This window comes from Aquarana catesbeiana, linkage group LG08 (assembly GCF_042186555.1).
Source record: "Aquarana catesbeiana isolate 2022-GZ linkage group LG08, ASM4218655v1, whole genome shotgun sequence".
NCBI lineage: Eukaryota > Metazoa > Chordata > Amphibia > Anura > Ranidae > Aquarana > Aquarana catesbeiana.
In genome coordinates this window covers 242,546,190-243,699,622 of record NC_133331.1, presented here as the reverse complement: position 1 = coordinate 243,699,622, position 1,153,433 = coordinate 242,546,190, and the positions used below count along the sequence as shown (strand labels likewise).

The window sequence follows — 1,153,433 nt, the reverse complement described above, 5'->3', positions numbered from 1 at the left end:
ATTGAGTGATAAGCAATACAACATTACATCTATATTGTAAGAAGCCCCTATTAGTGAACTTCCATCTTGAATCAGTTCTCCTAGTGCAATGCATGTTTCCTTCTACCTATTGGCCACCACTTCCTGACTTGACAGTACTTCTGATTCTAACTCCATGAATGATACTCTGAATAACATTCAGGAGGTGACTTTCGGAATACTCCAGGGTATTAGTTCCTCTAGGGCCCATCTCTGTCCTCCTGAACCCGCACACTAACCCCTTTAAAGTCTTTCAGAAGTGCTGTTTCCCCCTGGGTTACACTCACTTGTGTTTCTGAGTGATGATCCATGTCACACATAGAAAATCCTCGCCCAATCCTTGGATGTCAGTATTGGCAACGGTTTAGAAGAAAATACATCAGTTTCTCCTCCATCCACATGACTTACTTTTCCTCTCCTCACACAGGGGAGAGCATCAGCGCTGTATCAGTGGCTGTATCCTTACTCCTGGATCTCTTCTCTACTCATCCAGAACCACACCAGAACACAGGTCCCTCTCCCCCAAAGGGGAGAGCACACACGGAAACCTCCTGGATCTTACATCCTCCACCAGACTCTTCTCCACTTCCCATGCAGAACCCCCAGGAAACATGTGACCAAGCCTTAAATAGAAGTCCCGCCCCTGTCCCAAATTAATGATCGGTCCAGAGGCGTCTTCCAGAAGCTACCTGTAACTCACACTTGTATTCCTCTTATCTTCTAGGCCAAACCCCAGAAAACAAAGGAAACTGTCCAAGCAGAGTGCAGGGGGTCACACCCTCCTCTACTCTAATAAACCTCCCCAGAAATCAAACCCCACCAGATTACACTGCAGAATGAGATTCTGGCAATTTTAGCCTATCATAACACCTATCTCTCTATTGTAGCCCTCAACCAAATGGGTGGGCGCTACATCGATCTCCACGGGGGGGTTGATTTTATCCTTATGAATTTTTGGGACATATTACATAATAGGTACCCTGCACACCGATGGTATCAGATACTTTTGTTCCTTTTTATTTAATAGCCTTCTTTTTACACCATATGTAACCAATTTCTCTTGATCTTTCTTATATTTTTTTGTAGGATTAGTTCTTAGGAGTGTTTGTACTGCTCTTTTGATAAAATAACACCCCCCCCCCCCTTATCCACTGGGTGGTTTACAATATCCTTACTAGCTTCCAGTGATTCAATACCTTTTTTAATATCCTGTGATTCATATACTTTAACCGGTAACCTTTCTAGTTCTGCCAAAACCAATTTTTTAAACCTATCGACATACTTATTGTCAGTAATTTTGAGGTTAAACGTCTTCTTTAAAAGAGTGTGATTTCCTCATTCCTGAGTTTGTATATTTATCTCAATAGGGTTCTGGGTATAGTATTTTTTTAATATTTAATTTACTTATGAACTTTTGTATTCCCACATAGGTGTCAAATTTGTTTAATCCTTTTTTGGGTGCATATTTAATACCTCTATCTAAAGTAATTATCTCCCCTTTGCTGAGGGTAGTTCCAATTAAATTATATATCCCCTCCCCTAGTTTCCCCTTTTTTTATTGTAGCCTTCTGCCTGCTCTGCATCTCCTCTTGTTGTGTATTCTCTTTCCTGGGTGGGCTGTTCCCACTTCCCGTCTAAAAAAAGATGTATGCTATGTTTGATACTCTTCCTCTCTTAGTGGTGTGTAGGAAATTGATACACATCATACAGTTGCTTTATGAACCTAGGTCTTCGGAGAGCAATGTACTCAGATTTTTTTAGCCCACTTATAACACATTAATAGAGGGTAGTAAGTAATATACTTATTATTACTGTCAGGCGAGTACTTACCAAAGCCGAGATGGCGAGAGCGGTTCGCACTTGCGACTAAGCACATCCCGCTCCCTGGAGGTGGTACAGGGAATGGGTGGCACGAAGAGACACGGGCCACAAGCAGGTAGTAGAGTTCCTGAGAAAAAGCTGCAGAGCTGAACCAAGGTTTACAGGAATTCCAGAACTGGCTGAGGATCTGATACAGGAGGTACAAGATAAGTCCGTTAAGCAGGCCGAGGGTCAAACACTGGAGAAGGCAGGCAATCCGGGTCACAGGCAGAGGGTCAAGCACTGGAGAAGGCAAGGCAAAGTCCGTTAAGCAGGCCGAGGGTCAAACACTGGAGAAGACAAGGCAAAGTCCATTAAGCAGGCAGAGGGTCAAACACTGGAGAAGGCAAGGCAAAGTCCGTTAAGCAAGCCGAGGGTCAAACACTGGAGAAGGCAAGGCAAAGTCCGTTAAGCAGGTCAGATCCAGGAGAATAGCAGAGTAGTCAGGAACAGTCCGGGACACAACGGGCAATCAAGTATGGAAAACAGGAAGCAGGTACTAACAGGAAGCTGAAGACAAACCAGCAACCCGTTTGGACGCCAGAGCCATTTTAAATAGCCCTGCCAGAGTGTCACGTCAGGCGTGCACTATTGCGCACACCATTCCATTGGGCCGCGCTCGCGTGCACTGGAGCGCCATTCAGCCGCACATGCGCACAGGAATACATTGGATGCGGCTGGAAAAAACCCTTCTCTGACAGTGCCCCCCCGAGAGGGCGGACTCCGGATGCCCAGACTGGACATCAATTCTGGATGTTCCCGATGGAAGGCTTGAATCAAGCGTGGGGCATGCAGATTCCTAGCAGGCTCCCAGGAGTTATCCTCAGGAGGATATCCTTTCCATTGAATCAGAGAATCAGATATCATAGTTGTCTGCCCTTCTTCCTGCAACTCAGAATAGACTCCACCTCAAATTCGTTTTCCCAGTCCACTTTAGCTGGCGGGGGAGGAAATTATTTTCTTCTAGGGAAAGGGACAGACACAACGGTCTTCAGTAGGGATGCATGAAATACTGGGTGTGTTTTGTAAGAGTTGGGTAATGCCAGCTCTAATGCCACAGGGTTGATCATTCTGTTAATTTTTAAAGGCCCAATGAACCTTGGCCCAAGTTTCCGTGAGGGCAGAGATAATCTAAGATTTGCGGTTGACAACAAGACTTCCTCGCCAACTTTGAGGACTGGGTTCTCCTTCCTTCCTTGGTCATAATGTTTCTTGTAACTGTCCTGAGCTTTCTGTAAAGAATCCTGAATTTTCTGAAAGTTACATTGACTGGAGGCTATCCGGTCTTGTACAGCAGGGACAGATATCTCAGGGATGATATTAGGGAGGAAAGGAGGATGGAACCCAAAGTTTGCCTAGAAGGGTGTTTGATTAGTGGCCGAGTGGATGGAGTTGTATGCAAACTCAGCATATGGCAGGAGAGTCGCCCAATCATCCTGAGAACCAGAATAAAAACAACGGAGGTACTTCTCCAGAGTTTGATTCATCCTCTCCGTCTGGCCGTTGCTCTGGGGATGGTACGCAGAGGAGAGGCAAATCTTTATTTCCAAGGTCTTTCCAAAACTTGGAGGTAAATTGCACACCTCTATCCGAGACGATGCTCTTAGGTACACCATGAAGTCTAATTATTTCCTTAAGGAAGATATTGGCCGTTTCTGAAGCAGAGGGGGTGCCCACCATAGGCAGGAAATGCACCATCTTAGAGAGGCTAAACCCCCCCGAGGCAGGTAGGTCCACAATGAAGTCCATGGAAACTTCTGCCGATGGCCGTTCTGGGATGGGTAAGCGTTTGAGTAAACACCAGGATTTGGTTTTTAGATCCTTATTGCGCTGGCAAAGCAGGCAAGAAGAGACATAGTCCTTACAATCCCATCTTCTACCCGGCCACCAGAAAGAACGGGAGATCAGTTCAGCAGTCTTTTTGGTTCCAAAGTGGCCTGCCAGTTTGTGGTAATGAAAGGTTTTGAGAGCCAGAGGCCTTGCTTCCCGTGGGGCGAAGATTTTCTCCCGAGCCCAGAGCAGGTCATCTTGTTTTTCCAAGGAATGTGTTTCCGGATCGGAGCAGTGACTGGACGAAGATTTGATGGAAGTTATTAGATCGGATTGGGTGATCACAAGAAAGTTTTGCGGAGAAAGGATAGTCCTAGGTTCAACCGTTTGAGCGGTTATGGAGAACATCCGAGAGAGCGCATCTGCTTTTCACCAGTGTGTGCCGTGTTGCATGAAGAGAGATCAATCACTATTGTCACGTTTATCTGGCACCGAGTGGATCACATGCTTATATAATTTTCTGGACTTTGTATAGAACATTTTAAGTGAAACACTGCTTTTTGCACGTTTAGTGGTGGACTGTATATCACTTGATTTGTTATGTTATAAGAGCACCATTCACGTTGCATTTATACACCTGGTTATGTGTTGAGTTATACCAGGTGCACACCAGTCCAGTCAGTGACTGGGATATTTTTAGAGCTGATTCTTATTATTATTATTATTTTTATTTTATTATATTTTTATTTATTTTTTTGTATTAGGGTGTAATTATCACTTTCATGAGCACCAGTCACGTTTTATTTTTATTTGTGTATACATTTGTTTAGTATATATCTGGTTATCCTTTTCAGCCATAATTTTTTATGAAATAGTCTTATGATCATGCTTTATGATATATACACAGTGTTAGTCACTCTCGGATAGAGGTTTAAATTATCACGGCATTGCAGAGTCACATATAAGCATTTATGCTATGTTTTATTGCAATATATCTGCACTCTAGAGACACCCACCATCACTGTGTTACCACATCTAAGTTATCCGTTTTTGTACATATATAGAAAAGGATTAGCGCAACACCACACTTTTATTGATCTTACTTTAGCCAGGGGCAGGCTGTACCCTACCCGGTGTAGGCTGCTTTTCCTTATTTTAGAAACATCGCTATTCTTTATTTCCTATCTCCCTTCCCCAATTTTACGATAGCGCAGGAATACCCCCCATCTGTTTTACATATCTGCTTTTCCGTTCTTTGAGCCTGGTCTATAGGATACATGGAAGTTGAATCTAGAGAAAAATCGAGCCCAGTGGGCCTGTCTGGGCTTCAACCATTTAGCTGTCCTGAGGTACTCTAGATTCTTATGATCGGTGAAGATCATAACAGGATGAGATGCACTTTCCAGTAAATACCTCCACTCCTCCAGGGTGAACTTGATGGCCAACAGCTCCCTGTCACCTACATCATAATTTAATTCTGGCGGACTCAGTTTCCAGGATGCGAAGGCTACAGGATGTAGGATGGCCTTGGGCTCATGTCTTTGGGAGAGGATGGCCCCTATAGTGGTTTCCGAAGCATCTACTTCTAGTACGAATGGTAGAGCCGGATCTGGGTGCCGTAAGATTGGTGCGGATGTAAACAAGGTTTTTAGTTTGGTGAAAGCTTCCTGGGCCTCCTGTGACCATTGGAAACAGTTGTGTTGGCGTGTTAGTTGGGTGATGGGTGCCACAATGGATGAAAAGCCGACAATAAATCTCCTATAAAATTTAGCGAACCCTATGAACCATTGTACCCCCTTTTTGTCTGACGGAGCTGGCCAGTCTTGGATTGCCTTCACCTTTTGTGGGTCCATCGCGACCCCGTTGGTGGAGATGATGAATCCCAGGAACTGCACAAGAGTCTTTTCAAACTCACATTTTTCAGCTTCGAGGTACAATTTATGACTTCTGAGTATTTTGAGAACTTTTTTGACATGAACTTGGTGCAGTCCAATGGTAGCGGAAAAATGAGGATATCATCCAGGTAAATGATTAGGAATTCGGCAAGGTATTCTCAAAAAATGTCATTGACCAGATGTTGGAAGGTGGCTGGGGCGTTACAGAGCCCAAACGGCATCACCAGGTATTAATAATGTCTAAACCTAGATCTGAAAGCGGTCTTCCACACATCTCCAGCCCGAATCCTGATGTGGTTGTAGGCACCTCGAAGATCCAGTTTAGAGAAGATTCGGAACCATTGAAATAGCTCTGGAATAAGTGGTAACGGATATCAGTTTTTGATAGTTAGTTATTTAACTGCCTGTAGTCAACACACGGCCTTAGGGACCCGTTCTTTTTTTCTACAAAAAAAAGATACCAGCTGGTGAGGAGGAAGGGCGGATGAAGCCCTTTTCTAGGTTTTCGTCGATGTAGTTCTTGAGAGCTTTTAGCTCAGTTTCTGACAACGGGAAGATGCGGCCAAAAGGGACTTCAGAGCCAGATAGAAGGTCAATGGGGCAATCATAAGGCTGGTGAGATGGTAAGCGATCAGCCTTTTGTTTGTCAAACACATCTCGGAACTCGAGGTATATTGAGGGAACATGTTGCAGGTTGTCAGGCACAGGTGTGACAGCTGAGCAAGTGCTAGGAGCCGGGATAAAGCAGTGCTGGGAGTAATATTGAGAGGAGAAAGAAACTTCTTTAGTATTCCAATTTATTTGGGGTTCATTCTACTGGAGCCAGGGCAGACCGAAGATAATAAGAAAAATGGGTGAGTAGATGAGATCAAAGCGCAGGAACTCCTGATGGCCTGAGTACGTGGTAGTAAGGATGGGTTTGGTTTCCAGGGTAATGAGTCCAGAACGAGGGAGAGACCCATCCGCCAAATGTACCTGGAGACCTTGAACTTTGGTTTGAAGAAGAATGTGTAGTCTTTGAGCCAGCGAGACATCTAAGAAACAGCTACAAGCTCCGGAGTCAATTATAGCTGGCAGGCGTGTTTCCTTTTCCTCTAACTATAGGGAGATAAAAAGAGTAACATAAGTCTTGGGAATACCAGTGGCCTGATAATTCACAGCAATTTGCGGATAAGACTTACTAGGCCTCACTGGGCAGTTGCAAAGGAAATGACCGGTACCCCCACAGTATAGGCACAGGTTGGATTGGCGTCCACGTTGTCTTTCTTTGGGAGTAAGAGGAGCACGGACCAGTCCGAGTTGCATAGGCTCGACTTCAGGAGCCGAAGTGGCGGCAGAAGCTGGGGAAGGCGGATGGGAAGGAATTGGCTTAGGGAGCGTCCAGCCAGGTCGCGGCCCCTGGAAGCGTTCCGAGCGCCGCTCACGCATACGCCTATCCAATTTAGTGGCTGATTGAATCAACTCCTCTAGAGAGGCCGGGGTTTCTATCCTGGCTAATTTGTCCTTAAGGACCTCGGACAAACCTTGACGGCACTGGTATTTCAAGGCAGGCTCGTTCCAGCCAGTATCAGCCCACTTACGGAATTCCACTGTATAGTCCTCTATTGGCCTTCTCCCTTGAGAGAGATTATGCAAAATTGCTTCAGCTGTGGCCGTGGGCTGCGGGTCATCATATAGTTGCGCCATGCTCTCAAAGAATGAATCGATTGAGTTTAACACAGGGCTCCTCTGTTCCATCAGACTGTGGGCCCAGGCTTGTGGCTCTTCAGCTAGAAGGGAGATAACAAACCCCACCTTTACCACTTCAGAAGAGAAAGTCCTGGGCTGAAGAGCTAGGTAAAGGGAGCAGACATTCTTAAAGGCTCTGTATTTCTTGCGATTACCTGAAAATCGCCACGGTGTGGGGACCCTGAGCTCAGGGAGCGCCATTACTACGGTCAGATTTGCAGAAGTCTGAGAGGAGGAGGCCCCACTGGTAGGTGCGGGAGCTGCCGCTGCGGGTAAGGGTGGTCCGGAGAGTTGCTGAAGGCAGCTATCAATTTGGGTATAGCCTTCTTGCAGTTTTTGGACTGCATCGGTGAGTGATGAGACCTGCTGGCACAGGATCTCGAGAGGGGAACGCACTCTGTTGGCCTCTGACATTTGGCTGGTTTGTACTGTCAGGCGAGTACTTACCGAGGCCGAGATGCCGAGAGCGGTTCGCCCTTGTGACTAAGCGCACCCCCTGGAGGTGGTACAGGGAATGGGTGGCACGAAGAGGCACAGGCCACCAGCAGGTAGTAAAGTTCCTGAGAAAAGGCTGCAGAGCTGAACCAAGGTTTACAGGAATTTCGGAACTGGCTGAGGATCTGATACAGGAGGTACAAGGTAAGTCTGTTAAGCAGGCCGAGGGTCAAACACTGGAGAAGGCAGGCAATCCGGGGCACAGGCGGAGGGTCAAGCACTGCAGAAGGCAAGGCAAAGTCTGTTAAGCAGGCCAAGGGTCAAACACTGGAGAAGGCAAGGCAAAGTCCATTAAGCAGGCCGGGGGTCAGATCCAGGAGAATAGTGAGTAGTCAGGAACAGTCCGGGTCACAACGGGCAATCAAGTATGGAAAACAGGAAGCAAGTACAAACAGGAAGCTGAAGACAAACCAGCAACCCGTTTGGACGCCAGAGCCATTTTAAATAGCCCCGCCAGAGCGTCACGTCAGGCGTGTGTTATTGCGCACACGTGCACCGTTCCATCGGGCCGCGCGTGCGCTGGAACGCCATTCTGCCACGCATGCGCACAGGAATACGTTGGATGCGGCTGGAAAGAACCCTTCTCTGACAAATACTTTATATCAACTATTGAGCACTATAGTATTAGTGACTTTTAGGGATGCACCGATACTCGTGAAAATTCACTGATACCAGAAACCGATACCGGAAGTGACATCAGCTTGGGCAGAGCTCGGGAACCGGATAAAGTAGCGACCTCTCCACACGGTGGTGAGTGCTGTTTCCCTCATGACAGACTTGTGTTTTGTTGCTGTTGCTGCTGCTGCTGCTCCTGCTACATGTCCCCTCATGGCGGCTGGTGAGTGCTCTTCTCTATTTCTAACTGTTGCTTGCTTTCTTCTTATGTGTCCCGCAGCCGGTGATTGCTGTACAGTACTACTAGCTTACATCATCATTTGCCTAACATGGCGGATGGCCTGTGTTATACTTAAGTTAGTTTTGTCCCACATTGTCTCTCTCTCTCTTGCCTGACATGGTGGCCGGCCTGTGTTATACTTAACCACTTCAATACAGGGTACTTATACACCTTTCTGCCCAGACCAATTTTCAGCTTTCAATGCTGTCGCAGTTTGAATGACAATTGCACGGTCATACAACACTGTACCCAAACTAAATTTTTATCATTTTGTTCCCACAAATAGAGCTTTCTTTTGGTGGTATTTGATCACCTCTGCGGTTTTTATTTTTTGCAAAACAAATTAAAAAAAGACCGAAAATTTTGAAAAAAAATAAAAGTTTTGCTTTTTTTTGTTTAAAAATTTTGTAAATAAGTAAGTTTTCTCTTTCACTGATGGGCACTGATAAGGCGGCAGCGATGAGGTGGCACCAATGAGCGGGCACTGACATGCGGCACTGATGGGCACTGGTAGGCGGCACTGATGGGTGGCACTGATATGCAGCACTGATGGGCATTGATAGGCGGCACTGATGGGCACTCATGGGTGGCACTGGTGGGCACTGATGGGCACTTATGGGCGACACTGATGGGCACTGATAGGCTGCAAAGATGGGTTCTTATGGGTGGCACTGACTGGCACTGATAGGCGGCACTGATGGGCACTGATACACGGCACTGGTAGGCATCCCTGGTGGTACTGGCAGTGGTAGGCATTGGAGTGGGCACTGAATGGCAGCTGCCTGGGCATTGATTGGTGGCTGCCTTTGTACTGATTAGTTTTTCTCTGGGGGTCTAGGGGGCATACCTGGTGGTCCAGTGTGGCTGGTTTCCCTGGTGGTCCTGGGCGGCTTCCCTGGTGGTCCTGGGCGGCTTCCCTGGTGGTCCTGGGTAGGACTTGAGGGGGGGCTGTGCGGATATACAATCAGCATAGACCCCCCTTGTCAGGAGAGCAGCCGATCGGCTCTCCTCTACTCGCGTCTATCAGACGCGAGTGAGGAAAAGCCGATCACTGGCTCTTCCTATTTACATCGTGATCAGTCGTGATTGGACAAGGCTGATCACGTGGTAAAGAGTCTCCGTCAGAGACGCTTTACCTAGATCGGTGTTGTGGGGTGTCAGACTGACACCCCGCAACAACGATCACCACGATGCGCGTCATATGACGCCCAGTCAGGTTATTGAAACCACTTTGCTGCCGTCATTCTGCTATATGGCGGGTGGCAAGTGGTTAAGTTAGTTTTGTGTCCCACATTGTCTCTCTCTCACTTGCCTAACATGGCGGATGTCCTATGTTATACTTAAGTTAGTTTTGTGTCCCACATTGTCTCTCTCTTGCCAAACATGGCGGCCGGCCTGTGTTACATTTAGTTTGTCCCACATTGTCTCTCTCTCTCTTACCTAACATAATGTCCACTGTCCAGCATGGCGGCCGGCCTGTGTTTGTGTTACATAACTAAGTGTCCCACATTGTCTCTGTTGCCTAACATGTCCATCATGGCGGCAAATGACTGCTGCTGTTACATAAATCATCATTGTCTGTTGCCTAACATTTTTCTGCATGTGCCTTTCTGAGACCATCCTCTGCTTTTTGTATTGTAGAGATACGGACCGTTGTACCCGGCAGATGGATGTCATCATCCCCGCTAGTTTACTTGGCCATACCAAGATGCTGGATGCAGCAGGAACAAACAAGAACCGGTGAGAGCAGCTTCATTATTCTAAAAAATAGTAGGTGTCATCATGTGTCAAAAAATCATAAAACAAAACATTTGGGCTCAAAATTTTTTCTCCATTTTCCTCATTTTTTTCCCCCTTAAGGTGGAGAGACTTACTTATTTCTGGCTTTAAGTGCAATGCAAACAGATGCCACTGCCAACAGCAAAATGTCAGCTGTCTGGAAGTTTTTTAAAATTGATGAAACCAACAAACGCATTGCAGACTGCAAACTCTGTTCTGACAAAATATCCAGAGGATGTTCAAAAGTTAGTTCTTATAATACCAGTAATCTCATAAAACATCTCAAAATGAAACACAAGACTGAGCATGGCGAATTTACAGCTGTCACTAGCTCTTGCACTCAGCAGATGACACTGCAGCAAACCCTTGCCAGACGTGAAACATTTTCCATGAATAACCCAAGGGCTAAAAAAAAATTCTGAAGTAGTTACCCAATTCATCGTTCTTGATGATCAGCCACTATCAATAGTTGACAATGTGGGTTTTCGGCGCCTTATGAATCTTTTGGAGCCAAAGTACGAAATCCCAGCCGCCGTCATGTCACAGATGTCATGTTGCCACAATTACACAACACAGTGAAAAAACACATTACCAACATGCTACAGGAGGACATAAAGGCTATCAGTTTCACCACAGATATTTGGAGCAGTAGTGTGAGTCCCGTGTCTGTAACTAGCTTAACTGCACAGTGGATTGATGCCAATTTCACTCTGCACCGAGTCATGCTGCACGCAAAGAAATTTCAAGGCTCTCACACAGGCCAAGCTATAAGAAGCATACTAGAAGAAATGCTTGACACTTGGGTGATTCCCAAAAGTTCTGTCCATGTGGTAGTCCGTGATAATGGCAGAAATATGATAAAAGGTGTACAAGATGCTGGTCTTCAGAGTCTTTCATGTGTGGCACATACACTGCAGCTGGCTGATTCAGAGGGGCTTTTATCACAGCGCAACATTACGGAGGCTGTGGGAGTTGGGCGCAAAATAGTTGGGCATTTTAAACATTCAAACCTGGCATTTTCTCAGCTGCAAGATATTCAGATCCAGCTTGGTCAACCCATTAAAAGACTTCAACAAGATGTTCAGACTCGCTGGAACAGCACTTTTTACATGCTGCAGTCTCTGATAGAGCAAAAACGGGCCATTGGAGTATATGTGTCAGAACATGAGCTGCCTGCAATGATCACTGCAAATCAGTGGAATCTCATGGAGAAGATGATCAACATCTTGTCTCCCTTTGAAGAGTTGACTCGGCATGTGAGTTGTTCAGATTCTTTTGCCTCGGATGTAATTCCTGCAGTGATAAATCAATAAATAATAAAGTGGTCAGTTGCGCTTATATTAACCTCATATATTCATTAAAATAGTGAAAGGTGAAAATAAAACTTATAAAAACACCTCCAAAAAATCTTTAATCTACAAATTCTTTCAAAATTGATAAAAAAAAATAAATAACTGTATAAATAAATAAATCTAATCCCACCAATATGCATATAATTAACTCATAACTATCTCATAAAATACATTAGTGATAAACCTTACTCAAATGTGCATGTGCTTTTCAACATATCTACTATTCATATTGAATGCAAAATATATATCTGATTAAATATATAGCCGTGCTATTTGAAATTTCCAAGAATAAATACATATAAATGTGCCAAAAAAATGTGTGCAAGAAATCTTCCTTTTTTCTAAAAAAATCCTTGCTGTGAAATGTGGACACTACATCCGTATTATGTAATCAGACTCCTCAGTGTCAGATATAATGTGATAATATTAAAACAAATTATATAACTTAGTGAAAACAAATGTGTTACTTTCCTTCTTTTCTCCTGACTTTTTCAAGGTGGCACGTGGCAGTGACGTAACATGTAGGAGGAACCTGTGTAGTCCCCAGCATTTGCAGTGTGTGAGATAGCAGCAGCGGTGAATGAAGCGTCTTACCGCTGTGCTCCGGTTCTGCAGCTGATCAATAAAAAGCGATCCCATCTAGGAGGTTATGTGAATGGAACAACTCTATCTGATGGATAGTATCCAATTAGTGGTTAATCTCTGCGCAATGGATATTTAATTTCTCTTTTTACATGTCCGGAATCTAAGTGGAGGAGCAGTTTAAGAAGAAGTGAAAGAAGGAAAGTAACACATTTGTTTTCACTAAGTTATATAATTTGTTTCAATATTATCACATTATATCTGACACTGTGGAGTCTGATTACATAATACGGATGTAGTGTCCACATATCACAGGAAGGATTTTTTAGAAAAAAGGAAGATTTCTTGCACACATTTTTTTGGCACATTTATATTTATTTATTCTTGGAAATTTCAAATAGCACAGCTATATATTTAATCAGATATATATTTTGCATTCAATATGAATAGTAGATATGTTGAAAAGCACATGCACATTTGAGTAAGGTTTATCACTAATGTATTTTATGAGATAATTATGAGTTAATTATATGCATATTGGTGGGATTAGATTGATTTATTTATTTATACAGTTATTTATTTATTTTTATCAATTTTAAAAGAATTTGTAGATTAAAGATTTTTTGGAGGTGTTTTTATAAGTTTTATTTTCACCTTTCACTATTTTAATGAATATATGAGGTTAATATAAGCGCAACTGACCACTTTATTATTTATTGATTTATCACCTATTTAGTTGCAGCTATATTATTTGGTCATCTCATATTAACCATTCGGTTTCCATATTAGTAATTTAGTAGTAACTTTTAACCACGTCAGCGCTTGAGCCTTTTTATATAATTCCTGCAGTGACTGTGCTACAGCGATTATTATCTAAAGAAGTGGATGAGGACCACGGTGTTAAAACGATGAAGAACACGTTGCTTGTGGCTTTGCAGAAACAGTTCTCTGACATGGAGCAAAATCCACTTTACTGCATTGCTACCTTACTCGATCCAAGGTAATAAATTATTGCTGGCTGCTATTTTGCATTGTTTTTATTTGAATATTGATGATATGATTTTGTTTTTTTGTTTTTTGGATGAAGGTGATATTTTACAGTGTTATTATCACTTGCTTGCATTAAAAAAAAAAAAATTGTAATGCAAGTGATAACACTGTAAATCTCACCTTCATTAAAAACACAAAACAAAATCGATAATGACAAACACACTTACCTGCTCTGCCTCCGTGTAATGGTTTTGCACAGAGCAGGCCAGACAACTGTTTTTGCCGTGTCCCCCGCCGTCACCTTTCCTTCTAGCAGTGCCCCCACAGCAAGCTTCCACAGGTGTTGCTTTGCTTGCATGATGTTGTCTAATGTCTTGTATTTTTCTTCTTCTAGGTATAAAGATCGGTTCTTCTAAAATGCAGATGCTGGCAGGCAGGCCAAAAAGATGTTCGTGCTGGATGTGCAACAAATATCTTCTGTACAGGTACTACAGGCACAGGCAGCTACACCTGAGGTGCTTGAGAAACCAGCTACCAAAAGGCCTTGCACCGAGCAACAGCCAGTGTTTTTCAAGAAATTGCTTATTCATCTACATTTGAGAACAGTGCTCCCACAGCTGCTACCATACAACTAGAAGCATATCTTGGAGAGGTCACTGTGCCTCGTTCGGACAAACCTCTTGAGTATCGGGCAGTCAATAAACTGCGATTTCCCACTCTAGCCCAAATGGCACAGAAATATCTTTCAACTACTTGCAGTAATGTGGAAAGTGAGAGATTGTTCAGTGCAGCGTCACACATTCTGACTGACACCAGAAACCGACTTCTAACTGAACATGCAGAGATTCTTCTGTTTCTTAAAAAAAAACTTGCCACTTGCGTTTGAATTGGAAAAGTAATCTACCGCCTGTTACTGTCAAACTGTAAGGCATCATGCACAGTTTCATGCTGCAGCTCAAAGCAACTGCTCCACCTGGCATTTGAGCGTTTTTTTTAGCGTTTCCTCTGCCTGTTAACTCCCCTCCATGTTGGCCTTTGAAAAAAAATAAAATATGCCTTTTTAACTCCATGCCACAACATTTTTCCTTAAGTGAAAAAGTGAATCACCTATGGTGTGCACATTGCACACTATAGGTGATTCAACGTGCAATGCATGGGGGACACATAGCCTAATATGGAGCGGCATAGAGTTAACACTACAGGCAAATGAAAGGCTCTAAAACAGGGAGCTCAAACGCCTGTAGGAGCAGCTACTTTGAGCTTTATTGTGCATGTGGCCTTACTGCTGCTAAGTCCTTGGCCTTGCCATCCTTTAATGACCATAATTTTGGTCTGTGAAAAAATTTTTTTCACGAGTTTCATAAGAAGTTGAACTAGAAGCTAGCACTTTTTTTTATTATTTAAAAAACGTTTACAAAATAATGTTAGTTTTGAGGTACAGTTCAGTTGCTCCTCCTCAAGCCTAACATTATTTAACTGTATTGCACTTGGGTTGCTTGATGTGATGACATGAACATGTGATGTTTGTTTTATACGTGGCATCATCAACAATGATGATATTTCATGTTCTGTGTGACATTTGAGCTTTTCATTTTCAAGGCATAATGCCTGTACAATGCAGCTAAAAGCATCTGCTCCTTAAAGAGTTTAAGTTTTTTCCTGCCTGTTAACGCCTCCCCTCCAAGTCAGCCCATTGCACACTAGTTTCAGGAGTTTAGTGGCAGGAAAGTTTACAGGCAGAAAAAAAATCCAAAGAGTTCCATTTACAATTTCTTTGGATTTTTTTTCTGCCTCTGCCTGTAAGCTGCCCTGCCACTAAAATTCTGAAACCACATAGTGTTCCTTGGCCAATGGCCATGAATGAACACATAGGCTAACATGGAGGGGAAGAGGTAACGAGTAGAGAAAAAAAAAGCTCAAAAGAGCTAAAACACCTGGAGAAGCAGCTGCTTTGAGCTGTGCATGAGGCCTTACTGCAGCCTACATGCCAATCTAACACACATCCTTGCCATCCTGGAATGTTCTGTCTGTGAAATGTGTTTCTCTTACACATGTGTAATTTGAACTGGAAACAAACACATGGTGGGTTTTTTTGGTTTTTGAAATTTTATAAATAATGTCTTGTGTTGTGAGTTGACTGAGGTACTGTACTGTTCTTGCTTCTCCTCATGCCTAAACATTGTGAACTTGCAATGTACATGTCATTGATAACATTGACATTATTTTTTATATTACATGTTCTGTGCAATTTGCGCTTTAACAGCTTTGTGACCAGCAAATAAACATGTTTTCTTTCATAATCTTTTGACTGCGTTTCAATTCCTCATATTATGGTGAAAATGTGTAATTTTTCATTATTTAAAAAAAAAATGGTCACATGACCAAAATCAGGTATCGGTAATTGGTATCGGCGAGTACATGATGTCAAGTATCGGTACTCTTACTCGGTGTCAAAAAAGTGGCATCGGTGCATCCCTAGTGTTTATTTCCCGGAATACCATGGGGCTAATGAATATTGGAGTCCAAAAAGATGGTGGTGGTCAGGAGAATATATAATATATATCTATATCTACATATATATATATATAGATAGATCTATATATATACAGATCTATATATAGATATATATATAGATATATATATATATCTATATATATATAGATATATATATATATATATCTATATATAGATATAGATATATATATATAATGTCAGCCAATCTGTCCAATAGGAATCCCCCTGAGGAAGCTACATGTCACTGTGGCACAATGCGTAGGGGAGTGGCAGCAGGACAGCATGGCTGTACCCTGTACCCTGTAGGAGAATCTGTGCTGGTGGCTTGTGAGGTGTCACAGATACAATAAATAAGCAAGGATTTTAAGCGATTAGTGGGGTGCGCTTCAAGCACCTGAAAAATGTGAGTAAGATACGCGTGTAGATTTTAAATAAATTTTACCTGGTTGTACTATATTTGCACTATTGGCGATCCCTTTTTTTCATATATGTACATGGTGAGACTGTCATGAAGTGAGGAGACACAGCGGGGGCATTAAGGAGGAAGTGTGGTCTAGAGAGGTAAAACACATCCTATGCTGTGATGTAGTAAGACAATACATGATGGGATTTTAGGTTTCCTGAATGGTCACGTAATGCATGAATTCAAGAGCTTAGATGCATTTTTTTTTATTTGAAAAGAGAGATGCAGATTGAAGGCTGCTGTGGACTTAGGAAAGTAAGAGATAAGCACATTGAGATGGTTGGACAGAAAAGATTTTGGTGATTGTGGGTCCTCTTCTGCGCCTTAATTCCAAGAATAACCTCAGCCCCTCTGCCACACCTGGTTGAATAAAAGTCACTGCGAGCACATGTGCAAACAAATATACTGTAAATACCATTAACCTGGCTTTGGATTACTACCAAAAAATAGGCATGTGACCAATTTGTGGTAGAAGAACTCAATATATTGGTACGGGTTAGAAAAAATAGCGGGTTGAACATAAATGAGCACACACCAGGTAGATTTGGACACAGACTTCTAGACAGAGTAAGAGCAAGAATTTGCAAATTCAGCAATAAACAGTTTAAATACTTGTTAACTGTAATGTAGATAGCAATACTACAACTGGATTAGAGTGCACTCTAAGGGAATGATTGGGGTATGGTGCAGTGTCTCCTGAGAGGTACTTCCTAAACTAAGCAAAGGTCCCTGGGCAGCACATTAAAGGGGCAGTCTTAGTCCTGACTCTTCACCCGGCTAATGTTGGGGCCCAATAACCATTGGCATGCTTGAAAGCAGTCAACAACGCCTTCAGCCAGGAGTAGGGCTATGAAGCAGTAGGTATTTTCTAAGAGTTTAGTCTCTAGTGGTACCAACAAGTAATGGACACAAGGCCCTCTCACCCGACCCAATGACACGGAAGCAATGGTCCCTCCAATTAGATACCTGGTCACTCTGGGTTGCTCAGGGAGACTCCAAATGGCAGCACAGCATAGTCTGTATCCTAGCAGTGCCTCCGTCCCTCCACACTCAGCTCACAGCTCTGTTCTTTCTGGGTCCCCCACACATATTGGCTTTTCATTAGCTCAGTCTCTTTTTTGGGATGATCCCCATGACACAAATCTCTCACCAGCGTTTCCTGCGCTGCACAGTAATTATGAAACATAAATTTTACCTGAAAAGGTAATCTTTAAGGCACATATACGTGTGATCGGCCTCTGAGAGGCTTATGCCTAGTATGAGAAAATTGGATGAAAAATACTGCTTTCAAAGCGATCGTATGATAATCTGATTGCCAGTGCACAGCTTTCAAGAGCCGACGACGACATTTCATGTGAGATTATCTGAAGAGAAAAAAAAAAAAAAAACATTTTTCTCGTATGATACCAGAACAAGAGATTTTCATTTATTCAGTAAAGTATTTGTCTAAAAAAATGTGTAAGACCAAGATCAGGCATGCTCACAAAGTTGTATAAGCCCGCCGGCCCACCAAAAGTAAAAACCTACCATACTCCGACACACATCTGGTCCCATCACTTCATTCCCACCCAAATGACAAGTCCAGCAGATGATAGCTGGTATGCATAAATAGGCACAGTTTCCTGGGTGACTTAATTGACCATATATGAACATAATTAACCATATTGGGTCAAAGATTGTTACTGGGATCCTGTCCCACAGGTGACCATAACATTGACAGCGGGAGGCTGTCATGTGTTAGGCAGAGAAGCTATGAGTAAGCACTCGCTGTGAGTGCGAAACGCGTCAGCTGATCCCTGTACACTTTCGCTGTGGTGTTTTTGTATACCTCCATTATCCAACTTTTTTTACTAATAAAGGCACTTATCAGACCGGTGTGCGACTTCCAGATACCTTCGCTTTTCTCAGGCTGTCATGTGTAATTGTGTCAGTAATACAGATGGCCTTGGGATTCCTAGCCATGTAGGTAAATGCGGCTGGTGACGTCACTGGTTGCTAGGGACTAAGCAGTGCCTGCGCTTACAGGCATTCCTAACAGCCATTTATAAAGGGAAGCTGTCATGTGTAGTACTGGAAGTACACGACATTCGGCTCCTACTAAATGGATAATTGTTCTGGTGTTCGTCTGAATGCCAGAACACCTGAACAGCCAAGGTTTAGTCTAAACTTGTGTTTAGACCGAACCTTAAGCCCATCCCTAAACATAGCCTGAGAAATGGTTGCTTGAAGAGCTAATGTCCATATTCTGGGGACTGGACTCTGAGACACTGATGCACATACATTAATGCTAATAAGTGGAGTTGTGCTTCATATGACATCTGTGAAGTTTCTGGATAGCCTTATGCTGACAATTAATATCTGTTAAGATAAAAAATGTTTTAAGATAAAAATAAGTTGTGATTCATGGAACTGCTGCCATGTGCTTATACAAGTTAAAAATTACTCCACAAAAGAGTTTGGGACATTACTCACTAAGATTACTGTGTTAACATTGTGTATCAGCATTAAATATAATGGGTAAACAAATAGGAACAAAAGCTGGAAAAACTATCCTAGGAAAATAAATTAACAAACGGCAATAGGCATCAGCAGATGTTTAACTCAAGGTCAGAGCAATCAATGTCAAAGTAGAGGCAATCTAACTTTTTGCCACAAAAACACTATTACTTTTTGTGGTGTGTGATTGTGATAAGCAGATTCCTGAAAATCCACACTGATATTGCTTCTATTTAATTTGTTCTACATCAAATCTGAGTATTATATAGCTGTAATCTTTTTTACAGCTACAGCATTTTTTAAACAAATGTTCACTTATACAAGTTACATAACTGAAGCACAAAATGACAGTATAAGGCCTCTTTCACACGGGACAGATCCATGATGATCCGCCCCGTGAACATCCGCTTGCTCAGTGGGGATCGCTCCGCCGATCCCCGCTGAGCAGGCAGATGACAGGTCTGTCTCTGCACACTGTGCAGCGCCGGACCTGTCAGAGCGCCGCTCTCCCCTATGGGGGATCGGATGACGACGGACCGTAGAGTCCGTCGTCACCCGATCCGAAAACGGATGGAATAGTAGGTTTTTCCTCCGTTACACTTTTTCGGAGCGGGTCGGATGTCAGCGGACATGTCAACGCTGACATCCGACTCTCAATAGAGGTCTATGGAGGGTCCGTTCAGGTCCGCCTAAAAAACGGACAGGTGGACCTGAACGGATCGTGAAAGAGGCCTAAAAGGTCTTCTAAAGCGTCTAGGTTTTTTTTAAAAAAGTTATTACGAGGACTATTGTAAATGAGTAAATAGACATACTACAAATCAAAAATTGGTATGCACAGCGCTGTATATGAAAACAATTATCGTCTGCATGCCAGAACACCTGAATATACAATAAAAACTAAATAAATAACAATAAAATTGTGTATGAAAGTCCCTGTCAATAATCTACAACAAAGTGCAAAAACAGTTCTTGCGACATAAACTGTGTATATATTATAAAAAAACATAAAAATAAAATTTGTGCACAAACGTCCATGTAATAAACCACAACATAGGCATGTGCACAGTGTGTGCAAGGTTTGCTTGGGCACACCCCAATCACCCCATGCGCATTAGCATCATCACTCTGTGTGCCAGCGGGAAGATAGGAAAGAACTCCCTCTTAAAAGCTCTGCCATAAGAAGTGCTTATGCACTTTCACTGTGCCGACAGGGAGATCAATGTATTGCGGCCATATATATGTAGACAGTGACACACACACAAAAGAATCTTGTAAAAAAGCCCCCCCCCCCTAGTGTTTATACTGCTTTGTCCTATACCTATGCTGATGACACACAAATCTATCTCTCCACCCCTCAACTCACTCCATCAGTCTCCTCACGCATCACTAACTTACTAACCGACATATCTGTATGGATGTCACCCCACTTCCTCAAACTCAACTTGTCCAAAACCGAGCTTATAATATTACCTCCCCCACGTGCCTCTTCCCCTGACTTCTCTGTGAAGAGCAATGGCAAAACCATCCACCCGTCCCCACATGTCAGAGTGCTAGGTGTTATCCTAGATTCTGAACTCTCCTTTCAGCCCCACATCCAATCAATTTCCAAAGCTTGCCGCCTCAACCTCCGCAACATCTCTAAACTACGTCCCTTTCTAACCAGTGAAACCACAAAGCTCCTGATTCACTCACTGGTTATCTCTCGCCTTGACTACTGCAACTCACTCCTTATTGGCTTACCTTTAAATAGACTATCCCCCCTTCAGTCCATCATGAATGCGGCTGCCAGACTCATCCACCTTACAAACCGCTCAGTGTCTGCTACCTCTCTCTGCCAATCCCTCCATTGGCTACCACTCGCCCAACGAATTAAATTCAAAATACTAACAATAAGTTACAAAGCCATCCACAACTGTGCCCCCAGCTACATCACTAACCTAGTCTCAAAATACCAACCTAAACGCCATCTCCGTTCCTCCCAAGATCTCCTGCTCTCTAGCTCCCTCATCACCTCCTCCCATATCCGCCTCCAGGACTTCTCCCGAGCCTCGCCCATCCTCTGGAATTCCCTACCCCAATCTGTCAGACTGTCTCCAAATGTATCCACTTTTAGGCGATCCCTGAAAACTTTCCTCTTCAGAGAAGCCTATCCTGCCTCCATCTAACAACTGCACTATTTTCTCCATTAGCTCATCCCCCACAGCTATTACCCTTTTGTATAACTTGACCCTCCCTCCTAGATTGTAAGCTCTAACGAGCAGGGCCCTCTGACTCCTCCTGTATTGAATTGTATTGTACTTGTACTGTCTGCCCTAATGTTGTAAAGCGCTGCGTAAACTGTTGGCGCTATATAAATCCTGTATAATAATAATAATATTATTGAAACCTAAGGCTAGAATACTCCTTTAAATATATTATTGCTTCTGTACTATGTAGAGAGAGAGAGGAAGTCTTGTTTTAGTCTTATCTTAACCACAAGCTAGAGTCTGGGACAGAGTGATGTGATAGCCTGTTTACAGTTATAAAAACTGTCTGTATATTGTCAGGCAAGATATGCTATGAATAAATGTATATACATGGGGGGTGTTTAGCCTGGTCTGGATTGGTAATGACTAGGGATGAGCCGAACACCCCCCCGGTTCGGTTCGAGGCAGAACATGCGAACAGACCAAAAATTTGTGCGAACACGTGAACCCCGTTAAAGTCTATGGGATTCGAATGTGAAAAGTCAAAAGTGCTAATTTTAAAGGCAAGTTATTGTCATAAAAAGTGTTTGGGGACCCGTTCGTAGTGGTGGCACAACACTGTAAAGCCTCACAGATAATTTTAAGCGCAGGAACAGGCCCTGCTGTGAAATATTAGATCAAAAATTGTAATTACATGCCCCTGTTAAACAGGGGCAGAAAAATTGGGCCTTAGGCGGTGGTGGTACAACACTGTAAAGCCTCACAGATACTTTTGTTGAGCACAGAAACAGGCCCTGCTGTGAAATATTAGATCAAAAATTGCAATTACGCGCCCCTGTTAAACAGGGGCAGAGAAATTGGGCCTTAGGTCACTGGTGGTGTCCTGAACTGAAAATATTCTTAGAAGCTATCATCATGAAAATTGAGGAGGAATAGGATAGTCACTCAGCATAATAGGATAGTCACTCAGCATATGCAGTCTTCAAGGGATCCCACATCCATAGAAAAATCATCAGGTGCTTGGTAGCTGGTGATCCAAGACTGATTAATTTTTATGAATGTGAGCCGATCAACAGATTCTGTGGACAGGCGCACTCTGTGATTGGTTACAAAGCCTCCAGCAGCACTGAATGTGCATTCAGAAAGAACGCTGGATGCAGGACAGGCCAGTAGCTCAATTGTATATTGAGCAAGCTCTGGCTAGTGGTCCATCCTCATGACCCAGTAACCCAGTGGATGTTCTGGTGGAAAGGTCTCCAAGTTTGATCTTGCCCCTAGATATTCCTGCACCATGTAATTCAGACGCTGGCGATGGTTGCTGGAACCGTTCAGACCTGGGCGCTGAGGACTGAAGAATTGCCTGAAGGCATTGGTCAGCCGGCCACCTTCTCCACCGCTCTTTCTGTTACTGAACGAAGCCTCAGCAACACGTTGTCCAGCACCAGGAAATTGTAACCTCCCAGGCTCTGGAAAGGCATTGCACAAACCTTTCTGCAAGGCCTCCCGAAGATGTTTTATCTGCTCCCTCTTGCGAAGGCTGGATAAGTTCTGCAACCTTGCCCTTGTAACGTGGATCAAGAAGGGTTGCCAGCCAGTAGTGATCCCTCTCCTTGATACCACGAATCCTAGGGTCCTTTTGCAGGCTTTGCAGGATCAGGGAGGCCATGCAGCGTAGGTTTGCAGAGGCATTCAATCTTGAGTCCGCTTGGTCACTAAGGATCACATGATCCTCAACCACCTCCTTCCAGCCAAGTACAACTCCATGGCTTTCTGGGGACTGCAAACGATCCCTTGAAGACTGCTGCTGATGCTGAGTGTTATCCTCCAACCATTCTGACACAATCCTCTTCCTCCTCTTCTTCTTCCTGTGTGATCGGTGGGCCTGCAGGAATACTAGTATCTGGATAAAGGGGGCCTTGAGAGGTAAGGAAGTCCTCCTCTTCCTCCCGCTGTTCTGCCTCAAGTGCCCTGTCCATTATTCCACAAAGCGTGTGCTCCAACAGGAAGACAAGAGGGACAGTATCACTGATACATGCACTGTCACTGCTCACCATCCTTGTGACCTCCTCAAATGGTGACAGGACAGTGCATGCATCCTTGATCAGTAGCCACCGGTGTGGTGAAAAAAAGCCAAGCTCCCCTGACCCTGTGTCCTGGTGGCATACTCACACAGGTCCTCATTGATGGCCCTCTGCTGCATGTGCAGCCGCTGCAGCATTGCCAACATTGAGGTCCACCTGGTGGGCATGTCACAAATGAGGCGGTTCTTGGGCAGGTTGCATTCTCTTTGAATGTCAGCCAGCCGAGCACTGGCATTATATGACCGGCGGAAATGACCACAGACTTTCCTGGCCTGCCTCAGGAGATCCTCTAAGCCCAGGTACCTACTCAAGAACCGCTGCACCACCAATTCCCACTCAACATGGGTACCATCATCGGAGCCTTCAAAACGCTGCGCATCCTCCTGCAGCATGTACCCGACACTGTGGTCGAATAGTTCGGGGGACTCCTCCGTGCATGATGGTGGGGCTAGGGAAGGAGTGACTGTTGACATGGAGCCAATGGAATAGGCTTTGGCAGCTGCATTGGCAGGCAAACTACTCTGAGCCTGGGTGACAGAGGATGAGGATGGCTTTGTTATCCATTCCACCAACTCTTCTGCATGTTGTGGCTCAATAACACAGCCAGCTGCAGGAAAAAAGGACAAGCGTGCCCCACGGCCATGTGCTGAGAATGCACCGTGTCCACGACCAGCACTGTCGACTGTAGACACAGTGCCTGCTTGCCCTCTTTTAGTGGCCTGTGAGCGTCTGCCTCTCCTTGGTGGCCTTCTGGACATGCTGAAAATTTTGTTTAGCAAAAAAAACTACACTGTATTGTGTACTGTGTACACAAGCAGGAAAGTAGTAGCAACTGCACTAGGGGTGCACGGTACTGTGTACACCAACAGAAGTTTAACCGCTTCAACCCCGGACCATTTGGCTGGCCAAAGACCAGAGCACTTTTTGCGATTCGGCACTGCGTCGCTTAGACTGACAATTGCGCGGTCGTGTGACGTGGCCCCCAAACAAAATCAAATTTTTTCCCCACAAATAGAGCTTTCTTTTGGTAGTATTTGATCACCTCTGCGTTTTTTATTTTTTGCACTATAAACAAAAAAAGAGCAACAATTTTGAAAAAAATGCAATGGTTTTTAATTTCTGCTATAATAAAGATCCCCAAAAAATATATAACATTTTTTTTTTCCCTCAGTTTAGGCCGATTCGTATTCTTGTACATATTTTTGGTAAAAAAAAAATCACAATAAGTGTATATTGATTTGTTTGCGCAAAAGTTATAGCGTCTACAAAATAGGGGATAGTTTTATGGCATTTTTATTAATATTTTTTTTTTTTTACTAGTAATGGCGGCAATCAGCGATTTTTATCGTGACTGCGACACGATAAAGAGGTTCTCGAGCCAGAGGTATACGAGAAGCCGCTCCCTGCATTCTGGGCTCAACCACCAGGTACATGACAACCACCATGAAAGTAGCAGCAACTGCACTAGGGTTGCACGGTACTGTGTACACCAACAGAAGTGTAATAACTATCGGTGCACTGTATGTATTGTGTACACCACCAGGAAAGTAGTAGCAACTGCACTAGGGGTGCACGGTACTGTGTACACCAACAGAAGTTTAATAACAACTACGGGTATACTGTATTGACCACCAGAAAAGTATGAGCAACTGCACTATGGGTGCACAGCACTGTATACTGTGTACACTGCTGAAGTATATTAGAAACAGTACACCAGGAACGGCCTGCAGTCAGATATAGCTAAACTGTATACAGTGTATTATATATATATATATATATATATATATATATATATATATATATATATAAAATACACTGCAGCTAACTGAATCGCCTGCCTGCCTCAGGTATATTAGAAACAGTACACCAGGAACGGCCTGCAGTGAGATATAGCTAAACTGGATACAGTGTATATATTTATAAATATATATACCAGACTGAGTGTATATATATTAAATACACTGCAGCTAACTGAATCACCTGCCTGCCTGAAGTATATTAGAAACAGTACACCAGGAACGGACTGCAGCCAGATCTAGCTAAACTAGATACAGTGGATATATATATATATATATATATATATATATATATATATATATATATATATATATGAGACTGACTGTATATATATATAAATTCAATACACTGCAGCTAACTGAATAATCTGCCTACCTGCTCAATCTAAATAAAAACTCTCTCTCTGTCCACACCGGCAACGACACACTGCACAAGACCGACGTGCAGGCGGCCTTATATAATATGGGGCGTGGACTTAGTCCCCCTGAGCCATGATTGGCAAAAGGCACCCTGCCTTGCATGCAGGTCATGGTGCATGCTCTGGCCAATCATCGTACAGCAATGCACTGCGCTCCCGCAGTGCATTATGAGCCGTTACACGCCGCTCGAATTTGTCACGAGCGTCCCATAATGTTCAGTTTTCGACGAACGGGAGAACAGCCAATGTTCGCGTCAAACTCATGTTCAACCCAAACAGAAATCTCATCCCTAGTAATGACCCATGGTGGGCTATATTTTGATTGTATACTATAAAATGCTGTACCCGGAACAATAAATTGAGCAGTGTATGAATTCTGATTTCTGTTGGGTCATTATATATATATTGCTCCCTGTGCAGGTCTGGGTGTGGCAGAATGCAGAAATGCCGGCACATAAGGTAATGTAATTAGACAGTATTAAAGGCGATAGCTAGTAATAGAGTCAGGAGGACAGAGGGTCACACACACACACACGTGTTTTTGAGCTTTAAGGTGCACACCCAAATGCAATAGGCTGTGCACACCTATGGAACCACAATGAAGTGCAGAAACATTAAACTGTAAATCCAATGATCAGTTCTTTAACAACTCCAAGTGGAACCGTTGAAAACAATCTTCTTATCTGTGCGGACCAGGGAACACCTCCTCTCACCCACACCACCACCTCAACGGTGTATGTGAATCTGCTCACCTTTGTAATGACCTCCAAATTACAAGGTCTAATCAGGCACAAATAGTAAGTCTGATGGAATACTGGTAAAAATTCACAAGAGATCTCACTGCCGCTCCCAAAACAGCAACATTTTCCTGCTGTGTTGCATCCGATAAACTTCCATGAGAAACTGTCTTTTTTAATTAATGTTCTGTGGCCCTTTTTACCACCTCAATACCAGACACCTTCTTCTTGCATAGGTAATTTTTAAGCTTTCAGCACTGTCACGCTTTTAATCACAATTACTCAGTCATGCAACACTGTACCCAAATTAAATTTGTATCTTTTTTATACAGATAAGGCTTTCTTTTAGTGGTATTTAATCACCACTGTTTTTTCTTTATTCTATTTTTTTTTTTTTTTTTGCATTTTTTGCTATATAAACAAAGATTTTGAAAAGAAAACACATATTTTCTTAGTTTCCATTTATAACATTTTGCAAATAAATAATCTTTCTTGATAAATTTAGGGCCAAAATGTATTCTGCTACACATACTGAAGGTGTACACAACCTATTGCATTACGCACACACACATATACGGTGTATATATACAGTATATATTGTTCTGTGTGACTCCCTGGATGAGCACTGTTTAAAAAGGCACAGCAGACAGCAGGATCTCAGTGAAACACAAAAGTGTGGTTTATTTGTAAAGTCTGTGTCCACAAAGTACAGGCATCAAAACAGCAAAATAAAACAAAACGGAAAATACATCCTTACCATGCTAGGCAGTTAACTACAAACATTGGATCCTTGCTAACTGTCCTAGAGCAAACTATTGCTGCCCAGGCACCTGAATGCCACACAGAATAAATATAGTCTAGACATGTGCGATTAGTTTCGTACAAATCGAAAATTCGTATGAATTTCCGTAAATTCGTATGTTCGGGAGGATCCGAAATACGAATTGCTATGCTTCCGAATTTCATACGTTTACGAATTTTGGATCCAAATTCCGTTACAACGGAAACGAGAATGTTCGTTAATTACGATTATTCGTTATGATGAAGTTAAAAATCCCAGGAAGTCAGCACAGGGATGGTGGGAGCCCCTCATAATAAATTCATCATAACAAACATTTGTAATTGTTACGAAAAGTTAACGAACCTAAAAGTTAAAAACCCAGGAAGTCAGCACAGCACAGGGATGGTAGGAGCCCCTTATAATGATAAATTATCACCCTGATGTAAGGAGGGGCTCTTATTCAAATCATGTCATTCTAAAGGTGTCTGTAATGTTGGAATGCATCTTTTTCTCTAAATAAAGATTTGTAAAAAAAAGTCATTTATACTTACAGTGGAATGTTTTTACGTATTTTTTTTTGTGCAATTGCGTATAGTTTATATACTGTTTTTGTGCGTGTTTAAAAAATTTAAGTGGGCCTGTGTGGATGAAGTCCAGGGCCAAATTTTCCAGCCCTGCCTCTAGCAGCCAGTCAATGAGCGGTAATGATACACTGTAATCTCGGGCAACCACCAGCAATCTCTACCTGATCTGATTCAGTAAACTGCTACCGTATTTTTTGTGTGTCTCAGAACAGGTGGAGAACGAAATTGCATGGAAGGGGGGGCCCCAAGTCAGGCCAGGTTCACACTTGAACCGGCTGCGGATCACACAGGAGAGCTGTGCGTCCCTGTTCCCCGTTTCAGGGATGAATCAGGGCCGAATCTATGCCTGAATTGGGCCCTGAAACTGAGCCAAAGACGCACAATGTTTCTGTGCAGTGCGCTCCGCAGCCGCAATGGAGATATGTGAACTGGTTCCATAGGGAGCCAGTCACATTCTCCTGCTATGCGAATTGGATGCGGGGAGCGATGTGAACCCGGCCTAAATGTTTGCCCAGGGTCCAATCAATATTAAAGACGGCCCTGGGTGCAAGTAGTTTAGTTTATTTTTTTTTCTTATTATTTTCAATTATTTTTTTGTCTCACGGAAACTGAAGAGTGTCTCACTTACATGGCTCTGAACACGATTGAGTGCACATTCCCACTGCTACCAATGACGCAAGCCATACTCTATCATGGCTCGGTGGGCCATAATTTTGTATGGTTATGCTATGGTTCCCATGTAAGCAGATCTGCTTACTTAGAAGTTTAGATGCGGTCACCATGGAGTGGCCAGTCCCTTGGTGAGGGATAAACAAATATCCTTAAAAGAGAAAACAGATCTGCCATGTCCACGAGAAGGTTTCCGCAGCCAATGGTCTTCCACCAACGTCTGTATGTGCGAATACGCTCACATGAGCATATTACAGCAAAACTGACAATGGGGGACATCTGACAACATACATTAATAAAAATTTCCACAACACTCACTCAGGGAGATTTACTAAATCTGGTGCACACAGGGTCTGGTGCCACTGTGCATAGTAACCAATCAGCTTTTAAGTTCTGTTTGCTCAGTTAGGCTTTGACAATAAAACCTAGAATCTGATTCGGTACTATGTACAGTTGCACCAGATTCGGTGTGCACCGATTTTAGCAACTCTCCCCCACTGTGACAAGTGTGGCTTTAATTGTATGGGTATGGTCTGGAGAAATGCTCTTGAGTCCCATCCTCGGAAGTACATGCCCCTGTCCTTCTCAGTGATTTCCATAGACGTTTTCCCCTCAAGCCTGGTGGTCCTCCGAGGGGGAGGGGTCATTGAGGAGGGGGTAATGTCAGCGCTGGGCCCAGCCCTTCCTTCTCTGAGCTGGCCGCTCAGCTGTCGGCTGATTGTCAGCTCCCATCTCCCCACAGTGACTCACCTGTTGATGATCCTGCTCGTCGGTCCAGCCATCCCATCCAGATGATCTCTGCCTTCACCTTGGTCACATCTCTAGAGATGCTCTCCTGTGTTCCTGTTAAAGACTTGCTTGGATGGCATTCCTTCTGGCTCCAGATCCTGCTTGCTGTTCTACTACGCTCATCTCTGGCCCCTGACGTTTTTGGCTTGTCTGACTATCCGTTCCTGAACTCTGGCTTTTGACTACGTTTACTCTGTTTACCTTTTTTATTATTATTAAACAAGTGTGATTTAACTGTACCTCTGTCTCAGTCTGATTCGTGGTTTCTGACAGGTGGGCGACCTAAGGGCCTGGATACTGAAGCTACAGAGATATTACCGAGGGGCTGTCATCTGAAGATCTAGTCTGATATCACAAGAGAAAGGTGTCACATGGATGTTATTATTATACAAGATTTATATAGCACCAGACTGTGTGGACTGCACAGAGAGAACCAAAACGCATGTAAGTGAATATAAAGTTTATTAAGATGAGTGATATATAAGTACACAACACCTCCAATACCAAACAGTGACAATTAACCCAACAGTGACATTCAAATAACAAATAATATATACAAAAAATGGGGGTGTGACCTGTCCACAGAATTCTAAAGAAATGCACCAACATGCCTCCATCCCAATTAGGTAGCAAATAGAGATAGAGAAGAAAAGCAGGACTTTGCGTGAGGCAAGTTGGTGGAAGTGTCAACTGGATAGTATATGCTGAAGTGAGGTATCTGGGGTAGGTCCTATACATAGTTATGTCCACAAAAAGTAAACAGGTAGTAATAGTATAAAGGTTTAATTACATAGGTTCTGGCACCAAATACAGTCATTAATAAAAACATCCTAAGCAACATTTCGGCATATTATAGACAATATATTGAAAGGCATAACACAGACACTGGTTGTATAGTTACAGGAAAAAATACATTGTATACTAAATGGGTATATGCATCAATAGTTATTAACTCAACGCGTTTCTTGGCTTATAACCAATCATCAGGAGTCCGATGCAATGTCAGCTGCATTAAAACAATGGAACATGTATTAATATATGAATTGATATATAGGAGAAAGATGCAAAAGAATTCAAATTTGCATTCCTACTCACGAACAGTGTCTTGATCTGTGATAACCTGAATCCTATAGCGCAGCATTGGTCTGGGTCTCCAAAGTCTCCCCCGGGGTTGAGGCAGAAAGCTCGCCCCAGGAAACCATCGGCAACAGCCACCAAAGTGACCAAGGTAGCCATAGGGGCCACCAGGCAGGGACAAACAACCAGGCCAACATGCCCTGAGATGGCTGTAAAGAAAATAGAATGGGTGTGTGAACATGGGACCAAACGTGAAATATAATGGGTGACACCATAGTGGGAAACCAAAAAGTGAATGGATATACGTGTGACCGGAGCCAGAAAGGACAAGGAAGAGAAATTGAAATATGTAGTAAGAGTGAAGGAGAGAGAGTGTGTGCAGCTAGGAGGCCAGTAGACCATAGTAAAAGTGTACAACAAGTTACCTGTGTGGTGAAAGAGCCGGGCCAGGCCAATTGCCCCACATCCGTAGCGAGACCTACATGCACCCGGCCGAGGTCACCGTTATATGCCGCGGGCCGGGGGCGTGCACCCGCCAACGTCATGTGCGGGCGTGATTACGCAACGGGGAGGGACAGACAGCCTAAACACAATTGCGGCCGCCTCCCATCCCCGCAGAGCAAAGGCCCAGGGGTGGTGTACCATTAGACTCCTGCAAAGCGGTGGCGCACGGCGCCGCATGCGGGGCGTGGAAACATGACGCCGATACGCCAAGGTCAAGGCCCGCCCTCGTCACGTGACGAGACGGGTGACAGGTCGAGAACTGGGCGCATCGCAACCCCGGGAAATAGACCCGATCGACCCCAGTACCAACTGCGCTTAGGGAGTAGTGGAATAAGGGTGTATGAGCCACTTATATGAGAGAATATCGGTAAAAGAATAAAAAATAAAGAATAAAGGAGGCAAAACGAAGGAAGAGAAAGGAAAAGAAAACCAATGAAGTAGAGAAGGAAAAGCAGGGGAAAACATAAGTTACTATAAATAGGATCAATATTCAGCAAGGACAGTAACAGAATACACACTAACTCAGGTTATCACAGATCAAGACACTGTTCGTGAGTAGGAATGCAAATTTGAATTCTTTTGCATCTTTCTCCTATATATCTGTTCATATATTAATACATGTTCCATTGTTTTAATGCAGCTGACATTGCATCGGACTCCTGATGATTGGTTATAAGCCAAGAAACGCGTTGAGTTAATAACTATTGATGCATATACCCATTTAGTATACAATGTATTTTTTCCTGTAACTATACAACCAGTGTCTGTGTTATGCCTTTCAATATATTGTCTATAATATGCCGAAATGTTGCTTAGGATGTTTTTATTAATGACTGTATTTGGTGCCAGAACCTATGTAATTAAACCTTTATACTATTACTACCTGTTTACTTTTTGTGGACATAACTATGTATAGGACCTACCCCAGATACCTCACTTCAGCATATACTATCCAGTTGACACTTCCACCAACTTGCCTCACGCAAAGTCCTGCTTTTCTTCTCTATCTCTATTTGCTACCTAATTGGGATGGAGGCATGTTGGTGCATTTCTTTACAATTCTGTGGACAGGTCACACCCCCATTTTTTGACACATCAACATTAGGGTGGCAAACACCCGTTCTTGGTGACCTGATCCACCTACGAAACCTGCACATATTCTTTGTAACTAACTTTTTATTTATTTTCATGCAACCCAACCACACCCTATTTTATCTCCTATTTTTTATCTCTCATCTCAACATTATTTGTTTGTTCTTTTTTTAATTTATACTAGATAGAGACCTATGGTCCCCCCCTTGTCCATTGGTTATTTCCAGTGCAAGAGTCGCGTATCTATTTTTGCATATATATCCCTTTATATAATATCCATTCTAGTGAAAAAATTCGGAATTATTTTTTCATTTCTTAACCCTTTTCACACTTCTTTCCCCTTGTTGTCTCCCTTTAGTCAGATAAATACTGATTCAATTCAGGGCTAAAGCTTTTTGTTTTTGTTTTCCCTTTAGTCAGAAAAATACTGATTTAATTCAGGGCTAAAGTTTATGTTTTTGTTCCCTTTAGTCAGGTAAATACTGATTCAATTCAGGGCTAAAGTTTTTTGTTTTTGGTTCTGTTTCTCTTTAGTCATACTTACACTGATTCAATCCAGGGCTAAAGTTTTTACATTTCACACTCTTTTGCATAGTGATTAATTCAGTGCAAAAGTTAGTGTGTATTCTGTTACTGTCCTTGCTGAATATTGATCCTATTTATAGTAACTTATGTTTTCCCCTGCTTTTCCTTCTCTACTTCATTGGTTTTCTTTTCCTTTCTCTTCCTTCGTTTTGCCTCCTTTATTCTTTATTTTTTATTCTTTTACCGATATTCTCTCATATAAGTGGCTCATACACCCTTATTCCACTACTCCCTAAGCGCAGTTGGTACTGGGGTCGATCGGGTCTATTTCCCGGGGTTGCGATGCACCCAGTTCTCGACCTGTCACCCGTCTCGTCACGTGACGAGGGCGGGCCTTGACCTTGGCGCATCGGCGTCATGTTTCCACGCCCCGCATGCGGCGCCGTGCGCCGCCGCTTTGCGGGAGTCTAATGGTACACCACCCCTGGGCCTTTGCTCTGCGGGGATGGGAGGCGGCCGCAATTGTGTTTAGGCTGTCTGTCCCTCCCCGTTGCGTAATCACGCCCGCACATGACGTTGGTGGGTGTACGCCCCCGGCTCGCGGCATATAACGGTGACCTCGGCCGGGTGCATGTAGGTCTCGCTACGGATGTGGGGCAATTGGCCTGGCCCGGCTCTTTCACCACACAGGTAACGTGTTGTACACTTTTACTATGGTCTACTGGCCTCCTAGCTGCACACACTCTCTCTCCTTCACTCTTACTACATATTTCAATTTCTCTTCCTTGTCCTTTCTGGCTCCGGTCACACGTATATCCATTCACTTTTTGGTTTCCCACTATGGTGTCACCCATTATATTTCACGTTTGGTCCCATGTTCACACACCCATTCTATTTTCTTTACAGCCATCTCAGGGCATGTTGGCCTGGTTGTTTGTCCCTGCCTGGTGGCCCCTATGGCTACCTTGGTCACTTTGGTGGCTGTTGCCGATGGTTTCCTGGGGCGAGCTTTCTGCCTCAACCCCGGGGGAGACTTTGGAGACCCAGACCAATGCTGCGTTATAGGATTCAGGTTATCACAGATCAAGACACTGTTCGTGAGTAGGAATGCAAATTTGAATTCTTTTGCATCTTTCTCCTATATATCTGTTCATATATTAATACATGTTCCATTGTTTTAATGCAGCTGACATTGCATCGGACTCCTGATGATTGGTTATAAGCCAAGAAACGCGTTGAGTTAATAACTATTGATGCATATACCCATTTAGTATACAATGTATTTTTTCCTGTAACTATACAACCAGTGTCTGTGTTATGCCTTTCAATATATTGTCTATAATATGCCGAAATGTTGCTTAGGATGTTTTTATTAATGACTGTATTTGGTGCCAGAACCTATGTAATTAAACCTTTATACTATTACTACCTGTTTACTTTTTGTGGACATAACTATGTATAGGACCTACCCCAGATACCTCACTTCAGCATATACTATCCAGTTGACACTTCCACCAACTTGCCTCACGCAAAGTCCTGCTTTTCTTCTCTATCTCTATTTGCTAAATAATATATACAGTAGCTGGGGAATACCGTAATCAAGAATGCAAGCCAGGCCAGGGTCATGTATTCCCAAAGGGAGTGACGATTTTTCTCCCCCCCTCAATTGTGGCCAAGCTGAATCCCTAGTGTGGCTATTAGAAGATGATCCGGCTTTTTTTTACTGAACACTATTCCTCTTGTTCCCAGCAGGTGTTGTCTGATTGCATTTGTTCAGTACAATCCCTGGTTAGACAGGCTGTATGTAAACCAACTTTTGTTCAACCTGTGCTACAGACATGGTCAGATCTTTTGCATTTAGCCAAGCCACAACAATCCAGCCCTGCCATTATACACCTGCTTCCCCAAGAGTCTATCTCCCCGTTGCCCATGGCAACCTCAGCTACAGCCCAATATACGCTGCTTCCCACCAAGTACCAATACCCAGTCTCTACTAACTGCACCTATCCTGCCTTCAATCCACCTGCCTCGTCCCTTCCACCTGTAACAATCCCACAAAAACCTCCTCCAGCCACTTGTCTCTTGTTTCCTGTTTTGCCAAAGGTTCCATGTTCCTGTGTTCCGGTATTCCTATGTTCTAGTTACAGCGTTCCAGGACTCCAGCTTCTGACCCTGGCTCTGCTTATCTTTATTCTGTCTTCTGGAATCCCTGACTACGGCTTTACCTCGACTATCCTTTGGCAAATTCCTGTCAAGCCCCCGTGCACTGATTCACAGCCCAAGTAGCTTATTTCCCAGTTACCATGGGCTGTGTGTATTTGCAAGGGTGAGCATACATCTCTGCATCATGGACTCCAACCTAGGTAAGCCCTTACAGCCAACAGTTTGAGCAGCGCTTTACAACATGAGGGGAGACAGTACAGTTACAATACAATTTAATAAAGGAGTAATCAGAGAGCCCTGCTTGTTAGAGCTTACAATCTAGGAGGGAACGAGCTTTAGCTGGACTTCTCCTTTAAGTTCCACCTTTGCTACTGCTCCTCGTCTCACTGTTTTGGCTGCTCCTGCTTTACCCTGTTTGTCGTACTGCTGCCTGACTCTGTAGCCATTTACTCTTGGTCTTGCCCTTGCCCGGTATTCAGTATCCTGCTGCCTTGTTCCCATTCCAGTTTTGTTATCCCCTTCCCATCTGCTCCCTGCTCTCCCCTGCCTTTTGTGTTTCTCATTTGTACATACAGTATATAGCCAAGTGTGGTTAGGATTGCAGGTTAGGCATTTTGTTATTTAGTTTTGCTTTTCATGCATTCTCATGTATTTTGTTTGCTGTGTGTGATTATCTTTCATTCACTGTAAATAAATCTCACTTTGAAGATATACATACATGGTCCCAGTTTTCTTGGTGTAGCTACATATATCTGGTCTCCCAGCTGCTGACTCCTGGCACCAACTTTCCCTGGACATTTTGGGCTGCTTTCACCCCTCTTGTGCTAGAGAGTCAGCTGTATGTTTAATGGTGTCCTGAAGAGCTTAGCCTATGTAATTCCTTGTGAAGGGACTCTGCTCTGGTTCTTAAAGAAAGCAGCTTTTGTGCTTTAACCGTTGCTTCTACAGAAAAGCTCAGTTTATGTACAGTAGTTCTTTGTGAAGAGACCCTGCTCTTGTTGCTCCAAAGCAGGGGTAGGCAACCTTCGAGAGATGGAGATCTACTTGAACACTGATTAGAGTGGAGTGAAGTAGGAAGTATTGAAGACACACAAAAAGTAAAGGCACTAAAATTTCAAATACTTGTCACAATAGTCACAATATTTTTGGAAATTGAGAATTATTCAATTATTGAGAGTTAAGATATAGGATTAGGTGAATGGTAGGCACAAAAATAATGAGGAGGGTAACCACAGGAATATTTAAGCGTATGAAGATATGTTCATTGAATGTGCGGGGGGGTAAAAGACGTTTGTAAGAAACAAGCAATTTTCTCTATGGCCAGAACAAGGGATGTCAGGATACTCTGTCTCCAGGAGACCCACCTAGATAAGGGTACAGTTAACACTCTAAGGAATAGGAACTATCAAGGGCAGTATCACTCAACCCACACCTCGTATTCGAGGGGGGTGAGCGTGCTGATAAATACTGGATTGGTTTTCTCCTGCAGACAGTGTAAAATGGACAGGTATGGTCGGTATATTTTTCTCTACTGTAATATTGAGGGGCGGGACTGTATCCTTGCAAGTGTGTATATTCCTCTACCATTCAAAACAGAGATACTCAGCGAATTGATAAGTTTTATAGTGGATAAACCTGGGGCGCCGGTTATAGTGACGGGGGACTTTAATATGGCCATGGACAACTGTCTAGATAGATTCCCGACAAGGTTGGCTCCTGGAGGGTTATCTAAGGGTCCGCTCCTCCAATTTTGTGAGGAAGTAGGATGGATGGATATCTGGAGGAAGTGGCATCCGGGTGAGAGGCAGTATTCGTGCCACTCGAGGATGCATGCTACTTTATCCAGGATTGACTTAGTGCTCTGTAATGAAGAAGCCCTGAGGATAGTGGAAGGGATAGATTATGAGCCAAGGGGGCTCTCAGACCATTCTCCAGTAGTCTTTTCAGTAAGGACGGGGCTGTGTATTGGAGAAAGGGAATGGAAATTGAACCCCTTCTGGCATGAGGTAATTGAGGATGATGGGGGGATTGTATGTAGCCTGAAAGAATTCATAAATTTGAATCAAGGATCCGCCCCGCTAGGTGTAACTTGGGATGCCCTGAAGGCGTTCCTTAGGGGGGTTTTTATACAGAAAATCTCCCATGTTAAAAAGAAAGCACAGGTTAAGGAACATAGAATAAGGGAAAAGGTGAGGGTTGTAGAGGATAGATACTTGGAAGAACCAACTATAGTTAGATATGAGGCTTGGGTTGAGGGTCAGGAGGAATACAGGAAATTAGTCCTGGAAATAGAGGAGAAGAGTAAAATGTTCCAGAAACAGAATTTCTTTGGTGAAGGGGAATCAGTGGGTAGAACCTTGGCATTGATAGCCAGGGCAAATGGCCCCTCATCCACTATACCAGCAATATGGGATAGAGACGGGAGTACTATAAGAACAACCCTCGGGCATAGTGGAGGTGTTTAAAGACTACTATGAAGGTCTATATAGGGCCCCACAGTTAGACGTAGAAGGGGAAATGTGGGAGTTCTTTGAGAAATTGAAAATAGACCCGTTATCTAGTGAGGAGAGAGATGCCCTGGAAACCCCGTTGACACTAGAGGAGCTGCAAAGTGTGGTAAAGGAAATGGCGAATCAAAAAGCGCCAGGACCGGACGGCTTGCCCGTAGAAATTTATAAGAAATATGGGGATGCTTTGCTCCCAAAATTGTTGGAAGTCTTGAACGGAGCCGTGGTGGAAGGTAGACTGCCCATGTCTATGACAGAAGCCACTATTATAATTTTGTTAAAAGAGGGGAAGAACCTGTTAGATGTAACCTCCTATAGACCAAATTCACTTCTATGTACAGATGTTAAGATTCTGGCAAAAGCCCTAGCAAATAGGTTAAAAAAAAATAATCCCTAAAGTAATACACTCAGACCAAACCGGTTTTATACCGGATAGATCGGTAATCATGAATATCAGGCGAATGTATGGTAATGTACAAGTACCTACAGAGAAAGAAGGTAATAGAGCTATCTAATCACTAGATGCGGTCAAGGCATTTGATAGCCTTGAGTGGCATTATCTCTGGAAAGTACTGGCAGAGTTTAAATTTGGCCCTAATTTTGTGAACTGGCTGAGTCTTCTATATGACAAACCAAGAGCCAGAGTTAGGGTCAATGGGGAGTGCTCCGAGTGGTTCCAGTTGGGGAGGGGGATGAGACAGGGGTGCCCATTGTCGCCCCTGCTCTTCGTTCTTGCACTGGAACCTTTGGCTGCCGCTCTAAGAATGTCGCAAGAATTCCAGGGTTTTAAAAGAAAGGGCATAGAGGAGAAAGTCGCAATGTATGCGGATGATATCCTGTTGTTCTTGGAAGATACACAAGCCTCCTTGTTAGCAGCCATGAAACTGATTAAAGAATTTGGGCGCATCTCGGGTTTGAGAATTAATTGGGAAAAATCAGCTCTTTTACCGATAGACCCCCTAGTAAATCCTCTAACAAGACAGATGAGCTCTTTAAAAATTGTAAACCAAATGAGGTACTTGGGGGTAAACATAACTAGAGACCCAGGGCAGTATATAACAGGCAATGTAGTACCATTAATGGTAAAGTTAAAACAGAAATGCCGGGTGTGGGGTGGTCTTCCTCTCTCGGTCGCCGGTGTAATCTTATTAAAATGATATGGATGCCGCAAATCCTTTTTGTATTACATAATTCTCCCATCTGGATTCCAAGGCATTGGTTTAGAAAACTGGATAGTTTATTTAGGGAATTAATTTGGAAAAATGGGGTGGCAAGGACTGGCCTGAAGGCACTACGGCGGCCGAGAGAGGCGGGAGGCTTGGCGCTACCGGACCCCTGGAACTTTTTTTTGGCAGCCCAAATACAGTTTATGAGAGGCTGCAACCTGTCTGGAGAAAATGTAGGAAGAAATAGTATATGGATGAATAACACCAGTCATGATACAGAGGTGGAAGCAGTGGAGGCCAAATTGTTTGAACATAGCTGCCCCACAACTCAGCTAATGATTAGATGCTGGAAGACGGTAAAGGCTGTATTGGGTTACAAAGGGTTCTCAAAGTTTTCCCCGATATGGAACAACAAAAATTTCAAAGAGCTTAGCGTGATGGGGAAAATAGAAGAATGGGATAGGAGGGGTATCCACTGTTTGATGCAACTGTACAGGGCAGGGAGGTTGAAATCGTTTCAAGAGATAAGAGAGGAGTTTGCAGTGCCCAATAGATTGTTTTTTGGCTACCTGCAAGTGAGGCACGCCCTGGAGGTGCAATTTAGAGGCAAGGAGTTAGAGTGGAGTGAAATGCCCTTGTTAAGGAAATTGGTAAACACTAAGGGATTTAAAGGGCTGATCTCAGAAATGTACAGGAGTATAATCAAGGCGGGGCAGGAAGGGGAGGTGAAGTCCAGGAGAAGAATTAAATGGGAGGAAGAGGTCGGTACAATAACGGAGGAACAATGGAAGTTCATTTTAGCATTAGGGCCAAGGGTATCCCTATCACCGTCACAGGGGGTCTCTCATCTGTATTTGATTTATAGACTTTATTACACACCAGAAAAATTATTTAGGTTTGGGAAGAAGCAGGATGCGAAATGTCAGCGCTGTGGTGATGGGAGAAGAGACCTGATACATATGATCTGGCGATGTCCCAAGCTCTATAGGTATTGGGAAAAAGTAGTGGAGGAAATCAATGCAGTATTTGGGTCCTCACTGGAAATGGAGGCTCGAACCTGCCTTTTGAGTTTATTTGACAAAAATGATATGCTGAAAGATACCCAGACCGCAATTATAAGATGCCTGTTCCAGGGAAGGAAAATCATAACACGGAAGTGGCAGGCGAAAGATCCCCCAACAGTAGGAGAATGGAGAAAAGAGGTTAAGGACATGATCATAAAGAAGGAATTCTGGTACAGAAGGAGAGGTAGCTTAAAGAAATATAAGAGTATATGGAAGCTATGGATGGAGCATGAATGGGTTGGATAGGAATAAGAGCATTAGACAGAATGGGTGGTGTGTGCATGGGATGAGAGGAGGGTGGTGGGGAATGGGGTGATGGGGGGAGGGAGGTTCGAGGGGAAGTTGGAGGGAAAGGTGTTTGTGGAATCACTGAAGATTGTACATGTGGTGTTTATAGTATCTGCTTGGTAGGAGGAAATTTTTATTCTAAAATTATATGATTAAAATTAATAAAGTTAAATACCAGCCACAATGATGTGAAAAAAAGAGATGGAATAAATTTTGATTTCCAAAGTTGATACAACGTCTCTTAGAACAAATTTCGCTGAAGTGGTAAAAAAAAAAAAAAAAAAAAAAAAAAGAACACTGATTAAGTCAATCACCAGGCCCCCAAAAGAAAAAAAAAAAAACACAGTAAGACTGACCTTTTTTTACTCAGTATTACAAGAGAGTGCAGGGTTTAGGAGTGTGTTATGCAGAGAATGCGGGGTTCACCAGTGCATTATGCTCAGAATGCAGAGATCAGGAGTGCGTTACGCTCACAATGCAGGGTTCAGGAGTGCGTTGCTGTCAGAATGCAGAGTTCAGGAGTGTGTTGCAGTCAGAATGCAGGGTTCAGGAGTGCGTTGCGGTCAGAATACAGGGTTCAGGAGTGCGTTGCGGTCATAATGAAGGGTTCAGGAGTGCATTGCGGTCAGAATTCAGGGATCAGGAGTGCGTTGCGGTCAGAATGCAGGGACCAGGAGTGCATTGCGGTCAGAATGCAGGGATCAGGAGTGCAATGCAGTCAGAATGCAAGGATTAGGAGTGCATTGCGGTCAGAATGCAGGGATGGGGGTGGTGATTTGAAGGGTGGTAGAGGACACTGCTATGGAGGTGACCCTGCCCATAACAGTGTCCTCTGCCCCCTTCACATCACCCCCCCCACACACACACACACAGTGGTGTCTTCTGCCCCCCCTCCCCTCCCATAGCACAGTGTCCTTTCTTCAACAGCGGAGACCGCGAGGCAGCACAGTTCTGGACAGAGGGGCGGGAGCTGGCAGAGTGAATTTTCGTATTAGAATGCTGGTGATTGGTTGTTTAGGACCACCTTAAACAACCAAGAGCAGTTTTGTCTCCTCTCCCCCTCTGGTGCCAAAATTAGCATCTTTCAGGGGGGAGGGGGGGGGAGGGGGGGGAGGGTACCTGTCTTTGACAGGTATCCTGTTCCCACTTTCGGGAGTCTGTGCCGTGGCCCATGACCGTGGGGCTCCCTCCTCCTGTCGCCGGGCCAGTAGCAGAGAGGAGAAGGGCCTCGCGCATGTACAGTAGGGTTCCCGGTGTGAAGCCATAAGGCTACACTGCCGGGTTCCCTTACCCGCAATGGTGCTGGCAGCATCTGACAGCTGATGGAAACATCAGCTGTGGTGCCGACATCGCTGGACTCCAGGACAGGTAAGTGTCCTTTTAAAAGCCAGCAGCTGCAGTATGTGTGTATATATATATATATATATATATATATATATATACATATACATATACACACACACACTAACTGCTAAAACCAACAGCCAGTACTCCATACTCCTACTACTTGACCTCTCTGCAGCCTTTGATACTGTTGACCACCCGCTCCTTCTCAATAAACTACATTCATTTGGCCTCCGAGATTCTGCTCTATCCTGGTTCTCTGCCTATTTATCACAGCGCTCCTTCAATGTCACAACTCTGTCTCCTCCTCTCCATTGCCCCTTTCTGTGGTGGTCCCCCAAGGCTCTGTTCTTGGACCCCTTCTCTTCTCCTCCCTTGATCACTTGATAACCGCCCACGGCTTCCAGTACCACTTATACGCTGATGACACCCAAATCTATCTGTCTACTCCTCACCTCACTCCTTCAGTCGCCTCTCGCATTACTAACTTACTAACTGACATATCAGCATGGATGTCGCACCACTTCCTTAAACTAAATCTCTCTAAAACTGAGCTATTAATATTCCCCCCCGCCCGTGCCCCCCTCCACAACTTTTCCATCAAAATCAACAATGCAACCATCAGTCCCTCCCCTGACGCCAGGGTACTAGGTGTAATCCTAGACTCTGACTTGTCATTTCAGCCTCAAATCCAATCGTTGTCAAAAGTTTGTAGAATTCACCTCCGTAACATCTCTAAAATTCGCCCCTTTTTAACAAATGAAACCACCAAGCTCCTCATTCAATCCCTTGTTATCTCTCGCCTTGACTATTGCAACTCCCTTCTCATTGGCCTGCCTCTCCATAGGCTATCCCCTCTCCAGTCTATCATGAATGGTGCTGCCAGACTTATCCACCTTACCAACCGCTCAGTGTCTGCCAACCCTCTCCTCCAATCCCTACACTGGCTCCCAATCACCCAGCGAATTAAATTCAAAATACTAACCACAACATACAAAGCCATTCACAACTCTACTCCGAGCTACATCACCAATCTTATCTCCAAATATCACCCAAATTGTCCTCTCCGCTCTTCTCAAGACCTCTTACTCTCAAGCCCTCTCATCTCCTCCTCTCATGCTCGTCTCCAGGATTTCTCCAGAGCCTCTCCCATCCTCTGGAACTCGCTACCTCCACCTGTCCGGCTATCCCCTACTCTTGCTACCTTCAGGCAATCCCTGAAAACTCATCTCTTCAGGAAAGCCTATAACGTCTCTAACTAATCTTTTACCACTTCCATCAGCTCATTCCCCACAGTTACAACCTTTTGTACCACCTGCCCCACCCTATTAGATTGTAAGCTCTTCTGAGCAGTGCCCTCTTAATCCTCTTGTATCTTATTGTATTATAACTGTATTGTCCCCCTTTTATATTGTAAAGCGCTGCGTAAACTGTTGGCGCTATATAAATCCTGTATAATAATAACAATAATATATATCTATATATATAGATAGATATCTATCTATCTATATATATTACACTATACACAGCATGATACAATAGCAATTCAGCTCCCTACAGTACTCGATTAGTTGTTCCCATGTATCGGGGAGGCTGACCGGGGTGGCTCCTGGTTTTAACTCAATAAGGATTGGTGTAATGTGCCTGGCTAGCCCTGACGGGTTGTTCTCTGCCCGTACTCCCTGGATATGTTGTAGTCCTGCAGGGGGCAGGGGTGAGTCCTCTGTCAGAGTAAACATTCTCTATTCCTCCTCCTTTGGCATGTTGAGGACCATAATGGGGGTCTCAGAGGGATGGGGCAGTTGTAGGAAAGCCTGTCAGATTGGAAGTATATATGTGCTCTGAATTTAGCAAGTAAGTCTCTGCCCAGCAAGGGAATAGGACAGTCTGGTATGTAACAGGAACTGATGCTGGACTTGATGTCCACACAGGTTAGTCTTTTTGTCAGAAAAGGTCTCTTAACTTTATTTCCTTTGGCTCTGACAATGGCGATTTGTTTCTCAGAGAGGGGGGCTATTTGTCAGGTCATCACTGAATATTGAGCTCCCGTGTCCACCATAAGTTCAGTCTTATGGCCCCCTTTTGTAGCGGTGACCAAGGGCTCCTGGGAACCTAGTGGGATGGAGCACTCGGTTTCAATACTGGTCCTCATTTGGGTACACAGAACCTGCCATCCCACAAAGTCTACATCTTCCTGTCTTTCCCTCTCATAGCATCCATTCTGGACCTGCCCTCCCCATGATTACTTCCTCACAGGGTTTGGTCCCTCTCTCCAAGGTCTTATATGGGGCAATCCTGCATCCAGTGTCCCTCTTTGCAATATGTGCATTGATTCTTCCCCAATTCCTTTTTCCCCTCTTGGGCCCCTGTCTGAGCGTTCTCAGTTTCTCTGAACTTTTTCTGTTAGGGCTTCTGTCAGTAAATCAATTTTTTTCATTCTCTGATCCTCTTCCCGTTTTGTCTCTAAATCCCGGTTAACAAACACTTTTGTGGCTATTTCGAACAACTGTGAGATGTTCATTCCCCCAAACCCCTCTTGTTTCTGTAATTTTCTTTTAATGTCTCTTGCAGACTGACAGACAAAGGCTGCCTCTGGATCAAAGAGGGTATACAATCTGAAAGCATCACATAGGGGTTGTTTTATTAAAGGCAAGTTCATTTTGAAGTGCAGTCACTGTAGATCTTAGTGGAAGATCTGAAATGAGGGGAAGCTCTGCTGATTTTATCATCCAATCATGTGCAAGCTAAAATTATGTTTTTTTATTTTCCTTGCATGTCCCCCTCAGCTCTACAGCGACTGCCCTTCCACTTACTTGTAGTGCAAAGTGGATTTGCCTTAAGTAAATGTAGCGCCATCCCCGCAGGAGCCGCTGGTATATTTTTTTTTTCTTGGGTCCCTTCTGCCCTGCACCTGTGATGACTCACCCCTTTCCTTGACCCAAGGACACTGACACACCTCAAAGGTTTAAATGGGCTTTATTTAATGGCAAAGCCTTAGAACAAAATGGGTTAAATAATGTAAAAAATTGCAATATTGCAATGTAGGCACCTTGTTAAGTGACACTATTCACAGGGTGTCACTGTTCATTCACCACATCTGCCCAGGAAGCAACTGGTGCACAAACGTGCACTAGGCAGGTGCTAGTGAGCGATACTGGCTTGTAATTGCAGAATAATGACAATCCAACACAGTACAGCAATACAAATGGCATTTTTCAAAGGCAATACAGCCTACCTACTACCTAATGCAAAGTTGTCTTGCCTAACCACTGGCCAGTGGGACTATGTAGAGAGTCTGCCGGCGATGGGGCCCTTACGTGGGAGTACTCACTAAAGTAAACAAGATGGTGGCTGGAAGTCTTTCACCACTGATGACTGATTCTAGTCCTGAGGGGTTCCTCTGTGGCTGGTGAAAGGGTCCTTCCTCTTGAGCCAGCTCTCTGCAGCTTTAGCAAGTAGCTGGAACACGTGGTCACTGGGAGCAACTGGAACACATTGGAATAGAAGCACACTCTCTCCTCCCTCACTGCATTAAGTAGTGTTCAGCATAGAAGAAAAGCCTACAGCCTGGTCCCTGCACAAAGTTTGGCATGTGATTCAGGTGCAGCACACTTTTCCTGGCAGAACAGATCCTCTGGCAACAGCATGTGGTCAGCAGGTCACAACAGTCCTGAGAATTCTTGCAGCCCTGTACCACAAACTTCCAGGCTAACACTTTCTGGGCACACACCGCAGTTCAGCTCCCAGACTCTGTAATAGCAGTCACAGAAAGTATTCAATTCTGTTTCTCTCCTCACAGAACACTTCTCGGGGATGTATTGTACTGGCCAGGCACTTCTTTTCCCCAAGTGGTTCCCAGGCTCTCTAAAATGGGTCCCAGAGCCCTCTCCTCAGATCCCACATGGATTTCCTGCTTCTCTCAGTAGTGAGAGGCTGAAAAATGTCCCCCAGCCAATTGGGAACCAGCCTGGCTTAGGCAGCTATTTAGGAGTCCTCCTTCTTCAGTTGCTAGGGAAAGAGTCCTCTTCAGCTGTAGCAACAGCCAGTCAGGGCACAGTCCAGTCCCCTCTCTCCCTGTAGCTGTCCATCACAAAAGAGAAGAAAAAAAAATGTCCTTTCTGTGTTTATTTTGTCAGCACTGCTGGTAATTTTTTTAAAGAGCCCAGCGCTACATAAATAACCCCCATAGTCTCTCATAAAGCTATCCTGGGCTTTCATTGGGCTGCTGAAGGACTTTGGTCTTCTTAATAAGGTTTGTGGGTCTCTTGCCGGCTGATTTCATCCCCTCTATAATGGCTGTCCAGTAAAGGTGAAGTTTATCCATATCTCCCTGTATATTTGGGTCCCAAAGAGGGTCTGCTTTTGGGTAATGATCTCCCTCCCAGCCAGGGAGATCGAACTGGTGTTTTCCTAGCTCTTTCTTATACTTCAGCACTGCTTGGTTAATTCTGTGTCTTTCCTCAGTATTAAAAAAGGTTAATAAAAGTTGCTGACAATCAGACCAGGTGCCGTTATGAGTCTGAATTATCAAACAGAGTAAATCTGTCATGGCTTGGGGCTTCTCAGTGTAAGCAGGATTGTGGGTCTTCCAGTTCAGTAGGTTTGTTGTGATAATGGGGGCAGACTAGAGTCCGGTATCCCCCACAGCCTGTTCCCTTAGGAGCATTTGCATAGGTAAGTTGAAGGACGGGGCAAGAGTCCGGCCATTAGCATTGGAATTATTCGGAGTGGAAGTGGACACTTGACCTGTGCGCCCATTGGCTGCTACTGAGTTCCCTTCTTCCCTTCTACTTATACTGAGAGTGTCATGACTAGGAGTATTTATAGGAGTATCTTTGCTGAGATTAGGCATTGACAAACTCTGTGTATCTGACTGGGGAGGGGGGGTAATGGCTTGCTTCCCTCAAACCTCAGTCCTCTGCCTTTACCTGTCTGAGACCCGTCCCTCCACATATGGGGGGCTGGTCTGCCTCTTCGGGTTGAGAACATATGCGTTTGGTATTTTTAGTTGCTGGAATACTTCTGGTCATAACCAGAAATCTACACTGCTATGTATGGGATTTGATCATGTTTTTGTGAGTCTGACCTAACGTGTTCATATAACCGGTCAATGGTCTCTAAGTCAAATGTTCCCTGCGGGGGCCACCGCCTTCCATAACGGGGACAATCTTTCTCACACAATGTTTCCAGTCTTTTAGGACTGAGTTTCAGGTTACAGTCCTTGCAGAATCCCTTCCTAAAATTAGTGATCAAACACTCTAAGGGGATCAAGACTACTGACTGGTTCCGCCCATATGTGTCACCTACGGACACCAAGACAGACACAGAGGGTAGGGTAAGGTTTTGAGAATCCAGTAAGGGGTCTGGACCCTTTTCACAAATAGGGTTAATTCACAAATAGGGTTAATGCACTACAAGGAATGCAATAAGAAATGTAAAATCACAATCAGGGCGGCTAAAAAAAGATTTTAAAAAAAGATTACGAGAGACACATAGCAGAAGAAAGTAAAAATAACCCCAAACTTTTTAGATATATTAACAGTAAAAAGACAAAATCAAAGCACATTGCACACTTAAAAGATGAGGATGGGAGGATGGTTACAGATGACACAAAAAGGGCAACTGTGAGGGGCGTGGCCTGGACATGGCTGGATAGAGACATGCAGTATCTGAGCTCCCGGCCGTCTCACCCTTATTCCAGCGAATTCAGTCTACACTTCAAACTATGCAATCCTCCAGAAAGAAAGCGGGGAAGAAGAGCAGTAGACCGACTAAATCCACTCCAGAGCAGCCTACATCAAACAAACTTAGAAGGCGATTCCAGCTCTCCCTTCTCGGCTCCCCGGAACTCAAGATGGCGACGCCACGTGGAGAGCACTCAGGGAGACAAGCAGTGCGCGGTTCCCCATCACTGCACGGAGATACACAGCTAACAGACACCTATGATGGCTTCCCCCCGGATCTCCGCTCCGGCCTCAGTGAGCTTTCACAACCCCCTTCCCAAGCTCCCGGAGGAGACGCGGAGCTGCGTTCTATCTTACTGGCATTACCTACTAAGGCAGACATTACGGCCCTCATAGCTACGGTGGAGGCCACACACCGCAAGGAGATGAAGGCAGTGAGTGTGGATGTCAGTGCATTAGCCACCAGAATAGAGGCAGGGGAGAGCTCCCTAGCAGCATTGGAACGCCGAATGTCGGTGGTAGAGGAAAACCAGGACGCGCAAGCAGAGGCACTACAAGAACAGTTGCTGCACTTGGAGGAGATGGAGGACCGAAGTCGCAGGAACAATCTGCGCCTCCGGGGACTCCCAGAAGCCACGGGGCCTGAAGATCTGGCAGATACAGCAGTAGCCATCTTCCGCAGCCTACCAGGTATAGATCTGCCAGACCGCATCGTAATTGACAGGATACATCGTGCACTGGGCCCTAAACCAACTGATCCTCTGAGACCCAGGGATGTTATTTGCAGAGTTCACCATTATGTGCATAAAGAACAAATCCTGCGCAAGGCCTGGGAAGCAGAGGACCCGGAACTAGATGGCGTCACAGTTAAGATCCTTCCAGACCTTTCTCGTGCAACCCTGCAGAGGCGTGCGATTCTGAAGCCACTTCTTGACCTGGCTAGGCGAAAAGGAGCTACATACCGCTGGGGATACCCCCTATCTGCCACATTTAGAAAAGACCAAGGGACCTTCACCTTACGCAAACCAGACGCCCTGCCAGCCCTGTTAATTTTTCTTGATGCAGACCCTATAGATGTTCCTGACTGGCTGGGTCCTCTCCCGCAAGCACCAGGATGACCGTCCATGCCGAGAGTGGGAAGCAATTTACCACCGAGACAGCAACGGAACCACTGTCAACCCAGAGCACCTTCCCAAGAAGACGCACGTGAGTCCTGAGGCATATGTATTCCTGCAACACTTTCATGTTCAGAGAAGTGACGATCTGGTTATTTTATTTCTCACTGTTTGAGTTGGATCGTTATTTTCCTACACCGGTGGTCACTAGCCTACCTCGGCCACACAGAAGTCTGAAATTTAACTGAGTCTTGATGAGAGAGAGATCTCTCAGACCGTCGCTACCGGTGGACCAAACTCTCACCTCTACCCCTACAGGTGCTATACTTAAGCAACCCACATAACGTGACGGAAGTTCTCTCCTTAAGGGGGGTTGAGGGACTATGCAGAAGCCACAACAACCTGGAATTGCTGCTATGGACTGCGGAATTCTTGAGATGGTAGGCCCGGACATAAGCATTTAGCCCAACAGGAATTGTTCCCAAAAATCTGCAGAGGTGCCAGCTAATGCCCTGAAAGCTCACATAGGTTGCCAGATTATAGGGACAGCGGTTGCAGCGGAAAGGTTGTATGAAAGCAGCGCTTATGGACATTTACCCTTAAAAGATAGAGTAATGATATGGCCTGCAGAGCCTATTCCTGGTGGCTCCATGGGGGAACATGTCAGCTTCTGACTGGTGGAGAGATGAGATGTTTACCCTGCAGCCATAACACTGTGCCTTGAGAAGTGAGATTTCTCCTAGAGACAGGGTGTATGTTAGCACAAAGAAAGATTTCAATGACTTCTGTAGCTATCTATACCTAGCCTTAACTTGCAAGATATGTTGAGCCTTGGCAGCTAGAAATGGGTCGGTATACTTGACACGTTGCGATGTAGTGGTGAGGCTACCCCATTTTTTGTTTGAAACATTGAAAAGAGGTGACTACAATGTTTGTCCGTTTCGTATTATGGAGTTATTATGTTAATATGTTTATAGAGATGCATAGTATTTCTTATAGTTATATCTGTCAGACATGCTGGGGTGAGGGGGTGGGCGGGAAGCTCTCCTTTTGAGCCTTGTCCTACCTCTCTCCTGATTAGGTCAGCATATCCCCCTGGGAGGTAGATTTTATGCCTTCCAGGTGTTATATGCAAAAATACAATCCCCAAAATACAAGGGGAACATAACAGGCAAGACACTGGGCCTTGTCTGTATCTTATACCTTTCTGCTTGCTCTTTGTCTACTTTTCCTACTTTCACTTCCCTCTCTATATTCACCTTTCCCCTCTTCCTCCTTCCCTTTGATCTATACCTACCCCCCCCACCTCTCCCCCATCCTAATATAACATGGCGGCCAGCAAAATTAAAGTGATGTCTCTAAATGCAAAAGGACTTAACATACCAGAGAAGAGACGTATGTTAATAGATGACTTAAAGCGGAATCGTACAGATATAGCCTTTATCCAGGAGACACACTTTAAGACTAATAGATTACCTTACTTACAAAACAGATACTTCCCAGTAATCTATCACTCCATGAATCCGGACTCCAAGTTCAAAGGAGTTTCCATTTTAATTTCAAGTAAGATCCCCTGGCAGCATCAGAGTTCTATAATAGACCCGACAGGAAGATACGTTTTCCTAAAAACAAAAAAGAAAAAAGATTTCCCCAGGGTGGGGTTTTTTGGCAGCACAGGAACGAAAAAAATAGAACAAATTTATTGTATACAAAAATAGTATAACATAAAAGTTAAAACAATGAGCTCCAGTGGGAAGTACCTTAAAATTGAATTGGCTAGACATACATTGGCAGACATATATTCATAACAAGGCTTATTATCATGAACATTGAACCTGACGCGTTTCAACCCATATACTCAGGGTCTTCTTCAGAGGATTAGTCTGCTGGAAAATATACACAGATAGAATTGATGTTCATATATGGATTCCATTAAAACAACAATTACACTCACCATGTAATACAACTACAGTATACAGTATAATTACCCAATAATGTATGTTCAGCAGGAGAGGAGAAAAACCTCCCACATGGAAATCCCTTAAAAAACTGTCTTCCCCTCTTCCCCAGTGGAGAAACCCAGGCACCTCTATCATTATTAGTATTAGTCAACACTCAGTCTGTGCCATGGGATGAGAAATAGATTACCTAAGGACCAAAATGTCTAGACAGTCTAGCTATATGGGGCAATATGGTGCAGTCACATGCGCTACCTAACACTCCTTGAGGTAATGCCTTGTACTCACAGCTATGCTTTTTCCTTTCCTTTTCCTTCATTCGGTGTCTTCACGGGTCAAACCCTTCCCCCCTTTTTGTTTTTTGTTCACTTGGTTTCCTCACACATTTTGGTCCTTAGGTAATCTATTTCTCATCCCACTTACACATGCTGCACGGTTTGTTTCACCATTCACTCCTCATCTCTCTCCACTCCTTCTCACTTTCCCACTTTCCACTCCCCCTGCACTACCCCATTACCTTCACATATGGCACAGACTGAGTGTTGACTAATACCTGATATCTTTTTATGAATGATTTAGACCATTTAGAATTTGTTATACAAACATGGCTTCGAATTTTTGGTTTGGTTTGAGTTATACGCATTATATGTATGAGAAATATTGGAGACTCCAGTCTCCTAGTGGCCTTTTTGTCCATATAACAAACTGGATTATGTTATACAAATTATTATGCACGTTTATTTAGTTCGTCTTTTGATTTTCATCGCAGGTGTGGTTTGTCTTTAGGCCGGTCGCCTGACCTGGTGGGCGGTGCTAGAGAGTGTGACCTCTTGTAAGTTACGTTGCTGCTTTCACTGCCCTGGTCCGGGCTGCGGTGGTGATAGAGGTGCCTGGGTTTCTCCACTGGGGAAGAGGGGAAGACAGTTTTTTAAGGGATTTCCATGTGGGAGGTTTTTCTCCTCTCCTGCTGAACATACATTATTGGGTCATTATACTGTATATTGTAGTTGTGTATTACATGGTGAGTGTAATTGTTGTTTTAATGGAATCCATATATGAACATCAATTCTATCTGTGTATATTTTCCAGCAAACTAATCCTCTGAAGAAGACCCTGAGTATATGGGTTGAAACGCGTCAGGTTCAATGTTCATGATAATAAGCCTTGTTATGAATATATGTCTGCCAATGTATGTCTAGCCAATTCAATTTTAAGGTACTTCCTACTGGAGCTCATTGTTTTAACTTTTATGTTATACTATTTTTGTATACAATAAATTTGTTCTATTTTTCATACATTGATTTTACTCGTTACTGTGCTGCCAAAAAACCCCACCCTGGGGAAATCTTTTTTCTTTTTTGTTTCTAGTTTTTAAGGGGTGAGCAGCAATTCCTTCTCCTTCTCTCCAGTGTCCCCTCTTTACGTTTTCCTAAAAAGCACAATCGGCACTGTAAAAGTAACGCTAGCAACCATATATGCCCCTAATGAACAACAAGCTATGTTCTTGCGAGAGACTCAAGAGAAGCTAAATAATTTTAGAGAAGGACAACTCATTATAGGGGGAGATTTCAATACTCCATTAATTCCCTCAGTGGACACATCGACGGGTAAAACGTCGATCCCACCGAACCAACTCAAACGAATAACTAAAACGCTACACAAATCACAGTTAATAGATGTCTGGCGCTTACAAAAGAGACTTCACATTTTACTCACACATACACCAGCTATTTACCAGAATTGATTACTTCCTGATTCCCCATACACAGCTACACACTGTGGAGCAGACCTCAATTGGAAATAGGACATGGTCAGACCATGCACCTATATTCCTGAGCTACCGCTTGTCGGACACTTCCTCTCCCAGACATCGATTTTGGCGGCTTAATGTAAGCCTTTTGCAAAACCCTGAAGTTTTGACAGACGTGACTAGATCACTAAGCCTATATTTCCAAGAGAATGACCAACCAGACTGTGACCCGGGGATACTATGGGAGGCCCACAAGGTAGTTCTTAGGGGGATCCTCATTTCTCATGGTGTCCGTATCAAAAAAGAGAGAAATAAAATGCTGTCACAGCTTTTACAGGAACTTGCCACTTTAGAAGCCAGACACAAACACGCCCCTACTCAGTCATCTGAAATTAAGCTGTCAACTCTTCGACGACAGATCACTGACCTTTTACACTATAGGGCAAAAGCGGCCCTACAGTTTTGTCGCAAACAGACATATGAGTCAGGGGATAAATGTGGGAAACTATTAGCCAGTATGGTTAGAAGTCACAAATCGGCGACCTATATCCCACACATCACCACGACAGGAGGCAAAAAAGTAACCTTACCCGATGTAACTGATGTATTTAAACAGTTTTATTCTAAGTTACACAACTTGCCACAGGTAACTCCCCCCAATACCCAGATGGAGGAATACATTGTGTCCTCCCAAATGTTATCCCTCACTCAGGAGATTAGAGAAAATCTAGACTCACCCATAACCCTGACAGAAATTCAGAGTGCCATAGGGACAATGAAACCAGGTAAAGCCCCGGGCCCTGACGGCTATACACAATACTATAAAACCCTTTTACCAATATTGGGACCCCGTATGGTCACACTGTTTAACAAGATAGGAGCAGGTGCAGTTTTTGCTAGAGAAACATTGGGTGCCCATATTTCGGTGATTCATAAGGATGGGAAAGACCCAGCGGCATGTGGTAGTTACAGACCCATATCGCTGTTAAATCTTGACCTTAAAGGGGTTGTAAAGGTAAAAATTTTTTCACCTTAATGCATTCTATGCATTAAGGTGAAAAAACTTTTGACAGTACCGCCGCCCCCAGGCCCCCCGTTTTACTTACCTGACGCCTCGAATCTTCGCTGCTCGTCCTCGTCATCTTCATTGCAACTCAGCCTGGTCGCTGATTGGCTGCAGTGGATGGATTGAAAGCAGCGCAGCCATTGGCTCGCGCTGCTGTCAATCACATCCGATGACGCGGCGCGCCGGGGGGCGGGGCCGAGTGATACAGCGAGCGGCTATAGCCGCCGGCTGTATCACGGGAGCGCGCCCACAAGCACTCACCACCGTGCGAGGGAGCTCGCATTAAGGTGGTAAATGCTTGCGGGGAGGAGCTGAAACAGCCGCCGAGGGACCCCAGAAGACCAGGTTCGGGGCCACTCTGTGCAGAACGAGCTGCACAGTGAAGGTAAGTATAACATGTTTATTATTTTTAAAACAAAAAAAAAATTAACTTTACAACCCCTTTAAGATATTCACTAAAATCCTGGCTGTTCGGCTGGCGCAGCACCTCCAGCAACTTATCCACCTGGACCAAGTTGGATTTATTCCTTCTAGAGAGGCCAGGGATAGCACTACAAAGGTGCTAAATCTGCTGCATATCACTAGGTCCAAGAAAACCCTATGTGTCTTTCTTAATACTGACGCTGAAAAGGCATTCGACCGATTGAGTTGGCCATTCATGAACGCGGTACTCAGACACATAGGTCTGGGGGAGGTGATGCTTAGCCGAATAGCCGGTATATACTCCACACCCACAGCGCAAGTAAAGGCGAACGGAGTCCTGTCAGACCCCTTCCCAATTACAAATGGGACGAGACAGGGCTGCCCCCTGTCCCCTCTCCTATTTGCTCTTTCTCTTGAGCCATTTCTTTCCAAAATTAGATTAAACCCTGACATACACGGAATATCAATGGGCCCCATGCAACATAAGATATCAGCCTATGCAGACAACCTGCTTTTTTCACTGACCAACCCAGTAGTGTCCTTACCCAATCTTCTAAAGGAATTTGGAATATATGGGAAGCTGTCAAACCTAAAAATTAATTTCTCAAAGTCAGAGGCGATGTGTATATCCATACCAGCCAACAATCTTGCAAATTTGCAATCAAGCTTCTGGTTCAGGTGGACCTACTCCACCTTGACTTACTTAGGCACGAGGATACCACCAGATCCGGCACTACTATATGACAGCAATTTTCCTCCCCTACTAATTAAGACCAAACTACTATTGTATGATTGGAATACGGGACTACACTCCTGGTTTGGGAGGTGTAAATCAATCAAAATGTGTATATTACCCAAATTCTTGTACCTTTTCCAAGCCCTGCCAATCAAGATACCCCCCACATACTTTAAATGAGTGCAAACTCTTTTTACTTGTTTTGTTTGGGCACATAAAAAACCCTGCATCCCCAGATCGCAGCTATCCACGCCAAAACACTACGGGGGGGTAGCACTTTCAGACATCCGGAAATATTATCAAACAATCCATTTAGGCAGAGTAGTAGACTGGCACCGACATAAGGAATCTAAACTATGGGCAACAAATAGAACAAGATCAAACAAACATACCTTTACAGACTGCAGTGTGGTGCTATGACTCCCTTCCGTTGGAATTGAAAGCCCATCCCTTCATAGGCAACACTATAAAGCAATGCCTTCATGCTACATTACAGACTAGTACATAATAGTACCATATAACAGAACTTGTATGTCAAATCTTCAAGCTATATTATGTATTATTATGATGCAACGTCGGGAGGCTGCGACCCCCCCCCCCTTCTGTTTTGTATTCTTCGGGCTCAGCCCTTTTCTTTTGAAAAATAATAAAATATATATTTGAAAAAAAAAAAGGCAACTGTACTAAGCTAGTTTTTACGCAGGAAAAAGGGTTTTCCGACAGCGACTGCTAGCGAACACACGACATACCCACGTGGCTAACAGTGGTCGGAGTCAATGAAAGACTTAATAAACTTAACACAAATAAAACACCAGGACCAGATGGCTTACACCCGCGAGTCCTCAGAGAACTCAGTCAAGATAAAGCCAGGCCATTGTTCCTAATCTTTGTGGACAGCATACTGACAGGATTGGTACAAGCTGATTGGAGAAAAGCCAACGTGGTACCAACATTCAAAAAAAGGGCAGAGACAAATTCCTGGGGATTATAGGCCAGTCAGACAAACATTAATAGTGGGTTAATTATTGGAGGGGATGATTAGGGATTATATCCAAAGTTTTACTCAGAAGAAGAATATCATTAGTGATAATCAGTAGGGATGAGCTTCGTGTTCGAGTCGAACCCATATTCGACTCGAACATTGGCTGTTCGATCCTTTGCTGAATTGCGAACGATATGGGCCCTTCGCACCAAATTCGTGTGGCGCGTCACGGCCCATAATTCACTGCAGCATCGCAGTGCATTGCTGGCTGATGATTGGCCAAGCATGCACTATGACCCGCATGCTTGGCCAATCACAGCGCCGTCTGTAGAGAGAGCTGTAATTGGCCAAAGCCAGGGTGGCTTTGGCCAATTATGGCCCGGGGATTCAGAACACGCCGCACACTATATAAGGCCGCCTGCACGGCGGCCCTGTGTAGTGTGTTCCGGCTTGACAGAGAGAGAGACAGTGTCATTTGATTTAAGTTAGACAGATTAGGCAGGACAGTCAGTCAGTTAGCTGCACTTACAGTGTATTGTGTATATATATATATATATACACTGTATTCAGTTTAGCTAGATGCATTCCTGTTATCTTCCTACTGACAGGCAGGCTTGTGTTGTTACAGTATTTACAGCTACCTGAAGAAAATTGCTGATGTTCTTTTGATCCTATTAGTACCACAGTCAGGCAGCTAGACTATTTACAGTTAGTGTAGTGCGTCCTCTGAACAGTGTTCAGCTAAAGCTACAAGTTAGTGTAGTGCATCCTCCTCACAGTGTTCAGCTAAAGCTACAAGTTAGTGTAGTGTGTCCTCCTCACAGTGTTCAGCTAAAGCTACAAGTTAGTGTAGTGTGTCCTCCTCACAGTGTTCAGCTAAAGCTACAAGTTAGTTTAGTGTGAGCTCAGCACAGTGTTCAGCTAAAGCTACAAGTTAGTGTAGTGCGTCCTCCTCACAGTGTTCAGCTAAAGCTACAAGTTAGTGTAGTTCTGAACAGTGTTCAGCTAAAGCTACAAGTTAGTTTAGTGTGACCTCTGCACAGTGTTCAGCTAAAGCTACAAGTTAGTGTAGTGCGTCCCCCTCACAGTGTTCAGCTAAAGCTACAAGTTAGTGTAGTGCATCCTCTGAACAGTGTTCAGCTAAAGCTACAAGTTAGTGTAGTTCTGAACAGTGTTCAGCTAAAGCTACAAGTTAGTTTAGTGTGACCTCTGCACAGTGTTCAGCTAAAGCTACAAGTTAGTGTAGTGCATCCCCCTCACAGTGTTCAGCTAAAGCTACAAGTTAGTGTAGTGCGTCCTCTGAACAGTGTTCAGCTAAAGCTACAAATTAGTTTAGTGTGACCTCTGCACAGTGTTCAGCTAAAGCTACAAGTTAGTGTAGTGCGTCCCCCTCACAGTGTTCAGTTAAAGCTACAAGTTAGTGTAGTGCGTCCTCTGAACAGTGTTCAGCTAAAGCTACCTGTAGAAGGTTGGTGGTGTTTTCCTGATCCTATCACTACCGCAGGCAGCTAAATTATTTACACGTTAGTGTAGTGCAACCTCTGCACAGTGTTCAGCTAAAGCTACCTGTAGAAGGTTGGTGGTGTTCTCATACTACAGGCAGGCAGTTGATTTTGCTAGCTGCAGTATCAGTATATATATATATATATATATATATATATATATATATATATATATATATATATATATATATATATATATATATATATATATATATATATATATATATCCCAGCTTAGTGCAGCTACAGGCCAATAGTATGTCTGGAAGGCCAACATAGAGAGGCAGACAGTCACAAGCCAATAAAAGAAGACAAGCAGGCTCCGTGTCTAGAGGCAACAGTGCTGGTCGTGGAGACGGTGCATCCTCATCAGCACATGGCCGTGGGACACGCTTGGCCTTTTTTTCGTTAGCTGGCCGTGTTGAGCCGCAACACTCGAGTGGATGCCCAAGCCGTCCTCATCCTCCTCATTCTCTCTCACCCATGCTCAGGGTACTTTGTCTGGCAAAGCAGCTGCCAACGCAGCCTCTTCCCTTGGCTCAATGGCATCAGTGACTCCTTCCCTAGCCACACCATGTCCTCCTGAGGAGTCCCTCGAACTGTTTGACCACAGTGTTGGGTACATGCTCCAGGAGGATGCCCATCGTTTAGAAGGCTCTGATGATGATACTGAGCTAGATGAAGGCAGTAACGTGAGCAAGGACAGAGGGGGTGCCCAAGAAGGACAGCAATCTGGCAGTAATGCTCCCCCTGCTGCAGCATACTGCCAGGTTTGCTTCAGTGATGAGGAGGGAGGGGATGGTAAGGTCACTGACTCAACGTGGGTGCCTGATAGGAGAGAGGAGGAGGAGGAGGAGGAGGCACATCACCAACGAGGCAGGATGCCCTCCAAGGGCCAGCCTAAGGGCAGCACACTGACTGCATCACACCGCAAAGCTCCGCATGTGCAGGGCGCTGCTGTCTCTGCGCATTATTCTAAAAGTTCTTTGGTGTGGGCCTTTTTTGAGACGAGTGCATCAGATCGCACCGCTGCTATTTGCAACATATGTCTCGAGCGTATCTCACGTGGCCAAAACATCTCCCACTTGGGCACCACATGCTTGACCAGAAATATGTTGACCTGCCATGCAGTTCGTTGGCAAGCATATCTAAAAGACCCACATCAAAGAACAAAGAGGACCTCTCCTTGCTCCTCATCAGCTGAGATCTCCAACCCCACTATACCTTCAGTCCTCTCTGAGACCTGCACTGAGAGGAATGAAGGTGTAGGATTAGGTGTGTCACAGCCAAGTACTTGTGGGCAATCTGCTTTCGGTACACCGACATCAGATTGTACCAGGCAAATTTCCCTGCCCCAGCTGCTGCACCACCGAAAGAAGTTTGCTCCCAGCCATCCACATGCCCAGCGGTTGAATGCTAGCTTGGCAAAATTGCTAGCACTTCAACTGATACCTTTTCAGTTGGTAGACTCTGCCCCCTTCCGTGAGTTTGTGGAATGTGCAGTTCCTCAGTGGCAGGTACCCAAACGCCACTTTTTCTCACAGAAGGCGATTCCGGCTCTCTACCGGCATGTGGAAGGCAATGTCTTGGCCTTGCTGGACCGGGCGGTCAGCGGTAAAGTGCATGGACAGAGACATTACCTAAGTTTCATGGCGCATTGGGTCACTCTGCTGGCAGCAGGGAAGGGTGCAGGACAAGGTGCAGTAGTGTTGGAGGTTGTTCTGCCACCACGCCTCCAAAATGCCACTACTAATGATTGTGACACACCTCTCTCCTCCACCCCCTCCTCTTCTTCTTCCTCCATGGCCTCTTCCTGTGCTTTGTCCTCGGAACCAGCGGTGCTCCGTAGGCGTTCAAGGGGCTACGCAAGTACACAGGCCAAAAGATGCCATGTGGTGCTTGAGCTGGTGTGCTTGGGGGACAGGAGCCACACCGGGGCAGAGGTTCTGTCTGCTCTGCAGGGGCAGGTTCAGAGGTGGTTGACGCCATGCCAACTTAAGGCGGGAATGGTGGTTTGTGACAATGGCACCAACCTCCTCTCCGCCCTCCGACAGGGACAACTGACCCATGTGCCCTGTTTGGCTCACGTCTGTAACTTGGTGGTGCAGCGGTTCTTGGGCAGGTACCCTGGCTTACAGGATGTCCTGAGTCAGGCCAGGAAAGTCTGTGTGCATTTCCGCCGGTCATATAATGCCAGTGCTCGGCTGGCAGACCTCCAAAAGAAGTTTAACCTGCCCAAGAACCGCCTAATCTGTGACATGCCCACCAGATGGAACTCAACGTTGGCCAAGCTGCAGCAGCTGCACACGCAGCAGAGGGCCATCAATGAGTACCTGTGCGACTATGGCACCAGGACAGGGTCAGGGGAGCTTGTTTTTTTTTCCCACGCCAGTGGGCCATGATCAGGGATGCATGCACTGTCCTGTCACCATTTGAGGAGGCCACAAGGATGGTGAGCAGTGACAGTGCATGCATCAGTGACACTGTCCCCCTTGTCCACCTTTTGGAGTACACGCTGCGTGGAATAATGGACAGGGCACTTGAGGCAGAACAGAGGCAGGAAAAGGAGGACTTCCTTAGCTCTCAAGGCCCCCTTTATCCAGACAGTGTTCCTGCGTGCCCGCCGATCGCACAGGAAGAGGACAAAGAGGAGGAGGAGAAGGGGGAGGAGGAGGAGGATTGTGTCAGTATGGAGCTGGAGCCTGGCACTCAGCATCAGCAGCAGTCTTTAAGGGATCAGTCCCAAGAAACACATGGACTTGTACGTGGCTGGGAGGAGGTGGCTGCCGTCCTTAGTGACCCAGAGGACTCCGGACCGAATGCCTCAGCAAACCTACGCTGCATGGCCTCCCTGATCCTGCAAAGCCTGCGTAAAGATCCTCGTATTTGTGGTATCAAGGAGAAGGACCAATACTGGCTGGCAACCCTCCTTGATCCACGTTACAAGGGTAAGGTTGCGGACCTTATCTTGCCGTCGCAGAGGGAGCAGAGGATGAAACATCTTCGGGAGGCCTTGCAGAAAGGTCTGTGCAACGCATTCCCAGAGACTGGGAGGTTACAAACTCCTGTTTCTGGACAACGTGTTGCTGAGGCTTCGGTCAAAGAAGGAGCGGTGGAGAAGGTGGCCGTCTGACCGATGCGTTCAGACAATTTTTTAGTCCGCAGCCCCAAGGTATGATCGGTTCCAGCAACCATAGCCAGCGTCTGTTTTACATGGTGCAGGAATACCTAGGGGCAAGATCTGACTTGGACACCTTTCCCACCGAAAATCCTCTGGGTTACTGGGTCTTGAGGATGGATCACTGGCCAGAGCTTGCACAGTATGCAATTGAGCTACTGCCTGTCCTGCATCCAGCGTTCTTTCGGAACGCACATTCAGTGCTGCTGGAGGCTTTGTAACCAATCACAGGGTGCGTCTGTCCACCGACTCGGTCGATCGACTGACCTTCATAAAAATGAATCAGTCTTGGATCACCACCAGCTACCAAGCACCTGATGCTCATGTAACCGAATAATTTTTTTTGAAATGTCAGATCCCTTCAAAGACTGCCTATGCTGATGCTGAGTGACTATCCTGTTATGCTGAGAAATTATCCTCTTCCTCCTCAATGATCATGCTGATAGCTTGAAAGAACATTTTTGGTTCTGGGTGCCACCATCAGTGCCTAAGGCCCAATTTTTAAGCCCCTGTTTAACCAGTTCCCGACCGCGGCGATCGGAGGTGAGGGGGAGGCCATCCATTCGTGGCTACCCCCTTGCGATCACTCCCGGCCAATGAAATCTTTCCTCTGCCTCTGTAATGTAAACAGCGGCAGAGGAAGTGATGTCATCTCTCCTCGAGCCGGTCTTTTCGTTCCGGCGCCGAGGAGAGAAGGCATCAAGTAAGTGCACCAAACACTACACTTTCAGTAGAACACACTAGGCACACTTTTCACCCCCCAATCACCCCCCTTTACCTCCTGTCACAGTGACACCAATAGCAGTTTTTTTTTTGCATTGGTGTCAGTTATAAGTGGTAGGGCAGTTAGTATTAGCCCCCTTTAGGTCTAGGATACCCCCCTAACCCCCTCTAATAAAGGTTAACCCCTTGATCACCCCCCGTCGCCAGTGTCACTAAGCGATAGTTTTTCTTATCGCTGTATTAGTGACACAGGTGACGGTAGTTAGGGAGGTAAGTATATAGGTTCGCTGTCAGTGTTTTATAGTGACAGGGACCCCATATACTACCTAATAAAGGTTTTAACCCCCTGATTGCCCCTAGTTACCCTTTCACCAGTGATCACCGTAAAACTGTTACAGATGACTCTGGTTAGTTTGTTTATTATAGTTTCAGGGCACCCGCCGTTTATTACCTTATAAAGGTTTAACCCCCTAATCGCCCGGCAGTGATATAAGTTAAGTTTTAGGGTCAGATAAGGTCTGCATCGCCCCAGGCAGCATCAGGTTAGCGCCAGTACCGCTAACACCCACGCACGCAGCATACACCTCCCTTAGTGCTATAGTATCTGAACGGATCAATATCTGATCCGATCAGATCTATACTAGCATCCCCAGCAGTTTAGGGTTCCCATAAACACAGTGTTAGCAGGATCAGCCCAGATATCTGCTAGCACCTGCGTTTTGCCCCTCGGCCCAGCCCTGCCCAGCCCACCCAAGTGCAGTATCGATCGATTACTGTCACTTACAAAACACTAAACACACATAACTGCAGCATTCGCAGAGTCAGGCCTGATCCCTGTGATCGCTAACAGTTTTTGTTGGTAGCGTTTTGATACAGTCGCTAACAGTCAGGAGCTTTTTTGAATGTGAGTCTCACTAGTGTACCCCTAAATTTAGAGCCCAAAATGACATATCGAAGGTACACTAGTGAAGAGGCCTACACGTTTCTGAGCATGACAGATAGTGAAGAGGAAGTCACTCACCTGTCAGATTCAGGCTCAGAATACGATCCTGTAGAGGACAGCGGCTCCATGACAGATAGCTCTGACGACGGAGTTGTGGTCCCTGCCAAGGTCAGGCATACCAGACCCCGAACTTCTTCTGTCCTTGATGTGCAAGAACCGCAGGTCCCTCGTATGGAGCAGAGCAGTACTAGCGCCGCTATTCCTTCTGGTGAACTGGCAAGCACAAGCGGCCTAGTACACCCTGGTCGTACATCCAGCACTGCAGTAACACTTGGTGACGTGGCGAGTCCCATAAGTGCAGTTCAAGCTGGCGAGGTGGCAAGCACAAGTAGTGTCCCGCTGCCAAAAAAAAGACGAACACAGGCCCGTCATGCCCATAGTGCCCTTCCTGCTGCATTCGCCAATCCGAATTGGGAACCCACCACTTCTGCAGCACCCGTACTCCCCCCATTCACTGGCCAACCCGGCATTCATGTGGAAACAGTTGATTTTACGCCACTGGATTTTTATTCGCTGTTTTTCACCGAAGATCTCTATAGATCTATTGTGGACCAAAGCAATTTATACGCTGGTTAACACATTGCCACTATTCCCCAGTCCTCCCTTGCCAGAGATTGGAGACCAATTACGGTCTCCGAATTTAAGCTCTTTCTGGGCCTTTCCCTCAACATGGGCATAACTTAAAAGAGTGAGTTTCGGTCATATTGGTCCACTGACTCAATTCACCACATACCCTTGTTCTCTGCCTCCATGACCAGGGCATGATACGAGCAGATTTTGTGGTTCATGCACTTCAACAACTATGAACTCTGTTGTCCTCGTGGAGACCCTGAATACGATTGGCTCTACAAAATTCGGCCCCTCGTAAACCACTTCAACCAACGTTTTGCAGACTTGTTTACTCCCCATCAAGTTGTCTGCGTTGATGAGTCCCTGATTAAGTTTTCTGACCGCTTGTCATTCAAACAGTACCTTCCCATCAAGCGTGCCAGATACGGGGTCAAGATGTATAAGCTCTGTGACAGGGCCACAGGCTATACATGTAGTTTTATGGTTTACGAGGGCAAAGATAGTCACGTAGAGCCGACAAGCTGCCCTGACTACATAGGAAGCGCTGGCAAGATTGTGTGGGACTTGGTGTCACCCTTATTCGGAAAGGGGTACCACTTGTACGTGGACAATTATTACATGAGCGTGCCACTTTTTAGTCACCTTTTTGATCAACAGATTGGAGCATGTGGCACCGTGCGACCTAATCGCTGGGGCTTTCCCCAGCGGCTTATAGATTCCCATCTTAGGCTGGGGGAGAGAGCCTGCTTCAAGTGTAATAACTTGCTCGCTATGAAGTGGAGGGATAATAAGAATGTTTTAGTTCTTACCTCCTTTCATGCAGACACGACGGTCCAAATTACTACGGCGACTGGTGTTGTGGAGAAACCCCTCTATGTCCATGAATAGAACCAAAATATGGGAGGGGTGGACCTCAACGACCAGTTGTTGGCGCCGTACCTAGTTGCCCGTAAGGCCAGACGCTGGTACAAAAAAGTATCTGTTTATTTATTTCAATTGGCTTTGCTGAACGCTCATGTGCTATACAGAGCTTCAGGACAGACTGGATACTTCCTTAAATTCCAGGAAGAGATCGTCAGAGCCCTTCTGTATCCAGACGGTGCTCCACCTCACCTTCCCCAACCAAATGCAGTAAGCCGGCTGCATGAGAGGCATTTTCCTTATGTCCTCCCGAGTACCCCTATCCAACGAGCTCCCCAAAGAAGATGTCGTGTCTGCAGCAAGCGCGGATATAGGCGTGACACCCAATATTATTGTCCCTCCTGTCCTGACAATCCTGGTCTATGCATTGGTGAATGTTTTGACCGCTACCATTCACTAGTTGAGTATTAGCATAGGGTACAGCACTGCACAGACTAGGCACACTAACACAGGGTCTGCCAAGATGCCATCGCATTTTGAGAGACCCGAACCTGGTACCAGTTACAAAAGTTATAGTTGCAAAAAAAGTTGTTTTTATACTTTACTGTTTACTGTGTTTTATTGGTAACCATTTTTTTGTTTTCAGGTACACCATTCAGCTGCAGAGCGGATTTATTTATCTTGACAGCAACAGCGTTTGCTCCCACGATACATAAAGCCGTGACTCCAGCGCTGTCGGAGGTGATTTCACCACCACAGTTACATACTTCAGCATATATGCCGAAGCATGGGGGCAGCAGTGGGTGGAGGAGCGATTTGCTCCTACCTTTTGCGGGAGGATGCCCCCATGCTTCGGCATATATATACGGTGCATGTATGCCCATCATTAGAAGTGGGTGGATGAAGGGAGGTATTCTAACGGTGGGCATACCCACCGATCAATCTCTTTTTTTCGTTCAGCCCACAGGCTGCATGAAAAAAAGTTTACAATATATGCCCAAGGACCAGCAACGTACTGGTATGTTGCTGGACTTTGAGTGGTTATACTAGAATGATACCTGCAGATTTAGGTATCATCTTGGTATCATTCTTTTCAGCCAGCGGTCGGCTTTTATGTAAAAGCAATCCTAGCGGCTAATTAGCCTCTAGACTGCTTTTACAAGCAGTGGGAGGGAATGTATCATTTAGTGACAACTTTGTTCAAAAAAAAAAAAAAAGTCTCTTTCACGCAACTTGTGTCACAATATAAAATATTCCATGGACTCGACATGCCTCTCAGCAAATAGCTTGGGGTGTCTACTTTCCAAAATGGGGTCATTTGGGGGGTTTGTGCTATCTTGGCATTTTATGGCCTTCGAAACTGTGATAGGTAAGTGAGGAGTGAATCAAAAATTTACGCCCTTAGAAATCCTGAAGGCGGTGATTGGTTTTCGGGGCCCCGTATGCAGCTAGGCTCCCAAAAAGTCCCACACATGTGGCATCCCCGTACTCAGGAGAGGCAGCAGAATGTATTTTGGGGTGTAATTCCACATATGCCTACGGCATGTTTGAGCAATATATCATTTAGTGACAACTTTGTGCAAAAAAAAAAAAAATTTCCCTTTCCCGCAAATTGTGTCAAAATATATAATATTCCATGGACTCAACATGCCTCTCAGCAAATAGCTTGGGGTGTCTACTTTCCAAAATGGGGTCATTTGGGGGGGTTTGTGCCATCTGGGCATTTTATGGCCTTCAAAACGGTGATAGGTAGTGAGGAGTGAAATCAGAACTTTACGCACTTAGAAATCCTGAAGGTGGTGCTTGGTTTTCGGGGCCCCATACGCGGCTAGGCTCCCAAAAAATCCCACACATGTGGTATCCTCGTACTCAAAAGAATCAGCAGAATGTATTTTGGGGTGCAATTCCACATATGCCAATGGCCTGTGTGAGCAATATATCATTTCGTGACAACTTTGTGCAAAAAAAAAAAAATTTGTCACTTTCCCGCAACTTGTGTCAAAATATAAAATATTCCATGGACTCAACATGCCTCTCAGCAAATAGCTTGGGGTGTCTACTTTCCAAAATGGGGTCATTTGGGGGGATTTTGTGCCATCTTGTCATTTTATGGCCTTCAAAACTGTAATAGGTAGTGAGGAGTGAAATAAAAAATTTACGCCCTTAGAAATCCTGAAGGCGGTGCTTGGTTTTCGGGGAGCCCGTACGCAGCTAGGCTCCCAAAAAGTCCCACACATGTGGTATCCCCATACTCAGGAGAAGCAGCTATTGGTATTTTGGGGTGCAATTCCACATATGCCCATGGCCTGTGTGAGCAATATCTCATTTAGTAACAACTTTTTTTTTTTTTTTGTCATTATTCAAACACTTGGGAGAAAAAAAATTAATATTCAATGGGCTCAACATGCCTCTCAGCGATTTCCTTGGGGTGTCTACTTTCCAAAATGGGGTCATTTGGGGGGGTTTGTACTGCCCTGCCATTTTAGCACCTCAAGAAATGACATAGGCAGTCAAACTAAAAGCTGTGTAAATTCCAGAAAATGTACCCTAGTACACTATAACTTTTGTGCAAACCAATAAATATACCTTTATTGTAAGACAAGAAAATTGTGTAGCGCTAAAAGTTCAATATGAAAACAATGTAGTCCAATCGATGATGAAACATATCCAAGAAAAACTTAAAAGAAAGTCCTCCATGTATATAAGACTCATGAGAGTAAATAGTCTATATAAATTCAGTGACTACGTGTGAGGAACAAATCAAATGCGTGACATCTGGAGTGAACACAGAAGAAACACACCACCACCAACAATAGAGAGGCTTACCAGATCATGTAGACCCAAGAGGACATACGCCCAACTGGGTCAAATCAGGCTTGGGTGGTGGGTGATGGTAGATGTTCCAGAGTGGTGGTGAGGATGGGGAACTAAGATTAAGCCAAGTATTAGTAGGTCCCTCGAGATGATGTTGGGAAGCGGATAGCAATATTATGTAGCAGGAAGGAAAAAGGCCACATAGTGTAATTCCATAAAACAAGTACAAAATTTATTAAATAAGAGATACACTCACATGAAAATCTTTAAAAATCAGCGCTGTGAAAGTATGGCAGCAGTGGGCTCCTAACCGACGCGTTTCGTCCTCTTAGACATCGTCTGGGGGGTCCCCCCACTGCAGCCAGCAAGATATATATAGGTAGAGTGATCATAATGATGGGAGGCCACTCCGCATTGTGTGCAATTGCTACTTCCGGTTTTCGGGCAAGATGGCCGTTCGGCGTGTGGTCCACGCCTCACCATGAAGCCAAATGCCGATACCGGAAGTAAAACCAATGGGATTAATGGGATACCGAATAAAGCAACACAAAATGTCCCATTTCAAGTTGTATCTGATTCTTGTTGTATATAAACAGATATGTATGTGGCTCTAAGGAATGTAGTAACCATAGATGGAAATGCGCCTTAACAAGACCATCAATGATGCACACGCGCACTGTAGTAAACACTGATGTGCCTGCGGCGTAATCAGACCACCGGTAATGTGCGCGCGCACCGTGCGCATGCGCACCAGCTGGATAAACATGACTGGGATATCCACTTATTCAGACGACGGTCCGCCCTCTGTGTTGGGATGGCCCCGCCTGAGAGTACGCACTACGTGCATGGAGAGTGACCCTTCGCATATGCAAAGCAACGTAGTGACATGTGTTTGTGTGATGGTCCCAAGCGGACAAAGTAATGGGGCCAGCGTGGTGTATGGTTATGTTGTGATAAACATACGAAAATAAAAATAAAAAGCAAAGTGTTATGTGTGTGTATCAACATTTAATGTGGCAGAAAATGCATGTATAGTGTATGAAAAATAGTTAATATTGTCCCTGCCGGTGGGGGGACAGTATAAGTATAAACACATAGATGTATGTGAATGTGATGGTATCCAAGGGGCAGTATGTGTCCCTGTATATAAGTGTCTAGTGACGACGGGGGGCGTGGCCGAAATGGACGCGTGATCTCCTCGCTCCTCACGGACCTGCTTTGAAACAGTGTTTTCTGGGGACATAGCTCCAATCTGATGGGCAGAAACAGATCAGGCAAAACACCAAGGCAAGGGGGTACCTCTGGACGCTCTGACTCACAGGGTCCCCAGATCCAGTCCTACTTTCCTCCGCGCCTGGACTCTGCCATGCAGGAGGAAGAAAACATCTCGCCGCAGCGCGCCACAAAGCCGCCATCTCCTTCGCACCCAGCAGCTTGGGGAGCAACTCAGGCAGCTGCAGGAACATCCACTGCCATGACTCCCGGAGGGATGATGACCCGTAGCCGGCCTGCTACCAGAGCCTCAGCCCCATCGACACTGGGAGGCCTTCCCTCCTCCCCGCATGGAGACATCCCGCCGCCATCTTGCGGCCTACACGGAGGGCGACAAGCAACCTCATGGGTAAGTCCCTCTCTGACTCCCCGGCTTACAGGCCACCCCATCTGTGACCAGGACTCTGTATCCCTGAGGGGAACCCCTCCAGCCTTTCAACATTGGGGATTACCTCCTACACCCCATCAGGGCCGCTCGCAATCCCTGCCGCAGCGGAGGTCGGCCTCACCAACCACCTTAACCCCATCCTCAGCCCCAAGCTCCCCAAAACCACAGAGGCCTCTCCAACCCCACAAGGACAGCAACATGGGCCTCAATGGAGGCCCCCCGCCCCCATCTTTTGCTCCCCAACTAAGCCTGGCTCCGCCATTGCAAATGGAGGACCAGAAAGAGTGGTTTGAACCCTGGGCCCCCTCCTCACAACCTCAAATTCCTCACCAAGCTTTGCCTAAGGTACCCTCCATTCTTACAGCAGATTAATTAATCTCGTGGAGGGAACAACGTCATTCATTGCCCACGAAAACAGACTTTAAAATGCTGGTTTCTGAGGTTAAAGAAGCATGCCGCAGTGAAATTAAAACCCTGCAGGCGGATTTTCGACAGCTGGCCACCCAGGTGGAAGACCTAGATGAAGACTTGCAAGCAACTAAGCTCACAGTACATAGAATTCAATCACATCAAACAGACGACCGATATATGCTCCGTGACATGCAATGCCATTTGGAAGATCTAGACAACCGTAATCGTCGCAATAACATCAGGGTCCGAGGGCTCCCGGAATCTTCCGGTCCAGAGGACCTTCAATCGATCCTCCAAACGATCTTTAATAACTTGCTGGGAGTCCCCATATCCACCCACATTGAAATGGACAGAGCCCACAGAGCCTTGCGGCCCAAAGACCAAGCATCTAAACCTAGAGACATAATTTGCAGAGTGCACTCATTTGCGCTGAAAGAGGATATCATGCGCAAGGCCCGGGCGATCAAACCTATCCTGGTGGATGGTACTCCCATCCAACTCTTTCCAGATCCTTCATGGATCACCTTGCAGAAGTGCCGGCTTCTTCAACCACTCCTCCACTCTCTCCAAGATAGCAACATCACCTACCGATGGGGGTTTCCATTCAGCCTCACAGCTACGCATGCTGGGAAAACAGCAACGCTTCGAGTCCCTGAGGACCTCCGTTTCTTTTGTGAAACTCTAACTCTCTCTCTATACCCGACCTCCCAGGCTGGGACATTATCCCTCCCCCTCCTCCCCCTCCATCCACCGGATGGCAGAAGGTACCTGCGAAGCGAAGAAGACCCCCCCCGGACAATCCTCGGATGAGTCCCAAGCATCGGCCGACTTGATCACCACCTCTGGTCCACACTGACTTGCCCGTTTTTTCTCCTTTTTTTTGGATCCTCCCTGAATAGGCGAACCCCTTATTTTTGTAGTGATGTAGTAGCTATACACAGGTTGTCAGTTAGATTTTGCTTGTATCTTAGCTGCAATCACCGGGTTTACGCCTTTGGATGGCCATGACCCCCCAATGGGATTTAACTATTGTCCCTCCTGGACATTGAGTCCTCCAGAGTCTTGCCCACCAGATTGAGGTTTCGACCTCTCTGTGGTCAGGTCTCGACCTGGATGACCCTTAATAATGGGCTGGCCGCCTGCCTGGTTTTGTCCACTAGTTCAGACAGTTTATTTCTTAATAACAGCTAGTACTGTCCCCTAGCTACTGGTTATACTATTTATAGATATGTTTCTTAGCAGGTTCCGGATCATGGGTACTGATTGGACTTCAGTTCCGACACTATCCCCCTAGTTCACTCAGTGATATAACAGTCCCCCCTGGTTGATACTTACCCCCCTCGCTCTGGATAGACGATGGGGGTAACAAGGGACTTTAGATTTGCAAGAAGATTGCTACCTGAAGTACGCTTATTTTATTTTGTATATATGTTTCTTAATTTTTCCCTCTTTTCTTCCCTCTATGCCTCGTCTCTCCTGGGCCCCCGAGCCGCTACCTGGGCGGAGGAACTTGTCTGTGGACTCGACACACAATACCCTGGAACTACATGCCAGATAAGTACACTTCAACTAGACACAAGCTCATTTACTGTTTATTGTCAATACCCCAAATAGTAAAATGATACAGATATACTCACATAATGTAAATGGCCTCAACTCCAACTTTAAACGTCAACTAGCGCTACAAAGCTTTAGAGACTCTGGAGCAGAGGTCATTTTTATACAGGAAACACACTTCAATAAATTGGGTACCCTGGCATTCGCGTCGCGTTTATACCCTATGGGTTATTTGGCCTCCAATACTAAAAAGAGAGCAGGGGTGGCCATTCTAATTAAAAAAGGATCTCCATTCACTCCCACCTCCTCCTACTCGGAGGTGGGAGTGAATTCTGGGCGTTTTCTGATCCTTAGTGGCAAGTGGCAACAATCGGACGTAACTTTCTGCAACATTTATGCACCAAATGTTAATCAGATGTCCTTTGTTACTAAGGTATATAACCGCCTCTTCCGCAACAAGCATTCTTTCCTGGTTATTGGGGGAGACTTCAATCTTCCATTCTCCCCCACCTTAGATAGAACATCTCTCATCAAAAAAACTCCCCCCGCACGCCTTTCTAAACAATCCACACAATTTTGCCAGGTCACCTGAAAATTTGCTCTATTCGACGCATGGCGTGTCGAACATCCGACAGACCGACAATACTCCCACTACTCACACCCGTTTCACACACATGCTCGTCTAGATTACTTTTTTGTCAACGCTCCCTCCCTAAGGGCCCTTACTGCAGTAAACATCCTACCTATCTCATGGTCTGACCATGCTCCAATTGTTATGACACTAAAGCTGCATCCCTCCAAAGTCAAACAGTGCCATTGGCGGCTGAACGACTTTCTCCTGAAAGATCTCACATATAGGTTGGACATGGAAAAGACTTTAAAATTATACTTTGTAGAAAACAACACTTCAGAGATATCGGTGGGAACCCTTTGGGAGGCACATAAAGCAGTCATAAGGGGACAGAGTATTGCATTCTCCACGGCTTGGAAGAAAAATGCCAAGTTGCTGAGACAGCAGACAACACAACGGTTACAGGAACTAGAATCTAGGCTCCTATCTTCGTCCTCTATCTGTTTATTGAGAGAAATTATCCGGCTTAGAGCTGTACTAAAAAGTAGACATGGGTAAGGTGGAGAAAGCTTTATTGCGATTGTGCCAACTCTATTATGATAAAGGCAACAAGGCCCACACCCTATTGGCACGTAAACTTCGAGAACATACACATACATCAGCCCCTCAAGCTATCAGAGACACTAATGGCACCTTACAATTCCATCTATCTATTACTCAGATTTGTATAATAACCCATCCATACCACACTTACCTATCCAGAGGACGTTTAAGGACCGGGTACAGTCCTACCTTGCCTCCAGGGGGGTACCCACCCTATCAGTAGAAGCCTTAGATTCCCTCAACTCTCCTATCACTGACAAAGAGATTTTGAGCACTCTGAAACACCTCCCAAATAATAAGGCCCCAGGCCCGGATGGCCTCCCATATGAATATTACAAATTATTCCTACCTACCCTGCTTCCACATATGGTTTGTTTATTTACCGGATTTATGGGCAAGGAAGAAATCCCTAGAGACATGCAGACATCTCATCTTACACTTATACCCAAACCAGACAAGGACCACATGCTGTGCAGCAACTATAGGCCTATAGCTTTATTAAACTCAGACCTGAAAATATTCACGAAAATCCTGTCCCTTCGATTAAATGAGATTCTTCCCGCTCTGATCCATAAAGATCAGGTCGGTTTTGTTCCGGGGCGTCAAGCAGGGGACAATACTAGGAGAGCCATCAACTTAATAGATATCATTAATAGACAAAAAAATGAAGCTTTATTGCTTAGTTTAGATGCTGAGAAAGCCTTTGATAGGCTCAGCTGGCCATTCATGTTCTCCACCCTTGAACACCTGGGCTTTCGGGGGCCGTTCCTCAAGGCGAGGCACTTAAATGCAACTCCAACTGCCTCCATTAAAACGCCCTTTGCGGCCACAACCACCTTCCCTATTTCAAACGGCACGAGGCAAGGTTGCCCGCTCTCCCCACTGCTTTTTGCCTTGTGCATCGAACCCTTGGCGGCTCAGATCCGACAGGATCCTAATGTTAAGGGTGTGCAGGTTAGAGGTCGGGAATTTAAAATTTCACTATTTGAGGATGATGTCCTTCTGACCTTGACACAACCACACACCACTCTCCCTAACCTCCATAAACTTTTGCAGGACTATGGTTCCCTCTCGGGCTACAAGATTAACCAGACTAAGTCGGAGGCCCTCCAGTGAAGGTCCAGCACCTCTCGGCAAACTTTTCTTATGCGTGGAAATCCCACTCCATTAAATGTCTAGGGGTACATCTTACTCCGCGGTATGAATCTTTATATAACGCAAACTTCGGACCTCTGTTTGCATCCATTTGATCCCTTCTGGCCAAATGGAGACACTTCCCGTCTTGGTTTGGTCGCATAGCATCCATCAAAATGAACATATTACCTAAACTTATGTATTAATTTATGACCCTTCCGGGGGTGCATGCGCGGCGCGATGCGGGTAGGACGTGAGTAACCACAGCTCCGTCTGACCCGGCTAGAGCGGGCTGAGTAACCAGAGCCAGACATACAATACGCCGCCGAAAATACTCCATACCCCTCGGGGAACCCTCCGTGCATGCCGGTAAGAAGAATCGGGCATTCTTGCCGCTCACAACATCATTTAACCCACTATCTTCTGAACTCTGCAGGCAAACAGGCCGGGAAGATGTCCCAAGATGGCGCCGGAGTCAGCACACACGCGGCTGCAATGAAACAACTCTGCAATCCATCCATCCACTCTCTCAACAATGGGAACTGTGAGTACTCATCCCCATTATCTAAAGCTGATTTGGATGCCAGCCTTACCACAATCTTTGATAAGCTGGTTAACAAGATAGAGAGTGAGGTACATAAAGCTACTACGGCCCTATCTCAAGAAATAGCCAATATAGGAAATCGCACAGACATCTTAGAAACTAAACACGATGAACTTTCACTTGCTCATAACGATTTAAGAAAGGACTATGAATCTTTAGCAGATAGCTTCGCCTTTATGCAAGCACAGGTGGAAGATTTGGATAACAGAAACAGACGCCATAACATCAGACTGCGTGGTGTCCCTGAAACAGTTACTGATCTGATGCAAACGGTCTCCAAGATTTTCCACAATCTTCTTCCTGACAAACCAATGTCAGCATTCACATGCGACCGTATACACAGAGCCTTGCGCCCCAAACCCACACCTGACAAACCTCCCAGAGACATCATCATGTGCATGAAGGATTTTCTTACCAAAGAAGAAATCATGCGTGCTTCCAGAACCACCCCAAACATTGCTTTTGAGGGCAACAGGCTACAAATCTACCCTGACATCTCCCCTGCCACTCTGGATAGAAGACGCAGAATGAAGGAAATCACAAACATCTTACAAACAGCTCGCATAAGATATAGATGGGGATTTCCATTCAAGCTTACAATCCCACATAATGGCACTACATACACCGTGTATAATGTAATTGAAGGCAAAGAACTGCTAGTGAAACTGGGACTACTTGATCCAGAACCACCTAACAGATTTCCAACTACTCCAAGACCCTCCCCAATATGGTCGACTCCATCTTCCAGACGCAACACTGCTGAACAGAGAAGATGGCGGCAACCTTTCCAGAACCAAACCACCTGACCACTTTGATTAAATGTTTTTTCTATTCACACAAGGCCCCACTTGTTTATCTGTCCTCTCAGGACTAAATTTTTAGTTCGTTTTTCTAATCCCTGTTTGGATGAATCTTTCTGAGCACAGCCCTAATCATCAGTTTGTTAACATCTGAACTTCCCCCTCATCTGGTACCTGGACTTTATCAAGATCCTTATAAAACAAATGGAGGAACAAACTTACCACAATTTTATCTCAAACCCTTTCCTTTCCCTATTCCTTCCCTTCCCTCCATACCTCTCCTCCATCCCTCCCTTCCCTTCATTTTCCCTATTTCCCCCCCCCCCCCTTTTTTTTTTTTTTTTTTTTTTTTTTTTTTTATTATTATTATAGCTAAAAGGTATATATGTGGCTAAAGTGAGTTTTTAGCTGGGCTTTGGATGGTAATTTTGGGCTGGGCATACTTGGGGTCTGTTAAAAATGAGATACAATCTCCTTATTTGTTAACCCCCAAGGAAACAGGGAATTTACCTCTACTGTTACATTTACCCCTCTGGTTGGTATTTAACTGTTTTTGTTTCAGTGTTTTCAAATAGCCCGCTAAGTCCGTCGTCGCTGGATTGTCTCCCCACCTGCTCATGCGGTTAATTGCCACATCCTTAATTTGGAGGGTGGTGCACTTGATGGCATTCGCAGGATCAGGACGCGTTTGTCCTCCTGATTCAAGTGGAAAATGTTGTGACAAGATATTTCTTGTCCCTTTGGTTTTGTTATTTTTTATTACAATATTTACCAATTTCACCTTTATGGTCGATACTTTTTATAGATTTAAAAATGGAAGTTACAGTACTACTATTCATTCTCATCTAATAATCCAATGTTATAATTTTTTTTGTCTCAAATACTCATGCTCTAAATTTGATACTCATTTGACCATGGTTTCTCTACTGATACGGTATAAGATGACATTACCTTTCCGAGTGCTAAACTTTAACCTCCCTCCATACGTTTATATGCTTTTCATTTACATTTCAATAAGTGTATCTGGGAAGGTATTATTTTATAAGCATACCTCTCTACAAATCACCAATGGTACTTAAAGTGATATCTCATAATGTTCATGGCTTCAATACACCTCACAAAAGGAAAAAGGCCTTCCAACACTACAAAAGAATTGGTGCAGATATTATCCTACTACAGGAAACCCATTTCTCTTCCTCTAGACATCCAAACTATTTTGACAAAACATATAGCCAATTTTTTTATACTACATACCATAATAAAACCCGAGGAGTTGCTATCTTTATACGTAACACTATCATTTTTGACTCACAACATATTTATAAAGACCCAGATAGCCGCTATATCATTATAAAAGGTCAGATAAATAACAAAGAAATTACTATTGCATCAATTTACGCACCAAATGACTTACATTCTTCTTTTTTCCAGAGCTTTTTTGAATCACTAGAAAAGCTTAGCTCTCCCCATCTGATAGTCGGAGGTGACTTTAATCTAACAGCACATCCAGCACTAGACAGAAGCAAGATTTCCCCTTCCACCAAAGCTTTCCCTAAATCTTTAAACAGATCCCTTAATAAATTTCAATTAATTGACTCCTGGAGAGCACATAACATAGGTGCAAAAGTTTACACACATTACTCACATCCCCATGATGTCTACGCTAGACTAGATTACATTTACTGCACACCTATTCTATTAGCTAACTCCTCTAAAGCTTCAATACACCCATGCCCATGGTCAGATCATGATATTACATTTTTCGAAACTTCACACGTAGGCCTCAAACCATCACCATATAATTGGAGACTAAATGATACTATCCTAACAGATGCTTCACTGACACAGACCATTACAACACATATTGAGAATTATTTTACTGACAATGTCAATGAGGATACTCCTCCCACTATGATTTGGGCAGCTCATAAAGCTGTCCTAAGAGGCCACTTAATCAGTCTTGCTGCAAACAGAAATAAACAAAGACTCACAGATATCAAATGCCTTACTAAAGAACTTAACGATCTATACCATAAATTGCAATTAACTCCTTCATCAGAAATTACCAAACTTATTCAAGACAAGCGTAAAGCGTTGGATGTTATTCTTTCAGCTAACACAGAGAAATCATTAAGATTTTCCAAGGCTAAATTTTTATTACATAGTAACTCTCCATCATCTATGTTTGCCAAAAAACTTAATCACGAACACAAACCCCCACATACATACAAACTTAGAGACCACAAAGGAAATATGATCACACACCCTCAAGAAGTACTTAAAATATTCTCCACATTTTATAAAGACCTCCTCTCAAGCCCTCAGCCTCCTATAGACCAGTCATCCAGATCGTGGTTGGACGACATCAGACTACCCTCTCTTACCCCACAGCAAATGGAATCCTTGAACGCCCCCTGTACAGAACTGGAATTGACCCGTATTATAAAATCCCTCAAAACCTCCACAGCCCCAGGCCCTGATGGTTTTTCTTCTTCATATTATAAAAAATTTGCCCCCCTCCTAACCCCTCACCTGACTAACCTTTTTTTTTTTTTTTAAATTTTTTATTTAGTGGTATGCGACATACAATGAAATGATAACTTCACAGAAAATGTTGTTCAAACAAAATAGCTTACATATGAGCACAAGATAGTGGTATCTGAACAAAATATAAGTAAACTCCATATATTATAACAAGGATAGCTCTATACATAAAAAGATACCCAGATACCCAGGAAGTATAAGACTAGGGCTTCTCTTCGATAGGGCAGTTAATCACTAATAACCCTCTGGGGATTAGCCCTAGATCCATGGCGAATTTGGGCATCCTCACCTAGGGGAAGGGTACTGTGGTGTGACCAGCTGGGGTCGAAACATACCAATTTTTAATTTAAAGGAGAAAAAAAAATTAATAAAGGAGAAAAGAGAAAAGAGACGGGGGAAAGAAACTGAGTAAAGGAAAAGAGGGGGGGAAGGAGGTGATGTGATGATAAAGTGAAGAGGGTAGAGGTAGAAGTCCACCTAGAGAGCAAGGACCACCCCAAGCTCTCCAGGCCATCTGAAGGCCATGGTTTGGAACAAGAGCCCCTGGCATACGCCTTGGCCCAACTATGTCGTGCGGAGGTATTCCTCTGAGAAGCGGAACTGGGTCCAATAAAACCACCTGGTCTTATGTTCCTCGGATTTATCCCGGACCGTTGCAGTCAGGTCTTCCATTCGCTCGATGTCATTAACCCTCGCGAGCCAATGGGCCACCGTGGGGGCAGATTGTTGCTTCCAGAGACTTGGGATGCAAGCTCTAGCAGCGTTGAGTAGGTGTTTAAGGAGAGATTTGTGGTATCGCTTACTTGACATGGGGGTGAGGTTGAGGAGCACAGCAGCGGGGTCATTGGTTAAGGAAATGTCTGTGAGTTTGTGGATGAGTCGGAGGACAGGTTGCCAGAAAGTTTGTAGTTTTGGGCAATCCCAAAAAATGTGGAGAATAGTACCAGCTTGTTGTTCGCAACGCCAGCAACGGTCAGATTGATTGGGAAATATTTTGGCCAAAACGGCCGGAGTGCGATACCAGCGTGTGATCAATTTATAGGAGATTTCCTGATATTTGCTGCAAAGTGACGATTTATGAGCGAAGAAGAGTATGCGTTCCTTCTGTGGGGTGGTGAATGTTATTTGTAGGTCTTTTTCCCACTTGGTTAAGAAGGGAGGGTCTGTGGTAGCTTGTATGTCCATCAGTGTTCTGTAAGACCTAGAGAGGGAACCTCGGATTGGGCCATCACTCAGGCATATTTCTTCGAAGGAATGGAGTTGTCTAGAAAAAAGCGTGTATTTGGTTAGACAGCTGAGGAAGTGGGAGAGCTGCCCTGCTCTCCAACTATCCAATGAGATAGGTGCCTGTCCTGCTATTAATGCCCCTGTGGGGATCCAGCCCGTGGGTCCTAGGAGATGAGATGCGCGTAAAAGTTTTTTCGGGGCTTGTCTGGTAAAGACCGGGTCTGACAGGCCCGGGGGAAATCTAGGGTGACCCAAGATTGGAGTCATGGGAGAGGGAAAATTAGGCAGGGAGGAAAGACGAAAAAATCGTTCCATCTCGGTGAGAGAGGGGCCAATCAACGGGTGAGCGGTCAGGTGGAGATCCAACCGCTCACCCGCCCAAGGCAGGCCAGCCAAAGGAACCTGTGCCATCTCCTGTTCCAGCGTGACCCATAGTTTCCATTCCCCGTGTCGGCACCAGTCAATCACCCGAGTCATGTGCGTCGCTGTGTAATAGAGAGCAGGGTCTGGGAATCCAATGCCTCCCCTCAGCTTCGGCCTTCGCAGTACCGTCCTACCTATTCGAGGGTGTCCGCCTCGCCATATGAACTTAATAAACCTCGAACGGACCTCGTGAAAGAAAGTTTGCGGTAATTTGACAGGTAAGGCTTGTAACAAATAAAGAAGCCGTGGCATTGCGTTCATCTTCAGTACGTTGCATCGGCCGAACCAAGACAAAGCGAGTGGATCCCATCTCCTAAGATCTGTAGTGAGTGTTGATAGGAAGGGTTGAAAATTCAGGGCAAAAATGTCCTTTGTATTTGCAGGTATTCTGGTCCCTAAGTATTGAATGGAGCGGGTGGCCCATTTAAACGGGAAGAAGGGACGAATGCCTGCCAGCGTACGGTCTGGTACCGAAATATTCAGAGCTTCTGACTTTTGGAGGTTAACTTTGAAGTTGGAGAGATTGCCATAGCGTTTCAATTCTTGTAACAATGAAGGCAGGGATGTCACAGGTTTGGTGATGTAAAATAAAAGATCGTCCGCATACGCTGCTACTTTGTGTTGATAGTGGTCAGAATGGACACCACTGATATTTGGATTGTCTTTTACATGGCGAAGAAATGGCTCTAGGGAAAGGACAAATAGTAGAGGGGAAAGGGGGCACCCCTGCCTGGTGCCATTGGAAATCGCAAAGATGTCTGAGTTCACCCCGTTCACCCTTACCGTGGCTGTGGGTTTGGAATAGAGGGCAGAGATCCAGTCTAGGATAGACTTCGGCATTCCAAAAGAACAAAGTGTTTCCCGGAGAAATACCCAGTCCACCCTATCGAAAGCCTTTTCGGCATCGGTGGATAGGAGTAAAAGAGGGGTGTTGGATCGCCTTGCCTTCTCTATGACGTTTAATGTCCGGATGGTGTTATCCCTTGCTTCTCGCGTCTGAATGAAGCCTACCTGGTCAAGCGCAACCAAACGTTGCATTAGACTGTTGAGCCTCGAGGCTATGATTTTCGTGAGGAGTTTGATGTCGCAGTTTAGCAGGGAAATGGGCCTGTAGCTGGAGCACAGCAGTGGGTCCTTCCCGGACTTAGGAAGAACCGAAATAGAAGCTTGCAGCATGTCGGGGGGGACAGTATGTCCATCGAGTATGGCATTGAAGGCTGTGATGAAATGGGGGGCCAGCTGTGTCTGAAATGCTCTGTAGTACAGGAGCGTAAAGCCATCAGGACCGGGGGCTTTCCCCGGCTGTGTATCCTTCAAGGCATTAGCAAGCTCATCTATGTGTAGAGGTTGGGATAGTAGTTCCCGTTCGGCTTCCGTAAGAGAAGGGAGTTTGGCTTCTTGAAGGTATTCCCGAATGTTTGAGAGGGAGGGGGCCGAAGATCCAATGGCCTGTACTGCATCTAAATTATAAAGCTTTGAATAGAAATCTCGAAAGGCGGCTGCTTGGTCCGTGGAATCATGAATCTTGGACCCTGATGGGGTCAAGAGAGCAGGGATGTATGATTGTGTGCGTTTAGCTCTTAATGCATTGGCCAACAAGCGGCCACATTTATCTCCATACTCATAAAAGGAGCGGCGAGCTTTGAGCAGGATATGTTTGGCCTTGTAAAGGGAATGCTCCCTGATTGCCTCTCTAGTCCGGAGTAACTCTACTTCCGATGTGTGGTCAGGGCGAGCTTTATGTTGTTTCTCCAAAACGTTAAGTTTTGTCAAAAGGTCTGTCAGAGTTTTGGCATGGCGTTGCTTGGCTGCATGGCCAATTTTTATGAAGATCCCCCTAATGTAGCATTTATGTGCTGACCACACTGAGAGAGGGTTAGACACGGAGCCATTGTTGTTTTCAAAATAGGAACGAAGTTCTCTGCTGATCTCCGCCACTGTTTCAGGGTCTTTGAGAAGTGATTCATTCAGACGCCAAGATGGTGTCTTTGAGTGTGAGCATGGGAGAGTGAGGTCCAGGAAAACCGGAGCATGGTCAGATAATGTTATCTGGCCTATCTCTGCTTTGGAGGCTAAGGAAATTGTGGAGTGTTGTATTAGGAAAAAATCAATCCTGGAATAGGATTTGTGGGTTGGAGAGTAGAAGGAGAAATCTCGTTCTTGAGGATGGAAAATTCTCCATATATCAACCAATTGATGGTCATGCAGCAGGTCTTTCAGAGCTCGTCTTGCACCTTGAGTTAGAGATGTTGATTGGGCAGATGAGTCCTTAGATGGATCTAAGGTGAAGTTAAAGTCTCCCCCCAAGACAAGCGTTCCCTTACGGAAAGACTCCAACTTTGTCAGGAAAGTTTGCAAGACCTGGGCTTGATTTGTGTTAGGTAAGTAGAAATTTGCCAGAGTAACTGTGTGAGAGTCGATTTTGCCCTTCAATAGCAAGAACCTGCCCTCTTGATCCTGGATTTCATCCAGGAACTGCCAGTGTAGAGATTTGGATAGTAAAATACTTGTCCCCTTGGATTTAGAGGAAGTAGAAGTACTATGGTAGCCCACCGGAAAGTGCTTGTTAGTAAGTCTCGGGACCTTATCTGCCCGAAAATGAGTCTCTTGGAGAAAGGCTACGTGCGCTCTATGTCTCCAGAGTTCAGACAGACAACTGGTCCGCTTCTCAGGAGCGTTCAATCCGTTAACGTTCCAAGAAAGGAATTTGAGAGCCATAATGATAGAGTGTCTGCTCCCTAGGTGGTGAGAGAGTATAGAAAAGGAAAGAGGAGAAGAGGGGGGGGGGAGTTGAGGGAAGTGAGAGAAACTAAAGTATAGAGAAGAAGAGGAAAGATACGGAAAAAAAAAGAAAAAAAAAAAAAAAAAAAGGGTATGGGGTCTATCAAGAGGTGTAACTCCGTACAGGAGAGCTACTGCCACCAGGGCAGAGTATTCCTACTGTGGGAGGAGGTAGGGCACGGTCAAGCGCGGAGTCCCAGCCATTGGAACCCCCGCAGCAGTGTTCACATATTAATGAAATAACACTACCAACATGAAAGGTAAAACTATCATTGTAGATCTAACATTGGAGAACCGAACATATAAGCATATACAATCAGCAAAATTAATACTGAAAAGTTAACAATTAAAGGTTATCTAACGCCCTTAAATCAGGCCCAGTGTGCCATGTAGCGCACGGAAAGAGCAAGAAGATTAACAGTACTCCAGCTCTAGAGACACTTCCTAGTCTCCCCTGCGTTTGGCACCGGGTTTACCACTTTTGTGTCTCACCAGGGGGCCATCCCTACCTTCCTAGGCTCGCCTGGAAAGAAGCCCGACCCGCTCTCTACGGCAATTCAGACAGTGTCTCCCGTTATAGGGCCCTTTGTGAGCGGTCCAATGCTAATGGGCACTGGAGCCGCCGAGGAGACCAGTGAGGCGTCAAAAAGGTATATGGTAAATGCACCCCATAAAAACTGTGGTTATTCCTGTCTCTGACCTAACAGCTCGGGTGCGTGGAGGCGATGTGGGAACACGGATCCGACACCTACCCCCACACGCCCATAGGAAGAAACAGACAAAAAGCAATCTAACAGTATAAAACAGTAGGGGATTAGCTCATGTAAACTAACTGTTGAATCCAATACTTTCCCCATCACCCGTAGCATTGGACAAGTCCTCTAGCTTCCTCTCTCTTCGTACGATGGGTCCATCTGCTGTATTCCAGGTTGGGGAATAAAAAAAAAAAAAAGGGGGGGGGTTCTTTTCCTTTTTCTCCACCCCCCTCCCAGGAGACCCCCTCTCCGTGACTCTGGGACAACGCAGTGTACACTGTTTGTGCAAGAAATCCCATGGAGTGTTCATTTGGGAAAGTCAGGTATGTCTCAGGACGGTTCAAGGCAATAAGGGGGACTGGTGAGCTCCTATAAAACCGACTGTGAGGCGGTTGGGCCCTCCTTCGGTAATAGGAAAAAACCCCAAAACAATGAGGAAGAAAAACAAAAACAAAAACAACCAAAAAAAAAAAAAAAAAAAAAAAAAAGGGGGGGGGGTAGGGGAGCCCCTCCAACCCCCAAGGATGGAAAAAAAAAAAAAATTTTTGCTTGGATACAGCGAGCGGTGAACACACCCCTGACAAGAGGGGACTGCCGATTACTTATTTCTTCGGATTCAAGAGGCTGGATCTTGGGATGCCTGTAAGGGGCCTCTCTGTGATCGACGGTAGGCCCGGACCCTTTGTTGTCTTCCGTCTGTGGGCCGACGTTGTGGGTTCGACTGCACATTTACCAGGAGCCAGTTGGGGACAGTAACTGGGTTCATCCCAGCGAAAGTGAACAGGAGTGGAAGCTCTGAGGGGTGACGCAGGGCAAAGGTGTCCGTACCCTTACGGACAATAAGGTGGAACGGGTGGCCCCATTTGTATGTGAGACCCTTCTCACCGATGCCGTCTAGAAGTGGTTTGAGTGCTCTCCTCATCATCAGAGTTCTCCTGGAAATATCTGGGAGCAGGTGGATGGCCGCGCCATCAAATTCCAGAACACCCACCTGCCATGCCTGTCTCAGGATTTCTTCCTTGAGGCTAAAGGAGTGCAGGCAGCAGAGGACATCCCTGGGTCTGTCCGGTAAGTTCGGATTAGGGCCGAGAGTTCTGTGAACGCGGTCTATGGTAATAGCTGTGTCTCGCGGGCGATCTAAGTAACGGTTAAAGATGGCGGTCACCGACTCGCGGAGCTCAGATTGTGTAATGGACTCCGGAATTCCCCTTAGGCGTATATTCTGTCTGCGACTGCGATTCTCTAAATCGTCTAGGAGTAGTTGTAACTGGAGAAATTGGTCATTAATTTCAGAGTGTGAAGACTGCACAGCCTGTATATTCTGGGACATTGCTCCCTGTTCCTGCTCCACTGCTGTAATGCGTGTATCTAGCACTGCAACTTCCTGTTTAACAGACTGTATCTCTCCCCTCATGGCCATCTCCATTCTAGAGGCTAGTGATTCAAAATCATCTCTGGTGGGGAGCTGCTGTAACAGTGTCCATAATTTGTGGGTAGGATCAGCAATGAATACAGGTTCTAACTGCTGGGATGATGTAGCTGGTGTACTCACTGTGTCCTGTAGCTGTAAGATGTTTGCTGTGTTGGAGCCAGAAGTAGCGTGGCAGGGAGAGGTGTATGGAGAGGTCTGTATGGAGCTGGGCAGCTCCTCTTCCACCCCAGGTGATACTGCCAGCGATCTTGGCAGGCAGGGAGATAGGTCACTGATGGGGGAGTATGGCGGCATCGTGAAATCTTCTCCCTGCCGCTGCGAGCCTCCACAGGTGGTCGTCTCTCCCCGGGTATCCCCCGTCACATGACTGGTCGGCGCCATCTTGGATACCGCCGGGGTAGAGGCGGACAGTTTGAGCTGTTTTAAATAGCGATCCATGCCGCTGGTGGTGTGCTGTTAGCGGCGGTTCGGTCTCCAATCCGTCTGTAGTGCTTGTGGATGCTGGTAATGTGTGGTATCGTGTCGTTGGTATGCTGCACGGGTGCCGCCGGCCGGGAGCTCACAGTACAAGCGTCCTCACGCCGCCATGCCGAAGCCACGCCCCCTGACTAACCTTTTTAATCACATTCTTAATGGTGGACAATTCCCCAACGAGATGCTTCTAGCTAATCTTTCCCTAATCCCTAAACCGCTTAAGGATCACTCTCTCCCTCAAAATTTTCGCCCTATATCAGTTTTAAACAATGACCTCAAAATTTTTGGAAGATTGCTTGCAGATAGACTGGCAAAAGTTATCACGAATCTAATTCACATTGACCAAACCGGTTTTATCCCTGGAAGACAAATTGTTGATAATGTCAGATTGGTCACTAATATTATCCAAGACGCAAATCTTTTCTCGCGGAAGCTTTGCCTCTTAAGTCTTGATATTCACAAGGCATTTGACAGCGTTAGCTGGTCTTACCTTAACTTTTTACTACCCAAATTTGGAATATCAGATAAATTCTTGCAGGGATTTAACACCCTTTATCACAATCCCCAAACTAGAATTAAAATCCCAGGTCACAATTCAGAATTTTTCCCCCTTAGTAGAGGGACTAGACAGGGTTGCCCCCTTTCCCCACTCTTGTTTGCCCTTGCTATTGAACCATTAGCCCATAAAATAAGAATTAACTATGATATAAAAGGATATACTAAGGGGGAAAACGAATTTAAACTCAGCTTATACGCTGATGATGCTCTTGTATTCCTTACGGACCCTATTACCTCTATCCCATCCCTCCTTAAAGAACTGAAACTTTTTCACAAAATCTCTGGCCTCAAAATAAATATGAACAAATGTTCTGCCATGCCAATTAACCTTTCTCAAAACACACAAAATGTATTATCGAGTAATTTAACTTTCATTTGGTGCCCTAATTCATTTAAGTACCTTGGAGTTTCTATAACCCCAACACACAACCAGTTATATAAGTCTAATTACATCCCCCTTTTTTCCAATATTAACACTATCCTTAACTCTTGGTCTTCATTTCATATCTCGTTCCTAGGTAGAATATGTGCCATCAAAATGACAATCCTACCCAAACTTTTATATTTTTTTCGTACCCTACCAATTAATATTCCAAAATCCAAATTATTCTCTATTCAGAGAAATATTAACAAATTCATATGGGCAGGAAAAAAGCCCAGATGCAGCTATGCACTAATGCATAGACCCCAATCTGCAGGAGGTTTAGGTCTTCCCAACATATGGCTATATTACCTTGCTGCTAGACTAACACAGCTCTCTCAATGGTTCACCCCTATACATGACACCCCATGGAAAAAATTTGAAATTACCTCCATTAAACCACTTTACTTACAAGGAATACTATGGTCTAATACCACGTCATACAATAAACTCTCCAAAGTAAATATTATAGTGGCCCACTTTCTCCAACTTTGGAATAAACACAAAGACACCTTCAAACTTTCCTCTAACACTCACCCTTAGCATCCTTTTTAGGTGACCCCAGATTTCCTCATGCATACAATAACGAAAGACCCTTCTTAAACTGGATTAATAAAAATCTTACTACACTTAGATCCCTACAACTAAAATGGAACTTTACCCCATTCCCTTCTCTACAATCTATACATGGCCTCCCTTCCTCAGAATTTCACCGGTATCAACTAATTAGAGAATTCTATGCTGAATGTTATGCACTCTCTACAAACCCTTCCAACACAGTATTCGAACAGATCTGTATCTCCTTCACTAGAGATAGAGGTTTGATATCAAAACTTTATAATTTCCTAAACAGTGTTGGAGTCCCCGAAAAATCCTCACAGATGATTAAATGGGAGTCGGATTTGGGCATCACATTCAGCACTGAGGATTGGATATCCATGTCAGATAATCTACGAAAGAGTAACAAATCTATATCATTCAGAGAAACCCCAATTAAAGTATTTTCAAGATGGTACTTAACCCCAGTGAAATTAAATTCGTACTACCCTTCAATATCTCCAAACTGTTTCAGAGGTTGCTCGGTTCCTGGTACATTCATACACATATTCTGGTCATGCCCCCACCTGGACATAATATGGCTTAAGGCCTTTGAAATTATTGAATCTTCATCTAAACAAAAAATCAAACCTTCACCACAAATATGTTTATTATTTGCTAATATCCCGAATGTCCCACTTCCATGTACCAGATTAATTCATTCTCTATGCAGCTCCATACTTTGGATGATTGCTTACAACTGGAAATCCAACAACCTTCCATGGCAACAAGTTATTTCCAGAATGGAATCAATCAAAATTGTAGAGTGGATATTCCATACCCTTAACGATACTATACATATATATAAAAATAAATGGTCTTATTGGATTACGGATTAATACCTAATTGTCTCTCCCCATTTCTATTTGTATACAACCATTGAACCTGCAATTTGTGAATATATCGATTTCATAATTACATGTTTCTGCCTAGAGATTATGGTCTAGTAATGTATTTCATTCTCCTAATTTAATGATAATGCTGTAACATTGTGACATACTCTGTTAACAATCCTATATTTTGTTTTGTTCTTCTGTGAAACTTCCAAATAAAACTTTTGTAAACAAAAAAAAAAAAATAATTTATGACCCTTCCAGTACCCATTCCACTACCTCATCTCACAAAACTACAAAATGACCTTTTAAATTTTACATGGAACTACAAACAGCACCGAATCTCTAGGTCGGTGATGTTTGCTTCCAGAGGGGAGGGGGGGATTGGCCTTTCCACACCTTCAACGCTATTACTATGCTGCACAACTGAGAGCTGTAGCTTCTTGGGTTACCTTGCCGGCCTATAACCGCTGGACCCAGCTGGAGAAGATATGGCTAGCGCCTATCCACCCGAATAATTTATTATGGAATGCCAACGCCAATGTTCCCTCCTCGGACTTACTGCACACAATGCATCTTTTACGCAATATCTGGAGGCGGCTAAACCAGAGCACACCTTTACAATCTGAGGCCTCTTTAGTCACAGCCTTCCTTTATAACCCTAAATTACCTGACAGCTTAACCTCTCAGATGGTCTCTCCATGGCTGCAAAAACAACTCTTCCATTATGGGCACTTGGTAGACCCAGTGTCTCGAACACTACTATCCTTTGAAAAACTCAGAACTAAATATGATCTCCCTCTCAGTGCCTTCTTTGGCTACCTCCAGATACGGCATTATGCACTTACCATCTCTTCTGCCCTCCAATTCTCTAAACCATCCCCTTTTGAGTGCCTAGTCTTGTCGGGTCCCACACAGAAGGGACTGACCTCAGACATATATAAAATCATAAACTCTTATGACATGATCACTAGATGGAAACACAAGTACATGCGCAGGTGGGAAGAACAACTTGGGGAGGAACTAACACTTGAACAATGGGCCATTATATGGCGCTGGGCAGCTAAGGGCTCTATATGCACCCTTTACAAAGAAAACTCTTATAAGGTACTTTTTCAATGGTACCTTACCCCTTCACGCCTACAGACCATATATCCGTCGGCCTCGGATCGTTGCTGGAGGTGCCGCCGGGAACGGGGCACATCATACCACATATACTGGAGCTGTCCCTTTCTCCAACCCTACTGGCGAGCGGTTCGTGACCTCCTCCAGCGACTGTTTGAGATAGATATCCCTCTCTCCCCTAAATTTTTCATATTAGGCCTCCCTCCTGTCATACTCCCTAAACTAGCCAAAAAGCTAGCAATGCAAATACTTACAGCAGCCAGATGCTTAATTTCCCTACACTGGAAAAGCCGGAGTCCTCCATCACTTTCCGATTTGTACACTAGAATTAAGGACGTAGAGGTCATGGAATCAATGACGGCCAGACTTATAGATAAGACAGATAGACACACAGCTACATGGGAACCATGGCACAGAAAGCTGGAACCCCCCCCATAATTTCATAATTCCATAGGTCTATGGGACCACCCTCGCCTTGGAAAATGACACGTGCTTGGGGCCCCGGAGAGATGAACTTTAAAAGGTATGGACCTCTCTCTTTCGCTATCTATCTCTTTTATTCCTCTATTTCTTTCTCTTTCTCTCCTCCTGTTTATATATTTTTTTTTCTTTGAAAGGATTAGACCAAGTAATTTCCAAAAGTCATTTCAGTTTTATTGGGTCTATTTTCCCTCTCTTTCAAGAGAACTTTCATATGAACATTATGCTCTTATTATTTTCTTTTTTCGTTATTTTATTGTCATAAAATGGCTGTTGTTGTAATGCATGTAATGCCACTTTTATACATTGTAATAGATCTTTTTTGGAAGCTCAATAAAAAATTGTCAATTTAAAAAAAAAAAAAAAAAAAAGTGTCTAGTGACAGTGCAAAACAATGAAAGGGCTGCCCATATACAAATGCATTGTTGTGAAATAGTTGAATAAGTGCATACGTGTGAAGTGGGCTCCCCTCACAATATACAGGTGAATTTCATACATATAATCTCCAATAGACACATGTGTAAAACTGGAGAGCAAAGTATATACACATGGGTAAACTGTTGTGTGAAGACAAATGGGATAGTATATAAAATAAAATTATTATTAAAAAATGCTTGTTAAAAAATTTCTTAAAAATAGGAGAGAGAGAGTATAATGAAAACAATGGTGGAGCTGGGCATCAAGCCCTACTGATGAAGGCATTGACGTCCAGCTCCACGTTAATACCCAGAGGGAAGTACGTTCGGAGCTCATGGATCCAGAAGGTCTCCAAATGTGACACCCCTCTGGTCCTGGCACCACCCCTCCAAGGGGGAATGTATTTGTCGATTACCACAAACTGTGTTCCCTCAATTACCCGATTGTGATTTAGCTTGTAGTGTCTTGGGACAGTATGTTTGGTATTCTTAATGAGGGCAATATGCTCTGCTACTCTAACCGCAAACGCGCGGATGGTGCGACCTACATACTGTTTCCCACAATGGCATGTGATCAAGTATAAAATATAGCTAGTGGTGCAGGTGCAAAACTGCTTGATGGGGTACTGTTTTTGAGTGACCGAAGATGTAAAGGACACAGTTTTCCGTCCTATCCCAGAATTGTGCTGGCACACTGTGCACTTTCTGCATGAATAGAAGCCTTCCATCTCGTGGAAGAAAGCCTGGCGTATAGGAAGATTAATAATGTTTGGGGCACCTCTAAAGATGACTTTAGCTCGATCTGGCAAAACTGAATTCAAAACACGGTCGCTTTTCAGGATACCCCAATGTTTGGAGAGGATGGCTCTAATCTGTTTGTGTTGGATAGAAAAAGAGGTAAGCATGGACCATTTAAAGATATCACCTTGTTCTTTCCTAGGTCTTTCCTCTAATAGTAACTCCCTGTTAATCGCAAGGGCATGCTGGAACTCACGATCGACAAGGCTAGGATCATAGTCCTTATCTGTAAACTTATTTCTTAGAAATTCAGACTGTGCTTTAAAGGTGTCAATGTCAGAACAATTTCTACGTAGCCTGAGGAATTGGCTACGTGGCACTGAGTCAAGCCAGGATCGATGATGGCAGCTATCTGGTGGTATGAAGCTGTTACGATCCGTGGCTTTAAAGTGCGTCTGAAATTGGAATTAACCATTACATATTCCAATTTCTAGATCCAAGAAATTGATCTTGTCTCTACTGGCTGTATAGGATAGGGAAATGCCTCTGTCATTATCGTTCAAATGTTTGAAAAATGAGTCAAGGGATTCAGCACTGCCCCTCCATAGGAGGAGGATGTCGTCTATGTACCGCGACCACATCGTAAGGGAAGAATCCCTGTTGGCATAGATGACATCCTCCTCCCACTTCGCCATAAATAAATTGGCGAGGCTGAGGGCGAATTTAGCGCCCATAGCCACGCCACGTAGCTGTAAGTAGTATTGTTGGTTGAACCAAAAATAGCTTCGCTTGGTAGCAAATTCCAACAACTCCATAATAAAGGAGCGCTGGAAGGAGGCAATGCTTGGTTCCTTTTCCAAAAAATACTGAACAGCATCTAGACCCTTGTCTTGGGGAATACACATGTAAAGAGATGCGACATCTGCTGTCGCAATAATATGATCCTCATGAAGCTCAAAACTCTCCAATAGACGGATGGTGGCACCTGTGTCCTTCAAATAAGATGGCATCCGTCTTACTAGAGGTTGGAGGTAAAAATCGATATACCGGCCTATACGTGAGGTGACAGAGTTTATCCCACTCACGATAGGCCGGCCGGGAGATTGTACTGGATTCTTATGGACCTTGGGCAAATAGTAAATAGTTGGAACCCTAGGTGCCAAAAAATCTCTCTCCTTTCTATTTAAAATCCCCTGGTCATAACCTCTTTTTACAATATCGGACAGCTCTCTCTTGTATACAGAAGTAGGGCTATTGGGTATAATTTTATACGTGTCAGGTTCATTAAGAATTCTGTGCATCTCTAGTTCATAGTCCTTCTTATCTAAGATAACAATCCCACCACCCTTGTCAGCCGGGCGAATAACCAGGTCTTTTTGGGAACATAAGGACTTGAGGCCTATGTTGGACAAAGGGTGGTGGCGTATATGTTTATCTGGAAGCTCTGCTAAGTCCTTAAGGACAAGGTCCTTAAAAATACTGATAGCAGGTGCTACCGGGTCGGGTGGTTTGAATAGTGAAGGATTTCTTAGACCTGACTAAACAGTTCCAGATAAAGCAGCGCCTCCTCCCCCTCTATAAGGGTTAGAAATGAGATAGCGCTTAATTTTCGTATGTACTTGTGAATATTGATAAAAGTGCCAAATCTATCCAATTTTTTCGGAGGAGCGAACCTAAGGCCTTTATCTAGGACAGAAAGTTCCTCAGTGACTTGGCACTTAGATTGAAAACTCCTTGGCCTCTCTCGTTCTCCTTTTTCCTCCATTGTGTTCTCCTCCCTCCCCTTGTGCCTCTCTTAGGTCTGGACCCCTTTTGCGTGGTCTTTGGTCCTCGTGAAAAACCTGGCCACTGTATTGATTAGCATTGGGTTGGTGACAGTATGACCGTTCATGCCAAAATCCAGTGTCATGTCTATAGTCATCTCTGTATTCATTATCATATACCTTTATTGACATTTTTTTTACCAAAGACATGTGGCTGAATACATTTTGGCCTAAATGTATGACTAAAATTGAGTTTATTGGATTTTTTTATAACAAAAAGTAGAAAATATCCTTTTTTTTCAAAATGTTCGGTCTTTTTCCGTTTATAGCGCAAAAAATAAAAACCGCAGAGGTGAACAAATACCATCAAAAGAAAGCTCTATTTGTGGGAAGAAAAGGACACAAATTTTGTTTGGGTACAGCATTGCATGACCACGCAATTAGCAGTTAAAGCGACGCCAAATTGTAAAAAGTGCTCTAGTCAGGAAGGGGGTAAATCCTTCTGGGGCTGAAGTGGTTAACAGGGGCATGTAATTACAATTTTTGATGCAATTCTTTGCAGCAGGGCTAGTTCCTGCGCTCCAACTAGAGTATCTGTGAGGGGTTGCAGTGTTGTGGCACCAGCACCAGTGACTAAGGGCCAATTTTTCAGCCCCTGTTTAACAGGGACGTGTAATTAGAATTCTTGATCTAATATTTCACAGCAGGGCCCGTTTCTGCGCCCACCAAGATTAATTGTGAGGACTTACAGTGTTGTGGCACCAGCACCACCACCACCAAAGGCACAATTTTTCTGGCCCTGTTCAACAGGGGCATGTAATTACAATTCTTGATCGAATATTTCACAGCAGGGCCCGTTTCTGCGCCCACCAAGATTAACTGTGAGGATTTACAGTGTTGTGGCACCAGCACCACCACCAAAGGCCCAATTTTTCAGCCCCTGTTCAACAGGGGCATGTAATTACAATTCTTGATTGAATATTTCACAGCAGGGCCCGTTTCTGCGCCCACCAAGATTAACTGTGGGGACTTAGTGTTGTGGCACCAGCAGCACCACCACCACCAAAGGCCCAATGCCCCTGTTCAACAAAGGCATGTAATTACAATTCTTGATCTAATATTTCACAGCAGGGTCCCGTGAGGGCTTACAGTGTTGAGGCCACAACAGCACCTAAGGCCCAAATTTCTGCTGAGTATATAGGGCAGGCCCCTACTTTCAAACATCCAACTTACAAACGACTCCTACTTGCAAGCGGAAGGAGACAACAGGAAGTGAGGTGAAATCTACCCCATAGGAAGGGAAATTCTCTCCTGTAAGAGTTAATATGGGAAAAACTTTTCTCCTTTCCACTGATGCTTTATCACCAATCCTTGTTTCACTAAAACCCCCAAATTTTCAAAAAACATTTGTCATTGGGACAAAAAGTAAAGTGAAATCTCCTGAAGAGGAGCACAGACAGCAAAACAAATGTCACAGGGGTGATAACCCTTCCCTATGTTTTCCAAAAAGCTTAAAAGCAGATTTTTTGGCAGGAGCTACACTTTAAAAATGTACCTGTTCAAAATTACAAACAGATTCAACTTAACAACAAACCTAAAGTCCCTGTCTTGTTTGCACCGCCTGTATACTGCTGTTCAGAGTATATAGGGCCTGGGGGCCCCATGCCTTTCCTTTTTCTAACTTGGGTGCGGGGTTCCCCTTAATATCCATACAGGACCCAAAGGGCCTGGTAATGGACTGGAGGGTACCCATGCCGTTTGTCTCACTGATTTTCATCCATATTGCCAGGACCCGACATTATATTAAAGCCGTAAGCAGTTTTAAATGACTTTTTTTCCTTTAAAAATGTCATTTTGTGCAGGGACTGTTCTAAGCACGGGAAACACGCGCCCCTTTACAGGCATACTATAGACCCCCCCCAGGTACGATATTTAAAGGAATATTTCACTTTTTTTTTTTTTTTACTTTAAGCATCATTAAAATCACTGCTCCTGAAAAAACGGCCATATTTAAAAGTTTTTTTGCATTGATACATGTCCCCTGGGGCAGGACCCGGGTCCCCAAACCCTTTTTAAGACAATACCATGAAAATTAGCCTTTAAAATTAGCACTTTTGATTTTGAACTTTCAAGTCCCATAGACATCAATGGGGTTCTAATGGTTGTGCGATTTTTTGGTCCGTTCGCAGGTTCTGGTGCAAACCGAACCGGGGGTGTTCGGCTCATCCCTAGTAATCAGCATGGATTTATGGGAGGACGTTCCTGCCAGACCAATCTGCTAACATTCTACGAGGAAGTAAGCAGAAATCTAGATAGAGGGAGGCCTGTGGATATGGTGTATCTGGACTTTGCAAAAAGCATTTCATACAATCCCCCATAAACGTTTAAATTTACAAGCTGAGGCTTGGACCATAGGGTTTGTGTTCGGGTAAAAAAAATTGGTTACAGGGACGGGTCCAAAGGGTAGTGATAAATAACATGTACTGTCTGGAGTGGCGAGTGGGGTAACCCAAGGTTCTGTCTTGGGACCAATTCTATTCAACATATTTATAAATGATATAGAGTATGAGATAACAAGTTTAGTCTTAGTCTTTGTGGATGACACAAAGATAAGCAGAGTAATAAACTCGCATTAGTACTGTTCGCAATCGTTATTTCGGTATAATTATCGATATTCAATAACTCATATTGGTGAGAAAAGTTCCAAGAAAGTCTGTTCAGTTCTTGTGTAAAAACTCAAAAATTGATTTAATAATAAAATAGCAAAATATCAAAAGAACAATATCAAAATGTAGAATTTAAAAATATCAATAATGTAGTTATAGTCTTGAAATTATTGTATATATAATCAAATGTGTGTCTTTGTATGTGTGTAGCTATGGCAGGTTCCTTGAGTGTGAAGCAAGTGTGACCAAAATGCTTTTGTTCCTAGCTTTTACTCCTAAAGTCTGACCCCTCCTCCCTAAAACGGCTGGTTTAAGGTTCTCATTTGTGTTGCAGTTCTACAGAAAACCGCGGGCTTTAACCCCGTCACATAATGGTGGGAATTGCTCAGTTTCTTTTTTATAATTCATTCTTAATTAAAAATTTTCTTTTCCTTTATAAAACAATTAAAATGTACATGGCATATCCACATGGAAAAAATAATCAATATCATAACCTGTATATCAATAACAGAAAGTGGCTCCTTCCACACCCTTCCCCCATATATAAAAAAAAACCCCAGTGAAAGTGCTATATAAGTAATTTAAATTCTTCAAGTGTGTGTCTCTTTTATTATATATTTAACTTAAGGGGGAGGAAAGAAAAGAAACCAATCCATAAGTGCTATACAAATAAATTTAAAATCTTCAAATGTTCGTGTTCTGTGTATATTGTTGATATATTACGTGAGTTATAAAGTGCTATATAAATAAATTAATTAACTCTTCAAATATTGTGCCCTGTGATATTATTTACTTAGTACATTTCTTTTTCCCTTCTCCCCTTCCTCCTCTTTCCCTTCCCCCTTTCCTTCCCCCTTCCTTCCCTCTTCCCTCCTCCTAATATGTGAAAATTTATATTCCTCTAGTGAATGTGCTCTTGTATATTAAAAAAAAAAAAGAAAAAGAAAAAAAAAGGAAAATAAAAGGAAGGAATAAACTCATTTGTAAGAGTGCTATAAAAATAAATCATTTATAATCTCCAAGTGTTTGTGCCCTTTGTATATAAAAAAAAAAAAAAGGGGGGGGGGGCTGTGAGGATGATGAGGATAAGGTAGGGGGTGGCAAATCTGTGGATAAAGCCCCCTCCACAATACGTATATGCCACATAATCACAAATTTAATTTAACACTCTTTATTCTTAAAAACAACAAAGAGAAAAAAAAAAACAAAGAAAAAAAACAAAAAAAAAAAAAGAAGCTGTGGTGGATCGTTCCTTATTTATCTACCCATTGTCAGATTCTACTTTAAACTTTTTCAGATTACCAGCAATAGCTTCTAGTTAATTTAATCTCTATCTAATTCTTGGTCAAGACTTTCCCACTTTGCCCATGTTTTATCAAATTTGTCTTGTTTATTTCTAGTCCTATAGACCCACTTTTCTGCCTCCTTTATCTCATCTACTTCCATTTTCCACTCTCTCAATGTAGGGCATGTAGTCTGTTTCCAGTGCCTAGGTATTAACCTCTTTGCTGCATTTAATAAATGTGGTATTACACTGTTCTTGTAAGAATTTATGGATCCCATGTTCCCGTGGAATAAGAAATGTACTGGTGTTAGTTCTATATCCCTACTTGTCATTTTTTTGATCCAAGGTGTTATTTCTTCCCAAAATACCTTGATTTTAGGGCATGTCCACCAAATATGAAGAAATGTACCCCTTTCTTTACATCCCCCCCAGCAGCGATTATATACAGTTGGATAGATCTGTGCCAATCGTACCGGGGTTCTGTCATGGTTATGCAATAGAGTTTTCTCTGTCAGCTTACCTGTCTCCATGTGTTCATCTCTAAAGACCAGCTGCCTCTCACCTGACTGGTTTTATAACCTCTCATCTAAGCATGACCCCACCCCAGGCCCTATCAGGGAACCCTATATTAACTTGTGCACCACAAGCCAGCAGTGCTGATCAACCATTGTGTGTTAGCCTCCGTGTGTACTTGCTGTGTTTCCTACGTCGGATTCCTGTTCTCCACTCTCCCTGTCTGCTTGTAACCCTGACCTTTGGAGTGTTATGTTTATCCTTGTCTGCTAGTCGCCCTGACCTTTGGCTTACTCCTTACTTCCCTGTTGTTCCAGCCTGCTGCCTCCTTCCTCTTCTCCTGTAGTCTATGGTGAGCGTGAGCTGTGAGACCCTGGGGGCCGCGACCTGGAGCCAGACTGCAGCGCAGTCCATCCTCACCACTAGAGGCTCTGGTGAACACCCGCTGGCTCTTAGACTCCACGCCCTGGGGAATCTATGCTCTAGCTCCCACTGGGATCCATGTTAGTTATCCTGTAGACCTGCTTCCTGAACATTTCAGGGTTCAATCCGCAGCAGTCAGTCCTAGGGTCCACTACCTTAGCGGTGCACTTCAGACTCCTACAGAGTGCATCTGTCACCTGGTCCCAGGTGACCTGACAGGTTCTGTACCATCTAGACAAGAATTTATATGACATTTCCTGGATAGATGAGCTTACAGATGAGAAATGTGTTACTTCTATTAATTTTTTTTGTTTGTGATGGGGTAAATGTACAATTTAGTTCATTTTCCCATTATTTAACAAAATATAGTGTTGTATTTTCTTGTTCACTGAGCATTAGTTTATACATTTGAGATATGAAAACCCAATCATTTACTATCTTCATACACATCTTCTCGAATATGGTTAAATCATTTTGGGACCTTAATTGATGTTCTATTTTTTAAAGAAGTTTTGCATTTGGTTGTATCTCCATCCTGCCATCCTCATGTCTCCCTGTGATGATACTAGTTTAGCTTGGGGCATCAAAGTACCCAAAGGAGCATATCTTAGACACATTGTGTTTCCTCCTGATTCCCACGGACCTAATGCTCTCTTTTCTTCTCCCGGGGGGAACCATGGATATCCTCCCAATGGGGCTAGAGGGGATATTCTAGGAGCATATTTGCCTGTTTTATTAAATCTGTCCCACACTGCCAGTGTGTTTCAGGTTAATGGGGATGTCCACTTGGAAAGTCCCCTATGCTTGGCTGATATCCATGGTGCTCCCGCCAAATCTCTTTCTGCCATGTTTTTCTCCATCAACACCCATGCTTTATTTTCGGAGTTGTGACACCAATTTAAAATGTGTACTAAAGACATTGCTTTATAATAAATTTCAATGTCTGGCATCCCAACTCCTCCTTCCTCTTTACTTCTACGAAGAATATTATATGCTATTCTAGTATTCCCATCTTTCCATATGAAAGACAGAAATGCTCTGCGTACCTTTTTGAAAAATATTTTAGGGAGTGGTATGGGTACTGTATACAATACATATAATAATCTGGGTACTATATTCATTTTAAGGGTGTTGATCCTTCCAAACATTGTTAAAGTATGTCCTTTCCAGCTATCTATTCTTTGCAGATCATCTATTCTTTTAGCAAGTACGGGGCTGTAATTTTGTTCATATAATAGTTTCACATCTGCAGATATCTGCACCCCCAAATAGGACAAGGACCTCTTATTCCATATAAACGGGTACTTATTTTGCAAAGATTTTGTTAGTGATGGCGGCACATAACTGGGTAATAACACCGATTTCTCTAGATTTATTTTAAAGTTTGATAATTCCCCATATCTTATCACTTCCTGCATCACTTCTTTAATGGATTCTTGGGGTTTTGATAAAAAAAAATAACAAATCATCAGCATATGCTGACACTTTATATTCTCTAGATCCGATTTCTACTCCCAGTATTCCTATATTTTCCCTTATTTTGCATAAGAAAGGTTGTAACACCAGGACAAACAACATTGGGGACAATGGGCAACCTTGCCTTGTGCCGTTTCGTATACCAAAACCGCTTGATATGGTTCCGTTAACTTTTACCCTTGCCCTTGGTCCTGCGTATAATGCTGATAACCACCCCATCATCCGTTCCCCCAGACCTATTCCCCTTAATACTTCCATCATGAATATCCAATTCATTCTATCAAAGGCCTTTTCGGCATCCATTGATAGCACAACCTTTGGTGTCTTATTAGGTCCATTCTGCATCCAATGGAGAACATCAAGAGCCCGTATAGTGTTGTCTTTAGTTTCTCTTCCCATCATAAACCCCGTTTGATCAGAATGTACCAAATGTGTTATTTTATCTTGCAATCTAGTTGCTAATATTTTTGCGAGTAGTTTAGTGTCTGAGTTTACAAGGGAAATAGGTCTGTAGTTTGCGCAATATTGTGGATCCTTTCTAGATTTTGGTATTACTGTCACAAAGGCCAGCAGTGCTTCTGGGGGTAGCAATTTCCTTGCTGTAATTTAATTGAAGTAGTTGCATATTGGTATGGTCAAAATATTAATACATTTTTTTAAATGCGCATTTGTTAGGCCATCTGGCCCCGGGCTTTTCCCCATTGGCAAGTTTTCTATCGCTTTTTTTATTTCCTCTACCGCAGTGGTCATCAACCCTGTCCTCAGGGCCCACTAACAGGCCAGGTTTGCAAGATAACTGAAATACATCAAAGGTGATATCATTTGCTGCTCAGTGATTGCAGTATTCTAGTCTGCATCTCCCCAAGGTAATACCTAAAACCTTGCCTGTTAGTGGGCCCTGAGGACAGGGTTGATGACCACTGCTCCACCATAATCTGCTCCTCCAGTCTTTCCACCGCTTCCAAAGGAAGAGGTGGTAATTTAGATTCTTTAATATAGTCTCTTATTTCCCCTACTTGATCTCCTTCTTCTGATCCCAACGAAGTTGGATGTATATTATATAGACCCCTGTAGAAATGTTCAAATTCCTTAGCTATAGATTTAGTGTCTATTATCTGTTTATTGTTTGCTCGGATACTATGAACATGGGAAATTTCTTGTTGTTTTTTTAGTTGTCTGGCTAATAATTTGCCACATTTATTTCCATGCTCATAGAATCTGTGTGCAAAGAATCTATATTTGTCTTTGGTATTTTGTCCAGATATGTAGAGAGTTTTGTTCTAAGCGTTTCCAGCTGTTTTGATTCCTCAGGGTCAAGACTGTTTTTATGTTTAATCTCTAGCTCGTGTATGTTTCCTAATAAATCCTCCAACTCCTTCCTTTTCTTCTTTTTAACTCGTGAACCATGAGCTATCAACTCGCCCCTAATAACAGCTTTGTGTGCCTCCCATATTGTTTGTTCTGAAACTTCTCCTGATGTATTTTCTTCAAAATAACTTGTCATTTTATTTTGTATATCTTCCGCTATCTGTTTGTCATCTAGCAATGACTCATTTAATCGCCATGTCTGCTTCCGTTGACCCACAGACACCAGAAGAAATTCCATTACGACTGGAGCGTGATCGGAAATCGTTATTGACTCTATTATCACGGCTCTCACTTGTTCCAAATAATACTGGTCGACCATAAAAAGGTCCAACCTAGAGTATAATTTATGGGTTTTTGAATAATAACTATAATCTTTCGCCCCCTCATTAACCACTTGCTTACTGGGCACTTAAATCCCCCTCCTGCCCAGACCAATTTTCAGCGCTGACACACTTTGAATGACAATTGCGCGGTCATACAAAACTGTACCCAAATTAAATTTTTATCATTTTTTTTCCCACAAATAGAGCTTTCTTTTGGTGGTATTTAATCACAGCTGGGATTTTTATTTTTTGCTAAACAAAAAAAAATGGAAAATTTTGAAAAAAAAAAAATCATGTTTCATAGTTTGTTATGAAATTTTGCAAACAGGTAATTTTCCTCCTTTGTTGATATGCGCTGATGAGGCGGCACTGATAGGCTGCACTGATGGGCACAGTTATGGCGGCACTGATAGGAACAGATAAGGCGGCACTGATGGGGACAGATAAGGAGGTACTGATGGGCACAGATAAGGTGGCACTGATGGCCGGCACTGATGGGCACTGATAGGTACCATTGATGGGGGGCACTGATGGGTGGCACTGATGGGCACTGATAGGTGGCACTGATGTGCAGCACTGTTGTTGTGGCACTGATTGTGGGTGCTGATGGGTGGCACTGTGGGCACTGATAGGTAGCACTGTGGGCACTGATGGGTGGCGCTGGTGGGCACTGGTAGGCAGCACTGCTGCCTAATTGCTAGGTGTCACTGGCAGGGGGCACAGATGATCGCCGTGATCCGGACTGATGTCCCTCTCACGGCCGCCGGTGATCGGCTTTTTTTTCCTCCTCACGCTGTCAGCGCGAGGAGAAAAAATAGCCGATTACCGGCTCTGTTTACAATTACATGATCAGCTGTCATTGGCTGCCAGCTGATCATGTGGTAAGGGGTCGGGACCGACCCCTTACTCCGATCTGTGATCAGGCGAGTCTCATAGACTCGCTGATCACTAATGGGATATAAATTAAAAGGGGTGTGGCGCTCCCTACGGGGTTTAGGGATAGTGTAAGGGAGGGGGACGGGGTTGTCTGATGGGTTGTATTGTATCCAAAAGTGATATCCCCCAATCATAAACCTAGTAAGGTGCCTGATACTAACAAAAATTATATATACACAACAAAAATAATTAAACGAGAGTGATCTTCAGTGATTGTGTGCAAATACAAAAATACCTTTATATGTAAGGGATGTGTGCTGAGACCCCTAAGTCTGTGATAGGTCTGCACCATACATCACCACAAGAGAAATGAGTATAATCCAAACCATAAACGTAAAAATTCAAACATAGAAAACGTAATATGTGCTCTACCTATCCGGTACAAATATTACTAACCATATATTGTACTCTGCCTAAAAATAGTGCCAAATATTTTTACATTAGTGATCAGAGTCCAGTGAACAGGTGATTGCACCTCACCCTAATTAGTGCAAATATAAACAATTAGTAATAGTCCTTAAAGTGGTAAACTCTTCAAACACAGTGTTTCAAGGAATTTTCTTAGCGAGAGAAAACCGTGACAAAAGTGCTCTCAGGTGGTTTCTGTGTCTTTTGTGCTCCCCCTTTTGGGTCCCCACTCACCGAATCCAACAACCCCAAAAGGGGCAAACAGCATAGGGTATCTCGATCACGGTCAGCTCTCCACCACGATCATGTAGGGCATTCAGGTGGTTTCCGTACTGTTGGTTTAAGATATTCCCAATGGCTCCCCGGATCCACCAACCCCAAAAAAGGGGTAAGCTACATGGGGTATCACAGTCACGATATCCTCTCCACCACAATCCTACAAAGCATCCAGGGTAATTTCCGTAATGTTGAATTGAAGTATTCACAATGGCTCCCTCATGGAGAAAAAGAATAGAAGGCTCCCATGGTGTAGTAGGTAAAAGAAAGATTTTTTATTCAAAAAAACTCTATACACACTCATTAGGAGTTAACATTAAAAAACTAAAAACCTAAGCAAATTAGGCTATAATAATAAACTAAGAAGAATACAGCAGTCTGCTATCGCTGGGTACAGGTACGTGCCTGAAAAAAACACACCCTGTAAGGGAATGACAGCGTACCGCTGGTTGGAGCTGTTTGCACTCCACCTGCGTTCCAAGCAGAGTCCGTACCCGGAAGTGACGTAGCGTGCGTGGCGCCGTTGTACGCGTTTCGTCATCGACGTCTTCAGCGCCGGTGCCAGCACGCCACGCGCTACGTCCATTTGTAGGGAGCCGCCGGTCTATTTACACCCCTTAACGCTGAGATGTCCAATGTACAACCGCCTACGATCTAGAGGTTTAATTATCTGGAAATTACCATAAGGTAAAGCGCCAACCTAACAGAAAAGGTACAGGAACGCATAATAAAATGGAGCCAGAGTGGGAGTACAGAAGGGGTTTTGGGAGGAAGGTCTAATGCGGCCCTATTTATATTTTATAATTTATGTTACAACGGATGCATCTAACATATGGGATAATACCAATACGGTGGTAGCATGGTTTTTAGACGCAAGTCAGGTATATAATATAAGCCCTATGGTGTTTCTAAGGAAGATTGGTATAGAATCACCCCTGCTGACACTTTAGGTAAGGTGGGAGGGTTCGTCCCGCCTCTTCATGAGGTGACTGGACATCTCAGCGTTAAGGGGTGTGAATAGACCGGCGGCTCCTTACAAATGGACGTAGTGCGTGGCGTGCTGGCACCGTCGCTGAAGACGTCGATGACGAAACGCGTACGACGGCGCCACGCACGCTACGTCACTTCCGGGTACGGACTCTGCTTGGAACGCAGGTGGAGTGCAAACAGCTCCAACCAGCGGTACGCTGTCATTCCCTTACAGGGTGTGTTTTTTTCAGGCACGTACCTGTACCCAGCGATAGCAGACTACTGTATTCTTCTTAGTTTATTATTATAGCCTAATTTGCTTAGGTTTTTAGTTTTTTAATGTTAACTCCTAATGAGTGTGTATGGAGTTTTTTTGAATAAAAAATCTTTCTTTTACCTACTACACCATGGGAGCCTTCTATTCTTTTTCTCCATGAGGGAGCCATTGTGAATACTTCAATTCAACATTACGGAAATTACCCTGGATGCTTTGTAGGATTGTGGTGGAGAGGATATCATGACTGTGATACCCCATGTAGCTTACCCCTTTTTTGGGGTTGGTGGATCCGGGGAGCCATTGGGAATATCTTAAACCAACAGTACGGAAACCACCTGAATGCCCTACATGATCGTGGTGGAGAGCTGACCGTGATCGAGATACCCTATGCTGTTTGCCCCTTTTGGGGTTGTTGGATTCGGTGAGTGGGGACCCAAAAGGGGGAGCACAAAAGTCACAGAAACCACCTGAGAGCACTTTTGTCACGGTTTTCTCTCGCTAAGAAAATTCCTTGAAACACTGTGTTTGAAGAGTTTACCACTTTAAGGACTATTACTAATTGTTTATATTTGCACTAATTAGGGTGAGGTGCAATCACCTGTTCACTGGACTCTGATCACTAATGTGAAAATATTTGGCACTATTTTTAGGCAGAGTACAATATATGGTTAGTAATATTTGTACCGGATAGGTAGAGCACATATTACGTTTTCTATGTTTGAATTTTTACGTTTATGGTTTGGATTATACTCATTTCTCTTGTGGTGATGTATGGTGCAGACCTATCACAGACTTAGGGGTCTCAGCACACATCCCTTACATATAAAGGTATTTTTGTATTTGCACACAATCACTGAAGATCGCTCTCGTTTAATTATTTTTGTTGTGTATATATAATTTTTGTTAGTATCAGGCACCTTACTAGGTTTATGATTGGGGGATATCACTTTTGGATACAATACAACCCATCATACAACCCCGTCCCCCTCCCTTACACCATCCCTAAACCCCGTAGGGAGCGCCACACCCCTTTTAATTTATATCCCATTACTCTGTGGAGGATCCTCAGGGAAACTCCTTTAGGGGGGCTGCATACCTATATGTTTTGTCCTAAGCGCAGCTTCCATACTTAATTACTCTCGCTGATCACCAAGCACGCCGCACGCGCCCTGCAGGGGGCGCGCAGGCCGTGCGTGCACAGGACGACGTCAATAGACGCCTTCCCGGCAATGTAGGTCCGTGCTGTTGCCGTCATTTGGCAATAGCGCGGATATGAGGAGGTTAAAGGCCTGCCAACTTACTATCAAATGAAAGCATCGTAGCTGTTTTTTAATTTGTTTAAGCGCTTTAAATGAGAGGGCTGTTTACCCTGATGAAGTGTCTAATTTAGGATCTAGGATAATATTAAAATCCCCCCCCCCAATATTACACAACCGTTAAAGAAGGGTTTGGGATTGTCCATCCCGTGGGACTTTAAATGAAACCATGACCGGATGAGGTCATGCGTTTCCATCCCTTTACTAGTCTAAGAACAAAGCAACAAAAGTGGGACTTTAAATGAAAAGCGTGAAATGTCCAAAAAACAAAACCGATGGACTACTAGGGAAATTTTTATTGAATTCATGAAAGTAAAACATGCATATAAAATTAAATATCAATCACAAATAGAGAGAAATATCAGCAATAATAGCAGCAAATATACATGATTCAATGAATAAAACAATTCTCCATGGTACATCAGTAGGATATTGATACACAACCATATAATAAGAAATATTGTCTGCAAAATAAGCCTCCAAAAAACTCAAAAAATTAGGAATGGTATGACGCTGGTGAAAAACGCGACAATGATAGCTCTACGCGTTTCGTGGCTTCTTGTGCCACTCGTCAGGAGCAAGCGCGTATCTTGATCTAAAATGAAGGATATAAAAATGAAATAGTAATTATAAACATGAAACGGAGGTGGGGTAATAAAAAACCCCACACAGAGTACATGCTTACATATTGTGGTACGTGAAATGGTGGCGGAGGCCATACATCGCTCGGCAAGCGGAGACACCACCCCCCCATTTCACGTACCACAATATGTAAGCATGTACTCTGTGTGGGGTTTTTTATTACCCCACCTCCGTTTCATGTTTATAATTACTATTTCATTTTTATATCCTTCATTTTAGATCAAGATATGCGCTTGCTCCTGACGAGTGGCACAAGAAGCCACGAAACGCATAGAGCTATCATTGTCGCGTTTTTCACCAGCGTCATACCATTCCTAATTTTTTGAGTTTTTTAGAGGCTTATTTTGCAGACAATATTTCTTATTATATGGTTGTGTATCAATATCCTACTGATGTACCATGGAGAATTGTTTTATTCATTGAATCATGTATATTTGCTGCTATTATTGCTGATATTTCTCTCTATTTGTGATTGATATTTAATTTTATATGCATGTTTTACTTTCATGAATTCAATAAAAATTTCCCTAGTAGTCCATCGGTTTTGTTTTTTGGACATTTCACGCTTTTCATTTAAAGTCCCACTTTTGTTGCTTTTTTCTTACAATATTACACAACCTTCCTTAAACTTATCCAGTTTTCTTAACGTTTTCAATAAAAAATGTACAGTGCCATTATTTGGAGCGTAAATAGATGCAAATGTATAACAAAATCCATAAATTGTTCCTTTAATAAACAGAAACCTCCCCTCTAGGTCTGTTTGTACTGCTATAGTAATCAAGGGACATGTTTTCATAAAAGCTATAGATACTCCTCTTGCCCTTGCTATTGGGGATAGTGTATGAAACCACCGATTATATTGAGATAGCGGTAATTTAGGGATCGATCCTGGCGTGAAGTGCGTCTCCTGCATGTAGATTATATCCACAGCCTGGTGACGCACTTCCTGCCACAAGCGGCCCCTTTTCTGAGGTGAGCTCAGTCCTCTTACATTATATGTCATGATCTTCAATGAGTTATCCATCAGCTGTTTTCTCAAGAAATGCCCAAGATCTATACATTTTAAACTTATTGCTGTCTATTATATTTTTTCTGTTAGGGAATCTGTATCAAAATCTAAAAACCTAAATCTACCACAACAAAACCCCCTACTAGTTAGGGTGTGCCATCTACCAGGAGGGTAAGCCCATATGGGCGCTCCTTGCCCACCCCTTACCCTCCCACCCATCTGCTTAATGCAGATTATCCAATCCTTCATCAGGATCTACTTACTTGTAATGGGGGAGCCTTTTCCTCATTTATACCCCAGACCATTCCTTCTAATTTTTTCTTTTATAGCCGCTTCCTCTATTTTAACACACCTTTTCCATCTTTAATCCTGAGGGGGAGAGGGAGGAAAGGGAGAAACACAAAAAAAAAAGGGGGGGGGATTCCCTTCCCCTTCCTCATTGACTTATAATATTTCTATTTATTTTCTCGATTTGAGTCCTCTATCGGTTTTTCTTGGTACTTGAGACCAGGGTTCAGGGCATTGTATTATGTTGTTCACATTATTTCTTCTCCAGTCAGCAAAGTCAATCAGGGGGAGGTCCAGTGTCTCCACAAACTTTTTTAGGTCATCCTTTGTACGGAGTACCGCCGTTTTCCCATTACGTGTTGCTGTTATACAAGAGGGGAATCCCCATCTATATCTAATTTCTGCCTGACGCATTGCTTCCAATAATGGACGCACCATTTTGCGTTGCATTAAAGTTCTGCGTGATATGTCAGGGAATAAAGAAATTTGCGCCTTTTCAAATCTAATCAAGGGTATGTCTCGTACAGTCTTCATTATAATCTCCTTCACAGAGTATTTATGGATTTTGCATATCACGTCCCTTGGCCTTTCTTTATTCTGCCTCATAAGAGGGTTAGCATGGTGAATCCTGTCTATTTCTACTGGTTCCTTCATACTCGGCCACATAATTTGTAAAAAAAGTTTTTGTACTGTTGCTAGGAGATCTTTGTTATTATATTTCTCCCTAAGATCTTCCACTGCCTGTTTACATGATTTCTCTACCATGGATATCAGTTCTTGTATATCTATTTTCGTGGGTAATGCTTTTATCAGCTCTCTGGTATCTCTGAAGTCTTGGTCATTACCACCCCTTGCTGTCTCCATCTCTGTATCCTCTGTGTGGAGTATATGCTCCTTAATAGCGCTTTCTATTAGCTCAACAGGGGGCAGGGGTGTTGTCTCTTCTAATCTTTGCTCTATTACTGAGAGTCTTACCCTTATTCCTGCAAGCTCCTGGTCATCTCTCCTTAGTTCTATCAATGGATTGGTGGCTTTTATTAAGTCTTTTGAGTTTTCCTTTGGGATTACTTTCATGGTAACTCCCTGTTTATCCACTAAGTGTGTTACTCTGTCCTTAAGGGGTATTAGTGTCTCCAGCCCCTGCTCTATTGGGATGTCCCCCGGCTCTGGAAGACCCTCTTTGCCTTTTTTAAGTCCATTCCCCCAAGAAATTTCATCCATACCTTTGGGTTTCTGCAGGGTACCTTTCTGCTCCATTTCACCACTGTGTGTCCGCTACAGCTACAACCACTCCACTCCATCCCTCCTCCCGACATCTGCCTGCCTCTCCCGTTTGTGAGCGGGCTCCGGTTCTGTGAGCTGTGACCATGCACGGTATGGGGTATAGGTGAGCCGCGGCCGGCTTTCACCTGAAGTCCTCTGATTTCTGAGCTCCCGTATCTGCTCATGCAGTGCTGTTCTCCTCTCTCTGCGGCGTCATGTATGCCCTCAATCCACCAGTCACGATCCTGCTTCCTCCTCCGGCTGACTGAAGGGCTGCACGCCTGCGAGCGGTCATATCCACCTCCACTGCAATAGCTCTCCTCTCTGTCTTCCTCCTTCCAACACTGTGTGTTGCTGACGGCTGGAGCAATCAACCTCCAATCAGGTACATCAGCTGCAGCTCTCTCTCTCTGTGGTCTGGGTGTGTGAGGGAGCTCTCACCTCACACGTCTACTCCTCCCATCGTCCCCGAGTGGGACTTGCACAGTTTCGATGCATTGGCATTCCTGTGGAGTGGGCAAGAACAATATATATATATATATATATATATAAGTCAATCATGCTAAAGACCCAATCCATTCATTAATTTGTTATTTGTTAATTGATATGTAGTGCACTACTCCCTTGGGAGCTACTGATTTGTTCATTTGCCTTTTGCCATCCCGCTTCCCTCCGACCTTCCAATACAATTCCCATTTCACAACAGACAAGATGCTGAATTTTTATGTTTCTGTGTCACCCTCTGTACTGATCCCAGCCAGGTCAGGGGACTTCAACAATGGCCGCACCAGGCCCAGGCACGAATCCCAACAGTGGGTCGGTGACACTCCGCACACAGCAGACATAACTTCTCCACCCCAGCGATCACTCCCATTGCCAATCCTCCGGTTACCTCCAATCGGATGCCGGTATCCACCAACACCTGGTCCTGCAATTCAGTGGGTTGCTGCATGGCTGATGTACTCTGAATACGGTCAGCCATCTTCTTCCGCCTCATGGTTTTGGGCGTTGTACGCTGGAAGTTTTGACTTCTCCTCTGGGGCGTAACTCCACCCCCCTCTTTTCGCCGGTTCAGCGTGCGAGGAGCTGTAACTCTACATTTTCTTTGTGCACCCCAGCAACAGCTGGTGGCAGGCACTAAGGAATTGCAGGCCAGTTAGCAACAGTCACTAAACACATACACAGTTAAAAATGTCCCTCTTGTGATGTCCCAACTGTAAGCGATCAATTTCTCCATAGTCCCCGGCCACGCCACCCCCTGAGTCCATGTTTCGAAGGGCAACAGCGAGCCCCATCCACATTCTTACTGTAGTAGTAGGACAAAGTTTTGCAGACAGTGAGTGGTCGTTAGCGTTGTACCCACGCTAGACACCTGTAATAGAAAGGCACAATGCCGCTGTGATTGCCACGTATGACAACACATGTTACAGTCACTGAATGCTGGACTTTCTCTTTATTAGATCCGGAAGATGGTTACTATGGGTTGCGGCTAGCGGGAGGTAGTGAAGGCAAAATCTCGGTGGGACCTCCATGTAGCGCACTACTCCCTTGGAAGCTGCTGATTTGTTCATTTGCCTTTTGCCATCCCGCTTCCCTCCGACCTACCCATGCAATTCCCATTTCACAACAGACAAGATTCTGAATTTTTATGTTGCTTTATTTGAAACTGATTGGTAGGACTGGTCGATGAAGAATATGAGATGTACTGATAAATCCCATTCTTAATGCTTGTGAGATATTAATCCATAGCCGTAGCTTTGTAGATTAAACTCCCTCTGTTAACTGTCCTTTCCTGTGTTCTGAAGTACACTTCCTATATGGGCAGCTAAGCGTCTAATATTAGATATTAGATTAAAGAAAACTTCTAACAAGGATATAGAAATTTTGCAGAACGATCTGAACATAATAAAAGAGTGGGCAGACAAATGGCAAATGAGGTTTAATGTGGAGAAAAGTAAAGTAATGCATTAATGAAAAATATTCAGTAGGTGAACAGCTGGGAGAATCAAGGATGGAGAAGGATCTAGGGATGCTAATAGATGACAGATTGAACGACAACATGCAGTGCCAAGCTGCAGCTACCAAAGCAGGCAGAATATTAACAATATTAACATGCATAAAAAAGGAGATACACTCCAGGGACAAAACTAAAATTCTGCCACTTTATGAAGCTCTGGTCAGACTTCATCTGGGAGTTTTCTGTTCAGTTCTGGTCACCCGTTCTAGTCACCCGTCCTCCAAAGGGATGTGCTGGAGCTAGAGCGAGTCCAAACAAGGGCAACAAAACTAATAAGCGGACTGGAGAACCTCAATTATGAGTAATGGCTTTAAACACTGAATTTATTAAAGACGCTTGAGAGGGGGCATGACAGCAATTTACAAATATCTCAATGACGTTCCCAGCATAGGAAATAAACTATTCAGCCCTAGGCAGTGTAAAAGGACACTGGGCCACACAATGAGACTGGAGGAGAAGCAGTTTAACTTCGTAGGGGGTTCAAGGATGTGGAACTCTCCCCCACAATTAGTGGTAGATGCAGGGAGTATGGATATCTTTAAAAGACTCTTAGATATACATCTTAAAAGACACAACATACAGGGATATGGGAAATCATTATAGACACTGATACACATGCACCTACACAGGTTGAACTGGATGGACTATTGTCTTTTTTCAGCCTTACCAATTATGTAAGTATGGAATAGACAACGCTTCCCCCTATCAGTGACTCAGACGCGGTCTCCCATGTGAGAAATTCGCTTACACGGGGTCCACACACACTTCGTTCTTAAACAACGTCTCATACAGACACAATTACACCAGACTCTCCCACCCAAAAATTACTGACTGACTGAGCTCTGTCCGAGATGCGCAATCATCCAATTGGATTTTCCTCTAGGAGGTGATTGAGCTCCTCTTCTCTCGAATATGTCGAGAGGCCCTGTCTGATCGATATCCCAAATCAAAAAGTAGCAATATCATCTGTTCCTGGGAGCTCCAATTGTTTGGTTATTGGGACCAGTTTTTTTGAGACGCCCACAGGGCAGTCCTGGAGCAGACAATCGATATGTAGTGTGGTCTGCCAGACAATTGGTCTGTAGGGCGCCCGAGGCAGCGTGGCAACCCAAGAGGCTGTCTCCAGCACAAGTCCCCATGGGTCTGGTGAAATGCCACCTGTCGCAGCAGTCACACCTGATTTCCCGGCCAAATGCACCAGAGTAATGTGGCAGCAAACTGCTCAATTTTTGTAATATCAGGGATAACTCTGGACAAAAGACTTCTTCAGGAAAACAAACCTTTTATTTTGCTAGCGAAAAAGGACCCCTATGGGCATTTACAACATATATATATACCAGCTTTTGCATCACAATTACATATTTCCTCTAAGGAGGAGACTCCTGGTTCATTTAACCAATCATAAATATATACATATTTAGAACTCTTTACGTATTTGTATATAGGCAGGGTGCCTTTGACCAATTATGGCTCAGGGGGTTAAGTCCACGCCCCACACTATATAAGGCCGCCTGCACGTCGGCTTTGTGTAGTGTGTTGCTGGCAGAGAGAGTCATTTCATTTAGTTTGAGCAGGCAGTTTATTCAGTTAGCTAGATCTCACTGCAGACCGTTCCTGCTGTACTGTTTCTAATCTACTTCAGGCAGGCAGTTGATTCAGTTAGCTGGAGTGTATTTTGTATATATATATATATATATATACACATCCTGCTCTCTAGCTTCCTTGTTACCTCCTCCCATGCTCGCCTTCAGGACTTCTCCAGAGCCTCTCCCATCCTCTGGAATTCCCTGCCCCAGTATGTCCGATCAGCTCCTACCCTGTCCACCTTTAGGAGATCCCTGAAAACTCATTTATTCAGGGAAGCCTATCCCACACCCACATAACTGTCCCTAAGCCACCCCCATCAAATCATTCTTTGCAGCTATTACCTTTTGTACCACCACCCCCTCCCTTTAGAATGTAAGCTCTATGAGCAGGGCCCTCCTGTACCTTTTGTATTGAACTGTGCTGTAATTGTGTTGTCCCCCTTATACATTGTAAAGCGCTGCGTAAACTGTTGGCGCTATATAAATCTCGTATAATAATAATAATATAATATATATATATATATATATATATATATACACACACACACTGTATCCAGTTGAGCTAGATCTCACTGCAGACCGTTCCTGGTATACTGTTTATAATCTACTTCAGGCAGGCAGTTGATTCAGTTAGCTGCAGTGTATTTAGTATATATATATATATATATATATATATATATATATATATATATATATATATATACACACATTCCGGCTTTGTGTATATATATTATATATATATATATATATATATATATATATATATATATATATATACATATATATATACACATACACACACACTGTATGCTGTGTAGCTAGATCTCACTGCAGGCCATTCCTTGTGTACGTATTCAAATACACTTTCAGGCAGGCAGGCCAGGCAGGTTATTCAGTGATCTGCAGTGCATAAAATATATATACTGCCTCCTACATATATACCCACTGCATTCTAGTCTAGCCAAGCCTATATCTGACTGCAGGCCATTGCTAGTGTACGTTTTCAAATACACTTTCAGGCAGGCAAGTGATTCAGTGATCTGCAGTGCATTAAATATATATACAGTCTCCAACATATATATATATATATATATATATATATATATATATATATCCACTGCATTCTAGTCTAGCAAATCCTATATCTGACTGCAGGTAGTTCCTGGTGTACGTTTTCAAATACACAGGCAGGCAGGCAGGTGATTCAGTGATCTGCAGTGCATAAAATATATATACAGTCTCCTACATATATATCCACTGCATTCTAGTCTAGCCAAGCCTATACCTGACTATTAGGGATGAGCTTCGTGTTCGAGTCGAACGCATGTTGAACGAGTCGAACGCCGAATTACGAACGTTATGGGCCGTTCACGCCAAATTCGAGTGGCGCGTCACGCCCCATAATTCACTGCAGCATCGCAGTGCATTGCTGGCTGATGATTGGCCAAGCATGCACTATGACCCGCATGCTTGGCCAATCACAGCGCTGTGTGTACAGAGAGCCATAATTGGCCCAAGCCAAAGAGGCTTGGGCCAATTATGGCTCAAGAGGTTTAGTACACACCCCACACTATATAAGGCCGCCTGCACGTCGGCCCTGTGTAGTGTGTTGCGGTGGAGACAGAAGAGAGATAGACAGAGAGACAGTGTCATTTGATTTAAGTTAGAGTAGGCAGGTCGAGTCAGTTAGCTGCACTTACAGTGTATTGTGTATATATATGCATCCCAGGTGTTGTATATATACACTGTATTAAGTTTAGCTAGATCCGTTCCTGTTATTCTCTTCCTAATATACTGACAGGCAGGCAGGTGTTTTTACAGTATTTCCAGTTGCACCTACAGTATAGCTACCTGAAGCCAGGTGTTTGTGTAGGCTCTTGACGTATTTCCAGTTACTGCACTGTGTACCCTGCACAGTTGCACCTACAGTATAGCTACCTGAAACCAGGTGCTTATGTAGGCTCTTGACGTATTTCCAGTTACTGTACTGTGTACCCTGCACAGTTGCACCTACAGTATAGCTACCTGAAACCAGGTGCTTGTGTAGGCTCTTGACGTATTTCCAGTTACTGTACTGTGTGCCCTGCACAGTTGCACCTACAGTATAGCTACCTGAAGCCAGGTGCTTGTGTAGGCTCTTGATGTATTTCCAGTTACTGTACTGTGTGCCTTGCACAGTTGCACCTACAGTATAGCTACCTGAAGCCAGGTGCTTGTGTAAGCTCTTGACGTATTTCCAGTTACTGTACTGAGTACCGTGCACAGTTGCACCTACAGTATAGCTACCTGAAGCCAGGTGCTTCTGTAGGCGCTTTACATATTTCCAGTTACTGTACTGTGTACCCTGCACAGTTGCACCTACCTGAAGATAAGTGCAGGTGTCCTCATACTAATAATACTACAGGCAGGCAGTTGATTCTGCTAGCTGCAGTATAATCGGTAAATATATACATACCAGTTTTGTGCAGCTACATCTAACTGCAGGCCAATAGTATGTCTGCAAGGCCAACAAGGAGAGGCAGACAGTCAAAAGCCAAGAAAAGAGGGCAAGCAGGCTCTGTCTCTAGAGGCAACAGTGCTGGTCGTGGACACGGTGCATCCTCATCAGCATGTGGCCATGGGACACGCTTGGCCTTTTTTTCAGCAGCTGCCCTTGTTGAGGCGCAACATGCTGAAGACATGGTCGAGTGGATGACCAAGCCATCCTCATCTTCCTCATCCTCTCTCACCCAGGCTCAGGGTACTTTGTCTGGCAAAGCAGCTGCCAACGCGGCCTCTTCCCTTGGCTCAATGCCATCAGTGACTCCTTCCCTAGCCCCACCATGTCCTCCTGAGGAGTCCCCGAAACTGTTTGACCACAGTGTTGGGTACATGCTCCAGGAGGATGCCCAGTGTTTTGAAGGCTCCGATGATGGTACTCAGCTAGAGGAAGGCAGTAACTTGAGCCCAGACAGAGGGGGTGCCCAAGAAGGACAGCAATTTGGCAGTCATGTTCCCCCTGCTGCAGCATACTGCCAGGTTTGCTCCAGTGATGAGGAGGGAGGGGATGATGAGGTCACTGACTCCACGTGGGTGCCTGATAGGAGTGAGGAGGAGGAGGCACATCACCAATGAGGCAGTATGCCCTCCAGGGGCCAGCCTAAGGGCAGCACACTGGCTGCATCACACCGCAGAGCTCTGCATGTGCAGGGCGCTATTGTCTCTGCGCGTTATTCCAAAAGTTCTTTGGTGTGGGCCTTTTTTGAGACGAGTGCATCAGATCGCACCACTGCTATTTGCAACATATGTCTCGAACGTATCTCGCATGGCCAAAACATCTCCCACTTGGGCACCATATGCTTGATAAGACATATGTTGACCTGCCATGCAGTTTGTTGGCAATTGTACCTAAAAGACTCACACCAAAGAACAAAGAGGACCTCTCCTTGCTCCTCATCAGCTGGGATCTCCAACCCCACTATACCTTCAGTCCTCTCTGAGATCTGCACTGAGAGGAATGAAGGTATAGAATTAGGTGTGTCACAGCCAAGTATTTGGGGGCAATCTGTACACCAAGGTCAGATTGTACCAGGCAAATTTCCCTGCCCCAGCTGCTGCACCGCAGAAAGAAGTTCGCTCCCAGCCATCCACATGCCCAGCGGTTGAGTGCTACCTTGGCAAAATTGCTAACACTTCAACTGCTACCTTTTCAGTTGGTAGGCTCTGCCCCCTTCCGTAAGTTTGTGGCATGTGCGGTTCTTCAGTGGCAGGTTCCCAAACACCACTTTTTCTCACAGAAGGCGATTCCGGCTTTCTACCGGCATGTGGAAGGCAATGTCTTGGCCTCGCTGGACAGGGCGGTCAGCGGTAAGGTGCATATTACCGCTGACTCATGGTCCAGCAGGCATGGACAGGGATGTTACCTAAGTTTCACGGTGCATTGGGTGACTCTGCTGGCAGCTGGGAAGGATGCAGGACAAGGTGCAGTAGTGTTTGAGGTTGTTCTGCCACCACGCCTCCAAAATGCCACTACTGGTGATTCTGAAACACCTCTCTCCTCCACCCCCTCCTCTTCTTCTTCCTCCATGGCCTCTTCCTGTGCTTTGTCCTCGGAACCAGCGGTGCTCCGTAGGCGTTCAAGGGGCTACGCAACTACGTAGGCCAAAAGATGCCATGCAGTGCTTGAGCTGGTGTGCTTGGGGGAGAGGAGCCACACTGGGGCAGAGATTCTGTCAGCTCTGCAGGGTCAGGTTCAGAGGTGGTTGACGCCTCGCCAACTTAAGCCAGGAATGGTGATTTGCAACAATGGCACCGACCCTCTCTCCGCCCTCCGACAGGGACAACTGACCCATGTTCCCTGTTTGGCTCACGTCCTTAACTTAGTGGTGCAGCGGTTCTTGGGCAGGTACCGGGGCTTACAGGATGTCCTGAGGCAGGCCAGGAAAGCCTGTGTGCATTTCCGCCGGTCATATAATGCCAGTGCTCAGCTGGCTGACCTCCAAAAGGAATTTAACTTGCCCAAGAACCGCCTAATCTGTGACCTGCCCACCAGGTGGAACTCAAAAGTTGGCCATGCTGCAGCGGCTGCACACACAGCAGAGGGCCATCAATGAGTACCTGTGCGACTATGGCACCAGGACAGGGTCAGGGGAGCTTGTTTTTTTCTTCCCACGCCAGTGGGCCATGATCAGGGATGCATGCACAGTCCTGTCACCATTTCAGGTGGCCACAAGGATGGTGAGGAGTGACAGTGCATGCATCAGTGACACTGTCCCCCTTGTCCACCTGTTGGAGCACACGCTGCGTGGAATAATGGACAGGGCACTTGAGGCAGAACAGAGGCAGGAAGAGGAGGAGTTCCTTAGCTCTCAAGGCCCCCTTTATCCAGACAGAGTTCCTGCATGCCCGCCGATCACACAGGAAGAGGAGGAGGAGGATTGTGTCAGCATGGAGGAGGATTGTGTCAGCATGGAGGTGGAGCCTGGCACTCAGCATCAGCAGCAGTCTTTAAGGGATCATTTACAGTCCCAAGAAACCCATGGACTTGTACGTGGTTGGGAGGAGGTGGCTGTGGATCATGTCGTCCTTAGTGACCCAGAGGACTCCAGACCAAATGCCTCAGCAAACCTACGTTGCATGGCCTCCCTGATCCTGCAAAGCCTGCGGAAGGATCCTCATATTCGTGGTATCAAGGAAAGGGATCAATACTGGCTGGCAACACTCCTTGATCCACATTACAAGAGTAAGGTTGCAGACCTTATCTTGCCATGAAACATCTTCGGGAGGCCTTGCAGAAAGATCTGTGCAACGCATTCCCAGAGACTGGGAGGTTACAAACTCCTGGACAACGTGCTGCCGAGGCTTCGGTCAGTCAAAGAAGGAGCGGTGGAGAAGGTGGCCGTCTGACCGATGCATTCAGACAATTTTTTAGTCCGCAACCCCAAGGTCTGATCGGTTCCAGCAACCATCGCCAGCGTCTGTTTTACATGGTGCAGGAATACCTAGGGGCAAGATCTGACTTGGACACCTTTCCCACCCAAAAATCCTCTGGGTTACTGGGTCTTGAGGATGAATCACTGGCCAGAGCTTGCACAGTATGCAATTGAGCTACTGGCCTGTCCTGCATCCAGCAAAAAAAATTGGGCCTTAGGCACTGGTGCTGGTGCCACAACACTGCAACCCCTCACAGATACTCTAGTTGGAGCTCAGGAATAGGGATGAGCCGAACACCCCCCGGTTCGGTTCGCACCAGAACCCGCGAACGGACCGAAAGTTCGCACGAACGTTAGAACCCCATTGACGTCTATGGGACTCGAACGTTCGAAATCAAAAGTGCTCATTTTAAAGGCTAATTTGCATGGTATTGTCCTAAAAAGGGTTTGGGGACCCGGGTCCTACCCCAGGGGACATGTATCAATGCAAAAAAAACTTTTAAAAACGGCCGTTTTTTCGGGAGCAGTGATTTTAATGATGCTTAAAGTAAAAAAAAAAAAGTGAAATATTCCTTTAAATATCGTACCTGGGGGGTGTCTATAGTATGCCTGTAAAGTGACGCGTGTTTCCCATGTTTAGAACAGTCCCTGCACCAAATGTCATTTTTAAAGGAAAAAATCTCATTTAAAACTGCTTGCGGGTTTAATGTCATGTCGGGTCATGGCAATATGGATGAAAATCAGTGAGACAAACGGCATGGGTACCCCCCAGTCCATTACCAGTCCCTTTGGGTCTTGTATGGATATTAAGGGGAACCCCGCACCCAAATTAAAATAAGGAAAGGTGTGGGGCCACCAGGCCCTATATACTCTGAACAGCAGTATACAGGCGGTGCAAACAAGACAGGGACTGTAGGTTTGTTGTTAAGTAGAATCTGTTTGTAATTTTGAACATTTTTAACGTGTTTAGCTCCAGCCAAAAAATCTTTTCTAAGCTTTTTGGAAAACATAGGGAAGGGTTATCACCCCTGTGACATTTGTTTTGCTGTCTTTCCTCCTCTTCAGAAGATTTCACCTCACTTTTTTGTCCCAATGAAAAATGTTTTTTGAAAATTTGGGTTTTTTTGTGGAACAAGGATTGGAAAGCATCAGTGGAAAGGAGAACTTGTTTTCCCATATTAACTCTTACAGGAGAGAATTTCCCTTCCTAGGGGTAGATTTCATCTCACTTCCTGTTGTCTCCTTCCGTTTGCAAGTAGGAGTCGTTTGTAAGTTAGATGTTTGAAAGTAGGGTCCTGCCCTATATACTCAGCAGAAATTTGGGCCTTAGGTGTTGCTGTGGCCACAACACTGTAAGCCCTCACAGGGCCCTGCTGTGAAATATTAGATCAAGAATTGTAATTACATGCCCCTGTTGAACAGCAGCTGAAAAATTAGGCCTTAGGCACTGGTGCTGGTGCCACAACACTGCAACCCCTCACAGACACTCTAGTTGGAACGCAGGAACGAGCCCTGCTGCAAATTATTGCTTCAAAAATTGTAATTACACGCCCCTGTTAGACAGGGGCAGAAAAATTGGGCCTTAGGCACTGGTGCTGGTGCCACAACACTGCAACCCCTCACAGACACTCTAGTTGGAACGCAGGAACGAGCCCTGCTGCAAATGATTGCTTCAAAAATTGTAATTACACGCCCCTGTTAGACAGGGGCAGAAAAATTGGGCCTTAGGCACTGGTGCTGGTGCCACAACACTGCAACCCCTCACAGACACTCTAGTTGGAACGCAGGAACGAGCCCTACTGCAAAGTATTGCATCAAAAATTGTAATTACACGCCCCTGTTAGACAGGGGCAGAAAAATTGGGCCTTAGGCACTGGTGCTGGTGCCACAACACTGCAACCCCTCACAGACACTCTAGTTGGAACGCAGGAACGAGCCCTGCTGCAAAGTATTGCATCAAAAATTGTAATTACACGCCCCTGTTAGACAGGGGCAGAAAAATTGGGCCCTAGGCACTGGTGCTGGTGCCACAACACTGCAACCCCTCACAGACACTCTAGTTGGAATGCAGGAACGAGCCCTGCTGCAAAGTATTACATCAAAAATTGTAATTACACGCCCCTGTTAAACAGGGGCTGAAAAATTGTGCCTTAGGCACTGGTGGTGGCGCCCAGAACCAAAAATGTTCTTACAAGCTATCAGCGTGATGATTGAGGAGGAAGAGGATAATTACTCAGGGATAGTCACTCAGCATCAGCATAGGCAGTCTTTGAAGGGATCTGAGATTTCAAAAAAAATTATTCGGTTACATCAGCATCAGGTGCTTGGTAGCTGGTGGTGATCCAAGACTCATTCATTTTTATGAAGGTCAGCCGATCGACCGAGTCGGTGGACAGACGCACCCTGTGATCGGTTACCACGCCTCCAGCAGCACTGAATGTGCGTTCCGAAAGAACGCTGGATGCAGGACAGGCCAGTAGCTCAATTGCATACTGTGCAAGCTCTGGCCAGTGATCCATCCTCAAGACCCAGTAACCCAGAGGATTTTCGGTGGGAAAGGTGTCCAAGTCTGATCTTGCCCCTAGGTATTCCTGCACCATGTAAAACAGACGCTGGCGATGGTTGCTGGAACCGATCATACCTTGGGGCTGCGGACCAAAAAATTGTCTGAACGCATCGGTCAGACGGCCACCTTCTCCACCGCTCCTTCTTTGACTGACCGAAGCCTCAGCAACACGTTGTCCAGAAACAGGAGTTTGTAACCTCCCAGTCTCTGGGAACGCGTTGCACAGACCTTTCTGCAAGGCCTCCCGAAGATGTTTCATCCTCTGCTCCCTCTGCGATGGCAAGATAAGGTCCGCAACCTTACCCTTGTAACGTGGATCAAGGAGGGTTGCCAGCCAGTATTGGTCCTTCTCCTTGATACCACGAATACGAGGATCCTTACGCAGGCTTTGCAGGATCAGGGAGGCCATGCAGCGTAGGTTTGCTGAGGCATTCGGTCCGGAGTCCTCTGGGTCACTAAGAACGACATGGTCCGCAGCCACCTCCTCCCAGCCACGTACAAGTCCATGTGTTTCTTGGGACTGATCCCTTAAAGACTGCTGCTGATGCTGAGTGCCAGGCTCCACCTCCATACTGACACAATCTTCCTCCTCCTCCTCTTCCTCCTCGTCCTCTTCCTGTGTGATCGGCGGGCACGCAGGAACACTGTCTGGATAAAGGGGGCCTTGAGAGCTAAGGAAGTCCTCCTCTTCCTGCCTCTGTTCTGCCTCAAGTGCCCTGTCCATTATTCCACGCAGCGTGTGCTCCAACAGGTGGACAAGGGGGACAGTGTCACTGATGCATGCACTGTCACTGCTCACCATCCTCGTGGCCTCCTCGAATGGTGACAGGACAGTGCATGCATCCCTGATCATGGCCCACTGGCGTGGGGAAAAAAAACCAAGCTCCCCTGACCCTGTCCTGGTGCCATAGTCGCACAGGTACTCATTGATGGCCCTCTGCTGCGTGTGCAGCCGCTGCAGCATGGCCAACGTTGAGTTCCACCTGGTGGGCATGTCACAGATTAGGCGGTTCTTGGGCAGGTTAAACTCCTTTTGGAGGTCCGTCAGCCGAGCACTGGCATTATATGACCGGCGGAAATGCACACAGACTTTCCTGGCCTGCCTCAGGACATCCTGTAAGCCCGGGTACCTGCCCAAGAACCGCTGCACCACCAAGTTAAGGACGTGAGCCAAACAGGGCACATGGGTCATTTGTCCCTGTCGGAGGGCAGAGAGGAGGTTGGTGCCATTGTCGCAAACCACCATTCCTGCCTTAAGTTGGCGTGGCGTCAACCACCTCTGAACCTGCCCCTGCAGAGCTGACAGAACCTCTGCCCCAGTGTGGCTCCTGTCCCCCAAGCACACCAGCTCAAGCACCGCATGGCATCTTTTGGCCTGCGTACTTGCGTAGCCCCTTGAACGCCTACGGAGCACCGCTGGTTCCGAGGAAGAGGCCATGGAGGAAGAAGAAGAGGAGGGGGTGGAGGAGAGAGGTGTGTCACAATCAGCATTTTGGAGGCGTGGTGGCGGAACAACCTCCAACACTACTGCACCTTGTCCTGCATCCTTCCCAGCTGCCAGCAGAGTCACCCAATGCGCCGTGAAACTTAGGTAACGTCCCTGTCCATGCCTGCTGGACCATGAGTCAGCGGTAATATGCACCTTACCGCTGACCGCCCTGTCCAGCGAGGCATGGACATTGCCTTCCACATGCCGGTAGAGAGCCGGAATCGCCTTCCGTGAGAAAAAGTGGCGTTTGGGTACCTGCCACTGAGGAACCGCACATTCCACAAACTCACGGAAGGGGGCAGAGTCTACCAACTGAAAAGGCAGCAGTTGAAGTGCTAGCAATTTTGCCAAGCTAGCATTCAACCGCTGGGCATGTGGATGGCTGGGAGCAAACTTCTTTCGGCGGTGCAGCAGCTGGGGCAGGGAAATTTGCCTGGTACAATCTGACGTCGGTGTACCAAAAGCAGATTGCCCACAAGTACTTGGCTGTGACACACCTAATTCTACACCTTCATTCCTCTCACTGTAGGTCTCAGAGAGGACTGAAGGTCTAGTGGGGTTGGAAATCTCAGCTGATGAGGAGCAAGGAGAGATCCTCTTTGTTCTTTGGTGTGGGTCTTTTAGATACGCTTGCCAACGAACTGCATGGCAGGTCAACATATGTCTGGTCAAGCATGTGGTACCCAAGCGGGAGATATTTTGGCCACGCGAGATACGCTTGAGACATATGTTGCAAATAGCAGCGGTGCGATCTGATGCACTCGTCTCAAAAAAGGCCCACACCAAAGAACTTTTTGAATAACGCGCAGAGACTGCAGCGCCCTGCACATGTGGAGCTTTGGGGTGTGATGCAGTCAATGTGCTGCCCTTAGGCTGGCCCCTGGAGGGCATCCTGCCTCGTTGGTGATGTGCTGCCGCCTCCTCCTCCTCCTCCTCCTCCTCCTCCTCCTCCTCCTCCTCCTCCTCTCTCCTATCAGGCACCCACGTTGAGTCAGTGACCTCATCATCCCCTCCCTCCTCATCACTGGAGCAAACCTGGCAGTATGCTGCAGCAGGGGGAGCATGACTGCCAGATTGCTGTCCTTCTTGGGCACCCCCTCTGTCCGCGCTCATGTTACTGCCTTCATCGAGCTCAGTATCGTCATCAGAGCCTTCCAAACGCTGGGCATCCTCCTGGAGCATGTACCCAACACTGTGGTCAAACAGTTCGAGGGAATCCTCATGAGGACATGGTGGAGCTAGGGAAGGAGTCACTGATGACATTGAGCTGAGGGAAGAGGCCGCTGCTTTGCCAGACAAAGCACCCTGGGCATGGGTGAGAGAGGATGAGGAGGATGAGGACGGCTTGGTCATCCACTCGACCAAGTCTTCCGCATGTTGCGGCTCAACATGGCCAGCTGCCGAAAAAAAGGCCAAGCGTGTCCCATGGCCACGTGCTGATGAGGATGCACCGTCTCCACGACCAGCACTAGACACAGAGCCTGCTTGCCCTCTCTTATTGGCTTGTGACTGTCTGCCTCTCCTTCTTGGCCTTCCAGACATACTAATGGCCTGTAGCTGCACTAAGCTGGGATAGAACACCTGTAATTTTCTTCAAGTAGCTTTATATACTGTAACCAGACAAGCCTGCCTGTCAGTAGGAAGATAACAGGAACGGATCTAGCTGAACACTGTGAGCAGGACGCACTGTACTAAATGTAAATAGTCTAGCTGCCTGACCGTGGTACTAATAGGATCAAATAGAACACCTGTAATTTTCTTCAGGTAGCTTTATATACTGTAACCAGACAAGCCTGCCTGTCAGTAGGAAGATAACAGGAACGGATCTAGCTGTACACTGTGAGCAGGACGCACTGTACTAAATGTAAATAGTCTAGCTGCCTGACCGTGGTACTAATAGGATCAAATAGAACACCTGTAATTTTCTTCAGGTAGCTTTATATACTGTAACCAGACAAGCCTGCCTGTCAGTAGGAAGATAACAGGAACGGATCTAGCTGTACACTGTGAGCAGGACGCACTGTACTAAATGTAAATAGTCTAGCTGCCTGACCGTGGTACTAATAGGATCAAATAGAACACCTGTAATTTTCTTCAGGTAGCTTTATATACTGTAACCAGACAAGCCTGCCTGTCAGTAGGAAGATAACAGGAACGGATCTAGCTGAACACTGTGAGCAGGACACACTGTACTAAATGTAAATAGTCTAGCTGCCTGACCGTGGTACTAATAGGATCAAATAGAACACCTGTAATTTTCTTCAGGTAGCTTTATATACTGTAACCAGACAAGCCTGCCTGTCAGTAGGAAGATAACAGGAACGGATCTAGCTGAACACTGTGAGCAGGACACACTGTACTAAATGTAAATAGTCTAGCTGCCTGACCGTGGTACTAATAGGATCAAATAGAACACCTGTAATTTTCTTCAGGTAGCTTTATATACTGTAACCAGACAAGCCTGCCGGTCAGTAGGAATTTAACAGGAACGGATCTAGCTGAACACTGTGAGCAGGACGCACTGCATTAAATGTAAATAGTCTAGATAGAAGATAACAGGAACGGATCTAGCTAAACTGAATACAGTGTATATATATATATGCAACACCTGGGATGCATATATATACACAATACACTGTAAGTGCAGCTAACTGACTGACTGTTCTGCCTAATCTATCTAACTCAAATCAAATGACACTGTCTCTCTCTCTCTCTATCTCTCAGCACACCGGAACACACACTACACAGGGCCGCCGTGCAGGCGGCCTTATATAGTGTGGGGTGTGTACTAAATGCCCTGAGCCGTAATTGGCCAAAGCCACCCTGGCTTTGGCCAATTACAGCTCTCTCTACTGACAGCGCTGTGATTGGCCAAGCATGCGGGTCATAGTGCATGCTTGGCCAATCATCAGCCAGCAATGCACTGCGATGCCGCAGTGAATTATGGGCCGTGACGCGCCACACGAATTTAGCGCGAACGGCCCATAACGTTCGCAATTCGGCGAACGATCGAACAGCCGATGTTCGAGTCGAACATGGGTTCGACTCGAACACGAAGCTCATCCCTACTCAGGAATGAGCCCTGCTGCAAAATGTTGCATCAAAAATTGTAATTACATGCCCCTGTTAAACAGGGGCTGAAAAAATGGGCCTTAGCCACTGGTGACGGTGCCCAGAAACAAAAAAATTCTTACAAGCTATCAGCATGATCATTGAGGAGGAAGCGGATAGTCACTCGGCATAACAGGATAGTCACTCAGCATCAGCATAGGCAGTCTTGAAGGGATCTGACATTTCAAAAAAATTTATTCGGTTACCTCAGCATCAAGTGCTTGGTATCTGGTGGTGATCCAAGACTATGAAGGTCAGTCGATCGACCGAGTCCAGATTCAGTGATCTGCAGTGCATAAAATATATATACTGTCTCCTACATATATATCCACTGCATTCTAGTCTAGCCAAGCCTATACCTGACTACAGGCCATTCCTGGTGTACGCTTTCAATGACACTTTCAGCTAGGCAGGTGATTCAGTCATCTGCAGTGCATAAAGATATATATATACAGTCTCCTATATATATATCCACTGCATTCTAGTCTAGCCAAGCCTATACCTGACTGCAGGCCATTCATGGTGTAATTTTTCTAGTAAACTTCAGGTGGTGTTTTGTTAATCCAATTGTACAGCATGTCTGGAAGGCCACCAAGGAAAGACAGACGCTCACAGACCACTAAAATAGGGCAAGCAGGCTCTGTGTCTACAGCCAACAGTGCTGCTCGTGGACACGGTGCATCCTCAGCACGTGGCCATGGGGCACGTTTGTCCTTTATTTCGGCAGCTGGCCGTGTTGAGTCACAACATGCAGAAGAGTTGGTAGAGTGGATAACAAAGCCGTCCTCATCCTCTGTCACCCAGGCTAAGCCAAGTTTGGCTGCCAATGCAAGCTTCCAAAGAGTCCTATTCCATCGGCTCAATGGCATCAGTCACTCCTTCCCTAGTCCCACCATCATGTCCCGAGGAGTCCCCTGAACTGTTCGACCACAGTGTCGGGTACATGCTGCAGCAGGATGCGCAGCGTTTTGAAGGCTCTGATGATGATACCCAGGTTGAGGATGAAGGCAGTAATGTGAGCCCAGAGAGAGGGGGTGCCCAAGGAGGACAAGAAACTGGCAGTCATGTTCCCCCAGCTGCAGCATGCTGTCAGATTTGCTCCAGTGTCGAGGAAGGAGGGGATGATGAGGTCACTGACTCCACATGGGTGCCTGATAGAAGAGAGGAGGAGGAGGAGTCACATCTCTAACAAGGCAGGATGCCCTCCAGGGGCCAGCTTAAGGACAGCCAACCGACTGCATCACACTACAGAGCTCCGCATGTGCAGGGCGCTGCTGACTCCGTGCATTTTTTCAAAAGTTCTTTGGTGTGGGCCTTTTTTGAGACCTGTGCAGCAGATCCATTACTGTTTGCAACATATGTCTGAAGCGTATCAAGCGTGGCCAAAACAGCAGCCGCTTGGGCACCACATGCTTGACGAGACATATGTCGAGCTCCCATGCAGTCCATTGGCAACAGTACTTAAAAGACCCATACCAAAGAACAAGGCGGACCTCTCCTTGCTCCTCATCAGCTGGGATCTCCAACCGCACTATACCTTCAGTCCTCTCACAGACCTGCACTGAAAGGAATGAAGGTGTAGAATTAGGTGTCCAAAGCACTTGGGGGCAATCTGCTAGTGGTACACATAAATCCGAATGCAGAAGGTAAATTTCCCTACCCCAGTTGCTAAACCGGCGAAAGAAATTCGGTCCCAGCCATCCACATGCTCAGCGGCTGAATGCTAGTTTGGCTAAATTGCTAGCACTCCAACTGCTGCCTTTTCAGCTGGTAGACTCTGCCCCCTTTCGAGAATTTGTGGAATGTGCAGTACCTCAGTGGCAGGTTCCTAAACACCATTTTTTTTCTCGGAAGGCCATTCCGGCTCTCTACTGGCATGTGGAAGGCAATGTCTTGGCCTCGCTGGACAGGGCGGTCAGCGGTAAGGTGCATATTACCGCTGACTCATGGTCAAGCAGGCATGGACAGGGACGTTACCTTTCTGTCATGGCTCACTGGGTAACCCTGCTGGCAGCTGGGAAGGATGCAGAACAGGGTGCAGTAATGTTGGAGCTTGTTCCACCACCACGCCTCCAAAATGCTGATAGTGGTGATTCTGCCACACCTCTCTCCTCCACCCCCTCTTCTTCTTCTTCTATGGCCTCTTCCTGTGCAAATTTATCCTCGGAACCAGCGGTGCTCTGTAGGCGTTCTAACGGCTACGCAAGCACTCAGGCAAAAAGATGCCATGCGATGCTTGAGTTGGTCTGCTTAGGGGACAGGAGCTACACTGGGGCAGAGATTCTGGCAGCTCTGCAGGGGCAGGCTCAGAGGTGGTTGACGCCACGCCAGCTTCAGCCGGGAATGGTGGTTTGCGACAATGGCACCAACCTCCTCTCAGCCCTCCGACAGGGACACTTCACCCATGTTCCCTGTTTGGCTTATTTTGTTGGTGCAGCAGTTCTTGTGCAGGTACCCGGGCTTACAGGATCTCCTGAGGCAGGCCAGGAAAGTCTGTGGGCATTTCTGCTGGTCATATAATGCCAGTGCTCGGCTCGCTGACCTTCAAAAGGAATGCAACCTGCCCAAGAACCGCCTCATCTGTGACATGCCCACCAGATGGAACTCAACATTGGCAATGCTGCAGCGGCTGCACATGCAGCAGAGGGACATCAATGAGCGAGTATTGTGCGAGTATGGCACCAGGACAGGGTCAGGGGCAGAGGACTAATAATGGGGCGATTCCTTCCACTGACACCAACAATGGGATACTATGCCTCCCACTGACAAATGATGGGTCACTATTCCTCCCACTGACACCAATGATGGGTCACGATTTCTCCCACTTACATTAATTATACTATTCCTTCGACTGACACCAATGATGAGTCATGATTACTCCTACTTACACTAATGATACACAATTTCTCCCACTTACAGTAATTATACTATTCGTTCCACTGACACCAATGATGTCACGATTACTCCTACTTACACTAATGATTCACAATTTCTCCCACTTACATTAATTATACTATTCCTTCCACTGACACCAATGATGAGTCCGTTCCACTGACACCAATTATGGGTCACTACTCTTTCCACTGACACTAATAATGTGGATGATTCCTCCCACTGACCTCAATGATAGGTCACAATTCTTTCCACTTACACCATTAATGGGGTACTATTCCTCACACTGACACAAATGATGGGTCACTATTCCTTTCACTGACACCAATGATGGGTAACTTTTCCTTCCACTGACACTAATGATGGGTCACTAGTCTTTGCACTGACACTAATAATGAGGACTATTCCTTCCACTGACACCAACAATAGGGTACTATTCCTCCCACTGTCACGAATGATGGGTCACTATTCTTTCCACTGACACAAATACTGTGTACTACTTCTCCCATTATTTGGATGGACACTAATGATGAGGCACGCTTCCTTCCAGAAACCAACAATGGGGTTGTCAGGAAAGGTCCCCTCGGCTGGTAATATCGACCATTTGGTGTGCAGTACTGAGGTCCACCAGCAGGTTTCTCCTGGCAGTTTGGAGCTGTCAGGAGAGCTTTTTTCCTGCTGGTATTTTGTCATCTTTGGGCCGCAGTACTGACGTCCACCAGCGGAGGGATCCTGGCAGTATGGAGCAGGTATTACCCTCTGCAGACAGGCATCACCTGACTTTAATTAGCAGCTGTAGTATAAATACCTGGCAAGTGCACACACACATCTTGCCTTGGTATTGTCCTTGAGCTCTGACCTGCAGCCTGCATCCTGTTACCCTGATCCTGAAAACCTGATTCCTGTACCTGAAACCTGATTCCTGGAACCTATTTATCCTGTTCCCAGTCTGTTTCCTTAACCCTGGACCCTGAGCCTTTTATCTGACCCGTCCCTCCTGTGATCCATCCATCCTCTCTTTGTCCTGTTTGTTTCACTTCCCCAGCTGCTGACCTCCCGTTGACGACCCTGGCCTGGCTCTGTTTATGATCTTGGTATTTCCCTTACTTGTATATATTTGTTCTATAATTATTATTAGTTCTGTTTGGTATTGGTTGTTGTGCACTGAGTGATATTGGAGGTGGTTGTGTTATATTTATTCACTTATCCTTAATAAATCATTTATCTTTTCACTTATACACGTCTGGGTTTCTTCTGTTGCAGTCCACACAGTTCTGGTCTTATCTGGTACATGACAGGGGTACTATTCCTCATAATGACAACAAAAACAGGATACTCTTCCTCCCAGTCAGCAACAATAGGGTACTATTCCTTCCACTGACACCAATGATGGGTCACTATTCCTCCCAATGACCAAATGATGGGTTCACGATTACTCCCACTTACACAAATGATTCACAATTTCTCCCACTTACATTATAGTATTCCTTCCACTGACACCAATGATGAGTCACTATTTTTTCCATTGACACTGTCACGGAACGTCCCACACTCCGCTAGAGTGCTTCCGTCAGTATACCACTTCCTCCCAGTATGGACTCAGATATCAGATATTCCAACCGTTCATAAGCTCAAAACAAGGCGACACTTGTTTAGATGCTAACATGGACTATTTTATTTAGAATAAAAATTACAAGACTTTATATGACATTGGAACCTCCTCTAACAATACAACTGTAACCTAATTAACATGAGCTAGTTTACTAAATCATTTACCCAGACTAGGTGACTACGTCTCCTAGCTCATTAGCATAAACATAAACACAGGGTTAATTAGAACAAACAACAATGTGTGGAATACCCTTAGAACCTGTGGTAAGCCAGACTAAACTCATTTACATTAAACACATTATAGCAGAGAACAAGACAGGTAGTTGGAGTTGATGACACCAGCATCTCCTCACAGTATGTGTCTCAACAGTATGAATCAGTCTTATCAGCAGGGGGCTGCTTGAGGAATCCCCCCTCCCTCTACAGGGACACACATCCCAAATGATCATAGCAAAGAGTCCACAACAGAATCAAACAACATACAATATATACATATATACACGACTGAGTCCGATTAGTACAATTCAGACTGGATTTCTAATTCACCTCACAAAGAGTATTGTTCCCTTGAAAATCCAGGGCCCATAATCAAAAGGCTTGCATTCAGTCCTCTCCAACAGCCTCTGTCCCTGCTAGGTCTGTCACATTTCTCCCCTTTCGGCAGGAGACTAACACAGGAGGAGACCTCGTTGACTCCGAAATTAGTCCATAGTTCCAGTCCTCTACTGCCTGTACCCACACAGTACCCCAAACAAATTGTTCCAGAGTATTACTCACCCAGCCAACCTCTGCCTCTCTCAGAGAACATATCCGCCGCTGGGGAGAGGCCCAGACTGGCCCTTCTCCCTGGAGTCCTTTCTGCCGCTGGAGAGAAGACAGGGGGACTGGGCTCACACCATCCTGCTGTTGGGGATCTGGGCCGACTGCCCAGCATCCCTGGGGTATACAGGTGGGGACTGAAGCCCCATCCACCGACACCAGATCACGCTGCAGTTGTGAGGTGATGACTGCATTCTCTCCTTGGATCCTGATCTGCAGCTCACGATAGACTAGCACCTCCTCACCTTGGGCCTCCACAATTGCTGCAGGTGTGGGGCAGAGGTCTTGGACCCTCTGTCCGGTTGCCAGCACTTCTGCTGGGGGTTTGCTAGGTGGTTCCTCCTCTACAGAAACGTCTATCAAATCCTCAGTCTCTGGAATTGCTAAAAGTGTGAGGTCTTGGACCCTCTGTTCAGATACCAGATCTTCAGCTGGAGAAGTTTGTTGTAACTCCATAGATGCTGCTGGCAGAAAATCACATGTCCCTGTCAGTGTTGTGGGAGAAAGGCCGACTACCTCTTCTCTCAAGAAGGCCAAAGCCACTGTTGGTGCTGAGCAGAGCACAGTGAACTTTGGCCCTGATAGCAGCTCTTCTGCTGGAGGCTCATCAGGTTGTTCTTCCTCAGCAGAAAAGTCTATCATATCCCATGTCTCTGCAACTGATGTCTGGGGATACAGGTTCACCATCTCCTGTCCATGGAACCCAGAAGATGCTGTCATTGCTGGGCAGAGGTTAGCAGAGCTCTGCCCTGTTGTCAGGACTTCAGGTTCGGGGATGGCAATCTCCGGATTTTCCACTGCCGATTCTCTGGCATGCTGCTGAACATGTTCTAGCAGTTTCCTGTATGCCCTTTCCAGATGCTGTTCCTTCCTTAGCAAATGGACCAGATCAGGTTTGAGCTCCGAGACCCCTGCAAGACCGAGCATAGCCTCTCTATAGTCTCGCAGGTCCTCAAGGGCAGGTTCCCCTTCATCGCCAAACACAAAATGATCTGTAAGGCTCTCCCACAGCAATCCAGGGCCTCCTAAGTCATATCCCTCCGGAGAGCATTCTGTTGTCTCCCCTAAATATCCCTCCTCTGCGTGCCATTGCAGAGCCCAATAAATATTGTCCAGCTCTATCTCCTGCTGGACCAGCCTGTCCAACTCAGTCACCCATTGCTCCTGGAGCCGCTGTCCCAGGAATGCCATCCGCAATGCCCGTTGGTCACTGGCCCGTTGCTCTTGGGTTGGAAAGCACTTGCCCTGTTTCATACCAGCGAGCTGGAGGGCTCCAATCCAGAGCTCCACCCGAATCTGCTGCCTGAGCTCCAGGTATTCATCCTCAGACACAGTCCTGGTGTATGTTGAAAGGATGATCCGCAGCAGCCCCGGGAACTCTGATGCCAGGTCCATATCTCTGCTGGGGTGACTGAAGTCTGCTATGCTGATCTTGGATCCAGTTGGAGGTTTGGATGTCCCAGACTGCAGGAAGCGTCCCGCTGCTTGCCACCAATGTCACGGAACGTCCCACACTCCGCTTGAGTGCTTCCGTCAGTATACCACTTCCTCCCAGTATGGACTCAGATATTCCAACCGCTCATAAGCACAAAACAAGGCGACTCTTGTTTGGATGCTAACATGGACTATTTTATTTAGAATCAAAATTACAAGACTTTATATGCCGTTGGAACCTCCTCTAACAATACAACTGTAACCTAATTAACATGAGCTAGTTTACTAAATCATTTACCCAGACTAGGTGACAACGTCTCCTAGCTCATTATCATAAACATAAACACAGGGTTCAATAGAACAAATAACAATGTGTGGAATACCCTTAGAACCTGTGGTAAAGCCAGACTAAACTCATTTACATTAAACACATTATAGCAGAGAACAAGACAGGTGGTTGGAGTTGATGACACCAGCATCTCCTAACAGTATGTGTCCCAACAGTATGAATTAGTCTTATCAGCAGGGGGCTGCTTGAGGAACCCCCCTCCCTTTACAGGGACACACATCCCAAATGATCACAGCAAAGAGTCCACAACAGAATCAAACAACATACAATATATACATATATACACAACTGAGTCAGATTAGTACAGTTCAGACTGGATTTCTAATTCACCTCACAAAGAGTATTGTTCCCTTGAAAATCCAGGGCCCATAATCAAAGGCAAGAGACTTGCATTCAGTCCTCTCCAACAGCCTCTGTCCCGGCTAGGTCTGTCACAGACACCATTAATGGGGTACTATTCCTCACACTGATACAGATAATGGGTCACTTTTCTTTCCACTGACACCAATGATGGGTCACTATTCCTCCCACTGCCACCATTGTTGGGTCACTATTCTTTCCACTGACACTAATAATGGGGACAATTCTTTACACTGACACCAACAATAGGGTACTATTCCACAGACTTTAACGAATGATGTGATATTATTCCTCCCACTTACATTAATGGGGCATTGCTATTCCTTTCACTGACACCAATGATGGGTCACTATTACTTCCACTGACACCAATGATGGGTCACAATTACTCCCACTGAAACCAATAATGGGTCATTATTCTTTCAACTGACACCAATAATGGGGACTATTCCTTCCACTGACACCAATGATGGGTCACTAGTCTTTCCACTGACACAAATATTGTGTACTATTCCTCCCATTATTTGGACTGACACTAATGGCAGGGCACTCTTCCTTTCAGACACCAACAATGGCACCATACTGACACCAAAAACCGGATACTCTTCCTTCCACAGACACCAAGGGGTACTATTCCTCCCACTGACACCAATGATTGCTCACTATTCATTCCACTGATACCAATGATGGGTCACTATTCCACTGACACCAAAGAATGAGTACTCTTCCTCCCAGACAACAAAAATGGGGTACAATTCCTCAAACTGACACCAAGGACGGGATACTCCTCATCCCACAGACACCAACAATAGGGTACTATTCCTTCCACTGACACCAATGATGAGTCACAATTCTTTCCACTGACACCATTAATGGGGTACTATTCCTCACACTGACACAAATGATGGGTCACTATTCCTTTCACTGACACCAATGATGGGTAACTTTTCCTTCCACTGACACTAATGATGGGTCACTTTTCCTCATACTGACACCAAAAACAGGATACTTTTCCTCTTACAGTCAGCAACAATGGGGTACTATTCCTTCCACTGACACCAATGATGGGTCACTATTCCTTCCACTGACACAATTATGGGTCACTATCTCTCTCATTATTACCAGTGATGGGTCCCTATTTTTTCAATTGACATCAATTATGGTGACTATTCCATCCAATTGCACCAACAAGGGGGTACTTTTACGCACATTGACACAAATGTTGTCACTATTCCTTTCACTAACAATAATGGGTCACTATTTCTTCCACTTACACCAATGATGGGTCACTATTCCTCCCACTGACGCCATTGATGGGTCACTATTCTTTCCACTGATATTAATAATGGGGACTATTCCTTCCACTGACACCATTAGGGTACTATACCTCCCACTGTCACGATTGATGGGTCATTACTCCTCCCACTTACATTAATGATAATATTCCTTCCACTGAGACCAATAATGGATCAGAATTCCTCCCACAGAGCATTGATAGGTCACTATTCTCTCCACTGACACTTATAATGGGGACTATTCCTTTTTTTTATTAAAGTAATTTTTATTTGTATAAAAAGACAAAGAACAAATATACATTTATACATCCCACATTTACTCTTTGCACCCACCCCACCAACATTTAACAAAAACCCCCCAAAATTTACATAATACACTTCAGTTCACCCTTCACCTTTATATCAAAGTTGGCATAGTATATCCATTTATCACATTTCAGACAAACACAAAAAACAAATCTTTGTATCCGGAGGAGAGGGGACCATTTTATCCTTAATTCTGTAACATTTCTTTCCCTTATCCTCTCATCCAACTTTCCCATATTTTCGTAAACATTTTGGCATTCCCCCTTTTGATATAGACAAGTCTTAACATTCTTATTGTCTTAATAACCTCTCCCTCCCATTCTACCCGGGTCGGTGGGCTCACCAGTTTCCGTTTCAGTTTTCAGCTATCAGTTTCCGTGCAAGAAAAAGACATCTAATTATGGCTATTTGTTTCCCCCCTATGTTCCTATTTTTCTCCATACAGCTCAATAAACATATTTTAGGGTCCAGTTCGATAGATACTCCAGATATCATGTTTATTTTATCCACAACCTCCCTCCAGTATCTATTCAATTTGGGGTGCCTATAGCACCTTCACATCATGTGAACTAGATCTCCCTTTGGGTCCTATATCTTGGACATTTAGAATCTATCTTCCACCCATAAATAGTTTCTGAGGTGTTTTATATGCATTTATATGTAGTAACATCAGGTAAGACACTGATTGTGATGGTGACAGAGTGCTTAAGGGGCCCATCTCCAAGATATGTTTTCATTGTTCATTAGATATATCCCCCAGGTTTTACTCCCAACCCCTCCTACAAGGGAGCTCCTCATTACCCTTTATCACTCTGTCACAAATACCGTCGTATATGAATTAAATCAAACCTCTTCATACATCAGCATCAATTATTTTCCAAAGGAAATTTGCCTCACTCCATTCTGGTGGTTTCTCTTTAAATTGACACTTTGTTTCTAGAAAAACATATAGAACTGGATGGGACTTTAGTTGTGCCTCTAGGAAGTATGAATAAATAGAAAACGGTTTATGAAAGAGTACATCATTTTATTTGGTTTAAAAACAATTGAAAATACATTACAGTACAGTTGAATGGAATTCAGGGTGTGCAAATCCCCAATTTAAACAGAGTTGTGGCCTACGCACTTCGCGGACAGAGACATTTCGTCAGGGCTTTGAGAATGGCACAATGTGATAACATGTAGATTCTACAAATATAACATCAATTATTATTGCATAAATTTATATAGTTACAACAGTGAGGGATAAAATATATGAAGAAAAAAATGATGCATAGATTTTTTTTACGCAGATATGTATTGATTAGGAATTATTAACAATGTTTACTAAACAAATCTGGGTGTTTATAAAATATTAAACAGGCAAACATAGCTGCATTTTCAGTCCGCTAGGGGTATGTGCGGCGATGCTAGTCACATGTGAAGCTAAACAGTAATCAACTCTATGCTGTTAAATAATTAAACAGGTGATACTATGGTATGAATTTATATAGAAAAACAGGGGCAGAGGTATATATATATATATATATATATATATATATATATATATATATATATATATATATATATATATATATAGTATTCTTTAGAACATTCTTTGGAATTTAACACTTGTAATTGAATGCACTCCCCTTGTTGTATTCAATATTTGCCCACCTGGATAGGTTTCTCTCACTAACCTAGCAGCCAGTACGCAGCACGAACAAAAGTCTCTGCCAGACTTGTTTGGGGTAAAACCCGTATGATCCTCTGCCACAGGATGTATTGGTTTGCGATGAATGTCAGACACAGTACTTGAACCTTTAAGCCAACCCGGCAGTACTATGCAGTAAGATTACTTCAGGATACGTCCTCCAACCGAGTCACCAGGCCCCTCTCCAGACCAGCACTCTGCATGATCCTTCCATGACGGGTCCTCCCCTGGGATCCCCTCAGTTATCCAGCTTCTTCTCTCAGGATAGACAGCTCAGGACCATTCCTCTGCTGCTGTGGTAGGCCCTCTATGCGAAACCTAAACAAATCCATGAACCTTCTAAAAAAGAAAATCAAGCAATAGAGGACTTGGTCTCCCTGTTGGAAGATCAGGAACAAAAAGACCTTATTGATAGCACTGACATTGAATCATTGTTGGCCACGCACACTACCCCCACCACAGGGGGAATTCAAGGAAAATCTGCACTAAAGAAAAAATCCAACAAATTCCCATCCCTAAACTCTAATTCAAATTTAAAAGCATTCATAGCAATGACATCTAGGGAGATAAAACATTTAAAAACCAAGGATCAATCACTAGACAACTTATCCGAGATAGAAAGAAAGGCACTGACATCACTGAGCAACCAACACCAGCTTACAATCAAGCCCTCCAATAAGGGGGCAACATTGTGATCATGAATAACTCTCATTATGTACAAATGTGCAATAAGATACTATCGAATAGAGAATGGTATCAACCTATCTCTAGACTAACAATTGAAAAGTTTGACAACAAATTTTTCACATTGTTGGATCAGGCGTACTTAGACAGTACTATTACTCAACAAACGTGGGAATTCATTCGCACAAGCCATTCTAAAATTCTGACTTTTTATAGCCTCCCGAAGATCCACAAGGACCTTAACAACCCCCCTGAGAGACCAATTGTCTCCGGCAGGGGGAGTATCACAGAAAACCTCAGCAAATATATAGATGAACAACTATGTCCATTAGTTACTAGCTTGCCTTCTTACATTAGGGACACCTCTCAGCTGTTAAAAAATCTAGAAAATGTATGGATCCCACCCGATTCGATCCTTGTCACAGTGGATGTAGAGGCACTATACTGCTCCATTCCACACCAGAAGGGAGTTGAAACGATTGGACGTTTTATCTCTCAATCAGATAAAGATGAAAAACCTCTACATATGTTTATTTTGCGAACGCTACATTTCATTCTGTTGCATAATGCATTTGCATTTAATGGCTCCCATTTCCTCCAGATACAGGGGGTGGCGATGGGGACGTGCTGTGCCCCTTCTTACGCCAACCTGTATCTGGGGGAATGGGAGAATATTTTCCTATCTCCAGAGGCCCCATACACGGATCAAATATTAGTATGGTATAGATTTATAGACGACATTTTCTTTATATGGAATGGGTCACTTAACGATCTCCATGATTGTATTTCGATCATGGGAAAAAATGATTTCAATCTGAAATTCACCATGACATGTGACCCCCAAAGAATCACATTCCTTGATGTCACCATCTACAAGGGTCCAGACGGGCAATTAGCTAGTACATTATACCGTAAGGAAACAGCCGGAAATACTATCTTGCGCGCAACTAGTTTCCACCCGGCACCTGATTAAATCCATCTCCTACACATCCGACGAAATTGTTCCGACGACAATATGTTCCTCATGGAAGCTAAGAAACTCCAGGAGATTGCTCCAACGTGGATATTCTCCCACGTGTCTAAAGAAAGCCTTTAGAAGAGCGAGAGAAAAAAACAGACAAAATCTTCTTTTGGATAACCCTAAAAAAAAAGCACCTAACACGCCCCAAGACGCACCGATTAGGATCATTACTACCTTCAATAAACGACATAAAGCTTTGAAAAAAATCTTGCGTAAACATTGGCACATTCTTCGTATTGATCCCACATGTAGTGAATCCTACCACAGAAATGAAAGAAGTGGGTACAAAAACAACAGCTATATGCTGATATCTCCCGTAAAAAAGCAGAACAGAAACGCTTTTTCCTTCAACAACCTCATTTTGAGAATGGGCAAAACACAGGCCAACTCCTAGCAGCAATAGTAAAAGTTCAGAAACCAATGATACAAGTAGTAGAACTACAAATTTCTCCAACTGAAACTGCAAAAACTACCTTGGAGATTTCATCAGTGTTTTTTGACTTTTATAAAACTTGTATAGTAGTAAAGTATCCTATCATGAGGCTGAACTGCAACTTTTTCTTAATTCTATTATGTTAACAGAATTATCAGTGGTTGATAGGGAGATGTTGGATCAGCCCTTTAAAGTGGTTGTATACTCCTTTTGCAAATTTTTACCTACAGGTAAGCCTATAATAGTGCTTACCTGTAGGTAAAATAAATATCTCCTAAACCTGTACGGTTTAGAAGATATACACCTTGTATGCAGCTGCTGAGGTCTGTGGCGCATGCATTCTGAAGGTCCGGTGGATGCTGCCGGACCTTGCCAGAACGGAGGACTGCCGCGCGCATGCGCGGGGGTCACACCATCGTGGCTCCGGCCACTCACAGCTCCGGAGCCGCGAACCCGGAAGAAACGCAGATGGGAAAATGTCAGCCCCCTCGGCGGTGACTGGGATGCAATGGCGACGCTTCGTTCTAAGGAAAGTATTTCATAATCAGCTAGTATGCGGTGCATATTAGCTTATTATGCCTTTGCCTTACAGGTTTTTTTTTTTTATTTATTTTTTCTGTGGGTATACAACTGCTTTAACATTAGAGGAATCCTAATTTGCCTCTGCTAGTCTGCCTAATAATAAAGCTCTAGATGGGCTACCAGGGGAAGTGCTGATTACTCCTGTAATCGGGAGCGGTGATCAGTGTCGTGTCACACATAGCCCACCCCCACAGTTAGAACAAATCCCTAGGACACACTTAACCCCTGCAGCGCCCCCTTCTGGTTAACCCCTTCACTGCCAATCACATTTACACAGTAATCAGTGCATTTTTAATCGCACTAATTGCTGTATAAATGTGAATGGTCCCAAAATAGCGCCAAAAGTGTCCGATGTGTCCGCCATAATGACGCAGTCACAATAAAAATCGCTGATCACCGCCATTACTAGTAAAAATTAAATTTTTAATAAAAATGCCATAAAACTATCCCCTATTTTGTAGACGCTATAACTTTTGCGCAAACCAATCAATAAATGCTTATTGCGATTTTTTTACCAAAAATATGTAAGAATACGTATCGGCCTAAACTGAGGAAACAAAATGTTTTTTTATATATTTTTGGGGGATATTTATTATAGCAAAAATAAAAAATATTGCTTTTTTTTCAAAATTGTTGTTTTTTTGTATAAAGCGCAAAAAATAAAAAACGCAGAAGTGATCAAATACCACCAAAAGACAGCTCTATTTGTGGGGAAAAAAGGGCGTCAATTTTGTTTGGGAGCCACGTTGCATGACTGCGCAATTGTCAGTTAAAGCGACGCAGTGCCGAATCGCAAAAAGTGCTCTGGTCTTTGGTCCGAGGCTGAAGTGGTTAATACAGCATTGGAATGGCCAGTCAAATGGTCAGGGGCTGAAGTGGTTAATACAGCATTGGAATGTGGTCATCTCCCACCCTCTATGAATGAAGCAATTAGTTTTGTCAAAACCAGATATAACTCCTAATAATCCTGAATCATATTGCCCAATATCACTACTTACGTCGGATGTGAAGCTATTGGCAAAAGTGTTAGCTATTAGATTGGCGAAAGTAATATCTAAGTGCATATAGATCAATCTGGTTTTATTCCAAATAGATATATTGCAGTGAATATAAGGCACCTATTTCCTAACTTGCAGGTCCCTTCTGAAGACCTGGGTAATAGAACTATATTATCGCTTGATGCGGCAAAAGCTTTTGATAGTATAGAATGTGATTATTTATGGCACTTTCTGGAAAAATTTGGTTTTGGATCCGAATTTATAAGCTGGATACAACTCCTTTATGCTGCCATGGTGGCACAGGTATAGGTAAATGGACACATATTGGAGACTTTTTCACTGCATCGAGGAACAAGACAAGGATGTTCATTATCACCTTTGCTTTTTGAATTGGCCCTGGAACTGTTGGCTGCTTCTATTCGTCAATCATTGATTATTATTGGGTTTCATAGACCCTTAGGAGAGGATAAGATTGCTTTATTTGCTGATGATACACTTATTTTTGGGCGACACTTCATCTTCTTTAAGGGCAGTGATTTCTTTAATTAATATATATGGCTCCTTCTCAGGATTTACAATTAATTGGGATAAATCAGTTCTTCTACCTGTGGACCTCCTGGTGACCAATCTGTCAAACTCTGCTTCTCAATAGTTGTAGTTTCTACATTTAAATATTTGGGCGTACAAGTTACATCACAAGTAAATACATATGTGGAGAGAAATTTTATCCCACTATTTAGGCGGTTTAAGCAAGTGGGCAAAATCTGGAATAAATTGCCTTTTAACGATAATAGGTAGAGCTAGTTTGATAAAGATGATACAGATGGCACAATTACTAGATTTGTTACATAAATGTCCTGTATGACTTCCCCAGAATTGTTTTTAAACAAATAGATATTCTGTTTAGAGAACTTATTTGGAGACATAAATACCCCCCGGATTAGATTGGAAATTCTGCAGTTGCCCAAAGATGGAGGCTTGGCTGTTCCGAATGCCAGATTGTATCCCAACCCAACTTTTAGCAATTATATGGATGGAATATTATAGATTATGAGGATCCCATACAGCAAATTATATTCTCTCAATTGCAGATAGATCCACCGGTGCAGTTAATAGTAGCTTATCATTTTCATAGCAAACGTAGTTATCCTACATTTAATTTAATGCATAAGATTTGGGCTACTATTCAAGATACCCAATACAAGGGATATACTCAGTATATGCCCATATGGAATAATCTGCAATTGCCTGAGGTTGCGAGGCTTGAAATTTTTGATTCATGGAAGAAGGCTGGCATTTTGCTTCTTTGTCAACTTTTTGACAATGAGGTTCTGCAACCATTTGATAAACTGGTAGAGAGAGATCATTTGCCTAATAATTTTTTTTTCAATACTTACAACTATGGCATGCTTTACAGTGTCAAGCAAAGCACTTTTTTATTAAAATATAATCCTTAATCAATTTTAACCTTGGCAGTAACTGTAAACCGCTCTAAAAGGGGACTTATAGGGAATATATATTCTTCTTTAAAAATGACAGCTAGAACAAATCCATAAGAGGGTAGTTTTAAATGGTGGTGTAGAGATCTATAAACACTTAGTGATGAGGAGTGGGAACAAGCTTTGAAGAATTTATTTGAGGTCTCCTTATCCTCCTCACAGTGCCTAACTCAGCTATTTATCATTCATAGAGCCCATTATACTCCTTTAAAACTGTACTCTTGGGGTAAAGCAGTTACAACAAAATGCCCAAGGTGCACTACTGATATACGGGTACACTTATACATATGCTGTGGCGATGCCCCAAACTACTTCACTACTGGGAATGTGTATTTGGTACTTTAAATTCCTTAAGCTCTACATAAGTGCAATTGTGATCCAAAAATAGCACTGCTTGGGATTATACCAGAAGACACCATCCAGTTGGAATGCATGTGATGTGATGAGAACTATGTATATGGCTCATAAACTTATATTACATAAATGGATATCAAAATACCCGTCAACGATAGATCATTGGATTAAAGCGATTAATCTTTATCTAAGACGAGAGGAACTGACATATAAACATAGGAGGTGCCCTAAAAAATTATGTGAAAATGTGGCATTGGTGGCTAGTTTCCAACTTGTTTGAACAGTCAACTGATTAAATTAAGGAGACCGAGGAAAACCAGTAATGATATAGAAGGGGGATAATTATATATGCTCCATTAAGGAGTAATAATGTGATGGAGGGTCTTGAGTAAAGACTGAAGTGTAGACTGGTGAGCGCAAATATGGAATTTTTTTTTTCTTCTTGGGAGGTACACCCGGATGGGGCAATTTGTGGGAAATGTTGTGTATTTTTGATCTTTTGTTGTACAGTGAAAAATGTCATAAACATTACTTTATTGAAAAAAAAGAGAGTGTGTGTATAATTAGGCATGATCTTGAGCAGGGCTGCTGTTAGAAATCATAGAGCCATGGTTGCAATGGTATGCTTTGCAGCAATGCCAGAAATTATAGCCTTGCTACTGCTGCCTCCTGACACCTGTTTTTTTTACATTTTTAAATCCCTGAATGGCAATTTTACATTGCGAGATCGCATTGCAACTATGAGCTAAGTATTTGGCTTCAAGCTGCAGAGCGGCCCCATTGAACTCAAGAGAATTTTGACAAATGGTGCTGACTATCAAACTCTGCAGCCTGCGAAAACAAATGCCGCAGCTGTGAAGTAAAACATCACAGTTATCACACAGTCTGTCTGACTATATGACAGCCATCTTCTGAAGGGGCATGACGAAAAAAATAGGCTTTTTACTTTTTTTTTCTGTACAGCTTACCTGTACAATCGTTTTCTTTGAAGTACATCACAGGACACAGAGCCATAGTAGTTACTATGTGGGTTACAGGCCACCTTCAGGTGATGGACGCTGGCACACCCTAAGACAGGAGGTCCACTCCCTATATAATGCCTCCCACTACTGGGAGTATCTCAGTTTTTGTAGCGAAGCAATACACGTGTATACCAGAAAGAAGGGAGGGACCTCTGTGTCCCGTGATGTACTTCAAAGAAAAGGATTTTACAGGTAAGCTGTTATAAAAAAATACTTTTTTCTTATCGTACATCACGGGACACAGAGCCATAGTAGTTACTGTGGGATCTCCCATAGCAATGCCAACTGAAGGGAGGGAGAAACAACAAAAGTAGGGCACCAAGAGACTAGAGGACTTATACTGCTGCCTGCTAGGGATGAAACGAACACCCCCCAGTTCGGTTTGCACCAGAACCTGCGAACGGACCAAAAGTTTGCGCAAACTTTAGAACCCCATTAAAGTCTACGGGACTCGAACGTTCAAAATCAAAAGTGCTAATTTTAAGGGCTAATATGCAAGTTATTGTCCTAAAAAGGGTTTAAGAACCCGGGTCCTGCCCCAGGGGACATGTATCAATGCAAAAAAAAAGCTTTAAAAACGGCCGTTTTTTCGGGAGCAGTGATTTTAATGATGCTTAAAGTGAACACCTGGGGTGTCTATAGTATGTCTGTACAGTGGCGTGTGTTTCCCATGCTTAGAACAGTTCCTGCACAAAATGACATTTGTAAAGGAATAAAAGTCATTTAAAACTGCTTGCGGCTTTAATGTAATGTCGGGTCCCGGCAATATGGATGAAAATCAGTGAGACAAACGGCATGGGTACCACCCCCAGTCCATTACCAGGCCCTTTGGGTCTTGTATGGATATTAAGGGGAACCCTGCACCCAAATTAAAAAAAGGAAAGGCGTGGGGCCCCCAGGCCCTATATACTCTGAACAGCAGTATACAGGTGGTGCAAACAAGACAGGGACTGTAGGTTTGTTGTTAAGTAGAATCTGTTTGTAACTTTGAACTGGTACATTTTTAAAATGTAACTCCAGCCAAAAAAATCTATTTTTAAGCTTTTAAGGAAAAATTAGGGAAGGGTTATCACCCCTGTAACATTTGTTTTGCTGTCTGTGCACCTCTTCAGAAGATTTCACCTCACTTTCTGTCCCAATGACAAATGTTTTTTGAAAATGTGGGGTTTTTAGTGAAACAAGGATTGGTGATAAAGCATCAGTGAAGAGGAGACATGTTTTTTCCAATATTAACTTTTACAGGAGAGAATTTCCCTTCCTAGGGGTAGATTTCATCTCACTTCCTGTTGTCTCCTTCCATTTGCAAGTAGGAGTCGTTTGCAAGTTGGATGTTTGAAAGTAGGGGCCTGCCCTATATACTCTGCAGAAATTGGGGCTTTAGGTGTTGGTGTTGCCAGAACACTGTAAGCCCTCACAGTTACTCTTGGTGGGTGCAGGAACGGGCCCTGCTGTGACACATTAGATCAAGAATTGTAATTACATGCCATTGTTGAACAGTGGAAGAAAAATTGGGCCTTTGGTGGTGGTGCTGGTGCCACAACACTAAGTTCTCACAGTTATTCTTGGTGGGCGCTAGAACGGGCCCTGCTGTGAAATATTATATCAAGAATTGTAATTACATGCACCTGTTGAACAGGGGCAGAAAAATTGGGCCTTAGGCACTGGTGCCACAACACTGCAACCCCAGATGCTATAGTTGGAGCGCAGGAATGAGCCCTGCTGCAAAGTATTACATCAAAAATTGTAATAACGCGCCCCTGGTAAACAGGTGCTGAAAATTTGGGCCTTAGGCGGTGGTGGCACAACACTGTAAAGCCTCACAGATACTTTTGTTGAGCACAGGAACAGGCCCTGCTGTGAAATATTAGATCAAAAATTGTAATTACGCGCCCCAGTTAAACAGGGGCAGAAAAATTGGGCCCTAGGCAGTGGTGGTGGTGCCACAACACTGCAACCCCTCACAGATACTCTAGTTGGAGCGCAGGAATAAGCCCTCCTGCAAAGTATAGCAGCAAAAATTGTAATTACACACCCCTGTTAAACAGGGGCAGAAAAATTGGGCCCTGGCCACTGGTGGTGGTGCCCAAAACCGAAAATGTTCTTACAAGCTATCAGCATGAAAATTGAGGAGGAAGAGGATTGTCACTCAGCATAACAGGATAGTCACTCAGCATCAGCATAGGCAGTCTTAAAGGGATCTCACATTAAAAAAAAAATCAATCGGTTACATCAGCATCAGTTGCTTGGTAGCTGGTGATCCAAGACTGATTCATTTTTATGAAGGTCAGCCGATCGACCGATTCGGTGGACAGGCGCCCCCCGTGATCGGTTACGAAGCCTCCAGCAGCACTGAATGTACGTTCCGAAAGAACGCTGGATGCAGGACAGGCCCGTAGCTCATTGCATACTGTGCAAGCTCTGGCCAGTGATCCATCCTCAAGACCCAGTAACCCAGAGGATTTTTGGTGGGAAAGGTGTCCAAGTCTGAACTTGCCCCTAGGTAATCCTGCAATGAAATAAATGGCTTAATATTGTATAAAAAGCTTTCAATAATGATGATTTCTCGTGAGACGAATTTTGGAATTATGTCTGCTTGAGTCAGCTTAAATCAAACTGTGTGTTTTATTGTACACGCATAAAACTTGGAAAATACTTACAAAAATAGTACATTCATATTCAGAATTAGTGTTGTTTCATATATGCAAAAAATGTTCAAATATAGTTCATTTGTTTCAAAGATCTGAAAAGAGTTCTTAAAGTCATTAGAACATGTGCTTCCCCTTTTTCATGGCCTATTAAAGATGGCTGTTTAACTTCTTGTGTCCTGGAAGAAATGCTGTATGCATAGCAGAGCTGTGTCTTGAATAGGTGTATGTAGCTTGAAGCAGAAGGTAGCAAGAGACAGAAGGCTGTTTTTCTTCTGAATATATGAACTCAGTCTTTCAAATTTGCGCCCAAACACAAATCCCTCCCATACACTCCCCTTTCTCCTCCTTCCTAAGAGTGGGGGCTAACAGAGAGCAACATCTGGTTTACTTTAATAAATCTTCTAAACATGAAACAAGATATATGTGAGAGAGAGACGTTCAGACTATACATCAGACCACTTAAAACATAAACGCATATATCAAACAGAGTATCGGTTACATAGGAAGATTTTCAATCCATACATATATTATTTACAAAATCCATCAAATTCTGACAGGGTCTTGACCTGCAGTCTCAGTCAATGAGTCGCCATCTGAATATCATTAGCTCAAAGTCTTATCATTCACACAATTAGAGAGAATGCATATTCTTTTTAATAAAGCCAATTAAAATTTAGATATTAAGAATATAACATTCCCCACTGCAATATGAATGACAATCATATTTTATCCATACATAGCATTCATGTCTCATTCATTCTGACTTTGATACAATAACTCCAAATGTATTTCCACCACCAACCGAGTTTGCAATACCAAAACCCATCTTTATCTTAAGCTTATTTTGCAATAAATCATCTCCTTTCTTGATTTCATTTCTAATTTGATAATATAATTTTTTCATTCTAAACATCACACATAACTGGAATATAATGAATAACATAATAATAATAAAAAGAATAACTATAGGATGTGATAAAATATTTCCTGCTGCTGAGGGTATTGAAGTTTTTTCCCCAAATTGATACACTATTACTGAATTTTTTCCACCAATTACTTCCTGAAAATTCTGACCATTGATGAGATATCTCTTGCAAATTACCTTGTTCATGTTTAACCACTTTAAGACCAGCCTCGTTTTGGATTTTAGGTGTTTACATGTTTAAAACAGGTTTTTCTGCTAGAAAATTACTTAGAACCCCCAAACATTATATATGTTTTTTCTTCTAACACCCTAGAGAATACAATGGCGGTCATTGCAATACTTTTTTTTGCACCGTATTTGCGCAGCGGTCTTATAAGCGCACTTTTTTTGGAAAAAATTCACTTTTTTGAATAAAAAAATAAAACAGTAAAGTTATCCCAATTTTTTTTTATATTGTGAAATATAATGTTACGCCGAGTAAATTGATACCCAACATGTCATGCTTGAAAATTGCGCCCGCTCGTGGAATGGCGTCAAACTTTTACCCTCAAAAATCTCCATAGGCGACATTTAAAAAATTCTACAGGTTGCATATTTTGCGCTACAGAGGAGGTCTAGGGCTAGAATAATTGCTCTCGCTCTACCGGTCGTGGTGATACCTCACATGTGTGGTTTGACCACCGTTTTCATATGCGGGCGCTACTCGCGTATGCGTTCGCTTTTGCGCGCGAGCTCGTCAGGACAGGGGGGTTTTAAAAATTTTTTTTTTAATTTTTATTATTTATTTTATAATATTTTATTTATTTTTACACTTTAAAAAAAAAAAATTGTGTCACTTTTATTTCTATTACAAGGGATGTAAACATCCCTTGTAATAGAAAAAAGCATGGCAGGACCACTTAAATATGAGATCTGGGGTCAAAAAGACCTCAGATCTCATATTTACACTAAAATGCAATAAAAAAAAAAAAAAAAAAGTCATTTAGAAAAATGACATTTGAAAAAATATGCCTTTAAGAGGCGTGGACGGAAGTGACGTTTTGACTTCGCTTCCGCCCAGCAGTGTCATGGAGACGAGTGAGCGCCATCTTGGCCTCACTTGTCTCTATACACACCACGGCAGAGGACGCGATCGCCTCCGCCGCTACCGACGGCTCCGGTAAGCGGCGGAGGGCACCGGATCGCGGCGGGAGGGGGGGGCCCTCTCCCGCCACCGATAAAAGTGATCTCGCGGCGAATCCGCCGCAGGGACCACTTTTATCTAAAAGCCGGCCGCCGCACGAAAACGGGGATACCGGGGTTATGGCAGCTAGCTGCTGCCATAACAACGATATCCCCGTTCAAACTTAGGACGTACATAGTCGTGCGGTGGTCGGGAAGTGGTTAAACAATATTTCTGCATTCTGAAGTTCCTTAGCCAAAGCTATCAATAAACCTTTATCCTTATAAATTACATTTGCCCATGCTTCCCAAGGAAATTCATCTATCTGAGATATATTATATTGTGTGGGAAGAGCACTTATATTTTTCATAAGCATATTTGTTAAATTTGTTCTAAACCCATTAATACTTATTGCTACAATATCTCCTTCTATACAATACAAGCCTTGATTTAGGTTTTCTGTATTTGTACAAGAAGAGAAAAAAGTTTTAACCCTTTCTGTATCTGACATGATCTGGAAGCAAACCTTCTTTTTATCTACACGAGTAATTCATTCAGAAATTGTTTCAACTTTTTCTATTCTTGCTGAACATAATGTATGATTATGATAACAAGAATGAAAAATACTTTTATCTTGATTGGGTAAACAGATAACTTTAGACTGAAATTGTAAACATGATGACAGATCTAATTGTTCTAATTCAGAATTTTCATTGTTAAATGCAAAATCTGTATACTGTAATTTATAATTCAATAATTGTGTATTGCTGACGGGTAATCCCAAGACAGTGATTGGAACCAAAATTTGTTCTTGTCCTGCTATTGGAATCATAGAAAAACTATAACAAACATCCTGTTTACATCCTATCCATTTATTTACCCATAAATCTGTATGATTTATAGCATATACATATTCTCTGGGTAAATTCTGTAAAATGCCAAGAGGGGTTATTCCACTCTGAAATGCTTGTGCAATTATTTTAAAATTAGTGGAATATTCAGTCTGGATCTCTAAACATGCTCTGGCAATATGAGAATGTTGTTCACTTAACATTAAATCAAGAGTAATATTTTGAAGATGTAAAATAGATGAACCCATTATATTAGCTGTTTTAATAACCATATTTTCTAAAATTTCATTTAAATTTCTCTGTATTTTAATCCCGTTACTACCCACTAAACCAGCTGTCTCACGATCAGACTTTAAAGTATTAATATCCATACTATTAGTTATACTCCCAATTGTGCCAATCCCTCCTAAAATACCTTCAACAATACCACGCTTATTTCTGTTATGATTTTTACTATTAATTCCAAACTATCTCTCAATACCCAATTCCATATTAACCAAATGTCCTTGACATTGTGGAAACCTTGTAGAAATTTTCCATTCTGAAACATTAAAGTTCCACAATATAATGACAAACTTTCCCTCTCTCAAAAGAGTTCTGGATTGGAAATGGTTAATCTGAAATGGATTTGCTGAGACACTTTTCTTACCAACACATGGAGTTTTCCTAGGAGACATTACAACAACACTTGCCTTCGCACATTTCACCGGATAATTTCCTATTGATATGCAACATTCATATATACCAGTATCATTAAAAGATACTCTCATTTGTTGATAAACAAATGTATTATTGATCCAATTCACACTACCATAAATTCCTTTATGAATTATCATAGTAGAACTGTGAAGAAAACTTCCCAAAAATTCATCGTTCCTTTTCCAAGTTACCAATTAATCTTGAGGTACATATATTTTTGTTTTACATATCAAATGCAAACTATCATTATCTTCAAAAATGTTGATTGTGGGAAAATATAAATTTCCGGAATAATCATGTTGACCACAGAAATACTAATTTTAACCCTTATTTGTGTTAATTGTCTTGTTACTTTAAAATCCCATGTTCTTACAACATCCCCTTTTTCATCTCCAATTATATGTAAATTTTCTGGATCTAATATTTTTACGAAACTTTGAAAAAGGTAATAAAGGCAGGAGGCGGAGCCTAGCAGAGCAGACATGCATTGTTAGAGCTTCACACCGCTGAGGAGAGAAGAGAAGGACAAAGCGGAGCCTGCAGGCTCAAAAGGTATCCATTTGAACCTTTTTGCCCCAGGGAACAAACTGTGAAAGTTTGGGCAGGAAATATGGTACTGGGAGGAAGCCGTGGCAGAAATAAAAATCACCTCACAAAGAGCTCACAGGCACTCACTGCAGCTGAAGCAGCTCCAGTCACCTCACAAGATACAGCATCAGGGTGCTCTCACAGACAGAAAATGTCACAGCAAGACTCTCCATTTGAGTCAGATACAGAACAAATCCTCTCACAAACTTCTCCACAAGCCTCCTCAGTATCCCCAGTAATATTATTACAATTTGAAAAGATGCTTCATAAGGCTTTAAAGCAAACCTCAGACCAAATAACAAAAAGCCTAACCAAAGAAATAAGAGAGCTGGGAAACCGCACCGCAGCCTTAGAAATAAAAATGGATGAAATTGAAATTACAACCCAAGAAAATATAACAGAATTGGAACAATTAAAAAAAGAGAATTTAATACTTCAAACTAAGCTCGAAGATTACGAAAATAGAGCCAGACGTTCAAACTTACGCATAAGGGGAATACCTGAAACTGTGACAGACCTGCAATCTACTATTACTGCTCTATTACAAGAACTAAAGCCAGATATCCCTATTGAACGTTTAGAACTGGACAGAGTACACAGAGCCCTCACAGCCAAAAAGAAAGATGGACCCCCACGTGATATAATCACAAAATTTCATTATTACAGAACGAAAGAACAAATACTAATTGCTGCAAGAGAAAAAAAGGAACTTCATTTTCAAGGACACAATTATCAAATTTTTGCTGACCTATCCCAACTTACTATTACTAAAAGACGATCCATGAAACCCCAACTAATGGAACTGCAACGCCACAACATTATGTATCAATGGGGCTTCCCCTTTTCAGTCAGATTTAACTACCAAGGTACAATTTACAGAAGCAGATCAGCAGATGAACTACAACAAACCCTTTTAAAATTAAATCTGACAGAACCCACAAGCAGCAACTCTCCCACACGCAGAAGAATGGCATCATCTTCACCTTCAGGCAGCACCCAGAAAATTTCAGAACAAAATGGGAATCATCATTCTCACAAAAGAGGCCGTTATGCCACATCATCCATGGACCAAGAAGATTCAATGGACTGACATCCTAATTCCTGATATCTCTTCATTTATTATACTAAGAGATCGTTCTCTATAAAAAAACTATATTTATAACTGAATGTAACTGCATTCTGATAGTCACACACTGTGTGGGATCATGTTACATTCCAGTTATATTTCTTATTACTTCTGATTCATATAGCCTTAGAATATATAAGTGAAATAAGGAAATTCTTGTTCAGTTATATATTATCAGGTAATAACAATAGATTTATTACTTTTTAAGACAGATATGTTCAATAATCCAGAAGTAATGGAAGCTTTTTCTTTCTTTTCTTAAAACAAATATATTATTACCTAACTAGTTCCTAGAATTATGTTTTTGTTTATTCTAATCTGAAGCAATACAACCTCAATTTTATGAGTTAACATATCTAAACAGTTACATATGAATAAAATATGTAATTGTTTACTCTAAAAGGGTTAAAATCCCAAAATAATTCAAACTATCTTCATCAATACCAAAGTTATTAACAGTACCTTTCTAACTGAATTATCTAGCCTAGGGCAAGACTAACCATATACAACCACCCTGGAATAAATAATTTCAACAAAAACTATATTCTGCACTCCAATTAATGAAAGATCATTTTGATGTCTTTTGACATAGCACTTCTCTCCTGTAAGCGGAAGATCCGTGTACCCCCATTAGCCCTCCTCATTCTCCCAACCATATTATGTGGGAGTGTGACGAAGGCACTTATTCCCCTGAGAGAGATATTTATTCTCTTTCACGGGTAAATTGTGATTACTTGCAAAAAATAATTTATACAATGTATCATCTAATCTCATATGTTTTTTGTTTACTCTTTACTCCAGAATTCACTGGTTTCTTTTCTATCTATTCATCTCTTCAGTCCACACAGGTTGATCTGTGCAGTCAGCTCTGCATAACAAAAAGTAAGTCAAAACTATTTGATCTATTGCCATGGCACCACTGAATATACTTTCCCTGAATGTTCAGGGAATAAATGTCCCACAAAAAAGGACCAAAGCCTTCCGTACTTTCCATAACAAGAAGGCTCACATAGTATGCCTCCAAGAAACACACTTCACCAAAGATTCTACTCCAAAATATATTTCTCCTTTTTATCAACAAATTTACACGGCTTCTGCCTGTACCAAGCAAAGGGGAACTCTAATTGCATTTCACCGATCCACACCATTCACCTTATCATCAGAAATTAAAGACCCAGAAGGTAGATACCTGATACTCATGGGTTATATAATGGATACAGCAATCACAGTGATTTCCTACTACGCTCCTAACAAACAACCTACACCATTCCTCTCACATATATTACAAGTGATTAATACACACAAAATAGGAACAGTGATAATGTGTAGGGATTCGAACCAGGTCCTCCTCCCATTTCTAGATAAATCACCTTTTACACCATCCAAAATAACCTCTAGATTACCTTTTTCTCAACTTCTTTCCAAATACAATCTGGTAGATTCATGGAGAGAAAGTAACCCAATGAAAAAGAAATTCACTTATTTCTCGCACCCTCATCAAACCTTCACCAGAATAGATCATATTTTTCTAACAATAGGAATGATACCAGAAATTATTGCATCAGATATAATTCCGATTCCGTGGTCTGACCATAATGCAGTATACACTACTATAGCCTCAGCCATACCAAAAGCGCATGACCCAACGTGGTACTTACCGGACATAATGCTCAAACACCCACTACATCAGATGGCCATTGAACAAGCTTTAAAGGAATACATATCAATTAATAATACAACAGACATCTCCCCAATAACACTGTGGGAAGCTCATAAGCCTGTCTTGCGTGGTACAATACAAAGACAAATGGCACTATTTAAACGGGAACGCAAAAATCTAGCAAAAAAACTAGAACTCAATTTTAATGCAGCCTACATATCATTTCAAGATAATCCATCTCAGAGTACAAAATCTCATCTGGAAAAATCTAGATTGGAATACGATCTATTTCTCACTGAGTCAGTTGATAAATCCCTCAAACGCTCCAAACACAATTTCTACATGAATACAAACAAACCAGGTACATATTTGGCTCGGGCATTAAATTCAACTAACAAATCTTTCAAACCAATACGTTTGAAATTATCAAAAAATGTTTACACTTGTAATCCAGTTAAAATAGTCCATAAATTTCACTCACATCTCGCAACTTTATACAAGACAAACAATGAATTTAATCCTACAGAGGCTGAATCCTTCTTCTCAAAAATAACCTTACCTGAGTTATCTCAGAATCAAAAAAGCAGTTTGGATGAGCCTATAACTATAGATGAAGTTGCTAACGCCATAAAAGACCTAAAACTTAACAAAAGACCAGGCCCAGACGGCTACTCGGCTTTATACTATAAAACATTCTCAGAAATACTCTCTCCCATTCTCACTGAAACTTTTAACAAACTTCTAGATGGACATTCTTTTCGGCAAGAAACACTAATGGCAATTGTTTGTATGATCCCAAAACCCCTTTCTGATGATACTTCCTGTGTGAATTATCGGCCTATCTCTCTGTTAAACCTCGATATTAAATTATTAGCAAAAATAATAGCAAAACGCCTCAATAGCATTATAGGAAAATTAATACATAGAGATCAAGTAGGCTTCATGCCAAATAGACAGGCAGGCGATAATATACGCAGGGCAGTGTTATTGGCACATATTGCTAAAAAACGGAAAATCCCTTTATGTTTTCTATCTCTCGATATTAAGAGGGCATTTGACACAGTATCCTGGCAATATATGCAATATTCATTACAAAAATGGGGTTTTGGACCCCACTTTTTAACATGGATCAAAGCATTATATAATAAACCCAAAGCCTATATAAAATATGCTGGATACAAATCTGAAGCCTTTAATATCGAAAAAGGTACCCGACAGGGTTGCCCATTATCTCCCTTATTATTTGCGCTTATACTCGAACCCATGGCCCAATACATCAGAACAAACCAAACTATAACTGGCATTGAAGTAGGAGGTATTACACACAAATTATGTATATTTGCAGACGATATATTACTTTTTCTATCATCACCACAGGTCTCTGGTCCTAACTTAATACCAGCTCTTGATGGGTTTGCAGCCCTATCCGGCCTTATGATTAATCCTAAGAAATGCCTAGTGCTTAATATTTCACTCACAAACATGGAATTGATCCCGGCTAGGGCTGCACTCCCATTCACATGGGCAGAAAAATCAATCCCATATCTTGGAATTCATTTAACAGCATCTCATTCTGACTTATTCTCAACCAATTATCCTCCTGTATTAAGACAGATCACAAATCTAATAAAACAATGGTCGCAACTTCCTTTATCCTGGATAGGGAAGATTAATGCAATCAAAATGACTATTCTACCCAAATTGCTTTATCTATTCAGAGTCCTCCCTATTCCAATTCCTTCCTATTTTTTGAGAATAGTACAAAAAAGAGCAACTTCGTTTATATGGGGCTCTTCTAAACCACGTATACCTATACACACACTACATCTTCCCAAAAATAAAGGAGGCCTGGGATACCCTAATTTTACTAACTACTACAGAGCAGCACATTTGGCCAGTCTGTCCAAATACCATGCAAAACAGGAAATCCCATTATGGGTATTTATAGAGGCTTCAGAAAATGACCCTCTATTAATATCAAATTTATTATGGCTTGATCCTAAAGACCGCTTTAAAATTCATAATCCCATAACTAAACACTTCTTATCTCTCTGGGATAAACTAAAAACCAAATATCAGTTACAATCTCCACACAATCCTCTCCTTTCTTTTATCAGAAATCCGGCCTTTTATCCGGCATGGATCTACCCAAATTCTTTTAAAGCTTGGACAACATCAGGCATTCAGACACTAAATGACTTCATAGCATCTAAATCATTCCTTTCATTCCCATCGCTTAGAGAAAAATATGATCTACCAAACTCTGAGATATTTAGATATCTCCAAATCAAAAATTTCTATACACCATTCCTAAAGGGGGATACACCATTATCCCAATTATCCATTTTTGAATCAATCTGTACAAAAGATCCATTTGCTAAAGGTACAATTTCATCACTTTATAATCAATTATATGGAGTAGCAAATCTTAATAGACCCTCTTACGTTCAGAGGTGGGAGGAGGACCTGGGACGAACTTTAGAAGACACGGACTGGTCTAACATATGGCTCACATCTAAGTCATCTTCACCCAACATCTTAGCACTGGAGACAAATTATAAAGTCCTAACTCGCTGGTACCTTGTACCCGCTAGAGTGGCAAAATATTCACCTAATACCTCAGCTCTTTGTTTTCGAGGATGCCCAGAAATAGGCACATATTTACACATATGGTGGACGTGCCCAGTAATCCAAACCTTCTGGAAGGAAGTCTTCGTGATTGCATCTAAAATATTTAAAAAAATAATACAACCAGATCCATATTTAACTTTACTTAATCTAAAACCGGAATGGTTAACACTCTCTCAATTCAAACTTATGATCCAACTAATAACGGCTGCAAAACAAACAGTGGCCAAAGCATGGAAATCTCCTACATTGGTACTAGCAGAAACAATTCACAGAATGAATAATACAATGTCCCATGCTAAGATGGTAGCCATCGATCAAAATCAAATTCCAAAATTTGAAAAACTTTGGCATCCTTGGATAAAACAACAGTTCCTGTCAAACTTCAATGACTCTGTCCTGTTGCCATGGTAACAGATTAAATGACTTACAGAGACACCCATTCTAAGGCTTCAAAGAGAACTAAAAAGAATAATAAACTGACGAGCGGGACAACCTTGTGGACCATACCTCTACCTTTCAACCCTTTTTCTTCTTTCTCTTTCCTTTTCTCCACCTTACGATTAAAGCTCATTATCAGAGTTTATTTGACCTATATACACTCTACTTGTAAACAATATGTATAGTAGGTATAAATCATTTAAATAACTACAAAAGTAACTAAGGAAATGATATATATCTTTAATTTAGGTTTACGTGAACCCAATGTTTAATATTTGAAATTTCATGATATTTACCTATATAAACCCTACTGTAAAACAATGAGCTTACTTTATAGATCCTTGTAAACTTACTTTATGTATCTTTATAACATTGTATACTCAATAAACTTCTTTTGACAAGGAAAAAGGTAATAAAATTGATCTAAGGAATAAAATACTTTCCCAGATCTTGACATAGTATTAGTAACATCTCCAGACCAAATTGTTGAATTGTTACCTTTTACAAATACTGACCAAAAACTCCTTCCCAATATATTACATTCAAAAGTTCTGGTTCTGTTGTTTAACCTAGAAGACCCCTGCATTTTACAAAATTTGTTTTGGATTCTATTTTAACGTTGACCTCAATATTATTGCTATGAATGAAATACAATTGCAGACAGCAATCATATCCCTGACCTACACAAACATATCCATACAAATCTTCAGCTTTATCAATATCAACGTATCTAAAATCATGATTCTTGTCAAATGCATTAATATCAATAACTCTCTCATTTTTGTCCTCTATATTGATATCAGTATCTAGATCTCTTTTGTCTCTGAATAATGTAATGACTTTGTAGTGTAATTCTTCAATCCTGTTAACCTCTGCATAGCTGGAACAGTTTGTGATATATTTTACCACAGATAAAATTGTCACTAGGGAAAAGATGAATCCTGTGATGATAAATCGGCTCTCTTTAACACTTTCTTTTGTTGAACTGACATGTTTCTTCTTTTTTGGAATCCATGATTCCTCCAGGTTAATGAAATATAATTCATTCCTAGGAAAAATAAAAGCAGCATCATTTATCTTAGAATATTACATTTGTTATACCCACATTTTTATTTATCCATGCTTTTTCACTAAATTGAGAAATCCTTGAACTAATACCATTGTCCCTTGAACATCCAAGATGTCAAATGGACCTTCCCAATTATTTTGCCATGGTCCACTTCTCCTGAAACTTTAATTCTGCCTGTGACATGTATCTCACCATCTCTGGGTGTGACCTTACACATGGCAACTCTTTGATCACCATATTTCTTTCTGTATAAACTTGTGCTAACAGCATCTATTTTTTTATTTAAATAAATCTTTCCGTTCTTAATTATCAAACTTGGTAAACCGTTTATCTTGAATAAAAGATAATTTTGGTTTTAATAATAAAATAACAAAATGTTACAAGAATCAGATATGTGTGTGTGGATGTAACAGCAGTTCTCATATTGTGTATGTGTCTTGTGTAAACTGGAGTGAATGTCTATTGCAGCATCTGCTGGAATGCATGTCTGCCAAAAAACTCTGTTACAGGCATTCTACTCCTAAAAAAACAAACCCCCTCCTTTCTTATTCAGAAAGGTTCTTTTCTGTCTTGTAGTCCCACAGATGCAGACTCTCAATGAGTATTCCCCCCCTCCTTTTTAAAAAGGTGGGTGTCACTTCACTCTCAAATTCCTAAGGTTGGGGCTATGAGCTATGTGAGTAATCATTTAACTTATACAATCTACAAGTTTCTTTAAACTTCTAAAACAAATACTACATATCAGTATATATATACAAATTGTCTCTTTCTAATCTCCTAAACAAGGAATATTGTAAAATAAAGAAATTATGATCTTTTAACTCAAACTTAAAAATGTGTGGAAGGACCATTTTTTCATACAAGTAACTGCATGTAACACAATTCTGTTCAAATTGTCCTGTATCATCTATAACCAATACACTCTTATGCAAAAGGAGCACAAAATACCAAAAAGAAATATCATTTCCTGAATGACATTCAATACATTTTAAATAACATCCTAGTATCCCTTCTCAAATCACAAGCATTGCAGTACAATACACTTCAGAGGGACACTAACAATCCTTGCTGTGTACTGCCAAAAATAGTTCATTGTGAAACAAGTGACAAAGTAAATTCTTCCTGTCAATAATTCAAAAGGAAAAATACTTTGTAACTGGAAAAAATTTACCTGCAAACTGTGAATGATATGATACATGAAATCTCTGTCCTATTCCCAAGCTTTTACACATTACCTGCATGATTTTACCTATAAAATGAAATCCTCTGTCACTACTGAGGTTTGCTAGTATACCCCAAACTAGAAAAACATGATTAATCAATATCCTATCAGTAATTAAAATATCTTTGTACACAGATTAGACAAGATTTAATTACTCTGTCTACTGTCTTTTCCAATTTTCTGTTTAAGAATTTCAAGCAATATTTGCTTACCAAAGTGATCTAAACTGTCATAGTTAAATTTAGTGAATTCCACCTGTAGGTGTTGTGGTACATTAAAATATAGAAAATCCGTCTAAGTCATGATATTAGATCCAGTTTTCATAAACAAAATATAGATCTTATATCACCCGATGAGGATTCAAAAGATTGATTCACCTTTTAATCCTCTGAAAACGAAGGAAAATCTTATATTTTTTTTTTTCACAACATAATTTTGACCATATTCAGGTTAAAATCACTAATTCTCCATACAAATCTGCCTTCTTTGCTAATTGAGTACAAAGCTGTTAATTACCCCCTTTTCAGGTGAACTAAACCTCTCAATGTTCCATCTGAACAAAACCAAAAAATTAAAATCATAATAATCATAACTGGGAAAAATTAATAAAAAATTCATAATCCAAAGGATTATCCTTGAAAATACAAAAAATATATCAAATAAAAACCAAATCTCTGAACCTCCAATCATAACCTTATTATCCATAGCAAAGAAACAATAACCAGAAAATCCTTACCATCCATGCAGTTCATTTAAGGACTGCTAACATTGTTTTTCACAGTGTTATATGATACATAATGATACCTTTCCTGTCTTAATGGACTATTTGCAGTTTGCAATCTTTGCATTTGGGTCTTAAAAGGGAAATTAGTTTGATTATTATGGCCTCTATACCTCAAATTACTACACCAGCGCACAGAATACACTTCATAGCGCCTTGGCATCGTTATCATCGTAATTTCTTCTTAGATTTAGCTAATGAAAATCTATTCTTCTCAATTTCTTTATTTGCCTGTAGGCATTGATTATACATTGATTGCCATAACTTAGTGTCTGAAATATAACTGGCTAAACCTTCAAAATTCTAAATTACTTTCTTCAGCTATAACATTTATAAATTCCATATTTTGGTACTCACCGAATATAAAACTTTTCCGTTATCCGCTGGACTCTAATTAAACCGTCTGTCAAGACTTCAGAATTTCCAAAATCATCTGGTCTTCACGATCAAACTAGCGATTCTAGGTTCTTTCAATAATTGCGAAGTTAATTCTGTTCGTCACGTTTCCCCTCTGATCAACGGAAGAAGAACGTGGCAAAAACTTCTGACCATTGAAACTGGCTGCGTTCGCCAATGAAATAAATGGCTTAATATTGTATAAAAAGCTTTCAATAATGATGATTTCTCGTGAGACGAATTTTGGAATTATGTCTGCTTGAGTCAGCTTAAATCAAACTGTGTGTTTTATTGTGCACACATAAAACTTGGAAAATACTTACAAAAATAGTACATTCATATTCAGAATTAGTGTTGTTTCATATATGCAAAAAATGTTCAAATATAGTTCATTTGTTTCAAAGATCTGAAAAGAGTTCTTAAAGTCATTAGAACATGTGCTTCCCCTTTTTCATGGCCTATTAAAGATGGCCGTTTAACTTCTTGTGTCCTGGAAGAAATGCTGTATGCATAGCAGAGCTGTGTCTTGAATAGGTGTATGTAGCTTGAAGCAGAAGGTAGCAAGAGACAGAAGGCTGTTTTTCTTCTGAATATATGAACTCAGTCTTTCAAATTTGCGCCCAAACACAAATCCCTCCCATACACTCCCCTTTCTCCTCCTTCCTAAGAGTGGGGGCTAACAGAGAGCAACATCTGGTTTACTTTAATAAATCTTCTAAACATGAAACAAGATATATGTGAGAGAGAGACGTTCAGACTATACATCAGACCACTTAAAACATAAACGCATATATCAAACAGAGTATCGGTTACATAGGAAGATTTTCAACCCATACATATATTATTTACAAAATCCATCAAATTCTGACAGGGTCTTGACCTGCAGTCTCAGTCAATGAGTCGCCATCTGAATATCATTAGCTCAAAGTCTCATCATTCACACAATTATAGAGAATGCATATTCTTTTTAATAAAGCCAATTAAAATTTAGATATTAAGAATATAACATGCACCATGTGAATCAGACGCTGGCGATGGTTGCTGGAACCGATCAGACCTTGGGGCTGCGGACTAAAAAATTGTCTGAACGCATCGGTAAGAAGGCCACCATCTCCACTGCTCCTTCTGTGACTGACCAAAGCCTCAGCAGCATGTTGCCCAGGAGGACCAGGAAATTGAAACCTCCCAGGCTCTGGAAAAGCATTGCACAAACCTTTCTGCAAGGCCTCCTGAAGATGTTTCATCCCCTGCTCCCTCTGCGATGGCAAGATAAGGTCCTTAACCTTACCCTTGTAATGTGGATCAAGGAGGGTTGCCAGCCAGTAATCATCCCTCCCCTTGATACCACAAATACGAGGATCCTTCTGCATGCTTTGCAGGATCAGGGAAGTCATGCAGCGTAGGTTTGCTGAGGCATTCGGTCCAGAGTCCTCTGGGTCACTAAGGACGACATGATCCACCTCCTCCCAGCCACGTACAAGTCCATGTTTTTCTTCAGACTGTAAATGATCCCTTGAAGACTGCTGCTGATGCTGAGTGCCAGGCTCCACCTCCATGCTAACACAATCCTCCTCCTCTTCCTGTGTGATCGGCGGGCACGCAGGAACACTGTCTGGATAAAGGGGGCCTTGAGAGGTAAGGAAGTCCTCCTCTTAGTCCCTCTGTTCTGCCTCAAGTGCCCTATCCATTATTCCACGTAGCGAGTGCTCCAACAGGTGGACAAGAGGGACAGTGTCACTGATGCATGCACTGTCACTGCTCACCATCCTCGTGGCCTCCTCAAATGGTGACAGGACAGTGAATGCATCCCTGATCAAAGCCCACTGGCGTGGGGAAAAAAAAGCAAGGTCCCCTGACCCTGTCCTGGTGCCATAGTCGCATAGGTACTCATTGATGGCCCTCTGCTGCGTGTGCAGCCGCTGCAGCATGGCCAACATTGAGTTCCACCTGGTGGGCATGTCACAGATTAGGCGGTTCTTGGGCAGGTTAAATTCCTTTTGGAGGTCAGCCAGCCGAGCACTGGCATTATATGACCTGCGGAAATGCACACAGACTTTCCTGGCCTGCTTCAGGTACCTGACCAAGAACCGCTGCACCACCAAGTTAAGGACGTGAGCCAAACAGGGAACATGGGTCAGTTGTCCCTGTCGGAGGGCAGAGAGGAGGTTGGTGCCATTGTCGCAAACCACCATACCTGGCTTAAGCTGGTGTGGCATCAACCACCTCTGAACCTGCCCCTGCAGAGCTGACAAAATCTCTGCCTCAGTGTGGCTCCTGTCCCCCAAGCACACCAGCTCAAGCACCGCATGGCATCTTTTTGCCTGCATGCTTGCGTAGCCCCTTGAACGCCTACTGAGCACCACTGGTACCGAGGACAAATCAGCACAGGAAGAGGCCATGGAGGAAGAAGAAGAGGAGGGGGTGGAGGAGATAGATGTGGCAGAATCACCACTAGTAGAATTTTGGAGGCGTGGTGGTGGAACAACCTCCAACACTACTGCACCCTGTCCTGCATCCTTCCCAGCTGCCAGAAGAGTCACCCAGTGTGTGGTGAAAGATAGGTAACGTCCCTGTCCATGCCTGCTGGACCATGAGTCAGCGGTAATATGCACCTTACCGCTGACCGCCCTGTCAAGCGAAGCCAAGACATTGCCTTCCACATGCCGGTAGAGAGCCGGAATCGCCTTCCATGAGAAAAAGTGGCGTTTGGGAACCTGCCACTGAGGAACCGCACATTCCACAAACTCACGGAAGGGGCAGAGTCTACCAATGGAAAAGGCAGCAGTTGAAGTGCTAGCAATTTAGCTAAGCTAGCATTCAACCGCTGGGCATGTGGATGGCTGGGAGCGAACTTCTTTCTGCGGTGCAGCAGCTGGGGCAAGGAAATTTGCCTGGTACAATCTGATGTACCGATAGCAGATTGCCTGCAAGTACTTGGCTGTGACACACCTAATTCTACACCTTCATTCTTCTCAGTGCAGGTTTCAGAGAGGACTGAAGGTATTAGTGGGGTTGGAGATCCCAGCTGATGAGGAGCAAGGAGAGGTCCGCTTTATTCTTTGGTGTGGGTCTTTTAGGTACGCTTGCCAACGAACTGCATGGCAGGTCGACATATGTCTGGTCAAGCATGTGGTGCCCAAGCGGGTGATGTTTTGGCCACGCGAGATACGCTTAAAACATATGTTGCAAATAGCAGCGGTGGGATCTGATGCACTCGTCTCAAAAAAAGCCCACAAAGAACTTTTGGAATAACGCGCAGAGACAGCAGCGCCCTGCACATGCGGAGCTCTGCGGTGTGATGCAGTCAGTGTGCTGCCCTTAAGCTGGCCCCTGGAGGGCATCCTGCCTCATTGGAGATGTTCCTCCTCCTCCTCCCCTCTACGTGGAGTCAGTGACCTCATAATCCCCTCCCTCCTCATCACTGGAGCAAACCTGGCAGTATGCAGCAGCTGGGGGAACATGACTGCCAGATTGCTGTCCTTCTTGGGCACCCCCTCTCTCTGGGCTCACGTTACTGCCTTCCTCTAGCTGGGTACCATCATCTGAGCCTTCAAAACACTGGGCATCCTCCTGGAACATGTACCCAACACTGTGGTCAAACAGTTCAGGGGACTCCTCAGGAGGACATGGTGGGGCTAGGGAAGGAGTGACTGATGCCATTGAGCCGAGGGAAGAGGCCGCGTTGGCAGCAGCTTTGCCAGACAAAGTACCCTGAGCGTGGGTGAGAGAGGATGAGGAGAATGAGGATGGCTTGGTCATCCACTATACCAAGTCTTCCGCATGTTGCGGCTCAACGCAGCCATCTGACAAAAAAAAGGACAAGAGTGTCCCACGGCCACGTGCTGATGAGGAAGCACCGTCTCCATGACCAGCACTATTGCCTCTAGACACAGAGCCTGCTTGCCCTCTTTTATTGGTTTGTGACTGTCTGCCTCTCCTTTTTGGCCTTCCAGACATACGAATGGCCTGCAGTGAGATGTAGCTGCACAAAGCTGGGATGTATATATATATATATATATATATATATATATATATATATATATATATATATATATATATATATATATATATACATATATATACACACACACACACATATATATATATATATATATATATATACACATATACATACACTGATACTGCAGCTAGCAGAACCAACTGCCTGCCTGTAGTATTATTAGTATGAGAACACCAGCAATTGTCTTCAGGTAGCTTTAGGTGCACACTGTGCAGAGGACACAGTACACTAACTGTAAATACTGCAGCTGCCTGCCTGTGGTATTAATAGGATCAGAACAACAGCAATTGTCTTCAGGTAACTTTAGGTGCACACTGTGCAGAGGACACAGTACACCAACTGTAAATACTGTAAAAACACCTGAACACAGGAACGAATCTAGCTAAACTGAATACAGTATATATACACACACAACACCTAGGATATATATATATATATATATATATATATATATATATATATATATATATACGCAGTCGGCCTTATATAGTGTGGGGTGTGTACTAAACCCCCTGAGCCATAATTGGCCAAAGCCACCCTGGCTTTGGCCAATTACGGCTCTCTGTACAGACGGCACTGTGATTGGCCAAGCATGTGGGTTATAGTGCATGCTTGGCCAATCATCAGCCAGCAATGCACTGCTATGCCGCAGTGAATTATGGGCCGTGGCACGCCACTCGAATTTGGCCCGAACAGCCCATAACGTTCGCAATTCGACGAACGGTCGAACAGGCGATGTTCGAGTCAAACATGGGTTCGACTCGAACTCGAAGCTCATCCCTACTGCCTGCAGTACACTGTGCCCAAAGGCGATATCCTCATGACCTTTTTCCTCTACTTGATAGAATCTGGTATATGTATGGACTGAAGACCAAGTTGCAGCCTTGCAGACTTGAGCCACGGAGGCTTGGTGATGCACTGCCCAAGAAGTACTAACAGCCCTGGTGGAGTGCGCTTTAATATGAAAAGGTTTAGTTTTCCTCTTTAACCACTGGGCACTTAAACCCCCTTCCTAACCAGACCAATTTTCAGCTTTCGGTGCTCTCACACTTTGAATGACAATTACTCAGTCATGCAACACTGTACCTATTTGAAAAGTTTGTCCTTTTTTTCACACAAATAGAGCTTTCTTTTGGTGTTATTTAATCACCGCTGGGTTTTTTATTTTTTGCGATATAAATCAAAAAAGACTGAAAATTCAGTAAAAAAAAAAAAAAAATTCTTTGTTTCTGTTAAAATTTATTGCAGAGTATTGGCGAGTATTGCATAGTATTGCAGAGTTTTGCCATAGTATTGTCATAGTATTGCAGAGTATTACCATAGTATTGCAGAGTATAACAGAGTATTGCCATAGTATTACCATAGTATTGCAGAGTATAACAGAGTATTGCCATAGTATTGCAGAGTATTGCCATAGTATGGGCACTGAGCAGCGTTGTGGGGTGGATCTGTCATGCTCACAGTGCTGCAAACTATCTCTCCCTCTCTCCTCTCACACTGTACCGATCGGTACAGAGAGGGGAGGGAGAAGCCGGTTTGTTTGCAAGTGATGCTCCGTCATTTGACGGAGCAATCACGTGGTAAACGGCCGCTATCAGAGGTAATTTACCATGATCCGTGATGCGCTGGGTCTCCCGGACCCGGCGGTCATGGATGTTCCTGGGTGCGCCCCCCAGGGGGCGTACGGGAGCACGATTCTGTGAGGACGTCCATGGATGCCCACCCAGAATAAGCCGACCGCGCTGTAGCCGTCTTTCGGTTATGGCCCGGTCGGCATGTGGTTAAACCATAAGCTTGAACAATCACTTGACGAATCCATTTAGAAATAGTAGATTTCAATGCTGCCTGTCCTCTCTTAGGACCTTCCAGCAACACAAACAAAACATCCATTTTACGAATCTGAGCAGTCGCCTTCAAGTAGACCTTGTCTGCTCTCACCACATCAAGAAAATGTAGTGACCTTTCTTCTGCAGAACAGGGTTCTGGGAAAAATGAAGGTAGAACAATATCCTGGTTTAAGTGAAAACCTGACACTACCTTCAGTAGGAAATTAGGATGAGGACGTAATAAAACTTTAACATTGTGAATAATCAAATATGGCTCTTTACAAGAAAGAGCAGCCAACTCTGATACCCTTCTTGCAGAAGATATGGCAAGCAGAAAAACTAACTTCCTTGTCAAAAGGACCAAGGGAATATGTCGTATTGGCTCAAAAGGCTGTTTCTGGAATAACGACAGGACTAAATTCAAGTCCCAAGGGTTCAGGGGTGACCTAACCGGAGGATTAAGCCTCGTTACCCCCTGAATAAAGTTACAAACCAGAGAGTGCAAAGCAAGTGGTCATTGAAATAATACCGATAAGGCCAAAACCTGGCCTTTGATAGTACTCAAGGCCAGTTTCATTTCTAATCCCATCTGTAGAAAGTCAAGGATCCTACCTATGACATATTTCCTGGGGTGCCAACCCCTGGATTCACACCAGGAGACATATGCCTTCCAGACTCTATAATATATGACTCTGGAGGCCGGCTTCCTTGCATTAACCAAAGTAGACACTACTGAACCTGACAGCCCATGCTTCTTTAGAATGTGGGTCTCAATAGCCAAACCGTTAAAGTTAGCGTTTGTAAGGTAGGATGGAATACCGGACCTTGCAAGAGAAGTTCTGGCCGTGGCGGCAGGGTCCATGGGACTCCTATTGCCATCTTTATGATCTCTGCATACCAAGATCTCCTGGGCCATAAGAATCACCGCCTTCCCTTCCTGCTTGATTCTGCAAAGAAGTCGTGGAAGCAACAGAACAGGAGGGAATGCTCAGTGAATCAGTGAAAACTGATCCCACGGGAAAACCAAGGCATCTGTTCTGCATGCCAGCGGATCCTTTGTCCTTAACACAAAGTTGTCGATCTTTTTGGTGAACCTGGACGCAAACAGATCCACGTCCAGAATTCCCCATCTTTGACATATTGACAGAAAGATGTCTGGGTGAAGAGACCATTCTCCCGGGAACAACTGCTGGCGACTCAAGTAGTCTGCCTGCCATTTCTCTATTTCTGGAATGAAGACTGCCGATAGGCAAGGTATGTTGTTTTCTGCCCAAGTTAGGATATGATTCACCTCTCTCTGGGCCGCACGACTTCTCATGCCCCATTGGTGATTGATATAGGCCACTGCTGTGGCATTGTCGGATTGGATCCTGACAGGACAATTCCGTAATTTGAGCGTCCAGGCCTTCAGGGCCAGGTGTGCTGCCCGAATCTCTAGAATATTGATGGGCAAGGTCATTTCTGATTTGAACCATTTTCCTTGGACAGACGCTTCTTCTAGGACTTCTCCCCAGCCCAGAAGGCTGGCATCTGTTGTTACCACCTTCCATGTAACTACTAGAAAGCATTTTCCTTTTTGGAAATTCTTGGTTATCAACCACCAACTGAGGCTTTGATGCACTTTTGGGGATAAACGCATTGCAAGTCTAGAGCTTGGACCTTCTTGTTCCAAGTTGATAGGACACTGTTTTGCAGTAGTCTTGAATGAAATTGAGCATAAGGAATGGCCTCGAATGAAGCCACTATCTTTCCCAACAATCTCATGCAAAGTCGAATAGAAGGATTCTTCTTTGCTTTGACCACCTGAATCAGTTCCCCTATGGAACTGATCTTTGCCTGGGGCAAAAACACCCTCTTCTGAGCTGTATCTATGATCAGACCCAAGTATTCCAGTCTCCTTGATGGTTTTAAGGAAGATTTCTCTAGGTTGGGAATCCAACCTAGGTATTCCAGGTGACTGTGGTGACCAAACTCTGGTCTAAGCGGGCTACCGACTAATCTATCCAGAGTAGATCGTCTAAGTAAGCTAGAATGGTTATACCCTGAGCCCTTAATCTGGCTAAAGGGGGAGCCAAGACCTTTGTAAACACTCGAGGTGCAGTAGCTAGACTGAAAGGCAGAGCTACAAACTGAAAATGAAGATTTTCTCTCTCGAAGCATAGATATTTCTGGTGAGCGGGAAAAATAAGTACATGGAGGTAAGCATCCTTGATGTCGATTGATGCTAGCAGTTCTCCACCAGAATGGAGACCACCGATCGGATTGACTCCATGCGAAAAGAGCAGATATTCACAAACCGGTTTAGATCTTTGAGATCTAAAATGGGTCTGACATCCCCATTTGGTTTTGGCACTGTGAAAAGGTTTGAATAAAACCCTAACCCCTGCTCTTCCATGGGGACCACCGATATCACTTTTTGAGACAAGAGATGGTCCAAAGCTAGAAAGAGAGACTTCTTTTTTTCTGGATCTCTGGGAATGTTTGTTCTGAGAAAACGAGGAGACGAGAGCTCTCGGAACTCTGGTTTGTATCCTAGAGATATTGAGAAAGTCACCCATTTGTCTCAACACTCTTCCTGCCAGACTGTTAGGTACCTGGTAGTAGAGCCCGACTTGTAGGAGGAGACCTCTCATACAACGCTGGTTCAGGAGCCACTGGAGTGGGGACAGTGGTCTTGTGAGCACAGTGGGTAGGAGTGCCTGTTGAAGTAGGAGCTACTGGTGCTGGTAGCAGAGTAGAGACTGGACTGCAGGTGTAGGCGATCCACGGCAGACAGCAGACTGGAGGGCTGATGGATGCAGGTGCAGCGGACACTGGAACAGAAGCTGGACGTGCAGCAGCACACGGAGCAAGCAGGAGGCACAAGCAGGGTCAGACAGTCCGGGTCGGCGGGTAAACAAGGCAGTTGAACACAGCAGGCAAAAGCAGGGTCGGATGACAAGCAGAGGTCGGCAACGGATCACAGGCAGGGGTAGTAGCAGAGTCAGGCAAGCCAGGTCGGATTGGAGAGAGCAGGGTAGTCAAACAGAGCCGGGTCGGTATAGTAGAACAATCAATCAGGTGCAGGTAACAGATCACAGAAGCTGAAGATGAAACAGCAGCGCGCCAGTACAGCTGAGAGTCCTTTATGCGCTCAGTGGTGCCAAACGTTAACTCAGGGACACGCTGATGTGCACCAGTAGATGGGAATTGTTGCACAGCTCGCGCAGGGGCACGCAGGCGCTTGCGCGCACGCATATTCCCGCGTCTGGTGCTGCAGGTCCCTGACATTGCCCCCCCAAAGAGCAGCCTCTGGATGCCTAAATACCCTCTTTTTTCATGATGTGCAGAAAAATAAGTGCAAATTAATCGTCTGGCATGAACGTTGCTGTCAGGTTCCCAAGAATTGTTCTCTGGGTCGTACCTTCTCCACTTAATTAGAAACTGGATTTGCCCTTGTCTCCTTCTGCAGTCAAGAATAGCCTCTACCTCAAACTCCTCACTTCCATCCACCAAGATAGGTTCAGGAGCTCTGGTTCCTCTATCAGGGAAAGGGTCAGGTATGGCAGGTTTTAGCAGTGACACATGGAACACTGGGTGGATTCTGAGAGAATCAGGCAGAGCTAGTTCGTAACAAACTTCGTTGATTTTTCTCTTTACCGGAAAAGGTCCCATAAACTTAGGTGCAAGCTTCTTAGAAGGACAGGCCAACTTAATATTAGTGGAAAGCCATACCTGGTCGCCAAGCTGCAAGTTCAGTTCCCCTCTTCTTCTCAGATCAAAGGCTCTTTTGCTGTCCGCCTGGGCTTTGGACACCGCCTCCTGCAACATCCGGTTGTTGTGGCTGAAGAACTCCACTGTACTCTACACTGCCGGAACTGGAGACTCTGGAAAAAAGTCAGGTATAAAGGTTAAATGAAAGCCGTAGTTGGCAAAAAAGGGGTACTGTCCAGTGGCTGAATGGCTAGCATTATTGTATACGAATTCTGCTAAGGGCAGCAGGGGCACCCAATCATCTTGTGGGAAGGATGTGAAACACCTGATATATTGCTCGAGAGTTTGGTTGGTCCTCTCTGTCTGCCCATTGGTTTGGGGGTGATAGGCCGAGGACAGGGCCAACTCAATCTTTAAGATCTCACACAGGGCTCTCCAAAAATGTGAAGTGAACTGTACTCCCCTATCTGATACTATGTTTGCAGGGATCCCATGTAGTCTGACAATCTCTCTGATAAATATGCGGGCAGTTTCAACAGCAGATGGAGTTCCTCTCAACTGCAGGAAATGGCCCATCTTAGATAAGCGGTCTACCACTACAAAAATAGCTGAACACCCCTCAGAACATTGAAGCTCCACTATAAAATCCATGGAAATCATTTTCCAGGGTCTATCAGGCACAGGCAGAGGTTTTAACAGTCCCCAGGCTCGGTTTCTTGACGTCTTATTCTGGATACAAACAGGGCAAGAACTGATGTATTTCTCACAAAAGTCTTTCAAGTTAGGCCACCAGAATGTGCGTCGCACGAGTTCAAGGGTCTTGAGGACCCCAAAGTGACCTGCCAGCGGGTGGTCATGAAGTAGGGTTAAAACTTTAACTCGAATGTCCTTAGGAACGAAAATTTGGCTTCCCTTCCAAAACAAGCCATCTTTGAATGTTAAAGTGACCTCTGGAGGTTTTGACAAATCCGAGGATGCCTCCTTGATCTGGGAAAGGAGATCTGACTGCAGAAGTAGGAAGTTGCTTGCGGGTAGGATGGTATCAGGAACGGATAAGTCTTTTAGGTTGTCGTACATGTGTGACAACGCGTCCGGTTTAATATTCTTTGACCCTGGCTGGTAAGTTAGGTGGAAACAGAAACGTGAGAAGAACAGGGCCCAGCGTGCTTGACGAGGCTTCAGCCGTTTAGCAGATCTTAAGTACTCTAAGTTTTTGTGGTCGGTATATATTAATACCAGATGAACAGCGCCCTCTAACAGGTACCTCCATTCCCCCAAGGCGGTTTTGATAGCGAGTAGATCCCAGTCATCAACGTCATAGTTCTTTTCTGCGGGCGAAAGTTTCCGGGAGAAGAACCCCATAGGATGCATTAGATTTTTACTACCTTGACGTTGTGAGAGGACTGCTCCCACAGCAATTTCGGAAGCGTCTACTTCCAAAATGAAAGGTAACAATGGATCAGGATGGCTGAGGATTGGAGCAGAGGTAAAACGTCTTTTAAGATTCTCGAAAGCATCTTGGGCTATCTGATTCCAGCAAAAACAGGTATTCTGTTTGGTCAATTGCATGATGGGTGCAATTATGGCAGAGAATCCCCTGATAAACTTTCTATAAAAGCTCGCAAAGCCAATAAAACGCTGTATGCCTTTCTTGTCTAAGAGTACTGGCCAGTCCAGAATGGCAGATACTTTTTAGGGATCCATTTTGATGCCAGTTGGAGAGATTACTAACCCCAGAAATTGGATGCTCTGTTGCTCGAACTTGCATTTCTCTGCCTTTGCATACAGTCCATGCAAACGAAGATGACCCAAGACACTGCAGACGTGCTCTCGGTGCTGATCGAGTGATCCAGAGAATATTAAGATGTCGTCCATGTAGACAATCACAAAAACATCTAGAAAGTCTCTAAACACATCGTTAATGAGATGTTGGAAGATGGCAGGGGCATTGCAGAGCCCGAAAGGCATGACCAAGTATTCATAATGCCCGAATCGGGTCTGGAAAGCCGTCTTCCATTCATGCCCAGCCCGAATGCAGATCAGGTTGTAGGCCCCTCTCAGATCAAGTTTGGGGAATATGACAGCAGATCTCAACTTCTGGAACAGTTCGGGTATCAGGGGTAAGGGATAACGGTTTTTGACCGTAATCTTATTCAGTTCCCGATAGTCTATACATGGGCGGAGGATAACAAAAAATATTCCGGCACCTGCTGGGGAGGTTGAAGGGCGGATGAACCAAGTTTTCATCAATATAAATCTTTAGTGCCTCTTGCTCTTTCTCTGATAGGGGGAAGATACGCCCAAATGGGATTTCAGCCCAAGTAAGCAATTTAATCGGATAATCGTAAGGGCAATGAGGCGGAAGGGAGTCTGCCCCCTTCTTGCTGAAGACATTGACAAACTCATGGTAATGCTTGGGTATGGACTGGAGTAGATTCTGATCGATGTCTAGACATAAGAGAGTAGCTGAAGAATTGGGAGGTTCAGTCAGACAGTGTTCTTGGCAGTAAGAAGACGAAAACTTTACTTCTCCAGTAACCCAGTTAATGTGCGGGTTGTGGGCTTGGAGCCAGGGAATGCCCGGGATAATTGGAAACAGTGGGGAAGAGATGGCATCAAGGGTCAGCAACTCCTTATGCTGGGAGGAAACAGTAACAGGCAAAGGAAGAGTCTCTTGGGTTACTTGTCCAGATTTGATGCGGGAGCCATCGGCCAAGAAAACAGAGTCCATGAGTTTTTTCTCGTAAGGGTATATCATGCTGGCTGGCAAAGGTAGAATTGACAAAACAGCTTCATGTACCGAAGTCAATGATAGCGTTGACTGGAATCGTCTTTCCCCGAAGCTGTAATGACAGAGGAAGAGCAAGGTGGGTTGAGTTGGCAGACAAGGCAGAGAGACTGGTAGAAACAGGAGATGGACACTTACTTATCTTGATCGGATAGTTATGGACGTAGTGTTCCATGCCACCGCAGTAGAGGCACAGGTTCAATTGACGACGACGTGCCCGTTCTTCTGGAGACAAGGCAGGGCGCATCAGCCCTACATGCATGGGCTCGGAAGCATCAGGCACCGAGTTGACTAGGTTCACACTGAGTGGAGTTAGGTAGCGAGAGGCAGGAACTGGAGCCCTTGCAGTCGTCCACACCGGGCGGGTTTGCTGAGCGGAACGTTCAGATTGGCGTTCTCGAAGGCGACGATCGATTTGGATCACCAAAGAGATTAGGGCCTTGAGAGAGTCTGGTATGCCAACCCGAGCAAGTTCATCCTTCGGCCCTTCAGACAGACCCATGCGGAATTGGTGACGTAGGGCCGCGTTGTTCCATTGGGTGTCTGCGCTCCAGCGCCTAAAGTCAGTGACATAATCCTTTGCCAGTCTGCGGCCTTGCTGGAGTGAAAACAGGGCAGACTCGGCTGTAGCAGTCCGCTGAGGATCCTCATAAAGCTGGGCCATAGCTTCAAAAAAGGAATGTAGGGAGTGGAGTCAGGACTGAGTCCCCCCTCAAGTAGTCGATGGGCCCAGGTCTGAGGTTCTCCTTCTAGAGAGAATGTCCAGGGCTGAAAAGCGAAATAAAGCTGGCAGGCATTACGAAAGGCCCGAAATTTGGTTTGATCTCCGGAGAACCTTTCTGGGATGGGGACCCTTGGCTCCGGTGGAAGCATCACAACAGAAGGAGAGGAAATAGTTTGTGCAGGAGCGGCGGCCGAGGAGGAAGCCATGGTACTGGGGCCAGCAAGATTGTGAACTTGTCCTTCAAGCCTGGTATAGTTATCCTGCAGGGATTTCACGGCTTGTGTGAGGGCCGCAAGATGCGTGCAGATCTCCTTCATCGGAGAGGTCTCTCCTGCAGACTCAGTCATGGCTGTTTCATACTGTTAGGTACCTGGTAGTAAAGCCTGACTTGTAGGAGGAACGCTGGTTCAGGAGCCACTGGAGTGGGGACAGTGGTCTCGTGAGCACAGTGGGTAGGAGTGCCTCTTGAAGTAGGAGCTACTGGTGCTGGTAGCAGAGTAGAGATCCCTCCAGGGATGGCTGGACTGCAGGTGTAGGCGGTCCACGGCAGACAGCAGACTGGAGGGCTGATGGATGCAGGTGCAGCGGACACTGGAACAGAAGCTGGACGTGCAGCAGCACACAGAGCAAGCAGGAGGCACAAGCAGGGTCAGACAGTCCGGGTCGGCAGGTAAACAAGGCAGTTGAACACAGCAGGCAAAAGCAGGGTTGGATGGCAAGCAGAGGTCAGCAACGGATCACAGGCAGGGGTAGTAGCAGAGTCAGGCAAGCCGGGTTGGATTGGAGAGAGCAGGGTAGTCAAACAGAGCCAAGTCGGTAGAGTAGAACAATCAATCAGGTGCAGGTAACAGATTACAGAAGCTGAAGACGAAACAGCAGCGCGCCAGTGCAGCTGAGAGTCCTTTATGCGCTTAGTGGCGCCAAACAACGTTAACGCGCGCACGCCTGAGGGACACGCTAATGTGCACCAGTAGATGGGAATTGATGCACAGCTCACGCAGGGGCGCGCATGCATATGCCCGCGTCTGGTGCTGGTTCCTGACACAGACCCTTGAGAACTGCAGAAGTCTTCCCCCCACTCGAGCGAGCGGGGGCATCCCTTCATAAGGAGGTTTTAGTATTTTGTTTTGTGGGTTTCCTTCCCCAGGGCCTCTTTTGTCCCTGGGGTTTACCTCTTGAACTTGACGGTGGAGGCCATTGAGACTGCCTGGAGGCTGATGCTCCTAGCACTGGAGAAGAAGCTTGTTTAAAAGAAAAATGCTTAATCCTCTTCTTAACTGGCAAAAGCAAACTTTTCCCATTAGAAATTCTTTGGATGTATTTATCCAGATCGTCCCCAAACAGCCGTTCACTGCAAAATGGAAAACTAGCCAGGAGCTTTTTGCATGGTGCTTCAGCTGACCAATTTTTCAACCATAGAACTCTACGCACATGCACCAGCCCGAGCATAAGTCGCGAGGCCTGGAGAATAGAATATCTCATAGCGTTTATTGTAAAACATAATGCCCCTGGTATCCCCGCCAAATCTTGGGCCTGCTGATCAGGAATAATCTTGAGCACCTGTTTAAACTGCTCTCTTGGGGGCGTGACCGGAAGCAAACCTGGACGGAAGCTTTGACTGAGAGCTCTCCTCCAACAAGCAGCTAACAGGCCGAAATTCAGGGGTCAAACTCACCCGTCCCTGGGCAGATCATGCACCACTCGATCCTCCTCAGCCCGAGGATCATCCCAGCCACTGTCGGACCCATCCACGTCCTTCAGGGACTACTTTAAACTGCCCGACATGTCGCCGGGCAGGAGTAGCAAAATGGCGCCGGACGCCGCATTCTGCAACGGGCCCCCACACTGCCGTCCCCGCAGAGCCGCTGGCCACCACAGGATCAATTTGCCTCTCCACGGGTGCCCCCAGGACCCGCTGGGCTCCAACAGGCGGTGAGTAACCAGCAGCACTTACCCCACATCCCGCCCGTGCCACATGGCGAGAAGGCAGAGACCCAGCCTCCATCGCAGCACACACAGTGTATGGAGGCCTTTTCCAGACTACTGAGAGCAGCGTCAGACCCCGGCATCCACGACACGGGCTCTATCTCTCCCACCCCCTCAGACGTGATGCCCCAGAAACAACCAGAAGCAGTGGGCCTCATCTCACCACCTGGCAGGCCCCAGCCTCACCTAAGGCCCAAAGACCCTCACGCTCCAGGGAACACAGCTTATCTGGGGGGCATGTAGCAACCCCCCCTCCTATGCCCAGGTGGCACTAGCCCGTGCACAGCCTCCAAGGAACGACCCACTGGTGCCCACACCATTAACCCCTCAAGCTACCTCGTGGTCTGAACCCCGGGACCCTCCACCATCACGGCCTCCTCCCCAGGCTCAAGGCACCCCTGCAGTGGGATACTACCCACAGCCCCCATCCTCCCACCCATCTCCAGGCCAGGATGGAGGTGTTCACCCCCCTTGGCAGTCCTACCTGCAAGCAATCCCAACCAAAGAGGATTTCAAGCAGCTCATAGCTGACGTGAAGGCCACCTGCCGCACCAAGATCCAGGCCCTCCATGCTGGCCTCAAACACCTAGCTGATAGGGTGGACATGGCAGAGAAGCAAATACAGGAGACCAAGCTGGCAGTACACCAAACCCAAATACAGGGCTCAGACCATCGCCTCATGCTACGAGACATGCAACGCCATGTAGAAGACCTGGACAACAGGGGGTGCAGGAATAATACCCGCGTTACGAGGCCTGCCCAAAACGGAAGACACTGAAGACCTGCAGTCCACATTACAGATGCTGTTTAATGACATGCTGGGAGAAACTCCGGACAAACATATTGAGATGGACAGAGCCCAACGTGCCCTTCGACCTAAAGGTCCCGCTTCTAAGCCACGGGATTTCATCTGCTGAGTACATTCCTACCCGTTGAAAGAGGACATTCCATCCGAAATTTGGTCTTTGACAACTCCCCGGTGCAGATCTATCCAGATCTCTCATGGATCACACTCCAAAAACGCAGACTGTTACAACCCCTCCTGCGCATCCTACAGGAAAAAAATATTGTCTACAGATTGGGATACCCCTTCAGCTTAACCGCCAGATACCAGGGCAAATCTGCTGCCTTACACTACCCGGAAGATCTGGATTCCTTTTGTGACACCCTGGGAATCCCCGTCCCCCAACTACCTGAGTGGGACCGCCCCCCCCTCCACCGCCGGTGGTCTGGAAGAAGGTCCCTTCTACCAAACACCCCAGGGGACCGGGTTCTTCCTGTAAATCACCCAAACACAAAAATGGCTGATCCCTTTAGGTGGCACCTATCCAGCGCCCAGTTGCACTTTACGCCCCTGTCTGTTTGCCCGGATTGGCTACACCACGTTCTAACCCATGCCCATGAGTGACTATACGCTCCATTGAGATGACATCCCCCCGAATGCCTATGCCTTATTTTTGTTTTGCATCACGGACAGACCGGCTTCTAAGTTACCGACCCCTCCCCCGTGGTTTACCATCTGATAGTTCCTTCCTGGACTTTGGTCTACCCGTTTCTCCCCGACCTGAGCTTTCCTGATTCTCTAGTCGGGGAGCCCAATAGGAACTATATAGGCCCCTAGGTGTTCCTGAGCCTAACTGATGATGCTTGTTATAACTACTTATGTTTATACTCTAACTCTTTTTCTAGATCTCTCCCTTCCCTCTCTCCGCAGATTGGCTCCCAACGAAGGCCTTCTTAGCTGCCGGTTCTCCTCCTGTTGATGCCACGCTCCCAGACCCATCGCCAACTGACTCAGATAAGTATTTCTGTAGTTCACCCCACATTTAACAATGGCTAAGATAATGTCACTTAACGTCCATGGCCTCAAATCTAACAAGAAAAGACATTTGGTGCTCCGAGAGTTCAGGCAGTCAAGGGCAGACATCATTATCATTAGGAAACGCATTTTAACAGGGGAGACTCATTCACATTCGCTTGCAGACAATTCTCCCAAGTCTATCAAGCCTTTAACCCGCGTAAAAGAGCATGTGTCGCCATACTCTTTAAAAAAGGAACCCCCTTTACCTGCACTAACACCTATCTAGATCCACACGGCCATTTTATCATTCTCCAAGATCTCTGGCAGACTCAGGACATCACCCTATGTGACCTTTATGCCCCGAATACACGCCAACACCGCTTTCTGGCTAGGGTCCTCGCTCACCTGTTCCGGATACCCCACGACTTCCTAGTGATAGGGGGGGTCTTCAATATAACCCACTCCACAACATGTGACCGCCTTGTGGTGAACCCCCAGGCATTACAGACCCGAGCCCTCAGAGACTCCAAGTTGTTTCGCCAGCTCACTAGAAGACATGCTCTTTTTGATGCCTGGCGGGCTCTCCACCCGAATGATTGCCAATATACCTTCTACTCTGCCCCCCCACCATACTCACTCGTGCATAGACCACCTCTTTGTAAACAACAACACTCTGCGCATAACCGAGTTTGCACAAATACTTCCCATCTCTTGGTCCAACCATGCCCCTATCACATTATCCTTAAACCTAGGCACTCCCCTCCGCAGACCTTACAACTGGAGGTTGAACAACTTCCTCTTGCAACATGTCCCCTCCAAAACAGAACTAGAATCCACCCTGCAACATTATTTCATAGAAAATGACACCCCGGACATCTCCCTCTCTACACTGTGGTCTGCCCATAAGGCAGTCCTCAGAGGCTGCTGTCTTGTCCTCTCTTCAGCCATGAAGAAAGATGCTAGGGCCGCCAGACTACTAGCTGAAAAACAACTTGCCCTTGAAGCTCAGCTCCAAAATTCACCGTCCATTTACCTCCTTAAACGAATTGTTCGTGTACGAATAACACTTAGGGACCTTGCGATGGGCCAGGTGGAAAAAGCACTGATACGACTGAAACAGCTATATTATGACAAAGGGCAACAAAGCACAATCACTCCTGGCCAGGAAACTGGCAGACCAAGCACATACCTCTACACCACATTAAATCAAGAACAGAAGGGGTGACCTACTGACCCACCCTCAGGACATAGCGAACACCTTCACTGACTTCTACACAGACCTATACAACAAAGCGGAGATACCACATAACCCCCCATCACCCGACTTAACTGACCGTATGACCCAGTATCTTGAGTGGGCCGGACTGCCCAGACTCCGAGACACTGACTTACAGGAACTAAATGCCCCCATTTCTGTGGAAGAACTGGCAGCGACCATAAAAATTCTCCCAGCCCACAAATCTCCCGGTCCGGACGGGTTTGTGTACGAGTACTATAAGGCCTTCCTTCCCCTCCTGAGTCCACATATGACCAAACTGTTCAATGCCTTCCTCCAACAAACCCCCATCCCGAGTGATATGCAAGGCTCTTTCTTATCCCTGATCGCAAAACCAGATAAAGCCTCTTACGCCAGCTATAGGCCCATAGCCCTACTTAATTCGGACTTAAAAATATTCACAAAAATTCTTACGATCTGACTAAACGCAATCCTCCCAGCCTTGATACATAAGGACCAGGTGGGCTTCGTCCCCCTGCGTCAAGCTGGAGACAACACTAGAAAAGTCTTAGACCTAATTGATGTAGCCAATGATAATTCAGAATCTTTGATCCTGAGTTTAGACGCGGAAAATGCATTTGACCGCCTAAGCTGGCCTTTCATGATAGCCACATGGGATTTGAGGGACCCTTCTTTCGGGATATTCGGGGGATCTCAGTCAGGGCAAAGGAATTTAAAATATCTCTTTTCGCAGACAACATCATCCTCACTCTGACCCAACCTAGGATTTCCCTACCCAACCTCCATGCCGAACTAGACTGTTATGGGGCGCTATCGGGTTATGAAACAAACGTGTCAAAGTCCATGGCCCTTCCAATTAATGTCCCGGATGATGAGGTTAACCACCTGCAGTCAACCTTTCCCTACAAATGGGAAAGAACTTCCCTTAAATACCTAGGGTTTTCTATTACTCCGTCTTTCAGCACCCTGTATCAAGCCAATTTCCCTCCTCTATATCGGTCAACTAGGGAGCTCATCCAAAAATGGAAGACCCATCATATCTCTCTTTTGGGGCGGATCACGTCCGTCAAAATGGTTATCCTCCTGAAGCTCCTCTACCTATTTCAGACATTGCCCATCCCAATCCTCTATGCCCATCTATGCAGCCTTCAGAGGGACATGCTATGATATGTTTGGAACTATAAAAAACAGGATACCTAGCTACATCATGAATGTGTCACATTCGGATGGGGGCCTGGCATTTCCCAATTTCGTTAAGTACTATCAAGCGGCCCAACTACGTGCGATAGTCTCATGGTTCCCCCAGAGGTCCTACAATAAATGGTCAGAGATAGAAAAAATTTGGTTAGCTCCTGTACATCCAAATAGTCTCCTCTGGAACACGAATGGAATGTGAAGGTGGACACCGGTCGATTATTAGGATCGATGTCTCAGCTCCGCCAGCTTTGGTGTAAATTATCCCGTCAATGCGAGCTTAAGTCTGAATGTTCACTGATGAACTCCTTTGTTTGTAATCCCAAAATACCGGCTAGTCTAACCCACCAGATGTCCTGGCCTTGGGCCTTACGGAATTTATTCCATTTTGGCCATCTGGTGGACCCTAGATCTTGTAGGCTGCTGACATTCTCAGAGCTCCAAACCAAACATGACTTGCCACGACAGATGTTCTATAGTTACTTGCAGATCAGACACTTTGCCCAAACCATTGCCCCATGCCTGCAATTCTCCCCACCCTCTCCATTTGAACAGATCATACTAGAGTAGAGGGGCGAACTCGTAGGGGACTGATCTCAGACATATATCAGATCCTAAATGCATACCTAATACCAGTACGTGGTAAACATGCATACATGTTACGCTGGGAGAGAGAGTTGGGAGAGGAACTCCCAGTGGAGGCATGGCAGGCAGTCTGGAGGCAGGTAGCCAAAATTTCCCTATGCACCCATTTTGGAGCTTGACCCAACAATTATTAACCCACCTCTTTGAGGTACCAATAACGCAGACGCCTAAATTTTTCTTGTTCGGCCTCTCCCAACCAAAAATAGCTAAACCATGCAAGAAATTGCTTAGACAGCAGCCTGGTGCCTAATTGCTCTTAAGTGGAAAAAAATTCACCCCCATCCCAAGAAGCCCTGTACTCCAGGGTCAAAGATGTGGAACTCATGGAGAAAATGGCGGCCAGAATACAGGATAGGTTGGACGAATGCAATGCAGTCTGGGAGAGGTGGCATCTCCGGGAGGGCTTGCGGTGAGCCAATACAGGAGCCGAAGCAGTAACCCACTGCCCTCTCATTTTATTTTCTCTATCTTGCCCTCTCTTTTCCCCCTTTTCCTTGATTTGCAGACTATCTCTGCACGGTTATATGTGATATCAGCTTTAAAAGATACTGGCTATTATGTTGTGCTCTACTGGCATCATTGCTAAAGGAGTTGAATTACATTCTGGATTGCTTATGCAAACGGTTTACCCCCCCCCAACTCTACTGCGTAGAGAAAGTGCATTGCTTTGTTCCTGCATTTGCTTTTATTTGACTCCCTTACATCTGTGTATTGTTAACCTTATTGAAACATCCAATAAAAACCATTAATTGAAAAAATAAACTGGTCTCTTAAGGACTGACATACACCGATTGCTGCCAGCTGTTGTGGAAATTTTATGAAGATGTATTTTAATATGTATAGGTAGTGGAAAGCTTCCTGTTGTTGGAGAGAGGTGTTTGCGGAGTGAGGATATGTCTGCCGGTGAAAGGGCCCCTGTGTGATGCACAGACGATCGTCTGGGGGGGTGTGTCCGTTCTGCAAACACATTATCTGTTTAGTGGATGTGCACTTGTGTAACCCCTGTATGCCTGATCAACATATTTGAGGTGCCATGACATACACCTACAGATAAGCTCCCATCAGCAGAAATTGTAGTCATTGTTCATTGGTTGTTGTATAAATTCATTTATCCAGTGTTGACATTTACATCCTGTGTTGTTACATCCTTATTTGGTCATTTCCTGTGTTGACATTCACATCCCGTGTTACATTCTTATTTGGTCATTTCCTGTGAGGTCACATCCTGTGTAGGAGGCGATTGGCTGTTGGAGGCAAACCCTCCAGTTTGTGACTTCCTGTTTGTGTGTAAATAAAAGAAGCAGTAAACTGCTCGGCGACAGTCATGCTGATGGAGCAGAGAACATAAGCTATGGTGATGTCTGTTTACTTGGGGATATACAGCAAATAGAATGATGATAGGTAAGGTGCATTATATCATTAGACAAAATCTGTGCTTATTAACACAGGAGATATGGTGTGCGCTCAGTGTACAGCCTAATTTCCCTGACATCGCGGTGAGCCAATGGTAGGAGTGAACAGGGCCTCCTTAGCGAAGGGGGCAAGGGATCCACGTTCTGATGCGTTAGGGAGGCTCTGCTTTGCAAAACAACACATTTTTCATCTTTTTGAAATAATGGTACTCAGGATTTTGATAGTATGTCTGTTGTGTGTGTGAGTGACTGATGCTGTGTAACAAGTTTGATATGCATATGAGAAATGTATGAATTGTGTATGGTGTTTAACTGACTATATTGAAGTTGTGTAAGTAACTGAATGAGAAATGGAGACTATGTGTTGTGTGTGATTGAATTTGTTTGCAAAATGGCTGCTGCCATGCGGCCATCAATGGGGAAGGGACAGGCATGGTTGTTACAACAGAAAATGTTTTGTGTTGAAAGGGCTACGCCCTGTGGGAAGGAAACTCTAATGTTCTGAGCAAACATGCAAGCAACATTGTCCTGGTCCTATGTGTGTGTGGTGACCTTTGAGGGTGAGACAAGAGTGTATGTTTTAAGTTGTGCTATTTTGTGTTTCTTTAACATTTTTGAATGTGTTGTTTGGTTGGCCAAGGGTCCTAGTAGTTAGCCTAAAGTGTGTGTCTATGGTTTAGTGCACATTCTCAAATGTGCAGTCAGTCTTTGTGGAGAAAGATTTTGGTTTTCTAGTGAAGAAATCCTGGTTTTGGCGGGATTACATTTCAGTGGAACTGTTCCCAAAATGTTTGTAAGTGTTCATGTGGTTTCTCGAAAGTGTAGTTTTGTGGGGAGAAGTTTGTGTAGCTAGTGAAGAAATCTTGTTTAAATTTCATGAGTTAATGGCACCATTTTGTTGTGGCCTGGCTTTCATTGGCCATTTTCTATTCCTTTGTGTGTAGCCATGCGGTCTGAGCTACCTAATTTCTAGGCAGCATTTTCCTTTTAAGTGAAAATCTCTACTTTGCACTGAATTTACTAGCTTTAGACTGAGTTTTTGTACTTTTAGCGGTGTGTGTTATTTATATTTTTAAATGTTTAGAAGTTTCTCAGAGGGCAATTCATTGTTTTGAGGCTTGTATTGTATAGCCTGCAGAGGAGGAGGGGGGCTTTGGTTGACCTCTTTGAGCCATCTTTGTACAGGAGTATCAGTTCTGGCTTTTGTTGCGCTGTTGTGTGGTATTTCGGTCTCAAAACTTGTGGTTTGATTTCCCAGGGGATATGTGAGTCAAGGGGGATACCCTCCCATTTGCAGTATGGGGGTTTATTCCACCCTCTCCTGGACAAAAGTTTTTTTAAATAGTTGATGATGTTAGCCATAGATTTTTTTAAGGTCTTGATAGACATAATGCTAGGCTTCCCCTCCCCCTCCCTTTTCCTGTACATTAATATGTAAATAAACCAGTTTGATGGGTTCTTAGAGCTGAGCATTTGATGTATCCACAGGAAGTTGGTGGGAGGAGCTTGGGGTCCTACGACACAAACAAATGAGATTTGTGCTTGGAAGGACAATGGAAAACACTTTGGCTTTTTAAAGAGTGTTTTAAATTTAATTCCAGTTGTTTTTTTAATTTTATACTGTAATACTATTTTGGGTAGAGCGCAAACAGGAGGCATCCAAGTTATTGTTGTAATATCTCGGTACAGAGAGACACCACATTGTTTCTGTAGAGAAAGCAGGCGTAAGTGTTCTGTGCGGTTTAGTCTGGCGATGCAGTGTACGGTCGTACATCACAATGCGCTTGTGTATGCATACACGGTGAGGGGTAGAGACATAATTCGGGGGGGGGGGGGGGGTGATCTATGGTTGTTGACAAAGCATTTGGCATAGTTAATAGTTGGTTGTTAAAAGAGTGGTACTCTGTAGTTCTGTGCCAAAAGTGTTGGGACAACAAGCCATAGAGTTGACGTCTCGGTTAGGGTTTCTAGTTGGGGTACTGGACCAGATATAGTGGTTGTAGTCTAGTGTAGTAAAAGAAGGCACCGGGTGGTGCTCTCCTAAATGTGTGCAATGGTTTCCCTGGACGCAGGGGTAAGATGATAAGCCGATTCGAATCACCATGCGCAATGGCAGTCCGTGCAAGGGAAGGAATGCGAGGCTTTCCACAGTCAGACGGTTGCACAGTACATGAAGTCTAGTTTTGGGGAAAAGGCCATTAAACCCTTTAAAGATTTGCAGATATAGTCAGAGGGTACATTAAGGTGTATTCCTTTGGAAGGTACTTTTGATGTCTGGAGGTACAGGACCCCAGAATAAAAATACCTTGGAAATAGTTCAGCTATGGCTTCAGAAATCTGTAATGATGAGTGAGTTGATGGATATGTAGTACACGTTTGTGTGAATAAAAATTTTCAGGCCTGTTTTTGAACTTTGTGTAGCTGGTCCATGCAAAGATTTCAAGCTGCTCTCGTGTTTCTCCCATTGTATTTTTTTCTATCGCTAAAAGAGTGAAGGCAGCACTCCAACTGGTTGTTTTGTTTTTTCATTTTTGTTTTGGAAACCATGAAATATCTCCCCCACATTTGTATCTAAATGTTTGTCTCGTGTTTTAGTCTTCTCATCGTTTGTATGTGGCAACAAGAATATGTTTGAACCTACCGCGAAAGCCCTCTTACGTGTCCTGGGTGTTGTATTTTAGTAGGAACGTGAAAGGGTTACAGAGGGTTTAGTTATTATCGGTTTTGAGGAATGTCAGTAACAATTTACCAATGTACACGAATGTTGTATTGTTTACCATTCTTTGCAGGTTAAATATGAAGGAAAGAGTAATAACTTTTGTTTATAAGTATCTTTTCAGGTCCAAGGAGTTTCTGAAAGTGTATGTACATAGAAAGCAGGTGTATAAGAAGGTAAAAGTATCATAGGCTATTTCACGTTTTTTTTTCGGGACTATTCTAAACCCTGTGTGTCTTCCTCCAGTTTGTAATGTGGAAAAAAAGGGGGGATGATAATGGTGAGAATCACAATTTTCAAACCAATAATACTAACTACTCTAATTCAAGCCAAGTTTGTGACAGGTGACTGGGTCATTGTAAAGAAGCTTGAGGGACGAGACAACTGGATCCATGCCAGCCACTGCAAGAAGCTGCTCAACTACACTGAAGGATGAGGAGTACCTTTGTTTATTTATATTTTTTAGTGTATTTTCCATGTAGCTAAGAAAGCTAACAGGACACATGGTTGGGTCTACTCTGAGTCTCCACTGAGCTCTAGTGCCCCAGCGATGACGGCGGCACATGCTATATGTGATGTTCATATTGGTATGAGGAGTTTTGACAAACTAGTAAAATCCAAACAGACACTTGTCAATAGAATTTAACAATACATTTCTAGAGGGTAAAATTAATTATAATTTTAACAATAGCTCTGGTTCTTGCCAGCTTTGGTATCAGGATAACTAGGTAGCCCACAAGTGTGCTTCAACTTTAGTTTGGTATTAATGCGTATCTACAGCTTATAAGGTAATTCCCCCTAATGCAAGAGGTTCATGTGTGCTGGTGAAACTCGTCCGAGCATCTTATGTCGTGGCCGATCGTGAGGATCTGATGGCGCGAGAGAAGTTAAGAATGGCAGGGACAGCTAGAAGGGAATTGCTTGTACACGGTGAGGGCTTGAGCTTATGAAACAACTCAACAATTTCTCATCCATTGAGGATGGGATGTTTTCATGTACCGTATATACTCGAGTATAAGTCGAGATTTTCAGCCTTTTTTTAGGCTGAAAGTGCCCCCTCGACTTATACTCGAGTCACCGCCGTCTGCCTACTTGTTCCAGCTTTCAAAAGCCGCGCCTCCTCCTCGTCTGTGATAGGCTGAACACTCCATTTCCCAGCAGTCAGTGTACTGCCTATCACGGACATTCTCTCATCCTCGTCCGTGATATGAGAATGAGAGAATGTCCATGATAGGCTGACCACTGACTGCTGGGAAATGGAGTGTTCTGCCTATCACAGACGAGGAGGAGGCGTGGCTTTTGAACAGTGGAATGGCCGCCGAATGGTATTATCACACGCTGATCGGAGGATGGAGATCGCCACAGGGAGGATGGAGATCACCACACGGAGGCTGCACAGGGACACAGGACACATGCACATGACACATATACAGGACACATGGACATGTACAGGACACATGTACAGGACACAGGGCACATGTACAGGACACATGCACAGGGACACAAGGACATGCACATACACAGGACACATGCACAGGGACACAAGCACAGGATACAGGTAGGCTGCACAGGACACAGTGAGGCATGCAGCTGCAGATGGGCATTGTTGACCCTCTTTTTCCACTTACAGTAGCTGCTGCATTTCTCACCCTCGTTTTATACACGGGTCAATACGTTTTTTCCAGTTTTTTGTGGTAAATTAGGGGCCTCGACTTATATTCGGGTCGACCTGTACTCGAGTATATACGGTAACCATTGAAGCTACAAGGAAGTTCCCACAGTCCAAGGGGGGTTTCTGGGAATTCATAAGTAAAGATTGTTATACCTGGATCTGGGATACTAGTGATGGGCCGAACACCCGCCTGTTCAGTTCGCATCCAGAAAATGCAAACAGGCAAAGAATTCATGCGAACAGCGTTAAAGTCTATAGGACACGAACATGAAAAACCAAAAGTGCTAATTTTAAAGGTTAATATGCAAGTTATTGTCATAAAAAGTGTTTGGGGACCCGGGTCCTGCCCCAGGCGACATGTATTAATGCAATAAAAAGTTTTAAAAACGGACGTTTTTTCGGGAGCAGTGATTTTAATAATGCTTAAAGTGAAACAATAAAAGTGAAATATTCCTTTAAATTTCATACCTGGGAGGTATCTATAGTATGCCTTTAAAGTAGCACGTTTCCCCGTGTTTATAACAGTCCAAGAACAAAATTACATTTCTAAAGGAAAAAAAAGTAATTTAAAAGTGCTAGCGCTAGTGCTGGTTATTAATGAATTGTCGGTCCCGACAATACACGTAAAAGTCATTGAAAAATAAAAAAAATAAAATGCGTGGGGGTCCCTCAAAATTCCATTACCAGGCCCTTCAGGTCTGGTATGGGTATTAATGGGAAAAAAAAATGGTGTGGTGTTCCCCCTAAAAATCCATGTCTGGTATGGATTTTAAGGGGAACTCCGCGCCAAAATTTGAAAAAAATGGCGTGGGGTTCCCCCAAAAATCCACACCACACCCTTATCCAAGCATGCAGGCTGCAGGAAAAGAGGGGGGACGAGAGAGCGGCTCCCCCCCTCTTGAACCGCACCAGGCCACATACCCTCAACATGGGGAGGATGTCCCCATGTTGATGGGGACAAGGGCCTTATCCTCACAACTCTTGCCCGGTGGTTGTGGGGGTCTGTGGGCGGGGGGCTTATCAGAATCTGGAAGCCCCATTTAACAAAGGGGACACCCAGATCCAGCCCCCCCCCATGTGAATTGGTAAGGGGTACATTCTACCCCTACTATTTCACAAAAAGAAAGTGTCAAAATGTTAAAAAACCATAGGAGATGGCTTGGGACAAGTCCTTTATTAAAAATTAAAAAAATTAAAATTAAAAAAGATTCCAGCGATGTAATCCAATAAATCCATGCTCCTACTCCAGCGACGTAATCCAATTCTTGATCTCCAGCAATGGATGATCTCCAGCAACTCCAGCGAGGAACACACACACGGGATCCTGCACAACCGGAGGCACCCAGCCAATGATGCGGCGCCAGCTTGACAGCTCTTATGTAGCTGAGGGCGGGGCCACCTGTCACGTGACCCAATCCCCCTCTGACAAGGGGAAACGCTGGGGTTTCCCAGTGACGTGTACGGATGACCGCAACCCCCTCTGATGGAAGGCAGGATTCCCATTGCATCAGAGGGGGGTGGGGTCACCAAGCCATCTCCTGTGGTTTTTTAAACGTTTTTTTTTGTGAAATGGTAGGGGTACAATGTACCCCTTACCAATTCACATGGGGGGCGCGGGATCTGGGTGTCCCCTTTGTTAAAGGGGGCTTCCAGATTCCCATAAGCCCCCCGCCCGCAGACCCCCACAACCACCGGGCAAGGGTTGTGGGGATGAGGCCCATCCATGTTGAGGGCATGTGGCCTGGTATGGTTCAGGAGGGGGGGGCGCTCTCTCTCCCCCCCTCTTTTCCTGCTTCCTGCCAGGTTGCGTGCTCGGATAAGGGTCTGGTGTGGATTTTTGGGAGAACTCCATGCCATTTTTTTTTTTAAATTTTGGCACGGTTTCCCCAAGTTCCCCTTAAAATTCATACCAGACCTGAAAGGTCTTATATATATATTTTTGGGGGGAACCCCACGCCATTTTTAAAACAATTTTGGCCCAGAGTTCCCCTTAATATCCATACCAGACCTGAAGGGCCTGGTAATGGAATTTTGAGGAACCCCCAAGCATTTTTTTTTTATTTTTCAATGACTTTCAATAACTTTTATGTGTATTGTCGGGACCGACAATTCATTAATAGCCGGCACTAGCGCTAGCACTTTTAAATTACTTTTTTTTTCTTTTTTCCTTTAGAAATGTCATTTTGCTCTCGGACTGTTATGAACACGGGAAACATGTGCTACTTTACAGGCATACTATAGACACCCCCCAGGTATGAAATTGAAAGGAATATTTCACTTTTATTGTTTCCTTTAAGCATTATTAAAAATCACTGCTCCCAAAAAAAACTGCCATTTTTAAAACTTTTTTTTGCATTGATACATGTCCCTTGGGGCAGGACCCGGGTCCCCAAACACTTTTTATGACAATAACTTGTGTATTAACCTTTAAAATTAGCACTTTAGATTTGTCCCATAGACTTTTAAAGGGCTTTTCTAATTTGCCACAAACACCCCAAATTGTTCGCTGTTCGGCGAACGGGAGAACAGCCAATGTTCAAGTCGAACTCCTGTTCGACTCGAACAGATAACCAATCCCTACTAGTGACAAAGTTCAGGCCCATATGGATAAGGTTTAGATCCCTGCAAGGCAAAGCCAGAGCTATAGCTAGTGAAGTACTACAAAACTAGTGAGGCCTCGATTACAAGATAGCACATAGCTGGTATGAGTACCATCATCCCGAAATAATATAATCAAAGGGAAATAAGGGGGTGGAGACGTGATGGCAGTTGCTACTACTGTCTCTTCCCGTCTATGCCTCCCCAAAAAAGGAAAATGGGACTATTACGGTACTAAGTAAAATTGTACAGTTATAGACATAAGAACCAATTAAAACTTATATAGATTCCAATTTTAATAGTAGAAAATGGACAATTACAGACAAGGTATCTACATACAATCATAAAAACAAAAGTGGATATACCACACTGACTACAGCAAGTGGATCCCGTAGATTGTTAAGCAGGGGATGTATATAAAGCTTTAATCTCGACCAGTTTCGCGGTTGGCACCGCTTCTTCAGGAAAATTATGGGGATTATGGACAGACTCTAGTTAGGTAGAGATTGGATTAAGAAGAGTTGTAATTGTTGAAATGTTGATAATGTGATGAATGGTGAAGGGAAGTGCACAATTCCCATGAAAATGAGGTAAACCCAGGACGGTGACAAGGGAAAAGGGAGGAAAATCAGGGGGAACAGGTAAAAGGAAAGGGGGGAAAGGAAAGAGTAGTGGAGCCAGGAGTAAGAATGGAAGAGAGGGAGGGAGGGGAAGAGGGAGGGGAAGAGGGAGGGAAGGGGAGGGGAAGGGAAGGAGGGGCACAAAATATAGGGAGGGGTGGGGGGGGAAGGGGGAGGAAGAGAACAGGGGAAAGAAGGGAAAAAGATAAGGAAGGAAAAGAAGGGGGGGGAGAGGGGAGAAAGGGAAGGGAGGGAAGAGGCTGGGGGAAGCAGGGGCAGAGGGAAAAAGGGGAGGAAGAGAGGGGGGAAGGGGGGAGAAAGGAAGAGAGGGGTGAAGGGGGGGGAAGGAGGGGTGAAGGGGGGGGAAGGAGAGGAGGAGGGGGAGGGGGGAAGGGGGAAGGAAGGAGAGCCAGGGGAAGGTACAGAAGGGAAGGAAGAAGGGGAGGGACAGGGGAGGAAGGGAAAATGGGAGGGGGTGGGGAAGGGGGAAAAGGAAAACCACTAAGGATACCAGCCACAGGAGTGCTGAGGGCAGTGAATAGTTGAATTAATTATATTAATGCACATTACCAACAAAAGGGGCTAACACTCACCAACTATTGATGGGCCAATGTAATACGCATGAGCTGTGCCATATTTATTTATTTTTTAAATTTATTTCAGGTACTTATATAGCGCCGTCAATTTACGCAGCGCTTTACATATACATTGTACATTCACATCAGTTCCTACCCTCAAGGAGCTTACAATCTAAGGTCCCTAACTCACATTCATACATACTAGGAACAATTTAGAAAGGATCTAATTAACCTACCAGCATGTCTTTGGAGTGTGGGAGGAAACCGGAGTACCCGGAGGAAACCCACGCAGGCACAGGGAGAACATGCAAACTCCAAGCAGGTAGTGTCGTGGTTGGGATTCGAACCAGTGACCCTTCTTACTGCTAGGCGAGAGTGCTACCACTACACCACTGTGCCGTCCAATATATAGGTAACGTAAATGAAAGATATGAAGTAAACTATATAAGGTAATAAAACCTCAGGTTTCTGGGTTAGAAAGCTGGTGGACACAGCGCACTATGGCCAATTCAGCTAGAGGTAAAAAATATAGACATCTTGATTAACAAGTATGGCCAGTGTAAAAGGATCAAAACCAATAAGGTCAGGGGTAAGGAAAAAGTGCTGCAAGGCACTGCAGAATATAGAGAGGAAGATATTGAGGTGTAAATAGAAGAGAAGTGCAATGACCAAAGAACCAAAAAAAAAAAAACAAGAAAAGGAAGGTAAAGTGAAGGCGCCCTGTGGAGGCTGCAATGGCGCACAGTGTGTAGGAAGGTACAAGGGTGAGAGCCATTAAGGACAAGCCTCTGCGCCTAGTATAGGCACAGAGCAGTGCTGACACAGGGGACAGTGGAACAGGCGCGGAACAACACTGACACAGGGACAAGTATAAGGGCAATACAGCAGCAGAGAGAAGGTAATGAAGGACTGACCTTATGGTAAACGATCCATGCAACAGCTCATCGTGCGGTGTCCGTCAGTCTCCTCACATAGCGGACCTCGTATGGCCGCTATATGGGCTCCCCAACCCAGAAGTCAGGGCACGCCAACGTGGGCGGCCTCTGACGTCACCGGGTCTGTTTGCCCGCACTGCGAAGGTGCACGATCTCGTGCTACTGCGCAAGCGTGCGCCAGTGTCAAAGGTAATAGTATTCCTGGACACATAGTCACAAGCAGACCTGTGGGGCTGCCAGGGCAAACACATGTCTGCCGCAGGGAGAGGAGAATGGGCCCCCGCAAAGTACCAACACCGCCTGAGAGGAGAGGGGGAGGTTGTCCTCATACAGCAATACATAACCAAATTCAATAAAAGGAAGTTACAAATAAGCGATACACCTGTTGAATACAATATATGATGATCTAAAGTTGTCACCTAAGGACAGATAACCGTCCCAACATCATTAGTAAGTCAGTCATAGATTAGCAAACATGAAATGATGGATTGATCCTAAATTAAGAATTTTATAGGAAGAACACACGGGGGGGGTATAGTTGGAGAGGGACTCAAGATTATCACAAAAAGGGCTTATAGGATACTGTCTCATTAAGGCCCGGGGGAAGGGTGGCATTGAGCCGCTCAATCCAAAAGGACTCCCTCTGAAGGATTGAGCGGTCCCAATCGCCGCCCCTGGGGTTGGGCTGGACTACCTCGAGGACCAGAATGTGGACAACCGAACTGTCGAATTTATGGTACAGGCCAATGTGTCTGCCAATCGTGGTTAATTTCCCGTTCTCCGAATAATAAAGATGGTCGCCAATTCTTTGTCTGAATTCTCGGATCGTTTTTCCCACATAAAATGCTTTGCATGTGCAAATCATCAAATAGATCACCCCTTTGGTACCGCAATTAGCAAAAGTACGCGGGACCAGGGGCTCCCCATTAGGTAGGGTAAAGTGCCTGCCCTGATAGACCCAAGGGCAACGGGGACAATCCCTGCATCTGAACATACCATTCGGTCCAGTCCTGAGGGGTTTAGTGAAGGTGTAATGACTGGAAGTCAGTTTGTCCCGCAGGGACCGAGCCCTGCAGAACACTAATTCCGGGGTGGATCGTACATATTTGGCTAGCGTATGGTGCTCAGCCAGAAAGTGACAGTTTTTGATTAGAATGTTGCGGAGCATATTATGGTGTGCCGAGTACGTTGTAATAAATCTCACGGTATCATTAGGAGTGGAGGGCTCCTTACGATTGAAAAGTAGGGAAATCCGAGAACGTGACGCTGCTTTATTATATGCTTTTCGAAGATTCGTAGAGGAATATCCACGTAGGAGTAAACGTTCACGTAGCGCCTTGGCCTGGAGTCTAAAGTCGTTATCCAGTGTGCAGTTTCTGTGTAAACGCAGATACTGGGCATATGGTATACTCCATACTAAGGAGTTAGGGTGAGCACTGGTGGCAAACAGAAGCGTGTTGCCGGCAGTGGGCTTCCGGTAGAGATCCGTACCCAGGGTCCCATCTAGTTGTTTGGTAATATTCAAATCTAAAAAGGAGATCTGGTCTGTATCAATCTTAAACGTAAATTTAAGATTTAGATCGTTGGTGTCCAACTCACAGAGAAACTAACAGTTTATCCCTCGGACTGGTCCATACCAATAGTAGATCATCAATAAGACGATGCCACAAGAGAATATCATCAAGAAATTCGGAGAATTTATCATTAGAATGGATGTGCCTCTCCCAGCCACCTAGATATAGGTTTGCGTAGGCTGGGGCGCAGGACGTCCCCATTGCAACTCCCTGTATTTGCAAAAACAGTTGGTTGTTAAAGGTAAAATAGTTTTTAGTTAATATAAAATGTAACAATGCAAGTACGAAATGATTTAAGGGCCATGTTGTGGTGTCCTGTTCGAACAAGAAGGAACCAGCCGTCCGTACGCCCTGCTCGTGGGGGATACTAGAGTAAAGTGCCTCAATATCTAAAGCCACGAGCAGGGCGTCAGGAGGGATCTGGATTCCCTCAAGGCGTTGCAGTAAGTCGGTGGTGTCTCTAATATAGAACGGGAGGCTACGGACATGAGGCATCAAAAATACGTCAACGAATTTACTGGCATTATCCATTAAAGAGCCTATCCCCGAGACTATAGGTCTTCCTGGAGGGGTTTTTACATTTTTGTGGGTCTTGGGTAAGGAATAAAAGGTGGGGACACAGGGAAATTTGGGGACCAGGAACTCCAAGGTATCTTTGTCAATGAGGCCTGTAATATAGGCCTCAGTGCAAAGAGCCTGGAGTTCCTGTGCAAAAGACGATACATGGGATTGGGTGATAGGTACGTACCAATTCTTATTATTGAAGATGGCAAGGCACATTGATTGATATTGGTAGTGTGTCATAAGGACGATATTCCCGCCCTTGTCCGATTGTTTTATAACGACATCTGAGCATCTCTGCAAAGATTGAAGAGCTCGAGTTTGGCTGGGATTAAGATTAGAGGGAAAGTCAGACCATTGTTGCTTTTTAAGGTCACTGATGGTGGCTCGAAGAAAGGCCCAAATCTCAGGGCAAGTATTAAGGTCAGGAAACCTACGGGATTGTAATCGAAAGGACTTAGAGTATGAGACTTGATTGGGAACAACAGTCCGACTGGAAACGCTAGGTAAAGGGGTGTGATGAGGGGGCGTCCCCGTAGGAGACCCACTTAGAGGGATATCACCCAGGGATCCGCTGTCCTGGGACAGATCGGAATCCCCCGTATCACCCTCATCAAACAAGAGCATGAGGTCACGGAGCGCCCGAAACTCCTCCATAGTGAAGTTTCTGGTACGCTCCGTGAGCTCACGCTCCAGACTGAGGTTGACACGATCCGTGTCATAGATATATCTAAATGTAAGATTGCGTGCAAACAGATATAAGTCCTTAATAGTCTGTGACCCTAAGCACATCGAGGGGACAAAACCTAGCCCTAATTGCAGTAATGAGATTTCCTCGTCATTGAGTGTATAGGGAGTGAGATTTATGACATTGAGGTTGGTGTCACGTGGGGAGGATTCTGCTGGGGTTGTGAAGGTTTCAGGACATAAGTGTCTAGGTTGCTCTGTTGCTTCTTCAGATCTAAAAAAATGGCATCCTCATTAATTTTAGTATATTTGTTTGTCATCAAAGCTGAATTTAGAACTTTTGGAATAGTGCCATGTAGTGTAGAGTGGCCGACTGCCCCTTCTAAGGGGGTAGTGGTATCATTAGGGATTTGTGTTGGGGGTGCACGTGAGGATCTAGGGCCTTTAGGGCCTTTTTTATCCTTTTTGGGATTCGTTGGTGGAGTGTTGCCTCCAAAACGAAGTCTCTTGCGTGAGGAATTGGATGCGGGTAAGGCATTAGGCCGAATAGTGCTCAGAGAGGATAAGGTTGAAGATAGAGAAGAATCCGATTCGATATCCGTAGTGTAATTTCTATTGCTGTTGGTCCGAGGGGGGCCTCGTCTACCCTGGCTCCTTCCGGGCCATCGGTAGGCAAGGCCCTCTACAAAGGCTGACTTATCCTTCCCAAATTTGATTTGTTTCTTAACAATAATGTCTTTATTCACACTTTCCAGACGCTCTTTAACCACTTGACGACCGCCTCACGCCGATGTACGTCGGCAAGGTGGCACGGACAGGCAAAATCACGTACAGGGTACGTGATTTGCCTTCCGCGGGTGGGGGGTCCGATCGGTCCCCCCCCCGGTGCCCGAGGCGGTCGCCATTTCTTCCCGGGCGATGAAAGGTCAGGGGGAGGCCATCCATTGTTGGCCACCCCCTCCCGATCGCTCCCGGCGAATGAAAATGCTTCCTTTCCCTCTGTAATGTAAACAGAGGGAAAGGAAGTGATGTCATCTCTCCTCGAGCGGTCTTTTCATCGCCGCGCCGAGGAGAGAAGACATCCAAGTAAGTCTGCACAACACTACACATTCAGTAGAACACGCCAGGCACACTTGTCACCCCCCATCACCCCCCTGATCACCCCCTGTACCCCCTGTCACTCTGACACCAATAGCATTTTTTTTTTTTTTTGCATTGGTGTCAGTTTGTGTCAGTTAAAAGTTTTAGGGCAGTTAGGTTAGCCCCCTTTAGGTCTAGGGTACCCCCCTTAGGTCCAGGGTACCCCCCTAACCCCCCCTAATAAAAGTTAACCCCTTGATTACCCCCCGTCACCAGTGTCGCTAAGCGATCGTTTTTCTGATCGCTGTATTAGTGACACAGGTGACGCTAGTTAGGGAGGTAAGTATATAGGTTCGCTGTCAGTGTTTTATAGCGACAGGGACCCCCATATACTACCTGCTAAAGGTTTTAACCCCCTGATTGCCCCCTAGTTAACCCTTTCACCAGCGATCACCGTATAAGTGTTACGGGTGACGCTGGTTAGCTAGTTTGTTTTTTGTAGTTTATTACAGTTTATTACAGTTTATTATAGTTTTAGGGCACCCGCCGTTTATTACCCTATAAAGGTTTAACCCCCTAATTGCCCGGCGGTGATAGAAGTTAAGTTTTTAGGATCAGATAAGGTCTGCGTCGCCCCAGGCAGCGTCAGGTTAGCGCCAGTACAGCTAAAACCCACGCACGCAGCATACACCTCCCTTAGTGCTATAGTATCTGAACGGATCGATATCTGATCCGATCAGATCTATACTCCCCAGCAGTTTAGGGTTCCCTGAAACGCAGTGTTAGCGGGATCAGCCCAGATACCTGATAGCACCTGCGTTTTGCTCCTCGGCCCAGCCCTGCCCAGCCCACCCAAGTGCAGTATCGATCGATTACTGACACTTACAAAACACTAAGCACACATAACTGCAGCGGTCGCAGAGTCAGGCCTGATCCCTGCGATCGCTAACAGTTTTTTGGTAGCGTTTTGATACAGTCGCCAACAGTCAGGAGCTTTTTTGCCTGTGAGTCTCACTAGTGTACCCCTAAATTTAGAGGCCAAAATGGCAAATCCAAGGTACACTAGTGAAGAGGCCTACAGGATTCTGAGCATGACAGATAGTGAAGAGGAAGTCACTCATCTGTCAAGTTCAGGCTCAGAATACGAACCTGTAGAGGACAGCGGCTCCATGACAGATAGCTCTGACGACAGAGTTGTGGTCCCTGCTAGGGTCAGGCGTACCAGACCCCGAACTTATGCTGTCCTTGAAGTGCAAGAACCGCAGGGCTCTCGTATGGAGCAGAGCAGTACTAGCGCCGCTATTCCTTCTGGTGAACTGGCAAGCACCAGCGGCCTAGTACACCCTGGTCGTACATCCAGCACTGCAGTATCACGTGGTGACGTGGCGAGTCCCATAAGTGCAGTTCAAGCTGGCGAGGTGGCAAGCAGTAGTAGTGTCCCGCTGCCACCAAGAAGACAAAGACAGGCCCGTCGTGCCCATAGTGCCCTTCCTGCTGCATTGGCCAATCCGAATTGGGAACCTTCCACTTCTGCAGCACCCGTACTTCCCCCTTTCACTGGCCAACCCGGAATTCAGATGGAAACAGTTGACTTTATGCCACTGGATTTTTATTCACTGTTTTTCACCGAAGATCTCTATAGATCTATTGTGGACCAAAGCAATTTGTACGCTGGTCAACACATCGCCGCTAATCCCCAGTCCTCCCTTGCCAGAGATTGGAGACCAATTACGGTCTCCGAATTTAAGACCTTTCTGGGCCTTTCCCTCCTCATGGGATTGAATAAAAAGAGTAAGTTGCGGTCATATTGGTCCACTGACCCAATTTACCATTCACCCTTGTTCTCTGCTTCCATGACCAGGGCACGATACGAGCAGATTTTGCGGTTCATGCACTTCAACGACAATGAACTCTGTCGTCCTCGTGGAGACCCTGCATACGATCGGCTCTACAAAATTCGGCCCCTCGTAAACCACTTCAACCAACGTTTTGCAGACTTGTTTACCCCCCATCAAGTTGCCTGCGTTGATGAGTCCCTGATTAAGTTTTCTGGCCGCTTGTCATTCAAACAGTACCTTCCCAGCAAGCGTGCCAGATACGGGGTCAAGATGTATAAGCTCTGTGACAGGGCCACAGGCTATACATGTAGATTTATGGTTTACGAGGGAAGAGATAGTCACGTAGAGCCGACAAACTGCCCTGACTACATAGGAAGCGCTGGCAAGATAGTGTGGGACTTGGTGTCACCCTTATTCGGAAAGGGGTACCACTTGTACGTGGACAATTATTATACGAGCGTGCCACTTTTTAGTCACTTGTTTGATCAGCAGATTGGAGCATGTGGCACCGTGCGACCTAATCGCCGGGGCTTTCCCCAGCGGCTTGTAGATTCCCGTCTTAGGCTGGGGGAGAGAGCCTGCTTGAAGTATAATAATTTGCTCGCTATGAAGTGGAGGGATAAGAAGAATGTTTTTGTTCTCACCTCCCTTCATGCAGACACGACGACCCAAATTTCTACGGCGACTGGTGTTGTGGAGAAACCCCTCTGTGTCCACGAATACAACCTTAATATGGGAGGGGTGGACCTCAACGACCAGTTGTTGGCGCCGTACTTAGTTGCCCGTAAGGCCAGACGCTGGTACAAAAAAGTGTCTGTATACTTATTTCAATTGGCTTTGCTGAATGCTCATGTGCTATACAGAGCTTCAGGACAGACTGGATCCTTCCTTAAATTCCAGGAAGAGATCGTCAGAGCCCTTCTGTTTCCAGACGGTGCTCTACCTCACCTTCCCCAACCAAATGCAGTAAGCCGGCTGCATGAGCGGCATTTTATTTATGCCATCCCGAGTACCCCTACCCAACGAGCCCCCCAAAAAAGATGTCGTGTCTGCAGCAAGCGCGGATTTAGGCGTGACACCCGGACTTATTGTCCCTCCTGTCCTGGCAATCCTGGTCTTTGCATGGGTGAATGCTTTGAACGCTACCATACATTAGTTGAGTATTAGCGTAGGGTTCAGCACTGCACAGACTAGGCACACTAACACAGGGTCTCCCAAGATGCCATTGCATTTTGAGAGACCCAAACCTGGAACAAAAGTTACAAAAGTTAAAAGTTACTAAAAAAAAGTGTAAAAAAATAAAATAAAAAAAAAATTTAAAAAAATAAAAACACAAAAAAAAATATAAAATAAAAAAACCAAAAATAGTTGTTGTTTTATTGTTCTCTCTCTCTCTATTCTCTCTCTATTGTTCTTCTCTTTTTTACTCTATTCTATTCTGCAATGTTTTATTGTTATTATGTTTTACCATGTTTCCTTTTCAGATTTTTCATACTTTACCGTTTACTGTGTTTTGTTGGTAACCATTTTATTGTTTTCAGGTACGCCATTCAGTTGCAGCGCGGATTTATTTATCTTGACAGCAACAGCGTTTGCTCCCACGATATATAAAGCCGTGACTCCAACGCTGTTGGAGGTGATTTCACCACCACAGTTACATACTTCAGCATATATGCCGAAGCGTGGGGGCAGAAGTGGGTGGAGGAGCGATTTGCTCCTGCCTTTTGCGGGAGGATGCCCCCATGCTTCGGCATATATATATTTTAGGCACAGGTTGCGTTAAATGTTTTATTTTTTACTATTTTTTTTTTGTATTTGCTTTGCAGGTATGGTAAGTCTTACTGTTATACTGTAATGTTGCTTTGTTTTATTGTTAACCATCATTTGCTTAGCAGGTACGCCATTCAGTTGCAGCGCGGATTTATTTATCTTGACAGCAACAGCGTTTGCTCCCACGATATATAAAGCCGTGACTCCAACGCTGTCGGAGGTGATTTCACCACCACAGTTACATACTTCAGCATATATGCCGAAGCGTGGGGGCAGAAGTGGGTGGAGGAGCGATTTGCTCCTGCCTTTTGCGGGAGGATGCCCCCATGCTTCGGCATATATAAATGGTGCATGTATGCCCATCATTAGAAGTGGGTGGATGAAGGGAGGTATTCTAATGGTGGGCATACCCACCGATCAATATCTTTTTTTCGTTCAGCCCACAGGCTGCATGAAAAAAAAGTTTACAATATATGCCTAACAAGGACCAGCAACGTACTGGTATGTTGCTGGACTTTGAGTGGTTATACCAGAATGATGCCTGCAGGTTTAGGTATCATCTTGGTATCATTCTTTTCAGCCAGCGGTCGGCTTTCATGTAAAAGCAATCCTAGCGGCTAATTAGCCTCTAGACTGCTTTTGCAAGCAGTGGGAGGGAATGCCCCCCCTCCCCCACTGTCTTCCATGTTTTTCTCTGGCTTTCCTGTCCCAACAGGGAACCTGAAAATGCAGCCGGTGATTCAGCCAGCTGACCATAGAGCTGATCAGAGACCAGAATGGCTCCAAACATCTCTATGGCCTAAGAAACCGGAAGCTACGAGCATTTCATGACTTAGATTTCGCCGAATGTAAACAGCGCCATTGGGAAATTGGGAAAGCATTTTATCACACCGATCTTGGTGTGGTCAGATGCTTTGAGGGCAGAGGAGAGATCTAGGGTCTAATAGAGCCCAATTTTTTAAAAAAAGAGTACCTGTCACTACCTATTGCTATCATAGGGGATATTTACATTCCCTGAGATAACAATAAAATTAATTAAAAAAAAATAAAAATGAAAGGAACAGTTTAAAAATAAGATAAAAAAGCAAAAAAATAATAAAGAAAAAAAAAAAAAAAAAAGGCAAAGGCGAACGCAAGCGTCGGTCTGGCGTCAAATGTAAACAGCAATTGCACCATGCATGTGAGGTATCACCGCGAAGGACAGAACGAGGGCAGTAATTTTAGCAGTAGACCTCCTCTGTAAATCTAAAGTGGTAACCTGTAAAGGCTTTTAAAGGCTTTTAAAAATGTATTCATTTTGTCGCCGCTGCGCGTTTGTGCGCAATTTTAAAGCATGTCATGTTTGGTATCCATGTACTCGGCCTAAGATCATCTTTTTTATTTCATCAAACATTTGGGCAATATAGTGTGTTTTAGTGCATTAAAATTTTAAAAAGTGTGTTTTTTCCCCAAAAAATGCGTTTGAAAAATCGCTGCGCAAATACTGTGTGAAAAAAAAATATGAAACACCCACCATTTTAATCTGTAGGGCATTTGCTTTAAAAAAAATATATAATGTTTGGGGGTTCAAAGTAATTTTCTTGCAAAAAAAAATTATTTTTTTCATGTAATCAAAAAGTGTCAGAAAGGGCTTTGTCTTCAAGTGGTTAGAAGAGTGGGTGATGTGTGACATAAGCTTCTAAATGTTGTGCATAAAATGCCAGGACAGTTCAAAACCCCCCCAAATGACCCCATTTTGGAAAGTAGACACCCCAAGCTATTTGCTGAGAGGCATGTCGAGTCCATGGAATATTTTATATTGTGACACAAGTTGCGGGAAAGAGACAAATCTTTTTTTTTTTTTTTTTTTTTTTTTGCACAAAGATGTCACTAAATGATATATTGCTCAAACATGCCATGGGAATATGTGAAATTATACCCCAAAATACATTCTGTTGCTTCTCCTGAGTATGGGGATACCACATGTGTGGGACTTTTTGGGAGCCTAGCCGCGCACGGGACCCCGAAAACCAAGCCCCGCCTTCAGGCTTTCTAAGGGCGTAAATTTTTGATTTCACTCTTCACTGCCTAGCACAGTTTCGGAGGCCATGGAATGCCCAGATGGCACAACCCCCCCCCAAATGACCCCATTTTGGAAAATAGACACCCCAAGCTATTTGCTGAGAGGTATAGTGAGTATTTTGCAGACCTCACTTTTTGTCACAAACTTTCGAAAATTGAAAAAAGAAAAAAAAAATACATTTTTCTTGTCTTTCTTCATTTTCAAAAACAAATGAGAGCTGCAAAATACTCACCATGCCTCTCAGCAAATAGCTTGGGGTGTCTACTTTCCAAAATGGGGTCATTTGGGGGGGGTTTTTGCCATCTTGGCATTTTATGGCCTTCAAAACTGTGATAGGTAGTGAGGAGTGGAATCACAACTTAACGCCCTTAGAAATCCTGAAGCCGGTGCTTGGTTTTCGGGGCCCCGTATGCGGCTAGGCTCCCAAAAAGTCCCACACATGTGGTATCCCCATACTCAGGAGAAGCAGCAGAATATATTTTGGGGTGTAATTCCACATATGCCCATGGCATGTTTGAGCAATATATCATTTAGTGACAACTTTGTGCAAAAAAAAAAAAAAAAAATTGTCACTTTCCCGCAACTTGTGTCAAAATATAAAATATTCCATGGACTCAACATGCCTCTCAGCAAATAGTTTGGGGTGTCTACTTTCCAAAATGGGGTCATTTGGGGGGGGGTTGTGCCATCTTGGCATTTTATGGCCTTCAAAACTGTGATAGGTAGTGAGGAGTCAAATCACAACATTATGCCCTTAGAAATCCTGAAGGCGGTGCTTGGTTTTCGGGGCCCCGTATGCGGCTAGGCTCCCAAAAAGTCCCACACATGTGGTATCCTCATACTCAGGAGAAGCAGCTAAATGTATTTTGGGGTGCAATTCCACATATGCCCATGGCCTGTGTGAGAAATATATCATTTAGTGACAACTTTGTGCAAAAAAAAAAAAATTGTCACTTTCCCGCAACTTGTGTCAAAAAAGAAAGTATTCCATGGACTCAACATGCCTCTCAGCAAATAGCTTGGAGTGTCTACTTTCCAAAATGGGGTCATTTGGGGGGGGTTTTGTGCCATCTGGGCATTTTATGGCCTTCAAAACTGTGATAGGTAGTGAGGAATGAAATCAAAAATTTATGCCCTTAGAAATCCTGAAGGCGGTGATTGGTTTTCGGGGCCCCGTACGTGGCTAGGCTCCCAAAAAGTCCCACACATGTGGTATCCCCATACTCAGGAGAAGCAGCTGAATGTATTTTGGGGTGCAATTCCACATAGGCCCATGGCCTGTGTGAGCAATATATCATTTAGTGACAACTTTTTGTAAATATTTTTTTTTTTTGTCATTATTCAATCACTTGGGACAAAAAAAATAAATATTCAATGGGTTCTACATGCCTCTCAGCAATTTCCTTGGGGTGTCTACTTTCCAAAATGGGGTCATTTGGGGGGGTTTTGTACTGCCCTGCCATTTTAGCACCTCATGAAATGACATAGGCAGTCAAACTAAAAGCTGTGTAAATTCCAGAAAATGTACCCTAGTTTGTAGACGCTATAACTTTTGCGCAAACCAATAAATATACGCTTATTAACTTTTTTTTTACCAAAGACATGTGGCCGAATAAATTTTGGCCTAAATGTATGACTAAAATTGAGTTTATTGGATTTTTTTTATAACAAAAAGTAGAAAATATCATTTTTTTTCAAAATTTTCGGTCTTTTTCCGTTTATAGCGCAAAAAATAAAAACGGCAGAGGTGATCAAATACCATCAAAAGAAAGCTCTATTTGTGGGAAGAAAAGGACGCAAATTTCGTTTGGGTACAGCATTGCATGACCGCGCAATTAGCAGTTAAAGCGACGCAGTGCCAAATTGGAAAAAGACCTCTGGTCCTTAGGCAGCATAATGGTCCGGGGCTCAAGTGGTTAAGCTCTTTCCATTTAGTTTTAAACACCGTATTGTCAGTCAAATGAGAGTACTCAGAATTGAGCCGTTCGATGTCGTTATCAAGGAGAGTCATATCGTGAGTATACTGAGTAATGAGGAGTCTTATTAAGTCAAGGCTGCACTTCGTTAAGATATCCTCCCATGTTTTCTTAAAGTCCACTGAAGGATCTTTTGAGGTGGGGAATATCTGGCCTCTCAAACCGAGGGGACAGATATTCTCACTAACATACATTTTGAAGTATTCAATATGCCAATGTAAGTGTGACTTGCGTTTAAGGAGTTTAAACATTCTAACGAAGAATGTTTGGATGTCATCTTCAATTTTATGTTCATTCAAACATGCAGTTTTGAGGTTTGACATAAAACCTACCCAATCGGTGCCTAGGACGTCCATGTTTGTAATTTTTCTATGACGTGAAGACCCAAAGTATGTTACGGTGACACAGGATACATAAACCACAGAACAAGTAAAAAAATAACACGAAAAAGGATATAAAAGGCACAATAAGGGGGTATCAATTGGTGTTGCTGTCCACCAAGAGATACCTAACAAAAAAATGGGTGTATTATCCACCCTATGTATACTACAAAACTAGTGAGGCCTCGATTACAAGATAGCACATAGCTGGTATGAGTACCATCATCCCGAAATAATATAATCAAAGGGAAATAAGGGGGTGGAGACGTGATGGCAGTTGCTGCTACTGCCTCTTCCCGTCTATGCCCCCCAAAAAAGGAAAATGGGACTATTACGGTACTAAGTAAAATTGTACAGTTATAGACATAAGAACCAATTAAAACTTATATAGATTCCAATTTTAACAGTAGAAAATAGACAATTACAGACAAGGTATCTACATACAATCATAAAAACAAAAGGGGATATACCACACTGACTACAGCAAGTGGATCCCGTAAATTGTTAAGCAGGGGATGTATATAAAGCTTTAATCTCGACCGGTTTCGCTGTTGGCACCGCTTCTTCAGGAGAAACACATCTATAACATAATATAAGGTAGCTTTAACATATACATGTATGTACATTGGACACTTGCAGCAAAAATACTTTCAAAGATAAAAAAAAAACACTATACATATAGAGTAGAAATGAGGACAAGCTCACCCGCTCAGGCGGATTCCGTGGACATGCAGGACCCAACACAAATCACCCCGCGGCGGACAAGGGGGATTATGGACAGACTCTAGTTAGGCAGAGATTGGATTAAGAAGAATTGTAATTGTTGAAATGTTGATAATGTGATGAATGGTGAAGGGAAGTGCAATTCCCATGAAAATGAGGTAAACCCAGGAAGGTGACAAGGGAAAAGGGAGGAAAATCAGGGGGAACAGGTAAAAGGAAAGGGGGAAAGGAAAGAGTAGTGGAGCCAGGAGTAAGAATGGAAGAGAGGGAGGGAGGGGAAGAGGGAGGGAAGGGGTGGGAAGAGGGAGGGAAGGGGTGGAAAGGGGAGGGGAAAAAATATAGGGAATCCTTTTAAGGGTTTAAGAAACTTTGGGGATTTTTTTATTTTCCATTGGATTGTGGTTGAAGGAAGTAGGAATATATACTCATGTCCTTTTGCTTCTATTCCTTCTATATGTTGTGATGAGGTGCTCCTGTTGCCTGATTGGGCACGTGACCAGAGCCCGAGCAGATGACCACATCTTCCTCGATGAGACGCCCCGAAGCCCAACCCATGTACAAGACACAGAGGATCCCAGACCGACCGGCGATTACTACAGTTCACCATGTCATCTCTCCTGAAGAACAGAGTTTACATGTCAAGCCGTGTTTTCCTTTTTATGGACTGTAAGAAGAAGATCAAGATTCATCGAGGGACACATGGGAGCATATGACAAAGAGGAGGAGCTGTTGTGGAAATTTTATGAAGATGTATTTTAATATGTATTCTCACAGTGTCTCCTAGTGTTAGTTCTCCCACAACCCGCTCTAAAGAGCAGACTGGGGCAGACTGACGCTGGTTGGGATCCGTTAGGTAGTGGAAAGCTTCCTGTTGTTGGAGAGAGGTGTTTGCGGAGTGAGGATAAGTCTGCCGACGAAAGGGCCCGTGTGATGCACGGATGATCGTCTGGGGGGATGTGTCCGCTCTGCAAACACATTATAGGTTTAGCAGATGTGCACTCGTGTCACCCCTGTATGCCTGATCAACATATTTGAGGTGCCATGATATACACCTGCAGATAAGCTCCCATCAGCAGGAATTGTAGTCATTGTTCATTGGTTGTTGTATAAATTAACTTATCCTGTGTTGACATTTACATCCTGTGTTGTTACATCCTTATTTGGTCATTTCCTATGAGGTCACATCCTGTGTAGGAGGTGATTGGCTGTTGGAGGCAATCCCTCCAGTTTGTGACTTCCTGTTTGTGTGTAAAAAAAAAAAAAAAAAGCAGTAAACTGCTCGGTGGCAGTCATGCTGATGGAGCTGAGAACGTAAGCTATGGTGGTGTCTGTTTACTTGGGGATATACAGGAAATAGAATGATAGGTAAGATGCATTATATCATTAGACGAAATGTGTGCTTCTTAGCACAGGAGATATGGTGTGCGCTCAGCGTACAGCCTAATTTCCTTGACACAGCGCAGGCTGAACCACTGAACCTGCCAGAGAAATATTGTTTTTAAAATAGGAATTCCAACTTCTTATCTGTTGGATCCTTCAGCATTTGGGCATTGTCTACCAGACAAGACAAATTTTTATTCACAGAGGATATAGCAGCATCAATTGCTGGCATTCCCCATTTTTTATTACATTTTTCCTCCATAGGATAAAGTGTTGAAAAATTTTTTGGAGGAAAAAACTGTTTATCTCGGTGATCCCACTTAGAATACACAAGCTTTTTTAGCAATGAATGGATAGGAAAAGCATGAATAGCCTGGGGAGGCTTTAGTGACCCAAAACAAGAAGTGGGTTCATCAACTAAATCAGCTAATGGCAGCATGAATATGGAGCGGACCAATTCAGTAAGGGATTGTACCATCAATCTTTCAGATTGTGAACCTGATCCTTCCGTATTTGACTCCAGAAGAGGTGTCATCAGCCTCTTCCTGGTCCCCTGAGAGAAATTCATCATCTCTCGCCCCCGTTCCTCAGTTTGAGGGGAAATGGAATGGGACCTATCCCACTCTGGGATGTGATTAAAGCATCAAACTTTTGCTCCAAGCCTAAAATGCTTGAGGAAAAAACCTCTTCAGTAATACAGACAGGGGCTGCAGTGTTGAAATGCAACTGCAACACCTGACGTCCCTGATGGCTCACTCTGACCAGCCACTTCAGAATTCTCAGGGGAGGATGCTATTTTTTTTAGATCGTTCTAGGCTTTTTGTGGCTGTAGAAGTCCTTCTAGAGCCCTTTTTTGAGGTGTTTTTACCCCCCTTCCGACCATAGCCCGATGCACAAAGTAAGGTACTACCAGAAGGATTGCATCCACTGCTTGAGCCATAGTCCAGCCACTGCCGCTGCTATTAATGCTCAGCATGATGCAAATAGTAAATGTGTCAATAGGAAATGCCTGTGTCACCAAACCCCTTTCATGCCCCTCTTTACTCTTGTGTCCCTCTGACAGCTTGCAGCAGCACAAATGGAGCTTTAAAACCATATTCCCGTGCCGGACGCCCACGCCATGCTAAGCCCCGCCCCCTCCGTCGCATGTGCCCCCCTCCACTTTCTTTTTAAAAATAGTTTTCCTGCGCGAGCGCTGGCCTCCGATCCGACGGGATCGGCTTGTGAGGGAGGGATGGCGAGGAGGAGACCTGGAAGAGTAGGGGCGGCGAAAGAAAAAACAGCATTGCTGATCATTTTTCTTTTTTTTTTTTTAGCTCTCTCCTAACGCTCAGCCTCGTGAAGAGGGGGAGAGTACAGCCCAGGTGGGGAGTGTCTGGTGAAGCAAAACCCCCCCCAAACCTACCAGAGGTCTGCCTGCTAGCTGGAGAAAAGAAGCCTGCTGCTCCTGACACAGCGTAATCTCTTGAGGAAAGCATGAGAAGGTACGTGCTCCATACAGCCCCCAGTGGTGACACTCAGGCATGACAACATTTACTTTTTAAAGGAGACATTTCATAAGAAAATTTAAAAATGTCTTAGAAGAACTCCACTTACCTTTCCCGCCGCAGGGTTTTCTGTGGTAAAACCAACAGACTCAATCTTCACCCTTCACAGTGGGTTCCGTTAACAAACCTTCAGGAACCGGGGACCCCACACTCCTGGACCTGTAATAGCACCCCGCCAGTACAACTTTATGGCTTTAAAATACTAAAGTACTGGATCCAGGGGTCCAGCTCTCTAAAAAGAGAAGTGTTACAAGCAAAACCTCATTTCTTCGGATACGAGGCCCGGATACCATTCAATTTAGCATAAAAGACACCTTGAATGGATCCGGCTGCATAGCTAGCCCCAGCAAGGATTGCTCCAGTGGAGCTCAGCACAGCACATCTTTACTCCTGACCAACACCTTAGACACTGGCGAAAAAACCGAGGTACTCCCAGTAGTGAGAGGGGTTATATAGAGAGTGGACTGTCTTAGGGTGTGCCAGTGTCCATCACCTGAAGGTGGCCTATAACTCACATAGTAACTACTATGGCTAACTACTGTGTCCCGTGATGTACGATAAGAAAGTTCTGCCGACCATCTCCCGATCATCGCTCTCAGCCAATGGCTGAGAGCACTGACTGAAGTGTTCTGGTGGGAGGGCTGCCCCCCTGTTTGAACACAATAGAACAGCGGGAGACATCACTGTACTAACATTGGATAGTTAGTACAGTGACTCCGACCTGAGGTTCATTTTGTTTTCATTCAGTCCGCTGAGTTGAAAAACTAGCAGTGTATACTAGGCATTAGGCCGCATTCACATTTGATGTTTACTGGATAAGTGACAAAGTGCACAGGTAACAGGGCATTTTGCAGTGCATTTTGGATTCTGTTTCAATTGTTAATGGCACCCCAAATGCAATTAGCAGACCTTTTTTTTTGTCATGTGGCAAAGCTGCATGCCTTAAAAGGTTTTAGAGCCTCTATGATGTGTTTGTCACACATATGGCAGCCCATTCAAGCAAATAGGTTACCCTATGTGCAAAAAACAAGCAAAGAAAAAAAATGTGAACAGGAACGTGTGTTCTCACTATGCAAAGTATAAAGGGGGCCTTAGGGGAGGTATATAGAAATGGCTGGGCAGAGGTGTCTGTCAGCTGGAGAGAGAGATGTGTCCATTGGCTCCTTGCTCCAGCACTGCAGTGGCAGCTACCTTCAGTTCTAGGTTGGCACCATATTCACCACTTTTGGAGAAAATCCTGAAGTTTCTGTCCCTTCACTTCATTGTGACACTGAAAACCCATGCAAGGGTTCTGTTTGAATCTTTGAATTCTACTATTTTATAAAAATGAGCATAACGCCCTGAAATGTAATTCACTGGCTGGACTAAAGTTCATGAAACGGGTTATAAATATGTAAAACGCTAATGTTGCTTCATCTGGCAAGTGCTCAAATGACTTATTCCTCATTATTGAAATGGAGACTTGGCCAAAGCTGCAATTCAGTTGCATATTTAACTACCAAGATTCACGCATACGTGGCCAGCATCTCGAGCAACATACAGCGTAAAAAAAAATCATCCTAGTCTTCTACTACGGTCTGTAAATAAGGAAACATTCTCTATGGCACAAAGGCTCAAAAGCAGAGCCTCCTGTGGAAAGAATTATCTGAAGTTCCTTTGGATCAAGTGTTAAGTGAGACTTTTGAACTTCAACCTCAAAATGGTTATTCATGCGTTGCCACTCATGGAGAAGTGACTTGATGCATTTAAGGATTCTTTCAGGCATCAAGATACTAATGTTCATCCCAGTTTTCACCTGATGTTTTTGCACTTGTGTAGATATACTTTTTACATGTTCTCTCTTCTTTCTTTCTTTTTGGGTCCAAGGAAAAGTGATTCTGTAACAACTTATATATTGAAATCTTATTTCAGGAGGTGAGTACTCTTTCTCACTTACTTTTATTTAGTTTTTAATGTGTTGTATTGAACTTATTCGGGTGGTTATTGTTCAGCAGTATGCTTAACATACTTATGCAACTACAATTTGTTTTCTATGTGATTTTGGTCTCTCCCTCTGTCCTCCCCTCTTTCAGTGCTGGTTAGTTTAGTCCTAGCTAGACCCTACCCATTTCTTTTTGGAAGGTAGCCACTTTTAGATAGGCTGAGGAAGAAGTGACATGCTTTGAAATGTGTTCCTATCTCCCAGAGGTGTCAGGCATCCTCTCCATCCCATCTTGATGCAGCAGCCTGTGTTTTTTCCCCCCTGCTCATTGCTGAAAAAACAGCCACATCTCTGCTCTGTGTACAAAGCCCTGTTGTTAGTAAACACAGGGCTCCGATTTGTGATTCACTAAGCCGATCAGCAGGTCCCAGCCAAAAATCATTGGTGGGGACCTGCTGACCGGCTTGTGCCATACTACTATAAAAGTACAGACGTGGCGGTGAGCACGCGCATCCCCTGCCCGAAAATGCCAGATCACGTACATGATACTGCGCAGAGCAGCCACCCCATCACCGTATATGTGCATGAGGTGGTCTGCAAGTAGTTACAGCAAGTCAACTTGCTCCAGAATATAAAAACATGCACATTTTGTGCTACTTAGCATATTTGACAAGTTATTGAATTACTTTGTATATTCAAGTTGAATTGACCTATTTTTTTGATGCTGAGCTCAAAAAAGCTCATCATGCACTGAACTCATCATGTACTACCATGTATCAAAAGAAAGAGAGACATTTTAAGGAACTCAAACATATGGTAGAGAACAGTGTTTATTAAAATACATTGTTAACAACTGAGTGTGAATATTGAAATTGAAAATAAATATTAAGTCGGAGCACATGTCCTTTGAGGGAAAAGTCAACAAAGCATTATCTGACATAATAGATATGTGTATCAAAAGTTGAATTCACACTAAGAATAAAAGTAGAAAGGGTAACACCATTAATAGAATCAAAAGATGAAATGAAGAAATAACTGTCAAATATTGCACAGTTCACTTGTTCACAATTTAAAAGAATTGCAGAATCCACTGAAGTTTTAGCCATCTGTCAGAAATCCATGGAATGTTTGCCTTATTTTTTCTCTAGGTAATATATTTGCTGCACAAGAACACTGTACCTTTTGTGTTTTTCATACAATTATTATAAACTTCAGCATTCCACATATTCTTGTACAGCACTCTTCATACTATATGATTTAGTAAAATGATCATACCATGGCCCATTAAGTTAATGAGACCTTAACAAAGTTTCTATAGGTTTAAGTCCCCAGAAATAGATGACAGCATATAATCACATATCCAGTGGCCAGTTTCTCAAATCTTTTCTCCCTTTCAGCAGTGCAGTAGGGAAAGCCTCTTAGGCATTCAATAATACTGGATGGCATGTGTACTCCATGTGCTAGTTTGTTATGTCACTACAGGACATTACCTATGTATAAATGCTAAGAAGCTGTAGTGAAGTTAGGAGAAACTGGTCATTAGTGAGGTGAGTATATGCTGCCTTTTAATGCTGGATTTAAACTTTAGGTGACCTGACAGGGTCTTCTTTTAGTAAGAGGACATCAAATACTCAGGACCTGGTCCAGAAGGTGAGTAGTAAGGGTGCACATGAAACAGATTTAATCTTCTCAACTAATCGTATGCAAAGCATTATTAGATGCAAAAATGGCTACGTAAGATCTGTTTTGATCTTACTCAACTCATCCTCAATAAATATTTGCCTAAATAAAACTTGTGTGCTATGACAATTAATATGTTCAAAAAACATATTACACAAAATCATATGGACTGGATTCTTACATGCTAAAAAAAAACACAATGAAAAATTGAGTGAACATTAATATTAACAACTATAGATTTTAGATAGCTATTGATCTTGCAGAACGATCTCAATACATGGTCTGATTGCACAAAGAAGCAATTGCCTCTTTAATACAAGCATTTCCCCGTTAAAGCGTAACTCCAAACATTCCCCTCTGGGTGATCTATGTACATTGCAAGGATTTTTAACAAACTTTGTGGCAGATTCCTACCTTTTGTTATTTTGAAGAAATCACTGTTTGTTCTTCAGTGCCCATGTGCTGAGTGAGTCTAATAGTAATGGTTTTATAATTATCAACCAGCTGCTGCAGCTGTACAGCTCTGAAGAAAGCTGCAGGGTCTGCATCCCTTTAGACGTGATACTCTACTGTTATGGTACATTTAGGCATGCCTCGTCTGATATTCTCTGAAGAAGATTAACTACAATCAAAACACTGCTGTTTCCACGCTCATAATTCAACATGTTTCGCCATGGGGCTTCTTCAGGAAAAGGTGTGGTGTCACAGCTACTGAATGAAAAAACAAACATATCAAAAGCATGATTTCGATGCATGTATATAAATAGCAAGCATTTTTTAAAATATTTTTTCAAATTCTTTATTTGCAAGGAAAAAGAAAGTATCCATCAATATACAATACAACGAAAGCACCAGGGTGCTACTGCACATCAATATAGATACAGTCCAAGGTTGTATAATCAAGTGTAGAGCAGCTTGGAAGCAAGTCAGTAAAACATCACTGACACGAATATGATCTTCACACTTCAAAGAAGTCAGGTGATAATCATGTACATTCTACTTGTGTTGTGTAGCACGAGCGTACACCTCACATTTTTGAACAGAAAACAACTAGATGATAGAGACATAGGGTCACCCAAGAGGGTGCCGAAACAAGAAATAAAAAGGGGGAGGGGAAGGGGGAGAGAGAGAAAGATAGAAGGGGGGAAGAGAGAAGGGGAAGAGAGAGGGGGAAGAGAGAGGGGGAAGAGAGGGGGGGAGGGAGGGGAAGCCCAGGTGATGGGACTTGTAGATGTCACAGTGCGAATAACAGGAGGATCTCTCCAGGAGGGACTTCCCTTCGTTCGAATATACAAACATGTTCCAATATGCCCATGTTTTTGTATATCGCTCTTTTATTTTGGGTGGTAAGTACCAAATCTTCCAGGGTATTGACACTCTTGACCCTATTAAGCCACATGGCAATGGAGGAAGGATTGGGGCCCTTCCAACACAGCGTAACACAGGCTTTGGCAGCATTAGTCAAGTGACGGAGAATCGACTTTTTGTATGTCCGAATTGGCATCTGTGAGCAGTGGAGCAGGAAGAAGGCCGGATCCCTTGGGATAGGAAAGTCCGTGAATTGTTGGGAAATCCTCTGTACCTCAGACCAGTAATGGTGAAGCTTCGAACAGGACCAGAAGACGTGAAAGAAAGTTCCCTTCTCGTCTCCACATCTCCAGCAATGCTCCAAAGCCTCTGGAAAGTATTTACTCAAGACTGACGGGGTAAGAAACGAAAGTGTAAATATTTTATAGTTGGATTCCTGCGTACGCGTGCAGATAGATGATATCAGGCAAAGGTGGGTGAAATTTTGATGCTGGGTAGCCATGAAGGTCCTATCTAGGTCCCGTTCCCATTTACTAAGGCTCGGCATGATAAAGTCATCTGGATGGGATATAAGCAAGGCATACATCTTAGACAGGGTATGAGGGAGGGGGTCTTTGTCTTCACAGTAAGATTCAGAGTCCGCTGACTCCGAAAATGAGTCGGGGGACCCAGGGTTCGGAAAAATGCTGAAGTTGAAGCACCTGCCAGAAAGATAATCTAAACTGACCATTCGGTTGCATCAGTAGGGAGATCGTGGGCCAGGTGTTAGCCGTTAAAAAATGGGATACTTGAAAGCAGTCGTTCTCCTGGAGATTTTCGGAAAGGACCCTGTTCTGCACCCAGAGGGAATCCGGGGTTTTCCAATACAAGAAACAGTGGAGAATGGATAGAGGAAAGCTCCGGTTTCATACATGTCATATGACCGACTCGGAGAGTAGGTCCTATAGTGGGATGCAACGTAAGGGAAACAGGTAAAGAAGTAAAGCACCAAGGCGCTCTGTGCAGAGGAACGGGGTTAAACTGCTGTGCTATATGCGTTAACAACTTGAGATCTTTATGTCTGCACCAGTCTATCACCCTGCAAGGATGGGCTGCCTGGTAATATTTACGCACATCCGGTACAGCTATTCCCCCATAGATTTTAGGCAGCGTCAGAAGGCGCCTACTGATCCTAGGCAGTTTGTGTGCCTTGGTAAAGAGGGTATTGATTTGACGGAATAAGGCCGCGGGGATGGAGATAGGCAAAGTCTGAAAGAGGTAAAAAAACTTTGGCAAGATGCTCATTTTAATGATGTTACAACGGCCAAACCAGTTATGCAGACCCCGATCCCATTTGTCTAAGAGGGAACGGACTTCACTGAGCAGGGGTGGAAATTATATCCTAAATGTATCCTCTAGATTCGGAGGGATAATGGTGCCCAAGTATTGCAAAGCCAACGACGACTATTTAAAGTTGAAGTTGAGCTGTAGAGTGTGACCCAAAGGAGAGGGCAGTGCGACTCACATCGCCTCGGATTTGGAGTAGTTGATTTTCATATTTGAGAATGCTCCGTAACGGTCAAATTCTTTCAGGAGATTCAGCAAAGAAATATGCGGATTGGTCAAGGAAAAAAGAGTAGGTCATCCGCATAAGCGGAGACTTTATGGGTGAGATTGCCCACTTGAACACCAGAGACATCTGGGTTTAACCTAATCCTGTTCAGGAATGGTTCCAACGAAAGGGTGAATAGTAGGGGTGAGAGAGGGCATCCCTGGCGGGTACCGTTAGCTATAGGAAATGGCTCTGAACACCCCATTTGCCTTGACCGCAGCCCACGTAGATGAGTATATGCTAGTTATCCAAAGAAGCATCTGTTCACCAAACCCCATGCGTCCCAGGACCGCAAGCATAAAGGCCCAGTTCAACCTATCAAAGGCCTTCTCTGCATTGGTACTAAGGAATACGCAAGGAGAACCCGTTTGATTGGTGAAGTGGACCAAGTTAAGTACTTTAATCGTGTTGTCTCTGGCTTCGCCGGAGGGGATGAAGCCCACCTGATCCAGGTGGACTAGTTGGGGTAATAAAGATTGGATTTTGGTAAAGAATTTCAGGTCCACATTGAGCAATGAAATCGGCCGGTAGCTGCCACACACAGAAGGATCTTTCCCTTCTTTTGGGCTAACTGAGATGTGTGCTAAGAGTGATGCCGGTGGGAACGAGGTAGGCCATTAAACGCTGTTACCATATGTGGACCTAACTGGGGCAGAAGGGTCTTGTAGTACTGTATGGTAAACCCTGGGCCTGGTGCTTTTCCCTGTTTGGCTGACTTTAGCGCTCCACTCAGCTCCTCAACAGTGATTGGGACTTCAAGCTCTCCCCTAATCGGGCATGGGAGGCACGGCAGGCGTGCCGAAGAGAGGTACTGTTCTATGGGAGAGGAGGGAGAAGAGGGTGGGAGGTTGTATAGGGAGGAATAGAATTCCCCAAATGCATGGGCAATATCTTTGGGTGGGGAAATTCTGCGTCCATCTGTACCTTTAATGTACGGGATATAGGAAGCCTGACGTTGGTCTCTGAGGGCCCGTGCAAGCCACTTGCCGCACGACTCATATACTATCTTCTTGCAAGGTTGGAGTGCTTGATTTAGCTTTGTACTGAAGGAGGTCGGAGACCTGCCGACGAAGGTGAGCAAGTTCGGTCCCTAAAGAAGGGATTGCCGTCCTTTTATGCTGCAGCTCAAGGACCTGGATGTCGGCCAACAGTTTTGTCAATTGCGCTTCTCTCGCCTTTATAACACGGGAGCCGTGTTTGATCAGAATACCCCGTATGACCGCCTTATGACCGCCGTGGGAGCGTGCCCGCAGGTCCTGTGGACTCGATGCCACATCAGTACGAGAGCGTTTCAAATCACTAAGAAGTATCCTCCGCTTCTCCGGGACGTTAAGTCCCTTAGCATTTAGGGAGGGTTGGGGTTAAGAAGATGAGAGGAGGAAGGTAGAGGAAGAGATGGAACAGGAAGAAGTAGCCGGGGTTCTAAAAAGAGGAACTACAGATGACACTCACTACAGAACAATTAGGTTCGTGTAAGTGTCGGCCTATGTGGGGAAGTGGGTGGAAACAGCTAGAAGATAGAGCCCGTTCCAGGGCCCTTTAGCAGTGGTATAGGCACATAGATTTATATAGCAGCCAGAGATATCCTACAAACAAAACTAAAGCTTAAAGTGGAAGGAAAACTTTCACATTGTGTTAGAAAATAACCCATAAGGACAACCACAGATGATTTTCACTGGGGAGAGGGTTAACATTTCCCTGCCCACTAGACAAGATGTTGTGTCGTTGTGTCATGGTGTGCGGCGAGACCTGGCGTTAAATGCATCTGCCACCTCATTCAAGGGAAAAAGGTGTAACGGTTCCTAGAAGCCACCTCAACTTCCAGTAAAGTAGTCCAAGGAAGTGCGACCATTAATTGCCCCAAAAGGGGGGTTGCGGCATGAGCACAGTCACCACACACCAGGACTGTACCCCATCCCCTCCCAGGAGGAGGCCCACCCCCTGTGTAAGGGCTCATTGCCCCCTAGCCCCCCTCACACACCATAATCTCCCAGCCTGGCTGGTGGTATACTGCTCTATGGAGAGTTTTCAAGCTGTAGCGGGGGGAGAGCCAAGAAAGAACTACACACATTGCTCTATATGAGAGGGGCACCTCCACCCCCCAGGGCTACGGTAAACCTCAGGAGTGTGTGTGTGTGGGAGGTGTCTCCTTGATACCCATGCATTTGATATCCATGCAATTGTATAGTAAAAAACCCATGCTAACCATTTAGGATAGGGGAGCTACAATATGCAATCTCGTGAGTTACCCGCAACCTAAAACTCAACAGCAGACAGTGGGTTATCTCTCCTTGTGTACACAGTTTAGATATAAAGCATGAGTCATATCTAGTATAAGAAAAACACATACAGGCTGTGACAGACCTAGCCGGGACAGAGGCTGTTGGAGAGGACTGAATGCAAGCCTGTTGCCTTTTGATTATGGGCCCTAGCATTTGGGGGAATTGTGCTCTCTGTGAGCTGTATGCCTGGGGACCCTGGGGTTGGTGTTACTTTGGATTCAGCTCCATGTCCCCCCAAAACACACAGACTCTGGGAACCCTTTATATGCCATATTAGAATGATAAGACTGATTCATTCTGTTGGGACACATCCTGTGAGGAGATGCTGGTGTCATCCACTCCAACTACCTGTGTTTATGTTAATTGAATGAGCTGATCACATTGTCCTCTATACAATGTAGGAGACGGGACGACTCCTATTGGAGCTGCTGCTATTGTGAGAAGGTGTCCTGTGATAATTAATTCAGTCTGGGCAAAAGGTCATGTCTCAATCACCTAGGCTGTATAAAGGATTAGTTAATTAGCTCATGTTAATTAGGTTACAGTTGTATTGTTAGAGGAGGTTCCAACGGCATATAAAGTCTTGTAATTTTGATTCTAAATAAAGTGAGTTCATGGTAGCAACAAGCAAGTGTCGCCTTGTTTTGTGCTCAGAGAGGTTGGAATATCTGATATCTGTATACAGACTGGGAGGAAGTGGTATATGACGGAAGCACTCAAGCGGAGTGTGGGACGTTCCGTGACACAGGCAACATAAAATAGTGCGGGTTCGAAAAGCACTCTGTAAATGTCAATGCATTGTTTGCAAACACGTGAACTCACAGAAGCGGGGGTGGGGGGTGGGGTGGGGTCGGGGATGGATAAATGGCATTCCAGGTGTGAGAAAAATCGAGGAGCAAGCACATTTACACAAATGCTTCCCCCCAATCCCGACAAGGGTTCCCTAGAGAATTGGTCCCTACCCCAAATGGATGAGGAAATAAGGCAAAAATTGTAGAGGAGTCTGTTCAAGTGGCCCTGCACACCCAACCAAACAAGATCTGATCGTTCACATATACCAGATCTCCCGCAGGGAGGGGTATATCATCATAGCATGTATAGTAGGTACAAGAATAAAGCCTGTGGTTCAAAAAAACACAGTATACTCATCTAGGCATCTGCCTTTGTATTCAATAAACAAACACTATCACTTTCAATCATTGCTTACTTTCATAAAGCCTGTGCAATAGGGTGCAGGGAGCCTAATTGTTCTCTAGATGGCGTCAAATGTCCTGATAAACAGCAGCCAGCACTAAAAACTAATAAGAGGTGATTATAAATATAGACTAGACAGAAATATCTATGCTCATATATTTATTCAATGTTGGAAACATGAAGGTACCTGAGTATTGAGAACTTATCCGCTCAACACTTCAAGGATCTATTACTTCAAAGAAAGGGGGTGGCCCAATGGTAAGAGGCCCACCTGGACCTGTTAAGCCCCATACACACCGTCAGATTTTCCGACGATAAATGTTCAATGACAGCTTGTTGTCGGAAATTCTGACCGTGTGTAGGCTCCATCAGACATTTTCCATTGGAATTTCCATCACACAAAATTTGAGATCTGGATATCAAATTTTCCGACAACAACATCAGTTGTCGTAAATTCCGATCGTGTGCACACAATTCCGACGCAGTTTGAGCCAACATCCGTCTGCAAAAAATCCATGGATTTTGTTGTTCGGAATGTCCGCGGCATAAGACAGATCAGGTCTCTATTAGTAATGCTATGGCCGCTAGCAATAGCTCAGTTAAGATCCTAGTGGTCTATAAGGATGAGTTGAACACCCCCCGGTTCAGTTCGCGGCAGAACACGCGAACAGACCAAAAATTTGTGCGAACACGCCAACCCCGTTAAAGTCTATGGGACTCGAATGTGAAAAATCAAAAGTGCGAATTTTAAAGGCTAATATGCAAGTTATTGTCATAAAAAGTGTTTGGGGACCCGGGTCCTCCCCAAGGGGACATGTATCAATGTAAAAAAAAAGTTTTGAAAACTGGAGCAGTGATTTTAATAATGCTTAAAGTGAAACAATAAAAGTGCAATACACCTTTAAATATCGTGCCTGGGGAGTGTCTATAGTATGCCTGTAAAGTGGTGCATTTTTCCCATGTTTAGAACAGTCCCTGCACAAAATGGAATTTCTAAAGGAAAAAAAGTAATTTAAAACTGCTTGTGGCTGTAATGTAATGTTGCCCCCCCCAGCCCATTGTCAGGCCCTTTGGGTCTGGTATGGATATTAAGGTGAACCCCGCACCCAAATTTAAAAAAAAAGGCCCTATATACTCAAATAAATGTTACAAACAAGATAGGGACTGTAGGTTTGTTTTTAAGTTGAATCTGTTTGTAATTTGGAACAGGTACATTTTGTAAGTGTAGCTCCAGCCAAATAATCTATTTTTAAGCTTTTTGGATAACATAGGGAAGGGTTGTCATCACCCCTGTAACATTTGTTTTGCTGTCTGTGCCCCTGTTCAGAAGATTTCACCTCACTTTTTGTCCCAATGACAAATGGATTTTGAAAATTTTGGGTCATTAGGGAAACAAGGATTGGTGATAAAGCATCAGTGGGGAGACACCTTTTTCCCATATTAACTCTTACAGGAAAGAATTTCCATTTCTAGGGGTAGATTTTCTCTCACTTCCTGTTGTCTCCCTCCGTTTGTAAGTAGGAGTCGTTTGTAAGTCGGATGTTTGAAAATAGGGGACTGCCTGTATATACTATACGGCCTGCCCTATACACTCTGCGGAAAATTGGGCCTTAGATGTTGGTGTTGCCACAACACTGTAAGCCTTTACAGTCACTCTTGGTGGGCGCTGGAACGGGCCCTGCTGTGAAATATTATTTCAAGAATTGTAATGACATGTCCCTGTTAAACAGGGGCAGAAAAATTGGGCCTTAGGCAGTGGTGTTGGTGCCACAACACTGCAACCCCTCACAGATACTCTTGTTGAGTGCAGGAACCAGCCCTGCTGTTAAATATTTGATCAAAAATTGTAATTACGCGCCCCTGTTAAACAGGGGCAGAAAAACTGGCCCTTAGGTAGTGGTGGTGGTGCCATGAATCGAAAATATTCTTAGAAGCTATCATCATGAAAATTGAGGAGGAATAGGATAGTCACTCAGCATGTGCAGTCTTCAAGGGATCCCACATCCATAGAAAAATCATTTGGTTATATCAGCATCAGGTGCTTGGTAGCTGGTGATCCAAGACTGATTCATTTTTATGAATGATCGCCGATCTGTGGACAGGCGATCGGTTACAAAGCCTCTAGCAGCACTGAATGTGCGTTCAGAAAGAACGCTGGACAGGCCAGTAGCTCGAGTGCATATTGAGCAAGCTCTGGCCAGTGGTCCATCCTCAAGACCCAGTAAATGTTCTGGTGGAAAAGGTCTCAAAGTCTGATCTTGCCCCTAGATATTCCTGCACCATGTTCAGACACTGGCGATGGTTGCTGGAACCGATCAGACCTGGGAGCTGAGGACTGAAGAATTGCCTGAAGGCATCGGTCAGCCATCCACCTTCTCCACCGCTCTTTCTGTGACTGAACAAAGCCTCAGCAACACGTTGTCCAGCACCAGGAAATTGCAACCTCCCAGGCTCTGGAAACGCATAGCACGAACCTTTCTGCAAGGCCTCCCGTAGATGTTCACCCTCTGCTCCCTCTGCAAAGGCTGGATAAGTTCTGCAACCTTACCCTTGTAACGTGGATCAAGAAGGGTTGCTAGCCAGTAATGATCCCTCTCCTTGATGCCATGAATCCTAGGGTCCATTCTCCTTTGCAGGATCAGGGAGGCCATGAAGTGTAGGTTTGCAGAGGCATTAGATACTGAGTCCTCTGGGTCACTAAGGATCACATGATCCTCAACCACCTCCTCCCAGCCACGTATAACTCCATGGGTTTCTGGGGACTGCAAACGATCGCTTGAAGACTGCTGCTGATGATGAGTGTTATCCTCCACCTCCATGCTGACACAATCCTCCTCTTCCTGTGTGATCGGCGGGCCTACAGGAATACTAGTATCTGGATAAAGGGGGCCTTAAGAGGTAAGGAAGTCCTCCTCGTCCTCCCGCTGTTCTGCCTCAAGTGCCCTGTCCATTATTCCACAAAGCGTGTGCTCCAACAGGAAGACAAGAGGGACAGTATCACTGATGCATGCACTGTCACTGCTCACCATCCTCGTGGCCTCCTCAAATGGTGACAGGACAGTGCATGCATCCTTGATCAGTAGCCACTGGCGTGGCGGAAAAAAGCTAAGCTCTCCTGACCCTGTCCTAGTGCAATACTCACACAGGTACTCATTGATGGCCCTCTTCTGCGTGTACAGCTGCTGCAGCATTGTCAATGTTGAGTTCCACCTGGTGGGCATGTCACAAATGAGGCGGTTATTGGGCAGGTTGCACTCTCTTTGAATGTCAGCCAGCCGAGCACTGGCATTATATGACCGGCGGAAATGACCACAGACTTTCCTGGCCTGCCTCAGGAGATCCTGTAAGCCCGGGTACCTGCTCAAGAACCGCTGCACCACCAAATTCAGGACGTGAGCCAAACAGGGAACATGGGTCAAGTGTCCCTGTCGGAGGGTGGAGAGGAGGTTGGTGCCACTGTCGCATACAACCATTCCTGGCTAAAGCTGGCATGGCGTCAACCACCTCTGAGCCTGCCCCTGCAGAGCTGACAGAATCTCTGCCCTAGCGTGGCTCCTGTCCCCTAAGCAGACCAACTCAAGCACCGCATGGCATCTTTTTGCCTGAGTGCTTGCGTAGCCCCCTGAAACTCTACAGAGCACCGCTGGTTCAGAGGAAAAATCCCCAGAGGAAGAAGCCATAGAGGAAGAAGAGGAAGGGGTGGAGGTGTGGCATAATCACCACTAGCATTTTGGAGGCGTGGTGGCGGAACAAGCTCCAACAATACTGAACTCTGTCCTGCATCCTTCCCAGCTGCCAGCAGAGTTACCCAGTGCGCCGTGAAAGAACATCCCTGTCCATGCCTGCTGGACCATGAGTCAGCAGTAATATGCACCTTACTGCTGACCGCCCTGTCCAACGAGGCCAAGACATTGCCTTCCACATGCTGGTAGAGAGCCGGAACGGCCTTCTGTGAAAAGAAATGATGTTTGGGAACCTGCCACTGAGGTACCGCACATTCCACAAATTCATGAAAGGGGGCAGAGTCTACCAGCCGAAAAGGCAGCAGTTGCAGTGCTATCAATTTGGCCAAGCTAGCATTCAGACGCTGAGCATGTGGATGGATGGGACCGAATTTCTTTCGATGGTTTAGCACAGGGATCCTCAAACTACGGCCCTCCAGCTGTTGCGGAACTACACATCCCATGAGGCATTGTAAAACTTTGACATTCACAGACATTACTAAGCATGATGGGAATTGTAGTTCCTGAACAACTGGAGGGCCGTAGTTTGAAGACCCCTGGTTTAGCAACTCGGGTAGGGAAATTTGCCTGCTAAAATCCGATGTTGGTGTACCACTAGCAGATTGGCCGCAAGTACCTGGGACACCTATTTCTATACCTTCATTCCTCTCAGTGCAGGTTTCTGAGAGGACTGGAGGTATAGTGGGGTTGGAGATTCCAGCTGATGAGGAGCAAGGAGAGATCCCCTTGTTCTTTGATGTGGGTCTTTTAAGTGCTGTTGCCAACGGACTGCATGGGAGGTCATCATATGTCTGGTCTAGCATGTGGTTGCTGTTTTGACCATGCTTGATACGCTTCAGACATATGTTGCAAACAGCAATGGTGCGATCTGCTGCACACATGTTAAAAAAGGCCCACACCAAGGAACTTTTCAAAATATGCGGGTAGTCAGCTCTTAGCTCTGCGGTGTGATGCAATAGGGTGGCTGCCCTTAAGCTGTCCCCTGGAGGGCATCCTACCTCGTTGGAGATGTGCCTCCTCCTTCTCCTCTCAGGCACCCAAGTTGAGTCAGTGACCTCATCATTCCGTCCCTCCCTCGTCACTGGAGCAAACTTGGCAGTATGCTGCAGCTGGGGAAAATGACTGCCAGTTTCTTGACCTTCTTGGGCACCCCCTCTCTCTAGGCTGACGTTACTCCCTTCCTCAACCTGGGTATCCTCATTAGAGCCTTCAAATCGCTGCACATCCTCCTGCAGCATGTACCCGACATTGTAGTTGAATAGTTCGGGGGACTCCTCCGTGCATGATGGTGGGGCTAGGGAAGGAGTGACTGTTGACATGGAGCCGATGGAATAGGCCGCTTTGGCAGCTGCATTGGCAGGCAAACTACTCTGAGCCTGGGTGACAGAGGATGAGGAGAGCTTTGTTATCCATTCCACCAATTTTTCTGCATGTTGTGGCTCAATAACACGGCCAGCTGCAGGAAAAAAGGACAAACGTGCCCCACAGGGACGTGCTGAGGATGCACCGTGTCCACGACCAGCACTGTCGACTGTAGACAGAGCCTGCTTGCCCTCTTTTAGTGGCCTGTGAGCATCTGCCTCTCCTTGGTGGCCTTCTGGACATGCTGTAAATTTTGTTTAGCAAAAAAACACTACACTGTATTGCTTACACCACCAGGAAAGTAGCAGCAACTGCACTAGGGGTGCACGGTACTGTGTACAAAAACGGAAGTTTAATAACTATGGGTGCACTGTATGTATTGTGTACACCACCAGGAAAGTAGTAGCAACTGCACTAGGGGTGCACGGCACTGTGTACACCAACAGAAGTGTAACAACTATGGGTGCACTGTATGTATTGTGTACATCACCAGGAAAGTAGTAACAACTGCACTAGGGGTGCACAGTACTGTGTACACCAACAGAAGTTTAATAACAACTATGGGTGTACTGTATTGAACACCAGAAAAGTATGAGCAACTGCACTATGGGTGCACAGCACTGTATACTGTGTACACCACCTGAAGTATATTAGAAACAGTACACCAGGAACGGCCTGCAGTGAGATATAGCTAAACTGTATGCAGTGGATATATATGAGACTATCTGTATATATATATATTAAATACACTGCAGCTAACTGAATCACCTGCCTAGCAGAATTAGAAAGAGTACACCAGGAACGGCCTGCAGTGAGATATAGCTAAACTGTATGCAGTGGATATATATATATATATATATATATATATATATATATATATATATATACATACACACACAAGACTGACTGTATATTTATATTAAATACACTGCAGCTAACTGAATCACCTGCCTGAAGTATATTAGAAACAGTACACCAGGTACGGACTGCAGTCAGATCTAGCTAAACTGGATACAGTGGATATATATATATACACACACGAGACTGACTGTGTGTGTATGTATATATATATATATATATATATATATATATATATATATATATATATATATATATATATATATATATTAAATACACTGCAGCCAACTGAATCCCCTGCCTGCCTGAAGTATATTAGAAACAGTACACCAGGAACGGACTGCAGTCAGATCTAGCTAAACTGGATACAGCTCCTGCACTGCATTATGGGCTGTTACGCGCCACTCAAATTTGGCGCGAACGGCCCATAATGTTTGATTTTCGATGAACAGCCAATGTTCGAGTCAAACTCATGTTCGACCTGAACAGAAAGCTCATCTCTAGTGGTCAATAACAAACCTGCTCGCCTGTGTGTGGTGGAATCAGGCTCTAAGGGACTCCAACAAAATGGCTGTCGCCACATGGGTCCTTATATACCCCCCCATCGCATCCAACGTGTGACGTATTTCTCTGAAGTCTATATTTATAATCATCTCTTATTGGTTTTCAGTGCTGGCTCTTGTTTATCATAGCATTTGATGCCATCTAGAGAACAATTAGGCTCCCTGCACCCTATTGCACAGGCTTTATGAAAGTAAGCAATGATTGAAAGTGACAGTGTTTGTTTATTGAATACAAAGGCAGATGCCTAGTTGAGTATACTGTGTTTTATTGAACCACAGGCTTTATTCTTGTACCTAGTATACACTCTTATGATGATATACCCCTCCCTGCGGGAGATTCGGTATATATGGACGATCAGATCTTGGTCGGTTGGGGGTGCAGGGCCACTTGAACAGACTCCTCCTCTACATTTTTTGCAATATATTGGCCTTATTTCCTCATCCATTAGGAACCAATTCTCTGGGGAACTCGTCAGGATTTGTGTATTTTTCTATTTAGCTAAAAATGTAAATGTTCTTGCTATTTATACACATGCATCTAAATCATGCTTTTGTACAGCTTTTGATATACGTTTGTTTATTCATTCAGTAGCTATGACACCACGCCTTTTCCTGAAGAAGCCCCACAGCGAAACATGTTGAATTATGAGCGTGGAAACAGCAGTGTAACTCAAAAGTAGTGTCCTTTATTTCTAATGGACGCTGATGTTCTGTATGAAGTGCTTTTATCTTTTTCTGTTATTTAATACTCTCTTTTAATTGACTGTGCTATATGGATTTGTACAAAACGCACCTACAAAGTCGCACATCTCCCACTAAGTGTTCTTTGTAACTGTATTTAAAGGAATGTTGGTGCCATATGTTGAATATTAGCTAAACCTAGACTTGAAAACATACTTTACCATAACCTATAAATTACTTTCAACATAACGATCATGGATTCGAAAGGCGCATTCCATACGATACTCACAGATCAATTGCAACTGAAGTAATTTTGCTTGGAAAAGGGGTGCAAAGTGAGCATTTCCATAGGAATAGGCACACACTGCACCCCCACAGATTATTCAGGCTTTTAAATCACTGCACTGTGATGAGAGGAAAGGTATATGCAGAGGCTAAGCTCAGCAATGCCGCAATAGCGGGGTGAAGATCACATTGCTCGTGCGCTGTTCTGGGACTGCTCTCAATAAACAGTTTGCCCAGAAGCTGGACAGAGCGGATTGCTCACAATAGTAGCTTTTTAGCCAGGCTTTGGGGAAGCAGCACTTAGCCTACAGGTTTTGTGCTTAAAGTAAGCTCCCATTTTTTAAACTGCATTGTGTTTTTTAAACCACTGGAGCCCATTGACTGCAAAGTAAGCTCCATTTAATTGGAAAGGTGAGAACAATTTAAAACCCATCTAAAACTGCAATCCATGTAAGAATACCCTGTGTACTGGGTAACAATGCTGCGTTTCACTGCAAAATGAAAAGCATTGTCAGCCTTTTAATGAAAGTGGAAAATAGATGAACACGTGATAAAACTATGTTACGGGGGACTGCAAAAAGTAAAAGCGGTGTAAATGCTAATGTCAGACTGCATTATATATATGTCATTTTTTATTTTCCTATAGTTTGAATTAACTACTTGCTGACCGCCCTATAGCATATTAACTGCTACAGGGCGGCAGCTGTGCACTGGATATGTGATGCCACACCTCCAGGTAGGGGGAACGAATGCACGCCATGCTGTGATTATACACTGCGGAAGCAAATTGCCAGGTACCAGGTACTCGATGTCCACCGCACCCGCTGATCTGTCTATGTAAACAAGGCAGATTGCCATTCTAAAAGAGGGGAAGGGATGGAGTTTGTGTCATGGCAAAGCAGGGAATAAATTCCATCTCTTCACCTAGTAAAAGCACCTTACACAGTTCACATAAACACTGGTTAGGCACACAGTTAACCCTTTGATTGCTCTGATGTTAACCCCTTCCCAGCCAGTGTCATTAGTACAGTGACAGTGCATATTTTTAGCACTGATCACTGTCACTTGTTCCCAAAAAGTGTCTGTAAAGGCCCGTACACATGATAAGAAAATCGGAAGTAAAATTTCGTCCGATGAATGATCTGCCGATTTTCGGATCGTTAGTATGGTGCTTTCGACAGCCGATTCAGTTTTTTTGTCCAACAAAAGCTGGATGTGCAGAATATAAAATTTTTGTCGGATATGAACACAATGTCCAATTTTCATATAATTAGTACGGTTTTCATATGAAAAAAATCGTAAGAGCAAGACTACGCAAGCTCAGAAACGAAGGAATACATACAACACTATTCAACATATTATGTCACTTATGAAGTTGTATTCTGTTGTAGGATAATTTTCGTATGTTGAGTAACCTCTTCACTTTCGACATGAGACTAGCATGCAACAAAAAACGGACGAATGGTCGTCTGAAAATCTGATCGTACAAGGCTTTAGTTTCAGAATGTCCACCGCAATATCGCAGTCCCGCTTATAAGTCGCTGATCGCCGCCATTACTAGTAATAAAAATATCCCATAGTTTGTAGATGCTATAATTTTTGCACAAACCAATTAATATACGCTTCTTGGGCTTTTTTTGACAAAAAAAATTAGCAGAATACATATTGGCCTAAACTGATTAGAGAAATTTTATTTTTTTATTGGATATGTTTTATAGCAGAAAGTAAAAAAAATATATATTTAAATTGTTGGCCTTATATTTGTTTATAGCGCAAAAAATATAAAACACAGGAGGTGATCAAATACCACCAAAAGAAAGTTCTATTCGTCGGAAAAAAGGACATACATTTCATTTGGGTACAGTGTCGGACGACCATACAATTGTCAGTTAAAATAACGCAGTACACACAGTTCACAATAAAATGGCGCGGTCATGAAGGGGGAGTAAATCTTCCGGAGGTCAAGTGGTTAAAGCTACATATAATTTTGGATCTACAATTTTTTTTTCCACACATGGTTCTTACAGAAAAGAATCTCTACCATTTTATTTAAAGTCTCTTGCACATGGAAATAATAATTTGCTGATGTTTCTTGCTGGCAAGAAAGATCCTGAGTGAAAAATGCAAGGTGTGTTTTAAAAAGATCTCACTTATACAGGCCTAAATGTACATAAGCTATACACACAAAAATTTTCTTCATCTTTTTCTAGCTCATAAGTACTTGTGTCTACATGCGATTACACATAAAAGTACTGCACTCAAGTGCAAAATTTTCTATTTTTTATGGCTCTTAATGCATTAAAGATCTAAAGCTGTATGCGTTGTGGTACAGAGAATACACCTTTGTCCAGATCCTTAAGAAAAACCCCTAGATATGCTGTTTTTTTTCTTTGCCCACGTGCAAGAAGCCTTTAATTTTTTAATACTCAGGTGAATTGCCAGGCTTTGCAAACATTTACTTTCAAGAGTATCCCTAGGCAAAGCACGTGTTTATAGTTTTGGATACACTTGGAAAGACCCTCTGTCAAGTTTTTATTACTGTCCACTCCATTTTTTGTTCCGGTGATCACTGGGACAGAAAGCGAGGGTAAATATAACATTTTGGAATTGTCACCATAAGAAGTGAGGGAGCGCCTTCTGGTGTTCTGGTGGCACCCGTCAAAGAGGCAAACGTTACTCACTTTGGTAGATATTCTGTAAATTTCTATTGTATCTCTGGTACAGAAAGTGAAGGGATACTTCCCCAATGGGGACACAGAAAGCAAAAAAATAAAAATAAAAATAAAAAATGTTTTAAACCCTTCCATACTCTATCCAAAGCAAAAACACAACTACACATCGTCAAGACTTTGTTGAGAGTTTCAAATATGTATTGGTTGACCATGGTGGACTTCCAATGTGACTATGTAACATACACTTTAGCGCAAAACTCTTTGTTCTAGATAGAGTGGGATGGGTAGAACATCTGCCAGGTTTTATTTGCTCTCTGTGTGTCCCTTGGGGGAATTTCCTTTACTTCCAGAGGGGTCATTGAGACATGAATTGAGCAAAATCCCTTTAATGCCCTGTACACACGGTCGGACATTGATTGGACATTCAGACAACAAAATCCTAGGATTTTTTCCGACGGATGTTGGCTCAAACTTGTCTTGCATACACACGGTCACACAAAGTTGTCGGAAAATCTGATCATTCTGAACGCGGTGACGTAAAACACGTATGTCGGGACTATAAACGGGGCAGTAGCCAATAGCTTTCATCTCTTTATTTATTCTGAGCATGCGTGGCACTTTGTGCGTCGGATTTGTGTACACACGATAGGAAATTCCGACAACGGATTTTGTTGTCGGAAAATTTTATAGCCTTCTCTCAAACTTTGTGTGTCGGAAAATCCAATGGAAAATGTGTAATGGAGCCTACACACCGTCGGAATTTCCGACAACAAGGTCCTATCACACATTTTCCATCTGAAAATCCGACCGTGTGTACGGGGCATTAGGGGAAGTTTAAAAAATAAATAAATATATATATATATTTTTTTTTTTAAAGTAATGTCAAGTTGTTCATGGATTTATACATACACCTAACAAGTGAATCCAGCAACAAGTAGGTAATAGAAAGATATACAATAGGTCTAATCCAATTATAAAAATTCAGTATACAAACTTCACATACAAATCTTAAAAGGAGCATACCAAAGATATAGAAAATAAAAACAAACTGTCTATGGCAAATCAGGCTGAAGAAATGAAGATCCCAAACAGACATTTTGGGTAGAAGATATCCCTTTCTCGAACATGCAGATACCCAAAACCTCAGGGTATCTGCATGCTTGGATTAGACATACTGTAGATATTTTAGACATATATAGTAGCGCCTACTTATTTAGTATTACCTACTTTAACTTTTTTAGACAATTTGCAGGATGCAATCTCTAGCTTTATAAAGAAAAAAGCCTGAAAAAGAAAATACAGCTGCAATATATTTAATTTTTGTATTTTAATTTAAGGTATCCTTTAACACACAATCAAAACTTTAAAATACATTTAATGTAACAAAGAATGGCTTGAAGCTTAAAGTGATTGTAAAATCTCGTTTTTTTCCTTTAAAAATTACAAACATGTTATACTTACCTGCTCTGTGCAAAACCACTGCACAGAGCAGGTAAGCCCAGATCCTCTTCTCGGGTCCCTCTTCAGCTCTCCTGGCCCCTCCCTCCTGCTGAGTGCCCCCACAGCAAGCAGCTTGCTATAGGGGCACCTGAGCCAAGTCACAGCTCCCTGTGTCCATTCAGACACAGAGCCTGGCTAAGCCCCACCCCCTCTCTCTCCTGGTTGGCTAACTGACTTTGATTGACAGCAGCGGGAGCCAATCGCGCCTCTTCTGTGTCTCAGCCATTAAGGAGGAGCATCCTGGAGGGCTGAGGAACTCGTGGACATTGCTGGAGAGAGATGGGTCTCAGGTAAGTGTTAGGGGGTGCTGGAGGGGGGCTGCTGCACACAGAATGTTTTTTATCTTAAAGCATATGTATTAAGATAAAAAACCTTCTGACTTTACAACCCCTTTAAGACTATAATTATTTTGCTGTCCTACTTTTTATCTTTTTTTTTGCCATCTACAAATATTGTAGTATGATTTTTTTGCTTAAAGTGCATTCTAGGCATGAAGGTAAAAAACCTTCTGTGTGCAGCTTGCTCCCCAGACTCCCGCTAATACCTTCAGCGATGTGCATGTAAGCTGCTGCTCTCCCAGCTCTCTACCTCCTCACTGGCTGAGACACAGCAGTGGGAGTCATTGGCTCCATCCTGCTGCTACAGTGTGTAGGCCTAATTAATAAATCTAAGAGGAACCTTAATGTAAGAAGGAACTTTGATGTTAGGGGGGGGGGGGGCTCTGATGGGGACCTTAATGTAAGGAGGGACTTTGATGGGGACCCCAATGTAAAAGAAGACTCTAATAGGACCCTAATGTAAGGGGGGATCCTGTTGTAAGGGGGGAATCTGATCTAATGGGGGCTTTTTTTTTCACTGATCTACTTTCTTATGATTATTGTAGTGGTACAATTGTGGCAGTATGATTTCTTTAAGTAAAATCACAGACAAACTAAACAACATCAAAAAGGTCTTATGAAATTATATTTGTTCTATTAGATCAGAGGTTTCCAAACTGTAGAAACTAAGAAGCAATCTGATTGGGGCCCTGATGTAAGGCCTGGTTCACTCTCTTGCAGGTTTGTGGCCCGAGTTTGCATGGGCATAGAAGCCGCATTAATTTGAATCGGCTGCTGTGGCTGTGTGTCCAGCAAAAAAAAGGTGCTTGCACATCTTAAAAAATGTGGCCACAAAAATACCATGCCTTTTTGCTGCGGTTCCCACATCTGCAAACACACTGTAGGTTGAGATGCGTGGGGGTGCCATTAAGAATGAATGTCAGCCCTGCGTGTCTCTACAGAGCATCTGTTCCGCCAGCCAATGACATTTTGGCTGCGGGAACAGATGCGATTCCTGCACCCACAACCACCTGCCACAGTGTGAACCATGCATAATGCAAGGGATGTAAGGGAGTACTCTTATGGGAACCCCGATGTAGGTGGAGACTCTGATGGGAAACCTGAGGCAAGTTGTCAGAGGGAGTTCTGATGGGAAACCTGAGGCAAGTTGTCAGAGGGAGTTCTGATGGGGAGGCTGATGTAAAGGGGAACGTTTTACCTTTTTTGCTCATCTACAAATGTTTTACTATTTTTTTTGTTTGTTTAAGGTGATTGTAGATGTAATATTGTAGCAACACAATTTCTTCAAATAAAATCACCAACAATGAAAGAAGGCAGAGCTAAAGGAAGAGGGCATAGCCCTTGAAAAGCATAAGGTGCGCCCCTATGAATGGACACGGTTCCAGTGGCGTACTGGGATTTGTGTACTTTTGTGAGTACATTGATATTGTTGTTTTTATCTAATAAAGAGTATGTACGGTATTACACTGGGCCGGTGCAACTTCTTCTGTTTGCATTTGGGTGTTGGTTTTCCCTGAATTGAAGTGGGCAGCAAGGCCGATGTGGTGTGTGATTTGGAGGACCTCAGTGGTGGCTAATCTGTCTTCATAGACTACATTAAAAATGAGCCTGCTCTGAGTGTACATTGTCAGACTTTCTTGAGGGCCTTTCCTATTTGAAGCGCTGGCAAGAGTTTGTTTTTTCTGTATAAAACCACCAAACTTAACACTAAAACAAAGTGTTATATTAGATAAAATTTTGTAGCGTCCTGAAGTATGGAGATTCCTAATCTATCTGGCAGCTGAGTGCACAGTCTACACTCGCCCCCCCACCCAACAACTGATGTGCACAGTCCTTGCCTCCCTCCCAAAATCACCCCAATTTCCCCCCCAATGAAGTAACGAGCACCAGCATAGATTTCTCCTACTTACTATGCACTATAATCCGAATTACAGAGCTAAGGGGGACCTGATGTAAGGGCAGACTTGGATATACAGAGGGCTCTGATGGGGATACCGATGTAAGTGAGGATGCTGAAGGAGGAAAAGCGGGCTGTGGAGCGGAGCAGACATGGACCTGTCATCCACCTGCTCAGCAGGGATCAGCAGACAGATTTCCCACTGAGCGGATGGCTGAAAGGAGCCTTATTTATTCATTTAAATATAATTCAAACCTTTGTAAAATATATGATGTGACCCTTGTACTAAAAAGTTCGGAGATCCCTGTATTGATCATGTGTATATTTCACTCTTCCTCATTCTTGCAAGAATAGAAAATGCAAATCTTCAGCATATGAGAGTTCATAAAAATGCGAGTCTGAGTGTTTTAAAATACGTAACTTTTCAAGTTATGAATACTATAACTATGGTTTGTTTCAGGACCCTCAAAGTTATTTGCTGAATAACACTAGGACATCTCATATCATAACAATGAAATGTAAAATACATATGCTACTACCAGAGTCTAAAGAAGGTGGATTATCTCAGGGCATTAATATTTCTTAACCCTAAGTTTTTTTCTTACTACCATACTTTACGTTGTTGAAATTAGGTCAATATTCTAACATTTGTGCCTGGCTATATTATTTCCTATACCCTGTGTAACCTCTCTCCTCCTTTCTCCGTGATGAGTTGTTTCACTTCTGATTCTTTCCATATAGCTCAGGATTTCTTGAGGTTCCCTCATACCCATGTCTTTGCATACCCACATGATATCTTCCTCACTGGCTACCAAAATGGAGCGCACAGAGGGATCATTAGGTCCTCTTTCTATTTTTCTATCTCCTTGTGGGATTATCGATCTTAAAGAAGGCAATCCTGGCTTTTTAGCTTCCAAGCAGGCTCTAGAGTGGCTTGCAGGTGTAGAGAATGAGCCAACATGAGAGTTATGACCACTAGTAGTCTCAGGTCCTTCTGAATGTCTCACTGGGTGGAATGTACTGGTGAGGCTTTGTGGTCCTGTCTCTCTTCCTTCCCACTGTTCTCTTTCTTCCTCTTCTTCACTTCCTGCTCCCTGGGATCTTGGTCCATTATCTTCAGGCCCTTCCAGCCATACCCAGTTTGGTGCTTCAGGATTCCCAGGACCCTCTGGTGCTGATTTTTTTCTGTGTCTCCTTATAAAAGTGAGACAACTAATAAAAAATAGGAGGGTTAGCAAAGAGAAAAGGGCAAGAAGCCCATAGAGTCCTTCTTCTAAGCCAGGTATTCCCCAACGGGTTGTGACAATATCATCAACCCCAGAAAGAGATTTTTCATCTTCAGCGACTGTGTTATCACTTCTTAGTATTATGTCACTTGTGCCAGGAATAACATTGTTAACAGCTAAGATTGTATCACTATCCTTAGAAGTCAGATCACTGTCACTCTGTAATATGTCATTTCCAGGATATTCACCACCATGTGTTACATTTCTTGGGAATATAATCCGGACGTAGCCAGCGCTGAGCAGTCCTGAAGAGTCTCTTCTGCATCGCTCTGGCAAGTAAAGAGAAGTACGCAGCAGTGGTCCTTCACCTGGACTCTCAAAAATTAATACAGGCAAGGACCAAGAGTGTGCAGACACCACTGGTTGATGAACTGATAAAATATGGTCATCTGATGATACAACCGATAATGATAATTCCAGAGGATCATAGAGGGTTAATGGTGCAGCTGACAGGTCACTGAACATCAACCATACAGACATAACAGATTCCTGTGTGAAAAAAAAAACAGAATTACATATAAAGAATAAAATTACAAAGACTAGCTACTGAAAAAAATCTCTGGCAACGTGTTCAGTGAAAATATGTACAGCTTTATCTGAAAATAATTTGAGAAAATACAAGAGAAAAATACAAATATACTTGAAATTACTTTAGATATGAGTAAAGTGTACAACTATATCTAACACGCAAACACAATGTCAAAAAACAGTAATCAATGGTAGCAGTCAAGGAAAAAAGTTAAATTTTATCATGATTTTCTGGTAACAATAAGGATACAAACGTAGTTAAAGTAGAAGTATTGAACTAAAGGCAAAACTTTTTTTTTTTTTGGATAGAGTAAGGGGGTTATAAAACTGGACGGATTTTTTTTTAATCATCTTTTTCCCATGGGGAGATATGCCTTCACTTCCTGGCCCACAGATAAAAACAGGAAGTGAGGGGAAATCCATGCAAATTAAGGAAATCCCTTGGTCCCCAGAACTAGTGTTCACATTGGAAGACCTCTCCTCTATTAGTTTTCTGGGGATAACTCCAAATTTTTATCAGGACCTGGCTCACCTGCTGGTGGCACCGTGGTTCCCAGAGCTGATGGGCGCAGTTCCAGTGATCACCAGCAGTGGAGGTCACATGCGGCCGCTTGTGTAAGAGATTCTGTGCCCAGCATTGCCTGAGCGCATCCAATTTCCGCTACTTGTGTCTGATAGACAAGCATCTTTTACATTGTTTTTATGTGAGTAGATCTGATTTTTAATAAATGTGTAGTAGTACCTACTGTATATAGTATTACATTATGTGGTACCTTGTTTTTTATGAGATACTGGCTGTTGTTCATCTGAAGCTGACAGAGGGCACACTGAGAGAAGCTGGCAGCCAGGATGCTGCAGTTTGCTTGTGAGATAATGTATGCCTGAATGCCTTGCTTGAAAAGGATTATTATTTTTGCAAATTTTTTATATTTAAAGTGTAATGGAAATTTGTAAGTTCTGTATATAATTGTATTGTATTTTGTATGTATTGCACTCTGCCCTCACTGTGCACACGGCACTAATAATGTTTTCAGTAAATGTTTACATTCTTTTGAGTCCTGATTAGAATTAGCCTGCCTATGTAACGCCCCTTGTTACGATAAACCTACAATTGTAATATTAATGTGATACCTACGTAATCATGTGCATAAAAACCTTCAATTGCGTCATAATAAAGCAGAACAGTAATTTGGAAAGATGCTGAGCGTATCTTTTGTGTCTGTTCCCTACTGCAGTAGTTATTATTAATTTGGAACCACTAATCAATATGAGGATAGGAGTTGCCTATCATCAATTCAACCGAGTCAGCATGGCGAGCTTTGCCTTAGGAGGGGATTCCAGGTGACCCTGAGTATCCGAAACGAGGAGCTTGAGACGATCCGGGAATTTCTGATAATCAGCCGGCTGAGGTAAGCCTTTTGCTTACATTTGAGTTATCAGACTTCCTTGATCGGTAAGGCATTTTCGGGACAAAGGGTACCTATTTTACTCCCCTTAATCGAACTGTATTGATTGGTGGTTATATGTTATGTTGTCCCTGTCTATTGTCCATCGGAGTGTTATAAATAAGAAAGGGAAGAATAGTACTGTTCACAGGTATATGTACTACATCTGCTAGATAAAGTAGTTTAGAGGCAAGAGGGTATAGGCACAAGTAGAGAAGAGAGAAGACTGGCCAGTCATTATGGGCATTGAATTAAGTAAGGGAATGAAGGGTAAGAGACCCTCAAAAATGCCCAGCGCAAGAGGAGCGCTATATATGAACCAAAGGTGCGGTTCCGCCTATACTGAGCCCCTAGATTAATGGTTAGAGTGGACAGGGATCCACAATGGGTAACTGGGTTACCAAAGTCCACAGGGACTAAGAATCGTGCAGAGTAAATAGCTAAAGAAACAGTTATCTATGTGAGCAGGATGGATCAAGGGTGACATTAGAACTAGACAGAAAGGGACATTTTCATGTTAAGTTGTGGGATGAATTTGGGATCAGGCACTACAACTATTAGAGTCAGAAACAGAGAAATGAGAGGTAAAACAGAATACTTTATATGTTGTCAGAGAAGGAAGATGGGATCAGCACTGTGGCTCCCCATCTGATCATAGAATCATAGAAGCTAGATATAAAAGTTATTTAAACAAAATAAGGAAAGCAGAATTTAGGCAGGGAAATATTAAAGAGTTAAAAGAAAGTGAGAGAATGATATGCATGTGTTGTGTACAAATGGGAAAAATGTAAGCGATTTTAGAGAGATATTGGTGTATGTGTGTGCGAATGCTGGGACCTTTAGTTCTATTGCTTGTGTGTGTCATGTACGCAGATGTGACCCCCTCCTTTGTGCTCTCATGAAAGAAATGTGGCTGGGATGAGAGGTTAGTGATAAGCTGGAAGGACATCATGCCAATTCCAGTTTTTTAGACAAAACATTTATAACAAAATGTGCCGGGTTAACGAATCTAATGGTAAACAATGTGATCACAATTATTTTGAATCTGTTTTCCAAACATGGTAAAATGAAGGTTACATTTAACCGTGTATTACACAAATTGAATATCCTTTGATAGTGGAAACAGTGCATTTAAAAAAGGGAAATTAAGTAAAATTAAGTAGTAATGAGTATTAATTTCTAATATGAGTTTAACAATTTTATTAATAATATAGATATATTGAAACTGGTTTAGACAACCTTTGGTTGGAAATGAAATCCAGGTTATTGGGGAAATTTGTAATGAATGAGATTAGTTTAGATTAAGATAACAATTTTGTAATTTTACATTTATACAATAAGCCCTTATTGAGAGAAAAAAAAAGATTAAGATGAGGTTGTTATTTTGAATAAAGCTGCCATAATATTTAACAAAGCCAAGATGGATGGAATACATAAGAAGTTTTTCTACAAAAATGATATTGTAAGGTTTTTGATGAAAACTTGATGTGCGGTCCATGATGTAAGAGTAATATTAAATAAAATTTAAATATAACAGACCCATCACATCAAGTCCACACACCCTGTTAGGATAGATGCCGCCTGCAGCCAGTTGTTTTATATTTTTTGATGCTTTCTGGTCCATCATACAGATTGTTGGTCCTTTTGTTTTTATTTATTTTTATTTTTGAAATCCAAAGCAGAATGTGTGGATTGTGAAATGATGTGCCCATTTTTCTTGTAAGTGAAGTGGTATAAGCAGAAGAATAGTTTGGATTTATGGGCATCTCTCCATGACCGCAGGGTATTGTTATCATTTATTATAATATTGCCAGGAAGAAGTTGTCTTTTGAAACAAGAAACTGGAGTTCTTACACAAACAGTGTGATAGAAAACAAGACATTGTAATATATTTATGCAAGCTGGACCCAGTAATGAAGGGTTCACCCCGATATATCAGAGCTGTAGCTTTTATGCAAAGGTGCTATTAGACAAAGTTAGATATTGTTTTGGTCAATGGTCCGACATTCTGTGCAGCAAATTTACAGCTAACTAAATGTTTGTCTAATGAAAGGTTTAAAATATGAGTTTGTTTATGTACAAATCTAACAATGAAAAATGCGTACATTTATTCAAAAGAAAGGAAAAGACGCATGTGTTAAATTGATGACATAGGAATCAGCTGCTGTGAGCCCAGTGCAGGACACACTCCCTGAAGACCCAGATATTACATTTTTTGTAGATTTGAGTATGCAGTTTATCACCCAGAAGGATACTCTGTATTCAAAGTCATTGGATCCTTTTTCCCCAGCTCAAGAAGCAGAGCTCCATGTTTTAGCAAAGCCTGTGAGCTATAAAAAGAGTGTATATTTATATAGATAGTCGAGATATAGAGAGCTTTTGGTTCCATTTGAAGGGCCAGAAGTTTGTTTTTACTTCGGCAGGTAAACCAATAAAGCATGCCAAGTTAATTTGACTGGCTGTTTTCAGCCTTCCAGCTTCTTGCTGAGGTAGCCATATTAACTTTCACACATGGAAGCAGACCAGGTGACTAAGGATGCTGCATTTACAGCCCCGGACACTTGATGGGTCTGTGCAACTCACAGATTCCACCCTAGTTCTGGCCCAGTATAGCTGGGATTAATAATTCAACTTTAAGGACCCCAGAACGAGAAGAACAAGTGGTCCACAGGGGGCAACTTCTTATGAAACAGGACTTTGGAAAAGGTGATCATTTATGTCTGCCAGCCACTCTTTTCCCTTCAGCTTGACACATGGACCGTGTCATCAGTCACAAGTAGTTATGGCTGCCTTAGTAAATGAGCGTGGGATAGAGCCAGGGTTCTCCACAGTTGTTTTTATAACACACCACTTCTTGTTTTACCTGTTACCAAAGGTGTTACCAAAAGCTGAACATCCCTCCCAGAGATTACAAAAAAGATATATCCAGATGCCCAAGTCAGGATCTTACGAGTATGCATTTTGTCTGTATGGACATGTTTTTTGGATGTCCAGTGGCAAATGCTACTGCAAAGGCCACAGTAAAAAGTGTTATCAGAAGTAGTTTGTAAATATAGAGTGCAGAAAGTACAGAGAGTAACAAAAGAAATCATTTTTTATAGGAGAGTCCTTACTAGAAGTTTTGAGGTTTTATTTTTACACCCCTTACTGTCTACAATGTAGCGGACAAAGTAGAGTAAGAAACTAGAAAACTTTTGCCTGAATGTTTTCTTATATTTTATGAAGCCCCTAAGGGGGATGTTGGACTCTCTCCCTATGGGATTTTGTTTGGGAGTGTGTTACTCACTTGCTTATATTTTGTCTCAGCAGCTGAAGTCCTCCATTCGGATCTCACGGAGAATGCTGATGATCTTTTAAGGTTTTTTACAAACTCATTTATGTGTTTTCTCCCTAATTCCAGATCCTAAAAGTTTGGAAGGATCTAAAACTAAAGCCAGGTGACTTTTGGATTGTTAAGAGACATTTATATATAAGGAAATGTTTGGAGACTCAATACAGCATCTATTTCATGTACAGTTTTTGCAAAACTTGAAGGAAAAGTCACCTGGATCCACACCAGACACTGCAAAAATGACTAAATTAAAGAAATCTCTGTGTTTGATTTGTTTCCCTCTTGTGATCACAGTCTAGGGTACTTTTTGATTAAATTACTTTAATTGTAAGGGATATATATATATTTGAAAAGTAGTTTAGCCATGTTGAAGTCATATCTTGTCTTTTGTACGTCTTCCATTTTATGTAGAATTGTCTGTGTTTACATATGCTGATAAGTCAGCATGCCAACAATTAAGCTAGAAGGCCATTCTGGCCACAGGAGTGTACAGCCAGTACTCTGTAAATATGTCTTATCAATCATTTGTTTTTCACAATGAAAAGTCATTTGGTAATGAAAAAGTTGCTCAGCTATTATTTTCTCCACAATGGAGTTTTTTTTTTTTTTTGCCTCTTTGGCCAGGACTACCTCCACCTAAGCATGTGGAGGTTCCAGGTTAAAGGTGATAGCAGGTATGGTTAGTGATCAAAATATTGATCAAAAGAGGGGAGACTGTAATGGAAATTTGTAAGTTCTGTATATAATTGTATTGTATTTTGTATGTATTGCACTCTGCCCTCACTGTGCACACGGCACTAATAATGTTTTCAGTAAATGTTTACATTCTTTTGAGTCCTGATTAGAATTAGCCTGCCTATGTAACGCCCCTTGTTACGATAAACCTACAATTGTAATATTAATGTGATACCTACGTAATCATGTGCATAAAAACCTTCAATTGCGTCATAATAAAGCAGAACAGTAATTTGGAAAGATGCTGAGCGTATCTTTTGTGTCTGTTCCCTACTGCAGTAGTTATTATTAATTTGGAACCACTAATCAATATGAGGATAGGAGTTGCCTATCATCAATTCAACCGAGTCAAAAGAAAAGAAGGCAGTTTCCAGGTGAACATACATAACAGATAGATTGCTCGAAGGAACCATTAGTAACTGATTATCAAAACAATGGACTCGTACTAAAATAAACAAGGAATGGACCAATTCGGTCCTTTAAGTATACAGAAATGTTTAATTTAAACAACAGAAAAGTTACCCTGTCCCAACAAAGTGAATTGAGGGGGGAGACCCCAATGAGCAATGACCTGGCACATCATGAAGAGGCTCCAGTCAGGGATCCTAAAGTGGAGCGACCCCTGGAGGAACCCCTCATGTATCAGAAAACTGCAAAATTTTACATATATATTTTATAGGCAAAGACAGGAAACACAAGAAAAGTAACCTTGGAAAAAAAAAAGCAGGTATGAGGAAGGGGAAAAAAAAAAGGGGGGGGGGGGCGAGGAGCTAGTCAGGGAACGTGATATGTGGACTATAAGTCTCTTGTTTCTGCCAAGCTATCAAGACCAGATCTTCCATCCGGTTCAGCTCCTCTACCTTCCTGAGCCACAGCCCAACTGACAGGGGTTGCGTCTGTTTCCAGGTGAGGGGGTGCAGGATTTGGCAGTGATCAGAAGGTGACGAAGTATAGATTTCTTGTAAATTTTGGCAGGGATTTTGGAAACGTGCAACAAGAAGGCGGCCGTATCCTCGGGGGTTCTTATAGTCGATTAATTTTTGGGTAATCTTCCGGACCTCTTTCCAGAAACTCTCCAGTTTAGAGCAGGACCAGAAAATGTGTAGTAACGTCCCACACTCCTCCTGACATCAATAGCATCCGTCAGAGGTGTTTGGGAAATATCTGTGGACAAGGGATGGGGTACGGTACCACTGAGAAAGAATCTTGAAGTTTGTTTCCTGCACGTTCGTGCAGATTTAGGATTTTAAGGCAAAGTGTGTTATGTTGGTTTGTTGCGCTTTCGAGAATGTCCTACCCAAGTTCAACTCCCAATTTACCAACAAGGGCAGTTGGAAGTCCTGAGGGGGTGATACCAGTAGTAAATACAGTGTCGAAAGGGTATGTGGAAGTGGACCTCGCTCATTACAGTATTCTTCAAATGTAGACAGACGATGATTAAAGTTATTGGGGCAGGTAAGGTTTGTAAGAAGTGGCATATTTGCGCTGTTCTCCAGAAGTCTAGGTGATAGGGGCCAGCAATGTCTGTCAAAGCCTGCAGCGTAGGCCAAGTACCCTATGTCACAAAATGAGAGACTTGATACTGCCCCAAATCTAACAGCGTACTGAAGGCTCCCTTTCGCAGGCCCAGAGTGAAACGCAGGTTACCCAGAATTGGAAACAATTGGGACTCTACAGAAGACAACTTTCCATTAGAAAAAAGCCAGAAACACAAGCGTTTCGTAGGCCCAATAAGTGTATGTGTCTTAAGATAGGGCAAGAGATCATTGAAGCACACAGGTACCTATGCAGTAACACATAACTCTGGGCCTGTTCCAAGTTCAGGCAGAGTTTAAGATAGCCATGACGACACCAATCAAGCAAGCCTAGCGCAGTCGGTAACACAGGGCAGTCACAGTGGTGCTCTGAGATTTGCAAGCTTGTACAGTATGAATTGGCCCCAATAGCACTGAGCTCATGTGGTTACACAGGACACTGCTGTGGAAACACCAGAATCACACACAGATGACACTGAGCAGGGCCACTTTGAGTAAAATTCTGCAGGCAATACATAAAGGCACGGCCTCTGTTGACAACGTTAACTACCTTAATACTGGGCACTTTCACCCCTTCCTTCCTAGAGCAATTTTCAGCTTTTTGTGCTCTCGCACTTTGAATGACAATTACTCAGTCATGCTACACTGTACCCAAATTACATTTTTATAATTTTGTTGACACAAATAGAGCTTTCTTTTGGGGGTATTTATTCACCACCAGGTTTTTTATTTTCTGCGATATAAGCGAAAAAAAGCGAAAATTTAAAAAAAAATATATATTTTCTCCTTTCTGTTTTAACCACTTGAGCCCCGGACCATTATGCTGCCTAAGGACCAGAGGTCTTTTTCCAATTTGGCACTGCGTCGCTTTAACTGCTAATTGCGCGGTCATGCAATGCTGTACCCAAACGAAATTTGCGTCCTTTTCTTCCCACAAATAGAGCTTTCTTTTGATGGTATTTGATCACCTCTGCCGTTTTTATTTTTTGCGCTATAAACGGAAAAAGACCGAAAATTTTGAAAAAAAATGATATTTTCTACTTTTTGTTATAAAAAAAATCCAATAAACTAAATTTTAGTCATACATTTAGGCCAAAATGTATTCGGCCACATGTCTTTGGTAAAAAAAATGTCAATAAGCGTATATTTATTGGTTTACGCAAAAGTTATAGCGTCTACAAACTAGGGTACATTTTCTGTAATTTACACAGCTTTTAGTTTATGACTGCCTATGTCATTTCTTGAGGTGCTAAAATGGCAGGGCAGTACAAAACCCCCCCAAGTGACCCCATTTTGGAAAGTAGACACCCCAAGGAAATTGCTGAGAGGCATGTTGAACCCATTAAATATTTATTTTTTTTGTCCCAAGTGATTGAATAATGACAAAAAAAAAAAAAATATTTACAAAAAGTTGTCACTAAATGATATATTGCTCACACAGGCCATGGGCCTATGTGGAATTGCACCCCAAAATACATTCAGCTGCTTCTCCTGAGTATGGGGATACCACATGTGTGGGACTTTTTGGGAGCCTAGCCGCGTACGGGGCCCCGAAAACCAATCACCACCTTCAGGATTTCTAAGGGTGTAAATTTTTGATTTTACTCCTCACTACCTATCACAGTTTCGGAGGCCATGGAATGCCCAGGTGGCACAAAACCCCCCAAAATGACCCCATTTTGGAAAGTAGACACCCCAAGCTATTTGCTGAGAGGCATATTGAGTCCATGGAATATTTTATATTTTGACACAAGTTGTGGGAAAGTGACACTTTTTTTTTTTTGCATAAAGTTGTCACTAAATGATATATTGCTCACACAGGCCATGGGCATATGTGGAATTGCACCCCAAAATACATTTAGCTGCTTCTCCTGAGTATGGGGATACCACATGTGTGGGACTTTTTGGGAGCCTAGCCGCGTACGGGACCCCGAAAACCAATCACCGCCTTCAGGATTTCTAAGGGTGAAAATTTTTGATTTCACTCTTCACTGCCTATCACAGTTTCGGAGGCCATGGAATGCCCAGGTGGCACAAAACCCCCCCAAATGACCCCATTTTGGAAAGTAGACACCCCAAGCTATTTGCTGAGAGGCATGGTGAGTATTTTGCAGCTCTCATTTGTTTTTGAAAATGAAGAAAGACAAGAAAAAACATTTTTTTTTTTCTTTTTTCAATTTTCAAAACTTTGTGACAAAAAGTGAGGTCTGCAAAATACTCACTATACCTCTCAGCAAATAGCTTGGGGTGTCTACTTTCCAAAATGGGGTCATTTGGGGGGGGTTTGTGCCACCTGGGCTTTCCATGGCCTCCGAAACTGTGATAGGCAGTGAAGAGTGAAATCAAAAATTCACGCCCTTAGAAAGCCTGAAGGCGGTGCTTGGTTTTCGGGGTCCCGTACGTGGCTAGGCTCCCAAAAAGTCTCACACATGTGGTATCCCCGTACTCAGGAGAAGCAGCAGAATGTATTTTGGGGTGTAATTTCACATATTCCCATGGCATGTTTGAGCAATATAACATTTAGTGACAACTTTGTGCAAAAAAAAAAAAAAAAAATGTGTCTCTTTCCCGCAACTTGTGTCGCAATATAAAATATTCCATGGACTCGACATGCCTCTCAGCAAATAGCTTGGGGTGTCTACTTTCCAAAATGGGGTCATTTGGGGGGGTTTTGAACTGTCCTGGCATTTTATGCACAACATTTAGAAGCTTATGTCACACATCACCCACTCTTCTAACCACTTGAAGACAAAGCCCTTTCTGACACTTATTGTTTACATGAAAATGTTATTTTTTTTTTTTGCAAAAAAATTACTTTGAACCCCCAAACATTATATATTTTTTTAAAGCAAATGCCCTACAGATTAAAATGGTGGGTGTTTCATTTTTTTTTTTCACACAGTATTTGCGCAGCGATTTTTCAAACGCATTTTTTGGGGAAAAAACACACTTTTTTAAATTTTAATGCACTAAAACACACTATATTGCCCAAATGTTTGATGAAATAAAAAAGATGATCTTAGGCCGAGTACATGGATACCAAACATGACATGCTTTAAAATTGCGCACAAACGTGCAGTGGCAACAAAATAAATACATTTTTAAAAGCCTTTAAAAGCCTTTACAGGTTACCACTTTAGATCTACAGAGGAGGTCTACTGCAAAAATTACTGCCCTCGATCTGACCTTCGCAGTGATACCTCACATGCATGGTGCAATTGCTGTTTACGTTTGACGACAGACCGCCGATTGCGTTCGCCTTAGCGCGAGAGCAGGGGGCGACAGGGGTGCTTTTTTTTTTTTTTTTTTTCTTTATTATTTTTCTGCTTTTTTTATCTTATTTTTAAACTGTTCCTTTCATATTTTTTTTTTTAATCATTTTTATTGTTATCTCGGGGAATGTAAATATCCCCTATGATAGCAATAGGTAGTGACAGGTACTCTTTTTTGAAAAAATTGGGGTCTATTAGACCCTAGATCTCTCCTCTGCCCTCAAAGCATCTGACCACACCAAGATCGGTGTGATAAAATGCTTCCCCAATTTCCCAATGGCGCTATTTACATCCGGCGAAATCTAAGTCATAAAATGCTCGTAGCTTCCGGTTTCTTAGGCCATAGAGATGTTTGGAGCCACTCTGGTCTCTGATCAGCTCTATGGTCAGCTGGCTGAATCACCGGCTGCATTCTCAGGTTCCCTGTTGAGACAGGAGAGCCAGAGAAAAACACGGAAGACGGTGGGGGGGGGGCATTCCCTCCCACGGCTTGTAAAAGCAGTCTAGAGGCTAATTAGCCGCTAGGATTGCTTTTACATGAAAGCCGACCGCTGGCTGAAAAGAATGATACCAAGATGATACCTAAACCTGCAGGCATCATTCTGGTATAACCACTCAAAGTCGTGAATGGCGTACCTGAAGACAAAAAAATGGTTAACAATAAAGCACAGTAAACGGTAAAGTATAAAAAATTGCATACCTGAAAAAGCAAACATGATAAAACATAATAACAATAAAACATTGCAGAATAGAATACAGTAAAAAAGAGCAGAACAATAGAGAGAGAATAGAGAGAGAGAGAACAATAAAACGACAACTATTTTTTTTTATTTTATATATATATATTTTTTTTTGACACTTTTTTTGTAACTAACTTTTGTAACTGTAACCGGTTCCAGGTACGGGTCTCTCAAAATGCGATGGCATCTTGGGAGACCCTGTGAAAGTGTGTCCTAGTCTGTGCAATGCTGTACCCTACGCTAATACTCAACTAGTGAATGGTAGCGTTCAAAACATTCACCAATGCAAAGACCAGGATTGTCAGGACAGGAGGGACAATAATAGCGGGTGTCACGCCTATATCCGCGCTTCCTGCAGACACAACATCTTTTTTGGGGGGGTTCGTTGGGTAGGGGTACTCGGGAGGACATAAAGAAAATGCCTCTCATGCAGCCGACTGCATTTGATTGGGGATGTGAATGGGGGAAGTACGGGCGCTGCAGAAGTGGTGGGTTCCCAATTAGGATTGGCGAATGCAGCAGGAAGGGCACTATGGGCACGACGGGCCTGTGTTTGTCTTCTTGGTGGCAGCGGGACACTACTTGTGCTTGCCACCTCACCAGCTTGAACTGCACTTATGGGACTGGCCACGTCACCAAGTGTTGCTGCAGTGCTGGTTTGACTACGACCGGGGTGTACTAGGCCGCTGGTGCTTGCCAGTTCACCAAAACGCTACCAAAAAAACTGTTAGCGATCGCAGGGGTCAGGCCTGACTCTGCGAACGCTGCAGTTATGCGTTTAGTGTTTTGTAAGTGTCAGTGATCGATCGATACTGCACTTGGGTGGGCTGGGCTGGGCCGGGCGGAGGGGCAAAACACAGGTGCTAGCAGGTATCTGGGCTGATCCCGCTAACACTGCGTTTTTGGGAACCCTAAACTGCTGGGGACGCTAATATAGATCTGATCGGATCAGATATTGATCCGATCAGATACTATACCACTAAGGGAGGTGTACGGTGCGTGCGTGGGTGTTAGCGCTACTGGCGCTAACCTGACGCTGCCTGGTGCTTGCTTGCCAGTTCACCAAAATGCTACCAAAAAAACTGTTAGCGATCGCAGGGATCAGGCCTGACTCTGCGAACGCTGCAGTTATGCGTTTAGTGTTTTGTAAGTGACAGCGATCGATCGATACTGCACTTGGGTGGGCCGGGCGGAGGGGCAAAACGCAGGTGCTAGCGGGTATCTGGGCTGATCCCGCTAACACTGCGTTTTTGGGAACCCTAAACTGCTGGGGACGCTAGTATAGATCTGATCGGATCAGATATTGATCCGATCAGATACTATACCACTAAGGGAGGCGTATGCTGCGTGCGTGGGTGTTAGCGGTACTGGCGCTAATCTGACGCTGCCTGGGGCGACGCATATCACCGCCGGGCGATCAGGGGGCTAAACCTTTATTCGGTAATAAACGGCGGGTGCCCTGACACTATAAAAAATAAACGAACTAACCAGCGTCAACCGTAACGTTTATACGGTGATCAGTGGTGAAAGGGTTAACTAGGGGGCAATCAAGGGGTTAAAACATTTATTAGATAGTATATGGGGGTCCCTGACACTATAAAACGCTGACGGTGAACCTAAATATTTACGTCCCTAACTAGCGTCACCAGTGACACTAATACAGCGATCAGAAAAATGATCGCTTAGCAACACTGGTGACAGGGGGTGATCAAGGGGTTAAAACTTTATTAGGGGGGGTTAGGGGGGTACCCTAGACCTAAAGGGGGGTAATACTAACTGTCCCAACACTGTAACTGTCACAAACTGACACTATGCAGTAATCAGAAAAAAAAAAAAAAAAAAAACCTGCTGGTGTCAGTTTGTGACAGGGGGGGGGGGTGATTGGGGGGGGGATCGGGGGGTGATCGGGGGGGGATCGGGGTGTTTTGTATGCCTGGCATGTTCTACTGTGTGTGTAGTGTGTTGTGCACTTACATTGATGTCTTCTCCCCTCGGCGCTGGAACGGAATACCGAGCTGAGGGGAGATGACATCATTTCCTTTGCTGCTGTTTAGCATACAGCAGCAAAGGAATGTTCCCATTGGCCGGCGGCGATCGCGAGGGGGGGCCACGAACGGATGGCCTCCCCCTCATCTCGGATCGCCGGGGAACAGAACAGGACCGCCTCGGGCGGCGGGGGGGGTCCGATCGGACCCCCCACCCGCGGAAGGCAAATCACGTACATGTACGTGATTTTGCCTGCCCGTGCCGCTTTGCCGACGTAAATCGGCGTTAGGCGGTCCTTAAGTGGTTAAAAGAAATCCAATAACATCGAATTTCCACATAAATTTAGGCCAGCATGTATTCTGCTACATGCCTTTGGTAAAAAAAATAATCCTGATAAGTGTGTGATAATTGGTTTGTGTGAAAGTTATAGTGTCTACAAGCTATGCATCACTGAAAATTGATCAATCCTGATGTACTGACTGCCTATCTCATTTCTTGAGGCCCTGAAATGTCAGGACAGTACAAATACCCCCCAAATGACCCCTTTTTGTAAAGATGACAGTCCTAGGTATTTAGAAAGAGACTTAGAGAGTTTTTTGAAGTTGCAATTTTTTGCCCACAATTGCTTGGAAAATGAAGAATTTTCTTTTTCCTCCACAAAATTGTCATATTAACAAGTTATTTCTCACACATGGCATAGATAAACTTGCAATTACACCCAAAAATATATTTGCTACTCCTCCTGGGTATACCACATGTGTGAGACTTTTCCACAGCCTGGCCACATAGAGAGGCCCATTATGCAGGGAGCACCCTGTCAGGTGTTCTAGGAGCATAAATTACACATTTAGTTTCCTGAGTACCTATCATATTTTTTAAGGCTCTGAAGCATCAGGACAGTGGAATTACCCAAAAAATTACACCATTTTGGAAAGAAAACACCTTGATGTATTTTCTGAGGCATAATGAGTCTTTTGAACATTTCATTTTTTCCCACAAGTTTTTGGAAAATGTGAAAAGAAAATTAAAACTTATTTTTTACATAAAATTGTCAATTTACTGTAAAAGATATTTCTAACACATAGCATGTACATAGCAAAAATTAAGCCCCAAAATACATTCTGAGTACGGCAATACCACATGTGTGAGACTTTTCCACAGCCTGGCCACATACAAAGGCCCAACATTCAAGTAGCACCATTAAGCATTCTAAAGGTATAAATTACACATTTCATTTCCTGAGGACCTATCACATTTTTGAAGGCTCCTGAGCCTGTTAGGATTCTGTCCTCCTTAGTTTCCATTTCAGAGCCAATGCTTTCTACTGGCTCATACTCGCTATCCGAGTCTGATGGAGAGAGTTCCCCGCCTCTCTCATCCGACATACTCTAGAGTACATGGAAAGCCTTCTCACTGCTAAATAATTTTTTAGCCATGTTGACAGATTACTGGGACAGATGTGACAGATGTGTCAGATGTGTGACAGATGTTGATCACTGGGGCAGATGATCACGGACAGATTTGTGCAGATGTGCACTGGGACAGATGTGGCAGATAATGGACAGGTGTGTGCAGATGTGCACTGGGACAGATATGGCAGATGATCACAGACAGATGTGGCAGGTTATCATGGACAAATGTGTGCAGATGTGCACTAGGACCGATGTGGCAGATGATCATGTACAAATGTGTTCAGATGTTTACTGGGACAGATGTGGCAGATGATCACGGACAGATGTGGCAGATGATCACGGACAGATGTGGCAGATGTTCACTGGTGTAGATGTGTGCAGATGATCACGGACAGTTGTGTGCATATGATCACAGACTGATGTGCGCAGATGATCACATACTGATGTAGGCAGATGATCACGGATAGATGTGTGGCAGATGATCACTGGGACAAATGATTTTACTGGGACAGATGTGTGACGGGTGTTTTTTTTCTGTGTGGGGACACTGTTTTGGAGACACTAGCTGGGTGATCAGTGTGTAAAAAGCTGTAAAAAACAGCTCAAAAACACTGATGTCCAGCTCGCAGCACAGATCCGCTCTGTGTGAGAAGGAGAGCCGATCGACTGGCAACGGCTGTTTACATTACACATTGGACACAGCCATCATGTGATCAGGAGGGCCAATCACAGAGCCCTCCTGCCGATTCGAGATGCAGCGTGGCCGGGGGACATGAGCGCATCTGGGCTGCACGGGCACACTTCTTCTGAGGGACATTCAGGGACGAGATGCCCACCCGGCCGTTTATATGCAGTGACTGCATGGGAGGAGGTTACAGAACATTTTGGCGGTTTGAGGGAGGAGGCTTCCCTGTTGGGCATATCACCACTGCAGAAAGTCGCATTAGAGACACAGAGGATCAACTCCCATCTTTAACTACTTCAGTATCGGATACATTCACCCCTTTCTGCCCAGGCCAATTTTCAGATTTCAAACCTGTCATACTTTGAATGATGATTACTTGGGCATGCAACATAATTTGTTTTGAGACTGAGAGGGCGCAAGGTATTGGTGGTATTTAATCACCACTGGGCTTTCTATTTTTTTGCAAAGTAAATACATTTTGGAAAAAAAGTTTTTCTTAGTTTCTGTTAAAGAATTTTGCAAATAAGTACATTTTCTGCATGAGTTTAGGCCAACATTTATACTGCTACATTTCTTTAACACTTTAAAAAATAACCCAAATCAGTGTATGATGTGCGTGTATGAAAGGTATTAAGCCTATAAGCTATGGTACATATAATTGAAAATTGATCAATCCTGATGTACTCACTGCGTATCTCATTTCTTGAGGCCAGGACAATACAAATACCCCCAAATGACCCCTTTTTGGAAAGTAGACTCCTCAAGGTATTTAGTAAGGGACATGGTGAACTTTTTAAAGTGGATGTAAACCCAATGTCATCTTTTCTAAACTACTGCCATAGGGGTTATCTATAAGGAAATACATGCCTCCTGCATGTATCTTTACCTGTCAAATGTCTCCCCTCTGTCTGTTACGAGACCCGAAAAACTGCATATTCTGTGGGTGGGTCTGTTGTCTGGAGCGGTGGAGTTGTGATGTCAGTAGACTCCCCGCCCACCTCTACACTCCTCCTGTCAATATGCATTTTCTCCTGTGTATTTTTTACACTGAACTTCTGCTATGATCTCTAACATCCTGTGAAAAGACAGGAAAGTAACCACATGACTTCAGCATGACAAATCATGCTGAGATGTGGAATAGCCAATCCTTGCAGAGCTGCTGAAGAAAGGAGTGGGGGTGGGAATTAAAAAATAATGCATGTCTTAGGCTAGTGCACGAGATATGTAAATCACCTGTCACTCACAGCAAGCGGGAGGATTTGACAACGTTTTTCTCTGTTTGTCAAGTTTTATCTCACTGAACAATAAAAGAGGCTTGCTCAGAGCTGGATTAACTCTTTGTGGCAAGACTGGGCTCAAATAATAGGAAATCTTATACTCTACATTATGACATAAAAAAAAAAACATTTTCGGGTTTACATCCACTTTAAGGTTGTACATTTTTTTCCTCACAGTTCTTTGGAAAATGAAAAAATAAATAGAGGGGTCCAAAATCAAAGAAGCAGCTTTGGGCTTTCAAGGAGCATAAATTACACATGTAATTTCCTGACTACCTTTCACATTTTTGAAAGCCACAGAGCATCAGGACAATGACAAAATGACCATATTTTGGAAAGCAAATACCCCAACATATATTCTTTGAGGCATAATGAGTCTTTTGAATGTGTCATTTTTGCCACAAGTTTTTGAAAATTATATAAAGAAAATGAAAACTTTTTTTACACAAACTTGTCAACTTATAAGATATTTCTAACACACAGCATGGACATACCAAGAATACATTTTGCTACTCCTCCCAAGTATGGCGATACCACATGTGTAAGACCTTTTCAACGTCTGGACCCAACATACATTTTGTGTAACACAAAAATTAACCAACATTGTATAGAAAAAAATGTACTGTAATGGTTGACTCTAAGAGTGGTCAGTGAATATAGCATAGTGTAGCTTCACCTATAACAGTACCTGTTCCTAAAAGCCAATCAGGCCTAACCTACTGGCACGTAGCTGCACCCATAGCACAATGCCTTCCTGACAGCTCCATGTAAGCACCGCTGGGTATAAGCTTCACCCCCCTATGCTTCCAGGACCTAACTCATAACTTTTAGCCCACTTGCAGCCTTGCCGTTCTTTTTCCTCCCGTGCTCCTCTAACTAGCCGGTCTTAAGGGCTTGCTGTCCATCCATGCGTGTGGATTTTAGCTGGACGTGGTCCCTGGTGTACCGGCTAAATGACCCATAATCCAAGGAGCCTCACTGCTGGTCCTCAGGGACAGCTTTTATCATGGCTTACTGCCTTGTCTGGGGTCTGCTGAGTCCATGTGAAGTGGGCAGCATTGTCAGCAGAGTCTCCGCTAAGCAAGTGTGTCCCCGTTTTTAACTGGTAGGTGGAGGTTGGGTGAGCTAAATTTAAAAATGTTTTGTATCCAAATGTATGCTGCATTGCTGGGTATTGTTATGCCTTGCTCCCTGCAGCCACTGTGCATACCCCTGAGCTCCTCCACAGAGATTACTCTGCTATACAGCTTCACAAAGTAATATTTTGTCTGTTTACACATGGCATTAACCCATTGGTGGCTTATGTTTGCTTTACTATTTTGCCATTATGCCAACCCCCTCAAAAGACCAGCATTCCCAGAGAAGGTAGAGGAGTCGCCCGTGGATGACTACTGTAGCCAGCTATTGCCAGACATCCTTTTATATTGCTCTCCAGTTTTTAAAAAAACAGTGAGAAGCATGCTTTATCATGTCTACATTTCCCTTTCTGGGTTTGTTTGTGTACATTGCAGAGTATTATTGTAATTCTGTTGCAAATGCCTATCTTTTGTTGCTGTTCTGAACAAAACTTTTTCATTATGTCTTGATTCCTGGCAGGGCAAAGTTTAGTTCATTAACCCCCTGGTGAATCAGGGCTGCAGATGGAAGCTTCATCCTCCCCCTAGCAGGAGTTAACCTTTTAGGGTGTGTTACTAAGCAAACTATGTTTTACTGCTTAGAATTATTTTTGCGAGCTGCTTTGTTAAGCAGCAGGCAAAACCCTGTAAGGGGTTACATATTCTGGCAATGAGCAGTCTCAGAGCTTTCCCAACCGAAAAAACAACCCTCTTCCGGCTCTTCAAAAGAGAGGATACAGATGAACATGACTGTTGGAATCTTGCCTTGTTCAAGCAACCAGAGATGAGGATGATGACACCTAACAGGTTGTCACATTCATTAAACAAGTGGCCAATATACTTAAAAGGAGTTATTTCCACTTACCTTGTGAAGGGGTTATATGTTCTGGCAATGAGCAGTCGTATAGCCTTTCCAGACAAACCAGCCCTCTTCAGACTCTATAAAGAGGGTTCAAGCAGCCAGGGATAGAGATGATAACACCCAACAGGATGTCACATTCAATAAGCATGTTGTCAGTGTGCTATAAAGGAGTGGTTTCAAATCACCCTGTGAAAGGGTTATCTATTCTATCAGTGAGCAGTCTCCTAGCCTTCCAGGCAAACAATCTTCAGACTTTTCCAAAAAGAAGATACAGATGAACATGGCAGTATAAGCCCTGCTGGTTCAAGCAGCCAGGGATAAAGATGTCGACACCTACAGTAACAGGTTGTCGCATTAATTAAACACACGGTCAATACATTCTAAAGGAGCTGCTTCCACTCGCTCTGTGAAGGGGTCATACAGTATATTCTGGCAATGAGCAGTCTCTTAACCTTCTCAGGCAAATCAACCCTTGTCAGATTCTTCCCAAGAACATGTGGATGAACATGACTGTATGATTCCTACTTTGTTCAAGCAGTGATTAAGATGGTGGTGACTAAGTTGTCACAATTAATTAATTAGGCATGTGGTCAAGAAAGGAATTCTAAAAGGAATTGCTGAATTCACCCTTTGCAAGGGCCAACTATTCTGGCAATGTCCAGTCTTCCTTTCAGGGCCATTAAAAATGGTCTCAGAACCTTCCCAAGCCAATCAATCCTTTTCAGTCTCTTCTGAACAGGAATATGAGGACAACCTTTTTCCAGATTTTTTTATTCCTCCTTTTGTAAGGTTGGGGAAATGTCTTTAAATAGAAGCAAAGCTGTGGAAGTATTTCAAATGCTTCCAGAGGACGGCTTGACAATTCCCCTTTGGTGACTGAACCAAGTGCTCGTTCTACAAGATTGGAGCATATTGTCACAGCAGGAAGTCAAAGTTATGCCCTAACAGGTCCAGGGTTGGGAATCACCCATTTGGTCAGTGTGTCTCTTGTGGGATTGGTCAGATACATGACCTTACCATCAGAAGGTGCTTCGGCCTTCAAGGACGCACTCAATCACTGCATTGTTCTTGCTCTTAGTAGGTGAAGCCTACATTATTAGCAGTCAGTTTGGCTTCCTGCCTCAAGATGAACGTCTGTAGAATTAAAGGAGACTGAAGTTCAAGAGTCAGTTTCCACACTCACTCCAGAGGTTAGCTTCTGCATTTCTGGCTGGCAGTCAAGGAAAAACTGGTAAGCCAGCACATAATCCAAGAAGTCAAAGAAGAGCTCCATGTCAGGATGCTTTCTGGTAGTTTGGGGATTGTGCCACCCACACCTGTCCTATGGGCACTTTGGGGCTCCTCTTTGGACATAGGTACAACATTGGTGATGGACATGTGGTCCCTTAAAGCAAGCATTTCGCGCCATATTCAGAGATATTTAATCCCTCATGTCTCAGATTTAGCTGCAGAAATAGCTGTGCTCCAGCAGGTCAGGTAGGGTCAGTTGAACTCTCGTCCTCTTTCAAGTCGAGTTTCTGGACCAGTGGCCTAAACTTGTGGTTGGAGAAGCGAAATTTTCTGCAATATCATTCCCTTCCGACGACCTAGTGGCTGGTGGTGCAATCGGACACCAGCAAAGTAGTTGGGGAGCCCTACAAGAGCAATGGGCTCAGAGCCAATGGCCTTTTTCAAGGGTCCAAGATGGTGTCCAACATCCTGAAGTTGAATTTGAGAGCAACATTTCAGGCTCTTCTATCCTTCAGTCACCTCATCCGGGGTGGACCTGTCCTGGTGAGATTAGACAACATGACTGTGGCCTACAAGGGGGCACTCACAGTCAATCCCTCTTGAAGGAGGTGTCTCCAATTCTAAAGCTGGGTCCAAGTCAATCTTCTGCAGCCTATGTGCCTGGCCGGAAGAATCTTCAGACAAACTATTTGTCCAGGACATTTTTGGACGACAAAGAATGGTCCAGACTGTTGCAAGTCTTTTGAGAACTAACAGAGCTGGGTAATTTCTTCCAGAGGTAGACCTGTTCACATCCCCAATCAACACCAAGTTGCTTAAGTTCAATTCCAGTGTCCAGATTCCACAGACAATCAGGATGGAGGTGCTGATCGCAGAGTGAATCTCCAAGACAGCTTATGCCTTGTTGCTGCTCCCTCTGATTCTCAGCTTCTTGCTGAGGCTGTGGCGGGGGAAGGTGACAATTCTGGTGATGATTACATCTGGTGATGATTATTGATGATGGTGCCTCTTCTCATAATGAGCGTCAAGGATTGACTCCCTCTGCTGGTAAGATCAAATCTTCTCCAAAGGCCCATTCATCCAGCACCCGACAGGCTCAAGCTGATGGCTTGGGTCTTGAGAGGCAGAGATTAATAGATCTTGAATGCTCTGTAAAGGTTGTGAATGCGCTTACAAAAGTAAGAAAGAACGGCTCAAACAGTGCCTATAGTAGAATATGGGAAATATATAAAACCGTGCTAGCAGCCTATATCAAGCAATATACATCCTAATACACAGTGCCTAATGTATCAATGTTAAATGTCTAAAAGTGCTCAGGTGCTTCAGTGAAAAGTACAGCAAAGTGGAATCAGTGAAGCAGCTCCCCTTTGGTGTCCCCACTCACCAAAATTATTGGATCCTCAGCTTCCCAGTGTGGGATGAAAAAGGCATTGATCAAATGATCTGGGGATATGCTGGATGGTTCCTCAGTAAAATCTTGCAGGGAGACGTTTTAAGACAGGAAGGATATACCACACTCCATAGATGGGGAAACAGAGAGAGAACTCATAGTAAAATAACGTTTGGCTTCAATTATCAAGCGCATTCAATGCACAACTTACAGGATTTTGGGCAAAAACAGGCATCAGTAAAAAAATCATCCGAGCTCACAGCTGCATGGCGTGCGTTCCACGGAGATGGAAATTTGGGTCAATGGTTGACACAAACTGGAAGTACGTCGACGCGTTTCGCCACTCCTTCAGGGCGCCAAAGACATCACTTCCGGTTCCATTACAATCTATTTATATCCTAGGGAAGATAGAACCTCCCTCTATGCAGTAAAAAATGACCAATTACGATCTGTGTACGGAAGACAGACACTCACTTCCTCTTTTTACATCATTTCCTGTTGCCAAGTATAAAACTTTAATAACAAACACTTGAAAAGAACAATTTATCTGATTAGTTATATGACAACAATGAAAGCAACTAATGCGATAGACATCTGCAAAAGATTTCCAATATATAACAATAGACATTATTTGAAAAAGAAAGAAAATGAAAAAAAAAAAAATATAAAAATTTAAATAAAATTAAAAATAAATAAGATAAAAAATAAAATAAAAAAATAAATAGAAATATTTTTATTTTATTTCTTATTTTAATTTTATTTATTAATATATTTTTTTTTATTTTTATATTTTTTTTCGTTTTTTATTTTCTTTTTTTTCTTCTTTCTTTTTCAAATAATGTTTATTCATTGTTCTTTATATATTGGAAATCTTTTGCATATGTCTATCGCATTAGTTGCTTTCATTGTTGTCATATAGCTAAACAGATAAATTGTTCTTTTAAAGTGTTTGTCATTAAAGTTTTATACTTGGCAACAGAAAATGATGTAAAAGGAGGAAGTGAGTGCCTGTCTTCCATTAACAGATCGTAATTGGTCACTTTTTACTGCATAGAGGGAGGTTCTGTCTTCCATACACAGATCGTAATTGGTCATTTTTTACTGCATAGAGGGAGGTTCTATCTTCCCTAGGTTATACATAGCTTGTAATGGAACTGGAAGTGATGTCCTTGATGACGCCCTGGAGGAGGGGCGAAACGCATCAACGTACTTGCGGTTCGTGTTAACCATTGATGCAAATTTCCATCTCCGTGGAACACACGCCATTCAGCTGCGAACTCGGATGAATTTTTTTACCGATGCCTGTTTTTGCCCAAAATCCTGTAAGTTGTGCATTGAATGCACTTGATAATTGATGCCAAATGTTATTTCACTATGAGTTCTCTCTCTGTTTCCCCATCTATGGAGTGTGGTATATCCTTCCTGTCCTAAAACGTCTTCCTGCAAGATTTTACTAAGGAACCATCCAGCATATCCCCAGATCATTTGATCAATGCCTTTTTGATCCCAGACTGTGAAGCTGAGGATCCAATAATTTTGGTGAGTCAGGACACCAAAGGGGGAGCCACTTCACTGATTCAAAAGTTTTGGAGCATCGTTGCACTTTTCACTGAAGCACCTGAGCACTTTTAGATTTTATGTTTTTGTTTTCTCTTAACATTGATACATTAGGCACTGTGTATTAGGAGGTATACTGCCTGATATAGGCTGCTAGCGCTGTTTTATATATTTCCCATTGTTTAAGGTTGTACCACCTTTGTGCAGCAGCTGTGGTGGTCCTATTAATTTTCATTAATTTTTGTTTATTCATATCTCACTATTTGAGTTAACTCTCCAGCGCTAGTTTTTGAATTAGCTGTGGTGTTTTCCCTCGATATGGAGAAAGCATTCGACTCTGTTGATTGGAAATATATAGCGGCAGTATTGGATAGGATGGGATTCAGGCCCAGGTTCTTAACATGGATCAATTTAATGTATAGTAGACCGGTGGTGGCGCCTCGTATTGGAAAGGCAACGTCTGAATTTTTCTCAGTGGGTAGAGGCACGAGGCAGGGATGCCCCGTCTCCATCCTTATTTGCTTTAATGATTGAGCCCCTGGCAATAGCTGTACGTAAATTCCCAGAGGTCCACGCCCTAGAGGACGAAGGTATCTGTGAATGCACTGCTTTATATGCAGATGACATGTTACTTTTTTTACAGGACCCTGGTCCATTATTGCGAGCGGTTTTTGCCATACTTTTGACGTTTGTGAGATTTTCGGGTCTCAAAGTCAACTGGATAAAATCCAGTGCAATGGCAATTGATGCTGGAGCTCAGTCGTCCACAGACTCTTCGATCCCTATAGTATGGGTCAACAAATTTACTTACCTGGGTGTACAGATATCTTCTAAAGTGGGGGATTATATGTCGCTTAATACCCCTGATTCCGCTGGTGAAGCAAAGACTGGAGGCTTGACAAAATCTGCCCCTATCTTTGATTGGGAGGGCGAATCTTCTAAAAATGAAAATCCTACCTTTATTCTTATACTTCCTCCATATTATGTGTTCCATGGACTTATTTCCAACATATAGCCTGTTTAGCACATTTTTTTGGCCTGGGTAGCACCCTAGAATTAGTATCTATACTCTACAAGAACCTTCTGGATCCGCTCCGCTTCCCCAACGATTTGGGGGCGATCCAGTTCAATGCAGAGGGTTTCTCAACCAGGTTGAGGTATACTTTGAGATGCTGCCCCAGGCATTTCCCACGGACAGAAGAAAAGTAGGTTTCGTGATATCTTTGCTTTCTGAGAGAGCCTTGGCTTGGGCAAACCCTCTATGGGAGATGCAAAAACCCATGGTTCTGAGTTACCCAGAATTTATGGCTTCCTTCAAAAGGGTATTTGACGTTCCCGCACGCTCCACTTCTCTGCTGCCAAGAGCCTCATGTCCATCGAACAGAGTATGAGAACTGTTGCCGATTACACCATTGAATTCCGTACTCTGGCAGCAGGGGTTGCTTGGAACAATGAGGCCCTCGTGGCTGCCTTCTCTCATGGTCTCGCGGATAACATCAATGATGAGATAGCAGCCTGAGATATACCCACTGAGCTGGAGAGGTTGATCACATTTGCCATCCTCATTGACTCCAGACTCAGAGAAAGACCCTGTTTTAAGGAGCACTGCCGCAAGCCTCCTGTACATTTGTCTCCGAGCTTTGCAGTCCCACCCTTGCCTCCCTCACCTCCCATGCCTCCTGGTACCTAGTCGGTCTGTGAAGATGAACCCATGCACTTGGGCTTTACGCGTCTCTCTGCTGATGAGAGAGCGATTGTGCTTTTATTGTGGCCAGGCTGGTCACTTTTTGAAGTCTTGTCCTACCCGTCCAGGGAACGCCCGAAACTTGAGATCCTGTCACGGACAGACCTTAGGTGGCGATGTTTCACCTTCAGTTTCCCAGAAAGATAAGCCCCTGGTTTCGGTTACCCTGTCTTGGGCTGAGTCATCTGTCGAGATACAGGCTCTAATCGACTCTGGGGCTGCAGGCCTGTTCATTGATGCTGCCTTTGTATCGAAGCACTCGATTCCGCTGCAGCTGCGTGACACTCCACTTGCCATTGAGGCTCTTGATGGGAGACCTCTACAGCCTGCCCATGTGACTCATGAGACTGTTCCATTGTCCATGGTCGTAGGGGCCTTTCACCATGAGATGATCCAATTCCAAGTTATTTCCTCACCTAAGTTTCCGCTGGTTATTGGTTATCCTTGGTTAAAGAGGCACAACCCTTCTTTTGATTGGCTCCATGCTGAGGTTCTGTCCTGGTCGCCACAGTGCAGTGAGAGATGCTTCCAGAAGGTAGCCAAGGTCCTGTGCACGTCTTTACTTTCCTCCCTGCCGGAGGAGTACTGCGATTTTAGCGATGTCTTTGACAAAGGTCAAGCCGGTACTTTGCCTCCACACCGGTCATATGATTGCATAATTGACCTTCAACCTGGTGCCATACCCCCTCGTGGCCGGGTTTACCCTTTGTCAGTCTTGGAGGATAAGGCCATGGAGGAGTATGTTGCAGACGCACTTTCTCGTGGTTTCATCCGCAAATCCTCGTCTCCTGCTGGTGCTGGATTCTTTTTTGTGAAGAAGAAGAGTGGTGAACTGAGACCTTGTAGCCATTATAGGGGTCTCAATCGTTTCACAATTAAGAATGCCCCTCCCATTCCGTTGATTACAGAGTTATTTGACCGCCTCAAGGGAGCAACGGTTTTCACAAAGCTTGATTTGAGAGGGGCATACAATCTCGTCAGGATTAAGGAGGGCGACGAGTGGAAAACTGCGTTTAATACCAGACCAGGTCATTATTAGTATCTTGTAATGCCTTTTGGCCTTTGTAACACTCCGGCAGTTTTCCAGGAGTTCATTAACGATGTCCTCCGAGATTTGTTGCGGTTATGTGTGGTGGTTTATCTCAACGATATCCTCATATTTTCCAAGTCCCTGGAGAGCCACCACACAGATGTCTGTCATGTGCTTCAGAGACTCGTCTCTGGTCAAGCCCCTGACTGATATAACCAGGAAAGACGGCAACCCACAGAGTTGGTCTTTGTTTCTGCTCCTGCGTTGGCACACCCTGATCCTACGTTGCCTTTTATCCTAGAAGTTGATGCTTCCGAGACTGGAGTTGGCGCCCTTCTGTCTCAACGTCCTAACTCTGAGTGCGCTATGCATCCGTGTGGCTACTTTTCCAAGAAATTGTCACAGGCAGAGTGCAATTACAAGATTGGTGACAGAGAGCTGTTGGCGTTCATTTTAGCGCTGAAAGAATGGAGACATCTCCTTGAAGGTACCACTGTGACGGTTCTCATTCTTACTGACCATAAGAATCTCACATTCTTGTCTGAGGCTAAGCGCCTCTCTCCCAGAAGGGCGCGGTGGGCTCTTTTCTTGTCGCGTTTTAATTACACTGTCTCATTCTTACCCGATACTAAAAATGTAAGGGCTGGCGCCTTGTCACGACAATTTTCCTCCACTTCCAAGATGGAGTCGGTTTTGGTTCCTGTGAATCCTCCTGATCATATTCTAGGTACGGTTCACACCAGTCTTACTTCTCCTTTGGGTGACAAAATTCTTGCTGCTCAGGTCGATGCTCCTCCTAAAAAACCTTGTGACCACTGCTTTGTTCCAGAGAGTCTTCGTACTGTACGGTATTCAGCTTGCTTTCTCCTCTGCGTATCAGTGGGCGGCATAGTGGAGTAGTGGGTAGCACTCTCACCTAGCAGTAAAAAGGGTTGCTGGTTCAAATCCCAACCACGACACTACCTGCCTGGAGTTTGCATGTTCTCCCTGTGTCTGCGTGGGTTTCCTCCAGGTAGTGTGACGTAAAAGTGTGGCTCTTCCTTACGCGTTTCGTCACTGGACAGTTTCAAAGGTCCCCTTTGAAAACGTCCAGTGACAAAATGCGTAAGGCTGGGACGACATTTGGGAGGTACCTTTTAGGGCGCTGGAGTTAGTCAGGGATCGCCTTATCCAATTTAAGTTAATACACAGAATTTATTACACCCCAGCCAGGCTTGCCTCAATGGATCCACGTCAGCAGAATGTTGGAGATGTACAGCCTCACCTGCTGACTTTGACCATATTTTTTGGCACTGTGGGGCAAACAAAGATTTTTGGATGGGGGTCACAAACACTTTAAGGGAACTTTTGTTGGTGCGGATTCCCCTCACCAAGCCGGTGTGTCTTCTGGGGTTGGTGGAGGATTTGGTACAGAAGAGGGCACAGAGAACATCGTTGTCTATTACTTTATTTTATGCACGGAAATCAGTTGTATTGTATTGGAAAAAACCTGATGCACCGTCACTTGCATTTTGGAAGGGTATGGTCAATAAATCAATACCTTTCGATAAAGCAACCTATGCGGCTCAGGGATGTCAGAAGAAGTCTGACGGTGTGGCATGGGTGGCTGGCAGATTCATCCACTGTTGGTTAAGGTTCTCTATGGAACATTCAACTACATAACCAAAGGAGTAGCTGGGTGATAAGTAGGTCTGGTTGACAATTATTTTCCTGTTGATATCGAAGGTTAGAGGGAATGTGTTTAATCCTTCTATATGGGAATAGGTGGATTGCACAAGGGAGGGAGAGGTGGGGTGGTTGGGAAGGGGGTTGTTTTGTTAGTAGTTTATGTATAGTGTATGGTCGTTGAGCCTGGGTATGCCCAATAGGCTTTATGTTGTACGCTTATTAGGGGTGAACTCATGTTCGACTCGAACATCGGCTGTTCGCCAGTTCACCGAACTGCGAACAATTTGGGGTGTTCACTGCAAATTCGAATGCTGCGGAACACCCTTTAAAAGTCTATGGGAGAAATCAAAAGTGCTAATTTTAAAAGCTTATATGCATGGTATTGTCATAAAAAGTGTTTGGGGACCTGGGTCCTGCCCCAGGGGACATGGATCAATGCAAAAAAAGTTTTAAAAAACGGCCATTTTTTCAGGAGCAGTGATTTTAATAATGCTTAAAGTGAAACAATAAAAGTGTAATATCCCTTTAAATTTCGTACCTGGGGGTGTCTAATGTATGCTTGTAAAGGGGCGCATGTTTCCCGTGTTTAGAACAGTCTGACAGCAAAATGACATTTCAAAGGAAAAAAAGTAATTTAAAACTACTTGCGGCTATTAATGAATTGCCAGTCCGACAATACACATAAAAGTTCATTGATAAAAACGGCATGGGAATTGCCCACAGGGGAACCCCGAACCAAAAAAAAAAAATGACGTGGGGGTCCCCCTAAATTCCATACCAGGCCCTTCAGGTCTGGTATGGATATTAAGGGGAACCCCGGCCAAAATGAAAAAAAAAATGGCGTGGGGTCGCCCCAAAAATCCATACCAGACCCTTATCCGAGCAAGCAACCTGGCAGGCCGCAGGAAAAGAGGGGGGGACGAGAGAGCGCCCCCCCCCTCCTGAACCGTACCAGGCCACATGCCCTCAACATTGGGAGGGTGCTTTGGGGTGGCCCCCCAAAACACCTTGTCCCCATGTTGATGGGGACAAGGGCCTCATCAAAAGTACCCCTACCATTTCACAAAAAAAACTATCAAAAATGACAAGAGACAGTTTTTGACAATTCCTTTATTTAAATGCTTCTTCTTGCTTCTATCTTCTTCCTCCATCTTCTTCTTCTTCTGGTTCTTCCTCCGGTGTTCTTGTCCGGCATCTCCTCCATGGCGTCTTCTTATCTTCTTCTCCTTGGGCCGCTCCGCACCCATGATGGCATGGAGGGAGGCTCCCGCTGTGTGATGCTTCTCTCCATCTTTTTCTTCATCTTTTCCTCTTCATCTTCTTCTCTTCATCTTCTTGTCTTCATCTTCTTTTCGGGCCGCTCCGCATCCATGATGGCATGGAGGGAGGCTCCCGCTGTGTGACGCTTCTCCTCTTCTAATGGTTCTTAAATAACAGGGGGGCGGGGCCACCCACTGACCCCGCCCCCCTCTGATGCACGGGAACTTAATGGGGACTTCCGTGTGGAATTCCCCGTGATGTCAGAGGGGGGCGGGGTCACCCGTTACGTAACCCCATTAATATTTTAAATAAAGCATTTAAATAAAGGAATTGTCAAAAACTGTCTCTTGTCATTTTTAACATTTTTGACAGTTTTTTGTGAAATGGTAGGGGTACTTTTGTACCCCCTTACCATTTCACACAGGGGGGAGGGCCGGGATCTGGGGGTCCCCTTGTTAAAGGGGGCTTCCAGATTCCGATAAGCCCCCCACCCGCAGACCCCCACAACCACCGGGCAAGGGTTGTGGGGATGAGGCCCTTGTCCCATCAACATGTGGACAAGGTGTTTTGGGGGGCTACCCCAAAGCACCCTCCCAATGTTGAGGGCATATGGCCTGGTACGGTTCAGGAGGGGGGCGCTCTCTCGTCCCCGCCTCTTTTCCTGTGGCCTGCCAGGTTGCGTGCTCGGATAAGGGTCTGGTATGGATTTTTGGGGGGACCCCACGCCGTTTTTTTTTCAATTTTGGCGCGGGGTTCCCCTTAAAATCCATACCAGACCTGAAGGGTCTGGTATAGATTTTAAGGGGGGACCCTACGACATTTTTTTTTTATTTTGGCCGGGGTTCCCCTTAATATCCATACCAGACCTGAAGGGCCTGGTATGGAATTTAGGGGGACCCCCCACATCATTTTTTAAAAAAAATTTTGGTTCGGGGTTCCCCTGTGGGGAATTCCCATGCTGTTTTTATCAATGAACTTTTATGTGTATTTTCGGACCGGCAATTCATTAATAGCCGCGAGTAGTTTTAATTACTTTTTTCCTTTGAAATGTAATTTTGCTGTCAGACTGTTCTTAACACGGGAAACATGCGCCCCTTTACAGGCATACTATAGACACCCCCCAGGTACGAAATTTAAAGGGATATTACACTTTTATTGTTTCACTTTAAGCATTATTAAAATCACTGCTCCCGAAAAAACGGCCGTTTTTAAAACTTTTTTTTGCATTGAGCCATGTCCCCTGGGGCAGGACCCAGGTCCCCAAACACTTTTTATGACAATAACTTGCATATAATCCTTTAAAATTAGCAGTTTTGATTATTCATGTTCGTGTCCCATAGACTTTAACGGTGTTCGCGTGTTTGAACAAATTTTTTGCCTGTTCGCAGGTTCTGGTGCGAACCGAACAGGGGGTGTTCGGCTCATCCCTAACGCTTATACTAATAATAAAATTATACTGTTTTCAAGCTGCAATTTGGTTGAAACCTCCCCAAGGGATGGTTGTTCCTGAAGTGGGATCTCCCATTGGTGTTGGACATTTTTGCATCAGATGCCTTCAAAGTGGCCGCCCCGTGGTACCTCTTGCTGAAAACTGCTTTCCTGGGGGCAATTACATCGACCAGAAGAGCGTCAGTATTAGGGGCCTCGGGGTTTAAAGAACCCTTTCTCACGTTCCTCCCGGACAGGGTGGTACTCCTGTCGATGCTCGAGATCATGCCAAAGTGGCCTTCAGAGTCCATATCAGAGGTTGTCCTTCCTACGTCCCTTTTGGGGAGTACCCAAGGAAATAGCCCATCGGACATGGGCCAGGCTCCCACTTGTCATTCCATTTGGAGCGCATAATGATTTCACGGTGGCCACAAGATTATTGCCTCTTAGTTGGTGAAGCTCAACTCCTTGGCCTACAAGTTCAAAGGGTTGGCTGTGCCAGGGGGATCACTGCACTCTCCACTAGAGGGGTTGGCAAAAAGGGTGGAGAGGAAGGCGCACCTTAACATTATAAGACCACAATTTATTGCACAAGAAATGCACTTACAAGATAAAGGAGATAACACGCATGTCTGTTGTCAAAAACATCATCCTCAAGGGGTGCCTGCTACCCAGTTTTTCATCCAGGGTCCAAAGGTGCTGTGAGAGGCTGGGCTGGGATGCAGGAGGCGTCCAGGAAATCCGAGCTGCCTGGCGTGGACCGCACTGGAGGAAATGAGGTCACCGGAAGGGCGGGCTGTGATCATAGAGAGGAAGGAAGAGTCCTAATCCCTAATAAATAAAACTGCATCTTATAATATGGTGTGAAATATATAGTATAATATATAGTATACTGTGAATTTTATAGTATAGTGAGAATTTCAATCTCCTCATTTAACCACCCAGGGTTGAGAGTATTTAGGAAATATAACCAAAAAGTTTCTTGCTTGCATAAACATTTAAAACGTTCTGCTGCGGGTAAACTGCTGGGAATTGCCTCAAATCACCCACACTTTGAGGCCAACTGTAGACTGTTGATGTTTTCCAAGAAATGTTTGGGAACACATTTTTATTTTTGATATTTTTAAATAAAAAAATATATAAATTATTATTTATTTAAAAATATTTATCAAAAAATAAAAATATAAACATAACTACAGGGAAAAATTAGATTATAAAAATGACTGGAGCGAACGGGTCGGATAGACCTCAGCACTGACATGTGCACATTGAGCAACAAGTATACAAATATAACAATACTACTGAGAGTATACAATAAAACCATGGCAAAGATAAAAACAGGAGAGGTTACAATATAAATGTGTGAAACGTGTGTATAGGGAATGGACAACAGGAGAGGGGGAGGTTGGGGGAGACCAGAAGAAAGGGGGGGAGAAAAAAGGGGAAGGGAGGGGAGGGAGGGAAGGGAACAGATGGGGACACATAGGGAAATAGTAAACACCTATAATCCTGGACTACAATGTACAGTATAAGAAAATAGAAAGAATTATCAAGCGACATTGGCATATACTTCTGGCAGACAAAAGACTACAAGATACTCTATCCACTAACCCTAGATTCATATATAAGAGAGCACCGACCCTTCGGGACAGAGTTGTGAAAAACATATTAGATCCACCTAAGAAAAACTTTACTTTCTTTACTGGAAAAAGCTTCTATCCTTGCAAGAGATGCTTTGCATGTTTGAGAACCAGGCGTCCAAATGAAAAGATATTTAATTTTACATCCACTAGCACGGGAGATACATATGACATCAAAGAGTTCATCTGTTGCAACCAGAAGGGGCTGTATATGCCCTGGAGTGTAGTTGCGGCTTGCAATACATCGGTCGCACCAAGAGACCCCTAAAGGTGCGCATTAAGGAGCATGTCCAAAACATTATCAGCGGATACGACAAACATAGTGTATCCAAACACTTTCCTTTATGCAACAATAAGGACCCCTTCCATCTGAAATTCTGGGGAATAGAACCATATATCAAACACTGGTGGGGGGTCATAAGGTGAGGACCCTCTGCCAGCTAGAATCAAAATGGATATTCATACTAGACACTTTCTCGCCCAGAGGCCTGAATATTAAATTTGACCTCAATTGCTTCCTCAGTGATTTTTAGTATTTGTACTCCATAGTTTTCACTCCTTTGTTTACTTACTATTTCTCTATGTGTCCCCATCTGTTCCCTTCCCTTCCCTCCTCCCCTCCCTTCCCATTTTTTCTCTCCCCCCCTCCTGTTGTCCATTCCCTATACACACACGTTTCACATATTTATATTGTAACCTCTCTTGTTTTTATCTTTGCCATGGTTTTATTGTATACTCTCAGTAGTATTGTTATATTTGTATACTGGTTGCTCAATGTGCACACGTCAGTGCTGAGGTCTATCTGACCCATTTGCTCCAGTCATTTTTATAATCTCATTTTTCCCTATAGGTATGTTTATTTTTATTTTTTGATTTTAAAATAAATAATAACGATATATATATATATATATATAGATATATATATATATATATATATATATATATATCTATATATATCTATATATATATATATATATATTTTACTTGGTATAGATATATGCCATTTTAATCATGTTTCTATAGTATTACCATTTATTCTAGCCTGCTGTGTCAGCTCTATGTTCAACCTATTTTTTCCTTTTGCTCTGCTGACATCATTTTCATCATCCCGTTGTCACGGCCGCGCTCTTAAGATTGTTTACACACTCCATGACTACGGTCTGCCAGCAGCAGTTTTCCTTTGACTGACGGCCGTGCTATATAGTAAGAGACAACCAGGAAAATGGCCGCGCTCATGGTCTCTCGCAAAATGGCCGCCATCTATCATTATACTGAGCTACAGGAAAATGGCCGCTCATTGTAACTAATGTTAGAAACTATTTAAAGACATCTATTGTGCCTTCCCTTTATATCCCGATGAAGTCACGTGACGCCACGCGTAGGGACGGGAGAGGCACTCTATACTGGCTTAGGCAAACAAGCTCGCCGCTTGTAGAGATAAGTGGATTGTTTTTACTTGCTATGTAAGTACCTTCACTGCTATCTAATAAATACCAACTACTGTTAAAAAAAAATACTACACTATCCGGTTCCCCTTTTTTACTTCTCCTCCTGCACCTGCTGAGAGACAGACAACCACAAGGAACCTTATCTGGTCCAGGAACATAAGAGAGAGTCAGCCATTACCAGTATTTATGCGGTTACCTCATTGCCTCAAGGTAAGAGGCCACTTCTCACCAGTGTGTGTTTTGTGCACAAAGAGGAGATATCCATTTTTCCCAGCACCTTATGTCACCACTTGCACATTGGAATACTCTTTCACAGAAAGGAGATATATTCCCCATTTAACTTTACTCACAGTTTTTTTGCATTGTATACACTATTGATTTGTTTGGACTATTTAGTTTTATTTTTTGCAGTTGACGCAAATTTGCGTATGATGCACATTGTTTGTATTTTGCACAAGTTTTCTTGCACTTTTGCACAGGAAGATTGTTGTTGCTGAATTTGCACATTTTTGCTTATTTTGCACAATTTATTCAGTTTCCGGATATACCATACATATGTATACTTAGCTTACTGTTATTATTAATTTACCTTTGCACTTTGATACTATCACCCAATATTATGTTTTATCACATTGCACGGACTATAGAAATTTTATTATAGTAGTCCTTTATTTTTATATTTTGGATTTTTATGTGTATTGACACCATTTATTTATTTTTATTTATTCCACTGACCTTTGTACTACTACCTTTAGCAGCATACTGTGGTCTATCACATTGTACCCTACTGTTCTATAGAAGTCCTATCACAGTAGTCCTATATTTCTGCATTCTAGTGTACTGATACCATTCATTTTACTTTACCTCTTTGTGTACTGCTACCTTTAGCAGCACATTTTTTCTACTCGTCTTTGGAACAGCTCAGCACCAACCCCTATCCTTATTTTATCACCGTATGGGCTTGGCTTGAACCACATTCAGTGCTTGCAGCAGTTTCACCTCTAACTGCTTCTATCCCACATGGTAGCGCAGGAATAATCATACAGTTTAATGTGTAACATAGCTTGTAGACTCCAACTTTAACACAAACCAATTATCACACACTTATCAGAATTTTTTTTACCAAAGACATGTAGCAGAATACATTTTGGCCTAAATTTTCAATGAAATTTGATTTTATTGTTTTTTTTTTTTTAACAGAAAGTAGAAAATGTATATTTTTCCATGCTCTACCCATTAACGTCCCCAAATCCAGATTAGAAGCTCTTCAAAGAGACATTAACAGATTTGGTCAAATAAAAGACCAAGATGCAGTTACTCTCTCATGTTCAGACCACAAAATAAAGGTGGACTTGGCCTCCCAAACATTTGGCAATACTTCTTAGCAACCAAACTCACACAAATGGCCCAATGGTTTGCCCCTACACCATATATTCCATGGCTAAACTTCGAGTCAACTTCAATCTCTCCACACTTCTTACAAGGTTTATTGTGGTCCGATTAAACTCTCACCATAAAATACTCAAATTAAATAATATAGTTGCCCACTTTCTTCAAATATGGCTTAAAATTGATAAAACCTTCAAACTATCATCAGATACCCCACCTCTAGCATCCTTTCTAGGTGACTCTAGACTTTTACAAAACCACAACAACAATTTATTCCCTCAGTGGCGAAACAATAATCTGACTACTCTAAGATCACTGCATCCATACAAGACATTCCCCTTCCTTCCCTGCAATCTAAATACAACCTTCCCTCCTCTGAACTAATAAACTACCTCCAGATCAAAAACTTCTATACTGAACATTACTCGTTAATCATCCAATCCAAAACTACACTATTTGAACACATCTGTATAAATTCCTCAAGAGATAAAGGCTTGATTTCCCTACTTTATAAATATCTCAACAACATCACGATACCTGAAAAATCTAGCCCAATGCTACACTGGGAAGCTGACCTAGACAGTCGTATCCCCACAGAAACTTGGAATACCATGACAGATAATCTTCGCAAATGTAACATCTTTTAGAGAATCGCCTATGAAACTATTCACCAGACTGTATCCGACACCCTAGAAAATCCACTCCTTTTACCCGGCTGAACCCGGCACATATCTTCATATTTTTTGGAGCTGTGGGCACTTGGAACCGGTGTGGAGGGCTGCCGCTAGTAAAATAGAATTGCAAAAAAAAATCAACCTCTCACCACAAATATGCATACCATATGCGACAATTCCAGATATACCACCTTCCTGTGTTAGACTGATTCACTCCTTATGCAGTTCTATCCAATGGATGATAGCTCTAAACTGGAAATCCAAAAACTTACCTTGGCCTCAGGTTCTATCCAGGATGGAAATGCTTAAATTATCTGAAAGAATCCACCATATTCTTCATGACAGTATGCACATCTTCAACAAAAAGGGATTCACTGGGTTTGATAACTAAATCCTACACTATTGCGTTTTGCTTTCCCTATACTACTCAGATGTTTTTACCAATATTCTCGACTCATTTCCATAGAACTACTTTTCACTTTTACCAATATTACAATTTATAAGGTTATGTTGTACTCTCTCAAAATTGGCTATATACCTGAAGTGTATTCAATGGATACTATATACTGTTTTTTTTTAATGTACATTACTGTGTATTCAAAAGATATTGTCCTCATGACTCTGTAAACATTTTTTTTGAATCTTCCAAATAAAACTTTTGTAAATAAAAAAAAAGAAAATGTATATATTTTTTTAAATACTCACTCTTTTTTCGCTTATATAAAAAAACAAAAAACAAAAAAAAACCCAGTGGAGAATAAATACCACCAAAAGAAAGCACTATTTGTGTGAACAAAATGACAAAAAATTTATTTAGGTATAGTGTAGCATGACTAATTGTCATTCTAAATGCGAGAGCACTGAAAGCTGAAAATTGGTCTGGGAAGGAAGGGGGTGAAAGTGCCCAGTGTTAAGGTGGTTAAACATAATCCAATGGTGTTGCTTTAGAAACCAATCAGCTTCTAGGTCTCTTTTTTTTGTCAAAGTTTAATTGAACAAGCTGAAGTTAGAAGCTTTTGCACTCTCCGGTTTTAGTAAATCAACCCCACTGTGTAGTTTTTTCAACCTTTTTATCTTTTACTAACCTTTTCTACATACAACTATTTTAGTGAAATGAAAACCATAGGTATAGTTTTTTTTTTCATAAAAAAATAAAAAAAAAGCCCACAGGCAAAATTAGTAATTTAAACTCCCAAGCTTACCTGTTTAGGAATCACTGCCACCTCTTGAGACTGACACAAAACTGTAAAAACTCCAGGATGTCTGGTGGAAGACGGGATCACACTGAGATTTATGCCCCAAACCAAGCGTGAATGCAGTTCCAGAATGGAGACTGTTTCCGAAGAGACAAAGATTGTTTGCTCTCCTAGGATGGAGTGCGAGAGTGGAGATCGTACCTAAAAATAAATGTCATATAAACAATCAGATATAAAAATAATATCTTAGTAAAAAATGCTGCATACATTTCTCTGTGTGATGGTTAGAGAGAGATCCGCTTGTCCTCTCCTGCAACATAAACCACATGGACCTACCACAATCCATTCCCAAGATTGGAAGACGTGAAGATTCTCCTCATAAAAGGTTCCTTTTTTTGAAAAAAGTTACCCATCTATGGCCAGCTTTAAGGATGGGACTGGGGAGTAACGTTTACCATAATTACCAGATTGCTCAGAGAATGTGAGTTGGAGTAGGAGGCAGAGCTAAAGCAGAGGAGATTCACTCACCTGATGTGTTCTGTATGAGGACTCTGGAAGTGTGTGCTTGGGGAGCACGCCTAATGTAGGTCAGCTAAAGTTTACTTGGCAGAGGGAATAAAGGAGATGCTTCCAGCAAGTGTGTTTACAGTAAGGTTGCACCGATACCGATACAAGTACCGATATCGGTGCCAATACTGAGCATTTGCATGAGTACTTGTACTTGATACATGCTTGATCCAATACATGGGCAGCCGCTTCTCATCCTCTCCCTCCCGTGGCTGTCAGGGAGATCGTGCTTGTAACCCCACCGACTGTCCCCCTCAGAGTATCCCTCTGTGCTCCCTGGGACGCTGTGTCCTGCTCCAGGTCTCCCTCTGTGCTCTCCATGTCCCTTGTGTCCTCCCCTGGTCCTCCTCCGGGTCCCGATCCGTGTCGTCCCCAGGGTCACGCTCTGTGTCCTCCTCCAGGTACCGATCGGTGTCCTCCTGCGGGTCCCCCTGTATCCTCCCCGGCTCCTCCTCCGGTCCCCCCTGTCCCAGATCTGTCAGGATGGAGAGCGGACAAAGAAGCCAGTAAATCTGTCATTTACCGGCTCCTTCCTTTTCTGAATGGACAGAGTCAGTGATCACTCCATTCATCTCCAGTGCAGCTGAGGCTGCTGAGAAAGAGACTGGGGAATCGGTGTACTCAGTCCCTTTCCCTATCTCAAAGAGGAGATATCAGTGGTCTGTTTAGACCCCTTATATCTCAACAAGGCCCCCCCCAACAGGGCCGATAAAAAAAAAAATATATAAAAAAAAAAACAATTGTACTATTTAAAAGTTAAATTGTAAAAAAAAAAATACTGACACCATCCCCCCCCCCCCAAAAAAAAAGCATTGTAAAAAAAACTGTAAAAAAAAAAAATGGTAAAAAATAAAATTGTAAAAGAAATAAAATAAAAATAAAAAACTACTGACAGTCCACTACTCATCAGTGCCACCGTCACATGACATTAAAAAAAAGTATTGGTAATCGGTATTGGCGAGTACTTGAAAAAAAGTATCAATACTTGTACTCGGTTTTAAAAAAGTGGTATAGGTGCAATATATAAAAAATATGGGGTTGTGACAAAGAGATGTCACCAGAAAGGTGAAGAAGAGGAGGGTCAACCACGGTTTAATTTTAGCAAAAATAACAAGGCTTTATTGATGTAACATAATTAATCAAACAAAAGGCTCAACAAGAGTGGCCTAGTGGCCATATCCAGTGAACCACACTCCTACAATGTACCAGTTAAATAAATAAAAAAATTCCACTGTAGAAAATTGACAATATTGTCGTTAAGACGCTAGGCTCAGAGAACCCCCGCAGACTCCATTTCCAGGATGCCAGTTCCAGGGTGGTGGTGCTAGAATTAGGGAAAGTCCTACATGTAATCACTGTCTCCTCCAATATCCGTCCCAATTATTATTGATATCTAGTGTCCATTAGGGCGATTTCTTATGTATATCAATAAGGTTTTATATTTGTTGGATATAGACATGTATAACAGTTAATTCAATTTTCTTACTTCCACATAACATATTGTAAATGATGGGATATACAGTGGGGAACTAGTGTTCTATTATATACAGCTTCAACATCTGTTTCTGACTTTCTGTTTTGAAGCCCATTTCAACTCTCTTGCGGAAGCAAGAAAATGGAATCAATCGGCAACCGGAATAATGTTTGTTGACTGTGAGAGTAAACAGTGGGAACGGAAAGTATTCAGACCCCCTTAAATTTTTTACTCTGTTATATTGCAGCCATTTGCTAAAATCATTTTAAGTTAATTTTTTCCTCATTAATGTACACACAGCACCCCATATTGACAGAAAAACACAGAATTGTTGACATTTTCCAGATTTATTAAAAAAGAAAAACTGAAATATCACATGGTTCTAAGTATTCAGACCCTTTGCTGTGACACTCATATATTTAACTCAGGACAGGTGCTGTGCATTTCTTCTGATCATCCTTGAGATGGTTCTACACCTTCATTTGAGTCCAGCTGTGTTTGATTATACTGATTGGACTTGATTAGGAAAGCTACACACCTGTCTATATAAGACCTTACAGCTCACAGTGCATGTCAGAGCAAATGAGAATCATGAGGTCAAAGGAAGAGCTCAGAGATAGAATTGTGGCAAGGCCCCCAAGCACACAGCTAAAATAACGAAGGAGTGGCTTCACAACAACTCCGTGACTGTTCTTGAATGGCCCAGCCAGAGCCCTGACTTAAACCCAATTGAGCATCTCTGGAGAGACCTAAAAATGGCTGTCCACCAACGTTTACCATCCAACCTGACCGAACTGAAGAGGACCTGCAAGGAGGAATGGCAGAGGATCCCCAAATCCAGGTGTGAAAAACTTGTTGCATCTTTCCCAAAAAGACTCATGGCTGCATTAGATCAAAAGGGTGCTTCTACTAAATACTGAGCAAAGGGTCTGAATACTTAGGGCCCTGTGATATTTCAGTTTTCCTTTTTTTAATAAATCTGCAAAAATGTCAACAATTCTGTGTTTTTCTGTCAATATGGGGTGCTGTGTGTACATTAATGAGGAAAAAAAAAATAACTTAAATTATTATAGCAAATGGCTGCAATATAACAAAGAGTGAAAAATTTAAGGGGGTCTGAATACTTTCCGTTGCCACTGTTTACTCTCACAGTCAACAAACATTATTCTGGTTGCTGATTGATTCCATTTTCTTGCTTCCGCAAGAGAGTTGAAATGGGCTTCAAAACAGACAGTCAGAAACAGGTGTTGAAGCTGTATATAACAGAACAGTAAGTAGTGCAAAGACTCTCAATGAAAAAGGCAAAATTCATCTACACAGCTGTGTTTAACAATGCAGTAAGCTGGAGGAAGCACTTGAGAGATTAGGCAAACTACACAGTTAATAGCATGTCCTAGAGTTATCGCAGTAAAAGCAGATAGATTTCACCCTATACGGGCGCTTACCCCTCCTTGTATCATTCAGTACTGGTAGCGAAATTACTTCACAGGAGAGTTTCTCTAACCATGAGTTATGGAGATAACTGTGGTGCCGCTTTATAAAGAAATGGGGGAACTAATGTGCAAAACCAAACTGTATAGAATAGGATATATAAGGATGGGAGAAGCTACCAACATATAAAAGTGTTCCCACACAGATAAAATATACGAATAAGTGAAGTATGTGGCGCTAACTAAAGTGCAGAAATGAGTCAATATGTATATAGATACAAAATAGAACCACTCACACACCTGACAAGTAGGCGTGTAGAACAGAATAGGCAAGTGCAAGTGAAAATTAAAATAACAAATCTTCTCTACTCTTCTCTAAATCACTGGTAAAGTGCACCAATTCCACAGATTCCAAACAGCAATCTAAAATAACATCCAGTGTGTATATAAGGTGCATCAAGTGAAAAAATATATGACAATCCTAGTCTAAAGATATAATGACATAAAAAAAAAAAACGTGAAACATAAAAAATTTCTGAATAAATCCACTGTTCTCCTGGAGTGAAAAAGGTGAAATTCAAAAAACAGTATAATCAAAGTCCAACATGTGATTAACACTAATATGAATAAGTTCACATATATAAGTTCATGAATTAAATCCATGTGTAAAAAAAATTGTGCAAAAACAACTTTCGATCAATGTCAAATTCCTCCAATCATATATAATATGCGTGGTGCGCCACACGATTCCCCCAGCCTCTCACCTCAGATGGAGACCCCTACGTGTCGAGTCAAGCCTTCAGTACAGAAAACAGCAGATCCCAGCACAACGATCGATTTCCAAAGATTGTCCAAACAATAGTGGATTTTTGGGGGTGACTCCAGGCTTAACCGATGCAGTGAGGACATGAAATAAAAGAGGGTGGCTCTATCGTGTAGTATTTCCCAAAAGTATTTTATTAAAACAAAGAGTAACTTACAGTTTAAAATCAGATAATTCAACAAATAGCTGAGTATTTCCGGTCTCGACCGGAAGTGACGACACCTGGCTCTTCCCTGACGCGTATCGTCACTGAACACGTGACTTTATCAAAGGGTAATCATCATGCTGGAATTGTGGGGAAAAAACTGCGCTACAATAAAGTTGCAAAGTGAAAAAAGGACTGTAAAGCTGCCAACACTCAAACATACAAGGTTCAGAGTAAATATAAAGGTGACAGTTGTAGTTTTACCACACCCAGGGTACACGCTTACACAGTTTTTATTTAGTGCCACACGGTCACCTTTATAATCATCATGCTGTATGTCATATTATATATTTACATATTCAAGTCATGATTGTATGTTTTCCATAATTGTCTCTCTAATGGGCTCCATTGAATACATCTGACCATGTCCGAATACCTGCCTTCATGTATAATTATTATTTTTGCATACAATATAGAGCCATTAGTTGGTCTCCATATAAGTTTTCAAAACTCCCCGTGTGCTTCTATCAGCTAAGGGTAATCAGATTATTAGTAATAAACAACATTGCTGCTATACAATTTCCCCATCTTTCTCATGCGGGGCTTGGCCCTTCCCCGCCCAGCGCACGGGAGCCCGTCGTTCCCCCCTTTTGGGGGGGTGGCGGGCGTCTGTTACATGTGGCATGCCTGATCACCCCCTGGTCACCCTCGGGTTGTCTGTGTTTTTGCGACTATTTTGCGCCGGTGGGCTTGATCTGCATGACACTTCCCCACGGCCTTTAGCGATGGGTTGGCGCCATGCAGGCCTTGCCCTGGGGGTCCCCCTGTATGTTCCCCTATGGTCCCTTCCACATGCTTTGAGGTTTATTTTTTATTTTTGATGTTAGCTGATTCTTGGTCGTTCAGTGGTTGCCGTGGGAATAACTGAGGGCACGCCCCTACTTTGTCTAATTTGCTGCGACACTGTACTCGCCTGACTTCTGGGCGTCGTGAATTGTTTATTCGCCCCACTCTGAGTCATGGTGAGATGATGTCATCTCGTTATACGCGATGACACCGCATATGGCTGTTAACATACTATGCTGACACCAACTGTATAAGATCACTGCGCATGCACCGGCGGCCTTTAAAGCCCGCGGATGGCGCATTGTTCAGTGAAAACTTTGCCTCTCAGGACCAACAACGTCCCAGCCACCTGTGTCCACATACCTGCTCTAAGTAAACAGTTTGTTTTTCTCTTTTTCTTATTGAGTTTTGGCTTTTGCCCTAAATGATATTCTGAGAAGGTGGAGATGCCTTGCTTCCCTCCCCTCCCTTCCTTCATTTATAAGAATTCCAACTGACGATATAAACATTAGAGTTATCTGCCTTTAGAATCAATATCCCTTTAAGGCATGTAAATAGGGGATCTGTAATATACTCACAATGAAGCCCCATACTGTCAAAATAATCACAACATTAACATCATTTGTGTATATTTATATATATTTTTCATATATTAATTTTAATTATAACAGGATATTTTACTATCCCTCAGGGCTTTTCTGTGGCTGCGCCATGGTGGTTATCCCGTGGGGACCTTTGTGAGGGCTGTTCTGAGCCCAGATGGGGTTCATCGTTTTTTCGATGGACAAACAACGGCAAACTTATTTTTCTATGCAAACCTTGTTTTAAAATATTTCTCTACAATTCAATGTCAGTATGTATGTTGGAGATGCTCATGTACTACAATGTTGATGCCGCCTTGAAAGATGTTTTGTTAAAACTATTGTTGCTTTCTTTCAGAATGTATTTATACCTTCTCTTATAACGCCTCTGAGGAAGGGATATTTTTCCTGAAACATGTCAGGTTAATGGAGGAAATTTACGTTCATTGGAATTTGTAACAATGTATCATGTGCAAACATCTCCTTGTTGTTTCATATAAAATGTATTGTACAAACTGCTGCCATGTTTGTCATTACACATGCGCTTTAACCATTTTTCTAAATAAATGATATTTTATGAGATATGATTTTCTTGTTGTTCGCTCATAAAGTCCTATTGTACCGGGGGTTACTTGTGTCCCTTCTTAGGGTCCTTATACAATAATTATTTGGGACGTTGGCAACACTCCATTGAGAATAGAACAATTCTCTTTGTGGTTCACCACTTATACTGGATGTTGCTTGTTGGTAACCATCAGCTATTTATATGAAATAATGTCCAATTCCTGCTTGCCTGCATGATTACTACTACATCCTGCCATCTTGGGGAGACACTCAAAACTACAGTTTAGGTAAAGTAAGACAGGAAAGTTACCAGTAAGAGGAGAACATTAGAGATACCCCATACAATGGATTGCCACAGCTAGTAGAAAGTCCACTATTCTAAACTCTGGCAGTCATTAGCTACTTGCATGGTTAGAAAACTATTAAGTTCAATTGGGTTCCCAGTGGGGGAATTGGGCATGCCGGGTAGTGTGAGGGCGATCCAAAGACCTTGTTATGAGGTCCTTAAGTCATGGAAGGGGGAAAGTTTATCCAAAGGTTATTCTTCAGAAGTTATTTATTTTTTATTTTCTGTTTTTATTATTTATTTGAGAAAATGATTCAATAGGAATATTGTTTATTAGTCACAAGAGGACCCACAGAAGTATTGTATTTAGAATCACCATAATTATATGTCTATTGTCCAGTGACACAGTTACCGTGAACGCACAGGGGTGACTATAACCTTTCTAGGGCTCAAGGAAGATTTTCAGGCTCAATTCATTGTTCAAGCCAGCCGGAGAGTATTGAGCTTGAAGATCCAGGATTTTTCTTTACGGAGGAGAACAGTGTCGAAGTCTCCTCTCCGGTCGCTCAGATCAAGGGAGTAAAAGCCTTCACTTTTAGCCCTTGTGTTTTCCCCTGATGGTACTGCAAGAAGTGCAAAGCCACCGGGGTATCTTACCTGAGTCTTATACTTTTCAGATGTTCATTGAATTGAACCCTGAGCTGTCGTTTAGTCTTACCTATGTACAGTTTTTTGCAGGGACATTCCAAGACACAGAGGACCCTGGTTGTAGCACAATTAATGAATGACTTGATTTCATACTCATGTTTTGCTCCAGAGTCCCTAAATACCTTGGAATGATCTACGTACTTACAGGTACCACAGTGGCCACACGGAAACATGCCCTTGATTTTGGGCATGTCTGTGAGCCAATTTCTGCTTTGTGGGTGTTCAAATTCGGATTGGACGAGTATATCGTCCAGGTTCCTAGCCCGCTTTGGGTCTATCACCGACAATCTTCCTCAGGCAATCAGAACGGGTCAGAATATGCCAATGACTTGAGAGTATAGAGTTGACTCAATGCCAGTGTGTACCATAAAGGGGTAATTATTCTCACCGGTGCATCAGTTTCTACTTGAATTTTTTCCCGGGGCTGAAGCAGGTCAATTCTCGACCTCTTTCCTGCAATTTTTTTAGCCCTTCTAAGTACACGGTGGGAGTATCCCCTTTCTCTGAACCTCCGGTATAATTGTTTAGATTCGCATCTATAGTCATCCTCGGTGGAACAGTTCCTCCGAATCCTGAGGAACTGTCCCACCGGGATTAACCCTATCAGGGATCTAAGAAGGTGGCTATCCCCCTGAAGTAGTGTGTTGGCCGCTGTTACTTTTCTAAAGGTTTTGGTGGTTAGGCATCCATTTGAGAGCCTAATGGACAGGTCAAGGAACGATATCTCACGTGGATCGGCCACAAACGTCAAGCGTATATTGCGGGTATTGTTGGCTAGCTCGTCCATAAAGACTTTCAGTTCCGATCTAGAACCTGCCTTTTGATGACGAAATTAAAGCCACATTTGATATACAATCAGCTGGACCTGAGCCCCCGGCGCAAGACGATATCAGACCACTATTTAAAGAGCATAAAAAATTGATTATTAAATCATTGAATCAGAAGTGGAACATTCTCTCACTCGAGTCATATCAATAGGGGGATAATCCCCCTGTGCTCTCAGAGAACGAGTTGAGCCTGTGGCTCACTTACAGACTGAAAAGTTTTTGGAAAAGTGGAAAAAACAATGCATAGACCATGGAATTAAGGTCAAGAAACTTATAGTTGAGGAGGAGAAAGAGCAATTAGGTACTTTACAGCAACAGATTCTAGAAAGTAGTGCCAAACTAGAGCCCCTGAAAGAGAGTGTGGACTTTAACAAATTTAATGAGATCCTTAAAAAGGAAATAGACAACATGCAAAAAAATCTAAAAACTACTAAACAAATTAAATTCGAGAAATCTTGATGACTGGGCCAGAGGCAAGATCTTCAACCTAACCACCGGGAGTGGTAGGAGTCGCTCTCATCACCAAAGACATTCTGCACGCTCAGGAAGCGAGTCAGATGGGCAGAACTCAGGCAGTGAAGATGAAACACATCACACAGTGACTTTTTTAGAAAAAGATCTCCTGGAAGTGGAGGGTACCCCTCCACCCAATAGTATATTAAAGGAAGTCAAACCAGGAACAGGAAGAGGAAGGAATCAAGGAAAGGGAAAGAAGTACAAGGGGAGAACCAGAGATCAGAACGTACGACCACGAGGAGTCAACGACTTCCCCGCTAGTGGTCTCTGCGTCAGCACGCATAATGACTAGGGATCTAAAAGTCATTTATCTCTCTAGTTTTAAATTGAAACAAGACACATAGACCTATTGAGTATAGGCTTATCCTTCTCTCCCTCTATAGGCATGGATCACTTTGAGGTCTATAAGTATCTGTGCCTATTTTTGAGGAGGGTCTACTTCAAACTACTGTATGCTGACAAACCAGCTCCAGTTAATATAAAGACTAGTGGTACAAACTATGATGATACTGAGGCCCTAGATCAGCTGATGTCATTGCTGGAGGAGGGCGCACCCTCCTCTGATGATGAGGAGACAAGTGAAACAATAAACTGGAGGAGAAATGCGGGTCTGAAAATCCGGTCAACTAGTATGCCACAGTTTAGAAAAAACAAGTGGCTGGGTGTCTTCTTGGACATTGTACAGGAGGACCTCGAAACAACTGACTGAAAAAATCTTACTGGGGACAATTTGTCAAGTGATGAGCGAAAGGCCCTTAGAGAGTTACAGAATGCTGACGAAATTGTTATCAAGCAGAGTGATAAAGGGAGCAATGTAGTCCTTCTTTCAGCTGATATGTATGAAAGAAAGGTACGCCACCTTCTTTCAGATGAACATACCTATGCCAAACTTGACTACAACCCCTTCAACTCTCTCGTTGACCTCATTAATGATAAATTACGATGGGCATTTGAAGCAGACCTTGTTACTAAAAAAGAAAGGGACTACCTAATGGTCACTGATTTTAATCTACCAACATTTTATATAATCCCCAAAATCCATAAAAATAGGGATAGTCCCCCGGGAAGGCCAATCGTGTCAGCTATAAGAGGCCCCCTCGAAAGGGTGGGCAAGTACATAGACTCTCTTATTAAAGATCTAGTACAAACACTTCCCTCCTATGTACACAATACGGGCGATGTACTCAACAAGATAGCCGACGTGACCTTCCCGGAGGACTCCCTTCTTGTGGGTATAGATGTGGAGAGTCTATATACGTCTATCCCACACGAATGGGGTATTTCTGCTGTTTACCATTTCCTTGAACAGCAATTCCCACAAATGGATTCCCAAAATGAGTTCATTATTGAGCTTCTGGAATTGGCGCTTAAACACAATTTTTTCCAACTCTCAGGGTGTAACTTCCAACAGTTGTGAGGAACGTCCATGGGAGCGCCATGGGCACCCGCCTATGCCTGCCTTCACCTGGGTTGGTGGGAGGAGGAGGTTGTTTATGCCTCGATGTACATTGGCCACGCTAGGCCCTGGCTAAGGTACATCGACGATGTACTGATGGTTTGGGCAGGTTCTAGATCGGAACTGACAGTCTTTATGGACGAGCTAGCCAACAATACCCGCAATATACGTCTGACCTTTGAGGCCAATCCACATGAGATATTGTTCCTTGACCTGTCCATTAGGCTCTCAAATGGATGCCTAACCACCAAAACCTTTAGAAAAGTAACAGCGGCCAACACACTACTTGAGGCGGATAGCCACCACCCTAGATCCCTGATAAAGGGAATAGCGGTGGGAAAAATCCTCAAGGTTCGGAGGAACTGTTACATCGAGGATGACTATAGATGCAAATCTAAACAATTATACCGGAGGTTCAGAGAAAGGGGATGCTCCCACCGTGTACTTAGAAGGGCTAAAAAAATTGCAGGAAAGAGGTCCAGAATTGACCTGCTTCAGCCCCAGGAAAAAATTCAAGTACAAACTGATGCACCGGTGAGAATAATTACTCCTTATGGTACACACTGGCATCAAGTCAACTCTATACTCTCAAGTCATTGGCATATTCTGACCCATTCTGACTGCCTGAGGAAGATTGTCGGTGATAGACCCTTGATGGTAGCAAAGTGGGCTAGGAACATGGACGATATACTCGTCCAATCCGAATTTAAACACCCACAAAGCAGAAATTGGCTCACAGACATGCCCAAAATCAAGGGCATGTTTCCGTGTGGCCACTGTGGTACCTGTAAGTACGTAGATCATACCAAGGTATTTAGGGACTCTGGAGCAAAACATGAAAAAAATTAATCAAGTCATTAATTGTGCTACAACCAGGGTCTTCTATGCCTTGGAATGGCCCTGCAAAAAACTGTACATAGGTAAGACTAAACGACAGCTCAGGGTTAGATTCAATGAACATCTTAGAGGTATAAGACTCAGGGCAGATACCCTGGTGGCTTTGCACTTCTTGCAGTACCATCAGGGGAAAACACAAGGGCTAAAAGTGAAGGGCCTTTACTCCCTTGATCTGAGCGACCTGAGAGGAGACTTCGACACTGTTCTCCTCCGTAAAGAAAAATCCTGCAGCTTCAAGCTCAATACTCTCCAGACGGCTGGCTTGAACAATGAATTGAGCCTGAAAATCTTCCTTGAGCCCTAGAAAGGTTATAGTCACCCCTGTGCGTTCATGGTAACTGTGTCACTGGACAATAGACATATAATTATGGTGATTCTAAATACAATACTTCTGTAGGTCCTCTTGTGACTAGTAAACAATACTCCTATTGAATAATTTTCTCAAGTAAATAATAAAAACAGAAAATAAAAAATAAATGACTTCAGAAGAATAACCTTTGGATAAACTGTCCCCCTTCCACGACTTAAGGACCTCATAACAAGGTCTTTGGACCATAGGTCTCACCCTCACATCACCCGGTATGTCCAATTCCCCCACTGGGAACCCAATTGAACTTAATAGTTTTCTAACCATGCAAGTAACTAATGACTGCCAAAGTTTAGAACTTTCTACTAGCTGTGGCAATCCATTGTATGGGGTATCTCTTTATGTTCTCCTCTTACTGGTAACTTACCTGTCTTTCTTTAACTAAACTGTAGTTTTGAATGTCTCCACAAGATGGCAGGATGTAGTAGTAATCATGCAGGCAAGCAGTGATTGGACATTATCCCATATAAATAGATGATGGTTACCAACAAAGTCCAGATGAAGTGCACGGCTAAGTGCACGAAACGCCTCGACATAGCTGACGCCAGCTCACCCCCTGAACTCCTCTTTGGCTCCTAGTCCAGGAATGTAAGATGTCCCCTTACTGTTGAACACTCTGGGACTTAGCGGAGATTTACTTCCGCATTCTCTATTGGGCCAACTCGGCCACCGTAGCTCTGCATTCCAGCCGCTGTTCTGGAAGCCGTTTGGAAACTTCCTCGCAATCACCCGTGAGGCCTCACAGCCACTACAGCAACATACTGCAGACGCCGAGAAGCGGTGGATTAGAGGAAATTTATCTCACTCCTGGGCCAGACAGCCATTTCTACTAAATACCAAACGGACGAATAAAAGCAAAAAGGCACCACAATATGTATATAGATACTAAATAGAACCGCTCACACACCTGACAAGTAAGCGTGTAGAACAGAATAGGCAAGTACAAGTGAAAATAAAAATAACAAATCTTCTCTACATCACTGGTAAAGTGCACCAATGCCACAGATTCCGAACAGCAATCTAAAATAACACCCAGTGTATATATTAGGTGCATCAAGTGAAAAAATATATGACAATCCTAGTCTAATGATATAATGACATAAAAAAACGTGAAACATAAAAATTTCTGAATAAATCCACTGTTCTCCTGGAGTGTAAAAGGTGAAATTCAAAAAACAAAGTCCAACAAGTGATAAACACTAATATGAATAAGTTCCCATATATAAGTTCATGAATTAAATCTGTGTGCAAAAAAAAAAAAATGTGCAAAAACAACTTTCGATCGATGTCAAATTCCTCCAATCACATATATAATATCCGTGGTGTGCCACACGATTCCCCCAGCCTCCCACCTCAGATGGAGACCCCGCATTCTCTATTGGGCCAACTCGCCCACCGTAGCTCTGCGTTCCAGCCGCTGTTCCGGAAGCCGTTTAGAAACTTCCTCGCAATCACCTGAGAGGCCTCACGGCCACTACAGCGCCATACTGCAGACGCCGAGAAGCGGTGGATTAGAGGAAATTTATCTCACTCCCGGGCCAGACAGCCACTTCTACTAAATACCAAATGGACGAATAAAAGCAAAGCGGCACCAGTGTTATCTCCCGTAACTCACGGTTAGAGAAACTCTCCAATGAAGTAATTTCGCGACCAGTACTGAATGATAAAAGGAGGGGTAAGCGCCCGTATAGGGTGAACTCTATCTGCTCTTACTGCGATAACTCATGGACGTGCTATTAACTGTGTAGTTTGCCTAATCTCTCAAGTGCTTCCTCCAGCTTACTGCATTGTTAAACACAGCTGTGTAGATGAATTTTGCCTTTTTCATTGAGTGTCTTTGCAATACTTACTGTTCTATTATATACAGCTTCAACAACTGTTTCTGACTGTCTGTTTTAGTTCAATCTGATTTTATTGAAAAAGAAAGCATACAAGAAAAAGTACTTCACATATACATCATTAGTAGTAGTAGTGTTGATAACAATAGATCCAGTGTATTCGCAGTATACATATTGTAGTACGTTATGTGTGCAGATCACAAGGAAAAAACATCGTTTTAATTAGCATAATGAGATATAACAAGGATAACCAAAGAGCCCTCACCATATACGGGAGGGGATTACAAGTAAACTTCGTGTGTTTTTACAATCAACTTATTCCAGGAACCTGTTATGTTGTATAGGATTAGCTTGTGCGGGTCGTATTCTGCATCTGGATTTTAAGGAATACATTGATATGAAAAGGAGAAGGATTAGGGGGAAAGTAGAAAAGCAGAAAGGTTAGGAACAGGAGTCGCTCCAGTATGGTCATGGGGCGGTACCGTCCAGGTTGCCCTCTGCCCAGGGGATGAAGTCCGATGAGTATCGGAACATGGACCACGAAGTCCACGTAAGAGAGAACTGGTTGTCTTTATTAGATTCCTCTGCTAACAGGCGTTCAAGGTCCCTGATGCGGTCCACCTCAATAGCCCACTCCCCCAGGGAAGGTACAGTTCTTGACTTCCAATATCTTGGGATCACCATTCTAGCAGCAGCCAAGAAATGGCGTAATACATCTTTTTTAATGGATTTGAGCGTGCCCGGGAGCATGGACAAGAGAGCTATCTCGGGTGAAGGAGAGAGAGCCGTTGCCATCAGCCTGCAGTATAGTAGGAAGATCTGTTGCCAGAATTTTTGTATGGGCGGGCATTCCCACCAAATGTGGAGCATGGTGCCCCTGGAGTTTAAACATCGCCAACAAGTATCTGGGTTTGTCAAGTTGAAGTGATGTATTGTCGAAGGGCATCTATACCACCTCGTCACCAGTTTAAACCCCTTTTCTTGAGTTTTAGTGGCTAGGGAGAGCTTGTGTGTTAGAATAAAGCATTTTTGCCAGTCAATGGGGGAGATGGAGTGTTGGAGATCTTTTTCCCAAGCCTTCGTGTAGGGTGGGAGATCAGGGTGAAGAGCATTCAACAAAAGGGAATAAAGCTGTGATACCACGTGTGTTGGAGGATCGTTTTGGAGGAGCATATCCTCGAATCCTGTGGGTTCAGCTAGAATATCTTGTATTGAATGGAAGGTTTGGATATAGGAAGTCAGTTGTTGTTTCTGAAGCCATTGCATAGGGTATCTAGAAAGCGATTCGGGGGGAGTATCTGGCATTAGAGTGGGGTCTGTATGGAGAACCTGAGAAAGCCTCCTATGGTCTTCTTTCCGCCAAGGTCCAAAGCTTGTCACATGCATAGCCGGTGGGAAGGCTGGAGTCCCAAATAGGGGGGTCATAGGTCCCGAAGGATTGGATATGTTACCTCCAGAGTTTAGGTGATCCCAAATTTGGATCGTTTGGCGGGTGAGGTCACAGAGGGGGAGTGAACCCCTACGAATTGCGGGTGTGGTCCATGGAAGAGCTGAGAGATCAATGGAGTTCATATGGCTTTCCAAGTGAACCCAGAGCTTAGTCGTATGGTTATGGAACCAGTCCAATATGCGAGTAAATATTGCTGCCTTATGATACAATGAAGCGTCCGGGGCTCCAGCTCCCCCTCTCGCTTTCGGAAGAGATAACGTTTTGTATCTAATTCTAGGACGGGCTGAATTCCAAATAAATTTAGAGAACAGCTGGTGCAATTTCCGAAAATAGGAGTTAGGTATGTATATAGGGATTGTCTGAAATAGGTACAAAAACCGGGGAAGGACATCCATTTTCAAGGTGTTCACCCTACCAAGCCAGGAGAGTCGTTTAAATGTGTAGTTAGACAGATCGGCCTGAGTTCTGAGAAGTAAGGGGGTAAAATTCTTGGAAAAGAGTTGGGATACATCCTCCGGTATCTGAATACCGAGGTATCTGATGGAGGTGGATCCTGTTTTAAAGGAAAAGGCAGTAGAAAGCCTGCGTAGGTCCGACTTTGGCAGAGAAATATTGAGAATTTCCGATTTATTATAGTTTACCTTAAAGTTACTGACTTCCCCGAATCTCTGGAACTCCTGCATCACCGAGGTTAAAGACAAGTGTGGACGTGTCACAAATAGAAGAAGGTCATCTGCAAACAGAGCAAGTTTAGTTTGAGTGGGTCCGACTGTTATTCCGTGCACAGAGGGATTGTTTCGCAAAGCAATGGCTAAATGTTCCATGGTAAGAACATACAGGAGGGGAGATAGGGGGCATCCCTGTCGTGTCCCGTTAGAGATAGAGAATGCCGACGACAAAGAACCATTCAGTCTTATCCTAGCGGATGGAGAAGAGTATAGGGACATTATCCTTGAGATCATGTGGGCTCCCAGTCCTATTTGTTGTAGAGATAACCGAAGGAATTGCCAATCTACTCGGTCGAATGCCTTCTCTGCATCGACTGTTAAGAGGCATAAAGGAATATCATGGGTTCAGGCATAGTTGGATAAAAGAAGGGTTTTCAGGGTGTTATCCCTTGCTTCTCGGCCACTCACAAATCCTACTTGATCCAAGTGGATCAAACTGGGCATCAATGGTTGTAACCTGTTGGCTAATATTTTAGCGAAAATCTTCAAATCCACCCCGATCAAGGATATTGGCCTATAATTTGTACATAAAGTCGGGTCCTTCTCTGGTTTTGGAATAAGGGAAATATGAGCCTCAAGTGTTTGTGGGGGAAACACTGAGCCCTCTGATACAGAATTGAATACTTTAGTGAGGAAGGGAATAAGGAGGGGAGCAAATAATTTATAAAACTTTGGGGTAAAGCCGTCCGGCCCTGGGCTCTTGCCAGTTGGTGTACTTGCAATGGCTTTCGCAACTTCATCTGTTGTTATAGGTGTTTCAAGTTCGGTAATGATGTCCTCATCCAAAGTGGGGAGCGCAGTTTCCCTGATATAAGAGGACTTGTGCTCCTCTGTAGTAGGGGGGGAGCCTGACGATTGGGCCACAGGTATGTTGTATAGGGATTGATAAAAATCCCTGAATGTCTGCGCAATCTTAGAAGGTGAGGAGATTAATTCTCCATGCGGTCCTTGAAAATGGGGGATGAAGGTAGAGGATTTTTTTGGGTGCAGGGAGCGGGCCAGTGACCTGCCACACTTGTCTTGGAATTTATACTGATGGAAAGCAAGTTTGTCCGCAAATGTACGTGCAGATGTCTCATATAGTCCTCTGAGATGTAATCGGGCTTTGGAAACCTCAGTAAGCGTTTCGGTTGTTGGGGAACGCTTATGGTCAGTTTCCAGGTTTCGGAGCTTCTGGATTGCATCCACTATAGCGGCTGAGCGTTCCCTTTTCAGATGAGATCCTAATTGAATGAAGGTTCCACGTAATACTGCTTTCAGTGCCTCCCATTGGATGGGGAGCGACGTGGTATCTTGTGCGTGGTCCCCAAAAAGTTAGAGATTGTTTCCGAGATACGTGTAATACAGTCCGAGTTAGCTAGCAATGAGTCATTCAAGCGCCATGTCCACTCCTTGATAGGTGAGGAGGGGAGCGAGAATGTCAAGTATATAGGGGAGTGGTCTGACCAGATCATAGAATCTATTTCACACTCAGGAGACCAGTCTAGGCAACTGTGGTCACTCAATATATAGTCTATGCGACTATAGGTCTGGTGTACCTGAGAAAAATGTGTGTAGTTACGAGTCTTGGGGTATAATACCCTCCAAACGTCTACAAGGCGTAAGTCATATAGTACGTGTTTCAGGGCCCTCAATTTGGGGAATGAGATACGTGACCTTGAAGTGGAGGAATCTAATGTTGGCTCCAGGGGAGTATTAAAATCTCCACCGAGGATGAGTTTGCCCTCCATGAATTCAGATAAGATCTTCAGATACCGCAGAGCCGATGGAACTTGGTTAACATTTGGCAAATATATATTAGCTATCGTAAATTTAACTCCCCACAGCAAAAATTTCACAAAGACGTACCTTCCCTGAGGGTCGGAGAGATGATCGAGCAATTCAACGGGGAGGCTTTTGTGAAAAGCTACAGATACTCCCTTAGTTTTCTGGGATGGATTAGTACTATGGATCCATCTGTTAAAATATCTGTTAGAGCAAGGGGTGGAGGCTGATTGAAAGTGCGTCTCTTGCAAGAGGAGTACATTAACTTGGCATTTATGCATTTGATATAGTATTTGTCCCCGTTTAGAGGCAAAATTGAGTCCATTTACATTGTATGAACATAATTTTAGTCGAGGGTGAGACAACACTGTATAGACCATGGTGGAGCGAAGAAATAGAAAAGAATTTGAAAGTCTAGAAAAAGAGGGGGAGGCGGTTGGGGAAGATACGGAAAAGAGAAGGTAGTTGCAAAAGGGGAAGAGGAATGGAGAATGGCTAGAGGACACCTGGGAAAGGTGTCTCAAAAGAAAATCTAATGTGTTCGCAACAGCAAAACACTCCGTGAAATATCACGTGCTAGGCACAAATCGTGCCAAACCTATTTGGGGAAGGAGGTCGGATTAGAGAGGTCTGAGTTGTGATCCCGACAACATAGCAGGCATATATAACGTATATGTGTCACACCCGTCTATCATAGTATATTGAATACTTAAAATTTTAGGATATAGAAGAACATGGCATATATCTAATCAGTGTTTGAAAAAACATTTTAAACACCCATAATCAGTCAGCTATCATCACAAGCAAAAGTATGTATAACAAACATTTAAATGATGTAACATTGAGGAATTCAACTAGTTCTATGGTGTAGGATAAGTTAGGCCCTGGACTGAGAGGAGACTAAGAAGCCCATAACAGGTAATAAGGTATCTTCTGGAAGACTCCCAGTCAGTCAGCGGGTTCCCAGGCCCAAAGAACTAGAAAGGCACATTGGTTACAGGTATCACCCCAGAGACTTAGAGGTGGGCTCCACTCGGGCCAGGCCGCATCCCGAATAAAAGAATCATAGGGTTCTGGAAAATTGGATAACAGAGCAAGGTCTCTTAAGGAAACGATGCTCATAGCATTCAATTTGGTCGTGGTATGGTCCATGTGTGGATAAGTGTACATTTAAAGCTAGGGACGTCTGGTGTCGAGTGGAGCTCCCACGCAGCCATAAAAAGCAGTAACATTACCACCGTCTAATCTACACCCTTCTTTAAATGTAACTGTAACTGTCCCATTAAGGGCAACAGAGCACCCCCCCACCTCCTGAGCTTAGTAGACTTCTATACTATCCCTGTAAATGGAGTGGTATAGTTAGTATGAGTTCATAGGAGGGTACAGAGAAAACACAGTATCATTGCAAACCTGGACCAGTCCCTTAATGAAACTGTGGAGTGAAAGGTGTAGATCCATTGTAAAACATTGAGCAGGTAGAACAAGTAACAGTGTTGACTCACGTGGGGAGCCAAATCAGTCTTCCGGGGATGTTGGACGTCTTGCTCTAGGACCAAAAGAAGCAGATCTAGATCTTGAGCGTCTGCGACGTTGTGGGAGAGGGCCCTGTAGTTGTTGACGATCTTCTGGAGGGTCTAGCCAGTTCGGGATGCTGATAGGGTCTTGTGCAAGGAAGGTGAAGAAGGCAGGAAGTTGTTCAGGGTCCGACAGAACAAACTTACAGTTGTCGTCTCGGGTTACCTTGATACTGAATGGATGGCCCCAGGTGTAGGAAGCCCCTGCTTGACGTATCAAATCCAAAAGTGGGCGGACCACCCGTCTCATGTATAAGGTGTTGCGGGAGAGGTCCGGATAGAGGTGTACTGTAGATCCATCGAATTCTACAGGACCTAAGCGCCAGGTCTTACGCATAATCTCTTCCTTGAGGGTATAGTAATGGACCCGGCATAGGACATCGTGGGGGCGGTCGCTGCGGTCTCCCCCCATGCCTCCCACTCTATGCACTCTGTCCAGTTCAATAGGGGATGTAACTTCCCTGCCCAGGACCTGGTTGAGGATAGAAACGACAGTGGGTTTTAGATCAGTACCTGAGGTTGCTTCCGGCACTCCCTGTATCCTAATGTTGTTCCTGCGGCTCCTGTTTTCGCTGTCCTCTATGCGGAGTTGGTGTTGCCGCAAGCGGGATAAATGTGAGGTGGTTGCAGATTCGAGGGCCACAATACGAGCCGTATGGTCATCTTGGGTAGTAGCCAGAACGGATACAGCATTCTCTGTTGCTGAAACCCGATGCTGGAGGGCTTGTAGTTCTACATGGAGGGAGGCTTCCATCTTGGACGCCCAGGATTCAAAGTCCGCCCTAAAGGCAGAAAGAAGGGCTGTAGTCGCAGAGCCGGCTGATCCGCCCGAGGCCGGAGGAAATAGCTCCGCGGGGCCATCTTCGGAGGGGATGTCAAGGGGCATAGCGGCCATTGAAGGGGCCGAGGGCTCACCCATAGCATCCTTGTACTTTGAGGAGTCCATGTGAGCCAGAGAAGGAGGTTTAGATTTGCCTGGGGTGCGACTGGCCGCCAGCTTGTCCTTTCCCGTGCGGGAGTCGAGCGATGATGTACGTAGTAGGTAGCGCTGGATTGTACCTTGCTGCAGCTCAGCGGAGTCAGAGGAGTGAGAGCTTGAGGATGACATAGAGATTCCGGGTGTAGGTAATTTGCAACACAGCCTGATAATGTCGGGAGAGCACAGAGCTCAGTGGCCCATTTCTTCAGCCATCCATCGTCAGCCAGGAAACATGGTATCTACTATGGGGGATAGGACGGTCGCTACCTGCGACTCTGGAGCCAGGACTGCGTTCCCTGCTAGTTTTTGCACCACAGTATGAGATGGAAACGTGTTGCAGAACTATGGCGAGGTAGCAAACTGTCAGCCAAGGAGTATTTATTCTGAGAAAAGGGTTACAAGTGGCAGCTGGGTCCTCTGGGCAGTTCTTGTGACAGTGTAGATACACAGTGATCCAGGAGCAAAGGGGTTAAGGAACAAGTGCATACACTGCAGCAGGGTGAAGCAAAATGGCCGCTCCACGTGGCCCCAGGGTTAGTGTTATAATCCACCCCACGAGTGGGGGTAAATATTAGTTTAGTCCCTTTCTGAGGTCACAGTCTGCTATATCAGGGCACCCTGGTGTTTAGATTGGCCCTGGATTGAGCACAGGAGAGATGGGGAAGCTACTGAGGTGTAGTAAGATGGCCGCCACTTACTGTGTGTGATGGTAGTCCTACAGGCTGGCATGCAGGAGTGGCACAGGGGAGAATGCAGGCTTCGGTCAGTAGGCTGGGCTGCTCTGGTGTCTGTGTGGAGGTAGATCCAGGTGCGGAGTAGCCAGGAAGGCCTGGATGTGTAGGCCGGGTGCACCAATATGGCCGCCGCCGCGGCCTGTAGTTAAAACGGCCGGAACACGGGACCGCCGTGTCAGCGGTCCCAGGCTAAGCCGTCCTGGTGTTCGTGTAGGGGGAGAGCTAGGTGGTGTGCGGCCAGGAAGATCCGGATGCGGCCTGTGCGGGCCGGGTGTACCAATATGGCCGCCGCTCCCCTTGTGAAGGCCGAAGCCGCGGCCTGTAGTAGATTCAGCCGGCTCTCGGGAGCGGCGTGTCAGCGGTCGTAGGTGACACCTCAGTGTGCAGGGAGACCCCCGGTTTAGTGAACGTGGCGAGGCGGTCCTGCTAGGGGGAAAAGGATGGAGTTATTCCCCAAAATGGCAGGAGCTCTCACTGGGCACGTCTGTTCAGGTCTCCAGCCGGCCACGCACCCCTCTGGCTGTCTGTTTTAAAGCCCAAACTCTCTTGCGGAAGCAAGAAAATGGAATCAATCGGCAACCTGAATAATGTTTGCTGGCTGTGAGAGTATATATCTAACATCGTTTACAATATGCTCAGCCCTTCCTTCTCTGAGCTGGCTGCTCAGCTGTTGGCTAATTGCCAGCTCCTATCTCTCTCCACAGTTACCCAGCTGTTGCTGATTCTACTCATTAGTCCTGCCTACTTAAAGTTGTCCAGCTCACTTGATCTCTGCCTCCATCTTTGTCATCATCACAGAGACTTTCTCCTGCGTTCCCAATGAAGACTTGCTCGGCTGACGTTCCTTCTGGCTCCTGATCCTGCTTGCTGTACTACTACGTTTATCTCTGGCTCTCTGACATTTGCTTGGCTGACTACCCGATCCAGTTACTGAACTCTGGCTTGTTTTGACTACGCTTACTCTGTTTACCTTATTATTATTATTAAACAAGTGTGATTTAACTTTACTTCTGTCTCAGTCTGATTCATGGTTCCTGATAGTAGGCGAAGGCCAGGAATTCAGAAGATACAGTCAATCCACTTGTTGGTAATATTTTTTCCAGATTGGATGAGCAAGATCACCGCATGGATCAGTTTGCCATAGCGTTACAAACGCTCCTGAGTTGCAGGGCTCACCTGGAAACTCCCACTGTGGCTGCTCCGGTACAACCTGAGTTGCAGGCCGTCCCTGCTGCTGCGCCAGTCTCTGTGCAGGCATCCGCCTCAAGTATTACCTCTATAAGAGGTATTTCTGGTGCTGCTCCACTTCACCAGCGATTTGGGGGCGATCCAGTTCAATGCAGAGGGTTTCTCAACCAGGTTGAGATTTACGTTGAGATGCTGCCCCAGGCGTTTCCAACAGACAGAAGCAAAATAGGTTTCCTGATATCTTTGCTTTCTGAGAGGGCCTTGGCCCGGGCAAACCCTCTATGGGAGACGCAAAAACCTGTTGTCATGAGTTACCCTGACTTTGTGGCCTCCTTTAAAATGGTATTTGACGCTTCTGCACGCTCCGCTTCTGGTGCCAAGTGCCTCATGTCTATCAGAGTACGAGAACTGCTGCCGACTACGCCATTGAATTCCGTACTCTGGCGGCAGAGGTTGCTTGGAACAATGAGGCCCTAGTGGCTGCTTTTTCTCATGGGAGCTCGGATTCCATCAAGGATGAGATAACAGCCCAAGATATACCCACTGAGCTGGAGAGGTTGATCACGTTTGCCATCCTCATTGGCTCCAGACTCAGAGAAAGACTCTTAAGGAGCGCTTGCGGAAGCCTCCTGTACGTTTTCCTCCGAGCTTTGCAGTCCCACCCGTACCTCCCTCACCCTCCATGCCTCCTGGTACCGAGTCGGTACGTGAAGATGAACCCATGCTCTTGGGCTTCATGTGTCTCTCTGCGGATGAGAGAGCCTTTAGGAGGAGGGAGAGATTGTGCCTTGATTGTGGCCAGGCAGGTCACTTTTTGAAGTCTTGTCCTACCCGTCCAGGGAACACCCGAACCTTGAGGTCCTGTCATGGACAGACCTTAGGTGGCGTGGTTTCGTCCCCAGTTATCCAGAAGGATAAGCCTCTGGTTTCGGCCACCCTTTCTTGGTCTGAGTCGTCCATCGAGATACAGGCTCTGGGGCTGCAGGCCTGTTCATTGACGCTGCCTTTGAATCACAGCACACGATTCCGCTGCAGCTGTGTGACACTCCACTTGCCATTGAGGCTCTTGACGGGAGACCTCTACAGCCTGCCCATGTGACTCATGAGATGGTTCCATTGACCATGGCCGTAGGGGCTCTTCACCATGAGATAATCCAATTCCAAGTTATTTCCTCACCTAGGTTTCCGCTGGTTATTGGTTATCCTTGGTTACAGAGGCACAACCCCTCTTTTGATTGGCTCCGTGCTGAGGTTCTCTCCTGGTCACCACAATGCAGTGAGAAATGCTTCCAGAAGGTAGCAAAGGTCCTGTGCATCTCTTCACTTTCCTCCCTGCCGGAGGAGTACCGCGATTTTAGCGATGTCTTTGACAAAGGTCAAGCTGGTAGTTTGCCTCCACACCGGCCTTATGATTGTGCAATTAACCTTCAACCTGGTGCCATACCCCCTCGTGACCGGGTTTACTCTTTGTCGGTCTTGGAGAATAAGACCATGGAGGAGTATGTTGCAGACGCACTTTCTTGAGGTTTCATCTGCAAATCGTCGTCCCCTACTGGTGCTGGTTTCTTTTGTGAAGATGAGTGGTGAACTGAGACCTTGTATTGATTATAGGGGTCTCAATCGTTTTACGATTAAGAATGCCTACCCGATTCCCTTGATTTCAGAGTTATTTGACCTCCTCAAGGGAGCAACGGTTTTCACAAAGCTTGATTTGAGTGGGGCATACAATCTCATGCGGATTAAGGAGGGCGACGAGGGGAAAACTGCTTTTAATACCAGTACAGGCCATTATGAGTAACTCGTAATGCCTTTTGGCCTTTGTAACGCCCCGGCAGTTTTCCAGGAATTTATTAACTATGTCCTCCGAGATTTGGTGCAGTTATGTGTGGTGGTTTATCTCGATGATATCCTCATGTTTTCCAAGTCCCTGGAGAGCCACCACACAGATGTCTGTCGTGTGCTTCAGAAATGAAGAGAAAACCATCTCGATTGTAAACTGGAGAAGTGCGAGTTCCATCGTGAACAGGTTAAATTCTTGGGCTATGTCATTTCCACTGCTGGTTTTTTGATGGACCCAGAGAAACTTTTGGCAGTCCTACAGTGGCCCCCGACCCGTGGGTTTACGTCCTCTGCAGTATTTCCTGGGCTTTGCCAACTATTATCGGAAGTTTATTCATAACTTCTCATCTCTGGTCAAGCCCCTGACTGATATGACCAGAAAGGACGGTAACCCACAGAGTTGGTCTCCGGAGTCCATTAAGGCCTTTGAGAGTCTCAAGGCTGCCTTTGTTTCTGCTCCTGTGTTGGCACATCCTGATCCTACGTTGCCTTTTATCCTAGAAGTTGATGCTTCTGAGACTGAAGTTGGTGCCCTTCTGTCAAAACGTCCTAACTCAGAGCGCTATGCATCCGTGTGGCTACTTTTCCAAGAAATTGTTACCTGCAGAGTGCAATTAGGAGATTGGTGACAGAGAGCTGTTGGCGTCATTTTAGCCCTGACAGAATGGAGACATCTCCTTGAAGGTACCACTGTGCCGGTTCTCATTCTTACTGACCATAAGAACCTCACATTCTTGTCTGAGGCTAAGCGCCTCTCTCCCAGAAGGGCGCGATGGGCTCTTTTCTTGTTGAGTTTTAATTATATGGTCTCATTCTTACTCGGTACTAACAATGTAAGGGCTGACGCCTTGTCACAACAATTTTCCTCCACTTCCAAGTTGGAGTCAGTTCTGGTTCCTGTGATTTCTCCTGATCGTATCCTGGCTACGGTTCGCACCAGTCTTACTTCTCCTTTGGGTGACAAAATTCTTGCTGCTCAGGTCCATGCTCCTCCTGAGAAACCTTGTGACCGCTGCTTTTTCTCCGTACTGCCTTGCTCAAGACTTACCATTCTCCCAAGGCAGCTGGCCACCCTGGGAAGAATCAACTTGTTTGGGCCATTTCCCAACAATTCTGGTGGCCTAGTCTACGTGCTGATATAACTGCCTTCGTAGCGGCCTGTTCCGTGTGTGCTCAGAGTAAGACTCCACGACACCTTCTAGTGGGCCTCCTACAACCCATACCCAATGAAGAGAGGCCCTGGACCCACCTGTCTATGGATTTCATTGTGGAGTTACCCAACTCCCAATGCAACACTGTTATCCTTATGGTGGTTGACCAGTTCTCAAAGATGTGTCATTGTATTCCACTTAAGAAGCTGCCCACTTCTAAGGAACTGGCTTCCATTTTTGCTCGGGAGATCTTTCGCTTACATGGACTACCCAAGGTGATTGTCTCGGACAGAGGTAGTCAGTTTGTCTCCCGGTTCTGGCGAGCCTTTTGTGCACAGTTGGGAATTCAGTTTGCTTTCTCCTCTGCGTATCACCCGCAGTTTAATGGGGCCGCAGAACGAGCCAATCAGTCCTTGGAGCAATTCTTACGCTGCTATATTTCTGACCATAACAACTGGTCAGACCTATTACCATGGGCGGAGTTTGCTCACAAAAGTGCCTTGAATTCTGCTTCCCAATTGTCCCCGTTTATGGCAAATTATGGCTTCCAGCCTTCCATGTTGTCTGACTCGTTTGTTCCGCAGAGTATTCCTGCGTTAGAGGAGCATCTCCGTGGTCTTTGTTCCACTTGGGCACAAGTTCAGGAGGCTTTGCAACATGCTAACGATAGGTACAGACTCCATGCTGATCGCAGATGCCTGCCTGCACCTTCCTACCAGGTTGGGGACAGAGTCTGGCTGTCGTCCCGCAACCTCAGACTTCGTGTTCTTTCTTTGAAGTTCGCACCTTGTTTTATTGGGCCTTTCCATATCCTTCGCAGGATTAACCCAGTGGCTTACGCCTTGGACCTTCCTCCTAGTATGCGCATCTCAAATGTGTTTCATGTCTCCTTATTGAAACCTTTGGTCTGGAATCGCTTTACCACCTCGGTGCCACGTCCTCACCCTATACAGGTAGAGAACCATGAGGAGTATGAAGTACAATCCATTGTTGACTCCCATAGGTTCCATGGGCGCATACAGTACCTGGTGCATTGGAAGGGGTACGGTCCGGAGGAACGCTTTTGTGTCTCATCCTCAGACGTACATGCCTCTGTCCGCCTCCATGATTTCCATAGATGTTTTCCCCTCAAGCCCGGTGGTCCTCTGAGGGGGAGGGGTCGTTGAGGAGGGGGTACTGTCAGGGCTGGGCTTAGCCCTTCTTTCTCTGAGCTGGCCACTCAGCTATCGGCTAATTGCCAGCTCTCATCTCTCTCCACAATTACCCAGCTGTTGTTGATTCTGCTCATCAGTCCTGCCTAGTTAAAGTCGTCCAGCTCACTTGATCTCTGCCTTTGCCAACATCACAGAGACTTTCTCCTGCGTTTCTGTTGAAGACTTGCTCGGCTGACATTCCTTCTGGCTCCTGATCCTTGCTGTACTACTACGTTTATCTCTGGCTCTCTGACATTTGCTTGGCTGACTACCCAATCTGGTTACTGAACTCTGGCTTGTTTTGACTACGCTTACTCTGTTTACCTTATTATTATTAAACAAGTGTGATTTAACTTTACTTCTGTCTCGGTCTGATTCATGGTTCCTGATAGTTATGTGGAAGTAAGAAAATGGAATGAAGTAAGAATGTGAGGTTCTTATGGTCAGTCAAAATGAGGACCAGCACGGTGGTACCTTTCGAGGAGATGCTTCCATTCTTTAAGAGCTATAATGATAGCTAACAATCATAGCTCTTTCCCCAATCTCATAATTGCACTCTGCAGGAGAAAATTTCTTAGAAAAGTAGCCACAAGGATGCATAGCGCTCTCAGAGGTGGGCCATTGAGACAGAAGGGCGTCTACTCCAGTCTCAGATGCATCAACCTCAAGAATGAAGGGTAACGTAGGATCGGGATATGCTAACACAGAAGCTGAAACAAAGGCAGCCTTGAGAGACTCAAAGGCTTTAATGGATTCCAGAGACCAATTCTTTCACACAATAGAAGTGCTTTGTCAAAACCACAGCTGTGGTTTTGACAAATCACTTTTATACAGGAAGTCCCCGAGTTACGAACACAATAGGGACTGTAGGTTTGTTCGTAAGTCGAAGTTGTACGTAAGTTGCAACATTGCATTTGTACGTGTAACTTCTGGTCTGAACACTGGATTCGTAAGTGTAACGTCCGCCTGTGCATGGATGTGGGATGTTCCGGGCGCTTGTTATGTTATCTGGGGCTCTTCTGGCCATGCAGTACTGCAGTATGGGATGTGTCCGGAGGTATCCAGGACCAGCGTGGAGCACAAGCGGCTGGCATTTGAGGCCGTTCGTAAGTAGTAATGGTTCGTAACTCGGGTGTTCGTAACTCGGAGACTGCCGGTAGTGTGAAACGCGTCAACCTACCTGCATTTCCCCTGTCTGTACCCATCCAGTGCTTTTATTATTTATGCTTCAATAAAGACTTTATACTTTACTTTCTGTGTGCTGCCGATCCGAAGATTCTATGTTCCATATGGGGATATCGTTGAGTTAAACCACCACACATTGCTGCAACATATCTCGAAGAACATCGTTGATGAATTCCTGAATAACTGCAGGAGTGTTGCAAAGACCAAATGGCATTATGAGGTATTCGTAATGTCCTGTCCTGGTATTAGAAGAAAGCCTTGCAGGACTTAAATGTCATTTTTGCATGTGTCCGCTGTAATATTTTGTTCTGTTTGTATGGTCTTATGGCTGCACCATCTTTAATGCATCGTTTAGGGTGTGCCCCCCAAATCTTTGTATGTCTTTGTCTGTCCTGGTATTAAAACGCAGTTTAAACGTCACCCTCCTTGATTCCCAATAGTTTGTATGCCCCTCTCAGATCAAGCTTTGTGAAAACCATTGCTCCCTTGAGGCGGTCAAATAATTCCGTAATCAACTGAATCGGATAAGCATTCTTAATCTTGAAGCGATGGTGACCCCTATAATAGTTACATAGTTAGTCAGGTTGAAAAAAAGACACATGTCCATCCAGTTCAACCATAAAAATATAAATAAATAAAATAAGAAATATCGTACAATCCAATATACCCAATTCTATACCCACAGTTGATCCAGAGGAAGGCAAAAAACCCCAGCAGAGCATGCTCCAATTTGCTACAGTAGGGGAAAAAATTTCTTCCTGATCCCCCAAGAAGCAATCGGATTTTCCCTGGATCAGCTTTACCTATAAATGTTAGTACCCAGTTATATTATGTACATTTAGTAAAGTATCCAGGCCTTTCTTAAAGCAATCTACTGAGCTAGCCAGAACCACCTCTGGAGGGAGTCTATTCCACATTTTCACAGCTCTGTGAAGAAACCTTTTCGTATTTGGACATGAAATCTCTACCTCTAGACATAAAGAGTGTCCCAGTGTCCTCTGTGTTGACCGTAAAGTGAATAACTCAACACCAAGTTCACTATATGGACCCCTTATATATTTGAACATTTTGATCATATCCCCCCTTATTCTCCTCTTCTCAAGAGTGAATAAATTCAGTTCCTCTAATCTTTCCTCATAGCTGAGTTCCTCCATGCCTCTCATCAGTTTGGTTGCCCTTCTCTGCACTTTCTCCAGTTCCCCGATATCCTTTTTGAGAACTGGTGCCCAAAACTGAACTGCATATTCCAGATGAGGTCTTACTAATGATTTGAACAGGGGCAAAATTATATCTTTCTCTCTAGAGTCCATACCTCTCTTAATACAAGAAAGGACTTTGCTCGCTTTGGAAACCGCAGATTGGCATTGCATGCTATTATTGAGCTTATGATCTACTAAAACCCCCAGATCCTTCTCCACTACGGATTCCCCCAGTTGTACTCCCCCTAGCATGTATGATGCATGCATATTCATTCTTAGCCCCCAAGTGCAGAACTTTACATTTATCAACATTAAACCTCATCTGCCACATAGTCGCCCAATTAGACAGTGCATTGAGGTCGGCTTGTAAATTGGAGACATCCTGTAAGGACGTTATTCCACTGCATAGCTTGGTGTCATCTGCAAAGACAGAAATGTTACTTTTGATCCCAGACCCAATATCATTTATAAAGATATTAAAAAGTAAGGGTCCCAACACTGAACCTTACGGTACACCACTGATAACCTTAGATCATTCAGAGTAAGAATCATTAATCACTAGACATGTGCATTCGTTTTCGTTCGAATGCATTTTCGTCCGAATTTCAGGTATTTTCGTTATCGTTTTAACAAACGATAACCAAGGTGCAGGATCCGAAAAACGAAAGATCCGAAATAAACAAATGCTTTATTTTCGTTGCTACAACAGTTCGATATAGATAGGAGATTCGACATGATGATGACAATAACAATCTGTGTCCATCAAACCTGTGGTCGAATGTGCCTAACCTTAACTCTATTAGTCCAAGATTATTCTACATAGAGAGAAAAGATTCGACGTAGGGGAGAAAAGATTCGACGTAGGGGAGAAAAGATTCGACGTAGGGGAGAAAAGATTCGACGTAGGGGAGAAAAGATTCGACGTAGGGGAGAAAAGATTCGACGTAGGGGAGAAAAGATAAATAAAAATAATGATGATGATGAATGTTATTGGCTGATTGTAACCAAAGAGGAGGAGCAGTAAAATAGCTAGAACTAAGTACACACGTACTTTGGCTTATGGTGTCGAAAGTTCTTAGAAGATTCGACGGGCAGGTAAACTATAAGGTGTTGTACAGTTTAGCTGCTCCGTCGAATCTTCTTTGAACATTCGACAGACACCATAAGCCTTCAATGACAGATTCGACCTTAATTTGGATTTTCGGACGAATGCAATTTTTAACGAAAAACGAAATAAATAAAAATGAATTTCGGGAGTAACTAAATAAATGTATTTTTCAGACGAAAACGAAATGTGCACATGTCTATTAATCACTATTCTCTCAATTCTGTCTTTTAGCCAGTTTTCTATCCATTTACAAACTGGTATTTCCAAGCCTATTTACCTTGATATTTACCTTACACATGAGCCGTGTGTGCGGAACTGAATCAAACGCTTTGATAATCTATACAAGGTCTCAGTTCACTACTCTTCTTCATAAAGAAGAAGCCAGCACCAGCAGGAGACGAGGCTTTGTGGATGAACCCCCGAGAAAGTGCGTTGGCAACATACTCCTCCATGGCTTTATCCTCCGAGACAGACAAAGGGTAAACCCAGCCACGAGGGGGTATGGCACAGGTTGAAGGTCAATTGTGCAATCATATGACTGGTGTGGAGGCAAACTACTTGGAATTGGATTATCTCATGAGCCTCTATGGCCATGGTCAACAGAGCAGTCTCATGAGTCACATGGGCAGGCTGTAGAGGTCTCCCATCAATAGCCTCAATGGCAAGTGGAGTGGCACGAAGCTGCCGCAGAATCGAGTGCTTAGTCACAAAGGCACTATCTATGAACAGGCCTGCAGACCCAGAGTTGATTAGAGCCTGTGTATCAATGGACGACTCAGACCAAGAGAGGGTAACCAGAACTAAAGGTTTAACTGGGGACATAACAATGCCACCTAAGGTCTGTCCCCTACAGGACCTCAGGTCGGGATGGGTAGGACAAGACTTCAAAAGGTGACCTGCCTGGCCACAGTAAAGGCACAATCTCCCCCTCCTCCTAAAGGCCCTCTCATCCACAGAAAGACGTGTGAAGCCCAACTGCATGGGTTCTAGTTCACTGGCGGACTCGGTACCAGGAGGCATGGGAGGTGAGGGAGGCAATGGTGGGACTGCAAAGCTCGGAGCCAAATGTACAGGAGGCTTCCGCAAGCAGGACTTAAAGGAAGGTCTCTCTTGGAGTCTGGGGTCAATGCGAATGGCAAACTTGATCAACTTCTCCAGATCCGTATGTACGTCTCGGGTTGCCATCTCATTTTTGATACTAGAGAGACCATGAGAAAAAGCAGCCAAGAGGGCCTCATTGTTCCAAGTGACCTCTGCTGCCAGGGTACGGAATTCAACGGCGTAATTGGTAACAGTTCTCGTACTCGGTCTGGTGGAGATGAGGCTCTTGACAGCAGAAGTGGAGCATGCAGTCAAATACCCTTTTAAAGGAAGCCACAAACTCAGGGTAACTCAGGACAATGGGTTTTTGCATCTCCAATAGAGGGTTTGCCCAGGCCCAGGCTCTATCAGAAAGCAAAGAAATAATAAAGCCTACTATGCTTCTGTCCGTGGGGGGCCTGGGGCAGCATCTCAAAGTATATCCCAACGTGGTTGAGAAACCCTCTGCACTGAACTGAATTGCCTCTTAATCACTGGGGAAGTGGAGCGGAACAGACATACCTTACATTTCGGATAATGGATTGAACAGTGCTCCAGGAGATGTTCAAAGCTTGAGATACTTTTTTTAAAACCTGACCCTGCTTTAAACCTCCTACACAACTTTATCCCTGACCTGTCTGGTGTGTTCCTTGGCTTTCATGATGCTGTTTGTTCACTAAGGTTTTCTAACAAACCACTGATGGTGTCACAGAACTGCTGTATTTATTCTGAGATTAAATTACACAGAGGGGGACTATTTATTTATTAGGGGACTTCTGGAGGCAATTGGTTCCACTAGATTTTAGTTAGGGGTATTGGAGTAAAGGGGGCTGAATACAAATACACGCCACACTTTTCAGATATTTATTTGTAAAAAAGGTTGAAAACCATTTATCATTTTCCTTCCTCTTCACAATTATGTGCGACTTTGTGTTGGTCTATCACATAAAATCACAATAAAATACTTTTACATTTTTGGTTCTAACATGACAAAATGTGGAAAATGTAAAGGGGTATGAATATTTTTTCAAGGCAGTGTAAATTCTGTATAATAATAACTTTAATCATGAAAAATTGATTTCAAATTAAGTTTGCGGGCAAATAGTTGTAAATCCTTAATCACAAAGTAGTCCAAGTCACTTGATAGACAGAAATTCAAACCCAATTTAAGAACAGATAACTCTGCTTCGGAAAATTGGGTTGAAGTTAGATTAATTATGTCAAAAGTAGATTGTGGATCAGGTTTAGGTTGTGATAAATCAGCATTTAATTGTGTACTATCCATATTTGTGTTATAGTCATGTTGATCTTGTATAGCTACATAGGATGAACCACATAATTATTCAGGTTCCCTAAAAAAAAAAAATCAATTTTGTGCTGAGATTTAGTGTTGCCAATGCGTTTTTTGGGGAGTGGTGTGTGTGGTATGCCTGTGTTTGAAATGTTCTGCTGTAGTGAAGAAACACAAAATATATCCACTTCATCTTATTACAGAGTTCATCACAAATGCAACACGGACTTGCAAAACATAATGAATCCCAGACAACTTCCAGATCAGGTGGTGGTAAATCATGAGGTGAACATAATAATTCCCTGGACACACAGTTACCACCCTCACAAGCGCAAGTTTCCTCCTTCCTCAGATGCTGGGGAACGATTTTTTACTTAGGATGACACTGGTAATGGTTCTGAGATAAATTGTGTTCCTTCACTACAGCAGAACATTTCAAACACAGGCATACCACACACCCCACTCCCCAAAGAACGCATTGGCAACACTAAATCTCAACATAAAATGGCCCCTTTAGGGAATCTGGATGCTTATGTGGTTCGCCCCATGTAGCTATACAAGATCAACAGGACAATAATAATAATAATAATAATATGGATAGTGCACAATTGAATGCTGATTTATCACAACCTAAACCTGATCCACAATTTACTTTTGACATAATTAATCTAACTCCAACCCAGCTTTCTGAAGCAGAGATATTAATTTGGGTTTGAATTTCTGTCCATCAAGTAACTTGGATTACTTTGACGTGATTAAGGATTTACAACTATTAGCCCACAAAGTTCATTTTAAATCAATTGTCCATGATCAAAGTTGCAAAGAGATGGCCAATGGAGATCTATCATCCAACTGGTGTGCTTATTCAAGAGCAGCGTTTCAAGCCCTTAAAACCCTCACATTATTGGAAGGGGAAGTATAAGATGAGCCACAAGATCTATTCCAGGATATGAATAACATAGATAATGGTGTTCCCCCCATTCAAATGGTGGTTAGCCCCCAGGAATACAAAAAGAAATCCTGTAAATGTCCAAGCACTACTAACCCTAGGGTTAAACTGCTTGTTAACCTGGTTACGAAGAAAAAATAAAGGATAGCCCCCCAGATCAGGAAAATGAAATTTACACTGATCCAGCAACATGATTTATATGCCCTGAAAACATGTGAAGGGATTATTAAATCCTCTGATAAGGGGGGAACATCGTCTCCATGTCAGATACCCAATATACCCAGATGGGTTACAGAATTCTTAAAAATTGGTACAAAAAGATATCAATATTAGATGTCTCAGCCTTTCAGAATGAATTTTAAACAATTATTGATCTAGCGTCGGTTAAACAATTGATTTCTAGAAAGCCATGTGATTACTTAAAAGTAACAGATGCTGTAACCCCAACATTTTATGCACGTCCAAAGACTCACAAATGTATCAATGATCCACCTGGGAGACCGATCAAATCAGGCATTGGATCACTCACTTATCAAGCCAGCAAAATTATAGATGACTACCTATGAGCACACGTGGACTTGTTGCCGTTATATTTGAAAGGCGCCATTCACCTATTGATGATTCTTCATAATCTTTATGTAACCAATGAGACAATTTTGGCTTCAATAGATGTGGAGGCTCTTTATTTGAGCATTCCGCGCAAAATATTACTGACCATTATTTCCTCATTCCTGCATGAGATTAGCATGAGTTGTGAGGAATGTAATACCTTCATATTGGATATCATCCAATTTGTTTTTAACATACAATGTGTTCCTTATCAATGGCTCCCACTACCTCCAGGTACAGGTTGTGGCGATGGGGACTATGTGTGCCCCATCGTAGGCAAACCTGTACCAGGGGGGTTGGAGCGATATTTATTTGCCTATAACAATATGATAGAATAACTAAACCATATTACATTATGGCGAAGGTATATAGCCAACATACTGATATTGTGGATTGGTATGAGTGAACTGCTAGTTAAGTTTGTAGATTTGTTGAACGCAAATGATTTCAATTTAATTTTCACCCTTTCCATTCCTAGATCGGCTGATTAAAAAAGCTATTGAAGGTTGCAATAAAACAGATTTAGGAAGCCCACTAAGGGCAATTCCTTATTACATTTACATGCACTTATACCCAACATCTAATTAAAAGCATGCCAATGAGACAATATATGCATATCGAAGCTGACTTTGACAAGCTATTGTTTTACAAGACTGCTATTTAGAGAGAGGATACAGTAAGATATCATTTATAAAGGCATATAAAAGAGCAAAGAGCAGTCTGAGGAACTTACTCTTATTTCAGGGGGAATATCCAAGTAATCTACACAAAATCTGCCCCATTATGAAATATAACAATTAAGCAGATCAGACAAATCTTCGCTAAACACTGGCATATACGCACTAATGATCTTGTGACCCGCAGTTTTGTTGAAGATGCACCACATCTGACTTTTATGAAAAAATTATCTATTAGCACTACCATTATTTCAAGTCATTTTTCTCCACATGGGAGACAGGATCCATGTGGATCTGTTCCGAAAGGAACCTTCAGATGTGGAACCTTCAGAGTTTGGAAGTAAAATTCCACCTGGAATTTTACTTCCAAACTCTGAAACTCGAAGACCTAGACACTTCGTCAACTACAACAGGAATATGAATAGTCTATCTATTAACTCGTGGGTGCAGATCATACTATGTTGGGAAAAAAATCAAATGAAAATTTCGGAAGCACATCAAGGATCATGTGACAGATATTACTACAGGTATTTTGGAAAGTCTATTGCAAGATATTTTGCGGCAAAACATAAATGAGTGAATGAATGAATTTGATGATATTATTTTACAAATGGAGTCAGATAAATTTATGGGCTAAAAGCAACAGAGCCTCCGGGCTTAAATGATTCAATCAGTTTTGCTCTCTTTTTGAGTTCAGATTAGATTGGTCTCTTAGATAGGATATCTATTCACATTATTCTGCATTTATATCAATATATACAATGAATGGGACATTTATGACAGTCCCTTTGGACATATGCACCAATGAATTTGTTGTGATTTTTTTTTCTTTACTTTAGATTGTAAGCGCCCAGTGGACAACTCTAATTGAAGGTCTATAGATGTTCTGAAACTACATTTTTCAGGATGCTCAACTACACTGCAGAGTGCATGAGCATCATGGGAAATGTAGTTCCAAAACATCTGGGGTACCAAGGTTCGCCATCACTGGTCTATAGAGTATATTATGTATATGTTGTTTCTTTTTCCAGTGCTGTTCTATGAAATATGTATCAAATATTTTTTTTTATTTCCCCTCCATTTATCTCCACCGCTTGCAGTGACCCTCGTAGACAGTGGAGTAATTCATAGCATTGCCATGGAGTGCCTATTTACTATATTGGTGGAATGCCCTATTGTGACGTGTTCTGCTGGTGGGCCAGGTTGTTTGTTCTGTATGATTGCTCATTGAGGCTTGTGTGGTATGTCTGTGCTTTTGTGGTCTGGTTGTAGTGGTTTGTCTTGTTTAGTTGATGGGGGTGTGGGTGAGTCCTTTTGTTGATTCTGTGTTTGGTTTGTTTGTTTTTGTTAGGTGGGCGGATGTGCTGGTTGGCTCTGTTGTCCCCGACCCTGGTCCACTGCAGCATTCTGCCATCAACTTCCGCAATGTGAACAGAATCCCGGTAGTGGCATCATGTGCGATTTGATGCCACTTCCGGGTATGCACAGATTGGTTCCTGGCACCATTTGTGGCCAGTGGATGGAGGAAAGAGGCCCGCCTCATGCCGGGGGCATTTTTTTCGAGAACACCTTTTGTATTACCATTACTAAATGTATTGAATCCAAAATGTCAAATGGATACCCATGTGCTGATAAAAAAATAATCAAGCTCTGAGTGCTCGGAGGAAAGGGGAATGATCCCCCAAAAGTATCAGCTTTCCAACCATTTGGTCCTAGGACGAGTTTCATTGTGTCCAGCTGGAGTGTATCAGTATTGCTTGTTTTTTTTTTTTTTTTTACCAGAATGTGAGTATCCGTTTGTCCTTTTGGATTCAATACATTTTTTATGGCAATGTACAGTGCCTTGAAAAAGTATTCATACCCCTTGAAATTTTCCATATTTTGTCATGTTACAACCAAAAATGTAGATGTATTTTATTGGGATTTTATGTGATGGACCAACACAAAGTGGCACATAATTGTGAAGTGGAAGAAAAATGATAAACAGTTTTTAAATTTCTTTACACATAAATATCTGAAAAGTGTGGTGTGCATTTGTATTCAGCCCTCTTTACTCTGATACCCCTAACTAAAATCTAGTACAACCAATTGCATTCAGAAGTCACCTAATTAGTAAACAGAGTCCAATTGTGTGTAATTTAATCTCAGTATAAATACAGCTGTTCTGCGAAATCCTCAGAGGTTTGTTAGAGAATCTTAGTGAACAAACAGCATCATGACAGCCAAGGAACACACCAGGCAGGTCAAGGATAAGGTTGAGAAGTTTAAAGCAGGGTTAGAAATTTAGGAGAATGAAAAAATGGACTTTGTAGGCACACGCTTAGAATAAATAAAAATAATTGACTTTTTTTTAATTGGATAAAGTTAAAAACATGGTTTACAAACACATTTTTTTTAAAAACATAATGTTATTCAGCAACCCCTAAGACAACACCTCCAAAAATTATTATATATTGATCCAAAATTATGCAATTGGAAAAAGGGTAATCAGTAGTAGCATCCAATGGAGATAAAGTGCGTGGAGTAGTTGAGTCACAGTATGGGGTCATACAGAGAATTTGCTCTACATGTTACACACACACTCGCGCTTCTCCAGGAGCTTAGATATAACAAAAAAGTTTTCAAAGGTAGCGCAACATAAAAAATTGCACAAGGATGTCGGTCAAACAAATTGTTCCAGACAATCAAAAAAGTATCAGGTAGTTAATGCAGGTGAATATTCAACACCATATAGTCCAAGAAGCATAATAGAGAGCACACACACTATGGCAGAGGGTAATCTATCACAGTGATGTAATAGGATAGATGTCACCGTATTTAGAGTCAGTGAGTATCAATGTCCAGTAATCAAAGGAGAGGTTTGGAGGCTCAAAGGGCCAATATCTCCTATGGACAGATAGAAGAATGAAGCCGTGTGTGCTCTCCTGGATTAGGTGTAGCCTAAAACTCAAAAAACAACATGAGCTTCTTAGGGGCAGATTATAGGCGTTTTTCTGCTTTTTATATCGGTGACCTTTTGACCTGTACAAAAGCACGACAAAAACGCGGTTAAAACCACTGTAAAAATCTCAGCGAAATCGCAGTAAATTGTGTGACCTTAAAACGCTCAGGTGTGAATGCAGCCTAAAGGACTCATTGCACCGTCTTAAACTCTGTGCGTCTGAGGATAAAACTACTATAACAAACTTCCTTTTGGATCACCAGACCGATGGTACCCCCGCATGACATGTTGGGTATCTATTCACTCGGTGTAACATCAAGTGTATTTTTTTTTTAATTGCGTTTTTGAAAGACCACTGCGCAAATGCAGATTAACAAAATATTGCAATGATTGCCATTTTATTCTCTAGGGTCTCTGCTAAAAAAAATATATAATGTTTGGGAGTTCCAAGTAATTTTCTAGCAAAAAATACTAATTTAAACTTATAAACATTTTTTCCAGAAAAGGCCTGGTCAGCAAGTGGCTGTAACACACGCTGAAACAGACAAGTCTAACTTATTGCACAAGATACTGGCTTTCTATAGTCAACCTTCCACAAGAATCTGTTCCAATGGTCCTCTCTCGGATCCTATTTGGATTAATAATGGCACCATACAAGGGTGCCCTCTCTCCCCCCTGCTATATGTACTTGCCATGGAACACCTGGGCATAGCCATTCAACAAGACCTGGACATCCAGGGCATTTCAATTGGACAAAAATTAATATAAGCTTTCACTTTATGTGGATGAACTCCTGTTATATGTCACCAATCCCCACATTTCTATCCCTTCCATAATCAGAACATTCCAGGAATTTGGGATTGTCAGCAACTTCAAGGTATCTCCCTACCTCACACCACTGTAAGCCGCCTTCAAGCTAATTTTACCTTCCGGTGGTAAAGAATGGCCTTTAAATATCTGGGTGTCCATATCGCGTCGACATTACCCTCTCTGGCTGATCTTAAATATATTATTATTATACAGGATTTATATAGCGCCAACAGTTTACGCAGTGTTTTACAATACAAAAGTGAGACAATACAGTTATAATACAATAAACTACAAGAGGATTAAGAGGGCCTTGCTCAGGTGGGGCAGGTGGTACAAAAGGTTGTAACTGTGGGTAATGAGCTGATGGAAGTGGTAAAAGATTAGTTGGAGACGTGATAGGCTTCCCTGAAGAGGTGAGTTTTCAGGGATCGCTTGAAGGTAGCAAGAGTAGAGGATAGCCTGACAGGTTGAGGTAGCGAGTTCCAGAGGATGGCAGAGGCTCTGGAGAAATCCTGGAGATGAGCATGGGAGGAGGAGACGAGAGAGCTTGAGAGTAGGAGGTCTTGAGAAGAGTGGAGAGGATGGTTTGGGTGATATTTGGACACAAGATTGGTGATGTAGCTCGGGGCAGCGTTGTGAATGGCTTTGTATGTTGTGGCGAATTTAATTCGCTGGGTGATTGACAAGTCACAGTCTACGATTACACCTAGTACCCTGGCGTGAGGGATACTATACCGCCTTACTACATACCATTTGCACATGCCTCAAAACCTATGATAAACCACACATTTTCCGGTTTGGCTGTATGAATGCAGTGAAAATGGAGGTCTTGCCAAAACTTTTATATACCTTTCAGGCCATCCCTGTCCCCCCCTGGCTTTTTTCAGGCCATCAACATGGTTATATGCACTTTCGAATGGAGCAATAAGAAGCCCAGATTTTGGCAATCTATCCTTTCTTTACCCAAGGTCGGGGTGGGGTTGCCCTCCCTCAAGTTGCCCTACACTAATGTGTGTTCCGCCTTCGCATAGTAGACTGGTATCATATCAGATCCACATTGAAGCGGACTTAATCTCTTCAGACCTTATTCTCTCGAGTTGCCATAACCCCCTAATAGCCTAGCTCAAGTACACGCAATTACAACATTGCCTTAAGCAGTTCTCCTCCTCTGACCTACTGACGAGGGATCCCACGGAGTTCGAGTCATTACTGTCTCGGTCCACCAGACCTGATCGCCCACTCTCTCAGATATATCAAATTATATTATAGGAATATAATCCGAAATCCACCTCCATTTCTTTCCAAGTGGGAGCGGGAATCGAATATACCGGTGGATGAAATGGAATGGGTCAAAGTAATAGCATTGTCATACAAACTGTCGGTTTCCTCTCATGCTCAAGAATGCAACTACCGGATTCTCACCCACTGGTATTGTTGCCCTATGACTCTTCATAAAATTGATCCCATTTCTAATGTGTGCTGGCATTGTTTGCAGGCCCTTGGCACCATGCTCCATATTTGGGGTACCTGCCCACGCATTGTCCCCTTCTGGGACAAAATACTGCAATTAATGTATATGATACTCTGGTGGGGGACAAATACCCTAATCACCTCAAATTACAGTAATCTCTGTGCTGTCAGGCTCCTACAAAATCAAGAAAAGTTTTATCAGACACTTTTTTAAGGCGGCTTGGTCTGTTACTGCCAGAAGCTGGCGCCAGCCCGAGCTGCCTGGGTTTGTGACGTAAAAACTATTGAATGTATGGAAAGAATGCTTGCTTGTGAGCAGGATAAATCTCAGGCCCACAGCCTTAGCAGGACTATTTGAAACCACTATTTTTTGTTGCTCTTCCAACTTTGCTCCTAGTTATTTCTGAGAACCCTGCTATTATCCACCTGGTTCATATGCACTAACTTCCCTAGTGTGACTATTTCTCGCATTATGGAATGTTGTTCCTTCTTTTTTTCAACATGTATCCTACCTATGCTGTTGTCAGTTGCCTAGATGTGCACTATTTGTGTGTGTTGGTATAAATCTGTTAACTTTACAGTTAGAGAGAGAGAGAGCTGTGCATGATGTCATAAGCCTAGGCTAATGACCAGACAAGAAAGAGGAAGTGTGCTGTATAAGATATTTTACTATCCAAAGTTAAAACAACAAAGGCAGAATATTAAATAGATGGAAAGTTGAAAAAAATGACTGAAGGTCCGCTTTAACATATATCAGTATACACCCAGTCTTCCTCATCCTTTGTAATGCAACAGAATGTTTAAATAAGTGTGTTTCAAAAACTCTCCAGCTCACATGTGGTTAAACCTATCAATTTTCCAAGGGGTTAATCCAGCACACTCATTTCCCATCCGAGACCACATATGAAAAACCAAAAGTGACAGAGAGCAAAATCCTTTTGTTTATTACTTCAAAGAAAGTTCAGCACACTTACATTGTAATGTGTCTACCCAACACATTATGCCCCGTACACACGAGCGTATTTTCCGACGGAAAACGCGTGATAGGACCTTGTTGTCGGAAATTCCAACCGTGTGTGGGCTCCATCACACATTTTCCATTGGAATTTCCGACACACAAAGTTTTAGAGCTTGCTATAAAATTTTCCGACAACAAAATCCGTTGTCAGAAATTCCGATCGTGTGTACACAAATCCAACGGACAAAGTGCCACGCATGCTCAGAATAAATTAAGAGACGAAAGCTATTGGCTACCGCCCCATTTATAGTCCCGACGTACGTGTTTTACGTCACCGCGTTCAGAACGATCGGATTTTCCGACAACTTTGTGTGATCGTGTGTATGCAAGACAAGTTTGAGCCAACATCAGTCAGAAAAAATCCATGGATTTTGTTGTCGGAATGTCTGATCAATGTCCAACCGTACAGGGCATAAGGATTACACACATATACAGTGATGTGATAAAGTATTTGCCCCTTCCTGATATTACACAAAGATAACCCAAGTAAATCCAAGATGCAGTTTTTAAATTATTTCATTTATTAAGGGAAAAAAGCTGTTCAAACCTGCCTGGCCCTGTGTGAAAAAGTAATTGTCCCCTCCCATGCTGAATCATTAATGAACTGTGATTAACCACAATTTTTTGGAGTTAAAATTTCACTTGCCACATCCTGGCCTGATTACTGCCAGACCTGTTGAATCAAGAACTCACATAAATAGAAGCTGTCTGACAAAGTGAAGCACGCTAACAGATCACAAAAAGCCACACATCATGCCACAATCTAAAAAAATTCAAGAACAGATTAGAAACAAAGTAATGTACATGTATCGGTCTAGGAAGGGTTTCAAAGCCATTTCTAAGGCTTTGGAACTCCAGTGAAGCACGGGGAGAGCCATCATCCACAAATGGAGATAACTTGGAACAGTGGTGAACCTTTCCAGGAGTGGGCGGCCTATAAAAATTACTCCAAGAGCATGACGACTCATCCAGGTCATCATAAAAGAACCCAGAACATCTAAGATGAGAGTTCATGATTCAACAATAAGAAAGAGACTTTGCAAAAATGGTATCCATGGAGAGATCCAAGGCCAAAGCCACTGATGAAAAAAAAGAACACAAAGGCTCATCTCACATTTACCAAAAAAAATCTTGATTATCCCCAAGACGTTTAGGCAAATATTCTGTGGACTGATGAGATAAAAATTGTACTTTTTGGATGGTGTGTGTCCCGTTACATCATCATACATCAGTCAGATATGGTGGTGGTAGCTTGATGGTCTGGGGCTGCTTTGCAGCTTCAGGACCTGGACGACTTACCATAATTGATGGAACCATGAATTCTGAGCTCTACCAGAAAATCCTAAAGGAGAATGTCCAGCCATCAGTTCGAGACCTCAAGCTCAAGTTCAGTTGGGTTATGCAGCAGGACAATGATCCAAAACACAACAGCAAGTCCACCTCCACATGGTTCAAACAAAGCAAAATGTAGGTTTTGGAGTAGCCTAGTCAAAGCCTGGACTTAAATCCAATTGAGCTGCTGCATCATGACCTAACACAGGCCGTTCATGCTGGAAAACCCTCCAATGTGGCTGAATTAAAACAATTCTGCAAAGAAGAGTGGGCCAAAATTGCTCAACAGCAATGTAAAAGACTCATTGTCAGTTATCGCAAACGCTTGACTGCAGTTGTTGCTGCCAAGGGTGGCACAATCAGTTATTAGGTTTAGGGGGCAATTACTTTTTCACATAAAGCCAGGCAGGTTTGGACAGCTTTTTTGCCTTAATAAATAAAACCATCATTTAAAAACTGCATTTTGTATTTACTCGGGTTATCATTGTGTAATAATAAAATTTGTTTGATGATCTGAGTCATTTAAGCGTGACAAATATGCAAAAAGAAAAAAAATTAGAAAGGGGGCAAATACTTTTTCACAGCATTGTAACTTGGAAGCACTGTTGGCTCCAGCTGCAAAACCAGGCTGGACACAGGCTATGTGGGATGATGTCAGCCCAGGAGAGCCCCGCTCTACGTCTTTTGATGTGATGTGAGGTCGTCTTCAGGAGTGGATCAAGCCCCTTATCGGGTTATCTTTTTTCACTGGACACTTTTTGGAACTTTTTATTTATATCCTGTGTAGGTGAAGACAAAGCTGCTCCACAGTTTCTTGAAAAGATATCACATCGTTATGTAAGAAAGTATGTCACATTTCTATTGGCGCTGCTGAAGGGGCAGTCAGGGAGCTCATGCTAAACATGGACGCCGGCACCAGGAAGTGACTTTTTTGTGGCCCACTACTTTAGGGTGCCCCTTCAGCAGCGCCAATAGAAATGTGACGTACTTTCTTACATAACGATGTGATATCTTTTCAAGAAACTGTGGAGCAGCTTTGTCTTCACCTACACAGGAGCTTTTTTACAATTGATATTGTGCCATTCAGTCCTCATGAGCTCTCAATACAAATACTCTTCGGGGGGTTGATACCGTAATCATCCTTTTTGCTTGTGATGATTTTCATCCATGAGAATATACATCCCTCCCTACGGGTGATCAGGCATCCATCTGGACTACACAGGGGGGAGTCACTTCTGGGGGCACCCCTCCTCCCCTCTTCTCTCAGTTGACGCCTCGTATCCTGCGACTTCCCCAGAACTCTATTACAGAGGTTGCTTTTATCGTGAATATTGTTGTTGAATAATTGAAAAGCCTCGTCCATTTTCCTGATGAAGCCTTCTGGGCGAAACATGTTGAAATTATGTGGACGTGGTTATGCTTTGAACTCTTGGTGACCACAGTTTTTTTCATTGTCAATATTAGGTTGAGGATGTATACCTTTGACTGTGAATGTAAAACTGTTCTCACATTTTATCGTATATATTTTTTTGTAAAACTGCTTTAATAAATATTTGAGATATTTTTAGTAGATAATGTCTTTTCCTATATCAGGGGTACCTTTAAAATCCCATTTTCTACATATTTTTTGGTTTACTACTTCAGGGATGATGGTACATATATAAAAAAACGTTTATAAACACTGATCTCTACCCATATAGTCTATTGATTTCATGTTGTTTGTTTCATTTTTGAGTCTTCCATAAGGAATCATCACCTTGAAGGTCATTTTCTTTAAGCACTGCACCTTTCTTATATACATGGTCTTTATTGTTGTTCATCAATTTTGTGCTGGCTGCTTAAGAGGCATTCATTTATCTATCTGTTGTTCAACCAACAGGCCGAATTACAGAAAAAGGGGATCATGGGGCCCAGGTATTTGGATAGACAGTAGGAAGTGAACGATACCATATATAAAGCATATGTCATGTAAGGTCTATAGGGGACAGAGGGCCTTTACGTAATGTAGGAGGAATCCATGGAAGGGCACAAAGGTTGATTGGATTCATATGACTTTCTAATTGAACCCAGAGTTTATAGGAGGAGTGGTGAAACCAATCTAGTATTCTGGTAAAAAAAAGCTGCTTTATGGTAGAGAGAGGCATCCGGTAACCCTCACCCTGCCTCAAGCTTTCGGCAGAGTCAATACTTTATAGCGAAGTCTAGGGCGAGCTGCATTCCAAATACATTTTGAAAATGGGTGAAGTATCCTGAAGAAGGATGAGGGGAGATGGATGGGAATTGTTTGGAACAGACAGAAAAAGTGTGGATTATCATCTATTTTGAGAACATTGACTGTCAAGCCACGAAAGGCTTTTTAACATGTATGAGTTATAGGTCCATCTGCGCAGTTCCAAAGCCAGCTGGGCTCGGGGAGGGAGGGGAGGGGGGTGTTGGTGGCGGCGCGCGGTGATGTCATGACATTGCTTGCCACTTTTTATAAATTGGAACAGGGCTGGAGAGGACTGGTGGTGGAGGACTCAAGATGACAAACTCAGAGAAGTGGTAGTGATGACTCAAAGCAGAGAAGAAGTGAAACACCTGGGGCACCATCTGACTGAGCCTGCCCTGCACCTGAGCGAGCAAGCATTCTTCTTGTTGGGGGGGCATTGATGTAAGGGGGGAGAGAATACATTTAGGTAAGGGGGGGCACACATAAAGGTTCCCCCTTATATCAGTAACCCCCCCCTTACCTTAGTGTATTCATTTTGCGGAAGGTGGTCTGTGGTCACCAGAGCCCCTCCCCCAACATCAGAGTTCCCAGCATTCCCTCTAAAATCAGTGTCCTCAAGAGTTCCCCTTTACATCAGAGTCTGCAAGATTTCCCCTCACAGTGCAAGGGGGAACTCTGCTGACCCGGATGTAAGTGGGAACTCTAATGTAAAGAGGAACACTGCAGACTCTGATGTAAAGAGGAACTCTGGAGACACCAATTTAGGGGGGGAATGCTGGGATACACCTTATATCAGAGTTCCCCTTTATACCAGAGTTCGCATCATTCGCCTTTACATCATGGTCTGCCGCATTCCCCTTTACATTAAAGTTCCCCATACCATCAGGCACACATGCACTGTAAGGGGAAATCCTGCAGTCTCTGATGTAAGGGGGAACTCTGTGGACTCTTGTGTGAGGAAGTAGGGGTTCTGGTGATCAGAGACCCCCTTACATTAGAGTTCCCCTTTACACTGTAAGGGCGAACTCTGTGGACTCTGATCTAAGAAAGAACTTTGTTGACTGTGATGGAAAGGGAACTCTGGAGTCTGATGTAAGGGGGAACGCTTTGGACTGTGATGTAAAGGGGAGCTCTATGGGCTCTTGTGTGGGGGGGCTTTGGTGACCAGAGATCCCCTTACATCAGAGTTTCCCATTACACCAGAGTCTGCAGCATTTTCCCTTACTTTAGAGTCCTCCTTTACATCAGAGCCAACAGTATTTCTTTTTACATCAGGGTCTGAAGAGGGTCCCTTGCCATTGTAAAGGGGAACCCTGCAGACTCTGATGTAAGGGGGAACTCTGTGCTGGTTTATATTAACTAGACTTTCACGTAAAAGGAGAAATATGTTTTTTTTTTTTGCCTTTTGTTCTACTTTAAGCACATTGGTAATCACACTAGCAACGTGTTTGTAGCTTAAATATTGATATTTGCACTGAAAACTAATTTTGGCAACATTTTTGAACTGTCAGTTAAAATGTTATCAGTAATTTTTTGTGCTGAGCCAGAGGAAAAGTCAGTAATTTTTTTGTATCGTGTCAGTAAATTTCACTTCAGGAAGTTGGCAACCCTGCTTGTCGGGACACTACTATATGCCATGTTTCACATATTCCTGGTGCTTTCTGTTCCATGTTTTGGGCACTACAGAATTTACTACCCGATTTCTTTTCCATATGTTCAATGTTCATCTTAATTACAGCACCCTCAGTTTTGCTGAGAGACCCACACCTTCATATATCTTGAGGCACCATCTCTGATGTACTGTATTTCTGTTTGATGATTTTCTTTATATGTCTTCTTTACATAGCCCCATAAGTTTTATACCAAGGCTTGTTTGGGATTCTAAGTTCACCCCAGGCTGGAGGGGTGAATGGGGGGGGACTTTTTTTTTTTTTTTTTATGTTTATTGTTGGTACTGGTCAACATTTCTTATCTTTGCACATCTGTTTGGCCTTATGATGTTTTTTGGTCACTGGTTTATGTATTTTCTCTGTATACCCACATATCTGAGATTAAGCTCTATTTCCAATTTAACCCTAATGATGCCGACCATCAAATGTTTCTTGTGGAATATTAAGGGTTTAAATTCCAATTCAAACGTATTATACTCTACATTTGCTAGACAGGTGAGCATACTACTCAATCTCAGGCTGGTTCCGGAGAGTTAATTTGTTGTTTTTCATGGCTTGATTGAAGATACAAAAATTATGTTAATTGGATTATATATATACACCTCCAATTGCTACAACTCAGGTGTTGCCTTGGTTAATACAAATAGCGGAATACACGACCAAAGCCTCCTATGGCTTCAATGTGGTTCACAATCCTAATAGATTTAATGTTGCCCCATGTCTGGAGCTGGAAATATCCCTATATTCAGGAGTACTCATGTCACTCTTCTAGCCACAGAACCATATCTTGGATTGATTTAGTTCATACACCACAATACGCCAGTCCTACTATTCTATACCAAGTTTGCAACATATCTTTGCTACCTAGGGATATTTTCCACCATGCACCTGGTTTACTACATTTGACTTTGACAGAGGTCCCTATTAATAAATTGTGGAAATTATTACCTCTTAATGGACCCCACTCATATAAATGAATGCTTTGCCAAATACTACCATACCTTATATTTCTCCAGGGCCTAATAAAACAGATGGGACTTACTCCAATACTTGGGATACCACAGAGTTTCCAACTCTTAACTGCCCAACGACAGGCTCCACATAACCCCATAACCTTCAGAAAGTTCCAACTTACCATAGCAGCACTCCAATCAAGTAAGACCCCAGGACCTGATGGTCTAACAATAGAGTTCTATTTAACCTAAATGGAAGAATTGGCACTTCACTAAATTCTAAATAAGTACTGGCGCAAAGGCTGACTGCAGTTTTCTCTATGTTGATACACGCAGATCAGATGGGCTTTATGCCTGGCAAAGAGACTGATACCAATCTCTGATGGATTTTTACGAATATCTCAGTGCTCAATTCAAGTGGGAGTCCTAGCGTGGTTGCGTCCCTTGATGGGGAAAAAGCTTTCCATTCTATAGAATGGGCTTACCTTTGGGAGGTTCTTCATAAATTTTGGTTTTGACCTGGCTGCAGAAAATATATTCAGAACCTAAGGCCTTGGTGCCCACCAAAAATATATTATCCTCATCATTTTTATTGGGTAGGGGCACTAGGCAGGGCTGCCTTCTTTCACTTGGGTTTTTGATCTTGCCCTGGAACCTCTGGCCATCCTAATCAGGGATGTGGCTTCCGTTCAGGGTCTCTTGGTTGGGCCTTGGGATGAAAAGAACTCCAGGTATGCAGACGATCTCTGCTTTATTTACTGGTCCCTCTCTAAAGTCCATGCTGAAGATAATTGATTCCTTCAGCTCATTCTCAGATATCAGAATAAATTGGGATAATTTCCTCTTATTTCCACCTAACTCCTCATCCTCCTCTCCTACTATCCCTGTTTCCCTGTGACAGATCTCTAAATTAAAATATATTGATCAACTGTGTGGGGAATTTTTTTTTTTTTTTACTTTCAAAATTATTTGGTTTAAAGAGAATACAGAATATAGTACGGTTAGTAATAAAATAGTTAGGATAAAACAAAACACAATACAAATCACAATTTATGCTCTCATAGTCGATGTCACGGTACTACTTACAGTGAGCCCACAGGCGAGCAGGTGACACAGGATCCCCCAGGGCGTGGAGTCTAAGGGCCAGCCGGTATTCTGCCAGGGACCCCCGCATGAGGGTTTGGGCTTAGCTGCATGCTGATACCAGGTCACGACCTCTGGGTTCACCCTGCTCGCTAGAGAAGTACCAGAAAACACTGTCAGACAAGGATGGATGATGCAAAGGAGAGCCGGATAGTTGGTACACAAGAGATCAGTTCACAAGGGGTCAGGTTAAGGCAGGTTACACAAAGGGAGCTCAGAAACAAATGTTGCTCAAGCAACCAGAACTGGTTTGAGAGGGATTTAAATAGAGAAGCACATGAGGGGCTGGACAGAAAGTAGCATGAAGGAATCATATATTAAGCAACAGGTGAAGTTGGCGACACCCATAGCTGCAGAGTGCAGCAGAGCTGAACACAAGCTAGTGGTACAACAGGTGCCAGCCGGCCTACAGCAGTAAAGGTGAAACCCAGATCAGCTCCGCAGCTGATCTGTGACAGTACCCCCCCCTCTCACGAGGTCCCCCTACACAACTGGGGGCTGGCATGGAGGGAAATTTCCGATGGAATCTGGTCACCAAACGTGGAGCTGAGACATCGGTGGCAGGAACCCAAGACCTCTCCTCCGGACCATAGCCCTTCCAATCAGATAGAGTAGCCTCCCTCAGGAGTACTTGGAGTCCAATATTTCTTTAATTTCATACTGATCCGTGGTATCAGCCACAGGGTGAGAAGAAGGGCGAGAGAAGCGATTGAGGACCAGTGGCCTGAGCAGGGAGACATGGAAGGCGTTGGGTATCCTGAGATGAGAGGGCAGACTGAGCTTGAAAGCGACGGGATTGATCTGACGGAGAATAGGAAATGGACCAATGAAGAAAGGGGCAAATTTCATTGAGGGCACCCGGAGTCGGATGTGCTTGGTAGAGAGCCAAACTATCACCAGGCAGGAACTTAGGACCAGGACGGCAATGACGATCTGCTGCCATTTTATGCCTGGAAGCAGCTAGACGAAGATTCTCAGAGACTTCTTTCCAGATGGAGTTGAAGGACCTTTGAGTTTCAGCTGCTGCTGATACAGGAGGAGAAATGGGAACAGGAAAAGGGAACAGATGGATGCTGCCCGTAAACAGCGAAGAAGGGAGATTTTCCAGAACTGGCATTGGAGTGACGGTTTAAGGCAAACTCTGCCCAGGGCAAAAGGTCCACCCAGTCATCCTGGTGGGCTGAGATGAAGGCACGGAGAAAACATTCTACATTTTGATTGACACGTTCCGTTTGCCCATTGGACTGGGGATGAAAGGCAGATAAATCCAATTTAATCCCAAAGGAGCTGGCCAAGGCTCTCCAAAACCGAGCAGTAAATTGAACTCCTCTGTCAGAGATGATATGTGAAGGCATCCCATGAAGACGAAAGATCTCCTTAATGAAAGTTGTGGCAAGACTGGGAGCAGAAGGTAGGCCTGGGAGAGGAATCAAGTGACACATTTTGGAGAACCGATCCACCACTACCCAGATGACTGTAAAACCTGTTGAGGGGGGCAGATCTGAGATAAATTCCATGGTAATACAACGCCAAGGTATATTGGGAACTGGTAAGGGCAAAAGAAACCCAGCAGGGGTGGACGTGAAAGATTTGGATAGTACACAAACCGTACAAGCTCGAACATATTCCTTGACATCCTTACGAAAAGAAGGCCACCAGTAACGACACTGAAGACGGTCACAAGTACGAGGTATGCCAGGATGTCCGGAGAACTTGGAGTCATGTGCAAGGAGTTTGGGACGAAGTTCGGGAACTACAAAAGTTTTACCTGGAGGCTGCTGCGTAGACCGGAGCTGAGTGATGTGAAGGGATGATGGGACCAGGCTCTAGGTGATTCTCAGAATCGTGACATCAAACGACCTGGACAAGGCATCGGCTCGAAGGTTTTTGGCACCTGGACGAAAAGTTGAATTTAAAGCGGGCGAAAAAGAGGGCTCAGCGAGCTTGACGTGGGTTCAAACATTTCGCGGATTGTAGATACTGCCGATTTTTATGATCAGTATAGATGGTAATACAATGGGGAGAACCCTCTAGACGATGTCGCCATTCTTGAAGAGCTAGTTTAATAGCGAGTAGCTCACGGTCTCCAATGGTGTAGTTCTTCTCCGCATCAGAAAACTTCTTGGAAAAGAATTCGCAAGGCTGAGACTTGCCCTTCTGAACTTGAAGTAGGACAGCACTGACTCCTACTGAAGAGGCATGAACCTCCAAAGAAAAGGGTTTTGTAATGTCCAGACGTAGGAGAATTGGGGCAGAGAGGAAGGCTGCCTTAAGTTTGAGGAAAGCATCAATGGCTTCAGGGGACCAGAGCTGGGCATTGGCACCCTTGCGGGTGAGAGATGTAATAGGGGCCACCAAGGTGGAGTAGTTACGAATGAATTGGCGATGGTAATTGTTGAAGCCCAAAAAGCTTTGGGTGGCTTTAAGACCAGAGGGCTGGGGCCACTCAGAGATGGCCCGAAGTTTGGCTGGGTCCACGAGGAGGCCCTGTGACGAGATTATGTAGCCCAGAAATGGAACTTGTGTTTGTTCAAATAGACATTTCTCCAATTTTGCATATAGACAATTGTCCCATAGACACTGTAGCACAGCTTTCACATGAAGACGATGGGTAAGTAAGTGTGGTGAGAAAATAACAATATCATCCAGGTATACAACACAGACATACAGAAGGTTGTGGAAGATCTCATTAACCAAATTTTGGAAGACCGCTGGGGCATTGCATAAGCCAAAGGGCATCACAAGATATTCATAATGTCCGTCCCTGGTGTTAAAGGCGGTCATCCATTCGTCTCCTTCCCGGATTCTTATTAAATTGTAGGCCCCTCTAAGATCCAGTTTGGTAAAAACATGAGAACCTCGCAGTCTGTCAAAGAGTTCTGAAATTAAAGGAAGAGGGTATTGGTTCTTCACAGTGATGGCATTAAGGCCCCTGTAGTCGATGCATGGACGGAGTGAACCATCTTTTTTCGCTACAAAGAAGAACCCGGCTCCAGCAGGTGAGTTAGATTTCCTGATGAAATCCTTTTGCAGGTTTTCCCGAATGTATTCAGACATGGCTTGTGTCTCGGGGATAGATAGAGGGTAGACTCGGCCTCGGGAAGGAGAGGTCCCAGGTAACAGATCAATGGAGAAGTCATAGTCTCTGTGAGGAGGAAGACGATCAGCGGACTTTTTGCAGAAAACATCTTGGAAAGACTGATATTGGGAAGGCAACATGGGAGTTGTGGAGGTCTCAGCCAGAGGAATGGAAGGAGAAGGTAGCATCTTGGAAATACAATGCGTAAGACAATAGGAGGAGTTTTAAACCGGATGGGGCTCAAAGGGAAGAAGGAGCCATCTACTGCGGTCATGGAAAGGGGTATAGTATAGCCAAGACAACAAAGGCAATGCCCAACTCGGAAGCTAAAGGTTGTTCAATGAAATTCCCGGCAGCACCAGAGTCCACTTATGCAGAGAGTTGATAGGCATTTTGAGCCCAGTGGATAGCCACGGGAAGGGTGAAATGAGGGAAGCGGACAAAATTAAAGGATCGGTCTAGATCACCTCCCTCTGAGTGACCTAGACCCTGGAGTTTCCCGGATGGACTGGACAGGTGTTCAAAAGATGTCTTTTATCGCCACAATAAAGACACAAGCTCAATCCCATGCATCGGGCACGTTCCTCGGGAGTGAGGCGAGTTCGCTCAAGCTGCATAGGTTCTTCCAAGGTGGGAGAGGTGTAAGATGGAGAGGGTTCCACAGGTCTTTGGACTACCTGTGCTGGACGGCCAGCAGGGAGATGACTGGATCTGGATTTCTCCAGGGACCGCTCCTGGAAGCGAATGTCTATTTGAATGCTCAATGCAATTAAATCATCCAATGTGATTGAATGGTGCGTCCAGCGAGTTCATCCTTGACACGCTCAGATAGGCCTTGACAGAAGGTAGCAGTAAGGGCCTCATTGTTCCATTTGAGTTCAGCGGCCAGCGTACGGAATTGACCTGCGTATTGATTACTGTCATACCTTGCTGATGAAGACGAAGGAGGGCCCCAGCAGCTGAAGACACTCTGCCGGGCTTGTTAAAAGTTTTCCGGAATGCATCCAAAAAGAGCTGGAGGTCGGAGGTGATAGAATCATGTGATTCCCAGAGTGGGGAAGCCCAAGCTAGCGCATCACTGGAGAGGAGAGAGATGATATATGCGACTTTGGTGCGATCAGTTGGAAAATGGTGGCTGGAAAGTTCAAAGTGGATAGAACACTGATTAATGAAGCCCCAACAAGCCTAATGCTGCAAACACACGAGCGGACTTTACGGCAGACTTTGTCCTGCGGACTTTGACGGACTTTCCAAATGAACAGACTTGCCTACACATGATCAACCAAAGTCCGACGGATTCGTACATGATGACATACGACTGGACTAAAACAAGGAAGTTCATAGCCAGTAGCCAATAGCTGCTCTAGCATCGGTTTTTGTCCGTCGGACTAGCATACAGACGAGCAGACTTTTCGACCGGACTCGAGTCCGTCGAAAAGATTTGAAACATGTTTCATTTCTAGGTCCGTCGAACTTTTGGGGAAAAAAAGTCCGCTGGAGCCCACACACGATTGAATTGTCCGACGGACTCCGGTCCACCGAACCAAGTATGCCGTAAAGTCCGGTCGTGTGTACGCGGCATTAGGATCGCCAGAAAAACGAGGTGGCGGCGGCAGATGCAGGCAGGAATTGCCAGGTGTAGCAGGTAACACGGGAGCAGCTGAAGCAGAAGCAGGAACAGGACGAGCTGAAGTTGCAGCGAGTTGCAGACGATCCAGACAGGAGGCAAGATGCTAAAGAAACAGCAATTAAGATTATAGTAAACTAAAGCGCTAATGGAATATATAGGTGATATCGTGATTTGTATTATAGTGTTACAAAAATATAAAATTTATAGTGATGTAACAATATAAAATTCTATTAAAATCTGTTATAGGTGACGTGATATTCCAATTCCAATAATTCCAATATTCAAGTGATAAAATTAGATATTAAGATGATGAAAAAAATTATTAATATTCAAAAATTGATGGTGTGTATTAATATTGCACTTCTCCCTCAAACAAATTAATTTACATAATTTGTATAAAGCTGCACTTCTACCATAGTGTTCTGATACCACTCAAAGAAATTAAAATATGTAAAGTGAGGTGGTGCGCTAAATACGCTAACAAAATTCAGTGATGAAAATAAATCCGTAATTAATAATAAATAATTGAATAATACATGTATACACAGATAGTGGTAATTAATTCAAATAGCTTATATTACTACTAAAAACTAAACCAATCTACGGTTGATGTTATCTCATAAAACATTCATATAGTAGTCCCCAATGAGTATAAATATCAAGTCCATAAATTATCTTTTAAAATAAAAACAGCTGGTGTTCACTGGAAGATTGGTTTTCTCCCTTAATGGATAGAGTTCAGCCTACATTCCAATTACACCTTAAAATGACTCACTGAGTTTTTGGTGATCCGCTGGTATTTTGGCTCCAATAATTCAATTTCGTTCATGCAAATATAAAGAAAACTTTCATTGCGCAGTGAACTCTTCAATTAGAGCATCATGGCAACACAAACAAGGTGCACTCACTGTATAAGTATCACATTAGAGCGCATAGAGCAGTCAGCCGCCCACCGCGATCTCCTCCTCGCTCTGATCTGCGATTATGAATCAAAGCACTACAAAGCACTACGGATGACGTCACTTGGCTCCTCCCAACACGTTGCGTCACATGTCATGTGACTTTATCAACCCTTGAATTTTGTTAGCGTATTTAGCGCACCATCTCACTTTACATATTTGAAGAACCAGCAATATTTGCTCTTGATTTGCTTGCTGGGAGTTAAGTCTCTGAACTAGATGTTGCATTTGATCCTCGGTCAGTGGCCGATTCTCAGAGGTGCTCATGGCTTGAGCAAACTGTCACGGTACTACTTACAGTGAGCCCACAGGCGAGCAGGTGACACGGGATCCCCCAGGGCGTGGAGTCTAAGGGCCAGCCGGTATTCTGCCAGGGACCCCCTCACGGGGGTTTGGGCTTAGCTGCGTGCTGAACCCAGGTCAGGACCTCCGTGTTCACCCTGCTCACTATGGAAGTACCAGAAGACACTGTCAGACAAGGGTGGATGAAGCAAAGGAGAGCCGAATAGCGAGCCAAGATCAGGGCGGGCTGCAGACAGCGTAATTAGAACAAGCCGAGTCATACACAAGAGATCAGTTCACGAGAGGTCAGGTTAGGGCAGGTTACACGAAGGGACCTCAAAAACAAATTTTGCTCAAGCAACCAGAACTGGTCTGAGAGGGATTTAAATAGAGAAGCACATGAGGGGCTGGACAGGAAGTAGCAGGAAGGAATCATATATTAAGCAACAGTTGAAGTCGGCGACACCCATAGCTGCAGAGTGCAGCAGAGCTAAACACAGGCTATTGGAAAAAGAGGTGCCAGCTGGCCTACAGCAGTAAAGGTGAGACACAGATCAGCTCCGCAGCTGATCTGTGACAGTCGATACCACGCCTAATGTACATACATTATTTGTATTATGGTTGTAATAACTATAGTAGACAATTGATAGAAACCAGCATTTATAGTCATGTTTCTCGATTGGCGAGATATTTGATTGATACTGCCCTATTTACCCCAATGGGATCAAACTGTAAATAAGGCCAATAGAAGTAGAGAACATGTATCGACTTATTCCTAGGAAGTGAATAACCTGTGTATAGGGAGAAGTTAGTTTATAGTAACATTTTTAGAGAAGGGGAAAGTGAGGATAACGTCAGCACTTAAGAGTGTAGATACGTTTCTTTCAGTTGATTAGAAGCTTTTGGATGGATGATCCAATTATACTAATATTTCTTAAATTTATTTGTGTTATAATTTTTTTCCTGGCTAGCATTAATTCGTAATGACCTTGTATATTCAGTCTTGAAATAACATCAGTGAGATTGGGAGCTTCTATAGATTTCCACAATTTGGTTATTGTAAGTCTTGCAGCTATCAGGATGTTAGCAACTATTATTTTGTATTGTGGTGGAAAGAAGTCTAGGTTAATATTTAGTAGAGCCATTGCTGGATTGAGTTTGAGTAGGTTACTCCTTAGGGAGGTGATAAATGACGATACAGAATTCCAAAAGCTAGATAGGTTTTTACAACTCCATAACATATGATACAAGGAGTCGGTTTGATTGTTGCAGCACCAGCATATTGGGGTTGAGGAAGGGAACATTTTTGATAATTTGTAGGGAGTAAGGTACCATATGTTCATTATCTTTTGGGCATTATCCCAATGTTCATTACAAGATGAGGCTTTATTACTAATGGACATGGCTTTATATCAGGTTTCTTCTAAGACTGATGGGGACATGTCTTTTTCCCAATTTAGCATGTTGGGATTTTTCTCAAACTTATGCCGCGTACACACAAGACTTTCTGACTAGGTCTGACGGACTTTCTGAACCAACAGACTTGGCCACACACGATAGGACTAAGTCCTTTCATAAGTCCGTTCGGTTTGAACGTAATGACGTAAACGGGACTAAAAAAGGAAGTTCAACAGATTGAAAATTGATTGATAAATCGCTCAACTGACATAAATTAACTAAAAAAGGAAGTTCAATAGCCAGTAGCCAATAGCTTCCCTTTCGTCGTATGTGGTCCGTCGGACCAGCACACAGACAGTTTTCCCAATTTTAGTCCTTCGGACAGATTTGAAACGTGTTCTATTTCTAGGTCCATCTGATTTTTTTTCCCGAAAAGCTATCGGACTAGCCCACACACATCGGATTGTCTGCCGGACTAATCCCGTCGGACCTAGTCCACCGGAAAGTCCGCTCGTGTGTACGCTGCATTAGGGTATGAAGACAATGTTTTATAAAAGAAAGCAATACCTTTAGTTTTTATTTTTTTTCTTATTCGTAAGGAATTTCCAGACTTGGGTAGGGACTCTCCAACCTTCAGTAGGTTTAAATTATTTCAAATGTTTCCATTTATGAAGCTTATTGTGTAATAATTCTTTATCTTTTGGGGTCATAAAAATTATAACCTTGGTCAGTCCATTTTTTCGTAGATATTCAAGCTTTACAGTAGTCTAGGGCTTTCAGTGGAATAGGAATAATCTGCGATTCTTCTGAAAGGTGGAAATTAGAAGAAATTGTTTCCATGCTAACAATGTAGCTTTAATAGTTAAAAGCTTAGGCAAAATTACTTTAGGGAACTTCGTGTAGGCTATCAATAAGGGCAACATACCATTTCCTTTGGTATATTATTTTTCTATGGAAAGCCATAGTTTATCATCTGAAGGTGAGACCCAGTTTTTCACTTGATCTAAAAGTGTGGCGAAACAGTACTTTGGGATGTCAGGTAGGTTCATACCTCCTTTATATTTAGTGGAGGTTAACATTGAGAACGCTATCCTGGGTTTTTTACTGTTCCATATAAGATTTCTTAATTTAGCATTTATTTGTTTAAAAAAACTCAATGGCATTGGGATAGGTAAGGAACGGAATTTCATCTCCCATGTCAGAGGTTTTTTCAGTACCTCCAGTTAAGACATGCCATCCAGTCTCAAACTCATGCACATACATTCCAATATAACATGTCCACTATTTTGTCTATACTTCAGAGTGGTAATACTAATGCTACCCATACACCTATCGAAAAATTGCTCGAATGAGTTTTTGAAAAACGAACACATGGTCGTGAGAGCAAACGATTTTGCCATCATGTAATGACTGAAAATTGATTGATAAGTCACTCAACTGACATAAATTAATACATTTTTCGTTCGTTTTGTCACATAAGCCCAGTGCAAACTGTTCGGGCGAGAAACACATTAACCTTTCAATTTATCGCCCGTTCGGCCGAAGCTTTCCAAACTTCTTCGATTTTTCGACTCAAAAATGTCACAACCGATTTTTGATCTGTGCCCATTACCTAGACGATAAACGAACGAACTGTCCAAATTGCAGATTTTCGAACGATTTTTCCTCTAGTGTATGGCCACCCTAAGAAAGGCCTTATTTCCCAATTTTATTCCACTTTCATGCTAAGTTTCAAGCATTGGTGGTTGTTCCAGCTAAAGAACAGTGGTCCAAAGATTTGGGTCCTGTAACAGATAACCAGTAGGAAATGGTGTCGTTTGCACTCTCACAGGTTAGCTTATCCTCCACCCACAAACTCACAGTTATGTTTTCTGCATACCATACTGTTTTCCTGGCATCGTACGTAACAGTGGACCTGCCACCTTGATTCACATGATGTGGAGATGCCCAAAACTTCAAAGATACTGGAAAGAGGTTCTGACTACTGCAAGATCTGAAAATTTCTGTTGAAATGTATTCACTTACTGATCTGTGTAAAAATGTCCTGTTTATGTATAAAACAAAACTGCCTGTGTCACATCTGATGAATTTTGATTGATAAAGATGGTTGTTACAAGGAATAGCACAGGGGTGTAGAGTGTTCCCTATATATTACAATTACACTGTATATTGTAATCCTCTTCCTCCTGCATCATTAAAAGCGGAACTTAACTGTGTCAGCACAACAAACTGAAAATGCCATTTAATTAATTTTTAATATTCAAAGCAAACCCACCCATCCATACATTTCTCCATGATTTATTTTGTGGAGAAATAACTTTGAAAAACACCCCCGTTTAGCTTTGATTTAATTAATTCTGGATAGATTATTGTCCTAAAAGAGGGAGACTGGCTGGTGTGTCCTATATTGGATTGTACGTAGGTACAGTGTATTCATTATGATCAGCCAGTTATTATATTGCTTATGGCTGTATGAAATATATGCAAGATTTAGAAGGCAAGGCACTGATTGAGTGTTTAGTATATTTATATTGGACTTTCTCTTAAGAAGTTATTTGGATAATTCATTTTTAGAAGGCTTATGACTCATTTTTAGCAGGCTTGACATTTAATTGTAACTTAGAGATTGAAGTGTACGATTCTTGGTATTGTAAAAGAAAGGTCTAAAAAACGAATAAAAATTATCGGAAAAACAAAAATTGTTGAAATATGCATTGACCCATCCTACTATATCACAGACAACCTTGACCCTCTGTTAATCATTTCCCATCCAGGCCAATTCTGACACTTCTCTCCTACATGTAAAATTCATCATTTTTTGCTAGAAAATTACATAGAACCCCCAAACATTATATATTTTTTTTAGACCCTAGAGAATACAATGGCGGTTGTTGCAACTTTTTATCTCACACGGTACTTGCGCAACAATTTTTCAAAAACATTTTTTTAGGGAAAAAAAAACGTTTCATGCATAAAAAAAAAAAACAAAAAACAAAAAAAAACATTAAAATTAGCCCAATTTTTTTGCATAATGTGAAAGATGAAGTTATGCCGAGTTAATAGATACCTAACATGTCACCCTTCAAAATTGCACACACTCGTGGAATGGCGCCAAACTTCGGTACTTAAAAATCCCCGCTTTAAAATTTTTTACTGGTTATATGTTTTGAGTTACAGAGAAGGTCTAGGGCTAGAATTATTTCTCTCGCTCTAACATTCGCGGCAATACCTCACATGTGTGGTTTGAACACCGTTTTCATATGTGGGCGGAACTTGCGTATGTGTTCGCTTCTGCCTGCATGTAGCTGCAGGCATCATTCAGATATACCCGCTCAAAGTCAAGGACGTCCTGGGATGTACCTTGGGCGGGAAGTGGTTAAAGTCATCTTACTCGAAAGAGTAATGAGCCTAATGCATGGCTGTCCCTTTCTCTTAGTCCAGTGGGTTGTGTAAATCTTCTCAAAATAGCTTTCCTACCCACATTTTTGTATCTTTTTTGGCAAACGCCTAAACCCCTACCTAAATTATTTGAGAAGATAGACTGGATTATTTTATTTGGTAAGGGAAAACTCCTAGACTAGCCAAATCTACTTTGCAATTGCCTCTTACTAGAGTAAGTTTTGCCCTTCCAAATTTCCCAACATATTACTGGGCGGCTGTCCAGTACAATGGTAGTTTGTTCGGCCACAAGATCGGTCACCTTGGAAGCTGCACTCTTAGGATCCTACTCGGAATTCAGCAACTAATCTTTTAGCGATCCTCGATCTAACCTGGCCATTGCCGTTCCTATGCGTACAACTCTTACAGTTTGGAGACAAATAAGAGCACAATTTCATGTTGTGGACACTTTCTCTCCACACACTTCTTTGGGGGAACCCCAATCTACCATATCTTCACAGAATCCCATACCCCCAACTGTGGGCTAGATATGAAATGAAAAACCTGCATCAGGTTAAGCCCTAAGGTACTCTTCTGAACTATGATATCCTTAAAGCCTCCTATGCTTTACATAACGTAATGTTTTTCCACTTTTTGCAACTGAGACATGTAGTTACTGATCAGTTCCCAGCACAAATCCTCTTAGCTTTTGACCCAATAGAAGACCTGATATCTAATGAGGAAAAGCCCAAACCTGCTTTGTACTCCAATTTGCATACCATAGACAGTCTAAAACAACACACTTTCAAGAATGGCAGAGCGACATCCCCATTGTCAGAGGAAGAGGACTAGGATGAGGACGAATGTCTACAATATCTGACCAACATGATATTGGCTAAGGACAGATTCATACAACTCAATATGTTGCACCGTGCCTATTAAACCCTTCACAGGCTCTCCAGGATTACCCATCGCGGGCAGCTACCTGCTATCAATGTGGAGTTGGCACATTTCTGGATGTGGTTTGGGACTGCCTCCAGCTTCAGAACTTACACTATTACACTCTGATGTTTTTCACTGGGCATTATGGACAATATTAAAACCTCCTGCAACAAAAAGCTCTTCATTTTGTATACTGCCTATTATATAAGGCGGGAAATCCTTTTACATTGGAGATCTTATACCCCGCCTATTTACTGTAGCTGGAAGACATCACTCAATGGGACTTTACTTCTATACAAACTTACCTATGTTAGTTGAAGCTGTCATAAAAAATTTGGAAAAATCTGGACAAACTGGATTGATGCTCAAGGGTTATGTCAAAGCACAGCCCGCAGAAGAATTGGAAAAATCTGCTAATGCCCAGCAGAATCGTAGATTCGCACATAGAAATTCGCCATTGGCACATAGAAATTTGCCAATGCTAATATACATGTGCAAATGGGCAAGAACGGCCGGAAAGATTTATGTGCCAAGGCGCATGCAATGCATGACAGATTCTGGGGCCCAGTGGCCTATTTTAACCAAGCAGCATCAGCCACTAGTTGCTGGATGATCTTCAGCACCCCCGTGAGTTCCTGTTCTTGATACTATTGGATTTCCTGTTATCGACCCGGCTTGCCTTTGACCGGTCTTGTCTCCATGCAGTTGTAGCTGCAGTTGCTACAACCACTTCACCTGTCCAAAAATGCTCAGCCCCTGCTTGTACTGTGGTAGTTCCACCTCCTGAACCAAGGGTACCCACTCCATAACGTTTCTCGTGTGACCGAGATTCCGCATAAGCGGAAACAGACACTGGTTACAGCATAAAAAACATCCCAGTGTAAAACAATAAAAAAGAGAAAAAAATTTAAATAAATAAAAACACCCCCACAACAAATACAAAAGGGTAATAACCCAGCCCTGATACAGTCTTGCCTAGACAGAAATGCCCACTACATTACCCTCCAGCCGGAGGTGTGATTTATAGTGGTTCCGTGCAGTGACTCTCCTTTCTATCGTACAGGAGAATGTCTGCTCATGTGGTCCTTCCCTCCCCGACTCCCCCATTCCCCCACCAGGAGGAATAGTAACCTCTAAGTATATGAAAAGTTCATCTATTGAGAAGAGCTTTACATTGGTCTCCAGCTATCCCACACTCTTCTAGCACTCCAGTGGATGCATTCTTTGAGGCTACCCACAGCGCAGGGCCACTGCTGAAGCTACTCTCTATACCTTGCAACAAGGAAGGCGCCCTGTATAAGACTACACAGTGGACTTTTGTAAAAGGCCTGCAGATACAGGGTGGAATGATGCCGCTCTCAAATATCAGTACCGGCTTGGCCTGTCCGAAGCTCTCAAGGACGAGTTGGCATGAGTGGAGACCACTGCCACACTAGAGGGGCCCATTCAGCTAGCCATCTAACTTGACAGACGCCTGTGGGAATGACAGTCGGAACATGCACAATCCTTCCGGCCTTCATGGATGCTGCCGAAGATCCCATCTGCTCCTGCACCTATGCCTGCCACTTCAGTTGCTCCTGAAGGAAAGCCTATGCAAATTGGTGTCGTCTGTTCTGGTCTGACCTCTGATGAAAGACTTTGCCGTCGGCAAGCCAACCTCTGTCTACTGTGGAGGAGCTGGACATTTCCTTTGCAACTATCCTGCGAGACCCAGTAAGTCTTTTTCCCGCGGCCCAATATACCTCCACGTCACCTTGTTCTCCATGTCTCATTACAGGTGGCAAAAGGGGAAGTCCGACTTCCAGCAATAGTTGATTCCAGGGCATGCAGTTGCTTTATGGACATTACCCCCTTGCAAAAGACTTACAGATTCCCCTGCAAGATAATAAACAAACTTGAAGTTCATTTGGCCGATGGCACCACTCCACGATCTGGGTATGTTACACAAGAGACTTTACCCATACTTACCCTAACTGACTCAGGCCATCAAGAATTCCTTTGTTTTGTACACCCATGTTTCCTGTGATTCTAGAAATACCGTGGCTGCGGGCACACAACCCACAGATAGACTGGAACCAAGGGATGATCACCTTTAAATCAACCTACTGCCTTCAGGATTGCTTTGTGCCTAAATCCATGTCACCTACCAGTTGCCTTGTTGTCCAGCCTGTTTCCACCTCCACAGAAAATTTATACTCAGCGCTGCCTCTCTAAACCATAAATGTACATATACTCGCATCAAATATGTGTCATATGACAACATGTATAACAAAGTGCCAATATAGTGCAAAAAAGTGCATTCAATAAAGTTTGAAAAAGTGCAAAATAAGGTGCAATCAATAAAGTTCATCAAGTGTGAGGTACAGGGCTGGTGACACGTTGATGTAATCTTGGTGACTTCCTGTGCTCCCTTCCTGGATCCCCACTCCCCAGATAAAGATGATAAATACGCCTGTGTGTATCAGGATAGTGTCTCCTGTCCAGCAGATATGTAGATTGGTTGTGCCTCATCTTCTCTGCCACCTTGGAGCTGCACAGAACCCACGTTAAAAAGGTACTACCCACACTGAGGGAACATGGACTCTATGCGAAAGCTCTATGAGAAGTGTGAATTTGAAAAAACGTCCATACAATTCTTGGGCCTAATCATTTCCACTAACAGGGTGGCCATGGATCCCCAGAAGGTATCTGCCACCCTGGAGTGGCCAGCCCCCACCAATAAGAAGGGCATCCAAAGGTTTGTGGGGTTTGATAACTGATTAAAGACTTTTCTAGCATTATTGCCCAGCATTATTACTCAGCAGACTCGCCAACACACCAGTTTCCAGTGATCCCAGGAAGCCCAAGCGGCTTTTGATAAACTAAAGGTTTTATTCACCTCAGCTCCTGTTCTGCAGCACCCAGATCCAGCTCTGCCCTATGTCCTGGAGGTCGATGCATCAGAAGTCGCCACAGGGGCTGTCCTGTCCCAGCGTCAAGGTCCTAAAGCATTACTGCATCCAGTAGCTCTTTTTAAAACTAAGCCAGCCGGAAAGAAATTTATGATGTGGGAGATCGGGAACTGCTAGCCATAAAAGTCTCTCTAGAAGAATAGAGACCTCTACTAGAAGGTGCAGCTCATCCCATCATGATATTCACAGATAATAAAAACCAGGAGTATCTTAGATCTGCCAAACGTCTAAGGCCACGGCAAGCCAGGTGAGCTTTGTTCTTTTCGAGATTCAACTTTTATCTCACTTATTGCCCAGGGTCGAAGAATGGTAAGGCAGATGCTCTTTCACGCATGTTTCCAGAGACTGTCACCCCCAGCACCATCTTGCCCCCCCTCAGAATGTTCTTCTGATTCAGCCTGATCTAAGGTCAACCCTCAGACAGGCCTCTACTCAATGCTCAGAGTCCAAAATCTCTACACTCAGAAAACAGGAAGGACTCCTGAGGCATGAAGACAAGATTTTTATGCCAGAGGGAGCCAAACTCCAGGTCTTCAAGACTTTCCATGATCACCAGCTTGCCGGTCATTTTGGGGTCCATAAGACATCTGAGCTGATTCAACGATCCTAATGGTGGCCTAACCTGAGGCAAGACTGCAAGGACTAGGTGGGTTTCTATACAACCTATACCCGAAATAAAGGAAGTCGCACGCAAGCGTGGGGTCTGTTAAGACCATTGCCAGTCCCGATCACCCTTGGAAGATGCTATCCTTGGACTTTATAGTGGATTTACCCTCTCCCGAAGGTTTCTCCACTATACTAGTAGTGGTTGATCACTTGTGGAAGATGGCCCCCTGGTGGGTACTCCCTCGGCAATGGATACAGCACACGTCTTCATCAAGAAGATTGTAAGATTACATGGCCTGCCAAACAGCATTGTCTCTGCGGGAGGAGTGCAATTCACCTCCAGGTTCTGGAGGGTTCTCTGCAAAGCCTTGAATATCAAAATCTGCATGTCATCCGCAGAGTAATGGCCAAATGGCCAGAGAGAATAAATCAAACGTTGGAGCAATATCTTTCATTATCTATCATTGCTTTTCTACATTCTCAAATAAAATAAAAAGTGTAGCGCTATAAACCCAAAAATTAAGTAATGAATGTGTCGAAACCTAATATAGTGTATAAACATATAGGTCAAAACAAAAATCAATAGGTGCATATGAACAATATGTAAAAATCTATCACCTAAAATAGACATAAGTATAAACTGCACCATAAAGTAACACTGTGTTGTGTATCAAAACAATACAAAGTAAAAAAACTAATTAATAAATCTTAATTATCAAATATAAACATTAATAGAGTATAATTGGAAGACCGTGAAGGTCCAACCAATCTAACACCATGAGATTTTGTGAATAAAAGTGTCCTGAAATATAAAAAGTCCACAGTGTTGGTTTTGTAGAGAAAACATGAAGAAAAAACCACCACCAAAAGTCTATGGAGGTTAAACGCTAAAAATGGTGGATCTGTAGCTCCCCAGGTTCACAAGTAGAAAGAATCAACTGGCAGGTAGGTGAACTATGGAAGAACCACATGTGGACAGAGGATCTAAAATGGTGCAGGGGCCATCACCGGAGACATCAAGAGGCTTACCGGAACTTTATGACTTGAAAAGACATACGTCATACAAGTCAAAAAGGCTTATTGACCAACCGGTCTGGACGATACGTCTCTTCAGATGCCGTCAGCATACAGCAGAAGGGGGGCGTGATAATAAAACTTCCAAATCCATAGGCATTCCGATATAAGCCAAACGGGTATTCATATGTCATGCAAGAATTAAAAAAACTCACACAGCGTGATAACATTTAAACAATAGTTTATTAAAAAATGTAAAATAGACTCACATGTTAGAAGATCAAAATCAGCTCAAATATCAAATAGCAGTAATCGTGAGGGGTCCACCCAACACGTTTCAGCTAAGGAGCCGTCATCTGGGGTGTGGAACCCCTCACTTCACCGCTTTATAAATAAATGATGACCCCCATTGGGAGTGCCATAGTACCGGAAGTGCAATGAAGTGATATCACTTCCGGTTCTGGGGGATCATAAATTGATATTTTAACTCCCACATACATGGCGTCAAAAAGATCAATATTAATCACAAATAAAGCTAAAAAACTTACAAAAATCCTAGAAAAATAATAAATAAAAAATACATAATTAGATGCAGAGTGGCTTCGTTCACTACCCGGAAGTGCTCCGAAAGCAAATCAAGCCTCGTTCTGGGCATAGTGCTGCGGCGTCACATCATCCATGGACATTGCGGCACCGCTGCGCACCACCCACAGGACCAAGCCTCGCTCCATAAGCAGCGCCACGACGTCATCCCCCGCACAAGCAGTGCGGCGTCGATGCGCTCCACTCAGTAAGCCGAGAATCGCTTTCCTACATTCTCGCTGAGAGTGGCATTGTTACATAAGTGATAGCATGGTGTGAGGATGGCCGGTCCTTCGTCGGGAGTTAGCGAGGAGGGCAGGGATCTGACACCCGCGTTTGTCACATATTGGCTGGCAGTGTAGTGGAATAGTTTTGCATTAAGAGCATTCAGTGCATTGTTAGGAACTAGCTCTGCACTGAAGGATTGTAACCTTTGTGGAAACAGTCCTTAGAGACAAGCTGGTGCATTTTTTGTTTTTTTTTCTTAAAGAGAGACATACAGCAACAGCTCCTTCCTACACCTTCTTCCTATCTCTGCTTTCTGTTCTGCTTGCAATATGTCTGGGTTATCAGGATATAAAAAGATCAGAAAAAATGAACTGACTGCTGAGTGCGCAGGAAGAGGAACTGACGTCAGTGGCAAAATTCGTGAAGACTTGATAGTTGCCCTACAGGAGTTTTATATCCGGGCAGACCAGAATTCGGGGGAAACTGGACCAGAAAGGGTTTCCGCTACTCCAGAGCCCAGAGGCAGAGGCAGCCTCACCAGATGAGCAGGCAAAGACTTACACTGGAATACCATGAATTACCTCCAAGCCACCGCATGAGCAGGCCAGCACCAGATTGCCTGAAACCAGCATAGACTCTCCTCAAATGCAGGAAATGCTACAACGCATTAGGGAGACAGATCCTCTGGTGTCCATGCAGTTTCTCGAGCACCAGGCTGCGACCGAGAGGCTGCAGAACGCCAGGCTGAGAGACAGGCGGCGCAGAGGGAGGCTGATCGTCGGCACAAACTGTTGATGACTAGGCCCCAGCTGCAGCGACAGGCTCAGAACCTCGGATCCCTAGAGCACAGGAATGCCTCTCTGCCATTGACCCCGGCAGCTAAAATTTCCATTGTGGAAAAGGACAGTGACATTGATATGTATTTACTGTCGTTTGAAAAAACTTGCCGTCAGTACCATCTGCCCCCAGCACAATGGGCCCGGTACCTGACACCAGGGCTACGAGGCAAGGCCCTGGATGCTTATGTCGAACTGTCAGCAGAGCAGGACAACGATTATGAGGCCCTAAAGCCTGTGATCATCCAAAAGTTTCAGCTAACCCTGGAAGTGTACCGGAAGCATTTTAGGTTCTTGCAAAAGGGGCCTGGGGACTCATACATGGATGTGGCAAGTTGTTTACGCACCACATTCCGGCAGTGGACTAAAGGCTTGAAAGCCAATTCTTTTGAGGCCCTGGAAGATCTTATGATTGAAGTTCAACTTTTGCACATCTGTTCTACAGACATTAGACAGTTTGTGCTGGAGCGAAAGCCAACCTCTGTCAAAGCAGCCGCAGAACTGGCAGATACCTATATCCACTCTCGGGTATCTGACCATTGCAAGAATCCTCCGAATGGCTGAAAAGGAGGGAAATCACACATGGCAACCCCTCCTCTGCCTGCCAACCAAGTTCCTCCATGGCTGGAACCTGCAGTTCCTGGTGCCAAGGCATTCCTGACTGATAACCGCAGATGCTACAACTGTGGGAAAGCCGGACATCTCAGGACGCAGTGCCCTGAGCAGAAGACGAGGGCATTACCTGACCATCTGGCCAGCAACCCTTCTGCTGTGCTGTTCGTCAGTGGGAAACCTCCAGGAACCAATGCCAACTTGCAGCCAGTCATCGTAGCCAACCGGACTGTAAGAGGCTTTCGTGACAGCGGAGCTAAAGTCACTTTGGTCAGGCCAGAGATGATAGAAGAAACAGACATCATCCCAGAGAAGTTTCTTACCCTCACTGGAGTTGGGGGGACCCGTGTACCCTGTGCCTACGTTTTCATCGATTGGGGTGCCGGAAGTGGAATGAGAGAGGTTGGCATCTCGGAGGAGATCCCCACTGCTGTGTTGTTGGATGCCGATTTAGGTACCCTCGTTTCTTACTATGCCCCTGCTAAGAGCACCAAGGATGCTCCCACAGAACTCTCTGGAACTACCAAGGTACTGTTTACAGATGTTGGGCTAATATCTGGGTAACCTATGGATGGACAGGGAGGGGGAGGGTGGAGTGGAAGTGCAAGGTCCTCCTCCTTCAGAGACAGGAGAGGAGAACCCCTTGCTTGTGAAGGTAACTGATGTATGTTCCAATGATGCTGCACTGGTAAATGTTAAATGTGATGATGATGATAATGCATTACCAATATTGATGGTCACTCGCAGTGCTACTAAGGCAGCCGAGGTGCAGGCCCGGGTCGCAGAACAGCAGGAGGAGATCTCTGGGCCCTCTCCCTGTTCTGACCCAGTGGACCTCTGTTGAGCCCCAGCAGCTGTCCTTGTTTGCCACAGGACTGCTGGCTGGGACTTGTTGTTCCGCCTTTGAAACAGCACTGCAGACAGACCAAACACTAGCACAGCTCAGGAGTCTAGCTGATCGCCCCCCTGCAGAGAATGACAAAGGGTCTACTCGGACAAATGGAAATGGTACAGAAAAGGTTTTGCCTGCAGAGGGGAATGAGGCTGACATAGGTAGCAGGCAGCTGGTTGTACTCAGTCAATTTAGGGGACAGCTGCTAAAAGTGGCTTATGAGATTCCCCTAGCAGGGCACTTGGGGGATCACTAAGACCCGGGGGCGGTTGATACACAACTTTTAATCGCCTGCGACATAGCTGACTACCGTCGGTCCTGTGTTACCTTCCAGCAAGTCGGCAAGGTAGGGGATGTACACAGGGCTCCTACCTTTGCCTGTGATTGATGAACCTTTTAAGAGGGTGGCAGTGGATATCTTTGGGCCTCTGGCCATCCCTAGCAGTTCAGGCAAACGTTTTATCCTGACAGTTGTAGACTATGCCACAAGTTATACAGAGGCGAAGGCTCTCTCCTCCCTCCGGGCAGACAAGGTCGCTGATGCTCTGCTGGAAATCTTCACAAGAGTGGGATTCCCGGCCGAGCTCATTAGCGATCAAGGCCCTCAGTTTGTGTCCGACTTGATGCAAGCTCTCTGTCTGAAAATAGAGATGATGCATATCATGGCCAGTCCTTATCATTCACAAACGGCTTGTGCAGGCGTTTCAATGGCACCTTGAAACAAATGTTGTGCACCTTTGTGAACTCCCAGGGCAAGGACTGGGAACGATATCTGCCTCATCTGCTGTTTGCTTGCAGAGAGGTGCCTCAGGAAGAGAAGACGGCAGAAGGCCATTCATGTGAACATGATCAAAGCCCATCATGAGCGCGCGGCCTGTCATGCCGGTCTGCAGCAGGCCGGAGCCTGAGGAGGCTGATCCACTTCTAGACCTGCTAGCTGACACCAGGGAGGTAGACTCAGAACTCCTGTTAAACTCCAATCTTACCACCACCCAGGTACCTGGGCTGAAGAGAATGCTAGCAGTACATGGTAGCAGGTTTATGGGAAAACCTGGAAGGACGCACCTCGCTGTCCACCAGGTGGACACCGGGGCACATCCTTCCATTAAAAAGTCGGCCTATCGCGTCTCCCTGGAGTTGCTGGCCGACATGAAAAGGGAGGTGGAGGAAATGCTGCAGCTGGGGGTGATTCAAAAGTCCCCCAGTGCCTGGGCGTTCCCAGTAGTCCTGGTCCCCAAAAAGGACCAGACGACCAGGTTCTGTGTGGACTACCGGAAGCTGAATGCCATCACCACTGCAGATACCTACCCCATGCCCCAGATTGATGAGTTGTTAGATAGGCTGGCAGCTGCCCACTATATCACAATCAAGGATCTGAGCAGGGGGTACTGGCAAATTCCTCTGGCCCCTGAGGCTCAGGAAAAGTCGGCCTCCATCACCCTGTTCGGCTTGTTCGAATTTACCGTCATGCTGTTTGGGATGAAGAATGCCCCAGCTACCTTCCAGAGAGTCATGAATGACTTACTGGAGGGGCTGGAAAACTTTGCAGTAGCCTACCTGGATGACATTGCCGTGTTCAGCCCTACCTGAGGAGAACACCTGGTGCACCTGTCACAGGCCCTGGACCAACTGACATATGCTAATCTGACTGTCAAAACCAGCAAGTGTCAGATCGGCATGACTGAGGTGCAGTACTTGGAACACCAGGTAGGAGGAGGCACCCTGAAAAACGAGACAGGGAAGGTTGAGGCCATCCTGGCCTGGCCGACCCCCCAAACCAAAAAGCAGGTTATGTCTTTCTTGGGGACGGCTGGCTATTATTGGAAGTTTGTATGTAACTATAGTAGCCTGGCAAAACCTCAGACTGACCTAACCAAAAAGAAACTGCCCAAGGTGGTGTCTTGGACACCAGAATGTGAGCAGGCATTTCAGGCCTTGAAGGAGGTACTGGCCAGCGCCCCTGTGCTACAGGCTCCAGACTTTACCCGCTGTTTCCTAGTGCAGACGGATGCCTCTGCCTATGGATTGGGTGCAGTCCTGAGCCAGGTGGATGATGCCGGAGAGGAACATCCCATCCTCTACCTGAGCCGGAAGCTGCTTTCCCGGGAAGTAGCATATGCTGCAATCGAAAAGGAGTGTCTTGCGATCATGTGGGCTCTCCAGAAGTTACAAACGCACCTTTATGGATGGCACTTCACTGTGATCACGGGTCACAATCCCTTGAGCTGGCTAAATTGTGTTGCTGGGGAGAATGGCAAACTACTTCGGTGGAGCTTAATTCTGCAGCAATACGATTTCGCTATCCAGCATAAGAAAGGCAGCACCTATGGCAATGCTGATGGGCTGTCATGAAAAGCCGAGCCTGCAGGAGAGTTGCGTCAGAAGGGAAATTGCAGTTCCCTCCCATGCAACCACCTAAGGGAGAGGTGTAATGGCATGTACTGGACACACGAAAATCTGTAGCTAGCAGCCATGTTTGAGGACCTTACATCAGCCATGACAGCATGGCTAACAGTTACACATTGCAGTAGAAATCTGAACCCCCTTTCCTCCCCCCTTATTTCCAGGAATTCATAGGCTTATACTTCAAAAGAGCTGTTATCTCAACATAGAGAAAGTAGAACCAGGCTAGGTCTGTAAAAACAGCCAATGTCGGCCTGGCAGGATGTCCAGGCCTGTCGTAAAACTGTCATCCTCTCAATTCAGAGAACCAACAGATACTGGTCGTAAATACCTTAATGCACATAGATTAAACAGATGAGGATAGTTCTGAAATTTCAGCATGTTTCATAACTTCCAAATTAATAATAGCACAGCCATAATATGGACAGATAATTCCTCAGATAATTTGAAACTTTCAAGTCCAGACACCCCTATGTCAGATCATATGGGAAACCACTGGTACCCCTTATTCCTCCAAGGTAAACTAGACATTGGAGATCTGGCATGTGTGTATTTGTTTTGAAGCAAATGTCAAGCTGATCAATAATCTGCGTTTGTCACGGGGGGTTCACCCAATAAGTTGTTAAATAGGGTCTCCAAGGTCGACTGTCGGTCTTCAGAGCCATCTGGTTCTGGTAGGCCCTGCACACGGATGTTATTCCTGCGGAGACGATGGCCAGCTCCTTGTAGTTGGGTGCAATGAACTGCCAGTTTAGTTTCCTAAATCTCTTCCGCCATCTCCACCCTGTCTGCAAAGTGCTTAAAGCAGAGTTCCACGCAAAAGTGGAACTTCCACTTTAAGCACTCCTCACTCCCTTACATGCCACATTTGGCATGTAATTTTTTTTTTTTGGGGGAGGAGTGGGTACCTGGTTTTCACAGGTACCTCCTGTCCCACTTCCTCCTTCCGTTGCTTGGCCGCCTAGGCGACTCCTCCTCTCCCCCTAGGCAGTCCCTCCCTCTCTGCTATCCTCTGGGACAGGTTGCAGGTCCCAGAAGATTGTCTGGCCACTAGGAGAGCGCAGCGCGGCTCGCGCCCGGTTGTGAAGCCGCAATCTGTCACAGCTTGGCGGCCACAGGTGTACAGACGGAGAGAAGGTGAAGAGGAGCGAGACTTCGGGCGCCCGCATCGCTGTATCGTGGGATAGGTGAGTGGCTGTTAATTAAAAATCAGCAGCTACACTTTTTGTAGCTGCTGACTTTTAATAAACTGAAAAAAGACTGGAACTCCACTTTAAGATCCGTTTGGAGGGCTTGAATTTCAGTACGGCATGTAGATTTGACATCTTCTATTAACTGCTTAAATTCCTCCTTAGTAGGAATAACTTGGAGATAAGAATGCCAGGAAGGAGGTACTTGGTGAAGGGGGCAGTTGCCGCCATCTGTAAAAGCAGGTGGGGGGAAGAAGGTAGCAATTGTGGCACTGACATAACAGCACGCTGAGCTTGGTGGACAGGCAGCAGAGGAGGGTCCCACGGTTCATACCAGGCCGGAGTATGTGGGGGAGAGGGAGCAGGTGGGCTAAATCCCCCTCCTTGGAGAGGAGAGTCATTAGTGTAGTTGTGAGACACAGGGGGCTCTGCAGCACCCCTGGAGGAGCTGGGTACCGGGACCGAGGCAGCCTCTGAGACTTGGGAGAAGCGGGCACTGAGGTGGAAGCGAGGTGAGATGCGTCACTCCGCATATGCTTGGCCGCTGGCATGTGCTGGGGTGGGGTTGCAGTGGGCCAGGAAGAATGGGGGAGTCTATGGAGTGGCCTGAGGATGGGGGGGACCCAGGGCTTTCCCCATGCAGACAGAGTTTTGATGCTGTCCGCAGCAGACGAGGGAAGTTGTCGGAGCATCGTGTGTAGGACAGGGGGACCAGGCTGGGTGAAGTGGCCTGTGCTCCACACAGTGCAGCAGTGAGGGAGGACTCACCGCTCCCGCTGTTCGTGGAAGTCTGTCATTCAGGGCCAGCAGGTCTGCGGGGACCCGATCCACCTCCAAAGCCGAGGCGGAGAGATGTGGGAACGAGAGGTAGAGGCATCTGCCCATCTTGTCTGCTCCACCCGGCAGCATGAAAGTCCCCAAAAGTGCGATTTGGCAGCAGGCTCAGGGAGAGCTGAGCTCCTAAGCATCCACGCAGGTCGGCTTCTGGTCACGCCCCCTCGTTTTTTTTTTTTTCTTAATGAACAGAATGCATATTGATAAAAAAAAAAAAAACTTCTGCTTTTCAAAACACTTTTTTTTTATTTAAGATTTTTATTGTCATATGCACAGAAAGTACAGTTTACAGACATCGGCAACATATAACCAAAAGTACATATATCGATACAGAACAACTATTCCATTCAGATATTATCAAATATCAGCACATGTACATACAGCCTTTAGATTTTCTTTATGTAGAAACAAACCAGAAAAAACAAATGAAGAAAACAAAAACCCCAAACCTTTCAGAGTGAACCGCTACCTCCCACGTTATACCATACACTTTGCGGTATGCTCTAATGTACCATAATGCTACACCCGTAGCAATATATACAATGAACTAGCAACAAAAATATTAGACACATATTATCCTCTCTCTTCTACCAAGAGCAATATTCTACCGTGTCCAGGGACTCCACCCATCTAGTCCATATTCTAGTACATTTTTAGCTTCATATGTCATCCTGAATAAGTTGACATTGGAATTAACCAAAGTTTTCTACGCTGATAGTGTAATGCCGCGTACACACGGTCGGACTTTTCGGCTATAAAAGTCAGACAGCCCGTCCGACAGACTTTCGACGGACTTGCGGCGGACTTTCCAACGAACGGACTTAAAGTGGAGGGCCACCCTAAAAAAAAAAAAAAAAAAAAATCCTAAAAAAAATTTAAAAAAAACATTTGAAAAAAAAAAAAAAAATAAAATTTAAACTTACCTAAACCCTTGTTGCTAGGCAGTCTTCCTAATCTACCTCTTCCTATTCCGCGGTGTGTTCTTCTCCTTGGTGAGCGGCCCCGTTGTCTTCTGGGAACTCCCAGAACACCACGGGGACATGCGCAGTAGGAAACTGGCAGTGAAGCCGCAAGGCTCCACTGCCTGTTTCCCTTACCTAGGATGGCGGTTCCGGGACCCGAGAGCCGAGGGACGGGTCAGCCTCGGGCAGCCGACATCGTGAGCACCCAGGATAGGTAAGTACTTATTTAAAGTCAGCAGCTACAGTGTTTGTAGATGCTGACTTTTAAATTTTTTTTTTCAGGCCGGAATCCCGCTTTAACTACATACGATCACACAAAAGTCCGATGGATTCGTACGTGATGACGTACACCGGACTAAAATAAGGAAGTTGATAGCCAGTAGTCAATAGCTGCCCTAGCGTCGGTTTTTGTCCGTCGGACTAGCATACAGACGAGCGGATTTCTGGGTCTGGCGGAGATACGACGTAAAGATTTGAAGCAAGTTCCAAATCTAAAGTCCGTCAGATTTGCGACTGGAAAAGTCCGCTAAAGGTCTGGTGGAGCCCACACACGATCGGATTGTCCGCCAGATTTGGTCCGTCGGACCAGTCCGGTCGAAAAGTCCGACCGTGTGTATGCGGCATAAGATTTTCTGTCCATATCCAATTTAACACAATCAGCTTACGTACATAAAAGAATAGCAATCTCAGGAAGTTTTTTTACACTTTTATCCATGAGCTCATCCACATTTATCCCTAAAAGTCCTATCATATGCTGCCATTGTGCTCTTGCTGGGTGTCCAGTGTGTTCCTGTTCCTTTAAGGGGGATTGGGCTGCCTCCAGGCCCACCTGCCCCTCATCTATCCATTTGATGCATGTGCTTCCATTGTGGAGATGCTTATAAATTCAGTAGCATTAGGACCGCAAGCATACACAGGGTGCCATGAAGAGGCCTTGCAGCTTATGCATGCATTTGCAAATGCGAGCTAATTAAACCCCTGTTTAACGCAGACTGTTGGACAGGTTAGTTTGGTCAGTTGGCAGACTGGTTTGCGAGTTGAGCTATGGAATGTCCTGTTTTTGTCTTTCATGTGATTGCCCTTCCATGTGCTCCTTGCTGTGAGGGCCAGTTATAGGTGAGGGCAGGGGTCATTTGTTATTTGCATATATTTGAAAGATCAAAAGGTATCCGCTATAAACTGAGTGACTTGAGACCAAAGCGGACAAACTTTGTTGCACTTCCACACCATATGGAGCCCTCGGCCTCTAAACACTTATGACGCATAGGGGTTTCTAGTTTCCCCATTTTGAACAAAAGCAAAGGTGTATAATACATCTAGTGCAGATATCGTAACTGGATCATTTTGTTCTTAGCAGAAATAACTGTGTCTACTTAAGAAGTACCTCCTCCCACAATTTGTCTGTCAAATTCAGTATAATTATGCACCATCTTTCCCTAGTCCTATGACTCTGTCTGCCCACTACCCAAGTTGGGGTGGAATAATAACTAGATATCAGTTTATTATGTTCAGGTCGTAACAAGATCTTTTCCAAGCTAGTATTGGTAAGTCACTGAATCTGTCCCAAACTGACATTGTGCAGCATGTTGCAGCTGGGCATATTGAAAATGCCAAGAATTAGGTATTCCCCGCTCATCCTGAAGTTGTTCAAAGGATTTAAATTTATCTGCCACATATAGCTGGTGAAGATATTTAATCCCATACTGTGCCTACCTATGGTCATCTTCTAGTTTAAAAAATTCACCTAAACGTGGGTTATACCAGAGTGGAGCATTGGGAGAGAGGTTTAAAGATGTTTCCAATATTTGTTTAAAACACATCCCCAGAAATCTGTTTGCCTTTAGAACCACTTTGAATGAAATATGAATGGTACAACACCACTGTGTGCTAAACCATTAAAACTGTGTAATGCCCAGATAAAATGGCTGTGCAAGGACTAAAGCAGTATATAGGCATAGAGAATAAGCACTAAAAGCACAGCAATTCACACTTAAAGGACAATTCGAAATTAAGGGAATATCCAGTGAAAAAAACCCACCACAGGTGTGTCCCGCCACAAATATTACGTGCTGAAATGGCTACACAAAAATGTGAACAGCAAGTAAGCACCACACAAATCACCAGGTCCCCACAATGTGCACCACTACTAGTATAATGCGTTCACCAAATTGGATGGCTGCACAATAATGTGGACAGCAAGTAAGCATCAGCGATCCACACTTTTTAGAGATAGTCCCCTTTAAAGTGTTACTAAACCCACAAGAGTAAAATCAGTCTGTATATGCAGTAAAACATGCTTGTTATACTCACTGTGGAACCTGTTAATCCTCTGCATTGTGTAAAAAGGCTATTTGATCCCATCTTCTCTGATCCTTCCCTTCTTCCACAGTCCCCAAACATTTTTCTGATAGAACAGAGCCCTGGAGGCAAGCTGCACATGCTCACTTTGGTGTGTATTGCTAGAGATTGTTTTTTTTTCTTGGGAAAGTGCATGTGATTTGCACAGGGCAAATTTGCATGGTCCATACAGAGGGTCAGAGGTGTTGCAGCCACATAAGACAGTCAGAGTAGAATGAAAACTCCTCCTACAAGCTTTAACCAGACACTGATATTCACAAGACTGTTATATACTGCTGATGAAAAAAGTATTTAACAGTGTATATTTACTAAAACTATTGCATTTCCATGTTCTGTGTACTGTTAGAGACCAGATATAGTGAATGCAGGTCCTGGGGTTAGTATTATTATTTATTATTATACGAGATTTATATAGCGCCAACAGTTTACGCAGCGCTTTACAATGTATAAGGGGGACAACACAATGACAGTACAGTTCAATACAAAAGGTACAGGAGGGCCCTGCTCGTAGAGCTTACATTCTAAAGGGAGGGGGTGGTGGTACAAAAGGTAATAGCTGCAAAGAATGATTTGATGGGGGTGGCTCAGGGACAGTTATGTGGGTGTGGGATAGGCTTCCCTGAATAAATGAGTTTTCAGGGATCTCCTAAAGGTGGACAGGGTAGGGGCTGATCAGACATACTGGGGCAGGGAATTCCAGAGGATGGGAGAGGCTCCGGAGAAGTCCTGAAGGCGAGCATGGGAGGAGGTAACAAGGGAGCTAGAGAGCAGGAGGTCCTGGGAGGAGCGGAGGGGGTGATTTGGGCGATATCTGCAGATGAGGTTGGTGATGTAGATGGGGGCGATGTTGTGAATGGCCTTGTATGGTATGGTTAGTATTTTGAATTTTACATGGTGGGGTAGGGGAAGCCAGTGAAGGGATTGGCAGAGGGGAGCAGCAGTCACGGATCGATTAGTGAGTTGTATTAGTCTAGCAGCAGCACTAATAATAGACTGAAGGGGGATGTGTTTCTGGCTGAGAAACACCATAAAGGAATTCTGGACCTGAAGACTTACCACCATATCCGTCATCCAAGCTTTAAATGACCCACCAGACTGAAAAGCTGGGGGTCATTCTGATCTGGTGAGTGGGGATACATGAGGGGGTGTTGCACACCTGAATTTTTCTGAAGCACCTTACATTTCCTTCACTTTGGATTGGAGCACCTTTAGTCACTTTATTTGGACTTTATTTTCACTTATTGTATTTGGACTTTTTTTCCTTTTCGGTCAACAGATTTTCACTTACTGTGTTTGTGAGCGCTATATTTATAGTTATATGTTTTTCAAGTGATTAGCACTTTGTGTATAGCAGCTGCATTTTGAATTATTATTTTTTGTTGTTTGATACACCATTAGCGCGAGCGTATATATTTTAACAATACAGAACTGCTGGCTTACTGAAAAGTATGTCCATGTACAGTATAGTATGCACTCAATACTTGGTCGGGGCTCCTTTTGAATGATATACTGCATCAATGTGGCATGGCATGGAGGCGATCAGCTTGTGGAACTGCTGAGGTGTTATGCAAGCCCAGGTTGCTTTGATTGCGGCTTTCAGCTTATCTGCATTATGTCTGGTGTCTCTCATCTTCCTCTTGACAATACCCCACAGATTTTCTATGGGGTTTAAGTCAGGAGAGTTTGCTGGCCAATCAAGCACAGTGATACCATGATCATTAAACCAGGTATTGATACTTTTGGTATTGTGGGCAGGTGCCAAGTTGCTGGAAAATGAAATCCGCATCTTCATAAAGCTGGTCAGCAGAGAGAAGCATGAAGTGCTCTAGAATTTCCTGGTAGAGGGCTGCTCTGACTTTGGACTTGATAAAAACAGTGGACCAACGCCAGCAGGTGACATGGCCCCCAAATCATCACTGACTGTGGAAACTTCACACTGGACCTGATGCAACTTGGATTCTGTGCCTCTCCACTCTTCCTCTAGACCAGTGGTTCTCAACCTGGGGGTCGGGACCCCCTCGGGGGTTGAATGATGATTTGCCAGGGGTCACCGAATCCTGGGTTGTTCCTGAAGCCCGCACTGCTCTCCCAGCCTTTTTGCGGCCACCCAGCTGGGCTGTTCTTGGAGCCCGCAGCCGCCCACTCAGCCTCTTCGCAGCCGCCCATTCAGTTCACGGCATACCTGTGATTATAGTTGCCATTAAAAGTCCCCACTACAGTTCTCAGATCAGCAGATGACCTTAAACAAGAGCACCTAAGTTGGCTAATCAGAACTCCCCCAGCATTGCCACTCAACCCATCTCCCCGCCAGCACTGCCACTCATCCCGTTCCCCCCACCAAGGAGTAAGAGAAGGAATAAAAATATAGAATACATAGAAGGGAGAGGAAAGAGAGGGAGGAATAAAGAAAAAAGGGAGAGAAAGAATAAGAGAACAAAGAAGACGGCTAGAGAGAGGGATGGGGAAAAAAAACAAGAAATTAGGATAGAGAGGGATAAAAGGGAAAGAAAGGAGAACAGAGAGAAAGAGTGGTACATCCTAAAATGTACCATAAGGGATTTTAATACTGTACGAGTGGAAGGGACTCAGGGAGCGCTAAATATCTGTGGGTTGGGGGCGCAAATGACTTGTCTTGCCTTGGGTGCTGACAACCCACGCTACGAAAATAATTTTACTGTCAGGGGTCCCCACAACTTGGGAAATTTTATCAAGGGGTCACGGCACTAGAGAGGCTGAGAACCACTGCTCTAGACTCTGGGATCTTGATTTCCAAATGAAATGCAAAATTTACTTTCATCCAAAAAGAGGACTTTGGACCACTGAGCAACAGTCCAGTCTTTTTTCTCCTTAGCCCAGGTAAGACTCTTCGGACGTTGTCTCTGGTTCCGGAATTTCTTGACACAAGTGATGCAACAGTTGTAGCCCATGTCCTGGATATGTGTGTGTGGTGGCTTCTGAAGCACTGACACCAGCCGCAGTCCACTCCTTGTGACTCTCTCCCAAATTCTTGAATGACCTTATCTTCACAATCCTCTCAAGACTGCGGTTATCCCTGTTGCTTGTGCACCTTTTTCTAACACACTTTTTCCTTCCACTCAACTTTCCATGAATATGCTTGGATACAACACTCTGAACAGCCAGCTTCTTTAGCAATTACCTTTTGTGACTTGCCCTCCATGTGGAGGGTGCCAATGACTATCTTTTAGACAACTGTCAAGTCAGCAGTCTTTCCCATGACTGTGTAACTTACTGAACCAGACAGAGACCATTTAAAAGCTCAGAAAACCTTTACAGGCGCTTTGAGTTAATTAACTGAGTGTGACATCATCAATCTACAATATTTAACTTTTTCACAATATTGTATTTTTCTGAGGTACTGAATTTTGGGTTTTCACTAGCTGTAAGCCATAATTATCAAAATAAAAAGAAATAAATGCTTGAAATATAAAACTCTGTGTGTAATGAATCTATATAATATACGAGTTTCACTTTTTGAATTGAATTACTGAAATAAATTAACTTTTTGATGATATTCTAATTTTTTGAGATGTACCTGTATATAGTGTAGTATTTATTAGGAATGTGGATAAAAACAGGTTAAAAACAACAGTACACAAAACTTAGCTCTAAGGCCATCGCAGATAACACCATGCGGCGGCAATAACATCAGCATTCTTTCTTTCTCCACTTCATCTCAGTAGCACGGATGTCCTGCTGCCTCTTTGCAGCCACTTCCTGTCTACATGCATGCATTCTAATAATGTCTGCATGTCATTTCCCAAGATAGGTTTCCTGATTGTGAAAGTGACAGAACATTTTTATGTAATGTGTGCTGAAACAACTGCTTTTATCTCCAGTAGAAGACATGGTGACAGGGTGATCATGAACAAGCAATATTTAGAGATGGAGACACGGACCTTCATGACAGCACCAACAGATATTTTAATGAAAGATGCAGAATTATGACCAAAGTGGATGTTGAATATGACTTGAAATTAGATTAACATGCTAAAGTGTATATGGGAGTTTAGTTACTGGATTTACACAATTTAAATTAACACATTCAAATGTATATACATATACATATATATATAAAATAATAATCATGACCATGTTTTTGAGAACAAACTATAATTTCAATATAATTTTGTTCTACTTCATTAGGTGGATGTATATTTCACTTGTACTGCCAATATGAGATTAAGGAAGAAATAATATTCAACATGTATCACAAACTTCAAGCAAACATGATTTTTACAACTCATTTTATTACCTCAACAGATGTAACCCCAGGCTGCTGGCCAATAAGAACACTCCCTTCCTCCTCTAGACGTGCTATACGTAAATCTCTGACGACAGCTTGGCTTCTTATTAAAGGAGACACATCCAAAAGCCAATCGCTACCCATGAAGTAGATCAGCTGATGACTACCATCCAGGGAATGAGCCACAAAGTGGGCAAGAAAGCGTACTTGAGCTCTTTGATACTGAGCCCGACAGCTCTGGCTATTGCGATCTGAAGCAATTTTGCGTTCTCCATCATTTTCATCCTGAGAGTAGCCAAAAGACCTAGGAAGATTAAAAAGATACTAAGTACAAGATATATAATATTTGACTAAATTATTAATGCAGTGGTGATTATTCTAATCATAATACTTGGAGAGTTCAAGCTTCATCTCTCAAATCAAAGCAGTAGAATCTTGGATCACAATGCATTATTTTGCTGGAACAATTCCAGGTAAGATCATTTTATAGCAAATGGGAACAAAGGGACATTGCACGCCTCCAGCTCCCCCCTCCGCTTACCAGGGCTTAATCGTAGAGGTGAGAGGAGTGGAGCAAGACTTTCCTTATTTATGCATCATCGGTAGGTGTTCGCCCGTTTGGCGTTCGTGGGAAATTCGAGCGCCTCGCAATGCCCTATAATGCACTGCGAGATCGCAGTGCATCAACGTCTGATGATTGGCAAAGCATGCACCTTTATATGCGCATATTCATGTGTCGGCTCGGAACGAGGCTTGACACGCTCCCTGTCTATATTTTAGAGGTGACGCAGTGCGCCGCCAGTGCCCCTGGACGACGTAAGTTATTACGAAACGCGTAGGACAGAGCGACGCGCTGACGTCACCTCGCACTCCACTCGTGTATCCAGTTGGAACGGGCTGTCTGTTTGTGCTCCGGCCAGCACAGCAGACGTTCGGATTTTTTACATCTATTTTCTTGTAAGTGCATTTTCTTTCTTATTAATAAAGAATTGTTGGTTTTACACTATTGGAGCATTTTTTCCTCCTATGTACCACGACATTTCCCTGTTGATTCGAGCCGCTGCAAAGTGACTTCCCACCATCTGGTGTCTGTTTGCTGGTCCGTGGAGCTGATGTTCAGTATCACATATGCTTTCCTTGATCCCCTGTGATGGGGGGATCATGGTTTTCCGGTAAGGGCGCATTCTTGTTGACTTTTGGTGGTGGATTTCACATATTATTTGAAGACAAGAATCGATTCATCATCATTTTTTCACATTTTGATGGACTTTAATTTATTACTCACTGGTGCACACTATATTATTTGGTTTACTGATCATTGATCATCCGCTATTGTTTTGCCTATTGATCACTGATTCTTTGTTACTACATATTTTCATATTTGCATGGTATATCAATTTTGTTGCATGTTATTTATCGGTTTTGGTTTATATGTACACATGTAACACTCATCACGTAGGTTTATATACATATATGTTATATTCACTATATACTTATTTTCAAGGGTAGCGCGATTTTTTATTTTTTCTAATTTGTGTGTTATATTGATGCTGTACAAATTAATTGCTGCTCCCCAAGTGATGGTTAGATGTTTATCATCTTACCACCACCTTCTTGACTTAGTCTTTAGTTCCTTTAGCGTGGTTTTTATACAATTTTTCCATACTTTTGATCCATCACACTAACTGCGGCTTGGAACATTCACTCATTCCAATTTTCACGATGGATATATTTGAATTTCGGGCTAGGAGGGTTGTTGACACTGAGGGTGTGTTTGACTCTAACCCCATGGCCCCCGACTCCGATGTGAGTGGCCTCTTCATGAGATTAAAGAACCTCATGATATCAGAGGTCCATACTCAATGGGACATTGCTTTCTTGGAGACCTACATCAAATCAGCTATGGTCCCAAGAAGCTTACGGTGGGAGGTTACCCCCCAGAAAGGGGAACCTAATTTGGATGGCTGGTTATAAGTACTTTAATGACGCTGGGGTGGACTTCTTGCGCTTCCTTGTGCAAAGGAAGGGTGAGAAGCTCACACGGCTAGATGAGGAGATTAAACTCAAAGGAGAAACTAGTACCGTTTAACAATAAGGAAGAATATAGGGAAGGTTCTAAATCCTTGTTGAAAACTCTTGAGAAAGAAGAAAGGGATCAAAAGTTCAAAAAGAAACAAAAAGTACATTAAGGACACAGAGGACTATAAATGTGGCTATGTGTTCACTTGGCAAAAAAAGATGGTCATTGGGAATGAAGGTACTGACTCTATGGATACCTCGTCCCAGGGTGCATCATCTGGTAGAGTGGGCACTGTTCCCACACCCACTCAGCAGAGGAGGGTGTCTTACCACTCACCGAGGAGGGACACCCCGTATAATAGAAACTCCAAAAACCATTAACACAAATCCTCTAATAAAGGTTCTGTTCAGACTCCCAATAGGAAGTCAGGACAGGTAAAGTGGGCTCGGGCCCCGGAGCGTGTCCCACCTCAACGTTGGGATGACAACCCAATGAGACAGGGCCCCTATTCCCCCTTTTGCGGTTACGAACAATCAGGTCCTCCCCCATATGGTGGGGATGGGAGGAATCAGGGCTTTGACATCTCTATGCAGAACTGGTTCTTTCCTCTTTCTGATATGGAGGCGCCTGATAACTTCGGTTCCACCGCAAGAGGTTATGGATTTAACACCCCAAGGAGAGATATGGGTCCCCACGGACAGGGTGATTTTAGACCAAGATATGACCAACCAGGTCCTGATTATCATCGTGAACCATATAGGAATCAGCCAAGCACTAATCAGTACCCTAGACTCCCTGGGAACCAGCACAATCAGGGCTGGGGTTTTCCCAGGAACAATCAAGGCCGCAAAAGGCCCATAGAACAAAAAGAGGGACTAGAGGGGGGAGTTGCCTCCGGTCAACAAAAGAGAAAGAGAACATAGGGGCAGGGATCTTTAATTTAAGTAAGCAAATATTAACAGTCCCTGAGAAGAAATTGCCCCATAAAGGTCTGAAGTTTGCTCCGCCTAGGAGCCTGAGCAAATTCCAGACCTACATGGACATTCACAAGTACGTACGCAAACTAAATATCAAACGTTACTTGGTGTCCAACCCCGTTAGGAGTGACCTTGGTGTTGAATCTAGGTTTCAACACTCTGGCCTTTCAAACGCCTCTCTATTCAATCCCCCTGGTGTTATGGCACCCTCTATTCGGGTGTTCAGGGATGTAGTCCTACGTGATCTGGATGACATCAAAGTGAGAAAATGCAAGATGCAGAAGGACTTGGAGGTGGGTTTGGATTCATTATGCCAAAATAAATCATTGGTCATTCGTCCAGCTGACAAGGGGGTAGGGATTGTGGTTCTAGATCGCTGTGACCACCTCAAAGAAATGCATCGGATCCTAGGGGATAGTGAGACTTATACCCCTCTTAACAGAGATCCTGTATCTAAGTATAAAAGGGAATTAGAGGGCATTGTTGAGAGAGGTTTTCACAGTGGTATCCTCACCAAAAAAAGAGAAATTATTCCTTATATCTAGTGCCTCCCGTACCCCAGTCATCTACTACCTCCTTAAGATTAATAAAAATCAGTCTTGCCCCCCGGGGCGCCCCATAGTGAGTGGCATTGACTCAATTATGTCCCGGGTGGGCAAGCACATCGATTATTATTTACAGCCCTTGGTGAAGAAAATACTGTCTTACATCAGGGATTCCAAACAGGTTATTAATATACTGTCAGGGATTATTCCCAAGGATGGATTATGGTTAGTAACGGCGGATGTGACCTCGCTCTATACCATCATCCCTCATCAATTGGGTCTGGAGGCTGTCAAACAGTATCTTGAGAGGGACTCGAATCTTGTTTCAACACAGATCGATTTCATCATGGAGCTTCTGAGCTTTGCTGCCACGCATAACTATTTTGTGTTCGAACAACTGTTTTTTTAGACAAGATAGGGGTGTGGCTATGGGGGCTAAGTATGCCCCTAGCTTGGCCAATCTATTTATGGCCAAGTGGGAGGACGTCATCGCAGCCCAAGACAGACCGGAGGTTGTCTTATGGGCAAAATATATCGATGACGTCCTCCTCCTTTGGGATGGCACCAAGTCTGATTTGTTAGAATTCATGACACTCCTTAACGGTAATGATAGGGGCATCAGATTTAATTTTGAAGCAAGCCTAGAGGAGATCAATTTTCTGGATTTGACGATTTCTGTTAAAGAGGGAACTTAATTACATCGACTTTTTTTAAGCTGACGGATCGAAATTCTTACATATCCTCAGACAGTTGCCATCATGATCCTTGGCTTAGAGCTGTCCCTTTTGGACAATTCATGAGGTTTTTGATAAGCAGGCGGCTGTTTTGTCAAATAGATTTGTGGAAAAGGGTTATGACCCACAAGCACTGTCCCAGACCCTAGATAGGGTGAGACAGATGGACAGGCCATCACTTTTGGTGGATAAACCACAACAGCCGATGGAGAATAAAGTGTCCTTACCCTTCATTACCACATATTCAGTGCAAGCACATACAATCAAGAGATTAATTCAGAAACATTGGCACCTTCTTGCTAATGATCAAGTCTTGAGGGGCTTATTACCAGACAAGCCTCAGAGAGTCTTCAAGGGGGTTTCTTCTCTTGGTAACAGAATTGCCCCTAGCATTCAGGATCCCCCAAGAAAGCGCAGACATTTTTTTCAAAATCTTACCGGGTATTACCGATGTAGGAAATGTCAAGTCTGTTCCCTCAACAGTTGTAGAGACAGAAAGATTAGTGGATTTGTTTCTACTAGTACCTCACGGTCTTTTCAAGTTAAACCCTTCATCACTTGTTCTTCTGAGGGAGTCGTGTACCTCATCCAATGCCCTTGCGGGCTACAATACGTGGGGAGGACCAAAAGGGCTCTTCAGGTTAGATTAAATGAACATATTGGCAACATCAGAAGGGGGTTCAAAAACCACTCAGTCTCTAGACATTACGATGAGGTACACCACAGGGACCCCTCCAATACACATATATGGGGATAGATAAATATATACCCCACTGGAGGGGCAGCTCATTGGTTAGGGAAATTTCCAAATTAGAAATGTCCTGTGTGCATCGTCTAAAAACTTTTGTGCCCTTTGGCTTGAACGTAGACGTTGATGTCAACGCATTCAACAACTCTTGAAATGTTGACTTGAGCCATTACTTATATACATTTATTAATTTTGTCATTTGATTTACATAAATTGAACTGTTTTTATTGATGGTTATGTTTATTGTGAATATGCCTATTGTGTATATGTTTGGCAATCAGTCATCGTTTCAAGCCCTCATATGTAACAACCTACCTGAGGTGGCCCTATCTAAATACTGGTGACCATTTTGGACGATGCGGTTCGACTGATGTGTCCATTTTTTAGATTCGTTGTTCATTTTTTAGCCACTTTATTTGGATATTTTTTGGCCATATTGGCTGATCATATTGTTATGGTCTATTCAAGTGTTTTGGGCGGACTAATTATCCAATCTGCCTATCAGACACCGTTTGATTTACTGGGTGCAGCATGACACCCCTGCACCATTTGATAACCTTTGGTGCATGGGTGTATGTTGTATATTTATCATGTTCACATCCCCCTTTTTTATATACATATTTTTTTATTTTTTACTTATTTTTTCTGTTGATTTTTAGAATATATATATATATATATATATATATATATATATATATATATATATATATATATATATATATATATATATATATATATATTCTTTGTTTTTCATTTATGGTTTCTGCAGTGATTAATATTATGGTGATGTAGATCACCGCCATTTATTCATAATATCTGGGGCGATCTCATCCATACACAGTCTTTTTAGCTTTATTGACTTAATATTCAAGTTGACCACTAGAGGTTGTCTGAGCCAACTTTGGTTGTGACACTTCTAGACACACTGGAGCTGGTTCCGGTGGGTGGGGGGACGATCTGCTAATGCACCTGTCCCATTTTAACATTTTTAAACATTTTTTAGTATGTTTTGTATTGACCCTGCATACCCGGGTTGGGTTTAACCACTTGGTATATGCATGCGTTCCGGTCGATGCTTCTAGCTGCACCTGAACGTTTAAGTTTCCATTCATGTGGGAAGTACTGTTATTGCGCTGTTATGCATGCGCATATTCCTGTGTTGGCTTGGAACGAGGCTTAACATACTCCCTGTCTGTATTTTAGAGGTGATGCAGTGCGCCGCCCGTGCCCCTGGACGTAAATTATGAAACGCGTAAGGCAGAGCGACGCGCTGACGTCACCTTGCACTCCACTTGTGTATCCAGTTGGAACGGGCTGTCTGTTTGTGCTCCGGCCGGCACAGCAGACGTTCAGATTTTTTACATCTATTTTCTTGTAAGTGCATTTCCTTTCTCATTAATAAACAATTGTTGGTTTTACACTATTGGAGCATTTTTTCCTCCTATGTACCACGACATTTCCCTGTTGATTCGAGCCGCTGCAAAGTGACTTCCCACCATTTGGTGTCTGTTTGCTGGTCCATGGAGCTGATGTATCAATGATCCTTTGTTACTACATATTTTCATATTTGCATGGTATATCAATTTTGTTGCATGTTATTTATCAGTTTTGGTTTATATGTACACATGTAACACTCATCATGTAGGTTTATATACATATATGTTATATTCACTATATACTTATTTTCAAGGGTAGTGTGATTTTTTTTATTTTTTCTACATATATATATATATATACACGGTCTAATATATATATTATATATACACATACACACACATACATATACACTCTGCATTCACTGTAACTATATATACAGTGCATTCGTAGTGTATAATATACAATACAATTCAGGCGGTGTGTATATATATATATATATACACATACACACACAGTCTAGTACTGTATATAATATATATATATATATATATATATATATATATATATATATATATATATATACACACACACACATATACATACACTCTGTATTCAGTGTAGACTATATATACAGTGCACTCGGTGGCGTACAGTATATAATACACTTCAGGCGGTGCATTCATATACATATATATGAATATATACATATGTAAGCACAGCCAGGGGTTTGCACAGGCAGGGACTGCATTGGCAACTATAATCTTGGATAAAGTATTCTTATTGGATTAAGTATTACACTTCGGCTCAGCACTTCAGCGAATGCACAAAGCGAAAATCCAACAGACTACTGCAGAACATAAATAGACTACAGGTGACCTGATTCTCCATCGAATGCTTTCATCTCTCATCCAGGCTTCCTCTCAATATCACCACTCTGTATCATGCACTCCCTACTTTTCCTTCTCTCAGTTGTATCCTCTCTCCTTAAATTCTATTTCCATCACCCATCATCTCCACCCCAAAGCTTATATATAGCACCCTCACTCCTGTCTTCACCTTATCACTGCACGTATCAGCTTCTGTTAATTCTGAACCCATATACCAATAAAACCTGCAGGACACTGGGACACGTTCCCCCACATAAGTCACACCCCCATATCACCTCTCTCACCCTTCTGCTTCTCTTTACTTCTGGAGATATTTCCCCAAAGCCTGGACCGCCATCATTTACCTTCGGCCAACATACCCAGCACACCCCATCCTCTGATAGAAGCCGCAATCTACACAATCTCATTTCTATTTCTGCCTAGAATCAGCCTCCCCTTCTCCTGTGTTCTTTGGAATGCCCGCTCTATTTGTAACAAACTCACCACCGACCATGACCTATTTATCACAAACTCCCTGAACCTACTTGCAATTACTGAGACCTGGATTCAAGAATCTGACTTTCCTTCTACTGCTGCTGTCTCCTATGGTGGCCTCCTGTGGACTCACTCTCACAGGCCTAGTGGACGGCAAGCAGGTGGTGTTGGAATCCTCCTATCCTCTCAAAGCACTTTTCAGGTTCTTCATCCACCCCCCCCTTTCTGTCCCTCGCTTCATTTGAAGCTTACTGTATTCGTCTATTTTCTCCAGCTTCATGGAGAATTGCTCTGATCTATCAGCCCTCTGGACCGGTATCAAGTTTCCTTGATGACTTCTCTGCCTGGCCACCCTACTTTCTCTCTTCTGAAATTTCAACAATCTGTCTAGGTGACTTTAACATCCCTGTTAATCTTAACCCCTCTGCTACTTCTAAGCTGCTGAGCCTGCTTCTTTTGACATAAAACAACGGACACGCTTCAACTCTGTTGGCAACTGCCTCGACCTCATATTCTCCTACTTATGCACTGCGCACAACCTCTCCAATATTCCTTTTCCTCTCTCTGATCACCACCTTATTAGTTTCACTCTCTCCTCATCTTCCTCCTCCTTGACTTCCAACTACCAAACTATTACCCATAGAAACCTTTGCCATCTTAACCCTTCTCTTCTTTTTTTCTGCTACAGACAAAATCTCATCCTTGTCCTGCCCCAACTTGGCCACTTCTGTCTACAACAGTTCACAGTCGTCCACCCTGGATACCTTCGCCCCCCTCACTACACACAGAATAAGGCCCCGACCGCTACAACCCTGGCAGACAGACAATACCAGAAGCCTCAAAAAACGTAGCCGCGCTCTTGAGCATCTGTGGCGTAAGACTAAATCACAACAAGATTTCAGCCAATATAAATCTGCCCTCCAAAAATACCATTCCTGCCTCCACACTGCAAAACAGACCTACTTTATCACTCTCATTAACACCCTCTCACGCAGTCTCCGTCAACACTTTTCTACCATTACCACGCTACTTCGTCCACCACCCACTAACTTACTCACTGCCCAGGAGATTGCTAATCACTTCAAAAATAAAATTGAGACAATTCGTCTTGAGATCTCCATTCTACAGATATCTCCCTCACTTTACACTCCTTGTCCTCCTGCACAATCAATAATTCCCTCTTTTAACCTAGCTACTATAAAGGAAGTCACTAAACTTTTTTCTAACGCCCACCTAACCTCCTGCCCCCTGGACCCTGTTCCTTCTCAAATACTACGGTCACCATCTGGCTCTATCCTATACTCTAACTCATATCTTCAACCTCTACTGCCATCTTCCCCAACCCTTTAAAAATGCTCTAGTCGCTCCCATACCAAAAAGGCCTCACTAGACCCCATCAATCTTAAAAACCTAGGACCCATCTCTTTAGAGATCTCTTCAGCCGATTAAAAAAGCGGGCAAAAGCTATTAGTACTGATCCAACCCACCCAGGTTACAGTGTGTTTGTCCCACTGCCATCAGGGAAAACATATAGAACACTTAAAATGCACACTAATCGCTTAAAGCATAGTTTTTTCCCTAGAGCCGTATTGTCCATAATCCCATCAGGTACAGTGTTTTAGGAATTTTATGTAGAATTTTAACATTCTTTTATTTATTTTTATATAACATTTTATATCTTGATATATTTAAATAGAAATGTGGGCATGTGCTGGGAGTATGTATGTGTGGTTTTCTTGAGAAATGTTTTATTGCTGCTGTAAAAAGTATCTGAAAAAATTTTGTTGTATGTATACAATGACAATAAAGTATATCTATCTATCTTTACTCCCTTTTGCCTCCAAACTCCTTGAACGTTTAGTCTACAACCGACTGAGCGACCATCTCATTGAAAATAACCTTCTTGATCCCCTTGAGTCTGGATTTCGCCCACAGCACTCCACAGAAACTGCCCTTCTAAAACTCACAAACGACTTACTAACAGCCAAAATCAACGGTCATTATTCTGCACTCTTACTCTTGGACCTTTCCGCTGCCTTTGATACAGTTGACCACCCCCTCCTCCTCAAAAAACTAAATTTGCTTGGTCTCCATGGCTGCTCTCTGTTTTGGTCCGAATCTTACCCATCTCATCGCACCTTCAGTGTCACTTATTCTCGATCTACACGTCCTCCCTGGGTCAGCTGATAGCCTCCCATGGCTTCCACTACCATTTATATGCTGATGACACCCAAATCTATCTCTCTGCCCCTGAGCTCACCCCATCAGTCTCCTCATGCATCAATGATATATTAACAGACACATCAGCCTGGATGTCAAAACAACTCCTCAAACTGAATCTATCTAAAACCGAGCTCTTAATATTTCCTCTCCCATGTTCCCCTTCCCTGACTTCTCTGTCAAGATCAATGGCACATCTATCAGTCCGTCCCCACATTCCAGGGTGCTAGGGGTAACCTTAGACTCTGAACTATCTTTTCAGGCCCACATCCAATCCCTGTCCAAATCATGCCGCCTTTGCCTCCGCAACATTTCCAGAATATGCCCCTTTTTAACTAATGACACCACCAAGCTTATAATTCACTCCCTGGTTATCTCTCGCCTCGACTACTGCAACTCCCTCTTCATTTGATTACCTTTACATAGACTATCCCCCTTCAGTCCATAATGAATGCCTCTGCAAGACTTATCCACCTTACCAACTATTCAGTGTCCTCCACCCCTCTCTGCCAATCCTTCCACTGGCTTCCACTCACCCAACGAATAAAATTCAAAGTATTAACAATAATTTACAAAGCCATTCATAACTCTGCCCCCAGCTACATCACTAACCTAGTCCCAAAATACCAACCAAGCCGCTCTCTTCGTCCTCCCAAGACCTCCTGCTCTCTAGCTCCCTTGTCACCTCCTCCCATACTCACCTCCAGGATTTCTTCAGAGCTTCTCCCATCCTTTGGAACTTCCTACCCCAATCTGTCCGACTGTCCCCCAATCTATCCATCTTTAGAAGATCCCTGAAAACCCTTCTCTTTAAAGAAGCCTATCCTGCTTCTAATACACTGTTTTACTTTCTCCATCAGCTCATCCCCCACAGCTATTACCTTTTGTATTAAATGACCCTCCCTTTTTAAACTGTAAGCTCTAATGAGCAGGGCCCACCGATTCCTCTTGTGCCAAATTGTAATGTAACTAACGTCTGCCTTTATTTTGTTAAGTGCTGCGCAAATTGTTGGCGCTATATAAATACTGTATAATAATAATATATACAGTCTTGTGTGTATATATATATATATATATATATATATATATATATATATATACACACACACACTCTGCATTCAGCGTAGACTATATATACAGTGCATTTGGCATGTACAGTATATAATACACTTCAGGCGGTGTACACAGTATACAATACAGTGCAGCGCAGTGTACAGTTTCTAATACAGTGCAGGCAGTGTACACAGTATATAATACAGTGTGTACAGTTTCTAATACACTTCAGGCGGTGTACACAGTATATAATACAGTGTATACAGTTTCTAATACACTTCAGGTGGTGTACACAGTATATAATACAGTGCAGCCGGTGTACAGTTTCTAATACCACCATCAGGCGGTGCACACAGTATATACAGTGCAGGCGTTGTACAGTTTCTAATACAGTGTAGGCGGTGTACACAATATATAATACAGTGTGTACAGTCTCTAATACACTTCAGGTGGTGTACACAGTATATAATACAGTGCAGCCGGCGTTGTTTCTAATACCAGCATCAGGCAGTGTACACAGTATATAATACAGTGTGAACAGTTTCTCCTATTAACTTTATTTTTATTATTCTTCAAGTATCAAAAAGAGAAAATACAGCGGTATAAAATAACGTATAACAATTCAAAGACAAAACTGTTATTATTTTATCTACCCTATCCCTCCCAACCTATCTCCCCCCCCACACACCACGCAATTATTAATTATGCATATATTTCTATTAGTCACCAGGCCAAAAAAGTAAGGGGAAAACCATTTCCCTGGGATGGAGAAATATGAAAGAGGAGAATACCTAAGCCCACATAGGGGCAGGAAGCAAGAGCAAGGGAGTGGCAAGGAGCGAGAGAGAGAGTCTCCACCATCCCCTTATAGGGAGTACCCCATCTCATCCACCCAAGGCCTCCACATTTTTTCAAACTTATTATAATTACCCTGCCTAATACATCTAGTTCTCTCATTACAAACCATTGAATTAATGGTCTCAACCCAACTCTCCACTGTCAGAGGGGGTCTGAGCCTGCCATTGCTAATAATTTCCTTGCCTGAAACAGGCATCTCAGCACTACTTCAATGGCGCCAGTCGGAACTTTTTCTTCCAAGCTTCCTAATATGCAAGTCTTGACCTCCGGTTCTAGTGTGGTTCCAAAAAATTGTATTTGTCCTAGCTACTATCTCCGCCCAGCATCTAAATAGCCTTACATCTGGGGCACTCATCATTCTGTCTCCTTCCAAATTTAAATATTTTTTTGGGGGTATAATAAACTCTATGAATTAGGAACAAATGGGATACCTTCTGCGAAGGAGAGATCGAGACCAAGTCTCCACGTTCTAAGATCCTATCCCATTGTTCCATAGTCATTGCCCCCACATCTCTCTCCCACCCTGCTTTACTCCTAGATGGCCCTGCTACACTTATTATTCTAACCCCCAAACCAACATACAACTTAGAAATTAATCCTTTAGTTGCAGCTGGTTTAATTATTTTTAGAAGCATGGAGATCTGAGTCCATTCAATGGTTTGTGACCTAAACTGTGCTTGAATAGCCTGCCTAATCTGCAGATATTTATAAAATGCCTTATTTGATATATTACATTTCCGTCTTAAGTCCTCGAATGTCTTCATGAGGTTACCCTCATATAACTGAACCAATCGGTTAATACCCTTCCTCTCCCATTCCCTGGGCCTCTCTATAACCCTTACTTCTGCCAAATTTTTATTGTCCCACAAGGGGGTATATCCTGTTACTCCATTATATGCCATTAGTGCCTTTGTTACCTGCCATACTTTACTAATTTTATCGTTGGGCATCTATGAACAAATGAGTCCACCTCTACCAGTACACTATGTGGAGCCCCCATTATCATCATTTTATTACAAGGGTTCCCCCCTCCCAGGTCTCCACAACCCATTAAATGTTGTAACTGGGATGCCAGGACATATGATCTCGGAAGCGGTACCGCCATACCTCCATCTTTAATCGGTAATTGCATGGTTCGCAATCCAATCCTCGATTGGCCCTTCCTCCAGATAAGTTCCCTAAAAAGGGATTCTATTCTCTTGAACCACTTCTGACCTATCCAAGTGGGAGAGTTATGGAACAAGTATAGAACCTGCGGTAGCCATATCATCTTTATTAAATTACAACACCCGGCCACAGATATAGGTGTTCACCGCTCCAGAATGATTGCCTCTCCTGAGGTCAGCTGTCTCCACAGTTAAACAGGGTGCTGGCTCTGTTTGCAACAGAGATAATGGAGAAAAATGAAAGGCTGGATAGCCGCACTCCAAATACTCACCTTTATTGAAAAGTAAAATTAAGGCATCAAAGGTGGGTACAGACTAACTGCACTGCTGCTGACATGTTTCACACCAGGCACGGTGCTTAGTCATAGCTAATCATATGACTAAGCACATGCCTGGTGTGAAACATGCTGGCCACAGATAGAAGGAGTCGGATCCAAATATCTCTCCTTTGCTTTAATTTAAGTAATAGTGGGACTAAGTTATCATTAATGTACTGGTTTATATCGCTTGTGATCAAGACCCCAAGAAATTTAAATTTGGTAACTACCTCCAGGTGGGGAGCTCCAGGCAATATCTGGTTATCGAGTGGGTCAATCGGCAACAAAGCCAATTTCTCCCAGTTGACAACCAGACCTGAGAATCGCCCAAATTCATCAACCATTTGTATCACTGTGTTTAACTGGGTATTAACATCTCCTAGAAAAAACAGATCGTCTGCATACAGTGCTATCTTGTCCTCCTCCATTTGCCGCCGGAATCCATGTATATCTAGCCGTGATCTAGTCATAACTGCTAGTGGTTCCATTGCAAGAGCGAACAATAGAGGGGACAAAGGACAGCCCTGACTCGTCCCTCTCTCCAGCTGAAATAATTCTGAGTATTCATTGTTAATTTGTAAGTGTGAACAGTTTCTAATACACTTCAGGCGATGTACACGGTATACAATACAGTGCAGCCAGTGTACGGATTCTAATACAGTGCAGGCAGTGTACACAGTATTAAATACAGTGTGTACAGTTTCTAATACACTTTAGGCAGTGTTCACAGTATATAACGCAGTGCAGCTGGTGTACAGTTTCTAATACAGTGCAGGCGGTGTACACAGTATATAATACAGTGTGTACAGTTTCTAATACACTTTAGGCAGTGTACACAGTATATAATACAGTGCAGCCAGCGTACACTTTCTAATACCACCATCAGGCAGCTAGTGTACAGCTTCTAATACAGTGCAGTCGTGTACAGTATATAATACAGTGTAGTGTGGTGTTATAAAAAAAAAAAAAAAAACATCATGTCCGGAAGGCCACCAAGGAAAGGCAGACGCTCACAGGCCACTAAAAGAGGACAAACAGCCTTTGTGTCAGTGGTGGTCCTGGACATGGTGCATCCTCTGCAGGCGGGTCAGGCATGTCCTTTTTTTCTGCTGCTGAGCGTGTTATTGAGCCATAATGGGCAGAAGAGTTGGTGATAATGAAGCTGTCCTCAGCCTCCTCATACTCTGTCACCCAGGCTCATAGTATTTTGCCTTCCAACACAGCTGCCAAAGTGGCCTATTCCACCGGCTCCTTGTCCACAGTTACTCCTTCCATAGCCCCACCATCATGACCAGAATTATTCGACCATAGTGTTGGTTACATGCTGCTGGAGGATGTGCAGCAAATTGAAGGCTTCGATGTTGGTTCCCAGGTTGAGGAAGGGAGTAGAGTGAGCCTAGAGAGAGGGTGCCACAGAAGGATAAGGAACTGGCAGCCATGTTCCTCCCAGCTGCAGCATACTGCCAAATTTGCTCCAGTAATGAGGAGGGAGGGGATGATGATGTCACTGACTGTACTTGGGTGCCCGAGAGAAGAAAGGAGGAAAGTGAGAAGGCACGAATCCAACGAGGCAAGATGTCCTCCAGGGGTCGACTTAAGGGCAGCCACCCCATAGCACGGAGCTCTGCAGGTGCAGGCCGCTGCTGACTCCCCGCTGACTTTCAAAAGTTCCTTGGTGTGGCCTTTTTTCGTCATGTGTGCAGTAGATTGCACCGTTGCTGTTTGCAATCTATGTCTGAAGTGGATAAAGCATGGCCAGAACAGCAGCCGCTTGGGCACCACATGCTTGACAAGACAGATGACGACCTGCCAGGCAGTTCATTGGCAACAGCACCTGAAAGACCCACATCACAGAAAAAAGGCGGACTTCTCCTTGCTCCTCATCTGGGATCTCAAATCCTACTATACCTCCAGTCCTCTCAAAAACCTGCACTGAGAGGAATGAAGGCATAGCAATAGGTGCCACAAGTACTTGCAGCCAATCTGCTAGCAGTACACCACCAGTTGATTTCAGCAGGCAAATTTTGCTACCCCAGTTGCTGAATCGTAGAAAAAAAATTCTGCCCCAGCCATCCACATACTCAGCGTCTAAATGTTAGCTTGGCCAAATTGCTAGCACTGCAACTGCTGGTAGACTCTGCCCCCTTTCGTGAATTTCTGGAATGTGCTGTACCACAGTGGCAGGCTCTCTACATTCATGTGGAAAGCAATGTTTTGGCCTTGTTGGACAGGGCAGTCAGCAGCAAGGTTCATATTACCACTGACTCATGGTCCAGCAGGCATGAGCAGGGATGTTCCCTTTCCTTCACGGCACACTGGGTAATTCTGCTGGCAGCTGGGAAGGATGCAGGACAGAGTTCAGTGTTGGAGCTGGTGGCGATTCTGCCACAACACATCTGTATTCTCCCCTCCCTCCCTCCTCTTCTTCCTCTATGGCATCTTCTGCAGAATTGACCTCTGAACCAGCAGTGCACCATAAGCGCTCAAGGGGCTACGCAAGCAGTCAGGTTAAAAAATGTCATGCGGTGCTTCAGTTGGTCCTCCTAGGGGACAGGAGCCACACGGGGGCAGAGATTCTGTCAGCTCTGCAGGAGCAGGCTAAGAGGTGGTTGACGCCACAACAGCTTGAGCCAGGAATGGTTGTATGCGACAATGGCACCAACCTTTGCTTCGCCCTCCGACAGGGACACTTGACCCATGTTACATGCTTGGCACATGTCCTAAATTTGGTGGTGCAGCATTTCTTGACCAGATACCCAGGCTTACAAGATCTCCCGAGGCAGGCCAGAAAAATCTGTGGTCATTTCCGGTGGTCATACAATGCCAGTGTTCGGCTGGCTGACATTCAAAGGGAATTTAACCTGCCCACCAACTGCCTTATTTGTGACATGCCCACCAGGTGGAACTCAACATTGGCAATGCTGCAGCGGCTGCACACAGCAGAGGGCCATCAATGAGTACCTGTGAGAGTATGGAACCAGGACAGGGTTAGGGGAGCCTGGCTTCTTTTCGCCACAGATACTGATCAAGGATGCATGCACTGTCCTGCCACCATTTGAGAGGGCCACAAAAATGGTGAGCAGCGACAATGCATGCATCAGTGACACTGTTCCTCTAGTCTTCCTGCTGGAGCACATGCTTCATGGAATCATGGACAGGGCACTTGAGGCAGACCAGCAGGAGGAAGAGGTGGACTCCCTTTCTTCTCAAGGCCCCCTTTATGCAGATAGCATTCCAGTGGGGCTGCAAAACACACAGGAAGAAGAGGAAGATTGTGTTAGCATGGATGTAGAGGATAACACGCAACAGTCTTCAAGGGATGGTTTTCAGTCCCCAGAAACCCAAGGAGTTGTACATGGCTAGGAGGAGGTAGTTCCTGATAATGTCATCCTTAGTGACCCAGAGGACTCAGAATCGAATGCCTCTGCAAACTTACGCTGCATGGTCTCTGATTCTGCAAAGCCTGCAAAAGGCCCCTAGGATTCGTGGTATCAAGGAGAGGGATCATTACTGGCTGGCAACCCTTCTTGATCCACGTTACAAGGGTAAAGTTGCAGAACTCATCCTGCCTTTGCAGAGGGAGCAGAGGATGAAACATCTTCAGGAGGCCTTGAAGAAAAGTTTGTGTAAAGTCTTTCCAGACCCTGGAAGGTTACCATTTCCTGGTGCTGGACAACGTGTTTCTGAGGCTTGGTTCGGTCAGAGGGAGAGCGGTGGAGAAGGTGGCTAGCTGACCGATGCCTTTAAACAATTTTTCAGTCCTCAGTGCCAAGGTCTGATAGGTTCAAGCAACCATCGCCAGCGCTTGCATTATATCATGCAGGGGCAACAAGCAACCATCGCCAGCGTCTGCATTATATGGTGTCTAGGGGCGACAGCAGATTTGGAGATCTTTCCAACAGAGCATCCACTGGGTTACTGGGTCTTGAGGATGGAGCACTGGCCAGAACTTGCTCAATATGTAATCAAGCTACTGGCCTGCCCTGCATTCAGTGCTGCTGGAGGGTTTGTAATGGATCAAAGAGTGCGTCTGTCCACAGAATCTGCTGATAGGCTCACATTTATAAAATTGAATCAGTCCTTGATCAGCAGCTATCAAGCACCCGATGCTATGTAACTGATTGAATTTGCTATGGATCTGGGTTCCCTTGAGGACTGCCTATCATACGCCTGAATCTTGATGATGCTAGCTTCCAACAATATTTTTGGTTTAAGGCACCACCAACACCCAAGGCCCAATTTTTCTGCCCCTGTTTAACCACTTGCCTACAGGGCACTTTCACCCCCTTCCTGCCCAGACCAATTTTCAGCTTTCAGCGCTCTTACACTTTGAATGACAATTACTCAGTCATGCAACACTGTACCCAAATGAAATTTGCGTCCTTTTTTTCACACAAATAGAGCTTTCTTTTCGTGGTATTTACTCACTAGTGGGTTTTTTATTTTTTGTGCTATAAATAAAAAAAGACTGAAAATGTTGTGAAAAAATGCCTTTTTCTTGGTTTGTCATAAAATTATAATATTTCTTCATAAATTTTGGCCAAAATGTATTCGACTATATTTCTTTGGTAAAAATAACCCTAATTAGTGTCTATTATTTGGTTTTTGTGAAAGTTATAGAGTCTACAAGCTATGGTGCAAATCATTGAAAATTAAATCACACCTGATGTACTGAAGACCTCATCTCATTTCTTGAGACACGAACAAGCCAGGAAAGTACAAATACCCACAAAATGACCCCATTTTGGAAAGCAGACACCCCAACATATAATCTATGAGGCATAATGAGTCTTTTGAATGGTTCATTTTTTTCCAGAAGTTTTTTGAAAATGTGGAAAAAAAAATGAAAACGCATTTTTTTCCACAAAGTTGTCCACTTTTAAGATCTTTTCAACACATAGCATGTACATAGCAAAAATGACACCCCAAAATACATTCTGCTACTCCTCCTGAGTATGGCAATGCCACGTGTCAGACTTTTACACAGCCTGACCACATACAGAGGCCCACCATTGAAGTAGCACCTTCAGGCCTCCTACAAGCATAAATTACACATCTAATTTCCTGACAACCTATTATTTTTGAAGGCCCTTATATTTTTAACACATAGCATTTACATACCAAATATTACACTCCAAAATAAATTCTATTGAGGAAAGGGTAAAAAAAAAAAAAAAAGTATTACCTGTTTTTAGTAGTGTCCCCAGAGGAGAGAATTGGTGCAGGCAGCAGGCAGGGATGTGCTTAGCAACAATAGTAATTATCCAGGCAGCAGGAAGGAATATTGTCTATAGTCAGCACAAGGATATCGTCAGCACAGCCAAAGCATTTGTCCATAGAAATTGTCCAGGCAGAGACAGCCCTACCTCTCCAGCCCTTCATAAACATACTGCCTCTTGCTACAGCTAATTATTTCCATAGTCCAGGTAGCAGGCAGAGGTGTGGTCAGTTTATGCTGCAGGCAGGGGGATGGCGGCAGTAAGTCAGCAGCAGGCTGAGGGCCGCAATCAGGTAAGACCTGTGCACAGGGGTAGAGGCTTCGACCCACCCAAATCTCTATGAAGCTTCCGGACTCCAAAACCTAATTCAGAAATTACGAAACCCGGAGACAACAAAAAAAAATTTGTTTTCTCCATCTGGAAAAACATTTCTGGAGCCCCTCACGCGAGACCCCTGTGTCCTACAGTAGCAGGGCAACAGATCAGTCCAAGCGGTAGGCAAAAGCATAGTCTATAAAACAGGCCAGGGTCAGATGAAGTGCAAGCAGTCCAAGTTGTAGGCAGAAGCGTAGTTGGTAAAACAGGCCATGGCCAGTTCACATGTAAGCAGTCCACACAGTAGGCAGAAGCGTAGTTGGTAAAACAGGCCGGGGTCAGTTCACATGTAAGCAGTCCAAACGTTTGGCAGAGGCATAGTCAAGAAACAGGCCAGGGTCAGTTCATGTAGAAGGCAGTGGCATGGTTATTTGAGGAAGCATGGGAAATGGTCAGCACAGATGATGAAAATGAGGAAATGGTTAAGAATATGGGCTAATATTTTAGGGATGTGTGATATAGTCTGAAGCATTCACCAATGCAAAGGCCGGGTTCGGAGGGACACTGGGGACAATGGTAGCTGGTATCTCTTTGAAATCCTTTATTGCTGCATACTCCACATCTTTTTTGGCGTCTTCGGCCTGCTTCAGATGGTGGAATATGGTCCGGGAAGTGACGTTCATGAAGTCGGCTAATAGCATCAGAGCGAAGGTTTTCTGGGGGGGGGTCTTTGATGGTAGATGAGGGACGTGACAACTTCTTCTAAGATTTTCAGGAAGTGGGCAGGGCTTTCGGTGGATTTGGTGTAAATTATGTAGGCATTATAAATTGCCAAATTAATTAAACAGAGTGCTACTTTCTTGTACCAGAAACGGGACCTCCTTATTGCTAAATAGGGCTGAAGCATTTGGTCCTTGAAATCCACCCCCCCATGTACAAATTGTAATCTTGTACACATTTTGGCTTTACAATGGGACCTCGTCTTCTCTGAACTTCAACTGTAGTGTCGTCATGGATGATGGACATCATGTACACATTCCTGGTATCCTTCCACTTCGTTGCATCTCAAAGTTGCTCTTTCTCCCCTTCGCAATTTCTTATTTACTATGGCTTGTGGGAATCCCTTCCTATTCTTTCTGGAGGTTTCACAGGCCAGGGATTGTGCGAGGTATAGGTGTTTGAAAAGGGGCAGGCTTGCGTAGAAGTTATCCAGGTATATGTGGTAACCTTTCTTCAGCAGTGGGTATGCCAGGTCCCATATAATTTTACCAGTTGTGCCCATGTAGGCCGGGCACTCAGGGGGCTGGATCTGGGAATCTCTTCCTTTGTATATGCGGAACGCATACAGATATCCCGTGACTCTCTCGCAAAGCTTATAAAATTTCACTCCGTATTTGGCCATTTTGCTAGGAATGTATTGTTTTATTCCTAGCCGGCCTGAAAAGGGTACCAGGGACTCATCTACACATATATGCTTATCGGGAACATAGAGTTCTGCAAATCGTTGGGAAAAGAAATTAATGAGTGGGCGAATTTTATATAATTTATCCTAATTTGGATGATTGCGGGGAGGGGGCACTGGGTGTTGTCACTGAAATGAAGAAAGCATATTATCATCTTGTATCGGGACCTGGACATTACAGAAGAATAAATGGGCATGTAGTGAATGGGGTGGGTGGACCAATAGGCATGTCCTTCATTTTTTTTTGTAAGCCCCATGTTTATGGCGAGTCAAATCCTTTCACTCAAATGGACGGGCGTATGAAGAATGGGGGTTGTTGGCAATATGCTGCTGGGCATATAAATTGGTCTGGTCCACGATGAGGTGCAGCAAAGTGTTGGGCAAAAGTAAATGAAAACAATCAATTTCAGAAAAATGTTGGGTATTGGCCTGCACACCTGGCTGTGCGGTGAAAGGGGGAATTCTTGCTGATTCTGAGTCGGAAGGCAGCCATGGTGGATTGGCAAGACCATCTGGGAAATATGTAGCGGCCCTGGCTCTTGGGGGACGTGGCACAGCAGTGCTGGTAGTTGGGGTTCCTGTGCTGGCGTGATGCTGCGGAAGTGCTGGTACTGGGCATTTCTTGTGGCCTTTCGCTGGCAGCAGCTTTGGTATTGGGCCTTTGGTTTTGGGGTCTATCGCTGGCAGCAGTTCTGGTACTGGACCTGGGAATTTGATCCTGGGGTATATTGCTGGCGGCTGCCTGGTTTCCAGAGCGCCGTGCTCTTTTAGGAGCGATCCATTCTTCCTCTGATTAGTTTGCCGATCCACTACTATCGATCAGTACAAATGATGAATTTGATTCACAATCGGTAACTGAGGGGTTACAGTGTTCTGGCACCACCAACACCTAAGGCCCAATTTTTCTGCAGAGTATATAGTGCAGTCTGTATAGCATATATACTGCAGTTCAGAGTATATAGTGAAGTCCGTATTATATATATACTGCAGTTCAGAGTATATAGTGCAGTCAGTATAGTATATATAAAACAGTGCAGGGCATATAGTGCAGTTTACAGTATATAATATAGTGTGCTGAAGTGGTTAAGGGGAAATTAGGACAGAATTAAAGAAAAAAAAAAAAAAAGGCATAGGTTCCCCCCAGTCCATACCAGGTCCTTTGGGTCTGGCATAGATTTTAAGGGGAACTCCACGGCAAAATGTAAAAAAAATTGGCATGGGGTCCCCCCCAAAATCCATACCAGACCCTTATCCAAGCAGGCAGCCTGGCAGGCCAGGTTGGGGGGGGAATGAGCGAGGAATGGTTCCCCCCTATAGAACCATACCAGGCCGCTTGCCCTCAACCTGGGGAGGGTGCTTTGGGGTCAAGGGCCTCGTCCCCACAACCCTGGCCCGGTGGTTGGTTTAACAAAGGGGCCCTCAAATCCCACCCTCACCTATATCAATGGGTATAGGGTACATTGTACCCCTACCCATTCACCAAAAAAAGTCTCAAAAAGTAAAAAGGGTCTGGTATGGATTTTGGGGGGAACCCAACCCAATTTTTTTTTATTTGCTGTGGCGTTCCCCTTAATATCTATACCAGACCCTGTTAGGACTGAGTTCACCGGCTGGTGGCACTGTGGTTCTCTGGGCAGAAAGCTGCAGTTCCAGTGTCCACCAGCAGGTGTTTCCCAGAAGCCAGCAGGTTTTGATCAGCCACACCTGGCTCCAGCTGCCAGGTGGATATTTAGGGCTGCTCCTCCCTTCCCCCAGTGCGTCACTATCCTGTCGATTGCCCCCTTGCTATCAGATCCTTGTGCCTCCTCTATCCCGAGCCATCCTGTACCTCTACCTTGCTCCTGCTCTTGTACCCATTCGTGTTTCCCTTCCCTGCATCCCTGTTACCTTTATTGTAGATATTGCATATAGATAGAAGTTAGGTTCATTTGTTTTTTTGTCTTTTGGGGTTTGTTTTTGCTGTGTATGTTTATTGGTGTGTGTTTCACTGTAAATATCACTTTAATGACATATACTTTGTTTGGTCTCAGTTCCCTTGTGTAGCTACGTGTCTGGTCTCCTTAGCCGCTGATCCCTGACATAATAGTGATGCCCACTACGACAAGATCCGCTACACTTAGGGACTGAGAGTCAGTTGCTTGAGTTTTTTGCCTTTGTCAGAATGCTGAGAGTGAAAGTTATTTGCTGTCTGCAACTTGCAGTAGAGGAATAATAATTTTTCTCATTCGCTTTGGCAGAATCTCACTGAGGAGGAGCTGTTGGGAAGCATTCTGACTGCGCATGCATTAGCTGTTGAGGGCAGATTTTCCCTTAGTGAAGTACAACCTTTGATTCAGGTCTGTTCTGAGCTGTTTTTTCAGTTTACCTCTCATGGCCATGATGTTTTCACTCCCCCATTTACTTTGTACCAGGCTGGATTTTTGGGATGGTTGCTGAAACTTTGTGCAGGTTCTTTTTTCCAGCAGTATTGAGCCTATTTACAACAGGTGGTGTTGGATTGTATTGCTTCTGCGCACTGTTTAATTGAGCAATGTGAGCAAGGAAGAGACAAACTGACTTTAGTTCACCCTCTGCTACAAGCTTGGTCAGTGATCATATCCCCAGTACTAGATGAGGCACATAAAATCAGATCTGCTGCTAAAGATCAAGAATCTGTTACTGAGCATTTCTTACCTCCTGAAGATCAGTACCCTGCCATCAGTAACCACAATTCCTCTGTATGTAATCCATTGGAAGCTCACCCTGCAGTACCGTTGCTCATAGCAACATCTCAGGCCTTTTCCTGTACTTCTGCTACTCTTCCCTATATTTCTCCCAGTACTGTTAATACCTTTCCATCAGCAGTACACTCTGGTCAGCACAAATCAATTATGTGCAGGACTCCAGTATCCAAGCTCAAAAAGAAACAAAAAACTTTTCTCCTGCTCTTACAACTTTGTCTATGTATTTGGATTTTCCAAGTCCTGGAGGGAATGCTGGGTTACCCAGAATGGGGAACAAAGGAGTCTTTAGTGGAGAGAGTGGCAGAGATGCTGGATATTTAAGGCTGCTCCTCCCTTCCCCCAGCGCGTCACTATTCTGTCGATTGCCCCCTTGCTACCAGATCCTTGTGCCTCCTGTATCCTGAACATTGTTGACATTTTTGCAGATTTATTAAAAAAGAAAAACTGAAATATCACATGGTCCTAAGTTTTCAGACCCTTTGCCGTGACACTCATATTTAACTCAGGTGCTGTCCATTTCTTCTGATCATCCTTGAGATGGTTCTACACCTTCATTTGAGTCCAGCTGTGTTTGATTATACTGATTGGACTTGATTAGGAAAGCCAAACACCTGTCTATATAAGACCTTACAGCTCACAGTGCATGTCAGAGCAAATGAGAATCATGAGGTCAAAAGGAACTGCCAGAAGAGCTTAGAGACAGAATTGTGGCAAGGCACAGATCTGGCCAAGGTTACAAAAAAAAAATCTGCTGCCCTTAAGGTTCTCTCCTCAGTGCAAGACACATGAAAGCCTGCATGGAGTTTTCTAAAAAACACCTGAAGGACTCCAAGATGGTGAGAAATAAGATTCTCTGGTCTGATGAGACCAAGATAGAACTTTTTGGCCTTAATTCTAAGCTATATGTGTGGAGAAAATCAGGCACTGCTCATCACCTGTCCAATACAGTCCCAACAGTGAAGCATGGTGGTGGCAAGTAGGGGTGCTGTAGGGGTGTTTTTCAGCTGCAGGGACAGGACGACTGGTTGCAATCGAGGAAAAGATGAATGCGGCCAAGTACAGGGATATCCTGGACGAAAACCTTCTCCAGACTGCTCAGGACCTCAGACTGAGCCAAAGGTTTACCTTCCAACAAGACAATGACCCTAAGCACACAGCTAAAATAACGAAGGAGTGGCTTCACAACAACTCCGTGACTGTTCTTGAATGGCCCAGCCAGAGCCCTGACTTAAACCCAATTGAGCATTTCTGGAGAGACCTAAAAATGGCTGTCCACCAACGTTTACCATCCAACCTGACAGAACTGGAGAGGATCTGCAAGGAGGAATGGCAGAGGATCCCCAAATCCAGGTGTGAAAAACTTGTTGCATCTTTCCCAAAAAGACTCATGACTGTATTAGAGCAAAAGGGTGCTTCTACTAAATACTGAGCAAAGGGTCTGAATACCATACCATACCATAAGATATTTCAGTTTTTCTTTTTTAATACATCTGCAAAAATGTCAACAATTCTGTGTTTTTCTGCCAATATGGGGTGCTGTGTGTGCATTAATGAGGAAAAAAATGAACTTAAATGATTTTAGCAAAATGGCTGCAATATAACAGTGAAAAATTTAAGGGGGTCTGAATACTTTCCATCCCCACTGTAGATAGAAGTTAGGTTCATTTGTTATTTTGTCTTTTGGGGTTTGTTTTTGCTGTGTATGTTTATTGGTGTGTGCTTTGAAAAAATCCTCTCAAACACAGGTTATTTAATAAAGGAGCGTTAGGGGAATATACGTGGGCTGTAGCAGATGGAATAATTTTGAAAGTTTAAATATTCGCAGTGTCATAGATACTGTAGAATATCTGTACTGACCCTGCCCATCATGGATTGACGATGGATCAGATTTTGTAGGGATTCATAGGAAGAATAGCAGCTTCCAGGACTGTGGCGGAATTATCAGCTTTAGGGTAGAACCACCAATGTTGGCATGGGTCACTTGAGAGGCAAAGTTTGAAGGTTAAGGGCTGCGAGACCTCCTTCCAAAATAGAGAATTGCAGTGTATCTTTAGCAATCTTAACTGCTCTACCTCCTCAAATAAAAGACGTAATGATAGAGTCAATCTCTTAAAATTGGCGTTTAGGCATATATACCGGGGAATTACTAAATATGTAAAAGGAAGCATGGCAGGAAAATCATTTTTAATATATTTACCCTGGCTAGTAGCGTTAAGGGGTGATTAGAAAGGAGAGATGAGGGCGCTCTGGTGAGGTTGGGTATCCAGTCCTTAGTAGCAGTGGAGAGATGCCACTGAAGGCAGCACTTTGTAGAGAAGAAGCAGCACTGGACGGTCATAAAGGAAAGAGAAAGGCGCCTCCAAGTGCAGTGGTTAAAAGATTTATTACAGGCACAATGGGATTAAAAACACCTACAAGATCTGACGAAGGAGCTGTGCATGCTCGGAAACGCGTTACTGCCCACCACCTTCAACTGATGTTGTCATGAATCTGCAATAAAGTTTTATGCCCTGTGTCTGCTTACCTCTGGTCTGTGTATCAGCTGTAGCCTCCCTGACGGTATACCCGAGTGTGGCTCGGGGTTAAATTTCAGTCCCAATAGCGGTAACCCCGAGCCACACTCGGGATTACATTGCAGGATCCTGGTGCGGCGTTACTTATCTTGTCCCCAGGATCCTGCGATGTCCCCCGCTGTGTCTGCCTGCTCTGTCTCCTCCGAAGCCTCTCCGTGCCAGGCTCCGTTCCCTGCGAGCGTCGCAACGCACGGGGGCGGAGCCTGGCGGCAAATTCAAAAAAATTTACAAACCATAACACATACAGTACTGTAATCTTACAGATTACAGTACTGTATGAAATTATTTACATCCCTTTTGTCCCCAGTGCTTTGGCCCATGCCCTGCATGCAGTTTTATGTTATATATACTGTTTTTTCTGCCTGGAAACTGGAGATTGTCCATAGCAACCAAAAAGTGTCCCTTTATGTCAAAAGTGGCTTTAGACCAGCTAGAAAACAGCGATAGTAAATTAGAACACTTGCAGAATTGAGCGATAGTGAATCGTGGGGAAATGTATTTTATTATTATTATTTTTTTTTATTATTTATATTTATGTATTATATTATAATTTATGTTTTTGTGTTTCAAACTTCATCATGCCCGGGATATCTACTAGACTCTTGTTTGGACAGATTTAAGTGTATTATTGTTAAGAATTACAGGCCTACAATATATAACGCCAAATTTCCATGCAAAATAATTGTACCGCTTTCAGCACCTAAAATCCGAAATAATCATACTGCCAGGGAGGTTAAGGACTGCACTCTCACACCTGCATGTTTAAGTAATCTTCTCTCAGTGTGGCTCCACCCTTGCCTCTAACAGGAAACACTATTTAACAACGTGCACTCCAAGCCTGCCTTGCCCAAGCAATAGTGTGTTTAGGCTCCCCTGTGTGTTTCCTGCCATGTGCTTTACGTTTGTTTCCGTGTACAGACTTTGGCTTGTTTCCAGTCCATCCCTATCTGCTTGTTACCCCGACCCTGGCTTGTCCTTCTGACTATTCCTTGTTGCCCTGCACTGCTGCTTCCTCTCCATCCACCAGAGCCTGCCGTGAGTATGAGCTGGGAGACCGTGGGGGCCGAGACCAGGAGTCAGCTGCAGCGAAGGCCATCCTCAATCAGAAACCCTGGTGAAAACCTGCTGGCTCTTAGATTCAGTGCCCTGGGGAATCTTATGCTCTAGCTCCCTGTTCGATCCGTGTCAGTGCTCAGGTGGAGCCCCTTTCCTGAACCACCCAGAGCTCCATCCGCAGCACTCAGCCGAAGGATCCACAAGCTCAGCGGTGCGCTTCTGACCCCAGCGGTGTGTATCTGTCACCTGCACTCAGATGTCGCATCGGCCGCGTGCGTTCCAGCTTGGTTCCAGAATCCGGGCCGCCTCATCGCATCTTCACCTCCTCGCCAATCTATGTCACCAGGGACTCTGACAGCTGCAGGATGGCTCTCTCAGCCCCCCAGACGAGGATTACAGCGATACGCATGAGGACAAATTATTATATGCCTATGACCTCTTACGATCTTGTAAGTGTTTTAATCCCATTGTGCCTGTAATAAATCTTTTAACCACTGCACTTGGATGCGCCTTTCTCTTTTCTTTAAGGGGAGATTAGAACAAATCTTTAGGGTGCTTTTAAATTTACTAATGAGAGGGTCTAGGTTATTCTTGATATATAAGGAAATAGGTTGCTGCACTACAATGCCCAAATAGCAGAAACTATAGACAATTTTCAGTGGACATGAGGGTGGATGGCGAAGTATTGCATTCTGATCTAACAAAAAAAGGAGAAATTTCTCCAAATTTACTTGAAAAGCACAATAATGGCCAAAGCCTTCAATAATATGCAACAGTGTAGAGAGAGAGGATTGGGAATCAGCTAAAAAAATGTGCATGTCGTCCGCATAAAGGGACACCTTTTCCTCAAGACCGTTAACCACCAGACCAGTAATAACCAAACTAGACCATATCAATTTCAGCTAAGGGTTCTATTGCCAATGCAAACAGCAATGGTGATAGAGGGCATCTTTGTCTAGTGCCTCTTATTATAGGGAAGGATTCAGAAATACAATTATTCACCCTCAGTCTAGCCCTTGGTTAACAATAGAGCAATCAAATCCACCTAAGCAATCGCCAAAGCCAAACTTCGACAGTATCTTTTGTAGGTATGGCCATTCGACTGAATCAAAGTGCCAAGACAGCTCTAAAGCCCATGATATCATGTTGGGCCTGCACAATAGTATAAAGCCTACATAAATTGATGGCGGTTGATCGGCCTAAGATGAATCCGGTTTGGTCTGATTTTATAATAGTAGGAATTACTTCATTCAACCTACGGGCAAGAACTTTAGCCAGAATTTTGACATCTGAATTAATTTAAAAATAGGGCAGTACGACTCACACTATAGATGGTGATTTATGAGGTTTCGGAATAAGTACAATTTGCGCTTCCAACATAGAGGGTGGCAACTGCCCATCTTCAAGAGCAAGATGTAAATGAGAGATCGGAATTTCTTTATATTGTAAGTACCACTCTATAGGAAAGCCATCCAAACCTGGCGTTTTATTGTGAGTGAAGGGCCTTTCCTATTTCTTCAGTCATTAAAGAAGCATCTAAGAGCGAAATCTGCCTTGTGGATAACTTAGAAAGATGGATATCATAAGTAATCATCCAATTCTACAATTGTATAATGATATCTAGTAGTGTATAACGTAGAGTAAAAAAAACAAAGGCTTCTAATATTTTGTTAGTTTGTTCCACTATGATGCCAGTAGAGGTTTTAATTCTAAGGATAGTGTAAGACTGAAAAACAGGTCTTGAGAAATATGCGAGAACAGGGCTATTTGTATCCCCAACTCAAAAATCTATTGATTTTGGGATAATCATTTTTTCTTTTTTTTTCAATATCTTTTATTGAATTTTCTTTATTTCATATACAAAGTTAATAACATACAAAAAAAACTAAAACTAGTTATCAGTAACCTCTCGTTCACCTGTGTCCCCAATTCCTCCTCCCATTTACCGATGTATGGCGGCTTCCCCATCCCACCCCTTTGCATCAAAGTTTTATATAATATAGATATCCCCCTCCTTTTTGCTGTGGCCGTGCAGAGTTTCTCCATCAGAAGCAAATTATCTTCTGACCGCACTGATTGAGGATGGGATTCAAAGAAATGTTTCAGATGGAAATACCGCCATTCATCTATTATCAAGTCGTTTTTTTTGTTTTAACTCTTGAAAAGTGCAAAACCTACTCTTCACCATAATATCCTTTAATTGTGCATTCTGCTTTTTAATCCAGTTTCCAAACAAAACTGCTTTTCCCCAGTGGAAAATACTCAGTGTCCTTAAGTGCAATACATGGGGAATTATATCTCCATTTTTCTTTTTTGTGTATCATATCCCAAATCTCTAGTACTTTCAGTGTCATCTCAGGTGTTTTCTCTCCTATATTCCTTAAATGTGCGGGAACCCCAATTATTTTCCCCAACGCTGTCTTACTAATTGTATTTTCCAATTCCACCCATCTTTTACCTCTGTTATTTTTTGCCCAGTCTATAGGAGAACCGCTTTATGACAGTTCTTTAAATCTGGTACCCCCAGGCCCCCATCTTCTGTCTCTAGTTAATACTTGTTGGCTTATTCGCGGCTTTTTCCCTTTAGAGATGAACCTGAGGAGTATCGTGTTCAATATTTTAAAGTACCCTTGTGGGAGGGGGATCGGCAGCATCTGGTATTGGTACATAATCTTCGGTAGGAGGCTCATTTTAAATATATTAATTCTCCCCAACCATGACACATGTCTTGATGCTATTTTACTCAAGTCACATTTAATTTCATTCAGCAAAGGCAGGAAGTTTGATTGATAAAGCATGTCCAGGGATGTCGTAATCTTGACCCTTAAATATTTTAATTCTTTTTCTCTCCAGATAAATGGAATCTGAAATGTATTTTAAAATTTGATATTTCTCCGTAGTGTTTTAATCTTATCAAATTGAGAAGTTAATCTGGGTAGGGTTACAAAGAACAAAATATCGTCGGCATATGCGGCCAACTTAAGTTCCTCTTCCCCTGACCTAATCTTCCTAATGTTTACATCCGGTCTTATTTTTGCCAACAGCGGTTCAAGTGACAGTACAAACAGTAGGGGGGGCAGGGGACATCCCTGTCTAGTACCATTGTACATTTCAAAGGGTCCTGAGACAGAGCCGTTTAGTTTCACCCTTGCTGTGGGATACTTGTAAAGCGCCCTGATCCACTGCATGTATCTGGTACCCATTCCCATTTCCACCAGGGTATCTTACATGAACCCCCAGTCTACCCTGTCAAATGCTTTTTCAGCGTCAATTGACAGGAGTAGACCGGGTGTCCCAGATTCCTTTATTTTATGTACCACCAGAACTGTTCTAATGCTGTTGTCCCGGCATTCTCTTCCAGGGACAAACCCTGCCTGATCAGTGTGTACCAACTCATTCATTATCGGTTTTAGCCTGCCTGCCATTACCTTTGCAAACAACTTCATGTCGACGTTCAACAATGAGGTAGGCCTATAACTAGAACAGAGTGAGACGTCTTTTCTCTCTTTTGGTATTATAGTTATAGCCGCCTCTAATGCCTACTTTCTTATTGCCCACTTCGTTCCTATCCCATTTATATATAAACACAGTTTAGGAAACAAAATCTCCTTAAACTTTCTGTAATACAGCGTCGTCAGGCCACCCGGGCCTGGGCTCTTACCTAAGGGAGTCTCTTTTAATATTCTCATAACCTCTTCCTCTGTTACAAGTTCTTTCAGCCCTCTCATTTGATCTTCTGAGTCTAAGTCCTCTAAAAAATCCGGTGTATTAATCTTCCTTTTTTTTTCTGCTCAGGTGTTTCATCTTTATTAATGGCATATCATTTTGCATAATATTCCTGAAATGTTCTAGCTATGTCTGATGTGTTGTGAACCATTGTTCCTGTACTATCTTGTATTTTTTCTATGTAATTTAATGCTATTTTCTTTAACATTCTGGCCAGGGACTTCCCAATTTTATTTCCCCAAAGATAACTTTCCTTTTTAATCTTATTATAGGCCAACCGTGTATCCTGCTCGACTAAATCTTTCAGTTCCTCCCTTTTACAAATAAGTGTCGCCATGATCTCTGCATTTCCTGTTTTTTTATGTTGCAGTTCTAACTCAGAGATGTCTTTTATCAAAGTATTCCTTATCCTTATACCAGCCTTTTTTCTTTCTGCTCCTAATTACATCAGTATACCTCGGACATAGGCCTTATGGGCTTCCCACAGTGTGGCTTGTTATTTCTTCCGTGTCATTAATTTTAAAGTAGCACTCTAATTCCTGCCTCATCCTTTTTTCCACCTCTTTATCCTGTAGTAACTCTTCATTTAATCTCCAGGCAGGTGGTCTATTTAGATTCTCCTCTATCTTAATTCCCATCATTGCAGGGGCATGATCAGAAAACGTAGCGATTTCAACATTTGTATTGATAACTGTCTCGAGCAATCTGTGATCAACCAAAAAAATCTATTCTTGAGTACGTCGCGTGTACAGAGGAGTGGAATGTGTAGTCTCGACGTTTCGCATTTTGCGTTCATCAATTGTCTATCAACTGATTCTGATAAAGTCTTTTTTAAAACCTTCCTCTGTACATTCCCAGTCCTCTGTACACTTGACGTACTGTCGAAATCATACAAACATTAAAAGCTCTGCCCAAGATAGTTTATCCTTTCCTAAAGTCCATACATTTTTTTATCACATTTATTGTATATTTTAATCGGATTATTATTTGGGCAATAGATATTTGCCAGGAAGTACTCCACCCTTCAAGAATAGATATCGCCCTTCTGGGTCTGTAATTCTCTCTTCCAAGGTGAACCTTACCCCTCTGGCAAATGCTATAGCTATTTCTTTAGCTCTTTTTGTTGGGGAATCCCCATAGTACCAGACTGGATAATCTCTTGATTATTTTCAGGTTAGAATCCTGTGATATATGTGTCTCCTGTAATAGAACTACGTCTGCTTTGTAGAATTTGATCTCTCTTATTATATTGTTTCTTTTTATAGGAGTATTTAAACCACGTACATTGTATGTCATAGTGTTAAGGATAGTCATCTCTGCGCACCGTGCTCCAAGACATCTCTACTCATCTCCCTCCATCACATCTCTCCCTTCCATCTCCAGGAGCACTGTGAGCAGAGACCGCCCCTCCCCTTCTCCCCATCTTGATCCTTTCCAGAGCAGTACCCCTGTGACCCCCCTCCTCTTTTCCCAGCTCCCTTCTACCCTCCCCCCCATCTCTGCTTGAGGGGTAATTGGCCTCCCCGTGGCCCATGGATCCGAGGCCCTCCATCTCCTTGTGGCCCTTCGGTTCCCCCCCCAGAGGTTGAACTCTGCTTGTGGTCCCGTGTCAGACCTGCTACCCCCCCTAAATAGGGGTGACCATTACCCCTCCCCGAACACTTTACTCAGTCTCTTATCTTACACTCTTCCCCCTCCCCCCCAGTCCATTCCCGGGCCCCCCAGTTCTTTGTTTCTCAGTTTTTCTTCTTCGGTGCAGCCAGTTTCTTTTTTGTAATCGGCTGCCATCTCTGTTCCTCCATAGGCAGGGTATTGTTTTGTGCTTCCCACCAGCCTGGGATTTCGACTAGTGGTATGTCCAGCCTGTTACAGAAGAAGGCCATATCTTCTGGATACCTGAGAGTTGCTGACTGGCCTTCTTTTCTCCCAGTTAGGCAGGCTGGAAAGCCCCAGGAATACTGTATATTATTTAGCTTCAAATGCTCCAGTAAGGGTTTAAGTATTCTTCTTCTGGCCAGGGTCTTAGCTGCTAGATCTGGAAATCTCTGCAGAGTGGACTTTTCATATTTGATCAACTGTTTATTTGTTAAATTCACCCAGATCTGCTCTTTATCCTGAAAATAATGAAATCTTGCTATTATGTCTCTTGGTATTTCTGCTGCCAGTGCGGCTGGCTTTCTTACTCTGTGGACCCTTTCAAGGAAAAGATTATTTTTTTCAGTTTCTGTTAGGCCTAACATGTGCCCAAATATATTATCCATTTTTGCTTGTAAATCTTCCCCTTGTATATCTGGGACTCCCCTTATTCTAAGGTTTTTCCTTCGGTTACGGTTTTCCTGGTCTTCCAGCCGGTACAGTGTGCATCTATGGTCTTTTTGTAATCCTGCCATTTGATCTTTTAACTCATTTATTGCCACTGCTTGTAAGTCCAATTGCTCCCTCTACCCTTCTTAGAATGTGGTTTAGGTCACCGCCATTTCTCCTTTAGTTGGCAGTTTTTTTTTTGTCTAGGTTCAATTACCAAATTTTCCTCTGTGGCGGCACATATGATTGTTGATATATCTGTTGTGTCTGATTCCTTGGGTTGCTTTCTCTGACCATTTTTTTGTGCTCCCTCTGGAAGCTTACTCTTGGCCCCTGTCTGTTTCCCCGGGCTCTCTGTCCCACCATCCTGTGTCATTTTTTTTATGGAGCCTGGGCTCACACTCACTTTGGGGGGGGTTCGCACTTGCCCCCTTATGGGTTTCCCCCTCATCCTGTTTTCTTTAATTAAACACAGGTCCGGTGTAGTAATTCTCAGAGATATCAGTTATTCCCCTTTTACCATCAGTACTACCGGGCATAAAGAGGCCCAGTGGCGTCAGGGGTGAGTGGCTAGTTTGATTAGTGTGTGTGACCCTGTCTGCAATCCGGTTTCCCCACTGGTTAATGCAGTTGTTCTCAAATTCAGTTCAGAGGTTCATTAGTGTATTATAAACACGCAAGACTGCCTTCCTTTTCTCCACTCGTATTTCCTGATTTACAGGCACTGTGTGTTAATCTTGCATTCAGTTGTAAGATGTCACATTCTGAAAATCTTTCCTGTTAGTGGGGAGGGTCTCACCATCCCTTCTCTTTAACCAAACAGCCTCTCAGTTTAGTCTTTAAATCCACCTTTCATCCGTATTGATTCATCCTTGTTGCATCAGTTTTCTATTACACGTAGTTCTACAGAACACCTCCGGGTATACAGTCTGGCCAACAAAAGAACCAAGGTTCCAGCTCTAAAAAGTGTACCAGCAATGTTCAGCAGGGATATCTCCCTATATCACAGTGATCTAGTCAGTCCAACACTAATATAAAGGAAAAGCAAGCCACTCACCCCCCTGTTGGTTGCACTCTTCCAGTAGCAGCTTCTGTTGCTGTACCTATTGTGTTTGTTCCAGCCCTGGGTTCGGAAGCTCCAGGAAAGCGGAGAGGGGGGAAGGGAGGACCACCAGAAGCATCTCCTGTCTTTCAGTCCGGTGGGCAGACTTTGTCTCAGCAGCACGTCTCCTCTCTCTTACCCAGCCGAGACCAGCGCTGTTTGTGGTCACTCTCCCTCCTGCGGCTTGTGCCACACGAGGAACAGGTGAGCTCCTGGAGTACTGCCTTTTTCTATACATATCCCGGGGGGCACTGCGGGCTCTCACAGACACTCCGGCAGGTGCTTCTGTATTCTTTCTCCGGTACACATGCCAGGAAAGCAGGAGATGGGGGGGGGGGGGGGGGCGGGGGATGAAGAGGAAATCCCTTCCTCACTCACATCGGGAAAAGTTTGCGGGCTTCTTGGGTCATCAGCAGCAGTGTCTGTCAGGTTCCCACATCAGGCTCGCCCCGGGATAATAATTTTTTCTGAGTGTTCCAACAATACTAACTCCAATTCCCTGGATTTATGTCACCATGTAGAATAATTATCAGGAGTAGGGGAAACAACTCTGCGAGTCTCCTAGGCACGGAGCTCTTGTTCTGCATCCACTAGTTTAGACTGAGCCATCTTAAGGGCCGTCCCAATAGCCGCAGCAAATGTGCAGTGCATGGCATCTTTAAAGGCATCCCAGACCACAGGTATGGAGACATTGTGTCTGTTAGTGACGCAGTAGGAGTTAATTTCAACAAGCCCCTTCTCTGTTACCGCTGAATCAGCGAGCCAAAAAGGACTCAGCCTCCAGACCCTAAAGGAACTAGACATACCCAGAGCAAGGTCCACCAATAAGAGAATGCTCAGATATTGCTCTAGGAAGATATCCGATTGCAGTCACCATACCAAGTATTGAGAAAGTAAACATACAGTATCTCACAAAAGTGAGTACACCCCTCATATTTTTGTAAATACTTTATTATATCTTTTCATGTGACAACACTGAAGAAATGACACTTTGCTACAATATAAAAGTAGTGAGCGTACAGCTTCTATAACAATGTAAATTTGCTTTCCCCTCAAAATAACTCAACACGCAGCCATTAATGTATAAACCGCTGGCAACAAAAGTGAGTACACTCCTAAGTGAAAATATCCAAATTGGGCCCAATTAGCCATTTTTCCTCCCCCAGTGTCATGTGACACGTTAGTGTTACAAGGTCTCGGGTGTGAATGGGGAGCAGGTGTGTTAAATTTGGTGTCATCGCTCTCACTCTCTCATACTCGTCACTGGAAACGCTGATCCACCAAGCTGTCAGACATCTGAATACAGAAGGATAACCAAAGCACAAGAGAAGCGAGCACTCCGTAAAGCCAGAGCTGCAAATACTGAAACAGTGGTGCCCACACATGTCTGCCCTGTATGTGGAAGAACATTTCGTGCCTGTATTGGTCTTAACAGCCACCTGTGGACACACTGTGGACAGCCAACAACCTGCTAGATGTCAAGGTCCTTTTTGAAAACGACGGACGAACATCATTGTCGATGTTGGAGCCCCTGTTTAAACAAACGCTATATGACTTACCTGTAGTGGGGTGGTCTTATTTAGTCAGTGAGTTTTCTGGTGTGGCGGTGTCTTTTTTAAGAATTCATTGATTGCACAGTACAACAGCACTTTATGGCACAGTGGAGAATAATTTGATTGCATGAGACTTTTTTTGTGCACGGACATTTTTGTTTTATTTAATTTTAAGTGGTGTTCATATCCACTTATACTGTATATGCACAATATTTAAGGTTATTTTTTTCTTCTTTTTTGACTGTTACTATAGACAATTAGCTTCAAACAGATAAGCACTGTATAGCCACCTATTGACCAAGCCTTTTCTGGCACTTTTTGTTTATATAATATAATATAATATTATATATACACACACACACACATATATATACAGTGTCTTGAAAAAGTATTCACTTTGAAGCAGAGCATTGGTCTATCACATAAAATCCCAATAAAATACATTTAAGTTTTTTGGTTGTAACATGAAGTTTCAAGGGGTATAAATACTTTAAGACACTGTATTTTAATCATACGAATATCATCAACAATGATGAATAAAACAGAATATAGTGAAGCCCGTACAGTATATAAAAAGTGTATTTAAGATACACTTACATCAAGGTACAGGTAAACGAACATCAGAGCTTTAAAAACGTCCGCGGCTCTCAGCGTGCTTGTGTCTTTGCCCACCTGACATGTTTCATCCTATTGGACATCATCAGAGGTGTGGCCTTAGGACACAAGCACACTTTTTTTGTCTGATTTACGAATGACGTGAAACCGGAAGTTAATCATCCACGATGGCGCGTCAACCGGAAATAGGATGTTGGAATGCTTCACGTGAATCCACCACCGGGAAACCAAGATAATCTCTTGTCGGGGGGCATGTCCGGATGTAGACCATACAAGACGTGTTGCTGAGGAGCTCCGCTGATCCTGACTCAATCCGTTGCCATCCTACACAAGAACAAGCTTGGTGAGCCTCCAAACTCTCCCTAACTGTCCCTGGGCATCCCCTGCACTGACCCCAGCAGAAATTCCGGAGCCCGGCCGGCCGATCACGTTTCCGCCGGGCCGCGGCCGGCCCCACACAACAAAGTCCCGCCGCCATTTTGAGGCCTACAGAGTCTCCGGCATCCCCGGGCTCGAGTGCTGCAATCCGCGGAACGAGCGGTGGCAAATCCTCACCCACCTGTGGCGGCTTTCCTGAGGGGTGACTGGGCTGTGTGGATGTCCGAGGGGCCGCATGAGAACATATAGAGGCCGATTCCAGGCACCCGCGGCCATCTTGCGGCCTACCGAGCTGGGCGCATCCCCCACGCTTCGTGCCATGCCCCAGCAATATCATACTGCCTTCCCTGGGTCCACATCCTTATAGAAGCCGTGTCCTACCAGAGGCCCTGACCCTGTGCAGGCAGTTCAACATCACTGCACCCTCCATCCTGCTCCCTGGGACCCAGTGCATGCCAGCTGGCACCCCCAAGGCACTCCTTCATAACAGGGTACACTGCGGATGGGCCCTCCCAAGACCCGCTGCTCACAATCCGGCAAAAAGGCGTCCCATACCTTTCCGTCAGTGGCCACCTTGTCCAGGCGGCAGCCAGCTGCTGTGATGGCAGTGAGCACGCAAACGGTTGCAGAAACGGGGGCTATGGAGGCCCCCACGGGAGCAGAGATCTCTGCAGCTCCAGGTGAAGGCGCTCCAGGAGCGACACTGAGAACCGCCTCAGACGAAATAACATTTGCATACTTGGTTTACCCGAGAGAGCCGAGGGCCCCAGATCAGCTGAATTCACTGAACAGTTATTATCCACCTTGTTTAATCTCGGAAATAAGCCGCCCACATTTGTAGTGGAAAGAGCCCACAGGGTCCTGCCACTCTCTCCAAGACCTGGGGCCCCAGACCTTTTTCCCCCAGATTTCTCTCAAGAGGTGCAGCGGCACTGCAAGTCTTTCACGGATGTGAGACACAGACTTTGGGGAAAAAGGAATACGTTTTGGCCTTCTATATCCCAGCAGGCTGAGGATCACGGATGGGGATAACACCCGCTTCTTTGACACTCTCAAGGCTGCTGCGGCGTGGTTGGATACCCGCTAGTGTCATACTACCAACTGGTACGATGATGGACATACAGCAAGCTGGGATCAGTTAAGTATCTTGTCCTCCTACAATGACCTACCCTTGCCCCACGATGACTTCCAGCGTCACCCACTATTTGTTTCTATGCCTTTCTGCACTACTGCACCTCACCATTGTCCTAACCCTCTATTTGATACCAATTGCTGATTGGACTAATGCCCGCTCCTCCTGCCTGAGGAGCTCCAGCAACTACCACATGGACCTTTGTCTTTGAACCCTGAACTGTGATCCGTCCCAATTTTCCATTTCCACCCTGACCCCCCCCACTCAGGTCCTGGTGAGGACTTCTGTTAGTTACGAGCCCATACTCTGCAATTGCCAAGACCTGTAATAGAAACTTCCCCCCCTTTTGTGTCCTTTTCTTTTTCAAATTTTGGACACAATACTACAGTTTGAGTTTACAAAACTGTTTGTGACCCAAGTTCTAGGGTCCATCTACTGAATGTAGGATATTTGTTCTTTTTTGGGTAAAAAACATTTCCATTCCCTTCCTCAGTTTTGAGAAGCTGATGGGAACTAGTAGAATAAGCACCCTGTGCTTGGGCTGGTTTTTGTTTGAATTTTTGTTATGCGGGGAGTGTCAGTTCTGGTACACAAGAACTTCCCATGTGTAATTGAAGAGATATGCACGGACCCCAAGGGTAGGTTCGTTCTCGTAACGTTTACCCTGTGGTCACAAAAATGTATTGTGGTAAATATGTATGTCCCTCCACCTGGAGAGGATCACCTCCTTTGTCCTGGGAAGATTTTGATCATGGGTTTTTTTTAACGCCACCATGTCGCCCGAGTTTGACAGACCTACTCCCACTATAAATCACTGTACAGAGCTTTCCACCTGGGCCCAGGCAATAGGCCTAGATGAAATTTGGAGATGGAAGCACCCTACTACCCAATCCTACTCCTGCTTCTCAGCTTCCCATAAGACTGCCTCGTGGATAGACTTGGCATTCGCGAACCCGCTCCTGCTGGCAGATGTGCTAGATGCAAAGTACTTACCTAGTGGGTTGTCAGATCATAGCCCCCTGGTTGTGACATTCTGCACCCCTGCCCCCCCGTAGCGCGACTCTGTGGAGGCTGGGTGCAGAGTGGATCTCCCATCCCGAGCTTGCACATGAAATGCCAACGATGCTGAGTGAGTTCTGGGAGCGGAATACTGGGTCCTCCTCCCCAGATATCGCTTGGGACGCCTTCAGGGCCTACACTAGGGGGCAATATATTTCCTCCATCTCAGCTATCAGAAAGAAACAGTCAGTACAGACTCAGTCCCTACAGCAGACGGTAATAGATCATACTAACACATACAATTCAGACCCTAACCCAAGCCACTTTGATCTTCTGGCAGCCGCCCAGAGGGAACTGAACCTGCATCTGGCAGAAATCACTAAGCTAGATACATATAAAAATAAGCAACGATTCTTTGAGCAAGGTGACAGAATTGGCAGACTTCTAGCCATGATGGCCCAACATGACCAACCACTCACACTAATTTCTACAATAATCACCCCGGAGGGTGAGACGGTAACAAATCCCTCAGGCATACTAAAAGAATTTAACAACTTTTATTAAACTCTCTATGCCTCCGGTCTGCCCTCCGACTTTCGGCCCGAGGAGCTACGAGACCTGTTGGATCCTCTGGCTCTTGGCTGGCTATCGGACGCAGAACGAGAGGCATTGGTGCAACCATTCACAGCCTTGGAGATACTAGACGCAATCCAATCATTCCCCTCCAGAAGGGCACCAGGCCCAGACGGGCTACCAATTGATTTCTATAAAACGCATGGGGGAGATGCTGTCACTGCAGCTGGCATCAATCTATGCAAAATGCCTTTCGGAGGGCAAATTACCAGAATCTTTGTATCACGCTCATCTGACCTTATATATAAACCTCAGAAAGATCCTACTTCCTGCGCATCATACAGACCTATTGCATTATTAAATAATGATTTCAAAATTCTAACAAAACTCCTTGCTCTTAGGTTATACCCCATGTTACCTTCTGTAATAGACCCTGATCAAACAGGTTTCATGCCCAGTAGAGCCACGTAGGTCAACCTTCGTAGACTCTTTACAAATATCAATGCCCAACACATCAATCTTAAACTGTTGCCTAATTAGATATTGAAAAGGCATTTGACACCGCTGAGTGGCCCTTCTTATGGGAGACATTGCGTAGGATGGGGTTCCCCTTGCTTTTCATTAAATGGCTTCAGGTGATATACAAGTGCCTTACCTCCTCGGTGCGACTGGGAGGGGTCAACTTCGGGCTGTCCAGGGTGACAAGGCAGACCTACCCTCTTTCCCCGGCATTATTTGCCCTTGCCATAGAACCAGTGGCTGGGGCATTGCGCACTACCCCACATATCAAGGGTCTACGCATTGGTCTGCTGGAGGAGAGGGTGGCGGTATTGGACTGAGGTGCTAGATATGATTACTCTGGTTGCCTCAGTTACAATACCGATGATGATGGAAGTGTGCCTCTTGGGCCTGAGAGAAACAATAGTGCGAAAAGAACCTATGGTACCTTCCTTGGCTCAATGGAAACGTCTCATAAATGAGAGCCTTCCACTATACAAAGACACATATAAACAGACGATGCCCCCTGAAACATGATAAAATTTGGTGCACATGGCTTGCTGAACCTACTACGGCTTAAGGGCCAAGAGAAAAGGAGAACGAATAAGGTGTACATATAAGCATTTTCATACGAGCATATTCTTATGTTCCTAAATATATGAACAGAGGACGGTATGCCTGAATAGGCAATAGCTGACTTCCGAAAATAAAAGGAGACATCAGTAATCCTAGCTATCTAGCAGCACTCCGAGTAAACATACTTCGAGCCATAAATGATCTGACATATTAACCAATCCGATAACTGTTAAGCACTTAATGGTTGGTGTTTATGTGTAATATTTGTTTATCTTTGTTTGTTCGAAAATACAATAAAAAAGATTTAAAAAAAAAAAAAGACAATCTCTTGTCAGTGACTAAAACTAGCCCAGGAAATGAAAACGGTCACCCATACATTCCTTTATCAATATACTAGAAGCATGAGGGATGCAACACGACTTTGCTAGAGGCTCCCCATTGCTACTGTTCAGAGTTTCAAAGTCCATGAACACAAATAGTAAACAATGTAAAAAACATCCCCCTGGTATTAGGACACAGCCCCCCAGTGCACATATTATAACTGCAACATCATGATATTAACCAAATACATGAAAAAATTAAAAACAAAGACATGTTTAAATCTAAAAATTAAACTAAAAAAAATATATATTATTAAAGATGGTAAATATAAACAACATTAATCAACCATTGCTAATGAAACTATTTAGGTCCCAATTTAACCCAAAGGGAATGTAACATTTTAGGTCATAGATCCAGCGAGTTTCCATATGTGAAATCTCTCTCCTAACAACACTACCTCGCAGTGCGGTGTAAATCTATCAATAGCAATAAAAGTTGTACCTGCTGGATTTTCGTTGTGACATACAAGGTAGTGTTGAGAGACAATATGTTTGGGGAACCCCTTTTTAATATTTGCCACATATTCCTTAATTCTAACGTTCATGGTTCTTATTGTGTGGCTTCACAGGGGTGGAACCCCTCTGAAGATAACTTGTGGGAGGTCTGAAAGAACTGGACCCAACATCCTATCATTTTTCAATACAGCCCAATGTTTAGACATTATCTTTATTGATGAGAGTACGTAGTAACCTGTGAAATCTCCCTGGAATTAGTGTGTCAACAAATCTAATCTTTAGAGCGGAAGCTTGTTCTAGAAGTTCATCTTTAACAGTACAATTCCACTTTAAGCGAATGAACTGGCTTTTAGGAACTGATTATAACCACTTTGGGTGATGACAACTCCCCTGTCCAGTAAAACCATTCCTGTCAGTGCTTTTAAAGTAAGTCGAAGCAATGAGATGTCTGATCTCGAAATTCAAATCAAGAAAATGGATTTTAGTTTGACTAACTTTATATTGCAAAGAGATGCTCAAACCATTATTATTGAGCTGCTCCATAAAATTAGCAACGTCATGTCACCATCCCACAGGAGGAGGTCATCGTCTTTATACCTCCCCCAGAAGACTAACTCAGGTCCCCTGTTGGAATAGATGACATCCTTCTCCCATTTAGCCATAAACAGGTTTGCCACACTCGGGGCAAATTTTGCACCCATGATGGGCCCTCTATTCTGAAGATAGAAGGACCCTAAACCAAAAATAAATTATGAGACATGGCAAACCTGAGTAGACTCAACACAAAATCTCTCTGAGAGGAAAGCAAACTGACATTTTTATTTTTTAGCAGAGACCCTAGAGAACACAATGGTGATTGTTGCAATTTTTTACATCACACTCTGTATTTAAAAGATGATGTTATGCCAAGTAAATAGATATCCAACATGTCATGCTTTAAAACTGTGCATGCATGTAGAATGGCAACAAACTATGATACTTAAAAATCTCCATAGGCGACTCCTTAAAATTTTTTGCAGGTTACCTGTTTAGAGTAACAGAGGAGGTCTTGCCCTAGAATTATTGCTCTAACGTTCGCGTTGATACCTCACATGTGTGGTGCGAACACCGTTTACATATGAGTGCGTGACTTACGTATATGCGTTCGCTTCCCTGGAAGTGACGTCATTACATTGCTCCGGTCCTCCAAGATCTGGTCTCTGTTCACCTCTATGGCCAGCCATGGGAACTGCCAGATCGTTTCCCAGGCGTGCCGGTAAAAGCGGTAAGCCTGAGAAACACCAACAAGAAAGCCAATCGCCGGCTGAAAAAAAACATAACATAGTTATGACTGACAGCTTCAGCCATAACCCTCCTAATCCACTTGCAAGCCGCAATGCATATTTATGTATTGTGGCCGGCAAGTGGCTGGTTGGTTGGTGAGGTTGCATAAAGACAGCAGTCCATCCAGTTCAACCTGTGTAGGTGTGTGTGTGTGTGTGTGTAGAAAAATCATTTCCCATACCCCCTTAGTATTAGTACTTAGTACCCTCTAAGTGGATATTTAAATATATATAACTTCACCTAATGATTTGACCAGTAACCCACTATCAGTCCTAGAATGACAAAGCTCACCCACCTTTCTGTATCAGAATAACAGGAGCAAGGTAGGATGACAAAAAACCCTCCTTCTACTCTTCTTTATAACATGGGCATCTTGATGGGACGCAATGTGCGGGGATGGGGACAATTGTGGGTGCTCACTCAGGTTGAACTGGATGGACTGATGTCTTTATTCAACCTTACTAACTATGTAAAATAGATTGGAGTGGTTCTGTAGTTCTTAAAGATAGCTGGGAGCAATGTAATGAATAACAGTCACCACAGGCAGAGAGCACAAGTATCAGCTCTCATGATTTCTGGCAAGCTCCAAGGGTATCTAACTAAGATACTTAGCTAACAAATGTAACAAAAATGTTTAATAGACCAAAGGGAAACAAATAAGAGTATTTCATTGTTAGGGTTTACATAAACTTTATTAAATAAGTTTGGGGCATATGATGGGTTCCCTAACGGAATATACACTTTAAAATTGTAATTCTTACCCTGAACTTGGCAAACGTTGTAAGTTTGTGTCTGAGACCTCGACTCTCAATGGAAGCAGAGGTACCCAAAGAGAAAGAGAAAGAGAGGAACGTAGACGTTCTAACCAAAACTCCACCTTCACATCCACAGCCCCCTGAGTTTCCTTACCACCAACAAACAGAAAATCACAGCCATCTGACACCTGGAAAGAAAACATGGTTACAGAGAGAAACATCAGTCTAGTGCAAATTGACACACATCAATTTTAGAAAACATTATGATACAGACCTGAACAATCTGTGCACTCGGAGTTTCACAACCTGCCTGTTTGGTAACATCAACCACATGTCCACCAGCTTCCAAAGCCAGCACTTTCACCGGGATTTTCTGAGAAATGCCAGTTAGGAGGGCTGTGTTTAAAATCTCATTTGACTGCAGAAGAGAGAAAAAAAAACATAGAAATAGTGCAAGAACTAAAGGGTATTTCAGATATAATAGAGAAACAGCGAGCTGAATCATGTATTGCTTTCTTTTTTGACTCGTGTGCTGTGTCGGCCCATTCATAAGGGGCGCACGGGCGCCGCCCCACCATCCATGCGTCCGGTTCCTTGATCTACATGCAGGGCGCCAGGTGCAAGGATTCCAAGCAGGGTTTTTTTCTTTTTGAAGCACATGATTAGAGCCTGACGCTCTAATAGGCTTAAAAAAGGGTGGACTCGGAGCGCAGAGCACTGGGCCCGAAGCCCACCCAGGTTAGTGACAATAGCGAATGAACATTCGCTATTGTAACACTGATTTCCCTTCTGGTCCTGAGACCCGTTACCCGATTGGCCAAAAGGAGAGCGGATTGGCCGCCAGGAGGAGGGAGGAGACGCAGGGGAAGTGAGGAAGCAGCTGACCCCCGGAGAGCTGCCTGCAAGATGGGGTAAGTGCGGGGCTCAGACTACTGACTAACAGACCGGGGGGGGATCCGTGACCCAGTCGGCCAAGCTGGGGGGTGGATTGTTTTCCGCCCCCCCCTAAAAAAAAACACCAGCCGCCACTGCTCTTGTGGGAAGTAGCAGTGAGATTTCCTTGCCAGAGTTCCCTTTCAGCTGCTGTAATTGGATTTCCTAAGATATATAAAGTAACGGTCGATTCGGCCTGCAACAAATTTGCACAATTTACCACCAGCGTTAAGGGAATTTCATTCCCGCTGGGAGAAGGCAGTGATTATTGCCAGCGGCTATAACAGCCGCTAGCGCTAATCATAAGAGAGTCTGGCAGGCTGGTTGTACCCAAGTTGATTGATCAACTTGGTACATTCAGCCTGCCGGTTCGAATCTCCGCCGGTTTCTGCTGAACAGGCCGAGATTTGAACTGTGTTTTTTGGTTTTAATCTGCTCAATTAAGCATTCTGCTGAAGAGGCCAAGATTTAAATTGTGTATGGCCGGCCTAAGTGTCCATATACATAAATAATCAATTTTAGGTTTTAATCTGCTCAATAAAGCATTATATAAACCCCAAAATGTTATATATTGCAACTTACCAGTCTTTAGGTCTTGTGGCTGCATTTGTTTCCTTTGCTCCATGCACACTATAGGCTAAAAAAAGCCAGAAAAACGATGGATGAGAAACTCTCATAATAGCGTTTTTGTGCCAGCTTTTAGCAGCAGTTAGGAGCTTTCATTTTTTTTTTTTTCTGCTGATAAATCGCTCCCAAAAATTAAAAAAACATTTTTTCTGCTCCTTAAAATTATATTAAAGTTTTTTTTGTTGTTTAAAAATAACAAATGTTATACTTACCTGCTACGCGCAGTGGTTTTACACAGAGCAGCCCAGATCCTAAACTTCTCAGGTCCCTCGCTGACGCTCCTGATCCCTCCCTCCTGCCCCCAGAACAAGCAGCTTGCTATGGGGGCACCCAAACCAAGCCACTGCTCTGTGGGTCTATTCAGACACTGAGCCATGGCTCGGCCCTGCCCCCCTCCTCATTTGCTCACTGACTTTCACTGACAGCAGCAGGAGCCAATGGCGTCCACTGTTGTGTCTCAGTCAATCTAGAGGGAAAGTCCTGGACAGCCGAGGCTCTCATGCAACATCGCTGGATCGAGATGGGGCTCAGGTAAGTATTAGGGGGCTGCTGCACACTGAAGGTTTTTTCATCTTAATGCACAGAATGCATTAAGATAAAAAAACCTTCTGCCTTTAGAACCACTTGAAGCTGAAGCTTCAAAAACGCTTCTAAACTAAAATAGTGTGCATAGACACATATGATAACGCTATTTGCTTTGAAAAGCTCAAAAGCTGCTGCTAGGAGCATTTTTTTTAAGCTAGTGTGTATGGAGTTTAAGTTTTAAGAATGGCTGTGTAAAATAGACCACAGAGAGATAGCTTGGAAAGCTGATAAGATTTTAGCTCAGTGTACAAGAATACCGGATTTCTATCAGGATTAACAGGTAATTTATGCACCTGCAGTACTCCTGTTAATTATCCCAAAAAAGAAAATGAATGCAGCCACCACATCTAAGGACTAATTAACTGCAGTATTTGACTAGTAATATGCAGTATATGAAATTTTTGGTTTTTGGATTTAGATACACATTACCATTTTACAGATACTGGGAAAACCAACAAATCCTCATTCAAAATTGTACCTTCACCAGTGGGATAATTGCTCTAAGATCACGATCAGATACCAAAACTTCAGCACTGCCCCGAAAACCTGCTGAAGTTGCACTTGCCACAGGTCCATCCAGCTGAAACATGATTCTTCGTGAAACAGCAGAACCTACAGAAACATTACCAACAAGAAAATCCAAGAGAGCAACAACTGGATGAGTCCTATAGAAAAAGGGGGAGAATAAAAACAAAAAAAAAATTACAACTCTGACAATTGAAAATCAATACACACTTTTAGAGAACTTTAAAGTAAAACTGAAGGCAAAACCTTTTTTCCATTTTGGATAGATTAAGGAGGGTTTTAACCCCCAACTGTGTTTTCATTTTCTGTTTGTATCCCATTGGGGAGATTTCCCTTCACTTCCTGTCCCGCAGCCAAAACAGGAACTGAGAGAAAATCCCTCAAAAGTGAGGGAATCCCTGGTTGCCTCCAGAACTAATGTCCCCAATGAAAGAGTTCCCACTCTAATTCCTGCTCTGGTGACAGCTCAAAATTTGGAATTTTCTTTCACTTTCAATTTCAGTAATAACTCTAAACAGGACAAACAGAGAGTGTGCATCTCCCTAATGGGATGCAAACAATAAAAACCTGACAGGGGTTCTAATCCACCTACACTCTAAACAAAAAAAAATTTTGTTTTTAGTTATAGTAAGAATTTCTAAAGAATTGTAAATTAAAAGAAAAATCTCCGGGGGGCGTGGCCTGGCAAGGAATGGAGTAGGGCGTGCTTGCTCTGTACTTCATCCAATACTCCTTTTCCTCGCTTATTCTGCACTATTACCTCCCGCTCGCGCCCTGTACCAAACCCAGCGGGACCCCTGGAAGACCCTACACATCGACAACAGAGACTTCATTACCCTCCGACCATACAGAGGCCGCACACGAGGGTATAGCACACAGGAAAGACCGCGGCTTCGGCCTAGCTATGGAAGTCTGCAGCCATTTTGCTCCACCCGGCCTGATATTCAGCACTGCCTCCAGGCCCTTTTGCCTCATGGCCCTATACCTGCCGAGACACTCTAATTAGCCAAATACAGTGAGGGGGACCACCGTGGATATAAGGTATGACTCCGCCAAAAACACCGAAGGCCACCCTGGCTAAGTTAAACCAATATTGCCACCAGGAAAAGGAAAGTCCTGGAGAAGATAGCGGCGCCACGTGCAGCGAGCAGGATGCTCCGGGCAGCGACACAGCAAAAGTGCTCGAGGCAATCACATTCTGCCGGACATCTTTAACAGCCCAAATAGAGGAGGTCAAGGAAGATATTTCGCTTATCCGACAGGACTTTCAAAAACTCAGTGAGTGGGTTGCCACAGCTGAGACCCGCATAGGAGTGGTGGAAGACGCCATCACGCCACTCTAGATCAACTCGGATAGTATGCAGCTGCAAATCAACCAGATCCTGAGCAAGCAAGATGACATGGAGAATAGGCTCAGGAGGTGCAACCTCCGATTCATCGGACTCCCCGAGGGAGCTGAGGGAAAAGATCCCACCACCTTCCTGGAGCAACTTCTTGTTGACACCTATGGCCGCGAGGCCTTCTCCAACACCCTGGCAGTGGAGAGGGCTCACTGTATACCTGCCAAACCCCCTCCCCATGGAGCTCCCCCTCGCACGTTCATAGCGAAATTCTTGAACTACAAAGACAGAGATGCAGCGCTGCGCATGGCTAGGGAAAAAGGTAACATCCACATTGGAAACTCCAGGATCGTCATTGATAAGAAATATGTAAAGAATTACAAGTGATATCAACATTTGCCTTGTTCCTTATATGCTTTTTTCTAGCTAAAATGGCGCTGACTTATTGTTTATGCAATCTGCTTAGTTCCGACCAACACCTACAACAATATTTAAAGAAGTAGCAAAAGTTTACCATATTAGGGCATATTGTGAAAGGACACACTGTTTTTTTTGACAATAAAGCTGACGATGCACCATGAGTCACCAGTGTGCCTTAGCCAATGGCAGCTTGCCAAATACTGCTATAAAATGTAATTTGTAAAAGGGTTCCTGTGTGACTCTGCTGAAACTCCTTGCTGTGTACAGAGCTCACCCTATGTATCGGTACATTTGTAATAAATCTGTCTTCTAATCAACATGACCGGAGTTGACTGAAAGAGAATGGAATTTTACTGACATCATGGTCCTTTCGAGCCGGAAGTAAGGATTAGGTGGTGGATCGAATGGTTCCGTCCAAAATATCGGTGAGTATCAGACTACCTCTCGCCGAGACCTAGGTCCTCCCACTCAAGTTAAGTGGTAAAAAGAGGCTGGTCGGTTCCAGGATCCACACCTGACTTCTACTCCTGGACTTCTGATCCAGTCCTCCGAGTCTGTGAAAGGTAAGACAGATCTTTTCTCTTCTTTTCTCTTCTACTCGAGGTGATTTGGGTTTTTATTGAGTATGCCGGCACTGTAAGTTGATTATAAAAGATCTAGGTGACACAGGGGCCGAAGACAGAGGCACTTCGGGACGTTGCCTATGGGAAATAGACGTAGCCCGCTGTCTGAGACAGATTAAAAAAATTGAAGGTACCGAAAGATGATAGATAATTGTTGTGAATAGTGGCTACAAGTAATCTGGATAGATTACAGAGAGTCACAGTGGCCATTTCAGGTTTTTTTTCTAACTGAGTGGTGGTTGGGACAAACAGGAAGTGAATGTATGAGCAGGAATCAATCTAACTTGATCAGAAACACTTCCCCCATAGATAGAAAAATAAAAATAAATAAAATAAAACTGGACTCACTCACTCCCCCCCCCCCTCACGGACACCTAAGTGCACTTCCTCTTTTGTGTGAGTGTGTAAAAAAAAAAAAAAAATTCTGATCAGAACGTTGAGAATACTATTTGTTTTGACCAACTGTACTTTGTAGTAAATAAGGTAAAGGTATAAGTTGTTTTATATGTATATGTATATGTATATGTGTGTGTGTGTGTGTGTGTGTGTGTGTGTGTGTATATGTGTATATATATATATGTTTATTTCCTGTTTGGAGAGTTTGGACTTTGCTTTTTTATATAGATTTTGGCAAAGTTCGAGAGTAGAATTACCAGTCTTGTATTCTAAACTCAAGGAAAAAAAAACAGAGACATGGGGAATAGTTTCCCCATTAGAAGGAGATAAGAAATGTATGCATAGCAAATAACCAAAATCTGTTAAATATTGTGCTAAGTGGGAAAGGAAGTTGGGATTCAATGGTAAACTAACTGTGAAAGGGTGTCAGGAGTTGGTGGATAAGCTTAAATTGTTAGGACCCAAAGATAAAAAAAAAAAAAAAAGAAGTATGGATTAGAAATGGCGGAATACTGGTTTGAGCACGCTAGAATTAGAGTAGAAGGAAGGAGAACAAAAGAGAAATGCCAAGCCCAACTGCCCCTAGTGGACAAAGAGGCAGACAAAACGGTCAGCCCCTAACTATGACTGTTTTTAGACCATGGACTGAGAGTGACGTGCAGAAGGCTACCGAGCATATTTAACATCCTAAGTTTGGGGCCCCAGAAATCATTGAAAATATGGAAGGTCTGAGGAACAGTTATAGGCTAAACGGGGTCAAAGTGGAAAGGGCCTTAAGGAAGGTTCTAGAATCAGATTGGGCATCAGTAAAGGGAAATTGGGACCCCTGTGTAGCCACAGTGCCCCCTCAACAAAGAGGGGAACCACTGGCCCTTGATAGCATAGATTTGACAGACAGATTGACTGCCTTCTATCAGAGATGCAATCTCCGATGGGTATAACGAACTGACTGGCAAAAGATTAATATGACTGTAAAGGAAGACAAGGAAAGTGTCAGTGATTATCTAAATAAACTACGAGAAGTTTTTAAAGTGTTCTCTGGGCTCCCCAAAGCTGAGGATGTGAATAGTGCATATCAACAACAGCTAAAGATAGCTTTTGTTAATGGATTAAAACAGGATCATAAGGATTACATTGTTAAAAACATGGTTACTTACCGAACTGCATACGTTTTAGATGTTTTGCAATATGTTAAGCATTCTGAGAAGTATTTGAAAGCGATGGAAAAAAAAAATGTGAAAGTAAAGTTTTTCGTGCAAGGTGATGAAGGAGATACCCCCTTAAGAAGGAAGCAGAGGAGGGTATAGCCCCTGCAATACCCTTCTTTTTCCTGTTAAGAAGGCTCTGCCTTCCACAGGCTGGAGAATGGTACAGGATTTACAAGCTGTTAACCAGGCAGTTATACCAAGGGCATAAGGTAACTAAAACTAAAGTCCAGTTGTGGCAACAGCAGGTCAAATACTTAGGGTATAATATCTCAAAAGAAGGTCGACACCTGGATGAGGAGAGAATTTGAGCCCTCCACCAGGTGCCGAAGCCAGAAACAAAGAAACAAATTATGTCTTTTTTGGGCATGACAAATTTTTGTAGAGCTTGGATTTCTGGGTATTCAATACTGACCGCGCCCCGTTGGTCCATACATTTGAGCCCAGCACGACACCTTTACTGTATGACAATACTTTTGACACAACCTCACTTAACAATACAAAACCCATCCACACTAATACCACTTCCTACTGATGGTCATAAACATGACTGTACTGCTGCCATCGCTTTAAAAGGTACTGCCAAGAAGTGATTGGAAAGATGTACCGTTATCTAACCCTGACATGACACTTTTTGTTGATGGCTCCAGTACGAAAAATCCAGATGGCACAAGTGACACATGACAGAACAGGAAATCAGAGATATAGATCATACAGTCCTTACTGATATACAGCAGAATGTATCCCTTGGGGAGAAACAATATCAGAAAACAAAAGGTTGCACAATAATAGATAACATCTACACATCACCTGAAGGAAAGCTGGTATTGCAAAAAATCCTTATTTAGGTATGTAGCAGTATTGACACATGGAGTAACTCATGGATGACTGAGATGTTAAATAAGGTATGTACAGCCTATGGCTTCACAAACTACTAAAAAACTTTTTGTTCTCAATGCATTAGACACAATGCTCAGGGAGGCATAAGACCACGGAAAGGGAAGTTCCCTACACCGCAATATCCATTCCAACACATTTGCATGGATTTTATTGAATTAGACAAATGTGAAAAGGAAGAAATATTGTTTGGAAATCATTGATGCATTGACCACATGGGTAGAGATATTCCCCACAGGAAGTGCCGACGCCTTAACAGTATCCAAAGCCTTACTAAAAGATATCATTTCACAATTTGGGATACCAGAGAAGATTTATAGCGATAATGGTCCACATTTTGTAAATCAGACTATAAAACACCTAACAGAAGTGACGGGTATAGAAGTAAAGAATCACTGTGCATATCACCCTCAGTCAGCAGGGCTCGTAGAAAGACATAATGGGATATTAAAGAGCAAGCTAAAAAAGGCTATGGAAGAGACAGGGAAAAATTGGATGTACTGTCTCCCACTAGCTATTTTAAGCATGCACATCATCCTCACTAAAGAGGGGCTGAGTCCATTTGAAATGATGTATGGTAGACCTTATAAAATACCTTTATTACCAAATGAAACCCACACAGAGGAAGGGGAGAGAACCTTAGCAGAATACATGTCAAGGTTATTAAAACAGAAACAAATTAACCAAGAGTGTTCCATTCCAGAAGGAGAGCCCATAGGAGAAGACAAAGTACAAATCGGGTGCTCATCAAGGTGATCAGAAAGAAGCATTGGCACTCCCCTAAGTGGGACGGGCCATATCAAGTACTCCTTACTACTCCCACTGCAGTAAGAATTGCTGAAAGGAGTATCTGGATTTACCAATCCCACTGTAAAAAGGTAAATATAGGCAGAGTAGGGACAGAGAGACTGAAGGAGGGGGAAGACCAAATACAAAGGGAGGCAGATAAAAGGTCTGCTTGTCTCAACCTTGGTGAAGAAAAGGCCCTATCTAGGCCCCCCTCACTTCAGATAGGATGGTAGGGATTTTGTTCCTCGTGGGAGTATTGGTGACTCTAGGAGAGGCCTCTATACGGGGAGGTAGGAGACACGGGAGGATAGTGGAACCAATCAATTGGGAAGAGACAGGAAGAGCATTGAACCTCACCTTTGTTGAAGGAACCACCAGTACTATACAGGTGGATTTCTGCCAGATGACAGATTGTGGAGATAAGGTAGAAGCAAGTAAGCTGACCTGGGCAGATAAATACGCGTGCTACCTGGCTGGAACTACCGGGTGTACTATTTGGGATTCGGTCATGTGGACAACTGCAGCCCAGGATTGGGGATATGAGATCCCAGCAGCAGGAGATTTAAAGAATAGATTAACCATAACTAAAGCGGCCCACTCTCCCTGTACAGAACCAAAGAGTTGCAATATATTATTGATTTCCCTGAAGGACCCCAAACTAGAAGATCAGAGGTTATACCGTATAGGAGCTTGGATATCAGGAACTGACCCTTTGGGAAAATTCTTTCTTGAAGTCAAACCAAAGAATGAGACAAACAAGAAGAAAGAATTAGATAATGAGGACCAATTTAAAGTAGAGGTATTAGGATCCACAGTGAGATTCACCAATCTCACAGTGGAAGAAGCTATAACATTAGAAACAGGATACCAGGATAAGAATGAATGGCTTGAATGGTTAATATATACTGCTAACACCCTTAAAAAGAGAACTGCTTGGTCTGTGCAGGGGCCAGACCCCAGCTGGCTACAGTGCCTTTTCCCTTAAATAACAATATAGATCCAGATGGTTTAGGGTGTATGCTAAAGCTATATCAAAAAACATACAAACCTGACACCAACACTCGCTGTCACACGTCAAGTTTGTTGTTTCCCCAGGTTCAGAGACCTCAGATACCCCCTGCTGTCACGGCATACCCTGACAACTTTACTTGTTTTGCACTTCCGGGGAATGAGAGTGGCAAAGATTTGGGGTCTTTACCAGATGACTACTGCATGGAGAGGATTAACAAAATTGTAAAGGGAGAGGTTGACAACTGGGTTGAGCACGACACCCAGAGGGCGGACGTCTGGTGGTTATGCGGAGACAAGAGGCTCAGAGCGAGCATCCCAGCCAATTCCCGAGGGGATTGTGCCCTGGAACAGCTGGCAAAGCTTCTGCGCTTACTGTCAGGGTCCCCTTGGAAGACGGGTCACCGAAGGAGCAGAAGGGACACCTCTTTTGACCCCCAGATCTACATAGATGAGATTGGGGTTCCGCGTGGAGTGCCGAGCGAGTTTAAGGCTAGGAACCAAGTGGCAGCTGGACTTGAGTCTCTTCACTGGTGGGTGACAGTAAACAAAAAATGTTGACTGGATTAACTATATATACTATAACCAACAAAGGTTTGTAAACTACACCAGGGATGCAGTTAAGGGATTGACAGAGCCCTCTCTGACGGCATGGCAGAATAGGATGGCATTAGATATGGTCCTAGCAGAAAGAGGAGGGGTCTTTAAAATGTTTGGTGGTATGTGTTGCACCTTTTATTTCTAACATTACAGCTCCTGGAGGAACCGTGACTAGAGCCCTCAAAGGATTGACAGCTTTATCGAATGAATTAGCGGAAAACTCAGGTACTGATGATCCATTCACAAATTGGCTTGAAGGTTGGTTTGGGAAATGGACTGGACTTGCCAAGGTCAAGGACTTGCTAAGGTCTGAAAACCCAGTTGTGGAACGGACCTGCACTGAAGTAATAAATTGAGGAAGCAAATCTAGATATCAGAATGAGGGAATGATAAGAAATATGTAAAGAATTACAAGTGATATCAACATTTGCCTTGTTCCTTATATGCTTTTTTCTAGCTAAAATGGCGCTGACTTATTGTTTACGCAATCTGCTTAGTTCCGACCAACACCTACAACAATATTTAAAGAACTGGCAAAAATTTACCATATTAGGGCATATTGTGAAAGGACAAACTGTTTTTTTTGACAATAAAGCTGACGATGCACCATGAGTCACCAGTGTGCCTTAGCCAAATGGCAGCTTGCCAAATACTGCTATAAAATGTCATTTGTAAAAAGGTTCCTGTGTGACTCTGCTGAAACTCCTTGCTGTGTACAGAGCTCACCCCTATGTATCGGTACATTTGTAATAAATCTGTCTTCTAATCAACATGACCGGAGTTGACTGATCAGTGAGAATGAAATTTTACTGAGTCATCTTCCCTGACTTCTCTGTCGAGGTTCAGCGCCACCGCCAGGGCGAAGAGGAGGCTCCGGATAAACATCTAAAAAATTCTATGCTGTTTCCGGCTTGTCTCCGGGTCGAGAGAGATGGCCGAGTCCTCTTCTTTGAGAATCCTGAGAAAGTTCTTACCTGGTTGGAGCGCCCAGAGCCATCCAGAAGGGCAGCGGAGTGACCTGGCCAAACATGTTCATCGGCACTAGTGATCGTTGGTCGCCATTACCCACATATTGCACACTGGCATGAGAGTCTGCAAATGCACCGAATCCTGGTATGTTACTTTCTTGTTCCCCCTTGGTTGCCCCCGGCACATACCCTTTTGCTCTTGGGATCTCCTGAGACCCCCCTTTGCCTTCCCATGCCTTAATTCCACCTAACTACAACTTGCAAAGAGGGTCTCCTAAATACAGGGCCTTCTATGGACTGGTCAGTCCCTAGACATGCACTGGAGACTATAATCACAGAGCACAATCAGTCCTACATCCCATATGCATAACACAGTACATTTTTGCCCCCCCAGCAACCCGGAGCAGACATCCCTCTATCGTGTGACTGCATCGCTTTGGTTCCCATTGACCCCACGCTGCACTTTTGGTTCACAGTATAAGAAGAGCCTATTGCTCTTGGTTCGTGGGCCTCATGTCACCTGCACCGTTCATGCAGACCGATCACCGCAGTCTATTCACATAGCAGCAGGACACACTGCATTTACCTGCTCCCGGTTGTCATTTTGGTTTTGGGTACATACCCACATCAGTTGGGGAAGATGCAGGGTGGGGAGGGGGGAGGGGAAGGTTAGTTTGTACCTGATGGAATGCAATACAACGGAATGCAAGTTAATAATGATAATGTATAGATGGCAAACCTTTTATTTACATAATATGCATGTTTTCACACTAGACCAGGAATGTGGACCATATGCCCAATTGATTGAGGGACGGGCCAATTCTGTTACACGATATGTCTCAATCTCTGACCTATGGCCTCGATAAAACTGCTTACTTGGGATATACGTGGGTTTGGGGACAGGGTAAAGAGATCTGCAGTTTTCTCATTCCTCAAAAAACAACGTGCCGACATTATGGTGTTGGTGGAGACACATGTGGAGGGTCGGCTTCAGATGGCACTCCGCCGGCCATGGATCGGGTGAACCTATCATTCATCCCACTCCTCCCATGCACGCGGAGTCTCAATCTTGATTGCCAAGATGGTATATTTTGAGCTATGTAATGTTCAGTCTGACCCACAGGGACGATATGCTTTTCCTTTCTGTTAAATTATATGGTAAACCTTTCCTTTTGATGGCATTCTATGTACCTCCCCCATTTAGTTCCGCTAAAGTTACAGTGGGCTTGCTGTACATGACTCATCATCCTTTAACTCAGGCGGTGTGGCTGGGGGAATTTTAACATTACGCTGAAGCCGGCATTGGACAAACTGTTACCCTTGCCATTACCTCCACAGCTCCAACTCACACTAGATTCTCCCGACTTATCACCTCCTTTAATCTCATTGACACTTGGCGTCTTAAGTTCCCTCTCAACCGAACTTACTCATGTTTCTCGGCCACTCATAACACCATGTCCCACATAGACTTTATACTAATTTCCAATTCTCTTGCCCCAAGGTTGCTGAGAGCTGAGTTTTCCCCTAGACTACTTTCAGACCATAGCCCATACTGGATTAGCCTTTCCGTCCCAACAAACCACCCGCCTCATATGTGGCGCCTGAATCCCTTCTGGCTCACTCTGCTGTCGGAGGATGACAAGCTTGGTGACAGTTGGAGAACCTTTTTTTTTAGAGAATGACGGATCTGCATCCCCAGACATAGTGTGGGAAACCTTTAAATTACACGCACGCCTGACTCTGACCTCCTGCATCAACAGGCTGTAGGCTAATTCAGCAGCTGACTGGATGGGGCAATGCGAGATTTGTCCTCCTCTGAACAGGGCTACATAACAGACTCCTCCCCTGCTGCAGCTGCCCAACTCAAGTTACAAGAGAAAAAAAAAGAGAAAAAAAAAAAAAAAAAGAGAAAAAAGAGAGAAAAGAAAAAAAAACTCAAGTTACAAAGCAGAGTGGTCGACCAGCTACAGCACGAGACGGCCATGAGAAAGCTTTTCTTTAGCAGAAAAAAAATATTTGAGTATGGGGAGAGAGCAGGTAAACTGTTGGCCTACCTAGCACATAGCGAAGATAGACCCCCTACTGTCATTTCACTTACTGGCCCCAATGGGGAAAAGATTACAGAATCCCGAGCAGTCACCAAATTTAGAGACACATCCCAGGTCTTCACCACTGAGGCCCAACTAGAGGATCTACTAGCGGGAATCACCTTCCCACAGTTAAATGACACCCAAATGGCTATGCTAGACGCACCTCTTACACTAGATGAAGTAACCACGGCAATCATGAGCTTCGCCAGATCTAAGGCCCCAGGTTCAGATGGGTTACACATAGAATTCTACACCCAATACAGTGCGATACTTACTCCCAAATTACTGTCCCTCTATAACCATCTATTCGATAGCTTCACCCTACCCCCATCGATGAGCGAGGCGGTTATTATACTCATTCCTAACCCGGGCAAAGACCCGGGCCTCCCAGAATCTTACAGACCCATATCACTCCTCTAGGTAGATATAAAGATTTTGGCCAAAGTACTTGCCCTTCACCTTAACCAAGTGATATTAACCCTAATCAATGCAAACTAAGCTGGATTCATGCCGGGACGCAACACCTCCTTCAATCTCAGAAAATTGTATATTAACCTGCAAGCAACACATAATAATGTGGGGTTTCGGGTAGTGGTGGCTTTGGACACCGCCAAAGCCTTTGACTTGGTGGAGTGGAGATACCTTTGGGGATGCCTACGTAGCTTTGGGTTCGGACCTAATTTTATTAAGTTGGTTCAATTATTATATTTGGCACCCAAGGGTAAGGTAGTGACCAACGGGACATCCTCCCAGACATTTGACTTGTCCAGGGACACTAGGCAGGGCTGCCCACTGTCTCCGCTCCTTTACACCCTGGCAGCGGAGCCTCTTGTCATCTTCATCAGAGAAGACCCTGAGATCCAGGGTCTCTGCCTTGGATCCCTGACTGAAAAAATAAGTCTATACGCAGATGACACATTACTATATCTGGCCGACTCCACTACATCTCTCCAGAAGGCATTACATACGATCGAGTACTTTGGTCAGTTCTCCGGCCTCTAAATTAATTGGGAAAAATCCCAAATATTGCCAATGGACAGCTTCCCCTCTCCCAAGCTACAGGAGCAACTACCACTCCAGCGAGTAAACAATCAAATATCTTGGAGTACTGGTGAATAGGACACCGGCGGACTATATATCCCTCAACATAGAGCCCCTTTTCAATCTCATCAAGTCCAAAACTCAGGTGTGGGCGAGACTGCCGCTCGGTGTCTGGGGTCGCATTAATATTATTAAAATATTACTACCCAAAATATTGTACATGCTTTGGCACACACCCGTATACTTACCCTTAAAACTTTTTAAATCAATGGAGGCCATACTTAGGACATTCATTTGGGGTAGCAACAGACACAAACTGGCCTGTAGAGTCCTTAAGAACCCTACTGACCTGAATCTCTATTACCTCGCATCCCAACTATCTCAGCTATATCACATAGACAAAACCGACAGACTCAGATTCCTCACGCTCCTTTGTCCACGGTGGGCGCCCCCAACCACAGATCCACTTACTGCAATCGCAGTGGGCTATGGTGGGAAAACTCTAAAAGAGACCGTGGGTCTCTCCTTTACCAATATAGGCGCATATGGAATATTGCCACTAAAATGCTGACAACCTCCAAATACAATGACTATACCCCTCTATGGCACAATAAATTACTCTCAGAGTTCCTCTCAATTCCTGACACAGATATGGAGCGAACATGGGATATATTACTTACACCACATAATTTCCAAAGGCACGCTTAAATAACTTCGAGGGCCTCCAAAATGAGTTCATGCTGCCTGAATCCCTGCTCTTTAGATTCTTCCAAGTGCGCCACACAGCTCAAACTCAGTTCCCCCAACCTTTGCCACAGTCTGCCCCCAATGTCATTATGGCAGTAGTCAAGGGAGATGATCCACGAAGGCTGATCTCAGATTTTTATGTTATGCTCCTAACCCCAACATCAACCATGCTAGCTTACAGCCTTAAACCAAGATGGGAAAGAGAGGTGGGCCCATTAGAGGATGAGGAGTGGAGTGAGGCACTGGATTCATGCAAGACTGTATCCCTCAAACTTTTGGACAGCTTGACCCAGGTTGTACTGTATATATTGCACCAAGCATACCTTATCCCCCTAAGAGTTGGCCGCTTTAGGCAACAGTCTTCTACCTTGTGTACAATGTGTAACCAGGCGACGGGCACATTCTTCCATTTAATTTGAACATGTCCGGTCCTTCAGAGTCTATGTAGATTTCCTCCATGATGACATGGGATCCCCTCTGACCCTCAACCCCAAACAATGCCTCCTGGGAATAGTCCCCGACCCCGAGATAGACAAATTCACTAAAACATTCCTGCATGAAACACTTTTCTGCCAGTAAAATTATAGCCAGACAGTGGATGAGACCCATTCCCCCCAGGTTCAATGACAGGAAAATAGATATAAATAGCACACTTCCCTACAAGAAATTCATATACATCAACAGAGGTTGTCCAGACAAGTACAACAAAATTTGGGATAGGTGGCTTGCGTCCGTGGACACATGCACTGGGGGTTCGTAAAGCCACAACCCTTCCCAACAAGGAATCTTATGAATAGTATAGACAGAAGGTTTTCCACCCAATTGATAGTCGCTGAGTTCATTGTTTAATCTGTATGAATTCCTGCCATGTTGTGTTTACATGTTCATAAGCCATATATCTTTGTTATATGCATTTCCCCAGTATTGCCTTATAACCTGCAGAAATATGTTCAAACTGTAAATTGTTTCAATAAAAACCTTTTTTCAAAAAAAAAAAAAAAAGAAAAATCTTTAAATTCTTATAGAGCTAACACTGCACATTTTAGGTTTAAGATTTCCACCTCTACTTTATTCCAATCAAACCTTCAATGGTTATAACATTAATAAAAAGCCACAGTGTACCACTTGCAGGTCCAGGAATTACAAAGAGGCCTTCCTGTCCCTCACCTCTTCAAGATTTCCAGAATTGTAAAATCCATGGCATAGTATTTACAAGTAAAACAACCACTGACGTTTTAAAAGGTGTAAGGTAAAAAATGTGAAGCTGTTCTTGCTTATTAATGGAGGGCCTCTGGTATTGTACAAGAATGAGTGTTTGCTTAATTACAGAGCTTTAATAACAATAAGTCCTCATGCACACGGACGTTTTTACAGCTGCTTTTTTGAGCTTTTTTTGCAGCTTAAAAAGGCCTGTCTATGTTAGTCTATGGCTTCATGCCCACCTAGGCGTTTTTGAGCTGCAAGTGGCATAGGCGTTTTTAAGCTGTAAAAAAAACCCAGGACCAGTGGGTTCTGAGAGACGTTTTTCAGCTGGAAAAACGCTGAAAAACGTCATTCACCAACGTTTTTTAGCGTTTTTGATCCATTGAAAAAAAAAAAAACGCTCTAAAACGCTAACGCGGAAAAACGCTCAAAAACGCTCAAAAACGCTAAAAAAACGCTATTGCAAAAAGTTAAAAAAAATCACTGCAAAGATACTGGCGTTTTCATAACGTTTTTTTAAACAGCCTGTGTGCATGAGGGGAGAATCATCTGTTATACTTTCTAGGGCACTAACTAGTAAAAAAAAAAAAAAACCTACTAAACAGAAAACCTAACAAATGTGGAATTTACAACTACACTATTCTACCAATAACTGGCAGCTGTGAGTGAAAGGAAACATTCTGGAGTTGGTTTACTGACAGCAAATAGGCTGCTCACTTTACAAGTGAATTTTTCCTTAGCTTGGTCGATTAGATAAAGCTCTGCTGGAAAAATATTGATTTTTTTTCCTTGAATATGACTGGGTATTTTTTCCAAGGTGGATTTTCACCACATTCACTAAACTAAGGGAACATTTCCATGCAAAGTGAATATCTTATTTGCCTTTAGTAAATCAACCCAGCTTCTGACCTGTCAGCTGCATTGTTTATGGCATACTGGAGTAGCTGTGATTAATGATTATACAGCCATGTCAAAAATAAGGACCCCCCCCCAATGAAAATTGACTTTTTCAACACATTTGAACAGGCAAACCTGTCGGTGCTCAGACCATACGCTACACACCATCAAATTGGTATGCATGGCTGTCATTCCAGAAGGAAGCCTCTTGTAAAGATGATGCACAAGCCCGCAGTTTGCTGAAGACAAGCAGACTAAGGGCACGGATTACTGGAACCATGTCCTGTGGTCTAAGGAGACCAAGATAAATCTATTTGGTTCAGATGGTGTCAAGCCTGTGTGGCAGCAACCAGGTGAGGAGTATTAAAGACAAGTGTGTCTTTCCTACAGTTAAGCCTGGTGTCGGGAGTGTCATGGTTTGGGGCTGCATGAGTGTTGCCGGCACTGGGGAGCTACAGTTCATTGAGGGAACCATGAATGCCAACATGTACTGTGACATACTGAAGCAGAGCATGATCCCCTCCCTTCGGAGACCCTTCGGGGCCGCAGGGAAGTATTTCAACATGATAACGACCCCAAACACACCTCTATGACGACCACTGCCTTGCTAAAGAAGCTGAGGGTAAAGGTGATGGACTGACCAAGCATATCTCCAGACCCAAACCCTATTGAGCATCTGTGGGGCATCCTCAAACGGAAGGTGGATGAGCGCAAAGTCTCTAACATCCACCAGTTCCCTGATGTCATCATGGAGGAGTGGAAGAGGACTCCAGTGGCAACCTGTGAAGCTCTAGTGAGCTCCATGCCCAAGAGGGTTAAGGCAGTGTTGGAAAATAATTGTGGCCACACAAAATATTGACGCTTTTGGCCCAATTTGGACATTTTCACTTAGGGGTGTTCTTACTTTTGTTGCCAGCGGTTTAATCATTAATGGCTGTATGTTGAGTTATTTTGAGGGGCATTAACACTGTTATACAAGCTGTACGCTTACTACTTTGCTACAATGTAAAGTGTCATTTCTTCAGTGTTGTCACATGAAAAGATATAACATTTACAAAAATGGAAGGGGTTTACTCACTTTTGTGAGATACTGTATATGTTTTGCAGGCTATTCTTTATGTATTGCCTTCATTATTTACTATTTGAGTATGGTTAAAATAGTTTAATGGAAAATTGCCCAGGCCTGGAGGAAGCCTACTGTTCCTTTTCAGGGTGTTAAGAGATCGTATGATGGCTCTAATGCTCAACGAACAGATGTCTAGCATTCTCAAGGACTCTCATGCTAAATTTTTAAATGATTTGGGAACGTTGGCTTCAATACGCTTTCTCCTTACTTCCTCCAGCTAGTATTGGACACCTGTGACTCACCCGTCTGACCAGGGCAGCCATCAAAAATGTTAGGGTCCCTTACACAGCTTTAGGCCTGGGACCACCAACATTCTCTAGGGCCCGCCCACTGGCCATCCCACCGAATCCACCCACTGGCCATCCCACTGAGTCCGTCAGTGTACCCAATTTTATCTTAACACAACTTAATATAGGAAAATGAAAAGTGTATTCCAAGTGATTAGTGCTTAAAAGATTTAACAGTAAGAAATATATTTTGGCCAAAGAGCAGCAAAAAGACAGTCCAGTATATTTAGCAAAGAGACATTCCCATATATTAAGCATAGAGACAGTTCAATCCAGAAATGAGACAGCCCAATCCAGCAAAAAGAAATCCCCATATATTCAAAGAGACAGCCCAATCCAGCAAAGAGACATCCCTATCCAACAGAGACAGTCAAAAACAGCCCAATCCAACAAAGACCGTCACAGCCCAAGCCCACATCCAGAAACATTGTCAATTTACCATTGTGATGTCTAACAACTTGTCTCCAGACCGGTTCACGGTGAGCACTGAGCAGACCTGCAGGCGACACACAGCACAGCTCTTCCACACGGCTGAGCTGCGACTGGTGTGGTGCTCAAACCAGCATCAGGTCTGCAGGGAGATAGCAATGAAGAAGAAGGCAATGAAGCTGTCCCATACAGTATGTACAGGAGAGGAGTGTGTAGGATAGATATGAGTGGGGGGGGGTATGTACAGGAGAGGAGTGTGGAGGGTTTGAAAGCAAGCAGAGGGTAAGTATATATATATATATATATATATATATATATATATATATATATATATATATATATATATATATATATATATATATATATATATATATATATATATATGTTAAAATATTTGTGGAAATACACTTTTCATTGTACAAAATTTTGATAACACAGGGTTAAAGGGAATGGTCATAAATTACATTCACATTATCTAAACATACAGAGTGATTGGGGGATGCTTATACAGTGATGTGTGCAGGGCTGCTGATAAGCCAGTACAACTGGCCCTGTTGTACCAGGCCTAGCCAGCAAGGGGGCCCGGGCAATCTGACAGCAGAATAAAAAAAAAAAAATTCTCCAACCAGCACCCAGTCTGCCCCTCCTTTGCTCCGACTTATTTGCAGGCTTTTTTTTTTTTTAACTTTCTGGGTCCCTCTGTAGATGTTCTTGTGGGTATGTGGGAGGAACTATTTATTGTGATCCGGGTGGAAGGTCACCTCCGCAGCCGACCGCATGTCAGTGCTGGCTTAAGTCCTGGCCAGCCTGGCGGAGTGATTTATCTCTCTCCACTCATTCATGGGGAATCTCCCGCGGTGTTATGGAGCTGGGGTCTGAACTGTTCGGCAGCCGTCCACTCACTGTAACAAAGCCCCGCCTCCTAAACCATGATAGACAGAACACCGATCCAATAGCAGGAAATTGGATCAGTGTTCTGTCTAGCACGGGCTTTGTTACAGTGAGTGGATGGCCGCCAAACAGTTTAGACCCCAGCTCCATAACACAGCGGGAGCTACCCACTCTGTGTAATTAGGGTGCTGACGAAGCTGCAGTTGCGCACAGCGAGGCTGCAGTTGGGCACAGTGAGGCTGCATTGATGGCACAGTGAGGCTGCATTAATGGGCACAGTGAGGCTGCATTAATGGGCACAGTGAGGCTGCACTGATGGGCACAGTGAGGTTGCATTAATGGGCACAGTGAGGTTGCATTAATGGGCACAGTGAGGTTGCATTAATGGGCACAGTGAGGTTGCATTAATGGGCACAGTGAGGTTGCATTAATGGGCACAGTGAGGTTGCATTAATGGGCACAGTGAGGCTGCAGATGGGCACAGTGAGGCTACATTGATGGCACTGGTAAGACTGCAGACGGGCATAGTGAGGCTGCAGATGGCACAGCAAGGCTGCATTGATGGCACAGTGAGGCTGCATTGATGGCACTGACGAGGCTGCAGATGGGCACAGTGAGGCTGCATTGATGTGCACTGATGAGGCTGAAACGTGCATTGATGAGGCTGAAATGAGCACAGTAAGGCTGCAAATGGGCACAGTGAGGCTGCGTTGATGGCACTGACGAGGCTGCAGATGGGCACAGTGAGGCTGCAGATGGGCACAGTGAGGCTGCATTGATGTGCCCTGATGAAGCTGAAATGGGCACAGTGAGGCTGCATTGATGGGCACAGTGAGGCTGCATTGATCTCTTGTATCATGTCTGCAGTCTCTGACCATCTCTTGTATCATGTCTGCAGTCTCTGACCATCTCCTCTACAGTGTCTGCAGTCTCTGACCATCTCCTGTACAGTGTCTGCAGTCTCTGACCATCTCCTGTACAGTGTCTGCAGTCTCTGACCATCTCTTGTATCATGTCTGCAGTCTCTGACCATCTCTTGTATCATGTCTGCAGTCTCTGACCAATTCTTGTATCATCACAGTATTTCTTTTGGATAATCAAACTTATAACTGGCTGGAGAAAGATGGATTTCACTTGAAGGCAAACTTGCACTTTGTTTCAAGGCGGGGTCTGGGGAGGGGTCAGGGTGGGGCTGAAGGAGGCCCCGTCAGGTAGGCTGTATGGGGCCCTGTGATTTCTATCAGTGGCCCTGGATGTGTGCTAGATTGGGAGACGTGTATCAGCTATGGGGAGACTGCAGACTTAGTCGCCCCCCCACGCACACACACACACTTCCCTGCTCTGACTCTACTTGTCAGTATCTCATGTCCTGCAAACAAATCCATTCTGTAGCCTGACATGAAAGGCTACCTGCTCATCTGCACAACTTTTCCTCAGATGCAGCTCAGCTCCCTCTCTGCAGTGTCAGCATTGGCTAAGCTCCGGCTTCTCTCAGCAGGGCACTGGAGATCAGGGTGGGGGGGAAGGGGGAGGATCAGAGTGCTGGAGGGCATAGAGCGAGTGCGCAGGATATCGCTGGGAGAGACTGAAAGGATATTCAGATTTTCTAAATACATACACCGCACGGCATCACTCTCTGGGATTTCGTCTGTCCAGGTTTGACATTGACATCCTTGCGGATTTTTCTGAACGTTACTTATCAGCTGTCTAGGTTTCTTGTTTATAACCAATGCCACTGTTTTCTTTTGTTTGTTTGACAGTATATGAAGCCTTATTCTGAGTTATGTTGCCATTTCAAGCCACTGGGTGGGCAGATTGGATGCTTCTTTGTTATTCTTTTAAAAATTGAATAAACATATTTGTACCAGAAAATAGTTTAATGGACTATAAATTGATTAAATCTGCAGACTTGCCCACACATGCAGAGTGGCTAAGGTATATGGGAGACATTTAGATTGGAGCGAAGGTTATGCTTGTAAAGTCAGAAAGTTTTTTTATCCTAATGCATTCTATGCATTAAAAGGGGTTGTAAACCCTCGTGTTTTTTCACCTTAATGCATCCTATGCAAAATATGTGTAGCAATAACTCTCGGTGGAGCTGCTGGTTTAAGCGGGCCTGTCCTCTATGCTCTTCACCCTTCTTAAATTGTTCAATCCCCTTGACACAAATGTAGTGCAGTGTTGTAATTATATGAATATCAACTTTAACCCACAATATGCACTTACAGTTATAGTTACCTCTACCTGGGTGCTGGTAGCTCCACCTGTAGGAGAAATGACAACACTGCACACAAACTTCAATGATGACCAAAATTAACTCCTTTCTTTAACCACTTGACGACCGCCTCACGCCGATTTACGTCGGCAAGGTGGCACGGACAGGCAAAATCACGTATATATACGTGATTTGCCTTCCGCGGGTGGGGGGTCCGATCGGACCCCCCCCCCGGTGCCCGAGGCGGTCGTCTTTGGTCCCACGGCGATCGGAGATGAGGGGGAGGCCATCCGTTCGTGGCCCCCCCCTCGCGATCGCCGCCAGCCAATCAGATAACTTCCTTTGCTGCTGTATGCTAAACAGCAGCAAAGGAAATGATGTCATCTCTCCTCGGCTCGGTATTCCGTTGCAGCGCCGAGGAGAGAAGACATCACTGTGAGTGCACTAACACTACACACACAGTAGAACATGCCAGGCACACAAAACACCCCGATCCCCCCCCCCCGATCGCCCCCCCCCTCCCTGTCACAAACTGACACCAGCAGTTTTTTTTTTTTTTTTTTTTATCTGATTACTGCATTGGTGTCAGTTTGTGACAGTTACAGTGTTGTGACAGTGAATATTACCCCCCTTTAGGTCTAGGATACCCCCCTAACCCCCCCTAATAAAGTTTTAACCCCTTGATCACCCCCTGTCACCAGTGTCGCTAAGCGATCATTTTTCTGATCGCTGTATTAGTGTCGCTGGTGACGCTAGTTAGGGACGTAAATATTTAGGTTCGCCGTCAGCGTTTTATAGCGACAGGGACCCCCATATACTATCTAATAAATGTTTTAACCCCTTGATGGCCCCCTAGTTAACCCTTTCACCACTGATCACCGTATAAGTGTTACGGGTGACGCTGGTTAGTTTGTTTATTTTTTTTAGTGTGAGGGCACCCGCCGTTTATTACCGAATAAAGGTTTAGCCCCCTGATCGCCCGGCGGTGATATGCGTCGCCCCAGGCAGCGACAGATTAGCGCCAGTACCGCTAACACCCACGCACGCAGCATACACCTCCCTTAGTGGTATAATATCTGATCCGATCAGATCTATACTAGCGTCCCCAGCAGTTTAGGGTTCCCAAAAACACAGTGTTAGCGGGATCAGCCCAGATACCTGCTAGTACCTGTGTTTTGCCCCTCCGCCCGGCCCAGCTCAGCCCACCCAAGTGCAGTATCGATCGATCACTGTCACTTACAAAACACTAAACGCATAACTGCAGGGTTCGCAGAGTCAGGCCTGATCCCTGCGATCGCTAACAGTTTTTTTGGTAGTATTTTGGTGAACTGGCAAGCACCAGCCCCAAGCAGCGTCAGATTAGCGCCAGTACCGCTAACACCCACGCATGCAGCATACGCCTCCCTTAGTGGTATAGTATCTGAACGGATCAATATCTGATCCGATCAGATCTATACTAGCGTCCCCAGCAGTTTAGGGTTCCCAAAAACGCAGTGTTAGCGGGATCAGCCCAGATACCTGCTAGCACCTGCGTTTTGCCCCTCCGCCCGGCCCAGCCCAGCCCAGCCCACCCAAGTGCAGTATCGATCGATCACTGACACTTACAAAACACTAAATGCATAACTGTAGCGTTCGCAGAGTCAGGCCTGATCCCTGCGATCGCTAACAGTTTTTTTGGTAGTATTTTGGTGAACTGGCAAGCACCAGCCCCAAGCAGCGTCAGATTAGCGCCAGTACCGCTAACACCCACGCATGCAGCATACGCCTCCCTTAGTGGTATAGTATCTGAACGGATCAATATCTGATCCGATCAGATCTATACTAGCGTCCCCAGCAGTTTAGGGTTCCCAAAAACGCAGTGTTAGCGGGATCAGCCCAGATACCTGCTAGCACCTGCATTTTGCCCCTCCGCCCGGCCCAGCCCACCCAAGTGCAGTATCGATCGATCACTGTCACTTACAAAACACTAAACTAAACTGCAGCGTTCGCAGAGTCTGGCCTGATCCCTGCGATCGCTAACAGTTTCTTTGGTAGCTTTTTATTGAACTGGCAAGCGCCAGCGGCCTAGTACACCCCGGTCGTAGTCAAACCAGCACTGCAGTAACACTTGGTGACGTGGCGAGTCCCATAAGTGCAGTTCAAGCTGGTGAGGTGGCAAGCACAAGTAGTGTCCCGCTGCCACCAAAAAGACAAACACAGGCCCGTCGTGCCCATAGTGCCCTTCCTGCTGCATTCGCCAATCCTAATTGGGAACCCACCACTTCTGCAGCACCCGTACTTCCCCCATTCACATCCCCAACCAAATGCAGTCGGCTGCATGAGAGGCATTTTCTTTATGTCCTCCCGAGTACCCCTACCCAACGCCCCCCAAAAAAGATGTTGTGTCTGCAGCAAGCGCGGATATAGGCGTGACACCCGCTATTATTGTCCCTCCTGTCCTGACAATCCTGGTCTTTGCATTGGTGAATGTTTTGAACGCTACCATTCACTAGTTGAGTATTAGCGTAGGGTACAGCATTGCACAGACTAGGCACACTTTCACAGGGTCTCCCAAGATGCCATCGCATTTTGAGAGACCCGAACCTGGAACCGGTTACCGTTATAAAAGTTAGTTACAAAAAAAGTGTAAAAAAAAAAAAAATATATATAAAATAAAAAAAATTGTTGTCGTTTTATTGTTCGCTCTCTCTCTATTCTCTCTCTCTTGTTCTGCTCTTTTTTACTGTATTCTATTCTGCAATGTTTTATCGTTATTATGTTTTATCATGTTTGTTTTTCAGTTATGTAATTATTTATACTTTACCGTTTACTGTGCTTTATTGTTAACCATTTTTTTGTCTTCAGGTACGCCATTCACGACTTTGAATGGTTATACCAGAATGATGCCTGCAGGTTTAGGTATCATCTTGGTATCATTCTTTTCAGCCAGCGGTCGGCTTTCATGTAAAAGCAATCCTAGTGGCTAATTAGCCTCTAGACTGCTTTTACAAGCCGTGGGAGGGAATGCCCCCCCCCCACCGTCTTCCGTGTTTTTCTCTGGCTCTCCTGTCTCAACAGGGAACCTGAGAATGCAGCCGGTGATTCAGCCAGCTGACCATAGAGCTGATCAGAGACCAGAGTGGCTCCAAACATCTCTATGGCCTAAGAAAGCGGAAGCTACGAGCATTTTATGACTTAGATTTCGCCAGATGTAAATAGCGCCATTGGGAAATTGGGGAAGCATTTTATCACACCGATCTTGGTGTCATCAGATGCTTTGAGGGCAGAGGAGAGATCTAGGGTCTAATAGACCCCAATTTTTTCAAAAAAGAGTACCTGTCACTACCTATTGCTATCATAGGGGATATTTACATTCCCCGAGATAATAAAAATGATTTAAAAAAAAAAAAAAAATGAAAGGAACAGTTTAAAAATAAGATAAAAAAGCAAAAAAATAATAAAGAAAAAAAAAAAAAAAAAAAAAGCACCCCTGTCGCCCCCTGCTCTCGCGCTAAGGCGAACGCAAGCGGCGGTCTGTCGTCAAACATAAACAGCAATTGCACCGTGCATGTGAGGTATCGCCGCGAAGGTCAGATTGAGGGCAGTAATTTTTGCAGTAGACCTCCTCTGTAAATCTAAAGTGGTAACCTGTAAAGGCTTTTAAAGGCTTTTAAAAATGTATTTATTTTGTTGCCACTGCACGTTTGTGCGCAATTTTAAAGCATGTCATGTTTGGTATCCACGTACTCGGCCTAAGATCATCTTTTTTATTTCATCAAACATTTGGGCAATATAGTGTGTTTTAGTGCATTAAAATTTAAAAAAATGTGTTTTTTCCCCAAAAAATGCGTTTGAAAAATCGCTGCGCAAATACTGTGTGAAAAAAAAAAATGAAACACCCACCATTTAAATCTGTAGGGCATTTGCTTTAAAAAAATATATAATATTTGGGGGTTCAAAGTAATTTTTTTGGAAAAAAAAATATCTTTTTCATGTAAACAAAAAGTGTCAGAAAGGGCTTTGTCTTCAAGTGGTTAGAAGAGTGAGTGATGTGTGACATAAGCTTCTAAATGTTGTGCATAAAATGCCAGGACAGTTCAAAACCCCCCCAAATGACCCCATTTTGGAAAGTAGACACCCCAAGCTATTTGCTGAGCGGCATGTCGAGTCCATGGAATATTTTATATTGCGACACAAGTTGCGGGAAAGAGACAAATTTTTTTTTTTTTTTTGCACAAAGTTGTCACTAAATGATATATTGCTCAAACATGCCATGGGAATATGTGAAATTACACCCCAAAATACATTCTGCTGCTTCTCCTGAGTACGGGGATACCACATGTGTGAGACTTTTTGGGAGCCTAGCCGCGTACGGGACCCTGAAAACCAAGCACCGCCTTCAGGCTTTCTAAGGGCGTGAATTTTTGATTTCACTCTTCACTGCCTATCACAGTTTCGGAGGCCATGGAAAGCCCAGGTGGCACAAAACCCCCCCAAATGACCCCATTTTGGAAAGTAGACACCCCAAGCTATTTGCTGAGAGGCATGTCGAGTCCATGGAATATTTTATATTGCGACACAAGTTGCGGGAAAGAGAGAAATTTTTTTTTTTTTTTTTTTGCACAAAGTTGTCACTAAATGATATATTGCTCAAACATGCCATGGGAATATGTGAAATTACACCCCAAAATACATTCTGCTGCTTCTCCTGAGTACGGGGATACCACATGTGTGAGACTTTTTGGGAGCCTAGCCGCGTACGGGACCCTGAAAACCAAGCACCGCCTTCAGGCTTTCTAAGGGCGTGAATTTTTGATTTCACTCTTCACTGCCTATCACAGTTTCGGAGGCCATGGAAAGCCCAGGTGGCACAAAACCCCCCCAAATGACCCCATTTTGGAAAGTAGACACCCCAAGCTATTTGCTGAGAGGTATAGTGAGTATTTTGCAGACCTCACTTTTTGTCACAAAGTTTTGAAAATTGAAAAAAGAAAAAAAAAAAGTTTTTTCTTGTCTTTCTTCATTTTCAAAAACAAATGAGAGCTGCAAAATACTCACCATGCCTCTCAGCAAATAGCTTGGGGTGTCTACTTTCCAAAATGGGGTCATTTGGGGGGGTTTTGTGCCACCTGGGCATTCCATGGCCTCCGAAACTGTGATAGGCAGTGAAGAGTGAAATCAAAAATTTTCACCCTTAGAAATCCTGAAGGCGGTGCTTGGTTTTCGGGGCCCCGTACGCGGCTAGGCTCCCAAAAAGTCCCACACATGTGGTATCCCCATACTCAGGAGAAGCAGCTAAATGTATTTTGGGGTGCAATTCCACATATGCCCATGGCCTGTGTGAGCAATATATCATTTAGTGACAACTTTGTGCAAAAAAAAAAAAAAAGTGTCACTTTCCCGCAACTTGTGTCAAAATATAAAATATTCCATGGACTCAATATGCCTCTCAGCAAATAGCTTGGGGTGTCTACTTTCCAAAATGGGGTCATTTGGGGGGGTTTTGTGCCACCTGGGCATTCCATGGCCTCCGAAACTGTGATAGGCAGTGAAGAGTGAAATCAAAAATTTACACCCTTAGAAATCCTGAAGGCGGTGCTTGGTTTTCGGGGCCCCGTACACGGCTAAGCTCCCAAAAAGTCCCACACATGTGGTATCCCCATACTCAGGAGAAGCAGCTTAATGTATTTTGGGGTGCAATTCCACATAGGCCCATGGCCTGTGTGAGCAATATATCATTTAGTGAAAACTTTTTGTAAATATTTTTTTTTTTTTGTCATTATTCAATCACTTGGGACAAAAAAAATAAATATTCAATGGGTTCAACATGCCTCTCAGCAATTTCCTTGGGGTGTCTACTTTCCAAAATGGGGTCATTTGGGGGGGTTTTGTACTGCCCTGCCATTTTAGTACCTCAAGAAATGACATAGGCAGTCATAAACTAAAAGCTGTGCAAATTACAGAAAATGTACCCTAGTTTGTAGACGCTATAACTTTTGTGCAAACCAATAAATATATGCTTATTGACATTTTTTTTACCAAAGACATGTGGCCGAATACATTTTGGCCTAAATGTATGACTAAAATTTAGTTTATTGGATTTTTTTATAACAAAAAGTAGAAAATATCATTTTTTTTCAAAATTTTCGGTCTTTTTCCGTTTATAGCGCAAAAAATAAAAACTGCAGAGGTGATCAAATGCCATCAAAAGAAAGCTCTATTTGTGGGAAGAAAAGGACGCAAATTTCGTTTGGGTACAGCATTGCATGACCGCGCAATTAGCAGTTAAAGCGACGCAGTGCCAAATTGGAAAAAGACCTCTGGTCCTTAGGCAGCATAATGGTCCGGGGCTCAAGTGGTTAAGTAATATATTTATATAAAGAGTTATTTCAATGAATATACTATCAAACCAACGTAGTGTGATAGTATAAGAAATGATTATGACAATCAATAACAATCACAGAAATGTATATGTATATATTGGTATGAATCTATACCCGGGAGCTCCCCCTGCTCTAGACCTTAAAGTCACTATACTAAAATGCAGGGCCCTGCAAATGAAAAAAGAAAAGGTAGTCCAGACGTCTTCAGTCTTCGCTAGCTTTTATAATTGTAATCCGCAAAGGGGTTCCTCCTGGGTGTTGCGCAGTGTAATATAACACACTAAAACTGTTTTTTGTAATCCAGCAGTTTGACTAAGTGTTCTTATATGAAGAAAACCAGACATCTAGCATCCGTTCTTGAATACTGGAGTTTATTCAAGTTCAGTTTATAAAGTTCTCCAACTTCACTTGTTCCGTGGGACTATCAGTCCCAGCAACACTCCGTAACAGTTCTAACTGTGTATGCAATAGTTAAACAAACTTCTGGGTGTTAACCCTCTCACCACACGAGATCCGGGCAGATGGATGTCTCCTTTTCAGCAGTTCTCAGTCCGTATCGAGACACCGAGTCACACTGTTCCGTCCACAAGCGACCAGGAGTCCTCCGCTATCTCCCCACGGGTCTCCGGAACGATCACTTTGGCTACTCCAGCACGCTGTGATGTGATGGCAAGATCCTTGCAGCTGCTTCGCTCCTTTTCAAAGTAGGCCGCAACCCTGTAGGACACACACACCCACAGGGTTCTGCTGGCAGGCCACGCGTCCCAGGAACAAGAGACCTGAAATGGCTGCTGCTTACCCTTTTATATCCCCCCACAATGCAGTTCAGTTCTGACTTTGTCCAGGAGCATTGTGGGTGGGTCAGAGCTACAGTTCCAAAGTAAACAATGAATCACTTCCGTGTCACTAAATCCTGAGACATAAACTTATTGTACTTTATCAATTGTCCACAAGATGGCACTAACACGACTATTGTACTGAATAATACACATAGAGCTAGAAACAACAGTTGTCAGCGCCTACATATGTAAGGTAAACTTACACAGGTCTCCCTCCTCGCCCCCCCCCCCGGTCCTGCTGACCTGTACCACCGCAATCCCCGGTTCTAAGCCCTGGTATATCCGCTCCAGGAGCCCGGGGCTTAGAAATCCTCTCTCCAGTCTCGTGTCTGCTCCATAGCTGACAGGACGGGCTATGCGGCTGCTGATTGGTCGGCGCCGCCCATGTGATGGTGCTGAGCAATTAGAATGCTCTAAAATGTCCCCCTGATGAGGGACGTTTTGGACATTCACCTCAGAGGATTTCTAAGCCCTGGGCTCCTGACGCGGATATACCAGGGCTCAGAAATGGCAATTGAGGCGGTACAGGTCAGCGGGACCGGGGGGGTGGGGTGGGGGGGCAAGGAGAGGCACCTGTGTAAATTCACCTTACAGAGTTTTTTGGAAAGGTGAATTTACCCTTTAAGCCCATTGTGATTCTTTGGAGCACCGAGAGGTTCTTTTGTATAATGTGAATGTATCATTGTACTGGCTTTACTATCCATGGCACCCAAGATATAAATGTGTTATTGAGATGCTGCATTGTTGGAAGTTCTGTGAATTGCATGTATATATAAACCTATCCTTGTATATTGGTTACTCTGGAATTGTGTACGCTCTTTCATAAAAGTTCCTGACTTCGAAAAAAATCTCCAATTTTTGCACATGGAAACAAAAAGTTTTGTTAGTCTTTACAATAATAATAAGGTTGACTGAAAGCTAAGTAAAAAAGACTAGAGAAACTTAACGTGAACGTATCACCACGTTCAAATAACTTACACCAACGATTCCGTAGGGAACTTAGCTCAGTTACAGCCAACCCAATTTCTAATTTTTAAAGACACCTTACTGACTGATTGGTGTAGATCCTAACATCAATAGTGTGCAAGGTATTTGAGGGAATTGTAAGGGACTCTATACAGAAATTTTTCTGCAATGAAGATATCAATGGTGAGAACCAGCATGGATTAATGAAAACCTATTTTTGCCAGTCCAACTTCTTATCGTTCTATGAAGAAGAATGTGGGAAATTGGATGGGGGAATGCCAGTGGATGCTGTTTATCTAGATTTTGCTAAAGTATGATATACTGTACCTCATAAAACATTTAAAGTGTATGTATCCCCACATTTCATATTCCTGATATGTGTATTTTGTACCCCGAAGTGGTGTTAAAAAAAGTATCCTGTTCTCTTTGCATTTCTTCCTTTGTATGAAATACCTGGTGATCCTGTCAGTCCCCCTGCTTTTCTATTTCAAACTGACCACGCTAGGTATAGAAGAACATCGATACCAGCATGGTCAGTTATCTAACTGTGGTGGGAGCACATCCAGCCTGCCTGCCACCCCCAGCCCAGCTCTTCACTGGGAAGATCAGTGTATTGCTCTTTCTCTGCCTCCTGCTGACACGCCCCCTTGCAGTCCCTTATGTAGCTGAGAACAGAGGTCAAGTGGTTACTTATAAAAAAAAAAAAAAGAAGTATTAATGTTTTGCTTTGCATTTCTATTTTAACCGCTTAAGGACCACCCCACGTACATATACTTCAGCAGGACGGCCCTTTAGCGCAAAATCACGTTCCTGTATGCGATTTATTTCTTCCGAGTCTGGAACACGCGCACGCACCACCGGCGGCAGACAGATGTCCGCCAGGACCCGCTGATCGTTTCCGAGGCAAACAGAACAACCTTGTATGTAAACAAGGCAGATCGCCGTTCTGTGACAGGGGAAGGCAGAGATCTTGTATTTCTGCTAAGCAGGAACACGGATCTCTGTCTTCTTACAGTACAAGCATCCCCCAACACAGTTAGAAAGCACCCCCTAGTGACACATTTAACCCTTCCATTTTCATTGTTCTACCGTACTTTGTCGAGAAGTTACAAGGCATCATGATCATCAGGACACCTCCCTCTCTTGTAGGCAAATATACTTCTGTGTATAATTCTTTATTGTGAAATATCTTGAAAACGTTAGACAACCAGCACCTTTATCACCATTTTTTATTTCATCTATGTATAAGTGAGTGTAAAACTTAAAAAAATTATTTTAAAATCTCTTCCGTAGTGGTGGCCTTATTACTGCTAATTTCAGAGATAGTTGTAGGGGGTCTTTCACTGTACATTCAAGATGAGGCCAATGAGGCCAAACCAGTGTTTTGTAAAGGGGTAGAATTACATTGGTCTACAAATTTTGGGAAATTATCGACCTCCGAGATAAAATGTGCTAATTCTTACATATATTGAGTCAGGCCTCCTGGTTTTGTTCTTGTTTTGTCTTTTTATTAAAATTAAGAGATTAAAAAAAAAAAAAAAACTGACTGCAGCAATGGGAAACGGTTTACTTTATTTCTGTTTGTAAATCTTGTATGTGAATGGCCCACGTTTGGAACCATGTGATACTTTTTTGTGACAGGTTCTCTTTAGTTACATCCGTGATGTCTCACCAGACCTCCATTAAAGCTAATGGAACAATGGGATCACAGATCACCAGAAACATGGCAGGGTTTGTGTGTGTGAGGGGAATGTTCCTGGGGTGTGTGGATGCAATCAAGTGGCTGTACTCGTCCGAATTAAACACATTCAGCAACAGTCTGGGGTTTGTGTATAACCCCCCCTCCCCCACTGCAAAAGGGTTAAAAGATTTGAGTATTTTCAGCGTTGCCCTAAAAGACACTTGAAAAGACCTTATCTCTGCTGTACTTTGTTATTTTTGTTTTTTGCATCGGTACACATCCCACATGCCAGTATACAGCTTTTTTTTTTTTTTTTTTTTTTTTTAACAGTCGTTTACCTATTAACCCCAAAAATGGCCAAATTTTAACAAGATTTGCTCCCCATAAACTTCAGTGGAATTGGCCACTAAGTTCGGGTTGGCTGAATTTTAAATGAGATTCGCCAGACACTTGACATAATTAAAAGGGACTCCATCTTGCAAAGGGAGGCCTGGGCTGTTAAGTAGACTTTGGCTTCCTTTACTATATCCAAACAATGTAAGGCAATTTCTTTGTCATGTTTTTAGGAAAGAGAGGGAAGGGAGGACAATGTTCTCAATCAGGTAGACAGAGAAAACCATATTATGTAAAAAAAAAAAAAAAAAAAAAGAAAGGTTTTGGTCTCAAAACCATCATGTCCTTGTGTAAACCCAAAAAAAGTCTCTTTACAAGACAAAGCTGCTAACTCTAAGATGTGTAACAGACATGATGGCAAACCAAGAAGGCAACCTTAAAGGTGAGGTCTTCCAACGGAATGTCTATAATCATTTCAAAGGGGCATCTCTGAACAGCAGAGACCATCAGGTTGAGATACGAGGGTAACACAGGCGGTCAAATAGGGGTAATGATATAAGAAACTTCCTGTAAAAACAATTCTGATAAGGGATTGAAGGGAAAGATGTTTCTGGAAGAAGATAGATAGGGCAGAAATCTGCCCCTTGAGGTTACTTAGTGCCAGATGCTGGTCAAGACCTGACTGATGAAAGGCCAAAATAAGAGTGATAACGTATTCCTTAGGGATAAGCCTTCTGTCTTTACACTAAGCAAATCCAGCTTTTCATGTGCAATGGTATAACTTGCAGAAGTTAGGTTTCTTTGCTCTAAGTAGCGTGGAAATAACCAAATCAAAGACACTCCTATCCTTTAGGACTTGGGGTTCAACAGCCATATTACATATAGTAGGTGAGGTTGAAAAAAGAGTCCATCAAGTCCAACCTATGTGTGTGATTATGTGTCAGTATTACATTACATATCCCTGTATGTTGCGGTCATTCAGGTGATTATCTAATAGTTTCTTGAAGCTATCAATGCTCCCCGCTGAGACCACAGCCTGTGGAAGGGAATTCCACATCCTTACCGCTTTTACAGTAAAGAACCCTCTACGTAGTTTAAGGTTAAACCTCTTTTCTTCTAATTGTAATGAGTGGCCACGAGTCTTATTAAACTTTCTTCTGCGAAAAAGTTTTATCCCTATTGTGGGGTCACCAGTACAGTATTTGTAAATTGAAATCATATCCCCTCTCAAGCGTCTCTTCTCCAGAGAGAATAAGTTCAGTGCTTGGAACCTTTCCTCATAACTAAGATCCTCCAGACCCTTTATTAGCTTTGTTGCCCTTCTTTGTACTCGCTCCATTTCCAGTACGTCCCTCCTGAGGACTGGTGCCCAGAACTGGATAGCATACTCCAGGTGCGGCCGGACCAGAGTCTTGTAGAGCGGGAGAATTATCGTTTTATCTCTGGAGTTGATCCCCCTTTTAATGCATGCCAATATTCTGTTTGCTTTATTAGCAGCAGCTTGGCATTGCATGCCATTGCTGAGCCTATCATCTACTAGGACCCCCAGGTCCTTTTCCATCCTAGATTCCCCCAGAGGTTCTCCCCCCAGTGTATAGATTGCATTCATATTTTTGCCACCCAAATGCATTTTACATTTTTCTACATTGAACCTCATTTGCCATGTAGTCGCCCACCCCATTAATTTGTTCAGGTCTTTTTGCAAGATTTCCATATCCTGCGGAGAAGTTATTGCCCTGCTTAGCTTAGTATCGTCTGCAAATACAGAGATTGAACTGTTTATCCCATCCTCCAGGTCGTTTATGAACAAATTAAATAGGATTGGTCCCAGCACAGAACCCTGGGGAACCCCACTACCCACCCCTGACCATTCTGAGTACTCCCCATTTATCACCACCCTCTGAACACGCCCTTGTAGCCAGGTTTCAATCCATGTACTCACCCTATGGTCCATGCCAACGCACCTTATTTTGTACAGTAAACGTTTATGGGGAACTGTGTCAAATGCTTTTGCAAAATCCAGATACACCACGTCTACGGGCCTTCCTTTATCTAGATGGCAACTCACCTCCTCATAGAAGGTTAATAGATTGGTTTGGCAAGAACGATTCTTCATGAATCCATGCTGATTACTGCTAATGATATCATTCTTATTACTAAAATCTTGTATATAGTCCCTTATCATCCCCTCCAAGAGTTTACATACTATCGATGTTAGGCTAACTGGTCTGTAATTCCCAGGGATGTTTTTTGGGCCCTTTTTAAATATTGGTGCTACATTGGCTTTTCTCCAATCAGCTGGTACCATTCCAGTCAATAGACTGTCTGTAAAAATTAGGAACAACGGTCTGGCAATCACCTGACTGAGTTCCCTAAGTACCCTCGGATGCAAGCCATCTGGTCCCGGTGATTTATTAATGTTAAGTTTCTCAAGTCTAATTTTAATTCCGTCCTCTGTTAACCATGTAGGTGCTTCCTGTGTTGTGTCATGAGGATAAACACTGCAGTTTTGGTTACTGAAGCCCCCCGATTCACTCGTGAAGACTGAGGAGAAGAATAAATTCAATACCTTTGCCATCTCCCCATCCTTTGTAACCAGATGTCCTTCCTCATTCTTTATGGGGCCAATATGGTCTGTCCTCCCTTTTTTACTGTTTACATACTTAAAGAATTTCTTGGGATTTTTTTTTTGCTCTCCTCCGCTATGTGTCTTTTCATGTTCTATCTTAGCCGTCCTAATTGCACCCTTACATTTCTTATTGCATTCTTTATAAATTCTGAATGCTGAGGATGATCCCTCAACCTTGTATTTTTTGAAGGCCTTCTCCTTTGCTTTTATATGCATTTTTACATTGGAGTTAAGCCATCCAGGATGTTTGTTCGCTCTTTTAAATTTATTACCCAATGGGATACATTGGCTAATGCCCTTATTTAATATGCTCTTAAAGCAAACCCATCTCTCCTCCGTATTCTTTGTTCCTAATATTTTATCCCAATTTATGCCTTTTAGCAAGGTTTGTAGTTTAGGGAAGTTGGCTCTTTTGAAATTCAGTGTCTTTGTGTTCCCTTATGTTGATAAAGCCAGCGACTGTAACAGGAGGCCATGAACCAGTAAGTCTGGTCCGTTTGGATGAGGCCAGGTCTCATGCATCAGAACTTCATCAGTATGTTTGTGTACTACATTCTTCTGGGCAAATCTGGTGTGAAGAGAATCACCGGAATCCTTTCCTCCTCTTGGAGGAGGAAAGGGAGAATATTCATCGCTGGGAAGGCATAAACCAGTTGAAACTGAGTTCAATAAATCACAAGAGCTTGTAGCAGAGCTTTGTAGAAGAGGTTTGTAGAAGAGCCATAAGCAGGGTAATTACGTTTTATGAACACTCTGAGTCCAAAGGAGAGCCTGCATAGTAGTGGCCCCTGTTGGTTTTGGGAATTTGGTTTGGGAAACTGTTCTTATGGTAACTGGTACAAGCACTCCTTGTGCCTGAAGTTGGTGCAAGGAGGTCATCAAATCTGCATTTCATTGGTCTAAAGCTGGCAGACTGAAAAGTAAAAAGCGAGGAGGAGGCGGGATAGAATTACAGATTGGTCCTGGAGGTCTGGGACCTCTTAGATCCAAACTGACACAAAGGCCAACAGACATTCCCTGTTTCAGAGGAGTAGCGTCACCCCTTCATTTTTGGCTTCTGAAACCCAAAGGTTCTAGAATGCTAGAGATTTACAAAACAATTCAGGCATAGTGGCTAAGAAATCTGCTTTTCTCAGACAGGCCAATGATGAGTGTCACAGTCAGATGAAGGAAGCAGTGTCAATATAGGACAAAGGGACTACTATCCCCATGAATGGTGTTCTGTGATTCCTGTAGGCCATCTGCAGGACATATGCTATTTGGCCCTTTAGTCCCAGCATTATTACTGAGGGGATACCCAGTGAGGTATTCACAGTTAAAGAGTGTAGAATGGATGGGGATTTGCATGTCAGGAGAAGGCAAGAGTCACTAAAAACCAGAAGTTCCTTTGGCTGTGTCTCTGTCGAAGACAGCGGTAAGAATGCAGCAATGCACTGTGTGCATTCCTGGCAGAACATGTGAGTGGGAACACTTGAGAGGTGTGGCAAAGCTACTTTCTGAGACTAAGTAGAAGGGAAAACTGGCAATTTTAAAAATGCTTGCTGAGAAGCATTAGAGGCAAAATGGCAGGGGGTCCCATCATAAAGTGAAAAACACTAATCCTCCCGCCCACTAAACCACATAATGTGCTATGCCCTGCAGATAGTTTTCTTTAAAGCCAGGAATCGGATTCCATCTACAGGGAAACCCTGTTTTACTTTATCTGCAATGCTAGGCCCATGCTTCATCCATGAAGGGTTCTTTAGTGTCAGAGAACCGCAAAAATAGACCATGGCCCTGCACTCTATATGTAGCACCCTGCATCTATCTTCACACGTTCATGCTAAGGCAAGCAACCAAAGCAGAATCCAGTGACTGAAGCACTACACACAGTGGAGTTTGGGTATGGTCTCTATGGTACACACTGGGGTAACTGATCCAGAAATTGCTAGGTAGCATAAGGCAAAAAACAGATGTTGATAAAAGATTCAGGTTAAAAAAAAGTCAATGGTCTCAAAAAGAAAAAAAAATCTTTGGAGGAAAACAGGTCCATCAGCCAAGGACATTAGCTTTTTTGCTCACGAAGTAGGCGGTGTTATATGGATACACCATAGGCACAGCCCTAACACTTTAAGGGAGTGGGACATAACCCATGGTCTATGAATACCCTCCTGTACCGTACAATTAGGATAGATGTTTTATGCTTTTAATAGTGTGGATTACAATTTGCTGTAATAATTTTGCTGTGTGCACGGCTTTGTGCTAATATAGTACAAAGGCACAGTGGGAAAGTCTCTATCACAGTCATCATTATTACATTACAAGCTGCACTCCTCTACTTTTCTATTACATATGCTCATGATGTAGCCATGATTTATGGTGACATAGTCTTTCCCACTGCCGCGATACAACTCATTTGCTGCATCCCAAGCAAATAGAAGATGAAAAGACATAGAAAGTACAAAAATGTAATTACTGATGTAGAACAGCCTAACAAAACAATGTCTTGTAATTTGTCAGCAGGCATTTTAAATATAATATTGCTAATAAACTCAAATGACAAAAAAATCATAACTATTACAATTATACTTGGTAATCTGTTATAAACCAGCAAAGATATCAACCCCTTTACGCTCAGCCTGATGTCCCTTTACCTGCCTGATCACCCACCCTGCTGGCTCCTGATCACTACTGGAGACCAGGATCGATCTTTGACAGCTGGATCACTATACTAGGAGCCTACAGGCTGTCCATTAATGCATATGAGCATCTTGTGGGTGAAGTTCATCCTTTATGCTTCCGCAAATATGCATTACGTAGTCAGCAAGACTAGAGGACCAAACAAAAAAGAATGCTTTCTGGTTGATTTGGCTGAATTAAAATGTATTCTATTTTCTCACCTGCGCTCTGAAGATCCTCTATGAGTAAAGTGTCCTATAATGGTGTGATGTTTCGCTCCTTTCTGTGTCTCTGTTTTTATTGCCCAAGTATTTGGAGCAGCAGACCGAGCAAAGAGAAGCTCCAATCCAGTACGGCACCGTACCCTGTAATATTTTAAAAATAATTTTGTAAATTCAAACCTAACTGATGCTACCCAACAGGAACCATTCCAATATTGCACTTTAAAAAAACCTTGCCAAACAGAAATCACTATGTCTATTTGTCTAGAGGACCATATGTAGTGTTTGTAAGCCAGAATGTCAAAATTTATAAGGATAACATATGCTTGCCTGGGAGTTTGTTACTTAAAATTCATTACAGTCATAAGAAGTTTGAAAAAAACTGGACACGTATATGACTGAACCCCTTTTCATTTCTCAAGGTCTTTAACAGAGGAGAAAAAAAAAAAAAGAATCACTTTTAAGAAACTACAGATCTATGCATAACATCCTTCATTTTGTAACTTTTATTGCAGAGTATTAACCTACTGGTCTTCCTGATATCTCATCTATTCGGTCTAAATTAGCACATCATGTTTCTTTGTTATGACAACAAATTGGCTGCGTTCACCCTTTATTGACAAAATTATAAGAAATGGAGCAAAAGTAAAACTGATGCCTGAATTAAAGCAGAGTTCCACTCAAAAGTGGAAGTTCCCCTTTAAGGACTCCTCACCCCCTTATATGCCACATTTGGCAAGTCATTTTTTTGGGGGGGAGTGGGTACCTAGTTTTGACAGGTACCCAGCTCCCACTTTTGCTCAGGCCGCCTAGGTGACTCGAGTGGAAGTTCTCTCCCCCTTCCTCCCTGGAATCTTCTGGGACACCTCACAGGTCCCAGAAGATTGCCTGGCCATTAAGGAGGCTCAGCGCGCACCTAGCTGTGAAGCCGCAAGCTGTCACAGTGGGGTGCCCACACTTGTGATGCCAGTGCCAGGGAGAGGCAAGGGAGAGAACTGAGGGTTTGGGTGGCTGCATCGCTGGATCATGGGACAGGTGAGTGTGTGTTTATTATAAGTCAGCAATTACACTTTTTGGAGCTGCTGACTTTTAATAAACACAAAAATGACTGGAACTCTGCTTTAACCAATAAGGTTTTGAATTACTTATTTTAAAATGAAACTAGCAATCTGAATGCTGCTAAAAACTTATTTTATACAACTTTTAATAAAGCAAATCCAACTCCTCACCTAAGGCTAAAGATAGGTTGTGTCCAGTTTTGCCGGAGGCTTATTGATGCCGTAAATACCTCTCCAGGTAACAAAGTCTGGTCAGGTAAAGTAATTGTCATAAAGTCCCCAACGCTAACCCTCTGAACTTTTGGTGTGTTCACACCCACAAGATGAACCATCCCAGCAATCTCTGATCTTTCTTCATAATATTTGCATTCTTCAGATGCAGAATAATTCAGGGTCACATTTACAGGGAGGGACGGAAGAGAAAACCAGGAAGAAGAAAAGTGAAGCTCCACAATACACACATCAAGTGAAGTCTGTAAAGAACAGAAAAAAGAACATTGAAATGAAAGGATATTGGCATTGTTTTATTGATAAGTACAGTAAGTTATGGTTAGTACATTTCAAACAAGAAAATAAAAAAATGTAAAGCAAAATGTATTATATCATATAATTTAATGCTGATTATAGGGTTCATGGATCTTCACCTCAATCATCTTAACCTCAACTGATCTGAAAAAGAGGCACTGATTTAAGAAACAGCCTCATCTCCCCCCCCCCCCCCTTTAACAATATTATATTCTTTATGCAAAAGGGAAATACAGTAATACAGTGCATCCGGAAAGTATTCACAGGGCTTCACTTATTTCACATTTTGTTATGTTACAGCCTTATTCCAAAATCATTTAAATACATTATTTTCCCTTAAAATTCTACAAACAATACCCCATAATGACAACGTGAAAGAAGTTTGTTTGAAACCTTTGCAAATTTAGTAAAAATAAACATGTACAGTGGGGATGGAGAGTATTCAGACCCCTTAAATTTTTCACACTATATTGCAGCCATTTGCTAAAATCATTTAAGTTCATTTTTTTTCCTCATTAATGTACACACAGCACCCCATATTGACAGAAAACACAGAATTGTTGACATTTTTGCCTATTTATTAAAAAAGAAAAACTTAAATATCACATGGTCCTAAGTATTTGCTGTGACAAATGTCCTTTGCTGTGACACTCATATATTTAACTCAGGTGCTGTCCATTTCTTCTGATCATCCTTGAGATGGTTCTACACCTTCATTTGAGTCCAGCTGTGTTTGATTATACTGATTGAACTTGATTAGTAAGGCCACGCACCTGTCTATATAAGACCTTACAGCTCACAGTGCATGTCAGAGCAAAAGAGAATCAAGAGGTCAAAGGAACTGCCTGAAGAGCTCAGAGACAGAATTGTGGCAAGGCACAGATCTTGCCAAGGTTACAAAAAATTTCTGCTGCACTTAATGTTCCTAAGAGCACAGTGGCTTCCATAATCCTTAAATGGAAGACGTTTGGAACGACCAGAACCCATCCTAGAGCGGGTCGTCCAGCCAAACTGAGCTATCGGGGGGGAAGAGCCTTGGTGAGAGAGGTAAAGAAGAACCCAAAGATCACTGTGGCTGAGCTCCAGAGATGCAGTCGGGAGATGAGAGAAGTTGTAGAAAGTCAACCATCACTGCAGCCCTCCACCAGTCGGGGCTTTATGGCAGAGTGCCCCGACGGAAGCCTTCCCTCAGTGCAAGACACATGAAAAGTCGACGTATAATTATGAAAAAGTTAATGCGCCATCTTAAAAAAAACTAAGAACAAAGCAGCTACATACGAATGTGACAAAAATTCATAAATAGAAGTGTGTAGAAATGTAGCGCTAGTGAAAAAACAGTGTAAATATATAAAAAACATATAAAGAACATATGAATGGGAGATACAATCAAAAGGTGAAGAAGTCCCAATAAACAATAAAATAAGTGATGAATCACGAATGGGTCAGTCCCAAAAGGTGGTGCGTAAACCACAAGTGAAAAAATGTTCATGTAGGGGCCAAAGGCACAGCTGACTGAAATGTTCTTGATACAAGAAGTCAGGAACACGAGGTGTAATCTCGACAGCAAATATCACAGAAGAAAATGAATGCGTACTCTTACCAGAACCGGTGGACCTGGATGTCAGCGACACCAGATCAAACAGGCATAGATAACGGAAATCTTGGTGCAGCAGGAACAGTTCGAAGTATCCTGAAGTATTCAGCAAAGGGACTGGAACAGATACCGATGTCCTCGGGGGTCAGTCATTCCCCCAAAACGATTACGACAACAATGCAGAATAAGGATTCATGCCAATGGTAGAAGCGGGAATGTGTGTGTGAGCTTGGTCGGAACAGCATTCACGATTTCTTAGGCGCCAGTCTCACTACACATGGGTTCCTTTGTTAACTGTAGAAGCATGGTTTTCACGTTCAAAGGGTGGGAAATTGTGCACACTGGTCTGCATGGGCACACCCAGACACTCCCCTAGTCGTTCTTTTTGAATATACACATGCATTTTCATTGATTGAGTTTTGTAAAACACCTACTGTTTAAAGGAATGCCTGAAAAGTGCGCTTATGGGGGGCGGAGCTAGCCGGAGACCAAGATGGCCGCGGAATAGCAGAGCTCCGACCACATCGGGCAAACAGCGGCACATACCGGACCACCAGGGCCCCAATCAGGCACACAAAATGGGCGTTCTAGATCGCCTAAACCAGGGGATCAAGGTACCGTCATGCCGAGATTGAAGGCAGAGGGGTTCCATCCCCAGAAGCTGACCGAATTCTTCCCGCTGAAGCCTAGGCAAAATGGCGCCGGCGTGATATCCACGCCAGCCTCCAGACCTTCACAGAGCTTCTCTCAGAAAGGGAAATTACAAAAAAGATGCAGCCCACCAAAAGGATCGCAATCATCTCCAGCTACACCATCTTCTGCAAGCCCAGAGAAATCACGAGTAAAAATGGATGCTGCGGATGAAGATCATGAGGTGAGCTCTGCCCATGAATCATGGGATGACACTAGGTAGCTGCCAGACTCCATAGAGCACTTCCCCACCAACAACCAGCCGGTCATAGACACTGTGCTCAAGGAAATGCTGGTGTCCCTGAGGAGTTCTTTACACTCTGATATGGTATCTTGTATGCACACAGTTAGCAGAGACTTGCAGGTAGTTTCAGGCAGAGTGACACACGTGGAGAATAAAATGGGGGAGTTTGCCACTACTATCAATGCATTAGTAGATGCAAACGAAAGCAATGAGGATGACAGACAGCATTAAAGCCAAAATGGCGAACATGGAGGACAGGGCCAGGAGGAACAATGTTAAAATAAGAGGAATTCCAGAATCTGTACTGCAGCAAGACCTGCATAACTATGTTTCCCAGCTCTTTACTACAGTGTTACCAGAACTTTCAGCACTCGATTTTACTGTGGATAGAATTCACTGCCTCCCTAAGCCCACACATCTCCCTGTTAGTGTCCCCCGTGATGTCATTATGCGACTCCATTTTTACCACACAAAAGAAAAATTTATGTCAGTTTCCCGCCATAGAGAGCAGATACCATCACCATACAACGACTTGCAGTTTTATGCTGACTTATCCCAGTACACCCTCCAGAAACGCAGGAACTTAAATACCATTACCAAGGCACTTAGAAACCATAAGCTAAGCTACAAATGGGTATTTCCTATTAAACTAATTGTCACTAAGGACGGCAAAGAGCACATAATGGATTCAGTGGCCAAAGGCATGGCACTATTGAAAACATGGGGCATCATACCTGAACCGACTACACCATCACGTTACAACGGCAACAACACCACCCAAGAATCAAATTGGCATACTGTCAATCATAAGAACGCATGTTCTCATAAATAACCTGGGCCCAGGTTACAGACAAAAGCACTAACACCCGCTGAGGAGGAGTCTTCTCCGACTTGAACTGTTCTCCTTTTATTGGTCTTGAAGACCACCTTTCTCCCCACTAAATATATTGAGTGGCTATGCGCCACACCCATCTTCTTCCTACCACTGTTAGGCTGACAGCCTCTGCTTTTTTCACATTCTGTTCAGAGGTTTACTTTTTTTTACTTTTAACAGTCAAGAGTGGCCATCATTTTACTGTACCGACCAGAATCGTACTTGAGAAATCAACATGGCCACCAAGAAGATCCCAGGCTCCATTCTTCTATCGGACAAGGAACGTGACCCTGCTAACAGTAAGCGGTATCTGCAAGACATCAACCACACATCACTTATACAATTCCCAAAATGGCTATTCATTTTTTAACAATTAATGCTAAAGGACTCAATCACCCAGTGAAGAGAAGATCCCTCTGGAAGGAGGCTCTCCAACACAAAAGTGACATACTATGTGTCCAAGAAACACACTTTTGTGCCCCATCACCACCTAAATGCACCCACCCCAAGTTTCCATTCATTTTTAATGCCAACGCGGAAACTAAACGGAAAGGAGTGATGATAGCAATAAGAGACACAGTAGCTTTCAAAACCCATGAGACTATCTGTGATCCACAAGGGAGATTTATAATTTTGATTTGTGACATCAACTCCATCACCTACACGATCGTCAACGTATATGCACCTAATACCAGGCAAATAAAATTCTTCCACAAGACAATGCAGAAAATACGTAAGATACAAAAAGGACTATTGGTGATATGCGGGGACTTAAATGTTACCCCAAATCCGACAATAGACTCGACAGCCAAGCCAATACGTTCTCCACCATCTCTGAAGGCTGCACTACAGTCCTATGAGCTATATGATGCATGGAGATGCATTAATGCTAACAAACGGGACTACTCATTTTTTTCCAATATCCATAAATCCTATAGCAGAATTGATCTGTTTTTGGTGGACAAAAGGGCACTATTCAAATGTAAAACAGCTAAAATTAATAATATTACCTGATTGGACCATGCCTCGGTGAAATTGGTGGTGGGCGACCCTTCCACGCACAGACCTGCTTTTGTGTGGAGGGCTAACCCTAGATTATTTCAGGATGATTCTACCAGATATCACATAGCGAAACAAATTATAGAATTGAAACATCAAAAACTGCCCCAAAGCCTATCTAATAACCACTGGGCACTAGGAGAGCCTTTTACTGAGGACATTGGAGCAGATTAGCCGGCGGACTACTTTGTTTTCAGGCCGCGGCCGGCCTTCTACAATCTACAGCCATCCGGCCTCCACAGACATCAAAAGCTGCCCCAAAGCCTATCTAATAACCACTGGGCACTAGGAGAGCCTTTTACTGAGGACATTGGAGCAGATTAGCCGGCGGACTACTTTGTTTTCAGGCCGCGGCCGGCCTTCTACAATCTACAGCCATCCGGCCTCCACAGACATCAAAAGCTGCCCCAAAGCCTACCTGGTAGCCACTGGGCACTGGAGGAGTCCTTCCCTGAGAATATTTAAGTAGATTGGCTGACGGATTGCTTGTTTTCGGGCCGCGGCCGGCCTCACTCCACAGACGCCGGCCGCCATCTTGCGGCCTACGAGACACACAGAATCCCCGGTCTCGGGTGCCGCGGAGGGCGATCGGGGGCCCTGGGGCCGGGAGGGCTGTATCCGGAGCGGAGGGGACACCAGACAAGGCAGAGAAAGCAGGCACTGGATGCTTGCGGCAGGCCCGAGGCCTGTGAGGCCCCCAGCATCACCGCATCTTGGCGCCACGACCGGAGGTAAGGGGGTCATATAATTCACCCTCACTTAAAGTGGCCCCCCCTGGGCATATCTGACAAGTTTATAGCCAGCTCAGACCCATCGCTGACCCCGGTAACACTAGAGACTTCCAGTGACGGCCGCCATCTTACCATCTTGCGGCCTAGCTTACAAGACGGGCCCGCACTATCAGAAACTGTGCCCTGGCTGGACGGTGCTCTCCCCCTTGAACCCATACGGTGTCCCAGCCTTGCGCCCATGTTAATAGGGTGACACCGCTGCTCCCGCAGGCCTGGTCGCCCTCCCCGGTCCCCCTCATCTCCGTGGAAGATAGGTTTTGATGGAGAGAGACTAACTATGGATGGCTGAAGACCCGCACCCCTGAGTCCCGTGCTATCCCGACAGCTACAGGCTATTTACATAGCATAGCACACCCACATAATACATGGCGGCAGCTAGCTCACACTCCACGGAGCTTACCGACCCCCAACAAGGCACCATACAGAGGTATCTACTTAGAACTACGCCGATTGATCCCCGAACTCCCAAAGACAAGATGGCACCCGGCCGCAACCCGGGGAAGACCAAGCCTCCCGCCTCAGCAGCAGCTCACACGGCAGAGGACAATAATGAGAGACTTCAGAATTCTACGGGAGAGCCCTCAGCCTCCTCCACAAGGTCAGTCTCATCGTCCGACACAGGCACCGGGGAATCCCAGTCTGCTACGCATTCCCTATCAGGAGAACCCATTAGATCGGAAGCTGCTGCCCTCCTCTCTGCCTTCAGAATGGATTTCGAATCCTGGGCAAGCAAAATGGAAGATTCCCTCCACGTGGAGCTGAACGCCCTGAGGCAACAAGTCACAGCTAACGAGGAAGCAGTATCGGTCTTAACCACGGCTCAGGATGACCACGAGGCACGTATAACAGCCCTTGAATCCTCATCCGCGACACATCTTAGGCGCATACGTCACCAGCAACTCCGCATAGAAGACAGCGAAAATCGCAGTCGCAGAAATAACATTAGACTGCAAGGCATACCGGAGGCAACATCTGGAGCAGAATTGAAACCCACTGTCATAACTATCCTCAATAAAGCACTGGGAAGAGAGGCAACATCACCAATTGAACTGGATCGTGTTCACAGAGTAGGAGGACCAGGGGGGGCCCGAGATGGTCGCCCCCGCGATGTTCTATGTCGGGTCCACTATTACGCTTTAAAAGAAGAGATCATGCGAAAGGCATGGAACTTGGGTCCTGTTGACTTCTTTGGTGCCCCTATTCACCTATACCCTGACTTATCTCGCAATACGCTGTATATGCGTAGAGTGGTGCGCCCTCTACTTGACCTTATACGGCAAGCTGGAGCTACCTATACATGGGGTCACCCCTTCAGCATCAAGGTGACACGGGGCGGCAACAGGTTTACGCTCTCTGATCCAGACCAACTGCCCGACTTTTTCCTCTTTATCGAACAAGATCCAGTGGAAGTTTTGAACTGGTTAGACCCTCCAGAGGATAGATCAGGCCAGGTGGGACTTGGTCCACTTCCACAGCGCCGCAGACGTCCTAGGTCCAGATCAGTTTCCTCTGGCCCAGGGATAAGAAGACCTACTTCCCCAGAAGATTAACTCAACAGTTAATTAGAGACTGATGGCTTGTTTTGTCTCCACTGGTTCTTTCCCTGCTCTTTGCCAATTTACAATTTGGCTGGGGTTCGGGTGAGAACATAGATTGGAGTCAATCTTATGCCTCTCATTATGAAGAGCGTCAGGTAATGCGAATGTCTACCAATGCTATGTTTTTGTGTTTTTCTTTTTTCCTTTTTATCTGACGTTTTTCTAAAGATGTTTTGCATTGTCTCAGATTGATTCCTCTCACCTTCCCATGATGATATATGCAGTGGGGGAGGTGTAGCGGGAGTGGGGGGATACCTTCCTCGGAGGGGGGTTTGGTACCCGGTTTTACTCGGTCTCTGCTACAGAGAATATAGGGTTTAAAGGACGTTACACATGGAGCAGAGGATTGCCCCCATGGAGGGATCCCCCACTCTCCCTGCCCTCCATATACCCACCCAATTGTCTTGGCGCAATAACTTTCTTTATATACATGAGACAATGCAATAGTTTTATATATACCTCAGGGTTACTTATTTAAATCCAATGCACACACTTGGTTGATTGTTATCATTTGTTGTGGTTAAGCTGCCTTATGCCCCACACTCGTTTTAAATATCAAGTGTGCCACACATACTACTTGCATGCCTGATATGCTGTCGGGAACACGGCTCAGACCCATTCATCTCGACTTTTCCCCCACAATAGGACAGGCACGGTTTGTGCCTAAAACGTGAATTTTCACGCAGTGTTCTGCGTTCGCGGACACATTAGTTTTCCAGACACATCTTTTTAGGTGTCTTTTCATTTATATCGTATTTCTTCCATTATCCTCACGCTGCTTTCATTTTTCTTCCTCCCCTCCCTCTCTTCCCCTCCTTTGTCTGTTTATCTTTTTCTTCATCTCTTCTTTCTTTTTCTTTCCTGCTCCCTATACCTTTCCTCCATATCTTAATACTTTCTCCCTTTTACAGCTTTTGGCACTCCAGCATGGCTCACACGGTGACTTTGCGCCCACACCTGAAACTTTGTTCGTATAATGTAAACGGACTTAACATAGCGTCGAAACGTGGGCAAATTCTATATCAGATGCACAAAAGACAGGTCAGCATACTCTTGCTGCAGGAGACCCACTTCCATTCTGACTCCACTCCTTCCTGCTCCAATAGATATTTCAATAGATGGATACACAGTACCAACCCGACACAAAAATCTAAAGGAGTATCTATTGCGTTTCATAAAACACTCCCTATTGAGCTGCTTGATCAGGTGACGGACCCCCAAGGCAGGTATGTCTTTGTAAAAATTTTATTATGGGGGACTAAATTTACAATTGCCAACGTATACTTGCCTAACACACACCAAGTCCCATCAGCCTTGCAATACCTAAAGATTTTGGCGGGTTTCACGGAGGGCAAGCTCATACTCGGAGGGGACTTCAATACTCCCCTGGATCCACTTTTGGATTCATCGACATCCCGTTCGTCTATATCCTTTCCAAAAATACGGGCCCTAAAACGTACCATCTACAATATGCATCTCATAGACGTATGGCGAATACTGTACCCGGACTCACGAAACTACACACACTTCTCCAACATCCACCAATCATACAGTCGTATAGATTATTTTTTAGTCGAGCACGGCTGCTTAGATTGGTCCCCCAATTGTGAAATAGACCCTATGGTTTGGTCCGACCACTCACCCATATTCCTGACGCTTACAATCCCCTCTACACCAATAAAAGAATGGACATGGAGGTTAAATGACTCTCTCTTGACTGAACCAGGGTTTGAAACACAGATAGCAGAGACGATATCAAACTTTTTCACAGATCACACATCTGATGACACCTCACCACCCATGAAATGGGAAGCATTGAAGGCGGTATTACGGGGTAGGTTTATTCAGATGGGTGCTCGCATGAAAAAAGAACGTTCAACTGCGATAGTTACGGCAGTACATAAGCTAAGGACACTAGAAACTACTCATAAACGCTCCCCGACGGTTGAACTGCTTACGGAGGTTTCTTCTGCTCGCACCCAGCTTAGAGAGTTATATGAGGCATCAGCCCGCACGTTTGCGAACAAACTAGCTTTTCATCAATATAAATTTAGAGATAAATGTGGTAGATCCCTGGCTCGCACCCTCCACACCAAACAACCTAACTCCTTTATACCTCATATACGGGACAGCTCTGGGAAAACTGTCTCATCACCTTCCGAGATGGGACAGGTGTTCCGGGACTTTTATCAATCCCTATATAATATACCTGCAGCGAGCTCCACTGATCCTCCCCTCACTATAGCGGAAACACAAGCCTTATACATCGAGCAAACTGCATTACCCACTCTAGATGGCGAGACGATAGAGGACCTTGAGGCCCCGATTTCGGAAGACGAGGTTGCCCGCGCCATTACTTCTACCCCATCTGGTAAAAGCCCGGGTCCTGATGGCTTTACTCCGAAATTCTATAAACAATTTGCTACCCTTCTTACTCCCTTCTTGACAAAAGTATTTAACTCCATCTCTGAACGATCAGTGTTCCCACCACAAACCTTAGAGGCACATATTACCCTCATCCCCAAACCAGACAAAGACCTGAATGTTTGCGCTAATTACCGACCTATTTCGCTAATAGGAGTAGATCTAAAGGTGTACGCAAAAATTTTAGCTAATAGGTTGCAACCATTGTTACCCCGTTTAATACACCTAGATCAGGTTGGCTTTGTGAGTGGAAGGGAGGCGCGTGACAACACCCTAAAAACACTCCTCATTGCTGATTATGCTCGGGCCCACAATATCCCATTGTGCCTTCTCACAGTCGATGCGGAAAAAGCCTTCGACCGTGTCGACTGGCAATTTCTCCGCTTATCATTACAACAACTAGGTCTAGGCCAAAACATGATCTCCAGAATAATGTCCCTCTACACATCTCCTTCCGCTAGGATTAGACTAAACGGCTCCCTATCCCCTAAGTTTACTATACACAACGGAACGCGGCAGGGGTGCCCCTTGTCCCCCATTCTTTATGTAATTGTCATGGAACACCTAGCCATTGCCCTTAGAAACAATCCGGCCATACATGGCGTTAGAGTAGGCCCACTACACACTAAAATTGCCCTATTTGCTGATGATCTACTCATATTTGTAACCCAACCACAAATTTCTCTACCCTCCATTATGCAGGAGTTTCAGAGGTATGGAGAGGTTAGTAATTTTAAAGTTAATCTAAATAAGTCAGAAATCCTCAACATTTCACTCCCAACAGCGGTTCTACAACAGCTTACGACTTCCTTCCCTTTTAAGACAAGCTCCACATCTATCCGCTATCTAGGAATCCATATTCCAACAGTCTCATCCCAACTATTCTCCAGCAACTTCACCCCTTTACTTACCAGAACTCAAGCGGATCTGACCACATATGCCTCTAAACAGCTCTCCTGGCTGGGTAGGGTGAATGTCTTGAAGATGGATGTTCTCCCTCGATTCTTATACCTTTTCCAGACCATTCCTATCTATATCCCCACCTCGTTCTTCAAAAGGCTCCGTCAGATCTTCTCTAAATTTATATGGCAGGGACGTCGCCCCAGGATAAAACATGACACAATGATTCTCCCGAAAGTCAGGGGGGGTGCGGGGGTCCCAGATGCCTCTATATACCATAAGGCAGCGGTACTCGTGCGTATAGTGGATTGGTTCCACCACTCTTCCTCCAAACTTTGGGTTCAACTAGAGAAATATCTTAATGAGGCTGATCTTTGCGCCCTGCCATGGACCCCTATGGCTGGGCGTGGGGACGGCTTATTCTGCACTGCTCTTACTCGCCAAACTCTCCAGATTTGGGACCGCATGATCTCAGCGAGTAAATTGTCTAAAATCCAGGGCCCAATGACCCCTCTCTTCGGGACTCCGGCTTTCCCCCCAGCAGCGAACAAGTTAAGATTTGGACCCTGGAGTAGGGATAGCCATAGACGTTTAGCACAGGTCTTACGCGCTGACCCATCCTTGAGAACGGACATACCCTCTCGGACGGAATTAGGGACCTCAACAATGTGGTTACAAAGGGGTCAAATAACGTCATACATACGCACTTTCTCATCCATCTCAGAGATACTGGCCGACCCATCAGACTTTGACGAACTGCTTTTACAACCAGACCCACCAATACATGTAGTATCACTGTTGTATTCCCTACTACTGAACGAATATGCCCCTGACCTTCCAACATATACACAGAAATGGGAAGCGGAGCTGCAACACTCCATCTCCCCCACTGATTGGCAAAAAAGCTTTATCCTAACGCATAGGATTTCCCTGGCAACCAAGAACCAAGAAAAAGGGTTTAAATTATTAACGAGGTGGTACAGATGCCCAGTAGATATTAAAAAGTTTAACCCCTCTTTGACAGACGTGTGTTGGAGATGCCTGTCCTCTAGCGGGACAATGCTTCACATCTGGTGGGCTTGCCCTCCAATCTGGAAACTATGGCAAAAGGTCTTTGATCTTTACAGCAGGCTGATGGCGACATCAATCAAACCCACACCAGAGATAGCCCTATTATCTATACTCCCAGGCCCCCTCAAGTCGATTAAAAAAGATGTACTGCGCCACTTTCTGGCAGCAGTTAGGACAGTGATCCCCCGACATTGGAAAACGACAGATGTGCCTTCCTTGGGAGAATGGGTGGTTGAAGTGGACCAGATAAGAGATCTGGAGCGCCTGTTGGCGGAGGAAGTGGGAAAGGAGGAGCAGTTTACCGCCACCTGGACCTCATGGTCCATGTTTCGCTATTCTGATGAGTTTTCCCTTTGGGTCAGAGATACCCCACCCTTACCCGCCGATTAGCCATGCTGGAGTGCCTGGTGCCTCAGGTACCATCCCACACTTCTACTCACGTTCTTATTTCTGACTTTTTCTGTCTCCTCTTTGTTAAGTACTGAACCGACCACTCACATATATAGTTAAAGATCATATCTTTGGACTAGCTAAATGACTTGATTATCTATAATAGGTGAATAAAAGACTTCTACAGCAGTCTAATTCGTTGAGAGGGAACCCTCAGATAACACCAACCCGCGAAACTACAAGGTTCATTATATGTTGGCCCCCACCCGTATATTATTCCTCTCTTAGAATAAAGATTTCAATATACAATATGATATACCAGTAGTTCACCGAAAGCTGTATGTTAAAATGATCACTCCTGTTTATACATGGGTAAAGTACACCTCACTATTCTATGTATACTATATGTGTTGCCAAACTGTAAAGAATGGTATTTTTCTGTTATATTCTTTGTGTTCTTACTTTTGAAAATAAACTAAGATTGAAAACAAATTATAGAATTACTGTATTTATCGGCGTATAACGCACACAGGTGTATAACACGCACATTAATTTTAAAAGGGAAGTTTCAGGAAAAAAAAAACATTTAAATAAGGAACTTTGAAGCAAAATAAGGGTCAGTGCCCATCTGCAGTCTCACCATTGCCATCAATACAGGCTTTTCAATGCCCATCTGCAGCCTCATCAATGCCCATCTGCAGCCTCAAGTCCCATCAATGCAACCTCATCAGTCCACATCAATGCAGCAGCCTCGCCATTGCCATCAATGCAGCAGCCTCACCATTGCCATCAGTGCAGCCTGATCGATGCCCATCTGCAGCCTAGAGGGGACAGGGAGGGGGGCGGCCCAGGAGAGGGGACTTCCTTTTACAGAGGCCGCCAAGTAAACATGAAATTCTCCTGTATGTAATCTGACAGCGCTCGTCCCGCCCCCCTCCCTGTCCCCTCCGAAGCATCTAAAATTGAAGTATTGGCGTAAAACACGCACGTGCTATTTGCACCCAATTTTTAGGGTGAAAAAGTGAGTGTTATACGTCAATAAATACAGTATTTGAGTACAATCAAGACTCAGTCTCTTGCCCTTTTGCCGTATGGAATGCACATAAGGCGTTCACAAGGGGAATCTTGCTCCAACAAGGGGCTAGAGACAAGAGGAGGAGGCAGCAGCACGTTGAATCACAGGTCTCCCAAATAGATCAAATTGAGAAACAAAACATGATACATACCTTCCATAAACTAACTGAAACATTAAAACACCTTCGCAATGATCTGAGACTCCTGTTTATGGATGACTTCGAAAAGGCCACCAGGAGACTCAAATTATCCTACTACACCAGCGGCAACAGAGCAGAGAAACTACTGGCCAATAAACTTAAAGGCCATAGATACAGAACCCCTTTATAAAACACCCCACTACACACATCAAACAATACCACCCACAACATATAGCGGATGCCTTCAGCCAATATTACAGCTCACTCTACAACATTAAAAACGACACCAGAGTTTATTAAAAAATTTCTTTAAAAAAGTTCTCTCCCCAAGATCACTCAGGAGCATCTCACAGACCTAAACTCTCCCATTACAAATGAAGAAGTGAGGAAAGTTATACTATCTCTACCAACAAACAAATCCCCCGGACCTGATGGGTTCACGGGAGAATATTATAAGACATTCCAGGACACCTTAATACCACATTTGGTAAGGATGTTTAGCTCTGCTGTTGCCTCTTCCTCATTCCTTCCAGAGATGTTACAGGCTTTAATAGTAGCTTTACCGAAACCAGGAAAGGAACCTGACTCCCCACAAAACTTCAGGCCTATATCTTTGCTGAACAAGGACATCAAGATATATACAAAACTACTAGCAATGTGGTTAGTGAATATATTGCCTTCTCTTGATATAGATCAGTCTGGGTTTACCAAGGGAAGACAGACTGCAGACGCTACCAGGCGTCTGATAAATGTTATCCATGTGGATGGGGAACGTCGAACACCTTGTCTGCTCCTCGCTTTGGATGTGGAGAAGGCGTTCAATAGGATACATTGGAAATTTCTTGCATTGATATTGAACAAATTTGGTTTTGTTGGCCCTATATATAGTGCCATAATGGCTCTTTATTCTTCTTCATCGGCACGAGTTTACATCTCTGGTGCTGTGTCTACTCCATTTACAATCACTAATGGAACCAGACAGGTTCCCTCTGTACATGAAGCATTACTTTTCTTTAACAAAGTATCATACTATAAGATCAACGAAACGAAATCCTACATACTAAATCTAGTAGTCTCAGACAAGGATAGCCAGGAATTGAAACAAAAATTCCCCTACATCTGTAAAAAAGATGGTATCAAATATCTAGGTATAACTCTAACTCCCAGAACAGAAGACCTTATCTCGGCAAACTACACACCCTTCCTAAATTCAATGGGGGCTAGATTAAAAGCAATAGCCCACAATGAACTGTCATGGCTTGGTAGACTGGCAGCCTTTAAGATGCAGATACTCAGCTGCTATAGCTTTTCAGAACATTGCCAATTCAACTTCCCAACTCATACTTCAATTCCTTACAACCTATCATAAACAAATTCCTATGGCAGGGGAAAAGAGCGAGATGCGCCTTTAGTAGATTTATCAAACATAGAAAAGTGGGGGGAATAGGACATGTGCATCTGCAGGATTACTATTTCGCAACCATCCTTGCACAGCTTCAACACTGGATGAGAGAAGACACCAATACATTATGGAAGGACATTGAATGTACACAAATCCCCAAAGGGAATCTTAAAAGATTTCCTACTAACTGCCCACCAAAACAAATCACTAAACACAAAACTTACCCCTCCTACACTAGCATCAGTGAGAGCATGGACGCACCTTTGCAGTTATCAAAAATGGAGTGGCATAGTGACACCACTGAAATTCCCCATATCAGCATTCACACACATAATCCCAGACCTCAACCTATCCGGTTGGAATGAAAAGGGAATATATTACCTAGATGAAATCATGGATGGCCCGTCAGTAAAGCCATTCTCCAATCTACAACAAGACTATCAACTACCTCATACTGAGCATTACAAATACACACAATTAGTCCACCTAATAACAAAGAACCCTCACCTAACCACAACACTACCCGAAAAACTGAAGCAATTCTATCAAACAAATTCAGACAAACACAAAGGTATATCACTAATATACTCGAGACTCCAAGAAAAAAATATATGTATAAAAACCCAATCCATGCTAGCATGGGAACAGGAGTTAGGGAAAGAGTATACGCCACAAAATTGGGAAAAATCACTTTGCCTTATACACACATCCACAAAAAGCACCAATTTAGGGGAAATGCAACAAAAGATATCATTAAGATGGTACCCTACCCTACATCGTATAGCAAAAATATTTCCAGGTGCCTCTTCAAGTTGCTGGAGAGAATGTGGAAATACGGGCACACTAATCCATATACTCTGGTTTTGTCCCAAACTGAGAGCATTGTGGTCCCAAGTAGAGGGGTTAATGATGGATATCACAGGCACAAAACAATCATCATCTCCAGGGATGGCATTATTGTCCTTAAAATTACATTCTATTCCCTCACCATACAGAGTGGTGATCTCCCACATTTTGCTGACTGCCAGATTATCTATCCTAAGAGGTTGGAAGGGAATAAATGCCCCTACATTGTCGGAAATAATACAAATCACACAAACTAATGGATCGTATGAAGTACTACATGCATCAGCTACAGGGTATTATGAAAGGGTGAAAAAACAGTGAGATCCATGGAAAGATTGGTACGATCGGAGAGTTTAAACTTGAAATATATGCGGAAGGTACATTATTCTAGATCACAAACGAAATGGATAGATATCACCTTGACTGTCTTATGTTTTTGGTTATGTTGATATTATTTCTCTAGTTATGTTGTCCGGTTCATACTAGCAGTTCCGTATCATAAACTATTGATAGCTACATAGTGAGTAGTTTGATGAAAACAACTAGTGGAATGTCCACGGCGACAAAATAGAGTGATCACAAGTGGGTACTCATTGAACCTTGTGCAACAACACGAGGATAATACGCTACCTCTTACTTAATGCTTTGACTATTGATACTAGTGTGAGACCATAATGCAATACGAGTTTGCATGGAGTGTAGGAAAACGAGGAACGTTAATGTTAATAATGATGACGTTGCTTACAATGTACTGTATATTTTGTTGATTTCCTGTTTCTGTCAACTAAATTCAATAAAAATTATTGATACTAAAAGTGCAATTAGCGCAAGCGACGTTAATTGTGCAATAGCGTATATTAATTTCCACAACAGCATGGAGAGCCAGGATTTTCAGAGCCAACAGATCTTCCTTCCCAGCAGACTGATAGGAGGGAGCGGATCCAGGGTCCAGGGCAACAAAACAGCTGGCCATTAGTAAGACCAATTTTATTTCAGTTTTTGAAATCTTTTGTTGTGCTGAGGCCAGGAGTTTGTTTTCTCTGTCCGCTGTATCAGGTAAATTCTGCTTTGCAAAAGAATCATTTTGTTTTTTCTCTTTTGGCATAATGACAGGATTTCAATTGTATGTTATAGTTTTGTCATTGTAGGTAGGTCTATTGATTAGGAAGGCAACCTATACTGAAGTCCTCTATAGGTCCTAACCAATACAACCTAAAGTGGTTGATATAGGTAATTGTATGCTTTGAGTGTTTGGTATAAGGAACTGTATGCTTTGAGTGTGTAATTGGTGTCAAGGTTGTATGGAGTCATTTTGTGTTTTATGTTGGAAATATTGGTTAGGGAAATAACCTATATTTTAGTCCTCTATAGGCGCTAATCAATATAGCCTAAAGTGTTTAGACTGTATACGTTTAAGTGTTCATTTGGTGTCTCAATTGTGTAGTCTTTTTTTGTGGGGAGAAATTTCGGTTTTCTAGTGAAGAAGTCTTGGTTTGTGCTGGTTTTGCAGGATTGTGGACTGAATTTCAGGTGATTACAACCACCATTTTGTGGTGGACTGAATTTCAGTTGTTAACTACTTGCCGCCCGCCCTATTACATAATGACGGCAGCAAAGTGGTTTGATAATCCTGATCATATAACATGATCAGGATTATCCGCTATTGCGCGCCCCCGGGGGCGCGCGCACCACGGCGATCGGGGATGACACTTGTCCCTCGGACACAGCGCATCCCCGATCAGGGTAAACAGCCAATGAAATGGCTGTTTACCCATGTGATCGGCTGTGTCCAATCACAGCCGGTCACCTGTCATAACAAATCAGGCACGCGCGCAATGCGTGCCACCGGGGGCCCGCAGCGCGCCGATCGGAGAAGGCGAGTGTCCTTCGGACACAGCGCATCTCCGATCAGGGTAAACAGCCAATGAAATGGCTGTTTACCCATGTGATCGGCTGTGTCCAATCACAGCCGGTCACAAGTATAAACACGGTGGCGGTTTCCAGGGATCTCTCCTTCTCTCTCCTCACACACCGATCGTGTGAGGAGAGAGAAGGAGAGATCTGATCAGTGAGTAAAACATCTATTTTTACTGTCTACTGTCTGCACAACACGAACCCCCCCCCATCAATAAAGAGAACCTGTCACAGCCCATCAGGATCTGTCACAGCCCGTCAGGATCTGTCACAGCCCGTCAGGATCTGTCACAGCCCGTCAGGATCTGTCACAGCCCGTCAGGATCTGTCACAGCCCGTCAGGATCTGTCACAGCCCGTCATCGCCACCGCCATCAGCACCACCACCGCCATCAGCACCGCCATTGGCACCATCTGGATCTGACAGCCCATCTGTCACACAGGCCGCCATCAGTACCATTAACGGTACCGCTATTAGTACCGCCATCGGTAACATCTGAATCTGACAGCCCATCTGTCATAGCCCATCTGTCACACAGGCCCGCCATCACTACCGTCGCACAATCCCGCCATAAGTACCACCAAAAGTACCACCATCATGTCCCAAAGATTTTATACACCTGAGGAGGCATATAACATACTTACCATGTCGGATGATGAGAGCAGCGGGGAGCTCTCATTATCCGATTCTGGTTCGGAATACGAGCCAGTGGAGGGTAGCGGATCGGAGTCTGAGTCAGCGGAGGAAACCGCCCCTACTAAAAGAGTAAGGAGATCAGGACCGAGATCAGAAAACCTGCCTACCACCAGCAGCGCCGGACCCCAGGAAGAGGAGCCCAGTACAAGTACTGGAATTGCACATCCAGCCCAAAGAATCCGGGCCCAGTCCTATCTTCCCGATGCCCTGGCAAACCCCTTATGGTTGCCTGCCAACTCAGGATCCGCTACAATCCCTCCTTTCACTGCACAGCCAGGTGTGCAGATGAACACTTCGAATTTTTCATATTTGGACTATTTCCATTTGTTTTTCCCAGAAGATTTGTTGCAGTACATGGTGGACCAAACAAATCTCTATGCAGAGCAATTTATTGCTGCCAACCCCAGTTCGTCCTACGCCCGTATGTTCCATTGGCGGCGTCTCACACTAGACGAATTCAAATTGTTCTTGGGCCTTACTTTTAATATGGGGCTTACAAAGAAAAACGAACTGCATGCCTACTGGTCCACCCACCCCATCCACAACATGCCCCTATATTCTTCTGTTATGTCCAGGACACGGTACGATATGATAATGCGTTTCCTACATGTCAATGATAATTCGCAGTGCCCTCCCCAAGATCATCCCAACCACGACAAATTATATAAGCTTCGCCCACTAATAAATTCTTTTACCAAATGATTTTCTGAAGTCTTTATCCCTGACCAAAATATTTGTGTAGACGAATCCCTTATCCACTTTACTGGCCGGCTGAATATCAAACAGTATATCCCAAGTAAGAGAGCCAGGTACGGAGTGAAATTGAACAAATTATGTGACCGAGCCACTGGTTACGTGTACTCATTTCGCATTTATGAGGGAAAAGACTCCCAGCTCCAGCCCTGTGAGTGCCCCACATACATAGGAACCAGTGGTAAAATTGTGTGGGACCTTGCATACCCCCTGTTCAAAAAAGGTTACCACGTATATGTAGATAATTACTACAGCAGCTTGCCCCTTTTCCGTCACCTGTATTGTGAAAAAACCCTGGCCTGCGGTACCTTCCGAAAAAATAGGAAGGGCTTCCCACAGAATTTACTAGCAAAACGGCTACAAAAGGGGGAAGCCGCATTCATGAGGAATGAGAAGGTGTTGGCCATGAAGTGGCGGGACAAGAAGGATGTTCACATGATGACTACCATTCATGACACCTTGGTGGAGGTTCAGAGAAGACATGGCCCCGTAGTAAAGCCTGAATGTGTCCATGACTGCAATCTGTATATGGGGGGGTGGATTTAAATGACCAGATGCTGCAACCATATTTGTCAACCCGCAAGTCCAGATATTGGTATAAAAAAGTTGCATTTCATCTGTTTCATATGGCCATGTTCAATTCATTTGTCTGCTATCAAAAATCACCCGAAAACCAACCCATCACCTACCTCAAATACTTTGAAAACATTGTCACTGCCCTTATTTATCAGCAAGGACCCGCCCCAGGAAGCATTCGCTCTGAGAGTGTAAGTCGACTTCATGAGCAACATTTTCCCTATAACATTCCCCCCACAGAATCCGGAAGAAGACGCCAAAAGAGATGTCGTGTATGCTCAAGTGGAGGAGCTAGAAGAGATACAAGTTTTTATTGTCCCCAATGTCCCTCCCAACCTGGCCTGTGTACCGGTGATTGCTTCAAAAATTTTCACACATCCATCAGATATTAGTTCCCCTTATTAGTAACAGACTGCCATTTCCCCATTTCAATTACCTGTGTGCATCATTTGCCTGCCACCATGTTTCTACCTTCCATGTTAACTGACCCTGGCCTGTTTACCGACAAGGTCTTTGCCTGCCGTTTTAACCACGTTTCTGACTTCCACGTGCACCGACCTCAGCCTGTTTACAGGCGATGCCCTTGCCTGCCGTTTTAACCACGTTTCTGACTTCCACGTGCACCAACCTCGGCCTGTTAAATCGGTCATGTTTTTGCCTGCTACTTGGACTGATCTTTTGCCCTTCTACTTCAGTACAAAGGGGTCTCACATATGTGAGGGGCTTCAGAATAGCGTTCTGAGTAGAGAAAATCAGTTTTTGGTTTTCTGTGTTCCCAGAACAGGGTCTGGTTGCCCGGAGACTTCAAAGAAATTTGGGTGGGAGAAGCCTCTACCCCTGTCCCCCTGGCCCTAAGCTTGATGGTCCTTCCTGCTGCCTGGACCAATACTTTGGCTTTGGTGACCATATCGCTGCCTGTAATGACCCAGGACTTTATGGACTGTTTATTTCTGCTGCCTGGACCAATACTTTGGCTGTGTTGACCATATCTCGGCCTGCTGCCTCTACAGACTATAGACAGTATTTTTGCCTGGACATCTCTGCCTGCTACCTGGACCAATGCTTTGGCTGTGCTGACAGTATCTCTGCCTGAACTAACTATGGACAGTATTGCTGCCTGGACGATTGCTTTTGCTGTCGCTGACCACATCCCTGCCTGCTGCCTGGACCGATGCTCTCCTCTGTGGACCACTAAACTACTAAAACCACAGGTAATCTTTTGTTATTTGGTATGTACATGTTATGTATTAGAAATATGAAGGGCCTTTAAAAATATGATCGGTAGTCATGAAATTATATGTGTAATTTATGCTCCTAGAACGACTGGAGGTGCTATTTGGATGTTGGGCCTCTGTATGTGGCCAGGCTGTGTAAAAGTGTCACACATGTGGTATCGTTAAACTCAGGAGGAGTAGCAGAACGTATTTTGTGTTGTCATTTTTGCTTTGTACATACTATGTGTTAAAAATATCTTATAAATTGACAACTTTGTGAAAAAAAAATGCGTTTTCATTTTTTTCCCACGTTTTCCGAAAACTTCTGGAAAAAAATGAACCGTTCAAAAGACTCATTATGCCTCATAGATTATACGTTGGGGTGTTTGCTTTCCAAAATGGGGTCATTTTGTGGGCGTTTCCATTGTCCTGGTGCTCCAGGGCCTTCAAAAGGGAGATAGGTCGTCATGAAATTATATGTGTAATTTTGCTCCTAGAATACCTAGGTGTGCTACTTGGATGTTAGGCCTCTGTATGTGGCCAGGCTGTGTAAAAGTCTCACACATGTGGTATTGCCATACTCAGGAGGAGTAGCAGAATGTATTTTGTGGTGTCATTTTGCTCTGTACATGCTATGTGTTGGAAATATCTTATAAATGGACAACTTTGTGTAAAAAAAATGCGTTTTCATTTTTTTCCCACGTTTTCCGAAAACTTCTGGAAAAAAATGAACCGTTCAAAAGACTCATTATACCTCATAGATTATACGTTGGGGTGTTTGCTTTCCAAAATGGGGTCATTTTGTGGGCGTTTCCATTGTCCATTGTTATATGTGTAATTTTGCTCCTAGAATGCCCAGAGGTGCTACTTGGATGTTAGGCCTCTGTATGTGGCCAGACTGTGTAAAAGTCTCACACATGTGGTATCGCCATACTCAGGAGGAGTAGCAGAATGTATTTTTGGGTGTAGTTGCAAGTATATGCATGCTGTGTTCAAGAAATAACCTGTCAATACAATAAGTTTGTGTAAAAAAAAAAAAGTCTTCACTTTCCCAAGAATTGTGGGAAAAAATTACAATTTCAAAAAACTCACCATGCCTCTTACTAAATACCTTGGAATGTCTACTTTCCAAAAAGGGGTCATTTGGGGGGTATTTGTACTTTCCTTGATTGTTAGTGTCTCAAGAAATGAGATAGGCCTTTAGTACATCAGGTGTGATCAGATGTGATCTATTTTCAGTGGTTTGCACCCTAACTTGTAGACTCTATAACTTTCACACAGACTAAATAATATCCACTAATTTGGGTTATTTTTACCAAAGATATGTAGCCTTATAAATTTTGGCCTAAATTTATGAAGAAAAATGACTTATTTGCAAAATTCTACAATAGAAGCTAAAAAAAGTGTTTTTTTTTTTTTTTTCGATCTTTTTTCGCTTATATCGCAAAAAAGAAAAAAAGCAAAGCAAAAATTTAGTAATTGTCATTCAAAGTGTGAGAGTACTGAAAGCTGAAAATTGGTCTGGGCGGGAAGGTGTTTAAGTGCCCTGTATTGAAGTGGTTAATACCACCATTTTGTTTCTGCTGAATTTTGGTTTCGGGTGGAATTATTCTTTTGGGCTGAACTTTAGCATTTTGTGAAATTAATTAATCTTTTTGCAGGAATTTCAGTTTTTGGTTTTAGTTGCGTTGTTTTTGTGCAATATTTCAGTCAAGTGAAAATAGTCTTTGTACTGAATTCTGTTTCCAGTAGAATCATTTTGGAGTTTTTTTACGTTTAATTTCAGTTGTTTTGCAGAGTTTTATACTGTAATTCAGTTTTGGGTAGAGACAGTCAACTTTCTGTGAGTAGGCGGTAGGAGGCATCCCCATTGTTGCTGTAACATCTAGGTACAGATAGAAAGAAGCCATGTTTTTCATTTTGAATAGTGGAGAATTCCATTGTGCTTTAGTTCCCTGGCAAACACGTTTATAGGGCTTTCGAAGCACGGGTGTACAGCATATAAACGTAAGGAGTAGATTCTAGCATAGCGGGAGGCCGTGGAAAATAGTCGGACAGCTAAAAATAGGCACTAGGCAGTACTGCTCTGAAAGTTAGTGCAAGGGTGCCGTGGACACAGGGACACGTCATAAGCAATTTGAATCATCATGAGTAATGTGCCGTCCATGCATGGGAGAAAAAAAAAATGAGGCTCCCCACTAGTCAGACAGCTGCACAACACATGAGGTCTGGGTTTGGGGTTCCAGACATGAGACTGCTTAAAGACTGGCATATATGGTCAGAGGGTACAGCAAGGTGTATTCCTTTAGAAGGTACTTTTGATACCTGGAGGTGGGAGAAACTCATCACTGAGTTTAGAACCAGACTCCAGGCTACAAAGACTTTAGACATAGCTCAGTTGTGGCTTCAGAAATCTATAATGGTGAGTGGGTTGGATGTGTAGTACATGTTTGTCTGGTAAAAATTCTTCCGCATGAATTAGGATTTAGCTACTGCTCAGGTGGAAAATAAATTCCAAATTCTTTTGTAGTAAAATTCTAGCCCACCGGAAAGAACGTTGCTGGGTAAAGCCTATTTTTGTCTTTGCTAAAAGTTGCCATTGACATGATAATGTCAAGGGAGGGGATTGCTAGCAGCCCCATCTATAGGTGCAAAGAAAAGAAACAGAGAAGAGGAAACCTGTTTTTCAACATTGTGTGGGTGGTTAAGGTATTTTTTTTTCTATTGATAAAAGAGTGAAAGCAGCATTCTGTCTGTTTTTGTCTCTATTTTGTTTGTTTTTTGTTTTTTTGTAGCATGACAACTGTGGAATATCTCCCTTGCATTTGTATCAATGTTTGTCTCATGTCTTATTCTTCTCATTGTATGTAGTAATATGTTAGAGCCATTGTATTTTTGTAGGAACACAAAACTAATGCCACGTACACACGGTCGGATTTTCCGATGGGAAACGTTCGATGGGAGCTTTTTGTCTGAAATTCCGACCGTGTGTAGGCACCATCGGACATTTTCCGTCAGAATTTCCAACAAACAAAATTTGAGATCTGGATCTTGAATTTTCCGACAACATAATCCGTTCTCGTAAATTCCGATTGTGTGTACACAATTCCGACGCACAAAGTTCCACTCATGCTCAGAATCAAGAAGAAGAGCAACACTGGCTATTGAACTTCATTTTACTCAGCTCGTCGTACGTGTTGTACGTCACCGCGTTCTTGGCGTTCAGAATTTCCGACAAGGTTTGTGTGACCGTGTGTATGCAAGACAAGTTTGAGCCAACATCCGTCGGAAAAAAAACATGGATTTTGTTGTCGGAAAGTGCGATTGAGTGTACGTGGCATAGGAGTTAGAGAGTTTCATTGTTGTCAGTTTTGAGGAATGTACAAGTTGCAATATTCCTATTATGGTCAAAGTGGAAATTTAACTTGTAAGTAGATAAAAGTATTAATAAGAATTTAACTGTGGAGGTCTGGTCAGTGAATCAGATAAAGATTATTGTATAATTGAATTGGTATTTTTAAAATCAGTCGCATTGAGCATACTGTCTTTAGACTATTTTGGAAGTTTGGAAGTTGATTTTGCTATAGATTGCTTTTTTGGTGTTAAACTGAATTGGGTGTAGCAGTTATTGGCAAAACACTGCCAGTGTTTACTATTTCTATTGTCTGCCAGGAGGTTCCCTTTCCACTATTGTTTGTTGTGTATTTACTGTCCATACCATATCTCCATTTCTATTGTTCAGCATGTCTGCTCTATCTTTTGTTATTGAATCCTTGAATTGAAAAGATGGAGGGACTAACCTGTCCAAACAGTAATATTAAAACAGGGGATGAAATACCAGATATACAGTTGTGCTCATAAGTTTACTTACCCTGGCAGAATTTATCATTTCTTAGCCATTTTTCAGAGAATATGAATAACACAAAAACATTTTTTACTCATGTTAGTGTTGTGTTAGTGGCTGAAGCCATTTATTATCAATCAACTGTGTTTACTCTTTTTAAATCATAATCACAACAGAAACTACCCAAATGACCCTGATCAAAAGTTTACATACACTGGTGATTTTGGCCTGATAACATGCACACAAGTTGACACAAAGGGGTTTGAATGGCTATTAAAGGTAACCATCCTTGGGGGCGTGTGTCCAACTTCCGGTATGTGAGGAGACTTTTCTCAGAGCTCCAGATTGCGCTGTAATCCTTCAACTATCCTGTTAAGCCCCAGGCGAACCATGGTGAAATACGGCCGTGTGTTGAGGTAACAACTACGAAGAAACTTGCTCGCTTCGCCCATGAGGCGAGCCAAGATGTCGCTCAGTCGGCTGCAGTGCAACGCAGCTCTCTAGCTTTGGATGGCCATCTGTGGACCGAGGGGGACATGGACTGGTTAGAACCAACTAACCCTCTAGCGAATCCCCTGCCCTCTCCCTCGCCAGAGCCAGGGGAGGGTTGGCTCCAGTGCACAGGTAAGAGAACCAAAACTCACGCAGATAACGGACACAATTAAGAGCTGTCATGCATCGCTATCCACACAGATCGACACCATAAGGGTAGACTTTGCCATACTGAAAGATGATGTGCACAAGATGAGACACAGGGTCACCAATGCCGAACAGCGTATTAGCACCGTGGAGGATGATCTCAACCCACTGATGGTGCAGGTGCAGGACATGGCGATGGACCAGGAGGCCAAGCTGGGGGATATCGAGGATCGGCTCCGAAGGAATAACCTCCACTTCCTGGGATTCCCAGAGGGATCAGAGGGCAAAGGCTCTGAGGAATTCCTGATATCCTGGCTAAAGCAGACCTTTGGAAATGAATGCTTTTCCCACCTGTTTGTCATAGAATGGGCCCATAGAGTCCCCCTGAGGGCCCCCCCACTGGAAAGATACCCTGAGGAATTCCTGATATCCTGGCTAAAGCAGACCTTTGGAAATGAATGCTTTTCCCACCTGTTTGTCATAGAATGGGCCCATAGAGTCCCCCTACTGGAAAGATACCCCAGATTCATGCTGGCCGGCTTCCTGTACTTCAGGGATAAAGAAACAATACTGCACAAGGCCCTCACCATGCCTGAATTGATGTACAATAACTGAATTACCAATCTTTCCAGATTTTTCTGCAGCTACACAGAAGCAATGTGCAGCCTTTCAAAGTGTGAAGCAGCGCCTGAGAGAACGCAGTTTGCAGCTATGCTTTATCCTGCCTGGCTGAGAGTGGTGCACAAAGGTAAAACACAATTTTTCACTTCTCCTAAAAGAGGCAAACCGCTGGTTAAAATCATGGGGACCAGCATAACCTGACCATACAGCTTCTTTGAGTAAGCATGCCCACATGCAGCTTGGAGGGGACCCACCAGGCTGATAGATCCATGATGAAGACCACTGTGCATATTTTATTTCCAGTTTAAATGATCCTTGCAAGTCCAAGTGCTGCCGGGCTAACATGGATTTTTCTGCAATTAACGCGGTCCACTTCTTGCTCTGCTGACTACCACATACTCACCCTTGACCTTCCTGTTTGGCTGGACTGGGAGGAATACCCCCCTATAGGGTGACTTTATTTACTGATACAATGTTTGGGGTGAAAGCCTGTGGGATGTTTGGGGCTATGGGCAGGGTGGGGGGGGGGGATGGGACTCGGGATCCTCTGTTCTGGATCACTGTTCCTTAATTTCTTTTTTATGGTTTTCTTATCACAAAGGTTTGTGCACCTTATACTGCTGCCAACAGTTACCTTACTGAATATGGGTGTGTTTCCCACTGCTGCCCCCAGATGGGGGAAAGGAGTTGTCCAGCAAGGATGAGATAGCAGCCCGAGATATACCCACTGAGCTGGAGAGGTTGATCACGTTTGCCATCCTCATTGACTCCAGACTCAGAGAAAGACTCTCTTTTAAGGAGCGCTTACAGAAGCCTCCTGTACGTTTGCCTCCGAGTTTTGCAGTCCCACCCGTGCCTCCCTCACCTCCCATGCCTCCTGGTACCGAGTCGGTCAGTGAGGATGAACCCATGCACTTGGGCTTCACGCGTCTCTCTGTGGATGAGAGAGCCTTTAGGAGGAGGGAGAAATTGTGCCTTGATTGTGGCCAGGCAGGTCACTTTTTGAAGTCTTGTCCTACCCGTCCAGGGAACGCCCAAACCTTGAGGTCCTGTCATGGACAGACCTTAGGTGGCGTTGTTTCGTCCCCAGTTATCCAGAAGGATAAGCCCCTGGTTTCGGTCACCCTTTCTTGGCCTGAGTCGTCCATCGAGATACAGGCTCTAATCGACTCTGGGGCTGCAGGCCTGTTCATCAATGCTGCCTTTGTTTCGCAGCACTCGATTCCGATGCTGCTGCGTGACACTCTACTTGCCATTGAGGTTCTTGACAGGAGACTTCCACAGCCTGCCCATGTGACTCATGAGACTATTCCGCTGTCCATGGCCGTAGGGGCTCTTCACCATGAGATAATCCAATTCCAAGTTATTTCCTCACCTAGGTTTCCACTGGTTATTGGTTATCCTTGGTTACAGAGGCACAACCCCTCTTTTGATTGGCTCCGTGCTGAGGTTCTCTCCTGGTCACCACAATACAGTGAGACCTGTGCACCTCTTCACTCTCCTCCCTGCTGGAGGAGTACCGCGATTTTAGTGATGTCTTTGACAAAGGTCAAGCCGGTAGTTTGCCTCCACACCGGCCTTACTATTGCGCAGTTGACCTTCAACCTGGAGCCATACCCCCTCGTGGCCCGGTTTACCCCTTGGCGGTCTTGGAGGATAAGGCCATGGAGGAGTATGTTGCAGACGCACTTTCTCGAGGTTTCATGCGCAAATCCTCGTCTCCTGCTGGTGCTGGTTTCTTCTTTGTGAAGAAGAGCGGAGAACTGAGACCTTGTATTGATTATAGGGGTCTCAATCGCTTCACGATTAAGAATGCCTACCCGATCCTGTTGATTACAGAGTTATTTGACCACCTCAAGGGAGCAACGGTTTTCACGAAGCTTGATTTGAGAGGGGCATACAATCTCATGCAGATTAAGGAGGGCGACGAGTGGAAAACTGCGTTTAATACCAGAACAGGCCATTATGAGTAACTCGTAATGCCTTTTGGCCTTTGTAACGCCCAAGCAATTTCCAGGAATTTATTAACAATGTCCTCCGAGATTTGTTGCAGTTATGTGTGGTGGTTTATCTCGATGATATCCTCATATTTTCCAAGTCCCTCGAGAGCCACCACACAGATGTCCATCATGTGCTTCAGAAACTTATGCCCTGTACATACTATCGGACATTGATCGGACATTCCGACAACAAAATCCATGGATTTTTTCTGACAGATGTTGGCTCAAACTTGTTTTGCATACACACGGTCGGAAAATCCGATCGTTCTGAATGTGGTGACGTAAAACACGTACGTCGGGACTATAAATGGGGCAGTAGCCAATAGCTTTCGTCTCTTAATTTTTTCTGAGCATGCGTGGCACTTTGTGTGTCGGAATTGTCCACACGCGGTCGGAATTTACTCGCACAGACTTTGTTGTCGGAAAATTTTATAGCCTGCTCTCAAACTTTGTGTGTCGGAAATTCCAATGAAAAAAGTCCGATGGAGCCCACACACGGTCGGAATTTCCAACAACAAGCTCCGATCACACATATTCCGTCTGAAAGTCCGACCGTGTGTACAGGGCATAAGAGAAAACCATTTCTATTATAAACTGGAGAAGTGCGAGTTCTATTGTGAACAGGTTAAATTCCTGGGCTATGTAATTTCCACTGCTGGTTTTTCGCTGGACCCAGAGAAACTTTCGGCAGTCCAACAGTGGCCCCAACCCGTGGGTTTACGTCCTCTGCAGCGTTTCCTGGGCTTTGCCAACTATTATCGGAAGTTTATTCGTAACTTCTCGTCTCTGGTCAAGCCCCTGACTGATATGACCAGAAAGGACGGTAACCCACAGAGTTGGTCTCCGGAGTCCATTAAGGCCTTTGAGAGTCTCAAGGCTGCCTTTGTTTCTGCTCCTGTGTTGGCACATCCTGATCCTACGTTGCCTTTTATCCTAGAAGTTAATGCTTCTGAGACTGGAGTTGGCGTCCTTCTGTCGCAATGTCCTAACTCTGAGAGCACTATGCACCCGTGTGGCTACTTTTCCAAGAAATTGTCACCTGCAGATTGCAAATACGAGATTGGTGACAGAGAGCTGTTGGCGATCATTTTAGCCCTGAAAGAATGGAGACATCTCCTTGAAGGTACCACTGTGCCGGTTCTCATTCTTGCTGATGTAACTGCCTTCGTAGCTGCCTGTTCCGTGTGTGTTCAGAGTAAGACTCCACAACACCTTCCAGTGGGCCTCCTATAACCCATACCCAATAGAGAGAGGCCCTGGACCCACCTGTCTATGGATTGCATTGTGGAGTTACCCAACTCCCAAGGCAACAATAACACTAAGATGTGTTATTGTATTCCACCTAAGAAGTTGCCCACTTCCAACTGGCTTCCATTTTTGCTCAGGAGATCTTTTGCTTACATGGGCTACCCAAGGTGATTGTCTTGGATAGGGGTAGTCAGTTTGTCTCCCGGTTCTGGCGAGCCTTTTGTGCACAGTTGGGAATTCAGCTTGCTTTCTCCTCTGCGTATCACCCGCAGTCTAATGGGGCCGCAGAACAAGCCAATCAGTTCTTGGAGCAATTCTTACATTGCTATATTTCTGACCATCATAACAACTGGTCAGACCTATTACCGTGGGCAGAGTTTGCTCACAACAGTGCCTTGAATTCTGCTTCCCGATTGTCCCCATTTATGGCTAATTATGGTTTCCAACTTTTCATGTTCCTGACTCGTTTCTTCCACAGAGTATTCCTGCGTTAGAGGAGCATCTCTGTGGTCTTCGTTCCACTTGGGCACAAGTTCAAGAGGCTTTGCAACATGCCAACGATAGGTACAGACTCCATGCTGACCACAGACGCCAGCCTACACCTTCCTACCAGGTTGGGGACAGAGTCTGGCTGTCGTCTCGCAACCTCCGACTTCGTGTTCCTTCTTTGAAGTTCGCACCTTGTTTTATTGGGCCTTTCTATATCCTTTGCAGGATTAACTCAGTGGCTTACGCCTTGGACCTTCCTCCTAGTATGCGCATCTCAAATGTGTTTCATGTCTCCTTATTGAAACCTTTGGTCTGCAATCGCTTTACCACCTCGGTGCCATGTTCTCACCCTATACAATTTGAGAACCATGATGAGTATGAAGTACAATCCATTGTTGACTCCCTTAGGTTCCGTGGGCGCATACAGTACCTGGTGCATTGGAAGGGGTACGGTCCGGAGGAACACTCTTGGGTCTCATCCTTGGACGTACATGCCCCTGTCCTCCTCCATGATTTCCATAGACGTTTCCCCTCAAGCCCGGTGGTCCTCCGAGGGGGAGGGGTCGTTGAGGAGGGGGTACTGTCAGGGCTAGGCTCAGCCCTTCCTTCTCTGAGCTGGCCGCTCAGCTGTCGGCTAATTGCCAGCTCCCATCTCTCTCCACAGTTACCCAGCTGTTGTCGATTCTGCTTGTCAGTCCTGCCTACTTAGAGTCGTCCAGCTCACTTGATCTCTGCCTTTGTAATCACAGAGACTTTCTCCTGCGTTCCTGTTGAAGACTTGCTCGGCTGATGTTCCTTCTGGCTCCTGATCCTGCTTGCTGTACTACTACGTTTATTTCTGGCTTTCTGACATTTGATTGGCTGACTACCCGATCCGGTTACTGAACTCTGGCTTGTTTTGACTACGCTTACTCTGTTTACCTTTTTATTATCAAACAAGCGTGATTTAACTATACTTCTGTCTCGGTCTGATTCATAGTTCCTGATACACGTGCACTCAACTTCTTTGGTCGAGCATGGCGAGGCCTGTTCTGAGTGGAACCTGTCCTGTTAAACCGCTGTATGGTCTTGTCACCATGCTGCAGCTCAGTTTCAGGGTCTTGGAAATCTTCTTATAGCCTAGGCTATCTTTATATAGAACAACAATTCTTTTTTTTAGATCCTCAGAGAGTTCTTTGCCATGAGGTGCCATATTGAACTTCCAGTGAACAGTATAAGAGTGATAACACCAAATTTAACACTCCTGCTCCCCATTCACATCTGAGACCTTGTAACGCTAATGAGTCACATGACACCGGGGATGGAAAATAGCCAATTGGGCCCAATTTGGACATTTTCACTTAGGGGTGTACTCACTTTTGTTGCCAGCGGTTTAGACATTAATGGCTGTGTTTTGAGTTATTTTGAGGGGACAGCAAATTTACACTGTTATACAAGCTGTACACTCACTACTTTACATTGAAGCAAAGTGTCATTTCTTCAGTGTTGTCACATGAAAAGATATAATAAAATATTTACTAAAATGTGAGGGGTGTATTCACTTTTGTGAGATACTGTATATTGTAGATACATAGATGTGATAGCGCTTATCCTAGTGCAAATATATTCCAAGGCTTTTCAGGAGGGGAGACTGACAACTTCAATGTACTCTGCTACAGTGGTACTTATACCGAAACCCAACAAACACCCTTTTGACTGGGCCAATATCACTTCTTAACCACTTGCTACCCAGGCCAATTCTGACACTTCAATTTACTCAGAACCCCCAAACATATATTTTTTTTTTAGCAGAGACCCTAGGGAATAAAATGGTGGTCATTGCAACTTTTTATCTTGCATGGTATTTGCGCAGTAATTTTTCCAAACACTTTTTTATGGAAAAAGTTTCATGTATAAAAAAAAAAAAACAAAAAACAGTAAAGTTAGCCCAACTGTATTGCATAATTTGAAAGATTTGAAATATGGTGTTACACTGAGTAAATAGATACCTAACATGCCATGCTTTGAAATTGCGCACACTTGTGGAATGGCGCCAAACTTCAGTACTTAAAAATCCCCATAGGCGATGCTTTAACATTTTTTACAGGTTACCTTTTTAGACTTACAGAGGTGGTCTAGAATTATTGCTCTCGCTCTAACATTCGCAGCAATACCTCACATGTGTGGTTTGAACATCAGTTACATATGTGGGCGAAACCTACAAGGAATGTAAACATCTCTTGTAATAGGAACAGTGCGTGACAGGTCCTCTTTACAGCAAGATCTGGGGTCAATAAGTCCCCAGATCTGTAGGCTGGGAAGCCTGAAAAAAAAATGATCCTGGCTTCCCAGCCAAGACGGTGGCATTTTTTCCAAAAAAAAAATCTCCCGTGAACACAAAAGCATAAGATTCAGGGGGCGTGGCTTAACAAGCGGAGGAGATGGTCGCATGATTGCAGAGCTCCGGAGCGGGCAGCAAATCTCCCCACACAGCGATCCTATTTTAAAGAGAATGGGCAGACTAACAAGAGGGGGAACACATTACAATCACCCTCGAGCGTCGGGATCTGCTAGGAGCAAGCAGATTCCCGACATTTTCAAGACACAGAACAGGAGAAGCATGGCGGGAGCCAAGATGGCACGGGCTCAGATGCAGGAGGAAAACGACGACTTTGACAACGCATCCCTGGCTGCTTCAGAGGATCTGGTAAGAGACCCCTCACCTCCAGAACTCCCATTAACATATGCAGCAATGATGGACATAGCAGCAGACATTAAAAAATTGTTTTCTGCTGCCATTACTGACTTAAAGGCTGACATCCTCATGCTCACTGAGCAAATGGCGGCAGGGGAGAGAGCAGGAAGGCACAGGGAGAAAGCAATTAAAAGACTTGAAGAAGTCTCCTCCACACACTCCCAACGACTCATTGCATCAAATAGGCACCTGGAAGATTTGGATAATAGAGGCAGAAGGAGCAACATAAGAATAAGGGGCATTCCAGAAACAGTAACTGCAAACCAAATAAAACCTGCGCTCTGCTGTCTTTAACAGCCTGTTCGAGAGACCATTGGAGTCTCCCATAGACTTTGACAGAGCACACAGGGCACTGAGACCTAGAGCCCCTGATCCAGCACCACCCCGAGTCATTATTTGTTGCCTCACAAGCTTTACCTTGAAAGAAGACATCCTACAAAAAGCAAGGCAAAATGAACAGGTCCTTTTTAATGATGTCACCATACAACTTTTCCAGGACCTCTCTCCCATAACACTCAAAAATAGGAGAGCAGTCAGGCCTCTCCTGGATGTGATGAGGGAAAAAGGGATACCATATAGATGGAAATTCCCCTTTGCTGTTCAGGCAACATTTAAATGGGAAGCAACATCTGCCACGCACCCCTGATGACCTACCCCTCTTCTGCAATAACATCCACATAAACCTGATAGACCTACCAGAATGGTATCAGGAATTCCGAATACCCCCCGCCAGTGACTCCCAATTCATCTCCACCCAGACCTTCTCCTTGCAAATCTCCATTTTTAAAAGGAGGTAAAAAGCAAAAGTACTATTAAACTTCAATCTTGCTACTCCTCCACAAAAAACACCTAAAACTAAGGATATCCGCTAATCCCCCCTGCAACAAAGCTGACACAGGATTACGTCATGCTACTCACTTTCACAAAACCCATTCTGCAATTTGAAAATATAATTTGCTGATAAAGTTAAGCATTCAGAACTTTCTGATTAAAAAGCATTATATTTCCATAATGCAGGTTCTTATAGAGTCACTAGATGGCAGCATTGGACTGTGAACCTATGTTGTAATAATAAATTCTGTTAACTCTGCATCACCTACTGAGCTTGCACTATTTGCAGAGCTACTCCTCAAACACTTTAAAGACACAATATGCAACGTGATCTGAGAAACTCACACCTTTCTACAGAGTTAAAGTTTTCTCAGTTATGACTACGGGATAATTTACATACTCCAATGAAAAGTGTATAAAAGGTTTTGTTCTATTTAACTAATTTTTCTTTTCTTTTTTGATTGTACCAAGTTATTCCTACACTCAATACTTCAAGGACAGAAAACACAGCTCTCGAGAACACATATACTCTGCGACCTCCAGAACTCACCTCTAAGAACTGTAATGGTTCGGTTCGCACCAGAACCTGCAAACGGACCGAAAGTTCGCACAAACTTTAGAACCCCATTAAAGTCTATGGGACTTGAACATTTGAAATCAAAAGTGCTAATTTTAAAGGCTAATATGCAAGTTATTGTCCTAAAAAGGGTTTTGGGGACCCGGTCCTGCCACAGGGGACATGTATCAATGCAAAAAAAAGTTTTAAAAACTGACGTTTTTTCGGGAGCAGTGATTTTAATGATGCTTAAAGTGAAAAAAAAAAGTTAAATATTCCTTTAAATATCGTACCTGGTGGGTGTCTATAGTATGTCTGTAAAGTGGTGCGTGTCGTACCTGGGGGGTATCTATAGTATGTCTGTAAAGTGGTGCGTGTTTCCCGTGCTTAGAACAGTCCCTGCAAAAATGACATTTATAAAGGAATAAAAGTCATTTAAAACTGCTTACGGCTTTAATGTAATGTCGGGTCCCGGCAATATGGATGAAAATGAGTGAGACAAACAGCATGGGTAGCCCCCAGGCCCTATATACTCTGAACAGCAGTATACAAGCAGTGCAAACAAGACAGGGACTGTAGGTTTGTTAAGTAGAATCTGTTTGTAATTTTGAACTGGTACATTTTTAACCATCTCAATACAGTGCAACAGAAGGGGAGGGGAGTCACAAGGGGAGGAGACCGGTCGGTGTTGCTCTATAGTATACTGAGAACACACATTGGTCTCCTCTCCTCTCTGACAGGACGTGGATCTGTGTGTTTACATACACAGATCCACAGTCCTGCCGTGTTACCGGGCAATCACGGGTGCCTGGCGGACATCGCGGCCACCCGGCACGTGCATCGGGTGCCCAGTGAAACGGCGGGAGCGCGCGATTGCCGGCGGCGGCGCACGCACGCCCCCTGGTGGGCAGGGAAGGTGAGGGCGTCATATGACGCCCTCCCAGAACGAGAGCCGCGTCGCCTTGCCGTCATATGACAGCTGGCAGGCGGCAAGTGGTTAAAGTGTAGCTCCAGCCAAAAAATCTATTTTTAAGCTTTTTGGAAAACATAGGGAAGGGTTATCACCCCTGTAACATTTGTTTTGCTGTCTGTGCAACTCTTCAGAAGATTTCACCTCATTTTCTGTCCCAATAACAAATGTTTTCTGAAAATTTGGGGTTTTTAGTGAAACAAGGATTGGTGATAAAGCATCAGTGGAGAGGAGACACATTTTTCCCATATTAACTCTTACAGGAGAGAATTTCCCTTCCTAGGGGGTAGATTTCATCTCACTTTCTGTTGTCTCCTTCCGTTTGCAAGTAGGAGTCGTTTGTAAGTTGGATGTTTGAAAGTAGGGGCCTGCCCTATATACTCTGCAGAAATTGGGGCCTTAGGTATTGATGTTGCCACAACACTGTAAGCCCGCACAGTTATGCCCTGTACACACGGTCGGACATTGATCAGACATTCCGACAACAAAATCCATGGATTTTTTCCGACGGATGTTGGCTCAAACTTGTCTTGCATACACACGGTCACACAAAGTTGTCGGAAAATGCGATCGTTCTGAACGCGGTAAGGTAAAACACGTACGTCAGGACTATAAACGGGGCAGTAGCCAATAGCTTTCGTCTCTTAATTTATTCTGAGCATGCGTGGCACTTTGTGTGTCGGATTTGTGTACACACGATCGGAATTTCCGACAACGTATTTTGTTGTCGAAAAATTTTATAGCAAGCTCTCAAACTTTGTGTGTCGGAAATTCCGATGGAAGATGTGTGATGGAGCCCACACACGGTCGGAATTTCCGACAACAAGGTCCTATCACACATTTTCCGTCGGAAAATACGACCGTGTGTACAGAGCATTACTCTTGGTGGAACGGGCCCTGCTGTGAAATATTAGATCAAGAATTGTAATTACATGCAATTGTTGAACAGTGGTAGAAAAATTGGGCCTTTGGTGGTGGTGCTGGTGCCACAACACTGTAAGTCCTCACAGTTACTCTTGGTGGGCGCTGGAACGGGCCCTGCTGTGCTATAGTTGGAGCGCAGGAATGAGCCCTGCTGCAAAGTATTGCATCAAAAACTGTAATTACATGCCCCTGTTAAACAGGGGCTGAAAAATTGGGCCTTGGGCACTGGTGCTGGTGCCACAACACTGCAACCCCTCACAGATACTCTAGTTGGAGCGCAGGAATGAGCCCAGCTGCAAAGTATTGCAACAAAAATTGTAATTACATGCCCCTGTTAAACAGGGGCTGAAAAATTGGGCCTTAGCCACTGCTGCCACAACACTGCAACCCCTCAAAGATGCTATAGTTGGAGCGCAGGAATGAGCCCAGCTGCAAAGTATTGCATCAAAAATTGTAATTACTCGCCCCTGTTGAACAGGGGCAGAAAAATTGGGACTTGGCCACTGGTGGCGGTGCCCAGAACCAAAAATGTTCTTACAAGCTATCAGCATAAAAATTGAGGAAGAGGATTGTCACTCAGCATAACAGGATAGTCAATCAGCATCAGCATAGGCAGTCTTGAAGGGATCTCACATTAAAAAAAATAAATCAATTGGTTACATCAGCATCAGGTGCTTGGTAGCTGGTGATCCAAGACTGATTCATTTTTATGAAGGTAAGCCAATCGGCTGATTTGGTGGAAAGGCGCACCCTGTGATCGGTTACAAAGCCTCCAGCAGCACTGAATGTGTGTTCCGAAAGAACACTGGATGCAGGATAGGTCAGTAGCTCAATTGCATATTGTGCAAGCTCTGGCCAGTGATCCATCCTCAAGACCCAGTAACCCAGAGGATTTTCGGTGGGAAAGGTGTCCAAGTCTGATCTTGCCCCTAGGTAATCTTGCACCATGCGAATCAGACGCTGGCAATGGTTGCTGGGACCGATCAGACCTTGGGGCTGCAGACTAAAAAATTGTCTGAACGCATCGGTCAGACGGCCACCTTCTCCCCGGCTCCTTCTGTGACTGACCGAAGCCTCAGCAACACGTTGTCCAGGAGGACCAGGAAATTGTAACCTCCCAGGCTCAGGAAACGCTTTGCACAAACCTTTCTGCAAGGCCTCCCGAAGATGTTTCATCCTCTGCTCCCTCAAGCAAGATCCCGGTCTGCAACCTTACCCTTGTAACGTAGATCAAGGAGGGTTGCCAGCCAGTAATCATCCCTCCCCTTGATACCACGAATACGAGGATCCTTCCGCAGGCTTTGCAGGATCAGGGAGGCCATGCAGCGTAGGTTTGCTGAGGCATTCGGTCCAGAGTCCTCTGGGTCACTAAGGACATGATCCGCAGCCACCTCCTCCCAGCCACTTACAAGTCCATGGGTTTCTTTGGACTGTAAATGATCTCTTGAAGACTGCTGCTGATGCTGAGTGCTGGGCTCCACCTCCATGCTGACACAATCCTCCTCCTCCTCATCCTCTTCCTGTGTGATCGGTGGGCACGCAGGAACACTGTCTGGATAAAGGGGGCCTTGAGAGGTAAGGAAGTCCTCCTCTTCCTCCCTCTGTTCTGCCTTAAGTGCCCTGTCCATTATTCCACGCAGCGTGTGCTCCAACAGGTGGACAGGAGAGACAGTGTCAATGATGTATGCACTGTCACTGCTTACCATCCTCGTGGCCACTCAAATGGTGACAGGAGAGTGTATGCATTCCTGATCATAGCCCACTGGCGTGGGAAAAAAAAAAAAAAAACAAGCTCTCCTGACCCGGGGCCATAGTGCATAGGTACTCATTGATGGCACACTGCTGCGTGTGCAGCCGCTGCAGCATGGCCAACGTTGAGTTCCACCTGGTGGGCATGTCACAGATTAGGCGATTCTTGGGCAGGTTAAATTCCTTTTGGAGGTCAGCCAGCCGAGCACTGGCATTATATGACCTGCGGAAATGCATGCAGACTTTCTTGGCCTGCCTCAGGACATCCTGTAAACCCAGGTACCTGCCAAAGAACCGCTGCACCACCAAGTTAAGGACGTGAGCCAAACAGGGCACATGGGTCAGTTGTCCCTGTCGGAGGGCAGAGAGGAGGTCGTTGCCATTGTCGCAAACCACTATACCTGCCTCAAGCTGGCGTGGCGACAACCACCTCTGAACCTGACCCTGCAGAGCTAACAAAATCTCTGCCCCAGTGTGGCTCCTGTCCCCCAAGCACACCAGCTCAAGCACCGCATGGCATGTTTTTGCCTCCGTGCTTGCGTAGCCCCTTGAACGCCTACGAAGCACCGCTGGTTCCGAGGACAAATCAGCACAGGAAGAGGCCATGGAAGAAGAGGAGGGGGTGGAGGAGAGAGGTGTGGCAGAATCTACACTAGTAGAATTTTGGAGGCGTGGTGGCGGAACAACCTCCAACACTACTGCACCCTGTCCTGCATCCTTCCCAGCTGCCAGAAAAGTCACCCAGTGCATGGTAAAAGATAGGTAACGTCCCTGTCCATGCCTGCTGGACCACGAGTCAGCGGTAATATGCACCTTACCGCTGACCGCCCTGTCCAGCGAGGCCAAGACATTGCCTTCCACATAAACCCAACACAATCTGCGCTATCCCCACTCCACTACAGCGATATTATACTCAATGAATGTGAACAAGCAAGTATAGACAAAAAATAGACAAAAAGTGCTGCAACCAAAATGAACACGAATATCTAGTTCTGTGCCATATATAATAGATTCAGGTGCGCTACTAGTGTCCCAATGGTTAAAGTTGATCTTTAACCCAAAACTTCTTGATATTTATGTATTACTTTAGTAACAATCACACAAAAATAAACATAAGAGAAGTCCCAAAAAAGTATCAAAAATTGTCAAAACAACGTATCAAAAACAAATATATTTCAAAATAATAAGTGTTTCTATAAAGATAGTCCTTCTTTTGACTAATGAGATTGCTGATCCTTTAGTGTTTGAACATGCTGACAAGGCGGTATAAGGACATGCTGACAAAGCGGTAACATAAGGGGGGCGCTTACCAGATAAGTTGGACCCCTATTATGGGGGTCTTTAGAGCCTCACAGGTGCCAGGTCTTATAGGCAGGAACAGCTGCTTTCCCTTACAGCTTCGGATCCTCCTTGGCTTCTTATCGAGCACCGGAATGATCTCAACTTGATACTTTTTTGGGACTTCACTTATGTTTATTTATTTTTGTGTGATTGTTATTAAAGTAATACTAAAGTAATACATAAATATCAAGAAGTGTAGGGTTGAAGATCAGCTTTATCCATTGGGACACTAGTAGCGCACCTGAATCTATTATATATTGCCTTCCACATGCCAGTAGAGAGCCAGAATCGCCGTCCATGAGAAAAAGTGGCGTTTGGGAACCTGCCACTGAGGAACAGCACATTTCACAAACTCACAGAAGGGGGCAGAGTCTACCAACTGAAAGGGCAGCAGTTGAAGTGCTAGCAATTTAGCCAAGCTAGCATTCAACCACTGGGCATGTGGATGGCTGGGAGCGAACTTCTCGGCGGTGCAGCAGCTGGGGCAGGGAAATTTGCCTGGTACAATCTGACGTTGGTGTACCGATAGCAGATTGCCCGCAAGTACTTGGCTGTGATCCCCTCCCTCCTCATCACTGGAGCAAACCTGGCAGTATGCTGTAGGAACATGTCTGCCAGATTGCTGTCCTTCTTGGGCACCCCCTCTCTCTGGGCTCACGTTACTGCCTTCCTCTAGCTAGGTACCATCATCGGAGCCTTAAAAACGTTGGGCATCCTCCTGGAGCATGTACCCATCACTGTGGTCAAACAGTTTGGGGGACTCATCAGGAGGACATGGTGGGGCTAGGGAAGGAGTGACTGATGCCATTGAGCCGAGGGAAGAGGCCGCGTTGGCAGCTGCTTTGCCAAAGTACCCTGAGCCTGGGTGAGAGAGGATGAGGAGGATGAGGACGGCTTGGTCATCCACTCTACCAAGTCTTCCGCATGTTGCGGCTCAACACGGCCAGCTGCCGAAAAAAAGGACAAGCGTGTCCCACGGCCACGTGCTGATGAGGATGCACCGTCTCCACGACCAGCACTGTTGCCTCTAGACACAGAGCCTGCTTGCCCTCTTTTATTGGCTTGTGACTGTCTGCCTATCCTTGTTGGCCTTCCAGACATACTAATAGCCTGCAGTGCGATGTAGCTGCACAAAGCTGGGATCTATATATATATATATATATATATATACACTGATACTGCAGCTAGCAGAATCAACTGCCTGCCTGTAGTATTATTAGTATGCGAACACCACCAATTTTCTTCAGGTAGCTTTAGGTGCACACTGCGCAGAGGACACAGTAAACTGTAAATACTGTAGCTGCCTGCCTGTGGTACTAATAGGATCAGAAGAACACCAGCAATTTTCTTCAGGTAGCTCGCACACTGTGCAAAGGACACAGTACACTAACTGTAAATACTGTAAAAACACCTGCCTGCCAGTAGGAAGAGAATAACAGGAACGGATCTAGCTAAACTGAATACAGTATATATATATATATATATATACACACACACACACACACACACATTATATATACATATACATACACACAATACACTGTAAGTGCAGCTAACTGACTCGCCTGCCTACTCTAACTTAAATCAAATGACACTGTCTCTCTATCTCTCTCCGCCGCAACACACTACACAAGGCCGCCACACAGGCGGCCTTATATAGTGTGGGGTGTGTACTAAAACCCCTGAGCCATAATTGGCCAGAGCCTCCCTGGCTTTGGCCAATTACGGCTCTCTGTACAGACGGCGCTGTGATTGGCCAAGCATGCGGGTCATAGTGCATGCTTGGCCAATCATCAGCCAGCAATGCACTGCGATTCCGCAGTGAATTATGGGCCGTGATGCACCACTTGAATTTGTCTCGAACGGCCCATAACGTTCGCAATTCGACGAACGGTCGAACAGGACGATGTTCGACTCGAACTCGAAGCTCATCCCTACTAGAGATCTACCAGAACAATAAAATAACTTTAAGAATGAGGCTTAGTCATATATAGCTACATAGAGGCTTTAATACAACTAAGTCATTCCTCAACCATTCTTATATAATGTGATATTGGTTTATCTTCGTTAACCCTTTAGTTGTATAAAGACATTTTACTACAATGTGGGACAAATACATGCCATCTGTGCATTTGTCAAAGGGGAAGGAACCATAAAAAGATATAATAATCCAGCTCTGACCATAAAAATTTAGATTCCTACTATTAACTAAACCCTAAGGCAATAAAACTATTACACATAGACGAACGGAACAATGGAATTTGGTGTTCCTTCTCCTTTGAAAAGGAAAACTCCGACACAGATATTACATTATATCCCTGTAAGGTATATTTACTAAAGTTATATAGTTATACGTTTAACGTTTTACTGAATTATTAATACTATCAATGTCTTTTAAGGCAAATAATTTAGTTCAGTTATAAAGTTATAAGATAACAACAAATATGCTGACTTAACTCATTATAGATATTAAGGAAAACCTTGACTTAACCTGACCAATAATACACATCCTAAAAACTCTGGAAGTCAAACTTTATGAAAAACAAATTAATCCATGCTTATCCGGTGAAGTCAATGTTCCCACTGCTCTATATAAATAAACATTCGCTTCTCACAAAGAAACTTTTTAAGTTAGACAGCATTCATGGAGATTATGCCCCCCGATATATGAATCACACCATCAATTTCTAGATTTACCCTAGACAACTGATTGTTGATTTGATTAAAATATCTTCCCTGTTCTCACCTTTCCATTCACCCCTAACAAAATATAATCAGATATTATCTTAAACCATCTATACTAATTTTCTAACAATTTACGCGACTCTGGGTGTCTATTCGATACCTACGGCGTGACCCAATCCTCCTCTCATCCTCAGACCACATTTCTACATCCCGCTCCCCCCCCTTTTTTTTTTCACTTCTTCCCTCTTTCTCTTGAGAGCTCTTCTTTCTCCCATGTTTTCTAACCCCCAATCTAATTAGCATGGCATACTCAGGCCTTGGAAAATTACCCACTATTATTTCGCACAATACAAATGGCTTAAACACACCAGAAAAGAGGAGTAAAACATTATATGAATCAAAAAGAAAAACAACAAACTGTATACCTACAGGAGACACACTTTAAAGGCTCCCAAATACTAAACTAATATTTCACTGAAGCATAAATTGGAATCATATATACCAAATAGTGCAAATTCATGTGTTTAAACATTTAAAGCATCATGTGATTTAAATGTGATTAAATCAAACAAAATGTCCATATAGTCAAACGTGGATGCTGGGAAATAATATAAAAGTGTCCTCTTGATATCTTCCACCACACTACAAGTGTTCGGTGCTCCCACTCCCTTAAGAAACGCACTCACCGACTCCACATGCCCGCACTTGCGTGCAAGGCTAAATCGCTTTTATACCACACAGATAGGGTATGATCATCAGCCCGATCTCCAACAATGTGTATGGGAACCACTCCACATGTAAAATAATAAAGTGCTCCAACAGTGTAAAACAGTAAAACCGCTTTATTAACACACTACCACTCTCCAAGTGTTCACTCACATTTTACAAACTTTAAAACAGCAAAAATCGGTGCAACTTCAAACCACAGCAACACAGCAGTTGGATCACACAATACAGTGATGCGGTCACGGCGGACCCGAGGTGTGCAGGTGTCAGCCTTTCAGTTCTCACCCCCTCCTTGGTGCCTCGTGAACAGATCGGATCGCGGATATCTCGTACGGCTAACAGCGTCCTACGTCACAGCCACAGCCCCAACATGTTTCGTCAAACATTGACTTATTCATGGGATTGGCTGCATGGGATGACACTCCTCTCTTTTATACCCTCCTATCAAATAAACCAGAGAGAACCTTGTACCACACCTGCGCACACCCCGTGTCCCCGAGGCCGCAACAAATCCATTATTCAAGGCAAAGACACAGAAACAAAGTGATCCCATTACAGGAAAAACTTTTCACATATGGTTGCATGCTGATCATGTCACACAGGGGACCCCAGTCTCCGCACTTCCCACAGCGTGCATCTTAATGTTCCCTCCCCTATTGACATTCAATCCAGTCAATGCAAATAATGTGTTCAAAGCACTGTTCCCTTGGGACATTTGCCACCTCCTGAATTATTTCCAACAGATTATCATTATTATAGCCCTTCTGTACAAATTTTTTTCTAAGAATATCAGCCTGCATATGGAAATCCTCTATTTGCGTGCAGTTCCGGACTCACAATATTTGTCCCTTAGGGATATTTCTTATCCATGCAGGATGATGGCCACTCCTGATGGACAAGTAGCTATTGCGATCCGTTGGTTTTTAGTAAACTTTTGTCCTCAAGGTATTTAAATATTTTTCTATTGTAACATCCAAAAAATTGACCGTTTTCTCATTAATCACATATTCCAATCTAATATTGTTAGAATTGTTAATCAATTCTCCCAAAAATTCCACCACAGATTCCTCCGACCCCTCCCAAATGAACAGGAGGTTGTCTATGAACCTGCGATAGAATTTAAGCTGGGGTCTCATTTTACTGAAAACCTGTCTGTCCTCCCACTCCGCCATAAACAGGTTGGCAAGGCTGGGAGCATATTTAGCTCCCATTGCCATGCCAACCTGCTGAGAAAAAAATTGATCATTGAACCAAAAATAATTATGGGACATGCAGAACTCCAAAACATGACCCAAAAAATGTTTCTGTATATGTGGGATGTCCTCACGTTTACTTAGCGCCCAATTAAGGGCCAGGGAGGCATCCTCATGCTGGATGATGGTGTATAGGGAGGGCACATCAGCCGTTACTAAATATGATGTAGCCAATGCGTTTAATTTCACCCCATCTAGCAGTTGTAATAAATCCGCAGTATCTTTCAGATAAGCCTTAGTCATCTTGACACTAGGCTGGAGGAATTTATCCAAGTACTCCCCCAGCCTAGCTGTCACAGATCCAATGCCATTAACGATAGGGCAAGGAGGTGGACATTGTATGTTTTTGTGTATTTTTGGCCAGGTATAGATAACTGGAATTCGGCATGCACTCGGGATAAGATATCTCCTCTCTTTGAGTCTCAGGGAGTCCATTTTATAGCCCCATTCCACTAAATTAATCAGCTGAGTTTTGTAGATTTCTGTAGGGTCAGATGCCAATCTTTTATAAGTGGACCTATCGCTAACCAACTCAATCATTTGTTTAAGGTAAAAAGATTTATCCATTACTACTACCCCCCCCCTTATCAGCGGGTCATATAATCAAATCTTTCTTCTCTTCCAGAGATTTTATACCTTCCCTAATATACTCAGGGTTAACTCTGTTTTGGGGGGTCAAATTCTCAATATCATTTATCACCAGGCTTTTAAAGGCCTCCATGAAATGATTACTTGGATTTTGAGGATTGAAAATAGACTTATTTTTCAAGCCAGTGTCCACTCTCCTAGATGGAGAAGTGGCTCTCATTGACGACACCACTGGATGGCTTAAAAAATATTTTTATGCCTTCCTGCCCTGCATCCCCTTCTCTTTGAAAGGGAATGGCTTCTTTGTTGTACAAGTGGGGGGGCATATTTCTTCCTCCACCTCTCTGAATGTTTCCAGGTGGGTTCCTCCCCGGTGTCCCTCCCCTCCCCCGTTGACCTAAAAAAGGAGAATTATACGGGTACTGAACACAATAATCCTCATCTTCTAATGGTGCATATCTGTTATACAGAGGAACCTCATTCCCTCTCTCAGGGTAATGATTGGATGGGGCGTACTGTTGCCACTGCCTATATCCTGGAGGGTTATAGCCTTGTGGCACATTTCCCTATGGGTCCGGGGTGACTGATAATTTCTATTATTGATGTAACCAACTGGTGGATATCCACCCCTACCCCGTGTTGATGGTCTAGGGGCATAGCGATGGTCTTCCACATACTGGTTTACTCCACTATTTGGGTTAACCTCACCTCACCGTTTTGGCCCCAGCCATCCTTTCCTTTTATTATCTGATTTTTTATATTCAGGTTTGGGATTACTAGTGGCCTGCTCCATATTTTCTTTATCTGTGGGGTCACCATTAGATGCTTCAACGGTGGCCTGCCACACAAATACTGTTGGTCCTAAAGTCATTAGAGTCTCTGTTAAATTTTTAAACTTTTTTCTTCTGTGTTTCCCCGTCAATTTTCTCTCATTTTTTCTATATATTGGTATTAAATTCCTTCATCTGGTTAGTTTCCTTAATTGGCTCCAACTTATCCTGTACATTTTTAATTTTCTCATTAAGCATACTTAATTTAATCTGTTTTCTTTTTAAAACAAGTCCCTGTAGTTCTCTACCCACTTTATTAAAGAATTCCAGCCACTCATCCATATATTTCTTATCATTAAGACCATCCTGTGGGGGAATCTCCCACCTCATATGGTTCAATGATCAATTTTGGCTCAATGATCAATTTTGGTTCAATGATCAATTTTTTTCTCAGCAGGTTGGCGTGGCAATGGGAGCTAAATATGCTCCCAGCCTCGCCAACCTGTTTATGGGGGAGTGGGAGGACAGACAGATTTTCAGTAAAATGAGACCCCAGCTTAAATTCTACCGCAGGTTCATAGACGACCTCCTGTTCATTTAGGAGGGGTCGGAGGAATCTGTGGTGGAATTTTTGGGAGAATTGAATAACAATCCTAACAATATTAGATTGGAATATGTGATTAACGAGAAAACGTCAATTTTTGGATGTTACAATAGAAAAATATTTAAATACATTGAGGACAAAAGTTTACTTCAAACCAACGGATCGCAATAGCTACTTGTCCATCAAGAGTGGCCATCATCCTGCATGGATAAGAAGTATCCCTAAGGGACAAATATTGCGAGTCCGATGGAACTGCACGCAAATAGAGGATTTCCATATGTAGGCTGATATTCTTAGAAAAAAATTTGTACAGAAGGGCTATAATAATGATAATCTGTTGGAAATAATTCAGGAGGTGGCAAATGTCCCAACGGAAAAGTGCTTTAAGAAAAAAAGAAACCCAGGTGGACAGTAACCAGCACCAGCTGAGGTTCATTTTAGGCTTTCACTGTCAATTCAGGGAGATTGAAAGTATGTATAAAAAACACTGGCACATTTTATGTAAAGATAGACATCTGGTGGACATCTTACCTAAACAACCGAAATTTATCTACAGGAGAGCTCCGAATTTCGGGAACCGAGTAGTGAAAAAAATTCTGGATCCTCCAGGACAGGATGTTATGAGGATACATATGAAGGGGTTCTTTTGTTGCAGAAGATGCATATGTTGTAGAACTGTAAAAGTTAGTAATAGGGGGGTGACTAGTGTTACAAATAGAGACGGAGAAACCTTTGAGATTAAGGAGTTCAGTACATGTAACTCCACTCATGTGGTAGATCTGATGTGGTGCCCCTGCGATTTACTTTACGTGGTGAGAACTTAGAGGCCCCTTAGAGTCCGTATTTCGGAACATCTAACTAATATTAAGAATGGTTATAAGTTTCACAGTGTGTCACTGCACTTTAGCGACAGACACCAACAGGATCCCTCATTGCTGCAATTTTGTGGTATCGATGTAGTACACCCGTCTTGGCGTGGCTCTAATAGGGTGAGGGACTTATCCCAAAGAGAGACTCGCTGGATATTCCTTTTAAAATGTTTGGCCCCGAGAGGGCTAAACATTGAACTTGATTTAAACTGCTTCATTAGTGACCTTTAATGCGATTTGCATTGGTGGTTGTTGCTTAAGCAGTTTGTAGTCTGGTGCACTTGTCAGGGCTCTAACTATTAATAGAAAATAAAAAATACACTCAACAATATCAGTATTATCTGAAGTTTTGTATATGTGTAAGTACTCATATTCAAGACATACTGGACCTCCGGTGGTATATGATTTGTGTTTATTACAGAGACTATGAGTATTATTTCTGGCATGAGGGATGAATGACTTTATCCTGCATGCTTGGAATCGATATTCTTTGGGAATTAAGGTCTGAATAGACTATATATTATCTACTGATATAATTAGTTCTAAAGAGTAGGGGAGAGACCATTTGTATTGCGACTAATACCTATGGTTTGGTTGCCTCTTGTTGATAGGTCTCATAATAAGATTGGGCCGGTGTATGTAATTTTTTCAAAAAAATGCAGGTATCTGGATGTAGATTACTTTATATATGTGGTATCATTCCAACCATTCATATTTGAACTTCATCATTTTTATATATTATTTTTATGTATATTTTATATTTTGGTATGTAATACTTTAAATACAGTATTGTAATGATTTAATATATTTTAATATATTTTAGATGCAAAGGTACTCAAATTAGAGATGTAATGCACAGTGAACACATTATTTGCATTGACTGGATTGAATGTCAATAGGAGAGGGAACATTAAGATGCACGCTGTGGGAAGTGCGGAGACTGGGATCCCCTGTGTGACATGACCAGCATGCAAGCATATGTGAAAAGTTTTTCCTGTAATGGGATCACTTTGTTTCTGTGTCTTTGCCTTGAATAATGGATTTGTTGCGGCCAGGTGGACACGAGGTGTGCGCAGGAGCGGTACAAGGTTCTCTCTGGTTTATTTGATAGGAGGGTATAAAAGAGATGAGTGTCATCCCATGCAGCCAATCCCATGAATAAGTCAATGCATGACTAAACATGTCGGGGGTGTGGCTGTGACGTAGGACGCTGTCAACCGTACAAGATAGCGGTGAGCTGATCTGTTAACGAGGCACCGAGGAGGGGATGAGAACTGAAAGGCTGATGCCTGCACACCTCGGGTCCGCCGTGACCGCATCACTGTATTGTGTGATCCAACTGCTGTGTTGCTGTGGTTTGAAGTTGCACCGATTTTTGCTGTTTTAAAGTTTGTAAAATGTGAGTGAACACTTAGAGAGTGGTAGTGTTTTAATAAAGCGGTTTTACTGTTTTACACTATTGGAGCACTTTATTATTTTACATGTGGAGTGGTTCCCATACACATTGTTGGAGATCAGGCTGATGATCATACCCTATCTGTGTGGTATAAAACCGATTTAGCCTTGCACGCAAGTGCGGGCATGTGGAGTCGGTGAGTGCGTTTCTTAAGGGAGTGGGAGCACCGAACACTTGTGGTGTGGTGGAAGATATCAAGAGGACACTTTTATATTATTTCCCAGCATCCACGTTTGACTATATGGACATTTTGTTTGATTTAATCACATTTAAATCACATGATGCTTTAAATGTTTAAACACATGAATTTGCACTATTTGGTATATATGATTCCAATTTATGCACTTTGTTAATAGCAGTGCCACTAGTGTTCTTCTTTTTGTCTTTTGTGCTGAACTATCTAGACATTCAGAAGGGTCATATTCAATATTTTTGATATTCTTTACTGTATAGTGGCAGCTTTATTGATTTAGTGATTTATTTATTAACTTATTCACTTAAACTATTCACTTTTATATTTGTGGCGCGGTGGTGGTAATTGTAGTAAGGGGCGGTTGGTTACTATAATACTATATAGCTATTTCACTGAAGCGTTTCACGCTATGAACCCACATGCCAAAACAAATCAATCCTCCTAAGCAAACACGCAATGTTTTCTACAGAACATCAATTTATTGATCTAGAAGGTAGATACGTCTTCTTGAAGGGAACCATGGACGGTAGACCTATCACACTACCTATCACTTTCTGTCAACTAATTGAAGAGTTGAAGAGCTTTGCCGAGGGATGCATTCTTTTGGGAGGAGATTTTAACATACCTCTGAACCCAAATCAAGATGCTTCCTCAGGCGAATCCTGTATTACATACAGAATTCTGACAAAAATAAAAACCCTACTAAAATCAATGACCCTTATTGACACTTGGAGAACATTACACCCCACGAGAAAAGACAACACCTTTTACTCTACCCCACACAAACACTACACAAGAATTGACTACCTCTTCATTACACAAAGAGATCTTGGAGACCTCGAAAACGCTGAAATGTGTTCCATAACTATTTCGGATAACGCACCAATTTCAGTCACCCTAAAAACAAATAGAAATCACCCACAAAAATTCTGTTGAAGATTAAATGCTTCACTGCTTGTTGACCCAAATATTCAATCCCAGACTTAGAAAACGCTCACTAACTACTTTCAAACAAACAATACTCCAGACACCTCACCTCTGACAATATGGGAAGCCCATAAAAGTGTTATTAGGGGCAAATTAATCAAATGGGGCTCACGTAAAAAAAAGGAAAGGGAGAAAACCATCAATGACCTTTTACTTAAAATTACTAACCTAGAACTTATCCATAAACAATCACAAGCCCAAAAGAAGGATCAGGAACTCACACAAACCAGGAAAACCCTACAAAATCTACTTGACTATAAGGCAAAGAGATCACTATTCCTCAGAAGGTCGATTTATTACGAGCACGGGGACAAAGAAGGTAAACTCCATGCAAAAGCTTTAAAAAGTTAAAATAGCAAATAATATCCACAGAGTTCGTAATAAAGACAGCATTATGATTCATGAATCAACCAAAATAGTACTACTCTTCCATAATTTTTACACCACACTTTACAACATCCAACCCCAAAACAAACCGACAAACTTCAGTGGTGACAGAAAATAGATCATTTCAGAATACCTAACTAATTGTAACATGCCTACGCTACCCCAAATTGATGTAGCATCACTGGAAACACCCATAACCCTAGTAGAAGTTTCAAACGCCATCAAAGAACTAAAAACAGGGAAAAGTCCTGGCCCTGATGGCTTCACCTCACAATATTATAAATTGTTTGAAAATATATTAACCCAACCACTGAAGCCCTAAATGCTATATCCAAAGAACAGAAGGCATGTAAAGAATTTCTTCTAGCATACATTACAGTGATCCCGAAACCAAATAAAGACCCTGCTGATTGCACAAATTATAGGCCAATTTCCTCATTAAACTAAGATCTGAAACTCCTTGCAAATATTCTAGCTGGGCGTGGCTTGGCCGGGACCCGAGATGGCCGCTTGAGTTCTTAGCTACGGCATGAGGGCTTACTCTGCTCCTAATAGGGAAAAGCTGCCTTATCCTGCCACGGGAAAGCCGAACAGGAGTACCTCAGCCCCGAGGGCGATGAAAAAGACAGGGACACAGCTCAGTAGAAACATCCCTGAGCTGTTCCGCAGCCAAAAAGCGGGACACCGCGAGGCCTTACAGGATGCACAGGCCTCATCCCCAGACTCACGTTGAAGCGACGCCGACATACAAGCAGACAGCGGCGGTGATCCAGGACGTTCCACTGAGCCATCCTGACCACAAAGGATCTCCAAAGGGTGGCCCTGGGCATCAAACACACCCTAACCTCAGCCATTTCAGATCTGAAGGAAGACATCCACAGCATGGCACACCGCATCCCGGACATAGAGCAGGCCTCCCACACACATGCAGAGGCAATCAGGCAACTGCAAATGCCTATGATTCCCAACTCCCACAAATCTTATCTTCACCGCCATGTGGAAGATCTTGACAACAGGGGTCTCAGGCATAATGTAAGAGCGCGGGGGGTACCTGAAAGCATTGAATCACCTGCCCTGCCACTAGCAATCTGCTCAATTTTTAATGACCTACTAGAGCGTCCGGCGGATTCCCCCATTGCGATGGAGAGGTTACACAGAGCCCTGAGGGCCCCACCCCCCCGGGACTCTGAACCCCCAAGAGATGTAGTTCGCTGCATAGTAAACTTCCCCCTCAAAGAGGAAATACTCCGCAAAGCTAGGCTGAGAGGCCGTGTTTTATTTAATGGATCTGACATTAAATTATTTCAAGACCTCTCGCAGATCACATTGTAAAACAGGTGCACGTTACGCCCTCTGCTGGAGGCTCTAAGTACGAGAAACATCCAATACAGATGGAAATTCCCCTTCTGTCTCTCGGCATCCACCAGGGGTCGCACTGCACTTCTCCGAACACCTGAAGACCTCCCATCCTTCTGTGAGCAACTTGACATACCTCAAACTGATCTACCTGAATGGTATACATTCTACTTTCCGACAGAACCGTGGAAACCAGTCTCACACAATCCCTCACCAAAGGCCCAAAGACAGCGATCTAGACGCCGCAGATTCGACCCAACATCGCCCTTCACGCAGAGATCTACCCCTTCACAGTCCGGGAGCAGCCATGACTCCCAAAGGGATCATCAGGATCTCTGAACTTTTAGACCTTACTATACATCGGGCTACCTGTAAGTGTTTGACCTGCCTACTTCTTCAACTGACTTCACGTCCTTTTTTTTTCTTGGTTTGTTTTTTCTCTTTTTTCTTTACCCATATAACTTTCTCAAAGTGCCTGTACCAACCAGAATCCCCAACCACCTACTCTTCGCTGACGATAACGGACCAGATAATTGGATAGAGACAGTCGCATTGCAGAAATTTTCTCACAGGTAAAAGTATGCACCACGTTTGGCCCAAAGACTACGAAGTTTACTGATGGCCGCTGTGACCCTTATATACAAGGTACTTCAAATTTACTTGATACCGAGAGTAAATGCATAACCTCCAACCACCGGGCACCAACTCAAGAAAAGGACTCTCAACCCCCCACCCCCCCCCCCCACACACACACACACACACACACACACACACACACACACACACACACACACACACACACACACACACACACACACACACCTCCCCTTTTTTTTTTTTGCATTTAAAATTTTATTTTTATCATTACTTTGAGGGGGGGGGGGGGTCTTGGCCCTAGCCGTTCGGAGGACAGATGCATCCATCCAATTAACTGATTCCCATTTAGTAGCATTATATAATGCAAAACCATTTATGATCAAAATATGATCAAACACCTACTTCCATAAGATGTGGCTAATTATCGCACTGTATCTGAATAAGGTGTAGCACGGTTCATCTGGACAGGGAGGGAGGGGGTTATCACTTGATATACAGAATTGTCCCCTACAGGTCTCACAATCTGATGTCCGAGACAGGCGAATAGTTCACCTCATTTTACCAGCCCTATTGTGGCTTTAACCTATACAACCTACCTGGCCGTTAGTACTGGCAGGCCCCGACTATCTGCCCACCCCCACACACAAGCACTAGACTCTGATAGCTCATATTAACCCCCATACTCAGACCCAAACCTCAAACCCTAATTCTCAACCGTGCTTCTTTACCTTGGGTTCTAATGGCCAAACAAAGTCTAATGCCGCGTACACACGGTCGTACTTTTCGTCTACAAAAGTCCGACAGCCTGTCCGACAGACTTTCGACAGACTTTTGTTGGACTTGCGGCAGACTTTCTTACGAACGGACTTGCCTACATACGATCACACAAAAGTCCGACGGATTCGTACGTGATGACGTACACCGGACTAAAATAAGGAAGTTGATAGCCAGTAGCCAATAGCTGCCCTAGCGTGGGTTTTTGTCCGTCGGACTAGCACACAGACGAGCGGATTTCTGGGTCCGGCGTAGTTACGACGTAAAGATTTGAAGCATGTTTCAAATCTAAAGTCCGTCAGATTTGAGGCTGGAAAAGTCCGCTGAAAGTCCGGGGAAGCCCACACACGATAGGATTGTCAGCCAGCTTTAGTCCGTCGGACTTTTGTAGACGAAAAGTCTGACCGTGTGTACGCGGCATAAGGCTCCGCATTGGGAAATCCAATCTACGTTATAGAGATTAATACTCAAGGGAAAAAGGCGCCTCTGGGTGTAGTATAAAACCATTTATTAAAAAACCAAAGTGCAAACAACTCACATTTGGATGATTATAAAAAAGCATCTAGTTGATAAGAAGGATGATCCATCTTAGGGCAGTTCGTCAGGTAGTCGCAATCCTCTCAGCTGCTGTGCCAGCGTGTGGCTCGTAATAGACCGCTGAAGCCGGCTGCGGTGGTGTGGATTGAAAATGAGGCCAGGAACGCAGATGGATGACAGGCGCGGGATTGTGACGACACTGGTGAGCGACGCGTTTCCTGAGCGTACGGGCTACGATATTCCGGTAGCCGCGCTCCTTCATCAAGCTATGGATGGATCGTGGTGCTTGACTTAAAAGGGCCAGGGGAGGGGCCAAAGTAAGCACATTTGAAGGGATGCGATTTGGTATACAAACATTCAGGGGATATTTTATATTTATACCAAATCGCATCCCGTCAAATGTGCTTACTTTGGCCCCTCCCCTGGCCCTTTTAAGTCAAGCACCACGATCCATCCATAGCTTGACGTATACATAACCCCAAAAAAAAGTTTGCAACATATGATGGCGACCCCCCTCAGACACCTCCGTGTTAAAGGAGATATCCCAGGGGACCTCTTTACAAGTCATCAATTATCAAATGGCACTACACAGCTCTGTAAAGTTATGCAGATGTTTAGATGTACAAGGTCTTTCACCTCTTTCTTCTTATGTTTTTAAGCTTATTGCTACACGTTTTTTCTTCTGTTTAGCCCGATGTACTACTGGCTGGAAGCTCCCTTAAAACTAAGTTGTTCTTTCCTTCTACTCCCTACAAAACTACCCTATACCCAAAAATATTCCTAAGGCTACTCAGGCATCTATGTCTTTCTCTCAGGTCCCAGATCTTATCAGATAATCCCTCCTGTCATCCCTCGTGCTAGGCCTCTTGATTCCCTGTCACTCCCTCCTTTCTCTCATTTCTTCCTCCCCTCTCTTGCCCCCCCAACTCTCCCCCTCCTACCCACTACCAGTGTCTTTACCTGGGGCCACTCTCCGACTTGACCACCCAATCAACCTGATCGGACTACCTACAACCACCGCTGTGAAAGTCTTACGGTGACCCACGAACTCCCAAAAAATCTTCATACAGCAATACCCCACATAGTACATCATGCCAGCAGAACTACAGATCAAGAAACAAAATTACCCCAAAGTGCGTTTCACTTAATGTAAAGAGTCTAAACGTCCCGGAAAAAAGATCACAGGTCTTATCGGTATTAACCAAACACAAAGAACATTTTATATTCCTCCAAGAAACGTACTTCCGCTCAGATATGATACCTAAACTGTCTAATCACATATACAGAATGGCACTCAACGCCACAAACCCCAGCGCCAAAACTAAGGGAGTATCGATTCTCATATCCAAACATGCTGACTTTCAATTAACAGACTCCCTGGTGGGGCGTGGCCTGGAGCGGCATGCAGTAGGACGCAACTAGACAGAGCTCCGCCGGCCATTGATCCGTTTCTCACATCCTGGGACCGACAAACGACTTTCTTTAGCCCTGAACATACCGCCGCTGTACCGGCAACTTACAGGAGCCATGTCACCTACCAAAAAGGCATCTGCTGCGGCCGCAAAACTTGAGCAATACCGCCGGCCAGGCACGGACCCCTCCAGCCAAGATGGCGCCGCCGCGCCGGACGAAGAACCTCCTGCTGGGACTGACACAGCGAGGGTGCTGGAGGCGATCTCATCATGCCAGGAAGCCGTAACAGTATGCCAGACATCCCTCACAGCGCGGATAGAAGAGGTTAAGGTGGACATTTCACTGGTAAGACAAGATTTTCAAAAACTAAAAGGCAGGGTCACTGAGGCAGAGAACAGGCTGAGCAATATGGAGGACTCCCTCCCCCCCCTGCAAAATACAACATCTGAGCTGCAGCATCAAGTGAATCAATTGATTCAGAAACAAGATGACATCGAGAATCGCCTCAGGCGATGCAACCTCAGATTTGTGGGTCTCCCTGAGGGGTCAGAGGGGAGAGACCCCCCCACGTTTCTTGAAAATCTGCTCTGCGATACATACGGCAGAGATTCCTTTTCCCCTACATTTGTAGTAGAGCGGGCACACCGCATGTCGGGCAGACTACCACCACCTGGAGCCCCCCCACGCACCTTTATTGCGAAGTTCCTGAACTACAGGGATAGGGATGCCATACTTCGCCTCAGCAGATTGAAAGGGAACATCCCTTTGGGAAACAAAATGATAGCGATTTATCCAGACTTTTCTGCAGAGGTGCAGCGGAAAAGGCGCACATTTATGGAGGTCAAAAGGCGCCTCCGCATCAAAAACATCAAATACGCCATGCTTTTCCCGGCCCGCCTCCGGGTAGAGGGAGAGGACAGAGCACACTTTTTTGAGGACCCGGAAGCCGCCATCGCCTGGATGGAACAGAGGGAAAACCACGGATAGGTCTCAGCCTCACTTTTGCTCACCTATATGCCCCTGTGGTCCCTGGGGATCTTCCACTCTCCTGCACTCAGTCCCTCTCTACGGATTGAATTTAAGTTTGAACCTTCACGCAAAAAATCATGGGATGGATTGCCCGTCCCTACACTCCCTTCTTATTCCCCCTCCTATTCTCCGGGGACGGATAACCTCTTTTCACCTCTACAGGGACTGGATATACCCTTACACATCATGGACTACGACCGGACTTTAACCAACACCGCAGCAATATATCCCTTCAAGAGCACCCAGATGACAACAAACAATGAGATCTTATACCACATACCACCTAGAGCAACTGTTCAATGGGCGTTTTGCAGCCCCACGCCACCAAGACATACCTCAGCTACTTACCCATACTCACCCTAACAGGGTCCACATAGGCAACCGACGGAGCTTGACAACGTCTACAAAGTACTCACCAAGAATGGCGAGTAAAGTCCTAAAATGCGCAACGACACGCAGCGTATTTTCGCCCCACGCAATACAGTTTACCACCTGAAATGGAGCAAACCATCTCCGGCAACGCTACGCATGCGACTTGGGACTTCCAAGACTATTGGTAACCCTAGTATAGCAACTGCCATTCACACATGTTCATGTTCTAACCTTTTTTCCACAGGTGGGACAATGTTTATGCCCAGTTGGCAGTTCGGGATTGAAGCTCGCACCAGGTTTGGAAGGTGCAGAGCGGGGAGGGGGGAAGGGGTTTTCAGATTTCCGAATGTTCTACTATTCTACCCAAAGTCTAAACCATTTGATTGCTATCACAATAACCTCATGGTGTTCTTGTTACCGGTCACATTTTTCGGTGTATGTGCTAGGCAATTTGGGGGATGGGGGGGGGATCTGAGTCCTGGGGCTCAATACTACATGCACACATCCAAATGACTAACTTAAAATTTATTACATGGAATATCCGTGGGCTCAGGGAGCCCATTAAAAGGTCGGCGGTGTTTTCAATACTAAAAAAACAGAGAGCTGATGTGGTGGCTCTGGTAGAAACACACGCTGAAGGCCTCGCACATAGAGTGCTTAAGAGACCGTGGATTGGATGGGCGTACCATTCAACACACACTACACTATCTAGGGGAGTCTCAATTTTAATCGCTAAAAGCACTCATTTTGAGCTCCAGGACTCAGTGGTCGACTCATTGGGCAGGTATGTTTTACTGAAAGCTAAGATACACGGGGATACGCTTCTCCTTATGGCGTTCTATGTACCACCGCCGTTCAGCGCGGGTGTCATCGCTGCTGGGTTCGACTTCATGGCTTTGCATCCTGGCACCCCTGCTGTGTGGCTCGGTGACTTCAATAACGTTCTAGATCCAGCCATGGACAGACTCAACACGTCGACTACAGAACCAATGGCGTCACACCCCACAAGATTTGCCAGACTCCTATCTGATTTTAACCTAGTGGATACGTGGAGGACCAGGAACCCTGCAGACAAGCGATTTTCCTGCTTCTCCACGTCCCACCGAGCCATGTCCCGAATAGACCTAATATTGGTATCTAAAGTGCTCCTCCCTAGACTGTTGGACGCGGGCTTCTCTCCTAGGTCCCTATCGGATCACTGCCCTTACTGGGCCATGCTTTCCGTCCCCCACAACCGTCCTCCGACGTCGTGGAGGTTAAACCCCTTCTGGCTGACACTGTTGCCGGAGGAGGATGACCTCTCGACGGAGTGGGGAAACTACTTTCACATCAACGAGGGGTCCGCCTCGGTTCAGGTAGTGTGGGAGGCATTCAAGAAACACGCACGTATGATACTAACCAACAGAATTAACAACCTTAAAAGAGTGTCAGAATCGGCTATAATTAAGGCGGAGGAGAGCCTCCGGGATGCTGAAAAGACATTTCTCGAGGCCCCCACTGCAGATAGAGCTGACAACCTCAAACTTTGTTCAAGGGTGTTGACCCAGCTACACTACGAAAAGTCCAAAAGAAAACTTTTTTTCCATAGGCAAAGGTCATTCGAGCATGGGGAACGGGCGGGAAAACTCCTTGCATATTTGATACATAGCGAGGATAGACCCCCTGTGGTAATCTCACTGCGTTCATCCAGTGGAGCTATAGAAACAGAACCACATAGAGTTACAGATATCTTTAAAAAATTCTTCCACAAACTCTACACAACAACAGCCTCACCCGACACCACCCCAATAGAAACATTCCTAGGAGAGCTGACAATCCCCCAGCTCTCTGCGGAACAAGTTGAGGAACTAGAAGCCCCACTGACAATAGACGAGGTATCGGGAGCCCTGGCGGAATTCCCGGCCTCGAAGTCCCCGGGCTCGGACGGCCTACCAGTGGAGTTCTACTCCACATACTCGGAAGTACTGATCCCCAGACTGCTACAGCTATATGAGGCCATATTCAAGGACTCTAGACTACCAGCATCCATGAGAGAGGCCACCATAGTATTAATCCCCAAACCTGGGAAGGACCCACTTATTCCCGAGTCCTACCGCCCCATATCACTACTTCAAGTAGACATAAAAATCCTTGCAAAAATTCTAGCCATCCGCCTTAATAAAGTAATCCTTTCCTTAATTCATAGTGATCAAGCGGGGTTTATGCCGGGCAGAAATACATCCTTCAATCTTAGAAGACTGTTCATAAACCTACAAGCCACACATGACAATATAGGGTCCAGAATAATCGTCGCCTTGGATACAGCCAAGGCGTTCGATTCAGTGGAATGGGAATACCTGTGGAGGTGCCTGGGCAGATTCGGATTTGGCCCTAATTTTATAAAATGGGTACAACTCTTGTACCAATCTCCATCAGCAAGGGTATTAGCGAACGGACTACCATCTGACCAATTCCTGTTATCTAGGGGCACGAGGCAGGGGTGCCCTCTGTCGCCTCTACTGTATGCACTGGCGGCAGAGCCCTTGGCCGAGGCCATCCGGGCACACCCCGAAATTAAAGGACTTAGCAGGGGAGATGTGACCGAAAAAATCAGCACCTACGCAGACGACACCCTGCTATACCTGGATGACTCTGAGAGTTCCTTACCCCTAGCACTGGACCTTATAGAACGATTCGGCAGGTTCTCTGGCCTCCGGATCAACTGGGACAAATCCCAGATATTACCTCTTGACAGCTTCCCGCAACCCAGGGACAGGGCCGAACTACCCCTGCAGAGAGTAGACACTATAAAATACTTGGGTATAAAAACCACAAAAGACCCAGCAGACTACGAGACACTCAACATAACCCCACTGTTTGCAATGCTTAAGCACAAAACACAGGTGTGGGCCCGCCTTCCACTGGGAGTAATGGGACGAATTAATTTGACCAAAATGGTCCTCCTACCTAAAATTCTCTACATGATCTGGCACTCGCCAATATACCTGGTGCTTAGGCATTTCAAGCTGATGGAAGCCATCATAAAGCCATTCGTATGGGGCAATAAAAGACATAAAATAGCATGGCAGAAACTTAAAAACCCCACGGACCTGGCGGGAATGGCTGTGCCGGACCTTAATATTTATTACATCGCAGCGCAGCTATCCCAGCTATTCCATGTGGATAAGACAGACAGGAAAAGATTCCTACACTTAGTGTGCCCAGGGTGGTCCCAGGTGTCACAGGACCCACTAACTGTGATAGCGGGGAAAGCCACAGGGGCAGACAGGAACACCAACCGTAAAACACTACCTTATCACTATACCAAAATATGGAATCTGTCCATGCATAGACTCCAACTACCAACGATTAACGAGTTCACTCCTCTGTGGCACAATTCGAACCTCCCTGAGTTTGATGTGCTACCAGACAGTGAACTATGGAGCTCCAGAGGGATCATTTATCTAATACATATTGTACACCACGACAGGCTAAAAACGTTTGATAGGCTAAAAACAGAATACATGCTCCCAAACCAAATGCTTTTCAGGTACATGCAATTGCGTCATGCTTTTTACGCGCAGTTCCCTTCGGGGGAATGTCATATGGTAGGCAACCCATTAATGGAAGCAGTGAAATGCCCTGACCCAAAAAAACTAATCTCCCAGTTCTACTCAATGCTAACGATACCACAGGCTACTTCATCAGCCTACGCCCTGAAAACAAGGTGGGAAGGAGAGGTAGGCACACTGGCAGACGACGAATGGAGTGATGCTCTAGACGCATGCAAACTAGTGTCCCCCAGACTGTCAGACCGCTTGACCCAACTTTTCATGATCCACAGAGCATACCTCACGCCATTAAGATTGTCCAAATACAGGGAGGGTCAATCCACAATGTGCATAATTTGTAACCAAGCTACCGGAACCTTTTTTCATTTATTGTGGCAGTGCCCCCAAATCCAGGCATACTGGGTACAAGTGGTGAGATTCCTCCACGACACAATGGGCTCCCCCGTAACACTGCAGCCCAAACTCTGCCTATTGGGTATTTTATCAGATCCCGAAATAAATAAATTCCAAAAGGTCTTTGTGCACGAAACACTCTTTTCAGCTCGAAAAGTCATCGCTAGGGCCTGGATGAGACCTAATCCTCCGGAGTTCCCACAATGGCTAGCTGAGGTCAACAATACACTACCCTATAAAAAACTGATCTACATACACAGAGGTTGCCCCCTAAAATATGAGCAAATATGGGACAAGTGGACACAGTCACCTGACACCTGTACTTAAAAACAAATTAGGTGACAAGGTAGCCCGGGGGCTGAGCCCCCCCCCCCCCCCCGGCCACGTATGCTAAGATACTACAACACGATCAAGCCAAATTAGCACAATAAGACAGAATGGCTTTACAAGCACACCATGGGTAAGAAGGTAACCAAAAGGAAAAAAGAGCCGAGACATGGGTTAAAGTATTGAATAAAACTCTACTTATATGTTTTGGAAAAAATACTGTTACTCTTTATGGTTCTCACAGGGTACACCATACTCCTTTTATTTCCTGTCTTTATTTTTTGTTAATCCTCAATAAATCTGCATTTAATGTAATAAGCTTTGACAGAACATACCTGATTCAACTACATTGTTAGAACTATCACAACTTTGTTCCGTGCAAGGCCCAACAAACTGGCATAATACTCTTGCTAATGTATAACCTGCAGATTTTACAATGTATTTGTGCACAATGTACCTCTGTAATTCTTTATTTTTTTATGACAAATAAAACTTTTCTGATTAAAAAAAAAAAAACAGACTCCCTGGTGGATCCAGAGGGCAGATATATCTATATCAAAGGCATCTATGCAGGCAAGCCTATTACGCTAGCTAATATATACTGCCCTAATACTCATCAGGTTTCCTTCTTTAGGAAGATAAGTGACGTCCTATCCTCATTTCAAGAGGGTATGGTCCTATTGGGAGGAGACTTCAATGTCCCACTAAACCCAAATATGGACACATCCTCAGGCACGACTACACTACCGTATCGAGCACTCCGCCAGATCAAACTACAACTACAACACTTAAACACTACATGACACATGGCGTACCATGTTCCCAAACGACAATGATTTCACTTATTATTCACCACCCCATCAGAAATACTTGAGAATAGATTATTTTCTCCTCACTCAGACAGATCTCTCTCTTCTTACACAAGCCTCAATAGAGCTGATGCATCTCTCAGACCATCACCCCATCACAGTGACCCTGACCCTCCCGGAAACCACACATTTCACCAAAACGTGGCGACTGAATCCCTCCCTTCTAAAGGCCAAAAAGTACTACAACACGTCCGCTCCCGGCTCCAACTGTTCTTCACGGAGAACCCTGCCCAGGAAATCACACCTATCATGGTATGGGAAGTTCACAAATGTGTCATGGGGGGGGGGGGGGGGACTCCTTTCCCTGGCCACAAAAGCTGAAAAGATCTGGCAAGAACGGATCACAACTTTAATTACAAAAATCAAGAAATTGGAAACCTCCCACAAACAATCATCCTCACAAGCCACATTACAAGACCTTATACTAACCCGCATCATGTTATTAGACGATTTGGGGAATCAGACGAGACGACGCTATGTACTCAGACAAAAGGTGTTCTATGAACACGGAAACAAAAGTGGCAGGTTATTAGCTCGCACAGTACAAGCATCCAAGTCCTCATCCACAATTCATCAAATAAGGGATAAACATGTAACACTTTTTTCAAAAAATTAGGAAATAGCCCAACAATTTGAACATTTCTATACCAATCTCTACAACCTTCCCCAGGACCATCCAGAACCCAATCATTCAGACTCTCGGGCCATTCAATTACAGACTTTTATAGCTCAATATTGCCCCGAACCTATCTCCTCCCAACAGGCGGATGACCTAGAGGCCCCGCTCACGACAGAGGAATTGCATACAGCAATAACCCAAATGAAAGTGGGAAAAAGTCCTGGCCCGGACGGCTTCCCACTTCAATTTTACAAATCTTTTCTAGATGTTCTGACACCTAAGATGGTAATGACATTCAACACTTTTGCCCACCCCCAAACTTCTACCGGTAGACTATTAGAAGTTCACATAGCCGTCATACCAAAGGACGGGAAGGACCCCACACAGGTCTCCAACTACAGACCTATTTCATTGCTAAATGTGGACATCAAATTATATGCAAAAATGTTAGCCAATAAACTGCTACCCCTCATGACTAGTCTCGTAACTCCCGACCAGGTGAGTTTCATACAGGGAAGGGAGGCGAGAGAACACCATACGCGCGCTAAACCTACATCACTAGCTTACATCATCTGTGACCCGGCTTTCTCCTCTCCCTAGACGCGGAAAAGGCGTTCGATAGAGTGGCATGGGATTATATGCAGGCGGTTCTGAAAGGAATCGGCCTTAATACACGAATGCAAGCATACATTGGTACCCTGTATTCCACCCCCTCAACGAAGGTTAGAGTGAATAGCCACCTATCGACCGCCTTTACCATTAGCAATGGGACACGACAGGGATGCCCCCTGTCCCCTTTAATTTGTGTTCTAACACTAGAACCCCTCCTGAACAAATTGAGAATGAACCCGGATATTAAGGGTATCACCATAGCAGACAGACTATAAAGTCGCAGCTTTTGCAGACGACATTCTTCTTTCATTACAGTCACCCCGAATTTCCCTACCTAATCTACTGAAAGATATCAAACAATTTGGAGTCCTTTCAAACTTTAAAGTGAATTACTCCAAGTCACATGCCCTGAACGTGTCACTCCTCAACAGGAAGTCTGTCACTGTCAGGAATCCTTTCCATTTTCATGGAAAAATGACTTAATTCCTTACCTAGGAATACACATAACCAGGAGACTGTCAGACTTGTACCAACACAATTTTGTCCCAACACTCACTAAGATTCAATCAGATCTGAAAGATTGGGCTAGCCTTAACGTATCTTGGTTTGGCCGATCAGCTTTGATTAAAATGATCATCCTTCCCCGACTACTTTACCTTATGCAGACAATCCCAATCCACCTCTCCCCTTCTTTTTTTGCATTATTCAAAAAAGCCTGTACAGCCTTCATCTGGAGGGAGGGAGCCCCTCGCATCACATACAAACACCTTACATGTGCAAAGGAGAAGGGGGGGTTGGATTACCCGATATTTACAAATACTATCTTGCTTGTCATCTGACTAGAATTGTAGATTGGAAGGTTCACAAAAAGGAGAAACCGTGGGTAGCCCTAGAGAACGCCTGCACACATACCCCAACCCATATATTTCCCTGGGTGCTTCCAACTCTCATACCTCAGACCTTGAAAACACATCCCCTCATTTACCCTTCGCTAACAGCTGTCAAAAAAGTAATGAAATCTTTCAAGATTTCCTCATATTCAGGCCCGTTGACTTCTCTGCGAGGAAACCCTGAATTCCCCCCTGGAGACGCCAACGTATTTTTACAGAGGGAATGGCCCGACGAGCAAATGCTGGCTCACCAATTCTTTCATAGGGGCCACATACGCTCCTATGAGAACCTGGTAACCGCTTTCGCCACCCACACTTTCATTTTTACTCACATCGGCAATTGAGACATTTTCTCATGAAACAAACATCGTCCACCACATGGAGCAGAACACTCACAACTTTTGAATCCTTGTGCTTGCATACAACCCCACAGAGACACTTGATAGCCCTTATTTATGCCCTACTCCAGAAGGAGACCCCCCTCCCCAAAGTAGACGCATCACGCCTATCCTGGGAAAAAAATTTAAAACGAAACCTCACTGACGATCAATGGGAAGACATTTATGAACGCACGCACAAAGGCTCACTTAACGTGGCTATCCAGGAAAACTCCTACAAAATTGCAACCAAATGGTATAGAACTCCTGCACGTCTGCATAAATTTCCCCCTTCAATACCTAACACTTGCTGGAGATGTGGGGAAGCGGAGGGCTCCATGCTCCACATTTGGTGGCAGTGTGCACCTCTCCAACAATCCTGGAGAGACGTACATGCCCTAACGAACCACATCACCTCTTACACACTAGACTATAGTCCTACACAGTTTCTCCTACACCACACATCCATTCCCAAAAAGGATTATCATAAATCACTAGCCATGCACATGGTCAATGCAGCTAGATAATGTATCCCAATTTCCACAGTAGTACCATCCATTCGGGAATGGCAGTTTAGGATCTCAAGAATTGAAGAGATGGAGGAATTGATCTATATTTCCCAAGAACGCATACAAAAATTTGCAACTACCTGGGCATGTTGGGTACATTTTAAGTCTACTTAGGAATATAGCTCACACTTTCCATCAGTTGCCGCGGATACTTAGACTCTTCTAAAAGGAGAAGTTCGATACCTGATTCGGGTGGGGGCTTGGGTCGGAGGGTGGCCCTTATACCCTACTCCCTTTACCTACCCAATTGCCCCTCATGTTACCCCCTTTCCCCCCCCCTCTTTCTTCATAACCCAAAACTACACAGCTGAGAGAGTGTTGGCCAACACCAGTATTGCCACTGTCAGACCTGGTGATAATGGTCTCTGTGAACTCATCCCCTTTAAGTAAGTCGGTTGGCCTGGGCCTCTCCTAAATACTAGATAGATAAGAGTTATAAAGCTATTAAAGTTGTGATTGTAAGTGGCTGCTACCAGGCTCTTAGGGCATAACCCTTGAGCCATTAATAATAAGTACTTTTTTGAAGCTTTACTGTATTGTAATTATTACCCCTAATTGTGATGTTGAATTTACTGGCTTGTAAACACAACTTACTTTTCCTCAATAAAAACTTTTGTGTAAAAAAAAAAAAAATTCTAGCCAACAGAATTAGACCTCCTCGATAGACTTATCGGACCTGAACAAGTAGGGTTTATGCCAGGACATGAAGCAAAAGACAAAACGACTAAAACACTTAACCTAATGCATAGGATCCGACAGAGCAATATCGAAGGCCTCCTGCTGTCAACTGACGCAGAGAAGGCCTTCGATGGGGTTTCTTGAGATTATATGTTTTCCACCTGCGAAAAACATCAGGTTTGGCAACAACATGATGACATGGGTGAAATCCCTATATATCAACCCAAGCGCAAAAATAAAAATCAACGATACTTACTCAGAATCTATGGAAATTCATAACGGAACAAAACAGGGATGCCCCTTACCACCTTTGCTATTTATCCTATCTATTGAACCATTAATCAGAACTATTAACCAACAACTATCGATCCACGTATTTAGCATAGACAAAAGAGACTACAAATTAGCAGCTTACGCTGATGACCTCCTTTTTTTTTATTACCCAACCACACATCTCTATCCCAAACCTAAATAAAACTTTCCAAGAATTCAAATACCTATCCAATTTTAAAATTAACCATAAAAAAAAAAAATCAGAAGCAATGGGTCTAACACTTTCAAATAAAACAGAACAACTTACACTTAAGAATTGTCCTTACAAATGGGAAAACGCTTCACTGAAATACCTCGGCATCTATCTTAACCCCAAAATAGAATCCCTTTATGACCACAATTTTCAACCATTATTTAAAAAACTTGAAAACGACTTAAAAAACTGGAACTCAAAGCAGTTCTCGTGGTTTGGCAGGGCTGCCATCTAAAAAATGGCAGTACCGCAAAGACTACTTTACCTATTCCACACCCTACCTATAGAACTACCAGAAACCTCCTTCAAAAAGTTAGCGTCAATCCAAAAATATTTTTTATGGGCCAACAAACATCCCCGAATACAACTCATTTTGCTACAACGCCCCAAGACAAAAGGAGGAATGGGACTTCCCCGATTTTAGAAAATACTACTACGCGACACATCTATCCAGAATAGTTGACTGGCACTGCAATGACCAAAACAAGGACTGGGTGAACTTAGAAAAATCATGGTCAAAATGCGCTGTACAATATTTACCATGGACTGACCTTAAACAATACCCTTTCAATGTTAAAAAAGACATCCCCTAATTTCACAACTTTGAAGGTATTCCACAAGATAGCACTTAAACATAAAATATCCTCCACACCCAGCCCCTTATCATCACTGGCAAACAACCCAGAATTCCCACCGGGCTTGACAATAACATACTTTCACAAGCCAAAACCACCAAACCTCTTCTAGTCTATCACTGCCTACAACATAAACTAAAATCCTATACAGACTTACAACATGAACTAGAACCAAAACCTCTCAACTTCTGTATCCACTTACAAATCCACAACTTCATACTAAACAATAAAAAAAAACTGTATAGTTAGACCACTCATTAATTTCGAACACATATGCTTCAACCAAACTCCAATAAAAAAACAAAACACTTCACTTGCATATAACTGGCTGTCGCAGCCGATGTCCGATTTTCCAGAGAAATATAAAAAAATTTGGGAAGGTGAACTAAACATGCAGTTTTCAGACCAACAATGGGAAAAAGCCAGTGTGTTTACCCACAAATGCTCACTAAGCACACGTCTACAAGAAATATACAAAATACGCACTCAGTGGTATATCACACTGACAAAACTGAAAAAATGGTCTCATGGGGAATTGGACGTTTGCTGGAGATGTAACATAGAAAGAGGTTCCGTTCTCCACTTATGGTGGAACTGCGCCCCACTTCAAACCTTTTGGACTCAAGTTAAGAAGTGGATAGTCCACATCACAGGCACTCAAATAGAACTCAATGCAGCTTCATGCCTACTTCATATTAATGATCTTTCCTACAAAAAATACAAAGACTCCATAACAAGACACTTAATGCGGCCAAAGCATTAATCCCAATCAACTGGAAAACTAAAAACTAGGAATGGCTAATAAAAATTAAGTTAATATACGAAATGGAAGAAACCATAGCAATAAAAAGAAAAAACACAACTCAATTCCACCTTAGATGGAAACCCTGGTTCATTTTCACCCTTTCAGAGACCTTTAACCTGTTCCCGACCGCGCACGCCAATGTACGTCGGCAGAATGGCACGGCTGGGCAAATGGACTTAGAGGTACGTCCATTTGAATTCCCCGCCGTGCCATTCTGTGCGCGCGCCGGCCTGGGAGCTCCGTGAGTCGGGTCGCGGGTCGCGCGGACTCGATCGCCGCGGGGATACCCGTGATCGCCTCACGGAGAGGCCGAACGGGGAGATGCTGATGTAAACAGCATCTCCCCGTTCTGCTTAGTGACAAGTGTCACTGATCACTGCTCCCTGTCATGCATGCTGGCCTCGCATATACCACATAACTCTAATGCCGGTCCAGCATCTCATATGTGGCTATTTTGCCCCTCGGATGCTCAGCAGACAGGTTGATTATGGCAAAATGCACCAGGGATTGATTGTAATGTTTGGGATTGCTTGCTGTCCCCTGGGTACCCGACTGCATAAACTGAACCTACTCCATGCACCATGGCCTCACTAAAAATAATTACCTGGAATGTCCGGGGCCTGGGTGAGAGGGTCAAGCGCCTCGCAGTCCTCTCCCATCTTAAATCTCTACGGGCGGACATTCCCATACTTGGGACCCATCTGGCAGGTCAGAAGCAGATGAGCCTCAAGAAGCCCTGGGATGGCTGTACCAAGCCCCTTATACCACTAACTCTCGCGGGGTAGCAATCCTTATTGCTAAAACTTTACGTTTCCAACTCCACACACTGCAGAAAAATATGGAAAAAGAGAGCGTTTTAGATCAAAAAGATAAATTGCCAAGTAAAAGTACCATCATCCCAAATGTCTAGTACATTGCGGGCGAGCAGACCCGGTGACGTCGGGGACCGCCTCCCGTGCCGTCCCTGACTTCCGGGTTGGGGCGCTCTTATAGCGGCCGGTCATGGCCGCTACTTGAGCTTACAGCCCCTGGACGCTGGCGAACTGAGGACCACTGCTGTGGGTAAGCGCTGTCGCCTCCCCTTTTCCCCTGCCCTCAGGCAGATTTCCTTTCCTGTTTGCACTCTCTGTTGAATCGTTTATCCCTGCATACCTTACTTATAGCATGTTCCCTGTATACTTATCCATGCTTATACTCCAGTACCCACTTTATTACCTTGTCAATCTATTTGACTTCTCAGTCTGCAACTTGAACCCTAGCTGGTTGGTTTTTTATGACTGGTGAGTCAATACCTATATGACGCCGGTAATATGGTAATTTTACTATCATGCTTGTTACAGCTGCCATTGCAACCTCTCTCAGCGCATACCAATATCCCCAGCCTACCTGGGGGGGGACCTTTACTACTAACCCAACAGCAGCTGGTGGCCTCATTTCGTCTACCATACGATTTCTTGCATTTGGTCCTCATTCTAGTCCATGCGTTTATAACATACAAGTATTTTAGGGGTGAGTGCAGTTCCATACTTTTGCGTGCCATCTCTCTCAATTCCTTTTCTCCTGCACACTCAATTAGCAGAGATTTCCCTCCACTGACCTCACTGTTCCCCTCTCTTTTCCCCCCCAAATTTCCTTCCAACCCCCCCCTTCCCTTTTTCCCCCCCTCCCCCCCCCTTTTTCCTCCCCTCCCCCCCCTCCTCCTTTCCCCCCCTTTTACCCTCCCCACCTTTTCCTCCCCTCCTCCCCCTCTCCCACCCCCCCTCCCCCCCCCTTCCCCTCCTTCCCCTCACTATCTTCCCACTCTCACACCCCTCTTGGTTTCTCCTTTTTCTTGCACACTGTTTCATTTTAGAGGCATACCACTGGCACCCCCTCATCTTACCCCTCTTTTTGATTGATTCCCCAGTCTATTGACCTACTTTACCTTATCATCTAAATTTTATTTATTCAGGGGCTGTTTAGTTATCCCCTGTGTTCGCCGCAGGGGGAACCACTTGGGGCCGCGTGTACCCACAGGTAACTATAGAACGGGTGAGCTCATCCTTTTTCTATCCATATTGTATATAACTGTGTAACGTATTGTTTAATGTTTTTGCTGCATTGATAAAAAAAATTTTTTTGTGTAACCTTTGTGTGTTGTACTTACCACAATTATTGTATGTTGTATCACAGATATTGCTCTCCTGAGGAAGCGGTAAAACCGCGAAACCGGTCGAGAATTCAAGCTCTATTTGTGCCTACTATCATTATGAGTTGTAATCCAATTGGTTGTATTTACTGCTTCCGTTTCTAAATTACAACTGTATGTGACATTGTTACAATCTTTTAACCATGTTTTCTATTAAAATGGAATTTTTATATTATATTATTGCTTTTTTTCTCTATCCCTTTTTATTATAATTTCGATCACACCTGGTACCGTAATAGTCCCCCTTCCCCCCCCCCTCTTTAGGGGTTGTTGCTCTTTTGCATGGGGTATTGAGATACTGGCCGACAGAGGCAGCTAACTGCGACCTCTCTCTACCTCATGCTTCTTGCTTTTGTTCCACACACTGCAGTCGGATCCCCAGGGAAAGTCCCTGTTTTTACATGCTTCTATTGGGAGTCTGGAGGTGCTCCTCCTTGCATTTTATGTCCCCCCGCCATTTACCTTTGCTATGTTACAGGCCGGGGTTGCTTTCATGGCACAACACCTATCTGTTCCGGCTATCTGGGCTGGGGATTTTAATATGGTCGTTGCGCCAAACCTAGACCAGCTGAGCTCGGTCACCCCATCGGTTTCTGTACCCAGCACTACAAGATTTGGGAAATTCCTAACGGAATTTGCCCTTACAGATACATGGAGACACAAAATTCCACAACAAATACGTTTTTCTTGCTTTACCCCCTCACGCACAGCCATGTCCCGGCTAGATTATATCTTCCTCACTCCCTCCCTTCTCCCCCATCTCACAGACGTGGGCTTCGCACTAGGGTATTATCGGACCACTCCCCATACTGGATCAAATTGCGTTTGCCAAACCCACCCACAGTTCACATCTGGAGACTAAACCCGTTTTGGCTCAAAGTCCTGACGGACTTGGATTCCGTCCAACTTGAGCTAGATCATTTTTTTCACACCAATGAAAGCTCTGCTTCATTCAGATCTGTCTGGGAGGCATTTAAACTGCACGCCCGCAAGACCCTGTCCACGCGCATCAACAGATACAAGGCAACATCTAAACTCCTGCTTGGACAAGCGGAGGAGCGTCTGGATACCCTAGAACAGGCCTTTCAAACTGACCCAACAGCCACTAATGCCTCTCTCCTGCGCAGGCAAGTTAGACTCACAGACCAACTACACCTCCAGAAGGCCAAGCAGGGCATCTTCTTTAGCAAACAACGCATATACGAACTTGGCGAACGGGCTGGCAAGCTCCTAGCCTTTATGGCGCACCAGGACCACAAACCCCCTGTGGTGGTGTCTCTTTGGTCAGTGTCGGGGGCCATGGTGACAGATCCAGACCAGGTGGCGGAGGAGTTCAGGGCCTTCTACTCGGACCTGTACTCTTCTGCCACACGTTACACCCACGACGAGCTCTCAGCATTCCTACGAGATATCGCGTTTCCAAAACTCACCCCTCCACAGGTTGCTCAGCTCGAGGCACCCATCACCATTGATTGCATAGCGGAAGCTTTGGCGCACCTCCCTGCCTCTAAGGCACCCGGTTCGGATGGTCTCCCCCTTGAATTCTACAGTCAATTCAGTGAAACTCTACTCCCCAAACTATGTAAGCTATACACGCACATATTCGACTCGAACACACTCCGACATCCATGGGCGAGGCCCTCATCGTTCTTATACCCAAACCAGGAAAGGATCCACATCTCCCCGAATCGTACAGACCTATATCCCTGCTCCAACTAGACGTTAAAATACTGGCCAAAATCCTAGCCCTCCGCTTAAACAAAGTTATCCTTAGCCTCATACATCCCGATCAGACCGGATTTATACCCAACAAAAACACTGCTTTTAACCTTAGACGGCTCCATATGAACCTCCAATCCCAACACACAGAAATTGGCTCCAGAGTAGTAGTCAGCCTAGACGCCAAGGCGTTTGACTCTGTGGAATGGAGTTATCTCTGGGAGTGCTTACACAGTTTCGGTCCAAAGTTTATAAAATGGCTCCAACTTCTGTATCAAGCCCCTACAGCCCGTATACATGTCAACAGTAGAACCTCCCGCCCATTCCAGCTCTCCCGTGGTACACGCCAGGGCTGTCCCATATCACCCTTACTATACGCCCTGGCAGTAGAACCCTTGGCCATAGCTCTTAGAAATCACCCTGGCATTAGGGGCCTCCGCTGCGGCCAGCTGACAGAAGTCATCAGCCTGTACGCAGACTATATGCTCCTCTACCTTGCTGATGGCGGTCCCTCCCTTCAAACAGCCCTTCAGACCATCACAGCCTTTGGAGTATTCTCTGGGCTCCAAATCAATTGGACCAAATCTCACATCCTCCCACTAGATCTAGGCACCCCAAGTGCTGATCAGGACGCACTCCCACTAGTTAGAACTAACAACATCAAATACCTTGGTGTGCTCGTCTCCAGATCCCTTCGAGATTACATTTCCCTCAACGTTGAACCCTTATTCCAGGTACTCAAGTCTAAAACGCAAACATGGTCCCGTCTCCCCCTGGGTGTCATGGGTCGTATAAATCTAGTAAAAAGGATTCTTCTTCCTAAACTCTTCTCTTTCTGGCAGGCCCCACTATACCTCCCCCCACGTATATTCAAATCCATGGAATCCATTATCAACACATTCATCTGGGGATCCTCCCGTCATAAACTGCCATGGCGAGTCCTAAAATGCCCGACCGAGTTGGGAGGAGCTGCACTCCCCGACCTCTTCCTTTACTATATAGCATCTCAGTTATCCCACTTCTTTCATTTTAACCACTCTGATAGAGAGAGATACTCCACATTAGTCTGTTCTCAAACTCTAGACCCACTGTTCCACCCCTTTCAAATATTATTTTGCGGCCCACACAATTCACTCCGAAACGATGACGCAAAACAAATGTTATTCCACCACTGTAGTATCTGGCAGCTCGCTATGCGCATTGGAGAGGCTCCCTCCCCCCACTCCCACACACCTCTCTGGCACAACCCACACATGCCCGAATTAAATTCTGTCCCTGACCACGGACTATGGGTGGATAAGGGAATCATATACCTGTCACAGGTGGTGTCGGGTGGGTTGGTTAAATCCTTTCAGGCCCTCAAGGATAGTTTCGCCTTACCTAACCATATGTTATTCCGTTATTTTCAACTCAAACACACACTCTGTACGCAGTTCAGGGGCTCAGCTTGGAATCTTGAGATCCCGCTCCTAGTGGACATTGTTCTGGGTAAAGACTCTCAAAAACTGATATCCCTTCTATATTCATACCTCATGACACCCACAGCAGAGTCCACAGCTCATCAGTTGAAGTCCCGGTGGGAATCAGACTTGGGTGCACTGTCAGACGAAGATTGGAAGGAAGCCCTTGCCAACTGTAAAATAGTGTCCCCCAAACTATCCGATCGTCTCACCAATCTCTACATCCTCCATAGATCCTACCTGACACCTTATCGCATCTCTAAGTACAGACCAGGCCATAATCCCAATTGCCCCAGTTGTAACCACCCAAATGCATCATTTTACCATCTAATATGGGCTTGCCCGTCGGTACAGGGGTTCTGGATCCAGGTGGTCCAGTTCCTACATGACCGCATGGGTTCTCCATTGTCTCTCTGCCCCCGGCAGTGCGTGCTGGGACTCCCTCACTCCCTGAAGGCAAAAAGTGTTTGAATACCCTCTTGCAGGAAACTCTATTCCTTGCTAGACTGCAGATTGCCAGGACGTGGATGAGGGGACCCCCACCTCAATTACAACAGTGGATCAGGGCCATCAACATCACCCTCCCCTATAAAAAACTGCTTTATATCCATAGGGGATGCCCTGATAAATATCATAAAATCTGGGACAGATGGGTATAGGACGCTTCTACTTGTGATGTGGAGATTTAATTGTATTCACAGTAGTTAACCACATAAGCCCTATTTACAGATATCTTCTTTTCCTCGTAAAAGCCCTTTGCTCCTACAAGTCTTTTCTCACCCTGTTTCGTAGAGTACCTTAATGTATATGATATGCTCACATAAAATGTCAATTGGATTGATTCGATACTGTGGTGCCTGTTGCACCGTTTACCCGAATGTCTATATACTTTTTTGTTTTATGCTCAATAAACTTTGTTTTTGATTAAAAAAAAAAAGTTGATCCAGGGAAAAATCGATTGCTTCTTGGGGGACCAGGAAGGAACGTTTTCTCCTGCTGTAACTGATTGGATCATGCTTTGCCGGGACTTTTTTGCCTCTGGATCAACTGTGGGTGTAGGACTGTGTATATGGGATTGTATGATTTTTTTTTTATTGGTTGAACTAGATGGACTTGTGTCTTTTTTCAGCCTATGTAACTAACCGATCTTTGACTGCTACTCCTCTCTGCCAATCCCTTCACTGGCTTCCCCTACACCACCATATAAAATACGAAATACTAACCACAACATACAAGGCCATCCAAAACATCGCCCCCAGCTACATCACCAACCTCATCTGCAATATATCGCCCAAATCATTCTCTCCACTCCTCCCAAGACCTCCTGCTCTCTAGCTTCCTTGTCACCTCCTCCCATGCTCGACTCCAGGACTTCTCCAGAGCCTCTCACAATCTTCTGGAACTCCTTGCCTCAGTATGGCCAGTCAGCCCCTACCCTGTCCGCCTTTAGGTGATCCCTGGAAACTCACTTATTTAGGGAAGCCTACCCCACCTCAGAACTATACTCAAGTCACCTCCATCAGATCATCCCCTGCAGCCATTACCTTCCTTTTGTACCACCCCCCCTCCCTTTAGATTGTAAGCTCCATTAGCAGGACCCTCTTATTCCTTCTGTATTGAACTGTATTGTAATTGTACTGTCCCCCCTCTACATTGTAAAGTAAAAAGTAAAATACTGCGTAAACTGTTGGCGCTATATAAATCCTGTATAATAGTAATGATTGATAGGAGCACCTGAACTCCTGCACTGTTTTGGTTGTGTGTGTTATGGGTTTAGCTTGTACTTATAAGTTCATGAACATGACTTAAAGCATTTGTTGCCCCAACACATATTCCTGATATGTGCCTGCTGTACTATGTACTTGTATGAGAAAGCATCCTGTTCCCCTTTTTTGTTTTTATTGTGTGAAATCTCTGGTGTTCCTGCCAGTCCCTCTGCTTTCTTATTAAAAACTGACCACACTAAGCAGAAGAGCTTGTTTTCTCTAGCTATGCTGGGAATAGAAGTGACTGACAGCGCTCAGAGGCTGGACTGAGAACAAATGACTGATGACTGCAATAACCCACAAATACTTTTAAATAGGCTTTCTGGCAGTTTATTCAAATAGATGAAAAGAAAGTTATAAACGGTACAAGACTCGTAAATTGTGAGGTTGCAACGTTACCACGCTTGCTGTGAGTCTGGTTCGAGCACGGATGGATTATTGTGCCAGACTGAGTAAATCCAGGGAAGGACGTCGACCATTGTAGCCGCAAGCTGAACTGACTCCAGGGTGTTCCGTGCCGGACCCACCAGCGTGAATAGGTTATGTCACTGGAGCTGGACCACAATGCTGAAAGGGAAAAGCGCCATGGAGGGCGTGGAGGGAAGCGTCGATGGATTTTACGCAAGACAGGAGTGTGAGGAAGGAAGCAGCCGGCGTGGAACGAATGTGTCCCTGTTGCCGTGACTACCGGTTTCGTGCGCATGCACTTGATCAAATCAAGGTGATTTGATCAAACGCATGCACGCAAAATCGGTAGTCACGGCAACGGGGACGCATTCGTTCCATGCCGGCTGCTTCCTTCCTTGGACACTCCTGTCTGGCTTAAGATCCAGCAACACCTCCCTCCACACGGCGCTTTTCCCTTTGGGCATTGTGGTCCAGTTCCAGTGACGTCACCTATTCACGTCGGCGGGTCAGGCATGGAACACCCTGGAGTCAGTTCAGCTTGCGGCTACAATGGTGTGCGTCCTTCCCTGGATTTACTCAGTCTGGCACAGTAATCCATCCATGCCTGAGCCAGCCTCACAGAAAGGGTGATAACATTGCAACCTCACAATTTACGAGTCATGTACTGTTTTTAACTATCTTTTAATCTATTTGAATAAACTGACAGCAAGCCTATTTGAAAGTATTTGTGGGTTATTGCAGCCATCAGTCATTTGTTCTCAGTCCAACCTCTGAGCGCTGTCAGTCACTTCCATTGCCAGTTTTTCAGCATTTTGATCCCATGCTACTGGACAGCAGCACGGTTCAGCTGTGGCTATACCACACCATTGGGTGTTGTTCACTCATCAGCACCTGGAACTTTTTTTTTATCATTGAAGCTATGCTGGGAACCTGCTCTCCTGCAACAATCAGACTTGTTCTGATGCCCCCACTGCACAGTCATTCACTGGGAAGCTCAGTGTGGTGTTGCTTCTCCTCCCCCAGCTCTTATGCAGCTGAGAACAGAGGGAATGTGATCAGTTATAAAAAAAAGGGGGGGGGGTATTTATAATTTTTTTATATCTATACAAAAATGTTTTGCCTTTCATTTCTATTTTAAACTAAATGGATTGTTTTACAATGTGGTAGTTTACAATCAGTTTAACCACTTACCGACCAGCCGCCGCAATTGTACTGCGGCAAAATGGCACGGCTGGGCAAAACGATGTTATGTAACGTCGCTTCGCCCTGTGGCCACTAGGGGCCCACGGTGCTGATGCGAGTGCGCGGCGATCACGATAACCGCTGGGCTCCCGTGATCGCTTGGAGAACCGGGTTCTGTGTGTGTAAACACACAGTTTGCAGTTCTCTGAGGGGAGAAGTGACAGATCTTCTGTTCATACAGAGTATAAACAGCGATCTATCTCTTCCCCTACACAGTCCACTCCTCCCTTCAGTTAGAACACACACTAGGGAACACATTAACTCCTTGATCGCCCCCCTAGTGTTAACCCTTTCCCTGCCAGTGACATTTTTACAGTAATCAATGCATTTTTATAGCACTGATCGCTGTAAAAATGTCAATGGTCCCAAAAAAGTCAAAATTGTCCGATCTGTCCGCCATAATGTCGCAGTCCCGATAAAAATCACAGATCGCCGCCATTGCTAGTAAAAAAAAAAAAATTAATAATAAAACAGCCATAAAAGTATCCCCTATTTTGTAGACGCTATAACTTTTGCAAAAACCAATCACTATTTGCTTATTGCGATTTTTTACCAAAAACATGTAGAAACATATCCAAGTCCAAGGTCCAAGGTCGCATGACCACGCAATTGTCAGTTAAAGAGACGCAGTGCCCCTCTGCCGCTGTCAATGTCAACGAAACACTTTCTGATTTTTTCATGATAATGAATGGAACACGCCCAGGCTGTCCCTTGTTGGCTTAAGTTTTATACTTTCCTTAGAGCCTTCTCTCTGTATACAGGGGGACCCCAAAATTATGGGCTACCAGAAGTCTTTCAGTGTACATAAGGTGGCCGCTTTCACGGACGATCTGATCTTTTTGACTGACCCGCTGGTGTCTCTGCCAAAGTTACTTTAATCATTGCATACGTATAGCACCCTATCCTATCTTCAAGGTAATAAAGTAGGTTGAGATATAACTCAGAATGTGGCACCACATCCAAATATCAATAGCAAAGAAAAATTGCAATGATACTGGACTTCAAATTTGTAGCCACTCGTAGACCCAAATGAAAAAGAGAATATAATAGAATTAAAGTCAAAAATTTATTATGACAATATTAAAAAAAACACTTAAAATCATGGAATAGATTCAAAATAGGCAAGTACATATTGTATACATATGGTATTATCCCATGTGGGTTGATCCTATGTATGTACAAGATGACCTGTAGGTATGCCCATAGATATGGTGAACTTGTGACTTGAATTATAACTGGTCTTCCATATCAGGGCCCCACAGAATTTGGAAATAACCAACGGATCACTACGCGTTACTCTTATAGCTTCCTACTGGTACTAAAAAATATAATATAAATTAAGATATGCACATACATGTGTAGATCTCAAAAAACAATTTGTACATCAATATCAAAAACAGAGAAAAATATGTATAAATATTACTCGTGGAACAAAAAAGAAAGTCACAATCAGGACAGTGTTTATGCTGGTAATGTATTTTTGAATAAGTGGACCTTCCTGACGTGCAGGCTTATTATAGCGTGGCCCACCTCACTAGGCTGGTTGACTGGTATTGTCATGCCGAGCACTTGGTGGTCAAGGAACTGGAAGACTCAGGCAGTACGGCGAGGAACTGGCCAAGGATTGCCTCACCGCTGCCGAAGGTTCTCAGTGATCATCCTACTTTGGGAAGCACTTTGCTGGTGTCCAGGGATGCCTTCCATTGCTCCTCAATTTTCCCGCTGCCCTCCTACCCATTTTGTCTAATCCGGAACCCCCAGTTTCTTTGCCTGGTGTCTGGCAGCCGCCTTCATCTCTGGGACTTCGGTCGGATGGCAAACTCTCCTCCACTGCACTTGCCTTCATCTTAGACTTTTGGAGTGGTCTCCAGCTTCAGCATTTTCTCTATCCAGGTAGTTCTCTAAACTGATTCACCACAGCCTACCATCTATGCTGCCCTGACTCAACCGGTCACAGACTTTACCCCTACCTTCCTCTTGCTGTGGGAATCCGATCTTGTTGTGCAGTTTACCAACTCACAAAAGGAGAAAGTCCCTCACTTTGCTCAGAAATCCTCTATAGCCACTAAGGTGCAAGAGACCAGTTATAAAAACCTGACGAGGTGGTAACCATGTTACACATTTTCTGTGAGTGGCCGAAACAAACCATTTTAGTAAGAGGTGGCTAGTACTATCAAATATCTGACTAATGTCGATCTAGCAGATAAACCTGCAGCATGCTTGCTGCACCTCATGCAATGGCCCATTAAAAAAATACAAGATCTCTCTTACCATTCAGCTACTAAATGTGGCCAAGGCGTGCATTTCCCCCGTGTTGGAGGTCTGTTCACCCGCCCTCAAAGTCTTCTTGGTTCTGTAAAACCAATGAACTCAGGGACATGGAAGACCTTACGGCTACCCTCTATAACAGAGAGGAGTCCTTTTGTGACACTTGGAGACCATAGTAATATTTTTTCACAGATGCCTTTTTACAGGAGGTCTCACAACCCGGCTGCAAGGACTTGTTACGAGGCTCTGGGTAAGAGAATTGCTAAGTAGCGCTTAAGGGCCCTTTCGCACTGATGCACATTTGATGCCTTCTTATTGACTTACAAAAAAATTGACTGAAAAATTGCACCAAAGATGCAGCATGCAGGACATCAAAGCGCATCACACCTGCAGTGTGAAGAGTTTCAAAGGATTTTCATGCATTTATCTTCTGCTTTTTAACCCCCAAAACACATAAAAAATTTATCAAAAATGTATCAATGTGAAAGGACCCAGAGAGGAAATCTCAGACTTTCTGTGTGTGAGAGAAGGGTTAGAATTAACTGACAATATACAACCTGCTGGCATCCAGGAAGCTTATCTACAACACCTTTGACCTGCATTAAGGTTAGTCTAACATATCTGGGTAGTAGTATAGTGCTCTGTAATGCTAGCTGCAATGTCATACAGGGTGGCCACCCGAAACCACAGATGACTGCTTTTGGCAAGTGCTGGAAGCCAGAAACGAGCACTCGCTAGCAAATCAGCTGTCTTCCTTGCTAGCTGTGGTGTTGGGTATGCAACAAGGAGGAATGCCCTGTTTGAAATCACAGCTAGCGTTATAGGGCACCCTGGAATATGTGACAAAGTAATTCATACACTTTGTCCCTTAGGGAACTAAATACTGTTAAAAATATATAGGTAGCTTGCAATACTTTAAATAGTAAAAATACAAAAATACAGCGCTCACAAACATAAACCCATCATAAGTGAAAAAAACACAAGTGAAAAAAATCAAAACATAAAAGTCCATAAAAAACTAAAAGAAATGCTTCACATTTGGTGTACAAACAGTGCAGAGAAAATGTTTCAGAAATTTTCAGGCATACCAGGACACCCCCACCTTTAAGTCTGGGGGTCAAAACAGACTTTGAATGATATCCAAGGGACGTCAGGCAGATTCAGTGATGGGACTTGATGACAAATACTTCTTCAAAAAGGAAAGAAATGGACTAATAGTTTAGTAAGCTTAGAACAGGTTTTATTGCACAAAAAAAATGCATACTTACAGACATAAGTTAAGGTGTTTTTTCACTTATGACTGGTTTGTGTTTGTGAGCACTGTATTTTTGTATTTTTATTGTGATCAAGTGTTTAGTACTTTGTGTATAGCAGCTTCATTCACTTTTTTATTACCCTATTTGTTCACCATCAGCTCGAGTATTAGAGGTCGACAGATATATTAGCCGATATTTGGCTTTTTTTTACTTAATCGGCATCGGCCGATTGTGCTGATAAAAAAAAACGATTATAACTTCAGCGGGACTTGCAAATGACTTCTGTAATAGAAGTCAATGCAAGTTTCCTGAAGTTATCTGTGGAGAGGATCCTCTCCTCCCTAGGCAGCCTGCCAAGTCTGATAAGAAGATACATTGTATCTCTTCAGGTTCTTTTATCAATAGACTGAACTCTGTGTGTAGGAGTTCTCAGTTTAACCATTTAAAGACTAAATCTTTTCTGACACTTGTTGCTTACAAGTAAAAATCCTGTATTTTCTGCTAGAAAATCACTTAGAACCCCCAAACATTATATATATATATTTTTTAGCAGAGACCCTAGGGAATAAAATAGCGGTTGTTGCAATATTTTATGTCACACGGTATTTGCGCAGCGGTCTTTCAAACGCAATTTTTGAAAAAAAAATACACTAATGAAATTTTTTTAAAAATAAGCAGTAAAGTTAGCCCATTTTTTTTCGTCCAAAAGTTTTGATTACCTGTTTTTGTGTATTTAATATTTAAGATATAGTTATTTTTTTTAAATCTAAATTATACATACAAGTGAACTGATTGGAGATTTGTTTTGTTTAATAAATGTTTAAAATGTAAAAAAAATTTCTGTATCACTTATTACTTAAGGTTGCTGTCACACTGGAGCGGGCAGGCGTTGACGGTAATAACCCAGTTAGCGGCCGAGGAAGGGGTTAAATGCGCCCATGAAGCGCTGCTGCCGAAACGCTTTGCAGGCGCTTCGGCAGCGGTGCGCATTCATTTCAATGGGCAGGAGTGGTGGAGGAGAGGTATACACCGCTCCAAAGATGCTGCTTGCAGGACTTTTTTTTAACACCCTGCCATCGCATCACCTCAGTGTGAAAACACTCTGGATTTCACACTGAGACTGCAGGGGAGACGTTTTACAGGCACTTTACAGGCGCTATTTTTAGCCCAAAAGCGCCTGAAAAACGCCCCAGTGTGAAAGGGGTCTAACTGTTAGATTTTATGAGATGAAGGGAAAAAAAAAAAAATCGGCCTAATATATCAGCCCAAAAAAATCGGCATCATATATCGGCCACCGCGATTTCTAAATATCGGCATCGGCCAGAGAAAAACCCATATCAGTCGACCTCTATCGAGTATATATATTGATTATATATTTTTTCACAATACTTTAAATAGACTTGATAATCTATATTTATACAAAAAGAAAGGGATTTCCAAGAAACTGCTAATACCATAGGTACTAAGGTGCATACATTCATAAGCAAATAGATGAGAAAAATCATAAAATACATAGGTTTTAAAAAAGGTTTTTATTATAAACAATTTAAAAAAAAATATTTCAAAATTAGGTCAAAAGTCAGATAACATTGCAACACTCATATATAACCAGCCTTTCCCCCTACTATGTTTAATTTTTCATAATATACAAGCGTTTATCTGGATCTAAATACAGACACCACTTGATCATTTTTGATTTAGCAATATGATAGACAGCAGATGAAAGCTGTAGCTGAATGGTTTACAGAAACTCTACTTCGTCAAGCAGAAGGCATTAGATGTAGGTATCTAAAATATACGATTATAATGAACATAAAATATTTTTATAAAGAAAAAATCATGATTAGCATTGTCCATCATATACAGCATGTCCAATCTGTATCAGCAAAGCCATACATTCTGGGATGTGGTGTCAGAACTAATATAGGAGGGAAAATATTTTTAATATGGTATGATTTATAAATTGATATACTATAGTTACATATGTCGATACCATTGACCCTGCCTTGGGTCAATCCATTCCTAATTTTTCACCTGTCACATCACCCAACGGCAAGATCATGCAGGCAAAACAAAAGCACTCACAAATGCCAACTCGCTGACTAATGTGTTTCTATCTCTATAGCATCTGATGGTTTGCATTACCCCAATATTATGCGAACTGATATAATACATACATACACAATAAAGTAAGATGATTACCCACCTCAATTCTACAAAATCCTTGAACTCTGAGGTCTCCATGATGTACTGCTTGCACACTTACACATTGGTTCTGGGATACTCTTGAGTGCAAGTCAGCCCCTGTCCGATGAAACAAAACATGTGTAACAGGGTCAGAAGGGGTTACTTCTCCCTTAATTACCTCTCCGCGAATACCTTTACCTTGGGCTCCTATTACATCCCATGGTACATGCTGAAATAAAAATGCAAAATATATTTTTCAGTGTATACCTATATTCCCAAATCAATAGTTAATTTAAAAAAAAAAAAAATATTCAATGGGTAAATTTATTGAGGTTTCACAGAATACAGTAAACAACATTATCTATTCTCCAGAAAGTTTATTAACACATAACAGATATAAACATTTGTTTAATCACATATATAAAACTTTTCAATATACATCACTTCAATTATTCTCTACGTCTATGAATATACTAATGTAGGTACAGATATCATATAATTGCAGATATCTCATCTTAAGCATAACATTCCGAACTTTGGTATAGAATACCTACTATAGGGGCCCAACCCCAATGTCCAGTTCAGTGTTCACCGAACTTGTACAGAATCACTCTGTATAACCTTCAAAAGTAATAAATTTATCTTCCAAATACCTTAACATGTTATCTATAGATATTTAAATTTCAATGTCACCAGAGACCGAAGTGATCCAGCCGGACCATAACTTCTTAAATATTTTTGGGCAGAAGGAATAATAGGGTTTTTCCATTTGAGTGCTAGAGCCTTCTTAGCATAAAAGACCAATATAATTAATAGGGTCTTTGTATTACTAGACATTTCCTCCTCTTCAAAGTCTCTAAGGAGGCACCTTGCTGGGGAGTAAATGTTTGGGATGGCCAACCTTTCCTACAAGAACACAAGGATTGCCTTCCAGAATTGTGCTACAAGCGGACACTGCCATGTCATGTGAAAGTAGTTCACCATCTTCTTTGTGACATTGATTACATTCTGGGGAGTCTGCTCTGCCCATCTATTATAAATGAGCTGGGGTATAGTAAATTCTATGTAAAAGGTTAAATTGTGTTACTTTGTCCCTAGCAGAGATAACCGAGAGCAATAGAGCCCCAACCACCTCCATCCACGTTCCATCAGTCAAGGTTGGAATGTCAGAGGCCCATTGTCTCCCTATTTTTTCCATCCTCTTGGATGTGGAGGATAAGAGATGAGAGTAGTATCTAGATATCAGTTTAGTATGGTCATTCTCAAACATAAGTTTCTCTAATTTTCAGGGGAGAAGTGACACCTGGGTCAACCCAAACTGCTCTCCTATTGCAAGCCTCAATTGCAGGTAGCCATAAAAGAACTTGGTGTGAACCTTATACTCTAACTGAAGGTCCAAAAATGTTTTAAAGATCCCCCCCCCCCAGAAAACAGTTGATGTACATACTTAATACCATATTTAGCCCATCTTGTGCCATCAGGTATCTTGTTTAACTGGGGATTAAGCCAAAGAGGGGCACTGGGCGATGTATTCAAAGATGAGCCCCCTATTCTCTTATTACATAGGTGAAAGATTTTATGCGAAATTTTAAGAATGTCTGCTCCATCTTCGGGATATGGCCCATTTCTATATAGTACATTTATCAATGCCACATAGGAATGAACCAAGGCAGCTTGAGCATCTACCAAGGCAATATCTAGGTCCGGAAAAAAACACCAGTAGATATGTGTCAGTTGGGCCACTAAGTAATAGCATTGCAGATTTGGCAAGGCTAGGCCTCCTTCCCCAATGGGTAAGTGTAAGGTTTCCATAGAGACTCGAAGCGGTTTTAAACCCCACAAGGACAAGGTAATAGTCCCATTCATTTTGGTAAACAGTTTTTTGGGGATAAAAATGGGGCGTTCCACAGTATATAAAAAAATCTGGGTAAATATATCATTTTAATTATAATTATTCGGCCTAATAAGTTGAGAGGCAACTTGGACCAAGTCTGCAAATTAGTTTTTAGACGCTGCATTAGAGGGGTAAGATTATTGGGGATAAATAACATTTTTACTGGTGGATAAAAAATAATTGGAACATGATTAAAAATGTACAGTATAACGATAAAAATAAATCTACAATAAATTTTGGTCAAGGTGTATTGTTAGTACATGATTCTTAGGGATAAATACAGCAGTCCAGGAAAGTCTTGGATAACTTGCTTTAGTCTATTTTACTTTTCTCAGGGAAAAATCTCAGTCAAATACAAAACACAAAGCCAACAGATTTATTTTTATCATAGATACTTACCCACTTCAATACACTTTTATCCCCATCCTGCCCAGATTACATTTTCAGCTTTCAGTGCTTTCACACTTTGAATGACAAGTAGTCATGCTACACTGTACCCAAACAAAATTTTTATCATTTTTTCACACAATTAGAGATTTCTTTTGGTGGTATTTAATCACCACTGTTTTTTTTTATTTTTGTGATACAAGGGAAAAAAAGAGTGAAAATTTAAAAAGAATAAACTCTTAGTTTCTATTAGCAGCTGTTTACACATCTGGACACTGGAGCACTAGTGTGGGACAAAAGAACACCCTTTTTATTATGGGGTCCCACACAGGTGCTCCAGTGTATACTATAGGGGTGTCTCCATCTGTGAAGCTTGTACAAAACAGGTAAGTATTCAAGCTTGACAAAGTATATAATTATTTCTTCATCTTGCAACTCTGCCAAAACAGACAATTGTACCCCACTTCCAAGCAAATGTTTCATATTCCTATTTCTGACATCAAATATTTGTGTGCCAAGTATACCTATTTTTTTTACATAGGGGAGAAAAGACTCGGAGGACACCACTCATCCGAGGAGACAACAGACCCCCCATCTCATGAGGAAGTGGAAATCCCCCAAAGCCAACAAGAGGAGGAGGAAGGAGACATGGTGGAAATTGTCACAACAGGTGAGTGTCTGCGACCACAGGCTCAGGTAAGAGATGGATGCCGGCATATTTATAATACATGGTGTGTTTTTGTTTCTATATTTTTAGGTGATCGTGATGTTGTAGATGAAGGTCATTTCACCAGTGAAAGTGCCCAGATCCTGATCGGGGAGATCATGAGGTGTAATAGGGACATGGAAAACATCAAGCAAAACATCAACGATGTTCAAAACAAAATGAAGAACATCATTGATGTTTTAGGGAGAGTTTAAAACCCCTCCAAATCCCTTACTTTGTTGTGCTTTTTTTTACGGAAAAAAATTTTCACATTTTTTTGACATATTCGCGAAAAGCCAAATTTTGAAGATGCACACAGTGTGTCAACATGTGCTATCTGCCATCACGGGAGATCAATGTATGCGTTTTGGGGGTGCAACCCCTTCCTCAATAATAAAGTAGCTGAGAGGAAGGGGTTGCACCCCCAAAACATGTCCCTTGATCCCCCATGATGGCAGCTAGCACATGTTGACATTCGGCAATTTGTATGCATCTTCAAATTTTGACTTTTCCAGGGGTGACTTCACCCCATCTGAACGCAATATCAAACACAGTTTGTAAATACTCATGTCTGATACTGCCTTCAATTTATAACAAAGTTGAACTTTGTAAGTTCCAGATTTGTGTATTTCTTGTTGGTTTTAAACATGCCTGTTTTAACTTAAATGGACATTTCTACTTTTATTAATGTGACCCAAAAAAATGTTATACAACAAACATGTTGGTTTGTTTTAAAAACCTTTTATAAATGCACATGTGATTGTGCTTGTATTAAAAAGATTGATAATCAAGAATGTGTGGATTCTTCTTTCAATGCTCCGAAACTTTTGATGTGGTAAAATTGGTGTTTTCTGTGACAATGGGGGTTATTTCCTAAGGGAAAATGCACTTTGCACTACAAGTGCCGTTTCAGTGCAGTCTCAAGTGCACTTGTAGTGCAAAGTGTCTTTGCCTTTAGTAAATAACACCCAACAGTGCTTTCTAATGTTACACAATCACGCTATTTTTAGGACTCCCTAAATTTATGTCAGGGTCAGCTAAAAGAAACAAAAGCAGTAAATGTCAGCAAATATTTTAGTAGTTAAAATTTGTTTTTTATTTAAAAAATGTCTCACACATTGTCTGGCATATTGATGGCCCCCCTACCCGCAAAGTATTCCATGTATCTTAGACGGACCTCGCGGGCACTCGAGGGGGCAAGCCAGGACGGCCAGCTTCAAGTGCCGTCAGAGTTGGTTCATTTACATTAATTCCGGATTCAGGCCCAACTGAGCCAGCATAGTTCACAGAATTTCTCCTTAAAAAGTTGTGAAGAACACAGCAAGCCAGGATGATATGATTGAGTTTATACTCCGCCATGTGTATGCGTGTAAGAAATAGGCAGAACCGGCTGGCCATTTTTGCAAACGTGTTCTCCACCACTCTTCTGGCTCTGGCCAGCCGGTAATTAAAAACCCTCTGGTCCTCATAGGGAATGAGGACCAGAGCGCAAACGCTTCATTCGCAATGAACAGCAAAAGGGGGGGTCCTAGCATTAAAGTACCTGATATACAGGGTGACTCTGCAGGTACTAAAAAATCACTTGTGCCAACGTCCCCAATACTGAGTTAAGGATATCAAAAGACTAAAAAACTTTTGGGACTTTAAAGGCACAACTGTAGTAGACTACACAAGGTATATAAAAAAGTTTTTGAATTTTATTGATAAGATACAAAAAACAAAGAGAATGGACAGGACATAATTAAAAACACATCAAGTCTAGACATACAACGCATATCATGACACCATTGAGGATCCTATCCTGCAGTTTTGTGTGTATTCCTATGTATTCGTATACAATTAAGTCATAATCCAAGTAAAGGAAAAAGGTAAACTTCCCCTAAAGAGTTGAAACTGGGGGAGCACTGCAGGTTTGGTATTCCCAGAATGGTGTATTCTCCAATTGCTCTACATGTTTCACGTTGACAAGGAACGCTTCTTCAGGAGCTAGAGATTCTATTAAAATTATAAAGTATAAAAAGCAAGCTGCGACTCGTATGGCATGCGGTGTGGTGTGGTGTGTAATGATCTCCTCCACTGCTGACAGCTCCGTCCTACCCCTACCCCTCCACTGTCAGCAGTGGAGGAGATCATTACACACCACACGCCATACGAGTCGCAGCTTGCTTTTTATACCTGTATAGTTTGGTGTACTGCAGCACCTACTCAATGTGAGTACCCTCCTGGAGGATTCTCTTTTATTTAAATAAATGTCCTTGCTATATCACACCATGGAGTTCTCTTTTTCTCTTCTATGAATGTGGATTTTGGCTTTGCCTGTGAGGATTGTATTTACATCATTTTATCCTGAGTGAGCCCAGGAGTGGCCCCATTGCGTGTTTGACACTGTTTAAGTACTGTGTCACACGATCAGAGGTGAGCGCAAGCACATGTGGGGTGTCACGGGAGAGCACATCTTGCTTGTTGTGATTTGGACACCGTTCAGGAGAAGCATGATGAACACTTATTTCATGGACACTGTTTATTCACACTTTTTTTCAGTTTGAATCTGCTGATTGTGTTGTACACTTGAATGTCACAGGATAGCACTTGGCATTTATGTTTTATCCATGCACGGTGCACTTTCAACAGTTTATATTATTATTGCACATTTTTTATATGCACTTTGAGGTTTATTATACAGAATTGCACATTTTATATATATTTACACATGTATGGTTTAACTAGCATATTTATTGTGATTCAATTTAAATATTTCTGCACGTCATTTCTTTTAGTCCATAAATATAATATTTTGTTCTCATTACATATATTTTTTAGTGCAGGCACAATTGTTTTTATGTATAGTGTGTATGGGTTTGCCAAAGTCAGCAGATAGAGGATTGGTATCAGCTGAGTTAGCAGTTGGGGGGAGAGAGGGTTCCAAATGGTTTTGGGACTCAAAAAAAAAAGCCTCTGGCACTCTGCCTGAATTTCAAGCACAAATCACAATTTTCAACATTTTAGGGGGTATTTGGGGTAAAGCACTACTATGGAGCTGACAAAATACATTGTTAAGTGACTACACGAGGTGAATGTAGGGCCAGGAGAGCATGCTGGGGAGGTAAGTGAAGGCAAATATGTATGAAGGCCAAAAAAAAATTACATAAAAATCCAGCATGCATGAGGACAAAGGGGACATTCACAGCAAATTACAATCATGGTAATTAGGGAATGAGGGAAGAAATACAATATATTATCAAACATTAAATACAATAAAATGTGATGTTAAAGGATAAAAATCTTCCGTAAATATAATCCTTCTGCAGGACCTGGATGATGGCAATACAGGTCTCTGGGATAATGATCCCCAGAGCCTGGGGGGAGATGCCTGTTGAGAACTTGCAGTCCTGCAGGCTTCTCCCCGTCACCAAGTACCGCAGGGTGGCGACTAGCCTCTGCTCCGGAGTGATGGAATGCCTCATGCAGGTATCCTGCCTGCTGATATAGGGGGTGAGCAAAGCCAACAAATGGTGAAATACGGGGTCCGTCATCCGGAGAAAGTTCCAGAAATCGTCAGGATTATTCTCACGGATCAAAGGCATGTGACAGAACTGGTCACGCTGGAGCAACCCATTCTTGGTCCATGAACTCCTCCCCACCCTGTTCATGGACTGGGCTTGTGTCAAGGTAAGGACCCCAACACGCAGCCCCCGCACAGCACGAACTCTACGATGAGTACATATACGCAACATGGCTATAAAACGGTCGGCTGCTCAGAACGAAGTAACAGAACGCACTGAAGAACAGCAAGGCCTGTGAAGAGCGACCTGAAAATCAGTAACGAACGAACAAGAACACAATGACAGAGTCAAGGGTAACTCGCTGCACGCACTGAAGACGAGATACAAACCCACAAGCACAAACTGAACAGCAGAAAGACAATCTGAAAACCACGAGTCTGAAAAAGCGTGACTCGTCTCTCACCAATCTTTTACTAACACGAGATTAGCAAAAGGAGCCCAAAGGGTGCCGCGCTTAGTACTGAACTGCCCTTTTATAGTCTTGTCGTATGTGGTGTACGTGACCGCGTTCTTGGCGATCGGAAATTCCAACAACTTTGTGCGACCGTGTGTAGACAAAACAAGTTTGAGCCAACATCCGTCGGAAAAAATCCATGGATTTTGTTGTCGGAATGTCCGATCAATGTCCGATCGTGTGTACAGGGCATAAAGGTGTTTCTATATTGATGGCAAACTGTGTTGATTTTACCTGTAGACAGATACAAACAGATACTAGAGGTCGCTATATTTTTCTGTATTTTACAATGTATAGAAAGCCATACATATTATTCCAAATAGATCTACAGCAATAAATATTAGACGTCTATTTCTTAACTCTCAGATTTCGTCTGATAATTTAGGTAATAGAGATATATTGTTTCTTGATGCGGCAAAGGCTTTTGATAGCATGGAAATTTCTATGGTGTAAATGAATAACTCCTGCGCTGTCTAAAATTAAACCTAGGGGACACTGCTGCAAACACCTGATAAACTGATCCTACACAGAAAAAAAAGGGGTAAATAGGTAAATGATGATGTCGCGCTGCGCTGTGTAAAAACAAACAAACAAAAAGTGCAATGATACCAATGAACGTGTACTATACAAACATATGTGGGTCAAACATATAAACTCAAAAAAGTAGCATGACAAAGTCCATATAAAAAGTGACAAATCAAAAAATGTGATCCAGCAAATAAGTCCGTGCTAATATACAAAGTGAATCCCACCACCAATGTTGGCAAATGAAGTGCTGAAAAGATCTTCGGTGATGACACCTGTGTATTTTCAAGCCTCTCACCATATACTGCTGTAAGGTATACAACATGGGTAAATCACAGGTGTAGTATTCAATTATTCCCTCCATGTTTGGTAGCTTTAATCCTTCTTAGATGGTCTCAGTAAGCGAGTTTTAGGCATATAAAAGAAAACAAAGCTCATAGCATGATTCCATAAAAAGAAAAGGGAGGTGGATATGGCAGACCAAAATGTTTCCACTCACTTAAAATAAGAGCATAGACGACAATCCACGAACGCCGAGCTCATAACCTTCAATGCAATCCTGGTACTGCCTCTTATCCAGAACCCTTGTATGTATATCTCAATATAAGGGGTTTAGAAATGGGAAAGAGGTGCCCATAGCGTGATCCACAATTTATTGTGTAAAAGCAGAGTAAAACAAACTCACGTTTAAGTAAACAGTGCAGCAAACCATGAGTGCCAAGCTTGTATCCTTTCGGCAGATGTGGATAGTACCTATTGCTCCAATCCCACAATAGGTACTATCCACTATGTACAATTTGTTGTATACTTGATTAAAGCAGAGTTCCACTCGTTTTTCTTTTTATTAAAAGTCAGCAGCTACAAAAGGTGTAGCTGCTGACTTTTAATAAACACACTCACCTGTCCCATGGTCCAGTGATGCGGCCACCCAAAGCTTCGGTTCTCTCCCCCGTCCCTCCCTAGATCACCTGGCTGTGACAGCATGCGGCTTCACAGCCGGGTGCGCACTGCACATGTGCGAGTTGTGCTGCACGTCCTGAATGGCTGAGCAATCTTCTAGGACATGTGACCTGTCCCAGAAGATGAGAGGGTCTCCTAGGCAACATGAGCGTAAGTGGGAGCTGGGTACCTGTCAACTAGATACCAACCCCCCAAAAAAAAAAAAAAAAAAAAAGGACATGCCAAATGTGACATGTCAGGGGGTTAGGAGTCCTTAAAGCAGAAGTTCCACTTTTGTGTGGAACTCCGCTTTAAGGTTCTTGTAAATTACAATATATTGGTGCATGATTGAAATCCTGGCTCAGACAGTGATTTAACCACTTCCATACAGGGCATTTTCACCCCCTTCCTGCCCAGGCCAATTTTCAGCGCTGTAAAATTTTGAATGACAATTGCGTGGTCATGCAACACTGTACCCATATGAAATTTTTATCATTTTTTCCCCCCAAATAGCGCTTTCTTTTGGTGGTATTTGATCACCTCTGCGGTTTTTATTTTTTGCGCTATAAACAAAAAAAGCGACAATTTTGAAAAAAAAGCAATATTTTTTACTTTTTGCTATGATAAATATACCCCAAAAATATATAAAAAAATTTTGTTTGCCTCAGTTTAGGCTGATATGTATTCTTCTACATATTTAAAAAAAAAAAATTGCAATAAGCGTATATTGATTGGTTTGAGCAAAAGTTATAGCGTCTACAAAATAGGGGGTAGTTTTATGGCATTTTTATTATTAATTTTTTTTTACTAGTAATGGCGGCGATCTGCGATTTTTATCAAGACTGTGACATTATGGTGGACACATCGGACAATTTTGACACATTTTTGGGACCATTGGCATTTTTACAGCGATCAGTGCTATAAAAATGCATGGATTACTGTAAAATATCACTGGCATAGAAGGGGTTAACACTAGGGGGCGATCAAGGGGTTAATGTGTTCCCTAGTGTGTGTTCTAACTGAAGGGGGAGGGGACTGTGTAGGGGAAGAGATAGATCGCTGTTCATACTCTGTATGAACAGGCGATCTGTCACTTCTCCCCTCAGAGAACGGGAAACTGTGTTTACACACACAGATCCTGGTTCTCCGTGTGCCCCGAGCAATTGCGGGACCGCCGGGCACTCGCATCGGCTCCGTGGGCGAGCAGGGGGTGAGCGTGCATGCCTAGTGGCCACAGGCGAAGCGACGTTACATAACGTTGTTTCGCTCAGCCGTGCCATTCTGCCACAGAACAACTGCAGCGGCTGGTCGGCAAGAGGTTAAACGTGAAAAGGATTTACGCCATTACCTTAAGGAATACACAGTAGGAATTATTAACTCCAAGGAGGGTAAATTTCTCAGAGACAAATCAGCTCATGAAAATGGGTATCAAAAGTGGGGGTTTCCGGCGCTCCGCAACATGTGATGTCTAAGGTAAATAGTACAATGGTAGCTATAATAGCACATTAAAATAAGGCAGGTAAATTCTAGAATGAGGAGGCAGCCATCCTCAGAGGGTGTCCATTACCTCTGTTGATAATCAATGTTGAAAAAAGGAGGGGTGTGGAGGTGCCAACTGTGGTAGCTTGTTTATCCAAAAATAAAAGTTAGTGTAACAATTACACTTACTGGTTCGCAGGGTGGATGTGTTTCTTTGAGATGGAAAGTGTCCTGGGATGTGCTGTTATCTTGTTTCCGGCTCGGATTTCATTCCTGCAGGCGTCTGGGTGTGGAGTCTGTACACAGGCTGAACCGCTACATCCAGTGCATGGAAAGCTCCACACTGACCACTCTGGAGCGCGGAAGAGGAAATGACGTCACTGATGCACAGCAAATGTCCAGGCTGGTGTTGGGGATAAAGCAGGGATAGTACAGGCTACGCGCTCGGGGCTCGCAGCTACTTCTACTGGCAAAAAGGCCAGAAGAAGGAGCTATGAGCCCCGAGTGCGTAGCCTGTACTATCCCTACATTATCCCCAACACCAGCCTGGACGTTAGCCATGCATCAGTGACGTAATTTCCTCTTCCGTGCTCCAGAGTGGTGAGCGTGGAGCTTTCCATGCACTGGATGCAGCGGTTCATCCTGTGTACAGACTCCACACCCAGACGCCTGAAGGAATGAAATCCGAGCCGGAAACAAGATAACAGCCCATCCCAGGACACTTTCCATCTCAAAGAAACACCTCCACCCTGCGAACCAGTAAGTGTAATTGTTACACTAATTTATTTTTGCATAAACAAGCTACCACAGTTGGCGCCTCCACACCCCTCCTTTTTTCATGAAAATGGGTATGCCTATAGGTGGAATCAAACTGCTTATAGCAAACCCATGACTAGACCACCTACCCTTTACATCACCCAAAATGGATAGTGAACCACCAAATGCTTCATCTGCTTCTTTTGTATCTTCTAGCCAATCGACTACTTATCAGGATCTTTCCCATGACAGATTACCAAAGAAACAGAAGGGAGAACTGCATACGACATTCACTGAATCACTCCGACAAACCTTCAGGCCTATCACTACTCGACGACCACCCCCGTTTGTTCTAAACCTCTTATCACACAATCATCCACTCCTTCTGCACACTCTTCCAAAGTCTTATCTACTACGCCAGTTTTGGCCATTAACTCGGCATTGAGCACTGTCACATCAGCTGCATCTTCCTCTTCTAGCACTGTTCACACCACTACCAGAAGGGTAAGTGAACCTTATTTGTCTTCCATGTTTCCAATTAGTACACTATTTATTGACCCCAAAATAGCTCCCGTTTTTTACGGTCCTACGCTGACTCTTAGAACTGAGGGACAATACGGGAATACCCAGCTAGAGATAATCAACCTGTCGTCAACCCCCTTGTCAACTGAGATTGATGTATTGAGGCTGGGTCTCACCTTTCACCCCTCCTCCGATACTGATAAATCTTCAATTATTAAAGATGTACATCTATTTGCCAGGAGATTAATGTGCAGAGTTATTTTTGACAGTCCCAATGAAGCAAGCTCTACTTGCTTCAATACATCAGATTATTCTGTGGCAGAATCTCAAGCCATTATTGAATTGATGGATCTGTGGGAGGAGGTTAACACTGAAGGTGACGTGCCTTTCTGTTCACCATCTGAAAGTGACGTCATTCCCGGTGTCACCTTCCCCCCACGATCTCTTTCAAACCTAAATCACAATCTTTTCCGGTTTTAACTCAGAATCCCAATATTTGGGCCTTTGTTCAGCAAATCACCAATGAAATCAATAAGATGGACTTTGACATCAAACATGTAAATAACTTAACTAATAAAGCATAGACAACCACTCAAATCTCTTTAAATTTCTTCATCTGGTAATTAAACCGGCCGACAAGGGTGGTAATGTGTTTGTAATGGACATTGAGAAATATGAAAGGATGTGCCATGATATCATTGACAATAGGGAATAGTACTGTCCCATATCAAAAAATGTGGTTGAAAAATTTTACTCGGGAATATTATTCCTTAATCCTTAAAGCCTATCAAAATGGCCTTGTAGATAAAAATACAAAGAATTATTTAAAGACTAAAGAACCTAAAACCCCTACCTTTTATGCCCTGCCCAAAGTACATAAATCACTACAAAACCCTCCTGGCCACTCCATTGTGTCAGGCTGTCAGAGTCTCACAGAAAACGCTAGTTCTCTTGTAGATAAATATCTATACCCTCACGTCACTTCATTATCTTCTTATATTAAAGATACTATTGATCTTCTTTGTACTCTTGAGGGGATGCAGATCCCCAAAAACTCCTGGCTAGTGGCCGTTGCTATTGAAAACCTTTACAACACTATTCCACACAACAGAGGCATTGATGTAATCTGGAACCAACTCAAAGAAAGGGGACCTATGGCAGACTCCTATAACCAGTTTGTCCTAGACCTCCTCAAGTTCATCCTTACTCATAACATATTTATGTTCGACCACTCCCACTTCCTCCAGGTGCAGGGGGTTGCCATGGGCACATGTTATGCCCCTTCCTATGCCAACCTGTACCTGGGGGGGTGGGAGAGGGAACTCTTTGCATGGGATGACATGTCTAGCGTTTTGCAGCATGTCATCTCGTGGGTATATAGATGATATTCTACTCTTTTGGTCTGGGACTAAGGATGAACTTTTGCAGTACATGGACAAACTGGCTATCAATACTTTTAATCTCAAATTTACAAATGAACTATGACCAACACAAAATTTGTTTCTTGGATCTAGAGATCCACATTGATAATGATGGTCTCCTTTATTCATCACTATACCACAAACCATCTGCGGGAAATACGGTCTTGTACACTACAAGTGCACATCCCTAAACCCTATTAAAAAGTATCCCCTGCAGTCAATACATTAGATTAAGAAGGAATTGCACCCTGGAAGGGGACTTCCAAAAGGCTGCCAAAGATTTGTGTACAAGACTCAGAAATAGTTTGGAAAAAAGAAGCAAGCCCCAAGGATATTGCGGATACACTGAAAAGTAAATAAGGGTATACCCATAAATAAAAATTATGTATATTTTATTGATACAAAATTAGTAATAGACAATACAAAAATATCCTGTACAAAAATCACCTAAAAACAATGTACTGCCTTTATTATTGGTACTATGCGTTTTAGATGACCATTTATAGGCTCGTCCCTCATCAAAGGCCTGTTTGTTCCTCATGTATTTGAATTTTTTTTTTTTTTGGAGAGAATGGATTTGTTAAACAGTTCTATATGGGTTTTCAATTTTTCATTCAGCTCCTGGAATGAGGGATGAGCCTGTAATGGTTTGATTTTAGAATAAATTCTATCAATGTTACAATTGATGTCAGACGTTTCTGATACTCATCAATTAAGAGTTTCATCATTTCAGTGGAGCATTTGTTCAAAATATTTTCCCATGCTAGTTTGAATATGGGGTCCAGGTTGTCAAAGGTTGGAAACATTTGCACTCTTAAACCTAAAGGGTTTAGACCATCTCCAATATATTCCTCAAAGCTTTTGATGTGCCAATGAAGAAGTGATTTCTTCTCTAGCCATTTGGTAAGGCCAGAGAACAAGAAACTTGGTTCCGAGACACGTGATTCGTTTTGATCAAAGTCTTGTTGTAATTTAATTGTAAAATCATTCCATGATAAACTATATAGTTCTGCCATGATGAAATAAGAAAAAGAAAAAGGGAACCTCTCCTTTAAGCACAAGGGATTAAAGGTGCCAACACAGCCAGGATGTTCTACCACTGGTGGTTACAACCACTATGGAACGGGGCCTATAGCGGGTATCTACTACCCAAATATATATATAATGTAAGAAAGGGAGGGAGAAAGTGGAGACCAACCAGGGATGTATGGGGAACCAAACACCCTGTATCACATCCTGAACAAAAATGTCTGGAAAAAAGAAGCAAGCCCCAAGGATATTGCGGATACAGGGAAAAGTAAATGAGGATATAACCATAAATAAAAAGTATGTATATTTTATTGATACAAAATTAGTAATAGACAATACAAAAATAACCTAAAAACAATGTACAATAGAAACTGCAGAAAATGAAACAGCCGCTGAGCTGGAAATGCACCACAGGTCAAAAACATGAAGTTCGACTAGTGGGACATGTATACCAAAAAACCCAACATGTTTCGGAGAGCGATTTTTAAATTATGTATATTTCCTTCTTCAGGGGTGAAAAAACAGACACGCTGCTTCATTTCTATTAAGAGAAAAAAAACATATATGATAGATAATGTGTGTATTAATGTATGTTGATAACAAACAAGTTGGTTTATGGCAACAAAATGGTACATGTAAGATAAATAAAAGGTAGTCTATACTTACATAACAGTATTTGTATTTTTACTTTACACACCAGCAGATAGAGTGTCGGGACTTGGATATTACTTGACCGTATTTTCAAAGTATGTCCATGTTCGGGAAAAAACACTCATATGGTTGAAAATGAAAGCTGAGAAATCCAAACTAAGTTGGTGTAACTGGGATTGGTGGATGCACCCGGGCGGTCCAACAATGCTCACGGGGATATCCCTAATGGGTGGAGACGAACACCTAATAAAAAAGATAGTGGATGGCAATAAGACTACATGTACTGAAGATATGGGGTTGAGTGAGCCAAAAAGACATCACTGCCCCAGAGTAAAAATATACTAGTAGCGGTGCAGGGAATAGAGAACAATAAGTATGGTGTTCAATACCTGCGGTAAGCATGTCGGTCAGTGTGCACAAGGATCCCCAGTGTCTCCTGGCTGTGTAGCAATAACTGCTCACACAGTCAGGCATATATACGCCCAGGGATCGAAAGCGGGCCAATCGGGGCCATGGTATTTAGGTAGTAGGAGGGGGGAGAAAGAGAGACAGACACAGGTGCTGGGGATCATCAACCGACGTCTCCCCATATCACCTGTGCAGCTGAATCCAGACCCACGTTCGTCTCCAATGGGAATCCTCCGGCCGATGCGGCGCGGTGACGCCAGACGTCGACACGGCCGCCGGCACGGAAGTGGGCGGGTGCACTGGAGAGAAGGAAGTCCAGTGCGCAACTGCAGAAAACAACTGGCTCCACAGGTGTACTCGCCAAAACACCCCCATGGGCGTAAATCGCATTCCATTAGGTAAGTAAATGTTTCTTCTGTGGTCCATGTATTTGCAAAACGTACATGAGTCACAGGGAAATGTTCCCATTGTTTTACACAGATCTCCCCTCTCCAACCTCTGAAATTCACTTTTAACTAGTAGATCATTTAAAGATGTAGCACGTCTATATGTAATGGTTGGAGCCGGGGGAACATAAGGTCCCACCATGGGGTCTGATGTCAGAAGGTGCCAGTATTTCCTGCAGATCTGTATGAGTGGATCACTAGAATAAGTAGTAATGATTGGGCTATGAGTCTCCGAGGGTTTCTTCTTAGTGACCAACAAGTCGTGTCTATTTTTGTCTTCTGCATGCTTAAAGGCCTTTTTAAGGCATTTATGGCTGTATCCTCTTTCCAAAAGGTGTCCCTTGAGGTTATTAGCCTCACGCTTAAAATCTGAATGGTTGGAGCAGTTGCGCTTGATTCGTAAGTATTGTCCATATGGAATGGATTTAACCAAGGGTCTGGGATGGAAACTGGAGGAATGAAGAATAGTGTTACCTGGAGTAGTTTTCCTGTACAGTTTGCAAGATAACATATTCGTATCACTTTTAAATATTTCAACATCAAAAAATGTGATTTTGGATGGATCAGAGATCATAGAAAACTTTAGATTGAAATCATTTGTATTTAATGTTGTTAGACATTCGTCCAATATCTTGGACGATCCATCCCATACAATGAAGATGTCATCTATGTACCTGTGCCACATAATGATGTGGCACAGGTACATAGAGAGATCCTCATCGCTGAAAATGCAACGCTCCCATTCCCCCAGGTACAGATTGGCGTAGCCAGGGGCACAACAGGTGCCCCTGGCTACCCCCTGTACCTGGAGGAACAATCAATCGTCGAATGAAAAGACATTGTGTCTCAAAATGTAATCTAGAGAGAGAAGTACAAAGTCATTAAAAGAACTTTCGTGATGACTGGTTTGGGAAAGAATTTTTTGTATGCATGCAAGTCCTTTTGAATGGGGTATAGAGCTATAAAGTGCTTCTACGTCAATACTGGCAAGAATGCACCCTCCCGGGACCTGCACACCCTCAATAATCTGTAGTAAGTGAATAGTGTCACCATGGCACGCTTTCGATCCCTTGGCGTATATATGCCTGACTGTGTGAGCAGTTATTGCTACACAGCCAGGAAACGCCGGGGATCTTTGTGGACACTGACTGACATGCTTACCGCAGGTATTGAACACCATACTTATTGTTATTTATTCCCTGCACCGCTACTAGTATATTTTTACTCTGGGGCAGTGATGTCTTTTTGGCTCACTCAACCCCATATTTTCAGTACATGTAGTCTTATTGCCATCCACTATCTTTTTATTAGGTGTTCGGCCCCACCCATTAGGCATATCCCCGTGAGCATTGTTGGACCGCCCGGGTGCATCCACCAATCCCAGTTACACCGACTTAGTTCGGATTTCTCAGCTTTTATTTTCCACCATATGAGAGTGTTTTTTCCCCAAACATGGATATACTTTGAAAATACGGTCAAGTAATATCCAAGTCCTGATGCTCTGTCTGCTGGTGTGTAAAGTAAAAATACAAATACTGTTATGCAAGTATAGACTACCTTTATTTATCTTACATGTACCATTGTGTTGCCATAAACCAACTGGTTTGTTATCAACATACATTAATAACACACATTATCTATCATATATGTTTTTTCTCTTAATAAAAATGAAGCAGCGTGTCTGTTTTTTCACAACCTGAAGAAGGAAATATACATAATTTAAAAATTGCTCTCCGAAACATGTTGGGTTTTTTGGTATACATGTCCCACTAGTTGAACTTCATGTTTTTGACCTGTGGTGCATTTCCAGCTCAGCGGCTGTTTCATTTTCTGCAGTTTCTATTGTACATTGTTTTTAGGTGATTTTTGTATTGTCTATTACTAATTTTGTATCAATAAAATATACATACTTTTTATTTATGGGTATACCCTCATTTACTTTTCCCTGTATCCGCAATATCCTTGGGGCTTGCTTCTTTTTTCCAGACATTTTTGTTCAGGATGTGATACAGGGTGTTGGCTTCCCCATACATCCCTGGTTGGTCTCCACTTTCTCCCTCCCTTTCTTACATTATATATATATTTTGGTAGTAGATACCCGCTATAAGCCCCGTTCCATAGTGGTTGTAACCACCAGTGGTAGAACATCCTGGCTGTGTTGGCACCTTTAATCCCTTATGCTTAAAGAAGAGGTTCCCTTTTTCTATATTTTTCTTATTTCATCATGGCAGAACTATATAGTTTATCATGGAATGATTTTACAATTAAATTACAACAAGACTTTGATCAAAATGAATCACGTGTCTCGGAACCAAGTTTCTTGTTCTCTGGCCTTACCAAATGGCTAGAGAAGAAGTCACTTCTTCATTGGCACATCAAAAGATTTGAGGAATATATTGGAGATGGTCTAAACCCTTTAGGTTTAAGAGTGCAAATTTTTCCAACCTTTGACAACCTGGACCCCATATTCAAAATAGCATGGGAAAATATTTTGAACAAATGCTCCACTGAAATGATGAAACTCTTAATTGATGAGTATCAGAAACGTCTGATTGACATCGATTGTAACATTGATAGAATTTATTCTAAAATCAAACCACTCATCCCTCATTCCAGGAGCTGAATGAAAAATTGAAAACCCATATAGAACCGTTTAACAAATCCATTCTCTCCAAAAAAGAACTCAAATACATGAGGGACAAACAGGCCTTTGATGAGGGAAGAGCCTATAAATGGTCATCTAAAACGCATAGTACCAATAATAAAGGCAGTCCAGTAAACTCAAGCCAACACACAATACCCCTTATACAGACATATCAGATAGTTCATCTATCTCTTCCATGACTTCTTCACGGTATTTCAAAAACCGTCGCACTAGACAACCCAAAAGGGGACGCGATAATGATAATTCTTCCATCACAGGCACTAATAAACGCCCACCCAAACATCACTCTGACACACCTTCCTCAGGGGCTACAAATGACCCAATGCCACAAGATCCAATGGATACTGGCGTGGGCTCAGGACTGGCAACCAACTTAGATGCACTTGTCCCTATCACTCACAAGATCCCAACAATGTTTGTCCCTAAAAATCAGGGAAACTCCCCCACCCCAATACCACGAATGCCACTTTAGCATCCCATCACTCTATTAATTTAAATATTGTCAATCTCTCCTCTCACATCCTCACACCAGATGAAGTTTTAGTCCTCTCTAAAGGCCTCACTTTTGTTCCAACTAATAAAACTGACAAATTCTAAGTGATCAAAGATCTCCACCTATACACACACAAACTTCTTTTAAAAAGAAGGTTTGGAAGCCCTCCATGTTTGGATTGGTCTTTTTGAATCTAAAGTGAGAGACGGGCTTTGGAGAACCTCAATTCCTTATTGGAGGAGAGCGAACCCAAAGATCTTATTGACGCAATTGATCTAGAACTTCTCCTGAAGGGAGCAAATACCTCTGGTAGTGCTGCTCCCAAAAAATCCTCTCTTAAAAAAACATCCTCAATATATCCTGCACCCAGTTCCAACCAGGGTGTATCTACTTTTTTAAAAATGACCTGCCAAGAAATTAGAAACCTTAAATCCAAATCTTTTATAGCAGAGAATCTAACCCTTAATGAAAAGGTTGCCTTAGGAATTTATCTGGTCTTCATGAAATCACCATCAAGGCATCAGATAAAGGAGGAAACATAGTCCTAATGGACAATGACCAATATAGCCGTATGTGCATGAAAATTTTGACCAACCGTGATTGGTACCGTCCAGTTGGATCTGATGTCGTTCAGGCATTCAATAATAAATGTTATGCTTTAGTAGATGAGGCATTTCAAAACAAAGTCATTTCCAAACAAAATGTATTCGTACTCCCCATCCCAGGCTTGCTACTTTTTACGTTCTCACTAAGATCCACAAACACACTAGTGATCTCCAGGGAGACCAATAATTTCTGGCAATGGTTCGATCACCAAAAACCTATCACGCCTAGTGGACGAACACATTATACCTTTCGTCCTCTCCATACCCTCATATGTACGTGACACTATTCACTTACTACAGATTATTGAGGGTGTGCAGGTCCCTGGAGGGTGCATTCTTGCCAGTATTGACGTAGAAGCACTTTATAGCTCTATACCCCATTCAAAAGGGCTTGCATGCATACAAAAAATTCTTTCACAAACCAGTCATCACGAAAGTTCTTTTAATGACTTTGTACTTCTCTCTCTCTAGATTACATTTTTAGACACAATGTCTTTTCATTCGACGATCGATTGTTCCTCCAGGTACACGGCGTAGCCATGGGCACCTGTTGTGCCCCTGGCTACGCCAATCTGTACCTGGGGGAATGGGAGCGTTGCATTTTCAGCAATGAGGATCTCTATGTACCTGTGCCACATCATTATGTGGCACAGGTACATAGATGACATCTTCATTGTATGGGATGGATCGTCCAAGCTATTGGATGAATGTCTAACAGCATTATCTAAAGTTTACTATGATCTCTGATCCATCCAAAATAACATTTTTGGATGTTGAAATATTTAAAAGTGATACGAATGTGTTATCTTGCAAACTGTACAAAAAAACTACTGCAGGTAACACTATTCTTCACTCCTCCAGTTTCCATCCCAGACCCTTGGTTGAATCCATTCCATATGGACAATACTTACGAATCAAGCGCAACTGCTCCAACCATTCAGATTTTAAACGTGAGGCTAATAACCTCAAGCGATGCCTTTTGGAAAGAGGATACAGCCATAAATGCCTCAAAAAGGCCTTTAAGCATGCAGAAAACAAAAATAGACACGACTTGTTGGTCACTAAAAAGAAACCCTCGGAGACTCATAGCTGAATCATTACTACTTATTCTAGTGATCACACATCCATCATACAGATCTGCAGGAACTGCTGGCACCTTCTGACATCAGACCCCATGGTGGGACCTTATGTGCCCCCGGCTCCAACCATTACATAAACAGGTGCTACATCTTTAAATAATCTACTAGTTAAAAGTGAATTTCAGAGGTTGGGGAGGGGAGATCCGTGTAAAACAATGGGAACATTTCCCTGTGGCTCATGTACGTATTGCAAATACATGGACCACAGAAGAAACATTTACTTACCTAATGGAATGCGATGTACGCCCCAAACATTTCTCTAATTGTCAGACAAATGCAGTTGTCTAATTATATGCAGCTGCAATTGTTTCTATGTGGGTAAGACCGTACAGAAACTCTGGCAAAGACTTTATCGCCACATCAAAGCTATGCAGACGAGTGACCCAGATGTACCTTTAGGCAGACATGTCCGACTTGCTCACAATGGCACTTGCCCCAGGATTTGAGTTTTAGTTCTGGACAGAATACACCCTAGCTCTCGGGGGGGAGACCTTGACGAACTCCTCCTACAACGAGAGCTCAGGTGGATATTCAACCTTAATGCCACGGTGCCCCCTGGCCTCAATGAGGCTTTTAATCTTAAACCCTTTTTACCTGGTTTCATATCAGGCCTCTACGATAAAGATCAATAAATTCAGGCAATCCAGTAACAACAATTTTCTTTCTCTGTTATCACATTTCTCTGCATTTTCTACCTCTTTCCTTCCCCTTGTCCCCTTCCCCCCTCCAAATTTATTAGCACAATGTGATGTTATGTGTACATGTAATACTTGTTAATTGCTTTATTCATACTGTATATGCTTGCAGGTTTATTATTTGATAATGTCCAGTAATGTATTGGAAACCTGCATTTGCTGTATGATAATTATTGTTTTCTCCCCAAATAGATAACTGGAATTTAATTTCAGTCGTCTAGAAAATAGCCGATGGACTGGATCGCTTACAACCGTATTTAAATATTTTTCAATTTTTCCGGGGTTTTGTTGGTGCCCTTAATGGTCCACTGAGGCTACCCGCCACGGGGTGCCCCATGGTGGTGCGCTTTCTGTACCGCCTTGGGGCAGTTTCACCCCTTTCCATGGAGGTGTCTTGGGCGAGTACACCTGTGGAAACAGTTGTTTTCTGCAGTTGCGCACTGGACTTCCTTCTGTCCAGTGCACCCGCCCACTTCCGTGTCGGAGGCCGTGTCGACGTCTGGCATCACCGCGCAATGCGCAGTGACGCCGGATCGGCCAGAGGATTCCCATTGGAGACGAACGTGGGTCTGGATTCAGCAGCACAGGTGATATGGGGAGACGTCGGTTGATGATCCCCAGCACCTGTGTCTGTCCGTCTCTCTTTCTCCCCCCTCCTACTACCTAAATACCATGGCCCCGATTGGCCCGCTTTCGATCCCTGGGCGTATATATGCCTGACTGTGTGAGCAGTTATTGCTACACAGCCAGGAAACGCCAGGGATCTTTGTGGACACTGACCGACATGCTTACTGCAGGTATTGAACACTATTCCCTGCACCGCTACTAGCATATTTTTACTCTGGGGCAGTGATGTCTTTTTGGCTCACTCAACCCCATATTTTCAGTACATGTAGTCTTATTGCCATCCACTATCTTTTTATTAGGTGTTCGTCCCCACCCATTAGGGATATCCCCGTGAGCATTCTTGGACCGCCCAGGTGCATCCACCAATCCCAGTTACACCGACTTAGTTCGGATTTCTCAGCTTTCATTTTCAACCATATGAGAGTGTTTTTTCCCAAACATGGACATACTTGGATATTACTTGACCGTATTTTCAAAGTCCCAACGCTCTGTCTGCTGGTGTATAAAGTAAAAATAAATACTGTTATGTAAGTATAGACTACCTTTATTTATCTTACATGTACCATTTTGTTGCCATAAACCAACTGGTTTGTTATCAACATACATTAATACACACATTATCTATCATATATGTTTTTTCTCTTAATAGAAATGAAGCAGCGTCTATTTTTTCACCCCGAAGAAGGAAATATACATAATTTAAAAATCGCTCTCCGAAACATGTTGGTTTTTTTGGTATACATGTCCCACTAGTCGAACTTCATGCTTTTGACCTGTGGTGCATTTCCAGCTCAGCGGCTGTTTCATTTCCTGCAGTTTCTATTGTACATTGTTTTTAGGTGATTTTTGTACAGGATATTTTTGTATTGTCTATTACTAATTTTGTATCAATAAAATATACATACTTTTTATTTATGGTTATACCCTCATTTACTTTTCCCTGTATCTGCAATATCCTTGGGGCTTGCTTCTTTTTTCCAGACATTTTTGTTCAGGATGTGATACAGGGTGTTGGGTTCCCCATACATCCCTGGTTGGTCTCCACTTTCTCCCTCCCTTTCTTACAAGACTCAGAAATAGGGGATACAGTCATACTATTTTGAAAAAAGCTTACAACAAAGCCCACAAACAAGAAAACAGAAAGGATTTAATCTATTCCACTAAATCTCAGAAACAGGATCAGTCAGTCAGGATAGTGACTCAGTATTCTAAACAGCATACTCAATTACATGGTGTATTAACAAAATATTGACCGCTCTTAATGGCTGATGTAACTATTTAAAAATTCATTAAATCATATCCCAAGATTACCTACCGACAGGCACCCTCACTTAGGGACCGTTTGGTTAAGAGCCACCATGATACTAAAGTTCATAACCTCCTAACTCAAACCGGTATGTTTGCATGCGGTAAATGCGATATATGCTATTTCATCCTCAATGGCAAAAATACCATTTTACCTAATGGTTCCTTTCATGTTATGAAACATAGAATTACCTGCCACACCATTGTAGTGGTGTATTTAGCCAAGTGTCTGTGTGGATGCTTTTATGTGGGCAAAACCAAGCGCCCATTTTTTAATTTCAATAATTTTTATTGGTATGAGAATAATAAGGAAGTTACATACACCTTTTATCATGTAGACAATGTATACATATATTAATATGCCATAAGTACAATATACATATGTTACAATCAGCTGAATTCGTACATTTGGTGCGTAACTTAACGAGACTAGTGCTAGGACATGTTGTCCCGTTACTGGGTATGTTTACCTTATTTAAATAACATGAAAATAATATAGAAACTGTGAGCTAAAGAAACTAAGCTCTAAAATAAATAATCAATAATCAAATAAAGAAATAAGGAGATTGAGAAATAAAGAGTATGCAGCAGTTTAACATCCTGTATAATCTAAATTGTGTATAATCAGGGTACTGATTTCCTGCTTTTATATTCATGTGTGTACCATTCAAACCACTTGTGCCACTTTACGTATAATTTGTGGTAATTACCTTGGGCTGCAGCGAACATCAGCTCGTAGGTAGCATGTGTGTTGGTCACTTCAACTATTTCTTTAAGTGAAGGAGGTGATGCGTCTTTCCATTTTCTTAATATTGTCAATCTCGTACTCAGTAAAATGTGAGTAACTATGGTTCTAGTATTAATTGGTATATTTTCTATCCCTATTGACAAAACTGCTAAAGCTGCGTCTGGAGTTACTAATGAGCCTGTGAGTTCTGATATTAGGTTGAATACTTTTTTCCAAACTACATGTAGAACCCGACATTCCCATAGTATGTGATGTAATGTACCTCTGCATCCACAAGCTCTCCAGCATAGAGGAGAAGCCTGTTTCACAAATTTGGATATCCGTTGTGGAGTTAGGTACCATCTGAGTGTTATTTTATGTGTTGTCTCCCATAATTTAACGCATTTAGCTGCGATAAAGGTATTGGAGTGCTTTTTGCCATTGCTCATCTGTAAATGATATACCCAGATCTCGTTCCCACGCCACTATGTTATTAGTCTTTTTGAACTCTTGTTTGTTGTTAAGTATGTTGTAAAAAAGTGAGATACCTTTTATGTTGGTATTAGGGTTCGTGAGATATAGATACACCCTCCACGGAACCTTTATAGATGTTACTGGAGCTCTATGGAGATAATGCTTTATTTGAAGGTATCTATAGTGGTCAGTGTCATCTATGCCATATTGCACTTGAAGAGTCTCAAATGATTTGATTGAGGAGCCATCTCTGAGGTCTTCTAGTGTTAAAATACCTTTGGCTATCCAGTGTGATATATATAAGTGTGGAATGTTTAGTGGAAGGCTAGATGTGGCGATCGGTATGGACTCAGTCATCTGACTAGAAAAGTCTGATGTTGAAAAGGACCTCCATGTTGTTAGTGTAGCTACCATTGTGGGAGACATATGTGAGTGTAAGTATGGTCGGGCATAGCAGGTCAATAGGGTGTCAGCTAGGTTGGCTCTCGGTATTTGTGCTTCTTCCAGTTCTACCCATCTGTGGGTCTGGTCTGGATTTAACCAGAATTTTGCTTGTGATAAGATTGTTGCCGTATGGTAATCTTTTAATATAACATGACCTATTCCTCCCGCATCCCTGGTATTAGTTAATTTCTTAAAAGCACATCTGGCCCTTTTGCCTTGCCAAAGATACCATTTATCATAGTTTGGGCTTTAGAGAAAAATGTGTTGGGAACAGGGACTGGCAGTGTCCTGAATAGGTAGAGTAGCTGTGGCAGGATGATCATCTTAAACGCTGTCAGTCTACCTGTCCACGAAAGTTCCATTTTGTCTATATCTAGAAGTTTTTTGTTCAATGATCCCAGGAATGTAGTGTAGTTGGCTGCAACTAAGTTACTTGTCAGTGCTGTAAGTGTTATCCCTAGATATTTTATCCCTTCGTTTTCCCATGTGTAGGGAAATTTTTCACTCATTATCTTTTGAAGGGATGCGTCAATGCCTATTCCCATGATATAGGATTTGCTCTCATTCACTTTATAGTAAGAAATCTTATGAAACATGTCTAGCGCCTTATGTACCGAAGCCAGGGAAGATTCCACATTAGTTAGAATCATGATTATGTCGTCAGCAAATAGGCTGATCTTGTGTATTGAATTATTTATACGGAAACCGGTAATATTGGGGTTTGTTCGAATGTATATAGCCAAGGGCTCCATTAGCAGGTTGAAGATTAGAGGGGATAGGGGGCACCCCTGTCTAGTTCCGTTCGTGATATTGAATGGTTTGGACAGTGTTCCAGATGTGAGCACTTGAGCAGAAGGTTTAGAATATAATGCTAATATTGCAGAGTATAGTACCAGAAAAACCAAACCTACTCAACACCTGTGCGAGGTATTGCCAGTGAATGCGGTCAAAGGCCTTCTCTGCGTCCAGAGCTAGGAGCAGAGAAGGCCTTTTATGTTCTCTCGCCAAGTGTATAATATTTGTCAGTCTTCGGGTGGCATCGGATGTCTGACGTCCCTTGGTAAATCCTGTTTGATCAGGATGAATGAGAAGTGGGAGGAGATCTAATAATCGGGATGCTATAATTTTAGCGTAAACTTTCAGATCTATGTTAAGTAGTGAGATTGGTCTGAAGTTTGGGGGTGTATTGGGCTCCTTCCCTGGCTTAGGCAGTGTTACTATTATTGCGTTTACCATTTCTGGAGGAAAAGAGGCAGAGGCAGCAGCAGCATCAAAAGTGCGTTGTAGATATGGGCTTAATATGTGTTTAAAGGCTTTATAATAGTCCCCTGAAAATCCATCAGGGCCTGGGGATTTGTTACTCGGTAGGGAGTCAATAGCAGCATGTATTTCTTCTATGCTAAATGTTTGGTTTAGAGTTTGAAGTTGTTTTTGTGACAATGAAGGAATGTCTAGTTGTTGTAAAAATGCATTAATTGCATCAGTAGTGGGTTGAGGAGTGTTCATGTCATCTTTCAGATTGTACAGGTTGCTGTAATATTGACAGAAGGTGTCTGCTATGTCCTGTGGATGGTAAAGTTTGTGTTTGGAAATGGGATGTAGAATGTATGGAATTTTTGTTTTGTATCTAATACCCTTAATCCTATAAGCTAAGATTTTACCTGCTTTTGTTACCTGTGGCGTAGTATGTCATTTTAAGCTTTTTTGAGGACTTTTCAAAATTTTCTAGTAATAACAATCTCAAGTCATATCTTAATTGTGTAAGTTGATGTGAAGTTGAGTGGGAGGTATTTTGTTTGTTGCTGGATTCCAGCAGGGAAATTTTGTCTGTCAACTCTTTTATATGCCGCTGCCTCTGCCTTTTAACCCTCGCCCCCAGTTGTATAAAGACACCTCTTACATATGCCTTATGGGCATTCCATAAGGTAAAATGGTTTTGCACAGAGGGTGCGTTAATGCTAAAGTACTCTTTCAGCTGATCCTCTATGGTTTTCCTGAGGTCCGGTTGTTGCATTAGGTAGGAGTTTGATCTCCACAAGTAGGATTAGAGATATGGTAATGGACGCATGGTCTGACCAAGTAATGGTATTGATATCTGTGATACTACATGGGCTAGTGTACTTTGATCCACCAGAAAAAGGTCGATTCGGGAATAGGAGTTGTGAGGGGAAGAGAAGAAGGTATAGTCCCTCTCTCCTGCATGCATGCACCTCCATACGTCAAATAATTCCTGTTTATGTAGGGTGTTCATGAGGGATGGGTTTGAGCGCCTTGCTCCGGAAGATGAGTCCAGATGTGGGTCTGGGGTTGCGTTAAAGTCTCCACATATGATCAGTTTCCCTCTCTGGTGGGTCTTCACTTTTTGTAGCATTTTGTTAAGGAATCGTAGTTGAGGTTTGTTTGGGGCATAGACGTTAGCGATGGTATAAGTGATTGAATTGATGTCGCATATTAATAGAAGATACCTTCCTTTTGGGTCTTTAACTTCTTTGTGAAACGTGAAAGCCACAGAGTCTCTTATTGCTGTAAGGACCCCCTTAGTTTTGTTATGGGAGTTAGCGGTAAAAATGAAACGGAAGCTCCTGTGGGTACAAGAGGGTGCTGCTGTGGCAGAGAAGTGTGTTTCCTGCACACAAACTACATCGGATTTGTGGGTGATTGCCTCTGACCACATGGATTTCCGTTTGGCTGGGTGATTCAAGCCTTTGGAATTAATAGAAAGAATTTTTATACCCATGGTTGTAGGGAAAGTATGCTAGAGCGTTTGATGATGAAGGGACATTTTTGAGGTCTTGCTGCCCTCATGTGGTGTTTTCTGGAATTGCAGAGAAAAGCTTCTTTCAGTGAAATAAGACAGAAGAAGTACTCACGTATGCTGCTGAGGTTGTTTTCAGTTTGGAGTGACAGGAAGATTGTGTTATTCCGGCTGCGTCTTTGTGTATCCAGCTGCTGCAACTTCAAAAAAGTTGAAAAGAAAACATAAAAAATAAAGTGAACTGTTAACGTTGCAGAATCAACTTTGGTATAAAAGATTAACTTCTGCATGGGTCAAACTTGGTTTAACAGGTAATAAACTGGTATACAGCAGTTTGCTGTTTAAGGTTAGGTGGGGAAGAAAGTTCAGGCTTATGAGCTCCTGGTCAGTGCACTGAAACTTGAAAAAAGCAAAAAAAAAGAAAAATACCATCTGGGTTTAATTATGCGATCTAGCATTTTTTGTGGTGACCGTTTTCCACACTGGATCCACAGGTTTTGGGGTCCTATCGCTTGCTGGTTCTTGAGCAGGTAAGATATTCCACTCTTCCAAAAGAGAAAGGCTTTTCTCTAGGGAGTTCACCACGTGGGTGCGTTCCTCTCTTGTAACAGTCAATTTGGTAGGATATCCCCATCTGTAGTTGATATTGTGGTTTCTCAATACTTTAGTGATGGTGTTCAAATTTTTTCTTTTTTGTAGGGTGTACTGAGAAAGGTCTGCATAAAACTGCAGGTGCTGGTATTGAGCAGGAATGTGTTCCTTCTTGCGCATGATCAGCATTAGTTGTTCCTTAGATTGATAAAAATGTAATCGCAGAATTACATCTCTGGGGATATGCTCTGATAAGTAAGAGGGTTTTGGAAGGCGGTGAATTCTGTCAATCGTAATCTCCAGGTCGGAGAGATCAGGAAGGAGAGATTTAAATAAAGAGGAGACATAGGTACGCAGTTCAGCTTGCTGTACAGTTTCAGGAATCCCTCTTATCTTTAAATTATTTCTCCTGTTTCTGTCTTCGATATCTGCGATTTTCTCCTTCATCCATTCAGTATCTCCCTCTCTTTCCTCATGTGAATCCACCAGATCGTTGATAGTGGTAGCATATTCCCCCATTTTTTGCTCTATGTGCTCAACCCTGGTCTCAACAGCCTGCTGATTGTTGTTAAACTTATGCATGCATTTCATTAAGTCAGATTGCAGTGAGCTTCTTAGGGATAATAGCATGTCTTTTAAGACAGTATCGATCACGGGCTGGTGTGAGGTAGAAAAAGTTTCTATGGAGTCAGGTAATTCACGTGTGTCATCCCCTGAATCACTTGCGGGACTAGCTGTGTCAGTGAATCCCCCGCCATCCATCCTGGGTTTTGCCTTAGCTGGGCTGCCTGAGGGTGGAGAGGGAGAGTATTGCTGTGGGCTCTTATGGGTGCTTGTATTGTGATTGTGCCTGCTCGCCATAGGGAGCATGGTAGTGGATTTGTTTACTGGGGTGGATGATGACCCAGCGCCATCTTGCCTACCGTCATGTTGTTTCATTTCATAGAAGTCCGTCAGGCGCTGAGGCTTCCTCTGGTCTTTTCGTTTTCTGGACATGGCACCAGACTCTTCTCTGAGGTATTCTGCTACTGCGGGTGTGGAAAACGGGACCCGATGGGATGATTTGTGCCACTATTTCTCAGCTCAGTACCGGAGCTCCGGAATTATGCTGCCATTCAGTACGCTCGCAAGCCACGCCCCCCCAAGCACCCATTTTTTAAATGCATAAAAGACCACATCACTCCCATTTTTAAGCGTCTTGTGACTACTGCGATCAGAAACATGTTGTTTCTCAACATAATTTTGATCCCAAAATGGTAACATTTACCGCTCTCGAACACGTACCTTCACATGTAAGGGGCAGAAGCATTGACTGTATGTTACTACAATTGGAAACTCAGTGGATCCACAATTTAAACGCCACAAGATATCTTGGGTTGAATGGATATATTAGTTTCAAATCCTCTCTATAATATTTGGAAACATTTTCTTTTTTTATACTATATATATTTCACTCTTCGGTTGTGTTGTCCTTGAATTAAACCTCGTTTTTTTCCCCATTTCTTCTTCTTTCCCCTCCCCAGGGGTTAAAACCGCTGAGGCCATTTGTCATCTAGGCCCAATCAAGTGATGTTAATTTATTACATCTATTCTATATAGTACCTGCCCTTTGAATACATAAAACATTCTTCTACTAGCTTTGTGCATTTCTAGTCCTCTTAGTGAATACTAGTTAATATTAGGTATTTTTTCATGTGATGTATTTGAATTCATTGTTTAGGTTATATTATGTTGCCTAGATTGGCGGGACCATTGCCCACCAGTTAGTACATCGGTTCGGGCACTTGTTAACCGTCATTAGATCGTTCCCCCACCTCTCCCCTCCTCTCCTCCTGCCTGGGTGACCTTTGATGCTCTCCTTGGGCTATCCTTAGTGGTATATATAGGGGGGTCTGTGTTTTTGTGTGGTTGCATGGACGCCCAGGGCTTCTGTCCTTTTGGGATGGACGCCCGCTCCAAGCCACTGTACACTTTGCCTATATGATCACCTGGCCAAGCCTTTTCCTTGCCTTTCCGTTTGGCTGTGCCCCCTTTTTGCAGATTGGTCTACACAGCAGTTGGCTTCGCACCGCCATCCACCGGTGTTTCCATCTTGCGTCATGTGATGCATTTGTGTCATGTGACAGCATTGCCGCTCAGCATCCTGGTCCAACAACATGGCCTACATCGGCACATGAGTAATGGCTGATATACGTCCACATTCGGTCGGTGATGTCAGACACCAACCGAGTTGGGGGGGCTTAAGAGGCCGGCCAGTCCACTCGCACTCTAGCTGGACAATAGGGATGACCGTTCTGTGCTTCCACTTACTGCAGGGTAAAAATGTATGCTCTGTCCCCACATGTTGAATTGCCTAATTCATGCATGTGTTTTTTGGCTCGTCCATAATCTTTCCTCTTACCTTCCTCCCTATGTCATTCCCCTTCCCTTATCCCTTCTTCCTAGTTTATCAAATTTTTTTATGGATTGCTAGATTGCAGCTTAGCCCTTAGTCTTCTATTTTTTCATTTTTACATTGATTAATCCCATGCTGGAAGCATTCTTGTCATATATAGGACTATTGGCGCCCCTGTACCCATACTTTTTGATAAGCAGAGTTTGTGTAATTTGAGGCTATGGTAGCCCTCCACAATGGACTAATCTATGTCCATTTTTGTGTGTCTTCAACTAAGTTGTTAGTTCACAACTCTCTTCTCTTGTAGCCTGGTCCTTATATGCCCCCTGTAACCGTGCAAGGGCCCCCCTGCCACAATATTTGGACTAGCCCGGGTGTGTGAGCCCTCTTGGGCTCCCTTTGGCGAGTTGGATGGAGGTCAGGAGTTGGGGATTTCGAGACCATGATGCACGATTTAAAACTAAAATATGTATTTAATTGTTTGTTTTTGTTTCAATTGTTGATTGATACCCGTTTTTGTATTTATCATTGCCAGAGCCTTTGTTTGTATTGGCGACTATGGAATCCCCTGAGAAAGCCAATGTTGACGAAACATGTAGGGACGCAATACACACCAATAACCATTTAATGTGAATGGGATACCATGGCCAGTATCTGTAAAAAAAAACAAAAAAACTCTGCTTTCTTTATGTACCCTATTTTGTTACCATGTATAATACTTTTGTAATAATTAAATTATCTTTAATCAAAATCTTTATTGTAACCTTCTATACATGGCACCGTTATAATCCCTAAACAAACAATCCCTTTTCCCTTATCTTTTTAGTATTGCACTATACTTGTTTGCCACTCACAGCACACTAGACTCTGCACCTTGCTGTGTCTGAATATGCACTGCCTAGCTGCTAGGTTTAACTTTTTGCCGTCTAGTGAAATCTGTGTGCTGTTTGTACAACTATGTACGGTATCTTTTTTGTGTTGCTCAATACCAATTTTTTCATGTTGAAAATGAGATAATATACCTTAAAGTGGATGTAAACCCTCATATATATATATACCCAGTGAAGTGAACAGCCTCATATGATACACAGATGAAACAAATATTCCTACATAAGTTTTACATGTATATCTGCTGTCTTCAACTTTATATACTGTTTGGAAAGTTCAGCTCGTGTTAGATTTTCCCTTCCTGTTCAGCACTGAGTGTGAAGTCTGGGCACACAGCCAAGACAGCTGATTGGAGAAAAGGCACACACCCACTCTCCACATAGGCAGAGACTTTAATGCCGCGTACACACAGGTCGGACTTTTCGTCTACAAAAGTCCAACGGACGCCGACGGACCAAAGCCGGCTGACAATCCGATCGTGTGTGGGCTTCCCCGGACTTTCAGCGGACTTTTCCAGCCGCAAATCTGACGGACTTTAGATTTGAAACATGCTTCAAATCTTTACGTCGTAACTATGCCGGACCCAGAAATCCGCTCATCTGTATGCTAGTCCGACGGACAAAAACCCACGCTAGGGAAGCTATTGGCTACTGGCTATCAACTTCCTTATTTTAGTCCGGTGTACGTCATCACGTACGAATCCGTCGGCCTTTTGCGTGATCGTATGTAGGCAAGTCCGTTCGTTAGAAAGTCTGCCGCAAGTCTGCCAAAAGTCCGTCGAATGTCTGTCGGACTTTTGTAGCCGAAAAGTCCGACCGTGTGTACGCGGCATAAGAGCTGTTCTGTTATTAGTTTAGCTATCTGCTAATCTATTTATAGCAACTTCCCCCTCACAAATTTCAGCCTGGATTTATCTCCTGTGACGGAGAACTTGCCATAAGTTATCATGCTGATAACAAAAGAATGGAGCAGGAGAAAGGAGAAAGGACTTAGTGCTTTGAAGAAAGATAAGAAAACACTGCAGATATATTTGCCCAGCTCAAATTTCATGAAATCGGGTTTACATCCACTTTAATTGAACTATAACTTTCTGGTGTGCTGACTCATTCATTATATATACTATTCTGAGGCTTTGTGACCCCGATATTATAGTTCTCACTCCCTTATTTTTGGTTACTCTGTCGCTTGTGCTTTGTTATGTACTGTAGATATGGGTGTGCATGTCCTACTAAGAGAAAACCGTACACCATAAAGTGTCAGAACACCAAACACTCAAAAGTACTTTGAACAAAGAATAGATTGCACTATCCCTTTAAGAATATAACATTATGTAAATAAATATTTTTATACATATAACACTCTGTATAACAAAACATAGATCATAAACTCAATAAATAAAGATTTAACATGACTTTACACAGGGCTTTTTTCTCAGAGAATAGATGCAGGAACTCCCCCCTTGTCTCCACCCATTACCCTCCTCTGAGCACCGTCGCTTGGTTCCTCCCTCCTAGTACTGCCCAATGTATCATTTTGTGGTGCCAAATAATTTGTATGGAATTTGGTCCTGTCTAGTAACACGAAGGGCAGTAAAATAGATCCCCTGGAGCCAGCAACAATAGATTCCTCACACAATAGACTCCCCCAGCAGCAATGGACCCCACCCCAGCAACAATAAATCCCCTGCAGCAACAATAGTCCACACCTCAGCAACAATTGCTCCCCCGCACAGCAACAATGGACCGCACACAACAAAATACCAATCCGAGAAACAAAAGATCAACCCCCGCAACATTAGACCCTTAGATTCCCACCAGAGACAATAGATCCCCCAGCAGCCAGGATCAATAGACCCTCCAGCACATCCCACACCCCTTGCCATTACATATATTCAGTGCTGGAGGTGCCAGAACTGCATTCCCCCACATTCCCGCTGAAAAAAAGCACTGACTTTACATGAATAAATAGTGCACAGAAACCATAATGTACAACTGGTCCATTATCGTGAAAAAAACAACATGGAAAACTCCTTCCAAATATATTATGTCATCTTCAGTGCTCCACCAACTTAAAAGAGACGTGTGGGATTTTTTTCCCATAATCATACTTACCTAGGTAGATGCAGCATCGGTACGATGTTGCAACTGTCCCCCGCCGCTTCTGCACTGAGAACTGAGCCATCGAACATCAGCTATATCTTGGTTCTCTCGGCTCCCCGAGCAGAGAGCTGCTGCCTGTCAATCAGCAGCAGTGCTGAGCCAGTGGAGGAGTGGGAAGCGGCCATCTCAGCGGCTGAGATGGCTATCAGTCCAGGCACCTGGCGGATCCAGACTCCCAGAGTTGGGATGACGCGGTGCTTGGACTGATATTGGTGACGTCAGCAGAGAGCGGACTTCAGACCACTCTTTGCTGAAAATGAATTGCACTCCTGTGACCCATAGGAGAAATCCAGTCAAACGAGCTCAGGCTGGACTTCTCTTTTAATAACACATCACCTCCCTACGAATGGTATGACACCAAAAACAATGGGGTTCAATAGCACTTGTATATAAGCCAATGCCACAAACATCGAAATGATCATTCAGGCAACCCTTAAATCTTTCACTATAGTTCCAGTCACAGTAATAGCAGCCACAGCCAGCCTAGGAATCCAGGTTTCCTAAAGTTTGTGATCACCAGCACTCTCCACCAATCAAAGCAACATAAGCCCTGTGACAGACCCAGCCAGGGTGGCCTCTTGCCTACTGACTATGGGTCCTGGCTTTTAAGGCAACACTACTCTTTGAGAGGTGTGTGTCTGGGGGACCCTTAGAGAGGTCTTGCTTTGGACTCAAGTCCATCTCTCACCAAAACCCACATACTCTGGGAAATGGAGGTTCCATATACATATTTGGGGCCTCTATGCCTCAAACCAGCAATGACTGTAGATGTTAATATAATCAGCTCAAACCACTGGGGTGGCCTGCCATAATGTGTTTATTGTAAGTAGGTCTCTCCCATAGTGTGCCTCCTAAGTGTCTTCCTCCCATTGTTAATTGGATCCCCTATTGTTTCTGTCTGTCTGTATTCTCATCTATGCGTTTATACTTGTATTAATGTTTATTGTATAGTACTTTGTATTCAGGGTTGTAGGGACTGAATGGTCTGGTCACCTAGGCTGGTTTAGGTGCCTAGTTAATAGCTCATGCTAATTATATTCCTATATGCAGTTTCCTTTGCTCACGATTGAATTATTTGTTGAAAAGTTTGAATGTACCTGTGTCTCGTGTTACTGGATGTACAGTTTACCCCGCCCTGTGTCATTATGCAAAGAAGGGGGGATTGTCCCAGAGTGTACATCTCTTTGTGCCTGTGTTTCAATAAACAGTTTTATGTTTTTCATCACCTTACACTGTGTCCCGACTAGTTACTGGGTGGGCTGCGGGATCTTGTATCGTTCTGTTACCGTGCACGGCAATCTTATACCAGCACATACTCCTCTTGAGTACCGGGGTCCGTCTTAAGCCCCAAATAAAATAAAGAGGAACTGAGGACTATAGTACATTACCCTTTTTAAAACATCCACAATAATGCAAGCTCTTCATTGTCTATGAAAGTAGTATTTTCTAATAAAGTGGATTTTTAAAAAGGTTAATGCACTACAATCCTCAGTTTCATTTAGCCCCTCAGTGGTTAACGTGGGAACAACATTAAGTCGCCGTGCTGGTGGCAAGAGGAGGAAAATGTCACTGTGCCTGGACAGCATTATGCTGGGCTTATATGAAAGACAAAAGAGGACTTGATGGCTGCACTCCTGTGCAAATAACTTTATTTTAGGTTACAAATACAGCACACGGTGAACTACAAGAATCAGCTGTCGCACACCAATCGGGTTCTTAGTCATAGCTCAAAAAACATTAGCACACAGTCAGGTATATATACAAAATAGAATATTTAAAAGATGGTCATCGATTAAACAATTTAACATCAAATAGCAGCGGCATGTTGATTGGATAAAGGTTCCATTGAATAAAACACCTGATTATATGTGCCCATTTCGATGTACTCATAGGAAATAATTCATTCATGAAAAATATATCACTGTAAATATAAAATACCTGACATAAAAAATATATATTATAATACATATTACTCCATTAAAACATTTATTATGTCAACATCTAAAAGTATGTTATTTTATCCCCCCCGAAAAAAAGGAGAACGTTAAACAACTGTTTCTACTCTAAAGCCCCGTACACACGATCAGATTTTCAGCCAGCAAAAGACCGATGAGAGCTTTTGGTCGGAAAATGCGACCGTGTGTATGCTCAATCGGACTTTTGCTGGCCGAATTTCCGCCAACAAAAGTTTGAGAGCATGTTCTCAATTTTTCTGACGGAAAAAGTTTCTATCGGAAACTCCGTTCGTGTGTATGCAATTCCGACATGCAAAAAAACACGCATGCTCAGAATCATGTACGAGACGGAGCCGCTCGGTCTGGTAAAACGACCGTGGGTAATAGAGATGGCACATTCGTCACACAGATAATTTTTAAATCTTTCAATGCAGCGCATTCTCTTTTTTCTTCTTTATAATGCTAGAAGGATGAAGTTGTTTTGCTGCTCATATTCACGCAGCGTTCTCACAAACTTATTTCTTTATTTTTTCTCGTGATCTCATGAATAATATTTTTGTTTTATAAAGCCAGATCTCCAAAATAATGTTTATATATTTTTTATAGTATTTTTTAAATCAAGAGCTCTTGTTTTTTTTTTTTTTTTTTTGTTAATTTTAGAGTGATCTCCATATTTTTTTTTGTATGTCACGTTTCTACAACACCATTATTATCTTGTATTTGTAAACCTCAAGGAGGTTGCTTGTTGTCCCTTGTTAATTAGACATTGTATTTTTGAAATGTACCTGCCTACTCATAAACAAACTGTCCTATTTGAAGAAAAACACATAGGCAACTATTTTCATAACAAAAAATCTAATTTATTCTGGCTCATAACAAAATAAAGAGGGAAGGCAACGCTGGAGAAACAGCTGGAATTTGCGAAGCCTTTGGCCCCCAGGGCAGACATCAATTCTGTAGATAAAAAAATTGGTAGCTTGAGACGTCCATATAGAAGGGAGCAAAATCTGGTCCAGGACTCCCAAAGATCAGGAACAGCAGCAGATGACATATATGTCCCCAGGCTGTGGTACTACGACAGGCTGCGTGTTCTGTCAGACAGACTGAACCCAGGTGTAACGAGCCCCTGCTTGCTCGATTCCACTCTCCCGACACTCCTCTGCGGCTATAGAATCAGATCGCAAATCACAACATCTGATGGCTCGGTCATCCAAAGCTCCGGGATTCGAACTACAGCTATGTGCGGATCTAATCCATTTGTGATAGCTCAGAAAAAACACCAGGCAAGCTGTATGTAAGTTCAAACAGGAATCTCACTTTTATTGGATGCACACAACACAATTTTACACACAGCAGTTTAAACACCCCGCCCCCAACAACCACTTTCCTATTGGCCAATTGTAAAGTACACTTTAGTCTTCAATTAAGGTCCCCTTGGCCATGCAAATGGAAGGGATTGGTCCGATAGCTTGAATAGGAGGACTGATATGTGTAATAACACAGAGAAGCCCCAGGGGGTAATTAAAGTACATAAACAGTCAAACACAGAACAATGTTTCCTTCCAGACCGTGGAGCCGTCTGGAGGGGGTTAGCCTTAAAACAGGGCAGCAGATCCCCCCCACTGTGTAATAGAATCAAAGGAGAAATACTTCAGTATTCCAAGCTTCATGACAATACTCCCCCCTGGAAAACAGTCCAACAGCCACAGTGGGACCACGAATGGGTCAACTCGAGGATGTTGGAAAAGTAGTCTTAAGGTTCCAACAGTATGAATCTGTCACACTGTAATATGGCAAATACAATTTCCCAGAATCTGTGTCTCTTGGGGGGATATGGACCTGAATCCAAAGTAACACCACCTCAAGGGTCCTCAGGCATACAGCTCACAAAGAGCACTGTTCCCCCAAATGCCAGGGCCCACGATTGGTCGGCAAGAGGCTAGCATTCAGTCCCCTCCAAAAGCCTCTGTCCTGGCTCAGTCTGTCACATTTCTCCCTTGTCGGCAGATGACTAACACAAGAGGAGACCCCAGACGGATTTTACTCCGAAGTTAGACCATAGTTCCAGTCCCCTAATGCCTGTACCCACACAGTACCCCAAACAAATTGTTCCGTACAGAGCATTACTTACCCAGCCAACCTCTGCCTCTCAGAGAACATGCCCGCCACTGGGGACAGGCCTGGACTGGCCCTTCTCCCTGGAGTCCTTTCAGCCGCTGGAGAAAAGACAGGGTGACTGGGCTCACTCCGTCATGCTGTTGGGGATCTGGGCCGACTGCCCAGCATCCCTGGAGTATGGCTGCAAAGCATGGCTGACATCCTCCTGTCTCAGTGTCGCACCATTTTCTGGGGTTGTGTCAGTGGAGACCAAAGTCCCATCCAATACCACAGGAACTCCCTCTTGTTAGTTGAGGGCAGAGGCCAACAGCACTCTGCCCGGTTGCCAGCCCTTCTGCTGGGGACTCCACATCCTCCGCTCTGGCTAACCGTTGGGGCAGGAGGCTGGCTTCCTCCACTCCCAAACTGTGTAACTGCCATTGGGGAGGTGAGCCGGCGGCTTCCTTTTCCATTCCCTCATCTGGATGTTGGGACGATATGTCTGTGGTACTGTCTCCCAGGAGCACGGATCTTTGCTGGGGATTAAAGACCGCTTCCTTCACCCTGGCCAACTGTTAGGGAGGGACGACGAACACCTCCTCTCCCTTCTCCCCCTGTATCCTGAACTGCTGCTGGGAAGTGACCACCTCCTTCTCACCCTGAGCCTCCAGAACTGCCACAGATGTGGGGCAGAGGTCTTGGAACCTCTGTCCAATGACCGGCGCTTCAGCTGGGGAAGTTCCTTGTGACTCCACAGATACTGCTGTTGGTGCTGGGCAGAGCACAGTGAAGTTTGGCCCTAATAACAGCTCTTCTGCTGAAGGCTCACCAGGTTGTTTTTCCTCAGCAGAAAAGTCTATCAAATCCCCTGTCTCTGCAACTGGTGTCTGGGGATAAAAGGTTCACCATCTCCTGTCCGTGGAACCCAGAAGATGCTATCAGTGCTGGGCAGAGGTTAGCAGAGCTCTGCCCTGTTGTCAGCACTTCAGCTTTTGGGATAGCGATCTCCAGATTTTCCACTGCCGATTCTCTGGCATTCTGCTGGACAGGCACATTCCTCCATCCAAGATCATCCAATGCAGAAACAGGTTCATCAAGGTCAGTCAGCACGTGCTCCATCCGCCAAAAGACCTCTGCGTCCATAGCTGCGGGGGCAGGTTGGCAAAGCACACTGTTACTCTGCCAGATTGTCGACTCTTCAGCCAGGATTTCAGAGTTGTCAACTGGTATTTCCTGATAGTCCCAGGCAAAGGGAGCCCCACCCTGCGCTGAGCAGAGTCTAGCAGCTGTCTGTAGGCGATCTCCAGCTCCCATTCCTGAATGGCCAGAAACTCCAAATCTTCCTGTGCCCAGTGACCTTCCGAAACATTCAGTCTTCGCTCTCTGTGCTCCATTATTTCCTCCAAACGCCACTCCCGATCACTCCCAAAGTCAGGGTCCCTGGACAGCCTCCAATACATTTCCAGGCCATCGTAGTCAAAGCTTTCCGTGGGGCTGTCATCCGCTGTCCACGGCACACTTGGGCTACATACCACTGGAGGGCTCTGTAACTCTTGTCCAACCGCATTTCTGTCCGGATCAACCTGCTTAACTCAGCTGTCCACTCCTGGTTTGGTTGTTCCCCCAATAACAGCATTCGCACTTCATACTGCGAGCAATACCTTACATGGATGGAGGGGAGAACTTTTGCCTGGTTTCACTGCTCACGGGCTAGCGCTTCCTTCCAGAGTTCGCAGTGGATAGAATCAAACCATCCCAGCAGGACCTGCTCTGATACTGATCCTCTATGCTGTATCTGCATCTCTCGCAACCTCCTTCTGAATTCCTCTTCCATGGTGGCTGGTATCTGTACCTTGGATCAAGGTGATGGTTTGGATGTGTTCACAGCAAGGAAGCACGATCCCACCGGTCCCTCTCGGCTCTCAAGTAAGATTTTCAGTGTGGCTCTCCTGCAGGCTGGTTTGGAGTGTCCCAGTAACCGGAGAGCAAATCCCACGGCTGCCAACCAATGTAACAAGCCCCTGCTTGCTCGATTCCACTCTCCCGACACTCCTTTGCGGCTATAGAATCAGATCGCAGATCGCAACATCTGATGGTTCGGTCATCCAATGCTCCGGGATTCCAACTACAGCTATGTGCCGATCGAATCCAGTTGTGATAGCTCAGAACAAACACCAGGCAGGCTGTATGTAAGTTCAAACAGGAATCTCACTTTTATTGGATGCACACAACACAATTTTATACACAGCAGTTTAAACACCCTGCCCCAGCAACCACTTTCCTATTGGCCAATTGTAAAGTACACTTTAGTCTTCATCTAAGGTCCTCTTGGCCATGCAAATGAGGACTTGAAGGGATTGGTCCGATAACTTGAATAGGAGGACTGATATGTGTAATGACACAGAGAAGCCCCAGGGGGTAATTAAAGTACATAAACAGTCAAACACAGAACAATGCCTTCCTTCCAGACCATGGAGCTGCCTGGAGGAGGTTAGCCTTAAAACAGGGCAGCAGATCCCCCCCACTGTGTAATAGAATCAAAGGAGAAATACTTCAGTATTACAAGCTTCATGACACCAGGCAATCACTTTCTTCTCTTCGCTGCAACCTTCCCTCCACGCTATAGCTCTGGAGGTGGACTTGTGGCAGGAGGAGGAGGATGGGCGAGCGTACATAAGTGGACATCATTCGTCATTTGGCCACTCAACCCCTTGTGGATGGTCTCAAAAATTAATTAAATTTTTCACATTTGAGGTGTGGGCCCTCCTCCAATTGCTGCAAATTTGAGGTTATATACATGTCAGAAAGCCTCTAGAGCGTCGAGGGGGCTTTCAGGGTGTCATTAGCCTCCTTAATGAGGCTCAGTGCTGCCTCCTCCACGTTCCTCCCCTTTCTAGGCCTTTTGTGTGGAAGGTTAGAGGGGAGGGACCTGGGATTGGGTGAGGCTGGGCCCGGCCACCTCTTAGCTGACACCCCCCCCCCCCCCCTGCCTCCTCCTGTGTGCCACATTCCAGAGCCTCGTCCTGGCTGAGGTCTTCCTGTGTATAAAAAAGAGACATAGTTTTAGTTTTTGGTTCATCAGTCAATCACACACAATTTTCAGGTCATGACTGTTGCAAATTGAATGTTAATAAATAGAAAACACTATCATTCTGAGCCCAGCATTTTTTATTCTTGTCCCAATCATTTTTGGCCCCTACTGTCTATTGATATGTAAAACACTTTCTGTTAAATCATTCATTTGTTAGCAATAATAACATCTAGTTAATCATTTAACCATAAAAAATATTTTTAGTAAAACTATGCCTGGCTCCATCTGGGCTCCTCAATTTCTTCCAGGATGCAAGGCCCAGGTTGGTCCTCGGAAGCCTCAGCTGGGGTGGATGGAAGGGTTGAGGGAAAGCTGGATGGAAGGGGGACCGGAAGAGTGGAAAGTGATTCCCTGGCTTCCATCTGGTCATCCAGAAACTGCATCATGTAGTACCACAGACTGGGTACATATACGTCATCTGCTGCTGCTCCTGACTTCAGGAACTTTTGGACCTTCTTCCTATATGTGCTTCTCAAGCTACCAATTTATTTTCAACAAACGTGATGTCTGCGTTGGGGACCTGTGTTTTCACAAATTCCAGCAGTTTCTCCAGTGACGCCTTCCTTGCTGGTTCGTTTCTATATAAGGGGTTTTTCACCTCCCATAAATTTCTCACATCTCTGTATCGATCTATGAATTGTCCCATAAAATCAGGATCTTTAAATTTTTCATTTTTTCTGAAAGACCAAACACAAGACAAAAACAATAAATATCAGGCTAAACTCTCCTAATCTTATCCCAATATAGGCCTCAATCTAGAATCAGTATAGGCCACTCATGTCCCAAGTTAAAATGTTTTACCTTCGTTATTATGTTTGTCGCTTCCATTCCTCCTACCTCCGCACACAGAATGTAGGTACGACACACACGTGTTAGCTTTATAGACACTGCACATGTGTGAAACTCCACCCGCGTCGCCTGCCCCTGATGTTCTATTTCCCGCCCCATCTCTTTCGATGCATTTGGAGACGACATGGCAGAGACACAGCAGGTGCTTAATAGCAGTAACGAGGAGGAAAGCCCGGAGCCAGAAATGTCCTGATACAGGAGGAGAAGATTTAAGGTCTCAAATATGTCCTTTGTAGAGATGGTGGACATATTGAATGGGCCGACTATGATGGTGATTTTGGACCTTACCCAAACCCAAATATGAGAAAGGCCAAGATCATGACTAAAGTTGTGAAGAGTCTGCGCCAGCATTTTGGGGTACGACGATCCAAGGAGCAATTGAGGAAACGCTGGTCGGACCTCAAATTAAGGGAGCAGGATCAGTACAGAAGGATCAGGAAAGTTCTTTGAAAAAGTTAGTTGTTGTGTGTTCCTATTCTTATTATTACTTGCATGATGCTCCATGTGTTTTTCTTTACTGTTGGACATTTTAAAATGGCTAATTTCATGTTCGTGGGCACAGTAATCGGTCGTAGTAAACATTGTTCGTTTGCCAACTATATACAATGTTTTTGCCAGATACAGGGTTAACTACATTTGGTCTTGATAATTTGTATTAAAAGAAGTTTAGGACATTGTTGTCTAGATGTGTTTGAAACTAAAAGGAATTGCAATCTTTCTTCAGTGTAATGTAAGGAGAGGACACTCAGCAGCTGTTTACACATTTGGACTCAGGAGCACTAGTGTGGGACACAAGAAAATTTTTAGGGTGTCCCAAACAGGTACTCCAGTGAATACTTAGGGTGTCTCCATGTGTGAAACTTGTCCAAAAAAATTAAGTATTGCAGCTTTGGTAAGGGAATAAATCATGTCTTCAGCTTGGAACTCTGCTCTAACACACAATTGTACCCCACTTCCAAGCAATGTTTCATAATCCTATTTCTGGCCTCAAATATCTGTGTGCTAAGTATACCTTTTGTTTCATTCTCATAGGGGAGCAAAGACTCTGGAAATATGAGGACACCAGGGACCCACCTCCTGAAGAAGGGGAACAAAGGTCACAACCTGAGGATGTGGAGGAAGGAGAGGTGGTTGAAATTGACACAATAGGCGAGTGTCTGACACCCCAGATTCAGGTAATAGATGTATGCCTGCATATTTATAATACATGGTGCATATTTTTATTTTTTAGGTGATGTTCAGGTTGTGGAAGAAGAATCATATTATTTCACCAGTGACAGTACCCAAAGGCTAATCCAGGACATCATGTATTGTAGTCGTGATTTAGACTGTATAAAGCAAAAAACATTGAGATTGAACAAAAACTGAAGAACATGATTGATGTGCTAGGAAGAATCTAAATACCCCAAAAATGCCATCATTTGTTTTTTGTTTTTTTTTAAGCACAAATTTTTGTCAAATTTTAAAAGCCAAATTTGGAAGATGCACACAGTGTGTCAACATGTGCCATCTGCCATCAGGGGATATCAATGTACGCATTTTGTGGCTGCATTCCCTTCCTTGAAACTCAAGTAGGTGAGAGGAAGGGGTTGCATCCCCAAAACACGTCCATTTATCCCCCATGATGGGAGATAGCACATGTTGACATTTGGTATGGGATCAGGAGGGAAATCCCCAGTTTGACTCCCAATTTGTGTGTATCTTCCAAATTTGGCTTTTACAGGGGTGACATCACTCCATCTGATGAAGGCAATATCAACACATTTTTGACACTATAATGTCTGATATTGCGTTCAGTGTTTCAATGTTGAACTTTGTAAGTTCCCAGAGTTGTGTATGTTATGTTTTAAAACATGCCTGTTTATGTACGCTCAAAAATCTAAAAAAATAAAAACAATTGGTGTTTTTACCAAAAATAAGTTTTACAACGCACATGTACATGTGCACAGAATAAAAGATTTTATACTCAACAATGTGTGGCTTCTTCTTTCAATGATCAACACCAGTTTGTGTATTAAGTTGGTGTTTACAGTGACAATGGGTGTTCTTTAATAATGCAAAAACCACTTGCCACTACAAGTGCACTAGGAGAATCTAGGAGACAGCAAAAATAAACCCAACCAGTAAATGAAAATCAAGATTTTATCTGATAAAGAAAATTTATTCCAAATTTGGTGGCAAAGCAATGGCCCCCTACCCGTAAAATATTGGACATAATTTTCTCTCACTTCACGGGCACTTTGGGGGGGCAAGCCAGGACGGCCAGCTTCCAGGGCCGTTATTGGAACTTCTGAAAGTCCGGCCTCAGGTCCAACAGAGGCAACATAACTAGCATTATCTTTTTTAAGAAAATTGTGCAGGATGCAGCAACTCAAAATTATATGGTTCAGTTTGTATTCCGCCATATTTATGGCTGTTTGAAACAGGTGGAACCGGCTAGCCAGGATGCCAAATGCATTCTCCACGACTCTTCTGGCTCCGGCCAGCCGGTAGTTAAAAACCTTCTCCAGGGTGAGGGTCCTCTGGGGGAATGGCCTCATCATGTGGTCACCCAGACCGAAGGCCTCATCTGCGACGAACACAAATGGCAGTCCTTCCACGTTCTCCTTCGGAGGTGGCAATCCCAAGCCACCACTCTCGAGACATCGGTAGAACTCGTAGAACTCGGTCTGGGCAAATACTCCACCATCCGACATCCAGCCATTCCTCCCCCACGTCCACATATAAAAACTCATATGTCGCCGACACCACTGCCATCAACCCAATATTATTAAACCCATTGTAATTATAATAGTATGACCCCGAATTGGGTGGTGGGACGATGTGGACGTGCTTCCCATCAATTGCCCCTCCACAGTTGGGAAAGTCCCAATGGGTGGCAAAGTGGGAGGCCACAGTCTGCCATTCCTGTGGTGTTGAAGGAAACTGTGGAGTCAAAGAAGAAAAAAAATTAGTAATTTTGCACATAACATTGCAAGCAGATTAGACCCAAACATTCTTGGCCAACATCAGTATAACATTTATTTAAAGGAGTATTTAAAGGCAAAAGTATAAGGTTCACTTATCAGATTCCTCATCCCCTCTGATGTCCCATTGTAAAAATTTTAGGGGGGGGGTAAGTTTTGGACAGGTAACCCTCTCCACTTCATTGAGAGCTGAATGCATACATAATGTGTGTTGCTTTGGCCAGCCCCTCCTTACTTACACTATTGGCAGCCCACTGGACAGGTAAGAAGTGTCATATTCCAAAAATAAAAATACACACTGTATAAATTGAAGCACATTTTTACATTCTGCATTTACCTATCAAGACAATAATGAGAAAAAAAAACTTTAAACAGTACCATTTTAAAGTATTCAGGCAGGCCCTTGCACTACATGCTTTGGTGAATTCATCCATAAATTTGAACACAAAAGAGGTAGTTATAGTGTCAATGGGTTTGGCAAAGTCAGCAGATAGAGGATTGGTATGGGTTGATTTAGCGGTTGGGGGGAGGGAGGGTTACAAATGATTTTGGGCCCCCAAAAAAAGCCTCTGGCACTCTACGTGAATTTAAGGGCACAAATAACATTTGTACACATTTTAGGGGGTGTTTAGGGTAAAGCAGTACTAAGGAGCTGACAAAATACATTGTTAAGTAACTAGGCTAGGTGTGTATGGGCCCCGGATAGCATGCTGGGGAGGTTAGTGAAGGCAAATATGCACGAAGGACAAAAAGGAGCATTAAAAGCTTCCAGAATGCATGAGAACAAAGGGGACATTCACAGCATATTACAATCATGGTGATTATGGAATGATGAAAGAAATACAATACATTAGCAAACATTAAATACATATAATGTGATGTTAAAGGAGAAATCTTACCTTAATATAGTCCTTCTGCAGGACCTGAATGATGGCAGAACAGGTCTCTGGGATAATGATCCTGGGGGGGAGATGCGGGTCCAGAACTTGAGGTCCTGCAGACTTCTCCCCGTCACCAAGTACCGCAACGTGGTGACTAGCATCTGTTCAGGAGTGATGGTTTGCCTCATGCAGGTATCCTGCCTGCTGATATAAGGGGTCAGCAAAGCCAAAACAGATGGTGAAAAATGGGGTTCGTCATCCTAAGAAAGTTCCTGAAATCATCGGGGTTATTCTCACGGATCTCCCGCAGCAAAGGCATGTGAGAGAATTGGTCACGCTGGAGCAACCAATTCTTGGTCCATGAACTCCTTCCCACCCTGTTCATGGACTGGGCTTGAGTCAAAGCAAGAAGCCCAACACCAAGCCCCCGCATAGCACGAACTCTACGACAAGCACGTACCCGCAACATGGCTTCAAAACGGTCGGCTGGTCAGAACGAACTAACAGAACGCACAGGAGAACAGTAAGGCCTGTGAAGAGCGAGCTGAAAATCAGTAACGAGCGCACAAGAACACACTGAAAAACTGATCCGAACTGTCTACACGCACTGAAAAGCAGATACAAACCCACAAGCACAAACTGAATAGCAGTAAAACGATCTGAAAAAGCACGAGTCTGAAAAGCGTGAATCGTCTCTCACCAAACTTCTACTAACATGAGATAAACACGAGATTAGCAGAAGGAGACCAAAGGGTGGCGCACTTCGTATTGAACTGCCCTTTTATAGTCCCATCGTACATCACTGCGTTTTTGACGGTCAGAATTTGGTGTGACCGTGTGTATGCAAGACAAGTCTGAGCGGAATTCCGTCAGAAAAACCATCATAGCTTTTTCTAACGAGAAGTCCGATCGCGTGTACGGGGCATAAGTGTAATTACAGTGGGGCAAAAAAGTATTTAGTCAGCCACCAATTGTGCAAGTTCTCCCACTTAAAAAGATGAGAGAGGCCTGTAATTGTCATCATAGGTATACCTCAATTATGAGCGACAAAATGTGGAAACAAATCCAGACTAGGGCTGGGAAAAAAATCGATTTAAATCTTGAATCGAGTTGAGAGGTCAAATCGATTCAAAATTTAAGCAAATCGATTTTTTTAGATTTTTTTTTTCTCACCGCGCCGCTGCGGGCATGAGTTTTTAGGCGAGGCCGCGGACTCGCCTAAAAGCTCATGCCCGCAGCGCCTCGGGACCAACGCGGTTTCCAAAAAAAAAATTCAATTCGAATCGTGAATCGAGTTTTTTTTTAAGAGAATCGAAGATTTTTTTTTTTAAGAAAATCTCCCAGCCCTAATCCAGACAATCACATTGTCTGATTTTTGAAAGAATTTATTTGAAAATTATGGTGGAAATAAGTATTTGGTCACCTACAAACAAGCAAGATTTCTGGCTCTCACAGACCTGTATCTTCTTCTTTAAGAGGCTCCTCTGTCCTCCACTCATTACCTGTATTAATGGCACCTGTTTGAACTTGTTATCAGTATAAAAGACACCTGTCCACAACCTAAAACAGTCACACTCCAAACTCCACTATGGTGAAGACCAAAGAGCTGTCGAAGGACACCAAAAACAAAATTGTAGACTAGCACCAGGCTGGGAAGACTGAATCTCCAATATGTATATAATGGTGTTCCGCGCTTAGGACGGGCTTATAACCGAACTGCAGCCCCCCTAAAAGAGAAAGCACCAATGGTGCAATCCAATAATAGTGTAGTCTAAAGAAATAGGGGATTGGCGCTGTTCACTGATAGAGAATGATAATGAATAAATCAATAAACTATACAAACTGCTAACAAAAGGAAAACATAACCCCTCAATGTTGGGTGGATAAAACGTGTAACACAATGTAAATAATTGTTAAAAAATGGATATATGTGCTAAGAATGGTCAAAGGATGTGCAGAATACCTAAGTTGCAAAAGTTGTTATCACAAAATAAAATTGGTAAATAAAACACCAAGCATTAACAAAGGTGAATGATCAATCAGGTGTATATAAAAAAAAAAAAAAAATGTATGTGTGCAATGAAAGATATGAGTGGATATACCTAAAAAAGAGGGCAAAACACCGTGTTGCCCACTGGAAATAAATATGTGTACTGGTAAAGCTGAATCGTGTTGGAAAATTTATATGTGAAAAAATGTAAGAATATATATAAAAAATGTGGAAATATGTATAATAATCGGCATGTGATGTGCAGACAATCTAAGTGCACAAAAAACAAAAAGGTGAAAAAACCAAAAAGAAAATGAGAGTCCAAGCAACCAGATCAATTATTAAAAAATATATAAAAAGTTATTATATCCGTGAATAAAAAACAGTTCTTATGCAGCCAGCTGATATATCTTCAAAGGTTGTGGATAGGTCTGTCCCAATGAGTATATGTTGTCCCGTGTGGAGTCCCCTCTAGTGCCCCCACTCACCAGAGTGCCCAACCCCTGCAGGGGTAATGAGCATGTAGATGATCCGATGATCCAAGCGGTTGGTGTCCCCTTCACCACCTAATTTCCACCTGTGTCACCCGATCACTTTCAAAAGGCATCCATCCGGAACAATTACCATGTGCTGTGTGCTGGTAAGCTTCAATCTTTCTCTTCCTTATGGAATGGGGAATAGGGATCTTCATACACCCATGCCACACCTAATGTCACAATGTGTTCAGAGTAAATCCCATGGTGGTTCCTCGTTTTTAGTTGTGTATATAACTGTATATCCGGCGTACATGTGACTGCTCGGTCCGGCCCGCCCCTCTCCTCTCTGTCCCTCCTATCTCCAATAGGCAAGCAGCTTGGTGTGAAGAAATCAACTGTGGGAGCAATAATTAGAAAATGGAAGACATACAAGACCACTGATAATTTCCCTCGATCTGGGGCTCCACGCAAGATCTCACCTCGTGGGGTCAAAATGATCACAAGAACGGTAAGCAAAAATCCCAGAACCACACGGGGGGAACTTATGAATGACCTGCAGAGAGCTGGGACCAACATAACAAAGGCTACCATCAGTAACACACTACGCCACCAGGGACTCAGATCCTTCAGTGCCAGACGTGTCCCCCTGCTTAAGCCAGTACATATCAGGGCCCGTCTGAGGTTTGCTATAGAGAATTTGGATGATCCAGAAGAGGATTGGGAGAATGTCATATGGTCAGATGAAACCAGTTTGGTAGAAACACAACTCGTCGTGTTTGGAGGAGAGAGAATGCTGAGTTGCAACCAAAGAACACCATACCTACTGTAAAGCATGGGGGTGGCAACATCATGCTTTGGGGCTGTTTCTCTGCAAAGGGAACAGGACGACTGATCGGTGTACATGAAAGAATGAATGGGGCCATGTATCGTGAGATTTTGAGTGCAAACCTCCTCCCATCAGCAAGGGCATTGAAGATGAAACGTGGCTGGGTCTTTCAGCATGACATTGATCCCAAACACACGGCCCGGGCAACGAAGGAGTGGCTTCGCAAGAAGCATGTCAAGGTCCTGGAGTGGCCTAGCCAGTCTCCAGATCTCAACCCCATAGAAAACCTTTGGAGGGAGTTGAAAGTCCGTGTTGCCCAGTGACAGCCCCAAAACATCACTGCTCTAGAGGAGATCTGCATAGAGGAATGGGCCAACATACCAGCAACAGTGTGCGACAACCTTGTGAAGACTTACAGAAAACGTTTGACCTCTGTTATTGCCAACAAAGGATATATAACAAAGTATTGAGATGAACTTTTGATATTGATAAAATACTTATTTTCCACCATAATTTGCAAATAAATTCTTTCAAAAATCAGACAATGTGATTGTCTGGATTTGTTACCACATTTTGTCTCTCATAATTGAGGTATACCTATGATGACAATTACAGGCCTCTCTCATCTTTTTAAGAGGGAGAACTTGCACAATTGGTGGCTGACTAAATACTTTTTTGCCCCACTATATATATGTGGGGATTCTTTCCTTTTATCTTCCAGTGAGAGGAAAGAGGACATCAAACCGTGAGTTGCACAACACTACACTAACACCAGTACACATAGGTACACCTGCCACTCCCCGAACACCCCCCCCCAGTTAACCCCTTTACTCCCTGTCACTGTGTCACCACACAAAATTGCAGTTTTCTGATTTTTCACTGATCACTGCATTGGTGTCATTTGTGACTGAAATAAGTGTTAGGGCAGTTAGCAGTAGCCCCAGTTAGGTCTAGGTTACCCCCTAATAAAGGTTTAACCCCTTGATCGCCCCCCCAGTTAAACCTTTCACCCCCTGACGCCAGTGTCACTAATCCAATCGCCGTATTTGGGTTACTGGTGACGCTAGTTAGCCAGTTAGTTTCACCGTAAGGTTTTTATAGCGTCAGGTACCCCCATATATTACCTAATAAAAGGTTTTAACCCCCTAAGTTAACCCTTTCACCCCGTTGCCGTACTAATCGTCAGGTACCCCCATATATTACATAATTTTAGCCTAGTTTTAACCCCCTTATTTTCCCTCTAGTTAAACCATTCACCCCCTGTCACCAGTGATCGCCGTATTAGTTTTACGGGTGACGCTTGTTAGTTTGTTTTTTTATAGCATCAGGGCACCCGTTGTATATTACCCAATAAAGGTTTAACCCCCTGTCAGGGAACCGTCGGCGCCAGACCTGGGCGTTTGCATGCGCCGGCGCGTCCCTGTACGAGCATTACAGCAAAGTCCTGCTGTTTCCAGGCATCAGCGCGGCGCTTGGGCACGCGCGAACGCACGGGTGCGCGTTCGTGTTAGCGCTGTTTTGGCCCCAAAGAGCGCTTAAAGGTTCCCCTGTGCCACTGGCACATTGCTGCTTCGTCTCAGCTCTGTGATTCCTGTAACCTGCACCTGATTGTTTGTTCCTGATTTGACCTGGCTTGTCTGACCATCTGTCCCGCTCGTACCCGACCCGGCGTGCCTGACTATTCTACTGCTCCAGCCTGATACCATTGCCGACTGCTGCTCGTCTACCGACTCTGCCTCTGCCTGCCGTTATTGCCTGTCTCACCTACCTGCTGACCCGGACTGTCTGACCTTGCTTGTGCCTGCTGTTTGTCATTGCTGTTGCACCATCAGCTTCAGCTCCAGTGATCTCTGCATCTCCAGTGTTCCAGCCTGCTGCCTCCAGTCTCCATCTGATCTGCAGTCCAGCCATCCCTGAGGGATCTCTACCCTTCTTCAGCATCAGAGACTCTACTCCAACAGGCACTCATACCCCTCTGCGCTCAGGAGACCACTGTTCCCATTCCAGTGGCTCCTGAACCAGCGTATGAGAGGTCTTCTCCTACAAGTCAGGCTCTACTACCAGGTACCTAACAGTACGAAGCAGCCATGACTGAGCCTGCAGGAGACACCTCTCCAATGAAAGAAATATGTACGCACCTGGCGGCCCTCACTCAAGCAGTGCAATCTCTTCAGGATAACTACAACAGACTGGTTCAGTCTGAATCTTGCAGGGTCTAACCCTATGGCCTCCTCTTCAGCTCCAGCTCCAACACAGACTGTTCCTGCCCCTTCAGTTGTGATGCTTCCGCCTGAACCGAGGGTTCCTATTCCTGAAAGATTCTCCAGGGACCGGGCTAAGTGTCGGGCCTTTCGCAATGCCTGCCAGCTCTTTTTTGCCCTTCAGCCCCGAATTTTCTCTCTGGAAGTCACCAAGGTGGGATTTGTAATTTACCTCCTGCAAGGAGAACCTCAGACCTGGGCCCACCATTTACTTGAAGGGGACTCTGCTCTGACCCAATCTTTATCATCTTTCTTTGAGGCCATGGCGCAACTATATGAGGACCCCCAACTAACTGCCACAGCCGAATCAGCTCTGTTCGCGCTCCAACAAGGCTGCAGACCCGCTGAGGACTATGTTACTGACTTCAGGCGTTGGAACGCGGACACACAGTGGAATGATGCGGCCCTGCGCCACCAGTTCCGCATGGGTCTATCCGAAGGACTAAAAGATGAGCTTGCTCGAGTGGGTGTCCCAAATACTCTTGAGGCCTTGATCTCCTTAACCATCCAGATCGATCGCCGCCTCCGAGAACGTCGATCTGATCGCTCTGCTCAACAGATCCGTCCAACCTGGATGACAGCACGAGCTCCGGTTCCTGCAGCACGCTACTTACCCTCACGCAGTGTGAATCCTGCTCATGTCACGCCTGACACCTCTGAACCGATGCAGCTAGGACTGATGCGACCTGCTCTGTCTTCCGAAGAACGTGCCCGACGTCGGCAACTCAGTCTGTGTCTCTATTGTGGAGGAACCGGGCACTATGTTCAGAATTGTCCAGTTAAAATAAGTAAGTGTCCATCTCCTGTGCATACCAGTCTCTCTGCCTTGTCTGCGAATTCTACCCACCTTGCCATTCCTCTCTCATTACAGCTCCAAGAAGAGATAATCCCAGTCAACGCCATTATTGACTCCGGAGCATGCAGTTGCTTTATTGATTTAACTTTTGCCAACCAACACAACATCCCTTTACGGACTAAAGCCCATGGACTCTGTATTTCTTGCTGATGGCTCCAGCATCAGGTCCGGACAAGTAACGCAAGAGACTCTGCCTTTACCTGCTACTACTCTTTCCCAACATAAGGAACTGCTGATCCTTGATGCCATCACCTCTCCTATGTTTCCCATCATCCTGGGCATTCCCTGGCTGCAGGCCCACAACCCACACATCCTTTGGGCGTCCAGAGAAGTAAGATTCCTGTCATCCTACTGTCAAGAGCATTGTTTGGTGAAAGATCCGGACTCTTCAGCCACTCTGCTTTGTCTGGACACCGGCCAGAAAAATTACCAGGTCATACCTAATCATTATCATGAATACATCGATGTTTTCAGTAAAAAGGGGGCAGACTCTCTTCCACCTCATCGTCCCTATGACTGCCCCATCGAGCTGCTACCAGGATCCGAAATTCCTTTCGGACGCATTTTTCCTTTATCTGAAAAGGAACAAGAAGTACTAAAGACATATATAGATGAAAACCTGGCCAAGGGATTCATTCGCCACTCCACCTTGTCACTAAGAAGGACAAGTCCCTCCGGCCATGTATAGACTATCGAGAACTGAACAAGATCACGGTCAAGAATCGGTATCCCCTACCTTTGATACCTGAACTATTTCAGAAATTAAGGACTGCCGTTATTTTTACGAAACTTGATCTAAGAGGGGCCTATAATCTGATCCGCATCCGGGCCCGGCACGAGTGGAAAACAGCCTTTCCGGACCCGATTTGGGCATTATGAATATCTTGTTATGCCCTTCGGACTCTGCAACGTCCCTGCGACCTTCCAACACCTGATTAATGATGTTCTCAGAGACTTCCTAGATGTGTTCGTGATCGCCTATCTGGACGATATCTTGATCTTTTCAGAATCTCTGGACCTACATCAAGAACATGTTCGCCGGGTGCTGGGTCGTCTCTGCTTACACAGACTTTATGCAAAAGCAGAGAAATGCGAGTTTGAACAGAGCCTTCAATTCCTGGGGTTGATAATCTCTTCAACTGGCATCAAAATGGACCCGCAGAAGGTTTCCGCTGTTCTGGACTGGCCGGTACCCCTGGACAAGAAGGGAGTTCAACGGTTTATCGGGTTCGCAAACTTTTACAGGAATTTTTATCAAGGGGTTCTCAGCCATAATTGCACCCATCACGCAGTTAACCAAACAGAATACCCGTTTTTCCTGGAATCAACTAGCCCAAGATGCCTTCGAGAAACTCAAGAGGCTATTCACCTCAGCACCTATCCTCAGCCATCCTGAACCATCTTTACCATTCATTTTAGAAGTAGACACTTCTGAGATAGCGGTTGGTGCGATACTGTCACAACGCAGAGGCAGTAAAGACGTAATGCATCCTGTGGGGTTCTTCTCCCGAAAACTTTCTCCTGCGGAGAAAAACTATGATGTTGGTGATCGGGAGCTTCTCGCTATTAAGACAGCACTAGAGGAGTGGAGGTACCTGTTGGAGGGGGCTATGCATCCAGTACTAATCTACACGGACCATAAAAATCTGGAGTACTTGCGATCTGCTAAATGACTAAAGCCTCGACAAGCCCGCTGGGCCCTGTTCTTCTCACGTTTTTCCTTCCACATTACTTATCGGCCAGGCTCAAGAAATATTAAACCAGATGCGTTGTCACGAATGCATGACAACCCAAAGGACTTATCTACTCCTGACACCATCTTACCTGCAATTTCCTGCTCAAAAAGACCTTCTCTCCCAGATTAAGGAAGCATCCTCTGAATCGGCCAGACCTACAGGAATTACTTTGACTAACAGAGATGGTTTGTTCTGGAAAGGAAGCCAAATTTTTGTCCCTGAGGAGGTTCGGGTCAAGGTCTTGACACTTCTTCACGATCACCCACTGGCAGGTCACTTTGGGGTTCGCAAAACCCTGGAATTGGTGCAGCGTACATTCTGGTGGCCCAATCTGAAAGACTTTTGCGAAAGATATGTCAGCTCCTGCCCTATCTGCAACCAGAATAAGACATCCAGGAATCGAGCTTGGGGTTTGTTAAAACCTTTACCTGTACCCGATAGACCCTGGAAGATGATTTCTATGGACTTTATTGTAGAGCTTCCATGTTCTGAGGGGTGTTCTGCCATCTTTGTGGTAGTGGACCGTTTAACCAAGATGGCTCATTTTCTTCCATTAAAAGGAACTCCATCAGCTATTGAAACGGCCCATATATTCATCAAGGAAATCATTAGACTTCATGGAGTCCCTGTGAACATAATCTCTGATAGAGGGGTACAAATCACCTCACGCTTTTGGAGAGCCCTGTGTGAAACTTTAAAAAATCAAACTGGCCTTGTCCTCGGCCTATCACCCCCAGACTAATGGACAGACGGAGAGGACCAATCAGACCCTTGAGCAGTTCATCAGATGCTTTACATCCTTCTCACAGGATGATTGGGTATCCCTGCTGCCTTTGGCAGAATTTGCCTACAACAATGCTAAACATTCTGCCACCGGTCAATCCCCCTTTTTCGCCAATTATAGCTTCCATCTAACCTTTTTACCCGATTTCCTTCCAGAGTCTGCAGTTCCGGCAGTACAGAGCACAGTGGATTTCCTCAGTCAAAACAACCAGATGTTGCAGGAGGCTGTGTCCAAGGCTCAGGCAGACGGCAAGAGAATCTTCGACCGAAAAAGAAGAGGGGAGTTGAAGTTACAGCTTGGTGACCAGGTATGGCTTTCTACAAATAATTTCAAATTAGCATGTCCTTCTAAGAAGTTGGCACCTAGGTTTATGGGACCCTTTCCGGTTAAGAGGAAAATCAATAAAGTTTCTTACGAATTGACCTTACCTGACTCTCTCAGAATTCATCCGGTGTTCCATGTGTCCTTACTTAAACCTGCTGTACCTGGTCCCTTCCCTGGTAGAGGAACTAGACCTCTTGAACCTGTTTTGATTGATGGTAACGAGGAATTTGAGGTTGAGGCTATCCTCGATTGCAGAAGAAGACAGGGGCAAACCCAGTTCCTAATTAAGTGGAAAGGCTACGGCCCAGAAAGCAACTCTTGGGAACCAGATAGTAATGTGCATGCTAGGCGTTTAGTCCGCGCCTATTTTTCTACCCATCCTGAGAAGAGAAAGCTTGTGGGCATCCGGAGGCTGCCCCTTGGGGGGGGGGGCAATGTCAGGGAACCGCCGGCGCCAGACCTGGGCGTTTGCATGCGCCTATGCGCCGGCGCGCCCCTGTATGAGCATTACAGCAAAGTCCTGCTGTTTCCAGGCATCAGCGCGGCGCTCGGGCGCGCGTTCATGTTAGTGCCGTTTTGGTGCCAAAGAGCGCTTAAAGGTTCCCCTGTACCACTGGCACATTGCTGCTTCGTCTCAGCTCTGCGATTCCTGTAACCTGCACCTGATTGTTTGTTCCTGATTTGACCCTGCTTGTCTGACCATCCGTCCCGCTCCTACCCGACCCGGCCTGCCTGACTATTCTACTGCTCCAGCCTGATACCGTTGCCGACTGCTGCTCGTCTACCGACTCTGCCTCTGCCTGCCGTTATTGCCTGTCTCACCTACCTGCTGACCCGGACTGTCTGACCTTGCTTGTGCCTGCTGTTTGTCATTGCTGTTGCACCATCAGCTTCAGCTCCAGTGATCTCTGCATCTCCAGTGTTCCAGCCTGCTGCCTCCAGTCTCCATCTGATCTGCAGTCCAGCCATCCCTGAGGGATCTCTACCCTTCTTCAGCATCAGAGACTCTACTCCAACAGGCACTCCTACCCCTCTGCGCTCAGGAGACCACTGTTGCCATTCCAGTGGCTCCTGAACCAGCGTTGTATGAGAGGTCTTCTCCTACAAGTCAGGCTCTACTACCAGGTACCTAACACCCCCTGATTGCCCAGCGGGTGATATCAGTTAGGTTTTAGCGTCAGTTAGGGTCTGCGTCGCCCAAGGCAGCGTCAGATTAGTGCCAGTAGTGCTAACACCCACGCACGCACCATACACCTCCCTTAGTAGTATAGTGTCTGAACAGATCGATATCTGATCTGATCAGATCTATACTAGCATCCTCAGCAATTTAGGGCTCCCAAAAACACAGTGTTAGCGGGATCAGCCCAGATATCTGCTAGCACCTGCGTTTAGCCCCTCCGCCCAGCCCACCCAAGTGCAGTATCAATAGATCACTGTCACATACAAAAACACAACACACATAACTGCAGTGTTCTCAGAGTCTCTGCGAACGCCAACAGCTTTTTTGGCAACGTTTGAATCAGTCGCTGACAGTCAGGAGCTCTTTTTCCTGCGAGTCTCACTACTGTACCAGTAAATTTAGAGACCAAAATGTCAAATTGAAGGTACAGTAGTGAAGAGGCCTACAGCATGACAGATAGGAAGTCATTCATCTGGCAGATTCAGGCTCAGAACATGATCCTGTAGACAGCAGCGCATCCTGGCAGATACCTCTGACGATGTAGTTGTGGTCCCTGCCAAGGTCAGGCGTACCCGACCCCTTTCTTCTACTGTAATATGAGAAATAAACGTATATGTGTCACCGGCGCAAAAAACTGTGTACCAAACAATAATATTTCCCTTAAGATTTGAGTTGCTGCATTCAAAAAAGACCATTTGGTGAAAAAAATTATTAGTATGTGTGTTGAGTGCGCTACTCTATTTGCAATACACCACTCCGTTTAGCATTGTGTATCCCCAAACATTTCTAAACACATAACATATACCTTAATATAAAATAATTTTTCCATAGACATCAGTATATAGAACAACGTGCCACAAAATTCACAATGCTCCAGCATACGGAAAAAACCCCACATTCATGTGTATATGAATTTAAACCTGTGAGTTTCACAAAAAAAAATATATAAAAAAATAAAAACATTGACAAATATCACAAAGGTGTTCAACTCCTTATCGGAATGCTCGGCGTTTCCTACACAAACATTAGAAGCCCACATTGCCATTCTCCCAAAACCAGATAAGGACCCAACTTTGTGCGCTAATTATAGGCCCATATCGTTAATTGGAGTAGACCTAAAAATATACACCAAAATAGATTGCAGCTGCTGCTCCCCCGCCTCATACACCTGGATCAGGTGGGTTTTGTAAGTGGTCGAGAAGCAAGGGACAACACTTTGAAAACTCTGCTTCTTACTGACTATGCTCGCACCCATGATGTCCCTCTATGCCTCTTAACGGCCGATGCAGAAAAAGCATTTGACCGGGTCGACTGCCAATTCTTCCAGATGTCTCTAACGCAGATAGGTCTGGGCCCCAAAATGTTATCCCGAATTATGGCCCTATACTCTTCTCCTTCAGCTAGAATTCGGGTGAATGGCTCATTGTCCCCTACATTCTCCATCCACAATGGGACACGACAAGGCTGTCCCTTATCTCCCCTTCTCTATGTCCTTGTTATAGAACACCTGGCATATGTCTTACACAATAACCCCAACATCTCAGGAGTGTCGGTAGGACCCACTCAATCTAAACTGGCTCTCTTTGCAGATGACCTGTTAATGTATGTAACCCAACCCCATATATCCTTACCACATATCATGCAGGAATTTACAAGGTTTGGGAAGCTGAGCAACTTCAAAGTAAATCACACTAAGTCAGAAAATCTTGAACATCTCACTGTCCCAGGAGGCCCTACGCCAAGTCTCCACTAAGTTTCCCTTTAAAACAGGTTCCACTTCCATCCGATACCTCGGAATCCAAACACCCTCAGATGGGTCCAAATTGTTCTCACTGAACTTCGCTCCCCTTCTGCTTAGAACCAAGACAGATCTCTCAAACTACATGAAGAAATGTCTATCATGGCCAGGCAGAGTGAATGCTCTAAAAATGGACATCATCCCTCGGTTTCTCTATCTGTTCCAGACAATTCCTATTTCCATACCCTCTTGGTTCTTTAAGAAACTCCGCCAAATGTTTTCCTCCTTTATATGGGGGGGGCTCGTCCTCGGATACGTTATGAGACTCTATCACTCCCCAAGAATCGTGGTGGAGCTGGTGCCCCAGATGACTCTTTATACTATAGAGCAGCAGTACTCACGCGTATACTTAACTGGTTCCACCATTCCTCCACCAAGTTATGGGTACAAATAGAGAACCATCTCAATCCAATAGATCTCAGCGTTTTGCCGTGGACGCCTGTTGAATTCCTGAAGGGCGGAATACCCCTTGGCGACCTCACCTGACAAACTATACAATTATGGACCCGCATAAATTCCTCCAAGACCCTATCTCCACTAAAAGGACCCATGACACCACTGTTCGGGACTCCGGCTTTTCCATCAGCCATACAAGGGGCGAGTTTTGGACCTTGGTGTAAAGAGGAATACAGACGACTTGCCCAAGTTCTACGCTCAGACTCCTCTCTGACTACAGACGTTCCCTCCAATACCTATCCTCATACTTCAACGCATTGGCTGCAGAGGCAACAAGTGTTATCCTACATTCATAACTTCCCATCTGTGCCTGATATACTTTCTAACTTAACAGATTTAGAGAACATGCTGCTTCAGTCCGACCCCCCTACGCATGTGGTCTCTCAACTATACTCCCTCCTACACATGGTTTCTAATCCTGACCTCCCCCATACACACAGGCCTGGCAGGAAGACTTGGGTCACTCCATTTCACCTGTTGACTGGCAAAAGTGCTTCATTCTGACTCACAAAATATCCTTAGCCTCCAAAGCTCAAGAAAAAGGGTTCAAGTTATTGACCCGATGGTACAGATGCCCCTCGACTTTGCACTGGATAAGCCCAGCGCTCCCGGATACCTGCTGGCGTTGCTTGTCATCCAAGGGAACATTACTCCACATTTGGTGGGAATGCCCCCCTGTACGGAGGTGCTGGCAAAAGATCCTCGACCTGTACTGCAGACTGATGGCGACATCAATCACACCCTCTCCTGAGGTAACCCTGCTATCTATGATCCCTGGACCTTTAAATCGGTCAAAAGACATTTCTGGCAGCAGCTAGAACGGTTCTGCCCAGACACTGGAAGTCGACAAACATGCCTTCCCTGGGGGAGTGGGCAATTGAAGTGGACCGAATCAATAGCTTAGAACGCATGTTGTCGCAGGAAATGGGTAAAGAGGAGCAATTCTCCAAGACCTGGACCTTATGGTCTATGTTTCAATATTCCTCAGAATTCATTCCTTGGGCTGCAGAGGAATCCACCAATGCTACTGTGTAGCCTAAGTGGAATGTCTCCCTCTTACTATCTACCTACTATATTGCCTTGACCCCTCTGTCCTCATCTTCATCCCCCTCTTCACTTTATATATTACAGTGCTACACGACCTCCCAAAACATAATCTTTAGTTCTCACCAGATGGAAATTGTGGCACACTAAGAGTTTCATCCTAAGAAAAACCGCGATTAGCACATCAACAAAAGCCCATATTTGTAACAAGTGGGCGCCACTCATTGAGTGGATAGTGGTGCTCACTGACCCTTAAGAAGTCAGGATTGAAGATATAGTTACACAGGCTTATATATCAAACTAGAATAATTCAAACGCACAAACTCCATAATATATGAAACGTTTTGAAAGAGATACTAAATTGATGTTTTTCTCGTTATATGTGTTACTGAATGATATGTTTGTGTACTGTACACTTTTCCTTTCTTAATAAAATAAGATTGAATTAAAAGCAATTCTAGCGGCTAATTAGCCTCTAGACTGCTTTTACAAGCAGTGGGAGGGAACGCCCCACCCCCACCCCACCGTCTTCCATGGTTTTCTCAGGCTCTCCTGTCCCAACAGGGAACCCGGGAATGCAGCCGGTGGTTCTGCCAGCTGACCATAGAGCTGATCAGAGATCAGAATGGCTTCAATCATCTCTATGGCCTAAGAAACCGGAAGCTACGAGCATTTCATGACTTAGGTTTTGCCGGATATAAACAGCGCCATTGGGAAATTGGCAAAGCATTTTATCACACCGATCTTGGTGTGGTCAGATGCTTTGAGGGCAGAGGAGAGATCTAGGGTCTAATAAACCCCATTTTTTTCAAAACTACCTATTGCTATCATAGGGGATATTTACATTCCCTGAGATAACAATAAAAATTATAAAAAAAAATAAAAAAAAATTAAGCAACAGTTTAAAAATAACAAAAAAGCAAAATAAATAATTAAAAAAAAAAAAACACACCCCTCGTGCTCAAGCGCAATGGCGAACACAAGCGTCAGTCTGGTGTCATATGCAAACAACAATGGCACTATGCATGTGAGGTATTTGGACAATATAGTGTGTTTTAGTGCATTAAAATTTTTTTAAAAAGTGTTTTTTTCCAAAAAAAATTGCGTTTGAAAAATCACTGCGCAAACACTGTGTGGGAAAAAAAATTGCAACACCCACCATTTTAATCTGTAGGGCCTTTGCTTTAAAAAAAATGTTTGGGGGTTCAAAGTAATTTTCTTTCAAAAATATAATATTTTTTTCATGTAAACAAAGTGTCAGAAAGGGCTTTGTCTTCAAGTGGTTAGAAGAGTGAGTGATGTGTGACATAAGCTTCTAAATGTTGTGCATAAAGTGCCAAGACAGTTCAACACCCCCCCCCCCCCCCATGACCCCTTTTTGGAAAGTAGACACCCCAAGCTATTTGCTGAGAGGCATGTTGAGTCCATGGAATATTTTATATTTTGCCATAAGTTTCAGGAAAATTACAAAGTTGTCACTAAATGATATATTGTTCAAACATGGCATGGTTATATGTGAAATTACATCCCATTATATGTGAAATTACATCCCATCCAATTACATCCCATTCTGTTGCTTCTCCTGAGTACGGGGATCCCTCATGTGTGAGACTTTTTGTGAGCCTAGCCGCGTACAGGACCGCGAAAACCAAGATTTCACTCCTCACTACCAATCACAGATTCGAAGAAAATAATTAAAAACATTTTTAAATTAAAAAGAATTAAATATAAAATGCCAAGATAGCACAACCCCCCCCCCCCCCAAATGACCCCATTTTGGAAAGTAGATATCTCAAGATATTTGATGAGAGGTATGTTGAGTCCATTGAATATTTTCTATTTTGCCACAAGTTGCGGGAAAATTTAAATTTTTTTTTGCACAAAGTTGTCACTAAATGATCTATTGCTCAAACATGCCATGGTCATATGTGAAATTACACCCCAAAATACATTCTGCTGCTTCTCCTGAGTAAGGGGATACCACATTTGTGGGACTTTTTGGGAGCCTAGCCGTGCACAGGACCCCAAAAATCAATCACCGCCTTCAGGCTTTCTAAGGGCGTAAAATGGTGATTTCACTTCCTCACTACCTATCACAGTTTCGGAGTCCCTGAAATGTCAAGATAGCACAAACCCTCCCAAATGACCCCATTTTGTAAAGTAGACACCCCAAGGTATTTGCTAAGAGGCATGGTGAGTATTTTGCAGATCAGCTTGGAGTGTCTTCTTTCCAAAATGGGGTCAATTGGGGGGGGGGGGGTGGGTTTGTGCTATCTTGTCATTTTAGGACCTTCGAAACTGTGATAGGTAGTGAAGAGTGAAATCAAAAATTTACGCCCTTAGAAATCCTGAAGGCAGTGCTTGGTTTTCGGGGTCCTGTACGCGGCTAGGCTCTTAAAAAGTCTCACACATGAGGTATCCCCATACTCAGGAGAAGCAGCAGAATGTATTTTGGGGTGTAATTCCACATATATCCATGGCATGTGTGAGCAATATATCATTTAGTGACAACTTTGTGTAATTTTTATTTTTTTAATCACTTGTGACAAAAAAAAAAAATATTCAATGGGCTCAACATGCTTCTCAGCAATTTCCTTGGAGTGTCTACTTTCCAACATGGAGTTATTTGGGGCAGGGGGGAGGGGTTGTACTGCACTGCCATTTTAGCACCTCAAGAAATGAGAGAAGTAGTCAAAAACTAAAATCTGCGTAAATTCCAGAAAAGGTATCCTAGTTTGTAGACGCTATAACTTTTGCGCAACCAATAAATATAAGCTTATTGACATTTTTTTACCAAAGACATGTGACTGAATACATTTTGGCCTAAATGTATGACTAAAATTGAGTTTATTAATTTTTTTTTTAACAAAAAGTAGAAAATTTTTTTTTCAAAACCTTCGGTCTTTTTCCGTTTATAGCGCAACAAATAAAAATCGGAGAGGCAATCAAATACCATCAAAAGAAAGCTCTATTTGTGGGGGAAAAAAAGGACGCAAATTTTGTTTGGGTACAGCATTGCATGACCGTGCAATTACCTGTTAAAGCAGCGCAGTGCCAAATTGTAAAAAGTGCTCCGGTCATTGAGCAGCCAAATCTTACGGGGCTGAAGTGGTTAAGGCCAAAAGGTTTTCTAGTATTGAATTTAAAAATCCAATAAACTTTTTGTTTTCACAATATTCTGAATCTGTCCCCACCTCTTTTGGGTATCATCGCTTTCTCCACGCCTTGTATATATAAACTTGTAACATCTTTGTCATGGTATTCATTCCAATGTCTGGTCAAATTTGTTCCGCGATTCTTTTGTATATCATAAAGATGATCGTGTAACCGATCCCTTAATCTATGAGTGGTACGGCCTACATATTGGAGCGAACACACATAAGTAATAATGTACATCAAAAATTTGGTATCTCAGTTGATAAACGATTTACTTTTAAAATCTTTATTTGTGGCTGTGGAGTGGATAAAATCACCTTTCTTGATGTGCTGAAAGCATGAACATGCATTATTCCCACTTTGGAAAGAACCCTTATACTGTAACCAATGTGGGGGATGACACTGACTGCTGTATAAACTAGAGGATAATGTTTGACCCAAATGTTGGAGCTCTACGTAAAACTGTTTTTATACCATTGGACAAGATTTTAGCATAAATAGGGTCATTAAAATGTATAGATAAATACTTTTTAATGGTGGATTCAGTTTTACCAAACTGTACACTAAATGGTGTTGAAAAAGTTGGAATTTGATTAAAGCGTTTGTTAACCCAAAAAAAAGGATCCTGCTCCTTTAAAGCATGTTATTCGACACAGTGCTTGTCCTGTGTCATTTGGCCCCTTGTAACACCTGAAATACCTGGCTGATCCTGACAGTTTCTGCCCTCCCCTATGTAACTGGCCACGGTGTATTATGGCTGCTGAGACCAGACACCGTGGTCAGTAAACTTTCCTCCGTCATCTGCAGCCCTGCTATCCGTCTCCTCTGTGTTCCTGTGTCCTCCTCCCCCCGCCCCTCTCTGCTTGTGACAGTGCTGCCCCCCCCACTCCTGCTTCTTGAATAACACTAACCTGTATACACAATCAGCACCGCCTCCTATTGCAGTGTCCCCCTCTGTGTATGATTTATAAATATAAATGCTGCAAATAACTAATTTCACAGCCGAGATGAGTGCTTTGAGGGTTCTGCTGTAACTTCAGTGTTCTCCGGTGCCATAGAATCAATCTCCGTCATGAAGACAGGGAATTATCAATGCATGGTGTCAAGCACTAATCGTTTTAGGAAGCAGGTTGTTGGGTGAGTATCAGGCCAAGCAATGCTTTAGCAAAAGTCTTTGATATGAGAGAATATGCACCGCTCAAGGGCTGCACCCTCACCCTGCTGCTCCAACCTCTATCCCATGTAGTGAGTGCGGTCCCTGCTGCAAGCAGATATGAAAGACAAAAAAAGAGGACGTGATGGCCGCACCCCTGTGCAAATAACTTTATTCCAGGTTACAAATACACCACACTGTGAACTACACGAATAAGCTAACGCGTTTCACACCAATCGGGTGCTTAGTCATAGCTCAAAAAACATTAGCACACAGTCAGGTATATATACAAAATAGAATATTCAAAAGATGGTCATCAATTAAACAAATAAACATCAATCAAATAGCAGCTGCATGTTGATTGGATAAAGGTTCCATTAAATAAAACACCATTGATTAGCAATTTGAGACTCGGTCATTAGTCAGACTTTTATATAAGGACTGTTGGTCCATATGTAAGGAATCTATGAAAGATAAAAGGAAAAAATCCCCCACATATATAATTACCCTTAGAATAGAAACAGTTGTTTAATGTTGTATTCACATCTTTTCACTCTCCTTTTTTCAAAGGGATGAAATAACATACTTTTAGATGCTGACATAATAAATGTTTTAATAGAGTAATGTGTATTATATATTATGTGTATATATGATGATGTTTTATGTCAGGTATTTTAAAGGTACAATAATATATTTTTCTTGAATTGTTTATTTCATTTGAGTACATCGAAATGGGCAGATATAATCAGGTGATTTATTCAATGGAACCTTTATCCAATCAACATGCAGCTGCTATTTGATTGATGTTTAATTGATGACCATCTTTTGAATATTCTATTTTGTATATATTTCTGACTGTGTGCTATGACTAAGCACCCGATTGGTATGAAACGCGTAGGCTTATTCTTGTAGTTCACCATGTGCTGTATTTGCAACCTGGAATAAAGTTATTTGCACAGGAGTGAGGCCAAGTCCTCTTGTCTTTCAAATCTGCTTGCAGCAAGGACCGCACCCACTACACAGGATAGAGGGTGGTGCAGCAGGGTGAGGGTGAAGCCCTTGAGAGGTGCATATTCTCTCAAATCACTGACTTTTGCTAAAGCATTGCACGGCCTGACCCTCGCCCAACAACCAGCTTCCTAAAACGATCAGTGCTTGGCACCATAGCTCGATAATTCCCTGTCTTCATGATGGAAATTTATTCTACAGCACCAGAGAACACTGAAGTGAGTTACAGCAGAACCCTTAAAGCACCATCTGACAATCCGTTAAGGCTAAATCAGCTGAACTGTACTACAAACAATTCAGATTTGTCAGAACTGTCAGAACTATTGAGTTTAAAAAGAATTTCTAAGGCCTATACATATTTTATATACGGTTGCATGGTTATCTTGGAAGCCATCTTGTTCTGTTTGCTAAAAGGTGAATGCAAGTTCATTGCTTTTGGACAAAGTCTCTTACAAGAAGATTTTAAGAGCCTAATCGCACATTCTTTCAGGTTGTAAATCGTGAGGGTACCAGACAACCAAACAAGATAAGGACTGGCCATAGGGCCAGTGTGTGTTATAATGAGACTGATGACTCATGATTCAACTGATTTTTTATTTTCTTTTTACAAAACAAAAGGGGGGGCTTATTTAAAAGTTGCCTTATGAACAAGTATTATTAATTGCAAGTAATTATATTGGCAATTTCTATTGTATTATTATTACTACATTGTGTGTGGCAATTATATGCTTACTAAATTGAACATTACATAGTTTTAAGTACTTTTACAATATTCAACATATATTCATTATACATTGTTTGATTTTACCCATTGAAATAGATTAGTATATATTATTAATATGAGGGTTACATGTTAAAAGTACTAGGAATGTCCAGAATTTCTACATATGAATTAACATTGTATTTTTAAGTTCCAATTACCTCATTCTCAAAAGGTATTTGGAGGAAAAAGTAATTGCTGTTAGACTTTCTTAAAGCAATAGATTTAATGGAGAGACGAGAAGTCTGACAGATACGCCATAAAATAGATTATCCTATTATATTTATGGTTTTGTCAGAGGTTATTTGAAGTTATATCGTGATACTTTTAAGGAAAGTTCCAAAATTATTTTTAATACAATACTGCCCCCCTTTAGTTAGTTGTGCCATGGTTACATAATAAATAATACGTCACTTGTCGGCATTAATTACATCGAAAACACATCCACGCCTACTTTCTTTGGCGCAATAAGAGTTGTAGAAAGATTAATAGCAGGGATAACGGAAAAATCAAGGAATGAAAGTGTGTCCAATGGGACAAACTGTTGACATCTCTCAGACAAAAGATTTTGAGATTTCTGGTAAAGTATAAATTTCTATTTGCAGGAAATGGATTAAAATTACATATAGCTGAACCAATTAGTCTTTGTAGTATAAGATTTGGAATTGTAATAATTCTAACTGCAGATCGAATTGTTCCTTTTTTAAATCAAAGAGAGGAATACACACAACGGTATCGTCTCATTGAAGCCAACTTCAGTTTCTAGTAAATGGTTTAGTTATGATGTATGCTTACAATAAAAATTTGTTGGAAATTATCTATACCTTAATTATAAGTTTTGGTTAAATCACCAATTCTGTGCATAGTATAACAAGTTTGTCTAGTGCTTTAAAAGTAATTTGAGCTCACAAAATCTGTTGGCAGAGAGAGGTCACATGTTGAAATCAGCACCTTGTTGTTTTCACATTCTGCTGAGCCACTGATAAGCCATTAATCGCTTTTAAAGAAATACTCATTTTTGCTATCTTAGTATTTTTGAAACAACATCCTGTGGTTATTTTCTCATCATCTGTATCATCCATATTATTGAAATGTTGATCCATATTCTTTGTTTAAAACCAGTTATATTTTGATATTATTCTGCACTGATTTTTAGTAAATAAACATAATTTTTTGCACACTTTTGTATTGCTTTTGTCTACAGGTTAGCACGAATAAATGAATTTGAGTAATTTTGTTGATTTGTGGAATTAAGTGGGAATCTCCTTAATTATAGATCCTTTATAGATCCTTGCTTATTTTCATAAATATAAAACTGATTAATATTTCAGTATAAACATTCTGACATATTTGGAGACCCCAGCGAGATTCGCCTAAGTTTGAAACAAAGGATATAATTGTGCAAATTATATATATTTTGTTGACATTTTTTTTTATTGGTTATAGCCATTGTTGGTTGCAATATTGAAAATGTCTGATACTAAAAAGTATTCTTAATGAATCCGATCATGTGGGTGCAGAAACGAAGACTGGTATGCGTAATAAGGATACAAGAGAATTGCTAAAATTTCAGGTGATGTCTTATGTTAAAGAGGATATCATTGAGTGGGTAGCTGAAATGCAGAGCAGGATTACAGAATATGTAAATTATATCTGGTCTGATGAATCACATGTTGCTGATTATCTTCATCATATTACCAATGCTAAAACAAAGATAAAGATCTGCTGGTATTTAAATCTTGCCCAGAATTGCCCAGAATATGTAATTTGTGAATTGGCAGATTAAACAAAGCAAAACATGAAACCAGGCAAGAGGCTGATATTGTTAAAAAGTTACAGAAGGAATTTTGAGAGATTGAAGTTCAATTTTTAAGGGTTTCTGATGAGAGGAAACAAATTGTCTGCTCAAATGTTGGAGTATCGTGATAAAGATAACCAGAATTTAGAAATAATCCATTCTCTTAAGAGACGGGATCAAATCTCCAAAGAATTGTCAGACTGTTAAAGTTTAAAAAAGATTCTAGATGGAGATTGTGAAAGGCTGTGCACTGCTAATTTAAAACTTCAGCAGGAGTTAGATGACAAAAATCTGGCATATCGGCAGTCTATGCAGGAAAAATGTGGTAGCAGTGAAAAAGTTAAACCTTCTGTTTGGCAGGGAGCAAACTTCACTAAAACTTAGCAGCTTACCCACAGACTTTTGGTCTGTTGAACCTACCAGTGTAAAACAAACCATCAAAGTAAAGGTTTCAGAGATTGAAAGTGATTTTAGTGTCTTCTCAGAGGAAGAGGAACATTTGTTGACTAAGGAATGTTCCCTTCCTGAATTTAAGCCAATCTCACCTCATAAGCACTCCAAAAGTATGCCCCATAGGAGTGAGAGGAAAGCCCATCAGCCTGTATCCAATACCACAAAAGTGATAACGTTTTTAAAAGAAACTATGGGTCTATTTAATAAGAAACGATCGCCTTCTATAATTAATCATACAGAAACTTATGAGGAGGCGATGATGATCCAAAACCTAAAACATAAACAGAAAATTGATTTTATTTCATGGGTATTTGAGCCAAGGCACAGGTACTTCTTTCATTCCCTAGGAGACATGGGCATAGATACCTGGTCTGAAGTTCTCTCATCAATAAAAACAGAATTTGGTCCCTATCGGTCAGCTACTGTTGCAAGAAGGGCCATTTTTACTTTGAAATGTAGGCTGAATCAAAGTCCATGGGAATATTTGTCAGTTCTCAAGAATGCCTATAGCTTTGCTGAGAAAGAATCCGATTTTGAGAGCCATGAATTCATCCAACTGTTTTATATTGCTTTGCCAAATAAAATAAAAATTATTCTGGCCCAGGATTACCATCTCAGAAAAACTCTAGATTGGCTACTAACCCTTTATGCTGCTCTACAGAATAGTGAGGAGTCTCAGGGTAGATTTAAAAAGCCAGCTCAAGAAACAGCTGAGACTCACATTAAAAGGATCAGTGACAGTTTGAGGCTCCAAAGAGGAGCTATGCTGAAGTTGTTAAATTAACCCATGTCTGTATGCCTATAAAGAATTTAACCCTTCCAATGCCAGATGGCAAAAAAAGGGGGGGTGACTTGCTTGTGATCTTATCTTACAGCTGACATAATCCTCAGCTGTGCAAAGGCTGACAGACACTCTCAGGAATGTTGCCTGTGAAGAACAGGAAGGGGGCCGTCGCTGAGTGAGATACACCAAAAGCAAAAAAACTGTTTCAATTGTAGCGCTGGTAGATTTGCGATCTACCATCTGATAGGTAAATTTAGTAACTTGTTCGTTAGGAAGGTTAGATTTGCCTCTGTTCCAGCTTGGCTGACGTTGCATGTGTTTCCATACTGAGCCATGGGTGTCGCTGTTACCGATGGCTAGTGTTGGAAGGGCAACGTGTCTAAGCGTATGGATGCTCTTCTGTCCCGGAGACAACTCGGTGGAGGTGGTCCTCCGAGTTGCATTCTGGGGGAGGGTATTTATGGGACAGACGCCATATTTTGGGGTTCGTTTTACAGCCACCTGCTGGCCCTCCTGGCCGACAGGTATGCATTAGAGAGCTATCTCGTGGTCCTCCGTTCCGGAGGCCCACGTTGCTGCGGCGCAGGGGTGGGTCCAGAAGCTTGTCTGGGGCCTACCACAGTGGCCGAGGAATGGTCCTGAGCTGTCTATCCAGAGGGAAGAAGCTGGACAACCGAGGAGATCCCAGGGGAGGACCCATCATGGAAGGATCATGCAACGTGCTGGTCTGGAGAGGGGCCTGGTGACTCGGTTGGAGGACGTATCCTAAAGTGATTATACAGCATAGTGTTGCCGGGTTGGCTTAAAGGTTCAAGCACTGTGACTGACATTCACCACCAAAAAAAAATACATCCTGTGGCAGAGGATCGTACGGGTTCATCCCAAATAAGTCTGTGGCAGAGACTTTTGTTCGTGCTACGTACTGGCTGCTAGGCTAGTGAGAGAGGCCTATTCAGGCGTGCAAGGGGTGTGTTCCACCAAGGGAGTGCATTCTACTGAAATATCCAACCCCAGGGACATTTGTCGGGAGTCTTACTGAAGGGGTATTTGAGTTTTCCTCTGCAGTTCTCCTTCTGCCTCTTTCCTGCTACTTCCTTCATGGATGGTTTAATAAAGCATTGAAAACGTACTCAAGTGTTGGTGCGTGTGTCGTCCAGAGGTAAACTCAACGGAACCCTAGACCCGGTGCCGGTGAAACAGAGGGAAGGAGAGTGAAGGTAACTAGCCCGCTTAAACCAGCAGCTCCACCGAGAGTTATTGCTACACAATTGTCATCCAAAATATCTATGTTCCTTACAGGAGAGAGATCACAGGTATTTCATGGAAGTGGAACTGCATAATAATTTACCACAAATAATGGACACAGGTAGCCATGTAACTATTTTATCTCAGAAATATTTTCAACAAATCCAGGATTTATCTTCTGAAAAGTACAAGCTGAAAAGTTTTACAGCTAACCTTGTAAGTGTCTCGGGCACCGCCCTGAAGGTCATAGGAAACTTCAACTTGGGGAATAAAGTAATTTGCCATTCCACACTTATAGTTGACTTGCCCTATGATCGCTTAATTATTGGCATCAATCTCCTTAAGAGATTAAACCTTATTGTTGATTTTATCAATAAGGTTATCTGGTCTCAAGTGAAAATGCCCATTAACTATGAGCATTCCCAATCCTATCAAAGTTGGCGTAACTGCCACGTGATTGAGGAAAGGCCGGACTCTATTGAGATCCATCTCAGGAATAGCCAAGTTCCAGATGTCTCCTTCTTACAGGCAACACCGACCTCCAACATAGGTGGATAGGAGGATAACACCATATGTGTGTCCCCTGAAAGAGTTAGAGATGTTTGCTTGGAAGGTGATGTCATCACTGAAAGGTTATGTTAATGCCTCCATCTTGCTTTCTGTTAGCCATCTTAAATAGTATGTACAGTTTGAGTATCTCTTTAGCTTTCCTGAGAAGTCTGTAGTCAGCATGAATTCCTGTAAATGAATAGTTTCTCACACTGTTTTCTCTTTCCCATGTTTTTTATCTTAACCCCCCCCCCCCATTACCTTGTATCCAACAGCCTGGGAACAGAATGACAAAGGCCATTTGTCTTATTGTAACTGCCTTAATATCTACTGCGCATATCTATGAAACTTCTGTGTGATTTTTTTTCTATAAGACATACCCCCTGATAACAATACAACCAGTTTTTAGAGAGTAACGCTGTGTGAGTGTCTTTTCTTCATTCTCTAAAAGCTGATTCCAGATATCTGAAATTACATGGTTCATCGGATCTGAGGTCTAAGAGGTTAAAAGGGGACCCCCCTAGACACAGCATTAACCCTATCAGCACTGGGGGCTCAGTCCAGGAGATTGGAATCTACCCTTGTAGGAGGATGGAAGGCTGCTTTTAACGGATACGGTAAGTTAATCTTATTCTTATTGAGTGAAATTGACTTGCCGGGGTCCAGGTGTGCAGTTTCCATCCACAGGGATTGCTGGTGGGCTATAGAACCTCTCATAAGTACAGATAAAAGTTGGCCGGTCATAAAAATAGTGTTTTGGGGACACTTGAAAAGGTTTTACTGACCTTTGAAAAGGTTTTGATGATCTTAAGTTAAAGAGTACTCTAGAGTTTTTTTCTGTTTGGTACAGAACAAGAGACTGACGATCGATGTATTGTGTAAACTTTGTATGATTGTACAACTGCTTTAAAAGTATCACGCTGGATGCATTGCGCTGAGTGTATGTGTGGGCTGCTATTTTGCTTCCAGAACCAGAAGGCATACTTGGTGAGTACTGTGCCCGGAGGTTACAGACACAATTTGGGTAAAGGACCATATTTTAGGACAGATAAACCGTACATAGAAGTTTTAAGAATTAATGTACATTGTAAAGTTAATTTCATAGAAGGATTAAGCTTGTCTGAAGCAAAGCAGCCAGAGTCCACGAGCAAGGTTGTGCATTTATTGTATGTCCAAGAACTCTTGAACTAGTCCCAAATCTATTTTCATTACTCTAATAAAAAAAAAAAAAAAAGAAAAAATATTAAGTTGAGGTATTGTCTGACTTACACCGCTAGGTGGCATTCAAGCACTGAGAATTGTTCTGTTTTCCTATGACAATGGGAAAAGCTCAAACTAAGTTACAACTACCAAATGTGGGTGGAAATTGTAAAGACTTTGTTGCTAGAATATGTGGGATGGATCAATACCTAGTTAACCCCTGGGTGGATCATATGGCAGGATGGACAGAAAGTCTAGGCAGTTGTAGTCCCTTTTCCCAGATATGGCGCAAATGACCCCTTTCATATGGATATGATTAAAAGCCTCTGCCTAAATGACAAAGACGCATATCCATATTATGGTCCCGATTCCCAATGGGACAAGGACTATATGCGAAAGGGAGGGGAAACTGGTTGACATACACTCCCTATTAGTATGATAGAACAAATAAGAATACTAAACCTCCCAAAATACAGGATAAAGATCCAGCTTCGGAGAAGAAACATGAGTTAGAGAAATCTCTAAACCACGGAAGCTTTGCCGTCACCCTGCCCCCGCCCTATAATACTACTACAATTTCCACTGCCCCGAAAGGTTTATACCCAAGTCTGAGAGCTGAGGACTTAGACTTGCTAGCAGGTTACCATGTTACACAAACCAACAACCCTAATCCTCCAAACCCTAACCCAAATCCTGTCCCCCAAAGACCACAGGCACCACCTCCACAACAACCACAGCAACAGGCAGACAGAACAGCTGTAGTTTCATCCACAGTAAGAGATACAGAGGAAGAATCGGATGTTGAGGAAGGTAAGGATAATGAAGCGACGGGAGGGTCCCTTATTACTAGTGTTACTGACAGACTTGGTATAACTAACATAATAAGCCCATCAGGAAAACAAAGCGAAACTAGAGCTCAAAAGGATACAACGGAAACAGCAAGAAGCGGCCGCTGCAACTCAGCAGCTACCCTTCATAACCGTAGATAACAGTCTATTAAAGAAAGTTATAGAGATTGAAGACATAAATCGCATAGTTAAAAACTGTCCTAAACTCACTGTCTCTGCATCCGCCACTCTCGCCTACCTAAAAAGAGCTTGTAAAGGCAGAAACTACACACAGGAAGATATAAGGTTAATTATTGAGGGTGTTGTAGGGACAGGTACAGGTTGGGACTGGACCAAGGTCGGAACTATATCTATGTGGCAGCAGATGGAAAGAGCATTTCACATTCTGCCTTAGTCACAGCATTACTAGATGCAATTCAGTTGCCTTCAAAACTAGCTATCATGCACTGTAAGGCACATACAGGCCACATGACTGATATAGCCAAAGGGAATGCATTAGCTGATAGAATCGCCAAAGAAGCTGCATCTACACAAAAGGCAAACATTCAATTGCCCATGCTAACACCTCAGCCATGTTCCCTGAAAGATACACATTGGCTCACGGAACTGCAGGCTTTTGCCACCCCTGATGATATTGCGCAATGGAACTGTGATGGGATAGTGCAAAAGGATCCTAAAACAGGATGAATCTGCCAAGAGGGGAGACCGTGTATTCCTGTTGCTAGCGCCCCTCTGTTCATTGCACAATACCATGGACTGGGCCACAAGGGTTGGCAGGCCACATGTGAACTCCTAGATGCAGATTTTTTCATTGTAGGACTACCTAATCTAGTCAAAGCTTTTGTAAGGAGATGTGTCACTTGCATAAGGAACAATCCAACAAACCCAAAGAAATCAAAACATGAACATCTTGAGTACCCAACAACACAGTTTACCCATTTACAGATAGACTTTACACATATGCCCAAAGAAGGAAAGAAACAACAATACCTTTTGGTCATAGTGGGCATGATGTCACGATGGCCAGAAATCTTTGTCACCAACAATGAAAACGCACAGACTGTGGTAAAGATCCTCACACAGGAAATTATTCCTAGATGGGGATGTCCATTACAAATAAATTCAGACAATGGCCCAGCCTTCACAGCTAAAATCTGCCAAGATCTTGTAAAAGTACTAAAAATAGACTGGAAATTTCACCTCCCTTACCATCCACAGAGTTCAGGGATTGTAGAAAGAACGAATAGAACAATTAAAGACAGGATAAGGAAAGCTATGGGTGGGAATTTTGGCAAATGGAGAAAAGTTCTTCCAGCTTTATTAGCTGAAATCAGAATGACCCCTCACAGTGTGACGGGTTATTCCCCCTTTGAGGTGCTCATGGGTAGGCCATTCCCCACACCGTGGGCTAGTCATCTTTTGATGGTGGAGGAAGGTGATTTGGAACAGATACAGGAGGAAATACGTAAAAAAACTGATTGAAACTCTTGATATTGTTGAAAGAAGAGTCGCTCGCACCTTTCCTCCTTCACAGGTACCAACCCACCCGTTCCAGGTCGGTGATCAAGTTGTGGTCCAGAAGCTTCAGAAGGGTCGAAAGCCACAAGAGGTCCCATTCGGACCATTGACAAAGGGGTAGCCATCACCAGGGCCACCATCCTTACAGAGGAAAGTCCTACCTGGATCCATGCCAGCAGGATAAAGAAGGTTGATCTAAACCCAGGAATTGAAGAAAGGCTGAAAAGAGGTGAAGCAGGTGTTTTAAGCCCTCAAAAGACAAGCATAGAAATAAAGAACAGTGTTGTCACTCATTTCACCACAGACTTCTGGGAAGGCCTTTTGCCTTCTGGTGATGCTTCTACTTCTGATCTTTGTCCCAGCGTGGATAATAATTAACTGTATCTATCATCCTGATGACTTAGGAGCCTTGAAACTCATATCTGGTAAAAGCGAAGTACACACCAACCATACTGACTTTCACCCCAGAGATCACAGTAAAAGAGATGTCTCTAATGAATTGATCAAAGAAATGTTTTTTTCTGGAAAAATGTTACTGTTAAAATTTAAATATGCTTATGCTAGAAAGTCAGGATATGAAAAATGCTGGATTTGTAGTAAGTTACACCCAGAAACTGCTAAGATCCCACTTTTATCTGTCACTCTAAACCTCAAGTCATTATTGAAAAATACTCTAGTCTTAAGTATTAAGAATGTCTCAGAAGGTTACCGCAATCAGAGTATTATGTTTTACACTTTAGGAATGACACATGAACCCGAGTGGTGTGTTCAGTTAGGCAATACATCCAAAGGAATAGGTATGTGTTCCAAGTCAGTATTTAACATTTCGAAGGGTATTCCTAATAATTTTACACATACAGGTCAGATGTGTAGTTACAAAAATCAATCCCTTAACAGCACCATTAGTGAACTTACTACATATAAGGATACAACCTCTGGGATACTTGTGGGTAAACTTGTTAGTGCTGCACTTGAGGATGGAGCTGAGCCCCAGCGTAGTTTTTTTTCAGTTTTTCATTGGGAAACATACATATGTTGTGGTAAAATTTGTTACCCATGGATCCCCGCAGGAGTGAAAGGATGGTGTTATTTAGCACAGTTAGTACCAGTCATGTCAGTCCTAGGCCAGAATCAGGAACATCACATACAAGTTACTTCAAGTCCAGTACATAGGTTAACTTATAAATACAAGAGAGAAAACCCACTTATGTTTTCTGCCTCAGATAAGATATGGACATGGCTTCCATCCTGGATAGGATGGGGCATAACCATGATGGACAAATTTAATATCTACACTAGTCTAATAAATGAGGTTATGGAAAAAAACTCCCAAGATATAGAACTACTCAATGACAAGCTCAAAGCAATTAGAAGACAACTAGAGTTACACGAATTAGCTATTGAAAGCATGAGTGCAGCTCTAACAGGTTTATGTGAAATGACCCAGGATTATGAATGTTGTACATGGATTCATAATACCAGCTTGGAAGTCCCAGACTGCTATGACGTTATTAATCAACACCGAACACAGGTAAATAAATTAATGAAACAAGCAAGGAACTTAGGTAATTATGGATGGAACTTTTCTAGTTTGGGTTTAGGTGGAATGTTTTCATGGTTAAAGAACATAGTAATTATGATTATCGTAGTACTATTGTTAAGATTGATAGGCTACCTGGTTTTCAAGCTTATTTTACTCTGTATTAGCAAATGCACTACACCAGACTAACCTTCTCACACATATACACAATATCTGCAGCTTTATGTAAACAAATACACAAAACGTAGAATGAACCGTAGATTTCATGAGGATGCAGATCTGTAGAAAGTCATATTTTAAGAGGGGGTTGAAAGGTTATGTTAATGCCTCCGTCTTGCTTTCTCTGTCAGCCATCTTAAATAGTATGTACAGTTTGAGTATCTCTTTAGCTTTCCTGAGAAGTCTGTAATCAGCATTAATTCCTGTAAATGAATTGTTTCTCACACTGTTTTCTCTTTCCCATGTTTTTATCTTAACCCCCCCCCCCATTACCTTGTATCCAACAACCTGGGAACAGAATGACAAAGGCCATTTGTCTTATTGTAACTGCCTTAATATCTACTGTGCATGTTTTTAACTATGAAACCTCTGTGTGATTTTTTCTATAAGACATACCCCCTGATAATACAATACAACCAGTTTTTAGAGAGTAACGCCGTGTGAGTGTCTTTTCTTCATTCTCTAAAAGCTGATTCCAGATATCTGAAATTACATGGTACATCGGATCTGAGGTCTGAGAGGTTAAAAGGGGACCCCCCCTAGACACAGCATTAACCCTATCAATCACCATTCACCTTCATCCAGAAAATACTGACTCTACTGGGTTCAGTAATCATACACAATTCCTAGCAGGGATTGAAAAGGTGAATGATGATGTGTTCTTTACCCTACAGATTAATGGCCTGGGAGAAACTAAAAAGGCTAAACTGGATTTACGCTAGGAAAATGGTTACATTAGTAGGGATCTACTAGAACAATTGGCCAATCCTAAAGTAATTAGGTATCTAAACCCTCAGGATAACTGGGTCCATGATCTGGATGATGACTCCGACAGTCATAATGTAATTGCTAAATGCATGTTATAAAAAACAATGTTTGTCACGCTAGGCACTTCACAGTTTGAGCAGGGACACTAATAAAGAACAATATGTATATATATATATATATATATATATATATATATATATATATATATATATATATATATATATATATATATATATTATATATATATACACACACACACACAAACAATTGTTTAAAAAGTTAATAACATTAAAAAAGATATATGGCATGGGTGGGGTGTGGAGGGGGGAAAGCTAGTGAACAGTCCATGTATCCTGGAGAGCAGAAGCAACTCTTTTAGTAAAGACATAAAAACAAGAGAGCAGAGCCAATCTAAGTGTAGAGGTTAACAAAGCAGGGTTTAATCATAAGATATTACACTCATTAGACAGTGGTAGTATGAAGGCACATCTGTAGCAGGGGCCAAGGGTGTCTCAGGAGTCCAGAGTGACCTCACAGACAACGCGGTTTCATCGTATTTGGCGGCGCCTGTGGCTTCCGGTGTCTCGGGCTGGATGTGGAGAGCGCAGGAGGAATCATCAGTGGGACGTCGCTGATGTCAGATGGTCGGCTACAGGATGATGCACACGGTCAGAGCATGTGTGCTCCTTCCTCTGGCAATGCCGTCGGCTATCTTTAGTGTGGCTAAATAGGGCTGGCAGATAGAGCGGGCCAAAGACATCATTAGGCCTCTTTCACACTGGGGCGGTTTGCAGGCGTTATTGCGCTAAAAATACCGCCTGCAAAACGCCCCAAAACAGCCTCCGCTGTTTGTTCAGTGTGAAAGCCCGAGGGCTTTCACACTGAAGCAGTGCGCTGGCAGGAGAAGAAAAAATTTCCTGTCAGCCGCATCTTTGGAGCGGTGAAGGAGCGGTGTATTCACCGCTCCTAAACCGCTCCTGCCCATTGAAATCAATGGGACAGCACGTCTATACCGCGGCTATACGAGTGGTTTTAACCCTTTTTCGGCCGCCAACGGGGGGGTTAAAACCGCACCGCTAGCGGCCGAATACCGCGGTAAAACAGCGCTGTTTTACCGCCGACGCCCCCCAACTGCCCCAGTGTAAAAGGGGCCTTAGGCCCTCCCACCAGCCATAGACAGCCACAGCAAAGAGGTCGAGGGACAGGATGGATCAGGAGAATGTCTTGAGGTACTAGCTGGCCAAGGAAAACATGTTCTGAGCATACACATCTTTCAAAGAACATCTTTTAAAGAAACAGCTTTAAAAAAAGGGCAGACTTCAATGAAAGCTCACTCTTTGACATGTATGGAAAACTAATAAAAACAATGAGATGGCATATGATCAATTAGCAAATTAATTAGATCAGGTAATTAAAAACAATGGGAATGAAAAGATGGAAATTAAAAAGGGGGAATTAAAAAATGGATTTAGGAAATATATATATTATATATATATATATATACATACATATATACACACACACACACACACAGTATCTCACAAAAGTGAGTACACCCCTCACATTTTTGTAAATATTTTATTATATCTTTTCATGTGACGATACTGAAGAAATTACACTTTTCTACAATGTAAAGTAGTGAGTGTACAGCTTGTATAACAGTGTAAATTTGCTGTCCCCTCAAAATAACTCAACACATAGTCATTAATGTCTAAACCGCTGGCAACAAAAGTGAGTAGACCCCTAAGTGAAAATGTCCAAATTGGGCCCAATTAGCCATTTTCCCTCCCCGGTGTAATGTGACTAGTTAGTGTTACAAGGTCTCAGATGTGAATAGGGAGCAGGTGTGTTAAATTTGGTGTTATCGCTCTCACTCTCTCATACTGGTCACTGGAAGTTCAACATTGCACAACATTGCACCTCATGGCAAAAGGACTCTCTGAGGATCTGAAAAAAAGAATTGTTGCTCTACATAAAGATGGCCTAGGCTATAAGAAGATTACCAAGACCCTGAAACTGAGCTGCAGCACAGTGGCCAAGACCATACAGCAGTTTAACAGGACAGGTTCTACTCAGAACAGGCCTCGCCATGGTCGACCGAAGAAGTTGACTGCACATGCTCAGCGTCATATCCAGAGGTTGTCTTTGGGAAATAGATGTACAAGTGCTGCCAGCATTGCTGCATAGGTTGAAGGGATGGGGGGGTCAGCCTGTCAGTGCTCAGACCATATGCCATACACTGCATCAAATTGGTCTGCATGGCTGTTATCCCAGAAGGAAGCCTTTAAAGATGATGCACAAAAAAGCCCACAAACAGTTTGCTGAAGACAAGCAGACTAAGGACATGGATTACTGGAGCATGTCCTGTGGTCTGATGAGACCAAGATAAACTAGGTGAGGAATACAAAAACAAATGTGTCTTGCCTAAAGTCAAGCATGGTGGTGGGAGTGTCATGGTCTGGGGCTGCATGAGTGCTTCCGGCACTGGGGAGCTACAGTTCATTGAGGTAACCATGAATGCCAACATGTACTGTGACATAATAAAGCAGAGCATGATCCTGTCCCGTCGGGGACTAGGCTGCAGGGCAGTATCCCAACATAATAAGGACCCCAAACACACCTCCAAGACGAACACTGCCTTGCTAAGAAGCTGAGGGTAAAGATGACGGACAGGCCAAGCATGTCTCCAGACCTAAACCCTATTGAGCATCTGTGGGGCATCCTCAAACGGAAGGTCTCCACAAGGTCTCTAACATCCACCAGTTTCGTGATGTCGTCATGGAGAAGTGGAAGACGACTCCAGTGGCAACCTATGAAAGTCTGGTGAATTCCATGCCCAAGAGGGTTAAGGCAGTGGTGGAAAATAATGGTGGCCACACAAAATATTGACAGTTTGGGCCCAATTTGGACATTTTCACTTAGGGGTGTACTCACTTTTGTTGCCAGTTGTTTAGACATTAATGGTTGTGTGTTGAGTAATTTTGAGAGGACAACAAATTGACACGGTTATACAAGCTGTACACTCACTACTTTATATTGTAGCAAAGTGTCATTTCTGCAGTCTTGTCATGTAAAAAAGATATAATAAAATATTGACAAAAATGTGGGAGGGGTTTATGGTTGTGAGATACTGTATGTATATATGTATATATATATATATATATATATATATATATATATATATATATATATATATATATATATACACACACACACACATACACACACACACAGTATCTCACACAAGTGATATCTATCTATAATCTACACACAGAGGCATGTATATACACGTGCACACAAATGCAGACATTGTGGACAGTTTATGGGATAATTATGAAAAACACAATAACTATACTATATAGGTGGTACTTACTTTTAGATGATTCTATGTGTGAGGTATATTATTTTCTTTAATACTATAAAAGGTGCTGTGGAGGAATATGGTAAAAAAACAATTATTAATACGACTTATTAAAATGATCCAGAGACGGAAGAAAATACAAACACGCGCATACACATGCACGTACACGATCATATACTCCATTTTTTCATACAAAGATTTATATGTAAACAATGTAGTAAGAAAAATATGAATGAATTGCATCAAGTTATGGATTTACACATACTCAAAAAACAACAAACGCCTGTGTGTTTTCCACAATTATATGGGAATAGGAACATTCATGGTTATGGATGGAATGTGAGGCACAGTTGTGTGTAAATAGACACGTTTTATTGTAGGATATAGTTTTTAAAACAAGAAAATTCTTGATTGAGTGGAACATGGTTTATAGGAGAGAGTTGATCTAGGCCTTCGATTAAACCTCCCAGGGCAAGAGCATCTAAAGTGTAGATCCAGAACATCTCTGTCACAGAGGCACTTGAAACGTTCTGCTACAGAGAGAGTCCTGGATATCTCTTCTACAACCCAAACCCAGAGTCCAACAGTGGAACTCTGGTGGAAGGCTTTAAAATGTTTGGGAATGGTCAGATCACTGTCATCCTCAATGAACCTTCTGTGTTTTCCTGAACCTTTTGTGTAAGGTACGGATGGTGCGGCCTACAAAAAGTAGGCTACGAGGACAGGTTCTACAGTACACTACAAATGCAGATGAACAGTTGTAAAATTTGTTTAGGAAATAAGTTTTCCATAGCTGTGCCCTGAGTTTGTAGGTAGAACTTGTAATCAAAGAGAAAATAATTGTGTCAGACAGAAATGTGTTGCATCTAGGATGAAATTGACCTGTTTTGAATTAATGAGATGATTTTGTGTTAAGAAGTGTTGAACTGCCCTGAGGCCGACAGCATGGATAGAGGTATATAACGAATTTACATCGAATCTGGTAAGTGGGTTCCCAGGCGTATGCTTTTAAAGTGTCTATGAGATGGGTTCCATCTCGTTTGTAGGTGGGCAGGTTTTGTGCTAGGGGCTGCAGGAAATGATCAATGTAAATAGAAAAAGGAACTGGTGACACTCTCCATTGCGGCTACAATGGGGCGACCAGGGGGGTTAAGTCTATGAATTTTGGGAAAGTGATAGACGTATGGGGTGTTATAATATTCTCTAGATAGGAAGGATGCCTCTGCTTTGTTGATATCATCATTGAGGGCTTGTTTGGCCAAGGTTTGGGCTTCTTTACTGAACCCCTTTTCCCAAAACATTGTCTTCCTGGGACGTTTCTTATATGATATAATTATCGTCTGGGGCGGACCCAATCTATAACAGAATTTGTCACTCATTGCAATTCCAACGACCTAAGGTTCTCTTTCACCGCTGTCTGCAGCCTGGATAGTCTGGCCTTCCTCGACTTAGAACTTTGTCATGCTGCCAATACAATCTATACAAAAACTACACTAAACCTTCAGCAGGAAATTCATACCTTCACTTTGATAGTTGCCATCACCCAAGATGGATCTCAAATTATTCCCAAAAATCAGTTCAACTGTCTGAAACGCAACTGTACACGTAATGTAGACTATACTATACAAGGCAACCTCCTCAAAACCAAATCTGAGGACAAAGGATATCCGTCATCCCTAGTAGACAAGGCCTTTGATATTTTTCAAGATGACACATCTACCACCAATCCAGGAGACTCTTCTCATTCAAAAACTGTGCCCACCCAAATTGAAACCACCAGGTTCATCACACAATTTCATGCCCAACATAAGATGGTAAGCATTTTCAAGAAGCATTGGAGTATACTATTGGAAGATCCCCTACTTAAGCCATCCCTCTCCAGTGCACCAAAAATCACATACAGAAAAGTCAAAAAAAGAGCCATATCGCACCCAGTAAACTCAAAACTGCCAAAATAAAACCTGTACCATCTCTCACCTTTTTGTCCATCAAAGGCATGTACCAATGCAAAAAATGACAATGTTTGACCTGTAGCTTTGTGACACACCACCAAAAGTCCTTCACCACAAAAGGGAAAACTTATTTCCTAAACAAGTTTTACAACTGTTCATCTGAATTTGTAGTGTACACTGTAACCTGTCCTTGTGGCCTACTTTATGTAGGCTGCACCATCCGGACCTTACACAAAAAGTTCGGAGAACACAGAAGGTCCATTGAGGATGACAGTGATCTGACCATTCCCAAACATTTTAAAGCCTTCCACCAGAGTTCCACTGTTTGACTCCGGGTTTGGGTTGTAGAAAAGATATCCAGGACTCTCTCTGTACCAGAACATTTCAAGTGCCTCTGCGAAAGTGAGATGTTCTGGATCTACACCTTAGATGCCCTTGCGCCAAGAGGTTTAAATGAAGGCCTAGAGATCAACTCTCTCCTATAATCATGTTCCACCCAATCAAGAATTTTCTTGTTTTTAAAAACTATAGCCTAAAATAAAAAGTTTCTATTTACACACAACTGTGCAAAACACGCATATGCCTCACATTCTGTCCATAACCATGAATGTGCCTATTCCCATATAATTGTGGAAAACACACAGGCTTTTGTTGTGTTTTTTTGAGTATGTGTAAATCCATAACTTGATACAATTCTTTCATATTTTTCTTACTACATTGTTTTCATATAATTCTTTGTATGAGAAAATGGAGTATACAATTGCGTACGTGCATGCATGCATGTGTGTGTGTATTTTTTCCATCTCTGGATCATTTTAATAATTTTGTGAGCTTTTCATTGAAGTCTGCCGTTTTTTTGAAAGATGTTCTTTGAAAGATGTTGTTTGAAAGATGTGTATGCTCAGAATATGTTTTCCTTGGCCAGCTAGTACCCTGAGACATTCTCCCTGATCCATCCTGTCCCTCGACGACCTCTTTGCTGTGGCTGTCTATGGCTGGTGGGAGGGCCTAGTGATGTAATTGGCCCACCCTATCTGCCAGCCCTATTTAGCCACACTAAAGATGGCCAACGGCATTGTCTGGGGAAGGAGCACGCATGCTCCGAACACGTGCATCATCCTGTAGCTGACCGTCTGACATCAGTGACATCCTGCTGACAACTTCCTCCTGTGCTCTCCACATCCAGCCAACACCGGAAGGCACAGGCACCGCCGAGTTTGATGAAACCGCGCTGTCTGTGAGGTCGTCCTGGACTCCTGAGACACCCTTGGTCCCTGCTACAGATGTGCCTTAATATTACTGCTGTCTAATGAGTGCAATATCTTATGATTAAACCATGCTTTGTTAATCTCTACACTTAGATTGGCGCTGCTCTCTTGTTTTTATGTAAATGCATGTCATCCATTTCTATTTTGGGTAAAACAGCCAGTCATTTATTCCTGATCATTAATGAGCCACTGTTTCATATTTACATTGGCAACGATATATTACATCACTTTCCTATACAGGTGGACCTGGTAAATTCCACATTGTGGTCTAGATTAAAAGGGAATCCATGTAGTTTCATAAATGAACATGAAGCCCTCAAATCATCCCAGATACTGCAATATGCAGAAAATATATTAGTACCACATAATGTTATCATCCCTCCAGGTACTAATAATTTTCTGTTACCTACCCAGGTACCAAAACAAATAAAAATTAAAGAATCCTGATGCATTAACATGCCTTTCAGACATGATGCAAAAACTAGGAATTTCAGTAAATCATACAACTATTGTAAATATCCATCTATTCAAAACTCAAATAATCGTTAATAATGGAACCCCAAATGAGGTCTCTTTGTCAAAAGACACCATAATTGATCTGGCCTTAGATTCAGATTACTACACTTTTGGGTTTCATAATGCAATTATTGGATTAATACCTGAACAATATCTCACCGAAGAGCAAATGGTTGAACAAAAATGTTATTCTTCTCCTAAAGGATTTTTCATTATTAATTCAGTATATCCTTTCAATCCTGAAGAAGGTACCTGCAAGGTAGAGGAATCCTCCCTTACTTTTGATCATACACTTAATGAACAGGGAGCAGAGGAATATAGTGAGTATAACGAGAAGGCTAGCAAGTCAAATCATGACCTCACTGACAGGCTTGAAGAAGCCGATGAAATAGGGCAACCTGAAATTTTTACAGGATTTCTGGAAATGGTCCAGGAGCAAATATTCTTAGCCGATGTATGTTCCAATGACATAAGGCACCAACAATTAAAAGAAGTTCTCATGGAGTTCAAGGATAGCTTTGTTAAAGGTTCCTGTGATTGTGGTCTAACAGACATACACATTGCCAGGATTCAGACTGATCCAGAGGCACCTCTTGTTTATATCAAGCAGTATTGTCTTCCCCTAGCCTGTTACAATTCGCTAGCGGAAATTATAAGGAATCTCAAGGAAAGAAACGTTATAACATCAGTGCACAGTTCTTATAATAATCCTATAATTGGTATCCTTAAACCGAATGGTCAATGGCATTTATGTGCTGATCTCAGCTCAATAAACGGGTATATATGTCTGGCTGGCCCATGCCCTATATTGACCGATGCTTGTTACAAATGCAAGGCGCCAAGATCTTTACCACGCTGGATTGTGCTCAAGGATACTGGACCATTAAAAGGTAAGTCCTGAAGACCAATCTAAACTGGCATTTACATTTGTTAAGGAACAGTACACCTGGAACAGAATCCTGTTTGGTTATATAAATTCAGGTCATGAATTTGCCGTGTTTTTACATAAGGCTATGCCTGGTGCAACTGAAAGAGGAAATTTAACATGTGTGGATGATATTTTGTTGAAAAGCACCTCGTTTGAAAAACATATCCAAGAGATTAGGCATGTGCTTAATCAGTTGAGAGGCAGGTGTTAAAATCTCATTACAGAAAGCCCAATGGTGTCGTACCAAAGTTAACTTCCTGGGACATGAGGTTACTTGCGAAGGCCTAAATCCCCAGAAAAAAAGAAGGTGGAGGCTGTGATGAAGTCAAAAACACCTACCAATATGAGTGAACTGAGATAATTTTTGGGTATGATGAATTATTCATGTAAGTTTATTGATAATTATGCGGAAATCAGTAAACCACTGTTGACATTACTAAAGAAGAATGTACCATGGATGTGGGCAAAGGATCAGGAACAAGCCATGATTAAGCTTAAAAGAAAACTCACCCAAGACCCATGTTTGACATATCCAGACATATCCAGAGGGGGGGTAAACCCTTTTATCTTATTTACAAACCTCAGTATCAGTGCAGTACTGTGCCAAAAACAAGACAATTTGATCTGACAAAATTGATATGACAAAGTCATCGCATATGCAAGTAAGTCCCTGTCACCTGTAGAGGTAAAGTTTAGTGACTGTGAGAAAGCGTTATTAGCCACAGTCTGGGCCCTTCAAAACTTTAGAAGTTACATTCAGGGTGAGAAAATGATAATTGAAACGGCACTTTATTGCCCTACAATAAAGTGACCAACTAAGGGATGGTAATTTGTCAAACAGCAGAATAACTGCTTGGACATTATCTTTACAAGGATGGCCATTGGAAGTCTGGTATAAACAAAATAAAGAGAGTCCAGTAGCTCAAGGACTTGCCGAACTTCATTATTGTGCGGCTCCTTCTCATAAAGAAGAGCCATTAGATGATTTCTTAGAGGAACAAATCTCTCCCCTACAAAGCATACGATGAGGATTAATGTCCTTTACTCCCATGTGTATACTTTGATGGTTGTGCTTATCACACCATCATAGGGAATGAGAGAAAACTAGCGGCAGGTATTGGAATCACTTTGACAAGTGAATTCCCAGATGTATCAGTAGGATACAGCATTGGTGCTAAAAGTAGCCAAGTAGCAGAATTAACAGCTGTATACAAAACTGTTCAAATTGCTCTAGAGCATAATATTACCGTTTTTGTTATAGTCACAGATTCCAATTATGTACGTAACAGTTTTAGTCGAGTATCTGCCTAATTGGAAAAGAAACAACATGCTACAATCTAATAACAAACCTGTTAAGAATGCCAAATGATTAAGCACCATAGATTAGCAAGAAGTAATGGGTTAACCATTTACTGGAAGACTACTAAAGGTCATTCTAAAACCCAGAACATGGACAAGGAAGGTAATAATTTAGCTGATAAACTTGCTAAACAAGGTGCCATAAACTGAGAAAATGTAGACATAGATCATTTATTAGGAACGATACACATTGAACCTGTCACTAGACACTGAGCTAAGGTACAGACTATAAATAATGTGGCACAATGGAGTCAAGAATCTACAAGTGAGGATCTAATTAAAAGCCAAAAGGAAGATCCTATACTTGGGATCTTATATAAACATATTGAAGATCCTAGTAACAATCCCAATTCGAAGGATGATTATGCCCAAAAAGAATGAAAAACAAAAAAATTTCTCTGGATGGGACTTTAGAGGGACAGTGAACAACTAAACAATCACAAGGAAGTACAAAAAATATATATAATTTTAATAGTTCAAGGTTAAAAGATACAATACATAAAAACTGGTTTCAGGTACAGGTTTATGCAACTGAATGACAACAGTAGACAACCACCATTGGTCTGTTGAAAAAATGATATAAGCAACAGAGATACCCAACGCATTTCAAGTTTGCGGTATTGGTTCTCTTCTTCAGGGGTAGGAGGTTTACAACATGACGTTAATACATCTAAAATTAGCAAAAAATAAATAAAGTGTGAGGGTTTATATTCATAACAACAAACAGTTGAACAAGAAAAATATTTTTTCCTTTTACTCTTACACATATATACCAACCATTTACATTGCATAGACATTTTTCAGTATCTTGCATCCAATTTAAAATATTGGAGACAAACTGCGATCCCAGGTCCACCCAGATTCCAATTCAGACAGGTGCGGCTGCATCCAAGGTGCATCAGGGCCCAGATACGGTAACCTGCAGAGGGCATCCCATGGGATCCTCTCTGTTGGTCCTTAAAGTGTGTAAGGCAGGTAAATCACTGAGGGGAGAGAGGAAATGGAGAGAGACAGCTAATTCTATGCGATTCAATCTGTGCGATTAAATCAAATAGTTGTATAGTTAGAAAAAGATCCCCCTCACCATTTATGTCAGTTATGGATCATATGAATACATGAGTATTTCATTAACATGAATATGAACACATTATAAGAGAAGATGGAAATTACCTTTAACAGATTATCATATGGACTGAAAAAGGGAATCTGAGAGTCACTCCAAAAACTAGAAGCCACAAATAGACAGAATTATCCCCGGATATATGCTCAGGAGACAAGGAGCCTAATAAAAAGGTAAATACAGGATAGATAAGTAAGGTGCATGGTGAACCGTCAGATCACCTTGTAGTGGACAAAACCTTAAGGTTCATCTCAAAGAGTCATAATCTATACATAGGGTTGAAAGATTTACCTGAATCAGGGGCTAGTATGTGAAGTGGTCCCAGGTGCTGCACACACGCTGCAAAAGAGTGTCTGTGTGTCAGCACCATGCTTTAAATGTGTGGTTAAGGTTAAGAGCAACCAATCGTCTTAGGGATTTGTACAAGGAGGAGAAGCCAAGGAGACACCCCCCTGTACGATGGAGTGTGAACGGCACCTCCGCCCAGACCATCAGGGAATTGATGGGGAGGGAGACAGGTGTCCTAGCGTGTAATGATAATAAGGAAAATGGTAATTCTGCCACCTCTGTTGTATCGCACATCATATCATAACCTGAACCTTTGTCAGCATCTTTAACGCGCTTTTGCACAGAAGAATCTCAATAAAGCAGCAATAAAAGTAATAAAACTTATTATGATCTCAAAACCACCAAGAGGGAGTATGAAACAGGTGATGATGTGTATCTGTACAATTTTGCTCGCGACCAAGTAAAACAAAAGAAGTTTCTTCCATCTTGGAAAGGTCCGCACAATATTATTCACAAGATCTCACCTGTGGTTTACAAATCAAGAATTGTCAAAAATAATGGTTTTGTGGAAAAACGGGTTCATGTCAATCAATTGCGTGCTTGTCATCCTAGGTCTCAACTGAGAATACTGGAAGGTAATGTAGAAGAGACTTATCTATCTCAAGAGAATGTGAGTACAACGATTTGACATTGTGATAATTATCTCTCAACTTACAGATCTCCAAATCTTGAGCTTCTACGCATGATTATTGGTCCTGCCAATCATTGCAGAATACCATAATCATTGAATAATTTTAGCTATCTGAAGGATAATGAACCAGTCGCTATATCATATATAAAGCATAGCTAGTTAAATGTAAATATTAATTGATAAGAATATGTATTTATACCATCTGTTTTCTTAAATAGAAAAGATTTGACAATCCAAACCAGATCGTTGATTGGTAAAGACGATGATGACTACCAAAGACACAGTGATAGTGTGGATAGTGTTAATCCTTGGTGCCGAATTCCGGACTGAACCTGTCATCAAACCGGGTCCTTCATCAGGAATCATGTTGCAGGACACTCCAGGATTCTTCTTAACGGAAAGAAAGATTTTGTCTCAACGATCTTTGTGAGTTTGGATCCAAGGCTATCATGACATATCAGGCATTGAGAGGAATTATAACTTATCCCATTTTCAGCTTGCGGAGATACAAAAATGGTATATTACACATGTAAACAAAGCTCAAGTTAGAATGCGAGATATTTTAGAACATGCAAAGAAACCATTTATTATCCAACCCATGTCTAAACATGAGCGACTGAAGAGACTCCTCAGTTTGATTGACAGCATTGTCTTCACTACGCTTCACCACTTCAGCAGTCAATTCTATTTCCATAAAGACTTTAATTCATCAATGAAAATCCTAAATAGACAATATTTATCAATGTGGATGAAAATAGAGAAACAGCCGTTAATAAAAAAAAAAAAATAATTAAAAAAATGGCCACATCTTTTAGCGAATATGATATTTCGTTTGATCCGTTTCTCAGATATCTCTAAGGTTGCTCACCTGAATACCATGGGAAACAAGGGGGGGGGGGGGATGTCAGAACTATTATTATTTATTTTATTTATTTCAGTTACTTATATAGCGCCGTCAATTTACGCAGCGTTTTACATATACATTGTATATTCACATCAGTCCCTACCCTCAAGGAGCTTACAATCTAAAGTCCCTAACTCACATTCATACATACTAGGAACAATTTAGACAGGATCCAATTAACCTACCAGCATGTCTTTGGAGTGTGGGAGTAAACCGGAGTACCCGGAGGAAACCCACGCAGGCACAGGGAGAACATGCAAACTCCAGGCAGGTAGTATCGTGGCTGGGATTCGAACCAGCGACCCTTCTTACTGCTTAGGTTTAAGTGCTACCCACTACACCACTGTGCCGCCCAACTATTGAGGTTAAAAGAATTTCTAAGGCCTATACATATTTTATATATGGTTGCATGGGCATCTTGGAAGCCATCTTGTTCTGTTTGTTAAAAGGTGAATCCAAGTTCATTGCTTTTGGACAAAGTCTCTTACAAGAAGTCACTTGCCGCCCGCCATATAGCAACCAGTGAAAGAAAAGTTTTTGTGTTATCATTCATATTCTCTGAAAAATGGCGAAGAAATCAGAAAATTCTGCCAGGGTATGTAAACTTATGAGCACAACTGTATGCGTTTTGCTTGCATCTATCTAGCAAGGTTACTTTGCAGTATAAGCAAGGAAACCGAGACCTCTGCAGTGTATAAATGTGCTTTTACTATACACAAATGCTGTACATACAAACTATTACTGTATTAGGAATACAAAACAAGACTGACAGATATATCAAGCAAGATGCCTAGCAAATAAGCAGAAACTATGGTCTGCAACAGTAGAAATATGCTTAAAAGTTACTTAACTCAGGTTACTGTGTGTTTGTGATCTCCGTTCACGAGGACTCAGATTTCTTAAAGCGGAGTTTCACCTGTTTTTTTAGTTTAAGTCAGCAGCTACAAAAGGTATAGTAAATAAATTAAACAAAAGTAAAGTAAATATAATAAAAAGACACTCACCTGTCCCACGATCAAGCGATGTGGCCGCCCAGAGAGCCAGGAAGTCCCACTCTAAACCAGGTACCCACTCTCTCGTCACCCCCCACACCCCAAAAAAAATGACATGCCAAATGAGGAGGTGAGTTGCCATCTAGATAAAGGAAGGCCCGTAGGCGTGGTGTATCTTGATTTTGCAAAAGCATTTGACACAGTTCCGCAGAAACGTTTACTGTACAAAATAAGGTCCATTGGCATGGACCATAGGGTGAGTACATGAATTGAAAACTGGCTACAAGGGCGTGTTCAGAGGGTGGTGATAAATGGGGAGTACTCGGAATGGTCAGGGGTGGGTAGTGGGGTCCCCCAGGGTTCTGTGCTGGGACCAATCCGGTTTAATTTGTTCATAAACGACCTGGAGGAAGGGGTAAACAAGCAGCAATAACCTCTCCGCAGGATGTGGAAACCTTGCAAAAAGATCTGAACAAATTAATGGAGTGGGCAACTACATGGCGAATTAGGTTCAATGTAGAAAAATGTTAAATAATGCATTTGGGTGGCAAAAATATGAATGCAATCTATACACTGGGGGGAAAACCTCTGGGGGAATCTAGGATGGAAAAGGACCTGGGGGGTCCTAGTTCATGATAGGCTCAGCAATGGCACGCAATGCCAAGCTGCTGCTAACAAAGCAAACAGAATATTGGCATGCATTAAAAAGGGGAATCATTCCAGAGATAAAACGATAATTCTCCCGCTCTACAAGACTCCGGTCCAGCCGCACCTAGAGTATGCTGTCCAGTTCTGGGCACCAGTCCTCAGTAGGATGTACTGGAAATGGAGTGAGTACAAAGAAGGGAAACAAAGCTAATAAAGGGTCTGGCGGATATTAGTTACGGGGAAAGGTTGCAAGCACTGAACTTATTCTCTCTGGAGAAGAGACGCTTGAGAGGGGATATGATTTCAATTTACAAATACCGTACTGGTGACCCCACAATAGGGATAAAATTTTTTTGCAGAAGGGAGTTTAACAAGACTTGTGGCCACTCATTAAAATTAGAAGAAAAGTGGTTTAATCTTAAACTATGTAGAGGGCTCTTTACTGTAAGAGCGGCAAGGATGTGTAATTCCCTTCCACAGGTGGTGGTCTCAACGGGGGGCATCAATAGTTTCAAGAAACTATTAGATAAGCACCTGAACGACCACAACATACAGGGATATACAAGGTAATACTGACATCTAATCACACACATAGGTTGGACTTGATGGACTTGTGTCTTTTTGGCCTCATCTACTATGTAACTATGTCGAGGGCGAGGAGTGCTTAAAGCAGAAGTTTCACTTTTTTTTTTTTGAAGATCAGGTATCTTCTTGGCTGGTACAGATTTTTCCTCTTCTGGTCTTAAGGCATGATGAGAGTCTCTCATTATCAGTCTCTGCTGCTGCTTTTATTGTCAACGGTTATAAACACGTTTATCTTAACAACTGTTCCAACTGTTAACAGTTCCCATTGTTTGAGGGAAGCCTGTGTACTTGTTACCAAGGCATTAGTTTGAGAATCATCCTCAAACAGACTCAAACCCAACCTGATTTCTGTTTCTGTGAAAACTAGTCTGATGGAGAAAATCATTAATTTAACCACTTGCCAACCGCCCACAGCCGAATGACGGCTGCAGGGCGGCTGGATAACTCTGGGAGGACGTCATATGACGTGATCCCGGAGAACCGGGCGCGCACACAGGAACATCCGTGTTCGCCGGGTCCAGGGGACCAGGCGCAACACGGATCGCGGTAAAGGGCCAATGACAGCGGCCCTTTACCATGTGATCGCTCCGTCCAATGACGGAGCGATCACAAATATAAACAAAAAGGCAAAGCAGGGTCATCAGGAGGTTACAGCTCTCCTCTCCTCACACCGATGCAGCGTGAGAGGAGAGGAGAGCTTTTACAGTGACAAACAGTGAGTTTTCTACCTTTATCAGTGCCCAACAGTGCCACAGCAGTGCCCAACAGTGCCACAACAGTGCCCAACAGTGCCACAACAGTGCCATCTGTGCCCAACAGTGTCATCTGTGCCACAACTGTGCCACCTGTGCCACCTCTGTGCCACACCAGTGATTTTACAGTGCACACCAGTGCCACACCTGTACCACACCAGTGCCACCTGTGCCCATCAGTGCCACCTGTGCCCATCAGCGCCACTGCAGTGCCACATTAGTGCCGCCTGAGCCCACCAGTGCCGCCTGAGCCCACCAGTGCCGCCTGAGCCCACCAGTGCCACCTGAGCCCACCAGTGCCACCTCTGTGCCACACCAGTGCAACCAGAGCCACACCAGTGCAACCACAGTGCACACCAGTGCCACACCAGTGCCACCTGTGCCCATCAGTGCCACCTGTGCCCATCAGTGCCAACTGTGCCCATCAGTGCCAACTGTGCCCATCAGTGCCAACTGTGCTCATCTGCGCCACTGCAGTGCCACATCAGTGCCGCCTGTGCCCACCAGTGCCGCCTGTGCCCACCAGTGCCGCCTGTGCCCACCAGTGCCACACCAGTGCCACCAGAGCCACACCAGTGCCACCAGAGCCACACCAGTGCAACCAGAGCCACACCAGTCCCACTACAGTGCAACCAGAGCCACACCAGTCCCACATCAGTGCCGCCTGTGCCCACCAGTGCCGCCTGTGCCCACCAGTGCCGCCTGTGGCCACCAGTGCCGCCTCTGTGCCACCAGAGCCACACCAGTGCAACCAGAGCCACACCAGTCCCACTACAGTGCAACCAGAGCCACACCAGTCCCACTACAGTGCCACATCAGTGCCACCTGTGCCCATCAGTGCTCATCTGCGCCACATCAACCTCACCAGCCACCAGTATGGCAAAAAAATTATTTGCGGCCGAGGAGGCCTACCAGCGTCTCAGCATGACCGATGAGAGCAGCGGGGAGCTCTGAGTCTCTGTCCGATTCGGATTCAGCCTATGAACCTGTGACAAGCAGCGAGTCTGATACAGATTTGGAAGAGGAACGTGTGCCCGTGAAAAGAAGGCGTTCTGGCGTGGAGCAGCAGCCTACTACCACCGCAGTGCCGTCCACCTCAAGAGCTGTGCCGTCCACCTCAAGAGCTGTGCCGTCCACCTCCAGCGCAGTGCCGTCCACCTCCAGCGCAGTGCCGTCCACCTCCAGCGCAGTGCCACCGCAACAAAGGCCAGGTACCAGAAGGGTGTCCTCTCAGCCACAAATGGATAGAGGCCATGCCACCCTTCCCTATGCCCTTCAAAACCCCCTGTGGCTTCCCCCTCATTCCGGAGCAGCAAATATCCCCCCTTTTACCGCCCAGCCAGGTGTCCAGGTGAACACCGATGATTTTGTGATGCTTGATTTTTTTTAATTTGATTTTCACCAACGACTTACTATCGTCCATTGTGGCCCAGTGCAACCTCTATGCACAGCAGTACATAGAAAGCAACCCTGGCTCTAGTTATGCCCGTCCTTTTGAGTGGAGAGAGCTTACCATAGCGGAATTTAAAATTTTCTTAGGCCTAACTTTTACAATGGGACTCACAAAAAAAACGAAATGTACTCATATTGGTCAACTAAACCCGTCCACCACATGCCACTCTTCTCTTCGATAATGCCAAGATCAAGATACCTTATGATTTTGCGCTTCCTCCACTACAACGACAACACCCAATGCCCTCCCCGAAATGACCCATCATTTGACAAATTATTCAAACTTCGGCCACTCCTAAATTATTTCGCTGAAAAATTTCCCCAATTATATACCCCTGAACAGAATATTTCCGTGGATGAGTCCCTTGTGAAATTCTCCGGCAGGCTCGGCATCAAACAATTTATCCCTAGCAAAAGGGCCCGATATGGGGTAAAAATGTACAAACTTTGCGACCGAGCCACGGGGTACATTTACTCCTTCCGGGTGTACGAAGGGAAGGACACCCAACTGAATCCCCCTGAATGTCCAGAATATATTGGAGCCAGCGGCAAAGTTGTCTGGGAGCTTGTTTATCCACTGCTTGGAAAGGGGTACCACCTTTATGTGGATAACTTTTATACAAGTTTGCCCCTCTTCCCTAATCTTCACCGGAGAGACACCCCAGCATGTGGTACCGTAAGAACGAATAGAAAAGGCTTCCCGCAAAAACTGGTCAATGAAAGGCTACGCCGAGGGGAGACGGCGTCTTTGCGGAACCAGGAGCTATTAGCTGTCAAGTGGAGGGACAGACGAAATGTCCACATGCTGACGACAATTCATAATGACACCTACGTGGAAGTCCCAAGAAGAAACGGCCCAGTACAGAAACCTGCTTGTATTTATGATTACAATTTATTGATGGGGGGAGTGGACTTCAACGATCAGATGATTGAACCCTACCTTCCCACAAGAAAATCCCGTCACTGGTATAAAAAAGTGTCCATTTATTTTTTCAGTTTGGCCATATATAACACTTATGTTATTTACCAAAAATCGACAGAGAACCCCGTATCCTATCTGCACTACCAGGAACAAGTAATCTCCGCCCTTTTGTACCCTGAAAGCCCACCAGAAATTATTCGCTCTGATTATGTGAGCAGGCTCCACGAACGCCACTTTCCTGACAAAATCCCCCCCAGTGAAACAGGCCAGAGACGTCAGAAGAGATGCCGGGTGTGCTCCAGAGGAGGAATTAGAAGAGACACCTCATTTTATTGTCCCGATTGTCCTTCCCAACCAGGCCTCTGTATAAGTGAATGTTTCCGCCGTTACCATACTTCTCTACATTATTAGGGAAGTATGGTAAACGTAATTCTCATTTCCTGTCATTTTCCTCCACACCCCTTATGCCACTGCACTGAACCTGACTTACCTCTGCCTTCTCCGGAATCGACCCTGGCCTGTTATACGACCAAGCTTCTGCCTAACGATAAACATACCTCTGCCTTCTCCGGAACTGACCCTGGCCTGTTATACGACCAAGCTTCTGCCTAACGACAAACTTACCTCTGCCTTCTCCGGAACTGACCCTGGCCTGTTATACGACCAAGCTTATGCCTAACGCTAAACTGTACCTACCTCTCCCTGCTCTGGAACTGACCCTGGACTGTTTGACCACGTTTTTGCCTGCCTCTTGGACTGATCATTTACCCTGCTATGCTAGTGGGAACACAGGGGTCTCACATATGTGAGGGGCTCCAGAAATGTTTTTCTGGATGAAGAAAACTAATTTTTTAGTTTTCTCATTCCCAGATTTAGGGTCTGGAGACTCGGAGGCTTCAAAGAGATTTGGGTGGGAGAAGCCTCTACCCCTGTCCCCATTCTTTCCTGGCCTGCTACTTGGACCATGTTCCTGCTTACTACCAGGACCAATATTTTGGCACTGCTGGCAATGTCTCTACTTGCACTGACCCTGGACTGTACAAGGACATTATCCCTGCCTGTACTATGGACAATATTCCTGCCTGCTGCCTGGACAATTCCATTCACTGTCGCTGACCACGTCCCTGCCTGCTGCCTGGATCAGGGCTCTCCTCCTGTGGACAACTGCACTACTAAAACCACAGGTAATCTTTTGTTTACCCTTTGCTCAGCAGAATGTATTTTAGGGTGTAATTCTTGGTATGTTCATGCTATGTGTTAGAAATATGAAGAGCCTTCAAAAATGTGATAGATTGTAAGGAAATTAGATGTGTAATTTATGCACCTAGAACGCCTGAATGTGCTACTTCAATGTTGGGCCTCTGTATGTGGCCAGGCTGTGTAAAAGTCTCACACATGTGGTATCGCCATACTCAGGAGGAGTAGCAGAATATATTTTGGGGTGTCATTTTTGCTATGTACATGCTATGTGTTGGAAATATCTTAGAAATGGACAACTTTGTGTAAAAAAAAATGCGTTTTCATTTTTTTTCCACATTTTCCAAAAACTTCTGGAAAAAAATGAACCGTTCAAAAGACTCATTATGCCTCATAGATTATACGTTGGAGTGTTTGCTTTCCAAAATGGGGTCACTTTGTGGGCGGTTCCATTGTCCTGGTGCTCCAGGGCCTTCAAAAGTGTAATAGGTGGTTGAGAGATTAGATGTGTAATTTATGCTCCTAGAACGCCTGAATGTGCTACTTCAATGTTGCGCCTCTGTATGTAGCCAGGCTGTGTAAAAGTCTCACACATGTGGTATCGCTATACTCAGGAGGAGTAGCAGAATATATTTTGGGGTGTCATTTTTGCTATGTACATGCTATGTGTTGGAAATATCTTAGAAATGGACAACTTTGTGTAAAAAAAATGCGTTTTCATTTTTTTTCCACATTTTCCAAAAACTTCTGGAAAAAAATGAACCATTCAAAAGACTCATTATGCCTCATAGATTATACGTTGGGGTGTTTGCTTTCTAAAATGGGGTCACTTTGTGGGCGTTTCCATTGTCCTGGTGCTCCAGGGCCTTCAAAAGTGTAATAGGTGGTTGAGAGATTAGATGTGTAATTTATGCTCCTAGAACGCCTGAATGTGCTACTTCAATGTTGCGCCTCTGTATGTAGCCAGGCTGTGTAAAAGTCTCACACATGTGGTATCGCCATACTCAGGAGGAGTAGCAGAATATATTTTGGGGTGTCATTTGTGTAATGTACATGCCATGTGCGAGAAATAACCTGTTATAATGACAAATTGGTGTGAAAAAAAATAAAAAAAATCTTAATTTTGCAAAGAATTGTGGGAAAAAATAACAACTTCAAAAAACTCACCATGCCTCTTACTAAATACCTTAGAATGTCTACTTTCCAAAAAGGGGTCATTTGGGGGGTATTTGTACTTGCCTGGCTTGTTAGGGTCTCAAGAAATGAGATAGGCCTCAGTACATCAGGTGTGATCAGATGTGATCAATTTTCAGTGATTGGCACCATAGCTTGTAGACTCTATAACTTTCACACAGACTAAATAATATCCACTAATTTAGGTTATTTTTACCAAAGATATGTAGCAGTATAAATTTTGGCCCAAATTTATGAAGAAAAATTACTTATTTGCAAAATGTTATAATAAAAATGAAGAAAAATTCATTTTTTTACAAAATTTTCGGTACTTTTTCATTTATAGCACAAAAAATAAAAAACCCAGAGGTGATCAAATACCACCAAAAGAAAGCTCTATTTGTGTGAAAAAAAGGACGAAAATTTCATATGGGTACAGTGTTGCATGACTGAGTAATTGTCATTCAAAATGTGAAAGCACCGAAAGCTGAAAATTGGTCTGGTTAGGAAGGGGGTTTAAGTGCCCAGTGGTCAAGTGGTTAATATATTATTTATATATATACTATTTAATTTATATATATATATATATATATATATATATATATATATATATATATATATATATATATATATACACATACATACATACACACACACATATATATACATACATATACAGTGGGGACGGAAAGTATTCAGACCCCCTTAAATTTTTCACTCTTTGTAATATTGCAGCCATTTGCTAAAATCATTTAAGTTCATTTTTTTCATCATTAATGTACACACAGCACCCCATATTGACAGAAAAACACAGAATTGTTGACATTTTTGCAGATTTATTAAAAAAGAAAAACTGAAATATCACATGGTCCTAAGTATTCAGACCCTTTGCTGTGACACTCATATTTAACTCAGGTGCTGTCCATTTCTTCTGATCATCATTGAGATGGTTCTACACCTTCATTTGAGTCCAGCTGTGTTTGATTATACTGATTGGACTTGATTAGGAAAGCCAAACACCTGTCTATATAAGACCTTACAGCTCACAGTGCATGTCAGAGCAAATGAGAATCATGAGGTCAAAAGGAACTGCCTGAAGAGCTCAGAGACAGAATTGTGGCAAGGCACAGATCTGGCCAAAGTTACAAAAAATGTTCTGCTGCACTTAAGGTTCCTAAGAACACAGTGACCTCCATAATCCTTAAATGGAAAACATTTGGGATGACCAGAACCCTTCCTAGAGCTGGCCTTCCGGCCAAACTGAGCTATCGGGGGAGAAGAGCCTTGGTGAGAGAGGTAAAGAAGAACCCAAAGATCACTGTGGCTGAGCTCCAGAGATGCAGTCGGGAGATGGGAGAAAGTTGTAGAAAGTCAACCATCACTGCAGCCCCCCATCAGTCGGGGCTTTATGGCAGAGTGGCCCGACAGAAGCCTCTCCTCAGTGCAAGACACATAAAAGCCCGCATGGAGTTTGCTAAAAAAATACCTGAAGGACTCCAAGATGGTGAGAAATAAGATTCTTTGGTCTGATGAGACCAAGATAGAACTTTTTGGCCTTAATCCTGAACGGTATGTGTGGAGAAAAGCAGGCACTGCTCATCACCTGTCCAATACAGTCCCAACAGTGAAGCATGGTGGTGGCAGCATCATACTGTGGGAGTCTTTTGCAGCTGCAGGGACAGGACGACTGGTTGCAATCAAGGGAAAGATGAATGTACAAGTACAGGGATATACTGGACGAAAACCTTCTCCAGTGTGCTCAGGACCTCAGACTGGGCCGAAGGTTTACCTTCCAACAAGACAATAACCCTAAGCACACAGCTAAAATAACGAAGGAGTGGCTTCACAACAACTCTGTGACTGTTCTTGAATGGCCCAGCCAGAGCCCTGACTTAAACCCAATTGAGCATCTCTGGAGAGACCAAAAAATGGCTGTCCACCGTTTACCATCCAACCTGAACTGGAGAGGATCTGCAAGGAGGAATGGCAGAGGATCCACAAATCCAGGTGTGAAAAACTTGTTGCGTCTTTCCCAAAAAGACTCATGGCTGTATTAGATCAAAAGGGTGCTTCCACTAAATACTGAGCAAAGGTTCTGAATACTTAGGACCATGTAATATTTCAGTTTCTTTTTTAATAAATCTGCAAAAATGTCAACAATTCTGTGTTTTTCTGTCAATATGGGGTGCTGTGTGTACATTGAGGACAAAAAATGACATTAAATGATTTTAGCAAATGGCTGCAATATAACAAAGAATGAAAAATTTAAGGGGGTCTGAATACTTTCCATCCCCACTGTGTATATATATATATATATATATATATATATATATATATCAAACGCAACACAATATACAGTAAAGCATGCCGGTTATACTCACTGTGGAACCTAAGGGATTAATCCTTTGCATTGTGTAAAAAGGCTGTTTGATCCTGTCTTCTCTGTTCCTCCCCTTCTTCCACAGTTCCCAATCTATCTCCTGATAGAACAGAGGCTAGGGGACAAGCTGCACATGCTCAGTTTGGTGTGTATTGCTAGTTATTTTATTTTCTTGGGAGAGTGCATGCGATCAGCATAGGTTCAATTAGCACTGTCCAGACAGAGGGTCAGGGGTCCTGCAACCTGATAGGCATCTTCTCTGAGTCTCCACCAAGGTGTCATTGTGGATGGTGGAGAGGATGTGAACATCTTTCTTGTCCCTCCACTTCATGGCCAACACTTTCTCATGCCTCATAAATGAGGATTCCCGTTTTGTAGCCTTTCTGTTAATACATTTTGTGGTACGCCCTTCCTGTTTTTTCTGAAGGTACCGCGGGCCAGGGTTTTTTCACTTTACAGGTGACGAAAAAGGGGCAAGCTGGTGTAATAATTGTCCACATATAAATGATATCCTTTTTTGAACGGGGGGTATGCCAGCTCCCAGACAATTTTCCCACTGGTTACATATATGTGGGGCACTCAGGGAGCTGGAGGTGTACACATATCCAGTGGCTCTATCACAAGCCTTATTCATTTTCAGCCCGTACCTTGCCCTCTTAATGGGAATATACTGTTATATATACTGTAAGTGCAGCTGGCCAGTAAAGTGGATAAGGGATTTATCCACACAAGAATTTTGGTCTGGGACATACACTTCAGCAAATCGCTTGGAAAAATCATTTATTAGAGGGTGTATCTTATACAATTTAACAGAAAGGTTTTTATTTATCTCCAAAAGGAGAGGTAGTTTGTACAAATATACATTACACATGATATAAAATAGAATTCAGCATATAGTCAGGCACTTATTTCAGTGTCGTAGAAAATAGGCGATACAGCACAGAACCCTTTGTAATGGTTTGCGGAAAAGAACAGAAAATTCCATACATTTTGAAGATTTATCTATTCACGTAGTAGTTCAGTTGATTTCTAATGTCAGGAATAAATTATCATTGTCCCTGGGAGGGAAAGGGGAGAGAAAAAGGAGGGGAGGGCAGATAGGCGAAAGAAGAGGGGGGGGGGGGACCAGGGACATTATAATAGAGGGGGATGAACATGTATGGCTTCATCTCCTCCTATATCCATTAACTAATGCAGACGTTCTATAAAGTTCTCCAGGTCTCAGCTCTTAACCCATTTTCCTCATATTTTTTAAAAATTTTTGGGGCACTTACGACTCATATACGTGAGGATGCAGAGTGGGAGGGTGGAATCAATCATGGCTCTCCATTGTGAAACTATGGGAGGCTCAGACTGCTTCCATTTAGTTAGGATAGCCTTTCTGGCATAAAATGCGGCGTAAAATATACAACAGTCGTTTGTGTGTGTTCAGTGTTACATTACCACAGATACCCAAAACAAGGACAAGAGGATCTATACCAATAGTTGAGCCTCCGACAGAATTGATCATGTTAACCACTTCCGACCAGAACTGCGGCAGGACCATACCACATGTAAGAATGTACCCAGTTCAGTAGTACACTTAAGGCACCTATCAGTTTGAGCTGGGTATAATCTCGAGAGTCTCTGGGGAGTGTTGTGGAAATTTTATTAAGATGTATTTAATATGTATTGTCACAGTGTCTCCCAGTGTTAGTTCTCCTGCAGCCCGCTCTAAAGAGCGGACTGGGGCAGACTAACGCCAGTTGAGACCTGTTTTGGTAGTGAAAAGCTTCCTGTAAGATGTAGAGAATTATTTGCAGATTGTGGATATGTCCGCCAGCGAAGGGCCTCTGTGCAATAATCATGGGGGGGCGGGGGGGGGGGGATGTGTTCACTCTGCAAATACATTATCGGTTATGGGGGATGTGTGCTTGTGTGTCTTGTGTGTCTGATCAACACGTAGAGAGGCTATGGTGTGTTCCTGCAGATAATCTCCCATCCTCAGGAATGGTAGTATAAGCCAGGTATGCGTTATTCTCTGAATAATGCAGAATAAGGATTCACACCAATGGTAAAAAAACAAGAGTCTTTGTGTGTGTTGTTGTCGGGGACAGTGTACATGATTTCAAGGCCAGCCATGTGACTTTCTTTGCCTAGCTGAAGTTGATAGCTTACAGAGACAGGGGGCGGGAAATCATACACACTGCCCCTTCCCAGACGCACCCATGGACTCCCCTAGTCATTGTTCATTGGTTGTATAACTCCTCCTATTTGAAGGATTGCCTGTGCTTGATTGGCTGATTGTGACTCCACCAAGCTCTGTTAAGTAGTCTAAATAAACAGAACACATAGTCTCCAGAAACAAGTCGAGCTGTGAAGTTAAGGATGCAAGGATGGTGGTCATGTCTGTTTACGTGGGAAGTTATGGGAAACAGGGGTTTACTAAGATGCATTATATCCAGAATCTGAAACGGCGCTCTATTAGCGCAGAAGACATGGATTACACACAGCGTATAGTGGAATTTCCACAACATGGATGGTGGGCCAGGATATTATGGAGCGACAGAACCTCCTACACACTGGATGAGGAAGGAGGGAGAGCGGATCCCAGTCCAGGACATCAAACCGTTTGAAATACATTGTTGTCCTGAGAAAAAGGGGTTCGTTTTCTCTCTCTTTGATGTGTTAGGTAGGTTCTGCTTTGCACATTTTTCATCTTTTGGTATAATAATTTTAATTGTATGTTTGTCAGTAATGATAGGTCTATTGTTTGGGATACTTACCTCCTCTATAGAACCCATTTAATACAACCTAAAATGTTTGTGCAAGTAACTATGTTATAAGTTTATAGTAAACTATAAGTTTGTGATGTATATGAGAAATAGAAATGTATGCATTGTGAAAAGGTTTGGTTTGAAAATGGCTGCCGCATATTCAAGTGGCCATGTGGCTAAGGTGGGGGAAAGGGCGGCCATTCATTGTTGGGACATGTTTTACAGGATTCTAGGCAATAGCATCAGGGAGTTCTTTTGTTTTGAGATGAAAAGATCAAGCATGCAAGCAGCATTGTCTTGGTCCTGTGTATCTGTTGACCTTCCAACTTTCAGAGTGAAGTATTGTCTGTATTTATTTGGGAACAGGAGTGTATGTTTATGCCATGTTATATTGTTTATGTAACTTTGGGATTTTTGAATGTGTTGTTTGGTTGGATAGCCTGTGTTTTAGTCCTCCTGTGTGTCCTAGTTGATGTAGCCTAAAGTGTTTGTCTACAGTTCAGTGTTCATTTGGTGTCTCAATTGTGTAGTCAGTTTTTGTGGGGAGAAAATTTGGTTTTCTAGTGAAGAAATCTCGGTTTGTGCTGGTTTTGGTGGGATCAGCGACTGTATTTGATGTGTTAATGCCACCATTTTGTCGTGGTCCCTCTTTTGTCAGCCATTTTTCTGTAGTCTGGATTTCATCTACCATTTTGTTGTGGTCTGATTTTCGTTTGTTGCAACTGCCATTTAGTTTATGCTGAGTTTTGGTTCTGGTAGAATTGCTCTGCTTTTGGGCCAGGTTTCAGCGTTTAGTGAGGTTGAGTCATCTTTTTGCAGGAGTTTCAGTGGTCTGACTTCCCCGGGGATATGGGAGTCGAGGGGGATTCCCTCCCATTTGCAATATGGGGGTTTACCCCACTTTTTTCTGGACAAAAGTTTTTTTTAGACATGTTGAAGTTTCCTATATGATGTTATAAAGTCCAGAGGGGGTAGCCATATCTATTTTTTGTGTAATAGACATAAAATGAGGTTCAGGGAAGCCAGGCTCCCCTGCCCCTTCTCCTTTCCTGTCTATTGATATGTAAATAAACCAGTTAGATGGGTTTTTAGATCAACAGAGAACAGGACGTTCTTTGCAGGATGTGTTGTATCAACAGAAAGTTGGTGGGAGGGGCTTGGGGTCTTTTGAATCAAGCATGTGGACAAAGGGGCTTGTGTTTGGAAGGACGATGGAAATCACTTTGGTTTTTAAATTTAATTCCAGTTGTTTTGCCAAATGTTATACTGTGATACAGTTTTGGGTAGAGAGTAAACGGGAGGCATCCACGTTATTGTTGTAACATCTAGGTACAGATAGAAGCCATAATATTGTTACGAATAGTGGAGGATTTCATGGTGCTTTGTAGTTTGTCTGACAAACACATTTATAGGGCTGCCGATAATCGTAGAGTTGTAGAGCATGTAAATTGTGAGGAGTAGATTCTTACATACCGGGAGTCCGTGTAAGATAATTGGAAATGTCAGGTGGCAGTACTGTAAAAGTAGGCACTAGGCAGTACTGCTCCGAAAGTTAGTGCGAGGGTGCCCTGGACGCAGGTACATGTCATAAGCGATTCAAATCGTCATGGGTAATGTTGGTCGTCCATGCATTGGAGGAAAAAAAATGAGGCTCCACACCAGTCAGACAGCTGCATAGTACAGGAGGTCTGGGTTTGGGGCTCCGGACATGAGACCCCTTAAAGATTGGCATATATGGTCAGAGGGTACAGTAAGGTGTATTCCTTTGGAAGGTACTTTTGATATCTGGAGGTACGAGACCCCAGAATAAAAATACATTGGAAGTAGCTTGGCTGTGGCTTCAGAAATCTGTAACGATGAGTGGGTTGATGGATGTGTAGTACACATTTGTGTGGTTAAAATTCTCATGCCTGTTTTTCAACTTTGTGTGACTGGCCCATGCAAGGTTTTCGAGCTGCTCTCGTATTTTTTTCTATTGCTAAAAGAGTGAAGGCAGCATTCCGTCTGGTTGTTTTTTTATTTTTGTTTTGGAAACTATAAAATATCTCCCTCACATTTGTATCTAAATATTTTTCTCATGTTTTATTTAGTCTTCTTATTGTTTGTATGTAGTAACATGAATATGTTAGCCCCCACCACGGTGGCCCTCCTACGCGTCGTGGCTGTTGTATTTTTGTAGGAACGTGAAACTAAGTTGGAGGGTTTTGTTGTTGTTTTTGAGGTTTTGAGGAATGTCAATGACAATTTACCAATGTACACAAATGTTGTATTGTTTGCCATTCTTAGCAGGTTAAAGATGAAGGATAGAGTAATAACTTGTTTATAACCATTTTTTTTCCAGGTCCAGTGACTTTCTGAAAGTGTATGTACATAGAAAGCAGGTGTACGTAGAACGCTGTATACATGCATAAATGCACACGCCTAAAAGAAGGTAAAAGTACAATAGGCTGTTTCATTGGTCTTTTTTTCTGCACCATTCTAAACCCTAAATTCTGAATCTCTTGCTTCAGTTTGTAATGAGGAAGAAAATTGGGGGATAATGGTGAGAATGACAGTTTTCAAACTAATAATATTAACCGATCTAATTTTAACCAAGTTTGTCATCTAGAAGGATGACATGTTCCACGACTGTTTTTCTTTGATGGAATTTGAATTAGCAACCAGAGGTCTGGCGAAGGAGGCCCCCATCCCAGATGCTAAGAATTTTTTTGTCAATGGTTCCAGGTATTACAACCCAGATGGTAAGCCACACACAGGTTATGCAGTGACCACAGTCATTGAGTTCCCACGTCTGGGTTATCGCCATATGGAGGTTTGTTTGGAGGTCAACCAAAAAGAGGGTTGTACTTTCTTCAGCAGCTGTCACCTACATTCTCAGCTGATGGGGTAGGTGCAGTCACAAACATAAACAAGTAACATGAAAGGTTTACCACAGGGTTCATGAGTCGTCCCTCCTGGACCCGGACACAATAACCGGTTTACATTCTTTCCAACCAGGTGACTGGATCCACACCAGCCACTGCAAGAAGCTGCTACACCAAAGGATGATGAGTATCTTTGTTTATTTACATTTTTAGCTTATTGTATTCTCCAACTAGCTAAGAAAGCGAACAGGACCAATTGCTGGGTCTACTCTGAATCACCACCGAGCTTTAGTACCCCAGTGATGACAGCGGTACATGCTATATATGATGTTTCTATTGGTATGAGGAGTTTTGACAAACTAGTAAAAACTCCAGACACTTGTCAATAGAACTTAACAATACATTTCTAGGAGGGTAAAATTAGTTATAGTTTTAACAATAGTTCTGGTTCTTGCCAGTTTTGGTATCGGGACATCTAGGTAGCCCACAAGTGTGCTTCAACTTTAGTTTGGTACTGAGTCTACAGCTCATTAGGTAACTCCCCCTAATGCAAGAGGTTCATGCATCCTGGTGAAACTCGTCCCAGCATCTTATGTCGCAGCTGATAGTGAGGATCTGATGGCATGAGAGAAGGCAAGAATGGCAGGAACAGCTAGGAGGGAATTATTCACCAACCCCGACCAGGTCTGGGCATGGTTTCCTGCTTGTACAGGGTGGGGGCTTGAGCTTATGAAACGATTGAACAATTTCTCATCCATTGTGGATGGGTTGTTCAATAAAACTGTTGAAGCCACAAGGAAGATCCCACAGGAACAACAGCAGATGAAAACCCTTCTATTAAAAGATGGCCCATGGATATATATCCCATATGGATGAGGTTAAATCCCTGCAAGGCAAAGCCAGAGCTATAGTTAGTGAAGGTTGGAATCCTTTTAAGAGTCTGGGAATCTTTGAGGATTTTTTTTTTCAGCGGATCATGGTTGAAGGAAGTAGGGGTAAATACACTCATGTTTTTGTTTCTATTCCTTCTATATGCTGTGATGAGGTGCTACAGTTGTCTGATTGGACGAGTGAACAGAGCCCGAGCAGATGACCACATCCTCCTCGCTGAGATGAGATGCCCCAAAGCCCAGCCCACGTACAAGACACAGAGGATCCCAGACCGACGGCCTTCATGTCCTCCTCTAAGTCATCCCTCCTGAAGATTAGCGTCTACATGTCAAGCCGTGTTTTCCTTTTTATGGACTCATATGGACTGTAAAGACTGATTCATTTCCAGGTGTAAGAAGATGATCAAGATTCATCGAGGGACACATGGGAGCATATGACAAAAGAGGAGGGACTGTTGTGGAACTATTAAGATGTATTTAATATGTATTGTCACAGTGTCTCCCAGTGTTAGTTCTCTGGCCGCCCGCTCTAAAGGGCGGACTGGGGCAGACTGACGGCAGTTGAGCCCCGTTTTGGTAGTGAAAAGTTTCCTGTAAGATGTAGAGAAGTATTTGCAGAGTGTGGATATGTCCGCCAGTGAAGGGCCCCTGTGCAATGCAGATGATCGTCTGCAAATACAATATTGGTTATGGGGGGGGATGTCCGCTCGTGTCTCTCGTGTGTCTGATCAACATGTAGGGAGGCTATGGCGTGTTCCTGCAGATAATCTGCCATCCTCAGGAATGGTAGTATAATCTGGGTATGCGTTGTTCTCTGAACAATGCAGAATAAGGATTCACGCCAACGGTAAAAAAAAACTAGAGTCTTTGTGTGCGTTGTGGTCAGGGACAGTGGTCATGATTTTAGGGCCAGCCATGTGGCTTTCTTTGTCTAGCTGAAGATGATGGCTTACAGAGACAGGGGCGGGAAATCATACACAGTGCCCCTGCCCAGATGCGCCCATGGACTCCTCATTGTATGTTGGTTGGGATTTGTATAACTCCTCCTGTTTGAAGGATTGCCTAAATGTGAAACCATCAAGCTCTATTGTTAAGTACTCTAAATAAACAGAACACAGGGTCGCCAGAAACCAGTCGAGCTGTGGAGCCAAGGATGTAAGGATGGTGGTCATGTCTGTTTATGTGAGAAGTTACGGGAAACAGGGATTTACTAAGATGCATTATTCCAAGAAGATGAAAGGACGCTCCATTAGCGCAGGAGACATGGATTACGACTAGCATATAGTGGAATTTCCACGACAGGAGTATAATATGCTCTGTGGAGGAATCTGAGTTGGATATATCTGTCCCTGGCTGAGATCATTAATGGAATATATTGTTGGATCCCCTCCTCCCAGTCATCATCAACCAGGGCAGGTAGGTCCTGTTTCCACTTCTGGAACAGTTTAGTCCCCCTGCTGGAATCCTCACAAGATATCCAAAGATATAATGAAGAGAGGATTCGATTTGCACTATTGGAGATCACTAAGCGCTCCACCAAATGTGACTGTAAGGTTACCCCTACAGGGAATTGTGCCTGTACCGCATGACGTAGTTGCAGGTAACTGAAAAACATCATCAAGGGGAGCTGGAAGGTGTCGCTTAAACTGTCAAAGGGAAGCAGTCTACCCTCAGGCATATTCTGTTGTATTATTTTGATTTCAAATCAAGCCCAGAGAGCAGGATCTGGGACAGATTATAGATGTCATAGCTTAGGGTTACCCCAGAGTGGCATGTACGGAGCGATTGTATTGGCCTCCAGCAGACATTTGTTCCCACACTTGTCGTGCGCACTGCAATAGTTATTTCTGGGTGTGCTCTTGGACCTCTAAACACCAGGTTTGTTCACACTTGCCCTGGATGTTCTGGTTCCACTGCCGTGCTGGAGAATACCATCATCCCATTGTGGATACAAGCGTGTTTGACCTTCTGTTTTATCAGGGGTCCACCTTTTCTGGTAAGAGCATTTGTTTGTCGATGGAGGGCTTGTCACCTAGAATCACCAGTGGATTGGATTTTCCATTTTCTCACGAGGGGTCTCATCTTCCGTTCTGGAAATTGTAATTATTTTACATTCATGGATGGACTTTCTTTTATTCATATTGCGCTGCACTAACTCCTTTATTTTGTATACCCATTGAAGGAGATGCGATTAGCCTGTAGTGTTCAGCTTGCATTTTTCGTTTCGTTTAATCAACTGTTTGTGCTGATTGTTTTTTATAAAATTTACCAGGTTACTCAATGCAGAGTAAGTCCCCAGGAAGGCAACCTCTAAATTTACAGAAAAACAAAAGGAGAGGAGCGCCTCTAAGTAAAAGGTTTATTTCAAATTAACAAGATAAAACGTAGCCACTTACATTTGGAAACACAACGGTGCTCTAGGCAGGTGGATGTGTATCAGAAGAAAGTGGTGTGGGGGGAGCCGGTTCCCAGGAATGTCCCAAATCCGTGCTGCAATACGGCGGGGAGCCGGGATGGAACACAGCCAGTCCTGCAGAGGAGAGGAGCAGCCAACCCATGGAAGCAGCCTGTGACATCAATGACTGGAGAACACAACACGTTTCAGAGCGTGCGCAAGGTCCGTGAGGCGCATGCGCGCTCCTTTCTCAAGTGTAAAGATAGGGGAAAGGTGAAACACTATTTATAAGCGCCATCTGCTGGCTGGGAAAGCACATAGCTGGCTAAACGATCAACAATGGATGTTGTGTGCCTTAGGCAATGCAGTATGTTTTGGGAAATATGCGGTCTGTATATGTGTGAAGGGATATGTATGTATTATATACAAAGTGTATTTTATATAGAAGAGATATTGGGGTCTATATATACTCTGCAATAGGTACATAACATGCTTAAAAGGGCGACCATATATAAAAACAATAGCACCACCTTAGAGCAGCTATAATGAAAAACATATAATAGTGCAAATCCATGTGGAAAATACAAATAAAAATGATATATATGCATATATAATAAAAAATAAAATTACCGTATTTATCGGCGTATAACACGCACTTTTTTCCCCTTAAAATCAGGGGAAAATCGCGGGTGCGTGTTATACGCCGATCCCCTGCGATCCTGACCTGTCAGAATTAAAAAATCGCTGACCGCGATTTGAAAATGGCGCCGCCGGCGCCGAAATACACAGTGCCGGTCCTCGGCTCTTCTCGGCGGCTTTCGGTTTCACTCGAGCGCCGCCCGAACCTAGCCGAGTATACTCGGCTAGTTTCGGATAGCTCCGCTCACCGCGCCGCCCGAACCTAGCCGAGTATACTCGGCTAGTTTCGGATAGCTCCGCTCACCGTCCGAGTGGAACCGAAAGTAAACGAGAGCCGCCGAGAAGAGCCGAGGACCGGCTCTGTGTATTTCGGCGCCGGCGGCGCCATTTTCAAATCGCGGTCGGCGATTTTGAAGCTCACAGGCTTCAGCAAGGCTGGACTGGGGCAAGGCTGGACTGGACACTGGGGAAGGCTGCACTGACATGGCTGCACTGACATGGCTGCACTGACAAGGCTGCACTAGCAAGGCTGCACTAGCAAGGCTGCACTAGCAAGGCTGCACTGACATGGCTGCACTAGCAAGGCTGCACTGGCATGGCTGCACTGGCATGGCTGCACTGGCAAGGCTGCACTGACATGGCTGCACTGGCAAGGCTGCACTGGCAAGGCTGGACTGGCAAGGCTGCACTGGCAAGGCTGCACTGACAAGGCTGCACTGGGCAAGGCTGGACTGGGGCAAGGCTGCACTGAGAAGGCTGCAATGATGGGCATTTAAATGTAAGTTTTTTTCCCTTCAACTTCCCTCCTAAAAGTTTTTTTTCCTTAAAATTCCCTCCTAAATTGAGGTGCGTGTTATACGCCGGTGCGTGTTATACGCCGATAAATACGGTATATATAATAAAAGAAGAAAACTCTAAATTATTCTCCAATTTAGAAAAGAGAGAAGTGACGACTAGCACTGAAGGGGCTACCATGTCTAGCCACTTGACGACCGCCTCACGCCAATTTACGTCGGCAAGGTGGCACGGACAGGCAAAATCACATACATATACGTGATTTGCCTTCCGCGGGTGGGGGGTCCGATCGGACCCCCCCCCGGTGCCCGAGGCAGTCGTCTTTTGTCCAGCGGCGATCAGAGGTGAGGGGGAGGCCATCCGTTCGTGGCCCCCCCCTCGCGATCGCCGCCGGCCAATCACATCATTCCTTTGCTGCTGTATGCTAAACAGCAGCAAAGGAAATGATGTCATCTCTCCTCGGCTCGGTAATTTCCGTTCCGGCCCAAGGATAGAAGACAGGTATGTGAGTGCACAACACTACACACACACAGTAGAACATGCCAGGCACACTAAACACCCCGATCCCCCCCCCGATCGCCCCCCGATCCCCCCTGTCACAAACTGACACCAGCAGTTTTTTTTTGTTTTTTTTCTGATTACTGCATTGGTGTCAGTTTGTGACAGTTACAGTGTTGGGACAGTTAGTATTACCCCCCTGTAGGTCTAGGATACCCCCCTAACCCCCCCTAATAAAGTTTTAACCCCTTGATCACCCCCTGTCACCAGTGTCGCTAAGCGATCATTTTTCTGATCGCTGTATTAGTGTCGCTGGTGACGCTAGTTAGGGACCTAAATATTTAGGTTCGCCGTCAGCGTTTTATAGCGACAGGGACCCCCATATACTACCTAATAAATGTTTTAACCCCTTGATGGCCCCCTAGTTAACCCTTTCACCACTGATCACCGTATAACTGTTACGGGTGACGCTGGTTAGTTTGTTTATTTTTTATAGTGTCAGGGCACCCGCCGTTTATTACCGAATAAAGGTTTAGCCCCCCGATCGCCCGGCGGTGATATGCGTCGCCCCAGGCAGCGTCAGATTAGCGCCAGTACCGCTAACACCCATGCACGCAGCATACACCTCCCTTAATGGTATAGTATCTGTACGGATCAATATCTGATCCGATCAGATCTATACTAGCGTCCCCAGCAGTTTAGGGTTCCCAAAAACGAAGTGTTAGCGGGATCAGCCCAGATACCTGCTAGCACCTGCGTTTGGCCCCTCCGCCCGGCCCAGCCCAAGTGCAGTATCTATCGATCACTGTCACTTACAAAACACTAAACGCATAACTGCAGCGTTCGCAGAGTCAGGCCTGAGCCCTGCGATCGCTAACAGTTTTTTTGGTAGCATTTTGGTGAACTGGCAAGCACCAGCCCCAGGCAGCGTCAGGTTAGCGCCAGTAGCGCTAACACCCAGGCACGCACCGTACAGCTCCCTTAGTGGTATAGTATCTGATCGGATCAATATCTGATCCGATCAGATCTATACTGGCGTCCCCAGCAGTTTAGGGTTCCCAAAAATGCAGTGTTAGCGGGATCAGCCCAGATACCTGCTAGCACCTGCGTTTTGCCCCTCCGCCCGGCCCAGCCCAGCCCAGCCCAGCCCAGCCCACCCAAGTGCAGTATCGATCGATCACTGACACTTACAAAACACTAAACGCATAACTGCAGCGTTCGCAGAGTCAGGCCTGATCCCTGCGATCGCTAACAGTTTTTTTGGTAGTATTTTGGTGAACTGGCAAGCACCAGCCCCAAGCAGCGTCAGATTAGCGCCAGTACCGCTAACACCCACGCACGCACCGTACACCTCCCTTAGTGCTATAGTATCTGAACGGATCAATATCTGATCCGATCAGATCTATACTGGCGTCCCCAGCAGTTTAGGGTTCCCAAAAACGCAGTGTTAGCGGGATCAGCCCAGATACCTGCTAGCACCTGCATTTTGCCCCTCCGCCCGGCCCAGCCCACCCAAGTGCAGTATCGATCGATCACTGTCACTTACAAAACACTTAACGCATAACTGCAGCATTAGCAGAGTCAAGCCTGATCCCTGCGATCGCTAAGTTTTTTTTGGTAGCTTTTTATTGAACTGGCAAGCGCCAGCGGCCTAGTACACCCCGGTCGTAGTCAAACCAGCACTGCAGTAACACTTGGTGACGTGGCAAGTCCCATAAGTGCAGTTCAGGCTGGTGAGGTGGCAAGCACAAGTAGTGTCCCGCTGCCACCAAGAAGACAAACACAGGCCCGTCGTGCCCATAGTGCCCTTCCTGCTGCATTCACCAATCCTAATTGGGAACCCACCGCTTCTGCAGCGCCCGTACTTCCCCCATTCACATCCCCAACCAAATGCAGTCGGCTGCATGAGAGGCATTTTCTTTATGTCCTCCCGAGTACCCCTACCCAACGAACCCCCAAAAAAGATGTCGTGTCTGCAGCAAGCGCGAATATAGGCGTGACACCCTCTATTATTGTCCCTCCTGTCCTGACAATCCTGGTCTTTGCATTGGTGAATGTTTTGAACGCTACCATTCATTGGTTGAGTATTAGCGTAGGGTACAGCATTGCACAGACTAGGCACACTTTCACAGGGTCTCCCAAGATGCCATCGCATTTTGAGAGACCCGAACCTGGAACCGGTTACAGTTATAAAAGTTAGTTACAAAAAAAGTGTAAAAAAAAAAATATATAAAATAAAAAAAAATAGTTGTCGTGTTATTGTTCTCTCTCTCTCTATTCTCTCTCTCTTGTTCTGCTCTTTTTTACTGTATTCTATTCTGCAATGTTTTATTGTTATTATGTTTTATCATGTTTGCTTTTCAGGTATGCAATTTTTTATACTTTACCGTTTACTGTGCTTTATTGTTAACCATTTTTTTGTCTTCAGGTACGCCATTCACGACTTTGAATGGTTATACCAGAATGAGGCCTGCAGGTTTAGGTATCATCTTGGTATCATTCTTTTCAGCCAGCGGTCGGCTTTCATGTAAAAGCAATCCTAGTGGCTAATTAGCCTCTAGACTGCTTTTACAAGCCGTGGGAGGGAAAGCCCCCCCCCCCACCGTCTTCCGTGTTTTTCTCTGGCTCTCCTGTCTCAACAGGGAACCTGAGAATGCAGCCGGTGATTCAGCCAGCTGACCATAGAGCTGATCAGAGACCAGAGTGGCTCCAAACATCTCTATGGCCTAAGAAACCGGAAGCTACGAGCATTTTATGACTTAGATTTCGCCGGATGTAAATAGCGCCATTGGGAAATTGGGGAAGCATTTTATCACACCGATCTTGGTGTCATCAGATGCTTTGAGGGCAGAGGAGAGATCTAGGGTCTAATAGACCCCAATTTTTTCAAAAAAGAGTACCTGTCACTACCTATTGCTATCATAGGGGATATTTACATTCCCCGAGATAACAATAAAAATGATTAAAAAAAAAAAAAAAAAAATGAAAGGAACAGTTTAAAAATAAGATAAAAAAGAAAAAGAAAAAAAAAAAAGCACCCCTGTCGCCCCCTGCCTTTGCGCTAAGGCGAACGCAAGTGGCGGTCTGTCGTCAAACGTAAACAGCAATTGCACCATGCATGTGAGGTATCGCCGCGAAGGTCAGATCGAGGGCAGTAATTTTTGCAGTAGACCTCCTCTGTAAATCTAAAGTGGTAACCTGTAAAGGCTTTTAAAGGCTTTTAAAAATGTATTTATTTTGTTGCCACTGCACGTTTGTGCGCAATTTTAAAGCATGTCATGTTTGGTATCCATGTACTCGGCCTAAGATCATCTTTTTTATTTCATCAAACATTTGGGCAATATAGTGTGTTTTAGTGCATTAAAATTTAAAAAAGTGTGTTTTTTCCCCAAAAAATGCGTTTGAAAAATCGCTGCGCAAATACTGTGTAAAAAAAAAAATGAAACACCCACCATTTTAATCTGTAGGGCATTTGCTTTAAAAAAATATATAATGTTTGGGGGTTCAAAGTAATTTTTTTGCAAAAAAAAAATAACTTTTTCATGTAAACAATGAGTGTCAGAAAGGGCTTTGTCTTCAAGTGGTTAGAAGAGTTGGTGATGTGTGACATAAGCTTCTAAATGTTGTGCATAAAATGCCAGGACAGTTCAAAACCCCCCCAAATGACCCCATTTTGGAAAGTAGACACCCCAAGCTATTTGCTGAGAGGCATGTCGAGTCCATGGAATATTTTATATTGCGACACAAGTTGCGGGAAAGGGACAAATTTTTTTTTTTTTTTTTGCACAAAGTTGTCACTAAATGATATATTGCTCAAACATGCCATGGGAATATGTGAAATTACACCCCAAAATATATTCTGCTGCTTCTCCTGAGTACGGGGATACCACATGTGTGAGACTTTTTGGGAGCCTAGCCGCGTACGGGACCCTGAAAACCAAGCACCGCCTTCAGGCTTTCTAAGGGCGTGAATTTTTGATTTCACTCTTCACTGCCTATCACAGTTTCGGAGGCCATGGAAAGCCCAGGTGGCACAAAACCCCCCCAAATGACCCCATTTTGGAAAGTAGACACCCCAAGCTATTTGCTGAGAGGTATAGTGAGTATTTTGCAGACCTCACTTTTTGTCACAAAGTTTTGAAAATTGAAAAAAGAAAAAAAAAAAGTTTTTTCTTGTCTTTCTTCATTTTCAAAAACAAATGAGAGCTGCAAAATACTCACCATGCCTCTCAGCAAATAGCTTGGGGTGTCTACTTTCCAAAATGGGGTCATTTGGGGGGGTTTTGTGCCACCTGGGCATTCCATGGCCTCCGAAACTGTGATAGGCAGCGAAGAGTGAAATCAAAAATTTACACCCTTAGAAATCCTGAAGGCGGTGCTTGGTTTTCGGGGCCCCGTACGCGGCTAAGCTCCCAAAAAGTCCCACACATGTGGTATCCCCATACTCAGGAGAAGCAGCTGAATGTATTTTGGGGTGCAATTCCACATAGGCCCATGGCCTGTGTGAGCAATATATCATTTAGTGACAACTTTTTGTAAATATTTTTTTTTTTTTTTGTCATTATTCAATCACTTGGGACAAAAAAAAATAAATATTCAATGGGTTCAACATGCCTCTCAGCAATTTCCTTGGGGTGTCTACTTTCCAAAATGGGGTCATTTGGGGGGGTTTTGTACTGCCCTGCCATTTTAGCACCTCAAGAAATGACATAGGCAGTCAAACTAAAAGCTGTGTAAATTCCAGAAAATGTACCCTAGTTTGTAGACGCTATAACTTTTGCGCAAACCAATAAATATATGCTTATTGACATTTTTTTTACCAAAGACATGTGGCCGAATACATTTTGGCCTAAATGTATGACTAAAATTTAGTTTATTGGATTTTTTTATAACAAAAAGTAGAAAATATCATTTTTTTTCAAAATTTTCGGTCTTTTTCCGTTTATAGCGCAAAAAATAAAAACTGCAGAGGTGATCAAATACCATCAAAAGAAAGCTCTATTTGTGGGAAGAAAAGGACGCAAATTTCGTTTGGGTACAGCATTGCATGACCGCGCAATTAGCAGTTAAAGCGACGCAGTGCCAAATTGGAAAAAGACCTCTGGTCCTTAGGCAGCATAATGGTCCGGGGCTCAAGTGGCTAGACAAAGAATATTAATAAAAATGAAATTTAAAAAAAATAAATAAAAAAAAAATAAAAATAAAATCATGAAGTGATGTACTACAAAGAGGGGAAAATGGATAGCATAAAATTGGGATAAAATGAAATAGGTGCATTTGCGTCTAAACACACTAAACCAAGATGACTATGAGTGATGTGCAAGATGTGCTAAGTAGCATGGACACATACACACATTACACCCATCCAAGATGGCTAGTAAAAGATGTATATAATACGCAGGATGTACTATGTGTGCATGCATCTATTGTCACACGCACACATACATGCTGCCATAAATACATAAAATGGGATAATAATAATTACCGTATTTATCAGCGTATAACACGCACCCCAAGTTTAGGAGGGAATTATAAGGAAAAAAATGTTTTAAGGAAAAAAAACTTACATTTAAATGCCTATCAATGCAGCCTTGCACAGCGTCCATCTGCATGCTTGTCCAGTGTCATTTGCAGCCTTGCAGTCATTTGCAGCCTTGCAGTCAGCAGCCTTGGTGTCATTTGCAGCCTTGCAGTCAGCAGCCTTGGTGTCATTTGCAGCCTTATCAATGTCCATTTGCAGCCTTGCAGCTTTGCCAGTGCCGATCTGAAGCTTTTCTGTGTCCTTTTGCAGCATTGCCCAGGCTGCAATTAAACTGCAGTGACATGTCAGTGTCACTGCAGTTTGAAAATGGCGCCGCCGGCGCCGAAATACACAGAGCCGGTCCTCGGCTCTTCTCGGCGGCTCTCGTTCACTTTCGGCCACTTTCGGCTCCACTCGTAGTCCCGCACGGGATGGGCGTGACTGTGAGCGGAGCTAGCCGAACCTAGCCGAGTACACTCGGCTAGGTTTGGGCGGCGCTCGAGTGAAGCCGAAAGTGGCCGAGAAGAGCCGAGGACCGGCTCTGTGTACTTCGGCACCGGCAGCGCCATTTTCAAATCGCGGTCGTCGATCGCTCCGCTCAGTCAGCGGGGGATCGCAGGGGATCGGCGTATAACACGCACCCGCGTTTTTCCCCTGATTTTAAGGGGAAAAAAGTGCGTGTTAAACGTCGATAAATACGGTACTAAATAACCAATATAATAGGTAACCAGATGTAAACCCAGCGAAGTAATCAAAAAGAGAATTAAAAAGTTATTACATTTAACCACTTACCAACCGGCCCATAGCCGAATGACGGCTGCAGGGCGGTTGGATAACTCTGAGAGGACGTACTATGACGTCCTCCCAGAATTCCTCTCTCGCGCGCCCCCTGGGGCGCGCACCCCGAACACATCCGTGACCGCCGGGTCCAGAGGACCCGGCGCATCACGGATCCCGGTAAATGGCCGCTGATTGCGGCCGTTTACTATGTGATCGCGCCGTCAAATGACGGCGCGATCACATGTAAACAGACCGGCGTCATTTGAGGACGCCGGTTCCTCTCCTCCCCTCCTGTGTACCGATCGGTACACAGTGAGCGGGGAGGGGGATGGATGGATGTCTGCAGCGCTGTGGGCTGTATGTGTAGTGCCCACAGCACTGCACAGAGACATCCAGCCATCCATCCATCCATGCTCAGCCATCCCTCACTACTATGCAATGCTGTGCAATACTCTGCAATACCCCCGCAATACTCTGCAATGCTGTGCAATACTCTGCAATGCTGTGCAATACTCTGCAATGCTGTGCAATACTCTGCAATGCCCCCGCCATACTCTGCAATGCCCCCGCCATACTCTGCAATGCCCCCGCCATACTCTGCAATGCCCCCGCCATACTCTGCAATGCCCCCGCCATACTCTGCAATGCCCCCGCCATACTCTGCAATGCCCCCGCCATACTCTGCAATGCATGCCCCCGCCACACTCTGCAATGCATGCCCCCGCCACACTCTGCAATGCATGCCCCCGCCACACTCTGCAATGCCCCCGCCACACTCTGCAATGCCCCCGCCACACTCTGCAATGCCCCCGCCACACTCTGCAATGCCCCCGCCACACTCTGCAATGCCCCCGCCACACTCTGCAATGCCCCCGCCACACTCTGCAATGCCCCCGCCACACTCTGCAATGCCCCCGCCACACTCTGCAATGCCCCCGCCACACTCTGCAATGCCCCCGCCATACTCCGCAATGCCCCCGCCATACTCCGCAATACCCCGCCATACTCCGCAATACCCCGCCATACTCCGCAACACCCCGCCATACTCCGCAACACCCCGCCATACTCCGCAATACCCCGCCATACCCTGCTCAGCTGTACTCGGCCTCTGTATGTGGCCAGGCTGTGGAAGTCTCACACATGTGGTATCGCCGTACTCAGGAGGAGCAGGAGAATCTATTTTGGGGTGTCATTTTTGATATGTACATGTTATGTGGTAGAAATATTGTATAAATGGACAACTTTGTGTTAAAAAAAAAAAAGCGTTTTAACCACTTCCCGCCCGCCGGCCGTCATACAACGTCCTTGACTTTGTGCGGAGATATCTGAATGATGGTTGCAGCTACAGGCATCATTCAGATATCAGCTTTTTCAGCCGGCGATTCCCTACACCATGAGAATGATCATAGCAGCTGTTCCACTGCTTGATCATTCTTACGGGAGGCGAGAGGGGATGTCCCCCCCTCCTGCGCTTCTACCGACTCACCGCTACGATCGAAGCCAGGATAGTTTTTTTTTTTTTTTATTTCAGGCTTCCCAGCCTAGAGGTGAGATGTGGGGTCTTATTGACCCCATATCTCACTGTAAAGAGGACCTGTCATGCCATATTCCTATTACAAGGATGTTTATATTCCTTGTAATAGGAATAAAAGTGGTCAAAATTTTTTTTTTTTTGGAAAAAAGCATCAAACTAAAATAAATAAAGTAAAATGAACAATAAAAAAAAAAAAAAAAATTTTTAAAGCGCCCCTGTCCCTGTGTGCTCGCATGCAGAAGCGAACGCATACGTAAGTCCCGCCCACATATGAAAACGGTGTTCAAACCACACATGTGAGGTATCGCTGCGATCGGTAGAGTGAGAGCAATAATTTTGGCCCTAGACCTCCTCTGTAACTCAAAACATGTAACCAGTAAAAAATTTTAAAGCGTCGCCCATGGGGATTTTTGAGTAGCAAAGTTTAGCGCCATTCCACAAGCGCGTGCAATTTTGAAAGGTGACATGTTGGGTATCTATTTACTCGGCGTAACTTCATCTTTCACATTATGCAAAAACATTAGGCTAACTTTACTGTTTTGGTTTTTGTAAAGCACAAAACAGTTTTTTTTCCAAAAAAAACTCGTTAAAAAAATTGCTGCGCAAATACCGTGAGAGATAAAAAGTTGCAATGACCGCCATTGTATTCTCTAGGGTCTTTGCTAAAAAAACATATATAATGTTTTGGGGTTCTATGTAATTTTCTAGCTAATAAATGATGATTTTTACATGTAGGAGAGAAATGTCAAAATTGGCCTGGGTGCTCCAGAACGCCTGAAGGTGCTCCCCTGCATGTTGGGCCTCTGTATGTAGCCACGCTGTGTAAAAGTCTCACACATGTGGTATCGCCGTACTCGGGAGTAATAGCAGAATGTGTTTTGGGGTGTAATTTGTGGTATGCATATGCGGTGTGTGAGAAATACCCTGCTAATATGACAATTTTGTGGGGAAAAAAAAAAGTAAAAAAAAAACCTTGATTTTGCAAAGAATTGTGGGAAAAAATTACAACTTCAAAAAACTCACCATGCATCTTTCTAAATACCTTGGAATGTCTTCTTTCCAAAAAGGGGTCATTTGGGGGGTATTTGTACTTTTCTGGAATGTTAGGGTCTCAAGAAATTAGATAGGCCGTCAGTACTTCAGGTGTGATCAATTTTCAGATATTTGCACCATAGCTTTTGGACTCTATAACTTTCACAAAAAGACCAAATAATATCCACCGATTTGGGTTAATTTTACCAAAGATATGTAGCGGTATAAATTTTGGCCAAAATATATGAAGAAAAATTACTAATTTGCAAAATATTATAACAGAAATGAAGAAAAATGTATTTTTTTTTACAGATTTTTCGGTCTTTTTTCTTTTACGGTGCAAAAAATAAAGAACCCAGCGGTGATTAAATACCACCAAAAGAACGCTCCATTTGTGTGAAAAAAAGGACAAAAATGTCATATAGATACAGTGTTGCATGACTGAGTAATTGTCATTCAAAATGTGAGAGCACCAAAAGCTGAAAATTGGTCTGGTTAGGAAGGGGGTTTAAGTGCCCAGTTGTCAAGTGGTTAAAGAATAGTGTTGACCTCAAGTTCCTTGTTAAGTCCATTGGGGGCAAGGGTGTCCAGAGTGTAGATCCAGAATGTTTCGCGTTCACATAATCGCGAAAAACGCTCTGCTTCTGATAAGCCCTTAGGTATAGATTCAATGACCCACAGACGAAGGCCTACTGTGGACCGAGCATGATGCTTTAAAAAGTGGCGTGGCACGCTATGTTTGTCACAACCTAATTTCACCAAACGGCAATGCTTACCAAACCGTTGTCTTAATGGGCAGATGGTCCGGCCAACATATAACAGCTTACAAGGGCATGTGAGGCAATACACCACATGGAGCAATTATGGAATTTGTCAAAAAGGAAGAGCCTACCCTTATGGGTGAAGCTCCACAACGGCTTGTCCCCCCCCCCCCCTTTTTGTTTTATTAATCTCCTCCACTATGATGGAATTGATAAATGAGATAGAATTTCACAAATTTGAGGTACTAGATACCCTATATACTAGCTTACCCTCTGATTTGTTTTGTACTACATGTACACTTACACGATCCGATCGTTACACCCTTTGTGGGAAATTTAAAAAATTAGAGAGACTCATTCATTCCGCCAACACTCAGTGGTGGGATGAATTTTTCTTAAAGAAATATTTACAGGAGAAAATTTCTCCTAGAGGTTTGAGGGTACTCAAGACTTGCTCATTTCTAGATACCTCCCACAATGCTCAATGGGAAGGTATAGCGGAATTTTGCACCGCTAAGTGGCTAGAAGTCATTGCCAGTCAAAGACATATCAAATATAATGAGTTAGTTCACCAAATACAAATGCTTTCATCTGAAATTATCGCTCACCAACACAAAATTCCATCTACCTGGCTAGATACTCTTAAAAAGAATACAAAAACTAAAAAGAGAACAACCTCATTGAAACTAAAATTAAAAAATTCCATAGGGATTTGGACGATTATTCCCGGGGAAAGGTTTTCTCCTGGAAAAACCACAATCCCTTACCAGCCCTTATGTCTGTGTTGCCTTTTTCTAGGGTGCTCAATCATATACCCAAAAAGACGCACACTACTCAACACAAGGGTCCGGTCTCAGTAGTTGCCAACAATATTGATTGTGTATCCTCTTCCAAGAAATCTAACAGTGATACTATTCCACATAGGGCCCTTCCATTACCCCAAAGAATATTGCCCACACAGACCTAGGAGTAGGTATAGACCTCCAGGCCCTCCCCCAAAAAATGATGCACCTACTAACAATGTAAACTACCAGTTCTGCTGAGTCCAATAATATCCAACCGACAGCTAGTGGTCATACTAATATATCCTCCACTATATCATGTACTAACTCCATACCTCCAAAATCTCCTAATCCTGTTTCATCTTGTTCCAATACTTCATTTACCACCTGTAACTTATCTGGTTCTAGAGCCCTTTCACTTATTACCTCAGATATTGTACTTTCCATTAGTGATAATAGTGGCAATAACAATCCACCTTCCTCCTCTCTTGATCTCTTGCTTGGCGATTTCCAAAGTGGTGAAATACCCCATTCACTCCACTTCTCTTTCATTTTCTCCTTTTTTAGACAGGGGCATCCACCCAAAACATCAACAAAAAAGAAAACACACCGACGAGGATGTAGGGGAGGACGCAATAAACAAACAACAGTGCCAAACTACAGAAACCATAAACTGTTCAATCTATCATCTCATGAATTGACCAAGGAAGACCATCTCCCTGCTAAGTAGAGGCCTAACTTTTTCTCCTACTATACAACCCAATTCTTTTCAGCTCTTTAAGGACCTCAATAAGTTCATTAGAAACCTCAGTTTAAAAAAGTTCATATACAATCCAATAAAATTCCTGAGCCTCCAACTTTACCCCCCCCCCCCCCCCCAGCTCCAACAGAGATCAATTTAGAAGAGTCTGCTGACAGTTCCTTCAGTGTTTATGATGACGAAATTAATGCTGAAGATCTTGCCAATATTGATCCAAATCATGAACTATTTACACAGCACTTTCAAACATCTCCCCCAGTAGCACATACATCACTAAAACCTAAATCCTCCTTCTATCCCACCAAGTCTAAGGGGTCCTACTTGGAGGCCTTTTATAGAGTAGTGTTTGCGGATTTCCAAAAACTCTGCCAAAAACCAGTTAACAAAAAATATGGTCAGCATAATCTCACTTCCGGAGAAATAATCTCCTTAAAACAATTTTTAGATAACCCAGATCTTTTAATTAAGCAAGCCGACAAGGGTGGAGGAATTGTCATCCAAGATAAATCCACTTATGTAGCTGAGGCTATGAGGTTACTCTCTGATACTAAAACCTACAAAAAATTGCCCTGTGACCCCCTGTCTTCCTTTCGCATTGAAGCAGAGACCCTTATTACCCACGCTATCACAGATTGTGTTATTGATAAAAAAAGAGGCTGCCTTTATACGTAAAGAATTCTATAGTACGCCCTATTTTTATCATTTGCCTAAATTGCATAAAGACGCACAAAATCTGCCTGGTAGACCTATTGTGGCCTCTATGAACAGCATTAGTAGTGGATTTCCTTATATGTAGACTCTTTTTTGCAACCTTTGGCTCAGGCCCTACAGTCATATATATGTGACTCCACACATCTGATGGAACTCTTATCTCCCTACACTTGGACTGACAGTTACTCCTGGCTATCCCTTGATGTAAATTCTTTATATACGTCTATTCCACACAATGTAGGGCTACTGGCTGTGCAAAACTTTTTACTATCAGATCCTATACTCAATACCAGACAGGCTGCTTTTATCTTGGACGCCACGTCCTTTTGCCTTACCCATAACTATTTTCATTTTGAAGGCCAGTTCTACCTACAGACCCATGGTACTGCTATGGGAGCCAACTTTGCCCCATCCTTCGCCAATTTGACCATGGGTCTTTGGGGGAATCAATACATTTGGAATAATAACCCTTTTGCCCAACATATAGTTTTTTTCAGTCGTTATATCGATGACATTGTCATCATCTAGGACGGTTCTCCCACCCAGGTTGATGACTGTCGACCAGCTTTCACCACCCGCTGTGGAAAAACAATATACCGAAAGTACAGTTCTGCAAACTCAGGCAAAATTGTACTAGAGATTGTGCTTACGTTGCTCAGAGTTCACATCTCAAAGACAAGTTCACTGAAAAAGGCTACCCACCGCAATTGATAGAAAAGGCCTATAACTACCATCTTCCGGGTAAGAAATCTAAGGCCATCAAACCTCCGGAAGAGTCCATGGTACGTTTTGTTACAGGGTTCCATAGTCAATACAAAAAAATGGAACACATACTCTGCAAACATTGGAATATTCTAAAGCAGGACCCCCACTTGAACACCACTTTGTGCCAAAGACCTAAGGTCACTTATAGAAGGGCTCCTACACTAAAAAACAAAATAGCACCCAGTAAGCTAAAATGGAAAAAAGATGATCCCCTCTGTCTCATTCCTTTAATAGGAATGTACAGATGTAACAAGCCGTTGTGTATGACTTGTGGATTTGTCAATCATGGACAAAAGAGCTTCACCCATAAGGGTAGGCTCTTCCTTTTTGACAAATTCCACAATTGCTCCAGTGACTATGTGGTGTATTGCCTCACATGCCCTTGTAAGCTGTTATATGTTGGCCGGACCATCTGCCCATTAAGACAACGGTTTGGTAAGCATCGCATCATTGGTGGAATTAGGTTGTGACAAACATAGCGTGCCACGCCACTTTTTAAAGCATCATGCTCGGTCTACAGTAGGCCTTCGTGTGTGGGTCATTGAATCTATACCTAAGGGCTTATCAGAAGCAGAGCGTTTTTCGCGATTATGTGAACGCGAAACATTCTGGATATACTCTGGACACCCTTGCCCTCAATGGACTTAACGAGGAACTTGAGGTCAACACTATTCTTTTAATGTAATAATTTTTTAATTCTCTTTTTGATTACTTCACTGGGTTTACATCTGGTTACCTATTATATTGGTTATTTAGTAATTATTATTATCCCATTTTATGTATTTATGGCAGCATGTATGTGTGCGTGTGACAATAGATGCATGCACACGTAGTACATCCTGCGTATTAAATACGTCTTTACTAGCCACTTTGGATGGGTGTAATGTGTGTATGTGTGCATGCTACTTAGCACATCTTGCACACCACTCAGTCATCTTGGTTTGGTGTGTTTAGATGCACATGCACCTATTTCATTTGATCCCAATTTTATAGTATCCATTTTGCCCTCTTTCTAGTACATCACTTCATGATTTTATTTTTATATTTTTATTTTTATTTTTGTTAAATTTCATTTTTATTAATATTCTTTGTCTAGACATGGTAGCCCCTTCAGTGCTAGTCGTCACTTCTCTCTTTTCTAAATTGGAGAATAATTTTGAGTTTTCTTTTATTATATATAATTTTATTTTTTATTATATATACATATATAATTTTTATTTGTATTTTCCACATGGATTTGCACTATTATATGTTTTTCATTATAGCTGCTCTAAGGTGGTGCTATTGTTTTTATATATGGTCACCCTTTTAAGCATGTTATGTACCCATTACAGAGTATATATAGACCCCAATATCTCTTCTATATAAGAGGTCCTCATGGACCTTGCGCACGCTCTGAAACGCGCTGTGTTCTCCACAGTCATTGACGTCACAGGCTGCTTCCACGGGTTGGCTGCTCCTCTCCTCTGCAGGACTGCCTGTGTTCCGTCCTGGCTCCCTGCCGTACTGCAGCACGGATTTGGGACATTCTTGGGAACCGGCTCCCCCCACACCACTTTTTTCTGATACACCTCCTGCCTAGAGCACCGTTGTATTTCCAAATGTAAGTGGCTACTTTTTATCTTGTTAATTGAAATAAACCTTTTACTTAGAGGCGCTCCTCTCCTTTTGTTTTTCTTTGATGGTTTCGAGCTGACTTCACTCCATAGAAGAGCTGCCCTTCGTGAATAGCCCTATACCGTGCTGAATAAGAAATCCCTTCATCCGGTATCTTTCAACCATTTTTTCTTCAATGGACTTTCCTGAACTATGGACTTTTTTTTATGTTTGAAAGTATTTACATCTAGTACTATTTCTTTATGTGTTTTATGGATTACCCGGCTTAATTTACCATTACTATACCATATATGATTTTTATTTATTTTACCGTATTTTGCTTCATAGTTCTGAGCGCCAATATCTTTTTATTCATTTCTAAATTTACAGAGGGATTGATATGGGTTTGGTTGAACCACCATCGCACTGTCACCATAACTGCTGCCCAGTAGTATTGCTTAAAACAGAGAAGTGCCAGTTCACCAAGGGAAAGAGGAAGTTGTAAGGTTGCCTTAGCAACCCTAAGGGCGGACCCTGCCCCGATAAAAGTGTTCACCATTTGGTCCAATTTCTGAAGGAAGGAGTTAGGAATGGGAAATGGAGTATTGCGAAATGCATAAAGGAACTTTGGGAGAAACGTCATTTTAAGCAGGTTAATCCTTCCAACCGGTGAAAGGGGTGGGGACTTCCAAATCTGGCAACTGGATGTGAGTTGTTGGAGGACTGGGTATACATTATCTGTTGGGTACAAGCAATGTTCCTGCTTACTTCAATTCCCAAATACCTAAACTTAGTAACGCAGGTCAAAGGTATATGAGCTGCTAAAGGGGGAATCGATTGGGACAATGGGAAAAGTATGGCTTTGGTCCAGTTGATCTGGATACCTGAGAAAGATCCATAATGATTTATAAGCCTAGAGTTGCTTCTAGAGAGGTAGATGCATCTAGGAGATAAAGAAGGGCGTCATCTGCATATAGGGAGAGTTTCTCAGTCAGTGGTTCCACTGTTATCCCTTTAATTATAGCCGGATGACCTAATTAGGATAGCCAAGGGTTCCATGGCCAGGGCAAATAGCCCTGGGGACAAGGGGCAGCCCTGCCTGGTGCCTCTACATAGGGAGATATTCGGTGAAAGGATACCATTAGTCCTAACTCTAGCTGAGGGTTTTTTTATATAATAATTGTATCCAGGAAATAAACTTGGGCCGAAAGTTGAATCTCTCAAGCACTCGCCAAAGAACTCCCACTCCAAGTCGAAAGCCTTCTCGGCATATAGAGAGGATACAACACCCTGGGACTCCGCACTAGTCACCTGTGATATATTTGTATATAGACGGCGTAGATTTATATCGGTGCCCTTGCCCGGCATAAGGCCCGTTTGATCGCCATGTATTAGGGAGAGGATAACCAAGTTAAGCCAGTTCGCTAGGATTTTGGTAACCATTTTGGCATCAACATTAAGGAGCAATAAGACGCATATAGCTCAGGGCCTTTATTAGGTTTAGAGACCACCACAATCACCGCCTCTGAGAGGGTGGAAGGCAGCCCTCCCCCAACAGTATCAGCAATAGGGCATGAAATTGAGGAATGACAAGCTCACTATTAGTCTTATAGAATTCCGCCGGTATTCCATCAGGTCTCGGCAGACTGGAGTGAGGCAACTGCAGTTTGTACCTCTTTAAGGGTTATAGGGGCACCCAGCCTAGTGTGCGCGGTGGTCAGGTAGTGTTGGAAACTATCTGGTCCAAAAATACCTTCAGACCAATGCAAGACCCATGTCCTTTCTAACCTTGCTAATAACCATTTGGTATTGACCCCAAGTGTACGCCTTATAAGCATCGGTGGGGTAGCTGTACCTATATTGTGTTCCCAGTACACCTCCAGCTCTCCCGCAATCTCAGGGGCCACACGTTCATCTGTAATCCAAAAGCCAGACAGTCTCCATAGGCTAGACCCAGCTGGTGAATCTGTTTTAAACCTCACCAATAGCGGAGTGTGATCTGAAATACCACGCGGTAGAATTCCCACCTCTTGAGTATGGGAGAGCAGAGAGTCACTGACGTAGAATAGGTCAATCCTAGATAAGGAAGCATAAGTTACAGAGTGTCAAGTAAACTGCTTTTCGTTTGGGTATCTCCACTGCCACACATCAAGACCATATACCTCTGTCCAATGAGATAGGGGAGAGTCAAAAGCTTAGTCCGAGTTAAATCTGTCTAGGCCAGGGTTCTGAGTCATATTCAGTCCCCAGCTAGTAAAACACCAGCCGTGGGGTAGAGAGCTAACAATGGTGTTAATTTATGAAGAATATTAAGGGTGGCCGGGGGAGGCATTTATAGCCCCACGATCAGCAGCTCAAGTCTATCACATAGTGCATGGAGGGCCACATATCTCCCTTCTAGATCAAGATGTAGATTCAGGAGAGTACACTGAAGGGACTTGTGGCTCAGGATACGGACACCCCTGGAAAAAAGGAGAAAAGGTAAAGGAACCCACCCAGGGTTTCTTAAAAATCAGTATCCTGCTCCCCAACAGATGCGTCTCCTGCAATATACATATATGGGGAACATTTTTTTTTTTTTTTAGGTAATTTAACACCAGCAATCTTTTAATCTTTGAGTTCAGGCCACAAACATTTCTAAGATATAAATGGTAAGGGGAGCCATCACTGCTGTTTAATAGAGACCTGGGGATTCCAGAGCAGCACCAGCAATACATAGACATATAACATTATTTCAGCAGACATTTCAATAATAAGTTGTGTGTTAGCATAGTTAAAAGAGTTCCTGCGCCACCTAGTGGAAGGAGATCAGAACCACACATTTTAAAACCAAATAAAAAGGAAAAAAAAGAAAAATAACTAACTTGAAGTGAAATAGCTTACATCGGTAATACCCCCATCCCCCCACCCGGCACCACCCCCCGAACTTCGGCGTGCCTTCCTCCCCAAAAAAAACATGGCAACTGCCATTGAGGATTGTGAACAGTGGAGCACCAAAGTGTCAGTTCTTACACAGAGAGTCCAGCTGTAAGGAAAATAAGGATTAACGGTCCCTGCAGATCTATAATTCTCCCGGATTGCTCCAGGGGCACAAAACTTAAACTGGTTACAAACTTTGTCAGAATTAGATCCCCACTCTACCAACTGTATACACAGGAGCGAGGATAGCTCTCTAGGATGTTAATGGGCCCAGACAGGTGGGAGACTGCTGTTCACATGCACAGGTAGAGTCAGGCCTAAACCACCTACTGTGCCGAGCAGGGCAGATGGGGGACTGACAGGAAACTCTGCTAACTTTGTAGAGGAGGGAAAAGCAGAAAGGAGCTCATGTAAGAGCAGCTTACGATCAGAATCACCCTCTAGGTAGGTTCTCCAACCATTGCGACGCATCTTTAGGGGAGGTGAAGAAACGAACTGACTCACCATCTTGCATCGGCAGCCGAGCTGGGAGCAGCATACTATACTTGATCTTTTTGTTGCGCAGGTTGAGCTTCACGTGGTCAAATGAGCGTTGGAGCTTCCGGGTGAAGAACATGAGTTTCGCTCCCTCTTGGCGCAGCCCATCAACCTTCCTTGCTTTCTCAGGACCAGGTCACTGTCCCCTGAAATTCAGGAGCCGGAGGATAAATGTACGTGGAGGAGTTCTCGGGCAGTAGGCATCCTATGTGCACTCTCCACAAAAAAAAAGCCAGAGAAATGTGCACATGGTAGGAGGGCGCGCAACAGGTGTTCTGTAAAGGCCGTTGGGTCAGAGCCTTAAATACCCTCAGGTAGCCCCACAATGCGAAGATTATTCTGCCGGTTGCGGTTCTCCGCATCTTCCGCCCTTGCCTCCAGGGTCTTCATTTTGGTCTGAAGAAAAGAAAGGAGTAGATATGGCGCTGTTCTAAACCTGATAAGGTTCAGGTGTGTTCTACTCCCCAAAAGGGGAGGAAGGGGTTATAGGTGGGGAGAGAAAATGTGAATTAATTAGTGCCTGTTAGATGAGTATCTACAACCCAAAAGAATGTCAGATGCACTGTGCCTATGTGCTCATTATAGAAATGAAATAAAATTGGAAAATAAACATAAAAATAAAAACATGAAAATAAAAATACAAAATAAAATAGGTGGAAACTCTTATGTGAAATGTGTGTCAGGCTGTATGCCTGACTAAATAGAAAGTGCAGTGTGAAATATACCAACTTGTTTATGTAGTAAATAGATAAATACAACAAATCATTATTAATTAAAATGACCATAAATGCGATATGTTCATACAATTAAATAAATATACAAAGTGCTGGTGTGCATAAACAAGTGAACACGTGACTAATAATACAATAAAAGTGCTGTTGTGCCAGTGAAGGAATCCGTTTTGGCTCTGGTGGGCTTTTCAATGAATAAACACTCAGTGCGTTCCTTATTCGTGCTCCTATAGTGATTGCACTCACCAGATCCTCCACCCCCTCTTGGGGTCTCACACATCCACAGTTATGCCACTGTGTAGCAGTATAGGATAACTCCGTCTTTAGCCCGGGTTCACAACTATGCGAATTAGATGCGGCTTACAACGCATCCAATTCGCAGGACATTTTAAACTAAATTCATTTGAATGAGGCTGGTTCACATATGTGCGATGCATTTGCACTGCGCATTGCACAAAAAACGTGTGCGTTTTCTGGTCATTGCGGTGCGAATTACAAGCCCATTATCTTCTATGGGCACGCATCTGATTCGCAGCTGTGTTGCGGTGTGAACAGAAATGATCTCCCCTCCTCCTACACCTCCCCCTCTTCCAGTTCCTCCCCTGTCTGTTTTGGTGTGGTGACCGGAGCAAGCATGGCAAAAAGGGGTAGAAAAGTTTCAAAGGCGAAGGAATCCGTGGATTGTGAGGAGCTGATCAGACTTGTGAGGGATAAACCGATGATTTATGACACCCGGCATCCTAAATATAAGAACAACGTTGTTAAAAAAACATGCATGGCTGGAAATTGCCAGAATCATCTTGCCAGAGTGGAGCATGTGCTCATCCCAAGTATAGGCTGCCAAATGTAAGTTTTTTATTCCCTTTCACTACCTGTAGATGCTGTCCTATTGTTTAGTTATGTTGGCCATTTTTATTCTAACATTATAAAAAACAACAGCGTGTGTTTGCCCACAAATCCATACCAGGCCACATGCCCTCAACACTGTGCACATAACGGCGTCAGACAGCGACGGAGGGGTCCCTAAATTAATTAATAAGCTAAGATTCGCTTTGGCTAGCAAAAGAATATACAATGCAAATGTGAACAACATTATTTTTATTTAAATAAACAAAAAGTATGAAAAAAAGCATTATTTGTTACAGCACACTTTTCACTTTGTCAAGGCCCTGATAATATAATGCAAACCAATACACACTTTTTCTGATTAGATAGAATTCATCTGCCAAGGCACCTCCCCAGGTGGCGACATAAAGAAGTTTTGGAATTCACCACGAATATGTGTACCACTAGTGGTGCCCCTAGTAACATTCCACTGTGCCGCCTCCATGTTATGGCTCAGGGAATCCTCAAATAGATATCCGTCACGTTCACGCACATAGTTGTGCAGTGCACAGGCTGCTTTAACAGCACTGATAGCAATACTGAGATTTATTGATGTATGCATGAATCTCCACTTATTGCATAGTATCCCAAATGCACATTCAACTACTCGTCGTGCCCTAGTGAGCCCTAGTGAACACTCTTTTTTCTGCTGTCAAAGAGTGACTATAAAAAGGCCTGAGCATGTGCTCTGCAAGTGTAAACGCTTCATCTCCTACAAATGCATGTGGGAGGGAAGGATCTGTTGTTCTGGGCAGGGGAGAATGACTGGGCAAGTCTAGTGTATTCTCACGCAGCATGCGGCCAAATGAGGAATGTGAAAATACACTAGAATCCGAGCTGCTGCCATAAGAATCCACATCAATATAAAGAAATTTATAATTTGCGTCTGCCACTGCCATTAATACCAACGAAAAATATTTCTTATAATTAAAATATTGGCTACCACTAGCTGGAGGCTTGAGGGTGCGGATGTGCTTCCCATCAATGGCTCCCAGACAGTTGGGGAAGTTGCAATGCTGCCAGAATAGCTCCACTACTTGCAACCATTCGTGTTTGTTTGGCTTCTTCATAACCAAATCCTTCAGTTCTTCCCATATGACTAGGCAGGTTTGATTAACAATGCCACTAATAGTTGATTTCCCAACCTTAAATTCAAAGTGCAAACTTCCAAACGAATTTCCTGTTGCTAGGTACCTAAAAGCAGACATAAATAAAATTAATTTTATTTATTTGTTTTTTAGTGCATTACTTACAGACAAGGTGGCGCAGCATGCGTGATGCTTACCGCAAATATATACGCCATCTCACAGAAGCAAGGAGTGGCTCGGGGGCAGTGCCTAGGGTACCCTATATGTTTGCCAAAGACTTAGATTTTCTGCAACCCATTGTGGAGATTAGGGAGTAAGTTTTCATCTATATCATCTATGTATCTGCAAACCTCTTAACTTTGATTATGCCTAGTTAAGTTACACTCTTTTTTTTCTTAACAGGACAGAAGCTAGTTGGGAGGAACAAGATGTGATGGATGACCAACAGGAGGCACAACCGGAGGCCCAAGCCCAGATTAGTTTGGAAGAAGGCACAGAGGATTTGTCACAAATCCAAAGCTCCTTGAATCTGTGGGAAACCAACCCAGATGAGCAATCTGCAGTGGCAGAGGCTATCCCTGGGCCCTCCTCTGCTCCTGCACACATTGTTCTGCCAGCCAAAGTGCCACAAAGGGCGACCACCTCTATCATAACCTGACGTAAGTGAGTGCCTACTTGAAATGTTGAAAAACATGTCTGAAAAGGTGGATGCATTTTTATGTCCAGATACTATACTGGCGCTTAGTTTTGTCCCTCTAAGAAAGTCAAACCTGAGCACTACTTTGAAATGCGAAGCACTATCGAACAAGTGCTGCACTCCTTCTCAGAGCCACGTGAGGAAGCTTCATTTCAAGTGCCATATGTTCCACCACCAAGACCTCCCCTGAACTACCCCAGATACGTCCACTACCCAGAACAACACAAACCTTACCCCTATAATCCCCCATCCTATCCTTCTAGCTTTGAAAAGGCAACCTCCATATATGAAGTTAGACACAGTAACATTCCCTATCCCATCCCATCCCCAATTCCTTCAATCAGGCCCCCCCCCCCAAATCCTGGTATGTATGTGACAAGTCAACATGGCGAGGCTAGGCCAGATCCCAGCACTGCCCGTGATGACCAGGCTTCCGCCAGTCACTACTCCACTGAGGCCCCTTTTAAAAAAACATATCACAATCTGTGATTTCTGAGGTCTGTCCAAGGTTGAGGACCAAGAGGACACATGTTTTGAAAAATATGTTCAAGAGGCCTACTTGAGAGACATGTATATTTTTTGTTTTTGTTGAATGTTAATTTATGTTGGCTACATGTGCCAATTTTATAATTTTTTTAAGTATACTTGAATAAATAATTATTACGCCAACTTTTGTCGGGTTATATATTTAGAATGACACATGTTTGAAAAGTTCAAAATTAAAAATATTGCATTCTCCTACATTCACATGACAAAGGACATCAGTGGTGAAAAATACCTTAATGTGATCAGTAATCTTTCAGCAGGCTGGATACTTGGTCTGTAGCACGTGTTCTCACGCTCCAAGTGAGGGGAGTTTAATCCAAGTAATTCGTCATAACTAATTCAAAAATGAGTCTTTTATTAGATTAGATTAGATTTTTACATACACTTTTCTAAATACTAAGGTAAGTGTTTAAGAACATTCTTATTTGTAAGAAGGCCTGCATCCTTTATCAAAATAAAAATGTATGTTAAAGAAGTGGCATAACAAATAAGATATAACGTCATTTGCAGTTGTGTCATCATTTGGACAAATGTTTAGCCACTGGCAGCTGAATTTAACAATAACAATTGTCTGGTCACAAACTGGACAACAAAATGTTGTGGGATCCCCCCACACAAAGCACCTTGTCCTCATCAACTTGGGGGCAAGGTGTTTTTTTTTTTTTGAGGGGGGGGGGGGCACAAAACACACTACACATGTTAAGGGCATATGGCCTGGTTTGGTCCAGGAAGGGGGTGCTCACTCCCCCCCTTTTCATGGCCTTTTAGGCTGCATGCTCTGATAATATTCTGGTATGGATTTTGGGGGGGGGGGGGGTTGGGGGGCGGGAACATCACGCTTTTTAAAATTATAACACTGACATAAAGTCACACACATAGGTTAGACTTGATGGACCAGTGTCTTTTTCAAATCTCCCCTACTATGGAAATATGTTTTTAAAATTATTGTTTGGCAAATAAATTACTCACCTAGTTATTGAAATGCGCGTGTAATTGAAAAAAATTTTTCTTCATGCCCACGGAGGTATTCATACAGGATCAAGAACTGGCCTCTCTCATCCCTATTTGCTAGTATGGGATGCACCCGGTATCTTATTCTCCTCCCCCTTCTCCTCTTCTCTACTTCCAGCAAGATTGCTGCTGTTACAGCAACAACTGTTGGCATTATCATAGGCAGAGCAGCACACATTTTGCTAACAAAAATAACCCACACAATACAGACTCCTGGACAACCAGGAAGTGTCCAGAAAAATCAAGCTTTTTATAAGCAGCCTCACAAATAGATAACAAGTGATTGGCCTGCTCGAAATTCGCATCTATAATTAGACACTCACGGGTTACTTCCGAATTTGCAGCTGATCCGCAGCTAAAACGCTGACGAACCGCTGAACAACTGATTTTTCTCTGCGCAGTGAAACCGCAGCTTCAATTCGCACCACACATGTGTGAAACCGGGCTCATTGTTGGCTATGGCGAGATTCCATTATGGAAAGAGAAAAAAGGGGAGCCCACATAGCGTAATACTGTATAATAACCTGGTTTATTGGTGTATAAAAGGTACTCATATTCGGAAAGGGTATAACAAGCATATATTGCTGACACTATCTCAGTGACAGGAAGTGATGCAAGGTCGTATGCTAACTCCGCCCTACACAACCCTTATCCACATAAAAGGCTTCAGTCTGCAGATCACACCCAAAATGGCCGACGAGACTACTGTCTGCAATATCACTCCAAAAATGGTGGCCGTAATTACTATACATTATGCAAAACACCAAATTACTATAAACAGGAACTTTAGCAAGTACTATGCACGCTCCAGATGACGTCAGAGTAACAAAACGCGTAGGGCGGAGTCAGCATACGACCTTGCATCACTTCCTGTCACTGAGATAGTGTCAGCAATATATGCTTGTTATACCCTTTCCGAATGTGAGTACCTTCTTAAACGTATACACCAATACGCTATGTGGGCTCCCCTTTTTTCTCTTTCCATAATGGAATCTCGCCATAGCCAACAATAAAGACGGAGTTATCCTATACTGCTACACAGTGGCATATACTGTGGATGTGCGAGACCCCAAGAGGGGGTGGAGGATCTGGTGAGTGCAATCACTATAGGAGCACGAATAAGGCACGCACTGTTTATGAGTGTTTATTCATTGAAAAGCCCACCAGAGCCAAAATGGATTCCTTTACTGGCACAACAGCACTTTTATTATTATTATTATACAGGATTTATATAGCGCCAACAGTTTGCGCAGCGCTTTACAACATGGGGCAGACAGTACACTTACAATACAAATCAATACAGGGGGGGGATCAGAGGGCCCTGCTCGTTAGAGCTTACAATCTAGAAGGGAGGGTCAAGTGGAGACAAAAGGTAATAACTGTGGGGGATGAGCTGATGGAAAAAATTGTATTATTCACGTGTTCACTTGTTTATGCACACCAACACTTTGTATATTTAATTGTATGAACATATTGCATTTATGGTCATTTTAATTAATAATGATTTGTTGTATTAAATCTATTTACTACATAAACAAATTGGTATGTTTCACACTGCACTTTCTATTTAGCCAGGCATACAGCCTGACATTTCACATAAGAGTTTCCACCTATTTTATTATTTATTTTTTATTTTTATTTTCATGTTTTTATTTTTATGTTTATTTTCCAATTGTATTTCATTTCTATAATGAGCACATAGGCACAGTGCATCTGACATTCTTTTGGGTTGTAGATACTCATCTAACAGGCACTAATTAATTCACATTTTCTCTCCCCACCTATAACCCCTTCCTCCCCTTTTGGGGAGTAGAACACACCTGAACCTTATCAGGCTTAGAACAGCGCCATATCTACTCCTTTCTTTTTTTCAGCACTATACTCCACCTAGTGGAAGTAATTGGTAGTGGCAGCAGTTCTAGAAAACATCTCCAGAGTAATATTCCACTGCGCGGGGACTTTTTATTTTCTTCATTTTGGTCTGCAATGTGTCCCCCACATTCAGCTTCTGTCAGCCTAGTGCAGAAGCAGTCCATATCCTGTCGGAGTAGGCTGATATCCAGCTGCATGGATTAAATTTTACCCATGAGGGTAGTCTAGCAGGTTATGATCGCCTGCATCAGAGCATCAAAGTTGGACTGTTCACGCAGTGCTGGGTCCGAGTCCTCCATTTGGGACGCCATGTGAGCTGCTATGGCAGGAGGGGGTCCCGCTCCATTTTTAGTTTTTGGCGTGCAGTGGGATTTGCGGGAAGCCAAGGTGCCCTTCACCTTGGTCATTCCGGTCTCGTCTAGAATCCCCTCCTTAATAGGCAGGTTTCAGCGCCCAACCCGCAGGGAAATGGATGAAAAGCAGGAGAATAACCAGGAGCTCACTCAATGTGCATCTGCTTCACTGGCCATATTGGACACGCCCCCGTATCAGTCTATACATATTATCGTGGTTGGGATGATCTCGGGGAGGGCACTGGGAGTTGTCATTGAATGTAGGAAATGCATGATCATGTCATATCGTGTCCTGGACACGACAGCAGAATAAATCGGCATGTGGTGGATGGGGTGGGTGGACCAGTAGGCATGCAGTTTGTTCTTCTTTGTAAGCCCTATATTAAATGTAAAGCCGAAAAACAATTTGAACTTGTCTAGTGTAAGACATCGCCAATGAAACGTACGGGCGTAGGATGAATTGGGGTTGGAGGCAATAAATTGCTCTGCAAAGAGATGTGTTTGGTCCACCATATGCTGCAGCAAATCTTCTGGGAAAAACAAATAAAAATAATCTAACTGAGAAAAATTTGTAGAGTTGGACTGCACACCTGGCTGTGCGGTGAAAGGGGGGATTATAGCTGACCTTGAGCCGGCAGGCAACCATAAGGAGTTTTCCAGGGCATGGGGAAGGTAGAACTGGGCCCGGATTTTTTGGGTTGGGTGTGTAATTGCAGTACAGGTCTCCTCTTCCTCGGGTCTGGTGGTGCTGGTGGTAGGCAGGTCTTCTGATCTTGGTCCTGATCTCCTTATTCTTTTAGGAGGGACGGTTTCCTCCGCTGACTCCCCAAGTCCCCGATCCACTACTCTCTACTGGCTCGTATTCCAAACCAGAATCGGATTAAAGAGCTCCCTGCTGCTCTCATTATCCAATATATTAAGGATGTTATATGCCTCCTCAGGTGTGAAAAATCTTTGGGACATGATGGCGGTACTGATGGCAGGCCTGTGTGACACTACTGCTGGTGGTACCGACAGGTCACTGATGGCGGGCCTGTGTGACGGTACTAATGGCGGACCTGTGTGACGGTACTGATGGCGGTCCTGTGTGACAGATAGGCTGTGTGACAGTACTCTGCTGACAGGTTCTCTTTATTGGGGGGGCCGTGTGGTGCACAGTAAAGTGTAACAGGAACTGTAAAGTAGTAATCTACTCATTGATCCCTGCTCTCTCCTCACACGATCGGTGTGTGAGGAGAAGAAGCAGAGATCTCCTAGTAACCGCTCTTTGTTTACGCTTGTGATTGGACACAGCCGATCACGTGGTCTGAGGGACACGCGCCATCCCCGATTACCGCAGTGCGCACCTCCGATTGGACACAGCCAATCACGTGGTAAACTGTGTCCGGGGGACATGCGACATCCCGATCGTCCCGCGTGCCTCCGTGGGCGCGCACTAGCGGCTTATCCTGCTGGACACCATACGACACCCAGTCAAGATAATGCAACCACTTTCCGCCCCTCATTCTGTTATATGGCGGGTGGGAAGTGGTTAACATAATGTGCTAGTATGATGCATACTAGCACATTGTGCCTTTACCTTGCAGGGTGTGAGCCAAGCCAAGTCACAGCTCCCTCTGTCAATTTAGACACGGAGGCCCAACTGGGTCCTGCCCCCTATCTCCCCTGATTGGCTAGCTGACTTTGATTGACAGCAGTGGCAGCCAATGGGGCCGCTGCTTTGTCTCAGCCAATCAGGATGGAGAATCTTGGACGGCTGAGTCACTCGTGGATAGCACTGGACAGAGAGAGAACTAGGGGGCTGCTGCACACAGAAGGCTTTTTATCTTAATGCATAGAATAATTAAGATTAAAAAAAAACTTCTGCCTTTACAACCACTTTAAGATACTGCAACACAAACTTCTTGTGAATTCAAATGAATAACAAGAAAATAAAAAAAAACATATCCCCAAATCTATATACTCTGGTTATTAAGTCCATAATCCCGATGCTGCAACATATCCAATAGTTCATTTTGTGATGAATCAACAACTATTATTATTTATTACATTATTATACAGGTTTTACAGCGCTTTACAACATGAGGGCAGACATTACAGTTACATTACAATTTGGTACAAAAGGAATCAGAGGGCCCTGCTCGTTAGAGCTAACAATCTAAAAAGGAAGGGTCAATTGATACAAAAGGTAACAGCTGTGGGGGGATGAGCTGATGGAGGAAGCAAAACAGTGTTAGTTAGAAGCAGGATAGGCTTCTTTGAAGAGAAGGGTTTTCAGGGATCGCCTAAAGACGGATAGATTAGGGGACAGTCGGACAGATTGGGGTAGGGAGTTCCAAAGGATGGGAGAAGCTCTGGAGAAATCCTGGAGGCAAGCATGGGAGGAGGTGACAAGGGAGCAAGAGAGCAGGAGGTCTTGGGACGACCGAAGAGAGAGGCTTGGTTGGTATTTTGGGATTAGGTTAGTGATGTAGCTGGGGGCAGAGTTATGGATAAATTATTGTTAGTACTTTGAATTTTATTCGTTGGGTGAGTGGAAGCCAATGGAGGGATTGGCAGAGAGGGGTGGAGGACACTGAATGGTTGGTAAGGTGGATGAGTCCTGCAGCGGCATTCATTATAGACTGAAGTTGGGATAGTCTATGTAAAGGTAATCCAATGAGGAGGGAGTTGCAGTAGTCGAGGTGAGAGATAACCAGGGAGTGAATTAGAAGCTTGGTGGTGTCATTAGTTAAAAAGGGGCGTATTCTGGAAATCTTGCGGAGGCTAAGGCAGCATGATTTGGACAGGGATTGTATGTGGGCCTGAAAGGACCGTTCAGAGTCTAAGATTACCCCGAGCACCCTGGCATGTGGGGACGGACTGATATATGTGCCATTGATCTTGACAGAGAAGTCAGGGGAGGGGGCACATGGGGGAGGAAATATTAAGAGCTCAGTTTTAGATTCAGTTTGAGGAAGCGGTTTGACATCCAGGCTGATATGTCTGTTAGTAGATCAGTGATGCGCGAGGAGATTGATGGGGTGAGCTGAGGGGCAGAGAGATAGATTTGGGTGTCATCAGCATATGAGTTTTAGGAGGGCAGTTTCTGTGGAGTGCTGTGGGCGAAATCCAGACTCAAGGGGATCAAGAAGGTTATTCTCAATGAGGTGGTCGCTCAGTCGGTTGTAGACTAAACGTTCAAGGAGCTTGGAGGCAAAAGGGAGTAAAGAGATGGGTCTTAGGTTGTTAAGATTGGTGGGGTCTGAGGCCTTTTTTGGTATGGGACTGACTAGCGCATGTTTTAAAGGGTTGGGGAAAATGCCAGTAGAGAGTGAGAGGTTGAAGATATGAGTTAAGGAGTGTAGGATTGAGTCAGATGGTGACCGCAGTATTTGCGAAGGAACACAGTCCAGGGGGCAGGAGGTTAGGTGGGCATTAGAAAAAAGTTTAGTGACTTCCTCTATAGTAGCTAGGTTAAAAAAGGGAAGTATTGATTGTGCAGGAGGACAAGGAGTGTAAAGTGAGGGAGATATCTGTAGAGCGAAGATCACGAGATTAATTGTCTCAATCTTATTTTTGAAGTGATTAGCAATCTCCTGGGCAGTGAGTAAGTTGGTGGGTGGGGGTAATGGAGGACGAAGTAGAGTGGTAAAGGTAGAAAAGTGTTGATGGGGACTGCGTGAGAGGGTGTTAATGAGAGTGATAAAGTAGGTCTGTTTGTCAGTGTGCAGGCAGGAATGGTATTTTTGGAGGGCAGATTTATATTGGCTGAAATCTTGCTGTGACTAGTTTTACGCCACAGATGCTCAAGAACGCGGCTACATTTTTTTGACGCTTTTGGTATTGTTTGTCTGCCAGGGTTGTAGCGGTCGGGCTTAAATCTGTGCGTAGTGAGGGGGGCCAAGGTATCCAGGGTGGATGACAGTGAACTGTTGTAGACAGAAGTGGCCAAGCTGGGGCAGGGCAAGGATGAGATTTTGTCATGTAGACAATCTGTAGCTGAAAAAAGAAGAGTAGGGTTAAGATGGCGAGGGTTTCTACGAGTAGTTTGGTAGTTGGTAGGCAAGGAGGAAGATGAGGAAAGAGTGAATCTAATAAGGTGGTAATCAGAGAGAGGAAAAAGAATATTGGAGAGGTTGTGCGGAGTGCATAGGTAGGAGAATATGAGGTCAAGGCAGTTGCCAACAGTGTGAGTAGAAGCGCTTGTCCATTGTTTTAGGTCAAAAGAGGAGGTTAGGCACAGCAGCTTAGAAGTAGCGGGAGTGTTAAGATTAACAGGGATGTTGAAGTCACCAAGAATGATTGTTGGAATTTCAGAAAAGAGAAAGTAGGGTAGCCAGGCAGAGAAGTCGTCAAGGAAGTTTGATACCGGTCCAGGGGGGCGATAGATCACAGCAATTCTCAATGAAACTGGAGAAAATAGCCGAATACAGTGAGCTTCAAATGAGGAGAGGGACAGAGAGGGGGGTGGATGAAGAACCTGAAAAGTGCTTTGAGGGGATAGGAGGATTCCAACACCACCTCAGTTCCGTCCACTAGGCCTGGGAGAGTCCACAGGAGGCCGCCATAGGAGAGAGAAGCAGGAGAAGGAAGGTCAGATTCTTGAATCCAGGTCTCAGTACTTGCAAGTAGGTTCAGGGAGTTTGTGATAAATAGGTCATGGACAGTGGTGAGTTTGTTACAAACAGCGGGCATTCCAAAGGGCACAGGAGAAGGGGAGGCTGGTTCTAGGCTGAAGAGGAATAGAAATGAGATTGTGTGGATTGTGGCTGCTATCATAGGATGAGGGGTGCTGGGTATGTTGGCCGAAAGTAAATGATGGTGGTCCAGGATTTGGGGAAATATCTCCAGAAGTTAGTAGAAGCAGAAGGGTGAGAGAGGTGATATGGGATTGTGACTTATGTGGGGGGACACGTCCCAGTGGCCTGCAGGTTTTATTGGTATATGGGTTCAGAATTAGCAGGAGCAGATACGTGCAGTAATAAAGGTGAAGTCAGGAGTGAGGGTGATATATATATATATATATATATATATATATATATATATATATATATATATATATATATATATATATATATATATATATATATATATATACACTGCCCTTCAGGTCTGGTATGGATTTTAAGGGGAACCCCGTGCCAAAATTAAAAAAAAAAAAACAAAAAAAAAACGGCGTGGGGTCCCCCCAAAAATCCATACCAGACCCTTATCCGAGCACGCAACCTGGCAGGCCGCAGGAAAAGAGGGGCGTCAGAGGGGGGCGGGATCACCGGGTGGCCCCGCCCCCGTTATTTAAGAACCGTCAGACGAGGAGAAGCGTCACACAGTGGGAGCCTCCCACCATGCCAGCACGGGTGCGGAGCGGCCCGGAGAATAAGATGAAGAAGAGAAGAAGATGAAGAAGAGAAGAAGATGAAGAGAAGAGCGGGAGCCACCCCCCATGCCATGGGTGCGGAGCGGCCCGAGGAGAAGAAGATAGAAGACGCCGCGGAGGAGATGCTGGACGAGAACACCGGAGGAAGAACCAGAAGAGCCAGAAGAAGATGAAGGAAGATAGAAGAAAGAAGAAGCATTTAAATAAAGGAATTGTCAAAAACTGTCTCTTGTCATTTTTAACATTTCTTGACAGTTTTTTTAGTGAAATGGTAGGGGTACTTTTGTACCCCCTTACCATTTCACACAGGGAGGGGCCGGGATCTGGGGGGCCCCTTCTTAAAGGGGGCTTCCAGATTCCGATAAGCCCCCCGCCCGCAGACCCCCACAACCACCGGCCAGGGGGCTACCCCCAAAGCACCCTCCCAATGTTGAGGGCATGTGGCCTGGTACGGTTCAGGAGGAGGGGGGGGTGCTCTCTCGTCCCCCCCTCTTTTCCTGCAGCCTGCCAGGTTGCGTGCTCGGATAAGGGTCTGGTATGGATTTTTGGGGGAACCCCACGCCTTTTTTTTATTTTGGCGCGGGGTTCCCCTTAAAATCCATACCAGACCTGAAGGGCCTGGTATGAAATTTAGGGGGACCCCCACATCATTTTTTTAAATTTTGGTTCGGGGATCCCCTGTGGGGAATTCCCATGCCGTTTTTATCAATGAACTTCTATGTGTATTGTCGGACGGGCAATGCAATAGCCGTGAGTAGTTTTGAATGACTTTTTTTCCTTTGAAATGTCATTTTGCTGTCAGACTGTTCTAAACATGGGAAACGTGCGCCCCTTTACAGGCATACTATAGACACCGCCCAGTTACGAAATTTAAAGGGATATAACACTTTTATTGTTTGACTTTAAGCATTAAAATCACTGCTCCTGAAAAAACGTCCGTTTTTAAAACTTTTTTTGCATTGATCCATGTCCCCTGGGGCAGGACCCAGGTCCCCAAACACTTTTTATGACAATATCTTGCATATAAGCCTTTAAAATTAGCACTTTTGATTTCTCCCATAGACTTTTAAAGGGTGTTCCGTGGCACTCGAATTTGCCGCGAACACCCCAAATTGTTCGCTGTTCGGCAAACTTGCGAACAGCCGATGTTCGAGTCGAACATGAGTTTGACTCAAACTCGAAGCTCATCCCTAATCCTGACTAACAGAATGAACTTCTCACACCAAGGCTCACTACAAGACACAGCAAGAGAGCATTAAGGTCAGAGCCGTAAAGATAGGAACAGCTCATAATTTAGATATAGACAATAAGAACGTAAAATAAACATCACTGTGATATGGACAGAGGTAAAGAATTTGAAGGCAGCATAGATCACCAAAAGCACATACACAGAATTAGCAAGCAGATCCCAGTTTCAATTAAAGGTGGAAGATGTGGTTGAGCTGACACGTACACAGAATTAGCAAGCAGATCCCAGTTTTAACTAAAGTTAATATAACTATCTTCACACAGCTAATGTATAGTGATATGCACTCTGGTTAAAAATACAGTATCTCTGGTACTTCACCACATGCAGTGTGTTTGTGCACCATAATTTTTGACCCATATAATTATATAGGTCTAACAGCGCTTGTTCCTTTTATAAAAGAACAAGAACCTGGTGCATAAAGCACGGTAAACCCCTCGTGGATTTATTAGTCAGACCAATATGTAGGTAAAAGATATGGTTTTATTGAAACATCATAATAAAAGATATACGTAGGTAAACATATATAGCTTGTAAATTCACAAATACATAACATGTAATAACCAAAATAGCGCATGATGCATAATGAACAATTGCTGCCCTTGGAATTCTAGCGGCCTAGCTACCGTGCATACTGGCGCGGACACCTTACATGTTTCGGACTGATTAAAGTCCTTCAGAGGTTTTTATCATATGAGTAATGATAGTTCTACAATATAAATATATAATAATTAGTAATACAATAACATTTTGAATATAAACAATTGATATATACAAAAAAGGGTATTAATATATCTGCATATAATCAAAGTTGCATGCTGTACTTACAAAATCAAATATTGCTCGTGATTGGTGAATGGATGCTCACTTTTCAAATGGAGAGAGCTATGCACCATTTAATGACCCCAAATGGAGACCGATAGGATCAAAGGATGGAGAGGGCCAGAGGCTGAACACACAAGGACCCCACGCAAGGGAACAAGAGCCCCTCCCAGGCTTTTGCCAACCAGACAAGATGTCTATAGTCATTAGTTGGTGGAACTTCTAGGATAGTAGTCTGTTTAGATCTTTAAGCAGATCTAAAAATCAGGAGGTGTGTATGTCTAACATGACTTTAATATAATCTATACATAGGCATAAAGAAAGTGAAGTGATTGTAGCTAACAAACAGAGCAGCTGTTCTGTCAGGTAAATCAGCAAAAGGAAGAGTAGTCTGTCTGTGTGCATGTCATACCGTCAATGTTTACCGGTGCCTTATGTCCATCCATTTCACAACTATGCGCTGGACTGAATGGCAGCACAGGGTGGGATTTTTATACTTGGCTGATTTAATTGTTCATCAGATTGCCCAACTGGAGATCAGAAACAGCTGGTTTGGCAGAGATGGAATGTTGGCACCCTGAGCTGTGGGGTCCAGTGTCCATCATGGGCTCCACAGTGCAGCCACGCCCAAGAGAGGGTGGAGCTGCATTCGCTTCATCACGCCACCGAAGGCTAAGGCAGCATGAAGCACGTGCAGTTACCCCCCTATGCTCCGGAGTGGAACATAAACAGGATGGGAAAAATAGGCATCCAGAAAGAGCCCCTGGATCCCACGGCCAAAGAGCTGTCCAGCCATGGTCCCTGAAAGGGACACGAGAAGACCCCACCAGGCGCCAGAGGATCAAAGACGCATGCTCAGTCCATAGAAAAAGGGGAAACATACAGTGTAAAAAAAAAAACAATGAATGCATACATAATAAACCATCCAAATAGCAAGAAAAAGCGGAATAGGATGGGGGGAGGGAAGGAGGAGGGGGGGGAGTGGGTTAGAGGGAAGGAAGAGAATGGGTTACATAAAATTGTCAAATCACATATATCATATATAAGCCAATATACCAACATACCCGAGGGAGAAAGAAAAAAAAAAAGCCTGGCAGGGGCTCCTGTTCCCATGCCGTAGGGTCCTTGTGTGCAGCCTCTGGCTCTCTCCATCGTGCGATCCTATCGGTCTCCATTTGGGGTCATTACATGGTGCATAGCTCTCTCCATTTGAAAAGTGACCATCCATTCACCAATCACGAGCAATATTTGATTTTGTAAGTACAGCATGCAGCCATGATTATATGCTATAGGCAGATAAATTAATATCTTTTTTTGTTTTTATTGATTATATTCAAAATGTCATTGTATTACTAATATTATATACTGTATTTATATTGTAGAACTATCATTACCCATATGACAAAAACCTCTGAAGGAGGACTTTAATCAATACGAAACATGTAAGGTGCCCACGCTTGTATGCATGATAGCTAGCCCGCTGGAATTCCACGGGCAGCAATTGTTCATTATGCATCATGCGTTATTTTGGGTATTACATGTTAAGCATTTGTGAATTTACAAGCTATGTTTACCTACGTATATCTTTTAATATGATGATTCAATAAAACCATATATCTTTTACCTACATATTGGTCTGCCTACTAAATCCATGAGGGGTTTACCGTGCTTCATGCAACAGGTTCTTGTTCTTTCACATTAATCAATAGTGGATTAGGCAGACCAATTTTAGCATACAAACACTTACCAATTCCTCTATATACAATTTTGTTCCTTTTATAAAGGGCTGCTCTATTAACCTCTTCCATCCACGCTTGAAGGTGGTATTAAAACTAGGGTATGGGTCCCTTTAAGATGACTTCTCTTTCATTTAATGTCAACAGTTCTCATAAAAGTAAAGAACTGCTCACAGTGCATTGCCATTTCAAACAATATATATCTAGCTAGATAAAATCACACTTAACTTAATAAAATACACCCAGAGAGTATGTACAGCATGTATGTAAGCAGATCAGTACTTCCCACCGAACTTCCGGACTCGATCGTGCCCGGAAGTGCATTACAACCCATATGACTTCCTCAGGGATATAGACTGATGACAGACTCCAGGACTAAATCGTGCCATACACATTATAGTATAGTTTATTTATTCATTTATTTATAGTTTTTATTTCTTAATATTTTGACTAACAATAAGGAAAATATCAGGAGCAGCGCTACACTATTTGTTCATATATTTGTCTGACATATGTGGAGCCATATGTAAGTGGTAGCGGCAGCTCTCCGTGCAGTTGTTTGGAACTTAGAATTGCTGACTGGCCACGCATAAATAACACATTACACATATTCAGCTTATTACTCCTTGTACTTGTGCAGCAAAAAAGGTGATTAACCCCCAAAGGTACTAGTGGGACTTTAAAGGCAACAGAGGTAAAGGAGGCAATTGTATAAAAGCATATAGCTTTTATTTATACATAGCAAAAATATATATAATACAACATCCAATGTGCAATGATAAACAATCTGCAGGGTGTCTTCTGACTAAATAGGGTATGTACAAAAATTGGTGACACTCTCCTCTAGGATGTCCCACGCATTTCAGGAAGAGTTCAATCCTTTCTTCAGGGTTATTTAAGAGGGAGTCACAAGTATTGGATTTCTATAACAGAGCCTAGTAATTAGCAAACAAAAAGCAGGAGAGATAAAGGAGAACATGGATACATATTAATGGCCAACATGATTGTAGCGCACCAACCCTATAAATAAAGCATATGTAGATCATCCCAGATATGTGTAAAAATCTCACTGTGCCACAGATTGAAGCATCTCAAATGACCCGAGTGAGGCCAGGGCCCCACATGTTCCACACAAGGATCCCCCTTAAAGCCACTAGATGTGGCCACATGTAGCCGAATCAGATAGGGTGCTTAGAGTCCTAAGATCTAGGTGAAGAGAGGGGGCAGACAAGAGGAAGAAGAACCATCTGAATACGTATATGAGACTACAATCTGACTCAAGGATATATCTTGTAAAAATAGAAGCAAGGGTTACCTTTAAATCTCAGACAAGTAGCCCATACACAAATATATACCCATAGGGTTCTCAGAGATATCCATTGGCTTGTAGTAGATGGTGCTAAGAAGAAAATCAGAAAATATATCCCACAGTATCAAAAGGATCGATCATAGCACATAGTATAATGCAGGGGGAGAAAGGGGGTAACGCACATAGCTTACCAAGAGGCTCAGCATGGAGAAGTGTGGTGTGGCTCCCAGCAGACAATGCAGCAGTGTCCGTGCACGCCGCCGGCCCGTGCAATACTGGGTGACGCCATGCATGGGCGGTCCACAAGCGCACCTAGTGAGCAGCCCCGGAAGGGAGACAGAAGCCCAGGGTCCAAGGTGACCCTGGCCACTCCACCAGGCTGTCAAGGACAAGCCTCCTGCGTGGATCCGTGGGAGGCCTGGGTGCACTGGGCGGGAGCACAAGGGGCCACAGGCTGGACAGAAGAGCCCCCCCAGTGGCCAAGTGTGAGATTATAGCAGGATACAAACACAGAGGCGAAAAAGGGGAAATGTTAACACATATAGAGGCTAAACAGAATGTCCGAGGACATATCAGAGCCTCATATGTTACATTGTATGCAGTCAATAATATTAATACAATACATAGTAGAATACACATCTAATTTGTGCCAAAGCCCAACTAACATCTATTATTGTATTTAGTTTAACCAAAACTTGGAGATGGAAAACATATCAATACTTGGCATAGGATTGGACCATATGAAATAATTTCTTACATCCCCCTGATGAAAAAACACCCAAAAATGGATGGAGGCTCAACTGGTTGATGAGTCTAAGGGGGGGTGGGGTCACCCCAAACTCCGCAATCCAGTGCGCCTCACGCTGGAGCAAGAGCTTGTTCCACTCCTTCCCCTGGGATTGGGATGGTTCCGGTCCAAAATGAGAAATTGTATAATAGGGAAATCTGCCTTATGATGGCCCCTAACGTTCCTGCCTAGAGGTAAATCAGGATTCACTGTTGAAATGGCAATGTGTCAATATGCCCCTTTATGAAATTCCAGCTTTGCTTTTTCTACATAGAAGCTAGGACACTGGCAGGTGAGCAGATAAACCACCCCAGCTGTCTTGCAATTTGCTGACTGTTTAGGTTTATACGGATGACCATTGGGTAGGATAGCGTTCTGTTGCATAGTCATATACTGACAATAGGAGCTTCCTCTACATGGGAATGCCCCCCTTCATTTGCAGGGGTCCCTCCTAAATGTTCCTACAAATTCACTGTGAACTAACTGATCTTTAAGAGATCGAGCTCTATGATAGGTGATAGCAGGAAAAGTGGGTATATGAGGACTAAGTCGGATCTATCTGCAAAATACTCCTGTATTTTTCGATAATGTTTTTGATGGGTTTATGTGGTTTGTTAAAAATCGTGATGATGCAAGTCGTTTGAGATTTAGAAGTCGTCTTTTTGCCAAACAGGAGGTCCTGTCTTGTTTGGTTGGTTGCTTGCCTATAGGCCTTTTTGAGGCAAGTAGGTGAGTAACCCCTCCTCAGTAATATGTCTCGAAGTTTGGCTGCCTAACGACTAAATGATTTGTCGCTATAACAATTTTGTCCGATCCGCAGATTTTGGCTATAGGGGATGGAATGGCTAATTTGTTGTGGATGTGCGCTACTGGCATGTAAGATGGTATTGCCTGCCGTGGACTTGCGGTAAAGTTCAGTCGACAAGCTGCCATCTTGGTTTTTTATGATACTGACATCAAGGAAAGTAATGGCTTGTGCGCTGTATGTCATGGTGAAACTGAAATTACAGCTATTCTTGTTAATAGTGGCAATGCAGGTCTGGGAGGTTTCCGAAGAGCCCTCCCAAATGAGGAATATATCATCTATATAACGATACCAAGAAAGAACATGGCATGTTATAGATGACAGTGATTCATCCGCAAGGAAAGAACACTCCCATTCCCCCAGGTATAGGTTCACATAAGATGGGGCACATCAAGTTCTCAACACTACACCCAGCACCTAGAGAAGTAGGGAGACGTCAAAAGAAAAAATGTTCCAGAGCGGAAACAACGTGGATAAAAAGAGGGGTGGTGCGATGTTGGTCTAGCGAGTATGGTGGACCCACATCCCAAATGTATCAAGGTAAATGGAAAATTGATCCTCTTACGGGACTTTAAAGTGGACTCATGAGTAATAAGGAGTATAAATAGTATAGGTTTGTTGCAATGAATTTAGGTATTTATTAGGGTGTAAATCTGGATAGGTCTAAGGTACAAAGAGTACACATACATAGGATACAGGATGCATAATACAAACACAAAAATTGTATAGCAATACAGTATGCAGAGATCCACAATCATAGAACTCCGGTACATATGGAACACACATACGGGGAATACCCGACGCGTTTCGAGATAAACTCTTCCTCAGGGGTGTCTGATTGGAATCGGCAAACAAAAAGGTAAGTCTATGAATCAAAAAGACAGTTATAAACCAATTGTATGGTAATATATATTCAAAGTCAGCATAAACATCATAAACATCAAAAGAGGTATAGCTCTGGTGGTACAGATATATAGTATGCATATATGATAAAACTAGAAAAAAAACGTGAGGTACTGACCATATAGTATTGCTTGAGGGACATGTATTTGGGTACTGCATCCAATAAAATCATTCGAAAGGAGGGGGGTGGAGGGGATAAAACACCACTGAACTTCAGTATATAACTCGTTCCTAATCCATGTCTGGCAGGCCTAGTGTGCCCAGACCCAGCGGAGCGACCAGGGGGGCATTCCCCAACAGAGGGCGTCAGAGAGCCACCAGTTGAGTGGAGTGATCCAAGGTGAGCTCCAATCTGTGAAGGAGCAAAGAGGTAGGGAAAGAGTTGTTAGAGCAAGGCAAGGGGTATGCCTCAAGGGGGGTAGGTTGTGTGAAGGCCCCAGGTATGGAACAAGACATGTATGTACATGATGCGTAAAGGGAGTATAGGATGAAATACCTGGATGGTGGCCGTAAGGGCCTGTACAAGCAGGAGGCTGTAGGTCTGTAAGGAGGATCTGGCCAGACGAGCAAGTGCAGTGATCCTGTGTATAGTGCCCCGGCTCAGGGTATAGTGCCCCGGCTCGGTGACACCCAGTCTCCAAAAAAATCTCTCTGGTGCCACAAGAGGGAAGGTGGATTGGAGAGTGCCGGCTATATGGGGGCAGCGGAGATACGTGCCCAGCCAGGGGTCCAGGCCAAGGGAGGCTTGGAAGGTCCGGCCTGCAAAAATAATAAGGAGGTAGGTAAGAGAGGAGACCGAGTAGGGTGGTGGGGTGTCTGCCCGGGGGAACACAGGGCGGTGCATGAGGTTGGTTACCTGAGTCGGGGTCTGGTAGTGGTGAGGACCTCATGTGCCCCATCGTACGCCAACCTGTACCTGGGGGAATGGGAACACATGATACACGAATGCCCCCACCTCGCTCCATACATGGAGAATGCTGTTCTGTGGTACCGCTACATCGACTATGTTCTCCTTGTGTGGAACGGACCAACATCATTACTGCCTACCTTCCTAAAATCACTTAATGATAATGACTTCAACCTCTCATTCGCCATGACCTGGGACCAGGAATCGATCACCTTCCTGGATGTCACCATTCATAAGGACAGTGATGGATCCCTCAGCACGAGCCTATTCAGAAAATCCTCTGCTGGCAACTCTATACTCCATGCCAGCAGCTTTCACCCTCAGCTACTCATTGCCTCCATTCCGTACAGCCAATACCTTTGCACCAGAAGGAACTGTACTGATGACGCAACCTTTGTAAAAGAGGCCAAGACCCTACAAATACGCCTACGTGCAAGGGGATATTTCAACTCATGCCTTAAGAAAGCATACAGGAGGGTGTGTGCTAGAACACGCAGTGACATATTGTACAATCCCTCGACCAAAAAACTAAAGTCCAAACCTATCTCCATCATCATGAGATTTTCTAACCAACACGTGGCAATCAAGAGAGTTATATCCAAATATTGGCACATGCTCACCATGGATCCCTCCATTGGCCCCTTTGTACCCCCCGCACCGGCATTCACTTACAGACGGGCTGGATCTCTCCGAGACCAGCTTGTCTGCAGTGAATTCAAAGGCGGGGGCAAACATGACCCCTGCAAAAACAAAGGCACCTTTCGGTGTGGTGGATGCAATTATTGCAGGTTCCTCAACACCTCCAATAATGTCACCTTGCCCAATGGCGAACGCTTCAGGCCTAGGCATTACGCTAATTGCAAAACATGTGGGGTAGTGTACCTGCTCACATGTGAATGCACATGTTTCTATATAGGGAAAACCATCCAGGAGTTTTGGCGCAGGGCCTATAGACACATCACAGCTATGCAAACCTGCAACCCCAATTTACCTCTTGGCCGTCATGTCACAAATGTACATGAGAGCATTTGCCCCAAATTCCACTTCATAATCCTCGATCGTGTACACCTTGGTATGCGGGGAGGAGATGTGAATAAAACACTCTTACAGTTGGAACAGAGGTGGATCTTCAGATTAAGAGCCACCCAACCTCCGGGACTCAACACGTGTATATCCTTCAGACATTTTCTGGAGGGTTTTTCCTCAGGGGGCTCAGAGTGGGAACCTGACGAGATCCCCCTAGGCCCCTCCCACCCTCCGGGCCAATCTCACTGGCCCGGATCCCTCCACCCCCCATGCATCCATTACCCCATGGGCTGCACTTTCTGTATATATGTATATTTTTATTGGACTTGTACATACTTGTATATAATATATGTGTCTCCTTGGGTATGCCAATATATGTACTGTTACAACATGCCTAACTTGTTTTTATTTACAGTTCCTTTCACCACCATCACCCTCTTCCCCTCCTCTTCTTCCAGTGTCCTGGCCATGTCCCCTTTTCTCCTCCTGTGTACCTCTCTGGTACAAATTCCTGACATTCCACCCACTGGCCTGTTGGCTCGTTCCTCCTCCTCATCCTGGGCCACCCCACCCCTGGTGCGGCGCCGGGCCATTTCCCACTCGGCGCAGGGGGGCCGCCTGGTGCAACATTGTTCGCCGCAGGCAGCCTTCTCACAACCAGAGGATTCGGATCAACATCCCGATTCGGTTTCCTCTGATCTCTGCGTTGCGGGCCTTCGGTGCGGGTCTCAGTTCCCCGCCCCCGTGCGTCCTACATCATCACACCGGGGCCTAGACGTCACCGCTCCCGGGTTTTCACACATACTCCGCCTGCGGTCTCCAGGGGGACCGATGCGCGCGCCACAGGCCCGGGGGCATCTACCTTTCCATCCATTGGCTGCGCCCGCGACCTATCGCGGGCGCGGCCGCGCTATTTCTTACGCCACACCGATCCCACCACTCCATGGCGTCCCGCATCTCTGCACGCCGCGCCTCACCACTACCAGACCCCGACTCAGGTAACCAGCCTCATGCACCGCTCTGTGTTCCCCCCGGGCAGACACCCCACCACCCTACTCGGTCCCCTCTTACCTACCTCATTATTTTTGCAGGCCAGACCTTCCAAGCCTCCCCTGGCCTGGACCCCTGGCTGGGCACGTATCTCCACTGCCCCCATATAGCCTGCACCACTCTCCAATCCACCTTCCCTCTTGTGGCACCAGAGAGATTTTTTGGAGACTGGGTGTCACCGAGCCGGTGCACTATACTCCGCTACACAGGATCACCGCACTTGCTCATCTGGCCAGATCCTCCTTACAGACCTACAGCCTCCTGCCTGTACAGGCCCTTACGGCCACCATCCAGGTATTTCATCCTATACTCCCTGTACACATCATGTACATACATGTCTTGTTCCATACCTGGGGCCTTCACACAACCTACCCCCCCTTGAAGCATACCCCTTGCCTTGCTCTAACACCCCTTTCCCTACCTCTTTGCTCCTTCACAGATTGGAGCTCACCTTGGATCACTCCACTCAACTGGTGGCTCTCTGACGCCCTCTGTTGGGGAATGCCCTCCTGGTCGCACTGCTGGGTCTGGGCACCCTAGGCCTGCCAGACGTGGATTAGGAACAAGCTATATACTGAAGTTCAGTGGTGTTTTATCCCCTCCACCCCCCTCCTTTCGAATGATTTTATTGGATGCAGTACCCAAATACATGTCCCTCAAGCAATACTATATGATCAGTACCTCACTGTTTTTTCTAGTTTTATCATATATGCATACTATATATCTGTACCACAAGAGCTATACCTCTTGATGTTTATGCTGACTTTGAATATATATTACCGTACAATTGGTTTATAACTGTCTTTTTGATTTATAGACATACCTTTTTGTTTGCGGATTCCAATCAAACACCCCCGAAGGAAGAGTTTATCTCGAAACGCGTCGGGTATTCCCCGTATGTGTGTTCCATATGTACCGGAGTTCTATGATTGTGGATCTCTGCATACTGTATTGCTATACAATTTTTGCGTTTGTATTATGCATCCTGTATCCTATGTATGTGTACCCTTTGTACCTTAGACCTATCCAGATTTACACCCTAATAAATACCTAAATTCATTGCAACAAACCTATACTATTTATACTCCTTATTACTCATGAGTAGGTGTCCCCTTTAAAGTCCCGTAAGAGGATCAATTTTCCATTTACAGAGCGGAAACAAAATCATGGAGTTTGCAATTTTGCCTATGAGATTGTGAAAGGACACGTTTCACTGCTGAGACACCCATATGGTGGGGGATGGAGCTGTACAGAGCTTCTACATCCACTGGCACTAAGAGTGCCTCAGGAGGAAGATGGAGTCCTTCTAGATTTTGTAGTAGGTGAATAGTATCCCTGATATAGGAGGGAAGGTTGTTGACATATGGTCTTAATATTTTCGTCTACAAACCTAAGATTTTCTGTAATGCACCCTCTTCCTGACACAATTGGTCTCCCATGAGGGCTTTTTAGATCTTTGTGAATCTTGGGTAACCTAGAGAACGTTGGAATATTGGGGTGCTTCTTATGGATAAAATGCCTTATGTTTTTATCTATGACGCCATTCAAATAGCCGTCAACTACCAAAAGAGAGACATTTTTGTAAAATTTGTCAATCAGGGATATCAAAATAGGTCTATACCACTCATTGTTCTGGAGAATTTGTCATGCTCACTATGTTGCCCTATTTATCAGAGGGTTTGATAGTCAGAGAATGACATTCCCTCAAATTTTCCAGAGCGTGTTCTTCTGAAGTGGAGAAGTTTCCCGACAGGATTCTAGTTCTTAATTTTTTAATCTCTTTCGTGGTCAAAGATAGGAAAGCAGCCAGGTTGGGATTAATGTTTGTTGACGGAAATTAATTTGATTTTTTTACTGTGGAGTTACTCGATTGATTTTCAGTCTCTGTGTCTATGTGATCCTGTAGGAGGGTAGCAATATCATAGCGATCAATGAGATCAGTAGGCTCTTGTTCCTCCAGAAGTACCAGTAAATTGTCCAAGGCCTCGTCTGACTTTTTGCCAATTTGTAGCTGACATAGTGTCTGTTTCATATATAGGCTCTTAAGTATAAGTTTTCTTGCAAAAAGATGCAGGTCTTTAATGATTTAAAATGTGTCCATGTCAGAATTTGGATAAAAACTGAGGCCTTTGGAAAATACACCTACCTCTTCTGGAGGGAGAGTGTGGTCAGAAAGATTAATAATGAAATGTCATGACTATCAAATGATAATTCATTACAAGGTACAATGTCTCGGAATTCCTGGTTGTCTGTGTTTTGTTGGGTGTTGAAAACAAGTTCTAAAAAATCTGTCAGAAGAGGGGATGGTAAGAGAAGTCCCCTGTGGGGGAAGAGAAACAGTGTGCAGTGAAGTGGATCAGAAATCCACAGAGTATCCTAGTGGGCGCATGTGCATGTCACCTGTTCCATGATTGTTAGAGCAGTGGTTCACAACCCCGTCCTCAAGTACCCAACAGGCCATGTTTGCAGGCTTTCTTTTATCTTGCACAGGTGCTTTAAATCAGAGACAATGGCTTGGTATTTTGGACAGCTCTTCTAAGAGAAATTTCCAAAACATAGCCTGTTAGGGGTACTTAAGGACAGGTTTGAGAACCACTGTGTTCGAGAACCCCACAGTGGGGAAAGTGAGAGAGTGTGACAAAGAAGGAGACACTATAGTGCATTTTTTTGTGCTTGATTGAGCCATCACCAGATGAGACCTTTAGTTTTTTTGTGGTTTTTCTGTTTCTTCTTAGTACCATCTACTACAAGCCAATGGATATCTCTGAGAAACCCTATGGGGCAATAAATATACAGTGCCTTGAAAAAGTATTCACACCCCTTGAAGATTTTCCACATTTTGTCATGTTACAAATAAAACCATAAATGTATTCTATTGGGAATGTATGTGATAGACGAACACAAAGTGGCACATAATTGTGAAGTGGAAGGAAAATGATAAATGGTTTTCAATTTTTTTTTACAAATAAATATGTGAAAAGTGTGGCGTGCATTTGTGTTCAGCCCCCGAGTCAATACTCTGTAGAACCAACTTTCACTGCAATTACAACTGCAAGTCTTTTTGGGGATGTCTCTAACAGCTTTGCACATATAGTGTCACCAATTTTTGTACATACCCTATTTAGTCAGCAGACACACTGCTGATTTTTAATCATTGCACATTGGATGCTGTATTATACTTTTTTTACTATGTATAAATAAAAGCTATATGCTTTTATACAATTACCTCCTTTACCTTTGTTGCCTTTAAAGTCCCACTAGTACCTTTGGGTGTTACCCACATTTTTCTCCATAAACCCACGGATGTTGGCAACATATATTGTTTATGGCTTTCTGTGGTGGTCCAATTGCTATACTTGTGCAGCAGCCATGGAAGTGTTCGGATTTGTTGAGCAATTGGAGATTTGGCAAGTACATTCAGAAAACTCAGCCATCTTATAGAAAAGAAAATGAATGTGTGGTGCAATTTAGTTACCCACGAGAAATACATTAAGGATAAAATTCTACTGAGATTACATTGGGATGTATCTTTTCACGATGGATTGACAATCAATTTTAGGAATGGTACAATTTTTTAAATGAGGAAGTAATAGAATGTTCTGAGGTTTCTGATCAAAAAGAAACAAGAGAAATTGAAAAAAAAATAGAGTAGCAAATTGCAGAACATAAAGAGAAACGTGAACCCTTTAATCCAGCAGATCTCACGTATTGCATTGATAATCCCACAGCCAGGCTCCGCCTCTACGCATTACGCCACAATCCTCATGGCTTCATGGCTGGAGGAAAAAGTTTCCTTTATCGATACAATACGTGAGATCCGCTGGATTTTGTTATATGCCTTGTTTTTAATCAAATGTGAGTGCGGGGGCATGGTCTGGACATGGCAGAGTAAGGAAGTGTGTCTGTGGAGCTCCCGGTCTGACCCGGCCTAAACCAGCTTAAATCCAGCTAATATTCTCTGGTACTCCTCGGCATGTACTCTGCTGGGAAGCGGCAGGGAAAGAACAAGAAAACATCTCCCAAATCACAAACGAGTGGAGAAATCCACTGATACTTTTCGAAAACTCAGGGGGCCTCTCCAGCTGCTAAGATGGCGGATCCCACGTTGCTCGGCCACCACAATGGCCGACCGCCTTAAGACCCCTCTACATCCCCAACCCTACAGACATCCCAGGCGCCTGCGGTACTCACCCAACAACTCCAGCTTGAGGAAATAGAGGACCGCAGCAGGAGAAAATCTGCGGCTGAGAGGCCTGCCGGAAGCTACAGAGAGGAAGGACCTGGCGGCATCCATCCTAGCTATCTTCCGGGACATAGCGGGGGACGCCTTCCCGATTAATCTGTCCTTTGATCGGATCCACAGAGCTCCAGGCCCATGATCCTCAGACCCGTATGGGCCGCAAGATGTAATTTGCCAGATGCACCATTACTCCCACAAGGAACTCATCCTACGGAAGGCTTGGGAGAGAGGAGACAGGAGAGAGAAGAGCTTGATGGCGCTACCCTTCGGATCCTGCCTGACCTGTCCAGTGCGACCCTGCAATGGCAAGCACTGTTGAAACCTGTGCTGGAGGTGGCCCGACAATCCGGAATTACATATAGATGGGGCTTCCCCATATCTGTGACCTTCAGGAAAGTCCAGCAGTCCTTCACTCTCCGTGCCCCTGCAGAGCTCCCTGCCTTGTTTGCCTTCATGGAAGTTGACCCCATTGAGGTGCCTGACTGGCTCCAGATGATCCAACAATTCACCCCAAGCAGGTCAGAGGAGGGCCCACTCGTCCAGACCACAGAGGAGGCGGCAAATGAATGAATCCCTCATCGCCTCACCCAGCAAGGGTTTTAAAGGCCTTAATTTTTTCTCTTTCCCCTTTTTATATTAGCTAATTATGGGGCCAGAAAGCATTATGTACACATGTACACTCTGACCCCTTTGCACATGCCCCGGGCTCCCTCTCGGTGCTCCAGACTGGTAAGGGGCGGTATAATTATTGTGACGTATGCAAGGTGAGATACACGATAATAGGTTCATTTCACCTCGCATTCGTTCCATTGTAAGGGACTGAACCGGAATCCGGCCCGGTTTTTACAGGCTCTGTGGCAGGCTGGGTTCCGGTCCGGATCCACTGGAGTCCAGACTCATCTGGACATTAAATATCCAGGAAGAGCGCACAGCAGGGCTCTTGTTTTGAGACTCAGGAAGGAACCTGAGTGAGATTAGCTCTGGCTATTGGACTATAAGGTTTGCTTTACCGCATGTTTTGTGGGTGACGGGGACCAGCCCCGCACTGTCTAGAGAGGAGACTGTTTAGTTAGCGCCGGATGGCAAGGATTTACTTTATGGTTTTGTTTTTATTTTGCAAACCTCCTTGTAAATAAACCTGGCATCCGCCAGGCTTTTAAGAAAGTGCCCGTTTGCTGACTGTCCTTCAGAAAAGGTGATCCCCACGAGCTAATCTTCCCACATTATGATTATTAGCAGTATTGACCGCACTGTTGTCATGTGGGCACTTCCCTGGTGTGAGTTTGGGAGAGCCATGGGACCTCCTCACCCTCTCCCTGGCAACCCATCAGAGGCTGAAATGGAATGATCGCTACTTGGTGGTCATTTCCTGCATCGGGGCAAAGGGATCAGCACAGTCCCCATGGTGGATTGGGTCAGACGTTAATATAAGAGACCAGTATCAAAGATGGACTTATGGGAGTTGCTTAGTGCCCTTCTGTGCACCTTAATACTACTAAATTGTCCTCATGGCAGTTGAGTATAATTTGCTCTCTTGCAATGTGAGGGGGCTGAGTGATGGGGTGAAACGGCAGGTACTTTTTTCAGCCCTTAAAATTGTACTGCTCTGCGGTGGCGTGCTTGCAAGAAACATATCTTCAATCTAATACTTTGTCTGTGCTTAAGAACCGTGGCTATCAGGTGCAGTTTCACACTGCCTTTTCCAGAGGGAGTTAAGCCGCGTACACGCGGATTTTCCGACGGTAAATGTGTGATGACAGTCTGTTGGCAGAAAATCCGACCATTTGTACGCTCCATCGGACAACTGTTATCGGATTTTCCGCGGACAAATGTTGAATGGCAGGTTTTAAAATTTTCCGCAGACAAATGTCTGTTGTCGGATTTTCCAAGCGTGTGTACACAAGTCCGTCGGACAAAAGTCCAAAGTACAAACACGCATGCTTGGAAGCAAGGACGAGCCAGAAGCCATCGGTCTTGTAAACTAGCGTTCGTAATGGAGAATTAACATTCGTGACGTGGCAAATTGTGAAATCTCCAAATGCAGCGCACATTCTCTTCTTCTTTATAGAGATAATAATGAAGCTGCTTTGTTGGTGATACTAATGGAGTTATTGTAAACAAATTTTCAAAGGCTTTTTTTTCCTAGTGATATCAAGAATAATATTTTTTATTGGGCAAGTTACCACAACCCCATTATCCGGTAGTTTTTAAGATCAAAGATACAACTTTGTTGGTGTCCCTTGTCAATTTTACATAGTATTTTTTTTTTAATGTAACTGCCTATTCCCAAAATGTCATTTGAAGTAAAACACATAGCCAAGTATTATTCTACACATTTTTTTATTGTGCGTTAAAAAAATAAAAATAAAATTAAGACATGCTATCTGCCAATAGAACTTAACCAAAAAGTGCATTATTTGCATCCAAAAATATAGAAAATATAACAAATCAAATCATTATTATTCAACCAAAAAATAAAATAAAAGCCTCATGCATGTGTCCTGGTTCTTAATATAGGGGGTCAACAATGCCAAGAGTTGGTGAAAGCAGGGGTCTGGATTATTCTCCTGGAGCTCCCGCAGCAAAGGCATATGACATAATTGGTCATGATTAATAAAGCAACCAATTTTTGGTCCAAGAACTCCTCCTACTCCTGTTCCTGGACTGGACTTGGGTCAAAGCAATAACTCCAAGGCCAATAATAAATAACACGTTATCACCTCCGATTCCGAAACATGTCTGGTTGACGAACGGCCGTTCAGAAACTGAAAAGCACAAAATGAAAAGTGCGAACTGAAAAACGCGAATCAACACTCACTAAAAACTTTTACTAACACGAAATTAGCAGAAGGAGCCCAAAGGGTGGCACTAAAGAGCTGAAAAACCACGTTCCTGTTTGTTGGCCGACAATTCCTTGACGTTTGTATGCAAGACAAAATCCAGGCATACACCTTCGGACAGAAGTCCGAGGTTTTGTCTGCAGAAAATCCGATCGTGTGTACGAGGCTTTAGTGTCTTAATTTTCAATGATATATTCCAGTTTTAATCTGGTCCAATCCTGTGTGGATGATCAGGGCAGATTTATCTTTGTATTATGTAAATTGGCTGGTCTGCTGTGTATTATTGCAAATATATATGTGCCTTCGCCTTTCTCCTCAGACAGCTTGAACAGTTTGGCTCAATTTATAGCATCATATACTAATGTACCCATTTGGGTTATGGGAGACTTTAAATAACCTCTTAGATAAAAGCATGGGCAGGTTGTCGCCTCACAGTAACCGTACTGCTGACTCTCGGGGTCCCACCCCATTTGCTAGGCTAATTATGGAGCTGGGAGATGTGTGGAGGGACAGGTATCCTAACAAACCATTTTATTCATGTTATTCTTCAACACATAGAGCATTATCACAAATTGATCTTTGCTTATGTAGATCTCAGGCTATGCGTAGAGTTTCTCTGTTTGAATATGTCCCAGGCAGTATCTCAGACCATTCCCTTCTTAGAGCGCTGATCTCGGTTTCCCGGTACTCCTGGGGAGAGGCTTTGGAAAGTGAACCCCTTCTGGCTTCAATCGTTCCTGCCTAATGATCCCATAGTGCTCAACGATTCTATAAAAAATAATAAGGGTATGGCGGCACCGGGAGTTGTCTGGGATGCTCTTAAAGCACACCTCCGGGTTATCATTCACCAAATTTCTGCTAATAAAACAGCCACTAAACATTGGGAGTCCCTGGTGTTGAGTGAGGCCAAGAAAGCAGAGGAATTTTATGTTGCAAATCCTTCACAGGCTTCTGAACGCAGTTGATTGGCAGCTCAGACACTATCAAAAAGTTGCATTTACTGCTGTGGAAAAAAAATGTTTTTTTTCTGCAACAATGGTATTTTGAAGATGGGGGAAAACACAGGACATTTGCTACCAGTGGTATCTCGTTCACAACAAGGCAAGTCACACATAGATGTTATTAAAGACCCCACGAGGGAACTTATCCATTATCTGGAACGAATGCCATCTATATTTAGTGACTTCTTTCAGGATGTGTATTCATCTAAGGTTAACCCATACGGAGGAGGAGTTGGTGAAATTCTTGGACTAATGTTCTCTTCCAACTTTATCCTAATGGGCGCATTTAGCGTTTTGCGAGCATTAGGAGATAGAGGAACTAGCTGAAGCTGTGGCAGCGATGGCTGATATTAAATCACCGGGTACTGATGGTCTCCCAGCTGAGATATTTAAGAGATATAGTGAGCCCCTTCTTCCCTTTCTATTAGATACACTCAATGATGCTCTTAGATGTGAATGTCTCTCTCACTCAATGAATGAAGCTGTTATAGTGCCGATCCCAAAACCTGGTAAGAACCCGCTGTTGCCTGATTCTTATAGGCCCATTTCTCTTCTTAGCACAGACATTAAGCTGTTAGCTAGGGTACTTGCAACCAGACTGGCGGGTGTAGTTTCTGGACTGGTACACTTGGACCAGTTGGGCTTTATACCAGCTAGATCCACAGTATTGACCATACGAAGGCTATTTCTGAATATCCAACTTCCAGTAGATAATCCACATAATAGAGCAGTGTTCTCTCTCAACGCTGCCAAGGCTTTTGATAGCGTCAAGTGAAGATACCTTTGGGCGGTATTGCTAGGATTCCGAGTGGGGAAAACCTGTATCTACTGGGTAAAGTTACTGTACGCAGCTCCTAAAGCGAGAGTCAGGATTAACGGCCCTCTCAGATGCTTTCCCATTATTTAGAGCAGGGGTCTCAAACTGGCGGCCCTCCAGCTGTTGTGAAACTACAAGTCCCATCATGCCTCTGCCTTTGGAAGTCATACTTGTAACTGTCAGCCTTGCAATGCCTCATGGGACTTGTAGTTTCACAACAGCTGGAGGGCCGCCAGTTTGAGACCCCTGTTTTAGAGGAACTAGGCAGGGTTGTCCTCTCTCACCCTGCTCTTTGCCTTGGCTCTGAAACCATTAGCAGCCAAGATCAGAGCCTCCCCAGAGATTATTGGGTTTCATTGCGGTGAACAGAAGGATAAACTTTCCCTTTATGCGGACGACACCCTGATATATCTGGAAGACACTGAAGGATCCCTAAAATCTATAAAGAAACTTATAATCCAGTTTGGGCAATACTTGGTATACAATGCCATCAATTTGCATAAGTCATCTCTTCCATTGCTGGACCCCTTGGAGTCTGCTCTCCGGAGTCGGCATCCCAAATGGAGGTAGTCCGCTCCTTCAAATATTTAACGATTATAGTGACGGGGATGCTAGAGACTATATCAATCTGAAACTTATACCCATTCTGCAGAAGTTTAAACACAAATGGGCTAGCTGGTGTAAATTACCCTTATCAGTTATGGGAAGGGCTAATCTTATCAAAATGGTACGGGCTCCCCAATTGCTGTATATCCTTCATAATGCTCCGGTGTGGATACCCCATTATTGGTTTGATCATATAGAATCCCAGTACAGAGCGTTACTATGGAAAAATGGGGTGGCCCGTATTAAATTAACTACATTACAGTAACCTAAAGACCAGGGTGGGATGGCTGTCCTCATTCCTTTACATACTTTCTGGCCACGCAGTTGCCGCACCTTTCTGGGTGGGACCTGCCAGGGACATTGGACCCCCTCCAGGACCTTGCTGATTACCTTGTGGAGTATTCTGCAATATCCCACGTGGAAATGGGACTCCCAGGGGTTTCGCCAGACTGCCCAACTGTGCAGTTACTTGTTAAACTTTGGATAGAGCTTAAGAAAAGAATGGGCATAATGTTTTTTTTCGAATGTACCCCTATTTGGCATAATAGATCATACCCTGAATTAGCAAAACTTCTTAGGTCATTCACTATGGAGGACGGCTTGAGTCAAATATCTCTAGCAATTGTTTGATGGGTCAATAATAAAAACTTTTGACCAATTGCGACTAGAATTACCTTTACTACATAATAGTTATTAAATATACTTACAAGGGAGCCATGCTATGAGAATTGAGTAGAATTATTGGGGTCCGATAATAATGTTGAGATAGTAGATTTATAGTAAAGGACTTGCGTCAATTGTAGAGCTTCAAGGACACCGCCACTCGCTGGTTCTTCTTTTTAAAGGGCTTGGTTTGCCCATTTTAATTAAAAGCAAGTTCAGCAAACAACATAGGTTTCCCTCACAGGGGCTTTCAGCATTCCTTTTTCCATCAACAAAAAAAATGACATTTAGCCTAGTTGGCTCTCACTTGCAGCACGACAGCTCACTCCAGGCCCTTGTCTGTTACGTACAGACTGTTTTACCAACCAACCACCTTGGTGCATATAGCTAGCAGCCTCTTGCTGCTCTGGCTCCCACCTGGAGCCCTCCTGACTCTTGGTACTCAGACTTCCTATCTGCCGGGGTGGAGCCCAGAACCATGGTCAGGTTACTACTAAAAGCCTAGCATACACCTGAACAATCAGTATGCTGGCTGTTATCAAAATCAGGACCCAGAACTAGGGATTTCATCCCACCCGGATCTCTCAGAAATCCCTGAGCTCCAGGTCCCAAAGTGGATTTTACAAAACACAGAGGAAACTGAAAGGCCAGTTTCCTCTTCATGTTAATGCTCCCTGGAGCCCCTCAACCCGTCTGGTTGAGAATTATGGGTCACATCCTCCTTCTAGACCCTGGCAGGGCAACGCTCTGCCACAATATATATAGCGACTGTCACTTTAAGAATTTAGAATATGCTTGATTTGTTTTTTTTTTCCTTCTTAGATGGCTTGTTTCAATTCTTGGGAAATCGAAATTGTTGGATACGTGTGACAACACAAACTACTGATAAGAACCCAGAAAGCTGCTCAAAATAGGCTTTCATACCAAAATCAGTCTGAACTGACCAGATACAGCTAAATTCTATTTTTTTGCCAGTCACATGATGTATAGACCCATTTAACTGTTCTCTTGCTACTAAGATATGAATGCTCATTGGACTAAACTATACAAACACACCTATAACACGTCTAGTGCTTATGCATATTCATGAAGTATATATTGTTAAACTTGATGTTTTTAGGTCAGAGACACTTCCTTCTTCGTAGTGCAGAATATCAGTGTGTGTTGTGTCTCTCCACTGCAGTGTATACAATAAAGCACCTACTTATCTTATCTTAAGATCTGGATCTACTATCTCATCTGAATGTCTTGTTTGGAGACTCCCTAACCTGATTTACCAGAATGTAGGGTGGACGTTCAATCTTGCGTTTATCTAATAAGAAAATGGTGCGCTACGATTAACTTCCTAGTGACATATTAAGATAAAACATATCATATATTGTGAAGAGTGCCGTGAATGAATCCTATGCGCAGGGGAAGTGCACGGCCTGGAAGAACAGAGTGAGACAGAAACTGCATCATTCTCAACTGGTGGATGCTTGGAGGGCGCAGCATCCTGATAGCAGGGATTACACGTTCTACTCCCCCGTGCATGGGACTTATTCTAGACTGGATTTTTTTTTTGATTGAACACCATCGGCTGGAGGCGGTAGTTAGTTCTAACATTAGGGTAATGACCTTTTCTGACCATGCGCCTATAAGTATAACAGTAAATACAGGACAGATCCATAATAAGAGCCCGAGTTGGAAGTTAAATGAAGATCTACTACATGATAAAGAAACAAGGGATCTGGTAACAAAGGAATTGGAGTTTTACTTTAAAACTAATGAAACACCAGAGTTCCCGGAGCCAATAGTTTGGGAGGCACACAAAGCCTACATTAGGGGGATCCTGATCAAGGCAGGCGCGGAAAAGAAGAGAAAGAGAAGGGAAGAAAAACTCCAAATAATGAAAGAGATTTCAGAACTCGAGCAGGCGCATAAAATAGATGGGGGGGGAAGGAGGTTCTCTTAAGACTCCATAATAAAAGAGAGGTCATGAGAACTTTAATTGAACAAGAAACACGTGTGACATACAACCTAGTAAAGAAAGAGATATATGGGGGGAAACAAGCCGGGGAAATATCTAGCAAAAACCCTAAAAAAGAAAAAGACCACTAACTACATTGAGAGAATAAAGACTCCAGATGGGGGGGTAAAGTACAGAACCAGTGAAATCGCCAAGACCTTTCAAAACTACTATGAGGGGCTATACTCCATTAATAATAAGATTTCAAAGAGTGAAGCAGACAATAAAAGAGAGAAAACCAAAAAATTTTTCCAGGAGTTAGGACTAAAGAAAATAGAAGACGACAAACTTATCCTTCTAGAGAGCCCAATCACAGAAGAGGAAATAAAAAAAAACTTTAAGGGAGACGTCAGTGGGGAAAAGCCCAGGGCCAGATGGTTTTCCTGTACTGTATTATAAAAAATTCCAAGAAGTCTTGATCCCTAAATTATGCTCATATATGAATGGGATAGGCGTAAAGTGGGACATGGGAAAAGAAGCGTTAGAAGCGACTATTACCATCATATTGAAAGAGGGCAAAGACAGCTTACTCTGTTCTAGCTATAGACCAATAGCGCTCCTTAACGCGGACACGAAATTGTTCGCGAAAATCCTGGCCGGGAGGGTGAAGAACATTTTAAACAGCATGGTCCACCCAGATCAGGTGGGATTTACCCCGGGTAGGGAAGGACGGGATAATGGGATAAGAACCCTTATGGTAACCCAAAAAATGAGAGATAGTGGAGCCCCAGGTCTACTCCTGTCAATTGACGCTGAGAAAGCTTTTGACAGGGTAGACTGGGGCTTCATGTTCTGCATGTTGGAGGAAATAGGATTGGGGCCAATCATGACTGGATGGATAAAGGCGTTGTATGCCAATCCTTCAGCAAGGGTCAAGGTTAACGCAGCATTATCTGAGCCTTTTGAAATGACCAACGGAACGAGACAAGGGTGCCCATTGTCCCCCCTCTTGTTCGTGCTGGTGCTTGAGCCCTTGCTAATTAGGATAAGGCAGAACCCGGATATCTCAGGAGTATTTGATGGAGAAGAAGACCACAAATTGGCTGCCTTTGCAGATGATATCCTCCTTTACATCACCCGACCTAGAATAACCTTCCCTAACCTGCTTAAAACATTGAAAGAATATGGGGAAATATCAAACTTTAAGATTAACCCGGCCAAATCCGAAATTCTAGAAATTAATAAGATGGATAAAAAAGATCGCTTGGCCCACAAGGAATTCCCATTTGCGTGGGGAAAAAAAAAGAGTTAAATTACCTGGGGATAAAGATAACTGGGACTAGAGAGATGTTATTTCAGGCAAATTTTGTTTCTCTCCTCAACGAGGTCAAGGGGGAGTTGAACAGAATTACAAGAAGACAGCTCTCATGGGGGGGGGGAAGAATCAATATCATCAAAATGACAATATTGCCAAAGATTTTATATAAAATGCAAATGGTGCCCATTCCATTACCACAAGCATACCTTAAAAAATTGCACTCACTTTTTATAAAATTTATTTGGAGAGGGAAAGCACCGCGTTTAAGCTACGCAACACTGGCTAGGGGCAAAGAGAAAGGGGGATGGGGAGCACCAGATATAGGAAGTTACCACGAAGCAATTATTTTAGCAAGAATCACCGACTGGGCAAAAGGAAATAAAGAAAAGCGTTGGGTGAAAATGGACAACACGATTAGTAAAGTAGATTTGAGTAAAGTAATTTGGATACCTCCACTCTTTAGGAAACTTAGTACTGAGACACATTTTATCACCAGATACACTTTAAAAGTATGGGACTATTTGTATAAAAGGGAGAAATGGGAGTATAACTCCCCTTTGATCCCTTTGGGGGGCACGGAATTTTTTGCACCAGGATTGGAGAGCTTAAGTGGGAGCTGGATCTTGCAAAATGGAGTTCAGCTTAAGGATATTTTGGAGAATGGCAAACTTTGTTCATTTCAAGATTTAAAAAACAAAAGCGACCTCATGATCCTTAATAGATGGCGATACTTTCAATTAAAACATTTCTTTGAAACACTCCCCCAACCAATTAGAACGATGGACAACTTACAACCATTAGAGAAACTTTGTGTTGATCAGGAAGGGAAGAAAGGGATTTCCAAGATCTATAAGATATTGATAGACCTGAAGGGTATAGATATTCCAGTATATATCAAAAAATGGGAGATAGAATTAAATTCAAAAATCAAAAACGATGAGGCTATAACTTTAATAAAACGAGCTCACAACACCTCTGTAAATTATAAAGTATCTGAGCTAAATTATAAGTGCTTGACAAGATGGTACATCACCCCAGAGTCTCTAGGTATCAGGGTGAAAATACACAATTCTGCTGGAGGGGATGCAAGGAGTTGGGTACAGCGGCACATATTTGGTGGCAGTGCACAAAAATAAAGGAATTTTGGGATGAGATAAGGAAAATTATTGGCGAGATAACTCAAATAGCGGTCCCGGATGACCCATGGGCATGTTTATTTCATGGTCTCAGAATGCCAACCGAGTCATATTTGAGAACACTCATCCCACAATTGTTGAATGCAGCTAAAAGTCTCATTGTAAGATACTGGAAGGAAAAAAGCAGTCCAACACTACAAGAATGGTACGAAAAAACAAATGAAATCCAGAACTTAGAATACTTGAGATATACTGAGGAAGAGGAGGAGTATGAAGAAAAATGGAAGGGTTGGCAAAAATTAAAAGCTCAATGAGAGCAGTAGAGGTCCTGGGATATTAAGAGGTACAAGCTAATGCAGCTGGAAATTAGAGAGAGATATTATGCAACAAGAGTGGTGTCCATTGGGGGGATTGACCTAGTCAGTTTGGAAGGCCTGGACGAAAAGATTTGTAGGACTTCAAAGAGGGGGGGTAGACGGGGGGGGGGGGCGTAAGCTATGGAAGGATTTAGATATGATCCAACCGTTACTGTTAATGAGAGATACAGCGAGGCTGTAAGCAAGAAAACTAAAACAAAACGAGAGTTGCAAAAAAAAAAAAAAAAAAAAAAAAAAAAAAAAAGGAGCCACTATGATGTGAGTAATGAATCGGGAAAGTATTGAACGAAAAAGTTGAAACTTATGCCCCCCGAAAACAGACACTGACGTGGCAAAAAAAAAAAAGATCTGGATCTACTATCTCATCTGAATGTCTTGTTTGGAGACTCCCTAACCTGATTTAACAGAATGTAGGGTGGACGTTCAATCTTGCGTTTATCTAATAAGAAAATGGTGCGCTACGATTAACTTCCTAGTGACATATTAAGATAAAACATATCATATATTGTGAAGAGTGCCGTGAATGAATCCAAAAATAAATGTGAAGTACATGCCTAATTGACAAATACCGCAAATGAAATAAAATAAAGATATTCCGTAACTGCCTTCATATGGTACAAAAACAAAAAGCTTACAGGTAAAGGTAGATGATAGTCTGGATCCTTCAGGAGATATAGGTGAATGTTCTATAAGCGCTCAGCATGGGAACACACTGCAGATGCTATTGCTGGTTACTTTAATCACCAGTTCCTTTGGAACGCGAGTCTCTCCCATGCACTTCTGACACCCTCCGCTGATGGCTTTAGATTCCTCCCATTTATATTCATGTAACCACAAGAAAAAAGGATATCATTGCGCAATGAACCACCTCTGCATTACTATCTTTAAAGCATATGTATATTAACTTACATGGTCTGGCAAGAAACAGCGCTTTTGAATCAATCAGAACTGATCGTGTTCTCCTTCCTCTCACCGTTCAGTGCGTCTAGCACACAGGCAGGTCGAATGATGAATGACGTCACTGGCTCCTCCCGATGCGTTGCGTCACATGTCAGGTGACTATCAAGGGTAGCCATGTGACCGCAAAGACTCCAACTTTTTACTTGAAATAGCGTGCCGGTTGCCCTAGTGACTACGGTGATCATCGGAACATCATCTTAATTCAGCGCTCGTATACTTTATTACATATATACATCATATCCATTAAAAACTATTAGAACAATCTAAAAAGATTATAACAATTTAAAAAAATCCCACAAGTAATGCTCTAAGACAAGATCATCATATATCTTCAGAATATACATAGGGGTTGATTATTTTACTGCTAGTTATCTACTTCCTCTAGTGGTCAAACACATGTGAATCTTTCCAGCTGGCAGCATATGAGTTTACTCTCTTAGCAGTAAATACATGGTTCATACAGGCACTTATGTACACATAACAATATTACTCCTTACTAGGTATTCGCCTATATCAACCTATACCCTATTTTTATACACCTATATGGACAAATTAGATAAAAATTTATACAATTATTTAAAATATTATTTTAAAATTTGTTTTTTAAAATTATTCTTAAAAACCCGTATGGACTGCAAGACTCAAAAATCAGAGATAAAACAATTTAAATTGAATTCAATATTTAAGCCTCTAGGCGCAAAAGTATCAATTTCAAATATTTTGTAGTGTCATCATAGCACTTTTATATTGGTGCGGCTTGATTATTTGGCTATTTCTTAGCATTTTCCTATATCCCTTACATTGGGATTTTGCACAATTATTCACTTTTATCCCATTGTTTGGGACCCTTTGGGATTTTTTGGAGTTTTTTGGGGTTTTTCTTGTATTTTTTTCAATATTTGCACAGCATCCACTCTAATAACACATTTCACATATCAGCGCTTTTGTATAATACTAAGTACAATCTTGCGTTTAACTGAGTCTGATTTACTCAACTCAGTTTTTGATACTTCAGACAAAAAGGGATTTCCCGTATATATGCCTGTTTGCTATCTCATATACAGGCCCCGGATTTGTTACCTTGCAGGGAGAAATGGGAGTTGGATATTGGCCCTATAGATTAGGATAGTTGGATACAAATTCTGGTTGCTGGTCCGTGTTGGTGTTGGTATCGGCAGCCCAGAAACTATCACATTTATTTATCCTCCATCGCGTTTACAGAACTCCTATCCATCTGCATAAATGGGGTAGAAGGGATTCTCCCCTGTGACCAAAATGCCAACTACACCAAGGCACTCTGATACATCTGCTTTGGAAATGTCCGAAATTAGTAAAATACTGGCAGGAAGTGGTCAGGATTGTTAATAGTATTTATCAGTTACAGCTACAACTGTACCCAGTCACTTGTTTGCTTGGTGGCCTGGAGGAAGAATTCTATTCTCCTGTTACATATATTGCCTTAACTAGACTATTTTATCTAGCTAGAAAACTGATAGCGAGATATCAGCCCTCTCCTCGGGAACCTACGTCACATTAATGAATACAAGCTAATGGTATAGTAATCAGAGAGAAGCATGCATATCAGCATAGAAATTCGTGTGGCAAATTCAGCAAAATCTGGCAGCAATGGCCAGAGACCCCTGCGGTAGCTCCACCTCAGTTGGTCCGTGATAGACTGCTTTAGATGAGAGTGGGCTATGAAGAGCCAAGCTGCAAATCTTGTAGGATTGTAGGATGGTGGTGGCAGGTAGACACTGCAGTAGGTAGATCATCTATACTGCATACTTGTAATGCATGCTTGGAGGATAGCACACTTTCGAAGTTCGTTTTATTTTTATTTTTTGTTCTGTTTTGCTAGAAGATCACAATAATGAATCCTATATTGAAGCTGTAGAGTATATACAGTCGGGACGGAAAGTATTCAGACCCCCTTAAATTTTTCACTCTTTGTTATATTGCAGCCATTTGCTAAAATCATTTAAGTTAATTTTTTCCTCATTAATGTACACACAGCACCCCATATTGACAGAAAAACACAGAATTGTTGACATTTTTGCAGATTTATTAAAAAAGAAAAACTGAAATATCACATGGTCCTAAGTATTCAGACCCTTTGCTGTGACACTCATATTTAACTCAGGTGCTGTCCATTTCTTCTGATCATCCTTGAGATGGTTCTACACCTTCATTTGAGTCCAGCTGTGTTTGATTATACTGATTGGATTTGATTAGGAAAGCCACACACCTGTCTATATAAGACCTTACAGCTCACAGTGCATGTCAGAGCAAATGAGAATCATGAGGTCAAAGGAACTGCCTGAAGAGCTCAAAGACAGAATTGTTACAAGGCACAGATCTGGCTACAAAAAAACTTCTGCTGCACTTAAGGTTCCTAAGAGCACAGTGGCCTCCATAATCCTTAAATGGAAGATGTTTGGGATGACCAGAACCCTTCCTAGAGCTGGCCGTCCGGCCAAACTGAGCTATTGGGGGAGAAGAGCCTTGGTGAGAGAGATAAAGAAGAACCCAAAGATCACTGTGGCTGAGCTCCAGAGATGCAGTCGGGAAATGGGAGAAAGTTGTAGAAAGTCAACCATTACTGCAGCCCTCCACCAGTCGGGGCTTTATGGCAGAGTGGCCCGACGGAAGCCTCCCCTCAGTGCAAGACACATGAAAGCCCGCATGGAGTTTGCTAAAAAAAAAACACCTGAAGGACTCCAAGATGGTGAGAAATAAGATTCTCTGGTCTGATGAGACCAAGATAGAACTTTTTGGCCTTAATTCTAAGCGGTATGTGTGGAGAAAACCAGGCACTGCTCATCACCTGTCCAATACAGTCCCAACAGTGAAGCATGGTGGTGGCAGCATCATGCTGTGGGGGTGTTTTTCAGCTGCAGGGACAGGATGACTGGTTGCAATTGAGGGAAAGATGAATGTGGCCAAGTACAGGGATATCCTGGACGAAAACCTTCTCCAGAGTGCTCAGGACCTCAGACTGGGCCGAAGATTTAACTTCCAGACCTTTACAAGACAATGACCCTACGCACATAGCTAAAATAACGAAGGAGTGACTTCACAACAACTCCGTGACTGTTCTTGAATGGCCCAGCCGGAGCCCTGACTTAAACCCAATTGAGCATTTCTGGAGAGACCTAAAAATGGCTGTCCAGCAACGTTTACCATCCAACCTGACAGAACTGGAGAGGATCTGCAAGGAGGAATGGCAGAGGATCCCCAAATCCAGGTGTGAAAAACTTGTTGCATCTTTCCCAAAAAGACTCATGGCTGTATTAGATCAAAAGGGTGCTTCTACTAAATACTGAGCAAAGGGTCTGAATACTTAGGACCATGTGATATTTCAGTTTTTCTTTTTTAATAAATCTGCAAAAATGTCAACAATTCTGTGTTTTTCTGTCAGTATGGGGTGCTGTGTGTACATTAATGAGGAAAAAAATGAACTTAAATGATTTTAGCAAATGGCTGCAATATAACAAAGATTGAAAAATTTAAGGGGGTCTGAAAACTTTCCATCCCCACTGTACCTAGCTGTGATATACCAATACTGGATATTGGTTCGATTTCTGAAATGTAGAATTACCAATTCAATGTGTATATTCCCGGAGGTTTCCTTTTAAACCGGTTTCTTTTTAATCCGCTTTCTTGCAATTTTGTACAATAAAATTTATTTTCGGATTAAAAAAAAAAAAAAAAAATCAGAGAAGAGAAAGAATATTGTGGTAGGACCTGCAGATAAAGGCGGAGGAAAAGTGGTACTGTCCAAGGAAGCGCCTTACGAAATAAATGAGGCAATTAGAAGATACAGATACCTACCAGAAATTAGCTAATAATTCCACAAAGAAATACAAAAAAAGATCTAGAAAATTAGTCCAGAAAGGTTTGAAGAAAAATATTTTGCATGATAAAGAAAGAAGATACCTGGTGCTGGTCTATGTAGGGTTCCAGTTTCAGGCTGGGTTCACACCATTGCAAATTGGATGCGGGATAACATATCCGATTCGCAATAGCAGGAGATTTTGAACGGCTCCCTATGAAGCCGGTTCAATTATCTCCGCAGCAGGTCCGGTGCGTTTTGCAGAAAAGCAGCATCCTTTTGGTCCGTTTCAGGTGCAAATTCAGCCAAAAATTTGGACTGAAATTGGACCTGAAATGGTGAACCAGCACACACCGGACCCCTGCTGTGAGACGGATCCATCTTAGGTGTGAACCGAGCCTTATACATAGTACCAAAAATGCACAGAGACAAACAAATCTGCCAGGTAGACCCATAGTGAATGGCATTCAATTAATGGGAGCCAGAATGGGTGAATATATTGATTGGTCTATACAACTGTGACAGGAGTCACTTTGGGTGGGGGGCCCATGGAACCCAGCTTCCCTTGGAGAGGTTGTGAAACCCTTGCTTCAGCTCCCCATGCCCCTCTTATGTGTAAGTCACCCTGTGTCTATTAGGGGCACAGGGTGACAGAAAAAAGAATGGACAACTACTTAATGGACACTGAGAATGTGGTTTGGATTACTTCACATGGGACAGTAATATTTATCAACAATATCCCTCAAGAAATATATGAAGACTATTCCTGGTTTGTTTGATTCTAAACTATACATAAAAGGAGTGTATATGAGCTGCGCTAATAATCAAAATTGCAAAAGTGAAAATCTGTGAGTCACTCTTTAAAGTGTGTGGAATCACTTTTCAGTATCCTCAATTAGACAATAGATTTATAGTGAATAAATTTGTGCAGTTGAGTAAACCACTATTCAAAGGGTAATATAAATGAATAAAAATGTATTCAATTAAATTAATAGAAGGAAAAACAAATCTGTGAAATCGCTCTTCTAAGTGTGTGAACCACTCTTCAAAGTCCTCTCAAATAAAAACATCACAATTAAAAACAAATGAAGATATTTTTTGTGAATAGCTCTTCAAAGTGTGTGAATCGCTTTTCAGAGGCCTTGCAAAGTGTCAATAATAGAAATGTGTAAATCGCTCTTCAAAGTAAATAGATCACTTCATAAAATCCTCTCAATGTGACAGTGACTCAACACGACAATCCTTCCACCACTAAAATGAGTGACATTTATGTGGTGGAGGGATTTTCGTGTCAAATTGAGAGGATTTACACAATTACAAATACTTTTTTTTTTTTTTTTATCCACTTCAGTGAAAGTTTTCCGAGAGACATTATTTCAACTTTATGTGTCAAACTTTATCTCTTCTCCTTTTTCACATCATTGTGGATTGTTTCCGTCACATCTTTATTATTTTTCCCTTCTAGGATATTCTTAAATAATTTTAAAAACCGACGACAAAACGCCTTCTATAATTATAAACCCTATTATTATCTTCATCTCTCTCAGTCCCTCTTATTTCCCCCCGCCCCCCCTCCCCCTCCCCTGTGTCTGGTCCGTTCCTTTATGTTGTTTATTTATCCACTTGGCTCTGCACCTATTCTTTCTTTTATCCTATCTAAATAAATATCCGAGACTTTGTAGTTTTTCCAACTTTCCCATCTACTATTATCCCCTTTCTCTCCTCCTTCCATTTTGTAGTGATAATCTATTTCCTTTAGCCAGTTTCTAATGTCTGGTTTTCCACTTTTTAGCCAATTCTTGGGAATTAAGGCCTTGGCCGCATTCAGGAGGTTAGGAATTATTGATTTTCTATATTGTTTCTTAGGTTTATTGTAGATATGGAAGAGGCAAGTCCAAATATTTTGTTCTATTTCTTCTCCAGTTATTTCTTTTATGTTATTTAACACTTCCTTCCAGTACTCCATTATTATTGGGCATTCCCACCATATGTGTGTGATCGTTGCTATTTGGCCACATTTTCTCCAACACAAGGAGGTTCTATCTTGATGGAATCTGTGTATTCTTACTGGGGTCATATACCATCTTGATACTAATTTATAATTCATTTCTATGGTCTTCATGTCCAAAGCCTTATTATATCCCATTTCTATCATTTTTTCCACTTTTTGGTTATCTATTTTTAAATTCATTTCTTTTTCCCATTGATTTATATATTCTGGTCTTTCTTGTGCTTCCAAATCTGTCAGTATACTATAAATTTTTGATGTTCCGTTTTTTAATGGTGTTTCATTGCTACATAGCTTTTCCAGTGCAGTTAATTTTGTTTCATCTCTCAGTGGGTGTGGTATTGTGCTTACTAGGTGCCTTAATTGAGTATACTTCCATTCATTCATCTTCCATCCATTCCTTTCCTCTATTTCTACTCGTGTTCTTATTTTACCATTTCTAGTGATATCTTTCAGTTGTGGGTTACCTATTCCTTGGATTTCAAATATTTCCCTCCCAGGGGTGAAGAGATTCGATCCTGTGAGTGCTAATAGTGGTGAATTATATTTCCATTCATTCTTTAAGTGGATGGTGTCCCAAATTTTAAATACATTTTTTGTTATTTCGTGCGTGTCGGTGTCCAATATTCTATATTTCCGTGGAATCCAAATATTCTTATGTAGTGTGGCTCCACTTATTGTGTTTTCCATTTCCACCCATTTTTTTTCATTTTTCTCATTTGTCCACTCTAACATTCGTGTTAAAACTATGGCTTTATAGTACCTACTTATATCTGGAGCGGCAAGACCTCCATGCTCCTTTTTCCTTGTGATCAGCGTGTAATTAATTCTTGGTTTTTTATTAAGCCATATGTATTTTAGCAGGATTATTTTAATTATTTTAAAAAAGCTCTGCGGGATTTTTACTGGTAACATCTGTAATCTATAGTTTATTTTAGGTAATATCGTCATCTTAAACATATTTATTCTTCCAATCCATGAAAGTGGCTGTATTCTTAACTTTTTCATTTCTTCTTTGACCTCATTGATCAGTGGAATAAAGTTTGCCTGATAAATTTTTTCGACTCTAGGAGTTATTTTAATTCCAAGGTAATTTAGTTCTTTTACCCAAGTGAATGGGAATTCTTTTTGTAAAAACTGAACTTCCTTTTTCTCTAGACCTATGTTTAATATTTCCGTTTTTATTGGATTAATTTTGAAGTTTGACAGTTCTCCGTATTTTTTAATTTCTTTCAGTATGTTTGGGAGTGACACTCTTGGGTTGGATACGTACATCAAGATGTCGTCCGCGTAAGCAGCGATCTTATGCTCTTTTCCTCCTAGTTTCGCTCCTTCTACCTCTTTGTTATTGCGGAGTGTTGCTAATAGTGGTTCTAAAGCCAATACATATAATAGTGGAGACAGTGGACAGCCTTGCCGTGTTCCATTCTGCATCTTAATTTTTGGAGAGAGTCTACCGTTTACTTTTACGACTGCTGTCGGGCCATTATACAAATTTGTTATCCACTTCATCATTTTTGTCCCGATACCCAAATGCCGCAATGTATCCATCATGAAACCCCAGTCTACCCTGTCAAATGCTTTTTCTGCATCCAATGACAGGAATAGAACTGGGGTCTCATTCTGCACCTTCTTGTGCAACATCAATAATGATTTTAGGCTGTTGTCCCGCCCCTCTCTCCCGGGACAAAACCAGTTTGGTCCGGGTTGATCCACAGTGGGATTAGTTTTTTTATCCTAGTGGCCAGGATCTTGGAGTACAGCTTCGTATCGGCGTTCAATAGGGCTATTGGCCTGTAGCTTGAGCAGTTAACTTTGTCTTTCCCTTCTTTTGGTAGTATTGTAATATGAGCTAATAACGATTCACTTCTTATTTCTTCATCTTCCCCTAAGGAATTCATATATTCTAATAGTTTTGGAGTCAGCTGTTCTTCAAATTTTTTATAGTATTTGACCGTAAACCCGTCTGGTCCTGGGCTTTGTCCTACGGGAGTTTCCTTTAATGCCAGTTTTACCTCTTCATGCGTAATATTTTTTTCCAATTCTTCTAGTTGGTCTATTTTTAGTTTTGGTAAGTTTGCTTTTTTTAAATATTCTTGTATCTTCTTTGTTCTTGTATTCGCTTCTTTCCAACTTTCCTGTCCTTTTATTGCATAAAGGGAGCTGAAGTATTTTTGAAATGTTATCGCTATATCTGTAGTTTTATTTACCACTTCTCCTTTTTCATTTTTGATCTTCTCAATGTAATTCAAAGACTTCTTTTTTTTTACCAGATTTGCTAGGTATTTTCCTGGTTTATTACCCCATTTATATTTTTCTTGTACTACTCTGTTGTAGTCCTTCCTTTCTTCTTGTTCCATCCAGTCTTTTAATTGCTCTCTCTTTTGAGATAGTAGGCCGAAGATTTTGTTGTTTACTTGATTTTTATGTTTTCGTTCCAATTCATAAATTTCTTTAATTATTTGTTGCATGTTTGTTTTCCTTTCCTGTTTTTTTCTTGCTCCTATGGCTATTAACTTGCCCCTAATAACAGATTTATGCGCCTCCCATATTGTTGCTTTCGATACCTCTGGTGTATCGTTTTCCTCAAAATATCTTTTAATTTCTTCTATGATGCTTTTTTCGGTCTCACTGTCTTCTAATAAAGTTTCGTTGATTCTCCATGGACCCCTTTCAAGGACTTCTCCTTTTATTTTCATTCTCAAGGTTACTGGGCTGTGATCTGAGGCGGTTATTATGCCTATTTTTGTTTCTTCTATTTCTTCCAAGTTTCTATGTTCGACCATGATGTAATCCAATCTGGGAGTAAATTTTGTGTACTGTTGAGTAGAATGTGTAGTCCTTTGTGCTGGGGTGCTGAATTCTCCAAGGGTCTATTAGTTGCTGTTCATATAATGTTCTTTTTAATTTCTTTAGTTGATTTACCTCTTTGTCCCTTACTCTTGAGGTACTGTCCATTTTATTATCCATGCTGAAGTTGAAGTCTCCAGCTAGTATTAATTTTCCTTGCTTGAATTCCATTAGTATTTTAACCACTTCAGCCCCGGAAGGTTTTACCCCCTTCCTGACCAGAGCACTTTTTACAATTCGGCACTGCGTCGCTTTAACTGCTAATTGCGCGGTCATGCAATGCTGTACCCAAACGAAATTTGCGTCCTTTTCTTCCCACAAATAGAGCTTTCTTTTGATAGTATTTGATCACCTCTGCCGTTTTTATTTTTTGCGCTATACACGGAAAAAGACCGAAAATTTTGAAAAAAAATGATATTTTCTACTTTTTGTTCTAGAAAAAATCCAATAAACTCAATTTTAGTCATACATTTAGGCCAAAATGTATTCGGCCACATGTCTTTGGTAAAAAAAATGTCAATAAGTGTATATTTATTGGTTTGCGCAAAAGTTATAGCGTCTACAAACTAGGGTACATTTTCTGGAATTTACACAGCCTTTAATTTATGACTGCCTATGTCGTTTCTTGAGGTGCTAAAATGGCAGGGCAGTACAAAACCCCCACAAATGACCCCATTTTGGAAAGTAGACACCCCAAGGAATTTGCTGAGAGGCATGTTGAGCCCATTGAATATTCATTTTTTTTGTCCCAAGTGATTGAATAATGACAAAAAAAAAAAAATTACAAAAAGTTGTCACTAAATGATATATTGCTCACACAGGCCATGGGCATATGTGGAATTGCACCCCAAAATACATTCTGCTGCTTCTCCTGAGTATGGGGATACCACATGTGTGGGACTTTTTGGGAGCCTAGCCGCGTACGGGGCCCCGAAAACCAATCACTGCCTTCAGGATTTCTAAGGGCGTACATTTTTGATTTTACTCCTCACTGCCTATCACAGTTTTGAAGGCCATAAAATGCCCAGATGACATAAAACCCCCCCAAATGACCCCATTTTGGAAAGTAGACACCCCAAGCTATTTGCTTTGAGGCATGTTGAGTCCATGGAATGTTTTATATTTTGACACAAGTTGCGGGAAAGTGACAAATTTTTTTTTTTTTTTTTTTTTTTTTTTTTGCACAAAGTTGTCACTAAATGATATATTGCTCACACAGGCCATGGGCATATGTGGAATTGCACCCCAAAATACATTTAGCTGCTTCTCCTGAGTATGGGGATACCACATGTGTGGGACTTTTTTGGAGCCTAGCCGCGTACGGGACCCCGAAAACCAATCACCACCTTCAGGATTTCTAAGGGCGTACATTTTTGATTTTACTCCTCACTGCCTATCACAGTTTCGGAGGCCATGGAATGCCCAGGTGGCACAAACCCCCCCCAAATGACCCCATTTTGGAAAGTAGACACCCCAAGCTATTTGCTGAGAGGCATGGTGAGTATTTTGCAGCTCTCATTTGTTTTTGAAAATAAAGAAAGACGAGAAAAAAATTTTTTTTTTTTCTTTTTTCAATTTTCAAAACTTTGTGACAAAAAGTGAGGTCTGCAAAATACTCACTATACCTCTCATCAAATAGCTTGGGGTGTCTACTTTCCAAAATGGGGTCATTTGGGGGGGGTTTTTGCAACCTGGGCATTCCATGGCCTCCGAAACTGTGATAGGCAGTGAAGAGTGAAATCAAAAATTTACGGCCTTAGAAAGCCTGAAGGCGGTGCTTGGATTTCAGGGTCCCGTACGCGGCTAGGCTCCCAAAAAGTCTCACACATGTGGTATCCCCGTACTCAGGAGAAGCAGCAGAATGTATTTTGGGGTGTAATTTCACATATTCCCATGGCATGTTTGAGCAATATATCATTTAGTGACAACTTTGCGCAAAAAAAAATAAAAAAAATAAAAAATTGTCTCTTTCCCGCAACTTGTGTCACAATATAAATTATTCCATGGACTCAACATGACTCTCAGCAAATAGCTTGGGGTGTCTACTTTCCAAAATGGGGTCATTTGGGGGGGTTTTGAACTGTCCTGGCATTTTATGCACAACATCTAGAAGCTTATGTCACACATCACCCACTCTTCTAACCACTTGAAGACAAAGCCCTTTCTGACACTTATTGTTTACATAAAAAAATAATTTTTTTTTGCAAGAAAATTACTTTGAACCCCCAAACATTATATATTTTTTTTAAAGCAAATGCCCTACAGATTAAAATGGTGGGTGTTTCATTTTTTTTTTTCACACAGTATTTGCGCAGCGATTTTTCAAACGCATTTTTTGGGGAAAAAACACACTTTTTTACATTTTAATGCACTAAAACACACTATATTGCCCAAATGTTTGATGAAATAAAAAAGATGATCTTAGGCCGAGTACATGGATACCAAACATGACATGCTTTAAAATTGCGCACAAACGTGCAGTGGCGACAAACTAAATACATTTTTAAAAGCCTTTAAAAGCCTTTACAGGTTACCACTTTAGATTTACAGAGGAGGTCTACTGCTAAACTTACTGCCCTCGATCTGACCTTCGCGGCGATACCTCACATGCATGGTGCAATTGCTGTTTACATTTGACGCCAGACCGACGCTTGCGTTCGCCTAAGCGCGAGAGCAGGGGGGACAGGGGTGCTTTTTTTTTTTTTTTTTTTTTTTTTCTTTATTATTATTATTTTTTTATCTTATTTTTAAACTGTTCCTTTCATTTTTTTTTTTTTTTTAATCATTTTTATTGTTATCTCAGGGAATGTAAATATCCCCTATCATAGCAATAGGTAGTGACAGGTACTCTTTTTTGCAAAAATTGGGGTCTATTAGACCCTAGATTTCTCCTCTGCCCTCAAAGCATCTGACCACACCAAGATCGGTGTGATAAAATGCTTTCCCAATTTCCCAATGGCGCTGTTTACATCCGGCGAAATCTAAGTCATAAAATGCTCGTAGCTTCCGGTTTCTTAGGCCATAGAGATGTTTGGAGCCACTCTGGTCTCTGATCAGCTCTATGGTCAGCTGGCTGAATCACCGGCTGCATTTTCAGGTTCCCTGTTGAGACAGGAGAGCCAGAGAAAAACACGGAAGACGTTGGGGGGGGGGGGGGCATTCCCTCCCACTGCTTGTAAAAGCAGTCTAGAGGCTAATTAGCCGCTAGGATTGCTTTTACATGAAAGCCGACCGCTGGCTGAAAAGAATGATACCAAGATGATACCTAAACCTGCAGGCATCATTCTGGTATAACCACTCAAAGTCGTGAATGGCGTACCTGAAGACAAAAAAATGGTTAACAATAAAGCTCAGTAAACGGTAAGGTATAAAAAATTGCATACCTGAAAAGCAAACATGATAAAACATAATAACAATAAAACATTGCAGAATAGAATACAGTAAAAAAGAACAGAACAATAGAGAGAGAGAATAGAGAGAGAAAGAACAATAAAACGACAACTATTTTTTTTTTATTTTATATTTTTGTATGTTTTTTTTTTTTTTTTTTTTACACTTTTTTTTGTAACTAACTTTTATAACTGTAACCGGTTCCAGGTTCGGGTCTCTCAAAATGCGATGGCATCTTGGGAGACCCTGTGAAAGTGTGCCCTAGTCTGTGCAATGCTGTACCCTACGCTAATACTCAACTATTGTATGGTAGCGTTCAAAACATTCACCAATGCAAAGACCAGGATTGTCAGGACAGGAAGGACAATAATAGCGGGTGTCACGTCTATATCCGCGTTTGCTGCAGACACAACATCTTTTTTGGGGGTTCGTTGGGTAGGGGTACTCGGGAGGACATAAAGAAAATGCCTCTCATGCAGCCGACTGCATTTGGTTGGGGATGTGAATGGGGGAAGTACGGGCGCTGCAGAAGCGGTGGGTTCCCAATTAGGATTGGCGAATGCAGCAGGAAGGGCACTATGGGCACGACGGGCCTGTGTTTGTCTTCTTGGTGGCAGCCGGACACTACTTGTGCTTGCCACCTCACCAGCTTGAACTGCACTTATGGGACTCGCCACGTCACCAAGTGTTACTGCAGTGCTGGTTTGACTACGACCGGGGTGTACTAGGCCGCTGGTGCTTGCCAGTTCACCAAAACGCTACCAAAAAAACTGTTAGCGATCGCAGGGATCAGGCCTGACTCTGCGAACGCTGCAGTTATGCGTTTAGTGTTTTGTAAGTGTCAGTGATCGATCGATACTGCACTTGGGTGGGCTGGGCTGGGCCGGGCGGAGGGGCAAAACGCAGGTGCTAGCAGGTATCTGGGCTGATCCCGCTAACACTGCGTTTGTGGGAACCCTAAACTGCTGGGGACGCTAGTATAGATCTGATCGGATCAGATATTGATCAGTTCAGATACTATACCACTAAGGGAGGCGTATGCTGCGTGCGTGGGTGTTAGCGGTACTGGTGCTAACCTGACGCTGCCTGGGGCTGGTGCTTGCCAGTTCACCAAAACGCTACCAAAAAAACTGTTAGCGATCGCAGGAATCAGGCCTGACTCTGCGAACGCTGCAGTTATGCGTTTAGTGTTTTGTAAGTGACAGTGATCGATCGATACTGCACTTGGGTGGGCTGGGCTGGGCCGAGCGGAGGGGCAAAACGCAGGTGCTAGCAGGTATCTGGGCTGATCCCGCTAACACTGCGTTTGTGGGAACCCTAAACTGCTGGGGACGCTAGTATAGATCTGATCGGATCAGATATTGATCCGATCAGATACTATAGCACTAAGGGAGGCGTATGCTGCGTGCGTGGGTGTTAGCGCTACTGGCACTAACCTGACGCTGCCTGGGGCTGGTGCTTGCCAGTTCACCAAAACGCTACCAAAAAAACTGTTAGCGATCGCAGGGATCAGGCCTGACTATGCGAACGCTGCAGTTATGCGTTTAGTGTTTTGTAAGTGACAGTGATCGATCGATACTGCACTTGGGTGGGCCGGGCGGAGGGGCAAAACGCAGGTGCTAGCAGGTATCTGGGCTGATCCCGCTAACACTGCGTTTGTGGGAACCCTAAACTGCTGGGGACGCTAGTATAGATCTGATTGGATCAGATATTGATCCGTACAGATACTATACCACTAAGGGAGGCGTATGCTGCGTGCGTGGGTGTTAGCGGTACTGGCGCTAATCTGACGCTGCCTGGGGCGACGCATATCACCACCGGGCGATCAGGGGGCTAAACCTTTATTCGGTAATAAACGGCGGGTGCCCTGACACTATAAAAAATAAACGAACTAACCAGCGTCACTCGTAACAGTTATACGGTGATCAGTGGTGAAAGGGTTAACTAGGGGGCAATCAAGGGGTTAAAACATTTATTAGATAGTATATGGGGGTCCCTGACGCTATAAAACGCTGACGGCGAACCTAAATATTTACGTTCCTAACTAGCGTCACCAGCGACACTAATACAGCGATCAGAAAAATGATCGCTTAGTGACACTGGTGACAGGGGGTGATCAAGGGGTTAAAACTTTATTAGGGGGGGGTTAGGGGGGTATCCTAGACCTAAAGGGGGGTAATATTCACTGCCCTAACACTGTAACTGTCACAAACTGACACTATGCAGTAATCAGAAAAAAAAAAAAAAAAATACTGCTAATGTCAGTTTGTGACAGGGGGGGGGGGTGATCGGGGGGGGATCGGGGGGCGATCGGGGGGGGATCGGGGGTGTAAGGTATGCCTGGCATGTTCTACTGTGTGTGTGTGTGTTGTGTGCACTTACATGTCTTCTCTCCTCGGCGCTGGGACGGAAACTGCCAGACCGAGGAGAGATGACATCACATCCTCTGCCTGTGTGAAACTACACACAGGCAGGGGAGGATTCCTATTGGCTGGGAGCGATCGCGAGGGGGGGGCCACGATCGGATGGTCTCCCCCTCGCCTCCCGACGCTCCTAGTCAGATGCCGACCGCCGGTGGCACCGGGGGGGGGTCCGATCGGACCCCCCGCCCGCGGGAGGCAGATCACGTACAGGTACGTGATTCTGCCTGCCCGTGCCATTCTGCCGACGTATATATACGTTAGGCGGTCGGCAAGTGGTTAATTATATCTATCAAATATTTTTTAGGGTTCTTATTAGGACAGTAGACATTGGCCAATGTATATTTTACCCCGTGTATAGTTCCTGTAATAAAAAGATATCGACCCTCCGGGTCTATTTTCCTTTGATCTATTAGAAAATGTACATTTTTCCCTATAACGATGGCTACTCCTTTGGCCCTTCTTATTGGCGAGTCTCCTTGATACCATGTTGGTATGTTTCTTGAATAAATTTTGGCATTTGAGTTTTGGGTTATATGCGTCTCCTGTAGGAAAATTATTTCTGCTTTACTTTTTTCTAGTTCTCGGAGAATGATGTTTCTCTTCCCTGGGGAATTTAGTCCTCGGACATTGTAAGAGATTATTTTTATGCTGTTTACGTTTTCCATTCTTGTGCCTTTTGTTCCCCGCCCGTCCTCCGGCCCTCCCCCCCACGCGGTCCCCCTAGGTGACCGGATGGAGGGGACACCCAGCGGACGCACGGGGTCTCCTCATCTCGTCTCAAAATAGGTGCGCCTATGTAACCACTCATGTGACTCAGACCTTTCCCTCCCCACCCTCCTTCCCTCCCTTTTCCCTCCTCCCACCCTCCCCCTCCCTTTTTTCTGATATGGGTTTTTTACCCCCATATTCTCTAGAGCTGAGAGCGTTTTACTTTGTTTTGTGGGGCACGCTCTGCCCCCTCTGCTCTATTTATTGTGAGGCGGAGCTCTGTAAGACACCCTATTCCCCCCCTGCCTAAGCACTAATAGGGCGACCCCCTGTCCACTCCGTGAGTCCCTGTTTCCCTCTCCCTGCATTTTTGTTGTGTTTTACCAATCCTTTCACTTTCCTTTTTTCCCATCCCATCAACCCCAGCCCCCCCCCCCCCCCCCTTTCCACTCTAAGGCCCCTTGCACCGTTGTGTGGTATTTTCTCAGATATTAATTTCCTCGAGAGTCCACATCTTGATGTCTGATCCTTGAATTTACTTGCCACTGCAGGTCATCTCCTGCCGTTATTCGCTCCTGACTATTTGCGTATTTTTCCAGTTCTGGGGAGGGGATTTCTAGTTTGTTGCAAAAGTCCGGATTCTCCTCCACATGTCTTAGCCTCGCACTTATTCCGTTTTTCCTTGCTATTAGACATGCTGGAAAACCCCAGTTGTATTGAATTTCTTGCTCCCGGAGGATTTCTAATAATGGCTTTAGTATCCGTCGTCTTTTCAACGTTTCTTGAGATAAATCTTGAAATATTTGTAATTTACCTCCCGCAAACTCTATTTGTGTTTTCCTCTTTAGGTTTATCCAGATCTGTTTTTTTTCTTCCCATTTTTCAAAGCGTACGATTACATCTCTAGATGTTTCCCTTGCGAACCTTTGAGGTTTTTTTACTCGAAAGACACTTTCTATTCCTATTGTGTTAGTTGTTTCCTTTCCCAAGATTTGGTTGAAGAGATTGTTCATTTTTTCTATTAGATTTTCTGCTTGTTCTGTTTCCGGTAACCCACGTATTCTCAAGTTTTTCTTTTTATCTCTATTTTCTTGCTCTTCTATTTTATATGATTGTTCCTGTTGTTCCCGTTTTAATTTCTTTATTTCGTCTTCCAGTTCCTTTATGTTTTTTTGATGTAGGTCTACTTTGATCTCTACTTCTTCCACTCTGTTTAACATATATCCCATATCTTTATGGAGTGTTGACATCTCTGCTTTTAGGGAATTCTCTAGTGCCGCGAACATTTTTTCCATATCCTGTTTTGTTGGCAACTGTGGCCCTTGTTGTCCTTCCTCCTTTCCTCTGTCTTCCTCTCCCATTTCTGGCTCCATTCTGGGTTCTGAGAGGTGGCTGGTTTCTGTTTGTACTTTATACTGGCCTTTTTTATCCTTGTTGTCCTTCTCTTTTGTATCTATTTGTCTGCCCTTTGAACCCACTTGTTTCTCTCCTTCTCCGATTCCTTGCTGTATATACCTGTTCATAGGGCCTGGACTTGGGCCTAGGCTGGTCCTAGGTGATTTCGGTATTGCTCCCGCACTTCTTGTTGTTTTCCCCTTCATGTTTGTTTCTATGGCTGTATTTATAAGATCTTCGAAGCTGCCTTCCAGAATACCCCTTGATTGGGGTCTCTTAATGATGAAAAAATCTCCCAGCCTTCTTAAATTGACTTATTTTTACTAATATTTCTTTTGTTCCATTCTCATACCCGGCATCCTCCCCACAATCCAATAATAGAAATAATTAATGAGATATAAGTAGTCCTCGTTTTCCAGAAGTTATGTTACTACCTTAAGTACATTAAGCATTCCTTGGTGCTGTTCAATTGTTTAAACCATAGTTTTAAGTCCCCATGCACACGGACGTCTCCACAGCTGCTTTTCTGAGCCCTTTCTGCAGCTCAAAAAGGCCTGTCTATGTCAGTCCATGGCCTCACGCCCACCTAGGCGTCTCTGAGCCGCAAGTGGCATAGGCGTTCCTAAGCTGCAAGAAAAAAAAAAAAAACGCTCAAAAACGCTATTGCAAAAATGCTGAAAAAAGCTGAAAAAATTAAAAAAAAAAGTCACTGCAAAGACACCGGCGTCTTCACAGCGCTTTTCTAACCACCCGTGTGCATGAGGGCCCAGGTGCTCAGCAAAATAATTCAAATGTTTTAGCGATATAATGCAATCTAATTCAAGTATTCAGCAAGATGATTTATATATTCAGCAGTATAGTTCCAGTATGAGCTTATATGTTCCACATTTTTGTTACTATGAAATTTCTTCTTATTCTATAGTTTGTACTATCAAGCCTATAGTTAGTACCATTTGCAAAAAACAAAAACAAAAAAAAAAAAAATTCACAAGAAAGGGAGATACTGCAGCAGCAGCAGCAAGCAGGTGGGGGCTGGGAGACAACTCTTCCGTTGGCTTGTCTTTCTTTCACCTTCTCCTTCTCTTCTCCCCTGTTCCCCCCCCGTTTTTATTGTTTTTCTTAGCTCACTTGATTCTACTTTTTCAGCTCTTTCGCCTTCATTTACTTTCACTTTTCATTCCATTTATTTCATTTTATTTCAATGTGATCTTTCCCTTTCGCTTTCTTTTGTTCTATTACTTTTCCTTTGCTTGTTCACTTCAAGACAATTGCAATAGAAAAGAGCAAAAAAAAAAAAAAAAAAAGGCTCAAAAACGCTATTGCAAAAACGCTGAAAAAAGTTTAAAAAAAAAGTCACTGCAAAGACACTGGCGTTTTCACAACGTTCTCCCAACAGCCCGTGTGCATGAGGGCCCAGGTGCTCAGCAAAATAATTCAAATGTTTTAGCGATATAATGCAATCTAATTCAAGTATTCAGCAAGATGATTTATATATTCAGTAGTATAGTTCCAGTATGAGCTTATATGTTCCACATTTTGTTACTATGAAATTTCTTCTTATTCTATAGTTTGTACTATCGAGCCTATAGTTAATACCATTTGCAAAAAACAAAAACAAAAAAAAAAAAAAAAATCACAAGAAAGGGAGATACTGCAGCAGCAGCAGCAGCAAGCAGGTGGGGGCTGGGAGACAACTCTTCCGCTGGCTTGTCTCTCTTTCACCTTCTCCTTCTCCCCTGTTCCCCCCCCCTGTTTTTATTGTTTTTCTTAGCTCACTTGATTCTACTTTTTCAGCTCTTTCGCCTTCATTTACTTTCATTTACTTTCGCTTTTCATTCCATTTTATTTCATTTTATTTCAATGTGTTCTTTCCCTTTCTTTTGTTCTATTACTTTTCCTTTGCCTGTTCACTTCAAGACAATTGCAATAGAAAAAAGCCAAAAGAGGGAAAAAAAAAAAAATACGGTACTTATCTTTTAGTTGTTGTTGAAGTTGGGACAAAAAGGGACGCTCACTACTGCTTGTTGCTGCTCTCTGATGCTGCGAACGTTCAGGTGCTGTCTCTGATGTTATCAATCTGCCCAGGTCTGTCTGACCCGCTGAAGTCTCAGCTGTTCTCTGCTCTCAGCTCTTCAGTGTCCGCTGCCGCTGCTCCTTGCTCCACTCACCCACCTTCCTGGCTCTCTCCTCCGAAATTCCCCGGTGCACTTCAGCTGGTTCCTCCGCTCTCCGCGGCCGGCAACACCGCTGGGGACTTGAAACAGCCCCCAGCAGCGCACCGTTTTCCCTGCTGCCGTCGCTTCCGAAGCGCTCCGATCTCCGCGGTTTTCCAGTTCTCCTAACCCCCCGTCCTCGATGAGCCTTCTAGCCCATCCGACTCCGGAGGGGTGGGGGGGGGGGGGGATGCAGTCAGAAGCAGGTACAAACTTCCTCTGGCTTACACCACAAGACAGCTCAGTGAGTGATGAGCAGGGGGGGGCGGGGAGGGAAGCTACCTACACCTTCTCATCAGGCCGATCATTCCTCTCAGCTGCAGGGAGAGGGTTCTCAGGATCCTCACGCCGTGCACAGAGCCATTACCAGGCTCCTCCCTCCCAGGATGACACAATTACAAATACTAACACATAATCACACATAGGTTGGGCTTGATGGACTTGTGTCTTTTTTCAACCTCACCTACTATGTAACTATTGTGTTATTGACACTTTGCAAGGACTCTGAAAAGTGATTCACACAAATATCTTCATTTGTATTTAATTGTGATGTTTTTATTTGAAAGGACTCTGAAGAGTGGTTCACAAACTGTGGCAGCGGGACCCCGTGCTACCTGGAAGATTGCTGGTTTATGCCAGATTTTGGAGAGACAGGCACGCTGATTGCCCAGCTGTGCTGGGCTATTTAGTTGTGACCCGACTATGGCTCAGGGCCCCACCCAACAGACAGGAGGTCTGTGCATGGGAGTCAGGTGGACTCCCATTCCTCTGCATGGGGGCAGCCAAAGCATACATGTCTGCAGGAGGCAGATGTGCTGGTGACAGAGCAGCAAGGAGCTATTCGTGAGTAAGCTATAAGAGAGCTTGACTCTAGGAACTCTTTTGGTCTGAGGAGCAAACTTAATGCCCAAGCTGGAGGCCTGAAGCAGCCGTGTGGTAAAGAGTAAGCCAGGAGGCTGAAATATCCTGATTGTGCAGGATACAGTAATGGCGGAACCCCCTGCATGGGCTACTGATGTCTGTGTGAACTTTTCCAGCTTTTAAATAAAAGTGGGCTACCTGCTTGAGTCTGATCTTACATATGGTGGAGGTATTGCTTTGGGCAGAGATGGAAGAGTTCCAGATCCTCGCATACCAAAAACAGTGAGTAGCAAGAAACTACTGTGTGTTTTGCAGCAATACTGTGAGGAGCAGCTAATGTCAACCCAGTGGAGTCTGTATGTGAAAGTGTGACGCTTGCAAGTCTTAGAGACAGTCCGCCAAATTTTCCTGTGTTCAAAGAAACTGTGTTAAAAAGTGTTGTGTGCCTGGCTGCAGAGATGGGGCGGTCAAAACGCAAAAAAGGAAGCAATGTTTGCTGAGATGAGAGACAGAACCATGTGGCTGGACGGGTTGTTACCAACAGAACAAGCCTCAGACTGGTGCAAGATGCATTTGGCCACACTGGAGCAAAAGGGAAAAGGAAAGAAACGCTGGCGCAAGGAGTCCAGTTATTAATGTGCAGAGTCCTAAGCTTGCAAGAGGATACAGTGTGGGAAGTCTGGACAAGACACTCAGGGAAGAGCGCTGTTTGCAGTGCAGTGAGTGGGGGCATGCAGACTCCAAGTGCCCTTTGTCCCAGGCTCCAGTGCAAAGTCGTCTAGCACAGAAAAGGTCTGCATCTGTGTTTGGGAAGCCTGCTCTGAATGTCAGGAGTGAGCAACAGGCTTACCAGAAGTTTGAGAGAAGTGTGGTTGCCTATAGCAACGCCTATGATGTCAGGTCTGTGGACTGCAAGATATTGCCTACAGAGGATTGTGGCAAGTTTAAAGCAACACCGCTTCGTGGAGAGAGAAGTCTACGTGTTTTGGAGAGCCAGCAAAGTGCAGCTGGGAGAGCACTGTTTCCATTAGCAACAGGAGAAAATGTGTCAATGGGAAGGAAAAGCTACAAGGAAGAGGTGGCCCACCATCCCCATAGAGATGCCAGTGAGATCCTGCATGTTGGGAGAGTGTCATTTCCCATAACAATTGGAGAAAGTCTGTTTGCAGAAAGGAGGAGCTACAGAAGAGAAGTGGCGGGGGCGTGTCCGGCAGCGCACTGAGGAGGACGTGGGGACACAGAGCTCCACAGATCCAACTACAATCCATCGACATCCTGGCTTAAAACATCCGGGTGAGCCACCAACTTTCCCCTAGTGGCCCCCAGACAGCTCCTGACCTCACCCCAGCCAATATTGAGAAGCCTGGCCGGCTGATAGCGGCTTTCCCCGGCCCGCTCCACACAGCTTGGGCCGGCAGCCATCTTGAGGCCCGCAGAGTCTCCTCCGCTGACTCACCACCTGGCAGATGCTCCCTATCCCGGCCACAGCCTGAGGTGAAGTTCCGGTCCGGGATCCGTCCTTCCATTCGACCCGCGGCTGGACCGTCAACACAGGGAGTCGCCGCCACCTTGCAATCCGTGAGGTCTACATCATCCCCGGGCTGGAGTGGGATTACAGGCAGAACACCCAGACACTCCTAGGCCTGCTTCCACGGAGGCACTCATCGACTGTACATCCGCGGGGTCCCACCGGTGCATCTCTATTGGCCGTCTATACAGACCTGTGGCCCACCGCCATTTTGCGGCCTATAGGCCTGTGGTTCCTCCAGCATCCCCCGGCCTGGAGTTCAGCGGTCCGTGAGTCGAATATCCGCCCGCCCTCCTCTGGTAGTGGCAGCATTCCTGAAGGGGGCAGAGGAATGAGGTACAAACGGAGGTCTGCCTGGGGTCCCCTGACAGCCAGCATCCTATACCAGCGATCCACAGCCATTCTGTGGCCATTGGAGTCAGACTCACCCTCCTCACCCAGGTACAGTACTATATAGCAGCCATCCCCATAGCTTGAATAAACATATCTAGCCCCAAGAAAGGAGAAGTTTATCAACACACCAACAGCAATTACTTTCTTGTCATCTCTACAGCATACCTTCTAAAGTAACTTTCGCAGGATCTCGCAGGATCTCGCAGGATCTCGCAGGGGATCTCACAGGGGATCTCACAGGGGATCTCACAGGGGATCTCACAGGGGATCTCACAGGGGATCTCACAGGGGATCTCACAGGGGCTCCCCCCCCCCCACCCCCCCAAGACTCCAGATAGCCCAATTACACCCCTAAAGCATAAAATAGGGGGGCGCAGGGGAGACTAACATCAATGGTGGACATGTTGTAGACCTTCTCCAGTCCCTGCTCCTTTACTAAGGGATCCTCCACCGCTACCAAAGCTTTCACAGGATCATATCCAGCTACCCTAAGACACCTCCAGGCACTACATGGGCAAAATAGGATTTCAGAAGTACATATATCAAGGTTTTGTACCACCATCAAAACATGGAGCGATTCCTATATAGGATTCCTATAAATCCCCTGCTTTAACTACGCCCACAGAGCCGACTGATGCTGCAGACCTCTTGGCCTCCGCACCGGGTATATTTCACACAGGAAATACTAAGCAGCAGGCGAATTCTGCCAAAGCAGTCACGGTAGCAGTCTTAGACCTGAAACTGCAGACACTTCTACAAGATTTGACACGCAATATAGCTAAAGAAGTTGGGAAGATTGCTCAAGAGCTCAGGGGGGAGATTGATCAGCTTGGAGAGCGTACTGCCACTCTGAAAACTAAATTTGACGAGACTGTACAATATATGCATGCACTTGAGGGAAAAAATGCATTTCTTAAACACACTGTTTCCCAAATACAACTCCAACAAGAAGATCTGGAGAATAGAGAACATTGTTCGAATGTGCGGATCCGTGAAGTCCCTGACACATTTAATGATAAAGAGCTATAGACATATCTACTTAATCTTTTTATCACGCTAGCCCCACATATACCCGATATTGATTGGTGCCTAGATAGGGCCCACAGATCCTTGGCTCCCAAACCTCCTCCTGGCTCCAATCCGAGAGACATAAAAGTTCGTTTTCATTACTATGACAGTAAGGAAGCTTTAACAGCAGCTACACGCAACAAAAATCGCATCGACTTCAAGGGATCCAAAATCCAAATCTTCAGTGACCTCTCCCCCATGACCCTAGCGAAAAGATGCAATCTCCGTCCAATCACGGCCCACCTTCAACTGCATCAAATCCCCTGCAGATGGGAATTCCCATTTCGGCTCTCAGCATCCAAAGATGGCACACAATATTCCATCAGAGATATTCATGAATGCGAGGTCTTCATTCGAAACTTGGGACTACCTCCGGTTCCAGAGAAGCGCTCCAGCTTCCCCCGCCTGCACTGCCCTCCAAGCCACTTCAGGCCCCAGCAGCAATTTGGACCCCAGTACGTCGAAGACAACAGAAGGCTCTCTCTAAACCGCAACGATCCAATCCGCCTAGACCCCCCACCTGATGCTCCAAGGATTTCCTGACTTGCATCTCTTTGTCTTTGGTCCCCAGATACCTGATGAAATCGGCCGAGATCTAGGGTATCTGCGGGGAGAGTTCTCCCCTATACCCCTTCCCTCTTCTGAAATGATCAGTAAGCCCAGTTTCTAATGTTTTATCTATTTTTTTCACACGTTTTTCCATTTTGGAAGACTTCTGTTCTCCTTTTAGCCCCTATTGTAGTTCCAGTAAGTGGTGCTCTGTTATGAACGTTACTACATGTTAAATGTCCGAAACCAGTTATCTCTTAAAGGAGCTGGCCACAGTCCGCTGTTCTAGCTGACCGCCATGCTCTTCTACATGTCCAAGGTATCCCACCTTGGTCCCCTGAAGGACTTTCCCCCTTCAGGCTTTCAAAACACTGGTTTCAATTTTTTATGTTTTTTTTTATTATTTTTTTTCTTCTTTCATCAGGTCTTTTTTTTGACCTGCCATTATGTTTGAGTTTGATATGGTTCTATTACCTGGTTAACAAATATTCAGTCATTGTCTTCTTATTGTATGAGAAATGCTCACGTGTTTCCCTGTAGATCATTTATAATATGGTTGGTTATACTCTCATGCCAGGTTAAGAGAATGCTTGCTATTCAACTTGAGACTACCACATGGCCTTAAAAATCTTTTCATGTAATGTAAAGGGCTTGAATTCCATTCACAAACGCTGGTTGGCTCTGAAGGAATTCACGGCCTCAGGGGCTGACGTGGTCATGGTTCAGGAGATGCCTCTCCGTCCGGGGGGCTCGTTCAAATTTGCTTCCAAAATGTTTCCTACTGCTTTTATGGCCTCCGACCCCTCGGGAAGGGCAGGTGTAGCCATTCTGATCAAACGCTCCTGCCCATTAAAAATTACTGCCTCAACATTGGATCCCCACGGTAGGTATGTCCTCCTGAACTGTGTCCATTACAAAACACCCATCACATTAGTCAATGTCTACGCCCCTAATTTGGGGCAGATCGGATTCCTCACAAAGATCCTCGAGAGGTTACACACCTCCCCACAACCTTTTTGTAATAGTTGGTGGCGATTTCAATTTGTACATGTCCCCCAGCAAGGACAGACACGCACTCTTCCAAAAACACCCCACCACTCCAAGCTCACAAACTGTCCACTTCATTTCGGAAACTGACGCGCTCATACAAATTATTTGATGCATGGAGGGTGAAACACCCCACACATAGGCAATATACCTTCTACTCCCCTCCACACAAACTGTACTCTCGCTTAGACCATTTTCTGCTTAACACACCCCTACTACCTTATCTGGTTGCTTCCGAAATAGGCCCCATTACATGGTCCGACCATGCCCCTATTACACTAGATTTAGCCATACACTCTGCACTGCCTAAGACATGCTACTGGAGACTTAACGAGTCCCTTTTGTGAAACACTGATACCAATAAACTACTCCAATCGAAACTCACAGAATATTTTCAGCTTAATGAGGGCTCTGTCTCGAGCTTTTCTACCCTATGGGAGGCCCATAAGGCCTTCTTTACAGGCGAATGCATTTCTGTTGGTTCACACAAGAAACAAGAATCTACTCAACAAAAATCGGTTCTTCTAATCCGGCTACGCTTAGCGGAAATGCATTTGCTTCAATCTCCCACGATAACCTGCCTACGTACAGTGTTATATATCTGAAACCAAATTAAGGCTTTGGATAGGAGTAAAATCTCTAGGGCCATGTTATGGTGAAAACAGAGGTTTTAGGAGTATGCAGATAAGCCACATAGGATGCTAGTTCATAAGTTAAAACCACACCCATCTCTATCCCTGACCATATAATACAACCCGATGGTACGCCTACTTACTCCCCCCAGGTCATGTCAAAGGTCTTTGGAGATTTCTATAACAAACTTTACAATTGTCTATGCTCAGACCCATTGACCCAGTTTACACAAGAGAAGTTTGACGCCTTCGTATGATCCTTACAACTTCCGCTGATCTGTCCAGAGCAGCTATCCTCACTTAATACACCAATTAACGCTGAATTAGCAGACATGATTAGACTACTCCTCTCACACAAAGCTCCAGGCCCTGATGGACTCCCCTATTCATATTATAAAACCTTCCTCCAAATATTAGCTCCACACATGTTGAATTTATTTTCCTCCTTACTCAAAAAGGTACTTTGCCTCAATCTCGGTTTTTACATGCACATATCATAGTAATACCCAAACCAGGCAAAGACCCATCTATCCCTGATAACTATCGCCCTATTAAATTCGGATTATAAAATCTTTACAAAAATATTGGCCAACAGACTCTCAAAAATATTACCATCACTAATACATAAAGATCAGGTGGGTTTTGTCCCCACAAGACATGCCGGGGCCAACACTAGGCGCACAATAGACCTTATCGATTAACTAGAACAAAAACCCCTGCTCTGATTGTAAGTCTAGATGCCCAGAAAGCATTTGATCGACTCAGTTGGCCCTTCATGTTCGCAATTCTGGTGAAATACGGTTTCTCTGGACCTTTTATACATGCCCTCCGATCCCTATATTCCCATCCCACCTCCCAGGTACAATTATCATTTCATATATCCCCTACATTCCCTCTTAGTAACGGTACCAGGCAGGGGTGTCCCCTGTCACCCTTATTGTTTGTCCTCAGCTTAGAACCCCTGGCTGCTGCCATACGCGATAGCCCCAATGTTAATGGAGTATACTTGCGACATAGAGAATACAAAATATCCCTTTTCGCAGATGACATCCTCTTGACGCTCACAGCCCCACACACATCCCTGCCATCACTCCACATATTCTAACGGCTTTTAGCGCTATCTCAGGTTATAAAATCAATGCTACCAAGATGGAAGCCCTTCCCATTAAGATCACCCCTCCTCAACAAAACTATAATTACCACTGGTGTGCTTCCTCGCTTAAATATTTAGGAGTTTACAGCATCATACTCTACGTTATACCAAGCTAATTTTCCCCCACTATTCAAAGAGATCAATCACCTTTTGACACAATGGACCGCTCTTCTCCTCTGCCTTTTGGGACGTGTAAATATTCTCAAAATGTCGATACTTCCCAAACTTTTGTATCTATTCGAGACACTCCCAGTGGCAATTCCTATGTCACAACTGAAAGCGCTTCAAAGGAGAAGTCTCTGTTTTATATGGAATAACGCGTCCCATCGGGTGGCAGGATCAGTGGTCATGGCATGTAAAAATAGAGGAGGTTTAGGAGCCCCTGATTTTATTAAATACTATTATGTCTCACACTTAAGAGTCCTTACTTCCTGGACTCACAGGAAAGCTCCAAACAGATGGACCGAGATCGAAATGAGCGTTACCTCTCCGGTCCATCCATGTTACCTGCTCTGGCTGTCTAGTGACAAACACATGCCCCACCTGAGAGGTTTATGCCTGGCTCCAATGCGGTTTACCCTAGCAATATGGAAAAGATGCTCTGATCGTTATTCATTATCTTCTCCATGCTCACCTCTTATAAACCTTCTCTTCAACCCGGACATCCCTGACAGCTTGTCCTATGATCGTATGTTACACTAGACTAGGGCCGGGATCTTTCAGCTGAGGCATCTTGTTAATCCAGCTTTGAGACATCTATTATCCTTCGCTGACCTACAAAAACAATACCAGATTCTTAAAACTTTTTTCTATACCTACTTACAATTCAGACATTTCTTCGCCTCTAAATCCCTCACCCTTTCCCTGGACAAGCCAACAGACTTCGAAATGTTATGTGCCAAAGGCCCCTATGAGCCCCAATTAATCTCCACCACATATAGAATTCTACACAAAGCCAACCCCTTGAAGGTAGATAGTCATCACTACATGAAGAGATGGTCTCAAGTACTCAAACATGACATTTCTCTGTTAGATTGGGAGAATATCTGGGAATCCACCTCCAAAATCTCCCGCTGTGTCACACATAAAGAATCCGCCTATAAAATTCTACTATTCTGGTATAAAACTCCAGAACGCCTACACGCATACAACCCGACAACCTCACAACTATGCTGGAGATGTAATAAAGCTGTGGGCTCACACTTTCATATTTTCTGGGAATGTCCTCTAGTCACCCAATTTTGAGCTCAAATACAAACGGTCCTGGAGAGGTTGATGGGGGTCCCCGTCCCCCTAAACCCAATGCACTATATATTGGGCCTTCCCGTCTCTGGTATTCACAAATCTAAAAGAAGACTGATGTCCTTTATATTATTAGCAGCTAAAAGAACTATTCCCAAACTATGGTTCTCTACCGCCTCTCCCACTCTTACACAAACCCTCTCCATCGTATCGGACATACAGAGAATGGAACACCTAACAGCCGTAGTTGATGATGTATCAGATACATTTTCTCAAATATGGAAGCCATGGGATGAATCTGAATATAGCTCTGAAACATACAGTCCTAATTAAGCAATAGCCGATTTGTATAGTCAATTTATCCTTAGGGTGTCGCTGACTTTACTAAAAGTTGACTATGCCCTCTCACCTTTACTGCCTTGCGCTGCTTCTGTACCTCCTACAGACATCGATAGTATATACCAAGGAAACCAAATCGTACATATGACAATCAATACTCTTACCTAGATGGATTTTTCAATATCTCTGTATTTACATTGGCCCATTATATTTCATTCTAACTCTGTTTACATTTCAATTTCAATGACAGTGTATATTTGCATTACCTGTAATTGATTGTGATAACTACTTGTTACCTTGTATTATCTGTAAAACTTGTTAAATAAACAATTAAAAAAAAAAAAAAAAGAAGAGAAGTGGCTCCGCTTTCCCTTAGAGATGGGGGTGAAGTTGTTCCATGCCTGAAATGTGGTCAAGTAGGGCACTATATTTTTACTTGCCCCAGATTCTGGAATACAGTTGAATACAGGTAATGATTTTGAGGAAAAGCCTGTACCTGCAATCCCAGGTTCCTGTTCCAAGGTGGTGGCTGTTGCTGCTGGCAACAGAGAAGCTGTTTTTTCTACAGGGGATGTACAGGGGGTGGACACAGGGCTGCAATGCTGTCCTGTGTCCATGTGGGGGCATTAGCCTGTGAGAGCATAGCCAAGAAGGTGAACACATTTGTTCACTATAAATCTATTGTCTAACTGAAGATACTGAAAAGTGATCTACACACTTTCAAGAGTGATTCACAGATTTTCACTTTTGCCATTTTGATTAGCGCAGCTCATTTACTCTCCTTTTTGACATTTCTGTAACCTACAGTTGAGCTGCCTCTGTTCTTACATTTAGTTTAACAGTTCATTAGCGCAGTTTGCTTTTTTACACTCTAAACTATACATGTTTATTGAAAGAGCTGGTCGCATTGGCCTCAGTTCCATGTACAGACAGTACGGACAGTCTGAAGGCGCTATGTGTTTTCTGCTAAGCATGTCTGTCCCATTGTTAATTGTGTCACCTTTTGTCTGAGTAATCACAACATTGTCTGGTTGGGCATCGAGTCACCTAGGCTGGTTTAAATGACAAGTTAATTCGCTCATGTTATGTTCTTGGTTACAGTTCGTATTGTTAGGGTAATATGATCGGGAGGGGGATGTCCTCCTGTGGGGTATAAATATTCTATTTGAGTTTCAATAAATGTAGTCCATTTTCATACAAGTCATTTGTCGGCTAGTCTTGTACGATCGGCTATAATATCTGGTATCGATTTTCAGACTGGAGAAAGCTGTATACTGACGGAAGCACTCAAGCGGAGTGTGGGAAGCGGTTCCGTCACAACAACCAATAGTCCAGAAGACAAAATCATACCCGAGGGACACTAAACATCTGATTCAAATGCTAAATCAAATTGAGGTTAGAATGGAACCACTATTAATGGCCACAGCTAATGTTACATCTGTACACACCTTTATCAAAAAATCATGAAGCGATTGAAGCAACAAAGTCGGTCTTGAAAGAACTAAGCAAATTAGTAGCAAATTTATGTCCCAATGGGAAGAAAAAGTGATCTATCGTAATAAACCATACCAACTTGTTACTGTATGTAAAAGATTCATATCTGTAGATATGATTGTAATACGGGCAGGAGACAGTAGAAATTTGACCAAGTTGTTTGAAACCCTTAAAAATGAAAAAATATCAGGTTGGCCTATGAATGTGATGAGAAAAGATAAACTATCATGATATCAAATTGAAAGAAGGCAGGCTAATCACACATTTTAACTGGTCAATCAAAATAGTTACATACCTTTGGACAGCTGTCACCACGCTCCTTAGCTCAATAATGTGCCTAGGGGTCAACTGGTCAGACTGAGCAGAAATTGTACCAAAAAAAGTTGATTTTGAAAAAAAGAAAAAAGGAGTTGATAGGAAAGCGATTCATCCAGAAGGGATATGAGAAGTTGGCAATATGAAAAGAAACACACGGAGGATAAAATCAAACAGAATGAAGACAGAATGATCTACCCATCATTTTGAACAAGGATGCCCAGTATTAAGTCAAAAGAATCTTCAAAAAGCATTGAACCATAATGAAAGCTGATAGACAGCTAGGACAGATCTTACCTGAATATCCAAGATTTACAAACAGGAGGGCCCAAACATTGGGGGATAAGTTCGCAAGACATATGATTGACCCTCCGGATAAAAAGTGTTTTTTTTTTTTTTTTTTTTTTTTTTTTTATGGTAAAGGTTTTTACCCCTGTAAGAAGTACTCTGTATGTACAAAATATATGACAATAAAAAAGAGGCTTTTGCAGCAAAAGGCAACTGGGAAACAATATCAAATTTGAGATTTTGTAATTTTCAAAACTGAAGGAGCAATTTAGGTACTACAATGTCGATGCAGACTACATGATTGAACAAAGAGATCCTTGTAGAAATGACATACAACATGTACAAAACATAATAAAAGGAGTATAAAAAAAAAAAACATAGCGTTTACAAACATTGTATCAATCATAATAAGGATCCGTATTCTTTACGATTTTGGGAAATGGAGGGTTACAAGCAACACTGGAGAGTTAGTAATAAAATCATTACCCTTAGCCAAAGTGAGACTTTTAAGCCAATAATTAGTTGTCTTTATATTAAGATGAATGTAGCACTCCATTTTTACCACTAGAGCAATGGTTCTCAACTCCTGTCCTCAGGACCCACTAACAGGCCAGGTTTGCAAGATAACTGAAATACATCACAGGTGATATCATTTGCTGCTCAGTGATTGCTGTATTCTAGTCTGCATCTCCCCAAGGTAATACTTAAAATCTGGCCTGTTAGTGGGTCCTGAGGACTGGAGTTGAGAACCACTGCACTAGAGGAATTGTGATCTCAGTTAACCGCTTGCGGATTGCCCACCAAACATTTAGTGCGGCAGGGCAGCCCAGCTGCGCGAAACAACGTACCTGTACGTTTCCTCTGCAGGGTCTGGGACGCCAGAGACCTGCTTCCACTGTGATTGGACACAGCGAGAGGCAATCAGTGGGTCCGGCGGCCGTGATGGCCGTTGGGACCTGCCGATTGTTCACTGGAGAGGCAGAACGGTGGTCTGCCTATGTAAACAAAATTTTTTTTTATTGGATGAGCTTTATAGCAGAAAGTAAAAAAAAAAATGCTTTTTTTTTTATTTTTCAAAATTTTCGGCCTTTTTTTTGTTAGCGCAAAAAATTAAAACCACAGAAGTGATCAAATACCACCAAAAGAAAGCTCTATTTGTGGGGGAACAAAAAGGATATAAATTTTGTTTGGGTACAGCATGAACGCGCAATTGTGAGTTAAAGCAACACAGTGCCGTATGGCCTGGTCATGAAGGAGGTGAAACCTTCCAGGGCTGAAGTGGTTAATTTTTATTGGGATTTAATTTACTATATTTAATCTATGTTGAGATGTAGGAATTCAATTTATCTAAAATAAATATGTAAAAAAAAAAAAAGATGATCTACAGTAGTACCTTGGATTAAGAGCACAATAATTTGTTCCAGAAGCACGCTTGTAATCCAAAGCACTCGTATACCAGTAAGCAAGTTTTCCCATAGGAATCAATGGAAACTCAAATAATTCATTCCAGTGTCACTGCTAGTGTATGCATTTTTTTTTTTTAAGTCAGCAGCTACAAATACTGCAGCTACTGTCTTTTGATATATGGACACTTACCTGCCCAGGGCTCCCGCAATGTCCTCACTCAAAGCCTATCTGTCCCCCGCCTCCCGGGTGGAGGCGCTGGCATCTTCGATAAGGGAATCAGGAAGTTGAAGCCTTGCGACTTCACAGCCCGGTTCCCTACTGGGCATGCGCAAGTCGCGCTGTGTGATCTCACCGGTTCCTGCTGTCTTCTGGGACCTGTGTGTCTCCCAGAAGACAGCGGGGGGGGGGCGGAGGAGGGGTCGGATATGGTGTAGATCGCCGCAGATACTGCGGCGATCTATGCCCGGAAGTGGGAGCAAATACCTGGATTATACAGGTATCTGCTCCCCTCTGAAAGGTGCCAAATGGGACATTTTTGGGTGAAACTCCGCTTTAAACATGGGGAGAAAAATGTCCGCCTGTTGGCCCAACACGGCCGTCCCATCACTACTATTTCAGAAAAAGCAGCTTCCCACTGGGGAAAGGGACTCCGCTAGGGAGGACATCTTGGAGGAATTTCGCCAGTACTGTAGCTCGCTCCATAGATCTACCCCCCCCTCTTACTTCAGCCCTTAAGTGTCTCTCTCAGACCAGGTGGCTTTCAGATTAATGTTCTGGCTTGGTACGCCCCATTATCCCCGAAGAGGTCACTGCAGCAATGCAAACTTTACCAGCAGGGTGGGCTCCAGGCTTGGACAGTTCACCCATTGATTTCTACAAGACCCATAGTGATCTTCTGGCCCCCATTCTAGCTTCACTGTTTATGCAATACTTGGCAGAGGGAACCCTCCCTACTTTGATAAATGTCGCACACATAGTGCCCATTTATCAACCTCCCAAAGACTCTGGATCCTGTGCCTCATATAAGCCCATTGCGCTACTTAATACCGATTTTAAAATCTTGACCTAACTCCTTACGTTGCATTTGCAGAATACAGTATATTGCCTACGTTCATAGATCTGGACCAAACCGGATTTATGGCCCATAGAGCCACTGACCAACATAAATGCCCAGCACCCCAACCAGGAGTTTAGAGTGGTGGCCTCCTTAGACATAGAAAAGGCCTTCCACACAATGGAATGGTCTTTCCTGTGGGAGTTCAAGTACCTGGGAGTGCAGATTTCACGTAAGGCTTCAGATTTTCTCTCCCTTTCTCTCCCATACTCAATGACATTAGGCTGAGGTTGATGGCATGGGAATCACTGTCACTTCTCGGACAGATAAAATTTATTAAAATGAAATGCTTGCCCAAATTCTTATACTTATTTTGACAATTCCTTACTTGGATCCCAAAATCCTTTAATTGCCTACATCAACTTTTCTCCACATTCCTCTGGCGATGTCAACCTCCGAGGTATAAATTAACCACACCGTGATGCACCCTTATTCCCAGGGGGGTTTAGCATTTCCTGATTGCCACAAATATTTCCTAGCTTCCTAGTTAGTTACTGCTGCCTGGTGACTTTCCCCAGATAAATCTAATTTTAATCTAAATGTTAGAGGCGGCAGCGGTTCATTTCCTCGAGGTCTTACGGTTTCTTCTGTTTAGAGGGCTAAGAGCCCCTTACTCCTCGACTCCCTCCATGTCCACTACCATTATAGCTTGGAGAGCAGGTTTAACATATGAAAATTACCTCAGACACGCGGTGTCACCTAAATGGCCCACTGGCCCACAATGGCATTTGAATTGAAGTCGCATCATGATGCGGCTTGTGCACTGAGGATCTTCAAGGGGAACCCTCTCCAAAATGGAAAAAAAACTGGCATGGGCCCCCCCCCCAAGAGTATACCAGACCCTTATCCGAGCATGCAGCCTGGCAGGTGAGAAAAGGGGGGGATGAACGAGCAAGCCCCCCTGGGTCATACCAGGCCACATGCACTTAACATGGGGGGTAAGTGCCTGCACCCCCCCACCCCAAAGCACCTTGTCCCTATGTTGGGACAGGGCACGATGGGGCAGTGACATCACAAGGAAGTTGGGGCCTCCGGATGACATCACCAGGTGGCCCCGCCCCATGGCTATATAAGTATTTTCACATGGCGGACCTAGCATTACACCGGGAGAGAGCGTTGAGAGAACATCGGAGGAAGAACAGAGGGAGATAACAGCAGAGAGAGGAGACCCAGCAGCAGGAGAAGACAGCGGAGAGAGAACAGGCGGAGAGAGGAGAACAGGAAGAGGGAGAAGACATCAGCGGAGAGAGGAGAACTGGCAGCGGGAGAAGACATCAGTGGAGAGAGGAGAGGAACCGGAGGATGAAGACATCACCGGAGGGAGAAGAAATCGGAAGAGAGACGCCAGAGCTGCTTTAATTAATTACTGCCTGTGTATTGGTTCTATGACACTTTTTTGGTGAATGGGTAGGGGTACAATGTACCCCATACTCATTCACATAGGGTGGGGGGGCCCAGGATCTTACATATAGTTACATAGTAGGTGAGGTTGAAAAAAGACACAAATCCATCAAGTCCAACCCATGTGTGTGATTATATGTCGGTATTACATTGTATATCCCTGTATGTTGCGGTCGTTCCGGACGCTTATCTAATAGTTTCCTGAAACTATCAATGCTCCCCGCTGAGAACACCGCCTGTGGAAGGGAATTCCACATCCTTGCCGCTCTTACAGTAAAGAACCCTCTACGTAGTTTAAGGTTAAACTAATTTAATTAGTTAAATTAATTTAATTTAAGTTTCCTCTAATTTTAAGGAGTGGCCACGAGTCTAGTTAAACTCTCTTCTGCGAAAAAGTTTTAGACCTACTGTGGGGTCACCAGTATGGTATTTGTATATTGAAATCATATCCCCTCTCAAACGTCTCTGCTCCAGAGAGAATAAGTTCAGTGCTTGCAACCTTTCCTCATAACTAATATCCTGCAGACCTTTTATTAGCTTTGTTGCCCTTCTTTGTACTCACTCCATTTCCAGTACATCCTTCCTGAGGACTGGTGCCCAGAACTGGACAGCATACTCTAGGTGCGGCCAGACCAGAGTCTTGTAGAGCGGGATAATTATCGTTTTATCTCTGGAGTGGATCTCCTTTTTAATGCATGCCAATATTCTGTTTGCTTTGTTAGCAGCAGCTTGGCATTACATGCCATTGCTGGGCCTATCATCTACTAGGACCCCCAGGTCCTTTCTCATCCTAGATTCCCCCAGAGGTCCTCCCCCCCCCCCCCCCCCCCGTGTATAGATTGCATTCATATTTACATTTTTCTACATTGAACCTCATTTGCCATGTAGTTGCCCACCCCATTAATTTGTTCAGATCTTTTTGCAAGGTTTCCACATCCTGCGAAAAAGTTATTGCCCAGCTTAGCATCGTCCGCAAATACAGAGATTGAATTGTTTACCCCATCCTCCAGGTCGTTTATGAACAAATTAAATAGGATTGGTCCCAGCACAGAACCCTGGGGGACCCCACTACCCACCCCTGACCATTCCGAGTACTCCCCATTTATCACCACCCTCTGAACTCGCCCTTGTAGCCAGTTTTCAATCCATGTACTCACCCTATGATCCATGCCAACGGACCTTATTTTGTACAGTAAATGTTTATGGCAGGGATCTTCAAACTAGGGCCCTCCAGCTGTTGCGGAACTACACATCCCATGAGGCATTGTAAAATTCTGACATTCACTGACATGACTAGGCATCATGGGAACTGTAGTCCCTGAACAACTGGAGGGCCATAGTTTGAAGACCCCTGGTTTATGGGGAACTGTGTCAAATGCTTTTGCAAAATCCAGATACACCACGTCTAAGGGCCTTCCTTTATCTAATGGCAACTCACCTCCTCATAGAAGGTTAGTAGATTGGTTTAGCAAGAACAATTCTTCATGAATCCATGCTGATTACTGCTAATGATACCGTTCTCATTACTAAAATCTTGTATATAGTCCCTTATCATCCCCTCCAAGAGTTTACATACTATTGATGTTAGGCTAACTGGTCTGTAATTCCCAGGGATGTATTTTGGGCCCTTTTTAAATATTGGTACTACATTGGCTTTTCTCCAATCAGCTAGTACCATTCCAGTCAGTAGACTGTCAATAAAAATCAGGAACAATGGTCTGGCAATTACTTGACTGAGTTCCCCAAGTACTCTCGGGTGCAAGCCATCTGGTCCCGGTGATTTATTAATGTTACGTTTCCCAAGTCTAATTTTAATTCTGTCCTCTGTTAAGCATGGAGGTGCTTCCTGTGATGAGTCAGGAGGATAAACACTGCAGTTTTGGTTACTGAAGCCCCCCGATTCCCTCATGAAGACGGAGGAGAATAATACATTCAATACCCTTGCCATCTCCCCATCTTTTGTAACCAGATGTCCTTCCTCATTCTTTATGGGGCCAATATGGTCTGTCCCCCCTTTTTTACTGTTTACATACTTAAAGAATTTCTTGGGACTTTTTTTGCTCTCCTCCACTATGTGTCTTTCAAGTTCTATCTTAGCCGTCTTTATTGCACCCTTACATTTCTTGTTGCATTCTTTATAAAGTCTGAATGCTGGTAATGATCCCTCAACCTTGTATTTTTTGAAGGCCTTCTCCTTTGCCTTTATGTGCATTTTTACATTGGTGTTAAGCCATCCAGGACTTTTGTTCGTTCTTTTAAATGCATTACCAAATGGGATGCATTGGCTAATGCCCTTATTTAATATGCTCTTAAAGCAAACCCATCTCTCCTCCTTGTTTTTTGTTCCTGAGATTTTATCCCAAGTTATTGCTTCTAGCAATGCTCGCAGTTTAGGGAAGTTGGCTCTTTTAAAATTCAGTGTCTGTGTATTCCCCTTATGTTTCCTATTTGTGTGATTTATACTGAAGCCAATTGACCTGTGATCGCCGTTACCTAAATTGCCCTGTAGTTCCACATCCGTGATCAGGTCTGTATTGTTGGTAATCAGTAGACCCAGTAACGCTTTATTTCTAGTTGGTGCATCTACCATCTGACTGATCTGGGGGGCTTCCAGATACCTATAAGCCCCCCGCCCGCAGACCCCAGCAAACAACTGCCAGGGTTGTCGGGAAGAGTCCCTTGTCCCCATCAACATGGTGACAAGATGCTTCGGGGTGGGGGGCGCAAGCCAACACCCCCCCATGTTAAGGGCATGTGGCCTGGTATGGTCCAGGAGGAGGGGGAGCGCTCGCACATCCCCCCCCCCCTTTCCCTACCTGCTGGGCTGCATGCTCGGATAAGGGTCTGGTATGGATTTTGGGGGGACCCCCACCAATTTTTTTTTTTTTTTTATTTTGGAGACGGTTCCCCTTCAAGATCCTCAGCGCATCATCATGATCTGACTTCTGGTGCGACTTCTATTCAAATCAATGGGCTCTCATAGGGAACCACTGATTTTGAATAGAGGCAGAAAAACACTGCTAAAAGCTAGCCCGGCTAAACGTGCATTAACGCCAATGCAAAAAGCTACTAAAAGCATGTTTTTATAGCTGCTTTTTCCTGGCGTTGGTAATGGCTTCACAGCTCACTTTTTCTAATGCCCTGTGTGCATGGGGCCGACTAGTTACCTTGATTGTTTTGTCTTTTGTTTTCTTGTTTTTGATGTTTATGTGCATTGAAATGTCTAATAAACAGATTTTAAAAAACAAAAAAACATTTTTATACCATTATTTTTATTAACAGCGTTGATTAGGATTATGTAGTGTAAACATACTGGAGTCCCGTCTTGGTGTAGCTAAAAGCACTGAGGGTTTCCATGTTTTAATCTAAACAATTATTGCGCCATTTAGTTCCTGCGGCTGTCACCGATCTCTATCCCTAGGGGAAGTCACATGGGCTGTGACGCAGTGCATTGGGCGAAGCAGGGTGATGTTACGTCCGGTCAGTTAGTTATAAAAATGTATATAATCTGTATATAAAATAAGTGGAACTGGGTCTCTTCACTTTCCTAAGGTAGAAATGGAATCAAGGTTATATAATGCAGCCCTTATAGTTAACAGCATTTACAGATGCCGACAATGTTTATGATTTTGTTAATGATTTGTGAACTTTCCCTTACCTTTATTTGCGATTGCAACCATTGGCCGGGTTAACTTGCAGCTTGGGCAGGAGGGTGGGGGGACGACACTAAAAGCAGGGATCGACACCCTGCCTAAACAAAGCATTTGTGTTTTTTTTCCTTTTTTTTGTCATTTATTGTGTGCATCCAGAGAGTACTCAAACTTTTCCTGTTTTTATTATTCAGTTTTCTCTGTGTCCTTTTGTGCAGTTTCTAATATATAGATCCTTTGATAGGGGAAGAGTTTTTAACTGCTTTATCTGCCTTAACCACAGAGCCCTCCCCTAGGGGCAATGGAAAATATGGGAGATCCAATACTTAGTAAGGGTAACAATTTATTACAGAAGTAAAACGAATGTAATAAATAGTGCTGGAGAGTGTAAAAAATCTGGTTCTCTGGTATATAGACTAAAGGTTCCTTAGTGGGTACTACAATACTTTTCCAGATGGTAATACATTAGAGTCTTGAAACATAATTGCATGTACACTAATGGATATGCTTGTTCTCTTACCTCTTGTTTTTGTACATGCTGAAATGATGCACGTACATGTGGCTCTTTGTTTCCAAGACGGGTTACCAAGAAAGTCTCTTTGCGCAGATCACTTTGTGAAGAGATCACAGATTCTTCATCAGGCACTATATGTTGTAATCTGAAATATTGTGCTGCATCTTTAACCTCCAGAGTGAAAGGAGAAGCTGGAATCCCTGAAGATCTAGTGATGACTGCAAAAAATTTTTTTAGACAAATAGCAAAAAACATTATTCTAAAACTACATTTGCTTTACTCAAAAATATACTGTGCAGCACAAAGATCTGCATTGAAGGGCATGAACTTAGCTCCTTTAAATCTAAGACAAAAATGGGATAATTGGCGCTACCTACATGCTAAAGGGTGATCTAATAAGTCACTCTTTAGTCGCTAAAACAACTGTTAAATCGCAGTGATAAAATAAACCCCCTTCCCCTAGACAAGGGTGTAATGGAGTAAAATGATCCACCCGTGTGTGAACAAAGCTCTCAGCCTAAAGTCAAAGAGTATTCTGAGCCCGCACTAGAGATCTAAATCTTACCAAAGGGAAAGGGTGATGAATAATAATGACCCAGTGCCTAAAAATAAGCAAGGTGATGTGATAACGGCTAAAAGTTAGGTACTCCAAATGAATGTGTCCAAAAGAATTTGGAAATAAACCTCTATAAATACAAAAATATATATGTTATGCACAAAAAATATTAATAATGTGCCAGGGAAAGTCTACCAAAATTGATTAATCAGACAAAAATGCAAAGTCCACAGAATAATGCAAACAAAACAGTGCAAAAAAACAAAAAATGCAAAAAAAAAAATCGCACAAAGAACAGAAGCAGCACAATAATCGCACCACCTATAAAAAACGCATAAATGCATGCCGTTATCACATCACCTTGCTTATTAGGCACTGGGTCATTATTGTTCATCACCCTTTCCCTTTGGTAGGATTTAGATCTCTAGTGAGGGCTCAGAATACTCTTTGGCTTTAGGCTGAGAGCTTTGTTCACACACAGGTGGATCATTTTACTCCATTACACCCTTGTCTAGGGGAAGGGTGTTTATTTTATCACTGCGATTTAACAGTTGCTTTTAGCAACTAAAGAGTGACTGATTAGATCACCCTTTAGCATGTAGGTAGTACCAATTACCCCGTTTTTGTCTTATATTTTTTTCATTAGTAATCTCCTCACGGGGGGGGTTTACTGGGGAGGCAGCCACCTGTATTTTTTGTCCTAAGCGCGGCACTTTTCTATTTTTACTTATTAACTCCTTTAAATGATGATAACCAAATAGAAGGATCTTAAATACTGCAATACTTGCTTATGAAATGGCAGTTTGGATCTAGCTTCCATGCATGGATAACATCTTTGCATATTACGCCCTATTACAACCTATGCAGGTTGCTTCGCTAATAAATTTTGTGTTGGAATTGCTGGCTAGGTTGATGAGGAAAACTCTAATATCAAAAGGGATAAACCATGAAGGCATTCTATTTAAAATTCACCCATTCATCGACAATATCTTGCTGACTCCGTCCCAACCATCTTTATCCTCTTATTGTCACCCTGCAGGACTTTGCTAACATCTCAGAAATTACAGTCATTAATAGCAAGTGCCAGACATTAAATATATTTACATCCCTGCCCCCACTGTTAATCTTCCACAACAAAACTATTAATTTCATTGGTCACACAAATCTCTCAATTACCTTGGCAAAAATTGTACATGTTCCTTTAGATCCTTTTATGTCAAGAATTGTGCCTATTTTAATGTTTGAAATCCCTTCTACATTTCTTAACCACTTAAGGACCAGATTTTTATTTGTAAACAACAAGTGTCAAAAAAAAAGATCAGTATTTTTTTGCTACAAAATTACTTAGAACCCCCAAACATTATATATATTTTATTCAGCAGAGGCAATAGAGAATAAAATGGCAGTTGTTGCAAAAAACACCTCTCTCTCTCTCTCTCATATATATATATGTATAATATGAAAGTTTTTTACATAAATAAAAATTGTCCCTTTCATTCTTTTTTATCACTTTTTGCTATTGCAAGAAATGTAAACAGCCCTTGTAATAACAATACAGCATGACAGCTCCTCTTTATGGAGAAATATGGGCTCTATAAGACCCCACATCTCTCTACAATGAAAAGCATTAGATCAAAAAACACACAAAAAAAATGATTCAATGCTTTAAAAAAATGTCTTTCTTACATTGTTTACATCATGACATTCCTCCAGTCCTCCTAGACCATAGATATGAGCAGAGACCATCTTTCCTCTGTTCATCTGCGTGACTGGCTGCCAAGCCCAGGAACCACTGGAAAGTGGCGGGGGGGGGGGGGTAAGCCGCCGCTTGGATCACTTCTATCAGAAAGACCGGTCCCTGAGGGGAATTTAATACCTGAGTCATGGCATCTAGCTGCAGCCATAATCCTGGTATTAAAGTCAAACTTATGATGTATTTTCCCAGTTAGGCGGTCAGCAAGTGGTACTCCCTACACATCTTCTGGCCTGGCGGGATACAGGTTTTCAACAAAAAACCTTGCTTCTCAAACTTGTTTACCCATTTCCCTACTCTTTCTGTACCAATACTAGTATATGCATCAAAATCGCTGCAATTAAGCATCATTAACTTTATCTGGAATGAACACAATGCATGACTATCCCAAAAGACCATGTTTATGGAAGTCTGAGAGTCCAAAGCCTAATAAATTATCATCAGGTAGCACATATGGCCCACCTTGTGAATTTACATGTGTCTACATACACTCAGCAGCCACTTTACTAGGCACATCTGTTCAATTGCTTGGTAACACAAATTGCTAATCAGACAACCACATGGCAGCAACTCAATGCATTTAGGCATCTAGACGTGGTGAAGACGACTTGCTGAAGTTCAAACTGAGCATCAGAAGGGGGGGGAAAAGGGATATAAAAAGAGGATGTAAACTAGGGCTGAAACAACTAATCAATTAATTGACAACTATTCGATTATGAAATTAATCGCTTACTATTTTCATAATCGATTAATCGGCCAGTAACATAATGGGGTTAAAAAACTAAAAATAAAATGAGCCCTTTATAGTACAAAAAGAGCAAATAATTGCTACTGTAAATATTACGTTCACAGTTCTACAGTAAAAAAAAATGAACCCCTTACAGTAGTGATTATCTGCTTTTTTGTACTATAAAGGGCTAATTTTAGTTTTTTTTAACCCCATTATGTTACTAAACGTCTTAGACCTGGTTCACATCTATGTGTTTTTTGGTGCTTTTTGCAGAAACGCACTACAGTTCATTTACATGGTTTCCTATGGGACACGTTCACATCTATGCTTTTTTCAGCCGCTGCATATTTGGAAAGGGTCAAGGACTTTTTTTTTTAACGCAAAACGGTGCTTTTTTGGTTCAATATACTTCAATGGAGAAGCTGCAGAAAAGCATGTAATGCGTTTTTTGCAGCAATTTGTGTTTTTTAAACTGCCCAACAAATTGGCCAAAAAAAAAAAAAAATGCAAAAAACAGAAATTGCAGCAAAATCATGTGTGCAAAAGTCAAAATGCACAGCAAAAAGCACTGCAGAAACACCTCAAAAGCAAACTGCATAGGTGTGTACAGAGCCTTATGCTGGCCACACGGATCAATTTTTAGACGAGAATATTCAGAGGAAAAATCTGTGTACATTCGCTGAATAAAAGAATGTTGTTTGAAATTTTCACTTGTTTTTAACATTCTGTTTTTAAAATGAATGTAATTTCTGAACGAAAACCACATACACTGTCTGAAAATTCCTTTGACCAAGAAGTTTTCTATTTCCAAATTTTCCTGTCACTGTGGTTGAAAATGAACCTCGGTTTGACCCCACTAACAATTAGAAAATCGAACGAACGTTCTTAAAATTAAATTTTTTTTGAAGGAAGACATTGTTTGTTTTTTTAAATAAAAAAATATATCTCTGAGTCTGATGATATTTACCAGATTCACCCTTTAATACTATATACAGTACATCTCTCCTCTAATAATATATACAGTATATCTCTCCTCTAATAGTACATACAGTATATCTCTTCTGTCTGTTATTCTCAGAGCAGATTAGATATTTTGCTCCCTAATCATATAGTTGGTTATTTATATTTACCACTGCATATAGATATTTAAGAATAAATTGCCTTTTTTTAAACTTTACATATTAACTACACCACACTTTTTTTTAAGGTTATTAACGGATTAATCGAAACAATAAATCAGCCAACTAAATCGATTATGAAAATAATCAGTTGCAGCCATAATGTAAACCTCCAAAAAAATTTAAAAAAATAAACAAACCCTGCAAGACAAAGGCATAATGAGCTAGTATGTATCGTATACTAGCTCATTATGAAATACTTACCTCAGAACGATGCCCTGAATAGGCGCTGTCACTCCGAGTACATGGCCGACATCTTCCACCGGAGTTACTTCGGGTTCACAGCTCCGGCGCTGTGATTGGCCTCACTGGCATCACTCTGGCACATGCGCGTGGGAGCCGCCGGTCACAGCATGGGTCCTGAAGAAACGGCACTGGCTGTGCGAATGCGCCGATTATGTCGACAGCAGCGCATTTACTTAACATCTCCTAAACTATACAAGTTTAGGAGATATTCACGGTACCTTGTTATAGGCTTACCTGTAGGTAAAAGTGGTGTAACAGGGTTTACAATCACTTTCAGTGACTGAACGAGGAATGGTTGTTGGTGCTAGACGGGCTGATCTGAGTATTTCAAAAACTACTGATCTACTGGGATTTTCATGCACAACTATCTCTAGGGTTTACAGAGAATGGTGGGGAAAAAGAGAAAATATCCAGTGAGCGGCAGTTGTGCAGACAAAAATGCCTTGTTGATGTCAGAGGAGAATGGGCAGACTGGTTTGGGATGATAAAAAGGAAACAGTAACTCAAATAACCACTCGTTACAACCAAGGTATGCAGAATACCATGTCTGAATGCACAACACATCGAACCTTAAAGCAGATGGGCTACAGCAGCAGAAGACCACACCGGGTGCCACTCCTGTAAGCGAACAGGAAACAATTCACACAGGCGCACCAAGATTAGACAATAGAAGATTGGAAAAAAACATTGCCTGGTCTGAGGAGTCTCAATTTCTGCTCCGACATTCAGATGGTAAGTAGGGTTAGAATTTGGCATAAACATGAAAGCATGGATCCATCCTGCCTTGTATCAACAATACAGGCTGGTGGTGGTGTAATGGTGTGGGGGATATTTTCTTGGCACACCTTGGGCCCCTTAAAACCAATTGAGCATTGTTTAAATGCCATGGCCAACTAAGTATTGTTGCTGACCATGTCCATCACTTTATGACTACAGTGTACCCATCTTCTGATGGCTACTTCCAACAGGATAATGCACCATGTCACAAAAGCTCAAATCATCTCAAACTGGTTTCTTGAACAGGACAATGAGTTCACTGTACTCCAATAGTCACCAGATCTCAATCCAATAGAGAACCAGGATGTGGTGGAACAAGAGATTATGGATGTGCATAATGGATGTGCAGCCGACAAATCTGCAGCAACTGCGTGATGCTATCATGCCAATATGGACCAAAATCTCTGAGGAATGTTTCCAACGCCTTGTGGAATCCATGCCACGAAGAATGAAGGCAGTTCTGAAGGCAAAAGGGGGTCCAACCCAGTACTAGCAAGGTGTACCTAATAAAGTGGCTGGTGAGTGTATATACAATACCCTTTAGGGCCCTACTGAAAAATATGCCCTGGATATCTAACAACCTCGGCTAAGCCCCCCTTACAACATAACCTGAAAATCTGGCATTCAGAAAACGATTCTAGCTCCTGAAGTCTAAAAGTTACCTTTGGAAATCTAAGGCTCCATTCACACCTCAACATTTGTAATCGCGGGTGGAATCGCTACAATTCTGCCTGCAATTCCATAATTGCGGCAAAACGCGGGATGTGATTGTGATGCCACTACTTGTTTTTTTTTTTTTCTTTTTTAATTCTTTTTATTGATTTTAAAGACAAACAAACAATCACGAACATACTTTGACCGGCAACATACCAATCGAAGCCGACCTCGCAGGGCCAGCAATAACTAATCTAAACATTCTTAAACCCCCCCCCCCTTCCCTCCCCCCAACCCCTCAACCCGACCAACAGTCATATAATAGCAGATAAGAATCTGTGCATCATGAATTTCAATTATTTGTAAGAACATCCTCTCTTAGACCCCCGTGTATTTTTCCTATTAAGCATATAGATCAGAAAACAATAAATAGTTATTTATTTACTAATGACCAGTAATCAGCAAAAATGTTAGTTAGACTATTTCTTTACCACCTAACCAATGAATACCACTCCTAACTCACTGTAGCAGTAGAGTCCAGCCACGCCTGCCATACCTTCGTGAATTTCTTGGGACAACCTCTGGCGTGATAAGTTGCCTTGTATAAGGGGATAACCGAATTGACCAATTTTTTCCAAAATAATAAAGTAGGGGCAGTGTTTTTTTTCCAGTTTAGTAAAATAGCTTTCCTGCCATAGAATAACCCAATATTTAATAGGGTGCGATGTGCACGGGAAGGAACCACCTCCTCCACCAGTCCTATTAGACAAACTCTAGGCGTTAATGGAACCAAAGTGCTTAGTACCTCCGCCAGACATTCTATTATTCCCGACCAGAATCTTTGAATGTGCGCACAGCTCCAGAATATATGCTCTGCGTCCGCTGGGGCATGAGAGCATCGCCAACATTGATTACTCACTGTTGGGTAAATACGGGACAACCTAGCCGGGGTGAGGTATATCCTGTGTAGAAATTTAAAATGAATTAAACGATCCCTAGCCGAAACTAGATGTTTAAACGGATGGTCCCACATGTCGTCCCAGTCTTCCCCCTGAATATCTGTAATCTCCCTCTCCCATCTTTCTCTACATTTGGTGATTCCCGAGGGTGTTTTTTTAAAGAGAGATTTGTATACTGAGGATAAGGGTTTGACTAAGTCCTCCTCTACTAACGTGGTTTCCAATAGTGAAGGTAGATATTCTATCCTTTGACCTATAATTTGTTCCTTAAAGGCATGTCTCAGTTATAAGTAACGAAAAAAGAAGGAGTTGGGAAGGTCATGCCTGGCCTTTAACTGATCAAAAGTGCAAAGTTTCCCCTCACTAGTAATGTCCTTCAAAATCTTATTACCTTTGCATGCCCAGATCATAGGATCAGGGAGAGAGAAAAAGTGTGGAAGCCTCGGATTCATCCATAGGGGAGCTGAGGGCGTAATTCCTGTATAGCTGGGAGACATTAAGGTTTCCCAGGCCTTAATTGTCATTTTCATTGATTCTGTCAGGGGTAGACAGGATTTCGGGCCTCTATACAAAGCCAGCTTTAAACTTTCGTAGGACCCCAGATGTGCAGCTTCAACTACTGTGGCAGAATCACCAGAATCCGCCGTCAACCATCTCCTAGCAAAGACCATCTGACCAGCAAGAAAGTATTTCTGCCAGTCAGGCAGAGCCAACCCCCCCTGACCCCATGGTTCCTGTAATACTTTAATACTTATACGTGGAGAATTTGGGGACCATATAAAGGATCCTATGATGCTATTTAATGTTTTAAAATACCCCTTGGGAATCCACACTGGGGAGTGCCGCAAAAAATATAGGATCACCGACAGAAATTTCATTTTTATTAGGCTGACCCGCCCAATCAAGGGGAGAGGTAGGGTCTTCCATGCCGCCGTTTTTTGTTTAAGTCTATTTATCAAGGGTAAGAGATTCAGAGACAGGTAATCTTGAACATTAGCTGTGACTCTGACCCCTAAGTAATTGATGAAACCCATTGTAACGGCAGAGTATCGTCTGCCAATTTGTTTGCCTCTTTTCCCAACGGTAAGATAGATGACTTACTCCAGTTTACACGCAAACCTGAAAAAGTGGCGAACCTATCCATAATCAGCAAAGCCGCCCTAAGAGATGGACCGGGATCTTTAAGAAACAGAAGCAAATCATCAACATATAATGCAATACATTCAATTATGGATCCCACACGGATTGCTCGCACCCCCTCTGAACGCCGAAGGGCCCTAGCCAGGGGCTCCATCATCAGAGCGAAAAGGAAAGGGGAGAGCGGGCACCCCTGCCTGGTGCCTCTACCTATTTGGAAGAAATTAGAAACCATGGTGCCAAGCCTCACCGCCGTCCTCGGTGCACTGTAAAGTAGGCCGACCCAGCGACGGAAGCCAGGACCGAACCCTCCATGCTCTCCAAAACCTTATGCATGTATTGCCAGTCCACAGAATCGAAAGCTTTCTCGATATCTATGGAGACAACCAGTTTGGCCGGGAACTCCGTATTATCCATCTGAATATGTGTAAACAGCCTTCTTAAGTTTGTATCCGTAGACATACCTGGCATAAAACCTGTTTGATCGATGTTAACCAGGGTCGAAATGACCGTGGCCAGTCTTGTGGCTAATATCTTAGCAAGAATCTTTGGATCCGAGTTAAGTAATGCTATTGGGCGATATGACGGGCACAACTGCGGGTCCTTGCCTGGCTTCAGGAGAAGTACATATATGCCTCCATCATTGAAGCCAGCAAGGAACCATTTTCCCAACAATACTTGAACAATAAAGTTAATCTAGTGGCCAGTTGTGACATGTGGACCTTATAGAAGTCGGCAGGAAATCCATCCGGGCCCAGAGCTTTATTTGGGGGGAAAGAAAGTATGGCTGCCTCAACTTCCAGAACAGAGATATCTGCATCTAACTGAGTGGCATCGGTATCTGTTAATTTAGGCATGGAAAGACTCTGGAGAAGATCTTCCAGCTCTGCCACGTTATAAGACTGGATTGGGGAGTATAGGGCCTTGTAGAAACTCACAAATTCATCCAAGATTCCCACTGGATCCGATATTAAGGTCCCTGCACTGTTTTTTATCACCGGTATGCTAACAGGAATCTTTTGGTCCGCCACCAGATTGGCCAACAGCTTACCATTTTTATCCCCCTCAGCAAAAATATTTTCCGCCCTCCGTTTTGCCTCAGTATGAGCCAATTCTGTGAAATGAACTTCTAATGTTCTTCTACTTTGCAGCAAGGAGGCATAATTAGCCTCCGAGGGGGAGTCCGTCTGAAGCTGTGCACACTCCCTCTCCCTAGCCATAAGAGTTTCATTTTCCTTATTATGTTCTTTCCTAGCCGCTTTAATTGCTGATATAAATTCACCTCTTGAGACCGCTTTCAAAGCATCCCAAACAATAGGCGGGTCAGCCATATCCACATTTGTCACCCAAAAGGTTTCCATGGCAGCTTGAACTGGTGTAGTTACTTGCTCCTCTTGCAACCAACCCGGTGCCAATCTCCAACCCCCTTTATGACCTCTGGTAGGATAAGTCAAAGTAACCAACAAAGGATTGTGATCTGAGGTCCCCCCAGCTAAGTAATCTGATGCACTTAAACTGTTCAATAGTAGGGCATTCCCAAATGCTAAGTCTATTCTAGCTGAGGATTTGTGAGTGGTAGACAAATGTGAATATGCCACGACCCCCCGGGTTTTTCCACCTCCAAACTTCAGTTAAACCCGCTACCGAAGCCCACGTGCAGAGATCCATTGAGGCTGTCCTATTAGCATTAGATGAATCCAGTGTAGAATCCAGTATATTATTAAAGTCACCCATAAATAACATAGGTAGATGTAGGTACGGTGCTAGAGTAGTTAACAAATCATATAACAATTGCACTTTAAATGGTGGAGGTATGTAAACATTCACAAGTAGTATTTTTTGATATGCCAGATCTAACACTAATGCCACATATCGCCCTCCCGGGTCAGTAAACACCTGATGGATGTTGCATGCAATCGCCTTACTTATCAATATAGATGTACCTCTAGCGTATGATGAATAAGAGGAATGAAAGGACCTCTGTATCCATGGTCTACGCAATGCAAGCAATTTATTTCCCTCCACATGTGTCTCCTGGAGGAGAACGACATGCGGCTTCACTTGTTTAAGATATTGAAACACAGCTGCCCTCTTGAATTTGTTATTCAGACCCCTAACATTAAATGAAATGATTTTTATCCTACTATCCATAATCTTTAAGTAACATATCTAATGTACCAGACTTCCCAAATGATATCACAATTATGGCTAAGCAAAATAAGTCTGGGGGTGTGAGCAAGAAAGGAACCTTTGATGCAACATTTGTACTACTTATATGACTGTTGTCAAACCCCCCCCCCCCCCGCTGTTATACCAGAAACTGGGAACCTTACAACAAAACAAAAACCAAAAAAAGTCCGGTATGCAGCTTTGACCCTGTAACCAAAAACTCCAAAAGAGTTCAACCAAAAGTGTCGATAGTTCGGCATAAAAGAAAAATGAAAAAACATAGTCTGCTTCTTGAGACTCCTTGTTGATTCCATGTAAAAGTACAGCCGAATAAATCTGACGATGCTGTAAGTAGTACAGTAATAGTGGAAATAATTGCGGTGTTATGCAGACATCTCCATGTAGGCCTCTCAGCTCCAAATACTAATGGATTCATTGTAGAAAATAATGCCTCATAGGCTGAAAGTACTCCAACAGGAGGACAGCCCCTTAAAGCACCTGCAGCTGCAATTCTGTGTTACTATTCTCGCTCCTCCGTCCTCTGGGAGCCTCCTCCCTCAATTAACTTGAGCAACTAGGAGGAAAGTCCTGCAGTGTAACAGGAGGCAAAAAAGTAAAGATAAAGAAGGCCAGAGTATAGATCCAGGAACTGTGTGCTGATGAAAAATAAAGTGAACAAAAAGGAACTTCATTGTAGACATTCCAGCAAAGAACAGTGTCATCCCAAATTTTGATCCAGCCAGTCCTTAGCATCTTGCGGGGTTTCAAAAAATTTCACAGTACCTTTATGTTGTACCCTGAGACGACTGGGGTAAAGCATGCTGTATTTGAGCTCTCTCTCCCTGAGCCACCTCTTGACATCCGTAAATGAGCGTCGTCTTTTCTGGGTTTCTGCCGAGAAGTCTAGGAATAGCATAATACGGGCGTTCTCGAATTTTAACTCTTTGTGCTTCCTGGCCTCAGCTAGCAACATGTCGCGGTCCCTATAATTAAGGAACCGTACCAGAAATGGCCTCAGTGGGGCACCTGAAGGTCTGGCTCCCGTGGGGACTCTGTGTGCTCTTTCAGCCACATACGTGGGGGGGAGATCTCCCAGAGAGAGCAACAATTTGAAAAATCGTTCTGCAAACGCGGTCGTATCGGTGCCCTCTGCTCCCTCCGGAAGGCCCACCACCTGCACATTATTTCGTCGCTGGCGGTCCTCAGAATCATCTGCTCTGCGTTGCAAGGCCCCCACCATCTCCTTCAGCTCCCTTAGTTGTGACCCATGACTGTGTGAGGCGTCTTCCACTTCCGAAATGCGGTCCTCCGCAGTGGTTAGTCTGCCCCTAATCTTATCCAAATCATGGCGGATAAGATTGCATTCTGAGGCCAGTAAATCAATGCGCCCGATTAGCTCCGATTTAGATGCCGCTATAGCCTCTATGATCGGACCAGTTATAGCTGCTGTATCCAGCTCAATCTCTGCCGAGGAGAGAGGATTATCCTCAGGTTGCGGTGCAGAAGTTATGTCCCGCTGCGCCATTTTTACATTGGTCGTCGTGGCGCGCTGCTGTGTCGTCTTCACAGGAGCTGTATCAGAGGAGGAGTGGGCGGGGCTAGTCGCCATGCTGCCCTGGGAACGGAGATTTCTCTGTTCTTTCGGCGGCTGAGAACGGGGGTTTCTCTGTTGCCTCGATACCGAGGATGGCATAGTAAGCCACCCAAACGTCTCCGCTCACTGAGAGACACCGTCAGCAGTGTCACAAACCGCAAAATCGGCTGCAATCAGGATAAAATGCCGGAGGTTTGCAGGAGCTCAGAGCACACATGTCCTGCCTCGATCACATCCCGGTCACGCCCCCATGCCACTACTTGTTAATGGCACCTCAATCGCAGTGCAATTTGCTGTGATTGGCAGGCTATAAATCGCTCTGCAATCACAACACAATCGCAACGCGCTACGCTGTCACCCCAAAAGAAACTCTTGCTCCTTTTTGAGCGACAATCTTCACGTGTTGCAATTTATCGCCTGCTAATCGCGGCGAAATTGCACCACGATTGGGGTGCCATTAACAAGTAATGCAGTTTTGCCACAGTTCTGGAATCACGGGCAGAATCGTGGCGATTAAACCCACAATTCCATATGCCTATGTGTGAATGGAGCCTCAAATTCCCTGTCATCTCCCACCTCTTACAACTTTGTATCAAAATAGCAGTGTAACTTGAATTGCCGTAAAACCCTAGAGGACTGGACACACATATGGGCCTCGATACACCTAAATGTTCTCTGAAAATCACACTGTAAGAATCATGACTTGGGAATTATTATGATCTAACATAATTTATCATAAATTCTAAATAAGTTTTATTATGGCAGAGCGGTTTACAATTCCCCATCCCCAGCCACCCACTCTCCTCTATGGAGGACTATCTATTCCCTTTAGTTATCATCTCATTTTATATTATAAGATGTGTGTAAACAGTCTTCACTATACAACTGCATCCTTATACTACTGCTCTCCACTCCTCCTGGAGGGTATATGCAGTTTAGATATTGTAATGCTTTGAAAAACACATATAAAAAAATATTGAAATTGAAGAAATGGTCGGATCCAGCACCCTCCAGGTCCAGGATAAAAAATAGATTTTATTGGAAAACTGGCATAAATTAAAACTACATGTTTCAGAACTTGTGTCCTTTCACAAACTGCTGCTTTAAATTTTCACTCTTTGTTATATTGCAGCCATTTGCTAAAATCATTTAAGTTCATTTTTTCCTCATTAATGTACACACAGCACCCCATATTGACAGAAAAACACAGAATTGTTGACATTTTTGCAGATTTATTAAAAAAGAAAAACTGAAATATCACATGGTCCTAAGTATTCAGACCCTTTGCTTTGACACTCATATAATTAACTCAGGTGCTGTCCATTTCTTCTGATCATCCTTGAGATGGTTCTACACCTTCATTTGAGTCCAGCTGTTTTTGATTATACTGATTGGACTTGATTAGGAAAGCCACACACCTGTCTATGTAAGACCTTACAGCTCACAGTGCATGTCAGAGCAAATGAGAATCATGAGGTCAAAGGAACTGCCTGAAGAGCTCAGAGACAGAATTGTGGCAAGGCACAGATCTGGCCAAGGTTACAAAACCTGCACTTAAAGTTTCAAAGAGCACAGTGGCCTCCATAATCCTTAAATGGAAGACGTTTGGGAGGACCAGAACCCAGAGCTGGCCGTCCGGCCAAACTGAGCTATCGGGGGAGAACAGCCTTGATGAGAGAGGTAAAGAAGAACCCAAAGATCACTGTGGCTGAGCTCCAGAGATGCAGTCGGGAGTTGGGAGAAAGTTGTAGAAAGTCAACCATCACTGCAGCCCTCTACCAGTTGGGGTTTTATGGCAGAGTGGCCTGACGGAAGCCTCTCCTTGGTGCAAGACACATGAAAGCCCGCATGGAGTTTGCTAAAAAACAAAACACCTGAAGGACTCCAAGATAGCGAGAAATAAGTTTCTTTGGTCTGATGAGACCAAGATAGAACTTTTTGGCCTTAATTCTAAGCGGTATGTGTGGAGAAAACAAGGCACTGCTCATCACCTGTCCAATACAGCCCCAACAGTGAAGCATGGTGGTGGCAGCATCATGCTGTGGGGGTGTTTTTCAGCTGCAGGGACAGGACGACTGGTTGCAATCGAGGGAAAGATGAATGAGGCCAAGTACAGGGATATCCTGGACGAAAACCTTCTCCAGAGTGCTCAGGACCTCAGACTGGGCCAAAGGTTTACCTTCCAACAAGACAATGACCCTAAGCACACAGCTAATATAACGAAGGAGTGGCTTCACAACTCCATGACTGTTCTTGAATGGCCCAGCCAGAGTCCTGACTTAAACCCAATTGAGCATCTCTGGAGAGACCTAAAAATGTCCACCAACATTTACCATCCAATCTGACAGAACCGGAGAGGTTCTGCAAGGAGGAAGAGGATCTGCAAGGAGGAATGGCAGAGGATCCCCAAATCCAGGTGTGAAAAACTTGTTGCATCTTTCCCAAAAAGACTCATGGCTGTATTAGATCAAAAGGGTGCTTCTACTAAATACAGAGCAAAGGGTCTGAATACTTAGGACCATGTGATATTTCAGTTTTTATTTTTTAATAAATCTGCAAAAATGTCAACAATTCAGTGTTTTTCTGTCAATATGGTGTGCTGTGTGTACATTAACCACTTGCCGACCGACGCACGGTGATGTACGTCGGCAGAATGGCACGGGCAGGCAAAAGGACTTACAGGTACGTCCCTGCCTTCCCGCGGGCGGGGGGTCCCATAGGACCCCCCGGGTGCCCGCGGTGGTCGGATTCAGGTCAGGGGCGATCAAAGGTGAGGGGGAGGTCACTCATTCGTGGCTCCCCCCTCGCGATCGCTCCTGGCGAATGACAGGCTTCCTCGACTTCTGTAATGTAAACAGAAGCGGAGGAAGTGATGTCATCTCTCCTCGAGCTGGTCTTTTCGTTCCGGCGCCGAGGAGAGAAGACATCCAAGTAAGTTTGCACAACACTACACTTCCAGTAGAACACGCAGGCACACTTTTCAACCCCCCCCCCCCCATCACCCCCCAGTCACCTCCTGATCACCCTCCTGTACCCCCTGTCACACTGACACCAAAAGCATTTTTTTTTTTTCTGATTATTGCATTGGTGTCAGTTATAAGTGGTAGGGCAGTTAGGGTTAGCCCCCTTTAGGTCTGGGGTACCCCCCTGTAGGTCTAGGGTACCCCCCTAACCCCCCCTAATAAAGTTTTAACCCTCGTGATCACCCCCTGTCGCCAGTGTCACTAAGCGATAGTTTTTCTGATCGCTGTATTAGTGACACAGGTGATGCTAGTTAGGGAGGTAAGTATATAGGTTCGCCGACAGGGACCCCTATATACCACCTAATAAAGGTTTTAACCCCCTGATTGCCCCCTAGTTAACCCTTTTACCAGTGATCACCATATAATTGTTACGGGTGACGCTGGTTAGTTTGTTTTTTATAGTTTATTACAGTTTTAGGGCACCCGCCGTTTATTACCTTATGAAGGTTTAAAGCGGAGTTCCACACAAAAATGGAACTTCCGCTTTTCGGAACCCTCCCCCCCTCCGGTGTCACATTTGGCACCTTTCAGGGGGGAGGGGGGTGCAGATACCTGTCTAAGACAGGTATCTGCACCCACTTCCGGCATAGACTCCCATGGGAGTCTATGCCTCTTCCCGTCCCGACCGCGCTGTCTGCTGGGAACACACAGCTCCCAGGAAAGAGCGGGGACCACTAGGGACGCGCAGCGCGACTCGCGCATGTGCAGTAGGGAACCGGGAAGTGAAGCCGCAACGCTTCACTTCCTGATTCCCTCACCTAGGATGGCGGCGGCAGCTGCCGAGAACCGAGCGGGTTCTCGGTGTCCCCTGCCGACATCGCTGGACCCTGGGACAGGTAAGTGGTCATGTATTAAAAGTCAGCAGCTGCAGTATTTGTAGCTGCTGGCTTTTAATATTTTTTTTTTTTTGGCGGTGTGGGTGAACCCCCGCTTTAACCCCCTGATCGCCTGGCGGTGATATAAGTTAAGTTTTTAGGGCCAGATAAGGTCTGCGTCGCCTCAGGCAGCGTCAGGTTAGCGCCAGTACCGCTAAAACCCACGCACGCAGCATATACCTCCCTTAGTGCTATAGTATCTGAACGGATCAATATCTGATCCGATCAGATCTATACTAGCATCCCCAGCAGTTTAGGGTCCCCAAAAACGCAGTGGTAGCGGGATCAGCCCAGATACCTGCTAGCACCTGCGTTTTGCCCCTCGGCCCAGCCCAGCCCAGCCCACCCAAGTGCAGTATCGATCGATCACTGACACTTACAAAACACTAAGCACACATAACTGCAGCGTTCGCAGAGTCAGGCCTGATCCCTGCAATCGCTAACAGTTTTTTGGTAGCGTTTTGATACAGTAGCTGACAGTCAGGAGCTTTTTTGCCTGCGAGTCCCACTAGTGTACCCCTAAACTTAGAGCCCAAAATGGCAAATCGAAGGTACACTAGTGAAGAGGCCTACACGTTTCTGAGCATGACAGATAGTGAAGAGGAAGTCAGTCATCTGTCAGATTCAGATGAGTGACGCTATTCCTTCTGGTGAACTGGCAAGCACCAGCGGCCTAGTACACCCTGGTCGTACATCCAGCAGTGCAGTATCACGTGGTGACGTGGCGAGTCCCATAAGTGCAGTTCAAGCTGGCGAGGTGGCAAGCACTAGTAGTGTCCCGCTGCCACCAAGAAGATGAACACAGGCCCATCGAGCCCATAGTGCCCTTCCTGCTGCATTCGCCAATCCTAATTGGGAACCCACCACTTCTGCAGCACCCGTACTTCCCCCATTCACTGGCCAACTCGGAATTCAGGTGGAAACAGTTGATTTTACGCCACTGGATTTTTATTCACTGTTTTTCACTGAAGATCTCTATAGATCTATTGTGGACCAAAGCAATTTATATGCTGGTCAACACATTCCCCAGTCCTCCCTTGCCAGGGATTGGAGACCAATTACGGTTTCCGAATTTAAGATCTTTCTGGGCCTTTCCCTCAACATGGGCATAACTAAAAAGAGTGAGTTGCGGTCATATTGGTCCACTGACCCAATTCACCATATGCCCTTGTTCTCTGCCTCCATGACCAGGGCACGATACGAGCAGATTTTGCGGTTCATGCACTTCATTGACAATGAACTCTGTCGTCCTCGTGGAGACCCTGAATACGATCGGCTCTACAAAATTAGGCCCCTCGTAAACCACTTCGACCAGCGTTTTGCAGTCTTGTTTACTCCCCATCAAGTTGTCTACGTTGATGAGTCCCTGATTAAACTTTCTGGCCGCTTGTCATTCAAACAGTACCTTCCCAGCAAGCATGCCAGATACGAGGTCAAGATGTATAAGCTCTGTGACAGGGCCACAGGCTATACATGTAGTTTTATGGTTTTCGAGGGCAAAGATAGTCACGTAGAGCCGACAAACTGCCCTGACTACATAGGAAGCGCTGGCAAGATAGTGTGGAACTTGGTGTCACCCTTATTCGGAAAGGGGTACAATTTTTACACGAGTGTGCCACCTTTTAGTCACCTTTTTGATCATCAAATTGGAGCATGTGGCACCGTGCGACCTAATCGCCGGGGCTTTTCCCAACGGCTTGTAGATTCCAGTCTTAGGCTGGGGGAAGAGAGCCTGCTTGCGGTGTAATAATTTGCTCGCTATGAAGTGGAGGGACAATAAGAATGTTTTAGTTCTTACCTCCCTTCATGCAGACACGACGGTCCAAATTACTACGGCGACTGGTGTTGTGGAGAAACCCCACTGTGTCCACGAATATAACCAAAATATGGGAGGGGTGGACCTCAACGACCAGTTGTTGGCGCCTGCCTAGTTGCCCGTAAGGCCAGACGCTGGTACAAAAAAGTATCTGTATAATTATTTCAATTGGCTTTGCTGAACACTCATGTGCTATACAGAGCTTCAGGACAGACTGGATCCTTCCTTAAATTCCAGGAAGAGATCGTCAGAGCCCTTCTGTTTCCAGACGGTCCTCCACCTCACCTTCCCCAACCAGATGCAGTAAGCCGGCTGCATGGGAGGCATTTTCCTTATGTCCTCTCGAGTAACCCTACCCAACGAGCCCCCCAAAGAAAATGTTGTGTCTGCAGAAAGCGCGGATATAGGCGTGACACCCGGTATTATTGTCCCTCCTGTCTTGGCAATCCTGGTCTTTGCATTGGTGAATGTTTTGAGCGCTACCATACACTAGCTGAGTTTTAGCGTAGGGTACAGCATTGCACAGACTAGGACACACTTTCACAGGGTCTCCCAAGATGCCATCGCATTTTGAGAGACCCAAACCTGGAACCGTTAGTTTTAAAAGTTAGTTATAAAACAAAATGAAAAAAAAAAGTAAAAAAAAAAAAAAATACACAAAAAAATATAAAATAAAAAAACCAAAAATAGTTGTCATTTTATTGTTCTCTCTCTCTCTATTCTCTATTGTTCTGCTCTTTTTTACTGTATTCTATTCTGCAATGTTGTATTGTTATGTTTTATCATGTTTGCTTTTCAGGTATGTAATTTTTTTTATAGTTTACGGTGTTTTAACCATTTTTTTGTTTTCAGGTACGCCATTCAGCTGCAGCGCGGATTTAGCCATCTTGACAGCAACAGCGTTTTCTCCCACGATACATAAAGCCGTGACTCCAGCGCTGTCAGAGGTGATTTCACCACCACAGTTACATACTTCAGCATATATGCCGAAGCGTGGGGGCAGCAGTGGGTGGAGGAGCGATTTGCTCCTGCCTTTTGCGGGAGGATGCCCCCATGCTTCGGCATATATATATTTTAGGCACAGGTTGCGTTAAATGTTTTATTTTTTACTATGTTTTTTTTGTATTTGCTTTGCAAGTATGGTAAGTCTTACTGTTATACTGTAATGTTATTTTGTTTTATTGTTAACCATCATTTGCTTAGCAGGTACGCCATTCAGTTGCAGCGCGGATTTATTTATCTTGACAGATACAGCGTTTGCTCCCACGATACATAAAGCCGTGACTCCAGCGCTGTCGGAGGTGATTTCACCATCACAGTTACATACTTCAGCATATATGCCGAAGCGTGGGGGCAGCAGTGGGCGGAGGAGCGATTTGCTCCTACCTTTTGCGGGAGGATGCCCCCATGCTTCGGCATATATAAACGGTGCATATATGCCCATCATTAGAAGTGGGTGGATGAAGGGAGGTATTCTAATGGTGGGCATACCCACCGATCAATCTCTTTTTTTCGTTCAGCCCACAGGCTGCATGAAAAAAAAGTTTACAATATATGCCCAACAAGGACCAGCAAGGTACTGGTATGTTGCTGGACTTTAAGTGGTTATACCAGAATGATGCCTGCAGGTTTAGGTATCATCTTGGTATCATTCTTTTCAGTCAGCGGTCGGCTTTCATGTAAAAGCAATCCTAGCAGCTAATTAGCCTTTAGACTGCTTTTACAAGCAGTAGGAGGGAATGTGCCCCCTCCTCTCACCATCTTCCATGTTTTTCTCTGGCTCTCCTGTCCCAACAGGGAACCTGAGAATGCAGCCGTTGATTCGGCCAGCTGACCATAGAGCTGATCAGAGACCAGAATGGCTCCAATGATCTCTATGGCCTAAGAAACCTGAAGCTAAGAGCATTTTATGACTTAGATTTCGCCGGATGTAAACAGCGCCATTGGAAATTGGGAAAGCATTTTATCACACCGATCTTGGTTGAGGGCAGAGGAGAGTTCTAGGGTCTGATAGACCCCAAGTTTTTCAAAAAAAAAAAAAAGGAGTACCTGTCACTACCTATTGCTACCATAGGGGATATTTACATTCCCTGAGATAACAATAAAAATGCTAAAAAAAAAAAAAAAAAAAAAATGAAAGGAACAGTTTAAAAATAAGATAAAAAAAGCAAAAAAAAATAAGAAAAAAAAAAAAGCACCCCGTCCCCCCCGCTCTCACGCAAAGGCGAACGCAAGCGTCGGTCTGGCGTCAAATGTAAACAGCAATTGCACCATGCATGTGAGGTATCACCGCGAAGGTCAGATCGAGGGGAGTAATTTTAGCAGTAGATCTCCTCTGTAAATCTAAAGTGGTAACCTGTAAAGGCTTTTAAAGGATTTTAAAAATGTATTTAGTTTGTCGCCACTGCACGTTTGTGCGCAATTTTAAAGCATGTCGTGTTTGGTATCCATGTACTCGGCCTAAGATCATCTTTTTTATTTCATCAAACATTTGGGAAATATAGTGTGTTTTAGTGCATTAAAATTTTAAAAAGTGTGTTTTTTCACAAAAAAATGCATTTGAAAAATCGCTGCGCAAATACTGTGTGAAAAAAAAAAAAATGAAACACCCACCATTTTAATCTGTAGGGCCTTTGCTTTAAAAAAAATATATAATGTTTGGGGGTTCAAAGTAATTTTCTTGCAAAAAAAATTATTTTTTCATGTAAACAAAAAGTGTCAGAAAGGGCTTTGTCTTCAAGTGGTTAGAAGAGTGGGTGATATATGACATAAGCTTCTAAATGTTGTGCATAAAATGTGCATAAAATGCCTGTACAGTTCAAACCCCCCCCCAAATGACCCCATTTTGGAAAGTAGACACCCCAAGCTATTTGCTGAGAGGCATGTCGAGTCCATGGAATATTTATTATGTGAAGTTGCGGGGAAAAAGACAAACATTTTTTTTTTTTTGCACAAAGTTGTCACTAAATGATATATTGCTCAAACATGCCATGGGAATATGTGAAATTACACCCCAAAATACATTCTGTTGCTTCTCCTGAGTTCGGGGATACCACATATGTGTGACTTTTTGGGAGCCTAGCTGCGTACGGGACCCCAAAAGCCAAGCACCGCCTTCAGGCTTTCTAAGGGTGTAAATTTTTTACTTCACTCTTCACTGCCTATCACAGTTTTGGAGGCCATGGAATGCCCAGATGGCACAAAACCCCCCCAAATGACCCCATTTTGGAAAGTAGACACCCCAAGCTATTTGCTGAGAGGGATGGCAAGTATTTTGTAGACCCCACTTTTTGTCACAAAGTTTTGAAAATTGAAAATTGAAAAAAGAAAAAAAAAAAAAAAAAACATTTTTCTTGTCTTTCTTCATTTTCGAAAACAAATAAGAGCTGCAAAATACTCACCATGCCTCTCAGAAAATAGGGGGGGTTTTGTGCCATCTTGGCATTTTATGGCCTACGAAACTGTGATAGGTAGTGAGGAGTGAATTCAAAAATGTACGCCCTTAAAAATCCTGAAGGCAGTGATTGGTTTTCGGGGCCCCGTATGCAGCTAGGCCCCCAATAAGTCCCACACATGTGGTATCCCCATACTCAGGAGAAGCAGCAGAATGTATTTTGGGGTGTAATTCCACATATGCCCATGGCATGTTTGAGCAATATATCATTTAGTGACAACTTTGCGCAAAAAAAAAAAAAAAAAAGTTTGTCATTTTTCCGCAGCTTATGTCAAAATATAAAATATTCCATGGACTCAACATGCCTCTTAGCAAATAGCTTGGGGTGTCTACTTTCCAAAATGGGGTCATTTGGGGGGGTTTTGTGCCATCTTGGCATTGTATGGCCTTCAAAACTGTGATAGGTAATGAGGAGTGAAATCAAAAATTTACACCTTTCGAAATCCTGAAGGCGATGCTTGGTTTTCGGGGCCCCGTATGTGGCTAGGCTCCCAAAAAGTCCCACACATGTGGTATCCCCATACTCAGGAGAAGCAGCTAAATGTATTTTGGGGCATATAACCGTGGCATATGTGAGCAATATATCATTTAGTGACAACTTTTTGTAAAAAAATGTTTATTTTTATTTTTTTATCATTATTCAATCACTTGGGACAAAAAAAATGTAATATTCAATGGGCTTAACATGCCTCTCAGCAATTTCCTTGGGGTGTCTACTTTCCAAAATGGGGTCATTTGGGGGGGGGGTTATACTGCCCTGCCATTTTAGCACCTCAAGAAATGAGATAGGCAGTCATAAACTAAAAGCTGTATAAATTCCAGAAAATGTACCCTAGTTTGTAAACGCTATAACCAATAAATATATGCGTATTGACATTTTTTTTTACCAAGGACATGTGGCCGAATACATTTTGGCCTAAACGTATGACTAAAATGGAGTTTCTTGGATTTTTTTTATAACAAAAAGTAGAAAATATTTTTTTTTCAAAATTTTCGGTCTTTTTCCGTTTATAGCGCAAAAAATAAAAACCACAGAGGTGATCAAATACCATCAAAAGAAAGCTCTATTTGTGGGAAGAAAAGGACGCAAATTTCGTTTGGGTACAGCATTGCATGACCGCGCAATTAGCAGTTAAAACGATGCAGTGCCAAATTGTGAAAAGTGCTTTGGTCAGGAAGGGGGTAAATCCTTCCGGGGCTGAAGTGGTTAATGAGGGGAAAAAAAATGAACTTAAATGATTTTAGCAAATGGCTGCAATATAACGAAAAATTTAAGGGGGTCTGAATACTTTCCGTCCCCACTGTAATATAAATATATAATATATATATATATATATATATATATATATATATATATATATGATGTCCAGCAGGATAATATGCCAGCGCGCGCACATCATGACAATCGGAGGTGCTGTGTGTCAGTCTGACACACTGCATCTCCGATCGTGGTATGAAGCCTCTGATGGAGGCTCTTTACCACGTGATCAGCTGTGACCAATCACAGCTGATCATCGCGTGAACCAAAAAGTCAGAGTACCGATCAGCTGCTCTCCCTGTCAGAGGGGGGTCTGTGCTGATAATGAGAACATTGATTATCAGCACAGCCCCATCAGATGTGCCACCACAGCTGCCAATAAGTGCTTATCAGCTGCCAGTCAGAAACGGCTGTCAGTGCCCAACAGTGCCAGTGTCCAGCAGTAACATCTGTCAGTACCTCATCAATGCTGCCCATCACAGCCACCTGTCAGTGCCCATCACAGCCACCTGTCAGTGCCACCTATCCATGCCCATCAGTGCTGCATATCAGTGCCGCCTATCAGTGCCCATTAATTCTACATATCAGTGCCTCCTCATCAGTGCCCGTCAGTGAAGGAGAAAACAAAATTTTATAACCGAAACAAAGAAAAACTTTTTTTTTCAAGAATTACGGTCTTTTTTTAGTTTGTTTAGCAAAAAATAAAAACCCCAGTGGTGATCAAATACTACCAAAAGAAAGCTCTATTTGTGGGAAGAAAAGGATAAAAATCTAGTTTGGGTCCAGTGTTGCATGACCACGCAATTGTCATTCAAAATGCAACAGCACTGAAAGCTGAAAATTGTCCTGGGCAGGAAGGGGCAAAAGTGCTCGGTATTGAAGTGGTTAAAGAATTTCTTGGGATTTTTTTTACTCTCCTCTGCTATGTGCTTTTCGTGTTCTTTCTTAGCCGCCCTGATTGCACCCTTACATTTTTTATTGCATACTTTGTAAAGTTGTAATGCTGATGATGACCCCTCAGCCTTGTATTTTTTGAAGGCCTTCTCCTATGCTTTTATATGCATTTTTACATTGAAGGTAAGCCACCCAGGGCTTTTATTAGCTCTTTTAAATGTATTTCCCATTGGGTTGCACTGGCTAATACCCTTATTTAATATGCTCTAAAAGTACACCAATTTTCCCTCCGTGTTCTTTGTTGCTGAGATTTTATCCCATTTAATATCTTCTAGCAAGGCGCATAGTTTAGGGAAGTTGGGCTCCTTTGAAATTCAGTGTCTTTGTATTCCCCTTTATGTTTCCGTTTTGTGTGATTTATACTTAAAAATAATTGACCTGTGATCGCTGTTTCCTAAATTGCCCCGTATTTCCACATCTGTGATCAGGTCTGTATTGCTGGTAATCAGTAGGTCTAGTAACGCTTTATTTCTTGTTGGTGCATTTACCATCTGACCCATGAAATTGTCATGCAAGACATTTAGGAAATGGCAAGCTTTAGATGAATGTGTGGTTCCTTCCGCCCAGTCTATGTCTGGATAATTAAAATCCCCCATTATAACGACACTTCCCATCCTTGCTCCATTCCAGACTGTGATAGGAGGTCCGCCTCCCGCTCCTCCCTCTGGTTAGGGGGGCCTATAGCAGTACTCCCAGTATTATTTTCCCCTTAGTTTCCTCCCTTTTGTAGCTCTACCCATAAAGGATTCCACCTCCTCTCTTGCTCCATTAGTGATGTCGTCCCTCACATTCACTTGTACATCATTTTTGATATATAGGCATACCCCTCCCCCCTTTTTACCCTCCCTATCCCTGCGATATAGGGAATACCCTTGAATGGTTGCCAGCCAATGAGAGCTGTTGAACCAAGTCTCTGAAATTCCCACAAAATCGAAATCTTCCTCATACAATAGCAGCTCTAGTTCTCCCATCTTGTCCGCCAGACTCCTGGCATTGGTGAACATGCCACGTAGTTTAGTCTGGACGCATACTATCGCCTTATTGGGTGTTCTGAGGTTGCAAATATGACTTGTTACTGTACTTACCTCAGGTTTAGGTGCTATAGTCAACCTACCACTAATGTCCCCCAATACTACCCTCTGGAATTTGTTCCGCGCTGACCATCTCGATCCTCTGGACCCCCCCCCCCCGTCTCCTAGTTTAAAAGCCCCTCTAACTTGTCGGCCATCTCTCCCAGCCGATCTGTACCTTCCCCATTTAGGTGCAGTCTATCCCTGCTAAAGAGCTGGTAACCGATGGAGAAGTCAGTCAGTTCTCCAGGAACCCAAACCCCTCCTTTCTACACCAGCTCCTCAATCACTTGTCTACTTCCCTAATCTCCCACTGCCTTTCTGGTGTGGCTCGAGGTATCGAGATAAAATCGTTTTTTAGGACACTCAATCTTCCTCTGACTTTGTCATTGGTGCCAACGTGCACCATGACAGCCGGGTCTTCCCCAGCCCATCCCAGTAATCTGTCCACCAGACCTGTGATGTGCCCAACACGAGCGCCCGGTAGACAACATACAGTTCAGCGCTTCAGGACTTTTGTGACAGATGGCCCTCTCTGTTCTTCTAATGCCGCGTACACACGACGGTTTCTCCGACGGTTTCTCCAAGGGTACTCCGACGGAATTCCATTCAAGCGGTCTTGCCTACGCACAATCAACCCAAAGTCCAACCAAAGTCCGACTGTCCAGAACGCGATGACGTACAACACTTACACGACGGGACTAGAAAAAGGAAGTTCAATAGCCAGTAGCCAATAGCTTCCGTCTTGTACTTGCTTCAGAGCATGCATCTTTTTTGGTCCGTCGGACCAGCATACAGACGATCGGTTTTCCGAATAGGAATTGGGGTCAGTCGGAAAGATTTAGAACATGTTCCATTTCTAGGTCCGTGATTTTTCGGAAAAAAAGTCCGATGAGGCCTACACACGATTGGTATATATGATGAAAAGCTTCCATCTGACTTTTTCCATGTCGGACATTCTGCTCGTGTGTACGCGGCATGAGAATTGAGTCGCTTACCACCAGAATCTGCCTTTCCTTTCCCGTGCCTTTACCCCCACCGTCACTGGAGTAGTTATTCCCCTGGCAGCTAGGGGCGTCACTCTACTCCAGCAATGCTGGTCCCTGACTGGTTTCACCAATGTCACGCAATGAGGTATACTTATTGGGATGTTCCAACCCAGGGTCGGCCTCCCTGACTCTTTCCCCTCTATCCTTCCTATCACCCATCTACTCTGCTCTGGTGCCTGCACCTCTTTGTCTCCACCCGCTCTGTGCTGGACCCTGCCGTGTACGATCCTAACTCTCCTTAAGTATGGAGAGTCTTCTCAGTAGCATGCTAAGAGGCTGAGCCAGATCCAGGTCCAGGCATCTGGGTGGATCCCAAATGTAAAATCAGAATCTTACCCACAACCTGGCCCAGCCAGGGTTGTCTTTAATATTGATTGGACCTTGGGCAAAAATTTTCTTGGGCCCTCCCCCCTATGCAGTTTCATTCTCCACCTGCTCTGAGACATACAATAAATAGCAGCTAGACTTAAAATCATTTACTGCATAAGATCAGGCAGCAATTAAAATTGGTTGCCAGCGGTTACAGCATATCATTCCTGCTTACTGACTGGTTGCTAGAGGTTACAGCACACATTACGGCTCACTAATTGCTACAGCTTACAGCAAATGATTTCTTCTTGTTAATTGGTTGCTAGAGATTACTGTACAGTAATACTGTTCACCAATTGGTTGCTAGAGGTTACAGCACATCATCTCCTCACTGCAGGGGAGCATGATAAACATATGAATGCCGCCTTTATTTACATATCAATGCCGCAGGCCACAGCTATTTACTTAGTAATGCCGCCACTATTTACATATGAATGCCGGTTATTTACATGTAAACACAGAGTCTGCAGGTGAGTCATCTGTACACAACAATAGGGCAGAGCTGGGCAGCATTAGTACCAGCGCTTCGCACTGAGATATCGGGACACAGCACAGGACTAAAACTTCAAGGCACAAGGGAATTTAAACTGGGATAGTTGGCAAGTATGAAGCAGCTGCTTTGGGGCCCACAATGACAGGGCCCTTTTGCCCTGCCTTAAAGACGGCCCTGCAGAGTGACATCAGCCGACAGTGGGTCACAGGAGTACAGAACGAGCTGCACTCCTGTGATCCATTGGAGAAACATAGCCAAAATAGCTTCTCCTATAACAAACATTATGGAAACGTATACCAAGCAACATATTCTAACTTTTGACAAGTATTTAGTCCAATACAGTTAAAAAATGCCAACAAAAAATGTTGTTAAGCAGCTATACAATTACAGTATATGCTTTCGACCCTTTGATTTAAAAAGTACAATTTGAAGCTCAGCTCTGCTGCTCCCTGGGACAATGATGCAGGCTAAAAGCTTGCCAAGTTTATACATGATTAAGGATAATTTGACAATCCCCCCCATAAGGCCGGCCTTTCACCCCATTCACGCCTAAGGGTAAAACAATTCTTAATGCCTAAGCAAAATTTTGCAACTTTGACATGTGTTAGCAAAATCGTACATACTGTATCATCACAACTACTTTGTACAGTACATCCGGGTGAATTACTTCACCTGGAAAAAATCCTTGTTTTTTTCAGGACAAATTGGGCTTTCATTTGATGGTAAATGGTTATGAATATTCCCTGATTTTTTTTTTTAATTAAAGAAAAACTGGACCAAACAGTAAAAAAAAATATATATATATATATATATATATATATATATATATATATTATACATTATACATACACACACATACAAATATATAAATAATTTTTATACTTTTTTTAGCTGTATATTTCTTGTTACTATCATAACCTATCCTGTAAGATGTAGAGAAGTGTTTGCAGAGGATATGTCCAGACTGTCTGGGGGAACGTGTTCACTTTGCAAAGACATTATTGGTTATGGGGGGGGGGATGTACGCTCATGTCTCTGTGTGTCTGATCAGCACATGGAGGGGCTATGGCATGTCCTTGCAGATAATCTCCCATCCACAGGAATGGTAGAATAATCCGGGTATGCATTGTTCTCTTTACAATGCAGAATAAGGATTTACGCCAGTGGTAAAAACGGTAGTGTTTGGTCAGGGCAGCGATCATGAGTTCTTAGGCCATCCATGTGGCTTTCTTTGTCTAGCTGAAGAGCACAGATTACAGGGACAGGGGGCGGAAATTCATAAACACTGTACTGCATAGACACGCCCAGACACTCCTAGACATTGTTCATTTGTTGAGATTTGTATAACTCCTCCTGTTTGAAGGAATGCCTGTGCTTAAGTGGCTGATTGTGAAGCAACCAAGCTCTATTGTTATCACTATTAGTACTATAAATAAACTTCGCTCCCATTGTCAGACAGGACTGTCTGTGGAGCTTTGCAATGTGATTACAGCGGCTATGTCTGTTTTACTTGGGAAGCATGGGAGACACAGAAGATGCATTATACCAAAGAGCTGAAAAGTGTGCTTATTAGCGCAGGCGACATCGATTATGCATAGCGTATAGAGATAGAGATCTCCACATCACCTACCACCAAAGAACAACCTAAATTAAATTTTCCTGCTCCTGACAATCGCAATGATACCACCAGTGTTAATTTTGTCAACAAAAACGTTTTAGTCAACCATTTCGTTAGCGGCATTTTTACAGTAACGAAACAAAAAGTACCACTGATGAAAACTGACAAAAATCAGATCAGTTTTCGTTATCAGACGACGAGACGAAAATGGCAGAGAGGGTCGTTTACCAACTTCCTTTTTTTCCAGAGCTCCGCCTACTTCCGCAATCCGCGCCCAGCAAGCACCGTGCCACCACAACGACTCCAAGAGCTCCAGATAGTGTGAGAGGAGGCGATAAGGACACTGTGCATTACAGGCCTGAGCCTCCCGTCCCGAGTCCCGACTCCTCCTGACGCCACGCCAGGCACCCGTCACCCAGAGGCAGAGCAGACTGTGTGAGCAGACAAGTGCAGTACAATAATTGTGGTATGTACAACAGGCCTCCCCCCTCCCCTCAGACAACCACCATCCGTCCAGAGCACACTGTGCAACAGTGCAAGTGCAACTGTGCAGGCCTCCTCTGACAGGAAGTGGCACTGGCATCCAGGCCTCTTTGCAAATGCACTGTCGATTATAGGCCATTCCTCAGACCACCATCCAGGTTCCAGCACCTTGTGTAGTACTCACAAGGTGCTGCCCATTGATTTCGATGGGCAGGGGCGCTTTAGGAGCGGTGTACAGAAAAAAAAATATCCAGAAAAATGCTTTTCAAAAAAGATATAAATTGATTTTCATTTTAACCACTTAAAGACCGCCCACCGCATATATACTGTGGCACGGCGGCTCTATTGCAAGAAGCAACGTACCTGTATGTTGTTTCATGCAATAGATATTGTGGGGCCCTGGAAGCGTGTGCCCGCTGCACAGATGGGGAGCCAATCAGCGGGTCCGGCAGACCCGATGTCCGCCGGCCACCCGCAATCGCTCCACAGAGGCAGAACAGGGATCTGCCTATGTAAACAAGGCAGATTGACTTCCCTGTCAGAATGGGAGAGATCTTCTATTCCTAGTAATCAATAACAGAGATCTCTGTGTTCTTCCTGTCAGTACTTCCCCCACACAGGTAAAAAAAACACTTGCAGGGAACACACTTAACCCTTTGAGCACCCCTGATGTTAACCCCTTCCCTGCCAGTGTCATTTATACAGTGATCAGTGCATTTTTTTTTAGCACTGATCACTGTATTGGAGTCACTGGTCCCCCAAAAAGTGTCACTTGGGGTCAGATTAGTCTGCTGCAATGTAGCAGTCCTGCTAAAAATCGCTGATTGCTGCCATTACCAGTAAAAACTATTTTTAAAAAGTCCATAAATCCATCCCATAGTTTGTAGACACTATAACTTTTGCGCAAACCAATCAATATACGCTTATTGGGACTTTTTTTTCAAAAAATATGTAGAAGAATACATATTGGCCTAAACTGATGAAGAAATTTTGTTTTTTAAAACATTTTTTGGGATATGTATCATAGCAGAAAGTAAAAAAAGTTTTGTTTTTTTTTCAAAATTTTCGGTCTTTTTTTGCTTACAGGACAAAAATTAAAAACCGCGGAGAGGCCCAACATTGAAGTAGCACCTTCAGGCATTCTAGGAGCATAAATTACACATCTCATTTCTCAACCACCTATTACACTTCTGAAGGCCCTGGAGCACCAGGACAATGGAAACGCCCACAAAATGACCCCATTTTGGAAAGTAAACACCCTAACGTATAATCTATGAGGCATAATGAGTCTTTTGAACGATTCATTTTTTTTCCAGAAGTTTTTGCAAAATGTGGAAATAAAATTAAACCGCTTTTGTTTTGTTTTTTTTTACACAAAGTTGTCCATTTATACCAAGTAGGGCTGTTAACTGATTAAAATTTTAGTGTTCGATTAATCGTTTTTTTTTTTTTTTTTAGACTAATTTTGACCAATTATAACGCACATACAGATCCAACTACTTTTAGCTGATTTAGCACCGTTGTTAAGGCGACAGCTGAAGCCAGACATAGCAAGGCATGGCTAGGACGTCACACATCATAAACTCAGCCTCACCGTGCCCATAATCTCAGCCTTACCGTGCCCATAATCGTAGCTTCACCGTGCCCATAATCGCAGACTTACCGTGCCCATAATGCAGTCTCACCATCCCCATAATCGCAGCCTCACCGTGCCCATAATCGCAGCCTCACCGTGCCCATAATCGCAGCCTCACTGTAGTCACTCCTCACTGGATTCCACAGTCTGCGGGCATCTCCCACTGTGTGTCTCGGAGCTGAGTGTGAAAACTTTGGCCGCGCTGTGAGAAAAGTCCCGCCCTCCTCCTAGATCAGCTTGTGTGATAGACAGAACACTGCGTCTATCTATCTGACATATAGTGGAGGAGGAGGGAGTGGAGCGCTGCGCTGCAGCCACAGCTTGGCCCAAAGCGGCCCCAGGGCAGGCAGCCTACCGATCAAAAAAATTTTGATCAAAAAAATTAACGATTAATCAAGGAATTAATTGTTAATTTCCACAGCCATATTTATAAGATATTTCTAACACAAAGCATGTATATAGCAAAAATGACACCCAAAAATACATTCCGCTACTCCTCCTGAGTATGGCAGAACCACGTGTGAGACTTTTACACAGCTTGGCCACATACAGAGACCCAACATCCAAGGAGCACCATCAGGTGTTCTAGGGACATAAATTACACATCTAATTTCCTGACAACCTATCACATTTATGAAGGCCCTTGATATTTCTAACAGATAGCTTGTACATACCAAGAATTACACCCCAAAATACATTCTGCTGAGCAAAGGGAAAACAAAAGATTACCTGTGGTTTTAGTAGTGCAGTTCTCCACAGGAGGAGAGTCCTGATCCAGGCAGCAGGCAGGGACATGGTCAGTGACAGTGAATGGAATTGTCTAGGCAGGAATGTTGTCCATAGTACAGGCAGGGATACTGTCCATATACAGTCCAGGGTCCGTGCAGGTAGAGATATTGCCAGCAGTGCCAAAATATTGGTCCTGGTAGTAAACGGGAACATGGTCCATAATACAAGTAGCAGGCCAGGAAAGAATGGGGGCAGGGGTAGAGGCTTCTCCCACCCAAATCTTTTTGAAGCCTCCGAGTCTCCAGACCCTAATCCGGGAATGAGAAAACTAAAGATTTAGTTTTCTTCATCCAGAAAAACAATTCTGGAGCCTCTCACATATGTGAGACCCCTGTGTTATGAAGCCCATTACTCCAGTAGCAGAGCAAAAAACATGGTCAAACAGTCCAGGGTCAGTTCCAGAGCAGGCAGAGGTAGGTACAGTTTATCTTTAGGCAGAAGCGTGGTTGTTTAGCAGGCCAGGGTCAGTTCCGGAGAAGGCAGCGGTATGTATAGTGGCATAAAGGGGTGTGACGGTAAATGACAATTATGTTTACCATACTTCCCTAATAATGTAGAGAACTATGGTAACGGTGGAAACATTCAGCAATACAAAGGCCTGGTTGGGAAGGACATTCGAGACAATAATACATGGTGTCTTTTCTAGCTCCTCCTCTGGAGCACACCCGGCATTTCTTCTGGCGTTTCCGGCCTGTTTCATGGTGGGGGAGTCTCTCAGGAAAGTGGCATTCGTGGAGTCTGCTCACTGAATCCGAGCGAATGCTTTCTGGTGGACCTTCAGGGTACAAAAGGGTGGAGATAATTTCTTCTTGGTACTGAAGATACGGGGCTCTCTGTAGGTTTACTGTAAATAACAAAACTATTGTAAATGGCCAAACTGAAAAGATACATGTAGACTTTTTTATACCAATAGCGGCTTTTTCTTGTGGGAAGGTAGGGTTTGATCATCTGATCATTGAAGTCGACTCCCCCCATGAACAAATTATAGTCATGGACACATGTTGGTTTCTGGATTGGGCCGTTTCTTCTGGGGATTTCCACGTAAGTGTCGTTGTGAGCATGTGAACTTTCATTTGTCCCTCCACATGAGAGCCAATATCTCTTCATTCCGCAAAGATGCCGTCTCCCCTTGTCGTAGTCTTTCAGTAATGAGCCTTTGCGGCAAGCCCTTCCTATTGGCTCACACTGTACCACATGCTGGAGTGTCCTTGCGGTAAAGATTGTGGAAGAGGGACAAGCTTGTATAGTAATTATCCACATAAAGATGGTGACTCCCCAAGGAGTGGATATACAAGCTCCCAAACCACTTTTCTGCTGGCTCCGATGTACTCTGGACATTCAGGGGGCTGCATTTGTGTGGCCTTCCCTTCGTACACCCGGAAGGCGTAGATGTACCCCGTGGCTCGGTCACATAGCTTGTAGAGCTTAACCCCATATCGGGCCCTTTTGCTGGGGATAAACTGCTTGAAGCCAAGCCTGCCAAGTGGATCAATGACTATTCCACAGAGATGTTTTGGGGGGATTTTTTGGGGGAATTTCTCAGAGAAAAAAAATTTAGAAGTGGCCGAATTTTAAATAATTTGTCATGTGATGAGTCATTTCAGGGAGGGCACTGGGTGTTGTCATTGTAATGGAGGAAACGTATTATCATGAGGTATCTTGATCTTCGCATAATGGATGAATAGATTGGCATGTGGTGGATGGGGTTGGTGGACCAATAGGAGTATAGTTCATTTTTTTTGTGAGTCCCATATTGAATGTTAGGCCTAAAAGTAATTTAAATTCCTCCACTGTCAATGCTCTCCACTCATAGGGACAGGCATAACTTGAACCAGGGTTGCTTGTTATGAATTGCTGTGCATAGAGGTTGCACTGGGCCATGATGGAGGATAATAGGTCTTGGGTAAAAAATTAAATTAAAAAAAATCAATAGGGGCAAAATTCTCTGTGTTCACCTGAACACCTGGCTGCGCGGTGAAAGGGGGGGGATGTTTGCTGCTCTTGAATTAGGGGGAAGCCACAGAGGTTTTTCAAGGGCAGAGGGAAGGCCGGCATGGGTCCTAACGCTTTGGGGCCGAGATGACACCCAGCTAGTTCTTGGCCTTTGCTGCAGTGGTACTTCATTTCTTCTGGATGGCACTGTGCTACTGGTGGATGGCACAGAGCTGCTAGTTGATGCCACTGCATTTCTGGTGGATGGCCCTGAGCTGCTGGTTGATGCCACAGCACTACTTGTGGTAGCCAGCTGCTCCATGCCATAACGACTTCATTTCATGGGCACACTTTGCTCTTGCTCTGATTTTGTATCAGACCCACTGCTTACAACGGGTACATATTCTGAACCAGAATCAGACACAGACAGAGAGCTCCCCGCTGCTCTCGGTCAAGCTAAGCTGTTGGTATGCATCCTCAGCGGGAAAAAAATCTTTTCGCCATACTGGTGATTGTGGGATGTGGTGACAAACTGCTATGGTAGGGACATTTGGACAGATATGGTTGCACTGATTGGTGCTGATGAGGCTGGTCTAATGAGGCTGCAGTGCTGGGTTCTAAAAAGGCTGCACTGCTGGGTTCTGATGAGGGTGCACTGATGGGTACTGATGAGAGTGCACTGCTGGGTACTGATGAGAGTGCACTGCTGGGTACTGATGAGAGTGCACTGCTGGGTACTGATAAGGTTGCACTGCTGGGTACTGATAAGGTTGCACTGATGTACACTAATGCACCACACTGAGGATGCACTGATTATCTGGCACTGATAAGGTAGCACTGATGGTGCTGATGAGGATCCACTGATATGGTGGCACTGATGTGCACTATTGGGTACTGTAGTGGCACAGATATGCGCTGTAGTGGCACAGATGAGCGCTGTAGTGACGCTGATGTGGTACTGATGGCACAAATGAGCACTGTATTGGCACGAATGTGGCACTGATGAGCACTGTAGTAGCACTGATGGAGAACTGATGTGGCACCGATTAGCACTGTAGTGGCACAGGTGGCACCAGGCACTGGTGTGGCACTGACGTGGCACAGATGGGCACCGATGTGGCACTGATGAGCACTATAGTGGCACTGATGGCACAGATGAGCACTGTAGTGGCACTGATGGGTACTGTAGTGGCACTGTAGGGCACAGATTAGCACTGTATGGCACTGCTGGGCACTGTTGTACTCTACAAATTAGTCACACTCACTGTTTGGCACTCAATCTCTCTTCTCTCCTCTCACGCTGTATCGATGTGAGGAGAGAAGAGAGCTGGACCTTTGCATGACCCCAGTTTGTTGACATTGTGATCGCTTCCTCATTGGAGGGAGCGATCACGTGGTAAAGGCCCGCTGTCATTGGCCCATTACTGCGATTCGTGTTGCGCCAGGTCCCGTGAACCCAGCGAGCACGGACACTTCCGTGCGTGCGTGCCAGGGGGTGTGCGGGGAGTGCGCGTTCCGGAGGACGTCCATAACATGGACGCCCTCCCAGAAAACAAGCCAACCGCGCTGTGGCCGTCTTTCGGCTATGGCCCGGTTGGCATGTTTTTAATGAGTGAAAAAAAGTATTTGACCCCTTCACAAAACAGTACAGTGGCAAAACCCTTGTTGGCAATCACAGAGGTCAGATGTTTCTTGTAGTTGGCCACCAGGTTTTGCACACATCTCAGGAGGGATTTAGTCCCACTCCTCTTTACAGATCCACGCCAAGTCATTAAGGTTTCGAGGCTGATGTTTGGTAACTCGAACCTTCTGCTCCCTCCACATATTTTCTATGGGATTAAGGTCTGGAAACACACTCCTTTGTTGCTTTTGCCGTGTGTTTTGGGTCAATGTCATGCTGAAATACCCATCTACGACTCATTTTCAATGCTCTGGCTGAGGGTAGGAGGTTCTCACTCAAGATTTGAAGGTACCTAGCCCTGTCCATCGTGCCTTTAATGCGGTGAAGTTGTCCTGTCCCCTTAACAGAAAAACGCCCCCAAAGCATGTTTGACGTGGGGGATCGTGTTTTTGGGGGTCATAGGCAGCATTCCTCCTCCTCCAAACACATCGAGTTGATGCCAAAGAGCTAAATTTTGGTCTCATCTGACCACAACACTTTCACCCAGTTCTATGGGCCTGTACATGTGCTTTCTTGAGCAAGGGGGCCTTGCGGGCACTGCAGGATTTCCGTCCTTCACAGTGTAGTGTGTTACCAATTGTTGTCTTGGCGACTATGGTCCCTGCTGCCTTGAGATCATTGACAAGATCCTCCCGTGTAGTTCTGGGCTGATTCCTCACTGTTCTCATGATCATAGAAACTCCACGAGATGAGATCTTGCATGGAGCCCCAGACTGAGGGAGACTGACAGTTATTTTGTGTTTCTTCCATTTGCGAATAATGGCACCAACTGTTGTCACCCTCCCACCAAGCTGCCGGGCAATGGTTTTATAGTCCATTCCAGACTTGTGTAGGTCTACAATCTTGTCCCTGACATCCTTGGACAGCTCTTTGGTCTTGGCCATGGTGGAGAGATTGGGATCTGATTGATTGCTTCTGTGGACCGGTGTCTTTTATACAGGTAACAAGCTGAGATTAGGAGCAGAAACAAGCTGAGATCAGCCTGAAATATTGCCGATTGATAGGGAATCAAATACTTATTTCACTCATTAAAATGCAAATCATATTTATAACTTTTTTTAAATGCGCTTTTTCTAGATTTTTTTTGTTATTTTGTCCCTCACTGTTAAAATAAACCTAACATTGAAATTATAGACTGATCATTTCTTTGTCAGTGGGCAAACATACAAAAACAGCCGGGGATCAAATACTTTTTTCCCCTCTCTATATGTGATATATATTTGGAATTATTTTTTTTTTAATACTATTAATGGCGGCAATCAGCGACTTATAGCGGGACTGCGATACTGCGGCGGACATATTGGACACTGACACTAATACAGTGCTAAAAATATGCACTGTCACTGTACTTATGACACTGGCTGGGAAAGGGGTTAACATCCGAGGCGATCAAGGGGTTAACTGTGTGCCTAGCTGATGTTTTACTGTAGTGTGGGAGGTGCTTTTACTAGGGAAAGCCATAGATCCGTGTCACTTTGCAGGAACACAGGATCCATGCCTTCCTTACTGACAGAACAGCGATCTGCCTTGTTTGCATAGGCAGATCACAGTCCGTCTGTGCACCGAACGATCAGCGGGTGCCGGTGGACATCGGATCAGAAGAGCACATTTGCACCAGATACCCGGAAGTGCAAGATCGCGTATATACACACACACAGTCCTGCATAGCACGGCCGCCCTGTAGCAGTAAAAAAGATTTTTTATGAGGACCAGCTTCTTTTAGATTAATGCTAGTCAGGCTGTTTATTTACATACATACAATATATATTGTATATATATATATATATATATATATATATATATATATATATATATATATACACACACACACACATACACACACACACACATATATATATACTACACCCCCATGTGATCTTGATTATGCATCATACATTTAATGCAAATAATTAAGAGGAATGCACATAAAAAATATATTTTTTTTATGCATGCAGTATCTTTATACATCAGGGTCATTAAAGTTCATTTTCTAACCACTTTATTAACCACTTCAGCTCCAAAAGGTTCACCCCTTTCCAAAGCAGGCGTTTTTTTGCAATACTGCACTACCTTGTTTTAACTGACAATTGCGCGGTAGGGCAACACTGTACCCGAATGAAATTGATGTCCTTTTTTTTCCCTCAAATAGAGCTTTCTTTTGGGCTATAAACAAAGACCGACAATTTTGGAATAAAAAAAAAAAAAAAACTATTTTTTTACTTTCTGCTATAAAACATATCCAATAAAAAAAATCTAATTTCTTTATCAATTTAGGCTAATATGTATTCTGCTACATGTTTCTTTTTTCTTTTTTACTAGTAATGGCAGCGATCAGCAAATTTTAGCAGGACTGCAACATTGCCGCGGACAAATCAGACACCTCACACTTTTGACACTTTTTGGGGACCAGTGACACTAATACAGTGATCAGTGCTATAAAAAATAATAAATAAAAGCACTGTCATTGTACCAATGGCCGGGAAGGGGTTAACATCCGAGGTGATCAAAGGGTTAAATGTGTTCCCTGGGAGTGCTTTCTTACTGTGTGGGGGATGGTTTAACTGTAGGAAGACAGATCTGTATTACTGCTTAGCAGAAATGCAATATCTCTTCCTTACTAGTAGAATGACATTCTGCCTTGCAACCCACCGATCTGCCTCTCTTGGAACGATCGCTGGGTTTCCGGCAGACATTGGGTCTGCCGGACCTGCTGATTGGCTCCCGCTGTGTCCAATCAGAGCTGAAGAAAATAAAACACGTATGGTATATGTAGGTGGGGCGGTCAATGAGCAGTTAATGTATTTGGTTTTGATTGGCGATTTTGCTTTCATACCTACAAAGATTACCATATAGGTTAGTAAAGTGATAGATTTTTTTTTGGTGCTAATGTCTACTGTATTCCATAGCATGAACGTAGATGGGGGGGTAGGTTGGTGTGTCTGCTCGGGTGAGGGGAGGGGCGCAGTCCAGTCTCTGGTTGTCTCCTGCAGTCCATCCGCAGTCTCTGGTTGTCTCCTGCAGTCTGTCCGCAGTCTCTACGTGTGTTAGTACAGTGCTCTGTCAGGTTTTTTTTTTTTTTTTAAAGCCAACCTCATTGGGCAATGTTCATAAACACTGGAAGATGGCAAAACTGAAAATCGGGTTCAATTTTCAAGAGGTTTTGAGAAAATATTATTAAGGATGTGATTGCTTACTATGAGCAACACATCGTTTTTCCTTTTTTCAGTCCCCCCCCCCCAGAACAAAACATTATCTACAACCCTGTTAGAGAAAATAAAGATTCACTATACACAAACACTTAAGAAACTTTGGTTGTTCACGGTTTGTAATGGAGAGTGTTCAATTTGGGGGAGGGGGAGGCTGCTAGAGTGAGGGAAATTGATTGATGGAATGAGTCAAGGAGGTATGGTCCTTTTTCTCTCTCTATGAAGAACCTTGAAAGCTTTGATGTAGATATATTCCAGGAGTGAACCATTCTTATGTTTATGTTTTTGAAAGATTCTGTATATACCGTATTTTTCGCTCCATAGGACACACTTTATTCCTCCCATAAAATAGGGGGAAATGTCTTTGCGTCTTACAGAGCAAATACTGACCAGCAGATAGGGGGATCGCTTCAGCAGCGGAACGATGCCCTGTTCATCTCTCTGCCCCAGCTAAATCCTGTTTCTCACCTGCTTTCAGCTGCTAGAGGGAGGGAAAACAAAAAGGTATTGTTCTTTAATTAACACAACAGGATCAGCATTCACATGTAAATTGTGCGAACATTGTTATGTAAATGAGATCAGCCACCGCAATTCATATGCAAATTACACCCCCTCCTCTGCATGCCGTCCACCTAGAAGATGTAAACAGCATACAGTACAGGTGAGCATGGGGGCATGTAGAGGTAATCAAAGAGGGGGGTTTGAGGTGCAGAGGTGAATGGGAAGGAGGGGTGGAGTACAGTGGTTAGTAGATGAGGGGTTTGGGGGACAGAGGTTAGCAGATGATGAGTTAGAGGGGCAGAGTTGTACTGAGAGGGAGATAAGAATGTAGAGATTAGCAGAGAGATGGGGGGGTTACTGTAAATACACCTGTTACATCACTGGTCAGTGTAAATGTGTCAATACATTGGTGGTTGATGTCAATACTCCTGTTGTGTTGAGGTCAGTGTAAATGTCCCAGTTACATTGGGGATCAGTGTAGGGTGCTCCCTTACATTGATTGTCAGTGTAGAAATATTATTCTGTTATATTTTAATAAATATATTAGTACACTATTTGGTTCAGAATATTTTTTTTTCATATTTTCCTCCTCTAAAACCTAGGTGCGTCTTATGGTCAGGTGCGTCTTATGGAGCGAAAAATACGGTATGTGTTTTTTGAATGTATGTAAGGTTTTAGGTTTATATTAAAGTTAATAAAAAATTAATTAAAACCTACAGCCCTATTCCATAGTCTTATTTCCATTAGTGCGTTACTGATTCAGTTAGTAATTATGTGTATGGATAAGATCATGGTTTGCACCCATTATGGAGAGATTTTTAATTATTATTTTTTTAACACTCAAGACTATGCTCCACACCTGTTTCTTAATGTAGTGTAAGTAGTTCCCACATATCCCACCCTTGGTCGGGAGGGCAGGGTTTTTCCAATGAATGTAATTGGGTTCATGGTGGTATAGAGCTTTATTATGGTGATTTGTTGGGATTTTGTGTATGAGGTTATAAGTAAGCGCTAGTCACAGCTCGAAATACATCAAATTTTACTGTACCCCGCACTGTGATGTCTATTGCATGAAGGATCAATTAAGGTGAAGTGTTGCAGCACATTCCAGATTTCCTTTGATTGTAAAAAGCAAATCATTTTTCTACAGATATGTAGATGATAGGGAATCCTATAAGACACCGTTTCGGAAATTAGACTTCTTACTTTCAGGAGAAATTAGATTATGGTGAGATGTAGCATGACTGGAAAAGTACTTAAAGAGACGCGCATACCAAGGAGTTTACGCAATAAAAAATGTCCTTCCTTTGAAGTAGATAATGAAGCTTTCAAAGCACAGTGGACCCGGGCCCTTGATGAGGCATCATAGAAATGAATGCAACTCATAGTAGATCACAAGAAAATATGCCTTGAAACTATAAATAAGCACATCACACTGACTCAAAAAAGTCTCGCTAGATTTCGTAATCAATCAGATTTTGCCCAGAGAGAAGAAAAAAACCTACTAAATCCCTGGGCATTTTCGAGGATATCACCAAAACCAAAATACTAGCTAGGGTGGGAACAAGCTGTGCTGGAAGCATACTGGAAACAGGAGTTACCATTAAGTCCAACTCAGGGTTCCTCCAGTCGTCCCTCAGGGCGGCCCTTGAGAGAATAGACAAGTACTCTCTAGATTTGGATGGGGGGGGGGGACAACCGCCTGGAGGACCTTCCTCCCAAAAGCTTAATCCTGGCTACATATTGGGTCCAGACAACAGTGTCGGACGAGGGTGGAAAACCTTAACCAGGTCGCCACTTTGCAAATCTTCTCTGGGGTAGCGCCAGCTTGCTCTGCCCACTAAGCCGCTGAAGCTCTAGTCGAATGAGCCCTAAGACAATGAGGAGGTGGTGGTAATTGCATGACCTTATAACACTCCATAAAAGCTGATTTAACCCACCTGGTTAGGGTATTTTTAGGTGCATGTTTTCTTTTCTGCTTGCCTGCATACAAGACACATAAGGCCTTATATATTCTGAATTCTTTTGTGGACTTCCAGATACAGGCAGTCCCCGAGTTACGAACACCCACATCCATGCACAGGCGAACATTACACTTACGAATGCAGTGTTCCGACCGGAAGTTACACTTACAAATGCAGTGTTGCAACTTACGAACAACTTCGACTTACAAACAAACCTACATTCCCTATTGTGTTCGTAACTCGGGGACTTCCTGTACCTTAATAAACATCTTCTTCTAATGTCCAGAAGACTCAGCTTATTCATTACTGTTAGCAAGAGCATTAAAGAAAGACGATAAGACAATGTCTTGTGTCTAATGAGAATCTGAAGGAATTTTGGGCACAAATCAAGGGTCCGTATGTAGGATAATTCAATCATCCAAAAGCCACAGAAAGGATTCTCTGATGGATAGGGCTTGAATTTCCCCAAACTGGTGGACTGTTGTAATGGCTATAAAGAAAGCCATCTTCAGAGTCAACAGGCGTAAAGAGGTCTCCTGCAGTGGTTTCAAAAGGAGGGTTGACCATACTCCTTAGGACATTTACATGACTTAGTTGGTTTATTTATGTAAATCGCACTGCAGAATCTTGAAACTAAAGGGTCTTCTTGTAGGGTTCTCTGTAGATAGACTGACAAGGAAGCCATTTGTACCTTTTAAAAGGTACTGAGAGCAACACCCATCTCAAAACCCTCCTGTAAAAAATCCAGAATTGTAGCCGGATCCATATTCAACGAGTCTGGTTTCCTGACACTCAGCATTGTATCAATCACCTTTTCTGAGGGACCTTTCGACTTCAAGATGTCTACCTCAGAAGCCAGGCGGTCCATTTAAAAATTTCCGGATTGTGATGATATAGAGGGCCATAGCAAATCCGGTCTTTCCTGGGAAGAAGAAACTAAGGATGTGCCACTGCTAGAGAGAGAAGTTAAGAGACCCAGGCCCTTTTGGGCCAGTAAGGAGCTATCAGGTTGATAGCGGAGTTCTAGTCCCCTAATACATTTTTTTTTTTAAATACTCGTAATTGTGTCTACTTAAAATGTAATATTTAGATAACGTCATTAATGTGGTCTTTTTAGTTTATGTTTAAATCTTGCAAAACTAACCAGATCTCGGAAGCAGGCAGGGTCCATCTCTGATGTAGGCATCTGAAGCCCTCGTCTTCATTTCCGGGATTCAGTGCAGCTTGCGCAGTAATTGCCAGTGCGCTGCGCTCTTTCTTCCCCACAGGTTGCTATAGCAATGGCGGTGTCGGCAAAATTTCCCACCTCGTTGTTATGGCAACCTGTCAATCAGAGGACACCCTGGAAGGAAATCACGCGAGATTACAGCATTAGACAAATTCCATGGACTCCTGGAATAGATTATGCTGATATCCCAGGAGTACATGCAAATCTCTTAGTGTGGAGATCGCCTAAGCGGCCGCAGCCGACAGTGCTGCAGAAATTAGCAAAAAAGGTATTTACAAAAAAAATTAAAAATTGCCATTTTTAGATGGGTATGCAATTGATTGGACATTTAAAAAAAATGTGTGGAACTCCACTTCTGGATTCCTGAAGGAACTTGTTTAACAAGGAAACAAGATTAATTGGAGGAAAATCATTACACTTTTCAAAATTTCAGGGGTTCTGGAGTGCATTCACCCTATTCGCTGGATCTTGCAAATTTGGCATTCGTTCTGGATGCGAAAAGATCTATATCTGTTTGTCCCCAACAAGCTTTGATGTCTTCATATATCTCTGGGTGCAATTCCCAGATTCCTGAGAAACTGTGTGGTGGTTCAAGAAGTCCGCTATTTGATTGTGGTCTCCCTTTAGGTGAATCGCTAAAATAGATTTACTTCTGACCACAAAAAAAAATTTGATTTTTTTTATTTAAATCAGATTTTTTTGATTTATCAAATTCATTTGAATAAAATGCTTTAAGTATAAATCTATCTAAAGATAGTTTTCTATTTAAGATACATTAAAAATTTCATTTATGGGGGTGGGCGTGTCCAGCCGGCAAAACAGAGACGGCTGCTTCCTAGACAGGCTCCAGCACTTCAGACAGGTCAGCGACGGAACTAAGCAACAGAGGTGCCCCTTGCCACTATCCTCATATACCCCAGACATCGCTGCATCTGGCGGGATGTTAAAACAGGGGTCCCTTCGTTCTGCACCGCAGAAACTGATGGATTTCTTCATGCCAACCAGGGACCGGGTGTACCAAGATGGTGACGCCCGTCCGCAAGGGCCGCAAATTCAGAAGATTCCTCTTCAGGATCTAGCACACTGGCATCCACGGTATGTACAGCTGTGGACCACTCTCCCTCTGGAGACTGTGAGCTTTCCCCTCCACACGTATCCCTGCTAAATTTAAAAAGGCAAAAAAAGGAGACACAGACAGGGATGATTCTGACATGGAGGACAGTGCTGCAGAGCATTCCACCCAGCCTGCTCTTGAGCAATTCCTTTCCTCATCTCAGCCTGTGTCAGTGGCCAACATGAAAAATGCTGATTTCACTTAGGGATTCCATGCATTTCATATCTGTTGGTATCCAAGGGGTGTTTCTGTGAATTCATAGGTAAAGATTGTTGTACCTGGATCAGGGATACTAGTGACAAAGTTCAGGCCCATATGGATAAGATTAGTTCTCTGCAAGGTAAAGCCAGAGCTATAGCTAGTGAAGGTTGGGGTCTGGGAATCTTTGAGGATTTTTTTAGCTTCCATCAGATCATGGTTGAAGGAAGTAGAGGTATATATTACTCATGTTTTTGAGTCTATTCCTTCTATATGTCGTGATGAGGTGCTACTGTTGCCTGATTGGACAAGTGAACAGAGCGCAAGCAGATGACATCTTCCTCGCTGAGATGAGACGCCCCGAAGCCCAACCCACGTACAAGACACAGAGGATCCCAGACTGACCAGCCTTCATGTTCTCCTCCAAGACACTTTGTGTCTCACAGGGAAGCTAGCCGTATTGCTCTGCACACGTCACTACTGGAATTCTATTTGAATATATACATGTGTGTGTGATTGGTTCTTTTGAAAGAATACAAGTGTCTGATTGGCGGATTCTGAAGCCACACCTTTTACAATGAAATGGTATTCCCGCGCTACCAATAATGTACACATTTTAAAATAAAGCTGCAACACTGAAGGAAATATCAGAACCCACAAAAAATAAACAATAGAGGTAGTGCTGCACTGTAGCCTAATTAATGTGCAGAATAAATGTGCAGAATAAAGTGCAAAAGTGCTCATTGAAAGATGTAAATAAAGGCAATGTTCAAAGGTCAATATACATCAAATCCCTGGCAATATGAAAACGTATCGCATGCCCTGTAAATAGTTAAAAAAAAAAAAAAAACGGTACTATCATGTATCGATATGATTTTTGACAGTAGGCAAATCACATGCGCAGAGGATTCTTCATAAAATAGTGAGAAAATATATCCATAAGATGTGCAAGTGAAATGAAGATGAATGGTGCTCATTAAAACAGCAATTTCGAAAATCAATACTAAAAAAATATTTGATAGATCCTAAAAACACGTGTAAGAGCAGAACGCATAAAAATATATTCCATATAAATATATGCCGCAAAAGTCCTTACAAGTGAAAATGAATATAATAAAAATGAATAAAATAGTGTCCATATAAGGTGCAGGATGAGTAAGTGACTGGATATTAGCGGTGTCAGCAGAGAATGGTAAAGTGCTGGTAGTAATTCTCTAACGCAGAGAGCTGATGGTATGTGGCTTCCTGCCTCCTGTGCAGCGTAATGTATAGATGTCCCATTACCTTACTGCTGTAAGGTAACAGCATGTGGGTAGGGCTGGGGGATTTTCTTTAAAAAAAAAAAAAAACTCGATTCACTATTTGAAGCGAGTTTTTTTTTTCTTTGTGGCCATCGCGCCGGTCCCGAGGAGCTGCGGGCAGGAGTTTTTAGGTGAGGCCAGGGCTTTGGCCTAGTCCGCAGCATCCAGCCCCGCAGACTAAGCCAAAGCTGCAGCCCCGCCTAAAAACTCCTGACCGCAGCTCCTCGGGAGCGGCGCGGTGTCAGCGCCGCTCCTGGGGAGCTGCAGGCAGGAGTTCTTAGGCGAGGCCGCAGGTTCGGCCTAGTCCGCGGCGTCCAGTCCCGCGGACTAGGCCGAAGCCGCGGACTAGGCTGAAGCCGCGGCCTTGCCTAAAAACACCTGCCTGCAGCTCCTCGGGACCGGCGCGGTGAAAAAAAAAAAAAGAAAAAATCGATTTGCTTAAATTTTGAATCGATATGACCTCTCAACTCGATTCAAGATTTAAATCAATTTTTTTCCCCAGCCCTACATGTGGGTATATCTCAGTGTGTCCCCTGGTAAGTTCCCAGTGTGGCGTATCCGGCTTCACTGATGTGTGTCTCTAGTCTGCAATCAGAGTCCCCTTTTTTGTCCCTGGTATGTCCGTACCAAATGAGCCTCTCAGTCAGTCAGGGGAACACGAGGCACCAGAAGTGACGTGGGCGAGCTCGCAGCTCGTTTTTACATACTTGTTTTGATACTTCTTATTGTGAGTACCTTGATTTTACCTTTGCTGTTTATAAATAAATTTTGGAAAATACTACACTATGGTTCATCCCTCTTTACATCTCCCCATGCCCCACTGAGAGGATCGTTTGGTGCAAACATACCAGGGACAAAAATGGGACTCCGATTGCAGACTAGAGACACACATCAGTGGAGCCGGATACGCCAGACTGGGAACTTACCAGGAGACACACTGAGATATACCCACATGCTGTTACCTTACAGTGGTAAGGTAAGGGGACATCTATACATTACGCTGCACAGGAGTCAGGAAGCCACATACCATCAGCACTCTGTGTTAGAGAATTACCACCAGCACTTTATCAAGCTTTGCCATATATGGTAGAACAGACTGTACAGGAAACACTATAACTAATAAAGTACGTACCATTTTGTACCAGGAATGCCATCAGTGTTTCCTCAGCCAATAGAAGCGTTATAGCTATATTATTGTAGGTATTAGGAGGGGGCTGTACATCCCTTTGTATGATTCTTACTGCATCTTTTTGACTTGTAAGCATCATCCTTTTGTGTTGGCACATCTGAAAATAAATTGTCTGCTTTTCAATACATCTGGAGTTTGACTGATCACAGAAGAAGAATAACCCTAACATTTAGTCCTTCGAACCGGAACCAACGTGTGCATTCCAGGTCAGATGGTCCCGACAAAGACTTCGTTGAGTATCGGACTTCAAAGCTCACTAAGAATTAAAAGCCCCCCCACTCAACCTTAGTGGTGAAATAGGGGCGGGGGCCTGAGACCCGGATCCACCGTCTGGTTTTGAACCTACGTGATCTAGTTCTCCTGGTGTTTGAGAGGTAAGATAATTTAAATTCTTAATTCTAAGAGTCTCTTTTTTTTCTGCGTGATTCTGGTTTAATGAATTGTAATTACCGACATTGGGACTGATTGTATAAAATCTCAATAGTTCTGGTGTTCGTAGACCGAGGCATTTGGGGATGTTGCCTAAGGTAAAAAATTCAAATCACCCGCTGTCCCGGACAGACAAAAAAAAAAAAGATTTGAGGTATATCAAACGTCAGATGTTGGTTCCCTAACGTCGCTGGAGGTTGATTGCCTGCTGATTTAAGCGCTATTTAGTTAAGTGATCTAGAAAGATCGCAAGGCTAACTTTCTTCTGTGCATTTAGTTTCTCCTTTCGCATGTTTAACCTTTCTGTTGACGCTGTAACCTTATTGAACAACAACATTACTGCAGAGACAAGTTTTAATTATTTTTTGATTCTCCCTATAGTGTGGGGAGTGCTGATATTTTTACTCTTCTTGTATTCCTATTGTTACCGTGGGCCATTATCCCAGTGTTTTATAGGTTACTGAGACCCCACTGGCGCCGACAATGGGGAAAATAGTCTCTGTAAAAGAATGTTTTGTGCCTGCTTATTTATTTGAGGCTGCTGTGTTATTAATGTGCCAAGTGGGAGGGGAAGTTTGGATTCAGTAGTGAACTGTAAAAAAAAAGTGTCAGGATTTAGTGGATAAACTTAAATTGTTAGGACCCAAAGATCAAAAAAAGGTATGGGTTGATAATAGGAGTTAAAAAAACAGCAAAAAAAAAAAAATCATTCTTCACATTTCATGTTCTGTGTGCCTGTAAACTGGCAGACACTGAACTTCCCCCCTCCCCTCGTGTTGTAGCCTGCTTGCCTATCAGTGACACAGATAGGGAGCTGGCAGAGAAGCAGGTAACTTTGCTAAAGCTTAAAGAGATACTTTGTTGAATTGTCTTATGGCTTTGCTCTGTAAGGCAGCTAACACCTTGCTAGCCAATGTATTAAGCAGATAAATATGTAAAACACCAGGTGGTATTGCACTATATGGCCCATGGGGATTGGACCAGAGCTGGCGTCTTGGATTACTGCACCGTCTCAAGTACCACTGGACAACATTGTCTGGGAGACTGCACTACATCTGGGCCGCCTGCTCGGTGTCAACCCTCGGCCGTACTCATAAAAACCAAATAGTTGGAGTTGCAACTTCAGGTAAAGGTGATCCTATAGTTAAATTAGCAGATTCATATAATGCATATCACTGATTGGTCTAGCAAAAGAGAATTAGACCAGACACAAGTGTGATCTAAATGTTTAACAAATGTTTGAGAAGCAGAAAGATAGCTATCGCTGAGTTGAAAAATAAGCGTGAGAAATCATTTTGGGGATGAGAGAAGCCTGCTTGCAGATTCCTACTCCTCTCTTTGTGTTTCAGTGTAAGGAGCCAGGTGCCCCTGAGCATTCCTGTGTAAAGCAGCCGGAGAGTTCTGAATATCTAAGAAATTAGTAATTATGGTATTGTAGGAATATAATCCTAATTGAAATTGTTACTGTGTACTATAGAACTCTAGGATTATTTTAAACAAAAAAAGAAAATAGTTGATTATGGCTGAGACCCTTTAAATTCCTAAAAAAGGTAGATATTATTATTATAAAATTATTAAAATGTTTTAGTTCTCCATTCTAGCATACCAAGCGTGAAAAGGGAAAAGGTTTCACTCACTAATAAGACCTGGTTGAATATTTTAGCATGCCAGAATATTAAAGGAAGCACATGGCAGAAATGATCAGAAGGTTATTAATGGTTTTAAAGCAATGAAAAGGAAACATGAAAGTGAATTGCACTATAAAGAAAGTGAACAGAATGTTGTAGAATTATCATCAAGTGGCTTGATGAATGTGAAAAAATAAAAGGCTGAGAATGTTTTGATTACTTTAAATGTGTCCAGTGCATGGCAGAGACAGTAAATGTGGATGTGCTCAAGTTACTGCCATAAGGAAAGAAGGATTTGAATGGGCTTTGCTAAGAGAAGTGTGCAGTAGCATTGAAGCCCAGAGAGAGGAGAGAAAAGAGAATACAACAGGCTTGATGCTTTTATAGCTCAAAATAATGGTCAATGAGCTATTTCTCAAAAAACAAGAAAATGCAGATTGCCTGACAGACGTAGCAGAAGAAAGAGGGAGATGGTGATGAATATGTTGTAAAGCAGCATGAACTTTTGAGCACACAGAAGTTAATTTGTGCATCTGTGAAAATATTAGGATTTTCGGTGGGAAAGAAAGTCCGAATAATAGTCTTAAAGTAAATATTTCTTGGATATGTTAATTTTAGAATTCCCAGACTTTCAACTGTAAAGTGTTAATGATGCAATGCTGTTTATATTTGGGTACATTTATAAACTTAAAAGGCTAAGTTCTGAATCAGAATATGTGTTTGGGTAAAAAAAAAAAAATAAAATAATGTTCTGTTTTGGGACCCTGTGGATTTCACTTGGGTCCAGAGAATAAGGGGAACAAAAGGGGGTTCATGTTTTATTTAATTCTGCTAAAATATCGGGCTCGGAGAAATATATATATATATATATACACACACATATATACATACACACACACACACACACACACACACACACACACATATATATACACACACACACATACATACACACATATATATAATGAAAACGTTGCTAGGAACCATTTTATGTCTGCATACTTGGTGGACTTATGGACTTATATTTGAATAAATGAAAGAATAATTGTTTTTAACAACTCCAAGGTAAGGAAGGCTTTCATTGGTAGTTTGACCTGTGATCCTGTGCTCATTCATGTTAGATAAAAAAAGTATCAATTTTCCCCCAGCCCCAATTCAAGTGCAGATATAACCCCCCCCACCTCCTTCTACACAACTGAAGAATGAGGCAAGTTCCTTTTATGGGGTGGGTATATACTGATTACATGAATGAGTACAAAATTGAACCTTTAGAGGTACTTTAGAGTTTAGGACATTAAATTAAGGTATGAAATAATGTAGACTCCTTAGAGACATGAAACATGTAGCACCACCTAGTGAAAAGATGTTATGGAAAACAAAAGGTTGCACAATAATAGATAACATCTACATGTCACCTGATTGAAAACCGGTATTGACAAAATCCCTATTTAGGTATGAAGCAGTTGACACATGGAGTAACTCATGTGTGAAACAGGGGGATGACTGAGATGTTAAATAAGGTATGTGCAGCCTATGGCTTCACTAACTACTAAAAAAAAACTTTTTGCTCTCAATGTATTATATGTGCAAGATACAATGCTCAGGGAGGTATAAGACCACGGAAAGGGAAGTTCCCCACACCGCAATATCCATTCCAACACATTTGTATGGATGTTATTGAATTAGATAAATGTGAAAGGAAGAAATGTTGTTTGGTAATCATAGACGCCCTGACTAAATGGGTGGAGATATTCCCGACAGGAAGTGCAGATGCACAGACAGTGATAATGGACCCCATTTTGTAAATAAAATTATACAACATTTGACAGAAGTGATGGGAATTCAAGTGAAATACCATTGTGCCCATCAACCCCAATCAGCTGGATTGGTTCAAAGACATAATGGCATTCTAAAAGCAAACTGAGAAAAGCTATGGAAGAAACGGGTAAAAATTGGATGTACTGCCTACTATTAGCTGTGACTATTATGCATATCACACCCACAAAAGCTTTAAGCCCATTTAAAATGATACATGGAAGGCTATATAAGATACCCTTACAACCAAATGAAACACCTACTGAGCAGTCTGAGCACACACTAGCAAAATACACGTCTAGGCTGTTATGACAAAGATGTACTAATGATTTTTGTTCTGTCCCAGAAGGTCCAATTCAAGAAGATGAAAAGGTGCATGTGGGAGATTGGGTCTTAACAAAAAGTAATAAGAAAAAGCATTGGTACTCCCCAAGGTGGGATGGTCCTTTCCAAGTCCTCCTAACTACCCCTACTGCGATAAGGATTGCAGAGAGCTCTACCTGGATTCACCAGTCCCGCTGCAAAAAGGTTTTACAGGCAGAGTAGGACCAGTTGGCTGCAAGAGGGCCAGAAAATCTGGCTACAAAAGGGAGGTCTCGCACAAGGTGGGACTTGTCTCAAACCAGTGAAGTCTCCCTCCCCTTCCAACGCCCCTACCCTATCCGCTAGAACTCTGTAGCTGGTTAGGATGAAAGGGACAGTAATTATCCTTGGGTTATTGGTGACTCTAGAAGAGGCATCCATAAGAGAGGGTATACGTTATGGAAGAGCAGTGGAACCTTTGGATTGGGAAAGAACAGGAAAAGCACTGAATCTATTCTTTATAGAGGAAATAACTAGCACTATACTGGTAGACTTCAAACAGATTGCAGATTGTGGGGCTACAACTGGGGCTAGAGGACTTCTATGGGCAGATAAATACATTTGCTGGCTCTGGAATAGGGCGAGATGTCAAGCATGGGATCAGGCCCTGTGGACCACAGCGCATCAAGATTGGGGGTATAATCTACCAGGGCCTAAAAAGAGTGGAATAAAGAAAAGACTCATAATTACAGAAGCGGCCAACTCCCCATGCATACATAGTGAGAACTGTAACCAATAATTGATAATATTAAAGGAGCTGAGGAAGGAAGATTAGCAGTTATATTCTATGAGAGTATGGGTGTCGGGAACGGATCCCTTAGGCAAATTTTTCCTCGAGGTATTACCACCCAATAAAAACCAGACAACAGGAAAAGGTAGACACAGAAGGGAAAGAAGAAGGCCATACTAAAATAGAAGTTCTGAGTAAAACTATAAGATTTACTAACCTAACAGTAGAAGATGCCATAGCTTTGGAGACTGGTTACCAAGAAAACAAAATGAGTGGTTAGAATGGTTGAGGTACACGGTTAAAACGCTAAAAAAGGAAAACAGTTTAGTTTGTGCCGGAGCCAGACCACATTTAGCAACGGTCCCTTTTCCTCTAGATCACAACACAGATCCAGAAGGTTTAAAATGTATGATGCGGTTGTATAAGAGCTATAAACCTGAAACAAATTCTACCTGTCACACGTTGAGTTTGTCGTTTCCCCCAGTACAGAGACCTCAGATACCACTGGCCGTTACTGCATATCTGCACAACTTTACTTTTTTTGCACTCCCAGGGAACCGTAGTGGGGTGGATCTTGGGTCACTACCCGATGACTATTATGCATAGAGGATTAACACGGGCAATGGTGACTGGGTTGAACATGACATTCAGAGAGCTGGTGGATGTGTGGGGATAAGAAACTGTGAGCTAGGATACCGGCCAATGCCCAAGGGAATTGTGCTATGGTCCAGCTGGCTATGCCCCTGAGGATCCTATTAGAACACCCGTAGACTAGAGTCACCAACGGTATCAAAAGGGACACCTCTCCCTAGGGGTCATTTGACTCTCAGATCTACATAGTTGAGCGCGGGGTGCCAGATGAGTTTAAGGCCAGGAATCAGGTGACAGCTAGGTTTGAGTCTCTTCTCTGGTGGGTGACTATAAATAAAAATGTTGACTGGATTAACTATATACGCCATAACCAACAATGATTTGTAAACTATACTAGGGATGCTGTGAAGGGCCTAGCAGAACAGTTGGCCCCACACATCTCTAATGGCATGGCAGAACCAAATGGCCTTAGATATGATCCTAGTTGAAAGAGGAGGGGTATATGCAAAATGTTTGGTAGCATGTGTTGCACCTTTATACCTAACAATACAGCTCCTGGAGGGACCGTGACCAGAGCCCTGGAAGGACTGACTGCTCTATCAAATGAATTAGTGGAAAACTCAGGTATTAATGATCCATTCACAAACTGGCTTGAAGGATGGTTCGGTAAGTGGACTGGACTTATCACATCATGTTTGATCTCAATTGCCGTGGCTTTGGCCGTTTTGGTCACTTGCAGATGCTGCTGCATTCCCTGTATTCAAGGACAAAAACTGAATGAAACTGTAGTCTCAAGAACAATGTATCAAGCCCTTCCTACCTCTGAGGAGACCTATGTGGACATTGAAGCTCAACTTTATGACATACAGTCTGAAAGTGTACAACACAGGGACTATCATCGAAATGTGTTGAGATAAAATAGTCACACAAGAGGAGGGAATGTTAGAAAAGTTTTAAATGGTTTATTGTGTGACTATTAAAAAAAAGAAAAACCCTGAGACTGATTTTTAAGATGGCTTCTAAGCACGTTTGAATTAACTTCTTTTTGTCTTTGTCTAGCAAGCTTTGTACGTACCATTTTGTACCAGGAACGCTATCAGTGTTTCCTCAGCCAATAGAAGCATTACAGCTATATTATTGTAGGTATTAGGAGGGGGGCTGTACATCCCTTTGTATAATTCTTATACACACGACCGGTTTTGCCATCGTAATAAACTCCGACGGTTTCTCCGACGGAACTCAGATGGAATTCCATTCAAGCGGTCTTGCCTACACACGGTCAACCCAAAGTCCGATCGTCCAGAACGCGGTGACGTACAACACTTACGACGGGACAAGAAAAAGGAAGTTCAATAGCCAGTAGCCAATAGCTTCCGTCTCGTACTAGCTTCAGAGCATGCGTTTTTTTTGGTCCATCGGACCAGCATAAAGACGATCAGTTTTCCCGATAGGAATTGGGTCCGTCGGAAATATTTAGAACATGTTCCATTTTTCGAAAAAAAAGTCCAATGAGGTCTACACACGATCGGTATATACGATGAAAAGCTTCCGTCTGACTTTTTCTGTTGGACATTCTGCTCGTGTGTACGCGGTTTAACTGCATCTTTTTGACTTGTAAGCATCATCCTTTTGTGTCGGCACATCTGAAAATAAATTGTCTGCTTTTCAATACATCTGGAGTTTGACTAATCACAGGAGAAGAATAATCCTAACAAGCACCTTCCTCCATACATTTTGGGAGTCTCCCACATGCCTTTTTGCAAACTCAAAATGTGTCATTTTGTTTTTTGCTAAAAGCAATGGCTTTCTTCTGGCCATTCTGCCATAAAGCCCACCTCTATGGAGCGTACGGATTATTGTCGTCCTATGTACAGATACTTCAGTCTCTGCTGTGGAACTCTGCAGCTCCTCCAGGGTTACCTTAGGTCTCTGTGCTGCCTCTGATTAATGCCCTCCTTGCCCGGTCCGTGAGGTTTGGTGTGCAGTCGTCTCTTGGCAGATTTGCTGTTGTGCCATGTTCTTTCCATTTGGTTATGATAGATTTGATGGTGCTCTTAGGGATCATCAAAGATTTGGATATTTTTTTATAACCTATCCCTGACTTGTACTTCAACAACATTGTCCCTTACTTGTTTGGAGAGTTCCTTTGTCTTGCCAGTGTTTGGTTAGCCTCTTGCTTAGGTGTTGCAGCCTCTGGGGCTTTTTCTCAGCTTGTTGTACCTCTTGTACGTCAACGCGTTCTCACGATCGGAATTTCTGACAATATTTGTTTGACCGTGTGTATGCAAGACAAGTTGTCGGAATGTCCGATCGTGTGTACGCGGCATTAGATTGCACACAGGTGGACATCATATCACTAATTATGTGACTTCTGAAGGTAATTGAGAGCTTGAAGGTAATTGAGACTTCTGAAGGTTGCATCACAGCTTTTTATGGGCTTCATAACAAAGGGGGTGAATACATACGCACATGCCAAGTATCCATTTTTTATTTCTGAAAAATAATTTTATGTATATATTTTTCTTCACCAACTTAGACCATTGTGTTCTGATCCATCACATATAATTCAGATTAAAAAAGCATTGAACTAAAGGCTGTAATGTAACAAAATAGGTAAAAAGCCAAGGGGGGTGAATACTTTTGCAAGGCACTGTATGATGTTAAAGCGGAACTTCAGTCAGTTTTTCATCTTTCCATCTATTAAATCTTCTGCCCTTGTTGTTTTAACTTTGGATAGTAAAACTTTTTTTTTCTACCAGTAAATACCTTATACAGTCCACTTCCTGGAAAAAAGCCTAGGCTTATGACATCATGCAAAGCTCTCTCTCTCACTCTCCTGAGAGTTTGCCAGGAAGGGAGGGGGGGGATTAGTCATAAGAGGTCCAATGAGAGCTGCAGAGCTGTAGGTGTGCCTCTGTGTAGCTGTGTAAATCCAGGAAGTGAACAGGCAGCAGCTTCAGCTGCCCACAGTTAAAATGATTGCAGCCAGACTCAGTGGAGGGAGATTTCTGCAGCATATTTGGCAAGTACAGAATCACAGTATATATAAAATAATATGCAAAGTGGTTGGAGGGAAGCTTTAGAATGGCAAAGGTGTTTTTATTACAAATTATGTGAGCAGACTACAGTTCCTCTTTAATGTGTACTAAGGATAAGCTCAGGCAGGTTCGCAAGCCGCACGTGTAGAGCCCGCTAGGAAGTCGGCACTGCACAGCGCTATTTACAAGCAGTGAGACATTTCCTGATCTCTGCAGCCACGCATTGAGACAATGTCTCACTGCTTGTGATTAGCACTGTGCAGTGCCGAGTTCCTGGCGCGCTCTGTACGTGCGGATTGCGAACACGTCTGAGCTCATCTTTAATGTGTACTATGCCAACCTGCTACTTTGCACCCATGTATACAGTGTAACTAAGTTTATACAATATTGTATTTGTTGCAACTCAATAAAAAAAATGTTAAAAAAAAAAAAAAAAAAAAAAAAAAAGTTCATTCAACATGAAACGGAGCTCGATTACCGTATGTAGCATGAGGCTGTATATTCTGCAATATTTACATTTTTGGTAAACTCATTCAATGAATCCAAGTTCTGCAAGCTTAAAACATGCACTGCAGTGATGCATTCACACAATTTCACAGTAACCACGAGATAAAAAATTCAGGAATATTCCTTTATACCATTGTTTTGCAAATCTATGTACACTACAAACTATTATTGAATCGGTTCTGATATCGCAGTTTTACTAACCTGACAGCTTATTATTCTAAATAGGAAACCTTCATTTTGTGTGCAAATATTAAAGATTCTAACTACCAGCAAGAACGGGTCCTTACATTTAAAGAGCACCTGTCATTTCAGATCAATCATAGCAGCGCCGGTTAGCAGGCATCCACTCTCCTGCTGCCTCTATGACCCTCACTGCCGCATCACCAGCCGTCCCATTAAAATGAATAGGACTGTCGGTGAGTTAACAGCAGGTCAGAGGAGGAGCCGCTGCGGGACAGAGATGATAGTTGCTCTTTAAAAATTATTACTAGTGGTTTAAATCGTGTTCTCCTCTTTTGTCCATGTAATCTCGCAAATAGCCCATGTCCTCAAAAGCGAGGCCTGATTTTTTTTAGACAGTTACAGCAGAAAAAAACAGGGTAGAGGGAAAAATCTGTTTCCAAACCATATAGGACTTTTAAAGGGTGTGAAGTTGTTAGTGAGGTAATATAGCGTAAACTATTAATTGAGTTAAAAACAAAATTTTATTACACAGATAAAACACTTGTATGGTCACAAAGCCGTACACTTGATAAAAACATTACAAGTGGTCACGAAGTACACATTTTAAGCAACATGACATTAGGGATGGGCGAACAGTTCGGCCCCAGCATAAGTTTGGGCCGAACTTTGGTTGTTCGGATGTTCTGCGAACATCGATATGCGATGTTCGGGGCAAATTCGAAAGCTGCCGGAACACTGTCTATGGGCCATTAACATGAAAAATAAAAAGTGTTCATTTTAACCGCTTGCCGACCGGCTCATGCCGATATACAGCAGCAGAAGGGCAAGTACAGGCAGATTAACGTACCTGTACGTTGCCCTTTAAGAAGTGGTTTGCGGGCGCTTTTTTAATTTTTAATTGCACTGATCGCTGTATAAAAAATGTGATTGGTCCCAATATCACACTAAAAGTGTCCGATCTGTCTGCCATGTCGCAGTCACAATAAAAAAAAAAAAAAAAAAAAAAAAAAAAAATCGCTGATCGCCGCCATTACTAGTAAAAAAAAAAAAATTATTAATAAAAATGCCATAAAACTATCCCCTATTTTGTAGACGCTATAACTTTTCCACAAACCAATCAATATACGCTTATTGCGTTTTTTTTACCAAAAATATGTAGAAGAATACATATCGGCCTAAACTGAGGGAAAAAAAAAATTTTTTATATATTTTTTGGGGATATTTATTATAGCAAAAAGTAAAAAATGATGCGTTTTTGTCAAAATTGTCGCTCTTTTTTGTTTATAGCGCAAAAAATAAAAACCGCAGAGGTGATCAAATACCACCAAAAGAAAGCTCTATTTGTAGGGGAAAAGGACGTCGATTTTATTTAGAAGCAACGTCGCACGACCGCGCAATTGTCAGTTAAAGCGACGCAGTGCTGAATCGCAAAAAGTGCTCTGGTCTTTGGCCAGCCAAATGGTCCGGGGCTGAAGTGGTTAATTATCGTGCCTGGGGGTTGTCTATAGTATGCCTGTAAAGTGGCGCAGTTTTCCTGTGTTTAGAACAGTACCACGGCAAAATGACATTTCTAAAGGAAAAATTGTCATTTAAAACTGATCGTGGCTGTAATGAATTGTCGGGTCTCGGCAATATAGATAAAAATCATTGAAAAAAAAAAAAAAAAAGGAGCATGGGATCCCCCCCAGTCCATTACCAGGCCCTTTGGGTCTGGTATGAATTTTAAGGGGAACCCCGAACCAAAATTAAAGAAAAAAAAATTGCGTGGGGGTCCCCCTAAAATCCATGCCAGGCCCTTCGGGTCTAATATGGAAACTGAGGGGAACCCTGCGGCAAATTTTTTTTTTTAAATGGCGTAGGGGTCCCCCTCAAAATCCATACCAGACCCTTATCCGAGCACACAACCTGGCAGGTCGCAGGAAAAGTGGGGGGGGGGACGATAGAGCGCCCCCCCCCTGAACCGTACCAGGCCACATACCCTCAACATTGGGGGGGCTACCCCAAAGCACCCTCCCCAAGCACCTTGTCCCCATGTTGATGGGGATAAGGGCCTCATCCCCACAACCCTTGCCGGTGGTTGTGGGGGTATGCGGGCAGGGAGCTTATCGGAATCTGGAAGCCCCCTTTAATAAGGGGAACCCTAGATCCTGCCCCCCCGCGTGAAATGGTAATGGGATACAAATGTACCCCTACCATTTCACAAGAAAAGTGTCTAAATGGTAAAAAAACGACGATAGCTGGTTTTTGACAATTCCTTTAATAATTTCTTCTTCTTTCCCCCGCTTCTTCTGGTCTTCCTTCGGTTTTCTCCTTCTTCCACCATCTTTTTCTTCCCCCACTTTTTGCTCCATCTTCCTCTGCTTCTTCCTCCGGTCTTCTGCTTCCTCCTCCGGTCTTCTCCATCTTCCTCTGGCTTCTTCTTCCTCTGGCTTCTTCTTCCCCGCTTCCTCCTCCAGACGATCCACCTCAATGGGAGGCTCCCGCAGTGTGACGCTTCTGTGCTTGTGACAGTTCTTATATAACTGAGTGACCCCGCCCCCTCTGACGCCACAGGGACTTCCTTTATGGCTTTCCCGTGGCGTCAGAGGGGGGCGGGGTCACCCATTTACGTAAACAGGTGACACCCCCCCCCCCCCATGGCTTTCCCGTGGAGTGTTCGGCCCATCCCTACTTGACATCAGTTGATAATGAAGATTCCAAATGTAATGTTCCAACACGTTTCATAGAAGAAATCTGCTGCAGGGAACTTCTAATATACATCTAGGAAATCATATTTTCAATAGTATATTCATTAGCGTTTAATAGTATTAATAATACATTTGTACTAGATCACTGAACAAAATCAAAATGCTCACTAACTGTATGAGCAAAATTACTTATTCGCTGCAACTCAGAGAAAAGGAAGTAGCCTTTAAAGGTTACCTTACCCCTAGTCAGGTTGCGGGGTTGGTTAGACGGACACTAGACCAATTAGGAGGAAAAGGGGGGTCCCCCCGCCCCCCCAAAAGGCCCACGGTGACCACTGAAACAGTAATAAAGGTCTGCTAAGTTGCATGTTATTCTAACACATGAACTGTATCTAATCATTTATGGGCCCTCATGCAAAATTACTCCAATTAAGTGTTCTTGCATAGCATGACCACTAACTGTTATCTCACATATATATTATTATTCTTATTATAGCCAAATTTACCACCCTAACTCCTCCCACAGTTTTTACACTACATGGACAAGTAAAATACCGAAACGTGCGGATTGTTCCCGATTGGTGTGCTATTACTTTTTGGAACGTTTTGCCGAATTATTCACGAAATATCGTCGTTTTTGCGGCAAAATTGGTCCCATAGGAATGAATGGGAAAATGTTCAAAACTAGAGTGGGAGGTGACAAAAGCTGAAAAATCAGGACATGATTTCTAAACTGCCATCACTCCCTCATTTTTTAAGCCCACCTAAACAAATCTTATATCAAAACGTTCATCCCTGCTGCCACTAAACATGTCATCGGCTAAGACATAGTCCTGATAGTTTTCACAATATGACCATTTGTTTGCAACTCACGCCATCCATTGGTCCCATAGGAATGAATGTCGAAATGTTCAAAACTAGAGTGGGAGGTGACAAAAGCTGACAACCCCATGATCAGCCAAAACATTATGACCACCCCATGATCAACCAAAACATTATGACCGCCCCATGAAAAAAAAAAAATATTTTTGAAAAAAAAAAACAAAATCATTTTTGAAAAAAATGTTCAGCTCTTTCAGCTAATGATGGGACTTCAGCTGTTTTACTACTATTTATATTTTTTAAAATATTAAGCTTTTTAACACTTTTCACAGTTACTCAAGCCACTCCACCCCACCCAATTACTCTGCCCACTCCAGTTGTAGAGGCAAGAACACTTTTCACAATTTCCCCAGAAATTGTAGCTTTTCTAGTTTATGTTTACTATGCAATCTAGTACAGAATTTATTTATTTATTTATTTAATTTACACTCTAGCCCCTTCAAATTTGAAGGAAAATATCTAAACTGCGACCGCGCCTCCATTTTTAATATTTCAGAGACATACTATGCATAGAAATTTAGGTATGTGTCTTGTGATTCTCACAATATAAAGCTCTTCGCTGTAGGATTTATAGTTTTTAAAATACGATCCTTTGAAGTACTGCAGTTATTACAGCTATCATGATCCTGTGTATTGAGCAGTGGTTATGAAGTTATGCTTCATACAGGGCATGAGCGTTGCTAGGAAACAGTGGTTGTAAACACAAGATGCTGAGACCCCCCCAAATGCATGTGATCATACCTTCATCTGCTAGGCTTGATAATGCTTGTAGACTACTGGTGGAGGCAAGATTGGTGTGCTATTACTTTGTGGAACGTTTCGCCGAATGGGTCACGAAATATCGTTGTTTTTGTGGCAAAATTAGTCCCATAGGAATGAATGGCGAAATGTTCAATGTCATTTAAATGGTGTGCTATTACCTTGTGGAACTTTGTGAAAAGCTGAAAAATACTAGTGTGAATCTGGAATCAATGTCATTTAATTGGTGTGCTATTACTTTGTGGAACGTTTCGCCGAATGGTTCACGAAATATCGTCGTTTTTGAGGCGAAATTGGTCCCATAGGAATGAATGTCGAAATGTTCAAAACTAGAGTGGGAGGTGACAAAAGCTGACAACCCCATGATCAGCCAAAACATTATGACCACCCCATGATCAGCCAAAACATTATGACCGCCCCATGAAAAAAAAAAAAATATTTTTGAAAAAAAAAAACAAAATCATTTTTGAAAAAAATGTTCAGCTCTTTCAGCTAATGATGGGACTTCAGCTGTTTTACTACTATTTATATTTTTTAAAATATTAAGCTTTTTAACACTTTTCACAGTTACTCAAGCCACTCCACCCCACCCAATTACTCTGCCCACTCCAGTTGTAGAGGCAAGAACACTTTTCACAATTTCCCCAGAAATTGTAGCTTTTCTAGTTTATGTTTACTATGCAATCTAGTACAGAATTTATTCCATTCCTAGATGTAAGGATGTGTGTTAACTGTGACAGCCCACTTCTCTTCTTCCAACCACCTGCATTATTTATTAAAGTATATAGTCAATTCCACTGTACAACATTCTCATCAAAATCTCGTGTAGTAGCCATTTTCATTCGTAACTCAACGGTAGAACACGCAGGCACACTTTTCACCCCCCAGTCACCCCCCGATCACCCTCCTGTACCCCCTGTCACAGTGACACCAATAGCAGTTTTTTTTTTTTTTGCATTGGTGTCAGTTTGTGACAGTTATAAGTGTTAGGTCTAGGGTACCCCCCTAAACCCCCCTAATGAAGGTTAACCCCCCGTCGCCAGTGTCACTAAGCGATCGTTTTTCTGATCGCTGTATTTGTGTCACTGGTGACGCTAGTTAGGGAGGTAAGTATATAGGTTCGCCGTCAGTGTTTTATAGCGATAGGGACCCCTATATACTACCTAATAAAGGTTTTAACCCCCTGATTGCCCCCTAGTTAACCCTTTCACCAGTGATCACCGTATAAGTGTTACGGGTGACGCTGGTTAGTTAGTTTGTTTATTATAGTTTTAGGGCATCCGCCGTTTATTACCTAATAAAGGTTTAACCCCCTAATAGCCCGTCGGTGATATAAGTTAAGTTTTTAGGGTCAGATAAGGTCTGCGTCGCCCCAGGCAGCGTCAGGTTAGTGCCAGTACCGCTAACACCCATGCACGCAGCATACACCTCCCTTAGTGGTACAGTATCTGAACGGATCAATATCTAATCCAATCAGATCTATACTAGCGTCCCCAGCAGTTTAGGGTCCCCAAAAACAGTGTTAACGGGATCAGCCCAGATACCTGCTAGCACCTACGTTTTGCACCTCTGCCCAGCCCTGCCCAACCCACTCAAGTGCAGTATCGATCGGTCACTTACAAAATACTAAACACATAACTGCAGTGTTCGCAGAGTCAGGCCTGATCCCTGCAATCGCTAACAGTTTTTTGGTAGCGTTTTGAATCAGTCGCTAACAGTCGGGAGCTGTTTTGCCTGTCAGTCTCACTAGTGTACCACTAAATTTAGAGCCTAAAATGGCAAATCGAAGGTACACTAGTGAAGAGGCCTACACATTTCTAAGCATGACAGATAGTGAAGAGGAAGTCACTCATCTGTCAGATTCAGGTTCAGAATACGAACCTGTAGACAGCAGCGGCTCCATGACAGATAGCTCTGACGACAGAGTTGTGGTCCCTGCCAAGGTCAGGCGTACCAGACCCCGAACTTCTTCTTCTGTCCTTGATGTGCAAGAACCGCAGGTCCCTCGTATGGAGCAGAGAAGTACTAGCGCCGCTATTGCTTCTGGTGAACTGGCAAGCACCAGCGGCCTAGTACACCCTGGTCGTACATCCAGCACTGCAGTAACACTTGGTGACGTGGCGAGTCCCATAAGTGCAGTTCAAGCTGGTGAGGTGGCAAGCACAAGTAGTGTCCAGCTGCCACCAAGAAGACGAACACAGGCTCAATCCGAATTTGGAACCCACCACTTCTGCAGCACCCGTACTTCCCCCCCATTCACTGGCCAACCCGGCATTCATGTGGAAACAGTTGATTTTACGCCACTTGATTTTTATTCGCTGTTTTTCACCGAAGATCTCTTTAGATCTATTGTGGACCAAAGCAATTTGTACGCTGGTCAACACATCGCCACTATTCCCCAGTCCTCCCTTGCCAGAGATTGGAAACCAATTACGGTTTCCGAATTTAAGATCTTTCTGGGCCTTTCCCTCAACATGGGCATAAATAAAGAGAGAGTGAGTTGCGGTCATATTGGTCCACTGACCCAATTTACCATATGCCCGTGTTCTCTGCCTCCATGGCCAGGGCACGATACGAGCAGATTTTGCGGTTCATGCACTTCAACAACAATGAACTCTGTCGTCCTCGTAGAGAACAAGAATACGATCGGCTGTACAAAATTCGGCCCCTCGTAAACTACTTCAACCAACGTTTTGCAGACTTGTTTACTCCCCATCAAGTTGTCTGCGTTGATGAGTCCCTGATTAAGTTTTCTGGCCGCTTGTCATTTAAACAGTACCTTCCCAGCAAGCGTGCCAGATACAGGGTCAAGATGTATAAGCTCTGTAACAGGGCCACAGGCTATACATGTAGTTTTATGGTTTACGAGGGCAAAGATAGTCACGTAGAGCCGACAAACTGCCCTGACTACATAGGAAGCGCTGGCAAGATTGTGTGGGACTTGGTGTCACCCTTATTCGGAAAGGGGTACCACTTATATGTGGACAATTATTACACAAGCGTGTCACTTTTTTGATCAGCAGATTGGAGCATGTGGCACCGTGCGACCTAATAGCCGGGGCTTTCCCCAGCGGCTTGTAGATTCCCGTCTTAGGCTGGGGGAGCCTGCTTGCAGTGTAATAATTTGCTCGCTATGAAGTGGAGGGATAATAAGAATGTTTTCGTTCTTACCTCCCTTCATGCAGACATGACGGTCCAAATTACTACGGCGACTGGTGTTGTGGAGAAACCCCTCTGTGTCCACGAATATAACCTCAATATGGGAGGGGTGGACCTCAACGACCAGTTGTTGGCGCCGTACCTAGTTGCCTGTAAGGCCAGACGCTGGTATAAAAAAAGTGTCTGTATACTTATTTCAATTGGCTTTGCTGAACGCTCATGTGCTATACAGAGCTTCAGGACGGACTGGATCCTTCCTTAAATTCCAGGAAGAGATTGTCAGAGCCCTTCTGTTTCCAGATGGTGCTCCACCTCACCTTCCCCAACCAAATGCAGTAAGCCGTCTGCATGAGAGGCATTTTCCGTATGTCCTCCCGAGTACCCCTACCCAACGAGCCCCCCCATAGAAAATGTTGTGTATGCAGAAAGCATGGATATAGGCGTAAAACCCGGTATTATTGTCCCTCCTGTCCTGACAATCCTGGTCTTTGCATTGGTGAATGTTTTGAATGCTACCATACAGATTTATTTATCTTGACAGCAACAGCGTTTGCTCCCACGATACATAAAGCCGTGACTCCAGCGCTGTCGGAGGTGATTTCACCACCACAGTTACATACTTCAGCATATATACCGAAGCGTGGGGGCAGCAGTGGGTGGAGGAGCGATTTGCTCCTACCTTTTGCGGGAGGATGTCCCCATGCTTCGGCATATATATATATATATATTTTAGGCACAGGTTGAGTTAAATGTTTTATTTTTTACTATGTTTTTTTGTATTTGCTTTGCAGGTATGGTAAGTCTTACTGTTATACTGTAATGTTACTTTGTTTTATTGTTAACCATCATTTGCTTAGCAGGTACGCCATTCAGTTGCAGCGAGGATTTATTTATCTTGACAGCAACAGCGTTTGCTCCCACAAAACAAAGCCGTGACTTCAGTGCTGTCGGAGGTGATTTCACCACCACAGTTACATACTTCAGCATATATGCCGAAGCGTGGGGGCAGCAGTGGGCGGAGGAGCGATTTGCTCCTACCTTTTGTGGGAAGATGCCCCCATGCTTCGGCATATATAAACGGTGCATGTATGCCCATCATTAGGAGTGGGTGGATGAAGGGAGGTATTCTAATGGTGGGCATACCCACCGATCAATCTCTTTTTTCGTTCAGCCCACAGGCTGCATGAAAAAAAAAAGAAGTTTACAATATATGCCCAACAAGACCAACAGCGTACTGGTATGTTGCTGGACTTTAAGTGGTTATACCAGAATGATGCCTGCAGGTTTAGGTATCATTCTTTTCAGCCAGCGGTCGGCTTTCATGTAAAAGCAATCCTAGCGGCTAATTAGCCTCTAGACTGCTTTTACAAGCAGTGGGAGGGAATGCCCCCCCCACCGTCTTCCATGTTTTTCTCTGGCTCTCCTGTCCCAACAGGGAACCTGAGAATGCAGCCGGTGATTCAGCCAGCTGTCATTATTCAATCACTTGGGACAAAAAAAAATAATATTCAATGGGCTCAACATGCCTCTCAGCAATTTCCTTGAGGTGTCTACTTTCCAAAATGGGGTCATTTGGGGGGGGTTTGTACTGCCCTGCAATTTTAGCACCTCAAGAAATGAGATAGGCAGTCAAACTAAAAGCTGTGTAAATTCCAGAAAAAATGTACCCTAGTTTGTAGACGCTAGAATTTACAAACCAATAAATATATACTTATTGACATTTTTTTACCAAAGACATGTGGCCGAATGCATTTTGACCTAAATGTATGACTAAAATTGAGTTTAATGGATTTTTTTTTTAAACAAAAAGAAAATATCTTTTTTTTTTCAAAATTTTCGGTCTTTCCGTTTATAGCGCAAAAAATAAAAACCACAGAGGTGATCAAATACCATCAAAAGAAAGCTCTATTTGTGGGAAGAAAAGGACGCAAATTTAGTTTGGGTACAGTATTGCATGACCGCGCAATTAGCAGTTAAAGCGATGCAGTGCCAAATTGTAAAAAGTGCTCTGGTCAGGAAGGGGGTAAATCCTTCCGGGGCTGAAGTGGTTAAAGGAGGCAATTTCAACTTGACTGCACACCCAGCACTCTCTTCCAAAGCTTTCCCCAAAATCTTTAGCATGATCCCTAAGCAACCCTTAATTGGTTGATTCATGGAAGGCTCATAATGTTGGTACCAGAGATTACACATTCTATTCTCACCCCCATGACAGCTCTGCGCGGCTAGGTTATATTTTTACAACTCCAATACTGTTAGCCAATTAGGCAGACATCCACGCCTGCCCTTGGTCTGATAACGATATAGTGACATTTTGCACATCTCACTTTGGTCTTGCCCCTACTCCATATAGGTGGCGCATAAATGACTCCCTATTGATGGACCCACCTATTATACAAGTATCTACACACATAGAAAATTACTTCTCACACAATACCACTGAGGATATGCTCTCTACAACTCTGTGGACAGCCCACAAAGCGGTTATAAGGGGATATTAAAGCGGAGTTCCACTCAAAAATGGAACTTCCACTTTAAGGGAAGGTGACTGTCAGGACTGGCTCAGCCCTTCCTTCTCTGAGCTGGCCGCTCAGCTGTCGGTTAATTGCCAGCTCTCATCTCTCTCTCTCCAGTTAACCAGCTGTTGTGGATCTGCTCGTCAGTCCCACCTACTTAAAGATCTCCAGCTCACGTCATTCCTGCCTTCACCTTGGTCACATCACAAGAAACCATCTCCTGCGTTCCTGTTTAACCACTTGAGCCCCGGACCATTATGCTGCCTAAGGACCAGAGGTCTTTTTCCAATTTGGCACTGCGTCGCTTTAACTGCTAATTGCGCGGTCATGCAATGCTGTACCCAAACGAAATTTGCGTCCTTTTCTTCCCACAAATAGAGCTTTCTTTTGATGGTATTTGATCACCTCTGCAGTTTTTATTTTTTGCACTATAAACGGAAAAAGACCGAAAATTTTGAAAAAAAAATGATATTTTCTACTTTTTGTTATAAAAAAAATCCAATAAACTAAATTTTAGTCATACATTTAGGCCAAAATGTATTCGGCCACATGTCTTTGGTAAAAAAAATGTCAATAAGTGTATATTTATTGGTTTGTGCAAAAGTTATAGCGTCTACAAACTAGGGTACATTTTCTGGAATTTACACAGCTTTTAGTTTATGACTGCCTATGTCATTTCTTGAGGTGCTAAAATGGCAGGGCAGTACAAAACCCCCCCAAATGACCCCATTTTGGAAAGTAGACACCCCAAGGAAATTGCTGAGAGGCATGTTGAACCCATTGAATATTTATTTTTTTTGTCCCAAGTGATTGAATAATGACAAAAAAAAAAAAAAATTTACAAAAAGTTGTCACTAAATGATATATTGCTCACACAGGCCATGGGCATATGTGGAATTGCACCCCAAAATACATTTAGCTGCTTCTCCTGAGTATGGGGATACCACATGTGTGGGACTTTTTGGGAGCCTAGCCGCGTACGGGGCCCCGAAATCCAATCACCGCCTTCAGGATTTCTAAGGGTGAAAATTTTTGATTTCACTCTTCACTGCCTATCACAGTTTCGGAGGCCATGGAATGCCCAGGTGGCACAAAACCCCCCCAAATGACCCCATTTTGGAAAGTAGACACCCCAAGCTATTTGCTGAGAGGCATGGTGAGTATTTTGCAGCTTTCATTTGTTTTTGAAAATGAAGAAAGACAAGAAAAAACATTTTTTTTTTCTTTTTTCAAAACTTTGTGACAAAAAGTGAGGTCTGCAAAATACTCACTATACCTCTCAGCAAATAGCTTGGGGTGTCTACTTTCCAAAATGGGGTCATTTGGTGGGTTTTGTGCCACCTGGGCTTTCCATGGCCTCCGAAACTGTGATAGGCAGTGAAGAGTGAAATCAAAAATTCACGCCCTTAGAAAGCCTGAAGGCGGTGCTTGGTTTTCGGGGTCCCGTACGCGGCTAGGCTCCCAAAAAGTCTCACACATGTGGTATCCCCGTACTCAGGAGAAGCAGCAGAATGTATTTTGGGGTGTAATTTCACATATTCCCATGGCATGTTTGAGCAATATATCATTTAGTGGCAACTTTGTGCAAAAAAAAAAAAAAAAATTGTCTTTCCCGCAACTTGTGTCGCAATATAAAATATTCCATGGACTCGACATGCCTCTCAGCAAATAGCTTGGAGTGTCTACTTTCCAAAATGGGGTCATTTGGGGGGGTTTTGAACTGTCCTGGCATTTTATGCACAACATTTAGAAGCTTATGTCACACATCACTCACTCTTCTAACCACTTGAAGACAAAGCCCTTTCTGACACTCATTGTTTACATGAAAAAGTTATTTTTTTTGCAAAAAAATTACTTTGAACCCCCAAACATTATATATTTTTTTAAAGCAAATGCCCTACAGATTAAAATGTTGGGTGTTTCATTTTTTTTTTTCACACAGTATTTGCGCAGCGATTTTTCAAACGCATTTTTTGGGGAAAAAACACACTTTTTTAAATTTTAATGCACTAAAACACACTATATTGCCCAAATGTTTGATGAAATAAAAAAGATGATCTTAGGCCAAGTACATGGATACCAAACATGACATGCTTTAAAATTGCGCACAAACGTGCAGTGGCAACAAAATAAATACATTTTTAAAAGCCTTTAAAAGCCTTTACAGGTTACCACTTTAGATTTACAGAGGAGGTCTACTGCAAAAATTACTGCCCTCGATCTGACCTTCGCGGCGATACCTCACATGCATGGTGCAATTGCTGTTTACGTTTGACGACAGACCGCCGCTTGCGTTCGCCTTAGCGCGAGAGCAGGGGGCGACAGGGGTGCTTTTTTTTTTTTTTTTTTTTTTTTTTTTCTTTATTATTTTTTTGCTTTTTTATCTTATTTTTAAACTGTTCCTTTCATTTTTTTTTTTTTAATCATTTTTATTGTTATCTCGGGGAATGTAAATATCCCCTATGATAGCAATAGGTAGTGACAGGTACTCTTTTTTGAAAAAATTGGGGTCTATTAGACCCTAGATCTCTCCTCTGCCCTCAAAGCATCTGACGACACCAAGATCGGTGTGATAAAATGCTTCCCCAATTTCCCAATGGCGCTATTTACATCCGGCGAAATCTAAGTCATAAAATGCTCGTAGCTTCCGGTTTCTTAGGCCATAGAGATGTTTGGAGCCACTCTGGTCTCTGATCAGCTCTATGGTCAGCTGGCTGAATCACCGGCTGCATTCTCAGGTTCCCTGTTGAGACAGGAGAGCCAGAGAAAAACACGGAAGACGGTGGGGGGGGGGCATTCCCTCCCACGGCTTGTAAAAGCAGTCTAGAGGCTAATTAGCCGCTAGGATTGCTTTTACATGAAAGCCGACCGCTGGCTGAAAAGAATGATACCAAGATGATACCTAAACCTGCAGGCATCATTCTGGTATAACCATTCAAAGTCGTGAATGGCGTACCTGAAGACAAAAAAATGGTTAACAATAAAGCACAGTAAACGGTAAAGTATAAAAAATTGCATACCTGAAAAGCAAACATGATAAAACATAATAACAATAAAACATTGCAGAATAGAATACAGTAAAAAAGAGCAGAACAATAGAGAGAGAGAATAGAGAGAGAGAGAACAATGAAACGACAACTTTTTTTTTATTTTATATATATTTTTTTTTTTTTTTACACTTTTTTTGTAACTAACTTTTATAACGGTAACCGGTTCCAGGTTCAGGTCTCTCAAAATGCGATGGCATCTTGGGAGACCCTGTGAAAGTGTGCCTAGTCTGTGGAATGCTGTACCCTACGCTAATACTCAACTAATGAATGGTAGCGTTCAAAACATTCACCAATGCAAAGACCAGGATTGTCAGGACAGGAGGGACAATAATAGCGGGTGTCACGCCTATATCCGCGCTTGCTGCAGACACAACATCTTTTTTGGGGGGGTTCGTTGGGTAGGGGTACTCGGGAGGACATAAAGAAAATGCCTCTCATGCAGCCGACTGCATTTGGTTGGGGATGTGAATGGGGGAAGTACGGGCGCTGCAGAAGCGGTGGGTTCCCAATTAGGATTGGCGAATGCAGCAGGAAGGGCATTATGGGCACGACGGGCCTGTGTTTGTCTTCTTGGTGGCAGCGGGACACTACTTGTGCTTGCCACCTCACCAGCTTGAACTGCACTTATGGGACTCGCCACGTCACCAAGTGTTACTGCAGTGCTGGTTTGACTACGACCGGGGTGTACTAGGCCGCTGGCGCTTGCCAGTTCAATAAAAAGCTACAAAAAAAACTGTTAGCGATCGCAGGGATCAGGCCTGACTCTGCGAACGCTGCAGTTATGCGTTAAGTGTTTTGTAAGTGACAGTGATCGATCGATACTGCACTTGGGTGGGCTGGGCCGGGCGGAGGGGCAAAATGCAGGTGCTAGCAGGTATCTGGGCTGATCCCGCTAACACTGCATTTTTGGGAACCCTAAACTGCTGGGGACGCTAGTATAGATCTGATCGGATCAGATATTGATCCGTTCAGATACTATACCACTAAGGGAGGCGTATGCTGCGTGCGTGGGTGTTAGCGGTACTGGCGCTAATCTGACGTTGCCTGGGGCGACGCATATCACCGCCGGGCGATCAGGGGGCTAAACCTTTATTCGGTAATAAACGGCGGGTGCCCTGACACTATAAAAAATAAACAAACTAACCAGCGTCACCCGTAACAGTTATACGGTGATCAGTGGTGAAAGGGTTAACTAGGGGGCCATCAAGGGGTTAAAACATTTATTCGGTAGTATATGGGGGTCCCTGACGCTATAAAACGCTGACGGTGAACCTAAATATTTAGGTCCCTAACTAGCGTCACCAGCGACACTAATACAGCGATCAGAAAAATGATCGCTTAGCGACACTGGTGACAGGGAGTGATCAAGGGGTTAAAACTTTATTAGGGGGGGTTAGGGGGGTATCCTAGACCTACAGGGGGCTAATACTCACTGTCCCAACACTGTAACTGTCACAAACTGACACCAATGCAGTAATCAGAAAAAAAAAAAAAAAAAACTGCTGGTGTCAGTTTGTGACAGGGGGGGGGGGGTGATTGGGGGGGGGGGGGATCGGGGTGTTTTGTGTGCCTGGCATGTTCTACTGTGTTGTGTAGTGTTGGTGCACTCACATACCTGTCTTCTCTCCTCGGGCCGGAACGGAAATTACCGAGCCGAGGAGAGATGACATCATTTCCTTTGCTGCTGTTTAGCATACAGCAGCAAAGGAATGATTCGATTGGCCGGCGGCGATCGCGAGGAGGGGGCCACGAACGGATGGCCTCCCCCTCACCTCCGATCGCCGTGGGACAAAAGACGACCGCCTCGGGCACCGTTGGGAGGGGTTCGATCGGACCCCCCCACCCGCGGAAGGCAAATCACGTATATGTACGTGATTTTGCCTGTCCGTGCCACCTTGCTGACGTACATCGGCGTGAGGCGGTCGTCAAGTGGTTAAAGACTGACTTTGCTGACATCCCTTCTGGCTCCTTATCCTGCTTGCTTTTCCTCTACTTGGATCCCTGACTTCTGGCCTGGCTGATTACCCGATTTGGTTACTGAACTGTGGCTTGGCTGACTACCCGATCCGGTTACTGGATTCTGGCTACGCTTTGACTACGCTTACTCTATTTACCTTTTTATTTTTGTTAATAAACAAGTGTGATTTTACTGTACTTCTGTCTCAGTCTGGATCATGGTTTCTGACAGTGACCACCTGACATTCCACATTTGGCATGTCATTTGTTTGGGGGGGGTGGGGAGTGAAACCCCCTAAAAAGAAGGTTCTAGCTCCCACTTCCTCCTGGGGCTCCGCAAAGCCGGAAGTCAGTTCACCTCTCCCCCCTCCCTCTCGGTAATCATCTGGGACACGTCACAGGTCCCAGATGATTGCCCTGCCAGTCACAGCGCGGCTCGCGCATGCGCAGTGCGTGCCCGGCTGTGAAGCCACAGCCAGGCGCCCACAGTGACAATGCCGGCGCCGCAGAGAGGAGGGGGAGACAAGCGGGTCTTCATTCCCCTTCATCGCTGGACCCTGGGACAGGTAAGTGTCCGATTATTTTTAGCTGCAGACTTTAATTTTTTTTTTTAAGCGGAACTCCACTTTAAATCAGCATAGCTGCAACCAAAAATAAAACTAGACTTGCAGACATTTAAGTCTCACGAGAGATCTGGATTGTCTCTACATTAAACAAAGTCAATCTCCAGACCTATCCCAACAAATTCAAAATAAACGTCAATCCCTAGATGCACTACTTTCTGCTGACACCGAAAAAGCTCTAAGATAAAATCAGGGAAATTTGTAAGTTCTGTATAAAATTGTATTCTATTTTGTATGTATTGCACACTGTCCTCACTGTGCACACGGCACTAATATTTTCAGTACACGTTTGCATTCTTTCGAGTCCTGATTAGAATTAGCCTGCCTATGTAACGCCCCTTGTTACCATAAACATATAATTGTAATATTAATGTGATACCTACGTAATCATGTGTATAAAAACCTTCAATTGCATCATAATAAAGCAGAACAGTTATTTGGAAAGATGCTGAGTGTATCTTTTGTGTCTGTTCCCTGCTGCAGTAATTAATTTGGAACCACTAATCAATATGAGGATAGGAGTTGCCCATCTATAAAATGTCCAGGTCAGGTGGTGAGCCAGCCAGGAGGAGGATTTGCAGGTGACCCTCAGTATCCGAAACGAGGAGCTTGACACGATCCAGGAATTTCTGATAATCAGCCGGCTAAGGTAAGCCTTTTGCTTACATTTGAGTTATCAGACTTCCTTGATCGGTAAGGCATTTTTTGGGACAAAGGGTACCTATTTTACTCCCCTTAATGGAACTGTATTGATTGGTGGTTATATGTTATGTTGTCACTGTCCATCGAAGTGTTATAGATAAGAAAGGGAAGAAAAGTGCTGTTCACAGGTATATGTAGTACATCTGCTAGACAAAATAGTTTAGAGGCAAGAGGGTATAGGCACACATAGGGAAGACTGGCCAGTCATTATAGGCATTAAATTAAGTAAGGGAATGAAGTGTAAGAGACCCTCAAAAATGCCCAGAGGAGCGCTATATATGAACCAAAGGTGCGGTTCCGCCTAGCCTATACTGAGCCCCTAGATTAATGGTTAAAGTGGACAGGGATCCACAATGGGTAACTGAGTTACCAAAGTCCACAGGGACTAAGAATCATGCAGAGTAAACAGCTATCTATGTGAGCAGGATGGATCAAGGGTGACAATTAACACTAGACAGAAAGGGACATTTTGATGTTAAGTTGTGGGATGAATTTGGAGTCAGGCACTACAACTAGTAAAGTCATAACAGAGAAATGAGAGTTAAAACAGAATACTTTATATGTTGTCAGGGAGGGAAGATGGGATGAGCACTATGGCTGCCTGTCTGATCACAGAATCATAGAAGCTACAGTATGTGAAGTATGGGATTACAATACATGGGATGCAAAGGATAGTTAAAAGAAAGTGAGAGAACGATATGCATGTGTTGCGTACAAATGGGAAAAATGTAAGTGATTTTAGAGAGATATTCGTGTATGTGTGTGAATGCTGGAACCCTTAGTTCTATCTCTTGTGTGTGTCATTTATGCAGATGTGACAACCTCCTGAGAGGGTGAGAGGTCAGCTGGATAAGCTGCGCAGACACCATCCCAATTTCATTTTTTTTTTTTTTAGACAAAACATTTATAACAAAATGTGCTGGATTAATTAATCTAATGATAAACAATGTGATCACAATTATTTTGAATCCGTTTTCCAAACATGGTAAAATGAAGGTTACATTTAACCGTGTATCACACAAATTGAATATCCTTTGATAGTGGAAAATGACCTCCTTTACGGTCGATGTAAACCCAATGTCATCCTTTCTAAACTACTGCCATAGGGGTTATCTATAAGGATCTACATGCCTCCTGCATGTATCTTTACCTGTCAAATGTCTCCCCTCTGTCTGTTATGGGACCCGAAAAACTGCAGATTCTGTGGGTGGGTCTGTTGTCTGGAGCTCGGTGGGTGGAGTCGTGATGTCAATATGCATTTTCTCCTGTGTATTTCTTACACTGAACTTCTGCTATGATCTCTAACATCCAGTGAAAAGACAGGAAAGTAACCATATGACTTCAGCATTCCAAATCATGCTGGAGGTGTGGAACAGCCAATCCTTGCAGAGCTGCTGAAGAAAGGAGTGGGGGTGGGAATTAAAAAATAATGCATGTCTTAGGCTAGTGCATGAGATATGTAAATCACCTGTCACTCACAGCAAGGGGGAGGATTTGACAACGTTTTTCTCTGTTTGTCAAGTTTTATCTCACTGGACAATAAAAGAGGATTGCTCAGAGCTGGATTAACTCTTTTTGGCAAGACTGGGCTCAAATGATAGGAAATCTTATACTCTACATTTTGACATATTTTTTTTTTTTTTTTTTTCGGGTTTACATCCACTTTAAGGAAATTTATCTGTGGATATGTATTAGGGTGTGATATTGAGATTATCATTTGAGTATTAATTTCTGATATGAGTTTAACAATTTTATTAATAATATAGATATATTGTAACTGGTTTAGACAGCCTTTGGTTGGAAATGAAATCCAGGTTATTGGGGAAATTTGTAAGATGGGATTAGTTTAGTTTAAGATAACAATTTTGTAATTTTACATTTATACAATAAGCCTTTATTGAGAGAAAAAAAAAGGATTAAGATGAGGTTGTTATTTGGAATACAGCTGCCATAATAATTAACAAAGCCAAGATGGATGGGATACATAAGAAGTTTTTCTACAAAAATGAAATCTATAGGTCTGATAATAACTTGATGTGCGGTCCATGATGTGAGATTAATAAATAAAATTTATAAATAACAGACCCATCACATCAAGTCCACACACCCTGTTAGGATAGATGCCACCTGCAGCCAAATTGTATAGTTTTTGATGTGGCTGAGAGCTTTCTGGTCCATCATATACAGATTGTTGGTCCCTTTTGTTTTTATTTATTTTTGAAATCCAAAGCAGAATGTGTGGATTGTGAAATGGTGTGCCCCTTTTCCTTGTAAGTGCATTGGTATAAGCAGAAGAATATTTTAGATTTATGGACATCTCTCCATGACCGCAGGGTATTATCGTTTATTAAAATATTGCCAGGAAAAAGTTGTCTTTTTGAAACATGAAACTGGAGTTCTTACACAAACAGCATGATAGAAAACAAGCCATTGTAATATATTTATGCAAGCTGGACCCAGTTCACCCCAATATATCAGAGCTGTAGTTTTTATGCAAAGATGCTATTAGAAAAAGTTAGACATTATTTTGGTCAAATATTTAATTTTTAATGGTCCCACATTCTGCGCAACAAATATACAGCTAAATAAATGTTTGTCTAATGAAAGGTTCAAAATATGAATTTGTTTTGTTTAACCCCTTCCCACAGAGCGTACGCAGATGTGCGTACTCGGCTTTCGGGGGTTATACCGGGATGATGCCCACAGCTGCAGGCATCATCCCGGTACTGTTTTTAGAGCCGGCGATCGGCTATCCAGGTATAACAACTGATGCGACAAGAAGCCGCTCGGCTGTTATACCGGAGAAGCGGGAGGGGACGTCCCGCCTCCTCCCACCACTCTTACCGTGCCTCCCATTCCATCGGGATGCCCGATCACCAATCTGCCGCCTCCGGCGGCTAGTGACAGTCTGGAACGAAGCCGTGAGCAGCTTAGTTCCAGCCTCCTAATAGTAAACACGGAAGCAATGTCAGGACGTCACTTTCCATTTACTTGGCTGCCAATAGTGCCGGTTTTAAAAAAAATATACAGTATTCAGAATCGCCGAAAACGGCGATCTGAATACTTTGAAGTGCAACGGAGGGATCGAGGGTCTTCTAGACCCCCGATTACTCCACAAAGAGTACCTGTCACCACCTATTACTGTCACAACGGATGTTTACATTCCTTGTGACAGCAATAGTAGTGATCAAAAATTATTTTTCAAACACAATTAATATAAAAATAAATAAAATAAAGAGAAAAAAATTTTTTTTTAAAGTGCAGCAAAGAAAACGCATACGGAAGTCGCGCCCGCATATGTAAACGGTGTTCAAATTACACGTGAGGTATTGCCGCGATCGTCAGAGCGAGAGCAATAATTCTAGCACTAGACCTCCTCTGTAACTCTAACCTGGTAACTGTAAAAAAAATTTAAAGCATTGCCTATGGAGATTTTTAGGTACTGTAGTTTGTCGCCATTTCACGAGTGCGTGCAATTATAAAAGCGTGACATGTTTGGTATCCATTTACTCGGCATAACATCATCTTTCACATTATACAAAAAAATTGGGCTAGCCTTACTGTTTGTTTTTATTTTTAATTCATGAAAGTGTCCCTTTTCTCAAAAAGTTGCGTTTAAAACACCACTGCACAAATACCGCGTGATATAAAATATTGCAACAATCGCCATTTTATTCTCTAGATTCTCTGCTAAAAAAAAAAAAAATATTATTATATATATATATTATATATATATATACACACACACACACACACACACATATACACATACACCATATCTCTATATCTATATAAACACCAAATGTCAAAAATAGGCTTAGTCATGAAAGGGTTATGTACAAATCTAACGATGAAAAATGCATACATTTGAATCCCTGCCACCTTATTGCCTCTATTGGAGGAGGCTGGAGAAAAAGGAAGCCACATGTGTTAAATTGATGACGTAGGAACCAGCTGCTGTGAGCCAAGTGCAAGAGACACACTCCCTGAAGACTCAGATATCTAATTTTTTATAAAGTTATTCCCGGTTTTATCCTGAGGATTCAGTTTATCACCCAGAAGTATACTCTGTATTCAGAGTCATTGGATTCTTTTTCCCCAGCTCAAGAACCAGAGCTCCATGTTTTAGCAAGGCTCACAAGCTAGTATATACTTACACAGATAGTCGAGATATAGAGAGCTTTTGGTTCATTTGAAGGGCCAGAAGTTTTTACTTCGGCAAGTAAACCAATCGAACATGCCAAGTTAATTTAATCGGCTAGGTACATACATTAGCGATGAGCAAGGTAGATTCTTGATAGTTAAGGGTGTAATCAGCGCTACTCGGGCAACCTTGGTTAACCACCTCAATACAGGGCACTTTCACCCCCTGCCCAGACCTTTTTTTAGCTTTCAGCGCTGTCACAATTTGAATGACAATTGCGCGGTCATGCAACACTGCACCCTAATGAAATTTTTATCATTTTTTTCCCCACAAATAGAGCTTTCTTTTGGTGGCATTTTATCACCTCTGTGGTTTTTATTTATTGCGCTATAAACAAAAGAAGAGGGACAAGTTTGAAAAAAAAAAAAAACAATATTTTTCACTTTTTGCTATAATAAATATCCAATTTTTTTCATCAGTTTAGGCCGATATGTATTCTTCTACATATTTTTGGTAAAAAAAAAAAAAATATTGCAATAAGCGTATATTGATTGGTTTGCGCAAAAGTTATAGCGTCTAGGGGATAGATTTATAGCATTTTTATTCTATTTTTATTTTTTTTACTAGTCATGGCGGCGATCTGCGGTTTTTATTGTGACTGCGATATTGCGGCGGACATATCAGACACTTTTGACACATTTTTGGGACCATTCACATTTATACAGCGATCCGTGCTATAAAAATGAATTGATTACTGTGTAAATGTGACTGGCAGGGAAGGGGTTAACACTAGGGGGTGATCGAGGGGGTTAAATGTGTGGCGGGAGGGGACTGACTGGGGGAGGTGACCGATCAGTGTCCCTATGTACAAGGGACACCCCATCGGTCTCCTCTCCTCTGACAGGACGTGGATCTGTGTGTTTACACACACAGATCCAGTGTCCTGCTCAGTTACTGGGCAATTGCGGGTGCCCGGCGGACATCGCGGCCGCCGGGCACGCGCATCGTGTCCCCAGTGACGCGGCGGGCGCTTGCGCCCCCTAGCGGCTCGGGAAGGCGATCACGTCATATGACGTCCGCCCAGAATGAGAGCTGCCTCGTCCCATCATATGACAGTGGGCGGGCGGCTAATGGTTAATGTATATTTTCCTAACTCGAATTAGTTGCTTTTCCTAAGGTCTTTGGTTCCTCTGATTTTGGAGCATAGGGATGGGGTATTGATTTTAGGAGGGGATTTTAATTTTGCATATGATCCACTCCTAGATGTCTCAAGGGGTGCATCTCATCTATCATTCTCTTATTTAAAGCAACTAAAGGCAGAATAAAATCTTCAACTGGTAGATGTACGGCGTTTAAAACATCCCAATGTCAGAGACTATACTTATACTCAAGAATCTGATTATTTTTTTCTTCCACAAAAAGAGCTGGACAGCGTTCGAGCAACTTCGATAGATCCAATTTTGCTTGCTGATCATGGACCAGCTCACTTAGATATAGATCTAAATATAGTGGCTACAAGGACCCTGTCCTGGAGGCTTAATGATACACTGTTAAAAAGGACCCAATTACCATCACTGAGGTTCTACAGGGTTTAGCAGAATATTTTAGCCAGAATGACCAACCGAATACATCTGACTGTATTGTGGGAGGCGCATAAATGCTTTATAAGAGGAATCTTCCTTAAACACGGAGCCAGGATAAAAAAACTAAGGTGGTTGGAAACTGAGACGTTACTTGTGAGGATTGGTAAACTTGAGTCCATTCACAAAAAAACACTCGCTAAGCAGACACAGGAAGAATTCATCTCCCTACGTCAGCAGTATAATCAAATTGTGAATTCAGATGTAAGGGAGAAATTGAGTCGATATAAACAGTCTATATACGAGTATGGAAATAAACCGGGTGTTCCATTAGCTAGGGCACCGAAAGGATCACAAACGAAATCACATATCACCCAAATTACGCCCAACTCCGGCATTAAGTTATCAGATTCTGTGGCTATAGCTCAGAAATTTAAAAAATTTTATTGGAGGCTTTATAATCTGCAAAATATCCAAACCCAGCAATGCTCTACTTGGGCAGATTTGATTTCCTCCTTTTTGACAGCATCAGGTATGCCCCTACTTCCGCTGGAGGTAATTGCAGGGATGGAGGCCCCTATAACAAATAAAGAACTGGCCTTGGTGATAGAATCCTCTAAACCAAGGAAGGCCCCTGGTCCCGATGGGTTAAAGCTTATATGTACTATAAAACTTTCCAGGACGTTCTCGCTCCTTACTTCCTACGTGCTTACATCTCCATCTCAGCTAATGGTAAGCTAATAGAGGACGCATTGAGGGCCCACATTATTGTGATTCCCAAGCAGGATAAAGATCTTACTCAATGTGGGAACTATCGGCCTATAGCTCTTTTAAATGTTGACTTAAAATTATTCTCAAAAATCCTAGCGAAAAGGGTTATTGCCACACTTTCCTCATCTTATTCACACAGACCAGGCAGGTTTTATCCCACAGAGAGAGGCCAGGGACAACACTGTAAGGGCGATAGACTTGATTCATATTGCTCATTCAGAGAACCGGCCCCTATCTCCTTTTATCAACAAATGCTGAAAAGGCATTTGATCGGATGGATTGGCAATATCTTCAATTTACTCTTATGCCCTGTACACACGGTCGGATTTTCCGATCGGAGCGTGTTGTCGGAAATTCCGACCGTGTGTGGGCGCCATCGGACATTTTCCATCGGATTTTCCGACACACAAAGTTGGACAGCAGGAGATAAAATTTTCCGACAACAAAATCCGATCGCGTCAATTCCGACCGTGTGTGGCCTGTTCCGACGCACAAAGTGCCACGCATGCTCAGAAGAAATTCCGACACGGGACAGCTCGTTCTGGTAAACTTAGCGTTCGTAATGGATAAAGCACTTTCGTCACGCTGCAATGTTCAAAATGGTTTAATACAGCGCACTCTCTTCTTCTTTATAATGTGACAAGAATTAAGTCGTTTTGATGCTCATATTCACACACTTCTCACAAAGTTTTTTCGTTACTATTTATCGGGATTCCCTCAATATATTTTGATTTCTCACATCTGACAACATATTTTTTTTTTTTTGTTTTTTTACTTTAATGTAGAATCTTTTTTTGTGTTTCTCTTTTTTTTTTTTTTTTTTTTGGCGATTTTGATTTGTACTCCCGAAAATGTTTGTGTGTTTTTTGTGACAAGTTCCCACAACACCATTGATATGTTGTTCTATTTAATCTGTAGGAGATTGTTTGGGGTTGTTGTCTCTTGTTAATTTCACATTGTACTTTAGAAATGTACCTGAATCGTCACCAACAAACTGTCCTTTTTGGATGAAAACACACACAGGAGAGTAGAATTTACCGAAAAATATTTTATTAAGGGGTCACAACTATAAACAAAGAGGGAGGCAACGCTGGAGAAACTGCAGAAGTGGGCGAAGCCTTGGACTCCAAGGGCAAACATCAATTATTTAAAAGCAAAATTGGTGGCCTGAGGAGTCCATATCTAAGGGAGTGCAGTCTGGTCCAGAAGTCCCAGAGATCTGGAAAGCAGCAGATGACATCTGTGTCCCCAGGCTGTGGTCATACAAGAGACTGCATCTTCTGTCAGACCAGACTGAACCCAGGGTCATCACTCTTTGGTCTTCCTTCCACGCTTCCTTACAGGCTTTGGCTGTGGTGGTGGAGTTGTGGCAGCAGGAGGAGGAGGATCGTCCCTCTCCATGACATCCGTCTTGTGTGTCAGTTCCCCACTCTCCCCCTTACGTAGGACTTTATAAATCAGGTCCTCAGAAATCTTGCGTTGGCCCTCCTGCATGCCCTGCAATTTGGTGGCAGCCATGCAGGCAAAGGCCTCTTCAGGACTGGGGAAGGCTCTGAGGGACGCCGAAGCCTCCTGGATCAGCCTGTACGCTGAATCCTGCACAGGACTGGGAGTGGCCTTCCTGGCCCTTTTATATGGCAGGCGGAGGGGAGGGACCTGAGACTCAGTCAGGCTGCGACTGGTCCCTGGCTTCTCTTGGCTGACACTTAGCCCCGCCTCCTCCTGGCTGCCACTAATCCCCGCCTCCTCCTGGCTGCCACTAATCCCCGCCTCCTCCTGGCTGACACTAATAATCCCCGCCTCCTCCTGACTGCCACATTCCACAGCCTCCTCCTGGCTGAGGTCTTCCTGTGTATGAAAAAGGGACATAGTTTTAGTATTGTTTTCATCAATCACACACAATTTTCACCTCCTGACTGCTGCAAATTCAATGTTAACAAATATAACAGACTATCCTTCTGAGCCCAGCAGTTTTCATTCTTTTCCCAATTTTGGGTGCCCACTACTGTCTATTGATATGTAAAACACTTTTTTCAATCAGCAATTAGTGATCAATAATAACATCTAGTAAACATCATTTATTTATTGACCAGAAATTTGTAGAAGAATGCTATACCTGACTCAAGCTGGGCTCCTCCACTTCTTCCTGGCTGGAAGGCCCAGGTTGGACATCGGAAGCCTCAGCTGGTATGGAAGGAAGAGTGGAAGGAAGAGTAGAGAGGGATTCCCTGACTTCAGTGTGGTCTGACAGAAATCGCAGTCTCTCATAGTACCACAGCCTGGGGACATAAATGTCATCTGCTGCAGCTCCGGATCTCTGGGAATCTGTGACCTTCTTGCGCTCCCTAAGATAAGTGCTCCTCAGGCCACCAATTTTAGCTTTCAAATAGGGGATGGTTGCTGTGGGGACCACCGGCTTCACCAACTCCAGCAGTTTCTCCAGCGCTGCCTGCCTCTTGTTTATGGTTATAGTGGGGGTGTCTGACCTGCCACAGACAGGGCAGCTCTCTGTACTTGTCAATAAACAGGGGCAGGAAATTGTGGTCGTTGAAACCATCCATTTTCTCTGCAAGACACAACACAAGACAAACCCTAATGTCAGGCCAAACTCCCCTAATCTTGTTACAATATAGGCTTCAATTTCGAAGCAGTATAGGCCCAAGTTTAGATCCTACCTTCGTTAGCACGGTCGGCGTCTCCGATGCTCCTTCCTCCGCTCACAGATCGTACGTAAGACGCGCGCGTTACGATTTATACACACTGCGCATGCGTATAACTCCGCCCGCCCCTGACGTTCTTTCTATTCTATTCCCCGCCCCTTTTCGTTCGGCGCAGTGGAGGAAGAGCACATGGCGGATAGACAGCAGGATCGTGCTAAGTACAGCAACGAGGAGGAGGGGGAGGAAAGGCCGGAGCCTGAAACGTCCCGATCCAGAAAGAGATTAAAAGGACTCAAATATGTCCTTTGGGGAGATGTTGGAGATGGTGGACATCCTGAAGAAGGCCGACTATGATGGAAAGTATGGGCCTTACCCCAACCCCAATGTCCGAAAGGCCAAGATCATGGCGAAAGTGGCCAGGACTGCACCGGAAATTCGGGGTACGACGATCGAAAGATCAGCTCAGGAAGCGGTGGTCGGACCTGAAATTACGAGAACATGAGCAGTACAGAAAGATCCGGAGAGTGCTGCAAAAAAGTAAGTATTTGTGCTGTGTTCCTATTGTTCTTGTGTTTATTACGTTCGTGCTGCTCCATGTGCTTTTAGGAACTGTTGTACAGTTTAAAATGGCAACTTTCATGTTCATGGGCACATTATTCGTTCGGATCACACATTTTTTTTTCGGACTATAAAATACCATTGTTTAGCCCATATGCATTTGGCCACCATTTTGAGGCCCTATACTTGTCTTCAAAGAATTGGGTTGTGTAGATGGCTTTGTTACTAGAATGAAATGCAAACTAGATTCTATGTAAGGAGAGGACACTGAGCAGCTGTTTTCACATCTGGACACTGGAGCACTAGTGTGGGACACAAGAACACCATTTTTATTAGGGGGCCACACAGGTGCTCCAGTGTATACTATAGGGGGGCTACATCTGTGAAGCTTGTACAAAACAGGTAAAGTATTGCAGCTTGACAAAGGGCACTAAAAAAGCTACATGTTGGAACTCTGCTAAAATAGACAATTGTACCCCACTTCCAAGCAATGTTTCATCTTTAGAGTTCTGCCATCAAATATCTGTGTGCTAATTATACCATTTTTGTTTTACATAGGGGAGAAAAGACTCGGAGGACACCCGTCATCCGAGGAGACCAGAGACCCCCCCCCCCCTCTGGAAGAAGGGGAAATCCACCCAACACAAGATGAGCAGGAGGAAGAAGACGTGGTGGAACTAGTCACCACAACAGGTGAGTGTCTGCGACCACAGGCTCAGATAAGAGATGGATGGCGGCATTTTTTTTAGACCTAATTTATTTTGGGTTTCCTCTCTTTTTAGGTGATCGTGAGGTTGTGGATGAAGATCCTTTCACATCAGAAAGTGCCCAGATCCTGATTGGGGAGATCATGGGGTGTAATTTACAATTGGAAAACATCAAGCAAAACATCAATGATGTTATTCCAAAATATAAAAACATCATTGATGTTTTGGGGCGAGTTTAAAACCCCTCCAAATCACTTTCTTCTTTTGTCTGCTACAATGTGCGAAATGTTTTTGTGATTTTTCACAAAGCCAAATTTGGAGGATGCACACAGTGTGCCAACATGTGCTATCTGCCATCACGGGAGATCAATGGACGCGTTTTGGGGGTGCAACCCCTTCCTCAATAATAAAGTAGCGGTGAGGAAGGGCTTTCTCCCCCAAAACACGTCCCTTGATCCCCCGTGATGGCAGATAGCACATGTTGACATTGTGAAATTTGTGTGCATCTTCCAAATTTGGCTTTTCCAGGGGTGATTTCCCCCCATCTGAACGCAATATCAAACACAGTTCCTAAATACTCATGTCTGATATTGCCTTCAAGTTCTACCATATGTGAACTTTGTAAGATCAAGATTTGTGTCTTTCTTGTGGGTTTTACACAGGCCTGTTTTCTATAAAATGCACATTTTGATTTTGGATAATGACACCACAAAAATTGTTATACAACAAACATGTTGGTTTGTCAGAAAAACCTTTGGTAAATGCACATGTGATTGTGCAGGTATTAAAAAGATTGCTCATCAAGAATGTGTGGATTATTGTCTCAACGCTACAACACTTTTGGGGTGATGTAATTGTTGTTTTATGAGAAAATGGGGGTTATTTCCTAAGGGGAAATCCACTTTGCACTACAAGTGCAGTTTCAGTGCAGTTGCAAGTGCACTTGTAGTGAAAAGTGTCTTTGCATTTAGTAAATAACAGCCAACAGTGCTTTGTATAAGGTTACACAATCACAACATTTTCTGCACTCCACACATTTCTGTCAGGGTCAGCTAAAACAAACACAAGCAGTAAATGTCCACAAAGAAGAGCCTGGGGGGAGATGCCTGTCGAGAACTTGAGGTCCTGCAGGCTTCTCCCTGTGGCCAAATACCGCAAGGTAGCGACCAACCTCTGCTCCGCAGTGATGGCTTGCCTCATGCAGGTATCCTGCCTGCTAATATAAGGGGTCAGCGAAGCCAACAAATGGTGAAATACGGGGTCCGTCATCCTGAGAAAGTTCCTGAAATCATCAGGATTATTCTCACGGATCTCACGGAGCAAAGGCATATGACAGAACTGGTCACGCTGAAGCAACCAATTCTTGGTCCATGAACTCCTCCCCACCCTGTTCATGGACTGGACTTGTGTCAAGGTCAGGACCCCAACACCAAGCCCCCGCACAGCACGAACTCTACGAGGAGTACGCATACGAAACATGGCTAGAAAACGGTCGGCTGCTCAGAACGAAGTAACAGAACGCACTGAAGAACAGCAAGGCCTGTGAAGAGCGACCTGAAAAACAGCAACGAGCGGACAAGATCGCACAGAAAACTCCGATACGAACTGACTGCACGCACTGAAGAGCAAATACAAACCCACAAGCACAAACTGAACGGCAGAAAACGATCTGAAAGCCACGAGTCTGAAAAAGCGCGAATCGTCTCTCACCAAACTTTTACTAACACGAGATTAGCAAAAGGAGCCCAAAGGGTGCCGCGCTTGGTTCTGAACTGGCCTTTTCTAGCCTCGTCGTACGTGCTTGACGTCACCGCGTTCTTGGCAATCGGAAATTCCGACAACTTTGTGCGACCGTGTGTAGGCAAAACAAGTTTGAGCCAACATCCGTCGGAAAAAAAATCAGAGGATTTTGTTGTCGGAATGTCCGAACAAAGTCCGACCGTGTGTACGGGGCATTAGACATATCCGCCTGGGGGAGCGAATGCTGTCATGGATTCAGGCATTATATACTGATCCCACTGCGGCTGTGCTGGTCAACGGGGCCCGTTCAGAGTATTTCTCTTTGTCTAATGGGACGAGACAGGGTTGTCCTCTTTCTCCAGTAACGTTTATGTTAACCTTAGAACCCTTTCTCTGCAAAATTAGATCGGACCCCCTGATCAGTGGTCTTCAGGTTTCAAATACAGTGCATAAAATTGCTGCATATGCGGATGACCTCTTATTTTTCCTTACCAATCCGGAGGTTTCATCACCTCGTTTACTTCAATGTCTAGCTCAGTATGAGGATCTTTCTAATTTTTCTATAAATGATGCTAAATGTGAAGCGATGAGTATCCTTCTTTCCAAGGAGTGTATTGTTAACCTACAAGGTGTATACCGGTTTAAATGGGTTCAGTCCTTTTTGAAATACTTGGAGGTCAAACTGACCCCGAATATGGCCCTACTATATGGGACAAACTTCTGCCCATTATTATCGAAAATGCGATCATATTTTCAACTATGGCAGACCCTTACCTTCATGTGGTTTGGGAGGTATAATGCATTTAAGATGATACTGCTTCCTCAGATCCTATATTTAATGCAAGCGATTCCTATTAAACCTCAAGCTTTTTTTCTCTTGTGCCAGACACTTAACTAAATTTCTCTGGAGCAGCAAAGTCGGTAGACTTCGCTATTCGCTGTTGGTTTTGCCTAAATCATGGGGGGATATTGGTCTGCCTGATCTCATCTCTTACTATCGAGCCTTACATTTGTCCAGAGTAGTGTCATGGTGCACCTCATCAGACTAAATTGCGGGTACAAGTGGAACATGCTTCACCGATTGCTCTGTCTGTACTTCCATGGGTCGTTCATAAATACTATCGGGGATTGAAGAGGCATCCTACAATTGGGGCCACTACTGCAACAAAAGGCCTCTCTCCCTTCCCATCCCCATTAACACCAGTGATCCAGAATCCAGACTTCACGTCTGGGCTTGATAATAAACAGCTTCGGGAATTGATAGGAATAGGTAGAACCAGATGCATGCATTTTGTTACCCAACAGGGTTGGATGTCAACCCAAGACATTTTCACTCTTTCCCTTGAGCCCGTGGTCTGCCTTTCAATTGTCACACTTTTTAAGGTCTATAGCAGATGCGGAATTATATGTAAGGCCACTGACACCCTTTGAGCGTTTATGTGCGGAGGGGGAACATGTACCACACATGTTGTCACTTTTGTATAAACAGATTATTCAGCCTCCAGAAGGCCAGATTCCTGCGTATATACAACGCTGGGAAGAGGACCTCCAGATCTTTTTTACAAGATCACAAATTAACAGGATTATTCTATTTGCTCATAAAACCTCCATACCAAGCCGCTTTCAAGAACAGGGTTACAAGCTATTGGTTAGGTGGTATAGGGTTCCTGCCTTAATGAACAAATTCTACCCGCAAATTTTCTAAGTTATGCTGACAATGTAATAAAGAGACTGGGACATTACTACACATTTTTTGGCAGTGCCCTTTAATTACAGCACCCCTCAATATGTTGATTGCATTTCTGTATAGGTTGGGAGGGTGGATTCATAAGGATGAGCTGGGCCCTGATGGGGGAACTCTGGGAGGGAGGGGGGAGCTAAGGTTCTGAGTTTGAGTTAGTTATATTTAATACTCCTTTTTTCGCTTCTTTTTTTTTTTTCCCCCTCTTGTTCTTCGTTTTTTAGTACTCTGTCTCCGGACCCCCATTGATGGGGTCAGGAGAAAGGTTTCTCATTTTAAAGTAGGTATAACACTCATATTTTAGTGTTAGGACCACAGATATCAGGGTGCCGTGATGAGGCTCTGTGGCTTACGCATGCATTTGCAAATGCGTGCGGACTAAACCCCTGTTTCTAACGCAAACTGTTACAGGTCAATTTGGTTGTCTGTGAGCTGGTGGTAAGTAGGCTTGGAATTTTTTCCTGGGCATTCCCCAGGCTTTGTTTGCATCTGTTTGTAGCCCTCCAAAGCTGCTTACTGTGATAGCCAGCTATAAATGAAGGCGGTGGCAAGTTTTTTGAGATCACGTTGGTGTGTGTATTGGTCCAGCAACACACCAGCACCTTTGCAGCCATAGTGCTATCTGCTGGGAGTTTGGTGTGCTCCTGTACCTTTAAGAAGGGGTGGGCTGCCCTTCAGTCCACCTGCCTCCATTTATCCATCAGAATGCATGTGCCTCCACTGTGGGGACACTCATATTTTAGTGTTAGGACCTCAGATATCAGGGTGCCGTGACGAGGCTCTGTGGCTTACGCATGCATTTGCAAATGCGTGCGGACTAAACCCCTGTTTTTAAATGCATACTGTTAGACAGGTCAATCTGGTTGTCTGCGAGCTGGTGGTAAGTAGGCTTGGAATTTTTTCCTGGGCATTCCCCAGGCTTTGTTTGCAAGTTAAGGTATAAGCATATAGGTTAACAATTGCAGTAAATCGATGCATATTCGACATATTTTGGAGGTTATTATTTGATTCGAAGTGAATATGCATTAAGGTGGCGTATTAATTTTTATTCTGTATTAATCTATCCCTAGTTTATAAATTTAGTGTCAATGTTAGCCTATTAGATGTATATGCTTAGTGAAGTTGGTTTTGTAATAGGTTTATTTCTTTGTTTGTCTTCTTTTTCTATATAATTGTTTATATTTGGAAAAATCTTTGAATAGTTATTATAGTTAAAATAATTGATCGGCTGTTTTCAGCCTTCCAGGTTCTTGCAGAGGTAGCCATATTAACATTAAAACTCACACATGGAAGCAGACCAAGCGACTAAGGATGCTGCATTACAGCCCCGGAAACTTGCTGGGTCTGTGCAACTCACAGATTCCACCCTAGTTCTGGCCCAGTATAGCTGGGATTAATAATTCAAATTTAAGGACCCCAGAACGAGAACAAGTGGTCCACAGGGGGCAACTTCTTATGAATCAGGACTTTGGAAAAGATGATCATTTGTCCGCCAATCACTCTTTTGCCTCCAGCTTGACACATGGACAGTGTCATCAGTCACAAGCAGTTATGGCTGCCTTAGTAAATGAGTGTGGGATAGAGCCAGGGTTCTCCACAGTTGTTTTCTATAACATAGCACTTCTTTCTTTACCTGTTACCAAAGGTGTTACCAAAAGCTGAACATCCCTTCCAGAGATTACAAAAAGATATATCCAGATGCCCAAGTCAGGATCTTATGAGTATGCTTTGTGTCTGTATGGACATGTTTTCTGGATGTCCAGTGGCAAATGCTACTGCAAAGGCCACAGTAAAAAGTGTTATCAGAAGTAGTTTGTAAGTGCAGAATCTAGAGTAACAGGGGAAATATTTTTTATAGGAGAGTCCTTAATAGAAGTTTTGAGGTTTTATTTTTACACCCCCCACTGTCTACAATGTAGCGGAAAAGGTAAAAAAAGGTAGAGTAAGAAACTAGAAAACTTTTGCCTGAATGTTTTCTTATATTTTATCAAGCCCTAAGGGGATGTTGGACTCTCTCCCTATGGGATTTTGTTTAGGAGTGTGTTACTCACTTGCTTATATTTTGTCTCAGCAGCTGAAGTCCTCCATTTGGATCTCACAGAGAATGTTGCTGATCTTTTAAGGTTTTTGACAAACTCATTTATGGGTTTTCTCCCCAATTCCAGATCCTAAAAGTTTGGAAGGATCTAAAACTGGAGACTCAATACAGCATCTATTTCATGTACAGTTGTGCAAAACTTGAAGGAAAAGTCACCTGGATCCATCCCAGACAATGTAAAAATGACTAAATTAAAGAAATCTCTGTGTTTGATTTGTTTCCCTCTTGCGATCACAGTCTAGGGTACTTTTTGATTCAATTACTTAAATTGTAAAGATAGATAGATAAGATAGATAGATAAGATAGATAGATAAGATAGATAGATAAGATAGATAGATAAGATAGATAAAATGTGACTTGAAAAGTAGTTTAGCCATGTTGTCTTTTGTACCTCTTCCATTTTATGTAGAATTGTCTGTGTTTACATATGCTGATAAGTCAGCATGCCAGCAATTAAGCTAGAAGGCCATTCTGGCCACAGGAGTGTACAGCCAGTACTCTGTAAATATGTCTTATCAATCATTTGTTTTTTACAATGAAAAGTCATTTTGTAATGAAGCAGCTGCTCAGTTATTTTCTCCACAATGGAGTTTTTGCCTCTTTGGCCAGGACTACCTCCACCAGTGATGGTTCCAGGGTAAAAAGGTGATAGCAGGTATGGTTAGTGATCAAAATATTGATCAAAAGAGAGGAGACTGTTAAGGACATTTGTAAGTTCTGTATAAAATTGTATTCTATTTTATATGTATTGCACACTACCCTCACTGTGCACACAGCACTAATAATGTTTTCAGTACATGTTTGCATTCTTTTGAGTCCTGAATAGAATTAGCCTGCCTGTGTAACGCCCCTTGTTACCATAAACGTACAATTGTAATATTAATGTGATACCTACGTAAATCATGTGTATAAAAACCTTCAATTGCGTCATAATAAAGCAGAACAGTTATTTGGAAAGATGCTGAGCGTATCTTTTGTGTCTGTTCCCTACTGCAGTAGTTATTCATTTGGAACCACTAGTCAATATGAGGATAGGAGTTGCCCATCTATAAAATGTCCAGGTCAGTCGAAAGCAACATTTCTATTGCATAGCAACACTGCTTCTACCATGTTCGCCAGAAAGGTGAATCAATCCATCAAACTTCCTCATGTTTACAAATAGGGTTGCACCGATACTAGTATTTGCACAAGTATCGGTACTCATGCAAATGCACCGATACCTGAAACCAATACTTTCAGGCCTGGTTTTTTGAGCTGTCAGTGTCAAAAAAAAAAAAAAAAAAAAAAAAGCAGCCAGTAATGTTTATCAACATTGCTCAGCTGCTGAAACACTAAAATAAAAAGGAAACATTGTTTTTTTTTGTATCTTTCTGTTTCTTCATCTGCAGATCAATGGGATGAACAAATGTTCCTTTGTTTAACCCCTTATTAACCCTCAATTTACTATAATCAGCCTTAATAAACACCCTATTCTCCGCCATTTAAATTATTTATTTTCCTGCTTTTCATTTTTGTTCACGTCCATTTTATAAAAGATAAACAATGAAAACTTTTTTTGTTTGCATCGTTAGTGAATATTTTTACACATATATATTAACATATAAATTTACACATTTCACATTAAAAAAAAAACGCAAAATTAAAAAAAAAAAATCCAATTAATTTGTAAATAACTTTTCAATGCTTTGTACCATTGCTGACAGCTGAAGTGAAAACAAAACAGTTGCGGTAGGTATCGGTAATTGGTATCAGCGAATACTAAAAAAAAAAAAAAAAAAAAAAAAAAAAAATCGGTACTCGAACTCGTAAAAAAAAAAAAATATATATATATATATATATATATATATATATATATATATATATATATATATATATATATATATATATATATATATATATATATATATATATATATATATATATATATATATATATATATATAAATAAATATAAATATATGGCATCCATGCAACCCTATTTACAAACTACGAAATCAATCTGGTGACTTGGTCACCCATCCTCAAGAGGTCCTGGGGATTTTTTACTAATTTTTACAAAGATTTACTCTCTGCTCTAGAGACCTCCACATCCACCCTCTATAGCAGGAGTCAGCAACCTTTTTCCACTTAAGGGTCGGATTCATTTTATGTGAATGCATGGAGGGCCGCATTCACCTAATAAATGAAGATAACATTACACAGCCTCCGCACCTCTGGCCCCTTTTACATTATACAGTCCCCGTATCTCTGGCCCCTTTTACATTATACAGTCCCTTTATCTCTGCCCCTCTTTACACTACACAGCCCCTGCACCCCTGGACATTTACATTACACAGCCCCACACCTCTGGAGCCCTTTACATTACACAGCCCCCCTGCATATTACAGCTCCCCCCCCTGCACATCACACAGCCCCCCCACCCAGCCCCCCTTTACATTACACAGCCCCCCTGCATATTACACAAACCCCCCTGCACATCACTCAGCCCCCTGCATATTACACAACCCCCCCCCCCCCAGCTGTGTAAGCATGGAGGGATGGGGCGCTTAAATTTTGTCTTATTTATTTTTATTTTTTACACTGTCCCTTTGTGAAAAACATTTCTGATCACTTTTATTGCTGTCAGAAGGAATGAAAACATCCCTTGTGACAGTAATGAAGGGTTTAAAATGTCCTCGGGCCGGGTGCACGTGAATTTGTTATGTGCACGGACAGGCCAGACATTTAGCAGCAGCGGGCCGGGTGTGGCACGCAGGCTGTAATTTGCCGACCCTGCTCTATGGAGTGGCTAGACGGAATTCTGCCTATTGACTGCTTCTATCCAGTCAACAGGCAGACAGACAATCTAAATGCTCCCTACACAAATTTAGAAACAATTACAATTATTAAATCTCTAAAAACATCCACTGCTCCTGGTCAGGATGGATATTCTACTACTTATTACAAAAAATTCACCTCTTTATTAGCTGCAGTCTAACAAAATTGTATAACCACATTTATAACAGCAAATTTACACTGTTATACAAGCTGTACTCTCACTACTTTACATTGTAGCAAAGTGTCATTTCTTCAGTGTTGTCACATGCAAAGATAAAAATATTTACAAAAATATGAGGGGTGTACTCACTTTTGTGAGATACTGTGTAAAATAAAATTATATTATAAATAAAAAATATCTATATATATATATATATATATATATATATATATATATATATATATATATATATATATACACATACATATATACTGCTCAAAAAAAATGAAAGGAACACATCAGATCCCGATGGGGAAAAATATGCTGGATGTCTGTACTGATATGGACTGGGTAATGTGTTAGGGATGAATAGGATGCCACATCATTTGATGGAAATGAAAATTATCAACCTACAGAAGAGCTGAATTCAAAGACACCCCGAAAATCGAAGTGAAAAAATGATGCAGTAGGCTAGTCCATTTAGCTGAAATTTTATTTCAGCAACTCAAAAAAGTGGTACTCAGTAGTTTGTATGGCCCCCACGTGCTTGTATGCATGCCTGACAACGTCGGGGGGATGCTCCTAATGGGACGGCGGATCGTGTCCTGGGGTATTTCCTCCCAGATCTGGACCAGGGCATCACTGAGCTGAGCAGACTGAAGTGCAACCTGGCGGTGTCGGGTGGACCAAAACATAATGTCCTAGAGATGTTCTATTGGATTAAGGTCTGGCGAGCGTGGGGGCCATTCAATGGTATAAATTCCTTCATCTTCCAGGAACTGGCTGCATACTCTCTCCACATGAGGCCGGGCATTGTTGTGCAGCAGGAGGAACCCAGAACCCACTGCACCAGCATAGGGTCTGACAAGGAGTCCAAGGATTTTATCCCGATACCTAAATTGCAGTCAGGGTGCCACTGTCTAGCCTATAGAGGTCTGTCCGTTCCTCCATGGGTATGCCTCCCCAGACCATCACTGACCCACCACCAAACTGGTCATGCTGAACAATGTTACAGGAAGCCTAACTGTGACGGGAGTCACTTTGGGCAGGGGGCTTGTGGAACCCAGCTTACCTTAGAATCTTAGGGGCACAGGGGCACCGAGAACGCCAGTCTCATCTGCACTAATCAGACTCACTGTACAACCACACTTGATAGATATATATATATATATATATATATATATATATATATATATATATATATATATATATATACATACACACACACACAGACACACATACACACACATACATACATACATATACACACACACACACACACACTGTTGTGGAAATTTTATGAAGATGTATTTTAATATGTATTGTCACAGTGTCTCCCAGTGCTAGTTCTCCCGCAACCTGCTCTAAAGAGCTGACTGGGGCAGACTGACGCTGGTTGAGATCCGTTAGGTAGTAGAAAACTTCCTGTTTGGAGAGAGGTGTTTGCGGAGTGGGGATATGTCCACCAGCGAAGGGACCCTGTGCAATACACAGAACGATCGTCTGGGGGGATATGTTCGCTCTTGCAAACACATTATCAGTTTAGCGGATGTGAGCTCATTTCACCCCTGTATGCCTGATCAACATATTTGAGGTGTCATGACATACACCTGCAGATAAGCTCCCATCAGCAGGAATGGTAGTCATTGTTCATTGGTTGTTGTATAAATTCATTTATCCTGTGTTGACATTTATATATCCTATGTTGTTACATCCTTATTTGGTCATTTGCTGTGAGGTCACATCCTGTGTAGGAGGTGATTGGCTGTTGGAGGCCGGGCTTCCAGTTTGTGGTTTCCTGTTTGTGTGTGAATAAAAAGCTAGTGCACTGCTCGGCAAGGCAGTCATGCTGATGGAGCTGAGAACGTAAGCTATGGTGATGTCCATTTACTTGGGAATATATGGGAAATAGAGCTATAGGTAAGATGTATTATATCATTAGACGAAGTGTGTGCTTATTAGCACAGGAGATATGGTGTGCGCATAGCGTACTGCCTAATTTGTCCAATCATGGCTGATCACATTGTAAATAGGAAGAGCCGGTGATCGGCTTTTCCTCACTCGCGTCTGACAGACGCGAGTAGAGACGATCGGCTGCTCTCCTGACAGGGGGGGTCTGTGCTGATTGATTATCAGCACAGCCCCCCCTCGGATCCCACCGAGGACCACCAGGGAAGCCATCCACACTGGACCACCAGGTATGCCCCCTAGACCCCCAGGGAAATACCAATCTGTGCCCAGGCAGCTGTCAATCAATGCCCAGGCAGCTGTCAATCAGTGCCCACTCACAATGCCTACCACTGCCAGTGCCACCAGGGATGCCTATCAGTGCCGCATATCAGTGCCACCCGTAAGAACCCATCTTAGCAGCCTTTCAGTGCCCATCAGTGCCACCCATGAGTGACCAGTGCCGCCTATCAATGCCCATCAGTGCTGCATATCGGTGCCACCCATCAGTGCCGCCTACCAGTGCCCATCGTCAGTGCCACCTCATCAGTGCCGCCTTATCAGTGAAAGAGAAAACTTACTTATTTACAAATTTTTTTTTTAACAGAAACAAAAGCAAAACTTTTATTTTTTTTCTACATTTTCGGTCTTTTTTTATTTGTTTAGCAAAAAATAAAAACCGCAGAGGTGATCAAATACCACCAAAAGAAAGCTCTATTTGTGGGAACAAAATGATAAAAATTTAGTTTGGGTACAGTGTTGGATGACCGCGCAATTGTCATTCAAACTGCGACAGCGCTGAAAGCTGAAAATTGGTCTGGGCAGGAAGGTGTATAAGTGCCCTGTATTGAAGTGGTTAACTGACTATACTGAAGTTGTGCAAGTAACTGAATGAGAAATGGAGACTGTATTGTGTGTTATTGAATTTGTTTGCAAAATGGCTGCTGCCATGCGGCCATGAATGGGGGAGGGGCAGGCATGGTTGTTACAATAGAAAATGTTTTGTGTTGAAAGGGCTACGCCCTGTAGGAAGGGAACTCTAATGTTCTGAGCAAACATGCAAGCAACATTGTCCTGGTCCTGTGTGTGGTGACCTTTCAGGGTGAGACAAGAGTGTATATTTTAAGTTGTGCTATTTTGTGTTTAACATTTTTGAATGTGTTCTTTGGTTGGCCAAGGGTCCTAGTAGTTAGCCTAAATTGTGTGTCTATGGTTAAGCGTGCATTCTCAAATGTGCAGTCTTTGTGGAGAAAGATTTTGTTTTTTTAGTGAAGAAATCCTGGTTCTGGCGGGATTACATACTTTTCAGTCGAACTGTTCCTGAAATGTTTGTAAGTGTTAATGTGATGTCTCAAATGTGTAGTTTTGTGGGGAGAAGTTTGTGCAGCTAGTGAAGAAATCTTGTTTTGGTCGGGATCAACAACTAAATTTCATGAGTTAATGGCGCCATTTTGTTGTGGCCTGGCTTTCATCGGCAATTTTGTATTCCTTTGTGTGTAGCCATGTGGTCTGAGCTACCTAATATCTAGGCACCATTTTCCTCTTAAGTAAAAATCTATACTTTGCACTGAATTTACTAGCTTTAACTAAGTTTTTGTACTTTTAGCGGTTTGTGTTATTTTTATTTTTATTTTTAAAATATTTGGGAGTTCCTCAGAGGGCAATTCATTGTTTTGAGGCTTGTATTGTATAGTCTGCAGAGAAGGAGGGGGGCTTTGGTTGACCTCCTTGAGCCATCTTTAGAGGAGTTTCAGTTTTGGCTTTTGTTGCGCTGTTGTGTGGTATTTCGGTCTCAACTTGTGGTTTGATTTCCCAGGGGATATGTGAGTCAAGGGGGATTCCCTCCCATTTGCAATATGGGGGTTTATTCCACCCTCTCCTGGACAAAAGTTTTTAAATTGTTGAAATATATATGATGTTAGCCATAGATTTTTTTTTAATGTCTCGATAGACAAAATATGAAGCTATTCAAGGCTTCCTCTCCCCCTCCCTCTTCCTGTTCAGGTGTGCAAAAGGAAGTTGGTGGGAGGAGTTTGGGGTTTCTTTTGACTCGTGTTTGGAAGTCTGATTTTTACATTTAATTCCAGTTGTTTTTGTGAAGTTTTATACTGTAATATAGTTTTGGGTAGAGAGTAAACAGGAGGCGTCCATGTTATTGTTGTAATATCTAGGTACAGAGAGAAGCCACATTGTTTTGTAGAGCAAGCAGGCGTAAGTGTTCTGTGCAGTTTAGTCTGGCGACGCAGTGTATGGTTGTACAGCGCAATGCGCTTGTGTATGCATGCACTGTGAGGGGTAGAGACATAATTCGGGGGGTGATCTGTGGTTGTTGACGAATCATTTGGCATAGTTAATAGTTGGTTGTTAAAAGAGTGGTACTCTATAGTTCTGTGCCGAAAGTGTGGAAACAACAAGCCATAAAGTTGACGCCTCAGCGAGGGTTTCTAGTTGGAGGACTGGACCAGATATAGTGGCTGTAGTCCCAACGATCCACTGTAAAAGAAGGCACCGGGCGGTGCTCTCCTAAATGGGTACAATGGTTTCCCTGGACGCAGGGGTAAGACGATAAGCCGATTCGAATCGCCATGGGCAATGGCAGTCCGTGCAAGGGAAGGAATGCAAGGCTTCCCACAGTCAGACATGAAGTCTAGTTTTGGGGAAAAGGTCATTAAACCCTTTAAAGATTGGCAGATATAGTCAGAGGGTACAGTAAGGTGTATTCCTTTGGAAGCTACTTTTGATGTCTGGAGGTACGAGACCCCAGAATAAAAATACCTTGGAAGTAGTTCAGCTGTGGCTTCAGAAATCTGTAATGATGAGTGAGTTGATGGATGTGTAGTACACATTTGTGTGATTACAAATTCTCAGGCCTGTTTGTGAACTTTGTGTGGCTGGTCCATGCAAAAGATTTCGAGCTGCTCTCGTGTTTTTCCCATTGTATTTTTTTTCTATCACTAAAAGAGTGAAGGTAGCATTCTATCTGGTTGTTTTGTTTTTTCATTTGTGTTTTGGGAACTATGAAATATCTCCCCCACATTTGTATCTAAATGTTTGTCTCATGTTCTAGTCTTCTCATTGTTTGTATGTAGTAACAGGAATATGTTTGAACCTACCGCGCCCTCTTACGTGTTTCGGGTGTTGTATTTTAGCAAGAACGTGAAAGGGTTACAGAGGGTTTAGTTATCGGTTTTGTGGAATGTCAGTGACAATTTACCAATATACACGAATGTTGTATTGTTTACCATTCTTTTCAGGTTAAGTATGAAGGATAGAGTAATAACTTTTATTTATAAGTATCTTTTCAGGTCCAAGGAGTTTCTGAAAGTGTATGTACATAGAAAGCAGGTGTATAAGAAAAGTATCATAGGCTATTTCACGGTTTCATTGTTTTTTTTCTGCACCATTCTAAACCCTGCGTGTTTTCCTCCAGTTTGTAATGAAGAGGAAAAGGGGGGGATGATAATGGTGAGAATCACAATTTTCAAACCAATAATACTAACTGCTCTAATTCTAGCCAGTTTGTGACAGTTTGTGACAGGTGACTGGGCCATTGTAAAGAAGCTTGAGGGACGGGACCAACTGGGTCCACGCCAGCCTGCAAGAAGCTGCTCAACTACACCAGAGGGGGAGGGGCGTGTCCAACCTAGCTACAGAGAGAACGTGTGGAAGCTGAGCTCCGTCCTAATCAGTAAAATCCACAGCCATCCCAGCTCATCTCAGGCTTTTACAGTTTTCTATTAATGCCTCAAGCGCTGGGCTCCTCTTTTTTTTTTGGAGGACATTATCTGTTTTCGGTGCACTTTCTGGCCCGCGGCCTATAGACAGACTCGAGCCCTGCGACTCTGCCGCCATCTTGAGGCCTACTAGGAGGCCGAGAGCTGCCGCTTCTATCTCCCGCGGATTGAGGGATCGGAGGCACCTACCTCACCTGGCCGCCAGATCGGATCGTCTGCACGGAGGGCCTGTGTGCCGGCGCTACACCGTCTGAGGTCCCTCTCTGCCGCCGCCGGCTCCCCTTATCCGGACGCCATTTTGCGGCCTGCTGAACCGGCCTCGGAATTACTGGGACACTGAGTAGTACTCCATCCACACACTCATCCCCCTGACGGCTCTAGTGGTGGTGCCTACGGACTGCCATATTAACGGAGCCTTGAACTTTGGGCCCTATATCAGCGCTCTAGGCATATTAGTATCGGCGCTCATTCGGCCGCATACGGCCGTCAGGAAAGTCCGCGGCTTCGGCCTACTACTGGAGCCCGGCGGCCATCTTGGTGCTCCGAGTACTCTTTTTCACTTTGCTCCGTTTTCTGCCTCACACAACCCCTCACAGCACATCTCCATCAGTAAGATCCCTTTTATATAGCACTGAGCCCTATTCCTGCTGCTGTGACTCTGCATTTGGATCTTTTTATAGTCTGCTGAGACCTGCACAGTACTGAGGATCCCAGCCAGCCATTACAGCTAAGAGAGCCCACGGCTTCGGCCCAATTCTGGAAGCCAGCGGCCATCTTTCTGCTCCCAGTGCTACCTAACTCACTCTTAGCAGGCGCATCACCTACGCAGCTTCTGATACTGAGATAATTTTTACTCAAGATAATTTTTCTTGCTCCTCTCCGAGGCTGCTGGAGAACATTTAATGCTACCTGCTTCCAAGCTATATGAGGCCTCCTTTACATGCTAGCAACATTGTGATGTAGGCACAATATTGATTAGATGTGAGTAAGAGGTGCCCTTTGCAGCTATCGGCCATATAGTTCCAGATATGCCCACCAAAACGCATAAACTCCGGTCTGCCACAGTTAAACGTCCAAGCAAGAGACCACTGTCTACTCCAGTTTCTACAGGTTCCATTCAACAATACTTAGCCAACGCACGTGGCAACCAAGCCCGAACCTCGAGAACAAGTGTCTCTCCATCGTCTCACGCTGCTTCGGCGAGAGAGAGCTCTCCGGCATCCTCATATTGTTCGGACGTTGTTGATGATCCTGGTTCCCCCGCGGGTTCTGAAATGTCTACACTCATGAGCGGTCTAAAAAAAGAACTAGCTGGTATGTTTCATAGTTTGGAGAAATCCAATAAAAAAAGAAATCACTGCTGTTAGATCTGATATGTCACATATCCTGGTCAGAGTGGAGGAAACGGAACAACGGCAAGACACACAGGCGGTAGCCATTAAAGAACTACAGGACACTGTTACCCAACTGGCATTTGCCCATCGGGCATCTTTGTATAAGCTTGAAGACCTCGAGAACCATAACCGTAGAAATAATATACGTGTTAGAGCTCTGCCGGAAGCAACTGGAGATTCTGATCTTGAACCTTCCATAAGAGGCATTTTTAATACTATTCTGGGTAACCCTGTCACTGCACCGTTACGTTTCGACCGTGTGCACCATGCTCTGAGACCCCGTACTGCTAACTCAGACCAGCCCAGGGATGTTGTTATCTGTCGCCTACACTACTTTGAAGATAAAAATGCTATCATGACGAAGATTCGGGGACTGCCTAATATTGACTTTGACGGGGCTACCATCACCTTATATCCAGATCTCTCTAAGGATACTCTGGATCGTCGTCGAACCCTAAAGCCACTTCTTGACCACCTACGCTCTGATGGGATCACATACAGATGGGGCTTCCCTGCTTAGTTACATAGTTACATAGATAGTAGGTGAGGTTGAAAAAAAAGACACAAGTCCAACCTATGTGTGTGATTATGTGTCAGTATTGCATTGTATATCCCTGTATGTTGTGGTCATTCAGGTGCTTATCTAATAGTTTCTTGAAGCTATCAATGCTCCCTGCTGAGACCACCGCCTGTGGAAGGGAATTCCACATCCTTGCCGCTCTTACAGTAAAGAACCCTCTACGCAGTTTAAGGTTAAACCTCTTTTCTTCTAATTTTAATAAGTGGCCACGAGTCTTGTTAAACTCTCTTCTGCGAAAAAGTTTTATCCCTACTGTGGGGTCACCAGTCCGGTATTTGTAAATTGAAATCATATCCCCTCTCAAGCATCTCTTCTCCAAAGAGAATAAGTTCAGTGTTCGCAACCTTTCCTCATAATTAAGATCCTCCAGACCCTTTATTAGTTTTGTTGCCCTTCTTTGTACTCGCTCCATTTCCAGTACATCCTTCCTGAGGACTGGTGCCCAGAACTGGACCGCATACTCTAGGTGCGGCCGGACCAGAGTCTTGTAGAGCGGGAGAATTATCATTTTATCTCTGGAGTTGATCCCCCTTTTAATGCATGCCAATATTCTGTTTGCTTTGTTAGCAGCAGCTTGGCATTGCCTGCCATTGCTGAGCCTATCATCTACTAGGAGGTCCTTTTCCATCCTAGATTCCCCCAGAGGTTCTCCCCCCAGTGTATAGATTGCATTCATATTTTTGCCACCCAAATGCATTATTTTACATTTTTCTACATTGAACATCATTTGCCATGTAGTCGCCCACCCCATTAATTTGTTCAGGTCTTTTTGCAAGGTTTCCACGTCCTGCGGAGAAGTTATTGCCCTGCTTAGCTTAGTATCGTCTGCAAATACAGAGATTGAACTGTTTAACCCATCCTCCAGATCGTTTATGAACAAATTAAATAGGATTTGTCCCAGCACAGAACCCTGGGGAACCCCACTACCCACCCCTGACCATTCTGATCGCCACGAAAAATGGCCGCTCCCATACACTAAGGTTTCCTGAGGAACTCCCATCTTTCTTGCAGGATCTTCATCTCTCGCCCATGGAGCTTCCAGGCTGGCAGGATCCAATCCCCAAATTCTCATGCCCAATGGATCCTCTTTGGAGAAAAACCCCCTCAAAGAAGGGGCGTACTTCTCTTCCGGGATCTGCACAAAAGCATGGTTGAAACATTTAATCTTTTACCCATACCATTGTTAAAAATGTAAACAACCTCTCTCCTACAGGGATTTTAATTTAGAGTCCGGTTTTGGTTGCAGTTTTTTCTACTTTTACTTGCCTTTATATGCTCAAAGCGGACCTACCATTATACCAACCAATGTTCAAATTTTTTCTTTTTCTTTTGTTTTTTGGTTCACGTTCCCAGTTGGTCTACATTTATGTTTTCTTGTAGGATGTATACCGTTTACAAGGATCCTGGTTATACATAAACAGTTTCTCATATTCCTAACTGGAACTAATTGTTTACTTGTAGTTACAAATTAATTGTTTTTCTTTACAGGCCGTGTGCTGTAGAGATGCACTTCCCTCACTACCCCTTCCCTACAGCGTAACCCCGTCCCCATCTCCTTCTGGTGCTGGTGAGTGTGAGAGGCCCTGTAGCTATCCTATTTAATCCCTACACGGGGATTGGGATGGCCTCTCGCTCTCTCTTTCCCCAATGGGATCACTGCAGGTTTCTGCGCGATATTCATATGTTTCCCACAAGTTTTTTGATTTGTGTATATACTCTATGTTTATGCTTATCTTCTTATTTCTTTTTTCTTCTCTCTTTCTATGTTTCCTCTCTCTCCCCTTCACTTCCCCCTCCCTGCTGGCATGCATGGCAGGATAGGCTGAAGGTCCACATTTTATCCTATCAATGGCTACGGTAAAGATTGTATCCTATGTTAGGGGTCTTAATGTCGCTGCTAAAAAACACCACATTTTTCGGGAACTGAAACAAGCCACATGTTCCATTGCCTTTCTTCAGGAAACGCATTTAACTCACACGACACCTGTTAAACTAACATCACCTAATTTTCCGCAGTGGTATTATAGCCCATCGGACACCAAAAAGGCCAAGGGAGTAGCCATTGGTTTTTGCAGAAATGTGTCCTTCAGGCTGTCTGATATGCTGGCGGATGATCATGGTCGCTTTCTTTTTCTTACAGGATTTATTGGAAACACTCAATGCACCCTTGCAAATATTTATTGTCCAAACCATAATCAACCCGCTTTTTTCTCCCAAATACTGACTAAATTGTCACACTTTGCCAAGGAACTTGCTATCCTAGCGGGGGATATAAACATGTCGCTGGACCCCACTATTGATACGTCACAGGCCCGCTCTAACATTTCTTTCAAACGACTAAAGTTTGTAAAAAAAAGGCTTCTAGATCTCCAATTAATGGACATCTGGTGCCTCCTTCACCCCAAAGAGAAGGATTTTTCACATTTTTCCTCAACACACCAATCTTACTCTAGAATAGACAATATATTCTTAGACCATTTTCACCTCCCCCTTCTACAATCTACTCACATTGGCACCGCATCTGTTTCAGATCATGCACCTGTGTCGATGACATTGACCATGCCTTCCCTACCACGTCATACCACCAACTGGAAACTTGAAATGACTCCCTTCTCACTAATGAAGCTGAAGTTTCCATATTGGCCTCTCATTTGTCGCAATACTTTAAGGAAAACAAGCCATCTGACACCTCCCCCTCTATTATATGGGAAGCTCATAAGGCTACTATTAGAGGCCGACTCATTGAGCTTGGTGCTCGGAAGAAAAGGGAACATGGTCAACAAATTGACCAGGTGTTACAACAGATAGCGGTTCTTGACAAGCAACATAAACTCTCTTTGCATATTAAACACCTCCAATCCCTCACACTTAAGCGAGAGGAATTAAAACCCCACCTTAATTTAGACACCAAGAGAAAGTTCCAACAGATGTCACAGAAATTCTATGAATGGGGGAACAAACCAAGTAGATTATTAGCTAGTTCATTAAAGACTAAACAGTCGCAATCATTTATCCCCAAAATCAAACTCTCAACAGGTGAATTGGCTCATGCAACTCCGGACATTGCTAAAGCCTTTAGAGAATATTATTCGGACCTATATAATGTCAAAAACGACCTATCCTATCTTCCTCATAAGGAGAGAAGAAACCGCATGCTTTCCTACCTAAAAGAAGCCAATCTTCCTTAATTGCCCATATCTGTCCTTAAAGAACTGGAGGAACACTTTTCGGTTGAGGAATTTCAGGCAGCATTAAAGTCCTCCCCATCTGGTAAAGCCCCTGGACCTGACGGGTTCACTATTTTATATTATAAAACATTCAGTGACATCTTGCTCCCTCGTCTTTCTGCATATGCAAATACTTTTTCTCAATCCACAGGACTATGCCCGGAGTCACTTTCAACTCAAATTACTGTCATTCCCAAACCAGATAAGGACCCTACCCTATGTAACAGTTTCAGGCCAATATCACTAATAAATGTCGACATTAAATTATTCGCCAAAGTAATGGCAAACCGATTACTCCCCCTTATACCCAGCTGGATCTTGGCTGACCAGTCAGGTTTCATACCCAATAGAGAAGCAAAAAGATAACTCCCTTTGTGCAATCTCTCTAATCCAATATGTTCAGCGATGCGCCCAGCCCGCCCTACTCCTTTCCACCGATGCAGAAAAAGCTTTCGATAGGGTGGACTGGGAGTATCTTAAGCTGACTTTACGACACTTAGGGCTGGGTCCTAAAATGTTCCATCGTATCTCATCCCTTTATTCCAATCCCTCAGCACAAATTAGAATTAATGGTACGTTAAGCGACCCCTTTGTCTTACACAATGGAACTAGGCAGGGCTGCCCCCTCTCCCCTCTCCTCTTTGCTATTACATTAGAACCCTTCTTAGCTACAATTAGGAATAATGGTAATATCAAAAGGTATACAAATAGGCAACAGATCCAATAAATACGCAGCTTACGCAGATGATGTACTATTTTTCATCCAACAGCCACGTATTTCGATTCCCAATTTGATGTCTGCATTTTCCACGTTTCATTAAATTTCTAACTTCAAAATAAACTTATCCAAATCTGAAATTTTAAACATTAACATTCCAAAGTCCGAGGCTCTCTCTCTCTCTCTCTCTCAAGCCCCTCTTTCCCTTTAAATGGGAAACAAAATGTTTGAAATACTTAGGTATTTATCTTACTCCTAATCTTCAATCCCTCTTTGGTTACAATTATATTCCCTTGCTAAACAAGATTAGAGGTGACCTGAGAAAATGGTCTAGCCTGTCCCACACATGGTTAGGGAAGGTAAATATAATTAAAATTAACATACTACCTCGCGTCCTCTTTCTCTTTCAAATGCTTCCACTGTGTGTTCCAGTGGGGTTTTTTACTATTCTACAATCCATGATTTCCCGCTTTATTTGGAAGAACGGCCACGCCAGAATATCCAGAGAGTTATTGTTTCGCCCCAAATGCTCAGGTGGTCTGGCACTTCCTAGTTTTAAAGCATATTATCAAGCGACCGTATTGGCCAGACTAGCTGACTGGAAATACGCTCTTAACTCGAAGTTATGGGTACAAATTGAATATTTCCTAAGTGGCGTGGATCTCTCAATAGCTCCCTGGATACCCCGTTCTCACAGGAACCTCGATCGTACTACCTCGGCTCTTACCATATCCTCTTTAGATGTATGGGACGCCATACATAAAAAATTCTTCCTGGAACTATGATTCCCCCCTATTACCTCTCCTTAACCACACATATTTTCTGCCAGGCCTTCTTGATCCAGGCTTTAAAACATGGAGGCCTGAAGAGCCCCTCTTACTACATCATACTCTGGATGGCAATATACTTAAACATTACATATGATCCTCGCACCTAACCCTGCCACGTTTTTAGATAAATGGAGATACCACCAACTACAACACTTCGTAAGATCTCTTCCTACCCCACTTAGGGGTGTCAGCGACTTAAACGATATAGAGGTAATATTTCATCCAAAAGAACCCCCTTTACATAGTATTTCCTTATATTATAAAGCCCTCATTGCTCTTCAAAACCCCGACTTCCCACCTTTCCTGACTAAATGGGAAATCGATTTAGATTTTTCCCTGACTGACAACCAAAAGGATAGGATCCTACAATTAGCCCACGCTTCATCCGTAGCCTCAAAAATGTCAGAGGTCAACTATAAATTGCTCACTAGGTGGCATTACACACCAGTTAAAACTGCACCAAAATGTTCCCCGCCAGTTCCCCATTGTGCTGGAGGAACTGTGGGAACAAAGCTACTCATGCACACATATGGTGGTTTTGTCCACTTATTCGACCATATTGGGATGACATTCACGCTCTGATTGTCCAGATTGCTGATGTCAATATACCAAATGACCCCTGGGCTATCCTTTTTCATGTTACAAAAACTCCTATAAAGGTTGTATAAACGCTCAATCATCCCCCTAATCTGTTGAATACTGCCAAGGCCCTAATCCCCACTTCATGGGGCCAACCAGTATCCCTTTCTATAAAAGTTTGGCTACAAACAGTTGACAATGTACACCTCATGGAGAGTATCACCCACAATATTAGAGGGACCTCCCAGAAACATTCTTTAATCTGGGATCCTTGGAAAAAATTTCAAACCACCTCCTCATATAGAGACCTCATTGTACAAACCCCTTAAAACCCGTTAATCAACCTAGCCATCATACATTTGACTTCCGATACCTTTCCCACCTTTTCAATTTGTGGTTATGCATGCCGGCAACCCACCACCCCCCTCTCCCTTCCTTTTACTATTTTTCTTTTTTTTTTTTTTTTTTCCTTCTTTTTTCTCTATCTTTTTCTTTTTCAATACTTTCCTCCCACTACCCTTTCATATTATGTATTTTCATTAAACCAAAGCAACATTTTTCTTTTTTCTTGTTTCAAATGTGTTTGGATTATAGTGCTCACCTAGTTAAAATCCTCTGCCTAATTAGATAGAACGTTGATTCTTTGTATATTTATATAGACATTTATTGTATTTCCAACTTACACATATTCGCTGTCATCTATGAGTACTGTAATCTATGTTATTGCTATTATGAAAATGTTACCTATTTTGAGATGTAATTTATATCTGTTATATCTTCCTTTAATAAAAATTTATTAAACAAAAACTACACCAGAGGATGAGGAGTATCTTTGTTTATTTATATTTTTAAAGTGTATTTTCCAACTAGCTAGAAAAGCGAACAGGACACATGGTTGGGTCTACTCTGAGTCTCCACTGAGCTCTAGTGCCCCAGCAATGATGGCGGTACATGCCAAGGCCCCCCAAATAAGCCCTACCCTGTTTCCCCGAAAATAAGCCCTACCCTGAAAAGAAGACCTACAAGGACTTTAACTAGGGCTCATTTGGGGGGTAGGGCTTATATTGCAGCCATCACCGACAATCACGCTAGGTCTTATTTTCGGGGAAACAGGGTATATAGGATGTTAATATTGGTATGAGGAGTTTTGACAAAACTAGTAAAACCCAAAACAGAAAATTGTCAATAGAATTTAACGATACATTTCTAGAGAGTAAAATTAATTATAATTTTAACAAAAACTCTGGTTCTTGCCAGCTTTGGTATCGGGATAACTAGGTAGACCACAAGTGTAGACAATATAGTGTACTAAAGCGCTGATATAATGTGTAGTTAATCAATATTAGAAAATACCTAAATAATCAAGCCGCAATCATTCTGAAAGTGTTCTGACACCTCTATAGTGAATAATAAACCAAATAATAATGCGCTAAAATTAACTTCCTAATATAAACACATAAAAGGCGCTAAGTGATGAAAACAGATGATGTAAAAAACAGCAATAAGCACATCAAAAAACCATCAATAATTGCTAAGTACAATCACCAGTGATAGGGCATAATAAGCCCTCTACATCGTATATGGATCTATCCAAAATCAATGATAGTCCCAAAATGTAATGAATACAAAGGAAATACAAAAACAGTTCCTAGGTGTAATTCAAACACTGTCAGCGGGCTACAAAGCATTAGTTAAGCTCTGCTGCTTCCTCCCGCTCCTCCTCTTAATTCCTCCGATCATGATGTTTCATTCATGGAATAAAAGAAAATCATCATTGCGCAATGATCAGCATAAAGTGCATCAACCCTTGATAAAGTCACGTGATGTGACGCAACGCGTCGGGAGGAGCCAGTGACGGCATCTGATGTGTCCATACGAAACACACTGAACGAGGTGTGAGGAGAGGAAATTGCTGTGAGCGTCTGACTGTTCCTTAGCGCTGATTATCATAGAAGTACCTGTGAGTGGATCCACCTGTGCCTTTGATGCTGTTGATGCATTTTATGCTGATCATTGCACAATGATGATTTTCTTTTATTCCATGAATGAAACATCATAATCGGAGGGATTAAGAGGAGGAGCGGGAGGAAGCAGCAGAGCTTAACTATTGCTGTGTAGCCCACTGACAGTGTCAGAACTACACCTAGGAACTGTTTTTGAAATTCGTTATATTTTGGGACTATCATTGATTTTGGCTATATCCATATACGATGTAGAGGGCTTATTATGCCCCATGACTGGTGATTGTACTTAGCAATTATTGATGGCTTTTTGCTTATTGCTGTTTTTTTACATCATCTGTTTTCATCACTAAGCACCTTTTATGTGTTTATCACTGCTCAATTTGGAGCCTGTGCATATGATTAGGAAGTTAATTTTAGTGCACTATTATTTGGTTTATTATAGCCCACAAGTGTGTTTCAACTTTAGTTTGGTATTAATGTGGATCTACAGCTTATAAAAAAGGTAATTCCCCTAATGCAAGAGGTTCATGTGTGCTGGTGAAACTCATCCGAGCAGCTTATGTTGCGGCCAATCGTGAGGTTTCAATGGCGCTAAAGAAGGTAAGAATGGCAGGGACAGCTGGAAGGGAATTGAGCTTATGAAACGATTGAACAATTTCTCATCCATTGAGGATGGGATGTTTCATGTAACTGTTGAAGCTATAGTCAGGGCTGGGCTCAGCCCTTCCTTCTCTGAGCTGGCCGCTCAGCTGTCAGTTAATTGCCAGCTCCCATCTCTCTCCACAGTTACCCATCTTTTGTTGATTCTGCTCATCAGTCCTGCCTACTTAAAGCCGTCCAGCTCACTTGATCTCTGCCTTCGCTTTTGTCAACATCACAGACTTTCTCCTGCGTTCCTGTTGAAGACTTGCTCGGCTGACGTCCCTTCTGGCTTCTGATCCTGCTTGTTGTACTACTACTTTTACCTCTGGCTCTCTGACATTGGCTTGGCTGACTACCCGATCCGGTTACGGAACTCTGGCTTGTTTTGACCACGCTTACTCTGTTTACCTTTTTATTAGTATTATTATTATTATTATTATTAAACAAGGGTGATTTAACTATACTTCTGTCTCGGTCTGATTCATGGTTCCTGATAGCTACAAGGAAGTTCCCACAGTCCAAGGGGGGTTTCTAGGAATTCAAAAGTAAAGATTGTTATACTTGGATCGGGGATACTAGTGACAAAGTTCAGGCCCATATGGATAAGGTTTAGATCCCTGCAAGGCAAAGCCAGAGCTATAGCTAGTGAAGGTTGAAGTCCTTTTAAAGGGTCTGGGAATCTTTGGGGATTTAACTTTTTATTTTGCAGCGGATCACAGTTGAAGGAAGTAGGGGTATATATTTACTCATGCTATTTTTGTTTTTATTCCCTCTATATGCCGTGATGAGGTGCTACTGTTGCCTGATTGGACGAGTGAACAGAGCCTGAGCAGATGACGACTCCCTGAAGCCCAACCCAAGTACAAGACACAGAGGATCTCAGACTGACCAGCCTTCATGTCCTACTCTAGGTCATCCCTCCTGAAGAACAGAGTCTACATGTCAAGCCGTGTTTTCCTTTTTATGGACTCATATGGACTGTAAGGACCAATTCATTTCCAGGTGTAAGAAGATGATCAAGATTCATCGAGGGACACATGGGAGCATATGACAAGAGGAGGGACTGTTGTGGAAATTTTATGAAGATGTATTTTAATATGTATTGTCACAGTGTCTCCCAGTGTTAGTTCTCCCGCAACCCGCTCTAAAGAGCTGACTGGGGCAGACTGAGGCTGGTTGAGATCCGTTAGGTAGTGGAAAACTTCCTGTTTGGAGAGAGGTGTTTGCGGAGTGGGAATATGTCCACCAGCGAAGGGGCCCTGTGCAATGCACACAATGATCATCTGGGGGGGATGTGTTCACTCTGCAAACACATTATCAGTTTAGCGGATGTGCCCTCGTGTCACCCCTGTATGTCTGTATACATATTTGAGGTGCCATGACATACACCTGCAGTTAAGCTCGCATCAGCAGGAATTGTAGTCATCGTTCATGGGTTGTATAAATTCATTTATCCTGTGATGACATTTACATCCTGTGTTACATCCTTATTTGGTCATTTCCTGTAAGGGCACATCCTGTGTAGGAGGCTGTTGCAGGCTGATCATTCAGTTTGTGGTTTCCGGTTTGTGTGTGAATAAAAAGCAAGTGCACTACTGGGCAAGGCAGTCATGCTGATGGAGCTGAGAATGTAAGCTATGGTGATCTCTGTTTACTTGGAGAAATAGAGCTATAGGTAAGATGCATTATATCATTAGACAAAATGTGTGCTTATTAGCACAGGAGATATGGTGTGTGCATAGCGTACAGCATAATTTCCATGACAACACACACAATGCTGTTAAAAAAATATATTTGCCCCCTGATTTTTTTTTTTTTTTTTTGCATATTTGTCACTTTTAAATGACACAGATCAAACAACTTTTATTATTACACAAAGATATCTCAAGTAAATACAAAATGCAGTTTTTAAATGATGGTTTCATTTAAGGCAAAAAAGCTGTCCAAACCTACCTGGCTTTATGTGAAAAAGTAATTGCCCCCTAAAACTAATAACTGGTTGTGCCACCCTTGGCGGCAACAACTGCAATCAAGCGTTTGTGATAACTGGCAATGAGTCTTTCACATTGGTGTGGAGCAATTTTGGCCCACTCTTCTTTGCAGAATTGTTTTAATTCAGCCACATTGGAGGGTTTTCCAGCATGAATGGCCTGTGTTAGGTCATGATACAGCATCTCAATTGGATTCAAGCCTGGGCTTTGAGTAGGCCACTCCAAAACTTACATTTTGCTTTGTTTGAACCATTTGGAGGTGAACTTGCTGTTGTGTTTCGGATCATTGTCCTCCTGCATAACCCAAGTGCACTTGGAGCTTGAGGTCACGAACTGATGGCCGGACATTCTCCTTTAGGATTTTCTGGTAGAGCTCAGAATTCATGGTTCCATAAAATTATGGTAAGTCGTCCAGGTCCTGAAGCTGCAAAGCAGCCCCAGACCATCACGCTACCACCACCATGTCTGACTGTTGGTATGAAGTTCTTGTTATGAAATGCTGTATTAGTTTTATGCCAGATGTAACGGAATGCACACCTTCCACAAAGTTACATTTTTGTCTCATCAGTCCACAGAATATTTGCCTAAAAGTCTTGGGGTTAATCAAGATGTTTTTTGGTAAATGTGAGATGAGCCTTTGTGTTCTTTTTGGTCAGCAGTGGCTTTGGCCTTGGAACTCTCCCACGGATGCCATTTTTGTCCCTTTCTTATTGTTGAATCATGAACACTGATCTTACCTGAAGCAAGTGAGGCCTGCAGTTGTTTAGATGTTGCTCTGGGTTCTTTTCTAACTTCCTGGATGAGTCGTCGTCATGCTCTTGGAGTAATTTTTGTAGGCCGGCCACTCCTGGGAAAGGTTCACCACTGTTCCAAGTTATCTCCATTTGTGGATAATGGCTTTCCCCATGGTTCACTGGAGTTCCAAAGCCTTAGAAATGGCTTTGAAACCCTTCCTAGACTGATACATGTACATTACTTTGTTTCTAATCTGTTCTTGAATTTTTTTTAGATTGTGGCATGATGTGTGGCTTTTTGTGATCTGTTAGCGTGCTTCACTTTGTCAGACAGCTTCTATTTATGCGATTTCTTGATTCAACAGGTCTGGCAATAATTAGGCCTGGGTGTGGCAAATGAAATTTAACTCAGCTTTCCAAAAAATTGTGGTTAAGCACAGTTAATTCATGTTTCTGCATGGGAGGGAGCAATTACTTTTTTCACATAGGGCCATGCAGGTTTGAACAGCCGTTTTCCCTTAATAAATTAAATAATTTAAAAACTGCATATTGGATTTACTTAGGATATCTTTATGTAATATTAAATTTTGTTTGATCTGAATCATTTAAGTGTGAGTAATATGCAAAAAAATAAAAGATCAGGAAGGGGGCAAATAATTTTTCACATCACTGTGATATATATATATTTGTAGACTCTTTACTAGATCGTTTGAGGTGTGGCTGTATCCTATTTTTCCATTGATTGTGTCTGCCTTGGGAGCAACCCATTAGCTGTGAGGAATTCCTCCAACAGCTCTCCCTGCTGATAGGACAGTCTACTGAAGTTTGAATACACCTGTGTCATGCTACTGGTGGAGGTAAAGTCTACCCCGCCCTGTGTCATTATGCAAAGCAGGGGGGGGTGGTCCTCTGAGTGTATATCTCTGTGTGCCTCTGTTCAAATAAACAGTTCATGTTCCAGTTTTGCAACCATACGAGTCCTGCCTAGTTCATGGTTGTAATATTCCGTATATGACGGAAGCACACAAGCGGAGTGTGGGAAGCGATTCTGTGACAATAACATTCTCCACGGCTTCTCCAGACCCTTTCACGTATGTCACATGTGCTCAGGGTGAACCTGCTCTCATCTGTGAAAAGCACAAGACGCCAGTGGCAGACTTGCCAATTCTGGTGTTCAATGGCAAATGCCAGTCAAGCTCCACGGTGCCAGGCAGTGAGCACAGGGCCCACTAGAGGTTGTCCGGGCCCTCAGTCCACCCTTATGAATCTGTTTCTGATAGTTTGGTCAGACATTCACCCCAGTGGCCTGCTGGAGGTCATTTTGTAGGGCTCTGGCAGTGCTAAACTGTTCCTCCTAGCACAAAGGAGCAGATACTGGCCCTGCTGATGGATTAAGGACCTTCTACAGGCCCTGTCCACCTCTCCTAGAGTACCTGCCTGTCTCCTGGAATCTCCTCCATGATCTTGAGACTGTGTTGGGAGACACAGCAAACCTCCTAGTAGATAGGCAGGTAGGTACAGAGGTGGGGCAGATGAGCAGGGGGGGTACAGAGGTGGGGCAGATGAGCGGGGGGGGCACATAGGTAGGGCAGATGAGCAGCGGGGGGGGGGGGTACAGAGGTGGGGCAGATGAGCAGGCAGGTACAGATGAGCAGAGGGGTACAGTGGTGAAACTGATTTACAGTATTTACAGTTTATAAAAATTCCTTTTCGTTATTGAGAAAAACAATTTTTGGCACATTGTTAAATTATAATTAAATCAACCTCTCAAGAAAAAAAAAAAAAAAAAAAGATTTTTTTGTGTGTTTTTAATTAAAGGATTAAAAGGAGAAGTCCAGTCAAAGCTTGTTTGGCTTGATTTCTCCTATGGATCACAGGATAAAGTTCGTTTTGCACTCCTGTGACCCGTTTTTCAGCAGAGAGCAGACTGAAAATAATTCCAGTAGAATTACAATATAGAAATTCAACAGGGCAAATTATTCACAATGTTGTATACATTTTTCATGTAGTTTTTTTTTTTTTTTGGGTGGAACACTACTTTAATTACATTCTTTTAACATTACCCTCATTGCAATCACATGCACATGTGTCACTCTTTACAACTAATAATATATAAATTCTGTTATCCTGCTCTTACGCACTACTCCTATGATTAAGCCCCGGTGGGTGGGGCAAAACAGGTCAGGAGACATGGCCTCGGAGCGGCATTGACTGAGGCTCACACATATACACATCCACGCTAGGAACGGCTATGGTGAGCGGCGGTTTCATGCTGACATGAGGTTTAACCGCTTCACCCCTGAAAGATTTTACCCCCTTCCTGACCAGAGTACTTTTTGCGATTCGGCACTGCTTTGCTTTAACTGACAATTGCTATAATAAATATCCCCCAGAAATATATAAGAGAAAAAAAAATTTCCCTCAGTTTAGGCAGATATGTATATTTTTCTACATATTTTTGGTAAAAAAAAAAAAAAATCGCAATAAGCGCATATTGATTGGTTTGCGCAAAAGTTATAGCGTCTACAAAATAGGAGATGGTTTTATGGCATTTTTATTTTTTTTTTTACTAGTAATGGCGGCAACCTGCGATTTTTATCAGGACTACGACATTATGGTGGACACGTCGGACAATTTTGACACATTTTTGGGACCATTGGCATTTATACAGCGATCCGTGCTATAAAAATGCATTGATTACTGTAAAAATGTCACTGGCAGGGAAGGGGTTAACACTAGGGGGCGATCAAGGGGTTAACTGAGTTCCCTAGTGTATGTTCTAACTGAATGGGGGAGGGGACTGTGTAGGGGAGATGACAGATCGCTGTTCATACTCTGTATGAACAGACTGTCTTTTCTTCCTTCAGAGAACCGTAAACTGTGCGTTTACACACACAGATCCCGGTTCTTGGAGTGCCCCGAGCGATTGCGGGAGCCCGGCGGTGATCGCGACCGCCGGGCACTCGCATTGGCTCCGTGAGCGAGCAGGGGGTGCCTAGTGGCCAAATAAGGAAGTGACATAACACGACGGCGATTCGCGCACACGAGCCATGTTGCCGCAGTACAACTGTAATGTAATGTTACTGTAACTGTAAGTAATGCATTTGGGGGCTAAAAATATGAATACAAGTTACTCGATAGGTGGAGAACCTTTGGGGGAATCCAGGAAGATCTGGGGGTAAATCACAGGCTCAGCAACAGCATGCAATGCCAAGCTGCCGCAATGAGATTATAAGCATGCATTAGAAAAGAAATTCACTAGAGAAAACTATAATTCTGCCACTTTAAAAGACTCTGGTCCGGACGCATCTTGAGTATGCTACCCAGTTCTGGTCACTAGTCCTCAGGAAGAATGTGCTGGAACTGGAGAGAGTCCAGAGATGGGAAACAAAGCTAGTAACGCTTTCTTAGCTCCCTGAAACTAAATAGTTTCCTCCCCATGCAAAACTACCATTGAGGTATTTGTATATTGCTAGCATACATGATCTCAAGCGTCTCTTTTTCAGGGAGAATACGTTTATCCACTTGCCGACCAGCCACCATCATTATACTGCGGTAGGTTGGCTAGTTTCCGCAAATCGACGTAGGGACCGATGCGCGCCGGCCACCCGCAATCACGGGAAAGAGCCAGAATGGGGATCTATCAATGTAAACAGACAGGTCCCCTTCTGACAAGGGAGTAGAGAGAGATCTGCTGTTCCTAGTGATTAGAAACAGCAATCTCTCTCCTCCTCCAGTCAGTCCCATCCACCCCCCAGTTAGAAGCACCTCTCAAGGAACACATTTAACCCCTTGATCGCCCCCAGTATTAATCCCTTCCCTGTCAGTGACATTTACACAATAATCAGTGCATTTTTTATAGCACTGATTGCTGTATAAATGTCAATGGTCCCAAAAAAGTGTCAAGTGTCCGATCTGTCCACTGCAATGTCGTAGCCCCACTAAAAATCACTGATCACCGCCATTACTAGTAAAAATAATAAAAAATGCAATAAATCTATCCCCTATGTTGTAGACACTATAACATTTGCGTAAACCAATCAATATTGGTTTATTTATTGCGAATTTTTTTTACCAAAAATACAGTCAGGTCCATAAATATTGAGACATCGACACAATTCTAATATTTTTGGCTCTAGACACCACCACAATGGATTTTAAATTAAATAAACAAGATGTGCTTTAACTGCAGACTTTCAGCTTTAATTTGAGGGTATTTACATCCAAATCAGGTGAACAGTGTAGGAATTACAACAGTCTGTATATGTGCCTCCCACTTTTTAAGGGACCAAAAGTAATGGGACAATTGGCTGCTCAGCTGTTCCATGGCCAGGTGTGTGTTATTTCCCTCATTTACAAAGAGCAGATAAAAGGTCTAGAGTTAATTTCAAGTTTGCTATTTGCATTTGCAAATAGCTCTCAATACGAGGTCCAAAGAGCTGCCACTATCAGTGAAGCAAGCCATCATTAGGCTGAAACAACAAAACAAACCCATCAGAGAGATAGCAAAAACATTAGGTGTGGCCAATTCAACTGTTTGGAACATCCTTAAAAAGAAAGAACGCACCGGTGAGTTCAGCAACACCAAAAGACCCGGAAGACCACGGAAAACTGTGGTGGATGACCGAATAATTCTTTCCCTGGTGAAGAAAACACCCTTTACAACAGTTGGCCAGATCGAGAACACTCTCCAGGAGGTAGGTGTATGTGTGTCAAAGTCAACAATCAAGAGAAGACTTCACCAGAGTGAAGATGTAAACCATTGGTGAGCCTCAAAAACAAGAAGGCCAGATTAGAGTTTGCCAAACAACATCTAAAAAAGCCTTCACAGTTCTGGAACAACATCCTATGGACAGATGAGACCAAGATCAACTTGTACCAGAGTGATGGGAAGAGAAGAGTATGGATAAGGAATGGAACTGATCATGATCCAAAGCATACCACCTCATTAGTGAAGCATGGTGGTGGTAGTGTCATGGCGTGGGCATGTATGGCTGCCAATGGAACTGGTTCTCTTGTATTTATTGATGATGTGACTGCTGACAAAAGCAGCAGGAAGAATTCAGAAGTGTTTCGGGCATTATCTGCAAAATGCTTCAGAACTTATTGGACGGTGCTTCACAGTGCAGATGGACAATGGCCGGAGGCATACTGTGAAAGCAACCAAAGAGTTTTTTAAGGGAAAGAAGTGGAATGTTATGCAATGGCCAAGTCAATCACCTGACCTGAATCCGATTGAGCATGCATTTCACTTGCTGAAGACAAAACTGAAGGGAAAATGCCCCAAGAACAAGCAGGAACTGAAGACAGTTGCAGTAGATGCCTGGCAGAGCATCACCAGGAATGAAACCCAGCGTCTGGTGATGTCTATGCATTCCAGACTTCAGGCTGTAATTGAATGCAAAAGGATTTGCAACCAAGTATTAAAAAGTGAAAGTTTGATGGATGATTGTTAATCTGTCCCATTACTTTTGGTCCCTTAAAAAGTGGGAGGCACATATACAAACTGTTGTAATTCCTATGCCGTTCACCTGATTTGGATGTAAATACCCGCAAATTAAAGCTGAAAGTCTGCAATTAAAGCACAGCTTGTTCGTTTTATTTCAAATCCATTGTGGTGGTGTATAGAGTCAAAAAGATTAAAATTGTGCCGATGTCCCAATATTTATGGACCTGACTGTATATAGAATAAATTTGTTTTTCTAATTTTTGGATATTATAACAAAAAAGTAAAAAATATCTTTTTTTTCAAAATTGTAGTTTTTTTTTGTTTGTTTATAGAGCAAAAAATTAAAACCGCAGAGGTGATCAAATACCACCAAAAGAAAGTTCTATTTGTGGGGAAAAAAAGGACGTCAATTTTGTTTGGGTACAGCGTCGCACGACCACACAATTGTCAGTTAAAGCGATGTAGTGCCGTATCGCAAAAAATGGCCTGGTCATCAAGGGGAAAATCTTCCGGTCTGTAAGTGGTTAATGCTTGTAGTCATTCAACATAAATGAGGTCCTCTAGTCCCCACTAGAGGACCTCAGTTATGTGGAACGACTACAATCATTAAACTTGTAAATTCCCTGAAAAATAGATGCTTGAGAGGAGATATAATAGCGATATACAAATACCTCAATGGTGCTTTTGCATAGGGAGGAAACTATTCAGTTTCAGGGAGCTAAGAAAGTCACACAGCCACTTACTGAAATTGGAGGAGAAGCAGTCTAACTTCAAACTACGTAGAGGCTTCTTTACTGTCAGAGCAGTAAAGATGTGGAACTCCTATCCACAATCGGTGGTGTCAGCGGGAAGTGTAGTTTCAAAAGACATTTAGATGGGCATCTTAGCAAATGCAATATACAGGGATGACAAAAACACATGCACACAGCCACACAGGTTGAACTGGTGTCTTTATTCAACCTTACCAACTATGTAACTATGAGTGTGGTAAAGCAAAACTCTGAATGAGCCCTTAGTGTTTACATTAACCACTTAAGGACCGGGCCTATAGACTGTGTTTACAAGTTACAATCATTTTTTTTGCTAGAAAATTACTTCGAATCCCAAAAATGATAATTTGATATATATATATATATATATATATATATATATATATATATATATATATATATACACACATATATATATATATATATATATATATATATATATATATATACACATATATATATATACACACACATATATATATATACACACACACACACCTGAGGATGTTCCTTCAGTTGTTTATTGTTGTAGGAAAAAAAGCAGATCACAGACATGGCCAAAAACTAAAGGCATTTCAAATGGCAACTTTCTGGCTTTAAGAAACACTACAAGAAATCAAGAAAAATAATTGTGGTGGCTAGTAACAGTTAGATTTATAGAACAAGTACAGGGAATAAATTATGGAATCACTCAATTCTGAGGAAAAAATTATGGAATCACCCTGTAAATTTTCATTACAAACACCTGCATCAGATTAAATCTGCTTGTTAGTATGTAGGTAAAGAGGGTAAATCATCAGGCAGTGTTGCACAAGATGTTGGTTGTTCACAATCGGCTGTGTCTAAAACATGGACCAAATACAAACAACATGGGAAGGTGGTTAAAGGCAAGCATACTGGTAGACCAAGGAAGACAATCAAAGCGTCAAGACAGAAAACTTAAAGCAATATGCCTTGAAAACAGAAAATGTACAACAAAACAAATGAGGAACAAATGGGAGGAAACTGGAGTCAACATCTGTGACCGAACTGTAAGAAACCGCCTAAAGGAAATGGGATTTACATACAGAAAAGCTAAAAGAAAGCCATCTCTAACACCTAAACACAAAAAAACAAGGTTACAATGGGCTAAGGAAAGGCAATCGTGGACTGTGGATGATTGGATGAAAGTCATATTCAGTGATGAATCTCGAATCTGCATTGGGCAAGGTGATGATGCTGGAACTTTTGTTTGGTGCCGTTCCAATAAGATTTATGCAGACGACTGTCTGAACATGCAAATTTCCACAGTCAATTATGATATGGGGCTGCATGTCAGGTAAAGGCACTGGGGAGATGGCTGTCATTAAATCTTCAATAAATGCACATGTTTACATTGAAATTTTGGACACTTTTCTTATCCCATCTATTGAAAGGATGTTTGGGGATGATGAAATAATTTATCAAGATGATAATGCATCTTGCCATAGAGCAAAAACTGTGAAAAAATTCCTTGAAGAAAGACACATAAGGTCAATGTCATGGCCTGCAAACAGTCCGGATCTCAATCCAATTGAAAATCTATGGTGGAAGTTAAAAAAAATGGTCCATGACAAGGCTCCAAAGATGATTTGGCAACAGAAATCAGAGAAGGCTGGAGCCAGACTGATGAAGAGTACTGTTTATCACGCATTAAGTCAATGCCTCAGAGACTGCAAGCAGTTATAAAAGCCAGAGGTGGTGCAACAAAATACTAGCGATGTGTTGGAGTGTTATTTTGTTTGTTTGTTTTTCATGATTCCATAATTTTTTCCTCAGAGTTGAGTGATTCCATAATTTATTCCCTGTGCTTGTTCTATAAATCTAACTGTTACTGGCCACCCCAATTATTTTTCTTGATTTCTTTTAGTGTTTCTTAAAGCCAGAAAGTTGCCATTTGAAATGCCTTTAGTTTTTGGCCATGTCTGTGATCTGCTTTTTTTTCTACAACAATAAACAACTGAAGGAACATCCTCAGGGACTGGTGATTCCATAATTTTTGCCAGGGGTTGTATATACACATACATATACATACTGAAGACCCTTTCTCTGGCCACAAAAACTAATTAGTAGATGGTTAGATCTCCCAAACCCTCTCTAGATCAGGGGTGTCAAACTCAAATTCATCGGGGGCCGCATTGGCAGGATGGTTGCCCTCAAAGGGCCGGTTGTATCTGTAGGGCAGGGGTCAGGATTGCGCTACGTAGAGTGCAGGGGTCAGGATTGCACTACGTTCTCTCCTACCTTCCTAACTGGCCCAGCTCTGGTAAAACACAAGTGTTTAAACAGCCCACCCTCAGGACGCAGCCCGCTGGATGGGAAAAAAAAAAAAAAAAAAAAACTGTCAGCAATCACTCGCTGGAGGGACTGGGGAGGCGAGAGCGGAGGCGGAGACAGAGCGGCATCGGAGGCGGAGACAGAGCGGCATCGGAGGCGGAGACAGAGCGGCATCGGAGGCGGAGACAGAGCTCAGGCAGGGGTGGAGACAGAGCTCAGGCAGGGGTGGAGACAGAGCTCAGGCAGGGGTGGAGACAGAGCTCAGGCAGGGGTGGAGACAGAGCTCAGGCAGGGGTGGAGACAGAGCTCAGGCAGGGGTGGAGACAGAGCTCAGGCAGGGGTGGAGGCGGAGACAGAGCGGAGGGGAGATGTTTACTCTTGTTGTCATGGAGACTGGCCGCACATGCGCTAATACAAAGCCGCAACGCTCGCGGGACCGAGGAGGATCTTTTCCCTTGTTGTCTTGGATACCTGCAGAGAAAAAGAGGTAGCGGTCGGAGGCTGCTGTGCGGGCCACATGACAAGGCCTGGCGGGCAGAATTCGGCCCGCGGGCCTTGTGTTTGCCACCTGTGCTCTAGATAGACCAGAAGAAACGTCTAATAAATTAAATTTTTCTTACTTATCATTTTTGGGGTTCTGACAAAATGATGGAAGTATAATCTCCTGTGACCTGTGGAAACCTGAGGTCACCTTAGGTAAGTATAAAACGGATCCTGTCTGAGGATTACCCTATCCTCTAGGAGCAACAAAAAGGGCTCTTTAATAGTCAGAGCCTGTAGGTCGCCAACCCTTCTGGCTGTGGTGATGGCCAGCAGGAAGACCATCTTAAGGGAAAGAAATTTAAATGAAATTTGAGCCACGGGCTCGAAAGGCCCTTTCATTAGGGCGTCCAGAACCAGGGACAAGTCCCACGGTGGAAGCCTGCTTGTCCTTACCAGGGTTACCCTTTCCCTGGCTGTCAAAAATCTTTTTACAAGGGGGTTCAGAGCCAGTCTACTATCCAAAAACACTGATAAGGATGCAACCTGGACCCTGACAGTATTGACTAAGCCCTGGTCAACCCCCCTCCTGGAGGAAATCTAGGACTGTCGAGATTGTTTGGAGAGTGCCTTCCCTAGACTGAGCCCAGCGAGAGAAGACCTTCCAGACCTTAGTAGGAAACCTGTCAATAGACAGATCTATGCAAAGCAAAAGCATATCAATCACCTTGTCCGAACATCCCCTACTCCTGAGGATCTCCCTCTCAAAAAACAGGCTGTCAGGGAAAGGAACCTCGGGTCGGGATGAACGACTGGTCCCTGGTAGAGGAGATCGCGTCGGGGCGGGAGATGCAACGGAGGAGCAATCGACCACCTCTTCAGGGTGGGGAACCATGCCAGCTTCGGCCACCAGGGTCCAAACAGAATGAGGCATCCGTGTGACAGGGACAGTTTCTGTAACACCCGGGGAATGAGCACCAGAGGAGGGAATGCATACGCCAGGCCGAAATCCCAACTCTGTGCTAAGGCATCTACCCCCAGGAGCCCTGCTCCCTGGTAAGAGAGAAGAACTTCCAAACTTCTCTGTTATTCCTGAAAGCAAACAAATCTATCTCTGGTTTGCCAAAATGTTGGCTTACCAACAACTAACCTCCTTGTTAAGCTCCCACTCTCCCTGATGAATGGGCTGCCTGCTGAGGAAGTCTGCCTGAAAATTGAGGGACCCTCTTATATGGACTGCCGAATCAGAGAATTCTCTTCTCTGCTTCCCCCAGGATCTCCTGGGTCAGCTTCATTAGTTTGCTGGACCTTGTCCCTCCCTGGTGATTCAGGTAGGACACAGCCACTGCATTGTCCGAGAAAATTTGTACTTCCCTTCCCCGGACCTGATCCTTGAAAAGTTTAAACACCTTTCCGACTGCCAGAAGCTCCCTGAAATTGGAGGAAGCTTCGCTCTGCTCCCGGTCCCAAGGACATTGGGCGTAGAGATCTCCCAAGTGAGCTCCTCAGCCCAAGGCATTTGCGTCCGTTGTCACACTTAGTGGATCCTGTCCTGTGACAGGCTGATCGGACTGAGCCACCAGTCCCAGGAGGAGAGAAGGAATCCCTGGAGCCCCAAGAGTGGAGCTGGGCCCAGGGGACCGCTGGGATGCAAGATGACAGAAGCCCTTGTACTCTCATAAAGGTCGTGGAGAGCGGATACAGTCCCCTGTACCTTTGAGATTTTTCTGGGGGGGGGGGGACCCTTTGGGTCACTGAGTCTACCCGGTACCCTAGGTACACCTTGGAATGTGAGAGATCCAAGGAGGACTTCTCCCGGCTGACCATCCAACCCAGAGATTTTAGAGTGGACAGCACCTTGTCTCGGTCTGACCGGAGTTGTTCTAGGGCCGGGCTGTAAAATTGGCATATTGTCCAAGTAGGGGATCAAGGCTATCCCCTGGAGGTGCAGAAAAGACACCACCTCGGCGAGAACCTTTGTAAAGATTCTTCTTCCTCGGCTCCTTCTTACCCTTAAACTGGTTCTTTGAAGGGGGGGGCCCATGAAAAAATGTCTTCCCTTTATCCCTTTTGGGTTTAGTCGGGAATTTCTTGCCCTTTTCTGTTGATTGGGACAGGACCTGTTCTAGGCCCGAGCCAAAGAGCAGTGAGCTCTCAAACGGTATACCGCAGAGTCCAGCCCACGTTTTTACCCAAAGGGCTCTTCTGAGTTTAGTAGAGCCGCTGACAGTTGATCTCACTGTTTCTACACCAGCATCTGCCAGAAAGGCTACCGCCTTCCCAATGACCTCCAGAGAATCTAATACTTCCTTGGATTCCTTCTTACGCGAGACATGGTCCATCAACCTGCTGACCCATGCATCTGCGTTTCTGGCAACACAGGCGGAGGCCAATGCTGGATCCATAGCTGCAGCATTGGAGTCCCAGGCTTTGAGCAACAAGGTTTCAGATTTTCTTTCCATCTGATCCCGAATGTTGCTGGAATCCTCAAAGGAGAGGTCCGAACATTTAGAAACTTGTGCTATAGAAGCATCCAAATACGGTACTTTAAAGAATTTCTCCTCCTCCTCATCCTTAAAGGGGCATCTACGTTTCCAGGTCTTAAGTTTTAATACTTTACGTTCAGGCTCCCTCCATTCCCTTAGGATTATATACTTAAGGGATTGGTGCACTGACAGAGACTTAACTTGAGGTTTGCCCAGTCCCTTTATCTTGAGCTGAGACCTGAGTGGACGGCATCTGAATGTCCTTGAATGCAAAGATTGCCTTGAGGAGACCCTCCATGTCTTCGGCTGAGAAGAGATGTCCCCCAGGCCTAGCCTTGACCTGACTATTCTGATCAGAATCCTCCCCTTCCTCCCGAGAGCACTGCTCTGAGGCCTCTACCTCCTCCTCATCTGAATAACAGGAAGCCGGTTCTTGGGACCCCCCCCAGTATTACTGGTTGACACCCCCCTCCTGAGAGGGGGAGCTCTCCCTATCGGAAGGGGCTTCTACCTGCCGCTTCTCAACCGTAGTCCTAAAGGACTGGAGGGTTGCTAGCATCTCAGACTGTAGCGCATGGCATTCCTTCACACCTTGTGCTGTCTCCTTGCCCATTAAATTATAGATGTGTCTAAAGTAGAAAGGCTTGTTGTGGTCCCGTGGGAGTTTCTCATTACAGTACCCACAACGCCTTGATTTTGAGGTGGCTTTGGACTTAGACCTACTGGCCGTCCCCTGGGCAGGGAATTCAATCTCTGTAAAAAAGACAAATAAAAACCCATTACCCTTCAGGTATTCTGTGGGGGAGAGGGAAATGGGGCCAACCCAAATCTCCGCCCCACACCAGCTGGGTCACTCCCCCTTGTGGTGACCTCTGATGCTGCCAAATTCGGTCCGCCCTCCTTCTCCATCCCTTCTAGCCGACCAACCAACCGGGTAGGATCGCTCTGGGTAGAATGGGGGGGGGGGGACACAGGACCGCGGACCCCCCGCTCCGTTACCGCTTATATCCATGCTTGCCGCCATTTTGTCTAGTGATGCACCGAATTTTCGGCCACCGAAACATATCGGCCGAAAATGGCCTTTTCAGCAAAATGCCGAAAAGGAAATCTCGCCGAAAATGGGGACGGGGCCCCGTCCCTGGTGCTCCCCATTACGGAGGTGTCCTTCTGGCGTGGCATGGCGAGCCGCAGTCCTCTCCTCTCTTCTCCTCCTCTCCTCAATCTCCGTTGTGTCACGGAGCTTAACTACACAGACCGCAGTAACAATGTCCCGCCTCTTGTGACAGACGGCACACTGATCCAATGGTGGGACATTGAATTAGTGTGACGTGATTACAGGAGACATGACATCGTTACTGCGACCCGGGCAATTCACATGCAGCTCCGTGACACACGGAGATTTCCGCTCTGATTCGAGAACTGGCAAGCTGCATGAAGGGCACTCGCAGGCTGCATGACCGGCACAGGTGAGGCTGCATCTCATAGGCACAGGCAGGCAGCATCTTATGGGCACATGTGGGCTGCATGACGGGCATTGGTTAGGCTGCATTGATCTCTTGTACCATGTCCGCAGTCTCTGACCATCTCCTGTACCATGTCCGCAGTCTCTGACCATCTCCTGTACCATGTCCGCAGTCTCTGACCATCTCCTGTACCATGTCCGCAGTCTCTGACCATCTCCTGTACCATGTCCCTAGTCTCTGACCATCTCCTGTATCATGTCCCTAGTCTCTGACCATCTCCTGTACCACGTCCCCAGTCTCTGACCATCTCCTGTATAAAAAATTTAAAACAGTCACTTTCGGTATGGGTGCTGTTTCGGTATCGGTTTTCGGCCTAGTGTATTTTTCATTTTCGGTATCGGCACCAAAAACCCATCCTGTGCATCCCTAATTTTGTCGTAGCCCGGAGTCGCTGGAAATTACATCATCCAAGCACGCCGTACCGACATCCGGACCCCCCTCGGCTTTCTACCTATTTTGTTACATTACAGCCTTTGGTTCAATGTTTTTTTAATCTGAATTATATGTGATGGGTCAGAACACAATAGTCTAAGTTGGTGAAGTAAAATTAGAAAAATATATACATAAAACAATTTTTCAGAAATTAAAAACTGATAATTGGCATGTGCGTATGTATTCACCCCCTTTGTTATGAAGCCCATAAAAAGCTCCGGTGCAACCAATTACCTTCAGAAGTCACAAAATTAGTGAAATGATGTCCACCTGTGTGCAATCTAAGTGTCACATGATCTGTCATTACATATACACACCTTTTTGAAAGGCCCCAGAGGCTGCAACACCTAAGCAAGAGGCACCACTAACCAAACACTGCCATGAAGACAAAAGAACTCTCCAAACAAGTAAGGGACAATGTTGTTGAGAAGTACAAGTCAGGGTTAGGTTATAAAAAAATATCCAAATCTTTGATGACCCCTAGGACAAGAAAGAATATGGCACAACAGCAAACCTGCCAAGAGACGGACGGCTGCACACCATAACTCACGGACCGGGCAAGGAGGGCATTAATCAGGGAGGCAGCACAGAGACCTAAGGTAACCCTGGAGGAGCTGCAGAGTTCCACAGCAGAGAGTGGAGTATCTGTACATAGGAGGACAATAAGCCATACGCTTGATAGAGTTGGGCTTTATGGCAGAGTGGCCAGAAGAAAGCCATTAATTTCAGCAAAAAAACAAAATGGCACATTTTGAGTTTGCAAAAAGGCATGTGGGAGACTCCCAAAATGTATGGAGGAAGGTGCTCTGGTCTGATGAGACTAAAATTGAACTTTTTGGCCATCAACAAAAACGCTATGTCTGGTGCAAACCCAATACCTCACATCACTCAAAGAACACCATCCCCACAGTGAAACATGGTGGTGGCAGCATCATGTTGTGGGGACTTTTTTCAGCAGTCGGGACTGGGAAACTGGTCAGAGTTGAGGGAAAGATGGATGGTGCTAAATACAGGGATATTCTTGAGCAAAACCTGTACCACTCTATGTGTGATTTGAGGCTAGGACGGAGGTTCACCTTCCAGCAGGACAATGACCCCAAACACACTGCTAAAGCAACCCTGGAGTGGTTTAAGGGGAAACACGTAGATGTGTTGGAATGGCCTAGTCAAATCCCAGACCTCAATCCAATAGAAAATCTGTGGTCAGACTTAAAGATTGCTGTTCACAAGCGCAAACCATACAACTTGAAGGAGCTGTAGCATTTTTGCAAGAAGGAATGGGCAAAAATCCCAGTGATAAGATGTGGCAAGCTCATAGAGACTTAGCCAAAGCGACTTGGAGCTGTGATAGCCGCAAAAGGTGGCTCTACAAAGTATTGACTTTAGGGGGGGGGGGGGGGGGGGGGGGGGGGGGGGGGGAATAGTTATGCACATTGACTTTTTCTGTTATTTTGTTCTATTTGTTGTTTGCGTCACAATAAAAAAAAAAAAAAAAATCTTCAAAGTTGTGAGCATGTTCTGTAAATTAAATGATGCAAATCCTCAAACAATCCATGATAATTCCAGGTTGTGAGGCAACAAAACACGAAAAATGCCAAGGGGGGTGAATACTTTTGCAAGGCACTGTAGGAGGAGAGAGTGGGATGTAAGGTCCCTGGGGTTATGGACACCCTCACCGTGTCCAGTGCAGCCAGTTTCCCAGTTTATCCTGTACCTCCCCCTGAGTACTTTCTTCTGAAAGAAAGAGGGAAAGACCCCCCTCGGAAGGAGCAGAGCCTTGTCAGACCCTGCAGCCACCCCTGGCTGCCCCAAGTCTGACATCCCAGGGGGGAGACCTCGGTCCCAGACCTTGGTCTAAGGAATAAGGAAACTAAGGAAACACAATCAATAACTGAGGGACAGAGGGAAGGGTAGGGCCTTTTAAAATCTGTTGTTGATTGTGTTACCTGTCGGGTGAGACCCGTCATCTCAGGTGTGCCGTCCTGGAAGATGACTGGAGAAATACACTTTTTTTACTTAAATAAGTCAAAAATAGGACAAACAGTAAGGTTAGCCCAATTTTTTTTTTATGTTGTGAAAAATAATGTTAAGAAAAGTAAATTGATACCCAACATGCCAAATTGCGCTTGTTCGTGAAATGGCGTCAAACTTTTACCCTTAAAAATCTCCATAGGGGACGGTTAAAAATTTCTACAGGTTACATGTTTAGAGTTACAGATGAGGTCTAGTGCTAGAATTATTGCTCTCGCTCCAACGATCGCGGCGATACCTCACATGTGTGGTTTGAACAGTTTTCATATGCGGGCGCGACTTATGTATGTGTTCAATTCTGCACGTGAGCTCGGCAGAATGTGGTGCTTTAAATCTTATTTTACTTTTTATTTTTACACTGTCCTTTTAAAAAAAAAAAAAGTAAGGGTCACTTTTACTCCTATTGCAAGGAATGTAAACATTCCTTGTAATAGAAAAAAAAGCATGGCAGGACCTCTGATATGAGATCTGGGGTCAAAAAGACCTCAGATCTCATATTTACACTAAAATGCAATAAAAATTAAAAAAAAAAAAAAAAATGAAATGTCTTTTTTTTTTTCAAAAAAAATTTAAGAGCATTGGGTGGAAGTGACGTTTGACGTCGTTTCCACCCTCCAATGCTTTGGAGCCGAGCGGGAGCCATCTTTCCCTCACTCGGCATCCAGGCAGTGAGGGGAAATGGACCCGCTTGTCTCCGCCGCTACCGACGGCTCCGGTAAGTGGCGGAGATGACAGGAGCGTGGCGGGGGGTCCTGCCACCGATAAAAGTGATCTTGCAGCAAATCCACAGCAGAGACCACTTTTATCTGAAAGCCAGCCGCCCCGCTGTGTGGAAAAATACAGGGGTTATGGCAGCTATCTGCTGTCGTAACAACGGTATTTAACGTCAAAGTAGCAACGTATATCCACGGTGGGCGGTCCGAAAGGGGTTAAAGCTGGCCTTTGGCGGAATTTTTTTTTTTTAAATGTTCACCTTACCCCCCAGCTAGTTGTGCTTGCTTAGGCAACGGTGAGGTCACTGCCCTTTTGGAAATAGAAAAATCCTGGATAGCCGCACTCCATCAAAAAAGCATCTTTATTGGGTATATAAAATCCTAAATCGCAGACAGGTAGCAGAAGTAGACACAAAGGGGATCAAATCGCTAACACGTTTCACATCCAAAGATGCTTACTCACAGCTATGAGTAAGCATCTTTGGATGTGAAACGCATTAGCGATTTGATCCCCTTTGTGTCTACTTCTGCTACCTGTCTGCGATTTTGGATTTTATATACCCAATAAAGATGCTTTTTTGATGGAGTGCGGCTATCCAGGACTTTTCAATTTCCATTATCTTGTGCACAGCCAGCACCCAACTCTGTTTAATAGGAGGGCAGCACCCTGAAAATACGGAGTCTTATAGAGCGGCATTCCTCATTAGTCACTGCCCTTTTACTGGGATCCTGGAAAAGCGGTGGACCCAAACAAGTATGTGCTCAGCTTTAAAGCAGTAGTAAACCGCCATCAAAATAACCCTACAGGGGGGCCAACTTAATTGTTAAGTCATAATGTACCAGTATGCACGGCATACTAGCCCATTATGACAGACTTGTCTGTAAAGCAGATCCCTCCCACGAAGCGCTGTCACAGATCCCCCATCATCACCTGGTCTTCCTTCCGGGTTCGCGGGCTCTGACCATATAAATGCTGTAGCCACAGGTGGTGTCATTCCCGCGCATGTGCATGGGAGCCCTCCGCTCCAGCACAGAGCTCTGAAGGAACACAGGTATGCCATTCCCTTCAGAGTACATGCTCCGGTGATGTCATTGTTTGTGAATATCTCCTAAACAGTACAAGTTTAGGAGATATTCACTATACCTTATACAGTAGGTATGCCTTATTATAGGCTTACCTGTAGGTACAAGTTCAAAAGTGGAGTTCATCTCCACCAAGGTTTTTAGGCCCAAGTTTCATATGGACTTTGTGTTTTTTCACCTTAATGCATCCTATGCATCAAGGTGAAAAAACAGTTGGCAATGACAGGCCCCCCAGCCCCCCGTTTTACTTACCTGAGCCCTGGAACTTGACCCGGCGGGGACACGCTGTCTCTGCCCGGGGTTCTCGGCTCTTGATTGGATAGATTGATAGCAGCCCAGCCATTGGCTCCAGCTGCTGTCAACCAAATCCAATGACGCGGACGCCGGGGAGGGGCCTAGTCATAGATTCGGCAGCTATGGATGCTGAATGCTGGACTCGGGAGCGCGCCCCCAAGGTAACCCCTCGGGAGAGCGCTTCTCCTAGGGTGTTATCTGATGTGGGGGGGAACCGCGAGAGCCGCCGGGGGAGCCCAGAAGATGTTCGGGGCCACTCTGTGCAAAACAAGGAGGTAGGTTTGTTATTTAAAAAAAAAAAAACGATAGGGTTTCCCTGCTTTAGGATGCGTTACATAACATTAATAAATGCTGCCCAGACGCCACCACTGGTTTTCAGGTTTGTTTCACAAGGGAGACAAACACTAGTTTAGACACTTCAAAATGTGTGCCGAACACATGAAAAACCCTTATAGTATTTTTGACTTATTTAGTGTGCGTCTTTTAAGCATTGCAATTGGATTCAATTATGGCATCTAGTTACAGAAAAGCCTAGAGAACATGACATGCCCTAAAATTCTTAATCCAATGCAAAATAACACTAATAGGCAGGTGTATACTGTTCAATCTATGTTCCAGTGTTTTAACTACCTAGCACATTGGCACAGGGCCAAAACTAGGGGGGGGCAGGGGGATACATGCCCCAGGCCCGGCATCTAGGGGGGCGCCGCCAGAGATGCCTCCCCCACCCACACTGGGAACCGCGGAAAGGCAGCGCTTGCTGTATAATTTGCTAAATACTCGAGAATTAAATAGGGGGGAGGAGATCGCAAAGGCGCCTCGCACTAGCGATGAAGCGCTCCGCTCCTTCTACCGGCCTGTACTATAGAAAAGCACTCCAGAGCGACAAGCAAAAGTAGCTGGAGCGTCGCTCTCGTGTGCTTTTCTATAGCGCAGGCGGGCAGGAGAGGATTGCTTCATCGCTAGTAAGCCTGACACACCACCATCTACTCCATGTGAGTGACAGTAAAGCCGGGATCCTGCTGCCTCTTTGAAGAGATCCGGCTGGCACCTGGGGAAGCGAGTCAAAGTCCATTCAGGTCCACCTGAAAAAAACGCTGAAGGGTTTCAGGCTCCATCAGTACCCGGGAGTGTCAATCTTGATATGGTCCAGGTCCTCCTCGAGAATTCATCACTAACGGACTTGGCTACACACGACGGATTTGTACTTGATGACATACGACCAGACTAAAATAAGGAAGTTGATAGCCAGTAGCCAATAGCTGCCCTAGCGTCGGCTTTCGTCCGTTGGACTAGCAATACAGAAGAACTGACTTTTCGACCGGACTCGAATCCATCGGAAAGATTTGAAACATGTTTCAAATCTAAAGTCCGTCTGATTTTCGACCGAAAAGGTCCGTCGGAAGTCCGATGAAGCCCACACACAGTCAGATTGTCCGACGGATTTGTTCCGGTAGACAAGTTCGGGCGAAAAGTCCGCCCGTGTGTACACGGCATTACAGATGGGATCTGTGTGTTTCTCTCCCAGGTGATCCCTATAGATCATACATCCCCTACTGCCACTGTCAACTGACCTACTGACACCAACCTCTACCTAAGGCCTCTTTCACACAATGATGTCCGTTTTGACAGACTCCGCTTGCTCAGCAGGGATCGATCCGTTGATCCCCGCTGAGCTGGCAGATGACAGGTACGTCTCTGTGCAGGGACGAACCTGTCAGCGCCCCGCTCTCCTGTATGGGGGATCGGATGAAAACAGATCCGCTTGTCCGTTTTCATCCGATTCGCCATACAGATGGAAAATAGGGTTTCCATCCGTCTGGATTTAACAGATCAAAGCGGCTCTAATGTCAGCGGGCATGTCACTGCTGACCTCCGTCGCTCCATTGGCGGTACATGGAGCGTCCGTTCAGATCCACCGGAAAAACTGACAGGCGGACCTGAACGGTTCGCATGTGTAAAAGAGCCCTAACTGACACTGTCAACTGCCCTACTGACACCAACCTCAGCCTGACACCAACCCTCGGCCTAACTGACTCTGTCAATTACACTACAGACACCAGCCACTGCCTAACACGGTCAACTGCCCTACTGACACCAGCCACTGCCTAACTATTATTGTCCACTGTCCTACTGACACCAGCCACTGCCTAAGTGACATTGTCCACTGCCCTACTGACACCAGTCACTGCCCACCGACCTACTGACACCGCCTACTGCCTGACACTGTCAACTGATCTACTGACACCAGACACTGATCTACTGACACCAGCCACTGCCTGACATTGTGGACTGCCTTAGTGACACCAGCCACTGCCTAACTGATATTGTCCACTGCCTTACGGACACCAAACACTGCCAACTGCCCTGCTGACACCAGCCACTGCATGGCACTGTCAACTGATCTGACACCAGACACTACCTAACTGACACTGTCAGCTACCCTACTGACACCAGGCACTGATCTACTGACACCAGCCACTGCATGACATTATCAACTGCGTTAGTGACACCACTGTGAACTGCCCTACTGACGCCGCCTACTGCCTGACATTGTCCAATGCCCTACTGACACAAGCCTCTGCCTAACTGACACTGTCAACTGCCCTACTGACACCAGCCACTGCCTAACTGACACTCAACTGCCCTAACACCAGCCACTGATCTACTGACACCAGCCACTGCCTAAGGCCCCTTTCACACTGGGGCGGTAGGGGGCGTCGGCAGTAAAACAGCGCTATATTTAGCGCTGTTTTACCGCGGTATTCGGCCGCTAGCGGTGCGGTTTTAACCCCCCGCTGGCGGCCGAAAAAGGGTTAAAACCCCTCGTATAGCGCGGCTTGATTTCAATGGGCAGGAGCGGTTTAGGAGCGGTGGATACACCACTCCTTCACCGCTCCAAAGAAGCGGCTGACAGGAGATTTTTTACTTCTCCTGCCAGCGCACCGCGTCAGTGTGAAAGCCCTCGGGCTTTCACACTGAACAAACAGCGGAGGCTGTTTTGGGGCGGTTTGCAGGCGCTATTTTTAGCGCAATAACGCCTGCAAACTGCCCCAGTGTGAAAGGGGTCTTACTGACATTGTCCCCTGCCCTACTGATGCCAAACACTTCCAACTGCCCTGCTGACACCAGCCCCTGCATGACACTGTCAACTGATCTACTGACACCAGACACTGCCAACTGCCCTACTGACACCAGCCACTGCCTAACTGACACCGCCAATTGCCCTACTGACACCAGCCACTGCCTGACACCGCCAACTGCCCTACTGACACCAGTCACTGCCTGACACCGCCAACTAACTGCCCTACTGACACCAGCCACTGTCTAACTGACACTGCCAACTAACTGCCCTACTGACACCAGCCACTGCCTGACACTGCCAACTGCCCTACTGACACCAGCCACTAGCCACTGCCTAACTGACACTGCCAACTAAGTGCCCTACTGCACCAGCCACTGCCTGACACCGTTAACTGTCCTACTGACACCGCCCCACTGACACTGCCCTACTGACATTAGCCCCAGCCTAACTAACATTGTCCACTGCCCTACTGACACCAGCCATTGTCAGCTGCCCTACTGACATCAGCCACTGCCCTGACACTTGTCAACTGCCCTACTGCCACCAGCCACTGATCTACTGACACTGGCCACTGCCTGACATTGTCCACTGCTATGACACTGGGGGGGCGAACTCAATCTCTGCCCCAGGTGAAAGAATGTCTAGCTTTGCCACTGCATTGGCAGGTGGCAAGGGGGTGTTAAAAAAGTAACAATCACTTTTTTGCCCCTCCCCAAACCCCCCTTGAAAAGGGCCTATAGTGTTTTTGTTTTTTTTATTATTGATGGAGGGCTTGCTTTTCAGGCAATGTCACACAATGTCAGCTTTAACATGTTTGACACTTCCTTTATTAGGCCAATTTCACACTGCGGCGCTGGCGGTAAAGGGACGCTAGTTTTAGCGGTGCTTTACTGACATTTTAGCGGTGCTTTACTGGCGTTTTAGCGGCGCGTTTTGGTCGGTAGCAGGGCACTTTTAACCCACACTACCGGCAGAAAAAAAGGTTAAAAGCACCCGCAAAGCACTGGCCACTGATTTCAATGGCAGGGAGCATTTTGAGAGCGCTGTATTCACCGCCCCAAAGATGCTGCTTGCAGGACTTTTTTTCCTGTCCTGCAAGCGCACCGCCCCAGTGTGAAAGCACTCGGGCTTTCACATTGGGGCTGCAGAAGAGGCAGTTTACATTCGCTATTTTTAGTGCAAAAACGCCTCAGTGTGAAAGTGGCCTAAGTCTTTGGATGCCAAAAGAAATACTCCACCCAGCAGATCTCTACAACCACATCTGCGTTTTACCTGCAAGGTAGACAAAATCAGTGCTTCACATGATATGCATTTATAGGATCTAGCTTTTGTTAATAGTGTAAATTTGTCCGGCATTATTTAAATATACTGTCATAACTGCATGAAATCGCAGGAGACAAATGAAAATTAAAACAATACCTTTTGCAGCGCTCGCTATCCACAGTAGGAAGAGGTAAGCATCCATGTCTCTGTAGAGAAAGGTGCCCGAGCTGTTCCGGAAGAATACATACGCGTCTGTATCACGATGCTTTTGCCGTTGTTTTTACATCGATGCGTTTATCAATGTGCAGCATTGTGCAAAATGCTCTCCTTTACGCTGTAGTGTGTCATACTTGGCTGTGCATAGGTGGGTGCAACTGCTGACTAGAAATCAGTGTGTGACAACCTGTAGGCGCATTTTCTCCCTCTCAGTTCAGGAAACGACAAGGACGATGTAGCGTAGCATTCGTTATATAAAGAAACCTCAGCTCTCAGCTCACCCGCACTGTGTATGTATCAGCGTAACCGCCCTCTGAAGAGGATACAAAGACAAGAATAGACAAAAGAGGGAGGCCGAAGGGTGGAGACTGAGAGGGGGAGGGAACACGAATCGGGGGTGGTGACTGAACAGGCGGGTTAGTTTTCTGTTTGTGCTGAAGAGAGCAAGGGGGTTTTAAACAAACAGCGATTTCAGCCCTGACTTGTGTAGTTGCAGTCTAGGGTTCAGTGGTGTCACCCACCATAAACTATAGTCCCCCCTGCACTAAAGGGGTTATAAACTCTCATGGTTTTTCACCTTAATGCATTTAAGGGGAGTTCCACCTGCAAAAAAAAAATTAAATGTCAGCAGCTACAAATGCTGCAGCTGCTGTCTTATAAAATAAGAGCACTTACCTGTCCAGGGCGCCCTCGATCTCCTCACCCGAAGCCGACCCGTCCCTCGGCTCCAGGTGGAGGCACCGGCATTTTAACCACTTAAGCCCTGGAAGGATTTATCCCCTTCCTGACCAGAGCACTTTTTACAATTTGGCACTGCGTCGCTTTAACTGCTAATTGCGCGGTCATGCATTGCTGTACCCAAACGAAATTTGCGTCCTTTTGTTCCCACAAATAGAGCTTTCTTTTGATGGTTTTTGATCACCTCTGCGGTTTTTATTTTTTGCGCTATAAATGGAAAAAGACCGAAAATTAAAAAAAAAAAAAAAAGATATTTTCTACTTTTTGTTATAAAAAAAATCCAATAAACTCAATTTTAGTCATACATTTAGTCCAAAATGTATTCAGCCACATGTCTTTGGTAAAAAAATGTCTATAAGCGTATATTTATTGGTTTGCGCAAAAGTTATAGCGTCTACAAACTAGGGTACATTTTCTGGAATTTACACAGCTTTTAGTTTATGACTGTGAGTGGAAAGCAAGAGTAGATATGGAGCTGCTCTTATGGGGTAAGATTTTCCGTGGTGAACAATTACCCTGTATGGTGCTTAATGTGATTACTTAATTTCTGTGAATCTTAAATAATGTGTGTAAATGATAAAAGTTGGCAAAATACATAAATAAATAAAGACGTGAGCTCTCTCCCACCCTCCCTTCTGAAGTGCAGCTGTGATGACAGGAGATAATCACTGGGGTGGCCGGAGGCAGCTGTAGTTGACGGCACGGTGCGCCCTGTTTGATCGGGCCGGCTGACTGGCAGATTCGCCCCTCTGTGAGGGGCGGGAGAGGAGGCGGTGTCCACTCCCAGCGTCCTGGCGTCCAAAGTGCCTCTGCTGAGTGGCGGTGTGTAAACTACAAATATTTTGTGAAACTCTGCGGGAGAAGGAGGAATTAACTCGGATACACCGTGTGAGGTACAGCAGGAGAGTGGGTGAGACACACTCAGGTGATACCCAGCATCGGTGTAAGGACAAACACCAGGACTGAGCACAGACCGGGACATCCAGGAGTGCTACACAGTGGCAAATACTGTGACTGCCTGTACCCCTGCAGGGGGATGTGAGTCCGACTGGGGACATCCAGGAGTGTACACAGTGGCAAATACTGTGACTGCCTGTACCCCTGCATGGGGAAGTGAGTCCGACCGGGGACATCCAGGAGTGCTACACAGTGGCATATACTGTGACTGCCTGTACCCCTGCAGGGGGAAGTGAGTCCGGTGAGTGCAAGCAGAATAAGAGCACGCTGTTGAAGCACCATTATCTAGCCAGCACCTGGACAAGAAGTTTCCCATATCAATTCGTTCCCAAAGAGGGGTTTCCCTCAGAACCACTCTAAAGACTTTTTAAATCAATGGAACTTTTCTTATCCAAAAACACTGGTTTTTAAGCACACAAGTCACTTTTTTGTATAACCCAGCACAAGTCACTTTTCTGTATAACCCAGCACAAGTCACTTTGATTGCAATACCAGCACTATTCATGCACTATTTGCACGTTGTTATTTTTCATATAGATAATGAAATATAAGACTGTGGCACTTTATTTTGGAATTCCACCCATACTATAATGAGGTAGAAATATGTATTAGAGTGAGAATAGAACTAACAACCTTTTATTAACAAATAATCATAGATTTTGATCTATATCATTCACGTATTTAATTTTGGAAACACATTCTGATAAGAAACTATTATTATTTATTTCTGGTATACACAGGTATTTTATTTATGTATTTTTATTTATGTTTTTTGCCAACTTTTATCATTTACACACATTATTTAAGATTCACAGAAATTAAGTAATCACATTAAGCACCATACAGGGTAATTGTTCACCACGGAAAATCTTACCCCATAAGAGCAGCGCCATATCTACTCTTGCTTTCCACACATTTTCTAATACACTCCACCTAGGTGGAATTGTATTCATAGAGGCAGCAGCTCTACATTCAAGGAGTATTTTAGCCATTGCGCGGATTTACCCCATATATTCTTTAGTTTATGAATGCCTATCTCATTTCTTGAGGTGCTAAAATGGCAGGGCAGTACAAACCCCCCCCAAATGACCCAATTTTGGAAAGTAGACACCCCAAGGAAATTGCTGAGAGGCATGTTGAGCCCATTGAATATTAATTTTTTTTGTCCCAAGTGATTGAATAATGACAAAAAAAAAAAATTAGAAAAAGTTGTCACTAAATGATATATTGCTCACACAGGCCATGGGCATATGTGGAATTGCACCCCAAAATACATTTAGCTGCTTCTCCTCAGTATGGGGATACCACATGTGTGGGACTTATTGGGAGCCTAGCCGCATATGGGGCCCCCGAAAACCAAGCACCGCCTTTAGGATTTCTAAGGGCATACATTTTTGATTTCACTCCTCACTACCTATCACAGTTTTGAAGGCCATAAAATGCCAGGACAGTTCAACCCCCCCCCCCCCACCCCCCCAATGACCCCATTTTGGAAAGTAGACACCCCAAGCTATTTGCTGAGAGGCATGTTGAGTCCATGGAATATTTTATATTTTGCCACAAGTTGCGGGAAAATGACAAACTTTTTTTTTTTTTTGCACAAAGTTGTCACTAAATGATATATTGCTCGTATGGGGCCCCTTTACAGTTTCGAAGGCCATAAAATGCCAAGATGGAACAAACCCCCTCAAATGACCCCATTGTGGAAAGTAGACACCCCAAGCTATTTGCTGAGAGGCATGGTGAGTATTTTGCAGCTCTTATTTGTTTTTGAAAATGAAGAAAGAAAAGAAAAATGTATTTTTTTTTTCTTTTTTCAATTTTCAAAACTTTAGTGACAAAAAGCGAGGTCTGCAAAATACTCACCATACCTCTCAGCAAATAGCTTGGGGTGTCTACTTTCCAAAATGGGGTCATTTGGGGGGGGGTGCCATCTGGGCATTCCATGGCTTCCGAAACTGTGATAGGCAGTGAGGAGTGAAATCAAAAATGTACACCCTTAGAAACCCTGAAGGCGGTGCTTGGTTTTTGGGGTCCTGTATGCAGCTAGGTTCCCAAAAAGGCTCACACATGTGGTATCCCCATACTCAGGAGAAGCAACAGAATGTATTTTGGGGTGTAATTTCACATATTCCCCTGGCATGTTTGAGCAATATATCATTTAGTGACAACTTTGTGCAAAAAAAAAAAAAAAAATGTCTTTTTCCAGCAACTTGTGTCACAATATAAAATAAAATAATAATATAATAATAATATAATAATATTCCATGGACTCGACATGCCTCTCAGCAAATAGCTTGGGGTGTCTACTTTCCAAAATGGGGTCATTTGGGGGGGGTTTTGAACTGTCCTGGCATTTTATGCACAACATTTAGAAGCTTATGTCACACATCGCCCACTCTTCTAACCACTTGAAGACAAAGCCCTTTCTGACACTATTTGTTTACATGAAAAAATATTTTTTTTTTGCAAGAAAATTACTTTGAACCCCAAAACATTATATATTTTTTTTAAAGCAACGGCCCTACAGATTAAAATGGTGGGTGTTTCATTTTTTTTTTCATACAGTATTTGCGCAGCGATTTTTCAAACGCATTTTTTGGGGAAAAACACACTTTTTTAAATTTTAATGCACTAAAACACACTATATTGCCCAAATGTTTGATGAAATAAAAAAGATGATCTTAGGCCGAGTACATGGATACCAAACATGACATGCTTTAAAATTGCGCACAAACGTTCAGTGGCAACAAACTACATACATTTTTAAAAGCCTTTAAAAGCCTTTACAGGTTACCACTTTAGATTTACAGAGGAGGTCTACTGCTAAAATTACTGCCCTCGATCTGACCTTCGCGGTGATACCTCACATGCATGGTGCAATTGCTGTTTACATTTGACGCCAGACCAACGCTTGCGTTCGCCTTTGCAGGAGAGCAGGGGGGGGGTAGGGGTGCCTTTCTTTTTTTTTTTTTATTCTTTTTTTTGCTTTTTTATCTTATTTTTAAACTGTTCCTTTCATTTTTTTTTTTTATTCATTTTTATTGTTATGTCAGGGAATGTAAATATCCCCTATGATAGCAATAGGTAGTGACAGGTACTTCTTTTTTGAAAAAAATGGGGTTTATTAGACCCTAGATCTCTCCTCTGCCCTCAAAGCATCTGACGACACCAAGATCAGTGTGATAAAATGCTTTCCCTATTTCCCAATGGCGCTGTTTACATCCGGCGAAATCTAAGTCATGAAATGCTCGTAGCTTCCGGTTTCTTAGGGCTCTTTCACATGGGGCAGATCAGTGATGATCCGCCCCGTGAACATCCGCTTGCTCAGCGGGGATCGCTCCGCCGATCCACCGCTGAGCAGGAAAATGACAGGTCCGTCGCTGCACACTGTGCAGCGACGGACCTGTCAGAGCGCCGCTCTCCCCTATATGGGATCGGGTGATGACGGACCGTAGAGTCCGTCGTCATCCGATCCGAAAACGGATGGAAAAGTAGGTTTTTCCTCCGTTACACTTTTTCGGATCGGAGCGGGTCGGATGTCAGCGGACATGTCACCGCTGACATCCGACGCTCCATAGACCTTCATGGAGTGTCTGTTCAGGTCCGCCTAAAAAACTGACAGGTGGACCTGAACAGACAGTCCGTGTGAAAGAGGCCTTAGGCCATAGAGATGATTGGAGCCATTCTGGTCTCTGATAAGCTCTATGGTCAGCTGGCCGAATCACCGGCTGCATTCTCAGGTTCCCTGTTGGGACAGAGAAAAACATGGAAGACGGTGGGCGGGGGGGACATTCCCTCCCACTGCTTGTAAAAGCAGTCTAGAGGCTAATTAGCCGCTAGGATTGCTTTTACATGAAAGCCGACCACTGGCTGAAAAGAATGATACCAAGATGATACCTAAACCTGCAGGCATCATTCTGGTATAACCACTCAAAGTCCAGCAACATACCAGTACATTGCTGGTCCTTGTTGGGCATATATTGTAATCTTTTTTTTTCATGCAGCCTGTGGGCTGAATGAAAAAAAGAGATTGATTGGTGGGTATGCCCACCATTAGAATACCTCCTTTCATCCACCCACTTCTAATGATGGGCATACATGCACCATTTATATATGCCGAAGCATGGGGGCATCCGCCCCAAAAGTTAGGAGCAAATTGCATCTCCGCCCCTGCTGCCCCCAGCATATATCACCTCCGGCAGCGCTGGAGTCATGGCTTTATGTATCATGGGAGCAAACGCTGTTGCTGTCAAGATAAATAAATCCGCGCTGCAGCTGAATGGCGTACCTGAAGACAAAAAAATGGTTACCAATAAAACACAGTAAACTGTAAAGTATAAAAAATTGCATACCTGAAAAGCAAACATGATAAAACATAATAACAATAAAACATTGCAGAATAGAATACAGTAAAAAAAGAGCAGAACAATAGAGAGAGAAGAGGGAGGGAGAGGACAATAAAACGACAACTATTTTTGTTTTTTTTATTTTATATATTTTTTGTGTTTTTTTTTTTTTTTACACTTTTTTTTGTAACTGTAACTTTTATAACTGTAACTGGTTCCAGGTTCGGGTCTCTCAAAATGCGATGGCATCTTGGGAGACCCTGTGAAAGTGTGCCTAGTCTGTGCAATGCTGTACCCTACGCTAATACTCAACTAGTGTATGGTAGCGTTCAAAACATTCACCAATGCAAAGACCAGGATTGTCAGGACAGGAGGGACAATAATAGTGGGTGTCACGCCTATATCCGCGCTTGCTGCAGACACAACATCTTTTTTGGGGGGTTCGTTGGGTAGGGGTACTCGGGAGGACATAAAGAAAATGCCTCTCATGCAGCCGACTGCATTTGGTTGGGGATGTGAATAGGGGAAGTACGGGTGCTGCAGAAGTGGTGGGTTCCCAATTAGAATTGGCGAATGCAGCAGGAAGGGCATTATGGGCACGACGGGCCTGTGTTTGTCTTCTTCTTGGTGGCAGCGGGACACTACATGTGCTTGCCACCTCACCAGCTTGAACTGCACTTATGGGACTCGCCACGTCGCCAAGTGTTACTGCAGTGCTGGTTTGACTACCACCAGGGTGTACTAGGCAGCTGGTGCTTGCCAGTTCGCCAAAACACTACCAAAAAAACTGTTAGCGATCGCAGGGATCAGGCCTGACTCTGCAAACGCTGCAGTTATGTGTTTAGTGTTTTGTAAGTGACAGTGATCGATCGATACTGCAATGGGTGGGCTGGGCTGGGCGGAGGGGCAAAACGCAGGTGACAGCAGGTATCTGGGCTGATCCCGCTAACACTGCGTTTTTGGGAACCCTAAACTGCTGGGGACGCTAGTATAGATCTGATAGGATCAGATATTGATCCGTTCAGATACTATACCACTAAGGGAGGTGTACGGTGCGTGCGTGGGTGTTAGCGGTACTGGCACTAACCTGACGCTGCCTGGGGCTGGTGCTTGCCAGTTCACCAAAACGCTACCAAAAAAACTGATAGCGATCGCAGGTATCAGGCCTGACTCTGCGAACGCTGCAGTTATGCGTTTAGTGTTTTGTAAGTGACAGTGATCGATCAATACTACACTTGGCTGGGCTGGGCTCGGCCGGGCGGAGGGGCAAAACGCAGGTGCTAGCAGGTATCTGGGCTGATCCCGCTAACACTGCATTTTTGGGAACCCTAAACTGCTGGGGACGCTAGTATAGATCTGATCAGATCAGATATTGATCCGTTCAGATACTATACCACTAAGGGAGGTGTATGGTGCGTGTGTGGGTGTTACCGGTACTGGCACTAACCTGACGCTGCCTGGGGCGACGCAGACCCTAAAACCTAACTTATATTACCGCCGGGCGATCAGGGGGCTAAACCTTTATTAGGTAATAAACGGCGGGTGCCCTAACACTATAAAAAGATAATGTTATGCCGAGTAAATTGATACCCAATATGTCACGCTTCAAAATTGCGCCCGCTCGTGGAACGGTGACAAACTTTTACCCTTAAAAATCTCCATAGGCGACGTTTAAAAAATTCTACAGGTTGCATGTTTTGAGTCGCAGAGGAGGTCTAGGGCTAGAATTATTGCTCTAATGATCGCGGTGATACCTCATATCTGTGGTTTGAACACCGTTTTGATATGCGGGTGCTGCTCACGTAAGCGTTCGCTTCTGCACGTGAGCTTGGCGGGATGGGGCACATTTAAATTTTTTTTTTTTCTTATTTATTTTACCTTTTTATTTTATATTTTTACACTGTTCTTTTAAAAAAAAATTGTGTCACTTTTACTCCTATTACAAGCAATGTAAACATCCCTTGTAATAGAAAAAAAGCATGACAGGATCTCTTAAATATGAGACCTGGGGTCAAAAAGACCTTAGATCTCATATTTACACTAAAATGCAATAAAAAAAATTTATGTCATTTGAAAAAAAAAAATGTCCCTTTAAGAGCTATGGGCAAAAAGTGACGTTTTGACGCCCCTTCCGCCCTGCATTGGTATGGAGACGGGTGGGGGCCATCTTCCCCTCACTCGTCTCCATGCCAAGCCAGGGACAGGACCTGATCGCCTCCGCTGCTACCGACTCCTCGGTAAGCGGCAGAGGGCACCGGAGAGCGGCGGGAGGGGGGGCCCCCTCTCCTGCCGCCTATAAAAGTGATCTTGCGGCGAATCCGTCGCAGAGACCACTTTTATCTAGAAACGGACCGCCCGCTGAAGAAGAGGATACCGGGGTTGTGGCAGCTAGCTGCTGCCATAACAACAATACCCCTTTTCAAAGTAGCGACGTAAAATGACGGCGGATGGTCCAGAAGTGGTTAAGTAAGGGAATCAGGAAGTGAAGCCTTGCGGCTTCACAGCCTGTTTCCCTACTGTGCTTGCGTGAGTCGCGCTGTGCATTCTGACTGGTCTCTGCTGTCTTCTGGGACCTGTGTGTCTCCCAGAAGACAGCGGGGGGACGGAGGAGGGGCCAGACAGTTATCTGCTCCCCCTCTCCCCCCTGTCTCGTGTCCTGATTGGATAGATTGATTGGCTCCCGCTGCTGTCAATCAAATCCAATGACACGAGGGCAGGGCCAAGTCCTGCTGTCTGTTGTAGTGAAAATCATAAGCTTCGCCTATAAGCAAATATTTTCGTTGCGCTTAAAGTGGTGTTCCAGACTTTTTTTTTTTTTTAAAGTTAGCAACTGCAAACACTGTAGCTGCTAACTTTTAATAAGGGTACTTACCTGTAAAGCGAGCCCGCGATGTCGGCCCCCCAAGGCCGATCCGTCCATCGGAACGGGAGCCGGCGCCGCCATCCTACCTAAGGGAAACAGGTAGTGGAGCCTTGCGGCTTCACTGCCTGTTTCCTACTGCGCATGCGCGAGTCGCGTGGCAATTTGTGAATGGTCCTGTTGTTTTCTGGGACACACACATGTCCCAGAATACAACGGGGCAGCTCGCTGTAGACGAGGAAGTGAAAGAACAGCCCCGCGGAATAGGAAGACTGCCTAGCAACAGTGGTTTCTGGTAAGTAAAAAAATTTTTTTTTTCAAATTTTTTTATTTTAGTTTTGAATTTTAACCACTTCAATACCAGGCACTTATGCACCTTCCCGCCCAGACCAATTTTCAGCTTTCAGCGCTCTCACACTTTGAATGACAAATACTCAGTCATGCTACACTGTATCCAAACAAAATTTTTATAATTTTCTTCTCACAAATAGAGCTTTCTTTTGGTGGTATTTAATCACCACTGGGTTTTTTATTTTTTGAGATATGAGCGAAAAAAGAGCGAAAATTTTGAAAAAAACACACTTTTTTTTTAGTTTCTATTGTAAAATTTTGCAAATAAGTCATTTTTCTTCATAAATTTGTGGCAAAATTTATACTGTTACATATCTTTGGTAAAAACAATCCAAATTAATGTATATTATTTGGTCTTTGTGAAAGTTATAGAGTCTACAAACTATGGTGCCAATCACTGAAAATTGATCACATCTGATCACACCTGATGTACTGAAGGCCTATCTCATTTCTTGAGACCCTAAGAAGCCAGGAAAGTACAAATACCCCCAAATGACCCCTTTTTGGAAAGTAGACAGTCCAAGGTATTTACTAAGAGGCATGGTGAGTTTTTTGAAGTTTTTTTTTCACACAATTCTTGGGAAAATGAAGATTTTTTTTTTTTTTTTTACACAAACTGGTCATATTAACCACTTAAGGACCGCCTAACGCCGATTTACGTCGGCAAGGCGGCACGGGCAGGCAAAATCACGTACATGTACGTGATTTGCCTCTAGCGGGTGGGGGGTCCGATCGGACCCCCCCCCCGGTGCCCGAAGCGGTCCCGTTCTGTTCCCCGGCGATCCGAGATGAGGGGGAGGCCATCCGTTTGTGGCCCCCCCCTCGCGATCGCCGCCGGCCAATGGGAACATTCCTTTGCTGCTGTATGCTAAACAGCAGCAAAGGAAATGATGTCATCTCCCCTCGGCTCGGTAGTTTCCGTTCCAGCGCCGAGGGGAGAAAACATCAATGTGAGTGCACAACACACACACACACAGTAGAACATGCCAGGCATACAAAACACCCCGATCCCCCCCCCGATCGCCCCCCGATCCCCCCCCAATCACCCCCCCCCTGTCACAAACTGACACCAGCAGGTTTTTTTTTTTTTTTTTTCTGATTACTGCATAGTGTCAGTTTGTGACAGTTACAGTGTTGGGACAGTGAGTATTACCCCCCTTTAGGTCTAGGGTACCCCCCTAACCCCCCCTAATAAAGTTTTAACCCCTTGATCACCCCCTGTCACCAGTGTCACTAAGCGATCATTTTTCTGATCGCTGTATTAGTGTCGCTGGTGACGCTAGTTAGTGAGGTAAATATTTAGGTTCGCCGTCAGCGTTTTATAGTGACAGGGACCCCCATATACTATCTAATAAATGTTTTAACCCCTTGATTGCCCCCTAGTTAACCCTTTCACCACTGATCACCGTATAACCGTTACGGGTGACGCAGGTTAGTTCGTTTATTTTTTATAGTGTCAGGGCACCCGCCGTTTATTACCTAATAAAGGTTTAGCCCCCTGATCGCCCGGCGGTGATATGCGTCGCCCCAGGCAGCGTCAGATTAGCGCCAGTACCGCTAACACCCACGCACGCAGCATGCGCCTCCCTTAGTGGTATAGTATCTGATCGGATCAATATCTGATCTGATCAGATCTATACTAGCGTCCCCAGCAGTTTAGGGTTCCCAAAAACACAGTGTTAGCGGGATCAGCCCAGATACCCGCTAGCACCTGCGTTTTGCCCCTCCGCCCAGCCCACCCAAGTGCAGTATCGATCGATCACTGTCACTTACAAAACACTAAACGCATAACTGCAGCGTTCGCAGAGTCAGGCCTGATCCCTGCGATCACTAACAGTTTTTTTGGTAGCATTTTGGTGAACTGGCAAGCAAGCACCAGGCAGCGTCAGGTTAGCGCCAGTACCGCTAACACCCACGCACGCACCGTACACCTCCCTTAGTGGTATAGTATCTGATCGGATCAATATCTGATCCGATCAGATCTATACTAGCGTCCCCAGCAGTTTAGGGTTCCCAAAAACGCAGTGTTAGCGGGATCAGCCCAGATACCTGCTAGCACCTGCGTTGTGCCCCTCCGCCCGGCCCAGCCCAGCCCACCCAAGTGCAGTATCGATCGATCACTGACACTTACAAGGCACTAAACGCATAACTGCAGCGTTCACAGAGTCAGGCCTGATCCCTGCGATCGCTAACAGTTTTTTTGGTAGCATTTTGGTGAACTAGCAAGCACCGGCCCCAGGCAGCGTCAGGTTAGCGCCAGTACCACTAACACCCACGCACGCAGCATACGCCTCCTTTAGTGGTATAGTATCTGAACGGATCAATATCTGATCCGATCAGATCTATACTAGCGTCCCCAGCAGTTTAGGGTTCCCAAAAACGCAGTGTTAGCGGGATCAACCCAGATACCTGCTAGCACCTGCGTTTTGCCCCTCCGCCCGGCCCAGTCCAGCCCACCCAAGTGCAGTATCGATCGATCACTGACACTTACAAAACACTAAACGCATAACTGCAGCGTTCGCAGAGTCAGGCCTGATCCCTGCGATCGCTAACAGTTTTTTTGGAAGCTTTTTATTGAACTGGCAAGCACCAGCGGCCTAGTATACCCCGGTCGTAGTCATACCAGCACTGCAGTAACACTTGGTGACGTGGCGAGTCCCATAAGTGCAGTTCAAGCTGGTGAGGTGACAAGCACAAGTAGTGTCCCGCTGCCACCAAAAAGACAAACACAGGCCCGTCGTGCCCATAGTGCCCTTCCTGCTGCATTCGCCAATCCTAATTGGGAACCCACCACTTCTGCAGCGCCCGTACTTCCCCCATTCACATCCCCAACGAAATGCAGTCGGCTGCATGAGAGGCATTTTTATGTGCTCCCGAGTACCCCTACCCAACGAACCCCCCCAAAAAAGATGTTGTGTCTGCAGCAAGCGCGGATATAGGCGTGACACCCGCTATTATTGTCCCTCCTGTCCTGACAATCCTGGTCTTTGCATTGGTGAATGTTTTGAACACTACCATACACTAGTTGAGTATTAGCGTAGGGTACAGCATTGCACAGACTAGGCACACTTTCACAGGGTCTCCCAAGATGCCATCGCATTTTGAGAGACCCGAACCTGGAACCGGTTACAGTTATAAAAGTTAGTTACAAAAAAAGTGTAAAAAAAAAAAATATATATATATAAAATTAAAAAAAATAGTTGTCGTTTTATTGTTCTCTCTCTCTATTCTCTCTCTCTATTGTTCTGCTCTTTTTTTACTGTATTCTATTCTGCAGTGTTTTATTGTTATTGTTATTGTTATTGTTATTATGTTTTATCATGTTTGTTTTTCAGGTATGTAATTATTTATACTTTACTGTTTACTGTGCTTTATTGTTAACCATTTTTTTGTCTTCAGGTACGCCATTCACAACTTTGAGTGGTTATACCAGAATGATGCCTGCAGGTTTAGGTATCATCTTGGTATCATTCTTTTCAGCCAGCGGTCGGCTTTCATGTAAAAGCAATCCTAGCGGCTAATTAGCCTCTAGACTGCCTTTGCAAGCCGTGGGAGGGAATGCCCCCCCCCCCACCGTCTTCCGTGTTTTTCTCTGGCTCTCCTGTCTCAACAGGGAACCTGAGAATGCAGCCGGTGATTCAGCCAGCTGACCATAGAGCTGATCAGAGACAAGAGTGGCTCCAAACATCTCTATGGCCTAAGAAACCGGAAGCTACGAGCATTTTATGACTTAGATTTCGCCGGATGTAAATAGCGCCATTGGGAAATTGGGGAAGCATTTTATCACACCGATCTTGGTGTGGTCAGATGCTTTGAGGGCAGAGGAGAGATCTAGGGTCTAATAGACCCCAATTTTTTCAAAAAAGAGTACCTGTCACTACCTATTGCTATCATAGGGGATATTTACATTCCCCGAGATAACAATAAAAATGATTTAAAAAAAAAAAAATGAAAGGAACAGTTTAAAAATAAGATAAAAAAGCAAAAAAATAATAAAGAAAAAAAAAAAAAAAGCACCCCTGTCGCCCCCTGCTCTTGCGCTAAGGCGAACGCAAGCGGCGGTCTGTCGTCAAACGTAAACAGCAATTGCACCATGCATGTGAGGTATCGCCGCGAAGGTCAGATCGAGGGCAGTAATTTTTGCAGTAGACCTCCTCTGCAAATCTAAAGTGGTAACCTGTAAAGGCTTTTAAAGGCTTTTAAAAATGTATTTATTTTGTTGCCACTGCACGTTTGTGCGCAATTGTAAAGCATGTCATGTTTGGTATCCATGTACTCGGTCTAAGATCATCTTTTTTATTTCATCAAACATTTGGGCAATATAGTGTGTTTTAGTGCATTAAAATTTAAAAAAGTGTGTTTTTTCCCCAAAAAATGCGTTTGAAAAATCGCTGCGCAAATACTGTGTGAAAAAAAAAAATGAAACACCCACCATTTTAATCTGTAGGGCATTTGCTTTAAAAAAATATATAATGTTTGGGGTTCAAAGTAATTTTCTTGCAAAAAAAAAAAAACTTTTTCATGTAAAAAATAAGTGTCAGAAAGGGCTTTGTCTTCAAGTGGTTAGAAGAGTGGGTGATGTGTGACATAAGCCCCCCACAAATGACCCCATTTTGGAAAGTAGACACCCCAAGCTATTTGCTGAGAGGCATGTCGAGTCCATGGAATATTTTATATTGCGACACAAGTTGCGGGAAAGAGACAAATTTTTTTTTTTTTTTTTTTTTTGCACAAAGTTGTCACTAAATGATATATTGCTCAAACATGCCATGGGAATATGTGAAATTACACCCCAAAATACATTCTGCTGCTTCTCCTGAGTACGGGGATACCACATGTGTGAGACTTTTTGGGAGCCTAGCCGTGTACGGGACCCCGAAAACCAAGCACCGCCTTCAGGCTTTCTAAGGGGAGTGAATTTTTGATTTCACTCTTCACTGCCTATCACAGTTTCGGAGGCCATGGAATGCCCAGGTGGCACAAAACCCCCCCAAATGACCCCATTTTGGAAAGTAGACACCCCAAGCTATTTGCTGAGAGGTATAGTGAGTATTTTGCAGACCTCACTTTTTGTCACAAAGTTTTGAAATTTGAAAAAAGAAAAAAAAAAAAGGTTTTTTCTTGTCTTTCTTCATTTTCAAAAACAAATGAGAGCTGCAAAATACTCACCATGCCTCTCAGCAAATAGCTTGGGGTGTCTACTTTCCAAAATGGGGTCATTTGGGGGGGTTTTGTGCCACCTGGGCATTCCATGGCCTCCGAAACGGTGTTAGGCAGTGAAGAGTAAAATCAAAAATTCACGCCCTTAAAAACGCTGAAGGCGGTGATTGGTTTTCGGGGCCCCGTACGCGGCTAGGCTCCCAAAAAGTCCCACACATGTGGTATCCCTATACTCAGGAGAAGCAGCTAAATGTATTTTGGGGTGCAATTCCACATAGGCCCATGGCCTGTGTGAGCAATATATCATTTAGTGACAACTTTGTGCAAAAAAAAAAAAAAAAAGTGTCACTTTCCCGCAACTTGTGTCAAAATATAAAATATTCCATGGACTCAATATGCCTCTCAGCAAATAGCTTGGGGTGTCTACTTTCCAAAATGGGGTCATTTGGGGGGGGGTTGTGCCACCTGGGCATTCCATGGCCTCCGAAACTGTGATAGGCAGTGAAGAGTGAAATCAAAAAGTTACACCCTTAGAAATCCTGAAGGCGGTGATTGGTTTTCGGGGTCCCATACGCGGCTAGGCTCCCAAAAAGTCCCACACATGTGGTATCCCCGTACTCAGGAGAAGTAGCTGAATATATTTTGGGGTGCAATTCCACATAGGCCCATGGCCTGTGTGAGCAATATATCATTTAGTGACAACTTTTTGTAAATATTTTTTTTTTTTTTGTCATTATTCAATCACTTGGGACAAAAAAAATAAATATTCAATGGGTTCAACATGCCTATCAGCAATTTCCTTGGGGTGTCTACTTTCCAAAATGGGGTCATTTGGGGGGGGGTTTGTACTGCCCTGCCATTTTAGCACCTCAAGAAATGACATAGGCAGTCATAAACTAAAAGCTGTGTAAATTCCAGAAAATGTACCCTAGTTTGTAGACGCTATAACTTTTGCGCAAACCAATAAATATACGCTTATTGACATTTTTTTTACCAAAGACATGTGGCCAAATACATTTTGGCCTAAATGTATGACTAAAATTGAGTTTATTGGATTTTTTTTATAACAAAAAGTAGAAAATATCATTTTTTTTCAAAATTTTCGGTCTTTTTCCGTTTATAGCGCAAAAAATAAAAACTGCAGAGGTGATCAAATACCATCAAAAGAAAGCTCTATTTGTGGGAAGAAAAGGACGCAAATTTCGTTTGGGTACAGCATTGCATAACCGCGCAATTAGCAGTTAAAGCGACGCAGTGCCAAATTGGAAAAAGACCTCTGGTCCTTAGGCAGCATAATGGTCCGGGGCTCAAGTGGTTAACAGGTTATTTCTCTCACAGCATATGCATAATTGCAACTACACCCCAAAATACATTCTGCTACTCCTCCCGAGTATGGCGATACCACATGTGTGAGACTTTTACACAGCCTGGCCATATACAAAGGCCCAACATTGAAGTAGCACTTTCAGGCATTCTACAAGCATAAATTACACATATCCTTTCTCAACCACCTATTACACTTTTGAAGGCCCTGAAGCACCAGGGCAATGGAATTGTCCACAAAATAGCCCCATTTTGGATAGCACACACCCCAACGTATAATCTATGAGGCATAATGAGTCTTTTGAACGGTTCATTTTTTTCCAGAAGGTTTTGAAAAATGTGGAAAAAAAAATGAAAATGCATTTTTTTTTACACAAAGTTGTCAATTTATAAGATATTTCTAACACATAGCATGTACATAGCAAAAATGACACCCCAAAATGCATTCCGCTACTCCTCTTGAGTATGGCGATAGCACATGTGTGAGACTTTTACACAGCCTGGCCATATACAAAGGTCCAACATTGAAGTAGCACTTTCAGGCGTTCTACAAGCATAAATTGCACATATCTTTTCTCAACCGTCTATTACACTTTTGAAGGCCCTGGAGCACCAGGACAATGGAATTGCCCACAAAATGACCCCATTTTGGAAAGCAAACACCCCAACGTATAATCTATGAGGCATAGTGAGTCTTTTGAACGGTTCATTTTTCTCAAGTCATCTTCCAGGACGGCACACCTGAGAGATGAGAGGCTCCTCCCCACAGGAAACACAATCAATCAACAGCTGTTTTAAGTCCACACCCTTCCCCTTGATCCTCAGTTTTTTGATTGTGTTTCTCCCTACACAGCAAAACTGTTTGTTTTTTTCCAAATGACCGAAGCCTGGGGCTGGTGGTCTCCCCCTGGGAGCCGGACCAAATGCCTGGGAAGCCTCTGGGTCTGGCAGGATATATTTATCCTTCCCGGGGGGTTCCCCTATCCTTTCTTCAGGGGGGGCAGCAGAAACTGGGAAAGCCCCCCTGAGAGCTGAAGGCCCCTGGGTACAGTGGTGTACCCAGAACTTCAGGGGCCTTTATCCTGTCTCCCCCCTTACCTGTCCGGACGTCCGTTCAGACGGGGGTGCTGGCCGTCGGTTCTTTCCAGGGGGATCGTATCCCCTGACTCCTGGGCCCCTGGTAGCTCGCGTGGGCTGCTGGGGAGGGCACCGCCTGAATGACCCACGTTCTTACCCAGAAGGGAAGGCTGAGAGTCAGCAGGAGCAGGCGCCCACATCCTCCTTTCGAGGAGGCACCAGTTCACTATGGTGAATGTCTGCCTAAACCACCTCAGATGGGAATGAGGAACGTACGGCATTGCCCCCCCCCCCCCCCATGTGTATATACTGACTGGACAGTGCAGGACACAGCCTAACCTTGTAGCTCCCTAAAGGGACAGCAGTTGTGGGGGGGCACTTTGGCAGCTATCCTCCTTGCGTGTGGACCATAAGGATGGAAAAGCAAGCCCGGTGGCTGTGGCAAAAGGGGAAGACGACAACGGTGAGTCAAAAATCCTCAATCCCAGCCAGATGGTTTCTGGGCATTTGAGATAATCTCCCCTGGGGTCTGGATTCAAATAGCCCAGAAGCTTTTGCTAAAGACACCAGCCACAGCTCCCTCTTACATCAGAGATGCTGTATGGTGGACAAGTGGTGCAGAGGAGCGAGTGTGCCTAAACCACCTCAGATGGGAAAGAGGTAGGTAAGGCATTTTTTCCCCTTCCACCTGTATTTACTGAATGGTGCAGTGCAGGACCTGGGGTCTCCGTAACAAAATAGCCCAGAAGCTACTGCTAAAAACCACCAGCCACAGCTTCCTCTTATAGCAGAGACACTGTGGTTATCACAACAGTAGGTTGCCAGCCTCTCCCTACATACAAAGAGGGTGACCTGGTAGATCAAAGAGTTCCTTACTGGCCAGGTATACCACTGAACAAGTTATTAATGGTGCAATGGTTGAAGGATTCAGGAGTAAGCTCCCTTGCTCAGCAGGTGCACTAGGTTATCTGGCCCTATTAGCCCAGCTGCTAGGAATCTGCTTAAAGTTGCTCCAAGATGCTTAAATCTGACCTAACTTTCAACAATGTGGCAGGGACCAAGCTTCTGTGTGGCACAGTAGGGGTTCCCTTGTGACAGATCTTCCTTTTGGGGGTTGCTTGCTATGGGTAACTTTTCATAAGCTCCAACCTCCCACTCCACCCTTACATTGTGGTTATATTTTAATGCAGGAGGTAATAAAAACCTTTTTGTTGGTTTGGGCTACAGTCCACTCAGTGACAGATCTAAAAGCAATTTACCATAAATTGTTTTCCTATATCCTTTGATTAAGGATTTTCTGTGCAAACATATGCAAGAGCTAGATGGCTATATGATTGCTTCTTTAAGGCCTGCAGGTGGCTATTTACCTCCAGGCTGAATTGGTAACCACCCTTTCTAGAGGTCTTAAATTGGTCTCTAGGGCTGGGCTCATTGAGACTTTAGTTACTGATCAGCCCCACCCGTGTATGAGCTGGCTAGCGTTTGCTCAATCTACGGAGGTAAGGTAGGACAACATCTACTATAGTAAGGTGTCCAACCATTTTAGGATTGGTTCCTTCACTGGTGGTGAAGGATTAGTATCTACAGCCCAGGCTATGCCTATGAAATAAATTGCCCCTGTTTGGTTATTTCATAAAGGGATACACCATGACTCCTTCTTGGCTGCTCACCAGTAGACCTCAGTAGTGAAGGTTTGTCCTTGCTGGGGTGTTTGGCACAACTAAAGTACACATTGAGATTTGTGACATCTCTGCTGAAGCTTGTTGGGTGTCCTTTATATCCTAAAGGTACTGCTTTGTTTGGCTACAGATCAGAAAATACAACAGGGAAGGTGGTCTGTACTTTCTGGTTTTGTGCCGCACGCCAGAAACGCACATCATTGAGTCTGGTGATGACATTTCTGCTCATAATTGTTATATTGCTGCACATCAGACCTACACGAGATTGAGGTCTGTCTGTGGGGTTTTTGTGTCCTGTATTACTGCCTTATTGGTTGCTTATCAGAAAGGCAGCAGGAAAGATTGATGGTCCTGATTTGTCGGGCTCCATAACAGAAGTACAAATTGAACCTGTGCCAGGGGTAGTACATATACTGCCTTTGGTAATCGGTACAGCACCACAAGGTGGCGTTGTGCTGATTCAGACGGTGCTATTAACGGTAATAGCTGCCGATTTTAGGCATGCGATTTGACATGTTGAGTCGCATGCCAAATCGCTTCAATATGGATGTGCTATCTCTATTCAGAATTGTTACATTTTTGCACATCAGAGATATACACGATTGAGGTCTGTCTGTGGGTCCTGTATTACTGCTTTATTGGTTGTTTATCAGAAAGGCAGCAGTGAAGATGGATGGTCCTGATTTTGTTGAAAAATACCAAATTGAACCTGTGCCAGGGGTAGTACACATACTGCCATTGGTAATCAGTGCAGCACCACAAAGTGGCCCGTGCTGATTCAGACAGTGCTATTAACAGCAATGGCTGCCGATTTTAGGCATGCGATTTGATATGTTGAGTCACATGCCAAATCACTTGAATATGGATGTGCTATCTCTATTCGAGATTGTTGTTGCACATCAGACACATACAAGATTGAAGGTTGTCTGTCCTTTATGTCTTACATTTTACTGCCTTATTGGCTGCATATCAGAAAGGACACAACAGTGAAGGTTGTTTGTCTTTTTCTGATTTGTTTTTGCTGCTCAGCAGGGAGACACATTGAGGGTGATGGCATCTCTGCTCAGTACTGGTATATGCTACACATCAGACCTACACAAAGATTGAACATTGTTTGTGTCCTGTATGTCCTATATTTACTGCCTTTTCGTCCGTATATCAGAAAGGCACAGCAGTAAGTGGTGTTTTCTCATTGATCTTCCTTGCTGTTTCTTAGGTATACACAGTAGGGGGTTGTTGGCTGCACTCCTCCAGGGAGCCAAAGCATGGGGACCCCTTGTTTGTTCGACCTGAAAACTGCTTTTCCTGCGACCTGTGTAATCTTGAGGTCTGTGGTTCCGTAAGCAGGGACTGCTGGAGACGCTGCGACCTGGAGTCTCAGTCACGAATGGTACCCTTTGGAAGCCATAGTATATGACTTCTCATGCGTCTTGCAGTCCCAAGTGGCAGGTTGGGTTGCACGGGTGTGGGAACCCTAAGCTTATCTGTCTCTTCTGGTTCAGGTTTTGCAACGCAGCAGGAATACTCATTGTGGAGTTATTGCCTTATTTTGCAGTAGACCAGAAAGATCGCAGCTGTAAAGGCTCTCTGTTGTTTCTTTGTTTTTATCTTGCTGCACAGCAGAAATACTCAACATTGAAGCTTGTTGGTGCTTTCTGTTTCATATTGCCTTACCTTATGGCACTTCAGAAAAACACAATGCTGTAGGTTGCTTGTGTTCTTTCTCTGTTGGTTCTATGTAACTGCACTACAGAACTGCATAACAAGAAGGATTGTCTTATAACTGTACTTGGTGGTTCGTCATAAATACGCAACATAGAAGTTTGGGTCTTTCTGTCTTCTCTTTATGGCCTTGTTTTGCTGTACATCAGTAAAACACCACTGTAAAAGGGGGTTCCCGTCCTTTCTGTATTTACCAGTTATGACCTAGCTAGCTGCACTTCAGAAATGCGCAGCATTTAAAGTGGAGTTCCACCCACTTTTACAACTCTTCACCATCCCTCACTAAACTGTGCACTGTAAACTAATTGGATATTTTTTATTTTTTTTTCTCAGCACTTACTGTATATCAACTGTATTCATTTTTCACTTCCTCCTCCATGGTCGCAGCCCATCGCATCATTTCCTGTTTGCAATGCCTTCTGGGAAGGGGCGGCAACTGCCTCTGACACTGCTGTTGCTATGGAAACCTGACCTGAAACCTATTACACTGCTTGTGCTGCACTGAGCATGTGTGAGGAAGAAATACAGTCTCTGGCTTCAGATGCCTAGACTTAAGATGGCCACGGCCTGCTGTAAGTTTATAAAATAACAAACTACTGCTATAAACTAACAAAAAAGACCTTAGTTTACAGACTAACTTTACTAGAATACATTAGGCTTGTGTATTATAGGGGTATTTTTATTTAAAAAGTATAATTTCGGCCGGAACGCCACTTTAAGGTGTGTTTGTATCTTAATGCTTACATATTGGCCGCACATCAGAAAACCAGACTGTGAGGTTCAGATTTGGGTCTCTTCCCATATTTGATATTTTGGTTTAGCTAGTCACACTCAGATACACAACATTGTTGTCTATGCTTGTGTCCTTTCTGTCTGCATCTATTGTGCTATGTCCACAATCTATGATTTTTTTTTTTTTTATTTGTGATATTAATAATACATGTATCACCTTTTTGTATTTCAGCCTTCTCTTCCGTGGAAGGGCCAGGAGTTCTGGCTGCAGATGTCACATGTCAGAAAGCCTCGACCCCTTACATTCAGGAATGCCAGAGCCATTTCCTAGGGTTGAAGCCCAGTAGAGTTATGGGTCAGTGGTGGAAGGCGATAATGAATCGCCCTGTTTAATAAGAACTTAGGAAGTTCGGTTCAGAGTAGTTTTATGGCCTGAAGATGAAATATAAAGATGTATACCCGACCAAATAGGTTACAGCTCAGTGCATGGCCTTCATTTTGCCCTTCTAGCAAAACTAGATGTAGCAATATGAGTGTTCTTCTCCTGCTAGGGATGTTAATCTCCTGAGTAGGCTCTCAGGCGTAAGTAAAACTATAGATTGGGCATGCCTTAAACCCAGGGATTAAGTTTTTGTTAATCTATTTCCCTTAAGTAGGTTTCCCTTCAGTCTTTGCTGACGTAAAGATAAAAATGAACAAAAAGGGGTTGTCTGTCAGGGGCCCCCCTTTTTTGGCAGTTTTATTTCCCTGGACAGGGTTGTGTTAACAGGCCCCCTAATGGATCAATGTAGTGTCCTTGTCTTACAACACAGGTCTCCGATTAATCTTTTTAGTGGTTCTAAGCAGCACCTATAGGCAGAATAGGCCATTGTTGTTAGATGTGTGACAGGCAACATTGATAACCTACAAGTTTAACATATTTTCTGATTCCACTCCACCTAGATCCTGCATCTGAAGCAGAGAAGGCAGGGACACCGGTGGAGTAGACCGGCAGATCAGCCGCATGATCCAGCTAAGATACCTTCATCAAGCATAGGGAGTGAAGGTAAAGCTTACTGCAGAACTGAGGTTCGCCAAGAGGGTCTTGCAGTGGTCCCACCCTAAGGTAGGCCTGAGGTACTTGATTATCCTCTCAGGTGTGCCGTCCTGGAAGATGACTTGAGAAAAGTACTAGTTACTTACAGGTAACTGTCTTTCTAGGAAATCTTCCAGGACGGCAGGCCTACTTCCCACCCGTTGGAGGAGGGAAAAATTTTAGAACACTAGAAGGTGAGTGCCTATGAGGAATGATTTCCCTTGTGAACCAGGTTCAGGAGTTACTTCTCTACAAACTGAGAATCAAGGGGAAGGGTGTGGACTTAAAACAGCTGTTGATTGATTGTGTTTCCTGTGGGGAGGAGCCTCTCATCTCTCAGGTGTGCCGTCCTGGAAGATTTCCTAGAAAGACAGTTACTAGTAACTAGTAACTAGTACTTTTTTCCAGAAGTTTTTGGAAAATGTGGAAAAAAAATGAAAATGCATTTTTTTTTACACAAAGTTGTCCCTTTATAAGATATTTCTAACACCTAGCATGTACATAGCAAAAATGACACCCCAAAATACATTCTGCTACTCCTGAGTATGGCGATACCACATGTTTGAGACTTTTACACAGCCTGGCCACATACAGAGGCCCAACAGTGAAGTAGCACCTCCAGGCATTCTAGCAGCATTAATTACACATCATTTTCTGACTACCGATCACATTTTTGAAGGCCCTTCATATTTCTAACACATAGCAGGTACATACCAAATAACAAAAGATTACATGTGGTTTTAGAAGTGCAGTGGTCCACAGAGGAGAGCATCGGTCCAGGCAGCAGGCAGGAATGAGGTCAGTGACAGCAAAAGCAATCATCCAGGCAGCAGGCAGGAATACTGTCCATAGTTCAGTAGATACTGTCAGCACATCCAGAGCACAGCCAAAGCAAAGGTCCAGGTAGCAGGCAGAGGTGTCCTGGCAGAAATACTGTCCAAAATCAGTAGAGGCAGCAGGCAGATATATGGTCAACACAGCCAAAGTATTGGTCCAAGCAGCAGGAAGAAACATGGTCCATATTGTCATGGGTCATTACAGGCAGCAATATGGTCAGCACAGCCAAAGTATTGGATGTATGATAATTTTTGAAGCAATCTCCGATGCACAGGCCAGGTTGGGAGGGACATTGGGGACAATAATAGCTGGTATCTCTCCTTAATCCTCCTCTGCTGCATACATGGCATTTCTTTTGGCGTCTTCTTCCAGATTCTGTGGGGGGGAATGTGATAGGGAAAGTGTTGCTCGTGAAGTAGACTCACGCTATCAGAACGAATGGTTACTGGGGCGGGACCTTGTTGGTAAATGAGGGCAGTGACGATATCTTCAATATACTTCAGGTAGGTGATTTGTTGGTTTTGAGTTGCTTTTTGGTAGCAGACAAACGAATTAAAAAGGGCCATGTGAAACAGGTGAAACGCAACTTTCTTATACCAATAACGGGACTTTCTGGTCAATAAATAGGGCTGTTGCATCTGATCGTTTAAATCCACCCCCCCCCATGTACATATTATAATCGTGGACACATTCGGGCTTTACAATGGGGCTGCCTCTTCTTTGGGTCTCCACCACGGTGTCATTGTGGATGGTAGAGAGGATGTGGACATCTTTCTTGTCCCTCCACTTCATGGCCAACACCTCCTCGTTCCTCATGAATGCCGATTCTCCGTTTTGCAATTTTTTGGTCAACAAATTTTGTGAGAATCCCTTCCGTGTGTGGTTTTTTTTTTTTTTTTTTTAAAGTACCGCAGGCCAGGGTTTTTTTTACTATAAAGGTGACGAAAAAGGGGCAGGCTGGTATAATAGTTGTCGACATATAAATGGTATCCATTGTCGAACAGGGGGTATGCCAGCTCCCAGACAATTTTACCACTGGTTCCAATATATGTGGGGCAATCATGGGGCTGGAGCTGGGAGTCTTTGCCTTCGTAGATCCGGAATGTGAAGACATATCCAGTGGCCCGATTGCATAATTTATTTAATTTCACCCCATACCTGAATCTCTTGCTTGGTATATACTGTATGTATGAGGGACTCGTCCACACATTTTTTTGGTCTGGGATAAAAACGTCTCTAAATCACTGGGAAAAGGAATTGATTAAGGGGAGTATCTTGTACAATTTATCATGGTTGGGATGATCTCGGGGAGGGCACTGTGAATTGTCATTGAAGTGGAGAAAACGCATAATCATGTCGTATCTTGTCCTGGACATGACAGCGGAATATATGGGCATGTGGTGGATGGCGTTGGTGGGCCAATATGCTGGACTTCTTTTTTTGTAAGCCCCATATTGAACGTAAGGCCCAAAAATAATTTAAATTCGTCCAGTGTTAGACGTCGCCACTGGAACATGCGGGCATAGGAAGAATTGGTATAATTTGTAGTGTTGGGCTGCACACCTGGCTATGCAGTGAAAGGGGGGATGATAGTGGATCCTGAGTTGGCAGGAAACCATAAGTGGTTTGCCAGGGCATCGGGAAGGTAGGACTGGGGCTGTGTTCTTCGGGTTGGGCGTGTGATTCCAGTGCTTGTACTGGGCTCCTCTTCCTGGGGTCTGGTGCTGGGCAGATCTCCTGATCTTGGTCCTGATCTCGGTCCTGATCTCATTCTTTTGGGAGGGACGGTTTCTTCCGAGGACTCGGACTCCGATCCACTATCCTCCACTGGCTTGTATTCTGAACCAGATGATGGGAGCTCCCCGCTGCTCTCATCATCCAACATGGTAAGAAGGGCATATGCCTCCTCAGGTGTGTAAACCCTTTGCGACATTATGGTAGTGCTTTTTGGCTATGTAATGGTACTGCTGGCGGTAGTGGTGGTACCGATGTGGTATTAGTGGCGGGCCTGTGTGGCGGTACCGATGGCGGTACCGATCGTGGTACAGGTAGTGGTACATGTGGTGGTAGCGGTACCGATGGTGGTACGGGTGGCAGTACTAGTAGCGGGCCTGTGTGGTGGTATAGATGGTGGGCCTGATGGCGGGCCTGATGGTGGTGGTACCGATGGCGGTACTGGTAGCCTGTGTGGTGGTACCAATGGCCGTGGGCCTGATGGTAGGACTGGCTGTGGTACCGATGGCGGTACTGGTAGCCTGTGTGGCGGTACTGATAGCGGTGGGCCTGTGACAGATGATTGACAGATGGGCTGATTGGGTGACTGACAGATGGGCTGATTGGCTGGGCTGATTGATCAGATGGGCTGACTGACAGATGGGCTGGGCTGTGTGACAGGTCCTCTTTATTGGGGGGGTCGTGTTGTGCACAGTATACAGACAGAACACTGATATCTCACTCACTGATCCCTGCTCTCTCCTCACACGATCGGTGTGTGAGGAGAGAGTAGAGATCAGATGGTAACTGCTCCCCTGTGTTTACATTTGTGACCGGCTGTTTTGGACACAGCCGGTCACATGGTAAACAGCCAATTTCATTGGCTGTTTACCTTGATCGGGGAAGCGCTGTGTCCAAGGGACACCCGCCTTCCTCGATCCCTGCCCTGCACTCCTCCGGCGGCGCGCACGGAGTTTGTTATGACATGTGATCGGCTGTGAGGTTGACACAGCCGATCACGTGGTAAACAGCCAAAATCACTGGCTGTTTACTGTGATCGGGAAAGCGCTGTATCCGAGGGACACATGCCGTCCCCGATCGCCGCGGGCGATCAGGAGGGAAGACTTATAGAGGGGACACAACATGGTGAGCTGTAGTAATCGCCGGTCGGTCTGGGATCCTCTGTGTCTGGTACGTGGGCTTTGGGGGCGTCTCATCTCAGCGAGGAAGATGTGGTCATCTGCTCGAGCTCTGTTCACTCGTCCAATCAGGCAACAGGAGCACCTCATCATGACATATAGAAGGAATAGAAACAAAAACAACATGAGTATATATAACCCTACTTCCTTCAACCATGATCCAATGGAAAATAAAAAATCCCCAAAGTTTCACAAACCTTTAAAAGGATTCCAACCTTCACTAGCTATAGCTCTGCCTTTGCCTTGCAGGGATCTAACCTTATCCATATGGGCCTGAACCTTGTCACAGGTATCCTCGATCCAGGTACAACAATCTTTTCCTATGAATTCACAGAAACCTCCCTTGGATGCCAAAAGATAATCAAGGGCCATATTTTCCTGTAATAAAAGGGTCTTGATCTGTCGTTGTTCCTGTGTAATCTCCCTTACAGCTTCTATGGTTTCATTGAATATCCCATCCACAATGGATGAAAAATTGTTCAATCGTTTCATAAATTCCCCCCACCCCGTCCAAGCAGGAAACCATGCCCAGGCCTGGTTGGAGTTGGTGAACAATTCCCTTCTAGCTTTTCCTGCCGTTCTTACCTTCTCTTGCGCCATCAAATCTCACGATCATCTGCGATGTAAGATGCTGGGACGAGTTTCACCAGGACGCATGAATCTCTTGCATTAGGGTGAATTACCTTATAAGCTGATGTACTGCATAAGAAGTAGTAGGGGCCAGTCAGAGTCGCACAGGGGGAATCACACTGACAGTCACGTGCATTGAGTAGTAACAGGATAGACTGTGGGATGGCTCCCTTGGTCTGAACATCACACCCTTCCTTCCAACAGATGTAATCTGGTCTATTGGTGTTATTTTAAAAAACTGAGGTTTCGTTGGTTAGGTTAACTGTTATATCTTCCTTACAGGTGGTGGACCCTACAAAGTTATCCCCTCTACCGAAACTAAAGTTGAAGCACACTTGTGTGCTACCTAGTTGTCCCGATACCCATACTGGTTTTGTGAGGGAGGGGCAAAAGCCAGAGGTAATGTTAAAACTAATTTTACCCTATAGAAATGTATAGTTAAGTTCTATTGACAAGTGTCTTTTTGGAGTCTTTACTAGTTTTTCAAATTTCTACATACCAATACGGACATCATATATAGCATGTACTGCTGCCATTGCCGGGGCATCAAGGCTCGAGTGGGGGTTTGGAGCATACCCAGCAGTTGGTCCTGTTAGACATTTTTGCCAGGTGGTGGTACATTTTAAACAATAAGTTGGGATGCTTTTCATTGTTACCCTTGCTAAAATACACTAAACTACAGCTATAAAAAAAGAAGATACTCCTCATTCTTTGGTGTAGTTGAGCAGCTTCTTGCAGTGGCTGGCGTGGATCCAGTTGGCCCATTGTTCAAGCTTTAGAGAGGTGGGTGTGGTCAGCTGAACTTGGAATGGCCCAAGGTATCTCAACTCTAGTCCTGTCTTCTGATGTTTCTTTACAATGACCCAGTCACCTGGTTGGATAGAATGTAAACCGGTTATCAGGTCAGGGTCTGGAAGGGACTCATGAACCCTGTGGTAGATTTTTTGGAGCCCACGTTGCAGTGACTGCACATACCCGTCAGCTGAGAATGTAAAGAGGACAGCTGCTGAGCAAAGTACAACCATGTTTTTGGTTGACTTCCAAACAAAACCTCATATGTAGATAACCTGTGAGGTCGTCTAGGGGCATTTCTTATGGAGTGGAGAACTATGGGGAGACATTCAGGCCATGGTTTTCCAGTATCGGCTATTATTTTTGAGATTTTGTTTTTAAGGATCCCATTCAATCTTTTAACCTTACTACTACTTTGGGGGTGATAAGGGGTGTGTAATCTCTGATTGATATGGAGGGCTTTACACACTTCTGCAAATATCTGACCAATGAAGTGTGAACCTCGATCCAACTCGATTGTTTCATACATATCTACACAGACCAAGATGTGTTCGTATGGCCCACTCCTTGGCAACGTAATGTAGTCTATCTGGATGCGCTGAAATGGATATTCTGGTCGGTGGGAATGTCCTACCTGGGTTATGCAATGCGCAAACCAGGCAGGCTGCTGCAAAATTAGCAGCTACGGTAGAAAATCCAGGGGCCATCCAATGCTCATCCACCTGCACACACATAACCATCTTTGACTGATGCCCTGGATAATGAGCCGAATGGGCCATCCTTGGAAAAAGCGATCTTGGTAGGCAACATTTATTACCAAGACCCCAGATGTCATCTGGACCTCTCATGGCCCTTAGTGCTGTCCATCTCCTCTTTTCCTGTAATTCCGCTTGTGACTGTAGTCTCTTTAAACTCTTCCAGAGACACATCAGAGGGGATGGCTAGCATTCGGGTTCAGAGGATCTTCCTTAGCAGCTCTATCTGCCAAGGCATTCCCATCGGCCTCCAGAGTCCTCAGTCGTGTGGGCCTTAACCTTTTAGAGTGGCTATCTCACGCGGCAGGTTGAAAGCAACGAATAACCTATTGATTAACTCTGCATGTTTCACAGGCTTCCCCAAACTAGTCAGAAACCCTCTTGCTTTCCAGATGGGACCAAAATCATGAGCTATCCCAAAAGTGTACATGGAATCTGTATAGATATTGATCCTTTGACCTTGTTCGGTCTCTAAAGCTCTTGCCAGTGCCCACAGCTCGGCTTCTTGTGCAGACATGTTGGAACTCAATGAAACCTTTTTCACAATTTCACTGACCGTAGTCACTGCATAACCTGTGTGTGGTTTACCATCTCGGGTGTAATACCTGGAACAAAAAGACAAAAAGGTTCTTAGCATCTGGGATGGGAGCCTCCTTCACCGGACTGATAATTGCTGACTCAAGTTCCATCAAAGAAACGCAGTCGTGGTGATCATCAACATGTTGTCCTTCTACATTGAAAAGTTGGTTAGAGGTAGAGAGATTAGTATTGTAGTATTAGTATTGTTAGTCTGTAAAGTTTGAGTGTTGTCGCTTTTAACACCATTATCTCCCCCCTCTCTTTCTTCTTAACCAGAAGAAGAGATGCTGGTTTCAAAATGGTGCATCGTCCTAAAGTTAGGTTAGTAGGGGTTAGGAGAGCCACTTCGTACTTGGTCAATCTGGCAGCGGAGAGGTGTTTTGTCTGAACTTGATTTAGGATCTCCTGCACTGAATGGGGAGTATATAGGGTCAGTGGGAAGTCAATGTCACCTACCTTCTGTAACAATATAGCGCAGGTGGCTATGGCTCATACATAACCTGGTGAGCCTCTAATGACTGGATCTAGGGTAGTCCATAGATACATGATGGGTCGGTACCTGGACCCATGTAGTTGAGTCAGTACTGCAGTGGCATGGCCTTTGCTTTCATAGCAGAAAAGGTAGAAGGGGAGGTCATAGTTGGGCAGAGTCCTTGGATCAAGTCCTGTAGGGTTGACCAGTTATCGTCAGTCAGTTGAAAGGGTGTTTGGGATGGGATTTCATAAAGGGGTCCTAATGTGGATGAGATGTTAGGGACCCAGTCTCTACAGTAGTTGATAAGACCGAAAATGACTCTCGTTTGTCGTGCGTTTCGGGAACTCTTTCAGTGTCAGAATTCTCTGGGTTGTCAGGTGTCGAGTACCCTGAGATATACAATGTCCTAAAAAGGTGACCTTCTCCCTGCAAAACTGTAATTTCTCCTTGCTAGCTTTATTCCCCGTGGATGCCAAATGAGACAGTATGCTGATAGCAGACATCCCTTGCGGGGCAACAAAGCAACAAGTCATCAACATACTGTAACAGCACCACCTCTGGATTTGTTGGGGTCCACTGATCCAAGACAAATTTTAAGTTTGCAACTGTACTCCAAGGGACTAGTCACAGACCCTTGAATGAGACGCATCCAAGTCAGTTGTCGACCCTGGAATGAAAAAGCAAAAAGTTACTGGCACTGGGGGTCCAGTGGTACCGGAAAAAATGCATTAGTCAGATCAATGACACTGAAGAAATTTGCGTTAGGTGGTATAGAGGCCAAAAAGGTGTGTGGGTTGGGTACCAAAGGGGTATCGCTGATAATGATTTTATTAATAGCCCATAAATCATGTACTAAACTGAAAGTTGCTTCCTGACCTTGAACAGACTTCTTAGCCACTGGGAAAGGAGTGTTACAGGGGGATTTGGTTGTCGTGAGAACTTTTATCAGCAGGTACCGGTCTATTTGGATTTTAAGACTAGCCAATCGAGCCACACTCAAAGGGTATTGTGGTAATTGGGGAAAAACGCTCCCTGTTCTTTTGTTTACTGTGGTTGGCGGAACTGGCAGAAGACCCACATCATACTTGTCAATCGCCCAAAGTTTGGGATCAACCTCCTCAAAATGGAACATAGCTCGCACCCTCATCCATGCATTCTGCACATAGCACACCCTCATCCATGCATTCTGCACATAGCGCATCCCCCCTCATCCATGCATTCTGCACATAGCGCACCCCTTCATACAGGTATTCTGCACATAGCGCACCCCCTCATCCATGCATTCTGCACATAGAGCACCCCCTCGTCCATGCATTCTGCACATAGCGCACCCCCTCGTCCATGCATTCTGCGCATAGCGCACCCCCTCGTCCATGCATTCTGCGCATAGCGCACCCCCTCGTCCATGCATTCTGCGCATAGCGTATCCCCCCCTCATCCATGCATTCTGCACATAGCGCACCCCTCATCCATGCATTGGAGGTGGGAGGTGTCGCCCCAATGTGCGTTATAAATTAGGATCCCTAGTGACATACAGAACAGAAACACACTCACAAAGGAGTGTAGCTCCTCTAACGGGACTTTACAGAGGGTCACTTCCTATATAGTACAAGAATAATAGAAGTTTTTTAAAAAGTTTTTAAATATTTATTAAGGAAAATGTATAAAAGAGGATCATCATGACCTAACAGTAATACATAGATAAAATGGATGCATACAACTGAAGAAAATTGATATACATGGAACCAATTGTAATGATAAATTTGATTGAACAATAACCATAAGACCCGACGTTTTGAGGTGAAAAGGATGTTGACCTCTTCTTCAAGGGTAGCAACAATTGGTCAGGATAATAATTTTTTTCATCTAAAAAGTTACAAAACAGAACTGGAGTAAATAGACAAAAAATGAAACATCTTCATCAATATCAACAGTGAGTATGGAATTTACATCACATAGATCATCCACAATAATATAATTACAACATTTGTTCATTTGATGAATATATATATAAATACTAACCACTCAAGTTCACATAGGGGTTTCCATGACATTCTCCGCATCCAGCAAGAACTATACGACCCGTCACAGCTGGAGCCCAAGACCAGAAAACAGAAAGAAATACAAAGGGAAAGAAAAAGTGTTGGCATAAGACGCAGAGACTGAAATCCCAGAATGGGCGGAAAAGTAAAGGGCTGCAGTAACTCCACAAAGGGCACCCCCGAGGACGGGCACAGTCGACCCTTAAGGATGGAGCATGCCAGTGCCCATAAACAGGGGCCGACTGGTCATGAACCCAACGTCACTGAAATAAAAATAATAAAGCATTTAGTAATAGGTTTGCAGCAGGAGCCTAATGTCATTAGATCATTTTAAACCGGGCTCCATAGCGGATGATGCAAAGCATAAGTAAGTATGGGCTTCAGAAACATACCTAAAAAACTTAGTTTCTAGTGTATGGAGTCACGGAGCCAGAACCTTAAAGCCAGGAGGGGAAGGGCATGCCACAAATGTCAATCCCACGGTTGTATATGGGAAACGTGGTGGTCCCACAAGAGGTATCAGAAGGCAGGCATCTAAGATTGTAGGGCACATAGAGGAAAAGGCAAAGTATATGAGTATATAAGCAAGGAGTACGCCTAATGGCTCTAAAGCACGGAGGCATCCTAACACAACAAGTGGAGAAGTTTACCTTCCAGCCTGTCATTCCTTGGTAGCAGTGTGTGGAGTGGTGTGAACAGCTGTGAGTCTTGAAGCTCAGAAGCTTAAATGCAGCCGGCTCTAAATGAGGAGAGTCCGTGATAGGTTGGCCTGGGTAGTGGGCGGTCAGAGAGAGGGAGGACGTGCAGCATCCAGATGGATGCCCCCCAAGCACATCGGCGCGCGGCGCCACCCCCCGGGCACGCCCCTGGATGGTGAGGCGTCCTATTAGGACGTTCGTGGGCGTGTCTACAACACGAGGCTCCGTACTAGATGAAGCCGTTGTGACGTAAGGGGGTGCCGTCCCACACCAGAGTCTCACGGCGCAGAACTGGCGTGTCCATCGGCATGGTAACCATGTCAACAGACTGCCAGAGAGAAGGAGGGCCGAATGCGTCCATATGGGCGCACAACGGCCCCCCGTGCGCCGAGTGGAGGGCCATGCAGCAATTGAAAAAGTGAAAAGAAAAGAGAAAAAAAGGGGGAAAGGGAAGCGAACAAGGGACAAAGAGGGATAGAAAAAGGAGATAGAGAAAGAGGAGGGAGAAAAAGCACCTGAGGAAAGGAACTGAAGGGAGAAGAGCAAGCAGGTGAATCTAGGAGCAAAAGAGCCTCGATCCCCGAGTGGCCGGGAGGGATCAGTCCATACCAGATCCGAGAAGGCACTAGAAGAACAAATGTGACAAGTTGTTTCTGACATTACAAATTCTCTTATAAATGCATAGGATGTATACAATACAATTCAAACTCTCTAAGTTGGATATTAAGGTGTCCCTAACATATTAGAAGTCCTAAAAGGGTGGGAAATTACTCAGAAAAGGGGCATACGGTCTAAGAGGACCCAGATTTTTTGGACTAATGTACACTGCAAGATGACCATAGGGAGCTAATACCTTGGCTGGAGGTAAGCATTAAAGGCATAGCCCAAGATAACAATTGGATAGATGGACTCCATGAATTTAGGTCCAGGGGGCCAGTATAGAAAAGTATTAATCTAGGGATTCCCATTCAGATCCCCCGGAGGAAAAACCCTCCAGAAAGGGTCTGAATAAGATCGTACCATTTATGCCCGGAGGTTTTGTCGCATTTAAGCGAAATATCCACCTCTGTTCGGCCTGCATCAATGATTTATTGGTGTCCCCCCCTCTTAGACCAGGGTGTATTCTGTCCAATATCAAAAAAGAAATCTTGGGGGCAACTCCATCATGTAGGTCCCTAACATGTCTCCCAAGTGGGAGGTTGGGATTGCTGATGTGCATAGACACAATGTGTCGGTAGGTACGTCGCCAAAAAGGCTGAATAGTTTTGCCTACGTAAAAGCAGAAGCAGTCACATAGTAGGAGGTACACTACATTGGTCGTCTGACAATTTGCGTAGTGTTTAGGGCGATATCGTTCACCATTCGGAAGTATCACGTTACGCACGGTATTCATGAAACGACAGTAATTGCACCCACCACAGGTAAAGGTACTTGGGTATTTGCATGGGTCCCGTCAGCCCAAATCATGATATTCACTGGACACCAAGTAGTCTTTAAGGGATCTTGCCCTTCTAAAGGTGAAAGATGGACATTTACTTACATATGGACCTATGGTGGGGTCCATAGAAAGAAGATGCCAATATTTACTGACAATTTTTTTGAAGGTTTCATGTTGATTACAAAATTTCGTTATGATAAGTATAAGTATTTTTGAGGAAGGATTGTACAGCAAATCATTCATTGTTTTCAATAATGCACGATTGTAAGCCTTCTTAAGGCAAGATTTGGAGTAGCCACGTAGGAGTAATCTTTCCCTCAAAAGATCAGCCTCCTTCTTAAAAGTTAGGTCGTCCGTGCAATTTCTCAGTGTCCTTAAGTATTGGCTAAAGGGAATAGATGCAATCAGGGCTGTAGGATGAAAGCTGCTGGCATGCAGTATAGTATTGCCAGCCGTTGCTGCTACTAATCTGACCCGTATCATCCTTATGGATGGTCACATCCAAAAAAGTTATTGAGGAGTTATCAAAAATCATTGTAAAAGTGAGATTGAAGTTATTTACATTCAGGCATTTCAAAAATGGTTCAAGTTGGTCTTGTGGGCCGTCCCATATGAGAAAAACATCATCAATAAATCTGAGCCAAAGGCTCACATTTTTCATAAAAGGGGCCAGACTGTCGAACTGATTGATCATGCGTTCCCACTCCCCCAGGTAAAGGTTGGCATACAATGGGGCATTCTGCACATAGCGCACCCCTCGTCCATGCATTCTGCACATAGCGCACCCCCCTCATCCATGCATTCTACACATAGTGCACCCCTTATCCATGTATTCTACACATAGTGCACTCCCTCATCCTTGCATTCTGCACATAGCACATCCCCCCCATCCATGCATTCTGCACATAGCGCACCCCTCATCCTTGCAATCTGCACATAGCGCACCCCCTCGTCAATGCATTCTGCACATAGCATGCACCCTTCTCAATGCATTCTGCACATAGCGTGCACCCTCGTCCATGCATTCTGCACATAGCGCATGCCCTCATCCATGCATTCTGCACATAGCGCATGCCCTCATCCATGCATTCTGCACATAGCGCACACCCTCATCCATGCATTCTGCACATAGCGCACCCCCTCATCCATGCATTCTGCACATAGCGCACCCCTTCATCCAGGCATTCTGAGAATAGCGCACCCCCCCATCCATGCATTCTGCACATAGCGCACCCCCTCATCCATGCATTCTGCACATAGCGCACCCCCTCATCCATGCATTCTGCACATAGCGCACCCCCTCATCCATGCATTCTGCACATAGCGTGCACCCTCATCCATGCATTCTGCACATAGCGTGCACCCTCATCCATGCATTCTGCACATAGCGCGCACCCTTGTCCATGCATTCTGCACATAGCGTGCACCCTCATCCATGCATTCTGCACATAGCGCGTACCCTTGTCCATGCATTCTGCACATAGCGCGCACCCTTGTCCATGCATTCTGCACATAGCGCACCCCCCTCATCTATTCATTCTGCACATAGCGCACCCCCCTCATCCATGCATTCTGCACATAGCGCACCCCCCTCATCCATGCATTCTGCACATAGCGCACCCCTCATCCATGCATTCTGCACATAGTGCAAACCCTCATCCATAAATTCTGCACATGGCGCACCCCCACATCTATGCATTCCGCACATAGGGCACCCCTCATCCATGCATTCTGCACATAGCGCACCCCCTCATCCATGCATTCTGCACATAGCGCACCCCCTCATCCATGCATTCTGCACATAGCGCACCCCCTCATCCATGCATTCTGCACATAGCGTGCACCCTCATCCATGCATTCTGCACATAGCGTGCACCCTCATCCATGCATTCTGCACATAGCGCGCACCCTTGTCCATGCATTCTGCACGTAGCGTGCACCCTCATCCATGCATTCTGCACATAGCGCGTACCCTTGTCCATGCATTCTGCACATAGCGCGCACCCTTGTCCATGCCTTCTGCACATAGGGCACCTCCTCATCCATGCCTTCTGCACATAGGGCACCCCCTCATCCATGTATTCTGCACATAGCACATCCATGCATTCTGCACATAGCGCACCTCCTCATCATTCTGCACATAGTGCACCCCCACATCTATGCATTTCGCACATAGGGCACCTTTCATCCATGCGTTCTGCACATAGCGCACCCCCTCATCCTTGCATTCTGCACATAGCGCGCACCCCCTCATCCTTGCATTCTGCACATAGCGCGCACCCCCCCTCATCCATGCATTCTGCACATAGCGCACCCCCCCTCATCCATGCATTCTGCACATAGCGCACCCCCCCTCATCCATGCATTCTGCACATAGCAAACCCCCCTCATCCATGCATTCTGCACATAGCGCACCCCCTTCATTCATGCATTCTGCACACAGCGCACCCCCTCATTCATGCATTCTGCACACAGCGCACCCCCCTCATCCATGCATTCTGCACACAGCGCACCCCCCTCATCCATGCATTCTGCACATAGCGCACCCCCCTCATCCATGCATTCTGCACATAGCGCACCCCCTCATCCATGCATTCTGCACATAGCGTGCACCCTTATCCATGCATTCTGCACATAGCGAACCCCCCCTCATCCATGCATTCTGCACATACCCTGTTTCCCCGAAAATAAGACCTAGCGTGATTGTCGGTGATGGCTGCAATATAAGCCCTACCCCCCAAATAAGCCCTAGTTAAAAGTCCTTGTAGGTCTTATTTTCAGGGTAGCAGGGGCGTAACTACCACCATAGCGACCCATGCGGGTGCTATGGGGCCCGCAGCCGAGTGGGGCCCAGTGAGGATAAGAGCACCGCTGGCACAGTCTCGCAGCCAGGGGAAGAGAGAGGAAAGGAAGAGGCGAGCTGTCCGTATCAGCAGAGAGCTGAATTGCCCGATGTAATAGCTTTCATTAGAACTTCCAGTGTTCCCGTGGCTCATGTCACATAGCTTCACCTTTTGGCCCGGTGCCTTTGATAGACAGAACGCTGATCCAACATGTGACGTCATCAAAGGCATCGGGCCAAGAGGTGGGGCTATGTGACGACGAGCCCCGGGAAGACAGAAATTCAAATGAAAGCTATTACAGCGGGCAATCCCGCTCTCTGCTGATCCAGATGGCTTGCCTCTTCCTCTGCATAGGTGGGGCTGTATGGGGCACAGGCAGACCAGGCTGTATGGGGCACAGGTCACGCTGTATGGGGCACAGGTCACGCTGCATTGGGCACAGGTCACGCTGTATGTGGCACAGGTCACGCTGCATTGACACTAGGGCAGCCTGTTTGCAGGGGGGCCCCATACAACATTTTGCTATGGGGCCCTGCTATTTCTAGTTACGCCCCTGCAGGGTAGGGCTTATTTGGGGGGTAGGGCTTATATTGCAGCCATCACCGACACTCACGCTAGGTCTTATTTTCGGGGAAACAGGGTAGCACGCACCCTCGTCCATGTATTCTGCACATAGCGCGCACCCTCGTCCATGCATTCTGCACATAGCGCACCCCTCATCCATGCATCCTGCACATAGCACACCCCTCTCATCTATGCATTCTGCACATAGCACATCCACGCATTCTGCACATAGCGCGCACCCTCATCCATGCATTCTGCGCATAGCGCGCACCCTCATCCATGCATTCTGCGCATAGCGCGCACCCTCATCCATGCATTCTGCGCATAGCGCGCACCCTCATCCATGCATTCTGCACATAGCGCACCCATCAATGCATTCTGCACATAGCGCACCCCCTCACCCATGCATTCTGCACATAGTGCACCCCTTATCAATGCATTCTGCACATAGCGCACCCCTTATCCATGCATTCTACACATAGTGCACCCCCTCATCCACGCGTTCTACACATAGTGCACCCCCTCATCCACGCGTTCTACACATAGCGCACCCCCTCATCCACGCATTCTGCACATAGCACACCCCTCATCCACGCATTCTGCACATAGCACACCCCTCATCCACGCATTCTGCACATAGCACACCCCTCATCCACGCATTCTGCACATAGCACACCCCTCATCCACGCATTCTGCACATAGCACACCCCTCATCCACGCATTCTGCACATAGCACACCCCTCATCCACGCATTCTGCACATAGCACACCCCTCATCCATGCATTCTGCACATAGCGTGCACCCTCGTCCATGCATTCTGCACATAGCGTGCACCCTCGTCCATGCATTCTGCACATAGCGCACCCCTCTCATCCATGCATTCTGCACATAGCTCACCCCCCCACATCCATGCATTCTGCACATAGCGCTCACCCTCATCAATGCATTCTGCACATAGCAAACCCCTCATCCATGCATTCTGCACATAGTGCACCCATCAATACATTCTGCACATAGCGCATTCCCTCATCCATGCATTCTGCACATAGCACACCCCTCATCCACGCATTCTGCACATAGCACACCCCTCATCCACGCATTCTGCACATAGCACACCCCTCATCCACGCATTCTGCACATAGCACACCCCTCATCCACGCATTCTGCACATAGCACACCCCTCATCCACGCATTCTGCACATAGCACACCCCTCATCCACGCATTCTGCACATAGCACACCCCTCATCCACGCATTCTGCACATAGCACACCCCTCATCCACGCATTCTGCACATAGCACACCCCTCATCCACGCATTCTGCACATAGCGTGCACCCTCGTCCATGCATTCTGCACATAGCGCACACCCTCGTCCATGCATTCAACACATAGCGCACCCCTCTCATCCATGCATTCTGCACATAGCTCACCCCCCCACATCCATCCATTCTGCACATAGCGCGCACCCTCATCAATGCATTCTGCACATAGCAAACCCCTCATCCATGCATTCTGCACATAGTGCACCCCCCCCATCCATGCATTCTGCACATAGTGCACCCCCCCTCCATGCATTCTGCACATAGCACACCCCTCATCCATGCATTCTGCACATAGCACACCCCTCATCCGTGCATTCTGCACATAGCACACCCCTCATCCATGCATTCTGCACATAGCACACCCCTCATCCATGAATTCTGCACATAGCACACCCCTCATCCATGCATTCTGCACATAGCGTGCACCGTCATCTATGCAGTCTACACATAGCACACCCCTCATCCATGCATTCTGCACATAGCACACCCCTCATCCATGCATTCTGCACATAGCGTGCACCGTCATCTATGCAGTCTACACATAGCGTGCACCGTCATCTATGCAGTCTACACATAGCGTGCACCGTCATTCATGCATTCTGTACATAGCGTGCACCCTCATCCATGCATTCTGCACATAGCGTGCACCCTCATCCATGCATTCTGCACATAGCGTGCACCCTCATCCATGCATTCTGCACATAGCGCTCACCCTCGTCCATGCATTCTGCACATGGTGCACCCATCAATACATTCTGCACATAGCACATTCCCTCATCCATGCATTCTGCACATAGCACATTCCCTCATCCATGCATTCTGCACATAGCACACCCCTCATCCACGCATTCTGCACATGGCACACCCCTCATCCACGCATTCTGCACATGGCACACCCCACATCCATCCATTCTGCACATAGCAAACCCCTCATCCATGCATTCTGCCCATAGCGCACCCCCTCATCCTTGCATTCTGCCCATAGAGCACCCCCTCATCCTTGCATCCTGCCCATAGAGCACCCCCGTCCATGCATTCTGCACATGGCGCGCGCCCTCGTCCATGCATTCTGCACATAGCGCGCACCCTCGTCCATGCATTCTGCACATAGCGCGCACCCTCGTCCATGCATTCTGCACATAGCGCGCACCCTCGTCCATGCATTCTGCACATAGCGCGCACCCTCGTCCATGCATTCTGCACATAGCGGACCCCTCAACTCTGCACATAGCGCACCCCAGAACCCTGCACTCTGTACATAGCACACCCCTCAACTGTACACATTGCGCACCCCTCAACCCTGCACTCCGCATGTAGCGCACTCTTCTGTATATAGTTCACAGCTGACCTACTGGTATGTAACAATGCTTCAATGTCAGTGCAGTTTGGCCACACCCACAATTTGATACAGAGGTGATATTGTGCAGTAACCTCTAGGAACCTATCAGTAAACAGTAATGATCTGCTGTAATCTCTAGCAACCAATCAGTGAGCAATGATGATTTGTAGCAACCTCTAGAAACCAGTTAGCAGTAATGATGTACAGTAATCTCTAGAAACCAGTGGGCGGTAATGATGTGCAGTAACCGCTAGCAACCAGTGAGCAGTAATGATGTGCAGTGACCTCTAGAAACCAGTGAGTGGCAATGATATGCATTAACCTCTAACAACGAATCAGTGAGCGGTAATGATATGGTGTAATCTCTGGCAACCAATCACAATTGCTGCCTGATCTACTGCAGTAAATTGATTTTGAGTCTAGCTGCTATTTATTGTATGTCCCAGAGCGGGGGGCAAGTAAAAGTTTGCCCAGGGTCCAATCAATATTAAAGACCGCCTTGCACCTGTGTCCATACTGCTGCCGCTTTCTCCACAGATAAGAATGTCAGTCTTATAGTCCTCCTTGTCCCACATCAATTTGTTCTTCTTTTTTTTTTTTAGGAATAATGTCTCTCTTTTTGTCCAATTTGTTGTTTAAATTGGTGTCCAAATCTCCAAAAGCATTCATTCTGTATATCTGTTATCATTCTGTTATTTCATACTGTATATCTGTTATCTCTTGCTGTAACTTTTCAGGCTCTTGGGTTTTGGCAATAATGATCCTCATTAGTTCCAAGGAACAAGTGGTTATAGTGGTTGTAAACTGCTGGTGCTTTAAACTTTCATCCATAAACTTTAAATTTTAGATACTTCTAAATCCTTAGCCCTCTGGGAGTCATATAGGTTAAATCAGGTTAGGGAGTCATATTCGTTAAATCAGGTTAGGGAGTCTCCAAATAAGACATTCAGATGAGACAGTGAGCCCAAATCAATAAAAAGGAAACAGTGCTGTTTATTCCATACACTGCAGTGGAGAGACACAACACAGTTCTCAGCAATTATGAGTGAGTAAAGTGAAAGTATTTCTGAGGTTACATCTACAGGTTATCCAATTTTATACGTATGAACATGCATGAAATATGGGTGTATGTCAAGTGTGTTCTAGGTGTGATACAGATGTGACCGTAAAGTTTAGTCCAATCAGCATTCATATCTTATTAGTAGCAAGGGAACAGTTAAATGGGTGTATACATCATGTGACTGGCAAAAAAAGATTTCAGCAGTATTTGGTCGGTTCAGACTGGTTTTAGTACAAAAGCCTATTTTGAGCGGCCTTTGAGTCCTTATCAATAGTGCGTGTCCTCACAGGCGTTCCTTATTTTCGTTTCTCGGGAATAGAAACAAAAACGCCTAAGGAAAGTAAAAAACAGAAAAGTGCATTACAAATTCTTAAAGTGATAGTCAGTCTCTCTCTCTCTCATAGAGATATTATATATAGATATATATAGATATATATCTATATATATCTATAGATATATATCTATATATATATCTCAACATTATCAGACCCCTATATTTCTACTCATTTCCCTCCTCTTGACCCCTATGGAGGGGTCACTACCATATCTTCCCTACCTAGTATGATCCCAGAGGGTCCACAGTGCTACTTCAACATCTATGTGGAGTAAAGCTCTTCTTAGGGTGTATGTGGATACATATCTTTACTCATTCGTATCACCCATCTTGGCATCAGATGAATCTGCTAATCTGACTATCATTATTACACAGGATTTATATAGCGCCAACAGTTTACGCAGAACTTTACAATATAAAAGGGAGACAATACAGTTATGATACAATAAAATAGGATCAAGAGGGACCTGCTCAGAAGAGCTTACAATCTAATAGGGTGGGGCAGGTGGTACAGAAGGTTGTGACTGTGGGGAATGAGCTGATGGAAGTGGTAGGCTTCCCTGAAGAGATGAGTTTTCAGAGGATGGGAGAGGCTCTGTAGAAATCCTAGAGACGAGCATGGGAGTAGGAGATGAGAGAGCTTGAGAGTAGGAGATCTTGAGAAGAGCGGAGGGGACAGTTTGGGTGATATTTGAAAACAAGATTGGTGATGTAGCTCGGGGCAGAGTTGTGAATGGCTTTGTATGTTGTGGTTAGTATTTTGAATTTAATTCGTTAGGTGATTGGGAGCCCAAACACTCTATTGAGAACACTCTATTTCTTCCTTGGGGTAATCTTCCTCAGTTCTATCTATCATTGTAGTAATCCTTGTATTTCACATTTAGCACACCTGAAAAAAAACAAATAAACAAGCAATCCTATGGCGATGATTCATATGAGGACAAAAAAAAATTAAAACTTACCATTTCTAAACAAAGTTTAATCTGAGTTTGTCATATTTCCTATCATAATGTCACATTGTATACTTGTATATTCCCTTACTAAACAAGGATATTCCCAAAGGCCTTAAGTTATATTTAGCATAAAATGTATTTTCACAATAATAGAACATTTGTGGTATTTCTAGACATACTGGTATTTCTGCAGCTTTGTATTGCTTAAAATCAAAAGGAAAGCAAATGAGTACTAGGTGCGTGCCTTTTTTTTTAACTGTCTGGCCTATGTGAACAGATCTAGCAGTTACTCAAATTACTCGTAATGATTGTTAGCATGTGTAATTTGTACAGGTGATTTTCCTCTATAGCCTTGACAGCTAAGATCAAGTCTACATAACAGTAGTTTACTCATCTTTAATTTACAGAACATGACCACAACTTTGAAGATGGTTTTTTTTTTTTTTTTTTTTTTTTATTGTGAAGCAAACAAATAGGACAAAATAGCAGAACAAGTCAATGTGCATAACTATTCACCCCCTAAAGTCAATACTTTGTAGAGCCACCTTTTGCGGCTATCACAACTCCAAGTCGCTTTGAATAAGTCTCTATGAGCTTATCACATCTTACCACTGGGATTTTTGCCCATTGCAAAACTGCTTCAGCTCCTTCAAGTTGGATGGTTTGCGCTTGTGAACAGCAATCTTTAAGTCTGACCACAGATTTTCTATTGGATTGAGGTCTGGGCTTTGACCAGGCCATTCCACACATTTACATGTTTCCCCTTAAACCACTCAAGTGTTGCTTTAGCAGTGTGTTTGGGGTCATTGTCCTGCTGGAAGGTGAACCTCCATCCTAGCCTCAAATCACACACAGAGTGGTACAGGTTTTGCTCAAGAATATCCCTGTATTTAGCACCATCCATCTTTCCCTCAACTCTGACCAGTTTCCCAGACCCAACTGCTGAAAAACATGCCCACAGCATGATGCTGCCACCACCATGTTTCACTGTGGGAATGATGTTCTTTGGGTGATGTGATGTGTTGGGTTTGCGCCAGACAGCATTTTCTTTGATGGCCAAAAAATTTAATTTTAGTCTCATCAGCCCAGAGCACCTTCCTCCATACATTTTGGGAGTCTGCCTTTTTGCAAACTCAAAACGTGCCATTTTGTTTTTTGCTGAAATTAATGGCTTTCTTCTGGCCACTCTGCGATAAAGCCCAACTCTATGACGCATACGGCTTATTGTCGTCCTATATACAGATACTCCAGTCTTTGCTGTGGAACTCTGCAGCTCCTCCAAGGTTAGCTTAGGTCTCTGTGCTGCCTCTCTGATTAATGCCCTCCTTGTCCGGTCCGTGAGTTTTGCTGTGCGGCCGTCTCTTGGCAGGTTTGCTGTTGTGCCATGTTCTTTCCATTTAGTTATGATAGATTTGATGGTGCTCCTAGGGATCATCAAAGATTTGGATTTTTTTTTATAACCTAACCCTGACTTGTACTTCTCAACAACATTGTCCTTTACTTGTTTGGAGAGTTCCTTGGTCTTCATGGCAGTGGTTGGTTAGTGGTGCCTCTTGCTTAGGTATTGCAGCCTCTGGGGCCTTTCAAAAATGTATGTATGTGTAATGACAGATCATGTGACACTTAGATTGCACACAGGTGGACATCATTTCACTAATTATGTGACTTCTGAAGGTAATTGGTTGCACTAGAGCTTTTTATGGGCTTCATAACAAAGGGTGTGAATACATATGCACGTGCCAATTATCAGTTTTTTTATTTCTGGAAAATTGTTTTATGTATATATTTTTCTAATTTTACTTCACCAACTTAGACTATTGTGTTCTGATCCATCACATTAATTCGAAGTTTTTTTAATCTGAATTATAAGGCTGTAATATAACAAAATAGGTAAAAAGCCAAGGGGGGTGAATACTTTTGCAAGGCACTGTATATTACACAATTGCATAAAAAACAAAATCATTATACATTAGAGCAGTCTGATGTGGAAAATACAACCCTGTCTTAGGTGGGCCCCCAAACAAAATCTCATAAGGGCTCAAGTTCTCTGACCTATAAGTAGGGGTAATCCTGATGCTGTAAAAACCAGAGGCAACAGTTCTGGCCATTGTTTCTTTACTGACCCGTCTTCCCTTTCCTGCATTAATTTAGCTAGCATGTCTTTAATGATTCCATTATAATTTACCACCTTCTCTGAACTCTGAGGATGATAGGGGCATGGAAGGCCTGCTCAATGCCCAAGTCCTTGCATGTAATTTTGTATGATCTGTCCAGTGAAATGTGTTCCTCTGTCACTCTCTATGATTTCGGGGACTCCAAAGTGGCATATTATTTCGGAAAGGAGCTTCTTTGCTGTTGTCTTGACATTTGCTTTAGCCACCTGGCAGGCTTCTATTCAGCTTGAAACATGTCTACACACACCGAAACATATTGATATCGGCCTGATTTGGGTAATTGGATGTAATCAATCTGAAGTCTTTGGAAAGGGAAAAGTGGCTTGGCCAAATGTCTTTGTGTTACTTATTTTTAATATAAGTTATGCATCCCTCAACAAAGTCTTGACTTGCATTTCTGGAGTTTTGAATAATCCAGCCAGCCTTGTTTATGTTTCTCTCCATTGCCTTAGGGCCTACATGACCTGGGCCATGGGCTAGTTGCATGATCATTTTCTCCATTTGAGGTGGAAGACATATTCCATTTTCCTTGCACAAGTGTCCATCTTGATCCTTCTTTGCACCATCCCATTACATGATTTTATTCCAATCATTAGGTGCAGATTCTTGTAATTTCTTAATCAGTTCTTTTACTTTTAGTACTACTTCTCTTCTTTTCCTACAATCTTTTACAAGCTTCTTCTTCTTTCTTTGCAAATCAGTGATTAGGGTCATGATTGCGTTCATTGGTGTTTCAGAAGTATTCCTGGCAGTATATGCCTTGGCCGTCAGGTGACTGCTTCAAAAAGTTCTTGAATATATTTCCAGTTTTGAATTGGTTCTTCTACAGCAGTTGTGAATCCTCTGTTCTTCCTTATGGGTCCATAATCATGGACTACTCCGAGAGTATACTTGCCATCAGTGTAGATATTGGCTGTTTGATCCTTTGCAGTCTTACCACTTTGGCAACCTGCACTGAAAGTGATGAAGGGAGTAGTTGGGTCTCAATCACTTCCTCTAATGTTAAAATACTCTGATAGGGGAATTGGCGCTGTTCACAAAAAATTTTTTAAAACCTCAACGTGAAAAAATGTGTGCATCAGGGTGCATCAATAAACTTAGTGAAAAATCCTGTAAAAGTGCTAAAACCCTTTAGAATGTATGTGCCATATAAGATGTTAGGTATGCAAATCACCAAAAAATATATAAAGTGAAATAAAAAACTTGTATAAGTGAAACTAAAACATAAAACACCAATTATATCCACGTTAAAAATCCCAATAATGAATGTTCAGAACAATGTGACACCAAAAAACGGCAGCTAGAAATCCTCTGATGTTGGCTGGAAAAATCCCAAAAATTATATAAAAACGACAAAATAAATGCAAAACAAACAAAAAATGTTCAAATTTGATTAATTATTTCGTGAATATATGCAATCAAGAAAAAACTATGTAATAATACTATATGCAACCAAATACTCCAATAAAAATCGTCCAATATAAATTGTCCTATGAGTGTGGAAAAAAATCCCTGTGTACAAAAGGTATGTGCATCCAAGTGATCCCAGACAGGTTTGCTGTGACTGATGTTATCCGTCTTTTGTTGAACCCCCACTTGTGCCCTCACTCACCGGAACGCCCAACCCCTGCAGGGGTAATGGGCATGTGTGTGTAGATCCAGTAGCCGGAATCCTGAACGATCGATATCCCTCTCTCCGATTCCGTGGTCTCCTTCCCACTTATATCACTGTTGTCTTGGACAGCCAGATGGATGAGTGCAGACCAGGCAACAGTGATATAAGTGGGAAGGAGACCACGGAATCGGAGAGAGGGATATCGATCGTTCAGGATTCCGGCTACTGGATCTACACACACATGCCCATTACCCCTGCAGGGGTTGGGTGTTCCGGTGAGTGAGGGCACAAGTGGGGGTTCAACAAAAGACGGATAACATCAGTCACAGCAAACCTGTCTGGGATCACTTGGATGCACACACCTTTTGTACACAGGAATTTTTTTCCACACTCATAGGACAATTTATATTGGACGATTTCTATTGGAGTATTTGGTTGCATATAGTATTACATAGTTTTTTCTTGATTGCATATATTCACTAAATAATTCATCAAATTTGAAAATTTTTTGTTTGTTTTGCATTTATTTTGTCATTTTTATATCATTTTGGGATTTTTCCAGCCAACATCAGAGGATTTCTAGCTGCCATTTTTTGGTGTCACATTGTTCTGAACATTCATTATTGGGATTTTTAACGTGGATATAATTGGTGTTTTATGTTTTAGTTTCACTTATATAAGTTTTTTATTTCACTTTATATATTTTTTGGTGATTTGAATACCTAACATCCTTTATGGCACATACATTCTAAAGGGTTTTAGCACTTTTACAGGATTTTTCACTAAGTTTTTGATGCACCCTGATGCACACATTTTTTCACGTTGAGGTTTTAAAAAAATTTTTTTGTGAACAGCGCCAATTCCCCTATCAGAGTATTTTATCACTTGGACTTTACCTTGGTGTTTTCCTTTTTTGGGGGGCTGCAGTTCTTGCTGGTACTTGTCCTAAGCGCGGAATATTTGAATTTTATAACTTCCTCTAATGTTGTCACCACATATGCCATTCTTGGGTCTCCATCTTTGTACAGGTGTGAACCCTCTGCAAAGAGGATCAGATCAAAATTTTCCAGAGGAGTGTCCTTTACTGGGGAGTAGGGATGAGCAGAACACCCCCCGGTCCGGTTCGCGGCAGAACATGCGAACGGACCGAAAGTTTGCGCCAACATTCGAACACCGTTAAAGTCTATGGGACCCGAACGTGAAAAATCAAAAGTGCGAAATTTAAAGGCTAATATGCAAGTTATTGTCCTAAAAAGTGTTTGAGGACCCGGGTCCTGCACCAGGGGACATGTATCAATGCAAAAAAACAGTTTTAAAAACATTCCGTTTTTTCGGGAGCAGTGATTTTAATAATGCTTAAAATGAAAAAATAAAAGTGAAGTATTCCTTTAAATATCGTACCTGGGGGTGACTATAGTATGCCTGTAAAGTGGTGTGTGTTTCCCGTGTTTAGAACATGTCCCTGCAAAAAATGACTTTTTTAAAGGAATAAAAGTAATTTAAAACCGCTTGCGGTTGTAATGTAAAGTCGGGTCCCGGCAATATGGATGAAAATTGAGAAAAACGGCATGGGTAACCCCCCACCCAGCCCATTACTAGGCCCTTTGGGTCTTCTATGGATATTAGGGGAACCCTGCACCCAAATTTAAAAAAAGAAAAGGCGTGGGGCCCCTAGGCCCTCTATACTCTGCACAGCAGAATACAGGCGGTCCAAACAAGACAGGGACTGTAGGTTTGTTCTTAAGTTGAATCTGTTTGTAATTTGGAACAGGTACATTTTGTAAGTGTAGCTCCAGCCAAAAAATAAATTTTTAAGCTTTTTGGATAACATAGGGAAGGGTTATCACCCCTGTAACATTTGTTTTGCTGTCTGTGCCCCTCTTCAGAGGATTTCACCTCACTTTCGGTCCCAATGACAATTGGATTTTGAAAATTTGGGGTTATTAGGGAAACAAGGTTTGGTGATAAAGCATCAGTGGAGACACATTTTTCTTATATTAACTCTTACAGGAGAGAATTTCCCTTCCTAGGGGTAGATTTCCTCTCACTTCCTGTTGTCTCCCTCCGTTTGTAAGTAGGAGTCATTTGTAAGTTGGACGTTTGCAAATAGGGGACCGCCTGTATATACTATACGGCCTGCCCTATACACTCTGCCCTATACACTCTGCAGAAAATTGGGCCTTAGGTGTTGGTGGTACCAGAAAACTGTAAGCCCTCACAGTTACTTTTGGTGGGCACTGGACTGGGCCCTGCTGTGAAATAATATATCAAGAATTTTAATTAGATGCCCCTGTTGAACAGGGGCAGAAAAATTGGGCCTTTGGTGGTGGTGTGGTGGTGGTGCCACAACACTGTAAGCCCTCACAGTTGCTCTTGGTGGACAATGGAACGGGCCCTGCTGTGAAATATTATATCTAGAATTGTAACTGCATACCCCGTTGAACAGGGGCAGAAAAATTGGGCCTTTGGTGCCACTCTTGGTGGGCGCAGGAATGGGCCCTGCTGTGAAATATTAGAGCAAATATTGTAATTACATGCCCCTGTTAAACAGGGGCAGCAAAATTGGGCCTTAGGCACTGGTGGTGGTGCCACAACACTGCAACCACTCACAGATACTCTAGTTGAGTGCAGGAACTAGCCCTGCTGTGAAATATTACAGCAAAAAATGTAATTACACGCCCCTGTTAAAACAGGGGCAGAAAAATTGGGCCTTAGGCACTGGTGGTTGTGCCTTGAAACAAAAATGTTCTTAAAGGCTATCAACATTGAGGAGGAATAGGAAAGTCACTCAGCATAACATGATAGTCACTCAGCATAGGCAGTCTTCAAGGGATCTCACATTCATGGAATAATTAATCGGTTACATCAGCATCAGGTGCTTGGTAGCTGGTGATCCAAGACTGATTCATTTTTATGAAGGTGAGCCGATCAACTGAGTCTGTGGACAGGCGCACTCTGTGATCGGTTACAAAGCCTCCAGCAGCACTGAATGTGCGTTCAGAAAGAACGCTGGATGCAGGACAGACCAGTAGCTCAATTGCATATTGTGCAAGCTCTGGCCAGTGATCCATCCTCAAGACCCAGTAACCCAGTGGATTTTCATTTGGAAAGGTCTCTAAGTCTGATCTTGCCCCTAGGTATTCCTGCACCATGTAAATCAGACACTGGCGATGGTTGCTGGAACCGATCAGACCTTGGGGCTGTGGACTAAAGAATTCTCTGAACGCATCGGTCAGATGGCCACCTTCTCCACCGCTCCTTCTGTGACTGACCGAAGCCTCAGCAACACGTTGTCCAGGAGGACCAGGGAATTGTAACCTCCCAGGCTCTGGAAACGCATTGCACAAACCTTTCTGCAAGGCCTCCCAAAGATGTTTCATCCTCTGCTCCCTCTGCGAAGGCTGGATGAATTCCGCAACCTTACCCTTGTAACGTGGATCAAGAAGGGTTGCCAGCTAGTAATGATCCCTCTCTGTGATACCATGAATCCGAGGGTCCTTTCACAGGCTTTGCAGGATCAGGGAGGCCATGCAGGGAAGGTTTGCTGAGGCATTCGATCCGGAGTCCACAGCCACCTCCTCCCAGCCACGTACAAGTCCATGGGTTTCTGGGGAATGAAAACGATCCCTTGAAGACTGGTGCTGATGCTGAGTGCCAGGCTCCACCTCCATGCTGACACAATCCTCATCTTCCTCCTCCACCTGTGTGATTGGCGGGCCCGCAGGAATGCTGTCTGGATAAAGGGGGCCTTGAGAGGTAAGGAAGTCCTTCTCTTCCTCCCTCTGTTCTGCCGCAAGTGCCCTGTCCATTATTCCACAAAGCGTGAGTCCAACAAGAAGACAAGAGGGACAGTATCACTGATGCATGCACTGTCACTGCTCACCATCCTCATGGCCTCCTCAAATGGTGACAGGACAGTGCATGCATCCTTGATCAGTAGCCACTGGCGTGGCGAAAAAAAGCCAACCTCCCCTGACCCTGTCCTGGTGCTTTACTCACACAGGTACTCTCTGCTGTGTGTGCAGCTGCTGCAGCATTGCCAACATTGAGTTCCACCTGGTGGGCATGTTACAAATGAGGCGGTTCCTGGGCAGGTTGCATTCCTTTTTAAGGTCAGCCAGCCGAGCACTGGCATATGACCGGCGAAAATGCCCACAGACTTTCCTGGCCTGCCTCAGGTGATCCTGTAAGCCCGGGTACCTGCACAAGAACCGCTGCACCACCAAATTAAGGACGTGAGCCAAACAGGGAACATGGGTCAAGTGTCCCTGTCGGAGGGCGGAGAGGAGGTTGGTGCCATTGTCGCAAACGACCATTCCTGGCTGAAGCTGGTGTGGCATCAACCACCTCTGAGACTGCCCCTGCAGAGTTGACAAAATCTCTGCCCCAGTGTGGCTCCTGTCCCCTAAGCAGACCAACTCAAGCACCACATGGCATCTTTTTGCCTGAGTGCTTGCGTAGCCCTTTAAAGCCTACAGAGCACCACTGGTTCCGAGGAGAAATCTGCAGAGGAAGAGGCCATAGAGGAGGGGGTGGAGGAGAGAGGTGTGGCAGAATCTCCACTACTAGAATTTTGGAGGCATGGTGGTGGAACAAGCTCCAACAATACTGCACCTTGTCCTGCATCCTTCCCAGCTGCCAGCAGAGTTACCCAGTGCGCCATGAAAGAAAGGTAACGTCCCTGTCCATGCCTGCTGGACCATGAGTCAGCGGTATTCTGCACCTTACCACTGACCGCCCTGTCCAACGAGGCCAAGACATTGCCTTCCACATGCCAGTAGAGCGCTGGAATGGCCTTCCATGAAAAGAAATGGCATTTGGGAACCTGCCACTGAGGTACCGCACATTCCACAAATTCACAAAAGGTGGCAGAGTCTACCAGCTGAAAAGGCAGCAGTTGGAGTGCTAGCATTCAGCCAGTGAGCATGTGGATGGCTGGGACCGAATTTCTTTTGACGGTTTAGCAACTGGGGTAGGGAAATTTGCCTGCTACAATCGGATGTTGGTGTAGCGATAGCAGATTGCCCAGAAGTACTTGGCACACCTAATTCTACACCTTCATTCCTCTCAGTGCAGGTTTCTGAGAGGACTGAAGATATAGTGGGGTTGGAGATCCCAGCTGTTGAGGAGCAAGGAGAGGTCCGCCTTGTTCTTTGGTGTGGGTCTTTTAAGTACTGTTGCCAGTGGACTGCATGGGAGGTCGACATATGGCTGGTCAAGCATGTGGTGCCCAAGCGGCTGCTGTTTTGGCCACACTTGAAATGCTTCAGACATATGTTGCAAACAGCAATGGTGCGATCTGCTGCACATGTATCAAAAAAGGCCCACACCAAAGAACTTTTCAAAATACGTGGGGAGTCAGCAGCGCCCTACACATGCGGAGCTCTGCAGTGTGATGCAGTCGGGTGGCTGCTCTTAAGCTGGCCCCTGGAGGGCATCCTGCCTCATTGGAGATGTGCCTCCTCCTCCTCTCTTCTATCAGGCACCCACGTAAAGTCAGTGACCTCATCATCCCCTTCCTCCCCGTCACTGGAGCAAACCTGGCAGTATACTGCAGCTGGGGGAACATGACTGCCAGTTTCTTGTCCTTCTTGAGCACCCCCTTTCTCTGGGCTCACGTTACTGCCTTCCTCAACCTGGGTACCATCATCGGAGCCTTCAAAACGCTGCGCATCCTCCTGCAGCATGTACCCGACACTGTGGTCAAACAGTTCGGGGGACTCCTCCGTGCATGATGGTGGGGCTAGAGAAGGAGTACTGATGAGCTTGAGCCGATGGAATAGGCCACCTTGGTAGCTGCATTGGCATCCAAACTACTCTGAGCCTGGGTGACAGAGGATGAGGAGGATGAGGATGGCTTAGTTATCCACTCTACCAACTCTTCTGCATGTTGTGGATCAACATGGCCAGCTGCCGAAAAAAAGGACAAGCGTGCCCCACGGCCACGTGCTGAGGATGCACCGCGTCCACGATTAGCACTGTTGGCTGTAGACACAGAGCCTGCTTGCCCTCTTTTAGTGGCCTGTGAGCATCTTCCTCTCCTTGGTGGCCTTCCAGACATGCTGTAAAATTTTATTAGCAAAACACCGCCTGAAGTTTACTAGAAAAAGTACACCAGGAATGGCCTGCAGTCAGATATAGGCTTGGCTAGACTAGAATGCAGTGGATATATATATTTAATGCACTACCTGCCTGAAAGTGTATTTGAAAACGTACACCAGGAATGGCCTGCAGTCAGATATAGGCTTGGCTAGACTAGAATGCAGTGGATATATATGTAGGAGACTGTATATATATTTTAAGCACTGCAGATCACTGAATCGCCTGCCTGTCTGCCTGAAAGTATATTTGAAAACATATACCAGGAATGGCCTGCAGTCAGATATAGGCTTGGCTAGACTGGAATGCAGTGGATATATATATATGTATGAGACTATACATATTTTATGCACTGCAGCTCACTGAATCACCTGTCTGCCTGACAGTATATTAGAAAACGTACACCAGGAATGGCCTGCAGTCAGATCTAGCTACACTGGATATATATATATATATATACACATACACACACACCTGACTGTGTGTGTGTGTGTGTGTGTGTATATATATATATATGTATGTATGTATGTATATATTTATATATATATATATATATATATATATATGTGTGTGTATGTATATATATAAAACATAAAATACACTGCAGCTAACTGAATCGCCTACTTGCTCAATCTAAATGAAATGACACTCTCTCTCGGTCAACGCCAGCAACACACTACACAGGGCGGACGTGTACACGACCTTATATAGTGTGGGGCATGGACTTAACCCCCTGAGCCATAATTGGTCAAAGGCACCCTGCCTTTGGCCAAAGCATGCGGGTAATAGTGCATGCTTGGCCAATCATCAGACAGCAATGCACTGCGATGTCGCAGTGCATTTTTGGGGCGTGACGCGCTGCTCGAATTTGGCGCGAACGACCCATAATGTTCGCATTTCAACAAACGCTCGAACAGCCAATGTTCGAGTCAATCTCATGTTCGACCCGAACATAAAGCTCATCCTTACTGGGGAGATTTGCTGCATTTCTTCTTCCATGCGTTTAAGCAGATGTGGTCACCCTCCTCTACCATGTCTTCTTTTCTCTCTAGGAAAAAGCTGGCATGATTGCTTGTAGTACATTTTTTCACTTCTATTTCTCCTAATTCAAGCAGTATTGCTTCATACTTGCTCAGCCTTGCTGATGACAAATGTTTTGTTCTTGCTCTTTTCAAGATTTAATTTACATATTTCTTCATAACATCCATTCTAAAGCATATCTTCCCTTTTGTACAACACCACTGGCACAGGTTGCAGCTGCAGTTTTATTTTTGTATTCTTGCCACGACATGGATTTTGGTGCATCCACCAACCAGATCTATTTTATACACGGTTTGTTTGCGGTCAACAGGACAAGATGAGGAGGTATCACACCATTTAAGAATGCAGAATGCATATACAGAAAATGTGACAACAATCTTCTGGAAAGCCAACCTCCAGGGAAAGACTGTTCAGACAAATTGGGCACCTCTCAGTTGAACGTAATGCTAAAGTACTGGCACCAGTCCCATCTTTGCCCTCGTCACCATCTTTTTCTTCATGTTGCTGGTCTCTGGCATCAGATGAGCATAAATGTTTGCTCCTCATCTTTCTCACTAAACCTATTAATGTGATTTATCTCAGCAGGGTCAGAAAAGAATAAAACCACAAAACCACCAGCCAAACAAAGGCTATTGTAGCTTTGATTCCTCAACTGCAATTCTGTTATTCCATCATCTTGTTCACAATGTTATTTGGTATCTGCACTTCTTGGCAAGATGACCAATTTTATTATAATTTAAACATTTCCTGGTTTCTCTATGAAAAACACATTATCTTTTTTGAACCTCATCTTGAGCTATAACTTACTTCTTATGCAATTCACATTCCAAGCTCTACATTCTGGACTTTTGAGAAGTAAGTTGTTCTATCAGTCTATTCTTTTCCACTTTCATGTTTCCTTTATACACTGTATCGTAAGCCTAATTCAGTTTCATGTTCTTCCTGGGCAGTTATATCTTCTTGGTCACTTATAGCTCCCCTATGAGGTCCTTGCCCTGCAATATTAGGTGCAGGATGTTCCTGGTAATTTGGAAAAGGAGGAAGAGGATCTGAATAAGAGGGTGCTGTTGGAGGTAGGGATGCTAAGGGGTGACCTTTTGAACAGAGGAAGGGTCTTTATCTGTACTATATCTTTTTGGTCACATTTTTAACGTTATACAGAACTTGTCTAGTCACCTAACTTGTTCAAATGACTGGCACAAAAAGGGTACAACCAGGTTTTATCAGTGGGTGGAGCCTTCTCCCTTTCCACACCCAGTAGGCTGGAATGGAGAACTAAACATTTAAATAATTATAATAATCATGGCTATCTTTTAGGAATTTAAAGGGTGTCAGCCTTTTCTTTCTTTGTTTAAAATGAATCCTAGAATCCTTACATAACAAAAACTAACAATTTCAACTAGGATTCCACTTCTGCAACATTATTAAATATTTCACTTGGTCTTGTATATCACTCACATTTGAACATCACATGTTATACTAGTAATTTCATAGCTGGTCAAAAGTTAACATTTCACAGACAGTCTCTCACAGAAGACATCTCACACAGGATTTGTCCATCGAAGAAGCAGAATTAAGGGGGGTCAAAGGGGGAAGCTGGAAGCCCTTCTCACTTTTCTCCTCTTCTACAAATGATTTCTCAGGTAAACTTACAAAGACTTTCTTTTTTTTTTTTTGTAAATTCTTTATTTAACAAGATAGAACATGCGGGTACAGAATGCCCAACAGGTTATAATACAATGACAGTTCAGGTTATACATCACTTTATCTGTGTATACACAACCGTGAGAGCTCTTTGCTCAAAGTTTCCTAATGGAATAAAGGCAGGATGCATGTCTACTGAGTAGAGGACCTCTGCATCCCCCATGGTCCCTTTAATTTTCCCAGCAATAGCCGTATTTTAAGGGAATAGTTAGGGGATTGAAGCCGGCTCTCACCGACCCCTAGAAGTTGTTATCCGGCATGGAAGGACCCAGGTCAGAAACAAAAGGTGCTGGAAAAGAGGAGAATGGGGGAAAAAGTGGGGAAAAAAGGGGGGGTGAAGGGGGAGGGAGGAGAGGGGTGAATATACCCCTGTCCGGTCACGTCCACTCCCCCAGGGAGAATTTTCAGTTATTCCCCTCAAGGGGGTTGGTTCGCTAGCTGTCCGTATTCCTTGGAATAGATAAACTCATGCCAAAAGTACCATTTTTTTTTTGGAGAATTTCTCATTTAAGCCTTTTTCCGTGGCCACCAAGTCCTCCATTGCGTGTAGGTCTGCTACTTTTTTCAACTATGTCGCCACGGTCGGAGGCTGGGTGTCACGTACCTGGTAGGTAGAGCCCAGGATGCAGAGAATGGCCTCTCGTATACCTCTGACTCGGGAACCCCTGGTAGTGTGGACAGGGGCTCGAGAGTGCAAAGGGGCACAAGTGCCTGACTGGAACACTGGAGTAGAGGGCTGGATCCTGTAGTCAGCAGGGAGGTGTACTGTAGTCCCGTAGCAGGATGCAGACAGCAGGGAGGTGCACTGTAGTCCCGTAGCAGGATGCAGACAGCAGGGAGGTGCACTGTAGTCCCGTAGCAGGATGCAGACAGCAGGGAGGGTGCAGACAAGCCGGGTCAAGGTACTGGCGGGCAGATCAGGTACAAAGGGGCAATCCAAGAGAATAGTCAGAGTCCAAGCCGGGATCAGGGCAGGCAGCAAACAGGGAAGTCAGGAATAAGCCAAGTAAGTACTGGATTCAGGAAAACTGGGTAGCAAGGCAGCAGGGGTCTTCAGGAAACGCTGTAGACCGGACAGCAAGGAGGCAAGGCATCAGTCTCTTTTAAATAGCCCCATGTTGGCACCAAACGCTGTCACAAGGGGCGCGCCGCTATTTGCGCTACTGCGCGTGCGCCGGACAGCTCTTCTATGCACAGGAATTCTTCTAGTGACAATGTCTGTTGGGAGGGATTGACATTGCCCCCCTCCAATGGGCAGCCTACAGATGCCCAACTGGGCCAATTTATTGGGGTGGGATCTTTTAAAGGCTAAGATCAGTCTTTTGGCATGGATATTAGTCTCTGGTTCCCAGGAGTTCTCCTCAGGGCCGTAACCCTTCCATTTCACCAGATACTGAACCTGATTACGTCTTCTCCGGCAATCTATGATTGATTCAATCTCAAATTCTTCTTCGCCGTTGATAAGTACAGGCTCAGGAGGACCGTGTTCGGGTTGAGGAAGGTTTAAGTAAAGCCATAAGCCACATTATTAATTTTTCTTACCACTGGGAAGGGACCCACAAACTTAGGGCCCAATTTCCTGGATGGGCATGCTAGTTTCAGGTTCAGGGTGGATAACCAGACTTGATCTCCAGGTTTCAGGTCAAGCTCCCCTCTCCTCTTTCTGTCAAATGTCTCTTTGTTATGCTCTTGGGTCTTCGCCATTGTCTCTTGAAGTAGCTTGTTGTTTGTGCTAAAGAAATTCAAGGTTTCTTGAGCAGCTGGTACTGCACACTCTGGAATGTTGTTAGACAAAAACAAGGGGTGGAACCCATAGTTCGCAAAAAATGGAGACTGGTTGGTTGCAGAATGAACAGAATTATTGTAGGCGAACTCAGCAAGAGGTAGCAGGGGCACTCAGTCATCTTGAGAAAAACAAGAATAGCATCGCAAGTACTGTTCAAGGGTCTGATTAGTTCGTTCAGTTTGACCATTAGTCTGGGGATGGTAGGCAGAAGAGAAGGAAAGGTCAATCTTCAGAGCTCCACACAGGGCTTTCCAAAATTTGGATGTAAATTGTACCCCCCAATCAGATACAATGTTTGCAGGTATACCGTGGAGTCTTACGATATCTTTAATAAAAATCTTTGCAGTTTCAGAGGCAGATGGAGTACCCTTCATAGGCAGGAAGTGAGCCATTTTAGAAAGTCTGTCAACCACTACGAAGATAGTGGTGAAATCCTCTGATGGTGGTAATTCCACAATGAAATACATGGAGGTCATCCTCCATGGTCTTTCCAGTATGGGTAGAGGCCTTAACAGCCCCCAAGCCTTGGTCTTGCTGCCGGTAATGCATGATTCAATATAACGTCTGCAATCTTTTTGTAGCTGAGGCCACCAGAACGTGCGTTGAAGGAGTTCGGAAGTCTTGTGTATACCGAAGTGGCCAGCTAGTACATGGTCATGACAAGACTTGAGGACGACAACCCGTGTCTGTTGTGGCACAAAAATTCTGTCTTTGTACCAGAGTAGGTCACCTCTCGGCTGTAAGGTGATGTCTGTTGGATGGGGAGCCGTTGAGGAAGCCTGTTTGATTTGGGAAAGCAGATCTCCTTGAAGCATGAGAAAATTTCCAGGAGCAAGGATGGTATCTGGAGGAGAAACAACTTCAGGTTCGTTGAACACTTGGGACAGCGCGTCTGGTTTGGTATTCTTGGATCCCGGCCTGTAAGTGATGTGGAAAGTGAATCTAGTGAAGAAGAGTGCCCATCTGGCCTGACGTGGTTTCAATCTCTTGGCAACTTTCAGGTACTCTAAATTCTTATGGTCAGTGTACACCAGAATAGGATGGGCTGCTCCTTCCAAGAGGTAATGCCATTCTTCCAGCGCAGCTTTGATTGCAAGTAGCTCCCTGTCCCCAACATCATAATTTCTTACAGCCTCGGTTAGCCTGCGGGAGAAGAATGCCACTGGGTGTAATAGAGCCTTGGATCCTTGTCTCTGAAAGAACCACCCCTACTGCTATCTCGGAAGCATCTACTTCCAGTATGTAAGGTAAGGCTTGGTCAGGATGTTTTAGGACGGAAGCTGATACAAACTGTTCTTTCAAAGAGGTGAAGGCTGCTCGAGCTTCAGGAGACCATTGGAACCGGGTGCCTTGCCAAGTAAGACTTGTGATGGGGGAGATGATAGAAGAAAATCCTCTGATGAATTTGCGATAAAAATTCGCAAACCCCACAAATCGCTAGACTCCCCTTTTATCAGTCGGGGCTGGCCAATCCAGGATGGCGGAGACCTTCTGCGGATCCATCTTGATACCATCGATGGAAATGATTAGGCCCAGAAACTGAATGCTTTGACGTTCAAACTCGCACTTCTCAGGTTTTGCATACAAACCGTACTGGCGAAGACGGGTTAGAACTTTTCCGAAATGCTCCCGATGGGTAGACAGTGAGGAGGAAAAAAAAATCAAGATGTCATCCAGATATACTATGATGAACAGGTCAAGGTAGTCTCTGAAAATATTATTAACAAAATGCTGGAAAGTGGCAGGAGCATTACATAACCCAAAGCGCATGACAAGGTACTCAAAATGTCCGAAGCGGGTGCGGAAGGCAGTTTTCCATTCATCCCCGCTTCGGATCCGGACTAGGTTGTAGGCTCCGTGAAGGTCCAATTTGGTAAAGATGGATGCAGTTCCGAGTCGCTGGAAGAGTTCAGGTACCAACGGTAGAGGGTAACGATTTTTGAATGTAATTTTATTAGGGTCCCAATAATCTACGCAGGGGCGTAGAGAGTGGTCCTTCTTTTCCACGAAGAAAATCCCTGCTCCTGCTGGGGAGGTGGAAGGGCGTATAAACCCTTTTTTCAGATTGTCATCCTATGTATTCTTTAAGAATTCCAAGCTCGAGTTCGGTTAAGGGAAAAATTCTCCCAAAGGGAATTTCTGCTCCGGGGAGAAGTTCAATCGGGCAGTCGTAAGGTCTATGTGGTGGAAGTGTCTCTGCCCCTTTTTTGCTGAACACATCCAGAAAGTTATGGTATGCCTTAGGAACTGCTTGGCAGGCTTCAGCACCGGTTTCCAGACACAGCAAAGAAGACGGGACATTGGTAGCTCCCTGTAAGCAATGTTGACGGCAGTAGGGGGAATGAAAACTGATTTTTCCAGTAGTCCAGTCAATTTGTGGATTATGAGCCTTGAGCCAGGGCATACCCAGTATGATGGGAAACAGGGGAGATTCAATGATGTCAAGACAGAGTAGTTCTTGGTGGTTGCCGGAAATGATGGTGTTAAGAGGAACTGTTTCTTACAGGCCCAGATTTAATAGCCGATCCGTCGGCCAGGTGTACAGACAGTCCCTGTGCTCTGGGTCGTAGAGGAATTCAGAGTTTGTGGGCAAAAGACAAATCCATGAACCCGCTGCAGGCTCCGGAGTCAATTATGGCGGTTGCTTGAGTATTCCCTTCTGGAAGCTGTAGAGAGATGGAGATAGCCAAATGAGTTGCATTATCAAACACAGCAGGTGAAGAGGTAGAGGAGAGAGTAATGTGCTTACGGATCTTTGCGGGACAAGTCCTTACATAGTGGCCAGATTCCTCGCAGTAAAGGCAAAGGTTATTAGCCCGCAGGCGGTGGCGTTCTTCCGGAGTCAGAGAGGGACAGATCAGGCCTAATTGCATTGGCTCAGTAGAATCAGCAGAAGTGTGGACAGGAGGATGTGGTACACATGGAAGCATCCAAACTGGGTGAGCGGGACCAGCAGTCCGTTCAGCTCTTCGTTCTCTTAAATGCCTGTCTATTTGAATGGAGAGGTTGATAAGAGCTTCAAGTGTTGCCGGAATGCCAACCCAGGCCAACTCATCTTTTAATGGCTCGGAGAGCCCCATGTGGAACTGGTGACGTAGGGGGCGTTGTTCCAGTTTGTGTCGGAACTCCAACGCCTGAATTCTGATGCATAGTCCTCCGCCGCCCTGCTGTATAGAAAATAAAGCTGCTTCTGCGGTAGCCGCTTGTTGCGGATCCTCATAGAGAAGGGCCATGGCTTGGAAGAAAGTGTCCAGTTGGTTAAGACAGCTATTCTTCTGTTCCAGGAGTCGGTGGGCCCATGTCTGGGGTTCGCCCAGTAGGAGGGAAATTACGAACCCCACCTTAGTGGTTTCCAATGAAAAAGTTCTGGGTTGTAGTGCAAAGAAAAGTTCACAGGCATTACGGAATGCTCTAAACTTGCTGCGGTCCCCGGAGAATCTTTCCGGTGTGGGAACCTTGGGTTCTGGAGGCAACATTACTACTGAAGGAGCAGTGGATGGACCCGGAGCTGAGGTAGAGAGAACTTGGACACGCTCTTCTAGTCGTTTATAACCATCTTGCAAGTCCTTAACAGCTTGTGTGAGTCCAGCCAGATGATGGCATAAGTCCTCCATAAGCGATGTTCCCTGCGTGGGCTCGGACATGGCTGTCCGGTACTGTCACGTACCTGGTAGGTAGAGCTCGGGATGCAGAGAACGGCCTCTCCTATACCTCTGACACAGGAACCCCTGGTAGTGTGGACAGGGGCTCGAGAGTGCAAAGGGATACAAGTGCCTGACTGGAACACTAGAGTAGAGGGCTGGATCCTGTAGTCAGCAGGGAGGTGCACTGTAGTCCCGTAGCAGGATGCAGACAGCGGGGAGGTGCACTGTAGTCCCGTAGCAGGATGCAGACAGCAGGGAGGTGCACTGTAGTCCCGTAGCAGGATGCAGACAGCAGGGAGGTGCACTGTAGTCCTGTAGCAGGATGCAGACAGCAAGGAGGTGCACTGTAGTCCCGTAGCAGGATGCAGATGCAGGGAGGGTGCAGACAAGCCGGGTCAAGGTACTGGCGGGCAGATCAGGTACAGAGGGGCAATCCAAGAGAATAGTCAGAGTCCAAGCCGGGATCAGGGCAGGCAGCAAACAGGGAAGTCAGGAATAAGCCAAGTAAGTACTGGATTCAGGAAAACTGGGTAGCAAGGCAGCAGGGGTCTTCAGGAAACGCTGTAGACCGGACAGCAAGGAGGCAAGGCATCAGTCTCTTTTAAATAGCCCCAGTTTGGCGCCAAGCACTGTCACAAGGGGCGTGCGCGCTCCCGCACGTGCGCCGCTATTTGCGCTACTGAGCATGCGCCGGACGGCTCTTCTATGCACAGGAATTCTTCTAGTGACAGAACGTCTGTTGGGAGGGATTTCCTGACACTGGGTCTGTTTTCAAATACAGTGGGATGTGGCTTTTTGCTGCCGTGAGCAAGAAAGGCAATATAGATTTTCTGTCGCTCTTGGTTGGGATTCAAAGACTTTTTAACAAAGGCTTCTATCTTTCTCATATACCATTTCCTCAGTTTCAGTACCTACAATATAATCCTTCTGTATTGTTCACTTTTCTCATTTACAACTTTCTATAGTACTATAGTGCGAGCACAATCTTTTTAAGAAAATATCTGCAAACCGCCTGCTTCTCTTTTCTACAAATACACAATGTTACACAGCAATGTGAAGGGGAGGGGCACCTCACTCCTTTCTTACACAGACACACGCGAGAGGAGGAGGTGAGGAAATTGCAAAAGACGAGCAGGCTTCTCATATCCCCAATAAATTCTCACACTTTTTTTTTCAACTCAGCCATACTTAGCTATCTTTCTGCTTCCCAAACATTTCTTAAACATTTAGATAACACTTGCATTGCCTGGTCTAATTCTCTTTTGCTAGACCCATCATGCATTTGCATTAGAAAAATTTTGACGGGCTCATAACTAAAGTTCCATCACGTTGCATACTTTCAAAAATCCAATATTGTACACATTTAATCCTCTCATCCAACTCTATTCATAAAAATTAACATACACAGAAACCCAAGTTGATCATAACTCTGCTATTAGATCAGCTCTGTTTTGGTCCAGCCTATAATAGTCTTGGTGTCATTTGTTAACCACTGTTCACATCTGTCTGTCATAGGACTTACTTGTGCCACTTCTTCTACCTCTCCCGGTATCGAGAGGTCCATAGGAGAACCGTACTCCCAATCTAGAGTCCTCACTTTGAACAATTTGTGGGTCGTCACCCAAACGTTTTTTCTTCCCCGGGCCACACACAGTAGCCCGTCAAATGGCACTTTATTACACTTGGACAACACAGGCCTGTACACTTGGCACATAGGCATTACTCACCACACAAGTCTCATACATCTATTGACACCCCAAACATAGAAACAAAACATCAACAATGATAATTATTATTGGCTCTATTATTTCTGCAACAGGTGAAGTATAGGCGTTATTTGGGTCAAACTATGTAACATCAACATTGCTCTAGTTTACACTCAATTTTACCTTAATCTCACCATTTCATCAACAGCATAAGACTCCTTCAGCCAATGGACCCCAGACACCGACTAATTACTCACCATGGAGAGCAGAATAAGAATAACAGTTTCTTACCGTGGCCACTTGTATGCTCAATGTGAGTTTCGTGTCTTTCTGGCCGGGAGCCCACCAGGCTGTATCCGAGCTGCAGGCACCATTCTGTTAAATCAGGTTATGGAGTCTCCAAACAAGACATTCAGATGAGACAGTGAGCCCAAATCGATAAAAAGGAAATGGTGCTGTTTATTCCATACACTGCAGTGGAGAGACACAACACAGTTCTCAGCAATTATGAGTGAGTAAAGTGAAAGTGTTTCTGAGGTTACATCTACAGGTTATACAATTTTATATTTATGAAAACGCATGAAATATGGGTGTGTGTTAGGTGTATTCTAGGCGTTATACAGGTGGGACCGTATAGTTTAGTCCAATCAGCACTCATATCTTCTTAGTAGCAAGGGAACAGTTAAATTGGTGTATACATCATGTGACTGGCAAAAAAAGAGATTTCAGCAGTATTTGGTCAATTCAGACTGGTTTTGGTACAAAACCCTATTTTGAGCGGCCTTTTGAGAGTCCTTATCAGTAGTCCGTGTGGTCACAGGCATTCCTTCATTTCGTTTCTCGGTAATAGAAACAAAAAAAACGCCTAAAAAGTAAAAAAACAGAAAAGTGAATTACAAATTCTTAAAGTGATAGTATATATATATATATATATATATATAAATATATATATATATATATATATATATATATATATATATATATATATATATCAACATTATCAGATCCCTATAATTCTACTCAGTGATGCATACTCTGTCAAAGCATGTTCCTTGTCCATGACATGCTCCAGTTTGCAAAACAAAATCTGAAGGGACCCAGTCCCTTCATCTATGTCAGTATGCAGCTGCTGACCAATTTCTGATCTCAACGGATTATTGGAATCTGTAAAGTCCTGCTATATTTGTTCTCTGTCAAATTATCCCATGAAGTAGTAATTATCCCAAACTTCGTTCACAACTGAATCAGTATATTTAGATATGTCCTGTCCTAAACTTATTGAGCCTGTATAAACAAAATCCGGATCAGTAAAGTCAAAGTAATGTTGCTGTAAGTGAGTGACCGACTCTTATGCCCTGTACACACGGTCGGACATTGATCGGACATTCCGACAACAAAATCCATGGATTTTTTCCGACGGATGTTGGCTCAAACCTGTCTTGCACACGGTCACACAAAGTTGTCGGAAAATTCAATCGTTCTGAACGCGGTGACGTAAAACACATAGGTTGGGACTATAAACGGGGCAGTAGCCAATAGCTTTCCTCTCTTAATTTATTCTGAGCATGCGTGGCACTTTGTGCATCAGATTTGTGTACACACGATCGGAATTTCCGACAACGGATTTTGTTGTCGGAAGATTTTATAGCAAGCTCTCAAACTTTGTGTGTCGGAAATTCCTATGGAAAATGTGTGATGGAGCCTACACACGGTCGGAATTTCCAACAACCAGGTCCTATCACACATTTTCCATCGGAAAATCCTATCGTGTGTACAGGGCATTACATGTTGTGAGCTGGAACCCAGTGTACTGCACAAGCTCGTCTGTGAGATTCAGTAGCATGTACAAATCCAAATATTGCTGCACTATTTGGTATCTTTATTGAAGCATTATAATCATACCACAGGTATGACAGTAACATTAAAAGGTGATGCGCTTCACGCTAAAGTCAGCGCGTACTTGTGTCGACACCCCGAGTATGAAAGGGGTTAAAGTCATTTAGGACATTCCATACCCAAACACAAAAGGCAGCTACCGAACACTTCAATCAGCCGAACAAGGAAACCATGCAAATAATTCTCCCCCCAAATACGAGACAAGATGCTCTGTCTTCAGGTTCAAGCAGGAATGACTTTTATTGAAAGGAATACAGGCTCTTTTATACAGTAAAAGAGGAGGTGCATACCTCCTGCTCATATTACTCTGAACATACACCTGTGACCAGAAACCTAATTAACATGAGCTAATTAACTAATCCCTTTAGACAGCCTAGATGACTCAGACATGACCTTTAGGCCAGACTGGCCGTCTTGTAGCTCAGAAAACACAATAAACATTATCACAAATCAACACAGAACTCTTCTTCACAAAATAGAGTCTAATGACTCTTAGATCCCATACTAGACTTATTTACAATAAACACATTCTAGCAGACAACAGACAGGTGGCTGAATTGGCATCAGCATCTCCTAACAGTATTTGTCCCAGCATTATGAATCAGCCACTAGTTCTAATATGGCAAATCCAGGGTCCCAGGGTCTGTGTCTCTTGGGGGGACATGGACGCGAATCCAAAGCAACGCCACCTCAAGGGTCCCCAGGCATACAGCTCACAAAGAGCACCATTCCGCCAAATGCCAGGGCCCATAATCGGTCGGTAAGAGGCTAGAATTCAGTCCCCTCCAAAAGCCTCTCTCCCGGCTAGGTCTGTCACAGTACTCAAACTTCATATACATCACATCAAATATATATATATATATATATATATATATATATATATATATATATGCATGATACAAGTGAACACAATGGCTATAGAGAAGGTGGTTACTCCCAGACATGGTGGTAATAAAGTTTAGGTCTCTCTGTAAACGCGAGGCTTATTGGATCTTTCATTTGCACATTAGAGTTCCAGAAGAGTTAAACTATGAGTGGCACCTTACACATTTCTATGAATAAACAAGGGGGCTGTTAGTGCAATCTGGAGGGTGTGTTGGTTTCTATCCTTGTATGGTGGTTTGATATATATATAAACACAGTGGCATTTTAGTTTGAATAATTTTATTAGCAGCCATTATGGTACTGATGTTTGTTTATAACACACCACACTTACCTGAGTTAGTAAGTAGGTTTTGTACTACATCTGTGTTTGGTTCATAAATGGATCCTTCCTTCTTCATCCAACTGTACCATTTCTGTATAGGGTTCCCAGGGGTCCATTTTTGTTGGATTTTTTTTATCTTATTTTGATCTTTTATTCATATTTTGTTTTTATTGATTATTTGTTTGTTTTTGAATTTTTGTACACTTTATCTCACTTAACATATTTTGTTGTTTTCCAAACAGCTGTATTGAGTTGTTATTGGTTGTCTGGCGTGCTGTGGATGGCTTGTTCGCTACACAGCCTGTCAGAGGAGGAAACTACATTATGTTTATCCCTCATATTTTGATATTATGTGCACTTACAAATTTAAAGAGGTAGGTGGCCCTGCCAAGAGACTTCGTAATATATTGACCAAAGCAATCTTGAAAAAGTGCTTAAGTGGATGTGCAAGCGCAAATTGTTGCCAAGACTCCAAATGATCCTATTGTGCCAAAAACTTCATCAATAAAAATAAAGAATAAAGGTAGTTTTCAAAACTGAAAATAGTGCTATGTGCCAAAGTCTTCATCCATATACAGAATAAAGTGCTAATAAGGAAATGTATATATCTATATATACATCTCATTAAGGCTCGGTTCACACCTAAACCAGCCTCGGATTGCACAGAAACGCTGTCCGTACCTGTTCTCCGTTTCAGGGAGGAATCAGGGCAGAATCTTTGCCTGAATTCGGCCCTGAAACAGAGGCAAAGACACACAGCGTTTCTGTGCAGTATGCTCCGCAGCCACCCCGGAGACATGTGAACCGGCTCCATATGCGAATTGGATTCGGGGAAACCAGGTGTGAACCCAGCCTAATGCCTCGTACACACGATTGCACATTCTTCCAACAAAATATATGGATTTTTTCCGACGGATGTTGGCTCAAACTTGTCTTGCATACACACGGTCACACAAAGTTGGTTGGAAATTCCAAATGTCAATACGCGGTGACGTACAAAACATACGATGGCACTAGAAAGAGGGAGTTCAATACCAAGTGCGCCACTCTTTGGGCTCCTTCCACTAATCTCGTGTTAGTAGAAGTTTGGTGACAGACGATTCGCGCTTTTCAGCCTCCTGCTTTTACGATCGTTACTGCTCTTTCAGTTTGTGCTTGTGGGTTCATATTTCTATTACGTATTTGTTTTTCAGTGCGTTCTTGTCCGCTCGTTTCTGATTTTCAGCTCCGGCCTTTCTGTTTTTCAGTGCTTTCTGTTAGTTCATTCTGACCAGCCGACCGTTTTGAAGCCATGAAGACCCTCACCCCGGACCAAAGGGTTTATAACTACTGTCTGGCCAGAGCCAGAAGAGTGGTGAACTTTTTCGGGATAATGGCAAGCCGGTTCCACCTATTCCTTACCCCAATCAACATGGCGGAATATAAACCTAACCGTATAATCCTTGCATGCTGCATTCTACACAACTATTTAAGGAGAAATTCAATGAACTGTGTGGCCTCAGTTGGGCCTGAGGCCGGACTTCAAGAAGAAACCCTGATGGCGCTTGAAGCTGGCCGTCCTGCTTGCCCCCCCAAAGCGCCTGCGAAGTAAGACAGAGGTATGTCGAGTACTTTGTTTTATCAACAATTTTTGAACTTAAACTGAAAGAAGATTTCCTTTGATTTACTGCCTGGGTTTCTTTTAGCTGTCTCCTAGGTTCTCCAATGGGCTTTTCTTTTTGAACATTTTCTTCAATAGTGCAAATGTAATTTATTTGATACATGAGGTGACAATCTCTTCTTCAGCGAACTATTATTATGTTGTGGGTCTGCTACACACACCTTGTTTGTGTTGTTAATGTATGTAATGCATTACTGACAAAAATATTCATCATTTTCAGCAACATGAATGAATTTTGTGGAGTCATGAAAATGGCATGATTGTGGCAAATTAGAAAGCACTGTGGGAGTTTTTTACTAAAGTCAAATCCACTTTGCACTCCAACACTGAAAAGTGCACATGAAACTGCACTGAAAGTGCACTTGTAGTGCAAAGTGGATTTGCCTTTAGTAAATAACCCCCATTGTCACTGTAAACACCAACTTACTACAAAAATTGCTAGTGAGCATTGAAAGAAGAAGTCACACATTGTTGAGTAGAAAACCTTTTACTCAAAGCACATTCACATGTGCATTAGAAAATGTTTTTGGAACAAACCAACATCTTTTGGTGTATATTTTTTTTTCACATTTGTAAAGATTGTATTTTTTGGTTAAACAGGCATGTTTCAAAGCATAACATACACAACTCAGGAACTTACAAAGTTCAACTTTGATAAAGTGAAGGCAATGCCTGTTTTTAACTCCTAAAATATGAGTTGCCATTTTATTATTCATTGTACATTAAACATGTAAAAAATCTGCACCCAGAGGTGCCTCCTCTCCCCTTCCTGAATAAAAAAAATAGGTATACTTAGCACACAGATATTGGAGGGCAGAAATAGGAATATGAAACATTGCTTGGAAGTGTCAAACAATTGTCTGTTTTGGCAGAGGTCCAAGCTGAAGAACATTTTATTTCCTTTCTCAAGCTGAAATACTTCCCTTTTTTGTTAAAATATCACACATGGAGACACCCCTATTATCCACTGGAGCACCTGTGTGGGACACCCTAAAAAGTTTGTTTTGGTGTCCCACACTAGTGCTCCTGTGTCCAGATGTGAAAACAGCTGCTGAGTGTCCTCTCCTTACACTGAATCAAGTTTACATTTCATTGTAGTTACAAACCCATCTAGACAACAAACTTATTTTATTACAAATAGGCCTGAACAAATGTAGTTAACCTGTATCTGCCAAAAACACCTTAAAGTGGGCGAACTAACGATGTTTCCTATGACCGATTACAGTGCCTATGAACATCAAAGTAGCCATTTTAAAATGTACAAATGTAAAGAAAAGCACATGGGGCAGCACGAACGTTAAGAATAGGAACACACAACAAAATACTTACTTTTTTGCAGCACTCTCTTGAATCTTCTGTACTGATCCTGCTCCCTCAATTTCAGGTCTGACTAGCATTTCCTCAGTTGATCCTTGGATTGACGTACCCAAAAAATTCCTCTGCAGACTTTTCACAACTTTAGGCATGATCTTGGCCTTTTCTCACATTTGGGTTTGGGTAAGGTTCATGTTTCCCGTCATAGTCGGCCTTCTTCAAGATGTCCACCATCTCCACCATCTCTACAAAGGACATATTTGAGGCCTTCAATCCCCTCCGGGATCGTGAGGTTCGGGGCTCCAGCCCTTCATCGTTGCTGCTCTCCTGTACATGTACATGTTGTCTCTCTGCCATGTTCTCTCCCACTGCACCGAAAGAGAAGGGGCGGGGAATAGACTACAAAGAACGTCGGGGCAGGCGGAGTTTCACGCATGCGCAGTGTATATAAAGCGTAACACACGTGCGTCGTACGTACGACCTGTGAGCGGAGGACGAAGTAACGGAACCGACGATCGTTATAACGAAGGTACAATTTTAAGTTGGTGCATCAGTGGCCTATACTGCTTATAGATTGAGGCCTCTATTGGGTCAAGATTAGGAGAGTTTCATATTCATATTCCATATTCATTGATATGTACAGGGAGATGCCCTGTCTGTGGCAGGTAAACCACCTGTTTTATAACAATAAAACAAAGAGGAAAGCAGCACTGGATCAATTGCTGGAATTTGTGATGCCGGGGATCCCCACGGCAGACATCCCCTATTTGAAGGCCCTAATTGGTGGCATGAGGAGCACTTATAATACAGAGCGCAAGAAGGTCCAGGATTCCCTGAGATCAGGAGTTACAGCAGATGACATTTATGTACCCAGGCTGTGGTACTATGACAGACTGCATTTTCTAGCAGGCCAGACTGAACCCAGGCCAGCACTCTCCAGTCATCCTTCAAGGCTTCCTTCCCCCCCCCCCCCCAGCTGAGGCTTCCGATGACCAACCTGGGCCTTCCAGGCAGCAACATGTGGAGGAGCCCAGCTTGAGTCAGGTATAGCATTCTTCTAAATATTTCTGTTTGTCAAATTAATGTTGTTAAATATGTTAGTTTTGATAATTAATTTCTGATTTCACAAAGTGTTTTACATATCAATAGACAGTAGTGGCCAAATGATTGGGACAAGAATAAAAAATGCTGGGGTCAAAATGATAGTCTTTTCTATTTATTAACATTCAGTTTGCAACAGTCATGGGCTGAAAATTGTGTGTGATTATTGAACAAAAAACTAAAACCCTTTTTCATACACAGGAAGGTCTCAGCCAGGAGGAGGCTGTGGAAAGTGGCGGGGTAAGTGGCAGCCAGGAGGTGGCCGGGCCCAGTAGCCTGCCAGAATCCCAGGTCCCTCCTGTTAGGAAAGGTCCCCTCCGCTGGTAATATTGATCATTTGGTGTGCAGTACCGAGGTCCACCAGCAGGTGTCTCCTGGCAGTTTGGAGCTGTCAGGAGAGCTTTTTCCTGCTGGTATTTTGTCACCTTTGGGCCGCAGTACTGGCGTCCACCAGCGGAGGGATCCTGGCAGTATGGAGCAGGTATTACCCTTTGCAGACAGGCGTCACCTGACTTTAATTAGCAGCTGCAATATAAATACCTTGCAAGTGCACACACATCTTGCCTTTGTATTGTCCTTGAGCCCTGACCTGCAGCCTGTTTACCTGATTCCTGAAACCTGATTCCTGTACCTGAGACCTGATTTCTGGAGCCTGTTGTTCCTGTTCTCTGTCTGTTTCCTTGCTCTGGACCCTGAACCTTGTATCTGACCCGTCCCTCCTGTGATCCATCCATCCTCTCTTGTCCTGTTTCCCTTCCCCAGCTGCTGACCACCCGTTGACGACCCTGGCCTGGCCCTGATTATGATCTCGGTATTTCCCTTACTTGTATATATTTGTTCTGTTATTATTATTTGTGGGGTTCTGTTTTGTATTGGTTGTGGTGCACTGAGTGATATTGGAGGTGGTTGTGTTATATTTATTCATTTATCTTTAATAAATCATTTATATTTTCACTTATACATGTCTGGGTTGCAGTCCACACAGTTCTGATCTTATCTGGTACATGACAGAATACCAAGGCCATCCCTGACCAGAAGTGGCTGCACAGAGGAACCATCTCGGTTCTGTTTACTTCAGGTAAAATGAATTTGGATGTGATTAGTTACTATGCTCTGCTGGCGTCTGAGAGTGGGGAATATCTCCGCCAGACACTTAAGGAGTGGACGAGTGACCAGTTGTTTGAAATCATGCGTTTAGCTCACTCTCTGGTGGATCAGGGTTGCTTGCTGTTTGGGGATGTGCAGCCTTTAATTCACATATGTACAGAGCTGGCCCTGCCCAGTATTCCCAAAGGGCGTGATGACTTTTCTCCACCTTTTTAATATTAAGTTGTATCCCTGGTATGGCTTTTGCAGGATGATCCCACATACTTTTGTGAACACTATTCAGCCTGCTCACAACAAATGATCACAGAGTGCGTTGAGTCTGTTCAGTCTCTGGTCAGACAGGCAGAATGCAAACTACAATTTGTGCAACCAATACTTCTAGCATGGTCTGATATGCTGCAATCAGCCCCAGCCAATCCACTACCAACCACCTCTCCAACCACCTCTCCCATCAGACACCTGCCAGCCCAAATGTCTTCTTCCCCTTCACCCATGGCAACCTCAGTCACAGCTCAGTACACCTTGCTTCCAACCAAATATCCATACCCGGTTTCTACTCCCTGCACCTATCCTGCTTTTAACCCACCTGCCTCTTCTCGGCTGCCTGCAATCCCTCAAGAACTTCTCCCAGCTTGGTGTGTTCCTGTCCGTTGCCCACCCTAACGTTTTCCTGTCCGTTGCCCACCCTAATGTTTTCCTGTCCGTTGCCCACCCTGACGTTTTCCTGTCCGTTGCCCACCCTGACGTTTTCCTGTCCGTTGCCCACCCTGACGTTTTCCTGTCCGTTGCCCACCCTGACGTTTTCCTGTCCGCTGCCCAGCCTGACGTGTTCCTGTCCGCTGCCCAGCCTGACGTGTTCCTGTCCGCTGCCCAGCCTGACGTGTTCCTGTCCGCTGCCCAGCCTGACGTGTTCCTGTCCGCTGCCCAGCCTGACGTGTTCCTGTCCGCTGCCCAGCCTGACGTGTTCCTGTCCGCTGCCCAGCCTGACGTGTTCCTGTCCGCTGCCCAGCCTGACGTGCTCCTGTCCGCTGCCCAGCCTGATGTGCTCCTGTCCGCTGCCCAGCCTGATGTGTCCCTGTCCGCTGCCCAGCCTGATGTGTTTGTCTGCTACCCAGCCTGATGTGCCACTGTCTGCTGCCCAGCTTGAAGTGCCCGCTGCCCAGCTTGAAGTGCCCGCTGCCCGGCTGGACGCCATGGACTTTCCCCAGCAATGGCTAGTTGGAGCGTCCGGAGGTCACTCCTTTGAGGGGGGTACTGTCAGAAAAGGTCCCCTCCGCTATCGATCATTTGGCGTGCAGTACTGAGGTCAACCAGTAGGTGTCTCCTAGTAGTTTGGAGCTGTCAGGAGAGCTTTTTCCTGCTGGTATTTTGGTGTTTTGATAATTAATTTCTGATTTCACAAAGTGTTTTACATATCAATAGACAGTAGTGGCCAAATGATTGGGACAAGACTAAAAAATGCTGGGGTCAGAATGATAGTCTTTTCTATTTATTAACATTCAATTTGCAACAGTCATGGGCTGAAAATTGTGTGTGATTATTAAACAAAAAACTAAAACCCTTTTTCATACACAGGAAGGTCTCAGCCAGGAGGAGGCTGTGGAAAGTGGCAGCCAGGAGGTGGCGGGGGTAAGTGGCAGCCAGGAGGTGGCCGGGCCCAGTAGCCTGCCAGAATCCCAGGTCCCTCCTGTCAGAAAAGGTCCCCTCCGCTATCGATCATTTGGCGTGCAGTACTGAGGTCCACCAGCAGGTGTCTCCTAGCAGTTTGGAGCTGTCAGGAGAGCTTTTTCCTGCTGGTATTTTGTCACCTTTGGGCCGCAGTACTGGCGTCCACCAGCGGAGGGATCCTGGCAGGTATTACCCTTTGCAGACAGGCGTCACCTGACTTTAATTAGCAGCTGCAATATAAATACCTGGCAAGTGCACACACATCTTGCCTTGGTATTGTCCTTGAGCCCTGACCTGCAGCCTGCATCCTGTTTACCTGATTCCTGAAACCTGATTCCTGTACCTGAGACCTGATTCCTGGAGCCTGTTGTTCCTGTTCCCTGTCTGTTTTCTTTGTCTGGACCCTGAGCCTTGTATCTGACCCATCCCTCCTATGATCATAAAGGGGAGTGACTAGTTTACCTAGGTTAAAAGGGAAAGGGGCCGTGCCACATCCCAAAAACTTTTTAGCGAAAAAGGGGGTTCCCCTGAGTGGATTTTTCCGGCACTTGCAAAAATTATTATATAAAATGGGAAAGTACACATACATGTTTGTAATAAAACAATGTTTATGTTTATTCAAAACGTTCTAGTATTAAAAGCAATGCAAACATTTGCAAACAACGAAAACATATACAATAGACATAGTACACAGCGGTTGTGATATCTATTTTGGTTGGCAGGTAACAGATAACGTTTAAATAATTTAATCCCTCCTATGATCCATCCATCCTCTCTTGTCCTGTTTGTTTCCCTTCCCCAGCTGCTGACCTTCCATTGACGACCCTGGCCTGGCTCTGTTTATGATCTCGGTATTTCCCTTACTTGTATATATTTATTCTGTTATTATTATTATTTGTGGGGTTCTGTTTTGTATTGGTTGTGGTGCACTGAGTGATATTGGAGGTGGTTGTGTTATATTTATTCATTTATCTTTAATAAATCATTTATATTTTCCACTTATACACGACTGGGTTTCCTCTGTTGCAGTCCATACAGCTCTGGTCTTATCTGGTACATGACACCTCCCCTCGGCCTTCCACAAAAAAGTGCCAGGAAGAGGAGTAACCTGAAGGAGGCAGCAATTGACCTATTTCTGAAGGCTAGTGCGGCCCTCAGAAAGCCCCCCAGTGTTCAAGAGGACTATGCCTACATGACAGCCTACAAAATGCTGGAAATGGAGGAGGGCCAACGCCTCTTATGTGAGGAAGTGATCTTACAAGCTCTAAATATGGGGTTGAGGGGCGAACTCACAAGCCAAAGCCACATTTGTGAGTTCAGCCATGGTCCTCCTCCTCCTCCACCTCCTGCCACAACTCCAACACCAGAGCCACAGCCTGGAAGGAAGCGTCTAAGGAAGACAAGAGAGTGATGGCCTGGGTTCAGTCTGGTCTGGCAAAAGATGCAGGCTGTTGTATGACCACAGCCTGGGGACATTGATGTCATCTGCTGCTGTTCCTGATCTCTTGTAGTCCTGGACCGCATTGTGCTCCCTATTATAAGGACTCCTCAGGCCACCAATTTTGACTGTAAAATTATTGATGTCTGCCCTGGGGTACAAAGGCTTCGCAAATTTCACCAGTTTCTCCAGGGTTGCCTTCCTCTTTATTTTGTTATGACCCAGAATAAATGGCTATTTCTTTTTCACAAATACTTGCCTATGTGTTTTACTTCAAAAAGGACAGTTTGTTTGTGAGTAGGCAGGTACATTTCAAAAATACAAGGTCAAATTAGCAAGGGACACCAACCAACCTCCTTGAGGTAAAAAAATACAAGATAATAATGGTGTTGTGGTAACTTGACATACAAAATGAGAAATAATATCATGGAGAGCACTAGAAAAATAAAAAATGCAGATCTTGATAAAAAAAAAACAAAAAACAAAACACATTATTATGGAGATGTGACGATAAACAAAATTAATATTATTCATGAGATCACCAGAAATACTAAAGAAAACAGTTTGTGAGAACTCTGTGTGAATATGAGCAGCAAAACAACTTAATTCTTCTAACATTCTAAAGAAGAAGAGAATGCGCTGCATTAAACTATTTTAAAAATTGCAGCGTGACGAATGTGCTATCTCCATTACGAACGGTTGTTTTACCAGACCGAGCGCTTCCGTCTCGTAATTTATTCTGAGCATGCGTGTCACTTTGTGCGTCGGAATTGTGTACGCACGATCAGAATTTACGCAAACCGATTTTGTTGTCAGAAACTTTGAGAACCAGATCTCAAATTTTGTGCGACAAATTCCAATGGAAACTGTCCGATGGAGCCTACAAAGCTCCCATCGAACATTTTTCGTCGGAAAATCCGTCCGTGTGTACGGGGCAGAAGAGTGCACTAGGAGTTCTCATGGCATTATTTCATCTAGCTAATTGCTTAGTTAAAATAACTTGATCCACGGGAGGACAAATGGACTAAATGAACGTCCGTGCCCCCAGTGGTCAAAGTGGGGAACTTCCAGACACGTCCACCCACTATATCCCATGCAGATACTACCTTGTAAAACTATGAGAATTATATGCAATTATTGCTATGTACCAAAATCTTCATCCATAAACAGAATAATAAATTGCTGGTAAAGGAAATATATGTGTATAAAAGTGTAAAAAGTGAAATGTAAAATGTATAAACGTGACTCTCCAAAGTGACTGGTGCCGAATTCCAAAGTGACTACATATGACAAATTGGTCACAACTTCTGTGCAGAAAATGATCAACACTCATGCTCCCCTCTCGGTTCCACACTCACCAGATAGCTGCACCCCTACAGGGGTAAACCGCATGTAGTCAGATCAGCCTTTGTTCCAGGTATCCAATGCAGGGACCTCTTCCACGGTGTGTTAAATCATGGGATAGCAGCATGTGGATGGATGAAAAGGAGGGACACTCATAGTGTAAATCCGATAAAAAAGGGGCTTTTTATTTACAAAAAAGGCACTCATTAGTAAATTCCACAGATCTGGGATGGCGTGCATTCCACAGAACACATAACAGGAAACAGTAAGTGACGTGATTGCGTTTCAAGTTCCGCCTTACACGTTTCATCATAAGACATCAGAAGGGTGCCCTGATTACATTAGAGCACCACCAGTGCCAGCAACCAGTGCCAATCAATGCACACCAGTGCTAACAGTCAGTGCCCACCACAGCCAGAAATCAGTGCCCATTAGTGATGCCAGTCAGTGCTGGATTTCACTGCCGCCTATCAGTGATGCCCATCAGTGCCACCCATCAATGCCCATCAGTGCCGCTTATCCATACCGCCTATCAGTGCCTACCAGTGCCGGCTATCAGGGCCCACCAGTGCCACCTATCAGTGCCGCCTATCAGTGCTCATCAGTGCCACCTATCAGTGCCCATAAGTGCAGAATATTAGTGCCTCCTCATCAGTGCCCATAAGTGCCACCTCATCAGTGCCCATCAGTGCAGCCTATTAGTGCCCATCAGTGCCGCCTCATCAGTGCACATAAGTGAAGGAGTTAAATTACTTAGTTTCTGTCAGTAAATTTTGTAATTAAAGTTTTTTTTTTCCAACATTTTCTGTCTTTTTAGGAAAAAAATAAAAATACCAGCAGTGATTAAATACCACCAAAAGAAAGCTCTATTTGTGTGAAGAAAATGATAAAAATTTCACATGGCTACAGTGTAGCATGACTGCGCAATTGTCATTCAAAATGTGACAGCGCTGAAAGCTGAAAAATGGCCTGGGCAGGAAGGGGGTGAAAGTGAACTGTAGATAAGTGGTTAAAGGCACAGGTTGTGAAACAGTGTTTAAAATCACAATTTTATTTAATAGTATCAAAAAAGGTCACAAAAAGTAATGCAATATAAAAACATGAAATATTAGACCAACATGGTTATGAGCAATATCACATGCAATTGAAAAGATGATGAGCATATGTGATGTAGATAATAAATACTGTTTGCCTTTGTGGTTCCTACGCATTACAGAGTAATCTAGACTCCTCCTTCAGGGATAGTTCGATATGCAAAAATGCAAAAAAAACACTTATAATTTACCCATTGGAGAATTGTGTAGCCCAAGGTACCAAAGGACTGTCAAGGAATAGGGTGCAGAGGAGAAAGCACTTCAGAATCAGATCAGAGAGGGCTTAGATGCAGGGCCACATATATGCAAACCGGGACGAGATTGGCATCGCTTTATATTAAATGCATTCGCTACCTTGGATGCTGAGTATATTATTCTCGGTTTTAGACTTCAAATGTGTTAGTCCTTCAGCATATGAGATGTAAACAAAAAGAGCTTCTTGATCTGAGACTTCCAAATATAATGACAGAGAATCAAAGGAGGTCGTTGTTAACCTCCACTCCGCCAAGATTATCCTATTGTTGCAAAGCAGAAAAAAGGCAGCCACCTGTGTGTCCAAACTCCAAGGGGCTCAAACTATTCAGTGCACACTTCTCCTGCAGTTGTGCCCCCAGTGGTCAAAGTGGGGATTTTCCAGACACATCTGCATACCATATCACATCCAGATATTACCTCGTAAAACTATAAAAATATCTAAACATTTAAAAATACTTATTAAATCTGAGGGAATATCATGAGTGATGTTAATATATTCTATATATAAAAATTAAATTAAAATAATACATTTATGAAAAAAAAAAAAAAAAAAAAAAAAAAATATATATATATATATATATAGCTAGGAATCCTCCTAAGGCATGTAGATAAACCCCCAGGGACTGATAATAATCTATTGCTCACTCCTAGTGATTAGAAATTGGATATGAAAAATTTGAGGTCAATGTCAATATTAAGGCCACCAAGATTTAAGGACCCCAATCTATATATCCACCTGGTCTCATTTTGTGACACCTTAATTTTTTTGTTGTCTCTTCTCCAGTGGTCTTTAATCGATCCATCCCATAAAAAAATAAGTCGTGTGGGATCTTTCTGGTGTACCTCAAAATGTCTGGATAGGTTATGTTTGGGAAAACCCTTCCTTATATTGTTTATGTGTTCCCTGATTCTTACACGTAAAGGTCTGGTGGTTCTGCCTGCATATTGTAATCAACACAGACACTCGATAACATAGGTGACGTGCGTGCTGTTGCAGGTGATTAATTCTTTTATTTGGTATTCTTTATTTGTAACTCTAGATCTAAAAGACTCTTTTTTTCTTGGTTGTTTCTTACTCTGGTAGATATTTTTGGCATCTATAGAACACTTTCATGTCTGAGAACAATTTAATAGTTTTTGGGGGGTCAATGACATTATGGACCAAATGATTCCTAAGAGTGGGAGCTCTTTTATATACAAATCTTGTTTTTTTTTGGAAGAATCTTGGATAGGATCCTATCTGATTTCAGAATAGGGCAATATTACCTTACTATCTGTTCAACTGATTGGTACTGCTTGTTGAATCCGCTAATGAAAGCTACATCTGTATATGGTTATTTTTCCTTTTTCTTCTTCACCAGGCGTGTATTCCTACTCATATTTCTTACTTCCATAAATCCTTCTTTTTATATCCCTTCTCCTTAATTTTTTTTAATCATAGCATCAGCTTGTATTTCGAAATCTTCTAACGCACAGCATTTTCTTCGCAACCTCATTAGTTGACCTTCGGGAATATTCCCTTTCCATTATGGATGATGACAGCTTGAGATTGGTATGTAACCATTACAGTCCATTTGGTTCTGGTGTATAAATGGTCTCCTCTTTTAAATATTTGTAGATCTAGGTAATCTATCTGTTCATTGTCCCAACTCCTGGTGAAGGGGATTACATATTTGTTGTGAGAAAGGCCTCCAAAGATTCAACCAATCTCTCCCATAAGAGGACATCATCTATGGATCTTTGGTAGAATTTTAATTGTGGTTGTTCACTCTGATAGATGTGTTCCTCCTCCCACATGTTCATAAAAAGGTTGGCGACACTAGGAGCGTAACAGGCTTCTATTGCCACCCCCTTAGTCTAAACATAATAAATATTTTTGTACCAAAAATAGTTACTCTCCATTTTAAGACCCTCAAGAATAAACCCAATCTGTTCTTGTTTTAACTCTGTGTTCTCATGTAGCGCCTTTTCTACTCCCTTTAGCCTGTCTTTCTGTACTATACTGGGGTACAATGAGTTAACATCAATAGTAGCCAAAAGGCAATTTTCAACGCATGTAATATTTTCAAGTTCCATGATTAATTGAGTGCTATCGCTAAGGTATGATTTCCCTTTTTGTACCAATGGCTTCAGATATTGGTCAAGGAAACCTCCTAATCTCGAAAAGAGGGAATTTATCTCACTAATAATGGGTCTTCCTGGAGGCCTATCACTCCTCTTTTGTATCTTTGTCAGATAATATATTACTGGAGTTTTTGTGGATTCTGATAGGAGGGTTCTGGCCTCTCTTTTGTTTAATATCCCTTTTTTCTCTTCCGTTTTTCAATTTATTCTCATATTAAGTTTTAGGGTTACCCTTTGATCCCTTATAGGTATTTTCCACTCTCAACAGATTCTCCATTTTATCCTCAATCTTTCTTGTTTAGTATGACCAGTCCCCCACCCTTGTCCGTGGACATATCACAACTTCCTTTTTCTTCCCTATATCTTTGATTGTTTTCCAAATGTTCTTATTCTTGGGTCCTTTCCTTTCAAGTTTCCTTAGATCATTTTCCACCATATTTTTAAAAGCACCCAAACATTCACTGCTGGATACTCTAGGGTTAAAAATAGAGTGGTTCCTTAATGAGGTTTGGGTAAATTCTGTATATTTTGATGCTTTTGGTTCTTCATTTATCGCAAAATGTTTTTCAGATTAATTTTTATCATAAATTTCTGTAGGTCAATATAGACCTAAAATTCATTCACATTCTTATCCAGAACAAACTTTAGACCCTAATCCAGAATTCTTAGTTGTTCTTCATTAAATATAGCATCACTCAAATTAAAAATTCCAGCTCCTAATAGAGGAGGACCGCAGAAATGGTGAGGACCCCTAGGAAATCTAGAGAGAGATCAAGGGCACAATGGAGAGATATCCATACCCCCAGAGACAAGGGGCACCTACACGGAATGGATGGATCGACAATCAGGAGAGGGAATTGGGAAAAGCACAGAGAAATATAGAAAGAGGAAACAGACAAAAGGAAAACGAGAAGGGAAGAAGAAAAAGAAGGGAATCATAGGAGTTGGAATTTTTAATTTGAGTGATGCTATATTTAATGAAGAAGAACTAAGAATTCTGGACTTAGGTCCACTCTATTTTTAACCTCAGAGTACACGACAGTGAATGTTTGGGTGCTTTTAAAAAGAAGGAAACTCGAAGCAAAAAAATGAAAGGTCTGCAGTCACCAATGATACACCTCCATCCCTATATACATATTCAAAAAAGAAGAGAGTCGCCCTGGGACTTTAAATGAGGTGGTCACAGTTAGCCACTGAGCAACAAGAGTAATGGCAGTATAAATGTTTATTAAAATGAATGTACATACATGAAATATAACATATTATCTCAGCCAATGAATTTGCACATAATGAAGAGAATAAATAAAGTTGATACAAACGTTATACAATGCAGTATATACAAATGCACGCATCAGAAAACCTGACGCCCGTTTCGTGAGATCATTGCTCGCTCATCAGGGGTGGATGCAGATAAGATGTATCTAAATAGACAAAAAGATGTGTCACAGTGGTAAATGTAAGAACAATGGCAGAATGGGCCAGAGCAAAACGACCCAATACTTACCAATGAACGAAACCAGAGTCTCCATTGCTGAACCTCCAAATGGACGGCAGCAGCCAGAGTATGGCACGGGAGCTGAGGGGAGAAGACGGACATGGGAACCCCCAGGGGGGATGCCAGGCAGCAGACATGGCATGGGTGAAGGTGGATGGTCCTAATTGTCTCCGTATGTAGCTTGATAGATATCAACTGTAAACATAGATGTATATGTCAGAATGATTTGCCAAATTTAGTAAAATGAACATCAAGTTATATATTGTAATAGTATTTTTGTATGAGAGCATGTGTACTCTAGCATAAGTATAGGTGTCAAGCCTTACTAAAAAAGCAGAGTAGATAAAAGTTGTACAATTATTTGGATAAAAACATATGTGGACTAACCTGATCCAATAATGGAGCAGACATAGAGACGATGGGTAAGAAAGTAAATCCTGAAAAAATGTGTTTGTCTGGGAAAGAAAAGAGGAAAGGGTTGTGTGAAAAGCAGTGTTATAAATGAAACAAAGAAGTGCACGGAATGCAGATGAAGCACCAGGTGAGTGCTAGGGTGGGGAGAGTGTATTTACCTTGATATACAAACAGCTGAACAGCAATGGAAATCTCTGTGGTGTGCATAGTTTTGGTGAGTGAAGGAAATGATCTCAGCCATGTCTCACCCCTGACTTATATCCCCAAAGTAGTCCAGTCCGCTCCGGCCCCAACGCCATGCGAGGATGGATTGGTACGCCGACTCTGGGGAGTCAGCTGCCTAATGGGAGTACGCATGCGCAGTGGACTCCCGTCCATCTAAGATGACAAACTGCACTGCCACTGGGTAACACCGCATCACGGATGCCACCCAATGGGTGTAGGAACATGGCGCCGATATGACAGTGCCCCCCCCCCCCACAAGGTCCATAGGACGAGGGGGGGGCAGCAGGAGACAGGAATCTCCTTTGGCATATCGCAGCTCCCATGCCAAACAAAAACCGCCAACTGCCAGAGGAGACAGCAAAGGACATAAAGGCCACAGAACACCACCACTGGTGGAGGCAAGGTCAAAGGCTAAAACATGTATATGAAATGTATATGTGAAAACCAGTGACTGGTGGTGACAGTAGGCCAGTTTTTGTGCTAAATGGGTGTCTTCCACCCGGGTTCAATAGAAGCAAAAAAATGAAAGGTCTGCAGTCACCAGAGATACACCTCCATCCCTATATACATATACAAAAAAGAAGAGAGTCGCCCTGGGACTTTAAATGAGGTGGTCACAGTTAGCCACTGAGTAACAAGAGTAATAGCAGTATAAATGTTTATTAAAATGAATGTACATACATGAAATATAACATATTATCTCAGCCAATGGATTTGCACATAATGAAGAGAATAAATAAAGTTGATACAAACGTTATACAATGCAGTATATACAAATGCACGCATCAGAAAACCCAACGCGCGTTTCGCAAGATCATTGCTCGCTCATCAGGAGTGGATGCGGATAAGATGTATCTAAATAGACAAAAAGATGTGTCACAGTGGTAAATGTAAGAACAATGGCAGAATGGGCCAGAACAAAACGGCCCAATACTTACCAATGAACGAAACCAGAGTCTCCATTGCTGAACCCCCCCAAATGGACGGCAGCAGCCAGAGTATGGCACAGGAGCTGAGGGGGAGAAGATGGACACCCCCAGGGGGATGCCAGGCGGCAGACATGGCATGGGTGAAGGTGGATGGTCCTAATTTCCCCAAAGTAGTCCAGTCTGCTCCGGCCCCAACGCCATGCGAGGATGGATTGGTACGCCGACTCTGGGGAGTCAGCTGCCTAATGGGAGTACGCATGCGCAGTGGACTCCCGTCCATCTAAGATGACAAACTGCACTGCCACTGGGTGACAACGCATCGCGGATGCCACCCAATGGGTATAGGAACATGGCACCAATATGCCAGTGGTCCCCCCACAAGGACCATAGGACGAGGGAAAGGACAGCAGGAGACAGGAATCTCCTTTGGCCTATTGCACCTCCCATGCCAAATAAAAACCGCCAACTGCCAGAGGAGACAGCAAAGGACACAGAACACCACCACTGGTGGAGGCAAGGTTGTTGTAATATGTTCGCCGATTTATGTGGGATATTATATTATTATATATATATATGTACACATGCAGTACAATATTGACCTAGCAGAAACTCCCTCCCAGGGTACTAACATATCTAAGGGGATTTGTTGATGTTAATATGCAAGAATACAGATTAGGAATGTAGGTATTCCAAGGGCTCAAAAGGGTGTTCAGGTGGTATATGTTAATCTAATCTAATTACACATATCTAAGGGGACTTGTTGATGTTGATATGCGGGAGTGCAAATTGGGGCGGTTTATGACTGCAGCTGTTCACGGCTGGGGGTTGTTGTCTGTCTGAAAGACTAAAGCATTTCAAAGGCCTGAATGGAGACGGCTAATCAAATTGCTCAGCCATTCAGTGTCTAGTGAATATAACATGGCGTTCAGTCTATAGTTTAATATAGTTCTGTCTGTGTATGACTATGAAGGCACAAATCTAGAGAAAATGGGACTCTAAATTATATTTCCTCTGTCAGGATTTTTTGTCATCTGTGGACTTTGGACCTTGTTCTGTGTTGGAAGTCAATAAAGTGCATCTCTCTGGAAGAATTGGGTAGCTGCGGAAGAGTACTTACATCATCATTATAATAATTACTAATTAATTATCTACACCACACTATACATCAAATCACTACATTGGTGCCGTGACCTGGAAACAGCAAGATAATAAGCCCTGTATAATACAACCTTTTCTTTTACTTTCTGAAATTTTGCTATCAAAAATATTTTTCTCTAAAAATTCCTTCATCATCGTCCACGTCTGCTTACATTTTTCTGGAATTTCATAAGGACCACCATGGCGCTTAATACATTTTAATACCCATCTGTTAACTTTATCAGAACTGACACTAGCTTCACACTGAGTAAGCATTTTGACTATATTACTAATAATTTAAAAAAAAGGAAATATTTTACTCACCGCATTAGTTACTCCTTCAGCTTCCAGTTCAGGTCTTCTGGTACACGACACAGTCCTTTTTTTGTTGTTGTTTCCAGTCTCCAGAGAATAATTCTGGGGTTCCCAACGTGTTTAAATTTGTAGATCAGACTCTCTTATGTCACAACCAGACATTAGAGTCACAGCACAGCTCTTGGTTCTTCATCAGACTTCTGTCCACCTCACAGGACTGTTGTCTCCACCGACTTCTGTCACTAAGTCCGAAAATGCTTTTCTAGTCACTTGAACGGCACCAATGTAGTGATATAACCTTCAAAGAACGGGTCACGGCCCCAATGTAGTGATATAGAGTGTATATGGTAGGTGTAGATAATTAATATTTAGGTATTATAATGATGATGCAAGTACTCTTCCACAGCAACCCAATTCTTCCAGAGAGATGCACTTTATTGAGTTCCAACACAGAACAAAGTCCAAAGTCCACAGATGACAAAAAATCCAACAGAGTATATAATTCAGAGTCCCATTTTTTCCTAGGTCTGCACCTTCATAGTCATACACAGACAAGACTATATTGACTATAGACTGAACGCCATGTTATATTCACTAGACATTTAACGACTGAGCAATTTGATTGGCCGTCTCCATTCAGGCCTTTGATATACTTTAGTCTTTCAGACAGACAACAACCCCCAGCCGTGAACAGCTGCAGTCATAAACCGCCCCGATTTGCACTCCCGCATATCAACATCAACAAGTCCCCTTAGATATGTGTAATTAAATTAGATTAACAGATACCACCTGAACACCCTTTGAAATGTTCAATTAGGTTAACAGGCCATACCTCACACCTAGGTAGACTTGCATAAGATTAACACATCAAAGGGTCTTCAGCTGTCCCCTTGCTATGTTAAAATTCAGTTGACTTGGACAATTCAACTGAATTTCTGGTCAACATGGCACTCCAATACAACATTATACATAAACCGGCCAACAAATTACAACAAAGGTCAGAGGCTAAAACATGTATATGTATAAGGAAACTTGAAAGGAAAGGACCCAAGAATAAGAACGTTTAGAAAACAATCAAAGATATAGGGAAGAAAAAGGAAGTTCTGATACAGTATGTCTGCAGACAAGGGTGGGGGACTGGTCATACTAAACAAGAAAGATTATGAGGATGAAATGGAGAATGTTGAGAGTGGAAAATACCTATAGGAGATCAAAGGGTAACCCTAAAACTAAAAATGAGATGAAATGGAAAAATTATGTGAAAAATGGAAGACAAAAAGGGATATTAAACAAAAGAGAGGCCAGATACCTCATATCAGAATCCACAAAAACTCCAGTAATATATTATCTGACAAAGATACATAAGAGGAGTGCTAAGCCTCCAGGAAGACCCATTATTAGTGTGATAAATTCCCTCTTTTCGATATTAGGGAAGTACCTCGACCAATATCTGAAGCAATTGGTACAAAAAGGGAAATCATTGAAAATATTACATGTGTTGAAAATTGCCTTTTGGCTACTATTAACTCATTGTACCCCAGTATAGTACAGAAAGACAGGCTAAAGGGAGTAGAAAAGGCCCTACATGAGAACACAGAGTTAAAACAAGAACAGATTGGGTTTTAAAATGGCTATGGTGAGTAACTATTTTTGGTCCAAAAATAATTATTATGTTCAGACTAAGGAGGTGGCAATGGGAGCCTGTTAAGCTCCCAGTGTCGCCAACCTTTTTATGAACATGTGGGAGGAGGAACACATCTATCAGAGTGAACGACCACAATTAAAATTCTACCAAAGATACATAGATGATGTTATCTTATGGGAAAGATCGGTTGAATCTTTGGAGGCCTTTCTTGGTGAGATTAATCACAACAAATATGGAATCTCCTTTACCAGGAGTTGGGACGACGAACAGATAGATTACCTAGATCTACAAATATTTAAAAGAGGAAAAAGGAGAAAGTCTGAAAGCTGCTCCCTAACATGAGACACCTCCATCCCTATATTGCATAAAGAAACAAAGAATTTTTGCCCGTGGGACTTTAAATGAACTGTCCATGGTGATCACATATAAATAGAAAGAGTATATAAGTAACAAGATTTATTGGAATAAATATCATCCAGTACAGGTCATAAACATAGGTGACAGTTACATAAGAACAGCAACATGGTAAAATGGTCCTAAAGACATAACCATCATGACATAACATCAAAGTATAAAAAGTACAGATATACATGATACATCTCTAACCCGACGCGTTTCGCGAGCTCTCCTCGCTTCATCAGGGGCTGATGTGTATATCTGATGTCTGTAATAATAACAAGTAAAAATGTATTGAAGTATGGTTTGTAGTAGGACAACAACATGAAGTCAGAGCTAGTAATCCGATACCTACTTGTCAGGCACTTGACCCCAAAGAGGGCGGCCCCAGGCAGGGAGCGGCGGGAATGCATCTCCCCCGGGAGCTGAGGGGGAGGAGACCACGACGCGGAGGTCCAGGATCAGGCACAGGGCAGGCATGGCGAGTGAATGGAGAAAAGGCCATGCCCTGTGCCTGATCCTGGACCTCCGCGTCGTGGTCTCCTCCCCCTCAGCTCCCAGGGGAGATGCATTCCCGCCGCCCCCTGCCTGGGGCCGCCCTCTTTGGGGTCAAGTGCCTGACAAGTAGGTATCGGATTACTAGCTCTGACTTCATGTTGTTGTCCTACTACAAACCATACTTCAATACATTTTTACTTGTTATTACAGACATCAGATATACACATCAGCCCCTGATGAAGCGAGGAGAGCTCGCGAAACGCGTCGGGTTAGAGATGTATCATGTATATCTGTACTTTTTATACTTTGATGTTATGTCATGATGGTTATGTCTTTAGGACCATTTTACCATGTTGCTGTTCTTATGTAACTGTCACCTATGTTTATGACCTGTACTGGATGATATTTATTCCAATAAATCTTGTTACTTATATACTCTTTCTATTTATATGTGATCACCATGGACACTTCATTTAAAGTCCCACGGGCAAAAATTCTTTGTTTCAATATTTAAAAGAGGAGACCGTTTATACACCAGAACCTTCTTCAAACCAATGGACCGTAATGGTTACATACCAATCTCAAGCTGTCATCATCCAAAATGAAAAGGGAAAATTCTCAAAGGTCAACTAATGAGGTTGCGAAGAAACTGCTGTGCGTTAAAAGATTTTGAAATACAAGCTGATACTATGATTAAAAAAAAATTAAGGAGAAGGGATATAAAAAGAAGGATTAATTGAAGTTGAAAATAGAAGTAAGAAATATGAGTAGGAATAAATTCCTGGTGAAGAAGAAAAAGGAAAAATAACCATATACAGATGTAGCTTTCATTAGCGGATTCAACAAGCAGTACCAATCAGTTGAACAGATAGTAAGGAAATATTGGCCTATCCTGAAATCGGATAGGATTCTATCCAAGATTCTTCAAAAAAAAAAAAAAAAAAAAAACAAGATTTGTATATAAAAGAGCTCCCACTCTTAGGAATCATTTGGTCCATAATGTCATTGACCCCCAAAAACTGTTAAATTGTTCTCAGACATGAAAGTGTTCTATAGATGCCAAAAATGTCTACCACGTAGAGTAAAAAACAACCAAGAAAAAAAAAAAAAAAAAGAGTCTTTCAGATCTAGAGTTACAAATAAAGAATACCAAATAAGAGAATTAATCACCTGCAACAGCACACACGTCACCTATGTTATGGAGTGTCCGTGTCGATTACAATATGTAGGCAGAACCACCAGACCTTTATGCGTAAGAATCAGGGAACACAAACAATATAAGGATTTTTTTTTCCCAAACATAACCTATCCAGACATTTTAAGGAGTCCCACAGGACTTATTTTTTATGGGATAGATTAGATTAAAGATGTGATATAATATGCGGATGTGTCTGGAAGTTCCCCACTTTGACCACTGGGGGCACGAACATTTACTTAGTCCTTCTGTTCCTCCGTGGATCATGTTATTCTAATTGAGCAATTAATTAGATGGAACAATGCTGTGAGAACTCTTAGTGCACTTCCAATGATCAATTTCCCCCCAATCATTTGATTTTGAGCATTTTGGACCTATAGCTTAGCGATTCCGCATACTGTATAAAGAGACATGAGGTGTACCAACATGGCCCTGCTTCTGACAACGTCCGATGATGAAACGTGTATGGCGGAACTTGGAACGCGATCACGTCACTTCCGGTTTCCTGTATCTGGTCTGTGGAATGCACGCTGTCCCAGATCTGTTGAATTTACTCTGTTCAAGCTTTTGGCACTAGTGAGTGCCTTTTTAATAAATAACTTTTTTATCGGATTTACACTATGAGTGTCTCTCCTTTCCATCCAGTCACATGCTGATATCCCGTGATTTAACACACCATGGAAGAGGTCCCTGCATTGGATACCTGCAACAAAGGCAGATCTGACTACATGCAGTTTACCCCTGTAGGGGTGCAGCTATCTGGTGAGTGTAGAACCGAGAGGGGAGCATGAGTGTTGATCACTTTCTGCACAGAAGTTGTGACCAATTTGTCGTATATAGTCACTTTGGAATTTGGCACCAGTCACTTTTTGAGAGTCGGGTTTATGGACATTGATTGCACAAGTCACTTTGGACAATTATAGGATATTATACATATATATTTTGTGTTGTTTTTTATACACATATATTTCCTTTACTAGCACTTTATTATTCTGTTTATGGATGAAGATTTTAGTACATAGCAATAATTGCATATGAATCTCATAGTTTTACAAGGTAGTATCTGGATGGGATATAGTGGGTGGACGTGTCTGGAAGTTCCTCACTATGACCACTGGTGGCACGGACGTTCATTTAGTCCATCATGTTATTCTAACTAAGCAATTAATTTAGATGAAATAATGCTGTGAGAACTCCTAGTGCACTCTTAATGAGATGTATACAGTATATAGATATATACATTTCCTTATTAGCACTTTATTCTGTATATGGATGAAGACTTTGGCACATAGCACTATTTTCAGTTTTGAAAACCACCTTTATTATTTTTATTGATGAAGTTTTTGGCACAAAAGATTTGGAGTCTTGGCAACAATTTGCACTTGCACATCCACTTAAGCACTTTTTCAAGATTGCTTTGGTCAATATATTACTAAATCTCTTGACAGCGCCACCTACCTTTTTATATTTGTATTGCACCTACTTCACTCAGTGAAGTTTCCAGGGGAGGCAGCAACCATATTTACACCTAAGCGTTGAATTATACATATTTAGATTATGTGCACTTCGTTTGTTCATTTGTCTCCTTCCCTGCGCTCTCCCGCAGGTCATCCAGCAGTTCCTGCTGGATCTGTGTTGATGGGTGGAGGAGATTTGTGTGGTTTGTTCTCTTTGTGATTAAGAGATTTTTTGTTTTTTGATGTATGTGTCATAGTACATGTTAGTATGGGAAGGCAAGGAATATAGGCTCTCAGTGTAGTGGGAGTGCATTTCTAATTGTTTTATTGGTTAATTGTTCAACTGATTAATTGCTCACTTGTATCATGTATATCTATATCTATATATATATATATATATATATATATATATATATATATATATTTTTTTTATGTGATGTATGTGAGGTTTGAGTAAGTGCTGACTTTAGCGCAAAACGTGTCACCTTTTAATGTTCCTGTCATACCTGTGATGTGATTTTATTTACATAGTTACATAGTCGGAAAGGCTGAAAAAAGACAATAGTCCATCCAGTTCAACCTGTGTAGGTGCATGTATCAGTGTCTATTCCTGTATGTTGTGTCCTTTAAGATGTATATCTTATGCCCCATACACATGATCAGAAATTCCGTCAGAAAAAACTTGGATGGATTTTCCGACGGAATTCTGCTCAAGCTTGCCTTGCATACACATGGTTACACAAAAGTTCTCTGAACTTTCAACCATCAAGAATGCGGTGACATACAAGACTACAACAAGCCGAGAAAATGAAGTTCAATGCTTCCGAGCATGCGTCAAATTGTTTCCCTGATTTTTTTGCGCGTCTGAATTGCAAACAGACAAACGCATTTTCGGATAGGAACTTTTTCCGACCGAAAAATAGAAAACCTGCTCTCAATCTTTTGCTGGCTGGAATTCTGCCAGCAAAAGTCCGATGGAGCATACACACAGTCGGAATTTCTGACCAAAAGCTCACATCCGACTTTTGCTGCATACTCCCTGCATCCACCGCCAATTGTGGGAGAGAGTTCAACATCCTTATTGCCCTAACAGTGAAAAACCCGCTACGCAATTTAAGGTTAAACCTCTCCTCCAGTCTCATTGTGTGGCCCCCGTGTCCTTTTACACTCTCTAGGCCTGAATAGTTTATTTCTTATGCTGGGATCCCCCTTGAGATATTTGTAGATCACGATCATGTCTTGTCTCAGGCGTCTTTTCTCCAGCAAAAATTAATTTAGTGTTTGCAGCCGATCCTCGTAATTAGGTCCTCCAGTCCCCTTATAAGTTTTGTTGCCCTTCTTTGAACCCTCTCTAGCTCCAGCACATTCCTACGGAGGACTGGTGACCAGAACTGAACGTAAAACTCCAGATGACGTCAGACCAGAGCTTTATAGAATGGCAGAATTATAGTTTTGTCGCTAGAGTATATCCCATTTTTTATGCATGCTAATATTCTGACAGCTTTGGTAGCTGCAGCTTGACATTGCATACTGTTGCTCAATCTGTCATCTATTAGTGTCAGGGAAAATGTAAGCTTCTCCCTATAAGCATATAATTTCTTTGCGCTTAAAATCACAAAAAGCTCTCTTATATAATGCTGGGAAAGTGCGCCCATTTATCTCTCCAAGTAACACAAACAGATGCTGGTATCACCTCGAGCTCAGTATCAATCCTGAACCAGGTAGCTAAGCTGCTTTTATTTATACTAAACACATTGATAACAAAAGAGGCTGCTGACTTCAGAATCAGCCAGACACTTGTATTCATTCAAAAGAACCAATGACACACAAGCATATATTCAAATAGAAATGAAGTCGTGACATGTGCAGAAGGTGGTGTGCAAAACCATGCAGCAAGCACATGGTTCCAAACAAAACCGTGTTTACATTCCCACTGCTACCAATGATGCGAGCCATATTACATTATCGCCCAGTGGGCCATCATTTTGTATGGTTATACTATAGTTCCCAAGTACACAGACCTGCTTACTTAAGAGTTTAAATGCGATCGCCATGGAGTGGCCAGTACCCTGGGGAGGCATAAACAAACATCCTTAAAAGAGCAAACAGATCCGTCATGTCCACGGGAAGGTTTCCGCATCCAGTGGTCTTCCACCAGCGTCTATGTGTGAATACCCTCAGATGAGCCTATTAACGGACACTGGGGGGCATCTGACAACATATATTAATAAAAATTTCCACCACAGCTCCTCCTCTTTGTCATATGCTCCCATGTTTCCCTCGATGAATCTTGATCTTCTTCTTACACCTGGAAATGAACCAGTCCTTACAGTCCATATGAGTCCATAAAAATGGAAAACACGGCTTGACATGTAGACTCTGTTCTTCAGGAGGAATGACTTCTAGGGAGGACACAACATGGTGAGCTGTAGTAATCGCCGATCAGTCTGGGATCCTCTGTCTCTTGTACGTGGGCTGGGCTTCGGGGCGTCTCATCTCGGTGAGGAAGATGTGGTCATCTGCTCGGGCTCTGTTCACTCGTCCAATCAGGCAACAGGAGCACCTCATCACGACATATAGAAGGAATAGAAAAAAAAAAACATGAGTATATATACCCCTACTTCCTTCAACCATGATCCGATGGTAAATAAAAAATCCCCCAAGTTTCTCAAGCCCTTAAAAGGATTCCAACCTACACTAGCTATAGCCTTGGCTTTGCCTTGCAGGGATCTAATCCTTATCCATATGGGCCTGAACTTTGTCACTAGTATTCCTGATCCAGGTATAACAATCTTTACTTATGAATTCCCAGAAGCCCCCCTTGGGCTGTGGAAACTTCCTTGTAGCTTCAACAGTTACATGAAACATCCCATCCTCAATGGATGGGAAATTGTTCAATCGTTTCATAAGCCCAAGCCCCCACCGTGTACAAGCAATTCCCTTCCAGCTGTCCCCGCCATTCTTACCTTCTCTCGCGCCATCAAATCCTCACGATCGCCCGCGACATAAGATGCTCGGACGAGTTTCACCAGCACACATGAACCACTTGCATTAGGGCAATTACCTTATAAGCTGTAAATCCGCATTAATACTAAACTAAAGTTGAAGCACACTTGTGGGCTACCTAGTTATCCCGATACCAAAGCTGGCAAGAACCAGAGCTATTGTTAAAATTATTATTCATTTTACCCTCTAGAAATGTATCGTTAAATTCTATTGACAAGTGTCTGCTTGGATTTTACTAGTTTGTCAAAACTCCTCGCACCAATATGAACATCACATATAGCATGTACCGCCGTCTTTGCTGGGGCACTAGAGCTCGGTAGAGATTCAGAGTAGACCCCACCATGTGTCCTGTTCGCTTTCTTAGCTAGTTGGAAAATACACTTTAAAAAATATAAATAAACAAAGATACTCCTCATCCTTTGGTGTAGTTGAGCAGCTTCTTGCAGTGGCTGGCCTGGTCTCGTCCCTCAAGCTTCTTTACAACGACCCAGTCACCTGGTTAGAAAGAATGTAAACTGGTTATTATGTCAGGGTCCAGGAGGCACTCATTAACCCTGTGGTGGACCTTTTGAAGTTCATGTTACAGTGACTGCACCCACCCCATCAGCCGAGAATGTTGATAGCTGCCGAGGAAAGTACAACTCTGGTCTTGGTTGACCTCCAAACAAACCTCATATGGCAATAACCCAGACATGTGGGAACTTAATGACTATGATTACTGCATCTTACCATCTGGGGTGTAATACCTGGAACCATTGACAAAAAGGTTCTTATGGGAGCGTCCTTTACCAGACTGATGATTCAAATTCCATCAAAGGAAGAAAGTCGTGGAACCTGTCTTTCCTACTAGGTCACAAACTTGGCTAGAATTAGAGCGGTTAGTATTATTGGTTTGAAAATTTGTTATTCTTACTACTATCACCCCCCCTCCCCCTTTTTTTCCTCCTCATTACAAACTGGAGGAAGACATGCAGGGTTTAGAATGGTGCAGAAAAAAACAATGAAACAGTGAAATAGCCTATGATACTTTTACCTTCTTATACACCTGCTTTCTATATAAATACACTTTTCGAAACTCCTTGGACCTGAAAAGATACTTATAAACAAACGTTATTACTCTATCCTTCATATTTAACCTGCAAAGAATGGCAAACAATACAACATTCGTGTACATTGGTAAATTGTCACTGACATCCCTCAAAACCGATAATAACTAAACCCTCTGTAACCCTTACTTTCACGTTCTTCCTAAAATACAACACCTGCGACACGTAAGAGGGCTGTCGCGGTAGGTTCAAACATATTCTTGTTACTACATACAAACAATGACAAGATTAAAACATGAGACAAACATTTAGATACAAATGTGGGGGAGATATTTCATAGTTCCCAAAACAAAAATGAAAAGAAAAAAAACAACTAGGAATGCTGCCTTCACTCTTTTAGCAATAGAAAAAAATACAATGGGAAAGATGAGAGCAACTCGGAATCTTTGCACAGACCAGCCACACAAAGTCCAAAAACAGGGTTGATAAGTTTTAATCACACAAATGTGTACTACACATCCATCAGCTCACTCATCATTACAGATTTCTGAAGCCACAGCTGAACTACTTCCAAGGTATTTTTATTCTGGGGTCTCGTACCTCCAGACATCAAAAGTACCTTCCAAAGGAGTACACCTTACTGTACCCTCTGACCATATATGCCAACCTTTAAGGGGTCTAATGGCCTTAGCCCCATACCCAGATTTCATGTATTGTGCAGCTCTCTGACTGGGGTGCATGGACGACCCATTGCCCATGACGATTAGAATTGCTTTTTTTTGGCGGACTCTGCTTCCAGAGAACCCTGCTCTTTATTTTCAGAGCGGTCATGTTTGCGCCTTTATCACTATAACCGGCCCCCGCATCCCGATTATTGTACACGGCCTGAGTGGGGCTGCTAGCATACTACTCCTTGCGTTTATGCTAATACAATGGTGCACTGGAATTCCTATTATTATACACGGCCCGACTGGTCTCATGATATACAGCCTTCTAAACGTGTTTGTCCAACAACTACAAAACACCATGAAATCCTCCACTATTCAAAACAAAAACAATCTTATGACTTCTATCTGTACCTAGATATTACAACCACAACTTGGATGCCTCCTGTTTGCTCTCTACCCAAAACTTTATTATAGTATAAAACTTAATTACATTTAAAAATCAAAATGATTTTGTCATCTTCCAAACACGAGTCATAGGACCCCAAGCTCCTCCCACCAACTTCCTGTTGTACATCACATAATATAAATGAACAGGAAGAGGGAGGGGGAGGGAAAGCCCAGTCTCATACCATGTCCATCAAAAAAAATCTATGGCGCAACAAAAGCCAAAAACGGAAACTCCTGCAAAAAGACGGGTGAAGGAGGTCAACCAAAGCCTTTCCCTTCCACTGCAGGCCACAAACAATCAAAAACAAAAACAACACATACCGTTTTAAAAGTACAAAAACTGAAAAGATTGAATTCACTTAAAAGGAAACGGTGCCTTAAACTGCGTCTCTACAAACCAAACTAGCAATTCCACCCAAACACAGTGGACACAAAATGGCAGCCGGGACAAATGAAAATCAACATGAAATTTAGTGGTTGATCCCGCCAAAATCGAGATTTCTTCGCTAGAAACATAAGCTTCTCTAAAACAACTAGAATAAAAACCTAAATGATTCTACTGGAAATGGAATTCAGTACAAAAACAGACTTTATTTCGCTCGTGACTAAAATCAGCAGAAACAAAAAGGCAGTTGCAGCAATCAAAAATCAGTCCACGGCAAAATGGTGAATGAAATCTGGACTACAGAAAAATGGGCGACATTAACAAATGAAAATCAACACAAACCAGGATTTCTCCCTACAAAAACTGCCTATACAATTGAGACACCAATATTAACACTTATCCCTAGACAAACACTTTAGGTTATATCAATTAGGGCCCACACTAAAATAGGCATATTTAACTAAACAATATTGGGTGGCACAGTGGTGTAGTGGTTAGCACTCTCACCTAGTAGCAAAAAGGATGCTGGACGCTGGTAGCAAAAAGGTCGCTGGTTCGAATCCCAACCATGACACCACCCGCCTGGAGCTTGCATGTTCACCCTGTGCCTAAGTGGGTCTCCTCCGGCACTCCGGCTTCCTCCCACACTTCAAAGACATGCTGGTAGGCTAATTGGCCTCCATCCAAAATTGGCCCTAGTACATGAATGTGAGTTGGAGACCCCCGGACTGTGGGCTCCCCGAGGGCAGGGACCGACGTGAGTGTGCGATGCATGTCCGGAGCCCTGTGCAAACCGATGGTGCTATATGGGCACCTTAAACAAATATGAGCATCTTAATGAGACACAATGCACAGGGATAGGGACAACCGCAGACACACACCCACACTCACTCAGGTTGAACTGGATGGACTAGTGTCTTCACTCAACCCCACCAACCATGTAACATATCCAAAAACGCCAAAGTTACATAAAACATGAAATAAAACACCTTAAACATACACTCTTGTCCCAAATACAACACAATATTTGGCTCTGAGAGTTAGAAAGTCAACAGAACTCCCCCATGCTATTACCTAGAAGCCTGAGACCCCCCACAGGGTGTAAACAGCTCCTATTGTGATGTCCCAACAATGCATGGCCACTTGGATATGCGGCAGGCATTTCAACCAAAGCCTTTAAAAATATTATTACACTTATGGGTACATGTGTCTTGGTCCCATATAAAGGTAAAAATCACAATTCATCTATTTCTCATATACATCACAAACATATCACACAGCATACAGTTACACAGCCTGCTCAGTCATACACAGCATTCACTTTAGGTTTGTATTAAATGGGACCTATAGAGGATTTAAATATAGGTTCTTCCCCAATTAATGGACCTACTTACAATGACAAAAATATAACCTACAATAAAAGTCCCGTCATTATACAGAAAGCGACAAAAAAACATAAGGTTCTTTTCCTGGCAGATCTTACCTCATACAGCGCACAGAGAATCAAGATCCCCAACAAAGAACAGCAAAAATGTTCAAAAAACTTGAAGTATAGTTGTCTTACCATAGGCCAGCCTTTGCTGGTCTGGTTCTGGAGGTCTCTACTCTCTTCCCCCCTCGAGGTCCGCTGAATTAGGAAGATCTGTTGGCTTACTTTCTGGCCCGCCATGATGTCAGGGAAAATTTAAGCTTCTCCCTATAAGCATATAATTTCTTTGCGCTTAAAAGCACAAAAAGCTCTCTTATATAATGCCGGGAAAGCGCGCCCATTTATCTCTCCAAGTAACACAAACAGATGCTGGTATCACCTCGAGCTCAGTATCAATCCTGAACCAGGTAGCTAAGTTGCTTTTATTTATACTAAACACATCAATAACAAAAGAGGCTGCCGACTTCAGAATCAGCCAGACACTTGTATTCATTCAAAAGAACCAATGACACACATGCATATATTCAAATAGAAATGCAGTAGTGACATGTGCAGACGGTGGTGTGCAAAACCATGCGGCAAGCACATGGTTTCAAAAACAGCCGTGTGCACATTCCCACTGCTACCAATGATGCGAGACATATTACATTATGGCCCAGTGGCCATAATGTATGGTTATACTATAGTTCCCAAGTACACAGACCTGCTTACTTAGGAGTTTAAATGCGATCACCATGGAGTGGCCAGTTCCCTGGTGAGGCATAAACAAACATACTTAAAAGAGCAAACAGATCCGTCGTGTCCACGGGAAGGTTTCCGCATCCAGTGGTCTTCCACCACAGTCTATATGTGCGAATACCCTCACATGAGCGTATTACAGCAAAACGGACACTGGGGGGCATCTGACAACATGCATTAATACAAATTTCCACAACATTAGTACCCCTAGAACCTTCTCCATCCTTGATTCTCCCAGCTGTTCTCCACCTAGTGAATATTTTTCATTAATGTTTTTTGACCCCACATGCATTACTTTACATTTCTCCACATTAAACCCCAATTTGCCATTTGTCTGCCCACTCTTTTATTATGTTCAGGTCTTTCCGCAAAATTTCTATATCCTGATGCGAGTTTATTACTCTGCTTATGTTTGTGTCATACTCTATATCATTTATGAATATGTTGAATAGAATTGGTCCCAAGACAGAACCTTGGGGTACCCCACAAACCACTCCAGACCAGTCTGAGTACATGTTATTTATCACTACCCTTTGGACCCGTCCCTGTAACCAGTTTTTTACCCAAACACAAACCCTATGGTCCAAGCCTGCGGACCTCAGCTTGTAAATTAGATTAGATTAGGAACAGGGGCCTGGCTATAACTTGACTGAGTTCTCTGAAGACTCGTGGGTATAAGCCATCTGGTCCTGGTGATTTATTTGTGTTAAATTTATTGAGTCTCTTGTTGACTCCAGCCTCTGTTAGCCATGTGAGTATGTCATGTGTTGTGTCACTAACACTACAGGCGCTGTTGGTAAACCCTTCTTTTACAAGTCCTGTAAAACATTCATGAAGTGACAGGCCTTTAGTGAGTGAGCTGTTCCCTCTGCACAGTTCCCTGCCATTTCTAACTGAGACAGTAATTCCAGCTCCTCCTTCATGTTGGGTGGCCTATAGCATACCCCCACTATTAATTTTCCACTTACCTCCTCTCTTTGAAGTTCTACCCATACTGATTCCACCTCCCCCCTGATCCCGGTCATAATGCCGCTCCTCTCTACCACCCTTACATCACTTTTAACATATAAACACCCCCCCCCATCTACCTTCCCTGTCCTTTGGATACAAGGAATACCCCTGTATGTTGGCCAGCCAATCGTGTGAGCTGTCAAACCAAGTTTCAGTTATTCCCACAAAGTCTAATGCCTTGTACACACGATCAGGTTGTTGGCCAACAAATCCATGGAATTTTGTCCGGCGGGCATTGGCTCAAACTTGTCTTGGATACACACGCTCATACAAATGTTGGCCAACAATTACGAACGTAGTGACGTACTAGACGTACTACGTGGTTTTTCAGCTCTTTAGTGCCATCCTTTGGGCTCCTCCTGCTAATTTCGTGTTAGTAGAAGTTTAGTGAGTGTTGATTTGCGCTTTTCTTTTCGCGTTTTTCATTTAGCGCTTTTCAGTTAGTTTCTGAACGGCCGTTCGTCAACCAGACATGTTGCAGAATCGGAGGAGATAACGTGTTATTATTGGCCTTGGAGTTATTGCTTTGACATTATTTTTTTGGTTAAATAATGATTTGATTTGGTATATTTTTGGAGGCATAGAATGTACTTTTTGGTTAAGTTCTATTGGCAGATAGCATGTCTAATTTCTTTCTTTTTATTTTTTGTTTTTTAATGCACAATAAAAAAATTGTGGAGAATAATACTTGGCTATGTGTTTTACGTATGGTTGTATTTTCACTGCTATTACTACTGCTGACTCTCCTATCAGCCTCTGTCACTCGCTCCCTGACAGCTATCATTTTCACTGGTCCCTCCCCCCAATACCTAGTTTAAAAGCCCCTCCAGCTTTGTGACCATCTTACTTCCCAGTAGAGCTGAACCATCCCCATTAAGGTGCAGCCCATCCTTACTAAAGAGTCGGTAACCAAAGTCAGCCCAGTTCTCCAGGAACCCAAACCCCTCTTTCCTGCACCAGCTCCTCAGCCACTTGTTTAGTTCCCTAAGCTCCTGCTGCCTCTCTGGTGTAGCTCGACATACAGGTAGTATTTTCAGAGAAAACTACCTTGGAGGTCCTTTTTCTCAATCTACTCCCTGAAATCATTTTTTAGGACTCTCCACCTTCTTCTTACTTGGTCATTGGTACCAACATGTATCATGACCGCAGGGTTCTCCCCAGCCCCTCCCAATAATCTGTCCGCCCAATCCGCGATGTGCCGAACCAGAGTGCCCGGTAAACAAAACACTGTTTGGCATCCCGGGTCTTTCTGACAGATTGCCCTTTCTGTCCTCCTAATAATTGAGTCTCCCACTACCAACACTTGTCTGGCCTTACCTGTATCATCACTCCCCTCCTTACTGGAGTCGTCACTCCCCTGACAACTAGGGGAGGGCGCCTGCTCCAGCTTTGCCACCCCTGAGCTTATATCCCCATCATCATGCAACTTGGCATATTTGTTGGGGTGTACCAACTCAGGACTGGCGTCCCTGGCGCTCTTTCCTCTATCCCTCTTCCTTTCTGTCACCCAGTTACCTACCTTTTGGTTCCTGTGCTTCCATCTCTGCAACCTCCTCTAGGCTGGCCCCCCGCCAGCACCTGGTGGGTAAAGTCCATGCTCCTCTCCAGGTTGCTGATGCTTCTCAGTGTTGTTACTTGATTCTCCAGATCCAGGATCTGGGCTTCCAGAGAAACAATTCGCTCACATCCCGCACAGCAGTATGCGCCCTTGCTTGGTTAATCGAGGAACGCATACATGGCGCAGGATGTGCCGGACATTTTACCCTCTATTCTATTGGGGAAATTGATTAAGACTATTTGTAAGTTACCCTGTTTGTAGCTATCTACTCCTAGTGCACCCACAATACACAGGTACTCACAGTATACGAGCACTCCCCTCACACAGGCGCTCACAGCCCCCCGGACTTTTACAATACTCAGGTCACTCACAACACACAGGTACTCAGTTACTCCACAATACACCGGCACTCCACAATACTCATGTCCCCACTAGACACAGTCAGTTGTTTTTTTTTTTTTAATTGGTTCTGCTCCTGCTCAAAAGCCCTTGTAATCTGACACTTGCAGGGCTTGTATCTACGGTCTCCCCTGGTCAGTCAGCCTGTTACTGCTCCCACCGCTCCCCTGATGGCCTGTTACTCACCCCCTCCAGTCTGCGGCACACTTACCTGCTGCTTCTCCTGGTCAGATCTGTCCCTCACGGTCCCCTCGGTCTCCTGGTCTCTCTCCCAGTCCCGCCTCCTCTGGAGCAGTCAATGGGGGGTGGTGCTGTCCCCTGTCACCCCTGATAGCTTGCACCCACTGAAAACCCCCTGGTCACTGGCTGTCGCTTCTCCCGGTCTGGGGGGGGGTTTGATCAGGTACGCAGCTCCCTCACTCACACACTCCTTCTAGACACCATGCTGCTTTGTGGATTTGTGCCAAACACACTTCAATAAAGATACCCAGGAGTGCAGCAACATTCCGGATATGTGCATGCTACTGAGATATTCTATCTCCGAAGAAGCCTTCCAGCCTAGTGACTATTTGCACCAGGGTTGCACGTTATCCTTCCTGCAACACAATAATGGCTTGATGGGCATCTTCTTCTATGGAGTTTACGGCTTACAAAAATGTTCTTAGTGGGCACTTGATAGAGGCTTACTGTGCTCTCCAGCATCTCTTTCCAGTCCATTACCAAAATATTGGAGCCATTGAATTTTGTGACTAGTGCTAGGGCCACTCCTAAGGATAACATGGTGGTCACTAGGCCCTTGTCTGCATATCCTGCTGATTGTGCCAAATTGTTGGTGGGGCCAGGAGGTTGGTACCCAAGTTAAGGAAAAGTACACACAGTCCAGGTATTATTGAACAATTATTGTATTTATAAGTTGCAGTTAAAAAAATAAGGTAGATGGCAATCTGCAATCACTAGTATTATGGCTGTAGCAACTGTGGCATAGCACTTAAAGTACAAGTTCCTGGCACTCTTGTAATAACAAATTCAGTAATATTGATAGTAACAGGTGCAGCAGTACTGGTAACAACAGGTGCAGTAATGCTGGTAATAACAAGCACAGCGCTGCTGATAGGAACAGGCATAGTAACACTGATGTGCATGGGTATACCTTCAGCATCAGAAGGCATCACACAGGCACACCCTACATTACCAGGGTGGTATCTATAGAAGGGATCCTCGACAAGCATAGATCCTTTCCCAACACTGTTCCATCAGGGCATTGCTAAATATTAGCACTGCCCTCAACCAAGATGGTCGTGGAAGGTCACTGGCAGTTGCAGCGTCTAATCAGATGCCTTCCTCTCCAGTGACTCATGGAGGCTGCAGGAAAACCTCATAACCCTAGTTCTCCACTCCATCTCTGAGCATCAAGGTGTCACCTGCTGGGTGGAGAAGAACTTTACCTGCCAACATGCTCCCCTGAAATACAGGGATCAAAGATGGCACTGGAACACTTCCCGGCTCCGTTTTCCCCTCTGCACTAATCACCATGGGCAGGTACTACACAGCCTGACTTTCCACAGACAACAGAGGAAGTCCCTACACCCTAGGAGCCCCTCTCTACTGCCAGAAACAGTGGATGATAAGTGTGATTTATGGTCTAACCTTGCGGCCTGCCATGACAAGGAATGCTTTGGGGACTAAGATGGAAGATTCCCACAGGGAGACAGAAATAAGCGACTTAAAAGCCGAGATACATCAGGTGGGGGCACAGGTGGGAGACAGAGAATGCCATAGACAAAATCAGTGAATAGCTAGACACACAGCAACAGATTCTGTTCAAACATACTATTCAATTGTAAATTCTCCTTGCGGATAACAGAGAACGGCAACTGTCAGAAAAACATCCGCATAAGAGGGGTTAATTCTAGCACATACCTCCATAGCCAACTGATTCTAGGGAAGCCTCTGGACTCTGTAATCACTTTTGACAGAGCCTAGGGTCCCAGAAGCCTATACCCACAGAGGCTATGCGACATTATATGCCGGCTGCAGTAATACACAGAGAGGGAGGTGATATTGCTAGATCCCTTTTTGCTATCCCTTATGATAAGACAAACATTATTATTCTACCAGAGCTATCCAGGCAACTACACCTTTTCTGGAAATCCCTCAAACCTCTGCTGGAAGAGCTGAAAAAAAAAAAAAAAGAAAGAAAATCATTTTATACCAGCATTTCTTTTAACCTTTTTTCAGTCAAGGCACCCTTTGAAATTTTGTACAATCTTGATGCACCTGATTCTAAAATGTAAAAAAAAATAAACTAATAGTTTTACATAATGCAGCAACATCCACACATGTAGTATATCCAACATTAGAGGTGATTTATTCTTCCAAAGCAAATCCACAATTGCACACTGGTACTGATTAGTATTTCAGCAAATCCACCATTGCACACTGGTACTGATTAGTATTTCAGTGTTTGTTCTCTCTCAGTTTTTCTCCCTCACTATTGTTGCACCCTGGTCCTAAACAGGACTGCTAATAAATCTAGTTGTGCTAGGTGGTAACTAGCCTGGCTAATTGGTAGGTTGATCCACTGATTCCTGTCCTAAGTTTGAGTTTGGGATAGTCTCTCTCTTCTGTCAATAGGTGGCACTGTTGCTTTTGGCATTAGAATGATGGATTACCATAAATTCAGGTAATGGGTAACTAGGTTGTCTCAGCCAATCAGCAGGAATTTCTTTAACTGCTGTGTATGCTGGGATAGGCTATTTATTTGGAAGGAGTCAGGTGATCGGGGTTCTTCCCGCTAGAGGCAGCGGCCTGGGTGTGTGTGTGTTGAGAAGCTCCTGGTTGCTAGGCCTGAAGCCTATCCAGGAGGCATGCTGGCTGCTAGGTCCACTTAAGGCAGTGACAGCAGTTCAGGGTTCTGCAAAGGAGGAGCAGCCAAGGTTAAGCCCGAAGCCTGGGGCGGAACCGCATGTGTTAGAGGCTCGGCCTGAGGGAAGCCGGATCATTGTTGGAGGTAAAGGAGAAGCAGTTGCCACAAAGGGATAACCACTTCGGTTACCAGAGGCAAGTTTGGAAGGGATGAAGTTCTGAGGGAGTACCAGAGCGGATGTTTCACTAGCCGAGGACAGTGAAGTAGTGGGAAAGCTTCAGTAGAGCCTCATCCAGGAAGGCAGTGGGTAGCTTTGAGTAAAGCTTGAAGGAGTATGCGGGTAGCTGTAAGTAAAGCTTGAAGATAAAGTACAGCGGTTAGCTGTGGGTGAAGCTTGGGAATCCAGCAGGCAGCTGAGAGTCCAAGAAGTCTAGTGAAAGACAGAGAGCTGAGCTTAAGGATCTACAGTGGGATACTAAAATACAAAGACTAATGCGCAAAACCACAACCTCATATATAAAATAAACAACCTAAGCAAAAAATGTGGTACCAGATAAAAAGCTGCCGACATAGATGGGTGCACTCAACACCCCAGTGAATAGATACTAGGATAGAATAATATGTGGCGCTGCTCTATCCTCCCGTACCAAACTGCAGAAAAACAAGATTACCACTATTGTGTCAATCAATATACGTACAGTCCTCCTATTACAAATACAGGTGTGTGGCAGTGAGTCTTAGCCACTCAAACAAATCCAAGAAGAACTCAGATTACTATCTGTTGTAATATGTTGGCCAATTTATAATGTATAATATTGGCCAATGTATAATATTGTATTGGAGTATGGGTTGAGCAGAAATTGCCCAAGCCAATTCAATTTTAAGATAACAGTTGAAGATCCTTTGATGTGCAAGTCTCATGCAAGTCTACCCAGGGGTGTGAGGTATGGGCTGTTAACCTAATTGAACATTTCAAAGGGTACATTGTTTAAAGGACCATAGAAGAAATATTTATTGATGGTAATTAGACCTGAGGGGGTAACAATGGGATCAGGGAGTGTTTTGGGTTGGCCTAGCGGAGGCTCCCTCCTGTGGGGCTAATATATCAGGGGGGCTTGTTGATATGCAGGAATGTAGGTATTCCAAGGGCTCAAAAGGGTGTTCTGTTTATCTAATTAATATATCTAAAGGGGACTTGTTGATGTTGATATGCGGGAGTGCAAATTGGGGTGGTTCACGGCTGTTCAAGTCCTAAATTGGAACGGCCAATCAAATTGCTCAGCCATTCAATATTTAGTGAATATAACACGGCATTCAGTCTATAGGTTTAGTAAGTGAGGCTTGTGTGTGGAAGTTAGGCTTGTCTGTATGGGGGAAGTGAGGCTTGTCTGTGTATGCACACTCAGACCTAAGAACATGGGACTTTGAATTATATCTCCTCTGTCGGATTTCTTTGTCATCTGTGGACTTTGGACTTTGTGCTGTGTTGGAAGTCAATAAAGTGCATCTCTCTGGAAGAATTGGGTTGCTGCGGAAGAGTACTTACATCATCATCATTATAATCACCCAATATAATATTAATATATTCGTTCACTACATTTGGTGCCGTGAAGTGACCAGAAGAGCATTTTCGGACTTAATAGCAGAAGTCGGTGGTGACAACAATCCTGTGAGGTGACAGAAGACCGTGAGGACCCAGGAAGGAAGTTCTAGGAAACCTAACAATTGGTAAGTGTGCCTTGTTCATTATTTTTTTTTTTTTTTTCCTTAAATAGTTTTTTTTTGTCATTATATTCTTCACAATGGCTTTGGCTGTGTCTGGCGGTGACAATAGCACTAAGGGAGAGGATGTGAATATATGGCTGCTAAATTATATAAAAAGTCATGGGGGGCCTTATGAGATTCCCCAAGAATATAGACAGTCATGGGATTTAATGAAATGTTTTTTATCCGATAATGTCTTTGATAAGAAAACTAAAGAAAAGAAACGTAAGGGTATCATTATTCAGGGACTACTGTCTTGTTGTACAGAATTAATAGAGGAGATTAAGGAAAAAAAGCAGAAAATTCTAGAACAGACTCAGAGATATGAGGAAATGGAGAAAGGGTTGAATGAGAGGATATCAGATCTCAGGTTGCACGCTATCACTACTGGGGAGGCATTGATTGAAAAGGCAAAATTATGTGATGATTTAAGTCGGGTAAATGAGGAATTGTCAGTAAAAATACAAATTGTTGAGAAACAGTTGGAGGAGTGTAAACATGCTGCTAACATTGCTTTTGATAAATTGGTAGAAAAATCAAGTTACACGCATCAAAATGATACCTCTAAAATAAAGCCTGATGCCAAAGATTATAAGCCAATATATCCTTGGGATGAGTTACATGCAGCCCCATGCATACCAGCAGCTCCTACCACTACAACAACTGTATTGAACACTGACGATTCAAGTGAAATTAAATTGATTACAAAACAACTAAAGCCACAGGAGATGGAAGCTATTATAAGGGAGATAGGTCAGGTACCCCGCTATGATGTAAACAGGTTCATGAAATGGTTCTGTGATTTGCAGAGAGTCAGAGACACATACAACTTGAATGTGGAGGACCTAACTAGAATCGTGCAGAAAAGTGTAGGTAACGGATTGTGGGCACGGATTTTGCAAAATTGTGGCCAGCGTCATAAAACTAAGGATGTTTTAAAGGAACTATTGAAAGCATTGTATGGTGTGACGACAAATGTGTGCTTGTCAGGAAAAATCAGGCAAATGAAGGATGAATGCCCATATGAACTTGCAGATAGAATTAGCATTGTGATGGGATATGTGATGACTGGGAATCCCGGTTTTGAGCGTGGTGGTTTGGTTCATAGGGCAATGTTATTAGAAGCATTGGATGGTGATGTCAGGGAAGGCATTTTATCTGTTACACCTGATCCTAGCGATTATAGTGATATTTTGTTAAGAGTGGATAATGGGTGGAGGAGAAAGTGCAGAGAGGACAGTCTTGCGGTTGATGCAGCTAGAACTTTTAGAGTCGAGGGTCAGCAAAATAGAGATGATTCAGGACCCTGGAGAGGAAGATCTTATAACACTTCAGGTAGTTATAGGAGGCCAGAACCCAGAGGAAAGCCTAGTAAACAGCCTTGGGTGCCGTTTAGTGAAATAAGAAGTGAGAGAGATCGTTTGCAGGAGGAGCTATATAAGATACAGGAAGAAATGAAAAAAATAAAAGCAGGAGGGGTCAAAGTAGCAACAGTAGAAAAGGAAAGTGCTGTGTCTCCCTCTACCAGTCGTTGTTAGGGGTTCCGAGCCCCCCACGCCCCTTCCTGCCGATTCTTAACTGATTTAACATTAGACTCCTGGGGGCGGCCCACTGTTGATGTAACATTAGGGGGAACTCGTGTAAATGCGCTGTTAGATAGTGGGGCAGCTATTAGTTTTAGTAAATCAGTTGTCCCTGGAAATGAGAAAATTAAAATAACAGGTGTCACTGGACATTCCATTGAAGCTCCTTTTGTGCGTGGTGTTGAGATGCAAATAGGGGGAGAGAAGTGGAAGTGTGATGTTGTTTGTCAAAATCAGGACATAATTGGTGCTGATGTCTGTGTACAGCAGGGTCTGGTAGTTGATCTTGCAAACATGAAGTTGTGGATGATGCCTGAAAATGACGGATTGGGTCATGTGTGGCATCCTCCCATGGAATTGGTAACAGCAGCAGTAAAGCCCGTCGGTTTGTTACATGGAGATTGGGACCCCTGTTGGGATAGTCTAATGGGTGAATTTGAAGACATAATGGCTAAACATAAACAAGATTGTGGTAGGATGAATACAATGATTTTATTGGAAGGATTTGATCCGGCACCTCTCAAGCAATACCCAGTTCCAAAAGAGGCCATTAAACCTATAACAGAAGCTATAAAACAATTGGAGGCGCAAGGTACATTAAAAAGGGGTGCATCAATATGCAATTCGCCAGCCTGGCCAGTCATCAAACCTGATGGGTCATTCAGGCTGACGATAGATTACCGTGCCTTAAACAAATATGCTAAAAGTATGGCACCTGTAGTAGCAGCTTACCCTGAAATGATTGTCAAGTTGACGCCAGAAATGAAATGGTTTACGGTCATTGATATCAGTAACAGTTATTGGAATTTACCCCTTGACCCAACATGTCAATACAAAACAGCCTTCAGCTGGGTGGGCCTTCAATATTATTGGACAGTTCTTCCGCAAGGCTACAAAGACAGTGCAGCAATATTTCACTCACATATGAAAGAAGTGATTGATAAATTTTCAAAACCTGAAAGAGTAATTTCATATGTTGATGACATTTTGATTGGGTCAGCCTCTATGGAGGAGCATGTGAACGATGTGAGTGAAATGTTATTGCTTTTGAGAGAAGCAGGTCTGAAAGTTAATCCAAAGAAAATACAATTGGGAAAGCAAGAAGTCCAATTTTTGGGTGTTACTGTAGCACAGTCAGGGCGAAGTATCAATGAACAAAGGGTCGAGCTGATAGGTAAGCTACCCTTGCCCACTGATGAAAAAAGTCTGAGACAATTCTTAGGCATGACAGGTTTCTGCAGGGAGTTTGTGCCTCATTATGCATCATTAACAGAGTGTTTGTATGATCTGCTGAAGCAAGATGAATGGAAATGGAAATCAGAGCACACACAAGCTATTGAAGCATTAAAGGAAACTTTAGGCAATGCCCCTTCATTAGCATCACCAGACCCCAACAAAGATTACAGACTCTATCCACATGTAGGCCTTAGTACTTTGTCTGTTGCACTCACCCAAGACTATTTTGGAAAACAAAGACCTGTGGCCTATGCTTCATGTTTACTATCAACTGTAGAACAGAAGTATCCTTTGTGTACTCGTATGGTGCTGTGTTGTTATTGGGCAATCAACAAATTCAGGTACTTGACAGGTACACAAAGAGTCATCATTGCTAGTCATCACACTCCTATAGTCATGTTAGCAAATGGAAAATGGAAAGAAGCAGATGTGAATTGTAAAAGGCTGGCGAGGTGGACTACAGCTTTATTGTCAGAGAATATTGAGGGTTTGATGTTAAAAGAACCTAGTGTCCTGATTGGTGGATTGATGATTGAAGGTGAAGCTCACGAATGTCAAGTGCAAGGAAAGAGTTTGCAACACAGAGTTTTTACTGCCGTATCCAAACCTTTTGACCTTGAAAGTGAATGTTGGTACATTGATGGTTCCTCTTATTATAAAGATGGAAGTAGAATCTCAGGGTTTGCTGGTGTTTGTGTAAAAGATGGCGAGGTACAGAGACAATTCTCATATTCGTGTAGAGCTCGTTCTGCACAGTATGTGGAGATAGCAGCACTTCTGCAAGTTCTCATTGAGTTAAGAGATGATGGTGGAATTGTTAACATTGCTTCTGACTCAGACCAGGTATGCAAGGGTGCAGTTGTCTATCTTTCATGGTGGAATGTGATGGGCCTTAAAGGGACAGATGGCAGTGAGATAAGATATGCATCCCTATGGAAAATGATAGAGGAGGAAACGCAATTCTTTTCAAAAATTAATATCCGGAAGGTACAGGCCCACAGAAAACAAACAACCGAGCACTACTGGAACAATACTGTAGATAGATTAGCAAAGGAGGCTGCAGTAACATCCCCCGAATGGCCTCATATAGAGCATACTTTGTCATTTCCAGTGTCTGCCCTTACACGTGCTCAAGCAAAAGGAATTGAAGAAAGGACACGTGAGTTGGCTAATTTACAAGATCAGGATGAGGAATTAGCTCAACTAAAAGAAATGTGTAGGACTGGGCCCATGCAGTTTGAGGGTCAAGAGATGCAGGTGAAGGATGGCCTTCTAATAACTTACAAAAACAATTTATCTTTATGGGTTGCCCCAAAAGGTGTGAGGAAAGACATTCTTACATGGATTCATGGATCCCCTGCTGGTGGACACCCCAAACTTCCTTTAGCTTTAGAGAGATTAGATCATGTAGCATGGTGGCCTCAAAATAAACAACACATGCAGGACCATATCTTATCGTGTTTGATGTGTGCCAGGCATGATCCCGCAAATAGGAAGAGGAGAGGGGCACTGATGAGACAAGCTCCCATGGGACCATGGGAGCGAATACAAATTGATTACACAGGTGAATTGCCTAACACTGCACACCAGAACAAATATTTACTGGTTGTGGTGGATTCCTTCAGTCACTGGGTTGAAGCTTTCGCTACCAAAAATTGTACTGCCACTACTACTGCAAGGATCTTGGTCAAAGAAATATTTAGTCGGTGGGGGATACCAAAAGTTTTAGACAGTGACAATGGGCCAGGATTTGTAGGTAATGTGATACAAGAGACATGCAAGCTCCTTGGGGTCATCCAAAAATTTCACATCTTCTATCACCCTGAGTCTGCGGGACAGGTTGAACGAATGAACAGGACAATTAAAAATGCTCTTAGAAAGGTTGTCAATGAGCAAGGTACCGATTGGGATGAAAAATTACCCTTTGTTCTGGCAACTATTCGTTCCAGAGTTTGCAGGTCCATAGGCTTTGCCCCTTATGAAGCTCTGCTCGGCAGAACAATGAGAACGTGGGAACATCTGATAAATCCGGTCCCAGCCGCATTAGAAACTGTGTCATTATCTGAATCATGGGTAGAGACCTTAAAGGATCATGTGATTACAGTACATAAGGCTGTATGTGCCACTGATGAATGTACCCATAAAAGCTCACAACAGTGGTTTAATGCGATGGGTGATACCAGCGAATACCAAATTGGGGCTAGAGTAATGTTACAGGATTTTTCTGGGTTTCACCCATTTCCTAGGGCAAAGTGGAAGGGCCCTTATGCAATCATAGACAAAATTGGACCCTCTGTTTACTTATTAGACTTGGGAGAGGATAGGTCAAGATGGAGTCATGCATGTCAGATCAAAGCATTTAAAGGAAAAGTGGATTTGATGGAGGAAAGCATTGTCTAACTTTCTTCCTGAGATTGTCTTTCAGGTCCCAGGAGTAATGCGAATACCAGAGGACTACATCAACATGAAGACATTCCCCCTGGACAAATACAAGCCTTCTCTATTAGCATGTGTGTTGATAACAGTGTCAATCACTCTACTACTTTGCATTACAAACATCAGAGTGGAAACGTGTCAAGTTAAAGTGGAGAAATCTGATCGAAGTAAAAGAAGTGTAGTGGATCATACTACAGAACTTACTGTTTTACGGGAATCAGAAGGCATCCAGATACATGGGGATATGGTAAAGGGCATAGCCGGGGGGTGGATAGTCGTTAGATGTGAGATCATGATGCCAAAATCTGATTACTTTGTGGAATCTGCTGTTTGGACTTACCCAGAAGGAAGCGATCGTCACAGGAGTACAGATATAATATTAGTGGAGACAGAGAATGGACCACAAATGCAAATGACTTTGGAAAGGAATTTTACAGTATTTAAGGAGGGTATTATATCCTGTAGTCCTCATGACATGGAGGATGGAGTCTATACAAAAATCTTACATATAATGGTCACAAATTCTAGAGACTGTCCTACAATTTTACAGTGGCCAGAACATGGACTTTTCCTTGAACGGACTCAAAATTTAGTATATAGCGATGTTTCATATTTATCATTACCATTATTGTTGAATTTTACATCATTTAACATTCCAGAGAGTTGCCCAAAATCAATGGGATTATGGTTTAAAACGGTTTTTCAAACACATGTAAACTTATTTTGGGATGCTACACAAGGGCTTAATTTTAAGAAAGTTTCAAAGAGGGATCTGGGTACTGATATCATATCAGGCCTCAGTTTGGGTAGTTCGATTTGGAATAGGGTTGATATAGAGAGTTTAAATATAAGAGAACAGAATTTTGTGGGTGGATTACAGCAGATACTGCTTAAAGGGGGAAGAGTGGATTTAAACACTCTAGCTGAAATGAAAATAGATATTCAGAACATTCACACCATTGCTGCAGATTTGCAGAACATTCAAATGTCGGTGAGTGCACTGAATAAAACTCTTCAAACCAATAATGTATCCAAGTCTATAGTCTGTGGTATTATAGGAAACTTGCTGAGTGTAAGAAAATACCACCACTTACAGTTGAATTGGATACATTATTTAAGAGGGATAGTAGGAAAATTATAGAATTACAAGAACTGGTAAAGGAAAACCTCATTAGTTCTAATAAAATTGCTAAAGAATTTCAGGAGCCTTGGTGGAGCATACCCAATAACACTTTTACTCACCCGCTATTGAGAACTCTGTCCATAATTTTTGTGTTTATTCAATTTATATTAATATGTTTTTTGTTTGGTTTATATTGTTGTGGTAGAAGACAACTAAGAACAATCCAGAGGAAGAAGCAAAGCATAGAGATGGCTTCAATCTTAAGAGCCAGGGATGTCTGAGCAGTTTGGTTGTGAATCGATTCTGATTCGAACCGATCCAAGTGGGGGTATATGTTGTAATATGTTGGCCAATTTATAATGTATAATATTGGCCAATGTATAATATTGTATTGGAGTATGGGTTGAGCAGAAATTGCCCAAGCCAATTCAATTTTAAGATAACAGTTGAAGATCCTTTGATGTGCAAGTCTCATGCAAGTCTACCCAGGGGTGTGAGGTATGGGCTGTTAACCTAATTGAACATTTCAAAGGGTACATTGTTTAAAGGACCATAGAAGAAATATTTATTGATGGTAATTAGACCTGAGGGGGTAACAATGGGATCAGGGAGTGTTTTGGGTTGGCCTAGCGGAGGCTCCCTCCTGTGGGGCTAATATATCAGGGGGGCTTGTTGATATGCAGGAATGTAGGTATTCCAAGGGCTCAAAAGGGTGTTCTGTTTATCTAATTAATATATCTAAAGGGGACTTGTTGATGTTGATATGCGGGAGTGCAAATTGGGGTGGTTCACGGCTGTTCAAGTCCTAAATTGGAACGGCCAATCAAATTGCTCAGCCATTCAATATTTAGTGAATATAACACGGCATTCAGTCTATAGGTTTAGTAAGTGAGGCTTGTGTGTGGAAGTTAGGCTTGTCTGTATGGGGGAAGTGAGGCTTGTCTGTGTATGCACACTCAGACCTAAGAACATGGGACTTTGAATTATATCTCCTCTGTCGGATTTCTTTGTCATCTGTGGACTTTGTGCTGTGTTGGAAGTCAATAAAGTGCATCTCTCTGGAAGAATTGGGTTGCTGCGGAAGAGTACTTACATCATCATCATTATAATCACCCAATATAATATTAATATATTAGATCACTACACTGGTGCCGTGACTCGGATGTAGTGAACGAATATATTAATATTATATTGGGTGATTATAATGATGATGATGTAAGTACTCTTCCGCAGCAACCCAATTCTTCCAGAGAGATGCACTTTATTGACTTCCAACACAGCACAAAGTCCAAAGTCCACAGATGACAAAGAAATCCGACAGAGGAGATATAATTCAAAGTCCCATGTTCTTAGGTCTGAGTGTGCATACACAGACAAGCCTCACTTCCCCCATACAGACAAGCCTAACTTCCACACACAAGCCTCACTTACTAAACCTATAGACTGAATGCCGTGTTATATTCACTAAATATTGAATGGCTGAGCAATTTGATTGGCCGTTCCAATTTAGGACTTGAACAGCCGTGAACCACCCCAATTTGCACTCCCGCATATCAACATCAACAAGTCCCCTTTTGATATATTAATTAGATAAACAGAACACCCTTTTGAGCCCTTGGAATACCTACATTCCTGCATATCAACAAGCCCCCCTGATATATTAGCCCCACAGGAGGGAGCCTCCGCTAGGCCAACCCAAAACACTCCCTGATCCCATTGTTACCCCCTCAGGTCTAATTACCATCAATAAATATTTCTTCTATGGTCCTTTAAACAATGTACCCTTTGAAATGTTCAATTAGGTTAACAGCCCATACCTCACACCCCTGGGTAGACTTGCATGAGACTTGCACATCAAAGGATCTTCAACTGTTATCTTAAAATTGAATTGGCTTGGGCAATTTCTGCTCAACCCATACTCCAATACAATATTATACATTGGCCAATATTATACATTATAAATTGGCCAACATATTACAACACTATCTCGATAATGAAGAATTTTCTTAATAATGAGTACACCGTGCTAACATCTTAAAATAGTCCTAGTAAATAACCTGCGTGCCAGATAAATATACATAAATTAATAAAGTGACTTGTGCAAAAGTGCAATCCCTGGGGCAATGACCAAACCACATAATGTAATAAATAATCAAAATAACATAAAAATGACTGTGAATACAGCCCAAAAAGGTATTGAAGTGCAAAATTTGCATACAAGTGCAAAAAATAATTAAAATTCTTCGTGCTATAACATAAGAAGTGTAACCTCGTCTTCTCTAAAATATATCAATTACCCAGTGTGCAAAATAATCATAAATGGTAAACTGCAACTAAGAATGCGGGAAAGTGCTCCGCAACAATATAAAACAACATAAAGTTAACATAAAATTAATAATGAGCAAAAATTGTCATATGTGCAGTAATATCATACACGCATCCCTTCAGTGTGAGATGCAATCAAACCACAAACAAAAAAATAAAAATAAAAATATAAATAGTGTAGTCCAAAGAAGTTACAATGGTGCAATACAATCCACACCAATATCATGCAAAATGTGACTTCTAGCGTTCCAATAAAAAAAGTCTATTTAAAAAGTGCAGATAGCAGTGACTTGTGCTGTTCTTTGCTTCTGGTGCACACACCAATTGTTCCCCCCAGCCTCTCACCTCCAGTAGCGGCCCCCAGTGGGCAGAGTCAAGCAGATGGATAATGCTATGATAGAGGGGATATGTTTCCTGCAGCAATTCACCTTCCCTGAGGGATGTCCGTGGATCTGGCTCTCCGCTTCACCTGTCTTTGGACTACACTATTTATATTTTAATTTTTTTGTTTGTGGTTTGATTGTATCTCACACTGAAGGGATGCGTGTATGATATTACTGCACATATGACACTTTTTGGCAGTTTGGTACGGGAGGATAGAGCAGCGCCACATATTATTCTATCACAGTGGGATACTGTGAGTTAGGCTGAAAGATCTACAGTGGGTTACTGTGAGTTAAACTGGAAGACCTACAGTAGGATATTGTGAGAGAATGTGTTGCCATAGAAGACAGCGGTTGCTACAAGATACAGATTGCTGCATTCAAGCCTAAAGGCCCTCGTTCTGTATTGCTGTCTGCTTAGTTCAGGCATGTCCAAAGTCTGGCCCGTGTTCCCGTTTAATGCAGCCCCACTGGTAATTTGTATATTTATACCTTTTGTGGTCCCCAACAAATTAATTGGGGGGCCCACAAAAGATATATGCTGTATTTATCAATCTGGCAGCCTTGGAGGGGACAGGACGACTGTCGTCAGATTACATACAGGAGAATCTCCTGTTTACTCAGAGGCCTCTGTAAAAGGAAGTCGGAACTTTGTATTAAAGAGGCCGCCGAGTAAACAGGAGATTCTCCTGTATGTAAACTGTTGGTGCTCGTCCTGCCCCCTCCCTGTCCCCTCCGAGGCTGCAGATGGCCATTGATCAGGCTGCACTGATGGCAATGGTGAGGCTGCATTCATGGCACTGATTAGGCTGGGCACCAAACCTTATTTTGCTTCACAGTTCTTTATTTAAAATGTAAGTTTTTTCCTGAAACTTCCCTCTTAAAGTGAAGGTGCGTGTTATATGCCTGTGCGTGTTATACCCTGATAAATACGGTATATCCAAATAATACGCCCAAGCTCATCCTTAGACTCTTCACCAAACACAGCCATAAAGGCAAGAGAATTCTTGTTGGGAAGTGTATTAGTTAATTTGCATTTAGTTTTAATGGTTCAAAGAATGTCAGGCAAAATGGTCAGCCCTCACGCATGTTCACTTCATCAAATCTGGCCCTCTTTGAAAAAAGTTTGGACACCTCTGGCCTAGTTATATTGTCTGCAGAGTTTGCCTTAGTTGCTATTGCCTAAGGGTGTCCTGTGCCCTAAACCCTCTTTCCCCACTGTTCCTGTTAAGAGAAATAAAACTCTTTGTTCATTTTTACAAAAAGTGACTGGCGCCCAATCTTTCCACCTTGCACTACACCCACTATGCCTAGTAACCTGCACCCTGAGGAGAAATGTCAGCTCTCCCTGGCTCTGGGGGTCACCATCAGGCCCTTGGAAGTCAAGAAGGCCGCTACACTTCGCTAATGTAACCCCAGTCCAGGGAAGAGGAAAACAAGGATGGTGTGCAGGCAACTGATAATTTGACTGGTTGTTAGGACGCCGGTGGCTGGAAGGTTGTTTTGGTGCACAATGAAGATCCTTGACTTTGTGTAACTAGAAGGCAGTCTTGATCCACCCACTGGCTTGTATACAATGTTCTATGCAATTTTTATGCATTTTGCCAAGGCACCCCTGAAGACACCCTGGTCGAAAAAAAGCTGTTTCATACAGTTGGAGCTAGCCCTTCCAGCTCTCAGCCTCTAAAGATAACGGATCAGCTACTTTCAAAACACTGGGTAATCTCCCACATTTCTTAGGAACTGTTGAATTCCCTCAGGTTTCTCTGCCAGATTAGCCCCTCAAACCAGTTCTCCCTGGTCTTCTCTGCCAGAAGGACAAAGGTACCTGGTCTACTGTAAGTTTATCCACCACCACTTGAAGTCTCTATGTTCACGTGGCCTGATCTTATACTCGTTTGAAGCTGCTGGAATACTCATTGGAATTTAGACATTTGACCCTCAGGTTCATGTTACTTTAAGTTAGTGGTTTGTTGGGAACCGTTTTTCTTAGAAATGATTCACAACCCAGTATTCCTTTCAAGAGAGACAATGTGAGAAAAAGTACCTCTCCACAGAATGGATAGAACCCATCCACAAACTGTCTTCAATGATGATGGAACTATCTGAATATCTCTTTAGGGGCCAGTGGCAGCTGGTGCTCAAAATTTTTGGGGGGCGCAAACCGAAAAATTCCCATCAATCGCAGCCACTATGCCCATCAAACGCAGCCACTGTACCATGAAACAGCCACTGTGCCATCAAACGCAGCCACTGTGCCCATCAATTGCCGCCACTGTGCTATCAAATGCAGACACTGTGGCCATTAAATGCAGCCACTGTGCCCATCATATGCAGCCTCACTGTGCCCCATCAAATGCAGCCTCACTTAACTTACAGGCAGCTCTGTCGGGCCGTGCGTTGCACGGAGCTGCCGACGTCACTTCCGGCTTCACTCTGGATCAGGAAAACTTAAGTAACCTCTTAACTTCAACAACAAAGCTCCCCCGTAGTAATACTAGGGGCGGAAGCTGCTCGGCACTTTGGATTGTGCTGCAAAGCAGGTCAAAAGCCTGCAAACGAAGCGCCTCGTCTGCAATCTTGTGATTGCATTGACATGGTGCTTCCCATAGTGCACTGTGTCCGGCGCCCGAACACAGTGCACTTAGAGAACATTTTTTTTTGGTAAATGCTGGGTGGGGGGGCGCCCGTGCGCCCCCTATGGACGGGCCGCCAGTGTTAGGGGCCTTATTATCATTCCTATATATATTTGTTGCCTGCTCTCCTACAGCTTGTCGGAATCTGTTTCAACCTGTGGGTGGACAGCCCTTATGTCTAGTACACACGATCAGAAAATCGGACCAAAAATACAGCTTTCGTGGTGATCATATGATAATCTGATCATTAGTACAGAGGTTTTGAGAATCAATCATAGCAGTTCACGTAAAATTATCCGAAGGGACAAACACAAACTTTTTTCTCCTACGATACCAGAACTAACAATTTTTGTTTATTCAGTACAGTAAAAATTGGAAGACCAAGAAGATACTTGGAAACGAAAGAACACATTACAATACAACACATTACATCACTTGCGGGCGCTATGGGACTCGCAACCAAGTGGGGCCTAGTGAGGATGAGAGCACCGCTGGCACAGTCTCCCAGCCAGGGGAAGAGAGAGGAGAGGAAGAGGCAAGCTGTGACCTGTGCCCAATGCAGCGTGACCTGTGCCCAATATAGCGTTGCCTGTGCCCAATACAGCCTGGTCTGCCTGTGCCCCATACAGCCTCACCTGTGCAGAGGAAGAGGCAAGCCACCCGGAATCAGCAGAGAGCTGAATTGCCTGATGTAATAGCTTTCATTAGAACTTCCAGTGTTCCCGGGGCTCACGTCACATAGCTCCACCTCTTGGCCCGGCGCCTTTGATAGACAGAACGCCAATCCAATGCAGGAAGTGTGACGTCATCAAAGGCATCAGGCCAAAAGGTATGTGACGATGAGCCCCGCGAAGAAGGGAAATTCAAATGAAAGCTATTACAGCGGGCAAACCCGCTCTCTGCTGATCCGGGTGGCTTGCCTCTTCCTCTGCACAGGTGAGGCTGTATGGGGCACAGGCAGACCAGGCTGTATTGGGCACAGGCAATGCTGTATTGGGCACAGGTCACACTGCATGGGGCACAGGTCACGCTGTATGGGGCACAGGTCACGCTGCATTGGGCACAGGTCACGTTGTATGGGGCACAGGTGACGCTGCATTGGGCACAGGTCACGCTGTATGGGGCACAGGTCACGCTGCATTGGGCACAGGTCACGCTGTATGGGGCACAGGTCACACTGTATGGGGCACAGGTCACATTGTATGGAGCACAGGTCACGCTGCATTGGGCACAGGTCACGCTGCATTGGGCACAGGTCACCCTGCATGGGGCACAGGTCACCCTGCATGGGGCATAGGTCACGCTGCATGGGGCATAGGTCACGCTGTATGGGGCACAGGTCACGCTGCATTGGGCACAGGTCACGCTGCATTGGGCACAGGTCACGCTGCATTGGGCACAGGTCACGCTGCATTGGGCACAGGTCACGCTGTATTGGGCCCAGGTCATGCTGTATGGGGCACAGGTCACGCTGCATTGTGCACAGGTCACGCTGCATTGTGCACAGGTCACGCTGCATTGACACTAGGGCAGCTGTGGGGAGGGGGCTGTTTGCAGGGGGGCCCCATACAACATTTTGCTATGGGGCCCTGCTATTTCTAGTTACGCCCCTGGACTCACCTGTTGATATCCTGCTCATCAGTCCTGCCTACTTAAGCTGTCCAGTCCAGAGGATTTCTGCCTTTACCTTGGTCACATCTCTAGAAACGCTCTCCTGTGTTTCTGTTGAAGACTTGCTTGGCTGACATTCCTTCTGGCTCCAGATCTTGCTTGCTGTTCTACTACGCTCATCTCTGGCTCCTTGACATTTTGGCTTGTTTGACTATCAGTTCTGGTTCCTGAACTCTGGCTATGTTTTGACTACATTTACTCTGTTTACCTTTTTCTATTATTATTTAACAAGTGTGATTTAACTGTACTTCCGTCTCAATCTAATTCATGGTTTCTGACAGTAGGCAAAGGCCATGAATTCAGAAGATACAGCCAAGCCACCTGTTGGTAATATTATTTCCAGATTGGATGAGCAGGATCACTGCATGGATCAGTTTGTCATGGCGTTACAAACGCTCCTGAGTCACACGGCTCACCTGGAATCTCCCACTGTGGCTGGTCCGATACAACCGGTGTTGCAGGCCGTCCCTGCTGCTGCTCCAGTCTCTGTGCAGGCACCCGCCTTGAGTATTAACTCTATACAGGTATGTCTGGTTCCACTCCGCTTCCCCAGCATTTTGGGGACGATCCAGTGCAATGCAGCGGGTTTCCCAACCAGGTTGAGATAAACTTTGAGATGCTGCCCCAGGCATTTCCCACAGACAGAAGCAAAGTAGGTTTCGTGATATCTTTGCTTTCTGAGAGAGCCTTGGCCTGGGCAAACCCTCTATGGGAGACGCAAAAACCTGTTGTCTTGAGTTACCCTGAGTTTGTAACTTATTTTAAAAGGGTATTTGATGTTCCCGCGCACTCCGCTTCTGCTGCCAAGTGCCTCATGTCCATCAGAGTACGAGAACTGTTGCCGATTACGCCATTGAATTCCGTACTCTGGCAACAGAGGTTGCTTGGAACAATGAGGCCCTCGTGGCTGCTTTTTCTCATGGTCTCTCGGATACCATCAAGGATGAGATAGCAGCCTGAGATATACCCACTGAGCTTGAGAGGTTGATCATGTTTGCCATCCTCATTGACTCCAGACACAGAGAAAGACTCCCTTTTGAAGGAGCGCTTGCGGAAGCCTCCTGTACATTTGTCTCCAAACTTTGCAGTCCCATCTTTGCCTCCCTCAACTCCCATGCCTCCTGGTACCAAGTCAGTCTCTGAAGATGAACCTATGCACTAGGGCTTCACACGTCTCTCTGTGGATGAGAGAACCCTTAGGAGGAGGGAAAGATTGTGCCTTTATTGTGGCCAGACAGGTCACTTTTTTAAGTCTTGTCCTACCCGTCCAGGGAACGCCCGAACCTTGAGGCCCTGTCATGGACAGACGTTAGGTGGCGCTGTTTCGTCCCCAGTTATCCAGAAGGATAAGTTCCTGGTTTCGGTTACGCTTTTCTTTTGGGCTAGAGTCGTCCGTCGAGATACAGGCTCTGATCGACTCTGGGGCTGCAGGCCTGTTCATTGATGCTGCCTTTGTATCGAAGCACTCGATTTCGCTGCAGCTGCATGACACTTTACTTGCCATTGAGGCTCTTGATGGAAGACCTCTACAGCCTGCCCATGTGACTCATGAGACTGTTCCGTTGTCCATGGCCGTAGGGGCTCTTCACCATGAGATAATCCAATTCCAAGTTATTTCCTCACCTGTTTCCGCTGGTTATTGGTTATCCTTGGTAACAGAAGCACAACCCCTCTTTTGATTGGCTCCGTGCTGAGGTTCTCTCCAGGACACCACAATGCAGTAAGACATGCTTCCAGAAGGTAGCCAAGGTCCTGTGCACCTCTTCACTCCCCTCCCTGCCTGAGGAGTACCGTGAATTTAGCGATGTCTTTGACAAAGGTTAAGCCAGCAGTTTTCCTCCACTCCAGGCGTATGATTGCTCAATTGACCTTCAACTTGGTGACATACCCCCTCGTGGCTGGGTTTACCCTCTGTCGGTCTTGTAGGATAAGGCCATGGAGGAGTATGTTGCAGACGCACTTTCTCAAGGTTTCATCCCCAAATCCTCGTCTCCTGCTGGTGCTGGTTTGTTCTTTGTGAAGAAGATTAGTTATGAACTGGGACCTTGTATTGATTATAGGGGTCTCAATCGTTTCACGATTAAGAATGCCTATCCGATTCCATTAAGGAGTTGATTAAGTGACCACCTCAAGGGAGCAACAGTTTTCACAAAGCTTGATTTGAGAGGGGCATATAATCTTGTGAGGATTAAGGAGGGCGACGAGTGGAAAACTGCATTTAATAGCAGAACAGGCCATTATGAGTACCTCGTAATGCCTTTTGGCCTTTGTAACGCCCCGGCAGTTTTCTAGGAATTAACAATGTCCTCCGAGATTTGTTGCAGGTATGTGTGTTGGTTTATCTCGACGATATCCTGATATAAGTCCCTGGAGAGCGACCACACAGATGTCTGTCGTGTGCTTCAGAAACTAAGAGAGGACAATCTCGATTGTAAATTGGAGAAGTGCAAATTCCATCGTGAAAAGGTTAAATTCCTGGGTTATGTAATTTCCACTGCTGGTTTTTCGATGGACCCAGAGAAACTTTCAGCAATCCTACAGTGGCCCCGCCCGTGGGTTTACGTCCTCTGCAGCGTTTACTTGGCTTTGACAACTATTATGGGAAGTTTATTCGTAACTTCTCGTCTCTGGTCAAGCCCCTGACTGATAATGACCAGAAAGGACGGTAACCCACATGCTGTGTACACACGATCGGAAATTCGGCCAGCAAAAGACCGATGAGAGTTTTTGGTTGGAAAATGCAACCGTGTGTATGCTTTTGCTGGCCGAATTCCAGCCAGCAAAAGATTGAGATTTGTATGTTCTCAATTTTTCGGTCGTAAAAAGTTCCTATCCGAAAATGCAAAAAAATAATAAGAGTATGGGACTTTAAATGAGGCAGGCTCAAGCACAACATGAGAATAAGAATTTATTATACATGAATGTCAAATTGCGTAACGTTGTATATGACAAATAATTGCTCAATGCATATGCAGACATCTTGGAAAATACATAGCATACATATAAACAGAATGTAAAACATGATTACCATAACAGGGGAACTATTGTACATATTTCATAGGTATGATGAAATGGAACTAGTAATATACAGTAAAGTCATAAAAATATTATTGTAAAAATATTGATGGAAGTGTGAGGGTTTACATCCTCAAAATCTCGACGGGTTTCGTCGGTAACCTGACTCATCAGGAGTGGATGCTGAATGTCTAAGTAATAAAAGGTGTTCTAAATCAAAGGCCCATGATATGGAAAATATTATATGTAAAGAGGTTTATATAGAAAAAGAGATGGTCAAGTCCACAAACTTACATCCAATTGGAATGCTGAACTCGAATAATCCTGGTATGCAGGAGTCACCACATCAAGCCTCCCCAGGAGCTGAGGTGCAAAGGTCCGCCCGGAACAACAGGCCCACGGTAAAAGGCCCCCAGCCAGTGAACAAATATAGTATATTGAGTATTGTGCCAATAATGGCAAGACCATTTTCTTGCCAGAAATATCATGAGCTTGGTTTTGGATAGGTTGAGTTTGAGGAAGTGATGTGACATCCAGGCTGACATGTCTGCTAGTAAGTTGGTGATGCGTGAGGAGACAGATGGAGTGAGCTGGGGGGAGGAGAGATAGATTTGGGTGTGATCAGCGTAGATATGATATTTAAAGCCGTGGGAGGCAATCAACTGACCCAGGGAGGTGGTGTAGATTGAGAAAAGGAGAGGTCCAAGAACAGAACCTTGGGGGATCCCAACGGAGAAAGGAAGAGGAGAGGAGGAAGTAGAGTTGTAAGTGACACTGAAGGAGCGGCGGGATAGGTAGGATGAGAACCAGCAAAGAGTACAGTCACGGAGACCAAAGGAGTGGAGTTTGAGGAGGAGGGGGTGGTCCACTGTGTCAAAGGCAGCAGAGAGATCCAGGAGAAGTAGTACAGAAGTGTCCGCTGGTTTTAGCCATTAGTATATCATTTGAGAGTTTAAGGAGAGCAGTTTCCATGGAATGTTGAGGGCGAAATCCAGGCTGAAGGGCATCAAGAAGTTTATTTATGGTCAGATGGTCGCTCAGTCGGTTGTAGACTTATCCTTCAAGAAGTTTGGAGGAGAAGGCGAGTAAGGAGATGGGAGGTAGGTTGTTAAGATTAGTGGGGTCCAGTGAGGGCTTTTTAAGTATGGGGGTGACTAGTGCATGTTTTAGAGAGTTTGGGAAGATGCCACAAGAGAGGGAGAGGTTGAAAATGTGAGTTAGTGTCAGAGGACACCTGTCGCCTCCGTCCGCCGGGCTCCGGGGCGCATGCGCGGTGGACTGGTGCTCCGGCGCACACCCGTACACGGCCCAATGGTGCGGCGCGTGCGGGTGCACAGTAGTCCCCGAGTGCGCACCGTCGCCCATACGGGTGCACGGTAGCGCGTCACACTGACGCGCGCACTGTGGGGGCTACTTCTGACGGCTCCAGTACCCAGTCGGGTTGCTGGTTTGTCTTCAGCTTTTCCTAGTTCCTGCTGCTCTGTGCTCTACACTCCTTGCTGATATCTGTGTTGACCCCTGGCTAGTTTAAACGGACTCCGCTCTCTGCTTGTTACCCTCTGACCCCTAGCTATTCATTAACGGACTTGCACCTTGCTTGATACCCACTGACCTCTGGCTCTTCATTAACGGACTTGCACCTTGCTTGATACCTACTGACCTCTGGCTATTCATTAACGGACTCTGCTCACTGCCTGATACCTGTGCTGACCCCTGGCTTGCCTTAACGGACCTTATGCTCTATCTGATTACCCGGCTCTGACCCTTGGCTTGTTTCACGGACTTGTGCTCTACCTGATTACCCGGTTCTGACCCCTGGCTTGTTTCACGGACTTCCTGCAATTCCACTCGGTCCCCGGACTCAGCAGTGGCACCTTCTCCTGCACCTTCAGTCAGCTTCTGAAGACGCCTACTGGGCCTACAAGTCCTATACCTTTGGAGCTCCCACCTGCTGGAGGCCCGTGCCTCTGCGTGTCCCCTGCTCCCTGTATCATCTCCAGGGACAGGGTGCACGTGGTCGTAAGGGCGAGCCGCTCTCGGCATCTTGGCGCTCTCCTCTGGAGATCTTGTGTCAGCAGGTTTCCGCTCTTGCTGACTCCGTTCAAAAATTGCAGGAGGGATATACCCAGATTGACAGCCGTCTGTAACAAATTACGGGGTCACTTCCATCTGCAGCCGCAGCTCCCGCACCCAGTAGTGGGAGTCCGCCCCCTCAGGCTACCGCCAATCCCACAGTCATAATGGCGCTCCCAGAGCCCAGGGTTCCTACACCGTAGTGTTTTTCAGGGGACCAGAAGAAATTTGGGGCCTTTAAAAACGCCTGTTCTCTCTACTTTGCCCTTCAGCCCAGAACCTTCTCATCTGAGATTGTTAAGGTGGGATTTGCGATCTCACTGTTGTCCGAGGAACCCCAAGCCTGGGCCCACGGCTTGATGGAACAGAGAAGTTCAGTGTTAAACATGATAGATTCCTTTTTTGAGAGTATGTCCCAACTCTATGATGATCCGCACCGCACGGCCACAGCTGAAGCAATTCTACACAGTCTGTCCCAAGGAAGGAGGCCAATTGAGGACTATACGGTGGAACTCCGTAAATGGGCGGCCGATACAAATTGGGACGAGCCGGGCCTGCGATACCAGTACCGTCAGGGCTTGTCTGAACTTCTCAAGGATGAGTTGGCCAGGATGGAAACGCCAGCTTCCTTGGAAGAATTAATCCAAGCAGCCACGAAACTGGACAGGCGCCTACGTGAGCGACGCTCAGAGTGTTTTCAAGGCCCGCACCCTGCCTGGACGTCGTCCAGACCCCTTCCTACTCAGTCGCCATCTCCAACGGCTGCTGCAACACCAGTACCCGAGGTTGAGGCTATGCAGCTCGGCCTGCTCCGTGCTCCGCTGACCTCCGAAGAGAGACAACGCAGACGGCAATCTAACTTGTGCCTATACTGCGGGGGTGCCGGACACTTCCTGTGCAATTGCCCAGTAAGACCTAGTAAGTTCTTTTGGCCAAATCTGATGAACTGTCAAACCAATACTGCTCCTAAAACTTACGTGATGTTGTTCGTTTCCTTACAGCTAACGGAGGGGAAAACCCGCTTACCAGCCATCATTGATTCCGGAGCTTGCAGTTGCTTTTTAGACGCTACCTTTGCCCACAGCCTGCATATTCCTCTTCAAACCAAGGCTCAAGGTTTACAAATACACCTAGCCGACGGGTCACTTCCCCGCTCACCTCCCATCACTCAGGAGACCCAACCCATCCTTGTGACCACGGATTCCGGTCATCAGGAATTCCTACGGCTGGACCTCATTCCTTCTCCTATCTTCCCTGTTATACTCGGCTTGCCCTGGCTACAGGCACATGACCCACAAATTGAATGGAGTACTAAGTCGGTATCTTTCTCCTCCCAGTATTGCTCTCAACACTGCCTTCCCACTGCTCCGAAAGTTTGTTCAACGATTACAGTCCCATCGGACAACCTCCAACATGTTCCCCCCGAATACCTCGAGTTTCAAGAAGTCTTTAACAAACAAATGGCTGACTGTCTGCCACCTCATCGGCCTTACGACTGTCCGATCGATCTCCTGCCTGGATCGGAAGTCCCATTCGGCCGTATATTTCCACTCTCAGAAACTGAGCTGGAAGCTCTTAAACAATATATTGACGAAAATCTCAAGAAGGGGTTCATTCATCCCTCGTCCTCACCTGCTGGAGCTGGCATATTCTTTGTAGGGAAAAAGGATGGATCCCTAAGGCCGTGTGTGGACTACCGGCAGCTTAATAATATCACTATCAAAAACAGGTATCCACTGCCGCTCATCCCTGAGTTATTTCAACGGTTCCGATCAGCCAAGGTTTTCTCCAAACTGGACCTCCGAGGTGCCTATAATCTTATCAGGATCAGGGCTGAGGACGAGTGGAAGATGGCTTTTAGGTGCAGATTTGGACATTTCGAATATCTGGTGATGCCATTCGGGCTCTGCAATGCACCGGCTACCTTTCAACACCTGGTGAATGATATATTCTGAGAATACCTGGACGATTTCCTTGTTGTCTACCTGGATGACATTCTTATTTTCTCCTCTACTATTGAGCTGCACAAGGGGCATGTAAAAAAGGTTCTTACCATACTTAAACACAACAAGCTGTACCTGAAAGCCGAAAAATGAGAATTTGAGAAATCAGTTGTACAATTTCTAGGATTCATCATCTCAACCAACGGGGTCGCAATGGATCCACAAAAGATACAAGCAATTCAGGAATGGCCGGCCCCATCTGATAAAAATGGGGTACAGCGTTTTATAGGGTTTGCCAACTTCTACAGGAAATTTATCGTCGGATTTTCCGCTATTGTGGCACCTATCACCCAGTTGACTCGTCAGCACAGTTCCTTTCAGTGGTCCCAAGTGGCACAAGAAGCTTTTCTGAAACTAAAGACCTTGTTCAGTTCCGCCCCGATTCTCTGTCACCCTGACCCAACTCAACCATTTGTACTAGAGGTGGATGCATCAGAAATCGCAACAGGAGCTATCCTTTCCCAAAGACATGGGCCTAAAGCCATCCTACATCCTGTAGCCTTTGCATCTCGGAGACTCAGCCCGCCAGAACTCAACTACGACGTGGGTGACAGGGAGCTGCTGGCCATAAAATTCGCTCTTGAGGAATGGAGGTATTTACTGGAAGGCGCATTACACCCAGTTATGATCTTTACGGGTCACAAAAATTTGGAATACCTCCGGACAGCAAAACGGTTAAAACCTAGACAAGCCCGTTGGGCTCTCTTCTTTTCTCGTTTTAATTTCCATATATCCTATAGACTTGGTGAAAAAAATGGAAAGGCGGATGCACTCTCTCGGATGTTCTCTGCAGATCCATGAACAACTGAACCGAGCACTATTCTCTCCCCACAAAACTTCCTTGGTCTGACTGGCGGACTTAATATCGTCCATCAGCTCTTCATCCAGTCTTTGTGCCGAACCGGAGTACATTCCTTGGAAAGATGTGACGATCTCTTTTGGGTCCGGGGAAAAATTTTTGTACCTTGGGAGATACGGTCTCTAACCCTTAAGATGTGTCATGACCATAAATTGGCAGGTCACTTTGGGACAAAGAAGACATCTGAGTTGATCTCTCGCTCCTTCTGGTGGCCTGGGTGGAGACGGGATTGTAGGGAGTATGTACCCTCCTGTCCTCTATGCCAACGGAACAAAATGCTAAGTCTTGGGGTTTGCTCAAGCCCTTGCCCATCCTGGAACGACCATGGGCTGATGTGTCCATGGATTTTATTGTAGACTTACCTGCCTCGGAAGGCTTTACCACCATTTTTGTTGTCGTCGACCGTCTCTCCAAGATGGCTCATTTTTTACCTATGATGGGTACCCCTTCTGCAGTAGACACAGCCAATATTTTTTTTAAAGAGATAATTAGGCTCCATGGTGTGCCTAAAAGTATTGTGACGGATAGGGGCGTGCAATTTACGTCTAAATTCTGGAGAGGACTCTGCAAAACCCTGGATATCAAAGTCTGCCTCTCTTCAGTGTATCACCCTCAGAGCAACGGCCAGATGGAGAGGACAAACCAAACCTTGGAGCAATACCTCCGTTGTTTCTGTTCTGGCTCCCAGGACGATTGGGCCAGTCTTCTCCCGTACGCTGAATTTGCTTATAACAACTCTGTTCATGCAGCTACCAACCAAACACCCTTTTGGGCAAATTGCTGGTTTCATCCTACATTCCTATCTAATGACATCCCCGAAATGGCAGTCCCTGCGGTTCAAGATAGGATAACCTCTTTGCAATCTAACTTCCGAAGGATCCAAGACATGCTACACAAAGCACAGGAGGATTACAAAAAACAGTATGATCGGGGCAGGAGGGAAAATCCAATATTTAATGTAGGTGAGGAGGTTTGGTTGTCAACTACAAACCTTAAATTACCTCTGCCATCACGAAAACTTGGACCCAGGTTCATCGGACCTTTTCAAATCAAAAGGATAATCAATCCCGTGGCATTTGAACTAGCACTACCAAAAACGTACAGAATCCATTCTGTTTTTCTTGTATCCTTGTTGAAGCCTGTTGTGCCTAGCCCTTTTCCTGGAAGAGGGGAACTTCCTCCCCCGCCGATCAGGGTGGATGGGGAGAATGAGTTCGAAGTGGAGTCCATCCTAAACTGTAGAAAGAGGGGCAGGCAGCTGCAATACCTGATCCATTGAAAGGGATACCCACCTGAGGACAATTCTTGAGAGCCTGCTAGGAATCTGCATGCACCACGCTTAATTCAAGCCTTCCATCAAGAGCACCCGGAGTTGATGTCCAGCTTGGGCATCCAGTGTCCGCCCTTAGGAGGGGTGCACTGTCAGAGAACACCTGTCGCCTCCGTCCGCCGTGCTCCGGGGCGCATGCGTGGTGGACTGGCGCTCTGGCGCACACCCGTACGCGGCCCAATGGTGCGGCACGTGCGGGTGCACAATAGTCCCCCGAGTGCGCGCCGTCGCCCGTGCGGGTGCACGGTAGCGCGTCACGCTGACACGCGCACTGTGGGGGCTACTTCTGACGGCTCCAGCACCCAGTCGGGTTGCTGGTTTGTCGTCAGCTGTTCCTAGTTCCTGCTGCTCTGTGCTCTACACTCCTTGCTGATACCTGTGTTGACCCCTGGCTAGTTTAAACGGACTCCGCTCTCTGCTTGTTACCCTCTGACCCCTGGCTATTCATTAACGGACTTGCACCTTGCTTGATACCCACTGACCTCTGGCTCTTCATTAACGGACTTGCACCTTGCTTGATACCCATTGACCTCTGGCTATTCATTAACGGACTCTGCTCACTGCCTGATACCTGTGCTGACCCCTGGCTTGCCTTAACGGATCTTGTGCTCTATCTGATTACCCGGCTCTGACCCTTGGCTTGTTTCACGGACTTGTGCTCTACCTGATTACCCGGTTCTGACCCCTGGCTTGTTTCACGGACTTCCTGCAATTCCACTCGGTCCCCCGACTCAGCAGTGGCACCTTCTCCTGCACCTTCAGTCAGCTTCTGAAGACGCCTACTGGGCCTACAAGTCCTATACCTTTGGAGCTCCCACCTGCTGGAGGCCCGTCCCTCTGCGTGCCCCCTGTATCATCTCCAGGGACAGGGTGCGCGTGGTCGTAAGGGCGAGCCACTCTCGGCATCTTGGCCTCGGTGAGTATTAGTCGTGACAGTTAGAGAGTGTAAAATTGAGTCAGAGGGTGAGCGTAGCATTTGCGAGGGAGCAGGATCCAGGGGGCAGGTGGTTAGATGAGTGTTGAATAAAAGTTTAGCAACCTCATTAATAGTAGCAGAGTTGAATGAGGGAAGTAATGATTGTATCTGTGGACATGGGGTGTTGCATGGGGGAGGTTTTTGCGCGTTAGAGATCTCCTCATGAATTGTATCAATCTTATTTTTGAAGTTCAAAGATAATAAAAGTATACACTGCGCTAAAATAAAAGTATATGGTGCGGAGCGGCTACATACAGGGTGACAACAACTAAAGAATCATGTGAAAGTAAAATGTAGCGCGTAGATTGTGCAAAAAGTCTTCGATCAAGAAAACAACTAAAATAAACAAATGTCCACAAATGATAAACATAACAGTGGTAAAACTTATAAGTCTCTCAATATAGGTGAAAAAAGGTCCAGTAAGTGAATAAAAAACCAATGACATGGAATGTCCCACTGAAAATGATACGTGGATGTAAGACGACAGATGTTATAACACGGGTAAATCAGATCATCCCCAAGCTGTATCTCACAACTGCATGTGACTTAGTAAAGATGGTGTGTAAGAAACTCTTACCAGATACATTGGACTCCCTTGTCAGCGACAGGGAGTCACTTGAGCGGGTTGCCTCTCAGGGCCTGTAAGCGGACATCACAGCTCTGCAAACCTTCTGGGTCAAACTCTGCGTGGATCTCCCGGGGCCGCCAGGTGGGTCCTCCCAAAGGATGGCCAAGGTGCGGATCAGAGGGAACAGTGCGTCACATAAAAAAACTGAAGTGAAGGCTGGTTGGATCTCTCAGTGGATATGTGGAGAAAAAATAAACAGGCTCCACATCCTTCTTGTTGCTCATCTTTGTTTTTATACCCTGTGATCACATTTTATTGTTACCTGGCTTTTTTAGCAATAAAAATCCCACTTTGCTCATCTACACTATGTGGAGCCTGTTTATTTTTTCTCCACATATCCACTGAGAGATCCAACCAGCCTTCACTTCAGTTTTTTTATGTGACGCACTGTTCCCTCTGATCCGCACCTTGGCCATCCTTTGGGAGGACCCACCTAGCGGCCCCGGGAGATCCACGCAGAGTTTGACCCAGAAGGTTTGCAGAGCTGTGATGTCCGCTTACAGGCCCTGAGAGACAACCCGCTCGAGTGACTCCCTGTCGCTGACAAGGGAGTCCAATGTATCTGGTAAGAGTTTCTTACACACCATCTTTACTAAGTCACATGCAGTTGTGAGATACAGCTTGGGAATGATCTGATTTACCCGTGTTATAACATCTGTCGTCTTACATCCCCCGTACCATTTTCAGTGGGACATTCCATGACATTGGTTTTTTATTCACTTACTGGACCTTTTTTCACCTATATTGAGAGACTTATAAGTTTTACCACTGTTATGTTTATCATTTGTGGACATTTGTTTATTTTAGTTGTTTTCTTGATCGAAGACTTTTTGCACAATCTACACGCTACATTTTACTTTCACATTATTTTTGAAGTTATTGGCGATCTCCTGGGCAGTGAGTGAGTTAGAGGGTGGAGGCAGTGGAGGACAGAGTAGTGTTGAAAGTAGAGAAGAGTTGACATGGACTGGATAAGAAGGTGTTAATGAGTGTGATAAAGCAGGTCTGTTTGGCAGTGTGGAGGCAGGAAAAGTATTTTAGGAGGGCAGATGTATATTGTGTGAAGTCTTCCTGGAACTTAGTCTTTTGCCACAGACGCATAAGAGCGCGGCTACGTTTTCTGAGACTTCTGGTGTCCTCTGTTTGCCAGGTTTGTAGCAGTCGGGGCCTAATTCTGCGTGTAGTGAGGGGGGAAAGCTTGTCTAGGAAGGAAGACAGTAAGTTGTTGTACATGAAAGTGGCTAGGTTGGGGCAGGACAGGGGTGAGATTTTGTCATAGAGGTGATCAATAGAGCAGAGAAGGGTTGAGGTGGCGAAGGTTTCTACGTGTAACTGTCTTATCCTACCTTGTCTTATCCAACCTTGCCCTGGGGAGTCTCCATGTGTGTCAGTCAGGCAGGACTGGTGCAGAGAGTCAGTCAGGAGGACTGGGAAGAGAAACAGCCAGGTGCAGCTGGTGGCAGCCAGGTGGGCTAGCATTTTTCTGCAGCAGAACTAGGCTTAGTGTCTACAAGGAAGCAGATGGTCAAGAGAAATGATGTTCAATCCAGAATGTGCTACATTAACCACAAAAGGGACAGGAATTTCCTAGCCTGTAATGGGCTGTTGCTGAATTAACAAAGTGACTGTTCGTTTCATCGGGAGCAGCAGGTGCTGTACATAGTGACCCAAGTTTGTGCAGGAGGAAGGAGAGGATCTTTGTAGAAAGGGGAGGAAGTTGTCCCTTGTTTTGTGTTTTGAACTTTTTCAAGTTGGGCATCCCATAATTCCCTACCCCATCCAAGTTATCATCCCCTAATAAAACAACAAAAACAAGCAAGGACTGTCCTCTGGGTTGAGAGAATGAAGGAAATGTTGTGCGACTGGTTGTGCAGCAGTGGGGAACCCTAACTTCAGCAACTCCTGCAGGGGTAGTGCTACATTTGGGGTGTTCGCCTGGGATTCACCCATGGAATCCTGCATGCCCATTGCCCCTAGCATCCGAAAATCATTGAGCCAGAGACTGCGCTTTGCTATTCAAGCCCTTAAGGGGGATGATTACGGGAAGCTGGAATTATGCATTGCTGAACTGTAAATGTCAAGATGGCGTTCAAGTGCCGTTGTCCATAACCACCACAAGGAGGTTGCTGCCAACCAGCTATACTGGTTGCCCTAACCGTGGCTGGGACGGCTACTTGTATATAGTTTGTTAATCCAATACTTTTCATGTTATCTGTTATTTCTTTCCCATTTATATTCCTTTCCCCTTGCTTACATCTGTAGTTGATCTCCAGCAGTTGAAAAAATGGCTCCAAAACTACCTAGACCCACCTCTTCCCCTGAATGATGTAATATACAGTGCAGGAAGTTTCACTTTGAGGACATCTCTTCCAGTCCATAACCTCTCAAATGCAACCTGACAAGGAAATAGCGAGTCTAAGGTGAGAGGCCATCCCACACCAGGAGGGCAGACTGCTTTCCTGGTCCTACCTCATGTCAGTACACAATGGGTTAACACCTCCTCTGGCACACAGGACCACCTCTTCCTAGCTAAATTAGAGACTGCTGCTCCCCAACTGAAGTGCTTTTCTTTTTTGGTCATGCTCCAGGCCACCTGTTGATTGTAGTTGGTACAGTAAGTACTTTGGTTGCTGCAAGTATGTTCCCCTACCACACCACCGCTCCAGGTTCAGCCTCTCCTGGAGTTGGAAGACCCAGAATGTTGAATGTAAACCTTCCTGAAACTGGGTGCCCTGTGCGCCAGGCAATGTTGCTTAAACAGCACAAATATTCTACAGGTATGGTATTACTAAGCTCTGCAATCTCACCAATTGCCTCTCCCTTGGGGTTTTTCTGGTCTTGTATAGGCAGCATGTCATGCCACTCTCCTGGCTTTGTTTTCAGTCTGAGAGCAGCGGTGGAATATGTTACAGAGGGCAGGGAAATGGGGCTGCGTGGGATAGTGACCCCCAGTCACCAAGCAACAGCGTAAACAGTCTTAGAAGCCAGCAGAGGAACTGTCTACTCTCCGTCTCTGCAGTCCTGCCAGTTTTCTCTTGCGAGGTAAAAGACTTGTTGCTGTTGCACCCCTCCTGTGATGTGTGCTCCTGGAGGTTTGACAGTCTGACTGGTCTTGTCTCAGATTCTGTATCTCCTTTTGCCTCTGAAAGTGCTGCCTGACCTCACCTGCTACTGCTTCTGAAGTAAGTGGATGAAATCAGATGAGTCTTAAATGGACAGTGTACCTGTTTTTCTTGGTGAGAGAATTAAGATTTTCTCCATATTTGTTTGTGTAGATATAAGCTCACCACACCTGTCAGTGACACATAAGACTAGGAAAAGGTATGAGGGAGCAACATGGGACATGTTTTTAAAAGAGTGCTCAAGGAATACAAAGTATGGTGTTTTGCATTATTTTAAGAGCACAAGTCCTAAACGCAAACACTCCAAAAAACATAAGACCCACCACTGGTCATCTCCTGACCAGGACAACCTGCATTCCTCAGATTCCCACAAAGGGGCAGCTTTCATGCTCCTCAAGCAGCTCATGTGCAATGGCTCACATGCATTTATATCAATGCAATAGGAAATGCCTTGCCCAGCCCAGAGTGCATGTTGGACCTGCATGCAGTCTGCAGTTACAGGAAATTATTTGCATGGATTACCTCAAGTAACAATGGATAAGGAAGCAGGTGCACAAATTTTAAAGCCTAGATTTAGGAGACTGTAGCGGAAAGTATGCAACGTATCTATGCCACAGGCAAGACAAAAAAAAGTTTTGATTTCAATCTCATTGGTCCCTTTAGTAGCCAGGCCCAACCATAGCAAAAAGCATGCAGATATTTCCAAATGTGAAAAAGAAAAGGGAGGGCCTTCTTTTCCCATAATGACAGAGTTAAAAGCTCATTGATGAAGAATGTGAGAGACCTAATAAGACCAACTTACAGTAAAAGCTCTCTAAGCTTTATCCAATGTGGCTGGCTGATGCATGTTTAAGCAACACACTTCCAGGAGTGGAAGGGGCCCTCCAGTGTCTGGTGCGGCAAGTGTCTTGCCTTTCAAAACCTTTAGGGATCCTTTCCCCAAACAGAAACTTTTTGCTGGGTGGAGAGCCGCTTACAGGCAGTTAACCACTTTAAGAACGGGCTTATTTTTCAAACTTGTTGTTTACAAGTTAAAATATATATTTATTTTTTTGCTAGAAAATTACTTAGAACCCTCAAACATTATATATATATTTTTTCCAACACCCTAGAGAATAAAATGGTGGTTGTTGCAATACTTTCTGTCACACCGTATTTGCGCAGTGGTCTTACAAGCGCACTTTTTTGGGGGAAAATACACTATTTTTTCATTAAAAAATAAGACAACAGTAAAGTTAGCCCAATTTTTTTTTATAGTGTGAAAGATGTTACACCAAGTAAATTGATATCCAACATGTTGGCGACAAACTTTTATCCTTAAAAATCTCCATATGCGATGTTTAAAAAATTCTACAGGTTGCATGTTTTAAGTTACAGATGAGGTCTAGGGCTAGAATTATTGCTATCACTCAGACAATCGCGGTGATACTTCATATGTGTTGTTTGAACACCGTTTTCATATGCAGGTTCTACTAACGTATGCCTTCACTTCTGCACTCGAGCTCGGCGGGACGGGGCGGGTAAAAATAAAATATTTTTTTTCTCTTATTTATTTTAATCTTTATTTTTTATTTTTACACTGTTCTTTTAAAAAAAAATGTGGCACTTTTATTCCTAATACAAGGAATGTAAACATCCCTTGTATTAGAAAAAAAAGCATGACAGGACCTCTTAAATGAGATCTGGGGTCAAAAAGACCTCAGATCTCATATTTACACTAAAATGCAATAATGCAATGTCTTTTTACCAGAAATAGTGATACTACGTCTATCTCCAAAGCTCAATTCTAAAGTGGTATGCAGTTTCCATGAAAAGTGAGGGACAGTCCCTCCAAGCATTCGCACAAGAGTCGAGGGGGAGGGGCTGTCTTTTATTAGGCTAGGAAGAGGTAGTCCTGTGGGTTCCAGAGGAGGCGTTAACTCATTGTGCGCTGATGTGAGGATGGGCTAGGAAAGGAAAATTATGGCAAGTATCTAATAATTTTCCGTTATTGCGGTTTTAAAAGGGACACACTTCATAACTCAAACATTTATATAAAAATAAACAGCAGAGTAGGGAAGCAAATCCTGAATTCTAGACAAAAACATTTTAGTGCAGCATTGGTACTTACTCTGGGTTTAAAGTCATTTGGAGTAAATCAATTGTCTTTCCTCTGGACCCCCTATTTTTGCCCCTACGATACCACCGGATATCCCCCTACAAGTAGTTTCTAAATTCCGGTACCTGGGAGTGGAGATCCAATTACCTTTAAGTACCTATATCTCCAATAATCTTACCCCTCTGGTGACTCGTCTGAAAAACAATTTGCAGACTTGGTCCAGGTTACCTCTTAATCTCAGGCCGAATAAACATATTCAAAATGATATACCTACCCAGATTCCTTTATATACTTTGATTATATATATATATATATACATACATACACACACATACTCTATATATACTCCCCCCCTTTCCACACATGAAGAGTTAAAACGTTGAGCTGTGTTGCTTTCAATATTTGGATACTGTAAAAAAAAAAAAAAAAAATCATATCACCAAATCAAAATGAGCATTTTTCAGGGTGAATACAAATTTAATGTCAAGATATAGGTTATACTAGGATATAGGATTATATATATTAATTTCAGATGCATAGTTAAAGTTTTGTATGTTGCATGTTATTATGTTGTATATCAATTTATTGTTTCAGATCGGATTAATCCATGGTCTCTCTTGAGCCCCACCCTTATGGTTCTTGGTTCAATTGGGCTTCCCGTCATGGTAGGGGGGTGTGGATTCCTTCTGCAATTACCTTTGTTATGCTCCAATCGGGCGGTCGAAGATCTCTTCTTTGGCCGCTAGGAGGAGCACTCACATGCTGACGGCATCCCTTAATCCCCTCTGGACGTTCAAACGGCGGGGCACGCATGCATGACCTAGTGTGCTGCGACATCACGTATTTGCTATGGAGGCGACGTTGGTGGTCGAGGCCTAGCCTTCTGGGACGCCGCGGTGGCTAATTGTAAGGCCAGGACACCTGGATTAGGGGAACTGGTGGCACCTGTGGCTAATTATTCAGCTCTCCTAGAGTATAGGAGGCACTATATAAGTGCTAAGCTCCCTGTGAATCACAAGATGGTTCCATGGACGCCACCAACACAGATGATCAACACACACCGATGGTATTATGTACAGATTTCAGCAATGCCAAATTGATATTTTCACTCTTCCCCTCCCATCTGCTATATGGTCAGACAGAAATCAAAGCTAGCACAATATATTGCAATAAACAAGCACCGGATAGGACTTTTTGACTCTTTTTCTTTGTGTGCAGAGCCTATTACCCCATTTGCACTCTACAGCTCTGTATTAATTTATCCTCAACTGATGGTTCCACATCAGTTATTTCTCTAGTCAAGGAAATATAGTTATTTTTTTTTTCTCTTTTTTTCTTCACTATTCTTGCTTTTCAGCAGATTATATTGTGGATTGTTATGCGTTTAGTCCATATTATTTCACATACACTGCCTAATTGACACTTAAATTTTTGATCTCTCTCAAACACACCCCATTTTTTGATCTCACACTTCTGCAATTAAACATTATAGATATCGTTTATTTACCATTATTTTTTGATCAAATTCCCCCTTTTTTTTCACACTACACACACTCACATTAGTGTCTCACACACACACACCTATTCATACTTCAGATAAACATTCTAATCTATATAAGGTTACTTTATATAATAACAAATATAATGAATATGAATAACATATAAAAAATATCTTTATTGTTAGTCTGGCATTCTGTCAGTACTCTCAAGGTTTGATCATATAACATACATTTGTGCTCATAAGTTTACATACCCTGGCAGAATTTATGATTTCTTGGCCATTTTTCAGAGAATATGAATAACAAAAACTTTTCTTTGACTCATGGTTAGTGTTTGGCTGAAGCCATTTATTATCAATCAACCGTGTCTACTCTTTTAAAATCATAATGACAACAGGAACTACCCAAATGGCCCTGATCAAACGTTTACATACCCCAGTTCTTAATACCATGTATTGCCCCCTTTAACATCAATGACAGCTTTAAGTCTTTTGTGGTATTTGTGGAAGAGGCTCTTTATCTTCTCATATATTAAAGCTGCCCAATGCTCTTGGCAAAAAGCCTCCAGTTTACCTGTAAATTCTTGGGCTGTCTTGCATGAACTGCACGTTTGAGATCCCCCCAGAGTGGCTCAATGATATTGAGGTCAGGAGACTGAGATGGCCACTCCAGAACCTTCCCTTTATTCTGCTGTAGCCAATGACAGGTCGACTTGGCCTTATGTTTTGGATCATTGTCATGTTGGAATGTCCAAGCACATCCCATGCGCAGCTTCCTGGCTGATAAATGCAAATGTTCCTCCAGTATTTTTTGATATTATACTGCATTGATCTTGCCATAAATTTTGACCAAATTTCCTGTGCCTTTGTAGCTCACACATTCCCAAAACATCAGCGATCCACCTCCGTGTTTCACAGTAGGAATGGTGTATCGTTCATCATGGGCCTTGTTGACTCCTCTCCAAATGTAGCGTTTATGGTTGTGGCCAAAAAGATCAATTTTGGTCTTATCACTCCAGATGACTTTGTGCCAGAAGATTTGAAGCTTGTTTCTGCTCTGTGCTGTTTGGCGTATTGTAAGCGGGATCCTTTGTGGCATTTGCGTATCAATGGCTTTCTTCTGACGACTCGACCATGCAGCCCATCTTTCTTTAAGTGCCTCCTTATTGTGCATCTTGAAACAGCAACACCATGTTTTCAGAGAGTCCTGTATTTCACCTGAAATTATTTGTGGGTTTTTCTTTGCATCCCTAACAATTTTCCTGGCAGTTGTGGCTGAAATTTTAGTTGAGTTGGTCTACCTGACTGTGGTTTGGTTTCAACAGAACCCCTCATTTTCCACTTCTTGATTAGAATTTGAACACTGCTGATTGGCGTTCTCAATTCCTTGGATATCTTTTTATATCGCTTTCCTGTTTTATACAGTTCAACTACCCTTTCACAATTCTTTTGCTTTCCCCATGACTCAGAATCCAGAAACATCAGTGCAGCACTGGATGAAAGATGCAAGGGTCTGTCAGGAGTCCAGACACTCATTGACCTTTTATACACACACTAATTACAAGCAAACAGATCACAGGTGAAGATGGTTAACTTTATAGCCATTGAAACCCCTTTGTGTCAACTTGTGTGCATGTTATCAAGCCAAAATCACCAGGGTTCGTAAACTTTTGATCAGGGTCATTTGGGTAGTTTCTGTTGTGATTATGATTTAAAAAGAGTGAACACTGTTGATTAATAATAAATGGCTTCAGCCAAACACTAACCATGAGTGAAAGAAATGTTTATGTGTTAATCATATTCTTTGAAAAATGGCCAAGAAATCATAAATTCTGCCAGGGTATGTAAACTTATGAGCACAACTGTATATTAATTTATTATCATTGGGAATCATACCGCAGGTGCCATTTGTTTCTTCCTCTGCAGGTGTCAAGATATGTATATACTTTTTTTTTTTACAGTAAATAACCCCCCCTGAGTAAGACCATAACAGTACAGGTCTAAACGCATTGGGGTATCTATGTGGCTGGCATTCTGTAATGTAATGTTTTGCTCCACTGTATCAACATCGCTATTCATGATGAAATGTGTTTTGTATTGTATAACCAGAGCTCATATTTTAATTCATACATGCTATTGGAATTTCATATGGCAATAAAAAGAATTTTACAGTTACTTTTTTTTTTGTATCAATTTAACCCCTTTCTGCTGCTAAAAAAAACCCCATTGGGGAAACTATTCCTTACTGCAATTTTTTTGGGGTGTGCAGCCTCTTCATTTCCAAATGTGCGATTTCTCTATTAATATATTATGGCATGCCACAATTTATATCCCCAAAAAACTATTCACAGAAATAAATGGTATACTCACCTAATTTCTCTGGGGATATAGGTCACCTAGGGTCTCTCTTGAGATGTTATATTTATCCGTCATGGAGAGGGGGCCCGGCGTCGCCAAATCTGCAATGCTATTATTTAGCATCCCAACTGATGCATAAACACTGGTGTTTTTTTTCCAGATCTAGACATCGCCTTGGTTGCTGCGCAGGCCGCACTAGTCCACTGCTATGAAGCATTGATTAATGTAGGAATGAATCGAAGAAAAGACTGGACGGCCGCACTCTGTTGACACCTTTATTGAAGACGGTTTAAAAATTCTTCTGGTACAAAGACATCAGAGGCGCAGGATCAATGAAAAGCTGACATGTTTCACACCACTATGGAGTGCTTAGTCATAACGACTTACTCATGAGTATATTTACTCATGAGTATGACGAGTAAGTCATTATGACAAAAAGTTGGGACGTGGCTAAACAGCAACCAGTTTTTCACGCTTGACGCTATACCTGAAGTGACGCTCAGAGGATCACGATCTTTCGCTGGTGAGATTCAGTTCCCCTATGCCGTGTCCGCTGAGACCACATTACACCAGTACTTGCTGCTGCAAGTGGATGCCTCTAGGATCCTTTGATTTGAGCTTATGCGAGTGCAATGTTTAAAACTGTTTTACTAGAATAAACTTTTTACAATAATACTGCACTATTGGAGCACTTTGTTTCATTATATATGGAGAGTCAATGATATCGGGTCTCACGTTTGAATATCAGTGGATATCCAGACGTCTGGATATCGGTGGATATCTTTTTTTTTTTTTAATCTTTATTTTAATTTTTTACATACAAAATCGCCAAACAACAAAGGTAATAACAAAACCAAAATGTGTTTACACAATCTTGTCTCCCCCATAAACTGACCCTCCCACCCACCTCCCTCCCCACTCTTGCAGCTTTCAAGGAAGGCTTAGGTTTTTTCCAACTCGGTTACCTATTCTTATCCCCTTAGCAGTTAACTGGTAATCTCCTCAACGTATCTCCACGTTTTTCTAAATGCTTGCCACTTTTCCCATTTATCTTTTCGCTCCGACTCTTCTTCTGGTTCCAGTCCCCTAACATCCAAGCTCTCTGTGTTATATATTTCATTCACACAGAAAATCCAGACCCGAATTTTTGGACTTTCCTTTTCCTGTCATTTTTTTGGTGTCTGGCTTAATGCCGCGTTCAGCAAAATCGGGGTAATGGATGTTTTATATTGTTTAACTGATTTGGCTGACCCATGGAACAAACATGCCCACGGGTCTTCCAGGATCTCTTTATTAGTAATTTTCTTTATTAACTGTATAATTTCCTTCCAAAATTCTTTGATGATGGGACAATCCCACCATATGTGGGCCATTGTTCCTAGTGCCTTACATCCTCTCCAACAGTCCGCCGATTTCTCTGGTTGAAATTTACTTATCCTGTCTGGTGTCGCATACCACCTTGCTAAGCACTTGAAGTTTGTCTCGATCATCTTAGCGTCTACTGACGCACAATGTATCGTTTTCAAAATTTTTGCTAAAATGTGATTGCTACAATGTGATACTAATTAATTTTCCCATTTCTTAATGTAAGCTCCTCTCTATTCATCTGTATTTTATATAGTCGCGAAATGATGTTTTTTGAGTTTTCTCTCAGAGTTGCTCCAGTGGCCTATAGTCTTCCTCACTCCTAAAAGGCTTTGGGAGTTTTTCAGCAAAATGAGTGAGCTGGATGTACCGCCATGCATCAATCGTCATTATTTCCTTGTTGATCTTTAAATCCTGATAAGTGTTTAATTTACCCTTCTTAATTATATATTTCAGTTGTGCATTCTCTTTTTTTTTATCCAGTTTCCTCCCACCTTCCTCCTCCCTGGTTCAAAAAATGTGTTATCCTTCAGATAAATCAAAGGTGAGTTGAACTCCCAATTATTTTGCAAGTGGATCTTATCCCAAATTTTTAGTGTAGTGTGTGTTATAACTCCAATGTATTTGGACTCAGTGTTCTGTGTGATGGAGGATTCCAAACTATGTAACCTGTGTATTGCTTGCGCTTTTTTCAATATTCACCCATCTCTTATCTGAAACTTTCTTTACCCATTCTATCACCCGTGATAGTGCTACTGCATTGTAATATTTATTGAAATCCGGGATCGATAAGCCCCCCTGTTTTTTCCCCCTGCTCAGTACTGTAAATGCTATTCGCGTTTTTTTGCCGCACTAGACAAAATTCATTATTATGCTTCTTAAAGCTCTCATATAGGACTGTGGGAGAGGAATTGGGAGCATCTGGAATTTAGAGGATTTTCAGAGCTAAAACCATTTTTACTGTATTTATACGCCCGATCCAAGAGAGAGGGCGTGTTGAGGTTTTCTTAGTTTCCTTCTTAATCTCGTCTAGTAGTGGGATATAATTTCTAAAGTATATTTTCCTTAAGGAGTTAGTCAACTTAACTCCTAGGTATTTTATCTCCTTTCTCCAAGGAAAGTGAAATTCCTTACAGAGTTTGTCTTCATGTTTAGATATATTTACATTTAAGATTTCAGATTTGCTGAGATTAATTTTAAAGTTTGAAATATCACCATATTTTTTAAGTGTCTCTAGCAAATTTGGAATCGTAATCCTTGGGTTAGAGATATAGAAGAGCACGTCGTCGGCAAACGCCGCAAGCTTGTGTTCCTCAGACCCAATCTTTATCCCACTAATATCCGGACTATTTCGGACAGACGCCAACAGGGGTTCCAAAGTCAGTACAAACAAAAGGGGCGACAGCGGGCACCCTTGTCTAGTTCCATTCTCCATTGTAAATGGCAGAGACGCGACCCCGTTAACCTTGACAAATGCCGATGGGTGGTTGTATAGGACTTTTATCCATCTAATCAATCGTGGTCCGATTCAAAATTTTTTCAATGTTTTTATCATGAGTCCCCAGTCTACCCTGTGGAATGCTTTTTTGGCATCCACCGACAGGAATAGTCCTGGGGTCCCGTTGGAATTTATAGAATCCATAAGCAGCAATGAGCGAACTCCATTGTCCCTCCCCTCTCTTCCCGGTGTAAACCCCACCTAGTCCGGATGGATCAAGGTAGTCATTTTTTCTTTCAACCTCCTTGCTAGAACCTTAGCATATAACTTAGGATCCGCGTTCAATAAGGCCTATAACTAGAACAGAGTGTATTATTTTTGCCCTCTTTTAATATCACCGTTATTGAAGCTGACAATGCCTCTCCTCCCATTTCCCAGTTACTACCTAGGCCATTCCAGTAATGACACAGCTTTGGAACCAAGAAATTTTTAAATTTCCTAAAGTAGTACGTAGTAAATCCATCCGGGCCCGGGCTTTTTCCCGGGGCAGAATCTTTTAATGCTGTATATATTTCTTCCTCTGCGATGGGTCTATCCAAGTCTACTCTGTCACTCTCAGTCAAATTAGGTATTTCAGCTTTCTCCAAAAATTCTTCCTCCATCCCTTCTTTTCCTTGTCTTTGTTTTTCCCTATGCCTGACTGCATAAAGGGCTTCATAGTACTTCCTAAATTCTTCAGCTATTCCCTTAGAAGTGTAGACTACTTCCCCATTTTTATTTTGGATTTTTTCAATGTAATTCACTCCTCTTTTCTTTTTCAACAACCTGGCTATGTGCTTACTTGACTTATTTCCCCAGAGATATTTGTCTCTTGCTAAGACATTTAGGGACCTTCTAGCATCTTGTTCTATACTGTCTTTAAGTTCCTCTCTCTTATTTATCAGTTGGTGAAAGCTTTCTTGATCCTGCCCATTATGTTTTTTTATGTTCTTGTTCCAAATTATGTACTTCTTCAATGAGATTTTCCCTTTTTTTTAATCTCTCTTTTTTTTTCCCTGCGCCAATAGACATAAGAACCCCCCTAATATAAGCCTTGTGGGCTTCCCAGAGAGTAGTACCCGATATCTCCCCTGTATCATTAACCCTAAAGAAAAGTTCTTCCTGTATTTTTCCAGTTACTTCATCATCTCTTAATAGGTTTTCGTTAAGTTGCCATGTAAATGGTTGTCTTTGGGTCCCCGGGATCCTCTTCCTCATTGAAATTGGGGCGTGGTCCGACAACGTCGTAACTTCAATTTTCGTCTCCCTTACTAGGTCCAGTAGGCTATGCTCTACCATCATGTAGTCCAGTCTTGAGTACGTCCCGTGCACAGGGGAGAAGAAAGTGTAATCCTTTATTTTAGCGTGCTGCACTCTCCATACGTCCATGATTTTACATTGGTGCAGCTTACGTCCTATCATTTTTAAAAGAGCTTTACTAATCCCCTGTGCCCGGGACGTACTGTCCACAGATGGGGTTCAGGCAGAAGTTGAAGTCCCCCGCCAATACTACCTCCCCCGTCTTAAAATCCATCAGCCTACCCAATACTTGTTTAAGAAATCCAATCGGGTTTTTGTTGGGGCAGTATACATTTGCCAAGGTAAACAGTTTGTCACCTATGTTGCCCTTTAGAAAAAGATAACGGCCTTCAGGGTCTATCATTCTGTCAGTCAAAGAGAATGTACACGTCTTCGCAAATCCTATTGCGACCCCTTTGGCCCTCTTTATAGGGGAGTAACTATAGAACCATGTCGGGAGGTTAATACAATATAATTTAATATTTGACTCTAGGGCTAGATGGGTCTCTTGTTAGAACACCACATCAGGTCGAGAACGCTGGAGTTCTTTCAATATTTTTTGTCTTTTGGTAGGGGAGTTCAGGCCTCTAACATTGTAGGAAAGGAAATTAATCTCTGTCATTTGTTTTGATCAAGTGAGGGATATCTTATCAGTACCTTTGCCTTCCTTCTAAGAAGATTTCGTATTTGTCTCTGCAAGGTAAACCACCACCCATCCCTCAACCCCCCCCTTCCCACCACACCCACCCCCCCTTTCGCCGGCCTCCATTCAGCCCTAAGTCCGCATATGTGACTCCTTACGGGTCCCATCCTACGCACTTCCTCACCCAGGGTGCGGCTCCAATCACGGTCGCCCAAGCCTCCCCCGGCACGGGGGGGGAGGGGGCGAGAGCGGATAAACCAAGACAGCCCTGGATTCCCCCAGGATCCCCCCAGACACCCCCCACAGCCTGTCCACATACATAAAATCCTTCCCCTCCCTCAGTCCCCCCCCCCAACCGCATCACATTTAGTTATACACAAAAGCTTGTAGTGACCCCTTCAAAAATTACTGAATCTGACCGACTCTATGCTAAATAGGGCTTCTGTAAATTCTTCTATTGAGGGATATTTGGGTCAGGGATGCCCAGATTTTTACAAAAGTCATGGAGCTCTTCCAGAAACCTCATTTTAAATGTTCTTCCCTCTTTCTGCACTATCAGAGTTGTTGGGAACCCCCAGCTATATTTAATGTCGGCAACCCTCAATTGGTCCAGGAGGGGTTTTAGCTGGCGTCTTCGCGCCAAAGTTCCTGCTAAGTCAGAAAATATCTGTAGTTCTGAACTCTCATATTTTACTGGGGGGATTCCTCTAAGTTTGTTCCATATCTTAGCTTTATCTTCATATAAGTAGAATTTGATGATGATGTCTCTTGGTATTTCCTGTTTCAGATTTGGTGGTTTCCTGACCCTGTGCACTCTGTATCTTTAGGTCTTCATCAGCCCTTCTGTTCAGGATTGGATTAAAGATTTTCTTCATTTTATGCACCAGATCTTCTCCTTGTTGTTCCGGGAGGGCTCTAATCCTAAGATTTGGGCGACAGCTTTGATTTTCTTGCTCTTCCAACTTATGCAATATGTCGCGGTGATTTTGCATTTTCTTCATTTGTGTTTTTAGATCTGTTATTTCTTGGGCTTGTTTTACTGCTATTTCCTCTGCTTCCTCTATTCTCCTCAATAAGTGTCCCATATCCATCCTCACATTCGAGATCTCTGTTTTGATCGAATTCTCTAATTTAGTAAACATTTCCAGCAGTTCTGATTTTGTTGGAAATAGAGCCATGTCTCTTTGTTCTTCCATTCTGCTTAGATCAAGGGCTCCTGCCTGGTCCAACTCTTCCTTGGAGTGTTCTCCTTGGTTCATTTTGTGTTTCTCTTGCTCTTTCTTTTTTTCTTTTGTACCAACTGTTTTTTTTTCCAGACCAGGACTTTTCGCACCAGCATCTTTAAGATATTTCTGGATGGTACTGGTATTCAGACTCTCTTCTGGGGTCTTGGGTTCTGTTGCTTTTTGTGATCGGCCTCTCATGTTCCCTTATTGTATTTTTCCTTTTTTCCCTTCTAGTTTGCGTGTTAAAAGATATTCAGAAACAGTGATTATGATCTGGCTGTTTCACCCCTGCATATCACTAAGCACTACCCAATTACCCCGTCCATGAGGGGCCATCCAAGAAGGCAAAGCAGGTCCAGTGGAGCCTACCAAGCTCTGCTAAACACTCTAATTCAGGTTTGTCCCGGTAACTCCCTCTCTTTGAGTCTGCCTCACGGAAAATGTTCAAAAAGATGGTGTCATGCAAGGTGATTTTGTGGACCAGGCTACGGGCCCATTGCACAAACTATAAGCGATTCCGGATAAGCAGAAACCCCCCTGGTTTGTCGTGTGGATCAAACTATTATCTATCCATTCATATGCTGGTATATATTTGCATAGAAAAATCAGAATAGAACTCGCCACTAAGACACGCTGGGGCAAAAAGGGCAGAGGTGTAGGCAGGGATGTAGTCTTACAGGTTTAGGCATACAGCATGGCACTTCACTCCAACTTCCGAGATTTATCACCTTCTATCCTTATACCATCCGCTTATCAACAGGCATGCATGTCTCAATCATGCGTTATTTGTGAGAAGTAACAATCAAGAGCAATTGATAAGTCTCTTAACCAGTCTCTAGTGAATGGAAGCAGACAGTGGTTCAGAAAATTAATATGCAAAGTTCATACCTGGGGAGGGCTTCTTCCCTGAGCCTTACCCTCCCAAGTAGATCTGATCCCGCTGCTTGGAATGCTGTGTAGTGCTGTGAGGCTCTGCTACCAAGCTTCAGGGACGTCCTGTGCAATCTGCAGCAAATGTTCTCCAAGTAAGGATCCTCTGCCTGCTTTCCCCTCGACCAGATCCGGGGTCCAATTAGAAGCGCCCAGGTGAGGAAGGGACGGGGGGGGGGGGGGGGGACACTGCTGCGAGCGGTTCGGCTCCGGCCAGTCCCATCAGGTGATACAGGCATGCAGGCGGCTCCACCGCTTCATTAGTCAAAATAGGGGTTTTTAGGTGCCCTTGAGCGCTGCTGCTCGCCTCCCGCCAGGGCCAGGTCAGACTTCGCCACCCTATCTTTACTCTACGGGTCGACCGGCAGAGTATCGGCGGGCTCTCACCCCGCTCTGCTTCCTCGGGTTCCTCCGAGCCACCTCCGCTCTCTCACTTCGGCGCCGCCATCGGTCCCCTCCCCCAGCCCTGACGTGTCACGTCGACATCCCGCTCCTATAGTCCGTCGATGGATATATAACCCTGTAAGGGTTGATGCTGTTTTGCCGAGCATGAGAGTGCAAGGCATCGTCATTTGGTGAGTGTTTTCGTTTACAAATGTTTTATTGATGTATATCAGGTAAATACAAGTTGTACAGGCACCGAGAGGTAACCATTACTTTCAAGGAACAAGATAAAATGGTACACAAATACATCTCTCATGTTGCCTTTTAACAGATTAACCGCTTGCCGACCGCGCTATAGCCGAATGATGGCTGCAGCGCGGTCGGATAACTCTGAGGGTGTACTATGACGTCCTTCCAGAATTGCGCGCCCCCTGGGGCACGCACTGGGAATATCCGTGACCGGACCCGGCGTATCACGGATCACGGTAAATGGCCGCTAACAGCGGCCGTTTACCACGTAATCACTTCGTCAAATGATGGAGCGATCACTTGTAAAAAAAACGGCGTCTGGTTCCTCTCTCCCCTCTGTATCGATTGGTACAGAGAGGAGAGAGATCAGAGGCAGCAGCGCTGTGGGCTGGATGTGCACTGCCCACAGCGCTGATATATGACAAACTCCAGCCATCCATCCATCCTAATCAATACTCAGCCATCCATCCTCAGCATTACTCAGCCATCCTTACTCAGCAATACTCATCCATCCATCCATCCTCAGCAATACTCATCCATCCATCCTCAGCAATACTCATCCATCCATCCTCAGCAATACTCAGCCACCCATCCTCAGCAATACTCCTCCATCCATCCTCAGCAATACTCATCCATTCATACTCATCAATACTCATCCATGCTCAGCCATCCATCCATCCTCAGCAATACTCATCCATCCATTCTCAGCAATACTCATTCATCCACCCATCCTCAGCAATACTCATCCATCCTCAGCAATACTCATCCATTCATACTCATTAATACTCATCCATGCTCAGCCATCCATCCTTACTCAGCAATACTCATCCATCCATGCTCAGCCATCCCATCCGTACTCAGCCGTGCGCTGCCGCACCCAGGCATACTCATTCATGCTCAGCCATCCCCATCCACGGCCCATCCATTTTCATTCATGCTTATCCATGCCACATCAGTTCTCATCTATGCCACTAGAGTGCCTCACAAAAGTGTAATAGGTAGTCAAATTAGATTTGACATTTATGCCCCTAGATACTCCCTGCATGTTGGGCCTCTGTATGTGGCCAGGCTGTGTAAAAGTCCCCCACATGTGGTATCGCCATACTCGGGAGGAGTAGGAGAATCTATTTTGGGGTGTAATTTTTGGTATTTACATGCTATTTGTTAGAAATATTGTATAAATTGACAACTTTGTGTAAAAAAAAAAGTGCGTTTTCATTTTCTTTACACGTTTTCCAAAAACTTGAAGAAAAAAAATGACATGTTTAAAAGACTCATTATGCCTCACAGATTATACGTTGGGGTGTTTTCTTTCCAAAATGGGATCATTTTTGGGGCGTTTCCATTGTCCTGGTGCTTCAGGACCTTCAAAAATGTAGGTGGTAGTCAAGAAATTATATGTATAATTTATGCTCCAAGAACGCCTGACAGTGCTCCTTGCATGTTGGGCCTCTGTATGTGGCCATGCTGTGTAAAAGTCTTACACATGTGGTATAGCCATACTCAGGAGGAGTAGCAGAATGTGTTTGGAGGTGTAATTTGTGCTATGCATATGATGTGTGTGAGAAATAACCTGCTAATATAATAATTTTGTGAAAAAAACATTTGATTTTGCAAAGAATTATGGGAAAAAATTACTTCAAAAAACTCACCATGCCTCTTACTAAATACCTTGGGATGTCTACTTTCCAAAAAGGGGTCATTTGTATTTGTACTTTCCTGGCTTGTTGGGGTCTCAAGAAATGAGATAGGCCATCAGTACATCAGGTGTGATCAATTTTCAGAGATTGGCACCATAGCTTGTGGACTTTCACAAAGACCAAATAATATACACCGATTTGGGTTATTTTTACCAAACATATGTAGCAGTATAAATTTTGCCAAAATTTATGAAGAAAAGTACTAATTTTCAAAATTTTATAACAGAAACCAAGAAAAATTCATTTTTTTTTTTTTACAGAATTTTCGGTCTTTTCTTTTATAGTGCAAAAAAAATAAAAACCAAGCGGTGATTAAATACCACCAAAAGAATGCTCTATTTGTGTGGAAAAAAAGGACAAACATTTCATATAGGCACAGTGTTGCATGACTGAGTAATTGTCATTCAAAATGTGAGAGCACCGAAAACTTTAAATTGGTCTGGTTAGGAAGGGGGTTTAAGTGCCCAGTGGGTAAGAGGTTAAACCGTAAATAAAGTAATAGGAAAACATAAAACCAGAAAAGAAAATATATGTAAAGAGAAATGCAAGAGTAATACTGTGCGTAGAACAGATTGCATCTGCAAGGAGTGACAAGTAAATAGAAGCTGATTATGTATAGGCCAAGAAGTTAACAAGTATAATCCTCATCAGTGCTGGGTAAGTTAACGTTGGAGGCCTCAACCTATCTGGTCATTGGGATTAGGGACTAGAAGGTCTAGAACCCTGGTACATATTTGGCGAGTTGACCAACTTCCCCATTTACGGTCAAAGCTGTGCATAGTGTCTAGGAAAGTGTGATGCACTCTCTCCATTAATCTGATGGATTCCATGCATTAGGAGCACCTGTGACCACGTTAGAGGGGCGTCGCCAGTTTAGGGCGATGGCCCATTGGATAGCCCTGAAGAGCGTATGCGCTAGCTTCTGTTGAAGGGGAGAGACCCCTGGGAGCTTAGCAAAAAGAGTGCACATTTGAAACGCCAGGGTCACCGGTACTCCAGTTAACTGGAGTATCAGCGAGGAGGTTTTTGCCATAAGGGTTTCAAAACAGTGGAGCTCCAGAATATGTGCAAGAGAGTACCCCTGTCCTGACATCCTCTAAAGCATGTGGCAGGGACCAGTGGGTAAATTCTGTGCAACCTGTCAGGGGTATAGTACCAGCGGGTATGTAATTTAACTACCGTCTCTTTAATGGAGACTGAGCGTGCGCATTTATGCATATTAGAGACCATATCCTGCCAGTCCTCCGCTGAAAACTCCTGGACTGTCTCCCAGCCTAACATAGCTGTAGATTTAGTTGTAGTATTGTGGTCATTAAGGTACTGGTATAAGGTTGAGATGGTCCCCCTATCCCTGGAGGGCCTCTCCACAAAGGTTCTCAAATTGTGATTTAGCCAGTTCCACCGCTAGCGCTAGGGAGTTAGTGTTGTACTTGCAAATATTTATAGAATTCGGATCTATGGAGGCAAAATTCTGCTGTAGGTGTTCAAACGTGCCTTGCAACAGGGATTCTAGGGTTACAAGCCCCTGTGAGATCCAGCTGTGGAATAATAGGCCCGTGTCAAAGGCCAGAGGGAACCGGGGTTCTCCTAGGAAAGAGGCCAGGCTTGGTGGATTAGAGAGCAATTTAAACTTCTTCTCGTAGAGAGACCAGAGATAAAAGGGACTGACCCACAATACCATTAAGCGGAGCAATGTCTCTTGGGGAAACCAAGCGTGACCAGAGGAGACCTGGGAGTTGGTAAGGGGCAACTGAAATTTTCTCGAATTGTAACCACGGTATTGATGCAGGGGAGGTGCGTCATTGTGCCACTGGATGAGGCGAGATGCCAGGAAGTATTTCCATAGATCCGGGCATCCCAAGCCACCTCTAGATTGGGCTCTATACATCAGCAAATGGCTCATTCGAGGCTTTTTATTTTGCCATATAAATTTGAGCAGCTCTGTCTGAATAGTCATTATTGTGGACGATAGATTATTTAAAAGAGAATGGGACTTTAAAGGTACTTCATATACAAAACAATTGAATAGTATAAAAATATAAATCATTTATTCAAAAAACAAAAAATGATAAAAAAATACGGCTACAGTTACAATCATAGTCCTGGGTATGCACGCCTAACCTGACCAAATGAGAGAACTGAAGTTACATATATGTTGTTCCTACGTCCTGAAGTTTCAACATGTTTCGCCAAAATGGCTTCATCAGGAAAAGGACGGAGGAATTCAATCAATTAATGTTAAAAGCAGCAAACTGTGCACAACCTTAGGTGTGTAAGGAAAAAGCACAAAAATTAATACATTACAGTGCAAAAAAGAAATATTAACAGGGTATAACACTGCACATACATGGATCACGTCGTCCACCAAGCAAAATAATACACCCCACCCTTACCCCCCCCACACACACACACATGCACCCCCACAAGCCCACTCAAACCCAACACGAACAAAACAAAACAAAAAAAAAAACCCAAACGGAGCTCATTTCCCATACCTCAATTGTAGGTCCTGGAGTGAGCGCAGCTGGAAGAAACCAAAACAGCCCTGCTGCCTAAATGCAAAACCAGTCCATAAAGTGTCAGACTTCCTGTAGGGAGGGATGTAGTTTTTAGTTTGGTCAAGAGGATAAGGTGCAGCAGTGTCTGCAATGAATTATGCAGAGTAAAAATCATTTTAGGAGTGGAAAGAGCACCAGTTCATGAACAAAATCTAAATGAACTGTACTCACCACACTCCTATTGCTTTGTTAGTATAATAATGTCTGTACCGGGAGCTCATACAGATGGGAGAGCCAAAAGGGGGCGTTTGGTGAGTTCACTATGTATAAAACCATTAACGGCATCTACAACATCTGAGAAGACATATGGCCATCTGTCAGGTATTCTACAATAAGAAAGTCTTTAAGCCTGTCCCTATAGTTTCAAAATACATAAATCAATAAACTTCTCACCTCAGAGTAACTAACTCTTAGACTATTCCAATCTTTCCCAGATGCCAGTGCTGGAAAGATACATAGGGATGGCAGCGGATCAGGCAGCCATATTTCCAGATAGAAAAGATGGCTGAAAACAATCTCTACAACATAAAAAATGTATATATCCTCATCAATATAGAGTCCATTAGGGTCCCAAGTAAAGATGCAATCAGTCTTAGTGCCAGAGATGAATAATTACTACCTTCAAACCACATCCGTATAACTTATGAGCTCCCAGGCCTGTTCAGACCCATCTGCACTGTATAAGATTTAAATATCCCTCCCCGTGGCACCAAAAAGACGGGGGACATAAAGAGGTAATGATCTAAAGAAGAATAAGAGTTTGGGGAGGATTGACATCTTTACTGCTTGGATTCGGCCTAAAAAGTAAATTCGGTAGGAGGATCACTGGTTGAGGTGTTTAATATTGGAAAACGCTTGAGGGTAATTATGAGCGTGCATCAATTTAAGTGAAGGGGTAAGTCTGATCCCTAAGTATTGTAGCGTACCAAAGCTCCAGGAGAATTTAAATTTATCTTTAAGGATAGATAGTAAAGGGTGAGGGATGTTGATGGGTAAGGTCATACATTCTGACAGGTTTACTCTTAGGCCAGTGAGGTGATAAAAGGAGTTTAGGGAAGTTAGAAGGTTGGGAAGGGAAGTTAGGGGGTCAGACAAGAATAGGACGACGTCATCTGCGTATAAGCTTATTTTAAACTATTGGTTGCTATAATATAACCTTTAATATTAGGGTCAGTGGTTCTATTGCCAGGGCAAACAAAAGGGGGGAAAGGGGGCACCCCTGTCTGGTTCCGCGACCTAACGCGAAGTACTCAGAGCTGCACCCTGGGAGTTTAATGTGGGTTCGGGGATGATGGTAAAGGGCTTTAAATCCAATCCGTTGATAAATTTGCCGATGAACCCAAACTTAGACAGGATGGTTTCCAGGTAGGGCCAGAGGATGCTGCCGAAGGCCTTGTTAATGTCTAGGCTCAGGAGTAATACCTTATTGGAGTGTCAGCGTCTTGGATAATATTAGCTGCTAAGCGTATATTGTCGGTGATCTGTCAAGAAGGTATGAAGCCTGTTTGATCAGGGGTGATAAGTGTTGTAATAACCGAGGTCATGCGGTCTGCTAACAGACATCCAAAAATCTTTAGGTCATTGTTAATGACTGAGATTGGGTGGAAATTTTGGGGGAGGGTGTGGTCCTTTCCTGGTTTTGGGATTAGGGACATATTTGCCAGTAGCATTTCCTCAGGGAAGTGTTTGCCTTTCAAAATGTGGTTATAAAGTTTAGTCATTTTGGGGATCAGGGTTCCGGCAAATTTTTTGTAAAATAGGGCAGAGAACCCATCAGGGCCTGGGGTTTCGGAGGGTGTCAAAGAGGAGACAATGAAGGTAATTTCCTCCTCAGTACAGGGAGCGTTAGGGGCTGTAGTTGTAATTCTGTGAGCTGGGGGAGTGAAAGGGCAACCAGTCAGGTCTGGGAGGAGGGGGAGGGCGGGAGCTTGGGGTCTGATAGTTTTTGGTAGTAAGAGGAGAAAATGTTAAGGACATAGTTAGGGTGGGTTGAGAGGTTACTTTCCCTATTGTGAACTTTATAGGAGTGTGTTGGCTGGGTGGTTTGTTTCAGTTTCCTTGCAAACATGGTTGAGGCCGAATTGCTATGGAGGATGAAGCGGGCTTTAGCCCAACAAAGGGATTTTTCAGTGTGTTCCGAGAGTAGGGTGTCTAGGGCGCTCCTCTTTTCATTAATCTTAAGTAGTAAATCTTGAGATGAGGTTTGGCCGTGTCTGTGGTATAGTCTTTCAAGGTCTAAGGCGAGCGTGTGAATTTCATGGAGTTTTTGGCGTTTTCTAGTGGTTGCGATTTCTATAAAATGGCCCCTCGTCACAGCTTTATGGGCTGCCCAGAGAGAAGTAGGGGAAATCTCCTCAGTGTCACTATGTCTAAAATATTCAGTGAGGCGCTCAGATAGTTGGTTTAATATGGCAGGGTCTGCGAGTAAGGAGTCACTAAGGCGTCATGCCCTGGTGGTATTGGGGAGGCCTATACATGTGAGGTCACAGGATACCACGGGCATGCGTGAATATTTGCTGCGGTGGAATTTGCACTTAAGATAGAAGAGCAGAAAATGTAGTCCAGGCAAGAAAAACTGTCATGGAAGTATCTATTAGCTGGTAAGTCTTGAGGGAGTAATGAAGGGATTTAGGGAAAGTGTTGGAGGAGGATCCTGTGTGGTTTCTATCCATTTTAGAATGGGCCACTAGGTTAAAATCGCCACCTATCAGGAGATGGGGAGAGTGGAATTTATTGAGCACCTAAAAGAAGTCTTTAAAAAGTGAAGCCTGGGACACATTAGGGGCATACACTGAGGCTAGAGTGATCTTTGTATTATATTGAGCCCTTAACTATCACAAAACGACTGTCTGGGTCCTTGTAAGTTTGTTGAGCAGTAAACGTGACAGAGTTTTTAATCAGGATAGCTACTCCTCTAGACTTGGACTCATCGGTAGTGAAGTAAGACTGTTTATAGGATTTGTCTAGGAAAGATGGGTGGTTATGGATGGTGAAATGTGTCTCCTGTAGCAGGAGAATGCCTGAGCCTAGAGATTTGTATGATCTGAATGCTTTTCTCCGTTTGTGGGGAGAGTTAAATCCCTTGACGTTATGGGAGATTACTCCAAGACCCATAGCAAATTAAGTTTGGGCAGCTGGATGTCAGTAGGGAGTCCAAGTCGAGAGGGGCGACCCCAAAACAACCCATCATACCCCTGAGAGCAAGCATAATGTGTGTAAAAGAAATAGAAAAAACAGCTCCATCTAGCGGACTTATCTGGTATGTCAGTTAGAAATGCAATACATTTGTGATGAAAATCAAAAATCATAAAAAATAAGGAAAAAAAGTATATAAAGGAAAGTCAGTGAACAAGAAAACTAGGCCAAAATGGCGGTGAACAGTCCTGAGGGGTCAGGGGGGGAAGTCTTCCCTCGGACCAAAAGAACAAAGTCTTTTCGGACCCTGGGGTCCTTTACTCCAAAGCTGTGAAACAGTCAAAAAAGAGAACAGTGAACAGTGATGTCCAAGTACCTGCAGGAGGTCCACTGAACCGGGGACTCCTGAGCAGACTTGGGACCAACAGGTACCAACCCGATTAGAGTAGGGGGACAGCCAAGTGGTTGCAACCGGATTTCAGCATGGAGCAAGGAGACACCAGTTGTCATAAAGCATATCGGGAGTGTTCTGCTGCCCGCACCCTTGAACTAAAAAGGAAAAAAGGTTAACCTTGGGTTGGAAGAGAGTTTAATCTTAAGATGGATTCCGATGATCCCGTCTAGGAGGTGGGGTGGCCCATATGGCTGACAAACAAGGTGTAGATGGCATCCTGGGGAGAACCGCTGCGTCAAGGAGGCCCAGCTTCACCAAAAGTTCCTTGCATTCTGGGACTGTGGTAACGGAGTAAGTCGTGTCATTGTGAGGGACCTGTAGTTTGAACGGGAACCCCCAATGGTAACGGATATTAGCCGACTGGAGAACAGATGTAACGTCCCCCATTTTTCTGCATTTGTCTAGGGTGGTAGGGGAGATTTCCGGGTATATTTGGATGGGGACTCCCTCCAGACGAATAATGGAGGTGTTTTGTGAAGCCCTGGGAATATCCTCTTTAATCAAGAAGTCTTTAAGGCAGAGCACGATATCCCTCGGGGATATATCAGGTGGAGGTTTGGGGAGTAGGGCCCTGTGGATCCTGTCGCAGGAGAAGGCAGGGAGGGGGAGTCAGGGAAGAGAGACTGGAACAGCTTCTGTACTGCCGGCGGCAGATCGGTCACAGTCTCTGGGACCCCACGCACCCTGAGATTGTTCCGCCTGTTCCTGTTGGCTAGGTCCTCAATGGGGGCTTGGAGTTGTAGGACAGTCTCAGAGAGGAATTCATGGTCTTTTCTGAGATCAGAACAGACTAGAGCAAGCTCATCATGTTTGGTTTCCAGTAAATCAGTCCTGCTACCCAGAGCTGCAATCTGTATGGACAAGGTATTGGTGGATTTATGCAGCTCTGATTGGAACTTCTGGGCAATTTTGTCATACATTGCTGACAGGCTCTCATCTAAATCAGCTTTGGCGAGTTGCAGTGAGTACTCACATTCTCTCAGAGAGTGTGCTGATGAGGAGTCTGCAGCCAGGAAGCGTGCCTGTGTCGTTTTCTGCTGGGCGCCATCTTGCTCTACTCCCTCACCCGAAGCAGGTATAATGAAAGTAAAATCATTTATTACAAAATGTATACAATATACCAAACACTACATCAATACCAATATTACAAATTCACTAAAAACAATGATGTCGATGGTAATGATAATCCAGAGGGCCCAACGCGTTTCGGGACTGTACAGGTGTCCCTTCATCAGGGAGCAGGTCATGGAATTGAATGATAATGCATAATAAAATCAAAATTTGAACATATCAAGTGACATATTACATACATCGGTACTAAGGAATAGCTTTAATTGAAGAGCACACAGTATGGTAATTACATAAAAGGGACAACCCCAGAGGTGGTCACCATAAAAATCTCACTGCTGGAACCATATTGGCAACTGTATCACATATCCACCACCCCAAGATTGAAAGGATAATGGGATTGGTCATTGGCCCCCGCCTGTCCACACTGATTCACCCAAATTGCAGTAATCAAGAGGGATCCCAAAGGGAAACTAGTGTGCGATTGCTACCGTAGTCAGTTGGTTCAATAGGGAATCTATAGAAATATATGCACGAGATATTACTAAGTAAAAAAATATAATCCAGTAATAGACCAAAAATACAAACAAGATGATATGCATCGTAGACTATCTCGTACCTCCATACAGTCCAAATAAGGAATAGACATACAGTTTGTTACAATCTGTGTAAAGGAGACTGTATGGATAGCCCTTCCAAGTGGATCTAATAGATACACATCTATTCACTGGGCGGTGATCTGTAGGGAAACACAGAGGGAATTACCTAATTATACTAAGTGATGAAGATTCTGATTTTTTCTCCTTTTTTTGAATTCTTACAGAGCCTAGACACCGCTGTGGCTTGGTTGCCACGCAACCGGGTCATGCTATTTCCCTATTCGTCTTTCTGCACATGCGCACTCGTGATTTGGTAGATCCCGGACGCTGTCTGTTTGTGTCTGATGCGGGGACGTCATGACTCTGCGACACCGGTTACTTAGCGACACCGCACTCGACGTCACCGCTGGGAGCATATTTAAATCCACACTAGAAGCAGCTCGTTGTCACTGCGATATCCAATGGGCCACGGGCAATGCTGTGCTCAGCACTTATGCTGTATTTCTGTCTGACCATATGTTCTTGTTCAAGGTGGCTGCATAAGTGGGGGTTGTGATGCCTGCTTTTTGTTTATATATCTTCATCACTTAGTATAATTAGGTAATTCCCTCTGTGTTTCCCTACAGATCACCGCCCAGTGAATAGATGTGTATCTATTAGATCCACTTGGAAGGGCTATCCATACAGTCTCCTTTACACAGATTGTTACAAACTGTATGTCTATTCCTTATTTGGACTGTATGGAGGTACGAGATAGTCTACGATGCATATCATCTTGTTTGTATTTTTGGTCTATTACTGGATATTTTTTTACTTAGTAATATCTCGTGCATTTCTATAGATTCCCTATTGAACCAACTGACTACGGTAGCAATCGTACACTAGTTTCCCTTTGGGATCCCTCTTGATTACTGCAATGTGGGTGGATCAGTGTGGACAGGTGGGGGCCAACGACCGACCCCATTATCCTTTCGATCTTGGGGCGGTGGATATGTGATACAGTTGCCAATATGGTTCCAGCAGTGAGATCTTTATGGTGACCACCTCTGGGTATGTCCCTTTTATGTAATTACCATACTGTGTGCTCTTCAATTAAAGCTATTCCCTAGTACCGATGTATGTAATATGTCACTTAATATGTTCAAATTTTGATTTTATTATACAGTAGGATTCGATTCCATGACCTATTCCTGATGAAGGGACACCTGTACAGTCCCGAAAAACGTTGGGCCCTCTGGATTATCATTACCATTGACATCGTTTTTAGTGAATTTGTAATATTGGTATTGATGTACAGTGTTTGGTATATTGTATAAATTTTGTAATAAATGATTTTACTTTTTATTTTGTGTTGCCGTTAAAGTCCCATTCCTTTGGGGGTATCTTCAATTCTAGGGATGTTGGCAACCTTTATGGTCTAGTTGGGTGTTCAATCTGTTTTAGATAACTGCAAGGGAAGCCCTCTCTCCATTGGCCTCCAGCACCTAAGGTACCTGATAGTATCAAACAGCCATTATATCTGAGGCCAAGAGAGGTGCTTCTGCGCTGGAAGTACTGTGTCAACAGATGACAGCCCTGACATAAAGGTGTCAAAAACCTGCAAGATGAATACTTCCAGCTCGAGAGATGACTCCATACCCTCACTACTTTAATGGCTCCTGCCGAACCCGACCCAGCCACAAGTTCCCCCTCTGCGACAGCACCCTCCGATTCAGCTGCTCCACCTGCTGTTTTACTGCCTCTCCCTGAACCCAGAGTCCTCACTCCTGAACGCTTCTCCGGGGACCAGCAAAGGTTCAGGGCCTTCAAAAATACCTGCAAACTTTATTTTGTCCTGCAACCAAGGACCTTTGCTATAGAGACTGTCTGAGTAGGGTTCATCATCTCCCTTCTGTCTGATGAACCACAATCCTGGGCCCATAACCTCCTAGAACGAAAGGATGAAGTGTTGAAGCTATGGCTACTTTATATAATAACCCACAGAAAACTGCCACCGTAGAATCTATCCTTCACTCCCTGATGCAGGGAAGAAGACAAGTAGAGGATTACATCGGAGAGTTCTGTAGATGGGCAGCCGATACCGGATGGAATGATGCAGCTTTGAAGTATGAATTCCGTTTAGGCCTATCCGAAACCATAAAGGATAAGCTGGCCAAGTCTACAGCTCCCGCCATGCTAGAGGCTCTTATTCAAGCTAGATAGGCGCTTGCGGGAGCGACGGTCTGAGTGCTTCCAAACTTTTCGACCAACCTGGGTACTGCCCAAGGTCCCGGCTCCAACAGTTCCTGCCGCTACTCCTTCGAATACCTCCGATAAAGAACCAATGCAGATTGGTCGCCTCCGACCCGCTTAAACCCCAAAAAGAAAAAGAACGCAGGTGACAGAACAATCTTTGTATTTACTATGGAACATCAGGCCACTTCCTACGCAACTATCCGGTTCAGCCAAGTAAGTCCCGGCACTTGTGCCCTTCATACCTTCAGCTATCTGCTCACATTATTCTCCCCATCTCTCTGCAGGTGGCTGGAAGAGAGGCAAAACTGAGGGCAATCATTGACTTTGGAGCTTGCAGCTGTTTCCTGGACATCTAGCTAAAGACTTGCATGTTCCTCTGACTCGCAAAGATCAAAAACTAGACATACACCTAGCTGATGGCACTCCACCCAGTTCAGGACCTATTACCCAAGAAACGGTCCCTATTCTCACAACCACAGACACAGGGCACCAAGAACTTCTCAGTTTTGATGTGATCAGATCTCCCATTTTTCCAGCTATTCTCAGCATACTGTGGCTACAAGCCCAGAACCCATCAATGGACAGAGCCAGAGGAGATGTCACCTTCTCATCCAATTACTGCCACCAGCATTGTGGCACCTCCATGCAAACCAACTCCCATTCTTGCCTGACCATACAGCCAGCAACATACAACAGTTAAGTAGTTCAGTTGGCCTACCACGACTACATTCCTTTTGTCCAAGGTGGAATTGGAGGCCCTCAGACAGTACATTGATGAGAACCTAGCCAAAGGTTTAATTCGTCCCTCCTCCTCACCTGCTGGAGCAGGCATCCATCTTTGTTGAGAAAAAAAGACTACTCCCTTAGGCCATGTATCAATTACCGGGAGCTCAACAAGGTCACCATCAAGAGAATAGGTACCCTTTTCCCCTCGTTCCGGAGTTGTTCCAGAGCTTCCGAGCGGCCCAGGTATTTACAAAGCTGGACTTGAGGGGGGTATATAATCTGGTCTGCATTAGAGAGGGGGACGAGTGGAAAACGGCCTTCAGAACACGCTTTGGCCACTTTGAATACCTTGTGATGCCCTTTGGGCTATGCAATGCCCCCGCAACATTTCAACACCTGGTCAATGATATCTTCTGAGAGTACCTTGACTTATTCCTGATCATCTACCTGGACGATATCCTGATCTTTGCCTCTCTTGAACTCCACCGTGAACACGGCAAGAAGGTATTGAATACCTTCCACAGGCACAGTTTGTACGCCAAACCAGAGAAGTGCAATTTTGAGAAAGAATTCACTCGATTTCTGGGGCTCATAATCTCCTTTGAAGGGATTTCCATGGATCCCCAGAAGGTCTCAGTGATCCTAGACTGGCCCGCACCTTCAGACACAAAGTGCCAACTTCTACCAAAGATTTATTAAAGGCTTCTCAACCATCGCCCCAATTACTTAACTCACACCACTCCATACTCGTTTCCTCTGGAATCAGGAAGCCCAAGTAGCCTTTGAATAACTCAGAACCTTGTTTACCTCTGCTCCAGTGTTGCAACACCTGGACCCAGCATTCCCTTTCGTTCTCGAAGTAGACGCTTCTGAAGTTGCAACAGGAGCCATGCTCTCTCAGCGTCAAGGGCCAAAAGCTCTACTACACCCAGTAACCACCTGCTCTAAGAAATTAAACCAGGTTGAAAGAAACTACAAAGTAGTAACCTTCAAAAAGTGGAGGTATCTATTGGAGAGTGCCAATCACCCAATCATGATCTTTACTGACCACAAGAACTTTGGGTATCTGAGGTCAGCCAAACAATCTAAGACCCCGACAGGCTAGACGGGCTGTCAGTGAGCCGCCGGCGCCAGACCTGGGCGTTTGCATGCGCCTATGCGCCGGCGCGCTCCTGTGCAAGCTCCTCAGCAGAATCCTGATGTTCCCAGGCATCAGCGCGGCGCTCGGGTACGCGGCGCTTGTGCGTGCGCGTGTACGGGCGCACGTTCGCGTTAGCGCCATTTGGCGCCAAAGGACGCATAAAGGTTCCCCTGTGCCTCTGGCACATTGCTGCTTCGTCTCAGCTCTGTGATCTCTGTAACCTGCATCTGATTGACTGATTGTTCCTGATTGACCCGGCTTGTCTGACCATCCGTCCTGCTCCTATCCGACCCGGCTTGCCTGACTATCCTACTGCTCCTGCCTGATACCATTGCCGATCTCTGCCTGCCTACTGACTCTGCCTCTGCCTGCCGTTATTGCCTATGTTTATCTACCTGCTGACCCGGACTGTTTGACCTTGCTTGTGCCTGCTGTTGTTCCTTGCTGTTGCACCTTCAGCTTCAGCTCCAGTGATTCCTGCATCTCCAGCAACCAGCCTGCTGTCTTCAAGTCTTCACAAGATCTGCAGTCCAGCCATCCCGGTGGGATCCCTCCCTTATCTCAGCATCAGAGACTTACCTCAAACAGGCACTCCTAACCCACTGTGCTCCGGAGACCACTGTTCCCATTCCAGTGGCTCCTGAACCAGCGCTGTATGAGAGGTCTTCTCCTACAAGTCAGGCTCTACTACCAGGTACCTAACAGTACGAAGCAGCCATGACTGAGCCTGCAGGAGATACCTCTCCAATGAAGGAGATATGTACACACCTGGCGGACCTCACACAAGCAGTGCAATCCCTTCAGGAGAACTACAACAGACTGGAAGGACAAGTTCAGAATCTTACAGGACCCAACCCTGCAGCTTCCTCTTCAGCTGCAGCCCCAACACAGACTGTTTCAGCTCCTGCAGTTGTGATGCTTCCACCCGAACCAAGGGCTCCTATCCCTGAAAGATTCTCCGGAGACCGGGCTAAATTCCGGGCTTTTCGCAATGCCTGCCAGCTCTTTTTTGCACTGCAACCCCGAACTTTCTCATTAGAGGTCACCAAGGTGGGATTTGTAATCTCCCTTCTACAAGGTGAACCTCAAACTTGGGCCCATCGGCTACTTGACTCTGTACTAACCCAATCTTTATCAGCTTTCTTTGAAGCCATGGCACAGCTATACGAAGATCCCCAACAGACTGCTACAGCTGAATCAGCTCTGTTCGCACTCCAACAAGGCCGCAGACCCGCTGAGGACTATGTTACTGACTTCCGGCGTTGGAGTGCGGACACACAGTGGAATGATGCGGCCCTGCGCCATCAATTCCGCGTGGGTCTATCTGAAGGATTAAAAGATGAGCTCGCTCGAGTTGGTGTTCCAAATACTCTTGAGGCCCTGATCTCCTTGACCATTCAGATCGATAGTCGCCTCCGAGAGCGTCGATCTGAACGTTCTGGTCAACAAAACCGCCCGACCTGGATGACAGCACGAGCTCTGGTGCCTGCAGCACACTACTTTCCCTCACCCAGTATGAGCACCGTCCCTGCCACGCTTGACACCTCCGAACCAATGCAGTTGGGACTGATGCGACCTGCCCTGTCTTCTGAAGAACGTGCCCGACGTCGGCAACTTAATCTGTGCCTCTATTGCGGAGGAACCGGGCACTATGTTCATAATTGTCCAGTTAAAATCAGTAAGTGTCCATCTTCTATGTATGCCAGTCTCTCTGCCTTATCTTCGAATTCAACCCACCTTGCCATTCCTCTCTCGTTACAGCTCCAAGAAAAGACAATTCCAGTCAACGCCATTATTGACTCCGGGGCATGCAGCTGCTTTATTGATCTAACTTTTGCCAGCTTACATAACATTCCGTTACGGACCAAACCCCATGGACTCTCTGTATTCCTGGCTGATGGCTCCCGCATCAAATCCGGACAAGTAACGCATGAGACCCTGCCATTGCCTGCTACCACTTCCTCCCAACATAAGGAACTGCTGGTCCTTGATGCCATCACCTCTCCTATGTTTCCCATCATTCTGGGCATCCCCTGGCTGCAAGCACACAATCCGCACATGCATTGGGCATCCGGAGAGGTAAAATTTCTGTCAGCTTACAGTCAAGAACACTGCTTGATGAAAGATCCGGACTCCCCAGCCACTCTGCTTTGTCTGGACACCGACCAGAAAAATTGTCAGGCCATACCTAATCATTATCACGAATATATCGATGTTTTCAGCAAAAAGGGGGCAGATTCTCTTCCACCTCATCGCCCCTACGATTGCCCCATCGAGCTATTACCAGGGTCCGAAATCCCTTTCGGACGAATTTTCCCTCTGTCAGAAAAGGAACAAGAAGTGCTAAAGGCATACATAGATGAAAACCTGGCCAAGGGGTTCATTCGCCACTCTACCTCCCCAGCCGGTGCCGGGATATTCTTTGTTGCTAAAAAAGACAAGTCTCTCCGCCCATGTATAGACTACCGGGAACTGAATAAAATCACGGTCAAGAATCGGTATCCCCTACCCCTGATACCTGAATTATTTCAGAAATTGAGGACTGCAGTCATTTTTACAAAGCTTGATCTAAGAGGGGCCTTTAATTTGATCCGTATCCGGGCAGGGCACGAATGGAAGACAGCCTTTCGGACTCGATTCGGGCATCATGAATACTTAGTTATGCCCTTCGGACTCTGCAATGCACCTGAGACCTTTCAACACCTGATCAATGATGTTCTCAGAGACTTCCTAGATGTGTTTGTGATCGCATATCTGGACGATATTTTGATCTTTTCGGAATCTCTGGACCTACATCGAGAACATGTTCGTCGGGTGTTGGGTCGCCTCCGTTTACACAGACTTTATGCAAAAGCGGAAAAATGTGAATTCGAGCAACAGAGCATTCAATTCCTGGGGCTGATAATTTCATCAACTGGTATCAAAATGGACCCACAGAAGGTTTCCGCTGTTCTGGACTGGCCGGTACCTCTAGACAAAAAGGGGGTCCAACGATTTATCGGATTTGCAAACTTTTACAGGAAGTTTATCAAGGGATTTTGAGCCATAATTGCACCCATCACGCAGCTGACCAAACAGAATACCCATTTCTCCTGGAGTCAACCAGCCCAAGATGCTTTTGAAAACCTCAAGAGGTTATTCACCTCGGCACCTATCCTCAGCCATCCTGAACCATCCCTACCATTCATTTTGGAAGTGGACGCTTCCGAGATAGCGGTAGGTGCAATACTTTCGCAACGCAGAGGCAGTAAAGATGTAATGCATCCTGTGGGGTTCTTCTCCCGAAAACTCTCTCCTGCGGAGAAAAACTATGATGTCGGCGATCGAGAACTTCTCGCTATTAAAACTGCATTAGAAGAGTGGAGGTATCTGTTGGAAGGGGCAATGCATCCAGTATTAATATATACTGACCATAAGAACCTGGAATATCTGCGATCTGCCAAACGTCTAAAGCCTCGACAAGCCCGCTGGGCCCTGTTTTTTTTCACGTTTTTCCTTCCACATTACGTATCGGCCAGGCTCAAAAAATGTTAAACCTGACGCATTGTCACGAATGCATGACAACCCTAAGGACTTATCTAACCCTGACACCATTCTGCCTGCAAACAATTTCCTTCTCCTGCAAACAGATCTTCTCTCCCAGATTAAGGAAGCATCCTCTGAATCAACCAGGCCTACAGGGATGACTTTGACTAACAGAGACGGGTTATTCTGGAGAGGAAGTCAAATTTTTGTCCCTGAGGAGGTTCGGGTCAAGGTCTTGACGTTGCTTCACGATCACCCACTGGCAGGTCACTTTGGGGTTCGCAAGACCCTGGAATTGGTACAGCGTACCTTCTGGTGGCCCAATCTAAAAGACTTTTGCAAGAAGTATGTCAGCTCCTGCCCTATCTGTACCCAGAATAAGACATCCAGGAATCGAGCTTGGGGCTTGTTAAAACCTCTACCGGTACCCGATAGACCCTGGAAGATTATTTCCATGGACTTTATTGTAGAGCTGCCATGTTCTGAGGGGTGTTCAGCCATCTTTGTGGTGGTGGACCGTTTAACCAAGATGGCCCATTTTCTTCCATTAAGAGGTACCCCATCGGCTATTGAAACAGCTCGTATATTCATTAAAGAGATCATCAGACTGCATGGAGTCCCTGTAAACATAATCTCCGATAGAGGAGTGCAATTCACCTCACGTTTTTGGAAAGCCCTGTGTGAAATTCTAAAAATCAAACTGGCCTTGTCCTCGGCCTATCATCCTCAGACTAACGGACAGACGGAGAGGACCAATCAGACTCTTGAGTAGTATATTAGATGCTTTACATCCTTTTCACAGAATGATTGGGTGTCCCTGCTGCCTTTGGCAGAATTTGCCTACAATAATGCTGAACATTCTGCCACCGGTCAATCCCCTTTTTTCGCCAATTATGGCTTCCATCTAACTTTTCTACCTGATTTCCTTCCAGAGTCTTCAGTTCCGGCAGTACAGAGTGCGGTGGATTTTCTCAGACGCAACAATCAGATGTTGCAGGAAGCAGTGTCCAAGGCTCAGGCAGATGGTAAGAGAATCTTCGACCGGAAAAGAAGAGGGGAATTGAAGCTGCAGCTTGGTGACCAGGTATGGCTTTCTACAACTAATATCAAATTAGCATGTCCCTCTAAGAAGTTGGCACCTAGATTTATGGGTCCTTTTCCGGTTAAGAGGAAAATCAATGAAGTATCTTACGAACTGACTTTGCCTGATTCCCTTAAAATTCATCCAGTGTTCCACGTCTCATTGCTTAAACCTGCTGTACCTGATCCCTTCCCTGGTAGAGGAACTAGACCTCCTGAACCTGTTTTGATTGATGGCAGCGAGGAATTTGAAGTTGAGGCTATTCTTGATTGCAGGAGAAGACAGGGACAAACCCAATTTTTATTCAAATGGAAAGGCTACGGCCCAGAAAGTAACTCCTGGGAACCGGATGAGAATGTGCACGCTAGGCGGTTAGTCCGTGCCTATTTCTCTTCCCACCCTGAGAAGAGAAGGCTTGTGGGCATCCGGAGGCTGCCCCTTGGGGGGGGGGGCAATGTCAGGGAGGCGCCAGACCTGGGCGTTGGCATGCGCCGGCGCGCTCCTGTGCAAGCTCCTCAGCAGAATCCTGATGTTCCCAGGCATCAGCGCGGTGCCAATGCGCGTGCACGGGCGGGCGCGCGTTAGCGCCATTTGGCGCCAAAGGACGCATAAAGGTTCCCCTGTGCCTCTGGCACATTGCTGCTTCGTCTCAGCTCTGTGATCTCTGTAACCTGCATCTGATTAACTGATTGTTCCTGATTGACCCGGCTTGTCTGACCATCCGTCCTGCTCCTATCCGACCTGGCTTGCCTGACTATCCTACTGCTCCTGCCTGATACCATTGCCGATCTCTGCCTGCCTACTGACTCTGCCTGCCGTTATTGCCTATGTTTATCTACCTGCTGACCCGGACTGTTTGACCTTGCTTGTGCCTGCTGCTGTTCCTTGCTGTTGCACCTTCAGCTTCAGCTCCAGTGATTCCTGCATCTCCAGCAACCAGCCTGCTGTCTTCAAGTCTTCACAAGATCTGCAGTCCAGCCATCCCATCCCAGTCCAGCCATCAGCATCAGAGACTTACCTCAAACAGGCACTCCTACCCCACTGTGCTCCGGAGACCACTGTTCCCATTCCAGTGGCTCCTGAACCAGCGCTGTATGAAAGGTCTTCTCCTACAAGTCAGGCTCTACTACCAGGTACCTAACACGGGCATTATTCTGCTCTGGATTCAACTTCCATTTAACATATAGACCAGGAACCAAGAACGGGAAGGCGGATGCCTTGTCCTGGATGTTCCCTGAATCTACGGAACCTGCTCCCCCGAGCACCATTATTTCAGCCCAGAACTTTTTATTGATTCAACCAAGCTTGAAATCGGTCATTGAACGAGCCTCTGCTTCATGCCCCAAATCTGAACAGGCCTCGTTAAGGAAACAAGACAGATTACTTTGGCATCAAGATAAGGTCTTCATATCTCAGGAGGCAAGGCTTCATGACCACCAGTCAACTGGCCACTCTGGAGCTAGTAAAACAAGTGAGCTCATCCAAAAGGTCCTTCTGGTGGCCAAACCTTAGTTGGGACTGTAGAGCCTATGTCAGATCCTGCTCAGTGTGCCTATGCAGCAAGGGCGACAAGACAAAGCCCTGGGGACTGTTGAGACCCTTATCCATTTCTAACTGTCCGTGGGAAATTATCTCCATGGACTTTATTGTGGGGCTTCCGCCCTTGGAAGGTTTTACCGCCATCCTGGTGGTGGTGGATCACCTGTCGAAGATGGCCCATTTCCTACCCTTGGTAGGCACACCTTCAGCAGTTGAAACCGCCCACACGTTCATCAAGGAAATTGTGAGACTCCACGGCTTACCGAGTAGCATGGTTTCTGATTGGGGGTACAATTAACCTCCAAGTTTTGGAGAGCTCTCTGTACAGTCCTGAAAGTAGAACTTTGCCTCTCATAGGCCTACCACCCTCAGAGTAATGGACAAACAGCACACAAATCAAACCTTGGAGCAGTACATGCGCTGTTTCTCAGCCTTTTCCCAGGATGACTGGGCATCGCTGCTCCCACTGGCGAAGTTTGCCTATAACAACTCGCTACACTCAGCCACAAACCAGTCTGCATTATGGGCAAACTACGGATTGCACCCTCTTACCTTGCCGGAAACTATATCTGAACCAGCAGTGCTTGATGTTCAGGACAGACTTGCGTTTATACAGCAAAACTACCGAACCCCGCAAGAATGCATACAGAAAAGGCTCAAACCGACTACAAAAAGTTTTATGACAAAAAACGAAGGGGGAATCCTTCAGTCAGAAAGTCAAGGATGAGGTATGGCTATCAACGGCCAATCTGAAAATGCCATACCCATCAAATTAGTTGGGGCCAAGATACATCGGTCCATTTCCAGTCAAACGTGAGCTAAACCCAGTGGCGTTTGAATTATCCCTGCCTGATCCTTATAGGATTCACGCAGTTTTTCACGCCTCTCTCCTTAAATCGGCCATTCCGGATCCATTCCTGGGGGGGGGGGGGGGGGGTGGAACCACCTCTGCCACCAGTAACTGTTGGGGAAGAAACAGAATACGAGGTGGAGTCAGTGTTGGATTGCAGGAAGCAAGGCAGGCAAATCTAATATCTGATCAAGTGGAACGGGTATCCACCTGAAGAAAGCTCCTAGGAACCAAAGATCAACATCCATGCCCATAGACTCCTTCGAGAATTCCATGCCAGATTTCGAAGAAAGATGCCCCAATTGGGCATCTGGAGGCTGCCTGTCGGGGGGGGGTGGCCCTGTCAGGGCACCAATAGCAGGACTCTAGGACCCAGCATCTGTCAGGGCAGGAGGACTTTAGGACCCAGCATCTGTCAGAGCATTAGGGCCTTTATAAGGAAGCCATCCCTTGGCTGAAGTGCTGTTTGATCTTCAGCTGTTACCAACGTTTCTGTGTTTCCTGTGATTCTTCATTACCGACCCGGCTTGCTCCAGACTTATCTTCTGCCTGCTTCCTGATCTTGACCTCGGCTTGTTTAACAGATCTCCTCTGCTTGCTACCTATCTTGACCTTGGCTTACACCTGACCTAATCTCCTCTGCTACACACCTGGCACCAAACCCTGGCTTGTACTGACTACCCTCTGTCTCCGTGACCCTAGTTAGTGGCTATATCTCACAGGCGCCATCTGCCTGCAGAAGCCCCGCAGCTCTTCAGCTGTGTTCCTGAGCCCTCTCTGCAAGAAACTCTACAGGCGACCTGTGCTACTCTGGGCCTGACTCTTCCTGTCTCATCTCCAGGGGCGTCTGGAACTTAGCTGCAAGGGAAGCCCTTTCTCCATTGACCTCCAGCACCTAAGGTACCTGATAGACTCTATATATAATTTGAGTTTCACTTTTGGAATTGAATTAGTAAAATAAATTAACTTTTTGATATTCTAATTTTTTGAGCTGCACCTGTAAATTGAGCTGCAGTTCAGTAAGTAAAAATGGGATTTTTGTACTCACTGTAAAACCAATTTCTCTGAGTTTGACGGATACAGTGCCTCCTTAATCTTGACCATTGGGTTATATCGCCTCCGCAGGAGTAGGACTAGGCAGAACAAAAACCACCTGGCTACGCCCATGGGCTGTCCTCAGTCAGTATATAACCCCCTACCTGCTCTAGGTATTCAGTTTACTAGCAAGCAGTAATAGAAGTACCAAACTCCATAGAGGGGTGGGTGCTGTGTCCGTCAAACTCAGAGAAATGGATTTTACGGTGAGTACAAAAATTCTATTTTCTCTTTCGTTCGATAGACACAGCGCCTCCTTAATCTTGACCATTGGGACGTCCAAATGCGGTGCCAAAGAAAAATGAGGGGTGGGCAAAATAAGTCAAGGCTAACCACAAGAGCCCTAACCAGGACACAGAAGCCCCTATCTGAAATAACATTTTTTAAAGAAAAAACACTTCTCTTAAACAGCAGCCTGCAAAACCTTGCAGCCAAAAGAAGCATCCGCAGATGCCAAAATATCTACTTTATAGCATTTAGTGAAGGTATGCACCGCCTTGCAAACCTGTGATATTGAGGCTTGATGATGGAAGGTCCAAGAAGTACTAAGCGCCTGAGTAGAATGCACCATGACAGGGAAAGAAGGAACCTGACCCTTAATAGAATAGGCCTGAGTCACAGTCTGTCTGATCTATCTGGAGATGGTAGCCGAGGAAGCGGCCAGCCCTTTCCTTGGTCCCTGTGTAACCAAAAAAGTTTGGACTACGGAAGTACTCAGTGGCTGCCAGATACACTTGAATTGCACAAATCACATCCAAGGTATGCAAAGCAAATTCCTTGGGATGAGGCGGCTTGGAACACAAGGACAGCAACACAATGTCCTCATTCAAATGGAAGTCAGAGACAACCTTGGGCAGAGGCAAAGAACCACTTTATCCCTAAATAGGGACGACAGGATAATGCCAACTCCGAAACCCTGCAGGCCGAGGTAATAGCCACCAAGAATGCCACCTTCTGAGACAACGTAGGGAAGAGAATCTCCCGAATATTCTCGAATGGAGGTTTCTGGAGAACCGACAGCACCAAGTTTAAATCCCATGGCGACAAGAGAGTCCGTACAGACGGAACGACATGCCGGACTCCTTGAATGAAGGTACGAACTAAAGAGTGGGGGACTAGGGGTCACTGAAAGAAGACTGCTAAGGCAGACACCTGGCCCTTGATGGTGCTCAAAGCCAACTTCTGCTCAACTCCCCATTGAAGAAAAGATAAGATCCGAGCCACAAAAAAGGATCGAGGATGAACGCCAATCGACTCACACCAAGAAATGTACACTTTCCACGTACGATGGTATATCTTACTAGGGGTCGACTTCCACGCCTTCACCATAGTAGGGATCACTGATCCCGACAGACCTTTATCTCTCAGTACCTGGCTTTCAATGGCTAGGCTATTAAAACCAGTTACTGTAAAGCAGGATGGAAGCTCAGCCCTCGGTACAACTGGTCCTCTTTGAGAGGTAGCTTCCAAGAGACGTATACAGCCACCAGAAGACTTTTGCCCTCGGTCCTTCCCAGGCACCACAGAACAGGAAGGTGTTGGCCCCGCAGTGGCACTAGGACGACTGCGTATACCAGAGGAACCCAGGAGATTGCCACGAGCCTCAGTTACTTCCTGTTGAACTGAACCTGCTGAAGGGGTTGACGTTTAAGAAAAACGACTAACCTGGTCAGCATTCACTTGAGTCAGACCGAGGTAACCCAATTTCCTGGACAGGGCTAGAGTGGACCTTGGGTAGTTTGGATGTCACCCGAACCTTTACAGGAATTATACCCACATGGAGACACAGGGCCCCCCCGAAGTGAACAAATTCTGTCCCCATTCTTTGGTACCCCCAAAAAGTTCAATTCGTGGACCTCCGTGACACTCACGAAGGAGGTCCATGAATCTGGAAACCAGCGAAGATGTCCCCCCACCCCAGCAATAGCTGAAGGAGTCTTGTCAGTGGATCCTGAGAAGCCTGCTCTAGTCTTACCAGACCAAGATTGAAACTTCCCGGGGAAGACCAATTCTTAAGCCACAGCACACGTTTAACCACCACCGCTGAAACAGAAAGCTTGGACAGCACAGGAGCTGCATCCAAGGCTGCATCAGAAATATACGGCAGCCCATGGACCAACTAGTCCGCTAAATCAACATAAGCAGCGGGAACCTGCTCACTACCCAGACCCTGGCGCAAAAGCTTGGCCCATTCAGTTGGGGTCTGCGACACCAGGGCCGAGGCCAAGACTGGACGCAATGCCGACCCAGCCATAGTAAACATGCTGTGTGCCACAGCATCCGCTTTCCTGTCAGCCGGGTCTTTAAAGGACGGGGATTCCTCTACTGGGATCATGGACTTGAAACAGGAGGGTCCACCACTGGTGGGGTAGTCCACTTTTTTAAAAGCGATTCTTCAAAGGGGTAGTGTACTGAGAAATGTTTGAAGACCACAAAGAGTGACTTTGTTCCTATTCTATATAGGTAAACCTATCAAAATAGGGCAGATAAGGAAACACCTTTGATGTGCAAGGTGACTTGTGTGTACCAAAGGACACAGCTACATCTGTGGCCCTGTCAGCCGCATCCTCCATCTTTAGAGTCTCCTGCACCGCACTAACAAGTGTGTCCACCAGCGCTTTTTCACTCGCTGCTGAGACCGGGGAGGACTCACCCTCACTATCGGACATAAACCTCCCTGGATTGGTCACGTCCCCAGCGGCATTAGGCTCAAAATTAGAGGAGACAGACTGAGCAGGGGAAGGAGTGGGGTGCTTCTTCCTGGGTCTTTGCCCACACGCTAATTACACCTGAGATACCAATGACTCAAGGACTGCTGTCAGCGCAACTATGGGATGCTGGGGTTCTGAGGGACCTGCCACCTCCATGGAGGGGATCAGTGGGTGAGATGTGACCCTGAGGCTTCATAGGAAAGAAGACCATGTAGTACAAAAGGAATCTTTGGCACCACCAAGGGACACCAATGGCCAGGGTACCTATCAGTAGAGAGGGAGATATGCAAGGACCCCCAAAAGACTCACCCTCCCACCCGGAAGAGTGCCGTAATTTGGAACCAAACACCAACGTTCTTCATCTATTTCATCCATCCCGGGCAGGAAGAGGAGAAGAGAGGGAGAAGAGAGGGGGAAGAGGAGGAGCCCTGGCATCTCCACGAGGCTCCAGCCGTCTCCTTAGACTAAGGAAACATGGCCGCCGTGATGTCATCGGCTACCAGCCAAACCAAGGGAAATTTGCTGCCGTGAGGTCATCGGACCTCCCAAACATGGCCGCCGGTCATTTGACATGCTGAAGCATTCTGCCAGATTCCTCTGTGCCTTCAACATCGCTGCACCCTCTGCAAGGGGACCCCCCTCCAAAAAGGTACTGTACTCCACCAAGCCGGTGAACATTTAAGGGGACACCGCTGTGCACTCTGCACGGACAGCACTGGGACCCCCAAACTGCACACTAGCTCACACTGCACACATAGCAGGGCATGCACCTAGGGATCTCCGCTGCACCCTCTGCACTGGAACCCCCCCATACTGCCAGGGCAGGACACACACCACCCAGAAGGGGAATGGCGGGGAGACCCCCAAAGGTCTCTACTGCCTGCCCTGGGACTCCCACCAATCTGTGGGGGGAGGGGGAAGCCCAGATTAACCAAGGGACTTTAGGATATGAGGAGGGATACTGCAGGCAGGTCGGACCATCCCTGGAGGGTACCCGCATCCACCCCAAACAGCACAAAGGAGGAGAGGGGGGACTGTACTTTCCGATCCATGGTGCAGGTGTCCCTCCAGGCAGAACTCCTCACCACCGAAGCGGGGGCTGTTGGCCAAGCGACCGATGCGACTCGGACCAGAGCCCGTTGGTATGCAACCCTGCAAAACGTTTAACTCACAGGCCAACCTCCGTCCGTTGAGGCTATGTCGTGGCTGAACTAGCCGGTAGCTGCAGTCTGCACGCGTTCACTGGCTGGCTTGGGAGACCACTGGATCTAGATTATCCAGCCCGTCGCCCAGCCTGGCAGTTGATTGTAGATCTTCCAGGAGAAAACCCTAGTTAGACTTACCAGTAACGGTATTTCTACGAGTCTTTCAGGACAGCACCTGGAGAGAGCGCAGCTCCACCCACTTTCCCAGGAAACACTGCAGTCAGTTTCTTTAAAGACCGGACGCTTCCACCATGGCCTCAGTTGTTCATAGAGTACCTCCAGCCATGCTGAAATTAGATAAGCAGAACATAGCAATAACACCTTTTATAAATAAACTTAGGTCGGGTCATCAGCACTGTCCTGAAAGACTCGTAGAAATACCGTTACCGGTAAGTCTAACTAGGGTTTTCTCCCTTCGTCTTTCAGAACAGCACCTGGAGATGATAAAAGAGTACTTACTCTAGGGTGGGACCACCGCCTGCAGGACTTTCCTGCCAAACGATTGTTCCGATGCTGATAGCAAGTCCAACCTGTAGTGGCGGGTGAAGGTGGAGAAACTCGTCCACGTGGCCGCTTTACAGATCCGACCCGGAGAAGCCCCTGCCCTCTCTGCCCAGGACGTTGCTACTGCCCTTGTGGAATGGGCCACTACCCCCGTAGGGGGATCTGCCCCTGAAGCTCTATAGGCTTCACTGATGGCCATTCTCAGCCATCTACCTATAGTGTTTTTGGACGCACTATACCCCTTACGTGGTCCGGAGAATAGAACAAAGAGATTAATCAAAAAAGGAGGACAAGGGATTATCACGGTGCCAGAGAAAGCAAAGGTAAAGAGATGAGATAGCGAGTATAAAAATACAAAAATACTTTATTTCACAAAATATAGATTTCAATACATACAGGAAATGATAAAATCATTAGCTGAGATTTACATATATAGAATACATGACCAAAGTGCAGTATAGGTGGGCCGAAGATGGGCGGCCTTCAAAGCAAGAGCTCAGTTTCCTACATGTTTCGCCAAAGCATTGGCTTCCTCAGGGAATGGTAAGAGCTAGTTTGAGTATATAAGAATCTATGCATAGAAATACAAAAAACATGATATAAGCAAACAAAAAATATATAAACCATGAGGTATACATTGGTACAAATGCTGATATATGTAAGGGTACATGGCTGGACTGATTCACAAACAGGAGGCCTGCATACTGATCCCTAGGACCGAGAACATACCTGAAAGCCAAACACCCAGGGGAGGCCCGTCGGAGGGACCCCAACCGAGGAGACAGAGCCGCACCGTATCTATGTCTGCAGGGGGCATATGTAAGACCTGGCAATCAAATATATTGTGAGTTAGAAGAACATAGAGACTATGCTAGCTAGAGGTGTGTATAAAACACACCGAAATTAGGAATATACGTGGGGTCAAAGACCGTACGTAGAATATATAGGGCCACAAGGCCTCAAAAAAACTTACACTTTAAAAACAGGTTGAATGATGAGACCAAATCGCCTGGAGAGGACTAGAGAGACAAGCTTAGCAGACTGGCAGGGAGATGATTACTAATCTGAAAAAGTTTGTAAGACATATAGCTGTACAGGATCACTGCTCACATATTATATGAGAAGTGATAGATAAGAGCTTGTCTATGGCAGAAAGTCCTAGGAGAGGGTAAATAGAAACTAAGTTAAATACATAAAGAGAAGTTCTTCAAGGGTACTGAACGGTGGGAAGCAATAGAGAGTTACCTGGCCAATGTGTGCAGGCTTGTGCCGGCTTATATATCCCCCCCACACCCGATCACATATTGATCAGGTGTGCGCACTCGGCAGTACACCAGGGCCTACAGGGTCCATGATGCACCGCGGGCGCCAGCTCCAAAACACCCAGGTCCAGTGTAGCCAATGGGAGGTGGAAGACGCCGTCAGATGGTCCGGCAGTGCAGCCCACGATTCCCTCAGCTGTTGGAATGCCATCTGACGGCATCTTCCATCTCCCATTGGCTACACTGGACCTGGGTTTTTTGGAGCTGGCGCCCACAAGTGCATCGTGGACCCTGTAGGCCCTGGTGTACTGCCGAGTGCGCACGCACGGACGCCTCCACTCAGCGTCCGCACACCTGATCAATATCTGATCAGGTGTGGGGGGATATATAAGCCGGCCCGTCCCTGTATCCAGCTGGACTTGACCTACGCCTGCACACATTGGCCAGGTAACTCTCTATTGCTTCCCACCGTTCAGTAGCCTTGAAGAACTTCTCTTTATGTATTTAACTTAGTTTCTATTTACCCTCTTCCTAGGACTTTCTGCCATAGACAAGCTCTTATTTATCACTTCTCATATAATATGTGAGCAGTGATCCGATAATGCAGCTACTTGTACCTTTAGGGTACTAGCTGCCAATCCCATCACCATTCCTTCATGGAGAAACTCTAAGACTGAAAGCATTTCCTGTGGTGAGAGCTTTTTAGCCATGCACCAGGAATTAAACCGCTTCCACGTTTTGAAATAAATGGCTCTGGTAACCTCCTTACGGCTATTCAAGAGGATAGAGACCAGCTTATCTAAAAGACCTTTTCTCTTTAAGATCTGCCCCTCAGTAACCACCCTGTCAGCTTGAGGTGCTTGATATTTGGATGATGAAGGGGTCCCTGGGTTAGAAGATCTTTCCGCAGTGGAAGAACCCAATAAGGTTCTACCGCCATCCTCTGTACTGTTGCAAACCAAGCCCGTTTGGGCCAAAAAGGAGCCACTAGGATCATAGTCGTGGCCTCTTTTTGTAGTTTCTTTAAGACCAAAGAGATCATCTGAAAGGGGGGAAAGGCATAGCACAAGTGGAAGTTCCACGGATGTGCCAGCGCATCCAATCCGCTCGCTTGATCTTGCTTGTTTAGTGAGAAGGCCTTTACCTTTGTATTCTTCTGGGATGCAAATAGATCTATTTCTATTAGCTTTTGGAATATTTATGTGTTCAGACTCCATTCTGCTTCTAGTATTCTTTCTCTGCTCAGAAAGTCTGCTAGTAGGTTCAAATCCCCCTTCAGGTGTACTGCTGTTAGGGACTTCAGGTTGTTTTCTGCCCAGGATAGAATTTGAAGGGACGAGGATAGCAGAATCCTGCTCCTCGTTCCTCCTTGCTGTGGCTGTGGCGTTGTCCGACAAAACTTAGATGTGGTGACCCCGGACTAATTTCTCGAAGGCCCATAGTCCTAGGAGAATAGCCCTTAGTTCCCTCCAATTGGAGGATCTCCTGGCTTCCCAGCTTGTCCAACTCCCCTGAGCCATCTGTCCATCCAGGTGGGCGCCCCAACTCCAAGAACTTGCATCTGTTGTCAACCTCTTCTCCAAGGGAAAACACCAGAGCAGGCCCCTGTCCAGGTTTGAGTGGTTCCTCCACCATCATAGCTTCCTCTGAACCCGTGGAGGCATTTTTATCAACTTTTCCAGGGACTCTCCATAGGACCAATTAGTCAGAATTGCCTGCTGGAGATCCCTTGCATGTAAACGTGCCCATTTCACTGCTGGTATAGTTGCAGTGAGGAGCCCTAAGACCAACATAGCTGCCCTGAAATTGGCATGTTTCTCTGGGTCTTTTTTACCGCAACCTGAAGCTTCTCTATCTTCTCCTCGGGGAGAAAGATTCTCTCCTGAATGGAATCGATAGTATAACCCAGGAATTTTTATTGTCTGTGATGGAATCAAGTTTGATTTTTCCTTGTTTACTATCCAGCCGAGACTCTCCAAGTGTCTCTATCTTTTCCAGATCCTTCACTAGTAGATCCCTTGTCTTGGCAAATATTAGAAGATCGTCTAAATAAGGTACAATCGATAGTCCCTGCACTCTGAGTGGGGCTAAGGCCTCTGCTAAGATCTTTGTGAATATCCTTGGAGAGGATGACAGCCCGAAGGGGAGTGCTCTGAACTGGAGATGTTGGATTGAGTCCCCCCTTTTGATTGCAAAATCTTAGGTGCTTCTGGGATGCTGGTGCTATAGGCACATGAAGATATGCATCTCAGGTCTATGGATGACATAAAACAGTTTGGGGTCAGGAGACCCTTTACTGAAAAAATTGTGTCCATTTTGAATTTTTTGTACCTGATAGATCTGTTGAGAATCTTCAGGTTCAGAATTAATCTGAATTTGCCTGAAGGCTTCTTTACCAGAAATATGTGCGAATAGCACCCCTGTTCTACTTCTTTGGGAAGCACATTCGTAATCACTTTCTGTTGAATCAATTTCTGTAAGATTGATGTCATTGCTACCGATTTCTCTGGGTCTCGGGGAGCCTGGGTTACGTAAAAACGCACAGGTGGGGGTTGAGAAAATTCCAGTCTGTGACCCTCTAATATTGTTTTGAGCAGGGGCGTAACTACCACCATAGCGACTATGGGGCCTGCAGCCAAGTGGGGCCCAGTGAGGATGAGAGCACCGCTGGCACAGTCTCCCAGCCAGGGGAAGAGAGAGGAGAGGAAGAGGCAAGCTGTGACCTGTGCCCAATGCAGCGTGACCTGTGCCCAATACAGCCTGGTCTGCCTGTGCCCCATACAGCCTCAGCTGTGCAGAGGAAGAGGCAAGCCACCCGGATCAGCAGAGAGCTGAATCTGCCCGATGTAATAGCTTTCATTAGAACTTCCAGTGTTCCCGGGGCTCACGTCACATAGCTCCACCTCTTGGCCCGGCGCCTTTGATAGACAGAACGCCAATCCAATGCGGGACATGTGACGTCATCAAAGGCATCAGGCCAAGAGGTGGGGCTATGTGACGATGAGCCCCGGGAAGACGGGAAATTCAAATGAAAGCTATTACAGCGAGCAAACCCGCTCTCTGCTGATCCGGGTGGCTTGCCTCTTCCTCTGCACAGGTGAGGCTGTATGGGGCACAGGCAGACCAGGCTGTATTGGGCACAGGTCACACTGCATTGGGTATAGGTCACGCTGTATGGGGCACAGGTCACGCTGTATGGGGCACAGGTCACGCTGCATTAGGCACAGGTCACGCTGTATGGGGCACAGGTCACGCTGTATGGGGCACAGGTCACGCTGCATTGGGCACAGGTCACGCTGCATGGGGCACAGGTCATGCTGCATGGGGCACAGGTCACGCTGCATTGACACTAGGCAGCTGGGGGGGGCTGTTTGCAGGGGGGCCCCCATACAACATTTTGCTATGAGGCCCTGCTATTTCTAGTTACGCCCCTGGTTTTGAGGATAAACTGACTGTTATCGTCTTCCACTGTGAAAAGGTTTGTAACCTTGCTCCCACAGTTGGAGGACAGTCACTGGGTTTTTGTATTTGTGGAAGGGGGGCGAAATAGTATTCCTGACTTGCCCCTCCCTCTTTGAGACCTCCTCTTTTGTATCCGGGGATTTCCGAAAAGCACAAAAATTTTTATTGCCCTGAGGAATCACCTTTTTCTTTATAGGGAAAGCCTTTTTCTTGTCAGCCGTTCTGTCAAGTATGGCTTCAAGACCCGGGCCAAATACCAGATCTCCCTCAAAGGGTAGACCGCATAATTTTGTTTTTGAGGCTGTATCCCCGGTCCATGTTTTGACCCATAAAGCTCTACGAGTTGAATTTATTAAGGCTGAGGATCTGGCTGACATTCTGATTCAGCTGAAGCATCTGCTATATACCCCACTGCTTTTAGTAGCACCGGGAGTGTATCTAACAGATCTTTACGAGGAGTTCCCCCCTCAATATGAGCTTTCAGCTGCTCCAGCCAGTGTTTCAGATTCCTGGCTACCACCGTTGAGGCCATGGCTGGCTTCAAATTTGCTAAGGTTGACTCCCATGCTTTTCTTAATAGGGAGTCCGCCTTCTTATCCATGGTATCTTTTAGGATACCCATGTCCTCAAATGCAAGGTCAGTATTCCTTGATACTTGGGAAAAAGCTGCGTCAAGTTTTGGTTTTTTGTTCCAGACTTGCGAGCTATCCTCTTCAAAAGGAAATCTCCGTTTGAGGGATTTTGAAAAGAAAGGGGCTCTCTCTGGGTCCTTCCATTCCCTTTTTATAGTTTCCGATAGAAACTTATGTACGGGAAAAACCCTGTGTTTTTCCTCCCCCAAGCCTTGGAACATCTTATGTAAGGACAACTGGGTTTTATTCTCTGTGATGTTAAGGTTAGTGTGGATAGTTTTTAGAAGATCGTCCACCTCCTCAAGGGATAGTTTGTACCTAGAAGGAGAAGTCTCTTTCTCTTCTTCCGCTTCTTCGTCAGAGTTTGGAAAAGCACTACACTCTTCATCCTCAGTCACTGCCCCCTCTGGATGCAGAAACAGAGGAATGAGAACGGGGAACTGTACTGCCACTTGCAGCCGGGCGTTTATCCAGATAGGACCTGAATGATTCAAAGGTTTCCGCCAGTTCCTTCCGGAAGGAGCTCAGTAATTCTCCTTGCTGAGTCGCAGGAATAGCAGGAGTGGTTTCCTCCTTAACTATATCTGCAATACAGGACCTGCATAATATCTTTGTCCAGGAATCCCTTAGTATACTTTTACATGACGGACATTTCCTTTTAAAAGGAGGGGAGGAATGTTTGGTCTTTTCTTTAGCTTTCTGAAATATACCAAAGGAAAAAAAGATACCCGCTTAAAAATCATATCCAATAGATAAACATGCTGTACAAAAAAAGGGGGAGTCAACCCTTTAACCCCTATGCTTTGTTACCACAGCCAGTGAATCACTCCACAGATCCACTTCCAAATAAATAATCATTTTTCCTGTTTGCAGTACACAGGAGGAGTGATTTGCAGGCTTCCACCTTCCCCATAGAATTTATAAGAAGGGAAAAACTTTAAACAAATAATTGCCCATAGAGTAAAGGAGACAGACCACTGTCCCTGCTTACCTGGGCCTGGCTGACTGATGTGGCTCCTGCTACTGCCGTCTGATCGTCCTCCATTGCTGACAGAACTACAGCGGCGTCTGTGCCTTTTTATTTGATTTTCCCGGGCCGCTCACCGCTGTGAGGGCCGGAAATTTCGTCAGCCACAAGACAGCCCCCTCGTCCTGCGTTCCAGCAGCCGGAACCGGAAGCCGCGTCGCGCTGCTAGAAGCCCCCGCCCCCAGTCAGAATGACAAGCCATGCCGCCGGTCTATAGGAGAGGGATCTTCAGCAGCCTGGCTCTCGCTGAGCATGAAGAGGAGGGGACGCCGGAGTATCCACCGCACGTAAGGGAGGATGCTGGGCTGTCTTTGAGAGAGCAAAAAACAAACTTCTACCGGTATGCCCTATACTCTCCATTATGGCAGAGGAAACACTACAACTGAGGCCATGGTGGAAGCGTCCGGTCTTTAAAGAAACTGACTGCAGTGTTTCCTGGGAAAGTGGGTGGAGCTGCGCTCTCTCCAGGTGCTGTCCTGAAAGACGAAGGGAGAAAATGCATGGAAGACAGACAAAAAGCAAAATTTGCTAGGACCAAAAGATCCTAGAAAGGAGCTAGGTTGTTACTCCTGACTAGACAGAAATAAACTGAATACCTAGAGCAGGGAGGGGGTTATATACTGAGGACAGCCCATGGGCGTAGCCAGGTGTTCTGCCTAGTCCTACTCCTGCGGAGGCGTCATAACCCAAATGGTCAAGATTGAGGCGCTGTGTCCATCGAACGAAAGAGAAATAAGTATTTGATCCCCTACCTACAATAATGCTGGCTCCCACAGACTGGCTACAGTATGTGGTACACAGATTAGTCCTGTGGATTCAAGAAGGTGCTCCTGACAACTCGTTATGTATATAAAAAGACCTATTCACAGAATCTTTCTTCCATTCAAACCTCTCCATCATGGGCAAGACCAAAGAGCTGTCAAAGGACATCAGGGACAAGATTGTAGACTTGCACGAGGCTGGATTGGGCTACAAGACCATCAGCAAGAAACTTTGTGAGGAGACATCTGTTGGAGCGACTATTCGCAATTGGAAAAAAAATACAAAATAACCATCAAATCGCCCTTGATCTGGAGCTCCATGCAAGATTTTGCCTCATGGGGTAAGGATGATCATGAAAAAAGTGAAGGATCAGCCCAGAACTACACGGGAGGAGCTTGTGAATGATCTCAAGGCAGTTGGGATCACAGTCACCAAACAAACCATTGGTAACACAATACGCTGCAAAGAATTTAAATCCTGCAGGGCCTGCAAGGTCCCCCTCTTCAAGAAGGCAGATGTACAGGCCCGTCTGAAGCTTGCCAATGAACATCTAAATGATTCAGAGGAGGATTGGGAAAAAGTGCTGCGGTCAGATGAGACCAAAATTTAGCTCTTTGGCATTAACTTGACTCATCGTGTTTGGAGAAAGAAAAATGCTGCCTATGACCCCAAAAAAATTTTGTTTTGGGACTGTTTCTCTGCTAAAGGTAAAGGTACTTTGCTGCATTGAGGGGCCAAGAATTCTAAAATCTTGGATGAGAACCTTCTTCCCTCAACCAGAACACTGAAGATGGGTCGTCCAGCATGACAATGACCCAAAACATACTGCTAAGGCAACAAAGGAGTGGCTCAAGAAGCAGCCCATTGAGGTCATGAAGTGGCCTAGCCCATACCCAGACCTTATTCCTAAGAAAATTTATGGAGGAAGCTGAAACTTCAAGTTGCCAATTGACAAGAAACCTTAAGAATTTAGAGATCTATAAAGAGCGGACCAAAAATCCCTCCTGAGATGTGTTTAAACCTGGTAACCAACTACAAAAAAATCTTACCTCTGTGCTTGCCAACAAGGGTTTCTCTACCAAGTACCAAGTCCAGTTTTGAAACGCTCACATGTAAGTATCTGTTATCAGGCACAATTCGATCTCGCAGCCGATCCAAGCCTCACTCTGGATCCCGCCCGAATACCGGAAGTCTCCTGTGGAACAGGACGCCGGCTGCATGGACAAACAGAACACACTACCATCCTGATTGCAGAGATCGAATGTGACTATACTGGACTCCCCTGTGCCTGATAACAGATACTTACATGTGAGCGTTTTAATGCATTTGGCTATTAAATTTCAAACAGTCTTACTAAGAGGCGCCTGTTGCTTTGTTTTTTTTTCTCTTTACATATTTGGAGTGGCTTCAACTCCCTTCACAAGGCTGCCCTATCAATACAGACTGTACATCTCCACACAGAGCTGTTTATGCTCAAAGGACTACTGTATGAACTTGCATTGCGTACTATCATACTATAACCTGCGCCGCAACCCATTGTTGTTGTTAAGTCCAGTTTTGCTTGGGGGTCAAATACTTATTTTACTCACTGAACTGAAACTCCATTTAATACATTTGTATCAGGTTTTTTTCTGGATTTTTGGTTGATATTCTGTTATTTAAAATACACCTATGATAAAAATTATAGACCCTTCACTTCTTTGTAAGTGGGCAAACTTACAAAATCTGCAGGGGATCAAATTATTATTTTCCCCACTGTGGGCACAGAATCATGCTGTCGTTGGCTGCAGCCAATCAGCAGGGTCCTGGACAAAATCATTGTCCAGGACCTACCGAAAAACTTGTTCTGCAGCCAGTGACAGCGCAGGTTACCAGGGGAAGCACGCACACACACTAATGTACAGGTATGTTACTCTGCCTGAATGAACCGTTCGGCCGCAAGACAATGCAGGCGGGCCGTCGGCAAGTGGTTAACAAAATTATCCAGAAGCTATCACTCCTTCGGAGTTCTCCCGTGCTCTCTCTGTGTATTCATCTGAGAGATTTGTGAAGGGGGGGAGCAGAAGTGGTGGATAACCTATCATGAGCCTTGCTTGCCTAATCTGTTCTGGGATAGGCATATGGGTCTGGTAAGCGCAATCCTTGATTGGTGCAGGGAGCACTTTTTAATGCAACTAACTCAAGCACCTGGGAAGAAATACTCGGTGATGAAAACTTTTAGACAACACTCCCCTGGACCCTGTATTGGTTTGGACATTAGGAGATAGGAGGCTGTACAAGGCAAGGCCACCAGCTCCAACATTGCTGCACAGAAGCAATGACGACCAGTAAGGCAACTTCCGGAGAGAAGTTCTTGGTCATGCAGACAGGCCAACACTCAAGCCACCGAAAAGAAACAAGGGTGAACCCCCAGAGCAAGGCAAACCAATGCCACCAGCACACCAAGGACCTCCAGAGTGGATCCAGAGCTTTAATCAGTGATCTCATCGTTACAGCAGATTGTAACATTGCAATCACATGCCTGATGGTGTCCTGCGTGGGTCTGAAACATTTCAATCTGCTGTAACAATGATCACCGATTAAAGCTCTGGACATACTCTGGATGTCCTTGGTGTGCTGGTGGCATTTGTTTTCCTTGACTTGACACAGTTCCAGCCGTTGGTCACTACAGCACCCGTTTATATGCACAGCCACTTCTACAGGAACGTGTGCCCAGAGCCTCGCACCAAATTATATATACGCCTGTCAGGTGCGATGATAAAACTTCCAAGAGGTAGACATATGCACCTGCAACACTGCAGATTACCAAGCCCGACAACTCCATCCGGCTTTCAATAGCCAAGCTGTCAAAGCAAGAGATGGCAAAGCAGCGAGGTAGACTGACCACTGGGACAGGAGGTCTTCCGAGAAAAGGGACCAGCCATGGAGCATTCGTGACCAGCCATACCCTGCTGGTGTACCACAGATAACGAGGTTAGACAGGAGTCACCAGATGACTGGAAACCCTTCAACCTCTATACTGCGGAGCAGGCATGGGCGTAGCTTGAAAAGAGAAAACACAGAAGGGAGGCGATACTGATTCCACTGCACCACCTGTGTATCTGTCGTGTTCACCAGGGGGTCGTGTATTCCTGCCACAATACTTGGAACCGTCCGATGGGAGCAGAATGCCAGAAGGACCACATCCGGAGTTCCCCAACGTAGGCAAGCTGCCGGAACACATCCAAGTGCAGGGACCATCCCCTCTGAGCCAGCGTCTGATAGCCAAGTATTTTGTCCTGACAGTTTGATGACGGGGATGTTCACAAAGGATACAGCTGGAACAAAGCATCCCACCCACCGTGAAGTGTGAGGTAGCTTCATCGGCATCCCTGCGCTTGTCACATCACCTTGATTTACCTAGGCCACCATGGTAGTCCAAAAGGATCCTGAGTGAGAGCCCTGGGAGGCAATCCATCCAGTGCTCCACTATTCCCAGCACCAGGACATGGATAAGCAGTCAAGCTTCCTGTGGTGACAAGCGACCTTGACTCAAACTCAAGCCCTAGGACTCCTTCCCAGCCGAATTTGCTGGCATTTGTGGTGACCACTGTTCAGCAAAAGGGGGAGAAAATACTTTGCGGCCCATAGAAGACAGGAGACCTCAGAGGAGGAAGGCCCAAGTCAACCAGTCCAGACGAATCTGGCCATCCAGGGAGTCAAATGTTCACTCCCAAATCTACAAATTCCTTCCACAGAAACCTCATATTGAACCCATGCATACAGGACCACCATGAAAGCGGGCACCATCAGACCCAGAGTCTGCATGCAAGACCACAGGGGGGACCACGAGCAGAAGACCCATTGGACCGCAATCCAAATTCCAGGGTAGTCCATCGGGAGAAAACAGTGACCTGCTTCGAGCCAAAATCAGTCCCAGATACTAAGTCGGCTGGTCAGGGTCAAGGCAGACCTTGCAGCTCATGCTCATCTGAAGCCCAGCAGGGAGCACATTGTGATCTGCTCATTATCCACCAGTATGGAGTGAGTCACTGCTTGCAGGGCGTCCAGGCAACCAAGCACGGCAGTCCCTGGTTGTCTCAGCAACGCAAAGACCGGGTCTAACATCTTGGCGAATACCCCAGTAGTGGTGGCCATACTGAAAGGGAGCACCACAAAATTGGCAATGCACATCCCCAACGTGTAAATATGCATCCTTGACGTCAGAAACTGCTGAACCTGCGCAGAGAATTTCAGGCCCTAGAGAGCCAGCATTGGTCAGTCCTCAAGACGCCTAGAACGGCAAACAGGCTGGAATAAAAACTCCTGCAACTTCTGGTCCGGAACTGAGTGCATCATGCCCCAGAGAAGCAGATCGGGCACCACTCCCTAAGATTTCAAACAAGACGGGGAGAGGGGAAGAGTGGAGAAAGAACCTGACTTAGGGCACTTAAAGGACCTTGAATCCTGGTAAGATGAGCCACAAAGAAAGGCTGGGTAGGCGCAGAGAAGGGAGGACCCTGCTAACATCACAGCTCCTTGCCCGCCCAAGAATGAGGGATAAAGGCACTTCCGGAGGAAATGGAAGACGGGTGTTGGGGCACTAAAAGGCCACTCGACCTGGAAAAGCAATCCTGCCAATGCTAGCTCCATGGAAAAAAAAGTCCAGTATCCCGACCCTGGAGAATAGGAGTGGCACCCTCTATGAGGGATTCTCCCTCCCTAGGAGGGGAGGGGGCCCAGCCAAGGGTGAGGAGGGGACACTGCAAAACCAACCACCCCAGGGAGTACCCGCACCCCACACTGTGCCCGGGGAGGGAAGGGACATCTACTTACTGATCCAGCAGAGCATGTGGGTAAAGCTTGTGACAGATCCTCCTCTCCAACAAAGTGGGGGCTGTCGGCCATGGTAACACTGATATGTACTCCAGTCACGTGTGTCCCTATGCGACATTTAACTCGTTGGCCTCCACATGTCGGGGCTCATCGTGGTTGACCCAGCGCAGATCTGAAGGTCTGCGCTTGTTCGTTGGCCAGACTAGGATGACCACATGGATTTCCCGGCTGTACATTGAAGATCCCCACCCGTTAAATATCAGGTTTCTGTGATGTAAAAAATTAGACAAATATAAATAATTTGAGACCTTTTTCCACCTTTAATGTGACCTATAAACTGTCCAACTCAATTGAATAACAAACTGAAATCTTTTTACTTCCCTCCACCTAAAAGATTTCAGTTTGTTGTTCAACTGAGTTGTACAGTCTATAGGTCACATTAAAGGTGTAAAAAGTTCTGAAATTATATAGCGGTGTCTAATTTTTTTTACATCACAGAAACCTGACATTTTAACAGGGGTGTGTAGACTTTATATCCAACTGTATCTGTGTCCCAGAGTCTTCTGGATATCTGTGCATCTTTGTAGCACATTTATGTTCATTTGTCTCTTACATTGCTGTCACAGTATGGGCACACTGCAGCTCTCCTGCACCTCCCGTCTTCGCCTGCTGCTACACAAGCAGGCTGAAAGTGGTTTCAAGATTCCAAACTTCTGGCTTTAAGAAAAAAAAAAAAAAAAAAAAAAAGAAAGAAAACTAGTCAATTGCAACTGTTTTTGCAGATTAAGCAGAGGAAAACAATATGGAATCACTCAATTCTGAGGAAGGAAAGTATGGAATCATGAAACAAAACACTACAGTACACCACTAGTACTTTATTGCACCACCTCTGGCTTTTATAACAGCTTGAATTTTTGAACTTTGCCTTATGGCAGTTGCCAGATCAGCTTTGCAGGCTGGACCGCAGGAACGGTTTCACAGCTTATGAAGTCTCATCCTGAAAAATATCACCAAACATCCTGTCAATTGATGGAATAAGAAAAGTGTCCAAAACCTCAATATAAAACTTGTGCATTTATTGAAGAGTTAATGGCTCATCTCTGCAGTACCTTTACCTCATATCATCAATTCATCAATTATTGTGGAAATTTGCATGTTTTCTTCAGGCAGTCGTCTTCATACATTTCATTGGAATGGCTCCAAAAGTTTCAGTATCATCACCCTGCCCAATGCAGATTTGTAATTCATCACTGATGTTAAGTTGAACCTTGAAATAAAGGACATCAACGCCAATAGAGCTGCATTCGTCTCATGTATGTTTACTTCAGAATATGCACTGTACATACAGCGGATCACTTCTCTGGATCAATAGTGATACAGGTTACAGAGTGGTACAGACTTTTATAGCAAAATTTAACATTGTAGTCTATGTCGGGCAAAAACCCAAAGTTATACATCACAAGTACGCATTTTACTATTTCAACACAGCTTTTGGCCAGCTTTTTGGGTCATCTTGACCTGGCTAATTTTTAAGTGTCAAGTTATTTTGACAAAAAGGAAGAATAATTATTTGGAAGAATTTAATTTGACTTTAAGACAGGGACTTTCCGTATCAACATCTTTCCATATCACATCTTTTCCGAGAATTGTGTCATGTCATTGGCAGAACATTTAATGTCAACTGGTCAGCTACATGTGTTGCAATACCAAAGGAATTCAGAAACATTTTAGTGAAAAATAAGAAATGCAAATTCATGTTGAAGAGGAACTCTGGATACATAGCAAGATATGGCTCATATATTTCATATCTTCACAGCCCCTCCTGTGTTTAGAATTCTTTCGGTATCTCTTTTAAGCTTCTTCTGTGTCTTTAGGTTGATCTCCAGGTATACGGACCACCATCTCATGAGCAGTTCTGACTCGAGACCTTAAGAGCTCAGAAGAACCAATATTAGTACAAGCACGTGTGATTATCTTCAAACAACATTTGCATAACATAGGTGCACATTTAACTATTAGAATTATGAGGACTATAATTCCTACAATATATAGAATGCCATGTAAAATACCAGAAAACCATCCTGCAATACCAGAGAACCCGTTGAGAGGATTGAGCCAGGAGGGCCAGCTTTCCCAGCTACCCTCAACCCAAGCAGTTTGGGTATGTTTTCTGCGAAATTTAACCTTCATTTGTTGTACCTTTTCTGCATGTGAAATGATGGCATCTTCAGGCTTAGTATCATTTCCAATGTAGTTACAACAAGTAGTTCCCACTATGGTGCATATTCCTCCTTGACTGGCCGTGAGATAATTAAGCACCAGCCGGTGCTGCAAAACCTCTTTTATCATCTTTAATTCCGTAGCAAGGGCTATAAAGTTTCTATCATACAAGGCAGTAATGTTATCCATCAGGTCTGTCAAATCAATGATGAAACTGAAAGCCTTTTTACCTTTTTACATCTATTTACCCAAGGAATAGAAAACAATGGTTTAATCTCTGTCATGTGATTCAATATTTGTGAAGTTATCATCTGACTTAGGATAAGATGTAGGCCTATCAGGATAATTGTAATTTTTTACATTAGTTTCAGAGTCTTCTTCTTGTCCTGGGGGTTCGTCTTCTCCTGGAACTGACTGATCAGTGAGGTCCCTTTTAACAAGGTGCACAAAGTCTTTTTTAAGAAAGTGTATAGGTATTTTGTGGAGCGGTGTTTCTTGAAAGTCATTATCCTCCATATACCAAGTAGCAGGTATGACTCTACCAAAGTAACAAACCCCATTAGAATTCAAAGGAACCCAAGAATATGCTTTCTTTCCACATATGAAGTAATAGCCTGGTGGGGCAGCACAAGCTTTATTGAAATTATATCCTTGCAGGCACAATAGTTTCATGTTGATCAGAAGAAAGGTGAGGATGTGTTAGATTACTGGAATAGATTTAAAGATGCTATTCAAAAGCATAAGGATTGGATTCCCAGTAGATGAAACTGCTTTGTCCAAGACAGGGTCTGGTTGACAGTTTCATGGGAGGATTGTTATAGGAAGTTAGAGAATGGGAGGTCAGGGTCATAAATGTGCTTTTGTTTTATCGCCATACTCCCCTGGCAGTCTGCTAGACAGAGGTATACTAATAATAATGGAAGTAACTATAGTTTTAACCACTGAAGGAATGGGAGTAAAACATACTTGAAGTAAAGGGAGACCTTAGATTTGCTCCTTATTCCAGCAATTTATTAACCCCAAGCAGAAGGGGCTATTGTAAATATCTATAGTGACTCAGCCTATGCTGTAGGCATTGTATAAATGGGTGGTGCTGCGCTAATCCTAAATACAAAAACCAATGTGGTTTAGGTGGTAAGTATAATCTTATATTACCGAAATATTGAAAATAAATGAGATTGATAATATAAATATTATAGCTAATACAGTAGCTAATATGGGGTGGCACATATAATATTCTGGATATAAATAGTGAACCGTGACAGAGATTAACTAAAATGGAATACACATATTCCAAGGTAAATGACCGTGATAATAGGGCTAACTAAACAACAGTATCTAACATACAATCCTAAGTAAAGTGCATAGTTAGTTAAAGCTGTGTGCATCTACAGCTTAAAGTGACAAAGTGTACAGTGCAAGCAATGAGTGCAATGTGAAACCTCTAAACAGTGAAAGAGTAATTCGCTACTCTTTCTATAAAGTCCATATTGTGCAAATCGACATCAAAAAATAATATGATGAATATCCCAAAAAAAATGGGAAGAAAAAAAAGGGTGAAAACCAAAAAGAAACATACAAAAAAAAAAAATTTCACAAGAAAAAAAGTCCTTTTGAAAATTGTGACAGCAACGTCCTAGCATGCACACGTTGCAATTAGAGTTCTATGGTGAATCACATCAAGTGCTTCTTCGTGTGCAAACCACTCAGGTAAGTAATGGCCCCTTACCTTACGGTAATAGGACAAAAGCATGTATCAGGAGAGCTTTTGTAACATCCGCCTATAGGCTCCAGCACGTCCCTCACCGGCCTAGATCCTAGGATGGGGTTCCCTCAGGTGTGGTGCGGGGGGGATATAAAGGATAATAGGCAGGAAGAAAGCCAATAGTGTAATCCCGTTTGGTAAATGGTAAATCTCTTTATTCAAAAATATTGGTACTCACATTAAAATATAAAAACAGCAATTTCAATCCGACGAGCTCGTATGCCTCTGATAGTGTATGCAGCCTGTCTCGTCCCTACGCGTGACGTCACACCACACGTGACTTCACCAGGGGATAAACACAGGCTGAAAGCGTGTCCTTAAATAGTTTAATATTGGCCAGTATTAGGCGGCCATTTTCCCGGAGTCTAATGGGAGTTAATGCGGCGGCCATTTTTCTAGAGATTGTACACCGCTAGTTCCGCCTAAGGTGTCCGTCTGTGTGAAAGTATCAGCTGACTTGTGGGACCAATGAACACTGTTCAATCAGATTGTGATGTGTGGTACTGTCAGCAGAGGAAGAGAATGCTGCCTCTGATATACGGAGCCTAGCGGAACCACACCTGAGGGAACCCCATCCTAGGATCTAGGCCGGTGAGGGACGTGCTGGAGCCTATAGGCGGATGTTACAAAAGCTCTCCTGAACATGCTTTTGCCCTATTACCGTAAGGTAAGGGGCCATTACTTACCTGAGTGGTTTGCACACGAAGAAGCACTTGATGTGATTCACCATAGAACTCTAATTGCAACGTGTGCATGCTAGGACGTTGCTGTCACAATTTTCAAAAGGACTTTTTTCTTGTGAAATTTTTTTTTTGTAGGTTTCTTTTTGGTTTTCACCCTTTTTTTTCTTCCCATTTTTTTTGGGATATTCATCATATTTTTTGATGTCGATTTGCACAATATGCACTTTATAGAAAGAGTAACGAATTACTCTTTCACTGTTTGGAGGTTTCACATTGCACTCATTGCTTGCACTGTACACTTTGTCACTTTAAGCTGTAGATGCACACAGCTTTAACTAACTATGCACTTTACTTAGGATTGTATGTTAGATACTGTTTAGTTATCCCTATTATCACGGTCATTTACATTGGAATATGTGTATTTCATTTTAGTTAATCTCTGTCACGGTTCACTATTTATATCCAGAATATTATATGTGCCACCCCATATTAGCTACTGTATTAGCTATAATATTTATATTATCAATCTCATTTATTTTCAATATTTCGGTGATATAAGATTATACTTACCACCTAAACCACATTGGTTTTTGTATTTAGGATTAGCGCAGCACCACCCATTTATACAATTTACTTAAAAGGTCAGGTGTTTACCTTAATCGGCGCATGCAGCTTTTCCATCCACAGCCGCTTCCATATCTGATAGCGCGGGAATAACTCCCCTTTATGCTGTAGTCATAGTGCATAGTTTTGCACAACTCTGGCAAGAGAGGGGTTATTTGACAGCAGCTGGAACTCCTATACAGCATAAAGAGTTAATTGTTAGATTATTGGCAGCGGTCCAGCTGCCTCTTAAAGTTGCAGTGATTAAATGTAAAGCACATACCACTTGGGAATGCTTTGGCTGATAGGTATGCTAAAGATGCTATATCTTATGAGCCAACTACAGCGCTTCCAACATTCCTGCTCACAGATCTTCAAGTGGATCTGGACATCCTATCAGCCCTGCAGGCAAGCTCGCCTCATACATCCTTTTGGACCACAAAGGGAGCTGTTTGTGGGGCAGATCTATGGAGATTAAAAAACAGACTGGTTGCTCCTCCGACTTTGTTTTTCTTTGAGCCATGGGCCTTGCCATGTCTCAACAGGAGGGATGTGTCGGGTGGTGAGATCACTTTCATCCAGTCATCCACAGTCCACGATTGCTTTTTTTTGGCCCACTGTAACCTTGTTTTTTTCTGTTTAGGTGTTGATGGTTTTCATTTGGCTATTCTGTATGTAAATCCCATTTCCTTTAGGCGATGTCTTACAGTTCAATCACAGACATTGACTCGAGTTTCTGACCATTTGTTTTGTTGTGCATTTTTTATCTTGATGATTTGAGGTTTTCCTTGGTCTACCAGTACGCTTCCCTTTAACAAACTTCCCATTTAATTTGTACTTGGTCCAGATTTTAGACAAGGCTGACTGGGAACAAACATCTTTTGCAACATTCCGTGATGATTTATCTTCTTGAAGATTTAGAATCCTCCCCTTTGATTCAACTGACATCTCCCGTGTTGGAGCCATGATTCAGGTCAATCAGGTTGGCGCAACAGCTCACCAGGGTGTGCAAGCACACTTAATGGCAGACTAATTAGCATATGCAATCTGATGCAGATGTTTGTTTTAGAACAGCAAAGTACAGGGTGATTCCATAATATTTTCCTCAGAATTGAGTGATTCCAAATTTTTGTGTTCCTTAAACCCAGAAGGTTGGAATGTTAAATGAAAATAGTTTTGAGGCATGTCCGATTAGTTTTTTTTTTTACACAATCAATAGAATAAATATTTGCCAATAATGGTGATTCCATACTTTTTGCCAGGGGTTGTAAATCCAAGGAGCATATATCCGGAAGCGCAAGAACTATAAAAAAAATAATTAAATGAGCACAATTAAAATCCACAGTCTAAAGAGCAATGCTTGCAAGGTATACATGTAGGTCAACTGAAGGCATACAGTATCTCACAAAGGTAAGTACAACCCTCACATTTTATTGTAAATATTTTATTACATCTTTTCATGTGATAACACTGAAGAAATGACACTTTGCTACAATGTAAAGCGAACAGCTTGTATAACAGTGCAAATTTGCTGTCCCCTCAGTAAACTCAACCATTAATGCCTTAACCACTGGCAATAAAAGTGAGTACACCCATAAGTGAAAATGTCCAAATTGGGCCCAATTAGCAATTTTCCCTCCCCAGTGTCATGTGACTCTAGTCTTACAAGGTCTCAGGTGTGAATGGGGAGCAGGTATATTAAATTTGGTGTTAAAAAAACACTAAACTTAGTCCAATTTTTTGCTATAATGTGAAAGATGTTATGCCAAGTAAATAGATACCCAACATGTCACGCTTTAAAATTGCGCACACTCATAGAATGGCGCCAAACTTTGGTACTTAAAAATCTTTATAGGCGATGCTTTAAAAAGGTTTACAGATTACCAGTTTAGAGTTACAGAGGTGGTCTTGGGCCCTCGCTCTAACATTTGCAGCGATACCCCACATGGGGTTTTAACGCTGTTTACAAATGTGGGCGCAACGTAGGTATGCGATCGCTTCAGTGTGAGAGCACCCGGGGACGGGGGCGCTTTAATGTTTTTATTATTGTACTTTTACACTTTCCCTTAAAAAAAAATTTGTATTCACATTACAAGGAACAAACATCTCTTGTAATAGGAATAGGGCATGACAGGTCCTCTTTATGGAGAGATGTGGGGTTTATAAGACTCCACATCTCTCCTCTGGGCTGGAAAGACCAAGATTAAAAAAAAAACAAAAAAAAAAAAAAAAAACGAACTCGGCCTTTCCAGCCGAGTACAGGGCAGGGTTTACATCTGCCGGGCCAGACGTGACATCTTAACGTTGCGCCCAGGCCTCCGAAGGTCATAGAGACTGCCGGGAACCACCTGGCCCACAGTATTCTCTAGGACATCCCCTCCCACCACCTGTAAAAACAATCAAAGCCCCTGAACAGCCACTATGATTGTTCTTACGGTGCAGGGAATCGCCGGCTAAAAATTAACATATTGGAATGATTCCTGTAGCTGTGGGCATCATTCAGATACTGTATCTCCACTCAGTCCAGGATGTCATATGACGGACTTGGGGGGGAAGTGGTTAAGGTTAAACCGCTTCTCCAATCTCATTGTGTGGCCCCATGTCCTCTTACACTCCCCGAGACTGAAAAGTTTTCTTCCTATGCTAGGATCACCATTGAGGTATTTGTATATTGCTGTCATATCTCTTTTCAAGCGTCTCTTCTCCAGGGAGAATACATTTAGTGCTTTTAGTCGTTCCTCGTAATTGAAGACCTCCGGTACCCTGATTAATTTTGTTGCCCTTCTCTGGACTCTCTTTAGCACATCCTTCCTGAGGACTGATGACCAGAACACTTCAGATGTGGCCGAACCAGAGTTTTATCAAGGCCAGGATTATAATTTTATCTCTGGAGTAAATCCCCTTTTTTTATGCATTCTAATAGTCTGCTGGCTTTGCTTGCTGCAGCTCAACATTGCATGCTACTGCTCAGTCTGTCATCTACTAGGACCCCCAAGAGGTTCGCCCCCTAGTGAGTAGTTTGCATTTATAGGTTTAGCCCCCAAGTGCATCACTTTACATTTTCTCAACATTAAACCTCATTTGCTAGGTAGTTGCCCATGCCATTATTTTATTCAGGTCTTCCTGTAAAATTTCTATATTCCGATGCAAATTTATTGCCCTGCTTATTTGTGTGTCATACGCAAAAACTGAGATTGAGCCATTTATACCGACCGCTATATCATTAATGAAGAAATTAAAGAGAATTGGTCCTAAGACAGAGCCTTGGGGTACCCCTCTTACCACTCCAGACCAGTCAGAGTACAAGTTATTTATTGCATTTGTAAAACTGCTGTGCGTGTGACATTAAAAGATTGCAACGATTGCCATTTTATTCTCTATAGTTTCTGCTAAAAAAAAAAAGGAAGGTTTGGAGGTTAAGTAATTTTCTAGCAAAAAATACTGATATAAACTTGTAAACAAAAAGTGCCAGAAACAGCCTGGTCAGCAAGTGGTTAAGAATCTTTAAATGCACACATTTTGAATTAAAATGAATGCTACTGCAGCTGAAAAAAAAAATTAAGGTTACTTGAAAAGGTCCCTGGAGCGCAACACACATTGTCATGGTAACCAAGATGCTTGCAGTCCAAGCCTCACAAATCAGATTGGCAGCGGGGTTCTCTCAGCGGTCTCGGGGTTTCATTGACGTCACTTTTGGTGTGCCAGACTGGCACAAGTTGCTTCCTGCACAGCAACAGTCGGATTATAACATCAGCATATTTCCCTGGAACCCTATGGCTGACTTGGCAGTTATGAAAATTTCTTCCACCTTTGCAGATAGTGTAGCTTGTGCCTGCTGACATGTATGCCTTGAGGTAACCTTCATGTATACCTTACAAGCATTGCTTTTCAGACTGTGGAAAATTGTGTTTTTTTAATAAATGTTTATTTATATGATCCTTGAGTTTCTGGATATATGCTCCTTGGATATATACCTAGAATATTATGGCTTCTTTATTGCACTAGTGGTACACTAGCACCATCATGTGGCCATTTATCTCAAGCACTTTGTTTCTAAAGGCTTATACACAGAAGGCACAGCCCCAGACTCAACAGTTTATAGGTCTGGACACTACTTCCCAAGGGGAGATATATTAACTTCTGCTTCACCCACTTTGGGAGGGCCTTCCCCTGCGCCACTGAGAAGGCCTTCTGGGATAGGGATCCACCAGATGATAAACTGTATGTGCACACTTGTATTGCTCAGTCAAACACACACTACTTTAAGCATACTCTACCACTTCCACATTCGTCTCTCAGAAACATCTACACAGGTAATAACACCAACTTCATTTAGAGAGATGCAAGCATTAATGCATATTTTATTTTTTTTTTTAATTTTTTTAAGCATTTAAGAAAACATTAGAAACTAGACAGAAAGCAAGGTAAAAAGAAAAAAAAAAGAAAAATGGAAAGCACATTTAACTAATCATGGAAACTACATATGGTGTTAAAGTTCGACAGTAAAATAGTGAACGTTCCAAAGAGATCTGCAGCAATCTTCTGTGGAATTGCTTGTAAGAGGATAAAGAAAAGCTGTAAGCCCAGGGACCAACTAAAATTCTACAAATGTACAGAAAAAATAAAGAGTATGAATTGCATTGCTGCGATTTTCCCCAATACTTCACAGTAATCACACAGGTTTTGTACACATGCACAAAAGTGTTAAGTTATAAGCATGTAACATGAACTTTGTCACAAGAGGAGCCCTCATGCAGCATATTCATGCTTTGACAGATCAAAGGCTGTAAAATCGCAGACTACGATCCATTCCTGCTGAAGCTAGGAACTTTGCATTCTGACCAAATGCCAAGCCTGTGGTAAGTGCGCTGTGATCTGTGGAAGAATAAATTTACATGCTTAGTCATTTAATATATAAAATAAAATAAAGATAATTCAGTGCTATGCTAAGCCGCAGTGCCAATTATCTTTTAGAAGACAATAAAATACATGTAATATACTGCGAGAATAAATACTGAACAATATCATTAGTAGATAATGCATTCAATATTTCCATCTAAAAACATTTTCACTACATACACTAGGGAATTATAACTATAGTGTGATGAATAATCCGCACTGCTCCTCCTATAAGGCTCACTAACCCACCAGCTTTCCACATAGGCAGTCTCAGATGGGGGAAAAAACAAAAAAAAAAAAAAAAAAAACAGGCTTCCATAATGTAAAACAAATAAATCAAAGCAATTCATTAAAAAATAACGCACTTTAAAAAGTGGTAGTAACCCCAAAACTAAAAATGTAATATATTGCAGCTTATCAATCAGATGTTGTGGCTGCATTAAAGCGGGAGTAAACCCATCGATTTAATAGTTTCAAAGAACACTTACAATTCTGGTATGCCAGAAAATGGGATTTTTGTACTCACCGTAAAATCCATTTCTCTGAGTTCATCAACGGACACAGCGCCTCCTTAATCTTGACCATTGGGTTATATCGCCTCTGCAGGAGTAGGACTAGGCAGAACAAAAAACACCTGGCTACGCCCATGGGCTGTCCTCAGTCAGAATATAACCCCACTCCCTGCTCTAGGTATTCAAGTTTAGTAGCAAGCAGTAATAGAAGTATCAAAAACTCCATAGAGGGGTGGGTGCTGTGTCCGATTAACTCAGAGAAATGGATTTTACGGCGAGTACAAAAATCCAATTTTCTCTTTCGTTCATCGACAGACACAGCGCCTCCTTAATCTTGACCATTGGGACGTCCAAAAGCAGTGCCAAAGAAAAACGAGGGGTGGGCAAAATAACCCAAGGCTAACCACAAGAGCCCTAACCAGGACACAGGAGCCTTAACCGGGTATCAGGAGCCCCATCTGAAAAAAAAAAAAAAATTTAAAGAAAAAAAAACACTTTTTATGAGGGAACCCCCCTCAAACAACAGCCTGCAAAACCTTGCGGCCAAAACAAGCATCCGCAGATATCAAAATATCTACTTTATAGAATTTAGTGAAGGTATGCACTGATGACCAAGTTGCCGCCTTGCAAACCTGTGATATTGATGCTTGATGACGAAAGGCCCAAGAAGTACTAAGCGCCTGAGTAGAATGCGCAGTGACAGGGAAAGGAGGAACCCAGCCCTTAATAGAATAGGCCTGAGTCACAGTCTGTCTGATCCATCTGGAGATGGTACCCGAAGAAGCGGCCAGCCCTTTTCTTGGTTCTTGTGTAACCAAAAAAGTGAGTCTGACTTCAGGAAGGACTCAGTGGATTCCAGGTACACCCGAATCGCACGAACCACATTCAAGGTATGCAAAGCAAATTCCTTGGGATGAGCCGGCTTGGGACACAAGGACAGCAACACAATGTCCTCATTCAAATGGAAGTCGGACAAGCTTGGGCAAAAATGATGGACAGGGACTTAGAACCACTTTATCCCTATGGAGTACTAAATAGGTACTACGACAGGATAATGCCGCCAACTCCGAAACCCTGTGGGCCGAGGTAATAGCTACCAGGAATGCCACCTTCTGGAACAACATAGGCAAGGGAATCTCCCAAACATTCTCGAATGGAGGTTTCTGGAGAACCGATAGCACCAAGTTTAAATCCCATGACAGCAAAAGAGACCAGACAGGCAGAGCCACATGCCGGACTCCTTGAATGAAGGTACGAACTAAAGAGTGAATGGCTAGGGGTCGCTGAAAGAAGACTGCTAAGGCAGACACCTGGCCCTTGATGGTGCTCAAAGCCAACTTCTGCTCAACGCCCTGTTGAAGAAAAGCCAAGATCCGAGCCACAAGAAAGGATTGAGGATGAACGCCAATCGTCTCACACAAAGAAATGTACGCTTTCCGTGTACGATGGTATATCTTACTAGAAGACGACTTACTCGCCCTCACCATAGTAGGGATCACTGATCCCGACAGACCTATCTCTCAGTACCTGGCTTTCAATGGCCAGGCCATTAAAACCAGTTACTGTAAAGCAGGATGGAAGAGGAAGGCGAGGGCCCCACAGTAACACTAGGACAACTGCAGCCTCTATCAGAGGAACTCGCGAGGTTGCTACGAGCCTCAGTTACTTCCCGTTGAACTGAATGCGCTTAAGGGGCCAACGTTCAAGAATAAAAACTAGTAACCTGGTCAGCATTCACTCCAGAGTCAAACCCAGGTAGCCCAATTTCCTGGACAGGGCTAGAGGGGACCTTGGGTAATTCGGACATCACCTGAAACTTTACAGGAATTATACCCACACAAGGAGACACAGGGCCCCCCCGAAGTGGACAAATTCTGTCCCCCTTCTTTGGTACCCCCAAAAGGTTCAATTCGTGGACCCCCTCAACGCTCACGAAGGAGGTCCATGAATCTGGGAACCAGCGAAGATGTCCCCCCCACCCCAGCAATGGGTGAGGACAGACCTTCATGCTGAAGGAGTCATGTCAGTGGATCCGGAGAAGCCAGCTCCAGGCTTACCAGACCAAGATTGCTTGGAACTTCCGGGGGAAGACTTGAGATCCGTTTGCTTTATCTGTCGTCCCAGGAAACCGGAAGAATTTCTTATGGGCTGAGAAGGAAGGCCCCCGTCTGCTCCTTCCCTTTCCTAGATTGAGGCAGGAAGGTACTCTTTCCCCCTGTGACACTCTTAATGATGTCACCCAGGGTAGCCCCAAACAGGTGGTCGCCTTGAAAGGGCAGATCAATGAGGGCTTTTTTGGAGGCTTGGTCTGCCGACCAATTCTTAAGCCACAGGACACGTCTATAATCACCACCGCTGAAATAGAAAGCTTGGACAGCACAGGAGCTGCATCACAAATATACTGTAGCTCATGGACGAAGTCCGCTAAATCAACATAAGCAGCGGGAACCTGCTCACTACCTAGACCCTGGTGCAAAAGCTTGGCCCATTCAGTTAGGGTCTGCGACACCAGGGCAGAGGCCAAGACTGGACACAACGCCAAGCCAGCCATAGTAAACATGCTGCGTGCCACAGCCTCCGCTTTCCTGTCAGCTGGGTCCTTAAAGGATTCCTCTGCTGGGATCATGGTTGCTTTATTCAACCTGGAAACAGGAGGGTCCACTACTGGTGGCATAGTCCACTTTTTTTAAAAGTGATTCTTCAAAGGGGTAGCGTACTAAGAAACGTTTGGGTACCACAAAGGGTGAATTTGGTTGTTCCCATTCCTTATAGGTAAACCTATCAAAATAAGGCAGAAAAGAAAACACCCTTGGTGTGCGAGGTGACTTATGCGTACCAAAGGACACAGCCACGTCTGTGGCCCTGTCAGCTGCATCACCCATCTTTAGAGTCTCCCGCACCGCAGTAACAAGTGCATCCACCAATGCTTTTTCACTAGCTGCTGAGACTGCAGAGGACTCATCCTTAATATCGGATGGGTCAGGGGCGAGATATTAAACCCCCCCAGACGGGCCACGTCCCTGGCGGCATCAGGCTCAGAATCAGACGAGACAGACTGAGCAGGGGAAGGCGGGGGGACGCTTCCTCCCGGGTCTTTGCCCACACACTACTTCCACCCGGGATACTAATGACTCAAGGACAGCGCAACCATGGGAAGCTGGGGTTCTGAAGGACCTTGCCACCTCCATGAAGGGTTCAGTGGGTGAGATGTGACCCTGAGGGTCCATAAGCAAGAAAACCCTGTAGTACAAAGGAACTTTGGCACCACTAAGGGACACCCCAATAACCAGGGTACCTATCAGCAGAGAGATACACAAGGACCACCAAAGACTCACCCTACCAAATGGAGGAGCGCTGCTATTCGGACCCAGCAACACCAGTGTCGGCATCCATTTCATATATCCCGGGACAGGCAGAGAAGCATAGTGGGGGAAGAGAGGAGCTCTGGCATCTCCATGAGGTTCTGGCAGTCTCTAATGTCTCACTAGACTAACGAAAAATGGCCGCCGTGACATCATTGGCTACACAAACATGACCGCCAGCTGGAGACCAGCCAGACCAATGGAAAATGGCCGCCGTGACCTCATCGGCTACACAAACATGGCCGCCAGCCAGAGACTAGCCAGACCAAGACGTGATGTCATCAGACCACCCAAAAATGGCCGCCGGCCGTTTGACATGCTGTAGCATGCTGCCAGGATCCTCCCTTCCAAAAAGGTACTGTACCACCAGGCAGGGTGAACATTTAAGGGGACACCTCTGTGCCCTCTGCACTGGGACCCCCAAACTGCACACACAGCAGGGCATGCACCTAGGGGCCTCCGCTGCAACCCCCCCCCCATACTGCCAGGGCAGGACACACCCCACCCAGAAGGGAAATGGCAGGGGAGACCCCCAGAAATCTCCTGCCTGCACTGGGACTCCCACCAATCCGTGGGGGGAGGGGGAAGCCCAGTATAACCAGGGGACTTTAGGATGGGAGGAGGGATCCTGCAGGCAGGTCCGACCAACCCTGGAGGGTACCCGCGTCCACCCCAAACCGCACAAAGGGGGAAAGGGGAACTGTACTTACCGATCCATGGTGCAGGTGACCCTCCAGACAGAACTCCTCGCAACTGAAGTGGGGGCTGTCGGCCAAGGGACCGCTGGGGCTTGGACCAGAGCCCGTTCGTATGTGACCCTGCGAGACGTTTAACTCGCGGGCCAGCCTCCGTCCGTTGAGGCCGACCTAATGCGTAGCTGCGGTCTGCACGCTCTCGCTGGACTGGGGAGACCACTGGATCTAGATGATCCAGCCCGGCAATTTGATTGCAGATCTCCCAGGAGAAAATGAATTACAAAAAAAGTCAAAAAGTTAAATTTGCTCGGACCAAAAGATCCCAGCAAGGAGCTAGGTCCTTACTCCTGACTAGACAGAAAAAAAACTGAATACCTAGAGCAGGGAGGGGCTATAGACTGACTGAGGATAGCCCATGTGCGTAGCCAGGTGTTTTTTTGATCTGCCTAGTCCTACTCCTGCAGAGGCGATATAACCCAATGGTCAAGATTAAGGAGGCGCTGTGCACGTCGAACTTAAGAGAAATGCTAACTTTCACATTGGATGTGCTCTCAACCAAACTTTCAAACCATTCAATGGCTGGTGTCATAACTGATCACATGTGCAGCATTATGGCAGTTGAAGAATTATCAGAGGCCAAGATGGCAGCTTCCTTGGCTGAAAACGATAGGAGGGTTTACTTCCACAAATTAAAGCCAAACTCAAGCTAACACTTTTTAAGCAGTTACAGCAAGTTTTGATTCCTTTTTGGATAAAGGTTTTACATAATCTAATAAAAGCCGACCAAAGGTTTTACATAATCTAATAAAAGCCAACATGTCAGTGTTAAATGGTTGGTTTGAACCCTCTAACTGCTACATCTTTTGGGTTTCATACCACTTTAAAAACACTCAAATCGCAGTGCTAAACAGCACTGTATAATTTACTCATATATACAATCGTTCACTATTCAGTACAAGCGGTGGCTGATGTGCACAAGATGAGCACTTGAGATGTAAAGTTTTTGAACACTGCTGGACTTTTTGGGGATTCGTGTACAAAAAAATATACACAGCGCTAAACATGAAAAGCTATTTTCAAACTAAAAAATTAATCGTGATATCTACATATATAAGCATAGGTCTGCAAACAATAATTGTGCAACTATAAGCATCATCCATAAATGTAGCAATCTTGTTAAACAATTAAATCCTCAGGTGATATATCTACCAAGGGGATCACTAAAGTGTTTGTTAGCCCCCCCCAAAAAAGGTTCCCGCTCCTTTAAAGCATGTTATATGACACAGTGCTTGTGCTGTGTCATTTGGCCCCCTGTAACACCTAAAAAAAAACTCCTGGCTTATCCTGCCGTTTTTCCCCTCCCCATTGTAAACTGACCACGATGTATCATGGATACTGACCCCAACACCGTGGTCAGTTTAGGTTCAGCAGCCCGCTATCTGCTCCTGTGTGTCGCCTTCCTCCTTCCCCTCTGTTTGTGTGAGCCGTCCCTCCCCCCTCCTGCTGCTCTCATAACACTAACCTGTATACACCATCAGCACTGCCTCCTATTGCGGTATCCCCCACTGTGTATGACTTATAAATATAAATGCTGTAAATACCCAATTTAACAGTCGAGATTGTGAGCACATGACCAGCCAGCCCTCTCCTCCCCCTCCCCTCCAGACTGACATCAGCAGGGGAATCTCAGGACTACCCGCTGCATCTCTCAGAGGGGGAAAGGAGAAAGCTGGCTGGTCATGTGATCGCAATCTCGGCAGTGAAATTAGGTATTTGCAGCATTTATTTTTATAAATCACACAAAGAGGGGGATACTACAATAGGAGGTAGTGCTGATGGTGTATACAGTTTAGAGTGACTTAACAACCACTTTAGGGCTCTCGCATCTCTTGTAGTAGAACATGCGTTCCGGCTCGCAATTTTCTTGGAATGCTTTACACATGTTTCCAAATGTCACAAATAGGGTAACTGGATTCAATTGAATGAGCTGCCCTATGTGCGTTTATGTTTACTGTGCCAAAAAAAAGCTTACACATCTTTTTGGGCGACAAGCTTCAAGCTATTTTGTCACACGTTTTGCTGAGATTGCTGTGCGCTTTAGATGCGCAACAATCGCAGTAAAATTGCACCACGTTTGGGATGCCATTAAGAATGAATGGCATCCAAGTGCACACCGCATGTTTTGCCGCAATTTAGAATCTGATTCTACCCACAATTCCAAATTGCTAGGCCTGAATAGGGCTTAAAAAGTCAAAGTAGCCAATGCACATTTTAGTGTCCATGAAAATCACTTGTTTTAATCCACAATGTGCAAGCACAGTGCTCTTGTCCTTATGATCATGCCAAGCACACCCACTCATGAATAAACTCACCGGAAGGTGTGACCCCTTAAATACGTGGGTCTTAAGTGCTTTTTTTTTATTCCCATCTCAAGCCCACTTTAATCCTGCAACTCCGGCCCTCCAGCTGCACACGTAAAAGCAGAAGGCAGCACATTGAATAGAACATTTTTTTTTTTTTTTTTTAAATCCAACATAAAAAGAATGTGCACCCGGCAGTGGCATGTGGAACACATTCATTTAAGTGCAAATTTTTAATGTAGGATTTTAAAATGAATGGCTAGATGTGATGTGCTGCCTTCTGCTTTTACTTAATGCATTTGGCTAGAACTGGAGATAAAATTGGGCTTGAGCTAATAAAAAGAAGCACTTCAGCAATGTAGAAATCCCAAACTCAGAAATCCACTATTCTTTAGGACTTGGGTTCCAACAGCAATGCTGTTAAAGCCAGAGACTGTGAATCAGGGTGGAAGAGAGGGCCTTGAGATAGCAGATCTGTAGAGAAGAGGCCTTCGGGGGTCAAACCGGGCGGGCATCATCCTGGTACTGTTTTTTTTAGAGCTGGCGATCTGCTTTCCAGCGATAACAACCGATGCGTCTAAAAGCCGCTCGGCTGTTATACCGGAGGAGGGGAAGCCCCCCCCTCTTACCAGGCCTCCCGTTCCACCGGGAGGCCCGATCAACAATCCGCCGCCTCCGGCGGCTAGTGACAGTCTGGAACTAAGCCGTAAGTGGATTTGTTCCAGCCTCCTAATTGTAAACACGGAAGCGACATCATGACGTCACTTCCCGTTTACTCGGCTGCCAATGGGGCCGGTTTAAATATACAGTATTCAGAATCGCCGAAAACGGCGATCTGAATACTTTGAAGTGCAAAGGAGGGATCCCGCCATAAAGAGTACCTGTCATCACCTATTACTGTCACAAGGGATGTTTACATTCCTTGTGACAGCAATAAAAGTGATCACATTTAAAAAAAAAAATTAAAATAAAATAAAGAGACATTTTTTTTTAAAGCGCGTCGCCGCAAGCTCACGCAGCAAAGAAAATGCATACTGAAGTCTTGCCCGCATATGTAAACAGTGTTCAAAGCACACGTGAGGTATCGCCGAGATTGTCAGAGCGAAAGCGATAACTCTAGCACTAGACCTCCTCTAACTCTAACCGTAAAATTTTTTTTAAAGCATCGCCTATGGAGATTTTTAGGTACCTTAGTTTGTCACCATTCCACGAGTGCGTGCAATTATAAAGCATGACATGTTTGGTATCTATTTACTCAGAGTAACATCATCTTTCACATTATACAAAAAAATTGGGCTAACTTTACGGTTTCGTTTTTTTTAATTCATGAAAGTGTCCCTTTTCCCAAAAAGTTGTGTTTAAAACACTGCTGCACAAATACCGTGTGACATAAAATATTGCAACAATCGCCATTTTATTCTCTAGATTCTCTGCTAAAAAATATATATATAATGTTTGGGGATCTAAGTATTTTTCTAGCAAAAAATACGGATTTTAACTTGTAAACACCAAATGTCAAAAATAGGCCTTAGTCATGAAGAGAGTTAAAATACATTTTTTCTTCGTTTTTCCAAAAATCAGTACGCCACCATACCTCTTACTAAATACCTTGGACTGTCTACTATATGAAAAGGGGTCATTTGGAGGGTATTTGTACAGTCCGTACTAGGTGGAGCAAGTGTTGTCCATTATTTATTTTTTTAGATTTAACAAACTTAATCCAGCACAAGTTGGTATTTGACATAGATCTAATTTAACTACTTGCCTACCGAGCCAATTCTGACACTTCTCTCCTATATGTAAAAAACATTTTTTTTGCTAGAAAATTACTCAGAACATTATATGTTTTTTTTTTAGCAGAGACCCTAGAGAATAAAATAGTGGTTGTTGCAACTTTTTATCTTTCACGGTATTTGCGCAGCAATTTTTCGAACGCATTTTTTTGGTAAAACAAAACACTGTTAAATGCATTAAAAAAAAAACCAAAAAACAGTAAAGTCAGTAATGTGAAAGATGTCACGCTGAGTAAATAAGATACTTAACATGTCATGCTTTAAAATTGCGAACACTTGTGGAATGGCTCCACACTTCAGTACTTCAAAAATTTTAAAGATTGCTTTAAATTTTTTTTTACAGGTTACTTGTTTAGAGTTACAGAGGAGGTCTTGCACTAGAATTATCGCTCTCGCTCTAGGAGATACCTCACATGTGTGGTTTGAACGCCGTTTACATATGTGGGCGCGACCTACGTATTTACATTTTTTTTTAAATCACTTTTATTCCTATTACAAGGAATGTAAACATCCCATGTAACAGAAGTATGGCATGACAGGTCCCCTTTACAGTGACATCTGGGGTCTAAGTCCCCAGATCTCACCTCTAGGCTGGGAAGCCTGAAATATAAAAAAGAAAGATTCAGCTTCCTGAATTTTTCAAATGCAGAGTCCGGGCGTGACGTCATAACATCGTGCCCGGCGCCTCTGAATTAACAGAGACTTCGGGGACAATCTGAAAAATAGATAAAACAGCACTAGCAGCCTATATCAAGCAATATACATCCTAATAAACAGTGCCTATTGTATCATTGTTAGGAGAAAAATAGGAATTTTATAACAGCTTACCTGTAAAATCCTTTCCTTGGAGTACATCATGGGACACAGAGCCTTAAGTAATAACTTAATGGGTTATAGGCCACCTTCAGGTGATGGACACTGGTATACCCAATCCAGGAAGTTCACTCCCTGTATAACCCCTCCTCCTTCCAGGAGCACATCAGTTTTTGAAGCAAAGCAATATACTTAAACCCCAAAAAGAGGGGAGGGACCTCCCATGATGTACTCCAAGAAAAGGATTTTACCGGTAAGCCGTTATAAAAATCCTATTTTCTTTATCATACATCATGGGACACAGAGCCTTAAGTAATAACTTAATGGGACGTCCCATAGCAATGCTACTTGAGAGGAGGGAGACACAACCCGGAGGGTACCCCCAGACTTGAGGACCTATACTGCTGCCAGGCAGCACAGTGCACCCAAAGGCGATATCCTCATACCACCTTACATCCGCTTGATAAAATGTGGTGAATGTATGTACTAAAGACCAAGTTGCAGACTTACAGATCTGAGTCATGGAGGCCTGCTGACGCACTGCCCAAGAAGCACTAACCACCCTGTTATAGTACGCCTCAACTTGAAAAGGTGGAATCTTACCCCTTAAATTATACGTTTGAATTATAACTTGCCAAATCCACTTAGCGACAGTGGATTTCGACGCTGCCTGTGCTTTCTTAGGTTTAGGTGAAAACCTGAAACCACTTTTGGCAAAAAGTCTGGATGAGGGCCTAATACTACCCTGTGAATATTCAAATATGGCTCTTTACAAGAAAGAACAGCCAATTCCGAAACCCTCCTTGCTGAAGGCTATAGCAACCAACAAACCAACTTCCTGGTCAGAAAGACTAAGGGAATATGTTGTATCGGTTCAAATGGCTGTTTTTGTAACACAGACAAAACTAAGTTCAAGTCCCAAGAGTTCAAAGGAGGTTTGACTGGTGGAATAAGCCGCATCACCCCTTGCATAAAATCCCTGGACTAAAGAATGTGAAGCAAGCGGTCTTTGAAATAAGACCAAAAAAGCTGAGACTTGGCCTTTAATAGTACTCAAGGCCAACTTCATTTCTACCCCTAATTGTAGAAAGGCAAGAATTCTGCCTATGATATATCTCAGAGGGTGCCAACCCTTGAATTCACACCAGGAAACATTAGCCCTCCAGACAAATATTTCGTTCTGGAAGCTGGCTTCCTTGCATTAATCAGGGTCGAGATAACTGACCCAGAAAGCCCACGTTTCTTCAGAATGTGGGTTTCAATAGCCAAGCCATTAAATTTAGAGACTGTAAGGTAGGATGGAATATCGGTCCCTGTGAGAGCAGATCTGGCCGTGGTGGGAGGGACCGTGGACCCTCTACTGCCATCTTTACGATTTCTGCGTACCATGACCTTCTGGGCCATGCTGCCGCTACCAGAATTACCGGCTTTCTTTCCAGCTTGATCCTGCAAAGAAGTCAAGGTAGCAACTGAATAGGGGGAAATGCATAGATCATTGAGAACTGATCCCATGGGGTCACCAACGCATCCGTTCCGCATGCGAGTGGATCCCTTGTTCTGGCCACAAAGTTGACTAACTTCACGTTGAACCTGGACGCTAGAAGATCTACGTCCGGAGACCCCTATCTTTGGCAAATAGTCCAAAAAATGTTGGGGTGAAGAGACCATTCCCCCTGGAATAACTGCTGGCGACTCAAGTAGTCCGCCTGCCAACTCTACTCCCGGAATGAAGACTGCTGATGGGCAGAAAGGAATGTTCGTGCCCAAGTTACAATATGGTTCACCTCTCTCTGCACTGAGAGACTCTTGGTGCCCCCTTGGTAAATGATATAGGCCACATCTGTGGCATTGTCGGATTAGATCCTGACAGGACAATTCCGTAACCTGAAAAGTCCAGGCCTTCAAAGCCAGGTGCACTGCCCGAATCTCTAGGAAATTGATGGGCAAGGTTCTTTCGGCTTGTGACCACTGTCCTTGGACAGTTGTCTTTTCTAGTACTGCTCCCCAGCCTGAAAAGGCTGGCATCTGTCGTTACCACTTTCCAAATGACTGGTCTGAAGGATTTTCCTTTCAGCAGATTCTGGGTTAGTAACCACCAACTGAGGCTTTGGGACACTCTTGGGGACAGCAGCATTGGTAAGTCTAAAGCTTGAATTGTTTTGTTCCATGTAGACAGGATACTGTTTTGCAACAGTCTTGAATGGAACTGGGCATAGGGAACAGATTTGAATGAAGCCACCATCTTTCCTAGCAACCTCATGCAAAGGCGAATGGAGGGATCGCCTTTGGACCTGACCGTCCACACCAGATATCTTATGGAGTTGATCTTTGCCTGAGGCAAGAACACCTTTTTCTGGGCTGTATCTATGATCAGACCCAAGTACTTGAGCTTTCTTAGTGGTATTAAGGAAGATTCCTCTAGGTTGAGAATCCAACCCAAACTTTTCAGGTAACTGGTTGTAATGCGTACGCTTTGCTCCAAATGAGCCGACGACTGATCTATTAGCAATAGATAGTCTAAATACACCAAGACTGTTATGCCCTGTGCCCTTAACCTGGCTAGAAGTGGGGCCAGGACTTTTGTAAACACCCGGGGTGCTGTAGCTAGCCCGAAGGACAGGGCTACAAACTGGAAATGCTACTGTTCTACTTCGAACCGCAGAAACCTTTGGCGAGTGGGAAATATAGGAACAAGCAGATATGCATCCCTGATGTTAATAGATGCCAGACGTTATCCTCCTGGATAGAAACTACTGACCTGATCTTCTCCTAGGAGCGGATCTTCAGGAACAGATTTCGATTTTTTTAGATCTAGAATGGGTCTGACATCTCCATTTGGTACCATAAAAAGATTTGAATAAAACCCCAAACCTTGCTCTTTTGTGGGGATCTGTATGATCACCCCTTGAGATATTAATCGGTCTAGTGCCTGAAATAGAGGTGGTCTTTTCTCTAGGTCTTTGGGAACGCTTGACTTCAGGAAACGAGATGGTGGAAAGTCCCAAAATAACAGGAGGAGAGGAAGAGCCCTGTTACCAGCAGGCAAAGAAAACAGTCTGAGCAAAATTCGGGACCTCTGCACCCCCCGCGGAAGGGGGGAGGGGGCTGATGCAAGGGGGGTACATCGCTGTTTCCCTACCTTTCAGTTCCTTCAGGGGGGAGAAAAAAAGCATTTAGCAGATCTCCTATGTGAGAGGAATCCCCCTGCTCAAGCTGCTGCGGCCACAGACACTGAGCTTTACAGTGAAGACAACAGATTAAGGTATGTGCATAGACTCCCTCTAGTGACGAATTAAGACATGACAACATTTTTTCCCTTAAAAGAAGAAAACATAGGTGGACTTTAGTCCCCAAGTTTCTTCCCTTACCTTATCCCTGCCACAGGATTTGCTGAATTAACAGACAATCCAACCTTCACGGCGGGCTGCGTTATGCAAACCTTCAAGGACCGGGTCCCTTTATATCGGGGTTCCACTCCCTTGGACATGTAAAAAGCATCCCACCAGGAAAGCTTTAGGTAATGATGGCATGACCAAAGTCCTGGGTCCCGGGGTCCAGCCCTACAAAGGGGCGTTACAGGCAAAACCTCGTGCTTCAGATACGAGGCCCAAGTACCATCCACTTTGGATGGATCTGGTCTATGGAGGCCATTTAAATCCAGCATGGATCCCTCCTGGAGCTCCTCAGAACACATCTTCACTCATGATCAACACCTTAGACACTGGCGAAAAAACTGATGTGCTCCTGGAAAGAGGAGAGGTTATACAGGGAGTGAACTTCCTGGATTGGGTATACCAGTGTCCATCACCTGAAGGTGGCCTATAACCCATTAAGTTATTACTTAAGGCTCTTTGTCCCATGATGTTTGATAAAGAAACTAAAAATCTATAAGTGCTCAGGTGCTTCAGTGAAAAGTGCAACAATGCTCCAAAACCTTTGATTTGGTGAAATGGATCCCCCTTTGGTGTCCCCACTCACCTAAATTATTGGATCCTCAGCTTCGCAGTCTGGAATGAAAAAGGCATTGATCAAATGATCTGGGGATATGCTGGATGGTTCCTCAGTAAAATCTTGCAGGGAGACATTTTAAGACAGGAAGGATATACCACACTCCATAGATGGGGAAACAGATTTACAAATTATCAACCGCATTCAATGCACAACTTACAGGATATTTAGCAAAAACAGGCATCAGTAAAAAAACCATCCGAGTTCGCCGATGAATGGCGTGCATTACACGGAGATGGAAATTTGCGTCAATGGTCAAAACGAACCAGAATTACGTTGACGTGTTTCACCCCTCCTCCAGGGCGTCATCAAGGACATCACTTCCAGTTCCATTATAATCTATTTATACCCTAGGGAATATAGAACCTTCCTCTATGCAGTAAAAATTGACCAAAGGGGAGCCACTTCACCGATTAAAAAGTTTTGGAGCACCGTTGCACTTTTCACTGAAGCACCTGAGCACTTTTAGATTTTATGTTTTTGTTTTCTCCTAACATTGATACAATAGGCACTGTTTATTATGATGTATATTGCTTAATATAGGCTGCTAGCGCTGTTTTATAGATCTTTCACTGTTTTAAGGTTGTAGTACCTTTGTGCAGCAGCTGCGGTCTTCCTATTAATTTTTATACATTTTTGTTTATTCATATTCACTTTTATTCACTATTTGAGTTAACTCTCCAGCGCGGGTTTTTGAATTAGATATATTTCGGGGACCATCTGGCCCGCTGGAAATCTCTATCGTCAACATCCGGCGCCGGTCGGTTCCATCTCACCGGTGAGTCGGTAGACGCACCGGAGGGTGGCGGGAGGGGACGTCCACTGAACAGCCGCTGACTGTTCTTACGGTGAAGGGAACCGCCAGCTCTAAACGAAGATAGCACTATAGTAGGTGGAGCATGTGCTGTCCATTATTTATTCACTTTATATTTGGCCCACTGGGGGGGGCAGTATTGAAAGCAGCTGCCCAATTACATCACCATTTATCACCAAGGCGCGGGTGTCCAACATTTAACATCCACATCAGTGCCTGACCTCACAAATGCGCTTTTAGAAGAATGGTCAAAACATTCCCATAGACACACTCCTAAATCTTGTGGACAGCTTTCCCAGAAGAGTTGAAGCTGTTATAGCTGCAAATGGTGTGCCAACTAAATATTGAACCCTACGAACTAAGACTGTGTCCCACAAGAGGGGCGGGAGCTCTGTGTCCCGTGATGTACTCCAAGAAAAGGATTTTACAGGTAAGCTGTTATAAAAATCCTATTTTCTTTATCGTACATCACGGGACAAAGAGGCTCATAGTAATTAATAAGTGGGATGTCCTAAAGCAATGCCTACTGAGGGGAGGGAGGGAGACACAAATAAACGCAGACCGCCATCAGACGTGAGGACCTATACTGCTGCCTGCAGTACACTGCGCCAAAAGCGGCATCCTCTTGCCGTCTTACATTCACCTGATAGAAATTAGTGAACGTATGAATAGACGACCAAGTGGCGGCCTTGTGAATCTGAGTCATAAAGGCTTGGTAACGCACCACCCATGAATCGCTTACTGCCCTGGTAAAGTGCACTCTAAGAAGAAACCATTTTATTCAAACCACAAGCCTGAATAATAACTTGACGAATCTGAATTAAAACAACAGTTGCTTTAGATGCTATCTGCCCTATCCTGGGACCTTCAGGTAGCGCCACAAACATTAGTTTTCCGTATCTGAGCAGTCGCTTCAGATAGGCCTTGCTCTCACTACAACGAGAGAGTGCAACCATTTTAATAGCCGATTTGAACGCTGCCTGCCCATTCTTGGGGTCCTCTGGCAGCACGTCGTCGTCAGATTCCCGTATCTTGAAACATTCAGATATACCTTTAACCGCTCTCACTATATTGAGAGGAATTAATAACTTTCCTTCCGCAGAACAAGGTTCTGGTAAAAAGGAAGGTAAGAAATGTGTTGATTCAAATGACAGCTAGATCCTTTTAGGAAAAAAGGAAAAAGGCTGGGTGAGGATTTAACATCACCCTATCCTTAAGAATAATTAAGTATGGCACTATACAAAGAAAGCTGCCAACACAAACTCTTGCGGAGCTACGGCAACGGAGAACACCTATTCCCCTGTTAGGAGGATCAAAAGGAATATGATTAATTGGTCCAAGGAGCTGTCCTTGTACGCCGACAAAACTAGACTCAACCCTATGGCACAAGTGCGACCCAACTGGCGGATTTATACGCGTTGTCCCTTGAATAAAAGGCACGGATCAAAGAATGCGACGCAAGCGGCCTTTGAAAAACAATGACAAAGGCTGAGATCTGACCCTTGATGGTATTCAAGGCTAGCTTTATTTTTACTCCCAACTGTAGGAAGGCAAGAATTCTACCTATGACATACCTCCGAGGATGCCAGCTTTTGGTTTCACACAAGGAAACATAGGCCCTCCAGACCCTATAATAAATGGTCCTAGAGGCCCGCTTTCTTGCATTAATCAGGGCAGTTACCACTGAACCTGAAAGCTCCGATTCTTTAACATGGGCTTTAACCACTTGCTGACCGCCTCACGACGATATACGTCGACAGAATGGCACGGGCAGGCAAAGTAACGTACAGGTACGTTACTTGCCTCCCGCGGGTGGGGTGTCCGATCGGCACCCCCCCCCCCCCCTGTGCCCGAGGCGGTTGGTATTTCTCCCCCAGTGATCGGAGGTGAGGAGAAGGCCATCCATTCGTGGCCACCCCCTCGCGATCGCTCCCAGCCAATGAAATCCATCCTCTGCCTCTGTAATGTAAACAGCGGCAGAGAAAGTGATGTCATCTCTCCTCGAGCCGGTCTTTTCGTTCCGGCGCCGAGAGAAGACATCCAAGTGCACCAAAACTACACTAACAGTAGTAAACGCTAGGCACACTTTTCACCCCCCATCACCCCCCTGTCACAGTGACACCAATAGCAGGTTTTTTTTTTTTTTTTTTTGAAAGTATTTTATTAAGTTTTCACATATACAAAAAGTTCAGTACATCAACTGTTGTAATATAAGGAAGGGTGTTAGACAGAGTCAGCATACATCTTGAAGAGTAAGCAAAATAACATCACACAAGAAAAGTTGTGGAGGCAGAAATAAGCAACCTGTAGGGCAAAAATCATGGAGGTTATAAACATTCCATGTCCGTGGTTGCACAAGTCTCTGACCAATCCTGTATGTATTAGCGGGAGTTGCTAGTTAAGCCAAATGGATGAGAATGTTATCATATAAGCCCGCTTGTTGGGAGTGTGGGTCTTCGTCAGAGTAGGATATCAGTAATGAAAGAGAGTCGTGTATAGCTTTGCCGACCGTTGTAGTTCAACCCTCAATCCTGGGCACCCCTAATGGGATCTTCCTGTGCCCAGAGAGGGTGTATACAGGCATCTTCTGGCTAGGAATGTCGGTTCGGTGTGTTTGTAGAGAAAGGGTACCAGTCTAGCTGGGGAATTCCCTAGGATGAGATGAGACAACTTGTATACGTACAACTAGGAGTTGTCGGTGTGAGGGAGGGGGACATGGGGGAGACGGAGGGTTAGGGTTGAGTATATATAAATTTATGTATTTATGTGCTCAGTTGTGCATGGCCTTTCATTGCCTTCAGAGTCAGTGGGTGGCTGACTGGTTGGGATAGGTGTCTGTTGCGATTCTTTAAAATGGGCCCAGCAAGCCCAAATTTCCCTGTATTTAGATGGAGTGTCAGCAGATTGGTGTATGAGGTTTTCTATCAGCGAGTCTGTCCACTATCCAGATCCATTCTGGGATCAAGGGAGGGGACGTGCTTCTCCAATGGACTGGGATGCACAGATTTGCTGCGTTGATGAGATGTAGAACTAGCGACTTCTTGTAAGCACGTTGAGGAATGGAGGTGTGGTGGAGTAGAAATTGAGCCGGAGTATAATCCGGGGTAAAAGTCGTTATATGTGTGATTAGGCGGTGGATTTCAGTCCAATATGGTTGGATGAGGGGGCATTCCCACCAAATGTGTAGAAGAGTGCCTCTGGCTGCGTTACATCTCCAGCATTTAGGAGATATGGTCGGTATAAATTTATTAATTTTGTCGGGGGTCCTGTACCATTTTGTAAATATTTTGTATCTGCATTCTTGTGTCGCTACATTGATTGAGCCTTTGTGAATGTGGTTGTGTATGTTTTTCCACTCATCAGGGGTAAGGGAGAGATTCAAATCAGTTTCCCATTGTCTGATTAGATTGTCTTCCTTGATGTCTTTAGGTGGATAGAAAAGAGCATGAATGGTTGAGATGAGGTGTCTGAGGTTCAGGACTGATGCATAGGAGTTCGAAAGGAGTGAGATCCCTACTTATGTCTGTTTCGCGTTGGAGACTATGAAGGAAATGACGGATCTGGAGGTATTTGTAGAAAGGAATGTGCAATTCTGGGAAATTGTCTGACATGGCTTGGTGTGACATATGGTTTCCTTGATGGAACAATTGTTGCAGTCTGAGACGGGGTCTATGAGGGTCATTCAGTGGGTGGTGTAAAGACACACCCGGCGTAAAATCCGGATTGTCTTCAACAGGGGTCATTGGGTTTTTTTTTAGGAGGGTAAACAGCTTATTTAGCTCCTTCATATGGGCCACTGCACACCCCAGAATTGGTCTCCGTACTTTACAGGAGCCATGGGGTCAAGGTGGACTGGCAATGCCAGATCTTTTCAAATACTTTATAGCCGGACAGATGGTGTTTGCCAGGCGCTGGTTGATGAGGGACGATGGGGACTCAGCAACAGTATTAGAGGCAGCTCTCATGGGATCGTATGAGAGCCTATCTTACTTAGTTTACAGGGGACCCCAAGCCTCCCCATCTCTGACTGCCTCAATGCGTGTCACTGTCCGCGCATGGGACAGGGCACAAGTTTTGATGAAAGTTGAAGATGGGAGCTGGTCACAGGACACCCCCCTATGGTTTAACCCCAGACTATCACACTTTGGTGCGATCCCTGACCCGGTGATTTGGGCCAGGGTTGGCATTAAACAACTGAAGCACATAGTGGGGGGGAAAAAATTACTCACATTTGACCGACTGAAAGATGAATATAATCTTCCAAACTGGTATCTATTTAGATACCTCCAGTTGAGACATGCGTTTCTCACTCAATTCAATTCTGACACACTAGAGCTGGGCACATCCCCATTGGAGAACATGCTCGGGGCCGAGGACCTACAGAAACCGCTATCAACAGTCTACAAAGAACTATTTGTGGAAAGACCCAAAATGCTTAACAAATGTAAAAACACATGGAGTGCATTAGTAACAGATTTTGGGGGGGAAGATTGGGATGACATGTGGGATCACCCGTTCCGGACTCTGGTGTCGGCCAGGGATAGGCTCATTCAATTTAAAATACTTCACAGGGTGTATTATACTCCTGTAAGGATTGCCCGGATATATGGTACAGGTGCAACAGAATGCTGGCGATGCACAGTTAGCCATGCTGATTTTGACCACATATTTTGGCAGTGTCAGCCGATAAAGGAGTTCTGGAAGGGGGTGTCACACACCATACAGAAGGTGCTTTCGGTACCGATTCCTGTAACGATCGCAGTCTGTTTGCTGGGTCTAGTGGAGGAGTTGGCGCCCCGGAGGGCACAAAGAACTATGATCTCTCTCTCCCTTTTTTATGCACGTAAAGCTATTTTATTGTGTTGGAAAAAACCTGAACCGCCCACAGTGTCTTATTGGAAAGGCATAATCAATAAAGCATTACCTTTTTACAAAGCAACATACTTAAGCAGGGGTTGTCCAAAAAAATTCGAAAAAGTATGGCAATGTTGGCTAGATGACAAGGACACTTTGAATTGATCTGCTGTGTTGGGGGAGAGTCTTAGCAAGCACTCTAAGTATTGGGTAAAATGATGATGTAATCCTGATTAGATAATTATTTGACTGAGCGAGGATTGTGTGTACCATTGATCTCTAGCAAACGAAATATTTTATGAGTATGGAATGTGATTTAACCATAGTAAAAGCAATATTCAAAGGTTGTACAGGAGATTCGGCAACAGTGAAGGGCTGCACAAGGGTAAGGGTTAGGGGGGAGGGAAGGGAGGGAGGGGGGGGGGGGGATTTTGGTACATGTTGTACAGTACTGTATGAGTGGTTAAAATGTTAATAAACAAAAATTTTCAAAAAAAACAGGGGTCATTGGGCCCGGTGTAGGTCGTATCTGGAGCACTTTGCACGCCGCTCTGAAGTTCAGTAGAGTGGAGTTAATTATGGGGTTTGCCGTGGCTGCTTTCGGCACTCGTTTTGGGTGTAGCCAGGGCAAAAGTCGTAACGGAATCGAGGTGAATGCATTTTCAATATGTACCCACTCTTTGTTTTTGTCGTGTAAGTGCCAGTCCACAATTCGGGCTAAATGGCACACCCGGTAGTAGGTCTGTAAGTCCGGTACCTGTAAGCCTTCCCGCAGTTTAGGGGACGTCAGTCTGTGCCAGTTCAGTCTGGGCTGTTTGGCGAACCATATGAATTTCCTACAAATCTTTGTGTAGGAAGAGAAGAAGGAGGGTGGAAGGAGTATGGGAATGGATTGGAGAAGATATAGTAACCTGGGTAGTATATTCATTTTCAGAATAGCAATCCTTCCAAACCAAGAGAACGGTCCCACTTGCCACTTCTGTAGGTCGGTCTGGATGGTTTGGAGGATTGGAAGGAAGTTTAGCCTAAATAAGTCTGCTAGTTTGGTGGGGATTTTAATGCCAAGGTAGGTTATTGCTTGAGCTTCCCAGGAAAAGGGAAAGTTTTGTTTGCACTGTGCTACGGTGTCATCGGGAAGTGATATGTTGAGGGCTTTGGATTTGATAAAGTTAATTTGTAAATTTGATAGAGATTTGAAGAGTGCAAAGTCTTGAAGCAAATTCGGGATGGTAGTGATGGGTTCGGAAAGGAAGAGGAGAACGTCATCTGCGTACGCCACTACTTTGTACTGTGTACAATGCCTTTAATGTCTGGATTCTCTTTAAGTCTGCGAAGTAGGGGTTCCATTGTTAATATAAAAATCAGGGGGGATAAGGGGCAACCCTGTCTAGTACCGTTGGACACGGAGAAGGCCTCCGACAGGCCGCCATTCACCCTAACCCTGGCACAGGGGGAAGAGTAGAGGGCTATAATCAATTTGATCATCTGTGGGGGAAGACCTATAAAGCGTAGGGTAGCTTCCATGAAGTCCCAAGCCACCCTGTCGAAGGCCTTCTCCGCGTCCAAAGACAGAAAGAAGCCCCGAGTGGAAGTGGAGGTTAGCCAATGGTGTACATTTAAAGCTTTGGTTGTGTTGTCCCTTGCCTCTCGTCCGGGAACAAAACCTACCTGATCTGTGGAAATTAAATTGGGAATCAAGGGCAGTAAACGGTTGGCTATGGCTTTGGCGTACAATTTGAGGTCTACGTTTAGTAGGGAAATGGGACGGTAGTTAGAGATTATCTTGTCATCTTTCCCTGTTTTTGGAATGAGGGTAATGTGGGCCTCTAGAATATCTTTGGAAGCTGTGTTGGTGGATGAGAAACTGTTAAATGCCTCGACTAAGTGCGGTGTAAGTATGTCAGGGAAGGCCTTGTAGTAGCCGACCGTCAGTCCATCAGGACCAGGGCTTTTGCCCGGTTTCATGTGCTGTAGTGCTAGTAATATCTCTTCCTTCGTCAAAGGGGCGTCTAGAGATGCAGCCTCGTCAGTTGTGAGCGGTGGGGGTGAGTATCTAGCGAGAAAGGCATGGATTGCTGCTTTCCTGGCCTCTGGGTCTTACGACGTCTGGGGGGTGCGGAGGTTGTACAGGTCTGTAAAGTAACGAACAAATTGTTTCGCTATGTCCTCTGAAGTGGCTAGTTTTTTACCCGAAGGGTCTATGATTGAGTGTATAGTGTGTGCCACTTTTTTAGCCTGTAGCGCTCTGGCCAACAGTTTTCCTGACTTATAACATTTTTGTGTGAGCATATATTTACGCTTAATGTTTTTGTGCAAAACCTCTAAGAGTTCGTTTCTTAGTTGCGTCAATTCAGCCAGGGTGTCAGAGGCTAGAGAAGCTTTATGTTTCCGTTCCAGTTCGGAGATGCGGTCAGTCAGTCCCTCCAATTCCACTCTTTGTAGTCTGTTTCTGATCGCGGCTTGGGACAGAAAAGTACCTCTTATGACGCATTTATGTGCGGCCCAGACTACTTCAGGGGGGATTCGCCCTGTCCATTTTCTGCAAAGTAGGTGCTGAGGTGTTGGGAGACGGTATGTGTGACTTCTGCGTCAGTGAGGAGGGAGTTGTCTAGATGCCAAATGTGAGAATGTGATCTCACAGTGGGAACATGTAGGGTCATAGTAATGGGGTTGTGGTCCGAGAGAATCATCGGTTCAATCGTGGAGTTTTGAAGTAAAGTCAGGTCATTTTGGGAGAGAAAAAAGTAGTCTATTCTTGAGTACTTGGAGTGCATTGGGGAGAAGAATGTGAAATCTTTACCATTTGGATGGAGCGTACGCCATGTGTCGTGTAGGAGGTGAATTGTGTTTTGACCGCACGTAGGGCCCAAAAGGTGGAGGATGAGGTACCATTGGAGGTATCAAGGGAGGGATTGAGAGGGACGTTAAAGTCGCCACCGACTATTAATGTGCCTGTGCTGAACGTCAAGAGCAGTTGTAGTGTGGAGCGGAAAAATGACACCTGTTGTGTATTGGGAGTGTATAGGTTTGCAATGGTAAATGTGGTATTGTGAAGAGTACCTTTAACGAAAAGGAATCTACCCAGAGGGTCCTGTTGTACATCTGTCATGACGAAAGGGCAGTGCTTCGAAATAAGGATGCTTACCCCTTTCGATTTAGCTTCTTTGTTGGTGGCATGGTATACTTTTGGGAAGTTTGTGTTCTGTAGGTTGGGGATCGCGTCTGTTCTAAAGTGTGTTTCTTGGATGAGCGCAATGTGGGTTTTAGATTTGTGCAGAGAAGCGAGTAGAAGGGAACGTTTTTCGGGAGTCTTTAGGCAGCGCATATTCAAGGAGCGCAGATTGAGTGCCGAGAATGGTGGGTTCTGGGCATTGGCTGACTTAGTGGGATCCATGACCTCCGTCGGGGGGGGGGGGGTAATGTACCAGGGGATCAGGTACAGGGGAGGTGCGCCCCAGTGGTTGTTGTCGGAGTGCAGGAGTGAGGTGTGAATGGCGCAAAGAGGGGGACCGATGAGGCAGCTATGGGACTGATCAGTCCAGCTGTCTCGGTATAGAATGGAAATCGGTAGTGTACAGCGCAGTGAGAGCTTCCAGCCCGTAGGGTCCGGTCTGGTGCACTTCACTGCCGCTGTGTGGGGGTTGGACAAGACCTGTCACGAGAAAGGCTGTGGTGTGAGAAGGTGGAAATATGTCAGTAACCTACTATCCTGTGACTATGGAGCGAGGTAAGTGGAGGTTCGAGAATGGTGGTAGGAGCTGTCGGCCTGAAGGTCTATGTTTCGTAAGATGGTTAGGGGAGGGAAGTGGCCCTGAAAAACTGGTCACCAACATAAGGTTAAATTCTCTGGGGTGAAACTGGTATGAAAGTCTTTAACATAACAATATAATATTAAACCTGCCTGTGTGTGCGTGCCCCGGGGTATAGATGCCAGGTCAGGCCCACACAGGGCTATGCTCGGGCATCCGAAGTCACCGCTGCAACCCCGTGAGGTCGTAGCAGTGGGTCCATACAGCGAGGCAATTATTGAACATCATGCGACACTCTGAGTGAGAGGGAGGTCTCTTTACCTGTCCCTTTCCATTGCACAGTTGGTAAGTGTGACAGGTTGTACCGCTTCATGACAAAGCCATGAGGACCGCACAATCCTAGGGTGAGGCATTGCTAGGTAAATAACAACAAAACTAAACTAAGTACCTGCGGAATCGTAACCAGTGTAAAGTTATATTTAAGTGAGGCAAGATTGCTATTTGTTAGAGTTCTTTCGAGTTCTTTCCCCGAGTCTGCATCTGTAGGCTATGAAGTGAGGCTGCAGGCAGTGTTGAGGACTCACCGGGGAATGGAGGACAGTCCAGTACAGTATATCCCCAGGAAGCGTATGTCGCTGTGGACGTGTACGGTGTCATCGGCGCCTTGCGTGGATGGGTCTAAGGAATGCATGTTCCTTTGCCTCAGAGTTTCTAGGCCTCCGTGACCTCGCTAGGCCGTCCTCTATGCCGATGGATGATCCTGTTGCTTGGCTCGTGGGCTGGTCTCCGGTCCCAGAATGGTATAGTACAGAAACATGAGATCAAAGGCCTGAGAAGAGAGACCAGGGGTCGCTTTGCCCGAGGGAATCCGGACGATGCCCGCCCCAGCAAGAAGCGGTGTGTCTAGAATTTTTCTAGTAACGTGGGTGAGTGTCCGGAGGCGGAGGCAGCGGTGTTGGGCAGTAAAGTCAGACAGTGAGTCTCCTTAGAGGTGCCGAAGTTCCCGGTGCATCGTGACGGTGTGTTGGAAGCGACAGGGTGTGGGAATCTGTGGCACTGGTGAGTGGGCCTGTAGTTTGCTTCCGCCGCTGGCGCAGCTTCGGTGACTCTGAAGGGGAGGTCCGAGGGTTGGCTGTTTGTCATCAGAGACACGTACGTCATACCATGTCGCTGTTGCTGTGCATCTTGGGGATTGTAGTGTTCAAGGCTCAAAAGGTAGATGCCATATTCAGAGGTGTGGAAGCCGTCAAAAATCTTCCTCTACATATGCCCTTTATTGCATAGTCAGTACCGCACGGTCTTAGCAGCCGGGGGTGGCCAGACGCCGTCCCCAGAGGTGGTGTCAGGTGTACAAACCAGGAATATAGAAAACTATAAAACGACAAAAATAAAAACTCCAAAAAAGAGAAACGAAACCTACGCCCGTAGGTATAGGGGCCAAATTAAGCAACTAAAGGGGTGCACTGTCCCGCAAATAGGAGATACCGGTGGAGGTTGTCAGTGATCCCTTCTGGCTCTCCTTGAGCTGGGAGAGTGCGGGCTAGGGTCATTGTGGTTGGTGCGGTGAGCGCCGTTAGGTGTGATAGACGGGGATCTCCTTCTCCTCTGTCTTGTATTTGAAGCCTCCATTGGTTCTTCAGGCGGGTGGTCTCTGCGCACTGCAGAGCAAAAAAAAGTCCGCATACCAATTGGGAACCTCTACCCTCGGGATGTTTAGGGTATCACAGAAGAAGGGGAGATCCTCAGGTACTTTGAGGTAAGCCGTGCGGCCATGCGAGGTGGCGGCTAAACAAAAAGGGAATTTCCATTTGTAAGTGATGTTTTTTTGCGCGGAGCGTGTCTAGCAGGGGTTTCAAATCCCTGCGATGTTGTAGGGTTATGCCTGACAGATCCTGGTATATTTGAATGTGTTTCCCTTCATGTATTATTTGTGGAACTCCTCTGGCCTGCCTGAGTATCTCTTCCTTCAGCCTGAAGTCCGTCAAGCAGCAGATGACATCCCTCGGTGGGTCTGTGTCTTTGCCTTTTGGTCTTAGTGCGCGGTGGATCCTTTCAAGCTCAATAGGCGTCTGCAGAGGTCTATGTAGAAGGCCGTTGAACAGGGCAGTGACAGATTGTGCAACCTGGGCTCCCTCTATTATCTCAAGCAATCCTCTAACCCTCAGGTTATGGCGTCTGCCACGATTGTCGAGATCTTCAAGGTATCTCTGCATTTCCCTCATCTGAAGCGTGTGCGTGTCGACATGTCTGGTAGTTTTCCGGATCTGTAGGTCTTGGCGGTCTGCCATTTGTTCTGCCGCCTGAACTCTGTCAGAGAGGGTTCTGAAATCAATGCGTAGTTCAGAAATGGCCACCGCGAGAGCGTCCTTGATGTCCGCGGCTATCATCCGTAGGTCCTGGATGTTAAGCTGAGGTAGGGGATGGTCCTCCATTACTGTGCCATTCGTCTGGCTGGGCGGGAGAGTAGGGGAAGGTGTTCCCAGTTGTGAGGGAGCTGCGGCCTCAGTTTCTGTGGCGGGAAGGCGCCATGTTGCCTCGGCCCGCTCGGAACATTTCAGGGATATTGTGACCTGTGGTGCCCGGTTGTTCCCTGGGTGATCTGGACCGGGAGGTCGAAGTGTTCCGAGACGCCGTCCCCATGTGCTTTTTCGTGTGCAAGGTTTCTAAACCTCCGGTAAGCTGGTAGCAGGTCGATGGATAGCAGGAGCTACAGGATTAAGCAGCCATCTTCATGCCAGGTCAGGCCACGCCCCCGTTTTTTTTTTTTTTGCATTGGTGTCAGTTTGTGACTGATATAAGTGGTAGGGCAGTTAAGGTTAGCCCCCTTTAGGTCTAGGATACCCCCCAACCCACCCAATAAAGGTTAACCCCTTGATCATCCCCCATTGCCAGTGTCACAAAGCGATCGTTTATCTGATCGCTGTATTAGTGTCACAGGTGACGCTAGTTAGGGAGGTAAGTATATAGGTTCGCCGTCAGTGTTTTATAGTGACAGGGAACCCCCATAAACCTAATAAAAGGTTTTAACCCCCTGATTGCCCCATAGTTAACCCATAGTGATCACCGTATAACTGTTACGGGTGATGCTGGTTAGTTTATTTTTTATATAGTTTCAGGGCACCCGCCGTTTATTACCTAATAAAGGTTTAACCCCCTGATCGCTCGGCGGTGATATAAGTTAGGTTTTAGGGTCGGATAAGGTCTGCGTTGCCCCAGGCAGCATCAGGTTAGTGCCAGTAGCGCTAACACCCACGCACGCAGCATACACTTCCCTTAGTGGTATAGTATCTGAACAGATCAATATCTGATCAGAACTATACTAGCATCCCAGCAGTTTAGGGTTCCCAAAAACGCAGTGTTAGTGGGATCAGCCCAGATACCTGCTAGCACCTGCGTTTTGCCCCTCGGCCCAACCTACCCCACCCAAGTGCAGTATCGATCGATCACTGTCACTTACAAAACACTAAGCACACATAACTGCAGCGTTCGCAGAGTCAGGCCTGATCCCTGCGATCGCTAACAGTTTTTTTGGTAGCGTTTTGATAGTCGCTAACAGTCAGGAGCTTTTTTACCTGTGAGTCTCACTAGTGTACCACTAAATTTAGAGCCCAAAATAGCAAATCGAAGGTACACTAGTGAAGAGGCCTACACGTTTCTGAGCATGACAGCTAGTGAAGAGGAAGTCACTCATCTGTCAGATTCAGGCTCAGAATACGATCCTATAGAGGACAGCGGCTCCATGACAGATAGCTCTGACGACGGAGTTGTGGTCCCTGCCAAGGTCAGGCGTACCAGACCCCTAACTACTTCTTCTGTCCTTGATGTGCAAGAACCACAGGTCCCTTATATGGAGCAGAGAAGTACTAGTGCCGCTATTCCTTCTGGTGAACTGGCAAGCACCAGCGGCCTAGTACACCCTGGTCATACATCCAGCACTGCAGTAACACTTGGTGACGTGAGTCCCATAAGTGCAGTTCAAGCTGACGAGGCGGCAAGCACAAGTAGTGTCCCGCTGCCACCAAGAAGACGAACACAGGCCCGTTGTGCCCATAGTGCCCTTCCTGCTGCATTCGCCAATCCGAATTGGGAACCCACCACCTTTGCAGCACCCGTACTTCCCCCATTCACTGGCCAACCCAGGATTCAGGTGGAAACAGTTGATTTTACGTCACTGGATTTTTATTCGCTGTTTTTCACCGAAGATCTCTATAGATCTATTGTGGACCAAAGCAATTTGTACGCTGGTCAACACATCGCCACTATTCCCCAGTCCTCCCTTGCCAGAGATTGGAAACCAATTACGGTTTCCGAATTTAAGATCTTTCTGGGCCTTTCCCTCAACATGGGCATAAATAAAAAGAGTGAGTTGCGGTCATATTGGTCCACTGACCCAATTTACCATATGCCCGTGTTCTCTGCCTCCATGGCCAGGGCACGATACGAGCAGATTTTGCGGTTCATGCACTTCAACAACAATGAACTCTGTTGTACTCGTGGAGACTCTGAATACGATCGGCTCTACAAAATTCGGCCACTCGTAAACCACTTCAACCAAAGTTGTGCAGACTTGTTTACTCCCCATCAAGTTGTCTGCGTTGATGAGTCCCTGATTACATTTTCTGTTCGCTTGTCATTCAAACAGTACCTTCCCAGCAAGCGTGCCAGATACGGGGTAAGATGTATAAGCTCTGTGACATGTGACAGGGCCACAGGCTATACATGTAGTTTTATGGTTTACGAGGGCAAAGATAGTCACGTAGAGCCGACAAACTGCCCTGACTACATAGGAAGCGCTGGCAAGATTGTGTGGGACTTGGTGTAACCCTTATTCGGAAAGGGGTACCACTTGTACATGGACAATCATTACACGAGCGTGCCACTTTTTAGTCACCTGTTTGATCATCAAATTGGAGCATGTGGCACTGTGTGATCTAACCGCTGGGCTTTCCCCAGCGGCTTGTAGATTCCCATCTTAGGCTGGGGGGGAGAGCCTGCTTGAAGTGTAATAACTTGCTCGCTATGAAGTGGAGGGATAATAAGAATGTTTTCGTTCTTACCTCCCTTCATGCAGACACAACGGTCCAAATTACTATGGCGACTGGTGTTGTGGAGAAACCCTTCTGTGTCTACGACTATAACCTTAACATGGGACTGGTCAACGACCAGTTGTTGGCGCCGTACCTAGTAGCCCGTAAGGCCAGACGCTGGTAGAAGAAAGTGTCTGTTCATTTATTTCAATTGGCTCTGCTGAACGCTCATGTGCTATACAGAGCTTCAGGACGGACTGGATCCTCCCTTAAATTCCAGGAAGAAGAAAACCAAAATAGGTACCGGTATGTGCCCCAAAAGGGATATTATGGGCAGTATATCACCAGGAAAGAATTTTTAGGTGCAAAATAGAGTACAATGAGATATTAAAAAATGATCAAAAAGTTTCTATTGTTTACAAAATATACAAAATACATACAACATAGAAGAAGTATAAGATCAAAGAGGTGAAGAAGACAATTGATTAGAATCCAACTGCTATGGTGTTGCGATAGGCCACCCCAGTAGACTCAAGGGTCAGCTAACTGGAGTGGAAATAAAACACCACAAGGCACCCTACATGTTTCGGAATGGCATAGAAAGACTCAGTTCTTTCTATAATGTATGTTTCCGTCCTCAGGGGTTTCAAAGAGGCAGTTTGATGTATTTCTAAAAAAGGAAAAGTATGTATGAATATGTGTAAGTAAATATGTTGGCACCTACATATAACATAAAGAAGATTCAATTAAGAGTTTAAGAGCCTGTTATCTTCCAACAAAGCACAAGGACATCATAAAATCCCAATCTGAACAATTATGTGTGTGTATGTATACTCACAAAACATTTGTCTCTTCATTGTAAATACTGTACACAGAAATGTTGAGAGATGGGCTCCCACATCCTTGGGACCAAGGGGTTAATTTGCTTTTCACAAAATTTGCTTAGATGTCACCACCAAAAAAGACGGCAGGCCAGGGCTCACAAGAGCCACCTCTGATAGGCAGACTTAGCGTATGTCTAAAAAAGTAATAAAGGGAAATGCCTAGTAAGGAACACTGAGCTATTAAAAGATCCTTCCTTTGTATCTTGTAACAGAATATAGTGTAAAAAGTATAAAAAGTATATAGACGTATATCATCTTACAAAAGAGCAAGTATCAATGGGGCATAGATATTAGAAAGAAAGGGGGAATTTAATTTCCATAACTGACCTTTAGTGGTTGGTTGCGCTCAAACACCCTGCAGAGAAAGTGAGCTCCTCTCAGCTATGTAGCAGAGGAGTGTGTGTGTTAAGTTAGGATTATATACCCAATGTTTGAGGGGTGGGTGAGCTGAGCAACCAATCAATAGCATTGAGGATGAATAAGAGCTCAGGTGGGAATGATAAGCTTGGATTGGAGATAGGTAGAGTGTTCCTAAAGACAATCAGCTGTGTGTATAAACATTGTGAAGCCAGCCCATCGTGGCTCCTCGGCCAGAGCGGCGACCGACGTCAGCGCGTCCTGGAACGCGGTGACGTCAGACGTCTACAGAGGCCGCCGACACGGAAGGAGAGCAGCCTGACAGAATTTAGATGGGAAGGTTCCCAGTGCGCCGGCGCGAGACATAAGGTCGGGCGCATGCGCAACAGAGCTGCTAAAGAAATGCCTCCGTCCCCAAGATATGGAATCGGAGACCTTTCCGTGTCGGGGAACACAGACGAGCCATCCTGGTGGGGACAACAGCGAAATCCGCACAATCGCAAACCCAGATATTATAATATGGTTGTAAAAGAAAAATATATTAAAAAATAGTAAATTTAGGAAAGAATTAAAGAGGCTTAGCCAGTATATCTTGGACTGTCCGGACATGGGAATCTCATCTTTACAGTGGGGATGCAAGTGATAATTCCTAAAACGGAAAACAATAACAAATATATGTAATTCCTATAGATGTCACAATGCAAGTATACATTTATATTTAACAGAGAAAGACAAATAGATCTAATAGATGTCACAATACAAAATAAACATTTATATTCAACAGTGCGGTACAGTATTTGATATCCTCTTTGTCTGAACACTTTTGTTATATCAAGGATGGACATCCATTTAGACCCAATTTACAACGGATAGATAGCATGATGAGATACACAGGCAAGTAACAGAAAAAGACAAAAATGGAGGGAAAGGAGGGGAATGGTAAGCAGTACAAGGAACTTCCAATTTTTTTATAGTTCCTTATCATAACCTCCTGTGGAGAAACCTGGAAGAAATGGTTTCAAGTTAAATGCTTCGTTGAGGCCTGGTGGCATTGTCGCGTCAAGTCTTGATATCCAGCGGAGTTCCCGCTGTAGGAGGATCTTATTAAAGTCTCCCCCACGAGGACTTGGATGCAAGCGATCCAATACTAGTACAGAAATTTTGGGACAGATGCCACCATGTACCTGGGCTACGTGTCTGCCTAAGGGGAGGTCAGGGTCAGCTGACTGTATGGCCCTGAGATGGCGATAAATTCGTTGCCATAGTTTTTGTAGGGTTTTCCCCACGTAAAAGCAGTTACAATTGCATAGTAGTAAGTACACTACTCCTGTTTGACAGTTTGAAAAATGTTTGGGCACAAAGTGCTTACCGTTTGGTAAGTATATATTCCTCCTTGTGTCCATGTACTTACAGTAGGCACAAGATCCACATTGGAATGTGCCCACTGCAGTACATGGATCACCTCTTTCCTGTCCCCTATATTCACTTTGAACTAATAGGTCTCCCACAGAAGTGGCACGTCTGTATGTAATTGGGGGTCTCGGGGGTACAAAGGGGCCTATAGTTGGATCGGAAGTCAGTAAGTGCCAATATTTTTGGCATATCTGTCTCACTTTGTTGTGATCGTTTGTGTAAGTCGTGATTATTCTGGAACTGACATCAGTGGTAGATTTTTGTTTGGGAATGAATAGTTGGTATCTATCTTTCAAGTTGGCACGTTTGAAGGCCCTTTTGAGACATTTATGGCTATAGCCGCGCTGCAGTAATCAATTTTTTTAGTTTATTGGCCTCATGTTTAAAGTCTGAATAATTTGAGCAATTACGTTTTATTCTCAAATATTCACCATAGGGAATTGAATTAATGGTTTGGGGTGAAAGCTGGAAGAATGTAATACCGTATTGCCAGCTAGGGGTGTCCTAAACAGTTTAGAAGATAGTATATTGGATTCATTGATTGAGATTTCAATGTCCAGGAAAGTGATGGTAGCCTTGTCAGATGTCATGGTGAATTTGAGATTGAACGAATTTTTATTTAATGCTTCTAGGCACTCATTGAGAAGAGATTGAGTGCCATCCCAGACGATGAAGATGTCATCTATGTACCTGTGCCACATAATGACGTGGCACAGGTACATAGAGAGACCCTTATCGCCAAAGATAGTCTTTTCCCATTCTCCAGGTACAGATTGGCGTATCCAGGGGCACAAGAAGTGCCCATGGCTACGCCCTGTACCTGGAGGAAAAATCTTCCATCAAAGGAAAATATGTTGTGGTTGAGGATATAGTCTAAGGAATGAAGTATGAACTCGTTAAATGAAGCCTCATGGTGACTGGTTTGTGACAGAACCTTCTGGATGCAGGCCAGCCCTCTACAGTGGGGAATTGAGCTGAATGAATCGTGTCACGATGAATTGTGTCACGAATGTACGAGAGAATGGCCAAAACAAAAGGTCTAATATGTTCATCTATGAGTCTAGACATGTTTTCCATAATTGATCCATTTCCAGAGAGAATTGGTCTCCCTGGGGGATCATTCATATTTTTATGTAGTTTGGGTAGTGCGTAAAATGTTGGTACGCGTGGGTGGGGAGTTCGAATGAATTCCCAAGTTTGTTTTGAGATAGTGTTGTTTTGGAATGCCTCATCTACAAATAGATAAAATTACTTATTAAATGCCTCCACTATATCAGTGCCCACTGGGCGGTACCAATCCCGATTTATAAGAATTTTGAAACACATTTTTTTTATAGTGTTCATTGTCCATTAGGACAATGTTTCCCCCTTTATCACTCGGTTTAATGGTGGTGATGTGATTATTGGAAAGGTTGTATAAGGCTATTTTTTCTTTTTTTTGTCAAATTAGGAGTATAAAGAGATGTGGGTTTGAGTGATTTTATCTCCTGAGACGTCATTTTCAAAAAGGTGGCCACACCATGATTAGAACTGGGAGCTGGGTACATGGAAGAGGCCTTTTTGAGGGAAGATTTTTTGGATTTGATGGGTGTGTCCCCATCCTCTCCCAAAAGAGCTTCCAGGTCTAAGGTATCTATTAGGTCTAGGGTCTCACTTTCTTGCAATAAGGAGTTTAGACTATCAAGGGCTTGTTGCTCACTAAATGGGCAAAACGAATCCCGTGAATCCGAACTAAGCTTTTTGTTCTCCAGCCTAAACAAATGGTTGGAGAAAAAAAATCGCTTACCTATTGGCATATCCAAAGCTTCAAGGATTACATTAAAGACGACCTAAACCCCTTAGGACTGCGAGTTCAAATCTTCCCCTCCTTTGACAATATAAGTGCCACATTTAAAACAGCTTGGGAACAAAATCTCAAACTATGTTCTGTGGGGATGATGAAATTGCTTATGGAAGAATATCAGAGACGCATGATGGAGATAGATGTGAACATAGATCAGATTTATTTTAAAATTAAACCCCTAGAAGTCCACCCCTCCTTCTCAAACCTTAATGACAAACTAAAAACACATGTAGAACTCTTCAATAAAAATATTCTTCTGAAAAAAGAGAATAAATTTCTCAGAGATAAACAAGCATTTGAGGAAGGAAAGGCTTATAAATGGGCTCAAAAGCCAGGGAGTAGAAGTCTTAAACGAAATCCAAGACATTATCCTAAACATTCAGATGTATCTGATTCTTCCTCTATATCATCCAATATCTCACATTCCTCGTACAAACAACCTGGACGTAACAGAAAACCTAAGACCCCAGGAAGGCGACCATCCCCTAGGCAATGATACCAAAAAAACATTTCCAAAACTACAGTTGGTGATCAAAGTCCCATGACAACTACATCGTTACCTGTCAATGACTCTGGTATACCATCAGTGGAAACCTCTCTACCAACACCTTCAGGTAAAATCCCATCAATATTTCTCCCAAAAAACCAGGGGAACTCCCAAGCACTACCAAACCCTTGACCCCTGTAGCTGCACCATCCTCTTTGGATGTGGTGACTCTGTCCTCACATACCCTCACCCTAGAAGAAACCTCAGTGCTTTCTAAAGGTCTCACTTTTTGCCCGAATAACAGATTAGACAAATTTACAGCTATAAAGGTTTACAGCTATAAAATTTACATTTAAACACTCGTAAGTTACTATTAAAAAGCATGTTTGATAAACACAAACAAGACTACGAAGGCTGCCGCACATTTAGTGAGCGACAAGCCCTTGATAGTCTAAACTCCTTATTGCAAGAAAGTGAGACCCTAGACCTAATAGATACCTTAGACCTGGAAGCTCTTTTGGGAGAGGATGGGGACACACCCATCAAATCCAAAAAATCTTCCCTCAAAAAGGCCTCTTCCATGTACCCAGCTCCCAGTTCTAATCATGGTGTGGCCACCTTTTTGAAAATGACGTCTCAGGAGATAAAATCACTCAAACCCACATCTCTTTATACTCCTAATTTGACAAAAAAAGAAAAAATAGCCTTATACAACCTTTCCAATAATCACATCACCACCATTAAACCGAGTGATAAAGGGGGAAACATTGTCCTAATGGACAATGAACACTATAAAAAAATGTGTTTCAAAATTCTTATAAATCGGGATTGGTACCGCCCAGTGGGCACTGATATAGTGGAGGCATTTAATAAGTAATTTTATCTATTTGTAGATGAGGCATTCCAAAACAACACTATCTCAAAACAAACTTGGGAATTCATTCGAACTCCCCACCCACGCGTACCAACATTTTACGCACTACCCAAACTACATAAAAATATGAATGATCCCCCAGGGAGACCAATTCTCTCTGGGAATGGATCAATTATGGAAAACATGTCTAGACTCATAGATGAACATATTAGACCTTGTGTTTTGGCCATTCCCTCATACATTCGTGACACGATTCATCTTTTACAAATTTTGCAGGATGTCCAAATCCCGAATCATTGTACTCTTGTAACCATTGATGTAGAGACCCTCTACAGCTCAATTCCCCACTGTAGAGGGCTGGCCTGCATCCAGAAGGTTCTGTCACAAACCAGTCACCATGAGGCTTCATTTAACGAGTTCATACTTCATTCCTTAGACTATATCCTCAACCACAACATATTTTCCTTTGATGGAAGATTTTTCCTCCAGGTACAGGGCGTAGCCATGGGCACTTGTTGTGCCCCTGGATACGCCAATCTGTACCTGGTGGAATGGGAAAAGACTATCTTTGGCGATGAGGGTCTCTCTATGTACCTGTGCCACGTCATTATGTGGCACAGGTACATAGATGACATCTTCATCGTCTGGGATGGCACTCAATCTCTTCTCAATGAGTGCCTAGAAGCATTAAATAAAAATTTGTTCAATCTCAAATTCACCATGACATCTGACAAGGCTACCATCACTTTCCTGGACATTGAAATCTCAATCAATGAATCCAATATACTATCTTCTAAACTGTTTAGGAAACCCACCGCTGGCAATACGGTATTACATTCTTCCAGCTTTCACCCCAAACCATTAATTAATTCAATTCCCTATGGTGAATATTTGAGAATAAAACGTAATTGCTCAAATTATTCAGACTTTAAACATGAGGCCAATAAACTAAAAAAATCGATTACAGCAGCGCGGCTATAGCCATAAATGTCTCAAAAGGGCCTTCAAACGTGCCAACTTGAAAGATAGATACCAACTATTAATTCCCAAACAATAATCTACCACTGATGTCAGTTCCAGAATAATCACGACTTACACAAACGATCACAACAAAGTGAGACAGATATGCCAAAAATATTGGCACTTACTGACTTCCGATTCAACTATAGGCCCCTTTGTACCCCCGAGACCCCCAATTACATACAGACGTGCCACTTCTGTGGGAGACCTATTAGTTCAAAGTGAATATAGGGGACAGGAAAGAGGTGATCCATGTACTGCAGTGGGCACATTCCAATGTGGATCTTGTGCCTACTGTAAGTACATGGACACAAGGAGGAATATATACTTACCAAACGGTAAGCACTTTGTGCCCAAACATTTTTCAAACTGTCAAACAACAGGAGTAGTGTACTTACTACTATGCAATTGTAACTGCTTTTACGTGGGGAAAACCCTACAAAAACTATGGCAACGAATTTATCGCCATCTCAGGGCCATGCAGTCAGCTGACCCTGACCTCCCCTTAGGCAGACACGTAGCCCAGGTACATGGTGGCATCTGTCCCAAAATTTCTGTACTAGTATTGGATCGCTTGCATCCAAGTCCTCGTGGGGGAGACTTTAATAAGATCCTCCTACAGCGGGAACTCCGCTGGATATCAAGACTTGACGCGACAATGCCACCAGGCCTCAACGAAGCATTTAACTTGAAACCATTTCTTCCAGGTTTCTCCACAGGAGGTTATGATAAGGAACTATAAAAAATTGGAAGTTCCTTGTACTGCTTACCATTCCCCTCCTTTCCCTCCATTTTTGTCTTTTTCTGTTACTTGCCTGTGTATCTCATCATGCTATCTATCCGTTGTAAATTGGGTCTAAATGGATGTCCATCCTTGATATAACAAAAGTGTTCTCAGACAAAGAGGATATCAAATACTGTACCACACTGTTGAATATAAATGTTTATTTTGTATTGTGACATCTATTAGATCTATTTGTCTTTCTCTGTTAAATATAAATGTATACTTGCATTGTGACATCTATAGGAATTACATATGTTTGTTATTGTTTTCCCTTTTAGGAATTATCACTTGCATCCCCACTGTAAAGATGAGATTCCCATGTCCGGACAGTCCAAGATATACTGGCTAGCCTCTTTAATTCTTCCCTAAATTTACTATTTTTTAATATATTTTTCTTTTACAACCATATTATAATATCTGGGTTTGCGATTGTGCGGATTTCGCTGTTGTCCCCACCAGGATGGCTCGTCTGTGTTCCCCGACACGGAAAGGCCTCCGATTCCATATCTTGGGGACGGAGGCATTTCTTTAGCAGCTCTGTTGCGCATGTGCCCGACCTTGTGTCTCGTGCCGGCGCACTGGGAACCTTCCCATCTACATTCTGTCAGGCTGCTCTCCTTCCGTGTCGGCGGCCTCTGTAGACGTCTGATGTCACCGCGTTCCAGGACGCGCTGACGTCGGTCGCCGCTCTGGCCGAGGAGCCACGATGGGCTGGCTTCACAATGTTTATACACACAGCTGATTGTCTTTAGGAACCCTCTACCTATCTCCAATCCAAGCTTATCATTCCCACCTGAGCTCTTATTCATCCTCAATGCTATTGATTGGTTGCTCAGCTCACCCACCCCTCAAACATTAGGTATATAATCCTAACTTAACACACACACTCCTCTGCTACATAGCTGAGAGGAGCTCACTTTCTCTGCAGGGTGTTTGAGCGCAACCAACCACTAAAGGTCAGTTATGGAAATTAAATTCCCCTTTCTTTCTAATATCTATGCCCCATTGATACTTGCTCTTTTGTAAGATGATATACATCTATATACTTTTTACACTATATTCTGTTACAAGATACAAAGGAAGGATCTTTTAATAGCTCAGTGTTCCTTACTAGGCATTTCCCTTTATTACTTTTTTAGACATACGCTAAGTCTGCCTATCAGAGGTGGCTCTTGTGAGCCCTGGCCTGCCGTCTTTTTTGGTGGTGACATCTAAGCTGATTCTGCACAGCACCCACGACTTCCTTTCCATCTTTTTAATAACAACTACTTTGTGTGTCAGTGATTTGTGAAAAGCAAATTAACCCCTTGGTCCCAAGGATGTGGGAGCCCATCTCTCAACATTTCTATGTACAGTATTTACAATGAAGAGACAAATGTTTTGTGAGTATACATACACACATATATTTGTTCAGGATTGGATTTTATGATGTCCTTGTGCTTTGTTGGAAGATAACAGTCTCTTAAACTCTTAATTGAATCTTCTTTATGTTATATGTAGGTGCCAACATATTTACTTACACATATTCATACATACTTTTCCTTTTTTAGAAATACATCAAACTGCCTCTTTGAAACCCCTGAGGAAGGAAACATACATTATAGAAAGAACTGAGTCTTTCTATGCCATTCTGAAACATGTAGGGTGCCTTGTGGTGTTTTATTTCCACTCCAGTTAGCTGACCCTTGAGTCTACTGGGGTGGCCTATCGCAACACCATAGCAGTTGGATTCTAATCAATTATTGTCTTCTTCACCTCTTTGATCTTATACTTATTCTATGTTGTATGTATTTTGTATATTTTGTAAACAAAAACTTTTTGATCATTTTTTAATATAATCTCATTGTACTCTATTTTGCACCTAAAAATTCTTTTCTGGTGATATACTGCCCATAATATCCCCCTTGGGGCACATACCTATTTTGGTTTTCTTCCTTATACATGGGATGTGGCAGAAACCCCCAGGAAAAACTCAAACACTAGTTCCTCCCTATCTTTTCTATTTTAAATTCCAGGAAGAGATCGTCAGAGCCCTTCTGTTTCCAGACGGTGCTCCACCTCACCTTCCCCAACCAAATGCAGTAAGCCGGCTGCATGAGAGGCATTTTCTGTATGTCCTCTCGAGTACCCCTACCCAACGAGCCCCCCAAAAAGATGTCGTGTCTGCAGCAAGCGCGGATATAGGTGTGACACCCAGTATTATTGTCCCTCCTGTCCTGACAATCCTGGTCTTTGCATTGGTGAATGTTTTGAACGCTACCATTCACTAGTTGAGTATTAGCGTAGGGTACAGCACTGCACAGACTAGGCACACTAACATAGGGTCTCCCAAGATGCCATCGCATTTAGAGAGACCCGAACCTGGTACCAGTTACAAAAGTTATAGTTACAAAAAAAATTGTGAAAAAAAATAAAAACAAAAAAAATATAAAATAAAGAAAAATAAAAATAGTTGTTTTATTGTTCTCTCTATTCTCTCTATTGTTCTGCCCTTTTTTACTGTATTCTATTCTGCAATGTTTTATTGCTATTATGTTTTACCATGTTTGCTTTTCAGATATGCGATTTTTTTATACTTTACTGTTTACTGTGTTTTATTGTTAACCATTTTTTTGTTTTCAGGTACGCCATTCAGCTGCAGAGAGGATTTATTTATCTTGACAGCAACAGCGTTTGCTCCCACGATACATAAAGCCGTGACTCTAGCGCTGTCGGACGTGATTTCACCACCACAGTTACATACTTCAGCATATATGCCGAAGCATGGGGGCAGCAGAGGGCGGAGGAGCGATTTGCTCCTAACTTTTGTGGGAGGATGCCCCCATGCGTCGGTGTGTATATATATATATATATATATATATATATATATATATATATATATATATATATATATATATATATATATATATATATATATATATATATATATATATAGTACCTGTCACTACCTATTGCTATAATAGGGGATATTTACCTTCCCTGAGATAATAAAAATGATAAAAAAAAAAAAAAAATGAAAGGAACAGTTTAAAAATAAGCGTCAGTCTGGCGTCAAATGTAAACAGCAATTGCACCATGCATGTGAGGTATAACCGCGAAGGTCAGATCGAGGGCAGTAATTTTAGTAGACCTCCTCTGTAAATCTAAAGTGGTAACCTGTAAAGTCTTTTAAAAATGTATTCTGTTTGTCGCCACTGCACGTTTGTTTGTAATTTTAAAGCATGTCATTGTTTGGAATCCATGTACTCGGCCTAAGATCATCTTTTTTATTTCATCAAACATTTGGGCAATATAGTGTGTTTTAGTGCATTAAAATTTAAAAAAGTGTGTTTTCTCTCTAAAAAATGTGTTTGAAAAATCGCTGCGCAAATACTGTGTGAAAAAAAAAAATGAAACACCCACCATTTTAATCTGTAGGGCATTTGCTTTAAAAAAAATATATGTTTGGGGGTTCAAAGTAATTTTCTTGCAAAAAAAATAATTTTTTCATGTAAACAAAAAGTGTCAGAAAGGGCTTTGTCTGCAAGTGGTTAGAAGAGTGGGTGATGTGTGACATAAGCTTCTAAATGTTGTGCATAAAATGCCAGGACAGTTCAGTTTTTGCATAAAGTTGTCACTAAATGATATATTGCTCAAACATGCCATGGGAATATGTGAAATTACACCCCAAAATACATTCTGTTGCTTCTCCTGAGAACGGGGATACCAAATGTGTGAGACTTTTTGGGAGCCTATCCGCGTACGGGACCCCGAAAACCAAGCACCGCCTTCAGGCTTTCTAAGGGTGTAAATTTTTGATTTCACTCTTCACTGCCTATCACAGTTTCGGAGGCCATGGAATGCCCAGGTGGCAAAACCCCCCTCAAATGACCCTATTTTGGAAAGTAGACACCCCAAGCTATTTGCTGAGAGGTATAGTGAGTATTTTGCAGACCTCACTTTTTGTCACAAAGTTTTGAAAATTGAAAAAAAAAAAAAAAAAAAAAAGTTTCTTGTCTTTCATTTTCAAAAACAAATGAGAGCTGCAAAATACTCACCATGCCTCTCAGCAAATAGCTTGGGGTGTCTACTTTCCAAAATGGGGTCATTTGGGGGGTTTTGTGCCACCTTGGCATTTTATGGCCTTCAAAACTATGATAGGTAGTGAGGAGTGAAATCAAAAATTTAGGCCCTCAGGAATCCTGAAGGCGGTGCTTGGTTTTCGGGGCCCCGTACGCAGCTGGGCTCCCAAAAAGACCTACACATGTGATATCCCCATACTCAGGAGAAGCAGCTGAATGTATTTTGGGGTGCAATTCCACATATGCCCATGGCCTGTGTGAGCAATATATCATTTAGTGACAACTTTTTGTAATTTTTTTTTTTTGGCATTATTCAATCACTTGGGACAAAAAAAAAATAATATTCAATGGGCTCAACCATGCCTCTCAGCAATTTCCTTGGGGTGTCTACTTCCCAAAAAATTTAAGGCTGTGTAAATTCCTGAAAATGTACCCTAGTTCGTAGGTGCTATAACTTTTGCGCAAACTGTAAGAAGTTTGCCCTGTAATGTACTACAAACCATTAAATATATGCTTGACATTTTTTTTTACAAAAGACATGTGGCTGAATACATTTTGGCCTAAATGTATGACTAAAATTGAGTTTATTGGATTTTTTTTTATAACAAAAAGTAGAAAATATAGTTTTTTTTCAAAATTTTTGGTCTTTTTCCTTTTATAGCGCAAAAGATAAAAACGGCAGAGGTGATCAAATACCATCAAAAGAAAGCTCTATTTGTGGGAAGAAAAGGACGCAAATTTTGTTTGGGAACAGCATTGCATGACCGTGCAATTAGCAGTTAAAGCGACGCAGTGCCAAAAGTGCTCTGGTCAGGAAGAGGGTAAATCCTTCAGGGATTGAAGTGGTTAATGGACAGACCAATAAATTTAGCAATTTTAAGGCCGGATGGAATACCGGCCCTTTGCGAAAGCAAGTCTGGACTAGATGGAAGAGTCCACAGATTTGCTACTGCCAACCTTACAATCCCTACATACCAGGATCTTCTGGGCCATGCTGGGTTAGTAGTATTACCGGCTTCCCTTCCACTTTGATCCTGCGTAGAAGCTGCGGAAGCAGCTGAACTGGGGAGAACGTATAAAACAGTGAAAAAACTGATTCCACTGGGTCACTAAGGCATCTGTCACATATGTGAGTGGATCCCTAGCCCTTGACACAAAGCTGTCCAACTTCTTGTTGAACCTGGACGCCCAAAACTTATCTGGGCAGAAAAAAGTCGGGGTGCAGAGGCCATTCTCCCGGGAACAATTGTTGATGGCTCCAGAGAACCGCCTGTCAATTCTCCATTTCACGATATGAAGATTGTCGCTAGGCAAGGTACAAGCTCCTCTTCCCAAACCAGAACATGACCTTCCCTCTGGCTGTGTGGCTTCTAGAGCCTCCTTGGTAACTGAAGTAAATTACTGATGTGGCATTGTCGGATTGTACTTTGACAGAACAATCCTGTAATTTAAACGCCCAGGCCGTTAAGCCAGACATGCCATCGGAAGCTCTAGAATGTTGACAGTCCAGGCTCTCTGAGCTTGACCACTTCCCCTGGGCAGTGGTCTCCTTCAGGACTGGTCTCCATACCAACAGAAAACATGCATCTTTATGCGATCAATAAAAACATGTTCTGTTACTTGTTTTACCTACATGATGTACATTAGAAACTCAGGTATTCTATGCAAACATGTGGACTAGTAAAGAGGAAGTTATCCTCCGGCAACGTGCGTTTCCACAATCATGCAATTTAACTGTTTGTGTGTTAGCAACAATGCGCACCAGCAACTGTGCATTTGGATATATATATATATATATATATATATATATATATAACACAAACATGCATTTTGTACACGCATGACCATGTATCTTTATGCAACCTGTTTAAGCAGCAACTGTGCGATCTAGCACTGTGCGATCCAGCCACTGTGTATTTCAGCATCTGTGCTTTTTAAGCAACTGTGCGATCTTAGCGACTGTGCAATTCAACATCTATGTTAGCAACTTGTGCGATTGCAGCAAGTGTACATATCAGCATCTTTGCGTACTAGCAACAGTGAGATTTTAGCAACTGTACATATCAGCATCTGTGCGTACTAGCACTGTGCGATTTTAGCAACTGTGCATATCAGCATCTGTGCGTACTAGCAACTGTGCAATTTTAGCAACTGTGCATATCAGCATCTGTGCCTATTAGCAACTGTGTGATTTTAGCAACTAAGCATATCAGCATCTGTGTATTTAGCAACTGTGCGATTTTTAGCAAGCAAGCACCTGCTCAACTGCAGTTGGTCCTATACTTATACCTATAGGATACCAAGCACATATGCACTATGCTCAAATCTTTCAAACATGTAATATAACAACATGCATTTCAAAACTGCAAGCACGTGTATTATGCTGTTCATGCCCACAAGCAGAAAACAACACTTTTAAAGTGAACTGCTAATCATCCAGAGGTGTATCTACTACTTACAGCTTGTATATTCCCCATGGATAGGCAGAAAATATGCAGCATGTAGTCATGACTTGTCTGTACCTGTTCCCAAGCTGGCACTCACACCCCACTGTTCTGTCTCCAAGGCCGTCCGACCTGTCAGCACATGGTAATGGCTGCCCTTCTTCCTGCCTAAAAAACAATAGGCTAGAAGCAAATCTGCGCCCTCTAGTGGCTGGGGAAAAAACAGCAGCCTGCCTGAGCCAGAGTACAAGCATAATAGAACAGCACACTGCTCCCAGTGACCACCGGGAAACAGACAGACAGTCAGATCGCTCTCTTAATAGAGACACTGCAAACAAATGCAGACTCACCATTCCTTGCTGGAGAGTACTGCTGGAATATCACAGCGACCCAATCTTCACCCATCACAGGGGTTGGTGTCATGCCAGACCTTCAAGGACGGGGTCCCCTCTGTACGTAGGGTCCACTGCCTTGGGCCATGTATAGCGCCCTGCCAGAGCAAACCTGTGGTATAGCAATGTGACCAAGGTGCTGGATCTCAGGGCCCAGCTCTCCTAAGAGAAGCATTACAGGCAAAACCTCGTTCTTCGGTATTGAGTACCATCCACTTTCGCTTTTGTTTTGGCTCTTTGAATGGATCTGATAGCATAGCTCCCTGACCCTGTTCAGGCCATCTAGGAGCACTCATTAACCCCCGACCAACACCTTAGACACTATCGAAAAAAATGAGGTATTCCCTGTAGGGGAGGGGTTATATAGGGAGGAAACTTCCTGTGTAATTGATTACACCAGTGTCCAGCACCTGAAGGTGAGATATAACCCACTTAGTAATTACTATGAACCTCTGTGTCCCGTGATGTACGATAAAGTATATATATATATATATATATATATATATATATATATATATATATATATATATATATACACACACACACATACATATACACACATACACACACACACATATACACATACTGTATGTTCTCTGGGCACAGAAGATGACAGATCGATGTGTACAGGGCCAATGACAGCGACACATGTTAACAAAGGCAGCCTTTGGAACTTTCCTTCTCAGTGACCAGCTGAACTGAATGTTTAGTGCAGGCTGTACTATGCAGTCAAAAAGAACAAATAAAAACGAAAAGGAAAAGAAAGATCACCCCCTCCCAGCAGTAAAGTGTCTATCAATGGTAAGTAACACTGCACGGCTCTGTCATCTGTTGGTTGCTGCACCGATGACATTGTATGCCAGTGCAACAGTCTGTCTCTGATCAATACACAGCAGAGTAGTACAATATTACCATACTGACACTGCACTGGTGTGCAACCTTAAGTGTAAGCGAGCTCTAATAGTGCAGTTAGTTGGTGTCTCTGATCACTGCACCACAGCAGAGCAGGTAGTGTTCCTGACTGCTGCTACACCAGATCAGTGCAGTCAGCAACAGTTTTCCTGATCACCACATCAGTCGCAGTGTCAGCAGACCAGTGTAACGCCAACAGTTTTCCTTATTACCAACATACAATAGCAGCGTTGACTCTGCCTGCCGTTGGCACTGACCCATTTTGACCTAAATTTATGAAGAAAGATTATTAAGATCCCTGGCTTGCTGTCACTAGAGGCGGCGGATTGGGGAGAAGCTATAGCAGCGAGAACATGTTACATGTTCCACTCTAAAAACGGACGGAACATGCTCCCAAAGATGACGACCGCACCCAGTCATTGATCCAGAAAGGATGTGAAGCTAATGTATTCAAATGTATAGCCAGGACTCATAAAGCTCATACTTCTCGGCGAGTGACTTATTGAAGAGTATAAGCATGCCTGACATTCAACACTATAAGATCTGCAATTACCGATAGCTGAATGACGGATACAGTGCGGTCGTCCAGTTCAGGGAGCATGTATTAACATCCTCCCAAACTGGGCCTGCAGCAGGGTGCTCTGTGATCAGGTAAAGGGAAAATAACAGCGCCCCTTTACCCCATGATCAGCTATGTTCAATCACAGTTGATCACAATGTAAGCACACTTGCCGGTTGTCAGCATTCCTTTAGTCATGCTGTCACAGAGTGAAGAGAGATGGCAACCGGAAAGTATAAAAGGGGACATCTCCTGGTGGAATTATGAAACAGGCCTAGCCTCTGCTGCAGTGTTAGTTCTCATTTTCTTCTTTGTTTACATTGCCTCTTTTGGCTAATTTTTTGGCTAACCTGTGCAATAAATGTCAATGCTAGCCCCTGAGTGGGCGTAACTATTGCACGTTGGCCATTTGTTAAACTTGAATAAAAATTATTGAAACAGAAAGGGGACATCTACAATTACAATCAGTGCCGCCTTTCAGTGTCCATCAGTACTGCCCATTAATGCCCACCAGTGCCGCCTCATCAGCACACATCAGTGGAGGAAAAATACCTGTTTGCAAAATTTTATAAGAAAATTTTTTTTTTTAACAAAATTTTTGGTCTTTTTTCATTTTATTAGCAAAAAATAAAAAATCCAGTGGTGATTAAATACCACCAATAAAAAAGCTCTATTTGTGTGAAAAAAAAAATCATAAAAAAATGTCATATGGGTACAGCGTTGTATGACTGCGCAATTATTCAAGTGCGACAGCACTGAAAGCTGAAAACTGGCCTGAGCAGGAAGGGGGTTAAAGTGCTTAATAGGCAAGTGGTTAATTATGCATGCCACCATCCAAAAAGAAAGGAATTCTCTCCCTGATTATTCCCCCACTTATATGTAGTACAGAGGTTGTACTACATATAAATAGAAAATAACATTTATAAAAATTCAAAAAAGAGTTTGAATGGCCTTTTTGACTAGCAAAATGGCACGATTTACTGCAGTTACCTTTAAAAGCAAACCTGGATTAGCAAATAAAACTGACCTGTGAAATGCAAAACTTCTGCCCACTGCTTGCAGATATAAACCTGTATATCAGTGCCTCCAACAGCAAGGTAAGTACCACTCTGATCAAACACAAGAGATCGAACCTGTATAGAGAAAAATTAAAGCATGAGGAACATATATACAAAAGAAAAATGTCACGATCTAAATGCTACACAGGAAAACCGTACAGAAAATATCTTGAGGGCCAGTTCACACCATAGAAACGCAGTCCGGAAGCATTCCAAATGCTTTTCTGCGTGTGCGTTCCAGTGTATTTTTGGTGCGATTTTATTGCAGTCCAGTGCGCCTCCCTGTGTTGCGTTTGTTACAATATGATTTTTTTTTTTATTAATCAGACTTCCGATACATGGGAAATAACATTACACAATAGTGGCTGGTCAGAGATATTATCAGTTTTTGGCTTGAGTAGATTTCTCAAACAAATGCCGTTTTATACAATGGGGGTAAATATCATTGTTGTATTCAATTGACAGTTCAATTAACAGGCTATTGTCTCTATAGCTACAGTAAACAAGAAATGTACTTGTCTGAGGTTCTTTCAGCCCTAAAACTGAAAGAATGACTGTTACATTGCTGTCAGGTGTTGGCTTGATTAGACAATGGTATGTAGATACCATTTTTGTATTCAATTGACAGTTTGCAACAGTCCTTTGTTTCTACAGCTACAGTAAACAGGTATGTTTTCTGTTTGGCAACTATGGTAAACAGCCTGACACATAAAAGGGGTGAGTAGGGACAGACACACACACACACACACACACACACACACCATCATGCTGTAACATCAGAAGCCACTCATGATAGAAGAAACTTGCCTGATGCTCCAGGAGAATCGTTGCCAATGGAGATCACGAACATACAGTAACAGAAGATAAGTAAGGTTTCAGTGTATTTGTACTGTTATAGACCATAAGCTGTGCTAGACATTTTGCTTGTTATAGATATCTGTCAGTCTTGTATTGAATTCCTAATATTGTAATAGTGTTTTGTATGTACAGCATCTTTGTATAGTAAAGCACATTTACACACTGCAGAAATCTCAGCTTCCTTGCTTATACCACAGAGTAACCTTGCTAGATAGACGCAAGCAAAACACCCCCCTTTTTTTTAACCTTAAATAAGGACGTGTGTGTGTTCCAGTGTTTTTGGTGCGTTTTACAGCGTTCAAGTACACTCCAGTGCAGGAAAAATGCAGCATGTTCTACTTTTTTTTCTGGAACTGGAATTACAAGCACTGGTGTGAACAATGCCATTGAAAACCATATAACCTACTTTCCATGCGTTTGATGCAGAAAAAAAAACGCACTGGACTGCATATGGTGTGAACTGGCCCTAAAAGAGGGTTTACAGGTAAATTATTAAAAATATAATATAATTCTACATAAAAGATGGGGGTACTTTGCCCCTAGAACACCAGTACCCTGGCTTTAATACTTTGAGTCACTTACGTAGATATTAAAAGGTAAAGTAAGATTCCCTAACCTACACAATTCTCACAAGAAATGTAATAAAAACATTTCTTTGCCATTATGGCAGCCAGGAAACCAGTATTTTCAGAGGGAGAGGTAAGCAAGGCAGCCTCTGTATTGCATTGGTTAACACAGGGGTCTTCAAACTGCGGCCCTCCAGGTGTTCAGGAACTACAATTCCCATCATGCCTAGTCATGTCTGTGAATGTCAGAGTTTTACAATGCCTTGTGGGATGTGTAGTTCTGCAACAGCTGGAGGGCCATAGTTTGAGGATCCCTGGGTTAACATTTTTCTTATTCATATGAACAGCCAGTATGCTGAGGGCAGTAAGACGTTTTAAAACATCCTTCCACTGTCCCACATGGCTGTTATTAATATGAACAGCCAATATGCTGAGGGCAGTAAGACTTTTTAAAACATCCTCCCACGCGTGGCTCTTGTGTGTGCCCTGTGTTCTTTGAGCACAGTAGTTTACAGAGTGGGTTACAGGGCCAACAAAATTGCCACTATACCATGTGATTGCTGTGACCAATTTAGCGATCACACTTGTAAACTAAGGCTGCATGTTGCAGCCAGTGCTCAGTTTACTCACACACCAATTGGTTGTGAGAGGAAACAAAGTGTTTCCCTAGATATCAGCAACAGTTTTTCTTCTTTCACAGTAGTGTCACACGGACCACAGTGACCCTCTACAGGGGGTGGCTAGTGATCAGGAACACTGGCTGGCTACTCTGGTAACACTGTATTGCTAGTGCAGCCAGCGTCCCTGATCACTAGCCACACCAGTACAGTGTCGCCCGCCAGTTCAGCTAGCTGCAGTGTCCCCGATTGCAGACACACCAGTACAGTGTCACTATTGATAATAAGTGGAATTATGCGCACACCTGCTAGTAAAGACTTGACCTCTTAAGTTGTTGCTGCTCACACCATGTGTTCCCACATAAATATGAGCTAAACCAATAAATATAAAATGCTGTGCAATTGGTAAATGGACACAACTACAAATCCCTGTGAGACTGGTTGTTTTGAGTATTTATGTTGATTTATAGTAGTGTTATTTACCCATTATTACATTTACTATGGGAGCACTCACAGTAGCCAAGTGGGGATAACACAAAGGTGTTGTGCAGCATTTATTATTTTTTCTTAGTTCACAGTGTCACTATACCAGTGCAGCCAGCCACAGTGTGCCTGATCACGCCAGTGTAGAGCCAGCAACTAGAAAGAAACAAACAGGAAAGCACAAGCACCTAGTGCATTACTGTAAAAAAAAAAAAAAAAAAAAAAAAAAAAAAAAAAAAAAAAAAAAAAAAAATACAAAAAAAATGTAAAACTGGTAAAAATGAATACTCACAAAAGTCCAACAAGTTAAAGCGTGTGAGCAAGACGAGACACGTCTCCCTTGGCATCCCACTATGCTGGCACACCCCCTTCCTCAGAGCTAAGCAGACCAGCCCATCTATGTTCAGGTGCATGAATACAGACACGCACAAATCATCACTCCCCAAAAAGGAATGGGTGGAGCCAAATTTTTTAAGGTACAAGGTACCAAAAGTGAAAAATAAAATAAATATAAAAAGAATAATAAATACACACACAGTATCTCACAAAAATGTGTACACCCCTCAGATTTTTGTAAATATTTTATTACATCTTTTCATGTGACATCACTGAAGAACTGACACTTTGCTACAATGCAAAGTAGTGCGGGTACAGCTTGTACAACGGTATAAATTTGTAACTCAACACACAGCTTTTAATGTCTATACCACTGGTAACAAAAGTGAGTACATCCCTAAGTGAAAATGTCCAAATTGAGCCCAATGTGTCAATTTGTGTGGCCACCGTTCTTTTTCAGCACTGCCTTAACCCTCTTGGGCATGGCGTTCACCAGAGCGTCACAGGTTGCCACTGGAGACCTCTTCCACTCCTCCATGACGACATCAGAGCTGGTGGACGTTAGAGACCTTGTGCTCCTCCACCTTGCGTTTGAGGATGCCCCACAGATGCTAAATAGGGTTTAGGTCTGGAGACATGCTTGGCCAGTCCATCACCTTTACCCTCAGCTTCTTTAGCAAGGCAGTGGTCAACTTGGAGATGTGTTTGGGGGTCGTTATGCTGGAATACTGCCCTGCGGCCCAGTCTCCGAAGGGTGGGAATCATGCTCCGCTTCAGTATGTCACAGTACATTTTGGCATTCATGGTTCCCTCAGTGAACTGTAGCTCCCCAGTGCCGGCAGCACTTATGCAGCCCCAGACCATGACACTCCCACCACGATGCTTGACTGTAGGCAAGACACACGGGTCATTGGACTCCTCACCTGGTTGCCACCACACACACTTGACACCATCTCAACCAAATAAGTTTATCTTGGTCTCATCAGACCACAGAACATTGTTCCAGTAAGCCATGTCCTTAGTCTGCTTGTCTTCAGCAAACTGTTTGCGGGCTTTCTTGTGCATCTTTAGAAGGGGCTTCCTTCTGGGACGACAGCCATGCAGACCAATTTGATGCAGTGTCTAGGCACTGATGCAGTGTATGGTCTGGGCACTGACAGGCTGATCTCCCCCCCCCCCCCCCCCCCCCAACATCTGTAGCAATGCTGGCAGCACTCATACGTCTATTTTCCGAAGGCAGCCTCTGGATATGACGAGAGCACGTGCTCTCAACTCCTTTGGTCCACCATGGTGAGGTCTGTTCTGAGGCGAACCTGTCCTGTTAAACCGCTGTATGGTCTTGGTCACCAAGCTGCAGCTCAGTTTCAGGGTCTTGGCAATCTTCTTTTTTGTTTACAAAAGTTTTATTTGGAAGATTAGATTACAAAAAAATAAAGGATATTCATGTTACAGAATATATGAATAAACATTAATAAACATTGACATGTGGGGAGGAGGTATGATGGTGAATCAAAAACAAATGAAAGGTAATAGTCATACAGTAGTACATTTTCATATGTAATATTGCAATAAAGTCTGTTAAGTTACCTTCCAGTAAGACCACTTTTTTTTATGAATATTTGTTGAATCATTGAGGGTGTGGTAGATCCATTCCGAGATCTTAATTGATTCCATTCTTGTGCTGACTTGCTACCATTGTAAATTGTTTGTCTTCCAATTATATGCAATCATCCAATGGATGGAGCTGCACAATGAGTGGAATAATCTCATGCATGGAGTGGGAATATTTGGTATATAAAAGACAAGCTTGGGGGGTGAGTGTAATTTTTTGTTGGGAAGAGGATTCCAAGAAATCTGTAGCTTTGAGCCAGATTTGTTTGATATGTTTGCATTCCCAGAAAGTATGTAAAAGGGTACCTGGTTCTGGGCATCCCCTAAAACAATTTGGGGAGACAGAAGGGTAATATGTATGAAGTTTGGAAGGGGTTAGGTACCATCTAGTGAATAATTTAAGAGGGGTTTCTCTGAAAGAGATGGCTTTATTACATTTACGGAGATTTTCAGACATGGAGGACCACTCCTCAATGCTGAATGTAGTCGCCATGTCTGATTCCCATTTTAGCATCTGTGTTGATTTGTCTGGTGCTTCAAAGTTATTTAGGTAATGATAGATTCTTGAAATAAGGCCTCTATCATCTGATAAGGAGATACAAATATGTTCAAATGTGGTGTTGATACTGGATGTTGTGAGAGCAAAAAATTTATTATAAAAGGATTTAATAAGACGGTAGTTATGAAGTTCAGATGTTGGAAGACCATGGGTGGATTGTAGGAATAAAAAAGGGGGAAACTCCCATTTTGATTGAAGGGACTTGAGAGTAAATTCTTGTTAATCCATAGGGAAAAGGAGGATCTATTGTTATATGCCGTGGAAAATCTGGGATCTCCCAGAAAGGAGGCTAAGGGTGGAATTTTAGAAGAGAGTTTGAAGGTATCTTTGTATTTATTCCATAGTTGGAAAGATTGAGCAACTATAATGTTGTATTTAAGAAGTCTTTTGTAAGATGTGATGTTAGACCATAGTATTCCTTGTAAGTGAAGTGGGAGAATAGATGTGGATTCAAATTTTTTCCAAGGGGTTATCTGGGAGGGAGTGAACCATTGTGAAAGTTGGGTTAGTCTGGCTGCCAAAAAGTATAGCCAGATATTAGGGAGGCCAAAGCCTCCTGATGTTTGAGGTCTGTGCATAAGGACGTAACTGCATCTAGGTTTTTTACCAGACAAACTTGTTTATCATTCTTTGAATATATAATAATTTAGATTTTGGGACATTAATGGGGAGTGCTCGAAAGTAATATAGAAGTTTAGGGAGGATTGTCATTTTAACGGCACATATCCTTCCTAGAAGGGATATGTGGAAAGAGGACCAGGCCGTTAGGAGGGATGTGATTTGAGAGAATAGTGGGATGTAGTTAGATTTATATAGTAGGTTATGTGTAGGGGTTATATTAATACCAAGATATCTAAAAGACTTGGTATTCCATATGAATGGGAAATTGTTAGACAATAGATTTTGAACACTTTGGCTATAGTTGATTGGCATGGCTGTGCATTTAGTGGTATTGATTTTAAGACCTGAAAGGGAGTGAAAGGAGTTGAGTTCTTTAAGGAGAGAAGGGATGGATGTATGGGGTTCTGTGAGGAATATAAGAGCATCATCGGCATATAAGCTAATTTTGAATTCATTAATATCCTTAGTGTATCCTTTTATATCAATATTGTTTCTGATTTTTTGGGCTAATGGTTCAATCGCAAGGGCAAATAATAGAGGTGAAAGGGGGCAGCCTTGTCTAGTTCCTTTACTAAGTGGGAAAAATTCTGAGTTATGACCAGGAATTTTGATTCTAGTGTGGGGGGCATGGTATAATGCATTGAAACCTTGTAGAAATTTATCTGAGATACCATACTTAGGTAATAAGTAGTTAAGATAGGGCCAGCTGACACTGTCAAAAGCCTTGTGGATATCTAAACTGAGGAGGCATAATTGTTTGGAGTATAGATTTGCATCTTGTATTATGTTCGTTACTAGTCTGATATTATCTACAATCTGGCGATTCGGGATAAACCCAGTTTGGTCAATGTGTATTAAATTTGGGATCACTAAGGCTAGTCTATCTGATAGAATTCTACCGAATATCTTTAAATCATTATTGAGAACCGAAATAGGGCAGTAGTTTTGGGGAAGAGAGTGGTCTTTGAATGGTTTGGGGATAAGTGAGAGGTTGGCAAGAAGCATTTCGTCAGGGAAATGACCACCATTAAGTACATGATTGTAGAGATTTTTAAGATGTGGGATTAAAAGTGGAGCAAATTTTTTATAGTATGAGGAGGAGAAACCATCTGGGCCTGGTGCCGTAGATGTCTTGAGTGATTTAATTATTTGTAATATTTCAGATTCTGTGCAAGGAGCATTAAGGTGTTCTATTTGTTGTGGGTTAAGATGATGTAGAGGGATATCATCTAGCCAAGATTTGGATTTACCATCCAGAGGCAGTTGTGGGCTGGAGAGTAAATCTTTATAAAACATAGAAAATATTTCAAGAACTCCATGAGGGTGAGTGATCACATTACCAGAGTGATCTCTAAGTTTATAAGTGTGTGGGGGTTTGTGATCCTGGTTTAGTTTTTTAGCAAACATAGTTGGAGAATTACTATGTAATAGGAATTTGGCTCTTGAAAATCTAAGAGATTTTTCTGTGTTAGCTGACAAAATAAGGTCTAAGGCTTTACGTTTTTCTTGAATCTGTTTAGTGAGATCTTGTGATGGGTTGTGCTGAATTTTATTATATAAGATATTTAGATCTCTTGTTAAACTTTTGATGTTAATAAGTCTTTCTTTATTTTTGTTTGCAGTAAGGCTAATTAATTGACCACGTAATACCGCTTTATGGGCGACCCAAAGCGTGGTAGAGGGGGTTTCATCGTTTACATTTTCTGTGAAATAGTTATCAATAGGTGTCATGATCGATTGTGTTGTAGATGGATCTGTTAATATTGAGTCGTTTAATCTCCAATTGTAAGGGGAGGGTGATAGACCTATGTGGGAGGTTTCAAATGAGGTGATATCATGATCTGACCAAGGGCAAGGATGAATATTTGCCTTGGATGAGTTGGCAAGGAGTATTGGGGTGCAGAATATGTAGTCAAGTCTAGTGTATACGTCATGTGGATGTGAGTAATGTGTATATGATCTGATACCAATATTATGAGCCCTCCATGAGTCAATAAGTTGAAATTTGTTTATAGATCTATTTAGGGATTTGGAGAATGCTTTGGAAGAAGGAGATACTTTACTTCTATCCAAAGAAGGGTGTGATGTATGATTAAAGTCACCACCCAGAATAATGTGGGGGGAGCTATATCTATTTAGTGTTTCAAAAAAGTTGGAAAAAAAAGTGGATTGTGACTCATTGGGGGCATAGATTGAGGCTATTGTAATAGCTTTGTTATTTAATAGTCCCTTTATGATAATGTATCTACTGTCTGGATCTTTGTATAAGTTTTGTATGTCTAGGACTATAGTGTTGCGAATAAAAATAGCAACTCCGCGTGTTTTATTCTGAAAAGTAGTGTAATAAAATTGATTATATGTTTTGTCAAAATAATTTGGGTGATTGGATTCAGCAAAATGTGTTTCTTGCAAGAGTATAACATCAGCCCCTAATCTTTTGTAATGTTGAAATGCTTTTTTCCTTTTATGTGGAGAGTTAAAACCCTGAGTATTATGGGAAAGGATTTTCAAAACCATTGATCACATTTTGTTGGTGTATGTTTGAGTAGAAATCTCAAACTTAATAAAAAATATAGGGGTGTATATGAAGAGCACGAATGTGAGTACAAAGGAAAAGATCTCTCTAGTTTTAAGGGAGTGTGGAGGATATACCATGAGGGATGAAGTGGTGTCATAAATAATACATCATACCATACCATCAGAATGTGGAAACCTTGAAAATATTGACAATGTTTGAAATGGGCTATTTGAAATGTTTTAAATGAACTTCCAAAATACATTAAGTTTTTTGCATTGGCCATAAAGGCTGAATTTTCATGTGAAAAAAAAACATAGTATAAACCAAGGGACAAGGAAATTCTTGTCACAATAATATAAACATAGCTTCAAAGGACAAATATGTCCAAATCCTGCAAATGCAGTCGAGGGGAAAGAGGGGGGGGGGGAGGGGGGGTAGAGGAGAGAAAAAAAAAAAAAATTTCCACTCTTCATCTTCTTTTCATCTCTCTTCTCATCCCCATGTCATCTTCTGGAGGGTCAGGAGGAGGAAAAGTCATGGTGATAGTTCAGACCAATGAGGAAAACAAGATGAAGGTGCTGTACCAGCAGAAGTCACTTACGATGCTGTGGGAGAACTGTTGATATGATGCTGATTTAAATTCCGTGGAAGTACGGTAAAGGTTATGGGGAACTTTGGTCAGATTTTTAAGTATAAAGGTTGAGGAGGTGCTGGAAGATATTAGATTACTTGATCTTGAAATGGTTGGCGCCATCTTCTTTGCTCCAAAGTATTGCGTCTTGAGGATGGAGTAGACCAGATAGGAGAGGGTCTTGGGGTAGATGGAAATTTATTTGGGGGTTCAGGTTCAAGCAAACCCAGTTTCACCAATAGTTCTTTCCCTTCAATGATGTTGTATACTGTGTATGTTGAGCCATTATACGGGATAGTGAGTTTGAATGGAAATCCCCATCTGTATTTAATTCTTGCTGCTTGTAGAATATTGGTAACCTCCTTCATCCTACGTCTTCTGTCTAAGGTGGCAGGTGAGATATCAGGGTAGACTTGCAGCTTTTTGCCATCTAGTGCAATATTTGGGGAGTTTCTTGATGCACGCATGTCGTCTTCTTTCACCAGAAAATCTTTCATGCACATGATGATATCTCTAGGTGGTTTATCAGGTGGAGGTTTGGGGCGTAAGGCTCTGTGAATTCTGTCACATGTAAAGGCTGATATTGGTTTATCAGGTAAAAGATTGTGAAAAATCTTGGAAACAGTGGGTATAAGATCTGTAACTGTTTCTGGAACACCACGCAGTCTGATGTTATGGCGTCTGTTTCTGTTATCTAAGTCCTCGACTTGCGCCTGCATGAAGGCAAAGCTGTCAGCTAGTGTCTCATAATCCTTTCTTAAATCGTTGTGAGCAAGAGAGAGTTCATCATGCTTGGTTTCAAGAATGTCAGTGCGACTACCTATGCTGGCAATCTCTTGAGATAATGCAGTGGTAGATTTATGGACTTCACTCTCAATCTTGTCAACTAGTTTATCAAAAATGGAGGTGAGACTAGCATCTAGATCAGCTTTAGATAGGGGAGAAGTGTACTCACAATTCCCATTGCTGAGAGAGGGATTGGATGGATTGGATTGCATTTGTTTCCCTGAGGCCGCATGTAAGCTGGTGCCGGCGCCATCTTGGGACATCTTCCTGTTCTGTCTGCTTGCAGCGTCCAGGAGAAAGCGAGTAAGGTTGCGTTGTGGGCAGCGAATATGCCCTGATCTTCTTGCGGGCATGCACGGGTATGTTACCCAGGTATGGGTGATGTTTCCGCTGTGGAACGAGCACTCTGGCCCTGGATTATCGGCCTGTGTTGTCCGGGTCAGACGGAGCTCAGGCTACTCCCGTCCGTCCCGCATCGCGCCGCACTTGGCAATCTTCTTATAGCCTAGGCCAGTGATGGCAAACCTTGGCACCCCAGATGTTTTGGAACTACATTTCCCATGATGCTCAACTACACTGCAGAGTGCATGAGAATCATGGGAAATGTAGTTCCAAAACATTTGGGGTGCCATCACTGGCCTAGGCCATCTTTATGTAGAGCAACAATTTTTTTTTTCAGATCCTCAGAGTTCTTTGCCATGTTGAACTTCCAGTGACCAGTAAGAGAGAGCGATAACACCAAATTTAACACACCTGCTCCCCATTCACACCTTGTAACACTAATGAGTCACATGACACCGGGAGGGAAAATGGCTAATTGTACCCAATTTGGACATTTTCACTTTTGTTGCCAGCGGTTTAGACATTAATGGCTGTGTGTTGAGTTATTTTGAGGGGACAGCAAATTTACACTGTTATACAAGCTGTACACTCACTACTTTAAATTGTAGCAAAGTGTCACTTCTTCAGTGTTGTCACATGAAAAGATATAACAATATATTTACAAAAATGTGAAAGGTGTAACTAACTTTTGTGAGATAGTGAATGTATGATAGATATATATATATATATATATATATATATATATATATATATATATATATATATATATATATATATATACACACACACACACACACACACACACACACTTGTGCTCAAAAGTTTGCATACCCTGGCAGAAATTGCAAAATCTTGGCAATAATATTAAAAATATGACTGATCATGACAATTTTTTTTATTTTGTTTAAGGATAGCAATCACATGACGCCATTTATTATCACATGGTTTTTTGGATACTTTTTAAATTGTAACAGAAATCACCCAAATGGCCCTGATAAAAAGTTTACATACCCTGGAATGTTTGGCCTTGGTACAGACACAGAAGTTGGCACACACAGGCTAAAATGGCAATTAAAAGGTTAATTTCCCACATTTGTGGGTTTTTAAAATCACAATTAGTCTCTGTATAAATAGTCAATGAGTTTGTTAGCTTTCACATGGATGCACTAAGCTGGCTAGACACTGAGCTATGAGGAGGTAGAAAAGAACAGCCAAAAGACCTGTGTAACAAGGTAATGAAACTTTACAAAGATGGAAAAGGATATAAAAAGATATCCAAAGCCGGACACATGCGTGGCTCATGATGATGGCGGACGCATGATACACAGACTCCGGTCCCCGTCTCTCCTTCCACGGCTCCCGCTCCGCCTGCATCCTCCGCAACGGGAGCTACACCACCTAACTCCGGAGGACCCTGGGCAGCCCATGGGTAAGATTGGCTTTCAAAAACAAATCTTCAGACCCTTCACCGAGTCGCGGCCTACACAACACATGGAGCAGTACCTACTTAGGCCGCAATCCCCGGCCTCAGGTACTCCGTAAGATCCTTTGTGTTCCCAGAGGGGCTGCCTATGGAGAAACCACCCACTCCCCTGTCAGGATCTGCTGTTGCAATCACAGTGGGAGTCCTTGATGCTAAATTGCAAAGTTTGCTGCAGGACTTAACAACATAGCCAGAGAAGTGGGGAAAATAGCTCACGAGCTCAGGGGAGAAATTACACACTTAGAACGTACAGAAACCCTCGAGAACAAATTCGACAAACTGGTGCAATATGTGCATGTTCTGGAGGACAATGCTACCCTCAAACATACGGTGTCTCAAATCCAAATACAGCAGGAAGACCTGGAGAATAGGGAACGCAGACAAAACTTGCGTATCCGAGGGGTCCCTGAGACCATTACTGATAAGGAGATTCGGCCTCTAGGTCTCTTCGTCACCTTGGCCCCCCCCATAGTCCGGATATAGATTGGCGTCTTGAACGGGCGCGCAGATCTCTAGCCCCAAAACCTCCACCAGGGACTAATCCTAGAGACATAGTCCGCTTCCATTATTATGAGAGGAGACTCTCACCACAGCTACACGTAACAGAAGTCTCCTAGGATACAAGGGTGCCAAGATCCAAATATTCAGCGACCTGTCTTCTATCACTTTGGCTAAACGTCGCTAAACAGCTTGCAACCCATCACTACTCACCTCCAGAACCACATACCGATGGGGCTTTCCCTTCAGTCTGTCCGCATCCAAAGATGGGGTCCAACATACAATGCGAGATCTATACGAAAAGGGAAGCTTTCTTGCGCAATCTTGGTCTCCCGCCATAACCCGAGGAAGAGCTCCATCCACCCCTGCTGGCAACTCGGCCACTCTCCACCCCTGGGAAGATCTGGTCACCAGTACGACAGAAATCGCAGAAGGCGGCTTCCACTCCTCAAATGCCTGTACACCCAAATTTTCCACACAAATAGGACACCCCATTTGTGAGTTGCGGTTTACGCTGCAGCGACTTAGTCCTTTTACCCATGGGACCATCACCATGCCCACTGTTACCTGTTGGGTTCTCCAATTTGCTTAAGTTCAAGAACTATTAGGAGATGACGGGACCCACAAGTCTGGTCTCATGGACTGCTGTGCTCCCCACCACTATCCTTGGCACTCGCCTCGGATTCCTGAGGGAAGAACTCCCCTCAGGCCATTCACCAATGTTGTGTTTTTTTTTTTTCTTTTTTCATCCCACACCAATTATCTTTTTCTATTCTGCCCTCATATCCGCTTATGTTTTTGCCCCCTTTTTTTTTTTTTTTAACATTGATTTTTATTTATTTTTTTGTTCCTTCTATGTCCTTTTTGGATTTTTTTCTCTTTTTTTTCCCATTCACCATGGACTGTGCTCTCATTTTATGTGATCAGCTTACAATGCTTTTGCTCATATACTGTTTTACTAGGCTCTACGTGTTTATTCATGCAATATTAAGGGTTTGAATTCTATTCATAAGAGATGGCTCTTGAGGAATTCAAGGCTTCTAATGCTGACATGATTATGGTTCAGGAGACTCATTTCCGCTCTGAGGGTTCTTTTAAGTTTGCTTCAAAATGGTTCCCCACCACCTTTATAGCCTCTGGACCAGCTGGGAAAGCTGGGGTTGCTATTCTAATCAAAACGCACATGCCCACTGCAGGTTAAATCTTCTGTTTTAGACCCTCTGGGCCGATTTATTCTCCTGAACTGTACTTGCATGCAAGCGTCCCTTACTTTGATCAATATATATGCACCTAATGCGGGACAGATTTGATTTCTGACAGAGGTATTTGAGAAACTTTGCCCCCAACATGTGCATGACTTCAACATGTGCATGTCCCCAAAGACAGACATACCCTCTTCCAATCCACCCCCTCAACCCCCACCCATAAGCTATCTGCATCCTTTCGTAAAATTATACTGTCCCATAACCTATATGACTCTTGGCGGGTTAAACACCCAACCCACAAACAATATACCTTTTACTCTCCCCCCACAAACTCTACTCCCGTCTGGATCATTTTTTTTATTTCCGCACCATTATTGATGCATGCAGAAATTGACCCCATAACACGGTCAGACCATACCCCTAGTCTTCTGGACCTTGCCTTATCTACCCCGACTACAAAAACGTGTCATTGACGTCTCAATAAAACGCTTTTGAAGATCCCTTTCACCAATGTTCACTAGTCGCAAAAATTATCACAATATTTTCACCTTAATGAAGGCACGATATCGGAGAAATCCACCCTATGTTTAACCCACAAGGCCTTTTTCAGGGGTGAATGCATCTCTGCAGGCTCGCGCCTGAAGAGAGACTCTGCCCTTCAAAAAATACAGCTACTTGCTCAGCTGCAATCTGCAGAGGCCAATTTACTTTCCCCTATGGTGGATCGCTTGAGATTCGTTGTCTCCCTACAGAACCGTATTAAATCCTTGAACTTGGGTAAGATCTCAAAATCAATGCTATGGGCCAGACAGAAATTTTATGACTATGCTAATAAACCCCATAGGATGTTAGTACAAAGACTCACACCTAGATCTTCCCTCTCTGTTCCTGACTTCCTCGTCCAGACTGCTGGTACCCCTACCTACTGTCCCCATACTATGGCTAGGGTCTTTGAAGACTTATCACAAACTTTACAACAGTGTGGGTACTGACCCTAGTTGCCAGTTTAATCAGAGCAAATTTGATGCATTCTTTGACTCCATCCATCTCCCTACATTGACCTCAACAAATAGATCAGCATTAAATGCCCCTATCACAGCCGAAAAGTTGGCAGACGTCATTCGCCATCTTCCGTCACACAAATCCTCAGGTCCAGGTGGCTTACCATATTCCTACTACAAGACCTTCCTCCCTATTCTAACACCACATATGCTGAATGTCTTTGGATCTTTAATGAAAGGCACAATCCCTCATCCCCAATTTCTACATGCTCATATTGCTGTTATCCCGAAACCCGGAAAAGACCTTACCCTCCCGGATAATTATCGCCCCATTGCATTATTGAAGTCTGAGTATAAAATTTTTACGAAAATTTTTAGCAAAAAGACTTTCCTCATTACTGCCATCCCTAATCCACAGAGACCAGGTTGGATTTGTTCCTACCAGATACGCAGGTGACAACACTAGAAGAACCATAGACCTCATAGATCTCCTCACTAAAACAAATCACCCTGCCTTAGTTTTAAGCCTTGATGCCCAAAAGTCTTTTGACCGTCTAGACTGGCCATTTATGTTCACTACGTTATCCCATTATGGCTTCTTTGGCTCCTTTCTCCAGGCCCTACGAGCATTATACTGTATACCCTCCTCCCAAGTCCAATATGCCTCCCATTTGTCGCAGTCGTTCCCCATACGAAATGGTACCAGGCAGGGTTGACCGCTCTCACCCTTGCTTTTCATTTTATGCTGGGAGCCTCTGGCCGCTGCCATACGCTCCAAGCCTGACATAAGGGGGTTGTGGCTGCGGCAGGAGGAATATAAACTCTCTTTGCTGACGACATACTGCTTATGCTAACACATCCACTTACTACCCTCCCCTCCCTACACAAAACCCTAAACTTATTTGGCGCCCTATCGGGCTTTAAGATGAACTCCTCCAAAACTGAGGCCCTCCCCATAAATATTCCCCAGCCTCTCCTGGACACCCTCCAACGGAACTTCAACTATCATCTGTGCACTCAGAAGCTTAAATACTTGGGAAGCTCCATAACCTCTTCCTTTTCCACCCTCTATCAGACTAATTTCCCCCCACTATTTGTGGAAATAAAGCGCTTACTGAAACACCCTCCTCCTCTATTTGGAAGAATTAATGTATTAAAGATGTCCATTCTTCCCAAACTGCTGTACATGTTTGAGACACTCCCGGTAGCGATCCCGCTTCCCCAATTGAAAATGTTTCAAAGGTCCTTCCTTAATTTTATATGGCACAACACCTCCCATAGGATAGCGGGGTCGGTGGTTCAGTCTTTGAGGTCTAGGGGTGGGTTGGGTGCCCTGGATCTACTAAAGTATTATCATGCCTCTCACCTGCGAGCTGTCATCTCTTGGACATCCTGCTGTGCCCCAAGTAGATGGTCCAAGATTGACCACTCTTATGTTATGGGCACCCTCGGACAGGCATATGCCCCAGTTGAGAAATCTTTGTTTGGCTCCTATGCCCTTTAATTTAAACCATATGGAAAAGATGTGTTGGGAAGTACTCCCTTTCCTCTCCAAGTCCCCTGCTGTTGAATATACTATTTAACCCTGACATTCCAGATAGCCTATCCTACAATCGTATGCTACCCTGGACTGAAGCTGGAGTCTTTCAACTTCGCTATCTGGTACACCCAGTTACCCATACATTTCTATCTTTCTTAAATTTACAGTCCAAATTTCAAATCCCTCTTCTACTCCTATTTACAAATTAAGCATTTCTTCTCCGTTAGATCCCCTGACCTCTTGCCAGCCAAACCTACCAGCTTTGAACTCCTATGCACCCAAGGCCCATAAAACCTCACTTAATTTCATCTATTTACAAATTTCTCCATGAGGCTTTAACAGACTCTAGCCACTCCTATATGAGTAAATGGGTTCGTATCCTTCAGCAAACCATCTCCTTATCAGACTGGGTTAGATTTGGGAATCTTATTCTAAGCCAGGGATATGCAATTAGCGGACCTCTAGCTGTTGCAAAACTACAAGTCCCATCGTGCCTCTGCCTCTGGTTGTCATGCTTGTGGCTGTCAGAGTCTTGCTATGCCTTATGGGACTTGTAGTTCTGCAACAGCTGGAGGTCCGCTAATTGCATATCCCTGTTCTAAGGTATCCCGCTGCGTGTCGCAGAAGGATACAGCTAACAAAATTATAATGTTTTGGTACAGGACTCCTGGTATCTTACACGCCAGAAACCCAGAGGCATCTAGACTGTGCTGGAGATGTGTTGGAGAGATATGCTCCCATTATCATATTTTTTGGGAAAGCCCCCTAATTGTCCCCTTCTGGACTTATGTTCAAACTCTTATACAAGACTTCCTGCATGTAAATATACCCCTAAATCCCTTGCACTACCTATTGGGACTCCCCTTCCCGGGTATTTCAAAGTCTGCACAGAAGCTGATGGCTTTCATACCCCTAGCTGCCAAAAGGGCGATCCTGTGTTGCTGGCTGTCCACCTCCCCTCCTACCAGCTCTCAGCTTTTATCTAATATAGCTGACACTCGTAGGATGGAATACTTGACTGCTACTATTGAAGATTCCTTAGTTCGGTTTAACAAAGTTTGGGTAGCCTGGGATGATTCTATTTACTGTCCAAAAAGACCCCCCCCCCCGAATGAGTCGTTTCTTATGTAAAATCTTATTTTTATGCTGCATAGATGTCTATTCGCATAACTTAACCTTCCATGGTGCTACTACTTCTATCCTTACACTTTTGGTTCTATAGGATAGGTGGTCTGGGAGGAAAGTGGCGCTGCCCTATTGTACACTAAGATATTTAATGGTGGATAAATTGCAACCTATGTTCATTAAAGTAGGTGCTTGTAGGGGCTACCCCCTATGTGCCTAAATATGGTCAAACCTCGACCAATGACCGTATATGTGAAAAACCAAAAAACAAGTGAAAACTAAGGGTTAAACTCCTATCACCCCAGTGTAAAAGAGTGCTTCATATATTCAGATTATCATAAATAATGTGGGAGTGACAAATGATTCTTTAAAAACTAGATACATTAAGAATTAACCCCAGTGTTCAAAAGTATTGTGACACTATGGCGTCCTATAAGGTGCAAAAATTTCCTTACGGGTGAAGAAGTGTGTGTGATGGATATAAAATGTCAGTGCCAGAGGTTACATATATATTGTGAAAATAGAAATTAATTCGGTAACACATATAATTATTAAATTAGAAATCACCCCAAAGTTCAAAACTATTGTGACAATATGGCGCTCTCTCAGGGGCAAACTCCCTTTGAAAAGTGAAAAAATGTGTATAATAAATATAAAGTGTCAGTGCCAAAATCTTTTTGTTATAGTTCCCAGGGGAATTATTGGTATGGCCTCAAATTGAAATTACATTGAGATATAACACATAGCAGGTCGCATGAGAAAAACCTTTTTAGAAATATATATTATAAATGTCAGCAGATGAGTAAGTTTCTCAAAATATGTTGTCCATTTAAAACCCGAAGATGGCTTTAGCCGGATGGTGTAGATAGCAGAGTTCAGTATATATGCAGTTTATCAACCTCAGGAACATAAAGCAGTGACTTCTGTGTGTATTTCAAACGGTGACTTGAAGTGCTCACCCCCCCCGTGCTCCCCCACTCACCAGAAAGAAACACCCCTACAGGGGTACCGAGCGATAGAGTGGGTGCCTTAGGGATGGGTGTTAGTCACTCCGATCCTGCTGCTGTTCCTCTGATCTGTGTGGTCCCTCCAATGGTTCCAGGTTAGGCTGTGCGTTCCAGAAAACCAGGCTCCTCCATCTCTTGCCAACAAATAACTGTTAAACTCTCCAGTCCACCCAGAGAAAGAAAGAACAGGGGCTTCCTTCGTGAAGTATGTCCAGTTTATTGGTGCACATAAACAATACCAGAGTCCATACACATAAATAATAAAGAAGATAGGTAATATTAGCAGCCAGCGCTGTATGCAAGGATGGGACCAGGAACGGGATACGAGCGTGCGTCCCACCTTGCGTTCCAGCCTACCACTTACGGGTATGACGTGTGAGCGTGACTCCGCCTTACGCGTTTCGTCATAAGACGTTTTCAAAGACGGTGTCGACGCCTACGCTTCACACATTAATATAGTCATACGGCTCCCACATCTCCTCCCCATATTATGGTAATATCGCTCGGGGGGTGGGGATGTGATAGAGCCGCTGAGCCTTCCTTGTACACAACAGTATTACATATAGAGCCTTTACAATATTAAACGATATCCAACCTATTACAATCCTTCAACTGCCAATTTTCTCTCCTAGTGTTTACAGTTGTTACAGCCACATATTTAAGGACTAATTGCATTGGACATTATGTCCGAACATTTAATTATGTGGTAATATTGTAGATGAAATTCCACATATCTTAGATGTAGTAATAATATAATTCAATAGGTTGGATACAAAAAATAAAAATTAAAAAATTTAATTATAGGTTGAATATTGTAAGAAAATAAAAATAAAAAATATAAAAATAAAAAATTGCAATTTATTATGAAAAATACATGCGTATCCGAAAAATTAATTAAATCTTAAAAATTAGTTTAAAATGTATGTATGGGAGGACTTTTTACTGTATTAAAAATATATAAAAATGTATGAAATGTAAAAAAATACACAGGTATTTTTAGTATATGACTAATTGCCATTTACCCATAGCGGTCTGAAGGGGAATATAATTTTATATTCAAAAATAGTAAGGTATACTGTTTCTGATACCAGGTACAGTCATACCTATTTACAGTAGGAACAAGATTATCCAGATGGGAGGAGCATTACAGGTTAATAAAAACAAAAATAATATTGAAAAATATATAAGAACAACCAATGTAATAAAGGGGACCATATCCTAAAAAATATCAATCATATGGATAAGTGCCTGTAATATGGGAAAATGAGAATATTCTCATTGTGAACCCAGAGGGAAAGAAAGAAAACTGGGCTTATATCCTGAGGGTGTTTAAGACATCCATTGTCAGTGTGTATATACCTTAAATAAAAACCCTTCCATATGTATTTGTGACTATTTTAGGGGTTGGCTATATAGCAATTTAAGTCTATGTCCAAGTTGAGTCCTTTCGGGGCAAGGGAACCTAGCCGGTAAATCCAGCTGGTTTCATTCCTGGAAATTGAAGTTTCTCTATTTCCCCCACGCCAATGTTCCTGTACTAAATCGATCCCATAGAAGGTGAGTACACTAGGGTCCCTGTGGTGAACCTCGTCGAAATGTCTGGATAGACTATGATTGGGGAACCCCTTTCTTATATTTTTAATATGTTCCCTAATTCGAACAAATAGGGGACGTGTGGTTCTCCCCACATATTGGAAGTGGCAGGGACATTCCACAATGTACGTGACATGTGTACTTCGGCAGGTAATTAGTTGATTAATCTGGTACTCTTTATGGTAATTACCTGCCTAGTGTACTCACCTTCTATGGCAGGGGTCCTCAAACTTTTTAAACAGGGGACCAGTTCCCTGTCCCTCTGACCGTTAGAGGGCCAGTCTACAGTTTAAAAAAAAAAAAAAAAAAAACTATGAACAAATTCCTATACACATTGATAGTGTCGACGCAAATTGTATTCTTTGAACACAGACACTATATTCTGGCATATGAGACCCACAGATCTTTCCTTGTACTGCATGAAAAAGTAATCATAAGTCCATCGTTCTTTGTATATTCTACACTCCGAGTCAATTTTTCTTTTTCTTGACATTGTTTCCAAGGGGTTCCAAATTGCTATTAGTAAAATAGCCCGATGTGCACACACACTGACTGGTGAGACATTGTTTGGCACAGTAATGCTGTGAGGGGGGCCTTGCACTGATAGTGAGGCGGGCACTGATTGGGCTGTGTTGGCGAGCATTGATGGGCAGTGCAGTCTGCATGTCTCTGTGTGGGCAAAGTTATTGCTAGTATATTGTTTTTGTAGCGCTATATATATATATATATATATATTATATATATATATATATATATATATAGCGCTACAAAAACAATATACTAGCAATAACTTTGCCCACACAGAGACATGCAGACTGCACTGCCCATCAATGCTCGCCAACACAGCCCAATCAGTGCCCGCCTCACTATCAGTGCAAGCCCCCCCCCCACCATCATTGCAAGCCCCCCTCACAGCCTTACTGTGCCAAACAATGTCTCACCAGTCAGTGTGTGTGCACATCGGGCTATTTTACTAATAGCAATTTGGAACCCCTTGGAAACAATGTCAAGAAAAAGAAAAATTGACTCGGAGTGTAGGATATACAAAGAACGATGGACTTATGATTACTTTTTAATGCAGTACAAGGAAAGATCTGTGGGTCTCATATGCCAGAATATAGTGTCTGTGTTCAAAGAATACAATTTGCGTTGACACTATCAATGTGTATAGGAATTTGTTCATAGTTTTTTTTTTTTTTTTTTTTAAACTGTAGACTGGCCCTCTAACGGTCAGAGGGACAGGGAAATGGTCCCCTGTTTAAAAAGTTTGAGGACCCCTGCCATAGAAGGTGAGTACACTAGGCAGGTAATTACCATAAAGAGTACCAGATTAATCAACTAATTACCTGCCGAAGTACACATGTCACGTACATTGTGGAATGTCCCTGCCACTTCCAATATGTGGGGAGAACCACACGTCCCCTATTTGTTCGAATTAGGGAACATATTAAAAATATAAGAAAGGGGTTCCCCAATCATAGTCTATCCAGACATTTCGACGAGGTTCACCACAGGGACCCTAGTGTACTCACCTTCTATGGGATCGATTTAGTACAGGAACATTGGCGTGGGGGAAATAGAGAAACTTCAATTTCCAGGAATGAAACCAGCTGGATTTACCGGCTAGGTTCCCTTGCCCCGAAAGGACTCAACTTGGACATAGACTTAAATTGCTATATAGCCAACCCCTAAAATAGTCACAAATACATATGGAAGGGTTTTTATTTAAGGTATATACACACTGACAATGGATGTCTTAAACACCCTCAGGATATAAGCCCAGTTTTCTTTCTTTCCCTCTGGGTTCACAATGAGAATATTCTCATTTTCCCATATTACAGGCACTTATCCATATGATTGATAGTTTTTAGGATATGGTCCCCTTTATTACATTGGTTGTTCTTATATATTTTTCAATATTATTTTTGTTTTTATTAACCTGTAATGCTCCTCCCATCTGGATAATCTTGTTCCTACTGTAAATAGGTATGACTGTACCTGGTATCAGAAACAGTATACCTTACTATTTTTGAATATAAAATTATATTCCCCTTCAGACCGCTATGGGTAAATGGCAATTAGTCATATACTAAAAATACCTGTGTATTTTTTTACATTTGATACATTTTTATATATTTTTAATACAGTAAAAAGTCCTCCCATACATACATTTTAAACTAATTTTTAAGATTTAATTAATTTTTCGGATACGCATGTATTTTTCATAATAAATTCAATTTTTTATTATTTTTATATTTCTTATTTTTTTATTTTTATTTTCTTACAATATTCAACCTATAATTACATTTTTTAACTTTTAATTTTTATTTTTTGTATCCAACCTATTGAATTATATTATTACTACATCTAGGATATGTGGAATTTCATCTACAATATTACCACATAATTAAATGTTCGGACATAATGTCCAATGCAATTAGTCCTTAAATATGTGGCTGTAACAACTGTAAACACTAGGAGAGAAAATTGGCAGTTGAAGGATTGTAATAGATTGGATATCGTTTAATATTGTAAAGGCTCTGTATGTAATACTGTTGTGTACAAGGAAGGCTCAGCGGCTCTATCACATCCCCACCCCCCGAGCGATATTACCATAATATGGGGAGGAGATGTGGGAGCCGTATGACTATATTAATGTGTGAAGCGTAGGCGTCGACACCGTCTTTGAAAACGTCTTATGACGAAACGCGTAAGGCGGAGTCACGCTCACACGTCATACCCGTAAGTGGTAGGCTGGAACGCAAGGTGGGACGCACGCTCGTATCCCGTTTCTGGTCCCATCCTTGCATACAGCGCTGGCTGCTAATATTACCTATCTTCTTTATTAGTTATGTGTATGGACTCTGTTATTGTTTATGTGCACCAATAAACTGGACATACTTCACGAAGGAAGCCCCTGTTCTTTCTTTCTCTGGGTGGACTGTAGAGTTTAACAGTTATTTGTTGGCAAGCGGTGGAGGAGCCTGGTTTTCTGGAACGCACAGCCTAACCTGGAACCATTGGAGGGACCACACAGATCAGAGGAACAGCAGCAGGATCGGAGTGACTAACACCCATCCCTAAGGCACCCACTCTATCGCTCGGTACCCCTGTAGGGGTGTTTCTTTCTGGTGAGTGGGGGAGCACGGGGGGGGGGTGAGCACTTCAAGTCACCGTTTGAAATACACACAGAAGTCACTGCTTTATGTTCCTGAGGTTGATAAACTGCATATATACTGAACTCTGCTATCTACACCATCCGGCTAAAGCCATCTTCGGGTTTTAAATGGACAACATATTTTGAGAAACTTACTCATCTGCTGACATTTATAATATATATTTCTAAAAAGGTTTTTCTCATGATTCTCATGCGACCTGCTATGTGTTGTATCTCAATGTAATTTCAATTTGAGGCCATACCAATAATTCCCCTGGGAACTATAACAAAAAGATTTTGGCACTGACACTTTATATTTATTATACACATTTTTTCACTTTTGAAAGGGAGTTTGCCCCTGAGAGAGCGCCATATTGTCACAATAGTTTTGAACTTTGGGGTGATTTCTAATTTAATAATTATATGTGTTACCGAATTAATTTCTATTTTCACAATATATATGTAACCTCTGGCACTGACACTTTATATCCATCACACACACTTCTTCACCCATAAGGAAATTTTTGCACCTTATAGGACGCCATAGTGTCACAATACTTTTGAACACTGGGGTTAATTCTTAATTTATCTAGTTTTTAAAGAATCATTTGTCACTCCCACATTATTTATGATAATCTGAATATATGAAGCACTCTTTTACACTGGGGTGATAGGAGTTTAACCCTTAGTTTTCACTTGTTTTTTGGTTTTTCACAAATACGGTCATTGGTCGAGGTTTGACCATATTTAGGCACATAGGGGGTAGCCCCTACAAGCACCTACTTTAATGAACATAGGTTGCAATTTATCCACCATTAAATATCTTATTGTACAATAGGGCAGCGCCACTTTTCTCCCAGACCACCTATCCTATCTATGCAATTAGACCCCTTGGGGAACTAATTAGGGAGAGGTTGCAGCTCGTATATTGTCCCAAGCGCGGATTTATTTATTTACACTTTTGGTTCTATGTTTATTTTTGTCTCTACTACTATATTTTATATATTCATTCATTTTTTAAATTTTTTCTACTCTCCTTCTTTCTTATCTATTAAAACAAATCCAGACAGGCCATACTGGCTTGTTGCGTTATCTTGCAATGTTCTTTGATAATATGTTATACTTTGATTCTACAGTTCAGTTAGACGGATGTCTCCAAATGACAGTTTCTTTCTTTTAAAGCTGTCTGAATGTAACTTTAATGTTTATGTTCCTCTTACTGTGCATGTTTTTGACAATGTTTTGTCACCTCTGTATGACCCAAAAACTCTCATATACAATAAAAAAAAAAAAAAAAAAAAAAGATATCCAAAGCCTTGAATATGCCAGTCAGTACTGTTTAACCACTTATTAAGAAGTGTAAAATTAGGGATTCTTTTGATACCAAGCCAAGGTCAGGTAGACCAATTAAGATTGCGACAACTGGCGGAAGAATTGCTCAGGATACAAAGAAAAACCCACAGGTAACTGCAGGAGAAATACAGGCTGCTCTCCAAAAAGACAGTGTGGTTTTTAAGAAGCACAATTCAACGATACTTGAACAAAAAAGAGCTGCATGGTTGAGCTGCCAGAAGGAAGCCTTTACTGCGCCAATGCCACAAAAAAAAAAGCCAATGAGGCATGTCAAGGTGTTGAGCATATTGTAACCAGGCTTTTTTGTGAAACTTGTACAGTAAAGGCTTCTTTCCGGCAACTTGACCATGCAGCTCTTTTTTGTTCAAGTGTCTTCGTATTGTGCTCCTTAAAAACAACCACACCGTCTTTTTCCAGAGCAGCCTGTATTTCTCCTGAGGTTACCTGTGGGTTTTTCTTTGTATCCCAGTTTCTGTGGCAGTTGTGGCTGAAATATTTTTTGATCTACCTGACCTTGGCTTGGTATCAAGAGATCCCCAAATTTTACACTTCTTATTAATTGAACAGTACTGACTGGCATATTCAAGGCTTTGGATATCTTTTTATATCCTTTTCCATCATTGTAAAGTGTCATTACCTTGTTACGTAGGTCTTTTGACTGTTCTTTTCTACCTCCTCATGGCTCAGTGTCTGGCCTGCTTAGTGCATCCATGTGAGAGCTAACAAACTTATTGACTATTTATACACAGACTAATTGTGATTTAAAAAGCAACAAAGGTGGGAAATTAACCTTTAATTGCCATTTTAGTCTGTGTGCCAGCTTCTGTGTCTGTACCAAGGCCAAACATTCCAGGCTATGTGAACTTTTTATCAGGGCCATGTGGGTGATTTCTGTTATGATTAAAAAAGGATCCAAAATAAATATGTGATAATAAATGGCTTCATGTGATTGCTATCCTTAACCACTTGCCAACCGCCGTATATACGTCGGCAGAATGGCACGGCTGGGCAAATGGGCATACCTGTACATCCCTTTGAATTTGCCGCCGTGTGGTCGCGTGTGCGCGACCCTGCCGCGAGTAGGATCATGGGTCCCGCGGACTCGATGTATGTGGGGATACCCGTGATCGTCTCATGGAGAGGAAGAACGGGGAGATGCTAATGTAAACAAGCATCTCCCTGTTCTGCCTAGTGACACTGTCACTGATCATAGTGTCACTCGGAGCCATGCCCCCTAACAGTTAGAATCACTCCCTAGGACACACTTAACCCCTTCCTAGCCAGCTAGTGGTTAACCCCTTCACGGCCAGTGTCATTTTTACAGTAATCAGTGCAATTTTATAGCTGTAAAAATGACAATGGTCCCAAAAATGTGTCAAAATTGTCTGATGTGTCCGCCATAACGTTGCAGTCCCGCTAAAAATCGCAGATCGCCGCCGTTACTAGTAAAAAAAAATTAATAAGAATACCATAAAAAACGAACCCCTATTTTGTAGACGCTATAACTTTTGCGCAAACCAAACGCTTATTGTGATTTTTTTTTACCAAAAATATGTAGAAGAATACGTATCGGCCTAAACTGAGGAAAAAAAAAAAAATATATATATATTTTTGGGGGATATTATAGCAATAAGTAAAAAATAATGCGTTTTTTTCAAAATTGTCGCTCTATTTTTGTTTATAGTGCAAAAAATAAAAACCGCAGAGGTGATCAAATACCACCAAAAGAAAGCTCTATTTGTGGGAAAAAAAGGACGTCAATTTTGTTTGGGAGCCACATCGCATGACCGCGCAATTGTCAGTTAAAGCGACGCAGCGCAGAATCGCAAAAAGTGCTCCGGTCTTTGGCCAGTCAAATGGTCCGGGGCTTAAGTGGTTAAATAAAAAATAATTTTTTTGGCATGGTCATTTTCAATATTAATGCCAAAATTTTACAATTTTTGCCAGGGTATGCAAACTTTTGAGCATGAATGAATATATATATATACATATATATACACACATACATATATATATATATACACACATACATACATATATATATATATATACACACATACATACACACACATAGTTTTTTTTAATATTTATTTTACAATATAAGTCATACCTGATAACCTTCTTCCAGTTGAAGAGTTTTGAAGTTCTTTAGTTTACGCAAGTCCCACAGTTTGACACTGGAATCATCAGCAGCAGTTGCCAAATAATACCCATTTTCTGAAAAAGCCACGCATGATATAGGACCAGAATGACCAGGAAAATTTGCAACATTAGAGCGTTCCTGCAAAAAAAAAAAAAAAAAAAAAAATACCGTACACAGTCTCTACTTATTTTATTATAAAACTACAAAACAATTACCACAAACTTGCAAAATTAGCAATGGCATTATATCAAAGTCATTACTTTTTATCAACTTATGTACAGAGTGTTTTCTCAGCAACCCTGAACACCTTTTTCCCTGGCAGAAGAAAAGTTGCTTAAAAAAATGCACCTAAAGCCGCATTTTTCTTTTTACAAAACAGAAGGTTCCTTGAAACATAGGCATGATTACAAAATCACGATGGAAATAAAGTAATATGAGATACATTGACAATAAGTGCGGAGTATAGTCATCAAAATAGGGCATATACAAAGACAGGGCATATACAAAGACAGGATGTGATATAAAAATCCAACAGCAGCTTTGCCCGTTCACTAATAACAATAAAGAATTACTGTGAGAGAGTATAGCAGTCACTCCAACAGATAGAAAGGGTATATGGGGAGGGACAAACTCCCTATGCAGTCCATGGTTGCCACACCCTATCAAACTTCTTAGGGCAATTCCTATTGTAGCGCCCACCAGTTTGGGCGAGTGCTACAATAGTGAGTTTAGCGTTAAAATAGGCTAAATTTCCCAGAATCTCACTCTGCAGTGTATTCTGGTGGGGTTTGATTGCTGGGGAGGTTTAATAGTGTAGAGGAGGGTGTGACCCCCTGCACTCTGCTTGAACAGTTTCCTCTGTTTTCTGGGGGTTGGCCTAGAGGACAGAAGGAATACGAGTGTGAGTGACAGGTAGCTTTTGGGAAGACGCCTCTGGACCAATGGTTAATTTGTTGTGACAGGGGCGGGACTTGGTTAAAAGGCCTGGTCACATGCTTCCCGGGGCTCTGGTTCTTGTTCTGCATGGGAAGTGAGAGGAGTCTGACGTAGGATTTGTGACAAGAGGCTTCCACATGTGCTCTTCCCCCTGGGGGGGGGACCTGTGCTCGGTGTGGATATGGATGGGTGGAGAAGAGACCCAGGAGACAGAATTAAGGCACGGACAAAGCACTGCTTCTCTTCCTAAGTGTGAGGAGAGGAACTGTACTGCCATGCTGATGGAGAGGAACTGAAGTACTTCTTCCAAATGCTGCCAATACTGACATCCAGGATTGGGTGAGGATCTTCCGTGTGCGACATGGATCATACCTCAGGAACACAAGTGAGTAACCCAAAGGGAACCAGTACCTATGAGAGACTTTACAGGGATCGGTGTGCGGGTGCCAGGGTAAGTGAGCTGGGCATTATAGCACTGATACCCTTGGGGAATCCAGAAGTCATCTTCTGAATGTTATCTGTGTGATCATTCAAGAAGCTAGAATCATGGGTGCTGTGAAGTCGAAAAGTGGTAGTCAAAAGGAAGAAGGAAACACGCTTTGCACTGAAAGTATTGATATCAGATGGAAGTCTACTAATAGGGGCTTACCTTTTATAAATCTGAATGCGCTGAACTATTATTCATTATTCACTTGCACTGGAAGTGGTGGTAAAGAGGAAGAAGGAAACATGCACAGCACAAGGGAATGTTATGCAATAGGAGGTCTACTTCTACTACTTGGGGATTATGTAATCCGAGGATAATCTTGTGTTGCATATCATCTAACCCTGCTGAGAGTTATTCAGAGTGACTTTTCAGTATAGTGCTGCATTGTTTAAAATTACTCTTTCAACATGATGCTGCCTTTCACATGGAATCCACAATAAACTTGTATATAGTTCACTTTCATTGAACTGTCTGTGTGTTCTATATGGTTGAGGAGTAGGGGTGATGGAACCAGCTCCAGGGTAGAACGAACTAACAGCCGATCCTATGGGAGTAGGGCGCTTCACTATTAATACATATCAATTTATACATAGGGAGAGCTGCATTAATAGACTTTTCACAGGAGGCTACGGAGGTGGGAATTCCACTTGATAATGACTTCTCTTAGCATAATATAACAAGTAAGAAATTAAATATTTAGTACATCGGGCCTTTGGTCGCCATCTTGGATACCTAGGAGAATCAATTCAGAAGTAGTCGGAAGGGCCAGCTGGAGACGAACATTCATGAGTTCAACCACCTCTCCCAAGAAACAAGCTACCCCTGAACAGCTCCAGAACATAGGAAGATATGTACCAACATCTCCCCCACAGCGGGTACATTCCGGAGAGCTCCGGGGATATACTCTATGTAGTCGCTGAGGAGTGTAGTACAACCTGTGCAAAAATTTAGTTTGGAAGAGAAAAATCATCCAGCCAGGCAATTAAAATTTGGCCCTAAGTAATGCAGAAGAAAGTGTACCTGCTATGAATATGTCACGCAAAGTCTTAATCCCATATCTAGCCCAGAGCTGAGGGTCAGGAATAGGGCAAAGATGCAAGAGATTTGTGCTTCCCCACAGCGGGTTAAAGGGAGACCATCTATTGAGTTTGTGGAATCTGCTCCTAGCTACCGCCCAGACTCTAAGGGTGGTCTTAGTGGGACATGGCAAGATGGGATAGGTCCGGGGACCCCGGTACACTACATTTCCTAGCTCCTGGAGGGAACCCAACATACCTCAAGGCACACTGCTGCATTAGCGCGGGAAAGTGTATACCACCAGTGACCAAGACAGCCACCCAAAAATAAACCCGGAGATCCGGTAGCGCCAATCCACCACACCAGGAGAATTAAGGTCGACCTTGCTAATTCCCTGCCCCCCCCCCCCCCCCCCCAAGTGAAAGTCCCCATACAACGATCTACATCCTTAAAGGAAGAATTGGGCATTCAGGTTACAGAAAACAAAGAAATTTGGTAAGAAAAATAATTTTCAGAAGGTTTATACGTCCCATAAGATTCAATGATAGAGAAGTCCACAAGGCATACCTCTCATGAAATTGGGACAACACTAAGTTCAGAGAAACTTGCCGGGTGCCTCCGAACCTGGATGCCCAAATAAAAGGATTTTTGACTTGCCATAAAATCCGTTTCTCTGAGTTCATTGACAGACACAGCCTTCTTTATTCAGAACCATAGGGTTATATCGCCCCCTACAGGAGTAGGACACTAGGCAGAAAAAAGACTTGGCTACGCCTATGGGCAGTCCTAGGTGATATACACCCCCCTCTCTGCAATAGGCCTTCCATTATGCAACAAACAGTACTAGAAGTATTAACTCCATAGAGGGGAGGGTGCTGTGTCTGAATGAACCATTTTCTCATTCGTTCACTGACAGACACAGCCTTCTTTATTCAGAACCATAGGGATGTCCCAAAGCAGTGCCAAACATGAGGGGTGGGGCAGCCAACAAAAAAACAGGCCAACCAGAGACAACTTGGAGCTCAGTGAGAACAACTGGAGCTCAACCTGAACATTTAAAAAAAAAAAAAAAAAAAAAAAAAAAAAACATTTACGAGGGAAAAACCCGCTAGACCGCAGAACCTTGCGGCCAAAAAGAACCATCCGCAGATGCCAGCACATCCACCCTGTAAAATTTTGTGAAAGTATGCACCGACGACCAGGTGGCCGCCTTGCAAACTTGCGTCACTGACACCTGATGACGGAAGGCCCAGGAGGCACTCAGCGCCCGAGTAGAGTGCAGCTTCACCAGGAAGGAAGGAACCTGACCCTTGATAGAAAAGGCCTGAGTCACCGTCTGTCTGATCCATCTAGAAATGGTCACAGAGGAAGCAGATAGCCCCTTCTTTGGTCCGTCCGTGATCATGAACCCGTACCACATCCAAGGTGTGCAAGGCAAATTCCCTCAGATGTTGCAGCCTGGGACACAGAGAAGGCAACACAATGTCTTCATTTAAATAGAAATCAGAGACAACCTTTGGAAGGAATGAAGGACAAGGACGAAGCACCACCTTGTCCTTATGAATCACCAGGTAGGGCGTGCGACAGGATAGCGCCGACTGACACCCTGCGAGCAGAAGTAATAGCCATCAAGAAGGCCACCTTCTGTGATAGCGTGAGCAGGGGAATTTCTGGAATATTTTCAAATGGAGGCTTCTGTAGAACCCTTGGGCCAATACTTGGCGACTGAGGTAATCCGCCTGCCAGTTGTCCACCCCCGGAATGCGAATGGCGGAGATGGCCGGGACGAAACGCTCTGCCCACCGTAGAATGCCGCATACTTCCAGGGTGGCTAACACTCCTTGTCCCTCCTTGGTGGTTGTCTGACTGGATCCGTATCGAGAATCCCTGAAGTCGATCTGTCCAACGATCCAGACAGTCTGATCGCCCGGAGTTCCAAGATGTTGATAGGTAGCCTGGATTCCTCTAGCGTCCAGTGACCCTGAGCTCAGGCCCAGGACTCCTCCCCACCCGGACAGACTGGCATCGGTGGTGACCACTGTCCAGTACAGAGGGAGAAAGGATTTTCCCTGCCGAAGAGCCAGAGAACGAAGCGACCAGATCAGGGACCCTTTGGTTCCTTGACTCAGCCAAATCTGACTGTCCAGAGACTCGGAACATTTGTCCCATCTCAACAAGATGTCCTTTTGCAGGGGTCTCGTATGGAACTGAGCGAACGGGACCGCCTTGAATGTAAACACCATCAGGCCCAGCCCCCGCATGCAAGTCCGCAGGAAGGCCCACCTGCTGGACAGCAGGGTTTGCCGCCTGTAATTTCTGGAGTTTGTCCTGCAGAAGGACCACTTTGGCCCGAGCGGAATCCAGAGTCAGACCCAGATAAACCAATTTCCGAACTGGAATCAATGCAGACTTTTGGTAATTTATCAAACACCCAAAATCTGACAGAGTCATGAATAGTGATCTCCACGTCACCTCTCAGTTCCGCTGGGGACTCTGCTTGCAGCAGAAGGTCATCCAGGTAGCCCAGAACAGCAATTGCCCACTGGCGCCTGAACCGGGGCCAACACTTTGGTGAAAACCCGAGGAGCAGAGGCAAGACCAAAGAGTAACGCAGCAAACTGATAACGCTCCTCTCCCACAGCAAAGCGGAGGAACCGCTGGTGCTGTGCACAAATCGGAATGTGCAGGTAGGCATCCTTGTCGATGGAGGCAAGAAAGTTCCCCTGATGAAGAGATGCCACCATGGAGCGAATGGACTCCATCCTGAACTTCAGCACCCGCACGTAGTGGTTCAGGGCCTTGAGGTCCAGAATCGGACGTATTGTACCCTCTTTTTTGGGGATCGTAAACAGGTTGGAATAAAAGCCCTGGAAACGGTCCGATATCGGAACCGGGACAATCATCCCATGAAGCAATAGGCCTTGCACCTCGCCCCGGAGACAGATTCAGATTGGACGGAAAAAATCTGATTGGGGGGAAAATCTGACACTATCTTGTAACCAGACAGAATCACTTTGTGGACCCACTTGTCGTTTATCAGAGAGGTCCACGGGCCCGGAAACCAGCAAAGACGTCCCCCCTACCCGGACTGTGGGTGAGGGTGCCTCTTCATGCAGAAGGAGCCTTATCTAGGGGTCTAGATATATCCGCTTTCGGTTTGCCCAGCCAGGGTCGCTTGGAGCCTCCCGGGGGGGGGCTTGAAAGACTTCCAGCCTTTGTCAGCGGACCCTGAGGGATGAAAAAAAACTGTGTGCCGAGAAGGAAGGACCACGCTTGCGACTTGGCTCCTTCCCCTCCTTTGACTGTGGAAGAAAAGTACTTCCCCCCTGTGATACTCAATTATATCATCCAGTGTGGCCCCAAACAAACGATTGCCTTGAAAAGGCAGATCAGTTAGGGCTTTTTTTTTTTTGGTCCGCAGTCCAACACTTCAGCCACAATACCTGTCGAAGCACTACCGCTGAAACAGACAGCTTAGAAAGCAAGGGAGCTGCGTCCAAAGAGGCATCGCAGACAAACTGCAGCCCCTGGACCAGTTGGTCCACTAATTCAGTGAAGGCAGGAGGAAACTGGTCACCCTCCAAGGTCACGGCGCAACAGCTTCGCCCACTCTGTCAGCGTTTGAGACACCAGGGCAATAGCCAAGACCGACCGAAGCACCGAACCCGCAATAATGAACATAGTGCGGCTCAGAGACTCTGCTTTCCTGTCAGCCAGATCTTTAAAGGCCGGAGAGTCCTCAACCAGAATCATGGTGGTTTTGTTCAGCCAACAAACCAGGGGATGCATCACAGGTGGAGTCGTCCACTTTTTGAGAAGACTCTCCTCAAAGGGATAACGCACAGTGAAGCACTTTGGGATCACAAAGGGACGTTTTGGATGCTCCCATTCCTTATTATACAGGATTTATATAGCGCCGACAGTTTACGCAGCGCTTAACAACATTAGGGCAGGCAGTACAAGTACAATACAATTCAATACAGGAGGAGTCAGAGGGCTCTGCTCGTTAGAGCTTACAATCTAAGAGGGAGGGTCAAGTTATACAAAAGGGTAATAGCTGTGGGGGATGAGCTAATGGAGAAAATAGTGCAGTTGTTAGGCGGGATAGGCTTCTCTGAAGAGGAAAGTTTTCAGGGATCGCCTAAAAGTGGATAAATTTGGAGACAGTCTGACAGATTGGGGTAGGGAATTCCAGAGGATGGGCGAGGCTCGGGAGAAGTCCTGGAGGCAGATATGGGAGGAGGTGATGAGGGAGCTAGAGAGCAGGAGGTCTTGGGAGGAACGGAGATGGCGATTAGGTTGGCATTTTGAGACTAGGTTAGTGATGTAGCTGGGGGCAGAGTTGTGGATGGCTTTGTAACTTATTGTTAGTATTTTGAATTTAATTTGTTGGGCGAGTGGTAGCCAATGGAGGGATTGGCAGAGAGGGGTAGCAGACACTGAGCGGTTTGTAAGGTGGATGAGTCTGGCTGCAGAATTCATGATGGACTGAAGGGGGGGTAGTCGATTTAAAGGTAAGCCAATGAGGAGGGAGTTGCAGTAGTCAAGGCAAGAGATAACCAGGGAGTGAATCAGGAGCTTTGTGGTTTCATTGGTTAGAAAGGAACGTAGTTTAGAGATGTTGTGTATGTTGAGCCGGCAAGCTTTGGAAAGTGATTTGATGTGGGGCTGAAAGGAGAGTTCAGAATCCAGGATAACACCTAGAACCCTGACATGTGGGGAGGGGTGGATGGTTGTGCCATTGCTCTTGACAGAGAAGTCAGGGGAAGAGGCACATGGGGGAGGAAATATTATAAGCTCGGTTTTGGACAAGTTGAGTTTGAGGAAGTGGTGTGACATCCATACAGATATGTCAGTTAGTAAGTTAGTGATAAGTGAGGAGACTGATGGAGTGAGTTGAGGGGTGGATAGATTTGTGTGTCATCAGCATAGAAAATGATATTGAAAGCCATGAGAGGCTATCAGCTGACCCAGGGAAGAGGTGTAGATTGAAAATAAAAGAGGTCCAAGAACAGAACCTTGGGGGACCCCGACAGAGAAGGGAAGAGGAGTGGAGGAAGTAGAATTGTAAGTGACACTGAAGTTGCGTTGGGATAGGTAGGATGAGAGCCACTGAAGAGCACAGTCAAGGAGACCGAGGGAGTAAAGTTTTTTGAGGAGGAGGGGGTGGTCCACCGTGTCAAAGGCAGCTGAAAGATCCAGAAGTAGGAGTACAGAATAGTGTCCGTTGGTTTTTGCAGTTAGTAGGTCATTTGTGAGTTTTAAAAGAGCAGTTTCTGTGGAGTGTTGAGGGCAAAATCCAGATTGAAGGGAATCAAGAAGGTTTTTAATGAGGTGGTCACTCAGTTGGTTGTAAACCAGGCGTTCAAGGAGTTTAGAGGAAAAAGGGGAGCAAGGAGATAGGGCGTAGGTTGTTAAGATTGGTAGGGTCCAAGGACGGCTTTTTGAGTATGGGGGTGACCAGTGCATGTTTTAGAGCATCGGGGAAGATGCCAGAGGTGAGGGAGAGATTGAAGATGTGGGTTAGAGAGTGTAGGATGGGGGAGGGAATAGGGTCCAGGGGACAGGTGGTTAGGTGGGCGATAGAAAGGAGTTTAGCAACTTCATCTGTAGTAGCAGATTTGAATAGGGGGAGTGTCAGTTGTGCCTGTTGACATGGGGTCTTAGCTGGGCAAGATACCTGTAGAATGGAGATTTCATCACGGATTGTATCAATCTTGTATTTGAAGTGATTAGCGATTTCCTGGGCAGTAAGTCAGTGGGTGGAGGCGGTGGAGGACAAAGTAGAGAGTTGAAGGTAGAGAAGAGTTTACGGGGATTGGATGAGAAGGTGTTAATAAGAGTTATAAAATAGGTTTGTTTGGCAGTGTGGAGGAAAGAATAGTATTTTTGGAGGGCAGATTTGTATTGGTTGAAGTCTTTGAGAGACTTAGTCTTGTGCCACAGACGCTCAAGAGCGTGACTACGTTTGAGAATTTTAGTGTCATCTGTTTGCCAGGGTTGTAGGGGTCGAGGCCCGATTCTGCGTGTAGTGAGGGGAGCGAGCTTGTCCAGGGTGGAGGACAGAGATTTATTGTAGATGGACGTGGCTTGGTTGGGGCAGGACAGGGGAGAGATTTTGTCATAGAGGTGGTCAGTAGCAGAATAGATGAGAGAGGAGTTGAAGTTGCGAAAGTTTCTACGGGTGATGGTTAGGCGATTGGAGGGAAAGGTGGTGGAAAACAGGGGGAGAGAGAAACTAATAAGGTGGTGGTCGGAGAGAGGAAAAGGATTGTTAGAGAAGTTGCATGGAGTGCATAGGTAGGAGAATACAAGGTCAAGGGTGTTGCCATCAGAGTAGAAGCCTGTACCCATTGCTTCAGGTCAAATGAAGAGGTTAGACTAAGAAGTTTAGAAGTAGCAGGAGTGTTTGTATTAGCAGGGATGTTGAAATCACCGAGAAGGATTGTGGGAATATCCGAAGAGAGAAAGTAGGGTAGCCAGGCAGAAAACTCATCAAGGAAAGTTGATAATGGCCCAGGGGGCCGGTAGATCACAGCAATTCTTAGGGAAGTAGGAGAGAATAGACGTATACAGTGGACTTCGAATGATGAGAGGGAAAAAGAAGGAGGAGGGTGAATGACCTGGAAGGTGCTCTGGGGGGATAGGAGGAATCCCACTCCACCTCCCTTGCGTTCATTAGGCCTAGGGGAGTGAGTCCAGTGAAGGCCACCCTGGGAGAGGGAAGCAGGAGAAGGGGTGTCATGTTCGTGGAGCCAGGTTTTGGTGAGAGCAAGTAGATTAACCACTTGCCGACCGCCGCACGACTATATACGTCGACAGAGCGGCACGGGCAGGCAAAAGGACGTGTATGTACGTCCTTGCCTGCCCGCGGGTGGGGGGTCCGATCGGACCCCCCCCCGGTGCCTGCGGCGGTCGGCAAATCTCCCCCGGCGATCGGAGGTGAGGGGGAGGCCATCCATTCGTGGCCCCCCCCTCGCGATCGCTCTCAGCCAATGGGATCATTTCCCTGCCTCTGTATTGTACACAGAGGCAGAGGAAATGATGTCATCTCTCCTCGGCTCGGTATTTTCCGTTCCGGGCCGAGGAGAGAAGACTGCAATGTAAGTGCACCAACACTACACACACAGTAGAACATGCCAGGCACACTAAACACCCCGACCCCCCCCCCCCGATCGCCCCCCGATCCCCCCCCAATCACCCCCCCCTGTCACAAACTGACACCAAGCAGGTTTTTTTTTTTTTTTCTGATTACTGTATTGGTGTCAGTTTGTGACAGTTACAGTGTCAGGGCAGTGAGTGTTAGGCCCCCTTTAGGTCTAGGGTACCCCCCTAACCCCCCCTAATAAAGTTTTAACCCCTTGATCACCCCCTGTCACCAGTGTCGCTAAGCGATCATTTTTCTGATCGCTGTATTAGTGTCGCTGGTGATGCTAGTTAGGGACGTAAATATTTAGGTTCGCCGTCAGAGTTTTATAGCGACAGGGACCCCCATATACTATCTAATAAATGTTTTAACCCCTTGATTGCCCCCTAGTTAACCCTTTCACCACTGATCACTGTATAACCGTTACGGGTGACGCTGGTTAGTTTGTTTATTTTTTATAATGTCAGGGCACCCGCCGTTTATTACCGAATAAAGATTTAGCCCCCTGATCGCCCGGCGGTGATATGCGTCGCCCCAGGCAGCGTCAGATAAGCGCCAGTACCGCTAACACCCACGCACGCAGCATACGCCTCCCTTAGTGGTATAGTATCTGTACAGATCAATATCTGATCCGATCAGATCTATACTAGCATCCCCAGCAGTTTAGGGTTCCCAAAAACGCAGTGTTAGCGGGATCAGCCCAGATACCTGCTAGCACCTGCGTTTTGCCCCTCCGCCCAGCTCGGCCCAGCCCACCCAAGTGCAGTATCGATCGATCACTGTCACTTACAAAACACTAAACGCATAACTGCAGCGTTCGCAGAGTCAGGCCTGATCCCTGCGATCGCTAACAGTTTTTTTTGTAGCGTTTTGGTGAACTGGCAAGCACCAGCCCCAGGCAGCGTCAGGTTAGTGCCAGTAGCGCTAACACCCACGCACGCACCGTACACCTCCCTTAGTGGTATAGTATCTGAACGCATCAATATCTGATCAGATCAGATCTATACTAGCGTCCCCAGCAGTTTAGGGTTCCCAAAAACGCAGTGTTAGCGGGATCAACCCAGATACCTGCTAGCAACTGCGTTTTACCCCTCCGCCCGGCCCAGCCCAGCCCACCCAAGTGCAGTATCGATCGATCACTGTCACTTACAAAACACTAAACGCATAACTGCAGCGTTCGCAGAGTCAGGCCTGATCCCTGCGATCGCTAACAGTTTTTTTTTGTAGCGTTTTGGTGAACTGGCAAGCACCAGCCCCAGGCAGCGTCAGGTTAGTGCCAGTAGCGCTAACACCCACGCACGCACCGTACACCTCCCTTAGTGGTATAGTATCTGAACTGATCAATATCTGATCCGATCAGATCTATACTGGCGTCCCCAGCAGTTTAGGGTTCCCAAAAACGCAGTGTTAGCGGGATCAGCCCAGATACCTGCTAGCACCTGCGTTTTGCCCCTCCGCCCGGCCCAGCCCAGCCCACCCAAGTGCAGTATCGATCGATCACTGTCACTTACAAAACACTAAATGCATAACTGCAGCGTTCGCAGAGTCAGGCCTGATCCCTGCGATCGTTTACAGTTTTTTTGGTAGCGTTTTGGTGAACTGGCAAGCGCCAGCGGCCTAGTACACCCCGGTCATAGTCAAACCAGCACTGCAGTAACACTTGGTGACGTGGCGAGTCCCATAAGTGCAGTTCAAGCTGGTGAGGTGGCAAGCACAAATAGTGTCCCGCTGCCACCAAGAAGACAAACACAGGCCCGTCATGCCCATAGTGCCCTTCCTGCTGCATTCGCCAATCCTAATTGGGAACCCACCACTTCTGCAGCGCCCGTACTTCCCCCATTCACATCCCCAACCAAATGCAGTCGGCTGCATGAGAGGCATTTTTATGTCCTCCCGAGTACCCCTACCCAACGAACCCCCCCAAAAAAGATGTTGTGTCTGCAGCAAGCGCGGATATAGGCGTGACACCCGCTATTATTGTCCCTCCTGTCCTGACAATCCTGGTCTTTGCATTGGTGAATGTTTTGAACGCTACCATTCACTAGCTGAGTATTAGCGTAGGGTACAGCATTCCACAGACTAGGCACACTTTCACAGGGTCTCCCAAGATGCCATCGCATTTTGAGAGACCCGAACCTGGAACCGGTTACAGTTATAAAAGTTACAGTTACAAAAAAAGTGTAAAAAAAAAAAAAAAAAAAAAAAACACAAACAAAAATATAAAATAAAAAATAATAGTTGTCGTTTTATTGTTCTCTCTCTCTTTATTCTCTCTCTATTGTTCTGCTCTTTTTTACTGTATTCTATTCTGCAATGTTTTATTGTTATTATGTTTTATCATGTTTGTTTTTCAGGTATGTAATTATTTATACTTTACCGTTTACTGTGCTTTATTGTTAACCATTTTTTTGTCTTCAGGTACAGCATTCACGACTTTGAGTGGTTATACCAGAATGATGCTTGCAGGTTTAGGTATCATCTTGGTATCATTCTTTTCAGCCAGCGGTCGGCTTTCATGTAGAAGCAATCCTAGCGGCTAATTAGCCTCTAGACTGCTTTTACAAGCAGTGGGAGAGAATGCCCCCCCCCCCCCCACCGTCTTCCGTGTTTTTCTCTGGCTCTCCTGTCTCAACAGGGAACCTGAGAATGCAGCCGGTGATTCAGCCAGCTGACCATAGAGCTGATCAGAGACCAGAGTGGCTCCAAACATCTCTATGGCCTAAGAAACCGGAAGCTACGAGCATTTTATGACTTAGATTTCGCCGGATGTAAATAGCGCCATTGGGAAATTGGGAAAGCATTTTATCATACCTATCTTGGTGTGGTCAGATGCTTTGAGGGCAGAGGAGAAATCTAGGGTCTAATAGACCCCAATTTTTTCAAAAAAGAGTACCTGTCACTACCTATTGCTATCATAGGGGATATTTACATTCCCTGAGATAACAATAAAAATGATTAAAAAAAAAAAAAAATGAAAGGAACAGTTTTAAAATAAGATAAAAAAGCAAAAAAATAATAAAGAAAAAAAGAAAAAAAAAAAAAAAGCACCCCTGTCCCCCCTGCTCTCGCGCTAAGGCGAACGCAAGCGTCGGTCTGGCATCAAATGTAAACAGCAATTGCACCATGCATGTGAGGTATCACCGCGACGGTCAGATCGAGGGCAGTAATTTTAGCAGTAGACCTCCTCTGTAAATCTAAAGTGGTAACCTGTAAAGGCTTTTAAAGGCTTTTAAAAATGTATTTATTTTGTTGTCACTGCACGTTTGTGCGCAATTGTAAAGCATGTCATGTTTGGTATCCATGTACTCGGCCTAAGATCATCTTTTTTATTTCATCAAACATTTGGGCAATATAGTGTGTTTTAGTGCATTAAAATGTAAAAAAGTGTGTTTTTTCCCAAAAAATGCGTTTGAAAAATCGCTGCGCAAATACTGTGTGAAAAAAAAAAATTAAACACCCACCATTTTAATCTGTAGGGCATTTGCTTTAAAAAATATATAATGTGTGGGGTTCAAAGTAATTTTCTTGCAAAAAAAAATAATTTTTTCATGTATCATCAAAAGTGTCAGAAAGGGCTTTGTCTTCAAGTGGTTAGAAGAGTGGATGATGTGTGACATAAGCTTCTAAATGTTGTGCATAAAATGCCAGGACAGTTCAAACCCCCCCCAAATGACCCCATTTTGGAAAGTAGACACCCCAAGCTATTTGCTGAGAGGCATGTCGAGTCCATGGAATATTTTATATTGTGACACAAGTTGCGGGAAAGAGACAAATTATTATTTTTTTTTTTTTTTGCACAAAGTTGTCACTAAATGATATATTGCTCAAACATGCAATGGGAATATGTGAAATTACACCCCAAAATACATTCTGTTGCTTCTCCTGAGTACGGGGATACCACATGTGTGAGACTTTTTGGGAGCCTAGCCACGTATGGGACCCCGAAAACCAAGCACCGCCTTCAGGCTTTCTAAGGGCGTAAATTTTTGATTTCACTCTTCACTGCCTATCACAGTCTCGGAGGCCATGGAATGCCCAGGTGGCACAAACCCCCCCCAAATGACCCCATTTTGGAAAGTAGACACCCCAAGCTATTTGCTGAGAGGTATAGTGAGTATTTTGCAGACCTCACTTTTTGTCACAAAGTTTTGAAAATTAAAAAAGAAAAAAAAATTTTTTTTTTTGTCTTTCTTCATTTTCAAAAACAAATGAGAGCTGCAAAATACTCACCATGCCTCTCAGCAAATAGCTTGGGGTGTCTACTTTCCAAAATGGGGTCATTTGGGGGGGGTTTGTGCCACCTGGGCATTCCATGGCCTCCGAAACTGTGATAGGCAGTGAAGAGTGAAATCAAAAATGTACACCCTTAGAAATCCTGAAGGCGGTGATTGGTTTTCGGGGTCCCGTACGCGGCTAGGCTCCTAAAAAGTCCCACACATGTGGTATCCCCGTACTCAAGAGAAGCAGCAAAATGTATTTTGGGGTGCAATTCCACATATGCCCATGACCTGTGTGAGCAATATATCATTTAGTGACAACTTTGTGCAAAAAAAAAAAAAAAAAAAAAATAAATTGTCACTTTCCCGCAACTTGTGTCAAAATATAAAATATTCCATGGACTCAACATGCCTCTCAGCAAATAGCTTGGGGTGTCTACTTTCCAAAATGGGGTCATTTGGGGGGGGTTTGTGCCATCTGGGCATTTTATGGCCTTCAAAACTGTGATAGGTAGTGAGGAGTAAAATCAAAAATGTACGCCCTTAGAAATCCTGAAGGCAGTGATTGGTTTTCGGGGCCCCGTATGCGGCTAGGCTCCCAAAAGTCCCACACATGTGGTATCCCCATACTCAGGAGAAGCAGCTAAATGTATTTTGGGGTGCAATTCCACATATGCCCATGGCCTGTGTGAGCAATATATCATTTAGTGACAACTTTTTGTAATTTTTTTTTTTTTTTTTTCATTATTCAATCACTTGGGACAAAAAAAATGAATATTCAATGGGCTCAACATGCCTCTCAGCAATTTCCTTGGGGTGTCTACTTTCCAAAATGGGGTCATTTGTGGGGGTTTTGTACTGCCCTGTCATTTTAGCACCTCAAGAAATGACATAGGCAGTCATAAATTAAAGACTGTGTAAATTCCAGAAAATGTACCCTAGTTTGTAGGCGCTATAACTTTTGCGCAAACCAATAAATATACACTTATTGACATTTTTTTTACCAAAGACATGTGGCCAAATACATTTTGGCCTAAATGTATGACTAAAATTGAGTTTATTGGATTTTTTTTTAGAACAAAAAGTAGAAAATATCATTTTTTTTCAAAATTTTCGGTCTTTTTCCGTGTATAGCGCAAAAAATAAAAACGGCAGAGGTGATCAAATACCATCAAAAGAAAGCTCTATTTGTGGGAAGAAAAGGACGCAAATTTCGTTTGGTTACAGCATTGCATGACCGCGCAATTAGCAGTTAAAGCGACGCAGTGCCAAATTGTAAAAAGTGCTCTGGTCAGGAAGGGGGTAAATCCTTCCGGGGCTTGAAGTGGTTAAAGGAATTAGTGACAAAGAGGCCATGAACAGCAGTGAGTTTGTTGCAGACAGAGCGGGCGATCCAGAGGGTGCAGGAGAGAGGGAGGCTGGTGTTGGGAAGAAGAGGAATGGAGACTAAATTGTGTAGATTGCGACTACTGCCAGAGGGTGCAGGGTGATGGGTGTGTTGGGCACAGTTAAATAAGGGAGGCCCAGGGTTTGGGGAAATATCTCCAGCGACTAGGAGAAGCAGAAGAGTGAGGGAGGTAATATGAGAATATGATTTATATGAGGGGACATGCTTCAGTATCCTGGGGGGTATGTTAGCAAGTGGGCTTAGAGTTAGAAAAGAAGAGCTTGAGGAGAGAGGCTGCAATTGTGAAGAGGAGGAGAGGTAAAGAGTGCATGTTTCAGATAAGGTGAGATAATATGAAAATGAGGTCACCTGCAGTCTGTTATAGTTTGTTTTGTGCAAATCGCTGAAGTGCAAGAGCAGAAGTGCCACTTATTTAAAGAACCCCACTTCTTTGGAAGAACCCCTGTATGTGCAGCCCCCTGTATGTGTTCCCCCGTAAAGAAAGCCTTGTTATATACTGTGTTGGGTGTGGATGGAATCTGGCAATTAATCAATTAGGAGGGCATATTAGGAACACAGCTAGCAGGTCATAACTTTCACACCACAATCAAACTGCAAGGAGACTAAAAGGCCAAAATTGTAAAGATAAGGGAACCCATAATTTAGGTAAGACTTAATGGCTAAATAAACATTGAAATAATGTGAGCATGGCTACAGATGTAGTTGAGACAGCGGTGACAAACAGATTTTCCAAAAATGTATATAAGCGGTCAGTCAATTTTCAGTTTGCAGGACATGGGAATATATATCCTTCCTTATAGACAAACTTGTCAAAAAAGGAAGGATAAGGAAACACCTTTGCCACGTGAGGCAGCTTGTGAGTGCCAAACGGGACCGGCACCTCCACTGCAGCCACATTCTCCATTTTTAAAATTTCCCGCAGAGATGCAATCGGTGTGTCCACCAGCGCTTTCTCGTGTGCAGCCACTGGGGCAGAGGAATGATCCTCACTGTCCGAAATATCTAGGAGCGCGGCTGCAGACCCCACAGGGTGGGCCCTGTCCACGGCAGCAGAATCAGATTCAGGATCTGACAAGACAGATGAAGCAGGGGAAGGCGGGGGACGCATCTTGCTAGTCCGCTGCCCAAAAGCCACCTTCACCCAGGACCAAAGGACTCCACGGCCGCCGTCAGTGCGTCAACGGATGGCTGGGACCAAGAGGGACCTATAGCCTCTGATAGTGGGTCAGGTGGGGAAACATGCTCCTGAGACACCAAAGGAGAGAAGAAAAAAAAAAAAAAAAAAAAAAAAAAGACCCCCACACCAAGAGTGACCATTCACTCTATTCGCAACAGTTAGATCTACTTGCTCCTAGACTTACTTCCTTACTTAAAGTTTTTTAGTTTGGGGGTCTTGTCTGATTCCATAGAGAGCGGCCTACATTAGCATAACGATTTCCATAAGTATAAGTACCATCATCCCAAATGTCAAGATCAAGGAAAAGGAGGGTAGGGCGACGGCCGCAGTTGCTGCTACTGTCAGCCAACGTCTCCACCCCACAACGAGGGAAACGAGGGGGACTATTACGGTACTCAAGGTATACAATAAGGGTAGGGAATAGAAGAGAAAATTGGAATATGGGGAGGTCAGCTGTTGCTGACAAAGGTTGGACAAATGGGTTCTATTTCTCTTCTTTTTTTTTTTTTCCTTTATTTTTTTTTTTTATATATTAAAGGGGTTGTAAAGGTAAAAAAAATTTCACCTCAATGCATTCTATGCATTAAGGTGAAAAGCATCTGACAATACTGGCCCCCCACCCCCCCCCGTTTTACTTACCTGAGCCCTCAAATGTCCCGCGCTCGCCCCCGACATACTTGTTGATCAGCCTGACCGCCTAGAGTGGATGGATTGAAAGCAGTGCAGCCATTGGCTCGCACTGCTGCCAATGGCTCCACAGCTAGGGTAAAGAGAGATGGGGACAGAGGACAGCCCTGACGGGTGCCACGCTGCAACAGGAAGGGCTCAGATAGTCTGTCATTAGTATGGATCTTGGCCCTGGGGGCACTATATAGGATCCGTAACCACTGAAGGAACCTGGGTCCAAACTCGAATCTGCTCATCACTTCCAAAGGAAACCCCACTTTACCGAGTCAAACGCCTTTTCTGTGTAAAGGGAGGCAATGGCTCTTCGTCCACTGTTCTCGTGGGAAATTGAAAGATTCAGAAAGATGCCAGAGGTTAATGTCAGTGCCCTTCCCGGGCATGAAGCCAGTTTGATCCACATAATGATGTCCTCAAGAACCTTAGAAAGACGATTTGCCAAGATCTTAGCATCAACGTTAAGACAAGATATGGACGGTATGAGGAACATTCTTCAGAGTTCTTACCCAGCTTGGGCACCAGCATCACCACCGCTTCTGACATGGAATCAGACAAGATCAAGGAAAAGGAGGGTAGGGCGACGGCCGCAGTTGCTGCTACTGTCAGCCAACGTCTCCACCCCCCAACGAGGGAAACGAGGGGGACTATTACGGTACTCAAGGTATACAATAAGGGTAGGGAATAGAAGAGAAAATTGGAATATTTTATAAAAGTTCACTTTTAATAGAAACAATGTTCATAAAAATACAGTACCGCATACAATTGCGATTGTAAACAAAAACAACGACATTACATATGACCATAAAAAGGGGAGGTACCACATAGTCTGAACCTGTGGATTCCGTACAATTTGGATGGCAGATATGTATATAGCTTTATTGCTCTTTCTCGACCGGTTTCGCGGTTAACACCGCTTCTTCAGGAGAACCATATCTAAGATATGACAGTAGTTTTAGCATATACAAACATATCAACACGTACATAAAAAATTATTATTGCAGCAGAATTGTTGGCAAGATATCAAAGCATTCCATACAAGACATAAAAATTAAGGACAAGCTCACCCTTTCAGGAAAACTCTGTGGGCATGCGGGACCCCATAGAATTCCCCCTGCGGCGGACACAGGGGATGACAGACAGCCTCTGATGAATAGATATTGGGTTAATCGATTATAATTATCACCGTACTGTGATATCATAAAGAAGGAAGAGGTGGTGTTTGTGCCAGTGCCAAGTCATTCAAGTAGCCCAGGGTAATGGTGCAGTAGCGGTTAATAGTAGTAGTAGTAGTGTGAGGTTACAGTGGTAAAGAAAGAGGAGGAGGAAATGGGGGGGGGGGGGGGGAGAGGGGAAGGGGGGAGGGGTAAAGAGGCGGGATACAGTGGGGGATGAGGGGCCAGGGGTGGGACGAAGGAAACAGGAGGGGAGGGAGTGAGAAAGGAGAGGGAAAAAAGAGGGGAGGGAAGGGGGAAAAAATTGGGGAGGGAAAGGGAAAAGGGAGGGGGAAGCTGGAAAGGATGTGAAACATCCCATTACAGGGACCGTGGGTCAGGAAGGTCATAAAGAGCCATGAGAGACGTTAACATTTCAAGGAAGTGATTTAATGAGAGGAAGAGTAATAAGAAGCAATGGCTAGTGTAAGATACCCCTCTCAGAGCTGGGAGAGCACTTGCATCAGAGCTGGGGGTTACATAGTCAGAGATAAGATTGGGTTAAAAAAAAAAAAAAAAAAATCTAACATACAGGGCTGTGCAGTGGGCGCCGCCGCAATCATGCAGGACCTGGAGATGTACAGTAGAAAGCAGCCAGCTAGCAAATAGAGGGGGAGAGGGAACTGACCTGTATAGGGCGATCCTGGACCAGCTCAGCGTCAGGCGGCTGTGAGGCTCGTACAGCGCCCATTGCTGGCCGCTATAAGAGCTCCCCAACCCGGAAGTCAGGGACGGCAAGAGGGGCGGTCCCTGACGTCACCGGGTCTGTTCGCCCGCACTACGCAGGTGCACAACCTGTGCTATTGCGCATGCGCGTGCTCCTGTCAAAGGGAACAGGTTCCCAGACACGGAGACACAAGCAGCACAGAGGCTGCCAGGGCGAACATGCGTCCGCCGCAAGCAGGAGAGTTGAGGCCCAACAATTACCAGCAGATCCTGATAACGAGGGGAGGGAGATTGTCCTTTTACAGCAACATTTGTAAACAGACATGATAATACTAAATAACACACAGGAAAACCAATAACGTATAATGCAGTTGATAATCATTACCCATGTCATTAGGCAACAGCATCAAGGGTAGTCATTAGCAGCACGGACACATTACATATTGGTAGCAGATCTCCTTTTTAGATCTAAAGATTATTAAGCAACCGGATGGAACATTGGGTACCGACCTGTACAGAAAGCCAACTGCTGGCAATACCCTTCTGTTCGCTACTAGCGCACACCCGAACTCACTAGTGCGGAGCATTTCACATGCTCAGTACCTACGTTTACGTAGAAATTGTACACGAGACAGCGACTTTAAACTTCAGGGCACTACGTGAACGCCTATTATCACGTGGTTACTCCCCTACAAATTTACACAAAGCATACAACAAGGCCTTGTCACGCTCTCGGACCTCCCTACTTTTCAAAAGCAGGGAACCTCCCCTCTTAATAGAGACTGTAAAATTCATTACGACCTACTCTGCACACCATAACGTACTCCGCAACATCTTAACTAAAAATTGGCACCTCTTGGCTGAGCACCACACGCTGGCCAAATACATCCGACCCACCCCGGAAGTTGTTTTCCGTAGGGCTCGGTCGCTACGGGATTAACTGACCTCTAGCCATTATACGCCTACCAAATCTGTGAGGAGTGGACCCAACGGCACTTTTAAATGCGGGGATTGTCCCCGGTGCCCTTGGGTCCACGAAGGTAGACACTTTGTTTTACCCAATGGGGAGACCTTGATCCCACATACTTTCGCCAATTGCGGTACAAAAGGGGTGATTTACCTAATGAATTGCGTTTGTAAAGCATTTTATGTAGGTAAAACGATCCGGGAATTCAGACAAAGAATCGGTGACCATTTGTATGATTCAGAAAAAGGGAAGTTGACCACTATCGGCCGACATATAGGCGTGCACCACAGATTTGACAATTCTGTCGTCAAGTTTCTGGTGCTGGAGGTCGTTCAACCCAATCCCAGGGGTGGCGATTGGGATCGCTCGATATTCCAAAGGGAATCCCTTTGGATCGAGCGTCTTAACGCCACTATCCCCCCTGGCCTTAATGAGTCAGTCTCTTACAGGGCCTTTCTGTGAGGTTGCGCGCTTCTCCGCCCTCCTTGCCCCTACCGCTCTGTCCCCCGTTTTCCCTCCCCTCTCTTCCTCCATTTTTTTCCTACCCGTTCCCTCTCCTCCCCCCCCCCCTTCCTTTCCCTTCTTCCCCACCCTTCCCTCCCCCCCACACCCTCCCTCATGGGATGGCAGTGTCCCTTTCCCCCTCTATCTAGGGTTTACCAATATGTAATGTGTCCGTGCTGCTAATGACTACCCTTGATGCTGTTGCCTAATGACATGGGTAATGATTATCAACTGCATTATACGTTATTGGTTTTCCTGTGTGTTTAGTATTATCATGTCTGTTTTCAAATGTTGCTGTAAAAGGACAATCTCCCTCCCCTCGTTATCAGGATCTGCTGGTAATTGTTGGGCCTCAACTCTCCTGCTTGCGGCGGATGCATGTTCGCCCTGGCAGCCTCTGTGCTGCTTGTGTCTCCGTGTCTGGGAACCTGTTCCCTTTGACAGGAGCACGCGCATGCGCAGTAGCACAGGTTGTGCACCTGCGTAGTGCGGGCGAACAGACCCGGTGACGTCAGGGACCGCCCCTCTTGCCGTCCCTGACTTCCGGGTTGGGGAGCTCTTATAGCGGCCAGCAATGGCCGCTGTACGAGCCTCACAGCCGCCTGACGCTGAGCTGGTCCAGGATCGCCCTATACAGGTCAGTTCCCTCTCCCCCTCTATTTGCTAGCTGGCTGCTTTCTACTGTACATCTCCAGGTCCTGCATGATTGCGGCGCCGCCTGGCGCCCACTGCACAGCCCTGTATGTTAGATTTTTTTTTTTTACCCAATCTTATCTCTGACTATGTAACCCCCAGCTCTGATGCAAGTGCTCTCCCAGCTATGAGAGGGGTATCTTACACTAGCCATTGCTTCTTATTACTCTTCCTCTCATTAAATCAGTATCTCTTGTCTACATCTAACTGATCTTTATATCCCCTATCTGTTTCACTATCATATTGGGCACAATCCTTTGTTATACCACTGTGTGTGGTAACCTGTATATTTTATTTCTTTCTAGCCATTGTGCCTTTCCAGCTCATGCATCTTACATTGTTTCAATTTTAGGTGGTGAGTGCCAGCCCTACTATTCTACTGTCAGTGTGCAGCTTTTCCTTTATTACTTTTTGAATGGATGGGAGGTACGGGGTTTCTGTTTCTTTCCCTTCCCCACACTCCCCTCCAACCCCCCCCCCTCTCCCCGTTCTATCCTGTCCCCTCCTCCCGTTCCTTCCCCCCTCCCCTCTCCTTCCCCCCCTTTCCTACCTTCCCCCTCCCCTTTCCCTCCCCAATTTTTTCCCCCTTCCCTCCCCTCTTTTTTCCCTCTCCTTTCTCACTCCCTCCCCTCCTGTTTCCTTCGTCCCACCCCTGGCCCCTCATCCCCCACTGTATCCCGCCTCTTTACCCCTCCCCCCTTCCTCTCTCCCCCCTCCCCTCATTTCCTCCTCCTCTTTCTTTACCACTGTAACCTCACATTAATTCCCGCTACTGCACCATTACCCTGGGCTACTTGAATGACTTGGCACTGGCACAAACACCACCTCTCCCTTCTTTATGATATCACAGTACGGTGATAATTATAATCGATTAACCCAATATCTATTCATCAGAGGCTGTCTGTCATCCCCTGTGTCCGCCGCAGGGGGAATTCTATGGGGTCCCGCATGCCCACAGAGTTTTCCTGAAAGGGTGAGCTTGTCCTTAATTTTTATGTCTTGTATGGAATGCTTTGATATCTTGCCAACAATTCTGCTGCAATAATAATTTTTTATGTACGTGTTGATATGTTTGTATATGCTAAAACTACTCTATGTCATATCTTAGATATGGTTCTCCTGAAGAAGCGGTGTTAACCGCGAAACCGGTCGAGAAAGAGCAATAAAGCTATATACATATCTGCCATCCAAATTGTACGGAATCCACAGGTTCAGACTATGTGGTACCTCCCCTTTTTATGGTCATATGTAATGTCGTTGTTTTTGTTTACAATCGCAATTGTATGCGGTACTGTATTTTTATGAACATTGTTTCTATTAAAAGTGAACTTTTATAAAATATTCCAATTTTCTCTTCTATTCCCTACCCTTATTGTATACCTTGAGTACCGTAATAGTCCCCCTCGTTTCCCTCGTTGGGGGGTGGAGACGTTGGCTGACAGTAGCAGCAACTGCGGCTGTCGCCCTACCCTCCTTTTCCTTGATCTTGTCTGATTCCATGTCAGAAGCGGTGGTGATGCTGGTGCCCAAGCTGGGTAAGAACTCTGAAGAATGTTCCTCATACCGTCCAATATCTTGTCTTAACGTTGATGCTAAGATCTTGGCAAATCGTCTAAGGTTCTTGAGGACATCATTATGTGGATCAAACTGGCTTCATGCCCGGGAAGGGCACTGACATTAACCTCTGGCATCTTTCTGAATCTTTCAATTTCCCACGAGAACAGTGGACGAAGAGCCATTGCCTCCCTTTACACAGAAAAGGCGTTTGACTCGGTAAAGTGGGGTTTCCTTTGGGAAGTGATGAGCAGATTCGAGTTTGGACCCAGGTTCCTTCAGTGGTTACGGATCCTATATAGTGCCCCCAGGGCCAAGATCCATACTAATGACAGACTATCTGAGCCCTTCCTGTTGCAGCGTGGCACCCGTCAGGGCTGTCCTCTGTCCCCATCTCTCTTTACCCTAGCTGTGGAGCCATTGGCAGCAGTGCGAGCCAATGGCTGCACTGCTTTCAATCCATCCACTCTAGGCGGTCAGGCTGATCAACAAGTATGTCGGGGGCGAGCGCGGGACATTTGAGGGCTCAGGTAAGTAAAACGGGGGGGGGGGCCAGTATTGTCAGATGCTTTTTCACCTTAATGCATAGAATGCATTGAGGTGAAATTTTTTTTACCTTTACAACCCCTTTAATATATAAAAAAAAAAAATAAAGGAAAAAAAAAAAAGAAGAGAAATAGAACCCATTTGTCCAACCTTTGTCAGCAACAGCTGACCTCCCATCCCCTCCCCCAACCACATAGCGTGAGACCACTTGGATCCCCTATAACCTGCCCAAAGGCAACTATAACTTGGGAAAAGTGTAATAAAATGTGGAGTAGCAATCAACTCATGACAGTTCTCAGTCTTGGTTTCCTACTGACAAAAGTAGCAGGTTCAAATACATAGCGTTTCCGTCAGGAGATGCTGGATCAGAGAAATATTACTCGAGTCTGGGTAATCACCTGGACTAAACCAGAGACACTAAAAACTTAGGGGGCCCATATAGTTCCGGTTCAACGATTCCCTCAGCAGTCTTGTACGGAGTTGAAAACTGGGGATAAGCCAAAAGAACAGCAAAGGGTACATTTATATAGGAACAGTGTCCTGCAGAAGAACAAGAGGGCCCGACAGCCCCATTTCCAATGACAGTGCCTGAATTATAAAAGCTACACAGCTATAACAGGTAGGTATAACCTTAAAGCAAAAACCTTACTGCCGCTGGTCAGGAAATCTTCACCCTTGCGGAGGCAGGGACTCTAACCAATCCGCCTTTCGGGGAAGTAAAAAAAATGGACTGTTGCCCCGTCCACAACCCTCACCTTAGCCAGGAACAGGACACTGTATTTAATCCCCTTGGTGCGCAGGGTGGCCTTAACAGAATCAAATGACCAGCAGAGCTTTTGCGTCTCCACAGAGTAGTCAGAGAACATCAGCAACTGTTTGTTCTTGTATGCCAGCTCCCCCACCAATCTCGCCACCTGCAAGATCCCATCCCGATCTCTGAAGTTAAGGAGCCGTAGAATAAAAGGTGCATGGGGGGCCCCTGCAGCGGCACACGTTGGGTTCTCTCCACAGTAAAATAAGGCGACAACTGGGCCGCAGGAAAGAGGGAACACAGGAGTTCCTCAACAAACACTGTGGGGTTTTGCCCTCAGCCCCCTCCACTAGGCTGATAATGCGGATATTATTTCGCCGGCACCTATTTTCAGCATCATCAGCTCTATACTCCAGTGTCTTCATCTTAGACTGCAGAGTGCGGAGAGCCCCATCATGTTCCGCCGCTGTGTCCTCTACATGCCTCACCCGCACCTCAATAGTGGTTAGATGGGAGCGGACCTTGTCCAGATCCTGGCGCATAACCCCCATGTCCAGTTGCACCATTTCAATTTTGTTAGTGAGCGCTGTCTGACAAGTAGCTATGGTTGTCTGACAGGAGGCGATCGCCGCCATGACCTCTGGAATCCCTGGAGTGGTTGGAGCAGGCTCCTCCGAGAGATCCGTGTGGGAAACTATATCGGCAGCCACGTGCCAATCAGGGCTAGGCTGAGGATCCGGACTAGAAGTAGGTATTCCCAGGGGGAAAAGTTTCTTACCCCCCTTTTCACGGCCCGAGGATTTGTAAGGCATCCGCAGTAGTTACAGCAGCGTGGTAGCTCACAGCAACCCAGGTAAGGATAAATTCAGGAGATTACTCCAGAAAACCCCCTGGAAACACATGTGGTCACTCCGCCATCTTGGAGACGCCCGCCAAAGCCGCATTTTGCATGTGCGTTAAGGCACATCAAGCGTTTTAGCATTAATGGGCTCAATTGGCCAGAATATTCATTCTGGCCATTGGAATGAACGTTTAGGCACATCAAGCATTTTCTCTGCCGAAAAGCTCCTCTCCTTAACGTGTAAGTGATGGGGTTTTTTTTTTTTAGCCTGTAAACACTCCTCTTCTAATATTCCTGTAAATGCCTAAGTGTGCATGGACATATAGGTTAACAGAGGTTCGTTCACAGGCACAACCCCCCCTCGTCAAATACCCGTAGAAGTGGCGTTTCAGCCCAGTGAGCCCTATATGTAAAACCAAACCTTGAACTTCGGTTATGTGTTCCCTTCTGATATTTTAAAGCCAAAATAACTTGTGATCATCACAAACTGAAAACACCAATTTTAATATTTAAAGTAAAGTCATCCATACATTGCCTTTATTCTAGCATTTCTATCCATGGAGATCTTAAAGTAGAACTAAAGGCAATTTTAAATAAAAAAAAAAAAACAATTTTGGATAGAGAAGGAAGGGTTATAAACCCTGTCAGTTTTTTGTCCCATTGTGGAGATTTACCTTCACTTCCTGTCCCATAGCAAAAACAGGAAGTGAGAAGAAATCCCCACAAATTAAGAGAATCCATTGGGCCCCCCCAGGTCACCAGAACCAGGTGGGTTCCCCTCTGACAGGTTTTCTCTAGTTTCAAATGATAAAATATGATTTTAAGGGAAATGCCTGAATATTTATCTCAGAGCTGCAGGAACCTGAAGTTTGTTCTATCCACAGATGTGTACAGATGACTTAAAACCACATGCACGTCAAGCTTAGAAACAATAAAAAAGGGGTTTACGATCCAGCCATAATTTTTCACAACTCACTATTTACGCAGCTGGCTTAGACCAGACTTTTCTATATTGTGTCAGCTTTCTGGCATTGTCCAATATTGGAACTATATGGACATTGAGTAAGTTATGACAGCATGAAAATCTGTTTGTAACATATACTCAGAAAGACAGAAGAAGCAAGGGACATGACTTTCTGCCCTCAGAAATATCAAAATGATTTACCGTATATACTAGAGTATAAGCAGAGTTTTTCAGCACTTTTTTTGTGCTGAAAGTGCCCCCCTCGGCTTATACTCGAGGCAAGCACTTTTCTGGTGCAAAGAAAGACATTTTCCGAACCGACTTTGGGGCCCCGTATCCGTAAATTTGCTGTGCAAACCCAGTGGAACTAGCACTACAACATATCCAAAGCTGGGGTTCCTAGCACCAAGTGGCCCGAGAAATGGGGCCCCAAAGTAGGTTCGGAAAAGGTCATTCTCTGCTGCAGAAAAGCGCTTGACATTTTCCAAACCGACTTTGGGGCCCCGTATCTTGGGGCCATTTGGTGCTAGGAACCCCAGCTTTGGATATGTTGTAGTGCTCGTTCCACTGGGTTTGCACATCAAATGGCCCCGAGATATGGGGCCCCAAATTCGGTCAACTGTGTCCATTTGCGGCAATGTCATTTCGGGACCCCAAATTTTGGCTGTCGTTAGGGGGCATCTAGGAACGCTTAACTACCGAGTTTGACGTTCGGGGGCCCTATGGCTGCAAATGGGCACAGGAAGGCTGCAAATGGGCATTGTTGACCCTCTTTTCCACTTACAGTAGCTGCGCATTTCTCACCCTAGGCTTATACTCGAGTCAATAAGTTTTCCCAGTTTTGTGGTAAAATTAGGTCCCTCGGCTTATACTCGAGTATTTACGGTAAAAATTAAACTTTTTTTTTTTTTTACAAAAAGGAGTAACTATTTCCAGTATTCCAGGACAGCCCACGAGATGTTGAGCTCCCCTCACAGGACAGGAAACATGTTACCCCACACAGAATAAAAAGAGGTCCTCCATGCACCTGCTTCAGTAGATTCAAGAACCAAAGGGACAGACCTGGAAAACACATTTAAGCAGTGTAATAAAAAGCAAGGATGGGAATCCGGCTGTCCTGGAAGACTCTGGAAAATAGTTACCGATAAGTCCAACTACGGTTTTCCCAAGTCGTCTTCCAGGACAGCCCACGAGACGATAAACAAGAACTTGGGGTGGGGAAGACTACCGCCTGGAGGACCTTCAGCCCAAAAGCCTGCTCCTGACTTCCCAAGAGATCCACACCATAATGTTTAATAAATGTGGTAAACTGGACCAAAGTAGCAGCCTTACATATGTGCTCCAGGGAAGCACGAGCCCTCTCTGCCCAGGATGTGGATAAGGCGCTAGTTGAATGCGCATTAATGAAAGTAACAAGCCAGGCATTAAACTTGGTAAGGCAGAATAGCTTGCTTAATCCATCTGTGTGGCTTTGGAAGCCTGAGTGCCTTTACATTTCCAGCAAAAGGAATAAAGCGTCCGATTTTGTGAATTGCTTAAACATATCCAGGTAATGTAGGAAACATCTCATGACGTCCAAAAAATTTAACTTGCTTTCTTTCTCATTAGTCGAAGCACAGCAGGAAGGCAACACAATATCATGTGATCTTGTGACAAAATATACTTTCTTACTGGAAGAAAAAACTGCAGCAACACTGCTACGGATTGCAGGAAGGCTAACCAAGCTTGCATTGGCCAAAAACAGAGCCACTAGAACGAGATGTCCTTTCCAAAAGTAATTTTCGTAATACTAACAGAATTTGCCTGAAAGGTGGACAGGCATAACTTAGATTGAAATTCCAAGGATTTGCCAGAGCATCTATACCTATAGCTGAGTCTGCCAGATTCAGAGAAAAATATTTTTTGGTCTATGCATTCCCCTGTGTGGGGAATAGACCCACCTTAGGCTGAGCCCACAAAGCTGAGAGTCAATAGAAAATGTCCTCGTTGAGGGCCCATTCCTCCTGGCATACTACCTGATGACCGAGGAAGACAGAAAATTAAGTGCCCTTCAAATGAACTGCTAAGATCGAGGCTAGGTTAAATTTCACCCACTTCAGCATTATTTTTTAAATCGCCTGCAAACATGGACTCCTTGTGCCCCATTGTTTGTTGATATATGTCACAGTGCTGTTGTCCAAAAGGACCTGAAGGTGATGGACTTTCAGTTGAAAATTCTTCATTGTGCTTTCTACCATAAAACAGTTCCCTTTGATTCTAAGATGACTTGGCTTCGGTCATCGACCACTGCCCCCAGGCAATTCCGTCCTTCAGGTACAAAGATGTGAGTAACCCTGACCCCTTTCCAAAGCTGGAACTGGGATCAAAAATCCTTGATCCACCATCTTCCCCCACCTGAAGACACAAGGCTTCTGCTTTTTTACGATACCAGGGAAGATTTGTGAATGAAAACCTTTGAGAGGAATGGAATCGAAATCCAATCTGTAACCCTAACCTATTAAGCGAAGAGTGAAAAGATTGAAGGTGATAGTTTCCCAGTTTGGGAGGAAGTCCCCCAACCATAGCGTCTTGTCTTTGTAGCCTGACTAATGGTTCTTTGGCCTGGAATCCCTGTCTTGGTCACTTTGAATTCGTTGGCCAAAAAAAAAAAAAAAAAAACAGCTAAAACATGGGTTTTGTTTTCTTTTCCAGAAATGTTTTTTTTTTTTCATTGGCAATACGCTTCAATGCTTCTTGTAGTCCTGGACCGAAGAGATTATTGCCTGAAAAAGGCAAGGCGCATAAAACCATCTTAAATGCATTATCACCTGACCAGGTTTTAAGCCAAAGCGCTCTACACGCTGAATTTACCAAGGCTGAAGACCTATCAGCCATTTTTACTGCCTCAGATGAGGAATCGGCAAGAAAACCTGCTTCCTTGTTTAATAAGGGAAGAGTCTTCAACATTTCCTCTCCTGGGGTACCGGCAACTAGGCGAGACAGGAGCTGAGTCAACCAAAAGTAGCTACTTTTTTTATATTTAAAAGTGGTGTCTCGCTCCCACATGCCAATGTACTAGAATCCCTTTAAATAGGTTTGCATAGCAATGTTCAAACTCCGCATATAATCTTGAACCATATATACCATTAACAAAACAAACAGTGCATCAGTCCATTAAGTGTCCTTTGGTATGAATTTGCTTGCATATGCTCAATCTTTAATGAAAATAAAAGGCTGGTGTTTACATATTCAAATGACAGCTTCCTTAATTCGTGTTCACCACCATGTGCTCCAGTTATCCACATGCATTAGTGATGATCCCCTCTTCCCATGTGTCCTCACCTGGGGCATAAGACCAACCAATGGTATTCATGCGCTTTTGTCCCTCTCTGGGGATCTGTTTTTTGCAGTTTCACTCATTGACAATCTTGAGATTAGAATCTTCCTCCTCTTACACTCATCATTTCTTTGTCAGTGGTCAAACATACAAAATCAGCAGGGGATAAAATACTTTTTTCCCCTCACTGTACGCCAAATCACAAAGAGAAAGCTGGACATTTATCTTTTAAAACAACCGGTTTATTAACCAATTCCAGTCTGCCCCACGTACATATACTGCGGCAGGGTGGCCTAGCTGCACAAAACCATATACCTGTAAGTGATCCACACTCACCCTTCCTGTGGCATTCAGATTTGATTCAGAACCAATCAGTCATCAGGTCTAGGCTAATGATTTATGACCTGGACCTACTGATCGGTTATGGCAAATGGCAGAACGTCCTTTGCCTGTATAATGTAAACACAGGCACAGGAAATGATGCAATCTCCTCTCCTGGAGCCCTTTTTGTTTCCAGCTTGAGAGGAGAGAGCATCAGACAGTGAGTAAAGCACTACACTGACACACAGTTAGGCACATTCAACCCCTTGATCAATCCTGTAGACAAACCAGCACTGCAGTAACACTGACGTGGAGAGTCCCATTAGTGCAGTTCAAGCTGGAGCAGTGGTTAACACAAGTAGTGTCCCGCAGCCACCAAGAATTCAAACACAGGCCTGTAGTGCCCTTCCTGATGTGCTTGAAAATCCTGATTGTCAGTCCACCACTTCTGCAGCACCTGTACTTCCCCCATTTACCGGCCAACCCAGATTTCAGGTGGAAACAGCAGATTTAAGCCCTTTTTTTTCCTTTTAGCTGTTTTTCACGGAAGATCTGTACGGATCTATTGTGGACCAAAGTAACTTATAAGCTAATCAAGTTATCGCCACAAACCCAAAATTTACCCTTGCCAGACAACTTGCATGGAAACCTATCATGGTTCCCGAATTTAAGACCTTTCTGGGCCTATCCCTCAACATGGGCATTACTAAAAAGAACGAGTTGTGGTCATATTCGTTCACTGACCCAGCTCATCATATGCCCGTGTTCTCTGCTGCCATGGCCAGGACTAGACACAAGCAAATACAGTGGAACCTCGGATTGCGAGTAACATGGTTAACGAGCATTTCGCAATTCGAGCTATTAGTTTTTTAAAATTCTGACTCAGTTTGCGAGTGTTGTCTCACAAAACGAGCAGGATTCAAGCCCCTGCGGTGTAGGGGTGCTGAAATTAATCCTTGCATCAATGAATCGCGATTCGGGTATCTCCGATGCAGCATCGATGCATAAGGACCGGAGAACGATTGCGGGTGACGTCATCCCGACTTGACCCGCCCCTCCCGGGAAAGCACCCTGAGCGTATTTTTATAATTACTTTCTTTTAATAAATGCCGTGTTACAATGAATGATGTGCCCCGCTGTATGTGCTTTTCAAAAAAATATGTCACTTCATATCGAATTTCACAGTAGTATAATACATCCCGCTCATGTGACTGCCCGGCCTGCCGCTCTCCTCTCACGTCTCTAAGTCCTGACGTCAGCGGGGAATTCTCAGCCCCCCCTGCCTCTTTTGATATGATAAGCTATAGTCAGTGTGCGGGGCTGAGAATTCCCCGCTGACGTCAGGACTCAGGAGAGATGTGAGAGGAGAGCGGAGAGAGGCGGGATGGGCCGGGCAGTCACACGAGCGGGATGTATTGTACTACTGTGAAATTCGGTATGAAGTGACATTTTTTTTTAAAAAGCACATACAGTGGGGCACTTCATTCATTGTAACATGGCGTTTATTAAAAGAAAGTAATTTTAACAACAGTAAGAGTACAAATGTCTTTGTACTCTTACACCTCGCGCTCCGTGCTGACAGGTCCCTGGGCTTCCCTTTGCACATTCCACTGTTAACTCCTAGTGTCAGCACCAGTGGCGGCCTGTGCATTGTGGGGGGTTAGTGAAGTGATGGCTGCATTTAACGGGCACAAGTGGCTGCGCTTGACGGGCACAGTGGCTCATTTGATGGGGGAGGTTCAGTATTTTTCAGTTTGTTTGCGCCCCCCAAAAATTTTGAGCACCAGCTGCCACTGGTCAGCACAGAGACAGTACAGGGAACTTCACAGGGCTGTTTGTCAGCTGTGGATTGTAATCCCTCCTGACCACCCAGCAGCAGTGTGTGTGAATGTCTGTACCCTGAAGCGCACCGGATTAGTGCGTTTTTTAAGGGAGTGAGGTTATTTTTAATTCAAAGCGGAGTTCCAGTCAATTTTTTGTTTATTAAAAGTCAGCAGCTTTTAATAAAAAGACTCACCTGTCCCACAATCCAGCGACGTGGCCACCCAAACCCTCCATTCTCTCCCCCGCCTGTCCATGGCGCTGGCAATACTACTATGGGCATCGGCTGTGACAGCTTGCAGCTTCACAGCCGGGTGCGCATGTCTCACTGCGCTGTCCTGCATAGCTGGGCAATCTTTTGGGAACTGTGAGGTGTCCCAGAAGATTGCAGGGTGGAAGGGCCGCCTGGGCGGCCCAAGAGGAAGTGGGAGCTCGTCGATAATCGTGATGCATCGCGGAATTGAATCGTTGACCAGATAATCGTAATTGAATCACGAGACCAGTGAAGATGCGCACCCCTACTGCGGTTTGCAGTACCGCATTTGGCCAGGGGTGCTGACTCAGCCATTTGGAGCCGCTCGGAAACAATCGGAAATACTCCATTCCCGAGTCTCTCCGGCACCCCCCACCTTTGGTCACATGCGGTATTGCATGCAATATAAGTCAATGTGGAACGAATTATCTTCGTTTCAATTGACTTCTATGGGGAAACTCGCTTTGAAATACAAGCATTCTCCTGGAACGGATTATGCTCATAATCCAAGGTTCCACTGTATTGTGGTTTATGCACTTCAACGACAATGAACTCTGTCGTCCTCGGGGTGACCCTAAATATGATCGGCTCCACAAAATTTGGCCCCCCCCCGTAAACCAATTCTACCAAAAATTTGCAACCTTTATATTCCCCAACAAGATGTCTGCGTAGATGAGTCCCTGATTAAGTTTTCTGGTCAGCTTGTTTTCAAACAGACTACATAGGGAAAAGTGGTAGGATTGTTTGGGACTCTTATCCTTATTCCGAAAGAGTACCATTTATACGTGGACAATTTTTTTTACACAAACGTGCCACTTTTTAGAAACCTCTTTGAATTTGGAACGCATGTGACACCATGCGATCTAATGCCAGGACTCCCACCAATGGCTTGTAAATGCCCCACTTAGACAGGGGGAGAGAGCATGCTTGAGGTGTAATGAATTGCTTGCAGTGAAGTGGAAGGACAAACGGAACGTTTTCGTTCTGTCTTCCATTCAGACAGCAGTCCAAACTGCAACAGCGACTGGTGTTGAGAAGCCCCTCTGTGTCCAATCTTAAAATGGGAGGGGGGACTTCAACGACCAGATGTTGGAGCCGTACTTAATTGCCCGTAAAGCCAGACGCTGGTATAAAAAAAATGTCTGTACACTTATTCCAATTGGCTCTGTTCAACGCTTATATACTATACAAAGCGTCAGGAAGAAGTGTATCCTTCCTAAAGTTCCAGGAGGAGATCATCACAGCCCTTTTGTTTCCAGAAGGTGCTGTGGCCCAATTTCCCATTACAGATGCGAGTCAGCTGCATTAGAGGCATTTTCCGGATGTCCTCCCTGGTACCCCTACCCAAAGAGCACCCCAAAAAAGATGCAGTGTCTAGCAAGTGAGGATACAGGCGTGAAACCTGCTATTATATTGTTTCTGTCGCTATACACACACTAGTGGAGTATTAGTATAGAGTAGAGATGTAAAATTTCCAGAAATTTTGAAGCTCGGAAAAAAAAACAGTTTTTTTCAGTTTTTTGGAGGGAAAAACAGAAATTTTTGGAAAAATTGAAAAAAAAATGCTACATTAGCACTTTTTCTTTTTAAGATTGAAAGTCATTCTGTTACTTTAGGAACATAAAATATGACTATGGACAATTTGACTTGGCATAAAATTATCACAACTAGCATATTAAAAATATAGTGTAGCCAAACAATTATTTTTTTAATATTTATTTGTAACAAAAGGGAGCAACAATTTCCTGAACTGCTTACTAGTTTATGTGGAACAGCCAAAAGCGCCTCCACAAAACAAATTTTCAAAACCAAAAGTAACAATTTTTCATATTTCCTCTCCACAGTATTAAATAAAAATAAAAACCACATTCTCATAAAAAAGAATTGAAGATGGGGGAAGTGTTAAGAAGAGAGTGGGACTAAGTTTCAATGGACATTTAATCAGAATCATTTTCTGAGCTGAAATGGTCAGTATCCGTCTTCTGCAGCTACTCTTTTTTGTCCGTCATCACAATTAGAAACTTCTAAAAACTTAAGGTTTGAACGGACCGGTTCTTGTTACAATAGCAGCACAGCACCTCCTAAAGGAAGAAATGCATACTGTTCTTGCATTGGAGGGTTCAGTTTGTTACCTAGGACTTGCTTGTCCTCACTCAGTGCACAGAAATTAGAATAATTTGATATACATTTTCTTTTAGAAATGATTTGGAAAATATTTGAACACCCGGTCTTAAAATATTTTATTTAAAATAAAATTAAAATAAAAATATTCCACATTTTTTTTTCTTTTTTCAATGTTTCCAGTTTTTTGGAAAAAAAACAAAAAAGCCTTCAGGAAAAAAAAACTTTTTTTTTTCACGAACGTTTCCGTTTTTTTTCCGGGCCTTCACATCTCTAGTATAGGGTACAGCATGGCACAGTCTGGGGCATATATTCACACAGGGTCTAAAAAGATGTTAGATGGCTATTGCATTTAGAGAGATCCTAGCGTGGAACGTTCAAAGTTGTTTAGAGTTGCAAGAAAAATGTGAAAAAAAAAAAAATGTTTTAACCACTTAGGCCCCGGACCATTTTGCTGGCCAAAGACCAGAGCACTTTTTGCGATTCGGAACTGCTTTGCTTTAACTGACAATTGTGCGGTCGTGCGACATGGCTCCCAAACAAAATTGACGTCCTTTTTTTTCCTACAAATAGAGCTTTCTTTTGGTGGTATTTGATCGCCTCTGAGTTTTTAATTTTTTGCGCTATGAACAAAAGAGCGAAAATTTTGAAAAAAAAAAAAAACGCATTTTTATTACTGTTTGCTATAAATATCCCCCAAAAATATATAAAAAAATCTTTTTTTCCCTCAGTTTAGGCCGATACGTATTCTACATATTTTTGGTAAAAAAAAATAAATCACAATAAACATTTATTGATTGGTTTGCACAAAAGTTATAGTGTCTACAAAATAGGGGATAGTTTTATGGCATTTTTATTAATTTTTTTTTTACTAGTAATGGCGGTGATCAGCGATTTTTATCGTGACTGCAGCATTATGGCAGACAGATCGGACAGATTTAACACAGCGATCAATGCTAAAAAATTGCATTGATAACTGTAAAAATGTCACTGGCAGTGAAGGGGTTAAGCTCTAGGTGGCGCTGTAGGGGTTTAGTGTGTCCTAGTGAGTGTTTCTAACTGTGGGGGGGAGGGGCTGTGAGAGACACTACACTGATCGCTGCTCACAATCACAGGGAGTAGAGATCAGTGACAGTGTCACTAGGCAGAATGGGAAGATGCTTGTTTACATTAGCATCCCCCTGTTCTTCCTCACCGTGAGACGATCACGGGTATGCCCGCGGACATCGGGTCCGCGGAACCCGCGATCACGTCACAGAGCTCCCAGCGGGCACGAGCGTCCGCAAGCCAGCTCTAAAGGGGCAATGTACAGGTATGTTAATCTGCCTGTACGTGCTCTTCTGCCGCAGTATATCTGCATGAGGCGGTCGGGAAACCGTTAAAAGAATTAAATAGTGGACATTACAGTATAGCATAAAATACAGTAAAAACGTAAGTTATACTGTATTTTATGCTATACTGTAATGTTTTATTGTTAGTGTTTTTCATCGTTAACCATTATCTGCTTTGCAGATATGCCTTTCTATTGTTTTGCAATACTGTTACTGTGTTTTATTGTTAACCATTAGGTACTTTGCAGGCATGCCATTCAGCTGCAGCACTGATTTGTTTATTTCAACAGCAACAGGGTTTGCGCTCACAATACGTAAATCAGTGACTCCAGCGCTGTAGGAGGTGATTTTACCACCGCAGTTATAATTTTGAAGACAAAGCCTTTTCTGACACTTTTTGTTAACATGAAAAAAAATTTTTTTGCAAGAAAATTACTTTGAACCCCCAAACATTATATATAATTTTTTAAATCAAAAGTCCTACAGATTAAAATGGTGGGTGTTTCATACGTGATTTTGCCTGCCCGTGCCATCCTGCCACAGTATATCTGCGTTAGGCGGTCGGCAAGTGGTAAAAAAAAAAAACACAAAAAAAAACAAAAAAACAAAACACATTACGATATATGCCCAACAAGGACCAGCAATGTACTGGTATGTTGCTGGACTTTGAGTGGTTATACTTGAATGATACCTGCAGGTTTAAGCATCATCTTGGTATCGTTTTTTTCAGCTGGCGGTCGGCTTTCATGTAAACACAATCCTAGCAGCCAATTAGCCGCTAGACAGCTTTTACAAGCAGTAGGAGGGGGACGTCCCCACCCCCCTCCATGGTTTTCGTGGGCACTCAAAAATGCAGCCAGTGGTTCCGCCAGCTGACCATGGAGCTGATCAGAGACAACGGCTCCAATCATCTCTAGGCCTAAGAAACAAGGAGCTACGAGGATTTTTTTAACCATTTTTAAACTGGGAAAGCATCTTATCACACCGATCTTGGTGTGGTCAGATGCTTTAAGGGCAGAGGAGAGATCTAGAGCCTAATAGACCCCACATTCCTCCCCCCCCCCAAAAAAAAGTACCTGTCACGGCCTATTGCTATCATAGGGGATATTTACATTCCCTGTGAAGACAATGAAAGTGATAAACATTTTAAAAAAATGTAAAGCACCCCTGTCTCCTTGCTTTTAGTCACAAAGTTTTGAAAATTGAAAAAAGAAAAACACATTTTCCTTTTCTTCATTTTTCAAAACAAATGAGCTGCAAAATACTCACCATGCCTCTTAGCAAATACCTTGGGGTGTCTACTTTCCGAAAAGGGGTCATTTGGGGGAGTTTTGCGCTATCTTGGCATTTCATGGCCTTCGAAACTGATAGGTAGTGACAAAGTGAAATGAGCAATATACGTCCTTAGAAATCCTGAGGGCGTTGATTGGTTTTCAGGGTCCTGTATGCAGCTAGACTGCCTAAAAGTCTCACAACGTGGTATCCCCGTACTCAGAAGTAGTAGCATGTATTTTGGGGTGTAATTTCACATATACCCATGGCATGTGTGAGCACAATATAATTTCAGTGACAAAATTAGGCCCCGACTGCTACAACCCTGGCAAATAGATGACACCAGAAGACTCAGAAAACGTAGCCGCGCTCTTGAGCGCCTGTGGCATAAGACTAAGACCCAGGAAGACTTCACACAATATAAATCTGCCCTCCTAAAATACTACTCCTGCCTTCGCACTGCCAAACAGATCTACTTTATCACACTCATTAACACCTTCTCATCCAGTTCACGTCAACTCTTCTCTACCTTCAACACTCTACTCTGTCCTCCACTGCCTCCACCCACCAACTCACTCACTGCCCAGGAGATTGCCAATCACTTCAAAACTAAGATTGATACAATTCATGAGGAGATCACCAATGCGCAAAAACCTCCCCCATGCAACACCCCATGTCCACAGATACAATCATTACTTCCCTCATTCAACCCTGCTACTATTACTGAGGTTGCTAAACTTTTATCTAGCACCCATCTAACCACTTGCCCCCTGGATCCTGTTCCCTCGCAAATGCTACGCTCACCCTCTGACTCAATTCTACGCTCTCTAACTCACATTTTCAACCTCTCCCTCTCTTGTGGCATCTTCCCAAACTCTCTAAAACATGCGCTAGTCATCCCCATACTAAAAAAGCCCTCACTGGATCCCACCAATCTCAACAACTTACATCCCATCTCCTTACTCTCCTTCTCCTCCAAACTTCTTGAAAGACTGGTCTACAATCGACTAAGCGACCATCTGACCATGAATAAACTTCTTGATCCCCTACAGTCCGGTTTTCGCCCTCAACACTCCACGGAAACTGCTCTCCTTAAACTCTTAAATGACCTACTAATGGCTAAAGCCAATGGACACTATTCTGTACTACTTCTCCTGGATCTCTCTGCTGCCTTTGACACAGTGGACCACCCCCTCCTCCTCAAAAAACTCCACTCCTTTGGTCTCCGTGACTGTACTCTTCGCTGGTTCTCATCCTACCTATCACACCGCTCCTTCAGTGTCACTTACAACTTTACTTCCTCCTCTCCTCTTCCTTTTTCCGTTGGGGTCCCCCAAGGTTCTGTTCTTGGACCTCTCCTTTTCTCAATCTACACCACCTCCTTGGGTCAGTTGATTGCCTCCCACGGCTTTAAATATCATCTCTACGCTGATGACACCCAAATCTATCTCTCCACCCCCCAAGCTCTCTCCATCTGTCTCCTCACGCATTACCAACTTACTAGCTGACATATCAGCCTGGATGTCACATCACTTCCTCAAACTCAACCTATCCAAAACCGAGCTCATGATATTTCCTCCCTCAGGTGCCACTTCCCCTGCTTTCCCTGTCAATATCAACGGCTCAACTATCAACCCATCTCCCCACGCCAGGGTCCTAGGTGTAATCCTGGACTCTGAACTAACCTTTCGACCCCACATTCTATCACTATCCAAAGCTTGCCGCCTCAATCTCCGCAACATCTCCAAGATACGCCCCTTCCTAACCAATGTCACCACAAAGCTTCTAATCCACTCCCTGGCCATCTCCCGCCTCGACTACTGCAACTCCCTCCTCATTGGTTTACCTCTAAATAGGCTATCCCCCACTTCAGTCCGTCATGAACGCTGCTGCCAGACTCATCCACCACAGAAACCGCTCAGCGTGTGCTACACCCACTGCCACTCAGTCACCGAATTAAATTCAAGATACTAACTATAACTTACAAAGCCATCCACAACCTGGTCCCCAGCTACATCTCTAACCTAGTCATAAAATACCAACCTAATCGTTCTCTTCGCTCATCCCAAGACCTCCTGCTCTCAAACTCCCTTGTCACCTCATCCCATGCTCGCCTTCAGGACTTCTCCAGAGCCTCCCCCATCCTCTGGAATGCTCTACCCCAATCCGTCCGATTTTCTCCTACTTTATCCACTTTTCAGACGATCCCTGAAAACTCATCTCTTCAGAGAAGCCTATCTGGCCCCCACCTAACAACTGTACACTTATCTTCTCAATCAGCACATCACCCACAGTTATTACCTCTTGTATCTCTTGACCTTCCCTCTTAGATTGTAAGCTCTAAGGAGCAGGGCCCTCTAATTCCTACTGTATCAAAGTGTATTGTATTTGTACTGTCTACCCTCAAGTTGTAAAGCGCTACGTAAACTGTTGGCGCTATATAAATCCTGTATAATAATAATAATAATAATAACTTTGTTTAAAGTTTTTTTTGTTGTCATTTTTCTGGTTCAGAAATTTTATTCGAGAAAAGAACAAGGTTTACATAATAAAGAGACATGAGAGAGCCTTCCCTTGAGAACAGGGGACCAAACCAGTTGTAAAATGTCTTAATGTAATAACAGGCCCATTTTGATATGACAACTATAAAAGGAACACTGGTAAACAGTAATGAGCAATGCTGTATTTACAATTACATACTATTGCATGCGACTCAAGACAGGGCATAACCAGTATATAGTGTGCGGCTAACGTTGAGTAAATTCAAAACATACCAACAAATCAGTTTTTTGAGGGGGACTCACTGGAGAGAAGTCAAGCCTGAGGATGAAGAGAAAAGAAGAGAAAAGAAGAGAAAGGGGGTCTGAGGAGGATACAGCCAGTAGATGAGAGCACCGGGGGTTTGGGAGGGGAGCCGTTAACTGTAGACAAAAGTTTGAAGTGAGGAGTGAGTGAGGAGCTATCAAAGTCAGCTGGGAGAAAATGATCAACTTCCACATACGTTCATAGTTTATGACCCTGTCAACAATGACTGCCTCCACCCTGGCATGACTTGTGGCCTTGATAATTCTATTTTTAGTTTCTGTAATGTTGAGGTGGGGATTTTTCCAAGCTATTGCGATGGTTTGCTTCGCAGCTGTCGTAACCTGCAGGAATAATTTAAATTGTAATTGAACGAAAGGCTTTTTGTTAATTAAGGCCGCGGCTGGATCAGGCTCAAGAGAGCTACCCTATGAGGGTGGAGAGAATACGGAAGATTTCAGCCCAAAATGATTGGGCTATTGGGCAACTGCCCCAAACGTGAACGTGGGTGCCTTCATCTGAACAGCCACAGAAGCAGAAGGGGTGGTAGGATGGCATGAATTTGGCAATCCAGGCAAGGACTAGGTACCAAAGCATAAGAATTTTATAATAAGTTTCTTAGGGCTGCAACGTACCTAAGAGGCCGCTAAGAGCGGTCCAAATGTCGGACCAGTTCTTGCCGTCTAATTGAAGGCCTAAGTCGCTCTCCCACTTAGTTATGTAATGAAGGGAGGTTTGAGGGGGTGGAGCTAGCAATTGAGTGTAAATTCACCTCGACCTACATATGATTAAGTTCACCCCTATTGAACATGTACCCATGAATTCCAGAGGTGGGGGTGACAATCGTACATAGCTACAACTGGAAATCAGCTGGATTTATAGTTTAAAACGATACCACATACCGTGGTCGAAATTAAATTTTGAAATAAGTTTCAAACCCTTCTTATAATGTCATCCTATCCCAGCTAGCCATCTACCCACCCATTTAGTTTGCCTTGTAAACTGTTTAATTCTATTCATAATTAGCTCAGTTCACATTAACCATTCCACCAAACATGATTACTATGCTAAACTGGATCACAATGAGAAATCATGGAGGTAGAATGACGTTTAGATTTTTTTATTGTTTGTATGTACTTGTGTATCATGAACATTTTTTTGTTTTGCTTTGTAAATTCACCAGATCGTTTCCCATAGTCAGAAAATACCTGGATTAGACAGGCATCTGCTCCACCCCTCCCCCCTGAAAGGTACCAAATGCGACACTGGAGGGGGGGGGGGGGGGGGGGGGGACGGGACGGGACTGGATCAGTGGAAGTTCCATTTATGGGTGGAACCCCGCGTTAAAGAGGAACTGCAGTCTGCTCATATCATTTGAAATAAAAACATCTTTGCCATTCTGGAGCTCTCTTCCAACCACTTTGCATACTATATTATATATACTGCGATTCTGTACTTGCCAAATATGCTGCAGAAATCTCCCTTCACCAAGTTGAAAAAATGACTGAAGGTCCGCTTTAGCCAGTGTATTCATTTTGACATTTTACATATATACACCCTTAAATAGTTCACTGCTGCCAGAGTCACTTTGCAGCAGTCTACAGTGGGGCAAAAGTATTTAGTCAGCCACCAATTGTGCAAGTTCTCCCACATAAAAAGATGAGGCCTGTAATTGTCACCATAGGTATACCTCAACTATGAGAGACAAAATGTGGAAACAAATCCAGACAATCATATTATCTGATTTTTAAAGAATTTGCAAATTATGGTGGAAAGTATTTGGTCACCTACAAACAAGCAAGATTTCTGGCTCTCACAGACCTGTATCTTCTTCAAGAGGCTCCTCTGTCCTCCACTCATTACCTGTATCAATGGCACCTGTTTGAACTTGTTAGTATAAAAGACACCTGTCCACAAGCTCAAACAGTCACACTCCAAACTCCACTATGGTGAAGACCAAAGAGCTGTCAAAGGACACCAGAAACAAAATTGTAGACCTGCACCAGGCTGGGAAGACTGAATCTGCAATAGGCAAGCAGCTTGGTGTGAAGAAATCAACTGTGGGAGCAATAATTAGAAAATGGAAGACATACAAGACCACTGATAATTTCCCTCGATCTGGGGCTCCACGCAAGATCTCACCCCGTGGGGTCAAAATGATAACAAGAACAGTGAGCAAAAATCCCAGAACCACACAGGCGGACCTAGTGAATGACCTGCAGAGAGCTGGGACCAACATAACAAAGGCTACCATCAGTAACACACTACGCCGCCAGGGACTCAGATGCTGCAGTGCCAGACATGTCCCCTTGCTTAAGCCAGTACATGTCTGGGCCCGTCTGCGGTTTGCTAGAGAGCATTTGGATGATCCAGAAGAGGATTGGGAGAATGTCATATGGTATTATATTATACTGTTAAGAGGGGATTAACATGCGTAAATCCCAGATGAAACCAAAGTAGAACTGTTTGGTAGAAACACAACTCGTCGTGTTTGGAGGAGAGAGAATGCCGAGTTGCAACCAAAAAACACCATACCTACTGTGAAGCATGGGGGTGGCAACATCATGCTTTGGGGCTGTCTCTCTGCAAAGGGAACAGGACGACTGATCCGTGTACATGGAAGAATGAATGGGGCCATGTATCGTGAGATTTTAAGTGCAAACCTCCTCCCATCAGCAAGGGCATTGAAGATGAAACGTGGCTGGGTCTTTCAGCATGACAATGATCCCAAACACAGCACCCAGGCAACGAAGGAGTGGCTTCGTAAGAAGCATTTCAAGGTCCTGGAATTGCCTAGCTAGTCTCCAGATACCAACCCCATAGAAAACCTTTGGAGGGAGTTGAAAGTCCGTGTTGGCCAGCGACAGCCCCAAAACATCACTGCTCTAGAGATCTGCATGGAGGAATGGGCCAACATACCAGCAACACTGTGTGACAACCTTGTGAAGACTTACAGAAAACGTTTGACCTCTGTCATTGCCAACAAAGGATATATAACAAAGTATTGAGATGAACTTTTGATATTGACAAAATACTTATTTTCCACCATAATTTTCAAATAAATTCTTTCAAAAATCAGACAATGTGATTGTCTGGATTTCTTTCCACATTTTGTCTCTCATAGTTGAGGTATACCTATGATGACAATTACAGGCCTCTCATCTTAAGTGGGAGAACTTGCACAATTGGTGGCTGACTCAATACTTTTTTGCCCCACTGTATCACATTTGTAATAGTCTATCTTTGACCAACTGGGTTGGACCTAGCCCCAGAGTGTCCATTTTTTCAATCACTGTTATTCAGTTAAAATTAGGCTTTTGTTTATCTCTTTTTTACGCATGTTAATCCCCTCTTAACAGTATAATGCCCTGTATAGGATTGCCGAATTACTGAGGATTATATAATGTGTGACCTAGAAACGGTTTGTTCTTTTCTATAATTCTAGCCTTTTCCTAGCTGGCTGTGATAACTTCTCCTTTATCTTTGGCACCCTGGCTTAACTCTATGGTAGCAGTTCATTTTGTAAGTACATTCTCCACCCTTTTTCAAGGTGTGTTCCTATAACAACTTTTTGATGCCCATTCTTTGGTGTAACCTAATTAATTTACCATGAAAGTGGTTGTAAACCCTTTACAACCACTTTAAAACTACAGGCAAGCCTATAATTAGGCTTACCTGTAGCTACACTGGATATCTCCTAAACCTGCACGGTTTAGGAGATATCCCTGTATTTGCATGTCCTGACGTCATTGGCACATGCGCACTTAAGCAAAGGCACGTACGTGCCGTTGCTTCAGTTGTACCGTGCTGTTACCGGTGGCTCCCGCTCGCAGGGAGTGACGTCATCGTGGCTCCGGCCAATCACAGCGCCGGAGCCGCGATACCCGGAAGTAACCCCCGGGGAGATGTCGGCCGCCAGAGTGGTGAACGAGGACCGCTGTGGGGGCTTCAATCTCAGGTAGGTAATTCATAATGAGCTAGCATGCCATGCATACTAGCTCATTATGCCTTTACCTTGCAAGTTTTTTTTTTTTTTAAATGTTAAAAAGGGTTTACAACATATATATATATATATATATATATATATATATATATATATATATATATATATATATAAGCTTGGTCTTTGTGTGCCCTCTGACTGCACGGCCTACCCTGTGTCCTCTGCGGCGTTCTGGTGGCTCTGGTTTGGTGGTACAGGAGACCTTGTCTGGGTAAGCTACTGAATAGCTGGATATGGCGAATAATATAATAAAGAGTATTGGTTCTGCTATTATGTACATTTTTTCCCTTGTATATTGTTTCTTACTATTATGCCATTTGTCTTTTTTCCTTTTTGAATAGTGATTATTCTTTTTAATCAATCCTGTCAGGATAAAATCACATCACATCTTAACCTACTTTGAATATGTCTTCCATGTCGTCATAAAATGATAATCTGCTAACCTTTTTAGATCATACAATTTTAAATTATGCATTAGTAAAATCTGTTAAATTTTAAACAATCTTTTGGTACCATTTGTGTTAAGGCACCGTTAAAATTCCAACTAAAAAACCTTCCTGTATATATACTGCCTCTGTTAACTTTGTCACTAGCCCACACTACCCATGTTTCTTACCTCCATAGTACGTTAGCTAAAAGACTATTATCAATTTATTTTATCATGGATATAAATGTATTATGGTTCTTTTCAGAACTAAATCACTGTTACATTTTCACAACGTATGTCTTCAGAAGAAACATGTAAAAGGTGCATCTTTTAAGGAGTAATAATTCACGTCTTAACATGGATTGCTGGACAAAAACACACACCTTCAGCCAGTGTTACATGATTAAGATAATAGTACACTTGAGACTGATACTTCAAATAATATATTTTATATAAATATATAATTATTTTATATAAAATTTCAAATATTAACCACTTCAAGTCTAGAGACAGTTTCACCCCCTTTTAGTCCAGGCCAATTTTCAGCTTTCAACGCTGTCACATTTGGAATGGCAATTACTCAGCCATGCAACACAATACCCAAATTACATTTTTATCTTTTTTTTGAGACAGAGCTTTTTTGTGGTATTTACTCACCACTTTTTTTTTTGGAAATATATAAAAACGGAAAAAAAAAAACTGAAAATTTTGAAAAAAACTTTCATTTTAGTTGAATTAAAATAAAAATTTTGGAAATAATCTTTCTTCATAAATATAAGTCAAAATCTATTCTGCTACATTTTTTTGTTAAAAATAAGTTATTTTCCACGTACATAATTAAGAATTATACATCAAAACACATTCTGTTACGCCTCCTGAGTATGGGGATACCACATGTGAGACTTTTTCACAGCCTAGATGCATAGAGGGGTTCAAAATACAAGGAGCAACTTCAGGCGTTCCAGGGGCATAAATTACGCATTTACAATGGTTTCCTGACTACCTATCACATTTTTGGAGGCCCTAGAGTACAGGACAGTGAAAACACCCACAAAATAACCCAATTTTAGAAAGCAAACACGCCAAGATATTTTTTGAAAGGCCTAATGAGCCCTTTAAAAATGTAATTTTTTGGCACAAAACACATTCTAAAAGTAGCGTTCCTGTTAGCTGTACGCTACTTTTTCATTGCCCTGTACAGCATTTTATTTATTAAATTGTGGTCTATGGTACTACACGATTGGAGGCTCCCTTTTGTTCTTTATATTCTTCCGGATTCCGATGCGAGCCTGATCCGGCCCTATATTCATCATCTATTTTCCAGATGAAATCGCTGGTCTCAAACTACCATCTACTCACCATGATCTTTAAGGCATTTACCCATGCCTTTTAAGGTAAGGGCTCTGTGAGCACATATTTCAGCTGTCATCTCACCACTTTCCACACGTTTTCAAATCGTTACATCCACTGAGAAGATTCATGAACGGATTTTCACTATTTTTTGGACTTATTTTATATATTTTTCACCACCTATCACGATTGTACATTGTTATTTTGTCCACTGGACTTGTCATTTTTAATTCTATATATTTAATATTTTTTTGATACACTTTTCTATCGTGTTTCTTTGATTTTTTTTCAAGAGCCAATATATAGCCATTCAGCACTGGGACTTTTTTCACCTTCATTTTTGATCTTTACTAGTTTTGATGAATTTTTTATTTATGTTTCGATACACTCACTTTTGATTATATTGTGATTTATTTCACCGATTGTTTTTTATGGTTTTGCGCAAAATAATTTTGTACATGCACTTTTATTACTGGTTGTTTTGTGAACACCACTAGATTTTGCAGCATCTCTTTATCCTCACTTTTTAGTAGCACACAGGTTCTTGTATTGTATTATTTCTAGTTTACCACATGTGAGAATTTTTTTTTTTTAAAGCCTAGCCACAGAGGGGCCCAAAACCCAATGAGCACCTCCAGGCTTTCTAGGGGCATACATTGCACTAATTTCCTTACTACCGATCACATTTTTGAGGGCACTGGAGCACAAAAACAATGGACAAGCCCACAAAATGATCACATGTATTTTCTAGGAGGCAGAAGGAGTCTTGAAGACTTTTCTGCCACATATTTCTGGAAAATGCTTAAAGAAAATTTTACATGCAGTTGTCAATTTAAAAATACATTTCTCACACACATCATGGGCATACTTACACCCCAAAACACATTCTGCTACTCCTCCAGAGCATGGGAATACCACATGTCAAATAGAAATGTAAAAACTGTGCTTAACCACTTGCTGACTGCCTCGCGCAGATATGCTGTGGCAGAATGGCATGGGCAGGCAATTTAACGGGGCAGGACCCCCCCCCCCCCCCCCCCCCCCCGGTGCCCGAGACGGTCAGCTTCTCTCCTGATCAGAGGTGAGGGGGAGGCCATCCATTCGTGGCCACCCCCTCACGATCACTCCCAGTCAATGACATTCTTCTTCTGCTGCTGTAATAAGGAGAGAAGACATCAAGTGCACCAAACACTACACTAACCGTAGAACACTCTGGGCACACATTTCACCCCCCGATCACCCCCTGTACCCCCTCTCACAGTGACACCAATAGCAGTTTTTTTTTTTGCATTGGTGCCAGTTTGTGACAGTTATAAGTGGTAGGGCAGTTAGTGGTAGCCCCCTTTAGGTCTAGGATACCCCCCTAATAAAAGGTTAACCCCTTGATCACCCCCCGTCGCCAGTGTCACTAAGCGATAGTTTTTCTGATCGCTGTATTAGTGACACAGGTGACGCTAGTTAGGGAGGTAAGTATATAGGTTCGCCGTCAGTGTTTTATAGCGACAAGGACCCCCATATACTACCTAATAAAGGTTTTAACCCCCCCTGATTGCCCCCTAGTTAACCCTTTCACCAGTGATCACAGTTTAACTGTTACGGGTGATGCTGGTTAGTTATTTTGTTTAGTATAGTTTCAGGGCACCCACCGTTTATTACCTTATAAAGGTTTAACCCCCTAATCGCCCGGCGGTGATAGAAGTTAAGTTTTAGGGTCAGATAAGGTCTGTGTCGCCCCAGGCAATGTCAGGTTAGCGCCAGTACCGCTAACACAAATGCACGCAGCATACACCTCCCTTAGTGGTATAGTATCTGAACAGATCAATATCTGATCCGATCAGATCTATACTAGCATCCCCAGCAGTTTAGGGTTCCCAAAAACAGTGTTAGTGGGATCAGCCCAGATACCTGCTAGCACCTGCGTTTTGCCCCTCGGCCCAGCCCACCCAAGTGCAGTATCAATCGATCACTGTCACTTACAAAACACTAAACACACATAACTGCAGCGGTCGCAGAGTCAGGCCTGATCCCTGCGATCGCTAACAGTTTTTGTTGGTAGCATTTTGATACAGTCGCTAACAGTCAGGAGCTTTTTTGCCTGTGAGTCTCACTAGTGTACCACTAAATTTAGAGCCCAAAATGGCAAATCGAAGGTACACTAGTGAAGAGGCCTACACGTTTCTGAGCATGACAGATAGTGAAGAGGAAGTCACTCATCTGTCAGATTCAGGCTCAGAATACGATCCTGTAGAGGACAGCGGCTGCATGACAGATAGCTCTGACGACGGAGTTGTGGTCCCTGCCAAGGTCAGGCGTACCAGACCCCGAACAACAACTTCTGTCCTTGATGTGCAAGAACCGCAGGTCCCTCGTATGGAGCAGAGCAGTACTAGCGCCACTATTCCTTCTGGTGAACTGGCAAGCACCAGCGGCCTAGTACACCCTGGTCGTACATCCAGCACTGCAGTAACATTTGGTGATGTGGCAAGTCCCATAAATGCAGTTCAAGCTGTCGAGTTGGCAGGCACAAGTAGTGTCCCGCTGCCACCAAGAAGACAAACACAGGCCCGTTGTGCCAATCCTGCTGCATTCGCCAATCCAAATTGGGAACCCACCACTTCTGCAGCACCCGTACTTCCCCCATTCACTGGCCAACCCGGCATTCAGGTGGAAACAGTTGATTTTACGTCACTGGATTTTTATTCGCTGTTTACACCGAAGATCTCTATAGATCTATTGTGGACCAAAGCAATTTGTACGCTGGTCAACACATCGCCACTATTCCCCAGTCCTCCCTTGCCAGAGATTGGAAACCAATTACTGTTTTCGAATTTAAGATCTTTCTGGGCCTTTCCCTCAACATGGGCATAACTAAAAAGAGTGAGTTGGTCCACTGACCCAATTCACCATATGCCCTTGTTCTCTGCCTCCATGACCAGGGCACGATACAAGCAGATTTTGCGGTTCATGCTCTTCAACAACAATGAACTGTCGTCCTTGTGGAGACCTTGAATACGATCGGCTCTACAAAATTCGGCCCCTCGTAAACCACTTCAACCAACGTTTTGTAGACTTGTTTACTCCCCATCAAGTTGTCTGCGTTGATGAGTCCCTGATTAAGTTTTCTGGCCGCTTGTCATTCAAACAGTACCTTAACAGCAAGAGTGCCAGATATGGGGTCAAGATGTATAAGCTCTGTGACAGGGCCACAGCCTATACATGTAGTTTTATGGTTTATGAGGGAAAAGATAGTCACGTAGAGCCGACAAACTGCCCTGACTACATAGGAAGTGCTGGCAAGATAGTGTGGGACTTGGTGTCACCCTTATTCAGAAAGGGGTACCACTTGTACGTGGACAATTATTACACGAGCGTGCCACTTTTTAGTCACCTTTTTGATCAACAGATTGGAGCATGTGGCACCGTGCCACCTAATCGCCGGGGCTTTCCCCAGCGGCTTGTAGATTCCCGTCTTAGGCTGGGGGAGAGAGCCTGCTTCAAGTGTAATAACTTGCTCGCTATGAAGTGGTGGGATAATAAGAATGTTTTCGTTCTTACTTCCCTTCATGCAGACACGAAGGTCCAAATTACTACGGCGACTGGTGTTGTGGAGAAACCCCTATGTGTCCACGAATATAACCAAAATATGGGAGGGGTGGACCTCAACGACCAGTTATTGGCACCCTAATTGCCCGTAAGGCCAGATGCTGGTATAAAAACGTGTCTGTATACTTATTTCAATTGGCTTTGCTAAACGCTCATGTGCTATACAGAGCTTCAGGATGGACTGGATCCTTCCTTAAATTCCAGGAAGAGATCGTCAGAGCCCTTCTGTTTCCAGACGGTGCTCCACCACACCTTCCCCAACCAAATGCAGTAAGCCGGCTGCATGAGAGGCATTTTAGATATGTCCTCCCGAGTACCCCTACCCAACGAGCCCCCGAAAGAAGATGTCGTGTCTGCAGCAAGCGCGGATATAGGCGTGACACCCGGTATTGTCCCTCCTGTCAATCCTGGACTTTGCATTGGTGAATGTTTTGAACGCTACCATTCACTAGTTGAGTATTAGCGTAGGGTACAGCACTACACAGACTAGGCACACTGACATAGGGTCTATCAAGATGCCATCGCATTTTGAGAGACCCAAACCTGGTACCAGTTACAAAAGTTATAGTTACAAAAAAAAAAAAAAAAAAGTAAAAAATAAAAACAAAAAAAAAAAAAATATGAAATAAAAAAAACAAAAATAGTTGTTTTATTGTTCTCTCTCTCCCTATTGTTCTGCTCTTTTTTACTGTATTCTATTCTGCAATGTTTTATTGTTATTGTTTTACCATGTTTGCTTTTCAGATATGCAATTTTTTTATACTTTACTGTTTACTGTGTTTTATTAACCATTTTTTTGTTTTCAGGTACGCCATTCAGCTGCAGAGCGGATTTATTTATCTTGACAGCAACAGCGTTTGCTCCCACGATACATAAAGCCGTGACTCCAGCGCTGTCGGAGGTGATTTCACCACTACAGTTACATACTTTAGCATATATGCCGAAGCGTGGGGGCAGCAGAGGGCGAAGGAGCGATTTGCTCCTAACTTTTGCGGGAGGAAGCCCCCATGCTTCGGCATATATATACGGTGCATGTATACCCATCATTAGAAGTGGGTGGATGAAGGGAGGTATTCTAATGGTGGCCATACCCACCGATCAATCTCTTTTTTTCGTTCAGCCCATAGGCTGCATGAAAAAAAAGTTTACAATATATGCCCAACAAGGACCAGCAACGTACTGGTATGTTGCTGGACTTTGAGTGGTTATACCAGAATGATGCCTGCAGGTTTAAGTATCATCTTGGTATCATTATTTACGGCCAGCGGTCGGCTTTCATGTAAAAGCAATCCTAGCGGCTAATTAGCCTCTAGACTGCTTTTACAAGCAGTGGGAGGGAATGCCCCCCCCCCACCGTCTTCCATTCTTCCATGTTTTTCTCTGGCTCTCCTGTCCCAACAGGGAACCTGAGAATGCAGCCGGTGATTCAGCCAGACGACCATAGAGCTGATCAGTGACCAGAGTGGTTCCAAACATCTCTATGGCCTAAGAAACCGGAAGCTACATGCATTTCATGACTTAAATTTTGCCGGATGTAAACAGCGCCATTGGGAAATTGGGAAAGCATTTTATCACACCGATCTTGGTGTGATAAATGCTTTGAGGGCAGAGGAGAGATCTAGGGTCTAATAGACTCCAATTTTTTCAAAAAAGAGTACCTGTCACTACCTATTGCTATCATAGGGGATATTTACATTCCCTGAGATAATAAAAATGATAAAAAAAAAAAAAAAAAAAAAAATGAAAGGAACAGTTTAAAAATAAGATAAAAAAGCCAAAAAATACTTAAAGAAAAGAAAAGAAAAAAAAAGCACCCCTGTCCACCCCTGCTCTCGCGCAAAGGCGAACGCAAGTGTTGGTCTGGCGTCAAATGTAAACAGCAATTGCAAGGTATCACCGCAAAGGTCAGATCGAGGGCAGTAATTTTAGCAGTAGACCTCCTCTGTAAATCTAAAGTGGTAACCTGTAAAGGCTTTTAAAAATGTATTTAGTTTGTCGCCACTGCACGTTTATGCGCAATTTTAAAGCATGTCATGCTTGGTATCCATGTACTCGGCCGAAGATCATCTTTTTTATTTCATCAAAATTTGGGCAATACAGTATGTTTAAGTGCATTAAAATTTTAAAAAGTGCGTTATTTCCCAAAAAAAATGCGTTTGAAAAATCGTTGCGCAAATACTGTGTGAAAAAAAAAAATAAACACCCATCATTTTAATCTGTAGGTCATTTGCTTTAAAAAAATATATAATGTTTGGGGGTTCAAAGCAATTTACTTGCAAAAAAAAAAAAAAATTTTTCATGTAAACAAAAAGTGTCAGAAAGGGCTTTGTCTTCAAGTGGTTAGAAGAGTGGGTGATGTGTGACATAAGCTTCTAAATGTTGTGCATTCTGTTGCTTCTCCTGAGTATGGGGATAGCACATGTGTGAGACTTTTTGGGAGCCTAGCGGCGTACGGGACCCCGAAAACCAAGCACCGCCTTCAGGCTTTCTAAGGGCGTAAATTTTTTATTTCACTCTTCACTGCCTATCACAGTTTCGGAGGCCATGGAATGCCCAGGTGGCACAAACCCCCCCCCCCCCCCCCAAATGACCCTATTTTGGCAAGTAGACACCCCAAGCTATATGCTGAGAAGTATAGTGAGTATTTTGCAGACCTCACTTTTTGTCACAATGTTTTGAATATTGAAAAAAAAAAAATAAATAAATTTTCTAGTCTTTCTTCATTTTCAAAAACAAGTGAGAGCTGCAAAATACTCACCATGCCTCTCAGCAAATAGCTTGGGGTGTCTACTTTCAAAAATTGGGTCATTTGGGGGGGTTTGGTGCCATCTTGGCATTTTATGGCCTTCAAAACTGTGATAGGTAGTGAGGAGTGAAATAAAAAATTTACGCCCTTAGAAATCCTAAAGACGGTGCTTGGTTTTCGGGGCCCCATACATGGCTAGGCTCCCAAAAAATCCCACACATGTGGTATCCCCATACTCAGAAGAAGCAGCTAAATGTATTTTGGGGTGCAATTCCACATATGCCCATGGCCTGTGTGGGCAATATATCATTTAGAGACAACTTTTTGTAATTTTTTTTTTGTCATTATTCAATCACTTGGGACAAAAAATTAATATTCAATGGGCTCAACATGCCTCTCAGCAATTTCCTTGGGGTGTCTACTTTACAAAATGGGGTCATTTGGGGGGTCTTGTACTGCCCTGCCATTTTAGCACCTCAAGAAATGACATAGGCAGTCAAACTAAAAGCTGTGTAAATTCCAGAAAATGTACCCTAGTTTGTAGACACTATAACTTTTGCGCAAACCAATAAATATAAGCTTATTGACTTTTTTTTACCAAAGACATGTGGCCGAATACATTTTGGCCTAAATGTATGACTAAAATTGAGTTTATTGGATTTTTTTTATAACAAAAAGTAGCAAAATATTTTTTTTTCAAAATTTTCTTTTTCCGTTTATAGCGCAAAAAATAAAAAATAAAAATTGCAGAGGTGATCAAATACCATCAAAAGAAAGCTCTATTTGTGGGAAGAAAAGGACGCAAATTTCGTTTGGGTACAGCATTGCATGACCGCGCAATTAGCAGTTAAAGCGACGCAGTGCCAAACTGTAAAAAGTGCTCTGGTCAGGAAGGGGGTAAATCCTTCCGGGGCTGAAGTGGTTAAAGACTAATTGGCAGCTAACACTTCACTAGACATAGTGCAAATAATAATGTAAACATTAGTGCAGCACTCAAATAATGTGAACCAAAAAATAAATCCTAAACAAAGTGATAAATATGTTGTTTGGGACCCAAGTCCCCCAAAACTTGTGAATGTTCAAAATGGTAGAGGATCCAGCAGGATCATACAATAAGTGTTAAATCAATAAACAATGCAATAAATAATAAATGTGAAAAGCATTAAAAAAATTAACCCCATTAATAAATCGGCCATGACCAATGTTATGGAAAATCGCCCCATCCATGGTTGAAGGGGGAGGTTCCGCCTTACATCCCAACTCTGCAGAAGCAAAGTCACACAAGGTTTTAGATTTTCAGCTTTCACAGAGTCTCATTAGAAGGCTGAGTGACATCACCAGGACCTTGCCAGCTGCACATCCCCCACAGGGCTCTGCTGATTGCAAAGCACAACTTGTCCACCTTCTCCCTGTCCCCCTTCTCCCTAACGTCATACTTCCTCCAGTTAGAGAGAAGGTGGACAGGTTGTGCTTTGCAATCAGCAAAGCCCTGTGGGAGGTGTGCAGCTGGCAAGATCCTGGTGACGTCACTCAGCCTTCTGATGAGACTCTGAGAAAGCTGAGGCTCTAAAACCTTGTGTGAATGTGCTTCTGCAGAGTTGGGGTGTAAGGTGGAACCTCTCCCTTCAACCGTGGATAGGGCGATTTGCATAACATTGGTCTTTCTATGCTGGATTGGTTGAAGCGTTTCCCCACGACTGCATGATTGACTCAATACTGTACAGTATATAACCCCACACCTTCTGGTAAGCGTGCCCATTTTACTATATGGTGGCAGACCACACATTGAAGAAAAAGTTTTAATCTACTGTGTTTCTTCACAGGTGATTTCTTTCCAACTCATAGGACTCCTTTTCTATGGTGGACTACTATATGACGATGTATTTATGCACTTTGAATGACTTTTCACATTATTTCTTGCACTGTTTATTGATATAACATTTATTGTATGATCTTGCTGGATCCTCTACCATTTTGAGCATTTACAAGTTTTGGGGGACTAGGGTCAAACATATTTATCACTTTGCTTAGGATTTCTTTTTGGTTCACATTATTTGAGCGCTGCACTAAAGTTTACTTGATACCACGTCACGGCCTAACTACACAGAGGAGCCTGACATCCAAGAAGCAACTTGAGGTGTTCTAGGGGCATAAATTAGGCATCTAATTTTACAGAAATCAATTACATTTTTGGAGGCCATGGAGTGCGAGCACAGTGGAAATAATTGAGGACACTAGGTTTGCTGACACAGGTAGGGTGTTAATCAAGACGCTGGTATGGCGGTGATCCGCATGCTAGCATGGGGTATGGCGGTGATCACCACGCTAGTATGGGGTATGGCGGTGATCAGGAAGCTGGTATGGCGTGATCAGGACCAGTGGCGAAGCTACACATTCTTTCACCCAGGATACTTGATTTGTTGTAGCCGTATTAGTGCAATTGTGACAGAGAAAATTGAGTACTGTCCGTGATACTTTTTTTTATTTGCACTAACATACAATTTTTCAGGACAAGCTTTCGAGGTATGTCCCCTTCTTCAAGGTCCAAGCAGTACTGATTCACAAATTTTTAAGCAGAATGTTAAAGAAAAAGAAGAAAAAAAAAAAAAAAAAAGAGAAAACCAAACACATACAAATCAATGGTAATAAAGATAGCAGCAGAGTTAGTGAGATAAGACAGAGGGAGAGCTAGGGGG

At 43.7% G+C, this 1,153,433-nt stretch overlaps 3 protein-coding genes and 1 pseudogene across 4 annotated transcripts in view; 2 read left to right on the top strand and 2 right to left on the bottom strand.

The window, feature by feature from the left end:
* Positions 1 to 219,202: 219,202 nt before the first annotated feature.
* On the bottom strand, positions 219,203 to 837,084 carry TMEM132A (transmembrane protein 132A). Of its 2 annotated transcripts, XM_073596966.1 has the most exons (11): positions 836,656 to 837,084; positions 706,718 to 706,929; positions 503,144 to 503,353; positions 422,634 to 422,935; positions 421,405 to 421,548; positions 386,497 to 386,683; positions 384,148 to 384,291; positions 383,880 to 384,061; positions 340,789 to 341,083; positions 261,814 to 262,008; positions 219,203 to 225,719 (listed from the first exon to the last, which is right to left on the bottom strand). In XM_073596966.1, exons 1-11 carry the CDS (start codon positions 836,699 to 836,701, stop codon positions 224,586 to 224,588), a joined length of 3,051 nt encoding a protein of 1,016 aa, XP_073453067.1. In that variant the 5' UTR covers positions 836,702 to 837,084; the 3' UTR covers positions 219,203 to 224,585. The 2 variants fall into 2 exon arrangements, with proteins under 2 accessions (XP_073453067.1, XP_073453068.1); XM_073596967.1 differs by lacking the exon at positions 503,144 to 503,353.
* Positions 296,101 to 328,440, top strand: LOC141105429 (uncharacterized; annotated as a pseudogene).
* Positions 837,085 to 939,345: 102,261 nt separating the features above from the next.
* On the top strand, positions 939,346 to 940,915 carry LOC141105344 (uncharacterized). Its single transcript, XM_073595211.1, has one exon. The coding sequence runs from the start codon at positions 939,350 to 939,352 to the stop codon at positions 940,847 to 940,849; it is 1,500 nt and encodes a 499-aa protein (XP_073451312.1). The 5' UTR covers positions 939,346 to 939,349; the 3' UTR covers positions 940,850 to 940,915.
* Positions 940,916 to 1,027,925: 87,010 nt separating this feature from the next.
* Positions 1,027,926 to 1,153,433, bottom strand: part of PRPF19 (pre-mRNA processing factor 19) — a 498,552-nt gene continuing 373,044 nt past the window's right edge. The window contains exons 14-16 of the mRNA XM_073596965.1: positions 1,099,569 to 1,099,739; positions 1,073,538 to 1,073,643; positions 1,027,926 to 1,028,469 (exon numbers count right to left, since the gene is read on the bottom strand). Coding sequence (XP_073453066.1) covers positions 1,028,372 to 1,028,469; positions 1,073,538 to 1,073,643; positions 1,099,569 to 1,099,739 — 375 coding nt within the window. The 3' untranslated portion in view covers positions 1,027,926 to 1,028,371. The remainder of the gene's footprint in view (positions 1,028,470 to 1,073,537; positions 1,073,644 to 1,099,568; positions 1,099,740 to 1,153,433) is intronic.

Excerpts from the sequence above, each read along its gene's own strand:
- TMEM132A (XM_073596966.1), bottom strand. The coding sequence starts at position 836,701 with ATGGATGCTTACCTCTTCCTACTGTGGATAGCGAGCGCTGCAAAAG. Across the intron at positions 706,930-836,655 it reads GATAGCGAGCGCTGCAAAAG|TCATCACTAGATCTTCAGGG; the intron begins GTATTGTTTTAA and ends AATTTTTTGCAG. Across the intron at positions 384,062-384,147 it reads CGAGTGCACAGATTGTTCAG|GTGTCAGATGGCTGTGATTT; the intron begins GTCTGTATCATA and ends TTTTCTTTCCAG.
- LOC141105344 (XM_073595211.1), top strand. The coding sequence starts at position 939,350 with ATGGCTTTGGCTGTGTCTGGCGGTGACAATAGCACTAAGGGAGAGGAT.